Below are 1,153,433 nucleotides of genomic sequence, written 5' to 3' on the forward strand. Positions count from 1 at the left end.
TTTTGATAATTTTATTCTTTTCATTTTTGGGCCATTTTATTTTTGTGTTTTTGTGAGTCATGTTTGCTGTTTTTTTTTTTTTTTTGTTGTTGTTATTCCACTAACAACATTCCATTTTTAGAATATGAGCTCTTTGAGCAGTCTTGTCGTGTATGGTGTACAGCGCTGCGTATGCCTTGTAGCGCTATAGAAATGATAAGTAGTAGTGGGCGGAGCAGCTCATAAGTTTGTGAGCTTTGTATTGGGTGAACGGGGATGACGCCTGCGCTGGTGAGGCGGAGCCGGGCTGAGCCGGCTTCAACGTTTCGACGTCACGTCGTCTCCTCAATCTAACTTCCTTAGCTCCTGCGTCACATGACAGGGTGCGCACGGAAGCCCCGCCCACAGCGCTTAGTCACATGACAGGGAGCCTGGCCGCGGCCACTTCCGGGTACAATGGCGGTGCCAGCTCAGAGCCTGCGGGCTTCCGATATCGGCGACCCCGGGGCTCTCTTTGAGGCCTACGGCGCCGAGGAGATCCGCGGCCTGGAGCGGCGCCTGCGGGCCGGCATCGAGCAGAAGAAGGAGGAGCTGCGGCAGATGGTGGGCGAGCGCTATCGGGACCTGATCGAGGCGGCCGACACTATCGGCGACATGCGGCGTTGCTGCGGCCAAGTGCTGGGAGCCGTGCAGGACATGCACCGGACGTGCGGCGCTCTGCGGGGGGGCTCCCGAGGGGAGCAGGTAACGGGGGAGGGGGACTTCTGGGGATCTAGCGCAGGTAACCGCGGGGGAGGGACATGTTTGTAGATCTAGTGCAGGTAACTGGGGGGGGGGCATCAGTCTGTGGCTCTAGCACAGGGGGTGGGGGACATCTGTGGATCTAGCGTAAGTAGCGGGGGGGGGGCGCATCTGTCTGTGGATCTAGCGCAGGTAACCGCGGGGGAGGGACATGTTTGTAGATCTAGTGCAGGTAACTGGGGGGGGGGCATCAGTCTGTGGCTCTAGCACAGGGGGTGGGGGACATCTGTGGATCTAGCGTAAGTAGCGGGGGGGGGGGGGGGCATCTGTCTGTGGATCTAGCGCAGGTAACCGCGGGGGAGGGACATGTTTGTAGATCTAGTGCAGGTAACTGGGGGGGGGGGCATCAGTCTGTGGCTCTAGCACAGGGGGTGGGGGACATCTGTGGATCTAGCGTAAGTAGCGGGGGGGGGCGCATCTGTCTGTGGATCTAGCGCAGGTAACCGCGGGGAGGGACGTGTTTGTCTGTAGATCTAGTGCAGGTAACAGAGAGGGGGAGGGCACATTGGTTCTAGCGCAGGGGGTGGGGGACATCTGCGGATCTAGCGCGGGTAACCGCGGGGGAGGGACATGTTTGTAGATCTAGTGCAGGTAACTGGTGGGGGGGGCATCAGTCTGTGGCTCTAGCGCAGGGGGTGGGGGACATCTGCGGATCTAGCGCAGGTAACCGCGGGGGAGGGACATGTTTGTAGATCTAGTGCAGGTAACTGGTGGGGGGGGCATCAGTCTGTGGCTCTAGCGCAGGGGGTGGGGGACATCTGCGGATCTAGCGCAGGTAACCGCTGGGAGGGACGTGTTTGTAGATCTAGTGCAGGTAACGGGAGACATCTGTGGATTTACTGCAGGTAACTGGGGGAGGGGCGCATCAGTCTGTCGCTCTAGCACAGGGGGTGGGGGACATCTGTGGATCTAGCGTAAGTAGCGGTGGGGGGGCGCATCTGTCTGTGTCTCTAGCGCAGGTAGTGATTGGGTACATCTGTGGATCTAGTGCAGGTAAAGGGGGGCGTGTCTGTCTATGGACCTGCACTAGTGTAGGTAATGGGGTTGGTGGGGGGGGGAGAGACTGTCTGTGGATCTAGTGTGGGTAACAGAAGGTGGGGGGCGTGTATCTGAGGCTCTAGCACTGGGCCCTGTGTGCACCTGCTCAGGGGCAGTAAAATATCTCTGTACTTGGAGGGCACAACAGAATGATCTTCTTCCCTGAGCCTTAGCTGATGCTGTATCCCACTCCAGTTTGCTCTGGTATGTCTGTGTCTGTCTCAGTATCCACTTCTAGCTTGAAACAGAGGTCGCTGTGACAAAAAGGTTTGTGGGACAGAGGATAAGGGGGAGCAGAGTACTGTCATTAGATCTTTTCTCTCCCTTCTTATTTGGTCCAGGCTCCAACCCAGTCGCAGGAGAAGTTCTACAGTGTGGCAGCCCAAATCAAGCTGCTTCTAGAAATCCCGGAGCGGATCTGGAGCTGCATGGAAGCCTCCCAGGCCCTGCGGGCGACACAACTCTACCTGCTGTGCTGCCACCAGCACAGCCTGCTGCAGCTGGACTCATCAGGCTCCCGCTACAGCCCCATCCTGGCCAGGTTCCCCATCCTGGTGCGACAGGTCGCCGCTGCTGGCCACTTTCGGTAAAACTACCCACGTGAAGGCTTCATTTTATGTACAGAATAATGTCTTCCTCCGCCCTGGGACATTTGTTTGTTCCCCAAAATCCTGCTGAAAGGATAAATCATTCCAATTTTGTATTACAAGGCAAAACTTTTATGAGGTATACAGCATGATCAAATAGTGCTTAGTTTTTATCTAAGGCAACACAGATTACTATCATTTAATTTGCAATTTATATCCTGTTTTTCCAAATAGTTTGCTTTCAGCAAGTTTATTTTTTGTGAAGAATTTTGGAATTCGTTGCCAGAGAATGTGGTAAAGGTGGTTAGCTTAGCGGGGTTTCAAAAAGGTGTGGCCATCTTCCTAAAGGAAAAGTCCATAGACCATTATTAAATGGGCTTGGGAAAAACCCTTCTGTTTTCTGGGATACATAAAATGTATTGAACTTTTTCAAGATCTTGCCAGGTATTTGTGACCTGGATTGGCCACTGTTGGACGCTGGGCTTGATAAACCTTGGTCTGTCCCAGTGTGGCAATACTTATGTACCCATCCATCTTGTACAGCATGAGAGAACAGATAAGTTCCTGCAGTTTTTACAAGAGACGCATGGGATGCACCTGCTTGATGGAGCTCAGTGTAGGCAAGATCATGTTTCTTCCCAGAGCTGCTTTGATCCCGTTCTATTTTCTTCTCACCAGATCAACAATCCTACAGGAAAGCAAATCTCTACTAAAATGTCCTACTGTTTCCGACCAGGCTCTTGCCGAAGCCTTATGTGCCATCATGTTCCTGGAAGATAGCTCACCACGCCAGGCTCTGGCAGACTTCTTGCTGGCCAGAAAAGCGGCCATTCAGCAGCTATTGAACCAACCACACCATGGTTAGTAAGAGAGAAGAAAATCTGTTCAGAAGGAAACCTCCAATGCAAAGAGTGTGCTGACGTTTTTCTGTTTTGCAGGGGCCGGTATAAAGGCACAGGTGTGCTCGGTGGTAGAGTTATTAGCCACAACTGTTTACCAGGCTCACGCTCTCTTTTACACACTGCCGGAGGGCGTGGCCTCAGACCCAGCCCTGCCCTGCGCTGTACTTTTTTCTATGCTGGAGACTGTCACAGGCCAGTATCCAGAAGGTGAGTAATGTCATGGGTCTTGGCTTGTCTGTCGTCAAGTAGATATCGTCCAGTAAGATAAAGCATCATCAGGGCCGCTGAGGGGGGGGGGGGGGGGGGGGGGGGGGCAGAGGGGACAAAATTCCCCGGGCCCGGCGCCAGGGTCTCTCTTTCCTTATCCTGTTGCCGGCGCCGCAGTCCCCGGTCTCACCTGCCCACCCTTGGTCCACCACAGGCCCCCTGCATTCAAATTGGCTGCGCCTCACCTCTGTGTGAAAGCGGCAGGATCGCCTCGCTTTGGGCCCTCCCTCACTGTGTCCCGCTCTCGTGTGATGTAACTTCCTGTTTCCAAAAGGGCGGGACACAGTGAAGGAGGGCCCGAAGGGAGGCGATCCTGCTGCTTTCACATGGTGGTGAGGCGCTGGCAATTTGAATGCAGGGGGCCCGATGGCAGACGGAGGGGGGCTGTCGACGGGGGTGGGTGGGTGGAGACCAGGGACTGTGGCGCCGGCGGCCTGAGAGCTGAAGAGGGAGGCGACGGTGGTAGTGATTGGGGTGGGGGGGGGGGGGGGGGGGGAGGTGGCGGCCTTGCCCCGGCTCAGTATCTCGGCGGCCCTGAGCATCGTTAGCTCCCACATCTCCAGATCACCAGAGTTTCACCTTGGTTTTTCCCCAGGTAAAGTTAAGGATTGGCATTTTCGGTAGCCGCTTTGAACTTGAATAAATTGTTGCCATGCACCTGTTTCTGATGTCAGTAGCTTCAAAGTTTGTATGTTAAAGCATTAAGTATGAAATAAACGGCTGACAATGATCTTAAACATGGAGGCCAGTGTGTATGTTTAGAAGTATATGAGTAAATCTCTGTGGATGAAAAAGAGATGGTGTTGAAATGAGACCAAAAGCCAGAACAATAGCACTTGAAGACATGAGACGACATGAGCCTGTGTGGTGGTGATGCAGCTGTACAAATCACATCTGAATCATACTGGGGTCCTTTTAGTAAGCTGCGGTAAAAAGGGGGCCTGCGCTAGCGTCAGTGCGTGTTTTTGATGTGCGCCCAGGCCCCCTTTTTTCCGCAGCAGGTAAAAGGCTGTCTCTTTTGCTGGAAAAGAAAAATAGCTGTGCAATAAGTGAACCACTTTTTTGGGGGGGGGGGGGGGGGGGAGCACTTACCACCGCCGGGTAAGCACTGGTGCTACAACATTAAAAGATATTTTTGTAGCGCCGGAAATGGCTCGCACTGGGGGTGGGGAAACAGGCTTGCCACACGCCAAACCTTTAATAAAAAGGCCCCACTGTTTCTTTTTTTTTTTTTTTAGATGTTACCATATTTTTTCGGACTATAAGTCGCATTTTTTTTTACAGATGCATTTCCAGTTGTGACTTGTACTCGGAAGCGACTTGTATATTGATTTTTTTCAGAATTTTTCATGACAGTTCATAATATTTTTCGGATTTTTTTGTTTTTTTAACGAGCTTTCACAAAATCTGTATCTGCACAAAGGTGCTTAGTGCTTAACCGTTAATGATCTTGTACGTAGCTTGTATCAAGTGAATGCTGACAATCGGTACTTACCCAATCACCAGAGTAATAAATCTGACGGAATTTTTATTGCAAAATACCACAGGGTAAATGTTCAGACGCCAGCGCTATTCCCGGATATTTTTTTTTTTTTTGTTACATTTGTACCCTGCGCTTTCCCACTCATGGCAGGCTCAATGCGGCTTACGTGGGGCAATGGAGGGTTAAGTGACTTGCCCAGAGTCACAAGGAGCTGCCTGTGCCTGAAGTGGGAATCGAAATCAGTTCCTCAGTTCCCCAGGACCAATGTCCACCACCCTAACCACTAGGCCACTCCTCCACTGTTGCTACTATTTGAGATTCTACGTGGAATGTTGCTATTCCACTAGCAACATTCCATGTAGAAGTCAGCCCTTGCAGATCACCAATGTGACCGCGCAGGTTTCTGCTTCTGTGAGTCTGACATCCTGCACATACGTGCAGGACGTCAGACTCACAGAAACAGAAGCCTGCGCAGCCTTCTACATGGAATGTTGCTAGTGGAATAGCAACATTCCATGTAGAATCTCCAATAGTAGCAACAGAATCTCAATAGTAGCAACATTCCATGTAGAATCTCAAAGAGTAGCAACATTCCATGTAGAATCTCCAATAGTATCTATTTTATTTTTGTTACATTTGTACCCTGCACTTTCCCACTCATGACAGGCTCAATGCGGCTTACATGGGGCAATGGAGGGTTAAGTGACTTACCCAGAGTCACAAGGAGCTGCCTGTGCCTGCAGTGGGAATCAAACCCAGTTCCCCAGGACCAAAGTCCACCACCCTAACCACTAGGCCACTCCTCCACTGTTGCTACTATTTTTTTTTTTGAAATTATATTTATTGAAATTTTTGAATAACAATATATAACACTTGTCATGGCATAATCATATGACACATATATATAACTTCCATAACCAATAACAGGAAAATGAACAAATTCCCTCCTCCCTCCCTACCCCTCTACCTAACATGAGAAACTCTTACTCATTAGTGAAGGTTAGTCGTATTAAGGTCGATTATTCGCTTTCAGAGTCTAGGAACAATCAAGTGGGGCGCATCAAGATCTATCCCATTGTGTCCTCTCCATGTGCGATAGCGCTCCCATAGCAAGTTAAATTTTGTTATATGTCCCGATTTCAAGGCTGTCAGTTTTGACATTTGTTAGAGGTAGTCCATCTTATGTATCACCCGGATCACCGGTGGTGCCATTATACTTTTCCACGCTGCCGCCAATGTTATTTTCCCAGCTATAAACCATATAGAAGTAAGTCTGTGGTCAGCAAGGCGCACTCCAGATGGACGAACATGTAGTAAGCATATCTCAGGCTTAGCTGAATATCGCACCCCAGTCACTTGAGCAAACGTATCAATCAATTCCGTCCAATATATTCGGATCTTAGGACAGAACCACCAAATATGGGCCATGTCCCCCACCATTGTACATCCTCTCCAACAGTGATCAGACCCCTTCCCATACATTTTTACCAATCTCTTTGGAGTATAGTACCATTGATACAATATTTTATAGCTATTTTCAGTGAGAGAACTAGATACAGAGGCATGTAACATGTGTTCTAAAGCTTTTTCCCATTGGGTCTCATCTAGAGTTATCTGTAGATCTCGCTCCCAGCGTTGTATATAGTATTGGATTGGAGCCTGATCAGCAAGCAGGGCCCCATATAGGCGAGACACACAACCCCTATGGCTACCCGCCCTCATTGCTCTTTCTATATCTACCTCCTTCCGAATCAGTTCTATCTTTGCTTTCTTGTTTATATAATCTCTATATCGTTGGTAGTGAAATAGGTGAGAGGTTGGTAATCCATAGTCCTCTTGTAATTCTTCAAATGGGGTTACTTGGTCATCTTCCCACAGTTGACTTAGCGTGATAAGACCCCTCATTTCCCATTGGCCATAGAGAGGATTGTCTACCCCCAACGGACATCCCGGGGCAGTTTTTATTGTCATCTGTTGAAAATGTAGTCTATTGGGTAGAGTCCTTTGCCTGACCGCCCACCATGTCTGCAAGGGGTGTTGCACTGCTATTGGGGCTTTCCTAATATAAGACTGGAGTTGGCTCTTTGGTAGCCACAGTATAGAGCGTAAGTTTGCTAATCCCATCCAGTGTTGTTCCATCTGAACCCATGATTTAGTACTACCAGTGCTCCACTCTGCTAATACTCGTAACTGTGCTGCTTGGTGGTATAGAGCAAAATTTGGGACTCCCATTCCTCCTCTTTTTTTTGATTGGTACATAACAACCGCTCGTACCCGTGGTGGTTTGTGTTGCCATATATAGGCGAAAACCTTTCTGTTAAGCTGTCGAAAAAATCCCTTCGGTACTGGTAATGGTAATGCGAGGAACAGGTATAAAAGTTTGGGCAAAATCATCATTTTTATGGCTGCCACACGTCCCAACCAAGATAACTCTAACCCCTCCCATCTGTCAAGATCTCGAAACAATTCTTTAAGTTTCTGGGGATAGTTAACTTGATGGAGGTCCGACAATTTGGGTGTTAATTGAATGCCTAGATATCGGAGGGACCGCTGGACCCATTTGATCTGGAATTGTTGTCGCAGTGAGGCTTCGTCCCCTGCCGCCAGTCCCAATCCCAGAGCCTCAGATTTATCTATATTCACCCGGAACCCGGACATGGTGCTGTATTGATTCAATTCTTGTAATATATATGGTAAGGACTCGCCTGGATTAGTCACTGTTAATAAGATATCATCGGCGAATAGCATGACTTTGTGTGTTAGATGCCCCACCTGGAGACCATGTATGTGTGGATGTTGTCGTATGCATTGGGCCAAGGGCTCCATTGTTAGTGCAAACAGCAGTGGGGACAGGGCACAACCCTGGCGGGTCCCACGTTCTAATGTTATTGGGTCAGAGTTGGTTCCATTGATTCTCAGTATTGCTAATGGCTGGGTATATAATAATTGGAGCCATACTAGAAACCGTCCTACAAATCCCATTCGCTTTAGTACTGCAAACATAAAGACCCAATTGACCCTATCGAACGCCTTTTCGGCGTCTAAAGACAGGAGCAACATTGGCTGTCTGGTATTGGTTGCCTCCTGAATCAAGTGGAGTGCCCTGCGAATGTTATCTATTGCTTGCCTTCCCATGATGAATCCCGCCTGGTCCTCTTGTACCAGCTTCGGCATGAGTCTTTGTAGTCTCTTAGCCAATATCTTAGTAAAAAGCTTGTAGTCCGATCCCAACAAGGAGATCGGACGGTAGGAACCACAGTATTGTGGATTCTTTCCGGGTTTAGGTAAAACTACTACATTTGCTATCCGCCAGGTGTAGGGTAGCTCCTCTTGGGTATCAAGCTCATTAAATGCTCGGACTAGTAAAGGGATTAAGAGCTTGCTATACCGTTTATAAAATTTGTTTGTGAATCCATCTGGGCCCGGGGATTTACCGTTAGGCATATCGCTTATGGCCCACGCCACCTCATCTACTGTGATCGGTGCAGAGAGCGCTTCCGCTTCCACCATTGTCAATGTGGGTAGGGCCGCCTTTGCAAGATAATTCTGGGCTTCCTGCGCATCTGAAGTACCCTCCATTTTGTACAGGGCCGTGTAAAAGTCTGAGAAGACTGTCCTGATCTCTTCTCCTGTTATACATAGTTTCCCCTCCCTATTGAATGTGGAGGGCACTTGTGTATGGGTATAGTGCTTTTTTAACTTAAATGCTAATAGCCGTGAAGCTTTGTTTCCAAATTTGAAATGAGCTTGTCTCAGTCTTTGGAGGTGCTCTGCTATCTCTGCCATTTGTATTTCCCTAAGCTCTGTCCGCAATGCGTGTATTCGGTGGTTTATAGCTCCCGCCCCCGGTCGCCCTGCACAGTTTTCAGTGAGGTCTCTTAATTCCGCATGTATTTGTTGGGTCCTCGCTCTTACTTGTCGTTCTAGGTGGATTTGTAAGGATATAACTTTTCCCCTGAGCACGGCCTTACATCCTTCCCAGAGGATCCCAGCTGATACTTCATTATTATCATTGATGTCAATGTACTCTCTAATATCTGCTTCTATCCTGGCGGCTATGATTGGGTCTGCTAGTAGTTTGTCACTAAAGCGCCACTGTGGCGTTCCAGGGCTCATTACCTTCAATTTCAGCTCAAGGACTACTGGGGCATGGTCTGACCATGTCCTCGGATATATCTGAATATCCACTGTATTTGTCATTAATGTCAAGTGCCCCATCCAAAAATCTATGCGGGAATGAGAGTTGTGTACAGCCGAGTAAAATGTATAACTTTTAGTTTGAGGGTTTCTGTGCCGCCAAATGTCTACTAATTGCCATTGTCTCATGAATTTATATAATTGGGATCGATCTGCTTGTGAGTAGCGTATCCCTTGCGTAGAATTATCTAGATTGTAAGCTCTTCTGAGCAGGGACCGTCCTTAATTGTTAATTTGTACAGCGCTGCGTAACCCTAGTAGCGCTCTAGAAATGTTAAGTAGTAGTAGTAGTAGTGTTGGTTGCAGTGTGAGATTATAATCACCACCCATTAAAAGGGTCCCTTCAACATGTTTAGAGAGGAGCACTGATAGGTCCGAATAGAAGGCACCTTGTTGGTCATTGGGGGCATATATATTTAAAAGTGTCAACACCTCTCCTTCCACTTTTACAATCATCAATAGATATCTACCCCCTTTGTCCCTTACTATCCTTTGCACTTGCCAGGGGTATTTATTGGATAATGCTATCAGGACTCCGTTTTTTTTCCTTTCTGTGAGACTTGATGCAAAAAATATTTGCTGTGATCTCATGTTACTACACAGCCGCTCTGCCTCCTGTAGTAAATGGGTCTCTTGAATAAACGTTATATCAGCATGGAGGCGTTTTATCTCCTGAATCATAAGATGTCTCTTTCCTGGTGAATTAAGTCCCTTTACATTAAGGGTCATGCATTTAACAATACTCATCTCATCTGTGTGACAATCTCTTTTGTCCCTCCTCTATTCCCAATCCTCTGGTCTATTCCCTCTTGAAAGTCCTGCTCTCTAACCTTCAGGTAATGTCGAATCTGAACTAATCTCCCCCCAACTAGAAACTCTTTTACCCTCCCCTCCCCCTTTAAGACATCCTCGTATCCAAAGCACAAGGGTGTCATAGAGGGAAGTGACCCACCCACCCACATATTATCAATTAACAATTTGGGCCCCACTGCTTTGGGCAAAGTAATGTGAAGTGCTAATTGCGCAACTGAAAGGCTTTTTTTTTTTTTTTTTTTTTTTCTTTACATATTAAATGTCATCACCTTACACGATTCAATCTTACAGTCAGTTTCTTGTAACTTATGTTTGGAATCAGCTTTTGTTGCGTCCGTTCCTCCAGTCACTTCTTTGCTTTGTCTTCGGGTCTTCGTAGCTGGGTATCAGAGTGTTGTCGCTGTAGTCGTCCTTTTCCCGCTGTGACCCGCTGCCATCTTGGTCTATCTCCAGTTGATGGTATACGTTTCCTGGGAGTATTAGTGTCTCCGCTGGGGCCTGCTTCCGGAAAGATATGCGTTGCCTCTGCGATATCTCGTATTTGGCATTGCTTCCCCTCCTTGTAAAATCGCAGCACAAAAGGGTGGCCCCAGCGATATTTAATCCCCTTGTCTGCCAAAAATTTCGTGAAGGGTCGGAGTTCTGCCCTTCTTTTCAAAGTAGCCGCCGCCAGGTCTTGGTAACATTCAATATGGTATGTGTCCCATTCAAATCCTGGTGTGGAGCGCGATGCCTGCATGACCTGTTCTTTTAATTTAAAATCGCTGAAGCATGCAATAATATCTTTTGGGCGGTTTGATGTTAGAGTTCCTAGAGCTCTGTGGGCCCTCACCAGTTGGATTGTAGCAGGGTCTCTTGTGATTTGAATGTTCTGGAGCAGCGCACTCACAATTTTTTGAACTGTCTGTTCACAATCTGTATAGTGTGGTGTGTCTGGCAGACCCCTAAATCGCACATTGCATCGGCGGCTCCGATTTTCAAGATCTTCTATTTTGTCCCAGACTTGCTGGGTGTCTTGTCGGGCCTCGCGGTGCTGGGAGTCGAGTGTCTGGATTAAGTCTGTTTGTTCCTCCAGGCGGTCTTCTATTTCAGTTACTCGTAGGCCCAGCGCGCTTATTTCTCCGCGTAGCTCCGCCCCCATCGCGGCGATGTCTGCCCGCACTGCCGTTATTATTTCCGTTTTTATCTCCTGCAACCAGCCCCGTATTTCCTGCATATTTGTATCTTCCTGGATCCGTCCCTCCCCCGTAGCGAATAGCGACGGGGAGAGCGGCGGGGGACTCCCCCCTCGGGACTCAGATTGGCGCTGTTCGAGAGCTGGCGTGTTTGAACTCGCGGCTGGGCCCGTATACGCGAAGGTTTGTAAGTCGACTGCTGGGGCTTTCGAGGTCAGCATCTTTCGCTTACCCTTGGTTTTAAATGCTGTTTTCTTGCGTTTCCCAGTCGCGTTTGCTTGTTTTTCATGCAGTGGGTTTACTGATTGTTTGGGGCTGATCGGAGCTCGTGGCTCAGGCAGCCATTTCAGGTGGTGACGTCACTTCCTCCCACTGTTGCTACTATTTGAGATTCTACATGGAATGTTGCTATTCCACTAGCAATATTCCATGTAGAAGTCGGCCCTTGCAGATCACCAATGTGGCCGCGCAAGCTTCTGCTTCTGTGAGTCTGACGTCCTGCATGTACCGTCAGACTCACAGATACAGAAGCCTGCGCAGCCTTCTACATGGAATGTTGCTAGTGGAATAGCAACATTCCATGTAGAATCTCCAATAGTAGCAACATTCCATGTAGAATCTCCAATAGTATCTATTTTATTTTGGTTACATTTGTACCCTGCGCTTTCCCGCTCAATGCGGCTTACATGGGGCAATGGAGGGTTAAGTGACTTGGCCAGAGTCACAAGGAGCTGCCTGTGCCTGCAGTGGGAATCAAACCCAGTTCCCCAGGACCAAAGTCCACCACTCTAACCACTAGGCCACTCCTCCTCCATGCCAGGCCATGTCTGGGCTTCAGCGCTGAATATCCGGTTTATGCGGCACTGGTTAAGTCGATATTCAGAACTTAACCAGCCATGAGTTGCCTCATAAAGATAGGACTGACTTTTATGTGGATCCTATTTACGGTTACCTTGGCTGGTAAACTGCGGAATAATGGCACTTAACTGGCCAAGTTCCTTGTCCCCAAAGTAGCCATTTTTTTACATGGGCGCCAACTGCTTAAGTGTTGTTGAAAATTAGTGGATGTCCCTGAACAAGCGATTTAACCAATGAGTAGCCGTTTGTAGCTAGTTAAATAGTTTTGAATATTGACCAGCACGTTTTCTAAAAGAACTTTCAAAAGAAAGAGACTTTTCAAAGGCTCCTTAGTCCTTCACCTTAACGATCCCATGAAAGTATGTTAACTTGCAAGAAATGAATGCTAACACATCTGGTACATACCCATACATTCATGTGCAGCTGGAAGTTACCAACTTGCCACATGTTCTAATTGAAAGTAATTACGATAGTGTCTTGTTGGCACCAGTATGAGAATCACTTTATTGGGCGTTTTCCTGTATCTAATCATCATTATTCATTCTGTTCAGCCCTCACATGTGAGCCCTCATTAGGGGCCAGATGGTTAGGAGAGACTTCAATGTTGAATTTTGAAAATTTTTGCCTATTTTTTTATCCATGTCACTTATAATACGAAAAGTACAGTAGTAAAAAAAAAAAAAAAAAAAAAAACAGGATCTCCACAGGGGTTCCTAGTGTTTTGTGAATGTCCTCATTTGCGGCCACCTCCCCCCCCCCCCAACACCCCTCCGTGTTTCATTGTCAAACTGAGAGTGAGGCTGAGCTTTGGTAACCACACTGGCAGATCCATCTGGGAAATGGAAGCCCCTTTCCATAGGCATGAGGAATCATGTGTGTGTATATATATCTTTTTTTCTTATTTAAGTTGGTTTCAGTTTGGTTGAGTTTAGCACAACTTGTTATTCTTTGTCTCCCAACTGCTTCCAGGTCAAGGGGTTAGAATTTTGCAAGAGGAGATGAAGTCAGGCAGCTGGTTCAAATATTTGCCGTCTTCCATCTTGAAGTTCCAGCCAACGCTGCGAACCTTGGCCCATCCCATCAGCCGGGACTATCTGCGAGATACTCTTCAGAAATGGATCAACATGTAAGAAAGGGGAAAAAGACAACACTGCCTCCGCAACCCACTCAAAAAATAGCAATGAGTTGCACTTGGCAGATGGGGACAGTTGAGGCTGGTTAGGAGATCAAATATAATCTGAAAGCCAGCAAACATTCCGACTGCTGTTTATTTAGGTCAGTCGCACTGATACCATCTGGTCTAGTGGCTGTTTTTGTTTTGTCCTTTAATCTTGCAGTTAATTAATGTTGCTGTTAATGAGTCTTTGCTGTGCTTCGTTAGGACTTTGAAAGGTTGTTGACAGTGATACTTTATTTATTTATTTATTTTATTTGTAGCATTTGTATCCCACATTTTCCCACCAATTTGCAGGCTCAATGTGGCTTACATTTGCCGGAATGGCGGTTGCCATTTCCGTGTAACAGGATTACAAATGGTATTGCGTTAGGGTGCATACATATGTGGAGACATACATGGAACATGATTTAAATGGGATAGCTCATGGTGTAAATAAATACTATTTGCGGACATACATGATAAGGAAAAATACATTAGTTATAAGAATATCTCTGAGTAGTAGGTTAGATTGTACCATACATTAGATCATCGACTATAGGGAGACCCTATTTGACATACAGTTAAGAGTGGTAGAGCTTGATCGTTAGTATCATAGAGGTTAGGCAGTCGAGCGATAAACGTTCATCTTGTATAGATCAAGTATAATATTAATATTTAGACCCGTGTATGAAGTTTTCTTTTGACACTTGGGTAACAGAAATGCCTCTGAAGCCTGGTGGCAACAGGGACATCAACACATAACTCTACGGATGAATTTGACCATCAGATTTCATTAGATATCACAGAAATTCTTCCCTAGCCGGATCGTCACGTGAGAGAAAACTGCCGGTGACCTTACTTCATGTTGTTCCTGGATTTCCATTTCTGCGTTTGGTACATAGGATAATGGGAGCGGAGGAAAAGCCCGTATTCTCATTCGCAAAGTTATGGAGAGCGTGTGTAACCCTTTGCCTCCTGAATTTGTGTCCAGGTGCAGTGAAGATATAAAAGCAAGCGTTACGACACTCTTGGTCTACGTGAAGAGCCTGAAGGGATTAGCAGGAATCCGGGACGCTGTGTGGGAACTGCTGAGCAGCGAGTCCATGAGATGCAATTGGGAAACTGTGTGCCGTCGCCTGCTGGACCGACCCCTTCGCTTTTGGGAGGACTTGCTGCAGCAGCTGTTTTTGGCAAGGTTGCAGGTGATGAGATGTAGTTACTGAGGAGATAGTGTCTCGCACTTGGCTTGATATTCTACTTTTCCTGAAGCCACATCTGTCCTCATTCCGTTCCTTCCTGTCCTCCTGCAAGTAATCACAAATCTGTTTTCCAGCTTTTCTCTGCCCAGCTGAAGGCAGAACGCTCCCATGGCCCCAAAAATGCAGTCACGAGCAGTATCGCTTTGCTTTGTGACTAAGCATATATAACGTCTTTGAAAGTTGCTTTGGCTAAGCAAGTAATTCCTTATTATCCCTCCAGACCGGCCCAGACTAATGAGCTATGCACGTCTTCCAGAGGGTGGAGACTGAGAATTCCTGAGTAACTGTTCTTCAGTCCCCCAGAGAGTCAGTATTTCTCAATCTCCAGCAGGTGGTGGATGTGGAAAGCGTGCGCAATCTCAATTGGTTTGGTAGGCCCGGGGGGTGGGGGGAGGGTTTCAAGGAGGTCTAGGTGTTCTTGATTTATATGTAAAAAAAAAAAAGAAAACGCTCTCAGAGCTCAAGTTAGCAGTGGGGGTCTCGCACTGTAATGAAAGCTTACTCAAGTACAGGTCTATATTGGGAGCTGTCTATAACCCATTCACTTTTCTGCTGGAGTGTCTCTTACTGAAGTGCTGGGGCTCCACATTCCTTCTCGGGAGGGACTGCATTGCTGGAGATTATCCTTCCAGTTTTGATACATCAATTCTATTTACACCAGCTCATAATGTGTGAGATTTGCTATGAATAACCACCTTGTGCGTGTGTCTTTTCCAGATTCTAACAAAAGAAGGGTTTGACTCCATCTCCACCAGTTCCAAACAGCTTCTCATCTCTGCGCTTCAAGAACTGGTGGCAAAATCTAGCAAACACGGGCACTTTGAATGCAACATGGCATCATTTCTCTGGTCTGAGAGCTCGAATGATCTGCCTCCTGACGCGGCATGGGTTAGCGTGGCAAGCAGAAGTCCGTCTGCTAAGAGTGGCTTATCCATGAAGGCCCAGGGCCTCACCCCTTGCGTTCAAAGCTTCTGCTCTGCCTTGGATGCCAAACTGCAAGTCCAGCTCGATGACCTCTTGTCCTATCTTCCTTCTGAGCCTTCCTCATCCAAGCAGCCCTCCGTCACCTCTTCCCCCGCACAGATGCCGCAGTCTGCTTTTCACAGGTATACAGATGCCAGCACTGTGGAGGAGATGTTACGAAGTCACTGCCTGTCTTGTGTAGAGTATATCCTGGGCTGCTTGCACGAAGAACTGCAGAGTGCCCAGGGCAACGTGGCGAACAAGGACACCCTCAAAGATGTCCAACTCGGCCCGGTTCTGTTTATGGCAAGGCTCTGTCAGTCCCTGGGAGAACTGTGTCCGCACCTGAAGCAGTGCATCCTGGGAAAGTCTGGCACCACAGATCAAGCGGCGAGGGAGGTGCGACCGTTAAAAAAGCTGGGGAAAGGGAAGGCACAGGAAGTGAATCCAGTGCTGGCCAAGTGGCAGGAAGTGAAAGAGAAGCTTTCAGGGCAGAGCTTGGCAGCCTATCGCCTCTGGAGCTCGGCTGTTGTTAACGTAAGCAAATGCGACTCTTAATTTGGTGATACCTACGTTTGAGTTTGTGTTTCTCTGGTGCTGCTTCCTTTTATACAAAATTTAGAAAATGCTGGCTTTTTATGTTTTGTTTTAGTAATGCAGTAAAACTTCTTGGCAGAAAGCATCACACAGGGGATGCTACCAGGGCGCCGGGGGGGCAAAATTCCCCAGGCCAGGGCCTCCGAGGGGGGCCTGGCGTCAGGCTGTCTCTCTCCTGCTCTTGACAGGAACCGGGAGATCGTGTCCTGACAGGAGTAGGAGACAGAAAAATCTGGCACCGGGGCCCCCCTTGGAGGCTGGGGAAGACCTGGAAGAACAGACACAGCTGGCTGCTCTTCTTCACAGTCTGCGCGGCCTGAGGGAAAAAAAAGCAGCTGCTGGGGAAGGCCATGCGGCAGAAGGAAGAAGAGCAGCGCTGGAGAACTCTTCAGCTGGCGGGGCCTTGGGATCCCCGCCAGCCAAGGTACCCAGGGCAGGCAGTAGCAGCGATTGGGGAGGGTGGAGCGGCGGATCCTGGGGTGTCCCGGAAGTGAGGATCCTGGTGGGAGGGAGGGGGGGGCGGCAGCATTGCCTCGGGCCTGGCTCAGTCTCTCAGCGGCCCCGGATGCCAAAGCTGCTTTGAACTCACCTCTGTGTTTACTTTGGTTTGAAGGTTCTGGTGCACAACTTCACACATTCTCTTCGCTTGGAATCAGCTGGCTCCATCCTGACCACCGCCACCAGCTGGGAAGAGATAGAGATACAAGAGGAGACCGAGTCTGGAAGCACTGTAGCCTCCAAAATCCGACTTCCTGTACAGGTGCGATGAAACCTGCTCTTAAGGAAGGAGAAGAGGGTGGGCCGTAGCCTAAAGGGTCAGTGGATACATCAGTAAAAGTAGTTCTTGGGAATTTTTCCATTTGTGAAACCAAAACTTGGCATATGATGTTTGGATGGATATTAAAATACAGAGGGTCAGTTTTACATAACAACATAAGAATAACCACACTGGGACAGACCAAAGGTCCATCAAGCCCTGCATCCTTTTTCCAACAGTGGCCAAACCAGGTCATAAGTACCTGGCTGAACCCCAAAGAGTAGCAACATTCCATGTAGAACCCCGAAGAGTAGCAACATTCCATGTAGAACCCCAAAGAGTAGCAACATTCCGTGTAAAACCCCAGAGAGTAGCAAGATGCTAGAATTCTAAAGAGTAACAAAATTCCATGCAGAATTTCAAAGTGTAGCAACGTAAGTATTGCCATAGTGGGACAGACCGAAGGTCCATCAAGCCCGGCATCCTGTTTCCAACAGTGGCCAATCCAGGTCACAAGTACCTGGCAGAAGCCCAAAGAGTAGCAACATTCCATGTAGAACCCCAGAGTAGCAAGATTCTAGAATTCTAAAGAATAACAAGATTCCATGCAGGATTTCAAAGTGTAGCAACATTCCATGTAGAACCCCAGAGAGTAGCAAGATTCTAGAATTCTAAAGAATAACAAGATTCCATGCAGAATTTCAAAGTGTAACAACATTCCATGTAGAACCCCAAAGAGTAGCAAGATACATTCAGAATCCCAAGTACATAAGTGTTGCCAGACCGAAGATCCATCAAGCCCAGCATCCTGTTTCCAACAGTGGCCAATCCAGGTCGCAAGTACCTGGCAAGTTCCCCCCCCCCCCCCCAAAAAAAAAAAGTTCAATAAATTGTATGCTGCTTATTCCAGAAATAAGCAGTGGATTTTCCCCCAAGTCATTTTGAAAGAATTTTGTGTGGGTAATCTGCTCAGAAAGCCCCTTTCAAAATTGGGTCCATTTTTCTCCCCCCCCCCCCCCCCCCCCCCCCCCCCCCTCTACATCCATTTTTCTTAACTCTACACCTATCACACAGGTACAAAATACAAAAATTCTAGGTGTATTCATAGATGAATCGCTCTCATTTCACCACCAGATTTCCAATTTGACCAAGAGTTGCTATTTTAGACTTGGGCAGATTTGCTCTATTCGTCAATTTCTTGATTCCTCAGCCGTTAATATTCTTGTACATTCTTTTGTAATTAGCAGACTGGACTACTGTAATTCTTTATATTAAAGGTCTTAAAAATTCAGATATTAGACGTCTACAGTTAATCCAGACCGTCATAAAATTGATAACTGGTAAGAAAAAATGTGACCAGGTTACCACACTCCTAAAAGCAGCCCACTGGCTTCCGACGACCCACCATATAGTCTGTAAAATTCTGCTCCTAGTATACAAGACTCGCCAATCTTGTGAACCAACCTGTTTGTCCAGATGACTGGTCCCATATGCAAATCGGAGAACGCCGTTCCTCTTTTCAAAATGTACTGGCACTACCATCTTTTCCTGAACGTACTAGGAGAGCTATATTCTCTACAGGGTCCGGAACACTGGAACAAATTGCCGCAATCTCTCCATCACCAGACCTCGGAACTTTAAAACAGAGCTTAAGAAATTTTTATTCACATTTTCCTAATGCATAGTTGGGAGCCACAAGGAATAGAGCCTGGATAGCTCCAAAGCCCTACAGCATCCCCCCACTCTTTCCCTTCTTCTTTACTATCGATATTATAATTCTACCCCACTTTCCTTATGTGTCATGTGTTGTCACACTATTTATATATTAACTCTGTGTGTCGCTCCATGGTGCGACTGCACCTTGAATATTGTGTTCAATTCTGGTCACTGCATCTCAAAAAAGATATAGTGGAATTAGAAAAGGTACAGAGAAGGGTGACGAAAATGATAAAGGGGAGGGGACGGCTTCCCAGTGAAGAAAGGCTGAAGCGTCTAGGGATCTTCAGCTTAGAGAAGAGACGGCTGAGGGGAGATATGATGGAGGTCTATAAAGTAATGAGTGGAGTGGAACGGAGAGACGTGAATCGCTTGTTTATTCTTTCCAAAAATACTAGGACTAGGGGGCATGAAATGAAGCTACAAAGTAGTAAATTTAAAACGAATCAAGAAAACTTCTCTTCACTCAAATGTGTAATTAAATTCTGGAATTCGTTGCCAGAGAAGGTAGTAAAAACAGTTAGCTTAGTGGGGTTTAAAAAAGGTTTGGCTAGCTTCCTAAAGGAAAAATCAATAGACCATTACTAAAATGAACTTGGGGAAAATCCACTGCTTATTTGTGGGGGCAACATTACCACCGGGACTGACCGAAAAGTGCGGGACAGCATTAGCACCAGCAGCTAAAGATAAGTACTGAAAGTAATACTGCCCGATATTCGGATCTAAACAGGAGTAGATGTCAGCTCACATACAGAATCAAACATATAAACGGTGAGTGACCATACTCACTCGCAAATGCGCAGTAGAGACTTCCCTCTCTGCCCCGCCCCCGCTTCAATACGTGATGATGGGGGCGGGACAGAGAGGGAAGTCTCTACTGGCATGCTGCAGACGTCGGAACCGCTCCCCCTCCCCCGGAGTCGCCGCCGCCCCTCCATCTGGCCCGAGCACTGTGAACTTGCATCACCACGCAGCAGCAGCAGGTACATCAGAAAAGCTGCCGTCGGGCTTCCTTCTCTGCCTTTGTCCCGCCCTCGCCAACGTTACGTCACACGAGGGCGGGACACAGGCAGAGAAGGAAGCCCGCCCCGACGGCAGCTTTCCTGATGTGGTGCCTGCTGCTGCATGCTGATGTAAGTTTACAGTGCTGCTCGGGCCGGGGGGGGGGGGGGGCTCGAAAACCTCCCCATTCCAAAAGTAGCCCGTTTTCACAGGCTCAACGGCTAGTAAGGACAGAAACGATTGTGAAGCTACAAGATATCCACAATAATAGATGAATAATATAATAAAATATTTTTTTTAAATTATATATATAAAAAATCGTAAATAGTGGTAGGAAGGGGGTAGGTCAATGATTATATTTGTCACAGAATAGGGGCATATGTGCACCAAAAGCAGCATACATGATCCCAGTGACCTTATGAGACTTTCTTCTTACACCTGAGCAGTACACAATCGTTTACCTGTGAACTAACAGATACTCCTAAGATTATCTCTACTTGTTTATGTATTGTATTTGTAGGATAAGCAGTATAAAATGTATTGAGCTTTTTTGGGATCTTGCCAGGTATTTGTGATCTGGATTGGCCACTGTTGGAAACAGGATGCTGGAACTTTGGTCTGTCCCAGTATGGCAATACATGTACTTATGATATGATATATGCTTAGCACGTAAGCCGCCTAGACACAAACTTTGATAGGCAGGATAGTAAACCTGTTATTGAAACTCCCTGTGCAGGGAAAAGCAGCTTCTTTTGGATAGAAGCTTGCAGGGGTGAGGGGGAGACTGAAAAGTTGTATGTATGTTTCTAAGCTAGCATGAGTGTACTGTTTTCTTCAGTGATGTGAGAGAGAGAGAGTAAGAAAGCAAGCACTTAATAATCTCAGAAGCTAGACACAGGTGTTGGTTGAATGAAAGGGTCTCATGTGTTTGATCCTTATTTGTGCATCTGTACCTCTAGCAAAGGCGAAGTGTGATCAGCAAGGACCTGAAGAATAAAAGGTTTTATTTATTATATTCCTCGTCCTTCTGGGGTTTTTTTTACGTGAGAGCCTTGCTGATCACACTACGCCTTTGCTGACATAGTGAAATATGGTCCTCCGCTCTCGCGGTGTCCTTACATCTGTACTACTCATAGAAGGAAATGCTTGAAAATTCTGATCTAAAACTGTTCTGATAATTCTGACGTAATTAGGTCAGATCCAAGCTCAGAGTTCTTCGGTGTTCATCCGCAGTTCTCATGTTCCTGTTCCAGGTCTCTTGGTACGTTCAGTCACTCTTATTCAGCTTGTGCCAGGAAGTTAATCGGGTTGGGGGACACGCCCTGCCCAAGGTCACGCTGCAGGCACTGTTGAGGAGCTGCCTGACTGAGGTCACTGCCAGCTATGAGAGGCTCACCATGGAGAAGCAGCACAAGGTATGTTGCTTGAGAGTTTGGGGGATTTTGATCTGTCAAACGGATTTTGTCGTTATCCAGGTGGTTTAAGAGGATCTTGCCTCGCTGTCGGACAAGAACCGGGTTTATAAAGACATTTATTATTATTATTTTTTTTTTTAATGGATAACTGAACAGAAATTTCAGTACAGTGAAACCTCGGTTTTCGTTGACTTCGGATTTCGTCGGTTTCGGTTATCGTCGATTTTTTTCGCGAAAATTTCGTCTCGGTTTTTGTTGATCGCCTCGGATTTCGTTGGCGTACCTGCGTAGCTAATCTTGCGTTCTCACATGTCGTTCTTCTGGGGCGTTGTTTCTGGTTGTGGGATCAAACTGCTGCTGTTTTCGGACCCAAATTTCGTCGTTTTGCCACAGTACTGCTGCTACTGATTGAGTGCCTGTATCAAAGTCCCTGCAGGTATTAGGACCCAAATTTCGTTGTTTTGCCACAATACTGCTGGTTGAGTGCCAGTATCAAAGTCCCTGCAGGTATTAGGACCCAAATTTCATCGTTTTGCCACAATACTGCTGCTTGCCTCGGTTTTCGTCGGTTTCAGTTTTCGTCAATAGTTTTCGGACGAATTATCGACGAAAACCGAGGTTTCACTGTATAGTAAACTTAATGTAGCTAATTTGGTACTTTAAATACATTGGCTCACCCTATTGTGTAATTGGGTAGATCTTAATTATGTTGAAATGACACAATGGTGACACCTAGTGGCTGGATTCAAGATGCAAGTATACTCTGTTCTGGAGAGAGATAGGGTTTGAGGCCCTTGAAGACCAGTGATTTATTTAGACTGGGCTGCTGAGGAAGTGTAAGAGAGGTGGGGCGGGAAGATCCTTTCTGGAAACCCAAAAGTAGCAGGAGGAAACTTCTGGTTGAAAATAAATACAGGCTACCAGCCCTCACAAAGTGTTTCATACAGCAATATAGTGTGTGGTTAAAGGTTGCTTAAGATTTGCCCATCAATCATTTTGTGTGTTGCAGACCCGAGATGCATTTCCCATGACCCAGAATAGGGCTCTGCAGTTACTGTATGACCTGCGCTATCTGACTATACTTTTAACTCCTCGGAGCGAGGACCTGAAAGGAAGCAAGAGCAAGCAGGACACACGGTGTGGTATATACCTGCCTCTCCTCTCTGTCGGTAGCACACTTACCTTCTCTTGAAAGAAAATACATCCAGAAGAACGCTAAAGTTTGTGTGGGGGGGAATGGAAGCTCAGGATATAAAGTCTGACTGCTCTTTTTTTTAGCGTAGAAGCTGTGAATTGTTGGTGGATAGGAGGGGTGTTATGAGACTAGACTAGTTGGGGGGAAGAGGGGGTGGTGGTTGGGAGGCGAGGATAGGGGAGGGCAGACTTGTACGGTCTGTACCAGAGCCGGTGATGGGAGGCGGGACTGGTGGTTGGGAGGCGGGAAATACTGCTGGGCAGACTTATATGGTCTGTGCCCTGAAAAGGACAGGTACAAATTCAAGGTAAGGTATACACATATGAGTTTGTCTTGGGCAGACTGGATGGACCATGCAGGTCTTTTTCTGCCGTCATCTACTATGTTACTAGACGTGTCACAGGAGGTGATGTCGTAAGTTCATACTTTATACTACCTCTTTGCAGGATTCAGAAGGTGGCAGATCTTCTGGAGAGCCATATTGACCCATTTGACCTGGATGTTTTTACTCCGCACTTAAACAGCAACCTTAATCGCCTGGTGCAGCGTACCTCTGTAAGTCCGGGAGCTGTTTCTGAGAACCACTCGTATGTTTATGAAATCTTTCCTAGGTTGGGAGTTGTATGAGGATTCTGTGCTAACTGCCGCAAAAATAAATTAAAAAAAAAAAAAAAACAGCTATTTTGGAAGGGGAAAGACAGAAATGTAAAATCCTGTTACAGGAAGATCAAGTCTGGTGGTCTAGAGAGGAGAATTAGGGTTACCATATGTCTGGGTTTTCCCGGACATGTCCTCTTTTCGGAGGCACTGCGGGGACATCGTGGTGGCTTTATCCAGCCTGCCTGTTTGTTGGGGTTTGTGGGCAGGCTGGCCTCAGGGTACCTTCCTCCCCTCACATAACTTAACATGCCGTGGTGGTCTAGTGGCCTCATCGGAGCAGGAAAGAACGCTGCTGTTTCCTGCTCTGCGCTGTCACGGACCCCCTCCCTTCTGGCGCCGCTTCAAAAAGGCTGCAGAGACTTCAAATGTCTGCCTTGCAAGACTTCTGCAGAAATTAGCTCACCGCTTGCAGTCTCGGCAGCCATTTTGAAGTGGCGCCGGCAGCGAACGGGTCTGTGGCAGCACGGGGCAGGAAAGAGTGGGGTTCTTTCCTGCCCCGGACTCGAAGAGGCCTCTAGACCACCAGGGTGTGGTAAGGTAAGTGAGGGGAGGTGGATGAAGGTGTGTGGGGAGCTATAAAAAAGAAATGGGTGGAGGGAGACTAGAGAAAAGTGGGGGGGAGGGAAAAGGAGGAAATACAGCATATGGAGAGGAGAGGGGGATATTCTGCTTCTGAATGGGAGGGAAAGGAAAGGGGGACTGCTTATAGAATGTGGCTTTCTTCGGGGGAGGGGGCATGACAGGGGCTGGGTAGGGGCCTAGCGGAGGGTGGGGCTGCATTTTATTTTCTGTCCTCTTTTATTTTTGTTGCGGCAAATATGGTAACCCAAGAGAGTAGGGCAGCGATAGGATTGTCAAAAGCCACGGGAAAGACACAGAAGACTGTAGTGTGATGGTGCAATCGGATGATGTTTTCTTGTTTCTGGTTGTTTAATGCCAGAAACAAAAATAATATTGAAAAACCCATTACATCACTATAAGTCCATTTGTGTAAAAGCAGAGAGAAAAGAACGAAGCAATGGTGTACGATGCTTACTAAAATGACACGACATGCTTCTGAGGTCCAAGTGAAGTATCAAAGTAAAAGAAGTCACGGTTACATCTGAGGGAAGGAGGGATGAGCGGCAGAGTTCAGTGAGGAGAAGGACACTCGGGCAGTTAGATCTTAGTGGCCTAACTGAGATGATGTGGGGATCCACCTTGTTTATCGTTTGTGTTCTTTCAGGATAGAGACTCTTATTTTGTATGTTTTCGAAAAGGCGTGAGGTAGAGAATGACACGGGGACAAAATTTGTCCCCACCCAGTCCCCACAGGTCCTGTCTCCGTCCCATCCCCATCCCCATGGGCTCTGTTCTCACCTGCAGAAGCCTCGAACACTTATGATTTTATATTTAAATCTTTTTATTAAAGTATAAAAAGGAACAATATGCTGTGCAACTGTTGTATATAAATTACAAATAGAGAACAATAATAACTATGAGCTGCTAAAATAATCCTCCTTCCTCTCACCACCATCCTCTACCCTTCCAACCCCCAACAATAGCTGACTTCTACTACCCCAAGGAATCCTAATCCACTCTGTTAAAATGTCCAGGGCTACAAAATACAACCCGTTCTGTATGCCCTAGAAGGGAGAAATATGCACTATGAAACACTTATGATTTTTTAAATCTGTGGATGAATAAGAAGTCATCAACAATCTGAGGATTCAGTCCAGTTCTCCTATCTTCCGCAGTCCCTCCTGCAATAGAAGATGTCTTCTTAGAAGACGTGCCGGTAGCAGGATGTACAGGATCCCCCATGCAAATTTTGCTAGCTGTGGCCAGCACGTTTGCTTATTTTTCAAAAAATAAAAATATTGTCATCTGTATCAATCAAACATAAATAACAGTCCAGTTCATTAACAGGCTTCAAAGTAGAAAGTGACACGGATAAAATTTGTTCCCGTCCTCACAAGCTCTGTCCCCATCCCCGCCCCCGTCCTCTTGGGATCTGCCTCCGTCCCCATCCCGGCGGTTACCGCCCGTCCCTGTCCCCGTCTCATTTTCTAGCGCGAGGTTCTATTTTTGATCAAATTGGTCTGTTCCCACTGAAGAGCGAGGAAGACATTTTTAGATGTGTGATGAGAGACGGCTTTGTTGGCACAGTTACTATGAGATTTCCATTAAAATGTTTGCTTAAGAGTAACGATAGAGTGGTAAGAGTTTTTGAGAATTAAGGTTTTGAAAGCGAAAGTTTGTATAGCTGCACTACTTGTAAAAAGGTATGTCCCATACTGTCACCAATAAATGTGATATGTAACAAGGGTGGGAACAAAGGAAATAAGGGATGGGGGGAGGGGTTAAGGGATAGGGGAGAAAAATGTTAAGAAAGTTGGATAATTGTTCAGTAAAGAGTTGGATGTATACAGCATGACTTGTTTAAGTGAAACTACTGATATGGTGTACCATGTTGAAATAATAATAAAAACCATTTAAACTGTAAAATGTTTACTTATGTTGAGCAATTTGCACTGCTTTCTTTGAACCCACTCACACGTGTAACCTGTATCCCCTCCCCATCCTCCATTCACGGTTTACTTATTAAAGCCTTGTTTCCTGTTTGCTGCCACCAAGAAGAGCTGATTAATATGGGTGCTGCTATTTTGATCAGGAAGGGGTTGGGAGGTTCACCCAACAGTTAACTGCCTACCCTAAGAGCTTTTTCTCCTTGCGTTCTAGATCTTGTTTGGATTGCTGACAGGGGCAGAGAATCAGTGCAGCGCCAGAAGTGCCGCATTAAGCTCCCAGGAGACGCACAACATCCTGCCCTTAGCGTCGAGCCAAATTCGGTAAGATTCCAGTGTTTAGAGCTAAAGGCAGGTCCTCGGTTTTGTCTTTCCTGATCTCGAGTGTTCTTGAAAATTTGTGTTAAAATTGCTTAAAAATAAAATCAAGACACTGAATTGTCTCTGCATTCTAGCACTGAGCGCGGCCTGTAAGGCTCTTGACCTTATTTGAAGATCCAGGTGCTCCAGTTAAGCTCTTATGCCAAGTTCTGGCTCACGGCAGTGCTGCAGTCTAGGCGATCTGGGTTTCATTCCCACTCTCTCCTTTGGTCTCCAGATGCAACGTTTTCGCAGCCCCTAAGGGCAGTGAGTCTGCTGGTCAGGGGTGGGGCCAGACATCATGGTGGGAGGGGGCCAGAGCCTGAGGTTGTAGGCACATTTTGCGTGCCGCCCCGCCCCCCTCCCCATCGCCTCACCTCCTCCCCGCCTCACTCCCCCCCCCACCGCCCCCACTGCCGCCTCCTCACCCCCCCACCTCGCCTCGCCCCCCCCCACGCCTCCTCATCTCACACCCCCCCCCCCCCCCTGTTTTAATTTCCCCTCTTGGACCTCTTTCTGACTCCAGATCACACGGGGGACTAAAGATACCTATTTCACATAACAGGCTCTGTCTGATTTCTCCCACCTTCATTGTCACCCAATCACAAGGAGGTCTGTTCTGGGTTTGCATTAGGGGCTGTAATCGAATTCTAATTCCCATAACTACTGCTTTCAGTCTTCCTGGATCTAGGTATACTCTGAGCCATCCATGTTCCCAGACAATGCCCAATAAAAATCTGTCTAAGTTTTTCCAGAGACTGAGTGTATGTGATGTGCCTTGTAAGCTAAATGTAAGGTAAAGAGAAGATAGAATAAAGACAGAGATAGGTTTAAATAGATAGATACATTTTATTTCTTACCCAAAGACAAGTCTTCAAGTTGGTACGAATACAGACATCAGACTTTAATCAGGTACAATCAGCAGACAGATTCTGGGTAGAACCGGACAGAGCCCTGCCGTCTGACAGAAGCGTTGGGGAAAATTCCAAAGCTATGGCAATTTGTCCCCTCTTTTATACACAAACCTCTCCATAGAAGTCTATGGTGAGGTACCTAGCTCTCGATTTCTGAGATGATACTTTCCCACACAGTCTTATCAGCATGTTTTGGGAAGCGTTGAGATAACAGTTCCACATCTGTTTGTGTCGCAATACTTTTAAGAACTCTGTATAACCTCTGTAGCCTTCTATACAAAACTAATAGACTCCATTTTGTTCATCTGATTTAAAGTGACAGTTGTACCAGTTTGTGTCAGGACTCATTGTTCAGACCTGTTTTTTTGCAGATTCTCAAATATTAAATCACTTTCTTGTTGTTTGGCCTAGTCAGTACTTTTTCAGTTGTTTTAGCTATTTAAGGTATGTAAATTGACCCACCACTATTCCAGTGGATGGATCCCAAGCGGGGACACATATTAACTTACAGGAAAAGCAAGTCCTTGCGCAGCCAGTCATAGATTTTTAAACCTAGCTGGTATTTTTACAGCCTGAGTCCTAAAATCTGGCCTTCCACCCTTCCGGTGGATCCAGTGAGGGTCTCTTGCTGTAGTATAATTATACACCCCCCACCTCACCTCCTTGCCACTTCCCCTCACGAACAAATACCTTTGTTGGCGTCAGCGTGCACAGGAGGAGCAAGAAGAAAGAACAGCAGGGCAGCAAACGCGGCTGCGCTGGAGACCAGCGTTGAACCAGGGGCCCGGATGAAATTTGCGAGGGCCCCGTGCCCCCCCCTCCCCGTAGCTACGCCCCTGCTGCTGGTTCTGGCAAGTTAGTCACAACAGGGGGGAGAACAGACGATGTACACATCTAGGACTGGACACGCCATGTTTCGGCCCAGGAGGGCCTTCCTCAGGAGTCACTTGGTTAGATGTATGCTGATAAGACTAGGGCGGTGCAGATACGTCCGATATTTAAAACAAGGGATAATCCTTGTTGCTGCTAAAACGCTTCGTGAAAACACTTGGACTCTTGAGAGTGCAAACATCTAACCAAGTGACTCCTGAAGGCAGCCCTTGTGGTGCCGAAACACTGCTCGTGTCCAGTCCTAGATGTTCAATAAGTGTGTACATCATCTGTTGTCGTCCCCCCCCCTTTTTTTCCATCGCCCTTGTTGTGACTGACTTGTCTGTGTGGCTACAGGGGTTCCTGTTCCTCTGTTTTTCGGTTGTGCCCAGTCTGCGTCCTCAGCGCGATACATCTGTGTATCGCACTGAGGATGCAGATATACCTAGTTTGGGAGGGAGCTGCAATCCGTTCTTGCAATGGCTGGGCAGGGGGAAAGAGGACAGAGGATGTCTACTTGGCGAGTGGGGGGGGGAAGACCCCAGGTAGTTAAAAGAAAACTTGTGGCACTTTCCCAGCCCTTGTTTCGGTTGAGCTAAAAGCTCAAAGAAGTTGGAGGAAACTATGGGGCCAAGAAAACCCTCTTCCCCACCTTCCCTCCTCTGTTTTAAAATGTATTTTTGTAGCAGCAGCAGATAAACTAAATGCAGCCCCTAACTTAATAAAAGTTAAGAATGAAATCCTATCTGTATCACCAGAAAAAACTTCCACTACATCTGAAAATAACCTGGGCCCCAGTCTACATTCTGTCTGTCTTACAGATTTTATACTATACTAGACTTTGAGCCCGTAAAAACGGGCTATTATAGGAAGGGGGGGTTGAAAGGCCCGCCCCCACCACCGAGTTCGCCGCTGCCCCTCCCCCTCCGAGTTCGCGCCCCCCCACCGAGCTGTCACCACCCACCTTCCACCCGGCCGGGCCCTCGCTCCGCTATTGAAACAGCGAGGGTCCGGGAACGCAGCACTGAGCTCTGCTGAGCTGCCGACGTCGGCCTTCGTTCTTCTTCTCTGCCTGCAGCTGCCTGTCCCGCCCTCGTGTGACGTAACGTCATCGAGGGCGGGACAGAGGCAGAGAAGAAGAAGGAAGGGCGATGTCGGCAGCTCAGCAGAGCTCAGTGCTGCGTTCCCGGACCCTCGCTGTTCAATAGTGGAGCGAGGGCCCGACCGGGTAGAAGGTGGGTGGCGGCGGCGACTCGGGTGGGGGGAGCGTTAGACGGCGGTGTCCCTCCCTCAGCAATGCGCAGTACAGACCCTCTGTGTTCCGCCCCCCGTCATCACATATTGACGTGGGGGCGGGGCAGAGAAGGTCTCTACTGCGCATTTGCGAGTGAGTACGGTCACTCGCCGTTTATATGTTTAATAATATATACGTAATCTCAATACTGCTATTTCCTGATGCTCGTTCTAGTTTGAAGTTGCTTTCATTAACGTTGCTTTTTTATTTCTACATTGTCAGTTTTACGGATTTATTAATGCTGCTTTTTCTCCCCCCTCCCCCCTCGTAAGGTTTGGACTTCTTCCACTTAGCATGTCAAGCTCTCGCAAGGCCAGATCAAGTTCCCGGGTCACAGAATCTAACAGAACTCAGGTGAGTGAGGCAGTAGGAATGGGAGATGAGCGAAGCTGCAGGATTTGGTTTCCTGAGGCATCAATCGATTAAAAGCCGAGAGAGTGAAAAGAATTTTTCACAAACTTGGAATAAACACATATAAAGTCTTAGCCCGAGGGGCCGCAGCTTGCTCATGAGCCTGCTATGACAGGGTAGGGGATGACGCGGGAGCTCCGGTAACCTTCCTGAGTAAAGTACTACTGAAGCTCCATGAGAGGCAACAAAAAGGGGAGGGGGGGGGGGGGGGGGGGAATGGTTGATGAAATATAATTATCTTTCTATTGTTCGGCGGCCTGGTATATCTTTCCATTAGTAAATGTGTGATGTCGAATATATATGCCTGCACCAGTTACTACTATTACTACTACTATTTATCACTTCTATAGCGCTACAAGGCGTACGCAGTGCTGCACAAACATAGAAGAAAGACAGTCCCTGCTCAAAGAGCTATGTAATAAAAGTAAGCCAAGTATAGGACAATCAAGCCATTGTGACATCACTGATGAGGTTGGCTCTTATTGGTGGCCTGAGGCATTATGACATCACAATATTAGCTCTGGTTACAAGAGACTACTACTACTATTTATCACTTCTATAGCGCTACAAGGCGTATGCAGCGCTGCACAAACATGTATTAAAGGCTTGGGAGAAGAGCCAGGCTTTCACCTACTTCCTGAAGTACAGGTAGTCTTAAGTTAGATGTAGCCTCTCTAGGATTAAGTTCCAGGGTATGGGGGCTACTTCTGAGAAGGCTCGCTGACGGGTATCGCATCATACAGTCTCTTTTGATGAGGGTACAGATAATGATGCTCCTTGACAGTGACATTCCTAGGTCGGCTGCCACCTGGGGCGAATCGCCGATGCGCCCCCCCCCCCCCCCCCCCCCCCCCCCCCCCCCCCCCCCAGCACATCAACCCTCTCCGGGAGCATTCTTGGCTGCTGGGAGCAGCCGTGCAGCTCTCGGAAGTAACCTGTTCCGGGGCAGAGGGAGCAGGGAAACAGCGGAGCCGACAGGCGTGCGGCTGCTCTCTGCACCCCTCCAGCGGCATGCACCGCCCCGCCCTTGCTACGCTGCTGCTCCTGGAAGGTGTGTAGAGAGCTAACTTATTCTTGAAGTACTCTGGCCCATTTTGTTTGAGTCTTTTAAATTTAGCCCTGTAAGGTACTGGTAGCTGGTGTAGTTTTTGCAGGAAGGGTGTGATGTGGTCATGCAGCCTTCTAGCAGTCGTGCTGCAGCATTCTGAATTAGTTGCAGCTGATACGAACTCTTGTTGGTTTGGCCAGTGTAGAGGGCATTACAGTAGTCCAGTCGTGATGTTATGGCATGGACCACTGTGGTCAGACTCATCTTTTCAATATACGGAGACAGATTTCATAGCTGCCGTAGGCGACAGAGACAATTTTTAAAGGTTGTTTGCATTTGCGGGATCAGAGTGACGAGTGTAGCAGTATCCCTGTGATTTTAGGGGGAGTTCATGCTTCCCAAAAGGTATTTTAAAGTCAGATGTTTGGTAACCAAAGAAACTCTGTTTTGCTTGGGTTCAGGCAGAGTTTGTTGTTGTTTGCCCATTCCTGAGTTGTGGTTAGGCAGGCACACAAGCTGTGGGTAGATCTGGTTCAATGGGCATGAGTAGATCGAGACGAAGTAGCTCAGCCAGAGTTGAGGTAGATATTAAATAAAACAGGAGACAGTATGGATCCCTGTGGCATCCCACAGTTCAGTACCCAAGGTAACGATGTGCTGTTGTTGAACAGAACTGATTGTTTGACAAATAGGATTTGAACCCTGTAAGTACTGTGCCACTGATACCTCTTTCTGCCAGCTTGGTAAGCATGATCTTTATTTATTTGCTGCATTTGTACCCCACATTATCCCACCTATTTGCAGGCTCAATGTGGCTTACATTGTATTGCAAAAGATGTAATTATGAACAGAGTAAGAGGTTTGTTCTAATTTAACATATCTAATATAATAAAACGCACCCTCAACGTTCTGAGGACAACGTTCTGTGAAGCCATCTGACGTCACTCCCAGGCTGAAGGGTTCGTGGATTCGTGGTGTGAAGCCTTCAAGCCAGCCAGCCGTCTCTGCCCCGCCCTCGCCTCAAACCAAACAAATCCGGAAGCGAAGCGTCAGGGAAGGAGGCGGCGCTCCCGACGTCTAGCTTTCCCTTCGCTGTGTTCCGGAAGGGAAGGCTAGTCGTCGGGAGCGCCGCCTCCTTCCCTGACGCTTCGCTGCACGAACCGCCACGGAGGTAAAGTTAAAAAGAAGAAGAAAAAAAAAAAGGGATGCATGGATGCGAAGGGGGGGGGGGGGGAAGAGGGCGGGCCAGGCTGGGACATGGGAGAGAGAGGAGCATGGATGCGAGGGGGGGGTCATGGAAGGGAGAGAGGGGACTTGCTGGAAAAGGATGAATGGAGGCGGCAGGGGACAGAGGAGCATGGATGGGCATGGATTGGGAGGGCAGGGCTCAGGGAGAGAGGGCAATTGCTGGATAGGGAAAAATGGAGGGGCCAGGTGACAGATGAGCATGGATGGGCATGGATTGGAAGGGCAGGACTCAGGGAGAGGGGAATTGCTGGATAGGGATGAATGGAGGGGACAGATGGGCATGGATGGATATGGATTGCAGGGCAGGCCTCAGGGAGAGAGGGGAATTGCTGGATAGGGATGAATGGAGGGGGCAGGTGACAGAGAAACATGGATGGCCATGGATTGGGAGGGCAGGGCTCAGGGAGAGAGGGGAATTGCTGGAAAAGGATGAATGGAGGGGGCAGGGGACAGATGGCCATGGATTGGGAGGGCACGGCTCACACTCTCTCTCTCATATACAATGTCTTTCTGACTCTCACTCTCACACACTCTGTCTCACACTGTATCACATTCACTCTCTATGTGCCACACAGTCACTCACACACTCGCTTGGTCTCATACACTCACTCTCACAGAGAATCTGTGTCTCACACACACTCTCTCTCTCGCCCACACACACACACTGTGTCTCACATACACACTTGCACACACTCTCATTCTCACACACACACTCTCTCACAAACACACTCACACCCAGACTCACTCTCTCTCTCACACACTCACACTTTCACTCTGACATACACTCTCCCAAACATACGCACTCCAAGGAAAACCTTGCTAGCGCCCGTTTCATTTGTGTCAGAAACGGGCCTTTTTTACTAGTTACTATATAAGAATTGAGGAAGATACATCTGTAGAATGATTTACATAACTCATACTAAGAAGCAGTAAAATATAATGATCAAAAATGATAATATGATTAATATAATCAGTTCAGAGGGATCAGTAAGTGGTTGGTTTAGATATAGAATAATTACATCGTTAAGGAGGATTCTTATCGTAAGTTTCTTCGAACAAATGCGTTTTTAATGATTTCCTGAAATCTGTCAAGTCCCGTGTTATTTTTATAGTATTCGGTAGTTTATTCCATGCTCCATGGATACAAGACGTATGAGAGACTTACGGACCTGAACATGTATACTCTGGAGGAAAGGAGAAACAGGGGTGATATGATACAGACGTTCAAATATTTGAAAGGTATTAATCCGCAAACGAACCTTTTCCTGAGATGCGAAGGCGGTAGAATGAGAGGACATGAAATGAGATTGAAGGGGGGCAGACTCAAGAAAAATGTCAGGAAGTATTTTTTCACGGAGAGAGTAGTGGATGTTTGGAATGCCCTCCCGCGGGAGGTGGTGGAAATGAAAACGGTAACAGAATTCAAGCACGCGTGGGATAAACATAAAGGAATCCTGTTCAGAAGGAATGGATCCTAAGGAGCTTAGCCGAGATTGGGTGGCAGAGCCGGTGGCGGGAGACGAGGATGGTGCCGGGCAGACTTATACGGTCTGTGCCAGAGCCGGTGGTGGGAGGCGGGGATAGTGCTGGGCAGACTTATACGGTCTGTGCCAGAACCGGTGGTGGGAGGCGGGGAGAGTGCTGGGCAGACTTATACGGTCTGTGCCCTGAAAATGGCGGATACAAATCAAGGTAAGGTATACACAAAAAGTAGCACATATGAGTTCATCTTGTTGGGCAGACTGGATGGACCGTGCAGGTCTTTTTCTGCCGTCATCTACTATGTTACTATGGTGTCTGTTCTATGCTAGAGACTGGTCGGTAGTTTTCAAGCTTGTCCTGGTCAATGGAGCTCTTTATCAGTAGGGGGCGCACCACAGCTATTTTTAGTGTTGTTGGCAGCTGCCCTTCCCCTAGAGAGGTCTTAACAATTTTTGTGGCCCCTTCAATGAGGCCTGTGCTTGCTCGTTGTACTGCTGTTGCTGGGCGGGGATCAAGAGGTCAGGTGGTCAGCTGTGGACCTTTCTGAATTTTTTGCAAGATCTTTCTCTGTGACCTGGTTGAATGAGTCCCAGGTGGCTGTACATGGAGGGGGGGGGGGGGGGGTGAGGGAGTGTTCTCGTTAGCTGGTGAGTTTTGACGGGACGATCTGTAGGTCCTGATGGAGACCATTAATTTTGTTGGCAAAGTATGTCGCAAAATCATTGCTTGTTAGTTGTAACTGAGAAGGCTGGTTCTGTTGTGGGGTTTGCAGTAGGCTGTTTACTATTTTAAATAGGTTCTTCGTTGAATTTGCAGCTTGTTCAATGTGTTGAGAGAAATATTTGGGTTTTGGCTGTTAAGCCTGGCAGTACATTTGTCACGTGTTTCTTACAGTCGAGCTTATTTTCCTCTAAGTGAGATTTTCAAGTTGACGTCTTCGATGATTAAGGGGAGAATCACAGGGAACGTTTAGGACCTTCTTTAGAAGGTCTGTTTTTTCTAATGCCATTTCTAAGCGTGCATTCCAGGTATCAACCTATTTTGATACTGTCACCATCTTTTCATCCACATGGGGGTAGGACAATTCCTCCAGGAAACTTTCAGCAGTCAGATTTTTCATGTTTCGAAATTTCTTCCAAACTATGGTTGGACCCCTGTGTTTTTGGTAGTCCTTAATAGAAAATGTGATTAGAAAATGATCTGCCTGTCAGAGGTGTTTTCTTGATGGCACCGGCATTGTGTTCAAAGATGTCGACCCCTTTGCAGAACATCGTCTAGCATATGGCCCTTTTTATGGGTTGGAGGTTTGATCACCGGAGCAAACCTTTGAACTGCTGTTGTATCAAGGAAGGCAGGAGTGGTGGTGTCTGGAGTTTTGCTGTGTAAGTGGGTAGCTCTGGGTTACCTCAGTCACCAGATTTAGCAGTTTTTGTACAGATGTGTTATTGCGAGGTGCTCTGTACACCACACGCAGCCACAGTGGTTTCTGAACTCTCAGTTGGATTAGGAGTGACTCGGGTGGGGGGTGGAGACTCTGCGCAGTTTGATTGTCTCTCGGATCAGGACCGCAACCCCTCCACCCCACTTCCCTTGTCTTGATTGGTGCAGGATAGTGAATTTTGTGGGACATAATTTAGTCCTCTGCTTTCATCCAGCCAGGTCTCACGTATACCTAGGATGTCTAGGTAGTATTCACCAATGACATCATGGATCATAGGAATTTTTTTATTGGCTGATCTGACACTTACTAGGCCCAAGTTTCCTGGTAGTGGTCTTAGTTGTAGGGGTTACTTGATGACAGTAGGGAGGTATTTGTGTAGGTATAGTTAGGTGTTTTGCCTCTTGAGTTTGTCCTCTAAGTGGATGGGGAGCCTGTTGTTCCTTCTCCCCACCCCCAATTTTTTTACTAGGCCAGTTTTCCTGCATAAAAAGCCCTTTGTCAGAAATAATGAAAGCCACAAGTCTCTCACGGAGATTAAATTGCACACTAAATCCTGCGTTTTCGTATAGGTAGGAAGTAAAAAGCCCTACAGGAACATAGATCCAACAGTACTATATTGTTAACCAGCTTGGATAAATAACTGAATGCAGTACTTGATATACCTGTTTTTCCAGTGTCACAGAAGTTATACATACAGTTTTCGTGGCAGGTGTGTGTAATTACTTTACTCTACCTTACGCCCTCCCCGAGTCACAGTGTATAAGCCACCCCCAGGATCTGGGGTGACAGAGAAAACAAAGGCCAGGTTTCTTAGAGGTGGAAAGGTCTTTATTACTTACCAATCTTTGGATGATAACAAGGCAATATAGCAAGTGGAAGGATCAGAGGGAAGAATATTACGGCCTTCTCTGGGGACCTGCGTGGGGCCTCAGGGGCCTGGGCCCCCGCAGATTTTGCCCTGGACCCCCCTACCGCCATCAACCCTCCCCCGCTGCCGTTCTTACTTTTGCTGGCGGGGGACCCCAACCCCCGCCAGCCGAGGTCTGCTTCCACCTGCCGCTGCCTTAAAAACTTCTTCTTCAGCCGGCGGGGGACCCCAAACCCCCGCCAGCCGCCCCGCGATGTTTAAAATTCATCTTCCGCCTCCGTGGCTGTGCTGCTGTGATAGGCGCTGTTGAAATCCACTTCGGAGTCTGACGTCGCAGCACGTACAACGTACGACGACGTCAGACTCCGAAGTGGATTTCAACAGCGCCTATCACAACAGCACGGCCACGGAGGCCGAAGATGAATTTTAAACACCGCGGGGCGGCTGGCGGGGGTTTGGGGTCCCCCGCCGGCTGAAGAAGAAGTTTTTGCGGCAGGTGGAAGCAGACCTCGGCTGGCGGGGGTTGGGGTCCCCCGCCAGCAAAAGTAAGAACGGCAGCTGGGGAGGGTTGGCGGCGGGAGGGGGGTGGAGTCATTGGTGGCGGTGGGGGCTCGGCGGCGGGGGGGGGGGGGGGGCTAAAATGTGCCCCCTCCCTCTGGCTCTGGCCCCCCCTACCGCCGGAGTCCAGATACGCCCCTGCTATAAACATGTGTAATGGATGGAAACTAGTGCTGACTTGAGAGCCACATTGAGCCTGCAAATAGGTGGGAAAATGTGGGATACAAATGCAACAAATAAATAAAATGTGTTTTTTCTGCATTCCACGTAAAGAGCATCTACAAGGGAATGAAAGATTGTGTGTTAAGGTGCAGGACAGGGCTTTCCAAACTGTCCTCGACTCTCAGGCTTGCCATCAGGCATATGCATGAGCTGTTTCTTTGTAGATGCAAGTGTGCAACCATTTCTTTGCGCAGTCATAGCCAGGACTTGCCCATCTATCGGGCCACACTGTATGGTATTTTCCTGCAATCTCACCTTTGCTGGTCTGAGGCCTATCCATGCCGGAACCATCTTTTACCATCTAATATGTCTAGAGGAGTGGCCTAGTGGTTAGGGTGGATACTTTGGTCCTGAGGAACTGAGTTCAATTCCTACTTCAGGCACAGGCAGCTCCTTGTGACTCTGGGCAAGTCACTTAACCCTCTATTGCCCCATGTAAGCCGCATTGATCCTGCCATGAGTGGGAAAGCGCAGGGTACAAAAAAATAATAATAATAATATGGATTCTACAGCTTGTGGCCTGAATACATCTAAAACCATCAGGAACCAGCTTTTCTACAAAGGAAGGTTACTGCTTGGCTTACCCATGATGACTTCATCCAAGGACACGCTGTTTACTGCAAACTAGTCTCCAGTTATCTCCTGGGAAGAGCGAAGGAGCTTACCTCACAGAAGACAGATGTCTCCGGGAACATATATGAATCAACAGGGAGGTTTGCTACCAAGACTGACAAGACTTTCCTTGTGGCTATCACAAGCCCTTGCATTGTCCACCATGAATTTTACTGGACAGAATTACACCATTTGTGAGTGGTCCATAGGTATCACCTGACCCAGAGAGATGCCAATGTTGGACTGAAGAGAGAAGAACAGAAGATTTGTTGGTGGATAGATTGCTCCAAGGAAAGAGAGAGAGACTGATTTTCCTAAACACCAGGGAACTGAATTTTCCTTGTAATAAAGGTGACAAGGTCAGTTCCGCTGCAGCACTAAGGCCTTCCCGAAAGACTGTGTAATCAGTATACACAGTACAGACCTTGGATTTTATTCCTGGACCAAAATTGACTCACAGAGGCTTCTGTTAAGAGTCTCAAAGGAGGAATCTGATTTTTTACCATTGGACGTCTGCAATAAGCACTGCAGGGTAAGAGAAGTGGATTTACTACCTACAGCTCAGGGGTCTAGTTCGTTTAAGGCTTTTGTCTGTAAAAGACTGGTTCGTCTCAGGATTTGTGGTTCGTAGTGAATTACTAGCTGCTAAGTGTGTAATTTGCACAAGATATTTTAGTTGTGTAAGTTCTCATAATGTCCTTAGGATATTAGTGGTGTGATTACTTATATTATCACTTATTCATATAGTTTATTTGGCTAATATATATATATATACAGTGGTGGAAATAAGTATTTGATCCCTTGCTGATTTTGTAAGTTTGCCCACTGACAAAGACATGAGCAGCCCATAATTGAAGGGTAGGTTATTGGTAACAGTGAGAGATAGCACATCACAAATTAAATCCGGAAAATCACATTGTGGAAAGTATATGAATTTATTTGCATTCTGCAGAGGGAAATAAGTATTTAATCCCTCTGGCAAACAAGACCTAATACTTGGTGGCAAAACCCTTGTTGGCAAGCACAGCGGTCAGACGTCTTCTGTAGTTGATGATGAGGTTTGCACACATGTCAGGAGGAATTTTGGTCCACTCCTCTTTGCAGATCATCTCTAAATCATTAAGAGTTCTGGGCTGTCGCTTGGCAACTCGCAGCTTCAGCTCCCTCCATAAGTTTTCAATGGGATTAAGGTCTGGTGACTGGCTAGGCCACTCCATGACCCTAATGTGCTTCTTCCTGAGCCACTCCTTTGTTGCCTTGGCTGTATGTTTTGGGTCATTGTCGTGCTGGAAGACCCAGCCATGACCCATTTTTAAGGCCCTGGCGGAGGGAAGGAGGTTGTCACTCAGAATTGTACGGTACATGGCCCCATCCATTCTCCCATTGATGCGGTGAAGTAGTCCTGTGCCCTTAGCAGAGAAACACCCCCAAAACATAACATTTCCACCTCCATGCTTGACAGTGGGGACGGTGTTCTTTGGGTCATAGGCAGCATTTCTCTTCCTCCAAACACGGCGAGTTGAGTTCATGCCAAAGAGCTCAATTTTTGTCTCATCTGACCACAGCACCTTCTCCCAATCACTCTCGGCATCATCCAGGTGTTCACTGGCAAACTTCAGACGGGCCGTCACATGTGCCTTCCGGAGCAGGGGGACCTTGCGGGCACTGCAGGATTGCAATCCGTTATGTCGTAATGTGTTACCAATGGTTTTCGTGGTGACAGTGGTCCCAGCTGCCTTGAGATCATTGACAAGTTCCCCCCTTGTAGTTGTAGGCTGATTTCTAACCTTCCTCATGATCAAGGATACCCCACGAGGTGAGATTTTGCGTGGAGCCCCAGATCTTTGTCGATTGACAGTCATTTTGTACTTCTTCCATTTTCTTACTATGGCACCAACAGTTGTCTCCTTCTCGCCCAGCGTCTTACTGATGGTTTTGTAGCCCATTCCAGCCTTGTGCAGGTGTATGATCTTGTCCCTGACATCCTTAGACAGCTCCTTGCTCTTGGCCATTTTGTAGAGGTTAGAGTCTGACTGATTCACTGAGTCTGTGGACAGGTGTCTTTCATACAGGTGACCATTGCCAACAGCTGTCTGTCATGCAGGTAACGAGTTGATTTGGAGCATCTACCTGGTCTGTAGGGGCCAGATCTCTTACTGGTTGGTGGGGGATCAAATACTTATTTCCCTCTGCAGAATGCAAATAAATTCATATACTTTCCACAATGTGATTTTCCGGATTTAATTTGTGATGTGCTATCTCTCACTGTTACCAATAACCTACCCTTCAATTATGGGCTGCTCATGTCTTTGTCAGTGGGCAAACTTACAAAATCAGCAAGGGATCAAATACTTATTTCCACCACTGTATATATATATATACTTGGTGATAGATATTTTTGGTAGTACAAGTCTATTTTTGAAACGTACTTTTCATTTTGCCATATCATTATTTTATATCTAATAATATATTCCCATTTGGGGCATTGTTCCTTTCATTGGTACAGCTAGTCAGAAGATTCTAAGGACAAGAGGTACACGCATCCCCTAGAAACGTGTCCAGAATAATTGCTATTTAGTAGTTTTCTGCCAGCCCAAGTACCTCAGACTCTATACCAGGGGTTTGTCCTCTAAAATATATCTCCTATATAATAATTCTCACCTCCAACGTTCTAATGTGCCTGGGACCGTGGCTCCCTCAGAGGTGGTCTGCTAGGCAGTTTAGAACGTTCAGATGTGAGTGACTTCACTGACAGCTGATTCCAAGGCAAGGGGAGGAGTAGGCCTACTCCTCCCCTTGCTTGGGAAACAGCTGTCAATGCCCCCCCCCCCCCCCCGGCGCAACACCCAAGCCCCTGCTCTGCAAAACCGCGAGCCAGGCAGGGGGAGGAGAAGGAATTTCCTACTCCTCCCCCTGCCTACCAATCAGCTCTCAGTGCCCCCCCCCCCAGGCGCATCACCAAAGCCCATACCCCCCCCCCCTTGGGCACATCAACCCCCTAGCCACCCGCAGCCGCCAATACAAACGCTGTCCAGCCACTGCTACTTCTCCTATGGAGCAGCAGCGGCCGGTACAAAAAGAAAAAAGCCAAAAAAAGATTTTTAACCTGAAACGCGGCTCCGTAGACAGCCATCTGGCATTGGCTGTCATCTCTGCAGCCGCTCCTCTCCCCTCCACGTCACTGCCCCTGCAGGAAGACCCCGGAGGAGTGCAGCAATGTCAGAGGGGAGAGGAGGAGCGGCTGCAGAGACGACAGCCAATGCCAGATGGCTGTCTACGGAGCCGAGTTTCAGGTTACAAATCTTTTTTTGGCTTTTTTTCTTTTGGTACCGGCCGTTGCTGCTCAACAAGAGATGCAGCAGCGACCAGACAGCGTTAGTGTTGGCGGCTGCGGATAGCGAGGGGGTTGATGTGCCCGAGGGGAGGGGTAGGGGCTTGGGTGATGCGCCGAGGGGGGAGGGGAGAGTCGCTGGTCATGGGTAGCTGGAGGGGGGCAGGGGAGGGTCGCTGGATATGGGTGGCTGCAGGGGGAGAGGAGGGTCGCTGGACATGGATGGCTGCAGGGGGGGGGCAGGGAAGAGGGAGGTGGGGAGGGGGTCCTGAGACCAGATGGGTGGCTGCAGGGGAGACAGAAGGGACGCTGTAGGGGGGCAGGGGGAGAGGAGGGTCACTGGACATGGATGGCTGCAGGGGGAGAGGAGAGTCGCTGGACATGGGTGGCTGCAGGGGGAGAGAGAGGAGGGCCGCTGTACATGCGTGGCTGCAGGGGCAGATGAGGGTTGGTGGGGAGGGGGTCCTGAGACCACATGGGTGGCTGCAGGGGGGGCAGAGACAGGAAGGACGTTGTGGGGGGGGGGGGGGGATTACCTTGCTAGCGCCCGTTTCATTGCCTACCGAAACGGGCCTTTTATACTAGTATATATATATATAACCCTCCAGGTCAGAGAATAGCAACTACCGTCAGCTTAACTCAAAGAACCATCAGCACCTCCTATAGCAATGCAGGTTACAGTATATTTGTGTAATAATTAAACTCCATGATTATGATCTCAAAGTTGGAGATTGCAGGCTGTTAATTGAGGGGAGGGTATAAGGCTGAATGTACCTCCTTCCCTTGTACCACCTCTGGCCATAACATGTTTGCAAGATGTCAAAGTGGCTGTGGGCAGGGCTTAATATGTAGAGAGAAGTGCTATTGGAGAAGGGGTGGGGCTTGTGCTACAGGAAGAGGAGCTGGATTCAAGAGTAGAGTAGCTTTCCCTACTCCGCACACGACTTGGAGGAGGGAGGGGGGGCTGTGCACCAGGCCATTTCCCTAGCACTAAGCCCTGGCTATGGGGTCACCAGCACAAGTGAAGGAAGCTCTACTGGTGGAGATCGCTTGTATCTTTGTCCTTATGTAACTACTACTTTTATAAATGTTTCAGTTTTTTTAGATGATGGTGTCCATACATGCTGAGGAAGTCTCATGGGGGTACTTTTGGTTTGTTTGACTTTGCAGAAAGTTTGCTGTGATGTGTTTGTGACTGTTTTTGCTTTTGCGCAAGCTTTACCTTCCTCCTGTAGCTTAGCTCCTCTGCATTAGTAACTGCTTTTGGGTGTATCTCGCACCATGGCTGATGTGTCTTGAAGCTGTTCGTTTTCCATCACTGCAGGCAGATCCTGATTGATACTCTGCCTGCTCCTTGCCTTCCCACTTTGTGAACTCAGACCCCAAGGATTATATTACAGCTACTCTGAGCCGGTGTGGGCTGGCGGTCACTGCTGTCCTAGTAAAGTGGGTCTTGGTTGTTCATAATCAGGATTATTAACGAGGAATGAAGAACGAAACAGACTAATTCTGCATTTAGACAGGTGTTCTCTCTATAAAGGACACCTTGGCCTGAGAAAAGGTTCACAGAAGGGCAAAGGAGCTTCTTATGCTGAAAGACAAACCATGTTGAGGCTTAAAGCTTAGGAAAGATGTGATGGGGGAGTGAGGGGAGGAGACAGAAATGTATTCAGATCAGGACTAGAGTACAATGGTGAAATGTTCCCTAGCAGATTTTAAAATAATTCTAGACATGATGCACTAAATGATTAAGATGTTGCTAGAGTCTGTGATCAAGGTGATGGCCAATGGTTTTGAATCCCTTGTGTTATAAGTTTGTTTTTTGGTTTTTTTTTTTTTTTTTTTGGGGGGGGGGGGGGGGGGGGGAGTCCATAAATTATTAGCCAGGTACTCTTGGTAAAGCCATTGCTTATCCCTTGATTTACTACTACTTAGCATTTCTATAGCGCTGCCAGGGTTACGCAGCGCTGTACAAGTTTAAACATGGGGAAGGACAGTCCCTGCTCAAGAGAGCTTACAATCTAAAGGTAACAAACTATGTAGTCAGTGTAGGTATTATGAGTGGGGAAGGTGGTTAGGCGCCAAAAGCAAGGGAGAAGAGATGGGCTTTGAGTAAGGACTTGAAAATGGGCAGGGAGGGCGCATGGCGTATGGGTTCGGGAAGTCTGTTCCAGGCATAAGGTGCTGCGAGGCAGAAGGGGCGGAGTCTGGAGTTAGCGGTGGTGGAGAAGGGTACAGATAGGAGTGATTTGTTCTGAGAGCGGAGGTTACGGGTGGGAACATACGGGGAGAGGAAGGTAGAGAGGTAATGGGGGGCTGCAGATTGAGTGCACTTGAAGGTCAATAGGAGAAGCTTGAACTGTATACGGTAGCGGATCGAGCTATAACAAGTTTGATTTGAGCTATAACAAGTTTTAATCACATTTCGAGACTTGCCTCCTACTTGAGACAGGGCCTGAACCATCATGCTTAGTATAAGAGTATTTTATGTTGAGAGAGTACTCGATACTCTGCTTTTTTTTTTTTTGGAGTTCAATAGGGCTGTACTGAATATATGTATTCGATTTGGCTGAATAGCGATTTCAATTTGAATAAGAATAATCCAGGGCTCTACTGTGCCAAATCCTACTGATTTCACTTTGCTTCTTTTATTATTTCTTACGTGAAAGCTCAATGCCCATTCTTTGTATTTGGCCAAATAGTAATATTCGGTACAGCTCTGGTAGATAGTGCTTTCTTACCTCTCTCAGAACCGTTGAACTAAAACTTACAGGAGCTAGAGCCAAACTATGTTTAAAATATTTGGAGTTTTGTGAAATTCTTTCACTGTACTGCTCACTGCATCCCACTGCCTGCTCTGGGCCTTGCACCTTGACAAACTGAACTAACATTTTTGGCATTTTAACAGTGGCTGCAGCAATTAACAGGAATCTATTAAATAGAAGGTGGAGCCCACTACAAAACAGGACAAGCAGAGTTTAATTTTTCTGATCCCCTTTTGAAACCTCTTGGAAGTGATTTACCAATGCCGAAGGCTCTTAAAAGTGGCTTTTGGGTGCCTTTTTCTATGATTAAATGGTAAAAGTAATTTCTTTTATCTGACAGGTGCTTCCTACCCCAACCTTAAGAGTAGCAGAGGAGTCCTTCCAGCCAGGTTCCTTGTTTAAACAGTTGGCTACCCAGGATGAAGACACCTCCACCCCATCGCTCTTTAAACTAGGCTGGCTCTCCAGCATGACCAAGTGAACAAAGATCAGAGAACTGATGTAAATTCTAAGTGTGTAAATTATGTATTTTTCTGATAATAAAATACCCAAAGGCAAGCGTTTGTTTGCTTTGGTTAGAGACTACCAGCCTCCAGTAACCTGTATGAATGTGTTTCTTCTAAAGGCACACCCTGAAGTTGGACAAACAGAAAACTAGATGCTCCAGTAAGCACCTGTTAATGCCACCTCAGCATTCTTGTTACTGGGTTTGCTTCTCTGCTACTACCTTGATCACATTCCACCAAGTTATATGTTTGTGAAACAGAGGGTATTGGTAAATGGAGGAAAAGGATGTTATCAGTGCTTTAAAAAGGGGTTGGATGGTTTCCTAAAGGACAAGTCCATAGACCATTACTGAATGGACTTGGGAAAAATCCACAATTTCATGAATAACTTGTATAAAATGTTTGTATGTTTGGGTAGCTTGCCAGGTGCCCGTGACCTGGATTGGCCACTGCCGGGGACAGGATGCTGGGCTTGATGGACCTTTGGTCTTTTCCTAGTATGGTATTATGTACTTACCACAGGGACCGGTCCTCAGGCTGGTGCTTTTTCACATCTTTGTGAGTGATATTGCAGGAGGACTGTCTGATCAGGTTTGTCTCTTAGCAGATGATACCAAACTCTGTAATAGGGTGGACACCCCAGAGGGTGTGGATGGCATGAGGAAGGATCTAGCAAAAGCATGAAGAATGATCCAATAATTGGCAACTAAGATTTAATGTAAGGTCATGCACTTGGGGTACAAAACTCTAAGGGAACAGTACAGTATAGGGGGTGAAGTGCTGTGTACAAAAGAAGAGTGGGACTTAGGGGTGATTGTGTCTGATAATCTTAAGGTGGCCAAATAGAAAAAGTGATGGTCATAGCTAGAATGATACTTAGGTACATAAGGAGAGGGATGACCAGCAGGAAAAAAAAAAAGGTGATAGTGCCCTTGTATAAGTCTCTGGTGGTCCCCATTTAGAACACTGTGTGCAATTCTGGAGACCCTCCCCTATGAAAAGATATAAACAGGATGGAGTTGGTCCAGAGGGTGGCTACTGAATTGGTAAGCAGTTTCTGTCATAAAACATAGGACAGGCTTTTGATCAACCTGTATACACTGGAAGAAAGGCAGGAGAGAGGTTTAAATACCTCAGTGGTGTTAATGTACAGACTATGTTTAGAATTTAAGGATGGGCTATTTGGCCTTAGCTGCCATCATGTTCTATGGAGTAGGTAAGGGAGGTAGGACAACCCAACCAGGCAGGTCCTTGCGATAAGAGAAATAAAAATCTTTATTACCAAAGACCAGATACAATGGACTCAACACGGTCCCATGTAAGAACACAAAACACTCTGAAAAAGAAAATGAACAGTTTTAAAACTCTTAACATGTACTATAGATGTTTTTACACATTCTTATATACTTTTTTCTTTTATGGCTCACTTATTTTGCATGTATTCATTATAGTACTTTCATGATTATTTTCCTAAGCATGTTTATATTTGAAGATATATTGTCTTGCATTCTTCATTTTTTTTATGGCTGATTTACTGTGCACTGTTCATGTTTCTTTCTTGTATCCATTTTTTTTTTGTTCTTATATAACTGTACATGTAGATACTCTGACTTCTGCAGCAGGTGTATTTTTGCTGAAACATGGGACCGTGTCAAGTCTATTGTATCTGGTCTTTGGTAATAAAGTTTTTTTTAAACATTTACCTTCAGTCCTGCCTGATTTGGTTGTCCTGTGTCCTTTCCCTACGCAGATGGACAGTACTCTGCCCGTAGGGAATCCCTCCTCTGTGTTTCTATTACCTCCCCTTTCATTCATCAGGTTCTGTTGCTATCTCAAACAAAATGCAAGGCCAGGGTTATCCCTCCCCACATGCACATATGTGAAAACAGGAACAGAGGTTGATAGTGAAAATGATTGAACCAGGCAGGAGAGGCTCCTGGCCTATTAATTTCTGACTGGCCCTAGAGTAAATTATGAGTATCACAGCACTCTCCAGTTACGCCTGGGTCAGTCTAGGCAAACTTTGTTCTTGGACCCCCAAAAACAGCTCTCTTGACGTGCTGAGATAGTTTTCCAAGGACCCGTACTGGAGATCAGCTGGTACGTGTGTAACTTCCTGAATCTGGCTCTATCCTGTGCTGTTACTTAGGTTAGGCCTGCTTGAATATCGAGGCCACTTCCCAGTGTCAGTCAGCACCTTAACCATCACCGACCAATACCAACTGCATCTCTGGGCTACAAAGTTTTCCTTTGGATTGATGGTGCTTGCCAGGCAAAGCTGACTTTAAAGAATGAGCAACAAAACATCCTTGTGCATTTATATTTGGGGGGGGGGGGGGGGGGGGGTTTATCATCTTTAAGTCTTTACAGTTCTAGCACACTTTTTGTACTTAATTTCAAAGCTAGTGCAACTGTGTTTTCTGTAGAAAAAGTAAGGTTCTTCTAAAAGACAACATAACCCTAAAGCAGCTCTCTATTTGCCAAAGAAAACAGGACAAGGCTCCAAGTTTACTCTCAATCTTTGTGCTGCTGAGGGAGAAACACTAGGTAAGGATCTTTCTTCCATTGCTACTTTTATTTACATAAAAAAAAAGCCAAGACTTACAAAAAAAGAAAAAAAAAAGACTTAAAAATGAGTATACACAAACTGGTAAATTCACTGCTGAGAAAAAAAGTCAGTCTAACTTAGTTACATATCACAATTTTACCTCTCAACCTGGATGTTTCTTTCACATCCTATAGCATGGGGAAAAAAAAAAACTCTACAAAATTGCTTACAAGCCCCTCTGAAAATTTAATAGTGCAGCAAAACATGAGTAAACAGTGCCTGTTAAGCTGGTATTTCAAATGTAGACTGAACAGCCAACAGGCAGTGTGATTTGTGCAATCTTTCAGTTGAAATAGCAAATGTACACAGTGCTGTCCCTTCACAGAAGGCAAGGAACTGCTGGCTTCTCAGGGTGAAGGGCGGCTCCGGTGCTGTAAGCTGGAGAAATGCGCCTCCTTCAGGATCTGGTTGATGTGGAAGTAAGGACCTTGGCTTAGTGCAGACTGCTCCTGGAAGGAGATGGGCTGAGGCAGTTCAGGGCTGGACCCTGCTAGCATCTGGTTTACGCTAGTTTCGGGACCACTTGCCCTGTCGGGGCTGTTGTTGATGATGCTGCTGTCACTGCCAGAGGACTTTACAAATCAAGAGAGAAAAAGACATCTTTAAATTACAATTTGTACAACAGATGCCAGAATAAATGCTATGCTAACTTACGTTTTAATACGAGAAATACATGCCTGCGGCAGAGGTAAAGGGAGCTCACTTTCCAAGATGCACATTGATGGTAGAACCCCCTAACCTGATCTCCCCCTCCCCCAAAAGACCATGTACACATTCCACAAAGACGTAGCATAATACAGGGTAACAGATGAGCTATATTAGTGCAAAACAATTGTTATTTTATCATCATACATACAAACACTCATCACCATACTTCACTATATAGCAAAGGTGTCTACCCCCCCCCCCCCCCCCCAATCCTTCCAAATCACAAAAATATCCAGAAGTCTTGTTTATCAGCTAGCAAACCCCTCCCACTCCTTCTGGGCACATTCTCCAAGTACCTAATGTGTAGAAGAGCTACATTAAAACACAGTGTGCCTCATTTTCAAAAGCAAAAAAAAAAAATACATCATAAGGTGGTAGATAGACTTTATCTCAAAAACATCTAAGTTACAATTTTTTGACCCTTTTCTCCACAGTTCATCCAAATTTCAAGGCGGTGGTGTTTTGGGCATAATGAAAACATCTAAGGCCAGAAATACGATTTTTTGGCTAGACCTGTTTCAATTGCAAATATAAATGACAAAATGACCACTGGAGGGGTTAAGACATAACCCACCTTACTCCCCCCCCCCCCCCCCCCCCCCCCCCCCCAGCAAGATGTGGCAGTACAGACCAGGCTGTATGACAGCTTCAAATATGATGGCCATTCTTGTTAGAGCAGCAGGCAGGTCCCAGGAGTAGCCTAGGGGGCAGTGTAGTGGACCCCAGGCCCATATGCCGTTCTAACTGGTACACTTGTAGTGGAATGTGTGAGCCCTCTAAAAACCACTAAATACCTATTGTACCTGCAAGCTTGAGGGCTACTGTGGTTTTTCTCTGTTCCTGGAGGGCATCAATGAGATACGTAACTCGGACCTTTTATGTGAAGTCCACTGCAGTGCTCCCTAGGCTGCCCCACTGCTCTGCCTTGTGCAGCCAGTCTAAGAATGATAGGGTGTCCTAAAACAGTTACAAACAACCCAAAATATAGCAGCTAGGCTTGTCTTCAAGGTATCACGTTTTGATAGAGCCACTCCATTATGCAAGCTGCACTGGCTGCTCATTAAAGCCAGGATTATTTTTAAATTATGGTGGTGTCTTTCAAATATTACATGGCATGACACCAGATTACATGCAGCCTTTAATAACTGTTCCCCTATGCAATATAACCTCTGGTTATTTATTTATCACATTTGTACTCCACATTTTCCCACCTATTTGCAGGCTCAATGTGGCTTACATCAAACTGTAGAGGCAATCACCAATCCAGTAAATATACAAATACAATATAATGTAGTGATCAGGGAGCATCAAAAGAACAGGGTTTACAGGGGAAAAGGAGGGAAGGTTAAGAATGTCCAAAATGGTCCATTCATTTGCTGTGTTGCAGGATGTAGGGACGTATGTTGAATCCTTTCCAAATAAGCTGGTCTTGAGTGATTTCCTGAAATTAAGATGATTGTGAATAGTTCTTACAGCTTTTGGCAGCGCATTCCATAGTTGAGTACTAATGAAGGAGAAGGTGGAAGCATAAGTGGATTTATATTTGAGGCCGTTGCAGCTAGGGTAATGAAGGTTTAAGTATGAACGGGGTGATCATTATAGGGACTACCTTACACTTTATCTTCCAGGTTGTAAGAGAGTTGGTTCACTCCGCAGACTTTAGATACCAAGGTGCTAAAGTTGTGGAATTCACCGCTAGTGGCAATCAAGGGTCAGCCTGATTACTTCATATTTCGCAAAGGACTCAAAACTTTCCTCTTTGAGAGGTTTCTACAATTGATGGAGTGATTATACATAGTAAGACGGCATGTTTCTGTATGTTCCATCCAGTCTGCCCAACAAGATAAACTCATTTTACATGGTATGTGATACTTTATACCCAAGTTTGATTTGTCCTTGTCATTCTCAGGGCACAGACCGTAGAAGTCTCTCCAGCACTCTTCTTGTACTAAGTTCTGAAGCTAATGTCAAAGCCCCTTAAAATTTACACTCCAGCCTATCCATATCTATTCAGTCACGATCAAGGTGTAGACCGTAGAAGACTGCCCAGCACTGGTTTTGCTTCCCAATTACCAGTGTTGCCACCCAATCTCCGCTAAGATGGACGATTCCTTTGTGTTTATCCCTGACCATCAAGGGTTTATTATTTAGTTCTTATTTGTGCTACTCTGCTCTTACTTGATATTTTGTTTATGGTATTGTAAACCTTGCCTGTCGTTTTAGGTATTTTGACATTTAAACCTCACATTATCCTGAACATATTCAAGTTCAATGTGGCTTACAATAAATGAAACAACAGGCAAGGTTTACAATACTATAATCAAGATATAAAGTAAGAGCAGAGTAGCACAAATAAGAGCTAAATAATAAACCACTGATGGCCAGCCAGTTATAACCTAACACCTTGCCTGTTTTATTTATTGAACTCGAGTATGTTCAGGATAATGTGGGGTATAAATGTCAAAATAAATCCCAACTAGCATGAAGAGACAGTCTCTTATACGTACATCATGTAGCGTTATAGAAACAACAGTAGAAGTAGGGATGCTTTGCTGATTCATGACACGGAGGGCTTGTCATCGTTCATAGAACTGTGAACCCTGCTTTATATCAGAAAATTCTAGAGGAAAACCGATTGAGAATTTATTGCATCAGGGACTATTTCCCTCTCTGCTATATGGTATAATTCCGACCTTTATTTAAAAAAAAAAAAATCATCAATCTCACAAGCAGATCTCACCTACTATCATAGCACATTCCCTTATTCACAAAAATGACCAAAAGGAATAACTTCTGAACAGCTCAGATTCAGAGACTCGAAATTTTGAATCCCACTCAAATAAGAACATAATAGCCATACTGGGTCAGACCAATGGTCCATCTAGCTCCGTATCCTGCTTCCAACAGTGGCCAATCCAGGTCACAAGTACCTGACAGAAACCCATATAGTAGCAACATTCCATGCTACCAATCCCTGCTGACTTCCACCATGTCCATCTCAATAGCAGACTGGACTTTTCCTTCACGAACTTGTCCAAATCTTTTTGGAGTGGAGGAGTAGCCTAGTGGTTAGTGCAGTGGACTTTGATCCTGGGGAACTGAGTTCGATTCCCACTGCAGCTCCTTGTGACTTTGGGCAAGTCACTTAACCCTCCATTGCCCCTGGTACAAATTAAGTACCTGAATATATGTAAACCGCTTTGAATGTAGTTGCAAAAAACCTCAGAAAGGCGGTATATCAAGTCCCATTTCCCTTTTTTTAAACCCAGATATGCTAACCGATGTTACCATATTCTCCGGAAAAGCAGTCCAGAGCTTAACTATTCTTTGAGTGAAAAAATATTTCCTCCTATTTGTTTTAAAAGTATTTCCATGTAATTTCCTTAAAGTGTGCCCTGGTCAAAGTACTTTTTGAAAGAGTGAAAAATTGATTCACTTTTACCCATTCTACAGCACTCAGGATTTTATAGACCTGAATCATATCCCCCCACAGCCATCTCTTTTCCAAGCTGAAGAGCCTTAATCTCTTTAACCTTTCCTCATACAGGAGGAGTTCCATCCCCTTTATCGTTTTGGTCACTGTTCTTTAAAACTTTTCTAATTCCACTACATCTTTTTTGAGATACAGTGATCAGAACAAGGTGAGGTCACACCATGGAGCAATACAGAGGCATCGTAATAGTCTTATTTACCATCCCTTTCCTAATAATTCTTAATATCCTGTTTGCTTTTTTGGCTGTCGCTGCATGCTGGGCAGTTCAGCATATTGTCTACAATGACGTCTAGGCACATTAGCATTTTTAACATCCCTACAATTAGTGCGCACACTAACCATGTAGGCACCTATAGGGGATATTGTTTAACGCACGTTAAAAACGCTAACATGCCTATAACGCACCTTAGTAAACAGGGCCCTTAGATCCTTTTCTTGAGTGCCGACTCCTAAGGTGGACCTTAGCATCAGGTAACTATGAGTCAGATTATTCTTCCCAATGTGCATCACTTTGCATTTGTCCATATTCAATTTCATCTGCCATTTGGATGCCCAGTCTTCCAGTTTCTTAAGGTCTTCCTGCAATTTTTCACAATCCGCATGTGTTTTGACAACTTTGTATAGTTTTGTGTTATCTGCAAATGTAATCACCTCACGTTCTAATTTCCAGATCATTTATAAATATGTTAAATAGCACCGGTCCCAATACAGATCCCTGCGGCACTCCACTATTCACCTCTACTGAGAAAAATGACCATTTTACCCTACCCTTCTGTTTTGTGTCAATAGTCAATTCCTAATCCTCTCCTATCCCATGACTTTTTAATTTTCTCAGGTGTCTCATGAGGAGCTTTGTCAAAAGCTTTCTGATAATCTTGAATACTACAGCTGATCCACATCTGATCTTGTTGGCCACCAGATATTGCTACAGTTGCCGAGTGAGCCAGTAAGGTAGGTCCTGGAGGGTTTTCTTACTCAGTGAACCTATAGGTTAAAGTCGGAAGATGAGACATCGATGTCCATGTTAGAGAATTTTAGGTCGCATGTAAACATCACTTGTTACATGTATGTGGATAACATTGCCCTTATGATTCCACTATCAAAGGCCCATGATAAAAATATCTTGATTCAAAACTGTTTTGAAGAAATAGGTAACCGGAGTACATTATTTCACCTTAAACTGAATAAGGACAAAACAAAAACACTCAGACTATCCTTTCTATCTGAACAGGCAGCATATGAGAGGATAACATTACTGACACAGTGATTTAAAACAGAATCAGTTTTGAGGGCACTGGGGGGGGGGTGTCTTTTACTAAAGCTTAGCTCGAGTCATCTGCAGCAGGGCCCATTTTATTCCTATGGGCCCTGTTGCAAATAACTCAAGCTAAGCTTTAGTAAAAGACCCCCCAGGTGTCCTTCTGACTCTAAATTAACCATTGAATGTTGCTACTACTTAGGTTTCTGCCAGGTACTTGTGACCTGAATTGGCCACTGTTGGAAGCAAGATACTGGGCTAGATGACCCAGAATGGCTATTCTTATGTTCTTAATTTCAGACCCAAGCATTGATGGGTCCAAGCAATTATAGTGTCTCACTTAGACCACCTGCATCTTATTATATTTAGGATGTTCAACCTTGCTATACAAAAGATTATAAACCGTGCAGGACACCGCTACTAAATTGGCTTAAATGCAAAACGGTTTACCAGTGCTACCCCTCTTGAAGTCTCTGCACTGGCTCCTGCCTTTATGATTCCACTATTATTTCCACTTTCAGGCAGTACCACACGGTCGAGGCACTTTATTCCTTTCAGTAACTTTTTAGCTTAATCTGTAAGTAATCTATTTTATATATATTTTTGCTTGTTTGTTTTTAAATACAACCAAGGAACAATCATGGACAGAAAAAAAGGAAAAATAGATGCTACAATACGCAATTGTTAATGTTTGAAAATTAATATTATTCTTTTGCCTTGTTCAAGTTAAGTTCATGACACTATGGGGAGTGAGAACAAGGAAATAAGGTAAATTAACCTTTAAATAAAGCAAACAGCAGCACAATCACTTCAGTGTACATGTACACTGCAGACTCCTTAAGTTGCTTCTCTCACTGGCGAACTGGAGCTTCTTTTCCTACTGAACTCAAAATCAGAAAGTTGTGAAGGCTCAAAACAAAAATCTATTTCACAGCCTTCCACTTAACAATACATTTACAAGAATACTTTAAGAAAAGAGCCCCTAGCTGTAAAACAGCTGGTTTAAACAATAGCAAATGTTTCCGTCTTTTTGGGGGTTTCCTTTGTCAGAACCAACATCCCAAAAAGACTATTTCTGTTTTACATATTTTTTAAATGTAATTCTTGGATTTGCCCAACTTATGAGAATAATACTGGACAATAAGGGCCCTGTTTACTAAGCCGCTATGTAGGTGTGCTAATAATAGAGACAACCCATTATATTCCTACGGATGTCTCTAGTGTTAGCACGCACTAAAACGTTTGCGTGCCTATGGTAAAATTATGTATAATCATACCTGATAATTTTCTTTCCATTAATCATAGCTGATCAATCCATAGACTGGTGGGTTGTGTCCATCTACCAGCAGGTGGAGATAGAGAGCAAACTTTTGCCTCCCTATATGTGGTCATGTGCTGCCGGAAACTCCTCAGTATGTCGATATCAAAGCTCCATCCGCAGGACTCAGCACTTAGAGAATTACACCCACAAAGGGACACTCTGCCCAGCTCACCACCGCCGAAACGGGGGAGGGGAATTAACCCAGCTCATCCCCACACAAGTGGGGGAGGGGAATCCGTCCAGCTCATCCCCGCGGAGCGGGGGAGGGACACCACACCCGCCGATGCGGGGGGATCTGGCTTATCCTGCAACCGCAACCGCGGGAGGAGCTGACTGACCCTAACACCGCCGAAGCGGGAAGGGTACAAAGCTGCCCTACAGCCGCACGAAGCGGGAGGGAGTGCCGGCAGAATTTTAAGTCTCAATCCAGCCCCGTAAAACGGAGGGGAGAGGAATGCAGCAGCTCACTGTAACACAAACTCGTCTTAACTCTTGAAGAATCCAAGTGAAAAAACTTGAACACGAAGTCTTTCTGAAGTAACTGAAGACTAAACTTGAACCTGAAATGCAACCAGAATAAAAACAGTACAGATATCTGGGAGGGGCTATGGATTGATCAGCTATGATTAATGGAAAGAAAATTATCAGGTATGATTATACATAATTTTACCTTCCATATCATCAAGCTGATCAATCCATAGACTGGTGGGATGTACCGAAGCAGTACTCACCCAGGGCGGGACATTGAAATCCCTGACCTCAACACTGAAGCTCCAAACCGGGCCTCCGCCCGTGCAGCCACAGTCAAACGGTAATGCTTGGAGAATGTATGAGCCGAAGCCCAAGTTGCCGCCTTGCATATCTCTTCCAAGGAGACGGATCCGGCCTCTGCCATCGAGGCCGCCTGAGCTCTTGTGGAGTGAGCCTTCAGCTGGATAGGCGGCACCTTCCCCGCGGCCACATAAGCCGCTGCAATGGCTTCCTTGACCCATCTTGCCACTGTAGGCTTAGCAGCCTGCAGACCCTTACGAGGACCTGCACACAGGACAAACAGATGATCTGACTTCCGGAAATCATTGGTCACTTCCAAGTATTTGATGATGACTCGTCTCACATCCAGATATTTAAGAGCAGAGTACTCCTCTGGGTAGTCCTCCCTACGAAAGGAAGGGAGACAGAGCTGCTGATTCACATGGAATCGAGAAACAATCTTGGGCAGGAAGGAAGGCACTGTGCGAATAGTCACTCCTGCCTCAGTGAACTGCAGAAAAGGCTCTCGACAAGAGAGCGCCTGGAGCTCGGAAACTCTTCTGGCTGAAGTGATAGCCACCAAAAAGACTGCTTTCAACGTCAGGTCTTTCAGAGATGCCCTCGACAAGGGTTCAAAAGGCGGCTTCTGCAATGCTCTTAGCACCAGGTTGAGATTCCACGCAGGCACCACTGAGTGCAGAGGAGGGCGCAGGTGATTAACTCCCTTGAGAAAGCGCACCACATCTGGCTGCGAAGCCAGGGAAACACCCTTCAGGCGGCCCCTGAAGCAAGCCAGAGCCGCTACCTGGACTTTAAGGGAACTGAGCGACAGGCCTTTCTCTAGACCTTCTTGCAGGAACGCCAACACTGAAGAAATTGGAGCAGTGAAGGGAGAAAGTGAGCCTGCTTCACACCACGCTGCAAAGATACGCCAAACCCTGGCGTAAGCAGTAGAAGTAGAGCGCTTCCTCGCTCTCAGCATAGTGGCGATGACCTTGTCTGAGAAGCCCTTCTTCCTCAGACGCTGCCGCTCAATAGCCAGGCCGTAAGACCAAAGGGGGAGGGATCCTCCATCACCACGGGACCCTGATGTAACAGGCCCTGCTCCACTGGCAGTCGCAGAGGATCGTCGACTGAGAGCCTGATCAAGTCCGCATACCAGGGACGTCTGGGCCAATCCGGACCCACCAGGATTACCCTGCCGGGATGCTTTGCCACCCGGTCTAGCACCCTGCCCAACATGGGCCAGGGCGGGAACACATAGAGAAGCTCTTGTGTCGGCCACTGTTGGAGAAGAGCATCTACTCCCAGGGATCGAGGGTCCCGTCCTCTGCTGAAGAAGCGCGGCACTTGGCAATTGGCCGATGACGCCATCAGATCTAGGCTCGGCTGGCCCCAGCGCTTCGTGATGTCCAAGAACGCCTGAGCAGATAGCTGCCACTCTCCGGGCTCCAAGGTATGGCGACTGAGAAAGTCCGCCTTGACATTCATGACTCCGGCAATGTGGGCCGCTGAAAGCTGCTCCAGGTTCGCTTCCGCCCACTGGCATAGATTCATAGCCTCCTTGGCTAAAGGGGCGCTCTTGGTACCTCCCTGGCGGTTGACATAGGCCACAGCCGTGGCATTGTCCGACAGGACCCGTACAGGCTTCAACACCAGTACCGGGATGAACTCCAAAAGCGCCAACCGAATGGCTCTGAGTTCCAGGAGGTTGATAGACCACTTTGCCTCTGCAGGAGACCAGAGCCCCTGCGCTGTCCTTCCCAAGCAGTGGGCTCCCCAGCCCGACAAAGAGGCGTCCGTCGTGACGACAATCCACTCTGGGGTCACCAGAGGCATTCCCGCAGACAATTTGTCTGTCTGCATCCACCAGCTCAGCGCCTTGCGCACTGCTGGGTCCAAGGGAAGTCGCACAGCATAATCCTCCGACATCGGAGTCCAGCGCTGCATCAGAGAGTGTTGAAGTGGTCTCATATGAGCCCTGGCCCAGGGCACTACTTCCATCGTGGCCGTCATAGAGCCCAACAGCTGCACATAGTCCCAAGCCCGAAGAGGAGAGGCTACTAGGAACTGGTTCACCTGAGCCTGAAGCTTGACAATCCGATTGTCTGGCAGGAACACTCTGCCCACTTGGGTGTCGAATCGAACCCCCAGATACTCCAGGGACTGAGTGGGGCGCAGCTGGCTTTTCTCCCAGTTGATGATCCATCCCAGGGAGCTCAAAAGAGCAACCACCCGGTTTACAGCTTTGCCGCACTCTGCATAAGAGGGGGCTCGGATCAACCAGTCGTCCAGATAAGGATGGACTTGTACTCCTTCCTTCCTCAGGAAGGCCGCGATGACCATCATCACTTTGGAGAAGGTCCGCGGAGCAGTAGCCAACCCGAATGGGAGGGCTCTGAACTGGAAGTGTCGGCCCAGTACTGCAAAACGCAGGAAGCGTTGATGAGAAGGCCAGATGGGAATATGCAAGTACGCTTCCTTGATGTCCAAGGATGCCAGGTACTCCCCTGCCTTCACTGCCGCTATAACAGAGCGGAGAGTCTCCATGCGAAAGTGCCGAACTTTCAAGGCCCGATTGACCCCCTTGAGGTCGAGGATAGGCCGGACAGAACCTCCTTTCTTTGGTACCACAAAGTAAATGGAGTAACGTCCCTTGCCAAGCTGATTTTCTGGCACCGGAACGACCGCCCCCAGGCGGATGAGATTGTCCAAGGTCTGCTGCACTGCCACAGCTTTGACCGGAGACTTGCAGGGAGAGAGTACAAACCCGTCTCTTAAGGGTCGGCAGAACTCTAGCTTGTAGCCGTCTCTGATGACTTCCAGCACCCAAGCGTCTGAAGTTATTGTGGTCCACTCGCCCAGAAACGAGGACAGCCGTCCTCCAATCTGCACTGGGGCGTGGACCAAGACCCCGTCATTGGGTACGAGACCCTGGGGGAGGACCGGAGGGAGCACCTCCGGGACGGCGGTCTCTGCGAAAGGAACGCTGCTTGGGGGAGAAGGTCCTCTTAAAGGAAGAGGAGGCAGAAGAGCCCGACCTGCCCGGGCGGTACCGATGGGCTTCCTGAAACCGTCCTCTGGAGGTACCGGGGCGAGCACTAGCTCGAGCCCTGACCTCTGGTAACTTCTTGCCCTTAGACGTGCCGAGATCGGTCACGATTTTGTTCAGCTCGACCCCAAAGAGCAGCTTGCCTTTAAAAGGCAATCTAGCCAGGCGGGATTTAGAGGCGTGGTCAGCAGACCAATGCTTCAGCCAAAGCCACCGCCGCGCAGAGATTGTCTGAGCCATGCCTTTAGCTGAGGCTCTCAAGACATCATACAGCAAGTCTGCCAAATAGGCCAAGCCCGATTCCAGGGCCGGCCAATCATCCCTCAAGGAAGAATCCGAGGGGGAAGCCCGCCGCACCATAGTCAGGCACGCCCTGGCCACATAGGAACCGCAAACTGAGGCCTGCAAATTTAAAGCAGTAGCCTCGTAGGACGACCTTAAGGCCGCCTCCAATCTTCTGTCTTGGGCGTCCTTTAGGGCCGTGCCACCTTCCACCGGCAACGCCGTTTTCTTAGTCACCGCAGTGATTAAAGAATCCACGGTAGGCCACAGATAGGCCTCACGTTCACTCACAGCCAAAGGATAGAGGCGGGACATAGCCCTAGCCACTTTAAGGCTCGCTTCTGGGACATCCCATTGAGCCGAAATTAAGGTGTGCATAGCATCATGCACGTGGAAGGTTCTAGGCGGGCGCTTCGTCCCCAGCATAATGGCAGAGCCAACAGGGGCTGAGGGAGAGACGTCCTCCGGAGAGGAAATCTTCAAAGTGTCCATGGCCTGTAGCAACAGGTTGGGCAAATCCTCTGGGCTAAAAAGCCGCGCTGCAGAGGGGTCATCCGCTCCAACCGAGCGGGGATCCGTCTCCTCCAAGGAATCCGCAAAGGACCGTTGGGAGACCTCAGACACGCTGCCCTCATCTACATCGGAGGAGACAAATTCCTCCAAGGCCTGGGAATCAACCCGAGGGCGTTTGCCTCTGGGAACCTCAACCTCTTTACCAGACGAGGGAGCAGGGGCAGCGTTGTGCATGAGGAAGGCCTGATGCAGCAGCAAAACAAACTCGGGGGAGAAACCCCCCAGACTGTGCACTTCCGCAGCCTGGGCAACAGCCCTAGACGCACCCTCAACCGGCGCTCGCAAGAGCGGGGGAGAGACATGCTGCGCATCCAAGATGGCGTCCGGCGCGACACTCCGCGAAGGAGCCGCGCGGGAAGAACGGCTCTTAACTTTAGCCGCTTTTGTGCCGTCGCCCAAATAAAGGGCGTTCATGGCATTAATGTCTCCAACCTCAAGGGCGGCCCAAGAAGAAGCCGTCCGAGCCGCGTGGCCGGCCAAGATGGCGGAGGCGAGGAGCGGGGGATGGGCGTTAATGGCGGGAAAAACCGCCACGCCACGCCACGCCGGTCACGAAACTGTCACCCAACAAGGGCGAATCAGGCTTGAAGACCCCCGCATCCCCTCTAGAAGCGCTCCAGCGATCCGGGGAGCGACCCTTTGCGCCCTCGCCCTCCGACGCCATATGCCACGAGGAGAAGAATCGGGGAACCCCCTGCCCGCTATAAAAAGGTAAAAATTACCTGCTGTCCGCTCCGAGCTGTAACGACCTGGTGTCCCAGTGAGTAGCTGCAATAGACGCTTAAATAAACGTCGAAATAAACGCCTTTAAGGACGTTCAAAATTTTTTTTTTTTTTTTTTTAACGGAGCCAGCGGGAGGGGGGAGAAAAGGAGGGACCTGGCACCACCAGGTTTGCACTTGCTCAAAAGAGCCCTCAACCCCAGGCACTCAACAAAACCTAAAAATTAGGCTTGGAGGCCTAGCCAGAGCTGCTGCTGTGTGTGACCACCACCTGCTGAGATAGAGAACATACTGTTTCCGGCAGCACATGACCACATATAGGGAGGCAAAAGTTTGCTCTCTATCTCCACCTGCTGGTAGATGGACACAACCCACCAGTCTATGGATTGATCAGCTTGATGATATGGAAGTGTAGCTTAGTAAACAGGGCCCTAAGAGTCTTACTGTTGATGGTTCTCTCATTCTCCCTGTCTCTTCAGCTCGTAACCTTGGGGTCATCTTTGACTCCTCTCTCTCCTTCTCTACTCAAATCCAGCAGATCGCTAAGACCTGTCGTTTCTTTCTTTACAACATCCCTAAAATATGCCCCTTTCTTTCCGAGCACTCTACCAGAACCCTCATCCACACCCTTGTCACCTCTCGTTTAGACTACTGCAATCTGCTTCTTGCTGGCCTCCCACTTAGTCACCTCTCCCCTCTCCAATCGGTTCAAAACTCTGCTGCCCGTCTCGTCTTCCGCCAGGGTCGCTTTACTCATACTACCCCCCCTCCTCAGGTCGCTTCACTGGCGCCCTATCCGTTTTCGCATCCTGTTCAAACTTCTTCTACTAACCTAGAAATGTACTCACTCTGTTGCTCCCCAGTATCTCTCCACACTCGTCCTTCCGCTCCATGGATAAATCCTTCTTATCTGTTCCCTTCTCCACTACTGCCAACTCCAGACTTCACTCCTTCTGTCTCACTGCACCCTACGCCTGGAATAGACTTCCTGAGCCCCTACGTCTTGCCCCATCCTTGACCATCTTTAAATCTAGATTGAAAGCCCGCCTCTTTAACATTGCTTTTCACTTGTAACCACTCGCCTCCACCTACCCTCCTCTCCTCTTTACACATTAATTGATTTGTTTGCTTTATTTTTTTGTCTATTAGATTGTAAGCTCTTTGAGCAGGGACTGTCTTTCTTCTGCTATGTTTGTGCAGCGCTGCATACGCTTTGTAGCGCTATAAAAATGCTAAATAGTAGTAGTATGTATTGTAATTTTAGGCCTTCCAACCATGAGCTGAAGCGGAGTTTAAAAGTGCATGATGTTGGTTGACAAAACCATTAAACATCTTAAAACAAAAAAACCCCCCACAAAAACACATGTGTCTCTACACCATTAAACCTACTACTGAAAATGGCTGATCTTGTGTGTTTTGGACTGGCCAAATCAAAGCCCCGATCCAATATAATATAATATAATGTTAATATAAGCAAACCCTCAAATGCCAGAGATGAAACACTTCTGTATGGAAGAATGGGCCAAAACTCCTCAACAGATCAACAGTTACAGGACATATTCAAGAAGTGCCATCAGGTACTGCCTGGAGGGTTCACGGTTTCAACAATTACTTCTCGAGTTATTTATTCAGTGAGGTTATCCTCCTCTCTCATCACTATTTAGCTTAGGATTACATCATATTTGGAGAATTGTACACAAACGTTTCCTCTGCACTTTGTCAATTAACAGAGCATGTGAATGGAGACTGAACTAGGACTCCCGTGTCTCACCTCCGTATCCCAACTGTCCAGAAACACATGGTTTCTGATGCAGCGCTTAGACTGCGGCACATGACTGTTTTCTTCGTTACAGCTCCTTCGTTTTCTAAAAGGGAGAAGAAACCCATTAAATTTTGTTACGTGTTTACTCAGTTGTCTGACACTGGCACATTTTATTCCAATTCCATCCTTACTTCCTCCACACCAACATCCAGCACGTCACCAAACTTCCCTGCGCTCAGGCCCGAGTGATTTAAGTCTTTGTTAAAAGGTCTCATGTGATTTGTCTTGTTCAGAACATGTGGCATTAATAGAGAATGACAAGGGGATGGGGAAAAACTTTGTCCCCGTGTCACTTTCTACTTTAAAGCCTGTTAATGAACTGGACTGTTATTTATGTTTGATTGATGCAGATGACAATATTTTTATTTTTTGGAAAAATATGCTGGTCACAGCTAGCAAAATTTGCAAGGGGGAATCCTGTACTTCCTGCTAACAGCACATCTTCTAAGAAGACATCTTCTATTGCAGGAGGGACTGCAGAAGACAGGAGAGAAAACTAACAACTTATAGCAGCAGCTTCAGAGAGCATTTTCCATCTCACAGATAGGCTGCAGAGAATCCCTTCTCCTGCTTTAGACTTAGTCCCACCCACCCTACCCCTCTACCCACCCACCCCCTAGAGTGACATGTCTTATATAACCTCCCTATCAACCTACCTCACCCATTTCTATTCTTCTATCACCTTCTCCCACTACTCCAACCAGAGTTACACCTAATCACACTGACCACCCTTCAACATCTTCAGTCCTTCTGTGTCTGTTCTCTTGTGCTTGACTGCTTAAATATTTTAAATTTAAATGCTTTACTTTTTGTCTATTAGATTGTAAGCTCTTTGAGCAGGGACTGTCTTTCTTCTGTGTTTGTACAGCGCTGCGTACACTTTGTAGCGCTCTAGAAATGTTAAATAGTAGTAGTAGTAGAACTAGACTGAATCCTCAGATTGTTGACGACTTATTCATCCACAGATTAAAAAATCATAATAGTGCTTCACAGGGCATATTTCTTCCCTCTAGGGCGGTGATGGCGAACCTATGGCACGCGTGCCAGAGCGGGCACGCAGAGCCCTCTCCCTTGGCATGAGCGCCGTCGCTGGTCTGCCCACTCTCCCTCCCTCCAAGCACCAGTTCGGCCTCCCTCCAACCAAAGAAGCATCAGGCCGCCCGCCCGCCCGTCCTCCCTCCCAGCACCAGGAACCCCCTCTCCTCCTCTGAAATTTAAAAAGCATACCGGCCTACTCCTCAGGGTTAAGGCGGCGTGCGTCGGCAGCAAAACGCGTGTTCTTCGAGCGGCACGCCTTCGGCCTTCCTTTCTGTCTATGGGGCGGGACCAGAGCTTGAGAGACAGAAGGGAAGGCCGAAGGCGCGCCAAGCGAAGAACACGCGCTTCGCTGCCGACGCACGCCGCCTTAACCCCGAGGACGGTACGCTTTTTAAATTTCAGAGGAGGAGGGGGGTTCCTGGTGCTGGGAGGGAGGCAGGCAGGCCTGGTGCTGGGTGGGTGGGAGGCTTCGTGCTGTGTGGTGCTGGGTGGGTGGGAGGGAGGCCTGCTACTGGGTGGGAGGGAGCAGTGATGTTGGGTGCTGGGTGGGAGGGCTGCCTGGTGCTGGGAGGGAGGACGGCCTGATGCTTCTTTGGTTGGCGGGCGGGAGGCAGGCCTGGTGCTGGGAGGGAGAGAGCGAGGGAGGCAGGCAGGCAGGCCTGGTGCTGGGTGGGTGGGAGGCTTCGTGCTGTGTGGTGCTGGGTGGGTGGGTGGGAGGGAGGCCTGATGCTGGGTTCTGCTGCTGCTGGGTGCTGGGAGGGAGCCCTGATGTTGGGTGCTGGGTGGAAGCCCTGATGTTGGGTGCTTGGTGGGAGCGAGGGAGCCCTGATGTTGGGTACTGGGTGGGAGGCAGGGAGGCCTGATGTTGGGTGCTGGGTGGGAGGGCTGCCTGGTGCTGGGAGGGAGGGTGGCTGGACATGGGTGGCTGGAGGGGAGCGGAGGGTTGCTGGACATGGATGGAGGGCAAGAAATGAAGAAAGGAGGAAAGTAAAGAAATAAATGGAAAGGAAGCCCTGGAAATGGAGTTAAGAGGACAGATAGCAGCAGAATCAGATACTGGGCCAGCATGATCAGAAAAACAAAGTCACCAGACAACAAAGGTAGAAAAAATCATTTTATTTTCATTGTAGTGTTTGGAATATGTCCAATTTGAGAATTTACATCTGCTGTCTTATTTTGCACTGGGTATACTGGAGCTGTAACAGCTTACAGAAATGATTTATAATGAAAGAAAATCATGTTATTTTTTTCTCCTATACTATTTTCAATGATGCCTGTTTATATGCGCCATGGCTGGTGTAAGGGGTGTGGCTATCATAGGGGTGGAGTCATATGTGGTGACCCCGCCCATAATGAGTACCGGCACTTTGAGATAAATAATTCGATTTTGGGTTGCTTTTTGGACACTCGGTCTCTGAAAGGATCGCCATCACTGCTCTAGGGCATACAGAACAGGTTGTATTTTGTACCCCTGGACATTTTAACAGGGTGGATTAGGATTCCTTGGGGTGGTAGAAGTCAGCTATTGTTAGAGTTGGAAGGGTAGAGGGTGGTGGGAGGGTTTATTAGCTGCTCATTGTTATTATTGTTTTCTATTTGTAATTTATAAACAACAGTTGCACAGCATATTTTTCCTTTTCATACTTTAATAAAAAGATTTAAATATACAATCATAAGTGTTTGAGGCTTCTACAGATGAGAACAGAACCCAAGGGGACGGGGTGGGGGCAAATGTTATCCCCGTGTCATTCTCTAGGTATAAATAAACATCTATTTACAACAAGGAGCAACAACGTTAGAATGAAAGGATAGAAAACAGCTGGGCTAGCTGCAGGACAGGACAATTTAGTGCCAGAAGGAAACTCCCTGTCTGGTAGCTTCACAGCCAGGTGAGTTTTCATGATATCCACCATGAAAATGCGCATGCGGAGTCTTCAGTCATATACGTTTATGGTGGATATTATAAAAACTTGATCAGCCATGGGGTCAACAGGACAGGTTTGGGATGTCCCGCTGTAAATTTTGGTAGCAAGGGCACTGTAACAATAGCAGCTGGGCCTGGCATGCAATTAATTATTTGTATATGGTGCTACCAAACCCTGATTAAGAACTAGATGAATGCAGAGGAGTAAAATCTAGAACCTTAAGGCATCAAGCATTTGGAATACTGCCATTTTCAGTCCTTCTGTGAGAACATGCTTCAAACTTGTAAAATTGTTAGACAAGATCACACACATCTGAATAGAACTTGTTCGACACTGAAGCTGGAGAAAACAGAGTACTAATTCACCAGTACCGTATGTTACACAAATTCACTAAGTTCCACCAGCTCCAAGAAGAAGACAGGCAGATGTCCTCCAACATGCTGCTAGGATCCCTGCCTCCGCGATAGTTAAGCTAAATACAGACGGACTGCCTGCAACCATTGAATTCTACAGAGGCGCTTTCTATAGAAATGCATGCTCCAAACCACTGTGAGCACATCGATAAGAACAACCTTATACCACACAATCCAGAACCAAAGGAACAGACTAACAAACATTTCTAGTCTACCATTATAGCCTTTATGTACATGACCAGCAAATCTTCTCATGTCCCCTTTCCTTTGAAATCATGGCCTACCAGCTAGTTCTACACAGGAAATACAAATAGAAATTACTTAGGGGTCCTTTTACTAAGCTGTGGTAAAAGTTGCCTTGGTGCACCCTTGCACGGGTTTTTTCCCATGTGCTAAGGCCATTTTTACTGCAGCAGTAAATAACCTATATTCTATGTCTCCTATTAATAGCCATGTGTTAATGTTGCCATTAGCACATGAGCAGGTACAGACACCTATTTTGTAGGCCTATTTTGTAGTGGCCTAGTGGTTAGAGTGGTGGACTTTGGTCCTGGGGAACTGGGTTCGATTCCCACTGCAGGCACAGGCAGCTCCTTGTGACTCTGAGCAAGTCACTTAACCCTCCATTGCCCCAGGTACAAGCCCCAGGTACAAATAAGTACCTAAGCCGCACTGAGCCTGCCATGAGTGGGAAAGCGCGAGGTACAAATAAAAAAAATTAAAAAAAAGCGCTAATCCCTCGCTAATCAGCACATAATAATGTAGATGTGTTAATTGATTACTACAGAAACACCCACTCTCTGCTCCCCAGATAAAATATTTTTTTAGTGTGCCGTGTGTGGAGTACGTTAGCTCAGTAAAAAGACCCCTTAGATATCAGGGAAAAATTCAAAAGCCAGAAAATATTTTTTCTTACTTTATTCCTTTTTGCTGTTGGTGTTTTGATATTTTAAATTTTTTTTTAAGTTTTACTAAGTGGGGTCACGTGACGCCATGCTGAAGAGCAGGTGCGGGTGAAGAGTGCTCCTGTCCTTCTGGGTTATTCTCCCCCACCCTGGAGACCTTCCATCGCTTATTAAATAGAATTGACACGTTCCTAGATCGATATTTTGGAATCACCAGCTATACTTTATTCCAGGATGGTCAGTAAATGCCAAGAAAACTGCCAGACCGTAACTGTGTTGGAGACACAATGGCGGAGGCTGAAGAAACAGGCAGGCCCTCTGTGAGCTCCATTTGTGCCGCAGAAGTAGCAGCGGAGTTGAGAACTCTTTTGAAGGAATCCATGGATAAAAAACCGCAAACGATAGCAGAGAAAATAGACTCTGTGAGCACTCGAGTGGAATTTTTACATAACGATCTGCAAACCTACCAGCATAGGTTGTCCACCATAGAGGACACGATGCAGCAGCACGAAATTGGGCAATGCGAACTCCAGGCGTTAGTAGCAAAACTTGAAGATAAAAGTTGAAGATCTTGAAAACCGCTCGGGAGAAACAATCACTGTTTTGTGGGACTGCCAGAATCCATTCGGGAAGTTGATCCAATACACTTTTTGGAGGGCTGGCTTCCGAAGGCCCTTAAATTGTCGACATAGACGGGCCCTTTAAGAGTGGAACAGGCTCACCGATTGGGAACACTGAAGCCGTCCGACGCCAGACCGCAAGTGGTAATATGTAAATTGTTGAATTTTGCTCATAAGCAGGATATTTTACAAGCCGTAAGGGCTGTAGGTGATCTGCACTATGACAATCAAAGTCCTGTGTTTCCAGGACTTTTTGGCAACAGTATCGATTAAACGCAAGACGTTTCATACAGTGTGTGCCATGCTATATAAGAAAACGATGCCCTTCGATTTACTGTATCCAGCGCGTTTGAGGATTACTCATGGAGGGAAACCCCACTTTTTCTTGAATGTTGAGGAGGCTACACAGTTTGCAAAGACTGTACTGAGTTTGGAAGAAAGTGTTTAAGTAGCATTATGGCAATTGTGCTCTATCCAACGAACTCCAGCTGCGATGGCTGACCGCACTTAATGGAACAGCTGTTCAAAATAGGTAAAGTGGACTCCCCAATTTGTGGACGTTGCCAAATCGCAGAGAGCAATTTCTTCCACGCTTTTTGGTCTTGCCCGGTTGTTCAACTGTTTGGTGATAACATATATGGAAGACATTTTGAGGTCCTCCATTCCCTTGTCCCCGACAGGAATTTTGCTGGGTCAGTTTGAGGTTTTTGCGCTGCTGGGGAGAAGAGGGCGTCAATTACTTAGGAAGGTCAGTATTATGGGCAAAAAGACTATTTTAGGAGTCTGGATGGTTCAAGATCCACCTTCCTTTTGGTTATGGTGTAATAAACGTCATACTTTAATGATTTTTGAAAGTAATCAGGCCAAGCTATCACCAAAATGTAAGAAATTATTCCTGTCTGGGGTTTTTTTTTTTTTTTTTTGGGGGGGGGGGGGGGTTACATCCAGATCCTCTCTCATAGGGCTCATTGTGGCATTCTCAATTCTCTCTAGTTCCTGGCGTGGGTTTTTTTCCCCCCTCAAAGACAGGTGGGGTGGTTTAGTTGGATTAGGTCATGGAGCACAAGGGTAGATGGGGGGAGGTCAGAGTCAAGGCATCGTTCCCCTTTTGGTTGTGCTATTGGTTGCAATTTCAGCTGGCTCGAAGCTCATCATCTTAGTGTTCTACGGATCGACTCTGTTTAATGTTTGTACTTTACTATATATGCTTATGAATAGAAATTAATAAAGGGGGGTGGGCAAAGGAGGTTGAAATATATTGTAAATTTATGAACAACTCAGTTTGTTGCTTTGGCTGTTGCTTTGTTGGCTTGTTCAATAAAAAAATATTTAAACAACGTTTTACTAAGTTTTTGCCTTGTTTGTTTTTAAGTTAACTTTTTTGAATTTTAAGGACTTAGCTAACCTGGCTTGTATAATTTTCCCAGCCCCAGTTTTGTATAATACATTCTGAAATAAAGTTCATGAAGAGTCATGCCATAACAGCACATGCCTCTTGACTGGCACAGTCGGGTTCTCTGTCCCACTGCAGTAACGTAACTGGCATCACCCTCCAATGAAGAATGCATACAGTCCCTTCTGTTTTTGCAGGTCCCCCCTTTCTGGCAACCACTGAATGGAGAGCTCAGCCTGGATTCTTGACATTCCATCAGCCACTTTCAGATATCATATGCCCAGTCAGCAGTCATCCCTCTAGACTGGAAAATACTTCCCGAGCTGTGTCAATGCTTCCCATCTGACCTTATTCAAAATCCAGTACAAACATCCACCTGCTTTTAATTTTATTGCCTGTTTCTCATATTGGTTTTAAGCATTTTCTGTACTAAATGTCAAATTGCAAAATTTCTTACTTGTCCTTATATATTTATCTTGAGTCCTATATATTTATCTTGACTAAATTTTAAACTCTACAGAGAAGGGACCGCCTACTATGTGTAAGTCTAAAGTGCTGCATATACCAAATTAGATTCTTCTCTATATACTGCCCTTCACCAATTTTGACTTAACTGTCTTGAGCTATTTTTGGCCATCATGTATGCACTTGGAAGTAAGGCATATACCCCTAAATTCTGCATAGTGCAACTTAAATTGCGCATGCAAATGTGGTCATATTCTGGATTTGCGTGTGCAGCTTAATTAGTTAAGCCAATGAGTGCTGATAATTGCCAAATAACAAGCAATTAACACTAACTGGCATTAGAATTTATGCGCACAACTGTAAGCGTATTCTGTAATGTGTGTAAAATCTAAGGCGCATAGTTGAAAAAGGGGTGTGGCAATGCGCATTTCTAAAAACTATGCATGTTATAGAATACACCTGATTCGCGCCTAATGTAGGTATCAGATTTAGTGGCTAATTTAGTCGTGCGGATGAACGCCGGGCATATTCTATAAACTGCGCCTAAATTTAGGCATTCTTTATCGAATACGTCTAGGTGTATTTCGTCTTGGCGCCAATATAAAGAATCTAGCCTATAATGCTCCTCTATAGGTTTGCGCGTGCAAAAGAAACTGTCAAAACACAAACAATGCAAAACCTTTAAAGCAAAGTTTTATTTGTGATGCTTCATGTTTGAAGTGTGTTTTAACTATGCTATTTCATTGATTTTAGATTGTAAGCTCTATTGAGCAGGGACTGTCTCTCTCTGTGTCAGGTGTTCAGCGCTGTGTGCGTCTGATAGCGCTATACAAATGCTAATAATAATAATAATGTTCATATTTTGACTTAATAACCCTTTAGTGTCCAATGTTCCCATAATAAGCCATATGGGCACAGATTGATGGGCACATTGGACACAAAAGGGTTAATTTGTTATATTGTACTTATACAAAATTTCAAATAAAAATGATTTTGAAAACAAAACAAAACAGAAGAATACAAAAAAAAAAAAAGACTGCCACGACATCTTGGGCAATTATTACCTTTCCCCTCCTCCTCGCTTACGGAAAACCTCTGGTAACGTCAATGTTAACTGTTGGTATTTTCAGCAATGGAGGGTTAAGTGACTTGCCCAGAGTCACAAGGAGCTGCCTGTACCTGAAGTGGGAATTGAACTCAGTTCCTCAGTTCCCCAGGACCAAAGTCCACCACCCTAACCACTAGGCCACTCCTCCACTCCATTCTCTATTTCTGTGGATAACACTCTCATCCTTCCTGTCTCATCAGCTTGTAACCTTGGGGTCATCTTCGACTCCTCCATCTCCTTCTCTGCACATATTCAGCAGATTGCTAAAACCTGTCGTTTCTTTCTCTATAATATCACCAAAATTCACCCTTTTCTTTCTGAGCACACTACCAGAACCCTCATCCACACTCTTATCACCTATCGCTTAGACTATTGCAACTTGCTTCTCACACGTCTTCAACTTAGCCATCTCTCTCCTCTTCAATCTGTTCAAAATTCTGCTGCACGACTAATATTCCAACAGTGTCGTTAAGCTCTTATTAGCCTTCTCCTCAAGTCACTTCACTGGCTTCCTATCCGTTTCCGCATACAGTTCAAACTCCTCTTATTGACTTACTAGTATAAAAGGCCCGTTTCAGAAAGAAATGAAACGGGTGCTAGCCAGGTTTCCCTCGTAGTGTGTATGTTTGAGAGAGTGTGTCTGTGAGAGTGACTGTGTGAGAGAGAGAGTGCGTGTGCGATTGTGTGTCACAGAGAGTTTGAGACTGTGTCGGTGTTGGCTGTTTGTAAGAGTGCAGTCTTTTTTTTATTGTTTGCTGTGTTTTTTGTTGGGGGTGGGGGAGGGGTGGTGGAATGAGTGTGTGTGTGAGAAAGTGATAGAGGTGGGGGTCAAAATTGGGGGGGGGGGGGAGGTGTCAGTGACTGTGTGATAGAGAGAGAGAGAGTGAGTGTGCTTGTATTGATGTCCTGCATCAGTGTGTGTGAAATGGCCCGGGGGGGGGGGTGGAGGGAACTTTGATCTTGAATCAGTGTGTGTGCGTGACAGGGTTGATGGTTCTTTAGTGGGAGGGGGCGGGGGGCTTGGAGGGTGGTTAGCATGGCTGAGGGGGTTGTGTGTTTGTAAGAGTGCAGTGTTTTGTTTTAAGGTTTGCAGGGGTTTTTTTTTTGTTTGTTTCAGTGGTAGGGGTGCTGGAATGAGTGTGTGTGTGAGAGAGTGATGGGGGGGCTAGCGTTGCTGGGGTGGTGGGGTGTTAATGATTGAGGGGGGTGGTCTTGGAGGGGGCTCAGTGGGGCTGGATTATTTTTTTTGTTTGGCAAGAGCAGGTGTGTGTTTTGTTCTTTCGTTTGCTATTGATTTGGGTGTAGTTTTGAGTGTGCCTACTGGCAGGAAGGTCCGCTGAACCCATATAATAGGGTCGGATCTTGTTCTTCTGTTATGAATGTGAGCTCCTTGGGGCCAGTCCATGTCATGTTTTCCTCAACGTCGTTGGCAGTAATCCAGGAGTTTGCGGAGGGAGAGCGAGTATTCATCAGGTTGCTGGGTGAGTGACAGAAAGAGTGGGTGGAGGGGCGTGTCCTGTTGTTGTCTTGCGCATAAGGGGTGGAGCAAAGGCGGAGTCAGAGTAGCAGTGTTTTGCGGTTTGTATGCTCTTGTTTTGGGTGTATTTTGAGTGTGCCTACTGGTAGGAAGCTCCGCCTACTGGCTTCAACCCATATAATAGGCTCGTACCTTCTTCTTTTGTTATGAATGTAACCTCGTTGGGGCCACTCCATCTCCTGTTTTCTTGAACGTCGTTGGCAGTAATCCAGGAGTTGCGGGAGGTACAGCGAGTATTCGTCAGGTTGGTGGGTGAGGCAAAGAGTGGGTGGAGGGGCGTGTGTTTTTGCTGTGTTGCGCATAAGGGGGCGGAGCAAAGGTGGAGGTGGAGTAGCAGTGTTTTGCGCTTTGAGAATAAACACACTTGAGGGCGGGTCTTGTGAACGGGTGGCTTGGTTTGGGTGTCGTGGTACACATCTGCTGCTGGATGTTCCTCCGTTGTTGGCCATTTGTGTGTGTCGCATAAGGGGGCAGAACGGAGTAGCAGTGTTTCGCGCTTTGTTTACGGAAGAGGGTTGCTTGCTTTCGGTGTCGTGGTGCACATGGATGCTCCTGTGTTGTTGCCATTTGTGTGTGTTCCGCCATGGACGTCATGACTTTTGACGCGAGGGCGGGGCAGACACTCAAGGGCACACCGGATATCTAGACCGCCTCAAACTTCCGGCTGGAGGCTTCATTAGAACGTTAGAGGTGCCTTTTATATAGAGAGATAAGTGCATTCACTCTGCAGCTCCTCAGTACCTCTCCACTCTCATCTCTCCCTACATTCCTCCCCGGGAACTGTTCACTGGGTAAATCTCTCTTATCTGCACCCTTCTCCTCCACCGCTAACTCCAGACTCCGTTCCTTTTATCTTGCTGCACCATATGCCTGGAATAGACTTCCTGAGCCGGTACGTCAAGCTCCATCTCTGGCCGTCTTCAAATCTAAGCTAAAAGCCCACCTTTTTGATGCTGCTTTTAACTCCTAACCCTTATTCACTTGTTCAGAACCCTTATTTTATCATCCTCACTTTAATATTCCCTTATCTCTTGTTTGTCCTGTTTGTCTGTCCTAATTAGATTGCAAGCTCTGTCGAGCAGGGACTGTCTCTTCATGTTCAAGTGTACAGCGCTGCGTACGTCTAGTAGCGCTATAGAAATGATAAGTAGTAGTAGTAGTAGTCTTTAGGATTCCGGAATCTTGCTATTCTTTGGGTTCCGCACAGAATCTTGCTACTCTTTTAGATTCCGGAATCTTGCTACCCTTTGTCCTTTTCCCTTATTTGTCATGTCTGTCCTAATTAGATTGTAAGCTCTGTGGAGCAGGGACTGTCTCTTCATATTCAAGTGTACAGCACTGCCTACGTCTTGTAGCGCTTTAGGAATGATTAGTGGTAGTAGTCTTTGGGATTTCGGAATCTTGCTATTCTTTGGGTTCCGGAATGTTGCTACTCTTTAGGATTCCGCACAGAATCTTGCTACTCTTTTAGATTCCGGAATCTTGCTACCCTTATCCCTTATTTGTCCTGTTTGCCTGTCCTAATTAGATTGTAAGCTCTGTCGAGCAGGGACTGTCTCTTCATATTCAAGTGTACAGCGCTGCCTATGTCTTGTAGCGCTATAGGAATGATTAGTGGTAGTAGTGTTTTGGATTTCGGAATCTTGCTAATCTTTGGCATTCCGGAATCTTGTTACAGTTTGTCCTTTTCCCTTATTTGCCCTGTTTGTCTGTCTGTCCTAATTGGATTGTAAGCTCTGTCAAGCAGGGACTGTCTCTTCCATGTTCAAGTGTACAGCGCTGCGTACGTCTAGTAGCGCTTTAGAAATGATAAGTAGTAGTAGTACTCTTTGGGATTCCGGAATCTTGCTACTCTTTGGGATTCCAGAATCTTGCTACCATTTGTCCTTTTCCCTTATTTGTCCTGTTTGCCTGTCCTAATTGGATTGTAAGCTCTGTGGAGCAGGGACTGTCTCTTCATGTTCAAGTGTACAGCGCTGCGTACGTCTAGTAGCGCTTTAGAAATGATAAGTAGTAGTAGTCTTTGGGATTTCGGAATCTTTCTACTCTTTGTCCTTTTCCCTTATTTGTCCTGTTTGCCTGTCCTAATTAGATTGTAAGCTGTGTCGAGCAGGGACTGTCTCTTCATGTTCTACAGCGCTGTGTACGTCTAGTAGCGCTTTAGAAATGATAAGTAGTAGTAGTCTTTAGGATTCCGGAATCTTGCTATTCTTTGGGTTCCGGAATCTTGCTACTCTTTAGGATTCCGCACAGAATCTTGCTACTCTTTCAGATTCTGGAATCTTGCTACACTTTGGGATTCCGGAATCTTGCTACCCTTTGTCCTTATCCCTTATTTGTCCTATTTCTCTGTCCTAATTAGATTGTAAGCTCTGTCGAGCAGGGACTGTCTCTTCATGTTCAAGTGTACAGTGCTGCGTACGTCTAGTAGCGCTTTAGAAATGATAAGTAGTAGTAGTAGTCTTTAGGATTCCGGAACCTTGCTATTCTTTGGGTTCCGGAATGTTGCTACTCTTTAGGATTCCGCACAGAATCTTGCTACTCTTTCAGATTCCGGAATCTTGCTACCCTTTGTCCTTATCCCTTATTTGTCCTATTTCTCTGTCCTAATTAGATTGTAAGCTCTGTCGAGCAGGGACTGTCTCTTCATGTTCAAGTGTACAGCGCTGCGTGCGTCTAGTAGCGCTATAGAAATGATAAGTAGTAGTCTTTAGGATTCTGGAATCTTGCTACTCTTTGGGATTCCGGAATCTTGCTACCCTTTGTCCTTATCCCTTATTTGTCCTGTTTGCCTGTCCTAATCAGATTGTAAGCTCTGTTGAGCAGGGACTGTCTCTTCATGTTCAAGTGTACAGCGCTGCATTCGGCTAGTAGCGCTTTAGAAATGATAAGTAGTAGTAGTAGTCTTTAGGAATCCGGAATCTTGTTATTCTTTGGGTTCCGGAATATTGCTACTCTTTTAGATTCCGGAATCTTGCTACCCTTATCTGTCCTGTTTGCCTGTCCTAATCAGATTGTAAGCTCTGTGGAGCAGGGACTGTCTCTTCATGTTCAAGTGTACAGTGCTGCGTAAGTCTAGTAGCGCTTTAGAAATGATAAGTGGTAGTAGTAGTCTTTAGGAATCCGGAATCTTGTTATTCTTTGGGTTCCGGAATATTGCTACTCTTTGTCCTTTTCCCTTATTTGTCCTGTTTGTCCTAATTAGATTGTAAGCTCTGTGGAGCAGGGACTGTCTCTTCATGTTCAAGTGTACAGCGCTGCGTGCGTCTAGTAGCGCTATAGAAATGATAAGTAGTAGTCTTTAGGATTCTGGAATCTTGCTACTCTTTGGGATTCCGGAATCTTGCTACCCTTTGTCCTTATCCCTTATTTGTCCTGTTTGCCTGTCCTAATCAGATTGTAAGCTCTGTTGAGCAGGGACTGTCTCTTCATGTTCAAGTGTACAGCGCTGCATTCGGCTAGTAGCGCTTTAGAAATGATAAGTAGTAGTAGTAGTCTTTAGGAATCCGGAATCTTGTTATTCTTTGGGTTCCGGAATATTGCTACTCTTTGTCCTTTTCCCTTATTTGTCCTGTTTGTCCTAATTAGATTGTAAGCTCTGTGGAGCAGGGACTGTCTCTTCATGTTCAAGTGTACAGCGCTGCGTGCGTCTAGTAGCGCTATAGAAATGATAAGTAGTAGTCTTTAGGATTCTGGAATCTTGCTACTCTTTGGGATTCCGGAATCTTGCTACCCTTTGTCCTTATCCCTTATTTGTCCTGTTTGCCTGTCCTAATCAGATTGTAAGCTCTGTTGAGCAGGGACTGTCTCTTCATGTTCAAGTGTACAGCGCTGCATTCGGCTAGTAGCGCTTTAGAAATGATAAGTAGTAGTAGTAGTCTTTAGGAATCCGGAATCTTGTTATTCTTTGGGTTCCGGAATATTGCTACTCTTTTAGATTCCGGAATCTTGCTAACCTTATCTGTCCTGTTTGCCTGTCCTAATCAGATTGTAAGCTCTGTGGAGCAGGGACTGTCTATTCATGTTCAAGTGTACAGCGCTGCATTCGGCTAGTAGCGCTTTAGAAATGATAAGTAGTAGTAGTAGTCTTTAGGAATCCGGAATCTTGTTATTCTTTGGGTTCCGGAATATTGCTACTCTTTTAGATTCCGGAATCTTGCTAACCTTATCTGTCCTGTTTGCCTGTCCTAATCAGATTGTAAGCTCTGTGGAGCAGGGACTGTCTCTTCATGTTCAAGTGTACAGCGCTGCATTCGGCTAGTAGCGCTTTAGAAATGATAAGTAGTAGTAGTAGTCTTTAGGAATCCGGAATCTTGTTATTCTTTGGGTTCCGGAATATTGCTACTCTTTTAGATTCCGGAATCTTGCTACCCTTATCTGTCCTGTTTGCCTGTCCTAATCAGATTGTAAGCTCTGTGGAGCAGGGACTGTCTCTTCATGTTCAAGTGTACAGTGCTGCGTAAGTCTAGTAGCGCTTTAGAAATGATAAGTGGTAGTAGTAGTCTTTAGGAATCCGGAATCTTGTTATTCTTTGGGTTCCGGAATATTGCTACTCTTTGTCCTTTTCCCTTATTTGTCCTGTTTGTCCTAATTAGATTGTAAGCTCTGTGGAGCAGGGACTGTCTCTTCATGTTCAAGTGTACAGCGCTGCGTGCGTCTAGTAGCGCTATAGAAATGATAAGTAGTAGTCTTTAGGATTCTGGAATCTTGCTACTCTTTGGGATTCCGGAATCTTGCTACCCTTTGTCCTTATCCCTTATTTGTCCTGTTTGCCTGTCCTAATCAGATTGTAAGCTCTGTTGAGCAGGGACTGTCTCTTCATGTTCAAGTGTACAGCGCTGCATTCGGCTAGTAGCGCTTTAGAAATGATAAGTAGTAGTAGTAGTCTTTAGGAATCCGGAATCTTGTTATTCTTTGGGTTCCGGAATATTGCTACTCTTTTAGATTCCGGAATCTTGCTAACCTTATCTGTCCTGTTTGCCTGTCCTAATCAGATTGTAAGCTCTGTGGAGCAGGGACTGTCTCTTCATGTTCAAGTGTACAGCGCTGCTTACGTCTAGTAGCGCTTTAGAAATGATAAGTGGTAGTAGTAGTCTTTAGGAATCCGGAATCTTGTTATTCTTTGGGTTCCGGAATATTGCTACTCTTTGTCCTTTTCCCTTATTTGTCCTGTTTGTCCTAATTAGATTGTAAGCTCTGTGGAGCAGGGACTGTCTCTTCATGTTCAAGTGTACAGCGCTGCGTGCGTCTAGTAGCGCTATAGAAATGATAAGTAGTAGTCTTTAGGATTCTGGAATCTTGCTACTCTTTGGGATTCCGGAATCTTGCTACCCTTTGTCCTTATCCCTTATTTGTCCTGTTTGCCTGTCCTAATCAGATTGTAAGCTCTGTTGAGCAGGGACTGTCTCTTCATGTTCAAGTGTACAGCGCTGCATTCGGCTAGTAGCGCTTTAGAAATGATAAGTAGTAGTAGTAGTCTTTAGGAATCCGGAATCTTGTTATTCTTTGGGTTCCGGAATATTGCTACTCTTTTAGATTCCGGAATCTTGCTACCCTTATCTGTCCTGTTTGCCTGTCCTAATCAGATTGTAAGCTCTGTGGAGCAGGGACTGTCTCTTCATGTTCAAGTGTACAGCGCTGCTTACGTCTAGTAGCGCTTTAGAAATGATAAGTGGTAGTAGTAGTCTTTAGGAATCCGGAATCTTGTTATTCTTTGGGTTCCGGAATATTGCTACTCTTTGTCCTTTTCCCTTATTTGTCCTGTTTGTCCTAATTAGATTGTAAGCTCTGTGGAGCAGGGACTGTCTCTTCATGTTCAAGTGTACAGCGCTGCGTGCGTCTAGTAGCGCTATAGAAATGATAAGTAGTAGTCTTTAGGATTCTGGAATCTTGCTACTCTTTGGGATTCCGGAATCTTGCTACCCTTTGTCCTTATCCCTTATTTGTCCTGTTTGCCTGTCCTAATCAGATTGTAAGCTCTGTTGAGCAGGGACTGTCTCTTCATGTTCAAGTGTACAGCGCTGCATTCGGCTAGTAGCGCTTTAGAAATGATAAGTAGTAGTAGTAGTCTTTAGGAATCCGGAATCTTGTTATTCTTTGGGTTCCGGAATATTGCTACTCTTTTAGATTCCGGAATCTTGCTAACCTTATCTGTCCTGTTTGCCTGTCCTAATCAGATTGTAAGCTCTGTGGAGCAGGGACTGTCCCTTCATGTTCAAGTGTACAGCGCTGCGTGCGTCTAGTAGCGCAATAGAAATGATAAGTAGTAGTAATTTAGAAGCGCACTTTGAAACCTTTTACGTAGTGGGGGGAGGGGATACGTTTGGGCAGAACGAGGTTCTCTTTCGACACGGTTGCCGGAAGTGTTACAGCAGAGGTTTCCCAGCCTCATCTACCCAAAGTAGCGGCTTTGGTTCCCCCTTTCCAAGGACCGAGCGGGGACCATCGTCGCACGAGCGGCAGCTGTCATGACGTCACCACGGCCCCGCCCATCCCCCACAGGAAACAGACCGTCCCCTGCTCTCCCCTCCCCCACCGAAACCTTCAACCCCCCTCCTCCCTCACCTGCTGTCCGGTAACATCTATCCGCCGAGTGTCCCGGGGGCCCGGGGAGCAGTGGAGGCCGATTCTCACAGGGCGGAGGCGCTGCACCGTCTCCGCTCGTCTCTGTGGCCGCCGCCCGGCTCCGCTCATGCTACGCTAACAGCACCTCGGGCCGCACCGGGAACATCGCTGTCTCCGACGCGCCACTCTCAGCCTCTCCTTCTTCCTCCTCAGTCACCGCCGGACAAACGGCGCCTGTTTACCTCACTCGCGCCTGCGCGCCGCGTCACTGACTGAGCGTCCCGCCCTCACCAAGATGGCCGCCCGAAGGCGGCGGTTGATCCGCTTCCGGGGAAAGAAGGCGGCAGACGGTTAAGCGCTCGCTCGCGCCGGGAGCCGCAGGCGCCTGAATGAGGCCGCGAGAGAGATTAGGCGCGTGAAAAAAACAAAACCTTTCCGGGTGGCCATGGAAACCGCGGGTGTCATGGAATACGTGATGACGTCTCTTTTGAAACGTCATCAGCATCATGGCCGACTGCTGCTGTTTTCTGGCTGTCAACCCGTTCCTGTTAACAGACCTTAGAAGAGGCCTCGGGTACTGCGTGTTGTGGAACCCTGGTGCTTGAGAGAGGTTCTTGCCTGAAATAAAGCAGGTACACAGATAACGGTTTGCTCTCTCTCTAGGCTCCGCCCCTGGCATTGGCACTTCTAGCATTTGTATCCCACATTTTCCCACCTCTTTTGCAGGCTCAATGTCATCAATAGTGTAAATACATAAGAAAATAGACAATTACTATTGGATAAGGAGCTTGGATTAGGAGCTGCGCTTGGGCATTTTTTAGCTGCGGGACTGGGAATGGCCCGGGTCACGGGTAGGCAACTCCGGTCCTCGAGAGCCGCAGGCAGGTCAGGTTTTCAGGATATCCACAATGAATATGCAGGAGATAGATTTGCATACCATGGAGGCAGTGCTTGCAAATCTGTCTATCTCCTGCATATTCATTGTGGATATCCTGAAAACCTGACCTGGCCTGCGGCTCTCGAGGACTGGAATTGCCTACCTCTGCACTAGGCTACTCCTCCACTGGCAATATTCCATGTGGAGGCAATGCGGCCGCGCAGGCTTCTGTTTCTGTGAGTCTGACGTCCTGCACGTATGTGCAGGACGTCAGACTCACAGAAACAGAAGCCTGCGCGGCCGCATTGCTGATCTACAAGGGCAGGCTTCTACATGGAATGTTGCCAGTGGAATAGCAACATTCCATGTAGAATCTCCAATAGTAGCAACAGCAACATTCCATGTAGAATCTCAAATAGTGGCAACAGAATCTCCAACAGTAGCTAACATTCCATGTTCCACTGCACTAACCACTAGGCCAGGGGTAGGCAACTCCGGTCCTCGAGAGCCGCAGGCAGGTCAGGTTTTCAGGATATCCACAATGAATATGCAGGAGATAGATAGATTTGCAAGCACTGCCTCCATGGTATGCAAATCTATCTCCTGCATATTCATTGTGGATATCCTGAAAACCTGACCTGCCTGCGGCTCTCGAGGACCGGAGTTGCCTACCCCTGGCCTAGTGGTTAGTGCAGTGGAACATGGAATGTTAGCTACTGTTGGAGATTCTGTTGCCACTATTTGAGATTCTACATGGAATGTTGCTGTTGCTACTATTTGAGATTCTGGAATGTTGCTACTATTGGAGATTCTACATGGAATGTTGCTATTCCACAGGCAACATTCCATGTAGAAGCCTGCCCTTGTAGATCAGCAATGCGGCCGCGCAGGCTTCTGTTTCTGTGAGTCAGACTCACAGAAACAGAAGCCTGCGCATTGCCTCCACATGGAATGTTGCCAGTGGAGGAGTAGCCTAGTGCAGAGGTAGGCAATTCCAGTCCTCGAGAGCTGCAGGCCAGGTCAGGTTTTCAGGATATCCACAATGAATATGCAGGAGATAGATTTGCAAGCACTGCCTCCATGGTATGCAAATCGATCTCCTGCATATTCATTGTGGATATCCTGAAAACCTGACCTGCCTTCGGCTCTCGAGGACCGGAGTTGCCTACCCCTGGCCCAGGTGATCACTGCTGCATTCTTTATAATTCTGGCTAGGCTGTGAGCCAAGGGATGAGATGTGCTGCCTTATTGTGCCTGTGTATAGTTTTTCACACACCAGCACCTTCCCAATTATAAGATACTAGCCGTTAAGCCCGTAAAAACGGGTGAGATTTCCAGCTACCTCCTCGCCGCCGCTCCCTCCCCCCTCCGTGCCTGTCCCCCTGCACTGACCTGACAGCGCCTCTCACCTCCTTGTGCTGCTCCGTGCTCTCATCGCTGTGCTGCTGCCTGCAGCGCTTCCACACGAAGGTGAGAGGCGTTGTCAGGTCAGTGCAGGGGGCCCGATGCGGAGGAGGGTGGGAGCGGCGGCGGGGATGGGGGGGGGGGTGGTGCTTGCGATGTTCGTTTCCAGGCCGCAGCGTCCGACAGTGACTCCGACTCCGTTTCCCTCTCTGTTCCGCCCCCTGACGTCATCATGTCAATGCGAGGGCAGGACAGAGAGGGAAGTCTCTACTGCGCACTTGCAGGTGAGTCGGTCACTTGCCGTTTATATATTTGATATGATCAAATCCAGTTCAGCCTTATATGAGATATGCATAAAACTGTACACAGGCACAATAAAGTAGCACATCTCATATAGGATGAACTGCAATTGATCACACATCTTATAACTGGGATGAGCTGCTGATATTGTGCTTGTGTACATTTTTTTTTATATCAGCAGCTCACCCCAGTTATAAGATGTGTGATCAATTCCAGTTCACCCTATATGTGACAAGGCGGTGGCTGTAGCTAGAAGGTTGCTAGGCTGTATAGAGAGAGGTGTGACCAGCAGAAGAAAGGAAGTGTTGATGCCCCTATATAAGTCGTTGGTGAGGCCCCGCCTGGAGTATTGTGTTCAGTTTTGGAGGCCGTATCTTGCTAAGGATGTAAAAAGAATTGAAGCGGTGCACAGAAAAGCTACGAGAATGGAATGGGATTTGCGTTACAAGACGTATGAGGAGAGACTTGCTGACTTGAACGTGTATAACCTGGAGGAAAGGAGAAACAGGGGTGATATGATACAGACGTTCAAATATTTGAAAGGTATTAATCCGCAAACGAACCTTTTCCGGAAATGGGAAGGCGGTACAACTAGAGGACATGAAATGAGATTTAAGGGGGGCAGACTCAAGAAAAATGTCAGCAAGTATTTTTTTGACGGAGAGAGTGGTGAATTCTTGGAATGCCCTCCCGCAGGAGGTGGTGAAGATGAAAATGGTAACGGAATTCAAACATGTGTGGGATAAACATAAAGAAATCCTGTTCAGAAGGAATAGATCCTCAGAAGCTTAGCCGAGATTGGGTGGCAGAGCTGGTGGTGGGAGGCAGGGCTAGTGCTGGGCAGGCTTCTACAGTCTGTGCAAGTCAGTTCCTCTTCACACCAGAGCAAGTCTGCCAGACCTGAGTTTTTAATACAAAAACAGGGAATTTACTTATGCAGTAGAGATGCACAACAGTGGATGGACACAGTTGAAAATAGCTCACTGCACACTAACAAAGAATTGCTTATGCTCTACTTCCGTACACAGTAGATGATGGCAGAAAAAGACTAATTCGCACCACCTGACTGCCTGCTATTACTTTCTAACCCAGCTCCTAGTGGTAGAACCTTGCACACTGATAGGATTGAGCGTCTTCTAGTGTTTCAAATTGTGTCCACTCTCCACCCGAGGAGCGACGCTTTGTGTTTGTGCCCCAACATAATGGTAGAGTTTGTATCGTTATTTACTTTGACGTATCACCTTTATCACAAAAATCAAGTTGATATACAAAGAGGTGTATTTTCAAAGCAAAGTAAGTCTTACAAAATTACATAGGGCCCCTTTTTCCAAGCTGTGGCAAAAGGAGGCCTGCACTGGTGCATGTTTTTGGTGCACGCTGAGGCCCCCTTTACCACAGCGGGTAAAAGGTAGGTCTTTATTTTTTTGAGGAAAAGGCTGTGAGGCAAGTGAAGCACTTGCCGCGTGGCCATTTCGGGGGGAGCCCTTACCGCCACCCATTGAGGTGGCGGTAAGGGCTCCTGCATTAACCCGATGGTAACCGACCAGGCACACACTGGCGCACTTGGGGGTAAGTACCTCCAGGCCCAGCCGTACTTCCTGTTTAGCAAGCAGTAAGCCCGCATTGGGCTTAGCACCACTTTGTAAAAGGGGCCCATAGTATCCTATGTACCTTTGTAAGTCTAAGTGCTTTGAAAATGAGCCCCAAAGTGAATTTTACCTCCATTAATTGAAAAATGCCTTCCCTCAATGTCGCTTAACAGTTTCATGGTGTGAAACAGCATGCATAATTTTAGCTGCATGTTTAGGTAGGGGAGAAAATATATAAAATGTATGTTGATTACATTTCCAAATCTTTATGCATATTTTGAAGAAAAATTCAAATTGCTGACTGCATATTCTTCCACGTTCATATTTTTGCCCAGAGAAATATGTAATATCATCACCATTTTTAAAGTGGGCAGGAGAGGGGTATTCCTGAGGTAGAGCCAAGAGTTAACGCAGGTGCTGGCAATATTCAGTGCCAGTGCCCGCATTGCTAACTAGGCATGTAGGACTGCGTAAATAGGAGTCCTAATTTTGCCCAGTTAACTATGCACCTGATAGTTTCTGGGTAATGGCCAAAGGTGTCATTGATCTTCCTCCCTTCTACCTCCCCTAACAAAGTCTGACCACAGAAGACTATCACTAGAGCATGTGGTGGCCATTTTAAAGATGGAGCCACTTAAAGGGCGACCACAATAAATTTTGGCTGAAACTGAAACCAGTATGGCACAATTCTCTCCCCCCCCCCCCCCTTGTGAGAAAGCAGGCCCATTGGCTTTTTAATGTTTTATTAATAAATTCATGTTGATTTTCTACTGATCTGCTCTGTTGTTTTCCAACTGCTTAGATTTGCCTTGCAAATGAGGCGGTTTAGCAAGTTTGAATAAAAGTCACACTTGTAAAAAAAAAACAAAACTGAGCAGAGTAAATGGGCCTGTTGGACCTTATCCCATGGAGGAGGGTTATTAAACATTTATTTATTAAAAATGTATAGTCCGCCCCTCTGGAAGGATCACCTCCTTGAATAAATACAATAGTATATATTGTTTGTCCCATATGTTACTAAGGCAAACAGCACAGCAACATAACATTCATAAACAAAACCAACATTTGCAGAGAACTATATCACCCTAACACAGCCACAGCTAACAAGCAGCAGTTTAATAAAAGTTCTGCCTTTGCAACTTGACTCATCCTGTAATTCTTTTGTGTTCCTCTGGTCTTCCGTATGAAGAGTAAGGAAAAAAATCTTTATTTTTCTACCGTCCTTGAATCCTTTGGAGAGGCAAAAACATTTTACATTACCTTGGATTAAAACACCAGAGACTGATATTGAAAAACATGTGCGATTTGTGGCTGTGCTGATCTTATAAACACCTAAGAACAAAAATCAATGGCAGTCCTGTGAACAAATACAATTCCGGGAATGACATGTATAGAATGTTTGTATGTTTGGGAAGCTCGCCAGGTGCCCTTGGCCTGGATTGGCCGCTGTCGTGGACGGGATGCTGGGCTCGATGGACCCTTGGTCTTGTAATGCCACACTGGGAAAAGACCAAGGGTCCATCGAGACTTACCAACTAGAAACACATCAGAATCAACACGAACATAACTAAATCTGCACTACCCAAGCTGCAAAGGCCTCAAATACAAATCAACTTACACATCCAGCTTTTCCTACATAAGCACACAACTGTGGAACACATTACCAAAAGCCTTGAAAATGACGCACAACCACCCAAACTTCCGGAAATCACTGAAAACTAACCTATTCAAAAAGACATACCCTGCCGATCTAACCTAAATGCCTGATCTCTGCGACACAACAAAACTAAAGTACGTAATGGACATAACTCTTCCGTTGTATGATTCCCTAATTGTGGCTGTGCCACATGAACTTTATCCTATCACAACATCACATTGTATTTGTTCTCACCGGAGCCAGCAAACGCCTCTCCGGTACTATGTAAGCCACATTGAGCCTACAAATATGTGGGAAAATGTGGGATACAAATGTAACAAATAAATAAAAGGAGCATGTTTTTTGGAGGAACACGTGTAGGTCAAATAAGTTCAGTGGTGTAATTCAGCCACTGAATTTATGTTATATCTCTAAGCATTGACAGAATTTCACAGCGGCTATTCCACTGCATAGATATTCCCTAAGATTTTAAGTGTTCCCTTTTGATAATTTATATTCATTAAACTAAACAAGTTAGTTCTGACATCATTCAAATTCTGTGTACATTACAAATGAAAGCCCTCTGAAAACCATAATGCAAATCGTTGGGCTCTGCTCCTTCTTGGCACCAGATATTATCACAGCAGGTACAAAAACAGATTGTGAGCCCACTAGGGACATAGAAAGTATCTCCATATAGGGCCAGATTCTATATAGCGCACCTGAAAAATCCACGCGGGACACATTTCCACCTAAGCATATTCTATAAGAGGCGCTTAGATTTACACGTGCTATATAGAATACGCTTAAGCAAAATTGCAACGCCTAAAACTACGCACATCCATTTACACCAATGAAAACGTGGTGTAAATCCCAGCGCGTAGATTTAGGCGCACTGGGCCATATTCTATAATTCCGTGCGTACGTTTGGGGAACGCCCATGGAACTCCCATTTCCCCGCCCATAGCCACACTCCTTTTGAACTGCATGCATGAGAAATTAGGTGCAGTTCATATACACTTAGCGAGTTGTGCGCATAAATTCTAATTGCCAATTAGTGCGCATTATTGCTTGTTAAGTGCTGTTAAAAACGGTGATTAACATGTTAAACCAATTAAGTTATGTGTGTAGTTACAGAATACACCTGGATTTCCGCCCAGATCTCTAGGCGCGCTATATAGAATCCAGCAGATAATGTGTACAGTGCTGCGCACGTCTTAGTAGCGCTATAGAAATGATTAGTAGTAGTAGTAGTTAACATTCCAAAGTCCACAGAACTTTTAATTTTATTGTAAACCAATTTGACCTTCTTTTAGCTAAAGCGGTACAACTATGTAAGCCACATTGAGCCTACAATTAGGTGGGAAAATGTGGGATACAAATGTAACAAATAAAATAAATATCATTCCTAAATAATTTGCTACTAAGCCTAGACAATGATTGATAGTTATTTGGACAGGCTCTCTTGAAAAGCATGCAAACTCAATCCCTTTCGGCAATGCTATAGGTTCCAGCTTGACTAACATGATGTGTAAATAATTACGATGAAATGTACCCTCAAAATCACATATTTAATTAAGCAATTCCTAATTTACTGTTCTTGTTTCAGACTGCAAGAGGGCAGGCGTCTCAACAGGAATGGAAAATTGTCCATATTGTGGGAAGCCATTTAAAAGGCTCAAGTCCCACCTGCCCCACTGTAAAATGGCTGGTGATGTGAAAACTAACTCTGTAGTTAACGTACAGTCTCCAGTGTTAACAGCTGACTCTAGGACAGTAACGGCGCACTCCACGGGAAAATGGAAGAAGCAAAATAAAGACTTACCTCTAATAAAGAATACTTCAAAAGGAGGAAAAAAGAGAATAACTTCAGATAGCCCAAGTGTTGGGACTGAAGGAAGGCTGCAGCTTTTACAGGAAGTTCATACAGCTGGGTCTGAAAGAGAGGAAGGCAAGGGAAAACCTATGAAAGGGGAATATCAAAAAAGACAGACTGACGAAACAAAGCAGACGATGACCCAAGAAAAGACCAAGTCACTCACAGAAACCATCAAGGGAGTTCAAGAGATGAAACATGTGAAGGATAGAGCCAACTCCCATAAGAAGAAGGGTCAAGTCATTTCAAGCCAAACAAATGTTTTGCCTAAAAGCACTTTAACACTCAATAAAGGAAAATTCCCTGTAAAAGGTTTGTTGGTCCAGAATCCAACCCAACATGCTGTAAAATCCAGAGAAGTTAGACTGAAATCTCCAAATCAAGAAAGCAAGGCAGAACCATTGGACGTGTCCATTAGCGTTTTACAGAGCCTTACCTGGAATCAGAATCATAAAGACAAAATGACTGATGGGCAGCAAAGACAAACAGCACGGACCAGCATGGATGAATGCACGGAACTGGAGTATGGAGGAGAGCCCCATGTCAGTGCAAGTCACCATGAAATAAAGGGATCAAACCTGAAACCGTGGGAACAGTGGGAAGACTGCAAGAAGGAAAACAACCCAACAGAAAGTAGCTGCAGGAATGAAGGACAAGCAGAAGGCTTGGGGGATGCAGTGTGTAAAAACAGCAGGGGGAAGAAGCAGGGGGCTGTGGAAGAAGATAAGCACCCACCTTCCCACCCAAACTGCATTACAGTGTCAGCCAAACCACTCCCTGATTTCACAAGCACCCAGCCTTCACTTTTGACTAGTGAAAAGGAAGAGAAAGAAGGCGTTGACACAATACATGCAAAGGTGATGCAGACTCCGAGGAGTGAAGAGGATTCTTCATGGTCCGTTCTAAGGAATTTAGAACTGAAAGTACCCGAGGAACATCCTGTGAAACAGAGTTCAAGTCTTACTTTGAATGATAAACAGACTTGTGCAGTTCTGCCTTCAGGCGGTAACACAATTCATTCTAGGTCCCTGGGGCTCCAGTACTTTCCAGAATTCTACGACAGTTATCTTAGACTGCGTGTCAGCTCAGAAAGACCTTTATGTCAGAACAAAATCGTCAGTGGGAGATGGCAAGGTATAAGGGGGCTGCCATTTCTGAGGGCAGCCATAGCTAGATTACTGAAAACAGATTTGTCCCCCACTGTATCATCTGTACCGTTTTTCACTAATGGCTTATTTTTAATTGCCTGAACACTCAAAAAGCTGCCTGATGCCTATGAGTTGTGTCAGGAAAAGCTGGCTGGTAGAACTGCTTGTGGGTGGAGACAAGTTGGGAGAGAAATCTTAATGTACTTATAATAAATGTGTGATAAATTGCATATTCCTTAGCATCCCTTCGGACCGGCCCAGAATCTGACTGATGGGTTGTGCACACCTTCCAGCAAGTGGAGACTGAAAGTTCTGACTCTAGAGAGAGCCAATAAGTGCCCTGGATAGCTAGAGATAGATTCAGTATTCTCAATCTCCAGCAGGTGGAAGGTGATGAGACCTTTTGTCTCTTTTCACGTTACTCTTTGTTTGTAGTTAAAAAAAAAAATATATGGTGGACAGTGTCTTTTACAGACTAAGGGAATTATTTTTAGGTTGTCTTCACTGGTGTCTCTTGCATTTCTCTGGAGGCTGAGGCCTGCGCAGGTCTCTATATACCTCGGGGGTGTCACACTGGAGTGGCTGGGTCCCTCCCCCCCCCCAATTCCTCCCGTTTTCCTCCTTGTAGTGCTGGACGCTGCCATGTATGTGGGAGCTTGCCTCAACCTCTTCGAGGGAAGAGTGTTTTCAGTCCTGGGAGAGGTAGCAGCATTTGTTAAAAAAACTAAACTAAAGTGCTTGAAGCAGTTAGAGGTGCGAACGAGCAGGGCAGCTCTGTTTTCGCCTTTATTTGCGACTGTGTCACTTCTCTTTTCCGTGGCCGTCAGTGCGCAGGTTCCCGCTGGAAAAAAAAAAGAAAAGGAGAACCGCTCCGGTGCAGCAGAGGACCACGCAATGGCAGAGAAACTCCGCTGTTGTGCAGTCTGTCAGCAGTGAGAGCTGGCGGCAAGTGGTGCCTGCAAGTACTGCATGGTGGTGGAAATTTTAGCAGCGGCAGTAGGCCTCTCACTCTGCTTCCTCTTCTGCAACCAAGGTCCAGCAGGATTCGGGAGACAATAAGGAACAGGCACCAGCCTCAGTTTTGGCGGGAAACTCCACCATTTTATCCTCAGCCTGTGTCAGTGGAGCAGCCTGCTCCCCTACTGCTCCACTCTTCGGAGCAGTCTGCCACAGCTTTGCCTGAGCATTCAGGGGTCCTGGAGGAGGGTTTCCCCGCCTGTATTTGTCCTTCAAATGTACAAGGCCTTCTTATTACAAAAGTCGGGTCCAGCTTTGGCCCCTTTAGGCGGCTGTGTAGAGAGGCAGGTGGCCTCAAAAAAACGTCCTAGGAGGTCCTGGGATCTAGAGGAGGACCTGGTTTCTGAGCCAAATCATGAGATGCCCTTGCTAGAGGAGGCCGGATAGGTGAGGTACAGTTTTCTGAGGACTTTGGGCCAGAGAACCCAGATGCAGAGACTTTGCCCCCAGGGGAGGATCCTTCTTTGGTTAGAATTTTTCATAAAGAGGATTTACGGGAGCTTATTTCATTGGTGGCTACTACCTTGCATTTTGAAGAAGAGGAACCTGCTGCTGTGGAGGGCCATAAGGTGGATCTCCTGGTGAAAGGCATTAGAAGACCAGATAAGTCCTTCCCTGTGCACCGGGATATCAGAGCTATCATTCAGGCACAGTGGGATGTGCCAGATTCTCCGTTTTGGCTCGCTAGATCTATGTTCCGTTTCTATCCAATTCCTGATTCCAAGTCCTTTTTCAAGCCTCCAGTCATTGACGTGATAGCCTCAGTGGTTACTAAGAGGAATACTGTCCCAGTGGATGGAGGTACAGCACTTAAGGATGTTTAGGATTGTTGTATGGAGGCTCTGTTAAAGAGTAGTTTTGATGTTTCTGCTTTAGCGGTTCAGGCACCCATCTGTGGTTCCTTGGTGGCTAGGGCTTGTTTCCATTGGTCTGAGAGAGTCTTGGATAGACCTTCGGATGATTTGGCTTTGATAGACACTGAAGTGGCTAAGATTGAGATGTGTTCTGCTTTCTTGGCAGATGCTTTATATGATTTGCTGAGGGCCTCTTCTAAGTCTGTGGTCTTGAGTGCGACCACGAGGTGCTCTCTTTGGCTGTGAGGTTGGTCAACGGATACAGTTTCTAAATCTAAGCTGAGTCAATTCTCTTTTAAGGAATCCTTTCTGTTTGGGGAAGAGTTAGACAAGTTAGTCTGCAGTCTAGGAGATACTAAAGTGCCTCGACTTCCTAAAGATTGACCTAGGGCGTTGGGTCACGTTCTGCCTTCTGGGAGACCTCGGGGACAAGATTTTCATCAGTTTACAGCAAGTAGAGTGACTCTGGTTCAGCGGTCCTGGTTTTTTCAGAGGAATCAGTCCTTTCGAGGGGCTCAGTGGGGAGGCAGAGATGCAGGACCCTTTTTCCAGTTGGCAGCCCATCCTGCCAAATGAGCGTCTCTGGTGGGAGCTTGCTTAACACAGTTCTGTTGGAGGTGGGCCCGAATTACCTCCAATCAGTGGGTGTTAGTGGTTATTCGCAACAGGTACGCCTTAGAATTTGCACGGCATCTTCCAGACGCCTTCCTGGAATCTCCCTGTCATTCTTGCCTCAAGGCATGCACTGTCCAGGATACTCTGAAAGGCTTCTCGATCTGTGGTGCATTTGCCCATTTCCCTCCTCAAAGTTAAGGCAAGGCCGTTATTCTATTTGCTTTGTCGTCCTGAAGAAAGAAGGTTCTTTCAGACCAATTTTGGAGCTCAAGGCTGTCAATCAGGCACTCAAAGTCTCTAGTTTTCGTATGGAGACTCTCCGCTCGGTCATAGTGGCTGTCCAGTCAGGAGAGCTTTTGACTGCGCTGGATTTAACGGAGGCCTATCTACACATTTCAATTTTGCTCATGCATCAGTGTTTTCTTCGCTTTGCAGTTTGAGCAAGCATTATCAGTTTCGAGCTTTGCCTTTCGGACTCACCAGAGCTCCTTGCACGTTCACAAAGGTGAGGGTTTTAGGTGGCAGTGGCTCTCAGGAAAGACGGTATTGTAGTTCAGCCTTACCTTAATGATTGGCTGATCAAGGCAAAGTCATATCAGGAAAGTCTAGAAGTCACGATTCGAGTGGTTCAGTCCCTTGGTTGGGTGATTAATTCTCTCAAGAGTCGTCTAGTATCATCTCAGACACTCAACTATCTAGGAGTGTCCTTCAGTACCGTTCAGGGTCACATGTTTCATCTGCAGAACAGGATTCTGAAGTGCGTGCTCAGATTCAGGCATTTCTGCAGTGGTCGGTGCCAACTGCAAGGGATTATCTGCAAGCTTTGGGCTCCATGGCAGCGACTGTAGAAGTGGTGCCTTGGACCAGGGCACACATGAGATCTCTGCAGAAGTCCCTCCTGTCCAGGTGGTCGCCACAGAAGAATTCTTTGTATGTAAAATTGCCACTGTGAGCTCAGGAGCGCTGCAGTGCTCGTTGGTGACTTTGAACAACCAACCTGACCAAGGGATGCCTCTGGATCCACCTCCGTGGATAGTAGTCACAACAGATGCCAGCCTCAGGGGCTGGGGAGCTCACTGTCTTGGTCAGTTTGCTTAGGGCCTTTGGTCTTGACCGCAGACGTGCTGCTCGATCAACCTCTTGGAAACTACAGCAATTTGGTTGGTTCTAGAAGTGTTCTGGTCTCTGCTCATAGGCGACACGCATCCTGTCAGACAACACTACAGCAGTGGCTTATGTCAATCGCCGATGGGAACGAGGAGTCGCTAGGTGGAACAGGAAGCAGCGCCACTCATGAGTTGAGCAGAGCTTCACCTGGCTCCCTCTCAGCGTCTCATGTAGCAAGAAAGGCAAACGTTCAGGTGGACTTTCTCAGTCAAAACATTCTAGACCTGGGAGAATGGACTCTCAGTGCGAAAGCATTTCAGGCAGTTGTAGATCGCTGGGGGCTTCCAATCATGGATTAGCCACAAATTTCAGTGCAAAGGTGCCATGATACTTCAGTCAAAGAAGGATTTGTAAAGTAATGGGCGTGGATGCGCTTCTGTAGCCTTGGCCATCAGGGCTTCTTTATGCATTTCCTCTGTGGCCCCTTCTGAGGTGCCTAATTCAAAGGATAGAGGCGCGCAGAGGTCTCGTAATCTTGATAGCGCTTGATTGGCCCCACAGGCCTTGGTTTGACGATTTCATGTGTCTCCTCATCAGCCCTCTGTTCAGGTTTTCAGAATCTCACAATCTCCTAGTCCAGGGCCCAGTGGTTCATCCAGACCCAGCTTGATTTTGTCTTAAGCTTGGCCCTTGAGCAGGCTCAGTTGACAAAGAGAGGTTACTCTGGCAATGTGATTGCCATGATGCTTTGGTCGCTGTGTTCGACTTCTCTGAATTATGTTAGAACTTTGCAAGTTTTTGAGGCATGGCATGCAGATCAGGGACTTTTCTCCACTTCGTGTTTCGATGGTGGACAACCTGGATTTTTTTACAACATGATTTTGATAAAGGCCTGACACTAGTTTCTCTTAAGGTGCAAACTGCGACGTCTTGTTTTTGAGGGCGCATTCAAGGAACGTCCTTAGCTAGTCATCCAGATGTATCTTGGTTCCTTCGTGGAGCGGGTCTTATTCGTCCTCTCTCTAGGGCCATCTTGCCGGCTTGGGACCTTAATTTGGTTCTCTTGGTTCTTACTAGATCTCCTTTTGAGCCCTTGTCATCCTGTTCTTTAAAAGATTTGACGCTCAAGAGTTTTTTTTTTAGTGGCCATTGCCTTGGCTAGGAGAATGTTGGAGTTGCAGGTGCTTTTCTGTTGGTTTCCATATTTGGAGTTTTCTAAAGAGCAGGTAGTTTTATGTCCTGACCCTTCATTTTGTGGTTTCATTTGTTCCATTCGGTAGTTTTGCCTTTGTTAGCTTCACCTCCGGTTCGGAGGATCAACGGTGTTCACGGTATCTAGATGTCAGGAGAGTTCTTAAGCACTATTTGAAGACTACGGAGAAATTTAGATGTACGAATCGTCTGTTCCTGTTGATTGGAGGTTCCCGTAAAGGGCTGGCGACATCTAAGCCCACTATTTCTAGGTGGCTTAAAGAGATGATTACTTCCGCTTATCTTCTTTCCGGGAAACCTATTCCAGAAGAAGTAAGTCCATTCTACCAGGGGGTAAGCTGCATCATGAGCAGAGCGCTTCCTAGTGCCTCCTTTGGACATCTGTAAAGCAGCAACATGGTCCTCCTTGCATTCATTTTCTAAACATTACAGATTGGATGTTCAGTGTCGTCAGGATGCAGTTTTTGGTGCGAATGTTCTCAAGGTGGGTTTACTAGGGTCCCTCCCATAAAGGTACTGCTTTGTTACTTCCCATCAGTCAGATTCTGGGCCGGTCCGGATGGACGCTAAGGAAGGAGAAATTAGTCCTTACCTGCTAATTTGCTTTCCTTTAGTCCCTCCGGACCAGCCCAGATCCCTCTCTCTAATTGCTTGAAGATTTGAAGTTCGATTTTCGGTTCGTGGATTTCGGATAAGAGTTGCTTTGTGTGTTTGCAGTTTCTTTGGTTTTTTTTTTTTTTAAAAGAAGACAAGAAAAGTGCAGCAAGTATATTTACGGAAGGGGTACATACTGATTGACAGTATGTCATTGGAGGCTGCTCAAGTTTCCCAGCTGCACAGAATATGGTTCTTCACTTTTCTACTTTTGCTTTGTTATGATAATACTGAATCTGTCTCTAGCTAGCCAGGGCTCTTATTGGTTCTCTCTACAGTCAGAGTTCTCAGTCTCTACCTGCTGGAAGGCGTGCACAACCCATCAGATTCTGGGCCAGTCCAGAGGGACTAAAGGAAAGCAACTTAGCAGGTAAGGACTAATTTCTCCTTACACAAGTGTTTTCTAATATGTGAGAAATCTATAAATAAGAAATTTGGACCTCAGGTTGTTTGTTGTAATAAATAGAAATCAAACAAAATAAAACATGGAAAAGAAAATAAGATGATACCTTTTTTATTGGACATAACTTAATACATTTCTTGATTAGCTTTCGAAGGTTGCCCTTCTTCCTCAGATGGGAAATAAGCAAATGTGTTAGCTGACAGTGTATATAAGTGAAAACATTCAAGCATTACTATGACAGTCTGACAGGGTGGGAGGATGGGGGTGGGTCAGAGGTATGCATGGGGACATCAAAGCATATCATTGATATTCTAACAGGATGGGTGTGGATAGGTGAGGGGAGGGTGATCAACAGAGACATACAGCTTTATGGTTTATAATGGGTTAGGAACCCCAGATCCTTGTTAAGTCCTTTCTGTTGGGTGTTAAAATATTCAATCATTCTGACTTCAAAGGTCTTACGTTCTTGTATGGTTTTAAAGTTACCTTTCAGGATTCTCACTGTGAAGTCACTGGTACAGTGTCCTGGTCCTGTAAAATGCTGACCAACAGGGGTGGGAGCCCTACTGGCACCAGTATTGTTCATGTGATGTCTATGTAAATTGAATCTTGTCTTAAGCATCTGGCCTGTTTCTCCAATATAGCATCCTTCATTACATTTTTTACACTGAATGATATATACCACATTGGAAGATGAGCAAGTGAAAGATCCCTTTATGTTGAATATCTTTCCCCATGCATACCTCCTACCCACCCCCATCCTCCCACCCTGTCAGACTGTCATAGTAATGCTTGAATGTTTTCACTTATATACACTGTCAGCTAGAACATTTGCTTATTTCCGATCTGACGAAGAAGGGCAACCTTTGAAAGCTAATCAAGAAATGTATTAAGTTATGCCCAATAAAAAAGGTATTATCTTATTTTCTTTTCCATGTTTTATTTGGTTTGATTTCTATTGATAACCTTAAGAGTGGACTAACACGGCTACCACACTCCTCTACTTGTTGTAATAAGAAATCAGCTTTGGTCACAGCTATCCTTAGCTATCATTTTTCAGCTGTATAAAGGCTGGTGTAACATAGTTTTTGCCAGGGCTACGTTAGTATCAATAACCTGGTTTCATTGGGATTTAGTCCTGAACTGGTATATTGAATATGGTAGATATAAACATGGTTTAACCAGAAATAGCATCTACTGTTATTTACTCAGGTAACAATAACAAGGGCAGGAGGCATGGGAGGACAGTATCAAAAGAGACATTTAATATCTAATTTCAGCCAAGGACGTTAAAGAGAGACTTGGAAGCAATAGGTGTTGTCCTTCTTTCACTTTTCCTAGTGTTGCACTATACCAGGGGTAGGCAACTCCGGTCCTCGAGAGCCGCAGGCAGGTCAGGTTTTCAGGATATCCATAATGAATATGCATGAGATAGATTTGCATACCATGGAGGCAGTGCTTGCAAATCTATCTATCTCCTGCATATTCATTGTGGATATCCTGAAAACCTGACCTGGCCTGCAGCTCTCGAGGACTGGAATTGCCTACCTCTGCACTAGGCTACTCCTCCACTGGCAACATTCCATGTGGAGGCAATGCGGCTGCGCAGGCTTCTGTTTCTGTGAGTCTGACGTCCTGCACATACGTGCAGGACATCAGACTCACAGAAACAGAAGCCTGCGCGGCCGCATTGCTGATCTACAAGGGCAGGCTTCTACATGGAATGTTGCCAGTGGAATAGCAACATTCCATGTAGAATCTCCAATAGTAGCAATATTCCAGAATCTCAAATAGTAGCAACAGCAACATTCCATGTAGAATCTCAAATAGTGGCAACAGAATCTCCAACAGTAGCTAACATTCCATGTTCCACTGCACTAACCACTAGGCCAGGGGTAGGCAACTCCAGTCCTCGAGAGCCGCAGGCAGATCAGGTTTTCAGGATATCCACAATGAATATGCAGGAGATAGATTTGCATACCATGGAGGCAGTGCTTGCAAATCTATCTATCTCCTGCATATTCATTGTGGATATCCTGAAAACCTGACCTGCCTGCGGCTCTCGAGGACCGGAGTTGCCTACCCCTTCACTATACCACAGAAAAACCGGAGACTCCGGCAAAGAGGAGAAAACATTGACAGACTCTCAAAAGGCTTAAACTCTTTCAGGTTTTTCAGGTTCCAGGGAAAGTACAGCAGAAAGCTAAAATGAGAAAAATAATTCCAGGATCCTTTCTTGCAGCAACTTTGAGTGAAGTTTCCCTGTCGGAAGGGCGAGTGCTGGACGTTAAACTTCGTGAGCTCCTGTCCTGGCCAGCATCTAGGGGCATTTCTGCAACTAAGTTTCCAGCAGCAGTGTACAAAGGTAAAAGCAGGACCTGGCTGGGATTATTAGTGTATTAACTGTTGCAGGTAGCTCTCTTTTGGGAAATCTAGATAATAGCATCTGTGCATCCAGACAGAGAAAATCTTAAACTTGTAACAATCCTAGGCTGCCCTTTTATCAACCATAGAGTTAGTGGGCCAGGTTACAAATCTGCAAGGCTAAATTACAGGGTTGAAGAACTCTTAACCACTCCCGAGATCTGATTAGATGAAAGGTCCTGCCTGTCTGCAAGCAATTCTGGTTGACACAGGACATCTTCTGTTTCTCTCTCAGCCTGGGACAGACGCTGCAACAAGTTCCTGAACACCAGGAAGGTCGGAGCGGGAGGAATAACCGTGCTGGTGGCAGGCTGCTGTGTTCTCAGCTTTGCATGCTACTATGAGCTCATTAGTAAGTGGTTTGTTGTTTCTGTGGCCGAATGTTCTCTGCATAAGTTTAAAACAAAGACAAAGGAGGAGGAAGCCTCACGTAAACGTGAGCGATGATACAAAAGAGCGAGGTGAATCCAGGGAGGATATCAAGGAGTCTTTATTATAAATCAAGCTGAAAAACGACCCGGCACGGCCGTGTTTCGGCATAAAAGCCTGCTTCAAGGGTCTGGTAAATCTCTACTGTTGTGGCTAAACATCTAACAAAAGATGCACCCTTTGCACTACAAACGTTGCCAGTCGGACAGTTATTGCAGTTTGGATTTTCATATTATTAAGGATTCAACAGACAGAATATTTATATCTCTTATTTGTTAGATGTTTATATCCACAACACTAGAGATTTACCAGACCCCTGAAGCAGGCTTTTATGCTGAAACATGGCCATGTCAGGTCGTTTTTCAGCTTGATTTATAATAAAGACTCCTTGATATCCTCCCTAGTTTGTATCATCGCTCTGCGTAAATTTAATCATTTTTCAGGGAGACAGAGATCAGTTGGGGCCTATGGCAATGCAGTGGAGGAGTGGCCTAGTGGTTAGGGTGGTGGACTTTGGTCCTGGGGAACTGAGGAACTGAGTTTGATTCCCACTTCAGGCACAGGCAGCTCCTTGTGACTCTGGGCAAGTCACTTAACCCTCCATTGCCCCATGTAAGCCGCATTGAGCCTGCCATGAGTGGGAAAGTGCGGGGTACAAATGTAACAAAAATAAAATAGATACTATTGGAGATTCTATATGGAATGTTGCTACTATTGGAGATTCTACATGGAATGTTGCTATTCCACTAGCAACATTCCATGTAGAAGGCTGCGCAGGCTTCTGTTTCTCTGTGAGTCTGACGTCCTGCACGTACGTGCAGGACGTCAGACTCACAGAAGCAGAAGCCTGCGCGGCCACATTGGTGATCTGCAAGGGCCGACTTCTACATGGAATGTTGCTAGTGGAATAGCAACATTCCATGTAGAATCTCAAATAGTAGCAATAGTGGAGGAGTGGCCTAGTGGTTAGGGTGGTGGACTTTGGTCCTGGGGAACTGAGGAACTGAGTTTGATTCCCACTTGAGGCACAGGCAGCTCCTTGTGACTCTGGGCAAGTCACTTAACCCTCCATTGCCCCATGTAAGCCGCATTGAGCCTGCCATGAGTGGGAAAGTGCGGGATACAAATGTAACAAAAATAAATAAAATAAATTGAGCAGACTGGACAGGCCTTGTCTGTAGTCACCGACGCCAAAGATATGCCAAGAGCAAATGCTGTCCCTCGACAGGCTTTGAGAGGTCAGAGGATGCTCATTATATCCTGTCGTTTATAGGGCAATCATAGCAACCCCCACTGTAGTACAAGGGCACTAACATGTCCAATAGCATTAAGCACCGATCGGATTGCACAGGTGATAGTGGATGAAGCGTATTTGAGCTACAGTAGTTAAATCCCAGCTCATCCACTGTTAAGACTGTTCCCTTGGACACTCCCTGACAAAAGAACTCATTTCCTGGAATTTACACTTCAACAGGATCACCCCCTTTCTCTTCCATTTTCTACTTTTTCATGTTGAGTCACTTCAGCCTGGCACTATTTTGCATTAATACACTATACCCCTCCCCCCCCCCCCCCCCCCCCCCCCCCAGAGCGACTCAGGGCTTCTACAACACCTCACTTCAGTGCGGCATGCTCTGCTTTTCATTTAACGTTCCGCTGCAGTATGATCCTTTAGTTCAGATAGCACAGAGACAATATAAGCTCCACAGTTTCAGTTCTTATTTTTTAATTTGTTTTGTCTCATTTTACATAAAGAACTTGACCGCTGGAGAAAGGATCCCTAGAGATGGCTGTTGATTAGGAATGTGCGTTCCCACCAGAGCCATAGGAGATTCAACTCTTTGCACCTGGCATGCAAATCAGCATAGCCTACAGTGGGCAACATGATCTAAAAGACCATCAACAGAACTGGGGAACTTTATCTCCTTGCTTTAAGCATTTCTCAAAAAAAAAAAAAAAAATACCCAGGTGTGAAGCATGGCACAAAGATGTGTGTGTGGACAAATTTGATTGACTTTTGCTAAGCGAACAGAAATCTAATTACATGTCTGTTCTCACATCTGAGCCAAATCCATCTAGGAAGAAGGACCTTGGATACGTGGAATCAGCCAGACACACCAATGGCAAGAGATGCTTCCCACTGCTGAAATGTGCCCAGAAATGGTGGCCTGAAACGATTGCTCTGCTACATATCATGTTAAATAACGTTATCAAAGTTGTGAAAGTAGTCTAGCACGTTACCGCCTGCGTGAATAAAAATCACGTGCAGCCCTGGCTATTTTATTTTAATGTAATTCTGAATCATGTTTGATTTTATGGTTTTCTAATTACTGTGAAGCTAGAAGTTTGTTTGTTTTTTTTCTGAATGGAGGGGGGAGGGCAGTAAAACCAGACTTGTGCTGCAGTTAACCGGCAGTAGATGAGGAAATCCAGTGCAGAAGGCTTTAATGTTAATTTCAGTTTCTAGTTCAATAAAATGTTTTTCTAGTATACAAATTGGTGATTTTGTATCTGTGACATGCAGACTACTGATTTGGAAAAAACACACAAATCTAAAAATCCTATACCACAATAGTACGGCTCCCCCAGTACACCCACATCCGTCCCATCATACACACCTGTGCTCCCGTCCACTCTTCCCCAGAAGTCACAGGCTGATGACACCATAGTTTCAGTCAAAATCCAGTGCAAAAGCATGAATGTTGCCATTCGCACAGAAACAGACGGATGGTCAGTTGCCTGATCTAAGTCTACCCAGCGTTTCCCCCCCCCCCCCCCCCTTTTGGTCCCAGCTATTTGGAAGAATTTACTACAAGACCTTTGACTGGAGTCCAATTATAAGAAATTCAAATCCATACAATGTCTTGTGTTTGCAGTTTTGTGTCTAGATCATTACTTAAGGAATAGGAGTCTGCGCCTGAGACACTGAGGAACAATTACACCCCTTCCAACTAAGACTATTGTAGTACAGTGATACCTCGGTTTTTGTCGATAATCCGAAACCGAGGCAATTATTTCCATATGAATCAACACTGGAAAGCAATGGAATTGTTTGGCTAGACGCGGGGGGGGGGGGGGGTGATGCTCACAGAACGAGAAACAACGCCACACAGAGCAGGAGAACGTGTGGGTCGCCCTTTGTTTTCGCAAAATTAGCAGCGAGGTCACGTGGGCACGCTGACGAAATACAAGACAAATTTTTCGCAGATAAAAAGTTGACGAAACCTGAAAACGACGATAACCGAGGTACTACTGTATTTCTCTATTCTTAACTCATTTTCTATTTCGTATATTGTATAAACCAATTGATCCATATCTGCGAGGTATCTGAATGCTGGATCACATTCCCTCCCCCAGCATGTACCTATTGAGGTCCTTAAGACTTATTTAATAGGACGTGTCCACTCTGTCAATGTCTATTTGGAGGCATCACCTCTACTGTTACCTTTCACCAATGACCTATTCAGGAGCATTATCTCTTTGCTTCTGCTGATTATGCCTTCAACTGTGTACTTCAGCATCCTTTTAGCACTGGTCACAGTATTTTGTTACTGTGAGCTCATGTTGCTCAGGGTAACCTCTCTAGACTGGAATGAGCCTTACTTGTAGGCTAGAACACACGGGATTTGATTTCACTTTCGAAATGTACTGCCAGTGCTCTACTTCATATTTGCATTGTGCTGAAGAGAGCTTCCTGCTAATGGGGTTTATGAGGTACAGGCAACACATAAAAGGTGTGTGTGAAAGGACTTTTTTTTTTAATTAAGCCAATAGTGCCCAGTAGACTTGGAACAGTTTTTGCTATCTTTCAATTAAAGTTTCTTAAGCTCTGATTGCATTGTTCAGTTTTATCTTTATTCAGAAGTTGCTTTGACCTGGCTGTTCTGTTAATGTTATGTTTCTGGAGGAAAAGTCCATAGTCTGCTATTGAGAAAGTCATAGGGAAGCCACTGCTTGCCCTGGGATTAGTAGCATGGAATGTTGGTACTCTTTGGGATTCTGGAATCTTGTTATTGTTTGGGATTCTGGAATGTTGCTGTTTGAGATTCTACATGGAATGTTGCTACTATTTGAGTTTCTGCATGGAATCTTGTCATTCTTTAGGATTCCAGAATCTTGCTGTTCTTTGGAGTTCTACATGGAATGTTGCTACTATTTGAGTTTCTGCATGGAATCTTGTCATTCTTTTGGATTCCAGAATCTTGCTATTCTTTGGGGTTCCACATAGAATGTTGCTACTATTTGGGTTTCTGCCAGGTACTTGTGACCTGGCTTGACCACTGTTGGGAACAGGATACTGGTCTGACCCAATATGGCTAGTCTTTGCTCTTATTCTTGTACCAACCACATGGTCAGAGTTCAGCTTTTTAGCAGATGGAATGGGAATGGCCCAGGTGCTCATAACTTTTTCCTTTTCTACAGTGCCATTAGGGTCATGGCCCCAGTGTTTTTCTGGTCTAGAGATATTATAGTGTTTACACAGTTTTCCAGTGGATAAGAGGTGCTACTTTGTAATGCCCTTTCTGGGTACAGGAAATTACAACACATTGCAACCAGTGGCAACTCTTTCCAATTCTATATGTATCTGCTTTACAGTTTTTCTGTGCTAGTCATAGATCCTTGTGTATAGCTCAGTGGAATAACCAGCCAGCAAAATTGAGGGGGGCAGGGGGCAAAACGTAAAATAGGTGGGCCCAATGTATTTCATCTCTGCCCACCACCTGTCCCTTCTTCCTATCCCCCCCTCCCCAATTGAATAAAACTTTAAATTTAACTCCAAGCCTGCCATAATTCTCCTCAGACAAGCTCTGCCAGCTTCTGAAACTGGCACCCTGCGCATGTGTAGCCCGCTGTCCTGTGAGGTGAATTGGATAGCGCCTCTCCTTAACCATTCCCGTGTCAGAATTGAATGTACTTGCAGTTTCTGAAGTAAATCACAGGTCATTCTGCTCCTCTTCAGTAAATGCTACTGTCAGGCATAAATAGCCAAACTTTCCCTTCTAACTGCTGCACAAGACAAATGAATTTTTAATAGAAATCAGCTCCAGGTCTGATCCCCGAGGCACGCCACTCATCACTCTCCATCGTCCTCTGTTTTCTATTCCATAACCTGATAACCGCAACATTCAGCAGGTACTCTGTGCAAAAGGCTCTGCAAAGTTTTATGCATGGAATTAGGCTACAAGTGAAGTTTTAAATATTTGCATACCGTGTAGAAAAGTCTGGATCATTTCTAGTTCACGGATTCCTCTGCTGCACACGACAGCTACAAATGTGATAATTGGCTTCTTAACAAAATTCCAAATTATATGCGGTAAGAAATTTTATTGTCAATAAATTCCACTGTAGCACTATAAACAGCAGTCATTGTACAATACATGACTGAAAGCAATTGGCAATTACTCATCTCCCCGTCACATACTCTGTGGTAGCTCCCCACCCCACCCCCAATAAGATCCTGGTGAACTACCTATAAAATATATCCTAAACTTTACTACTAGTTTGACATAGTGGTAAGCAAATAAAGTCAGTCCTGGATTTTTTTTTTTCCTTTCTAGTCCCGTAAAACCAAACTACATAACAAATGAGAAGAGATTTTCTTTTGGCTGGTTTTCAGAGAACTCTGGGTCCCAGATACAGTGTGCCTTCTGGCATGGGAAGGAGCTATGTCACGGACCACTTCAGATACTGCCAAGATTTTTCTGTTGTTCACTGGTGATCAATTGGTGACATGATTGGAATCCATGTAAAACACACAGAAGAGGTTCATACACAAGCGATGGAGGATTATGAACTGCAACGGAAGGCATTCGTGGACAACAGGCAGGTGTCCGATAAAGTCTAACCCCGTTTCTTAATTAAATTAACACTGCTTACAAAACACCTGATGTGATCCAACAACCGACCCTACTTAGTCCCTTTTCCTCTTTCCGAGAATAACACGTTTAAAGCCAACACAGTGTAGAGCAGCCTGACGCCAGGCTACATTTCCAGTCCCGTTACGAATAACCCGTGTTTAGTTGTAGTCTGAATGCAGGCTCCTCACACGATCTTACACTCCAATCTCAACCATTTCACCTGATTTCCGTCAGCCCAAGAACATCAGCACCATGACGTGATGTACAAAAAGGTTCTCTCTGTTGAATCTTGTTTTCCAGTTTCGTTGAACACCCACCCAAGAAGTTACCTTTTCATGAGGCAGGCAGCTCGACTTTTGCTGCATTTATTAGCGTAATGGCCTTTGTCTCCACACTGCAACATAAAAACAATGTCACAATTAGGAAATGTATCGGCATGGCCTAGTTGGTTTAGTAGTACGTGCTGGGCAATACCCTACCAAGAACCTGGGGTTGAATCCAAGTTCAGCTGTTCTGCTTCATGCCAGAGTTGCAGAGGTTAAAGGTGAAAAGTCTGGAACCCACAATGGAAGGGAGTAATAGAGCTACGGGCAAGCTGCAGGCTTACATATAAGTCTTGGCCAGGAATTTGACAGGGGTTATATCTGCATTACCCTCCCTCCCCGCCACATCTCTCCCTTTCCTTCTCAGCTCTGCAAAGATCTGCCTCCCTCCCCCCATCCCACCTTCAAATCATCTCCAGTCTTCGCCCAGGCAGCGCCAGGGGCACTTGTAGGCAGCCAGCTTTCTCTCTGAACCATCCCGCCCTTCAGAAAACAGGAAGTTGTGTCAGAAGGGGTGGAGTGGTTCCAAGAGAAAGCCCCGATGCAGGCAGTCTATGAGTGCCGCTGCTGGCTCTGCCTGGGCAAAGTAATTTTACGGCATTGGGGGGGGGGGGGAATTGCAGACTTTTGTGGAGCCGGGCTGGGCCAGAAAAGGAGAAAAAAAGATGGGGGGGGGGGGGGTTCACAAGCAATACATGCACCTTGATTAGATATGCCACTGGTCTTGGCCAGGGATGGCTGGGGGGAGTGTGAAGGGGATATGAAGGCTCACAATGCCAGAACCTAGCCTTGGATGCAAGTGAGCTAAAAGCAGGAAAAATCTGCCAAGCCAAAAAGTTTAAAATGTGGCACGGAGGAGGAGTGGGAGTCAGCCTGGCACAGGTGGGGAGGAAAGAGAAGGGATGCCCTATTCTCCCCATCTAACTGAAACAAACCATCATTCAACACATAGAGGCCGGATTCAGAAAAATGGTGCTAAAGGTAGGTGCCAGGAAAAGTTTGCACTCGGCACTACTCTTTAAAGGACGCTCCATCTTTTAGCTTAGCGCATACTCCAGAGCCCAACTGAAACTAGTGTAAATCCTGCTGCCCCACTTTGGCGTAAACTCTGTAACACTGTGTGTAGTTCTTTGCAACACCCATGATCCGACCCTCCCATAGCCACATCCCCTTTTGGGTTGCACACGAGAAGATTTGGACACAGATCTTTATAGAATCACGCACAGCCAGATTTGCGTACAAATCCAAATTAGAGCCAATTAATTGCCAATTAGCAGCTAATTGTTAACAGCTCAATTTATTTGCACGTGGATCACGGGATCTTGCACAATTTTGGGCACCATTTATAGAATCCAGGGGCTAAGGAGTAAAATCCACCACCTTGGCTGGCTGTGATATTTCTACTCCCCAAATGGCCCATAAGATCCTCACCTTAAAACAGGTGACCTGCTCAAGTGGGCGGAGCATTCCACAAGGATAAGCTGCTGCTCCCTGGGGCTTCTGCAAGCGGCTCTGCACCAGAATGTTGCTAGAGAGAAGAGAGAAGTCTTGCAACCTCGGGGGATGAACTGTGGTCTAAGGTACAAAGCGATAAAACTCTCTGTCATGTATAAAGACAAATAATAGGCAGCCAGCTGTCAAGTGCAGGAGTAGCAGGCTGAGAATCAGAGAGTACAAACAAGGAAAATTGTCTTCCACAAAAGGAACCAAACAAACCACAAAATTGGAAGAAGCCCAGCCAAGCCACAACTGTCAAGTGAATCACCAAGTCATTTATTCATTCAGATTCCAAAGACTGAGTATTCCCAATTTCTGACAAATTGAACTCCTATATACCAGTTATGCACGCTTTACAATAATCCCACTGGCTTAGAAGAAGGCCTGATGTGCCGAAACACAGGCTGTGTAGAGTTCAATTTGTCAGAAATTGGGAATAATCAGTCTTTGGACTGAATGAATAAATGACTAGCAGCGGCATAATCGAAAGAGGAGGACGCCCATCTACCAACACAAATCGGGAGATGGGCGTCCTTCTCTCAAGGTCGCACAAATCGGCATAATGGAAAGCCAATTTTGGGTGTCCTGAACTGCTTTCCGTCGCGGGGACGACCAAAGTTCCTGGGGGCGGGTCGGCAGTGTACCGAAGGTGGGACGGGGGCGTGGTTAAGAGATGGGCGTCCTCGGCCGATAATGGAAAAAAGAAGGGCGTCCCTGACGAGCATTTGGCCGACTTGGTCCAATTTTTATCACGACCAAGCCTCGAAAAGGTGCCTGAACTGACCAGATGACCACCGGAGGGAATCGGGGATCACCTCCCCTTACTCCCCCAGTGGTCACCAACCCCCTCCCACCCAAAAAAAAAAAAATTAAAAACATTTTTTGCCAGCCTCAAATGTCATATCCAGCTCCATCACAGCAGTATGCAGGTCCCTGGAGCAGTTTTTAGTGGGTACTGCAGTGCACTTCAGGCAGGCGGAACCAAGCCCATCCCCCCTACCTGTTACACTTGTGCTGGTAAATGGGAGCCCTCCAAAACCCACTGTACCCACATCTAGGTGCCCCCCTTTACCCTTTAAGGGCTATGGTAGTGTTGTACAGTTGTGAGGAGTGGGGTTTGGGGGGGGGGGGTTGGGCTCAGCACCCAAGGTAAGGGAGCTATGCACCATGGGAGCAATTTATGAAGTCCATGCAGTGCCCGCTAGGGCATGTGAGGGGGACCAGTGCACTACGAATGCTGGCTCCTCCCATGACCAAAGGGCTTGGATTTGGTCGTTTTTGAGATGGGCGTCCTCGGTTTCCATTATGGCCGAAAACCGGGGACGACCATCTCTAAGGCCGACCTAAATGTTGAGATTTGGGCGTCCCTGACCGTATTATTGAAACGAAAGATGGATGCCCATCTTGGTTCGATAATACGGGATGCCCCACCCCTTCACGGGGACATCCTCAGAGATGGGCGTCCCCATTTGAAAATGCCCCTCTAGGTGATCCATTTGACAGTTGTAGCTTGGTTTCTTCCACTTTTGTGGTTTGTGATAATCAGTGAGGTCAGATTTCAAGTCCTGCTTTTCCCATAGCCACTTCATGCCTTCCACTACTTCAGGTAAAAAAAATTCATATTTAATGCGATTTAACAAGCCTTAAATGACTCCTGGCTGGTTAAAGCGCCTGTTCGGAGCTAACTAGTCACTTCCAGCAGCACAACTGTTAGTGCCACTGAAAATAAGCAGCACTGAACTCAAAATCGACTATTTGAGGGTCATTCTGGGGGCGGAGTCAGCACTTAACCGGCCGGGTTAACTGCCTAAAACTCAGTTCTATCTTTATGTCAATATTCAGCACTTAACTGGCTATGTGTTAGCCAGATCTGCAAACCTGGAAATTCCATCCCGGTGCTCGTACGTGGCCCAGTATTGAATTTCTGGGTTTAGCCGATTGCAGCCAGCTGAACATCAACCCCTTAGATTGTAAGCCATCTCTGGCACAGGGAAATACCTACTGTAGTAGGTGCCAGCTTTTCAGAATGATTAGGGGGAGGGGGTTTAAGCCCATTATTTACCCCTCTTGGACAATGTGAAGGCATTTGCTTAATATTGGGAGTGCTCAAGTACCCACAGAGCTATCAATCTGTGCCTACTGTAGCTGAATGTAACACACCCTGAGCTCAGAATTGGGAAGGTGCATAGCTAAAATTCTAGGCAATCGCAAGTCGTTACAACAAAGAACAGCAGCACATTGACCAGGAATTGATTTCTGGAAACTTTATATATTAATAGAACCTCCTTTATTCCTTCTATAAGTTTTCAAGCAGTCTAGATGCCAGACCATGCAACCGAGCTGACTGATTTTTAGGAAGAGACTACATAAATTTGGCAGTTATTAAAAGTATATGCAGCTTTCCAGAACTATCATTCCTTATCATCCCAACAGACCAGTCCAGATGCTTGTGCTGTCCTGCCAGCAGGTAGACACTAAGAACTACTGAGCTGCGATATCATCACTTAATGCTGTGCAACATTCTAGCCAGTATTTCTCAGTCTCCAGCAAGTGGTAGGCTTCCAGTGCAACTTCTGGTGGTCTGGTAGGACTTTATTTCTCCATCAAACCCTGGGAGCAATGGGTAACAATGAAGGTTGTGTGAAAATTAGAATATTGTGTTTCTTTAGAATTTATCCTCTCTGGCTTCCTCCTCAACTCCTCCCCCCCCCAAAAAAAATGGGGTTTGGTTATTGTACCAATAGAAGTCCTCTCATACATTTTCCACAAGGATGAAAACAACAACAAACAAAAAAATCAGAAAGGAAAAGGAACATTAAAAACATAATTGCAATAATATTCAGTTTTAAGGAATCCTTCATTTTTTTATGTCTTACCTTCATATGGTCTGAAATGCACAACATATCAAATTTGGGGCTACAAAGCAAGATGAGAAAGTGATTTCTAGCTGAGGAAGGAAATTCATACTCAGATCCCCAGGATAATTCTGCGTAATGCGAGAAGAGAAAGTATGGTAACTCCCCTTGAAAATGAACAATTGTCAGAACTGGATAAACAGGAACTAAAAACAATCCAAACCTACAGATACGTGACTACAATTGCATGCAAAATTAAGCCACAGGCAGAGCCTATCCTATGGAAGTTATTTCTAGCCGCACTGCGCCTGTGCCTCTGCGGCTTAAAATTAACCGAATATCACTGCGTACAGGTTCAGCCCCTGAGAATCACACACTGCCCATCTTCTGGTTCCTGCAGTCAAAATGGGCTAATGGTGATGTTCTTAAACATTAAGATACAGTAGCAGAAACACAAATTGTGTCAGCCAGCTCCTCCCCCCTCCCCGCCCCCTTTAGCAGCTCCAAACAGAGAAAGACTTTGCTTACTGTACAAACTTGCATTTGGGTCCTTCTGGGCAGAATCCAGCTAAGTAGTTCACACACATGACTCTCCTGGTATGTCTGTGTTTGCAAGCGGGACCTGGGGTAAGGAAAGAACCAGAACATCAGCCCATCCCTGGAGAAATCTCGGCACAGAAATTCCCTTTCTCGCGTGTAGAAAGGGCTCACCGTGCTTGCAGAAACCTCGGTCATACCAGGGGCAGTCTTTAATTTTCGATGCTGGATCGATATGGAGGAATGGGCACTCTTTGTTACTGCACTCACCTGAAATGTAAAATTCAAACCATTGACCAGTGAAATGAGAGCTCTAAAGGTCTCCAAACAGCTCAAATATTGGGAATCCATCAGGGTGTAACTCACTTTATGGACAGCAGAGTGCGCTACATGTGCACTTTCAAATGTAGTTCATATACTCTGTGACCGGTCTTGGCACAAAGTCCTGCAGGTCTGTCCTACCTGCGCATTTTCTCAGGGTGCAGATTCTACTTGGTCTTTGCATTACCTTCATTTTACCAGTCCTAAACATCTCACGTGTACGCTTAAACCTTTCTGAACTCAGGGTGGTGGGTGTGTGGTATCTTATCTGTGACAAAATATTTTCTTACTGGCTCCCAGTGGCGTAGGAAGGGGGGGGGGGCGGTGGGGCGGTCCGCCCCGGGTGCGTGCCGCTGGGGGGTGTCGGCACCTCGCTGGTTCCTTGCTCTCTCTGCCCCGGAACAGGTTACTTCCTGTTTCAGGGCAGAGAGAGCAAGGAACCAGCGAGGCGCCGACACCCCCCAGCGGCGTGCACTCGGCGGATTGGCTCTCCCGCCCGCCCCTCACCGCCTTCCAGGTATGTTCTCGCGGGGGGGGGGGGGGTGCACAGCGGCGACCCGCCCCGGGTGTCAGCTGCCCTCGCGACGCCACTGCTGACTCCCAAGTCTACCATTCTCTAAGCTGCTGCTTCACTGAAGACTTCTTTATTTCTGTGCACTGTTTTCTTTTTGGTCCAGCACCTTTGGGTTTCCAGCACACTCAGAACCAGCCTACTACTACTACTACTACTACTATTTAGCATTTTTATAGCGCTACAAAGCGTACGCAGCGCTGCACAAACATAGAAGAAAGACAGTCTCTGCTGAAAGAGCTTACAATCTAGTAGACAAAAAATAAAGCAAATCAAATCAATTAATGTGTACAGGGAGGAGAGGAGGGTAGGTGGAGGCGAGTGGTTACAAGTGGTTATGAGTCAAAAGCAATGTTAAAGAGGTGGGCTTTCGATCTAGATTTAAAGATGGTCAAGGATGGGGCAAGACGTAGGGGGGCTCAGGAAGTCTATTCCAGGCGTAGGGTGCAGCGAGACAGAAGGAGCAAAGTCTGGAGTTGGCAGTAGCAGAGAAGGGAACAGATAAGAAGGGTTTATCCAGGGAACGGAATGCACGGGAAGGGGTGTAGGGAAGAACGAGTGTGGAGAGATACTGGGGAGCAGCTTACACACGTGAGCCTATATTCAGAACTACCTGGGGATTTTTCTTAGATTTTACATCCTACCCCCACTCATCAACTCACTTATGAAGGGCCATGCATGATTAGGGCACTTTCTGGAACCCTGTGAGCCCTAAATTCAGCCACTAGATGTCACTATACAGCAATGACTGGGATTCCCCCAAGAATTCTGAGCAGTGCCTCTGCAGCATCTCCAGCCCTAAGTGACCTAGTAAATGGAACACCTGATTGGAGAAATAAACCCAGGTCCTATACATGGCAGTGCATAGTACAGTCACTGAGACTGAGGTATTTGAACATCTCTATCCTATCCCCCTCTATCTCCTCTTGCATGATTAACAGACCATCTATACAGCCATCAATCTAGAAACATGTTGCCCCAGTTTTGGGTACTGATGATACAGAGCAAAGGGGCCGGCCTACGAGTTGAACAAAGAGCTAGGAATTCAAATCCTGCCACTGACCCTTGCTGTGACCTGCAGTTTCCTCAGTTATAACTGGGTTACAACAGCTCCACCTCTTCTCTCCTTAGGGAATTCTCATGCAGAGTAAACACCAAAAGCAATACCAGACATTCCACGCCAGAGATGCCTGCACCTACATTCCTGAAATATTACATTGAGCAGCATGGACTGTTGCTACTCTTTGGGTTTCTGCCAGGTACTTGTGACCTGGATTGGCCACTGTTGGAAACAGGATGCTGGGCTTGATGGACCTTTGGTCTGTCCCAGTATGGCAACACTTATGTACTTGGGATTCTGAATGGAATCTTGCTACTCTTTGGGATTCTACATGGAATGTTGCTACACTTTGAAATTCTGCATGGAATCCTATTATTCTTTAGAATTCTAGAATCTTGCTATTCTTTGGGGTTCTACACGGAATGTTGCTACTCTTTGAGATTCTGCATGGAATCTTGTCACTCTTTAGGATTCCAGAATCTTACTATTCTTTGGGGTTCTACATGGAATGTTGCTACTATTTGGGTTTCTGCCAGGTACTTGTGACCTGGATTGGCCACTGTTGGAAACAGGATGCTGGGCTTGATGGACCTTTGGTCTGTCCCAGTATGGCAACACTTATGTACTTGGGATTCTGAATGGAATCTTGCTACTCTTTGGGGTTCTACATGGAACGTTGCTACACTTTGAAATTCTGCATGGAATTTTGTTATTCTATAGAATTCTAGAATCTTGCTACTCTTTGGGGTTCTACATGGAATGTTGCTACTCTTTGGATTTCTGCCAGGTACTTGTGACCTGGATTGGCCACTGTTGGAAACAGGATGCTGGGCTTGATGGACCTTTGGTCTGTCCCAGTATGGCAACACTTATGTACTTGGGATTCTGAATGGAATCTTGCTACTCTTTGGGATTCTACATGGAATGTTGCTACTCTTTGGGTTTCTGCATGGAATCTTGTCACTCTTTAGGATTCCAGAATCTTACTATTCTTTGGGGTTCTACATGGAATGTTGCTACTCTTTGGGTTTCTGCCAGGTACTTGTGACCTGGATTAGCCACTGCTGGAAACAGGATACTAGGCTAGATGGACCATTGGTCTGACCCAGTATGGCTATTCTTATATTCACACTGGGATACAATTTGTAGGAAAGGCACTATTATAAATCAAAATTATTTTACACCAATAATCTCAACGGAAATCTACAATGACAGGGTCTAGTAGTGACAGACTAAAACTAGGATTTACCAAATTTGGAGTAGAAAAAGCATTCGGGCATCTTGGTCATGTCATATTCATGCAGAAACTCACACTGATCACCCTTCTTACACAGCCCACGGAGCCAGTGCTTACAAACCACCGTCTTTTCCCCAGTCACGTGCCGGAAAGGACACATCAGCCCTAAAAAAAAGAAGGAAAACCTTCAATAATGGTACCGTACCAAGTGGTCGCATTTTTTTACGGCATTATACGAGTTTAGAGTAGGTGCAAGAGAAGGAAGCTGGGAGAGATAAGTTGGAGAGAAAAGGGTGGAGCAAATAGCACAAGGTCACATAGTGAGGGAGGTAGAGATGGGTCTCTATCAGAATCCGGATGGGGTTTCAGAAGTTTGTGTTCTAACCATAAGGCAGCAGAACTGAATGCCCACATTCCAGCAAGACCTGTGCAGATGTGACACAGCAGCAGTGAGACCATCCCTGGCATCACGGTTGATCTTACCATATCTGCAGTACCCCTTGATGAAAAATTCACATACAGCTGCTCCAGATTCTGTGGAACAAAACATAGTTATGTCACATTAAAAAATGTAAAACCTGCAAAAGAACTGATACCTGATGGTTAGAGCAATGGACCGAGAACCAGGGAAGACACGGTCAAATCCAACTGCAATGGGTAAACGACTTCCTTTTCCATTGCCTTTGACTGTGGCCCAGATGCATGAAAGACATTGGTAATTCCCGTTCCCTACCGATTCCATAGCGAATCGGTAGGGAACGGGAATGCATCAACGATAGGGAATGCAAATGAGCTACTCGTTGTAGCTCACTTGCATTCTCTAGTCCTTCGGTACCTGAGTCGGAGAATCGGGACGTCCCTTTAGATTAGGCTCCTCTTCCTAGTCTCTTCAGCCAATCAAAGCAGGCTTAGCTGGCTGTTGTCAGCGAAACGCGCTCTGATTGGCTGAAGAGACCAGGAAGAGGAGCCTAATCCAAAGGGATGTCCCGATTCTCCGGCAACCAGGAAAATAGAAAAATTTCGCTGTGGAGGGGTAAGTGGTGCGGCGAAGACTCAAGAAGGGGGAAAAAAAACACGAGCGCTGGCAGAACAAAAAACTGCAAAAAAAAAAAAAAGACGTCTCTCAGAAGCGCAGGGAGAGTACGTCCTTAATGGATGCCCCTCACATGCGCTCCCTGCTTTTTTTTTTTTCTTTTTTACCTTTTTTGGGGGCCCTTTTCCTTTCCGATTCCCTCACAGGAGCCCTAACAAGAGGTCAGACATCTCGTTAGGGTTCCTACGGTAAGGGAATTGGAAAAACGGTAGTGCATCTGATTATAATGGGCTGCAACGGTAGTGCAGCTCATTATAATAGCTTTTCAATCATTTGCATTCCGTTTTCGTTGCCTGCTACCGTGGCAGGGAAAATGCCCTTAGTGCATGCCCGGGGTGAACTACTTGAGTTTTAAACTGGCTGGAACCAGTTTAAAACGCAAGTTGTGGGCTCGTTAGGTTTTGTGCATCTGGGCCTGTGAGCCCTCCAGGGGCAGGAAAATGCCTCGTGTACCTGAATGTAACTCACCTTGAGCTATTACTGAAAAAGGCCTGAACTAAATCCCAAATCCCTTCTTATCAACCCCTGGCAATTAATAAGTCTAACTTTCCTGCTGCTGGGCTGCTGCAACACACATTCAACTGTGCAGTTACCCAGTCCTAGGAGGGCAATTTTGGGCAAGTCCTGGATACTGAAAGCCCCGTCCAAACGCATTATGGGACCTCTGGTACTGATTTTAGTGGGTCGAATTGGACTACAAATACCATACAGCTTTGGGATGCGTATTCAAATGAAGACCCGTCAAAAACGTCTCCCTCCTGGAACAGCTCTTAAGCAGGGGCTACGCAGATGGAAGCCAGTGTGAAAATTGGAACTGGTCAAAATGGGCTCACCCTTTCTCGAGAGAAGGAAAGTGGGAAGTGGGCCGATGGCTGAAGAGACCAGGACAACTGGCTTCAATTCACAATGATTTATTGTAGACTCAACACAGATCTGCGTTTCGGCCGTAGGCCTGCTTCAGGAGTCTTCGTATGTTGCGTAATCAAATAAAGCGCGACGAGCTGTCACACACTTTTTGCTATCTCTGTTTGTCACTACCAAAGGTCTTTCTAAAGACCACCAGTGTTAACTCCTTCCCGGAGCTTTATTTCATTACGCAATTTACGAAGACTCCTGAGAACACAGATCTGTGTCGGGTCTACAATAAATCACTGCGAATTGAAGCCAGTTGTCCTGGTCTCTTCAGCCACTGGCCCACTTTCCATTTTCCTTCTCTCTTGGTATCTTCATAAGTACACAAGTACATAAGTAATGCCATACTGGGAAAAGACCAAGGGTCCATCGAGCCCAGCATCCTGTCCACGACAGCGGCCAATCCAGGCCAAGGGCACCTGGCAAGCTTCCCAAACGTACAAACATTCTATACATGTTATTCCTGGAATTTTGGAGTTTTCCAAGTCCGTTTAGTAGCGGTTTATGGACTTGTCCTTTAGGAAACCGTCCAACCCCTTTTTAAACTCTGCTAAGCTATCTGCCTTCACCACTTTCTCCGGCAACGAATTCCAGAGTTTAATTACACGTTGGGTGAAGAAAAATTTTCTCTGATTTGTTTTAAATTTACTACACTGGGATTTTTGTTGTTCGCCCGCTTCGGTGGACCTTTCTCCTTATTCTTCTCACCCTTCCACGTCCAGGCGTAGAAAGAACTAGACTTCAGGACACTGCAAGTCTTTCGCAGTGCTGTGCAGCAGTCGGGCTGGCATGTGGGCATGGACAATGCAGGCCACTACTGCGGGTACCAAATACTTGCTCAGAAGCTTTATTTTATAGTTTTACTTTATTGTTTGCAATACATTCATTTGATTTACATCGCTAGTGAAGAGAAGTGACTTGTCAGATATTAGATAACTGGACTTTTAAAAACTATTTTACCTTGTTTCAAGATTTAAAAGCACAAAATATAGACAGAATAAGCAGTTCTACAGGGCTGACTCTCCACATGGAGAAGCTCAACTTCCCAAGAAGCAGACACTTCAAAGGGACTCAGACTCCCATCAATCATAATTAACACTCCACTGTTAATTGCTGCTTAAGACAAACTGGCTTTTTGTTCTCCTGAATAGCTAGAGAGCTGGGTCATTTTATGTACTTTAAAACCTGGGCTGTGAGCCCATCAGGCACAGTGCAAAGTACCTGCAATAGAAACTGTAAACCGCATAATCCCTCAGGAATCACTTGTGGTATATCAAAGGCTGAAATAAAAACAAGAATGTGCTTTGGCCCTAGTAAACAAAAGATCATGCAACCCAGGTACAGATGCACTAAAAAATCGTTAGTGCCCATCCCTTAACAATTCCCTTAGCGAATCCCGTAAGGAACGGGCATGCATCAAGGAAAGGGAATGCAAATGAGGTGCTCCTTGTAGCTCACTTGCATTCTCTATTCCATAGTTAAACAGTCTGCCAGTCGAGCATGCGCAGAGCAGCCAAGCCTTATGCTGGCTGCTCTGCGCATGCCAAGGACGTCCTTTATGGCCGTCCTTCACTATATATATATATATATATATATATGTAAAGACGAGCTGTGCCTATGGATGTCCTTTATGGACATCTCCCCCCCCCCCCTCCCCCGGAGGTCGCCGCCGCTCCCCCCTGCATTGAAATGACAGCTTCCCGCAGCCCCGGCCTCCCCGCCATCCTCCGCACCCCCGTGGCCCTGCCCCCGCCGCCCCACCTAAGGTCATCGCCGCCACCGCCGCTCCCCGCTCCACCTGCCCCCCCTCCGTCTACCATCGGGCTGGGCCCTCACAGCGCCTCTCACCTCTGTGAAGGCGCTGCAGCAAGCAACAGCTGATCGCTTCCCTCCCTGGCCCGCCCTCCTCTGACGCAAGTTACTTATAAGTTACTTACGTCAGAAGAGGGTGGGCCAGGGAGGAAAGGAGGGAAGTCCGAAGGGAGGCGATCAGCTGTTGCCTGCTGCAGCGCCTTCACATGGAGGTGAGAGGCGCTGTGAGGGCCAGGCCCGGCCTGGTGGCAGACGGAGGAGGGTGGGTGGAGGGGGGAGAGCGGCAGCGGCGGCGACCTCAAGGGGGGTGGCGGGGGCGGGGCTGCGGGAAGCTGTCATTTCAATGCAGGGGGCGGGCGGCGGCAGTGATCTCGGGGAGGGGGGGAGGCGTCGGCGTCGGAAGGGAAAAAAGAAAGCCAAGTGCTCATCATGGACGTCCCTGAAGGACGTCCCTGACGAGCACTTGGGACATGCAGCTTGTTCTTTTTTTTTTATTTTTTACATGGGTGTTAGGCGCTTTTCCCACTGGTCTCCATGGGTCCGTTCACAGCAGCCCCAGCCTAACGAGAGGTGCAGACCTCACGTCAGGTTTTCCACGGTAAGGGGAATCGGTAAACGTTGGTGCATCTCATTATAATAGCCTTGCAACGGTAGTGCAGCTCATTATAATCATCTGCATTCCGTTTTCGTTAGCTGCTACCGTGATAGGAAAATGGCCTTTAGTGCGTGCCAGGGTTTACTACTTGCTCGTTAATGGCTCGTTAAGTTTAGTGCATCTGGCCCTTAAATACAAATCAACTTACGCATCCAGTTTTTCCTACATAAGCACACAACTGTGGAACGCACTACCAAAAGCCTTGAAAACGACGTACGACCACCTAAACTTCCGGAAATCACTAAAAACCAACCCAACCGATCCAACCTAAATGCCTGATCTCTGCAACACAACAAAACTAAAGCACGTAATGGACACAACACAACTGTTCCGTTCTCTGATTCCCTAATGTGGCTGTTCCACATGAACTTGATCTTACCATAACATCACCCTGTATTTGTTCACACTGGAGCCTGCAAAGGCCTCTCTGGTACTATGTAAGCCACATTGAGCCTACAAATAGGTGGGAAAATGTGGGATACAAATGTAACAAATAAATAAAATACATTTTATTTATTTTATTTATTGTTTGCATTTGTATCCCACATTTTCCCACCTCTTTGCGGGCTCAGTGTGGCTTACAATAAGATATGAATAATGAGAATACAGTTGTTACACATTGGTTATGGGTTACATTGTACAAGTTATGCGAGATAATCGAATTATCATTAGGAATATCACAATGGGACATCAACAGGGAGACTTTGGGAGGAGACAATGGGAAGCTTAAGGGCAGTGTTAAGACACAGAGGCGCATGGTGTACATATTCCTGTAAGTATATGTATGAGTAATGTGGAATTAGGGGGGATGAGCGATCATAAGTGGATGTGTGATGCATTGATGTAAGTGAGTGTGGACTCTATGTGTTTTGGTTTTTTCCGTAAATTGTCTCAAACAGATGAGTCTTCAGTAATCTGCGGAAGGATGCTTGTTCGTGGATCGCTCTTAAGTTGCATGGCAGTGAGTTCCAACGTTGCGTGCTCGTGTGAGAAAAGGTTGAGAAAAGGTTGACAGATCTACCAATAAAAATGTCCTATGACCCATGATGTCATCAGTGACTACCACCTAGACCAGGAGTTTTCAACCCAGTCCTCAGGGCACACCTAGCCAGTCAGGTTTTCAGGATATTCAGAATAAATTTGCATGACAGATTTGCATGCACTGCCTCCTTTGTATGCAAATCTATCTCATGCATATTCATTGCAGATATCCTGAAAACCTGACTGACTAGGTGGGCCCCAAGGACTAGGCTGAAAATCCCTGACCTAGACATCCTAGGAATAACCGAGACCTGGCTGGATGAAAGTAGAGGAGTCCCACTGACTGAACTATGCCCCACAGGACTCACTATCTTGCACCAAGACAAGGGAAGTGGGGTGGAGGGGTATGCAGAGTCTCCATCCTAGTGGTTAGTGCAGTGGACTTTGATCCTGGGGAACTGGGTTCAATTCCCACTGCAGCTCCTTGTGACTCTGGGCAAGTCACCTAACCCTCCATTGCCCCTGGTACAAAATAAGTACGCTTTGAATATAGTTGCAAAAACCTCAGAAAGGAGGTATATCAAGTCCCATTTCTCTTTCCATCCTCCACCTGCCCGAGTCAGAATGCCTCCTAATCCAGTTTGAGATAAGGAACCACTGTGGCTGCTCATGGTCTAACAGAGTACTTCGTGCAAGAACTGCTGAATCTGGGGACTGAGGTGACCCTGAGCTACCCTAGGTTGCTGATCATGGGATGCTTTAAACTTACATATCGAAACTCCAGACACCACCACTGCTGCCTTCCTTGATATGATGGCAACTCTAGGATTCACTCAGGTGATCGAATCTCCAACCCAAGAAAAGGGTCATATGCTATAAACACAAGGCCGGCGGCATCAAGATAAAACCCCTATCATGGACAGACCATTTTCTAACCACATTTTCTATTAAGGCTCAACCAGCGTTTGGAAGAAATTTCAAGACTTCAAAAATCTGACTCCTGATAACTTTCTAAAGACCTTGTCCTACCCCCATACAGATGAAAAGAAGGTTGATATTTGGAATGCACACTTAGCAATGGCATTCGAAAAAACAGCCCCCCTAAAGAAGGTCCTATGCTCTATGCGCAAACATTCCCATGGTTCTCCCCAGAACTACGGGTTCTTAAGCGTCAAGGATGCCAACTTGAAAGAAAATGGCGCAAACTTCACCTAGATGAAGACAGGCTTAACTGTACGAAACACATGACAATGTACCACCCGGCCTTAACTACAGCAAAAAAAACCAGTATTTCTCTCAACACAATGAACAAGCTACAAATTCAACCAAGCATCTATTTAAATAGTACAGAAAACCCCACAACACAACCAGCCTTCCCAGTCACAGCTAACCAGCAATGATTTTGCCACATACTTTGCCAACAAAGGTCTCCATCAGGACCTACAGACAGTCCCATCAAAGTTCCTAGCAGCTAATGAAGAGAACGCTCCCTCTCCCCCACCATGTGCAGCCATCTAGGACTCATTCAACCAGGTAACAATGGAAGCTCTTGAAAAAAAATTCTGAAAGGCTTACAACCGACACCTGCCTCTTGACCCCTACCAGGCACAGGCCTCATTGAAGGGCCACAAAAACTGCTGTTAACGCCTCTCTTGTGGAAGAGCAGCTGCCAACAACACTAAAAACAGCTGTGGTGCCCCCCCACCCTACTGAAAAAGAGCTCCACTGACCAGGACAAGCTTGAAAACTACCAACCAGTCTCTTAACATTCTTTTCTTGACAAAACATATAGACCAGTCTGCATTCAACTCAACCACTGGTTAAATTAAAGTAATTGGCTAGACCCACGTCAATCTGGCTTCAGACCTGGGTATGGAACAGAGACCGTTCTTGTGTCCCTTCTCGATGACCTGCACAGAAACCGTGACAGGGGGATCTGCCTCAATAATAGTGATGATGGATTTCTCAGTAGCTTTGACATTGTGGATCATATCATCATGCTTACGAGGCTGGCAAAAAAACAGATATTAGTGGCACTGTATTTACTTGTTTAAAGTCTATCTGTCAGACAGACAACAATCAGTTCTGTTCAGCAACAGCACATCATTACCTCGGGCACTGAACTGGGATCCATACTGTCTCCCATTTTATTTAATATCTACAAGCCTCTGGCTGAGCTTCTGTCAATTTGCATAAAATGGTACAGTATATCTATGCCAATGGGAGTGGAGTGGTGGCCTAGTGGTTAGAGCACCGGTCTTGCAATCCAGAGGTGGCCGGTTCAAATCCAACTGCTGCTCCCTGTGTTCTTTGGGAAGTCACTTAACCCTCCATTGCCTCAGGTACAAACTTAGGTCCTGAGCACTCCTGGGACAGAGAAATATCCAGAGTACATGAATGTAACTCACCTTGAGCTACTACTGAAAAAGGTCTGAGCAAAATCTAAATAAATAAAGATTCTAGAATTCTAAAGAATAACAAGATTCCATGCAGAATGTCAAAGTGTAGCAACATTCCATGTAGAACCCCAAAGAGTAACAAGATTCTTTGGGGTGGAGGAGTGGCCTAGTGGTTAGAGCACCGGTCTTGCAATCCAGAGGTGGCCGGTTCAAATCCCACTTCTCCTTGTGATCTCAGGCAAGTCACTTAACCCTCCATTGCCTCAGGTACAAACGTAGATTGTGAGCCCTCCTGGGACAGAGAAATATCCAGAATACCTAAATGTAACTCACCTTGAGCTACTACTGAAATAGGTGTGAGCAAAATCTTAAATGATATGCAACTACTCATGCCCACTGAACCAGATCTATTCACAGCTTTGAATAAACTGACTGCCTGTCTTACTTGCTACTCAGGAATGGGGAAAAAAATAAACTCTGCCTGGACCCAAGCAAAACAGAGATTCTTCGGGTACCTAACACAAGTGGACAAATACCCAACTTCAAAATACCTTTTGTGAAGTATGAATTCCCCCTAAAATCACAGATCAGGAATCTTGGGATGCTGCTGGTCTCATCACTTTCTCTGATCCCGCAAATTCAAACAACCTTTAAAAACTGTCTCCATCGCCTGCGACAAGTACAAAATCTTTCTCCATAGATTGTAAAGATGAGTCTGACCACAGTGGTCCATGTCATGATAACATCTTGAGACCAGACTGCTGTAATGCAGTGGCATAGCCATGGGGCAGGTACCCCAAAGTCTGCTGGTTTGGCTAGCGGGGGTCCCCAATTGCTGTCAATAGAACCTTTCCTCTGGCGGTATTCGCCACTGTGTTGCCTGCCCTGCTTCCCCTCCCTCCTGCGTATACCAGTGGTGTAGCTATGTGGGGCCACAGGGGCCTGGGCCCCTGTAGATTTGGCCCTGGGCCCCCCTGCCGATGACCCTCTCAACCCTCCCTCCCACCGCCAACCCTCCCCCGCCGTCACCGTCGGCTACCTTTGCTGGCGGGGAACCCCAACCCCCGCCAGCCGAGGTCCTCTTCTTCCGGCACAAGGCTTCGTTCTGCTTCAGAGTCTGAGGACGTCAGACTCACAGAAACAGAATGAAGCCTTGCACCAGAAGAAGAGGACCTCAGCTGGCGGGGGTTGGGGTCCCCCACCAGCAAAGGTAGCCGATGGCGGGGGAGGGTTGGCGGCGGGAGGGGGGGTCGAGAGGGTCGTCGGCAGGTGGGAGGTCAAAGTTGGTGGTGGTGGCGGGGGGGGAGGTCAAAAATTGCAGGGGGGGTCGGCAGCGCTGGGGGGGGCTAAAATGTGCCACCTCACCTCGGGCACTGGATCCCCCCTCCCGACAAAGTCTGGCTACACCCCTGGCGTATACTCACTTTTAATTAAATTGCGCATGCTCAATTTCACTAAAACCATGCATGTGCGCAGGGGTGGGAAAGCAAGGCAGGCAGCACGGCATCGAGCATCACCACAGGACGGCTTCTGCTGGCGGGGCTTGGGAACCCCCAGCAGCCCAGGTATGTAGGGTTACGGTGGAAGCGAAGAGCTAAATGTAAAACATTATGTTTGATTTTCATGGTCCTCAGACAAAATGGACCAGAGCATCACTATTTGTACCCTCATCAAAAGAAATTGTATGATGCGATACCCGCCAGCGAGCCTTTTCAGGAGTAGCCCCCACACTCTGGAACTTACTCCCAGAGGGTCTACGTCTAATTCGAGACTACCTCTACTTCAGGGAGCAGGTGAAAGCCTGGCTCCTTTCACAAGCCTTTAATACATGTGGTGATAAAGTAAGATATAAGGAACTGGTCTAAGTGTACAAAGGTTTTGCCTTTGGTTTAGCCACCCATCTTGTCCCCATCTATATATCTGCACTTGGCCCCTCAGCTACACAGAAAACCATTAGCATCATCTATTTTATTTTTGTTACATTTGTACCCCGTGCTTTCCCACTCATGGCAGGCTCAATGCGGCTTACATGGGGCAATGGAGGGTTAAGTAACTTGCCCAGAGTCACAAGGAGCTGCCTGTGCCGGGAATCGAACTCAGTTCCTCAGGACCAAAGTCCACCACCCTAACCACTAGGCCACTCCTCCACTGTTGCTACTGTTTGAGATTCTACATGGAATGTTGCTATTCCACTAGCAACATTCCATGTAGAAGTCGGCCCTTGCAGATCACCAATGTGGCCGCGCAGGCTTCTGACGTCCACCACCCTAACCACTAGGCCACTCCTCCACTCCTCTATTTGAATGTTCTATTGAGTTGCTTCTTAGCTGTTTCATTGGTATTATGCCAACATTGTATTATATCTATGTTATTTGAACATTCTTCCATGCTCTCTATTATGACATCAGTATAATACAAACAATACCATAATTCCCTCATGTTTAGATTTGATTATATTAAACTGGACCTGCTGTACACTGCCTTGGGGGAATCAGTTCATAAAGGCGGTTAACAAATCCCAATAAATAAAAATAAAATTGTTTTTTTGTTTGTTTTGTTGATTATATTATGAATGTTTTTTTTTTTGTAACCCACCTAGAGTGGTAGAATAGAGCGGGCTATAAATGTTAATAAACACTTTGGCTAGAATTGCTTCGGTCAACCCCCCCCCCCCCCCCCAATCTGCTGCACAGTAGAAGCCATATAACATACGTATTGCCATACTGGGTCAGACCAAAGGTCCATCAAGCCCAGCATCCAGTTTCCAACAGTGCCCAATCCAGGTCAGAAGTGCCTGGCAAGATCCCAAAACAGTACAATATATTTTATGCTGCTTAAATAAGCAGAGGAGTTTCCCCAAGTCCATTTTAATAATGGTCTATGGACTTTTTCTTTAGGAAGCCATCCAAACCCTTTTTTTTAAACCCCGCTAAGCTAACCGCTTTTACTGTATTCTCTGGCAACGAATTCCAAAGTTTAATTACATGTTGTGTGAAGAAATATTTTCTCCAATTTGTTTTAAAATTTACTACTTTGTAGCTTCATCGCATGCCCCCTAGTTCTAGTATTTTTGGAACGCGTAACCAGACGCTTCACGTCTACCCATTCCACTCCACTCACTATTTTATAGACCTCTATCATATCTCTCCTCAGTCATCTTTTCTCTAGCCGCTTCAGCCTTTCCTCTTAGGGTAGTCATCCCATCCACTTTATCATTTTCCTGTCCTCATCTCAGAAGCTCTTTAAGTCACTCCCTGGGAGCAGCTGTTTGCAAGAAGGTCACAGATGACCTCAAACTCACAGCTTCCTATTGGTCCATAGGACTACATGTCATATTCAGAATCTGAGGCTATTAGACTGCGCTCCATGAGAATGATTTTTTGTCATACTGATTCCTGCCTGACCGCTTCCAGAGCTCAGGAGACACATTCAAAGCCCTGGCTTGACAGCGCTGCTTCCTGTAAGGTTTGGAGCACTGCAGCTATGTACAGGGTGTGTCCTTAAGGCTGAATGTTATGGTATGGCTCTAGTTAATTGAAGGAGTGAAGAGCTGCCAAGTTACCTAGGTAGATTTTAAGGCAGGCCTGGAATTCTGACAGCCCCATCGTGATACAAGTTGGGACTAGTATGGGCGGAATCAGGGACTACAAATAACACACCGCAGTAGGGTCTAAGTTCAAAGCCAGGACTGGCCCAAGAGTCTATTCCTGGAGCTGGGTAACTCAGCGCCTCTAGAAACCGAGTTTGCTGTACCACCCTACTGCAGATCTTCCCAGGTCTATAAGCAGTGGCAACCCTAAGGCTGAAAGGCAGGGTCCCCTGTGTCGCCTGAGATTTCCCAGCAGATGGGGGGAGGGGGGGGGCAAGCCTCGGTTTGCCTACTTACTGTCCATGCCCTGGAAGGGAAGCAACACGGTTCCTCTCTGCTCCAGCACATCAGTCTCCAGCTGGAAAGTGATCTTCTCTACTCCGGCTATCAGGTCCTGCATGCTGGCCAAGCGAGCCAGGCCAGATCCGGGGACTGTCTGGAACTTCTTCTGGGCTGGGGTCAAGCTGCGTAATCTGCAAAGAAGCTCTGCACCAAATTTCACCTTCTTCCCTTCAAATCGCAGGCATCGGCTTTACTTCCTGATTTACAAACGGAATAGCACAGAAATTAGCGCGCACTAGCTTGGATCAGGCACGTGGAAGAGGACAGAAAAGCTTAGCCGCCCAGAGAAATCCAGTTGAGATCTGGACCCTCAAAACGGTCCTATTTGACTCTTAAAGAGACAGCGTTCAGGAGGCCACTTAAAGCTACGTCTGTATTTCTGTGCCTAGTAGGAAGAATAAAAAAAAAAGAGAGTGTGTGTGTTTTAATAAAAATAAACCCCTAGAAATCCTCCCTTTCTTTTTTTTTTAACCTGTCCGAAATAATAAAGTGCTTCCCAAATCTGTCCTAACACCAGTTGGGTTTTAGAAGATCCAATACTAATATGCATGCGACGAATTTGCATATATTGAATCCTGAAAGGTCCAGGAGGAGGGAGACATTTGGCAGTCCTGCTTTTCAATTCAAAATACTTTATTGACTTTTTATAACAAACAAAGTACAACTGAGGAGAACGATATAAAATATAATTATAAAACAGAATTATATCATTCTCAGGACGGGGAGAAATACTACAATCGTAACCCGTTTATAATTAACAGAAAAACAATCGTTTGAGAAGTCCTGCTTTTAAACTCACATCCTAAAGACAAGTGGAATGTAGTCCCTGGTAATGTCTATCGACGTCAGTGCTGCAGCTGTCAGAAATCCAGGACTGGCCTAAGATCTCCCTCTTGGAAGTGGGCAACTTGGTGGTGGTTGTGGTAAATGCATTTTTCCTATGTATATTCATGATGTTTATCCTAAAAACCACCCAGCCCTGGGCAACATTGGCCATAGTGTTAAAAAAAAAAAACCCACATAAATTATTCCACCCTGCAAGCATGTGGGGTCCTTATTGCAGTGTTTCCCCAAGTCTGATCCTGGAGTACCTACCCCCCCCCCCCCTTACCAGTTAGGTTTTCAGGATATCCACTATGAATATGCATGAACTTGATTTGCATGCACTCCCTCCATTATATGCAAATCTCTTCATGCATATTGTGGATATCCTGAAACCTGACTGGCAAGGAGTACTGCAGGACCAGACTTTGGCCACACTGCCTAAGGGCAGGCTGGGCAAGCAGATGCCCTGGCTCAGTGGTTCCCAAACCTGGTTCTGGAGGCACCCCAGCCGGTCAGGTTTTCAGGATATCCATGAGAAAGATTTGCATGCAGTGGAGGCACTGCGGCTACGTGCAAATCTCTCTCATGAATATTCATTGTGGATATCCTGAAAACCTGACCGGCTGGGGTGCCTCCAGAACCAGGTTTGGGAACCACTTGCTTTACAGGATGTGCAGGCCCCTACACTCTGCTGATATTTGGGGCTTTTAACTAAAAATGTAACAAAAACAAGCCTTTCCAGCTGCCAATTTGAACACATGTGTCCAGCTTTTCATACACGGGCATGCAGTTCTGGAATGCATTACCACATAATTTAAAAACAATTTACCATCTAACTTTCGCAACCACAATGATCAATACCTGTTACTACAAACATCACTCACCACTCCACCTCATACACTGAATGACTTCTTTCTATACCTGTTTGCTTAACTTTATTATGTTATACTATTCTCTATGTAACACCAATTGTAATTTCTACTCTAGAATGGTGAATGCCACAATGGAGCATTGTAAGCCACATTGAGCCTGCAAATAGGTGGGAAAATGTTGGATACAAATGCAATAAATAAATATAAATAAATAATACAATGGAGGTGATGAGATCACAGGGCAAACACCTGGGGCACAGATCCACCTGTGAGCAAGGACTTGAGTAACCAACAATTCTGTCATAAGGGACAGGCTAATCCATTCCTGGTTTTACTCACAGCATGTAGAGCAGAGTCCTGTATCAATATCCAGGTCCCTGTATGCATCAGAATACACACAGACTGTCTCTTGTGACATGGAATTGACGGAGAGCTTGGGGAATGAGGAAATCATGAATCATGACTGCAGTTACACTTTCCAGGAGGGAGACGTTTTGGTCAGTCCTGGTTTCAAACTTACATTCCAGTGTAGTTTATTTATTTACTAGTAAAAAAGGCCCGTTTCTGAGACCAATGAAACAAGCGCTAGCAAGGTTTTCAGCGGAGTGTGTATGTTTGAGAGAGTGTGTGTGAGAGTGACTGTGTGAGAGAGACGGAGTGAATGTGCGAGTGTGGGTGTGTGTGACATAGTTTGAGGCTGTCTGTGTGAGAGTGTGTGTGTGAGAAAGAATGAGAGTGTGCGGCAGGGCCCCCCCCCCCCCCTCCGTCAAGGTGTTTTGGAAAAGAAGCAGGAGATCCCAAGGGGTCACGTTGTGATGCGGGGGCGGGGCAGACACTCATGGAGAAAGAGCGATCTACACCATGACACATTTAGAATGTTGGGAAACTTGAGGCTTCATTAGAATGTTGGAGGTGCATTTTATATAGAGAGATTCTATCCACTGAAATCAGTGCTGAAGGTCCCATAATGCACGAGGATGAGGTTGTCAGAAATCCAGGACCGACCAAAAAGCCTCCCTCCTGGAATGGGTGACTTGGCAGCTCTGATGAAGTGGGGAGGACGCTGCTAAGATAAGACTTGATACAGGGTGCCTCAGCAGAGTCACTCTCATATCAGCTCCCATCTTTCTTTGTCCTGCAAAATATGTTGGGGAAAAATAAGACCAGATCATCATAATCTCATGTTGAAATGCACTTTGAGAATACTGCAAATTCCTTTTAAGTCCAACCACCAAATAAGCCGATTTCAAAATGTCTCCCATGCAGTGGCGTAGCCAAGGGTGGGCCCGGGTGGGCCCAGGCCCACCCACTTTGGGCTCAAGCCCGCCCAGTAGCAGCACAACTGTGATGTGGCTGGCAGGGATCCCCAAGCCCCACCAGCCAAGAACTCCCAACAACTGCCCCTCCTGCATACCTTGTAAATAGCAGATCTTCACCTGCAGCAAACAGCGACTGATACATACTGTTCGCACCAAGCCTACAGCCTTCCCTCTGATGTATTCCCGCCTATGAGGAAACAGGAAGTTGCATCAGGAGGAAGGCTGTGGGACCAACATGAGCTGTGTGTATTAGTTGCTGCTCGCTGCTGGTGAAAATCTGCTACTTAAAAGGTTTGCAGGGGAGGGGGGATGTTTGAAACCATATGGCATGCAGGCGAGAGAGGGAGAGACAAAATCACTTGTGGGACAGGGTGGAGTTCTTCTGCCCACCCATCTTAGGCCCAGGCCCACCCAAAATTGGGTGTCTGGCTACGCCCCTGCTCCCATGAATAGTGATCAGATGCGTTTGCATAGATGTTGCAGGGTAATCTTTATATTTTGTTATGGTGAAAACCATAGCCCTGCCCCCCCCCCCCCCCCCCCGTATTAGCATAATGACTTTGATCTAGTCTCCCTATTCCTTACAAAGGGTGGATTCAGAAACACACTGCAGCATGATTTGGGGCTGCTGAAAATACTGAACTACAGAGAGCGGAAAGGAGGAAGTTTACTAAACAAAAAAAGGAGAACCCAAGGCATGAACAATTTACTGAAATGGGCTTTTCCCCAGAGTCAGTTCTGGAAAATCTTTGTATTACAATTTCAAATATAGCACAATCTGGAGCTAGATCTTATGCTTTAATAGAAGCAAATGACACCACCCATGAATCACTTCAAACTTGTAAGAAGGGTGTTTTTGCATCCTTTCCAATAGTACAAATACCAGGGAACTTCCATGAAAGTAGCAGGTTTAAAACAAATCAAAGAAAGGAATTTTTCGTACAGTGCACAGTTTTATTGCCAGAAGATGTAGTGAAACTAGTTAGCATGGCAGCTTTTACACAGAGTTTTGACAAAGTTCTTGGAAGTAAAGTCTATAAATCATTATTAGGTAGATTAGGGCAACCACTGCCACATCAGACACAAGATGGTGGGTTGGATGGACCTTTGATCTGACCTAATGTGGGATATCTTATGCTCTTATTTGAAATCAGTTTGTATCTCTGGGCAGATATATAAGGAAACTCACTCTTCACCACGTTGCAGAGAATGTGGTAAAGGTGGTGAGCTTAGCGGGGTTTTAAAAAGGTCTGGACAGCTTCCTAATGGAAAAGTCCATAGACCATTATTAAATTGACTTGGGAAAATCCACTGCTTATTTCTGGGATAAGCAGCATAAAATGTATTGAGCTTTTTTGGGATCTTGCCAGGTATTTGTGACCTGGATTGGCCACTGTTGGAAACAGGATGCTGGGCTTGATGGACCTTTGGTCTGTCCCAGTGTGGCAATACTTATGTATCTATGCATGTGCTTTCTTAGCTTAAAAAAATATTTAAGAACATAAGAATAGCCATACTGGGTCATACTGAAGGTCCATCTACCCCAGTGTTCTGCTTCCAACAGTGGCCAATTCAGAATCCCAAAGAGTAGAAAGATTCCAGAATCCCAAACCGTAACAAGATTCTGGAATCCCAAATAACAAGATTGTATGCTACCAATCCCATAGATAAAACTAATTTTGAATTGATCTCAAATTCATGTTTATTGATGGAAGGGAAGGGCAGCTCTAAACCATGGCTGGCTGGAATTATTCAGAACTAATAACTGATTATTTTCATATTTTGCAAAATAAGGGGCTTTTTTTTACTAAAGTGTGGTAATATTTGGGTTTAGCGCTTTTTAACTCAAGACTTTCCCATGTGCTAAGCTCAGATTTAACATGGCATATTTTAGGGCTTTTTCTTTAAATTTTTTTATTTGCAGGTTGTGCGCTAATAATGTTCCTATTATGTTTACGTTTATTAAAAGTTTTGATTAATCGCAAAATTTTGGACAGGGCAAGTCTAAGCGATTTACAAACATGAGCTAGTCTCTAGCACGAAAGACCTGCAAAATAATGCAAAAATCCTTACTGCCTACTATTTGGAAGGCACTAAGTATTTCCGCATTAAGGGAAGGGAAAGGGAAATGGATATACTGCCTTTCTGAGGGTTTTTTTTATCAATAGAAATCAAACAAAATAAAACATGGAAAAGAAAATAAGATGATACCTTTTTTATTGGACATAACTTAATACATTTCTTGATTAGCTTTCGAAGGTTGCCCTTCTTCCTCAGATCGGAAATAAGCAAATGTGCTAGCTGACAGTGTATATAAGTGAAAACATTCAAGCATTACTATGACAGTCTGACAGGGTGGGAGGGTGGGGGTGGGTAGGAGGTATGCATGGGGACATCAAAGCATATCATTGATATTCTAACAGGATGGGTGTGGATAGGTGAGGGGAGGGGAGGGTGATCAACAGAGACATACAGCCTTATGGTTTATAATGGGCTAGGAACCCCAGGTCCTTGTTAAGTCCTTCCTGTTGGGTGTCAAAATAGGACGGATCTGGGGTTCCTAGCCCATTATAAACCATAAAGCTGTATGTCTCTGTTGATCACCCCACCCCTCACCTATCCACACCCATCCTGTTAGAATATCAATGATATGCTTTGATGTCCCCATGTATACCTCCTACCCACCCCCATCCTCCCACCCTGTCAGACTGTCATAGTAATGCTTGAATGTTTTCACTTATATACACTGTCAGCTAGCACATTTGCTTATTTCCAATCTGACGAAGAAGGGCAACCTTCGAAAGCTAATCAAGAAATGTATTAAGTTATGTCCAATAAAAAGGTATCATCTTATTTTGTTTGATTTCTATTGATAACCTTAAGAGTGGACTAACATGGCTACCACACTCCTCTACTTAAGATTGAGGTTTTTTTGCAACTACATTCAAAGCGGTTTACATATATTCATGTACTTATTTTGTACTAGGGGCAATGGAGGGTTAAGTGACTTGCCCAGAGTCACAAGGAGCTGCAGTGGGAATTGAACTCAGTTCCCCAGGATCAAAGTCCTCTGCACTAACCACTAGGCTACTCCTCCACTGGCAACGTTCCATGGAGGGTTAAGTGACTTGCCCAGTCACAAGGAGCTGCAGTGGGAATTGAACTCAGTTCTCCAGGATCAAAGTCCTCTGCACTAACCACTAGGCTACTCCTCCACTCCTGACATTGATCCTGCATTTTCTAATTAGCACACACTCATCCTAACACCCTAGCTGGATAACGTGGGAATGCCCACTTTCTATGACATGCTACCTTCAAGAAATATTTTTAAACAGATGTAACACACAGGTTACCATATACTAACAGGCAAAATACTGCAACACGCTGTAATGCATTTTGTGGTAGCCTGTTTTCACAAGTCTTTTGGGCTTAGCACCCTTTAGTAAAAGGGCTCCTAAATGTGGAATTACTACTCATTTCTATAGTGCCACTAGGCTTATGCAGCACTGTACACATATGCAGGAACTTTCTCTGTCCCTACAGAGCTAAATCTTTTTTGTTGTTGTTTTGTTTTCTTCAATACCTGGAGCAATGGAAGGTGATTTGCCCAACGTCACAAGGAACTGCAGTGGGAATCAAACTGAGGTTGCCAGGATTAAAGCCCATTGCACTAACCATTAGGCTGCGCCTCCACACATTAAGACTTGCTTACCCTTTGAAATACTTGCACAGTGAGATCAAATTACTTCTAGATTTTGTCTAAAATGTGTGTCCAAAATAATCCAGTTGCCTACAGGACACAGATAGCTATGAACCTGAAAACCTTGGTTTCTAGCCCACTTTTACCAAATTTGTGTCTGGCCGTTAAACAATTCTGCTAACCATCTGTGCTCTCCTTTATGTGTGTAAATTGTCTTTCATGTGACTTGCCCTGCTGGTGATGAAATAGTGGGCTGCCCCTTTAAGAAGGAACAGAGGGCCTAACCATGTCAGGATTGGAAAGCCTGCTCTGGTCTTTCTTTTATAATACAATGGGCCTATGTCTGCCCTTTCTCACCATTGTCTCTCTGCTCCTGGCTTTGGGGAGATGTTGTATTTCATTAACAGACATCTGTGCTGACAGTTGCATTGAAAACCCCAGTTGCTTTAATCCATAACTCTGATGAGCGGATCTCTGGCTAAGTCCCTCATACTTCATGGCATATGTGGTACAGCCACACTCGGTCCTTTTGTAAGCCACCTAACCTTGAAATACATGGGTGAACATTTGTAACACAAGCACACTCGTTACCTATGACTGCTCTCATTCTCCCATCTTACACCTATGAATGAAAAGTCCTCTCACCATATATGGAGAAGAGGAGGAGCCTAATGGTTACATCGGTGGATTGACACCCAAGGAAGCCCACTTCAAATCCCACTGCTGCTCCTTGTGACCTTGGGCCAGTCACTTAACCCTCCATTGCCTCAGGTACAAACTTACTGCAGCATAAAATGGCGTACCATGGGGTGCGCTCCAGCATCCCGCTACCCATGCACTGAAAAATAACATTTCTTTTTTAGCAACAAGGGTGGGTCTGGGAACAGAGAGTGGGTGTGTTCAGTGCTAATCGGTTAGCGCATGGGCATTGCTGCATGCTGATTAGCGCAGGTTTAGCGCACGAGTCCCTACCACCTACAAAATAGGTGACAGTCGGGGCTTATGCACTAATAGGAAAATTAGCACATGGCCATTTTACCCCGGCAGTAAAAATGGCCTTAGTGCCTGGGAATGACCCAAGTAAGGATGCACTAAGGCCACTTTTTACTGCAGTTTGTAAAAGGGACCCTTAGACTGTAAGTCCCCCCCCCCCCCCCAGGACAGGGGGGGTTAGCATATCTGGGTTTAAAAACATTTGGACATGTTTCTGGAGGAAAGGTCCATAGTTTGCTATTGAGACAAACATGGGGAAGCCATTGCTTGCCCTGGGATTGGTAGCATGGAATGTTGCTACTCTGGGGTTCCGGAATGTTGTTACTCTTTGGGATTCCGGAATGTTGCTAGTCTTTAGGATTCTGGAATGTTGCTACTATTTGGGTTTCTTCCAGGTACTTGTGACCTGGATTGGCCACTGTTGGAAACGGGATACTGGGCTAGATGGACCATTGGTCTGATCCAGTATGGCTATTCTTATGTAGCTCACCTTGAGCTACTGAGAAAAATGTGAGCTACATCCAAAATAATAAATAAATGCATGCATGCCAGACACTGAAGTCTCACATCCCTTCCCAGAGAGGATTGGTGTAAGAAATGCAGGGCACGGCACCTCCAGTATATTTGGTCTAAGTGCAACATAGTATTCAGAAAGCCCCAGCAGTACAGCATGGAAAAGGCCAGCTCTGCTCAGTCTGGCGGTAACAAAGCCATCTCGCTCTGTCCTTTCCAACTCAGAGGTCCATATTTCACAACAGAAAGAAAGATCAGCCGGTAATTCACAGGTGACAGATTAAGTTGGTCTAATAAAAATGTACCATGCACAGTTTAACACATCACCGGAAGTTTATTGGTTGACTTTTATTTCTGCATATCCCAACACGACAACCACACACCACTGTATTCAAAGGTACTACAAAGTCGAACTGCAATACAAAGTCCAGGCTGTGTTTTCTGTGCAGGTGATACCAAAAGGCACTAAAGCCAGTGACTATGTAAAGATGATGGATCAATCAAAAATTGCAGTGTGAGTTTTTTGTTTCAGGGGTCCTTTTACTAAGGTGCGCTGAAAAATGGCTTGCGGTAGTGTAGGCGCGGGTTTTGGGCGCACACCGATCCATTTTTCAGCGCGCCTGTAAAAAAAGACCTTTTGTAAAATTTTTGTCGAAAATGGACAGGCAGCAAAATCAAAATTGCCGCACATCCATTTTGGGTCTGCGACCTTACCGCCAGCCATTGACCTAGCGGTAAAGTCTCACGCAGTAACCGGGCGGCAAAAACCTACACATGTCAAATGTCACTTGGCGTGGATCCGACACGCACATCCGAAAATTATTTTTTGCCCGCGTGTATTGGCCTCTCGACAAAAACTAAATTTCCGCAAGGTAGCCGGGTGGTAACTCCATTTTGGTGCGCGTTGGATGCGCGTAAACGCTTACGTGGATTAGTAAAACAGCCCCTCAAATGCTTGTGGTGATACATTTCAAACTGTTGATGACCCTCAGTAATTTGCTTGAGATCTGCTCACGAGAGAACAGAGTTCTACGTGTTAAGCCATGAGAACACATGACAGGCCAATACAAGAGGCACATGGAGTGAGCGGAATTACAGAAAGAATTCATTCCTCACAAAGTCACTATTCGCTCTGTTTATTTAGTGTTTACAATTCATATGTACATTGTACAAAAAAGAGAATCTACAGTCTGTGTTTCATGCCAGTGTCTGCAAAGGGCAGGTCTTAGAGAGCCTCTGACATCACTTTTGCCATTTGTACCTTGGCAGAGTTACAAAATCAAAAAAACAACAAAAAAAAACCTTTGCTACATTACATTACGTTAGAAAAAATAGTGTTATAAAATTATGTGGCACTAGATTGAAGAAAGCCAGGCTCAGCTATAACAGAGGCACTTAGCAATACTTAACTCTCACCTACCTAGGCACCATGTCATAAATATCAGGGTATTTGTTCTCACCGCTGCATTCAGTTTCATTCTCCTGATCTTGGAGCACCAGCTTTCAATGCAATTCCTGGCGGAGCTCCTCCACCATCCTTTTCAAATACAGAACCGGGAAAGGAATAGTTGGGAAACTGGGAGACCGAAGATCTCAAGGCCCAAATGGAGAGGGAATGCAAGGGGGCGAGTGGTGAAAATGGGATTGGGGGTGTGATGGCACCATACTGGGAATTCCACTGGTTGGCCTGTGTGTTGGGTGGGGAGAGGGAAAGGTTTTTGTTGGGTTAGGTTTCCATTCTTGATCTCCCTACTGTTGAGTCTGGAACTTCCTGGGCTTAAGCACAAGGACCCAAATTGCCTTTTCAGTTCTGCACACATTTCCCCTCATTCTATAATCTTGCAGGCATATTTTTGTGCTTTTAGTGCATCAAATTACACAGAGGAGTGCCAGTTACATGTGTAAGTTAACTGGCAAATTAGGTGTTAACTGGTACTAACGACCAATAATCACCAATAATTGGAGTTAATTGATGGGAAAATTAGCACTCAACAGCAGTTATGCATGTAACTAATTTAGAACTTTAGAGTGCATAACTGCGAGAGGGTGTGGCCATGGGAGGGGCACGGACAGGTCAGGGGCGTGTCCAACCCGGGCATCAGTTATGCAAAATGCAGCCCAGGTCATTTGCAGCAGCTGTTGACATTGAATGACTGCAAACACCTCCATGTTGGCACGTAAATGCAGACTTACGCTGGTGTTTTATGACAGCAATTATATGTATAATTGCCGATACAGAATTTGTGCTAAGCAAGCAGCATCCTAGTACCTACATTTTGGCGTCCTTTTCAGAATTACCCCCATCGTTTTCAAAGAAGTGGATATAAATGTACATATGTTTGTGCAGCGCTGCGTACACCTTGTAGCGCTATAAAAATGCTAAATAGTAGTAGTATGGATATGTCCAAGTGAAAATCCACGCGGAGCTTTTCCTTTGAAAATTGGTGCAAAGTCCACAGGTATAAACACCTGTGGACTATGTCCCAATGTGGCCAGTTTGAAAATTGGCCAGAAGCTGTGCAAGATACATCTTTTAGGAGACATGTAACCAGTGGTGTGATGGTAAGTTTTTAACAATGTCCGTGAGAAGGAGACTGTTGTGGACTGGGGTGGAGGGGGCAACGCATGCCTCTTGCCCCCCTCCCCCCATGTGGGCACGCTAGGCATACCTTTGCTGGCACGAATACCAAGCCCCACCAGCCAAATAGACTGCCACTAATCCCCACAGCTTGTTTCTGGCTCTGAGCATAATGCCGGAACTTCTCACCCACGGTCAGAGCATACGCAAAAAGTTCTGACCTGCTGCTTAGAGCCGTAAACAAACAGAGGGAAGCAATGGCAGTGTATTTATTTGGCTGGTGGGGCTCGGCATCCCTGCTAGCAAAGTAAAAGGGAGTTCTGGAAGGGGCCCGAGCATACATTTTGGGAGCTGGCTCTTAAAGTAGCCACAGGGGGGGCATACTTTAACAACCGACTACCAAAATTCTTCAAAATTTAAGAAACGGCTCTCGCGAGCATGGCGAGAGCCCCCTTCAGATTTCTGCACCCAACTTTGGGCAGGAGAACATACGCCAGCTGAAACCTGGTGTAAATCCTGGAAGGCAAGTTGGGCACATAACGTTTGGAACACCCCTGACATGCACATGCCCCTCCCATAGCCACACCCCCTTTTGGGTTGCACATGAGACACTTTGGGCACACAGCGTTATAAAATAGGCAGATGCACATGTAAAGCCAAATTTGTGGCAATTAACATTAATAATTGGTTGTTAACACCCTACTGATGAATTAATTTATGTGCACATCTGGGCTCCGAGCTCACCTTTAGGTGACCCTATATAGAATCCAGGGGATATGCTTAACCTCACTGCTATTACCCATCTGTATCAGCATCCTACGAGAATGAATTACCTCTGTGTATGCAGAATTCAAACTGTTATGTCCAATATTAAAAAATAGAAGTGTAAAGACTTCCAAATGCTTGGAAAAATATGCAGCTCTGGGGTCCCCAGAGCTTATACCCATCTGTCATTTCACCAAATACTGCTTCATTGGAGCAGCTAACAACGCTGACATCTGGAAACGCTGTGGGGAGCCATTATCCCTGCAAAGTCACAGCCAAAATGAAAATGTTATACACTCCATAAGCAACTGTTCAACAGAAACCATCAGCTCGTGTCTTCCAGACCAGTCCTGGGTGAAAGGCTATGGTGGGCTCTAATGTCCGAAAGGTTTTGTGACATCCAAAGGAGCTTTTCTATATGTGGTTACTGTGAACCAGGTCCAAATCCCACGTTTCCCATTGATACTCCTTGTAACCTCGGGCAAGTCACTTCCCCCTCTGTGGTCTCAGTTATAAACTTCGATTGCAGGGCGTTAGCTTGTGTACCTGTAAGTAACTCATCTTGAGCTCAGGTTTGGTATATCCACATTCCCAGGAGTATAGGGAGCTCAAGAAATGATGTAAGATCCCTGGTAGTTTAGAGAGGAGGGCTCTGGACTGTTGCTCACATATCACACTTGTTGGATAATTCTGATTTCCATTATTGTAAGCGGTAGGTCATCCTTCGTTCACTTACTGGTCCAAGAAACAAAGTATTAAGGAGAGAAATCAAAGCCTGATAATGTTCACTTTCTCACCTTTTTAGATCTGGTCTACACTCGGATTTCATCATCCTCCTCATCCATGAAGGAGAAGTCTTTGTCGTGCAGTTGGTTGGATCCAGATGTGCTGCTGAGCATGTGCCTCACGCTTCGTACCTCATGCCTTTCCTCCAGAGACCCAGATGTGCAGCTGGACACAGAGCTACTGTCCTTGGTCAAGTGACTTCCAGTGCTGCGTCCAGAGCCTGGACTGTAAGTAGCTGCTTGCATCTCTTCCCCAAATGCCATTACCGGTGCTACAGAAGGTTTGTGATCAGTGTACGGCTGATGGGCCGGTGTTGTGGTCCTGCTGGACAGCTCTCTCTCAAAGCCTCTTTCATATGCAGGGCAGCCCAGGTCCATCTCATCTTGGTCCCACTGGGTTTTGTCCATGATGCTCAAAATGTCTCCAAGCATGGAAGGTCCCAAGTCAACGTGAAATGACATGATGGATTCGGCATGCTTCATACCATAGCTGTTCTTAGGGACAGTGTAAGGCAACTCTGTCAGTTCCCCGAAGTCCTGCTCAGTCACGATTGGGTCCAGACTGGGTGTTGCCCCATGGGCTGATGCACCGTTCATGTGCTTTTCCTCCAACTTCTCATCACCAGTTTTCTTGACCGGACTTGAGGACAAGCTTTTAGGCAACTTGCGGGAACCTTTCTCCGCCTCTTTCTCAGTGAGCTGTGGAAGAGAAACTGCATTCTTCACAAAAAGAGCCGAGTCCCTCAGGGACCCCAGCATGTCTCTCTTATCACTGCGAGTGACTGACTGAGACCGCTTGCTGCTGCGAAATGTTCGGGACAGCAAGCCGGGCTTGGAACCCAGCTCTTCAGGCTCCGCTTCCTCTGGCTTGGTGGTGAGGAAGGATGTGTCCCCGAAGGCATCTCCTGACCTCCCTATGTGCATAGTGTGGCGGAAGTCCCCTAGGGGGGCACTGATCATCGCTGCTGTCAGGTCTGCCCTTGAGCGGCGTTTGGCACTTGCCGAATTTGTCACCAGCTGCTTTAGAATTGGCATGGTTTTGCTGTGTTCAAGATTTGCTTAGCAAATATCGAATGGCCCTTGAGGTTTTGTATGTTTTCTTCCGACAGTCTGGAGCCTTTTGGTGTCTGAAAATCCTCAGGACGCTTGGAGTCGTTCGTTTCCAGTGATCTTTATATAGCTTTCATTCAAAGCATCAACCCTGCAGAGGGAAAAGAACAGAACAGGAATTGTATCATTGTATAAAGACCCAAATTTCTGAAACATGGCAATCAAGGAAGGAGCAAAACAGGTGGTTTATGAACAATAAAATAACAGAATTTACAAGCACAAGAAGCCTTTATGATCCATGTCATGGTGCCTATATGAAATTAAACTCTTCCAAAACCAAACCAATTGTTTAAAACAGTGGTTCCCGGAGGCACCCCAGTCAGTCAGGTTTTCAGGATATCCACAATGAATATTCAGGAGAGAGATCTGCATGCACTGCCTCCACTGCATGCAAATCTTCCTCATGAATATTCATTGTGAATATCCTGAAAACCTGACTGACTGGGGTGCCTCCGGGACCAGGTTTGGGAACCCTTGGTTTTAAAAGTTCACATTTCTCCTGCTCCCATCATCCGCTTGTCCTTTTTAGCCGTTGGTAGCAACCTGATCCACCCTTCATAAACACAAACCTTCCACGCTAAAGAGATGAGCTTTGAGAAAGGACAAGGCACTGGCTCTTTCCTTAGGGGTCCTTTTACGAAGCCACGCTGAAAGGTGGCCAGCGGTAGCTGTAGTTTTCCCGGGCGTTCCAGCCACCTCTTAGCACCAGTGGCGTAGCTATGTGGGGCCTGGGTCCCCGTAGATTTGGCCCTGGACCCCCCTGCCGATGACCTGCCCGACCCCCCTCCCACCGCCAACCCGCAGTCGCCTGCCTTTGCTGGCGGGGGACTCCAACCCCCACCAGCCGAGGCCCTCTTCTTCTCGCAAAAGGCTTCCTTCTGTTTCTGACGTCCTCGGAAAGAGAAGGAAGCCTTTTGCGAGAAGAAGAGGGCCTCGGCTGGCGGGGGTTGGGGTCCCCTGCCAGCAAAGGTAGGCAACAGCAGGTTGGCGGTGGGAGGGGGGGGGGTCAAGAGGGCAATGGTGGGGGGGGGGCTAAAATGTGCCCCCTCACCTCGGGCTCTGGACCCCCCTCCCACCGAAGTCTGGCTATGCCCCTGCTTAGCACAGCTGCAAAAAAGCTGATTTTTCCATTTACGGCAATAATGGCCAGGCACTAAGTTCCAAATTAATGCATGGCCACTTACCGTGTCAGCCCTTACCGCCTCCAATTTAGTAGGTGGTAAAGGACACGCGCTAACCCGGCTGTAATCGGGAAGCGCAAGCCAAATTATTTTCTATGGTGGGAAACGGTGCACGCCAAAAATCAGAACAACCATCTGGCCACCTGGGCGGGTCCAGCGGTAGTGCTGTTTTGGGGTTCATTACCCACACAGTAGCCTTACCATGCCTTCATCAAAGGGCCCCTTAATCAGACGGATAGCGCAGGATATTAGGGGTAAAAGTGCAGCAGAGCTCTGCAAGGCTGAAGAGTTTCTGGTAGCATAGGTGTCAGTCACTGTTCCCGCTAAGCTGAGCGGGAGTCCTCCATCTACATTTCTGCCACTGGGTGGTGCTGTTTCACTATCACATTTTCAGTAGTGAAGGACATACAGGCTCTGCAGGACTCCAGGGAACCTGTCTGTCCTTAAAGACAGAAAACACAATATTGAAGCACTGCCCCCTACTGGTAGCAATGCAGTTGGAGGGCCCCCACTCAGCTTAGAAGGCACAGTGGTGCCAGCGCTGTGGGTACTTGAACACCCCCATTATTCAGCAAATGCCTTCACTTCATCCAAGGAGGGATAATTTGGGATGGGTTCAGCACCCCCAATTATTTAAAAAAGTTGACTCCTATGTCTAGGAGCACTATGGCCCCGATGATCAAAGGTAAATGCGGGCGCTAGGGGCCACTAGCACCAGAGGGGACTACAGCACCTGCGCCTAACATAGGGAAGCCCCGCCCAGTACATCCCAGGATGCACTGGTCAAGGCAGGGTGCTGCCATTTTGGAGGCGGTGCTGGAAGGAGGAGGGAGTGCTGCTTTGTCACTACGAGGTCCGGGGGTGGGGGAGATGAAGGGGCAACTAGAACCATCAGGATGGATGTATGTTATGCAATGGGCCACCAGGGAGTTATTTTTTGTGTCAGGGGAATTAGGGGGGGCCAGAGGTCCACTGAACCTCAGCCCCCCTGCACCCCCATGTTGGGGGGGGGTGGGGGTAGGGGAAAGGAGAAGGCTACTGGGCCTGTCTGGGGGGGAGGAGGTTAGGGTGGCTGGAGGTCCACTGGATCTTCAGTCCCTTGCGTGCTGGGGGGAGACGGTTGGGGTTTTTTTTTTTTGACAGCTCGAACCTATCAAACAACTTCTGCAGGAGGATTGTGCCTTTGGGGGGCATGCCCAGGCATAATCCTCCCACAGAATTACCCCCATGACCAAAATTAATAGCATACATGAATTTTCATGCTATTAATTTTGATCATGAGGGCTTTAATCTCCCGCGCTGTTCCAGCGCTAATTTTCTAGCACTTCGGAACAGCACGGGGGGGGGGGGGGGATTTGATCATGGAGGGGGGGCTATGGCTTTTGACCAGCTGTTGCAAGCCCCACCCTCATCACTCCTCTTGTTCAGTAAGTGTTTGCATGTGTGTTAGTCAAGTCTCTTTGAAGCTTTTTAAAAGGGGAGTAAACCAGTCATGAGAGACATTAAACTCATTCATCACCCCATCAAAAGTGAGAACAGAGACACTGTAGCCTTTCCTCCCTCCCCTGGTATAGGAATGGGTCTGAACTTTTACCTGTTGAAGTATATCTCAGAAACAGATAGTCCACATTGTAACCATTTTTTACGCAAAGGAGAACTTTATTATTTCAACTCTTAATTTTTTGGGAAATTTAATAAGTTCCTAAAAGAGAAAAGAATGACAAAAGTATTAATAAATACTAAGCTTGGATTATATAAGATTGTTTAGTACATTCCGAAGTAGGATAAGATATTTCGATGTGCTGTCATACTAGTGTATTAAATAGTAGTAGTATTACAAAGGCAGGATGTTGCATTTTCGTGAATGGCTGCAGTTTTGTCTTTCCTTTACGGAATGGAATGCTGAGCATAATGACGCACCCCCTAACTGCCATCATGGGAAGCATTTCAAGAAGCCGAGTGCCACATGGTTTTGATTTTCAGTGCTCCGGTCGGTTCTCCCACACTAAGCATAGTATTATTTTTACATCCTATTTAGTTGAAGAGAAACGTTTCAGCTATTTTCACACTGGCATTCATTAAAGGTATATATTTTAATGACTTTGTATAAAGCAATTCATTATTTTTTTTTTGTAATCTATGGTATAATGAAGTTGTTTATACTTATTTTAAATTTTGTGTCAGATTTCAAATCCCTGATACAGGAATAAGCTGCACATATTTTAAATGGATATCCTTGCTGTAATGAATTGGTTTTATTAATAAAATTGTATTATGTTGTTTAATTATTATTTTGACTCCTCCCTCTCCTTCTCTGCGCATATCCAGCAGATAGCCAAGACCTGCCGCTTCTTCCTCTTTAACATCAGCAAAATTCGCCCTTTCCTCACTGAGCACACCACCCGAACTCTCGTCCACGCTCTCATTACCTCTCGCCTTGACTACTGCAACTTACTCCTCACCGGCCTCCCACTTAGCCATCTATCCCCCCCTTCAATCTGTTCAGAACTCTGCTGCACGTCTCATATTCCGCCAGAACCGATATACTCATATCACCCCTCTCCTCAAGTCACTTCACTGGCTTCCGATCGGATACCGCATTCAATTCAGGCTTCTCCTTCTTACCTACAAATGCACTCAGTCTGCTGCCCCTCACTACCTCTCTACCCTCATCTCCCCTTATGTTCCCGCCCGTAACCTCCGTTCACAGGATAAATCCCCCCTCTCAGTACCCTTCTCCACCACCGCCAACTCCAGGCTCCGCTCATTCTGCCTCGCCTCACCCTAAGCTTGGAACAACCTTCCTGGACCCTTACGCCAAGCCCCCTCCCTGCCCGTCTTCAAGTCTTTGCTTAAAGCCCACCTCTTCAATGCTGCGTTCGGCACCTAACTCTTACCTTTCAGTAAATCCAGACTGCCCCAAATTGACCGCCCCTATCGGACTGACCGTTCACTTGTCTCTTAGATTGTAAGCTCTTTGAGCAGGGACCGTCCCTCTTTGTTAAATTGTACAGCGCTGCGTAACCCTAGTAGCGCTCTAGAAATGTTAAGTAGTAGTAGTAGTATTACATATAGCAGTGATTTAACCAGAGCTGAGATTGTGATGTCATAATGCCTCATTCCACCAATGCCTAAGAGCCAACCTCATCAGTGATGTCACAATGGCTTGATTGTCCTATATTTGTCTCACTCTTATCTATTAGATTGTAAGCTCTTTGAGCAGGGACTGTCCTTTTATGTTAAATTGTACAGCGCTGCGTAACCCTAGTAGCGCTTTAGAAATGTTAAGTAGTAGTAGTAGTATTATTTCTTTATTGTTGTTGTTGTTTTGGGTTGTGCCCACTTAGTCCAGGAGACCAGAAAAAGAGGACAATGTGCCTGTTCATCACCTCCTCACTGATGAGAGTATCGCCCAGCTGCTAGCCTTTCAGCAGTGTTTGTTGCCATATCTGGGGGGGGGGGGACGACACTCTGCTGGACGTGATGGCTTGTGATGAATGGGATGTCCTGAGAGCTGAGTCCTCTACCCACAGGCTCTACAGCTGACAGCAGGAAATGTTCCTACAGAGGGCCCAAGCAAATAATGCTGCCCAGCAGAAACGGCCCATAGAACCAAACCTACATCCCATTTAAACAAGATCAAAACGAAATTTCCAATGACATCAACCAAAGTCTACATACATGTGGACAAAGGGGAGTCGGTTGATATTGTGTATCTGGATTTTCAAAAGGCGTTTGACAAGATACCTCATGAAAGGCTACAGAGGAAATTGGAGGGTCATGGGATAGGAGGAAATGTCCTATTGTGGATTAAAAACTGGTTGGAGGATAGGAAACAGAGAGTGGGGTTAAATGGGCAGTATTCACAATGGAGAAGGGTAGTTAGTGGGGTTCCTCAGGGGACCACTGCTTTTTAATATATTTATAAATGATTTAGAGATAGGAGTAACTAGCGAGGTAATTAAATTTGCTGATGACACAAAGTTATTCAAAGTCGTTAAATCACGACAGGATTGTGAAAAATTACAAGAGGACCTTACGAGACTGGGAGACTGGGCGGCTAAATGGCAGATGATGTTTAATGTGAGCAAGTGCAAGGTGATGCATGTGGGAAAAAAGAACCCGAATTATAGCTACGTCATGCAAGGTTCCACATTAGGAGTTACGGACCAAGAAAGGGATCTGGGTGTCGTCGTCGATAACACACTGAAACCTTCTGCTCAGTGTGCTGCTGCGGCTAAGAAAGCGAATAGAATGTTGGGTATTATTAGGAAAGGTATGGAAAACAGGTGTGAGGATGTTATAATGCCGTTGTATCGCTCCATGGTGCGACCGCACCTTGAGTATTGTGTTCAATTCTGGTCGCCGCATCTCAAGAAAGATATAGTAGAATTGGAAAAGGTGCAGCGAAGGGCGACTAAAATGATAGCGGGGATGGGACGACTTCCCTATGAAGAAAGATTAAGGAGGCTAGGGCTATACAGCTTGGAGAAGAGACGGCTGAGGGGAGACATGATAGAGGTATATAAAATAATGAGTGGAGTGGAACAGGTGGATGTGAAGCTTCTGTTCACGCTTTCCAAAAATACTAGGACTAGGAGGCATGCGATGAAACTACAGTGTAGTAAATTTAAAACAAATCGGAGAAAATTTTTCTTCACCCAACGTGTAATTAAACTCTGGAATTCGTTGCCGGAGGAAGTGGTGAAGGCGGTTAGCTTAGCAGAGTTTAAAAAGGGGTTGGACGGTTTCCTAAAGGACAAGTCCATAAACCGCTACTAAACGGACTTGGAAAAATCCAAAATTCCAGGAATAACATGTATAGAATGTTTGTACGTTTGGGAAGCTTGCCAGGTGCCCTTGGCCTGGATTGGCCGCTGTCGTGGACAGGATGCTGGGCTCGATGGACCCTTGGTCTTTTCCCAGTATGGCATTACTTATGTACTTATGTACTTATGATGCATTTCAGCTGAAACGTAATGCAGAAAAAACCCAATGCCTAATACTTACCTCTCAACACAACACAAACAAATTTACCACCATCAACACACCAAAATTAAATCTACCAATTTCGGACACCCTAAAAATTCTTGGAGTTACCACAGATCGGCACCTAACACTTGAGAGTCACGTGAAAAACACAACCAAAAAGATGTTCCACTCAATGTGGAAATTAAAAAGAGTAAGACCATTCTTCCCAAGGACCGTCTTCCGCAATCTGGTACAATCATTGGAACTCAGTCATTTAGACTATTGCAACTCACTCTACGCTGGATGCAAAGAGCAAATACTCAAAAAACTCCAGACAGCCCAGAATACTGCAGCCAGACTCATATTGGAGGAGTGGCCTAGTGGTTAGGGTGGTGGACTCTGGTCCTGAGGAACTGAGTTTGATTCCCACTTCAGGCACAGGCAGCTCCTTGTGACTCTGGGCAAGTCACTAAACCCTCCATTGCCCCATGTAAGCCGCATTGAGCCTGCCATGAGTGGGAAAGCGCGGGGTACAAATGTAACAAAACAATATTCGGAAAATCAAAATATGAAAGTGCAAAACCCCTACGTGAGAAGCTACACTGGCTCCCACTCAAAGAACGCATCACGTTCAAAATATGTACCCTAGTTCACAAAATCATCCATGGCGATGCCCCAGCCTACGTCAGACCTGATAGACTTACCACCCAGGAATGCTAAAAAATCATCTCGCACATTCCTTAATCTTCATTTCCCCAACTGTAAAGGTCTAAAATACAAATTAACGCACGCATCAACCTTTTCCTATATGAGCACACAACTTGGAACGCACTGCCGCGCAACCTAAAAACGATCTATGAACTAACCAACTTCCGCAAATACTGAAGACCCATCTCTTTAACAAGACATATCACAAAGATCAACACATGTGAATTCCCCACGTTTCCTGAACTGTCTTATAATGTTTTTCTGTTATATCACAATCATGTTTCTTTCATTGTCATGGGCTGGTGGTTGGGAGGTGGGGATAGCGCTGGTCAGACTTATACGTTCTGTGCCAGAGCCGGTGGTGGGAGGTGGGGATAGTGCTGGGCAGACTTATACGGTCTGTGCCAGAGCCGCTGGTTGGGAGACAGGGCTGGTGGTTGGGAGGTGAGGATAGTGCTGGGCAGACTTATACGGTCTGGGCCAGAGCCGGTGGTTGGGAGGCGGGGCTGGTGGTTGGGAGGCGGGGATAGTGCTGGGCAGACTTATACGGTCTGTGCCCTGAAGAGCACAGGTACAAATCAAAGTAGGGTATACACAAAAAGTAGCAAATATGAGTTATCTTGTTGGGCAGACTGGATGGACCGTGCAGGTCTTTTTCTGCCGTCATCTACTATGTTACGTTGAGGCATATTTTCAAAGCACTTAGCCTCCCAAAGTTCCATAGAAACCTATGGAACTTAGCCTCCCAAAGTGCTTTGAAAATAAGCCTGTATGAGGCATATTTTCAAAGCACTTAGCCTTCCAAAGTTCCATAGAAACCTATGTAACTTTGGAAGGCTAAGTGCTTTGAAAATATGCCTCCATGTAACCCAAAATCCTTCTGTAATACCAAATGTCTTTTCTCTTCTTATTTCCACTATTCATGATATATTGTAAGCCGCATTGAGCCTGCAAAGAGGTGGGAAAATGTGGGATACAAATGCAATAAATAATAATAATAATAACCTGGGTCACGGTGGAGTAGAAACCTAATGGTTAGTGAAGTAAGCTGAGATCCTAGGGAAGTGGGATAAATTCCCACTGCAGCTCCTTGTGACCATGGGCAAGTCACTTAACCTTACATTGCCCCAAGTACAAAAAAAAACATCTTAAGTTATGAGAAGAGAATAACATTGGGACAAAGTTTGTCCTCATCGCCATCCCTACAGACCCAAACTCTATCCCCACCCCGTCCCCAAAGCACTATAAAATCTCATTCATACAAAAAGCGAGTGATTGTCTTTTATCAAAAATGAACGAACTAGTGCAGTGGAGTTTGAGTTTATGAGGACTGGGTGGGGATGTGGACAAACTTTGTCCCCGTGTCATTCTCTAATTGTGAACCCATTAGGGACAGAGAAAGTACCTGCAATGTAATATGTACACTCAAATCACCCTCTACATTTGCCCTTGGCAGGTTACAGGCAGAGACGCATGATCGCATTCTTGCATATCTGCTAAAAGAGCTCCAGTCATTTGCTCTCCCAACTGTAAGAACTCTATGTATAGATGTCAAGATTTCTAGTGTTCGCTGTTACTCCTTGAGATATGCTCCATCTCTGGTTGTCTTCAAATCTGGGCTAAAAGCCCACCTTTGTGAAGCTGCTTTTAACTTCTAATCCTTACTCACTTGGTCAGTACCCATGTTTTATCATTCCCACCTTAGTAATTCCCTTTTCCCTTATTTGTCCTGACTGTCTGTCCTAATTAGATTCTAAGCTCTTTCGAGCAGGGACTGTCTCTCTATGTCCAGTGTACAGCACTGCGTACGTCTAGTAGCGCTATAGAAATGGTAAGTAGTAGTAGTCTTTGAAATTCCAGAATCTTGCTACTCTTTGGGATTCTACACAGAACCTTGCTACTCTTTGGAATTCCAGAATCTTGCTACTCTTTGGGATTCCACACAGAATGTTGCTACTCTTTGAGATTCCAGAATCTTGCTACTCTTTGTCCTTATCCCTTATTTGTCCTGTTTGTCTGTCCTAATTAGATTGTAAGCTCTGTCGAGCAGGGACTGTCTCTTCATGTTCAAGTGTACAGCGCTGCGTACGTCTAGTAGCGCTATGGAAATGGTTAGTAGTAGTAGTAGCAGCGGTATAAAAGAAATATTGGCTGAGGAAAATACTCCACCTTTTTCACGTATACTATTTACCTTTTAAATCTCTGGCTAACCTACAGAATGCTCCACAATTGGATGTTTCAGTGGTTTTGGAATCTTCAGACACTGCTTTGGCGACAGCGTCAACTCTGATGGGTACCGTGATGTTGGCACTTGATAAAAATTGGTTAATGAGAATGTACTTTAAAAATAAAGAGATCTTTTTGGAACTTAGAATTCAAATCTTCCCTGATGTTTCTAGAGATACTCAGAAGAGGCGTCAGCAATTTTTGTTGTTAAAACCAGGGGTGCTTCAGACTGGGGCTTCTTTCTTTTTACAATATCCCTGTAAACGTGTAGTTCGGCACCAATCAGTCAAATATGTCTTTTTGAGGCTTCTCACCTCATAGCATTTTTAGCATCTAAATGTATCACAGGGGTATAATTCTACCTCATGTTAGGCTCTCTGTACATTGATTATTTGAGAATCCTGATACACGTCAGGTGTATATTTTTCCTTTTTTTTTTTATTTCTCCTTTTAGATTCTCTGTTGTTCAATGCACTTTCCAGGGTTCAGTGGCTGCCATTCACCACACAGTAATTCTGATTCAGTTTTCCTCTAAGAATGGTGCTTTGTATTCTGAGAAAGCTACGCCTCAGGTGGGTAACACAGTCCTATAATTAGAACAATACCTGCTCTGCTCCACTATAAATCCTGTAATGTAGAAAATCCAATGCTTTGGGTTTCATGAAAGGTGCATTTACTTCCACAGCATATATTCTATGATGGCAGCATCTGGATTATTATTTATTTCGATTTTGCTCACACCTTTTTCAGTAGTAGCTCAGGGTGAGTTACATTCAGGTACTCTGGATATTTCTCTGTCCCAGGAGGGCTCACAATCTAAGTTTGTACCTGAGGCAATGGAGGGTTAAGTGACTTGCCCAAGATCACAAGGAGCAGCAGTGGGATTTGAACCAGCCACCTCTGGATTGCAAGACCGGTGCTCTAACCACTAGGCCACTCCTCCACCCTGAAGAATCTTGTTACTCTTTGGGGTTCTACATGGAATGTTGCTACACTTTGAAATTCTGCATGGAATCTTTTTATTCTTTAAAATTCTAGAATCTTTATTTATTTATTTCGATTTTGTTCACACCTTTTTCAGTAGTAGCTCAAGGTGAGTTACATTCAGGTACGCTGGATATTTCTCTGTCCCAGGAGGGCTCACAACCTAAGTTTGTACCTGAGGCAATGGAGGGTTAAGTGACTCACCCAAGATCACAAGGAGCAGCAGTGGGATTTGAACCAGCCACCTCTGGATTGCAAGACCGGTGCTCTAACCACTAGGCCACTCCTCCACCCTGAAGAATCTTGTTACTCTTTGGGGTTCTACATGGAATGTTGCTACACTTTGAAATTCTGCATGGAATCTTTTTATTCTTTAAAATTCTAGAATCTTTATTTATTTATTTCGATTTTGTTCACACCTTTTTCAGTAGTAGCTCAAGGTGAGTTACATTCAGGTACGCTGGATATTTCTCTGTCCCAGGAGGGCTCACAACCTAAGTTTGTACCTGAGGCAATGGAGGGTTAAGTGACTCACCCAAGATCACAAGGAGCAGCAGTGGGATTTGAACCAGCCACCTCTGGATTGCAAGACCGGTGCTCTAACCACTAGGCCACTCCTCCACCCTGAAGAATCTTGTTACTCTTTGGGGTTCTACATGGAATGTTGCTACACTTTGAAATTCTGCATGGAATCTTTTTATTCTTTAAAATTCTAGAATCTTTATTTATTTATTTCGATTTTGTTCACACCTTTTTCAGTAGTAGCTCAAGGTGAGTTACATTCAAGTACAATGGATATTTCTCTGTCCCAGGAGGGCTCACAATCTAAGTTTGTACCTGAGGCAATGGAGGGTTAAGTGACTTGCCCAAGATCACAAGGAGCAGCAGTGGGCTCTTTGAGCAGGGACTATCTTTTTGTGTATGGTGTACAGCGCTGCATATGCATATGCCTTGTAGTGCTATAGAACTGATAAGTAGTAGTAGTAGATTTGAACCAGCCACCTCTGGATTACAAGACTGGTGCTCTAACCGCTAGGCCAGTCCTCCACTCCACTCCACTCCACATGACGTGCACCACTTAATTTCTGTAATAACAAAAATATCTACTATAGCAGGTGCTGAATCCACCAACTCTGAGCAAACAATTTGCAAGTGATAATAAAAACAACACAGTAACCTTGCCAGCTATGCCACCATTAACCCCTTCCCCTCCCCCACCACTGCAGCTTCTCATTCCTATACATTGTGCAATGTAGCACTAAGGAGAGAATAGACCCGAGAAGCTGATCACAGCACTGTACATTCTAAGCTGCCGCCCCGCCCCAGGATCGCCGCTGCTGCCTTCCTAGGATTGCCACCCCCCCCCCCCCCCCCGCCACAACTGCAAATGCCTTGGTTGGCGGGGATCCCGAGGCCCCTCCAACAGAAGAGGTCTTCCTTCAGCACTACTCTTCACTCTGCCACATGGCCTGCCCCTGCGGCTGCTTTTTCTCTCACGTCGCGCACGCTCGTTTCAAAACCGAGCGTACATGGCCTGAGGGGAAAAGCAGCCGCTTAGCTCGCAATGCAGCAGAGTGAAGAGCAGCACTGGAGGAAGACCTCTTCTGTTGGCGGGGCCTGGGGGGGGGACCCCCGCCAACTAAACCAGAGGTCCTGGCCCGAAGTTCTGCTGTGTCTGCTCCTCCCCAGCCTCCAACCTCCAGCCCTGGCATCGGAGGTTTCCCTCTCCTGCTCCTGTCGGGATGCGATCACCCGAGTCCCGTCAGGAGCAGGAGAAAGAGAGAGACCCCGGTGCCGGGCCCCCCTTGGAGGCCCGGGCCTGGGGAATTTTGCCCTCCCCCCCACACCCCTCCCTCTCGGTGCCTGCTCCAAAGATCGTCATGTCCTGCAGGGTTTCGGAGAGGGGATAGGGGATGGTATTGGATATTGTTTCATCCCATGTGATTTGAAGTTTTGCTTGGCACTTCCCCATGTGGAAAAACATTGATGTGGATCTTGTGTCTTCTTGCTAAAGAGACATTTTCAAAGAACAAATTCTGAGCTTTGTCTCTGCCCTGGAGCATCAAGTGTACAGAGGACATGAATCACTGCAGTCCCTCTTTAGTCTGGTTGACAGTAAGCAATTGTGACTTGCCCTACTTAGCCCATCTCATTGCACTTTCTTTCAAGCCTCCGGAGAGCCGCCAAATTAATTTACAAGTTGACAACAATTAGCAGAAATTGTTTTGAATTTCACAGCTACAAGGACAGACTACTGGATTACAGAGCACACTCGTTATGTAAAGATGACATTAAATGTGAGAAAATGCATGATAATCCTTGCTAGAGGAGGGTTGGGAGCTTGCAGTAACACAGAAGAGACACTGGGCCTGAAGGCACATTTCTGGGCTACAGTGAACCAGTTCTGATGCATCTGAAGGAGTTTGTGTGTAGAACGCAGTGCAAATGACAGTATAGCCACAACCTTCTTAATACCCATATCCTCTACCATCCACCAAAAAGATCTCAAAGTCCCCTATCCATTTCCCCAAATTAAATAATTGTAAACTCTGGTGATTTTCGTTCTGATTACAAACAGCACAGCATCCCCTCAGCCCCAAAGCCTTCCCCCCCCCCCCACTTAGTCCACTTGCTGAGTTAGTTGCTTTTTAACTGTGTCATGTGACCCAGCTCTCCTCCTCCCTGCTGGAACAGTGGGTGGGTCTGAGGGGCACTAACAGAGCTGTGTAAGTGAAAGTTGAATGGATGAACCTAACCACTGCTGTCCTCTCTCTTGTTAAATGAGGAGTATGCCATAACCCCCTCCTCTCCGTTTGACACACTTCTCTCTCCAAAAGTTGTGATTAGCAGGGTCCCTGCGATGTTTTGCATTCTGCAGTCATCAGCATAAGTTTTAGACTCACACTTTTCATTGCCATATTGTAAAAAAAAACTCAAGACATGTATCGGATTCTTTTTTGCATGCATGACGGATTGTTTAGAGCCTGTACTTTGTTTCCCACATGCACAGGACAAAGCTATACACGTGCATAGGAGATACAATGAAAATAAACAAGGTACTTGTTATTTTAGGGTCTCTAGTGGATCTTTCTATATGTCCTTAAAAAGTCACACTCTGATAAGTACATAAGTACATAAGTAATGCCATACTGAGAAAAGACCAAGGGTCCATCGAGCCCAGCATCTTGTCCACGACAGCGGCCAATCCAGGCCAAGGGCACCTGGCAAGCTTCCCAAACGTACAAACATTCTATACATGTTATTCCTGGAATTGTGGATTTTTTCCAAGTCCGTTTAGTAGCGGTTTATGGACTTGTCCTTTAGGAAACCGTCCAACCCCTTTTTAAACTCTGCTAAGCTAACCGCCTTCACCACATTTTCCGGCAATGAATTCCAGAGTTTAATTACACGTTGGGTGAAGAAAAATTTTCTCCGATTTGTTTTAAATTTACTACACTGTAGTTTAATCGCATGCCCCCTAGTCCTAGTATTTTTGGAAAGCGTGAACAGACGCTTCACATCCACCTGTTCCACTCCACTCATTATTTTATATACCTCTATCATGTCTCCCCTCAGCCGTCTCTTCTCCAAGCTGAATAGCCCTAGCCTCCTTAGTCTTTCTTCATAGGGAAGTGGTCCCATCCCCGCTATCATTTAGTCGCCCTTCGCTGCACCTTTTCCAATTCTACTATATCTTTCTTGAGATGCGGCGACCAGAATTGAACACAATACTCAAGGTGCGGTCGCACCATGGAGCGATACAACGGCATTATAACATCCTCACACCTGTTTTCCATACCTTTCCTAATAATACCCAACATTCTATGCGCTTTCCTAGCCGCAGCAGCACACTGAGCAGAAGGTTTCAGCGTGTTATCGACGACGACATCCAGATCCCTTTCTTGGTCCGTAACTCCTAACGTGATCTCCCATTCACACTCAATACTACCAAAAAACCTGCACAAAGCAAGTCAGTTTTTAGGTGTCCCCAATTCCCACAGTGCCACCCAATTCTAAACACACACAGAAATTCTGTACTAGGTAACATCGGCTATACCACTGGATCCTGCTAAATAAGGTACCTGAAGCATCTCCTTACATAAGCGTTTCCTCTACACCAGGGATTCAAAACCCAGGCCTTGGGATACACCCAGCCAGTCAGGTTTTCTGGATAGCCACAGTGAACATGCAGGAGACAGATTTACATATAATGGAGGCAGTGCATATTCATTGTGGATAGCTTGAAAACCTAACTGGCTTGGCGTGCCTCAAGGACTGGGTGGAGAACCCCTACTCTACACCCAACCACTGGCATTCTATGATGCGAACCAGCTACCACAAGGGTGGGCAACCCCGGTTCTCGAGAGCTGTAATCCAGTCGGGTTTTCAGGATTTCCCCCAATGAATATGCATGAGATCTATCTGAATGCACTGCCCCCATTTTATGCAAATAGATCTCGTGCATATTCATTGGGGAAATCCTAAAAACCTGACTGGGTTGCGGCCCTCGAAGACAGAGGTTCAGTGGCGTTCCTAGGGTGGCTGACACCCGGGGCGGATCGCCGATGCGCCCTCCCCCCCCCCCTGGCGAAAGGATACCTCCCCCCAGCGAAAGGACACCCCCCCCCCCCGGGTGCATTTTTACCTGCTGGGGGGGTGCTGCACGCCTGTCGGCTTAGCTCGTTCCATGCTCCATCTGCCCCAGAACAGGAAGTAACCTGTAAGCTTCCTGGTAGCTTAATGAAAAAGTCCGTAATTTGCTACTGGGTCTTCAAGGCCTATGATTAACACTTAGCAACTTGTAAAACGCTTCTCAGCTGCATAAAATGGACCTTAGAACGTCTAAAACACACACCTACACCACTGCAGGCCACTTTTTCGTGTGCCTTAATAAAAGGGCCCCTATATTACATATCAATTATATGTCACTATACTTCAGAAGCAAAGCAAATTTTAATAAGAATAAACATTCTTACACTGCTAAACATATCAATTACTGCAATGTTATATATGCGGGATGTAAAGAGCAAATCTTAAAGAAACTTCAGACCGCCCAGAATACAGCAGCTAGGCTTATATATGGAAAATCTCGTTTTGAAACCCTTTCTCGAAAAACTGCACTGGCTACCATTCAAAGAACGCATCGCCTTCAAAATTTGCACGTTAGTTCACAAAATAGTTCATGGTCTTGCGCCGAACTACATGACTGGACTAATCGACCTACCAATAGAATCTGCACGAACGTATCTAAACCTTCACTTGCCAAGATGCAAGGGACTGAAGTATAAATGAATATATGCGTCCAGTTTCTGCGTCATAGGCACACAGCTCTGGAACACATTTTCAAAAGTCTTGAAAAACATAAGTAACCACCTAAATTATCGAAAAAAAAACCCCTAAAAACTCACCTTTTCAGAAAGGCATATACCCCACTCAACCAACGTAAAACACCGAACTACGATACAGAACAATTAACTAAGTAATGGATAACGCCCTCACTGAACGATCCCACCCTCGTAACCCACATGGAGCAAACCGCCCAATCTGTAATTCGTACTATGCACTTTTTGTATTTGATCACACCAGACTCAGAAACAACCTCTCCGGAACTACGTAAGCCACATTGAGCCTAGCAAAAGGTGGGATACAAATGTAACAAATAAATAAATAACTGAGGTTTTAAATCCTGAGTTTCAATACATTTTAGAGTGATTTCTAGCACATGTAGAGGGGGTCCTTTAACAAAGTGGCAGTAAGCCCAACGTGGGCTTACAGCTTGCTGAAAGGGAAGTACCCGGCGGTACTTCTCCCATCCCTACTGTGCCATCATATCCGGTGCTACAAAAATATACCCTGCATTATTAATTAGTGTGTACAGGAAGGAGGAGAGGAGGGTAGGTGGAGGCGAGTGATTACAAGTGGTTACATTGCTTTTGACTCGTAACCACTCGCCTCCACCTACCCTCCTGTCCTCCTTCCTGTACACATTAATTGATTTGATTACTTTATTTTTTGTCTATTAGATTGTAAGCTCTTTGAGCAGGGACTGTCTTTCTTCTGTTTGTGCAGTGCTGCATACGCCTTGTAGCGCTATAGAAATGCTAAATAGTAGTAGTAGTAGTAGTGAATTAGCGTGGGAGCCCTTAAGGCCACCTCAGTGGGTGGCGGTAAGTGCTTCCTCCAAAATGACCACGTAGCAAGCAGGGGCGTAGCCAGACTTCGGCGGGAGGTGGGGGTCCAGAGCCCGAGGTGAAGGGGCAAATTTTAGCCCCCCCCCCCGGTGCCGCTGACCTCCCCCTGCCATTTTTGACACCCCCCCCCGCCGCCACCACCACTAACAACTTTGACCCCCCCCCCGGCGCCAACCCTTTCGACCCCCCCCTTCCCACCGCCACCAACCCTTCCCCGCCGCCACCGTCGGGTATCGAAGTCCTCTTCTCCAGCGCGGCCACGTTGCTGGCTGATCTGCAAGGCTTCGTTCTGTTTCTGTGAGTCTGACGTCCTGCAACGCGGCCGCGCCAGAGAAGAGGACCTCGGCTGGTGGGGGTTGGGGTCCCCCGCTAGCAAAGGTACCCGACGTCAGCGGTGGGTCATCAGCAGGGGGGGCCAGGGCCAAATCTACAGGGACCCATGTCCCCATAGCTACGCCACTGGTAGCAAGTGTTTCACTTGCCGCATAGCCATTACTTGAAAAAAAAAAAAACCCAACAAAGACCTGCCTTTTACCCGCTGCAGTAAAAGAGGGCCTTGGCACACATCAAAAACATGCACCACTGCCAGTGCAGGCCCCCTTTTGCCACAGCTTTGAAAAAGGACCCCGTACTGCCTCAGACAAAGTTGAAAGAAAATCATCCATTTCTTCAGGTAAGTGCTTCATCTTCATCTGAAGTACTGTCCAGACGTTGACATGAATTTACCAACTTGATAATTTCGGCATCACTTAAGCTCATGTGCGGTGTGGCAAATTTCCTCACATTCGTTATCCCCGCCTATCCAGGATTCAACATTTTCAGGCTAAGCCACTTTTAGACTACTGCAACGGGATCTACGCGGGATGCAAAGAACAAACGTTAAAGAAACTTCAGACTGCTCAAAACACGGCAGCTAGGCTTATCTTTGGAAAAACGCGATTTGAAAGCGCAAATCCCTTACGCGGAAAAACTACACCGGCTCCCAATCAAAGAACGTATTGCTTTCAAAATCTGCACCCTGGTCCACAAAATTATCTACGGTGAAGCCCCGGGATACATGACAAACCTGATCGACCTCCCAACCAGAAATACATCCGAAACTACACGAACGTATCGAAATCTGCACTACCCAAGCTGCAAAGGACTTAAATACAAATCAACCTACGCTTCCAATTTCTCCTACATAAGCACACAATTGTGGAACGCATTACCAAAAGCCTTGAAAGCCACGCTCGACCACCTACATTTCCGGGAAAAAACTAAAAACTAACCTGTCTGAGAAAGCATACTCGACCAATCCAACATAAATATCTGATCTCCTGCAACACAACATACCTAAGTACGAAACGGACATAACACAACTCTTCCGTTTGAACAATGAACTCTTTCTTACCACAACATTACTTCAATTTGTTCACACCGGAGTATGCAAAGGCCTCTCCGGTACTATGTAAGCCACATTGAGCCTGCAAATAGGTGAGAAAATGTGGGATACAAATGTAACAAATAAATAAATAAATTCCAAGCCATGATAAATTATTTGAAATTTCTCTCGTCAATTCAACATCAGGTTTTCCCAACTCTTCCTCTGAAAACCCGTCCAAATTGCTGCTGTCATCTGAATCATTTACATCACACGCTGCTCAGCCAAATGCCCCGAATGTCTTGCCATCCAGCAACGGTTTACTGTTTCTGTGCTTGATCCTGGAGGTTGTATTTTTGGGCAAATATTCAACCCCTAACTTTGTCATCCTGGGATACCAGATTTTCAGGTGGCGGGTGGGCAGGAGAATTATCCAACAGCAGTTTTGTTTTCTCTTCCAGATGCCTAGTCCGCAAATGTTTTCGAACAGAAGGAAGAAAATCACAATGGAACCAGTCCTGGAAATTTCAGCCGTCATCCATGAATTTCTGGAACTGTTATATATAAACAGGGAATGATTTCATGTTAACAAGATGGAAAAACAACAAGGTTTTTGGTACTTGCCAATGCAAAGAGGTGTACGTTTGTGGTTGTCCATTGCATTGGCGCTGAATAAGATGGCTAGTCTATCTTCGTTTAAATCCTTTTTTTGTGGTTATTCTTCTTTAGCACTAGTGTTTTATCTGGCAACATTTTATAGAATATTCCAGTCCCATCGGCATTGTAGACCAGTTCTTCTGTGTAACTTCCAGCCTTGATAATTTCTTTCAGTTTCTGTGGGTAGGATTGAGCAGCTTGCTACTTGAGATGTCGTTTCCACCTCCATAACCAACCATCACTTGCTTTGAATTGACTGGATTTGCATTCGCTTCTCAGTTGAATTTCTCCACTTGAATGCATATCATGTGCCCAGAGATTGGAGTACCCTTTTGTTTTTGCTGCACGATCCACATGAACAGTGCAGAATCCAAGTCCGCATCTTGTGCTAACCATGTACATTGTCATTTGAGACTGCATTCTTCATTGATTTCGTGCAGGTAATCTGTCATACCGGGGTACAAATTATATCGTAGTGATAGGGTGAATCGGATTGGTGGAGGGGTAGCATTGTATATTAACGAGAGCCTTGAATCAAATAGATTGAAAATTCTGCAGGAAGCAAAACACTCCTTGGAATCACTGTGGATTGAAATTCCATGTGCAAAGGGGAAAAGGATAGTGATAGGAGTGTACTACCGTCCGCCTGGCCAGGACGAACAGACGGATGCGGAAATGTTAAAGGAAATCAGGGACGCAAACAAACTGGGCAACACAATAATAATGGGGGATTTCAATTACCCGCATATAGACTGGGGTAATGTAACATCTGTACACGCAAGGGACATAAGATTTCTTGATGAAATCAAGGACAGCTTCATGGAGCTAGTTCAGGAGCCGACAAGAGAAGGAAAAATACTAGACTTAGTCCTTAGTGGTGCTCATGATCTAGTGCAGGGGGTAACGATACGAGGGCCGCTTGATAACAGTGATCATAATATGATCGGTTTTGATATTGGCATTGAAGGAAGTGAAACTAGGAAATCAAGTACGCTAGCGTTTAACTATAGAAAGGGTGATTACGACAAAATGAGAAAAAATGGTGAAAAAAAGACTGAAAGGAGCAGCTCGCAGAGTAAAAAAACTTGCATCAGGCGTGGATGCTGTTTAAAAAACACCATCCTGGAGGTTCAGGACAAATATATTCCACGGATTAGAAAAAAGGGAAAAAAGACTAAACGTCAGCCGGCGTGGCTAAACAGTAAGATAAAGGAAATCATTAGAGCCAAAAAACAATCCTTCAGAAAGTGGAGAAGAGAACCAACTGAAAGTAACAGGATAGATCATAAGGAATGCCAAAGCCAAATGCAAAGCGGAGATAAGGAGGGCAAAAAAGGACTTTGAGAAGAAATTAGCGTTGGAAAGGGTATGATACATACCTGTAGCAGTGGTTCTCCGAGGACAGCAGGCTGATTGTTCTCACGACTGGGTGACGTCCGCGGCAGCCCCCACCAACCGGAAATAAGCTTCGCGGGACGGTCGACACGCAGGCACGCCCACCGCGCATGCGCGGGCCGTCTTCCCAGCCCGTGCGCTGACCGCTCCCGCCAGTTGAAATGACTAGCAAAAAATATGAAATACACAACTCCAAAGGGGAGGAGGGAGGGAAGGTGAGAACAATCACCTGCTGTCCTCGGAGAACAACTGCTACAGGTATGTATCATACCCTTTCTCCGAGGACAAGCAGGCTGCTTGTTCTCACGAACTGGGGTATCCCTAGCTCTCATGCTCACTCAAAACAAGAACCCAGGTCAATTGAACCTCGCAACGGCGAGGAAACAACAGAAATTGACCTACGAAGAACAACTAACTGAGAGTGCAGCCTGACCAGAATAAATTCGGGTCCTGGAGGGTGGAAGTGGGATTTACACCCCAAACAGATTCTGCAGCACCGACTGCCCGAACCGACTGTCGCGTCGGGTATCCTGCTGGAGGCAGTAATTGATGTGAATGTGTGGACAGATGACCACGTCGCAGCCTTGCAAATCTCTTCAATAGTGGCTGACTTCAAGTGGGCCACTGACGCTGCCATGGCTCTAACACTATGAGCCGTGACATGACCCTCAAGAGTCAGCCAGCCTGGGCGTAAGTGAAGGAAATGCAATCTGCTAGCCAATTGGAGATGGTGCGTTTCCCGACAGCGACCCCTAGCCTGTTAGGGTCGAAAGAAACAAACAATTGGGCGGACTGTCTGTGGGGCTGTGTCCGCTCCAAGTAGAAGGCCAATGCTCTCTTGCAGTCCAATGTGTGCAACTGACGTTCAGCAGGGCGGGTATGCGGCCTGGGAAAGAATGTTGGCAAGACAATTGACTGGTTAAGATGGAACTCCGACACCACCTTCGGCAGGAACTTTGGGTGGGTGCGGAGCACTACTCTGTTGTATGAAATTTGGTATATGGAGCATGAGCTACTAGGGCTTGAAGCTCACTGACCCTACGAGCTGAAGTACTGCCACCGAAGAAAATGACCTTCCAGGTCAAGTACTTCAGATGGCAGGTATTCAGTGGGCTCAAAAGGAGGTTTCATCAGCTGGGTGAGGACGCCGTTGAGATCCCATGACACAACAGGAGGCTTGATAGGGGGCTTTGACAAAAGCAAGCCTCTCATGAATCGAACGACTAAAGGCTCTCCAGAGATGGCTTTTCCTTCCACACGATAATGGTAAGCACTAATCGCACTAAGGTGATTTCTTACTGAGTTGGTCTTGAGGCCAGACTCTGATAAGTGCAGAAGGTATTCAAGCAGGTTCTGTGCAGGGCAAGAACGAGGTTCTAGGGCCATGCTCTCACACCACACGACAAACCTCCTCCACTTGAAAAAGTAACTCTTTTTAGGTGGAGATCCGTCTAGAGGCAAGCAAGACCCGGGAGACACCCTCAGACAGACCCAACGCAGTGAAGTCTACGCCCTCAACATCCAGGCCGTGAGAGCCAGAGACTGGAGGTTGGGGTGCAGCAACGCTCCGTCGTTCTGGCGAAATGAGAGTCGGAAAACACTCCAATCTCCACGGTTCTTCGGAGGACAACTCCAGAAGAAGAGGGAACCAGATCTGGCGGGGCCAAAAGGGCGCGATCAGAATCATGGTGCCGCGGTCTTGCTGAGCTTCAGTAAGGTCTTCCCCACCAAAGGTATGGTGAGGATAAGCATACAGGAGGGCCGGTCCCCCAATGGAGGAGAAAGGCATCCGACGCTAGCCTGCCGTGTGCCTGAAGTCTGGAACAGAACAGAGGCAGCTTGTGGTTGGTCTGAGAGGCGAAAAGGTCCACCGAGGGGGTGCCCCACGCTCGGAAGATCTTGCGTACCACTCTGGCATGGGAGCGACCACTCGTGCGGTTGCATGACTCTGCTCAGTCTGTCGGCCAGACTGTTGTTTACGCCTGCCAGGTACGTGGCTTGGAGGAGCATGCCGAACCGACACGCCCAACGCCACATCCCGACGGCCTCCTGGCACAGGGGGCGAGATCCGGTGCCCCCCTGCTTGTTGACGTAATACATTGCAACCTGATTGTCTGTCCGAATTTGGATAATTTGACAGGACAGCCGATCTCTGAAAGCCTTCAGTGCGTTCCAGATCGCTCGGAGCTCCAGGAGGTTGATCTGCAGATCCTTTTCCTGGAGGGACCACAGACCCTGAGTGTGGAGCCCATCGACATGGGCTCCCCACCCCAGGCGAGATGCATCCGTCGTCAGCACTTTCGTGGGCTGCGGAATTTGGAATGGACGTCCCAGGGTCAAATTGGTCCGGATGGTCCACCAGAGCAGTGAGTGCGGCAACTGGTGGAGAGGCGGATGACATCTTCTAGATTCCCGGTGGCTTGAAACCACTGGGAAGCTAGGGTCCATTGAGCAGATCTCATGTGAAGACGAGCCATGGGAGTCACATGAACTGTGGAGGCCATATGACCCAGAAGTCTCAACATCTGCCGAGCTGTGACCTGCTGAGACGCTCTGGTCTGCGAAGCCAGGGCCAAGAGATTGGTAGCCCTCGCTTCGGGAAGGTAGGCCTGAGCCGTCTGGGTATTCAGCAGCGCTCCTATGAATTCCAGAGACTGAGTAGGCTGGAGATGGGACTTTGGGTAATTATCACAAACCCCAGCAGCTCCAGAAGTTGAATAGTGCACTGCATGGACCGGAGGGCTCCTGCCTCCGAGGTGCTCTTGACCAGCCAATCGTCGAGATATGGGAACACGTGCACTCCCAGCTTGCGTAGATACGCGCCACCACCACGAGGCACTTCGTAAACACTCGTGGGGCAGAGGCGAGCCCAAAGGGCAGCACACAATACTGAAAGTGCCGTGCGCCCAGGCGGAATCTGAGATACTGTCTGTGAGCTGGCAGTATCGGGATGTTGAGTGTATGCGTCCTTTAAATCCAGGGAACATAGCCAATCGTTTTCTGAATCATTGGCAGAAGGGTGCCCAAGGAAAGCATCCTGAACTTTTCTTTGACCAGGAATTTGTTCAGGCCTCTCAGGTCTAGGATGGGACGCATCCCCCCTGTTTTCTTTTCCACAAGGAAGTACCTGGAATAGAATCCCTGCCCTTCCTGCCCGGGTGGTACGGGCTCGACCGCATTGGCGCTGAGAAGGGCGGAGAGTTCCTCTGCAAGTACCTGCTTGTGAAGGGAGCTGAAAGACTGAGCTCCCGGAGGACAATTTGGAGGCAGGGAGGCCAAATTCAGGGCGTATCCGCACCGCACTATTTGGAGAACCCACTGGTCGGAGGTTATGAGAGGCCACCTTTGGTGAAAAAATTTTAACCTCCCTCCGACCGGCAGATCGTCCGGTACGGACACTTGTAGGGCGGCTATGTTTCCCGTGGATCCAGTCAAAAGCCCGTCCCCGGCTTTTGCTGTGGAGGCGCAGGGGGCTGCTTAGGCGCACGCTGTTGACGAGAACGAGCGCGCTGGGGCTGTCCCTGTGCCTGGCGAGGCCTTCGGGCCGGCTGGTTGTACCTACGCTTTGCAAAAGAATAGGGTGCAGCCTGCCGTGCCCGGGAAAAAACGCCCACCCGTGGGGGCGGGTGCTGAAGGCGCCCGGTGGGAGAGCTTGTCGAGAGCGGTTTCCCGCTGATGCAGTTGGTCCACCATCTGCTCGACCTTCTCACCGAAAATGTTATCCCCCCGGCAAGGGACGTCAGCCAGTCTCTGCTGGGTGCGGTTGTTCAGGTCAGAGGCACGCAGCCATGAGAGCCTGCGCATCACTATACCTTGGGCCGCAGCACGAGATGCCACGTCCACAGGTGTCAAAAATCCCCCTGGACAGGAACTTCTGCACGCCTTCAGCTGCCTGACCACCTCCTGATAAGGCCTGGACTGCTCCGGCGGGAGCTTATCGACCAGGTCCGCCAGCTGTTGCACATTGGTCCGCATGTGGATGCTCATATAGAGCAGGTAAGATTGGATGCGGGTCACGAGCATGGAGGATTGGTAGGCCTTCCTCCCAAATGAGTCCAGAGTGCGAGACTCCCGCCCCGGGGGCGCCGAGGCGGTATCCCTCGAACTCCGTGCCCTCTTGAGAGCAGAATCCACGACCGCTGAGTCATGGGGCAACTGGGCCGCATGAGCTCTGGGTCAGAGTGGATCCTGTACTGGGACTCTGCTTTCTTGGGAATGGTGGGATTAGTTAGTGGTCGCACCCAGTTCCGGAGCAGCGTCTCCTTCAGGACATTGTGCAGCGGTACCGTGGAGGACTCTCTAGGTGGTGATGGATAGTCGAGGACCTCGAGCATCTCGGCCCTCGGCTCTTCCACAGAGACCACGGGAAAGGGAATGCTTATAGACATATCCCGCACAAAGGAGGCAAAGGAGAGACTCTCAGGAGGTGAGAGCTTCCTCTCCGGTGACGGCGTGGGGTCCGAGGGAAGGCCCGTAGACTCCTCTGAGGAGAAATATCTCGGGTCCTCCTCTTCCCCCCACGAGTCCTCATCCTCGGTATCGGACATGAGCTCATGTAGCTGCGTCCGGTACCGGGCCCGGCTCGACGTCGAGGCACCGAGGTCTCGGTGTCGTCGAGCGGTGGACTCCCGCGCCGGCGGGGACGGAGCTCCCTCCATCGACGTCGACGGGGACTCCACCTGCGTGGCTGTCGAGACCGGCACCGCAAGCGGCGGCGGTGGTCGACTGCCCCGGCGCCGGGCTAGAGCTCGCCGGCGCCACAGTCATCGGCGCCGAGGGCGCAAGCACCCCCGGCGCCGGCACAGCCTGGCGCATCAGCCCTTCCAGGATCCCCGGAAGGATGGCTCTGAGGCACTCGTCCAGGCCCGCTGCCGGGAAAGGCGGTGGGGCCGGTAAGGGTGTCGGTGCCGGAAGCTGCTGGGGGCCAGGAGACGGCACCGAGGTGCCGGAACCCCGACGCGTCGGTACCTCCACCACCGACGGAGATCTCTCCTCTCTGCGATGACGCTTCGGCGTCGACTCCTCTTCAGGGTGCACCGAGGGCTCCCGGTGACGGCGCTTCTTGTCTTTTTTCCGGTGCACGTCACCGGTGCCGGAGGGCATGGAGGAGGAGGAGGTCGATCCCCCTCGGTCTCGGGGTACCGGGTCCGACAGGGTTCGGTCCCGTGGCTCACGAGTTGAGGGAGTGACCGGGGCCGACTGCCCACGCGGTCTCTCTACCCCACTCTCGCCGGCGGACCGGCGGGCCGACGGGACCTGTTCTCCTGGGGTCGCTGCCATCGGTGCCGATGTCTCGGGCATCGATACCGGTACCGAAGAACCGGTCTTCGATACCGATGCCGTCGAGGTCGACGTCGAGGGGCCGGCGCAAGTTCCAAAAGACGGTCCCGCAGAACTTGCCTCGCAACCTGAGTCCGTTCCGGAGACCGAGACACAAACACGCAACGACTTGAGATTGTGCTCCGGCCCGAGGCACTGGAGGCACCAAGCGTGGGTGTCGGTCTGCGAGATCGGCCGGCCGCAGCGACCACACTTTTTAAATCCACTCGGACTTCGAGGACATCGACGGAAAAATCGCGTCGGCGAAGTCAAAGTCGGCAATGGTTGCTAACAATCACACCACGAAAACTGAAACCGACCGAAGCGGCCCTAGGCCGCAACGAGGGCGTCCCCGCTAGAAAGCGAGGGAAAAAAAAGGAGCGCGTGCTCCACACGCGCAAAATTCTTTTTTTTTTTTTTTTTTTAAGAAAAGAGAAAAGAAGAAGAAGAAGAGGCCGAACAGGCCAAAAGCGACGATCCGCGTAAAGCGCTGTCGAAAAAATCCGGCGGCTGAAACGAGAGAGAGGGGAAAACACAACTCTCTCAGTCGCGGAAAAAAAAAGTAACTGGCGGGAGCGGGTCGCGCACCGGGCGGGAAGACGGCTCGCGCATGCGCGGGTGGCGTGCCCTGCGTGTCGACCGCGTCCCGCGAAGCTTATTTCCGGTTGGTGGGGGCTGCCGCGGACGTCACCCAGTCGTGAGAACAAGCAGCCTGCTTGTCCTCGGAGAAGCAAAAATACATAGTAAAAACTTTTTTAGATACATTAAAAGCAGGAAACCGGCCAAAGAGTCGGTTGGGCCGCTGGACGAAAATGGTTGTTAAAGGGGCGATCAAGGAGGACAAAGCCGTAGCGGAGAAGAAATTAAATGAATTCTTTGCTTCGGTCTTCACCGAGGAGGATTTGGGGGGGACACCGTGCCGGAAAGAATATTTGAAGCGGGGGAGTCGGAGAAACTAAACAAATTCTCTGTAACCTTGGAGGATGTAATGGGTCAGTCAGCAAGCTGAAGAGTAGTAAATCACCGGGACCTGATGGTATTCATCCCAGAGTATTAATAGAACTAAAAAATGAACTTGCGGAGCTACTGTTAGAATATGCAATCTGTCCCTAAAATCGAGTGTAATACCGGAAGACTGGAGGGTAGCCAATGTTACTCCGATTTTTAAGAAAGGTTCCAGAGGAGATCCGGGAAATTATAGGACCGGTGAGTCTGACGTCGGTGCCGGGCAAGATGGTGGAGGCTATTATTAAGAATAAAATTGCAGAGCATATACAAAACATGGACTGATGAGACAAAGTCAGCACGGATTTAGTGAAGGGAAGTCTTGCCTCACCAATCTAATGCATTTTTTTGAGGGGGGTAAGCAAACATGTGGACAATGGGGAGCCGGTTGATATTGTATATCTGGATTTCAGAAGGCGTTTGACAAAGTGCCGCACGAAAGACTCTTGAAGAAATTGCAGAGTCATGGAATCGGAGGTAGGGTATTATTATGGATTAAGAACTGGTTGAAAGATAGGAAGCAGAGAGTAGGATTGCGTGGCCAGTATTCTCAGTGGAGGAGGGTAGTTAGTGGGGTCCCGCAGGGGTCTGTGCTGGGTCCGTTGCTTTTTAATGTATTTATAAATGACCTAGAGATGGGAATAACTAGTGAGGTAATTAATTCGCCGATGACACAAAATTATTCAGGGTCGTCAAGTCGCAGGAGGAATGTGAACGATTACAGGAGGACCTTGCGAGACTGGGAGAATGGGCGTTGCAAGTGGCAGATGAAGTTCAATGTTGACAAGTGCAAAGTGATGCATGTGGGTAAGAGGAACCCGAATTATAGCTACGTCTTTGCAAGGTTCCGCGTTAGGAGTTACGGATCAAGAAAGGGATCTGGGTGTCGTCGTCGATGATACGCTGAAACCTTCTGCTCAGTGTGCTGCTGCGGCTAGGAAAGCGAATAGAATGTTGGGTGTTATTAAGAAGGGTATGGAGTCCAGGTGTGCGGATGTTATAATGCCGTTGTATCGCTCCATGGTGCGACCGCACCTGGAGTATTGTGTTCAGTACTGGTCTCCGTATCTCAAAAAAGATATAGTAGAATTGGAAAAGGTACAGCGAAGGGCGACGAAAATGATAGTGGGGATGGGACGACTTTCCTATGAAGAGAGGCTGAGAAGGCTAGGGCTTTTCAGCTTGGAGAAGAGACGGCTGAGGGGAGATATGATAGAAGTGTATAAAATAATGAGTGGAATGGATCGGGTGGATGTGAAGCGACTGTTCACGCTATCCAAAAATACTAGGACTAGAGGGGCATGAGTTGAAGCTACAGTGTGGTAAATTTAAAACGAATCGGAGAAAATTTTTCTTCACCAACGTGTAATTAGACTCTGGAATTCATTGCCGGAGAACGTGGTACGGGCGGTTAGCTTGACGGAGTTTAAAAAGGGGTTAGATAGATTCCTAAAGGACAAGTCCATAGACCGCTATTAAATGGACTTGGAATAATTTCGCATTTTTAGGTATAACTTGTCTGGAATGTTTTTACGTTTGGGGAGCGTGCCAGGTGCCCTTGACCTGGATTGGCCACTGTCGGTGACAGGATGCTGGGCTAGATGGACCTTTGGTCTTTCCCAGTATGGCACTACTTATGTACTTATGTCTTTGGTCGATTTTTCAATCATCCACGCAAAGTTGATTCTGCAACATCAATGTCTCTAGAGAAATGTGCTTGTGTTTCACCATTACCGATTTTCACTTCGACGAACCGCTTGCCATTTTCAAGAGCAACAAGCTGGAACCGTGTGTCAACCACGTGAGTCAGAAGAGTGCTTCAACCATGTGAGTTGGATAGGCGCATCAACCATGTAAGCTGGAACGACGCTTCAACCTTGTGAGTATTTTGACAAGCATACGTGTTTATTAATTGGTTTCATAAAGTCCTTAACAATGTAGATCAGGTTTTTGCTCAGAACTAGTGTGGTGAGCTTCCGTGAAACTGCGCAGTGCGCAAGGTTTCTCAGTGAACAGTGTTAAATAACAGCACTGGCATGCCGTGTACATCTCTAGTTCCTTAAGAGCAATAAACAAAAGAATGCACATCAGCAAATCCCATCCCTCAACAGCTCAACAGTCCTTCTCCCAAAAGTACTATAATGCACCCAGCACTTATTTATTTATTACATTTGTATCCCGCGCTTTCCCACTCAAAGCAGTTCAATGCGACGTACACAGTAATGGTATACAGAATATTGTTAGAGAGGGTAAAGGTTAAGTATACCAGACCAATAGACGAGATGGGTAGGTAGAAATAGGCAATGGAGAGGGGAGTAAGGAGGGAGATGAAGTCTGGGTCAATGTCGTTATCATGGGGGTATGTGTTAGGTATATGTTTCGTAAGATTAATCTGGATCGTTTGGATATGCGTGCTTGAATAAATGGGTTTTTAGTGCTTTTCGGAAGGGTAGGTAGTAGCAGATTGATCGGATATATCTGGGGAGAGCATTCCAGAGTTGACTGCCCAGGAAGGAGAAATTAGATCCATAATAGGTCTTGTATTTGATTCCTTTGCAATTGGGGTAATACAGGTTGAGATAATTTCGCAAAGATTCAGACATGTTTCTGGTAGGGAGGTCAATCAGATTAATCATATAGTCCGGAGATTCACCGTGGATAATCTTAAACTAATCTGCCCTCTAGATCGATAATACAAAACCACTGCAACACATCCCCTCCCCATCCCAACTCCAAACCCAGCTTCTTAGCCTGCTTAACTGTCCAAGGGCCTTGGTTCTTAACACCCTCAGTCTTTGTTTCCAACCCCCCCCCCCCCAACACCACGTGAATATTTTATACCAGGCCTTGTACAGTATAATCTTTAGGAAAAGGTACAAATGTTCCAGGATCCATATTTGCTACCGCATTGTATCCGAATTCATGTTGTAATGGTGTGTATTATGATACAAGGTGCGGTGTACGGGGCTTTTCACAGCCCTCCCCCTCCCAATACTCGCTGGAAAAACCTGAGGTCACCCACCAGCCAGGTCCATCAATGGCCCAGTAACTTTCTTCTGCTTAGAGAGAGAAATAATGAAGGGAAGTGGTGGGACCCAAGCCTGTGACCCAATTCCCACCTCCAGTCACTGGCCCACCATAATAAAGGCTGAGCCTTTAGGTCTCTGTGGTGTGACTGACTTCGGATGCCAGGCAGTCACCCCTTTGACAGTATATGGAACGGAAGGGGAAGATGATATACTATGAAAACCAGTGTATTCTTAAATCCATCCAGCACGGACTCGGGGCGCCACATGTGCATTGCATAAGACTTCATGAATGAAGGGGGCAGGGAGACATAGCTAATCTCATGATCTGAGAAATAGTCACCAGAGCTGTACTGCCTGCACACCACAGAGGAATGAAGCTTTTTCAGACAAAGCACTTGCACGTCTCAGGTTGGGGCCATTCCATGTCAGTAAACAAGTAACAGCTGGAATTCAGAACAGTCCTGTATCATTGAGGTTTTCGCATAATTGTCCCACATCAGTACAGTGCAATCTGTTCCGAATTACTCCTAGATGCTGTCTGGCTCGGCCTGTTCGGAGTCCTTAACCAGCCTAGCTGCTAGCTGTACGCTGACTGGTCTTTTCACATTATCCTGAAGAATGTGTGCATGGAAATCTGACCTGGAAGACGAGGAATGCACAAGCTTGTCTTGGGTTATCCTTCTCTTGACCTTCCTGGAGCAGGGACGGTTCTGTATGGCCAGGCCAAGCTTAACACTGCCCTGACTCACATAGAAAGGAAAGTAATTCATAACAGCTTGAGAAGTCAGAACGGGGAGCTCAGTTTGAGCAGGAAAAGGCTAATTTTCATTTTGTGAGTCCAAAGGTCCTAGGCCTACGAATGCCATGAAACCGGTTTACTATTTGGTGCTTCTGTATTTTTTAGTTCAGTTCCAGGAGTGCCCATATCCAGTAATAGAAAGGTGTAAATTAGTGGGGGCTGATGTGGGAGGGGCTTCTGCATGCTACTAGAGGGCATTTTTTGGTTTGATATACAACCAATCAGAAAGCAAAATACAGGTTTTTTTAATTATAGCTCTCATTCTGTAATAAGAAATTGTGCTTTTTGGTTGACCAAATGGTTTCTTATCAGAGCATAAGAACATAAAAGTAGCCATACTGGGTCAGACCAATGACCCATCAAGCCCAGCATCCTGTTTCCAACAGTGGCCAATCCAGGTCACAAGTACCTGGCAGAAACCCAATTAGTAGCAACATTCCATGATACCAATCCCGGAGCAAGCAGTGGCTTCCCCCATGTCCATCTCAATAGCAGACTATGAACTTTCCTTCAGGAACTTGTCCAAACCCTTTTTAAGGCCAGATACGCTAGAAAATAATTTTGTAGTGCCAGAAATGATGCATGCTGGGGGTGAGAACTACGGCTGGGCTCCCTGGGTAGTTCCGAACTGCTGCACGCCAGCCCTTTAGTTAAAGGGCCCCTTAATCACCTCACTTGTGGTTCCGATTTCCAGATCATTTATAAATATGTTAAATAGCACCGGTCCCAGTACAGATCCCTGTGGCACTCCACTGTTCACCTTCCTCCATTGAGAAAAATGGCCATTTAGCCCTACCCTCTGATGGATTTTGATTCTCTCCCTTTCTGTTTCTCTCTGTAGAAGATAAACAGGAGATGGAGATTGGCTGATTGATGATTATTAACAATATCGGAAGAATCGTTCCTATAGTCTTATATGTCAGCTTGAAAGTATGCAGGCTCCAGATTGAGTGATATAATGTGACAAGGTCTCTTCTTCAAGATTCTCTGGAATCTTCACGGATGGATATAGCTGGTTAGTGTTCTTGGGATGATGTAATCGATCTAGATTGTCAATGTCCTTGGGCCAATGTAATCGATCTAGATTGTCAGTCTCCTTGGGCCGATGTAAACGATCTAGATTGTCAGTCTCCTTGGGCCGATGTAATCGATCTAGATTGTCAATGTAGTTGGGCCGATGTAATCGATCTAGATTGTCAATGTCCTTGGGCCAATGTAATCGATCTAGATTGTCAGTCTCATTGGCCGATGTAATCGATCTAGATTGTCAATGTCCTTGGGCCGATGTAATCGATCTAGATTGCCAATGTCCTTGGGCCGATGTAATCGATCTAGATTGTCAGTCTCCTTGGACCGATGTAAATCGATCTAGATTGCCAATGTCCTTGGGCCGATGTAATCGATCTAGATTGTCAGTCTCCTTGGGCCGATGTAATCGATCTAGATTGCCAATGTCCTTGGGCCGATGTAATCGATCTAGATTGTCAATGTCCTTGGGCTGATGCAATTGGAATGCAATAGTCCTTTGACACAGAAAAATCCAGGACTTTGGTTTAAATGTTGCTGAGGGTAAGTTCTATGATATATATATATATATATATATATATATATATATATATATATATATATATATATATATAATGATGACAGTACAGATAATAAACATAATAATTGCTATGAATATATGCTAGCAGCAAATCTGAGGAAAAAGTGTGAGAGAGTGTGTGTGTGTTAGGGTCGATGAGGGTTGCCACTGGCTACCCAGCCTTGCAATGAATAACACTACTGTAGGCCCTTAGAATTCCATCGTCACTCCTCAAGGGTCAGGTTTTCAGGATATCCCTCATGAATATGGATGAAGATTTGCATTCCTTCTACTTCCATTGTATACAAGTCTCCTTCATGCATATTCATGAGGGTTATCCTGAAAACCTGTGCTGTTGATGGCCCTCAAGCACTGGGCCTTGTCAATGCTACTCAGAGCACTCCAAACCTTTCACCAGCACTACATTCATTTGCAAAAACAAAAATCATAAGGGAAGTTTTCAGGATTTCCACAATGAATATGCATGAGATAGATAGATATACAATGGAGATAGTGGAAGCACATTTATGTCATGCATATTCATTGTAGATACCCTGAAAACTGACTGACTAAGTGTGTCCCGAGAACTGGGTTGAGAACTCCTGGTGTACAGGGAATGAATCCGAGCACCAGTGCAGCAAGTGGGTCTCTGTCTGTGTAAGTAGGAAGAACAGACTTTGAACGGCCGCATGTGAGGCAGGGGAGTTTGCAGAAAAACGGAGTGTGGTGGGTTGAGATTTCAGCCTTTATTCCTCCAAGTCACTGCAAGGCCAAGTGTAATGTAATCAGTGACCTCCCTTCTTATTGCATAACTGGGCTCTTTGACTTCTAAACCAAAGGTAAATTATAAGCCAGCCAGTGCTGGGAGCATTAACACACCCAGTCCCTCTTGCACAAATGTTATGATCCAGGGAGGTGAAAATGAACCATGTAAGTATGTTCAAAAAATTCCAGTTCCCAGCCTTATAAACAGTGCTGATGAGAAATGTATTGCAAACACCTACTTCAGATCAGTGAAATACAATCGGAGCGCGGAGAACTTCACAAGACAGCAGTGAAAGGGCACAAGCAAAGCTATCAGGTTACCCGGCTCAAGAGGGAGATTTAGGTCAGGCCAGGCCAGGCCTGGCTCTCTTGACAAGCCTGTCATGGTTGACTGATTGATTTAATTTTGCTCCCACCTTTACTTTCAGATACGCTAGAGGGGTCCTTTTACTAATGCGTGCTTACCGCAGGTAAAAATGCCCTACCGGGGTGCGCTCAGGTATCCAGCAGCATTTTTTTTACACGAACACAAGCTACTCATGCTAAAAAAACAGTTTTTATTTTTTAGCACTGCGGCTTGTCTGGGGGGGGGGGGGGGGGGCGGAGAGTAGGTTACCTCACTAAACTGATGCACACTAGCTCACATTAGTTCATGGTTAGCACGCAAAGTCCGTACCTGCCCACAAAACAGGTGTCCGTAAATGCTCATGAGCTAATGGGAAAATTAGCAAGTGGGAAGCAAAAAAGCGCAAGGATGGTGGAGGAGAGGAGAGGGGAGGGGAGGGGAGGGGAGGGGAGGGTGGGTAGAAGGGTAGGGGAAGGGAGGGCTAAAATGGAAAAACTTTATTGTGATGGAAGTTTGTCCAATGTTCATACTTATGTTAATGGGATTTATGGTTGGAAAAAGACATTTTAAATGTTGGTTGGTTGTATTATTTGACCAATAAAAACTATAAATTAAAAAAAAAAAAAAAAGCGCAAGGAGCCTTCACATGAGGGGCTCAGTCTGTGCTTCGGCAGGAAATGCCTGCCTCAGGGGTCTAGGTAAATAATTCGATTCAATTTAGGTCTTTTATACCGCTAGTATCCCCTGTTTAGGGTTCCATGCGGGTTTAAAGCTTTCGTGGGACAGAAGTTACAGATTTATAAGTAAGACATTGGGCGAATACATTCTGATTGATTAGATATAGCGTTATAAAGCGTTATACAGTATAAATATAGTTTGTGTTAAATTAGATGTTTCTAAAGTTCGTAGGGGATCGATGATCCGTGAGTATTATATTCCAGTCTTTGGGAAGAAGTAGGTTTTTAGCTTCTTTCGGAAGCTGAGGTAGTTGTTCTCTGCTCTGACAGTCAGAGGGAGCGCATTCCATAATAAACACGAATATTAAATATAAACCATAATAACGAATATGAATGAGAATAATGAAAACACACATCAAAAAGTAAACAACGCCATAGACATTCAGTAATAAACAAACATACATAATGAATAATTAAATAATTTAGCAACATTACTGTGCAAATATAGCTATTAAAATAATTGTGAAAAATTGTCTAAACATTCAGAATAACAGCTTAAACTACATAGCTTAAGCAGGGAAGAAAGTATTGATGGAGTGGACTAATGGTTAGAACACTAGACTTGACATCTAGAGGTGGCTGGATCAAATCCCACTGCTGCTCCTGCTGATGTTGGACAAGTCACTTCACCCTCCATTGCCTCAAGTACAAAATTAGCTTGTGAGCCCCCCAGGGACACAGAAATACCTAGTGTACCTGAATGCAACTCATCTTGAGCTACTACAGAAAAAGGGGTGAGCAAAATCTAAATAAATAAAGATTCTAGAATTCTAAAGAATAACAAGATTCCATTTAGAATTTCAAAGTGTAGCAACATTCCATGTAGAACCCCAAAGAGTAACAAGATTCTTTGGGGTGGAGGAGTGGCCTAGTGGTTAGAGCACCAGTGGTTCAAATCCCACTGCTGCTCCTTGTGATCTTGGGCAAGTCACTTAACCCTCCATTGCCTCTGGTACAAACTTAGATCATGAGCCCTTCTGAGACAGAGAAATATCCAGAGTACCTGAATGTAACTCACCTTGAGCTACTACCAAAAGAGGGATGAGCAAAATCCAAATAGACATGAGAATGGAATGAAAGCTGCATGTCCTTCATAGGACAATTATTACTGAAATTGAAGAAGCGGCCATTTTGTGGCAATGTTAAAAGCAACCTGAGCACACAGGAAAGACTAGTACCAGATCACTTTTTAGCACTGCTTAGTAATAAGTCCCCTAGGTACTTACCCTGTCCCTGGAGGGTTTACAATCCAATGGGTCCTTTTATTAAGCTGCGTTAGGCGCTAGTGCAGCCCCCCCCAAAAAAAAAAGCCTAATGTGGGACTCCTTAATGCTTCTGTGTTAGTTTTGAGAGGTGCATGCGCTAACCATGCAGTAATTACTTTCTGTCATTTGTTGAGGGGGCATGGCAGGAGCGGAGAATGGGCGTTCCTGCACTATTTGGTTAGCGCACGGTTAACGCGGAAGCCCTGACCATCTCCTATTTAGATGGCGTTAAGTGTTCATGTGGTAATTTGAAAAAAACGGCCGTGTGTTAATGGTAACATTAGCCACGGCCATAAATGAAATTAATGGACAATAAGGGTTTTTTTTACAGCCACGGTAAAAATGGCCGTAGCACGCAGGAAAGACCCTCATAAGAATGCGCTAAGGCCTATATTAGCAAAGCTTAGCAAAAAGGACCCCTAAGTCACTTGCCCAACATCACGAGCAGCAGGGATTGAACCGGGCTCTCTTTGGGTTTAGCTTAGTGATGCATTATGGGATTTCAGTGGATAAAAACCAGGGACTACAAATCCCACACTGTTTTGAGATGTAAGTTCAAAACCAGGATTGGCCAAAAAGTCTCTCGTCTGGAACTGGAGAACTTGGCAGCTGTATGCAGGGCAGAATTACCCCAGCAAGCAAAGAAAATCACTCCTTTTTATGGGTTTGTTTCTCAGATCTAAAAGTAATCGAATGACCTACCTAGACCTGAAACACACAAAGCAGATGTGTCAGCAGAGGCAGGGACACTTTAAGAGGTCAGTGTTTAGCTCCAGGATACAGCACTCAAAATCAAAACACTCAGCTGACTAGCCTCAGGGAATCTCATGTTACATTAATTATAACCAGCAGAAGGGGTACCAGCAGCCACCAGGACAATTTCCAGTTCCTTTCCCCTCACTGGCTTGTCTTAAACAACATTGTCAATAACTGGCAAACTTATATCACTGGTCTAAATATTGCTAACCAGCATCAAACAGTTAAAAACCAGGACAATCACCAATCTGGAAGCTTCACCATTCTTGGCATGGAGCAAAAGGTCTCATAAAACACCCAGTTGACTGTCCTTCAACTTAGTTTAAGGAACGCTCTTTGCAACTTAAGGTGTCGGCTGTAATCACTGACCAAAAAAACCTCCACCTACCTTCGAAAACTAAACAGAGTAGGGGGCTAACCTGACAGTTAATACTGAAGGATCCCTTTTCCCTTGCTGAAAATATATTAGTGGTCAAACCTTTAGAAATCAAGATAATCCCTGGATGGCAAATAATAGCAGTGCTGTGCCTGGTCCTTCAGAGCCCAGAGCAGGTGGCACGCTGACCACACAAAGCATGAACAGAACACAAAGCAAATCTTCATCAAAAACCCTACGCGCCCATCACGCTGATAGGCTAAAGCATGAATACAGCACGGACAGCTGGAGAACGGCAGTCAAGTGTGACATGTAAACCATGAACTGCTGAACCTTGGACTCAGAAGGACTATTTTAAAAGCAGGGACAGCGTGCACCACAAAAAGTGTAAATAAATCAAATTTTAGCAAAATTTGAAGAGACAAGAAATAGATGTAGAAAACAACCTGCCCCCACACAGCAATGTTACAGTCCTACTTTAGGGGTTTGGTATTTATTACTATACCTTACTGTTTTTGTTGGTTTGTGGATGCTTATTTTGTTATTATTGTAAACCACTAAAGGGCGTCATTCATTGCCTGGTTTATCAATCTGAATAAATAAATTCCAGCAGCCAATCGCACTGCCGTTTCCATTCATCTGTATTTATATTTTGCAGACCACTTGTCTGGTCGAAACTTTTTCTGCATGTGTTTAAAAAGTAAATAATTACACAATTGGACCGAGAGAGCTCTGCATGGCAACCGTCCCACCACAGCTGTAACCAACACATTAAATCCCTGGGATCTTTGCCCCAGACAGACAGGGAAGGGCTGATTTGCCAATCGGGGTTATGGCAAAACAAGGCTGACAGAGGTGCTGTTATGGGACAAACAGGTGTTCAGCTCTTTTCTGGATCATCAAGTTTCAGTCTTTAGACCTCGGGAACCAGGTGAAAACTTCTGGCACACGGCCACTGACTACAGCCAAATTTTGGTATCCACACAACTAAGGGACCCCTTTACTAAGCGGCAGTAAGCACTAATGCATTCTTACCGCACGCTAAAAAAGGTTCAAAGAAGGGTGACCAAAATGATAAAGGGGATGGAACTCCTCTCGGGTGAGGAAAGGCTAAAGAGGTTAGGGCTCTTCAGCTCGGAAAAGAGACGGATGAGGGGCGATATGACTCAGGTCTACAAAATCCTGAGTGGTGTAGAAGAAGTAGAAGTAAATCGATTTTTTACTCGTTCCAAAAATACAAAGACTAGGGGAAACTCAAGGAAGTTACATGAAAATAACATGGAATGTTGCTACTCTTTGAGATTCTGCATGGAATCTTGTCACTCTTTAGGATTCTAGAATCTTGCTATTCTTAGGGGTTCTAATGGAATGTTGCTACTCTTTGAGATTCTGCATAGAATCTTGTCACTCTTTAGGATTCCAGAATCTTGCTATTCTTTGGGGTTCTACACAGAATGATGCTACTCTTTGAGATTCTGCATGGAATCTTGTCACTCTTTAGGATTCCAGAATCTTGCTATTCTTTGGGGTTCTACACAGAATGTTGCTACTCTTTGAGATTCTGCATAGAATCTTGTCACTCTTTAGGATTCCAGAATCTTGCTATTCTTTGGGGTTCTACACAGAATGATGCTACTCTTTGAGATTCTGCATGGAATCTTGTCACTCTTTAGGATTCCAGAATCTTGCTATTCTTTGGGGTTCTACACAGAATGTTGCTACTCTTTGAGATTCTGCATAGAATCTTGTCACTCTTTAAGATTCCAGAATCTTGCTATTCTTTGGGGTTCTAGTGGAATGTTGCTACTATTTGAGTTTCTGCATAGAATCTTGTCACTCTTTAAGATTCCAGAATCTTGCTATTCTTTGGGGTTCTAGTGGAATGTTGCTACTATTTGAGTTTCTGCATAGAATCTTGTCACTCTTTAGGATTCCAGAATCTCGCTATTCTTTGGGGTTCTACACAGAATGTTGCTACTCTTTGAGTTTCTGCATGGAATCTTGTCACTCTTTAGGATTCCAGAATCTTGCTATTCTTTGGGGTTCTACACAGAATGATGCTACTCTTTGAGATTCTGCATGGAATCTTGTCACTCTTTAGGATTCCAGAGTCTTGCTATTCTTTGGGGTTCTACATGGAATCTTGTCACTCTTTAGAATTCCAGAGTCTTGCTATTCTTTGGGGTTCTACTTGGAATCTTGTCACACTCTAGGATTCCAGAATCTTGCTATTCTTTGAGGTTCTACATGGAATGTTGCCACGATTTGGGTTTCTGCCAGGTACTTGTGACCTGGCTTGGCCATTGTTTGGAAAACAGGATACTGGGCTAGATGGACCACTGGTCTGACCCAGTATGGCTACTCTTACGTTCACTACTGTGGGACGCACTCAAGCATTCCGCAGTAGTTCTGGGATCAGAACGTGCCAATCTCACACTAAAAAAATATTACCTATTTTATAGCACGGGGGCAGAGAGTAGGCATGACCTGTGCAGGCAAATTGCTAATTCTGATGATTAGCACAGGCCTAGCATACAAGATCTTACCATCTACAAAACAGGTACTGGGAAGGGCTCATGCGGTAACGGCCGTGCGCTAATTGGGAAATTAGCGCTTAGCTATTAATAAAAGAAACTGCAGCCATTTCACAGCTGTGCTAAAAGTGGCCTCAGAACGTGGAAAACGCATGCAGTAAAAATAACGCGGGGACCTTGTAGCACAGCTTTGTAAAAGGGGTCCCTAAGGCTTCTGTCTATTCCAGGTGGTTTGTGCCTCCATCACATCCCCTGGGAAGCTGATTTAGGAAGAAATATTTTTTTTAATTATTCCCCCTCCCCCCTCACTTCCTGGGCGCGATTAGAAATGTTCAAGTATTTAAAGGTCTGTTTCATGTTCCTCCGATCTCTCCTCTCCTGCGTACCCAGTGCTTAAGTTCTTAAACCTCATCTCATAAGGCTTTTGGTGTTTATCGTGAGGGGGAGGTTACAAATACACAAATTATTTCCCCCAGGTTCTGAAGAAACTCAAGGCCGTTAAAAGTTGATTTGTTTTGGCGATACTGCACAATTTCCATTCTGTTTGGAGGGAGAAGAGGGTTTGTGACCCAGGGTTTCCTGTAACAAAGGGGGAAACACATCCCCCCTTCCTGAGTCCTATTTATAACATGAGAAGTGCTCATTTTAAAGTCAGACTGCCATGCAGCTTTTGACTGGATAGCTGGCTGCTCCCTTCCGTGTCTTTGATCTGAATGCTCATGCCTGGTTTCAAGGAGGTTATCTCATGCGGCTCAGCTTTGTGGTCTTTTAACACAGCCAAAGTGAGAGGCCATTAGTACATCATAAGAGACAATGGGATCGATATTCAAATGGTGGTGATCAATGTTTTGCTAAACCTGGAAATTCAGTGCCAGGCCACATCTTTGAATTTCCGGGTTTGCGGACACTTAGCCGGTTAAGTGCGATAGTCAGCTTTTATGTGGTTAACTGGCCGGTTAAGCACTCAATACCAACACTTAATAGGTCAAGTGCTGACCATCCCCGGAACGCCTCCAAAATAGCTATTTCTAGCTGATTAAATCACTTTGAATATCAACCCCAATGTGTACGCCTCACCCTAGTGCACATTAAGGAGAACGCTCACAAAGCGGCAAACATGATACCCATGCATGCAGGGGAGAATTAGCCAAGTAGGTGAAGGAGAAATGTTCTTTTCTTATGAGAGGGAAGCCAGCTTGAACCACCATGTCCACCTGACAAGATTCTGTAACAGCTTACATGTAACCCAAGACTTTGAAAAATGAATAGATACCATGTGAGCCCTTCGCAGGGACAGATGGTCCCAAATGGAGGCAAAATAGGAAAAACAAACAACACCAGGGGCCTTAAAAAGAGGGACACAGTTCTTTAACCATACACTTTATAGAACAGTCTTCGAAAAGGACCCAACGCGGGCCGTGTTCCGGTGCACAGCGCCTGCGGCAGGGGTCACGACGGTAGCAGGAAGAATGTGCGGATTAACTCCGCAGAAATATTGGAAGCTACGTGTAGCAGCGATATATATTCCTTCGCACATGTAGAAAAGTAACGCTCTCCGATACTTTTTGTACTCCAATATCGAAGGAGAGCGTTACTTTTTTACTACACGAGCGTTACTTTTCTACATGTGCGAAGGAATATATATCGCTGCTACACGTAGCTTCCAATATTTCTGCGGAGTTAATCCGCACATTCTTCCTGCTACCGTCGTGACCCCTGCCGCAGGCGCTGTGCGCCGAAACACGGCTCGCGTCGGGTCCTTTTCGAAGACTGTTCTATAAAGCTGTACAATTAAAGAACTGTGTCCCTCTTTTTAAGGCCCCTGGTGCAGTTTTTTTTTCGCTATTCGGACCTTTGTTTGTACTTTGCTCCCTCTCTTTGCTGTACCCCAAACAGAGGCAGCCTGCTTTTAGCTTACAAAAATGGAAGAACAGCACAAGAAACTGGTGTGGAAAGTTTAGCAACTGGGTTTTCTGTCCTGCGAAATCCTTCCGTAGCACACATCACCCGAACAACAGAAACCATGTGGAAATATGGTACGCAGCCACCTCTGGGGTGATAAACGTGAACGGTTGGGTGTCTTAAAACCATGATGCTGAAGCACAAGGGAATAAGGCAGTGTGGACATGACCCACGGAGCTAAGAACAGAAAGCAAGCCTGAGAGATTTCTGCTGAATCACTGCTATATTAAGCACAAGGCATGCAGCAGGAGGTTTCTGGGTGTGGAAAGGAGCACTTGAAACATTTTGGGGATTTTCCGAGGGTGGGAGGAGGGGGTTTCTAGTTTCTTTTCTTTATACTTTCTGCTATGAATCACACGTAAGAAAGGTGCAATCCAAGACTTCCCTGTGACTATCCATTACCCATTCACATGGGAGAAGAAAGGTTTGGCCCCCGGAATCATTCTGGGGGACCAAACTCCGGCGTACTTACAACTGCAAAAATATACTTTCAGTGCAAGAGCCATAACCAGACTGGGGGAAATCTTATCTTGGAAGTGTATTTCTGAAATCCCTTTCCATCCAGCCTGGGTCAGAGAGACCCAAACACCACTGAGAGCGCTGAGAAAGGCAGGCGGAAGTAGGATATGCAGAATTCTGTGAGTGTGGGGGAGGGGTAGCAAGCAAGGCAGGAAGGGATGCTCTACCCCTGCAACCCCAGCCTTTTCTGAATAAGTGAGCTAGGGATGCCATTAACTATACTGAAAACAGACACAGATACAGTGCTTTCAGCAACTAATTGTTTCCAGAAGAGAGAGGAACTGACAAGGAGATTATGGTCAAGGGAGCTCCCCCTGGGCTTCATCTGATGAACATCAGAGTTCCCTGTGACAGGCAGGGAAGGGTGGGATGGTCCAACAGCAGAGCTAACAGAACTCGCTTACAATACCAAATGCGCCTTTGTTACATCCTCCCCTCCATCTTTTTCCTAGGTCTGCTATTTCATCCAAATTTTGTTTTTAGTTTGCATCCACTCCTACCCTAGCTGAATAACATTTAATCACCTCTCTGACCTCATGTGCACCTTTCTTTACATTATTCCCCTTACTTTCTAACTCCTCTTACTCTCTTACCTATCTATATGTTCCATCTTTGCTTATACCCTACACTGTCAATTAAAATATTCTATTATGTATTGTGTCGACATTGTAAGAAGTAACTATGCCATACTTTGTATTGTTATTTTAATATTTTTACTGTTTTAATTATCTATTGCTTAAGTTTGATTTATTCTTACTGTACACCACTTTGAGTCAGGGGCGTATCTGTAATGGGGCCACGGGGGCCAGGGCCCCCATAGATTTGGCCCTGGACCCCCCCTACCGACGGCCCTCGCAACCCCCCCTCCCGCCACCAACCTGCCGTCGCCTACCTTTGCAGGACGTCAGAGTCAGACTCAGAAAGAAGAATCAAACAACGAAGGAAGACGAATTCGGCTGGCGGGGGTTGGGGTCTCCTGCCTGCAGAGGTAGGTGACAGCGGGCGGAGGGTCGGCGGCGGTCGAAACGGTCGTCGGGTGGGCCACGGAGGTGGTTCTGGCGGCGGCGGGGGGGGGGGGGGGTGTGTGGTGGTGGCAATGGCGGCAGGGGGTGGCGGCGGGGGGGGGGGGTCTAAAATGTGCCCCCTCACCTCGGCTCTGGACCCCCCCCCCCCACCGGCGAAGTCCAGATACGCCCCTGCTTTGAGTGAATTCTTTCAAAAAGGTGGTAAATAAATCCTAATACATAAATAAATAAAATAGATGTTCATGCTTTTTGGCACCTTGATTTATGGCCTATTCTGGTCTTAAAATATCCCACATTTGTCTATGGTCCATCTGTACCTTCTAGGGGCAGGCTGTCATTTGCACATAGAAACAGAAAAATGAAGGCAGATGCAGACCATATGACCTGTCTGCCTTTCCATACCATCTACTATCCTTTCTTCTCCTTTAGAGATCCTCTGGACTTGTCCCAAGCTCGCTTGAATTCAGATAGTCTTTGTCTCCAGCACCTCTACCGGGAGGCCGTTGCACACATTCACCACCATAGCAAACATCAAACAACATTATCCCAAGTCTTTGCATGTCATCAACAAATGAAAATGAGCAGGAAAAAAACTCCACAGGGCCCAAAATCAGCTGGTGGCGATCAGTGTTTTGCTGACCACCATTGGCACTGGCAATGAATTTCCAGGTTTGTGGAGCTGGCTAACACATTACCAGTTATATGGTCCTATTAATGCAGTTAACCTGTCCAGCTAAGCTCTGAATTTCACCACTTAACCAGCCAAGTGCTGACTCCATCCTGGAACGCCCTCAAAACAGCTGGTTTTCAGTTTGGTACTAACTGATTAGGTGCCACTGAAAATGACCTGTTAGCCCGAACAGGCAACGTAACTGGCCAGGAGCCGTTTCTGGCCAGTTAAATCACGTTAAATATTGACTGTACAGTATTTTCCATTTGCCAATAATAGTGTACATTCTTTGCACAAGAATCCAAAGGCAATTTCCTTGTACAGAGCCCAGAATTAATGGGTAGGTGAGCACCACCCCGAAGTTGAGCCTCATGTACACAGGGGACCTTGCTCACTACAGCCTGGTTAGTCGGGACTGTGGGGTGAATGAGGCTCATCCTTTGAAGCCTGCTTGCCCAGTTGGGCAGGCACAAGTTTAACGGATCCACCAATCAGAGCCTTCCCCAAGTGGTCGGGTGGGCTCAGGGTGGGGGATCTTTAAATGCAGGTGTCTCTGAAATCCAGGACTTCTGGCTGCTTCTTGGATGCAGCGGGATTCCCCCTACCTCCCACCATGGGTTGTTAAGGTTCATTGACTGTGTTATTTGGTTGTTTTTCTTTGTCTCAGCTTTGGGAGTGGGGGGGGGGGGGGGGGGAATACTCAAGCTGGTCTTCAAGAAGGCCCTTTGAACAAGGCCACAACCATTTCTGGATAGCAATGGTTGGGTCTAAGATTCAGCTTAGTCCTGGACTACTGCTCTTGCTGTTGTGGCGGATTAACCCTTACCTGACGTACAGACACAACTCCTTAAATCCATCAACGGTCTTTTAAGAGACCAGTTATGCTCAGACTTTAAAGATACATCACTGAAAATATGTGCGATTGTCAAATATATTTACTCAGACTCCTGAAGCAGGCATGTATATGCCGAAACATGGAACCATGTTGAGTCATCACCAAATAAAAGTTTTAAACTACATATTGAGAGTCCTTGGTCTGTTTTAAAGAGCCTGATCCTGTTCCCGCTTCTTGGCTGGCTGTGTTTTTCACGTGGGACTCTGGCGTCCTTTGCACTTCTGTCGGACTCCTTGCTGCACATGGCAAGACGTCTTTTGGTTGTGTTCAGTTTTATTTGACTACTCGGGTTAGTGATTTTGTCCCTCACTAATAAATGAAGCTGCGGCCGATTATACCCACTTGGATTTCTACTTAAAACTGATTGGTTTGTTATATTTATGTTTATTGCTTAATCTGGAGGGGGAAGGGAGTGTCACACAACTCCGGTTAATAGAGCATACACTCTCTGAAGGAGTGTGCCGTTTCCTGATAGTGTAAGAATGCACAAGAGTGTAAGAGTGTGTGTGCAAATTAGTGCATGCACGCGTACACCATCAGTAAAGAGGGTGAATTCCCCCAAGACAAAAATGAAAACCAAACTAAACGAACAATGTTGCAATCGACACAGGGAACAAAACACAATTTTTGTGCTGTTTATCAGTAGTAATTTCTCACCAGTCCGTGCTTGGGATGTTTACATAAACTGGGCCAGCACAGCTGTGCCCCAGTTCAGTAATATCCAAGAGATGATTCTGAGGGTCTTTCCAAAAACTTTCAACACAGGTTTTCCAGATGCCAAGTATATAATTGGAGTTATATGACTGTAAAGCGTGTTGGGATTTTATTTGATGATGAAGGGTGTCATATAACACCGAACCAGAAAAGGAAACTGAAAACGTTATTACAACCTGCAACCACTGCAGTATCCAAATAGGTAAGGACAAGGTGGGATGCCAGGGGCACATAAACAGTCTAAATTGTAGTGGGGTGCCCCCAGCTTACTCACCCATGTCGCAAAACTGGTGGCCAGGATGCAGAGGGAGATTTTCCCACTGTAGCCCAGGCCCCCTGCTTTCCACCCAGGGTTTAAATGCCCAAGTGGCAGAACATCTATGCCAAGCTGACGGTAGTGTACCCTATCGAACAGAATGGGGGGGGGGGCGGGAGGGGCGCAGCTGAACCCTGATATGCTGTGCCTGTGGATGGGCATCTCTGATGCACAGCAGAGGGTCCTGGTCCTACTTCCAGTTAGATGAACAACCTTGCTGATCACGCGGCGGGGGCTGGGGTCAGATACCCTGCAATGTGTTTTTGTGATTGTTGGCTCAGGAATAGTTATGCAATTGTTGGTTCTGTTTTGTTACTAAAGCTGCAGCCAAGTTGAACCACTCACATCAGGTGTGTCATACGGAGGGCTGGCCCAGGCTGGGACACAGGATCACAGCTGCCGATGTCATTAGCAAAATTAAGATAGGAGAACAAAGGGGAAGAATACTGGTACAGTCCATCCCTGAACAGTAGCTTTTACACTGTGGTGAGGGAAGGGAAATGGGACTTGATATACCGCCTTTCTGTGGTTTTTGCAACTACATTCAAAGCTGTTTACATAGTATATACAGGTACTTATTTTATGGGCAATATAGGGTTAAGTGACTTGCCCAAAGTCACAAGCACCTGCAGTGGGAATCAAACCCCAGGATCAAAGTCTGGTGCACTAATCACTAGGTTACTCCTCTACTAGCAACATTCCATGTAGAATCTCAAATAGTAGCAATGTGTAGCATCTTAAAAAGGGAAAGGGAAATGGGACGTGATATACTGCCTTTCTGTGGTTTTTGCAACTACATTCAAAGAGGTTTACATAGTATATACAGATACTTATTTGTACCTGGGGCAATGGAGAGTTAAGTGACTTGCCCAGAGTCATGAGGAGCTGCAGTGGGACTTGAACCCAGTTTCCCAGGATCAAAGTCCGCTGCGCTAACCACTAGGCTACTCCTCCACTAGCAACATTCCATGTACGTGCAGGATGTCAGACTCACAGAAACAGAAGCCTGCGCGGCCGCGTTGCTGATCTGCAAGGGCAGTCTTCTACATGGAATGTTACTAGTGGAATAGCAACGTTAATATTCCATGTAGAATCTCAAATAGTAGCAACATTCCATCTAGAATCTCCAACAGTAGCAACATTCCATGTAGAATCTCAAATAGTAGCAACAGAATCTCAAATAGTAGCAACATTCCATCTAGAATCTCCAATAGTAGCAACAGAATCTCAAATAGTAGCAACATTCCATGCAGAATCTCAAATAGTAGCAACAGAATCTCAAATAGTAGCAACATTCCATGTTCCACTGCACTAACCACTAGGCCACTCCTCGACTAGCAACATTCCATGTAGAATCTCAAATAGGGAAAGGGAAATGGGACTTGATATACTGCCTGTCTATGGTTGTTGGAACTACATTCAAAGAGGTTTACATAGAGGGGCATAATAGAAGGAAAACATCTATCTCCATGGGCGTTTATCTCCGAGAACGGGTCCGTGAAGGGGCGGACCGAACCGTATTTTCGAAAAAAAAATAGACGTCCATGTTTTATTCGACAATTTGTGAGCTGGGCGTTTTTGTTTTTCAGCGATAATGGAAACCGAAAGCGCCCAGCTCAAAAACGAATAAATCCAAGGCATTTGTTTGTGGGAGGGGCCAGGATTCGTAGTGCACTAGTCCCCCTCACATGCCAGGACACCAACCAGGCACCCTAGGGGGCACTTTTACAAAAATAAAAAACAAGGTAAAACAGCTCCCAGGTGCATAGCACCCTTCCCTTGGGTGTTGAGCCCCCCAAATCCCCCTCAAAACCCACTGCCCACAAGTCTACACCATTACTATAGCCCTAAGGGGTGAAGGGGGGCACCTACATGTGGGTACAGTGGGTTTGAGGGGCGGTTTGGAGGGCTCCCATTTACCAGCACAAGTGTAACAGGTGGGGGGGGGGTGGGCCTGGGTCCACCTGCCTGAAGTCCACTGCACCCCTAACAACTGCTCCAGGGACCTGTATACTGCTGCCAGGGAGGTGGGTATGACATTTGAGGGTGAAAATAAAAAGTTGTGAAACGCCATATTTTGTGGTGGGAGGGGGTTTGTGACCACTGGGGGAGTCAGGGGAGGTCATCCCCGATTCCCTCCAGTGGTCATCTGGTCATTTAGGGCACTTTTTGGGGCCTTATTCGTGGAAAAACAGGGTCCAGGAAAAGTGCCCTAAATTCTCGCTAAAAACGCATATTTTTTTCCATTATCGGCAAAAGGCGCCCATCTCTGATCGGCCGATAACCACGCCCCAGTTCCGCCTTCACCATGCCTTCGACACGCCCCCATCAACTTTGTCCGCATCCGCGACGGAGTGCAGTTGAAAACGTCCAAATTCGGCTTTCGATTATACCGCTTTATTCGTTTTTGTGAGATAAATGCCTATCTCCCGATTTGGGTCACAATATAGGCGTTTTTCTATTTCGATTATAAGCTGGATAGTATATTCAGGTACTTACCTGGGGCAATGGAGGGTTAAGTGACTTGCCCAGAATCACAAGGAGCCAAAGTAGGAATTGAACCCGGTTCCCCAGGATCAAGGTCTGCTGCACTAACCACTAGGCTAGTCCTAGAAGTGGACCAAGCTAGCTCTTTAACTGGGGTGCCCTTACCTCATTATAACACTGTAGCCAACCCTGCATTCTTTCTGGAGTTCAGAAAGAAGTGTGGACCTGGGCAAGTTGCCAGGATCACAAACTCTCCCATCAAGCTGATTTAACAGGCTGTTCTGACAGGCACATGGATGCAATTTCCCTGTACAGATAGGGAATGGTCTGGCTGCATCAGATGTAGTTTTGGGCCAGCTTAAGGGTTAGAAGCGGAGGTGGGGTTGGTCTTGTAAACATGATCAAAGACAAAAAAATATGCTCCTGATTCTGAACAAAGGTCACATTAATGTCTTTGGGAGCATGCAGTACCAGCCAGATTCTCCAAAATGTCAACTTGCCTGGGTTGTTTGTCTCTGTTTTATTTACACTCCATTGATTATTCTTTCAGCATATTTCTAAGTCTCCTTTCTTTACCCTTTTGTCCCAATATATGCTACTCTGTATAATTTTCATTGGGGGGGGGGGGGGAGAGCCTGTACATTTTTTATACCTGCAGGTAGCCTAGTATGTCAGCCGTCTCTCCTGCTGCGGAGCTCTGATGAGGAGCAGCACAGCAACACCCTGTTATGCTCACTGTTTATACGAGAAAAGGCTGGTGTGGCTAAGTAGGAGGAGCTTTCAGAAACGATAAATATTTATATGTTGGAAATGAAAATGTAGACCAGAAAGAAAAATAATAAAAAAAAAAAAACCTCGTCACGGTTTAGTTTAGCCGCCAACAGAAATATGTTTTCAAAGCAGAACCCCGCCCAGGAGCGTATTTTGCTAGCGCTGCGGCCCGAAGAGTTCGGCTCCTCTCTTTTGTGTGCCCTGGGCTCTGGGACTGGCTTTCAGCCTCATGGACAACCGCCAGGGACACGATCGGAGGCTAAAACAAACCGAACACCGGGCCTCCCCCTCCTCTTCCTAAGCCCAACAACGGAAACTTGGCAGAGAGAGAGAGAGAGAGGAGCCAACTGCTCTGCTGGATGGGGGCTGCCACTGGCCCTCAGCACCGGGTTCCCCTCTCCCCCCACCCAACAAAACCACAGATCTGACAAAAAGCCTTGCTCCATATCGGCCAACAAAACAACTAGTCCCGGAGTTTAAGCCGGAACTAAGAGATCGGCTGCAGATATCCCTCAGTCATACCCAGAACTATTTCAGATCGATAAGATGCTCCTGCCACTGTCCCCCAGCGCCTGGTTCCCTACCCCCCCCCCCCCCCATAAAAAAAAAATCTGACAAGAGAAAGCCTTGCTCTATCTCGGCCAACAAAACAACTAGTCCCGGACTTTATTAAGCCAGAACTAAGAGATCGGCTGCACTGCAGATATCCCTCAGGCAGAACCAGAACTATTTCAGATCGATAAGATGCTCCGGCTCGGCCCTAGAGAAAGGGAGAGAGAAAATGGCACAGACCCACCTTTCAGAGAGACGGAGGAGGAGGGGGAGGGCTGCTGTTTTCCGTCTCCTTTCCTAGGCTCCCGCAGCCCGGATCCCTGGCAGCCGCATCCTCCAGGCGAGTGTAACTCTAGCCAAAGTTCAGCTTGTCCTGGTCCTCTTCGGATTTCAGCGGCTTCTTAGCACCGATCGCGGGTCACAGAGCTGCCCCCGCGCCACTTTGCTCCCTGGACTCGATCGCCTGCTGCTTCCCGGGGCTCTCTGCCTCTCCACGGGAGCGCTGCAGTAAAAAAAAGTCGGCCCTCCCCCTGCATTTGCATTTCCTGAAAGCAAACCGAGAAGTGCTAGTCCTGCCCTGCATAATGAAATTACCTGGGAACAATGAGGAGCCGGCCACCACCAGCACGTCCAAATCAGGCGCCCTTCTTCCTCTCAAAGAATTGCCCTGATTACAAAATAAAATTAGCTTTGCGTTAAAAAAGGCGCCCCCTTTTCTTTTATATGTATTTTCTGCAATAAAAAAAGTTTGCACGCCTTATCTTATTTTGCAAGTGCTGGTTATGAACTGATTTTACTTTGCACCAAGATTTTTGCAATAAAAAAACAGTTTGCACGCCTTATCTTATTTTGCAAGAGCTGGTTATGAACTGATTTTACTTTGCACCAAGATTTCTGCAATAAAAAAAACAGTTTGCACGCCATATCTTATTTTGCAAGTGCTAATTATGAACTGATTTTACTTTGCACAAAGATTTTTGCAATAAAAAAACAGTTTGCACGCCTTATCTTATTTTGCAAGTGCTGGCTGTGAACTGATTTTACTTTGCACCAAGATTTCTGAAATAAAAAAACAGTTTGCACGCCTTATCTTATTTTGCAAGAGCTGGTTATGAACTGATTTTACTTTGCACCAAGATTTTTGCAATAAAAAACAGTTTGCACGCCTTATCTTATTTTGCAAGTGCTGGCTGTGAACTGATTTTACTTTGCACCAAGATTTCTGCAATAAAAAAAAAAAACAGTTTGCACGCCTTATCTTATTTTGCAAGTGCTAATTATGAACTGATTTTACTTTGCACCAAGATTTCTGCAATAAAAAAAAACAGTTTGCACGCCTTATCTTATTTTGCAAGTACTGGTTATGAACTGATTTTACTTTGCACCAAGAGGATTTCAGTGGACAACTATTGAACAGGTTAAGATAGCTTTACAGATACAACATTTTTGGTTCTGCTTTCAGATTTAACTTTCCGAGTCTAATTCCATAAACTTCGTTTATAGGTATTTGAAAACTACCCAGAAAAAGTAACCACCACAGCACTTCAGAACATAACGCATCACAGAATAGCTCACTTTTCTTCAATATTTTTTGTCGCAAGAATATTGCCTGACAATAACACGTTTTAGTCTGTGTGAGGATGAGTCCGTCCTTCCCTCGTTTGCAATGCACCTCTGGGTGCGGGTTTCCCCTTCCTCAACCCCCCCATCACACATCTGGATTTCACTTCTGGATACAGATCGAATGGTCCTTCTTTTCCCTATTTCGATCATAGCTCTGGATGCAGGTCCATCTGTCTCTCTCCCAATCACACTTCTGCATATCATCTCTGCATGCGGGTCTGTTCTTTTCCTATTAAACCTCTGGGTGAGGGTCAATTTGTCCCTCCCCCGGTTCTGCTCACACCTCTCTCTGAATAGTGAATACACGACGTCTTTTATTCCTCCGATCACATCTTTCTTCAGACCTCCCCCCCTCCCCCACCATACACCTCTGGATCTCACTCCTGAATGCGGATCTGTCCCTCTCTTCCCCAGTCACTCTTGTTACCTGTCTGTCCCTCTCCCCAGTCACACATCTGGATCTCACCGCTGGATGGAGGCCTGTCCCTCTATTTTGGATCTCACCCCTGGACAGAGGTTCGTGGGTCCCTCCCCTGATCCCACCTCTGGACCTCACCTCAAGGTGCGGGTCTGTCCCTCCTCCGATCACAGCTCTGTTCTAGGCTGACCCCCGTGTCCTCCTCTTCCTCATACTTGACTTCTTCTTCCCACCGCTGCCTATTGTTCATTTTTCCTACACCGCCAGCCCGGCAATGACGTCACCCTGACTTTGCAACCAATAGGGTTCGGTTACGTCACAGGGTCTTTCACGGTCTCCATTCAAAATCTAAGCAATGCCTTTGCCTTTGACTTTGGCTTCGGTGAGCACCAAAGGGCGTGGCCAGGTGTGTGGCTCTGATTACTAGTTATAGCGCTGCAAGGTGTACACAGCGCTTTACGGAAGCACGAGGCACTCTCTGCGCCTTACAGCTTACAAGTCAGTGAAGCCAAACGCACAGAACATTAAACAACAACAACAAAAAAATCAGAGTTATGATAGTAAAGCCACAGGGACGATCTTAAAAGAGGGGTCATAGCTGTGAGGTATCAGCCACAAATATCCCTGACAGCAAGCAGTAAGGTGGGTAGTTTTCAAGGCAGCACAATCCTGCATGCAAGTGAGGAGCTGGAAATTGGATTCGAGCTCTTTTTTGAGTAGAGTGGTGTGGTAGCTGTGTTAGTCCACTTTTAAAGGTAATCAATAGAAATAAAACAAAGTAAAACGTGGAAAAGAAAATAAGATGATACCTTTTTTATTGGACATAACTTAATACATTTCTTGATTAGCTTTCGAAAGGGGGAAAGGGAAATGGGACTTGATATACCGCCTTTCTGAGGTTTTTGCAACTACATTCAAAGCGGTTTACGTATATTCAGGTACTTATTTTTGTACCTGGGGCAATGGAGGGTTAAGTGACTTGCCCAGAGTCACAAGGAGCTGCAGTGGGAATCGAACCCAGTTCCCCAGAATCAGAGTCCGCTGCACTAACCACAAATATAATTGGGGGTGGTGGTATACTGCGCCCCCCCCCATTTAAAGTAACCCTTTAGGGCAGTAGTGTAGCAAGGGGGCGGGAGGGGCGGTCCGCCCCGGATGTCAGCTCAGGGGGGGGGGGTGCTCCCTGCCAGCTTCCCCCCTCGGCATATCGACACCCCCCAACCAGCTCCCGCACCCTACCTTTAAAAAGAATATCGGAATCCAAGGCGCAGCGCCTCGCGCCTGCCCTGCACATAAAAGAAATGTGGACTGTAGGGCCTTGCCTCGCTCTATCTGTCCCGCCCTCCGCTGAAGCAGCTTCCTATTTCCGCAAGGGCGGGACAGACAGAGCGAGAGAAGGCCCAATGGTCCACATTTCTTTTACGTGCAGGGAAGGTGCGAGGGGCTGCGCCTCGCCTTGGATTCCGACATTCTTTTTAAAGGTAGGGTGCGGGAGCTGGTCGGGGGGTGTCGATGCGCCAAGGGGGGGATGTCATCGTGCTGCACCCGGGGGGGGGGGGGGGTGCAACGGCAAACCACCCCGCCCCGGGTGGCAGACCCCCCTGCTACGCCACTGCTTTAGGGGCTTTGGAAAGCAACTTTTACCTCTCTTTAGCAGATGCGAGCCTGAAACCTTGAAGGATGTTGTCTGCACCACAGAAGAACCAAGAAAAGGGAACTTATTACACCAAATCCAACTAACTGAATAATATATAGGAAAATTTTGCACTGCCTCCAGGTAATATTGACAACTTTCCTGCCGTGCTTCAACCATTAATTCGGTCCCAGTTTAAGACGTACATTTGAGTACAGAGGTGTGGTAGCCATGTTAGTCCACTTTTAAAAGTAATCAATAGACCCCACGGTCATTCACAAAGGAAAAATATTCAACATTAAGGAATCTTTCACGTGCTCATCTTCCAATGTGGTCGCCGCATCTCAAGAAAGATATAGTAGAATTGGAAAAGGTGCAGCGAAGGGCAACTAAAATGATAGCGGGGATGGGACAACTTCCCTATGAAGAAAGACTAAGGAGGCTAGGGCTATACAGCTTGGAGAAGAGACGGCTGAGGGGAGACATGATAGAGGTATATAAAATATTGAGTGGAGTGGAACAGGTGGATGTGAAGCGTCTGTTCACGCTTTCCAAAAATACTAGGACTAGGGGGCATGCGATGAAACTACAGTGTAGTAAATTTAAAACAAATTGGAGAAAATGTTTCTTCACCCAACGCATAATTAAACTCTGGAATTCGTTGCCGGAGAACGTGGTGAAGGCAGTTAGCTTAGCAGAGTTTAAAATGGGGTTAGACGGTTTCATAAAGGACAAGTCCATAAACCACTACTAAATGGACTTGGGAAAAATCCACAATTCCAGGAATAACATGTATAGAATGTTTGTGTGTTTGGGAAGCTCGCCAGGTGCCCTTGGCCTGGATTGGCCGCTGTCATGGACAGGATACTGGGCTCGATGGACCTTTGGTATTTTTCCAGTGTGGCATTACTTATGAACTTATGTACTTATTCAGTGTAAAAAAATGCAGCGAAGGCTGCCACATTGGAGAAAGAAGTCAGATGCTAAAGAAGAGATTTAATTTACATAGACACCATATGAAAAATGCTGGTACCAATAAAGATGTCACGCCTGTGGGGCAGCACTTTACAAAACCAGAACACTGTACCAGTGATTTCATGGTAAGAATCCTAAAAGGGAACTTTAAAACAATACAGGAACATAAGACCTTTAAAGTCAGAATGATTAAATATTTTGACACCGACCAGACAGGACTTTACAAAGATCTGGGTTTTCTAGGCCATTATAAACCATAAAATTTTACTGCTTTGTCACCCTCCCAGGGCCGCTGAGAGGGGGGGACAGGAGGGACAAAATTCCCGGGGCCCGAGCCTCCAAGGGGGCCCGGTGCCACAGTCCCACCCACCACCGGGCCCCTTCCACCCGAACCCCTGCCAGCAGAAGTGCTGTCTTCTGTTCTGACTCCGGCATGCGCGGCCCACACAGACGCGCTCCTCTCAGCTGATCTTCACTGTACTCTGCACATGCAGGATGTCAGACGCACAGAAGCCCTGCAGAGTACAGCGAAGATCAGCTGAGAGGAGCGCGTCTGTGTGGGCCACGCACGCCGGAGTCAGAAGACAGCACTTCTGCTGGCGGGGGTTCGGGTGGAAGGGGCCTGGCCCGGTGGCGGAGGCGGGTGGGACTGTGGCGCCGGCCCCCCGGGGGGGGGGGGGGGGTGGTGGTAGTGGGGGCGGGGCCGGGGGCCCGGGAGCAGCCTTGTCCCGGGTCCAGCCCAGTCTCTCGGCGGCCCTGCACCCTCCTATCTCCACGCATATCTCCCTGTCCCTCATCCACCCGACTCTTCCTGTCTCTCACCTGCCCACCCCCATCCTGTTAGACTGTCACTGAAATGCTTTGATGTCTCACTTATATATACTGTCATCTACCAACATTTGCTTAGTCCTGATCTGACGAAGAAGGGCAACCTTCGAAAGCTAATCAAGAAATGTATCAAGTTATGTCCAATATAAAAGGTATCATCTTATTTTCTTTTCCATGGTTTATTTTGTCTGATTTCTATTGATTAGACATAAATGCAGTAGAGGGATGGTTGTGGGTCCACGAGAAGATGGTTGGCTGCAGATAACTGTAGTTTTCCTTTTCGGAGAGAACGAGTTAACCAAAAGTACATGCAACCCAATCCCCAGGAACTGTCTCCCATCCTGCTGCCAGGTAAGGGCCCGATTCATTGCAGGGATGGGAGCAAAGCTGAAGCACAAAATCGGGGACGAAATAAACACTTGGGTAATCTCCACTAGTTCAACATGAACTTCAAGAATAAGATCAACAGCTTGAGAAATGCAATAGCCTTTTCTGAGCAAACAAGCCTGGGCAGAAAGAGCACAGCCTCTCTCACAAAGGTTTCAGCCTAACACTCTGTTACAAGGTAACAGAAAAATAAATACACAGTAATGGTGTATAATGGAGCTGTTAAACAATTCAAGAGTTACAATGTAATCCCAAGCAGAATGCACAAAAACACCTCTCTTTCAGGGGCGGGTCAGGCGATAAGGATCCTAGTTACATTAGAAACAATCCATGTAAATCATATTTTGACATGTTTCTATAGTGAGTGACTAATCAAACAGGCAATGGGCCTCTTGAGCAAACTCGGGATTAACGGTTTCTCTGTGAAAGTGACAGACTTCCTCTCCTTGCAGAGGGCAGGCAGCAGACTCTTAAGACACCCTGATCAGCTTTCTATCTGCTGCACTGCCTGGGACGTTCAGATGCAAAAGCATGGAAAATATTTTATGGCTTGGAATACATCTCATTTCAACACTAGAAGGTGCCTGGGAAACTGCATGAGTTAGGTCTGGTCCAACATCCAAGACCCCAGGCATTGTTTCATAGCATGGAAAATATTTCATGGCTAGGAATACATCTCACCTTTAGTTTGTATGCTCTTCTGAGCAGGGACCGTCCTTATTCGTTAATTTGTACAGCGCTGCGTAACCCTAGTAGCGCTCTAGAAATGTTAAGTAGTAGTAGTAGTAGTATTTCAACACTAGAAGGTTCCAGAGAACCCTGACCTGGGAAACTGCATGAGTTAGGTCTGGTCCAACATCCAAGACCCCAGGCATTATTTCATAGTAGAAAAAATAGAATCTGGAGTCTGGAGGTGGAAAAATCAAAGGTGCAGGAATTTAGACCTAAAGGATGGTCAGTGAGTGGCTCTGAGATTTTTTATGATATATTGTGAGAACTTTAGATGGTCCTGGAGCTGATGGACCAGAATTCCAGCCTCGCCAGGTTGTTTCCATCTCTTCCACATTGTAAAAGAAAATTCCTCTGGGCAGAACAGATATCTTCCCCTCTCCTCCCAAAAGTTCTCTCTCCCTATTCAGAGCTGTCAATGTCTGCATTAATAGTATTCCAGACAAGTCGAGAACTATGACATCATAAAGACCAAATCAATGTGATGAATCACTGGGCTATCCATTCTTACATTTCTGGTATTTTTGTGTTCCCTCAAACAATTTCTGGACTTTACTGACCTAACTTCTGCCTCATGAAGGGCAAGTCTTCAGACACCATGGTTTAGGGCACCCAAGATCCATCCAGAAAAAAAAAACAAAATCCGGTGGATTCCTGAACCTCCACTACCCTTGCTGCAAAGGTCTAAAATATAAATTAACACATGCATCCAGCTTCTCCTACATAAGCACGCAGCTGTGGAATGCATTACCACTCGCCATAAGAAAAATCCGCGAACTAACTAACTAACTAACTTTCAGAGATCACTGAAGACCAGCCTGTTCAAAAAGGCATACCACAAGGATAAATCCTAACTACCAGACAGTGAGACTCAAGCCTGAACTAGATAAAACCTAACTCTGTATACTCGACTACCAAGGTCAATCCTACCACGAACGAACTTTATTCTGCTCACGCTTTCCAAAACTACTAGGACTAGGGGGCATGCGATGAAACTACAGTGTAGTAATTTTAAAACAAATCGGAGAATCTTTTTCTTCACCCAACACATAATTAAACTCTGGAATTCGTTGCCGGAGAACGTGGTGAAGGCGGTTAGCTTAGCAGAGTTTAAAAAGGGGTTAGATGGTTTCCTAAAGGACAAGTCCATAAACCGCTACTAAATGGACTTGGGAAAAATCCACAATTCCAGGAATAGCATGTATAGAATGTTTGTACGTTTGGGAAGCTTGCCAGGTGCCCTTGGCCTGGATTGGCCGTTGTCGTGCACAGGATGCTGGGCTCGATGGACCCTTGGTCTTTTCCCAGTGTGGCATTACTTATGTACTTATGTCCTCTACTTGGCTCACTTTTATTACATAGAGCAGTGATTTAACCTATTGTGATGTCATAGTGGCTCATTCCACCAATAAGAGCCAACCTCATTAGTGATGTCACAATGGCTTGATTGTATAGAATGTTTGTACGTTTGGGAAGCTCACCAGGTGCCCTTGGCCTGGATTGGCCGCTGTCGTGCACAGGATGCTGGGCTCGATGGACCCTTGGTCTTTTCCCAGTGTGGCATTACTTATGTACTTAATGCAATACCACTCTATCCCCAATTGCAAATACGATCTCTTTATACTTGACTGCCTAATCTACTACATCGATCATGATCTTGAATGTTATACCACTTCTACCTCTCACTCTGGAAATGGCAATCACCATAATGGAACAATGTAAGCCACATTGAGCCTGTAAATAGGTGGGAAAATGTGGGATACAAATGCAACAAATAAATACATAAATATAATATTTAGGGGGCCCTTTTACTAAGCTGCATAAGTGCCCAATTTGTGCCAATTCTGAGTTACCACCCGGCTACCATGTTGGCCCTTGCGGTAATTTCATTTTTGGCACGTGTCCACTATGCATGCCCGAAAAACATTTTTTTTTCTGGCGCGCATCAGCTATGCTTACCAAGTGGCATTTTGCACGCTTAGGTCATTACCGCCTGGTTACCATGTGAGTCTTTACCATTAGGTCAATGGCTGGTGGTAAGGTCTCAGACCCAAAATGGACGCGAGTCCATTTTCATTTTGCCGCACCACCATTTTCAGCAAAATTTTAAAAAGGTCTTTGTTACAGGTGTGCTGAAAAATGATTCTGCATGCACCCAAGACCCATGCCTACACTACCGCAGGGGCATAGCTATGTGGGGCCACAGAGGCCTGAGCCCCCCCCCCCGATTTGGCCCTGGCCCCCGCCGACCCTTTCAACCCCCCCCCCCACTTCCCACCACCGCTAACCCTCCCCCACTGCTGCCATCGGGTACCTGTGCTGATGGGGTTCCTCAAACCCCCGCCAGCCGAAGTCCTCCTCAGCCGGTCTCCGGGCCGGCGTGTTGCTGCAGCTGATGTGGAAGCCTAGGATTCTGTTCCTGTGTGAGTTGTCCTGACGTCCTGCACATCAGCTGCAGCAATGTGCCGGCCCGGAGACTGGCTGAGGAGGACTTTGGCTGGCAGGGGTTGGGGCCCTCTGCCAGCACAGGTACCTGACGGCGGCGGGGGACTAAGGGGGGGTTGGCGGTGGCAGGGAAGGGAGGTCAAAAGGGGAGGGGCGCTGGGGGGGGGTCAAAGGTGGCAAGGGTCTGCGGCACCGGGGGGGGGGGGGCTAAAATGTGCCCCTCACCTCGAGCTCTGGCCCCCCCTCCTGCCAAAGTCTGGCTACGCCCCTGCACTTCTACAGGCCATTTTTCAGCACACCTTAGTAAAAGAACCCCTTAAAAAGGCAGGGAATTAAGGCAAATTGAGAGCCAGCGGTGACGCTTTGCCTGTGGCAAAATTCATTTCAAAACTGACACCAGGGATTTGCTTTGTAGCAGTGCGTGGGAAAGCAGTCAGGTGGAAGGAAGAGCGCAGTCAGAAAGATACTATTAACCCCCCCTTCCCCTTTCAGGACTGAGGTGTAAGAACTGGATCTAAGGAGTACTGGGCACTCAGCCACAGAGCCAGCTGTCAGGTACCCAGAGGCAAAACAGAATCCCTGCACCATCGCTGGCAAGAAATTTTCCTGAACAGAAACTCTGCTACTAGTTTCTCACTTGCATAAAGATCCAACACCCCCCCCCCCCCATGTCCCCCTCCCTCCCCACTGTACCCCATTTTAAGACCGGAAACTAATCTCCAGTTCAAATAATGGGAATCCTATTAAATAATGTAGGCGTCTCAGAGGAGTGGCCTAGTGGTTAGGGTGGTGGACTTTGGTCCTGGGGAACTGAGGAACTGAGTTCGATTCCCACTTCAGGCACAGGCAGCTCCTTGTGACTCTGGGCAAGTCACTTAACCCTCCATTGCCCCATGTAAGCCGCATTGAGCCTGCCATGAGTGGGAAAGCGCAGGGTACAAATGTAACAAAAATAAAATAGATACTATTGGAGATTCTACATGGAATGTTGCTACTACTGGAGATTCTACATGGAATGTTGCTATTCCACTAGCAACATTCCATGTAGAAGGCTGCGCAGGCTTCTGTTTCTGTGAGTCTGACGTCCTGCACGTATGTGCAGGACGTCAGACTCACAGAAGCAGAAGCCTGCGCGGCCACATTGGTGATCTGCAAGGGCCGACTTCTACATGGAATGTTGCTAGGGGAATAGCAACATTCCATGTAGAATCTCAAATAGTAGCAACAGTGGAGGAGTGGCCTAGTGGTTAGGGTGGTGGACTTTGGTCCTGGGGAACTGAGTTTGATTCCCACTTCAGGCACAGGCAGCTCCTTGTGACTCTGGGCAAGTCACTTAACCCTCCATTGCCCCATGTAAGCCGCATTGAGCCTGCCATGAGTGGGAAAAAGTGCAGGGTACAAATGTAACAACAACAAAAAAAAAAGTCAAGGAAGAAATATTTCCAGAGTCAGAGGGGGTGGGGGAATAGGGGGGAGCTTCAGTCTTGGGTGGGTGCACATTGTTGAAACATGGCACCTGTTTAATCAGGCTGTCTGCTGCTTTATTTGAAAAGCCCTTCCCAAAACCAGACATCCTGATGGGTAATATATTCCTTGTTTATCAAACTGGGAGGGGGTGGGGTGGGAAGGTGTTAATTAACAGATGTTCTCTGTGAAGGCTGCATTTTAATAGGGGTTTAAACTCTGAGATTACAGAAACATCCATGTACCCACATCTATCGCAGCAAAAATCTAAATACCAAATGATTCAAAACATTCCCACCGGCAAGGCAGAGAACCAGAATAGTATCCAACAGGTTCTCTGAAGTTCTCAAGTGATGCTTCTCACGCTGACATAACCAGGCATTGCATTCTTGCTTGGATGGTGGCAGTTTTGCCAGAATACTCCAGAAGGAGCCACCTTCTTCTCCAGCTGAGAAGTGAATTCATTTTTTCCAGTCTATTTGGTCTGTGTCCATTGAAACTGTCACCTAAAGCTTCAAGAAGGGTCAGATGTGATGGAAATTTTAATGACTTTAATCTCTACTCAATGGAAACAGACTGAGGTCACCAATTCCTTCCATATAACTTAACAATAGCTTTTAGGCAGTAACAAGGTTTGCTCATTATTAACCTAATTTAGATTTAAATTAGTAAACTAAAGATTAAAGAATTAGTGCCCATCCCCCAAGCCCTCAAGTCCTAGAGGTGACCCACTTTGCATTCCTGTGCCCATCCCCTGTGCCATCCAGGATCTGTATTCCTGTGTCCATCCTCCCCCCCAGTCCTCCAGTCCTAGTGGTGACGGGCTCCTTATTCCTGTGCCTGTCCTCTGAACCCCCCTCCCCCCAAGGTCCCATAGGCGACAGGCTCTGTATCCCTGTTCCCATCCCCTGAGCCCTCAAGTCCTAGAGGTGACCACTTTGCATTCCTTTGCCCATCCCCTCTGCCATCCAGGATCTGAATTCCTGTGTCCATCCTCCCCCCCCAGTCCTCCAGTCCTAGAGGTGATGGGATCCTTATTCCTGTGCCTGTCCTCTGAACCCCCCTCCCCCCAAGGTCCCATAGGCGACAGGCTCTGTATCCCTGTTCCCATCCCCTGAGCCCTCCAGTCCTAGAGGTGATCACTTTGCATTCCTGTGCCCATGCCCTGTGCCATCCAGGATCTGTATTCCTGTGTCCATCCTCCCCCCCAGTCCTCCAGTCCTAGAGGTGACGGGCTCCTTATTCCTGTGCCTGTCCTCTGAACCCCCCTCCCCCCAAGGTCCCATAGGCGACAGGCTCTGTATCCCTGTTCCCATCCCCTGAGCCCTCAAGTCCTAGAGGTGACCACTTTGCATTCCTTTGCCCATCCCCTCTGCCATCCAGGATCTGAATTCCTGTGTCCATCCTCCCCCCCCCAGTCCTCCAGTCCTAGAGGTGATGGGATCCTTATTCCTGTGCCTGTCCTCTGAACCCCCCTCCCCCCAAGGTCCCATAGGCGACAGGCTCTGTATCCCTGTTCCCATCCCCTGAGCCCTCCAGTCCTAGAGGTGACCACTTTGCATTCCTGTGCCCATGCCCTGTGCCATCCAGGATCTGTATTCCTGTGTCCATCCTCCCCCCCCCCCAGTCCTCCAGTCCTAGAGGTGATGGGCTCCTTATTCCTGTGCCTGTCCTCTGAACCCCCCTCCCCCCAAGGTCCCATAGGCGACAGGCTCTGTGTCCCTGTTCCCATCCCCTGAGCCCTCCAGTCCTAGAGGTGACCACTTTGCATTCCTTTGCCCATCCCCTCTGCCATCCAGGATCTGTATTCCTGTGTCCATCCTCCCCCCCCCCCAGTCCTCCAGTCCTAGAGGTGACGGGCTCCTTATTCCTGTGCCTGTCCTCTGAACCCCCCCTTCCCCCAAGATCCCATAGGCAACAGGCTCTGTATCCCTGTTCCCATCCCCTGAGCCCTCCAGTCCTAGAGGTGACCACTTTGCATTCCTGTGCCCATGCCCTGTGCCATCCAGGATCTGTATTCCTGTGTCCATCCTCCCCCCCCCCCAGTCCTCCAGTCCTAGAGGTGATGGGCTCCTTATTCCTGTGCCTGTCCTCTGAACCCCCCTCCCCCCAAGGTCCCATAGGCGACAGGCTCTGTATCCCTGTTCCCATCCCCTGAGCCCTCCAGTCCTAGAGGTGACCACTTTGCATTCCTGTGCCCATGCCCTGTGCCATCCAGGATCTGTATTCCTGTGTCCATCCTCCCCCCCCCCAGTCCTCCAGTCCTAGAGGTGATGGGCTCCTTATTCCTGTGCCTGTCCTCTGAACCCCCCTCCCCCCAAGGTCCCATAGGCGACAGGCTCTGTGTCCCTGTTCCCATCCCCTGAGCCCTCCAGTCCTAGAGGTGACCACTTTGCATTCCTTTGCCCATCCCCTCTGCCATCCAGGATCTGTATTCCTGTGTCCATCCTCCCCCCCCCCCAGTCCTCCAGTCCTAGAGGTGACGGGCTCCTTATTCCTGTGCCTGTCCTCTGAACCCCCCCTTCCCCCAAGATCCCATAGGCAACAGGCTCTGTATCCCTGTTCCCATCCCCTGAGCCCTCCAGTCCTAGAGGTGACCACTTTGCATTCCTGTGCCCATGCCCTGTGCCATCCAGGATCTGTATTCCTGTGTCCATCCTCCCCCCCCCCAGTCCTCCAGTCCTAGAGGTGATGGGCTCCTTATTCCTGTGCCTGTCCTCTGAACCCCCCTCCCCCCAAGGTCCCATAGGCGACAGGCTCTGTATCCCTGTTCCCATCCCCTGAGCCCTCCAGTCCTAGAGGTGACCACTTTGCATTCCTGTGCCCATGCCCTGTGCCATCCAGGATCTGTATTCCTGTGTCCATCCTCTGTTGGATTATTTGTAGTAAATAATTAGCAGATTTTAGTACACACAGCTTCAGCTTTAGAAATGTTAATTTCTTTCTTCATCTCTCTCTCATTCACCCCAGAATAATTCACTGCTGAGTCACTTTAAAGTTGAAGTAACAAAACATCTGTTTACTCACAGTTTGTAGTTAGATTATAATCAGACAGGCTTATATATACATATTACTATACATTTGTATTATCAGCTCTTTCCATGTGCTTAGATGGTAATGGATGCTCACACCACCATAGATCCTCTCAGGTTAGGAGAGAACATGAGCTCCATGTGCTCCATGTGCTGTGTCTGCTGCATCTGCTGTGTCTAACCCCCACAGGAAATTACATAGCTGTGTGACCTCTCTAAGTAATTCACATCAGAGGTCACAGAGTAATCACAGAGAAATAATAGGTGACAGGCAATGCATGTAAAAATACAATTACATTCCAACAAACCCCTTCTCATGCATAACTGTCATGCAATTATTTATTCATACAAAGTCCAAGCTTTATACGCAGATTCACAAAATGTTCTCTGGGTAACGGTTTGGTCATGATGTCAGCTGTCATCTCACTGGTGTGACAATAGTGTAGACTGATGACCCCTTCTTTCGCCAGCTCTCGCACGTTGTGGTATTTCGTTGCGATGTGCTTGGTGCGTGACTGAACCTTGTCATTCTGTGACAGTCGGATGCAGCTCTGATTATCTTCCATTATCTGGATTGGTCTCTGTTCAGCTATTCCAAAATCCAGCAAAAGTTTTTCAATCCACATCAGTTCTCTGCACGCTTCCAATACAGCCACATATTCAGCTTCTGTAGAAGACAGACTCACAATACTTTGTTTATGACTGGCCCATGAAATTTGTACATTTCCATACATAAACACATATCCACTTGTGGATTTATAATCAGAATGATCCCCTGCCCAATCTGAATCACAGTAACATATTAGTTTTGGATTACTATTGGCTGAAATCTTTAATTTACAATCAATGGTACCCTTTAAATACCTTACCATCCTTTTAACTGCAGTCCAATCTGATTTGGTAGGTGAGCTGACCCTTCTGCTCAAAATTCCTACTGCATTTGCTATATCAGCCCTGTATGTGGTAGCTAGATATAAAAGCTTACCTATGGCTGATCTATATTGGATGTTATCTGGTAAAGGTTCTCTTACTGTTTCATCCTTCAGAAAATCAGTGATCATGGGAGTGCTTACAACTTGGGCATCTTGCATACCTAAACTTTCAATAAGCTCATTTATTTTCTGCTTCTGGCTTAGAAGATAAGAACCATCATTTTGTTTCTCAATTTCTATACCAAGATAGTATGACACATTACCAAGTTCTTTTATCTCAACATTGTGGTTTAAACACTTTACAATGTCCTTGTACTCTTGCTCACTTTTGCTTGCAATGAGCAGATCATCAACAAAAGCTAAAATGTATGCATATTGTCCATTTGTGCACCTAGTGTACAAACATTTATCTGCTTCACCTTGCTTAAATCCTAAATTTGTCAATATTTCATGCAATTTATCATTCCAACATTTTGCACTTTGCTTTAATCCATAAAGACCTTTGTTTAATTTACACACTAGCTGTCTTTGTTTTGTATTTATGAAACCTGTTGGCTGTTCCATGTACAAGTCTTCAGTTATTTCTCCATGAAGAAACGCTGTTTTTACATCAATGTGTTTGACTTGCATGCCTTTTGAGACTGCAATGCTCAGAAGTGTTCTGATTGTCGTGTGTTTCACTACAGGTGCAAACACTTCATCAAAATCTTCTCCATATTTTTGAAGATATCCCTTTGCCACTAATCTGGCTTTATACCTTTCCACTTTTCCTTGTGCATTCCTTTTTAACTTGAATACCCATTTGCATCCTATAGCTTTCTTGCCAGGAGGTAATTTTGTAAGAATCCAAGTATTATTTTTATCCAATGCATCAATTTCTTCTTGTGCAGCTTTATGCCATTCAGCAGCTTCTTCTGCTGGCATTTTCTCAATCTCATCCCATGTTAAGGGCTCTTGAGCTTCTGCTGACTTTGTTAGGTAAGACAGTCTTGGGGGTGGAACACCTTTGTTTTCCCTGGATGAGCGTCTGACAACAGGTTGGTCTGACCTTTCCGCATCCTCTAAATCTGAGAGTCCTTCTCCAATTGATTCCCCTTCTCCAACTGTACTGTCTTCTTCAATGATCCTTTCTGTGTCTGCTTCCTCTGCCTGTTCCTCGTTAGATACAGGTGAGTTGCTTTCAGACATCTGCCTTGGTATGGCATTTATATACACTGGCATGTCTATTATGGTTCTAGTTTCATATTCTGGATGATAAGGCTCATCTGGGATAATCCAGCCTTTATCAACCCTCTTGTTTTCATCAAAATATGTAACATGTCTTATGCCAACAATGCCAGTTTTCAGATTCAAAATTCTATATCCTTTGTGTCCTGGAGCATAGCCAACTAAAATGCCCCTTTCTGTTGTGGAATCCAGCTTATGCCTTCTTTGCTTTGGTACATGAGCATATGCTGTACTTCCAAATGTTCTTATGTGTGACAGGTTTGGCTTCCTACCATGCCATGTCTCATGTGGTGTGCGCTCAGCGCCTTTAGTTGGCATTCTGTTTTGTAGGTACACTGCTGTGAGAATGGCTTCCCCCCATAGTCTTTTAGGGAGATTGCTATCTGACAGCATACATCTGGTCATTTCCACAATTGACCTAAATTTTCTTTCTGCAACAGAATTTTGCTCTGGTGTATAAGCTACTGTTGTGATATGTTGAATGCCTTCTTGTTCTAGAAATGTGCGCATGCTTTGTGAAGTGAACTCACCACCATTGTCGGTCTGAAGAACCTTTGGTTTTCTTTCAAATTTATTGCCCACCATGGCTACGTATTTCTTCAGCATGTCTGTGACTTGACTTTTCTCTTTCAGCAAATAGGCCACACAATATCTAGAGAAATCATCCAAGAATATTAGCACAAATCTGTTATTTCCCAATGATGGGATATTAAACGGTCCACATAAGTCACTGTGTATTAAGTCCAGTACTTTATTACTCCTATTTCCTGTGTATGCAGGAAATGAGGGTCTCACACCTTTTTGAGTAACACAGTCTATGCATTTCTCCATTTTACCAGCATCTGCACTTATCTGAATGCCGGTGGCCAGTTGCTTACTGTAAAGATCCTGGATCACCTTAAAATCACGATGTCCCAGGCGGCGGTGCCAGATTTCCAGACTACATTTTCCATCATTCTTCCTTACTTGCGCCAGATGTGAGGCTTCACCTGAAATGCTCAGTTTATAAACATCATTATGCATAAAAGCTTCAGCATACACTTCATCATTTTTAGAGATTGTGCACTTACTGTTTTCAAAATGAATCACAAATCCCTTCTTATCTAATGTAGATACACTAAGCATATTGCAAACTGCTTGGGGAATATACAAGACATCACTTACAGGAATTTCTTTAACTTCATTAGACACTTTGCATTTTAAGAATCCAATACCTTTTGCTTGGATCTTAGCAGTCCCTGCGTTTGCAGTTTTAAGAATTCCTTCTTCTGGACACATTTCCTGAAAGAAATCCTTACAATTGGTTAAATGGCATGTGCTCCCCGAATCCAAAATCCAAGTACTTTCATTTGAATTATTATTTACCATAGTCAAAGATTTTTCTGCCATTAGAAAGCCCTTGTGTTTATCTTTGTCCTTCATACATTTCCTGGTTTGAAAATTCTTTAGTTCCATTGGCTTAGGTGAGCTAGAGGGAGTGTTTTGTGTTTCCTTACACCATTTAGATACATGTCCCTCCTTTCCACATGAGTAGCAAATCAGCTTGCCCTTGGGTGGAGTTTTCCCATAGCTCCGCCTTCCTCTGTTCTTTGCCAAGAAATTTGTTTCATTTCTCTCTGACTTGCTTTGAGAACACATCTCCTCAGAATCATTTATTATGCATTCCTGCCTTAGTTTTGATGTTGTCTGTTCAAAAGATTGCCCTTCAATGGCCTCATTTACAGACCTAAAAACATCAAACTTCTTTGATAGTGAGGTAAAAAGAAATGCTCTTTTCAATGCATCACACATGGGAATTCCAGAAAGTTCTAGCTTTTGAAATGAAGACATAAGATGCATAATGTGATCATTACATTTACTTTTATCCCTTAATTTGGTTTCATTCAACTCTGCCAGCCAAATTGGTTGCTGCTTTGCATATGTAGTTGCATACATAGTTCTCAGTTTATATAAAATGTCCTTTGGTGTATCTTTTCCCTCCACTAATATGGCTTGTTTCTCTGAGAGAGCTTCCAAAAGCATGCACTTCACATAATAGTTTGCATTGTCCCATTCAGCCATATTTTCAGCTGTTCTGTCTTGGTCTAAGCATATATTTAATCCTTTTGCTCGAAGGAGACATATGAATCTTAGTTCCCACTTCTGATAATTAAACTCAGTTAATCTAGGCACCTTGAGAGAATAGAACAATGGTGAATTTCTTCCCTCAGCCATTTTCTTAGCCTTCTGTCTGCTGTGTGGGGGGAGAGAGAGACAGACTGAATCTTTCCTTTAAAACTTAAGAGAAAAATGTGGCCTTTTTTACTGCCTGGTAATATTTCTCTTCTTTTTCAATTCCTGGCCCTGGGCCCATAACCCTTTTGTTGGATTATTTGTAGTAAATAATTAGCAGATTTTAGTACACACAGCTTCAGCTTTAGAAATGTTAATTTCTTTCTTCATCTCTCTCTCATTCACCCCAGAATAATTCACTGCTGAGTCACTTTAAAGTTGAAGTAACAAAACATCTGTTTACTCACAGTTTGTAGTTAGATTATAATCAGACAGGCTTATATATACATATTACTATACATTTGTATTATCAGCTCTTTCCATGTGCTTAGATGGTAATGGATGCTCACACCACCATAGATCCTCTCAGGTTAGGAGAGAACATGAGCTCCATGTGCTCCATGTGCTGTGTCTGCTGCATCTGCTGTGTCTAACCCCCACAGGAAATTACATAGCTGTGTGACCTCTCTAAGTAATTCACATCAGAGGTCACAGAGTAATCACAGAGAAATAATAGGTGACAGGCAATGCATGTAAAAATACAATTACATTCCAACATCCTCCCCCCCCCCCAGTCCTCCAGTCCTAGAGGTGATGGGCTCCTTATTCCTGTGCCTGTCCTCTGAACCCCCCCTCCCCCCAAGGTCCTATAGGCAACAGGCTCTGTATCCCTGTTACCATCCCCTGAGCCCTCGAGTCCTAGAGGTGACAGGTCCTGCATACTTATACCCAGCCCCTGACCTTTCCACTCTTAGATGTGACAAGTTCTATCTCATAGGGCCAGTTGCAAATCATCCAGTTGGTGATGGAGATAAAACTTCTGTGTACCATAACCCTGTAATACAGAAGAAATGCTATAAATATTTTAAATAACTTGAAGTTATAAAGGCCTTTTTAAACAGAAAGAAGATCTGGACCTAGCAGTCATAGGATGAAGGTGAAAGGGGCAAACGCTGGAGTGATCTAAGGAAACTCCTTTTCAGATTCCAGATGGAGAACATCCCTGCATGTTTACTCACTTTTGTTGATTTTTTTTTTTTTTTGCCTGTCTTTGGACTCACCAGTACTTCCCACAGAATCCTAGCTAGTACACAGGATTTGTTAATGGGTTCAGTTTCATGACCAGATAAAAAGACAAAAATTATGACACAAATCTATTGCAAAATTCCTCAGAGTTTCATATTTGAACATCTCTACTGTATGGAATGCTGTTTTGCTTAGAAAGACTGTGGTCAATTTTTGAAGGGAATAGTTCTTAAGTTTGGGGTCAGAAAATGTTTTTTTTTTTTAGTACTCTATCCTGCAAAATGAGAAAGAAGAGCATGGCTCAGATATAGAAACACTCTTATCCAGATACCAGCAGTTGCCTCATCTGTCAGCTTTCAGTGACACTGTTTGGAGGGTAACACAGAAAATTCTTACATAAGAGCATAAGCATTGCCAAACTGAGACAGACCGAAGGTCCATCAAGCCCAGTATCCTGTTTCCAACAGTGGCCAATCCAGGTCCCAATACCTAGCAATATACCAAGAGAAATATGCAGGGGACTTTCCCAAGTCCATCTTAATAATGGCTTGTGGACTTTTCTTATAGGAAATTATCCAAACCTTTTTTAAACCCTGCTAAGCTAACTGCTTTTACCAGACCAGCTAGTGCTGTGGTAGACCAAGGGCAGAGCATGTGTCCCCACCTAACTCTATGGATGGCCAATGATAGTCAGTGGCTATTCACAGCAAAAGGCAGCCATAATTTAAACCACAATCATCGTGGATGAATATTGCTATTATTTGTAGACTCAGTGGTGGTTACCGCTGTCCACAAATATTATTTATTTGGATTTTGCTCATGCCTTTTTCAGTAGTTGCTCAAGGTGAGTAACATTCAGGTATACTGGGCATTTCTCTGTCCCCGGAGGGCTCATAATCTAAGTTTGTACCTGAGGCAATGGAGGGTTAAGTAAGCAGCAGTGGGATTTGAACCGGCCACCTCTGGATTGCAAGACTGGTGCTCTAACCACTAGGCCACTCCTCACTCTTCACAAAGTGGAACTCAATATACATAGTGCATATGAACACCACATCCTGCATTTCTATATATACATATAAAAATGTTGACCCTGTGTTTGAATTAGTGGTCTAGCCATGGGTGAACCTGGGTGTATTTCTCATGTAGCTGGCGGAGCTCCTAGCCCCTATCAGTTGTAGATTCCAGGCATCTCTCCCTCCCCTCCTTATTTCTGCAGGCAATCTGGGGTTTTTCAACTCAAGGAGAGGACATGAAATGAGATTGAAGGGGGGCAGACTCAAGAAAAATGTCAGGAAGTATTTTTTCATGGAGAGAGTAGTGGATGCTTGGAATGCCCTCCCGCGGGAGGTGGTGGAAACGAAAATGGTAATGGAATTCAAACATGCGTGGGATAAACATAAAGGAATCCTGCTCAGAAGGAATGGATCCTCAGGAACTTAGTCGAGATTGGGTGGTTGGGAGGTGGGGATAGTGCTGGGCAGGCTTATATGGTCTGTGCCAGAGCCGGAGGTGGGAAGCGGGACTGGTGGTTGGGAGGCGGGGCTGGTGGTTGGAAGGCGGGGATAGTGCTGGGCAGACATATACGGTCTGTGCCCTGAAGAGGACAGGTACAAATCAAAGTAGGGTATACACAAAAAGTAGCACATATGAGTTATCTTGTTGGGCAGACTGGATGGACCGTGCAGGTCTTTTTCTGCCGTCATCTACTATGTTACTATCCAGCTTATAATCGAAAGACAAAAACGCCTATATTGCGACCTAAATCGGGAGATAGGCGTTTATCTCCCAAAAATGAATAACGTGGTATAATCGAAAGCCGAACTTGGACGTTTTCAACTGCACTCCATCGCGGAAGCGTACAAAGTTGACGGGGGCGTGTCGAAGGTGGAACTGGGGCGTGGTTATCGGCCAATCAAAGATGGGCGCCTTTCGCCGATAATGGGAAAAAAATATGTGTTTTTAGCGAGAATTTAGGGCACTTTTCCTGGACCCTGTTTTTCCACGAATAAGGCCCCAAAAAGTGCCCTAAATGACCAGATATCTACTGGAGGGAATCGGGGATGACCTCCCCTGACTCCCCCAGTGGTCACAAACCCCCTCCCACCACAAAATATGCCGTTTCACAACTGTTTTCACCCTCAAATGTCATACCCACCTCCCTGGCAGCAGTATGCAGGTCACTGGAGCAGTTATTAGGGGTGCAGTGGACTTCAGGCAGGTGGACCCAGGCCCATCCCTCCCCTACCTGTTACAATTGTGCTGCTTAATGCTTATTAGTCGTCCAACCCCCCCAAACCCACTGTACCCACATGTAGGTGCCCCCCTTTCACCCCTTAGGGCTATAGTAATGGTGTAGACTTGTGGGCAGTGGGTTTTGAGGGGGATTTGGGGGGCTCAACACACAAGGGAAGGGTGCTATGCACCTGGGAGCTCTTTTACCTTTTTTTTTGTTTTTGTAAAAGTGCCCCCTAGGGTGCCCGGTTGATGTCCTGGCATGTGAGGGGGGGCAGTGTACTACGAATCCTGGCCCCTCCCACTAACAAATGCCTTGGATTTATTCGTTTTTGAGCTGGGCGCTTTCATTTTCCAATATTGCTGAAAAACAAAAACGCCCAGCTCACAAATTGTCGAAAAAACATGGACGTCTATTTTTTGCGAAAATACGGTTCGGTCCGCCCCTTCACGGACCCGTTCTCGGAGATAAATGCCCATGGAGATAGACGTTTTCGTTCAATTATGCCCCTCCATGTAACCCTAATCCCTCTGTGCCTTTTAAATCTTTCAGCTCTTGGCCGGCAGTGAGCAGTGATTCCTATTTGCTGCCTGTGCGGACACTGAGCCTTCTCTCTGACCTGGGTCTGCTTATCCAGAATCAGGAAGTTGCATCAGAGGGAGGGCTGGGGCTGGCGTGAGCAGTGGATACAAGTTGCTACTGCCCAAGAACTGAAAGATTTAAAAAGTAGGGAGGGTTGGGGGTGGAGTTGAGAGACCCCCAGAACACCTGTGGGAGAGGGGAGGGAGAGATGCCAGATGAGGGATGTGGGGATCTCATGCCCACCCCACTTTAGGCTGAGGCCCAGCCAAAACTGGGTGTCTGGCTATGCCCCCGGTTTGATTAGGGAGCCTATTCGGTGCTACTCATTGCAATGAGGTTATGAGAGCTCTCCTGCAACATTTCACACATGCCATGTCCCATTAAAAAAACACTCAAATGTTTGATGTCCTATGACAGAAAGGCCAAGGGTGTGGTACCCAGTGACAACAAATCTTTTGTGAGGCCTGTTTATCTGAAACCTGATTTACCGTCTGGCACTACACCAAAACTGGTTCTGATTTTCATGTCTTTTTTTTAGAGTATGGACCAGGTTCAAGAAAAGCATTTCCCGCATAGGGAAAATATGCCTTTCAGTTAGCTTGGCCAGATCCCAGGTATCAGGTCTACTGGCCAAGCAAAGTCTAGGTAAAGCAACCCATGCATACATGCAAGTCCTGCCTCATTCGAGAAAGATGTAGCAATTTGTAAGCGCTGGTGATTGGAAGACAAACAGGACAAACAAGAACATTTGAGAATTTTATTTATTAAATGACTCAACCCTGCATCACTTCACTTTCAAAGATCGTATTGGACATTAATGAACTCTTTTACCTCAACCCAACTTGGTTGAATCTTATCTTCCCTATCCCAATACAACATTTTGTACCTATCCCCTACCGGATTTGGCAAATGCCTTCACGGTATTATGTAAGCCACATTGAGCCTGCAAATATGTGGGAAAATGTGGGATACAAATGTAACAAATAAATATTATTTCTTTTTTTGTTACATTTGTACCCTGTGCTTTCCCACTCATGGCAGGCTCAATGTGGCTTACATGGGACAATGGAGGGTTAAGTGACTTGCCCAGAGTCACAAGGAGCTGCCTGTGCCTGAAGTGGGAATCGAACTCAGTTCCTCAGGACCAAAGTCCACCACCCTAACCACTAGGCCACTCCTCCACTGTTGCTACTATTTGAGATTCTACATGGAATGTTGCTATACCACTAGCAACATTCCATGTAGAAGTCGGCCCTTGCAGATCACCAATGTGGCCGCGCAGACTTCTGCTTCTGTGAGTCTGACGTCCTGCACGTATGTGCAGGACGTCAGACTCACAGAAACAGAAGCCTGCGCAGCCTTCTACATGGAATGTTGCTAGTGGAATAGCAACATTCCATGTAGAATCTCCAATAGTAGCAACATTCCATGCAGAATCTCCAATAGTATCTATTTTTGTTACATTTGTACCCTGCGCTTTCCCACTCATGGCAGGCTCAATGCGGCTTACATGGGGCAATGGAGGGTTAAGTGACTTGCCCAGAGTCACAAGGAGCTGCCTGTGCCTGAAGTGGGAATCCAACTCAGTTCCTCAGGACCAAAGTCCACCACCCTAACCACTAGGCCACTCCTCCACTGTTGCTACTGTTGCCCTTGCAGATCACCAATGTGGCCGCGCAGCCTTCTACATGGAATGTTGCTAGTGGAATAGCAACATTCCATGCAGAATCTCCAATAGTATCTATTTTATTTTTGTTACATTTGTACCCTGCGCTTTCCCACTCATGGCAGGCTCAATGCGGCTTACATGGGGCAATGGAGGGTTAAGTGACTTGCCCAGAGTCCCAAGGAGCTGCCTGTGCCTGAAGTGGGAATCAAACTCAGTTCCTCAGGACCAAAGTCCACCACCCTAACCACTAGGCCACTCCTCCTCCCAGGAATGAAGGGGTTAAAACTTCAGCCTGTAGTGTACCTACTGGCTAAAGCATAGTTCTTCTCCAGTTTTAATATTTAGTCGCTCCCTTGACCCTCAAGAGAAATTTACAGCCATAACAATCAAAACAAAACTCCTGTGTCAATGCAAAACATTAGATAACATAAAGGAAAACCTTGTGGGTAGCTGCAAAAGCTTTTCTTTGGGTACAAAACATCCCTAAATCTTCAGGCCTATTGTATCCAAGAGTCATCTCTTTTGCATCTTGGGAGATTTCTGGAAGCCAGAGACTCATGGTTTGAGAATGCTAATAACACGCGTGTTTCCTCTCATTCCTTGCCTATATAATTAAGCTTGACTTTGTCTCTAAACATAAATTGCAGAATGCAAAACATCATTGTTCTTTTCGTTATTGAGGAATGTATCTTTTTCCCCGGATTCCACTGTCTGCCATAACTCTTGCTTAGCCTTGGGCCACGGTGTAGACAGCTGGGCAGGACCCCCTCCCCATGACTCTACAAATCTTAACTCTCTTGGCTATAGCATTTCCAGTAAGGAGACAGGAGGTGACTCAACAAATTGATGCTGCTGTATTGATCTAGAAGGTTTATTGTTCAACAATGACTCGACACGGCCGCGTTTCAGCCCACTGGCCCGCTTCAGGAGTCTATACATAAGAACATCAAAATGACATGAATGAATGAAAGAATAGAAAACATTATACATATAAACAACATAATAGTATAAGTTTTTATGTAAGTTTGTTCGAAATGATGACAGTATTGTAAATTTGATTGTGGCTTTGCTCGAAAAGTTTTATTATTTACTGTCACTGTACATACCATTTCTTATTTCTTATTTTTAATATGTTTTTTTTAATTTTAATTTAACTTATACATTTTTATAATATGTTGTTTATATATACAATGTTTTTTATTCTTCCATTTATTCATGTAATTTTGATGTTCTTATGCATAGAGTCCTGAAGCAGGCCAGTGGGCCGAAACATGGCCATGTCGAGTCGTTATTGTTGACCAATAAATCTTCTAAACCAATACAGCATCATCTTTTTATTGAGTCACCCTCGCTGTCTCCTTAGTGGTATTATCTCTGTGAGGTTTTTTTCTTCTTCTGTATTTCTGTATAACCTTTCCAGCTTATCCGAGACTGATAAGAAAACGCTAAGCTGTGCTGGGACATTAGTTCACTTCTTGACCTTTTGGCTTAAAAATGAGGTCTGATTCATGAGCTGAGGTCCAAGGACCGGCTCCTTCTGGGACTTTCTGCTGAGAGTAAAAATCTGTACAAAATGGGGATTGGGGAATTAATGACCTGCCGCCCAACCTCAGAACATGAAGATGTCATGACTGTGGTCAAAGTTAGATCATTACACCTCTTGCGTCAAATATTTTCCTTCTTGGCCTTTTGGATAATAATGTTTATTGTAAACCATATAGATCAGTTGGTTATTGCAGTATAAAAACATGTAAATAAATAAATAAATAAAATTAATGGTAAGAGCCATGAGCTGAGGACATTCCCTTCATGGCTATAATGAGCACATATTCAAATTCAGGAGCATTAGAACAGTTTTTTCCCAAGTCCAGTCCTGGAGTACCCTTTGCCAGTCAGGTTTTCAGGATATTCACAATGAATATGCATTAAGAGATTTGCATATAACGGAGGCAGTCCATGCAAATGAAGTTCGTGCATATTCATTGTGGATATCCTGAAAAGTTGACTGGCAAGGACTTGGGAAACACTGCAATAGAAAACCTTTATGGTTGAGGGAGGCACGCAAAGCAACCTCCCCCTCAAGCTCTCTAGTTGCCAATTCCATATTTGACCTGTGACCTATGCCCGAAGTCAGTGAATATCTTAGTTATGAAAGTTGTTCCCAGAGCCGGCCTTAAACTTCTTTCAGCACATTACTCTAAGACAGGGATATCCAACCTTGGCCGCCAGGTCAAGTTTTCAGGATTTCCCCAGTGAATATGCATGGAATCTATTTGCATACAATAGAGGCAGTGCATGCATATTCATTGGGGAAATCCTGAAAACCTGACTGGATTGCGGCCCTTGAGGACCAAAGGTTGCCCTAAGATAATGTTGTTTCTGATCTGCCATGGCATGCGGTCTGTTTTGGTTCCAAATGATGTTTTCATTTTTCTGTGAAATATGTGCAGATAGGAGGCCTGTAATTGAAAATACAAATTCTTCAAGCTGTTGCATAACAGGCCTGCAAGCAAAATGGTCTCCGCTTAATATACCCTGGTGGTGCAGGATTGAAATAAAATGATACTGACATCTCAGATTAGCTATATCTTCATGATGTTACCTGGCTTTCACAACGCAGAAGCTTGAAATCAAAGCCACGGAGGAAACTACTAGACACTAAAACATTCTACAAATTTTGGAAGCCTCTAGAGAATTTTCTCTCTAAACAATAATCATTGACAATTTGGGACATTTCTGCATTACTCCAACAATATATTTATATACCACATTCTTCTTTAACTTACATAGTAAATGACGGCAGAAAAAGACCTGCATGGTCCATCCAGTCTGCCCTACAAGATAAACTCATATGTGCTACTTTTTGTGCATACCTTACCTTGATTTGCACCTGTACTTTTCAGGGCACAGACCGTGTAAGTCTGCCCAGCACTATCCCCGCCTCCCAACCACCAGCCCCGCCTCCCACCACCGGCACTGGCACAGACCGTATAAGTCTGCCCAGCACTATCCCCGCCTCCCAACCACCAGCCCCGCCTCCCACCACCGGCACTGGCACAGACCGTATAAGTCTGCCCAGCACTATCCCCGCCTCCCAACCACCAGCCCCGCCTCCCACCACCGGCACTGGCACAGACCGTATAAGTCTGCCCAGCACTATCCCCGCCTCCCAACCACCAGCCCCGCCTCCCACCACCGGCACTGGCACAGACCGTATAAGTCTGCCCAGCACTATCCCCGCCTCCCAACCACCAGCCCCGCCTCCCACCACCGGCACTGGCACAGACCGTATAAGTCTGCCCAGCCCTATCCCCGCCTCCCAACCACCAGCCCCGCCTCCCGCCACCGGCTCTGGCACAGACCGTATAAGTCTGTCCAGCACTATCCCCGCCTCCCAACCACCAGCCCCGCCTCCCACCACAGGCACTGGCACAGACCGTATAAGTCTGCCCAGCACTATCCCCGCCTCCCGCCACCGGCTCTGCCTCCCAATCTCGGCTAAGCTCCTTAGGATCCATTCCTTCTGAACAGGATTCCTTTATGTTTATCCCACATGTGTTTGAATTCTGTTACCGTTTTCATTTCCACCACCTCCCGCGGGAGGGCATTCCAAGCATCCACTACTCTCTCCGTGAAAAAATACTTCCTGACATTTTTCTTGAGTCTGCCCCCCTTCAATCTCATTTCATGTCCTCTCCTCTCGTTCTACCGCCTTCGCACCTCCTGAAAAGGTTCGTTTGCGGATTAATACTTTTCAAATATTTGAACGTCTGTATCATATCACCCGTTTCTCCTTTCTTCCAGAGTATACATGTTCAGGTCATCAAGTCTCTGCTCATACGTCTTGTAACGCAAATCCCTTACCATTCTCGTAGCTTTTCTTTGCACCGCTTCAATTCTTTTTACATCCTTCGCAAGGTACGGCCTCCAAAACTGAACACAATACTCCAGGTGGGGCCTCACCAACGACTTATACAGGGGCATCAACACCTCCTTTCTTCTGCTGGTCACACCTCTCTCTATACAGCCTAACAACTTGTTATAAAACATTATTATTTACTTATCTTATTCTTCCTAATTCTTTTCATCCTTTATCCTCTTAACGCTTTGTGTTCTCTGGGTTCATGGCATTTTTCTTTCATGTTGTATATGTTGTTAATAATCAATGAAAATCGCTAATGCTGTACAGACTGCAGAAACTTAGATAAAATCCTAAAACATAGCCACAATCAGAGCCTCTAAACCATTGGCATAGCTACGGGTGGGCCTGGGTGGGCACAGGCCCACCCATTCTTGGCTCAGGCCCACTCAGCGGCAGCGCCACACTGCTCTCTTGCCCCCTCTCCTGCGCTCCTGTTTCTGAACCCCATCCCTCCCCAGTGTCAATACAGGCATCCTCGACACCTGCAGTGATTTGCAGTGATTTATTCTCACTGCGTGTGCCAGCACTACAGGCTTCCTTTTACTGCATTCCGCCAGACAGGAAACAGGCAATGATGTCAGCGAGGGCGGGACGTGGCAGACGGTCCGGCACAAGCAGCAAGAATGAATCGTTGCAGGTGATGAGGATGCCTGTACGGTACACCAAGGAAGGACAGGGTTCAGAGACAGGATCGTAGATGCCAGATCGCCGTGGAGGAGAGGGAGGGGATGTGGTGTAGGTGAATAAAAATCTAAGCTCTTAAAAAATATCTCTGGGAAGATATTTGTGGTGTGGTATGGCGTGGAAGGTGGCAGCAAATGCGTGTGGAAGGGCCCATTCAAAATACGAAGGGGTCCTTTAACTAAGCCGCGGTAAAAAGTGGCCTGCGGTAGTGTAGGCGCGGGTTTTGGGCACGCACAGAATTATTTTTCAGTGTGCCTGTAAAAAAAAATTTTTCCCCGAAAATGGACTTGCGGCAAAATCAAAATTGCCGCGCGTCCATTTTGGGTCTCTGACCATACCGCTAGCCATAGACATAACAGTAAAGAATTTGTGCGCTAATGACCTACGCGCATTAGATGCCACTTGGCACGCATTCCGCTACTTGCGCCAGAAAATAAAAAAATATTTTTCAGACGCGAGTAGCGGATGTGCGCCAAAAATGAAATTACCACAAGAGCCACGCAGTAATCGGGCGGTAAGTTCATTTTGGCGTGCATTGGGCGTGCGTAGACTCTTTCGCGGCGTAGTAAAATGGGCCCACAGTCTGGCTACACCTCTGCGCTAAACAAACGTTCTTTTTGAAATAAACAGCACAGACACGGGATTTGGTTTCTTCTCTGTTCCCATTTGTTTTATTAGGATTTGTTTTAAATCTTGTAATCCAATGTTTCTTTAACCAGTAGTGGGTATAACGATGATCTTAGTCCCACGGCACTTCCAGAGGCAAGTGATTCTCTGTTACAATGCATATTTATTTATTTCACACATGACAATCTTGGCACGACAGTTCGTACATTACAGAATACCAAAACGGGCCAAAAATAATCTTGACTGTTTTATTTTGAAGCCAAACATAAGTAGAACATTTTTTACCTCTCTCTTTTTTAATGGTTCATTCTGATCAGCTTTCCAACTGAGGCAGATTTAAACATTTTATTTCTCATAATGGAATATAAGAGCATTGATTTGTGATATTCATTCACAATGCTCAAAAGCCGCCAGAAAGTCAAGGTTTCAGAATATTCCTAATGAATATGCATGAGAGAGATGTGCATAGAATAGAGGTCTAGACATGCACATCTTCCTCATACATATTCATTAGGGATATTCTGAAAACTTGACCCATTGGTGGTTCTCAGGGACTGTGAGTGAATACCACAGATGTAAATATACACTAGATCATAGGATCCTCTCTAAATAACCAGGGAAATTCAGGGGTGCAAAATAGTTTCTCAGCTTTAACAGGTGCCTCTTTTTGGAAAGTACTACCAAGAGGAGTGGCCTAGTGGTTAGGGTGGTGGACTTTGGTCCTGGGGGAACTGAGGAACTGAGTTTGATTCCCACTTCAGGCACAGGCAGCTCCTTGTGAATCTGGGCAAGTCACTTAACCCTCCATTGCCCCATGAAAGCTGCATTGAGCCTGCCATGAGTGGGAAAGCGCGGGGTACAAATGTAACAAAAATAAAATAGATACTATTGGAGATTCTACATGGAATGTTGCTACTATTGGAGATTCTACATGGAATGTTGCTATTCCACTAGAAGGCTGCGCAGGCTTCTGTTTCTGTGAGTCTGATGTCCTGCACGTAAGGAACGTCAGACTTGCAGAAGCCTGTGCGGCCACATTGGTGATCTGCAAGGGCCGACTTCTACATAGAATGTTGCTAGTGGAATAGCAGAATCTCAAATAGTAGCAACAGTGGAGGAGTGGCCTAGTGGTTAGGGTGGTGGACTTTGGTCCTGAGGAACTGAGTTTGATTCCCACTTCAGGCACAGGCAGCTCCTTGTGACTCTGGGCAAGTCACTTAACCCCCATGTAAGCCGCATTGAGTGGGAAAGCGCAGGGTACAAATGTAACAAAAATAAATAAAACAATTTGCTGGATTCTCTAGGTGATATGCACAGGCTTGAATGAGATATCTTGCTGTTATATTCCCTCCCAGTCTCAGATCTATCCCTGTGAAGAAAATTAATTCCATTTGTTTCCTCTCTGTTGTCCATTGCAGTTTTTTTCCCTTTTCCTTACACCTTTCATTAGTTTTCAGACATTTCTATCCCTTCCCTAATATCTTTCCCTCAAAGATTCTCAAAAGTTGGGTCATTCTAGGGTTGTGTGTACTGTCATGCTAATGATCTGGTTTTAAGTCCCAATTTTGCTTCTTCAGGAGGAAGGGATGGTGAATAAGACCGAAAATACTATAATGCTTCTGTATCGCTCCATGGTGCGACTGCACCTTGAGTATTACATTCTGGTCGCTGTATCTCAAAAAAGATATAGTGTTATTAGAAAAGGTTCAAAGAAGAGCGACCAAAATGATAAAGGGGATGGAACTCCTCTCATATGAGGAAAGACTAAAGAGGTTAGGGCTGTTCAGCTTGGAAAAGAGACGGATGAGGGGAGATATGATTGAGGTCTACAAAATCCTGAGTGGTGTAAAATCAGTAGAAGTAAATCAATTTTTAACTCATTCCAAAAGTACAAAGACTAGGGGAAACTCCAGGAAGTTTCATGGAAATACTTTTAAAACAATTAGGAGGAAATACTTTTTCAGGCAATGAATAGTTAAGCCCTGGAACTCTTTGCCAGAGGATGTGGTAACAGCGGTTAGCGTATCTGGGTTTAAAAAAGGTTTGGACAAGTTCCTGGAGGAAAGGTCCATAGTCTGCTATTGAGACAGACATGGGAAGCAACTGCTTGCCCTGGGATTTGTAGTATGGAATTTTGCTACTCTTTGAGATTCTGTATGGAATCTTGTCAGTCTTTAGGATTCCAGAATCTTGCTATTCTTTGGGGTTCTACCTGGAATGTTGCCACAATATGGGTTTCTGCCAGGTACTTGTGACCTGGCTTGGCCACTGTTTGGAAAACAGGATACTGGGCTAGATGGACCATTGGTCTGACCCAGTATGGCTACTCTTATGTTCAGCAGCGACATCTTGGGTTAGGATTCGGGGCACATGTAATGGGTTTTGAAGGGAACTTTAAGCATTTGGTTTGTTATTGAGGACCATCGTCATAGTTGCGTTAAGGATAAAGAAATGTGATGGAATAAAAACAGGGGAAAAACCACTGGTAGCTGCAAAGGGAGGTCTCTAATCCCAGGTTACCACTGTAGAAACTGCCTTGGCAGTTGTACCTTTCTATTAGGGGCTGTGGAGAAAGAAAGAGTGACAGGTGTATTTCTGTGTGTTTGCATGAAGGAGGCGCCTAATATTTGGGATGCTGCATGATGCACCTTAAAGTGCCCCTTTCTATATCCATTGTCTTTCCTTTCAAAAGCAAATAGGAGGCCCATGACCAGCATGGAACAGGTGAAAGGGTTTTTAACCCTTCCTGGTAGCCCTTGCTTTGGTTTACAAATCATGAAGCAGCCAGCCCTGCAGCAATCTGGGAAGAGGTTTCCCCAGTAAATTCACCAGAAGGGCTCCCCCCTACCAGCAGGAAAAGCTGGAGGTGTGATTAAAGTGAGGGCAGGGGGACACCAATCAATATTATCTCTTCCACCCTTCCCCCATACTACCCCACAGTGTCATAGAAAACATAGAAACATGACGGCAGATAAAGGCCATATGACCCATCCAGTCTGCCCATCCTCTGTAACCCCTAATTCTTCCTGTTCCTAAGTGATCCCACATGCTTATCCCATGCCTTTTTAAATTCTGGAACAGTCCTCGACTCCACCACCTCCACCGGGAGGCCATTCCACGCCTCCACCACCCTTTCTGTGAAATAATACTTCCTTAGGTTACTCCTAAGCCTATTCCCTCTTAACTTTGTCCTATGCCCCCTCATTCCAGAGCTCTCCTTCATTTGAAAAAGGATCTCTTCCTGTACATAAATGCCCTCGAGATATTTAAACGTTTCTATCATGTCTCCTCTCTCCCTCCTCTCTTTCAGCGTATACATGTTGAGGTTCATAAGCCTGTCCCTATAATTTTTGCATTCAAGACCGTTTACTAATTTCGTAGCTGCCCTCTGGACCGACTCCATCCTGTTTATATCTCAAACATCGTCTCTGCCTCTTCCCCTCCTTTCTATTCTAGGGATGACCCCTGCATTCTCCCCTTCCCTATCACCCTCAGAGCTTCCAAATTAATTCTAGGAGGCAGGGCTGGCCTAAGAGTTTATGCTACCCTAGGTGAACCCTCAGCTCTGTGCCCCTCCACTCCCACTGGCCAGCTCACAGGTCAAGGACCCCCTTGGTGTCCAACATTTCCCTCTTTCCCTCCTGTTTGATCTCCAGCATCTCTCTTGTTCCTTCCTTCCCTCCACCTGGCAAGGTATTCAGGCCTTATCTTCCTTCTTCTAGGGCAGTGAGGCAGCAGTGAGCAGCTACAGAAGATGTATAATGGCCAGAGTGGGGTCTTGAACAGCTGTATATGCTCAAGGCCTGCCAGCTCCTGTTTCAGAGGGGGCAGAAGCCAGCAGGCTTTAAGCATGTGCAGATGCTCAAGGCCCTGCGCTGGCCACCAGGCACTTTCTATAGCTGTCAATGGCTGTGTCCCTGCCCCAGAGGAAGGGAGGTAAGTCCTGAACACCTCAGGCTGGAGGGAGGGAAGTAAGGAAGGAGAAAAAACCAAGAGACCAAGTGCCAATGCGATGCCATCCCATGTATTGCACTGCATAGTTGGCTGCTTAGTCTGTCTACTGGACAGGCCAGAACTGCCAGGAGGGGTATTTTGGTCTCCTAGACCTGGATTTCAGACAAACCCATTCTGATACATGGTGGGATCGGCAGCACTGGAACTGCTAATCCCACACTGCTTCACAATTAAGTGCAGAATGAGGATTGGCCAAAAAGTCTCATTCTTGGAACTGGATAATTTGGCAGCTCTGCCTCTATAAACCACTCACAGCTCCCTGACCTGAGTTTCAGGGTGTCTCCTTCCTCCTCCCCCACTCAGGGGGGGGGGGGGGGGGGCAGAAAGTGCATGGTTACCATGAGGTGATGCACACATTAATGGAGGCACAACACAGAAAGAGGTTCAGTGCAGGAGTTAACTCATACAGGGGCACTTTTTCAAAGCGGAGGAAGTAAGGTTACCATATTTTGTTCTCTGAAAAAAGACTTACGGTAACCCTAGGCAGAAGGCTACTCACATAGAGTGAAAGAACTTTGACTTTACCGCCTGGGCCGCAGTGTCGATTTGACACTGCGGCCCAGGCGGTAAAGTCAAAGTTCTTTCACTCTATTTCCCATGGTAGAAAGTATTTTTCTATTTTCTACAATGGGGGGGGGGGGGGGGGGGGGGGGCACGCCCCCGGCAGTAATTGGCAGCACGGCCACATTGGCACGTGCTGGTTGAGTACCGTGTCTGTAGCTCATAAGCCCTTACCGCTAGGTCAATGGGTAAATAGCCACATGCTACCTTTAATTCTAGTTCATGGCGATTCACTGCCCCCATTAAAAACCTTTTTTTTTCTCCAGCTGCGGTAGAAAATGGCCCATCGCATGCCAAAGACATGCATCCCCACTATCACAGGCCATTTCTTTTTACCGCGACTTAGTAAAAGGATCCCACATTACATATAAGCACACAGGATATTATACTTCATGCAATGAGGCCATAAGATAATCCACCGCAATGCACAGAAGTAACGCATGCACACCGTTAGAAATTCACTGCCAGGTCCGTGGCAGCATAGAAGGTCGGTCAACAAGATTTACTGCCAGTTTTGGGGATTTACTGCCATTTTTTCTTTTTTCCCCCCTGCAAATTTAGAGAATGACACAGGGACGGGGCAGGAACAGAGCTTGTGGGGACAGATCTCATGGGAACAGGGTGGGTATGGGGACAGAACCCATGGGGACTGGGACCAGGGGCATATCTGAGGTTCGGCAGTAGGGGGGGGGCAGGGGCTAGAGTGAGGGGGCACATTATAACCCCCCCCCACCGCCGTTAACCCTCCCCCACCTACCGCGGTCACCTACCCCCCCCCCGAGGTCCGCTCCTGCTGATTTTTTAAAATATTACTTCAGCTGGCGGGGGATCCCAACCCCCGCCAGCCCAGCCGAGGTCTTTAACTTCTTCATCCTCGTGCTGTTAAACCTGCAATGCATCCTTCCAGTTGGACAGAGTTTGACGTCGCAGCACGTGGACGTCCTGCACGTACAACGTGCTGCAACGTCAAACTCCGTCCAACTGGAAGGATGCATTGCAGGAACAGCACAAGGATGAAGAAGTTAAAGACCTCGGCTGGGCTGGCGGGGGTTGGGGTCCCCCGCCAGCTGAAGTAATATTTTAAAAAACCGGCAGGAGCGGACCTCGGGGGGGGGGGGTAGGTGACCGCGGTAGGCGGGAAAGGGTTGGCGGTAGGCAGGGGAGGGTTAACGGCGGTAGGGGGGTCCAGGGCGAAATCTGCAGGGGCCCAGGCCCCTGTGGCCCCACGCAGATATGCCCCTGACTGGAACAAACTTTGTCCCTGTATTATTTTCTACTTTGAAGCCTGTTAATGAACTGGACTGTTATTTATGTTTGAGTGATGCAGACAATGATAGTAACATAGTAACATAGTAGATGACGGCAGAAAAAGACCTGCATGGTCCATCCAGTCTGCCCAAGACAAACTCATATATATATTTTTTTTTAAAACAAGCAAACATGCTGGTTATAACTAGCAATATTTGCATGGGGTACATTCCTGATACCAGCACATCTTCTAAGAAGACAAGTTGCTCATTTTTATTATTGTTTCTATTTGTTATTTATACGCAACAGTTGCACAGCATATTGTTCCTTTTTACACTTTAATAAAAAGATTTAAATATAAAATCTTAAGCGTTCAAGGCTTCTGCAGATGAGGACAGAGCCCACGGGGACGGGGACAGAACCTGCAGGGACGGAGACAGGGCCCATGGGGTTGGGACAGGGACGGAGACAGAACCCGTGGGGACGGGGTGGGGATGGAGACAGAACCCATGGGGACGGGGACAAACTTTAGCCCCGTGTCATTCTCTACCTACAAATAGCACACACCTGCATCTTTAACTGGCGGAACAGACGTAACCGCTGTGCGTGGAGATAACAGCGGCTTCATGTGTGCGTTTCTGAACAAAAGTAGCAGCACACATCTGTGCATATCGTTCTGCAGGGATGCTGGATTCAAGCTAACCGTGCAGGAGTTTCTTTTACATGGTTAAATTGCTTTGAATAGTATTAGAATAAACGTGAAATTCATGCCAATATCTCCAGATCTCAGGAAGCTTCTCATCATTTTCCAAAGATTAAGCTAAATAGAAAACGTTTTCAATCCCATTTAAAATGTATAAGACTGGCCTTAGACCTCAAAGTAATTGGCAGGGCATTTCAGTAGAAAGGGGCAACACTGTTAAAAGCTCTGTCTGGGGGTATCGAGACGGATCTGAAATAAGGAGGGAATGGAGAATTGATTTTAAATGCTGGCAGCGCAAAGGATGAGTTGACCTAGAGGGAGTGAGAAGAGAAGCTATGGAAGTGGGAGCACTTATATACAGTGCTTTGTGCGTTGCCCAAATTTGAGCATGGATCCCACAATTAGTTACTACTACTACTATTTAACATTTCTAAAGCGCTACTAGGGTTACGCAGCACTGTACAATTTAACATAGGACAGTCCCTGCTCGAAGAGCTTACAATCTAAAGGACAAATGTACAGTCAGTCAAGTAGGGGTCGTCAAATTGGGACAGTCAAGATTTCCTGACAGGTATAAAGGTTAGGTGCCAAAAGCAACATTGAAGAGGTGGGCTTTGAGTACGGATTTGAAGATGGCTAGGGAGGGGGCTTGGCGTAAGGGCTCAGGAAGTTGATTCCAAGCATAGGGTGAGGCGAGGCAGAATGGGCAGAGCCTGGAGTTGGCAGTGGTGGAGAAGGGTACTGAGAGGAGGGATTTATCCTGTGAACAGAGGTTACGGGCGGGAACGTAAGGGGAGATGAGGGTAGAAAGATAGTGAGGGGCAGCAGACTGAGTGCATTTGTAGGTAAGAAGGAGAAGCTTGAATTGAATGCGGTATCTGATCGGAAGCCAGTGAAGTGACCTGAGGAGAGGGGTGATATGAGTATATCGGTTCTGGCGGAATATGAGACGTGCAGCAGAGTTCTGAACAGATTGAAGGGGGGATAGATGGCTAAGTGGGAGGCCGGTGAGGAGTAAGTTGCAGTAGTCAAGGCGAGAGGTGATGAGAGAGTGGATGAGAGTTCGGGTGGTGTGTTCAGAGAGGAAAGGGCGGATTTTGCTGATGTTAAAGAGGAAGAAGCGACAGGTCTTGGCTGTCTGCTGGATATGTGCAGAGAAGGAGAGGGAGGAGTCGAAGATGACTCCGAGGTTGCGGGCGGATGAGACAGGGACGATGAGGATGTTGTCAACTGAGATTGAGAGCGGAGGAAGAGGAGAGGTGGGTTTTGGCGGAAAGACGATAAGCTCGGTCTTGGCCATGTTCAGTTTCAGGTGGCGGTTGGACATCCAAGCAGCAATGTCGGATAAGCAGGCCGATACCTTGGTCTGGGTCTCCGCGGTGATGTCTGGTGTGGAGAGATACAGCTGGGTGTCATCAGCATAAAGATGGTACTGGAAACCATGGGATGAGATCAGTGAGCCAAGGGAAGAGGTGTAGATTGAAAAACGAAGGGGTTCAAGGACAGATCCCTGGGGAACTCCGACAGAGAGCGGGATGGGGGTGGAGGAAGATCCATGAGAGTGTACTCTGAAGGTTCGGTGGGAGAGATAGGAGGAGAACCAGGAGAGGACAGAGCCCTGGAACCCAAATGAGGACAGTGTGGCAAGAAGTAAATCATGATTGACAGTTAATGAGCTTTTAATAATCAATATTGGTGATAATTGGCAGTCACTTGGGAGTTATGCACAGATTTGTCCTGTGCCCTCTTTTATAGCATGCTCACCTAAATTTAATGGCATGCAACTCAATGTGTAATTAAACTCCGGAATTCGTTGCCAGAGAATGTAGTAACTGCAGTTAGCTTAGCAGGGTTAAAAAAAAAAAGTTTAGCTGGCTTCCTAAAGGAAAAGTCCATAGACCATTATTAAAATGGACTTGGGGAAAATCCACTGCTTATTTCTAGGATAAGCAGCACAAAATGTTTTGGGATCTTGCCAGGTATTTGTGACCTGTGTTGGCCACTGTTGGAAACAGGACGCTGGGCTTGATGGACCTTCAGTCTGTCCCAGTATGGCAATACTTATGTACTCATGGGGATGTGACCATGGGAGTGGCATGGGCAGGTCAGGGGGCATTCCCAGAAGTTAGGCACAATGTTATAAAATAGGGTGAATTATGCAACCAACAAACTACACTTAGTTGCATGCTTGCAGGGTTGCCAAGAGGCAGGATGGGGAGGGGCCCAACCTCTCGGGAAGCCCAGTGCTGAGGTCTGCCTCTCTCCTGCTCCTGTGTGTGGGAACCCGGGTGACTGCATTAACATCGGGGTCCTGGCACACAGGAGCAGTGAGAGTGACAGGCCGAGGGAGGCAATGCAGGAAGGTGAGGAATGGTGGTGGCCTGAGCGGGGGTGGGGCAGGGCGGCAGTGGCCCAAGTGTGTGTGTGGTGGTGGTGGTGGGGGGGGGGGGGAGGTGGCAGCCCTACCTCAGGCCCAGCTCTGTCTCTCAGCAGCCCTGCCTGCTTGTGGCATGAGATCTGCATTAAAGGTGGTTATTTTGCAAACGGTGCTCCGTGTAGTGTGCCCTTTGCAGAAATTATACTTCAGGACAGATTTTCCTGGCACCTAGTTTTGGGTACCATTTACTGAACCCCCCCCCCACCAAATATTCTAAAAAAAAAAAAACCAAGCGGCCAGCAAATAACTTGTGATGTCATCATATCTACCAACGGCAGTGAGCATATGGTAATGCAGTAGATGTTCCACCAATGTTCGCTTGAGTCTAAAGGGTTACAATAGTCAGTAAAGCAGGGACAAAACATAGTAACATAGTAGATGACGGCAGAAAAAGACCTGCATGGTCCATCCAGTCTGCCCAACAAGATAACTCATATTTGCTGCTTTTTGTGTATACCCTACTTTGATTTGTACCTGTCCTCTTCAGGGCACAGACCGTACAAGGCTGCCCAGCACTATCCCCGCCTCCCAACCACCAGCCCCTCCTCCCAACCACCGGCTCTGGCACAGACCGTATAAGTCTGCCCAGCACTATCCCCGCCTCCCAACCACCAGCCCCACCTCCCAATCACCGGCTCTGGCACAGGCACAGACCATATAAGTCTGCCCAGCACTATCCCCGCCTCCCAACCACCAGCCCCTCCTCCCAACCACCGGCTCTGGCACAGACCGTATAAGTCTGCCCAGCACTATCCCCGCCTCCCAACCACCAGCCCCTCCTCCCAACCACCGGCTCTGGCACAGACCGTATAAGTCTGCCCAGCACTATCCCCGCCTCCCAACCACCAGCCCCACCTCCAAATCACCGGCTCTGGCACAGGCACAGACCATATAAGTCTGCCCAGCACTATCCCCGCCTCCCAACCACCAGCCCCTCCTCCCAACCACCGGCTCTGGCACAGACCGTATAAGTCTGCCCAGCACTATCCCCGCCTCCCAACCACCAGCCCCTCCTCCCAACCACCGGCTCTGGCACAGACCGTATAAGTCTGCCCAGCACTATCCCCGCCTCCCAACCACCAGCCCCTCCTCCCAACCACCGGCTCTGGCACAGACCGTATAAGTCTGCCCAGCACTATCCCCGCCTCCCAACCACCAGCCCCACCTCCCAATCACCGGCTCTGGCACAGGCACAGACCATACAAGTCTGCCCAGCACTATCCCCGCCTCCCAACCACCAGCCCCACCTCCCAATCACCGGCTCTGGCACAGGCACAGACCATACAAGTCTGTCCAGCCCTATCCCCGCCTCCCAACCACCAGCCCTGCCTCCCAACCACCGGCTCTGGCACAGACCGTACAAGTCTGCCCCGCACTATCCCCGCCTCCCAACCACCAGCCCCTCCTCCCAACCACCGGCTCTGGCACAGACCGTACAAGTCTGCCCCGCACTATCCCCGCCTCCCAACCACCAGCCCCTCCTCCCAACCACCGGCTCTGGCACAGACCGTATAAGTCTGCCCAGCACTATTCTTGCCTCCCAACCACCAGCCCCACCTCCCAACCACCGGCTCTGGCACAGACCGTATAAGTCTGGCCAGCACTATCCCCGCCTCCCACCACCGGCTCTGGCACAGACCGTATAAGTCTGCCCAGCACAATCCCCACCTCCCAACCACCAGCCCCTCCTCCCAACCACCGGCTCTGGCACAGACCGTATAAGTCTGGCCAGCACTATCGCCGACTCCCAACCACCAGTCCCGCTTCCCATCACCGGCTCTGGCACAGACCGTATAAGTCTGGCCAGCACTATCGCCGCCTCCCAACCACCAGCCCCGTTTCCTGATCTTGACTAAGCTCCTGTCCTGAGGATCCATTCCTTCGGCACAGGATTCCTTTATGCTTATCCCACGCATGTTTGAATTCCGTTACCGTAAACTGTGGTATCCAATTCCCACTTATGACCTGATCACTGTCCATCTCCCACAGCTTTTCTGACAGTGTTCGTACTGGATTTGCAGCTACAGCTAAAAATAACACCTATACTTATAAGTGGATCGTTTTGGGTTATTTCTACATACCTGGCTCTGCTTTTCATTTTTTTGTAAAGAAAAAAAAAAAAAAACAGAACCAGGAGGGAGGGAGGGAGGGAGGGAAGCAGAGCTGCCAAGTTACCCATTCCAACAGGGAGACTTTTTGGACGGTCCTGGTTTTATACTTACATCACAAAGCAGTGTAGTAGTATTTGTAGTCCATGACTCTAGCCATTGAATTCAGTACTGCAGGTCCCATGATGCAACAGGTTGAGGTTGGCAGAAATCCAGGACTGGCTATTCAAGTCTCCCTCCCTGGAATGGGTAACTTGTCAACTCTGGGGAAGGGTGAGGGAGGGCTCATTTTCTGTCACATTAAATCACTCCTATTGATGCCACAGTAAAATAAGAAAGTCAACATCTGTCAGAGACCCCATATATTCTGCTCTAACTGAATTGCTGACCTCCCCAACCCAGCCCATCTGTGAGAAAAAAAATGGATGATTCTATTTCTGTATCCATTTATTTATTTACAAAGATTCCTATTCTACCAATGCAGGTATACAAATCCATATTTTTTTTGTTTGTTACATTTGTACCCTGTGCTTTCCCACTCATGGCAGGCTCAATGCGGCAATGGAGGGTTAAGTGACTTGCCCAGAGTCACAAGGAGCTGCCTGTGCCTGAAGTGGGAATCGAACTCAGTTCCTCAGGACCAAAGTCCACCACCCTAACCACTAGGCCAATCCGCCACTGTTGCTACTATTTGAGATTCTACATGGAATGTTGCTATTCCACTAGCAACATTCCATGTAGAAGTCGGCCCTTGCAGATCACCAATGTGGCCGCGCAGGCTTCTGCTTCTGTGAGTCTGATGTCCTGCACGTACGTGCAGGACGTCAGACTCACAGAAACAGAAGCCTGTGCAGCCTTCTACATGGAATGTTGCTAGTGGAATAGCAACATTCCATGTAGAATCTCCAATAGTAGCAACATTCCATGTAGAATCTCCAATAGTAGCAACAGAATCTCAATAGTAGCAACATTCCATGTAGAATCTCCAATAGTAGCAACATTCCATGTAGAATCTCCAATAGTATCTATTTTATTTTTGTTCCATTTGTACCCTGCGCTTTCCCACTCATGGCAGGCTCAATGCGGCTTACATGGGGCAATGGAGGGTTAAGTGACTTGCCCAGAGTCACAAGGAGCTGCCTGTGCCTGAAGTGGGAATTGAACTCAGTTTCCCAGGACCAGAGTCTACCACCCTAACCACTAGACCACTCCACGTGTGTTCACCAACCAGAATCCAGCAAATCTCAGGTACACCCAGAAATGTAAAGCTTCAAGTTTAAGGCTCATCCGAAACAAAGTGTCAGCCCTGACAAACACCCCATAAGATTAGCACTTCTGGGACTTAACATGCTTTTGAAAATAGTAAATATATTAATACTTTAAGAGGGCATTGACTTTTTTATTTATTTTATTTTAACATTTTATTTAAAAAATAAATGCTGTACAGGACATTTAATTCATTAATTAATTTATTTTTTACCGACAGCTGCTAACAGGTATTCTTTTCATCTTTTTTTTTCTTTTAAATTACATTTGAATGTAGAGACAAAAATACTTTTCTCAAATCTAAATAAAGGCAAATAAAGGTGAGATGTTCACACAATGGTGCTTATTCCTAGAGAAGGAAGATGTAAAGGGACGGGGTTATTTTATAATTTGGACTGTAAACGTCCCTGCTGGGTCTTCCATGGCAGAGCCAGTCGAATAAACAATGTCAGATATAAGCAGACAAAGCCATTGCTTACAGGCCCCAGATGCATGTTAATTCTTGCGTTTTCCTGCCTGGCTCTCTGCTGTTCCCTCTTCACTTTTCTCTGTAATTTAAGGCCCCCAATGTGCTAGCACCAATAGGATTGGAAAATACTGCTATATATCATTGACTTTCTTTTCAAGTACTTTGTGGTTGGAAAACCAACACAGCCCTCCCATGACAAGGAAGAAATATCTTACCAGCGGAGGGGACATGCCATCCCCAGCCCTGGCCACAGGGTTTGCCAAGTTTTCCCATGGGCACCAAATCAGAGAAAACATGTACAGAGTTTGAAGGCTGGATCGCTGGAGCCTGCTAAGGAGGCACATTTGTTCTACTCTGTCTCCTGCTGAATTCTGGGACATGTAGTTTATTTTTTACAAATGAACAGAGTGCTGTGAGCAGCATTTATAAAAGGAACTCGCTTAGAATAATTGCTTTCTAGAAGGAGGTTATCCTCGCTCTGAGGGGCTGCCATCCTAAACACAGCCACTTATCTTAAGGTTCAGGCTTCCCAAATCTTTCCTGAGAATCCCACAGCCAATTGGGCTTTCAGAGTATCTACAATAAATATGAATGAGGTGAATTTACATATACAAGGGTTTTCCATATATTCACATTTATGTCTGTGTGTCTGTGCCCATCCCCTGAGTCCTGCAGTCCTAGAGGTGACAGGCTCTATATTCCTGTGAAAGCCCGATTGGCTCTGTCATGTTTGAGAAGCTCCAGTTTAGGGTCATTAGGTTAGGGAGCCTTCTGCTATAATCTTGGCAGAATCATTAACATGTGCACTGTAAAGTCATCAGACGTGTAGCATGTACACTACTAATGTGTAACATGAACTCTGCAGGCAGGGGAGGACCATCTGATAGCTCCTGGTTACAAAAGTCAGCCTGAACTCTTTGCAAGAGGGGGACTGTAGGTCTGATTTTGGTTCTGATAGACAGAGTGATCCAAAACTAGAACTGACCCCTTTTGTGCCTTGTGATCCGGATCCACAATCGCATTTTGTTTGCCCGTTCAGTACAGATGCAATTTTTGTAAGGGAAAGGATGCTGGGATTTTTCATTTTCTTTAAGCCAGTGAGAAACCCAGGCCTATGAATCCCAGCATTAGTCCTTCGGGGGGGGGGGGGGGGGGGGGGGGGGGGCTTGAGGGGAACCAACCATCCCTAATGCTTATAACCTGGAGCATTTCAAAGCAGTTTAAATTACGAGTTTGACGCTCAGAAATGACAGCTCCAGATTCCTGAGGGACATATTTAACATGACTACAAAAGAATGTGTGTATGTAAAAAGAAAAACTCAAAATTTGGTTTAAAAAATAATCCCTGCTATAAATATTATCATACAGTTAAAATGTCATAAAACAATTTTAAGTTCTGAACACAATGTAGGACACTGCAATCTGTAAATCAAAAGCAAAAAACAAACAAACCCAAAAGCCAACCCAAAATTATCAGGAGTCACAAAGCCTGCTGCTAGAAGCTTCCTGCAGATGCCACACTTGTTATATTTTTATCCTACCTCTGAGGGGGTCTCTAAAGTGTTGTTTTTCTCACCTTTTCCTGCTTATTTCAGTACTTATCAGACAGGAAGCATCTTATTTCACTAAAGAAGCAGCCTGAGCAGAGCATATTTAATTGGTTATTAATGATAAGATTACAGAGTGCAGCCGATCAGTTGATGGAGAAGAAGGAAAGGGAAGAGGGTCAGCATGGAGATCTTTCCAAAATCAAACAAACAAGCTTGGTGCGAGTGGGTACAGGGTGTACCCCACTGCATCTGACAATACGCAGGTCCAGTTTCTCTAAGGAAAGCAGACACTGCAAAAGTCTACAGTTGCAACGGTGTAGAGATGCCAAGTTACCCAGTTCCAGGCTGGAGATATTGGGACAGTCCTGGTTTTGAACTTCATATTGCAAAACAGTGCTGCAAGTCCCATAATGCAACAGAAAATGCTGTCCCAAAATTACCAGCCTGGAACTGAGTAACTTGGCATCTCTGCCAAGGTGGTTTGATAACAGGAGATGGCATGATGTCACAAGGCCGAAGCCGGTCTCCACCCACTCCACCCAAGGAGGTTTTAATTCTCACCCATGCAGTTCCGCCATCTTGGTACACCCAAAACGATGAAATTGATAGAGCAACAAGCTCTGCCTGCTGGCTTCAGCCCACATAATGGGCCAGATAGGCTCATGCTGTCTCCTGTTATCAAACTTCCTTGATCTCTGCAATTTCCAGAAGTTCCTCAACACAACACCATCTTGTTCTCTCACTTGAGTGGAGTTCTGAAACTCGTCCCCATGCCCCACTGCACAGAATAAGCAGAGCTAAATTACATATGGAGGGCTGAGGGTTCAAATCCTACCAGAAAGCATTTTGTAAAAAAGAGACTCAAACATTTGTAAGCGTGTCAGTGTCTTGGCCATTTTTACTCACACTGTGCCTAACAGAACTGGTTTCAAACACAGCAGGAGCGGGGCGGTGTGTGTGTGTGTGTTTACCTTCCTTTTGTCACAACGTAAGTTTTTTTTTTTGTATCAGTCCCAGTGCTGTGGCTGAACTAGTTCTGAAGTACAGAGTTTCTTAAAGCCATCGCTGTTTGCGTTACTACATTCAAGGATTATCAGCAGATCATGCTAACATTTGTGCAACCAGAGCATGATTTATCCAAAGACATGCTATGCTGTACCTGAACCATCTTCATGCAACGGGGAATTCAGCTTTCACTGAGACCAGTACAACTACCTGTCTGAACAACTTCAGACTGTCAAGTTACCCAGAGAAGAGCAAATTACTATTTGGTTTCTGGACTCAGGTTTTAACACAAGAAATATTACAACAGGATACAGTTTAGTTACGATCATGTGCAGAAAATGCTCATGAATTTTGAAACTCTACATTTTGAATGGAAATGCTTACAGGCCTGTGAATATATCAGCACCACTTGAGAACCTGCTATATATTTGTTTTTATCAGTGAGGGGCTGGGTTACGCCTTCGCTAGGAGGCATCGGAAGCTTGCTTTTTACACACTCCTCCGCAGATAAACTGGTCGGACACCCCGGGCTGCTCGTCCACTCCTGGAATTCAGTTCTGTTTCCATAGTTCCTCTCTAGCCAGCTGCAAAAGGGACTCCGGAGAGACTGAAATGATGGGTGTGAAGTCTCTTCAGCCCTGGAAAGCACTGTCGTTTCTAAAATAAGATACCATCCCAGGCTTCCGAACTGAATAAGCAAACAGGCACTGTGGGTTTTGCTATGGTGAAAATCAAAATCGTACTTGTATCATATTCCTTCCAGTAATGTATAACAAACTAAAGTCTGCTTTGTAGGTAAAAATTCACCTTTTTATGTTTGGGTTGTGCCTCCAGCTAGGATGATATTTAAATACAGTTGTGCCCCGTGTGACTCGCCCATTGGCACCTTCTGGTCTATCCACTTCGCCTCCACCAATGAGAAGAGATGGTGGACTGGGAATAAATTTTGTGCCCTTCCATATCTGCGCCCTGTGCAGCCGTGTTGATCACACACAGCCCTTGGTAAGGCGCTGTCTCCAACGTATTGTGTTGTGGTGTTAACTGAATCTCAAATGGAGAGGAGAGGTGGGTGGCCACAGCATGGCTGGATGCGCCAGCCGACTCCTCTGATCTTAATGCCTCATTCACCAACGTTTGAGATCCACTCAGTGCTGGTCTCTTCTGTTTCTTCCTTCAGCGGGGTCTTCCCTTCCAGCGAGCGACTGTATTTTTCAAACATGGCCCCACTCTTTGGCCCCCTATTGACTTACACAAACGAGGCCCAGCAATGAGTCTTTCTGTATGGACCCCGCATCCCCCACAGGCCTTGACACTGCAACAAACCTGCTCCACCCAGGCACTCCATCTGACTGTGAGAGAAGAGGAGAGACAGCCCGCTGTTTTGAAGCCGATGACATGACCTTGGCCAAGGCTCTGTCCTCTCGACTCAGCCCCGTTTTACTACCAAGAAAACTGGGATGAATTCATCAATACGATCCCCCCATCTTGCCTGAGTGAAAATGCATAAAAAGAACCAGAAACTTCTCCTTGTTTTTTTTGTTCTCTGGTAAGCAAACCACTTCGGTACAGACAGTTGCCTAGTGGATTCGGAGAGGCGGAAGGAAAACCAGCATTCCCTGTCCATTTACGGTCTCTCTTCTCCTAATCCTTCTTTGGTGTGTGCAAATGCATCCTGATCACTGCAAACTCAATGGCGGCTGAAGAACTTTTCAAGGTCTGAGCTTGTGACTTGGCCCATAGTCGTTATTGTCCCACATATTACTTGTATGATGTGACTAATGATATTCCGCATGTCGCTCAAAAAAAACGTTTTCATCCTCATCTCTCTTCCACCTTAACTGCATTTTGCGGGTTCCTTTCCTCATCCAAAAATAAAGTCCCTTTGCCTGGAAATAATAATAATAATAATAAAAAAAAAACCTTTGGCCAAACAATTCTGCTTTTTACACAAAAGTCCGTTCTTTTTCTGGAAGTGCCATTGCTCTGCTTTGCTTTTTCTTGCAATCATTTTTGCTGCCGCCATGTTGGATCTGTGCACCAACCTCTGATTCTCTACTTTCCTTTCAAGTGACGGTTCCTCCAAATACTTCTGTAGTTAATCTATTTCATATTTCCTTTCTTTACCACACAAATTATCAATATTATGTAAACGCTTGCAACTTTCGCTTATTACTGTGCAACTTCTGAAGCAGCAAAAGGAATAGGTATCTACTGATTGTCTTCCACATAATCTCGCCATTGAATTCTTTAGAATTTCGGTTCACACTTCTTAAAAAATAAACTCCACATATAAAGTTTAATATCAAACAAACGATGAAAATCCAGCTACGGGGACCCGGGATGCAGGGCCTAAACTGCTGGGGGGCCGATAAAGGGTGCTTTGCTGGCTGGGAGGGTTTGTGAGCTGTTGAGGCGTAGGAGTCCGGCTAGCCTTGGGCCTGAAGAGACTGCCCTGTTGGACGCTATTGCTGCTGGACATGTAGCAAAGGTCTGGCTCGCCAGAATCGCTCTCGGTGTAATTGTAAGCTTGTGCCCGAGAGATGCCCTTCTGTTGGCGGCGCCAGGAGTTGTAATACGTTGGATCGCTGATGTAGTGGTTGACGAATGAGTGGGTTTTCTGCCGCTCCTGATCCATTTCGTATTCGCTGTCGCTTCCCTGTGGGTGGAGAGAGAGAAAGTTTTTATTACTAGGCAGGGGCAGTGGGAGGGGGCCAGAACCCGAGGTAGGGGGGCAATTTTGGTCTGCTGCCCCGCCACCTCCCCCCCAACTGCTGCAGCAAATACCTTGGCTGGCGGGGGTCCCCAACTCCTGCCACCTGAAGCCTTCTCCAGCGCCGGTCTCCAGTGCTGCCATGTTGCCTGCCTGCTCTCTCTTCCCCCTCATGTCCTGTACACTCCTTTTAGTGAAACTGAGCGTGCACAATTTCACTAAAAGGAGCGTGCAGGACATGTGGGGGAAGAAAGAGCAGGGCAGGCAACGCGGTAGCGTCGGAGACCGGCGCAGGACAAGGCTTCAGCTGGCGGGGGTTGGGGATGCCCACCAGCAAAACCAGGGGCACAGAGGAAATTTGAGGGGGCCCAGGCCCCTGTGGCCCCCATGTAGCTACGCCACTGTTACTAGGTTGACATATTGCAGACATAGAGAGAATGCTAGACCACAACAGACATGTACAAGGGGTATCATGGGAAAGTCAACATTTGTCCTGGAACTAAAGATGAAGGGGTAAATTCAGAAGACCAAGAACTGGGATGACAATGTCCCAAAAGACTCCTCCCTCCCCTTCAAGGCCAGTTAAGGCTTACATTCCTCTGTATGAATTCTACTTGGAGAAAGTAGGGCATTGAACGAAGGGAACTTCTAGAACGCGTTAGCGATAAAATGGTGACAGTTTAGATCATGTAAGAAGGTGTCCACTCCCTAAGAGAAAATCTGCACAGTGATTAGAACAGACTCCTAGGGAATATCAACCCTTTTTGATGTGGTTGATTGTATTAATAGGGGAATGATAGTGTTTTGCTGCCAGATGACGTGATTCAGAAAACAGTATCCTAGTTTAACGCCACCCCCTCCCATCTCCCTAGGTCGGAAGTTCTCAGGAGGTAGATAATGGGAATGAGAGATGGGGATGCATGGAATGGGAAATGCCAGGAACTAGTAATCCTCTGCTGAAATGCACTGGAGTATGAAAAGCTTTGGAGCAGGTTAACACTGGAATTTCAGCATAAAAAAGTGAAAATGTCTCTCTTAATGAGACAGATAAATAGAAAGGGAAGGAATGAGGAGAGAGAGAGGCAATATGAGCAGATTTACTGTACAAGCAGTGTAACTACTAAGGCCCAGATGATCAAAAGCCCCGCACTGTTCCAAACAGCGCCCTAAAAATAGCGCCGGGACAGCGCAGGGCTTTTCTGCCTTGATCGATGATCAAAGATAATGCATGCAAATCTAAGCAGCGCTATTATCTTTGATTATCATGGTCTGTAGCCCCGCCCAGCGCATCCCACTGTGTGGGCGATCCTTTGGCCGGAGGCGGCCAATCAACGATTTGTGGGGGTTTGGGGGGGCTGGAGACCCACCGATCCTCCAGCCCACCCCCCCCGTCGCTGGGTGGGAGGGTAGGACAGCGTTTTTCGGGAGGTGGCCACTTGGATTTCTGTGGGTTCAGGGGGTGGGGGTGCTGGAGACTCACCGGATCTCCAGCCCTCCGTGAACATGGGGGGGGGGGGATCATCGGGGGGACCAGAGGTCCACAGGACCTCCAGCCCCCCGTTCTGGCGTTGATTTTGCTGCGGCCAGCGACCCAATCTTTGGCGCGCTGGTCGCTGATCATTGGGGATGAATGCGTTAAGCGCCGATTAGCATGCATTTGCAAGCTAATTGTGCTAGAAGCCCTGTTTAGCATGCATTTGCATGCTACTTGCGCTGAGAGCCCTCGAGTGCGCTGTTTCAGGCGCTCGAGGGCTCTGATCATGGGTCGGCTGCAAACTCTGGCGCTAGTATGGCGTTAACAGCCTCTAGTGCTGGAGTTTGCTTTTGATCATGAGGGCCTCAGAGAGGTGGAAAGGTAAATGAGAGCCAAACCCCACACACCTCTCCGGCTAAGTCAGGGGGACAGCAGAGGCAGCTTAGACAAACAGAAGTACATTCTGGACCATAAAAAGCGAGAAAGGGGAAGCCTAGGAAACCACATTTCAAAGCCATGTCCAAAAACCTGACATTCTGAATTCCAAGTCATTGAAGGCTACCTTTAAAAGAGGAATTTCACTGCTGCCCTCCTTTCTGCTCTCTTGACTGAACCTCTTGTCCCTGAAAGGGGACTGAACAATGGAGCCCTTTTATGGGGAAACTTGGCCAGCAGGGAAAAACATTTCAGTGCTCAACGGTTTCTCAAACACATTCAGTCAAGGAAAAGAGAACAGTTTGCTGGCTTTGAATCACCTCATGGAACAGAGCAACTCAGTACTGGGTACTAGTTAGTCACTTCCTGGTCCCTACTGAAGTGTTTTCTATTAATTAATGCTGTACAGTTAGCAGAACTGCCAAGTGACCTGGCTCAGGGCAGGGGTTACTTAACCCGGTCCTTGGGATACACCCAGTCAGTCAGGTTTTCAGGATGTTGAGAATGAATATGCATTACATAAGTACATAAGTAATGCCACACTGGAAAAAGACCAAGGGTCCATCAAGCCCAGCATCCTGTCCACGACAGCGGCCAATCCAGGCCAAGGGCACCTGGCAAGCTTCCCAAACGTACAAACATTCTATACATGTTATTCCTGGAATTGTGGATTTTTCCCAAGTCCATTTAGTAGTGGTTTATGGACGTGTCCTTTAGGAAACCTTCTAACCCCTTTTTAAACTCTGCCAAGCTAACCACCATCACCACGTTCTCCGGCAATGAATTCCAGAGTTTAATTATGCATTGGGTGAAGAAGCATTTTCTCCGATTTGTTTTAAATTACTACACTGTAGTTTCATCGCATGCCCCCTAGTCCTAGTATTTTTGGAAAGCGTGAACAGACGCTTCACATCCACCTGTTCCACTCCACTCATTATTTTATATGCCTCTATCATGTCTCCCCTCAGCCTTCTCTTCTCCAAGCTGAATAGCCCTAGCCTCCTTAGTCTTTCTTCATAGGGAAGTCGTCCCATCCCCGCTATCATTTTAGTCGCCCTTCGCTGCACCTTTTCCAATTCCACTATATCTTTCTTGAGATGCGGCGACCAGAATTGAACACAATACTCAAGGTGCGGTCGCACCATGGAGCGATACAACGGCATTATAACATCCTCACACCCGTTTTCCATACCTTTCCTAATAATGCCCAACATTCTATTCGCTTTCTGAGCCGCAGCAGCACACTGAGCAGAAGGTTTCAGTGTATTATCGACGACGACACCCAGATCTCTTTCTTGGTCCTTAACTCCTAACGTGGAACCTTGCATGACGTAGCTATAATTCGGGTTCTTTTTTCCCACATGCATCAACTTGCTCACATTAGTGGTTAGTGCAGTGGACGTTGATCCTGAAGAACTGGGTTCAAAACCCACTACAGCTCCTTGGGCCTCTGGGCAAGTCACTTAACCCTCCACTGCCCCAGGTACAAATAAGTACCTGTATATACTATGTAAACTGCTTTGAATGTAGTTGCAAAAACCACAGAAAGGTGGTATGTCAAGTCCCATTCCCCCCCCCCCCACCCCCTTTCTCTAGTACTCAAAGAATGGCTCCTTTTGGTTCTCCTTCCAACCAAAGATTTCTTCTCTCATCCCCAAAACTCAAGAGCCTGCCCCTCTATACAGTAAATGTTGTGTCTTCCATTTTGTGTGATACAGGTACAGAGCGAATGAAACCTCTCCCCTTTCTCTTCCCCCAAAGGGACATTGGACAGACCAGACTAGGGCCCAGATGCACAAAACCTAACGAGCCCACAACTTGCGTTTTAAACTGGTTCCAGCCAGTTTAAAACGCAAGTAGTTCACCCCGGGCATGCACTAAGGGCATTTTCCCTGCCACGGTAGCAGGCAACGAAAACATAATGCAAATGATTGAAAAGCTATTATAATGAGCTGCACTACCGTTTTTCCGATTCCCTTACCGTAGGAACCCTAACGAGATGTCTGACCTCTCGTTAGGGCTCCTGTGAGAGAATCAGAAAGAAAAAGGGCCCCCAAAAAAGGTAAAAAAGAAAAAAAAAAAAGCAGGGAGCGCATGTGAGGGGCATCCTTTAAGGACGTACTCTCCCTGCGCTTCTGAGAGACGTCTTTTTTTTCGCATTTTTTTTTTTAGCTCTGCCGGCGCTGGTGTTTTTCCCCCCTTCTATTTAGTCTTCGCCGCGCCACTTACCCCTCCACAGCGAAATTTTTCTATTTTCCTGGTTGCCGGAGAATCGGGACGTCCCTTTAGATTAGGCTCCTCTTCCTGGTCTCTTCAGCCAATCAGAGCGTGTTTCGCTGACAACAGCCAGCTAAGCCCGCTTTGATTGGCTGAAGAGACCAGGAAGAGGAGCCTAATCTAAAGGGACGTCCCGATTCTCCGACTCAGGTACCGAAGGACTAGAAAATGCAAGTGAGCTACAACGAGTAGCTCATTTGCATTCCCTATCGTTGATGCATTCCCGTTCCCTCCCGATTCGCTATGGAATCGGTAGGGAACGGGAATTACCAATGTCTTTAATGCATCTGGGCCTAGGAAAGAAAACATGCCTGTATTCCACTGTAGCAGCGTAAGAGTAACTACATTGTCTGCAAGCCAGGCCACACAGCTCAGAGCAAAGCTAGTTCATTTCACATGGGCTCAGTTCATGCACTCTGTAGGATATCAAAGGTGATGTCATCACTATTCAAAGACCAGTAAGATTCAGCAAGTATAAGGGAATCTGCGGTTTTCTTATGACCATGGATTCAGAGGAACAATGGCACAGCTACTGAAACATTCTTAATTGGAGCAAGGTGAGTATTACTATTCCAGCTGGAATATGCACTTCAGAAAGACTGCAAGGCGGTGGGGGGGGGGGGGGGGGGGGGGGGGCTGGCCCAGTGATTTAGCTGTGGTGCTGTGCACTGCCTCAGAGAACCTTAATTCAATTCCTGGATCCAGTCTTCCACACATTGATTCAGCCCTTGGTTGGGCTGCTACAGAGGCAGCATTCACAACTCCTGGAAGTCTTCATTGTTGATATCCAGTAACTGGATTCAGCCCCCCCCCTCCAGTGAAGGACTGTCCTGGCAATGACAGAACTAAAGTAAGATGAAACTAAAGATGAACTAAAGTAAATGAAATAGGAGAAGAGTCTGCAGGGGAAGATGAAGGAAGGTTTAGGGCATCAAATCTCAGTCTTCCTTCCTCCTGACTGTTCAGGAGGCCCAAAGGAGAAGGGAGGGGGGGGGGGGGGGGAACCACTGGTACCTGAAATCATCAACAGTGCGGAATCCACAGAAAGCAGAAGATTCTTTCGAAGATAATGTGCGGAGAACCAGTTTACTCTAGGCACTCAGCAATATTACAAACATTCGGCAGGTCACAAGACTTCCTTCAGTTACATTAAGCATGTGAGGATCACAGGGGTACTGGGAAAAAAGCATCTTTTGCTTCTCTGTTTGCTTCTGCCTCCAGCAAGTCATTGTCTCTTCAGGATGTGTTCCATGATCTACGTTAGACACCTCTCTGGGTTTCATGTGCAAGAACAAATCCCAGGGCTGAGAATCAGCTTCAGCCCTGGGATTCAGGTGCTCAGAACAATTCCCAGACCTCAAGGTTCACATGCTGAGAATAATTAGCTGCCCAGTAAATTATACACACCCAGGGCCAGATGTGCTAAACCTAAGGAGCCCATTAATGAGCAAGTAGTAAACCCTGGCATGCACTAAAGGCTTCTCCGAGCCATTTTCCCATCACGGTAGCAGCTAAAGAAAATGGAATGCAGATGATCCAAAGGCTATTACAAGGCTATTATAATGAGATGCACTACGGTTTTCCAATCCCCTTACCGTGAAAAACCTAACGGGAGGTCTACACCTCTCGGGGCAAATTGGAGGAAAAAAATGTCGTCAGGGATGTCCTTTTTGGACGTCCTTCACCTGAAAAAAAAAAACCCCACTCCAAAGATGTTCTTTTTGGACGTCCTTCACTTAATAAAAACCTGTGCCGCCCGAAAGGAAGACGCTGTGCCGCTCACCCCCTCCACGGCCTGCTGCAGGAAGGCTCCGATGCGGTTCGATCGTAGCAAGAGAGTGCAGTTGAGGACGTCCATCCAAAAAACCTCGGCTAAACGCATTGTGATTGGCTCAGAGACTTCCAGGTCTCTCAGCTGAGGAAGGACGTCCAAAAAGGCTGTTTTTATTATTGCGGGGGGTGGGGGGGGGGTGGGGGGAAGGACGTCCAAAAAGGACGTCTTTTTGGATGGACGTTCTCAACTGCACTCTCCTGCTGATCGAGCTGCATCGGAGCCTTCCTGCAGCAGGGTGTTTTTTTACATGGGTGTTAGGCGCTTTTTGGACGTATTTGGCATGCGCAGAGCAGCCAGCATAACGCTTGGCTGCTCTACGCATGCTCGACTGGCCGACTGGTTACTGGTGGAATAGAGAATGCAAGTGAGCTACAACGAGCAGCTCATTTGCATTCCTTTACCTTGATGCATGCCCGTTCCTTACCAATTTGCTAAGGGAATCGGTAAGGGAAGGGCTTTAACGATTTTTTTAGTGCATCTTGGCCTCTATGTTATCCCCAGCCTCCAGGAGTCACACATAAAGCAGTCCACAGCTCCCTGGCATTCACATGCTCAGAATAATGCAAAACACCCAGGGGTCCCACACAAAGAATGATCCCCAACACCTGGGGGTCACATGTATGGTGCAATTCCCAACACCTAGGAGTAACACGCATGGAGCGATCCCCAGTCTCTGGGGATCACGCACTGGCCTTGTAATCCTTGCAACCTTGCGGAGCTCCTTGTCAGGGGTCTCAGCGCTAGAACAACAAGGGGTGTGCAGGGTGGGAGTGAGGTGCATTGGCAGAGCCGTGTGAGGGGTCTCAGTACTAGAATAACAGGGGGAGCTGCACAGAAAGAGTGAGATGCGTTGGCAGAGTCTTGTGCGGGGGTTATTAGTTCTGGACTAACAGGAGGTGTGCAGGGCAGGTATGAGGTGCATTGGCAGAGTGTGCGTCTGCTCCTAGGGGTGGTCTAGGTCAGCAGCTGATTCACTTCAGCAATGCGCCAAATCTCATCATTGCATTATAGGTAGAAGAAGGAAAGTGCTATTAAGACAAACAAAGCAGACAAAAGTCAATGCTGTGCTTAATACATCTTTAATTAAGTGGTCAGCAACTTTACTGTCCTGCCTGGGTATAATGTTCTTTATTTGGAAATGTCTTTTGGTTGCCACTGAGGCAAGGGCGTAGCCAGACAGCAGATTTTGGGTGGGCCTAGGCAAGAAGTGGGTGGGCACCAAGTGTTCTCCCCCCCCCCCACACCAAAAAAATAGCTGGTGGGCAGTGGTGTAGGAAGGGGGGCAGTGGGGGGGGGGTCCGCCGCGGGTGCACACCGCAGGGGGGTGTCGGCGCCTCGCTGGTTCCTTGCTCTCTCTGCCCCGGAACAGGTTACTTCCTGTTCTGGGGCACAGAGAGCAGGGAACCAGCGAGGCACCGACACCCCCCAGCGGCGTGCACTCGGCGGATTGGCTCTCCCACCCGCCCCTCACCGCCTTCCAGGTATGTTCTCGGGGGGGGGGGGGGGGTTGCGCTCCGGGGGGGGGAGGGTGCGCTGCGCTACACCCGGGGGGGGGGGGGGTGCGCAGCAGCGACACGCCCCGGGTGTCAGCTGCCCTCGCGACGCCACTGCTGGTGGGCAAATGCTTCGCTCCACCTTGGCAATTTGCAGCAGGCATGTGCTGAAAACCGAGCATTCGCAGGTACTAGTATCGTGGCGAGCAACATTTCTGTTACCATCAGGGGGAAGTCTTCAGCTGGCAGAGCTTGGGATCCCCGCCAGCCACCGCTAAACGTGTACTACTGTTGGGTGGGCCTGAGCCCTAAGTGGGTGGGCCCTGGCCCACCCAGGCCCACCTGTGGCTACGCCTGGGTAATTGTTCACTGAGGTAATTGTTCACCATCAGAAGCTTAGTAGAGCCGGTGTTGCCGAGGCCCAACTGAATTTATCTTTGAGAGACTGAAATGTTTCTCCTGTTGTCTTTGTCGCTACTAAAGCTCGGTGAGAGCCTGCCAAGACTGAATGCTGATGCGCCTGTTGCAAATTCTTCTAACTTTTCTTTTTCTCAAGATCTGACTGAATGAATAATGTCACTATATGGAACCCAGCTGGCAAACAGCGTGGTTTTCCTGGGAGGGGGGGGGGGCAGGGTTGATGTGCCGAGGGCTGAAGTTGCTGAGGGTGGCCTCGGAGCTGCGATTGGAAGGTGTAGGGGAAAGTTGCTGGTGACATTGGGGGTGCAGGGATCAGTTGCTGGCGGGGGGGGGGGGGGGGGGGGGGAGGGCTCAGGGATATGATGATGAGAAGGTAAAGGAGAGGAATATGCTGTCTTTTTAATTGGCTCTGCGCCGTGTTTTTGTTTTTTTGGAGCTGTTCATTTTTACTTCTTTGTCTATGTAACACAGGACTCTCCCTTGTTCTGTCTCCTGGTAGGTTAGACATTAAGACATGTATTCGGTTTCTGTGGATTACCTGGTGCATTGTCTGCAGATTAATACTACTAATACTACTTATCATTTCTATAGCGCTACTACACGTACGCAGGATAGTCACTGGCACAGGACTCACAAGAGCAGTGTTTTGGCAAGGGGTAGTCAGGCAGGGCAGGTGCCCAGGGTGGCACAGTGCAAAAGTGCAACTCAGAAGGGAAGGCAGGCACCCAAAGCAATCAGGGCTGAAGTTAGGGGTAAGCAAAGAGGGGGCAATTGCCCTGGGTCTCCACGTCACAGGCGGGCCCCAAGCCTCCTGGAAACTGAAGAAGGCATAACCTTCAGGCAGGCTTCGGGACTCCCTCCCTAGTTTCTGCCTGAGCCCCATCATGTCTAACACCGGCCCTGAAAGCAACCCTTGCCAGGGCACTGTTTTGTGCCATGACCACCCTAGGCCAGGGCCTCTCCTCCCTCTGCCCCAGCTCACCTGAGAATCCGAGACCTCCGAGGGCTTCTCTGTCAGGCTGCTGCTCTCGGCTGGGATCAGGTCGTTGTACTTTGTCACGTCTTCATCAGAGTAATGGAGGCTGCCGGGACTTGGCCGCGGAGGGGACCTTACCGAAAAGAGAGAGACAAGAACATGGCAACATTAATAAAAGGGAAAGGGAAATGGGACTTAATATACCACCATTCTGAAGTTTTTGCAACTACATTCAAAGCAGTTTACATATATTCAGGTACTTATTTTGTACCAGGGGCAATGGAGGGTTAAGTGACTTGCCCAGAGTCACAAGGAGCTGCAGTGGGAATCGAACTCAGTTCCCCAGGATCAAAGTCCACTGCACTAACCACTAGGCTACTCCTCAACTCATTCCACCAATAAGAGCCAACCTCATCAGTGATGTCACAATGGCTTAAAGTCCACTGCACTAACCACTAGGCTACTCCTCCACTCATTCCACCAATAAGAGCCAACCTCATCAGTGATGTCACAATGGCTTGATTGCCCAATACAGTTCCCCAGGATCAAAGTCCACTGCACTAACCACTAGGCTACTCCTCCACTCCAAAAGGAGACAACAAGGCACTTGGGTGGGGAAGGGGCACATCTACTGATTTGCAGGCTTTCTAAACCATTGGGGTGGGGGGGGGGGGGGGGTGGAGGAGGAACTGAGAGAGCTTAGAGGTCACACATGCTGAAGATCATTTTACCTGTGACATTTTTCCCCTCCAACACCTTTACAGAGGGACGGACAGGGACTGGGACCACAGGCCAGGCAAACAGACCAGTGCAGGAGAGACTGGTACACTACAGACATGTATTCAAATTCAAATGATTTGTCTTATTTGCTCCCTAATTCTATATAATGCACCAATTAGGTGCATTATATAGAATTATCTAGTTGGGTAGACTGGATGGAAAATACAAGTCTTTATCTGCCATCATCTACTATGTTACTGTCCTGCTAATTTTCGAAGGAGAAGGCTGGCCATCTTCCGACACAAATCGGGAGATGGCCGGCCTTCTCCTAATGCCAACCAAATCGGTATAATTGAAAGCTGATTTTGGCCGCCCTCAACTGCAGTCCGTCGCAGGAGCGGCGAAAGTTTAAGGGGGCGTGTCGGAGGCGTAGCGAAGGCGGGGCAGGGGCGTGGTGAACACATGGCCGCCCTCAGCCGATAATGGAAAAAAGAAGGGTGGCCCTGACGAGCATTTGGCCGACTTTACTTGGTCCATTTATTTTCAGGACCAAACTTCAAAAAAGTGTCCAAACTGGCCAGATGACCACTGGAGGGAAATGGGGATTATCTCCCTATACTCCCCCAGTGGTCACCAACTCCCTCCCACCTAAAAAAAAAAATTAAGAAAAGTTTTTTGCCAGCCTCAAATGTCATACCCAGCTCCATGACAGCACTATACAGGTCCCTGGAGCAGTTTTTAGTGGATACTGCAGTGCACTTCAGGCAGGCGGACTCAGGCCCATCCCCCCCTACCTGTTACACTTGTGGTGGTAAATGGGAGCCCTCCAAAACCCACTGTACCCACATCTAGGTGCCCCCCCTTCACCCGTAAGGGCTATGGTAGTGGTGTACAGTTGTGGGGAGTGGGTTTTGGGGGGCTCAGCACACAAGGTAAGGGAGCTAAGTACCTGGGATCAATTTGTGAAGTCCACTGTAGTGCCCCCTAGGGTGCCCGGTTGGTGTCCTGGCATGTGAGGGAGACCAGTGCACTACAAATGCTGGCTCCTCCCACGACCAAATGCATTGGATTTGGCCGGGTTTGAGATGGCCGCCATTAGTTTCCATTATTGGCGAAAACCAATGGCGGCCATCTCTAACGCTGGTGATCTCTAAGGGCAGGCCAAATGTTGAGATGTGGCTGGCCCTGACCGTATTGTCGAAATGAAAGATGGCCGGCCATCTTGTTTCGATAATACGGTCGGGTATGCTGCTTGACGGGGCTGGTGTTAGAGATGGCCGGCGTTGGAGATGGCTGGCCCCGTTCGATTATGCCCCTCCACGTTACCAGTGCTCCAGGGCCTCCTCTAGTAAGCTTTGGTGATCTTGCTGTTATCTGCTTAACACAATATTGGATGGGGGTGGGGGGGAGGTGGTGGAATCAACAGGGTTTAAAACGTCTGTCACATTATTTATTTGTATTTAGCTCACAACTTTCCAATGGTAGCTCAAGGGAAGTTACATTCAGGCACAGGAGCTATTTGTAGCTTCATTGCGTTCCCCCTAGTCCTAGTATTTTTGGAAAGAGTAAACAAGCGATTCATATCTACCTGTTCCACTCTACTCAGTATTTTATAGATCTCTGTCATATGTAAATGCTATGAAATTGCCTTCATGAAAGGCTGTATTGACTATTCCTTCTTAGCTTGCACTCTGCAGTTAGATTTTGAAAGGGAATCTCTCCAGGGTGCATCATTCTGCTGGCCTGCCTTTGTCTCTGCAGGGGGGGGGGGAGCAATTTAGAAAGCAGGAGCTTTATTTATTTTTGTTACATTTGCACCCCCCCCCCCCCCCCCCGTGCTTTCCCACTCATGGCAGGCTCAATGCGGCTTACATGGGGCAATGGAGGGTTAAGTGACTTGCCCAGAGTCACAAGGAGCTGCCTGTGCCTGAAGTGGGAATCGAACTCAGTTCCCCAGGACCAAAGTCCACCACCCATAACCACTTGGCCACTCCTCCACTGTTGCTACTATTTGAGATTCTACATGGAATGTTGCTATTCCACTAGCAACATTCCATGTAGAAGTCGGCCCTTGCAGATCACCAATGTGGCCGCGCAGGCTTCTGCTTCTGTGAGTCTGATGTCCTGCACGTACGTGCAGGACGTCAGACGCACAGAAACAGAAGCCTGCGCAGCCTTCTACATGGAATGTTGCTAGTGGAATAGCAACATTCCATGTAGAATCTCCAATAGTAGCAACATTCCATGTAGAATCTCCAATAGTATCTATTTTATTTTTGTCACATTTGTACCCTGCGTTTTCCCATTCATGGCAGGCTCAATGCGGCTTACATGGGGCAATGGAGGGTTAAGTGACTTGCCCAGAGTCACAAGGAGCTGCCTGTGCCTGAAGTGGGAATCGAACTCAGTTCCCCAGGACCAAAGTCCACCACCCATAACCACTTGGCCACTCCTCCACTGTTGCTACTATTTGAGATTCTACATGGAATGTTGCTATTCCACTAGCAACATTCCATGTAGAAGTCGGCCCTTGCAGATCACCAATGTGGCCGCGCAGGCTTCTGCTTCTGTGAGTCTGATGTCCTGCACGTACGTGCAGGACGTCAGACGCACAGAAACAGAAGCCTGCGCAGCCTTCTACATGGAATGTTGCTAGTGGAATAGCAACATTCCATGTAGAATCTCCAATAGTAGCAACATTCCATGTAGAATCTCCAATAGTATCTATTTTATTTTTGTCACATTTGTACCCTGCGTTTTCCCATTCATGGCAGGCTCAATGCGGCTTACATGGGGCAATGGAGGTTTAAGTGACTTGCCCAGAGTCACAAGGAGCTGCCTGTGCCTGAAGTGGGAATCGAACTCAGTTCCCCAGGACCAAAGTCCACCACCCATAACCACTTGGCCACTCCTCCACTGTTGCTACTATTTGAGATTCTACATGGAATGTTGCTATTCCACTAGCAACATTCCATGTAGAATCTCCAATAATATCTATTTTATTTTTGTCACATTTGTACCCTGCGTTTTCCCATTCATGGCAGGCTCAATGCGGCTTACATGGGGCAATGGAGGGTTAAGTGACTTGCCCAGAGTCACAAGGAGCTGCCTGTGCCTGAAGTGGGAATCCAACTCAGTTCCTCAGTTCCCCAGGACCAAAGTCCACCACCCTAACCACTAGGCCACTCCTCCACTGTTGCTACTATTTGAGATTCTACATGGAATGTTGCTATTCCACTAGCAACATTCCATGTAGAAGTCGGCCCTTGCAGATCACCAATGTGGCCGCGCAGGCTTCTGCTTCTGTGAGTCTGACGTCCTGCACGTACGTGCAGGACGTCAGACGCACAGAAACAGAAGCCTGCGCAGCCTTCTACATGGAATGTTGCTAGTGGAATAGCAACATTCCATGTAGAATCTCCAATAGTAGCAACATTCCATGTAGAATCTCCAATAGTATCTATTTTATTTTTGTCACATTTGTACCCTGCGTTTTCCCATTCATGGCAGGCTCAATGCGGCTTACATGGGGCAATGGAGGGTTAAGTGACTTGCCCAGAGTCACAAGGAGCTGCCTGTGCCTGAAGTGGGAATCGAACTCAGTTCCCCAGGACCAAAGTCCACCACCCATAACCACTTGGCCACTCCTCCACTGTTGCTACTATTTGAGATTCTACATGGAATGTTGCTATTCCACTAGCAACATTCCATGTAGAAGTCGGCCCTTGCAGATCACCAATGTGGCCGCGCAGGCTTCTGCTTCTGTGAGTCTGATGTCCTGCACGTACGTGCAGGACGTCAGACGCACAGAAACAGAAGCCTGCGCAGCCTTCTACATGGAATGTTGCTAGTGGAATAGCAACATTCCATGTAGAATCTCCAATAGTAGCAACATTCCATGTAGAATCTCCAATAGTATCTATTTTATTTTTGTCACATTTGTACCCTGCGTTTTCCCATTCATGGCAGGCTCAATGCGGCTTACATGGGGCAATGGAGGTTTAAGTGACTTGCCCAGAGTCACAAGGAGCTGCCTGTGCCTGAAGTGGGAATCGAACTCAGTTCCCCAGGACCAAAGTCCACCACCCATAACCACTTGGCCACTCCTCCACTGTTGCTACTATTTGAGATTCTACATGGAATGTTGCTATTCCACTAGCAACATTCCATGTAGAATCTCCAATAATATCTATTTTATTTTTGTCACATTTGTACCCTGCGTTTTTCCATTCATGGCAGGCTCAATGCGGCTTACATGGGGCAATGGAGGGTTAAGTGACTTGCCCAGAGTCACAAGGAGCTGCCTGTGCCTGAAGTGGGAATCGGACTCAGTTCCTCAGTTCCCCAGGACCAAAGTCCACCACCCTAACCACTAGGCCACTCCTCCACTCTTTCTCCACATAAATCTCTTCTTAAAGTGCCCCTTAAAGGATATCATATACTTATGCTGTTAGTTCTTTTCTTTAGATTTTAGAAGGATAAAATGTTGAGTCAGCCCTACTGGTATCTATCTGAACTTTGAAATGCCGGGTTTGGACACTGGGCTGAGTTATACCGCCCCGGAGGTCCCTGCTGTGCCGGGGATATCATAGGGGAAGCTAGATGTACAGAGCTGGGATTGTCCAAGGAACATCCCGATCCCTCTCAAATTATCTCAATACAGCAGCCCAGGGAGAGGAGCGGCTCAAACTGAAGAACCTGTGGGGCTTCAAAAGCTTCTAATTAGTATTTACAGTTATTAATCACTCGTACAATTGCTTGACACAATTAACAAATCTGGCAACGTTATAAAAACACGCAGAAGTGGGGCTGCAAACCAGGGACAGCGGGGTTCATATTCCTTTTCTCCCTCCGATACTCCTTGTGTTCTTTGCCAAGTCAATTTGTCTTCTTCTCCTCGGGTGCCCACGTAGATTCTAAGCTCTTTGGTGCAGGGAATTTTGTACCTGCACTTGGAAGATGTGGGCTAAAGCCCTACATTTTTCTTCCCCTTCCCAGTTTAAAACCACTACACTGAGGAAGGGCAGTTTCCCCCTCCCCCCCCATCCAAGACCTGCTGTTGGTGAAGTGTGTTCATGGTAGAACATCGCTGTGTGCCAGGGGGCTCCGATCTGTGTGCAAGATGACTTTTTGATTGGCAGAGTCTCTGAGGAGCTCTGTCCTCTGTAACCGTGCATGGCTTAGCTCTTTTTGCCAGCCTGTGACACTTGAAGTCCCCCTGCTCCCTCTCCGCACAGGAGCTGGGTAACAGAGGCCTCATTGTTTAGCCCTTCTGTCAGCAGATAGAGAATCCTTCCCATGCTGCAGCTTGCCAGAACGCGACTGGAATACCAAAGCGAGGAGTCGCAACAGGAGGGAAACAGATACTGAAGCGGCCGTGCAAAAATCTGTGTGCTGGCAGCACACGCTAACAAGCCAGCCCAAATCCCCGTATAATCATCATTAACACCCCGGGCGGGGGGGGGGGGGGGGGGGGGGGGTGTGGAGAACAAAGGATGCAAATCAGCACCCGGACAGTGTTCTCATATCCTTACATGGCTATATTGTTGCTCAACTTGAAGGAAGATTACAGGTGCACTCGGCCCAATCATCCTCTGACTGTCTGTAGATGTTTCTGGGGTACTTCAGGGCCGATGCGCAAAGCCAGGCACTAAAGCCCACAACGTAAAACCTCACTGCGCAACGACAGCGCAGGAAAAATAGCTAAGCGATGTTGAAAGGAAATCCACAAATAATATGCACGGTTAATTTGCGTCAACACACCGAAAGAAAAAGGGAGGAATGAGCCTGACAGAAGGGGTTTGCAGCAAGCATGGCTCTTGTGCGCATGTTCAGACACAACCGGAAGTGCACACACACGTTGGCGCTGTTCTCCTGCACTTTTCAAAAATTATTTGCACTTTCCAGTTTCAAAAGGCTCATATTTAAGTGCAGATAATCAGGTGGCCGTGTGTGCTTTCACTTTTGGTTTTGCTCAGACTCACACGTTTGTTTCTCACTACCAGCACTTAAAGTTGCACGGACTTCTTTCCACTTGCAAAAGAGGACAAACCTGCCATTTAATGTGAGAAATAAGAATGTAAGTATTGCCATACTGGGACAGACCAAAGGTCCATCAAGCCCAGCATCCTGTTTCCAACAGTGTCCAATCCAGGTCACAAATAACTAGTAAGGTCCCAAAACAGTACAATAAATAAGCAGTGGATTTTCCCCAAGTCATTTTAATAATGGCTTATGGACTTTTCTTTTAGGGAATTATCCAAACCTTTTATAAACCCCGCTAAGCTAACTGCTTTTATTACATTCTCTGGCAATGAACGACAGCTGTGGCTTGGCTTGGCTTCTTTCACTTTTATGTATAAGTACATAAGTATTGCCACACTGGGATAGACCAAAGGTCCATCAAGCCCAGAGTCCTGTTTCCAACAGTGGTCAATCCAGGTCACAAATACTTGGCAAGATCCCAAAAAAGTTCAATACATGTTATGCTGCTTATCCCAGAAATAGTGGATTTTCCCCAAGTCCAAGTTAATAATGGTCTATGGACTTTTCCTTTAGGAAGCCATCCAAACCTTTTTAGAATTCTGCTAAGCTAACTGCCTTTACCACATTCTCTGGCAACGAATTTCAGTTTAATTACACGTTGAGTGAAGAAAGATTTTCTCCGATTAATTTTAAATTTACTACTTTGTAGCTACACCGCGTGCCCCCTAGTCCTAGTATTTTTGGAAAGCGTAAACAGACACGTCACATCAACCCTTTCCACTTCACTCATTTATAGACCTCAATCATATCTCCCCTCAGCCACCTTTTCTCCAAGCCCTAACCACTTTAGCCTTTCCTCATAGGGAAGTCGTCCCATCCCCTTTATCATTTTCGTGGTCCTTCTCTGCACCTTTTCTAATTCTACTATATCTTTCTCAAGATGCGGCGACCAGAATTGAACACAATATTCGAGGTGCGGTGACACTGTGGAGCGATTATAACATCCTCATTTTGTTTTCCATTCCTTTCTTAATAATACCTAACATTCCATTTGCTTTCTTAGCTGCAGCAGCACACTGAGCAGAAGGTTTCAACGTATCATCAATGACGACATCTAGATCCCTTTCTTGGTCTGTGACTCCTAACATGGAACCTTGCATGACCTAGCTATAATTTGGGTTCCTCTTTCCCACATGCATCACTTCCCACTTGCTCACAATAAACGTCATCTGCCATTTAGATGCCCAGTCTCCCAGTCTTGTAAGGCCCTCTTGTAATTTTTCACAATCCTCCCATGATTTAACGACTTTGAATAACTTTCAGGCTTATTTTCGAAAGAGAAGGACGCCCATCTTTCGACACAAATCGGAAGATGGGCGACCTTCTCACAGGGTCGCCCAAATCAGCATAATCGAACGCCGATTTTTGGCGTCCCCAACTGCTTTCAGTCGCGGGGATGACCTGAGTTCCCGGGGGCATGTTGGAGGTGCAGTGAAGGCGGGACTTGGGCGTGCCAAACACATGGGCATCCTCGACCCATAATCGAAAAAAGAAGGGCGTCCCTGACAAGCACTTGGACGACTTTACTTGGTCCTTTTTTTGTTACGACCAAGCCACGAAAAGGTGCCCGAACTGACCAGATGACCACCGGAGGGAATGGGGGATGACCTCCCCTTATTCCCCCAGTGGTCACTAACCCCCTCCCACCCTCAAAAAAATTCTTTCAAAATATTTTTTGCCAGCCTCAAATGTCATACTCAGGTCCATCGCAACAGTATGCAGGTCCCTGGAGCAGTTTTAGTGGGTGCAGTGCACTTCAGACAAGCGGACCCAGGCCCATCCCCTCCCTACCTGTTATACTCGTGGTCGTAAATGTGAGCCCTCCAAAACCCACCACAAACCCACTGTACCCACATCCAGGTGCCCCCCTTCACCCATAAGGGCTATGGTAGTGGTGTACAGTTGTGGGTAGTGGGTTTGGGGGGGATTTTGGGGGGGGCTCAGCACACACGGTAAGGGAGCTATGCACCTGGGAGCAATTTCTGATGTCCACTGCAGTGCCCCCTGGGGTGCCCAGTTGGTGTCCTGGCATGTCAGGGAGACCAATGCACTACGAATGCTGGCTCCTCCCATGACCAAAGGGCTTGGATTTGGTCGTTTCTGAGATGGGCATCCTCAGTTTCCATTATCGCTGAAAATCAGAAACGACCAAGGCTAAGGACGACTATCTCTAAGGTAAACCTAAATTTCTAGATTTGGGCGTCCCCGATCGTATTAATGAAACGAAAGATGGACATCCATCTTGTTTCGATTTTACGGGTTTCCCTGCCCCTTAAACGGACGTCCTGCGAGGACGTCCACAGGAAAACATGGGCGCCCCTTTCGATTATGCCCCTCTTTGTGTCATCAGCAAATTGAATTTCCTCACTAGTTACTTCCATCTCTAGGTCATTTATAAATATGTTAAAAAGCAGTGGTCCCAGCATAGACCCCTGGGGAACCTCACTAACTACCCTTCTCCATTGAGAATACTGACCATTTAACCCTACTCTCTGTTTTGTATGTTTTAACCAGTTTTTAATCCACAATAGGACAGTACCTCCTATCCCATGACTCTCCAATTTCCTCTGGAGTCTGTTTCCTCTTTAATTAACACAGATAAGAGATAGCCTGCAGTGATGTGGCCAACTATTTTAAACATATTGTTCTGGGCTCTGATTGGCCCAGGAGCTCAATTAATTTAGAATGTACTGGCTTTTTCTCCAGTCTTAGCCAGGGAGAAGAGAGAGAAAGATCTCTTTGCTAAGGCACTGTAAACAGTTATGTTTGATAACCTGTGAGCAGCTGTATGTTTCTGATCTCCCCAGGTACTCAGGTAGTGACTAAATGTTTAGATAGGTTTATAATTGATCCATATTTAGTTATCTGTTACTGAATTGCACCTTTTCTGTTCATTGTTCTAATTTTTCATGACAATAAACATTTTTAGTTTATTGCCTCTGCTTGTCTGGACTGACTAAGAATCCTGGTGGTTTGTGTGTTGGGTAGGTGGGTGCTTTCTAGGAGCTGTGGGACCACTGGGAGTGTGGCCCCAGTAACCTAGAAATCACTGGGGATAATTTGATATTGGGAGACTTGCTCAGAGGCAGTTGGGACACAGAAGCCTTCCCTACTGTTGTCAGATCTGAAATCTTGTACGTGAAGTTTTACACCAGGATTGAAGTTCTGTGGGCTGATATTCAGCATTTTTTTGTACGCTGGCTGTGCTAAAACTGGAAGTTCAATGCTGGGCCCTGTGTGGGCTTTGGTGTTCAATTTCCATATTTTTTTAAAGCCAGCTAGCGCATGACTGGTTAAGTTAATATTCAGACTTAATCGGCTATGGATTAGCATATAAAGATAGGACAGCTATTTATGCACTAAACCTGGCAAGTCAGGTCTGAATATTGGGCCCTAACCAGACTCTGCCCCTAACATAGCCAGCTTTAAGTTCGGCGCTAACTGGTCATTTTTAGGGAGGATGATCAGTTAAGTGCCGTTGAAAATGGCTGGATAGCTGCGACCAAGCAAGTTAAGCGGTCAGGGGCCGATTCTGGCTGCGTAATATGCTCTGAATATCGGCCAGCTTGTATTTTACACAGGCTGCTGGCACAGCTGCAGGTGCTGTTTGGCTGTTCATTCCCCAGTGTAATCTGTTTTTATTGTTTTTGACTGTGTGTGTGTGTGTTTGCTATTTATGATGTTATGCATTTGAGATATTTATTTGCACTTGATTATTTTATGTTGTGTTTTCTTATATTGTTATTTTAATGATTGTACACTGCTTTGAGGTGGTTTTTATTTGCAAGGCGATTAATCAGATCTTCAGAGCAATACCTGGTGTAAATGCCATTCTTTCGGCAGAAGGAGTTCTTGACGGAGAGCCGGCGATTGTTCAGCTCCAGAGCAGGGAAGCTGCTCTCGTCCAGGCTTAGCATCTCCCCATGGCCCAGGGCATTTGACTTGGTGCCGTTTCCTGAAGAACAGATAGGCAGACAGAGAGAAACAACAATTTCTCTAAGTATGTTTGAAAACCTGGTCCATTTTGACCACCTACCTCCAATCAACTAGGGGTGCAGAAGGTGTGCACGGACTGTACAACATGCATGTACAGTGCTACAGAGACAGTGGGGTAGGCAGAAAGTATACTAGGGAGTGAGTACATTTTCTGTCAGACTGCTGGCACTGGGCACACACAGACACTGCAGTCAGTAAGCTGATTTGGTGATATTCCCCCCTTGACAAAGCAGAGCGAAACAGGCACCTGTCAGGGTGTAAGAGCTCACCAATTTGCACAGATAAGTGTCGTGTGCTTAATAAGTTATTATGAAAGTAACTAAGGAGCTCGTAACTATAAGCATGTTCACGAAGTATGTGAAAGGGATATAGGTAGGTGGGGGATGAATCTATGATTAGAACACACACACGAGCAAAGATTCACCGTGGAGTGAAATGAAAATAGCCGTGTTGGTCATATGAGACTCCACCTCACATAGTTAATTTACAAAGCTGACTCATTCAATATTCTCTGCTATTTTGTTTCCTAGAACTAAGCAGTGGATTTTCCCCATTTTAGTAATGGTCTATGGACTTTTCTTTTCCTACTTTGTAACTTCACAGTGTGCCCCCTAGTCCTAGTATTTTTGGAAAGAGTAAACAAGCAATTCATGTCTACCCTCTCCACTCCACTCATTATTTTATAGACCTCCTTCATATCTCCCCTCAGCCGTCTTTTCTCCAAGCTAAAGAGCCCTAGCCGCTTTAGCCTTTCCTCATAGGGAAGTCTCCCATCCACTTTATCATTTTCGTTGCCCTTCTCTGCACCTTTTCTAATTCCACTATATCTTTCTTTGAGATGCAGCGACCAGAATTGAACATAATATTTGAGGTGTGGTCGCACCATGGAATGATACAAAGACATTATAACATCCTCATTTTTGTTTTCCATTCCTTTCCTAATAATACCTAACATTCTATTTGCTTTCTTAGCCGCAGCAGCACACTGAGCAGAAGGTTTCAACATATCATCAACGACGACACCTAGATCCCTTTCTTGGTCAGTGACTCCTAACGTGGAACCTTGCATGACGTAGCTATAATTCAGGTTCCTCTTTCCCCACATGCATCACTTTGCACTTGCTCACGTTAAATGTCATCTGCCATTTAGATGCCCAGTCTCCCAGTCTCGTAAGGTCCTCTTGTAATTTTTCACAATCCTCCTGAGATTTAACGACTTTGAATAACTTTGTGTAGTCAGCAAATTTAATTACCTCACTAGTCAAGTGTGTTCCACAAACAGTAATATTAGACATTTATTTGATCTTCAGCTTCTAATGTGACATTAACGAGCCCGATTATGCTCATCCATCTATCCTCACCATCTGTTCTGTGCAGAGTAAGGAGCTGTGTGTAGTACCCACAGCTGCAGGCAGGTGGCAGCATCGCATCCCACACGTGCTGCAGACTGTGAAAGTGGTAAAGGGAGGCAGCTGGAACTCACTCTCAGGCTGAGTCCAAAGCAAATGTTCCCTTTTCAAGAGGGGGATATGAACCTTGGCTTCCCTAGCTCTAAGCCCCCACTGCTCTAACCACCTCTCTTTGTTAAATTGTACAGCGCTGCGTAACCCTAGTAGCGCTCTAGAAATACAGCAGTCCTACTCCTTTCCCATATTATTATGGTTGACTTTTGGAGGGGGAAGAGGAGCCAACTTTTCAAAATGATTGGGGGTGCTGAATTTTTTTTTTTACAGGTGGTGCATTCCCCCCTCATCTCCCCCTCCCCATCCCCCCTCCCTCTCCCCTGTTCCCCTTCCCCTGTCCCCCCTCCCTCGTCCCCCCTCCACTTCCCTCCGAGTTCCAGGCCCCCCTCCCTCCCTCCCTCTCTTCGAGTTCCAGGCCCCCTCCCTCCCTCCCCTCTCTCTCTCCTTTCCCTCCCCCTCCCTCTGAGTTCCGGGGTCCCTCCCTCTGAGTTCTAGGGTCAACCCCTCCTCCGAGTTCCAGGGTCATCGTCCCTCCCTCCGACTTCCAGGGTGGTCATCCCTCCCTTCCTCCCTCCCTCTCTCCCTTCGAATTCCAGGCCCCCTCCCTCCAAATTTTAAAAGTCATCGTGACTTACCTTGTTGGGGTTACGGTGGCCGGCAACAGCGGTAAAAAACGTGCAGGCTTGGCCCTTAGTTCAGTTTTCCCTTCTCTCTCTCTCAGCTCCGGTCCCGCCCTTGCAGAAACAGGAAATGAGGGCGGGACCAGAGCTGAGAGACAGAGAAGGGAAAACTGAAGTAAGTGCCGAGCCTGCACGCTTTTTACCGCTGCTGCCGGCCGCTGTAACCCTGACGAGGTAAGTCAAGATGACTTTTAAAATTCGGAGGGAGGGGGCCTGGAACTCGAAGGGAGGGAAGGAGGAAGGGAGGGACGATGACCCTGGAACTTGGAGGGAGGGAGGGAGGGAACGAACTTCCGGTGGGTGAAATATTGGGGGTGCTCGAGCACCCACAGCACCCACGGAGTCGGCGCCTAAGGGAAGGTGTGTGAGGGGCAGAGGGAGGATTATTTTAATCAGGAGTCCAAGGGGTTGGGTTTCTGTTTGTGAGATTCTTGCCACACCACCTTTCTGTGGTACAAACAAAGTAGTTTTCATATGATCCTAGTGGGCTCACAATCTCAGCTTTCTGGGGCGATGGAGGCAGGGGCTGGACCGAGTTCTCTTTCCCAGCAGGAAGTATATCCTATTTCTGTAAAGCATTGTTTATTGTACAGTGACTTTCTCCCAAGCTATTGCTTCTTGAGACATGAAGGGCCCTGTTTACTAAGCTGCGCTAGTTTTTTTTAGCTCGTGCTAACCGTGTAGATGCCCCTAATATAGGGTTACCATATGTCTGGATTTACCTGGACATGTCCTCTTTTTGAGCACATGTCCGGGCAACCGGGTGGGTTCTGCCAATCTGCCCATTTATCCGGATTTCTGGACAAACGGGCAGATTGCTAGCCTCCCCTCCCCTTACTTACTAGTGCCCTGGTGGTCTAGTGACTTCTTCGGGCAGGAAAGAGCCCCCTCTTTCCTGCCCGGAGCGCTGCCCTGCATGCGTCCTTCCTGTTGCTGATCTCGGTGCCGATTCAAAATGGCCACCGAAATTTGAAGTGACCTCGCGAGACTTCAACTCTCGGCGGCCATTTTGAATCGGCGCCAAGATCAGCAACAGGAAGGGCGCATGCAGGGCAGCGCTCCGGGCAGGAAAGAGGGGGCTCTTCCTGCCCGAAGAAGTCACTAGACCACCAGGGCAGTAGTAAGGTAAGGGGAATGGGGTGACGGGGAGGGGGAGTGACAGGGGGAAGGGAAAATGTGAAAGGGGCGGAGTGAGGGCGTGAAAGGGGGCGGGGCATTTGTCCTCCTTTTTGAGGGACAAAATATGGTAACCCTACCCTAATATTCCTATGCGCATCTACACAGTTAGCATACACTCAAAATACTAGTGTACCTTAATAAGCATAGCCCTAAAACATCTGTCTCTCTCTGTCTCCCTCTATCTATACACAGAATGCCTTTGGCGTTCCTCTGGAGATCTGTTGGCGCCGAGTGCTTGAAGATTTTCCTTTTAATTTATTTTTATTATTTATTTTATTTCACTTCAATTTCTCTTCTTGTATTTTGCTTTCTGACCACTTTTTAGTGTTCTTTTCTTCTCATTATCATGGCCTTCCTTTCAGACTGTTGATTATTTTATTTTGCAAACCTTTTATCAGAAACTGCGGTATATCCAGTACATTTTTTCTAGCAAAAAAGGTTCCGGTACTCAAATTCCAGGCCACCCTTCAGGGGTGGGGGTAATCGCTCAGGGACCCTCCCCACAATAGCCAGCCCCTCTCCCAATAGCCAGGCCCCCTACAACCAGTCACAGAACCTATGACAAGGTGTGTAGAGCCTGAGCTCTTTCATTAAAACTTGGGGTCCAGGACTGAAGAGTAGGGTCGGTAATTAGATATGGAGCTCTGTATTTACTTGGGGTGGCAAGCTGATCACTCTGCACCACAGTAGAATATTGGTTGATTTATCATTGTACACTTAACAACTATGAAAGCTCCGTTGTACTGTTATGCTTTTATTTTTACAATTGCTGAAATATAAAGTTGTAAGGAGGGGAGGGGGGCAAGAGAAGAGAAAATGGAATAAGTGATTGACGCAGTTAAATATGTTGTTGCAACGTTGATTTGTATACTGAACCTTGCTGTATGAAGGCTCCAAGTTGAATTGTATTGTGCATTTCGTCAATAAAAAAGTTTAAACATAAACATAAAACTTGGGGTCCATGGGTCAATTTTAGCAGACAATGGAAAAGGTGCCGGTACTCAGTACCCCCAAGTACCCCCTCAGAAAGAGCCCTGGGTAAATCAAATTTTTTAATAAACATGAAAACCTACATATCTGCACACGTGTGCATGCCAGGTCCTCTGCTCTTACCTGAATCTGACTTCTTTGCATATTTTTTGCTCTGTCCTCGGATAATCAGGACAAAGACCAGCAGCAGAATAAAGATGAGACCCACCAGGGCGATGACGACCAGGAACCACCATTCCTCATAGAATGGGTTGGCTTTCTGGGCTGCAACATAAATTAACCCAAAGGGATATGAGCTTATGCTACAATCATTTCCACAGAGCTACAAGATGTACTCACTGTACACATTACATGCAGGTACTATCTCTGTCCCTAGAGGGCTCACAATCTAAGCTTTGGTACCTGGGGCAATGGAGGGTTAAGTGACTTGCCCAGAGCTGCAGTGGGAATTGAACCCAGTTCCCTCAGGATCATGGTCCACTGCAGTAACCACTAGGTTACTCCTCCACTAGCAATATTCCATGTAGAATCTCAAATAGTAGCAACAATCCATGTTCCACTGCACTAACCACTAGGCTACTCCTCCAGTAGCAACATTCCATGTAGAATCTCAACAGTAGCAACAGAATCTCAAATAGTAGCAACATTCCATGTAGAATCTCAAATAGTAGCAACAATCCATGTAGAATCTCATCCTCCACTAGCAACATTCTATGTAGAATCTCAAATACTAGCAACATTCCATGTTCCACTGCACTAACCACTAGGCTACTCCTCCACTAGCAACATTCCATGTAGAATCTCAATAGTAGCAACAGAATCTCAAATAGTAGCAACATTCCATGTAGAATCTCAAATAATAGCAACAATCCTTGTAGAATCTCATCCTCCACTAGCAACATTCTATGTAGAATCTCAAATAGTAGCAACAGAATCTCAATAGTAGCAACATTCCATCTAGAATCTCCAATAGTACCAACATTCCATGTAGAATCTCAAATAGTAACAACAGAATCTCCAATAGTAGCAACATTCCATGTAGACTCTCAAATAGTTGCAACAGAATCTCAAATAGTAGCAACATTCCATGTAGAATCTCAAATAGGGAAAGGAAAATGGGACTTGTTATATTGCCTTTCTGTGGTCTCTGCAACTACATTCAAGGTGGTTTACACAGTATATACAGGTACTTGTTTGTACCTGGGGCAATGAAGGGTTAAGTGACTTGTCCAAGGTCACAAGGAGCTGCAGTGGGAATGTAACCCAAGTTGCCAGGAGCAAAGCCCAATGCACTAACCATTAGGCCACTCCTCCACTCCCGCTGACGGCTACCAACATACAGCAGGAGAGAAAATACAGCTGGGATTAGCCTGGGATCCAGAGGCACATTGAGGACTGCAAAGGGGAGGAGGCATTTTTCACTTCTAATACCTGATACTGCCGGGGAGGGGGGACTGGGTGTCCCATATCCATAGTCATTCACAGCAATCACCCGGAAATCGTAGCTCACGGCCTGCTTCAGGATCTCCATGTTGAAGGTGTACGATGTCACTTCCTTCGGGATATCTTTGATGAGAATATCCCACAGGCCCTCATCTGAAAGGGAAAAGATAACTTTCAGGCGTGTGAAGGCGCAGGCACGGGGGGGAGGAAGCTCTGATATAAAGCACAAAGCAGAGAGTTTCATGGAATTTCAGGCCCCTAGAGTCACTAGACCAGGGCTTCCTACATTTTCAGTCAGGAGCTGGGCCCAGTGGCGTAGCCACAGGTGGGCCTGGGTGGGCCAGGGCCCATCCACTTAGGGCTCAGGCCACCCAACAGCAGCACACGTTTAGCGGTAGCTGGTGGAGATCCCAAGCTCTACCAGCTGAAGACTTCCCGCTGATGGTAACGGAAACGCTACTCACTACGGTACTGGCACCTGCGCATGCTCAGTTTTCAGCGCATGCCTGCTGTAGACTGCCAAGGTGGAAAGAAGCATTTTCCTGCCAGCTGAGATGTCTTTTTGTGGTGGTGGGGGGAGAACATTTGGTGCCCACCCACTTCTTGCCTAGGCCCACCCAAAATCTGTTGTCTGGCTATGCCCCTGGCTGTTAGTGATGTTGGCTGTTCTTGAAAAGAGCGTCGGTAACTGCCTCAACTAGAATTTTTTGGCCCTCGTTCTAAGTCAGATCTTTGAACATCTGTTTCTGCACGGACGTGTTTGGGGAATGTGTCCTTAGTGTGCCAGTGACATTTCTGTCCAAGGCAGAACAGGCAAAACCGAGGTTATCCGGACTTGGCTTTAACTTCTTGCTGTTTAAAGCAATCAGCTGTTCAGGTCAGTGAGATGCTGTATGTTTTATTTATCCATCGAGAAGCTGAGCTTACTGTATATGAGTCCTGTTAAACTGGGGGGGGGGGGGGGGGGTGATAAAAGTTTGCCGCAGGCTACCATCACAGGTTGGGATACGGGCTGAACACTTCTGATCTGATTTACTACAACTGAGAATTGGCCACAGCCCAGAGACTTTCCATCTGCTCCTCTCTTCTCCCCACCCCCATCCCCGGCCTCTGCCCTATCAATAATGCATTGAGTGGCAGAAGGCTGCGGCAGGGTCTAGGTCAGTTGGTTCTTCCATTCTTCCTAATATCTTTTACTGCTCCTCTGCTCAGTGGTGTTCCTAGGTCGGCTGCCACCTGGGACGGATCACCGCTGCGCACCCTCCCCCCCCGGGTGCAGCGGCATCCGTCCCCCCAGGATGCAGCACGACACCCCCCCCAGCGCAATGACACCCCCCTCCCTGGCGCATCAAGCCCCCCCCCCCCCCGGGTGCATTCTTGGCTGCTGGATTGTGCAGAGAACAGTCGCGCGCCTGTCGGCTCCGCTGGCTCCCTGCTCCCTCTGCCCCGGAACAGGAAGTAACCTGTTCCGGGGCAGAGGGAGAAGGGAACCAGCGGAGCCGACAGGCGCGCGACTGCTCTCTGCACCCTCCAGCAGCGTGCACCCGGGGCAGACCGCCCCCACCGCTCCGCCCTTGCTACCCCACTGCCTCTGCTGTCCATAATAGTCATCTGCTCCACAAAGGGTAGGGGTTGGTGATCATCCTTTTCACCAAAGTTATACCGGAACTGGCGAACGCCGTTACGGTACTATGTAAGCCACATTGAGCCTGCAAATAGGTGGGAAAATGTGGGATACAAATGTAACAAATAAATAAATAATAAATAAATAAATAAATAGAAAAGTCCGCCCCCTAGTGACGGACAAGGAAAACTCAGAGTGGGGAACAAGGAGCAAGGAAGGTGCTGTACCTGATGGCCGGGCCTCAATAACGTATCGGGTGATGGGCCCTTTCCCAGGGTCTCCACTGGACCAGTGAATAGTGATTGCGGAGCTGTACCTAGAGATGAAGGGCTCCCCAGGAGGACCAGGTGAACCTTAACACGGTAAACAGAAAAGCAAATCCATTAGGGTGGTTTAGTGTATTAACAAGATCCAGTGACCCTATAGCTCATGCACAAAATTCCTCTAAGAGGTCCAGTCCATTAATAGAAAAAGGAGAAGTCTACTGGTCTCTAAAAGGGCAAATCTTTATAGAAAGGGAGGTAAATATGTGGAACGGCCCCCGGGCAGTGCTAGCGTTTAAATTAATAAATATATTGAGCGCTGTGAAATGTGTGGCCACTGCCAGAATATAAGTACATAAGTATTGCCACACTGGGACAGACCAAAGGTCCATCAAGCCCAGCGTCCTGTTTCCAACAGTGGCCAACCCAGGTCACAAATACCTGGCAAGATCCCCAAAAAGTTCAATACATTTTATGCTGCTCATTCTAGAAATAAGCAGTAGATTTTCCCCAAGTCCATTTTAATAATGATCTATGGACTTTTCCTTTAGGGCGCCAGCCAGACCCTTTTTAAACCCCGCTAAGCTAACCGCCTTTACCACATTCTCTGGCAACGAATTCCAGAGTTTAATTACACGTTGAGTGTTTCATGTATGCCTGTTTCTCAGCAGTCTGCTGCACTAAACATGTAAATTATGGGGTAAATTAATTTTGCTGACTGCAGCTGTGTTATTCCCGGATATTCAGTGCCGGACTTCGGCATTAAATATCCGGTTTTTGCAGAGCCGGCTAACACATAGCTGATTAAGTCACTATTCAGCGCTTAACTGGCCACAGGCTGCCGCATAAAGAAAGGACTGGGATTTATGTGGTCCCATTTACGCGGTTACCCTGTCTGGTTAAGTGCTGAGAGTTGCACGGGGACAGAAATCTTACCCATCCCTGCCCGTCCCTGTTGGAATCTTACCCGTCCCCACCCGTCCCCACTGGAATCTTACCCATCCCCACCCATCCCTGCAAAAATTTAAACCATCCCAACCCGTCCCCGCAAGAATTTAACCCATGCCCACCCATCCCCGTAAGAATTTAATGGTTCCTTAAAAAACGTTCCAGTCAGCTCCCTTAGTCTCTCTCTGGATTTGAGCCACAGCACTGTAGGCAAGGAAGGAACGGAAGTTGGAAGTTGGAACACTCTGGTGTGCACATGTAAGACTTGTCTCCAATTCACTTGCACTGTGTGCTGAGAGGTCGCCACATGCATGCGCCAGTAGGTCAGGTGACATCTGATTCTCATGCCTGTGTCAGAGCTGAGGTCTGTGCACCAGCCTGGGAGCAAAGAGGATTAATAGTAACATAGTAAGTGACAGCAAATAGACCTGAACGGTCCATCCACTCTGCCCAATAGTCACACTCATGATCAATTCATCATTAAATCAACGAGTGTGATATTATATACTTGATTATGGTCTTTCTTTCGTGTTTCTGGAACAAAGACCACAGAAGTCTATCTGGCCCCATCCTTATGTTCCAACTGCTGGAGTTGCCATCGAAGCCCACTCCAGCCTATTCGTCTTCTCATTTGTGGGACACAGACTATAAAAATCTGTCCAGCACTGTCCTCATATTCCAGCCACTGAAGTTGCTGTCTAAGCCCTTTCCAGCCCATCCTAAACCAGATTGCCATGTATGAGACACAGACCATACAAGTCTGCCAGGTATCAGCTCTAGTTCATCACAGCCAGAGTCCCCATCTAAGCGTCACTTGACACATCCACACACATGCAGCCATTTAAGGTTAGGTTTTATATAACTTCCATTTTCTAATTAGAGATCCTCTGTGTTCATCCCACGCCTTTTTGAATTCCGTCATCATTTGTGACTCTACCACCTCCTTAATGGAAGACTTTCCACATTTATGCTATTAAAGCAAGGAAGAAGAAGAGGAGGAGGAGAAGACAGCACTCAAAGAAATTGGTATTCGGTAGATGAGAGGCTGGTGCAGGTGCAGCTTACACTTCCACGGGAAGCCCGCAGAACTGCTTCCATCCCCACGGGAACCCCGCAGGAACTGCCTCCGTCCCCGCGGGAACCCCGCAGAACTGCTTCCATCCCCGCGGGAACCCCACAGAACTGCTTCCATCCCCACGGGAACCCCGCAGGAACTGCCTCCGTCCCCGCGGGATTCCCGCGAACCCCGTCCCCGTACAGCTCTCTAGTGCTGACTCGGCCCCCAGAACCCTTCCTCACCCCAATGGCCAGTTTTCACTTAAAATGCTAGTTTTCAGTGGTGATAACTGGTTAATTGCTGTGAAAATTAACCCCAAACAAGTGATTTAACCCGTCAGCAGCTGTTTCTAGGTGGTTAAATCATGAAGCATATCAACCCTTATGTGGACAGCGGCCGAATATTACGGCTGTCTGGGAAATGATCCCAGTCTGCCTTCGCTCTGCCCCTTTACAATATGGACTTTTGCATAGCACAGGTCTGGCCCATCCACTAGGCAAAAAGAGGTAGTCACCTAGGGGCAGCACCTTCCCGGTGATAGTAGCTGCAGTCCAAACAAAAAAACTATCCCCCCGATATTCAGCGCTGTTTAACAGGTCAGAATGTCTGCTGACCGATTAAATAGCGCTTAACCTGCTATCCACCAATATTCAGCAGGGGATAACAGGTTATCCCCTGATGAATATCCCATTAGCAGCTAGTTGGTTATATCGGCCGATATAATCGGCTAGCCGCTGATTTTTAAACCGGATTTCGCGGTCATATTTGGCCACGTGAAAAAACTGGTATGTCTTTGGCTGTTTAAAGATAACCAGCTGTCTGAATATCGATGTAGCCGGTTATCTTTAAACCGGCCAAAAATAAACCAGATATTCAATGCCGGTCACTGGAAACGGCCCGGCATTGAGTATCCGGGGTTTAGCGCCGACCGCGGTCTAAATATCGGCCCCTATTGGACCTGACAGCCCCCCAAGACTGAAAGAACTACCATCAAGTCCTTTAACCTGCATTATCATAGGATGTTTGTCTGATGATCATAATTGCTGACTTTAATTATCAAAGTCTTGGGGGAGGGGACTGCAGGCTCGGGGCCTGGAAGTTTATACCATTTTACTTCTCATCACGAAAATGAATTCTTTGTACTTGATTGCCTAATATACTCATGTCACCTACAAACCTTAATGCAATATAACCCTGCATTTCTCATTCCGGAAATGGCGATCGCCATTACGGAACAACGTAAGCCACATTGAGCCTGCAAATAGGTGGGGGAAATGTGGGATACAAATGCAACAAATAAATAAAAAAAAGTTAATTGAGGAGGAGGTAAAGATGAACATTCGCCTAGGATGGCCACTAGTTTGCACCGGCTCTGGTATCCACAGATAGTGGAGTTCTATGTTCACTGGACACCACTGAACATTTTCAATATTGTCCCGAATAATAATCGTAGTAGAGCTGGGTGGCGGAGGAGAGATTTCAATGTAATAAGAACCAAAGACAAGTTACGTTACTGACACATTGTTCCTTCATGCTTCTGTTGCCCTAAACCGTCTTTGTTTCGGGGGTTATCGGGTGGTAAGAGGCGCTTCTCCCCCTTACCTTCACCTGGTCCTGTGGTGATGTTGGCTTCCAGCTCTGGTCCGTACATGAAAGTCTTGGCCCGTATGCGGAACCTGTAGGTCATACCCTCTGCCAGATCTTTCAGCTTCATCCAGAGCGGGCTGTTCCCCTTTACATCCACCGTCACGATCTTACTCACACCTAGAGACGAGAATCAAAGTAAATCAGCAAAGGAAAACCTTTTGATCGTCTTTTACGAAGGCGTCCTGGCGTTTTTAGTGAGCGTTAAAAATAGGCACGTGCTAAACGCTAAAGACGTCAATGTTTAGCATTCATGTTCTATATATATTACCAATTGTGTAGGTATTCTGAAATGACATAAGTCATGACGAAAAAATTGTAAGCCACATTGAGCCTGCAAATAGGTGGGAAAATGTGGGATATAAATAAATAAATAAATAAATAAATAAATAAATAAATAAAAGACCCCCTAAATATCCTAATGGATATATTTTTAGGCTCCTTCCTTTTTGGTGTGAGGGTGTGTGTGTGTGTGATTTTGCCATTTCTAGTAAGAACGAGATTGAGTTTACACAGTCAGGGCCTGCGATTTGCAGGGCCGTCGAGGGGGGTGGGGGGGTGGGGGTGGGCAGGGGAGACAAAATTCCCTGGGCCCGGGCCTCCAAAGGGGGCCTGGTGCCGGGGTCAGGCCGCCGGCGCTGCAGTCCCCGGTCTCACCTGCCTGTCTCCTTGGCTCTGGGCCCCCTGCATTCGAAGTGGCAGTCACAGATCGCTTCCCTTCGGGCCTTCCCTCCCTGTGTCCCGCCCTCGTGGAAACCGGAACTTACATCAGATGAGGGAGGGACACAGGGAGGGAAGGCCAGAAGAGAGGCGATCTGCAACTGCCGCTTCGAATGCAGGGGGCCCAGAGCCGAGGAGGCAGGCAGGTGAGACCGGGGACTGCAGCGACGGGGGGAGTGACAGTTGGACGGCAACAGCAAGGGGGGGGGGGGTGATGGGGGCAGAAGTGGGGCGGCTTTGCCCTGGGCCTGGCCTAGTCTCTCGGTGGCCCTGGTGATTTGCAAAGGCATCTTTTGCAGATCTCAGAACGCATTATAGTAGTTAACATGGCGGTGAAGGTACTATGATTGCGCACAGAGAAACACCTATGCTGTGGGAGTGGGGAGTGCGTGTACGTACAGGTCAGATGAGACAGCCCTCGAGCAGATGGTGACAACTAGAATTCCACAGAGAAACGAAGTGCACTGGTGACACAGATGGAGACTTGGACTCAGGAAGAAGAGAGGAAAGGAGACATGTAAAGTGAAAGTGCAACAGGGCAGAAAGGAGGCAGGGGTGGGGGGATGTAGGGGATGGGTGCAATTGGGCAAGTTGGGCCCTGAAAGAGCCACCATCTATTCTGGCCTTGTCTTGACCACATAGGAAAGGACCACTGCAGGTCAATGAGAGGGTGTCATGGGTGGAGGATTTCAGAAGGAGGCGCCATGACATGATGGTGTAGGGTTGGTATCATAGGATAAATGTTTCAGGAGGAGGAGGGGGGGCCTTTAATGAAAGAAGCAACTAACTCACTGGTCACATATACAAGGACTAACGCCGGATGCACATCCTATAGCATGACTTGTTTATCAAGATCATTTTCCTGTAGCTTTATGACTTCATGTGCAGTTTTTCTTTAAGTTAGTCACTCTCAGTAACCCCTTTTAATCTGTCTTATCTGTCGATATGTTCCACCTTTGTTTACAGGATGAAACAGGGGTGGAAGGGAAAAGAGGTTCCAAGAAATCCAGGCAAACTAGAAGTAAAAGCTTCTAAAATGTTTATTTGCCAAAAACAGTTCACCACAAGGTGATACAGAGGTAACCCGAGTGACTCTACATGGGCAGTGTTTCGGCATAAAGCCTTCCTCGGCGGTCACTGAAGAAAAATACACTTTCCTGCCGAGCATACTGCTTGAAACGCTACGTAGGCGCTTTCTTCGTCTTCAAGTGGCTGGATTCGTTCAATACTCGGGAATATACATTTTTCCACAAACTGCGATATCTTTCTTCCGTGACCCCTGAGGAAGGCGTCATGCCGAAACACGTTTTTGCAAAAACTTCACTGGCTATCAGTGCACTACAGAGCCAAATTTTAAACTCTACGTTTGACCCTCAAGGCCCTTAAAGGAAATGGCCCAGAGAACTTGAAGAACAGGATGACCCTCTACACACCTCCAAGGACACTATGGTCCTCCCAAGGGGTATCCCTAACCACACCCTCTCCAAAAGACATTACACAATGTGATACCTTCAAGCAATCCTTCTCCACAGTAGCCCCCACTCTCTGGAATGCACTCCCTGAAAGGCTTCGCTTAACACAAGACTATCTCTACTTCAGGAAGCAGGTGAAAGCTTGGCTCTTCAACCAGGCCTTTAATGGAAGAAGTAACTAACTTGTTAGTCTCATTCACACACACAAGGAGTGACTCGGGCTGCACATACTGCAGCGGGACATGTTTATCCACTCTTACCCTAGCTGAGATAATATTTAACCATCTCTCTGACCTCACGTGCAACTTTCTTTAAATTAGTCGCCTTACTTTCTAACTCCTCTTACTCTCTTACCTATCTATATGTTCCATCTTTGCTTATACCCTACACTGGTCAATTAAAATATTCTATTATGTATTGTGTTGACATTGTAAGTAGTAACTATGCCATACTTTGTATTGTTATTTGAATATTTCTACTGTTGTAATTGTCTATTGCGATACCATTACACTTATGTTTGATTTATTCTTGTTGTACACTGCCTTGAGTGAATTCCTTCAGAGCGGCAGTAAATAAATTCTAATAAATAAATAAACATACCATCCACAGGGGTGCAGGGTTCATAGATGAGTCTGTAACCTTCCAGGACACCATTGGGGAACGCAGGGGGCTCCCAAGAGACATTGACAGAGGTCGTGGTGAGTTCGCTGAAGCGGATGGACTGGGGAGCACTCGGAGCTGTGTGGAAGGAAACCAATCCCTGTCTTCTGTTAATAAGTTCCTCCAGACCAAAAAATGCTCAGCAGAGCTCCAAACAATCTCTCTCTCAAACAACGCGTGGAAAGCTGAGGGCCCTAAACTCATTGCATGCAAGATCTCTGGCACCCTTACAGCAACCCTGGGCACTGTCTGCTGACTGAGAGCCTGCAGCTTGCTCTAATGCACTTTTGCACTGGAGCAAAACTGAGCCTCAAAGTTCCAGGACTATTTTTTTCTATTTCAGCGGATTTGCTGTACTGCTCTTTTCAGTAAATAGAGTGCTTTCCAGCAGACCGATAAAATTAAAGGGATTAAAGCATCCTGGAAAACCTCCCTTTCTCTAGAGAACAGAATTAGTCCTGTTCTGCAGCCAGCATTCAGAAATTATACATCTGGTTTCAGAGCACTCCGTCACCCCCATCACAGACCTCTGTGGCTCTGACAGCATAGGACAAGCTCTGATCTGTAAAACTTTCCTGTCTACTGTTTGGCTCCTCTCCTCTCCCCTCCCCACCATACCGCACCAGTCAGAGAATCAGGGCACCTGGCCAAGCGGCTGGCGTTTTTAGAGAAAACGGAGAACATGCCAGCAAAGGTTAGAATCCAAGAGACCCATCTAGTCTGTCACATTTGCTTCTTGATACCCAGCCATGTTCACGGTATCTGCTTCTAAATCCCGGGACACAGCCACACTGACAGGGAGAAGACTGTATAGTACAGTGATGGTGAACCTATGGCACGCGTGCCAGAGAGGGCACACAGAGCCCTTTCTGTTGGCACGCCGTCGGGTGGGCCTGAGCCATTTTCCCTCCAGGCCCGCCCACCCAACATCCCCTCGCATGTCCTCCCCACCGGCGCTGACTACCTCCATCGAAGCGGCCGCGTCTTTGAAAGCCCTGCCCGTCTCTAGCCTTCCCTTCGTGAGTTCGTTCCCTCAGAGTCAGTCCCGCCTTCTAACATCATTTCCGCGAGGGCGGGCCTGACTCTGAGAGAACAAACTAACGAAGGGAAGGCTAGAGAAGGGCAGGGCTTTCAAAGACATGGCCGCTTCAACGGAGGTAATAAAAAAGATTTACATGCAGGGCATGGGTGGGAGCAGGAGGGGAGGGCAGGGGAGAGAAGAGAATCGCTGGGTACGGATGGATGCAGGGGGGCAGGATAAGGGAGCGAAGAGAATTGCTGGGTATGGATGGATGGATGGAGGGCAGGAGAGAGGAGAGTTGCTGGATATGGGTGGATGGAGGGGAGGGCAATTGTTGGACGGATGGAGGGAAGGGAAGACAGGAAGGAGATGCACATGGATGGAGGGGAAGGGAGTTATCAGCATGCATGCAACAGCAAAAATCACATTAATTATTCAAAAGCATGCCAAATGCTTTTAAAGTTCTGTTATTCAGGTTAAATTGTCCTGTTGGCACTTTGCGATAAATAGATTTTGGGTTGCTGTTTGGGCACTCGGTCTCTGCAGTGCCGTAGTGAGGGCGGCTGACACCCGGGGAGGGTCGCCGCTGCACACCCCCCCCCCCCCGGGTGCAGCACCCTCCCCCTTCTGGCGCCATTCTTACTTTAACTGGGAAGTGAGGGGGCGGGCGAGAGGGCCGATCTGCCCCCGAGTGCACGTCGCTGGGAGCTGCGTTGGCTCCGCTGGTTCCTTGCTCTCTCTGCCCCGGAACAGGAAGTAACCTGTTCCGGGGCAGAGGGAGCAGGGAACCAGCGGATCTGACATCCCCCCAGCGCGTGCACCCGGGGCGGACCACCCCACCGCCCCCCCCCCTTCCTACGCCACTGGGTCTCTGAAAGGTTCGCCATCACTGGTATAGTATGAGGAAGGTGACGGGTCCTGATGGTTACAGGTAACTGGAGATCGGCAAAAAAAATGTGAAACTCTCAGTGGTTAGGTTTTATGGGGAGACCAGAACAAAGAACCCATTCAATAGGGGCTCAGCGCAGAGGGATAGATATTTTTAAGCTTAGCAGAGTTTAAAAAGGGGTTAGACGGTTTCCTAAAGAACAAGTCCATAAACTGCTACTAAATGGACTTGGGAAAAATCCACAATTCCAGGAATAACATGTATAGAATGTTTGTACGTTTGGGAAGCTCACCAGGTGCCCTTGGCCTGGATTGGCCGCTGTCGTGGACAGGATGCTGGGCTCGATGGACCCTTGGTCTTTTCCCAGTGTGGCATTACTTATGTACTTATGTCCTCTACTTGGCTCACTTTTATTACATAGAGCAGTGATTTAACCTATTGTGATGTCATAGTGGCTCATTCCACCAATAAGAGCCAACCTCATTAGTGATGTCACAATGGCTTGATTGTATAGAATGTTTGTACGTTTGGGAAGCTTGCCAGGTGCCCTTGGCCTGGATTGGCCGCTGTCGGGGACAGGATGCTGGGCTCGATGGACCCTTGGTCTTTTCCCAGTGTGGCATTACTTATGTACTTATGCACTATTTCTGGGATAAGCAGTATAAAATGTTTAGTACTTTTTTGGGATCTTGCCAGGTATTTGTAACCTGGATTGGCCACTGCTGGGCTTGATGGACCTTTGGTCTTTCCCAGTATGGTAATACTTATGTACTTATGTGCTTGGGATTCTGAATGGAATCTTGCTACTCTTTGGGGTTCTACATGGAATGTTGCTACTCTGGGATTCCAGAATCTTGTTATTCTTTGAGGTTCTGGAATGTTGCTACTGTTTGGGTTTCTGCCAGGTACTTGTGACCTGGATTGGCCACTGTTGGAAACGTGTAATTAAACTCTGGAATTCGTTGCCGGAGAAAGTGGTGAAGGCGGTTAGCTTAGCAGAGTTTAAAAAGGGGTTGGATGGTTTCCTAAAGGACAAGTCCATAAACCGCTACTAAAAGGACTTGGGAAAAATCCACAATTCCAGGAATAACATGTATAGAATGTTTGTACGTTTGGGAAGCTCGCCAGGTGCCCTTGGCCTGGATTGGCCGCTGTCGTGGACAGGATGCTGGGCTCGATGGACCCTTGGTCTTTTCCCATTGTGACATTACTTATGTACTTATATGTACTTATGTAATAATATTAATTTTAAAAAGTAGATGCGCATCCATTCTCTTTAATTACTTTTCCCATGAACTACAAACGTCGCCTGCTTTTTATTGTGCAGGACACCTTTTAAAGCAAAAATGACATGCACAGCTCTCCCTCAAACCTAACCCCCACCCCTTGGAGAATGCCTGCTGCACCTCACACACAAAAGTGCCCATGCTGTTGAAATATTGGGAATGTACAGGTACTTTTAACCACAAGAGGGTGGGTAATAATCAAACAACCTATTTCCGTGTGTAAAAAGGTGCTTTGTCCAAGGAATGGGCTTTGAATTGTCCTCAAAATATAGTTTATAAGCTTACGGTCTAAGCTAGGAAAGTAAAGAGGTCACTTAGGAGAGCTTAAATCAATCTTCAGTCAGAGTTATAGGGAACCGAGATGCAGAATGAGCCTCAAAATGGTGGACGCTATGGTATTAATTTAGAACAGACAGGACTGGGACATCTGTGGAATATGAACTGGAGTTGGCGAAGACCTGCTCTGCTAGGAGATTAATGCGAAACACCATGTCAATAATTGGAACTGAGGGCCGGGCTGCCAACTAGCTCCAGATTATCAGGGTCGGTTTGATCCAGTCCTAGTTTTATACCATTGCACCTATAATAGACTTTAACTGCATGCAAATCTCTCTCATGAATATTCATTGTGGATATCCTGAAAACCTGACTGGCTGGGGTGCCTCCAGGACCAGGTTTGGGAAACACTGTTTTTTAACCAATTCAAGATATAATGGGTTAAAACCAGGAGTGGATCAACCAATCTGGAATGGACTGGAGCTAATTCAGGCCCTCCCAAAGTGGGGTGAACAGCTCATTGCTTTAGCTATAGGGCTTTCCCCTTCTCCCCCACCTGCTTGTTGTGTCTGCCCCTTGATTGGCAAGCTCAGGGGCCCATCCCCCGCTGCGTTGAAGGCCGACACACTGATGAGATAGGACGTGTAGCCTGTCAGGTTCTTCAGCTTCACCAAATTCTCCGGAAGAAACAGCGTCTTCACCTTTCGCGTTTCATTCTTGCGCTTAAATTCCCAAAAATGGATCTGCGGCAAAACAGGAGACAACAGGTAAATAGAGAGAATCCGAGGATCTCGGAATTTCAAAACTCCCAGGATTTAGAACAGATGAGGGGTGACTGCTGGGTGCACTGAGCTGACAACCAGCAAAGCCAGGTTCAAATCCTGCTGCAGCATCTTGTGATCTTGGGCAACTCACTTACCCCTCCATGACCTCAGGTTCAAAGATGCCAAGTTACCCGGTTCTTTGTTGGAGATGTTGGCACAGTCCTGGATTTCTGACTACCCCATCAGGTGCATTATGGGACTTAAAACCAGGGTGTAGCAGACCTCGCCAGGAGCGGGGGCCACAGCCCTAGGTGGGGGGCACTGTTTAGCCTCCCCCCCAGCTGCCGCCACCACCATATTGCACCCCCCTCCCGCTGACCCCCTTTGAACTCCCCTCCCGACGATCCCCTTGAACCCCCCCTCCCGCCACCAACCCTCCCTCGCTGCCTGCCACGCCACTTCAGGTACCTTGTTTGCTGGCCCACCAGCCGAAGAGAGTCTAGTTCTTCAGCGCCGGAGTAGCGCCTTCATTCAAGGAAGTTCCTGACGTGATCAGCTGTTTCTGACGCCTTACGTGACGCAAGGCATCAGAAACAGCTGATCATGCCAGGAACTTCCTTGAATGAAGGCGCTACTCCGGCGCTGAAGAACTAGACTCTCTTCGGCTGGCGGGCCAGCAAACAAGGTACCTGAAGTGGCGGGGCGGGGGAGGGTTGGTGGCGGGAGGGGGGTTCAAGGGGGTCATCGGGAGGGGGCCAGGGGCCAAATCTGTGGGGGGCCCAGGCCCCCTCAGGCCCCACGCCACTGCTTGCAACACTGACTTCAATGGGCAGGATCAGGCACTACAAATCCCACACTGCTTTGCAATGTAAGTTCAAAACGAGGACTGGCCAAGCCTGGGTAACTTGACATCTCTGCAGGTCCAAAGTTTGATTTCAAGCCCTCTGGGGACCAGGACATACCTTGTGTACCTGAATGTAGTTCACCTTGAGCTATCACTGAAAAAGATGTGAGCGAAATCCAATTTAAAAAAAGTATTTGAGGTAATATGGATCTAACTTCAAAATCATCTGATTCATCTGATTTCTGTGTTTCTATATTTCCCAAATGTAAACTAATGTCGGACTTTTATAAAATTCCAAACTTATTCTATTTTTCCCGTTCTATCAGTATTCAAGATGCTTGGCTTAAGGATCTGGATATAAATCTTGATAATATTGATTGGTCTCATTTATGGCTCAAATCATTCCACTACATAGAGCAATCTGGACCCCTAAGAAAAAATGGAAAGTGAGTTTCTCCCCTAACAACTCCTGTTGGCATTGTAACAAATCAGAAGCTACATTAACCCATATGATATGTTTATATCGAATGATTAAGCTGTTCTGAATGCAAATTTGGAAATACATCCAAGCTATATTTCACTGTCAAACCAAGCTCTCAATTGAAATTTTTTTTTTATTTTTGGTAGATCCTCAATTAGATGTGCAGGAATCAGATCTCAGACTTTTTGATATTCTAATCTCCACTGCCCTGCAGATGATTCTAGGCAACTGGAAAAATGCAAACATGTTAGATGCTAAATTCTGATGGAACACAATATGTATGATAGCAAAATTTAAATTAAAATCTGCTGAAAACACCCCCCAAATAACCTACAGGCCATTCTTCAGACATGGAAACTCCTGGATACCTATTTTAAACAAGATTTGTCATCGTTTTGACATTCTATATATGGCTATATAAAGGTTCAAGGCAACCGGTGTCTTATAGCTCCGCATATTACCCCCCCCCATTTATTAAGCCGTGCTAGCGGCTGCCGATGTGCTAATACCAACACAGCCCATTAAGACTTTGAATGGACTGTGTCGGCATTGCCGAGCAGCTTAGTAAACAGGGGGATACTTTGATACAGAACACCACCAGTTTATTGTGTCTCTATATATAACATCTCCTTTTTTAAAATTATAGTTTTTTTTTCATAATTGTTATTTATATTTCTACTTGAGCATGTAATGTATTTCTCTGATGAAACATCATTTTGTATACGTTTTGTTACTTAAAAAAATAATAAAAAAGATTTGAACCAAAAAAAAAACATTTTTGTGAACTGCTGTTCTCTCAAGTACTGTACAACAGCACCACCATGTGACCATAACTGGAGTTGCACTGTCATCTGTAGGTTGTCCATTCTTTCCCTGTGAGGAGCCCTCAAGTTGCTCTGTCTTGGAAGACCTCAGGGGTGGCTACCATACAAGCCTCTGATGCAGGGGCGTATCTGTACTCCGGTGGTAGGGGGGGCCAGAGCCAGAGGGAGGGGGCACATTTTAGCCCCCCCCGCCACCGACCCCCCCCCGCCATTGTCAGAGCCCCCACCGCCACCAATGACTCTCTCCACCCCCCTCCCGCCGCCAACCCTCCCCCGCTGCCGTTGCTTAACTTTGCTGGCGGGGGGCCCCAACCCCCGCCAGCCGAGGTCCGCTTCCACCTGCCGCTGCCTTAAAAACTACTTCTTCAGCCGGCGGGGGACCCCAAACCCCCGCCAGCCGCCCCGAGGTGTTTAAAGTTCATCTTCGGCCTCCGTGGCCGTGCTGCTGATAGGAGCTGTTGAATCCACTTCGGAGTCTGACGTCGTTGTACGTGCTGCGACAACAGGGTTTGGGGTCCCCCGCCGGCTGAAGAAGTAGTTTTTAAGGCAGCGGCAGGTGGAAGCGGACCTCGGCTGGCGGGGGTTGGGGTCCCCCGCCAGCAAAAGTAAGCAACGGCAGTGGGGGAGGGTTGATGGCGGTAGGGGGGTCCAGGGCAAAATCTGCGGGGGCCCAGGCCCCTGTGGCCCCACGCAGATACGCCCCTGCTCTGATGTAAAAGCACTAAGAACCAGGGACAGTCCTAGGAAAGGAGAACCAAGATAGATCACTGAAAATGCTGAAAAAATTGGAGTGAAGGGGAGTTTTAGGAAGCCAAAGCAGGAATATTCCAGGGAGCTCTCCTTTATAAGAGGGTGGATTGGACAGAGAAACAGGTGAAACTAGCTGTGCCCCTCCGCCAAATGCCTGGACAAAACAACACAAGCAAAACAAATGACAGAGAGTTTCAAGTAACAAACAGAACAACAGAACAATACAACACAAAAGCCCTCTTACTGCTGAAGAAATATTCAAGAAAGGGGTAGATGATGTATCAAAAACAAGGGGCTGGGGTGCAGCCAGAAGCGTACTTTCAGAAAATCCTAGGCAGCAGAACATTTTCAGTTGATTGTGATTTGATGGATAGGTTTGTTTTTTTTGTATATCATAATAACATTTTGCCGTGTAATAGCCTGTGCTTTTAAAAAATGAAAACGATGCAAAAGGCACATCTCTGGGTGTCCTATTCATCCTGCAGAAAACAGAATTCCGGGCAGCCTGTGATCCTTTTAATGGAGCAATGTAGAAATTCCCCAAAGATGATGACACATATGAAATTTGATAGAATATTGGGGGGGAGGGGGAGGGAGCCCCACTAACTCACGACTAATCTTCAGACACGAGTTCAAGTGTTCTCCTGATCCTCTGTGTGACCCAGGGCAGAGCACTTTATCTGCCTGTGTCTCTCTTCTGATACTCACTCTGCATGGCCCTGGAGGAGTCCGGTTCTAGTTTTACCTTATAGCCCTGGATGTCCCCATTTTGTGCCTCCAGAGGTGGCGGCTCCCATGTCACATCCAGCTGCGTTGCGGTGCTGCTCTGAATTGCTACATTCTGTGGAGGCGCCGTAGGCACTGCGTGAGAGAGAACAGTGGGATGAGAGAACAACAGGGTCAGGTTCAATTCCCGGCACAGGCAGCTCCTTGTGACTCTGGGCAAGTCACTTAACCCTCCATTGCTCCATGTAAGCCGCATTGAGCCTGCCATGAGTGGGAAAGTGCGGGGTACAAATGTAACAAAAATAAATACTGGGCCCTAGGCAAACATATATTTATGGCCCCCCTCCTCCACCATCATTTCACCTCTCCAGAGTGGTTCCACTGGTTATCTCCAAAGACTCTGTGCAGAGCTCAGCTTCCCCCCACAGCCTTTGCAGCTCAACCCCGCCTTCCTATTGGCTACATCCTACCACAGTTTCCGAACTGGAAGGGGGAGGGGGAGTACGGAAAGCTGTAGTGGGCTAAACTCCGAAAAATATCCACACATAGCCATCCATCTCGCTTCGAGACAGAACTTCACAAATGTTTAGAACAGTGGCTTAGCTAAGGGGGGGCCATGGGGGCCTGGACCCCCCAAATTGGCTCTGGGACCCCAAGTTTGGCTGGCAGAGCTTGGGATCCATCGCCGCTGCGCACCCCCCCCACGGGTGCAGCGGCGTTTGTCCCCCCAGGGTGCAGCATGACACCCCCCCGGCGCAATAACACCCCCCCCCGGGTGCAATGACACCCCCCCTCCCCGGCGCATCAAGCCCCCCCCCCCGGGTGAATTCTTGGCTACTGGAGGGTGCAGAGAGCAGCCGCGGGCCTGTCGGCTCCACTGGCTCCCTCTGCCCTGGAACAGGAAGTAACCTGTTCTGGAGCAGAGGGAGCAGGGAACCAGCGGAGCCGACAGGCGCACGGCTGCTCTCTGCACCCTCCAGCAGCGTGCAACCGGGGCGAACTGCCCCCCACCGCCCCGCCCTTGCTACGCCACTGCCAGCTACCACTAAATGTGTGCTGCTGTTGGGCCCACCCAGGCCCACCTGTGGCTACGTTACTGAATCATAAGGTAACCCGGGTCTCGTGGCTTTGTGTCTACTACGTTCTTAATATTTGAGAAATCATTTACAATCACTTAGCCTATGACGCTCAGGTGGCGTCGTCCACGTAGCCAGTGAGAGAGAGGCTGCACATGGCAGGTTCACAATGAAAGCTGAAGTCATTAAATCAGGGGGTCTCAACCCAGTCCTCAGGACATAACCTAGTCAGTCAGGGCTTTAGAAGATCCACAATGAATATTCATGAGATAGATCTGCATTCAATGGATATAGAGAACAAAGTTTGTCCTGTCCCCACCCTGCCCCCGCAAGCTTTGACCTCATCCTCATGGTAATTCCATTAAAATATTACTGTTAATGTGGATTTACCGCAGTTTACCATGGATTACCGCACGGTCCCATCCCTCATGCATTTGTACTGTGGATATCCTGAAAACCTCACTGGCTGGGTGTATCCCGAGCACTGGGTTGCGAACCCTTGTTCTAACAGCATTGGGCTCATAGACGCTGTCAGTTCTCTATTAACTGTTCGTGTAGGCTTTTGGATAGGCTTACCATATTTTGTCCCCCAAAAAGGAGGACACATGTCCCGCCCCTACCACCCACCCACCCACCCACCCTCTTTCACACCCCACCCCGCCCCCTTTCATGCCCTCGCTCTGCCCCCTTTCACGTCCGCCCCCTGTCACATTTTCCCCTCCCCCCTGTCACACACCCCGTCACCCCCCCTTCCCGTCAACCCCCTCCTATTACCTTACTACTGCTCTGGTGGTCTAGTGATCTCTTCGGAGCAGGAAAGAGCCCCCTCTTTCCTGCCCGGAGCGCTGCCCTGCATGCTTCCTTCCTGTTGCTGATCTCGGCGCCGATTCAAAATGGCCGCCGAGAGTTGAAGTCTCGCGAGGTCACCTCAACTCTCGGTGTCCATTTTGAATCGGCTCCGATGATCAGCAACAGGAAGGAAGCATGCAGGGCAGTGCTCCGGGCAGGAAAGACGGGGCTCTTTTCTGCCCCGAAGGCGGAAGAGGTCACTAGACCACCAAGGCAGTAGTAAGTAAGGGAAGGGGAGGCTAGGAATCTGGACGACCCGCCCACCAGCCTGCCCGGACATGTCCAGAAATCCGGACAAACGGGCAGATTGGCAAAACCCGCCCGGTTGCCCGGACATGTCCTCAAAAAGAGGACATGTCCTGGTAGTTCCAGACACATGGTAACCCTACTTTTGGAGGATCGGCCATCCTCTTCCTCACTGGAGGAATGATGTTGTGGGGGGCTGCAATGGAGATGCCTGTCTCACGTATTCATATGATGGATGAGCTGGATGTTCATATTCAGGTTAGGCTCTGGGGCTTGGTGATGACGTTTCCGTTAAGACCACTTACAGAGGGGGTTAGTACCCACATTGGCGTGAGGCTAGGTGGTGATCTGATGTGATAGTGGCAAAATTCATCCGGCTATTCAGTTACTTGAGGGGAGAGGGGCATTTAAGAACATAAGCACCGCCATACTGGGAAAAGACCAAGGGTCCATCAAGCCCAGCATCCTGTCTCCGACAGTGGCCAATCCAGGCCTCAAGAACCCGGCAAACCTCTGGCTTGTTCCACTCACCGGCTTCTCCAACAAAAACTTCTTGTGGAGGGCTGGATGGCCCCTCCCCCACTGCATTGTACACAGTCATTCGGATCTCATAGCGCCGGTGTTTGTTGAGGTCTGCAAAACATTCCAGAGAGGTCAGTGAATGACTGCAGAACCCTGAGCTTACAGAGTACAACCAGACCCATCTGAACCCAAAGTGTACAACTAAGCCAACCAGAACTCACTATGGACCTCAAAGAGGTACATCAGACTAGGGTCGCCGAGAGGGGGGCGGGGGGAGGGGCAAAATTCCCCAGCACCAGGGTCTCTTGCCCTTTCCTGCTCCCAGGCCGTCGGTGCCGCAGTCCCCAGTCTCCACCTACCTACCCTCAGTTCCCTTCTGTCTTCCATCCGACCACCTTCATTAAAAAAAAAAATCTCAAATTCAGCAGCGCAGCGCCTTCTGTGTGAAAGTGGCAGATCACCTCGGGCGGGCCTTCCCTCACTGTGTCCCGCCCTCCTCTAATGTAACTTCCTATTTCCACGAGGGCGGGACACAGTGAGGGAAGGCCCGCCCGAGGCGATCTGCCACTTTCACACAGAAGGCGCTGCGCTGCTGATTTTGTGATTTTTTTTTAAATGAAGGTGGTCGGATGGCAGACAGAAGGGAGCTGAGGGTAGTTAGTTGGAGACTGGGGACTGCAGCGCCAGTGGCCTGGGAGCAGCAGAAGGAGGCGACAGCAGTAGCGATTGGTGGGAGGTGGGGGCGATCCTTGGGGGGGGGGGGCTGGGGCACCCTTGCCCCAGGCCCAGCTCAGTCTCTTGGCGGCCCTGCATCAGACCCACTAAAACCCAGATTCTTGGTGTTCCCCTTCCCTAGTCTGTTGAGCTTTCTGCCACTCTGTCCCCAAACTTTCTCTCTTTCTATCGCTTCCCTTAAATCTTGCTGACATCAGGGAGCCATCAAACACAAAGACTCCATTTATATCTCATCAGGAAGCCATCACAAACAGACTGGTAGTTTTCATGTCCTCCCACCTACAGTGGCCTCATGTGACAGAGAAGCAGTATGCAGCTCTCCATGGAGATACTTGCAGTGCTGTTCTCCAGTCAGCCAGCAGGTGCCACTCTAAAAGTCAGGCTCAGCTCACTGGGACTGGGAAAGCTGCTTTGTCTGAGTAGTGTTCTCAATCCCATATGCAGGGCCAGTCCTAGGGTCTCTGGTGCCCCCCTGCAGACTATTTACCTCCGTCCCAGCGGCCGCGTCATTTCAAAGCCCTGCCCGTCTCTAGCCTTCCCTCCCTTCGTGAGTTCATTCCGCAGAGTCCCGCCTTCTGACGTCATTTCCTCGAGGGCGGGACTCTGAGGGAACAAACTCATGGAGGGAAGGCTAGAGACGGGCAGGGCTTTGACATGACGCGGCCGCTGGGACGGAGGAAAATAACAGATTTAAACCCCCAAGGGTGGCGCGGTATGGCGGCGCAGCGCTGCAGCGACACCCTTGAAGGCAGGCGCCCCCCTGCGGTGCTTACCCCGCTTACTGGGTTTGACCGGCCCTGCCCATATGGCCTGAGCCCAGGGTCCTGGAAGGACAGTTACTATAAAAATTGTATAACGGAAAGGACCAACTTACTGTCTAATTCATAGCGGGTGAGACTGGACTCACTCAGGTTTCGGATGGTATAGACAGCTACCCTCAGGACAGAAGCATGAAGAGAGGAGGAGCAAAGCAGTGAGTGAGATTGTTAGTCCATTCAAATACTTCCAGCAGCTGGACAGAAGCTTTAGTGACACAGCAGAGAGAGTCTGACACAACAGTAGCCTCAATACAAGAGAAAGGACAATTATACAGCAGAGGGTAAAACAGGATCTGGTAAAAGTGCTAAAGCATGTCAGTCCTTGAAGGTTGCAAACAGACCAGAGTTCAGGAAATCTCTAATTAATATGCATGACATAGTTTTCATGTCCACTACCCTCACTATATGGAAATTAATCTCGTGCTCATTCATTAGGGGTATCCTGAAAACCTGGCCCGTTTGTGGTCCTCAAGGACTGAGCTTGGACACGTCTTTATGCTGTCTACAGTAGAGGCACTGCACAGATGTTACAGGCAGCAGCGGTGGGCTTGGGCCGGCTTCAGCGCTTTCCAGCTGCTGCCATTTTACACACAGCGAAGCATCGAAGCACATAGCCGTCCTGCAGGATTTATTTTTTGCCTGGGTTATTGGAGTCTCCACAGAGGAAATGAAATACCGTAACATGTACAGGTTTATAGGGTGGAGTAAAGGGGGAGAGATGTACGTGCCCTTTACCTCAACCTGTGGTTCACAGGTACAGAGATTCTAGTCTCTACCCGATTTCCTATCCCCAGTGGCGTTCCTAGGATGGCTGACACCCGGGGCGGATCACCGATGTGCCCCCCCCCCGGGTGCAGCGACCCCCCCCACCCCCGGCGAAAGGACACACTTCCCCCTGGCGAAAGGACACACCTCCCCCTGGCGAAAGGACACCCCCCCCCGGGTGGACTTTTACCTGCTTCGGGGGGGGGGGGGGGGGTGCCGCGCGCCTGTTGGCTTCGCTCGTTCCATGCTCCCTCTGCCCCGGAACAGGAACCTGTTCCGGGGCAGAGGGAGCACGGAACGAGCAGAGCAGACAGGCGCGCGGCACCCCCCCCCCCCCCCCCCAGCGGTGTGTACCCGGGATGGACGGCCCCCCCCCCGGTATGCCACTGCCTATTCCATGACAATGTCACAAACTCCCCTTGATCTCTGGTGTCCTCTGTCCCTATCCCGGGTTTTTCTGTTACTGGTTTTGCCACCCCCTCCTCTGCCACCCTGTCTTCCTTTCTGCCTCATACCGGGACCCTCTGCTCTTATACTTCCCTTTGGGTGCATTATTTATTCTTTCAGGGGTGTAATACTCCACAGGTTGCCCAAAGTCAGGCGCCTGAATGATGCTGGCTAAGCGCAGATTCTGTACTAGGAATTACGCATGCAATTGGTGCTATAGAACGCTGGCATCAGTCTGCAGTTACGCTCCTGAATTTAGGTGTGCACACGGATGCGAACTCAAAGGCTGGTGTACATGTTCATGTGTAAGGGATAGTACGGGAGTGGAGGAGTGGCCTAGGGGATAGTGCAGCAGCCTGAGACTCTGGGCAACCAGGCTCAATTCTCACTGCAGCTCCTTGTGACTGGGGGCTAGAGAATGACACAGGGACAAGGTTTGTCCCCATGGGCTCTGTCTCTGTCCCTACCCCATCCCCACAGGCTCTGTCCCCAGCCCAACCCTGTGGGCTCTGTCCTAATCTGCAGAAGCCTCAAACACTTATGATTTTATATTTAAATCTTTTTATTAAAGTATAAAAAGGAAGAATATGCTGGACTGTTGTTTATAAATCACAAATAGAAAACAATAATAACAACAAGTTATATTACCCCCCCCCCACACCCTTCCATCCCGAACAATAGCTGATTTCTACTATCCCAAGTAGAGGAGTGTGGTAGCTGTGTTAGTCCACTCTTAAGGTTATCAATAGAAATCAAACAAAATAAAATACTGATATTCAACATAAAGGGATCTTTCACTTGCTCATCTTCCAATGTGGTATATATCATTCAGTGTAAAAAATGTAAGGAAGGATGCTATATTGGAGAAACAGGCCAGATGCTTAAGACAAGATTCAATTTACATAGACATCACATGAACAATACTGGTGCCAGTAGGGCTCCCACCCCTGTTGGTCAGCATTTTACAGGACCAGGACACTGTACCAGTGATTTCACAGTGAGAATCCTGAAAGGTAACTTTAAAACCATACAAGAACGTAAGACCTTTGAAGTCAGAATGATTGAATATTTTAACACCCAACAGAAAGGACTTAACAAGGATCTGGGGTTCCTAGCCCATTATAAACCATAAAGCTGTATGTCTCTGTTGATCACCCTCCCCTCACCTATCCACACCCACCCTGTTAGAATATCAATGATATGCTTTGATGTCCCCATGCATACCTCCGACCCACCCCCATCCTCCCACTCTGTCAGACTGTCATAGTAATGCTTGAATGTTTTCACTTATATACACTGTCAGCTAGCACATTTGCTTATTTCCGATCTGACGAAGAAGGGCAACCTTCGAAAGCTAATCAAGAAATGTATTAAGTTATGTCCAATAAAAAAGGTATCATCTTATTTTCTTTTCCATGTTTTATTTTGTTTGATTTCTATTACTATCCCAAGGAATCCTAGTCCACTCTGTTAAAATGTCCAGTTCTGTATGCCCTAGAAGGGAGAAATATGCTCTATGAAGCACTGTTATCATTTTTTAATCTGTGGATGAAGAAGAAGTCATCAACAATCTCAAGATTCAGTCTAGCTCTCCTGTCTTCCACCATCCCTCCTGCACTAGAAGATGTACTGGTAGCAGGAATGTACAGGATCCCCCATGCAAAGTTTGCTTGTGGCCAGCATATTTGCTTGTTTTTCCAAAAAATCAAAATATTGTCGGCTGCATCACTCAAACATAAATGACGGAAAATGACACAGGGACAAAGTTTGTCCCCATCCCCGCCCCCTCAGGCTCTTTCCCTGCTTCCCTGCAGTTACCACAGGTCTCGGTCCCCCTGTCATTACTCTGGGCGAGTCACTTAACCCTTCATTGCCCCAGGTACAAAATAAGTACCTGTATATAATATGTAAACCACTTTGATTGTAACCACAGAAAGGCGGTGTATCGAGTTCCATTGATTCCATTCACAATCTCAAAGAGTAGCAACATTCCATGTAGAACCTCAAAGAATAGCAAGATTCCGGAATCCCAAAGAGTAAGGAGTGGAGGAGTAGCCTAGTGGTTAGAGCAGTGGACATTGCTCCTAGGGAACTGGGTCTGATTCGCCATTGTAGCTCCTTGTGACTCTGGGGCAAGTCACTTAACCCTTCATTGCCCCAGGTACAAAATAAGTACCTATATATAATATGTTAACCACTTTGACTGTAACCACAGAAATGGAGTGTATCAAATCCCGTCGTCTTCACTTTTTCTATTACCTGCATGTGTATGTGCTAGACACACCCATGTCCTTCCCAGGTCCAGTCGCACTATGATTTTGCAGACTGAATTTGGCAATTATATACATCATTGGAGTCGACTCTGTGGGTGCTGTGGGTGCTTGAGCACCCCCAACATTGAGAAAATTCCTTGTATGTGACAAGGGAGGGGTCATTTCCATTGGGCTTAGCACCCCCAATAATTTTGAAAAGTTGGCTCCTATGATATACATCACTGCAAATTAGCACCAATTAAGTGTGTGGTTGGGAGGCGGGGATAGTGCTGGGCAGACTTATACGGTCTGTGCCAGAGCTGGTGGTTGGGAGGCGGGGATAGTGCTGGGCAGACTTGTACGGTCTGTGCCAGAGCCGGTGGTGGGAGGCGGGGCTGGTGATTGGGAGGCGGGGATAGTGCTGGCCAGACTTATACGGTCTGTGCCAGAGCTGGTGGTGGGAGGCGGGGCTGGTGGTTGGAAGGCGGGGATAGTGCTGGGCAGACTTATACGGTCTGTGCCAGAGCTGGTGGTTGGGAGGCGGGGATAGTGCTGGGCAGACTTGTACGGTCTGTGCCAGAGCCGGTGGTGGGAGGCGGGGCTGGTGATTGGGAGGCGGGGATAGTGCTGGCCAGACTTATACGGTCTGTGCCAGAGTTGGTGGTGGGAGGCGGGGCTGGTGGTTGGAAGGCGGGGATAGTGCTGGCCAGACTTATACGGTCTGTGCCAGAGCTGGTGGTGGGAGGCGGGGCTGGTGGTTGGAAGGCGGGGATAGTGCTGGGCAGACTTATATGGTCTGTGCCAGAACCGGTGGCGGGAGGCGGAGATGGTGCTGGGCAGACTTATAAGGTCTGTGCCAGAGCTGGTGGTGGGAGGTGGGGCTGGTGGTTGGGAAGCGGGGCTGGTGGTTGGGAGGCGGGGATAGTGCTGGCCAGACTTATACAGTCTGTGCCAGAGCTGGTGGTGGGAGGCAGGGATAGTGCTGGGCAGACTTATATGGTCTGTGCCAGAACCGGTGGCGGGAGGCGGAGATGGTGCTGGGCAGACTTATAAGGTCTGTGCCAGAGCTGGTGGTGGGAGGTGGGGCTGGTGGTTGGGAGGTGGGGATAGTGCTGGCCAGACTTATACGGTCTGTGCCAGAGCTGGTGGTGGGAGGCGGGGCTGGTGGTTGGGAGGCGGGGATAGTGCTGGCCAGACTTATACGGTCTGTGCCAGAGCTGGTGGTGGGAGGCGGGGCTGGTGGTTGGAAGGCGGGGATAGTTCTGGCCAGACTTATACGGTCTGTGCCAGAGCTGGTGGTGGGAGGCGGGGCTGGTGGTTGGGAGGTGGGGATAGTGCTGGCCAGACTTATACGGTCTGTGCCAGAGCTGTTGGTGGGAGGCGGGGCTGATGGTTGGGAGGCGGGGATAGTGCTGGGCAGACTTATAAGGTCTGTGCCAGAGCTGGTGGTGGGAGGTGGGGCTGGTGGTTGGGAGGTGGGGATAGTGCTGGCCAGACTTATACGGTCTGTGCCAGAGCTGGTGGTGGGAGGCGGGGCTGGTGGTTGGGAGGCGGGGATAGTGCTGGCCAGACTTATACGGTCTGTGCCAGAGCTGGTGGTGGGAGGCGGGGCTGGTGGTTGGAAGGCGGGGATAGTTCTGGCCAGACTTATACGGTCTGTGCCAGAGCTGGTGGTGGGAGGCGGGGCTGGTGGTTGGGAGGTGGGGATAGTGCTGGCCAGACTTATACGGTCTGTGCCAGAGCTGTTGGTGGGAGGCGGGGCTGATGGTTGGGAGGCGGGGATAGTGCTGGGCAGACTTATACGGTCTGTGCCAGAGCTAGTGGTGGGAGGCGGGGCTGGTGGTTGGGAGGAGGGGATAGTGCTGGGCAGACTTATACAGTCTGTGCCCTGAAAAGGACAGGTACAAATCAAGGTAAGGTATACACAAAAAGTAACACATATGAGTTTATCTTGTTGGGCAGACTGGATGGACCGTGCAGGTCTTTTTCTGCCGTCATCTACTATGTTACTATGTAAGTCCACTTATTGGCTGTTAATTCCAATTAGCACCTAATGGATGAATTAATTTATGCATGCAAATGCCTCTAAGGGCAGGGAGGCATCTTATGAAAACGGGAAGCTTTAAGACATGGATTTTCCACAAATGCAAGGAAAAGAAGGAGTCTTACTGCTGCCACTACACTCCATGCATGCTCCCTTTCCCTAGATTCTCTCTCCTGCTTCCTAGAGCAGCTCCCCCTAAGCAGAGGCAGGCCAGACCCACGACCCCCCCCCCCCCCCATGTGGGAAAACAGCAGAGTGTGAAGCAGCGAGGCACAGACGGACAATGTACTTTACCACATAGCAGCTTACACAGACTAGAAGAACACATTGCTCTGTCTGGTTGGCCATGTTCAAGTGAAGTGGAGGAGTGGCCTAGTGGTTAGGGTGGTGGACTTTGGTCCTGGGGAACTGAGTTCAATTCCCACTTCAGGCACAGGCAGCTCCTTGTGACTCTGGGCAAGTCACTTAACCCTCCATTGCCCCATGTAAGCCGCATTGAGCCTGCCATGAGGGGGAAAGCGCAGGGTACAAATGTAACAAAAATAAAATAGATACTATTGGAGATTCTACATGGAATGTTGCTACTATTGGAGATTCTACATGGAATGTTGCTATTCCACTAGCAACATTCCATGTAGAAGGCTGCGCAGGCTTCTGTTTCTGTGTGTCAGACTCACAGAAGCAGAAGCCTGTGCGGCCACATTGGTGATCTGCAAGGGCCGACTTCTACATGGAATGTTGCTACTATTGGAGATTCTACATGGAATGTTGCTATTCCACTATTCCACTAGCAACATTCCATGTAGAAGGCTGCGCAGGCTTCTGTTTCTGTGTGTCAGACTCACAGAAGCAGAAGCCTGTGCGGCCACATTGGTGATCTGCAAGGGCCGACTTCTACATGGAATGTTGCTAGTGGAATAGCAACATTCCATGTAGAATCTCAAATAGTAGCAACAGTGGAGGAGTGGCCTAGTGGTTAGGGTGGTGGACTTTGGTCCTGAGGAACTGAGTTCGGTTCCCACTTCAGGCACAGGCAGTTCCTTGTGACTCTGGGCCTCCATTGCCGCATTGAGCCTACCATGAGTGGGAAAGCGCAGGGTACAAATGTAACAAAAAAAAAAAACAAAAACAAAAACCAACATTGTCAGGGCTGGTAAAATGCTGACATTTGTGCATAACTTTGGAGCAGTAGATTGAAAAATGCAAACTGAAAGAGTGAATATGCTGCAGTCAGTCTGTATAATGACAGCTATAAACAGGGTCAGCCAGCGAGGCAGACCCTGGAGAAAAATTCACTGCTTCTTTCTAGGATAAGCAGCAAAAAAATTGGTTTTACTGTTCTGGGAGTTTGCCAGGTACTTGTGACCAACAGGATACTGGGCTTGATGGACCTTTGGTCTGTCCTAGTAATGGCTTATGTTCTAATTCAAAGTTTCCTTAAAAAGGCTAAAAAAAGGAAATCTACAGAGGCAGCTACAATGCCGCTGGAGTAATCAGAAATTTTATGAGACATTCAATATTTCCAGTTTGCCAGCCCTAATAATCTCTTTACATTTTGGAATGACGATTAAAGGGGGAAATGCAATTCTCCTGCCTTGATTGTCTTCTCTTCAGTGTCTGTTGACCTTCAAGTATCCAATAAACTGCTGATACTTCCTGAAATCTGTCTTCTATCTACCTGTGGGTAAATTCTCAATTAGCAGTAGGACTGAGGGAAATACAGGGGCCCCTCTTCTAAAAGGTGTTATATAATGCAGGATTTTAACGTGCAGTAAGCCAAAATCGAGCGCTGCATCAGGAAAGGGAGTGCCCTCTATTTTTTTATTACAGGTGGTGCGTTAACATTCTGATTAATCGTTAACCCTACGTAGAGGCATTTGGCACCTCTTTTATAGGAAGTGGTAAATCTTTATGTTCATTAAAAGATTCATATAATGCCTTAGCTGCAACGCAGGACAAGGCGGTTAACAGAGAGCAAATTATAATAACATAAAGTAAATGAAATGAACTCCAATAAATGACAGGAAAGCAATCAGTCATCGGAGAACAATTCAGAACAAGCAAACAAACAGTAGACAACAGCAGAGAGAGAAACAGTTGCTTAGTTACAATAAAATATAAAAAAATAAAATATAACAAGAAACCTAGCAACAGAAGCAAAACAACTAAAACAGAACAACAACAACAACAAAACTCGAAACACAACAAAACAAAAAATGAAAACAAAAACTACAGATGGAACCTACATTAGTTATTTAGGTTTTGCTCACACCTTTTCCAGTAGTAGCTCAGGGTGAGTTACATTCAGGTACTCTGGATATTTCTCTGTCCCAGGAGGGCTCACAATCTTGGTTTGTACCTGAGGCAATGGAGGGTTAAGTGACTTGCCCAAGATCACAAGGAGCAGCAGTGGGATTTGAACTGGCCACCTCTGGATTGCAAGACTGGTGCTCTAACCACTAGGCCACTCCTCCACCCCAAAGAATCTTGTTACTCTTTGGGGTTCTACATGGAATGTTGCTACACTTTTGAAATTCTACATGGAATCTTTATGGAATCTTGTTATTCTTAGAATTCTAGAATCTTTATTTATTTAGATTTTGCTCACACCTTTTCCAGTAGTAGCTCAGGGTGAGTTACATTCAGGTACTCTGGATATTTCTCTGTCCCAGGAGGGCTCACAATCTTGGTTTGTACTTGAGGCAATGGAGAGTTAAGTGACTTGCCCAAGATCACAAGGAGCAGCAGTGGGATTTGAACCAGCCACCTCTGGGTTCCAAGACCAGTTTGCTAACCACTAGGCCACTCCTCAGCACATTAACTCTGCATTAGGTAGTTAGCATGTGGCAAGTGTAACACGATAGCCGTCTAATGTTTCCACGTCCCCTCTCTGGACATGCCACGCCCCCTGACAAAGAAATTCAAAAAAATTAACGTGGTCGCGTGGTAGCCTGTTTCTGCATGTTAGCGTATGTTAAGCGCTTAACACTGTTTAGTAGAAGAGACCCCTCCCTTAGTTTTCCACTCTACTCTGAGCTGCTGAGAGGGCCAATCTTTTTCCTGGGGCGGGGGTGAAACAACTGTCTGTGACCCCCTTCCACAGAAGAGAGCATCGTTCAGTGTCAGGACAACATTTTCAATGTAAAAATCTCCAGCAGACGTTGTGAACTCAAATACACGAAAACAGTGATAAACACCTGGATCCCAGGTTCCGAGAACCAAATCATTAGCCCACCCTGAATTGTTCCTCTAGAGAACTGTTAATTTCAGGTTCTTTGAAGCAAATATCCTGAAAGAGCAACATAAAAAGGGATTTTGGTGATGTTACTGGAAAAGTCATCTGTCGCCTGTGATGTCCTTCCTAGAGAGTAACAGTCAATTCTGCTCAGGGCTAGATGCATCAACCAAACGTTAAAAAATCTAAATCGTAAAAGTGCTTAACGAATTTGAAACAACGAAGAATGCACAAAAATAAAAACAGCTCAGAAATGTTCGGTGCGGTATTGAAAAGTACAATGTATCAAGCGTAGGTAATCCCTGTCGTTAATTTGCCCCTTAAGCATGCGCAGAGCAGCCACAAACGTATTAAACCTACGTAGGTTGCTTACGTCAGACTGGGGCGTGCGAGGGGGGGATCCCGACCTGCAAGCCTTTTAGCTGTCTGATCTAGCAGAAGAGTGCAGTTGAAGATAACTCTAAAAAGAACGACCCTCGACCCTCCTAAATCCCCTTTTGTAACAAAAGACCTCTTTGCAGCTTGTTTACACTACTGGGAAAATTGGCTTTAGGGGATAGCAGAGAGTGTTAATTTTCAAAGCTGTTGGAGAAGGGGAGAGACAGGATTTTTAAGCTGCAGGGAGAAGCAGTATGTTTTGTTTTGTAATGATGCAGGGGAAAGTGTTTGTATCTCACTTTTCTTTTTAAACATGCTGGCTTGGATTTTTATGGTGCAGGGGGCAGCGGGGAGATGATAGCTCAGGCCTTAACGACAGGTCTGAGCGCACGTAAAAATTTCTGACGGTAAATGATTCGTTGCAATCGTCGGTATGGTTAGTGCATTCCGAATTGTCCACATTTCAATGGTAGTTTCTCCTTTGCATTCCGTTTTCGTTAGCTGCTTGCTTCGTAGGAAAAAGGCCTTTAATGCATGCAACGGTTAGGAATTTCCTTCGTTAAAGGGTTGTTAGAGGGTCGTTAAGGTTTAGTGCATCTAGCCCTGAGTCTGGTTCACAGGTTTCACCAGTATATACAGAAAGGGGAGAGAGAGAGAGAAGATAAAGGCGGGGGGGGGGGGGGGGGGGGGGGGACATAAGAGAGAGAAACAGAGAGACAGATTACTCTGTTCTCTTCCTAATTCTCTTCAGCTGGTAATGAATGACTTCACATATCAAATAACTCACAGGCCAGCTCGCTCCACTTCACACCGGGGTTATTTATATTTTTCATGGTGAAGCTCCTCAGTCCGTCGTAAATCAGCTCCCGGTACCGGATCCGAAAACCCAACAGGACACCGTTGATTTTGTCCTCTGCAGGAGGCTGAGAATAATCGAAGTTAGGTGACTACTGGTCCCTCAACCACCAAGACTAATCACGATCTCCTGTGACTGCCAAAATGTGAGATACTATCCCCCACCAGACCCACCAAAATTCCCCACATGCCCTTGCCTCTGCCGCCAGTCAATCATGAAATCTCCACCAGCAAAGGCTGCCATAGCCGCCGAAAGGGGGGCAGGGGGGACAAAATTCCACGGCGCCGCAGTCCCACCCGCCCTCCGTCGTCGACCGTCTGCCCCCCTGCATTGAAATCACAGTCTCACCTCCGTGAAAGCAGCGCTGCAGGCAGCAGAACGCCTCCCTTCGGCCCTCCTTCCCTCCCTGTGTCCCGCCCTCGTCTGATGTAACTTCCGTGAGGGCGGGACACAAGGAGGGAAGGAGGGCCGAAGGGAGGCGTTCTGCTGCCTGCAGTGCTGCTTTCACAGAGGTGAGACTGCGATTTCAATGCAGGGGGCCTGGCCCGGTGGCGGACGGAAGGGGGGTGGAGGGGAGCAGTGGCTGCGGCGATCTCGAGAGGGGGTGGGGTGGAGAGGGGTAGAGGGGGGGCAGTGGCGGCGGCGAGGGCAGCAGGGGCGAGGCCCAGGCCTGGCCCAGTCTCTCGGCGGCCCTGAAGGCTGCTGCCAATTCTACCTGCTGAATTATCATATCTGAAAGCAGGGGTGTAGCCAGACTTCAGCGGGAGGGGGGTCCAGAGCCCGAGGTGAGGGGGCACATTTCAGCCCCCCCTCCAGCGCCACCGACCCCCCCCGCCATTGCTGACCGCCGCCGACAACTCCACCACCAACAACTTTGACCCCCCCCTGCCGACGACCCTCTCGACCCCCCTCCCACCGCCAACCCTCCCCCGCTGCTGCCGTCGCCTACCCCAACCCCTGCCAGACGAGGTCCTCTTCTTCCGGCGCAAGGCTTCATTCTGTTTCTGTATGTCTGGTGGTTTGTAAGTGCAGGACGTCAGACTCACAGAAACAGAACGAAGCCTTGCGCCGGAAGAAGAGGACCTCGGCTGGAGGGGATTGGGGTCCCCCGGCAGCAAAGGTAGGCGACGGCGATGGCGGGTTAGCGGCGGGAGGGGGGGGTCGAGAGGGTTATCGGCAGGGGGGGTCCAGGGCCAAATCTACGGGGGCCCAGGCCCCCGTGGCCCCACGTAGCTACACCACTGTCTGAAAGCCTTAAACACAAGGCACAACATTTTAAAGGCAATTCTCACTGGCATAGGTAACCAATGCAATTCAGTTAGCACTGGAGTAATGTGGTTAGGTTTCTCTTTTGCTATGTTTTGAATTAACTGTAAGCTTTTTATATTGGCTTGAGTTATATCCTGAAAAAGTGAATTACAGTAATCAAGTCTATTGGTAAGAACAGCATGCACAATCTTAACCAAGATGGGGTGCATCAGCCCGCACCACTCCCGTCTCCTCCGTGTCCAGCGCCCCTCCCTGTACCTTAAAATTATCTCTGCTGCAGTCATCACCCGGGCAGCAGCAGTGGCACTCATAGGTTGCCTGTGGCCTGCACCGGAACTTCCTGTTTGAACAGTCCCACTCTTCACAAAACAGGAAGTTACATCAGAAGGGGTGGGACGGTTCAGAGAGAAAAGTCCCGCTGCAGGTTGCAGGCAGCCTATGAGTGTCACTGCCGCTGCTCAGGTGAAGACTGCAGCAGAGATGATTTTAAGGTACGGGCGGGGGGCTGGGTCTGACAGGAGGTGTGTATGAAACACATTCACCTTGTGTAAATGCGCCACTGAAGTTTGATTTACTTAAAAGTGGTTTCAATTGCCGAATAATACATAATGTGTTAACACTGCACAGTTAAGGATGGGGCTGGGGAACATTGCAATCAGGGGCATAGCCAGACCTCGTGGTGGGAGGGGGCCAGAACCTGAGGTGGGGGGGGGGGGGGGGGAAATTTTGGTCTGCTGCCCCTCCGCCACCTTGCCACTCTCCCCCCGCCGCCCTGCTGCTCCCTCCCCACCCACTGCTGCAGCAAATACCTTGGGGACCCCCGCCATCTGAAGCCTTCTCTGGCACTGCCGGGTTGCCTGCCCTGCTCTCTCTTACCCCTCATCTTCTGTACGCTCCTTTTAGTGAAACTGGCTCAATTTCACTAAAAGGAGCGTGCAGGACGTGAGGGGAAGAAAGAGCAGGGCAGGCAATAAGGCGCCGCCGGAGACTTGTGCTGGACAAGGCTTCAGCCGACGGGAGTTGGGGTCCCCTGCCAGCAAAACCAGGGGCCCAGAGGAAATTTGAGGGGGGCCCAGGCCCCTGTGGCCCCACATAGCTACGCCACTGATTGCAACTCTCTTCCTGCTCTTTGTGACTTTGATGTACCAACCTCCTGATCTAACTTTAAGAACTAGCGAGTGGCGTTTTGGGCACCTACCTGCCAGTGGATCAGCACCGAGGTTGTGGTGTGCGGAGTAACTGAAAGAATCGTAGGAGCCTCATCCGGAGCTGGGACGAGAGAAAAGATGAAAGGAGGGATATTTAGGATGAGATGATGACAAAAGGCTCACCGAAGGTCACCCACACCACCAAATGCGCAAGCGGTGACAGAGGAGCTTGCAGTGGGGGATTTCCAGCAAACCAGGGTAATTTATTCAAAAACAGACACTGACCAGCCTGCAGTGTGGTCAACGACTCCGATTCTTCACTGTACTCGGAGTCCCCAATGTCGTTAGTCGCCTTGACACGGATTTTGTATGAAGTGAAGGGTTTTAACCTGGAAAGGACAAGAAAAGGATGGAAATGGGGGAAAAATGTGGGTTTTGTCCTGTCCTTCCCCATTCTGATCTTACCCTGGGTACAACTGAATTAACCAGACAGTGACAGGAATCCAAATTTTCCAGTACACAGGTAAACGTGTAGGAAAGTTATGGTATCTTGAGAAAACGAACGAGTCGCCCATTCGCCAGTGTTTTCCTTCTAGCACTTTCCTTTGGGAAGTTTTCAGAAGAGAGCAAGGGGAGAGCGCAGTGCTCAGGTCATCAGGTACAAGAATCGGTCTTGGCTTTACAGTTGCTACTTCAGAAGTTTTTCGTACTCAAGAAGCGTTCAAGAGGAGATGAAAGCCCAGGACCGACTCACCCTTTGCATCAGGCAGGTACCCTATTCATGCCGCGCCTTTTCTAAATTACAAGTGCTCTGCAAGACCTTACCTCTTTCACCTTGGACAGTTATATCACACCAGGGGCATAGCCAGACTTCGGCGGGAGGGGGGGTCCAGAGCCCAAGGTGATGGGGCACATTTTAGCCACCCCCGGCGCCGCCGTCGGGTACCTTTGCTGGCGGGGGACCCCAACCCCCGCCAGCCGAAGTCCTCTTCTCCTGCGCGGCCACGTTGCTGATCTGCAAGGGCAGGCTTTTGTTTCTGTGAGTCTGACGTCCTGCACGTACGTGCAGGGCGTCAGACTCACAGAAACAGAACGAAGCCTTGCAGATCAGCAACGCGGCCGCGCTGGAGAAGAGGACCTCGGCTGGCGGGGGTTGGGGTCCCCTGCCAGCAAAGGTACCCGATGGCAGTGGGGGGTTGGCAGTGGGAGGGGGGGGTCGAGAGGGTCGTGGGCAGGGGGCCATGGCCAAATCAAAGGGGGGCCCATGCCCCGTGGCCCCACTTAGCTACGCCACTGTATCACACTAGGGATGGGCTGTCATTTGAAACAACATGGTAAATATCAATGAAGTATCCCATGTTGTTATATGTCATTAAACCTAAAAAATGAACAGAAAAAAAATGATAATTCATAGGGGATCGGTATTCTGCTGCTGGTAATCAGAGTTTTGCTGACTGCTGCCAGTGCTAAACCCTGAACTTCAGTGACCGGCCATGTCCGGGCACCGGAACTGAATTTCCAGGTATCCAGAGCCGGCTAACACTTAGCTGGTTAAGTGCAATATTCAGTTCTCAACCAGCTATGTGTTACTGTATAGAGATATGACTGACTTTTATGGGGTCCTATTTACGTGGTTACCTCGGCCAGTTAAGTGCTGAAAATCGGCCCTTAACTGGCCGAGTGCTGACTCCGTCCCCCAAATTAGCCGGTTTTAGTTCAGCACTAACCGGTTAAGAGCTGCTGATAATTAGTGGCGATTTAAACGGCCAGAAGAGTAGCCAGGTTGTGATGCCAGGGGGAGCGGAGAGGCGCATGTGCGCGCTGCCTAGGTGCGACGGACCATCTGAAAAATAGGTACCGTCGCCGCCCGAAGTTCATTTGGGGAAGCGGTTGCTCCCCTGGCGCCCCACCTAGCTACGCCTCTGCCAGGAGCATGTATTTTTTTTTTCCATTTGCTGATAAAGGTGCACATTGTTTCGACTGAGTGCTTCCTATTAGGAAAAAGGGTTCACTCTTTTCACAATATTGTGCATCGCACTTGTGTGAACTGTCACGTAGGCATGAATAGCAGAAGAGGACACACTGTACAAACTTTGCCCCCTTACGAAAAAAAAAATGGCCAAGTGAAAATGATTGAAACAAACATTTCCACAAATGACAAAAAACATTTCTGGCTGCAGTGCCCATCCTCCCACACACCGGGGACCTAGCTTCATCCGACTGCAGCATCAAGGCCAACAGCACAAACATGAAATGCCAAATGGATATATGTCCTGGGAATCTAAGCATAATATCCAGCAAAATCGGATTGCAGGACTGGGGCTTCCTCCAGGCCCAGCAGGGGGCTGGAATCCCTCAGCCCGGAAGGGACCTCACCTGTCTACCACAAAGTTCGTGGCATTATGGCTCACAGAAGCAGAATGCACAGTCCAGTTCTTGCTGGGAAGCTCGCGGGTCTGAATGGTGTAATATCTGACCGGGGACAGGCCATCGCTGCCTGGTTCCCATGACAACAGCACGTTGCGGGCCTTGACATCCTCCTGCAGTACTACCGGCTTGCTCGGAGGCTGAGGACGAGCTGAAGCAACAGAACAGGTTGAGGAGAGAGATTTGTTAGCAAACAGGCAGGAGGAAGAAACGCCACGAATACCACACACGCCAGGATCAGGCCTGTGGCCACAGATCACTCAGCTCACATTTCAGGGAGGGTTACCTCTCTTTTCTGTGGTCACAACTAGTGCCTCAGCCGCCTGTCCCCATCCCTTGCGGGTCTGGGCTGTGATCCGGAACAGATAGACGGACTCCGGCTTCAGACCAGTGGCGGTGTACTGGCGGACGCTGGGGTTCAGCACCTCCACCGTGGCGGTGTTGACGTTGGTGGTGTTCAGGCGGTGGCTGATCTGATAGGCTGCCAAACAAATACAATTTCTTACATGATGGCACAGCTGATAACGGCTTAGAGAACCCTGCTGCATGCTCAGGAGACCCCTCTGTTTCTGGAGCTTGACATTTATGTGTATATCTGTGTATATTTATGTGTATTTATGTGTATGTCTGTTCGTCTGTCCAATTTAGATTGTAAGCTCTGTTGAGCATGGACTGTCTTTTCATGTTCATTTGTACAGCGTTGCGTAAGTCTAGTAGCGCTATAGAAATGTTTAATTGTAGTAGTATGAGCCAAGTATAGGACAGTCAAGCCATTGTGACATCACTGATGAGGTTGGCTCTTAGGCATTGGTGGAATGAGGCATTATGACATCACAATATAGCTCTGGTTAAATCACTGCTATATGTAATAAAAAGCCAAGTATAGGGCTGTCAAGCCATTGTGACATCACTGATGAGGTTGGCTCTTAGGCATTGGTGGACTGAGGCATTATGACATCACAATGTCAGCTCTGGTTAAATCACCACAGTTCCTCAGTACCTTTCCGCTCTCATCTCTCCCGTGAACTCCGTTCGCTGGGTAAATGTCTCCTGTCGTCTCCCTTCTCCCCCACTGCTAACTCCCGGCTCCGTTCCTTCTATCTCGCTGCTCCCTATGCCTGGAATAGACTCCCTGAGCCAGTACGTCAGGCTCAGTCTCTGGCTGTCTTCAAGTCTAGGCTTAAAGCCCACCTCTTTGCTACTGCTTTCGACTCCTAACCATGACTCTCTTACTCAACACCCTCACTTATCACCCCTACCACTGCAATTTCCCTACCCCTAGCTGTCTGTTCGTCTGTCCAATTTAGATTGTAAGCTCTGTTGAGCAGGGACTGTCTTTTCATGTTAATTTGTACAGCGCTGTGTAAGTCTAGTAGCGCTATAGAAATGTTTAATAGTAGTAGTAGTAGTAGGATAGGCATAAAGGATAGGCATAAAGGAATCCTGTGCAGAAGGAATGGATCCACAGAAGCTTAGCTGAAATTGGGTGGAGGGGGGAAGAGGGGTTGGTGGTTGAGAGGCTAGGATAGGGGAGGGCAGACTTATATGGGGTCTGTGCCAGAGCCGGTGATGGGAGGCGGGACTGGTGGTTGGGAGGCGGGAAATACTGCTGGACAGACTTATACGGTCTGTGCCCTGAAAAAGACAGGTACAAATCAAGGTAAGGTATACACATAGGAGTTTATCATGGGCAGACTAGATGGACTGTGCAGGTCTTTTTCTGCCGTCATCTACTATGTTACTATGTTACTATGTAGTAGTAATTATAGGTGCGAAAAAGTAGTTATCTCTGCTGTGGTTGTGTCTTTGGATGGCCACATGTCTATTGGTTAGCGTGTAGGGAGATGACAGGTTTGGGAAATGCAGAGTAGAAAAAAAGAGACCAAAGATTCAATATTTATTACTTATTAAGATTTACGTACTGCTTTTTTTAACAAATTCACCCAAGGTGGCATATAGCAACATTGAATTCAGTGCAGGCACTGATAATATGAAATGGATTTTCTTCAGTAGGCATCACTGCCCCTCCTCTTTCCCCCTCCCCCCTGCCTAGTTCCTCCTCTCACCTAGAATGATGCCGTTCGGTGCAGCTGGCGGCTGCCAGATGAGACGCACAGAGGTAGTTCTCACTTCTGGAAAGAGAATTCCCACAGGAGGTCCCGGCACTGGGAATGGAATAGCAGAGAAATGAGGAACAGATAAGGTTAGCGACATAAGCAGAAAGCATATTGCAATAAAGTCTCCCCTCTCAACCCCTTCCCCCCACCCTCACCAGAGACAGCCAACTGTGAAATCAAGAGCCCCTCTGTAGCACTGGGCACAGGAACAGAACCGGGCACCAAGAGTCTGGAGAGAAGCAGAGAGGGGAATCAAGTGTGTGTGTGTGTGTGGTGGGCAGGGTTGCCAGGTGGAAAATATTTTTCCAGCCTAAAGGAGCCCAAAATCCAGCCCAAAACCCGCCCAAACTCAAACCCCGCCCCTGACACCCCCGCCCCCGCGTCATCACCCCCGCCCCCGCCGTCATCAACCCCGCCCCCGCCGTCATCGGCCCCGCCTTCCCCGTCACTAACCCCGCCTTCCCCGTCACTAACCCCGCCTCCCACGTCACTAACCCCGCCTCCCACGTCACTAACCCCGCCCAAAAACGTCACTAACCCCGCCCACCGCGGCCGAAAAAGCCACCTAAAAAAACCGCCCGAAGCACAAAAACCAGCCCAAAAAACCGCAACCCGCCGCGGGCAAAAATTTCCCGCGGCGGGTCGCGGAAAACCGCCCACCTGGCAACACTGGTGGTGGGGGGCGGGGGGAGGGGATGAAAGCAAAGAAGGAATGAAGCACTGCTTCCTCTTAAGCTGAGCAGGAGTCCTCCACTCTACAGTCCTGCCAGCGGGTGGTGCTGTTTCACTATCACATTTTCAATCAAGAGGGACAGGCAAGCTCTGCAGAACTTCAGGGAACCTGCCTGTCGGTAGCCATTGAAAACACACAATATTGAAGTGCTGCCCCTTACTGGCAGCCAGTGCCGTAGCGAGGGCGGCTGACACCCGGGGCAGTTCGCCGCAGCGCACACCCCTTCGGCGCATGCACGCACCCCCCCCCAGAGCGCATTCTTACCAAAGAGGGCGGGCGGGAGGGGCCGCTCCACCCCGACTGCACGTCGCTGGGAGCTGCGTCGGCTCCGCTGGTTCCCTGCTCTCTCTGCCCCGGAACAGGAAGTAACCTGTTCCGGGGCAGAGAAAGCAGTGAACCAGCGGAGCCAACACCCCCCCAGTGGCGTGCATCTAGGGCGGACCGCCCCCCGCCCCCCCCCTTCCTATGCCACTGCTCAGGGCCGTGCCTAGGGTCTCTGGCGCCCCCCTGCAGACTATGTGGGTGCCCCCCCCCTGTGAAAATGATCACGCCCCCCCCCTCCCCCCCCGGTGAAAATGATCGCTCACCACTTGCTACACTGACAGGAATTGTCAGCAATATTCTTAGAAACAAATTGCTATACATTGCAAAATAAGATAGCAGATGTAAATTCTCAAAGTGGACATATTCCAAATGCTAAAATGAAAATAAAATGATTTTTTTCTACCGTTGTTGTCTGGTGACTTTCTTTTTCCGATCATGCTGGCCCAGTATCTGAGTCTGCTGCTATCTGTCCTCTTAACTCCATTTCCAGGGCTTCCTTTCAATTTATTTCTTTACTTTCCTCCTTTCTTCTTCATTTCTTGCTCTATATCCATTTCCAGCAATTTCTTCTCTCTCCCTGGGTCCTGTCCTCCCATCCACATCCATCCTTGTCCCTCTCTGCCCTTCCCTCCTCCATCCATAGCCAGCAATCTTCCTCTCTCCCCTCCCCTCCATTTCCAGCAATTTGTCCTCTCCCTGGGCCCCCATGTCCATCCTTGTCCCTCTCTGCCCTTCCCTCCTCCATCCATAGCCAGCAATCCTCCTCTCTCCCCTCCCCTCCATTTCCAGCAAATTGTCCTCTCCCTGGGCCCCCATGTCCATCCTTGTCCCTCTCTGCCCTTCCCTCCTCCATCCATAGCCAGCAATCCTCCTCTCTCCCCTCCCCTCCATTTCCAGCAAATTGTCCTCTCCCTAGGCCCCCATGTCCATCCTTGTCCCTCTCTGCCCTTCCCTGCTGCATCCATAGCTAGCAATCCTCCTCTCCCCCCTCCCCTTCCAGCAATTTGTCCTCTCCCTGGGCCCTGCTGCTGCCCTCCCATCCATGCCTCTCTGCCCTCCCATCCATGCCTGTCTCTCTGCCCTCCCATCCATGCCTCTCTGCTCTTTCCTCCGCGCCCTGGGGCCTTTAAATCTTTTACTTCCGGTCGCAGCAGCGTCAGTGAAAGCGGAGCGCTGCCGATGTCTCCCTTCCCTTCGCGCTCTTGGTTCCTTCAGTGTCCGCCTTCTTCTGACGTCAGAAGAAGGTGGGACACTGAGGGAACCAATGAGTGCAAGGGAAGGGAGACGTCGGCAGCGCTTTCACTGACGCTGCTGCGACCAGGTAAAAGATTTAAAGGCCTCGGCGGCACGGGGCGAGGGTAAGCACCGCGGCGGCGCCCTCCAGAGGTGGGCGCCCCCCTGCGGCGCTTACGCCGCTTACCGCATCAGCACGGCCCTGCCACTGCTGGCAGCAATGCAGTTGGAAGACTTCAGCTCAGCTAAGAGGCAACGGTGGACTGAGGGGGGGGGGGGGGTGTTACAAGGATGGGGTTGAGAACCCCTGTTCTAGAGATTTCATGAAATTATTTTAATATTTGTGGAGCCCTACACCAGGAGACACTTTACAAAAAATGACACATGGGAACAATAAATCCCTGTCCTTGATAGCTCTACATCCAAATGAATACCTGAGGCACTGGGAAATAAAAGCAACTTAGACTATTTGTACCAGAGGTGGATGGTGGACGTACATCAATCTGTGAAGGTCTAGGCCTGTAAGTAAGGCCCTATTTGCAAGGATGAGAAGGCCCCATCAAGCTAATCAGCAATATTTCATATATCTCCACCTCTCTTGGTTACATTCTCAGGGTCTTACCATCATCCAGAGTCCGTTCCAGAATTGGGGGGGAGCTGGGGATCCCATCTCCAATCCTGGTGAATGCCAGCACCTGAATCTCATAGAGGACATATTTTCCCAGGTTCATTAGCTGGGCACTACGGGATGAGTTGCCTTCCACCAGCCAAAACTGAGGCAGGGAGTCCGAATTCTTCTCTTTATACACCACCTAAGGTCACATGAAGGCAACTCAGTATTGACGAACAGTACAAGGCACCAAGTCAATATATCAAATCAAAAGTAAAAACAAAAATCAAAATAACAAACCCTTTTTACAGATTTGAATATAACAGCATCATAGAGCTAGTCCCAAGCTTGAACAAACAAAAGGGTTTTCAACCTTCTCTTAAATTCAGTAACAGATGTTAACATCTGAATACTTCCAGTGAGTTTGTTCCACTGGCCTGGACCAGCGAAGGGGCAAACACCATAATAAGAATCAACATATCAAACCTTCACTAAAGAAGGCTGCACCGATAGCCAAGTAATTGTTGATCCTGAGAAATGAGCTGGTTCATAGAGCTTTAAAGAATTCTTCAAATATTCAGGACCAGCACTGGTCAAAGTCTTAAAAATAATCGTCAGTACTTTAAACGTTACTCTGAAGCTAACAGGTAGCCAATGTAAAGACTTCAAAGAGGCTGTAACATGATCATTACATTGTAGTCTAACAATCGAACGTACGGTAAAGCTTTACAACAAGATTGAGATAAACCCAGGTAAAAACTATTACAACAGGTCGAATCTAGACAAAATTAGACTTTGAACCACCATCCAAAAATCAGATCAAGGAATCATAGTTTTAATTTTGCTTAGAACATGTAATTGATAGAAAGAAGTTGGAACTACCTTTGCTACCTATGACTTCAAATTCAACCATGCATCCAGTACAACCCCAAGACTCACAATCTGATGGTTAACAGGAGCAAGAAAGTCCTGGAGTTGTACTGGGTCAACCTGACTACAAACCTCCCGACTAACTTAATTTTTGTCTTTGCTATATTTAACGCTAACCTATTATTCCTCATCCAAAGTTGAATAGCATCCATGCACTGCTGCAATTGAAGATGACCAACTATAAAATCATCGTCAACTACGAAGCAAAACTAAACATCATCTGCATAAATCCTAAAATCCATCTCCAAACCTCTTAACACATCACACAAAGGCCAATGACTTCTAATCTCTTCCTATTGAATTCAATTTCTCTTTCCGCATTTCCCCACCTTTGCTATTACTCTCTAGTCTCTTTCACTTCAATGTCGTTGACTGTTTGTTGTAGAATTGATGTATGATTTCTGTAGATTACTGTAAGCCGCATTGAGCCTGCCCGTGGGTGGGAAAATGCTATAAATAAGTAATCACTACTGCTATGAACAATCTGATTGGTTAAAATGAGGTCTGTCCTTATATATCTTGCCCACTAAGATCTTAGAACAGTCCAACTAATACAACAGCGGAGTTGACTGTGTTAGTCTACTGCAGAAGCTCTCAACCCATTTCTTGGGACACACCCAATCAGTCAGGTTTAAAGGATCCCCACAAAGAAAATGCAGGAGATACATTAACGTGCACAGACTCCACTGTATGTAATCTATACGATGCATCTTCATTGCGGGTATCCCGAAATCCTGAGTGGCTGGGAGTGTCCTGAGGATTGGTCTATTGGGATATGTAGAGTTAAAACTCTTCCAAGTAGATTGTTGCAAACTGTTTTATTGGACTAACTTAATATACTTGAGTCTAATGACTTCCCTCCTACATCCCCGGGAAGGAAGACTTATTGCATGGAAGTGACTCCTATTTGTTATCCAAAGGATACAGGAAGGAACTGAGGTCTCTGATCCTCAGACCGTATGTTTGCAGCTGTGATATGTGAGCGGTCAAAATGTTGGAAAATAGTTAAAAATGATTAAGAAATCCAACTGAACAATGCATAAAACCACAAGATATTTTGGCTCTAGGTCGTCTCCATCAACACAGAGATGAATTGGGCTAGAGCTGGTCCTGAATGAGCTGGAAAAGAGGCCAGATGAACACAAAATACCAAGCTAGACTAGCCATTTCTACCAACCTTATGCCCCAAGATAAGTCCATTGCGGTCTGGCTCTGGCACTTCATTCCATCTCACCAAAATGCTGCTGGATGTGGTTGCCAATGCTGACATGTTGGTAGGTCCAGAGGAAGGGACTGGCATTAAGGAGGAAATCAGAAAACAAAACCAGAGTCACTAAAGCAGATTCCAACAGCCCAACGCTTTGAGGCTTCAAAGTTACAACTCAGCATCCTAGACTGGGGGGACCCCGGAGGTTACCCTCGATACACAGAGCAGAAACAGCTTCGGTTGACTTCAGCTTCTCAGAGCGCTGGACAAACTGTTACCTGATTCCCTTGTGCGTCCCAGGACCTGCGCACTCCAGGGGCCTGCACCGATAGCATTAAAAGCCTGCATTTGGACGCGATATTCCGTCCACTCCTCCAGATCCTCAATGGTGTACTCCCGCTCAATCCGATCATGGATGACATGGGCCATGGTCTTTCCATGCCCGTCTGCACGGCTGTACTTTATCTTGTACCCAACCGATTCTGGATTCCCATTATACTCCGACTCTGGGAGGGGCTGTGATGAGAGGAGAAGGAAGGACTCTAAACCGGGACACTAATGATGGAGAACCTCAATATAACACCACTCACTCGACAAGTAACCCTAGATAAAGTCATTAAAGGTTACGTTTCCAGTAAAGCATCAAACCATGAAGTCATACATGCCCTAAGTAAAGTAAAGCAGGGGAGGAAGTGGGGGTGTCCACTAGAGGCTTTCCTCTGCACCCGGGGGGGGGGGGGGGGGGGTTCTCAACCCAGTCCTCAAGATACAACAAGCCAGTCTGGTTTTCAAGATATCCACAATGAATATGCATGAGATAAATTTGCATGCACTGCCTTCATTGTACGTAAAATCTATCTCATGCACGTATTCATTGTGGATATCCTGAAAACCTGACTGGCTTGGTGCATTCCGGGGCCTGGGCTGGAAACCTCTGTTGTACTCCATTACCACGTTTCTATGTCATGTTACCTGTCATCTAACATATATGCACAAACCATCCTCCCAAAATGCCTCTTTTTTTATGCAGATAAGATTGAATATGTGATAGTGTAGATGACGGATGCAATTCTACTGCTCTGCACGCAGGTGATTTAGGTGGGATTAACTGATTTTATCCACTGAAAAAGTGCCTAAGGGGTCCTTTTACTAAGGCAGTGGCGTAGGAAGGGCAGGGCGGTTGGGGCGGTCTGCCCTGGGTGCACGCTGCTGGAGGGTGCAGAGAACAGCCGCACGCCTGTCTGCTCCGCTGGTTCCCTGCTCCCTCTGCCCCGGAACAAGTTACTTCCTGTTCCGGGGCAGAGGGAGCAGGGAGCCAGTGGAGCCAACAGGCGCGCGGCTGCTCTCTGCACCCTCCAGCAGCCAAGAATGCACCCGGGGGGGGGGGCCTTAATGCGCCGGGGAGGGGGCTTGATGCGCCGGGGGTGTGTGTTGTGCTGCACCCTGGGGAGACAGACACTACTGCACCCTGGGGGGGGGGGGGGGGGGGTGCGCAGCGGCGATCCGCCCTGGGTGGCAGCCGACCTAGGATCACCACCATGCTAAGGTGCGCTGAAAAATGGTCTGCGCTGGTGTAGACGTGTGTATTGGACGCGTGCAGGTTCATTTTTCAGCGCATTTTGGCCGAAAATGGATGTGTGCCAAAATGAAAACTGGTGCGTCTGAGACCTTACTGCCGCCCATTGACTTAGCGGTAAGGTCTCACGCTTTAACCGGGCGGTAATCGTCAGCACGCGTACAATGCCGACCAGCACCCGGTTAGCACCGCACGCTGGAAACATTTCCAGCGTGCGAAGCAGATGCTCATTAAAAAAAATGAAATTACCGCCTGTGACATGCGGTAGCCGGACGGTAGTTCAAAATTGACGAGCCTACGTGGCCTTTAGTAAAAGGGTCCCTAAGTCTTTGAAAACTGACTCCTCCGTACTTAGATGTTTCATTGTAGCTTCTCTGGCTGATACAGTTATTTCGGATATTTACGTCACCGTATAAAGTGATACCTCACAATAGCACGTGGTTTGCACACTGGAGCACGCGTCACATCCTACACCAGTACTCACCACCCAGCGCAGCCACAAGCTGGTCTCGCTGGCTGTGCGCAGTGTCACGTTTGCTGGTGACATGTCTGGCGGGGCCTGAAGGGTCTGGATTTTTCGTGACGGCAGACTTGGAGGACTCGTGCCCACGATGTTGACCTGCCTCATCCGGAAACTAGGAAGAAAAGAGAGAATGCCCTGAAAGCCGGAGAATCCAGAGCAGGTACAGGCAGAGCAAGCCAGGCAGCACCTAACATAGGGGCTCTTTCACTAAAGATGCACTAGGAAATGGACTTCGTTCCTGCGTCCTCCCATTCACGGAGCCCATTTCTAGCGCATCCATAAAATAGGGCATTTTGGGGCTTTTTTTTATTTGCAGGCCGTGCGCTAATGTTGTCATTAGAGTGTGACAACTGCAAATAATACAGAAGATCAATGGAGATGCTAAGGACTCCCGTGTTAACCCTGCATTATTCAATCATTCCAATATTTATGTACAGCTTAGACCTAAGTGGCTTACAGTTTCATTTTACAGGTACTGGGTCTGTCCCTAGTGGGCTCACAGTCTAAGTAGTACATTGTATTGTTGTTGTACCTGGGGCAACAGAGGGTTAAGTGACTTGCCCAGGGTCAGAAGGAGTTGCAGAGGGAACCGAAACTAGTTCCCCAGGATCTCAACCCACTACACTAACCATTAGGTCACTCCTCCAATCTACATTCAGTTAGCACGTGCCAGGGGCAGACTGACCATTCGGGTAACCAGGCATTGCCCGAGGGCCCAGAGGCTCTGCCCGGATGCCCAGCGCGCCACTGGTGATCTGGTGACCTCAGCATGGGGGAACATATTCTTTCCTGCCTGACCAGCTGGGCTGCTGCTATTCCCACCCCCCCCAACCCAGCACCACCATATTTTAAAAATGGCGGCCAAGACTCCCTGCGGAAGTCTCATGAGACTGTCAAGACCTGTGAGTCTACCACGGGAAGTCTCGGCCACTATTTTGAAAACACGGCAGCGCCGGCAGGCAGGAAAGAACATGCCTCCCCTCCCCGCAGAGGCCATCAGACCACCAGGACCTCTCAGGTAGGACCGGGGCAGCGCGGGTGCCGTCTGTGGTGGCAGGGGTGGCAGGAGGGGTGTCGGGCAGCGGCCGGGCAGGGGGCCCAGACCATCCTCAGTGCCCTAGGGCTCAGCTCACCCTCAGTCTGCTCCTGGCGTGTGCTAATATGAGCCTGCTAAATGAATAGCAAACTCCCATCCTCCGCCCCCTCCAAAACGACATTTTAAAAAATGTATAGTGTGTGCGGTTAGCATGTGTGCAAAATGCACTTTAGCGTGTCCTGCGGTCAGCCTTTTCGGTATGCTAAGTTGATGTCAGGGCCCCCCCATAGCTTAAAATGCTGCAGCTTTGTGAAACATTGATGGGCTTATCAACCATCAGGGGCGTAGACAGACACCCAATTTTGGGTGGGCCTGGGCCCAAGATGGGTGGGCAGAAGAACTCCACCCTGTCCCACAAGTGATTTGGTCTCTCTCTCTCTCGCCTGCATGCCATATGGTCTCTCAACATCCCCCCTCCCATGTATACCTTTTAAATAGCAGATTTTCACCGAGCGCGAGCAGCAACTAATACACACTGCTCATGTTGGCCCCACAGTCTTCCCTTTGATGCAACTTCCTGTTTCCGCATAGGCGGGAATACGTCAGAGGGAAGGCTGCGGGGCCAGTGCGAATAGTATGTATCAGTCGGTGCTCGCTGCAGGCGAAGATCTGCTATTTACAAGGTACTGTATGCAGGAGGGACAGTTGTTGGGAGTTTTTGGCTGGTGGAGCTTGGGGATCCCTGCCAGCCACATCATAGGTGTACTGCTACTAGGTGGGCCTGGGCCCACCCAGGCCCACCCTTGGCTACGCTACTGTGAACCATAGAGACGATAACATATTAATGAAATCTTAGAAAGCTGAGTTACCATTAATGGATCAACTTAGAAAGATGCTGAGCTTTTCAGACCTCTTCATACCTCACATGGAGAAGAGGCCTGCGCTTTCAAAAGTCAGCTATTAAAGAACTATCCAGTCTGCTCAGCTTCTTGTTTTCCCAGGAATGATGCAGCCCCTTGAACTCTGGGCAGTGCAGGATGAGTTATGCAGTCAGGGGCCAGTTTATTAAAGGGTGGCAGGTGTTTCTTGCATGCTTTAATGCATATTAAACATTTCAACGCATTAAAAAAAAATGTTAGCGCTTTAACATTCATTAAACCCCATGTTAAACACCTACCCCGGATTCTATGTAGAGCGACTTAAGTTGCGTGCACAAATCCAGTCGTATTCTGGATTTGTACGTGCAACTTAATTATTTAACAAGCCAACCAGCACTGATAATTACCACTTAACAAGTAATTATTGACACTAATTGGTATTAATTAGAATTTATGCGCAGAACTGTCTAAGCATATTCTATAACGTGATGTGCGTAAATTGTAAGTCACATAGTGGAATGGGCGAGTTGTGAGCATTTTTAAAATCTACGCATGTGGTTATAGAATATACCCGATCCGTGTGTAATTTTGGCAAGAACATTTACACTAAGTTTTACTTGGCATAACTGCCCACGACTAAATTTAGTCATGTGGACGGGCGCTCGGTGTATTCTATAAACTGTGCAAAAATGTAGGCTTCTTCTATAAAATACACCTAAATTGAGGTGAACTTTATAGAATACGCCTAGGCGTATTTTGCTTTGGCACTGATTTTTTTAGGCATGATATGTAGACTCTAATCTCTAATGTGGGATTTTAGGTTAATTTTTATTTATTTACAAGATTTATAACTTGCACATCTACAACCCCTTGCAAAATATTAATGCTGTATGTCGTTGTATGTTATTATTTATTTATTTATTTATTTGTTGCATTTGTACCCCACATTTTCCCACCTATTTGCAGGCTGAATGTGGCTTACATAGTACCGTCAAAGGCGTTTGCCCAGTCGGTGGATAACAAATACAAAGTTGTATAGTGATCGTATGAGGTATAAATGGAGGGTCGGAATGGATGAAGATTGCGTGTTGTCCTGTTCGATCATAGTCATGCTGTGTTGGTAGGTGAAGAGGGTTACGTGGGGTCGATCACAGTCATGCTGCGTTGGTAGGTGAAGAGGGTTACGTGGGGTCGTTTAACAAGTGAAAATGGGCAAATACATTTTCTGCATGCCGATAATAGCACTCACCCTTTTGAGAGAGTGTGCACTGTTAGTAACATTGTTCCCCTGATGACAAAATGGCCCAAACCCCCGAATAAAATAAAAATTGAAAATTCCCGTACATGGCACGGAAAATGACAGAAAATGAACATTTTCAGGCTGTTACTGTGAAACTTTAAGGTGTAGTTAACTGCTTTCTTGGTAGTGGCCATTGTGGTAAGGTAATGCGAAGTAATTCATGTCAATGTTGTGTCTCTTTACCCCCCCCCCCCCAATGCTGACTACTCCCCCTTTAATGCATATTACATTCTGCCACTTTCAGGTGTTAATGGCAAAACATTACAGGCCTCTTAACATACAGTAACCAGAAGCGCCTGTGACAACGCTCACATGGATACTCACCTGTAGTAGGTGTATGGGTTCAGGCCGAGGACCTCCAAAGATCGGATGTCGGGTTCATTAGGCAACTGGTGCACCAGGACCCACTCTTCACTCTCACCAACTGTACCAACCTTTCAAGCAAGAACATCAGAGTAAGGAAGCAAAGGTCAGAGTTAGCCCTGGAGAGCCACAGGTACAGGACAGGACACAGAGAGGCCGACATTCAGCCACGGTTGGCGAAACGGGGGGGGGGGGGGGGGGGGGGATTCCCTCAGGCCCGGCCTCCAAGGGGGGTCAGGCGCCGAGGTCTGTCTCTCTCCTGTTCCTGACAGGACTCGGGTGATTGCGTCCCGACAGGAGCAGGAGAGAGAAAACTCTGGCACTGGGCCCCCCCTTATAGGCAGGGGAGGAGCAGACATAGGGTTTCGGGGCCTCTGGTTTGGCTAGCGGAGGTCCCCAAGCCTCACCAGCAGAAGTCTTCCACCAGAATGGTTCTCCATCGCATTGCCTGCCCTGCAGCTGCTTTTCCCCTCATGTCGCACACGTCCCTGCAGTAGGGCAGGGAGGTGGGGCAAAATCTGCCCTCCCCCCCACTTTGGTCTCTGCCCCCCCCCCAAATTTTAGTGGTCTGGCTACATAGTGGTCCAGGGGGGTGGCAGCGGGGGTCTGGGGGGGCAGCAGCGGCGGTCCTGGAAGGGCCCGGTAGCGGCATTCCCGGGGGGGGGGGGGGGGCAGCAGTGGTGGCCCTGCCCCAGTCTCTCGGCGGCCCTGCATTCAGCCCATGAAAGGCAGCCCCCAGAGATTAAATTCCGAGCTGTTTCTGATGATCGGCAGTGAATACCCTGGTTTCTTTTGGCTGGCTGAAACATAACCAGCTATTTCAATATTCATTGCTGGCGGTCAGAGATAAGCCTGCTATTTAGGCGGTCTGATTTACTATTACTACTACTACTTAACATTTCTAGAGCGCTACTAGGGTTATGCAGCGCTGTACAGTTTAATTTGGCCGCTAAACTTTGCCAGCCAGCGCTGAATATTGCCAGTTACTGCGTGATATAGCTGGTTATCTTTTCGGCACCAACCGGCAATATTCAGCACAGGTAACTGGTTATTTCACACTGAATACTAGCAGTTTGCTGCCAAAATAGTAATAAAACCAGTCAGGGCTGTTTCTGGTCAGTTAAATAGAGCTGAATATCAGCCAGACACAGGGGTGGACTGACCATTGGGACAACAGGGCAGTGACCAAGGTCCCACAACAGTAGGACCTAACGTATCTAATTTAAGCTCTTCTAATAGGTGGTTGGGGGGACCCATGACGGGAAGCGGCTGCTCCCCCAAACGGAGTTCTGCCGGCACCTATCGTGTTGCATAGAAAATGTGTGGCAGCGTCGGCGGAAGTCAGGTCTCGCGTCGCTTTCGCTCCCCCCCGCACCGTCAATCTGGCTCTGCTTCTGCTCTCCGCCCACTGCTCTAACCATGAGGCTACTTCCTCTCTTTTGTTGCTTAATTGTCTGACCTCTCTTGCATGTGATTACAAAAATGGTTCCTGTGTAATTCTGGTACTTCTGTACTACCCAACGGCTGAGGCATTACACATGGAAAGCATAGGGTTACCATATTTGGTCCCCCAAAGAAAATGACACATGCCCCGCCCCACCACACCTGCCCCACCCCTTTTACACCCACCCCACCCCCTTTCACACCCTCACCCCGCCCCCTGTCACATATTCCCCTCCCCTGTCACACCCCCTCCGCTCCCCTCCCCGTCACTCCCCTTCCCTTACCTTACTCTACTGCCCTGGTGGTCTAGTGACCTCTTCGGGGCAGGAAATAGCCCCCTCTTTGCTGCCTGGAGTGCTGCCCTGCATCCTGTTGCTGATCTTGGCACCGATTCAAAATGGCCACCGAGAGTCGAAGTCTCGTGAGGTTGCTTCAGCTCTCGGCAGCCATTTTGAATCAGCGCCGAGATCAGCAACAGAATGCAGGGCAGCGCTCCGGGCAGGAAAGAGGGGGCTCTTTCCTGACCCGAAGGCGGAAGAGGTCACTAGACCACTAGGGCAGAAGAGTAGTAAGTAAGGGGAGGGGAGGGGCAGGAGGCTAGCATAGGACGTCACGCCAGCCTGCCCGTTTGTCCAGAAATCCGTACAAACAGGCAGATTGGCAAAACCCGCCTGGTTGCCTGGACATGTCCTCAAAAAGAGGACATGTCCGGGTAAATCCGGACATATGGTAACCCTAGGAAAGCAGCTCACACACCACCTCTGACTACGGTAGGGAATTCTTCCCTTTTTACCTGGGCTTCCACTTGCCACCTGGAAATAGAGGTCTTGCCGTCATAGCCTGGCCGGAACTGCAGCGTCACCGAACGGGGGCCAATGTTGGAGATCCCCAGATTTGTTGGGGCCCCGGGAAGTTCTGAAAGGAGAAAAATAAGTGAGGCCAAAGGTAAAGAGGCAACTTTAACCACCAGCTGAAAATTAAGCCAAGCCGAGACATAACCCATGAAGCTGAGTCATAGTAGGAGATGTAGAAGCAGAGAGACAGGTGAGAAGGGCTGTGGACAGGGGAGAAAGGAGCAGAGACAGTGGGGAACAACCACAAAGCAAGGGGAGAGAGGAGTGGAGAGACAGTTGGGATGAGTCACAGAGAAAGCAGCCGATAGACAGCTGGAAACAGACACAGAGAGAGAGGGGGAGGGGGAGAGAGAGTTAGAGAGACAGTGGGGAAGAGTCATAGAGAGAAAGGGGGGAGGGAGAGGGAAAGGGGGGAGGGAGAGAGAGAGAGACAGTGGGGGAGAGTCATAGAGAGAAAGGGGGGAGGGAGAGAGAAAGGGGGAGGGGGAGAGAGAGAGCTAGAGAGACAGTGGGGGAGAGTCATAGAGAGAAAGGGGGGAGGGGAGAAAGTTAGAGAGACAGTGGGGGAGAGTCATAGAGAGAAAGAGGGGAGGGAGAGAGAAAGGGGGGAGGGGGAGAGAGAGAGTTAGAGAGACAGTGTGGGAGAGTCATAGAGAGAAAGGGGGGAGGGGGAGAGAGTTAGAAAGACAGTGGGGGAGAGTCATAGAGAGAAAGGGGGGAGGGGGAGAGAGTTAGAGAGACAGTGGGGGAGAGTCATAGAGAAAGGAGCAGACAGACAGCAAGAAACAAAGAGAGGTGAAAGGAGCAGAAAGAGACAGTGGGGAGTAATCATAGACAGAAGGGAGAAAGTAGCAGAGACAGTTTGGAATAATCACAGTGAGAGGGAAGGAAGGAGCCAAGATTGACAGTGTGAAGTCAGCACAGAGGAGGGCGAGGAAAGGAAGGGGAAGAGAGAGCGGAAGCCACCACCCAAGGTCCTTTGCTGATCGCTAGGCACTGTTCTTACCTGGGGGCACCCCGGACGAGATGGTAGAGGAGGAGACCTGCCCTTGCCCCTTGGAGGTCATGGCTGCTACTTCAATGGTGTAGGTAGTGAGGGCAGTGAGGCCAGTGACCCGGTACTCCAGGGTGACATTGGGAAGGTAGTGTGTCACTCTTGTGTTGGTCCGATTGTACTCCTCCCATGAAATCCTGTACCCTGAAAGACACCATCAGAACCTCTAGGCATCACCTCCAGCTCTGCTCACTACGCAAGGACATCGGCAGAGCCAGAAGAGCTGAGAAAAGCCTTTTGTTCCAATGTGCAGCAGCCATGTCAGATTATGCTTACCATAGGCGCCAACTTTTCAAAATTAGTAGGGGTGCTAAGCCCAATGGAAATAACCCCTCCCTGGACAGATACAAGAAATTTTCTCAGTATTGGGGGTGCTCAAGTACCCACACCACCCACAGAGCTGGCTCCTATGAATTGCTGACCTCTCACTATATGAATTCTGGCAACAAGTTTAGGGATAGATTTACTAAGCTGCGTTAGTTAATGCATTAACAGTGCAATACAGACTACAATTATTTATTTATTATTTCTATTATTATTTATTGCACTTGTATCCCACATTTTCCCACCTATTTGCAGGCTGAATGTGGCTTACAGAAATCTGTTATGGCATTACCGTAACAGAGAAGAAATACAATTGGTGTTACAAAGGGTTAATCAAGACAGGAGGGTCAGGTTATGCAGTTATACAGTGAGACATTCTGAATAAAGGAGCCCTAAGGGTTGTGTTCTATTCATTAAGGATTTTCGTGGTAGGCTTTGTTAAAGAGATAGGTTTTCAAGGCTTTGCGGAAACTATTTAGTTTGTTGATCGTTTTCAAGTGAGTTGGTAGTGCATTCCACGTCTTCGTGCTTAAGTAGGAGAAGCTGGACGTATGTGTTAACTTGTATTTGACCCCTTTGCAACTGGGGAAGTGTTGTTGAGAAAGGTTCGGGAGGATCGTTTAGCATTTCCGGGTGGGAGGTCCACGAGATCTAGCATGTAGGTCGGGGCGTCTCCATGAATGATTTTATGAACAATCGTGCATACCTTGAACGTGGTGCGTTCTTTCAGTGGGAGCCAGTGTAGGCTCTTTCTTAAGGGTGTTGCACTTTCATATTTTGTTTTACCGAATATGAGTCTGGCTGCGGTATTTTGAGCTGTCTGGAGTTTCTTGACGGTTTGTTCTTTACAACCAACGTAGAGTGAGTTGCAGTAGTCCAGGTGGACCTACTATTTAACATGCATTATTTAATGCATTACTGTCAGTAGGGCTTATTTACTAATAATACTCGTTAACACTGGTTAGTAAATGTAGCCCTCGACAGTGTTATCCCTGATGACATCATCATAAACAGTGATGTTACTGATGACATCATCATACCTCTTTCAGTGTAAGCCAAGGACAAACACCAGCCTGCCATTTTTCAGACACACATCGAGAAGTAAGCAACACCCCTCCCCCTCTCAATGTGCTTGTACTGAGGGGTGACAGAACACTCTACACCAGGGCACGTTGACTTTGAAACTTGCTGAAGGCATAAAACACCTGCAATCTACGCACCTTCGTATAATCTTGCGCACTTTTTCCATAGAAAATAGCACAGAGAGAGCTGAAAATTCAGGAGTCGATATTCAGCCTACACAGGTCAGCGTTTTTTTACTCCAGGAGCCGCGGGGTCAGTGCTGGGCCTGGTACTGCTGATACCTGAATAACCCCTGGCTAGTTAACCAGTGGCATAGCCAAGGTTCACTTTGGGTTCAGGCCCACCCAGTAGCAGCACACCTATGATGTGGCTGGCAGGGATTCCCCAAGCCCCACCAGCCGAAAACTCCCAACAAGTGTCCCTCCTGCATACCTTGTAAGTAGCAGATCTTCGCCTGCAGTGAGCAGTGACATACATACTCTATGTTGGCTGCAAAGAACAAATAATCAAGAAGCTTCAGACAGCCCAGAACACTGCAGCTAGACTCATATTCGGTAAAACAAAATACGAGAGTGCTAAACCCGTACGAGAAAAGCTGCATTGGCTCCCTCTTAAAGAACGCTTCACGTTCAAAATATGTACCCTGGTCCACAAAATCATTCATGGAGATGCCCCAGCCTACATGTCAGACCTGATAGACTTACCACCCAGGAATGCTAAGACATCATCCCGCACATTCCTCAACCTTCATTTCCCCAACTGCAAAGGTCTAAAATACAAACTAACGCACGCGTCAACCTTTTCCTACTTGAGCACACAATTCTGGAACGCGGTGCCACGCAACTTAAAATCGATCTATGAACTAACTTCCGCAAACTATTGAAGACCCATCTCTTTGACAAGGTATATCACAAAGACCAACGAATATGAACTCCTCCACATATATCCAGAATTGTCTTTACTATTTGCTTGTTATTTTAATATCATGCTTTATCATTATCATGTTACATAAGATCCTTCTGTAATACTAGATGTTTATTTCTTATATATCTCCACTGTCCATAATGTATTGTAAGCCACATTGAGCCTGCAAAGAGGTGGGAAAATGTGGGATACAAATGCAATAAATAAAAATAAATAAATAAATAAATAAATAAATACTGCTCGCACCGGCCCCACAGCCTTCCCTCTGATGAATTTCTGCCTAGGCAGAAACAGGAACTTGCATCAGAGGGAAGGGTGTGAGGCCAACATGAGCAGTGTGTATTAGTTGCTGCTCGCTGCTGGTGAAAATCTGCTATTTAAAAGGTATACGGGAGAGGGGGGATGTTTGAGAGACCATATGGCATGCAGGCGAGAGAAGGAGAGACCAAATCACCTGTGGGACGGGGCGAGGTTCTTCTGCCCACCCATCTTGGGCCCATGCCCACCCAAAATTGGGTATCTGGATACGCCCCGTTAACTGGTTAGTAGAATGAATACTGTCATTGACCAACTAACTTTCACCTGTCCCAGACTCAGCCTCTGGACTGCTCAAATAGTGGCAAAGAATTCCGACCCACTATTCGGCAACTTTATCTGGGAATGATCCAGCAAACAGGACATATCTGGGAAGAATCTTGACCTATCCGAATAAGTCCAACTGAATATCGGACCCTCAATTTCTGCCTGCTCTTTTATGAACTTAAAACACCCCAAGAATGTGTCGCCTAAATGGGGGGTAAAAATGTGCACCTTGCCTGTCCTAGGAGAGTGATTTTAGGAGAACTGATTTACGCGGATCCCTATTTACTCACATGAATGGTTTGGAAAATTGTCCTGTAAAGGGGTTCGTTTTATAACTGGGCGCCTACAACAGTTCTCCAAATGCAACATAGACATCCTTCTAGAATAATCCCCAGTACAGCACAAATTCCCAGCTGCTCTGAGGTTAGCAGGGTGTGTCCACCATTCTTTACGAGCAGGAAATCTTTTCTATAATTACCCCTAAATGTCTATGGTAAAAGACACTCAATGGTCTCGTGTTTGGTCGACTGGCCCAAGGGCCTCCTTGTCGGCTGCCATAACACAATCTCTTTTCTTTATGTATCATAGGGTCCTTTGGACGCCTAGAAAGAGTAAATTGTCTAAGGTCCTCTGGGAGTGATTTGTGTTGGTCATGTAAAAACCAAACAGGAACTCTTGTGCATCTGTTCCTGGAATGTCCTCATCTTGTAATGTTTTGGTCAGATGTCTGGGGAAAACTGAAAGAGATTTTTGGTTTCTACGAATCTTTTTCACCCAAATCTGTAATTTGGAAATCTATTTGCATCTCATTTCTCTTTTCAGAAAATGATAAGTTATTGTTTGACTTCTTGGTCTGAGTTGCATTGAAACTGATCATCTCGCACTAGAAGGACAATTCTCCAGTGAACGTGGTGGTTCGGTGGAACTGGATTCTACTGTACAAAAAACACGAGCAGTCGGCCGTAAATTCTATTCTAGGATATCAATAGAAATCAAACAAAATAAAACATGGAAAAGAAAATAAGATGATACCTTTTTTATTGGACATAACTTAATACATTTCTTGATTAGCTTTCGAAGGTTGCCCTTCTTCGTCAGATCGGAAATAAGCAAATGTTGGTAGATGACAGTATATATAACAGCTGTATTTCTCTGTTGATCACCCCACCCCTCACCTATCCACACCCATCCTGTTAGAATATCAATGATATGCTTTGATGTCCCCATGCATACCTCCTACCCACCCCCATCCTCCCACCCTGTCAGACTGTCATAGTAATGCTTGAATGTTTTCACTTATATACACTGTCAGCTAGCACATTTGCTTATTTCCGATCTGAGGAAGAAGGGCAACCTTCGAAAGCTAATCAAGAAATGTATTAAGTTATGTCCAATAAAAAAGGTATCATCTTATTTTCTTTTCCATGTTTTATTTTGTTTGATTTCTATAGATTCTACATGGAATGTTGCTATTCCACTAGCAACATTCCATGTAGAAGTCGGCCCTTGTAGATCACCAATGTGGCCGCGCAGGCTTCTGCTTCTGTGAGTCTGACGTCCTGCACATACGTGCAGGACGTCAGACTCACAGAAACAGAAGCCTGTGCAGCCTTCTACATGGAATGTTGCTAGTGGAATAGCAACATTCCATGTAGAATCTCCAATAGTATCTATTTTACTGTCATAGTAATGCTTGAATGTTTTCACTTATATACACTGTCAGCTAGCACATTTGCTTATTTCCGATCTGAGGAAGAAGGGCAACCTTCGAAAGCTAATCAAGAAATGTATTAAGTTATGTCCAATAAAAAAGGTATCATCTTATTTTCTTTTCCATGTTTTATTTTGTTTGATTTCTATTGATAAACTGAAAATATAGAAATTAAAGAGATATCAAACCAAGAGCATCGACTGCATCTGATTATAGAAACATCAATGTTGTTTATTGAGGAAAAAGGCCTCGAGAAGCTTGATTAGTGCGGAGGTAACACACGGACCACTGAACCCTGAGGCAGGTTTCCGAAACGGCGGCTATCGTAGGTTGTGATCGTGAAGTGAAGCAGACCAGCACAAGCTAAAAAGACAGTTATGAAAGCTAAGTAACTTTATTAAACAATTTATTTCGCCCTCAGGGTTACCTCCTCCCCTCTCCCCGGCCCTGTCACCACCTCTCCCCTTACTCATGCGATCTTCCCTGGTGGTCTAGTGACGTCGGGGCAGGAAAGAGCGCCCTCTTTCCTGCCCAGCGTGCTGCTCTCCATCCTCCTGTATGCATTGCTGCGCGACGGTCTCGGCGAGATTCAAAATGGCCGCCGAGAACTGAAGTCTCGGCGGCCATTTTGAATCTCGCCGAGACCGTCAGGCTGCATACAGGAGGATGGAGAGCAGTGCGCTGGGCAGGAAAGAGGGGGCTCTTTCCTGCCCCGACGTCACTAGACCACCAGGGAAGATCGCGTCAGTAGGGAGAAGTGGTGACAGGGCCGGGGGGAGGGCGATCCCAAACTCGGAGGGAGGGCGGGCGGCCTGCCAGCCAAATCTCTACCTTCGGACTATAAGACGCACCCCCCATTTTCCTCCCAAATTTGGGGGGGAAAGAGTGCGTCTTATAGTCTGAAAAATACGGTAATTCCCACATGTGATTTTGCATGATTAACATGACCTACAGCCCAAACAAACAGCATCTTTTGCCAGGGACTGGCAACTGTGTTAAGTGTTCGCCCTATCAGTGACTTTTCAATACTGTCCCGTATCATATTTCTCATTCCCAGGCAGTGGGCATGAGGTAGACAGTAAGGGAAGTGTTCCCTTGAGAGGTGGGGGTCAGCAGACGGTTCTTGAGACAGAAAGAATAGACACAACACCAACTTTCCGCCTGTTATTTTTGGAAAACAAAATGCTTTTAAGCAGTTGTACGCAGGGGATTTCAAGATCTCAGCTTTCGCAGTGCATTCCAGGACCAGAGGGAGATTTCTAAAGTGCACTGGGAATTCTGCCAGTCAGAGACTCCTTTTAGTTCAGGGTTTCTCAACCCAGTCCTCAGGACACCTCAGCCAGTCAGGTTTTCAGGATATCCACAATGAATATGCATGAGATAAACCTGCTTCTACTACTTCCATTGTATACAAAATTGTCTCTGGAATATTCCTTGTGGGTAGGGTTACCATATGTCCGGATTTACTCAGACATGTCCTCTTTTTGATGTCCAGGAATCCGGACAAACGGGCAGATTGCTAGCCTCCCCTCCCCTTACTTACTATTGCCCTGGTGGTCTAGTGACCTCATCCGCCTTCGGGGCAGGAAAGAGCCCCCTCTTTCCGGCCCGGAGCGCTGCCCTGCACGCATCCTTCCTGTTGGTGATCTCGGAGCCCCGATTCAAAATGGCCGCCGAGAGTTGAAGTGACCTCGTGAGACTTCAACTCTCGGCGGCCATTTTGAATTGGCGCCGAGATCAGCAACAGGAAGTATGCGTGCAGGGCAGTGCTCCGGGCCGGAAAGAGGGGGCTCTTTCCTGCCCCGAAGAGGTCACTAGACAGTAGTAAGGTAAGGGGAGAGGGGGTGGCGGGGTGTGTGACAGGGGGGAGGGGAAAATGTGACAGGGACGGAGCGAGGACGTGAAAGGGAGTGGGGCAGGTGTGTGGTGGGGCGGGGCATGTGTCCTCCTTTTTGGGGACAAAATATGGTAACCCTACTTGTGGGTATCTTGAAAAGCTAGCTGGGGAACTTGAGAATCCCTGTTTGTCTAAAGAGCACCCCAGGACCTCCACCTTTGGCACTGCAGTGCTTCTGTCCAGTTTCTTGGTATCCATAGGGCGTTGTGAGAAACCATTTAGCTGGGTAAAGGGCTTTGTGCAAACCAGGGGCGTAGCCAGACTTCAATGGTAGGGGGGTCCAGAGCCGAGGTGAGGGGGCACATTTTAACCCCCCCCCGGCGCCGCCGACCCCCTCCCATTGCCGACACCGACCCCCCTCCATTGCCGACACCTCCCCCCCGCCCGCCATTGCCAACACCTGCAACAACTTTGACCCCCTCCCCGCTGCCGATGACCCTCTCGACCCCCCGCCCGCCGTCGCCTACCTTTGCTGGCGGGGGACCCCAACCCCCGCCAGCCGGTCTTCTTCCTTCATTTGGTTTCTGACTGTGTCTAACGTCCTGCACATACAACGTGCAGGACGTCAGACTCACAGAAACAGAACGAAGCCTTGCGATCTGCAGGGCTTCGTTCTGTTTCTGTGAGTCTGACGTCCTGCACGTTGTACGTGCAGGACGTCAGACTCAGTCAGAAGAAACCAAATGAAGAAGACTTCGGCTGGTGGGGGTTGGGGTCCCCCGCCAGCAAAGGTAGCAGGCGGTGGGTTAGCGGCAGGAGGGGGGGTTGAGAGGGTTGCCGGCAGGGGGGTCCAGGCCCAAAACCACAGGGGCCCAGGCCCCCATAGCAGCTACGCCTCTGGTGCAAACTACCCAGGCTGCATGTGGGTAAAAGGCTCTTCCTCAGTGGAAATACTTTCACGTGCATTTTCACTGTGGCATTCTTAGGGCAGGGTTAGACTAGGAAGGCAAAAACATACATACTTTTGAATTCTCAATACTATGCATGCTGTTTTGACTGAAGAAAAAGCAGCTGTAAATTTCTGTGGGTAATTTTTCCTCAGACAATTTTCCTTAGACGGTAGGTGTGTGTTTTCTTTAAAGACGAGTGCAAAAGCAACAGCTCAAGTTACCCTGGCTTTAAATCTACCACAAAGGTCACATGTGTCTTTCTATGGCCTCGCTAATTATAGAAGTCAAGAACCAGCCTGAGAGTGAGGGGCCTTGTATAGGAAACCTCGGAGAAGCTGTTTTAAAGTGCAGAATTTTTATAATAGAAGAAGGAGACGATGAGGACGGGATTCCTAAATCTTGTCAGGAGAGAGACCTTGTGACTGAGATGTAAGGATGAGGCCGAAGCCCTCGATTTCTCTGAACTCCCCCACACCGTGGCTGTCTCACACCATGACTGTCTCACCCCGTGGTTGTCTCACATCATGACTGTCTCACCCCGTGGTTGTCTCACACCATGACTGTCTCGCCCTGTGGCTGTCTCACACCATGACTGCCTCACACCGTGGCTGTCTCACACCATGACTGTCTCACCCCGTGACTGTCTCACACCATGACTGCCTCACACTGTGGCTGTCTCACACCATGACTTCCTCACCCCGTGGTTGTCTCACACCATGACTTCCTCACCCCGTGGTTGTCTCACACCATGACTACCCCACACCGTGGCTGTCTCACCCCATGACTGCCTCACCCTGTGGTTGTCTCACACCATGACTGCCTCACCCTGTGGTTGTCTCACACCGTGACTTCCTCACCCCGTGGTTGTCTCACACCATGACTTCCTCACCCCGTGGCTGTCTCACCCCATGACTTCCTCACCCCGTGGTTGTCTCACACCATGACTACCCCACACCGTGGCTGTCTCACACCATGACTGTCTCACCCCATGGTTGTCTCACACCATGACTGCCTCGTCCCGTGGCCGTCTCACACCATGACTGCCGCACACAGCGGCTGCCCCTACCTGTCAGGATTCCATTCTTCTCCAGTGGCTCCTGCCAGCTCACCTTGAGCGAGGTATCCAGGATCTCTGAGAAGCTGAGGTGGCCCACAGGGCCTGGCACTAGAAACACAAGCACACAAATACCCTAAAGTGAATTTAAAGGCAGCCTGAAATCAATGGTTTTTTTTCTGGATCCCTCTCCTTGAACACCCTACAAGTTGCAGATTCACTAGTGAAAGGAGCTATAATGTTTCAATAACATTCCATCCTGGAAATGATTCACTTCTGGTAGTTATGGGGGTGAGGGAACTTATATAAGTGAATAATGTTAGGGGATTTGCCTTAAAATTCTAGGCCCACATTGGAGAAACTGGAGAATGAATAGGTCAGATCCATCTATTGTGTGAAGTCTGTGTATTGGATTATCAGAAAGTCGTGGTTCACTTGGGGGGGGGGGGGGGGGGAGCTGTATGTCTGAACCTGTGTGCGAGAAAACCAGGAATTAGAAGCCTATGGACGCAGTGACACATAAACAGGACTGATCCAGCCTCTACCTCATACTATGGACTCATCCAGTAACTACACGTAACAGTTATCCAGCCGCAACGCTCATTTATAATCTGTGTTCATCTCCGTGTAAAGATTCTCCTGTATTTTGTTTCCTGTTCTTCCCCTCTTTCTCCATCCCTTTGCCTCTCCACTCTTGGTCTTAAGTTTCACTCTTCTGCATGCCTGCTTTAGAAATGACAGATTGCTCAGTGGAACTCTCTTACCATCCTCGTGCGTATGCACAGGCTGTGCTGGACTGCGCGGCCCGTCCCCTGGTGTGGTGAAACACAGAACAGATGTCATGTACTCCGCGAACTTCTTCAGGCCTGAGATGAAGCCCACGTGGATGTTGTCCTGGAAGTTAGGCCTCGCTGCCACCATGGTTGCATCTTCTTCGTGTCCGGGTTCCCAGGCTATCAGCTGTGGGAAGAAGAGTCTCTCTCAGTACCGAACACAGGTTTATTTATTTAATACATTTATACCCCCACATTTTCCCGCTAGATGCAGGCTCAATGTGGCTTACACAAAACTGTACGAAGGCTACAGCAAAGAACAGTATAATCAAACAGTATTAAAGTAAGATAATAAACATATAGATATCATCTTTCAACAGTTATGATAATTTACATAACATAACATACGCATAAGAATAAATCGTGAACTTCTATTATCAAAGTGTTTTAATTTTCTCCCAACCCTCCCTCAAATCTTTGTTCCTATAAACCAAATGTTTGTGTTTTCATTTGAAAATTACCTAACTTCCCCCACCCTTTTGTATTAATATTGCCTATTGTGTAACATTGCGAACAATTTGTATATAAGCACTTAACCCATAATCATCTCCTCTACAGACCCCCTCCCCCATCCCACCCCCCCCTTCCTTGGACTAGTCGTCCACCTTTTGAGTTCTGCCCGTACCAGATTATTCCCTATCCCCCTTACTGCCCCATGGCAACCTATTCAGAATATGACTGCGAGCTCTAGGAGATACTTTATTAAGATATGGCATCCAGATTGCCAGGAACCGTTCTCCTGACTCTTTGGCGAAACCCTCGCCTCTCTGGATTCCCATAACATGAGTTGGTGAAGCTAGTTCCTCCAGTACCAGTATGAGGGAGGCACGTCCGACATCCAATGATTAAGAATACATTTCTTCCCTACAACGCAGTATTCGTTCTTAGATATCATTTAGAGAACAATATATAGATGATGATCAAAAATAATTAGTGTCTAAAAGTCTTTTTAAAATCAGGAGTTAAACAGATTATGTTGAATTATGTATTGTAACTCACTCTACGCCGGTTGTAAAGAGCAAATACTCAAAAAACTCCAGACAGCCCAGAACACGGCAGCCAGACTTATATTCGGCAAACCAAAATACAAAAGCGCAACACCCCTTCGCGAAAAACTACACTGGCTCCCACTCAAAGAACGCATCACGTTCAAACTCTGTACCTTGGTCCATAAAATCATCCATGGCGACGCCCCAGCCTACATGTCGGATCTAATAGAACTACCACCTAGAAACGCAAAAAAATCCTCCCGCACATTCCTCAATCTTCATCCTCCTAAATGCAAAGGCTTGAAATACAGATCGATGCATGCATCAACCTTTTCCTACACAAGTACACAGCTCTGGAACTCACTGCCACGTAACCTGAAATCGGTCTACGAAATGACCAATTTCCGCAAACTCCTGAAAACTTATCTCTTCGACAAAATATATCATAAAGAACACACGCGTAACTCCACCTTCTTCTAGATATCCAGGAATGTTCTTTATGTCTTTTGCTCTCACACCTTCTTGTACCTAATGCCTTTGACTCTAACACTATCATGTATTTCACCATCATGTACCCAAAACTTGCTGTAAATCCAAATGTACATTCTTTTCTATTTCCAGTATCCACGATGAACTGTAAGCCACATTGAGCCTGCAAAAAGGTGGGATAATGTGAGATACAAATGTAACAATAATAATAATAACCTGGAGAATAAGCCTTCTTGAACAGGACAGACTTCAATAATTTTCTGAAACTCAGGTAGTTCTAAGTAGATTTCACTGATTTGGGTAGAGCATTCCACAGTTGCGTGCCCATGAAGGTGAAGTTGGAGGCACAAGTAGATTTGTACGTACGTCCACTACAGTCTGGGTAGTGTAAATTTAAACAGGATCGTGAGAGACTGAATCTGTTTCTGAGTGGTAGGTCAACCAACTCAAGCACATAATCTGGGACTTCTCCATATATGATCCTGTGAATCAAGGTGCAAACCTTGAAGGTAACTCGTTCTCTAATGGGAAGCCAATGCAAACAGGGCTGCCAGCTGGACGTAGTTCTGCCATCTTATTTTTCCTTTTCATCCCTTACCCTAAGGAAAATAAGTAAATTGTCTGGGATAAGCATGGTATCATATTCTATGGCTGACAACTGGGATATTTCCTTAGGCAACATGGGTAGGAACAGCTGGAAAACTAGATGGACTGTTGACTACAAAATCAACATCACAAACTTATGAATGTAACGGGGTAAAACCAGGGATAGCTCTGCCTACCATCAGAAAAGGGGCTTGTTGCCAGCTCTCTTCTGAAATATGCTTGAGCTCAAAGAAGTAGGAAAAAACAATTTCAAACTCTGGGCTAGATTAAGTTAAAGGCGGTATCACATTGCCATACCTTTTAATTCATGTTTTATATCATAGCGATACTATGGACCAATTGTATAAATGGTGCTAAAAGTGAGACGCCAAGAAACTGGACGCTAATCCGGTATTCTGGACTGGCGAGGTTGGTTGTCAAATCTGTTCTAGAATACCAGAAGTTATGCGCCATCTTTCAGATGCGACCACTTATCCCATGTCTATGCCTGGCAGAAATGGTGGTACCCAGTGCATTTCTTCTAGAAGTCAAATGCCAGGCCACCCTTCAGGGGCGGGGTGATCACTGAGGGACCCACCCCACAATAGCTGGGCCCCCTGCAACTAGTCACAGAATCTATGACAAGGCAGAACTGGTGTGTAAGGCCTGAGCTCTTTCATTAAAACTTGGGGACCATGGGTCAATTTTAGCTGACAATGGAAAACGTGGCAATACTCAGTACCCCCCTCAAAAAAAAAACCCCCTGTGGGTACCTGAATTTGTTTATTTAGATTTTGCTCACATGTTTTTCAGTAGTAGCTCAAGGTGAGTTACATTCAGGTATGCTGGATATTTCTCTATCACAGGAGGGCTCAAAATCTACCTGAGGCAATGGAGGGTTAAGTGACTTGCCTAAGATCACAAGGAGCAGCAGTGGGATTTGAACTGGCCACCTCTAGATTGCAAGACCAGTGCTCTAACCACTAGGCCACTCCTCCTCTCCAGCTTGGCAGATGGGTGTGCAAATGCAACTATAAAGTGTGTACAGGAATAGCCTGAACGCCCCTGATGCGCCCATCACCCTCCCAAGTTAATATCACCTTTGAATTTGCATGTGAGAGAAGTTAGACGCGCTGTTTCTAGGATAAGAGGGTAAGTCTGTTATGCACACAATTGCTAATTAGCGCCAACAAGTGGTACTTATCTCCAATTAAGTGCTAATTAGCTAATTATCTTGTGCACATACTTAACCCTGTTTTAGAACTGGCGGCGCAATTGAGCCTAACTTTAGGTGCCATTTGTAGAATCTGAGGATAATGTGCATTAAGGGCTCTGTTTATTAAGATGCGCTAGCGTGTGCTAAATGCTAGAGACACCCATATATTCCTATAGGTGATTTCTAGGATTTAGCGCATGCTAAAAACGCCAGTGTGCCCTTAGCACTGCTTAGTAAACAGGGCCCTGAGGGGGTTAGTGCAGTTGCTTTAAGTAAAATCAGCTCTCCTGTCTTTTAAACAGAGGCATCAAGCAAAACCCAGGGCAGGCTGTAGATCTCTGTCCTTCCTGGTAATGGAAAGAAAGGTCATGAAGTCACACAGGGTATTAAAATTATATCCTGCTCTAATCAGCACCATCCTTAAATTAAATACATAGAAGAAATTAGGGATATGCAGGTGCATGCAAAATATATTTAACACACTTAGGAATTAACTATTTATCATTTCTATAGCGCTACAAGGCATACGCAGCGCTGTACACCATACACAAAAGACAGTCCCTGCTCAAAGAGCTGACAATCTAAATAGGACAGGCAAACAGACAGAACAATTAAGGGTAAGGGAATAAGGAGGTGAGGATAAGGACAGGGCAAGTGAGCAGTGGTTAGGAGTCAAAAGCAGTGGTAAAGAGGTGGGCTTTAAGTCTGGACTTCAAAACGGCCAAAGACGGGGCAAGACGTACAGGCTCGGGAAGTCTATTCCAGGCGTGAGGTGCAGCAAGATAAAAGGAACGGAGTCTGGAATTAGCAGTAGAGGAGAAGGGGATGGATAAGAGTGGAGGAGTGGTCTAGTGGTTAGGGTGGTGGACTTTGGTCCTGGGGAACTGAGGAACTGAGTTCGATTCCTGGCACAGGCAGCTCCTTGTGACTCTGGGCAACCCTCCATTGCCTGCAGCACAGAGCCTGCCATGAGTGGGAAAAGCGCGGGGTACAAATGTAACAAAAAAAAAATTATCTGAGGGGGGATGTAGGGAGAGACAAGAGTGGAGAGGTACTGGGGAGCGGCAGAGTGAATGCACTTATAGGTCAATAGAAGTTTGAACTGAATGCGGAAATGGATAGGGAGCCAGTGACGTGATTTAAGGAGAGGGCTAATGTGAGCATAGCGACTCTGGCGGAAAATGAGTCGCGCAGCAGAGTTTTGGACTGATTGAAGAGGAGAGAGATGGCTAAGTGGGAGGCCGGTGAGAAGCAGGTTACAATAATCAAGACAAGAGGTGATAAAAGTGAGGATAAGGGTTCTGGTAGAGTGCTCAGAGATGAAGGGACGGATTTTGCTAATGTTTTGCTAATGTAGGCAGATAAAAGACCATATGGCCTATCCAGTCTGCTCATTCCTATATCGCTCCCTTAGAGATCCTATGGACTTCTCCCAAGCTCTCTTGAATTCAGATACTGTTTTTGTCTAATCCTCCTTTTTGCATGTCCAAATAAAACATCACTATCAAACTAGTGTTTCACTGGTTTCTCTTAGAGTAAAGATCCACCGTCTTCCACTCATGTGCGAGCTCTGACCTTCTTGGCACTACTTCCTCCTACTTGGCTTTCATCAAGGAACCATCTAATATGTAAACCGTGTTGCTTGTACCACAGAAAGTTGGTATATCAAGAATCATAAACACCGTTCACGGTCTCTCCCTTGCAACATCTGCTATGCCTTTTTGTAAGTCCCCTCCCTACCCATCTTCAAATCTCTGCTTAAAACTCACCGCTTCAAGGCTGCTTTCGGCACCTAACCTTTCGTGAAATATAGTATGCCCTATCAGACGGACTCTACACTTATCTTTTAGATTGTACACTTGTCTCTAGATTGTACACCTGTCTTTTAGATTGTAAGCTCCTTGAGCAGGGACTGTCCTTCCATGTTAAATTGTAGAGCGCTGCATAACCCTAGTAGCGCTTTAGAAATGTTAAGTAGTAGTTGGTTCACCTCATGCGTCATGCCTGTAATTCAAATCCTGTCCACAAGGTGCCGCCATTGTACAATAGATGAGTTTTATTTCAAGTCAGTCTGGATTATAAAATTTTTTTCTCCACAGACACAGAATGAGATTTATAAGCCAAACATTTCAGATCCACAGAAACAATTTCATCCAAATTCAGAGACAAACCCCCGCAATCTAGAATTTGGCACATACTATTCAGTTTGAAAATCACAACACAACTTCACACCAGCTGTGTAATTCTAGTGTGGGACACTCACACCCTTATGCAGTCACATTAATCTAATTTAACGGCGAAAAAAGCTTCAGTGTCGCCACCCAGCCAGCCCGACATAGTCGGCTATAAGGCGTAGGCTCATACTATTCAGTGCCAGATGCGTCTGCAGTTAGAGGTACCAATAATTGGCATAGACACACAGGGCTGCCGAGAGAGGGGGCACAAAATTCCCTGGGCCTGGGCCTCCTGCACGTCAGACTCACAGAAACAGAAGCCTGCGCAGTCTTCTACATGGAATGTTGCTAGTGGAATAGCAACATTCCATGTAGAATCTCCAATAGTAGCAACATTCCATGTAGAATCTCCAATAGTATCTATTTTATTTTTGTTACATTTGTACCCTGCGCTTTCCCACTCATGGCAGACTCAATGCGGCTTACATGGGGGGCAATGGAGGGTTAAGTGACTTGCCCAGAGTCACAAGGAGCTGCCTGTGCCTGAAGTGGGAATCAAACTCAGTTCCTCAGGACCAAAGTCCACCACCCTAACCACTAGGCCACTCCTCCACTGTTGCTACTATTTGACATTCTACATGGAATGTTGCTATTCCACTAGCAACATTCCATGTAGAAGTCGGCCCTTGCAGATCACCAATGTGGCCGCACAGGCTTCTGCTTCTGTGAGTCTGACGTCCTGCACATACGTGCAGGACGTCAGACTCACAGAAACAGAAGCCTGCGCAGCCTTCTACATGGAATGTTGCTAGTGGAATAGCAACATTCCATGTAGAATCTCCAATAGTAGCAACATTCCATGTAGAATCTCCAATAGTATCTATTTTATTTTTGTTACATTTGTACCCTGCGCTTTCCCACTCATGGCAGGCTCAATGCGGCTTACAGGTCTGCCTCTTTGCGGATGATACTAAACTCTGTAATAGGGTGGACACACCGGAGGGTGTGGATAGCATGTGGAAGGATCTAGCGAAGCTTGAAGAATGGTCCAGAAATTGGCAACTCAGCTTTAATGCTAAAAAAAAATGCAGGGCCATGCACTTGGGTTGCAAAAATCCAAGGGAACAGCATAGTATAGGAGGTGAAGTACTTATGTCTACGAAAGAACAGCGGAACTTGGGGGTGATCATATCTGATGATCTTAAGGTGGCCAATCAGGTAGATAAGAAGATGGCCAAAGCCAGAAGGATGCTCGGGTGCGTAAGGAGAGGGCTGACCAGCAGGAAAAAAAGAGGTGATAGTGCCCTTGTAGAAGTCTCTGGTGTGGCCCCATTTAGAATACTGTGCAACTGTGGAGACCCTCACCTATGGAAAGATATAAACAGGATGGAGTCGGTCCAGATCTCAATATGCTTACTCTGGAAGAAAGGCAGGAGAGAGATGTTTAAATACCTCCGTGAAGGAAAACTCTGCAATGAGAGGGCGTAGGATGAAATTAAGAGGTCATAGGCTCAGGAGTAATCTAAGGAAATATTTTTTTCTCAGAAAGGGTGGTGGACGTGTGGAATAGCCTATAGGTGGAGGTGGTGGAATTTAAGAGACCCTGGGACAGGCACGTGGGATCTCTTAGGGAAAGGAGGAGACAGTGGTTGCTGTGGATAGGCGGACTGGATGGGCCATTTGGCCTTTATCTGCTGTCATGTATGTTTCTATTTATGCTTGTAAAAATGATCCTCTAGGGTAGCATTTTCTGAAATGTTGCTACTAATTGGGTTTCTGCAGGAACTTGTGACCTGCATTGGCCACTGTTGGAAGCAGGATACCGGGCTTGATGGACCATTGGTCTGACCCAGTATGACTATTCTTATGCTCTTATGTTTTGGAGGCACAGCACTTCCTCCTGCTGTAAGAAATGCTGTTTTTATGTTCATGGTAACTGTTTACATATCTCCCTGTGTATCTCGAATTTAGCTAAGATCCATGCTCATTCCTTTATATCATATGATCTGTCCTTCAGCTGCCATTATACAAATTAGCCTACAAACAAATTAATTAAATAGCATTTCGATACTAAAGTTAATCATTGGAAATCCTAACTGACATTTAACACGCTACATTACGTATCTCCCTGGAACTGCTTCACATCTGTTGATAACGTGGAAGATCATTTAGAAAGGACGCATAGGCAGGGACGACTCGTAAGTGTATATGTTGTGGCTGTTTTAAGAAGGTGATTTACATGCCCATGTGCCATCTTGAAATTACTTTCCCAAAAGCTCTCACAGAACGTTATAGCTGCTCGGAGGCAGGAATAACCTCGCACCTGAATCTGCTGATAAAAATCAGTGCTTCTGTGTATATTTGTATAAAATACCAATCTTACCCCGCGGAACTGCTGCGCACGTGAAGAGTAATTATAGCAGGTATTTTCATATGTAAATGCTCATATACTAGGGTTACCATATTTTGTCCCCCAAAAAGGAGGACACATGCCCCGCCCCCACCACACACCCCGCCCCCTTTCACGCCCTCGCTCCGCCCCGTCACATTTTCCCCTCCCCCCCGTCACAGATCCCGTCACCCCCCCCCTCCTCGTCACTCACCTCCCCTTATCTTACTACTGCTCTGGTGGTCTAGTGACCTTTTCGAGGCAGGAAAGAGCCCCCTCTTTCCTGCCTGGAGCGCTGCTCTGCATGCATTCTTCCTGTTGGTGATCAGCGCCGATTCAAAGTGGCCACCGAGAATTGAAGTCTTGCGAGGTCATGGCAACTCTCGGCGGCCATTTTGAATCGGCGCCGAGATCACCAACAGGAAGGATGCATGCAGGACAGCACTCTGGGCAGGAAGGAGGGGGCTCTTTCCTGCCCCGAAGGCGGAAGAGGTCACTAGACCACCAGGGCAGTAGTAATTAAGGGGAGGGGAGGCTAGCAATCTGCCCGTTTGTCCGGATTTCTGGACAAACGGGCAGGCTGGTGGGCGGGCCTATGGGACGGCTCGCCCACCAGCTTGTCCGTTTGTCCTGAAATCCGGACAAACGGAGAGATTGGCAAAACCCGCCCGGCTGCCCGGACATGTCCTCAAAAAGAGGACATGTCCGGGTAAATCCGGACATATGATAACCCTATCATATACACATGTAAATAAATAAATGTACGCATCGCGTTCAAATGATGTGTATTCATGTATCAAATCGTATACGGCCTATCTCCGTCTTATATGCAGAACCTTATTGAGTTGCCAATACGTAAAGCATCGAAATCTTCTACAGACTTCCTTGTTTTCCACTTCCCAAATTGCAGTAAACTTCAAAATAAAGCAATTAATAATGCCGAATTCTCTTGTCAATGCACTAAGAGATGGGACTCGCTCGGAACTCCCTTCCCAAACGATTATGTCATACAATTGACTATTTCATATTCCACAAATTGCCAGAAACTTACTTGGTAAGATCATCTCTCACTGACGAAAGCAACTGATTCACTGTGTAATCATTAGGATGTACTCTTCCTGTTGATTCCACCTCGTTCTATCCTTATTAATTACGTTGCACTCACATATGTTTCTGACAGTATATCTAATGTAACTTGGGCTTGTTGTGAATCGTTCCTCAACCTCCACTTCCCTAATTGCAAGGGCTTGAAATACAAGGCGCTGCACGCGGCAACCTTTTCTTACATGAGCACGCAGTTCTGGAACACACTACCACGCAACCTGAAAGCGATCTACGAACAAACCACCTTCCGCAAATTATTGAAGACCCATCTTTTTGAGAAAATTTACGGAAAGAACCAAAACACATAAAGCCCACACTCATTGTTCAGTTATGCATCGTTACAGCCACTCCTGTATTCTCATCCCCCGAAATCATACCACACTCATACCTTTACTCACAGAAAATGTATACCAAGTGTGTTCCTGTTATTATATATTGCCCCTTTTTGTCTCCCTTGCTTCCTTCCAATGTTTCAGTGCTTTTTCCATGATTATACTCCTTATCGATACTTTAACTTTGACTCAAACGACTCACCACAATGTAATCCATAACCAAGTTGTAACAAATTGTATTTCCATGATTCATAATGTATTGTAAGCCATACTGAGCCCGCAAAAAGGTGGGAAAATGTGGGATACAAATGCAATAAATAAATAAATAAAATACTTACTGTGAGCCACACTGACCCTGAACGTGCTTGGGATAATGTAGGGTACAAATGTCAGAAATAAAATAAATAAATAAATGGGCTCTTTAAAAAATGAGGCCAGTTAGCTTAGCAGGGTTTAAAAAATTTGGATAATTTCCTAAAAGAAAAGTCCATAAGCCATTATTAAGATGGACTTGGGAAAATCCACTGCATATTCTAGGATAAGCAGCATAAAATCTCTTTTACTGTTCTAGGATCTTGCCAGGTTCTTGTGACCTGGATTGGCCACTGTTGGAAATAGGATGCTGGGCTTGACGGACCTTCGGTCTGTCCCAGTATGGCAATGCTTATGTGCTTATGGGTGGAGCCTGGACAAAGAGGGGGTGGAGTCACAATCTGAATGTATATTTTATAAGGTATGTACGTATCTTCATAGACTATGCGCTCACACTTACTCCTGTTCGCTCTTTGGATCTCGGCGCTGCCGTTGCTGGATTTGCGCTAGTACTGTATAAAGTCAAATAGGGCCTTTCTGTGTTTATGAAATGGTCTTAAACTAGGCCCCTTCCTGCCCTCGTAACCTAAGTGCCCTGTTATAAAATTTCTGTCATTCCGCCTAGGCGTTCTGATGCCCACTTTCATGCATATATACACCACAGCATTCTTCTAACTGCCTACCTGAGCATATAAAATGCTGCTTTACATGCCTATAATATTACCCTCGAAATGTGAATTAATTATAGATCTGAGTTGACTGTAAAGTCCCTGTGGCTCAGTCTCCAGAAACGCTTCCTGTCATTCTGACAGCCTAAATGAGGAGACAACAAAAAGGAGAACGACCAGAGAAGTGCCAACCAAGGGATATTTATTAAAAATGTGACAAACAAAGTTTCCCAGTGGACTGTGTGTTTTTTTTAGTTGATCTTTGTTTGTGTCATTTTTAATAAATATCCCTTGGTTGGCACTTCTTTGGTCGTTCCTATTTTCATTGTGTTTTTGCTCATTTTGGGAGCTGTTTACTAAGTCACGTTGAGTCTGCAAATAGGTGGGAAAATGTGGGGTACAAATAAATAAGGGTGCGCTAGCATTTTTAGTGTGCGCTAAACGCTGCGGAGGAGCATAATCGAACGGGGGCGCCCATCTCTAAGGGCGGCCATCTACGAGGACGGCCCCGGGAAGGGGCGGAGCCAACCGTATTATCGAAAAAGATGGGCGGCCATCTTTCGCTTCGATAATACGGTCGGGGCCAGCCAAATCTCAACATTTAGGTCGACCTTAGAGATGGTCGACCTAAATGTTGAGATGGCCGGACTTAGAGATGGCCGGCCTCGGTTTTCGCCGATAATGGAAACCGGGGCCGGCCATCTCAAATCCGGCCATTTAGTCGTGGGAGGAGCCAGCATTTGTAGTGCACTGGTCCCCCTCACATGCCAGGACACCAACCGGGCACCCTAGGGGGCACTGCAGTGCACTTAATTAATTGCTCCCAGGTACATAGCTCCCTTCCCTTGGGTGCTGAGCTCCCCCAAACCCACTACCCACACCACTACCATAGCACTTATGGGTGAAGTGGGGCACATACATGTGGGTACAGTGGGTTTGTGGTGGGTTTTGAAGGGCTCATATTTACCACCACAAGTGTAACAGGTAGGGGGAGATGGGCCTGGGTCCGCCTACCTGAAGTGCACTGCACCCACTAAAATTGCTCCAGGGACCTATATACTGCTGTCACGGAGCTGGGTATGACATTTGAGGCTGGCATAGAGGCTGGCAAAAAATGTTTTTAATTTTTTTGTTTTGGGTGGTAGGGGGTTGGTGACCTCTGGAGGAGTACGGGGAGGTCATCCCTGATTCACTCCGGTAGCCCTAAGGGCTATGGTAGTGGTGTACATTTGTGGGGAGTGGGTTTTAGGGGGGGGTTGGGGGGCTCAGCACACAAGATGCAGTGCCCCCTAGGTGTCCTGGCATGTCAGGGGGACAAGTGCACTACGAATGCTGGCTCCTCCCATGACCAAAGGGCTTGAATTTGGTCGTTTTTGAGATGGTCGTCCTCGGTTTCCATTATTGGCGAAAATCGAGGTCGGCCATCTCTAAGGTTGGCGATCTCAACATTTAGGTCAACCTAAATGTTGAGATTTGGGCGTCCCCGACCGTATTATCGAAACGAAAGATGGACGCCCGTCTTGTTTCGATAATACAGGATGCCCCGCCCCTTTGCCGGGCCGTCCTTAGAGATGGGCGCCCTTAAAGATGGGCACCCAGTTCCATTATGCCCCTCTAAGTGATCCTGCATGCCTGTCCCATGCTTTCTTGAATTCAGATATAGGTCCTTCCCCCTGATAGTCAGAGGTACATGGCCGGCCATGTACTGCTCAATATTGGTGATTAGTGGCCAGTGGATGGGCAATATAACCAGGTGTCACTTCCCTGTGGCATTAGGTTTTGGAGGAGGGGGAGAACAGATGTGACAGTGAAGTTCTATCGGCCATGACTTTTTTGGAGGTTAGGTCACTTACCTTGTACCCCTGGTTAATGCCATTGATAAACTGCGGGCTGGGGGGGTTCCAGGTGAACCTTATGGTGGTGGAATTGAGGGCTTCAGCCTGTACGTTCCCTGGAGGCACGGTGGGTACTGAGGGAGAGAACAGACATTTTTACTCTTTGCAGCTCTGATTATTCAATGTGCCAGTCAACAGGGGCTTAATTCTCACCCCAGTGCATTCTGGTAGTTACAGCGCTGGCATTAGACCATGCTTTGTTTTGAAAGTGGAGATGCGAGACTCGTCATCCTATGGTGGATAAGGGATGTCCTAGTCCATCTGCAACCCAGTCTAGGGCTCTTCCTCCATGGGTTATGATTGTAGGTCTGCAGGAAGTGTATTGGGGGCTCTGGGAGAACCTTCAGCCTTGTCACTGCCCCCCTCCCAGCAGGTACAGATATGACCTAATGGTTCTTAGATAGAGTAGTGCTGTCAGGACCAATTGTTTTGCCTTAATTACAACTGCTCGTTGCTACCCTTCTGGTCACAGGAGTTGCCACCCAAGGCACCCGGGGAAGAGATTAAGGGCCAGGAGAGGAGTAGCCTAAAGATTAGTGCAGTGGGCTGAGTAGATTCAATTCTTACTACAGTTCCTTGTGACTCTGGGCGAGTCACTTAATCCTCCATTGCCCCAGTTACAAAAACTTCGATTGTAAGCCCACTAGGGACAGAGAAAGTACCAACATTAAATATATGTGAATCACTTTGGTTGTACCACAGAAAAGTGGCATATCAAATCCACGACCCTTGGCCAAAGAAGTAACTTGAATAACGATGGGGGGGGGGAGGTTCATTTTTACCCTCTATCTTCTGAGACTGCAGTGTTAATACAGAACCAGTGCTAACTCACAAAAGTCTAAGCCAGCTCTGTTGGTGAAAAACAAGCTGAAGTATGGCATGATTGGAACATCTTTCTTCTCGTTAATCCCTTGTTGCTTGGCTGCACTTGAAGGGGATGAAAGCTCCTGCTAGAACCTGTTCACTTAGAAGATTTACTCGGTGGAAAAGCTAGAGAGGGTTAGATGAATTTTTGTCTCTCATTAGTTTCCTTTGAGGGATTCAGTCACTGAGTGAAGGCTATTTATGGCGTTTTACTTCTTTGATTTTGTATTTTTTTGCTGTCACTCTCCATAAAGTGAACTGGACTGAGCAAGACGTAACTGTAAGCTATTTGCATTACCAGTAGGGATCTGCATTTGTTTGAAACCAGTTGAGAAGTGTCAACGACATTAACCCATGTTGGTTGTAACCCACAACAATAGGAAAAAATCCACAATTTTTAGGTATTTTCCTGTGTCATCAATTGGGCCGGCCTTACCAACTGCAGAGCAGTTTGGGGGGGGGTGTCCCTGGTGGCCCGGTATGTCCCTCTGTCTTCAACACCCCCCCCCCCACACCTTACAACAGCATTTCTTTGTAGACGGCTTAGGGCAGTAGCAATGGTTCACATACGCTGTCTGCTGCTGATCCTGGAGCCTGCTCGTTCCTATGTCCTGCCCTTGTGGAAGCAGGATGTTATGTCAGAACGGTGCAGGAAGCAGTAGAGAGCAGGTTTTGTGTCGGCAGCAGACAGCCTATGTGACTCGCTGCCCTGAGCTCTCTACAGAGAAATGCTGTTTAAAGGGGGGGGGGATGCTGGGGAGGGGCCCCTAGGAGCGCAAAGCCCTGTGCAGCTGCCCTCCCATCACCCTTGCTTAAGGCTCTATTGCTCAATTATGTGCGCTATTTATTTACAGATGCACTACTGAGCAATAAGGTGAACTATGGCATGGCTTACTTGGTGCTCATGGAACGGATGTTCTGTGTATAACAAAGTCTTGGTTGCTTGTTACTTTGGTTCTAATGATTTCAGATGTTTTAATGAGCCCCATCAAGGCAGGAAAAGGAGTACTGTTGTAATGGTCTTTAGGGAATACTTGAGACCAGCTCTTCAAGAATTATGTCTGGTCAGGGAACATGAGAATATATTTGTTAGATTTGGAGGACCTCAACATATGGATGTTTTGTTGATCTATCGTGCACTCTTACATTACTGAAGAGATAGATGAATTATTTGGTTTGATTTCTGGTTTGATGTTGGTGGTTCCTAACCTTGTTTGTCTTGAGTGGCTTTAACATTTACACGAACAGATAACAGCAAGGCTCACTTCCTGGACAGTATGTTAGCTATAGGTTTTTCCACGTTATAAAGAATCCAACTCACATAACTGGTTGAACTCTTGACTTGATAGTCTACGGGTGTGGGAAGATGACTACTCAGAACATATTTTTGATCTGGAGGTTCACCCTATTCCACCGTCTGATCATTACCTTGTTGCATTTAGGATGATTGATCAATGTGTAATCCCAGGACTGTAAATTCAAAGTTGCGTTGAGTACAAAGCAAGCCTGATAATTAGCTCCAGATGGGGGTTAACAAGCAGCTTAATATTTGGAATGCTGAAATGAGAGCAGAGAAGAGGCCAGAAAATTAGCTGTGTGGTACCCAAATGAATTGAGTTGCTAGGAAGGCATTAGTGAAAAAATCGGGATCCAGAAGTTAAACCTAGTTGGAAGAAGAATGCAACCGCTTATAGCAGGGTTGTGAAAGTAGCCAAACATTATAATGAAGACGTTATTGAGGCTTCTTGGAACAGCTATGAAATGAATGACCATGAGGCTTAGGATTGTAATGAAACTCTGAAAATGACTTTTGTGACTATTTTCAGACAGGAATTTCTAGAATCTGAGCTGATTTGGTAGGGGTTGGACTGGGGAGTCGGGGAGCCTTCGGACTTAGGAACCCAACTGTGTGAAACAGGATATATTTCTCCCTAATGTTGTGCAAAGAGGCTGAGGGTTCAATGGAGGATATTGATTTCCCTGTTGAGGTTGGAGAGTGGGAAGCGTTTTCTTTAGTTCCCTTCAAAATTAGGAGATATCCTAGAATGTACGAAACCAGCATTGAGTGTTCTTCATCTCTGATCCACTTTTTCTAAAATCGAGCTAACGGGGCTGGCTATTGTAAAGACTGGATCAGATAGTCAGTCCTTCCCTGGTAGAAGCTACTTTTCTGAACTTTCTGAAGAGGGCATTTTTGAGGTCTTTGGGGCTAAAATACCATCTTTTTGAAGATCATACTTGGAGTTTCTAACTCCCATCAAAAGGCAGAAAGGAGCTGGGGACTAGGAACAGGGGTTTGGAATTAGACACTAGATAGCTGTGGGAGCATAGACTAAGGTTGCTTTTGAGCAAGGTCAAAGTTTTAGGATTTAGGAAAGGTGAAACTCTAGGTTGAAGTCCAGATTTTGATAAATGAACGATCAATTCCTTTTACACAATTGGTACGGAATCCTGGCGTTTGGCTAGATTCTGAATTATTATTATTATTTTTTTGGCCCTAAATTTCCTGATTAGTGAAGTTAATGTTTGGAAGTCTTCGTATGTTTTGACAACTAAGATTGTTTTTTACACCTAGAAGTCTGACTATAGTAATTCTCACTCTGATTACACCCCAGACTCAATGGTTGTAACTCATTGTGTATGGCTTTGCCCCAAACCTGTTCTCAAGAGGCGTCAACAAATTCCAAACATGGCTGCCACAATTCTGGGTGAGATTTGTTGGAATGGTCATGTTATTCTTTTACTAAAACAGTTCCATCGGCTGCTCATTTTAAGGTGTGATGCTAACTCAAAAGTTTTGAATGATCTTGGTCCTGCCTGTCTGATGGATGGTTTAGAAGTTTATAGTAGTCAAAAACAGCGAAGATGACGTGAAAAAAAGGGGGAATAGGAAAAAGAGAAAAATGAACAGCAAAAACACACAACACTAAAAATGAAAAATAAAACAGAAGACGACACAAGAAAAAATGAAAAGAATGAAAAAAATGCAATGTAGATTTATTGAGGTGATATGACTCGACACAGCTGTGTTTCGGCCCAACTGGCCTGCGTCAGGAGTCTGCTACACCAAGTCAATGTTATTTGATGATATCGGTCTTTAAAAGATTTTCGATTGGACGTGCCTTCATAAACACTCTGCCTTTAAAAAGGCTGTGTGTAAAATTGAACACAAATCGTTGAAAGAAATCCTAATTCAAGCAATATAAAGATATTTAGCTCAAATATCAGCACGACAGCGTTAGCATTTATTGGTAGTAGTGTTTATGAAGGCACGTCCAATCGAAAACCTTTTAAAGACCGATATCATCAAATAACATTGACTTGGTGTAGCAGACTCCTGACGCAGGCCAGTTGGGCCGAAACACAGCTGTGTCGAGTCATATCACCTCAATAAATCTACATTGCATTTTTTCATTCTTTTCATTTTTTCTTGTGTCGTCTTCTGTTTTATTTTTCATTTTAGTGTTGTGTGTTTTTGCTGTTCATTTTTCTCTTTTTCCTATTCCCCCTTTTTTTCACGTCATCTTCGCTGTTTTTGACTACTATTGTTTTTTGCGAAGACAGGTTTCTTCTGTGTTGTTGTTAGAAGTTTCTAGGTCAGTGCATAGCTTACATTGTTCTCTAGATGAGCTTCTGTTTATTTCTTCAGTATGGGAAACTCAGCTCCAGAGAACTCGGGTTAGGTAGGTTCCTGTTTTTTGTCTCTGCGCTCTGGAATAATCTCCACCTTCAAAAAGATTATCTCTGTATTTGGAAAGATTAAAAAAATGACCAGGCTGCTATGTCAAGCATTTAGCTTGTCTTAGGATTGGTATTTTCCCACTTTCTAAACCGGTTTAGTCATTAAGGGGCTCCTTTTACTAAACTGTGCTAATCGCCCTCTGCAGCTTAGAAGGGCTTATTATGGAACTAGTAAAAAAAGCCCGTTTCTCATTGAAATGAAACGGGCGCTAGCAAGGTAATCAACTTCTGCCATTAATGTTTTTAAGGGAAGTTCCAGCGTCCCCCATCCCTCCCTCCCAGTCCCAGGGTCCCCCCTCCCTTCTTCCCAGTTCCAGGGTTCCCCCTCCCTTCTTCCCAGTTCCAGGGTCGTCGTCCCTCCCTCCAAGTTCCAGGGTCATCGTCCCTCCCTCCCTCCCTTCCAGTTCCAGGCCCCCTCCCTCCAAATTTTAAAAGTCATCCTGACTTACCTTGTCGGGGTTACGGCGGCCGGCAGCAGCGGTAAAAAGCGTGCAGGCTCGGCACTTACTTCAGTTTTCCCTCCTCTGTCTCTCAGCTCTGGTCCCGCACTCATTTCCTGTTTCCACAAGGGCGGGATCAGAGCTGAGAGACAGAGACAGGGAAAACTGAAGTAAGTGCCAAGCCTGCACGCTTTTTACCTCGTGAGGTAAGTCAGGATGATTTTTAAAATTTGGAGGGAGGGGGCCTGGAACTGGAAGGAAGGGAGGGAGGGACGACGACCCTGGAACTGGGAGGGAGGGGGGATCCTGGAATTGGGAGGGAGGGAGGGAGGGGGGACGCTGGAACTGGGAGGGAGGGGGGGATGGACGACGACCATGGAACTCGGAGGGAGGGAACAAACTTCCGGTGGATGAATATTATATGCAGCCTTCCCTTCCCTCTGAGGGCGGGGCACTGAGAGTGAGAGCGAGGCCTGTGGTTGGTCCTTCTGACGTCGCGTTTCTTTCCCTGGCAACTATACAGAGTTCCCTCGAGGGCGGGGTGATTACGAACCCTATGAACACTACACAGCTTCACTGCCACGCTGCTACGGAGTCAGCTTCAGAACGTTGGAGGTGCGAATTATTATATTAGATGTGCTGAAGTATCCTGTAGTATGTTTCAAATATATGCACGCTGCCCACTCTACCCACAAGCTACAAAGTATTTTTTTAATTTTTTGCCTGGGGGGGTGGAGAGTGGGCTTTTCTGTGCTAATCAGTTAGTGCATTGGCATTGCCGTGTGCCGATAAGCACAGGATTGCCACGCGAGCTCATATCGCCTACAAAGCAGGTGCCAGTAAGGGCTTCCGTGCTAATTTTTGTTAATGGCCCATGTGCTAATGGCACCATTCAGAAAAATGGAAAATCAGCCATTTTCCGTTTGCAGTAGGAATGGCCTTAGCACATGGGAAAGACCCAAGTAACGGTGCACTTAAGTCACTTTCTACCGCAGCTTTGTAAAAGGACCCCTAAATGATTTTGGGGGATATTTTATCTTTTTATTTTTTTTTATATTGTTGGGAATTTTTAGACTGGTGTACGTTAATCTGATTATTGTTTTATGATTATTTTATGAATATTATATCTTGTCCTGATATCATTATGTTATGTTATGTTGATCTTTCAATCCACTTCCAATCCAATATGATTTACTTATGCACTCTTATTTGTAACTAGTAAAAAAAGGCCCGTGTCTGGAGCCAATGAAACGGGCGCTAGCAAGGCTTTCCTGTGGCCCCCCCCAACCCGTCGTCGATGTTGGTGAATTGCTCCGCCTCCGCCCTCAACGTCATAACATTTGACGCGAGGGCGGTGAATTGCTCGGCCTCCGCCCTCAACATCATAACGTTTGACGCGAGGGCGGGGCCCAGAGACTGTGATTTTCGAAGGCTTCAGAGCTTCGAACATACGAACCTTGGCTTCAGTGACATCAGAAGCCAATAGAACGTTGAGGGTGAGTTTTGTATATATAGATAATTGTAAAATTATTATTCCGTTAATATGATATTCTATGTACCCATCTGTATCTATATTCTGAAATTCTTATTCTATTAATGTGAATGTCGTCATAACATTTTGTAAGCCACATTGAGCCTGCAAATAGGTGGGAAAACGTGGGATACAAGTGCAGCAAATAAATAAATAAATAATGAATCACTTGGAGCTGGGTAGAAGTGATCGATAAATATAAATAAATAAATATTCTTATTTGAAATTCACTAGTACCAGAATGTTCTGGGGTGAGAGCTTGTCCCTCTTTCCTCCAGTTTAGAAGAAGCTACACACATTCCTGACAAAAAAAAAAATCTGAGCTGCTACTTAACATCCTTGAGTTTTATATGGTGAGGAGAAGAGAGAGATACAGAGAGACACAGACATGAAAAGGACAGTAACTAAGAGCAGAGAGAGAGAGAGAGAGAGGATGAAAAAGGCCAGCCCTGAGGAACCTGGCCAGGACACCTTATAAAGGCCGAAAGAGGAATGAGAGTAGCCCAGAGCAAGGCTGCTCCCCGGACCCCACCTCCCTGCAGTGTCCATTCGGTCACTTTGGAACTGTAGACTCCCAGCCCAGCGCTGTTGTAAGCCGCCACCTCTAGCTCATAGTTGGTCCAGATGATCAGATCCTCCAGAATTAAGTTGGTGACATCAGGGTTGGAAATGTTTTTGTACTGGTAGCCGACGGGTAGGCCAGAGAGGCAGTACCTAGGGACAGAGAAGAACCAATTATTTCCATGTTCCCTCCCCCCCCCCCCCCCCGTACTTGAAGCCCTTCCTCTAACCAGCAGTGATACAATGATTATTCCCCTTACAGGGAGAACAGACATATTCCCCCCCAATCTTCAAAGCTGTTTAATCGGCCAGACATGGCTGCTGACTGGCTAAATAGCATATCGGCAACTAACCGCTAATATTCAGCAGGAGATAGTAACAGAGTAAAATAGTTATATGGAAATACCTTCAAAACAAATAGGATGAAATATTTTTTTGACTCAACGAATAGTTAAGCTTTGGAGCTCTTTGCCGGAGGGTGTGGTAACAGTGGTTAGTGTATCTGAGTTTAAAAAAGGTTTGGTTAAGTTCTTGGAGGAAAAGTCCATAGTCTGCTATTGAGACAGACATGGAGAAGCCTCTGTTTGTCCCTTGGATTGGTAGTATGGAGTGTTGCCACGATTTGGGTTTCTGTCCGGTACTTGTGACCTGACTTGGCCACTGTGTGTAACCATATGGGCTAGATGGACCCTTGGTCTAACCCACTACTACTACTACTTACAGTGGGGGAAATAAGTATTTGATCCCTTGCTGATTTTGTAAGTTTGCCCACTGACAAAGACATGAGCAGCCCATAATTGAAGGGTAGGTTATTGGTAACAGTGAGAGATAGCACATCACAAATTAAATCCGGAAAATCACATTGTGGAAAGTATATGAATTTATTTGCATTCTGCAGAGGGAAATAAGTATTTAATCCCTCTGGCAAACAAGACCTAATACTTGGTGGCAAAACCCTTGTTGGCAAGCACAGCGGTCAGACGTCTTCTGTAGTTGATGATGAGGTTTGCACACATGTCAGGAGGAATTTTGGTCCACTCCTCTTTGCAGATCATCTCTAAATCATTAAGAGTTCTGGGCTGTCGCTTGGCAACTCGCAGCTTCAGCTCCCTCCATAAGTTTTCAATGGGATTAAGGTCTGGTGACTGGCTAGGCCACTCCATGACCCTAATGTGCTTCTTCCTGAGCCACTCCTTTGTTGCCTTGGCTGTATGTTTTGGGTCATTGTCGTGCTGGAAGACCCAGCCACGACCCATTTTTAAGGCCCTGGCGGAGGGAAGGAGGTTGTCACTCAGAATTGTACGGTACATGGCCCCATCCATTCTCCCATTGATGCGGTGAAGTAGTCCTGTGCCCTTAGCAGAGAAACACCCCCAAAACATAACATTTCCACCTCCATGCTTGACAGTGGGGCCGGTGTTCTTTGGGTCATAGGCAGCATTTCTCTTCCTCCAAACACGGCGAGTTGAGTTCATGCCAAAGAGCTCAATTTTTGTCTCATCTGACCACAGCACCTTCTCCCAATCACTCTCGGCATCATCCAGGTGTTCACTGGCAAACTTCAGACGGGCCGTCACATATGCCTTCCGGAGCAGGGGGACCTTGCGGGCACTGCAGGATTGCAATCCGTTATGTCGTAATGTGTTACCAATGGTTTTCGTGGTGACAGTGGTCCCAGCTGCCTTGAGATCATTGACAAGTTCCCCCCTTGTAGTTGTAGGCTGATTTCTAACCTTCCTCATGATCAAGGATACCCCACGAGGTGAGATTTTGCGTGGAGCCCCAGATCTTTGTCGATTGACAGTCATTTTGTACTTCTTCCATTTTCTTACTATGGCACCAACAGTTGTCTCCTTCTCGCCCAGCGTCTTACTGATGGTTTTGTAGCCCATTCCAGCCTTGTGCAGGTGTATGATCTTGTCCCTGACATCCTTAGACAGCTCCTTGCTCTTGGCCATTTTGTAGAGGTTAGAGTCTGACTGATTCACTGAGTCTGTGGACAGGTGTCTTTCATACAGGTGACCATTGCCGACAGCTGTCTATCATGCAGGTAACGAGTTGATTTGGAGCATCTACCTGGTCTGTAGGGGCCAGATCTCTTACTGGTTGGTGGGGGATCAAATACTTATTTCCCTCTGCAGAATGCAAATAAATTCATATACTTTCCACAATGTGATTTTCCGGATTTAATTTGTGATGTGCTATCTCTCACTGTTACCAATAACCTACCCTTCAATTATGGGCTGCTCATGTCTTTGTCAGTGGGCAAACTTACAAAATCAGCAAGGGATCAAATACTTATTTCCCCCACTGTATCATTTCTATAGCACTACTAGACGTACGCAGCGCTGTACACTTGAACATGAAGAGACAGTCCCTGCTCCACAGAGCTTACAATCTAACCCAGCATGGCTACTCTTATGTTCTTATAGTAGATGACAGCAAATAAAGACCTGTATGGCTCATCCAGTCTGCCCAAAAAGATAAACTCAGTATAAGGTATGATGTGATACTACATATATATACTTGACCTTGATTTGTCCTTGCTATTTTCAAGGCACAGACTGCAGAAGTCTGCCCGGCACTAGCGGAGATAACCGGTTACCTCTGCTGAATACTGCCGGGTAGCACTCAGCGCCTAACCGGCTCTATTGTGCTACATCCAGTTAGGCGCCAATATTCAGCACCTAACCGGATACGTTTAGCGGTCATATAGGACCACATAAATAGCTGCCTATCTTTAACCGCTAAACAGTTAACAGCCAGCGTTGAATATCTGGTGACGGCAAAAGTACTGCCTGCCACCGGCTGAATACCAGGCCCATTTTACATAAGTACATAAGTATTGCCATACTGGGAAAGACCAAAGGTCCATCAAGCCCAGCATCCTGTTTCCAACAGTGGCCAATCCAGGTCACAAATACCTGGCAAGATCCCAAAAAAGTACAAAACATTTTATGCTGCTTATCCCAGGAATAGTGGATTTCCCCATGTCCAATTTAATAATGGTCTATGGACTTTTCCTTTAGGAAGTCGTCCAAACCTTTTTAAAACTCTGCTAAGCTAACTGCCTTTACCACATTCTCTGGCAACGAATTCCAGAGTTTAATTACACGTTGAGTGAAGAAAACGTTTCTCCAATTTGTTTTAAATTTACTACATTGTAGCTTCATCGCATGCCCACTAGTCCTAGTATTTTGTGACAAATACACAAAAATCTTTTCTGCTAGCGTTAATATTTTGGGCATTACACTAATTTCTTCTTGTGTTATTCTTACCATCCCTCTTCACACACTCTGTTTCTCCCTCCCCCTCCCCCCCCCTTGCAGGGACCAACCTTATGATGAAGCCCTTCAGGATGCCATTCTGGTGGCTCTCCGGTGGTGGTTGCCACTGGATCATGATGGACTGGTTGGTTCTCCCACTGGCGATGACATTCTGTGGGGGTGCACTGGGTGGCTCCTCTGGGAGGGACACTCTGGGACAGAAAGAGGACATAATCCAGAGCTGCCATATTGCCTCCCGCCCTCCCTAGCCACGGAAGCTTCACAAGGCAGAGCCAAAAGTGAGAAGCTGGTTGTGGTGGTGAGTGAAGCACGAGGGTGAGAGAGGAAAGGGAGAGAATGAAACTTGGAAGGCTGAGAGGGTGGGAGTGGACACAGTTGGTAACGTAGGCGAAAGCGCAGACAGCTGCTCTTCTCTTACCTTTCTGTGTCTTTGCTGAACTGCCCTTTCCCTACATCATTAACAGCACAGAGCCGAAACTGGTAGGATCTGGCTGGGATGAGTCCTCGCAGGGTGATGAATGTGGATTCAGGGTCAATATGGGACAGAAGCACAGTCCAAGGAGCATCTGAAACACAGAAACATCAAGCGTGTTCCAGTTGCCCTACAGGGAATTTATGACTTCTACAAGGGTGCTGTTCCACCACAAAGTTTTCCAGTCTGTGGTAGATTCAGCAGCATTTGGGGAACGAACAAAAGAGACCAGAACAAGAGTGACCTTCCCGTCTTTCTAATAACAGTGCTGACAGTTATTTACAGCATGTTTGAGGTGGTTTCAAAGAAAGAAGAGTCACTTGTTTCTATGAATGCTCTGGAAAAGACAATAAAATCTATTCAGTTTGGAAACAAAAGCAACAGCATGCATGCCTGAGGTTGTGAGCGTTGCGTGAGTGAACAAGCGCGTGCGTGGTTGTGAGCAGTGGCTTAGCTACGTGGGACCAGGTGGGGCCTGGAGCCCCCTGCTGACGACCCTCTCGACCCCCCCTCCCGCCGCCAACCCACTGTCACCGTCGCCTGCCTTTGCTGACGGGGGACCCCAACCCCCACCAGTCGAGGTCCTTCTTGCAAAAGGCTTCCTTCTGTTTCTGACGTCCTGCAACGTGCAACGTGGTTGGGGTCCCCCACCAGCAAAGGTAGGTGACGGCGGGTTGGTGGCAGGGGGGGGGGGGGTCGAGAGGGTCGTCAGCAGGGGGTCAAAGTTGGTGGTGGCAGTGGCGGTGAGGTTGGCAATGGTGAGGGGGGGGGGACGGCGGCGCCGGGGGGGCTAAAATGTGCCCCCTCACCTCGGGCTCTGGACCCCCCCTCCCGCCGAAGTCTGGCTACGCCCCTGATTGTGAGAGTTTGCTAAGTACTTCTTCCCTCATGTGTATGCGACACAGGACAGTGGCTTACTGTTCTCTGACACCTCCACGATGTATCGGATCAGAGGACTGTTTCCGTCAAAGGGTTTAGCCCAGGTCAGATTAATGGCTCGTTTCTCCAGGTTGCTCAATGATGCCACAGGGTTTTCAGGTCCATGCGGCAGCTGCCTGAAGGAGAAAGACACAGACCCGCATCACCGTGTGGTTCATGCCAACAACGTACGCAGCAAAGGACTCTGGATTGCAGAGCACATGGTGAAAAGAGGTGAAATCATTCATTTTCTTGCAAGAACAGAGAACACACTTTCTGACAGCTGCAAGAACGCTTAGCTTTTCAAATTTGTCTCATTCAATCAAGTAACTCCAGTACCTTCTGTAACCGGATATGGCAGAGAGACAGACCTTCAGATGCTGCATACGACATTAGATATTTTTTTACAGTTCCGACTTGTGCTATTAGAAACTTAAGCAAAAACATTTTTTTATCGAGATAGAAGTCCTCAGTTTAATGAAATCGTGGGGTATTCTCTACTCCCCAAAATCCAATCCTCACTGGAGGTTTGGAATTTTTGGAGACCAGTGAGGATTGGATTGTGGGGAGTAGAGAATACCCCACAATTTCATAAGAACATAAGCACTGCCATACTGGGAAAAGACCAAAGGTCCATTAAACCCAGCATCCTGTCTCCGAGAGTGGCCAATCCAGGTTTCAAGAACCTGCCAACCCCCCCCCCCCCAAAAAAAAAAAAAAAATTAATAATGTTCAATGGACTTTTCCCTCAGAAATCTGTCCAAACCCCCCTTTAAACTCCCCCATTAAACTGAGGACTTCTATCTCGATAAAAAAATGTTTTTGCTTAAGTTTCTAATACCACAACATAGTAACATAGTAGATGACGGCAGAAAAAGACCTGCACGGTCCATCTAGTCTGCCCACGATAAACTCATATGTGTATACCTTACCTTGATTTGTACCTGTCTTTTTCAGGGCACAGACCGTATAAGTCTGTCCAGCAGTATTTCCCACCTCCCAACCACCAGTCCCGCCTCCCATCACCGGCTCTGGCACAGACCCCGTATAAGTCTGCCCTCCCCTATCCCAGCCTCTCAACCACCAACCCCTCTCCCCCCCTGCCACCCAATTTCAGCTAAGCTTCTGTGGATCCATTCCTTCTGCACAGGATTCCTTTATGCCTATCCCACGCATGTTTGAATTCCGTTACCGTTTTCATGTCCACCACCTCCCGCGGGAGGGCATTCCAAGCGTTCACCACCCTCTCCGTGAAGAAATACTTCCTGACATCTTTTCTGAGTCTGCCCCCCTTCAATCTCATTTCATGTCCTCTCGTTCTACCACCTTCCCATCTACGGAAAAGGTTTGTTTGCGGATTAATACCTTTCAAATATTTGAACGTCTGTATCATATCACCCCTGTTCCTCCAGAGTATACATGTTCAGGTCAGCAAGTCTCTCTTCATACGTCTTGGAACGCAACTCCCATACCATCCTCGTAGCTTTTCTTTGCACCGCTTCCATTTTTTTAACATCCTTCGCAAGATACGGCCTCCAAAACTGAACACAATACTCCAGGTGGGGCCTCACCAACGTCTTATACAGGGGCATTAAAACCTCCTTTCTTCTGCTGGTCACACCTCTCTCTATACAGCCTAGCAACCTTCTCACTACGGCCACCGCCTTGTCGCACTGTTTCATCGCCTTCAGGTCCTCAGATACTATCACCCCAAGATCCCTCTCCCCGTCCTTGTCTATCAGACTCTCCCCACCTAACACATAGTCTCCCTTGGATTTCTACTCCCTAAGTGCATCACTTTGCATTTCTGTAAAAAAATATATAATATTACTATTGGACTTGGGTCAAATTTTTGAGCCACAAGTGAGTTTACTGGCATATGACATTAGGACATCAACTGATGGGTCCTTCTTATGATAATCACAAAACTGTCTCACTAACCCTCCCTCTCTCTCTTTCGGGGGTACGGTCGGATGCCAGATGGGGTGTGGAGGAATTTGAGGACTCACCTGACCCGCAGGTGCGCACTGCGAGAGTCATTTCCTCCAGCAGACAGTACCCGGCAGGTATAGGTACCGATGTCTCCTGACCATGTCTGAGAGATATGCAGCGTTCCGTCAGCATCCAACCGCATCCTGGGGATGCCATCCAGGCTCAGAGCTGATCCATCCTTCTCCCACACATACCTAGAGAGGGAGAAATGATTAAAGAGATGATAACACCCAGCTTCACTTTCTTACAAAGAAGACAACCAGCATCAGTCTTCTGACCTTTATTAACCCTGCATGAAACATCTGGCTTTCAAAAGCCGGTTCTTGATCTCTCTCTCAGCATGTCTGTCTCTTTCTCGGCTCTATCAGTCTTTCAAGCTATCTCCCTGCCTTTGTTTCTTTGCTTCTCACTTCAAGATACAATTATAAATTGTCTTTACGTAACAAGAAAACCTTGTCAAACAGAACACAGATGTTAGAAATCTTCACATTTTCAGTTCTAGACTTTTTTTGTGGAAGTGGGTAGGGGGATGGGGGAAGGCTCTTCCATTTTTCTGGCTTGGCTGTCTTATGTCCTCCTGCCCCATCGATCCCTCCCCAGACATTATACCCAGACCTCAGGGGCCACCACAGTGGCAGAAGCTCTCTTCCTGCCCCCTCTGGGCATGGGTCTACTCACTTCACAGCATGCCTAGGCCTGACTGGTCCCAGATAAAGGTGAGATCCAAACCTGAAACCCTAATGCCGTAGCTTAAGCCATGGAACCAGTTAAAGTGAGGACTTTATTTGGCAGAGAAATACCGGAATTTTGGTTGCAATATCTAGAGGAATAACAACAATGGAAAACAGATATGGAAAGTCAACGGAGGGGCACAAGATGTTTTGATGAGCCACTTCCTTCTGATGGTTGCCAGGGAAGATATCAGCTGCACAATTAGATCTCAACATTTGGGAGTGGAGGAGTAGCCTAGTGGCTAGCGCAATGGGCGGAGAACCTGGGGAACTGAGCTCAATTCCCACTGCAGCAACCTGTGACCCTGGGAAAGTCACTTAATCCTCCATTGTCCCAGGAAAAAAAAACTTAGATTGTCAGCTCACTGAGGAAGTACCTGTATATATAGTAACATAGTAGATGACGGCACTGGTAGATGCACACTGGTCCACAAGATTATCTATGGCGATGCCCCGGGATATATGTATGACCTCATAGACCTGTCAACCGTCAACCAGAAACTCAACCAGATCATCACGAACATACTTAAATCTTCACCACCCTAGCTGTAAAGGACTTAAGTATAAACCAATTTATGGATCCAGCTTCTCCTATATAAGCATGCAACTCTGGAATGCACTACCAAAAGCCGTAAAGACAATGTACGACCACCTCAACTTCCGGAAATCACTGAAGACCAACTTATTCGAAAAGTCATACCCAATGAACACACCTAAATGCCTTAACCCAGCAACACAAAGAAACAAAAACTTCTAATGAACTCTATAAACTCCCCTCCTCTACGATCCCCTACTATCTCACTGACTATAACATCACTCTGTATTTGTTTCACCACCGGAGGTAGCTACTACCTCACGGTACTATGTAAGCCACATTGAGCCTGCAAATAGGTGGGAAAACGTGGGGCACAAATGTTACAAATAAATAAATAAATAAAAAAGACCTGCATGGTCCATCCAGTCTGCCCAACAAGATAAACTCGTATGTGCTACTTTTTGTGTATACCTTACCTTGATTTGTATCTGCCATTTTCAGGGCACAGACTGTAGAAATCTTGCCCAGCACTAGCCCCGCCTCCCAACCACCAGCCCCGCCTCCCCCCCCCACCGGCTCTGCCACCTAATCTCGGTGCCACCTAATCTACATAATAAATGTAAACTGCTATGGTTGTACCACAGAAAGGCAATATATCAAATCCATGACCCTTTACTCTTTCTGTGTCAAACTGTAGAATAGGCACACTAAGGCTGAAGTTAATATTACTTAAAAAAATAAGTTTCAGTAAATTTTTAAACAGTGCATATTGTAATTTCTTTTCTTTTTTAAAATTGTTTTTCTTTATTTTTCATGTTTTCCTGAATGAGTTCCAATGGGTAAGATTTTCATGTGGGTTCGATATTTCGGGAAAATAAAAGGGAGACTGTGAGCACAAATATTCTTATGGAGACTTTCTAGATTGGCATGCCCTGCCCAAGAGCAGTGTCCAATGAAGTAGGGAAGGGACGTAGGTCAACCAAAAAAAAACTTCATAGGACACCAAAGGTAGGTACGTCAAAGTCTTTATACTGAAAGCAAAACAGATACGATGGACTCGACACGGTCCCGTGTTTCGGCTAAAAACGTATCAACGTCTTTACACAGAAAGAAAAAAGAAAAAACTGCAACAAGAGATGGTCCGTGCCACCACAAAGATGTTACAAATGTCACTTCAAAAGCGTGTACCTACCTCTGGTGTTCTATGAGCTTTTTGGTTGACCTACGTCCCTTCCCTACTTTGTTGGACGGTGTATTTCACTGTAGGGAATCCTTCCTTGTGGTGTTGTTGGTTTCTGCCCAAGGGTAGACCATGATATTCAGCTACCTGCATTCCCACAAAGTGTGAGAAGGGCCTTGTCCTGCTGCCCGGTAGGGATGGGCAGGCGGAACAACACTTATGTTATGTTCTAACATTTTCACTTTGTATTGCTTGCTATGTCATTTCCAGGAATGTTCGTTTTATTCACTTTCATTTGGCCATGTTTTTATCACAGGAGCAAAGTCGTCGAGTGTGCACGCTTTGGAAAGACGATACGCTATGGTTAACGCACATATGCAATGGGTGCTGTGGTTGGTAACATGAACGAGGGTGGACCCTGGAGCTAGGATAAACTGGAGTCACTCAGCGGGTTAAGGTGAACAATAATAATATTTTATTAAAAGTGCTAGGTATGGGGGGTCCTGTTAGTTTCACAGGCAAGGGAAAAATAACCTAAACTAGTCCTTAGATGTAAAAAAAGAAATGTCCTCTTGTGATCCTGCTCCTGTACATAAGTACATAAGTAATGCCATACTGGGAAAAGACCAAGGGTTCATCGAGCCCAGCATCCTGTCCACGACAGCGGCAAATCCAGGCCAAGGGCACCTGGCGAGCTTCCCAAACGTACAAACATTCTATGCATATTATTCCTGGAATTGTGGATTTTTCCCAAGTCCATTTAGTAGCGGTTTATGGACTTGTCCTTTAGGAAACCGTCCAACCCCTTTTTAAACTCTGCTAAGCTAACCGCCTTCACCACTTTCTCCGGCAACGAATTCCAGAGTTTAATTATACGTTGGGTGAAGAAACATTTTCTCCGATTTGTTTTAAATTTACTACACTGTAGTTTCATCGCATGCCCCCTAGTCCTAGTATTTTTGGAAAGCGTGAACAGACGCTTCACATCCACCTGTTCCACTCCACTCATTATTTTATATACCTCTATCATGTCTCCCCTCAGCCGTCTCTTCTCCAAGCTGAATAGCCCTAGCCTCCTTAATCTTTCTTCATAGGGAAGTCGTCCCATCCCCGCTATCATTTTAGTCGCCCTTCGCTGCACCTTTTCCAATTCTACTATATCTTTCTTGAGGTGCGGCGACCAGAATTGAACACAATATTCAAGGTGCGGTCGCACCATGAAGCGATATAACGGCATTATAACATCCTCACACCTGTTTTCCATACCTTTCCTAATAATACCCAAGGAAAGCACTACTGTCTCTAGTCAACAACACTTACCAGCCGGCCTCTGTCTGGGTCAAAAATACAGTTCTTCAAGGTCCCAGGTTGCAGGTTGCATGGTGGAGACATACACAGTGGGCCTTCACTGCTTCCCTCTAGGCCTCCTCAACCTGGCTGCGCCCTTAGCTTTTATACTTCCTGGACCACACCCTCCTGGCTCCACCCCTCCCATGTCACTTCCCCCATGGGTGGGACTGTGAGTTTTAAGCTGACTCTTACACTGTGATGGAGTGTCTTTAAGGGGAAGTGGCAGGCGTCCTATAGACTTCCTCACAGGTGCCTTTAATGCACATTCACTGGAAAGAGTGCGTGCTATTATCGGTAAACAATAAAATACACATTTTCATGTTTTTTCTGCTCATTTTTGTTTGATAATGACATGCAATGACATAGGATATGTCATTTTGACATATCGTTGCAAATGAATGCTCATCCCTACTGCACTGTCCAGACGGTGTAAGAAGGTCCCTTTTCCTCTGCCCTGTCGACAGAGAGTGTAAACAGGTTCCTTTGCTGCTCTGGACTGTCCACACATGGTGTAAGACAGTGCCACAGCGAGGGCTAATGGCACCTGGGGCGGATTGCCGCTGCGCAACCCCCCCCCCCCCCGGGTAACCTGTTCCGGGGCAGAGAGAGCAGGGAACCAGCGGGGCCGGCACCCCGCGAGCGCATGCAGCCGGGGCGGACCACCTCTCCCACCCCCTTTCCTACGCCACTGGTGTAAGAAGGTCCATTTCCCACTGCACTGTCCACGTAAGTAGGTCCCTTCCTTGTCATGTTTCTCATTAGTGCAGTGGTTCCCAAACGTGGTCCTGGAGGCACCCCAGCCAGTCAGGTTTCTGGGATATCCACAATGAATATTCATGAGAGAGAGTTGCATGAAGGTAGCGCATACAGATCTCCCTCATGAATATTCATTGTGGGTATCCTGGAAACCCGACTGGCTGGGGTGCCTTCAAGACCAGGTTTGGGAACCCCTGTACTAGTGCTTTACACTAGAAATATTCACAGGTGCTCGTTTACTCAAAACCACAATAGAAAACAGACAGTGTGTGAGGAAATGGCTAAGAAGCACCTTATGTTATCTCTGTGATACATTGTACCATACTTTGTATTACCTCTGTGATACATTGTTACATACTTTGTATTGTATCTGTAATACTTTGTACCATACTCTGTAAGCCGCACTGAACCTGCTATCGAGCGGGAAAGAGCGGGGTATAAATGCTAAAAATAAAAATAAATAAATAAATAAAATAAAAATAATTAAGAGTGATCTGACTATTATCAGATTGTGATGATGGGTTCACTGTCCTGGACACCTGTTCACCGGGAAGAGGACCTAAGGCCACCAACTCATTTTGCATTACGCAACCGGTTTTCAGGTGGGTAATATTTACAAAGCGTAGCTGGATTTGTACTGATGACTCACAGGTAGCAGGCTCTGTCATCCTGTTTCAATCCCCTGAGTCACTAACACTGCTTCCCCCCCCCCCCCCACACCCCCAAAGGAAAGCAAGAGTTTAAGGCATTGACAGCACCAGGGTAGATTAGACCAAGAAAACACCTAAACCGTACAGAATCTGAGATAGCAAAGCACAGAAAGGCTTGGAACGACACGATGAGCACGCGAGGCATACCTGATGCTTACACTGGGGTCATGGCTCACTCCACAACTCATGGAGGCCTTAGTTCCTTTAATTACACTCTGATCCTGTGGTGCGTCCATGATCCGGGTACGGGCTGGAAGAGACAAGAGAGCAAACACGAAATTCTCTGTGACTTGTTAAGCAATTGGAGCGATTTGCTGGGTTCTCTCTCTAGCCGGGATTTCCCAGGGGGCACAGGACCTTAGGTCCTCTCTAGGAGGTAAAGAGCAGATTTTCAGAACAACCTTCAATGCACATTGACCACCTGCAGTGTACAATTGCTTCTCATGGACATACAACTGGGACAGACTGACCAGGCAGAGGAGAATTAATATCTTCGAGAAAAGTTTGAAGAAAGAACAAATTCCCTCTCAGCACATGAGAAGGCTTAACATGAACACTTCAGGAGAAGACCACATATATCTGCTCTTGGTCCCTCAGCTACATAGTAAACTGTGTTACAGAAAATCATTAGCATCATATCTATGCTATTTGAATGTTCTAAAGCTTATTAGCTATATCATTAGCATTATGCTAATATTGTATTATATCCAGTGCATTTTTTCTAGTGAAAAAGGTGCCGGTACTCAAATGCCAGGCCACCCTTCAAGGAACCCACCCCCACAATAGCCAGGCCCCCTGCAACCAGTCACAGAATCTATGACAAGGCAGAATTGGTGTGTAGAGCCTGAGCTCTTTCATTAGAGGTCCATGGGTCAATTTTAGCAGACAATGGAAAAGGTGCTGGTACTCAAATGCCAGGCCACCCTTCAGGGGTGGGGTGATCACTGAGAGACCCACCCCACAATAGCCAGGCCCCCTGCAACCAGTCACAGAATCTATGACAAGGCAGAATTGGTGTGTAAGGCCTGAGCTCTTTCATTAAAACGTGGGGACCATGGGTCAATTTTAGCAGACAACGGAAAAGGTGCCTGTACTCAGTACCCCCAAGTCAGTGGTGTGCTGGAGCAGGCTCTCACAGGCTCTCGAGAGCCGTATCTTAAGTTTTTAAGAATTTTGGGAGCCAGTTCTCCATGGCTACTTTAACAAATGGATCCCAAAATGTGGGCTTGGGCCCCTCCTGAATTCTCTTGTACTTTGCTGGTGAGAGAGAGCCCCCTGTTAACAATTTACCAGCACACCCCTGCCCCAAGAACCCCTCAAAAAAAGCCCTGATTATATCTTTGGTATTTGAACTCCAGTGCTGTGAAATGTGTATATTTTTGAAACTGTTTCACAGTAGTTCTGTTATTAGGTTTCAGTTTACTGTTTTCAAGTTTACCTCATTTATTGTATATATGTTTTATTCTTGGTTATTTTACTACTGTTATGCTGTTAACAAAATTGTAAGTTTTATGTTAAATTGTACCTGCTGCGCACCGCCTTGGGTGAATCTCTTCATAAAGGCGATTAATAAATCCCAATAAATTAAGAACATATTTTGGAGTCTGAGCCTGTATTACACTGGTGGTAACGCCTCAATTCTTAACGTCAACTAGAAACACCCCACTGTGTGTAACCTTATCAGACCTCCTCATAGCTCTTACTTTAAGTACCCCAGTGGTCGCTATGCTTTAATCATGCATGGGATCAGTTTGCCTTTCTCTGATGAAAGACAAATGACAGGGACTTGAATCAGGACCTTCTCTCTCCCCCCCCCCCACCAGTATCCGTTATTACCCCACATGATGACATCTGCAGAGGCCTCGTCCACTCCACGTGAGTTGGTGGCCAAGCAAGTATAGGTGCCAGCATCAGAGAGGTGGGATGGACTGATCAGCAGGCTGCCGGACTCGAGCAAGGTGAAGCGAGGGATTTGGATAGAGCCACTGGCCAGGATCCGGTCCCCTACAATGGAAAGCAACAGAAAACCTGGGTGAAAATCTGGGGAGAGGGTTAACAATGCATTGGAGGGGATTAGAGACAAGAAGCCCCAGGAAGTGAATGACAAAGACATTTTTCGGATTTTCAGTCTGGCATAATGACCCCAGTATGAGCTTCTCTTCCAGACACCATACCATAGGTGACATATGAATTCTCCAAAACGGAACTCACCTTTAATGATTTTACACACTTCCTCCGCCTAGCTAAAAGTCACCTGCACCCTCAGTGAACCCAGAACGATTCAAAGCAATGGACAAGGTTAGAAAGTCTCTGCTTTGAGGCTCTTATGTCTATGTGCCAAGGCCCAATGGATAGGAGACCTGACCGCAAACTCGCTGCAACACACACTGTTATGAGCCATTGGGCCTGTGGAGTTCTTCTCTTCAAATAAGCCACGTAGTTGCCTACGGGCAGCCAACGTACATCAATTTGGAATTACCGCCCGGTAATTTCATTTTTTACATGCATCCACTAGGCGTGCCAAAAAATAATTTTTATTTTCTGGCATGCAGCGCTACTGGGCGGTAAAAGGCATAGACCATTACCGCCCGGTTAATGCGTGAGACCTTACCGCTAAGTCAATGGGTGGCGGTAAGGTCTCAGACCCAAAATGGGAGTGCAGCAATTTTCATTTTACCGCATGTCCATTTTGGGTCAAAATTTTAAAAAGGCATTTTTACACATGCACTGAAAAATGGATCTGCGTGCATCCAAAACACGCGCTTACACTAAGCATAGGCCATATTTCAGCGCACCTTAGTAAAAGGACCCCTAAGGGATCGATATTCAGTCAAATCACTTGTCCGCTGGCTGAAAGTGTGACTGACATCAGTAATTTAAAAAAATGTCATAAATCATAATAGGTTTCCCGTGATCTGAGGTGATCTTACAGCCATTTTGATTCTTCCCAGGTGAGTGAATCAAGCCAAAGAAGTGAAGTGGAGGAGTAGCCTAGTGGTTAGTGCAGTGGACTTTGATCCGGGGGAACTGAGTTCGATTCCCACTGCAGCTCCTTGTGACTCTAGGCAAGTCACTTAACCCTCCATTGCCCCTGGTACAAAATAAGTACCTGAATATATGTAAACCGCTTTGAATGTAGTTGCAAAAAACCTCAGAAAGGCGGTATATCAAGTCCCATTTCCCCATGTGTGTGCCTCAATGCTGCCATCAGAGGCCCACGACATGTTGAACCTCTCAGCTCCCATTCAAGGAGTAGTGTGTGTCTTTAAATCTGACTAATGGGGAGTTGGGCAGCGGGGGTGGTGGCTCAGTGGTACTGCTACGCACTGCTTTGTGAGAAAATCGGCCTTGATTTCTAGGTTCAGGTCTTCAACTCCCTGGTTCAGCCTGGGCTGGGGTAACCGCAGAAGGAGGACTCACAATTATTGGGGAGGGGGGGGGGGGGGGAGATCCTATTTATTGTATACCAGTTACAGGCAGTAGCTGGGTTCAGGGCCCCTGACTGCAGGGTGCTGAAAGGAACCCTAGTCCTTGTTCCAGCTACAGACTGACATTACAATGGCTGGACAACTAGTCTAAAGTAATCTTGGGAGGGTGTGAGTTAGAAACCGGGGGGGGGGGGGGGGGGGGGGGGGAATCACCAGGTAGTTGTGAACAAAGGCTCAGGTCCCAGAACCTAGGCCTGGTTCTGAGTGGGAAACCCAGTCAGAGACCTTAATGACTTTCTGGCCAAAATTCAAAACCATTTAACTGGCCAGGAACAGCACCTGGCTGGTTAAATAGTATTTAGCTGGCTATATATTCAGCGAAAGATGGCCGGCTGTCTCCCACTGAATATCCCCTGTTAGCGCTTAGCGGACAGCTGGTTATATCAGCGCCAATTTTCAGTTGCATCGTCAGCTACGTCAATAGCAGGTCTATCTTTGGCCACTATGAACTTAGCTATCCCAGCGCTGAATGTCCACTTGGCTGGCTGTGCTCCTAGCGGCCAAAGATAAACGCTTTCCAAAAGGGGGCATGCGATGAAGCTGCAGTGTGGTGAATTTAAAATGAATCGGAGGAAACTGTTTCTTCACTCAACGCGTAGTTAAACTCTGGAATTCGCTGCCGGAAAAGGTGGTTAAGTCGGTTAACTTAGCGGACGTCAAAAAAGGGTTGGACGGCTTCCTGGAGGAAAAAGCCATAGAATGTTATTGAATGGACGAGGGAATAATACAGTATTTCTAGGATGGGCGGGACAAATTGCTTATTCTTTTGGCCACTGTCGGGGACAGGGTGCTGGGCTCGATGGACCCTTGGTCTGTCCCAGCATGGCGATGCTTATGTACTTATGTAACATTCGAGCTTAGCGCTGATCGCAGGAGGCAGCCTGAATATTGAGCCCCTTGCGTGGAGTGCAGCCTGTGGAATGTTGTGGCAGGGAAGGGGGGACATTTAGAGCAGGATTTGGATTAAATCTGTATCGGGGGGGGGGGGGGGGGGGGGCAGCAATAAAACTGAAGGCCTGGGGGGGAGGGGAGGAGCAGGATTCTGTCCTTTTACTGCTGGCAAAGTGCAGACACTGTAACACAGGAAATGGCAGCAGATAAAGACCTGACCAGTCCATCCAGTCTATACCATTGGTGTACTGTGCAATCCTTCCGTAAACTGGCCCCTTTTCAGAGTTTTTCATGCCGTGTGTGTTCCTTCTGTAAATCAGATTCTTTTCCAAGTTTCCTGCGCACTGCTTGTCAAGGCCAAAAGTAAACCGTCTAATGCCAGGGATGGGAGCAGGAGAAGGTGAATTATTTCCTCATGAATATTGATAGAACCACAGAATTTGTCAATAATATGCAGGAAAAGTTAATCTGAAAATGAGATTCTGCTGACTTTAGAATCACAATGACGGGTGCCACCAATCTGCCTCCTCGCCACCTGCTCGTTGATTCTTGGTACTGAAAACTTAAAACTTCAAATTCAGGTCTTATCTGCTCCAGTTCAGACTTTGCAAGGAATAAAAAAGTTAGGGCAACTCTTATCTTTCCAGAACGCCTCTTACAGAGCCTCAGGAGGGAGGGTGGGGGGATGTCCACATCTCTTCTCCTTGGTGTGAAGTTAGAGATTCCATGTTGAATTTGGCAGATCTCAGATAGTTCAGGGCAGAAGTAGTCAGCTGGCTGAGTGAAGCACATCCTTCCTTAAGATGCCAAATGAGACACTCCCTGACCAGATGTTCAGCCGAAAAATTAAACAGCAGGTCTAAAATAGTACTCATATCAAACGTGAGAGAGGGAATATGCAGAGCAAAGTGGCAGAAGAGTAAGGTGCAAGAGCCAAAGAGATTTTCGCTGTTTAGATGCTGTGAATTTATATTATACATTAGGCAAGACGCCCTGCTTCTCAGGTTGAATGATCCTGAGGACTCGGTTCTAATCTCAGCTCTGCCACTTACCCTCTGCATGATTTGGGCATGTCATTTTGAGGGTCATTTACTAACAGTATGTGCTAATTATCGTCATTAACGTGTTATTTGCTGCAGATCCGTTTTATTCAGTGTCACTAAAGGGGGGAATTCTTACCATAGTATATCATCAAGAGTCTTATATTCCGCATATTTCATAGGATTGTACGCGGATTACAACAGAGTAAACGTCAACAACAGAGGGAAATTACAACGTAAAATTATACATCATTTTAGTCTGTTATTGAGATGGGTATGGGGAAGCCACTGCTTGCCCTGGGATTGGTAACATAAAATGTTGCTACTCTTTGGGAATCCGGAATCTTGCTACTCTTTGGGAATCCGGAATCTTGCTACTCTTTGGGATTCCGGAATCTTGTTACTCTTTGGGATTCCGTAATCTTGCTACTCTTTGGGATTCCAGAATCTTGTCACTCTTTGGGAATCCGGAATCTTGCTACTCTTTGGGATTCCGGAATCTTGCTACTCTTTGGAATTCTGCCAGGTACTTGTGACCTGGATTGGCCACTGTTGGAAACAGAATATTGGGCTAGATGGACCATTGGTCTGACCCACTATGGCTATTCTTATGATCCTATCATTAAAAAGTGCACATAACATCAGTTAGAAAAGATGAATGTTTTAAGGGTTTTCCGAAATAAAAAAAATAAATGGCCCCCAAAGTTATGTGCCGGGAAGATCTGCGTTAAACTAGTATTCTGCAAAGGGTGCTCTGAACAGACTGCCCTTTACAGAATTCTAGCTTAGCGTGGATCTCAAACCTAACTTTGGGTTATGGCACTTCAGCCTGCTGCGACCTGGTATAAATTCTTGGTGCAACTAATGGGAGTTGGGATCGTAAATGACCTAATTTGTGGGAATGACCTTAACCTGCCTATGCCCCTCCCATGGTCACTCCCCCTTTTAAGTTGTGTAGGCACATTTTAGAGAATAGGGCACAAGGCTGATCCACACGTAAACGCAAATGATAGCCAATTAACACCAACTGTTGATTGTTAATGGCTCATTAACTAATTAGTTTACGTGGGGATCAGGGGTCCACGTCCAACTTTGGGCACCTGTAATAGAATCCGGGAATAAATGACTATAAGGGGCATAATCAAATGGGGACGACCATCTCTAAGGGCGCCCATCTCTAAGGACGTCCCAGCGAAGGGGCGAGGAAACCCATATTATCGAAACAAGATAGGTGTCCATCTTTTGTTTCGATAATACGGTCGGGGACACCCAAATCTCAACATTTAGGTCGACCTTAGAGATGGTCATCCCCGGTTTTCGGCCATAATGGAAACCGAGGACGCCCATCTCAAAAATGACCAAATTCAAGGCATTTGGTCGTGAGAGGAGCCAGCATTCGTAGTGCACTGGTCCCCCTAACATGCAAGAACACCAACCAGGCACCCTAGGGGGCACTGCAGCGGACTTCAGAAATTGCTCCCAGGTGCATAGCTCCCTTACCTTCCGTGCTGAGCCCCCCAACTCCCCCAAAACCCACTCCCCACAACTGTACACCACTACCATAGCCCTAAGGGGTGAAGGGGGGCACCTACATGTGGGTACAGTGGGTTTCGGGTGGGTTTTGAAGGGCTCACATTTACCAGCACAAGTGTAACAGGTAGGGGGGGATGGGCCTGGGTCCGCCTGCTTGAAGTGCACTGCACCCACTAAAACTGCTCCAGGGACCTGCATACTGCTGTCATGGAGCTGGGTATGACATTCGAGGCTGCCATACAGGCTGGCCAAAAACATTTTTAATTTTTTTTTTGGGGTGGGAGGGGGTTGGTGACCACTGGGGGAGTAAGGGGAGGTCATCCCCAATTCCCTCCGGTGGTCATCTGGTCAGTTTGGGCACCTTTTTGAGGCTTGGTCGTGAAAACAAATGGACCAAGTAAAGTCGACCAAATACTCATGAGGGACGCCCTTCTTTTTTCCATTATCGGCCGAGGATGCCCTGTGTGCGCAAATTCAAATTGGTGACAATTATCAGTCAATTATTGGCACTAATTAGCCAATTTACTTGGGTGCACATCTAGGATCAGCGCTCAATTTTGGGCACCATACACAGAATCCAGGGGTAAATGCTTCGGAGCAGGAACCTGTTGAGTGCGTGGCGTTCTGGGTCCACAGACAGAATTTTCTTCCACTCAGTACATGCCTCAGTGTCCCAAGTCTCCCATCTACCAGGACCCCTTTGACTTTTCTACCCCCCCCTCCCCTTACTTTACCTTTCTGCCAAGTGATTGCAGGTCTGGGGGCCCCCGAGGTATCGCAGCTCAGAACCACCGCCATGCCATCAATCACCGTGCTGTCTGACGGTCCCTTGGTGATGTTTGGAGCGATGCCTGTGGGGAAAGAGGGACACTTTAACTTCACTTCCTTACTTTTTCTCATTCTCTTTCATTCCAGGCTGTTTCCGCTCTGATACATCGCACGGGCCTGGATACAACCTCCCTCCTGTACCAATCCTTCTGGGTATTCCATGTGTTGAAATTGTATCTCTTCCTTTGGGTTGTTACATTGTTTCATGCCTCTTTGATTTTGATGTTTTTGTTTGTTTTGTTTCAACTCCCCACTTCATCTATTTTCTTGTAAACCGCTCCAGCAGTTTTTAAATGCTGACTGCCGTGGACAGAATTAGGCCCCAACATTCAATGCTAGGCTGTGTCCGAGCACCGTCATTGAATATCGGAGTCTGACTGGATGGAAGGGACTTATGTAGGTCCCAGCTAATACTCATTCATGACTTATATAAGATACTTATAAAGTCTTAGCCAGGGTTACCATATTTTGTCCCCCCAAAAGGAGGACACATGCCCCACCCCCACACCAGCCCCTTTCACACCCTCGCTCCACCCCCTGTCACATTTTCCCCTCCCCTCTGTCACACACCCCGTCACCCCCCTCCCCTTACCTTACTACTGCCCTGGTGGTCTAGTGACCCTCTTCGGGGCAGGAAAGAGCCCCCTCTTTCCTGTCCGGAGCGCTGCCCTGCATGCATCCTTCCTGTTGGTGATCTCAGTGCTGATTCAAAATGGCCACCAAGAGTTGAAGTCTTGCGAGGTCACGTCAACTCTTGGTGGCCATTTTGAATCAGCACTGAGATCACCAACAGGAAGGATGCATGCAGGGCAGCGCTCCGGGCAGGAAAGAGGGGGCTCTTTCCTGCCCTGAAGGCGGAAGAGGTCACTAGACCACCAGGGCACTAGTAAGTAAGGGGTGGGGAGGCTAGCAATCTGCCCGTTTGTCCAGAAATCTGGACAAACGGGCAGATTGGCAAAACCCACCTGGTTGCCCAGACATGTCCTCAAAAAGAGGACATATCCAGGTAAATCCGGACATATGGTAACCCTAGTCTTGGCTGAATGTCAGCTGGGACCCACATAAGTGGAGACCACACAGCAGTACCGCAATACTACCAGCAGAGGTCATGAGTGGCTATTTTCATTGAGGAAAAATGAGGGGCAGGATCGAAAATGCAGTCAGATCTGGAGGAGACTTTCAGATCCATCTTTAATGTGAAGAAAAAGAAAAAGGCAAAATTCCTGGGCAGGATAAGCCAAGGCACCAGAGGATCCAGGGATATAGTTGACTGAGTAAAAGCCCGATCCTCTGGATTTAAGGTGATACAGTATAGATTGGATTTGACGGATCTGGGGTATCCAGATTTGATCTGTGTCCCTATATTCATGTTTCATTGGTGTTATTAGTGCTAAGGGAAGAGAGGTAATGTTAATTGTCACTGCTGTGTTCCGCCCACTCTTCCCTCGATTTACTTGGATTCAGATTGATGGACCTGGTTGGGTAAGAGCTGTTTTTTGTTACAGGTGTCAATGTTTGGAATATTAGCGTATAGCGTGTATATGTCCACTTAAGACAGTATAGTTGTGTATACATGTGTAAATGCTATTCAGCAAATACCAGCTTAACGTACATGACACATATTTGCAGAATACATTTAAACATTCTGGTTGGAGATACTGTGTTTTGAAAGTTTTCAACATTTCATGTGTATCCAGATTATTTATTTGTGAGTTTTATTTTGGGGTAGAAAGTGGTCTTTCATTTTGCTCCCTACAGTAGATGTTGCCTTTAGCGTTTCTTTTTTTCTAATTTTTGGTCCTTTATTCTGTAATTAGTGAGGCTTGGTCTGTGTTCTGTGAGCGACCAAGGCGAGAGATTTTGCTGGCGTGTCATTTTGTACATGGATCTATAGGAGTCTGACTGGTCTGACTTTTCCTATAGGAAGCATATTGCTGTTCCGTATATTCACTGCTCATAAAGCAAAGTTGAGGGATATTTGCCACTGCAGTAATTATTTTGCAGGATACTGTGATGAGTGTTGAGAGGTTGACCAGACTCAAGTCTACTATAATGGCAAAGTTTAAGTTATGGGATAATACAACTTAATCTGAAAATGTCAGTGTTTCCAAGGTTACCATAAGTGTGTAAGTGGTTTCTGTTGATGCAGGACAGGCTGTTTACTTAGAAATCCACTATCAAGTGATCTCTAAAGCATTATTTAGGATTATATCAAGCACTACTCCAACCTATATGACTAGTGCCCCCCCTCCCCCGAAATGTCAGGTCTGGAGACATGAATCACTTTGAATAATTTTTTCCAGGACTGGCTCACACCCTATACTGCAGTGATAGCTTTGGGAAAACCAAGAACCCCACTCTGCTGCACGACTTGTATTCCGCCAGTGTCGCTAAGTTCGAATTATCCCTCTCCTCAAGTCACTTCATTGTCTCCCTATCCATTTCTGCATACAGTTCAAACTCCTCTTATTGACTTACAAGTGCCTTCACTCTGCAGCTCCTCAGTACCTCTCCACTCTTATCTCTCCCTACACTCCTCCCCAGGAACTCCGTTCACTGAGTAAATCTCTTGTACCTGCACCCTTCCCCTCCGCTGCTAACTCCAGACTCTGTTCCTTTTATCTTGCTGCACTATATGCCTGGAATAGACTTCCTGAGCCGGTACGTCAAGCTCCATCTCTTACCGTCTTCAAATCTAGGCTTAAAGTACACCTTTTTGACGCTGCTTTTAACTCCTTACCCTTACTCACTTGTCCAGTACCCATGTTTTAACACTCCCACCTTAGTAATTCCTTTATCGCTTAATTGTCCTGTTTGTCTGTCCTAATTAGATTATAAACTCTGTCGAGCAGGGACTGTCTCTGTTGGAATGTAATTGTATTTTACATGCATTGACTGTCACCTATTATTTCTCTGTGATTACTCTGTGACCTCTGATGTGAATTACTTAGAGAGGTCACACAGCTATGCAACTTCCTGTGGGGGTTAGATGCAGCAGATGCAGCACATGGAGCACATGGAGCTCATGATCTCTCCTAACCTGAGAGGATCTATGGTGGTGTGAGCATCCATTACCATCTAAGCACATGGAAGGAGCTGATAATACAAATGTATAGTAATATGTATATATAAGCCTGTCTGATTATAATCTAACTACAAACTGTGAGTAAACAGATGTTTTGTTACTTCAACTTTAAAGTGACTCAGCAGTGAATTATTCAGGGGTGAATGAGAGAGAGATGAAGAAAGAAATTAACATTTCTAAAGCTGAAGCTGTGTGTACTAAAATCTGCTAATTATTTACTACAAATAATCCAACAAAAGGGTTATGGGCCCAGGGTCCAGGAATTGAAAAAGAAGAGAAATATTACCAGGCAGAAAAAAAGGCCACATTTTTCTCTTAAGTTTTAAAGGAAAGATTCAGTCTGTCTCTCTCTCCCCCCACACAGCAGACAGAAGGCTAAGAAAATGGCTGAGGGAAGAAATTCACCATTTTTCTATTCTCTCAAGGTGCCTAGATTAACTGAGTTTAATTATCGGCAGTGGGAACTAAGATTCATATGTCTCCTTCGAGCAAAAAGATTAAATATATGCTTAGACCAAGACAGAACAGCTGAAAATATGGCTGAATGGGACAATGCAAACTATTATGTGAAGTGCATGCTTTTGGAAGCTCTCTCAGAGAAACAAGCCATATTAGTGGAGGGAAAAGATACACCAAAGGACATTTTATATAAACTGAGAACTATGTATGCAACTACATATGCAAAGCAGCAACCAATTTGGCTGGCAGAGTTGAATGAAACCAAATTAAGGGATAAAAGTAAATGTAATGATCACATTATGCATCTTATGTCTTCATTTCAAAAGTTAGAACTTTCTGGAATTCCCATGTGTGATGCATTGAAAAGAGCATTTCTTTTTACCTCACTATCAAAGAAGTTTGATGTTTTTAGGTCTGTAAATGAGGCCATTGAAGGGCAATCTTTTGAACAGGCAACATCAAAACTAAGGCAGGAATGCATAATAAATGATTCTGAGGAGATGTGTTCTCAAAGTCAGTCAGAGAGAAATGAAACAAATTTCTTGGCAAAGAACAGAGGAAGGCGGAGCTATGGGAAAACTCCACCCAAGGGCAAGCTGATTTGCTACTCATGTGGAAAGGAGGGACATGTATCTAAATGGTGTAAGGAAACACAAAACACTCCCTCTAGCTCACCTAAGCCAATGGAACTAAAGAATTTTCAAACCAGGAAATGTATGAAGGACAAAGATAAACACAAGGGCTTTCTAATGGCAGAAAAATCTTTGACTATGGTAAATAATAATTCAAATGAAAGTACTTGGATTTTGGATTCAGGGAGCACATGCCATTTAACCAATTGTAAGAATTTCTTTCAGGAAATGTGTCCAGAGGAAGGTATTCTTAAAACTGCAAACGCAGGAACTGCTAAGATCCAAGCAAAAGGTATTGGATTCTTAAAATGCAAAGTGTCTAATGAAGTTAAAGAAATTCCTGTAAGTGATGTCTTGTATATTCCCCAAGCAGTTTGCAATATGCTTAGTGTATCTACATTAGATAAGAAGGGATTTGTGATTCATTTTGAAAACAGTAAGTGCACAATCTCTAAAAATGATGAAGTGTATGCTGAAGCTTTTATGCATAATGATGTTTATAAGCTGAACATTTCAGGTGAAGCCTCACATATGGCGCAAGTAAGGAAGAATGATGGTAAATGTAGTCTGGAAATCTGGCATCGCCGCCTGGGACATCGTGATTGTAAGGTGATCCAGGATCTTTACAGTAAGCAACTGGCCACCGGCATTCAGATAAGTGCAGATGCTGGTAAAATGGAGAAATACATAGACTGTGTTACTCAAAAAGGTGTGAGACCCTCATTTCCTGCATACACAGGAAATAGGAGTAATAAAGTGCTGGACTTAATACACAGTGACTTATGTGGACCGTTTAATATCCCATCATTGGGAAATAACAGATTTGTGCTAATATTCTTGGATGATTTCTCTAGATATTGTGTGGCCTATTTGCTGAAAGAGAAAAGTCAAGTCACAGACATGCTGAAGAAATACGTAGCCATGGTGAGCAATAAATTTGAAAGAAAACCAAAGGTTCTTCAGACCGACAATGGTGGTGAGTTCACTTCACAAAGCATGCGCACATTTCTAGAACAAGAAGGCATTCAGCATATCACAACAGTAGCTTATACACCAGAGCAAAATTCTGTTGCAGAGAGAAAATTTAGGTCACTTGTGGAAATGACCAGATGTATGCTGTCAGATAGCAATCTCCCTAAAAGACTATGGGGGGAAGCCATTCTCACAGCAGTGTACCTACAAAACAGAATGCCAACTAAAGGCGCTGAGCGCACACCACATGAGACATGGCATGGTAGGAAGCCAAACCTGTCACACATAAGAACATTTGGAAGTACAGCATATGCTCATGTACCAAAGCAAAGAAGGCATAAGCTGGATTCCACAACAGAAAGGGGCATTTTAGTTGGCTATGCTCCAGGACACAAAGGATATAGAATTTTGAATCTGAAAACTGGCATTGTTGGCATAAGACATGTTACATATTTTGATGAAAACAAAAGGGTTGATAAAGGCTGGATTATCCCAGATGAGCCTTATCATCCAGAATATGAAACTAGAACCATAATAGACATGCCAGTGTATATAAATGCCATACCAAGGCAGATGTCTGAAAGCAACTCATCTGTATCTAACGAGGAACAGGCAGAGGAAGCAGACACAGAAAGGATCATTGAAGAAGACAGTACAGTTGGAGAAGGGGAATCAATTGGAGAAGGACTCTCAGATTTTGAGGATGCGGAAAGGTCAGACCAACCTGTTGTCAGACGCTCATCCAGGGAAAACAAAGGTGTTCCACCCCCAAGACTGTCTTACCTAACAAAGTCAGCAGAAGCTCAAGAGCCCTTAACATGGGATGAGATTGAGAAAATGCCAGCAGAAGAAGCTGCTGAATGGCATAAAGCTGCACAAGAAGAAATTGATGCATTGGATAAAAATAATACTTGGATTCTTACAGAATTACCTCCTGGCAAGAAAGCTATAGGATGCAAATGGGTATTCAAGTTAAAAAGGAATGCACAAGGAAAAGTGGAAAGGTATAAAGCCAGATTAGTCGCAAAGGGATATCTTCAAAAATATGGAGAAGATTTTGATGAAGTGTTTGCACCTGTAGTGAAACACACGACAATCAGAACACTTCTGAGCATTGCAGTCTCAAAAGGCATGCAAGTCAAACACATTGATGTGAAAACAGCGTTTCTTCACGGAGATATAACTGAAGATTTGTACATGGAACAGCCAACAGGTTTCATAAATACAAAACAAAGACAGCTAGTGTGTAAATTAAACAAAGGTCTTTATGGATTAAAGCAAAGTGCAAAATGTTGGAATGAAAAATTGCATGAAATATTGACAAATTTAGGATTTAAGCAAGGTGAAGCAGATAAATGTTTGTACACTAGGTGCACAAATGGACAATATGCATACATTTTAGCTTTTGTTGATGATCTGCTCATTGCAAGCAAAAGTGAGCAAGAGTACAAGGACATTGTAAAGTGTTTAAACCTCAATGTTGAGATAAAAGAACTTGGTAATGTGTCATACTATCTTGGTATAGAAATTGAGAAACAAAATGATGGTTCTTATCTTCTAAGCCAGAAGCAGAAAATAAATGAGCTTATTGAAAGTTTAGGTATGCAAGATGCCCAAGTTGTAAGCACTCCCATGATCACTGATTTTCTGAAGGATGAAACAGTAAGAGAACCTTTACCAGATAACATCCAATATAGATCAGCCATAGGTAAGCTTTTATATCTAGCTACCACATACAGGGCTGATATAGCAAATGCAGTAGGAATTTTGAGCAGAAGGGTCAGCTCACCTACCAAATCAGATTGGACTGCAGTTAAAAGGATGGTAAGGTATTTAAAAGGTACCATTGATTGTAAATTAAAGATTTCAGCCAATAGTAATCCAAAACTAATATGTTACTGTGATTCAGATTGGGCAGGGGATCATTCTGATTATAAATCCACAAGTGGATATGTGTTTATGTATGGAAATGTACAAATTTCATGGGCCAGTCATAAACAAAGTATTGTGAGTTTGTCTTCTACAGAAGCTGAATATGTGGCCGTATCGGAAGCGTGCAGAGAACTGATGTGGATTGAAAAACTTTTGCTGGATTTCGGAATAGCTGAAAAGAGACCAATCCAGATAATGGAAGATAATCAGAGCTGCATCCGACTGTCACAGAATGACAAGGTTCAGTCACGTACCAAGCACATCGCAACGAAATACCACAACGTGCGAGAGTTGGCAAAAGAAGGGGTCATCAGTCTACACTATTGTCACACAAGTGATATGACAGCTGACATCATGACCAAACCGTTACCCAGAGAACATTTTGTGAATCTGCGTATAAAGCTTGGACTTTGTATGAATAAATAATTGCATGACAGTTATGCATGAGAAGGGGTTTGTTGGAATGTAATTGTATTTTACATGCATTGACTGTCACCTATTATTTCTCTGTGATTACTCTGTGACCTCTGATGTGAATTACTTAGAGAGGTCACACAGCTATGCAACTTCCTGTGGGGGTTAGATGCAGCAGATGCAGCACATGGAGCTCATGATCTCTCCTAACCTGAGAGGATCTATGGTGGTGTGAGCATCCATTACCATCTAAGCACATGGAAGGAGCTGATAATACAAATGTATAGTAATATGTATATATAAGCCTGTCTGATTATAATCTAACTACAAACTGTGAGTAAACAGATGTTTTGTTACTTCAACTTTAAAGTGACTCAGCAGTGAATTATTCAGGGGTGAATGAGAGAGAGATGAAGAAAGAAATTAACATTTCTAAAGCTGAAGCTGTGTGTACTAAAATCTGCTAATTATTTACTACAAATAATCCAACAGTCTCTTCATGTCCAGTGTACAGCATTGCGTACGTCTGGTAGCGCTATAGAAATGATAAGTAGTAGTAGTAGTAGTCTTTGGGATTCTGGACTCTTGCTACTCTTTGAGATTCCCGGAATCTTGCTACTCTTTGGGATTCTTCACAGAACCTCGCTACTCTTTGGAATTCCAGAATCTTGCTACTCATTGGGATTCCGGAATCTTGCAACTCTTTGGAATTCCAGAATCTTGCTACTCTTTGGGATTCCGGAATCTTGCTACTCTTTGTCCTTATCCCATATTTGTCCTGTTTGTCTGTCCTGATTAGATTGTAAGTTCTGTCGAGCAGGGACTGTCTCTTCATGTTCAAGTGTACAGTGCTGTGTATGTCTAGTAACGCTATAGAAATGATAAGTAGTAGTAGTAGTAGTCTTTGGGATTCTGGACTCTTGCTACTTTTTGGGATTCCCCGAATCTTGCTACTCTTTGGGATTCTCCACAGAACCTCGCTACTCTTTGGGATTCCAGAATCTTGCTACTCATTGGGATTCCGGAATCTTGTAACTCTTTGGAATTCCAGAATCTTGCTACTCTTTGGGATTCCGGAATCTTGCCACTCTTTGTCCTTATCCCATATTTGTCCTGTTTGTCTGTCCTGATTAGATTGTAAGTTCTGTCGAGCAGGGACTGTCTCTTCATGTTCAAGTGTACAGCGCTGCGTACGTCTAGTAGCGCTATGGAAATGATAAGTAGTCGTACAGTACTTACTGGTGACAGCAAGATACGTAGAGGCCTGTACTTCCCCAGCATTATTCCGGGCAAAGCACTGAAACATTCCTGTGTCATCTGGTACCAGACCACTGATCTGCAGGCTCCCACCCTTCAGCACCTTGAACCGGCTCACTTTATCCACAGCAAGAAAGGCGGCATCCTTGTACCACGATATCTGTGGCTGTGTCACTCCTGCAGATTGGGAGAGATGGTGGAAAGAACAGAGGAGACAAATTTCATGAGAGACTTCTTGGGGAAAGGGCAAAGCCATGGGGATAGGAGGTATAGCTTTTTTGTGAATTGGAAACTGGTTAAAAGACAGGAAACAGACAGTAGAACTAAATGGTCAGCTTTTCACATGATGACGGGTTAACAGTGGAGTGCCTCAAGGTCTATACTGGGATCTGTACTATTTAACATATTCAAAGACTAGTGGGAAAGGCCCGTTTCTGGCGGTGATGAAACGGGCCCTAGCCGGCACCGGACTCTCTTCCCATCCCCTTACGCCAATATCCCTGGTGGTCTAGAGGTACCTGTTCAGTCGGGGCAGGAAAGAAAGCGCCCCCCTCTTTCCTGCCCGTAGCGGTGCTGCTTGGTTCCTTGCTGCATCGTGTTGGAGTCCGGCTGTCGGCGTTTAAAAATGGCTGCCGTGAGTTGAAGTCTCGCGAGGCAGCTTCAACTCTCGGCGGCCATTTTGATTCGCCGAGAGCCGGATTCAGACACGATGCAGCCGGGCAGGTAGCAGCAGCGCTGCGGGCAGGATAGCGGGGTTTCCTTCGTTCCTGCCCGAGCGAACAGGTACTGCTAGACCACCAGGGATATTGGCGTAAGGGGATGGGAGGTGACAGGGGGGTGGGAAGGTGTTGAGGGGAAGAGTGTGTTACCGGGTGCGGGCCGGTACCTTCAAAGGGGCGGGGCGATGTGTTGAAAGGGGCTGGGGTGCTGGTCACGTCGGCGTTTGCGGCTGGGATTTGTTGGAAGGGGAGGAGTAGGGAAACATGCTGCGCGTGTTTCCCTACTGCTCTCCGTTTGTTGATTTGCCTTTTTTTCGTGTCCCACCCTCGGCGTCATCACGTGTGACGCGAGGGCGGGGCCTGCCGACATGGTGAGTGTTGTGGCTTCACCACCACGAAGTTACGAACCTGTGTGTGAGTGCCTGCAGTGACGTCAGTGTCCTCAGAACGTTGAGGGTGCGTTTTATAATAGTAGATGATTTGGAGAAACGAGTGACAAGTCAGGTGATCAAATTTGTGGACGACACAAAATTATTCAATGACTGAGGATTGTAAGGATTTGCAGAATGATCTTGTGAGACCAGCAGAGTGGACGTCTAAATAGCAGATGACATTTAATACAGATGAGTGCAAAATGATGCACATAGGGAGAGAGAATCAAAGTTACAGGTAGATAAAATGCTGGGTTTTGAGTGAGGAGTCACCACCCAATAAAAAGATCTTGGCGTTATCATGGACGATACATTAAAAAATTCAGTCCAGAGTACCACAGCTGCTAAAAAAGCAAACAGAATGTTAGGGATTATTCAAAAAGGAGATATTATTTTATTTTTCTTACATTTCTACCCCGCGCTTTCCCACTCATAGCAGGTTCAATGCGGCTTACATGGGGCAATGGAGGGTTAAGTGACTTGCCCAGAGTCACAGGGAGCTGCCTGTGCCTGAAGTGGGAATCGAACTCAGCTCCTCAGGACCACAGTCCACCACTCTAACCACTAGGCCACTCCTCCACTGTTGCTACTATTTGAGATTCTACATGGAATGTTGCTATTCCAACATTCCATGTAGAAGTCGGCCCTTGCAGATCACCAATGTGGCTGCGCAGGCTTGCTTCTGTGAGTCTGACGTCCTGCAGGACTCACAGAAGCAGAAGCCTGCGCAGCCTTCTACAAACATGGAATGTTGCTAGTGGAATAGCAACATTCTCCAATAGTAGCAACATTCCATGTAGAATCTCCAATAGTATCTATTTTATTTTTGCTACATTTGTACCCTGCTCTTTCCCACTCATGGCAGGCTCAATGCGGCTTACATGGGGCAATGGAGGGTTAAGTGACTTGCCCAGAGTCACAAGGAGCTGCCTGTGCCTGAAGTGGGAATCAAACTCAGCTCCTCAGTTCCCCAGGACCAAAGTCCACCATCCTAACCACTAGGCCACTCCTCCACTGTTGCTACTATTTGAGATTCTACATGGAATGTTGCTATTCCACTAGAAGTCGGCCCTTGCAGATCACCAATGTGGCCGCGCAGGCTTCTGCTTCTGTGAGTCTGATGTCCTGCACGTACGTGCAGGACGTCAGACTCACAGAAACTGAAGCCTGCGCAGCCTTCTACATGGAATGTTGGACTCACAGAAACAGAAGCCTGCGCAGTCTTCTACATGGAATGCTGCTAGTGGAATAGCAACATTCCATGTAGAATCTCCAATAGTAGCAACATTCCATGTAGAATCTCCAATAGTATCTATTTTAGTTTTGTTACATTTGTACCCTGCGCTTTCCCACTCATGGCAGGCTCAATGCGGCTTACATGGGGCAATGGAGGGTTAAGTGACTTGCCCAGAGTCACAAGGAGCTGCCTGTGCCTGAAGTGGGAATCAAACTCAGTTCCTCAGTTCCCCAGGACCAAAGTCCACCACCCTAACCACTAGGCCACTCCTCCACTATGCCTCTGTATAGATCGAAGCTGTGCAGTTCTGCTCAATTCATCTAAAAAGGATACAGAAGAACTAAAAAAAAAAAAAGGTTCGGAAAAGGGCGACAAAAATGATAAATGGGAAAACTAGAACTAGAGGACATGAAATAAAGCCGAAGGGAGGAATATTTAAGAGCAACATCGGAAAAATGAGTCAAGTGAAGCCTTAGGTACCTTGATTAATTTTCCTAAGACTACACTTGTTTCTCCTAGAGAGATGGTTACTCGCTATTTGAAGGAGATCCTTCAAGTTCCTGATAATTCACTACCATCAGTTTCTCATATTTATGATTTGCCAATAGCAAAAAAAGGAATCTTTAAAAGCGTTGGTGGACCCAACTATGGAAACAGATGTCCTTAATGTTTCTGATATTCTAAAATCTTCAGAGCTGGAATTTTTAGTTTAAAGCAACTTCGGCCCTGTCCTCTGACTGGTAGTTGCGATTGTTTTACTAAGAAGAAAAAGGTTTTCTATTAATCAGACCAGCTGTTTTACAGCTGGGAGCACTCTTTTTTTTTTCTGACGTTCCCACGTAAATGTATGGTTAAATGGAAATCAGTCAAATATATTTTCTTTGCGTCATCTCAATTGTCTGTTTTTGTCAGCAGTAAGAAAGCGCTCTTGAGTTCGCTGGTTACTGATCCACAGTAAAATTATATAGGGCCCTGTTTACTAAGCCGTGTTATAGGCATGTTAGCGTCTTTAACGTGGATTAACCATGTACATGCGTTAACTGTGTATGCGCTTACAATATCCCTATAGGCGCCTAGACGGTTAGTTCACGCGCTAATTGTAGGCGCGTTAAAAACACTAACGCACTTTAGTATACAGGGCCAATAATCTGGAGTGTTCTATGATGCTAGCTTAGGAATGTCAGGAAGTATTTTTTCACGGAGAGAGTAGTGGATGCTTGGAATGCCCTCCCGCGGGAGGTGGTGGAAATGAAAACGGTAACAGAATTCAAGCACGCGTGGGATAAACATAAAGGAATCCTGTTCAGAAGGAATGGATCCTCAGGAGCTTAGCCGAGATTGGGTGGCAGAGCCAGCCGGTGGTGGGAGGCGAGGATAGTGCTGGGCAGACTTATACGGTCTGTGCCAGAGCCAGTGGTGGGAGGCGGGGCTGGTGGTTGGGAGGCGGGGATAGTGCTGGGCAGACTTATACGGTCTCTGCCAGAGCCGGTGGTGGGGGGCGGGACTGGTGGTTGGGAGGCGGGGATAGTGCTGGGCAGACTTATACGGTCTCTGCCAGAGCCGGTGGTGGGAGGCGGGGATAGTGCTGAGCAGACTTATATGGTCTGTGCCAGAGCCGGTGGTGGGAGGCGGGACTGGTGGTTGGGAGGCGGGGATAGTGCTGGGCAGACTTATATGGTCTGTGCCAGAGCCGGTGGTGGGAGACGGGGCTGGTGGTTGGGAGGCGGGGATAGTGCTGGACAGACTTATACGGTCTGTGCCCTGAAGAGGACAGGTACAAATCAAAGTAGGGTATACACAAAAAGTAGCACATGTGAGTTTATCTTGTAGGGCAGACTGGATGGACCGTGCAGGTCTTTTTCTGCCATCATTTACTATGTTACTATGTTACTATTTGATAAGTGTTAGAGAGAATCGCATTTTTTGCTTTTCTCTATTTAATTCCCTTTGATTTCTACTTGTTCTCCTCTCCAGAACGTTGTGGCCTTAGTAGGAAAATGACTTATTTGCCAATTATGTATATTTGATTTCCTTGAATATTTTTAAGTTTGTTTCTGTACAATATGGTGTCGCAAGGTCTGTCTGGTGGCACGGAAGTGTATTTTACAGAGCTGGATATCCCCAGAACCACCTGCGTATTGGCAATGGAGGAACCAGGTGCATGTACTGGCAACGTGGGAAGCTAGGGAGGCGAAGGGGGCCCCGAAACGAAAAAAAAAAATGTTTTATGCAAGTTTGGAATCCATACTTACAGGGACTGAGCCCTCGCGGGCGAAGTTTACTTCTTAACCTGTTGTAACCCCAAAGTGGGGTCCTAATAGAGATTTAATGCCTCTTCCTGGGTATTGGTTGGTCCTAGAGGTGGGGGGAGGCTGCCGGGTCTCTCAGAGTTTAAATTCAGGGGGGAGGGAGGAAGGGGGAATTAAAGGTGGGGAGAGAAGGTAGGTCTCAAGGTAGGGAGAGGGGAGGGGGAGGATTTGAGAGGGGGGCCTGGGGAGAATAGGGGGAGGGACAAAGTGTGATAAGTAAATGTAGTACTGGAAGTTAATTTAACTGGTAGACTCAGATTTTGATGAAGCTTTATTGTGCAAGTCTCGACACAGCATAAAAGCTGGACACCACGTTATCTAAAAGAAATGAGGTTTAAATGTTAATTAGAATATAGTGGGGCGGGGGGGGGGGATAAAAGTGAAAAGACTGATGACGCTATATAGACTGGATTGTATTTGTTGAAGGTAGACGATTCTGTTTGACTGTTAATGCATTTATACTGTACATGTAGAGTTCCTAAGCTCTCATTAATAAAAACCGTTGAAACATAAGTTTGTTTCTGTACAGGTGATACACCTTGGATATAATTGTAAATTTCAACAAAAAATAAAATAAAAACAACATCAGGAAATATTTTTTCAAGGAAAGGGCGATGCAGTGCCCTCCCAGGTGGGGGTGGCAAGGACAAAAATAGTGATGGATAAACACAGAGGCTTTAGTGAGGGAACTGTATCAAAGAATAGACCATTTCCGCCAAAACTCTGAAAGCAAAATATAAATGACTCATGTTCAAAAACCATAGAGGGCAGTAACCAGCACAGAGTAGTCGTTAAAATCTTAACCACCTCACTGGGCCTATTACACGGCCTATGCTGTTCTTTATCTGCCAAGAAACACAAAAGGTTGGGGGTAGACCAAAGTAGTTCCAGCTGAGGGTATTTAACTGAAAGCCAATCAATATAAAACGTTGACAAAAGTGACTCGACGCAGACCTGCATTTCAGCGCACCCTGCGCTTCCTTCAGGAGCCAAGTAAAATACTGTGAAAACAATAAAACAAATCATACGTAAAACATAATAAATCTAAAAGTAAAAACATCCAAAAGTCAAAAACATCAATCAGTTATTACAAGCACATTTAGGCCAATATACATGTTTATTTCCATTTTTTATATATATTTTTACATAAATTATTTTTTGTACGATCCTATTATTGTACTCTCTTTTCTGTACATGATCTTAAAGATATAAAAGTATGTTGATGTATTTGGTTTTTAGATTACTTTATCATTGTGATGTTTCTTGCTTTTTGTATACATTTTTTGCATATCATTTTATCAATAACTGTAGCAATATTGTATGTGTGTAGGTATGTATTTGCATATATATGTATATATATATATGCATGTTCACATATTAGTAGTAATTATGCATCAGTGTTTTTACTTATATATACATTGGTTTACATTTTTTATGATGAGTGAGTATTTATGTTACATATGTTTATCTGTGCTTGCAATAACCGTTTGCTGTTTTTTACTCTTGTGTTTTTTTGTTGCTTGGGGGATACTTCTGCTGTTCCGGTTGGGTCTTTATCTGCCATCATTTCTTATTTTATACAATGATTTAGACCAAAGCTGTGGCTCTATGGTCTAATCCAGCTTTTGTTTCCAGACCTGTTCAGTACTTTGCCTTACTGCTTATTGTCATATTGCACATCCTTATACAAATTTTAACCCTACCCAAGGGAGAGATCCAACCTTTCTTACCACTAATTCTGAAACCTGATTCTCCTCTAACTCTTTATAAGGGATACCACTATGTTGTGTGCCATGTGTCAATTGCACCCATTTGTAAATGCTGAGTAACCAGTGAATAAGATTCCCTACTTAGTTGCTCAAATAGTTTCCAGTAATTGCCCTATTGTCCATATATAACCTTGTATTTGTTCTCAACTGACTTGGTGAACGCCTTGACGATACTTTGTAAGCCACATTGAGCCTGCAAATAGGTGGAAAAATGTGGGGTACAAATGTAACAAATAAATAAATGAATGATAGAAGTTTATAAAATCATGATTGGGGAGGAATGGTTAAAAGGCAGTAAATAAATCCTAATAAATAAATAATAATTAAAAAAAATGGGGAACTCTTTAACCTTCCAAACAACACAAAACCAAGAGTACGTTCCACAAAACTAGATGACGTCATCTATTTTTCTTGAGTCTACCGCCTTCCCAGAGATGGGAAGGCGGTAGAACTAGAGGACATGAAATGAGATTGAAGGGGGGGCAGACTCAAGAAAAATGTCAGGAAGTACTTTTTTACGGAGAGAGTGGTGGATACTTGGAATGCCCTCCCGCGGGAGGTGGTGGAGATGAAAACGGTGACAGAATTCAAACATGCGTGGGATAAACATAAAGGAATCCTGTTCAGAAGGAAGGGATCCTCAGGAGCTTAGCGGAGATTGGATGGTAGAGGCGGGGCTGGTGGTTGGGAGGCGGGGATAGTGCTGGGCAGACTTATACGGTCTGTGCCAGAGCCGGTGGCTGGGAGGCGGGGATAGTGCTGGGCAGACTTATACGGTCTGTGCCAGAGCCGGTGGTGGGAGGTGGGGCTGGTGGTTGGGAGGCGGGGATAGTGCTGGGCAGACTTATATAGTCTGTGCCCTGAAAAAGACAGGTACAAATTAAGGTAAGGTATACACAAAAAATGGCACGTGAGTTTATCTTGTTGGGCAGACTGGATGGACCGTGCAGGTCTTTTTCTGCCGTCATCTACTATGTTACTATGTTAATGACCAGCAGATTGAAAACAAATCATAGAAAGTGTTTTTTTTATCCATGCAGTACACAATTAAGCTGTGGAATCTGTTGATGAAGGGTGTGGTGAAGGCAACTCACATAGCGGGATTCAAAAGAGGTTTGGACAAGTTCCTGGAGGAAAAGTCCCAAATAAACTATTTGTCAGGTAGATTGGGGGAGCCACTGTGTATCTCTTGAAATTTGGCAGGAGAAATAGGTCTACATTTTGGGACGTGCCAGGCACTTGTAACCTACACTGGACGTTGTTGGAGACTGGTACAGGTTTTAGTGGGCCTTCAGGCTTTTCTTGTATTCTTATGGGAGGTGTCACCACCTCCTGGAAGAGTTTTCCTGGATTACCTTTGGCCTGGCAAGGTATCTCTACCACCTTCTCCATCTCAGCGCTGAGGTGCTTCTGTGGCTCCTTTACAAACTGGGGGGGCTCTGCAAGACAGGGATGCACGTAAGTTCCTACTTTTGCATTTTTCAGAGAGCAGCCCAGTGGTTCCACATTCCCCATTCTACACCTGAAGAGATCAGATTCGTATAGATGTCTTTTACTGATTTCGCTCCTCAATGTCCTTTCCTACAGAGAAGCTCTTTTTTCAGGTTTTTATTCTTTTTGGTACTGGCACTATGGGGCCATCAGCTCAGTCAGAACCAGGGCTGAAATCCAGCACCATAAACCTTCATTCACAATCACTCAGGAATGCTCCCCCTACTTTATGTTTCCCAGGGCCGCCGCCGCCCCCCTCCCAATTGCTACTCAGGCTGCCGGCGCTGCAGTCCCCAGTCTCTACTCACCCACCCCCGGCTCCGTCGACTGCCCTCCTCTGTTCGCTAACGGGCCTCCTGCATTCAAATCGGCAGCACCTCACCTCCGCGTGAAAGTGGCAGATCGCCTCCCTTCGGGCCCTCCCTCCCTGTGTCCCGCCCTCGCGGAAACAGGAAGTTACATCAGACGAGGGCGGGACACAGAGAGGGAGGGCCCGAAGGGAGGCAATCTGCCGCTTTCACACAGAGGTGAGGCGCTGCCAATTTGAATGCAGGGGGCCCGATGGCGGGCAGAGGGGAACAGTTGACGGAGCCAAGGGCGGGCAGGGTGAGAAAGGGGACTGCAGTGCCGGCGGCCTGGGAGAAGGAAACGGAGAGAGACCCTGGTGCCGGGGCCCCCTTGGAGGCCTGGGGAAGTTTGTCCCCCCCTGCCCCCCCCCCCTCAGCGGCCCTGATGTTTCCTTCCATCATCAGGTATCACGCACCAGGGCTCCATCCAGAACCTTATAATCAAGGGCCTTAATTCCAGGCAGCAGTTGTCACTGTTGAACAAGGACAGGGACTCCCTCTCTCTACTCAATCCTCAGCCCAGCCAACCCAGGGGGTGGCAGACCTGACCCAGGAATTGAACCCAGTCTGACCTGACCCAGGAATTGAACCCCGCATTAAGTCACAAAACTGATTGTAATTCCTTTATTTATGTGACAGATGTGTGTGGTTCATGCTAGCTGAGCTAAGCATCTCCCAAAACCCAGCTTGGGCTTACCCAGAACAGAGAGAACGGCGCCACGGGTGATGGAAGGAACACTGCTGCTACGGAGAATGGCCTCGCACTCGTAGTACCCAGCGTCGCTAACCATGGGGTTCAGGATGGTCAGCCTCCGGTTGTAATCGCTGATTCCACTGGACAGTGGCACCCCATCCTTCTTCCAGATGATCTGCAGTTTCATCAGAGGCCTGCAGGTGGCATCATACATCAGAAGACACTGAGCAACTGCATAACTGCAACAGAAGAAACCAGCGGCTTCTCCTCTAGGTGAACAGCATCTCACCCATGGCCTGAAGCATGGGATCAATGACCTCCAGCACACAGATCTCTCTAAGGCAGCGGTGTTCTCCTCCAGTCCTCAAGGTTCAGGTTTTCAGGGTATCCCTAATGAATACTCCTGACATAGGTTTGCATACAGATATTGATTAATTCCTGGCACTGGATACAATCTATTTCAATATAGTAATCATGTATATACACCAAATCAAAACTACTACTATGTTGATTCTTTATTATATATCTAAAGTTTAACAAAATATTAACAGTCAACAATAAAACTCCATTTACTCTCACTCATACCAGATCATATATACCATAACACTAAAATAATCAAGATAACCGTAGAAATAATTCCTCTTTACCGTGATATGGTGACATAAAACAAGATTTTACACATAGGATGAAACCTGTTCTTTATCATTTTTCTCCTGAACATCACTCTGTTCCTTCAGCATTTTCATGTATCTTTAATGACACACCTGACATGGTTCCATGTTTTACTGGAAATTGCATCATTAGGGGCTGACCTAACAATCTGTTTGGATACAAATACTGGACCATATTACCAGGTTGGTCTTCCAACCAAAACCACTGTTGATGCCATTTTGGAGCAGCGGTTTTGGTTGGAAGACCAACCTGGTAATATGGACCAGTATTTGTAGGTTTTGGTTGGAAGACCAGCCCGGTAACGTGGTCCAGTATTTGTAGGTTTTGGCTGGAAGACCAGCCCGGTAACGTGGTCCAGTATTTGTAGGTTTTGGTTGGAAGACCAGCCCAGTAACGTGGTCCAGTATTTGTAGGTTTTGGTTGGAAGACCAGCCCAGTAACGTGGTCCAGTATTTGTAGGTTTTGGCTGGAAGACCAGCCCGGTAACGTGGTCCAGTATTTGTAGGTTTTGGTTGGAAGACCAACCTGGTAACGTGGTCCAGTATTTGTAGGTTTTGGCTGGAAGACCAGCCCGGTAACGTGGTCCAGTATTTGTAGGTTTTGGCTGGAAGACCAGCCCGGTAAAGTGGTCCAGTATTTGTAGATTTTGGATGGAAGACCAGCCCAGTAACATGGTCCAGTATTTGTAGGTTTTGGTTGGAAGACCAACCCAGTAACGTGGTCCAGTATTTGTAGGTTTTGGTTGGAAGACCAGCCCGGTAATGTGGTCCAGTATTTGTAGGTTTTGGCTGGAAGACCAACCTGGTAATGTGGTCCAGTATTTGTAGGTTTTGGCTGGAAGACCAACCTGGTAATGTGGTCCAGTATTTGTAGGTTTTGGTTGGAAGACCAGCCCAGTAACGTGGTCCAGTATTTGTAGGTTTTGGTTGAAAGACCAGCCCGGTAATGTGGTCCAGTATTTGTATTCAAATAGACTGTTAGCTCAGCCCCTAATGATGCAATTTCCAGCGAAACATGGAACCATGTCGGGTGTATCATTAAAGATATATGAGAACGCTGAGGGAGAAAACTGATAAAGAACAGGTTTCATCCCATGTGTAAAATCTTGTTTTATGTCACCATATCAAGATAAAGAGGAGTTATTTCCACACTTATTTTGACAGTTGGTACAACTCGAGGAAAACATAGTAGGACATTGTTTTGGGACATTAACATTTGCATTAGGAGCCCTAACGATATCAAGTATATAAGTTCAATAGGACTTCATTAGGATGGAACTGGAATCTTGATTATTTTAATGTTATGGTATATATGATCTGGTATGAGTAAATGAAGTTTTATTGTCGAATGTTAATATTTTGTTAAAATTTAGATATATAGTAAAGAATCAACATAGTAATAGTTTTAATTTGATACATATTGATCAGGGATATCCTGAAATCTGGCCTATTTATGGACCTTGAGGACTCATCAGTGAAATCCACTGTTTTAAGGAGAGGGTTGTAGGAAACATTCAGTCCTACAAAGAGCACGTGCCTGAAACCTCGTTATTAAAGCTACGTTCAATGGGTGGCTGTTTCAGTATAAAAAAAGCTAAAATCATACAGGAAGATGCATCTGACATGCTAAGACACAAGAGTGACCTGGAGCTGCAGGTTTAGACCCTGTTACTGCACCTGGATCCAGAGTGTTCATCTCATTCTGCATCTGTTTGACCAACCCTTCTTTCCCAACGAATTCCAGTGACCTTTTTACCAGCTGTCTGTTTTGTTTTCTAGAATAGCAGGACTGCGAGGACCACAATGCACTTGGGTGAGAAAAAGCCCCACTAACAACAAGCCGAAATTCGCAATGTCGTAAGACAGAACCTGTACCAAAGGACCGTTTCAGACATACCTTGCATTGGCTACGCATTCCATGGTCACCTCAGACGTCCCTGACACAACACTGGTGTTTCTAGGTGGAATAATGATGGTGGGAGCAATGGGATCTGCAGGGCCGCCGACATCTGGAAAATATCAAAAACTTCAAAGAGACAAGCCTGAAAAGTAATAAGTCATGTACTCAGCTCTGTGAAACACTGCTGTTTTCATGCGACACTGGCCTGCTCTGAGGCAGAAGGCCAGACCTCGTAGGCATTTCAGACGGTTACATCACCAAAGAATGTTAAAGAAGGACCTCAGGGTTCTATTCTGTTCCCATTGCTTTTAAATCTATCGATTAGCCCTTTAGTTACTTTGATTCAATCCTTTATTATTAGATTTTTGTATTTACGCTGATAATATTTTACTTTTGTTTCCGGTTTCTCCTCTCAGTATTGATTTACAACGTATTCAAAATTGTTTCCATGTAATAGCATCGTGGCTTACCTCAAATAAATTGAAATTGAACCAGAAAAAGACAACAGCCTACTGGGGGGGGGGGGGGGGGGGGGGGGGGGTCTTTCACTGACATGCTCACGTTTTTAGCACGATAAAATTGGGCGTGCACTAAATGTTAGAGACACCCATAGAAATGCATCAGTGGCGAGCCTAGGTCGGCTGCCACCCGGGGCGGATCTCCGCTGCGCACCTCCACCCCCGGGGACTGCAGCGCCAGCGGCCTGAGAGCAGGAGAAGGAGAGAGACCACTGCGCCGGGCCCCCCTTGGAGGCCCGAGCCCGGGGAATTTTGTCCCCCCCTGCCCCCCCTTCTCGGCGGCCCTGCTGTCAGGGACACTACAGTATTCTGAGTTATGCATATAATTGGAAGCCCACTCTTGTCCTGCCTATGCTCCATCCATCTGTATGCCCTCTTATGAGCTATTAATTAAGGTATGTCGTTAGATAATAATGCTTATGAGCCCTGCTGGTACCTAACATGCACAAGTACTAAGTCACATGGACTACTGCAATGGAATCTATGCGGGATGTAAAGAACAAACATGAAAGAAACTTCAGACCGCCCAGAACACGGCAGCCAGGCTTATCTTCGGAAAAACCCGATTTGATAGCGCAAAACCCCTCCGCGGAAAACTACACCGGCTCCCAATCAAAGAACGTATTGTTTTCAAAATCTGCACAATGGTTCACAAAATTATCTAGGGTGAAGCCCCGGGATACCTGACGGACCTGGTTGACCTACCGACCAGAAATACTTCAAAATCAACACGAACGTACCTAAACCTGTACAGGACTCAAATACAAATCAACTTACGCATCCAATTTTTCCTACATAAGCACACAATTGTGGAACGCACTTCCAAAAGCCTCGAAAATTACGTACGACCACCTACACTTCTGGAGAACAGTAAAAACGTATTTGTTTAAAAAGGCATACCCTACCAACCCAACATAAAAGCCCGACTGCTGCAACACAACACAACCAAAATACAGTATGGACACAACACAATTCTTCCATGCACGACGTCCCTATGTGGCTAGACCACATGAACTTTATCCTATCTCAACATCACTCTGTATTTGTTTACGCAGGAGTCTGCAATTGCATCTCCGGCACTATGTAAGCCACATTGAGCCTGCAAATAGGTGGGAAAATGTGAGATACAAATGAAACAAATAAGTGTTAGAATTCTAGACATTTACATGTGCATAGGGTTCATTATTTATTATTTATTGCACTTGTATCCCACATTTTCCCACCTATTTGCTGGCTCAATGTGGCTTACAAAGACCTGTTGTGGCATCGCCATACAGGATCAAGTCTACATATGATGTTACAAAGTAGTCAAGGAAGACAAAAGAATTCGATCACGTGGAGAGATACATTCTGCCTGAAGTTGAAAGGTGCTGTGTTGAGGTTAGTTATGGGGGCCTGAATTACCCTTAACACACCCTTCTCCTGTCATCTTGGGGCCTTCCCAGACAAAAGCAGACGGAACAGCGGTAGAACTATTCCCAGAGGACGTTGTGTATCTCACTATTCTGCTGGGACGGGGGAAAGGCAGGATAACCTTCCTTATTGTTAGGTATGGAAAAGGCTCTTTGGACAGTACAAACCAGTGGCGTAGCTATGGGGGGCCATGGGGGCCTGGGCCCCTTAAAATTGGCTCTGGGCCCCACGGTATGGCTGGTGGGGGTCCCCAAACCCCGCCAGCTAAAGTGTTTGTCCCACGCTTGCGCATGTTCAGTTTCATTATAACCAGCGTGCACAGCGACTGAAAACAGAACAGGGCGCCAGGCAATGTGAGAGCAGTGCGGGAGAAACGCTTTATTTGGCAGGCGTTGGGAACCCCCTACCAGCCAAGGTACCTTAACAGTGACTGTGGGGAGGGAAGCGGCGGCAGAGGGGCAGAAGCGGTGGCAGGAGGGTGGCAGCGGGGAGGCGGTAGCAGCCATGTGGGGGGGGGGGGGGAGGCGGGCCAAAATGTGCCCCCCCTTGGGCTCTAGCCCCCCCCCTCCCATTGAGGTCTGGCTACGCCCGTGCTACAAACCCAAAAGGAAGAAACCCTCAGAAACTGGTGCTATTATTTTTAAGTTCCCTATCCCTGCTGAGCTTTTAACAAGATGCTCACTGATCCTACACTCTGCCAAAATGATTCCAATCAGGGCTAAAGGTGAGAGAATGCAGGAACAGAAGAAATGTTTTGTCAGCATTGGTTTTTTTTAACGCATTGCTTGCTAAGCAGCATCTAGATTTTAAGGGATGGGCTGGCACGGTATCAGGACTGAGCACCTGCCTTGAGGGGCACCTGGGTTCCATTCCCAAGTCAGGTCTTCTATTCCCTGGGCTGGCAGGGGTTGCTGTGGAGGCAGAGCTAAAATTATGGGGGTGGGGGTGGGCAGGAGGCCCCAGTCATTGTGCAATGGTGACACCCAGTGGCTGGAAGGAGCTGTGGGAGGTCTCTGGGTTGCTGCGAGTGAAGACTCCTGACGCCCATAGCTCATCAGAGGCTGCTGCCAACTGAGTGGAGGCCCAAAGGAGCGGGAGAAAACTTCTGTCCAGGGGCATAGCCAAGACACCCAATTTTGGGTGGGCCTGGGCCCAAGATGGGTGGGCAGAACTCCGCCCTGTCCCACAAGTGATTTGGTCTCTCCCTCTCTCGCCTGCATGCCATATGGTATCTATGGTTACCATACGTCCTGATTTACCCGGACATGTCCTCTTTTTGAGGACATGTCCGGGCGTCCGGACGGATTTGGCCAGCCTGCCCGTTTGTCCGGATTTCTGGACAAACGGGCTGGCTGGCGGGGGCGGGATTCCCCTCCCCTCCCCTTACTCTACTATCCCTGGTGGTCTAGAGGTACCTCTTCATGTTCGGGGCAGGAAAGAGCCCCCTCTTTCCTGCCCGGAGCGCTGCTGCTAGCTGCCCTGCATCCTGTGAGTCCGGCTCTCGGTGTTTCAAAATGGCCTCCGAGAGTTGAAGCAGCCTCGTGAGACTTCAACTCTCGGCGGCCATTTTGAAATGCCGAGAGCCGGACTCACAGGATGCAGGGCAGCTGAGCTGGTACCAGAGCTCCGGGCAGGAAAGAGGGGGCTCTTTCCTGCCCCGAAGAGGTACCTCTAGACCACCAGGGATAGTAGAGTAAGGAGAGGGGAGGTGACGGGGGGGGGGGGGGAGTGGAGATGACGGGGAGGAAAGGTGATGGGGAGAGGAGAGGGTGACCGGGGGGAGGGGAATATGCATCAGGGGCGGGGCAGGTGGCATGAAAGGGCCAGGGAAGGTGGCGTGAAAGGGGCGGGGCAAGTGTCCTCTTTTTATGAGGACAAAAAATGGTAACCCTAATGGCATCTCAGACATCCCCTCCCCCCATACCTTTTAAATAGCAGATTTTCACTGGCAGCAAGCAGCAAATAATACACACTGCTCATGTTGGCTCCACAGCCTTCCGTCTGATGCAACTTCCTGTTTCCACGTAGGTGGGAATACATCAGAGGGAAGGCTGGTATGCAGGAAGGACAGTCATTTTCGGCTGGTGGGGCTTGGGAATCCCTGCCAGACACTTCATAGGTGTGCTGCTTCTGGGTGGGCCTGAGCCCAAAGTAGGTGGGTGGGACACAGAGAGCGAAGGCCTGAAGGGAGGTGATCTGCAGAGGGCGGGACACAGGGAGGGAAGGCCCGAAGGGAGGCGATCTGCAGACTGCCACTGCTGCGCTTCTTTCACACGGAGCGAGGTTGAGGTGAGGCGCTATGATTTGAATTCAGGGGGGCCCAGCCCGGTGGTGGACGGAGGAGGGGCGGCAACAACGACGACGACCTAGGGGGGCGGCGGCGATGACGACCTCAGGGGGGCGGCCTTGCCCAGGGCCCAGTCTCTCAGCGGCCCTGATTGCGAGTTATACCCCGCTGAATACCAGCAGATTTCCAGGAGTGGAGGAGTGGCCTAGTGGTTAGGGTGGTGGACTTTAGTCCTGAGGAACTGAGTTCAATTCCCGGCACAGGCAGCTCCTTGTGACTCTGGGCAAGTCACTTAACCCTCCATTACCCCATGTAAGCTGCATTGAGCCTGCCATGAGTGGGAAAGCACAGGGTACAAATGTAACAAAAGATAAAAAAAATTAAGTGCCCATTCTGGCCAGTTAAATAGTGCTGGATATCAGGGTGGGGGATGGTAATTATGCTATTCGCTATTCCGCCCCAATGCAAAGAAGTACGCAGAAGATTTGAAGGTGAGCACAACGTAAGGACTTGAACGTCAGGTCTGAGGAGATGCAGCAGGGTTAGTTGAAAGGATTTAATGGCAGTATTTTTTTTTCTTTTTTTCTGTGAAAATAACTGTATCCACAATTTTTACGACAGATTGGGAGGTGACGATCCTGTGCACAGGTCTGAGTAGAAAGAAAACTGTATCTGTGCATGTGCTGGAATGTTGTTCTGGGCAAAAATATCGGCATCGCAAAACTTTTATACACAAGAAATGTTTGTACTGGGCAATATTTATCTGCAGATTCAGAGTTTGTTTGACCCTCAGAATCTGCAGGACATTTTGTTAATGAATCAGAAACTCCTTAGGATATTAAAATGATTGTGTTTAAATAAACCAGAAAAAAAAAATCAAAAGTATTTATTTTCTGAAGGAAAGGTAACGTAACTCTGTGCCCTTTGGCTAACTATCAAATTCCCATTGAAAATTCTGTCAAGGTTCTGGTGTCATCATAGATTAGGAACTGAACTTCCTGCTACACATTTCAGACGAGACTAGGGAATGCTTCTCTGTTCTCACCATGATCCCTTTTGTTCGAGTTCTTTTTTTGATAACAAGTCAATCGATAATTTCAGCTGAGTGGATGGAAAGGTCCTGAGAGAGGTATGAGTTAAAATCAAGTGGGATATAAATAATATTGAGCCTCAGTAATAAATGTGATTATATTAACGTCAGAATTTTACAAGGAATTCGAGATGATATAAGGAGCCCGGGTTCTTCCTTCAAAAGTGGAGTAAAAACAGTGTGTTTTTTTCTAGTGAAAAAGGTGCCGGTACTCAAATGCCAGGCCACCCTTCAGGGGTGGGGTGATCACTGAGGGACCCACCCAACAATAGCCAGGTCCCCTGCAACCAGTCACAGAATCTATGACAAGGCAGAATTGGTGTGTAGAGCCTGAGCTCTTTCATTAGAGGTCCATGGGTCAATTTTAGTAGACAGTGGACAAGGTGCTGGTACTCAAATGCCAGATCACCCTTCAGGGGTGGGGTGATCACTGAGGGACCGACCCCACAATAGCCAGGCCCCCTGCAACCAGTCACAGAATCTATGGCAAGGCAGAATTGGTGTGTAGAGCCTGAGCTCTTTCATTAAAACTTGGGGACCATGAGTCAAGTTTAGCAGACAATGGAAAAGGTGCCGGTACTCAGTACCCCCAAGTACCCCCTCAAAAAAAGCCCTGCTTTTATCACATGTAGCAGTGATTTTGATTTCTACAGACATCTCTTTTTTCTTTCATTTAGGAGGCTTATCAACATGAGCTATTGTTAAGACATGTTATTTTACTGTTAACTTGTAATTAGCTTGATTGTTCTATACTTGGCTCACTTTTGATAATGTGATGTCATAATGCCTCATTCCACCAATGGCTAACAGCCAACCTCATCAGTGATGTCACAAAGGCCTGATCACCCACACGTGGGTCCCTTTATCCAGTGCGTTTTTTCTAGTGAAAAAGGTGCCGGTACTCAAATGCCAGGCCACCCTTCAGGGGTGGGGTGATCACGGAGGGACCCACCCCACAATAGCCAGGCCCCCTGCAACCAGTCATAGAATCTATGACAAGGCAGAATTGGTGTGTAGAGCCTGAGCTCGTTCATTAAAACTTGGGAACCATGGGTCAATTTTAGCAGATAATGGAAAAGGTGCCGGTACTCAGTACCCCCAAGTACCCCCTGAAAAAAAGCCCTGAGTAACAGGAACAAACTTTTTTGCATCTTTGAGGAGTTTAATGGCCACAGTTGACATCACTCGAAGACACCTAATGTCAATTATTCACAGACCTTGAAAAAGGGCATTGTAATAATTTAAGCAGCTCTTCCTAAAGCGAATAAGAGAATAGCGATTCATTTAGTTATTTAGTTTCTATAAGAAATTCCCTCTTTCAGCCCCAACATTATGGAATAGTTTACCTGTCTTGCAAGTACAGACTTGTCTTTTTAGAAATTTAAAACCACAAATCCTTACAATTCTCTACCATTTGAACAACTTTGAATAATCTTTAGTAAGACATTTGACCCCTAAAGGTTTTCCCTGAAGCACTAATTTTGAGACTTGGGACTGAGAGACATTGGCTGTAGGAGGCATTTTTTCGTCTCTCGCTTTCTCTACTTCATCTGTCAGAAAATGTAACTTTGCCTCATTTTTCTTCCTAATGGCTTTCTTTAGGTTTTTTTTTTTTGTTACTTATATTTTAAACATATGTAATCTGCTTAGATGATGGGCAATATATCAAGAACTGAATAGACTTGAAACTTGAAAATTTGCACATGTGCAGGTGTGCGCTGTGACTTTCATTCTGCTCGGACGTGTACACTACTACTACTACTACTTATCACTTCTATAGTGCTACAAGGCTTACGCAGCGCTCTACACCATATATGAAAAGACAGTCCCTGCTCAAAGAGCTTACAATCTAAATAGGACAGACAAACAGACAGAACAACTAAGAGGTAAGGGAATTAAATTGGTGGGGATAAAAGGGTATAGGGCAAGCGAGTAGTGGTTAGGAGTCAAAAGCAGCGTTAAAGAGGTGGGCTTTTAGCCTGGATTTGAAAACGGCCAAAGACGGGGCTAGACGTACAGGCTCAGGAAGTCTATTCCAGGCGTGAGGTGCAGCGAGATAAAAGGAACGGAGTCTGGAATTAGCAGTAGAGGAGAAGGGAATGGACAGGAGAGATTTATCCACAGAACGAAGTACCCGAGGGGGGGCTTAGGGAGAGACAAGAGTGGAGAGGTACTGGGGAGCGTTAGAGTGAATGCACTTATAGGTCAGTAAGAGAAGTTTGAATTGAATGCGGAAACGGATAGGGAGCCAGTGAAGTGACCTGAGGAGAGGGCTAATGTGAGCATAGCGACTCTGGTGGAAAATGAGTCCTGCAGCAGAGTTTTGGACTGATTGAAGAGGAGAGAGATGGCTAAGTGGGAGGCTGGTGAGAAGCGGGTTGCAATAATCTAGGCGAGAGGCGATAAGAGTGTGGAGAAAGGTTCTGGTAGAGTGCTCAGAGAGGAAGGGACGGATTTTGCTGATGTTATAGAGAAAGAAACAACAGGTTTTGGCAATCTGCTGAATGTGAGCAGAGAAGGAGAGAGAAGAGTCGAAGATGACCCCAAGGTTACGAGCTGATGAGACAGGGAGAATGGTAGTGCCATCCACAGAAATAGAGAAAGGGGGGAGAGGAGAGGTAGGTTTAGGGGGAAAGATGAGAAGCTCGGTTTTGGCCATGTTAAGTTTCAGATGACGTTGAGACAGCCAGGCAGCGATATCAGATAGGCAGGCTGATAATTTGGTCTGGATGCTGGTTGTGATTTCAGGGGTAGAGAGGTAGATCTGGGAGTGGTCAGCGTAGAGATGGTATTGAAAGCCATGGGGTGATATCAGAGAGCCAAGGGAAGAAGTGTAGATGGAGAACAGGAGAGGACCGAGAACAGAACCCTGAGGTACACCGATTGATAGTGGGATAGACACAGTACTAGCTGCCCTCGGTGCAGAACCCTGTGTACGTGCATCTGGAGCACTTACACTGATAAGTGCACAAGTTCTCTGTGCTACAAATCTACATATGATTAGCTAACTGCATTGGCAAGCACGACATATATTACATTTACGTTAGAATCCAAGCTCTCAGCCATCATCACACGGGCTGTAACACACGGCTTTCAGCATGAACAAGATACTTTCTCCTCTTCCTCAGCCACGTCCACCCACATCAGTGCTGACTGAAGCGTCTGGGGACCTGGATATCATTTACCTTGAACTACTGAAGAAAAGGTGAGAGCTAAATTCAAATCAATAAGGCAAAAGTCATCTCAGCCGCATTCTTGGGTGAGGGCCACGTCTGCTTTAAGCGAGCGACTATATAGCTCTGAATATTAAGTGAGGCTCCACCAGCTGCCCTACTCACACCTGCCTCTGACAGGTGCTGTTCTTTGCGTCAAGGCTGAGCACAGACAGACCGACACAAACACACACAAAAACATATCCATTCACACACACACTGACACACACATACCCACGCAAACACACAGGGGCACACAGACACACTCACAACCACATCGACACACATATACCCAGACACACACACAGAGAAAAAAAACATATCCACTCACACACACTGCCACACACACATACCCAGACACACACACACCCACGCACACATAGACTCACTCACAACCACATCAACACACACACACAGAAAAAAACATATCCACTCACACACACACACACTGCCACACACACATACCCAGACACACATACACCCACAGGGGCACACAGACACACTCACAACCACATCGACACACATATACCCAGACACACACACAGAGAAAAAAAAACATATCCACTCTCACACACACACACACTGCCACACACACATACCCAGACACCCACACACCCATGTGCACACAGACTCACTCACAACCACATCAACACACACATACCCAGACACACACACACAGACACACACACACAAAAAAAAAACATATCCACTCACACACACACACTGCCACACACACATACCCAGACACACACACACCCACGCGCACACACGGGGGCACACAGACACACTCACAACCACATCGACACACATATACCCAGACACACACACAGAGAAAAAAAACATATCCACTCACACACACACACATTGCCACACACACATAGCCAGACACCCACACACCCATGCGCACACAGACTCACTCACAACCACATCAACACACACATACCCAGACACACACACACAGAAAAAAACATATCCACTCACACACATACCCAGACACACACACACCCACACAGACTCACAACCACATCAACACACACATACCCACACACACACACAGAAAAAAACATATCCACTCACACACACTGCCACACACACATACCCAGACACACACACCCATGCGTACACACAGGGGGACACAGACTCACTCACAACCACACTGACACACACACACACACAAACAGAAAATAACATATCCACTCACACACACACACACTGCCACACACACATACCCACGCACACACACACACACTCACAACCACACCGACACACACATACCCAGACACACACAGAGAAAAAAAACATATCCACTCACACACACACACACACACTGCCACACACATACCCACGCACACACACAGGGGCACACAGACACACTCACAACCACACCGACACACACATACCCAGACACACTCACACATACCCAGACACACATACACCCACGAACACACACAGGGGCACACAGACACACTCACAACCACACCGACACACACATACCCAGACACACTCACACACAGAAAAAAACATACCCACTCACACACACATACCCACTCACACACACAGGGGCACACAGACACACTCACAACCACACACACATACCCAGACACACACACAGAGAAAAAAAAAACATATCCACGCACACACACACACACACACACATACCCAGACACACCCAAGCACACAGGCACACACACAGGGGCACACAGACACACCCACAACCACACCGACACACACCCAACACCCATGCACACACATACCCACACACAGACTGAAACATACCCAGAGGAAGAGGGGCAGAGAGAGAGAGAGAGAGAGAGACAGAGAGAGAGAGAGGGAGGGAGACAGACAGACAGATGAAGGGGAGAGAGGGGGAGAGACAGAGGACAAGGTAGAGAAAGAGAAAGAGAGAGAGAGAGAGAGAGAGAGAGAGAGAGAGATGGTAAATTAGAGGAAAAAGAATACAGCAGGGTTAGTGCACCTTTCACCAGGACAAGTGATGGAAAGAAGAATAAAAATCAAGAAAAGATAAGGAAAAAAGACAATTACAGGTAGATCTAAAATGAAACTGAATAATGAATAGTAGCTGAGCAGGGCTGTCCCAGCAGTTCTTGAACCCTTTAACCCCCTGCTTAAAGTCAGTCTCGTTTAGTGAAAATAGTAACAAAAAGTAATTAAAAAAATACAAAGGCTGATAAAAACCAGTGTCAGGAGTGGAGAAATGAAAGAGAGAAAACAGAGATAATCATAAAACCTCCCAAAAGGCGAGCGTGCCTCAAAATGCTGAGTCTGCACATCCGGAGGGGTTCTATCGTGTTTATTACAGGGACGGAAGCGGGAGCGCAGAGCGCAGAGAACAGATTAATGCTACAGCAATGCAGGAAAGACACGTAAGTGCATCAGGTCAATGCAGAACCCAGACAAACATAAACATTCAGACAACGTCTGGGGGATTTTACTTAGAAGATTAGTTTATAATCTCAAGCTGAGTCATTCACTAAAGTTCCACAATTTTCATGCCTTCAAAGGTCTTCCTGTAATTTCTGTGCTCATCATGACAACGTTACACAAGATTTATTGCTTCCAACAGCCCCTAGAGAGCTGGCAGCCTGGGAATTCACCCTGAAAGGTCAGCCTGGGAGATTTAAAAAAATATAATTTTTCACATCTGTGAACACACCAGCTGCTTCAGCAAAAACCACAGGGTACAGATAGCAGAGAAAAGCATCCAAGTGGAAAACAATAGGACCAGCATAATATAAAGGATGGAGAAAGGATGCCAGAGCCTCATCTGTAGATCTCAGTGTCCACCTGGGGGGAGGGGGGACGAGCGAGGGGCAGTAAGAAAAGTGAAATGTACAGAGGGAGACTACTTTACCCTATCTCTCTCTCTCAATTATATTCATGCACCAAAAAATAATCCTTACCTTTTTAGCACGAAAATACTTATATCAAGAAAAAGCACAAACGTATTTTTAAACTGTTTATCTGAGATTTATATGTCTCTCTAATCCAGTGTGCTCACGACAATTCACAAATGGTGAGCAGCAAACTCAAAAGCAAGGACAGGGGCCCCCTCCCTCCCCCCTCCCAAAAATTATGGCACCTACTTCTAGGACATACACACATCCATGGTCCATTCATCACTTCACTCAGATTCCTCATGCAGGGTTGGCTTAACCATTGGACCAAGTGAGGCTCTGGCCCAGGGTGCTGGAGAATAAGAGTGCCAAATACCCGGCCTCTGATCTCACTTGGTCTGCAAGTTAAGCCTTTTCTTCCCCTTCCTGTGGTCCTGTACAGTCTACGTTAGTTGCCAGCCCCTGGGTCTTCCCCTCTGTCTTGTCTTTCCTCCTCTGATGCAACGTCCTGCGGGCAGGACGCAGCAGAGGGAAGACCTGTGGCTGGCTGAAGATCGGGGGGGGGGGGGGGGGGGGGGGGGGGGGGGGGGGGAGAGAGACTCAGGAGCACTGCCAGGAACGGGGACACAGGAGAAGGAATTGAACCCAGTTCCCTGCACTAACCACTAGGCTACTCCTCCACTCAAACAGCTGCTATTGAGCTGCAGTCCATTCCCTTTAAACCCTCAATGGTTCCCCCCCCCCCCCCCACACACACACAATCACACCAAATGCCAAACAGGGCCTTGGTTTAACAGGCAAAAGAAATTTGCAAGCAAGAAGGGCCGGGATAATACCCAGTTATGTTTCTAAGGTCGCAAAGATAACCGATAATGTCCTGGCATTGAGCCTGTCGATTGTTCTATAACTTAATTTTTTAAAAAATGGATATTTACACTGCACGCAGGCGTGAACATCCATTTCTCCTGGGCTCCCTGTCAGCAGATTCTGTTCTAAAATACTAGTGAAACCTGAGACGAACGGACCTGCACATCTCAATTCCTACTTCTATAAGGGGCTGCATGCATATAGGGCTTTTGAATATACAGATAATTGAAATGTAGGTGCTGGTGTTTACATGAAAACACTGGCTGTCACTGCTGAAAGTTTACTCCCTCAGGTTTTTTTTTGTTTTTTTTTACATTTGTACCCCGCGCTTTCCCACTCATGGCAGGCTCAATGCAGCTTACATGGGGAAATGGAGAGTTAAGTAACTTGCCCAGAGTCACAAGGAGCTGCCTGTGCCTGAAGTGGGAATCAAACTCAGTTCCCCAGGACCAAAGTCCACTACCCTAACCACTAGGCCACTCCTCCACTATTGCTACTAATGGAGATTCTACATGGAATGTTGCTATTCCACTAGCAACATTCCATGTAGAAGTCGGCCCTTGCAGATCACCAATGTGGCCGCGCAGGCTTCTACATGGAATGTTGCTAGTGGAATAGCAACATTCCATGTAGAATCTCCAATAGTAGCAACATTCCATGTAGAACCTCCAATAGTAGCAACATTCCATGTAGAATATATAGTAGCAACATTCCATGTAGAATCTCCAATAGTATCTATTTTATTTTTGTTACATGGGGCAATGGAGGGTTAAGTGACTTGCCCAGAGTCACAAGGAGCTGCCTGTGCCTGAAGTGGGAACCGAACTCAGTTCCTCAGTTCCCCAGGACCAAAGTCCACCACCCTAACCACTAGGCCACTCCTCCACTCCCAATTTGGACCTACCTTTGGGTAATAGATCGGAATTCCATTTGTATTGTATAGTTTGTTGTGATTGTTAAGTGTGTGTTTGATTGTAGAGTGCCCTGATCGATCTTTGGATGGAAAAGCAGGTAGAAGTTGTTATAAATAAACAGTTAACTCAGTAGTAGAATTAATGTTTTGCTCTTTTTTTTTTCCTCTCAGTCTCTGCAGTTACTCTTTTGAGGGTTGTGATTTTTGTAGAGGAGGGACAGCTGATTGCTTTGTGATTTATGGTTTATTGTTTTGCTAATTTGTATATTCCAACTGGGTGTTTTGATTTGAATTTTATGATCAACTGGCAGTGTTTATTAAGGCTGTTGCATCATAACTCACCTAGGCCACTTCCATGGAAGGGGAACTAATTAAATATTTTACATAAATAAAACAAGAACTGAACGGAAAAAAAAAAAAACAACCGCGTTGGCGCTATGTAAGCATATGAGTCAAGGATCTGAAAAAGCAGAAATTCAAGGCTAAACTCATGGAATAAAGCATTTGACGTGGCAACCTTTTGAACCACTATCGCCTTTAATCTTAACGTCCAGACCACCCCAGGAAAGGCCACGTATCATGATATCAAGCATCTTCCTCTTGTGCCTCAGGTACAAGCTTAGATTGTGAGGCTTCCAGGGATGGGGAAATCTCTATCGTGCCTGAATGTAAGTCACTGAAAAGGATCCAGCAAAAATCTACGTTCCAGTCTCACTGAGATTTTTTCTCTTTTCTGCGTAAGAAACGGTAAATCAGAAATCCAATCCTCATGAATCTAGGCTACAAAGAGAAGGGACGATGTCGCCTTCCTGCCAGTCTGCCTTCAGGAGGACACATGTCCAACCATCTGCTCTCCATGACCGTTGTTGTGTACATAGACTGAAAACAAAGCTGTAACGCACCAGTTATGAGTGAAATAATATGGTTTTGGGCAGCATTCTGCTTTGGAGCATCTAAATTTGGCAATATGACTGTTATCAATAGAAATCAAACAAAATAAAACATGGAAAAGAAAATAAGATGATACCCTTTTTATTGGACATAACTTGATTAGCTTTCGAAGGTCTCCCTTCTTCCTCAGATCGGAAACAAGCAAATGTGCTAGCTGACAGTGTATATAAGTGAAAACATTCAAGCATTACTATGACAGTCTGACAGGGTGGGAGGATGGGGGTGGGTAGGAGGTATGCATGGGGACATCAAAGCATATCATTGATATTCTAACAGGATGGGTGTGGATAGGTGAGGGGTGGGGTGATCAACAGAGAAATACAGCTTTATGGTTTATAATGGGCTAGGAACCCCAGATCCTTGTTAAGTCCTTTCTGTTGGGTGTTAAAATATTCAATCATTCTGACTTCAAAGGTCTTACGTTCTTGTATGGTTTTAAGTTACCTTTCAGGATTCTCACTGTGAAGTCACTGGTACAGTGTCCTGGTCCTGTAAAACGCTGACCAACAGGGGTGGGAGCCCTACTGGCACCAGTATTGTTCATGTGATGTCTATGTAAATTGAATCTTGTCTTAAGCATCTGGCCTGTTTCTCCAATATAGCATCCTTCGTTACATTTTTTACACTGATATGACTGGAAACTGAACCCTGATATAGAAAATTAATCTCTGTACATCAAACTGCTTACACATCCTGACTCAGCTGGAAGAAAGTCATATAACCTTATTCATTCTTCCAGTATGAGATTCCAGTTAAAGTCCCATGAATCACTCCACTGCTAGACAAAGGCATTTTTAAACCCCTGGATTTAGGTCAAAGCACATGGACCTCCTCAAAGCAGCAACAGTCACCAGAAGAGAAGAGGGGTGTGTAGGAAGGGGCAGTAAAAGGAGGGAAGGAACTGGAGAATTAAGAAACCACAGAAGTAGGTCCCATTTCAGCAGCCCAAAACATCTAAATATATTTCAGCATTGAACTGTTGAGTCAGCAGAAGCGGAGCTTCAACCGAGATTTACTGCAAATTAAATATGACCATTAGCCAAACGGCTCGCCAGCGAAGAAAGGACCTTGACAGCCAAGACAGCGCATGAGATAAGTAAGTAATCCTGAAAAGAGGAAGCCAGCGGATAATAACCCGGCTCTCTAAACAAACAGGTGGAGAGACAAGATAGTGGGAGAGCGCTGGTCAAAAGCCTGACAGTGCACAGAGCGTACGACACGGATTTCAATGAATGGCTCAGAAGGCCAACTTCTCTTCATCCAGTCGGAAATATAAGGCATTTTGATCGAGTGCCAGTGATGTGCCGGAGGGGGGTGGGGGGGGGAACGACGATGACAGACTGACATTTCCATGCATTGCATCCACCTCCCTTTTATTTAAACTAGTTATAAAGGCATTACAAGAAAAAAACATTCACAAACCCATGAAATAAAGAAATCCTTGCCTGGACTGAACCAACCAGTGAAACTGCCATTGCAATTACCGAGCAGTTCTTCTATATGGAATGAAGTTTGGAGTCTAAACTGCAGGGGGTGCTCAATGTTGGCCCTCGAGGGCCGCAACCCAGTCGGGTTTTCAGGATTTCCCCAATGAATGTACATGAGATCTATTTGCATACCATGGAGGCAGTGCATGCAAATACATCTCATGAATATTCATTGGGGAAATCCTAAACACCTGACTTAGTTGTGGCCCTCGAGGACCAACATTGAGCATCCCCTGCTATATAGGGTGGACACTATGGGGTCAATTCTAGGAAGAAGTCGCCCATGCTTAGGTGCCATGTATGCATGGAGATGTGCGTACGTACCAGAAAGGTAGCCAAGTTGTGATGTCAGGGGGAGTGGACTGCGTGAAAAATAAGCACTGGCGCCTGCAATCCCATAGGCGCTGTTATAGAAGGAAGCCCACTTGGGAGAGCAGTTGCACCCCTTGCTCTCCCTAGCTATGTCTCTGGCACATACGTGTTTAAACGGTGCTTGTGCTGATTGCATGCTGATGTCTCTGGCACATATGTGTTTAAACGGTGCTTGTGCTGTTTGCATGCTGATGTCTCTGACACATACATGTTTAAATGGTGCTTGTGCTGATTGCATGCTAAATGTCTCTGGTACATATGTGTTTAAACGGTGCTTTTGCTGTTTGCATGCTAATGTCTCTGGCACACATGTGTTTAAATGGTGCTTGTGCTGTTTGCATGCTAATGTCTCTGGCACACAAGTGTTTAAATGGTGCTTTTGCTGTTTGCATGCTGATGTCTCTGACACATACGTGTTTAAACGGTGCTTGTGCTGATTGCATGCTGATGTCTCTGGCACATATGTGTTTAAATGGTGCTTTTGCTGTTTGCATGCTAAATGTCTCTGGCACATATGTGTTTAAACGGTGCTTTTGCTGTTTGCATGCTAATGTCTCTGGCACATATGTGTTTAAACGGTGCTTTTGCTGTTTGCATGCTAAATGTCTCTGGTACATATGTGTTTAAACAGTGCTTTTGCTGTTTGCATGCTAATGTCTCTGGCACATATGTGTTTAAATGGTGCTTTTGCTGTTTGCATGCTAATGTCTCTGGCACATATGTGTTTAAACGGTGCTTTTGCTGTTTGCATGCTAATGTCTCTGGCACATATGTGTTTAAATGGTGCTTTTGCTGTTTGCATGCTAAATGTCTCTGGCACATATGTGTTTAAATGGTGCTTGTGCTGTTTGCAAGCTGATGTCTCTGGCACATATGTGTTTAAACAGTGCTTGTGCTGTTTACATGCTGATGTCTCTGACACATACGTGTTTAAACGGTGCTTGTGCTGATTGCATGCTAATGTCTCTGGCACATATGTGTTTAAACGGTGCTTGTGCTGTTTGCATGCTGATGTCTCTGACACATACGTGTTTAAATGGTGCTTGTGCTGATTGCATGCTAAATGTCTCTGGCACATACGTGTTTAAACGGTGCTTGTGCTGTTTGCATGCTAATGTCTCTGGCACATATGTGTTTAAATGGTGCTTTTGCTGTTTGCATGCTGATGTCTCTGGCACATACGTGTTTAAACGGTGCTTGTGCTGATTGCATGCTGTCTCTGACACATACATTTTTAAATGGTGCTTGTGCTGATTGCATGCTAAATGTCTCTGGTACATATGTGTCTAAATGGTGCTTTTGCTGTTTGCATGCTAATGTCTCTGGTACATACGTGTTTAAATGGTGCTTGTGCTGTTTGCATGCTAAATGTCTCAGGCACATACGTGTTTAAACTGTGCTTGTGCTGTTTGCATGCTGATGTCTTTGACACATATGTGGGTGGGAGAAAGAGAAGGGTTAGTAGCAGGAGGTAGGTGCTCCCGGCCCGTATCCCTTCCCTCCCCATCCCCTACTTCCACCCCCTCTGTGACAGGTTTCTGCTGCTATAGTGAATGCATTTTAGTTTGGTACTTGAGAGAAAATGGTCCTGATGGAGACTTAGCTCTCAGCACTGTTTAACCAGGGATTAAAAAATCTAGGCCTGTGCTCAAAACATTTTCAATTTTAATGTCAGAAAGAGGATGTAGCACAGTCTCTCGTCAGGGACTTTCTCTGGTGCTATTCTGTCTCCTTTTGTTTTGCTTGTTATTATTACTAGTCTAGTTTTACAAACCACCGAGATGAGCTTTTTGTTTTGGCTCAATGGGTGATATGGAAAATCTGAATAAATAATTAAATCATCAGATGATATAATGCAACTAGTTTTGGGGTTTGGCCACTGCAGACTCCATAATACATACCAGGACTGGTTTCCCAGCCACTGGAAGGGGAGTTAGTCAAACACAGGCTTTCCCACATCTCCAGGCCTCCTGTTGCATATAAGGGATGCTGGGCTGCACCAGCAGGCCGTCCAGTGATGATACTGGAACTTGTTTCCCTTTATAGCTTCCCTACACCTCTTCCCGTGCACTCCGTTCCCTGGATAAATCCTTCTTATCTGTTCCCTTCTCCGCTACTGCCAACTCCAGACTTCGCTCCTTCTGTCTTGCTGCGCCCTACGCCTGGAACAGACTTCCTGATCCCCTACATCTTGCCCCATCCTTGACCATCTTTAAATCTAGATTGAAAGCCCACCTCTTTAACATTGCTTTTGACTCGTAACCACTTGTATCCACTTGCCTCCATCTACCCTCCTCTCCTCTTTCCTGTACACATTAATTGATTTGATTTGCTTTATTTTTTGTCTATTAGATTGTAAGCTCTTTGAGCAGGGACTGTCTTTCTTCTATGTTTGTGCAGCGCTGCGTACGCTTTGTAGCGCTATAGAAATGCTAAATAGTAGTAGTAGTAGTAGTGATGAAGCTGCGGCTGAACCCTCGTTAAGCAGGCCATGTTACAATACTGCAGCTTGCACACTGCCGACAACAGCTTGGCCTCCAAAACCTTCAACCACAGGGATCCCCCCCTCTCGCTGACTCTATTCAACTTAATGATGATACCCTTAGCCAAACTACTATCAAACCAAAACCTCAACCCATACATATACGCAGACAATGTAATGATCTACATCCCATTCAAACACTATCTAAAGGAAATCTCCAACAATATCAACCAAAGTCTCCAGATCATGCATTCATGGGCAGATGCATTTCGGCTGAAACTTCACGCAGATAAAACCCAATGCCTAATACTCACCTCTCAACACAACAAGAACAAATTTACCGCCATCAACACACCAAATTTGAATCTTCCAATTTCAGACACTCTAATAATTCTTGGAGTTACCATCGATCGACACCTAACACTCGAGAACCACGTGAAAAACACAACCAAGAAGATGTTCCAATCTATGTGGAAATTAAAAAGAGTAAGACCTTTCTTCCCAAGGTCAGTTTTTCGCAACCTGACACAATCTATGGTGCTCAGTCATCTAGACTACTGCAACGCACTCTACGCCGGCTGCAAAGAACAAATAATCAAAAAACTTCAGACAGCCCAGAACACTGCAGCCAGACTCATATTCGGTAAAACAAAATACGAAAGTGCTAAACCCTTACGAGAGAAACTACACTGGCTCCCACTTAAAGAGCGAATCACGTTCAAAATATGCTCCTTGGTCCACAATATCATTCACGGAGATGCTCCAGCCTACATGTCAGACCTGATAGACCTACACAGAAAAGAAACAAGTGGAAAAACAACTTCAAGGGATCAATCCAAGACAAGAGGTAAGATGCTCCAGAAAACCTTTATTAAGGACCCCAACACAGAAAAGAAACAAGTGGAAAAACAACTTCAAGGGATCAATCCAAGACAAGAGGTAAGATGCTCCAGAAAACCTTTATTAAGGACCCCAACACAGAAAAGAAACAAGTGGAAAAACAACTTCAAGGGATCAATCCAAGACAAGAGGTATGATGCTCCAGAAAACCTTTATTAAGGACTTTTGTGGAAACTTTTGGACCCCTTTTTTTCTGCTAGACCTGATAGACCTGCCACCTAGGAATGCCAAAAGATCATCCCGCACATTCCTTACCCTTTACTTCCTTAACTGCAAAGGTCTAAAATACAAACTAATGCACGTGCCAAACTTTACCTACTTGAGCGCACAGGTATGGAACGCATTGCCGCGCAACTTAAAAACGATCTACGAAATAACGGACTTCCGCAAACTACTGAAGACCCATCTCTTTAACATGGCATGTCAGAAAAATCAACCAATGTGAATATACAAAACTCCTCCACATAAATTCTGAACTGTTTGTCAATATCTGTTTGTTATACTACTACCATGTTACCAAAAATCCTGCTGTAACACTAACTATCTATTTTCCTAATCTACTTCCATTACTCACGATGTATTGTAAGCCACATTGAGCCTGCAAAGAGGTGGGAAAACGTGGGATACAAATGCAATAAATAAATAAGCAGGAATTACAGAGACTGTCTCAGCATCCCACCTCTGCGCATCCACCCCGCAAACAGCTCAGCCCTTGCTATCTCGGCAGACCCTGCTCACACACACACACACATCCTACCTTCTCTAAAACTGCTCATTATTTCCCTGTTGGGAGCCCTAAACATAGCTGCCTGGCTGTGCCCTCATCCACTAGGCTACCCATGGTTTACCCACTAATGAGGTCAGCTCAAGAGAGGAGAGATACAAACAGACTTCAGCAACCCAGTCAGGCATCTTTCAATACCACCTGTCAGTGCCTGCTCTCGCAGCGCACACTGGACCTGAAAAAAGAAGGGTAGGCGTCCTCTCTTTCAGTGATTAAAAAAAAAAAAAAAAAAATTTTGAAGCACCTTCCGTCTATTTAAAATCCGTTTTCCATCTGGTTACAATGTTTTGCATTTTTATTTCCGTGACAGGTTTCATTGAATGTTCCTGAAGCTTAAAGAAGAGAAAAGGACTTTTATTTTTGTTATGTAAAGCATAAAGGATTTAGATTTGTACAGGAGGTGAAAGAGACACGTAGAGAAGGTTTCTCCTGGGGGGGGGGGGGGGGAGAGGATCGCTGGGATGGAAATGAGTGAGAAATCAGTGAAGCTGGAACTCAGTAGGGAGCAGAAATTGGTGTCCATCAGGAACCATCTGCTGTCTGTTTTATTCTATTGGGCCGGATTTTCAGTGGCATTCAATGAAGCTACAAAGTAGTAAATTTAAAACAAATCGGAGAAAAGGTTTCTTCACTCAATGTGTCATTAAACTCTGGAATTCGTTGCCAGAGAATGTGGTAAAGGCGGTTAGCTTAGTAGGTTTAAAAAAGGTTTGGATGGCTTCCTAAAGAAAAAGTCCATAGACCATTATTAAAATGGACAGAGAAAATCCACTGCTTATTTCTAGGATAAGTAGCATAAAATGCTTTGTACTTTTTTGGGATCTTGCCAAGTAATTGTGACCTGAACGGGCTTGATGGACCTTTGGTCTGTCCCAGTATGGCACTATCTAAAATCCTACCTAGGTGACGCGTGAGGTCCGTCACCTTCGCAACAGGCAGGCAAGTCACCAGGCGATCCTCACGTCCACCAGCCACCCAGCTATCTATATGCCTAATGATCGAATCACCAACTACAACAGCTGTCCTAACCTTTCCCTCCCGGTCAGCACTTGGAGACATATCCTCGGTGCGAGAGGATAGCACATCCCCTGGTGGGCAGGTCCTGGCTACAGGAGAACTTCCTACTTCACCAGGGTGATGTTCTTCTTCTAGGAGACCTCCCTTCTCCAAGGTAACACAGGTGCTACCAGACTGGAGGTGGGACTTCTCTACAACATCCCTGTAGGTCTCCTCTGTGTACCTCTCTGTCTCCCTCAGCTCCACCAAGTCTGCTACTCTAGCCTCAAGAGAACGGACACGTTCTCTAAGAGCTAGGAGCTCTTTGCATCAGGTGCAAACATATGACATCTCACCAACTGGGAGATAATCATACATGTGACACTCAATGCAAAAGACTGGATAGCACCCCTCTCGCTGCTGGACTGCTTACTCCATCTTAGTGTTTTTGAGTTTTTCAATAATTAAAACTCGCTATAGTATTAAGGATATTAGCCTAATATAAAAGTGTTTTAGTTTATATAGTATATTGCATGACTTATTTAGTGTTTCCTTCTTAGATGGTAATGAAATGTAAGAGCATTCCTTGCTTGTTACCCGAATTACAATAACTGACTATAAATGAAGAGTTGTCCTAGGGGTGGGCGGGAAGACTAAACTAGATCCTGCAGTGCCTGCTAGATTCTATCTGTTAATGCTGTGGCACAGAGTTTTTAAAACTAAGTGGAAAAGACTATATTATACAGTGCTTCTAGTCCGCAAGACACCTGATCAGTTCGTTGCGGATTATTTATTTAGTATTTATTGCATTTGTGTCCCACATTTTCCCACACTTTGGTAGGTTCAATGTGACTTACATATTATAATAGAGACGGTTACAGAATATCGGTTTGTTGACGAGTATCATTTAACACAAATGATCAGTAGTGGCATACAATTTATTTATTAGGATTTATTTACCGCCTTTTTGAAGGAATTCGCTCAAGGCGGTGTACAGTAAGACTAGAACAAACATGAGCAATAGGCAATTACAGTAGTTACAATGCGTTTAAATATCTTTATTGCATAACGAAGACTGGATCAAACCTTCCAGGAAATACAGTAACAATTCAAAATTCAAACCAAATTAAACGCTAAAAAAATTTCTCGAAGAGTTGAATAACCAAGGTTTTAGCATTGTACGAAAAGCCAAAGAATTCAAAATACTACGAATTTCCAGAGGTAAAAGATTCCAAACTACTGGTACCTGATAATGTAATGAAGAATTAAATATAGGTTTATATCTAAGCTGTCTAACAGAAGGAAACCTGCAGCAACATTGTTACACATTCTATAAGCAGAATTAGAACAAAGTAAATTGACCCAGTTAGCAAGATAGAAAGGTGCTAACCCATATAATATTTTATGGACAAAACAGCAAAGTTTAAACTGAGCCCTTGCTTCGTTCGGAAGCCAATGAAGCTTCTCAAGAAGCAGAGCAGCTGATTCAGATCTAGAAACTGAGAAGATTAAATGTGCTGCAGTGTTACCAGTTGTATTTTGCTTACTAATGTCCTTAAACCTGCCTACAAATGTAACGTTGCAGTAGTCCAATCTACTCAAAATTAATGCTTGAACCAGCAATCTAAATCAAAAACTTTACGTATTGATCTTAGCTTTCGCACAGTATAAAAGATTTTTGAACCATCTGTTTAACATGATCAGAAAAGGTTAGTAGACTGTCCACTTCCACTCTTAAAATTCGTGACGATTTCTCAAAGATAAACACTGTACCAGTGATTTCATAACAAGAATCCTGAAAGGTTACTTTAAAACAATACAGGAACCTAAGACCTTTGAAGTCAGAATGATTGAATATTTTGACACCCAACAGACAGGACTTAACAAGGATCTGGGTTTTCTAGCCCATTATAAACCATAAAGCTGTATGTCTCTGTTGATCACCCTCCCCTCACCTATCCACACCCATCCTGTTAGAATATCAATGATATGCTTTGATGTCCCCATGCATACCTCCTACCCACCCCCATCCTCCCACCCTGTCAGACTGTCATAGTAATGCTTGAATGTTTTCACTTATATACACAGTCAGCTAGCACATTTGCTTATTTCCGATCTGAGGAAGAAGGGCAACCTTCGAAAGCTAATCAAGAAATGTATTAAGTTATGTCCAATAAAAAAGGTATCATCTTATTTTCTTTTCCATGTTTTATTTTGTTTGATTTCTATAGATTCTACATGGAATGTTGCTATTCCACTAGCAACATTCCATGTAGAAGTCGGCCCTTGCAGATCACCAATGTGGCCGCGCAGGCTTCTGCTTCTGTGAGTCTGACGTCCTGCACGTACGTGCAGGACGTCAGACTCACAGAAACAGAAGCCTGCGCAGCCTTCTACATGGAATGTTGCTAGTGGAATAGCAACATTCAATGTAGAATCTCCAATAGTAGCAACATTCCATGTACAATCTCCAATGGTATCTATTTTACTGTCATAGTAATGCTTGAATGTCTTCACTTATATACACTGTCAGCTAGCACATTTGCTTATTTCCGATCTGAGGAAGAAGGGCAACCTTCGAAAGCTAATCAAGAAATGTATTAAGTTATGTCCAATAAAAAAGGTATCATCTTATTTTCTTTTCCATGTTTTATTTTGTTTTATTTCTATTGATTACCTTTAAAAGTGGACTAACACGGCTACCACACCTCTCTACCCTAAGATAAAAGAATCAGTTCCTATCTGAAAATTTCGGGGAAGGCTTTGACACTCAAGTCCTAGCCATGAAAACTTAGGGCCCCTTTTACCAAGCTGTGGGAAAAGGGGGCTCGCGCTGGTGTCGGCGTGTGTTTTTCCAAGCGCGCTGAGGCCCCTTTTTACTGCAGTGGGCAAACGAGAAGTCGTTCTATCCTGAAGGAAACGTCCGTGCGGCAAGCAGAGCACTTGCCACGTGGCCATTTTGGGAGGGAGCCCTTACCTCCGCCCGTTGAGGTGGCAGTAAGGGCTCCTGCGCTAACCCGGCAGTAACCGTGCTAGGGGTGGGAAGCGCCCGCTGTTCTGCTGCTGCAGCTTGGCGGTGCTTCCTGTATAGTGAGCAGTAAGCCCGCATTGGCCAACAAATCTATAAGCTTGACACAATCCTCTAAACTATTCAAAGTAGTGGCCCAATCTTTAGCAATCGGTAACAGCAAAGCGAAATCATCTGCATATATATAAAACGGTATTTTCAGCTGCTCAAGCTCCTGTCCCAAAGGTTGCAGCATTACTTTGAACAAAGTGGGAGACAGTGCCGACCCCTGGGGTACTGCACACCCCGGCATCCAACTCATGGAAGTGCAACTTTGCCTTTATAGATAACATTCCGCCAAGAAGCCTGTAAACCATTAGGAGTCACAAAGCACAAGGGCCAAAGAAACGCAGAAAACAGAGTACGTATGAAGGGCTGCTTCCTCTCCCTAAAAAAAAAAAATATACCAAACAGAAGGGACAGTGTCATCGGGAAGCGAGGAAAGCTCTCCCACTGCTAATATAATGCTTTCCCTTAATATCGTCTGATTGATGTTGTTGGTTCTGAAGACAGACAGGACTGCAGATGTGCAGGTAAAATTAACAGCTGTCCTTCTGCGCCCAGCCGTCGCAGGAACCCTGCTAGTGCACTTCAGCATTTGCAGGATCGGTAGGGTGGCACGCACCCAAACAACAGCTACTTTGCGAAGCGCTGGTGTGTCACATCGAGAGAAAGCGGGACAGGACTTAAAATCCCATTAAAGAGGAGGTAAACAATTTTCTACTACAGGAGAGAGGGAAAAATGAAATCTTTTTATGGTGCAAGTGTGGGGCAGTCCTTGCAAAGACAGGAGTCATCCAGCTGTTTGCTCCGGAGGGGGGCTGAGTTACAGCTTTCTACTGGGCTACTATAAGCAGGGCTGGTGTCACCCACGCAACAGGGGGCTCAAAGCCTGCTGCAATCTGGAAGAGGAATAACTGAAAGTGGGCTTGGGGGATCCCTCCCCAGTTTCTGCTCTGATCTCCCGCATGTCGGGCACTGGTGTTATATTATACAGTTATAAGACACTTTCTTCTGTCATCCCCAGTACTACAGCTCTAAGGGGCATTTTTGCTAAGGCACGTGGAGGGGCATAATCGAACGAGGGCGCCCATCTCTAATGATGGCCCCGTAAAGCGGCGCACCCGACTGTATTATCGAAACAAGATGGCCGGCCATCTTTCGTTTCGATAATATGGTCGGGGACGGCCAAATCTCAACATTTGGGCTGCCCTTAGAGATGGCAGACATTGGTTTTCGCTGATAATGGAAACTAAGGGCGCCCATCTCAAAACCAGCCAAATCCAAGCCATTTGGTCATGGGAGGAGCCAGCATTTGTAGTGCACTGATCCCCCTCACATGCCAGGACACCAACCGGGCACCCTAGGGGGCACTGCAGTGGACTTCACAAATTGCTCCCAGGTGCATAGCTCCCTTACCTTGGGTGCTGAGCCCCCCCAACCCCCCCCCCCCAAAACCCACTACCCACAACTGTAGAACACTACCATAGCCCTTAAAGGGTAACGGGGGGCAGCTAGATGTGGGTACAGTGGGTTTCAGGTGGGTTTTGGAGGGCTCCCATTTACCACCACAAGTGTAACAGGTGGGGGGGGGGATGGGCCTGGGTCCGCCTGCCTGAAGTGCACTGTAGTACCCACTAAAAACTGCTCCAGGGACCTGCATAGTGCTGTGATGGAGCTGGGTATGACATTTGAGGCTGGCATAGAGGCTGACAAAAATGTTTTTTACATTTTTTTTTGGGTGGGAGGGGGTTGGTGACCACTGGGGGAGTAATGGGAGGTCATCCCCGATTCTCTTCGGTGGCCATCAGTTCAGTTCGGGCACCTTTACAAGGCTCGGTCGTAAACAAAAAGAGACCAAGTAAAGTTGGCCAAATGCTCGTCAGGGCTGGCCTTCTTTTTTCCATTATCGGCCAAGGACGGCCATCTCTTAACCATGCCCCCGCCCCGCCTTCGGTACACTGTCGACACGCCCTCTTGAACTTTGGCCAGCCCTGCGACGGAAAGCAGTTGAGGCCAGCCAAAATCGGCTTTCAATTGTGCCGTTTTGGCCGCCATTAGGAGAAGGGCGCCCATCTCTCGATTTGTGTCGGAAGATGGCCGCCCTTCTCCTTCGAAAATAAGCTGGATAGGCACCTACACGTGTCCAAATTAGAACTACCACCTGGCTACCGGTAATTCCATATTTTACACATGTCCAAAGCGGCAGTTTACGCGCTTACCGCCCAGTTAGACCTTACTGCTAAGTCAATGGGTGGCGGTAAGGTCTCAGGTCAAAAATGGACGCACGCTGGTTTTAATTTTGCCGCACGTCCATTTTCGGCCTCAAAGGAAAAAAAAATGCCTTCTTTCTGGGCGCTCTGAAGAAATGACCTGCATGTGTCCAAAACACGCACCTACACCAGCGCAGGCCACTTTTCAGAGCTCATTAGTAAAAGGTCCCCTAAATGAGGGTCCTGTACCCCCTTCAGTCTTACCCAGTCCTACTATGAAAAGTTAAATCCCACACTTCAACCCTCTGCTGGGCCAACGAATCAAGCCTGACAGCTGAATTATTAAGATAATCCTGTTTATTTTAAACTCGTAACTCCTTGATTGATGTTTTTTCTTTTTTATATGATGATTAAAGTCTCACAACCTTTTGCTGGCATAAAATTTATTCCTTGGGGAGGAAGATTTAATACCCAGTTCCTTTCTTCCCCGATCCCTGGCATCACTTACTTTCCACAGTGAGAGTTATGGGCTGGCTGGTCTTGTTATCCCCATTCTTGTCATTAACAGCCTGGATATAGTACCGTCCTGAGTCAGGAGCCACTGAAGACAGAATGACGAGGGTGTTATCCAGGGTAATAGCTCTGGAAGGCAAGAGAGACAACACAGGTTTATAGTGACTGAAAGAAACAATCCATGAGCCAACGGGAAACTTTCATGAGGTAAAGAAAGAACATAAGTGGATTGGTGACTGAAGAGATTGATCCAACACTGAATGTATGAGCCAATGAGAAACTTTCACAAGGAAAAGAGAAACACAAGCTTATCGGAGACTGAAGAGACTGAGCCAACATTGCATGTATGATTAAATGTATGAGTCAATGAGAAACTTTCAAGAGGAAATGAGAAAACATAAACTTAACGAAGACTGAAGGGACTGATCCAACATAGCACCCATGAGCCATAGGGATACTTCCATGAGGTAAAGAAAGAACATAAGTGGATTGGAGACTGATAGGACTGATCTAACAGAGCATGTATAAGTCAATGGGAAACTTTCACAAGGAAACAATAAACACAAGCTTACTGGAGACTGAAGAGATTGATCCAACACTGCATGTATGATTAAATGAGAAACTTTCAGGAGGAAACGAGAAAACACCAACTTAATGGAGACTGAAGGGACTGATCCAACATAGCACACATGAGCCAATGAGAAACTTTCAGGAGGACATCATTTCTGCTCCTTCTTTAGCATTTACTGTGAACTCATATCACAATAACCAAAAACTTGGAACTCCAGATCAATTATACGAGCAGTACCTCCTAGAGGATTATCAGAGGAAGTTGGGCTAGCTTTCTTCAGCTGCAGTTCCCATCTCTTGCTACTAGAGGGGATTCTTTTCAAGGTGAGGATGTTTATTTAACCCTCTATGAAGATAATTTTTCATAAGAGCACACCTAGGCCGAGAAGTAGGGTACGTATGTTGCACCTGGTTTATAATGATGCATCTTCATGCAAGCATGGTAGGTGTTGAAGGGTGGATAGAAATGGTGGAGGTTAGAGAATGAAAGGGTGTGGAGAGTAGCTGGAGAGAAGGTTTGGAGTGGGGTGGGTTTTTAGTGGCTGGAGGACTTTTGAATGTAGGTGATGAGTGGTGTGGGATTTTGTTGGTGGGCTGAGGTGGATGGCTGGTATTAGATAGAGCAGGGTGGGGTGAGGATCTTTAGAGCTTGGTCCTGGAATGGAAATTTTAGAGATTGTGGCTTGTTTCAGAAGTCCCCTAGATAAAAATATAGTGAAATGGAACCAAATAAAATACTAAGATAAAATAGGTATAGCAGAAATACTCAAGCCAGACAATAATTGAAAAAAAAAAATAAACACTCACAAAAAACTGTGGCACCAATGAGTTTGAAACAATGGCATTCGTTGTCGATCTTCTGTTTCCATTGGATTGGATCTTGGAATTTGAATTTGGTTGGGTTTTCCTTTATATTAATAAGTCCTTTGATGCATCAATAAACTGTCAGTTTTGACCCAAGTGATATGTTAAGTTTTTGGTTTTGTTTTCAGATGTTTGTGATTATTTTTTAAATTTTTGTTTTGGTTGGTCTTTTTGTCAGGTATGTGCAAAACGTAAGCAAGTCGCTCCTGAATCTTTTCTCTGGAAGAAGGCATTTACTATGCTGAAACGCTAGGGTTGAGCTTTTTTTCTGTGCTGACATCTACTTCAGGTCTTTGGGACTCTTGCTATAAGAAGACCTTCTCAAATTGATTGTTGGACACCCATTTAGGGCTCAGGCCCATCCAACAGTAGCACACGTTAAGCGGTAGCTGGTGGGGATCCCAAGCTCGGCCAGCTGAAGACTTCCCCCTGGCGGTAATGAAACGCTACTCTCTACGATACCAGCATCTGCGCATTCTCAGTTTTCAGCGCATGCCTGCTGCAGACTGCCAAGTTAGAAAGAAGCATTTTCCCGCCAGCTGAGATATTGTTTTGGTGGCGGTTGGGGGGAGGGAGAACACTTGGTGCCCACCCTGTCTAGGCCCACCTAAAATCTGTTGTCTGGCTAAGCCCCTGCCTGACACAGGCGGTGTTTCGCCCAAAAGGGCTGCGTCAGGGGCTATATTGTAAACGTCAAACACACTGAATGGAATTGCTGCAATACTTTTGTGAATGGGGGAATGCTGCCATTTTATTTGGAAAGCCTCCTTCATTTGGAACTAGAGAGTGTGCTGTTTTTTAAATTCCTTGGTACCATTTTCTGTTGATTGCCAATCATATACGATTGCAATTATCACACACCATTCAGCCTGTGTCGGGCATTTTCTTTGACTGAGATTCTGCAAATGAAGAATGCTTTGGACTGATCACTGATCTGCTGTGTTCTTTTCCACATTGGAGTTGGCAGATCGTTTGTCTTGTTGCTTCTTGGGACTATAAATAAATCATGACAGATATTTATGGGCTTCTAATAATGCACCAATGGGTTTTGGGCCAGTGGCGTAGCTACGTGGGGCCAAGGGGACTGGGCCCCTGTAGATTTGGCGCTCGACCCCCCTCCTGCCGCCAACCCTCCCCCGCCGGCGCTGTCAGCTACCTGTGCTGGCGGGGGACCCCAACCCCCGAGGTCCTCTTCTTCAGGCGCAAGGCTTCGTTCTGTTTCTGACGGTGGTGCAGGCCGTCAGACTCACAGAAACAGAACGAAGCCTTGCAGATCAGCCAGCAACAATTTTTTCATCTTTTCCTCACCCTTATTCTCCCCATGCCCCTTCCTCTTATTCTCCTTTCACAAACTCTATTCTCTCCCTTTCCATCCAGCAGCTCCTCTCTTTCTCTCACTACCCTTTCATCCAGCATCTCCCCTCTTTCTCTCCTACCCTTCCATCCAGCGCCTTCCCTCTTTCTCTTCCCACCCTTCCACCCATCTACCCTCTCTCCCAATCCTTCTATCCAGTGTCTCCCTCTCTCTCCCCTTCCTTCTATCCTGTTCTATCTCTGCCCTTTTCCTTTCAACATATCCCCCCTCTCTCCCCATCTTTCTCTCTATATCCTTTTATCCAGTGTCTTCCCTCTCTCTCCCTACCCTTCCATCCACCATCTCCCCTCTTTCTCTCCCCATCCTTCCAGCCAACATCTACCCTTTCTCCCAATCCTTCTATCCAGTGTTTCTCTCTCTTCCCTTCCTTCCATCCAGTGTCTCTCTACCCTTTTCCATTTAGCATGTCCCCTCTCTCTCCCCATCCTTCAAGTGTGTCTCCTCTTTCTTTCCTTACCCTTCCATCCAGCGTCGTCCCTCTTTCTGCCCCTATCTTTCCAGCATCTTCCCTCTTTCTCTCCCACCTTTCATCCACCATCTTTCTTCATTCTCTCTCCATTCTTTCATCCAACATCTACCCTCTCTCCCAATCCTTCCATCCAATGCCCCCCCTCTCTCTCCCCATCCTTCTAGTGTCTCTCCTCTTTCTCCCCTTACCCTTCCATCCAGCACCTTCCTTCTTTCTGCCCCATCCTTCCAGCATCTTCCCTCTTTCTCTCCCTCCTTTCATCCATCATCTCTCCTCTTTCTCTCTCCATCCAACCAGCCAGGGTCTCCCCCTTTCTCCCCTTCCTTCTCCCCAGCAGCTTCTCTCTCTTGCCCTTTTCCAAGTCCTCCCATCTTTATGCTTGTAAATTTAGGTGCAGGATCCACGCCTAAATTTTACACGTGAGTAAAAAAAAAAAAAAAAAGGGGGGGGGCACAGAAACGGGAGGGGTGCAGAAATGGAAGGGCACTTCTAGCATTTACTTGCGTTATTATAGAATAAGGGGAATACACACCCAATGTAGGCATGTACACCTGTGCCACATTTCAGTTGTTGCAAATGGCCACATCTAAAGTTAGGCGTGAGTCCCAGTCGTAAGCGCTGTTCTATAAACCACGTCTAACTTAAAATAGCTTATAGAATAGTGCTTTTTTGGCGCTATATCTAGAATTCCCCCTCTAAATGGACTGGCTTCTGTATTTGCAGACCATAAGCTTCTTTAGATAATTAAAATTCTTAGGGTACATTCTTTCTGCCTCCTTGTACACTGACCTCTTCTCTCTTTTTCCTTCATTTTCACTTTTCCTTCATTCTTCTCTCTGGGACTCTGAAGACATCTCCCAACCTGTACTTTGTCATGTTATATATACACTAGTAAAAAAGCCCCGTTTCTGATGCAAATGAAACGGGGGGGGGGGGGGGCTAGCAAGGTTTTCTTCTGTGTGCATGTGGGAGTGTGTGTGTCCCTGCCCTCTCTCCCTTCCCCTGTGCTGTCTGTCCCCTCCCCCCTTGGAGTCAAGTCCTTCAGTGTTAAATTTCCTGCTGTGCTGTGTTTGTGTTACAGAGATAGTGAGGGCTTCTGCCCTCTCTCCCCTCCCCCCTCTGAGTCCTTCACTGTTACAGAGACAGCAGATTTGATTTCCTGCTTTGCTGTGTTTTCCTTCACTGTTTGTGTTACAGAGAGCGCGAGGGTGGGGCAGATACTCATGGGGAAACCGGATATCTCTCCCCCTTCACACTTCCGGCTGGAAGCTTCATTTAGAACGTTGGTGGTGCCTTTTATATATAGAGATGATGAGGACAAATGGGCTATTTGAAAATCACCCACCCCTCTCAGCAGAAAAAAGTATATCCCAACGGCTTTCAGTGTGTATCGTTTTCTGTTGGCTTTGACCGTTCTTTGCTGCTCCTCGGAAGCTGCCTATCTAGGTAACCATTTAGTTTGCCTATTAGTTAGGCTGGTCCTGAGGACAAAGTAGGATCAGGAGGAAGAAGGGATGAAGAGGGTGAGGGAGAATGAGGTGATGAGAGATTAGAGTGATAGGAGGAAGACCAGTAGGATTAAGAGGAGACTACGAGGATATAGAGAAATAGGACAATTGAGGATGATGAGGAAGATGATAAAAATGACAAAGGATATATGGAAAGAGGATAATGGGGGATGATGAGGAGGAGAGGATGAAGGAGGTGATGGGAGATGAAGAGTCAGGGAGAATCTTGCACAGTCACCATGTAGAGGGCAAAGGTAAATTGCCCTGAGAAATGAACACGGAGAGAGACCATTGTAACCTCCTCCCTCCCCAGCAATCCCTGTCCTAGACATGTTGTCACACTCCCTGCTCTCACTCTGCATTGCTTTATTTTAGCATCCCAGCCTCGCACACCTGCAGCAAGCTGATAATTTAATTAGGACGGAGCCAAATACATAACGACAATCCTGAAATATGCCGTGTGCCAATGCCTTTGTCTCGGTGTCAGCTGTATACAGGCAGTGGTTTGATAAGGGGCTTTAATCTCCACTTTAAGGAACTGCAAGGAAAGACGCCTTGGAGCTATCTCTGTCAGCCGCAGGCAGCACCGTGCCTCCGATTGGGCATGTTTGATATCTATCTTTCTGGCACAGACATGGCTGAATTTGCTTTTTTCTGGAGCGCCTTTGGAACTTTTCCAAGTGCTGTAATCAGTGTGATAAGGGCTCTGCAGCTCCTGCTTCACAGATACCAGCCCGTCTGCATCCCTCATCTCCAGGGCAGGGTCATAGGCACCAGCTGCATTCATTAGTTCAGACGGCCCGATACAGTGCTGGTTCTATGTCTACGGTGAACCAGGACCTGCAGCTCTGATGTGTCTCAGAAAAGCCAGACTGCCGGTCCATGCTTGTAACGAAGTGAATCCAGGACTGGATCTGCCTGAACAGCTGGAGGAAGCCAGAACCCCCTAGTTCTCGGTCAAGATATAGGAGAACAGAGAACAGAGAAAAGTGCAGAGGGTGGGAGGTGTTGGGGTGAATTGGTGGGAGCAGAGGACATCCAAAATAAACACATACACCAAGGGGTCGATATTCAGGCAAAAGCAGTGAATGTTTTTTTAGCTGCTTGAGATATTCAATTTCAGGCCATGTCTGAGCTCCAGCATTGAATATCCGGGATTATGCGGCTGGCTATTTCTTATTGGCTCAATATTCGGGCTGCGGGAGGTAGCAGAGAAGCCTCCCACGGTCAGCGCTGAGCCCAGATTTTCCGGCGACCGGCATTGAATATCCGGGTGTTTTCTGGACGGTTTAAATTTAACCGGCCAAGCCGATATTCAGCACTGGCTGGTTAAGTTTAAAAAAGCTAAAGGTATTCCAGCTATTTTGGGGGCCTAATTTGGCTACCAAAATTAACTAGTGATGCACTGGATACCAGCAGATAGCCGGTCATATCACGCGATATAACCAGTTATCCGCTAAGTGCTAACCAGCAATACTCAGCGGGAGATAGCCGTTCCCGGCCACTTAAATGGTTTTAAATATCGGGCGGCAGGTGCGGCCCAAGGCAAGATGCCGCCCTTCCACCTGGGCCACGGTCTGGCATCCCCCCCTTCCTTAATCCACCCCCTTCCCCGAGTTTACCTTCTTTTCCCATTTTTTAAAAGGCAGCGGCAGCGATTCCCAGATACTACCCTGCCACCGGCACAGGACTCTTCTGTACTGCGGCTTGCCTCAGAGGAAACAGGAAGTTACATCAGAGAGGCCGCCTATTGGAAAATGGGAAAAGACAGTAAACTCAGGGAAGGGGGGGGGGGGGATGCCGCTCTAGGAAGTGTGCCACTCGAGACTCCTGCCCCATGTGGCCTAGTGGTAGGGCTGCCACTGTCAGGCGGCATGTGCTTAAGTGCAATATTCAGCACTTAATCAGCTAAGTGACACCACAAAACAATAGAACGAACTTTTATGCAGTCCAATTTAGGCGGTTAAGGGCTGAATATTGACATGTAACCAAATAAGTGATGACTCTGTCCCCGGACTGCCCCACACAATAGTCAGCTTTGAGCTTAGCGGTCTGTGGTGATATTCTGCAGCACGAAGCAGTCAATTGTCGCTGAATATCAGCGGATAGTAATGAACAAGTGATTTAACCAGCCAGGAGCCATTTCTGGCTGGTTTAAATCGCTTTAGAATATCACCTCGAATTAAAAGGTATAAATGAAATGATACTGGAACAATGAATTAAAAAATGCGTGATTTTCTTTCATGGCTTGTAGATTTTGTGCAGTAACACTAAATTTGGTCCAGGTCTTGAGCCCCTTGGACTTTACCCTGATAACCCCCCCCCCCCCCCCAGCAGGGTTTACATACATGCGGTTACTGGGTGGGATCTTCCGTCCGTCCCGGAACCAGGTGACCTGCGGCTGTGGGAAGCTGTCGATGCTGGGAGCCGGAATGACGGCAGCCTCTCCTTGAGAAACGCTTTGCTGTTTTTCCCTCTCGTCAAAGCTTCCCATATCTGAAAGATTAAGGCAGAAAATAGATCAGAGGCCTCGCGATACTACAGTGGCTTCGCGCAACAAGCCCCAAATTGGCCCTTTGGCCAGTTTTAACTCTTTTCTTTTTTATTGCAAAAGGTTAAACAAACATAGACTGATAACTAGATTGCGGAGGTTCAGCTGGTCCTTCTGGCCACACCACTTGGTACATAATAGGTTTTCAAGAGGGTCACGGCATGTAAATTATTTTGCATCTTAGGCCAACACATTGAGATAGATTTGCTGAATGTGTTGTGAGAACCAGACTGTTTTGTGGTCCTTGAGGACAACAGTTGATTGTCCTGTTGTGAAACGTCTCTGAACACAGTAGGGACCAGCACCCCTTTGCTAGCTCCCCCTAGTGGCTAGTTGAAGTATTTGTGTCTCTTTATACCTGCTTTGTCCAAGGATAAACGAGATCATGAGTGCTTGGTACCAAACCCCAGTACCACAAAACCAAAATGAAGGGGGACCCATAGTGGGTGACCTCAGATCTGAGGGGAGGAGTAGACTAGTGATTTGATCACCTGACTGACAACCTGAGAAGCCCAGTTCAAATCCCGCTGCTGCTCCTTCTGATTTTGGGCAAGTCACCTAACCCTCCACTGCCTCAGTTATAATCATCAAAGGCAAGTCTGTAACTGGCTATATGCAGTTTTGTGTATGTAAATGCACAGAAAAATGGCTCTTATGTGTGCAAGGGGGTGCATACATGGGAAGGGCATAGGTATGCACACAAGGTATAGAATGCTAGAAGTTATGCACACTGCATGGTCAACTTAGGTGCATCCAATTAAACTGCCATTGACCAGGCATGGCATGGCCACTTTGGGTGTACGTTCTATATTTTTCTTCAATTATCCCCTACATTCCTTCCTGCTTCCCTCCCGTAGGCTCGCCCACTACGAGTCCACCCGCACCTCTAAAGTTTTCTTTCTGTCTCCTTGTCTCTGGAATAATTCACCTCCTTATCTTAGGTCTGAGCTGTCTTTCCCCAAATTCAAGGCCCTCCTGAAATCCCACTTCTCTGAATTAGCATTCGGTTCACCATTCGTTATACGTAACTTGTCTACGCAAAATAGCGTGAATCATGACATCAGATGGCCCCGCCTCAAGAAAAGGCAGACCATTCCACTCGGACATTTAAACCACCAGGCTCGACGGTATTAAAGAAAAATATCCACTTTTGCTCCAATTATTCGCGCCCCCCCCCCCCCCCGTCTCTGTGATTGCTCTAATTTGTCCAGCACAATACATCTGAAGTCATTTTGGTTTACCAAAATCAGTAAAAGCTACTTACGATCAACTGACTTTCAGAATATCACTGAAGACCACCTTATTTAGAAAAGCTTACTCTAAAGTCCCGCATTGCATTAGTGACTCCTGAACTGTTACTGTTACATGGACGTATGGTACTCTTTTGCACCAGGGGCGTAGCCAGACAGCAGATTTTGGGTGGGCCTAGGCAAGAAGTGGGTGGGCACCAAGCGTTCCCCCCCTCCCACCAAAAAAAATATCTCAGCTGGTGGGAAAATGCTTCTCTCCACTTTGGCAGTCTGCAGCAGGCACGTGCTGAAAACTGAGCATGCGCAGGTGCCAGTATCGTGGAGAGCAGCGTTTTTGTTACCATCGGGGGGAAGTTTTCAGCTGGCGGAGCTTGGGATCCCCACTAGCTACTGCTAAACATGTGCTACTGTTGGGTGGGCCTGAGCCCTAAGTGGGTGGGCCCCGGCCCACCTAGGCCCACCTGTAGCTACGCCACTGTTTTGCACCTTTCTCTTTTCTTCCCCTCTGTCATTACTCACCAACTACTTCAACCTAAATGTATCTGATCATTTTATTTAGAGCATTTATATCCCACATTTTCCCACCCATGGGCAGGCTCAATGTGGCTTACATCAGTGTAAAAGGCTTACATCAATCTAGTAACAAACAAATACATAAAACGGTTAGCTTGACGGAGTTTAAAAAGGGGTTAGATAGATTCCTAAAGGACAAGTCCATAGACCGCTATTAAATGGACTTGGAAAAATTCCGCATTTTTAGGTATAACTTGTCTGGAATGTTTTTACGTTTGGGGAGCGTGCCAGGTGCCCTTGACCTGGATTGGCCACTGTCGGTGACAGGATGCTGGGCTAGATGGACCTTTGGTCTTTCCCAGTATGGCACTACTTATGTACTTATGTACTTATGTAATGTACAAATCGATCACAGTGTTTTACCATTGGGGCTTCCATTTTATGGGGTTTTAAACATGAGCGGTGTTCTATCAATCTCTTTTTCAGAGGTCTAGTTGTCTGTCCTACGTAGGCACAAATCTAGCCCTAGAGTCATACTATGAAAGTATGAGCAAGCAGTAGGGTCCGGTGACCCCAGGATAAGCTAACCCTGGCTCTGAAGAAGGAGCAAGTCACAAAGCACCTGGCAATTCAAGAAAGAAAATAAAAACAACACTGCAAACAAAAACTGTTTATTGACGCGTCTTAATTGTTGTAATTAAAAACAGGGAAGGAATCTTTTCTTCTAACGACTTTGCCATTATCATTACTTGTTAGTGCAGCTGCCTTATTAATTTCTCATTAGAGTCTTAGTGGACTAACCCGGCAAGCACACTGCTTTATTCATTAAGCGTTTTTAATTTGCCTTCCGTCGTCTGATCAGGTGCCGTCTTCTTACAGAGAACGCCAAGTTCACCACAATCCCTGAATATTGGGAGAGCACTGCTCCCCGGGCTCATCACAGTGGGAAGGTGAAGCCAGAGGAGAACCTGCTCCTTGCTCCTTCCCCTTTCCTTAACACAGGCTGGTCTCTCGCTAGCTTTCCATCTCTGTCCCAATGCCCTCCTGAACCTGCAACACTGTACAGATAAACGGCAGACAGGGTCTCTTCTCACTTACGATCTAGTCCTGTGTTTCTCAAGCCAGTCCTGCAGTACACCCTAGCCAGCCTGGTTTTTAGAATTTCCACAATGAATATACATGAGAGAGATCTGCATGCATAGTCACTGTGGATATCCCGAAAACCAGATTGGCTAGAGTGCACCTCAGGGACCTTTGCTGGTGGGGGTCCCCAACCCCCGCCAGCCGAAGTCTTCTTCAGCGCCGGTCGACTCCGGCGCCTTCTCTGATGATCTGTTTCTGACTCCTGACGTTCTGCATGCACGTCCTGCACGGGGCTTCATACAGGACGTGCACGCAGGACGTCAGGAGTTAGAAAAAGATCATCAGCGAAGGCGCTGGAGTCGACCAGCGCTGAAGAAGACTTCGGCTGGCGGGGGTTGGGGACCCCCGCCAACAAAGGTACCTGGCGGCAGCAGCGACAGGGGAGGGGCGGCGGTTGCGGGAGGGGGGTCCAAAGTGGTGGTGGTGGGGTCGGTGGCTGGGGGGGGGTCAAAAGTAGAGGGGGCCAGGGCTTAATCTGTGGGGGCCAGTGCCCCCATCTAGCTACGCCCCTGGTGTGGAGGGGGGGGGGGGGCTTAGGATTGACAGACCCGGAAGATAATCCCGGATCTCTTAAACCTTTTCTGCCGTTTGACAGGTCCGGTCTTTTTTTTTTTCACAGCCCGGAACTGTCAAACAACTTCTGCGGGAGGATTGTGCGTCCAGGCACAAACCTCCCTCAGAAGTACCTCTATGATTGAAGCTAATAGTGACCTTACGTTGGCATGCTATTAGCTTTGATCATAGGGGTGTTGTTTACCCGCGTTGTTCCGGTGCTAATTTTAGAGCGCTATTTGGAACAGGGCGGGGGATTTGATCATCAGGACGTAAGTCACCAGGAGCCACCTGTAAGAGGCAGCCACACCGTCTCACCAACTACTCGCAAATTTTACAGCAGCTTAACAGTCCCTCAAACACCCCATCCTCACATAAATAATTCAAGGCATTGAAAATCAAAAACCCCCATGTTGGCTAAATGTGAAAACGTGTTCACATATACCTCGTGTGAGAGCACCTCCCCAGTCCCTCTATCTCTCCGCCAGCCGCCCCTCTTCCCTCATTATCTCTTTCATTCGACTTTTTTTCTCTTTCCCTCTTAGGCCCTCATGATCAAAAGCAAACTCCGGCGCTAGAGGCTGTTAACGCCATACTAGCGCCGGAGTTTGCTGCCGACCCACGATCAGAGCCCTCGAGCGCGTGAAACAACGCACTTGAGGGCTCGTAGCGCAAATAGTATGCAAATGCATGCCAATCAGCGCTTAACGCATTCATCCCCAACGATCAGCATCCAGCGCGCCAAAGATTGGGTCGCTGGCCGCGGCAAACTCTACACCAGCTCCGAGCTGGCGTTAGGGTTTGCGTCGATCATTGGGGAGGAATGGTGAGCCCTGTCCAGCATGCAGTTGCATGCTGGCAGGCCCCCGTTCCCCCCCAAAAGCAAACACAAACAGGGGGCTGGAGGTCCGGTGGACCTCCAGTCCCCCCGGCGATCCCACCCCCCCCCATGTTCAGGGAGGGCTGGAGATCCGGTGGGTCTACAGCCCCCCCCAAACCCCCAGAAAATGTCAAGTTGCCGCCACCGGCGGCCAAACCCTCTCCCACCCTCCCACCCAGTGAGTGATGGGGGGGGGGGCTGGAGGTCCACCCCAACTCCCCCCCCCCCGTGTTGTCGTACCAATCCCTGGTGGTTCAGCATGAGTAGGAGTAGTGACAACCCCCCTCTTGGCCCCCCTATCCTCTCCCACCCTCCCACCCAGCAAGCGAAGCCACCCCAACTCCCCCCCCCAGCGTTGTCATACCAATCCCTGGTGGTCCAGCGTGAGTCGAAGTAGTGACAACCCCCCTCCCGGCCCCCCCTACCTTTAGTTGGAGGAGGGACGCAGCCTGCCTCCCTCCTCTTCCAGTGGATGACACCGCAAAATGGCGGTGCCCAGCCCCACCCATTGCATCCTGGGATGCACTGGGCGGGGCTACAGACCATGTAAGGGAGCGGCGCTCGCTGGGTCGGAGGGTGGGAGAGGGTAGGAGGGCCGGTAGGGGGGTTGTCACTACTCTTACTCACGCTGGACCACCAGGGATTGGTATGAGAACGTGGGGGGGGGGGGAGTTGGGGTGGACCTCCAGCCCCCCCCCCCCGTCGCTCGCTGGGTGGGAGGGTGGGAGAGGGTTTGGCCGGCGGCGGTGGCCACTTGACATGTTCTGGGGGTTTGGGGGGGGGGGGTGGAGACCCACCGGTTCTCCAGCCCTCCCTGAACCTGGAGGGGTGAGATCGTCGGGGGGACCAAAGGTCCGGCGGACCTCCAGCCCCCGTTTTGCCTTGCTCAGGGCAGGGGTAGTCAGGGCCTGGTGGTCCCATGGACCTCCAGCCCCTGTGTTTGACAGGTTTGGACTTTTGACAGCCCAGACCTGTCAAACAAGTGTGGGAGAACTGTGCTAAGCGCATGCTCAGCTACAATTCTCCCGCACTTCTACCCCTTGATCAGAGATAATTGCGCTGTTTAAATTTGCATGCATTATCTCTGATCATCAATGTAGTAAAGCCCTGCGCTGTTCCAGCGCTATTTTTAGAGCGCTATTTGGAACAGCACGGGGCTTTGGATCATGAGGGCCTTAGATCCTGTCTCTAGTTTCTTTCCCTCCTTGCTTCTTTCCATTTCGGCCCTGTCTATCTTATTCCTTTTCCCGCTTCTTTCTTGGCCACAGTCTGGGGCCAATCCTTAAACCTAAATCCCTCCTTTTCATTACCTGCAGGATAATGAATGTGAATAGCACTGCAGGCCACATTTCTGAGCATGCCAAAAATAAGAAACAGACCGAGATAGATAACTGAAAGAAATAAAACAACTCAGAAAAAGGGAAATTAAGATAGACGATACCTTAATACATGTTTGACTAGAACCTTCTTCTTCAGGTCAGGTCAGTATGAGCAAAAGATGATAATATCAGAAGACAGAGGTGAAACATGCGAGCGTTCCAAACATATTACTTTATCCAAGACTGAAATAGACATGTGTATCGTCACTTACTAACAAGGGCAGCTCGGCTGTCAAAACTGTGTTCTTTTCCATAGATACAAGGCAAAATATACTCTGCCTTGCACAGTATTTTTATTTCTTTACAGCGCTTGATATACCACAAAATATCCATCGATGGTGTCTATGTGGTTTACAATGATTGAAACAACTAAAACAAAATCGGAGTAGGGGAATAGAAGAGAACTAGTGAGGAGGGAAGGGGGAAGAGAAAAGGGAGACTAAAAGCAAGGAAAGGAAACGAAAGGCAAGCAGAGGGGGGAGGCTGAAGGCTTCACAAAAAAGATAGGTTTCGAGGAGGGATTTGAACTTGCAAAGGGAGTGTTCAGTGCTGAGATACAGACAGAGGGAGAAAGTTCCAAATTTTGGGGCCTAAATAGTTTGAGGCAGTTTTGTGGGAAATTCGAAGATAAGGAAAGGAGGGGAAGGGAGAACAAGCAAATTGTTATAAGAGGAGTAGAATGATTAACTAGGAATATGCGGAATTAAGGGGTTGTTGATATAGGCTGGTGCATATGGATAGCGACCCTTGAAAACCAGAATTTGATTCAAGAAGGAATGGGGAGCCAGTGTTCAGAAAGCTGAAGAGGGTTAACGTAATCAACAGGGCCGTGCCAACACAGTAAGCACGGTAAGCGCCGCAGGGGGGCGCCTGCCTTCAAGGGCGCCGCGCTGTCAAGTTGTATTTAAGAAAAAAAAACCTTACTCCTCCGCTCCATCCCCGATTCCCCGGTGCTTTAAATTTACCTCGCTCCGCCTCCGACGTCTGCGCAGCGTCAGTGAAAGTGCTGCCTGTCTGATGTCTCTCCACCAGCCTTCCCTTCGCTCGTTCGTTCCCTCTGTGTCCCGCCCTCAATGAAATGATGTCAGAAGGCGGGACACAGAGGGAATGAATGAGCGAAGGGAAGGCTGGTGGAGAGACGTCAGACACGCAGCGCTTTCACTGACGCTGCGCAGACGTCGGAGCCGGAGGTGGAGAGAGGTAAATTTAAAGCGCAGGGAGGGGCGCCAACTGATGGTCTGCAGGGGGGCGCCAGAGACCCTAGGCACGGCCCTGGTAATCAAAATGGTTTGCACTGTGAAAGAGTTTAACAGCAGTAGACTGAACAAATTGAAGGCGTTTGAGGGAGACAGGGAGTGAAGAGGGAGACCAGCGTAAAATGAATTACAGTAGTCAAGATGGGTGATGACAATTATTATTATTATTTGTAGCATTTGTATCCCACATTTTCCCACCAATTTGCAGGCTCAATGTGGCTTATATTTGCCGTAGTGGTGGTTGCCATTTCCGGTAACAGAATTACAAATGGTATTGCATTAAGGTGCATACATACATGGTGACATACATGGAACATAACATATATGGAACAGATCATGGTATATATATATACCATGTGCATACATACATGGTAAAGAAGAATAAATTATGGTATTACATGAGGGTTCCTGAGTAATAAATTGGATTGTAACATACGTTAGGTCATCGACTATAGAGAGATCCTATTCAACATAAGGTTTAAAGAGGTATTGCTTGATCATGCACATCAAAGAGGTTAATCAGCCATGTCATAAGAGTTCGGTTTTGTATAGTTAGCAAAAGGGAATGGACCAAAGGAGAACAGAGAAAGGAGTGGACTGAATGAAGACGATGCAACACACACACACAAAAAAAGATGAATGAGCCACCTCATCGATCCTGGGCTTCAAAGTGAGTTGACTGTCAAAGATGATACCTAGAATTTTTACCGAGTCAGTGAATCTAAGAGGACGACTGTCAATTAAGTGATTGGGGGGGGGGGGGGGGGGGGAATGGGAAGGGATGTACTGGCTGGAGAAGACGATGGATTAGCATTTGCTTACATTGAGAAAGAGAAGGTTACTTTTAAGTCAGTTGGAAATATGATTGAGGCAGGTGTTGAGTACGGACAGAGAAGCAGTGGGGTCTGAGATGCAGCAGATAATTTGAATATCATCTCCATAACAGTAAGGGGAGCAGCCCTGTTCCCGAATAACTGTTAGTAGTGAAGAAAAAAAAAAGTTACAGAGGGTGGGGACAAGGATAGAACACTGGTACACCAGAAGAAACAGGAAATACAGGAGAGAACGTCATAATAAGATAGTTGGAAAGACCAATTGGAGGGGTAACTGCTAGACCAGGAGAAGATGACATCAGAGATAGCAACCGAGTGGAGGCAATGAATGAGCAATGTAAGGTCTACTAGGTGAAACGCTGAGGAAAGATCAAGGGAAACAACTACAACTGAATGATGATGGGTTGATCCAAGGAAGAGTGGCTGGAGTGTGAAGGCCAGTAAAAGTGTCTCAGTACTGTGTCCTCGACAGAAGCCTGTCCTTGGTCTGCTTATACTGTAATTCTGAGCTCTGTTGACACTGTCGTGCTGCCAGTAGGGCTTCGTACTGTCTATGTTCATCTCCTGGCAGAAAGAAACTAGACAATCTTCTGTAATAATCAGAGTCCCATGATGAACCGAGTATTAACACCATAAATCACAGAAATGATTCTTTATTGGTAGACCTGATGTGGCCATGTTTTGCCCTCAGGCTGCATCAGGGGTATAAATATACGGCAAATCCCGGTGTCGGAAACAAGGTTATTTCAAACTTAACAGACTGACTTATGTTGTAATGCTGTATGAGAAACACTATGAGAGCGTTTTGAATCCTTAATTGCTGTTTTATTCTGTTACTGAAATAACATTGTTTTTGACACTGGGATTTGCTGTATAGTTGTACCCCTGATGCAGCCTGAGGGCAAAACATGGTCACATCAGGTCTATCAATAAAGAAGTTCTTTGTTTTACAAAAACTGCAACAATTTACTACAGACTCTTGTAAGCCACATTGAACCTACCCACAGGTGGGAAAATGTGGGATACAAATGCAGAAAAAAATAAATAATACTTATTACTGAACTTCTGTGGTTTCTTATAATCAGTCCCTCCATACAATGCCCAGTCATCCCACTGGTTGTCATGACTCCAGGGCCGGGGTCCAGTTCAGTGGTGCAGGGAGCTGCTGCAGCGCCTGACTCCGGGTTCTGCGTGGCGATGCGGGCGGCCATCGCAGCGCCCATCTCCTCCTCTTCCTTCTCCATGGCAGTCATGGTCTCGGAGCTCTGTGCGGCGGCACAGACGGTCACTGCGGCACTAGCTATGCTGGCTCCTCCTCTGCTCAGCAAGGGCGCCCTGCTGATGTCAGACAGATGTTGACTTGAGGCCTCAGCTACTTTTGTCTTCAGTGCTGGTGCATTTCTGATCCTGATTATTATTTGCTGTCTGCCTGGACCTGTAAGCCTGAACCTGACCTTGTCTCGTTAACCACCTGCCTGAACCCGTAAGCCTGAACCTGACATTGTCTTTGCTAGCTGCCTGCCTGAACCTGTAAACTTGAACCTGATGTTGTCATCTGCTAGCCACCTGCTAAGCCGTTCCTGACTCCTGTTCTTGCTACAGCCAAGTCTGTTCCTGACTCCTGTTCCTGCTACAGCCAAGTCTGTTCCTGGCTCCTGTTCCTGCTACAGCCAAGTCTGTTCCTGACTCCTGTTCTTGCTACAGCTAAGTCTTTCCTGACTCCTGTTCCTACTACAGCCAAGTCTGCTCCTGACTACAGCCAAGTCTGCTCCAGACTCCTGTTCCTGCCGAGCCATGTCTGTTCTGTTCCTGCTACTGACAAGTCTGTTCCTGATTCTTATTCCAGCTACGAAAAGTCCTGTCGGCCGCCAGCACCTAGGGGCTCAACCGCTGTGGAACGACGGCCATCAAAGGCTTTTCGACCGCTTCTCTGGGAACTGAGTTCACGCCTACTTGCCTATACCTCTACTCTCGGAACAGCACAAAGGCTCACCTTTTTTGAATCCGTGACACTGGCTCTCCTCCTCCAGGTTTACTGGTATGATTGCTTTATCATGTTCATTGCCCTCCATTACTGGACCTCCAATGGGACGGGACCAGTTTTAGCCATCATAGGCCAACTTGACAACAACTGGAAGTCTCTTGGAATTTCATGGACCCCAGTGTAAGATCCTGTCTGGGGAGGTCAATATACCACAAGGGGAATTTACGTATTTATAAACAGTTTTATATTGCCATTCCAGTCAGAGATCACCCACAGGGGTGTATGACTCTTAAAATGAATATAGAGTTCAATAAACGGTAAAAATAAAATAATAAATATCCTACATGGAATAACATTCACTAACAGTCATGGTCTCGGAGCTCTGTGCGGCGGCACAGACGGTCACTGCGGCACTAGCTATGCTGGCTCCTCCTCTGCTCAGCAAGGGCGCCTTGCTGATGTCAGACAGATGTTGACTTGAGGCCTCAGCTACTTTTGTCTTCAGTGCTGGTGCATTTCTGATCCTGATTATTATTTGCTGTCTGCCTGGACCTGTAAGCCTGAACCTGACCTTGTCTCGTTAACCACCTGCCTGAACCCGTAAGCCTGAACCTGACATTGTCTTTGCTAGCTGCCTGCCTGAACCTGTAAACTTGAACCTGATGTTGTCATCTGCTAGCCACCTGCCAAGCCGTTCCTGACTCCTGTTCTTGCTACAGCCAAGTCTGTTCCTGACTCCTATTCCTGCTACAGCCAAGTCTGTTCCTGGCTCCTGTTCCTGCTACAGCCAAGTCTGTTCCTGACTCCTGTTCTTGCTACAGCTAAGTCTTTCCTGACTCCTGTTCCTACTACAGCCAAGTCTGCTCCTGACTACAGCCAAGTCTGCTCCAGACTCCTGTTCCTGCCGAGCCATGTCTGTTCTGTTCCTGCTACTGACAAGTCTGTTCCTGATTCTTATTCCAGCTACGAAAAGTCCTGTCGGCCGCCAGCACCTAGGGGCTCAACCGCTGTGGAATGACGGCCATCAAAGGCTTTTCGACCGCTTCTCTGGGAACTGAGTTCACGCCTACTTGCCTATACCTCTACTCTCGGAACAGCACAAAGGCTCACCTTTTTTGAATCCGTGACACTGGCTCTCCTCCTCCAGGTTTACTGGTATGATTGCTTTATCATGTTCATTGCCCTCCATTACTGGACCTCCAATGGGACGGGACCAGTTTTAGCCATCATAGGCCAACTTGACAACAACTGGAAGTCTCTTGGAATTTCATGGACCCCAGTGTAAGATCCTGTCTGGGGAGGTCAATATACCACAAGGGGAATTTACGTATTTATAAACAGTTTTATATTGCCATTCCAGTCAGAGATCACCCACAGGGGTGTATGACTCTTAAAATGAATATAGAGTTCAATAAACGGTAAAAATAAAATAATAAATATCCTACATGGAATAACATTCACTAACAGTTTGACAAAGAGCAGAACATTTCAGCAATGCCTCATAGTGAGAGATAAAACAGCCCAGTATATACAGAACATCTAAAAGCCAAAGGTCAAGTATTCACCTTTCTTTTATGTGGTAACCTCAGCACAGGCCAGAGATGACTCAGAATGAACAGGAAAAGCACTGGCTGCCTGTAAGCAGAGCAGCAGAACGGAGCAGGCTGGAAGGGTCACAGGTTTTTTCTCCATCATCTACTATGGTAATATGCATGAACATTAAGGGCCCGATGTTTAAATCACCTGTACGAGGCTAACTGGGAATTCTCAGCGGCCTTTAACTGGATAGTACCTGCTGAAAATGCCCGTTTAGAACCTAAACTAAAACCAGCTTCCAGGGGTGGAGTCAGCTCATAACTGGCCAAGGAAACCATATAAATAGGACCACATAAAAGTCAGTCCTATCATTGGGGCCCTTTTACTAAGTCGTGTAGGTGCCTACGTGCGCCCGACGGGCACCGATTCAGAACAACCGCATAGCTACCGCGTGGCCCTGGCGGCAGTGGCGTAGCAAGGGGGGGGCAGGAGGGGTGGTCCGCCCCGGGTGTCAGGGTGTCAGCTCGGGGGGGGGGGGGGGGTGTGCTCCCTGCCAGCTCCTCCCCCCTCGGCGCATCAACACCCCCCCCCTCAGTGCCCACCCTCCTCTGTCCAACCAGCTCCCTACCTTTAAAAAAATATCGAATCCGAAGCGAGGCGCAGCGCCTCGCGCCTGCACGTAAAAGAAATGTGCACTGTCTCATCAGGCCTTCTCTCGCTCTGTCTGTCCCGCCCTTGCGGAAATAGGAAGTTGCGTCAGCGGAGGGCGGGACAAACAGAGCGAGGGAAGGCCCGATGAGACGGTGCACATTTCTTTTACGTGCAGGCGCGAGGCACTGCGCCTCGCTTCGGATTCCAATATTTTTTTAAAGGTAGGGAGCTGGTTGGACGGAAGAGGGTGGGCACTGGGTCGGGGGGGTGTCGATGTGCCGAGGATGGTGGGTATGTCATCGTGCTGCACCCGGGGGGGGGGGGGTGCAACGGCGAACCGCCCCGCCCCGGGTGGCAGCCCCCCTCGCTACGCCACTGCCTGGCGGTACTTTCATTTTTATGCGTGCTGTTACTTCCTGTTCTGGGGCAGAGGGAGCAGGGAACCAGCAGAGCCAACAGCTGCTCACTGCACCCCTCCTGCAGTGTGCACCTGGGAGGGGGGAAATTGGAGGAGATGCGCCAGGGGGGATGGTGATGCACTGGGGGGGGGGTAGATGCTGCACCCGGGGGGATGGAAAACAGAGCACCCCGGGAGGGGGGTGCACAGCGGTGATCCGCCCCGGGTGGCAGCCGACCAAGGAACGCCACTGGCAAAACCCAATGGAAATAACCCCATCCTTGGATACAGCCAAGGTGTTTGCTAAATATTGGGGATGCTCCAGCACTGGCTCCTATTTATTTAATTGATTTTGATTTTGCTCCTGCCTTTTCTGTAGTAGCTCAAGGTGAGTTACATTCAGGTACTCTGGATGTTTCCCTGTCCCTGGAGGGCTCATAATCTAAGTTTGTACCTGAGGCAATGGAGGATTAAGTGACTTGCCCAAGATCACAAGAAGGAGCAGCAGTGGGATTTGAACCGGCCACCTCTGGATTGCAAAACCTGTGCTCTAACCACTAGGCCACTCCTCCACTAGCAGCATTCTATGTAGAATCTCAATAGTAGCAACAGAATCTCAAATAGTAGCAACATTCCATGTTCCACTGCACTAACCACTAGGCCACTCCTCCACTAGCAACATTCCATGTAGAATCTCAATAGTAGCAACAGAATCTCAAATAGTAGCAACATTCCATGTAGAATCTCAATAGTAGCAACAGAATCTCAAATAGTAGCAACATTCCATGTTCCACTGCACTAACCACTAGGCCACTCCTCCACTCCTATGAGTGCAGGCCTTCAGTGCAAACAGTGCTGCAGAGTGAGAGAATTACTGTATGGTTAAACACACTGTGAAGAGAGGAAAGGATGCTACTTGTATTGAAATGTAAGAACAAAATGCAAAATACAGGGGACGAGAAGGGATTTAGAAGACCTTTTACTAAAGTTTGCTACAATCTGGGCTTAACACACCGAATGTTGAATTCCTGGGAGCTGTGAATTTGCTAATGAAGACTACATTTCTTACAGGGTCTGCCTCTTGGTTTTATCCTTAAGTATCGCCAGGCAGGATGTTATTGCACGCTAAGCCCAGATTCTACTACGTGCTGAGACCTTTCGGGGGCTTTCCCTCTATTTTTCTTGCAGATTTACAGCAGTGCGGTACCTGCAGGATGTTCATGTGGGACCAAGGAGGTTTCATTAACAGGAGACGGCGGGATCGCACTTGGTCCATTATCTGGCCTGGTCAGTAGGCAGAGCACACCGCCATATTGAGTCACCCAAACCAATAGCAAATGCTTATTAGAAATAAGGACTGCCTATGGGTGGCTTGGCGTGGACCAATACTTTGCTTTGCTTTGAGTGTGTCAAGATGGCGGCTAAGGCTTCAGACTTGTCACTTGATGCCATCTCCTGTCAAGTAAACCTCCTTGTGTGGGACCACTTACCACCTCTTATTTAGGAGTTGTTAAGTGCTCCTGCGTTAACTCTGCATTAGCCTGTTAGTGTGTGTTAAGTATAACATGCTAGCTAAAGCTACCACACTCACTCTCCGTCCATGCCACGCCCTCTCAGAGAAAAATTCAGAAAAATACTGTAATGCACAGTTTTGGGTTTCTGCCAGGTACTTGTGACCTTGATTGGCCACTGTTGGAAGCAAGACACTGGGCTAGATGGACCACTGGTCTGTCCCAGTATGGCAACACTTATGCTGTTATGAAAATTATGCGATTGATAGCATGGAATCTCGCTACTCTTTGGGATTCCGGAATCTTGCTACTCTTTGGGATTCCGTAACCTTGCTACTCTTTGGGATTCCGTAACCTTGCTACTCTTTGGGATTCTGGAATCTGGCTTGGACACTGTTGGAAGCAGGATACTGGGCTAGATGGACCATTGGTCTGACCCAGTATGGCTATTCTTATTCTCTTGTGTTTTTATGACGTGTGGTAATAGGCAAATTATCAGAGAACCCTTAATGTGTTTTTGCAGTAGCCTGGAGGGTTAATGCGCTATCCACACATTAGCCCCCCCCCCGATTCTAAATATGGCGCCCAAGGTTAGGTGCAGAATTCTGCACGTGGTTTCCATTTCTGCACATGACTTAATAGGCCAGTTGGCTCTTAATTGGCACTAAGATCAATCAATTGACCTTAACAAGCCAATTAGTAGTTACATGCAGAAATGTCTTGTGCCCTATTCTTTAACCCCTGCGCCTAATTTCCATCATGCTTAACTCCAAAGTGGGAGGAGCATGGGCAGATGAGGGGCATGCCTGGGAATTAGGCACCATTACCAGACCTAACTGCCAGGCCTTGGTGCCAGCCTTTGGCTGCTGTATATGCTGGCACCAAATGTGGACTTTTCAGTTCCGGGCAGCATCCCGGGGCTTAAATTTGCGCTAAGTGCTTAACACCCTTAACTAAAAGAGCCCCTGCTGCAAAAGAATGGGACAGAGGATCTCTGTGGTTCTGCCCTTGTTTTTGCCAGTGCTGGAAATTCGTTTTCATGATGTGTGACTGTCCCTTCTTGTACCCTCAGCGCTGAGCTTCTAATTTTAAAATACGCTTTTTCTAGCTTGTAGGAACCTCAGCTTAAAAGATGCTTTCCAGAGAGGCACGCTGACTGTACAAAGCTCTGCCGTGTAATCAGTCTGCCCAATGTGTTGCAATCAGTACCAAATGCAGCCAGCGAAGCAAGCAGCTCCCCGGCTGCGGAGAACACCCAGGGCCATGAATAGAGCCCGATTCTGCAGCCACTTGACATGAAAGACGTGTCTGTACGTGTCTTATATGCTGGGAGGCTGCAGAGTCTGGAACTTTACCCATCTGAAAGGTGTAATTACAAGTTGACAATTGATGTTAAACATAGGCACACAGTACTCATGCCAAATTCCATTTTATGATGTCAGGTTTTTTTTTCCCCCCTGCAAATGCATGCCGGCGGTCTTCTCTGAAGTACAATTACAGACAGTTCTCCAGTGCTGTTCAAACAGCACAGGAATCCACGCCAACGGCTAATTCATGAATGAGACAGAATGGTACAGCAGCTATGGACATCCATCCAACCAGATTGGAATGCTGACATATTGTAATGTGTGTATGCATCCTTCCGAATTGTAGATTCTGGACGTATGTCAGCGAATCTGTGTGTGTAACACTTCCCAGACACCATCACAGGAGCCAATAATAACACCAGTTACTATTTCATGCAGCAGACTGATAATATCGAATCTCCTTTTCTTCCCTCCTTAGGACGGTATCATAAAGCCAATGCTGATGTTTAAAATCACTCAACAGGTACAGAGGAAGCCTGAATCTGCTGATGTATGCAGAGACAGCAACTAGAGAATTCTCCCTGGGAGGTGGCACTCCTCATGTCATGCAAAGATAACGCAGTGCCGAAAGCTGGAAGGAACAAAATCTGATATTATCCTTACAGCTGAGGGATCTTTTCAGCAGAAAGAAGGAACACAGGAGAGAGGCAAGACAAGGGAAAAAGAAGTTAGAAGGAGTGCACACGAGTCTGATGATCTCTCGATGTATATACACAGAACAACAAAAACCCTCACAGGCTTGCAATCACACAGGAAACAGCGAAGGAGACTCAAAAAGGAAGACTAAATCATGCTCTTGAATTCAGTGTTACTTGAACAATCTACAGACTTACCACAACTGTGTTTCGGCCAACGGGCCTGTCTCAGGAGCAGTGGTGTAGCTACGGGGGGCCAACGGGGCCTGGGCCCACCCCCCAAATTGGCTCGGGGGTCCCCAATCCCCACCAGCTAAAGCATTTTTTTTCTGCACTGGTCTCAAATTGCCTGGCGCCCTGTCCTGTTTTCAGTCACTGTGCACGCTCATTTTAATGAAACTGAGCATGCTCATGTTCACTTTTATTAAAACGAGTGTGCACAGCGACACAGAACAGGGCACCTGGCAATGTGAGACCAGTGCGGGACAAATGCTTTAGCTGGCGGGGGTTTGGAACCCCTGACAGCCAAGGCACCTTCGCAGTAGCGGTGGGGAGGGGAGCGGGGGGGGGGGGCAGAAGCGGTAGGAGGGCGTCGGCAGGAAGGCATTGGAAAGGAGGCGGTAGTGGCCGTGGGGAGGGCAGAAGTGGCGGCGGGTCAAAATGTGCCCCCCTCTTCCGTTTTGGTCTCTGGCTCCCCTCCCATCGAGGTCTGGCTATGCGCCTGCTCAGGAATCTTTCAATGCTATTAATGTGGCATATGGCTCAACTCAAATTAGGATTGTAGAATCCAGGAAAAAAACGTCTAGTAATTCGTAGCACTGGCGTGCAAAGCGTCATTTCGGACTGGAGACGCTTTGCTTGCCAGTCCTGCGAATTATTAGACATTTTTTCCTGGATTCTACAATCGTAACCTGAGTTGAGCCATATGCCACATTAACAGCATTGAGAGACTCCTGAGGCAGGCTCATTGGCCGAAACACGGCCGTGTCGAGTCTATAGATTGTTCAATAAACACTGAATTCAAGAGCCTTTGATGATCTCTCCTCAAAACACCACTCCTGTCGAGGAAAATCCAAAACCCGGATGAGCCCTCATCTCTTCCACTAAGAATCAGAAAAGGAGTGGCCTAGTGGTTAGAGCACCAGTCTTGCAGTCCAGAGGTGGCTGGTTCAAATCCCACTGCTGTTCCTTGTGATCTTCAGCAAGTCACTTAACCCTCCATCACTTCAGGTACAAACTTAGATTGTGAGCCCTCCTGCGACAGAGAAATATCCAGTATACCTCAATATAACTCACCTTGATCTACTACTGAAAAAGGAGTGAGCAAAATCTAAATAAATAAATTAGCACAGCCCCAGCTCAACCCATCTTAATACTGGCATACCTGTCTTCTGAATAAATGTATATTTTGTCCTGACTGTCCTCTCCCACTCTCTTTCCATCTGTGGCGGAGCTGGGGCTATTTCATTAACATGAAATGAAAACCTGCATAATTAACCAGTGACAAATAATCCACATTTTTCATTGCTTTTTTCATTAAGAATTCACAGTTTTGGATCAGGCTGAAACAGTGGTTGCTGGTGCAAAGCATCAACCTTTTGAAGAACAAATAATTTCAATGAAAGTTAGTACATTTACTGGGTCCCCCCCCCCAAATTAAAATATGGACATTTCTGGGTTTTTTTGTGATCCACCTGATGGTTCTCTTTCAAAGGGTCAGTGGGCGCTTTGCTGCTGTCACCCAGTGCAGGTCAGAGGAACAGATAGGGTAGTTTTTGCAACTAAGTAACAACAAAAACAAACAAAAAAATCCCAGACAAAAGAAAATCAACCAAACAAACACAAAACAACCAAACAAACACAAAACAAAGGAAGCCAGGGAAAGCTGGCAAGAGACAGAAGAAGGAGATATAACACCTGCTGCCCAAGCAGATGGGAATGATGGAGCAAAGCCACAAAAATCTGCAAATGGCCGAAGAAGGTGTATTTCACCACAGGTGATGTTTTGTGGTTCCCTGGAGTGATACTATTCTCTATATCACACTCATTAGCCGGCTGCTGAGGTAACACAAGGCATTCAGCTTTATCACTGGTAGGCTCTAGAGCCATGCTCACCAATCTTTCTGTGGTCACAGGAAGTGCACAACCCCTAGGTGGTGCAGGACAATGATGTGGTAAAAGCAGTTAGCTTAGCAGGGTTTAAAAAAAAAGGTTTGGATAATTTCCTAAAAGAAAAGTCCATAAGCCATTATTACGACGGACTTGGAAAAATCCACTGTGTATTCCAGGATAAGCAGCATAAAACCTGTTTTGCTGTTCTGGGATCTTGCCAGGCACTCGTGACCTAGATTAGCCACTGTTAGAAACGGAATACTGGGTTTGGTGGACCTTCAGTCTGTCCCAGTATGGCAATGCTTATGTTCTTATATCCTACGGAGCGTCTGCCTAAGCTGCGACACCAAATGCATGTTTTGGGGTCACAACCCACAGTTTGGGAAGCTCTGCTCTAAAGAAGTGGAACCCTGGACTCAGCCCCCTTCCTACCTCCTTTCCCATGCTTATTCCTTATATTCTGAATTTTTAGGAGTGCATGGTTGCCCCATTCCCTGATAAGCCAATTTAGTGTTGGGGCATCAGAGCCTTCTTGGGACTTGAGTGCTATTAAAAGCCTGTTTTTTCTCTGGTCCTGTGGTTCTGTCTCACTGTCTGTCTAATGTAGGGCTTCTCAACCCAGTCCTCGGGATGCACCAAGCCAATCTGATTTTCAAGATATCCACAATGAATACGCATGAGATAGCTATGCACTGCACTGCCTCCACTGTATGCAAATCTATCTCATGCATATTCATTGTGGGTATCCTGATAACCCAACTGGCTGAGGACTGGATTGAGAACTTCTGGTCTAATGGAACCCCAGCCCTAAACACCATGAGGAACCCCCACCACTTACAAGCCACCTGGACTTCCGTTTGCCTCTGTAGCAAGGCTCCCATCCTGTTACGGACAATGCAGCGATAGAAACCAGCATGCGTGCGGTCCAAAGACGTGATCATGTACCTGAAAGAAAGAGAAAACGAGAGCCGAATAAAGAGGAGTTCCCTCTGACACACATTCAGAAAGATTATTCGTACCAAGGCCTCAGCCAGGTCAACCCAAATGAACTGATCCAGTCCTTATTTTCCTGCCACTGCATGCAGGTGGTAGGTGTAGCCCTCCACTTAGTAAAGATATCAGAACTACCCCAGGGGCTCAGGTGGAAGTGTCGTGCAACTGTCATGGAGAAGGTTCCCTCTTCATCTAAGACTAAATCTTCGGTTCCCCAGGTCAATCAAGATGGGGGATGCTGCAGGGACAGCCTTCACAACCCCCTAGGGGAGGGGGATACTGGGGCAGGTTCTGGGCTCAGGGTTTCTGATTATTGTTCCAGAAGGAGCCCTGTTGCACAGCCCCTGTCCCAGGGCCGTCACTGCGGTGACCAGACTGGGAGTGCTAAGGGTGGGGTGAGTTGGTATAAAACATATATACCAATGTGATATATATCATTCAGTGTAAAAAATGTAACGAAGGATGCTATATTGGGGAAACAGGCCAGATGCTTAAGACAAGATTTAATTTACATAGACATCACATGAAGATCGCTGGTGCCAGTAAGACCCCCACCCCTGTGGGCCAACACTTTACAAGACCAGGACACTGTACCAGTGATTTCATAGTAAGAATCCTGAAAGGTAAGTTTAAAACAATACAGGAACGTAAGACCTTTGAAGTCAGAATGATTGAATATTTTGACACCCAACAGACAGGACTTAACAAGGATCTGGGTTTTCTAGCCCATTATAGACCATAAAGTTGTATTTCTCTGTTTATCACCCTCCTCTCTCCTATCCACACCCATCCTGTTAGACTATCAATGCAATGCTTTGATGTTTCTCTTATATATACTGTCATCTACCACATTTGCTTATTTCCGATCTGACGAAGAAGGGCAACCTTCGAAAGCTAATCAAGAAATGTATTAAGTTATGTCCAATAAAAAAGGTATCATCTTATTTTGTTTTCCATATTTTATTTTGTTTGATTTCTATTGATAACCTTTAAGAGTGGACTAACCAGGGGCGTAGTTTTGGGTGGGCCTGGGCCAAAGATGGGTGGGCAGAAGAACTCCACCCTGTCCCACAAGTGATTTGGCCCCACTCTCTCTCACCTGCATTCCATATGGTCTCTCAAATATCCCCCTCCCCTGCATACCTTCTAAATAGCAGATTTTCACTGGCAGCAAGCAGCAGCTAATACACACTGCTCATGTTGGCCCCACAGCCTTTCCCTCTGAGGCAACATCCTGTTTCCGCATAATCAGTAATACATCAGAGGGAAGGCTGTGGGGCCGGTGCGAACAGTATGTATCAGTTACTTCTCGCTGCAGGCGATGATCTGCTATTTACAAGGTACGCAGGAGGGACAGTCGTTGGGAGTTTTTGGCTGGTGGGGCTTGGGGATCCCTGCCAGCCACATCATAGGTGTGCTGCTACTGGGTGGGCCTGAGACCAAAGTGGGTGGGCCTGGGCCCACTGGGGCCCACCTTTGGCTACGCCACTGGGACTAACACGGCTACCACACCTCTCTATAAAACAGGAGAATGTATGGGAGAAGGTCACAATGCTGAGTCCAGTGCTGGTTCCGAAAGACCTGGAGGTATAAAGGAGGAGGAGAATGCTGGCTCAGAAAAAGAACTAGAGCGCCCTGCATGCAACGGGATCTAACCAGGTTTGGATCAGACTGTTTGGGTTGGCCTGGGTAAGCTAAGGTTGCATCCCTAAGGGGGGCAGTTTTTTTGACATCCCGCTATTCCCAGGCTTTCTTTACTATGCAGAGAACAGGAACCAAGCAATATGAAAGCATTCTCAGAAGCAATGAAAAGGTGATTACTGACAGAGACCTAGCCAGACCCTTTTTTCAGTTTCTTAATGTTTGTTTTTTTTCCTCTGCACAGTTGCTGTTCGTACTCCTGCTGTGGACGGGAATTGTATTCCACAGCATACAAATCATTTCAGGAAGGGTTGGGAAATCGAGCCCCCGTTCAGTTGCCATGGCTATGGCTGTACTGGAATCTTTCTATGACTGGCTGATAGCACAGCGCTCCTGTGTCTGGGGGGGGGGGGGGGGGGGGGGGCGGTCACTCCTGTACCGTTACAAGGATGCTTTGCAAGCATGGGTTTCTCATGTACCAAAAGCCAAAGTGGTCAGAACATCCAAACCATCCTCAGGTCCACCCCTTATAAACTTTTTAGCAATTAATGAACCAAACCTCAGAAACTCCCAAAGGATTCTAAACAAAATATCTCCTCTAATATGCGGACTTAACTTTTATCATCGGATTGGTACATCTAGTAATGAAATAAAAGCCAATCAGGTAAAAAAAAAAAAAAAAAACTCCAGTCAACTTGTGGAGAAAAACCTCATGGCAAAATACAATAACACAGAGACATGGCTTAGACAGAAAAATGGAGTTAAAAAAAAGAAGGTAAGCTGAAAAATGGGCTGCACTAGGGTAGGTGTGTGGTTTGGTCACGTGCAGATTCATTTTCAGCGCACCTGTAAAAAAGGCCATTTTTAAAATTTTACTTAATTGGCTTTTATTTCATTACTAGATGTACCAATACGATGATAACAATTGAATTTCCATATTTTGTTTAGAATCCCTTGGGAGCTTTTGAGGTTTATAGCTTGCAGTAGAAATCAGCTGGCGGTAAACGTCGAGACGCTGGGCGTCTCGGCGTTTACTGCCAGCTGATTTCTACCATGAGCTAAAAATTCTACCATAGCTTAGTATAACATAGTATAATCTAAAAATATATAGAGAGGTTATCTCTTTTCTAGATAGACTGAAAATATAGAAATTAAAGAGATATCAAACCAAGAGCATCGACTGCATCTGATTATAGAAACATCAATGTTGTTTATTGAGGAAAAAGGCCTCGAGAAGCTTGATTAGTGCGGAGGTAACACACGGACCACTGAACCCTGAGGCAGGTTTCCGAAACGGCGGCTATCGTAGGTTGTGGTCGTGAAGTGAAGCAGACCCGCACAAGCTAAAAAGACAGTTATGAAAGCTAAGTAACTTTATTAAACAATTTATTTCAATAGACAAGCTACATAAAAGAGGTTTTTTTGGCCAATGATGATGAAGTCCAGTCCCCGAAGCCAAGTTTAGGCTGGGGCCTTCTCGAGGCCTTTTTCCTCAATAAACCATAAAGCTGTATGTCTCTGTTGATCACCCTCCCCTCACCTATCCACACCCATCCTGTTAGAATTTCAATGATATGCTTTGATGTCCCCATGCATACCTCCGACCCATCCCCATCCTCCCACCCTGTCAGACTGTCATAGTAATGCTTGAATGTTTTCACTTATATACACTGTCAGCTAGAACATTTGCTTATTTCCGATCTGACGAAGAAGGGCAACCTTCGAAAGCTAATCAAGAAATGTATTAAGTTATGTCCAATAAAAAAGGTATCATCTTATTTTCTTTTCCATGTTTTATTTTGTTTGATTTCTATAGATTCTACATGGAATGTTGCTATTCCACTAGCAACATTCCATGTAGAAGTCGGCCCTTGTAGATCACCAACGTGGCCGCGCAGGCGTCTGCTTCTGTGAGTCTGACGTCCTGCACGTACGTGCAGGACGTCAGACTCACAGAAACAGAAGCCTGCGCAGCCTTCTACATGGAATTTTGCTAGTGGAATAGCAACATTCCATGTAGAATCTCCAATAGCAGCAACATTCCATGTAGAATCTCCAATAGTAGCAACATTCCATGTAGAATCTCCAATAGTAGCAACATTCCATGTAGAATCTCCAATGGTATCTATTTTACTGTCATAGTAATGCTTGAATGTTTTCACTTATATACACTGTCAGCTAGCACATTTGCTTATTTCCGATCTGAGGAAGAAGGGCAACCTTCGAAAGCTAATCAAGAAATGTATTAAGTTATGTCCAATAAAAAAGGTATCATCTTATTTTCTTTTCCATGTTTTATTTTGTTTGATTTCTATTGATAATCCTCAATAAACAACATTGATGTTTCTATAATCAGATGCAGTCGATGCTCTTGGTTTGATATCTCTTTAATTTCTATATTTTTAGTATAACATAGTAACATAGTAGGTGACGGCAGAAAAAGACCTGCACGGTCCATCCAGTCTGCCCAACAAGATAAACTCATATGTGCTACTTTTTGTGTATACCTGACCTTGATTTGCATCTGCCATTTTCAGGGCACAGACCGTGTAAGTCTGCCCAGCACTAGCCCCGCCTTCCAACTACTACTACTACTACTACTTAGCATTTCTATAGCGCTGCCAGGGTTACGCAGCGCTGTACAAGTTTAAACATGAGGAGGGACAGTCCCTGCTCAAGAGAGCTTACAATCTAAAGGTAACAAACTATGTAGTCAGTGTAGGTATCATGAATGGGGAAGGTGGTTAGGCGCCAAAAGCAAGGGAGAAGAGATGGGCTTTGAGTAAGGACTTGAAAATGGGCAGGGAGGGCGCATGGCGTATGGGCTCGGGAAGTCTGTTCCAGGCATAAGGTGCTGCGAGGCAGAAGGGGCGGAGTCTGGAGTTAGCGGTGGTGGAGAAGGGTACAGATAGGAGTGATTTGTCCTGAGAGCGGAGGTTACGGGTGGGAACATACGGGGAGAGGAGGATAGAGAGGTAATGGGGGGCAGCAGATTGAGTGCACTTGAAAGTCAATAGGAGAAGCTTGAACTATATACGGTAGCGGATTGGGAGCCAGTGAAGCGACTTGAGGAGAGGGGTGATATGAGAGTATCGGTTCACCACCAGCCCCGCCTCCCCCCACCGGCTCCGCCACCCAATCTCGGCTAAGCTTCTGAGGATCCCTTCCTTAGACCCCCTTAGTGCTAAAATGTTTATAAGAGGTGGACCTGAGGATAGTTTGGATGTTCTAACCACTTTAGCTTTTGAAATATAAAAATATAATGCAGTTTTTTTTAATTTAGTGTCTCTCATGTGCCCCCATTATGTGTCCATCCAACACTAAGACTGAACCATCATCAGTGTTGCGCTAGTTACTTTTCAAAAGTAATTAATTACTGGTACTAGTTACTTCTCAGCTAAAATAATTAGCTATAGTAATTAATTACTCATTTAGGAAAGTAACTGACTACAGTCACCTGCTTAGAGTAACTAGTTTATTTAGATTTTGCTCACACCTTTTTCAGTAGTAGCTCAAGGTGAGTTACATTCAGGTACTCTGGATATTTCTATATCCCAGGAGGGCTCACAATCTAAGTTTGTACCTGAGGCAATGGAGGGTTAAGTGACTTGCCCAAGATCACAAGGAGCAGCAGTGAGATTTGAACTGGCCACCTCTGGATTGCAAGACAGGTGCTCTAACCACTAGGCCACTCCTCCACCCCAAAGAATCTTGTTACTCTTTGGGGTTCTAGATGGAATGTTGCTACACTTTGAAATTCTGCATGGAATCTTGTTATTCTTTAGAATACTAGAATCTTTATTTATTGATTTATTTAGATTTTGCTCACACCTTCTTCAGTAGTAGCTCAAGGTGAGTTACATTCAGGTACTGTGGATATTTCTCTGTCCCAGGAGGGCTCACAATCTAAGTTTGTACCTGAGGCAATGGAGGGTTAGGTGACTTGCCCAAGATCACAAGAGGCAGCAGTGGGATTTGAACTGGCCACCTCTGGATTGCAAGACCGGTGCTCTAACCACTAGGCCACTCCTCCACAAATTGCTTTTTCTTTACCAATACCACATCCAAGAATACTTATAGGAAAAACCTTATGCTATGTGAAGAGGTAAAATATCCATCTTATACATTGTGGAAGAGTGGCTTAGTGGTTAGAGCACAGGTTTTGACATCCCGAGGTGGCTGGTTCAAATCCCACTGCTGCTCCTTGTGATCTTGGGCAAGTCCTTAACCCTCCATTGCCTTAGGTACAGACTTAGATTGTCAGCCTTCCAGGGACAGGAAAATACCCAGTGTACCTGAATGTAACTCATCTTGACCTACTACGGAAGAAGGTGTGAGCAAAATCCCAAAGAGAATATTGCATAACTTCATCTCTTGATGCTTATTCCAAGGAGGTTTGACCAACTCATGCCAACCACATCCTCTGTTATTTCACATTGTGCTAGTTACTCTTCAAAAGTAATTAAGTACAGTTAATGGGATAGTGAATAAGTATTTAACTACTTTATTGATTACTGCAAGAAAATAATTAACTACAGTAACTAATTTTTAGTAACTCAATATCTCACAACACTGACCACTGTGCAAGGAGCTCTGAAATGCCACAGAGCCTTCCCTTATCACTTACGAAGGTCTTGTGTATCCAGAGCAAAGCTGTCTGCTGGTCCAGATTTCTGGATGGTTTATTTAACAGAGGTGCTGATGTGTGATATGGACCCTTTAGCACATCACTCAGCTGCAAGATACCACACAGTTAATAAGGTCACAGTGTGAAATAATCCAAGACTCATTCTTCACTTTCTTGTTAGGTTAGCAGTGAAAGCTTTATAAGTAAGTGTGACAGGCATCAAATTGTGATTCGTAGTATGGTCCCTTGAGCAAATACAAACTGTAGGTGTAAACCAATATTCTCTTTGCAAAGTTTATTTTCAAGTTGGCTTATTGATTAAAATATTTGATTCTCCCTGAATGCTAATTTAACAAGTCAGAGCCTATGTACAAATACATCTGGCTCTCCTGATGGGGAGTATTGAGAATGAAGAGTAGTGCAAAGTGCTCCCTCACAACGCCGAGCACTCTCGCACAACGCCGCAACAAACACACTTATCCCCCCTCCTGTCCATCTCAGCACTAGAAAGAACTGGAGGTCAGAACAGAGCCAGGCAAATTTCCACCTTGGCTTGAGTTTGATGGAATTTTATGATTTTCTCCATATTCCTATGGTGCAATGTGTTGCAATTTCAGTAGAAAATCGGGGGGGGGGGGGGGGGGGGGGGAAATTCAATCAGATTTAGCAAAGATTTGGTGTGAACTGACAGGACTCTACTAGTTTCAAATCAAGTGAATCAGCTCTTCCAGGACTACTGCCGGCCCAACATGGCTGCTATGTCACGATGGTGACTGTTTCCTTGTCTGTGTTCACCTTGCCCTCTGGTGGCCAGAACCGGTGGCTGCTATGGACTGTCAACACGTTCCAGACTTCAGCCCAGTCCAGTCCGGATCTTCCAGGCTGCCAGACTTGCTTTTCTTTTTTGTGCCTGAACAGCACCCGTAGCTGCCTTGTGATTCCTGCAGCTGAACTTCAGCTGCTGATGGGCTTTATTAACCACCTGGAAACTTCTGTGTTTGCCTTTGCATCGCCTAAGGTCCTAGTTAGTCTGTGTGTAGCTTTGGTTTTATTGCTTATTTCCTAGTCTTGTTTCTGGTCTGTATTCCTTGTCTAGTTCTTGGTTGTCTGTATTTCTTTCTTAGTGGCTGCTTGGCAGCTTTTAGTCCTGACTCTTTCCTGTCTGTGTTCCTTTCTTAGTGGCTGCCTGGCAGCTTCCAGTCCTTGTTCTTGAGCCTGTCTGCTTTCTACCTAGTGTGGTATTGTTTGTCTGATCCTAGTCTAGTATTCTGCCTAGCCTCCCTTGTGTATTCTAGACCCTGTGCGTATCCTGTTAGTATCCAGTTCCTGCCCTGTCCTGTAAGCCCTGCCGGCTGCCTGCACCCAGGGGCTCAACTCCTGGGGAACGGCGGTCAAGCGCAGGTGAAATCTAGCTGTTCCTGCTCTGCCTGTTCCAGCTTGTTTGCCTCAGCTGCAACTCCAGTCCGGGGTTCCAGTCCTGTTCTGCCTTGTCTATGGTTTGGGGGTGGTTTTGCCTGCCACTGCCGCTCCACGGCAGTGGTGCAAGGGCTCACAAACCCAGTGTTTCCGTGAGAAGCCTAACATGCTGGCAGTAGTCCTGCACCGAGTGTGTGCCATTTCCAGAAGAAACAGAAACCCCCGGACATAGCTTGTGTGGCGATAACCTGGTGGTAATCTTGCATTGCCGCACGCTGCCTGGTTACCGTTGGTTAGTGTAGGAGCTCTTAATACCACCTCAATGGGTGGCAGTAAGGGCTCCCCGCTGCATGGCCATGTGGTATGAGTTCTCTTACCGCATGGCCATGTGTGTCTGGGGGCTTTTTTTTACCCGCTGTGCTAAAAAGGGCCCTGGCGCGTGGGAAAAATGGCCCCCGCCGCTAACGCAGGGCTCTTTTTCCCACAGCTTGTATAAGGACCCCTGAGTAAATTCTTTCAAAAAGGCAATTCTTGCTCTACACTGCCTTGAGTGAATTCTTTCCAAAAGGTGGTAAATGAATCCTAATAAATAAATACATAAATAAATTTGCATTTTTTTGTTTGGACTTATTGACTGGTATCCTTGTACAGACTTGTATCTTTGCATTATGAACTAGACTGAATTGCTTGTGACTCCCGCCTTTCACGCCGAAATGCAGGACTGCGTCGAGTCTATTAAATCTAACAGGGTTACTGTCAATAAAATAGACTTCGTTTCACATTTGTATTCGTTTTTTTTTTTTTTTTTAAAAATAAATCAGTTACCCTTGTGTTGGAATGAGATTGGTCATCCCCCATTTTTTCTTTTTCACAGCTGTTACTGCTGCCGTGCGCTAACAGTTACTACTCACTAAATCATGTGCTATCTGCTTCTGCACCTTAATGAAAGAGCCCCGTAAGTCAAGAAGTCTGCAAAATTCTTATGGATTCACAACATAGCCGCCGAGAGGGGGGGGGGGCAGGGGGGAACAAAATTCCTCGGGCTCGGGCCTCCAAGGGGGGCCCGGCGCCGCAGTCCCACCCGCCCTCCATTGTCGACCGTCTGCCCCCTGCATTGAAATCGCAGTCTCACCTCCGTGAAAGCAGCGCTGCAGGCAGCAGAATGCCTCCCTTCGGCCCTCCTTCCCTCCCTGTGTCCTGCCCTCGTCTGATGTAACTTCCGCGAGGGTGGAACACAAGGAGGGAAGGAGGGCCGAAGGGAGGCGTTCTGCTGCCTGCAGCGCTGCTTTCATGGAGGTGAGACTGTGATTTCAATGCAGGGGGCCTGGCCCGGTGGCGGTGATCTCGGGGGGTGGAGGGGGGCAGTGGCTGCGGCAACCTTGGGGGGGTGGGGGCAGGGGCGGGGTGGCGAGTGCGGGGCCCCGGGGATGGCCTTGCCCCGGGCCCGGTCCAGTCTCTCGGCGGCCCTGCTTCACAAAGCTTTCTTTGTTGTGTTGATGAAGATCTACATTTGTCCATTAGATTGTAAGCTCTTTGAGCAGGGACTGTCCTTCTATGTTAAATTGTACAGCACTGCGTAACCCTAGTAGCGCTTTAGAAATGTCAAATAGTAGTAGTAGTCTACGTCTCACACATCTTTTTAAGTGATTTGATGGCTGATATTTTCAGACGGCTCCACAATCGGAAAGTTAAACTAAAGCCAGTTCCGCCAGGCTGCCCAGATTTGACCCCGGGTTGCCAAAAAAATAGTAGCGAGAGTGAGAAAACCAGAAATAAAGCCCAGTTTTATTGTGAGATCAGTTCCATCTTTGTTTCTCCTCAACAAAGCTAATATTCAACAATCACAAATACTCCTTCTGATAAAACGGCTATGACAAAGAAACTCCTGCTATTCCACAGTTATTAAACACTAACATGGACTGACAAATTGCAAATAAATTACTGGAGTATAATTACCCTTTATCCAGGGGTCCTTTCACTAAGCCACGTAAGCGTCTAAGCGCGCCCCATGTGCATCAAAATAGCTAACGCCTGGCTCTTAAGGTGATTTTCTTTTTGGCACGCGTCCGATTCGCGCGTCTGAAAAATAATTTCTATCTTCTGCCACGCGTAACGGACGCATGCCAAGTGGCATTTGACATGCGTAGGTCATTACTGCCCGGTTAGCATGTGACACTTTACCGCTAGGTCAATGGCTGGCGGTAAGGTCTCAGACCCAAAATGGGCGTGTGGCAATTTTGATTTTGCCGCCCGTCCATTTTTGGCAAAAATGTAAAAAGAGCCTTTTTTTACAGGTGCGCTGAAAAGTGATTCTGCGTGTGCCCCAAACCCGCACCTACACTACCGCAGGCCATTTTTTAGCGCACCTTAGTAAAAGGACCCCTTCGTCTGCAAAAGAATTCCAGCCGATGGGACCTCAAGAAACCAAAGGCAGCAATGGCCACCTGTATCTCGGTAAGCAACCTTCTCCCATGACCTTCTCAGAGGACAATGACGGAGAGGGATGAAGCTCTTCTGATCCATCTCAGACACAGCAGAGCCGGACACAGCGGATTAGTTAAAACGCGCCATGGCTGAATGACAAACACAATTGCTTATTTCTGATCTTAATTTGTAGCTTTAAAACCTCGAGCCCATCACACTGCGAAATCAGGCAGTAACAGAAAGAGCCACTTTTAAATTGAGAACGAATATTATTTTGTAGGTAAATTACACACAATGTTTTTTTCATTTTCATTCTGGTGTGATGCTTCAGGGATGGTTGGCTTAATTAATTATGATCGAGTGGCTTAACCTGGTAGACCTGCTACTGTCTGGATCTTCTATCAGAGATGGACACATAGTGCCAACCTCAGTTACTGCACATAGGACTTGGCAGGATTTAGGGAAATGGGCTTTTCAAATACCAGAGGAAGGAATGATGCTAGGGTGCCCCTCATTCAGATCATAGCAAAGTATAATGTGTGGCTGACAGAAAGAACCTTAGATAGGTATCAGAGGTCTGGATTTAAATTTTAGGTGACAATAGAGCAACTGCCTTTAAATCAATGTGGTGGCCCCTCCAGGTTTATTATTGTCGTGTTAAATGCCAGGCTTTTATCATTTTATGGCAAGTAGCTAGATGTCACACCTACTTGGCAGAGCTTGGTTGGCCAACTACCCCCTATACCTCAACACAACACAATATAGAGTGACTCTTCTAGACCAATGGTGCTCATTTTCAAAGCACATAGACTTACAAAGTTTCATAGTAACATATGTAATTTTGTAAGTCATTTTGTAACCCATCTACCCAACACACATCCAGAAGACAATGACTCAGACTACATCTCCCACCAAATTTTCCCAATGCTTTTCCCGTGTCCCATCCCCTCCTGCCTCCTCTACCCCTTCTTCAATGCTCATCTACCCCTGGCTCATACCTCTCCTACTCCCTTCACCCTTCCCCATCTCTACCTACCTATCTCTCTTATTTACTCTGATATAATTAACTTATATTTTCTCTATCAATACTCTGTAATCCATATTATTACGGAAGCCGCATTGAACCTGCTTTAAGTGGGAAAGCGCGGGGTACAAATGTAATAATAAATAAATAAATAAATAAGTCTACATGCTTTGAAAGTGAGCCTCCATTTGTCCAGCCAACAGCAAGCTAATTCTGACACACGCATCATCTGACTATTGCTAGGTCCACCTCATTCACATCGACCACTCTCGAAGCAAGCACTATTTCCAGCCTCCCCCCCCCATCCATTTGCCCCCTTGCAGGATTTAATTTCATTTGTTAATTTGATAGATTGCCCATTATATTTACAACTGAGTGGTTTACAATAATATGCTGGTGGATCATCTGAAAATGCGGCTACTAGAAAGATCTGATTGCCTTCCGAACACAATGCTACAGGTAAAGCCCCACCTGGAGTATTGTGTTCAGTTCTGGAGGCCGTATCTTGTTAAGGATGTAAAAAGAATTGAAGCGGTGCAAAGAAAAGCTACGAGAATGGTATGGGATTTGCGTTACAAGACGTATGAGGAGAGACTTGCGGACCTGAACATGTATACTCTGGAGGAAAGGAGAAACAGGGGTGATATGATACAGACATTCAAATATTTGAAAGGTATTAATCCGCAAACAAACCTTTTCCGTAGATGGGAAGGCGGTAGAACTGGAGGACATGAAATGAGATTGAAGGGGGGCAGACTCAAGAAAAATGTCAGGAAGTACTTTTTCACGGAGAGAGTGGTGGATGCTTGGAATGCCCTCCCACGGGAGGTGGTGGAAATGAAAACGGTAACGGAATTCAAACATGTGTGGGATAAACATAAAGGAATCCTGCTCAGAAGGAAGGGATCCTAAGGAGCTTAGACGAGATTGGGTGGCAAAGCCGGTGGCAGGAGACGGAGATGTTGCTGGGCAGACTTATACGGTCTGTGCCAGAGCCGGTGGTGGGAGGCGGGACTGGTGGTTTGGAGGCGGGGATAGTGCTGGGCAGACTTATACGGTCTGTGCCAGAACCGGTGGTGGGAGGCGGGGCTGGTGGTTTGGAGGCGGGGAAAGTGCTGGGCAGACTTATACGGTCTGTGCCCTGAAAATGACAGGTACAAATCAAGGTAGGGTATACACAAAAAGTAGCACATATGAGTTTATCTTGTTGGGCAGACTGGATGGACCGTGCAGGTCTTTTTCTGCTGTCATCTACTATGTTACTATGTAAAGCACTCCAGTATTCTGGTATCTTCCCACTAAATAGTCTACGAGATGTTGTTTTCAACCTAAAATCTGAGGTAGGAGATAACCCTACTTTATTAACATAAGTCAATTGAGTCAAATAAGAAGATCGTTGTCTTCAAATATGAAGATAAATAAGCTGACCCTAGGCCATACAAGATTTTATGACCGACAAAAGAACTTGAAATTAAATTCTGGCTGCAACTGGTAGCCAATATAATTGTTTTAATAGAAGAGTGTATCTATCAAATTTGGACCTAAATAAAATAAGCTTTGCAGCCATATTTTGAAGCATTTGTAATTGGGTCAAAGTGTTTTTGGAAAAACCCAAATACAAGACATTGCTGTAGTCCAGTAGAGACAAAAAAAAAATGCTTGAGCTATTTTTTTGTAGATCATCAAGCAAAAAGAAATTGCAATTTGAGTGAAACATTCATAACATACCAAACACATGGGTCCACTTGACCCCAAAGGCCCTATAGACTGACGCTCTACTCATTCCATTTTTCAGCTTTTCAGGGATCTTGATTAGAAAATAATATTGATTGTTTTAGTTTCAGTATGCATTTTCTTAAGATTTTAGAGACATCTGTCAGTGCAGTGCAGTAGGTAAGTCATCAATGGATTTTATTTATTTGTTTATTTTATTAGGATTTATTTACTGCCTTTTTGAAGCAATTCACTCAAGGCGGTGCACAGCAAAAATAAGTCAAACATAAGCAATAGACACTTACAGCAGTAAAAAAAAATTCAATCAACAATACAAAGTATGGCATAGTATTGCTACATAAAAACAGCACCACGGGCCTTTAAAATGGAACAAAGTTCTTTAATGAATGTGCCTTGACCCGACACGGGCCGTGTTTCGGTGACTAGCACCTGCGTCAGGGGTCTACATAAAATACAAAACATAGAAATAATATATTTTTAAAAATTGTTAACATATAATGAATAAAACCAAGAATTAAAAATAATATTTAGACTCATCAAGCATACATATATAAGCCTATATAAACACCTAAAGCATTTAATATTTTAACATTGTATTTAATAATTTAACATTCTCATATATTATTATATAGTAATTTGAAAATAAATGGATAATTAATCAAAACAAAAATGGTAATGGTAACTCACCACAGTGATGACGTGGAAAACAAAAAATTTTTCATATATTAATATATGTTTAAAATGCTTATTTTAATTATTAATAATATATTTTATAGAAAGGCCATATAAAATATATTATTAATAATTAAAATAAGCATTTTAAACATATATTAATATATGAAAATTTTTTTGTCCAAAAGTAAGGAATATTGTAGAATATTGTAGATGAAAATATTCGAGTTATTCCCCAAGTTTTCCACGTCATCACTGTGGTGAGTTACCATTACCATTTTTGTTTTGATTAATTATCCATTTATTTTCAAATTACTATATAATAATATATGAGAATGTTAAATTATTAAATACAATGTTAAAATATTAAATGCTTTAGGTGTTTATATAGGCTTATATATGTATGCTTGATGAGTCTAAATATTATTTTTAATTCTTGGTTTTATTCATTATATGTTAACAATTTTTAAAAATATATTATTTCTATGTTTTGTATTTTATGTAGACCCCTGACGCAGGTGCTAGTCACCGAAACACGGCCCGTGTCGGGTCAAGGCTCATTCATTAAAGAACTTTGTTCCATTTTAAAGGCCCGTGGTGCTGTTTTTTTGTTTGGACTTTAGTTTGTACTTTGTTCCCTCTCTTTTGTTATACCATAGTATTGCTACATTACATGAATCTCTTCATAAAGACAGTTAATAAATCCCAATAAATAAATGTCAACACAATCACTATAAAACATTTTAAAAGACAGCAAAGGGTGTAAGCAAAGATGAAACATATAGATAGATAAGACAGAGTAACAGGAGTAAGAAAAATAAGGGAGTAATTTTGAAGTTTATTAATAGAGTATTATATCTTTTGGAGAAGACATTGGGACATTATAAATAAGAAATCTGAAAAACATACAATTAATTAATAATATGAAGGAGGTGGAGGTTTTTTAGACTTGTGATGGGCACTAATCAGTATTCCTTTAATTTGTCAATAGCTAAGAAGATTATACCTGAATCATAGGAGCCAACTTTTCAAAATTATTGGGGGTGCTGAGCCCAATGGAAATGAACCCTCCCTGGACACATACAAGGAATTTTCTCAATATTGGGGGTGCTCAAGCACCCACAGTGTTGGCTCCAATGACCTGAATATACACTGAAGTCTTTTCCTGCACACACTTTAAAGAGTGATTAACTAAATTCAGTATGCAGTAAATATACTGTATAGCCTGCCATTTTTGGGTTGCAATTTATTATAGGAAAGGGAAATGGAAATGGGACTTAATATACCGCCTTTCTGTGGTGTTTTGCAACTACATTCAAAGCGGTTTACATATATATTCAGGTACTTATTTTGTACCAGGGGCAATGGGTTAAGTGACTTGCCCAGAGTCACAAGGAGCTGCAGTGGGAATCGAACTCAGTTCCCCAGGATCAAAGTCCACTGCACTAACCACTAGGCTACTCCTCCACTCATTCCACCAATAAGAGCCAACCTCATCAGTGATGTCACAATGGCTTGATTGCCCGATTGCCCGATACTTGGCTCACTTCTGATATTGTGATGTCATAAGGGAAATGGAAATGTGACTTAATATACCGCCTTTCTGTGGTGTTTTGCAACTACATTCAAAGCGGTTTACATAGATTCAGGTACTTATTTTGTACCAGGGGCAATGGAGGCTTAAGTGACCTGCCCGGAGTCACAAGGAGCTGCAGTGGGAATTGAACTCAGTTCCCCAGGATCAAAGTCCACTGCACTAACCACTAGGCTACTCCTCCACTCTAAATGAAACTGCCAGAACACATGTGCACAGGAACCAGAATGTTGCTGTTCTGTAAAAAAAATGTTAGCCTCCCAAAAATGTTATGTGTGCGGGTGTGTGCTGGCACTTTCGGTTTTCTTTGGTCATATGCACAGTAAAACCGCCCTTACCACACAACCCCTGTGCGCATGTGCCGGCCAGGAATCCCTGTTTAGCGCAGAAGTTCTACGCGTGTTTATATTTGCATTTCATGAGCATACAGCATTGCTGCGGAATGTTTTCGGATTAATCTTTCAGTAGAAGCCGTGAACTCAGCCATCAGCCTGTGACTCTACTGCATGGCTTCCTGCATTGGCCTCTTTGTACCTGAGGCACTGGTGGGTTGAGTGACTTGCTCAGTCATAAGGAGTGACATTGGCTTCTGTGGTTCTCAGGTCACTGCTGAAGTATGTCTGTCTGAATGCCCATCCAACTTTCTCTCCGTACAGTGGTTACCACTGTCATTTTTGATGCAGGTTGGTCCAGTCCCAAAACCTCCTGAACCTCAAATGCATCACTATGTTATATGCATCGCACACAGCAACTGTTTCCAGCTTGCTCTATTACTGCCAGCGGGGTCCTTTTGCTAAGGTGCGCTGAAAAATGGCCCGCGGTATTGTTGACGTGTGTTTTGGGCATGCGCAGAATCACTTTTTTAGCGCACCTGTAAAAAAAAAAATGCCTTTTAAAAATTTTTGACGAAAATGGACATCAAGCAAAATGAAAATTGCCGCGCGTCCATTTTGGGTCTGAGACCTTACCGCCAGCCATTGACCTAACAGTAAAGTCTCATGCGGTAATCAGGCGGTAATGACCTACGCGCGTCAAATGCCACTTGACGCAAGTAGCTGACGCGCGCCAGAAAATAAAATATATTTTGCGGACGCATGCCAAAAGTGAAATTACCGCAAGGGCCACGCGGTAGCTGGGCGGTAACTCAACTGCTGCGCGTTGGGCGCGCAGAGACGCTTATGTGGCTTAGTAAAAGGGCCCCAGGGTTTCTTGGGGTGCTCTTTAATTCCTGGTTATTTGGGGAGGACAGTGCACCCTATTACAAAGACAGCCCAAACACAGCAATGTCCATGGGGGGCAGGGACTCATGCACTTGAGGGATATTTTGTTCTGCAGACAGCCTTCGCGGCTCTGTGAATCATGAACCTCTTACGACTCCCGAATTCGGTTTTCTTTTCCTCTTCCTCCAATTGTAAAATCCGCTAATTTTTTTTGTCAAGGCAAAGCAGTTACTTATGGAGGTTGCAATGTAATGTGTAGTAATCTCATTTACTCTTGATCATTACCTTCCAGTTTTACCTCCCTGTGGTGTCTCTTAGCAGAGGGCACAGACCGGTAATAACCCCTCGCTTTCACCGTTCACATTCCGCCCATTTAGCAGACCAGAAAAATAGCTATGAAAAGGAGCTGGGACCGCTGCTGAAATTGAATGCTTTCAAAGGCAGCCCAGAGCTATCTGACATTATTTTTAAACACAACACTTTTAAGGGAAACTTTATCTTAGTTACAGATACACCATTTATATTCCGCTCTTCTGAACAAAAACTGAGTGGGTTGCAACACAGCAAAAATCATAGCATAAAACCGAATAAATAACCACATCAGAGACCCCAAAACATCAGCACAAACACAGTAATACTGCTAAAAACAGCTGGCAGATTAGTCATAAGAATATATGAAACCATAATAATAGATCTGAGCAGACGATAACAGAAAGCTGGTGGATACGGTCAATTAAACAAAAACTTGATTAGAAAGGTGAGCTTTAATTATTCAGAAACAGAGTCTGAACTGCAGTGAATCATCTTTTAACGAGGGATGGGAGACTTGTTCCCCCCCCCCCCCCATTCACTCAACAACAAAACACCAAATAACCTTTTTCAAAAATCAAAACATTTATTGGATTTAACATGGCCACAACTTCATTTATTGGTGGTCTCTAAACCAGTTACCCGAGCTAACATTCACCAAAGAAAGGACACTGGGCTACCTGCCATCTGCAGAAAGGTGACCGCAGTAAGCCTTATCAAATACCTTTGCCCCTTGCCCCGCCATACAGCAAGGGCAAGTTAACTAAACCCCCAAGTCTACACCTCTAGGCTTAAGTTGATAACAAAGGCCTACCATTCACCGCCGGGTGAAAGGATATATATATATATATATATATATTAGTAAAAAAGGCCCGTTTCTGACGCAAATGAAACGGGCGCTAGCAAGGTTTTCCTAGGAGTGTGTATGTTTGAGAGAGTGTATGTGAGAGTGACTGTGTGTGAGAGAGAGAGTGAATGTGCGAGTTTGTGTGTGTGTGTGAGACAGAGAGAGAGAGAGAGAGTGTGTGCGAGAGAGTGTGTGTGAGACACAGACTCTCTTTGAGACTGAGTGTATGAGACCAAGAGAGTGTATGAGTGACTGTGTGACACATAGAGAATGAATGTGATACAGTGTGAGACATAGAGTGTGTGAGAGACAGTGTGTGATAGTGAGAAAGACATTGACTGTGAGAGAGAGAGAGAGTGTGTGAGAGAGAGTGTGTGTGTGTGAGAATGAGAGTGTGTGCAAGTGCGTATGTGAGACACAGTGTGAGAGAGAGAGAATGTGTTTCACACAGATACAGTGTGTGCGAGAGAGAATGTGTTTCACACAGATACAGTGTGTGCGAGAGAGAGTGTGTGTGAGACACAGACTCTCTTTGAGACTGAGTGTATGAGACCAAGAGAGTGTATGGGTGACTGTGTGACACATAGAGAGAATGTGATACAGTGTGAGACATAAAGTGTGTGAGAGACAGTGTGTGAGAGTGAGAGAGAGAAAGACATTGATTGTGAGAGAAAGAGAGAGAGTGTGTGAGAGAGTGTGTGTGTGACAGAGATACCTCCCCCCCTCCTTTCCAAGCAGGAATGCGTTTATGAAATGCTAACCAATCAACCCAGTTCTTGGGCATTCGTCATCGCTTCCCCTCCCCTTCCTGCCCGACGCTGACGTGAGCCGCTAACACAGCGACCACTGCTTCTCCTGGGCGTGTTCAAAAAAGGGGGTTCGCTAACCCCTTCGTTAAAGGCAGGCTCCGGAAGGAGCCGTTCCCCTTATTTCCATCAGATAGTTTTGAAATCCTATGACTGGCAGGAAGAGGAGAAACGAGAGTGGCATGAATCGCACGATGCAGATCAAATCAACATCTTGGGCTCAACCATCCTGCTCAGAAAGAGGTGCCCAAGCAGTGACAAGAGTCTGGCCATCCCAGATTGATCTCATTAGTTGTTTTTGGGGTCACAGATTATATAAGAGATTGCTGAAGACATTTATATTTTGAAACAGAATATGGAGAAGGAGGAAAGAGGGAACTAAGAGAAGATGACGTGTCAAAGAGAAGGTGACCTAAAATAGAAAGTTCTGAAAACAGACCAAGCTTTACTGATCTCTTTACATTTACATTACATTAAAGATACCATTTACAGGCCGGACATAAAAAAAACGTTTGATCAGAGCGTCTTACAATTAAGAATAGGGTATACCCTAGATCAACATAAATTCAAAAGTCAGTAGATATCGAATACGAAATTATCAACTTGTAAATCTATGAAACAGCCAGGTTTTTAAGATCTTACGAAAACTGGGATAGTTAGTTTCGGCATGAATATTACGTGGTATTTTATTCCACCAATATGCAGGCAAATAAGAAAATGACTGAGAAAATTCATGTCAGGCCCTGGGGGACTGGGGGGGGGGGGGGGGGAGGAAATGGAAGAGTCCAGTCCTGTCTTGAACCTATGACACAGATCTTCCTATACACAATGATTAGTGATGTCATATATTTAGGTACTTGACCATATAAAATTAGAAACACTAAGCAACAAAGCTTAAAAGCCGATTGAGCCTCCACCGGTAACCAATGTAGCACTTTCAAACCTAGTGGATGTAAATATAAGCCTGGCTGCTATATTCTTTGGCGAATTGATGCATTACAAGCAACACAAATGAAGTTACAGTAGTCCAGCCAGCTTATTTTCGAAAGAGAAAGACGCCCATATTTCGACCCAAATCGGGAGATTGGCGCCTTTCTCTCATGGGCGCCCAAATTGGTATAATCGAAAGCCGATTTTGGGCACCTCCAACTGCAGGCTGTTGCGGGAACAAACACAGTTGACGGGGGCGTGTCGGAGGCGTGCTGAAGGTGGGACTGGGGTGTGTTTATCGGCCGAGGAGAGATGGGCGCGCTCGGCCGATAATGGGAAAAAAAGGGTGCCAGAAGCGAGAATTTGTGTCACTTTTTTGGACCCTTTTTTGTCACGAACAAGTCCCCAAAAAGTGCCCCAACTGCCCAGATGACCACCGGAGGGAATCGGGAATGACCTCCGCTGACTCCCCCAGTGGTCACTAACCCCCTCCCACCAAAAAATAGAACTTTAAAAACTTATTTTTGCCAGCCTGTATGCCAGCCTCAAATGCCGCACCCACCTCCATCACAGCAGTATGCAGGTCCCTGGAGCAGTTGTTAGTGGGTGCAGTGGACTTCAGGTAGGTGGACCCAGGCCCATCCCCCCCTATCTGTTACACTTGTGCTGGTAAATGGGAGCCCTCCAAACCGCCCCCAAAACCCACTGTACCCACATCTAGGTGGCCTCCTTCATCCATAAGTGCTATGGTAATGGTGTAGAGTTGTGGGCAGTGGGTTTTGGGGGGGATTTGGGGGGCTCAGCACCCAAGGGAAGGGAGCTATGGACTTGGGAGGTATTTTAATTTTTTTTTTTTACTTTTTACAAGTGCCCCCTAGGGTGCCCGGTTGGTGTCCTCACATGTGAGGGGGACCAGTGCACTACGAATCCTGGCCCCTCCCACGACCAAATGCCTTGGATTTGTTCGTTTTTGAGCTGGGCGCCTTCGGTTTCCATTATCACTGAAAACCGATACCGCCCAGCTCAAATCCGCCCAAATGCGATGCATTTGCCCGGCACCAACCGCATTATCGAAACAAAAGATGGACGCCCATTTTTTCTGAAAATACGGTCTGTCCCGCCCCTTCACGGACCTGACCTAGGAGATAGTCGCCCATGGAGATGGGCATCCGCGTTCGATTATGCCCCTCCAGGTGCCCTAACACTAATGTCTACATGATTAATGGAAAGACATTGACTTCAAAGCAAGACCTAACTCGTCTTCACTTCCAAAGAAACCTAAATATCTCTGCAGCCAGCAAATTCACATGATGTTTACAGGTGAGATGTTTAGCCGAGAAAATCCTCAGAATTTTCAAATGAGATTCTAATTTGTATCTAAGCCGGGGACCTTTTACAAAGGCCTGCTGAAAAATGGTACACGCAGACTCATTTTTCAGCGCACCTGTAAAAAATACCTTTTTAAAATTTTTGCAGAAAATGGATGTGCGGCAAAATGGAAATTGCCGCGCGTCCATTTTAGGTCTGAGACCTTACTGCCAGCCATTGACCTAGCAGTAAGGTCTCACGCGGTAACCGGGCGGTAATGGTCTACGCACATAAAATGTTGATTACCGTCTGATTACCGCCCGCGCACCAGAAAATAAAAATATTTTCTGGTGTGCGCAGTGGATGCATGTCAAAAGTGAAATTACCGCAAGGGCCATGCAGTAGCCAGGCGGTAACTGAAAATTGACGTGCGTAGGAGCCTACGAGGCTTAGTAAAAGGGCCCCGAACTCCTTGAACTACCACCTCATCGTCAGAAATTGACTTACACGGATGAATAATTAATACAAATTTAGTTTTACATTCAGCTTTAATTTAGATGTTATATAACCTCCCTCTCTGTGATTCCCTGATGTGTCTGTTCATATATATTTCATTGTAAATAACTTCACTGTATATTTGTTTCTTCACCGTAGGTGGCTATCGCCTCACGGCACTATGTAAGCCACATTGAGCCTGCAAATAGGTGGGAAAATGTGGGGTACAAATGTAACAAATAAATAAATAAATATTCCAAGCAATTCAATGCTTGGCCAACGCTTCATAATATGCTTGAAACAGTGGCGTAGCAAGGGGGGGGGGGGGGCGGGAGGGGCGGTCCGCCCGGGTGTCAGCTCAGGGGGGGGGGGGTGCTCCCTGCCAGCTCCCCACCCCCAGGTGCAGCATGATGACCCCCCCCTCGGCGCATCAACACCCCCCCCCCCGACCAGTGCCTACCCTCCTCAGCTCCCTCCGGCTCCAACCAGCTCCCGCAACCTACCTTTAAAGAAATTTTAGAAACCGTGGCGAGGCGCAGCGCCTCGCGCCTGCATGTAAAAGAAGCGTGGATCCTCATCGGGCCTTCTCTGTTCCCTCACGCTGTCTGTCCCGCCCTCCGCTGACGCAACTTCCTATTTCCGCAAGGGCGGGACAGACAGCGTGAGGGAAGGCCCGATGAGCATCCACGCTTCTCTTACATGCAGGCGCGAGGCGCTGCGCCTCGCCACGGCTTCTGAGATTTCTTTAAAGGTAGGGTGCGGGAGCTGGTTGGAGGGAGCTGAGGAGGGTAGGCACTGGGTCGGGGGGGGGGGTGGGGTGTTGATGCGCCGAGCAGGGGGTGCAACGGCGAACCGCCCCGGGTGGCAGCCCTCCTTGCTACGCCACTGGCTTGAAATAACCCCTTTAAAAGGGATGTCAATAGTGATGTCATCCGAATAGATGAATGAGCTAAAGCTGAATGTCTCTGACATCACTTCCAAAGAAATCATTAGCATATTAAACAATAGGGGAGCTAGAGGTGAGCCCTGTGGAGCGTTCTGGTTCCCTTCATTTTCACCTGATCAGGCCTGTCAGCTAAGAAACCCTTGAACCAATGTAGCACCGTGTCTGTTATACCGTAGCCTTCAAAGCTGAATTCTACAACGATTTCCAATCATAATGTTTCGAAAAAAAAATCCATTCCGTACAGAACCATATTCTCCATTTACAAAGCAACTTCCAAAGAGAAGGAAGGAGTGGAATACACAGTCACAGAGAAAGAAATGCTGGTCGGTTCCTCTGCCACAGAGGTCACTGGTGGACGTACAAGGAGCACTTCCACATCCAAAACAGGGAAAATTGTAAGTAGGAAAAATTAGAGCCCGTGTCACTCTTCCCTTCACTGCCACAGCAGAACTGAACCAGGAAAACGCTGTTTGATGTCAGGTGCTGGCAACTGCCCCTCCCCAGGAGACACCAAGGTAGCAGAAGATTTTTAAAGGCATCCAAGAAACATAAAATATACTTTTACCCCTCAGATCCTGTTCTGGAAAGGAAAATAGCTCATTTTTGTTCTCTAGAAACGGGTTTCTATATTGCCATGAAGAACCTTTAGATGGCACTGCAGGGCCACATCCCATGCAGGATCCTGCCGTGTGTCCATTCCAACGCCAGGCTCCAAGCCAGGATTCATGATAGTGGCTTGAACCCATTATTCCTGAAGGCCTAACGAAAATGGTAGTGAAACAGGTTAGGCAATGCATCAGTTCAAACGCTGTCCCCCCCCCCCCTGCATTCCTCCAATGCAGCAGGTGAGGTAACACATCAGATCAGATGACTTCTCTCTGCATCTCTCCAATGCAACAGGTTAGGTAATGCATTCCTCCAGTGTAATGGTTCCCAAACCTGGTCCTGGAGGCACAGCAACCAGTCAGGCTTTCAGGATATCCACAATGAATATTCATCAACACAATTCTAATTTTAAGTTCACTCTCAATAAATAGTTTTACCAATACACATTTACAATCATCAACAACTGTTGCAAATTATTACAAAATCTTTATTAAACCACTATTTGAAAGGTATTAATCCGCAAACGAACCTTTTCCGGAGATGGGAAGGCGGTAGAACGAGAGGACATGAAATGAGATTGAAGGGGGGGGGGGGGGGGGGGCAAAATGTCAGGAAGTATTTTTTCACGGAGAGAGTAGTGGATGCTTGGAATGCCCTCCCGCGGGAGGTGGTGGAAATGAAAACGGTAACGGAATTCAAACATGCGTGGGATAAGCATAAAGGAATCCTGTGCAGAAGGAATGGATCCTGAGGAGCTTAGTCAAGATCGGGAGGCGGGGCTGGTGGTTGGGAGGCGGGGATAGTGCTGGGCAGACTTATACGGTCTGTGCCAGAGCCGGTGGTGGGCAGCGGGACTGGTGGTTGGGAGGCAGGGATAATGCTGGGCAGACTTATACGGTCTGTGCTAGAGCCGGTGGTTGGGAGGTGGGGCTGGTGGTTGGGAGGCGGGGATAGTGCTGGGCAGACTTATACGGTTTGTGCCCTGAAGAGCACAGGTACAAATCAAAGTAGGGTATACACAAAAAGCAGCAAATATGAGTTATCTTGTTGGGCAGACTGGATGGACCGTGCAGGTCTTTTTCTGCCGTCATCTACTATGTTACACTATCTTTTACCATTACTACATCACCCTTGTTATCTAAGAATCCCCAATCGCATTCAAATCCATTCACTCCAATCAACCACATACACCGTATACCTAAAAATCATTCCATCTTATATCAAACATGTTTTAACTCCGGATGGTTTTCTCATACCCAAAATCTATAATATGCATCTTATACAATTAAGCAACTAATACATATCACTTGTTCTTGCGCTATGAATTCACATTTGTAAACAGTCCTACATCACAATGGTCTCTTCCTTTATCAATTTTCATAGTTCTCTACGGAACAGTGACGCAGTATTTTTGATTGTTGCTGACTCCACTGAGTCTGTGCCAAATCTTGTAACTTTCTCAACCCACAACAGTGGAATACACTTCAGTTAGGTATCCATACTCATCTCGGAATAAATGTAAGGGCGGAGAATGAGTGTGGAAGCACTGAATAACCCTGACTTAAATACAGTGGTGGAAATAAGTATTTGATCCCTTGCTGATTTTGTAAGTTTGCCCACTGACAAAGACATGAGCAGCCCATAATTGAAGGGTAGGTTATTGGTAACAGTGAGAGATAGCACATCACAAATTAAATCCGGAAAATCACATTGTGGAAAGTATATGAATTTATTTGCATTCTGCAGAGGGAAATAAGTATTTGATCCCCCACCAACCAGTAAGAGATCTGGCCCCTACAGACCAGGTAGATGCTCCAAATCAACTCGTTACCTGCATGACAGACAGCTGTCGGCAATGGTCACCTGTATGAAAGACACCTGTCCACAGACTCAGTGAATCAGTCAGACTCTAACCTCTACAAAATGGCCAAGAGCAAGGAGCTGTCTAAGGATGTCAGGGACAAGATCATACACCTGCACAAGGCTGGAATGGGCTACAAAACCATCAGTAAGACGCTGGGCGAGAAGGAGACAACTGTTGGTGCCATAGTAAGAAAATGGAAGAAGTACAAAATGACTGTCAATCGACAAAGATCTGGGGCTCCACGCAAAATCTCACCTCGTGGGGTATCCTTGATCATGAGGAAGGTTAGAAATCAGCCTACAACTACAAGGGGGGAACTTGTCAATGATCTCAAGGCAGCTGGGACCACTGTCACCACGAAAACCATTGGTAACACATTACGACATAACGGATTGCAATCCTGCAGTGCCCGCAAGGTCCCCCTGCTCCAGAAGTCACATGTGACGGCCCGTCTGAAGTTTGCCAGTGAACACCTGGATGATGCCGAGAGTGATTGGGAGAAGGTGCTGTGGTCAGATGACACAAAAATTGAGCTCTTTGGCATGAACTCAACTCGCCGTGTTTGGAGGAAGAGAAATGCTGCCTATGACCCAAAGAACACCGTCCCCACTGTCAAGCATGGAGGTGGAAATGTTATGTTTTGGGGGTGTTTCTCTGCTAAGGGCACAGGACTACTTCACCGCATCAATGGGAGAATGGATGGGGCCATGTACCGTACAATTCTGAGTGACAACCTCCTTCCCTCCGCCAGGGCCTTAAAAATGGGTCGTGGCTGGGTCTTCCAGCACGACAATGACCCAAAACATACAGCCAAGGCAACAAAGGAGTGGCTCAGGAAGAAGCACATTAGGGTCATGGAGTGGCCTAGCCAGTCACCAGACCTTAATCCCATTGAAAACTTATGGAGGGAGCTGAAGCTGCAAGTTGCCAAGCGACAGCCCAGAACTCTTAATGATTTAGAGATGATCTGCAAAGAGGAGTGGACCAAAATTCCTCCTGACATGTGTGCAAACCTCATCATCAACTACAGAAGACGTCTGACCGCTGTGCTTGCCAACAAGGGTTTTGCCACCAAGTATTAGGTCTTGTTTGCCAGAGGGATTAAATACTTATTTCCCTCTGCAGAATGCAAATAAATTCATATACTTTCCACAATGTGATTTTCCGGATTTAATTTGTGATGTGCTATCTCTCACTGTTACCAATAACCTACCCTTCAATTATGGGCTGCTCATGTCTTTGTCAGTGGGCAAACTTACAAAATCAGCAAGGGATCAAATACTTATTTCCACCACTGTATGTGAGCCCTTAGTGTCTCCTAAATAGGAAGCAGTAAGGGCTCTCGTTACTATTTTTCACTGGCCACCACTAAGGCTAGTAGAAGTAAAAGTGAAAAGGTAGTGGGAAAAGGACCTCAGACTCCAGAGACCAGGGAAAATAAACTTGATGCTTCAAGAAGGTTTATTGATCATGGACAAGTAAGAACATAATATAAGAATATAAGTCATTCGAAGGAACAACTATAACATAAGAATACCCATACTGGATCAGACCAGTGGTCCTATCCATTGCCGCATACAGTTCAAACTCCTCTTATTGACCTATAAATGCATTCACTCTGCAGCTCCTCAGTACCTCTCCACTCGCATCTCTCCCTACGCTCCTCCCCGGGAACTCCGTTCACTGGGTAAATCTCTCTTATCTGCACCCTTCTCTTCCACTGCTAACTCCAGATTCTGTTCCTTTTATCTTGCTGCACCATATGCCTGGAATAGACTTCCTGAGCCGGTACGTCAAGCTCCATCTCTGGCCGTCTTCAAATCTAAGCTAAAAGCCCACCTTTTTGATGCTGCTTTTAACTCCTAACCCTTATTCACTTGTTCAGAACCCTTATTTTATCATCTTCACTTTAATATTCCCTTATCTCTTCTTTGTCCTGTTTGTCTGTCCTAATTAGATTGCAAGCTCTGTCGAGCAGGGACTGTCTCTTCATGTTCAAGTGCACAGCGCTGCGTATGTCTAGTAGCGCTAAAGAAATGATAAGTAGTAGTAGTAGTCTTTGGAATTCCAGAATCTTGCTATTATTTGGGTTCCGGAATCTTGCTACTCTTTGGGACTCTGCACAGAAGCTTGCTACTCTTTGGGATTCCAGAATCTTGCTACCCTTTGTCCTTATCCCTTATTTGTCCTGTTTGTTTGTCCTAATTAGATTGTAACTCTGTCGAGCAGGGACTGTCGCTTCATGTCCAGTGTACAGCACTGCGTACGTCTAGTAGTGTTATAGAAATGATAAGTAGTAGTAGTAGTAGTCTTTGGGATTCTGGAATCTTGCTACTCTTTGGGATTCCGGAATCTTGTTACTCTTTGGGATTCTGGAATCTTTCTACTCTTTGGGATTCCGGAATCTTGCTACTCTTTGGGATTCCAAAATCTTGTTACTCTTTGTCCTTATCCCATATTTGTCCTGTTTGTCTGTCCTGATTAGATTGTAAACTCTGTCGAGCAGGGACTGTCTCTTCATGTTCAAGTGTACAGCGCTGCGTATGTCTAGTAGCACTATAGAAATGATAAGTAGTAGTAGTAGTCTTTGAGATTCCAGAATCTTTGCTAGTCTTTGGGATTCCGGAATCTTGCTACTCTTTGGGATTCCGGAATCTTGTTATTCTTTGTCCTTATCTCTTATTTGTCCTGTTTGTCTGTCCTAATTAGATTGTAAACTCTGTCGAGCAGGGACTGTCTCTTCATGTTCAAGTGTACAGCGCTGTGTATGTCTAGTAGCACTATAGAAATGATAAGTAGTAGTAGTAGTAGTAGTAGTAGTAGTGGTCCATCTAGCCAATATCCTGTTTTCCAAACAGTGGCCAAGCCAGGTCACAAATACCTGTTAGAAACCCTAATCGTGGCAACATTCCAAGTAGAACCCAAAAGAATAGCAAGATTCTTGAATCCTAAAGAGTGACAAGATTCCATGCACAATTTTAGAGTTGTAACATTCCATACTACAAATCCCAGGGCAAGCTTCCCACGTCTGCCTCAATAGCAGACTATGGACTTTTCCTCCAGGAATTTGTCTAAACCTTTTTTAAACCCAGATACACTAACTGCTGTTACCACATCCTCCGGCAAAGAGTTCCAGAGCTTAACTATTCGTTGAATGAAAAAATATTTCCTCCTATTTGTTTTAAAAGTATTTCCATGTAACTTCCTTGAGTGTCCCCTAGTCTTTGTACTTTTAGAACGAGTAAAAAATCGATTTACTTCTACTCATTCTACATCACTCAGGATTTTGTAGACCTCAATCATATCTCCCCTCATCCATCTCTTTTCCAAGCTGAAAAACCCTAACCTCTTTAGCCTTTCCTCATACGAGAGGAGTTCCATTCCGTTTATCATTTTGGTTGCTGTTCCTTGAACCTTTTCTAATTCCTCTATATCTTTTTTGAGATACGGCGACCAGAACTGAACGCAATACTCAAGGTGCGGAAGCACCATGGAGTGATACAAAGGCATTTATATTGTTTTTGATCTTATTCACCATCCCTTTCCTAATAATTCGTAGCATCGTATTTGCTTTTTTGGCCGACGCTGCACACTGAGCAGAAAATTTCAGCGTATTATCTACAACAGCACCCAGATCTTTTTCTTGAGCGTTGACCCCCAAGGTGGACCCTAGCATCAGGTAACTATGATTCGGAATATTCTTTCCAATATGCATCACCTTGCATTTGTCCACACAGAAACTGTGTTTCAGCCTATGGCCTGCTTCAGGTGTCTTTTAAAAAGATGACAAAATATTCAATGTCTTGTCTTTTCAATCTTACGACACTAAAGATTGGTCTTCTCAGGCTTGCAGGTCTTGTGACCAGGAGATTCACGCTCTGGTTTCTCAACACACTAGTGCTAACATTACTACAGCTAGAAAATGAAATAATTGACAAAAGTTCTAGAAATGGGCTGAGCGCCTGGGAAAGTCCTAAGACCATTTATCAGCGCACTTGGTCTCCAAGTGCTCACCAGAAAGCCACAAGCACGTAAGAAAGAATCAGGTTCTCCGCAGAGAGGTATCAAGATTTCACCCCATGGACCCAGAGATTCCCAGAAGTTTGGAGGGCATTTAAAGTATGCATGCTAGATGAAACATTATATTCACATTAGTTGGCTTACAGGTAATTATTAATGATTTTTTTTTTACAAGCATTGTCTGCTCGTTTGAGTAACTTTAATAAATAAGTCAAGAGTCTAATTAAATTTCCCTCATCTCTGGAACATCAGGCAGAGGGGCTGCTGGGGCTTTGGGGAAGAAGAAAATTCTCTTGCTGTGTCTCAGGTCTCACAGCCAGATGTGCAGAGGCAGAAGGGATAGAGACAGATTTAGGAATGAATTCCAAAAAGAAGCTTATGCAGTTACAGATGGCGAGCCCCTGTGCCCACTATCATAACACTGTATAACACAAAATAACACCTACCACCAGCTCTTTTACATCCCATATTTCTTCATAAAAAAGAAATACAAATAGTCTCAATTCACAAGAGGGCTGCTATCCAGTGAAAGATACATGACAGGCATTAGAATAACCTTTATCTGCATGTTCAGATTCCTCCACTGATAAGTGCTAAATGGGTTCCCCAGGTATTACTGGGGGAAAATATATTCCCAACTAAGACTGACTGGCTTCTTCAGCAATGCCTGCTATTCGGCGTCTTTTCACCTGGAAATATTCATTTTGCTGTTCTGCTCTTTTGTTCTTGTTTTTGTAAGGTTTAAATACAAAGGTGACCTTACGAATTGAGCACAACCAGGTGTACGAGGAAAGCCAGGCAGACGTACTTTCCTTTGTCATGTCCTTGGGGGTTTGGTGACATGGCTTTTGTATTAGCAAAACGGCTGGAATATGAGTAGCCAAATCCGGAGAGACAAAAAGATGAGAGTCGTTATGAAAACCCACTGTTTGGGATGGCTTAAGCCAGTGCATTTTTTCTAGCAAAAAAGGTGCCATGTAAAATGAGTTTATCTTGTTGATTTGTCCTTGCCATTCTCAGGGCCCAGACCGTAGAAGTCTGCCCAGCACTGTTCTTGTACTAAGTTCTGAAGCTAACGTCGAAACCCCTTAAAATTTACACTCCATCCCATCCCTATCTATTCAATCACGATCAGGGCGTAGACTGTAGAAGGCTGCCTAGAACCGGTTTGGCTTCCCAATTACTGGCGTTGCCACCCAATCTCCCCTAAGATTCCGTAGATCCATTCCTGTGGACCTCATAAAATTACCACCCAGAAACAGTACCAGCCTATCCTGAACTTATTTAAATCTGCATTATCCAGACTGTAGTGGACTTAGATAGAAATCAACTTATGCATCCAGCTTTTCTTGCATAAGTACACAACTGTGGAACGCTTTGCCCAAAACCGTGAGATCTATCCATAACCATCTTAACTTCAGGAAACTGCTGAAAACCAACTTGTTTAAGAAGGCCTATCCCCCTGATCCAAATTAACTTCTCACTTCATGCGACACAACAAAATATGAACCGTACTAGATTTTTATAACTTCCCTCTTTTATTTCCTTGTTGTTTTATACTGATGTTTATTACATGCTTTCTAATGTACTATGTATTTGCATTATTGAACCGGAGTCTTCCTCTATGGCATTGTGTAAGCCACATTGAGCCTGCAACTAAGTGGGATATAAATGTGCAAATAAATAAATTACCGTTTTCATCTCATCCTGTGAAGCTGCCATCAAAACTCACTCCAGTTGTGAGGTCACTTAAGCTTTGTTTTAATTGGATTCCTTCCTTTTCCCATTCTAGAATTCTGCCACCTTTTCTGTCTTCACAACCGCCCGCGAGAGGTCATTCCAAGCATCCACCACCCCCTTCCATGAAATAGTCTTTCCTGACATTGCTGCTAAGTCTCCCACCCTGCAACCTCTCAATTCATGACCTCTAGTTGTACCGCTTCCCTGATAGTTTGCAAATTAATACCTTTTAGCTATTTAACCCTCTGTATCAGATCCCTCCATTCCTCTAGGATGTCAACACTGAAGTCTTCAAGTCTCTTCTCATAAGACTTTTGGCACAAGCCCTGTAGCCTTTTATATGTTAACTCACAAGATAATTTATGGGGAAGCCCCTGCCTAGATGCTAGATTTGATACATCTTCCTTCTAGAAACGCATCAGTGACTGCTCGATCCTTCCTCCACTTACACTTTCCAAGTTGCAAGAATGTTAAGTACAAATTACTTTTCGCTGCCACCTTCTCATACGTCAGCACGAAATCTTGGAATGTTCTACCACGGCAGCTGAAGGAGATAGATGACCACCAGCTCTTCAAGTCATCTCCTTAAAGACGTATTTATTCAAGATTGCTTATCCAACTGATAATACTTCATCCTAGCCATCCTCACTTCGGCCGTACCCAACTGACCCCCGACTGCACCTACCTCGACTTGCTCCCCTGTTTTATCCACATGTTGGTATCCCTTCCATAGGCTCCTTTATACCTGTACCCTTCCTGAAATGTAACCATTTGTAATTGCGTAAGCCGCATTGAGCCCGCCTTTGTGGGATAATGTGGGATATAAAGGTACTAAAAATAAATAAATAAAATCTACGAGTCAGTTGTGCAAAACAGAGCTGACCTGGACTCACTCCAGGCTCAAGCGTCTGACAAGGCAAAGTCTTCTGCAGCACAGATGTCTTCTGTACGTTCAGTCAGCCCACAAAATACTTAGCTTTTCTGGTACTTTTTAAGGAAACAACTTTTCTCTTTCTTTTCTAGTTCGGACATGGGGTTTTTCTAAGTCTTTTCTCTCAGACAGGAGGAATGTTGCCTCCTTGTTGTTAATAATGTTATTTGATACCAGTTACTGCACTTCTGTGCCTCTCTTTGGGATACCAAAACGCTATTGAGAACTGCTTTGCCATTGGCTAATGCAAATAAAAGCACGAGACGATAAAGGTCACATGATGTAATGGCCCCTTTCTTTGGGCACTGGAACTGGGTGGGCATATAAAGTGGGGGCCACTGCTGGATGGGGAGGGGGAAGGAAGTTTCCCAGAGATCTTACCGTCGTGAAATTTACCACACCAACTCCTCATCAGTAAAATTATAAAAGGAAGACAAGCCAAGCTCCAACCAGTTGGGTTGTTCAAACAAAAGCTGATTTACTAATGAATCTTTAAGGGGGGGGGGGGAATGAATCAACAACAGGAAAAGCAAACCAATCAATATCAGCCTTGTACAGCTGAAAGTAAGGGCTCTTAAAGCAGATCTGCTCTTTCTCGGTTCTTCTCTTCCCTAGAAGACTGGCACCTCATCCCAGAACCGCCAGCTCAATCCTTTCTGGGTTTTGAGCAATGTTCTTTCCTAGACGAACCCTTCCCTCACCAGTCCCTCAGGGAATCATTGTGAAACAATTCCAGACACTTATCTTTATAACAGTAACTCCTCTTTGGCCCTTTCTCAAAATCTCGGGACCTTCCTAGATCCTAAGGCCCCCTCCCTTGTGTCTGGGCACTCCCTCGAGGAAAGGGTGAAAAAGAAAGACAAGGAAAGACACTCAACACTTGAGTTATGTTAACCATACTGACACCTTCCATCAAAATGCCACCAACTTCTCCTGACACTAGTAACTTATTACAAGCGGAGCCTTTGAAAACTCTGAGGCCATTTTGAAAGGCAAAACTTGATGACTCTTGAGATACACAGACTCTCCCTCCCTCCCTTTCTTTTCCTCTCTCTCTTTCTCTCCCCGTCTCTTTGTCTCTCTGTCTCCTCTCCCTGTCTCTCTCACTCTCTCTCTCTTTCTATTTCTGTCCCTCTCCCAATCTCTGTCTAGGGCTGCCACCTCACCCAGGTTGCACTTCTGCATTACACTCCATCACACAGAGGAATTTACAGTTTCTCATTTTCCGAAGGAATGCAGAACGGCACCTGCAAGTGTGCAAGACGGTAAAAACTAGTTGTTCAACCTGCTCGGCTGAGCTGGATGAAGAGGCAGCTCTGACACACCGTCTCGCTCTCTTTCTCTTGATATGAGAGCTGCTGTGATTACTGCACACTCCAGAGGTCTACAAGACAAGAGAAAATCAAATGTGACCAAGAGCTGCAGATTAAAGCTGAGCCAGGGCCGAGACCTCAGAACAGGTTGACCCATTCCTTTCTAAATCCACATCCCTGCTTTTATTTCCAGGTACGGCAAACAGAATGGATAAACAGCCACCATGGCTGAATGCTCCTGAGACTCCAGTAGATACAGAGCTAATCTATCAGTCTGTCAGTCTGGGTGATGGATTGGAGGTTCTGCTCCTGCATCCTCTCAGCCTTTCCTCTTCTCTGAGCTCTGCATTTCCCTCCACCCTCCTCTGGTTGCTGTCGGTGGACTAGATGGCTTCGTGGCTCACTACAACATTTCTGGCAAGCCTGTGAAGTCTGCTATCACATCTTTTGGACAGGGAAATCTGTAGCTTCAGACAAGGAGGGTGTTAGGGATCAGAACTGAGCACAAATGGAAGGCTGCTTGGAAGCCTTCACATGATGTAATGGCCCCTTTCTTTGGGCACTGGATCTGGGTGGGCGTATAAAGTGGGGGGCCACTGCAGGATGGGGAGGGGGAAGGAAGTTTCTCAGGGATCTTAACGTCATGAAATTTACCACACCAACTTTGATTACCCTGTTAAAGCAGTAAGTCTATCAGATAAGAACCCTATCGGTGTACTGGCTAACTCTCATTCCTTCACAACATCAACAAGCACTCACTCATACACATAATCAGTAATAGAAAAACACACTGAATTTTCCACTTACTGATTGAGAAAAACTCACTGGCTATAAACCTATAGCAGCAGATCTGTCAGATATGCTTCACTCCTTGTCAGGAGTAGCTCGAGGTGGGTTATGAAAAGAAGTCTAACCATGTCCTGGCTGGTACTGGTTCCTTCACAGGCAGGAAGTACCCCAGTAGTCTGTATATGTGTCTACGCTTGTCTGCAACCTGATCTGGTTTTCAGCTTCAGAATTCGGATTACCCTAGGGACCCTGGAATCCTGTTAGTCCAGGTGATATAAAATGACCTCGCAGAGGACAGCAGCCTTGTCTTCCCACCCACTCTCATTAGCACAGCTCAGTGCCACAGCAGACACACAGATTCTTGCCAAAGTAGTAATTGCCACCAAGGGTACCCTCTGCAGCCCAATAATTATATTTCTTGGGTATTAGAAATAGGATGCGAGTTGCCATGGTAATACTGCTAGCAAAAGTCAGAACCTTTTTGTCAATAAAGTCAACGTTTTAGTTTTAATAGTATAATTACCAGAGCACTGCTATGCCGTAACTAAAAGACTCAACACCTCTTTAATCAGAATCCATTAACAGTGGACTCAAGGTGCACTTGACTCCTTCACCCTGTGCCACCTTCTTTTCCCTCTTGATTTAATGCCCTTCTTTTTAAAGATGGCTGCCTCTTAGAGGTGTCTGAGCTTGGTATTATTATTATTATTTGTTACATTTGTATCCCACATTCCCACCTTTTTGCAGGCTCAATGTGGCTTACATATAACCGTTAATGGCGTTAGCCAATTCGGGTAGACTTATCAAGAGCTATTGTTAAGAGGTGCTATTTGTCTCATTGCATAAAATGGGCCCTGTGCTGAAATAGCACGCTAGTGGTAAAATAATGTCTTAATGGTACCCGTGTTGATAACTATACCCCTGAGTTCCTCAGAATAGTACCATTTGACCATTAGTAGGAATGGTTCCACGGAATCTTAGCAGAGATTGGGTGGCGACAACAGTCATTGGGAAACAAAACGGGAGCTGGGCAGACTTCTACGGTCTACGCCCTGATCGTGACTGAATAGATAGGGATGGGCTAGAGTGTAAATTTTAAGGGGCTTCGACGTTACCTTCAGAACTTTTAGTACAAGAACAGTGCTGGGCAGACTTCTATGGTCTGTGCCCTGAGAAACTCGGGTATAAAGTATCACATACCATGTAAAATGAGTTTATCATGTTGGGCAGACTGGATGGACCGTTCAGGTCTTTATCTGCCGTCATTTACTATGTTACTATGTTACTCTTTGGGGTTCTAAATGGAATATTGCTACTAATTGGGATTCCGGAATCTTGTAACTCTTTAGGATTCCAGAATCTTCAGAACGTTTAGTACAGGAACAGTGCTGGGCAGACTTCTACGGTCTGTGCCCTGAGAAAGGCAAGGACAAATCAAACTCGGGTATAAAGTATCACATACCATGTAAAATGAGTTTATCATGTTGGGCAGACTGGATGGACAGTACAGTAGTGGCATACCAAGGGGGGGCGGTCCGCCCCGGGTGCACGCCGCTGGGGGGGTGCTGCGGTGCACACCTGCTCTGAGTTCGCTAAACTTCTTTGCTCGTTCGCTGCAGCTCCCTCTCTGCCCCGGAACAGGTTACCCGGGGGGGGGGGGGGGGGGTGTCATTTTGCCGGAGGGGGGGGAAGGTGTAATTTAGTGGGGGGGGGGGGGGGCTGCACCTGGGGGGGGGGGGGGGCGCATCGGCGCTCCACCCCGGGTGCCATCCAGGCAAGGAACGCCACTGCCGTACAGGTCTTTATCTGCCGTCATTTACTATGTTGACTGAAAGGTCAAAATGGACATGTTTAGACAAATATATCTTAAAGAAAGGTCACCAGTTCTGGTTAAAAGCTCTCTAAACGTTGTACAAGGTTAAAGATATATCCCAGAAGGTGTAACCCTGGCACCTGACCAGCAAGGTTTCACTTGAACTACCGAGAAAATGTGCAACCTCAATTCAAAACCGTACTTGAAAGGAAACAATTTTCAAAGGCAAACTGGCTGTCTGAAGGTTATCCTCACTCAATCTGGCTTAATGTGTATCCTATCTCTCTTCAATACGTTTGCAGGATGATCGACCATTGTGAAAACTGGGATTCTTCTGGCAGGGGAAGTCTTGTTTTAAGGTCCTTAGAGTTGTACCACACTCTTGGGTTATAATAATTGAGACATGTCCATACTAGTCTGTGCTGCTCCAAAAATACTACTACTACTACTACTTAACATTTCTAGAGCGCTACTAGGGTTACGCAGCGCTGTACAATTTAACAAAGAGAGACAGTCCCTGCTCAAAGAGCTTACAATCTAATAGATAAGAGTGAGACAAATATAGGACAATCAAGCCATTGTGACATCACTGATGAGGTTGGCTCTTAGGCATTGGTGGAATGAGGCATTATGACATCACAATCTCAGCTCTGGATACCAGAGACTGAAACTCTTCACACTAAGGGGGGAAGTGGGCCAAGTATAGGACAGTCGAGCCATTGTGACATCACTGATGAGGTTGGCTCTTAGGCATTGGTGGAATGAGGCATTATGACATCACAATCTCAGCTCTGGTTAAATCACTGCTATATGTAATACTACTACTACTACTACTACTACTTAACATTTCTAGAGCGCTACTAGGGTTACGCAGCGCTGTACAATTTAACAAAGAGAGACAGTCCCTGCTCAAAGAGCTTACAATCTAATAGACAAGTGAACGGTCGGTCCGATAGGGGCAGTCAAATTGGGGCAGTCTGGATACACTGAATGGTAAGGGTTAGTTTTATTTAATTGGATTCGATAGATTGCTATTCAAACAAACATCATATTGATGTATAGAATTAATGGTCACCTCAACAAAATACAAAAACATAGGGAAATATGAATTGCACAACATTATCATTGTGGTACACAAGCAAAAAAATTGAAGGATATAAGAAACGTAAGATGTTTGCCGAACAGTGATGATATGCATAAATTTAATTCAAGTAGTCAGGAGTCTCCATTGACTTTCGACAATCTACAGGTTAGTACAAGGAATTCCATAGACTCTTCAGATCCTCTGTTTGGTTCCTGATTTCTCCTTCTTACTCTTCTCCTTTGGTGAATTCCTTGGGATAGATATGGTAGAACACCCTGAAAACAGATGATTTAGTAGATTTGCCTCTGTGAAAACTCCCGCTGTTCTCCTGGCTTCAGGCGTTAGGTGTGTGTGTGTAGGGGGGCACCCATGTCACAGGGGCTCCCAACCATACTTGAAGTGGAAGAAAGTGCAACCCGACAGTTCGCTTTGGGGTCACCTCCCAAATTTCTGCCCAAGACCCCAGAATGTCTAACATTGGCCCTGCCTGGCTACTAGGATGTCTACAGACTCAGATACTCTGAAAGTGTTCTGCTTTTTTTGTGTCACTCCACCTCTTCGAAACACACTGGAGAGGATAATTCCAGAAGAGTAAGGACCAAGGGAACTTTATCCCTTTATTAGGAATCCCATGCAGCTTCCTATCTAGAGACCAGCACAGTAGGTCAAGGCCCATTCCCTCCTCTGAGTCAGAGGAAGTGGAAAACTTGAACCCTGATAAAGAGAGATCCCTTTTTGCTATAACTCTTACTTCACTGGAGTGTGTCCTACCGTGTTAATCATATGATCTTCCTGGTGGAGACACGTTTCCTAGTAAGAAACCCGTGGGAAACTGTGTATACACATGGGTTTTCCTAGAGCTCAAATATTTAGCCAGACTGAGGGAAGGTGTTTCCTGGGAGTGTTTTTGGCTGGGCTAGACCAATATTACTACATGCCTTAGGAGACCCTTCAGGTAAGTACCCACCATGCTCAGAGTTACCCTCTTTCTCTTCTCCCCAACCTCCGAGTCCCACAAGTACCGTCTTCTTTCCTCCCTCTCTCAACACGATTCAGATTCCCCTCTCTCTTCTTCTACCTCCCTCCACTACACCATGGTCCTGCTCTCCCCCATACCAGAGTCCTTCTCTACGCTCTCCCCCTGCCCCTCACTCACCGTTCATAGGATTCATCCAGTTAGCAATCACCCCTTCTGCCCTTGTCTCCTACCAGAGACCCTCCTGGCTGCGGCATTCACAGAAAACGTTGCACAGCAACCCTCAATCCTCTTCTACCTCAAACGGCTTCTGCTGTTAGTGCAATGGATGGGGGGGGGGGGGGGGGGAGGTTGGGTGGCCACAGTGTTTGCAAAAAGTCCCGCTGTCCCTGTAGCATGTACCTACCTCGGTGCACATTTGAGAACCACTGCTGGTCCACAAAATTGATTCTAGTCTTTGGGGGGGGGGGGGGGGGAGCAGAGAAAATAGGTGTCATGCTGCACTGCCTTCCTTATCATAAGTACATACATAAGTATTGCCATACTGGGAAAGACCAAAGGTCCATCAAGCCCAGCATCCTGTTTCCAACTGGCCAATCCAGGTCACAAATACCTGGCAAGATCCCAAAAAAGTACAAAACATTTTATAATGCTTACCCCAGAAACAGTGGATTTTCCCCAAGTTCATTTGATAATGGTCTATGGACTTTTCCTTTAGGAAGCCGTCCAAACCTTTTTAAAACTCCGCTAAGCTAACCGCCTTTACCACATTCTCTGGCAACGAATTCCAAAGTTTAATTACACGTTGAGTGAAGAAAATGTTTCTCCGATTTGTTTTAAATTTACTACATTGTAGCTTCATCGCATGCCCCCTAGTCCTAGTATTTTTGGAAAGAGTAAACAGATGTTTCACATCTACCCGTTCAACTCCACTCATTATTTTATAGACCTTTATCATATCTCCCCTCAACTGCCTTTTCTCCAAGCTGAAGAGCCCTAGCCACTTTAGCCTTTCCTCATAGGGAAGTCGTCCCATCCCCTTTATCATTTTCGTTGCCCTTCTCTGCACCTTTTCTAATTCCACGATATCTTTTTTAAGATGCGGCAACCAGAATTGAACACAATATTTGAGGTGCAGTCGCACCATGGAGCGATACAAAGGCATTATAACATCCTCATTTTTGTTTTCCATTCCTTTCCTAACAATACCTAACATTCTACTTACTTTCTTAGCCACAGCAGCACACTGAGCAGAAGGTTTCAATGTATCATCAACGACGACACCTAGATCCCTTTCCTGGTCTGTGACTCCTAACATGGAACCTTGCATGACGTAGCTATAATTCGGGTTCCTCTTTTCCACATGCATCACTTTGCACTTGCTCACATTAAACGTCATCTGCCATTTAGACGCCCGGTCTCCCAATCTCGTAAGGTCCGCTTGTAATTTTTCACAATCCTCCCGCGAATTAACGACTTTGAATAACTTTGTGTGATCAGCAAATTTAATTACCTCATTAGTTACTCCCATCTCTAGGTCATTTATAAATACGTTAAAAAGCAGTGGTCCCAGCACAGACCCCTGGGGAACCCCACTAACTACCCTTCCCCATTGAGAATACTGACCATTTAACCCTACTCTCTGTTTTCTATCTTTTAACCAGTTTTTAATCCACAATAGGACACTACCTCCTATCCCATGACTCTCCAATTTCCTCTGGAGTCTTTCATGAGGTACTTTGTCAAACGCCTTCTGAAAATCTCACGTTGCAGCACCAGTGGAAGCACTAGATTCTGTTTCTGCCTCTGCTGCCACTCTAGGCAGCTGCCTAGTTATCTTAAGGGTAACACCAGCTCTGGTTTTCAGCACGGTTGGAAACTGCCCATGTAGACTGGATTTTCAAACCTATATGCAAGAACCACAGCACAGTGTGACGGAGTTTCCATCACACTGAATGACTAGCTAAATAGCTTATTATTGAAAGACCTAAACATGAAATCATCCGTACATTAGAAATCAGACTGAATCTTATTACATTGAAAACTCTTTAATTACTGAGTTTGCTAATGAATCATTCTATGCTAAAAGGCGGCCGGCTTGGAAAATGTCTTCCTGTTATTCTTGCTTTCTTAAGCCTGCCGTTCTATGCCTGCAGGGGACAATCTTATTTTTTATGTTTTCTGTGAATGGTTAGGTTGATTGACTTACTTGACTGAATGTTTTTTTTTTACAGTCGTTTTCTATTTGAAATCTGAAATACGAGTAATAATAATAAAAAAGAAAAACTTGAAAAAGTAATGAAAAAGCCCCCCCCCCCAGAAGCAGTTTTGGGAGTTTTAGGGCTCTGGTGGAGGAGAAAAGGCACCAAAATTTTAATTTCATTTAAATCAGTTTTGTAGACCACATTTTACCGTGCTGTAGGGATCACCCTTAAGATTTTTTCCTTATACTAAGATACCAGGTAATATGCTGGAACTACACAGGGAGATGGATTCTTGGACTACAACGATGGCTTCTGGGAAGACAGTGACACTTCGGCAGGGCCTGACCTAGAGAGACAATACAAAATATTGGGCCACTGATTCAGATTCACGGACACCAGCCATGCAAAAACCAGGAATCAAAGAGCAACAAAGCCATACACACATACAGTGGAGGAGTGGCCTAGTGGTTAGGGTGGTGGACTTTGGTCCTGGGGAACTGAGTTCAATTCCCACTTCAGGCACAGGCAGCTCCTTGTGACTCTGGGCAAGTCACTTAACCCTCCATTGCCCCAGGTACTAATAAGTACCTGTATACAATATGTAAGCTGCATTGAGCCTGCCATGAGTGGGAAAGCACGGGGTACAAATGTAACAAAAAAAAAATACAGAAGTGAAAGACATGACCTATTAATGCAATACATTGTCAAGCAGAAGGATGAGGTAAAAAAACCAGGATAATGCATGAACCGCTATCCACAAACCTGCAGCGGTAAGCATTTTACGGCTATTTTGGGGCTGTAACGCTTTTTAATGTGCTCCATAACTGAGTGAATGTTTACTTCTCTGGCATATAACCCAAAGGCAGCTTTTTGACTCCTTAAGAGTCCTTCATATGTCATTGAGCTCCATCAGCAGATGATGTGGAGATTCACCAACCCTCTGAAGCTCTTTCCAAGTCTTTCTGTGCAATGGATTTTCCTTTCAGTTGGAATTCAGATTTTACTAGGAAGAATCTGGTTCCAGGTTAATTGGAATCGGTCATAAGTTATTATAAATAAAATCAACATGCAAATAAGGTGGGTGGCTGAAAATCTGAATTAAAGAAGGAGCTTAGACTCCTTTCCGCATCCTTCTTGACCCGGGGTCATGCTCACAAGTGGCCCCAATACATAAAGAGCAAAAGAAAAGAGGAAGAAGGCAAAGAAAAAAGAAACAAAAAAAAAAGAAGGGAAAAGTGACTGGAGGACAGAGTGAAATGAAAAGAGCGCTGAAAATGACAGGGATGTGTCTCATTCTTGCCACCGGTAGCTAAGGGTCAGCAAGAGAGTTGAGGAGAAAGGGTGAAAAACATCTGAAATGCAAGTGTGGGCCAGCAGTGAATAAAACTCCAGGAAAAGTGCCATTTTCATTCTACCATCTGGGTTGGCAACAAGAGGGGAAAAAGGGAAGAAGGATTAGAGAAATTTGGGGTCGATAAGCAACGTGATTTAACTAGTCAGAAACAGCACCTGGCTGGTTAAATCGCCTGTCTGGGGTCATTTTCGGTGGCACTTAACTAGTTAGCACTGGCTGTTTTGGGGGCATTCTGGGGGGCGGAGTCAGCACTTGGCTGGTTAAGTGTTATTCAGAACTTAACTGGACAGGTTAACCACAAATAGGACCGCATAAAAGTCAGGCCTAGTTATATGCGGTAACCCAAAGCCGGTTAAGTGCTGAATTTTGCACTTAACTGCCTAGCAGGGGCATAATCGAAAGAGAAGGACGCCCATCTTCCGACACAAATCGGGAGATGGGCGTCTTTCTCTCAGGGTCACCCAAATTGGCATAATCAAAAGCCGACTTTGGGCGTCCTCAACTGCTTTCTATCGCGGGGAAGACCAAAGCTCCCGGGGGCGTGTCGGCAGTGTACCGAAGGCGGGACAGGGGTGTGGTTAAGAGATGGGTGTCCTCGGCTGATAATGGAAAAAAGAAAGGCGTCCCTGATGAGCATTTGGCCGACTTTACTTGGTCTAATTTTTTTAACGACCAAGCCTCGAAAAGGTGCCCGAACTGACCAGATGACCACCGGAGGGAATCGGGGATCACCTCCCCTTACTACCCTAGTGGTCACCAACCCCCTCCCACCCCCCAAAAACCCATTTAAAAACATTTTTCCAGCCTCTATGCCAGCCTCAAATGTCATACCCAGCTCTATCACAGAATATGCAGGTCCCTGGAGCAGTTTTTAGTGGGTGCAGTGCACTTCAGGCAGGCGGACCCAGGCCCATTCCCCCTCTACCTGTTACACTTGTGGTGGTAAATGTGAGCCCTCCAGAATCCACCCGAAACCCACTGTACCCACATCTAGGTGCCCTCCTTCACCCTTTAAGGGCTATGGTAGTGTTGTACAGTCATAGGGAGTGGGTTTTGGGGGGCTCAGCACTGAAGGTAACAGAGCTATGCACCTGGGAGCAATTTGTGAAGTCCACTGCAGTGCCCCCTAGGGTGCCCGGTTGGTGTCCTGGCATGTGAGGGGGACCAGTGCACTATGAATGCTGGCTCCTGCCACGACCAAATGGCTTGGATTTCGTCATTTTTGAGATGGGTGTCCTCGGTTTCCATTATTGGCGAAAACCGAGGTCACCCAGCTCTAAGGTCGATCATCTCAACATTTAGGTCGACCATCTCTTAGGTCGACCTAAATATTGAGATTTGGGTGTCCCCCAACCGTATTATCGAAATGAAAGATGCCCATCTTGTTTCGATAATACGGGAAGCCCCGTCCTTTCACTGGGGCATCCTCAGAGATAGGCCCCCTTAGAGATGGGCATCCCCGTTCGAAAATGCCCCTCCACGTGTTAGCTGAATCCACAAATTCGAAAATTCAATGCCAGTGACCGGACATGACATGGTTCAGTGCCAGTAAGCAGAATGCTGATCTCCACCGGCTGAGTAGCGGGTCCGGTTATGTTAATTTATTTTATTTTTGTTACATTTGTACCCCGCGCTTTCCCACTCATGGCAGGCTCAATGCGGCAGGCAATGGAGGGTTAAGTGACTTGCCCAGAGTCACAAGGAGCTGCCTGTGCTGGGAATCGAACTCAGCTCCCCAGGACCAAAGTCCACCACCCTAACCACTAGGCCACTCCTTATTCAGACCACCTTTCATTACAAAAAAGTCAGTGTAGAGGGGGTAAGGGGTTAAGAGAGAAAGGAGGGGGGCATAGAGAAAGGACTAGAAGGGTGCAAATACCCCTTTGCCTTCTATAGGGGCTAAATTATTTGTTTATGGCACTGATTTTTGTCCAGGGCTGGAGGAGAACTCATACTCACCCGAGCCCAGACTGAGTGCTCACACTGCAGGGCTGATACCTCTACCTAGATCTCTTGAATGACAGATGACAATGTGACCTCATATCTACTCCGCCTTCCTAATGCTGTTTTTAATGCTGAACAGTTCACACTGTGGCTTAAGATGTGACGTACGAGAAGCAAATTATAGATAAATGAGACCAGTAATCAAAAATGCAAATGCAAAGGACATATAATAGAGGATATTCCAAAATAATGACATAGGGATTTGGTTTTGGGAGAGACCTCGAAATCAATGTCATTTTGGTCAAGGTCACGCTGATGAAACATGCGGCTAGGAGGAAAAGCACAATGGGCTTGATACAGAAAGCCTGACGGTAGAGCCGGCTCAGTGGATTGCTCTACAGCGAAATTAGTTATATAAAAATATTGCAGCATGCAAATTACTGCTGCATTAAAATCGTAACAGTAATCTGCTGCTTATTACGAAATGTCACCTTTCCAGTCAGTACCTGAACATCTGTTGGCTCAGGCACTGATAGGAAGGGTGACAAAAAAAAAGAAAAAAATTTGCTGGCGTTGGGCTCTGGTGTCTTGTGAGATCTCCCCCCCCCCCCCCCCCCCACCAAACATGACTGGACTCCTCCCTTCCTTCTGACCTAATATTGCCCTGGAGTCTACTGGCATCTTTCCCTCCTCCCCCTTCCCCACCTGACCTTAATTTAAGTCCCTGGTGCAGTGGCCTAGCCATAGGTGGGCCTGGCTCAGGCCCACCCAACAGTAGCACACGTTTAGCAGTAGCCGGTGGAGATCCCAAGCTCTGCCAGCTGAAGACTTCCCCCTGATGGTAACGGAGATGCTACTCTTCACGGTACTGGCACCTGCACATGCTCAGTTTTCAGCGCATGTCTGCTGCAGACTGCCAAGGTGGAAAGAAGCATTTTCCTGTCAGCTGAGATATTTTTTTAGTGGTGTTTTTTTTTTTTTGGGGGGGGGGGAGCACTTGGTGCCCACCCACTTCTTGCCTATGCCCACCCAAAATCTGTTGTCTGGCAACGCCCCTGCCCTGGTGGTCCCCTTCCCTCTTTCCCTGACTGTAAAAAAACCACTCCCTGGTGTCCAGTGGCACCCATCCACTCCCAGGCCCCTTTTGCAAGCCCTTCAGACCAATGTATCTGAAAAGGCAGGAGCAATGCTTACTCACTTCTCTGCCTCTGGAACCATCATCTACAAAATGGTGGCCTTTTGCCTCATGCAGTGCATCCTGGGATGCCCTGGGCGCAGTGGGCGGAGCCAGTCTAATATATAAGGGAATGAGTGGTAAGGTGGATGCACTGCAGTGACATCTGAAGACAAGCCAGGGAGCCTCATTGTAATGCATTCTGGAAGCTGTAGTTTCATTGGCGAAGAAACCTGTCTTGGGAAGGGCATTTGAAAAGCTGAGGTGGATGGATTTGATTTCACCCCTCAGGAAGAGTGTGTTTGTAGGAGAATGCATGGGACAAAGAGAGTATCCAAGGAGTAAGAAAATCAAGCTTTCCAAAGATGAGTCAGCTCCCTGAAATGCTGAGATGACTTCATATTCCCGAGTCAGTGGCTGCTGAAGTAAGGCTGTGATTAGGGAAAGGAATTTGTAGATTCTGTATTTTAATTTGGAGTCGGCTTCAGGGCTGAACAACATCAACAGGGTCAGTGCAGCGGACCTCTAGCTAAATTCCCTGGGATTTCCCCATAATCAATGTTCCATTGTTGTAAATGGAATGTTAAAGTATGTTCCGAGTAATCTGATTGGTTGCCCTGGGACCCAGGGAAGCCGGGTTCTAATCCTCTCTTGCCTCAGGTAGAAACATAATGTGGGTTAACACATATTGATGTGATTAAACACAAACCCTATTATCCTCAGTGGAGCCTGTGCCTTAACACATTATTACACAGCTACTCCACCCAGTCCTGGGGGCAAACCCAGCCAGTCGGGTTTTCACTATATCCACAATGAATATGCATGAGAGAGATCTGCATACATTGCCTCCATCATATACAAATCCTTCTTATGCATACTCATTGTGGATATCCTGAAAACTCAACTGACTGGGTATGTCCCGAGGACTGTGTTGAAAGGGAAAGGGAAATGGGACTTGATATACCACCTTTCTGAGGTTTTTGCAACTACATTCAAAGCAGTTTACATATATTCAGGTACTTATTTTGTACCAGGGGCAATGGAGGGTTAAGTGACTTGCTCAGAGTCACAAGGAGCTGCAGTGGGAATCGAACCCAGTTCCCCAGGACCAAAGTCTGCTGCACTAACCACTAGGCTACTCCTCCACTCATTCCACCAATGAGCCAACCTCATCAGTGATGTTACAATGGCTTGATTGCCCGATACTTGGCTCACTTCTGATATTGTGATGTCATAAGGGAAGGGAAATGGGACTTGATCTACCGCCTTTCTGAGGTTTTTGCAACTACATTCAAAGCGGTTTACATATATACAGGTACTTATTTTGTACCTGGGGCAATGGAGGGTTAAGTGACTTGCCCAGAGTTACAAGGAGCTGCAGTGGGAATCAAACTCAGTTCCCCAGGATCAAAGTCCACTGCACTAACCACTAGGCTACTCCTCCACTCATTCCACCAATAAGAGCCAACCTCATCAGTGATGTCACAATGGCTTGATTGCCCGATACAGTTCCCCAGGATCAAAGTCCACTGCACTAACCACTAGGCTACTCCTCCACTCATTCCACCAATAAGAGCCAACCTCATCAGTGATGTCACAATGGCTTGATTGCCCGATACTTGGCTCACTTCTGATATTGTGATGTCATAAGGGAACGGGGGAAAGGGAACTGGGACTTGACATACTGCCTTTCTGAGGTTTTTGCAACTACATTCAAAGCGGTTTACATATATTCAGGTCCTTATTTTGTACCAGGGGCAATGGAGGTTTAAGTGACTCGCCCAGAGTCACAAGGAGCTGCAGTGGGAATCAAACCCAGTTCCCCAGGACCAAAGTCCGCTGCACTGACCACTAGGCTACTCCTTAAGAAGCACTGCGTTAAGGACCCTTTCATTAACGTACGCTAAAATCTGGACGTAACGTGGTGTAATGCAGGATTTTACTCTGCACTAAGCCCAAATCTAATGTGGCAGCTTTTGGGGGTGTTCCTTCAATTTTTTAATGCAGATCATATGTTAATGTAACCATTAGTGCATGATATCTGCAGGACAGAGGAGGACTGACCATTCGGGCAACTAGGCACTGCCCGAGGGCCCAGAGGCTCTAGAGGGCTCAGAAGCTCTGCCCAGTTGCCTGCCACTGCCATCGAATTTTACAGCCCTCCCCAGTCCTAACTTGAAGGGCCCTGGTGGTCAAGTGGCCTCTGTGGGGGCAGGAAAGAATCCCACTCTTTCCTGCCCGCTGCCACAGGTGTGTTTTAAAAATGGCTGCCGAGACCGCCAAGACCCGCGAGACTACCACAGTAGCCATTTTGAAAACACGGAGGCCATGACACTGGGCACAATAGTGATAGCGGGCAGGAAAGAGTGGGGTTCTTTCCTTTTCCCCCGAAGAAGCTACTAGACCCACCAGACCCCTTCAACATAAGACTGGGGAGGGCCCACTTTGGCTCAGGATGCGTGGGAGGGGACAGCAACTGCGGTGGTGGTGGTGAGGCTGTAGTGTGCGGGAGGGGACAGTGATGTAGCGGTGGGGCGGTAGGCAGTGACCTTTACCTCCTGGGGGCACCCGACCACTGTCAATCCGCCCCTGCTGCAGGAAATTAGGGTGGAACCACTCACCACCTCCTATTTCAGAGGTGCTAAGTGATCCCACATTAACTCTTGTGTTGGCCAGTTGCTGCGTACTACGTTTAATGCGCTGACTGGCTAACGCTTCCATGCCCACTCTCCGCCCATACCACGCCCCCTCAGAGTAAAATTCAGAAACATGCAATACATGCGATTTTCTGCGTGGTAACGGGAAAATGACTGCACAAACCCTTAATGCATTTCTGTACGGTACCCTGTCACCAGGTGTTCATTGCGAATTAGGCGCTTAAGCCTTTCAGTAAATGAGCCCCGTAAAACTGGTTTTGGCATGAGCTAAATCCAAAATAAGAAATAAGTGTCACTACAGAACAGAATGTTCCGGTATCTTCCTATTAATTTTATAAATGTATCGCCAAATGTTTCTTCCACTTCCTTTCAGATTTAGATGGCAATATGGCTTCCGATCAAGGCAAAGGCTTGTGAATACACCGGCTGAATTAACAAGATTCTGTCAGATTCTGAACCACAGGTAATTTCAGCCATGTTCCACAGTATCTTTTTCAGTCGCCTTCTTCGAGGGTCACAAACTATAAGAATTTTAATTTTCTCCAGGACCCATAAGGTTACTGGAACAGGACTTTACCTATGATTGTTAAATTTTGATTTCTTATGTTCACAGACAGTCGAGCACCACCCTGAAGCACAATGAAGGCTTCACTTTACTTGGAGCGAAATACTTAAAGAAAATGCAGCGTCCATTTCACAATCTATGTTCTACTTAGCACACAGAGCCCTATGGACTCCTGCTAAACTCGCCAAATTGAACACAATAAAACCAAAAAACAGTGCGAATAAATGCTGGACCTGTGAAAAAGATGTTGGAAATCTTAAACATATCAAGAATATTGGAATTCTGTATGGGACACAATATCTTCCACCTTGAATATTCAAGATGTTTTATCATATAATATAGTTATATGTGGATCACTAATGTTACAATCATCAATAGACAAATATCAAGCACAATTACTGGATTTAATGTTACATCAAGCCCTTAGAACACTTTTCTTTTGTTGGAAAGATCTTGACAAAGTAACTTATTTATCATGGTGGAATTCTGTGTGAATTTTAGCTAAATATGACTATGCTGCGGCTGAAAAACATAACTCACTTGTTAAGTACAACAAAATATGGTCTCCTTTACTAAACCCACTACGTAATAACCTTTGTCAGAATTGAAATTATGTATTACTCCTGTGACTTATGATTATGATCTGTTATTGAAATAATCCCGGACTTGCCCCAACTGGAACATGTATGCTGATGCTTGTTACTGTTAACTTGTTAAGCTGGCTAATTGCTTTATTTTAGCCATTTGTTATCATTTATAAAACACAATAAAAATATTGGAACTAAAAAAAAAAAAAAAGAAAATGCAGCCAATTAGTGGAAACATTTAGGGTTTTTATTTTAAGGTCAGACAGCAGATGGGACAGAAGAGGATGTCTAGAGATTTCACCTCTCCCTGGTCTATCAGAAGGTGTCAGAAGAAGGCTGAAAAATGAGCAGAGATACACAGAGGCCAAACACAGTCTGACAGCTCTCTCTGAGGTGATCCAGAGGACATGGCCTGATCTAAGGGTATCCTCAGAATTTAACTGTATCCTGACCTGTCTTTTCTCTCAAATACTGCCCGTCTTTCATTCAGCTATTCAGTGTTATATCCAAGGTAAAATCTACTATAATAAAACTCACCCTCAACGTTCTGAGGACACTGACGTCAGTAAAGCCAAGCCCTGACTTCCTTCAAAAAAGTTCGAAGGTTCGTGGTGGTGAAGCCACCAAAATCGCTCCGGGCCCCGCCCTTGAGGGCGGAGCTAAGGCAGAACAACGAAGGGGTTGGCAGGGAGGGAGGTGGGAAATCGCTACAGGCCCCGCCCTCGCTTCAAACGTCATGATGTTGGGGGCGGAGCAATGGCAGAACAACGAAGGGGTTGGCCAGGGAGGGAGGGGGGGGGTTGTTGGCGACGAAAACCTTGCTAGCGCCCATTTCATTTGCTCAGAAACAGGCCTCTTTTACTAGTGTTCCATAATTTCTTCTCCAGTGATACCCACAGTCCTTTAATCTTCGAGGGCATCCCTTGTCCTGTTTACTGCTCCCACAGTTAAAAAATGCCTACAAACATAGATTAAACCTCATTCATAATCCAGTGCATGGCTACAGGCTAATCTCAGCCTCTCAGATTTACCGTCAGTGTTTGTTTCATAATTACACTGATAGGTTTGAGCACTGCAACTAAACACTTCTCATCAGGCATCTGTTTTCTGCGGAACATATCCTAAATTGTCCCTTTCTGTAAACATTCCCTGAAAATGAATTTCTGTGGCCACCTTGTCTACTACGGGCAATCCATCAATCTTCATTCCCAGTTCAGACTCAGGGGCTTTTTTTACTAAGCTGCGGTAAATAAGACCCTGTGTTAGCGGCAGGGGCCGTTTCTGCTGTGCGCTGAGACCCTTTTACCGTAGAGGGTAAAAAGGCCAAAAAAAGATGCGGCCATGCGGTAAGATTGTTCTTACCAAAAGGACATATGGGGGGGGGGGGGGGGGGGGGGGGAGAGCACACATCGTCATCTATTGAGGTGAAACTTCAGACCGCACAGAACACAGCAGCCAGCCAGAAAACCAAAATTTGAGTGTGCCAGGCCCCTTCGTGAAAAACTGCGTTGGCTTCCCACTAAGGAACGTATTGCCTTCAAGGTCTGCACTCCACATTCCACGTAGAAGGCTGCGCAGGCTTCTGTTTCTGTGAGTCTGATGTCCTGCACGTATGTGCAGGACGTCAGACTCACAGAAGCAGAAGCCTGCGCGGCCACATTGGTGATCTGCTAGGGCTGACTTCTACATGGAATGTTGCTAGTGGAATAGCAACACTCCCTGTAGAATCTCAAATAGTAGCAACAGTGGAGGAGTGGCCTAGTGGTTAGGGTGGTGGACTTTGGTCCTGGGGAAATGAGGAACTGAGTTTGATTCCCACTTCAGGCACAGGCAGCTCCTTGTGACTCTGGGCAAGTCACTTAACCCTCCATTGCCCCATGTAAGCCGCATTGAGCCTGCCATGATTGGGAAAGCACAGGGTACAAATGTAACAAAAATAAAATAGATACTATTGGAGATTCTACATGGAATGTTGCTATTCCACTAGCAACATTCCATGTATAAGCCTGCGCGGCCACATTGGTGATCTGCAAGGGCCGACTTCTACATGGAATGTTGCTAGTAGAATAGCAGAATCTCAAATAGTAGCAACAGTGGAGGAGTGGCCTAGTGGTTAGGGTGATGGACTTTGGTCCTGAGGAACTGAGTTCAATTCCCACTTCAGGCACAGGCAGCTCCTTGTGACTCTGGGCAAGTCACTTAACCCTTCATTGCCCCAGGTACAAATAAGTACCTCAATATAATATGTAAGCCGCATTGAACCTGCTATGAGTGGGAAAACGTGGGATACAAATGTAATATAAATAAATTTATAGATTTGAAAAAGATTCATACTGTATTACCCTTGGTTGTGAATAAGTAAAAGGGGTGGGGAATAGCGAGCTATAGCGTTTATGTTGTGACCAGTGTAGTGATATTGTGTAGCTTTTCTCCTGAGCTCTATGTTATGTACCCCCCCCCCCCACACACACACACAATTGTGGTCTAAAAGAAGATTAACCATTTGTTTTCCTTAGTCTTTATATTACTGAGCTTTTCTTTTCTGAATTTCTTGATCAAGTGTTATGACTTGTAAAGAGAGAGAGATGTCATAAACACACATGAATAACATTTTGTAAAAAGAAACAATCTTCTGGTATATTGTTGATTAAAACAGGAGTGATTTGGTGGAACAGAGTTTCAAACTTTAGGACCCTGGAAAGAGAAAGAATGTTCCCAGGGGCGGCCCCGACCATTAGGCCACCTGAGACTGGGGCCTCAGGCGGCACTCTTCAGGAGCAGCATCTCCCCAGTGTTACCCGGCAGGGGCAGTGATTCCCATGCACTGCCCTGCCGCTTGCACCCGCCTCTTCCCTTTACTGCGGCCGCCTCTCTGATGTAACTTCCTGTTTCGTCAGAGGCTCAGGCAGCTGCAGTAAAAGGAACAGTCGGGTGCCGGCGGCAGGGCAGAATATGGAACTCTCTTCTGCTGCTGGGTAATGCTGCAAAGGGGAGATGCTGGGTACTGGCGGCAGGTAGGAAGGAGGACAGCATCTTGGCCCGGGGAGGCCACATCTCATAGGGGGGGGGGGGCAGCATCCTAGCTCCGCCTCAGGTGGCATCTTGCCTTGGGCCAACCCTGAATGTTCCCAAACTGATTTTAGCTCCAAGTTCTTTACAACAGGTATATTTAAGGTTAAGTTTTTTGAGCTCCTCAGTTGTCCTCTAATCCCCAGAGGCAGTAATAATTAGCCTGCCATAATCGAATTCTGCCCATATACACTTTGATGAACTAAACATGTAATTTTAAATTGAATTCGTGCATCTGTTCTTAACCACTGTAATTGCCATGCATTATAATTAAGGGTCCTTTTACTCAGCTGCGCTGGAAAGTGGTCCTAGAGCAGCCTCATGTGGGGTTTTCCAGTACGCTAACGGCCATTTTTACTGTAGCAGTATAATGTACAATTTTTTGTATTTTTTTTTGTATTAATGGCTCTGCGCTAATGTCAAAAAGGCAGCACAGTGATCCTGCGCTAATCAGTATGTCTGTGGTAATGTAGACGCGCTAACAGATTATCACAGACATGCCCACTTTCTGCCCCACAGACACTCCCCTTCAACCGAGAAATGCAAAATATTTTTTAGCATGCGCAAATTTGGAACTTATCGCAGGCCACCTTAGCGCGTCCCCGCAGTACGCTCTTTTCAGCTGCGATAAACCCATGCTAGCGCTTACTGAAGCTTAGCAAAAGGGCCCCAAATTCTGGTTTCCATGATTTAGGGGCAGCTTCCAACTTCCAGCAAAGACATCTGAACTCCTAAGGGGGTCTTTTACTAAGCCGTGGTAGACATCATCTGGCAGTAAATCGCCAAGACGTCCATGGGTGTCTTATTTATTTATTTATTACATTTGTGCCCCGCGCTTTCCCACACATGGCAGGCTCAATGCGGCTTACATAGTAACAATATAAAGAATTACAAAGCTTGTAGTAAATGCAATATTAATGGGGTTAACGGATAAGTAAATTGAACATAGGAGGAATTGGGTGCAGAAGGAAATGAGCGTTAGGAGGTAGGCGTAGGAATATGGAGAGAAATAGATATGGGATAGCAATAAGGATAATTGCACTTTTATCCCACATTTTCTCACCTATTTGCAGGCTCAATGTGGCTTACAAAGACCTGTTATGGCATCGCCATACCAGGGTAAAGTGTACAATTGGTGTTACAAATAAATCAAGGCAAACAGGAGGGTCTGGTCAAGCAGTTATAGAAAGAGACATTCTGAGTAAAGGTGTGTAGGTGTTGTGTTATAGTTAGTTAGGGTTATCGTGGTAGGCCTTGTTGAAGAGATAGGTTTTCAGAGATTTGCGGAAGTTAATTACTTCGTTGATCGTTTTCAGGTGAGTTGGTAGTGCGTTCCACAGCTGCATGCTCATGTAGGAAAAGCTGGTCGCGTGTGTTAGTTTGTATTTCAGTCCTTTACAGCTGGGGAAGTGCAGGTTAAGAAAGGTGCAAGAGGATCTTTTGGCGTTTCTGGGTGGGAGGTCCACGAGGTCTATCACGTAGGACGGGGCATCTCCGTAAATGATTTTATGAACAATCATGCAGATCTTGAACTTGGTCAATGTATAAACAATCGTCAATAAGAATCATGTCTTGGAGTTAACTGCCAGCTGATTTCTACTGTCAGCTAAAAACGTTACTGCGGCTTAGTAAAAAAAAACCCTAACACATTAACAGGGTGATCCTTATAACACAGGAGCTTAACGTTTATCTGCCAATACTAAACACCTCCCAAAAAAAATTTAAAAGGGGAGGAAAAAACCCAGGGCTTTTTTTTGAGGGGGTACTTGAGGGTACTGAGTATTGGCACCTTTTCCACTGTCTGCTAAAATTGACCCATGGACCCCAAGTTTTAATGAAAGAGCTCAGGCCCTACACACCAATTCCGCCTTGTCATAGATTCTATGACTGGTTGCAGGGGGCCTGGCTATTGTGGGGTGGGTCCCTCAGTGATCACCCCACCCCTGAAGGGTGGCCTAGAATTTGAGTACCGGCATCTCATTTGCTAGAACAAACGCACTTGATAAAGGGACCCACGTGTGGGTGATCAGGCCTTTGTGACATCACTGATGAGGTTGGCTGTTAGCCATTGGTGGAATGAGGCATTATGACATCACATTATCAAAAGTGAGCCAAGTATAGAACAATCAAGCTAATTACAAGTTAACAGTAAAATAACATGTCTTAACAATAGCTCATGTTGATAAGCCCCCTAAATGAAAAAGAAATGCCTGTAGAAATCAAAATCACTGCTACATGTGATAAAAGCAGGGCTTTTTTTGAGGGGGTACTTGGGGGTACTGAGTACCGGCACCTTTTCCATTGTCTGCTAAAATTGGCCCATGGACCCCAGGTTTAAATGAAAGAGCTCAGGCTCTACACACCGATTCTGCCTCGTCATAGATTCTGTGACTGGTTGCAGGGGCCCTGGCTATTGTGGGGTGGGTCCTTCAGTGATCACCCCACCCCTGAAGGGTGGCCTGGCATTTGAGTATCGGCATCTTTTTTGCCAGAAAAAAAAATGCACTGAAAAATATCACTATGTGAAGGACATCGAGAACAGATAATAGGGGTTGACCAATGAACTTCCAGCAGCCAGGCATAAAATAACCAATATTTTATTGGCAAAACACCCAAAATGAAAGACCCAACACAGGGCATGTTTCAGTGGAGGACAGTCTGCCTCAGGGATCAGGTTAATAAATCCCAATAAATAAATAAATAGATGAATCAAATGTAACATAGTAACATAGTAGATGACGACAGAAAAAGACCTGCACGGTCCATCTAGTCTGCCCACGATAAACTCATATGTGTATACCTTACCTTGAATTGTACCTGTCTTTTTCAGGGCACAGACCGTATAAGTCTGCCCAGCAGTATTTCCCGCCTTCCAACCACCAGTCCCGCCTCCCATCACCGGCTCCGGTACAGACCCCATATAAGTCTGCCCTCCCCTATCCTAGTCTCTCAACCACCAACCCCTCTTCCCCCTGCCACCCAATTTCAGCTAAGCTTCTGTGGATCCATTTCTTCTGCACAGGATTCCTTTATGCCTATCCCATGCATGTTTGAATTCCGTTACCGTTTTCATCTCCACCACCTCCCGCGGGAGGGCATTCCAAGCGTTCACCACCCTCTCCGTGAAGAAACACTTCCTGACATCTTTCCTGAGTCTGCCCCCCTTCAATCTCATTTCATGTCCTCTCGTTCTACCGCCTTCCCATCTCCGGAAAAGATTTGTTTGCGGGTTAATACCTTTCAAATATTTGAACGTCTGTATCATATCACCCCTGTTTCTCCTTTCCTCCAGAGTATACATGTTCAGGTCAGCAAGTCTCTCTTCAAACGTCTTGGAACGCAACTCCCATACCATCCTCGTAGCTTTTCTTTGCACCGCTCTGTCAACATCAGTTTGGGTTGCAAAGATGATACAAAAGTAACCTACAAATCCAGAGATACAAATTCACAGCTGGGCACTGTAAAGGAGTTGAAGCTAATTCTAGATCCACAGGTGAGCGTAAAAATTTGGGAAAAAATGTTTGTCTGCCCATTATGCAGGTTCATGTTTAGAATAATGGTACTTACACCTGTTTTTGCGTGTACATATTATCATTATCATTATTATTTGTTACATTTGTACCCCACATTTTCCCACCTATTTGCAGGCTCAATGTGGCTTACATAGTACCGTCAAAGGCGTTCACCAAGTCCGTTAATAACAAATACAATACAAATACAAGGTTATGGAGTGATCGAGTGAGGTAGTTGTGAAGGGTCGAAAGGAATGAAGATTGTATGTTGTCCAGTACGATTATTGGTCATGCTGTGTTGCTTGGTGTAGGGGTGTACGTTGGATCGTTGGGGTAGGCCTTTTTGAAGAGGTTGGTTTTTAGTGATTTCCTGAAGTTCAGGTGGTCATATGTGTTTAAATGCCAAAATTCCACCTAAGCACTGTTCTGCAATCACCCAATTAACATATAGAGCGCATATTTTTCAAGGAAGTGTTCACATGGAAAGAATTCACTCATACCCACGTAAACGATGGAATACTGTAATTTATGTGCCTGTCTTTGGAATAGCACTTATACCAGGTGTATGAGCTAAATGTTAAGCACATATTGGACCCAGTTAGGCTGATATTCTGGAAAGGAAATTATATGCTTACATTTATCAAATAGGCTCCTATTGGTTGCCCTGTTTTGAAAATGCCCACCACATGCCACACAGGAGTGTCAGTTGCCCTGTTCTATAAACATAAGAATTGGGTTTCTGCCAGGTACTTGTGACCTGGATTGGCCACTGTTGGAAGCAGGATACTGGGCTAGATGGACCATTGGTCGGACCCAGTATGGCTACTCTTATGGTCAGACCAATGGTCCATCTAGCCCAGTATCCTGCTTCCAACAGTGGCCAACCCAGGTCACAAGTACCTGGCAGAAACCCAATTAGTAGCAACATTTCATGCTACCAATCCCAGCGCAAATAGTGGCTTTCCCTATGTCCATCTCAATAGAAGGCTATGGACTTTTCCTCCAGGAACATGTCCAAACCCAGATATGCTAACCACCGTTACCACATCCTCCAGAAATGAGTTCCAGAGCTTTACTATTCTTTGAGTGAAAAAAAGTATTTCCTCCTGTTCATTTTAAAAGTATTGGAAAACAGAGCGGGGTTCACACTCTCCACAGCGATCAAACACAACAAAAATGGGGTAGAGAGGGCCCAATGTCAAGAGATCAGTCACCACGCATAAGGGTAAGATGCTCCAGAAAACCTTTATTAGGACCCAACACGGTCCGTGTTTCGGCTATATCAGCCTTCTTCTGGGGTCAGTCTATTGATGTTCGGTGATATATCGACTGATGGAGCATTTAATGATCATTAATAAGAGTCACAAAAACCTTAACAAGCACTTCATACAACGCACTTTCTTTCAAACTTTTTAGCAGTGCATTGTATGAAGTTCTTGTTAAGGTTTTTGTGACTCTTATTAATGATCATTAAATGCTCCATCAGTCGATATATCACCGTACATCCATAGATTGACTCCTGAAGAAGGCTGATATAGCCGAAACACGGACCGTGTTGGGTCCTAATAAAGGTTTTCTGCAGCATCTTACCCTTATGCGTGGTGACTGATCTCTTGACATTGGGCCCTCTCTACCCCATTTTTGTTGCATTTTGAAAGTATTTCCATGTAACTTCCTTGAGTGACCTCCAGTATGTGTACTTTTTGAATGAGTGAAAAATTGATTCACTTTTACTCGTTCTACACCACTCAGGATTTTGTAGATCTTTATCCCTCCTCGGCCATCTATTTTCCAAGCTGAAGAATCCTAACCTCTTAAGCCTTTTCTCATATGAGAGGAATTCTATTTCCTTAATCATTTTGGTTGCCCCTCTTTGAACCTTTTCTAATTCTGCTATATCTTTTTTAACATACAGTGATCAGAATTGAACGCAATACTCAAGGTGAGGTTGCACCATAGAGTGATACAGAGGCATTATAATATTCTTGGAGGCATATTTTCAAAGCACTTTGGGAGGCTAAGTTCCATATGTTTCTATGGAACTTTGGGAGGCTAAGTGCTTTGAAAATAAGCCTCTTGGTCTTATTTTGCATCCCTTTCCTAATAATTCCTAGGATCCTGTTTGCTTGTTTGGCCACCGCCACACAGTGGGCAGAAGATTTCAGCATATTGTCCACAATGACACCTAGATCTTTTTCTTGAGTGCTGAGTCCTAAGGTGGACCCCAGCATCAGGTAACTATAATTCGGATTATTCTTCCCAATGTGCATCGCTTTGCCCTTACCCACATTAAATCTCATCTGCCATTTGGATGCCCGGTCTTCCAATTTCCTAAGGTCTTCCTGCAATTTTTCACAATCCACGTGCGTTGTAACAACTCTGAATAGTTTTGTGTTGGCTACAAATTCACATCACCTCACTCATCGTTCCCATTTCTAGATCATTAATAAATATGTTAAATAGCACAGGTCCCAGTATTCACCTTCCTCCACTGAGAAAATTGGCCATTTAACCCTCTGTTTTCTATCCATCAACCAATTCCTAATCCACAACAGAACAATGCCTCCTATCCCATGACTCTTTAATTTTCTCAGGAGCTTCTTATGAGGGACTTTGTCAAACACTTTTTGAAAATCTAGATATACTACGTCATCTGGCTCACCTTTATCCACACGTTATTCATGCATTCAGAGAAATGAAGTAAACTGGTGAGGCAAAACTTCCCGTCGGTGGAATCCATTTTGACTCTGTTCCATTAAACCATGTATGTCTATGAGTTCAGTGATTTTATTCTTTATAAACGTTTCCTCTATTTTTGTCCGGCACGGATATCAGGCTTACCGATCTGTAATTTCCCAGATTGTCCCTGGAACCCTTTTTAAAAATAGGCGCTACGTTGGCCACCTTGCAATCCTTAGGTACTATGGATGAATTTAATGACAGGTTACGGATCATAGCAGATCTGCGATTTCATATTTGAGTTCCTCAGTACCCTAGGGTATATACCTGTCATGTCCCCTACCTCAACGCAAGTGGTGTCCTCAGGCTGTGTGGGGTCCCGTCGACACGCACACGTGACTGGCACAGCCCTGAGCCATTTGTGTGTAGTTCTTCTCTGGCTGTAGGCTCCTTGGTTGCTTTGCTTCCATGCACCTGGGTCTGCTCTCTCTCTGCCTGGCTTCCCTTGCTTCTCTCCTATTGGTCTTCTAGTTCCTCCTTCCCCTGCTCTTGTCCTATGGCTGTGCTCCTTCTCCCTGCCGGTCCCTGCTGATGTCAGACGCCAGCACTTTATCAGCTGAGCTCTTCCTGGACTCCATGCTTCGGTTTCTACTTTGGTAGGTGTTACTTGCTCAGTAGTTTGCTTCTTCTCTACTTTGTCCCTCGTTGCTGACTTTTCCTGTACCTGGATTACTCTCTTGCCTGCTGCCTGCCTATTGACTTTATCTGTGCCTGGATTACTCTCTCTTGCCTGCTGCCTGCCTATTGACTTTACCTGTGCCTGGATTACTCTCTTGCCTGCTGCCTGCCTACTGACTTTGCCTGTACCTGGATTACTCTCTTGACCTGCTGCCTGCCTGGCCGATACGTTCTCCACCCCGCTTCCAGCTCCATCTCTTAAGTCCTGCAGGACGCCCATACCTAGGGGCTCAATCTCTGGGGAACGGTGGTCAGCGGTTGAAACCCGGGGTTGTCCGGCCACCAAGCAGAACTTGGTCCGAGTACCGGGCTCAGCAGCACTCTACTTGGTACAAAAACTCAAAAGTCTGACAATACCATCTGGTCCAGGTGATTTACTTCTCTTTAATTTGTCGATTTGGTTCAGTACATCTTCCAAGTTGAATGAGATTTCTTTCAGTTCCTCTGTATCATCACCCTTGAAAACCATCTCTGGTACAAGGAGAGCTTTTACGTCTTCTTCTGTAAAGACCGAGGCAAAGAATTCATTCAGCCTCTCTGCTATGGCCCTGTCCTCCCCACGTACCCCTTTTACTCCTAAATGCTCACCACATGCCAGAAGAGAGCCATTTCCAGTTGCCTTGTTCTATAAATTCCCACCACATGCCAGAAGGGAGCTAGTACCAGTTGCCCTGTTCTAAAAATGCCCACCACATGCCAGAAGTGAGTCAGTGCCAGTTGGCTGGTACACGTCTGGGATAAATTTGTTCTATATTTTGCACCATCCACTGGTTGCTATTGTCACTTATATGAGGAGGTACAAAAATATTTTGATGGGGTGGGGTTGAGCAATGCCATCAATTTGTTTCTTTACACTCTGAATGGTTGGGCTACCTAGATTACCATGTGCTGGTGGGTGATCACTGCAGGTGACTGCTGTCTGTATCAAACCCAATTGCCTCTGGATAGATAATGATACTGCTGAGAGCCATCACATATCTCTTAATTGAGGACAGTTACCATGAAAGACTGGCTGACAGTGTTGTTGAAAGTACTTAAGTAAATGGAAAAGTCCAGTGAAGAATACATTAAAAATTTACTTCAGTGAAAGTACAAAAGTAACTGGCCAATATAATACTTTTTGAGTAAAAAGTAAAAGTAAAAGTACCATGCTACAATTAACATTTTTATCTCAACAACTTTATCGCTCTACAATTCAATCCACTTTGCTTTTAGTAAAACAAAATATTGAAAACGGCTGTCACTCATGCAAGTGGGCTTGTGAGTCATTATTAAAACCAGCTCAGCTAAAAAAGTTCAACAATTGCACTATCAGGAAGTGGATTGTTCAATCTGATTAAAAAAAAAAAAAAAATTCCTTCAAATTAGACCAGGCTGAAAAACTACTGATGTCTTCTGACTTGGTCTCCAGGTGTTGATCAAGAAAATCTCTGTCTGAAACACTTGACTTCCGTAGAGCAAAAAATACCCCTGAGGCAGGCTCATATGCTGAAACACAGCTGTGTCGGGTCCCTTTATACAACTGCTACAATAAAGGTCCTTGCGTATTTGATATTTGGACACAATCCACCCTTCCCTTCTCTCCCCTGATTTCCCTGTTCCTTTCGTTTCTTCCCCATTCTCTCCCTTATTTCTTGAAAATCACGTGAAGAATACAACTAAGAAAATGTTCCACTCCACGTGGAAACTCAAAAGAGTAAAACCTTTCTTCCCAAGGGCCATCTTTCGGAACCTGGTACAATCCCTGGTACTAAGTCACCTGGACTATTGCAATGCACTTTATGCTGGCTGTAAAGAACAGACCATCCAGAAACTTCAAACTGCCCAGAATACCACAAAATATGAAAGTGCAAAACCCCTAAGAAAGAATCTACACTGGCTCCCTCTTAAAGAACGTATCACGTTCAAGATCTGCACGACTGTTCATAAAATCATTTACGGAGATGCCCCTACCTACATGCTAGACCTCGTGGACCTACCACCCAGAAATGCTAAAAGATCTTCCCGAACCTTTCTTAACCTACACTTCCCCAGCTGTAAAGGATTAAAATACAAACTAATGCACGCGACCAGCTTTTCCTATATGAGTACGCAGCTATGGAATGCACTTCCAACCCACTTGAAAACAATCAATGAACTAAGTAACTTCCGCAAATCTCTGAAAACTTATCTCTTTAACAAAGCCTACCACGAAAACCCATAACTAACTAAACCACAACACCTAACTACCTTTATCAGAATGTATCTTTCTATAACTGCTTGACCAATTCCTCTTGTTTTCCTTGACTTCTTTATAACACCAACTGTATTCTTTACCATGGTATGGCGATGCCATATAAGGTCTTTGTAAGCTACATTGAGCCTGCAAATAGGTGGGAAAAAGTGGGATACAAGTGCAATAAATAATAATAATAATAATAATAATGTAGGTTTCATGGAGCGTTGGAAGCAAAAATACATAGTAAAAATTTTTTTAGATACATTAAAAGCAGGAAACCGGCCAAAGAGTCGGTTGGGCCGCTGGACGAAAATGGTGTTAAAGGGGCAATCAAGGAGGACAAAGCCGTAGCGGAGAAATTAAATGAATTCTTTGCTTCGGTCTTCACCGAGGAGGATTTGGGGGGGACACCGGTGCCAGAAAGAATATTTGAAGCGGGGGAGTCGGAGAAACTAAACAAATTCTCTGTAACCTTGGAGGATGTAATGGGTCAGTTCAGCAAGCTGAAGAGTAGTAAATCACCGGGACCTGATGGTATTCATCCCAGAGTATTAATAGAACTAAAAAATGAACTTGCGGAGCTACTGTTAGAAATATGCAATCTGTCCCTAAAATCGAGTGTAGTACCGGAAGACTGGAGGGTAGCCAATGTTACTCCGATTTTTAAGAAGGGTTCCAGAGGAGATCCGGGAAATTATAGACCGGTGAGTCTGACGTCGGTGCCGGGCAAGATGGTGGAGGCTATTATTAAGAATAAAATTGCAGAGCATATACAAAAACATGGACTGATGAGACAAAGTCAGCACGGATTTAGTGAAGGGAAGTCTTGCCTCACCAATCTAATGCATTTTTTTGAGGGGGTAAGCAAACATGTGGACAATGGGGAGCCGGTTGATATTGTATATCTGGATTTTCAGAAGGCGTTTGACAAAGTGCCGCACGAAAGACTCCTGAAGAAATTGCAGAGTCATGGAATCGGAGGTAGGGTATTATTATGGATTAAGAACTGGTTGAAAGATAGGAAGCAGAGAGTAGGATTGCGTGGCCAGTATTCTCAGTGGAGGAGGGTAGTTAGTGGGGTCCCGCAGGGGTCTGTGCTGGGTCCGTTGCTTTTTAATGTATTTATAAATGACCTAGAGATGGGAATAACTAGTGAGGTAATTAAATTCGCCGATGACACAAAATTATTCAGGGTCGTCAAGTCGCAGGAGGAATGTGAACGATTACAGGAGGACCTTGCGAGACTGGGAGAATGGGCGTGCAAGTGGCAGATGAAGTTCAATGTTGACAAGTGCAAAGTGATGCATGTGGGTAAGAGGAACCCGAATTATAGCTACGTCTTGCAAGGTTCCGCGTTAGGAGTTACGGATCAAGAAAGGGATCTGGGTGTCGTCGTCGATGATACGCTGAAACCTTCTGCTCAGTGTGCTGCTGCGGCTAGGAAAGCGAATAGAATGTTGGGTGTTATTAGGAAGGGTATGGAGTCCAGGTGTGCGGATGTTATAATGCCGTTGTATCGCTCCATGGTGCGACCGTACCTGGAGTATTGTGTTCAGTACTCGTCTCCGTATCTCAAAAAAGATATAGTAGAATTGGAAAAGGTACAGCGAAGGGCGACGAAAATGATAGTGGGGATGGGACGACTTTCCTATGAAGAGAGGCTGAGAAGGCTAGGGCTTTTCAGCTTGGAGAAGAGACGGCTGAGGGGAGATATGATAGAAGTGTATAAAATAATGAGTGGAATGGATCGGGTGGATGTGAAGCGACTGTTCACGCTATCCAAAAATACTAGGACTAGAGGGCATGAGTTGAAGCTACAGTGTGGTAAATTTAAAACGAATCGGAGAAAATGTTTCTTCACCCAACGTGTAATTAGACTCTGGAATTCGTTGCCGGAGAACGTGGTACGGGCGGTTAGCTTGACGGAGTTTAAAAAGGGGTTAGATAGATTCCTAAAGGACAAGTCCATAGACCGCTATTAAATGGACTTGGAAAAATTCCGCATTTTTAGGTATAACTTGTCTGGAATGTTTTTACGTTTGGGGAGCGTGCCAGGTGCCCTTGACCTGGATTGGCCACTGTCGGTGACAGGATGCTGGGCTAGATGGACCTTTGGTCTTTCCCAGTATGGCACTACTTATGTACTTATGTACTTATGTACTTATGGAGGCTTATTTTCGAAAGAGAAAAACGCCCAAATTCCGACCTAAATCGGGAGATGGACGTCTTTCTCTTGTGGGTGCCCAAATCGGTATAATCAAAAGCCGATTTTGGGCGTTTCCAACTGCACTCTGTCACGGGAACGCATAAAGTTGACGGGGGCGTGTCGGAGGCATGGTGAAGGCGGGACTGAGGCGTGGTTATCGGCTGAGCAGAGATGTGCGTGCTCGGCCGATAATGGAAAAAAGAAAGGCATTTTCAGAGAGAATTTAGGTCACTTTTGTTGGACCCGTTTTTTTCACGAACAGGTCCCAAAAAAGTGCCCTAAATGACCAGATGACCACCGGAGGGAACCGGAGATGACCTCCCCTGACTCCCCCAGTGGTCAGTAACCCCCTCCCACAAAAAAAAAAACGAATGTTAAACACTTTTTTCCCAACTTGTAAGCCAGCCTCAAATGTCATCCCCAGCTCCATGACAGCAGTATGCAGGTCCCCGAAGTAATTTTAGTTTAGTTAGTGCTGTGCGGGACCCATGCAGAGAGGAAAAATCGGAAGAAAAAAAAAAAAACAAGCAAGTGCAGTCAGGGACGTCTAAATTACCAGGAAAGTTAAAGGGGGAATTGAACCAGCAACCTTCTGATTACAAGCTCAGTGCTCTAGCCAGTGTATCACTGAATAGACGTCCTTCTCGTTCCATTAAGTCCCTCCAAGTTTCTGTCAGCCAATCACCGCTGTTTAGCTGACACAGATGTCAGCTAAATGAGCTGTGATTGGCTGACAGAAACTTGGAGGGACTTAATGGAAAGGGAAGGACGTCTAATCAGTGGTACACTGGCTAGAGCACTGAGCTTGTAATCAAAAGGTTGCTGGTTCGATTCCCCCTTTTACTATCTTTTAATTTGGACGTCCCTGACTGCACTTGCTTGCTTGTTTTTTTTTTCTTCCGATTTTTCCTCTCTGCATGGGTCCCGCGCAGCACCAACTAAAGTAAAATTGCTCTGGGGACCTGCATACTACTGTCATGGAGCTAGGTATGATATTTGAGGCTGGCATAGAGGCATCTCAGGGGGACCAGTGCACTACGAATGCTGGCCCCTCCCACGACCAAATGCCTTGGATTTGGTCGTTTTTGAGCTGGGACGCTTCGGTTTCGATTATCGCTAAAAAACAAAAACGCCCAGCTCAAAAAACGCCCTAATCCAATGTATTTTCGAAAAAAAAGATGGACGTCCATTTTTTTCGAAAATACAGTTCTGCCCGCCCCTTCACGGACCCGTTCTCGGAGATGGACGTTTTTACAAATGGGCGTTCGCGTTCGATTATGCCCCTCATGATGTATTAGCTTAATCTACTGTATTGGCGTCCCCCGCCTTTGCAGTGTGATGTAAGCCACATTGGGCCCGACACAGTTGTGAAAATGTGGGGTATAAATGAGATAATAAAATAAAGAAATAAAATAAATATCCTCCTGGTATTCGCCTCACTTTTTTTGTTGGATTCTCACTGTTCCACGAGGACTTTGTCTCCCTCCTCCTTTTTCTTCTTCCCGTGTCGGGACCTATGACAACTTTTTTCTTTAAACAAAGCAAATTTTTCTTCAGCGAATGTCCTACAAGTCAGACTGTGAACCACTGATCTGAGGGACCCTTGGGTACTCCACCCCAGAGTCCCTGTAATAAGGAAGAACTGCACTGCCACTACCACTGCCTTTCCGAGTTTACAGATTTCCTGAATGATAAAACGAGGGATGAAGAATGACCACATACATGATCTCTTGGCTAAAATTAATTCCAATGATATCGACAATCAGGGCACACCAGAAACGTGCATGCATGCAGCCACCTGCAAGGGGTTGAGCACACACTGAAAAGGATGCAGAGCAAGGTTGCAGCTGGACTGACGGGAGAAAAGGGGATGCAATATGGCTTCCAGATCAGGAGCTTTACTGAACTCTTCTCAGACCCAGAAATATGAGCCCAAGCCAAGAACAGACCCTGCACTGCAGAACACTGACCATGGATCCTTGGGGATGATTCTTGGATGCTATGGTCAGCCGTGGAGCCAACTGTTTCTGTCCTCTGAGACCGGTGAAGAGCTAAGCGTTCCAGAAAACGCTGAAACCCAAAAGCAAGAGGACATTTCAGTAGGAAGACGTGATGAGAAAAGGTTACAATATTCTATTTCCCAACAGCTGGGAAACCCTGATATGTCTTAAATGACATCATTTCGTCTCCTACAGAATGTCTTTGATGGGAGAGCTGAGAGGTAGTTAACAATAACAGAAATATACATACAGAGACTAGCCTTGAATTCAAATATCTTTTCTTCTTTAAATGGCAAGTTTATTATACAGACATGCTGAAAGCAGAAAGATGACAAACTACCTTTTCAATTGCCCTTGATCTTTATGGATGAAAGTGCTGGAGTAAATTTAATCAAGGAGGTTCTATTTTTTCAAATTCAGTGGGGAATAAAGCTGTCTTAACGCAGCGTAACACTAGCAAAGCATTTTTCCCCCTTGGTATTCAATCAAAAATTAGAAGCAGTGAGTTCATTAAGATTCACATTTTTGCCTTTATTTTTATGGCTTTAATTTCAGTGCTGATGTGTTTAAAGAGGCAGAGATCTCTTTCCCCTCAGAGAATGAGTTTGATCACTGCAGGATGGAGTAGTAGACTTGGAGGAGCTGAGATAGACAGAGCGGTATATAGAGGAGACCTTTAGGCAAGGCCGCCGAGAGGGGGGGGCAGGGAGGACAAAATTCCCCAGGCCCGGGCCTCCAAGGGGGGCCCGGCGCCGCAGTCCCCTCCACCCGGCCCCCTCCGTCCACCACCTGGCCGGCCTCCCCTGAATTCAAATCATAGCGCCTCACCTCGACCTCGCTCCCTGTGTCCCGCCCTCGTCTGGGGGCAGGACACAGGGAGGGAAGGCCCAAAGGGAGGCGATCTGCAGACTGCCTCTGCTGTGCTTCTTTCACATGAAGCGAGGTCGAGGTGAGGCGCTATGATTTGAATTCAGGGGAGCCCGGCCAGGTGGTGGACGGAGGGGCCGGGTGGAGCGAGGCCGAGGTGAAGCGCTATGATTTTGAATTCAGGGGGGCCCAGTGGTGGACAGAGGGGGGCGGGTGGCGATGACCTCGGGGGTGGGCGGTGGCGAGCCCGGCCTAGTATCTCGGCGGCCCTGCCTTTAGGGACACAGTAAAGCAGTGTCACCTCCAGTTTTGCAGTCTCTGACAGAGAAAGCTCATCCGGAAAAAGACAGGGCCATCTCAAGAGACTGAGCTGGGCCCGGGGCAGGGCCACCGCCTCCGGGCTCGGGGCAGAATCATCATCGTCGGTGCCCCCCCCCCCTCATAATCGTTGCCGCCGCCAGTGCCCCCTCCCTCCCACCCGCCTGCCTGAAGTACCTTGACTGGCCCCACCAACTACAGGCAGCCCAGCTCCTTCCTTTGCCCAGCACTGCCTACCCCTGCGGATGCTTTCCTCAGGTTGCACATGCTCAGTCTCAAAACTGAGCATGTGCGGCCTGAGGGCCCAGCAGCTGTTAGGCAAGCAATGCAAGGGGGGCCCGGCACCAGAGTTTTCTCTCTTCAAATCCTGTCGGGACGTTATCACCCGCGTCCCATCAGGAGCAGGAGAAACAGAGAGAGAGAGAGACCCCCTACTCTGGGCACCCCCTGGAGGCCTGGGCCCGGGGAATTTTGCCCCCTCTGCCCCCCCCTGGCGGATATGGAAAGAGAACATCACCCTGGTGTGGCAGGAAGTGATCCTGTAACAGGCCTACCCATCAGGTAATGCAGCATTCTCTCACACCAAGGATGTACCTCCAGTGGCTTGTGCCAAGGAGGGAAGGGTTAGGACCACTGTTCCCTCCAAGCTAAGCGAGAGTCCTCCAACTGCATTGCAGCCAGTAGGGGGTGGTGTTTCGATATTATGTTTTCAATCATAGTAACATAGTAAATGACGGCAGATAAAGACCTGTACGGTCCATCCGGTCTGCCCAACAAGATAAACTCATTTTATATGGTATGTAATACTTTATATGTATACCTGAGTTTGATTTGTCCTTGCCATTCTCAGGGCACAGACCGTAGAAGTCTGCCCAGCTCTGTTCATGTACTAAAAGTTCTGAACCTAACGTCGAAGCCCCTTAAAATTTACACTCCAGTCCATCCATATCTATTCAGTTACGATTAGGGCGTAGACCTTAAAAGTCTGCCCAGTACTGGTTTTGCTTCCCAATTACCGGTGTTGCCACCCAATCTCCGCTAAGATTCCCTGGATCCATTCCTTCTAAACAGGATTCCTTTGTGTTTATCCCATGTAAGTTTGAATTCCATTACCATTTTCATCTCCACCACCTCCCATGGGGAGGGCATTCCACGTATCCACCACCCTTTCTGTGAAAAATCGCTAGGGACAGGCAGGTTCCTCACTATTGAAAATGTGATAGTGATAGGTTAGACTGTCATTCTAGTTTGAAATTCATTTATTAGGAATATGAGTAGCAGGGGTGGCTGGTGGGCTGGAGGAACATTTGTTAACTTGCCTAAATAATGCTACAGTGGTGGACTCCATGTTTGACCTAGATAGAAACGTAGAGAGGACTGGTACACGTCATGGTACATGTGATTACCAGTGACAAAGGAAGATACAGTAGAAAGGTTCTGGAAAGCAATTTTAGGATTTTAGGTGGGAAGCTAAAATCCAGAACCACATGGGTGGTATTCTCATGAATGCTCCCTGTTCTAAATCATAACCCCCACAGGCAGGCGGTGCTCCGGAATCTCAGTGTGCAGATGAGACCATGGTGCTGGAAAAGGGCTGTAGATTTGTTAGGAATTCAACATCTTTTTTTTTTTTTTTTTGGGGGGGGGGGGGGGGGGGTCTATTCTGAAAGGTTGGATTCAACCTTAACCAGGGTAGAACTAGTCTGCTGGTCCTAACATTTACAAAAGAGAGAAAGGAACCTTTAAACTACTTCATCGGGGAACATGCCGAAACTCATGGTTTGGACTAAGGATGGTATCTTTAAAAAATACTGGCAAAACAGGGGCATTAGAATATTCTGATAGATTGTCACAAAGGCTGACATAACCGAGGTGTATTTTAATAAAGAATTGACAAATATAAATTGTTCCTATTTATCTCTATCAATTGCTAGTAAGGTTGTGAATATAAACAAAAAGAGACTTTGAAATGTCTTCAGGCCCATGCCAGAACTTTCAAAAATAAGATTCGATAGTTGGACTGCATGGAAATATAGGCACAGGGTTTTTTTTGAGGTACTGAGTACCGGCACCTTTTTCATTGTCTGCTAAAATTGACCCAACGACCCCATGTTTTAATGAAAGAGCTCAGGCTCTACACACCAATTCTACCCTGTCATAGATTCTATGACTGGTTGCAGGGGTCCTGGCTATTGTGGGGTGGGTCCCTCAGTGATCACCCCACCCTTGAAGGGTGGCCTGACATTTGAGTACCTGCACCTTTTTCACTAGAAAAAAAACATACTGTTCTTTAGGATTCCAGAATCTTGCTATTCTTTGAGGTTCTATATGGAATGTTGCTACTCTTTGAGATTCTGCATGGAATCTTGTCACTCTTTAGTAGGGTTTTTTGAGGGGGTACTTGGGGGTTACTGAGTACAGGCACCTTTTCCATTGTCTGCTAAAATTGAGCCGTGGTCCCCAAATTTTAATGAAAGAGCTCAGGCTCTACACACCGATTCTGCCTTGTCATAGATTCTGTGACTGGTTGCAGGGGGCTTGGCTATTGTGGGGTGGGTCCCTCAGTGATCACCCCACCCCTGAAGGGTGGCCTAGCATTTGAGTACCGGCACCTTTTTTGCTAGATAAAATGCACTGTATAGGCACGATATGCATCTCAGAGACCCAGTGAAAGCAGGATTCCCAATGGGACACTCTGATACCAAGGCACAAAATGACGTACGATAGGGAAAATCAGAATGCTAACACTTACGGAAATGGGCAGACGTACCTGGGTAAAAGCCAGCAGCAGAGAATGGCATGGGGATGGGGTTCCGCAGTAACCGCAGGGATGGGGACGAGGACAGAGCCCATGGGGACGGGGACAGATCCCACAGGGACCGGGCGGGGAAGAAGACAGAGCCTGTGAGGACACTTTCTACTTTGAAGCCTGTTAATGAACTGGACTGTTATTTATGTTTGACTGATGCAGACGACAATATTTTGATTTTTTGGAAAAACAAGCAAACATGCTGGCCACAGCTAGCAAAATTTGCATGGGGGATCCTGTACATCCTGCTACCAGCATATCTTCTAAGAAGACATCTTCTACTGCAGGAGGGACTGTGGAAGACAGGAGAGCTAGACTGAATCCTGAAATTCTTGATGGTCTAACGTATGACAATTAAAATTCAATGCGAAGAAATGCAAAGTGATGCACTTAGGGAGTAGAAATCCAAGGGAGACTATGTGTTAGGTGGGGAGAGTCTGATAGGCACGGACGGGGAGAGGGATCTTGGGGTGATAGTATCTGAGGACCTGAAGGTGACGAAACAGTGCGACAAGGCGGTGGCCGTAGCTAGAAGATTGCTAGGCTGTATAGAGAGAGGAGTGACCAGCAGAAGAAAGGAGGTTTTAATGCCCCTGTATAAGACGTTGGTGAGGCCCCACCTGGAGTATTGTGTTCAGTTTTGGAGGCCGTATCTTGCGAAGGATGTTAAAAAAATGGAAGCGGTGCAAAGAAAAGCCACGAGGATGGTATGGAATTTGCGTTCCAAGACGTATGAAGAGAGACTTGCTGACCTGAACATGTATACCCTGGAGGAAAGGAGGAACAGGGGTGATATGATACCGACGTTCAAATATTTGAAAGGTATTAATCCGCAAACGAATCTTTTCCGGAGATGGGAAGGCGGTAGAACGAGAGGACATGAAATGAGATTGAAAGGGGCAGACTCAGGAAAGATGTCAGGAAGTATTTTTTCACAGAGAGGGTGGTGGACGCTTGGAATGCCCTCCCGCGGGAGGTGGTGGAGATGAAAACGGTAACAGAGTTCAAACATGCGTGGGATATGCATAAAGGAATCTTGTGCATAAGGAATGGATCCTCAGAAGTTTAGCTGAAATTGGGTGGCGGAGCAGGTGGGGGGAAGAGGGGTTGGTGGTTGGGAGGCTAGGATAGGGGAGGGCAGACTTATACGGTCTGTACCAGAGCCGATGATGGGAGGCGGGACTGGTGGTTGGGAGGCGGAAAATACTGCTGGGCAGACTTATACGGTCTGTGCCCTGAAAAGGACAGGTACAAATTCAAGGTAAGGTATACACATATGAGTTTGTCTTGGGCAGACTGGATGGACCATGCAGGTCTTTTTCTGCCGTCATCTACTATGTTATGTTACTTCTTATTCATCTACAGATTAAAAAATGATAACAGTGCTTCATAGAGCATATTTCTCCTCTCTAGGGCATACAGAACTGGACATTTTAGCAGGGCGGATTAGGATTCCTTGGGGTAGTAGAAGTCAGCTATTGTTGGGTGGGAAGGGTAGAGGGTGGTGGTGGGAAGGAGGGTTATTATAGTTGTTCGCTGTTATTATTGTTTTCTATTTGTAATTTATATACAATAGCTGCACAGCATATTGTTCCTTTTTATACTTTAATAAAAATATTCAAATATAAAATCATAAATGTTAAAGGCTTCTGCAGATGAAAACAAGAGTCTACGAGGATGGGGCAGGGATGGGGACAGAACTGGCGGGGACGGGGTGGGGATGGAGACGGGGCCGGTGGGGATGGAGACAGAACCCATGGAGACGGGACGGGGGCAAATTTTATCCCCGTGTCATTCTCTAGCCAGCAGGACACCTCGGTGCTCTTCTGAAAATACCCACGCAGTTTCAAGGGGGGTGTATATAAGGACAAAGCATCAGTGAGACATAGGCAGGGCTCCCACTTACATTCGTAACATTGAGAATACCAGGTTAGGGCATCCCTGCAACATTTAAGCACCTGTTACTTACCCCAGTTCTATGGCTGGGGTTCCTTTATAAACTTCAACAAATTTGATTTTTCACTAGGCTGCTCTTGGGGGCAGACTCAAAAAAGATGTCAGGAAGTATTTTTTCACGGAGAGGGTGGTGGATGCTTGGAATGCCCTCCCGCGGGAGGTGGTGGAGATGAAAACGGTAACGGAATTCAAACATGCGTGGGATATGCATGAAGGAATCCTGTGCAGCAGGAATGGATCCTCAGCAGCTTAGCTGAAATTGGGTGGCAGAGCAGGTGGGGGGAAGAGGGGTTGGTGGTTGGGAGGCTAGGATAGGGGAGGGCAGACTTATACGGTCTGTACCAGAGCCGGTGATGGGAGGCGGGACTGGTGGTTGGGAGGCGGGAAATACTGCTGGGCAGACTTATACGGTCTGTGCCCTGAAAAGGACAGGTACAAATTCAAGATATGAGTTTATCTTGGGCAGACCATGCAGGTCTTTTTCTGCCGTCATTTACTATGTTACTATGAAACGCTGATCCATGCTTGGGTTATTAGTATTCTTGATGATTGCAATGTGCTTCACCAGGGCCTCAGACATTAACCCATTTAGTGCTCAACAATAAAGCCTACAAAGAGGATCCATAGCTTAACTTTAACACCCCACCAATCCACCCCAATCTGAAAATCATTTTTCTATATCTATTCTCTTAAAACTTCTTTCCCATCCTCAATCTCTTTGCATCACCAATTGTATCTGACACCCTGGAATGGCAATGCCATAACAGATCTCTTTAAGCCACATTGAGCCTGCAAACAGGTGGAAAATGTGGGATACAAATGCAATAAATAAATAAATGTTCCCATATGGGATTCTATTATGGGAACATTGTGCACTAATGGGTTAAGGTGCCTAAAAAATCCACACGGAAAACATTTTCACTTAAGCGTATTCTAGAATCAGTGCCTAGATTTAAGCGTGGTATATAGAACATGCGTAGCTGATATTCCAGCACCTGAAACGACATGCCTCCGTTTACGCCCAAGAAAACGCGGCGTAAATCCCTGCACGTAGATTTACGCACAGTGGGACATAGTCTATAACTACGTGCATACATTTTCGGGCACAGGTAACAGGCGTGCGCCAAGTGGCATTTGACGGGCGTAGGTCATTACCGCTCGGATTCTTTACCGTTAGGTCAATGGCTGGCGGTAAGGTCTCAGATCCAAAATGGACGCGCGGCAATTTTGATTTTGCTGCACGTCCACTTTCGGCAAAAAAAAGAAAAACAGGCCTTTTTTACAGGCACGCTAAAAAACGGAGCGGCGCGCGCCCAAAACCTGCGCATACACTACCGCAAGCCACTTTTTTCAGCACGCCTTTGTAAAAGGACCCCTGAATAAATAAATAAACGTAATGGGTAGAAATCGTAGGGAGCTGTATGTCCTAGAAGGTGGGAGGCTGATGAGCACAGTCAGGGAGCGGAACCTTGGGGTGACAGTATCTGAGGATCTCAAGGTGACAAAACAGTGTGACAAGGCAGTGGCCGTAACCAGAGGGATACTAGGCTGCATAGAGTGGGGTACAACCAGCAGAAGAAAAGGAGGTGATGATGCCAGTGTACAAGTCAACGGTGAGGCGTATTGTGTTCAAAAAGACACAACTGCCCAGGAGATTCACACTCTATATTTTATTTATTTATTTGTTGCATTTGTATCCCACATTTTCCCACCTTTTTGCAGGCTCAATGTGGCTTACAGTATGCCGTAGTGGCGATCGCCATTTCCGGATAGAGAAATACAAAGTGGTATAGGATTAAGTTCATCAATGGTAGAGTAAATTATAGAGTAATTTAGATAATCAGTTCATTTCGGCATGAGAAATAAGGTGATAGTGTGTTAACGTTCGTTAGTGATAGAGTTACTGAAGCAGTCAGGTATAGAGAGTTCGGTTTTGTCTAGTTCTGGAAGAGTTTCGTTGTCTGGTATTTAGGATGGATCATTGTGGTATGCCTTTTTGAACGGGTTGGTTTTTAGTAATTTTCGGACATATTTCTCTTGCTAGTGAATATGGGGCCCTATTCACTAAGGTGCACTAATGTTTTTAGCTCGCGCACAAAATTAGCGCGCAGTGCAAGCGCGTCTTTTGGACGCGTGCTGGACCAGTTTTTGCCGTGTCTTGGAAAAGGGCTTTTTTTTAAAGGGGTCAGAAAACGGACGTGTGGCAAAATAAAAACCAGCGCATGTCCATTTTCGGCCTGAGATCTTACTGCCACCCACTGACTTAGCGGTAAGGTCTCATGAGCTACATGGGCGATAGGCGTGCAGCGGTAAACGGCAGGTTTCAGTTCTGCATATTTACCCCTGATGCATCCTGTTGGCGAAACATGGTCGGCTATAGTGTAGCTACTGGATGTGATTAAATTAGCTTTTCAAACACAGAGCTTTCTTTTGTATTTCTCTGGGCCTTTGTGCGTGCTTTTTTCTTTTGTCCTTGTGGTACACTCCCCCCCCCCCCTTTCACTTACTTACTTTCTTTCTTTCTTTCTTTCTTTCTCTCTCTCTTTCACTCTCTTTCACTCTCTTTCACTCTCTTTCTTTCTCTTTTTTTCTCTTTCACTTTTTCTCTCTTTCACTTTCTCTGTTTCTTTTTTTTTTCACAGCATGTGGGTCATCGCTGAAACATAGGACTTTTCCCAGAGCTTCCAGGACTTTCCAGAATGTTTCCTGTTTACCTTCCTCTAGCACCACTGTAGATGGGTGATCAGGCAAATAAAAGCCCAGATGTGGCAGAGGATGAAGACGATACCTGACCGTGGTACAGGAGTTAGATGAAAAATAAAGGGAAGGCTCAAGATTGAACCTGGGGGTGTTTCACCTGGGGTAAGAAGGCAAAAGACAGGGCATCCAGGGATGGAGACAGAGATGGAGCCAGAAGGCCAGACAGTCCTGGAAAGGGAAGAAAAGGAGCTCAAATCCCTTATGACTCAGCCTAAAGATGTGAGGTTCCTTTCAGACAAAAGGCAGCAGGAAAAGAGACAGGGAGGGGCCAGCAGAAGAATGGGAAGAAGAAGTCACATTTTCTAGCAAAAAAGGTGCCAGTACTCAAATGCCAGGCCACCTTTCAGGGGTGGGGTGATCTCTGAGGGATCCACTCCACAATAGCCAGGATACACTTAGGGTGTAGAAATCGATGGGAGACGTATGTGTTAAGCGGGGAGAGTCTGATATGTACGAACGGGGAGAGGGATCTTGGGGTGATAGTATCTGAGGATCTGAAGGCGACAAAACAGTGTGACGTGGCGGTGGCCGTAGCTAGAAGATTGTTAGGCTGTATAGAGAGAGGTGTGACCAGCAGAAGAAAGGGGGTGTTGATGCCCCTGAACAAGTCATTGGTGAGGCCCCACCTGGAGTATTGTGTTCAGTTTTGGAGGCCGTATCTTGCTAAGGAAGTAAAAAGAATTGAAGCGGTGCAAAGAAAAGCTACGAAAATGGTATGGGATTTGCATTACAAGACGTATGAGGAGAGACTTGCGCACCTGAACATGTATACTCTGGAGGAAAGGAGAAACAGGGGTGATATGATACAGACGTTCAAATATTTGAAAGGTATTAATCCGCAAACGAACCTTTTCCGGAGATACGAAGGCGGTAGAACTAGAGGACATGAAATGAGATTGAAGGGGGGCAGACTCAAGAAAAATGTCAGGAAATATTTTTTTCACGGAGAGAGTGGTGGATGCTTGAAATGCCCTCCCGCGGGAGGTGGTGGAGAGGAAAATGGTAGCAGAATTCAAGCATGCGTGGAATAAACATAAAGGAATCCTGTTTGGAAGGAATGGATCCTCAGAAGCTTAGCGGAAATTGGGTGGCAGAGCCGGTGGTAGGAGGCGGGGCTGATGGTTGGGAGGTGGGCCTTGTTCTGGACAGACTTCTACGGTCTGTGCCCTGAAAATGGCAGAAACAAATCAAGGTCAGGTAAACACATAAAGTAGCACATATGAGTATCTTGTTTGGCAGACTAGATGGACCGTGCAGGTCTTTTTCTGCCGTCATCTACTATGTTATCCCTGCAACCAGTCACAGAATCTATGACAAGGCAGAATTGGGGTATAGGGCCTGAGCTCTTTCATTAAAACGTGGGGACCATGGGTCAATTTTAGCAGACAATGGAAAAGGTGCTGGTACTCAGTAACCCCCGAGTACCCCCTAAAAAAAAAAAAGCCCTGGAGACATCATTGTCAGATGGGCTGGCTTTTAGCCTTGATGGTCCTGGGGGTGACCCTGCTTCCTCCAGTTTTAGTGCAATCAGCGGGTAAGTAAGAAGCCTTTCGTCTGGAGACACCTAAGCACTTTGCGATCCTTCTTTGCGATCTTACTGCGAAAAAAGGTGCACCTTCCCCCCCCCCCCACTGGAAATACTAGGAGCTTCTGGCACCCACCTTTGCACAATGTTTTCTTTGATTAATGAAGCAAAATGCCAGTCGTGTGAGTGACAGCTCTGCAGACATAATTGCTGTTATTGTATTAAAATGTCCTACCTCTGACATTAAAAGGTGCGGACAAGCTTCATTAGAACTGAAATATGCTCCTTCCAGGTGGGATGGATAATAAAAAAAGAGTTTCAGCCTCTTTTCATTCTCTCTCCCTCTCCTTGAGGCAGAAAAATTTCAAGATGACAGAACCCTTGAAAAATGTTCACTTATCATGTTCCCTCTTCTATGTGTGGACTGGTTAATTAAGAATAATTTCATTTAGTGGAAGCTGCTAACTTTCCTCCCACCACTGTGTCCTCAGCCTCTCTCTCCCTCTTCCCTCTCTCTCTAATTCACAGCCTTCCTTCACCAGTTTTCCACCTTCTCCTTTTTTCACTAAAAATGCGTGGGATAAACATAAAGGAATCCTGTTCGGAAGGAATGGATCCTCAGGAGCTTAGCCGAGATTGGGTGGCAGAGCCGGTGGTTTGGAGGCGGGGATAGTGCTGGGCAGACTTATACGGTCTGTGCCAGAGCCGGTGGTTGGGAGGCGGGACTGGTGGTTGGGAGGCGGGGATAGTGCAGGGCAGACTTATACGGTCTGTGCCAGAGCCGGTGGTTGGGAGGCGGGGCTGGTGGTTGGGAGGCGGGGATAGTGCTGGGCAGACTTATACGGTCTGTTCCAGAGCCGGTGGTGGGAGGCGGGGATAGTGCTGGGCAGACTTATACGGTCTGTGCCAGAGCCGGTGGTTGGGAGGCGGGGCTGGTGGTTGGGAGGCGGGGATAGTGCTGGGCAGACTTATACGGTCTGTGCCCTGAAGAGGACAGGTACAAATCAAAGTAGGGTATACACAAAAAGTAGCACATATGAGTTTATCTTGTTGGGCAGACTGGATGGACCGTGCAGTCTTTTTCTGCCGTCATCTACTATGTTACTATGTCCCTTTATCAGCTTATAGTATAAGGGCAGGAATGAAAGGACACTTGAGGAGATGTGTGTGGGGATGTCATTGCTCCCTCTGAGCTATGCAGGGGTCCTCCACCTACCAGTGGGGGGTGCTGTTTCCCTATCACATTTTCAATACTGAGGGGCAGGCAAGCTCTGCCAGACTCTAGGGAGCCTATCGAAAACCTAAGCACCCCCCCCCCCCACTGGCAGAAATGCAGTTGGCAGACTCTCACACAGCTCAGAGGGAACCCAACCCACCCACACATCCTCAAGTGTCCTTTCATTCCTGCCCTTGTGTGTGTTTCACTGAGCCATTTCCAGTTTGATTGGAAGTAGGGCTGGGATCTAGTACATGATGATTTTTATTCTCCCTCTTCCCCCCCCCCCCCCAACCCATCATCCTAGAATGCCTAGTCTGATCACTACAGAATCTTAGCAGAGCTTGGGTGGCAACGCTGGTAATTGGGAAGCAAAACCGGTGCTGGGCAGACTTCTACGGTCTATGCCCTGATCGCGACTGAATAGATATGGATAGGCTGGAGCGTAAATTTTAAGGGGTTTCAACGTTAGCTTCAGAACTTTAGTACAGGAACAGTGCTGGGCAGACTTCTATGGTCTGTGTCCTGAGAATGGCAAGGACAAATCAAACTCTGGTATAAAGTATCACATATCATGTAACATGAGCTTATCTTGTTGGGCAGACTGGATGGACCGTACATCATTTACTATGTTACTCTCTGGGGTTCTACATGGAATGTTGCTACTAATTGGGATTCCAGAATCTTCGGAACTTTTAGTACAAGAACAGTACTGGGCAGACTTCTACGGTCTGTGCCCTGAGAAAGGCAAGGACAAATCAAACTCGGGTATAAAGTATCACATACCATGTAAAATGAGCTTATCTTGTTGGGCAGACTGGATGGACTGTTCCGGTCTTTATCTGCCATCATTTACTATGTTACTATGTAAGGTCTTTGAGCAGGGTCCAGGCACTGGGTCTCCTTCCAAGACCCTGCAATCATGTGCCCTGAATCTGGCCACTAGGTGTTACCATTAAACAATGACCTTGACCTTCCTCCTGCCAGTAGGGACTGTGAACGTTGCTTTTGCAGCATCTCTGTTGTCCTTCAGCGAAGGAAGAAGAAGACCAAGGACACTTCACCTTGCAAAACACTGCACTCACTACATGAGGCACTGGGCTAGGCCTTTCTGTGAATGTTAATGTAAATCAATAAACAACACGCTAAGGACATGGGAGGAAGTTCTAGGCAGGGCAATTAGCACATGGGATGGAGGTCAGAAAGGTGGGAAAGGTTGACTGGGGTACATAGTAATGGAAGGAAGAGGAGGAAAATAACCCTAAAAAGAGAGGAACTTCACTTCAGAAAAGACAGAAGAAAGGCTAAACATTAAAAAAACAAAAAAACAAATGAAGAATAAAAGGAAAAAAAATGAAAAATGAGGTATGAACTGGAGGGTACATGATGAAGAGAGGGCTTGGTTATCATTCATTGACCGTCTACTGCGTCTTACTTCGTATTTTCTTATTTTGATTGCTTTCTATGCTATGCAAACCATTTTAAGATTATATTTTCTTATCAGGAAAATGGATGGATTACAACTGTGCTTCAGCAATGTGCTAAGGACAGAATTTTTCAGGGTTCATTTGGACTGCTTCAGTACTGATGCCCTGTTTTAGCACAAAAGCTGTCTTTGGGCTGCCCATGAAGTATAATTTTATTTTTGTTACATTTGTACCCTGCGCTTTCCCACTCATGACAGGCTCAATGCGGCTTACGTGGGGCAATGGAGGGTTAAGTGACTTGCCCAGAGTCACAAGGAGCTGCCTGTGCCTAAAGTGGGAATCTCGAACTCAGTTCCCCAGGACCAAAGTCCACCACCCTAACCACTAGGCCACTCCTCCTCCACTGTTGCTACTATTTCAGATTCTACATGGAATGTTGCTATTCCACTAGCAACATTCCATGTACAAGTCGGCCCTTGCAGATCACCAATGTGGCCGCGCAGGCTTCTGCTTCTGTGAGTCTGACGTCCTGCACGTACGTGCAGGACGTCAGACTCACAGAAACAGAACGAAGCCTTGCAGATCAACCAGCGAGGTCCTCTTCCTCCGGCGCAAGGCTTCGTTCTGTTTCTGTGAGTCTGACGTCCTGCACGTACAACGTGCAAGACATCAGAAACAGAACGAAGCCTTGCTCGGGAAGCAAGAGCACCTCGGCTGGCGGGAATTGGGGTCCCTCGCCAGCAAAGATAGGTGATAACGGTGGCAGTGGGGGAGGGTTGGCGGCGGGAGGGGGGGTCGAGAGGGTCGTCGGCAGGGGGGGCAAAGTTGGCGGCGGTGGCGGGGTCGGCAATGGCGAGGGGGGGGGGTCGGTGGTGCAGGGGTGGGGCTAAAATGTGCCCCCTCACCCGGGCTCTGGACCTCCCTCCCACCAAAGTCTGGCTACGCCCCTGATGTAAACAATGGCATTCTCTGATGTATTGCCCATAGTTGGTTTGATAAAGGAATTTTGTTTTGGACTATGTCATTTGGGATCTGCTTTTTTCTGCCCAGACTTGTGCATACTGCCTTCTCTCTGCCCAACCTCATAAGAACATAAGTGTTGCCATACCAGGACAGACTGAAGGTCCATCAACCCCGGTATCCTGTGGCCAGTCCATGTCACAAGTACCTGACAAAATCCCAAAACTAGTAAAAAAGATTTTATGTTGCTTATCCTAGAAATAAGCAGTGGATTTTCCCAAGTCCATCTTAATAATGGCTTATGGATTTTTCTTTTAGGAAATTATCCACACTTTTTTAAACCCTGCTAAGCTAAACTGCTTTAATCACATTCTCTGGCAATTAATTCTAGAGTTTAATTACATGTTGAGTGAAGAAATATTTTCTCTAATTTGTTTTACATTTACTACTTAGTGGCTTCATTGCGTGTCCCCTAGTCCTAGTATTTTTGGAAAGAGTAAAAAAGCGATTCACGTCTACCCATTCCACTCAGTATTTTATAGACTTCTATCATATCTCCCCTCAGCCGTCTTTTCCCTGAGCTGAAGAGCCCTAGCTGCTTTAGCCCTTCCTCATAGGGAAGTCATCCCATTCCCTTTATCATTTTCGTCACCCTTCTGAGCAGAGGGTTTCAATGTATTATCAACGATGACACCTAGATCCTTTTCGTGGGCGGTGACTCCTAATGTGGAACCTTGCATCACATAGCTATAGTTTGGGTTCCTCTTTCCCACATGCGTCACTTTGCACTTGCTTACATTTTTATTTATTAGGATTTATTTACCGCCTTTTTGAAGGAATTCACTCAAGGCGGTGCACAATAAGAATAAATCAAACATGAGCAATAGGCAATTACAGCAGTAAAAATATTCAAATAACAATACAAAGTATGGAATAGTTACTACTTACAATGTCAACACAACATGTAATAGAACATTTTAATTGACAGTGTAGAGTATAAGCAAATATGGAACATTAAGAGGGGCATAATTGAACGGCGCCGGTCATCTATATGGCCGGCGCAGCAAAAGGCGGTCCCGAACCGTATTATCGAAAAAGATGGCCGTCCATCTTTCGTTTCGATAATACAGTTGGGGCCGGCCAAATGTCAGAGATGGCCGGGTTTGAGATGGCCGGCATCGGTTTTTGCCGATAATGGAAACCAAACCCGGCCAAATCCAAGGCATTTGGTCGTGGGAGGGGCCAGCATTTGTAGTGCACTGGTCCCCCTGACGTGCCAGGACACCAACCGGGCACCCTAGGGAGCACTGCAGTGGACTTCAAAAATTGCTCCCACGTGCATACCTCCCTTACCTTGTGTGCTGAGCCCCCCCAAATACCCCCCAAAACCCACTCCCCACAACTGTACACCACTACCATAGCCCTTATGGGTGAAGGGGGCACCTACATGTGGGTACAGTGGGTTTTGGGGTTTTTTGGAGGGCTCCCATTTACCACCACAAGTGTAACAGGTAGGGGGGGGATGGGCCTGGGTCCACCTGCTTGAAGTGCACTGCACCCACTAAAAACTGCTCCAGGGACCTGCATACTGCTGTCAGGGAGCTGGGTATGACATTTCAGGCTGGCATAGAGGCTGGCAAGAAAGTTTTTTTTTTTGGGTGGGAGGGGGTTGGTGACCACTGGGGGAGTAAGGGGAGGTGATCCCTGATTCCCTCCGGTGGTCATCTGGTCAACTGGGGCACTTTTTTGAGACTTGGTCCTAAAATAAAAAATGGACCAAGTGAAGCTGGCGAAATGCTCCGCAGAACCGGCCTTCTTTCTTCCATTATCAGCTGAAGCTGGCCATGTCTTAACAACGCCCCCGTCCCGCCTCCTATACCCTTCCGAAACGCGGCTTTCCATTATACCGATTTCGCCGGCTTCAGGAGATGGCTGGCCATCTCCCGATTTGTGCCGATCTCCTTCGAAAATAAGCTGGTAAAAGCCATCTGCCATTTGGATGCCCAGTCTTCCGGGCTGCCCATGTGAACACCCACCTGCAAAGTGGATGTCATCAAAGACTGGTGAATTGCTTACAGAATATAATGATTTACGCATATAAATGAAAAGAATACCAACATTTACCTGCATCTTTGCCATATAAACTTAGGAGTCTCCTTACAGAATTAACTCCTTAGTGACCAGTCAGGAGTAGGTGTTAGGCAAGCTATTTTATTCCAGGGGGGTGTCCAGTTGGGTTTTCAGCATTTCCCCAATGTATATGCATTTAACTACTTAAACTGAGATCCTGTATTCCAATTCAGTCACTACACCTAATATTGTAATTTATAAATCAAGCAACTGCGTTTTCAATTTTACTGCACTTTAAGTTCTGCTTAAGGTTATCGCATTCTCATAATAGCATCTTTAACAGAGTGCTCTCTGCTGTCACTCTCTCTCACCGTTTCTCTGGCGCCATTTTCTCCAGGACCCTTGTGTGAGGTCGATCCCTGTGAAAGCAGCCGGTTAAGCGATAAAAGTTGAACTCCTGAAGATGCCAGTTGGCGAAACACATTGCAAGCGTTGGGTTCGATGAGTAAGAATATACCTGGTGCTCAATGCCGATTTGTGGCCATTACTGAAGGTGTTGTAATGAGCCAATAACAGTCTTCATAAGAAGGAACCATGACACGAGTATCTACTAGTCACCCATTGTGAGCCTAAAAGGATTGCCGTTCAATCGGACGGGGACAAGAATATTGCTAAGAACTTCCAATAAGCGTTAAGTGACTTTGAAATTTCTGTAACGGAACGATACCAGCATTTTAGTAAAATTGAGAAGGAAAGTGATAACATTTTTCGCTGGTTGTGGTAGCAATTTAGTCAAGAACCATCTACTATAATAAAACGCACCCTCAACGTTCTGAGGACACTGACGTCAGTGAAGCCAAGCCCTGACTTCCTACAAAAAGGTTCGAAGGTTCGTGGTGGTGAAGCCACCAAAACCGCTCCGGCCCCGCCCTCGAGGGCGGAGCAATGGCAGAACAACGAACGGGTTGGCAGGGAGGGAGGCGGGTGGGAAATCGCTCCGGGCCCCGCCCTCGCGTCAAACGTCATGACATTGGGGGCGGAGCAATGACAGAACAACGAAGGGGTTGGCAGGGAGGGAAGCAGGGAGGCGGGGGGGGGGGGGGAATCGCTCTGGGCCCCGCCCTTGAGGGCGGAGCAATGGCAGAACAACGAAGGGGTTGGCAGGGAGGCGGGGGGTGGGAAATCGCTCCGGACCCTGCCCTCGAGGGCGGAGCAATGGCAGAACAACGAAGGGGTTGGCAGGGAGGGAGGCAGGAAGGCGGGGGGGGGGGGGAAATCGCTCCGGGCCCCGCCCTTGCGTCAAACGTCATGACGTTGGGGGCGGAGCAATGCTAGAACAACGTAGGGGTTGGCAGGGAGGGAGGCAGGGAGGCGGGGGGTGGGTGGGAAATCGCTCCGGGCCCCGCCCTCGCGTCAAACGTCATGACGTTGGGGGCGGAGCAATGGCAGAACAACGAAGGGGTTGGCCAGGGAGGGAGGGAGGGTGGGGGGTGTTGGTGACGAAAACCTTGCTAGCGCCCGTTTCGTTTGCTCTGAAACGGGCCTCTTTGACTAGTCATATATGTTGTCAATCTGTATACGGGGAGCAATAGTCTAGTATCATGTGATCACCTTTGTTTGCAGTTGATTTAAGAGTGGTATGAAATGAGTGGCATGTATGTGGTGCGACAGAGAGTGACAGCAGAGAGCACTCTGATAAAGATGCTATTATGAGAATGTGATAACCTTAAGAGTGAGAAGAAATCCGCCAAAAAAGCGGAGAACTCAAACGCCCCACGGTAAAAACAACAGTGTAAAAAAACTCGTTGTGTCGAGTCCTCAAATTATTAATAAAGTTGTTTACTAACAAACATCCTCCTTGGTCGCTCTCCCACTTTTTTTACACTAATGTGATAACCTTAAGCAGAAATAAAAGTGCAAGAAAATTGAAAACGCAGTTGCTTGATTTATAAATTACGATGTATATGCATGAGATCTATTTGCGTAAATGGAGGAAGTGTATGCAAATACATCTCATTCATATTCATTGGGAAAATCCTGAAAACCCGAGTGTATTGCAGCCTTTGAGGACTGAGGCTGGACACCCCCCCCTCCCCCGTTCTATTCAATCCTCTCGTCTTCTGCAAAATTCTTTGATCGTTCACGGTGGTTCTGGAACCTGGTGGAACCTTAAGCCCTATCTTTCGAAAGAGTCTACAGAGGCTTGGACGGGAAATAGTTAAAGTGTATCCTCCAGGGGCTCTGACACATTATTCCGCACCTTCAGTAAACAGGGCTCCCAGGTGGCTCCAGGTCATTTAAATGGGATGAGTCAGTCCTGGTTTCTCCCTCCCTCCCTCCCTCTCACACCTCTACTACACACACAGTTTTCAAAGCTATAACACAACTTCAATTGGCCTCACTAAATCTCTCAGTAAGATATATGAGGCTCACATTATTCTCCCCCCCCCCCCCCCAAATATGAGGTGATTTACAGCCTGGAGAGCCAGCGCAGACCAGGCAGGTGATATTCGTCTGGGGAAGGTATAGAGCAGCTTAATTTACACAGTATCACTTCTCTGACATCCTTAGCCCTTTGTGAATATATTTTTTATCAACATTAAATCCGAGTCTATATTGTGAACAATGTATAAAAGAATATGTTAGGTGGCAAATTATTCTGTTCATTTATTATTTATGAAGTAAAAACCCAAAATGACTTTAATAACGCTCTCTAATATTCTGTGCTTTTATTATTACAGAACGCATTACTGATAGTATATTGACTTAGTTATTTAAACATTTTTCATGGATTGAGGGGTTGTGGAAGGTGCTGAACTAACAGTGTTGGAAGCTGGTAACATAAACATAGTAAACATAGTAGATGACGGCAGAAAAAGACCTGCACGGTCCATCCAGTCTGCCCAACAAGATAAACTCATATGTGTATACCTTACCTTGATTTGTACCTGCCTTTTTCAGGGCACAGACCCTACAAGTCTGCCCAGCAGTATTTCCCGCCTCCCAACCACCAGTCCCGCCTCCCATCACCGGCTCTGGCACAGACCGTATACACTCCAGCTAGCAACAGAACAGCACAGGCGGCAGCAGGGCGAGCTCTCTCCCCCCTCCCCCCCCAATTCCTCACTGTAAATGAACAGCGCAGCAGTGCCAATTCCCACCCCCCCCCCCTCCCCACTGCCCCACCATAGGACATGAAGAGCAAGGGCAGTAGAAGTGCAAGTTCTCACCTGCCCTCACCCCTTCACTGCCCAAACTGCCCTGCCTACAGGACATGTACAGCACGGACAGCACAGAGAGTGTCAGTGCAAGGAAAACCACACTCGCATACCTACGTGCACACAAGCACACATGCACGCACACACAGTGGTCTTAAGTGACCTGTAAAATTCTGAATCTATGAACAGACCATCTTTCTCTAAGTGTCATCATCAGATGGGTACTCATTGCTTCTCTCTGTCTCTACAGGACTTGAACTGATGGGAATGGGCACTTCGACCTCTAATACAGGCTGCATTCATGGAGGGGGGGGGGTCCTGGAGTGATTAGCTGTTACCACGGAAACCTTAAGTCTTTGAGCTGCCCATAACCAGGAGCTTAGCACTTAAGGTTACGGACTAACTAATATCTGATTTGCTTGGCCAGTTTCTGTTCATGGAGGCTGGTGGTCAGCACCACAGTTAAGCAGGTTATATACCTCAGCGGTCCAGCTCCTGTCAGTCTCCTCAGATCTCCCATGTGCCTCTTTTCCTTTCATTCCCACCCACCTAGTTCAACCATGTTGGAAGGTGGCCCTGGACCCCCCCCCCCCCCCCGCTGCTATTAGAAAGACCTGTAGTCATGGGCGGCAGATACAGTTCCTCTCCCAGCACCTCCACCTTCTTCCTGCTGGTTTTCTGTCTGAAATGGGAACAGACACCACAGAAGGAGGGGGAGCAGAAGGCTGGGAAACAGTAATGTATTAATATTGCAGATGATGACAGAAAAAAACCCAGCATGGCCCATTTAATCTGCTCAGTAATGGGCCGACGATCAGACGCTGTTAGCGCCATACTAGCGCCTGCATTAGCTACCGACCCATGATCAGAGCCCCCAAAAGTGTGAAACAACGTACATGTGGGCTCTGAACACAACTAGCATGCAAATGCATGCAAAACAAGGCTCTTAGTGCAAGTAGCATGCAAATGAATGCTAAATCTATCCATCCCCAATGATCAGTGACCAGTGTGCCGAAGCTTGGCTCACTGGCCGGCGGCAAACCCTATGCCAGACCATTGGGGAGGAATGGTGAGCCCTGTCCAGCATGCTAGCAGGCCCCCCATTCCCCCCCCCCAGCGACAGGGGTCCCCCAACCCCCCCAACACAGTCTCAGGGGGGCTGGAGAACTGGTGGGTCTCCAGCCCCCCTAACCCCCCTCCCCAGCATTCCTCAAATGTCCCTGGTAGCCCAGCGGGCCGTGGGTCAATCCCTCCCCCTCACCTGGTGGTCTAGTGGCCCTTCCCCACCCCCCTACCTTCACAGTTGGAGGAGGGAGGTGGCCTCCCTCCTCTTCCATCGGCGCCACCTGGAAAATGGCAGCGCCCAGCCCTGCCCAGTGCATCCTGGGATGTGTTGGGTGGGGCTTCACACCATATAAGGGAGTTAGACTTCTAACTGCCACTGTGCAAGTTTCCTCCATGCCTTCATTATGGATTGTAACTGCCATCGGAAGCAGTGGCGTAGCCACAGGTGGGCCTGGGTGGGCCGGGGCCCGTCCACTTTGGGCTCAGGCCCACCCAACAACAGCACATATTTAGTGCTAGCTAGTGGGGATCCCAAGCTTTGCCAGCTGAAGACCTCCCCCTGATGGTGCTGAAAATACTGCTCTCCACTTCAGCAGTCTAAGCTTCCTAAGCTGCTGATACTGGCCTCATCGCATTGGGTGTGGGGGGGGGGGGGAGAGGAAACACTTGGTGCCCACCCACTTCTTGACTAGGCCCACCCAAAATCTGCTGTCTGGCTACGCCCCTGAATTATTCGGAAGAGACTGCAGGAACTCAGTGGTGGGTGTAGACCTGGCATCTGAAGAGACTGCAGAGTTTCAGCGGTTTGTGCTGTCTCTCAGAGAACACAGATGAATTCCTTGTTTCTACCTTTGTGGCTTTCCGACTTTCTGGACCTGAATGAAAGCCTGATGCAATAAAGATACCAGGTCTAGACTTAAAAAAAAATCTATTTCATTTTTCACTTTATTTGCTAATTATTTCATTTTGATTTTGTTTTGATTCTGTGGTTTTAGCATACATTAACACGTTTATAATGCACTCAATCCATTTAGAATGTGCTAAATTGACAGAAATGAAATAACATTTCATTCGTTTATTGTGTCACTTCAGATGGGCAACATCGCCGAAAAACCAATGTTATTACTCTTTTGTTGCCATTTAAAAATTGCAGGCACATTCTTAATGTCAATTCCGCACTTGTGCATTCGCCAGGAAGTGATCATTATAGGTGTATGTTAGCATCATAAATAGCAACCCCCTCTTCCCCGGGTCTCTCCTCTCTGCCTATGAGGTAAAGGACCCTGGGGCTTGCATGAAAGCCAAATATGAAACCCTTCTTCCCACCAGCAGTATCAAGGGTTCTCACCCTTTTAAAAATAGTCCCTCCTCCTCCTCGCTCACAGACAGCAGCATTGAGGAACACACAGCATCGACAATCCTCAGTTTTCCACGATAATCCCTCGTCCCCTTCTCTCTCACGTTATAAAGCAGAACTGAGGTGCACACAGCATCGACAATCCTCAGTTTTCCACGATAATCTCTCGTCCCCTTCTCTCTCACGTTATAAAGCAGAACTGAGGTGCACACAGCATCGACAATCCTCAGTTTTCCACGATAATCCCTCGTCCCCTTCTCTCTCACGTTATAAAGCAGAACTGAGGTGCACACAGCATCGACAATCCTCAGTTTTCCACGATAATCCCTCGTCCCCTTCTCTCTCACGTTATAAAGCAGAACTGAGGTGCACACAGCATCGACAAACCTCAGTTTTCCACGATAATCCCTCGTCCCCTTCTCTCTCACGTTATAAAGCAGAACTGAGGTGCACACAGCATCGACAATCCTCAGTTTTCCACGATAATCTCTCGTCCCCTTCTCTCTCACGTTATAAAGCAGAACTGAGGTGCACACAGCATCGATAATCCCATACTTTCCACGATAATCCCTCGTCCCCTTCTCTCTCACGTTATAAAGCAGAACTGAGGTGCACACAGCATCGATAATCCCATACTTTCCACAGTAATCCCTGCTCTTCTTTATTTGCATAATTTTACTGCCCATTAATAATACAATGAAGGAGATAAGAGGGACTGCAAAAAAAAAATTCACATCATTGAAATAAATGAGACAGTGATAGAGAGGGCCCCCACCGCCTTCCCCCACAGCTCCCCCCATTCTTGTTGCTCAGTGGAAGATTCCATGAGTTCTCTCCACAAAGCCTTAATCAAGGCTGGAGGAGAATTGGATTGACCCTTTTTCTGCATCTGCTTACCATCAGTTCCACATTGTTCAGTTAAACTCATCTCTTTCCAGCCTGATCCACTGACCCTCCACACACAGGGATGCTCAGGTTTCACGGCAAGGCTTAAGTGGCTTTGAAATTGAATTGGGTTTGAAATTCTCTCCGAGTTCCTGGAATAGTCTCATGCTTAGTTGGCTTTGAAACAATACACAGCTCCCTAAACTGATTAAACTCTCCCCACTCTGCCGATCTTTACAGGGGGCCTCAGCACCCCGCCTCCTTTGTTTGTACACAGATCTAAATTATATGACCCATCGTAACCTCCTTGGACACAGTATCTCCCCATGTGCCCCCATTTCCTACCAGAGTCCCCCAGTCACATCTTTCTTCCTCAGGCTCAGAAAAAGATGGAGGAGTTCAGAGCTCCCGATAAAACTCATTCCCCCTGATATTCAGCTGGTGGTGGACACCGCTTCTGCTGTCTGAAGCTGGCGTTAAACCCAGAGAATCAATGCCAGACCATTTCCAGCGACTGACGTTGAAAATCCAGTTTCATTTTTTGACTGTGGCACCTTAAACCGGTTAAGCCTTGATTCAGCGCTAACTGGTTAAGTGCTTAACGGTTAAAGATAGGCCTGCTATTTATGTGGTCTATTTTAACCACTAAACATAGTCGGCTGAATATCCATGCCTAACCGGCTATGTCATGCGATACAGCTGGTTAGCAGCTAGCCGCTAACTGTTGATATTCAATGGGAGATAACTTATCTCCCGTTGAATATTTGCGGTTAGTCACTGAAACACTATTTAACCGGCCAGGAGACGATCCTAGCCGGTTAAACAGTTTTGAATATTGGGCCCATTATACCTCGGAGGAATCTATCAAGTAGAATATCATGCCCCTTACCCAACTTTCTCTGATTTTTGGAAGACGAAGACCTCTTTGTCTCAGTTTCCAAGCCCAAAGAATGAATGTAAAGACACTCATCCTACCAGAAGATTACCTCTGGATGGAACATGAAGGGAAAAAACTGGGTGATGATCCAGCCAAGAAGAAACTTTATCAACCAGGTTAGTGCGGGTTTTCAGAGACAGAACGTCATCCCAACTCACTTGTACTCCAGCGAGAACTTGGTCAACTCCTTGTTGTTATGAAGCCACTTGAACTCGAGGGGCCAGCTGCCTTCTGCCATGCAGGTAAGCACCAGACGGTTTCCCTCCAAATGAATCTGTTTTCGGACCGGTTCCGTCTTAAAGTAGGGCGGGACATCATCTGAAAGAAGAGGGCTCATATTAGTCTCATGTAACTTAGGACCTGATGGACTACTACCACTACTTATCATTTCTATAGCGCTACTAGACGTACATAGTGTTGTACACTTGAACATGAAGAGACAGTCCCTGTTTGACAGAGCTTACAATCTAATTAGGACAGACAAACAGGACAAATATGAGATAAGGACAGAGAGTAGCAAGATTCCGGAATCCCAAAGAGTAGAAAGATTCCAGAATCCCAAAAAGTAGCAAGATTTTGGAATCCCAAAGAGTAGAAAGATTCCATAATCCCAAAGAGTAACAAGATTCTGGAATCCCAAAGAGTAGCAAGATTCAGGAATCCCAAAGACTACTACTACTTATCATTTCTATAGCGCTACTAGACGTACGCAGCGCTGTACACTTGAACATGAAGAGACAGTCCCTGCTCGACAGAGCTTACAATCTAATTAGGACAGACAAACAGGACAAATATGAGATAAGGACAGAGAGTAGCAAGATTCCAGAATCCCAAAGAGTAACAAGATTCCGGAATCCCAAAGAGTAGAAAGATTCCAGAATCCCAAAGAGTAGCAAGATTTTGGAATACCAAAGAGTAGAAAGATTCCATAATCCCAAAGAGTAACAAGATTCTGGAATCCCAAAGAGTAGCAAGATTCAGGAATCCCAAAGACTACTACTACTTATCATTTCTATAGCGCTACTAGACGTACATAGTGTTGTACACTTGAACATGAAGAGACAGTCCCTGTTCGACAGAGCTTACAATCTAATTAGGACAGACAAACAGGACAAATATGAGATAAGGACAGAGAGTAGCAAGATTCCAGAATCCCAAAGAGTAACAAGATTCCGGAATCCCAAAGAGTAGAAAGATTCCAGAATCCCAAAGAGTAGCAAGATTTTGGAATCCCAAAGAGTAGAAAGATTCCATAATCCCAAAGAGTAACAAGATTCCAGAATCCCAAAGAGTAGCAAGATTCAGGAATCCCAAAGACTACTACTACTTATCATTTCTATAGCGTTACTAGACGTACGCAGCGCTGTACACTTGAACATGAAGAGACAGTCCCTGCTCGACAGAGCTTACAATCTAATTAGGACAGACAAACAGGACAAATATGAGATAAGGACAAAGAGTAGCAAGATTCCAGAATTCCAAAGAGTAACAAAATTCCGGAATCCCAAAGAGTAACAAGATTCCAGAATCCCAAAGAGTAACAAGATTCCGGAATCCCAAAGAGTAGCAAGATTCCAGAATCCCAAAGAGTAACAAGATTCCAGAATCCCAAAGAGTAGAAAGATTCCAGAATCCCAAAGAGTAACAAGATTCCGGAATCCCAAAGAGTAGCAAGATTCAGGAATCCCAAAGACTACTACTACTTATCATTTCTATAACACTACTAGACGTATGCAGCGCTGTACACTGGACGTGAAGTGACAGTCCCTGTTCTACAGAGTTACAATCTAATTAGGACAAACAAACAGGACAAATAAGAGATAAGGGAATTAGTGTACTAACCCCATGTGAGGCTCTAACTCTCTTTTCCTAATAAACACTCCAACCGCCTCCCCCCCCCCACTTTCTCCAGATGCTCGCTGATGCTGCTGCCTCTGGAACAGCTGTTCTGTTTTGTTCCACCACTGCACGGCTCTCTCTGGGTGAGTTTGAGCTGTGCATTGCCTAAACTCCTGTACTATTCTCATGAGACTCTAAGAACAGCCTGGGAACTGAAGCACTGGGCAGCTCAAACTCACAAAAAGCTGCACAGGGCTGAAAGAAAACAGAATTGCTGGTCTGGAAGCAGCACTGGCAGCAAAACTCCAAAGAAGAAAGAGTCAACTTAAAGGGACTGGGGTAGAACAGGATTGTGGTCGCTCACTGGTAGGGGGCTTGGACAGGCTAGAGGAAGAGTATGTGGGGTGGGGGTGGGGACAAGGAGAGGCTGGAGAATGAGGTGAAAGTGTGTGGGGGATGTGTGCGTGGAGGAGGGGGAGCACAATTCATTTTAGTTACACACCTGAACAGCCGGACCTGACTCACATATTGAAGTCTTTCTTTTGGCAAAGTAGCCTCCCGCTGCAGGATAGGGGGTCCTTTCTCATTTTGTGTGTACGGGAAAACGTTTCATACCTATAACTCTCCAGGAGGGGGGGAGGCACCTTAATGCTGTTCCTTGGGCAGTGATGTGAGATAACCAGGGGCGTATCTGCATGGGGCCACAGGGGCCTGGGCCCCCGCAGATTTTGCCCCGGACCCCCCTACCGCCGTTAACCCTCCCTCCCTCGCCTACCGCCGTCACCTACCCCGAGGTCCGCTTCCTCCGGCTTTTTAAAATATTGCTTTAGCTGGCGGGGGACCCCAACCCCCCGCCAGCCCAGCCGCGATCTTTAACTTTTTCATCCTCGTCGTGCAACGCGCTGTGAAAGCTGCATGCATCTTTATTTCCAGTTGGATGGAGTGTGACGTCGCAGCTGAAGCAATATTTTAAAAAGCTGGAGGAAGCGGACCTCGGGGTAGGTGACGGCGGTAGGCGGGGGAGGGAGGGAGTGTTAACGGCGGTGGGGGGGGGTTGACGGCGGTGGGGGGGGGGGGTTGACGGAGGTAGGGGGGGCTATAATGTGCCCCCTCACTCTAGCCCCTGCCCCCCCTACCGCCGAACCTCAGATACGCCCCTGGAGATAACAATGATTGTAATTAAGGGTCCCTTTTACTAAGCGGCGGCAAGTCCAATGTGACCTTACCGCTTGCTATACAGGAAGTACCGTTTTCAAATCTATGCTGAAAACCCACCTTTTCACTGCTGCTTTTAGCTCCTAGCCACAATTGCCCTCCCCTTGTCCCTTCCTCCCTTCTCACCCATTACTTCCCTCACCCGTAACTGTCTTGTCTGTCTGTATTATTTACATTGTAAGCTCTTTTGAGCAGGGACTGTCTCTTTGTATCAGGTGTTCAGCGCTGCGTGCGTCTGGTAGCGCTATACAAATGCTAATAATAATAAGAATAAGAGGTTCACCTAAGGCGGTCTACAGCATATACAGTTTAACCTGAAACTTACAATTCTGTTAACAGCATAACGATAGTAAAATAACCAAGAATAAACATAAATACAATAAATGAAGTAAACTTGGAAACAGTAAATTGAAACCTAATAATAGAACTACAGTGAAACAGTATAAAAAATATACACATTTAACAGCACTGGAATTCAAACAGCAGAGACATAATACAATGTCAGCAAAATACTAATAAACACACATTAGAACATTCAAATAACGTAGCTGTGATACGAATGCTTTTCTACAATATAGCTTACCATATAGCTGAGGGGCCAAATGTAGATGTATAGGTGGGGACAAGATGGGTAAATAAACGGGTGGCTAAACTCAAGGCAAGTTCTTTGTATAGTTAAGCAAGAGATTAGGAGCTTAACCGAGACTGGCTAGCAGAGCCGGTAGTGGGAGGCGGGGCTGGAGGTTGGGAGGCGGGGATAGTGCAGGGCAGACTTATACGGTCTGTGCCAGAGCCGGTGGTGGGAGGCGGGGCTGGTGGTTGGGAGGCGGGGATAGTGCTGGGCAGACTTATACGGTCTGTGGCAGAGCCGGTGGTGGGGCAGACTTATACGGTCTGTGCCAGAGCCGGTGGTTGGGAGGCGGGGCTGGTGGTTGGGAGGCGGGGATAGTGCGGGGCAGACTTATACGGTCTGTGCCAGAGCCGGTGGTGGGGCAGACTTATACGGTCTGTGGCAGAGCTGGTGGTTGGGAGGCGGGGCTGGTGGTTGGGAGGCAGGGATAGTGCTGGGCAGACTTATACGGTCTGTGGCAGAGCCGGTGGTGGGGCAGACTTATACGGTCTGTGGCAGAGCCGGTGGGTGGGAGGCGGGGCTGGTGGTTGGGAGGCAGGGATAGTGCTGGGCAGACTTATACAGTCTGTGCCCTGAAGAGCATAGGTACAAATCAAAGTGGGGTATACACAAAAAGTAGCACACATGAGTTGTCTTGTTGGGCAGACTGGATGGACCGTGCAGGTCTTTTTCTGCCTTCATCTACTATGTTACTATGGTCTAAGTTACAGTGTGTGTAGCAGGCTAGTCCAGGTGCAGAATGAGTGTATAGTCAGTCACCCTATGTATTAAAGGCTTGGGAGAAGAGCCAGGCTTTCACATGCTTCCTGAAGTAGAGGTAGTCTCGAGTTATATGTAGCCCCTCTGGGAGTAAATTCCAGAGCGCGGGGGATACTCCTGAGAAGCCTCGGCTGGCGAGTATGACATCATACAATTTCTTTTGATGGGGGGACAGACGGTGATGATCCTTGAGAGGACCTTAGAGGTCTTAGAGGTGTGTAAAGGGTTAACTTATTCTTCAATTTTGTCTGAGGACCTTGACAATTAAACATAGACTTTTAAATTTAGCCCTTTATAGAATACGCTTAGGCGTAATTCATTTTGGAAATGATTTTTTAGGCTTGATATATAGAAACTAGTCCACACTGATTGAAAAATTATTTAAAGAGTTCGCTCTCAATAACTGAAGCCCTAATTCATAAGGCACCAGACAGACAGTGGCAGAGCCGGTGGTGGGAGGCGGAGCTAGTGGTTGGGAGGCGGGGCTAGTGCTGGGCAGACTTCTATGGTCTGTGCCCTGAAAATGGCAGATACAAATCAAGGTCAGGTATACACAAAAAGTAGCACATATGAGTTTATCTTGTTGGGCAGACTGGATGGACCTTACAGGTCTTTTTCTGCCGTCATCTACTATGTTACATCTGCATCACCAGCATGTCTCAGTGTTCAAATGTCAGATTTCCCACCAGTGTGCAAAACAGTTCTCCTGCCCTCAGCACTGTTACAAGACGATCAGCTTTCCATCACTTCATCACTCACGATCAGATAATGCCTCTTTATTTTCAATTCATTTTTCTATTAAATATTATCTTCTGATTTCAATTTATCGAAGCAGTGCCTGTTTGTTTCCTTGAAGATACCGAGAGGATGATGTTCAGATATCCTTGTCAGAGATGCAGCCCCTGGGGCTTCTAGTCTACCGTTGAGCGCTGTCTTTTGCACCTGACCCTGCTTTTCAGCACCTACGCTTAAGTCTGTGAGGCCCAATAATGAGTTTCTACACATGGCGGTGCAGTCTCTACGGGATGCCCTGCTCTCTCAGGCTGATGTTCGAAATATAACGCGAGTACTAGAGGCGATTAGCGCCGGCATTAGTGAGCATAGAATGATCAGAGAGCTCTAGCGTGGGACATAATGTGACCGCCAAAAATTAGCGCAAATGGCTTGCAAATGCAGTCAAACGGATGTTCACGAGGTCATTTCCTCTTCCCTCCCAATGCTCAGAGAACAGTGCACAAAACAAAGCCGACCTTACCGCTGAAAACCTAATGCCGACTCAGAGCAGGAATTAGGGTGTTTGAAGAGAGGATTTATCATGATTCTCTCTTTAAAATCTGCCAGTTTTGATTTCTTTTGGAAGCGGAAGAAAGCTTGTGCAAGCCTAGAAGCGCTGGTCCTGAGAAATGAATGTGTGCGAGCACAGACAGTCGGTAGCCAACTGTTTTGGGGAGGCTAAAGGGGGCGGAGCTTACCTCCGTGGTGACGTCAATGACGTCATGTCGCTGCCAAGAGGGCGGAGCTGACCTCCGTATTCTCCGTGGAAGTGACGTCAATGACGTCCCTGCCACGGAACTAAAACAATTAAACCGCACACGCGAGGGGAGCGGGTAGGGTGGGCGCAACACCCGGAAGTCGACCATTGGGCTGGGGAGGCTTAGCCTCCCCGAGCCTCTTATACGGGGCGCCTATGTGTGCGAGTCCCGAAAGTGAAAGCACACATTGGAACTTGTTTCCTGCGCTTAAATATAAGCCCTTCCAAGTTAAAAAAGAAACACGCTTCTATTTAAAGGCACAGAAAACAGATGCCGCTGTGTGCTTGGCTTTCAGGTTTGCCTGGCGCATGCACTAGAGAATGACATGGGGACAAAATTGGTCCCCGTCCCTGCCCCATACCCATGGGTTCTGTCTCCATCCTCGCAGGTTCTGTCTCCGTCCCCGCTGGTCCTGTCTCCATCCCCACCCCATAGGCTCTGTCCACATCTGCAGAAGCCTCAAACAAATAGAAAACTATAATACCCCCCCCACACACCCTCTACCCTTCCACCCCCAACAATAGCTGATTTCTACTACCTCAAGGAATCCTAATTCACACTGTTACAATGTCAAGGGGTATAAAATACAGCCCATTCTGTATGCCCTAGAGGGGAAAATACACCCTATGAAGCACTGCTATGTTTTTTAAATCTGTGAATGAATAAGAAATCATTAACAATCTCAGGATTCAATCTAGCTCTCCTGTCTTCCACAGTCCCTCCTGCGATACAAGATGTCATCTTAGAAGATGTGCTGGTAGCAGGATGTACAGGAGCCTCCATGCAAATTTTGCTAGTTGTGGCCAGCATGTCTGCTTGTTTTTCCCAAAAAATCAAAATATCGTCGTCAAACATAAATAATTATAGTCCAGTTCATTAACAGGCTTCAAAGTAGAAAATGACACAGGGACAAGATTTGTCCCCATTCTCGTGAGCTCTGTCCCCATCCCCACCCCGTCCCCGTGGGTTCTATCCTGTCCCCGCACCATCCCCACCTCGTCCCCATGGGATCCGTCCCTGCCCCGTCTCCGCAAGCTCTCTCCCCGTCCCCATCCCCGTGGTTACTGCGGGGCCCCGTCCCCGTGTCATTCTCTAGCATGGAAACAAGAGCAGCGCTTACCATGAAACTGTTCTGTGCATGTGTCAAGCATGTTTTTTCCCCTTGCTTTCGCTTTTACTGTGTGTCTATAAGTTGAATACCATTTCCTTTGAGTCCTGTTGAGCTAGTTTTCTGTGCTGTTCTGGGTTCTGTACTGTCGGCTTTACTATGGCAGTTCTGAGCATCGGACTGTCTACTCGCCAGAAAACCTATGTTTTTCTTTGCCCTTCCTCTCCAGCATCAAGCCTCACAATCCTCCGAGAAAAATAAATCCAACAGCCTAGGCAGGGAGACCCTGGCCACCTCTCATCACACTTCAGATAAATGTGATGTTCAGTCATTTTCCACAGACCTACAATGGAATAGATTAGCTGCATACTCCTTATGATGTTAAAAACCTGTCAGCCACACCTCTCCTCCCAGGCTCCAAACTTAAAAAAGAAATAAATATAATTTCCCCTTCCCCTTTACCGAAAGTAAAGTGTCTGTATGATAAATAGGTGCAGGCATGTTTCAGAACAGGTTTTTATCAGTACTCTGGGGGACTCTGGTTCTGCTTTTCCTGCAGGGTAGAGAGAAATTCAGCTTCCATCTGAAGTCTTTCATTTGTTTTGTACCTTATGAAATCAACAGTATTAGCACAGATGAGGGTCATTGCCAGAATGAAATCTGACTACTAAAAATACTTAAGTTTCAAAAGAAATTGCAGAGGCAACAGATTCACGCCTGCTGGAATACATTTGCACATTAAAAAAAAAAAATTTAAACACTTCCGTGCATTGCTATCAAATGTGAGAGATGTGCTGAATTTTTATTTTTATGATTTGTTTTTCTTGAGAAAAGAAAGCTAGCTGCTGTTACTATACACAGGCACAGATGTAAACTTCTTCGAACCCTGCTGAGTGATGCAGCGGGCTCTACCTTCATGTCCTCTAACTGTCTTGAAAACATTTTTTAAAAATGCAGCCAGTGGCCAGCCAAGTAGACCTTCCTCCTCACCCTGCCAGGAGGACACCTTCAGGATTTGTAGGGCTGGTCTGATCGGTCAGCAGAACCACCTTAGCTCAGCTGGCAAAGAAAGTGCAAGGTGAACCTTTTCCGGAGATGGGAAGATGGTAGAACGAGAGGACATGAAATGAGGTTGAAGGGGGGCAGACTCAAGAAAAATGTCAGGAAGTATTTTTTCACGGAGAGAGTAGTGGATGCTTGGAATGCCCTCCCGCGGGAGGTGGTGGAAATGAAAACGGTAACGGAATTCAAACATGCGTGGGATAAGCATAAAGGAATCCTGTGCCAAAGGAATGGATGCTCAGGAGCTTAGTCAAGATCAGGAGGTGGGGCTGGTGGTTGGGAGGCGGCGATAATGCTGGGCAGACTTATACGGTCTGTGCCAGAGCTGGTGGTGGGAGGCGGGGCTGGTGGTTGGGAGGCAGGGATAGTGCTAGGCAGACTTATACGGTCTGTGACAGAGCCGGTGGTGGGAAGCGGGACTGGTGGTTGGGAGGCGGGGGTAGTGCTGGGCAGACTTATACGGTCTGTGCCAGAGCCGGTGGTGGGAAGCGGGACTGGTGGTCGGGAGGCGGGGATAGTGCTGGGAAGACTTATACGGTCTGTGCCAGAGCCGGTGGTTGGGAGGCAGGGCTGGTGGTTGAGAGGCGGGGATAGTGCTGGGCAGACTTATACGGTCTGTGCCAGAGCCGGTGGTGGGAAGCGGGACTGGTGGTCGGGAGGCGGGGATAGAGCTGGGCAGACTTATACGGTCTGTGCCAGAGCCAGCGGTTGGGAGGCGGGGCTGGTGGTTGGGAGGCGGGGATAGTGCTGGGCAGACTTATACGGTCTGTGCCCTGAAGAGCATAGGTACAAATCAAAGTAGGGTATACACAAAAAGTAGCACATATGAGTTATCTTGTTGGGCAGACTGGATGGACCGTGCAGGTCTTTTTCTGCCGTCATCTACTATGTTACTATATGTTACTATGTGATGAGAAAGGGGCAATGAGAGAAGTGAAAAGCAGTTGGTAGAAAACTGTTGCAGGTAAGTGATAAGATTACTTACATAGTAACATAGTAGATGACGGCAGAGAAAGACCTGCACGGTCCATCCAGTCTGCCCAACAAGATAAACTCATATGTGCTACTTTATGTGTATACCTGACCTTGATTTGTATCTGCCATTTTCAGGGCACAGACCGTAGAAGTCTGCCCAGCGCTAGCCCCACCTCCCAACCACTAGCCCTGCCTCCCAACCACCGGTGCTGCCACCCAATCTCTGCTAAGCTTCTGAGGATCCATTCCTTCTGAACAGGATTCCTTTATATTTATCCCCGCGGATTTTTGAATTCCGTTACCGTTTTCATCTCCACCACCTCCCGACGGTGACTTCTTAAGACTCTGGGAAAGTCACCTAAACCTCTATTGCCCCAGGTACAAAATAAGTACCTGTATATCAGGGCTGCAGAGAGGGGGGTGGGGGTGGGGGCAAAATTCCCTGGGCCTCTAAGGGGGGGCCTGGTGCTGAGGTCTCTAAATCTCTCTCTCCTGCTCCTGACAGGACCCGGGTGATCGCGTACCGACAGGAGCAGGAGAGAGAAAACTCTAGCGCCGGGCCCCCCCGCTTGGAGGCTGGACTTCAGGCCATGCGCAACGTGAGAGAAAAAGCAGCCGCAGAGGCAGGCCATGCAACGGAGTGAAGAAGAGCAGCGCTGGAGGAAGACCTCTTCTGCTGGAGGGGCCTTGGGATCCCACCAGCCAAGGTAGTTACAGTTGCGACAGGTGGGGGCGGCAGCGGCGGTGGCGATCCTGTGGTGGGGAGGCAGCGGTGGCGACGATGATCCTAGGAGGGGGTGGCGGCCCTGCCCCTGGCCTGGCGACGACTCTGTCTCGGGTCCGGCAGCAGCAGCCCTGTCTCGGGTCCGGCTTAGTCTCTCAGCGGCCCTGCTGTATATAATATGTAAACCGCTTTGCTTGTAACTACAGAAAGGCAGTATGTACATCAGATTCTGTCCCCTTTCCATTTTTCTTTCCATAAGGGCAAAACTGGATAGTTTCTTTTTGATATACTTACAAATAAAATTGGATAGTTACAGAACGTCAGAGGAAAACATAGCACATTCCCACTGCAGCTGAGAAAAAGCTCAGTGCAAGACAACCTGACCTATTGGTACAGGAGGAAAAAAAACTTGAGAATGGCCTTGATAACAGAAGTGTCGGTGCCACGTGATTCTTCTCCTCGATGTGGAGGGGGAAAAGATCCTTAAGTAGCAAGAAATGCACCCGGTATAGAATACTAACTCTCTCTGTCAATGGTGTTCCTTGTTCGGCTGCCACCCAGGGCAAATTGCCATTGGGCACCCCTCCGGGTGCAGCATCCCCCACCCCGGCACATCACCTCCAAGCCCCCCTGGGTGCATTCTTACCTGCTGGGGTGCTGGGAGCAGCTGAGCGGCTATCAGCTCCGCCAGTTCCCTCCTCCCTCTGCCCCGGCTGACAGCCGCACAGCTGCACCCCTCCTGCAGCGTGCACCCAGGGCAGACCGTCCCCACCGCATCACCCTCGGTACGCCGCTGCTCCCTGTTTACTAAGCTGCGCTAGTGACTGTGCCAGGGTCGTAGCCAGACCTCGACGGGAGGGGGGGCCAGAGCCCAAGGTGGGGGGGGGCACATTTTGGCCAGCCTCCCTGCTGCTGCCCTCCTGCTGCCACCTCTGCACCCCCCACCGCTTCTGCCTCCCCCCCCCACCACTGCTGCTGCTCTCCCCCCACCACTGCTGGAATACTACCACCTCTGCCTCCCTGCCGCTGCTCCCCCCCCCCCCCAGACGCCAGCTAAAACATTTGTCTCACGCTGGTCTTACATTGCTGGTGCCCTGTCCTGCTTTCAGCGCCATGCATGTTCGTTTTAATGAAACTGACCAAGTGCGAGCATGCTCAGTTTCATTAAAATGAGCGTGCAAGGCGCTGAAAAACAGGACAGGGCGCCAGCAATGTAAGACCAGCACAGGACAGACGCCTTAGCTGACGGGGGTTGGGGACCCCCCAACAGACAAACCGTGGGCCCCGGAGCAAGTTTGAGGGGGCCCAGGCCCCCGTAGCTACGCCACTGGACATTTCATGATGCTCCAGGAATCTTAACATTGGCTGCGTAAACGTCTGTGTTACAAAGAACAGCAAGAAGCATTACAGACAGATTCGAGAAGTCTGGCTTTAATGAAAAATATACCCTTGGGACCCAGAAGATCTACAATAAATATGCATGCGATAAATACTGTCTCCCCAGTGTATACAAATTTATCTCATGCATATTCATTGTGGGTATCCTGAACATCTGATTGACTGGAGGGTGCCAAGGCCAAACTGAGGAGAAAAGGAGTCGACAGCAAACCGCAGCCGGGAACCAATGGTAAAGCAGCTTTAGAAATACTTGATGACAACACAGCACGTTCTGCTGTCTCCAAATGAAAAGAAGAAGAGATTGCAAGTACCAGGGCATTGAGAATACTTAAAAAATCTGAGCCAGGGGTCACTGGGCACACTGCTTTCTGTGGCACGAATTAAAATAATATTGGATGAATGGCTGAAAAGTTATTAGGGAGTGACAGACACAGACAGGATCTAATAAGTCCAGTTTTTCTACAGAAGATGAGGCTAAATGTTAACACATGCATTATGAGGCCATCACTCCTCATAGTTATCACACCCTAGTACACAGTAAAACCATCTTGATGAATTATGCTAGCACCAAATGGAACTGATTACACAGACTAATGACCTTTTGCACATGCACCAAGGCTAAACCCAAACCAAACAGAAAGTTTTGCATCAGAGAAGTTAGCACAGCTTGAGCACAGCCAGTCCAAGAGCAGCATAACATGGCACATTTATAAAACAGGTCAACTGACTGGTGAGTGCTCCAGGGCGAGCTGAGCCAAGCAGAACTCAACCTGTCCATAGTGCTCCACAGAGTATGTGAGCGCTATTGCACTGCTCCACATTTACGGACCTCCCTCCATATTTCTCTTTGATCTGAACAATCGTATAAGAAATTGAGGGCTCTCCTTTTCACACTGGAATTCCCAGGGTTTTTGGCGTTCCGGATGCTCTGTTGCAAAGCATTCCTTCTCTTCCTTTTCTTTTCCCATCCCCTCACTGCTCTGGCATCCTTCCTTCTTTTCCTGCTATTTTATGGAGTTCATTTCTTTCTTTTAAATTCATTTATATTGGCTGTAAACCACTTTGATTTTATCGTGAAAGGCAATATATCAGGAACTTAATAAACATACAGGACCAGATTCAGTAGATGGTGTTGAAATGTAGGTGGCGGGAAAAATCAACACTAAGTACTATAGCGTAAAGGACACTCTGGGCTGAGAAACCCTTACAGAATAGCGCTTAGCCGGATTCCCAACTTTGGGTGTGAGAACTTACGCCCGAAACCTGATATAAATCCCAACACACAAGTTGGACATGTAACCCTGAAATTCTATAATACTGCACCCAAGCCCCTCCCATAGCCACGCCCCCTTTTGAGTCGCATACGTGACAATTTAGGTGTGCAGTGTTATAGAATAGCACACAGGCAGATCTGTGCCCAAGTTCTAACTAGTGTCAGTTATCGTAAATAATTGAATTTTAGCAGTTTGTTAAGTTTGTGTGGGACGCAATTAGGTCAGCTCTTAAGGCATATCTTTTTAGAATGGAATTTGAAGACAATTTAGAGAACTAATCTGTTTCTGTTCAATGTGGATGGTGGATGATTTCACAGAGGGATATGGGTGGAAGACAACAACTATGCGATTGTACGCTTCTGCTCTGAGCGAACGTGTAACTTTACTGTCTAATACTGGAGCTCTTTTCTGTTTCCAGAACATAAGTTTATTGTTAATCTGCCTAGACCTGCATCGCGAATTAGGTGGTATATAAAATTTGGAATAAATGATAATCGCTATAGAGAGTTCACGGGACAATGACTCTGCACATACTACAGTTCAATCTGACGTGTTTTAAGTCTGAATTTGAAAAGTACTAGTAATTTTGAACTGGGCAAATGTCCTCCTGTCTGTCAAAGGAGCTGTCCAGAACTTGGTGCTGAACAGCACATCAAGTTGGTCTTCTTTAAGCATGTAGCACAGTGGAGGCTCTTTCCAGCAGGAAGATCCTGGCTTCATCTCCAACTCAAGCTTCAGTATTATGGATGTAGACCTCTGTTTTATTTGCTGCAGTATGAAGATTTTCTCTTTGGTTGGCTAGTCTGAAGTCCGTGCTTAACCCTTTCTGTCAGAGTGAAGGAGTGTGGTAGCCGTGTTAGTCCACTCTTAAGGTTATCAATAGAAATCAAACAAAATAAAACATGGAAAAGAAAATAAGATGATACCTTTTTTATTGGACATAACTTAATACATTTCTTGATTAGCTTTCGAAGGTTGCCCTGTCAGAGTGAAGAAGCTTAACGCCCACCTCTTCAATGCTGCCTTCGGCACCTAACTCTTACCTTCAGGATATCCAGACTGCCCCAATTTGACTGCCCTTATCGAACTGACTATTCACTTGTCCTTTAGATTGTAAGCTCTTTGAGCAGGGACTGTCCTTTTATGTTAAATTGTACAGTGCTGCGTAACCCTAGTAGCGCTTTAGAAATGTTAAGTAGTAGTAGTAAAATAAAACATGGAAAAGAAAATAAGATGATACGTTTTTTATTGGACATAACTTAATACATTTCTTGATTAGCTTTCGAAGGTTGCCCTGTCAGAGTGAAGAAGCTGGTATCTCTATACTGTTTATCAGCTGTTCCTTTTTAACAAAGCCTTCCTTAGACCAAGCTTGAAATGTCTTTTAGACACTCAGCTGGTTCCCATGTTTCTGTGATGCCAGTATATATGTACAGAGTGCCAGTCTTTATTAGAACCCTCATGTACCACCCCAGGACCTGGAAGTGCCAGTAAGCACATGGGACAAATCAGTTCATTTCTCATTTAGTCAGTGATGTGCATGAGGAAAACAGATTGTGCCTTACAGCACTGAAGGAAACTCTCCGAAGGGTACACAATACCAATAGGGTACCAATAGAAAGATATTAATTTACTTTCTCTTCCTTTGGGTGGAAGCAAAGCAATCAAGGAGCCTGCAGCCAGAGAAGAACTACACACACATGGCTCAGGGCTGTGCCAGTCAAGTGTGCGTGTCGACAGGACCTTGCAAACCCGAGGACACCGCTTGCGTTGAGGTAGGGGACACGACATGCCGGAAGACTGGAGAAGGGCGGATGTGGTCCCTTTACAGAAGAGTGGAAGTAAGGAGGAGGTTGGGAGGAAGTAAGGAGGAGGTTGGGAATTACAGACTTGTCAGTCTGACATCAGTGGACCGTAAACTAATGGAAACGCTTCTAAAGTGGAGGATTGTGAGCTTTCTCGAATCGAAATGACTGCAGGACCCGAGGCAGCATGGTTTCACTAAAGGCAGGTCACGTCAGACAAATCTGATTGATTTCTTTGACTGGGTGACCAAACAGTTGGATGTGGGAGGGGCACTAGATGTGGCGCACTTGGAATTTAGCAAAGCCTTTGACACGGTTCCACACAGGCAACCGGTAAACAAATTGAGTGTCCTCGGTATGGATCCTAAAGTGACTGACTGGGCCAAAAACTGGTTAAGCGGGAGGAGACAGAGGGTAGTGGAAATGGAGCTTGCTCTGAGAAAAGCAATGTTATCAGCGGTGCGCCACAGGGATCGGTCCTTGGGCCGGCTCTCTTTAACATCGTTGTGAGCGATATTGTGGAAGGTCTGTCTGGTAAGGTTTGCCTTTTTGCAGATGATACCAAACTCTGTAATAGGGTGGAAACCCCAGAGGGTGTGGATAGCATGAGGAAGGATCTGGCGAAGCTCGAAGAATGGTCCAATAATTGGCAACTAAGATTTAATGTTAAGAAATGCAGGGTCATGCACTTGGGTCACAAGAATCCAAGGGAAAGGTATAATATAGGGGGTGAAGAGCTTCTGTGTACGGAAGAAGAACGGGACTTGGGGGTGATTGTGGCCAAACAGGTAGATAAGGCAGTGGCCAAAGTCAGAAGAATGCTCGGGTGCAGCAGGAAAAAAAGAGGTGATAGTGCCCTTGTATAAGTCTCTGGTGAGGCCCCATTTAGAATATTCTGTGCAATTCTAAATGGGATGGAGTTGGTACAGAGGGCGGCTTCAAAATTGGTAAGGGTCTCTGTCATAAAACATATAAAGACAGGCTTATGAACCTCAACAAGTATACGCTGGAAGAGAGGTGGGAGAGAGGGGATATGATAGAGATGTTTAAATACCTCAGTGGCATTAAAGTGCAGGAGGAGAGCCTTTTCCAATTGAAGGAAAACTCTGGAATGAGAGAGGGCATAGGATGAAGTTAAGAGGAAATAGGCTGAGGAGGAATCTAAGAAAACACTCTTTCATGGAAAGGGTGGCGGATGCGTGGAATGGCCTCCCGGTGGAGGTCATGGAGACGAAGACCGTGCCAAAATTCAAAAAAGCATGGGACAAGCACACGGGATCCCTTAGGAAAAGGAGGAGTTAGTGGTACCGAGGATGGGCAGACTGGATGGGCCATGTGGCCCTTATCTGCTGTCATGTTTCTACCTCTATAAATGAGTGATGCCAAAGCAAGCCAGAGAGGGAAAGGAGTTCCAGCTGACCTTCCTTGTGCAGGCAGGGACAATAAAAATCAGATTGATGGTCAATAAAGAGAGAAAAACTCTATGGGATCCATATTTAGCCAGCAGTGATTAGCATTTTGCTGACAGCCTCCAGTGCTAAACTGGGAAATTCAATGCTGAGCAATGTCTGGGCGCCGGCACTGAATTTCTGGGTTTGTGGAGCCAGCTAACATAGCCGGTTAACTGTGGTATTCAGCACTTAACGACAGTGACGTTCCTAGGGGCGCTGACACCCCGGGCGGATCGCCGATGTGTCCTGCCCCCCGGGTGCAGCGCCCCCCCCATGCAGTGCGACCCCCCACCCCGGTGAAAGAACCCCCTCCTCCCCCGGGTGCACGCCGCTAGGGGGGTGCCGCGCGCCGGTCAGCGTCGTTCGTTTCCATGCTCCCTCTGCCCCGGAACAGGTTACTGTTCCGGGGCAGAGGGAGCATGGAAACGAACGACGCTGACCGGCGCGCGGCACCCCCCCCCCCAGCGGCGTGCACCCAGGGCGGACCGCCCCCACCATCCCCCCCCCTTGGTACACCACTGCTTAACGAGCTATGGGTTACTGCATAAAGAGAGGACTGACTTTAACCTGGTCACTTAAGTTCTGAATATCCGCACTTAACTGCCCCCAGAATATGCCCAAAATAGCCAGTTCTGAGTTTGGCGCTGACCCGTTACGTTCAGCAGTGCTAGTCAGTTAACTGTGGCTGAAAATGAGCAGTTAGGTCCAATCAAGAGATTTAACCAGCCAGGAGCTGTTTCCAGCCAGATATAAATTGCATTCAATATCGACCCCCTAAGAATTTTTTCTGGGCAAATAAACAATTAGGCGAAATCGTTCTATGAATCAGTGGATTTATTGCCTTTTATCCTTCACAAATACTCGCCTTCTCTGTGTGGACGTATGTGTTGGTTATTTTTTTTTCCTGTTGAAACACCAATTAAACGCTCACTCTGCCAAGCAGTTCATTATTAGCAATGCCGCAAATTATGTTTTCACTCACTTTCTATAAAGTTCAGTGTAGTGTGCAGCGAAGCTGATTTTATACAGCAGTAGGGATAGTAAAGCCAGACAAATTAAGGCTTTTTTTTTTCCAAAAAAAACCCTAAAAGAATTCTTTATGAAGCTTGTCTGTGACAAAACTAATAATAGGAAAAGATGGAAATACAGTCACCCAGGCTTTTCCAAAGGAGAACATAGTAACATAGTAAATGACGGCACAAAAAGACCTGCACGGTCCATCCAGTCTGCCCTACAAGATAAACTCACATGTGCTACTTTTTGTGTATACCTTACCTTGATTTGTACCTGTCCTTTTCAGGGCACAGACCGTGTAAGTCTGCCCAGCACTATCCCCGCCTCCCAACCACCAGCCCCGCCTCCCACCATGGCTCTGGCACAGACCGTATAAGTCTGCCCAGCACTATCCCCGCCTCCCAACCACCAGCCCCGCCTACCACCACCGGCTCTGGCACAGTTTGCCCAGCACTATCCCCGCCCCCAACCACCAGCCCCGCCTCCCACCACCGGCTCTGGCACAGACCGTATGTCTGCCCAGCACTATCCCCGCCTCCTAACCACCAGCCCCGCCTCCCACCACCGGCTCTGGCACAGTTTGCCCAGCACTATCCCCGCCCCCAACCACCAGCCCCGCCTCCCACCACCGGCTCTGGCACAGACCGTATAAGTCTGCCCAGCACTATCCCCGCCTCCCAACCACCAGCCCCGCCTCCCACCACCGGCTCTGGCACAGACCGTATAAGTCTGCCCAGCACTATCCCCGCCTCCCAACCACCAGTCCCGCCTCCCACCACCAGCTCTGGCACAGACCGTATAAGTCTGCTCAGCACTATCCCCGCCTCCCAACCACCAGCCCTGCCTCCCACCACCGGCTCTGGCACAAACCGTATAAGTCTGCCCAGCACTATCCCCGCCTCCCAACCACCAGCCCCGCCTCCCACCACCGGCTCTGGCACAGACCGTATAAGTCTGCCCAGCACTATCCCCGCCTCCCAACCACCAGTCCCGCCTCCCACCACCAGCTCTGGCACAGACCGTATAAGTCTGCTCAGCACTATCCCTGCCTCCCAACCACCAGCCCCGCCTCCCACCACCGGCTCTGGCACAGACTGTATAAGTCTGCCCAGCACTATCCCCGCCTCCCAACCACCAGCCCCGCCTCCCACCACCGGCTCTGCCACCCAATCTCGGCTAAGCTCCTTAGGATCCATTCCTTCTGAAACTAAAGGTGTTTGAGATTTGTGCTCTTGTGAAGAAGTCTGGATGGATTTGTCTTTTTTTTTTTTTTTAGTTTGGTAATTTTTATTTATATCTCAAACTGTCAATAACAATGTGGTATACTATTGTTCCTTTCGTACAGCAGTTTCAATCCACAGATTTTACATTTCCTCCCCCTTCCTCGTGCTACCTCTGTCTACTTAGCCCCCGTTCCCCCAACCATTTCCTCCCCACTCCTGGATCTTCCCTCGCCAAATTCTCATAATTAGAAATCCCTCTTTATCCCAACAGCCTGTTCCCAATTCTTTGAAGCAAGCAACAGCTTGACTCAAAAAAAAAACCTATAGATTAAACCACCCCTCGTATTTCTCCAGCACTCCAAATATTTCTCCAACCTCTCTGGCTATAGGGCGGGACTCCAATTTGGTATATACACCCTTTTCGTTTCTGCAGGGTGGGTGCCTCCTGCTGCTTCCTTCTGGCTCCCATCTTGCAATGTGCCACCACATTCATCTCAATTAGGTTAGTTACCCTTCCCCTACCATTGCCACCATTCCCAAGCCAAAAATCTGGGTGTCCAGTTACACAGTGACCCAGCACATCTTTATTGCTTGTTGTATTTCCGTCCAGAATTCCTGTCCCTCAGGACAATTCCAGCAGATATGCAGAAATGTGCTTCTCCGTACATCCTCTCCACCATGTCCCAGAGCACCTGAGTACACCCTATTCACCCTATCAGGAGTCACATTTCATTTGCATAGTACAATACAGTCTCGATTATCTGACTATCCAGCATATCCAACAGACCCCCCCATGGTCATGTCATTGCATTGCTGTTGAGAAGCGTGTGGCTTCTCTTTTTATTTTTTAGCCTCACGCACTGCAAGGAAGCCATCTTTGAGCTACGTTTGAGCTGACACAATTCCTCTCTGCAAGGGAACCATGCTTTGTAGCTGATAGTCCCTCATTCACCCCTCATCCGAGTTAAGAAGTGCATGGCTTCTCTTCCTGTTTGTGATTTCAGCCCATGCTTCTATGCATGAATTTTTGGATCTGGGGACTCTGAGGGGCATAATCGAACGATGCCGGCCATCTTTGGGGCCGGCGCCTTAAGTGGGCGGAGCCAACCGTATTTTTGAAAAAGATAGCCGGACATCTTTTTTTTTTCGCTAATACGGTTGGGCCCGGCCAAATGTCAGAGTTCGGCGGGTTTGAGATGGCCGGCATCGGTTTTCGGCCATAATGGAAAATAATGCCGGCGATCTCAAACTCGGTCAAATCCAAGGCATTTGGTCATGAGAGGAACCAGCATTTGTAGTGCACTGGCCCCCCTCACATGCCAGGACACCAACCGGGCACCCTAGGGGGCACTTCTAAAAATAAAAAAATATATATAGTTCCCAGGTGCATAGCTCCCTTACCTTGGGTGCTGAGCCCCCCCAAATCCCACTCCCCACAACTCTACACCATTATCATAGCTCTTATGGGTGAAGGGGGGCACCTACATGTGGGTACAGTGGGTTTGGGGGGCAGTTTGGAGGGCTCCCATTTACCACCACAAGTGTAACAGGTAGGGGGGGATGGGCCTGGGTCCACCTGAAGTGCACTGCACCCACTAAAAACTGCTCCAGGGACCTGTATACTGCTGTCATGGAGCTGGGTATGACATTTCAGGCTGGCATAGAGGCTGGCAAAATTTTTTTGGGGGGGGTGAGGGGGTTGGTGACCACTGGGGGAGTAAGGAGAGGTCATCCCTGATTCCTTCCGGTGGTCATTTGGTCAGTTGGGGCACCTTTTTGAAGCTTGGTCCTGAAAAAAAAGGGACCTTGTAAAGCCGGCGAAATGCTCGTCAGGGCCGGCTTTCTTTTTTCCATTATCGAGCGAAGCCGGCCATCTCATGGCCACGCCCCGTCCCGCCTTCGCTACCCTACCGACACGCCCCCTTGAAGTTTGGTCGGCTCCGCGATGGAAAGCAGTTGGTACCGGCCAAAATCGGCTACCGATTATACCGATTTGGTCGGGTTCAGGAGATCGCCGGCCATCTCCCGATTTGTGTCGGGAGATGGCCGGCGATCTCCTTCGAAAATAAGCTGGATGGTTTCCCTTGCCCAGTTCTAATCTGAAGCTGTACAGTACAGTACTTCGCCTGCTGTACAATTTTTTTTCACTGTTGATTAACAATATTTTAATTAAAGATACCATACGCCTGTTCTTTGTGCATAAAGTAAGTTTTCCGTGCATTGTTTGAGGGGTTACCATTGTTTTCCAGATTATCCGACAATGGGCCGGTCTCGCTTACAACGGATAATCGAGACTGTACTGTACTTTGTAGCAAGATTGGTCAAGGGCAGTCAATCAAATGAGGTTACACGTGAGCTGGGTTTGGTGAGTTAAAGGGTTCCAATGATGGAAATCAGTCATTTAGATCTCACTTTACCACGATCCACACAATTGCTTTTATTACTTTGCTTTTTGTAGTTACCTGATTGTGTAAAATGCCTTCAATTCTTAGGCAGAGCGGGTTATAAATGGTTAAATTAAAAGAAATAAAACAGTCAGTTCTTTGAGAAGCTGAGCTGGACTAGCTCCTTGTTAAATACGCCTGAGATCTCCGGTACATGGTCCAGGTCTGTAGTGACAGAGGAGGGAACAGAGTGACATTTAACTTAGAAAATAGAAGTCCTTGGTTTTGAAAAGTGAAGATTCGGCCAATTTCTGTAGGCCTGCCATTTAACACACATACACACTCACAATCACACACAGTACCAACACAAAACAGGTACAACAACACACACACACACACACAGTACAACACAAAACAAAACAGGTACAGCACCTGAAACACACACACACACACAAACAAGTACCAAGACAGAACAGGTACAGCACCTCTCTCTCTCTCTCTCTCTCTCTCACACACACACACGCAAACACTTACCAACACAAAACAGGTACAGCACTTCACACACACACATACACTACCAACACAAAACAGGTACAGCACTTGAAACACACACACACACACAAATAAGTACCAACACAGAACAGGTACAGCACTTCGCATACAGAAACATACACACACACACACCCATGCAAACACTTACCAACACAAAACAGGTACGGCACTTCACACACACACACACATGCAAACACTTACCAACACAAAACAGGTACAGCACTTCGGCGAAGTTCACACACATACACACACACACACACACACACACACACACAAATAAGTACCAACACAGAACAGGTACAGCACCTCACACACACACATGGAAACACTTACCAACACAAAACAGGTACAGGACTTCACATGCACACATACACTACCAACACAAAATAGGTACAACCACACATACAGTACCAACACAAAACAAGTACAGCACCTCACACACACAGTACAACACAAAACAGGTACAGCACCTGAAACACACACACACACACACACATGCAAACACCAACACAAAACAGGTACAGCACTTCACATGCACACATACAGTACCAACACAAAATAGGTACAACAACACACAAACACACATACAGTACCAACACAAAACAAGTACAGCACCTCACACACACACACACACATACACAGTACAACACAAAACAGGTACAGTATCTCAGAAACATGTACGCAAGCACACACACACACACACACACACACACATACACAGTACAACACAAAACAGGTACAGTATCTCAGAAACATGTACGCAAGCACACACACACATGGTACCAACACAAATCAGGTACAATAACACACACACAGTACAACACAAAACAGGTACAGCACCTGAAACACACACACACACACACACACAAACAAGTACCAAGACAGAACAGGTACAGCACTTCGCATACAGAAACATACACACACACACACCCATGCAAACACTTACCAACACAAAACAGGTACAACACTTCACACACACACACATGCAAACACTTACCAACACAAAACAGGTACAGCACTTCTCACACACACACACACACACACACACACACACACACACACACACACACACACACACAAAAATAAGTACCAACACAGAACAGGTACAGCACTTCGCATACAGAAACATACACACACACACACCCATGCAAACACTTACCAACACAAAACAGGTACAACACTTCACACACACACACATGCAAACACTTACCAACACAAAACAGGTACAGCACTTCTCACACACACACACACACACACACACACACACACACACACACAAAATAAGTACCAACACAGAACAGGTACAGCACTTCAGCAAAGTTCACACACATACACACACACAAATAAGTACCAACACAGAACAGGTACAGCACCTCACACACACACATGGAAACACTTACCAACACAAAACAGGTACAGCACTTCACATGCACACATACACTACCAACACAAAATAGGTACAACCACACATACAGTACCAACACAAAACAAGTACAGCACCTCACACACACAGTACAACACAAAACAAAACAGGTACAGCACCTGAAACACACACACACACATGCAAACACCAACACAAAACAGGTACAGCACTTCACATGCATACATACAGTACCAACACAAAATAGGTACAACAACACACAAACACACATACAGTACCAACACAAAACAAGAACAGCACCTCACACACACACACACAGTACAACACAAAACAGGTACAGTACCTCAGAAACATGTACGCAAGCACACACACACATGGTACCAACACAAAACAGGTACAACAACAACACACACACACTGTACCAGTACAAAACAGGTACAGTACCTCAGAAACATGTACGCAAGCACACACACACATGGTACCAACACAAAACAGGTAAAACAACACACAAACACACACACATGGTACCAACACAAAACAGGTACAACAACAACACACACACACTGTACCAGTACAAAACAGGTACAGTACCTCACACACTCACACATTCGCCATTCAGTGCTCCATCACAGAACTCTTAGCAAAATGAACAGGTGAGATTCCTTTTGTCAGGGCCCTTCCAGCTTTGTTGGGTCACTGATGGGACCATGCAGATGTCCTGGCATAGGAAGCAGTGAGAGCCAGAGCCTACAGTACCCTGCACACCTAGCATGGGAGAAGGGGAGGGGGAGGGAACTCCTCTGCAACTCCAGTATCTGATGCAGTCTTTCAATGTAACATGAATGGCAAAAGGGTGGAAGTGTATCCAGCCCTGCCTGTAATCAAGCTACATTCATTGCCTTCTAGTCTTACTCCCAGACAATGCCACCCCGCACCTCTTTCTCCTGATTGTCAGAAAAGTATATTTTCAGCTAAACAAAAATGTATTGATTGCTCTGTCATTTTAGCTCAGCTTTTCTGTCTCGGGCTGAAAGTTTTCTTTTAAGAAACCAATTAGAGTTGTATCTAACACAGCCATTATTTTGACCCTAACAATGTTGCCAGCTCATTCATTTTACTTTCATACAAAAGAACAGTTAATCAAAAACAATTCAGGGCCCTATTTACCCACCAGCGTAGCCAGTCAGCAGCACAAGCTGGCTTTCAATCGGCCAGTAATTGTGAGTCTGTGAGCTAGACTGGAAAGGAAAATTGGAATGTCTTTGTTGCCAGAAATCTTTATTTGGGGGATGGGGGATGTTAAGACAGCACAGTAAAGTAAACAAGAGAGACACGGATTGCCTGCAAATTAATAGTACATTGCTACATAAGAGAGAAAGGACTACTGAATACGGAAACAAGGAAATGGGAAGAAGCGAACTCAAAAACCACAGCAAATGGGGAATAAGTGAATGGAAAGCAGGGCCCGAGGCAGCATAGCTTCACTAGTGGCAGGTCCTGGCAGATGAATCTGACAGACTTCTTCGACTGGGGGGTGACCAAACAGTTGGAAGTGGGAGGGGCGCTTGATGTGGTATACTTGGATTTCAGCAAAGCCTTTGACACGGTTCCGCATAAGTGACTGATAAATAAATTGGTAGAGTTACTACTACTACTACTACTACTACTATTTAGCATTTCTATAGCGCTACAAGGCGTACGCAGTGCTGCACAAACATAGAAGAAAGACAGTCCCTGCTCAAAGAGCTTACAATCTAATAGACAAAAAATAAAGTAAGCAAACCAATTAATGTGTACGGGAAGGAGGAGAGGAGGGTAGGTGGAGGCGAGTGGTTACAAGTGGTTACGAGTCTACTACTACTATTTAGCATTTCTATAGCGCTACAAGGCGTACGCAGCGCTGCACAAACATAGAAGAAAGACAGTCCCTGCTCAAAGAGCTTACAATCTAATAGACAAAAAATAAATAAAGTAAGCAAGAGTTGATGATAATCATCAGTACATCAGAAATAGTTGCTTTATTTTAATTTCTTATATATCACCTGAAAGCCCAAAAGCTATTGAACTGGGGTGCATTCAAGTACCATAAGCATTTTTCTGTCCCTAGAGTTTGTACCTGAGGCAGTGGAGACTGAGGTGCTTCAAGAGCCTTCATAAGCTGAACAGGGCATCAATCCAATATGCACATGAAGAGGACGCCCACTGCCTGGGCACCTAAGTGTACAGAATACAGTCACTTTCACGGGTAAGTGGGCACTTATATGTGTGAGTGGCAGCAAAGCACCTAAGTGGTGTTCTATAAGTGGCATAGAGGGAGTTTCTACATAAGGCGCCTTAAATATTGGTGGCATAAAACCACGTGGTTAGTGCGATCCTATAAACTACACGTAAAGTTAAGCGTAGTTTATAGAATACGCTCATGCACCGTTCTTGCACCTAAAATTTAGGTGCACCCATTTAGGCCACCTAAAACCAGGCCTAAGTTAGGTGCAGATCAGGTGTATTCTATAATAGTGCACATAGCTTTCTGAAATGCCCACAACCCGCTCATGCCATGCCCCTGGCCACACCCCCTTTTTGACTGTTGCACATTAGAATTTACATGCACTGTGTTATAGAATGAATACGCCTAGAAAGTTGTGTGCATAAATTAAATTAAAGCCAATTAGTGCCACTAAGTACCAATTATCGGCACCGATTAACTTGTTCATCAATTAAGTTGTGCACACAATTTAGCCATGCAGCCAAATTAGCGCGCACAACTTAAGGCACCAATATACAGAATTTGGGAAGATAGTGCATAAATGCATGGGTGCAGCATGGAAGGGGCATGGGTGGGATTGCCACTTATATGTATAACTTACATAGTACTAAAATTTACACATGCCCTTGCCATACTTGGATACCCACACTTATATCAGGTTATGAGTTGATCTTGTTGGGCAGACTGGATGGACCGTGCAGGTCTTTTTCTGCCGTCATCTACTATGTTACTATGAGTGCTCTCGGTGTGGGACCTAGAGTAACTGATTGGGTTAAAAATTGGTTGAATGGAAAGAGACAGAGGGTGTTCGTAAATGGAGCTTGCTCTGAGGAAAAGGAGGTCGTCAGTGGAATACCGCAGGGATCGGTCCTAGGGCCGGCTCTTTTTAATGTCTTTGTGAGCGATATTGCGGAAGGGCTGTCTGGTAAGGTTTGTCTCTTTGTGAATGATACCAAATTCTGCAACAGGGTGGACACCCTGGAGGGTGCGAATGACATGAGGAAGGACCTAGCGAAGCTGGAGGAATGGACTGATATTTGGCAACTAAGATTTAATGCACCCGATAGCCCGAAAAACGTCCGGTTTACCGAAAGCAAACACATTATACTGAAAACCTGGCGATTCTGGCTGTGTGCCATGAGACTTTTTCAGCCACAGATACCACCTGCCTCTCTTGGATCACTGACCTGGTTTCCCAGTTCATTGTTTATCAACAATGCATTGTTTTTCAGATTCACAAACTCTGCAGCTTTATCAGGGCCAAACCATGTCATCATTTTTATAAATGTCAGCTTCATTAGCCAAGGGTGAATCTTTAGTCCTTTTTAATCTAATCCTCAGTTTTGACCTTCAGATGTGGAACGCCTGCTAATATCACCTTTTATAAGTACACAGCAATCAATTACAATGTTGCTGCATGGATTTTTCACCGAGAAAATAATGCTTGAAAACCATCTAATAGGGCAGATCATCAATTTGTTTGAATAAACATTTTATCTGATTAGAAAGCGATGCAGTGTTTTCCAAGATCTATCATCAGAGTGAGGAGACGGCCAAGGGGTTCATCCCATCTGGCGCAGTTTAAAAAAAAAATGTTTAAACACTTCTGTGCATTGCTATCAAAGGTGAGAAGCTGATGAGTTAGGACAGGGGACGATTTGATTATGTATCCTGCTACCTGAGGGTAATGTTATAAGTTGCCTGTGTGTGAAGGCCATATAGGCACCTTTTTCCAGCCTATCTTATACAGACACTTTGGGCTCCTTTTACAAACCTGTGGTAAATGCTAGCACATGCTTACTGCAGCTTAAACATGGTTACTATGAGGTAGGGTTACCATAAGTACATAAGTAATGCCATACTGGGAAAAGACCAAAGGCCCTTCGAGCCCAGCATCCTGCCCCCGACAGCGGCCAATCCAGGTCAAGGGCACCTGGCAAGCTTCCCAAACGTACAAACATTCTATAAATGTTATTCCCGAAATTGTGGATTTTTCCTAGTAGCGGTTTATGGACTTGTCCTTTAGGAAACCGTCCAAACCCTTTTTAAACTCTGCCAAGCTAACACTATTTGCCCTAAGAAAAAAAAAAAGAGGGCGTATGCCCCTGACGCACCCTGCCCCGCCCCATCACAACTGCTAGTGTGGCTTTGTAAAACAGGGGGGGGGGGGGGTATGAGAGGTACTTCTTAAAAAGCAAGGACAAATTAAACTCGGGTCTACATATAAAGTAACACATACCATGTAAATGAGCCTATTTTGTTGGGCAGACTGGATGGACCGTAAGGTCCTTTTCTGCCATCATTTACTATGTTACTATGTTACTCTTTGGGGTTCTACATGGAATGTTGCTACTAATTGGGATTCTGGAATCTTGTAACGCTTAAGGATTCCAGAATCTTCAGAACTTTTAGTACAAGAACAGTGCTGGGCAGACTTCCACGGTCTAAGCCCTGAGAATGGCAAGGACAAATCAAACTCAGGTATAAAGTATCACATACCATGTAAAATTATTTTATCTTGTTGGGCAGACTGGATGGACCAGGTCTTTGTCTGTCGTCATTTACTGTGTACTACATTACTATGGTAGTGCCATTTCCACGCACAAATACCAAGAGCTGAGCAACAGGTTTCATCTGGCGTAAAAACCGGTGCCCAGCATTGAGTGTGGGAATCAGCTGTGTGTGCTATTCTCTACACGGCGCTCAACTCGGGAGCATTGTTTCTAGAACAGGGCTCCGTGCCGCAATCTTTCAGCACCGTTTATTGAATTTACCCCTAAGCAATTTTGGCATGTATGTTATACGATAGCGTTTCGCACTTATGCAAGTTATTGCCAAGTAATGGCGCCAATTGCGTGCATAAAGGCTATTTTTCGGTATCTTTAGGCGTCAATTTAGAGAACTGTCCTTCGTGTCTTTATTAGAATCCGTAATAAAAAAAAAAATATGAGAGAACCCAGCAGGTTCAATATGACCGAGCTCTATGTTTTGTGCGGGTTCTAAATATTTTAAATGAATAATTAGATCGCTGGCAGTAGAGTAAGTAAATCTACTGCAGTGTCTGCAAGTTACAGAAAGGACAAGGAACACAGCAACAGATCACAAGACCAGAGCAGATCTGTGATGCAGATATCATGCTGGTGCTTGTAGCAGATTTGGAGTAACATTTATTTTTGTTACATTTGTACCCCGCGCTTTCCCACTCATGGCAGGCTCAATGCGGCTTACATGGGGCAATGGAGGGTTAAGTGACTTGCTCAGAGTCACAAGGAGCTGCAGCGGGAATCAGACCCAGTTCCCCAGGATCAAAGTCCACCACCCTAACCACTAGGCCACTTCTCCACTGTTGCTACTATTTGAGATTCTACATGGAATGTTGCTATTCCACTAGCAACATTCCATGTAGAATCTCCAATAGTAGTAACATTCCATGTAGAATCTCCAATAGTAGCAACATTCCATGTAGAATCTCCAATAGTATCTATTTTATTTTTGTTACATTTGTACCCTGCGCTTTCCCACTCATGGCAGGCTCAATGCAGCTTACATGGGGCAATGGAGGGTTAAGTGATTTGCCCAGAGTCACAAGGAGCTGCCTATGCCTGAAGTGGGAATTGAACTCAGTTCCTCAGGACTAAAGTCCACCACCCTAACCACTAGGCCACTCCTCCACTGTTGCTACTATTTGAGATTCTACATGGAATGTTGCTATTCCACTAGCAACATTCCATGTAGAATCTCCAATAGTAGTAACATTTCATGTAGAATCTCCAATAGTAGCAACATTCCATGTAGAATCTCCAATAGTATCTATTTTATTTTTGTTACATTTGTACCCTGCGCTTTCCCACTCATGGCAGGCTCAATGCGGCTTACATGGGGCAATGGAGGGTTAAGTGACTTGCCCAGAGTCACAAGGAGCTGCATGTGCCTGAAGTTGGAATTGAACTCAGTTCCCCAAGACCAAAGTCCACCACCCTAACCACTAGGCCACTCCTCCACTGTTGCTACTATTAGAGATTCTACATGGAATGTTGCTATTCTTCCATGTAGAAGTCGGCCCTTGCAGATCACCAATGTGGCCGCGCAGGCTTCTGATTCTGTGAATCTGATGTCCTGCACGTCAGACTCACAGAAGCCTGCGCAGCCTTCTACATGGAATGTTGCTAGTGGAGCAACATTCCATGTAGAATCTCCACTAGTAGCAAAATTCCACGTAGAATCTCCAATAGTAGCAACATTCCATGTAGAAGTCGGCCCTTGCAGATCACCAATGTGGCCGCACAGGCTTCTGCTTCTGTGAGTCTGACGTCCTGCATTCTATGTAGAATCTCCAATAGTATCTATTTTATTTTTGTTACATTTGTACCCTGCGCTTTCCCACTCATGGCAGGCTCAATGCGGCTTACATGGGGCAATGGAGGGTTAAGTGACTTGCCCAGAGTCACAAGGAGCTGCCTGTGCCTGAAGTGGGAATCGAACTCAGTTCCTCAGTTCCCCAGGACCAAAGTGCACCACCCTAACCACTAGGTCACTCCATTTCAACTTGTTCAGCATGACACGGCACAACTAAGTGAACCACAAAAAAAAGCACAAGATGCTACAATCTAGTTATCACTTTTGTTTAATGTCTACCAGACAACCAACCAATCCAGCAGGAGCTTTCAGGATGCATTGGCCAATCAGAAGGATCGAATTGGGATTTGCACGCAAGCAAGGTGCTCTGTGCTGAGTCAGGCCCTCCATGAACTGTTTAGCGATAGGACAAAAGAGAGGAAGAAGTCTTCTGTCTCTTGTTGTGCAAAATCCATTTCCTTTCCACTGTTTTGCCAGAGCCAGTCTTAATCCTGCAGTGACAGAACAGCAGGGAACAAAGAGCCACCCCCAAGTTCCAGACAGGGCCTGTGTTAATAGTAACTGAAGATGGTTATTATTCAGCTAGAGACCAAGCTTGGGAGTGAGTGGCATATTGTCAAGTGGGGACTTAACCAGCCCTGGTGTGATTGATGGGCCTCCTATATGAACAGGGCATTTTCAATTCACTGCCTTCAAGACTCACTCCCTTCCAGCGAGGGGAATAATTTATTTCCTAAGCTCTGCTATCAGTCCCCTCCTTTTCTTTCTTCTCCTCATCCGAAATCATCAAAGTGTCGCTGCAGCTGTCTATCTGGAAGTTGTTTAAAAGTAAAATGAAGTGAAAGGAGGATAGAAAACCGTCTTCGTCCCGGTGGTTAGGAAGAGACTGAGATACTTGGAGCCTGGTTTCAGGTACATGTGAATAATGCTACAGTGGGTATTTCACTACAAAATATATTGGAAAATGAATCACAAAGACCTGAAGTCTACTGTCCCAGAGCTGGTCACTGTGTAATCTCGTTTCATAGTTACCAACATGGCTCCAAGTCACATCTGAAGTTCAGTCCCTTTTTCTAATTGTTATCTCATGCTCTCTGTTCCTCACTGTTCAGAGAATACCAGACACAAAAATGGGCTTATGAAAATGCCTTATGCGTGTAGCAGGTCCCCAAGTTGGCTCTGGGTAGGGACAACTCTAAGAATTTCAGGGGTGTGGAGCGGAGACCGCCCCTTACCTCCTCTTGAGACCTGAGGGATGGGGCACATGGGGGGGGGGGGGAGGGAGAGATTTTCTCAAAGGTCTTAACTTGCTGGACATCGTCTTCACTCTTCCAGTGTTTCTCACCCTCACCATTAAGGCTTTCCATCACTCCAAAGAAAGTCAATGTCCACTCCAGAATTCTATACATAAAAATATTTTTTACTGGGTGAATCCACTCCTGGAGTTTTCTCTCTTCCACTGGTTTGGGACGCTTCTTCTCTCTTCTGGGACCTCTTTCTGTACTTTTCCTTCTCTTCTAAAAACTTGCCAATCTGTAACAAAATTGACAGAGGCAGGTGGAACCTTATAGACTAACCAATTTATTCAGGAATCAGCTTTGGAGGACCAGAGTCTAGTTCATCTGGTCAATTGGACTCTAGTGCTCAAAAGCTCAGGTCTCAATTAAAGGGTTAGTCTATAAGGAGGGGCATAATCGAAAGGGACGTCCTCATTTCGATTTGGAAGTCCTCGCAGAACATGCGATCCAGGGGCGTATTTTCGAAAGAAGATGGACGTCCATCTTTTGTTTCAATAATATGGCCAGGGACGTCCAAATCCTTAAATTTGGTCATCCCTAGATTTGGTCGTTTCTGATTTTCAGCGATAATGGAAACCAAGGACGTCCATCGCAGAAATGACCAAATGCAACCATTTGGTCATGAGAGGAGCCAGCATTTGTAGTGCACTGGTCCCCCTGAAATGCCAGGACACCAACTGGGCACCCTAGGGGACACTGCAGTGGACTTCATAAATTGCTCCCAGGTACATAGCTCCCTTAACGTGTATGCTGAGCCCCCCAACCCCCCCAACCCCACTACCCACAACTGTACATCACTACCATAGCCCTTAGGGGTGAAGGGGGCACCTAGATGTGGGTACAGCGGGTTTGTGGTGGGTTTTGGAGGGCTTGCTGTTTCCTCCACAAACGTAACAGGTAGGGGGGGTTGGGGCTGGGTCTGCCTGCCTGAAGTGCACTGCATCCATTAAAACTGCTCCAGGGATCTGCATACTGCTGTCATGGACCTAAGTATGACATCTGAGGCTGGCATAGAGGCTGGCACAAAATATTTAATTTTTTGAGGGTGGGAGGGGGTTAGTGACCACTGGGGGAGTAAGGGGAGGTCATTCCCAATTCTCTCCGGTGGTCATCTGGTCAGTTCGGGCACCTTTTTGTGGCTTGGTCGTAAGAAAAACATGACCAGGTAAAGTTGTCCAAGTGTTCATCAGGAACGTCCTTGTTTCTTTCGATTATGGGTCGAGGACATCCTAGTGTTAGGCACACCCAAGTCCCGCCTTCGCTATGCCTCCGACACGTCCCCTTGAACTTTGGCCATCCCTGCGACGGAAAGCAGTTGGAGAAGTCCAAAATCGGCTTTCGATTATACCGATTTGGACGACCCTGTAAGAATGACGTCCATTTTCCGATTTATGTCGAAAGATGGGCGTCCTTCTGTTTCGAAAATAAACCGAAGGTGTCACCTGCCTCTGTCAGTTTTGTTCCTCCTCTGAAAGTTGTTCTTCACTGGAGTCTGACATGACTCTTCACAGTAAATCTCATCTGTAGGGGCTCCCTGACCCAGAGAGACCCTCTCCACTGATTCCCCAAGAAATCACTTCTCATACAGGATTGCCAAATCCTTTGACACATAGAGTAACAGTACGATACTTGCCAGGTGACCTTGCACCAGTATCCTTTTCTTACTGGTCACAGGCTCATCCACAAACTCCTAGTCCTTCAGTCCTCTTTCACAGTGCACCCCCTACTGGTCATAGTCCTCAACAACATAACACCCCTCTATCCATGTGCACCCCACACTCATCATAGTTCTCACCAAGACAACTCCTCCTCTATCTGTAGGGAATAGAGGGAAAAACCTTCCAGCCTCCTTTTTCTATGTCCAAGGCCTTGGTCTGAACCTAGTAGCTCAGGAAGCCTGTGCCTCCCCCTCTTGCCAGCTTGGCAGAAAGGAGATAAAAGACTCATCCTCTCCCCCCTCCCACTCCCAAACTGATTTATCAACTTGATGAACTCATCAACTCCATCTTGGCCACCTCCCAGTGGGGAGAGCAAACTGCAGTGTTACTTCCCTCATCATGTATTATCACATGGGTACAGAGGCAAATGTTTATTTACTGACTTAATTTCTTATATACCACTTGCAAACCTGGAAGCTATCGAAGCTATCGTATTATTTCATCCCTGCTAGGCTCTACCTTCTTCCAAAACAGAGCTGGGTATGTTGAAATCCTTCAAGGAAATGTTGCCCCAGTTAGTGATCCAGGGGACAAACAGTTGTAGGCTGGGTGAGCTTTGTCCAGTGGTTCTAACTGCAGTCTTCAATCCCCCACATCCCCCATGCAGTTCGGGTTTTTGTAATGACCACATATAAGATATTTTGTGCACAAATTTCTGCAAAGAACTAGGATAATCTGTACTCTTCAGTGAAACTCAAAGCCAGGCTATTTTAAGGATCTCAAAGACCAAAGGTGGGAGACACTGGTTTTGTAAGACTTCAACAGGACATGGCTGCTGGTGCTTATCATGTTATATTGGATTCATCATTAATACAGAGATATGGTATAACCAAGACGTGGTCAGATCGTTATTATTAATTTTCAGATTTAATCTCGAAAGCGGACAGAAGTACATAAGTACATAAGCATCGCCATGCTGGGACAGACCAAGGGTCCATCGAGCCCAGCACCCTGTCACCGACAGTGGTCAAAAGAACAAGCAATTTGTCCCGCCCATCCTAGAAATACTGTATTCCCTCGTCCATTCAATAACATTCTATGGCTTTTTCCTCCAGGAAGCCGTCCAACCGTTTTTTGAAGTCTGCTAAATTAACCGCCTTAACCACCTTTTCCGGCAGTGAATTCCAGAGTTTAGTGAGTGAGCGTTGAGTGAAGAAACATTTCCTCCGATTCGTTTTAAATTTACCACACTGCAGCTTCATCGCATGCCCCCCTTGTCCTAGTATTTTTGGAAAGCGTAAACAGACGCTCCACATCGACTCGTTCCATTTCACTCATGATCTTATAGACCTCTATCATATCTCCCCTCAGCCGCCTTTTCTCCAGGCTGAAGAGCCCCAGCTTCTTCAGCCTATCATGATAGGGAAGCCGTCCCACCCCCTGTATCATAAAAACTAAGTGAATACAGTAACAAGAAAAGGCAGTGCCGGACTGATCAATTTTACACTATAGCTTAGTGACTGGTGGGCAATATTTCTCAGCCCTGTCCTAGAGGCAGCCCTGTGCGATTGGGTCTTCAGGGTATCTTATGTTTGGTTTATTCTTACTGAACACTGCCTTGAGTGAATTGTTTCAAAAAGGCAGTAAATATATCCTAATCAATCAATCAATCAATCAATCTGTAATGAATATTCATGAGATGGATCTTTATACATTAGAGACCCTGTTTGGTAAGGTGCGTTAGTGTTTTTAGCACTCCTACACTTAGCGTGTGCATTAACTTTATTCCTTGGTCGGCTGCCACCCAGGGCGGATCACTGCTGTGCATCCCCCCCCCCCCGGATGCAGCATCCCCCAGGTGCAGCGTCATCCCCTCTGGGCGAATCACCTCCAACTCCCCCCACACACACACACATTGCTATTACTTCCAGGTTTGCTGGGAGCAGCTGTACAGCTGTCGGCTCCGCCAGTTCCCTGCTCCCTCTGCCCCGGAACAGGAAGTAAAATCAGAGGGAGCACCCCCCCATGCAGCGTGCACCTGGGGCAGAATGCCCCCCATGCTCCACCTCGGTACGCTGCTGCTTAAAGGCTTAAACTCGGGTTTCAATGTGCCAGAGTATTTCCACACTGAGGTAGTCACAATATTGCACCCTAACTCCTGATTCTATTAAAGTTGCCAAAAATTGTGCACACAATTTAATTGAATTATAAACTAATTAGCACCAATAATTGACTTTTTAACAAGCAATTATAGGTATTAATTAAACTTAATTGGAATTTACGCGTGAGTAAAAAAAAGGGGAGCGGAAATGGGAGGGTCATGGGCAGAACAGGTGTGATCCTAGCATTTACCCACATTGTTATAGAATAAGGGTGGGGGGGAGTTTGCACCCAATTTAGGCGCATACATTGGCACGTTAAAGCTGGTGCAAATGGCCACGCCTAAAGTCAAGCACGATTCCTGGGAGTAGGCGCTATTCTATAAACCGCGTCTAACTTTAAGCTTGGCTTATAGACTAGCACTTTTTTTCGACACCATATATAGAATTCAACCGGCACTATGTAAGCCACATTGAGCCTGCAAATAGGTGGGAAAATGTGGGATACAAATGTAACAAATAAATAAAGGGGTAGGGGACAGAGAGGATAACCCCCCCCCCCCCATTAAATCCTCTTTGCTGTCCTGCTTTGCCTCCTGCAAATGTTTTGGTCGTTCCCATCTGGATTTCAGCAAAGAGGGAGAAGTGAGTGAGGAAGGGAGAGGAAGGGGGCCATTTTGTACGACTTCCAATGTTTTCGCATTTTCTGCTGTGCCCCGTCTATTTATAAACTGCTGTGGTCAAGGGGAATAATGAGCAGCTCATTAGAGGGTTCACAGATTACAGTGTAGCTCATCGCTTAGTAATCTTCCTTGCTAATGGAAGTGTATTAGTAAACTCTCCTCATCTGAGGACCTCGGGATATAAATGCTGCTTTTATGTATATAAAAAAACAAGGACGTCCTTGGACAGTATTAAGCACTGACCTTCACTTTACCCTCTGTCACCTATGTGTTCAATTCTGGTCGCCGCATCTCAAGAAAGATATAGTAGAATTGGAAAAGGTGCAGCAAAGGGCAACTAAAATGATAGCGGGGATGGGACGACTTCCCTATGAAGAAAGATTAAGGAGGCTAGGGCTATTCAGCTTGGAGAAGAGACGGCTGAGGGGAGACATGATAGAGGTATATAAAATAATGAGTGGAGTGGAACAGGTGGATGTGAAGCGTCTGTTCACGCTTTGCAAAAATACTAGGACTAGGGGGCATGCGATGAAACTACAGTGTAGTAAATTTAAAACAAATCGGAGAAACTTTTTCTTCACCCAACATATAATTAAACTCTGGAATTCGTTGCCGGAGAAAGTGGTGAAGGCGGTTAGCTTAGCAGAGTTTAAAAAGGGGTTGGGCGGTTTCCTAAAGGACAAGTCCATAAACCGCTACTAAATGGACTTGGGAAAAATCCACAATTCCAGGAATAACATGTATAGAATGTTTGTACGTTTGGGAAGCTCGCCAGGTGCCCTTGGCCTGGATTGGCTGCTGTCGTGGACAGGATGCTGGGATCGATGGACCCTTGGTCTTTTCCCAGTGTGGCATTACTTATGTACTTATGTCCTCTACTTGGCTCACTTTTATTACATAGAGCAGTGATTTAACCTATTGTGATGTCATAGTGGCTCATTCCACCAATAAGAGCCAACCTCATTAGTGATGTCACAATGGCTTGATTGTATAGAATGTTTGTACGTTTGGGAAGCTCGCCAGGTGCCCTTGGCCTGGATTGGCCGCTGTCGTGGACAGGATGCTGGGCTAGATGGACCCTTGGTCTTTTCCCAGTGTGGCATTACCTATGTACTTATATGCACAGCAGCAGGTATATTTTAAGAACCTACAGCGTGGTTAGAAAATACTTCTTGGAGGTTCAGTCTCAACAACTGACCTTCAAGTGACTATCCCTTTCCCAGTTCTGTAGTCTGCATCTCCTCCTGAAGGTTCATTGGCTCTGCAGGCACTGGGTATCCTTTTCAAACTGTCCCCCTCCCACTAGCACCCCCTCCTCTCCCCCCTGCCCAGATCTTTAAAGACTCTCTAGGGCTGGAAAAACCATAACCACATCACAACACGGGCCTCTCCACTCCTGCATATCCTAAACTTCATTTGCTCTCCCTGAAGGTCACAGCTTCTACCTTCAGAACTAATCAGAGCAGATGACCTGCCGTCACTGTGTCAGTCTGTGATTACCATCAGCTCTCTTAGGCTCCAGCTGCCTAAAGGATGGAAGCAGGTAGATAAATCAGACAAGACGGGACACTGCAATGCCAACTGACAGTAGTCTCGGCATCTTATTACGTCTCTGGAGAAAGTTTCGTGTTAAATTAACAGGGTTCTTGTCTCAGGACCCACAATGAACTAACTAAATGCACCTGGAATGACAAACAAACATTATTGATGTATTTATTTACAAGGTTTGCACTCGGTCATTATAAAATTAAACCTGCAAACTGTCATACACAGATCTCAATGCACAACACATCTAGGATTGAAAGAGGAGAGAATGTGGTAAAGGCAGTTAGCTTAGCAGAGTTTAAAAAAGGTTTGGACAGCTTCCTAAAGGAAAAGTCCACAGACCATTATTAAATTGGACTTGGGGAAAACCCACTATTTCTGGGATAAGCAGTATAAAATGTTTTGTACTTTTTTTGGGATCTTGCCAGGTATTTGTGACCTGGATTGGCCACTGTTGGAAACAGGATGCTGGGCTTGATGGACCTTTGGTCTGCCCCAGTAAGGCAATACTTATGTACTTATGACTTGTGTGTGATCATATGTGATGATCTTAAGGTGACTTTCACTCTCCAAAAATGGTAATTAACTGTGGAACACAAAATTTCTCCTTTATTATATATAGCTCTGATTATACTCGGAGAAAGAGGCAGAATTTCTTTGGAGGAAAAAGCCTCTGTATGTCTGTAGTCTTAACAATATTTTAGACTACCAGTCTCTCAGCGGCCCTGCCTATGTATGCCACTACTACTACTACTTAACATTTCTAGATCGCTACTAGGGTTACGCAGTGCTGTACAGTTTAACAAAGAAGGCCAGTCCCTGCTCAAAGGAGCTTACAATCTAAAGGACGAAATGTCAAGTTGGGGCAGTCAAGATTTCCTGGGTAGAGGTATGGTAGATAGGTGCCGAAGGCGACATCGAAGAGGTGGGCTTTGAGCAAGGAATTGAAGATGGGCAGGGAGGGGGCCTGGCATATGGGCTCAGGGAGTTTGTTCCAGGCGTAGGGTGAGGTAAGGCAGAAAGGGCAAAGCCTGGAGTTGGCGGTGGTGGAGAAGAGTACTGAAAGCATGCCATACTCTGTTTTTCTCATTGATGTTTAAAAAACCTCCTCATTAATCAATATCAGTATCAAAAAATATAAATATAGCAAGCGCTTAGCTTCAGCTGTTCTCCCGACGGGGATCTCTGTTTTACTTTCATTCAAGCTTCGTCAGGAGACTAAATGCTAATATGTCTTTAAAGACCTACCTGTTTGACGCTGCTTTTAATTCCTAACTTGTCACCTGCTCGTAACCTTATCTTGTCTTCCTCTCTTCAATAGTCCCTTTTCCCTATGTGTCCTTATCCCTTATTTGTCCTGTGTGTCCTGATTTACATTGTAAGCTCTTCTGAGCAGGGACTGTCTTTTCTTCATGTTCAATTGTGAAGCGCTGCGTACGACTGGTAGCGCTATAGAAATGATTTGTAGTGGTAGTAGACTATCAGAACTACAATCATCATCGGCTAGAAAAACCTCCTTACTTTATTGCCTTCATTCTCCTTTTTTGTATATACCTTTTCTTTCTTTTTAATTATTTGATTTTTATTTCGGGAGTATGGCACAACATATTCCTTGAAAAAGCCCAAGAAAAAGAGACGGGGGAGACAGGACTCCCGTCGGATGAAAGATAAGATGTTTTGTTTTTTTGGACGTTTTGTTCCATTATGGCTGAAAAACGTCTACGTCTTAGGAACGCCCAAGTCCCGCCCTGAACAAAACCCCTGAAATGCCCCCTTGAGATTTGGACGTACTTCTAACAGACATAAGTACATAAGTACATAAGTAGTGCCATACTGGGAAAGACCAAAGGTCCATCTAGCCCAGCATCCTGTCACCGACAGTGGCCAATCCAGGTCAAGGGCACCTGGCACGCTCCCCAAACGTAAAAACATTCCAGACAAGTTATACCTAAAAATGCGGAATTTTTCCAAGTCCATTTAATAGCGGTCTATGGACTTGTCCTTTAGGAATCTATCTAACCCCTTTTTAAACTCCGTCAAGCTAACCGCCCGTACCACGTTCTCCGGCAACGAATTCCAGAGTCTAATTACACGTTGGGTGAAGAAAAATTTTCACCGATTCGTTTTAAATTTACCACACTGTAGCTTCAACTCATGCCCTCTAGTCCTAGTATTTTTGGATAGCGTGAACAGTCGCTTCACATCCACCCGATCCATTCCACTCATTATTTTATAAACTTCTATCATATCTCCCCTCAGCCGTCTCTTCTCCAAGCTGAAAAGCCCTAGCCTTCTCAGCCTCTCTTCGTAGGAAAGTCGTCCCATCCCCACTATCATTTTCGTCGCCCTTCGCTGTACCTTTTCCAATTCTACTATATCTTTTTTGAGATACGGAGACTAGTACTGAACACAATACTCCAGGTGCGGTCGCACCATGGAGCGATACAACGGCATTATAACATCCGCACACCTGGACTCCATACCCTTCCTAATAACACCCAACATTCTATTCGCTTTCCTAGCCGCAGCAGCACACTGAGCAGAAGGTTTCAGCGTATCATCGACGACGACACCCAGATCCCTTTCTTGATCCGTAACTCCTAACGTGGAACCTTGCAAGACGTAGCTATAATTCGGGTTCCTCTTACCCACATGCATCACTTTGCACTTGTCAACATTGAACTTCATCTGCCACTTGCACGCCCATTCTCCCAGTCTCGCAAGGTCCTCCTGTAATCGTTCACATTCCTCCTGCGACTTGACGACCCTGAATAATTTTGTGTCATCGGCGAATTTAATTACCTCACTAGTTATTCCCATCTCTAGGTCATTTATAAATACATTAAAAAGCAACGGACCCAGCACAGACCCCTGCGGGACCCCACTAACTACCCTCCTCCACTGAGAATACTGGCCAGGCAATCCTACTCTCTGCTTCCTATCTTTCAACCAGACCTCATAGGAAAACGTCCAAATACTGCATTATGCCACTTTTAAGACGTTTTCCTCTTTTGAAAATGAGCCCGATAGTAACCTATGGACCTTTGTAGGTCTAAGAGCTTTAAAAATGAACCCCATGTCTTTACCTACCTTCATTTCTCTGTTTCTATTTCATCATCAAAATACTATAAAATCGTATCAAATTAGGATAAACCATCAAAAGCTAGATTTCCCCCCTTTTTCCACAAGGTCTTTTATTAGTCCTAAGTTGGATTGGTTGGTACATCAAATTCTCCATTATCTTGTGCATTTTTTATTACTATTAAGATTCTGTTGCTGTCAAGGTCAGGGCCGACTCAGCCATTAGGCAAACTAAGCAGTCACTTAGGGTGTCAGTAACGCAGGGGCGTAGCCAGACACCCAATTTTGGGTGGGCCTGGGCCCAAGATGGGTGGGCAGAAGAACTCCACCCTGCCCCACAAGTGATTTGGTCTCTCCCTCTCTCCGCCTGCATGCCATGTGCTCTCTCAAACATCCCTCTCCCCTCATACCTTTTAAATAGCAGATTTTCACTGGCAGCAAGCAGTCTTCCCTCTGATGCAACTTCCTGTTTCCGCATAGGCGGGAATACATCAGAGGGAAGGCTGGTATGCAGGAAGGACAGGAATTTTCGGCTGGTGGGGCTTGGGAATCCCTGCCAGACACTTCATAGGTGTGCTGCTACTGGGTGGGCATGAGCCCAAAGTAGGTGGGCCTGGGCCCACCCAGGCCACCCTTGGCTACACCACTGTAGCAATGAGCAGCTGTAGTGAAGCAAAATGATAGGTTCTGATAACTAGACAACTCAAAGAACCTGGTCTGACTTCAGATCTATTCCAGTCGGTACCTCTGTCTACCTGAGTATAAGCTCAAACTCCAATTCCATTACAGCTTGGCTACTTAGAAATATTTTTTTTTACTCTATGCATAATAAATATCTGGAATTCATTGCTAGACGATTTAGTAAGAGCAGTTAGCTTAGCTGGGTTAAAAAAAAGTTTGGACAAGTTCTTGGAGGGAAAGTCCACAAACCCTTATAAACCAGGTAGATTTGGAAATATCACTGAAGTCACTGCTTATCCTAGAAGCTAAGCAGTGTGGAAGCAATGGTCCATCTAGCCCAGTACCCTGTTTTCCAAACAGTGGTCAAGCCAGGTCACATTTTGGGTCTGAGACCTTACCGCCAGCTATTGACCTAGCGGTATAGAATCTGGGTGGTAATGACCTACGTGCGTCAAACTATTTTTCAGACGCGCCAAAATTGAAATGACCTCAAGGGTCACGCGGTAACTCCAATTTGGCGCAAGTGGGTTGCCTACACGGCTTAGTAAAAAGGGGCCCTAATGTAGGAACTGAAACCCAGTTCCCCTGGGTCCCTCCCAGTCCACTGCACTAACCATTAGGTTACTCCTCCACTCCATGTATGATCCGATTTTCTTTCCTAGTGGAATGTTGTTGAAGAGGGAAAAAGCGCAGAAGGAGGAGGTGGTGAGGAAAATATATAAAGTTACCACAAAGCTCCATATATATCTCTAAAACGAAAATGAATCAAAACAGGAACCCATGTTCATTGTTCATAAGTCACAAGAATGTAGAAGAACCAAGGTTTGCTAACTGTGATAAATCAATTTATGGTAATAAAGTCAGGCACACCAATTATAAATGAATAAAACATGAATTACATTAACAAATATTTCAGTCAATAATTAGATTTTTATCGAGGTTATGAACTGAAACAGTTAAGGTAATTAATTAATGTTTTGTGCATTTATAACTGGTATAATCATCTTTATTACTATAACAGAGAAGAAATGAATCGTATTTTCTGGTTTGGGCGGAGGTAATCCGAGGCCTTTCCTCCCAGTACATTCTGGTGCTTGTATCACAGTTTTCTTCCATTAACACAAAGGTCAATGTTTCTGCAAAATATTTGTGATTTTCAAAGCAAACGTGTCACAAAAATAATCAGTGCTGCTGTTTCCATGATATCAAGGTGAATAGCCCGATACCTAAGCATCACAAAGCAGCCTTCATCATGCAAAATAAACATGCATCAGCTGAAACATGTTTCAACATGAGATACACAATAAAAAAAAAAAGGGATTAGAAATATTTTCCTGTTGCTCCTCTACAAATGTCAGGACGGAGAGGGAAAACTTAGAAATGGCAGCACGAACCCTGCAACTTTTAGAGCTGGCAGAGTTAGATAATTACACCTCTATAGATTTCACACCTGATTCTATAATACCTGACATTTTAAAGTACTTTAATTATACCTTGAGCAGTTTTAATACCTCTGTCTCTTGTGGCAGTGTTCTTAACATAACATCAAGATGGCAGCCTCTCAATTTCACTTTAAAAGACCCAGTGCTTTAAAAAGCGGGAAGGAAATTTGCAAAAAGCTTGAGAACAGTCCCATCCTTCATTAGCCGGTCATAAGGTCAGAAGGATCGGCCAGTGTCATGGGTGCTTAGGCACTGCTCGATTACATCTCAATCAGATTCTTCCTCACTGCAAGCTCAACTATGAGGAAGAATAAACAAATATATTTTATTTTATGTTTTAATGGTGTGTTATTATGAGGGGCATTTTCGATACGACGTCTAAGTCCGACTTTGGCCGTTTTGCCCAAAACATCCAAAATCCAAGTAGAAAAGGTCATTTTTGAAAAAGAAAAATGTCTATCTTTTTTTTCACAAATGATTTGGACGGTTTGTGATTTAAACGTCTTGTTTTGTTTTTTTGGTCCATTTTCGAAAAAACAAAAACGCCCAAGTGCAAAATGTCCAAAATCAAGCCATTGGGACGTAGGAGGAGCCAGCATTTTTAGTAGACTGGTCCCCGTGACATCCCAGGAAAGCAATAGGGCACCCTAGGGGGCACTACAGTGGACTTCATAAAATGCTCCCAGGTACACATGCATCTCACCATTGCTCCCTTACCTTGTGTGCTGAGACACCCAAAACCCATCCAAAACCCACTACCCCCAACTGAACACCACTACCATAGCCCTTACGGGTGAAGGGGGCACCTATGTGTGGGTATAGTGGGTTTCTGGTGAGTTTTGGAGGGCTCACAGTTTCCTCCACAAGTGTAACAGGTAGGTAGGAGCCTGGGTCCACCTGTCTGCAGTGCACTGCCCCCACCACTAGACTACTCCAGGGACCTGCATGCTGTTCTATTGGACCTGAGTATAACATCTGAGGCTGGCACAGAGGTTGGTAAGTAATGTTTTCATCACATTTTTTTTTTTTTTTGGGGGGGGGGGGGGGTTAGTGACCACTGGGGGAATAAGGGGAGGTCACAGAATTCAAACATGCGTGGGATATGCATAGAGGAATCCTGTGCAGAAGGAATGGATCCTCAGAAGCTTAGCTGAAATTGGGGTGGCGGAGCCAGGTGGGGGGAAGAGGGGGTGGTGGTTGGGAGGCGAGGATAGGGGAGGGCAGACTTATACGGTCTGTACCAGAGCCGGTGATGGGAGGCGGGACTGGTGGTTGGGAGGCGGGAAATACTGCTGGGCAGACTATATGGTCTGTGCCCTGAAACGACAGGTACAAATTCAAGGTAAGGTATACACATATGAGTTTATCTTGGGCAGACTAGATGGACCATGCAGGTCTTTTCTGCTGTCATCTACTATGTTACTATTCCTGATTCCCTCCAGTGGTCATTTTGTCATGTTGTGCCTTATTTGTTATAAAAACAGGCCTAGCTCAAAACGTCTAAATTTTAGTCCTGGACGTTTTTGTTTCGTTCCATTATGGCTGAAAAACATCTAAGTCTTAGGAACGCCCAAGTTCCACCCTGAACACGCCCCTGGCACAGGCCCTTCGAACGGACTTCTGATGGACTTCAGAGAACGACGTCTACAAATCGGTTTCAAAATACTGATTTGGATGCTTTTGTGAGAAAATATCGAAAATGCAGACATGCCAGTTTTGGACATTTTTCTCTTTTGAAAATGAGCCCGATTGTGACCTTTCAAAATTCTGTGCGTGGGTTACGATATGTGTTTTTATTGTACACCACCTCCGTCCAACCTTTTCAACCGGAAGAGTGATTTATAAGTAAATAAACTTTCCCTCTCACTGTCTTTTCCTCTTAGCTTCAAAGTGCGTTCAGAACATCACCCACGTCCTGTGCCGGGAATGCGTGGCATCCTTTTCACAGTCGAGCAGAAATTGAAAGCCATTAGGACCGTTCCCTTTATTTTTTTTTTTGGCTGTTTTATTTTTTTAAACCATCTGTTACGATTGCTACACTGTTCTTGCTAATTAGCGTCTATTTAGTTGCTGTTGAAATTCATAAATTCATGTTTTTCAAAACAGTTACAGAGCAGAAGGAAGGGTGCAGACTAGCACATCTGCATATGGGCCTGAGGCTAAATGATGCCTGTCTCCCTCCCCATCTCTCTTATGAAATTGAACAAATTAGATATGCATATTATGAAACATTCGATCTGTAGCAGGACTTCTGCTTGGTTCAGACAATGCTTGACAGAATCAATGACAGGTGTTTAATGAAAAGCAAATTGTTAACCCACAGAAAATATTGACCGGAAGGGAGGACACTATGATCGTTGAAAGGTTATATAGCCTAGGTCAATGACTCAGGCTAATTTTAACCTCCAGACGTCCCTATTATCGGCCAAGGAGACAATGTAGCCTGTATTTGATTTATGTTACTATTTTTTTTAACATTCAAAAATGTAAGTGTGAAGATGTCATCAGATAGAGTGTTACCAATCATGAGTCAATAGTTAACTGTACGACTGTGTTGGGCTATGTTACCTATGCAATTAACAGAAACCATTCTGATAGATTTACCACACTTGATCATACTCTGATACACTGAGTAACTTCCCTCTGAGCCCCATTCCCCAGCTCCGGGATGCCACCACCTTGTAAGTATGGGAGCTTGACGACTGAGCTTATGGACAAACAATACCTGCAGAAGACAATGACGAAAATCACACGACTGCAGGGTTTGCCTTTAGTACATAAGTACTGCCATACTGGGAAAGACCAAAGGTCCATCGAGCCCAGCATCCTGTTTCCAACAGTGGCCAATCCAGGTCACAAATACCTGGCAAGATCCACAAAAAAGTGCAAAACATTTTAAACTGCTTATCCCAGAAATAGTGGATTTTCCCCAGTCCATTTAATAACGGTCTATGGACTTTTCCTTTAGGAAGTCATCCAAACCTTTTTTAAACTCCGCTAAGCTAACCGCCTTTACCACATTCTCTGGCAACGAATTCCAGAGTTTAATTACATGTTGAGTGAAGAAAAATTTTCTCTGATTCATTTTAAATTTACTACATTGTAGCTTCATCGCATGCCCCCTAGTCCTAGTATTTTGGCAGCATGAACAGACACTTCACATCTACCCGTTCAACTCCACTCATTATTTTATAGACCTCTATCATATCTCCCCTCAGCCGCCTTTTCTCCCAAGCTGAAGAGCCCTAGCTGCTTTAGCCTTTCCTCATAGGGAAGTCGTCCCATCCCCTTTATCATTTTTGTCGCCCTTCTCTGCGCCTTTTCTAATTCCACTGTATCTTTTTTGAGATGCAGAAATTCTTCTCCGAGGAAGGGGGCATAAGGTATAGGGGTCTTAGCAGGGCAGCACTAGGTGGAGAAATCCACTGGCTAAATCCCTGCATTGCTCCTTGTGATCCTCTAGGTAAGTTACTTCAGCCTCCACTTCCTCAGTTAAGGGCCCTTTTACTAAACAGTGGTAAAAGGTGACCCACGATGGTGTCAGTAAGTGGGATTGCCACATGCCGAGGCCACATTTTACTGCCGCTGGTAAAAGTGTTTTTTTTTTTCCACAGGAGGCAGCAAATGGCTGTTCGGCCATTTACTGCCGGATCCCCCTTACTTCTGGAGGACTCCGGCAGTAACCCGGCGCTAGAAAATCAAAGTATATTGTCTAGCACTGGAAATGGTGCACGGGAAAGCCCAGTGGTAGGGCTGAATCACTGCACACCGAGCCGATGCAACACCTACCGCCCTTTGATGGCCTCATTGGGCCCCTTTTACAAAGTTGCACCAGCGGATTGCGCATGGGCTTCTTCGCACTTAGTACGCGTTAATGAACCTTAATTAAAGGAGCCCCTCTGGGGACAGGGAAAATGCCTACCGAAACTGGCCTTGAGCTACAACTGAAAAAAGGCATGATCAAAATCCACATGAAATGGATAATTATTATAGCCTGAGACAGAGAAACAAGCCAAATTAGGAGGGAAATGATTTTCTGGGCATGGCAAATTTGTTTATATCTCCAAGTCCCCGTTCTGCACCACTGGAGTCTACTTCTGCTGGAACTCTATTCCTCTCTCAATCCATTCTGATCAGTCACTTAAAAAATTCAAAACAGTGCTCATAACTTGGCTGTTTCAGCAAACAATTCATTCCGCCTAAGGCCTTACCGTTTCCTACTCGGTTCCTGCAATATCCCCTTCTTTCCCCTGCCTTTTACTGTACGTGTGAGTGCTTCTTGAACGATTGGTATCACTGTCCTGTCCATTTTTGTAGTTCTTTTCTGGTTTCTTTGTTTTCAGAATTGTACACCGCTGTGCGGAAGGAAGACGGAAGTGAACAAAGATCTTAACAGGAGTGGGTGAGAGGTGTGTGCCAGGCCTTATGGAAAACAGAAAGGAGAGCGCTGCACATCTGGGAGGAGAAAGGGAAAGAAGAAAAGAGGAGGGTGTGAAAAGTTTAGCAGCAAGTCAGAGAGCCTAGAACGACTGGAAAGTCCAGAAGGGAAGTGAGGGCACCTCAGGAAAGGGTGCAGCTAGAATCAGAGGTCTCTACTCTGACTGAAACTGTAGACTGGACATTGGAAACAATCTTGCAACTGCACATGCTCTGAGGAAATTCTGCCAGTACAGAATTAACAAGAACCCCCAAATGTTCTGAGAGATGCCTCCTTGGAAATGTTTTCGGCACAACCTCAAGCCCTCCCCTTTGCTAAAGGCTCCATTGCAGGGTTTGCAGGTAAGAGTGGGGCTAGACTCCTGGTACTGAGTGATGCCTCCTGTTTTACAGGTGTCCCCTGGGGGGAGGGAAGGAGTGAGAGGAGCCTACTGCTACTACTACTTACCATTTCTGAAGCGCTACTAGATGTACACAGCACTGTACATTTGAACAGGAAGAGAGACAGTCCCTGCTCGACAGAGCTTACAATCTAAAATCAGGACAGACAAACAGGACAAATAAGGGAATGACTAAATGGGAATGATAAAACAGACATGGGTACTGAACAAGTGAATAGGGGTTAGGAGTTAAAAGCATGCATCCAAAACTGGGATTTTAGCTTAGGTTTGACGATGGCCAAAGATGGAGCTTGAAGTACTGATTCAGGAAGTCTATTCCAGGCGTATGGTGTAGCAAGATAAAGGAAGGGAGTTATCAGTGGAGGAGAAGGGTACAGACAAGACAGATTTACCCGATGAGTGGAGTTCCCGGGGAGGAGTGCAGGGAGTGAAAAGAGTGGAGAGGTACTGAGGAGCTGTAGAGTGAATGTGCTTGTCAGTCAATAAGAGGAGTATGAACTGTATGCGGAAACGGAGAGGGAGCCAATGAAGCAACCTAAGGTACAGCCTGCTTGTGTGTGTGCACCCACGTGTATAATTGAGAAGTAGGAGTGGTTTAAAATATGGAAGGTTACAGCCATCGGGCACATTTTGAATCAAAGTGAAACCTTTGGCAAATTTTGTGTTACTCTTTGTTTACTACTACTCATTTCTACACAGAGACAGATCACAGGTTTGTGGCCCCCCCCCCCCCTCCACGTTCCCAGCACAACTGCGAAGTGCATAGATTTACTATCAATCACACAAGGAAAACAATTAACAATGCAACTGGGCAAGTGTTTTAAATTTATACAAGTACAGGTATAACATCAAGTTGTGTTATAGGGTATTGACACAAACATTAATAAATGGTAGACATCAGGGCTTCAGACAAAAAAAGCACACTGGGCCTTCAAGACTGAGACAACAGGAGTAGTTTATTGATAAGTGACCCGACAAGGGGCCGTGTTTCGGCGTGAGACCAACGCCTGTCTCAGAGGTCTGACAACAAAACGTATAAAACACGTAAATCACTGTAGGAAATATCAAATAATTAAAAACATTCATAAAATATATAATATACATTGAAAATTATAATGAGGAAACATCACTGTAAATTATTTATATATGGTCCATGGGTCAATTTTAGCAGACAATGGAAAAGATGCCAGTACTCAGTACCCCCAAGTACCCCCTCAAAAAAAGGCCCTGGTGCTATCAAACAGAAAATAAATGATGTTAGTTTGAGAAAGAAACTAGAGACCTCTCTATTTAATTAACCTTGAGATTTTATTTGTGCATTTCTCCAGATTTTGTCTGGTTACTCTTCTTATTGTAATCTGCTTTGAACTTTTATGTGGTAATTGTGGTATTATAAGTGTATTTGTATTGAAATATATCTCAAGTGACCCTTCTCAGAAGCTGACAATCCTAAAGGACAAAAGAGACTTTGGATATTTATTAAGAAAATGGTTAAAAAAAAACCCAACACGGCTATACTCAGAAAGCCAGGGAATAAGTTTTAAAAAACAGCCTGAAAAGGGTTTTTTTTAGACTGAACCTGAATAAGGCACAGGATCACCAGTGTAGGAAATTTATTCTAAACATACGGTGCAGCAACGTGGAAAGCGTGGAGTTCGGCGCCAGTGATGTGGAAGGGATGGAGCTGAAAAGTGACTTTGTAGATTTCAAAGGAGGAGCGTATGGAAAGATTCGAGGGGCAGGTGATGAGGAGAGGTACAATGGAATGCTTTTCTGCGGTTACCGGCGGTCGGCCTTCAGGTGACCTGGGGGAAAACAGTGTTCCGCTGCCCTTCCGCCACCTCCACTGCTTCTGATTAGGTTCAGTCTCGTAACAGAACAAACTGATGTTTGGGCATCCAAGAGCTACCCTATGTGAAGAATTACACACAACACCAGAGAATCTTTAAGAAAACGTACTCTCATGGCAGTTGAGGGTATTTTTGAGGTTGGAATAATCCCCCACCGAGGATATCTCCTGAGTGGGACTTTGCCCCCCCTGTAAGACATGTGTTTACATTACTTCTCTATAAAGACTAGAGTGGAGGAGTAGTCTACTGGTTAGTGCAGTGGACTTTGATCCTGGGGAACTGAGTTCGATTCCCACTGTAGCTCCTTGTGACTCTGGGCAAGTCACTTAACCCTCCATTGCCCCTGGTACAAAATAAGTACCTGAATATATGTAAACTGCTTTGAATGTAGTTGCAAAAACCACAGAAAGGTGACATGTCAAGTCCCAGTTCCCTTTCCCTATTAGAAATTCTACATGGAATGTTGCTACTACTGGAGATTCTAGATGGAATGTTGCTACTATTGAGATTCTGTTACTATTTGAGATTCTACATGGAATGTTGCTATTCCACTAGCAACATTCCATGTAGAAGCCTGCCCTTGCAGATCAGCAACATGGCCGTGCAGGCTTCTGTTTCTGTGAAACAGAAGCCTGCGCGGACCGCATGGCTGATCTGCAAGGGCAGGCTTCTACATGGAATAGTGGAAGAGTAGCCTAGTGGTTAGTGAAGTGGACTTTGATCCAGGGGAACTGGGGTCGATTCCCACTGCAGCTCCTTGTGACTCTGGGCAAGTCACTGAACCCTCCATTGCCACAGGTACAAAATAAGTACCTGAATATATGTAAACTGCTTTGAATGTACTTGCAAAAACCTCAGAAAGGCAGTATATCAAGTCCCATTTCTCTTCCCTGTTTCACTGGTAAGGAACTGTCCTCTCTTGCAGTGCTGAATTATTTTCACCATTAATCACTTGTGTTGCCTTATGGTTCTTGGGTTGGAATTTCTTCCTTTCTGCCTGTCAATGTCCAAAAAAGCTGCTTTGGATTTTGGGTCACAAACAAAAGTGAAAGAACAACAATATCTGTAATTTTTATAGCACCACTGGATATATAATCGTGACTGTACAGTGACAGTGAGTATTCAGTAGGAATGTTCTTGCCTCAAAATGTCTTACATCCTAAGATGCAGTGAGAGATGTGGAGGGCCATTTTCGATATGACATTTAAGTCCAACTTTGGATGTTTTGCTAAAATGTCCAAAATTCAAGTGGGGAACAGCCATTTTAAAACAGAAAAATGGCTATTTGCTAGGTGTTTTTGTGCTCTGTGCATTTATCCTTTGGCTCATTTTGACAAAAAAAATGTCTAAGTGAAAAACGCACAAAATCAAGCCATTGGGATGTAGGAGGAGCCAGCTTTCTTAGTAGACTGTAGACTGCCCTAGGGTGCTCCTTTGCTATCCCAGGAGAGCAAAGGAGCACCCTAGGAGGCGCTGCAGTGGACTTCAAACAAATGCTCCAGGTACACATCTCACAGTTGTTCCCTTATCTTGGCTGCTGAACCCCCAAAACCCACCACCCCCAACTGTACACCACCACAATAGCCCTTATGGGTGAAGGGGGGCACATATATATGGTACATAGGTTTCTGGTGTGTTTTAGAGGCTCACAGTTTCCATCACAAGTGTAACAGGTAGGAGGAAGTATGGACCTGGTCCACCTGTCTGCAGTGCACTTACCCTCTACTACACTATTCCAGGGACCTGCATGCTGCTGTAATGGACCTGAGTATTACATCTGAGGCTGTCATAGAGGCTGGTAGGAAGGTGTTTGGGGGTGGGGGGTAGGAGGAGGTTAGTGGCGGAGTAAGGGGGGGAGAGTCATCCCATATTACCTTCAGTGGTCATTTAGGGCACTTTTTTGTGGCTGATTCGTTAAAACAGGTCTAGACCAAGACATCCAACTTATAGCTCAAGATGTGTTTGTTTTGTTCCATTATGGAAGAAAAACGTCCAAGTGTTAGGAAACACCCAGGATCCCACCCTTAGCATGGCCCTTGACATGCCCCCTTGTGATTTGAACGCACCTCTGACGGACATCATTAGAAAACGTCTAAAAATTGGATTTGAAAATACCAATTTGAATGCAGATGCATGCCACTTTTTGGATGTTTTTCTCTTTTGAAAATGAGCCCCAAAGTGACTTGTCCAAGGAAATACACAAATGCCTGCCGCCACAAATTAGGCTCCCACTCAGGAGGAACTCTCTGTGGGGATTAGTCCAACCACAAAAATACCTCAACCACCCTGAAAGTCAATTTTTTCACAGGTTTCTCCTGTGTTGGGTGCAATTCTTCTCACACATAGCTCTTGGGCACCCAAACAATAGTCTGTTAAGGACTTCGCTCCTATCAGAAGCAGAGTGGAGGAATAGCCTAATAATTAATCAGTGCAGAAGGCTGAGAACAAGGGGGAATGGGTTTAATTCCCACTGCGGCTCCTTACAACCTTGAGTAAGTCACTTAACCATACCATTAACTCAGGTTCAAAATTTAGATTGTGACAGAGAAAGAAGCTGAATGCAATAAATATAACCGCTTTGGTGTGGGAAATTGACCGGAGACAAACGTGGAGACTTCAGTCAATTGTAGATAATTTATTGGTAAAGATTTGACAGAGTAAAATGTTCGGCTGGTAGCCTGCATCAGGAGTCTTTAGGATAAATACATGAACAACATCTAATGGTCAATAAACATTTATTGACCATTAGATGTTGTTCATGTATTTTATCGACTGAGGTCTCCACATTTGACCCCTGGTCAGCATGGTCTATTTCCCACTCCTTTTTTACTTCTGTTTTGTCGTGGGATCTTGGCGTTCCTCCGCCTTGGCGGACTCTCACCAAACAGCTCTGGTTGTACCACAGAAAGGTGGTATATCAAACGCATGAACCCTTTACCCTTTGGTGGCAATTGTGCACGTATGTTACCAAAGTCTAACACTTATGTGTGTTATTGATCCAATAACTGAAACTTATGTAAGTAGGTGCTGTTCTGTAACCAGCATGTGCAAGTTGCTTAGTGTGTAACTGCTGGGGGGGGGGGGGGGGGGGGGGAAGGGGAGTTATATATGTTGTAACCAGGTACCTCTCTTGTGCAGCCAAGGATAGAACAATCTCCTCCAGCCACAGGCTCCCGGTACAGTGAAGAAACAGATGTCTACCAGTAACTTCAATCTTAAGAACTTTATTCCATGCAGGTTTCTAGTACACAGTTCCAACAGCAGCATAGCACATACCAGGATTCAATACAGGCTTACAGGCTCCAGTCTGGGCTCTTTATCCAGGGCACAATAACAGTAATTCATTCCCCAGACAAACAGTTCTTTCAGTTCATCATCACAGTTCAGTCAACCAGTAGCAGTTTCTACCTTCAGGAGAGTTCAATATTTTAGGGACTCCTTCTACCCAAGGGTTTTCCCCTGCATCAGCTTCACAGTGAATTCAATACTTTTGGGACTTCCTCTCACCCAAGGAATCTCAGCCTGCTTCAGTACTTTAGGGACCTCCCTGCCCAAGGATTTTCAGCCTGCAAATACTTCTCTCCTTCTGCTTCTCTCTCCTGAACGGGAACTCCTGAGACTCCTTCCACCTGCCTAATCAATCCCTGGCTTCAGCTACCACCACCAATCATTCCCCTTCCATTAGCTTCCTCACACCCCAAACCAGCTGAGTTGAGCCATTAAACTAATGAGACCAATGATGAGCTCCTGCACACGGGGTTTCCCAACTCTCTTTCCGCCTAGTGGCAGCCACTCTACACAACCTGCCAGCTTACACCCATGTTTTCCCTGATTGCAGCTAGGAGTCCAGTCCGGGTTCTTCATCTCACCTCTGGCTCCTTGCCTGCAATGCCTTCTGGGACTTGTATTTCAGACTGAAACTGCCTTAACCCAACTATCCTGGAGGTGACTTTATCACAATGTGGATGGAGCATGGGTGTGTCTCCCTATGATGCTGAACTTAAAGAATAATATCAGTTGTACGTGTTGCAAGGCACACAAAGGTACGCCAGCTGTTAACATCACAGGAGCTTTGCACTATTTCAATAATGCTTAGGTGCACCCAGGAGCAGTGGCGTAGCAAGGGTGGGCCCGGGTGGGCCCGGGCCCAGGCCCACCCAGTAGCAGCACACCTATGATGTGGTTGGCAGGGATCCCCAAGCCCCCACCAGCCGAAAGCTCCCAACAACTGTCCCTCCTGATACCTTGTAAATAGAAGATCTTGGCCTGCAGCGAGCAGCGACTGACACATACTGTTCACACCAGCCCCACAGCCTCCCCTTTGATGTATTCCAGCCTACGTGGAAACAGGAAGTTTAATCAGAGTGAAGGCTGTGGAGCCAACATGAGCAGTGCGTATTAGTTGCTGTTCGCTGCTGGCGAAAATCTGCTGTTTAAAAGGTTTGCAGGGAAGGGGGGATGTTGAGAGACCATAATCGCATTCAGGCGAGAGAGGGAGAGACCAAATCACTCGTGGGACAGGATGGAGTTCTGCCCACCCAAAATTGGGTGTCTGGCTACGTCCCTGCCCAGAAGCCATTCTACAATTGGTGCTAACACACCCCATTGTGTTACCTCCATCTTGGCACCAGTTTACGGAATTACCTTGATAGTATCCTTGCCTTTGTGCTTTGAAACATAGAAACAGAGAACAATATAGGCAGATAAAGCCATATGGCCTAACTAGTCTGCCCATCCATGCCATCTATTCTCCCTATCGCTCCCTTAGAGGTCCTACGTACTTGTCTCAAGCTCCCTTGAATTCAGATACTGTTTCATCTCCATCACCTCCACCAGGAGGCTATTCCACAAATTCACCACCCTGTCCGTGAAGAAGTATTTCCTCAGATTACTTCCGAGTCTATCCCCTTTCACCCTTCATCCTATGCCTCCATTTTCCATCAACTTTCTACACGTTTGGCCATCTTAAGATCATACCCAAGTCCTGCTCCTCTTTACCCCCTAAACTGTACCATTTCCTCGGGGATTTGCAGCCCAAATGCATGACCCTGCATTTTTTAGCATTAAATCTCAGCTACCAAGTTCCAGACCATTCCTCTAGCTTCACTTCCTCATGTTATCCACACCATCAGGGGTATCTAACCTACTGCAGATTTTGGTATCATCCGCAAAGAGGCAAATCTTACCAGACAGCCCTTCAGCAACATCACTTATAAAAATATTAAAAAGAACTGGCCCAAGAACTGAACCTTATGGCACACCAGTGGTAACATCCTTTTCCTCAGAATGAGCTCCATTTACCTCCATCCTCTGTCGCCTTCCACTCAACCAGTTCCTAATCCAGTCAGTCACAGAGTGGACACCCGGGAGGGAGTGGAAAACATGAAAAAGGATCTGAGGAAGCTAGAAGAAGGGTCTAAGGTTTGGCAATTAAAATTCAATGCGAAGAAATGCAAAGTGATGCACTTAGGAATAGAAATCCACGGGAGACGTATGTGTTAGGCGGGGAGAGTCTGATAGGTACGGGCGGAGAGAGGGATCTTGGGGTGATAGTATCTGAGGATTTGAAGGCGAGAAAACAGTGTGACAAGGCGGTGGCCCTAGCTAGAAGTTGTTAGGCTGCATAGAGAGAGGTGTGACCAGCAGAAAAAAGGGGGTGGTGATGCCCCTGATAAGTCATTGGTGAGGCCCCATCTGGAGTATTGTGTTCAGTTTTGGAGGCCCGTATCTTAAGAAGGATGTAAAAAGAATTGAAGCGGTGCAAAGAAAAGCTACGAGAATGGTATGGGATTTGCGTTACAAGACGTATGAGGAGAGACTTGCTGAACTAAACATGTATACTCTGGAGGAAAGGAGAAACAGGGGTGATATGATACAGACGTTCAAATATTTGAAAGGTATTAATCCGCAAACGAACCTTTTCCGGAGATGGGAAGGCGGTAGAACAAGAGGACATGAAATGAGATTGAAGGGGGGCAGACTCAAGAAAAATGTCAGGAAGTATTTTTTCACGGAGAGAGTAGTGGATGCTTGGAATGCCCTCCCGCGGGAGGTGGTGGAAATGAAAATGGTAACGGAATTCATACATGCGTGGGATAAGCATAAAGGAATCCTGTGCCGAAGGAATGGATCCTCAGGAGCTTAGTCAAGATTGGGAGGCGGGTCTGGTGGTTGGAAGGCGGGGATAGTGCTGGGCAGACTTACACGGTCTGTGCCAGAGGGTGGTGGGCAGTGGGACTGGTGGTTGGGAGGCAGGGATAGTGCTGGATAGTGCTGGACAGACTTGTACGGTCTGTGCCAGAGCCGGTGGTTGGGAGGAGGGGCTGGTGGTTGGGAGGCGGGGATAGTGCTGGGCAGACTTATACGGTCTATGCCCTGAAGAGCACAGGTACAAATCAAAGTAGGGTATACACAAAAAGCAGCAAATATGAGTTATCTTGTTGGGCAGACTGGATGGACCATGCAGGTCCTTTTCTGCCGTCATCTACTATGTTACTTTAGGATCCATACCGAGGGCACTCAGTTTATTTATTGGTCGTCTATGTGGGAACCTGCCAAAGGCTTTGATAAAAAATCTAAATACACCATATCTAGCACACTTCCTCGATACAACTCTCTGGTCACCCAGTCAAAGAACTCAATCAGATGTTTTTTTTTTTTTTTGTTACATTCATACCCTGCACTTTCCCACTCATGGCAGGCTCAATGTGGCTTACATGGGGCAATGGAGGGTTAAGTGACTTGCCCAGAGTCACAAGGAGCTGCCTGTGCCTGAAGTGGGAATTGAACTCAGTTCCCCAGGACCAAAGTCCACCACCCTAACCACTAGGCCACTCACTCCTCCTTGTCTAACACGGCCTGCCTTTAGTGAAACCATGTTGCCTTGGGTCCTGTAATCTACTGGATTCCAAAAATTTTACTATCTTTTTTAAAAGCGTTTCCATGAATTTACTTACCACAGAGGTCAGACTTACCAGCCTGTAGTTCTCAATTTCTTCCTTACTTCCGCTTTTGTGGACAGGGACCCACATCTGTCCTTCTCCAGTCCTCCAGGACCACTCCCGACTCTAGAGAAGCACTGAAGAAGTCAGCCAGTGGAGCCACTGGAACTTCCCTAAGTTCCTTCAGTACCCTCAGATGTATGCCATCCGGCCCCATCGCTTTGTCCACATTTAGCTTAGCCAGCTCCTTACAAACACAGCCCTCTGAAAATTGGTCAGGGACTACCAACCCTCCATTTCTATTTGTGTTTGTCTTCTGTGGTCCTGCTCTCGGCTCTTCAGCTGTGAGCACAGAACAGAATATTTGTTAAGCAATTCCGCCTTATCGTTATCAGCTTCTACATACAGAGCCCGCCAAAGTTTAGAGCCTCCAAAGAGATACTCTTAAGATTGCAAATTCTAGAAATAACATGTTTTTCAGTTGAACTAACTGGATCTACCATGGCCCATCTGTCCTTGGAAGGCAACGAATAGCCTAAAGGAATGCCACCAGCTGCCACCAGGGTCTTCGCACTCACTGGGACCTGATTCTCACATTACAGTACTGTGCCAGCCTTGTAACAGAGAAACGTCTTCCATCTGAGCTGCAGAGACGTTCAGACAAGCAAACCCATGTTCTCTCTCGTGCCTGAGGCCAGTTCTTAATTCTCAAAGAATTTCACTTTGAAGCTCGCTACTCCTTTCCGGCCTCCTCTACTTTTAATCACCCTAGCCCGGTAATGCTTCTGAAAACACTCTCTGGAGATTATAATGGGAGGCTTATTTTCTACTCCAACTTTGTTGAGATTTCTCAGAGATTAAAGGGATAGGGAAAGCCAGAATGTTGAAATGAGGTTCTGGAGGTCAGACGGGAATAGCGTCTGGATGAAAGAAAGAAGTCTACATTTCTCAGCCGCCTTCTCTGAAGCTGTAATAATGGGAACAGAATATCAAGCTCGTGTTTTCCTGCTTTTGTGGGAAGGGTGGCACAGCTATACTGGCACCACTCACGGCCACCGAGAGGAGGGGACAGGGGGGGCAAAATTCCCCGGGCCTGGCCTCCAAGGCAGGCCCGGTGGTAGTACTGCTGAGGCAGGCTGCCACTGCATTGGTCTTCTACTCCTGTGTGTCTCGGCTGGGTTAGCAGCATGATATGTTAACGTGCTGCTAACCCAGCCGGGACACAGGCGAGCAGGAGACCAATCCAAGCTGAAGTCTTTGTTCTGACTGCCGCTCCACAGGTCCTTCTTCCTGCCTGTCAGGTACTTTCCTGTTTCCGCTGTGGGCTGGGAGCGAAAGTGGAAGCGATAGGAACGGAAGGATCTGCGGTGACGGAGGGGCAGCGGTTGCCTAAGTGGGGGAGGGAGCGGAAGTAGTAGCCCGAGCGAGGGGCAGCAGCCAGCAGCCTTGCCCCGGCCCTGCCCAGTCTCTCTGCGGCCCTGGTACCACTTCTCTAGCAGAAAGACTTTGAAAGCAAGCACCAAAGGGATCATCCCTTAACCAAAATGAGGCCGTTAGCGACAAACTGGTCCTAGCAGGAGTTTATGTGAAGACAGAATTTAGATAGAACATAGAAATGAGAACTGAGATGTCCAGGTTGGAATGTGTCATATTTTCTGTAGTATTGTAGGAAAGGGTCAGCTGAAGTAAAGTCAGCCTAGTGGTCAGTGCAGTGGACTTTGATCCTGGGGAACTGGGTATGATTCCCACTGCAGCTCCCTGTGACTCTGGGCAAGTCACTCAACCCTTACATATACTATCAGGCTTATTTTCGAAAGTGATCGCCGGGCATCTTCCGACATAAATCGGGAGATGGCCGGCGAAATCGGTATAATCGAAAGCTGCTTTTCTGACACCATCGCCGCCTTCCTGTCCGCAAGTTCAAGGGGCATGTCGGCGGCGTAGCGAAGGCGGGACATGGCGGGGCATGGGCGTGGCTACCAGATGGCCGGCTTTCGCGGATAATGGAAAAAAAAGAAAGCGGCGTTAATCAGTACTTCGCCAGGTTTACTTGGTCCTTTTATTTTCACAACCCAGCCTCAAAAAGGTGCCCCACCTCACCAGATGACCACCAGAGGAATGGGGGATGACCTCCAGTACTCCCCCAGTGGTCACCAACCCCCTCCCATACTACAAAAATAAAAATAAAAACCTTTTTGCAGGCCTGTATGCCAGCCTCAAATGTCATACCCAGCTCCCTGACAGCAGTATGCAGGTCCCTGGAGCAGGTTTTAATGGGTGCAGTGCACTTCAGGCAGGCAGACCCAGGCCCCACCCCCCCCCCCTACCTGTTACACTTGTGGTGGTAAATGTTAAGCCCTCCAAACCCTCCAACCCCCCCCAAAACCCACTGCACCCACATGTAGGTGCCCCCCTTCACCCATAAGGATTATGGTAGTGGTTGTAACGTTGTGGGGAGTGGGTTTTGGGGGGGGGGGGGGGCTCAGCACCTGGGAGCTATTTGTATATTTATTTTTAATTTTTAGAAGTGCCCCCTGGGGTGCCCGGTTGGTGTCCTGGCATGTCAGGGGACCAGTGCACTACAAAATGCTGGCCCCTCCCACAACCTTGGATTTCGCCAGGTTTGAGATGGCTGGCATTTTTTTCCATTATCACTGAAAAACAAAACCGGCCATCTCAAACCCGGTGGACTCTGGCATTTCGCCGGGCCAAACCGTATTATCGAAAGAAAAGATGGCCGGCCATCTTTTTTGATAATACAGTTACGGCCAGCTGTTGCGTCACTGCAAAATAGATTGCCGGCGCCGTTTGATTACGCCCCTCCATGTAAACCGCTTTGAATGTAGTTGCAAAACCCACAGAAAGGCAGTATATCAAGGTCCCATTTCCCTTTCCCTATTTCACATTCTGCATGGGATGTTGCTACTATTAGAGAATCTTCATGGAATGTTGCTACTATTGAGATTGTGTTGCTACTATCTGAGATCCTACATGGAATGTTGCTACTGGAGGAGTAGCCTAGTGGTTAGTGCAGTGGAACATGGAATGTTGCTACTATTGAGATTCTGTTGCCACTATTTGAGATTCTACATGGAATGTTGCTAGTGAGGAGTAGCCTAGTGGTTAGTGCAGTGGACTTTGATCCTGGGGAACTGAGTTCGATTCCCACTGCAGCTCCTTGTGACTCTGGGCAAGTCACTTAACCCTCCATTGCCCCTGGTACAAAATAAGTACCTGAATATATGTAAACCACTTTGAATGTAGTTGCAAAAACCTCAGAAAGGTGGTATATCAAGTCCCATTTCCCTTCCCCTATTTGAGATTCTACATGGAATGTTGCTAGTGGAGGAGTAGCCTAGTGGTTAGTGCAGCGGACTCTGATCCTGAGGAACTGGGTTTAATACCATTATAACGTATATGAGGCCAAGAATAGAATCCCCACCCTATAAGTTATAAGTCATTCACAAATTCAGTCGGACTCATTCCCAGATCAAACACACTGAAGTACAAATAAGAGCGCACTTGCTATGCGGCTATTTCAAGCGGGGGGGGGGGGGGGGGAGCCCTTACCGCCACCCACTGAGGTGGCAGTAAGGGCTCCCGTGTTAACCTGGCGGTAACCGGGCAGTGCACGACACTGCCCAATTACCGCCGGGTACACTCTTTGCTAACGGTGAGCTAGGGGCGGGAAGTACTGCCGCAGTAGCCCAGTGGTACTTCCTGTATGGTGAGCGGTAAGAACACGCTGGGCTTACTGCTGCTTTAGTAAAAGAAGCCCTGAACAATATAACATTCAATACAGAGAAAAAAGTGACAAAAACACATTTGAACCTACTACTACTAGCATTTATATAGCGCTACCAGACGCACACAGCGCTGTACATTTGACATAGAGAGACAGTCCCTGCTCAAAGAGCTTACAATCTAGGTAACACAAACAGACAAGACATTACGGGCAAGGGAATTACAGGGTAAAGAGGAACAGGGAGGAGGAGAGGAAATGAGTAGCAGTTAGGAGCCAAAGGCAGTCGTGAAAAGGTGAGCTTTCAGCATAGATTTAAAAACAGGAAGAGATGGAGCTAGACATATGGGTTCGGGAAGACGGTTCCAGGCATAAGATGCTGCGAGACAAAAGGAACGAAGTCTGGAGTTAGCGGTGGAGGAGAAGGGGGACGACAAGAGAGATTTGTTCAGAGAGCAGAGTTCACGGGGAGGAATGTAGGGAGAGGTGAGAGTGGAGAGGTAATGAGGGGGTCATAGAGTGAATGCATTTAAAGGTCAGTAAGAGGAGTTTGAACTGTATACGGAAGCGGACAGGGAGCCAGTGAAGTGACTTGAGGAGTGGGCTAGTGTGGGCATAGCGATCCTGGCGGAAAATAAGTCGAGCTGCAGAATTCTGGACAGATTGGAGAGGAGAAAGATGATTGAGCGGAAGACCAGTGAGAAGTAAATTGCAATAGTCCAAGCGAGAAGTAACAAGGGTGTGAATAAGGGTTTTGGTGGCGTGTTCAGAAAGGAAGGGGTGAATTTTGCTAATGTGACATTTTAGACTGAGTTACACAATCTGCATTCCTAAATCCCAAACACCTTCTCACTAGTCACTGAAGCACAAACGAAACGTTACAGCCACATTCGTTTACAATTTTCCCCGTTTTACGGCCTTATTAAGTTTTTAAAAGTACAGATTCATGTGATTGGTGAGCCTACTGTACCAAGCTTCCCCCCCCCCCCCCCCCCCCCCATAAACACAAGATGAGAAAAACCCTTCAGTGCATTTAGGCCTAAATGTGGAAGTTGGACTTTACATTATACCCAAAATTAGCACCCGGCAGGTTTCCAGGACAGCTGGTACAGAACAAGGACTGTCCCTGCTGCCTAGTCCAAATCCCGGACATAGGTACTGGCGCTGCAGATTAAGACAGAACCAAAAAGGAAATGCTACAAACTACACACAATAAGAGAAACATGACGGCAGATAAGAGGCCATATGACCCATCCAGTCTGCCCATCCTCTGTAACCCCTAATTCTTCCTGTTCCTAAGCGATCCTACATGCTTATCCCATGCCTTTTTAAATTCTGGAACAGTCCTTGACTCCACCACCTCCACCGGGAGGCCATTCCACGCCTCCACCACCCTTTCTGTGAAATAATACTTCCTTAGGTTACTCCTAAGCCTATTCCCATTATGACATCACAATATGAGCTCTGGTTACCAGAGACTGAAACACACTAAGGGGGGGAAAGTAAGCCAAGAATGGGACAATTGAGCCATTGTGACATCACTGATGAGGTTGTCTCTTAGGCATTGGTGGAATGAGGCATTATGACATCACATTATCAGCTCTGGTTACCAGAGACTGAAACACACTAAGGGGGGGAAAGTAAGCCAAGAATAGGACAATTGAGCCATTGTGACATCACTGAGGAGGTTGGCTCTTAGGCATTGGAGGAATAGAAACATAGAAACATGACGGCAGATAAAGGCCATATCACCCATCCAGTCTGCCCATCCTCTGTAACCCCTAATTCTTCCTGTTCCTAAGCGATCCCACATGCTTATCCCATGCGTTTTAAAATTCTGGAACAGTCCTCGACTCCATCACCTCCACCAGGAGGCCATTCCATGCCTCCACCACCCTTTCTGTGAAATAATACTTCCTTAGGTTACTCCTAAGCCTATTCCCTCTTAACTTTGTTATATGCCCTCATGTTCCAGAGCTCTCCTTCATTTGAAAAAGGCTCTCTTCCTGTACATAAATGTCTCCATCATGTCTCCTCTCTCCCTCCTCTCTTCCAGCGTATACATGTTGAGGTTCATAAGCCTGCCCCTATAATTTTTGCATTCAAAACCGCTTACTAATTTCGTAGCCGCCCTTACAGTGGGATCACCAACCACGTCTTCTGTTATGAACAGAATATTTTCAATTTCAGTACAAGAGGTAAAATTTCAGCACCAGTCCTATTTCCTTCACATTTGTGTTCATAACCGTGCAAGAAGTTAATCACCAGTGCACATTCCCTGCCAGTTTTTCCTCGTCAGTTTATTTATTAGAATTTATTTACCACCTTTTGAAGGAAGTCAGTCAAGGCAGTGGGTATGGTGAAGATTCCCTTTCCTTCACATTTTTGCTCATAAGTGCACAAGCAGTGTATCACGAGTGCACATTCCCTCCCAGCTTTTATTGTCAGTTATAGTGGAAATTCCATTCATTTCACTTTTTTGCTCACAAGTGTGCAAGCAGTGTATCACTAGTGCACATTCCCTCCCAGCTTTTATTGTCAGTTATAGTGGAAATTCATTCATTTCACTTTTTTGCTCACAAGTGTGCAAGCACTGTATCACTAGTGCACATTCCCTGCCAGCTTGTATTGTTGGTTATGGCAGAGATTCCCTCTACGTTCCTCCTCAGTCTGCCTGGGATGATCACAGTGCCAGGTCACCAGGGCAGGCCACTCTAGCCCTGGTTTTCTTACTTGCAAACAACAACGTTTCCCAGTGTTTAATCCTGTTTCCTCTGTGTGTGTGTGGGAGGGGGGGGGAGGGGGATGTAAAGATGAAAAGGAGGGCAAAATAGAGAAGGCCTACGGAATTGTTACCTAGGATTGTAATGGCAAACTTGGGTCCTTAAAGTGTGGATTATCTGTGGCTGCAGATTCCTGGCTCAAAGTCCCACATCCCAGCAGTAAACATAGTGGAAATTGAGGGAAACTTCGTCATCCCCCTCCACCCCCGCATGACGACAGATCTACATGACCAAGGGTAGGGCACAGTGCCCAAAAGCAATGGGTGGCAATAATTCAGGCAGCCAAACTCTGGTTAAAAACCCCTTCCTCATAGGGTGCCTAATAAACTGCTTTAGTGATATCGAGGTATTCATAAGCAGAATTACGTCTGCCCCATTACCCTGCGTAAGTGAATCCTCTCAGAGATACATTAACTTTGGCACAACAAGCACAGTGTGGCGCAGTGAGAGCGCGGCAGCTCCATCTTACATTTTTACATTCCATTTATTCATGATTCAGCTGCACTTTGTTTAAACAGCACGTTTATCTCTATTTCTGGCCCTGGAGCTCAGTTTCCTTAGCAGCTCAACTCCAGTCCACAGTTTGCTACTGCCTGGAAAGCCTTTCACTGTAGGGACCCTTGACATATAAAACCCTGCTCTCCACCTCACCCAGGTCAATGCAAAGAGGCTGACCCACTTCTTGTTTTCCTTCACTGATGCAAAGAAGTATCGTCTGCCTATTCCTATGTTTATATTTATTCAAATTTGCTTAATCACTATTTTTGATAGCATAAATCAAAGCAACGTACGTAACATAGGGACCCTTTTACCAAGCTGTGGCAAAAGGGGGCCCGGCGCTGGCGCGTGTTTTACACACACGCCAAGGCCCCCCCTTACCACAGCTGGTAAAAGGGAAGTCTCACATTCCTGCAGGAAATGGCCGTGCGGCAAGTAAAGTACTCGCCGAGTGGTCATTTCAGGGGGGGGGGAGCTCTTACCCGCCACCCATTGAGGTGGCGGTAACGGCTCCCATGTTAACCCAGTGGTACACTCTGGTGCTACAAAAATAAATACATTTTTGTGGTGCTGGAAATGATGGTGCGCTGGGAGTGGGAAGTACCGCTGGGCTGCTGTGGTAGCCCAGCGGTACTTCCTGTAAAGCAAGCGGTAAGTACATACGTATGTATTACCATACTGGGAAAGACCAAAGGTCCATCGAGCCCAGTACCCTGTTTCCAACAGTGGCCAATCCAGGTCACAAATACCTGGCAGAACCCCAAAGAGTAGCAAGATTCCATTCAGAATCCCAAGTACATAAGTATTGCCACATTGGGACAGACTAAAGGTCCATCAAGCCCAGCATCCGACCTGTTTCCAACAGTGGCCAATCCAGGTCACAAGTACCTAGCAAGATCCCACATTGGGCTTACCATCGCTTAGTAAAAGGAGCCCATAATATCTGAGTATAATCTCTGTCCATTGGGTGAAGCAGTCTCCAGGAGTCATCGAACCAAGACCCCGAGAAAAAGATGTTCCTATCCTCAACGCCACTACAAGTAGAAAAAGAATAATCAAGAGAGGATCCATCACTAAGAGACCCTTTTACAAAGCAGCTGTAGGACTACCAAGCATGTAGCGTTACCCACCTGGTTAGCATGACCACCCGGCGGTAATTTTGACATTGACATGCACTGTTTCCCGCGGTATAAAAGTTTTCTATTTTCTACCACGGGGGGGGGGGGGGGGGGGGGGGGTTCTCTCGGCAGTAATCGGCAGCGCGGCCACATTGGCGTGCAATGCATGATCCTTTACTGCTAGGTCAATGGGACAACCAATAAAATTATCTTACGGCCCTGAAGGTGCCGTTTCAATAATAAATACCGACCTTCCCCATCCTTCAAAAGAAGTTCTGATTAACACCGTAAGACCTTATGTATGAGGACAGCTACCCCTCCCCTTCATTTATCAGATGTAGAGTAGAACACCTCCCCCACCCAATAATGCTGTAGTTTCGTACGTTCTGCATCAGATAGTGCTATGCTCATATTAGCCGTCTCCTCAAGTCACTTCATTGGCTCCCTATCCGTTTCTGCATACAGTTCAAACTCCTCTTATTGACCTACAAGTGCATTCACTCTGCAGCTCCTCAGTACCTCTCCACTCTTATCTCTCCCTACATTCCTCCCCGGGAACTCCGTTCACTGGGTAAATCTCTCTTATCTGCACCCTTCTCCTCCACTGCTAACTCCAGACTCTGTTCCTTTTATCTCGCTGCACCATATGCCTGGAATACACTTCTTGAGCCAGTAGTCAAACTCCATCTCTGGCAGCCTTCAAATCTAGGCTAAAAGCCCACTTTTTTGAGACTGCTTTTAACTCCTAACCCCTATTCACTTGTTCAGTACCCATGTCTGTTTTATTATTCCCACTTTAAGTAATTCCCTTCCCCTTATTTGTCCTTCTTTGTCTGTCCTAATTAGATTGCAAGCTCTGTCGAGCAGGGACTGTCTCTTCAAGTTCAAGTGTACAGCGCTGCGTACGTCTAGTAGCGCTTTAGAAATGATAAGTAGAAGTAGTAGTCTTTGGGATTCCGGAATCTTGCTACTCTTTGGGATTCCGGAATCTTGCTACTCTTTGTCCTTATCCCTTGTTTGTCCTGTTTGTCTGTCTGTCCTAATTAGATTGTAAGCTCTGTCGAGCAGGGACTGTCTCTTCATGTTCAAGTGTACAGCGCTGCGTATGTCTAGTAGCGCTATACAGATGATAAGTACTACTAAGTACTAGTCTGGTCTCTTACAAGCAAGCTATATTTATTTTATTTATTTACAGTAATTTGATATACCGCCTGAACTAACACGTAAACCTAAGTAGATTACAATTATAAAAAAAAGCAATAATAAAAACAGAATAAGCATAAGAGAGGAACTATAAATTTCTGATAGGAAAACAGATAGCACATACACTCAAAAGGACCAAGACATATCCAGGGGTGAGGCAATCACAGCAGGAAGGGGCAGAGAAGGGAGGGGCAGGGGATGAAGACCACAAATGGCTAACTTGAATGATCAGATGCCTGATGGAACAGCCAGGCCTTTACATAGTAACATAGTAAATGACGGCAGAAAAAAGACCTGTATGGTCCATTCAGTCTGCCCAACAAGATAAACTCATTTTACATGGTATGTGATACTTTATACCCGAGTTTGATTTGTCCCTGCCTTTCTCAGGACACAGACCATAGAAGTCTGCCCAGCACTGTTCTTGTACTAAAAGTTCTGAAGATTCTGGAATCCTAAAGAGTTACAAGATTCCGGAATCCCAATTAGTAGCAACATTCCATGTAGAACCCCAAAGAGTAACTTAGTAACATAGTAAATGACAGCAGATAAAGTCCTGAACAGTCCATCTAGTCTGCCAAACAAGATAAACTCATTTTACATGGTATGTGATACTTTATACCCGAGTTTGATTTGTCCTTGCCATTCTCATGGCACAGACTGTAGAAGTCTGCCCAGCACTGTTCTTGTACTAAAAGTTCTGAAGATTCTGGAATCCTAAAGAGTTACAAGATTCCAGAATCCCAATTACTACTACTACTACAAATAGTAGCAACATTCCATGTAGAACCCCAAAGAGTAACATAGTAAATGACGGCAGATAAAGACCTGAACGGTCCATCCAGTCTGCCCAACAAGATAAACTCATTTTACATGGTATGTGATACTTTATACCTGAGTTTGATTTGTCCTTGCCTTTCTCAGGGCACAGACTGTAGAAGTCTGCCCAGCACTGTTCTTGCACTAAAAGTTCTGAAGATTCTGGAATCCTAAAGAGTTACAAGATTCTGGAATCCCAATTAGTAGCAACATTCCATGTAGAACCCCAAAGAGTAACATAGTAAATGACGGCAGATAAAGACCTGAACGGTCCATCCAGTCTGCCCAACAAGATAAACTCATTTTACATGGTATGTGATACTTTATACCTGAGTTTGATTTGTCCTTGCCTTTCTCATGGCACAGACTGTAGAAGTCTGCCCAGCACTGTTCTTGCACTAAAGTTCTGAAGATTCTGGAATCCTAAAGAGTTACAAGATTCCGGAATCCCAATTAGTAGCAACATTCCATGTAGAACCCCAAAGAGTAACATAGTAAATGACGGCAGATAAAGCCCCTTAAAATTTACACTCAAGCCCATCCGTATCTATTCAGTCATGATCAGGGCACAGACCGTAGAAGTTTGCCCAGCACCGGTTTTGCTTCCCAATCACCTGCGTCACCATCTAATCTCTGCTAAGATTCCATAGATCCATTCCTTCTAAACAGGATTCCTTTGTGTTTATCCCATGCATGTTTGAATTCCATTACCATTTTCATTTCCACCACCTCCCGCGGGAGGGCACTCCACGTATCTACCACCCTTTCCGCGAAAAAATACTTCCCAACATTACTCCGGAGTCTGCCCCCCTTCAGCCTCAATTCATGGCAGGTTTAAACTTTTTAAAGGACAGTTCAGGACGAACCTCTTGAGGAAGAGTATTCCAAAAGGCTGGGGCTGCAAGAAAAGAAGGCACAGTTTCTTTGGAATTTGGCAGAACTAAACGGTAATCACTGAGTGATCGCAAGAGATGGGGAGGTGAATATGGAATGGTGAGAAAAGCTACCTAATCTGGGAATCCTAACCAGAAAGCCATAATGTTGTTTTAACGTCAAAAAAATTTTACTACGCTTAATCGGGGAAGTAATCCCCCCAACATGCCATCGGACAATTTGTCCAAAGCCACCTTGTCACAGTGGCGTAGCCAAAGGTGGGCTTGGGTGGGCCAGGGCCCACCCACTTAGAGCGCAGACCCACCCAACAGTAGCACACGTTTAGCGGTAGCTGGTGGGCATTGGAGCCGACTCTGTGGGTGCTTGAGCACCCCCAATATTGAGAAAATTCCTTGTATGTGTCCAGGGAGGGGTCATTTCCATTGGGTTTAGCACCCCCAATAATTTTGAAAAGTTGGCTCCTATGCTGGTGGGGATCTCAAGCTCTGCAGGCTGAAGACTTCCCCCCGATGGTAATGAAAGCGCTACTCTCCATGATACCAGCACCTGTGCGTGCTGAATTTTCAGCGCATGCCTATTTCAGACTGCCAAGGTGGAGAGAAGCATTTTCCTGCCAGCTGAGATATATTTTTGGTGGTGGTTGGGGGGTGGGGAGAGAACACTTGGTGCCCACCCACTTCTTGCCTAGGCCCACCCAAAATCTGTTGTCTGGCTACGCCCCTGCCTTGTCAGGATACAAAAATGTAGTGGTTAAGGTTATAACAGCTGCTCCTTGCAGGTTACTCCTCACCCCCCCCCCCAATGCTCTCTTTTGAAGTGTAAAAGTAATTTATGTTTTGCTTTGAACAAAAAGTCTACTGCGATTCCATTCTCTTCCTATAGTAAGATCCTCCGTGTTTCTCCTATGCATTTTGCTCCAGGTCTTTTTCCAGCACTGTTTTTGGTTCCTATCATTTCCACCAGGAGGGCATCTCAAGCATTCACCACCCTTTCCATGAAAAAAAAAAAAAAATTCCTAATTTTGCTTTTCAATGTTGCTTCTTTCAGCCTTATTTCGTGTCTTCTGGTTCTACAATTTGTCTGTCTTTGAAAAAAGCTTAATTGTTCATTAATATCTTTTAAAGTATTTAAAATGTCTGCCTTATCTCCTCCATCCTCTAGGGTTTGCATACAGGGCCGGTCTTAGCAATGGTGGGGCCCTGTGCAAACCAATTCAGTGGGCACCCCTACCCCTTGCCCCTGCCTGCCACCATAAGCCAAAATTTGCACCCTGGTCCACAAAATCATATCCCAGGATACATGATAGACAGGGGTGTGCTGGTAAATTTTTAACAACGGGCTCTCTCTCTGGGCGTAGCCGGCCCTGAAATTCCTTTTTTTGGGGGGTGGGGGAATACATGCCTCTCTCTCCCCTCCCTTGTGCGGCCACACTAGGCATACCTTTGTCGAGCCCCACCAGCCAATAAATGGACTGCCACCATTCTCTGCTGCTTGTTTCTGGCTCTGAGCGGCATGATGGAACCTTCTTGCGTTGCATGAAAAGTCCCAGCCTGATGCTCAGAGTCAGAAACAAGGAGCTGGGAGCAGCAGCAGTCTATTTACTTGGCTGGTGGGGTCAGCATCACTGCCAGCAAAGTAAAAGAGAATTCAGGAGGGGGCCCAAGCCCACATTTTGGGAGTCAGTTGTTAAAGTAGCCATGGAGGGCCCTACTTTAACAACCGGCTCCCAAAATTCTTAAAAACTTAACAAACGGCTCTCGCGAGCCCGTGAGAGCCTGCTCCAGCACACCACTGATGATAGACCTCATAGATCTACCAACAAGAAACAGAGTCGGTTCTGCTAGATCATTTCTAAACCTACACTACCCAAACTGCAAAGGCTTGAAATATAAAACAGCTTAAGCAATCCAGCTTCTCCTACATAAGTGCACAACTATGGAATGGCCTCCCAAAAGCTGTGAAAACAATCCATGACCACTTTAGCTTCCGGAAATCACTGAAGACCATCTTGTTCCAAAAGGCATACCCTACTGACCCGACTTAAATGCCTGAATCCAGCAACACAACGAAACCTAAGCCCGTAACGAACTCTATATAACTCCTCTTCTCTTCGATTCTCCTAACGTATCTGTAACACATGGTCCTCTTTGATAATAACATCACTTTGTATCTGTTTTTCATTGAAGGCGACTAACGCCTCACGGTACTATGTAAGTCACATTGAGCCTGCAAATAGGTGGGAAAATGCGGGGTACAAATGTAACAAATAAAAAATAAATAAATAAATAATTTGTCAGCGTGTAAAAGGAGGTTTAAAGCTCTCGGAACCACACCTTACCTCCATACCTTGATGTGCATCCACCATGTTTCAGTAGAGAGCGGCAGACGGTGTTAGCGATTTTCATATCCCTTCAGCTGCCGAGCCCAGAGTCTCCTCGCTGCCTGCATCCTGCCCTTGAGGAAACATGAGGTGACATCAAAGGGGGTGGGACGCAGCAGGAAGGAGGATCTGGATGCACATCAAAGTATGGAGCAGGGATGTATTTCGAGACAGAAGGACAGACATACCAGAGATGTGGGGCCCCTAGGAGCGTGGGGCCCTGTGTGACCGCACCTGTCGCCCCTGTCTAAGCCCTGTTTGCATATTCAGATCTTCTTCTCATAGGCCTTTTGCTGCTGACTCCATACTATTACATAAGTACATAAGTAATGCCATACTGAGAAAAGACCAAGGGTCCATCCAGCCCAGCATCCTGTCCACGACAGCGGCCAATCCAGGCCAAGGGCACCTGGCGAGCTTCCCAAACGTACAAACATTCTATACAATCAAACCATTGTGACATCACTAATGAGGTTAGCTCTTATTGGTGGAATGAGCCACTATGACATCACAATAGGTTAAATCACTGCTCTATGTAATAAAAGTGAGCCAAGTAGAGGACATAAGTACATAAGTAATGCCACACTGGGAAAAGACCAAGGGTCTATCGAGCCCAGCATCCTGTCCACGACAGCGGCCAATCTAGGCCAAGGGCACCTGGCAAGCTTCCCAAATATACAAACATTCTATACATGTTATTCCTGGAATTGTGGATTTTTCCCAAGTCCATTTAGTAGCGGTTTATGGACTTGTTCTTTAGGAAACCGTCCAACCCCTTTTTAAACTCTGCCAAGCTAACTGCCTTTACCATGTTCTCTGGCAATGAATTCCAGAGTTTAATTATAAGTACATAAGTAATGCCACACTGGGAAAAGACCAAGGGTCCATCGAGCCCAGCATCCTGTCCACGACAGCGGCCAATCCAGGCCAAGGGCACCTGGCGAGCTTCCCAAACGTACAAACATTCTATACATGTTATTCCTGGAATTGTGGATTTTTCCTCAAGTCCATTTAGTAGTGGTTTATGGACTTGTTCTTTAGGAAACCGTGTAACCCCTTTTTAAACTTTGCCAAGCTAACCGCCTTCACCACGTTTTCCGGCAACGAATTCCAGAGTTTAATCATACGTTGGGTAAAGAAAAATTTTCTCCGGTTGTTTTAAATTTACTGTGGTTTATTGTGGTTGTTTTCCTCTGAACTGATTCAAAACTTGTGAATGTCATGACTTACTGTACTTTCCTGGGAACTGGCCAATTTTTGGGCAAGATTGCTAAACTGACAGGGATTTATGGGGGAACTGATAAAATTTTATGACTGAACCTAGCAGAGGCGTATTTTAAAATTTTGCTTGCTGAGATACCTGATTTATGGTTACATTTTATTCTGCTTGTCTTTTAATCTCTGCTTTAAATGAAATTTGCATGTTTATATAGTATCCTTCCTAGGATTTTAAACTGATAATACACGTTTTATGACTGTACTGTTCACTTGCGTGAATTCCTTCAAAAAAAGTGGTAAATAAATCCTAACGAGTAAATAAATAATAGGGGTAAAAAAGGGAAACACTTAGAAAAAGAACACTATTTGTGTACAGGAAACTCAACAATCACACCAAGAAACAGTCATCCAATTTAATTGAAAACAGAAAGTGTTAAGTACATAAGTACATAAGTAATGCCACACTGGGAAAAGACCAAGGGTCCATCGAGCCCAGCATCCTGTCCACGATAGCGGCCAATCCAGGCCAAGGGCACCTGGCAAGCTTCCCAAACGTACAAACATTCTATACAATCAAGCCATTGTGACATCACTAATGAGGTTGGCTCATTGGTGGAATGAGCCACTATGACATCACAATAGGTTAAATCACTGCTCTATGTAATAAAAGTGAGCCAAGTAGAGGACATAAGTACATAAGTAATGCCACACTGGGAGAAGACCAAGGGTCCATCGAGCCCAGCATCCTGTCCACGACAGCGGCCAATCCAGGCCAAGGGCACCTGGCAAGCTTCCCAAACGTACAAACATTCTATACATGTTATTCCTGGAATTGTGGATTTTTTCCCCAAGTCCATTTAGTAGCGGTTTATGGACTTGTCCTTTAGGAAACCGTCTAACCCCTTTTTAAACTCTGCCAAGCTAACCGCCTTCACCACGTTCTCCGACAACGAATTCCAGAGTTTAATAACGCACTGGGTGAAGAAACATTTTCTCCGATTTGTTTTAAATTTATTGCACTGTAGTTTCTTCGCATGCCCCCTAGTCCTAGTATTTTTGGAAAGCGTGAACAGACGCTTCACATCCACCTGTTCCGCTCCACTCATTATTTTATATACCTCTATCATGTCTCCCCTCAGCCGTCTCTTCTCCAAGCTGAAAAGCCCTAGCCGCCTTAGTTATCAGACTCTCCTCTCACCAGGAAATCAGAGCCAAGCTAGATAAAAGCGAAAGTGGAAAAAAAAAAGGAAATCATGGCTGAAACTCCCTGAAGACAGAGGTAGTGGAATAGCCAAGGGTGGGCCCAGGCCCACCCAGTAGCAGCACACCTATGATGTGGCTGGCAGGGATCCCCATGCTCCACCAGCCAAAAACTCCCCAAAACTGTCCCTCCTGTGCACCTTGTAAATAGCAGATCTTCAACTGGTGTATACTGCTCGCACCGGCTCCACAGCCTTTCCTCTAATATACTCCTGCCTATACGGAAACAGGAAGTTGCGTCAGAGGGAAGGCTGTGGGGCCAACATGAGCAGTGTGTATTAGTTGCTGCTCGCTGCTGGTGAAAATCTGCAATTTAAAAGGTATGCGGGGGAGGGAGATGTTTGAGAGACCATAAGGCATGCAGGCGAGAGAGGGAGAGTCCAAATCACTTCTGGGACAAGGCGAAGTTCTTCTGCCCACCCATCCTGGGCCCAGGCCCACCCAAAATTGGGTGTCTGGCTACACCCCTGGGCAGAGAGGTTAAAATCCCTATTAAAAACCGCTACTAAACGGACTTGGAAAACTCCAAAATTCCAGGAATAACATGTATAGAATGTTTGTACGTTTGGGAAGCTTGCCAGGTGCCCTTGGCCTGGATTGGCCGCTGTCGTGGACAGGATGCTGGGCTCGATGGACCCTTGGTCTTTTCCCAGTATGGCATTACTTATGTACTTATGTACTTATGTACTTATGTAATAGACCAGGCTGCTTGGGTGGCTAACCCTCTGACCTGCCTTCCCCACCCTCCGCTCACTGAAACTAAGATGGTGCTTTGACCGTGTGGTGATAGACCTCTTGAAGCAGATGAAAAATCCCCCCCCCCCCCGTCTGTGCGTGTCTATATTTACAGAGCGTACACCCAACTCAAATCTCCTAGTTCCTCTGTAATCTACCTAGAACCGGGCCACATCAGTTGATCACAGCTGTTCAACATCTGCTCACCCCTTTCTAGACTAATGACTGTGCGCCAGCACCTCTTCAGCAGCTGCCGAAAGGAGGCAGCGGGCCAGAGGATTCCTTCAGTCTCTGGACACCTTCCAGCACAGGATATCAAGAGCAACAGGGGTCATGAATACAAACAAGAAAGGAAAGGGACCAGAAGCTGTTTCACCAACAGTAAAACTGTTTGCAAGGGCTTGTGAAGCACAATGAAGCTCATCGGTGGAAACACTGCCACGCTGGCTCAAACACAAGGGTTCACGCTCAGGGGCTTACACACAGATATGTCTAAAATGTTCTCTTATCTGTACAAAATATTATGCTTTCCATCAGCAGAAGCCCCAGCCCCACCTTTGGACTCCTCTCACTCACAGGCCACCTCCTATTAGTAAAAGATGTCATATTTGCATTTCCTAGTGATGCTTGTGCATCAGTTAGTTCTCCAAGTGCCCTTGTAGAGAGCTGTAGTCTTCATGAGCTTGCCAAAAATGTTTTAAGTTAGTCCAATAAAAACGTATCACCTTCTTTTTTTATGTGTGTATTTTCTTTCTATATTATTACCTTTACAGTGAAATAAAAGAACAAACCACACTACCGTAGCCAAGAGATGTTCAGATCATACTGTGGGGGGTGGGGAGGGAGGGAGGGAGGGGGAGAGTCAGTTCAGTGATGCTGGAGCGGGAGTTGGGCTGTCAGGCAAGTTTATATGAGCAGCTGCTGTAACCAGAGCTGAAAGACGGCATCTTCAGGAGAGAGGCAGCCAGTCTCTGAGCCAGACTCTGAGCTCCAGGCACAGGTCAGGAGCCTTCATCTTTTAGAGGTTCCAGTCAGAGGACAGAGGGAACAGTGCCTAAAAGGATATCTTCCAGGAAAAAGGATGAGAAACCCTGTTATATGGTACCTCTGGAACAGAAAGATTCACTGGTCAAAGGCATAGAGAGGCCATAGGAGCTAACTTTTCAAAATTATTGGGGGGTGCTAAGCCCAGTGGAAATAGCCCCTCCCTGGACACATACAAGGAATTCTCTCAATATTGGGGGTGCTCAAGCACCCACAGAGTTGGCTCCTATGAGAGAGGCAGTTACATCCCCAAGGAAAGGCACAGAGAAGGGTAAACCTGTACAGGGCGGAAGTTATAACCCCAAGGAAAGACATTGGGACAGTGTTTACTTCAGTGGCATAGCAAGGGGGGGTGGGCGGGAGGGGCGGTCCGCCCCGGGTATCAGCTCGGGGGGGGGGGGTGCTCCCTGCCAGCTCCCCCCCCCCTCGGCGCATCGACACCCCCCGACCAGCTCCCGCACCCTACCTTTAAAAAGAATGTCGGAATCCGAGGCGAGGCGCAGCCCCTCGCGCCTGCCCTGCACGTAAAGAAATGTGGACCGTCGGGCCTTCCCTCACTCTATCTGTCCCGCCTTCCTCTGACGCAGCTTCCTATTTAGGGCGGGACAGACAGAGCAAGAGAAGGCCCGACGGTCCACATTTCTTTTACGTGCAGGGCAGGCGCGAGGCGCTGCGCCTCGGATTCTGACATTCTTTTTAAAGGTAGGGTGCGGGAGCTGGTCGGGGGGGAGGTGAGTGTCGATGCGCCGAGGAGGGGGGGATGTCATCGTGGCAGCCCCCCCCCCCCCCCCGCTACGCCACTGGTTTACTTTCCTATCTTTTAATAGTGTTCCATTTTATTTTTGCGGCACCTTATGCCTGGAATAGACTTCCTGGACCTATACGTCTAGCTCCATCTTTACCTGTTTTCAAACCTATGCTGAAAACCCACCTTTTCACCACTGCTTTTGGCTCCTAGCCACTACTCAATTGCCCTCCCCTTGTTCCTTTCTCACCCAGTACTTCCCTTGCCCTTAATTGTCTTGTCTGTCTGTATTTTTAGATTGTAAGCTCTTTTGAGCAGGGACTGTCTCTCTGTGTCAGTTGTTCAGCGCTGCGTGCATCTGGTAGCGCTATACAAATGCTAATAATAATGTTAACAGGAAAGGGGGTATTAATCCAGCACTTCCCAAACCTGTCCTGGGGGCTCCTCAGCCAGTCAGGTTTTTCAGGATACCCACAATGAATATGCACGAGACAAATTTGCATACACTACTACCTCCATTGTATGCAATTCTATCTCATGCATATTCATTGTGGGTATCCTGAAAACCTGACTGGCTAGGTGTATCCTGAGGACCGGGTTGAGAACCCCTGCTCTAGAGGAAGGCCATGAGTTGTTATTGTTAAGAAAACAAAGTTCTGAAGTTCAAGACCGTAGAAAACAAGACTCTTTGGCTCTTCCTCCTTCCACCTTGGTACACTGAAAGAGTGTGTGGAAGAAGTGTACAGTATCTGCAGCTCCTACTGGCCCAGACATTGCAGCCTGCCCTCTAAAGGCCTCCCGCGGTAATGCTTCTGACACCTGCAACAATGCCTCTGATTGCAGGGGATTCAAGGAAATCAAGTCCTCAGAGATATTATAGCAAAATGGAGTTCTAATTCAATTCAATGTTTTCAAGGTTTCCTCTGAAGTACAGAAATGACTCTGGGCCAACACAATAACATCATGTTGATAAAACAAGCTGGAAGGAACAGATATAATATTACTGTCTTGCCCTGGCCAGATGCAAACACACAAAACATTTATTAAAGAACAGAGGCAGAGCAGGCAGAAAGGCTGCAGATCACATCCCGTCACACTGAGTTTACAGCCTGTAGTACAGACAGGAGGGTTTAACATTATTCACTAAAACCAGCTTTATTATAGAACTGTAAGAAACAAACACCAGGCAAAATCAATGCAGCTTGCTTGCTCTGGCTGGATCTTCAGACCGCTGCTGTGAGGATATTTATTTATTTATCTATTTATTTTACTTATGCATTCTTGTATCCCACGGTTATCCAAAATAAAGTTTCAGTTCAAAGTGGCTTACAATTTGCATTCTTATGAAATTACAATGATTGTTTACAGTTTGCCTTCCGGAAGCTGCTAAAAACTTACCTCTTCAAGCAAGCCTACCCAAATAACCCAACTTAAGCTACGAGCCCATCCCACACCACCACTACCTCCACCCCCCTTCTCCCTTGCCCATTACACCCTTCTTAACCTACTCTAAACAACCACATCGTAACTCTACGACTCTATAGCTATTTTCTCTTTGTGATACTTTGTGATACAGACGTTCAAATACTTGAAAGGTATTAATCCGCAAAAAAATCTTTTCCGGAGATGGGAAGGCGGTAGAACGAGAGGACATGAAATGAGATTGAAGGGGGGCAGACTCAAAAAAGATGTCAGGAAGTATTTTTTTTTCACGGAGAGGGTGGTGGATGCTTGGAATGCCCTCCCCGCGGGAGGTGGTGGAGATGAAAACGGTAACGGAATTCAAACATGCGTGGGATGTGCATAAAGGAATCCTGTGCAGCAGGAATGGATCCTCAGAAGCTTAGCCGAAATTGGGTGGCGGAGCAGGTGGGAGAAGAGAGGTTGGTAGTTGGGAGGCGAGGATAGTGGAGGGCAGACTTATACGGTCTGTGCCAGAGCCGGTGGTGGGAGGCGGGGCTGGTGGTTGGGAGGCGGGGATAGTGCTGGGCAGACTTGCACGGTCTGTGCCCTGAAGAGGACAGGTACAAATCAAAGTAGGGTATACACAAAAAGTAGCACATATGAGTTTATCTTGTTGGGCAGACTGGATGGACCATGCAGGTCTTTTTCTGCCGTCATCTACTATGTTACTATGTAACCCGTACTACGTAAGCCGCACTGAACCTGCTATTGAGCGGGAAAGAGCAGGATATAAATGTAACAAATAAAGAAATAAGTTGCAATTATGATTTACATTCGGAAACGGCTAGCGTTATAGAGGCGACTGACAGTGATGGTTTACGATTAGGAAGCGGGAAGATCTTCGTTGGCTTAGTTTCTTCGTTAGAGAATGTTTTAGGTTTTCAGTTCTTTTCTGAATTGGAGGTAGTTGGTGATGTATTGAGTACCACCATTTGGAACCCAGGTGACTAAATCCAGCCATGTAGATAAGTTTTGTAGGTTATGTTTCTGAAGTTGGGTAGGCGAAGAAGCAGGTAGCCACTGGCTTCTGGGTTTGCGTTTCTCGGGGATAGTTCGATCATATCTATCACGTATTCAGGCGACATACCGAATAATATTTAGTAGATGATGGTGCTAGCTTTGAAGATTAGTCTTGCTTTGATTGGTAACGAGTGTAGTTTTTCAAGCAGCGGTGTGGCTCTTTCGAATTTTGACCTCTTAAATATTAGTTGTGCTGCCGTGTTTTGAACGGTTTGCAGTGATTTTAGCGTGCTTTCGTTACACCCTACGGTATGTTGCATTACAATAGTCTGTGATAGTATCAACGATTGTACTATTATCTGGAATGATTGACTTGGAAAATAGTCTCTGATCCTTCTCAGTTTCCACAGTGTTCTGAAGCATTTTCTTGTTACTGCTGATTTTTGACCGTCCAGCGATAGATGTTTGTCAAGGATGATTCCCAGTATGTTTAGCTGTGTTTCGATTTTATATGTTTGATTATTGATCTTACCACAACATCACCCTGTATTTGTTCACACCGGAGCCTGCAAAGGCCTCTCCGGTACTACGTAAGCCACATTGAGCCTACAAATAGGTGGCAAAATGTGGGATACAGACATAACAAATAAATAAATTGTGATGTTTTGGTGTGATGTGGGGTTGTGTGGACTTGATAGAACCAGGAATTTGGTTTTGTCCCTATTTAGTTTGAGTTTGAATGTTGCTGCCCAGTTTTCCATGAAGTCCAGACCTGTTTTGGCTTTGTCTAGTATTTCCGTGATACTGCTTTTGACATCATCTGCGTATATGAATGGGATGAAGCCCATTAGTTCTAGTATTTTTCCGAGTGGGGCCATCAGTACACTGAACAGTATAGGAGATATTGGGGATCCCTGTGGTACCCCACACTCAGAGATCCAGGAGGCTGATAACTGGTTTGACATCTTCACTATGTAAGATCTGGTCTTTAGGAAGCCATCGAACCACTTGGCCTCTGTCCCGTTGATTCCCATGTAGTCAAGCAGGGTTATTAGTGTTGCATGATCTACTAGATCGAATGCACTCGACATATCGAAATATCAAGCTCCTGAACTTTGTTATCAGGGTTGTTATGACCGTTTCGGTACTGTGTTGTGGTCTGAATCCTGATTGGGATTTATGAAGGATTGAGAATTTAGTCATGTATTTCATCAGTTGTTGTGCTACCAGGCCCTCTCCACTGTTTTGGTCAATAGAGGTATTGAGGCCACTGGTCTGTAGTTTCTGAGATCGTTAATCTTGTTAGTTGCTTTCCTGGGGATTGGAGTGACTTTGATTTCACCCTTATCTTTTGGGAATTGTCCTTTTGAGAGCATATATGTGAGGTGTTTGGTGACGCAGTCGATGAACCATTCCGGTGGGTGTTCCATCAAATAGTTGGGCCATTTGTCTAGCAGGCATTTCGCATGTGCGTATTTTATCAGTGCTTCCTTCACTGTGCTTGTTTTGGGTGGTTCGAAAGTGAACCAGATTCTGTCTACCATGGTTTGAATGTTGTTGGTTTCGCATTTTTGTAAGAAGTCTATGATGGATGCCTGAGGTGTCGTGAGGTTAGATCTTGTTTCAGTTATTTTTTGTTTGAAGTACTGTGCAAGCTCATTTGCATTAGGCGGTGTTTTGGTTGTTGTCAGTACCTCCTGGGTTTTCAGTAAGTTGTTCACGATTTTAAATATTGACTTTGTATTTATCTGTTCTGGGTTCGCGTACAAGTTGTACTATTCTATTTCTGCTTTCTTTATATTGTGCTTGTACATTCTAATTACTTTCCTCCATATTTCTTTGTTTAGGTCTGTTTTGTTTTTGGTCCATGTTCTTTCTAATTTCCTGCATAGTTTTTTTTATAGTTAGTAGTTCATCGTTGAACCAGGGTCTTGGTTGTTTTTTGTTTCTTGTTTTCATTTTGATTGGTGATATTATGTTCAGGATATTGTCGCTTGTTTCATCCCAGTTTCTCATGAAGTGGATATCATTTGGTGTTTGGTTGCAGTGTTCGTTCCTCGCTGTTTCCCAGAAGTTGTGGTTGTCTACCTTCCCTCTGGGTTGTGTATGTGTGGTGGTTTTGGTGTTCTGTTATTTCCGTTCTCTTTCCATTTTAGTGTGAAATTGAGCTTGTTGTGGTGTGACCAGACCACCTCTTACCATTTGTGGTTTTCCAGTGTGTGTTTGTTATTTACTGAGAAACTATGTAATAGTATATCCAGGAGGTGGCCTTTTGTGTGGGATGATGTCCCTTGTGCTATCGTGAAGTTCTATTGGTCTAGGAAGTTCATTAGCGCTCTGGTGTTGGCGTTGTTCTGTTTATCTAGGTGTAGGTTGATATCCCCAATTAATAGGATATTTTGTTGGTGTGTGTAAGTATTTGATACAAAGTCCATGAAATCTACTTGGGCATTTGACCAGCTGCCTGGGGGTTGATAGAACACTATGATACATGGTTGACCTGCTAGTGTTGTGTCGGTGAATTTGCATGCCAATATTTCTATTGTTGGGGATATGTGTTTAGCAACTGGCTCTACGGTGAAAGTGGATTTGTATATTGTTGTTACTCCACCTCCCTTCTTTTTGGTTCTGTTGACGTATATTGTTTTGTATCCCGGTGGACATAGGTCCAGTAGCGCTAGGTCAACTTCGAAATTTAGCCATGTTTCTGTTATTAGCAATAATCCTACTTGTTCTGTTTCTATCCAGTCTCTGAGCACTGCTGTCTTGTTAACAGCTGATCTCGCATTTAAAAATCCTATTGGAATTAGGGTGTGTTTATCGTATTTAATTTTGGTGCATTTAATTGTTTGTAGTTGTCCGTGTGATCTGTTTTATGACTGTGGTCTTGTGGCTTGTTATTCCGACATGTTTTTTAAATTATTTGTTGCTGGTTTTGTTTCTACGTTGTTGTCGTGTTTGTATTCTGGCTCTTCCAGCTGGTGGTGTGGTCGTCATTTGTCTGTGATGCGTATAGGTATTTTGTTCCATTCATTGGGTGATGCAGTTGGTATCTCTATTGTCCATATTGTTATCGTGAAGTAAACAAACCAAAACCATGTCCTTAATTTGGCCATTTTATGGGTGTTTGTTCATTGGGAGCTGCCTCTTTTGGGGTCTCTGTAGGGATCCTGTGTTGGTACCCCCTATTTGTTTCCAGCTTGGTTTCTCTACTGGGTGTTTTTTTTAACTCTGGCGTGTGAGTGTATGCGTGTTTTTGTATATGTGGGAGTCCTTTCCTGTCCCAATGTTTCGTTACATTGCAGTTTGCAGTTCCGGTGTGGGTTTGCTGGACACTCTCCTGTGTTGGGTTTCGGCCGGTCCTGCCGTTTGCCTCCCTCCTAGCTGGGCTGCCTCTATCTATGCAGTCCTTCACGCTCCATCCTTTTCAGCTGTGGCTTTTGCACCTACACCGGTGTTGCTCAGTGCCGCTTAGTTCACCTCCAATTCTTCTGGCTGGGCTTCCCGATTGGTCAGGTCCTCTGTTGTCCACTCTGACCATGGTCTCGGTCTGTGCAGCCACCACTCTTGTTCCTGCATCGGCTTTCTGGGGGTGCGAAGTCCACCGGTTGTTGAGCATACTATGTGCCGTTTTGGGGGGGGGGGGGGTTAGAAAACAGTGCCTGGTGCAGATTTGAGAAAGGGGATTAGGAGGCATTTAAAATGCATTGATTAGAATTTATTTACCACCTTTTTGAAGGAATTCACTCAAGGCAGTGTACAGTAAAAATAAATCAAAGATAAGCAATAGACAATTACAGCAGTAAAAGTATTAAAATAACAATACAAAGTATGGCACAGTATCAGTGGCAATCCTAGGTCAGCTGCCACCCGGGGCGGATCGCCGCTGCGAACCCCCCCCCCCGGCGCATCAAGCCCCCTCCCCGCGCAATGACACCACCTCCCTGGCGCATCAAGCCCCCCCCCCCCCGGGGTGCATTCTTGGCTGCTGGAGGGTGCAGAGAGCAGCAGCGCGCCTGTCGGCTCCACTGGCTCCCTCTGCCCCGGAACAGGAAGTAACCTGTTCCGGGGCAGAGGGAGCAGGGAACCAGTGGAGCCGATAGGTGTGTAGCTGCTTTCTGCACCCTCCAGCAGCGTGCACCCGAGGCAGACCTCCCCCACTGCCCCGTCCTTGCTACGCCACCGCACAGCATACTACTTACAATGTCAGCACAATATGTAATAGAATATTTTAATTGACAGTGTAGGGTATAAGCAAAGATGGAACGTATAGGTAGGTAAGATAGTAAGAAGAGTTAGAAAGTAAGGGGACTAATTTAAAGAAAGGTGCCCATGAGGTCAGAGAGGTGATTAAATATTATCTCAGGGTAGATAAAAATGTCCTGCTGCAGTATGTGCAGCCTGGGTCACTCCTTGTGTGAGTGAGTGAGACTAACAAGTTAGTTATTTATTTTTATTTATTTATTTGTAGCATTTTATCCCACATTTTCCCACCAATCTGCGGGCTCAATGTGGCTTACATTTGCCGTAGTGACGATTGCCATTTCCGGTAACAGAATTACATTCGGTATTGCATTAAGGTGCATACATACATGATAAGGAAGAATGCATTATGGTGATAGATTGAAATGTAACATATGTTAGATCATCAATTACAGAGAAATCGTTTTCGATACAAGGATTTAAGTGGTATTGCATTAAGGTGCGTACATACATGGTAGAGAAGAATACATTATGGTATTTCACGTAGGTTCCAGAGTAATAGTTTAGCTTGTAACATTTGTTAGGTCGTCAATTATACAAAAATCATTTCGACGTTAGTATTAAGGTGGTATTACTTGTTCGTTAATAGTAATGAGGTTGGTCAGTCAAGTGATAAAAGTTTGGTTCTGTCTGGTTACCGATCCTTATTATTTTAATAGTTAGGATGGTTATTTATGGTATGCCTTCTTGAACAGGTCAGTTTTCAGTAGCCTTCGGAAGATAGTTAGGTCTTGCGTTGTTTTTATGGCCTTCGGTAGTGCGTTCCATAGTTGCGTGCAAATGTAGGAGAAGTTGGTTGTGTATGTGGATTTGTATTTTAGTCCTTTACAGTTGGGGTAGCTACTTCTTCCATTAAAGGCCAGGTTGAAAAGCCAAGCTTTCACCTGCTTCCTGAAGTACAGGTAGTCTTTTGTTAAGCAAAGCCTATCAGGGAGTGCATTCTAGGGTGTGGGGTCTGCTCCGGAGAAGGCTCCCTCACGGGTATCACTTGCGGATGTAATGTCCTTTGGAGAGGTCGTGGTTAGGGATACTCCTTGGGAGGACCCTAGTGTCCTTGGAGGTGTGTAGAGAATGATCCTGTTCTTCAAGTACTCAAGGCCAAAATGTCTTCTGCTCTTCTTTTCTCATAGACCGCATATCCATATCGGCACATGGGGTGTGAGTGCTCACTGTATATTAATACCAGATTCACTATATTGTCACAGCTTGTCTACATCAATAAACACAGAACCATAATTCCCTGTCCTCAGTGGTTAATAATGAATCCTGTGTACAGAATTGCACGGGGACAGAAATTTCACTCATCCCTGCACATCCTCACTGGAATCTAACCCATACCCGCCCATACTCACTAAGATCCATTCCACCCCACCCATCCTCACAATTAATCTCCTCCATCTCCTCCCCCCATACCCTCAGTAGCCAACTATATTACTTACTCGTCGCAGCCCTCTGTTTCCTCCCAATCACAACAGCCTCCTGTGGTTTTTTGGGTGGTATTCACTATTCAACCAATGAGTGTTTCAAGTGTTTTGGGTATTCCAAGCCTCATTCTGGCCGGCGCTCCAGTTGCCTCACTCAGTGCTTTCCAAGCCTCATTCTGTCATCACCAGAGATTTTGACTGCACTCGTGTGGTAATTTCTTTCATCCCCACGTGAATCCTGCACAACTTCTCCCATCCCTGCGGGCAACCCAGGAGTTCTGCAGGATTCCCATGCAGCTCTCAAATCCTGGGTACTCAGACTCCTCTCTAACCTCAGAAATTAATATCTCCAAGAACTTGGACCCTCAGAGTTAGCCATTCCATAGGCAGCTAGGGCTTTCCCCAAAACTCAGGGATTAAGAATCCATGGGGGAGAGTCAGGTCCCTTCCTAGCTTTTCAGAGATGAATAATCCCATGGATTCAGGTTCTTTCCTAATCTTAGGTATTAATAATCCATTCATTTGGATCCTCTCTTGCCTCTGAGTTAATGATCCATTACCGTGACTTGTTTACCTACCTAATCAATTTAAAGTAGTGAGTCTGAATAGGGCACTGGTCCCCTAAGGCCAGCACATCTACCAATCCCATATCATGATTCAAGGAAGGTGAGCCCTTGGACCACAGACGGAGCTGTGGCAAACAAGTCTTCCAGGCTGGCACAAGGCAAAATTCAAGGCAAGGACCGAGTCAGAACTGGGCAAAGCAAGACAAGACTAGACAGAACAGGGCAAGGCAGAACTGGACAAGACTAGAGCTAGACAATACTGGGAAAGGCAAGGCTAGGCTAGATAAGGTACAGCTGGACAAGGCAAGACAGATGAGACAGCAACCGGATCCAGACGAGGCAAGGAAAAGCAAGGCAGGAACTGGATCCGGGCGGGAATGGACAAGACAACATTCAAGACAAGCAAGACTAGGACTAGGTGAAGAAGACTAAGCAAGAAAAAAATGAAAGCAAGGTCTAGGCATGACAGGATGAGATAGGGCAAGAACAAGAGACCAAGGCAAGGCGAAATCTGGAAACAAGGCAGGGCTGGAAACTTGGCAGGAATTCGGAGACAAGGCAGGGCTGGAGGTTGGCAGGAATTTGAAGACAAGGCAGGCCTGGAGCCCAGCAGGAACCCGGAGACAAGGCAGGGCTAGAGTTTGGAAGGAATTTGAAGACAAGGCAGGCATGGAGCCCAGCAGGAACCCGGAGACAAGGCAGAGCTGGAGCTTGGAAGGAATTTGAAGACAAGGCAGGCCTGGAGCCCAGCAGGAACCCAGAGACAAAGCAGGCCTGGAGCCCAGCAGGAACCCGGAGACAAGGCAGGGCTGGAGCTTGGAAGGAATTTGAAGACAAGGAAGGCCTGGAGCCCAGCAGGAACCCGGAGACAAGGCAGGGCCGTAGCTTGGCAGGAACTCAGAGAGAAGGCAGGGCTGGAGCTTGGCAGGAACTAGGTAAGACAGGGTTCAAGGCAGGTAGGGTCCAATCAAGATCTGGGAACAAGGCAAGGGAGGAACAGGAGCAGGATCAAGGCAGGAACTGGACCAATGCAGGAACTCAACAAGGCAACACTGGAGCTGGAACAGGGCAGGACACAAGGAGATCTTGCAAGGCAACAGACCATGAAGCAAGGCAACAGACCATGAAGCAAGGCCCAAGCAGACCCATTGCAAAGGCGACGAAGAAAGACCTGGGCCTCCCTTAAATGCACCCAAGCCCATGACATCACTCCTAGTACACTTCCTGCAGCTCCTAATGTGGACCCTTTAAATCATGGGTCGAGGCGCATGCTTGCACCCTAAGGGGAAGGCATACAGAGTAGCCTGCTGAGAGAGCGAGTTGCCACCCAGAGGAGTGCTGGAGAGCAGCGCAGGACTCAGCCCGATGCCCCCCACGGTTTCAGAAGGTGAGCAGGGGCACGAGTCACTATACAAAAGAGCTAAGCTGTTACTAATGTACACCTAGTTATTAGTGATTTTAAATTGTGTTCAACATTTAGGATAAAAACGGAAATATAATTAATTTTTAGATTATATTAAATTCAGGGTTTTTTTTTTTGTTATTGTGTTTTGTGTGAATTTGATTTTAAAGTTTACCATAATCCAATTTTAAATGACCCATAAACCATTTAGAACATTCCGGAAGCTCCAATCCTGCTGACCCTCTCTACCCTCTCTCTTCCTCCCTCTGGTCCATGGCTGCAAAAAGAGACAATTAAGAGAAATGAAAGAACATGAAAATGGGAGTCGAGTTTTACTGTAAAAGTACAATAATCCTTTTTTTTCTATTTCAAACCCAGTAAGAAGAATGAACCAAACAAAATTCCTCCCAAAGGACTGTCCCTGAACCAGTGTGTCAGGCAGACTGTCAAAGAACAGAAGCCTCTTTGTGTCTTTGTTACAGGAGACAAACAAAGCTTTTCTGTGCAGCTATTGGAAGCAAGCGGGGTTGTCCTTAGCCATTTCAATTCTGCTCTCTGCACAGGATTCCAGATGAGGCTCTTTGCTTTCTTTTTTTGCACCATTAAGATGCTGATGGTTTTCAGGTTCTCAAGAGCTCCTTGGCATCCCATGGAACTCTTGCCCTGGTGGAGAGCTACATTCCCAACAGGGACAGTTCAGGTTGAAGAAAGTCCAATCGATACGGGCAGAAATCCATGAAGGGTAATCCAGAAGATGGACCAGGTCAGCAGAACCTGGTCGGTGAATGAAACATAGAAACATGACGGCAGATAAAGGCCAAATGGCCCATCCAGTCTTCCCATCCTCTGTAACCCCTAACTCTTCCTTTTCCTAAGCGATCCCGCGTGCTTATCCCATGCCTTTTTAAATTCTGACACAGCCCTCGACTCCACAACCTCCACCGGGAGGCCATTCCATGCCTCCACCACCCTTTCTGTGGAATAATGCTTCCTTAGATTACTCCTAAGCTTATTCCCTCTTAACTTCATTGTATGCCCCCTCGTTCCAGAGGTCTCCTTCGGTTGAAAAAGTCTCACTTCCTCTACATAAATGCCCTTGAGATATTTAAACGTCTCTATTGTGTCTCCTCTCTTCCAGCGTATACATGTTGAGGTTCATAAGCCTGTCCCTATATTTTTTGTGTTCAAGACCGCTTACTAATTTTGCAGTCGCCCTCTGGACCGACTCCATCCTGTTTATATTTTTTCGTAGGTGAGGGTCTCCAGAACTGCACACTGTACTCTAAATGGGGCCTCACCAGAGACTTATACAATGACACCATCACCTCCTTTTTCCTGCTGGTCATCCCTCTTTTTATGCACCCAAGCATCCTTCTGGCTTTGACCGTCGCTTTTTCTATCTGCTTGGAAGGTCATCAGACACGATCGACCCCAAGTCCCGCTCTTCCTTCGTACATTGAAGCAAACTACCAGATGGCAAACAGTACAATTTATTACCCAGTGGAGACTAACTTATCAATAACTGGGCTCAATGAGTTTTTGCCATCTACGCTGCCCCTTTCTCCATTGAATTTTCAGCTGTCTATAGCCACGCCCTAGATGACGTCACCTGGACTGCCATTAAAGGACGCCTGTTTCCTGAGGTCACTGTGACCATTACCCGGGGAAGACTACCTTTTAACAATTGGGCTCAGAGTGTTTTTGACCCAGAGAACATACAGGGTAAAGGTTTAGGGTTCTCTTTCTGCGTGGAGGAGTCGCCTAATGGTTAGTACAGTGGGCTGAGATCCTGGGGAACATTACATTACATTTCGGACTTGTATCCCACTATCATTTCACAGTTCTAAGCGGATCAGAAAAATCGAGAAGGCAGAAAAATCTCTGGGAATTTACACAAACCCTACATAAAATGTTAACCTAAACGTACTAATCTTCTTGTAAAAAGAATTTCTTAAACAAACATGTTTTGATATTCTTCCTAAATATTAGATACTGTTGAGGAAATGAATAAAAATTTAGCAAGATCCTTCCAAAGCCTTGCTGCTTGAAAAGCCAATGGTTTCTCAAAAATCGTTAATCGCTTCTTTCCTTTAGCTGAAGGGAAGGCAAATAGCATTCTAGAGACAGCGCCAAAGCAAAAATGGGAAAAAGAATATTTCGGAACCAATCCGTGTAGAACGTTAAACAAGCATGTTTGAAGATAATTCTGGGTTCAATTCCTACTGCAGCTCCTTGTGACCCTGGGCAAGTCACTCAGGCCCAGATGCACAAAACCTATTGAGCCCACAACTTGCATTTTAAACTGGTTCCAGCCAGTTTAAAACGCAAGTAGTTCACCCCGGGCATGCACTAAGGGCATTTTCCCTGCCAGGGTAGCAGGCAATGAAAACGGAATGCAAATGATTGAAAAGCTATTATAATGAGATACAGTACCGTTTTTCCGATTCCCTTACCGTAGGAACCCTAACGAGATATCTGACCTCTCTTTAGGGCTCCTGTGAGGGAATCGGAAAGGAAAAGGGCCCCCAAAAAAGGTAAAAAAGAAAAAAAAAAAAAAGCAGGGAGCGCATGTGAGGGGCGTCCTTTAAGGACGTACTCTCCCTGCGCTTCTGAGAGACGTCTTTTTTTTCGCATTTTTTTTTTAGCTCTGCCGGCGCTGGTGTTTTCCCCCCCCTTCTATTTTGTCTTCGCCGCCCCTCCACAGCAAAACTTTTATGTTTTCCTGGTTGCCGGAGAATCGGGACGTCCCTTTAGATTAGGCTCCTCTTCCTGGCCCGCTTTGATTGGCTGAAGAGACCAGGAAGAGGAGCCTAATCTAAAGGGACGTCCCGATTCTCCGACTCAGGTACCGAAGGACTAGAAAATGCAAGTGAGCTACAACGAGAAGCTCATTTGCATTCCCTATCGTTGATGCATTCCCGTTCCCTACCGATTCGCTATGGAATCGGTAGGGAACGGGAATTACCAATGTCTTTAATGCATCTGGGCCTCAGGGACCTTTTACTAAGGCACATTGAAAAATGGCCTATGCTGGTGTAGGTGCATGTTTTGGATACACACAGGCCTATTTTTCAGCGTGCCTGCGAATAAGGCCTTTTTTGGGGAAGGGCCGAAAATGGACGTGCGGCAAAATTAAAACCAGCGCGCCTCCATTTTCAACCTGAGACCTTACCGCCACCCATTGACTTAGCGGTAAGCTCTCACGCGTTAACCGGGTGGTAATCGTCAGCGAGCATACACTGCCGATTACCGCCGGATAAGTGCCACACGTTAGAAAATTTCTACCGCGTGTTTTGGATGTGCGTCAAAAATGGAATTACTGCCCAGGGCACGCGGTAGCCAGGAGATAGTTCCAATTTGACACGCGTTGGATGCGCAGAGGTGCCTACGCACCTTATTAAAAGGGCCCCTTAACCCTCCATTGCCCCAGGTCGAAAAAAACTTAGATAGTGAGCCCACTAGAAATAGAAGGAATAGATCCTAAGGAGCTTAGCCGAGATTGGGTGGCACAGCCAGTGGCGGGAGGCGGGGATAGTACTGGGCAGACTTATACGGTCAGTGCCCTGAAAAGGACAGGTACAAATCAAGGTAAAGTATACACAAAAAGTAGCACGTATGAGTTTATCTTGTTGGGCAGACTGGATGGACCATGCAGGTCTTTTTCTGCCGTCATCTACTATGTTACTATGTTATGTCACTATGGAAAGAGTAAATATCTGCATTTAATGATGGATTCTACATATCGCACCTAGCGTTCCGCATTGAAATCTAAGCGTATTACAACAATGGAAGTAAAACCCAGACTGGCTCAATCTGTCCTCCTTTTTCTGGAGCCATATGGTAGCCCTACTGATGTAGGCTATAGTGCTGAAACACGGCCTATATCGAGTCATTTCTGAAGAGAAGTACATAAGTAATGCCACACTGGGAAAAGACCAAGGGTCCATCGAGCCCAGCATCCTGTCCCCGACAGCGGCCAATCCAGGCCAAGGGCACCTGGCAAGCTTCCCAAACGTACAAACATTCTATACAATCAAGCCATTGTGACATCACTAATGAGGTTGGCTCTTATTGGTGGAATGAGCCACTATGACATCACAATAGGTTAAATCACTGCTCTATGTAATAAAAGTGAGCCAAGTAGAGGACATAAGTACATAAGTAATGCCACACTGGGAAAAGACCAAGGGTCCATCGAGCCCAGCATCCTGTCCCCGACAGCGGCCAATCCAGGCCAAGGGCACCTGGCAAGCTTCCCAAACGTACAAACATTCTATACAATCAAGCCATTGTGACATCACTAATGAGGTTGGCTCTTATTGGTGGAATGAGCCACTATGACATCACAATAGGTTAAATCACTGTTCTATGTAATAAAAGTGAGCCAAGTAGAGGACATAAGTACATAAGTAATGCCACACTGGAAAAAGACCAAGGGTCCATCGAGCCCAGCATCCTGTCCACAACAGCGGCCAATCCAGGCCAAGAAAAACAAAAAAGGCAACAGTCTACTTGCTACATAAAAGTCTGTTATAAAAAGTAGACCGATACACATATATAAAACAAAGAAATAATTTATTCAAACCAAGATAAAAGCAGTACTGAATATATCATTTCTTTGTTTTTATATATGTGTATCGGTCTACTTTTTATAACAGACAATCCAGGCCAAGGGCACCTGGCAAGGTTCCCAAATGTACAAACATTCGATACATGTTATTCCCGGAATTGTGGATTTTTCCCAAGTCCATTTAGTAGCGGTTTATGGACTTGTCCTTTAGGAAACTGACTAACCCCCTTTTAAACTCTGCCAAGCTAACCGCCTTCACCACATTCTCCGGCAAAGAATTCCAGAGTTTAATTACACGTTGGGTGAAGAAACATTTTCTCCGATTTGTTTTAAATTTGTTTTAAATCAATAAAAGCCAGTTTTACACCATTGACTTTGTTGGTCATCTCCACTGTTTTCTTTGTGTGATTCGCTCTGTGGAGGTCGGTTCCTGTGTGTGTGGTGTGTCCAGAATCAGACCAGGAATGTCAAGTTACCCAGTCCTAAGCTGCAGAATTTGGGATAGTCCTGGATTTCTGACTACCCTATCCAGGTGCATTATGGGACTTGCAGCATTGATTTCAAGAGCAGGATCGGGCTATACAAATCCCACACTGCTTGGACATATAAGCTCAAAACCAGGGCTGACCAAAAAGTCCCCAACCTAGAACTGGCATCTTTGATCAGATAGTCCGTGGAAGAGGAGAACCTTGAACCCAAGTACTACCTTTCCCAAAGGATATATATAATTTTAAAACGTCATTGACCTCAAGACTAAACACCTGGAAACCTCTCTTACATCTCCTTTGTTCCTGTTTTATTCATCACAGAGATGGCAAGATATCCACTTCCAGGCTGGAGACTTTATGACCAGTCCTCAAAGCAGTGTGGGATTTGTAGTGCCTGATCCTGCCCATTGAAATCAGTGCTGCAAGTCCCATAATGCACCAGGATGGGTGGTGAAAAATACAGGACTGTCCCAAAATCTCCAGCCCGGAACTGAGTAACTCGACACCAACGTCCTCCCCCCCCCTACTCTAATGTGCCTACATTGCTCTGTGCACACTGTACATTGGATGTAAATTGAACACTGGAGAGAGCATTGCAGTAAAGAACTGTAAGGCGAGCGCAGGGCCTTCCCTGGGCTGAAATCCTTCAACTTTCTGACAGTTGCTCATATCATGAATTGCTAATGCATCTCGGAGCGCCACCTTGGCACTTTGCTATTTCAGGAAATAAAGCTGATCAAAAATGTAGGGCAGGATTTTTTTCTAAAGTCAAATTTTGTTTTGTGTGCCCCAAAGGGCAAGTTCTTGGGAGAAATTTTAAGGCTGGCTGGACAGCATCTCTCCCACTGACAGGTATGAGGAATGGCTAAACCAGTGCTCTGGCAAAACTCATTTAGGCGGCCTGCAGCAAGCCAAGAGGTGTTCAGAATTAGTGAGTCCCCTAGAAAAATGTCTTTCCTGCTAATAATGGTCTGCAATGCATCTGCAGAGAAGCCAAGTTACCCAGTTCCAGACTAGAGATTTGGGGACAGTCCTAGGTTTCTAACCACCCCATTCTGGTGCATCACGAAACTTGCAACTGATTTCAAATCAGCAAAATCAGGCACTACAAATCCCACGCTGCCCTAGGATATAAGTTCAAAACTAGGATTGGCCAAAAAGTTTTCAACCTGGAACTGGGTAACTTAGCATCTCTGCAGCAGTGGTATATAAGGTTTTTTTTTTTTAATTAATCAATCAATCAATAATAAAGATAACAGCAACTAGGTAAGATAACAAGAACTCGAGTCCTAGAGGTGAAAAATTCATGGATCCCCGTACCAGTCTGCCCCCTCTTGCCCTGTATTCCTAGACCACAGTCCTTGAGGCATACCTTGTCCCATCAGGTTTTCAGGATGTCCACAATGAATATGCATGAGATAGATTTACATACCAAGGAGGCAGTGCATGGAAATCTATCTCATGCATATTCATTGTGGATATCCTGAAAACCTGATAGGACAAGGTATTTATTTATTTACTAGTAAAAAAAGGCCCATTTCTGTATGAAATGAAACGGGCGCTAGCAAGGTTCCCCCCTCCTCCGGTCTCTCCCTGTGTCCCCTCCGAGTTGCATGCGGTGCTCCCTCCCCTCTGTTTGTAGACAGGAGTGCAGATAAGGCTATGTAGTGCAGTGTAAGCAAGGAAGGCAATTTGGGTAATCTCTGTTTCCCCTGCCCCGTGCAGCCGTCATCGCCATACACTCAAAAGAAAGCAAACCAGTGAGGTGCTGCATCCACGTTGTCGTTGAGGTGTTGGCGGGACGGCATGAGTGTAAGTCCCTCCGTCGCACCCTCTGACGTTGAGTCTCTCTGGCTGCCTGACTGCCCCCGAAGCGGTTTTGTGGCGTGTGTGTACACTCGTTTTCGGCGCCATTTTGTTTTCGTCGGCGCACTGGCAGCTGATTGTCAGGCAGGGGGAGGAGTAGGGAAACACGCTCAGCATGTTTCCCTACTCCTCCCTTTCCGTAGCGTTCCTTTCGTTGATGGAAATTGTTCCGACCTCGACGTCATCATTTCCCTACTCTTCCCTTTCCGTAGCGTTCCTATCGTTGATGGAAATTGTTGCGCCCTCGACGTCATCACGTTCGACGCGAGGGCGTGACAGAGACATGGTCACTGGAGAGGCTTCACCACCACGAACTAACGAACCCTTCATGGAAGTAGGTGGAGCTTGGGGGCTTCATTAGAACGTTGGGGTTGCGAATTATGTCTGGATGGGGCGTGGCTGAGGGCAGGTGTATGAGTGAGAGTGAGTGGTGCTGACAGGCTACAACAGTACAAGGCTTCAGTGTTTCCGTGGCACACAGTGAGCTTCAGAATTGGAGGTGAGAATTATTTATATAGATTTATTACATTTGTATCCCACATTTTCCCACCTCTTTGCAGGCTCGATTCCGGTCTGAACAAATACATGGCATGAATGAATGGATACAGTGATATTGTGGTGGAATGAAGTACATGTAAGGTAGGTAGAATTGGGGGGATCTTAGAGAGGGAGAGGGGAGGAAGGGTCAGGTAATGTTCATAACGATCTTTGGTTACATTGTGTCGCAAGTTTCCACGTATATTATGTTGGGTCGGTGGGGTATGCTCTTCTGAACAAGTCTGTCTTTAGTGCTTTCTGGTGGTCGAGCGTAGTTTTTACTGCTTTTGGAAGTGCGTTCCATAGTTGTGCGCTTAAGTAGGAGAAGCTGGATGCACAGGTGGATTTGTATTTGAGACCTCTATTGTTTGGATAGTGGAGGTTTAGGTATGATCATGTAGATTTTGAGGTGTTTCTGGTTGGCAGGTCGATGAGGTCTGTCATGTATCCCGGTGCTTCGCCGTAAATTATTGTATGAACAATCGTGCAGATTTTGAAAGTGATACGTTCTTTGATAGGTAGCCAATGCAGTTTTTCTCGGAGTGGTTTGGCGCTGTCAAAGCACGTTTTTCCAAATATTAGCCTGGCTGCTGTGTTTTGGGCGGACTGAAGTTTCTTTATGATTTGATCATTGCATCCCGCATAGATTCCATTACAGTATGCCTCAAGGACTGGGTTCAGAAGCACTGTTCCAGACAGTGCCAGCCATTACTGAGTAGAAGCTAATCTGAATGCACACAGATGTCCTGTCCTCTACCCTGTTGTCACCAACCCCAGCCTCATTTGCACTTATGAAAGGGACAGCATGCCGAGGGGCCCTTCACTCATGGACACCAGTGGCTTTTGCCTCAATTTGTGGCACCCTCTCTACTGCCCAAGGCTCAGCTGTCACCCCAGCAGTTCTTGGTAGGGGGTTGCTAGCCATATCTCCCTCTGGGAGTAAGTACCAGGGCCACCGAGAGACTGGGCCGGGTCCGGGGCAAGGCCGCTGGCCCCGCCGCCCCCCCGAGGTCGCTGCCGCTCTCCACCCGCCCCCTCCGTCTGCCACCGGGCTGGGCCCCCTGCATTGAAATCACAGCACCTCTCACCTCTGTGTGAAAGCGCTGCAGGTAGCAGGGCAGCAGATCGCCTCCCTTTGGCCCTCCTTGTGTCCCACCCTCGCGGAAGTTACATCAGATGAGGGCGGGACACAGGGAGGAAAGGAGGCCCGAAGGGAGGCGATCTGCCTGCAGCGCTTTCACACGGAGGTGAGAGGCGCTGTAATTTCAATGCAGGGGGCCCGGCCCGGTGGCAGATGTTCGGCGACGGAGGGCGGGTGGGACTACAGCGCCGGGCCCCCCTTGGAGGTCCGGGCCCGGGGAATTTTGTCCCCCCTGCCCCCCTCCCTCTCGGCGGCTATGGTAAGTACACGTATATAATACCAAATCTCACACACACGGGGCTTGGTAATGGCTGTTATTCTTTTCTCCTGAAGACCCGTTCGCTGGTTCTGTAGTGTACAGCATCCTCAAGCTCTCCTGACCTAGTAAGCAAAACCCAGATACCAGAATGAAATGCATGCCGCGTGCTTCCAGCTCCCCCTTCAACCTACTCCTTGCTGTAAATTCTAACTTTTAAAAAGAGCCTGTAATCCCATTACATGCAGGATCTCTTGCCCTCTCCCGTGCAAAAAGGGAAAGCGAAGACTTTGTGCCTCTATCCCAAATCCCTGGGGATTAATAACACAGTCAATTTAAGCAGCCAATTAACTGGTCTATTGCTTCTCTAACTTCATGAAGCCGTGCTCCTCACAGAAAAATAATGTCCCAGAGCTTTCCTAGAATCAATAGGGGAGTTATTATTACACTGAGACTTCATGAGCTTAGGAAGTTACTAATATATCAGTATTACAGGCACCGGTATGTCTGAGACCAAAAGGAGAGGGTCTATTGATTCTGCAGCCAGCAGGGGTCGATACTAAAATTCTCCTTGAGCAGCAGGGGTTACAACCTTAAAAGGTTTAACAGCCTGTGTTTAACTGGGAATCTTGGGAAATTATAACAAACTTTCCACAACACATTTGCTAGAAGGCTCCAGGATCACTGGGACAGTTGTACGTAGGCCTCACCTTTGTGAAATCCCAGGTTGAAGTGCTTTCAGGTTTCTAGTTTTTTTCAGGCTTCCAGGAGGGAACTTCAGGACTGAAAGTCCCAGAAAGCTTGGGGGGTGAGGGTTAAAGTGATGACATCAGGACCAACCTGTCACCCAGTCCATTTGGACTTCTCCCTTTCATCTTCTGTTGCATCCATCATAGATTCAAGTGATATGGTAAGAAGAGAACTGGGTGAGGTGGGTTGACCATTCGGGCAACCGGGCAGTGCCTGGATGCCCGTTGCACACTACAGCCCACCCCTACCTTTAAAGGCGCACCGCTGGTGATCTAGTGGCCTCTGCAAGGGGGAACATTTTATTTCCTGCCCGTTCTGCTGTCATTATTGCCCCTGCCTGGCACTGCCATAATCCAGTCTGCCCAACAAGATAAACTCATTTTACATGGTATGTGATACTTGATACCCGAGTTTGATTTGTCCTTGCCATTCTCAGGGCACAGACCGTAAAAGTCTGCCCAGCACTGTCCTTGTACTAAAAGTTCTGAAGATTCTGGAATCCCAGTTAGTAGCAACATTCCATGTAGAACCCCAAAGCATAACATAGTAACATATAGTAACATAGTAAATGACAGCAGATCAGTAGCGTAGCTACATGGGGCCAGGGGGGCCTGGGCCCCTGTAGATTTGGTCCTGGACGTTGTACTTGCAGGACGTCAGACTCACAGAACGAAGCCTTTTGCGAGAAGAGGACCTTGGCTGGCGGGGTTTGGGGTCCCCCGCCAGCAAAGGTAGGCGATGGCGGGTTGGCGACGGGAGGGGGGTCGAGAGGGTCGGCGGCGGGGGGGGGGGGGGGGGGGCAAAGTCGGCAATGGCGGGGGGGGGGGGGGTCGGCGGCTAAAATGTGCCCCCTCACCTCGGGCTCTGGACCCCCCTCCCGCCAAAGTCTGGCTACGCCCCTGCGGCAGATAAAGACCTTACGGTCCATGCAGTCTGCCAACTACTACTACTACTTAACATTTCTAAAGCGCTACTAGGGTTGCGCAGCGCTGTACAGTTTAACATAGAAGGACAGTCCCTGCTCAAGGAGCTTACAATCTAAAGATAAACACATTTTACATGGTATGTGATACATTATAAGTAGACCCGAGTTTGATTTGCCTGGCGTCCCTGCTACACTTGTTCACCATGTCAACACCGTCTTCTCTTCTTAAACACTGCAGATTTTCTTTTAACCAATGCTACTTCTGGTCTCTGTGTTTCTCGCTGTCTAAACTGTTTGGAGACTTTGTAGGAGTACAGAAAAAAAAAAACAAAAACAAAAGATAATGTCTTTCATATGAAGATTACAGCTTTCCTAAAATTACACAGTTCATTTTGCGGTATCTCCAGGAGCTTCCGCATAAGATGTACACTCTTTGTGAGACAGAGAGCAGGGGGCTGAAGAAGCCCTAAACTTCAAACTGGCTTTCTGGGAATGTGCCACGCGTTTATGGGTGGTTCAGCCCTACTTTCCTTGCAGGCAAAAATAGCCACAACATTTTATGGCTACAGAAAATTACAGAGAAGGAATGGCAAAGGGCTTGATTTAGCCAATGTTTTCTTACAGGCACAGGATGGGAGGAACTGTATGATTGCTCTGCTCCCCCCCCCCCCCCCCCCCCCCGCTCTGTAGGAGGCAACATCCCCTTCAGGAAGCTGCCCTTTTTTGTGTTTCACAGAAAAGTCGGTTTCTGCTCTGCTCTCATCACCAGCTAACTATTTCCATCAGCGCTAATCAATTTCACAGAGGTGCAACAGACCGCTTGTTTTACTGGTTCACACTGATGGGCAGATGATCGAAAGCCCCGCGCTGTTCCAAACAGCGCTCTAAAAAATAGCGCTGAAACAGTGCGAGGCTTTACCGCCCCTAAGATCAGAGATAATAGCATGCAAATTTAAGCACGCTATTCTCTCTGATCACAGGGTAGAACTTCGGGAGGTTTTTGCCTAAGCAAGCGCTCAGGCACAATCCTCCCGCACTTGACAGGTCTGGGCTGTGAAGCCCCGCCCAGCGCATCCCACTGGGCTGGGCTGGGTACTGTCATTTTCGAGGCAGCGCAGGTGGAAGAGGAGGGAGACCACCTGCCTCCTTCAACAAAGATACGGGGTGGGGAAGGGCCGGTAAACCACCAGGTTGGGGGGAGGGGAATTGACTCGTGGCCCACTGGACCACCAGGGCTCTCTATTCAAAGGGATGCTGGGGGGGGGGGGGTTAGGGGGGCTGGAGACCCACTGGATCTCCATCCCCCCTGAAATTGTGTCGGGGGGTTGGGGGGGTCAGGTCTAAGGTTGCCAGATGGGCGGTTTTCCCGTCCAATTGGGCGGTTTTTCGCGACCTGCTGTGGGAAATTTCTGACCGCTGCGGGTTGCGTTTTTTTGAGCTGCTTTTTTTTTTGCCGGGCGGTTTTTTTTTCTCCGCCGGCTGCGGTTTTTCATCCTGCGGGGGCGTGGCTAGTGACGTTGGGGGAGTGGTTAATGATGGGGGCGGGGCTGATGACGGCGGGGCGGGTTTTGGAACTGGTTAATTGGCAACACTGGTCAGGTCGGGGTTCCTGCGGGGGAGGCTGCTGCATTGGGGGGAATGGCGGCCTGCTAGAATGCAATTGCAATGGTCTGCAAACCCTAACGCCAGCTCCGAGCTTGTGTAGAGTTTGCTGCGGCCAGCAAGCCAATCTATGGCACGCTGGTCGCTGATCATTGGGGATGAATAGATTTAGCATGCATTTGCATACTACTTGCACTAAGAGCCCTGTTTTGCATGGATTTGCATGCTAGTTGCATTCAGAGCCTGCAAGCGCATTGTTTCATTCGCTCCGGGGTTCTGATCATGGGGAGGTAGCAAACACAGGCGCTAGTATGGCGTTAACAGCCTCTGGCGCCTGCGTTTGCTTCTGATCATCGGCCCATGACAGAGGTAAAAACAAGGGTTGGTAACCAAGGTGTAGGAGGCTGTACCTTTTCACTGGACTGACTTCATACAGATGTAATATAGTAGATGGCGGCAGATGAAGACCTGTATGGTCCATCCAGTCTGCCCAGTAAGATAAACTCGGATATCTGTTCTTGATTTATCCTTGCCACTTTTAGGGAATAGACTGCAGAAGTCTGCCCGGCACTGGCCTAGTTCTACAATTTCTGAAGTTGTTGTTTTAGCACCCGTAAAACTCCAGTCCGGCCCATCCAAATCTACTCAGCCTCCATCAGGGTACAGACCGTAGCCCAGCACCCGTTATCCTATCTAATCTCCCCTAAGCTTCTGTGAATCCGATCCTTCTAAACATTTAACAGTTAGACTGCTTCCACTGGATTGGAGGTGGGAGGGGGGTGGGGGGGAAACAAGCTAAAGACTGAGTTGCCCAATTGGGTTAACGGGTTAATTACTTCAGGTCGGGACTGAACTGAGAGCTAGCTTGGGTTTTCCTTTGCCCCTCCCTCATCCCTTCCCTAAGGATCTGGGGACTTTTCCTCTTTCTACCAATAACCAACGTTCATGAAGAGAAATGAGCTTTGTGAGGTGCTTCCGGTAGTTGGGAAGGCCGGAGCTGGGCGGACGTCTACAGTCCTTTCTGAAAATGGCAAAGACAGATCAGGATCAAGCATGCGTATTTAATAGCCCATAGGAGTGTGGGTGGTATGTATCTCTGCAGGGAAGACACCTTAAGGTTGAAATTAGAGAATAAAAATGTTGTAAATTAATAATATAGTTAGATTGTTGGTTTAATCGTTATCATTTGAACTATTGGCAGGGTGGTGTGACATTGCAGCGTTATATAGAACTGTCTATACGTGATAGGCATGGTAAGAAATTGCCAACTGCTCTGTTTCTGTGAAGCCAGTGTTTAATCGTAAAGGAGTGTAAACTGAACAGAGTGGCGAGTGTGGCAATGGCCTGCCTTGATGGTCACACTGGATGGACCGTGCAGGTCATTTACTGTGTTAAGGGCTCGGGGTCGGCGTTCATGCTAAACTTGACTTCAGAGGGAAAATAGCTATTGATTCAACACTCCCAGAGCAATCCTGCAAAAGTACATAAAGTATGCAGCCAATATTACTGGCCTGCAGCAACGGTTTAATACCAGGTTGCGTTTTATACTGTGATTGCGATGGCCGCATCGTGCATGCAAAGTTTTTCTGTACACTACGAGTGGGGAATGAAAAGCAAATCTTTTAAACTGAGGCATGTGCGAGCTCCTTACAGCCCTGTCAGTGACCTTTAACTTCCCCCAGACTGGACTGGATTGGATTTATTATTGTTAACCCACCTTTATCCAAGGCGGCTTACAAAAATACACACACAAAATCATATTAACCCATACATAAAATCTTGTAAATACACAATAGCATAATATACCAAAAAATAACATCCAAGCCCTTTAAGTAAGCAAAAAGTGACATCATCAGATGCATAATATGCCAACACAAAACCTATAGGTTGAACATCTCCATCTACACACAGTTACACAAAAGTCTGCACACCACACACACCCAGAATTTGAGAAATGCCATGCTGTTTACCGACAGTCCACTGAGCAGAGCATCCGTTAAGGGTCACTTGGAAACAGTGGCGTACCGAGGGTGGGGCGGTGGTGGCGGTCTGCCTCAGGTGCACGCTACAGGAGGGGTTCCCTGCTCCCGCTGCTGTTACTTCCTGTTCCGGGGCAGAGGGAGCGGGGAACCAGCAGAGCCGACAGCCGCAGGGCTGCTCCCATCACCCCAGCAGGTAAGAAGAATGCACCCGGGGGAGGGGGGGGAGCATGGAGGTGATGCGCCAGGGAGGGGGGCGGTGATGTGCTGGGGGGGGGGGGGTCGTGATGCACCCAGGAGGAACGGACGATGCTGCACTGGGGGGGGGGGGTGCACAGCGGCGATCCGCCCCAGGTGGCAGCCAAGGAACACCACCTGCTTGGAAATAGCAGAAAGATCCGCAGGAACTTGTTCAAAGCTTTTATACTCGGCTGAAATAGACACACACATACCCCCCCCCCCACACACACACACACACATTGACCTCTCCTTGCATGCACACACATGCCACATCCTACACATTCACCTACACACAGGTCTTCCTAAATCCAACTCACCCCTCACATATACTCATGCACACACCTACACATACGTACCCCCCCCAACCTCCAACAGATAGTTGTGGGTAGAGCAGTGTATGTTAAGTGCTGCTGCTAATTCACCCCCAAACTCTGTATATGGCGTCCAATTTGCACACGCATCTTAACTGAATAACAAGCCGTTATAATAAACTGGGAACTAACAACCAATTATTGCAGCTGAATGGATCCAATTAGAATTTGCACATGCGTCTTGCTAAGCTCTAGTCTACAAAGATCCAGGCACAAAGCTTTTACAGCCCGAAGATCTGTAGCCACGCATTATTCCAAACAGCGCTCCGAAATTAGTGCCAGAACAGCGCTGATCAAAGCTATTAGCGTGGAAATTACGCACACTATTAGCCCCGATCATAGGGGTACTTCTGTGGGAGGACTGTGCCTGGGCATGCCCCCCCCCCCCCCGCAAGGCACAATCCTCCTGCAGAAGTTGTTTTTATTATTATTTATTGCATTTGTATCCCACATTTTCCCACCTATTTGCGGGTGCAGTGTGGCTTACAATATGTTGTAAAGATGGAAGTACAATTGTAGCAGCTTGGTTATTGATTACATTGTGACGAGTCAGGTATCATCGAGGGAAAAGAACAATGGAACAATGGAAAGAAACAGCAAGAAGATGATAGGACAGCAGAATAGCAATAGGAGAACATTCTATTAAAAAAAAAAAAATTATGAGTAATGGTATACATGTGGTAGATTTATTAACAGTGTGTGGACTTCATAAGCTTTGATCTTTTCTATAACTTTTATCAAAGAGATGAGTCTCCAATAATTTGCGGAAGTTGGTTAGTTCGTAAGTCATTTTCAGGTTGCGTGGTAGTGTATTCCGGAATTGTGTGCTCATGTAAGAAAAGGTTGATGCGTGTAGTGTTTTGTATTTTATTCCGAACTGTCAAAAAAAAAAAAAAAAAAAAAAGCCCGTACTTGACAAACAGCAATGCGGTCTGGAGGGCCAGTGGACCTCCAGCCCACCCAATCCTCCCCCAGACAGAGTGCCCCCCTTGAACACCTGCAAGAAATCCAACCCTCCCCCTCCACACAAGAGACCCAACCCTGTACCCCTCCCTCGCCAAAGCCTTGTCCCTCTACCCTTTGACAGAAGAGAGGGCTGGAGGTTTGGTGGACCTCCTGCCCCCACCTGCTGGTCTAGAGGCCCAGAGCACCCCCCCCCACCCAATCCCTTTACATTGTGGGGGAGGGACTGCTACTACTCCTAATCATTTCTATAGTGCTACTAGATGTGGGCAGCGTTGTACACATTATATGCAGGTACCTTCTCTGTCCCTAGAGGGCAGCGTTGTACACATTATATGCAGGTACTTTCTCTGTCCCTAGAGGGCAGCGTTGTACACATTATATGCAGGTACTTTCTCTGTCCCTAGACGGTTCACAATCAAAGTCCACTGCACTAACCACTAGGCTCCTCCTCTTTCCAGTGCTACCTACAAAATGGTGACACTGGGCAGGGTTTCACTACCATATATGCATTGTGCAAGGCACGGCACTGCCATTTTGGAAGTGGCGCTGGAAGGAGAAGAGAGTGCAACCCCCTCCTCCATCATCTAAAGGTATGGGGGGTTCGAGGTCTTTAGACCACCAGGTGGGGGCTGCCAGTGGGTAGAACTTTGTAAGTCTGAGTGTTTTGAAAATATACCTCTATAGTAAACTCTGGAACTTTGTAAGTCTGAGTGTTTTGAAAATATACCTCTATAGTAACCTATGGAACTTTGTAAGTCTGAGTGTTTTGAAAATACACCTCTATAGTAACCTCTGGAACTTTGTAAGTCTGAGTGTTTTGAAAATACACCTCTATAGTAACCTCTGGAACTTTGTAAGTCTGAGTGTTTTGAAAATACACCTCTATAGTAACCTCTGGAACTTTGTAAGTCTGAGTGTTTGGAAAATACACCTCTATAGTAAACTCTGGAACTTTGTAAGTCTGAGTGTTTTGAAAATATACCTCTATAGTAACCTATGGAACTTTGTAAGTCTGAGTGTTTTGAAAATACACCTCTATAGTAACCTCTGGAACTTTGTAAGTCTGAGTGTTTTGAAAATACACCTCTATAGTAACCTCTGGAACTTTGTAAGTCTGAGTGTTTGGAAAATACACCTCTATAGTAAACTCTGGAACTTTGTAAGTCTGAGTGTTTTGAAAATACACCTCTATAGTAACCTATGGAACTTTGTACTACTACTACTACTATAAATCATTTGTATAGCACTACCAGTCGTAAGTCTAAGTGCTTTGAAAATGTGCCTCTATAGTAACCTATGGAACATTGTAAGTCAAAGTGCTTTGAAAATACACCTCATAGTAATCTCTGGAACTTTGTAAGTCCTAGTGTTTTGAAAATACACCTCTATAGTAAACTCTGGAACTTTGTAAGTCTGAGTGTTTTCAAAATACACCTCTATAGTAACCTATGGAACTTTGTACTACTACTACTATAAATCATTTGTATAGCACTACCAGTCGTAAGTCTAAGTGATTTGAAAATGTGCCTCTGTAGTAACCTATGGAACTTTGTAAATCTGAGTGCTTTGAAAATACACCTCTATACTAAACTCTGGAACATTGTAAGTCAAAGTGCTTTGAAAATACACCTCATAGTAATCTCTGGAACTTTGTAAGTCCAAGTGCTTTGAAAATGAGCCCCTTTATGAAATAACCAAGTGCCATATAAAAGCAAAGCATAGGCAACCCGAAGGCCTCTTTCGCACAGTGTACCGTAGGCCCAGCTGAGGCTACACAGAGCAGGCAATCATCCAAATCCACTCTGCAGTTAGAGATATCGTTCAGCCAGAGCAGCGAAGATCTCCTTTCAGACTTACTGAGTTATAGCTCGGAGCTACACATCCAAAGTTAATCTCCCAGTCCCAGAGGCTGAAAATAAAGTCTCTGAGAAAGTAAGGAGTTATAAGCCCTCTGTATTGTTAATTTTCTGTCATACCGGGAGCTCCTGACAGGAAGCCAAGCATCAGGAAAGTCCCATTTTCACGTTTTATGAGTTTCTGCTTCATCCTGGGGATTGATAATAACCCAAGCTGGGACTGCAGCCCAACCAGTTCCCTACCTGAGTGCAATTTTCGGAAGCACAGCTGTTCTGCAGTGCAAAAATTCAGTGCATTTATATTTACAGGGAAAAACCAATCAAGTAAGCGTGGGCAGAAAGATGAAGGGACAGGAGGATTCTGTGACTGTTCACAATACGGCAGGAATCGTCTACAATGCTGGAGGCAGTGGGAAGACCTTGCAACGGTGTGACCTGAACCAATTCCAGTTTTTAAACTCACAACTAGGGAACTCGTGTGTTTTATGATGCTGTTTTATGGGAGTTATCCCAAGCCGACAGAGTGTGTGGCAGATGTAGGCAGTGGCGTAGCCAAGGGTGGGCCCGGGCCCACCCACTTTGGGCTCAGGCCCACCCAGTAGCAGCACATCTATCATGTGGTTGGCAGGGATTGCCAAGCCCCACTAGCTGAAAACTCCCAACAACTGTCCCTCCTGCATACCTTGTAAATAGCAGATCTTCACCTGCAGCGACTGACACATACTGCTCACACCGGCCCCACAGCCTTCCATCTGACGTATTTCCACCTATGCGGAAACAGGAAGTTGCATCAGAGGGAAGGCCGTGGGGCCAACATGAGCAGTGTGTATTAATTGCTTCTTGCTGGTGGTGAAAATCTGCTATTTACAAGGTATGCGGGAGAGGGGGGGATGTTTGAGAGACCATATGGCATGCAGGCGAGAGGAGAGACCGAATCAACTGTGGACCAGGGTGGGGTTCTTCTGCTCACCCATCTTGGGCCCAGGCCCATCCAAAATTGGGTGTCTGGCTACGCCCCTGGATGTAGGTGACCTGTTGTACTGCCTACCTGAGCTGTTGTATGACAGATGGCATTGCTTACCCCAGGTGTGAGCAGTAACCCATGGAGCAACACACTTTTGGGCTCATTTTCAAAACAGAAAAACGTCTAAAAAGTGGCAGAAAGCAGCACTTGGCCGTTTTTCTCACAGCAACGTCCAAATCAGCATTTTCGAAACCTATTTTTAGACGTTTTCTATGAAGTCCGTCAGAAGTCCGTCCAGATCTCAAGGGGGCGTGTCAGGTGCATGTTCGGGGCAGGACTTGGGCGTTCCTAAGACTTCGCCATTTTTCAGCCAAAACGGAACAAAACAAAACCCTCCAGGACTAAAACTAAGACATTCTGAGCTAGACCTGTTTTTATGACGAATAAGGCACAAAAGGTGCCCTAAATAACCAGATGACCACTGGAGGGAATCAGGAATGACCTCCCCTTATTCTCCCAGTGGTCACTAACCCTCTCCCTCCCCCCCAAAATGTGTTGAAAAACATTACTTGCCAGCCTCTATGTCAACCTCAGGTGTTATACTCAGGTCCATTAGAATATCATGCAGGTCTCTGGAGTAGTCTAGTGTTGGGTGCTGTGCACTGCAGACAGGTGGACCCAGGCCCATACCTCCCCTTACCTGTTACACTTGTGGAGGAAACTGTGAGCCTTCCAAAACACACCAGAAACCCACTGTACCCACATATTGGTGCCCCCTTCACCCATAAGGGCTATGGTAGTGGTGTACAGTTGGGGGTAGTGGGTTTTGGGAGGCTCAGCAGACAAGGTGAGGAGTGGCCTAGTGGTTAGGGTGGTGGACTTTGGTCCTGGGGAACCGAGGAACTGAGTTCGATTCCCACTTCAGGCACAGGCAGCTCCTTGTGACTCTGGGCAAGTCAGTTAACCCTCCATTGCCCCATGTAAGCCGCATTGAGCCTGCCATGAGTGGGAAAGCGCAGGGTACAAACGTAACAAAAATAAAATAGATACTATTGGAGATTCTACGTGGAATGTTGCTATTCCACTAGCAACATTCCATGTAGAAGGCTGCACAGGCTTCTGTTTCTGTGAGTCTGACGTCCTGCACGTATGTGCAAGACGTCAGACTCACAGAAGCAGAAGTCTGCGTGGCCACATTGGTGATCTGCAAGGGCCGACTTCTACATGGAGTGTTGCTAGTGGAATAGCAACATTCCATGTAGAATCTCAAATAGTAGCAACAGTGGAGGAATGGCCTAGTGGTTAGGGTGGTGGACTTTGGGCCTGAGGAACTGAGTTTGATTCCCACTTCAGGCACAGGCAGCTAGCTCCTTGTGACTCTGGGCAAGTCACTTAACCCTTCATTGCCCCATGTAAGCAGCATTGAGCCTGCCATGAGTGGGAAAGTGCGGGGTACAAATAAAACAAAGCAAGGTAATGGAGCAATGGTCAGATGTGTACCTGGGAGCATTTTATAAAGTCCACTGCAGTGCCCCCTAGTGTGCCCTATTGCTTTCCTGGGATGCCAGGGGGATCAGTCTAGTAAAAATGCTGGCTCCTCCTACATCCTAATGGCTTGATTTTGTGCGTTTTGAACTCGGACGTTTTTGTTTTTTTATCGAAAATGGACCAAAAAACAAAACGTCCAAATTACAAAACTTTATTCTAAACAGTATTTAAAAAAAAAAAAAAAAGATAGAAGGTTTTCTTTTTTTGAAAATGGACTTCTTTGCTATTCAGATTCGGACTCAGACGTCATGTCGAAAATGCCCCTCCACGTCTCCTTGTGGAAGTCACTTCACGATCTGTCGCTTAGGTACAAAACTACAGTTAGATTTGCTGTGTGTTAACACATTGATTTATGTTAATGCAATTAACATGATTTTGTAGTAAATAGACCCTTGACAATAAAAGGGGGGAGGGTGCCCTTAATAACTCACACTGAATCATATTACCACAGGTTAATAAATGAGATCCTTAGATTGTAAGTCCCACCAGACCTGAATGTAACTTGCCTTGTGCTACAAATGGGAAAGCCAGAGCTAAATCTAGACCAGTGTAGGTCGTGGAGACGAGGCTTGTGTCAGAATTTAAGAACGAGTGGGACAGGCACGTGGGATCCCTTAGGAAAAGGAGGAGTTAGTGGTTACTGAGGATGGGCAGACTGAATGAGCAATTTGGTTCTTATCTGCCATCATGTTTTTGTGTTTCGAAATAGGTGATGCTCTACTCAGCACCAGGGCTCCCAAATATTTCCAGGCCATGCAAGACAAGTTGAACTGCTCCTGGTTTTATCCCACCCCAAAAATCTACAGACAAACCAAACCCCAAAACAGGTTTGTAGCAGTGGTGTAGCTAGGTGGGGCCACGGGGGCCTGCCCCCCCTCCCCCAAATTTCTTCTGTGCCTCTGGTTTTGCTGGTAAGGGTCCCCAACCCCCGCAAGCTAAGCCTTCATCCAGCGCCAGTCTCCGGCGCTGCCATGTTGCCTTCCTTGCTCTCTCTTCCCCTCCCATCCGGCACGCTCCTTTCAGTGAAACTGAGCATGCTCGATTTCACTAAAATGAGTGTACAGAACGTGAGGGGAAGCGAGAGCAGGGCCGCAGACCGGTGCTGGATGAAGGCCCCGCCAGCCAAGGTATTTGCAGCGGCGAGGCAGCGGGGAGAGGCGGCGTCAGAGGAGGGGCGGCACACCAAAATGTGCCCCCCCCTCACCTCGAGCTCTGGACCCCTCCCACCACGAGGTCTGGCTACGCCCCTGGTTTGTAGATGCAATTAGGACAAAACCAGGAGCGGCTGAGGATATCTCTGACCTGGGTATATCTAACAAGGCTCTGTCTGAGGAGCACATTAGAGGGAGGCAAATTGTACCAGTGGCGTAGGAAGGGGGGGCGGGAGGGGCGGTCCGCCCCGGGTGCATGCGCTCGGGGGGTGCCGGCCCCGCTGGTTCCCTGCTCCCTCTGCACCGGAACAGGCTACTTCCTGTTCCGGGGCAGAGAGAGCAGGGAACCAGCGGGGCCGACGCAACTCCGAGTGACGTGCACTCGGGGCGGATCGGCCCTCCTGCAGGTAAGAATGCGGTCCGGGGAGGGGGGGGGTGCGCAGCGGCGACCCGCCCCGGGTGCCATTAGCCCTCGCTATGGCACTGAATTGTACCCAGATAATTTGCTCAGTTAAGCAAAATGGAAGCAGGAACCAGGCTGCGGGTACTCCAAGCGCTGCTCCACTTGCAGGCAAAGATGTCTCAAAATGAGAAGGACATTTCAACGTTCACGATTTCAGACACTGGGAACAGTCCTTTAAAATGACCACTTCCTCTCATTTCCAAAGAGCTTCTAGAGAGTGCTACAGAATGAATCACGCATCCCTCGTGACCTGTATGAATTTTATTTTAAGTTCTGACCTCTCTAAGGGGTCCTTTTACTAAGATGCAGAAGTCCCAATGCTCTAAAAGAGCACGCTTAGGCCTGCCGCAATACTGTTCCGCTTAGTGTGTATTAATCCTATGCAGGAGGCATGCCTGTGCTAATCAGGTAGTATGGACACCAGGGACGCAGCCAGACTTCAGCGGGAGGGGGGTCCAGAGCCCGAGGTGAGGGGCACATTTTAGCCCCCCCCGGCGCCGCCCCCCCGCCATTGCTGCCGCCACCAGCTTTGCCCCCCTCCCGCCGACCCTCTCGATCCCCTTCACGCCGTCAACCCGCCGTCACCTACCTTTGTGGCGGGGGACCCCAACCCCTGCCAGCCAAGGTCCTCTTCTTCCCGCTCAAGGCTTCCTTCCGTTGTACGTGCAGGACGTCAGAAACAGAAGGAAGCCTTTTGCGGGACGAAGAGGAACTTGGCTGGCGGGGCGACGGCGGGAGGGGGAGTCGAGAGGGTTGTCGGCAGGGGGTCCAGGGCCAAATCTACTGGGGCCCAGGCCCCCCTGGCCCCACGTAGCTAAGCCACTGATGGACACAGTACTGTGTGCTATCTGATTATCCCGTACCACCTCCTAAATAGGTCTTGGTAAGGGATCCCGTGGTAATGGCCATATGCTAATGGGGAAACTAGCATGTGGCCATTCCAAAACCCCACCACAAATGCAGGCCATTTTTGTGGTCGCTAAAGGTGGCCACAACACGTGGGAAACCCACACATTTAAAATAGCACAGTCCACCTTTTAGCATGCCTTAGTAAAAGCACCCCTAAGAGCTTTAAGGCTTTAATTTAGGTGTAGTTTAGGGCTAAATGTCCATGCGGAAGATGCTGAACGACAGTCTGCGCCACTAAATTTAGTCACGGGCAGTTATGCCAAATACAAGTTGGTGTAAATCCCAACTCCTAAATTAGGTACGGACTGGGTGCATTCTATAACGCATACAGATTTTAGAAATGCCTACGACCTGCTCATGGCCACACCCGCTTTTCAACGATGCAACTCGCGCAGCACGTTGTCTTGTCTGGAAAGGAGGTGAGCCCTTAGGTCCCGCAAGGCCCCGAAGGACATCAGAGGACAGCCGTGCAACCCCAAGTCTTCACCCGCGGCGACCGCCGTTCACCGGGGGTTGAGCCCCCAGCTGCAGGCGGCCAACGGGACTTCCGGAACCGTGGGGTTGACGAACTGACCCAGTACAGGAACCGGGAGCGGGAAGGGCAGATGGAAACCAGAGTAATCCAATACCAGGCAACAGGTCAGGGCAGGCGGCTAGCAGAGTAGTCCAGAAACAGTCCAAAGATCAAACCAGGAGAGCAAGGGAACGTACTGAAAACTAGAACACACAAAGACTGGCCTAAAAACACAGAACCTGAAGCAACGTCCTGTTTCAGCCCCGCTCCTTAAATACTGTCAGCATTCAACTGCCCAGCCCCAGCCGACATGGCCGGCCAATCGGAACCCGGCTACTGAAGAAATCCCTCTGGTTGGTTCTGTCCGGCTTCCCAGGCGGGGCTACAGCACCGGCATCCCAATCTGGTTCCTCTGAGGCGGAGCTTCGGGTTCCCGCGCCCGAATGTGGAGAAGACACCGGCCATCGCGTCTCGGCGCCATCCTTCCCGCTGGCGCAAGCACGGACCCCATAGCTGGCGATCGAGAGCCCGGAAGCTGCGATCGCCGGCCCACGGGCTCGGCCCCGGACAGGGCGGCCATCGCCACAGCAAGCCCCGGCTCTCAGCCGCGGCCTCAAGAAGGCCGGCCATCGCCGCAATGGGCACCGGCTCGGCCCTGACTGCACCCGGAACCGGCGCCCATCCGGGAACCCGTCAGGTAAGCCCTCTCTGGCTGCGGGTCCTTCCTCCTGGCCCCTGCTTCCCGCAGAGGAGCAACCGGAGGGAGCGACTGATGTGACACACATCATAGAAAACGCTTAGACGGTTCTGCTCGTAAATTCTAATTAATGCCAACTAGTGTCATAACTAATTAAGCTATGCGTGCAAATACAGAATACGATGTATTTGCATGCATAACGTTAAGAATCCAGGGGATGATGTCTAAGGAAATGGCAGGGGGGGAGGGGAGATCTGGCATGGCAGCACACCCTCGTACAGGGTACAGCCACCTAGTCATGAAACCCCAAAACCAGTCTAAATTTCTAGCACACTTTTGAGGGGGTGACACTTGGGATACATGTGCAATGCCAGTTCATCTTCTGGTGTCAAATAAGCCCTTCCACTTAAAGGAAAAAGGCGTATTTCATAGTAACATAGTAGATGACGGCAGAAAAAGACCTGCACGGTCCATCCAGTCTGCCCAACAAGATAAACTCATATGTGCTACTTTTTGTGTATACCTTACCTTGATTTCTATCTGTCTTTTTCAGGGCACAGACCGTATACGTCTGCCCAGCACTAGCCCCGCCTCCCAACCACCAGCCCCGCCTCCCAGCACCGGCTCTGCCATCCAATCTCCGTGAAGCTTTTATTTCAATAAATAAAAGCTTTTGGAGGGCTTCTCGGTGCTCTCAGAACTGAGCGTGCATTGTGTGTATTATGAGAATAATATTATCGGTAAAGTGCCCTTATCACATCGCGGCAGGAAGGAGAGCACTGGCCCTCAATGCTGGTGTTCATGACTTTCTCGTAGGTCTCTATCCTGCTTATTTTTGAAGGAGAAGGGCAGCCATCTTCCGACACAAATTGGGAGATGGCCGGCTTTCTCCTAACGCAGGCCAAATCGGTATAATCGAAAGCCGATTTTGGCCGGCTTGTACTGGTTTCCGTCGCAGGGCCGGCCAAAGTTCAAGGGGGCGTGTCGGCAGTATACCGAAGGCGGGACGGCGGCGTGGTTAAGAGATGGCCTGCCTGGGTCGATAATGGAAAAAGAAGGCCAGCTCTGACAAGCATTTGGCCAACTTTACTTGGTCCGTTTTTGTTCAGGACCAAGCCTTGAAAAGGTGCCCGAACTGACCAGATGACCACCGGAGGGAATCGGGGATCACCTCCCCTTACTACCCCCCAGTGGACACCAACCCCCTCCCACCCCCCAAAAAATTTAAAAACATTTTTTTGCCAGCCTCAAATGTCATACCCAGCTCCATCACAGCAGTATGCAGGTCCCTGGAGCAGTTTTTAGTGGGTGCAGTGCACTTCAGGCAGGCGGACCTAGGCCCTTCCCCCGCCCACCTGCTACACTTGTGGTGGTAAATGGGAGACCTCCAAAACCCACTGTACCCACATCTAGGTGCCCCCCTTCATCCCTAAGGGCTATGGTAGTGTTGTACAGTTGTAGGGAGTAGGTTTTGGGGGGAGGGTTAGGGGGCTCAGCACACAAGGTAAGGGAGCTATGCACCTGGGATCATTTTGTGATGTCCACTGCAGTGCCCCCTAGGATGCCTGGTTGGTGTCCTGGCGTGTGAGGGGGACCAGTACACTACAAATGCTGGCTCCTCCCACGACCAAATGGCTAGGATTTGGCCGGGTTTGAGATGGCCGCCATTAGTTTCCATTATCAGCGAAAACCAATGGCGGCCATCTCTTATCGCCGGCGATCTCGAAAGGGCGGACCACATGTTGAGATTTGGCCGGCCCTGACTGTATTATCGAAACGAAAGATGGCTGGCCATCTTGTTTCGATAATACAGTCGGGTACGCCGCTTTACGGGGCCGACATTATAGATGGCCGGCCCCGTTCGATTATGCCCCTCCACATCAATTAAGCTCTTCTTAACCTCCACAATTTCATTTTGGGTATCCTGAAAACCAGACCTCTGTGGGGACCATTAGACTGAGCTAATGGCCTAGTTCAGTCTAACAGAGCAAGAGAAAGCACGAGCGCCCTCTGGCGGGCATGCAGCAGTAACCCCCAGTACGATTTGAAAGGATTACCCTGTTTTTTGGAAATCAAAATGACAATAACTGGAAAATGTTTAAATGGAAAAGAAATAACTTAGGTTTTTATGGAAACAAACCGGTCATTATTCAAAACAATTTAACTGGCCAGAATATGCTCCTGGCTGGTTAACTCACCTATTCAAGGTTAACTGGTTCATTCTCAGCGGCACTTAAACCGGCTAAGCACTGCTTAAAGTGTCAAAGCCACCTATTTGAGGACATTCCGGGGTTGGACTCAGCACTTAGGGGCCCTTTAAGTAATATGTGCTAAAAAACGGCCTGCGCTGGTGTAGGCGGGTGTATCGGATGCGCGCAGGCCCATTTTTCAGCGCGCCTGCAAAAAGGCCCTTTTTTGCTGAAAATAGACGTACGGCAAAATATAAATCAGCGTGCGGCCATTTTGGGCCTGAGACCTTACTGCCACCCACTGACTTAGCGATGAGGTCTCGAGCGGTAATCATCAGCACGCATGCACTGCCGATTAGCGCCTGGCTAGTACTACATGGTGGAAAATAGAAATTATTTTCTGCCGCGCGTTTTGGACGCATGTAAAAATTAAAATTACCACCCGGGCCATGCAGTAGCCGGGCAGTAGTTCTAATTTGACGCGTGTTGTACGCGCGTACAAGTATTGTCATACTGGGACAGACCAGGGGAGTATCTGACCTTCCACGGTAGGGGGGGCCAGAGCTGAGGTGGGGGAGCACATTTTAGCCCCCCCGGCACTACCACCACCCCCATGGCGCCGCCGCCGCCGCCATCATCATCATCGCTCGTCCACCCCCCCTCCCTGCCGCTGCCGCGTCATCATCGCCGCCGACACCCCCCCCCGCCGCCCCTCTCGACCCCCCTCACTCGCTCGCCGGCGCCGTCAGACTCAGAAACCTGAAAGGAAGGAAGAAGACTTCAGCTGGCGGGGGATGGGGTTCCCGCCAGCCCAGGTAGGCGACGGTGAGCGAGCGGGTCGACGGTAGGGGGGCCCTGGCCCCCGTGGCCCCATACCAGCGATGCCCCTGGTACAGACAGAAGGTCCATCAAACCCAGCATCCTGTTTCCAACAGTGGCCAATCCAGGTCACAAGTACCCGGCAAGATCCCAAAAAAGTACAAAACATTTTATGCTGCTTATCCCAGAAATAGTGGATTTTCCCCGTCCAATTTAAAAATGGTCTACGGACTTTTCCTTTAGGAAGCTGTCCAAAACTTTTTAAAACTCTGCTAAGCTAACTGCCTTTACACATCTTAGTAAAAGGGCCCCTTAACCGGCCGAGGTCACTGCCTAAAATAGGACCACATAAAGGTCAGCCCTATCTTTATGCATTGCCCCATAATCGCTTAAATACTGAATATCGCACTTAATTAGCTATTTTTTAGCTGGTTCCACAAACACAGAAATTCAAATCGGAAGTCTGGACATGGACCTGCACTGAATGTCCAGGCATAACACTCAGCAAAAGGCTGAGCACCATCGGATGAATGTCAGGCCCAAAATAAATAAGTCCAACCAAGTTCAACTGGAAACAGAGGCACCAAATTTATCAATAGAAAACAGAATAAGCTGTAAGGCCAGTTCTGTAATGGGTGCACAATGAGAGCCCTTTCTATAAGGCAGGCTTGTCCAACCCTTTTCTGTCGGGGGGGGGGGGGGGGGGGGTCACATTTATATTTTGTAGCATTCAGAGGGACGAAACATGCACCGTTGCATTTTGGCACACGTTTTGTCAAAACAGTGCATCATTCCCTCCCCAGCTTCCACCCAGTCTCGCTCTCGCTCATGTAACCCCCCCCCCCCCAAAAGCCTTCACCCAGTGTCTCTCTCATGCTCAGATGATCAGAAGCAAATGCGGGTGCTTTAGGCTATTAACGCTGGACTAGTGCCCCCAGGATCAGAACCAGTGGGCACACGAAACAATGAGCTCACTGACTCTGACCGCTAATGCAAACGAGGGTCTCCCACATTCCTCCCTTATGATCAGTGGGCAGCACACCAAACAAGGGTGTTGCTCTCGCTACAAACTCTATACCACCTTGGAGCTGGCCATTAGGGTTTTCAAAAGCAAGGGAGGAATGTGGGAGACCAGCAGAAGAGATTTGAGAGGCCTGGGATTTTCTCCCAGACCTGTAAGACCTAAGCCTGCCCCCCACCAATACTAAACAGACCCTGGTGGTCCAGTGGGACCCCTAGCTCCCACCCACAACACTGAAGAGACCCTAGTGATTCAGTGAGACTACTAGCCCTCCTCACCCTCACTGGCAAAGGCCCCCCCCCCCCACCACGGCCTACCTCAAAGTTCGAGGCGGGAGGGACTAGCACTTCCTCCCTCCTCTGCGGGTGCCTCTTCAAAATGACAGCGCCTTTGCATGCCTGGTGCATCCTGGGATATACCAATGCTGGTGAGGGTGAGGAAGGGTAGTGGTCCCACTGGACCACCAGGGTTTCTTCCGTGTTTGGGGGGGGGGGGGGGCTTAGGTTTGACAGGTCCAGGAGTAAATCCCAGATCTGTCAGATCTCTTCTGCTGTTTGACAGGTCCGGGATTTTATTTTATTTTTTTCACAGCCCAGACCTGTCAAACAGCTTCTGCGGAAGGATTGTGCCTTGGGTGGAAGGCCAGGCACAATCCTCCCGCAGAAGTACCCCCATGATCGAAGCTAATAGCGAGTTTAAACTTGTATGCTATTAGCTTCGTGTTTCCCTGCACTATTCTGGCGCAAATTTTAGAGCACTATTCGGGGGAGATTTGATCATCAGCCTTTCACTTATGTAACCCCCCACCACTAACCTTCACCCAGTTTCTCTTATTCATGTACTCCCCCCCCCCCCCACGTTTTCGCCCAATTTTTTGTCCCTCACCTGGCTTCAGCTGTTTCCCCATCATGACTTGGCACTCTGCAAGCTTGAGCTACAGAGAGCCGAGTCATGGTGGGGAAGCAATAATCCTGCTGTAAGCAAGCAGGAGAATTACCAAGCTTCTGAGGACCAGGAAAAAAGCACTTGGTGAGCTGGGACGGGCCACAAGTTGGACAAGCCTGCTATAAGGGATCCTAGGCACCTATATTCCATTATCGAACACAAGTTTGACCAGTGTCAGAGTTGGTGTAAGTGTGACAAGGACATGCATAGCTTGAAGTATTCTGTAAATTATGCCTGTAAGTGGAAGCCCCCCACCCAAGCTCCGCCCTGTGTGTGCCCCCTTGCAGCTATGCGCTATGTAAATTCAAGTGTGCATTTGAAGAGTAGCACTTAGGTGATATACAGGGACATTTTCGAAAGCAACGTCTACATCGGAATTTGGACGTTTTACAAAGACATCCAAATTCCGAACAGGAAAGAAGGGCATTTTCGAAAAAGATGGCAGTCTACCTTTTGCGTTCAAAAATACTATGGATGTCCTGTGATTTGGACGTCTTTGTATTTTGGCCATTTTTGAAAAAAAAAAAAAAAAAACGTCCAAGTGTAAAGCGTCCAAAATCAAGCCATTGGGACGTAGGAGGAGCCAGCATTTTTAGTAGACTGGTCCCCCTGACATCCCAGGACAGCAATAGGGCACCCTAGGGGGCACTGCAGTGGACTTCATAAAATGCTCCCAGGTACACATCTGACCATTGCTCCCTTACTTTGTCTGCCGAGTCCCCCAAAACCTACAACCCCCGACTGTACACCACTACCATAGCCCTTACGGGTGAAGGGGGCACCTATATGTGGGTACAGTGGGTTTCTGGTGAGTTTTGGAGGGCTCACAGCTTCCTCCACAATTGTAACAGGTAGGGAGAAGTAAGAGGCTGGGTCCACCTGTCTGCAGTGCACCGCACCCACCACCAGACTACTCCAGGGACCTGCATGCTATTCTGATGGACCTGAGTATAACATCTGAGGGTGGCACAGAGGCTGGCAAGTAATGTTTTTCATCACATTTTGGGGGGGGTGGGAGGGGGTTAGTGACTACTGAGGGAATAAGGGGAGGTCATTCCTGATTCCCTCCAGTGGTCATCTGGTCATTTGGGGCACCTTTTTGTGCCTTTTTCGTTATAAAAACAGGTCTAGCTCAAAACGTCTACGTTTTAGTCCTGGACGTTTTTGTTTTGTTCCATTATGGCCGAAAGACGTCCAAGTCTTAGGAACACCCGTCCCGCCTTGAACACGCCCCTGGCACGCCCCCCCTTGAGATTTGGACATCCTTCTGACGGACTTCAGAGAAAGACGTCCAAAAAGAGGTTTCGATTATACCGATTCGGACGTTTCTGTGAGATAAACGTCCACATGCTGACTCGTGTCACTTTTTGGACGTCTATCTCTTTCGAAAATGAGCCCGATGCTGACATTAACGTGTGCACGTGCATGCAGAGTATTCTAAACATTACACACGTGACATGCGTGTAAATGCGAGTCCTTAGGTTCCAGAATGGCCCCATCGTGTGCTGGTGAAATCAATTCCTGAACTCATTCTGAAAATATGTCATTTTATTGGCAAAGAGCTTAGGAAATAAGTCTGAAAGATGAGCATCACTTTGGTGGTGCCTTTTCCGGGGCTGGGGGGGTCTCATCTTGCTTCTTTTTGCAACAGGCGAAAAGCTTGCAACAACGCTTGCAGCGCCGACTGCAGCGCCGCCCTATGCGGCGGAAGAAGCGTCTGATGTGGCGACAACAGCGCTTGATTCTGGCCTTAATTTTCATGCATAAGGTTTTGGTTTCTTGGGCCCTGATGGTTTTTTTTTCTTCTTTTTACCTTGGCTTTTGCGCTCAGGGCTGTTTGATGCCTCTTTAGGTTTCTTCTCATGGGGGCTGTTTGATGCCTCTTTAGGTTTCTTCTCATGGGGGCTGTTTGATGCCTCTTTAGGTTTCTTCTCAGGGGGGCTGTTTGATGCCTCTTTAGTTTTCTTATCATGGGGGCTCTGCTTCTCCATTTCTCTCTTGGACTCGTAGAGGAATCACTTGTCAGTTTTTATGGGATGGAGGCAGCGGGGCTCACGCAGGTGTTCTTAGGTTTACTAATTCATTCACAAAAGCAAAATACTCACTGGCTACATCACTTTACAAAAGGAGATAAATCCAATCTAAACTGATGGGAAGTGTACAGAGAAAACCACATAAATCTTCTTACAGTGAGCGAATCTGTAATACATGAAAGGAATGACATCATCAGTTAGAGAAGCTGAATGGACTATGCAAACTACCTGTGCTAATTCTACTACTACTGCTTATCATTTCTATAGCGCTACTAGACATACGCAGCACCGTACACTTGAACATGAAGAGACAGTCCCTGCTCGACAGAGCTTACAATCTAATTAGGACAGACAAACAGGACAAATAAGGGAAAAGGACAAAGAGTAGCAAGATTCCGGAATCCCAGAGTAGCAAGATTCCGGAATCCCAGAGAGTGGCAAGATTCCATTCAGAATCCCAAAGAGTAGCAAGATTTTACTACTTATCATTTCTATAGCGCTACTAGACGTACGCAGCGCTGTGTACTTGAATATGAAGAGACAGTCCCAGCTTGACAGAGCTTACAATCTAATCAGGACAGACAAACAGGACAAATAAGGGATAAGGACAAAGAGTAGCAAGATTCCGGAATCCCAAAGACTACTACTACTAGTACTTATCATTTGTATAGCGCTACTAGACGTACGCAGCGCTGTACACTTGAATATGAAGAGACAGTCCCTGCTTGACAGAGCTTACAATCTAATTAGGACAGACAAACAGGACAGATAAGGGAAAAGGGAATTACTTAAAGTGGGTACTGAACAAGTGAATAGGGGTTAGGAGTTAAAAGCAGTCTCAAAAAAGTGGGCTTTTAGCCTAGATTTGAAGACTGCCAGAGATGCAGTTTGACTACTGGCTCAGGCAGTCTATTCCAGGCATATGGTGCAGAGAGATAAAAGGAACAGAGTCTGGAGTTAGCGGTGGAGGAGAAGGGTGCAGATAAGAGAGATTTACCCAGTGAACGGAGTTCCTGGGGAGGAGAGTAGGGAGACATAAGAGTGGAGAGATACTGAGGAGCTGCAGAGTGAATGTACTTGTAAGTCAATAAGAGGAGTTTGAACAGTATGCAGAAACGGATAGGAAGCCAGTGAAGTGACTTCAGGAGAGGGCTAATATGAGCATAACGACACTGGCGGAATATTAGTCGTGCAGCAGAATTTTGAACAGATTGGAGAGAGATGGTTTAGTGGGAGACCTGTGAGAAGCAAGTTGCAATAGCGAGAGGTAATACGAGTGTGGATAAGATTTTTTTTTGGTGGTGTGCTCAGAAAGGAAAGGATGACTTTTGGTGATATAGAGAAAGAAACGACAGGTTTTAGCAGTCTGTGGAATATGCATTCCAAAGTCCCCTTACCATGTTTCACAATACCACAAAGCGTTGGCTTCCTCATTGACTGCCTTTACACAAGGACCACTCCCCAGTTCTGCACTTGCTCATTGCATCTTCCGGGGCCAGTACAGCAGCAGCAGCGCCGCCGCGCTATTTACAATGCTAAACGATGGTCTTAATATAGCAGGACAGACCATATATAGAACTGAGAGACAATGGGTTAGGATGGCACAGCTAACCAGATCATTTAAACTTCACTTTGTCTGGAAATTCAGCTCCAGCTGAATATCCCAGTCAATCTACCCACACAAAAGTTGAGCAGTTAGATTTAAGGTGGTCATTTATGGAGCCGCATGTGGATGGACAAATATAGCTGTCAGAAGAAAATACTGCACTAACTTGCCAAATTTGAAAACTCCACCCTAGGCTCACTCTGACTCAACAACTTCTATATCCAGCTATATCTGTGCACACAGTGATTTTGTGCAGAAAGACTTCAGCTCGGTGTTCGTTAACCAGTGTTGGCCTCCCTCCCGGCCCTCATTGTCTGAGGGTTTATTTGGTATGCCTGATAAATTCCTTATTGGCCCGAGGAACACAAAAAAATGACTTCTGTGCAGGCCAGAGACAGAATGAGGGAGGCTTCGAGGAGGTGTGTCTAGCATGCACCTACTCTTGCAAGTTGAAGGAGATGGCTGGACATGTATGCACATTTAGTGCAGGAGCTGTGGATGCTAACCACCAATAGGGCCGTGCCAACACAGTAAGCGGGGTAAGCACTGCAGGGGGGCGCCGACCTCTGGAAGGTGCCGCTGCGGTGCTTACCCTCACCGCTTACCTCAGTTCCGCGCCGCCCTGGGGGCTTTAAATCCTTTACCTCCGTCACAGCAGCTGAGCAGCGTCAGTGAAAGTGCTGCCGACGTCTCACTCCTCCACACCAAACCATCAAGAAACAAAACTGAAAATGTTTGTTTGAAAGCGCCTCCAGCCTTCCCTTCGCGCTCGTCAATTCCTGTCAGTGTGGCAAGTGGTGAGCGATCATTTTCACGGTTAAAAATCATAAAAAATTATTTGCGATCAAGTATTTCGCAAGAAAGGCTTGTAAGCCTTGCCATGATTGTTATTGAGAATGATATATGTGCCCAGTTAGATATCAAAGATGCACTCCATCTTTCAGCTCCTATTTCCTTTGCATCTTGTGCCACATGGGGGTGGGGGGGGGGGGAGGGGGCGCCAACTGACAGTCTGCAGGGGGGCACCAGAGACCCTAGGCACGGCCCTGACCACCAGGCTGCGGGAGTAAATGTCTAGGAGCCGCCTCCCCCCTTCCACCAGTGTCCATGGTATGTTTCTCTTTGCATGGTCTGAGCTCTCAGCCAGTGCTGAGAAAAAAAAAACCGGTAAGAGAGGCTCACTATTGCATGAAGGGGGACGGAGACCGCCGGGGAAATTGAGAAAGAAAGAGAAGGAGAGACTGCTAAGGAGATGGTGAGAGAGCTGAGAGGGAAAGAAAGACTGCTAGGAACAGGAGGGGGAGCTGAGAGGGAGAAACTGCTAGGGATAGGGTGGAATAGCTTAGACAGACTGCTAGGGACAGGATGAGGAGGAGAGTGAGAGAGAGAAAAAGACTGCTAGGGGCAGGTGGGGAAGGGAGGAAGAGACTGCTAGGGATAGGACGGGGACCTAAGAGAGGGAAAGACTGCTGAGGAACTGAGAGAGGGACTGGTTGGTGCAAGAGATTGATAGCAAAGCACTAGCAGAGCTTCCAATTAAGTACCCCCCACCCCCAGAGACAATGCCAGAAAGACTCTCAGAAGATCCAGAGCTGAGGGTCCACTTTGTCTTTGGACCTGCCTACATTGTCTGTTTGGGTGGAATTTCTGTCACTATTGCAGAGGCCTGAACTACAAAGGGTTAAGGCGTTACAAGGATATCACTGGGTTTTGTACACTGTGATGGAGTCTCCCCTCATTCCTCCCATCCCTGAGATCTCACTCTTTCCATCTCTGACCTCACATACTGCACTGGTGTTTCCAGTGCAATTTTTCTAGTGAAAAAGATGCCGGTACTCAAACGCCAGATCACCCTTCAGGGGTGGGGTGATCACTGAGGGACCCACCCCACAATAGCCAGGACCTCTGCAACCAGTCACAGAATCTACGACAAGGCAGAATTGGTGTGTAGAGCCTGAGCTCTTTCATTAAAACTTGGGGTCCATAGGTGAATTTTAGCAGACAATGGAAAAGGTGCCGGTACTCAGTACCCCCAAGTACCCCCTCAAAAAAAGCCCTGGGTGTTTCACTCCTTCCATCATGAACCTCATAAATTGTCCTAGCATTTCACCTGACTCTTCACAGAGCTGTGGAATCTCATCCATTCGCTACTCTATTGGACCCTTGAACCCCGTTGACCCTGTGAAGAGACAGCAGGGTTATAATGGGAATGTAACTATCTCACAAAGCTGTCTATATGGCGGAAAACAAAACCCTCAACAAAGCTGCCTTAGCTATTTATTTGTTTCTATCGTTAATTAACTGAGTGCAACGAGCAGCGCAAGAGGGGTGCACCTTGAACTGCTTTACAGATGGTAAACAGCATAGGGGGGCTCCCCCTCTGTTCCTGGTTGGCTCTCTGGGGCTCTAATTTCACTTGTTGCTGATGGACATGGACTGTCATTTCTACTGTGGCCTCGGGGGAACTCAGCAGATGGGAAACTGCCACAGTCTTAACAGGAATATCAAGGAGCCTCTGTCAGCAGTGATCTGGGACATGTAACACCTCCCTCTTACCCAACATACAAGAGGGATGGGACCTTTCCTAGACCCCTTTGCCAGATTGCTTCATTGCACAATTCAATCTGAAAGGTACAAGAAACAGAAAATGAGCTTCAAAGGATTGAGGGAAGTTCTATTACACAGAAGTAAAATATTTCCCTGCCCTTTCTTCGGCATCAAATAATAGGGGTGCTTTGGCCATGCTCATAAGACACTTTCCCTACACTGTCTTCAGAAACCTTCCTTCGCAAGCAGACTGGGAAGTTCAGCATTTATTTTATTTTTTGTTACATTTGTACCCTGCGCTTTCCCACTCATGGCAGGCTCAGTGCGGCTTACATGGGGCAATGGAGGGTTAAGTGACTTGCCCAGAGTCACAAGGAGCTGCCTGTGCCTGAAGTGGGAATCAAACTCAGTTCCTCAGGACCAAAGTCCACCACTAGGCCACTCCTCCACTGTTGCTACTGTTGCCCTTGCAGATCACCAATGTGGCCGCGCAGCCTTCTACATGGAATGTTGCTAGTGGAATAGCAACATTCCATGTAGAATCTCCAATAGTAGCAACATTTCATGTAGAATCTCCAATAGTATCTATTTTATTTTTGTTACATTTGTACCCTGCGCTTTTCCACTCATGGCAGGCTCAATGCGGCTTACATGGGGCAATGGAGGGTTAAGTGACTTGCCCAGAGTCACAAGGAGCTGCCTGTGCCTGAAGTGGGAATCAAACTTAGTTCCTCAGGACCAAAGTCCACCACCCTAACTACTAGGCCACTCCTCCACTGTTGCTACTATTTGAGATTCTACATGGAATGTTGCTATTCCACTAGCAACATTCCATGTAGAAGTCGGCCCTTGCAGATCACCAATGTGGCCGCGCAGGCTTCTGCTTCTGTGAGTCTGACGTCCTGCACATACTCACAGAAACAGAAGCCTGCGCAGCCTTCTACATGGAATGTTGCTAGTGGAATAGCAACATTCCATGTAGAATCTCCAATACAAGCAACATTCCATCTAGAATCTCCAATAGTAGCAACATTCCATGTAGAATCTCCAATACAAGCAACATTCCATGTAGAATCTCCAATAGTAGCAACAGAATCTCAATAGTAGCAACATTCCATGTAGAATCTCCAATACAAGCAACATTCCATGTAGAATCTCCAATAGTAGCAACATTCCATGTAGAATCTCCAATACAAGCAACATTCCATCTAGAATCTCCAATAGTAGCAACATTCCATGTAGAATCTCCAATAGTAGCAACATTCCATGTAGAATCTCCAATAGTAGCAACAGAATCTCAATAGTAGCAACATTCCATGTAGAATCTCCAACAGTAGCAACATTCCATGTAGAATCTCCAATAGTATCTATTTTATTTTTGTTACATTTGTACCCCGCGCTTTCCCACTCATGGCAGGCTCAATGTGGCTTACATGGGGCAATGGAGGGTTAAGTGACGTGCCCAGAGTCACAAGGAGCTGCCTGTGCCGGGAATCGAACTCAGTTCCTCAGGACCAGAGTCCACCACCCTAACCACTAGGCCACTCCTCCACTCCATTGTGAGGTTCTTTTAATGTTTCCCCAGATCAAAAGTCGCAAACATTTCTACTTCAAACCCTAATGGTTCTGAACTGTGCTGCTGACTCTACTACCGGTTATTATGTTTTATTGTTCTCTGCCCTGCATAAGGGTGGATTATAAATAAATCAAAATCTAAGTCATGCTCCTCAATGCTCAGTCTAAGGAAGCAGGAGACATATCTCTGGCTTCTGTTGGCACCCTGTAACTTGCGACAAACTCTTTCATTTTATTCTCTCTCATTTTATGCTACCTAACTGCAGTAAAACATCAAAAACCCTCTGCTGGAAGAGAGAGACATACTGTACATATCCAGAGAAGGTGCAGTCAGTTTTCAAAAGGAGTTAACTTTTTATAAAAAAACATTTTTTAAAGAAAGTTCTGGTTTGAAATTGTTTCAGTTAAAAATTTAACGCCAACAAGTGCAGAGTGATGCACTTTGGGTGCAGAGATCCAAGGGAGATGTACCAGGTAGGAGAGAGATTGATAAGCACAGCTCAGGAAAGGGACCTTGGGTAATGGTGTCTGAGGATCTCGATGTGAAGAAACAATGCGACAAGTTGGTGGCCACGGCCAGAAGGATGCTAGGCTGCACAGAGAAGGGTAGGAGTGGCCTAGTGGTTAGGGTGGTGGAGTTTGAGGAACTGAGGAACTGAGTTCGATTCTCACTTCAGGCACCGGCAGCTCCTTGTGACTCTGGGCAAGTCACTTAACCCTCCATTGCCCCATGTAAGCCGCATTGAGCCTGCCATGAGTGGGAAAGAGCGGGGTACAAATGTAACAAAAATAAAATTGATACTATTGGAGATTCTACATGGAATGTTGCTACTATTGGAGATTCTACATGGAATGTTGCTATTCCACTAGCAACATTCCATGTAGAAGGCTGCGCAGGCTTCTGTTTCTGTGAGTCTGACGTCCTGCACGTACGTGCAGGACGTCAGACTCACAGAAGAAGAAGCCTGCGCGGCCACATTGGTGATCCGCAAGGGCCGACTTCGCTAGTGGAATAGCAACATTCCATGTAGAATCTCAAATAGTAGCAACAGTGGAGGAGTGGCCTAGTGGTTAGGGTGGTGGACTTTGGTCCTGAGGAACTGAGTTCGATTCCCTCTTCAGGCACAGGCAGCTCCTTGTGACTCTGGGCAAGTCACTTAACCCTCCATTGCCCCATGTAAGCCGCATTGAGCCTGCCATGAGTGGGAAAGCGCAGGGTACAAATGTAACAAAAATAAAATAGATACTATTGGAGATTCTACATGGAATGTTGCTACTATTGGAGATTCTACATGGAATGTTGCTATTCCACTAGCAACATTCCATGTAGAAGGCTGCGCAGGCTTCTGTTTCTGTGAGTCTGACGTCCTGCACATACGTGCAGGACGTCAGACTCACAGAAGAAGAAGCCTGCGCGGCCACATTGGTGATCCGCAAGGGCCGACTTCGCTAGTGGAATAGCAACATTCCATGTAGAATCTCAAATAGTAGCAACAGTGGAGGAGTGGCCTAGTGGTTAGGGTGGTGGACTTTGGTCCTGAGGAACTGAGTTCGATTCCCTCTTCAGGCACAGGCAGCTCCTTGTGACTCTGGGCAAGTCACTTAACCCTCCATTGCCCCATGTAAGCCGCATTGAGCCTGCCATGAGTGGGAAAGAGCGGGGTACAAATGTAACAAAAATAAAATTGATACTATTGGAGATTCTACATGGAATGTTGCTACTGTTGGAGATTCTACATGGAATGTTGCTATTCCACTAGCAACATTCCATGTAGAAGGCTGCGCAGGCTTCTGTTTCTGTGAGTCTGACGTCCTGCACATACGTGCAGGACGTCAGACTCACAGAAGAAGAAGCCTGCGCGGCCACATTGGTGATCCGCAAGGGCCGACTTCTACATGGAGAATCTCAAATAGTAGCAACAGTGGAGGAGCGGCCTAGTGATTAGGGTGGTGGACTTTGGTCCTGGGGAACTGAGGAACTGAGCTCGATTCCCACTTCAGGCACAGGCAGCTCCTTGTGACTCTGGGCAAGTCACTTAACCCTCCATTGCCCCATGTAAGCCACATTGAGCCTGCCATGAGTGGGAAAGCGCGGGGTACAAATGTAACAAAAATAAAATAACCAGCAAAAGAAAGGAGGTGTACAAGTCGTTGGTGAGGCCCCATTTGGAGTAATGTGTTCGGTTTTGGAGGCCGTATTTTGCTAAGGACGTAAAAAGACTTGAAGCAGTTCAGAGAAAAACGACAAAAATGGTATGGGGTTTGCATCATGAGACTTATGAGGAGATACTTAAGGACTTGAACATGTAAGCTCTGGAGGAAAGGAGGGATGGGGTGATATGATACAGACAGTGAAATATTTGAAAGGTTTTTATCCTACAAATAAACCTTTTCCAGAAACAAGGAGGTGACAGAGCTAGAAGACATGAATTGAGGTTGCAGGAGGGTCAACTCGGGAATAACGTCAGGAAGTACTTTTTCATGGAGAGGGTGGTAGATATATGGAATGCCCTCCCGCAGAAGGTGGTGGAGATGAAAACGGCAATGGAATTCAAAAATGCGTGGGATGGATACAAAGGAATCCTGTATAGAAGGCATGGAAGCAAACAAGCAGAGCACTGACTGAGAAGCAAAGCCAGTGCTGGGCAGATTTCTATGGTCTGTGCCCTGAAAATGGCAAGGACAAACCAAGATAGTAACATAGTAGATGACAGCAGAAAAAGACCTGCACGGTCTATCCAGTCTGCCCAAGAAGATAAATTCATATGTACTACGTTTTTTATTTGTACTGTCCTCTTCAGGGCACAGACCCTATAAGTCTGCCCAGCACTATCCCTGCCTCCCACCACCAGCTCTGGCACAGACCGTATAAGCCTGGCCAGCTCTATCCCTGCCTCCCACCACCAGCTCTGGCACAGACCGAATAAGTCTGCCCAGCACTATCCCCGCCGCCCAACCACCAGCCCCGGCACAGACCGTATAAGTCTGCCCAGCACTATCCCTGCCTCCCAACCACCAACCCCACCTCCCAACCACCAGCTCTGGCATAGACCCTATAAGTCTGCCCAGCACTATCCCTGCCTCCCACCACCAGCTCTGGCACAGACCCTATAAGTCTGCCCAGCACTATCCCTGCCGCCCAACCACCAGCCCCGGCACAGACCGTATAAGTCTGCCCAGCACTAGTCCCGCCTCCCAACCACCAGCCCCAGCACAGACCGTATAAGTCTGCCCAGCACTAGCCTCGCCTCCCAACCACCAGCTCTGCCACCCATTCTAGGCTAAGCTCCTGAGGATCCCTTCCTTCTGCACAGGATTCCTTTATGTTTATCCCACGCATGTTTGAATTCCGTTACCGTTTTCATCTCCACCACCTCCCGCGGTGATCAAGTATACGTTTGTAGTTGCCACATCATACCTTATGCTATGAGTTTATCTTGTTGGACGGATTGGATAGACCGTACAAAGGTCTTTATCTGCCGTCATCTACTATCTTACTATGTTTACCATGGGGTCCTTTTACTAAGCTGCGGCAAAAGGGGGCCTGCGCTGGTGTCGGCATGCGTTTTGAAGTGCGCTGAGGCCCCCTTTTACTGCAGTGGGTAAAAGGCTGTTTTTCTTTTCTTTTTTTAAGAAATGACTGTGCGGCAAGTGAGCCACTTGCAACGCAGCCATTACAGGGCTCCCATGCTAACTTGGCGGTAACCGGAAGTGGCGCAAGCTGGAGGTTGGAACTATCGCTGGGCTGCTGTGGTAAGCTCGCATTGGGCATACTGCCGCTTCGTAAAAGGCCCCCGCTGTAACTTGCGAACTTTGGCACTTATGGGGGAGATTATCAGAGTGCGCTAATGTTACGTGGAGGGGCATAATCGAACGTCGCCGGCCAAATAGATCGCCGGCGATCTATGTTGGCGGCGGCGCTACAGCTGGCCGGAACCTTATTATCGAAAAACATGGCCGGCCATCTTATTTTTCGATAATACGGTTTAGCCCGGCCAAATGCCTTGGAGTTCGCCAGGTTTGAGATGGCCGGGTTTGTTTTTCAGCGATAATGGAAAAAAATGCTGGCCATCTCCAACCCGGCAAAATCCAAGGCATTTGGTTGTGGGAGGAGCCAGCATTTGTAGCGCACTGGTCCCCCTGACATGCCAGGACACCAGCTGGGCACCCTAGGGGTCAGTGCGGTGGACTTCAGAAAAACTTCCCACATGCATAGCTCCCTTACTTTGGGTGCTGAGCCCCCCAACCCCCCCCCCAAAACCCAATACCCACAAATGTACAACACTACCAAAGCTCTTAGGGGTGAAGGGGGCAACTACATGTGGGTACAGTGGGTTTTGGAAGGCTTCCATTACCAGCACAAGTGTTACAGGTAGGGGGAGATGGGCCCGGGTCCGCCTGCCTTAAGTGCACTGCGGTACCCACTAAAAGTGCTCCAGGGACCTGCATACACTCAGGCCTCTAGGACTTGTTGCTGCTGTATAACCTTGGCACACCAGTTGACACCTGAAGACTAATCTCTCCGAAAACGTCCTTTATTGGAATAACCGCGTTTACTCACAGTTAACCGCAGATCAGAGGTTGTGCCCCACTGGCAAAGAGTCTCCCTGGTACTGAGATTAGCAGTAGGTCAGAGCTGGCAGAATGGTGTACAATGCCCTCTTTCAGCCACATTCAAGGTAATAACGTTCTCTAACGTGGGTGATACATGAAAGGGATCTAAAACTGGCTTACAAAAATGGCCACTACCTCATGGACTACCGGAAACAAAACAGGGCACACTCTGAACCCAGTTAGCTGGGGGGGAAAGCACCATGGGAGTAGAGCCCAGTACCCTACACCCACCACAATGCATTGCTGATGTGACTCTGCAGGGCACCTAACAGAAAAGGTGACACACTCACCCGAGAACCACATCGCAACCAGGGAAAGGCTGTCGGAGGATACAACACATTCTGCTGTCATGGAGGTGGGTACTGCATTTGAGGCTGGCATACAGGCTGGCAAAAAAGGTTTTTAGTTTTATTTGTTTAGTATGGGAGGGTGTTGGTGACCACTGAGGGAGTATGGGGAGGTCATACCCCATTCCCTCCAGTGGTCATATGGTCGTTTGGGGCACCTTTTTGAGGCTTGGTTGTGAACATAAAAGCACCAAGTAAACCTGGCGATATACTGCTTATCGACGTTTTTTTTCCATTATCACCGAAAGCCGGGTAGCTACACCCATGCCTGCCCATGTCCCGCCTTTGCTTCGCCGCCGACACGCCCCTTTGAACTTTGGCCGGCGACGCGACGGGAAAGCGGCGATGTTGCCAACAAAGCGGCTTTCGATTATACCGATTTGGCCGCTTTTCCGAGATCACCGGCCATCTCCCAATTTAGGTCAGAAAATGGCCGGCGATCACTTTCGAAAATGAGCTGGATAGTAACATAGTAGATGACGGCAGAAAAAGACTTGCAGGGTCCATCCAGTCTGCCCAACAAGATAAACTCATACGTGCTACTTTTTGTGTATACCTTACCTTGATTTGTACCTGTCCTTTTCAGGGCACAGACCGTATAAGTCTGCCCAGCACTATCCCCGCCTCCCAACCACCAGTCCCGCCTCCCACCACCGGCTCTGGCACAGACCGTATAAGTCTGCCCAGCACTAGCCCCGCCTCCCACCACCGGCGCTGCCACCCAATCTCCGCTAAGCTTCTGAGGATCCATTCCTTCTGAACAGGATTCCTTTATGTTTATCCCACGCATGTTAACCCAGTTATTAGTAATTAGGTCTCATTGCCTAAAATGATAAAAGAACACATCTTGATGGTAGCCCTTGACACTCATGTTATTTAGGTGGCTATAACGTGGGTGGTGATAGGTCAGGATTAGAGGGGCAGCTGTACATGCAAAGTATATAGCTTTGATTTTCAGGTTTTGGCCACCTTCAGTTAGGAGAATTTTCAGTGGATAAAATGGACTCAGATGTGCTTTATTAAGATGGCTACGAACACAATCCAGAAAATCCCGAGAGATAAAAAAAGTAAACCATCCAAAAAGGTCTTCCACACGAACTCAAAGTAGAAAATACACATTTGTTATATCCACAGTAGACTTGGAGGAAAAAAGTATTCCATAAATGTTCCAAGAGACTGTTAAAACTTCCAGCACTCAACCCTCATGTAAGAAAGGATTTTAAAGCGCCTTCAATCACAAGACTTTCAGGCAAAGATCAAAAGCAGTGTTAATCCTTTCTCTTCCCAATTCCTTGGAGTAATCCACTCAAAATAAAATGGACTCAGATGTGCTTTATTAAGATGGAACTTTTTCCATATATAGACACAAATACTCTCATTGTATGAATTGATACAAATAGTTACATACACAATTGAACGCAGAATGATAGCATAGTACCAACTACATATGTACTATTACTAAGCCACATAGAGGGGCATAATCGAACTGGGGGGGGGGGCGCATCTATAAGGGCGGCCATCCTTAAAGCCGGCCCCCCCGTAAAGCAACACCCCAACCGTATTATCGAAGCAAGAAGGCCGGCCATCTTTCGTTTCGATAATACGGTCGGGGCCAGCCAAATCTCAACATTTGGGCCGGCCTTAGAGATGGCCGCCATTGGTTTTTGCCGATAATGGAAACTAATGGCGGCCATCTCAAACCCGGCCAAGTCCAAGCCATTTGGTTGTGGGAAGAGCCAGCATTTGTAGTGCACTGGTCCCCCTGACATGCCAGGACACCAACCGGGCACCCTAGGGTGCAATGCAGTGGACTTCATAAATTGCTCCCAGGTGCATAGCTCCCTTACCTTGTGTGCTGAGCCCCTCAAATCCCCCCCAAAACCCACAACTGTACACCACTACCATAGCCTTTAGGGATGAAGGGGGGCACCTACATGTGGGTACAGTGAGTTTGACATGTGGGTACAGTGGGTTTTTGGGGGGGGGGGGGGGTTGGAGAGCTCACATTTACCACCACAAGTGTAACAGGTAGGGGAGGGATGGGCCTGGGGTCCACTTGCCTGATGTGCACTGCACCCACTAAAATCTGCTCCAGGGACCTGCATACTGCTGTCAGGGAGCTGGGTATGACATTTGAGGCTGGCAAAAAAATGTTTTTTTTAGTTTTATTTTTTGGGTGGGAGGGGGTTGGTGACCACTGGGGGAGTAAGGGGAGGTGATCCCCGATTCCCTCCGGTGGTCATCTGGTCAGTTGGGGCACCTTTTCAAGGCTTGGTCGTGAACAAAAAGGGACCAAGTGAAGTCGACCAAATGCTCGTCAGGGCCGGCCTTCTTTTTTCCATTATCAGCCGAAGTAGGCCATTTCTTAACCACGCCCCTGTTCCGCCTTCGTTACACTGCCGACACGCCCCCTTGAACTTTGGCCGGCCCTGCGACGGAAGGCGGTTGAAGCCGGCCAAAATCGGCTTTCGATTATACCGATTTGGCCGGCTTTAGGAGAAGGCCGGCCATCTCGTGATTTGTGTCAGAAGATGGCCGGCCTTCTCCTTCAAAAAGAAGCAGGATAGGCACCTACACGTGCCCTACGCAGGTCAATTTGGAGTTACCGCCCAGCCACCATGAGGCCCAGGAGGTAATTTTGTTCTTTACGCGCATCCGCTATACGCGCTGGAAAAATAATTTTTATTTTCCTGCTCACGGCACAAACTGGGCGGTAATCATCATTTTATGTGCGTAGACGATTACTACTACTACTACTACTATTTAGCATTTCTATAGCGCTACAAGGCATACGCAGCGCTGCACAAACATAGAAGAAAGACAGTCCCTGCTCAAAGAGCTTACAATCTAATAGACAAAAAATAAATAAAGTAAGCAAATCAAATCAATTAATGTGGACGGGAAGGAAGAGAGGAGAGTAGGTGGAGGCGAGTGGTTACAAGTGGTTACGAGTCAAAAGCAATGTTAAAGAGGTGGGCTTTCAGTCTAGATTTAAAGGTGGCCAAGGATGGGGCAAGACGTAGGGGCTCAGGAAGTTTATTCCAGGCGTAGGGTGCAGCGAGACAGAAGGCGCGAAGTCTGGAGTTGGCAGTAGTGGAGAAGGGAACAGATAAGAAGGATTTATCCATGGAGCGGAATGCACGGGAAGGGGTGTAGGGAAGGACGAGTGTGGAGAGATACTGGGGAGCAGCAGAGTGAATACATTTATAGGTTAGTAGAAGAAGTTTGAACAGGATGCGAAAACGGATAGGGAGCCAGTGAAGAGTCTTGAGGAGAGGGGTAGTATGAGTAAAGCGACCTTGGCGGAAGATGAGACGGGCAGCAGAGTTTTGAACCGACTGGAGAGGGGAGAGGTGACTAAGTGGGAGGCCAGCAAGAAGCAGATTGCAGTAGTCTAAACGAGAGGTGACAAGGGTGTGGATGAGGGTTTTGGTAGAGTGCTCGGAAAGAAAGGGGCGGATTTTACGGATGTTGTAAAGAAAGAAACGACAGGTCTTGGCAATCTGCTGGATATGAGCAGAGAAGGAGAGAGAAGTCAAAGATGACCCCAAGGTTTCGAGCTGAGGAGACAGGGAGAATGAGAGAGCCATCAACAGAAATAGAAAACGGGGGGAGCGGGGAGGTGGATTCGGGGGGGAAAATGAGAAGCTCGGTTTTGGTCATATTTAATTTCAGGTGGCGTTGAGACATCCAGACAGCGATGTCAGACAAGCACTCTGAAACTTTGGTTTGGATGCAAGGGGTAGAAAGGTAGATTTGGGAGTCATCAGCATAGAGATGGTAGGAAAAGCCATGGGATGAGATTAATGAGCCAAGGGAAGAAGTGTAGATAGAAAAGAGGAGTTAGATTACCGCACAGTTACCGTGTGAGACCTTACCGCTATGTCAATGGCTGGTGGTAAGGTCTCAGACCCAAAATGGACGCGTGCCAATTTTTATTTTGCCACACGTCCATTTTTTGCAAAAATTTTAAAAAGCCCTTTTTTACAGGCGCGCTGAAAAATGGATTTGCACCTGCTCAAAACACACGCCTACATTAGCGCAGCCCATTTTTCAGCGCACTTTAGTAAAAAGACCCTAATTACCGAATTGGCAATTACTATCAATAATTAGCTTTAACTAACACTAATTGGCACTAATTTGAAGTTATGCACATAAGTGAGTTATGACCCTATTGCAGTGGTTCCAAACCTAATCCTGGAGGCCTCCCAAATAGTCAGGTTTTCGGGAAATCCACAACGAACATGCATGAGAGAGATTTACATGCAGTGGAGGTAGTGCAATCAAATCTCTCTCACAAACATTCGTCGGGGATATCCTGAAAACCTGACTGGCTGGGGGGCCTCCAGGACCAGATTTGGGAACCACTGCCCTATTCTCTGAAGCTGCATGTGTAAATTGTCTAGTGTCTAACTGCAAAGGGGGGTGGGGTTCATTCACATGGGTGGCTCATGGGTGTTTCATCTATTCTAGTGTGCATTTAAAGAACACTTCTGTATCAGTTATGCGTGCAAGGTGCCCTGTATAACTGCGAGCGTCTACATCTACCAAACACTCTGCCATAAGCCATATTTCTGCTGATTTAGGCTAGTGTTCTATAACAAATATGGCATGCAAATTCCTCATTATACAATGTTAACTTAGACCTCATTTTCCCTAAATTTCCATTATAGAATGTTAGCGTAGTACTCATTTTCCCTAAATTTCCATTATAGAATGTTAGCTTAGTATTCATTTTTCCCTAAATTTCCATCATAGAATGTTAGCTTAATACTCATTTTCCCCTAAATTTCCATCATAGAATGTTAGTTTAGTACTCATTTTTTGGTGCCTAATTTTAAGTGACCTGTACAGAATTGCTCCAAAATGAGATCAAGCCTTCATTACATCTTGGCCAAAGCGAATTAATCTAATATGCAAGCAGCAGGGAAAACATGGCTTCCAAGTGTGTAAAAATGATCGGGAGCACAGTATCATGAAAAAAGAATCACCGAAAACGAGAAAGTGAAGTTTTCATGGTATTTTCAAATTCAGATTAACCATAATTTGGAATATAATATTCCAGATACAATAATGATATAAGAAAAGATTGGGCGATTCATAGAAGCGTCTTCGCCAGTAGAGAGAGAAATAGAACAGAAAGAACTTGAAAAGTCACAAAATACAGGGATGTACAGATCATAGTAACATAGTAACATAGTAGATGACGGCAGAAAAAGACCTGCACGGTCCATCCAGTCTGCCCAACAAGATAACTCATATTTGCTGCTTTTTGTGTATACCCTACTTTGATTTGTACCTGTGCTCTTCAGGGCACAGACCGTATAAGTCTGCCTCAGATACTATCACCCCAAGATCCCTCTCTCCGCCCGTACCTATCAGACTCTCCCCGCCTAACACATACGTCTCCCGTGGATTTCTACTTCCTAAGTGCATCACTTTGCATTTCTTCGCATTGAATTTTAATTGCCAAACCTTAGACCATTCTTCTAGCTTCCGTAGGTCCTTTTTCATGTTTTCCACTCCCTCCGGGGTGTCCACTCTGTTACAGATCTTAGTATCATCCGCAAATAGGCAAACTTTACCTTCTAACCCTTCGGCAATGTCCCTCACAAATATATTGAACAGAATCGGCCCCAGCACCGATCCCTGAGGCACTCCACTACTTACCTTTCGCTCCTCCGAGCGAATTCCATTCACCACCACCCTCTGGCGTCTGTCCGTCAACCAGTTCCTAATCCAGTTCACCACTTCGGGTCCTATCTTCAGCCCATCCAGTTTATTTAAGATCAAAACTGAAAGACTGCACGGGTACAAAATAAAAAGTAGCATCTGAACCTCACCAAATACATTGAAAAACCACTTGGCGTAGCTTAAATTGAAGGTGTAATAGCCTGACAGGAGCAACAGGTAGCTAAGCTAGATTTTGACCTGCAGTCAGCTTTAGACAATGCCTTTTACAATTCCTAAGCTCTTGGGTAGGACTTGAATTGTCATTGCATAAAGCCAGTCATAGATCGAGAAAAAACAACTGAAGGTTTGATGAATATAAGACCCAGGAACCACTTTCAAAGGTTACTGTTGTGCCACGGAAACAGAAAAGAAAATAATATTAGAAGATCAGGGGACTCGTTTTCAAAAGAGGAAAGCGTCTCAAAAATGACATAAGTGGCATTTGGACATTTTGGGGAGAACATCAACCAAATCCCGATTTTCAAAACTCGGATTTGAGACGGTTTTCTTTGCAGTTCGTGCAAATCACAAGAGGAAGTGTTGGGGCGGGGTTTGGATGTTCCTAAATCTTGAACCTTTTTCTGCCATAATGGAACAAAGTGAAAAGGTCCAGGGCTAAACGTTAGATGTTTAAGTCTAGATCTTTCTCAATCACGACTAAAGCCACAAAAAAATGCCATAATGACTAGAGGACCACTAGAGGGATTAAGGCATAACCCATTACTCCCCCAGTGGTCACTGACCCCTCTCCCACTCTCCAAAGATATGAAAAAAACAGTACATACCAGCCCCTATAACAACCATAACTTCAGTAACTAGCCCTATTAGTATAACTACAGTAACTATTTTAACTACTCTAACTACAGCAACTAACTCAAACTACTTTAACTACCATAACTACAGTAACTAGCCCTGTATAATTAGTACAGCTACAGTACTAACCCTGTCTAATTATTTTAACTACTCTAACTACAGTAACTAGCCCTTTAACAACCATAACTTCAGTAACTAGCCCTCTATAATTAGTATAACTACAGTAACTATTTTAACTACTCTAACTATTTTAACTATTTTAACTAACTCAAACACGTGAAACAATTCTTCCCGAGGGAAACATTTTGCAGCTTGATACAATCAATGGTACTAAGCCATGTAGACTACTGCAATGGAATTTTTGCGGGATGCAAAGAACAAACCTTAAAGAAACTTCAGACCGCTCAAAACACGGTAGCCAGGCTTATCTTCGGAAAAACGCGATTTGAAAGTGCAAAACCTCTTCATGAAAAACTACACTGGCTCCCAATCAAAGAACGCATTGCTTTCAAAATCTGCACTCTGGTTCACAAAATTATCTACAGTGAAGCTCTGGGATACATGACAGACTTGATCGACCTACCAACTAGAAACACATCCGAATCAACACGAACGTACCTAAATCTGCACCACCCAAGCTGCAAAGGACTCAAATACAAATCAACTTACGCATCCAGTTTTTCCTACATCAGCACCCAACTATGGAACGCACTACCCAAAGCCTTGAAAACTACGTACGACCACCTACACTTCAGGAAAACTCTAAAAACTCACCTGTTCAAAAAGCATACCCTACCGATCCAACATAAATGCCTGATCGCTGCAACACAACAACACTAAAGTACGTAATGACATTACACAACTCTCCCGTTGTACGATTCCTTTATGTGGTCTTACCACATAAACCCTATCCTACCACAACATCACTTTGTATTTGTTTACCCCGGAGTCTGCAAACACCTCTCCGGCACTATGTAAGCCACATTCAGCCTACAAATAGGTGGGAAAATGTGGGATACAAATGTAACAAATAAATAACTAACTACAGAAACTAACTCAAACTATTTTAACTACCATAACTACAGTAACTAGCCCTGTATAATTAGTACAGCTACAGTACTAACCCTGTCTAATTATTTTAACTACTCTAACTAGCCCTTTTACAACCATAACTTCAGTAACTAGCTCTGTATAATTAGTATAACTACAGTAACTAACTACAGCAACTAACTCAAACTACTTTAACTACCATAACTACAGTAACTAGCCCTGTATAACTGCTCTGACTACTTTAACTACAGAAACCTGCAGCACTGCTGGTCCTGGCCGAACACAAGGACAGAGACTGTAAGCTCTGTTGAGCAGGGACTGTCTCTTCATGTTCAAGTGTACAGTGCTGAGTACGTCTAGTAGCGCTATAGAAATGATAAGTAGTAGTAGTAGTAGTGTTCTGTAATAAAATTCAGATGCACAATTACAGATTCCTTTACTGCACAAGGTAATACAGTTTGTACCTCCACAATGCCATAACGAATAATGTGCTTTTGCTTATGGGGCTTCAAAACATTAAATGTGGAGGAGTGGCCTAGTGGTTAGGGTGGTGGACTTTGGTCCTGGGGAACTGAGTTTGATTCCTGGCGCAGGCAGCTCCTTGTGACTGTGGGCAAGTCACTTAACCCTCCATTGCCCGCTCGCATTGAGCCTGCCATGAGTGGGAAAGCGCGGGGTACAAATGTAACAAAAATAAATAAATACCTGGAGTTTTAAGTTAAAAAAATAATCATATACTATGGTCATGATAGGGTTAAGAAGTTTTTGAAATACCTTCTCTGGGCCTCCCATATTCCCCCCCCCCCCCCCCATCCACAATTTCCTCAGTTCCGCAAGGCCCTCCCTCCAACCCAAACCATCCCTGGGTTCCAGCAGCATCTCCTTTCATTCATCTGTAATTACAGAGGGATACAAACAGAAATGCCCTCATCTCAATTTAAAACAGATGCACAAATTACAGAACTTCGCTGTCAACTGAGAATGGTTTGAATGGGGGGATGTGTGTGGGGGGGGGGGGGGGTGGGGGGAGGAAGAAGACAAGAAAGGGAGAATCAGGGCAACCAGCACAGAATCTGAATCTTACCTTCAAAGAGAAAAGAAAAACAGGGAGAGGTAGGTAGACAGAAGGAACAAGAGAAAGAGAAACAAAGTGAGGGAGAAAGGAGGATGGAGACGCTAGTGATAGATGGACGGATATGGCCCACCAGAGCTGTTGGTATCTGCTCTTCCTCATTCTGGGATGAAACGCTCAACTATTTGAGTCCAGGGATCAAGTGTTAATCTTCAGTAGTTACAGAATAAACTCTATCCCTGTCTCTCCTCTATATATCCCTCAAAGGTTTTAAAGAACAACATGGCGCTTCGTAAGTGCTTCTCAGAGGGGGGGAAAAGAAGCAAACTTCTCAGCTGGGGTCTATATAGAATCCTTCTCTGCTCTTTGATGCATTAAAGCTGTGGATCCACCCAGCCCTCTCTTCTGTCTGCCTCGCCCAACTCCATGTATTTACTGATTTAAACTACTGAACTTGTTTAGGTATGAACTCCGTCCATTGAGGTGATCGAGTCGTTTTATACTGTGATATTGGTACAAATGTTTGATTTTTTTTTTTAATGACGATTGTTGCAAATCCCATAAAAACCAGTTCAAATAGTGTAAGTAATGTAAAACCATACTAAGTTCTAATCAATTTAAAAAGGAAGAAAAAGCGCTTCCACGCGGTTGGTGCATTACATGCGTAAATGCTAAAGCACTGTTCTATAAACATTGCGCCTAAATCACACAACGGGGCATTTTCGAAAGAGCATCCAAGAGTGAATTGGGATGTCCTGCTCATGCTGTCGGCATTTCCTGTTTGAAAACACATGAGAAGGATGTTCTTGCACTGAAGTCATCCAAAATGAACAGCCATTTTCCAAAATGAAACATCTCCATAATATGAACGCAAAAAACAAACAAACAAGCACACAAATGCCTGTCTGGCATCATTTATACAAAAATGGCCACACAGACATCCCTGCAGAGCAGAGGGGCAGCCTAGTAGTCAGTGCAGTGGACATTAAACAACAGGACCTAGGTACAAATCCCATCTTAATTACATTGCATGTTATCGAGAGCCCTCCAAGAACAGATAAACATCTACTGTACCTAAAGGTCCACCATTACGATAACCGTCACACTTTCAGGTGTCATAAATTCAGGTACAGTAGGTATTTGTATGTTCCAGGAGGCAGGGCCGTGCCTACACGGTAAGCGAGGTAAGCACGGCAGGAGGGCACCGTCCTCTGGGGGGCACCCCGCCGCACCATGCTTACCTTGCCCTCCCGCTCCCCAACTGCCCGCCCTCTTCTCCCCCCCAACAAGATCCCTTTGAAATTTACCTCCGTCCGGCAGCGAAGGCGCAGCGTCAGTGAAGGAGGGCGTCTCTACTAGTCTTCCCTTCGCTCAGTGTTCCGCCTTCTTCTGACGTCAAGGAAATGATGTCAGAAGAAGGTGGGACATTGAGCGAAGGGAAGACTAGTAGAGACGTCGGGAGTGCCGCCTCCTTCACTGACGCTGCGCCTTCGCTGCCGGACGGAGGTGAATTTAAAAGGGATCTTGGGGGGAGAAAAAGGCGGGCAGTTGGGACATGGGAGCGGGAGGGCAGGGGAGAGAGGAGCGTGGATGGGAGGGCAGCGATCATTTTCACAGGGGGGGGGGAGGGAGCATGCGCCAACTGTTCGTCTGCGGGGGGGGGGGGGGGGGGGTGGGGGCGCCAACTGATCTCCTGGAGGGGGGCGCCACAGACCCTTGGCACGGCCCTGCCAGGAGGGCTCACATTTTTGTACAGAAATAGAAGAGTTAAAGTGGGAGGTACACCTGGGTCCTGTTGTCCAAAGTCCACTGCACTGACCACTAGGCTACTCCTTACACTTACTTGCTGCTCTGTTAGGAATGGCCATAATACCTGAAGCTGTCATACAGCCTCGTATCCACTGTCACGACAATTTCACTTCTTAGGGGTGTGGCGGGGGAGGGGGGGGAGGTCAGTAACCACTGGGAGATGGAGGGGTCCTGCCTTCGTCCCTCCAGTGGTCAGCTGTTCTATCAGGGTACTTTTTTGTACCTAGGGCGTGATTGAAATAGGTCTAGATAAAAATGTCCTTCTTTTATCTTGGATATTTCTTCCCGTTTCAATATCACTCATATTATATTTGAAGCAAAACGTTGAGCACTTATCCGTTTGTCCGACAGCGGCCACATCCGTTTCACTTGATTGGCATCATCAGGGGCTGTGTCTCGACGTTTCATACACCAAGGATAACTTTTGAATTATTTTTTAACCTGTTGCTTCAAATATAATATTGTCTACAGTGCAGAGACATACAGTGGGGGAAATAAGTATTTGATCCCTTGCTGATTTTGTAAGTTTGCCCACTGACAAAGACATGAGCAGCCCATAATTGAAGGGTAGGTTATTGGTAACAGTGAGAGATAGCACATCACAAATTAAATCCGGAAAATCACATTGTGGAAAGTATATGAATTTATTTGCATTCTGCAGAGGGAAATAAGTATTTGATCCCTCTGGCAAACAAGACCTAATACTTGGTGGCAAAACCCTTGTTGGCAAGCACAGCGGTCAGACGTCTTCTGTAGTTGATGATGAGGTTTGCACACATGTCAGGAGGAATTTTGGTCCACTCCTCTTTGCAGATCATCTCTAAATCATTAAGAGTTCTGGGCTGTCGCTTGGCAACTCGCAGCTTCAGCTCCCTCCATAAGTTTTCAATGGGATTAAGGTCTGGTGACTGGCTAGGCCACTCCATGACCCTAATGTGCTTCTTCCTGAGCCACTCCTTTGTTGCCTTGGCTGTATGTTTTGGGTCATTGTCATGCTGGAAGACCCAGCCACGACCCATTTTTAAGGCCCTGGCGGAGGGAAGGAGGTTGTCACTCAGAATTGTACGGTACATGGCCCCATCCATTCTCCCATTGATGCGGTGAAGTAGTCCTGTGCCCTTAGCAGAGAAACACCCCCAAAACATAACATTTCCGCCTCCATGCTTGACAGTGGGGACGGTGTTCTTTGGGTCATAGGCAGCATTTCTCTTCCTCCAAACACGGCGAGTTGAGTTCATGCCAAAGAGCTCAATTTTTGTCTCATCTGACCACAGCACCTTCTCCCAATCACTCTCGGCATCATCCAGGTGTTCACTGGCAAACTTCAGACGGGCCGTCACATGTGCCTTCCGGAGCAGGGGGACCTTGCGGGCACTGCAGGATTGCAATCCGTTATGTCGTAATGTGTTACCAATGGTTTTCGTGGTGACAGTGGTCCCAGCTGCCTTGAGATCATTGACAAGTTCCCCCCTTGTAGTTGTAGGCTGATTTCTAACCTTCCTCATGATCAAGGATACCCCACGAGGTGAGATTTTGCGTGGAGCCCCAGATCTTTGTCGATTGACAGTCATTTTGTACTTCTTCCATTTTCTTACTATGGCACCAACAGTTGTCTCCTTCTCGCCCAGCGTCTTACTGATGGTTTTGTAGCCCATTCCAGCCTTGTGCAGGTGTATGATCTTGTCCCTGACATCCTTAGACAGCTCCTTGCTCTTGGCCATTTTGTAGAGGTTAGAGTCTGACTGATTCACTGAGTCTGTGGACAGGTGTCTTTCATACAGGTGACCATTGCCGACAGCTGTCTGTCATGCAGGTAACGAGTTGATTTGGAGCATCTACCTGGTCTGTAGGGGCCAGATCTCTTACTGGTTGGTGGGGGATCAAATACTTATTTCCCTCTGCAGAATGCAAATAAATTCATATACTTTCCACAATGTGATTTTCCGGATTTAATTTGTGATGTGCTATCTCTCACTGTTACCAATAACCTACCCTTCAATTATGGGCTGCTCATGTCTTTGTCAGTGGGCAAACTTACAAAATCAGCAAGGGATCAAATACTTATTTCCCCCACTGTAAATATATATAATATTTGTGGGTTAAACTGACTAGTTTCAAAGAAGTGGTCAATCAAGATTATAAGAAAAACATTTTAGAAGGATAAAGAATATAAAGAAATACGAGGTTTTTATGACCTGTGATGAACTCCACGCCCCCATTTAAAGCCACCAAAAATCAATAAGTAAGCGGTTGGGCATTTTGAGGTCTTTTCCTCGGTTTTTTTCAGAAAATTTTTGAGAAAAAAAAAAAAGAAAATTAAAAATTAAAAACAGATAGTATATTTGTCCCAGAATTTTACTGGACTCTTCATTACAGTTTGGACATGGCACACTTAGGCACACTCTTGCCAGCCAAGCCCCTGTCGTAAGTGGGTGTGGCTACCTTTTGGTGCACCAAAGCGGATTTGCACTAGTATTCACTAACGGATGAGACTCATTCAAAATGAGGTCAACAAACAAAAAAAAAGCAACACTGGGCCTTCAAGACTGAGACAACAGGAATATTTTATTGACAAACGACCCGACACGGGCCGTGTTTCGGCATAAAACAACGCCTGCCTCAGGGGTCGACCAACAAAACATATAAAAACATAAAAATGATCACAATTAATGATTGCCCAATTTGAATATCCCAGAGAGATGTGATTCATAAATATTAATGCAGTAAAATGAATACCGGCAGCGGAGTGTAATCCGGTCCTGGATTTCAGATTCACCACCGTGCACTAGGTGGAAAGCCCGGGTGCAGATTACAATACCTTCAGAATATTTTTGGCACCTGTAAAAGCAAACCGATCGCAAAAAAAACATTTCAGGGACTATGGCGGAAGGAAACCGCTTCCCAAGTGCTCTCACCACAGCAACAGAACTCGGGAACAAATTATACAAATATTTCATTATACATAGCAGGAGCAGCAGAGATCCAGCTGTTACCGACAGCAGCAGTGCCTCTGTTTCTCACCGCTCCTTTCTGCACAGGTCGCTCCTTCCGTCGTGTCTACAAATAGGTAAACACAACGCAGGTGTACTTTCGTTCCCCTCAACCCCTGCATTTTCAAAATGTTCTACTTACAATCTTTTCCAAAAATATGCCGACAAACAAGGGTACGGGGGGGGGGGGGGGGGGGAACGTGGCAATTTGGAATGCAGAAAGAACAAGTCAAAGAATTCTTTCAGGTAACAGAAACGAGAGAGAAAGAAGAGAAAGCATTCCTAGCGTCGCATTTAGTCCACTAAAAAAGGAAAGAAAATCCTAAGCCTTTATTGAACTTGTGGATATAATAAACTGTACACTTAAATCACACCGAAGCCCCTCGAATCAATCCAGGCTTAACCCCTGCCTTATTTGGAAAACAATTACGCTGTCTGCAGTAGAAAATGTTCCAGCTGATAAAAGGTGAAACGCCCTCTCAAGTAGGTACCTGTCTCCCTTTATAGAAAAGTAACGACACAGGTTAGAACTCTGCTGCGCGTCTTATCTTCCACCTAGACCGATATACTCATATCACCCCCTCTCCTCAGGTCACTTCACTGGCTTCCAATCAGATACCACATACAGTTCAAGCTTCTCCTTCTTACCTACAAATGCACTCAGTCTGCAGCCCCTCACTACCTCTCTACCCTCATCTCCCCTTACGTTCCCGCCCGAAACCTCCGCTCACAGAACAAATCCCTCCTCTCAGTACCCTTCTCCACCACCGCCAACTCCAGGCTCCGCCCATTCTGCCTCGCCTCACCCTATGCTTGGAATAAACTTCCTGGGCCCTTACGCCAAGCCCCCTCCCTACCCATCTTCAAATCCTTGCTCAAAGCCCACCTCTTCAATGTCGCCTTCGGCACCTAACCTTTATACCTATTCAGGAAATCTAGACTGCCCCAATTTGACTGCTCCTACTTGATTGTCTGTACATTTGTCCTTTTGATTGTAAGCTCCTTGAGCAGGGACTGTCTCTCTTTGTTAAATTGTACAGCGCTGCGTAACCCTAGTACCGCTCTAGAAATGTTAAGTAGTAGTAGTAGTAATTATTATTATTAGCATTTGTATAGCGCTACCAGACACACGCAGCGCTGAACACCTGACACTGAGAGACAGTCCCTGCTCAATAGAGCTTACAATCTAAAAATATAGACAGATAAGACAATTAAGGGCAAGGGAAGTACTGGGTGAGAAGGAACAAGGGGGGGGGGGGCAATTGAGTAGTGGTTAGGAGCCAAAAGCAGTGATGAAAAGGTGGGTTTTCAGCATAGACTTGAAAACAGGTAGAGATGGAGCTAGACATACTTGCTAGATACTTGCTGTTGGTAAATTGCTGAAGCATGCATACATTAGAGATGGGTTTATGGGATGCTATAATTTACATGTGTGACTGCCCACCGTGCCCGTTCTCTGAACAGACTTCGTCAAATTATGCACCATTGCACAGTGTGTGCAGTTCTGGTCACTGCATCTCAAACAAAGATATAGTAAAATCAGAAAAGGTACAGAGAAGGGCGATGAAAATGATAAAGAGAACGGGATGACTTCCTTATGAGGAAAGGCTCAAGCGGCTGGGGCTCTTCAGCTTGGAGAAAAGGCGGCTGAGGGGAGATATGATAGAGGTCTATAAAATAATGAGTGGAGTGGAATGGGTACACGTGAATTGCTTATTTACTCTTTCCAAAAATACTAGGACTAGGGGGCATGCGATGAAGCTACAAAGTAGTACATTTAGAACAAATCGGAGAAAATATTTCTTCTCTCAACGTGTAATTAAACTCTGGAATTTGTTGCCAGAGAATGTACTAAAAGTAGTTAGCTTACCAGGGTTTTAAAAAGGTTTGGACAATTTCCTAAAAGAAACATCCATAAGGCATTATTAAGGGGAGTACTCTAGCCTACTGGTTAGCATAGTGGACCTTGATCCTGGGGAACTGGGTTCAATTTCCAGTTCAGTTCCTTGTGACTCTGGGCAAGTCACTTAACCCTCCATTGCCCCAGGTACAAAATAAGTACCTGTATATACTATGTAAACCACTTTGATTGTAACCACAGAAAGGTGGTATATCAAGTCCATTTCCCATTATTAAGATGGACTTGGGAAAATCCACTGTATATTCTAGGATAAGCAGCATAAAATCTATTTTGCTGTTCTGGGATCTTGTCAGGTACTTGTGACCTGGATTGGCCACGGTTGAAAACAGGATGCAGGCCTTGATGGACCTTCGGTCTGTCCCAGTACTTACATTCTTATGTTGTTAGGCACCTTTGTATAGATTAGTCTTGGCTGAAATTTTGGCATTTATACATGTGAGACACCTTCTTCCCCCCCCCCCCCCCCACCATAAAGTGCTTCTGCTATAGGGCAGAAGGTGGGAGGGTTTTCTGGGGGGTCACTAAGACACTGGGGCTGGGATTGCCAGTTTGGTGGGTGGACCTGGGAGGGACCAAGAGATAATAAAAGAGGTTCACTTCAGGAAAACACGGTCTTTAGTTGCCCATCTCCGCCGAGACAAGAGTAGCGAGGGGGAAGTCTCGGAATTGCAGAGGAAAATTTTGCAGCGTAGACTGAACGAGGCAGAGGATTGCTGCCCGCAGTTTGATTTCCCGAAGCGAGACATTTTAAGGAAAGGAGTTGCCTGGGGAAAAGGACACCCCAGATGGAAGAAATGGAACCTGCAGACCTGCCAAGTCTCCCGATTTCAGTGGGAGACTCCCACTTTTGCGAGTCATCTCCCGCCAGAGTGCCGGCATCTCCCGCTGAAAAGCTCCGTTTCCACTTTCCAGGGACAGCAGAGAGGTGTGGTAGCCGCCGTGTTAGTCCACTTTTAAAGGTAATCAATAGAAATAAAACAAAATAAAACATGGAAAAGAAAATAAAGATGATACCTTTTTTATTGGACATAAATGTAGTAAGTTATGTCCAATAAAAAAGGTATCATCTTATTTCTTTTCCATGTTTTATTTTGTTTTATTTCTATTGATTACCAGGGACAGCAGGAAATGCCTTCATTAAACGTCATCTCCTGCTGCCGCTGGTCTCGCAGCAGCAAGAAATGATGTTTTACAAGGTGTCTCCAACTGTCGCTGGAAAGGGAGGCTGTGCTGGGGCAGAACTCTGGTGGTTGTGGGCGGATTTATGGGTGATTCTGAGCGGAGCTATGGGCGGGTGGGGACAGAGCTATCGGCGGGCCCTAAATCTCCCGCTCGGGAGCAGTGTTGCCAGGTGGGCGGTTTTCCGCGACCCGCCGCGGGAAATTTTTGCCCGCGGCGGGTCGCGGTTTTTTGGGCTTCTTTTTTTTCTTTTCCGCGGTTTTTCGGGCGGTTTGTTCGGCCGCGGGGGGCGGGGTTAGTGACGTTTTGGGCGGGGTTAGTGACGTTCTGGGCGGGGCCGATGACGGGGAGGTGGGGCCGGTGACGGCGGGGGCGGGGTTGATGACGCGGGGGGTGGGGGGCGGGGTTTGAGTTTGGGCGGGTTTTGGGCTGTTTTTAGGCTGGATTGGGTGGGAAAAAAAATTTCCACCTGGCAACCCTGCTCGGGAGGCTGACCCCCTTGGCAGCTCTGGACCTGATCTGGGATGGGATAGAGCTGTAGAAGATTATGATGATACTGATTTAAGATTGTTGCTCTGAAGCTGTTCTGTGACCATCAAACGCCCTGAACTGCGCATACTGAGTTGTGGTTTTCCATGAACTATTTTCCAAGTTACTTGTTCAGTAAAGAGAGGTAAAATTTACCCTGAAGGCTCCTGGTCATTTGTGTGAGAGTGAACTGTGACCTGTCCCGGAGGGAAATTACACTTTGGCCTACCGGAGTTAATCTGGCCCCAGCCTGTGTGCTCCGTTTCCTGGTGCCCCTTGCTGTTGAGGAGTCTAGCAGGAGAGATCGGAGTACGCAGTGGGACCAGGGTTACTCATGCATCTGGACCAGTGTTCTGATCATCTAAGTGTTGGCACGCCACAAAACTGCTTCTCTTTTGCCTATGTGCTGGGCAATTTTCAAAAGCCTTATTTTATATGTAGAAATGCCGTTGAAAGTTGCCCTTCAAATGTGATTCAAACACAGCCGGGATATGAAGTCTGAAAATCTCAACTATTTATTCTGTACCCACAGGTGCAGGCAGATCCCTGGGTCGCAACTGCTCATGGTGAGTTTAACACCATTAGAAAACACAATGACAAGACCAGCAGTGGGGGGGGGGGGGGGGGGGGTCGCTGTCATCTTGAAATATTGGTACAAAACAATGGTATGGAAACATCTTAAATAACCCCCTTTGGCTTCCTTTTGAGTGTGCTGTGAAGGAATCACATTTTAGCTAAAGCATTTCAGAAGTAAGTGGGTTTAAACAGGGCCGTGCCAACACGGTAAGCGCCGCAGGGGGGCGCCTGCCTTCAAGGGCGCCGCGCCATCGAGTTGTATTTAAAAAAAAAAAAAACCCTTACTTCTCCGCTCCAGCCTCGATTCCTCGGTGCTTTAAATTTACCTCGCTCCGTCTCCGACGTCTGCGCAGCGTCAGTGAAAGTGCTGCCCGTCTGACGTCTCTCCACCCGCCTTCCCTTCGCTCGTTCGTTCCCTCTGTGTCCCGCCTTCTTCTGACGTCATTTCCTTGAGGGCGGGACACAGAGGGAACGAACGAGCGAAGGGAAGGCGGGTGGAGAGACGTCAGACAGGCAGCACTTTCACTGACGCTGCGCAGATGTCGGAGGCGGAGCAAGGTAAATTTAAAGCGCCGTGGAATCGGGGATGGAGCAGAGGAGGCTCAGGCTGACTGAGAAGTATGCTCAGAGCCTCCTTTGCAGGCCAAACCCAGCCATTTCATACATCGCGCCCCAAACGGCAGCTTGGGGGAGCAGCGCTCGACTCTTTGGTACCGCCCAGCTCTTCCACGCGCCTTGGAGCCAGGCAGGTCCGGGGGGGGGGGGCGGGCATGATAGTCTGCAGGGGGGGGCGCTAGAGACCCTAGGCATGGCCCTGGGTTTAAAAAAACAAAAAACAACCAACCTCTGCTCACCCCCTCCTCCACACTCAACACAAAATAGAGTTAATTTGTATGAGGAAGATAAATACAGAGGTTTCCACCATCCCTGGGAAACGTATACCACAGACATTGCAATTCTGTCCATTTTTAGAAGCGGGATACTTTGCAGATATTTTAAAAGGCCTTTCACCATCCTTCCTCTCCCAGTACCTCTTCCCTGTGATTGATCCTTGATCCCGCTAAGCACCAGCTGATAAACCTGCTTAACACTGGTGGGTGCTGTCATTGCCCTGTGCCTCAGTTCCAATCACAGAAAATGTCAATTCACTTCTTATGTTTCAGTTTCTGCAGCTGTAACCAAATAGTAATATATGACTGGCCCTAATTTAGAGTCGATCATCCCCCAGGCACAAAACGAAAGAGAACTCTTTGAAAAAGACAGCCTGTTTCTCACTCCCCTTTCTGGTGTCTCTCATGGACAGTGGGCACAAATATTCTTTAGATAAAAGTTACTAAAGAAACCCAAAACATTTTCATATTTTTAAGAGGAGTTGTTAAAGTTCTTTTAGAACTGTGGGAAAACATCACCTAGGGCTTCTCTTTAACACACTGTAAGTGTTGAAATGAAGTTACATAAAAATACTTTATAAATAAATAAGAGGAAATACATATTTTTTCACTCAACAAATAGTTAAGCTCTGGTACTCACTGTCAGGGGATGTGGTATCAACAGTTAGTGTATCTTGGGTTTAAAAAAGGTTTGGACAAATTCCTGGAAGAAAAGTCCATAGATACACAGGGGGAAGCCACTGCGTAACCCTGAGATCTGGGATTCCAGAATGTTGCTGCTCTTTGAGATTCCCGGATTCTTGTTACTCTTTGGGATTCTGCCAGGTACTTGTGACCTGGCTTGGCCACTGTTGGAAGCAGGATACTGGACTAGGTGGACCATTGGTCTGACCCAGTATGGCTATTCTTATGTTCTTTTCTCTAATATACCCTGGCATAAGGGTGGTTTATGCAAATCAAACCCACTCAGAAACACAACCCTACAAGACAGCAAGAAAAAGCCAGAGCCTACTAGCAAAAGGATTTATGCTTCTAACGTTGAGAGTTAGGTTTCTGAATTGGCACACTTTCCTAGCAATGAGTGCCTAAATTTATACTCAAACCCCCAGATTCTAATCACTTGGCTTACGAGCCAATTAATTGCAATAAATTGATGTTAACAATCAAGTATTGCAGTTAATTGGCGTTATTAAATTTATGCACGGACATATTCCTAGTCACTATTATATAACCCTGTGCATGGCAGCTCCTTGTGACTCTGGGCAAGTCACTTAACCCTCCATTGCCCCATGTAAGCCGCATTGAGCCTGCCATGAGTGGGAAAGCGCAGGGTACAAATGTAACAAAAATAAAATAGATACTATTGGAGATTCTACATGGAATGTTGCTACTATTGGAGATTCTACATGGAACGTTGCTATTCCACTAGCAACATTCCATGTAGAAGGCTGCGCAGGCTTCTGTTTCTGTGAGTCTGACGTCCTGCACGTACGTGCAGGACGTCAGACTCACAGAAGCAGAAGCCTGTGCGGCCACATTGGTGATCTGCAAGGGCCGACTTCTACATGGAATGTTGCTAGTGGAATAGCAACATTCCATGTAGAATCTCAAATAGTAGCAACAGTGGAGGAGTGGGTCACTTAACCCTCCATTGCCCCATGTAAGCCGCATTGAGCCTGCCATAAGTGGGAAAGCGCGGGGTACCAATGTAACTAAAATAAAATAGATACTATTGGAGATTCTACATGGAATGTTGCTACTATTAGAGATTCTACATGGAATGTTGCTAGTGGAATAGCAACATTCCATGTAGAATCTCAAATAGTAGCAACAGTGGAGGAGTGGCCTAGTGGTTAGGGTGGTGGACTTTGGTCTTGAGGAACAGAGTTCGATTCCCACTTCAGGCACAGGCAGCTCCTTGTGACTCTGGGCAAGTCACTTAACCCTCCTTTGCCCCATGTAAGCCGCATTGAGCCTGCCATGAGTGGGAAAGCGCGGCGTACAAATATAAAAAAAATAAATAAATAAATCCCCTAGCGCATAACTCACAAGAGGGCGTGGCTAGGGGCAGGGCAGGGGTCATTCCAAAAAATTATGCGAAGTTTTAGAATAGTGCTTTTTTGCGTCCAAATGCCATCAGTTGGGTGCTGGCATTTACACCAAGTTTCAGCTGGCATAAATACCTGCACCCAAATTTCAGCATAGGAATGGGCTCTACCTGGTCAGACACCCAATTATGGGTAAGCCTGGGCCCAAGATGGGTGGGCAGAATTCCACCCTGTCCCACAAGTGATTTGGTCTCTCCCTCTCTCGCCTGCATGCCATATGGTCTCTCAACATCCCCCCTCCCACGTATACCTTTTAAATAGCAGATTTTCACCGGCAGTCAGTAGCAACTAATACACACTGCTCATGTTGACCCAACAGTCTTCCCTTTGATGCAACTTCCTGTTTCTGCATAGGCGGGAATGCATCAGAGGGAAGGCTGCGGGGCCAGTGCGAATAGTACGTATCAGTCGCTGCTCGCTGCAGGTGAAGATCTGCTATTTACAAGGTACTGTATGCAGGAGGGACAGTTTTTGGCTGGTGGGGCTTGGGGATCCCTGCCAGTCACATCATAGGTGTGCTACTACTAGGTGGGCCTAAGCCCCAAGTGGGTGGGCCTGGGCCCACCCTTGGCTACGCTACTGGGCTGTACGCACTATTCTATGAAAATCGTTCAACTCTGAGCGCTCCGTGTTCATTTTTTCCAGCCCCCAAATTTGGTTACCATTTACTGAATGTGGTCCAAAATGTTGCTAAACGCCTACATTTAGGAGCATAAAAAAGTGGGTGGCAACAGAGGCAGAGAAAAAAGCTAGGAGCTTTGCACCGATTTTCAGCAGTAGACTCATCTACCTGGGGTACCTGAATGTGACTCACCTTCAGCGACTAAATTAAGATGAATTTTCAACTGAAAACTTAGGATCCTAAGGGGTGCTTTTACTAAAGGCTTGCCGCCCGGCAACCCGGAACTACCGCTGGCCCAACACGGGTGCCGGCGGTAGTGGCACCCCCGGCGTGTGCCATTTCTGGCGCTAGGGGAATTATTGATAAAATATTTCTACAGGGGGGTTACCTGGTGGTAATTGGGCAGTGTGCGACTGCCAGGTTAGTGCGGGACAGTGGCGTAGTTACGTGGGGCCTGGGCCCCCTTAGATTTGGCCCTGGACCCCCCTGCTGACGACCCGCCCGACTCCCCCCCCCCGCCGCTAACCCGCCGTCGCCTACCTTTGCTGGCGGGGGACCCCAACCCCCCGCCAGCCGAGGTCTTCCTCGCAAAAGGCTTCCTTCTGTTTCTGAAGTCCTGCACGTACAAGGCCAGCAAAGGTAGGCGACGACAGGTTTGCGGCGGGAGGGGGGTCGAGAGGGTCGGCGGCTCTGGACCCCCCTCCCACCGAAGTCTGGCTACGCCCCTGGCGCGGGAGCCATTACTGCCGCCTCAATGGGTGGCGATAAGTGCTCCCTCCCCCTCCAAAATGGCCGCGTGGCAAGTGCAAATTTACCACAATGGCCATTTCATTTTTCCACCCTTTTACCCACTGCAGTAAAAGGGGACTCTGCGTGCGGCAAAACCTCGCACTTAGTTTGGCTGAAAATAGAGCACATATGTAAGACGCCAGTTTTCTTTGACCCCTCCTCCCCTCCCCCAGCATCTAATTCACTCCACGTCTAGAAGGTTCACTCTGTCTCTGGTGAAAAATAAAACTGTGTCTCTCTGACGCCAAATATAGGACTTTATCTCTGTCATGTGACTTAGTGCAGAGTTTCTTGCAGTTCTTTTAAAAAGAAACCACAGCAAAGTTTAAAGAACAAAACATTTTTCAGGCTCTAATAAGCCATCACTGAATTCTTTCTCGATTTCAGTCAGCTGAACACAAAGCATCACCTATGAAATATTTCTGGCACAGTAAGAAAGATAAGAGGGAGCTGGAAGGGGGCGGAAGAGTCTGGAAACTAGGAGCAGAACCTAATCGGGCGTCGCTATAATCTATAATAAGTCCCCGGTAATTCTCCAGCCACCCTCTGCGCTGGTCCTGGATTTAAGAACAGAAGCTCTGTTGCAGAGCAAATGAGACTTTTAATGACAAGAGGACGGGTGGTCAGATGGTGAGAGAGAAGGCTGGGAAGGAAGCGAGAAGAGTTTCATCCTGGTGGGAGAAGGAAGGCACACAAGCAGGAGACAGGAGAATCTAGAAAACACTCCGCACCCCTGTGAGAGAATTTCAGATTTTACATTTATTCTTTCCAGCTCACTCAGGACAGGGCCGCCGAGAGACTGAGCTGGGTCCGGGGCAGGGCCGCTGGCGGACCCGGGGCAAAATCGTCATTGCCGCCACCGCCACTGCCACCCCTCCCCCTCCCCAATCATCATCGCCGCCGCCCTCCCAAAGTACCTTGGCTGGCCCCGCCAGCTGCAGGCAGTGTGGCTCCTTCCTCTGTCCAGCATTGCCTGCCCCTGCGGCTGCTTTCCTCAGGTTGCACAGGCTCAGTCTGAAAACTGAGCACAAGCGGCTGAGGGCCCAGCAGCTGCTAGGCAGGCAATGCAAGGGGGGGGGGGGGCTCAGCGTCGCAGTTTTCTCTCTCCTGCTCCTATCGGGACACAATTACCCGGGTCCCATCAGGAGCAGGAGAGAAAGAAACCCCTGCGCCAGGACCCCCTGGAGGCCCAGACCCAGGGAAGTTTGCCCCCCCTGCCCCTCCTTGGCAGCTATGACTCAGAACCAGCAGTATTTCAAATCCATGACCCCACTGTATGACACTCATAAGTACTCTGGTTTGGGTATTGTACCCTGATTTTCACTTTTCTCTCCCAGGCTGCATCAGTCTTTAGCCAGACATCATCCCTGATGGTGCTGGGATGGATCTGCTCTCCCAGAAAATGCTAGAAAAGCTTTCTGGACATTGCGAGACTGTTACTTTTCCTCCTCAGTCTATTCTGTAGCTTAGACAGCCTAGACCACTTCAACCGTCAGAGGAGGAGAGTTGGATTATGTGGCTGATTTAAGTTTCTATCTTCAGAGAACCACTGTTACAGGTAAATAACTAGGTAAGCAGGATATAATCAGTCACACATGTGTTGGATTATATAATTATGATTATTTTAAGCATCTTTTTCCTTTGACTTTTATTTAGTTTGTAGATAAATGCATTGATTATTTCCTTGAAATTTGAAATAAGAAAGCTTATATCAGGCACACATGGGTGACTTTCAAGCTGCGGGATACAAAGACAAATGGTATTTCGGTTGCTAATGAGTAATTCTTGCAGCTTCAGTCCTCACCGTAGTAGGCTGAAGCACCAAGATGAATGGAATCTGCAGGCTATCTAGGCGATGAAGCTCTTAGGCCTTGGGGGTGGTACAAACCAGAGGACTGTGCAACAGTGTAAATATACCATTCGTGGGAGAAGAGAGGAATACCTGGTTATTGACATAATGCAAGGCTTGTCCCACTTTTTTTCTTTTAGTCAGGGGCCACATTTAATATTTCGTAACGTTCGGAGGGCCAAGATATGCCACAGCACACTTACACTCTCTCTTTCTCTCCTGTACTCACCAGCCCTCACCCAGTCTATCTGTCTCTCATATGTGCCCCCTCTTGCTGTCACCCATTCTCAATCTCTCATGTACCCCCTTGCCTTCTCTCACTCTCTCTCTTATGTGCCCCCACCCCCTACCTTCACAGACAGAGCCCAACTTAAGAGTTAGCAGCACTGAAAAGAACTCTTCAAACCAGCACTGGGTGACCCCAGTGGCGTAGCCAAGGGTGGGCCCAGGTGGGCCCGGGCCCACCCAGTAGCAGCACACCTATGAAGTGTCTGGCAGGGGTCCCCAAGCCCCACCAGCCCAAAATTCCCAACAACTGTCCTTCCTGCATACCAGCCTTCCCTCTCATGTATTCCCGCCTATGCGGAAACAGGAAGTTGCACCAGAGGGAAGGCTGTGGGGCCAACATGAGCAGTGTGTATTAGTTGCTGCTCGTTGCTGGTGCAAATCTGCTTTTTAAAAAGGTATGCGTGGAAGGGGAGATGTTTGAGAGACCATATGGCATGGAGGCGAGAGAGGGAGAGACCAAATCACTTGTGGGACAGGGCAGAGTTCTTCTGCCCACCCACCTTGGGCCTAGGCCCACCCAAAATTTGGTGTCTGGCTACGCCCCTGGGTGACCCTCTTTCAAAATATATTCGATTTTTTTTTAATGTCGAAGTACACAAAAAAAGAGCAAAGTGCTGAACACATAACTAATGAAAACCAGAAGAGAAATGTGTTGAAAAGAGATAAGTACTCTTACAACTGCTTTAGCAATAATGCAGGCTTGTCTCTCATATGCCCCCTCCCCATCTTCACCCATTCTCTTTTTGCCTTCACTGTATGGAATAGGGGGGGGGGGAAAGCTGGATAAAATTAACAATCCTCTGTTGTTCTTTGGACTCCCCATGCCTCACCCGGCTTCAGCTGCAAATCCCTCCGGTGGGATCCCTGCTTCCTTCTTGGGACTCTTCTAACCGTGAACTTAAGCCACACAGCACTGGAAAGTCAGGCTCTCATGGTATCCTCACGAGATTTGAAACCACGGGACCAACCTGCGGGCCATGAGCTGGACAAGCCCAACACAATGTTTATCTCAACTGATGCGTTTTTTTTTTTTTTGTCTACTGCAAAACATGGATGTGAGCGCACTAATGGCATGGAATGTGAACCAAGATGGAGGCTGACTGGTTGGCAAAGTTGATTAGACAAGGTTAGTAGGAATATTTAACTACTTATTAGGATTTATTTACCGCCTTTTAGAAGAAATTAACCGAAGGTGGTGCGCAGCACGAATAAACCAAACATAGGCAATAGACAATTCGTTGCCAGAGAAAGTGGTAAAGGCGGTTAGTTTAGCGGGGTTTAAAAAAGGTCTGGATGGCTTCCTAAAGGAAAAGTCCATAGACCATTATTAAATTGACTTGGTCGGGTAGATAAACAAATTATTTATTTATGTGCATTTAACTTGCACCTTTTCCCGCAGAAGCCCAAGTAGACCTATATTCAGTTCTTGGAATCAGGGTTGTTTTCTACAAGTGGAAGCACCAGAGGAGTTAATACAAAGGAAGCGACCAAGATAAAATCTGTGCTGTCACTGGCCAGCAGACTTGGAGAACAATGTGTAGCTCGGATTTCAGTTCTACTTGAAAACAGGATCTTTGGGACACCAGGGACACGTACCATCTTTTCGCACTCGTCTATAGATCCTACTTCTCCGTAGAACGCATCTCAGAGTCCATTTCAACTCAGCTCAAAATCGCATCTATAAAACTATATAGCCCCATACTACACGAACACCTAACCTGTATACTGTTCTACAGACCTCCCAACCAGGGGCGTATCTGAACTTCAACGTTAGGGGGGGGGCCAGAGCCGAGGTGAGGGGGCACATTTTAGCCCCCCCCCCCCCGGCGGCACTGCCCCCCCCCCCCCGCTGAAGACGAAGACGACGATGCCACCACTGCCCCCCCGCCCGACTACTTTAAACTCCCCTTCTCGCGGAAGACAGCTCCAACTACTTTGAACCCCCCCTCCTCCCGCCGTCGCGCCTCACCTCCCTTTGCTGGCGGGGGCTGGCCCGCCAGCCGAAGTCTCCGTCCTTCCTTCCGTCACTCTGCCGTCATGCCTCACTTCCCTTTGCTGGCGGGGGACCCCAACCCCCGCCAGCTGAAGTCTCCGTCCTTCCTTCGTTTGGGTTTGGTGGTTTCTGACGTCCTGCACGCTGCACGTTGTACGTGCGTGCGTGCAGGACATCAGAAACCACCAATCTCAAACAAAGGAAGGAAGGAAGGACGGAGACTTCGGCTGGCGGGGGTTGGGGTCCCCCGCCAGCAAAGGGAGGTGAGGTGCAACAGCGGAGTGAAGGCAGGAGGAGGGGGGTTGAGAGTGTCATTGGTAAGGGGGTCCAGGGGCAAATCTGCGGGGGCCAGGCCCCTGTGGCCCCATAGCAGATACGCCCCTGCTCCCAACAACTGGAACCAAAACCAAACCACATTCATGGACTTTATCTCAAATACATGCGTCAACAACTCCCACATACTACTAATAGGAGACCTAAACCTCCATCTAGAAGATTCCAATTCTGTCCACACCCAGGAATGCAGAGACTTCCTCCAAATATGCGATTTCAACCTTCCTCCAACAGTACAAACCCATATTAAGGGACACTCACTTGACATCATTACACACAAATACTCCACAGACCAAACCTTCCTCCCATCAGATATCAGCTGGACAGCTTCCCCATGGTCAGACCATCACAAAGCAACCCTCTCCATACAATGGCGGAAAAAAGACCAATCCAAACCACCTGACCCTATAACAGTCCAAACCAGAGGACGAATTGACAAGGAAACCTTCTGGCAACAAATCTACGATAATGACTGATCAACTGATCCAAACTCAAACCACTTTCTCACAAAATGGCAACACAGATGCAAACTCACTCTGGATGAAATCACCCCACTACACTCCAAAACTCTACGCATAAAGAACGAGGAACTAAAATAGCTAAAAAAACAAACCAGAAAACTTGAACAAACTTGGAGCAAATCAAAAGATGACCTTATCCTGAATGCGTGGAAACAAACACAAAAGGAATACAAGAACGACATTAAACGAGCCAAAAGAGCATACTACACAAAACAAATCACAGCCACCGGAATAGACATAAAAAAATAATACCAAATCATAAAGAACCTTATCAACACGAATCCAGTAACAACTTCACCCTCAAACTGCCCATCCACCGACCAACTGGCCAAATATTTCAACGACAAAATCATTAATCTATGTAACTCAATTCCACATGACAACGCAAACATTGATACTTTCCTCGACGAACTGGACTCCGACCCAGAAGAAATCCCGGCAGACCGCTCCTGGACAAACTTCACCCCCCCCCCCCTCACTACGAAGGAAATCTCCACAGCATTATCCAAATTCTCCAAATCTCACTGTCACCTGGACCCATGCCCCAATTATCTAATGAAAAATGCACCAGATCGATTCATCATGGACCTCACCACCCACCTAAATTTCCTACTTCAACAAGGCTCCTTCCCCTCCGAACACGGCAATATCCTACTCACACCAATACCAAAAAACCAGCGAAAGACATCACTAACTATCGACCTGTGGCCTCCATCCCTCTCCTAACCAAACTAATGGAAAATCGAGTGACCTACCAACTCAACGAATTCATACAAAAATTCTCTATACTTCATGAGTCTCAATCGGGTTTTCAACCTGCACACAGTACTGAAACAGTACTACTCACCCTAATATCTAAGTTCAAACAAGAAATTTCAATTGGCAACAATATACTTCTTCTGCAGTTCGATCTATCCAGCGCATTTGACATGGTAGACCACGACATTCTTACAAAACTTCTAGACAAACTAGGGATAGGCGGAAACATCATTAAGTGGATAAAATGTTTCATCACTACCAGAACATACCAAGTCAAATCAGCCTCATCGATATAATCTGCATGGACCTCACAATGCAGAGTCCCTCAAGAATTGCCTCTATCCCCAATCCTTTTCAACATTCTGATGATCCCTCTGGCTACGTCCCTATCCAAAGCTGGCCTAAACCCTTTCATTTATGCTGATGACATCACCATATTCATACCTTTTCAATCCAACCTTGCAGAAATCTCTGATAAAGTATCCACTGGAATGAACATCTTAGCCTCCTGGGCCAATGCCTTCAAAATGAAACTGAACAAAGAAAAAACTCAATGCTTAATCCTCTCTTCAAGACACTCCAATCTACTCCCAACCACCCTAATCACCCCCGACGTTACAATTCCAATATCTGACAACTTGAAAATCCTAGGAGTAACGTTAGACAACCATCTAACTCTAGAAACTCACGCAAAAGCCATAACGAAGAAGATGTTCAACATGATGTGGGTATTGAAAAGAGTAAAACCATTCCTCCCCCAAAAAACGTTCCGCAATCTGGTCCAATCAACAGTACTCACCCACATTGACTACTGCAACAGTATCTTCATTGGATGCAAAGCCCACATTCTAAAAAACCTCCAAACCGCCCAAAACACAGCAGTCAGACTCATTTTTGGTAAATCTCGGTTCAAAAGTGCAACACGTCTCCGTGAAAAACTCCACTGGCTCCCCATTAAAGAACGAATAAACTTCAAAGTCCACACACTGATCCATAAGATCCTCCACGGAGAATCTCCAAGTTACATGACCAATTTAATCGACCTTCCAGCCAGGAACAGGTCCAAATCCTGTCGAACATATCTCAATCTTCACCTGCCTAATTGCAAAGGTCTCAAATACAAAACCTACTATGCATCCAACTTCTCAGTTATAGGCAGCCAACTTTGGAATACCACACCAAGATTCATGCGAACAACAAACGAACATCTACGCTTCCGAAAGATGCTGAAAACACACCTCTTCAAACAAGCCTACCCAAACAACCCAACTTAAGTTATGACACTAACCCACACCACTAACATTAAACATGCCTTCCCCCACATCTCTTCCTTTTATCCTTCTCTATAAACTGTATTATCCTAATGATACTCTTTACCCATACATTGTAGTACCTCTGTGATACTTTGTACCCTTAAATTGTGTTAACCCTGTGATACTATGTACCTAGACATTGTAAGCCGCACTGAGCCTGCTATCGAGCGGGAAAGAGTGGTATAAATGCTATAAATAAATAATGAAACAAGGTGTGAGGGAAAGGAGGCTTGAAAAAGTTAGGCTGTATTGTAAATACCAAATATCCTGGCTCTCTGGCACCATTTTGACATGTTTAGCTTCTTTGAAGGTGAATCAGGATTAGATGTGCCCTGAGGCAAGCTTGTTCTATCTGAGAACTTAGCATGGCCTTCTCCTCCTACTGCTACAAGAGTCCTGCAAACAGGCTGCACGCCAGGCAGTCATTCAGAATTGAAAATCTCCCAGACAAACTATCATACCATCTCTACCCTCTCGTGTCTGTCTTCGAGCATTTGAATCATACACTGACATACTAAACAGCTCAAAACTGAAGGCAAAGACGCAAAAAAAAAAACCCCTGCTTTCGTAGAACTTCCTATACCTGGTGGATCAGCCCAGAGCTCAATCCAACTAGCTGACCTTCACTTGACCTCCCCCCTACTTGGCTTTCCGCAGTTACCAGTGTCAAACAAATAATAAATGTCAACCTTTCCATGCAGCAATACTTTAGAGATTGGAAACACATTAAATCCAGTCCCTGGCTGCTGATAGCACAGAATGCGTGATTGGAGCTTTCGGGATATGGCACTTATGGACTGTGCCTGACCCTGGGGAGACCAAAAGCTTAAGAGACAAAGGAACAGAGGAGTGTGGAATGCATCCCTCCCTGGCAAGAGGGGCCGCCTGAGGGGGATGTGAAGGGATGCAGGGGGATGTGCAGAGTCTCACCGCATGGCCACAGCTGCATAAACCAGTCAGCAGGGACTGCCTCTTAGGCATTTTTGTACAGTGCTGTGTAGTAAGGCTAAAGGCACTGAAAATCAGAGCCTTGTGTGAAGAATACAGTGGTTCTCCTGTAGGACCAGCCCTGCCTGAAAGAGCCTTGAAAGGAAGGGAGAATAATTTGGCCATCTCTGCCTGGGAATACACATCCCCCCTCAAGAGGGGTTTGATGCTTAAGGGTCAGTAGATATTTGTACTACACTGACCTGAGGCAGGCTTGTTCTAGCATTTGACACCAGCTTCAGTAACAAACTACACTTGGCATGACAACCATAAAGATGAAGAACCCAGCCCTACGAGCAGGGGTGTGCTGGTAAATTTTTAACAACAGGCTCTTTCGGAGGTAGACAGCTCTGCAGTTGGAAAGGCCAGGGGTGGCCGGGGGGAGCAACACTTGCCTCTCTCTCCTCCCTCCCTTCGTGCGGGCACGCTAGGCATACCTTTGCTGGCAGCCAATAAATGGACTGCCACCACTCCCAACGTCTTGCTCTGAGCAGCATGCTGGAACTTCTCTCACATGCTCGAGAAGTCCCAGCCTGCTGCCCAGAGCTGGAAACATGGAGAGGGGAGCAGCAGTAGTAGTCTATTTACTTGGCTGGCAGAGCTTAGCATCCCCACCAGCAAAGTAAAAGAGAATTCAGCAGGGGGCCCACGCCCACATTTTGGGAGCCAGTTGTTAAAGTAGCCATGGAGGGCCCTACTTTAACAACCGGCTCCCAAAATTCTTAAAAACTCAATAACCGGCTCTTGCGAGCCTGTGAGAGCCTGCTCCAGCACACCACTGCCTACGAGAGAAGGATTAATCTAGAAATGAAACAAATGGAGTATGAGTCAGGAGCACTCACACATGCTCCAGCTCTGCCACTAAACTTCTGTGTGAGCCTGGGCCATGTCTTCACGCGCGTCTCATGTGACTTATCTCTATAACAATTGAAATCACATTGCCCTCTTCGTCTCCGGTCCTGGTCATCAGAATCTGTTTGTGGGCTGTCTACGCCATGCATGTTGTCTTTCAAAATGGAACGTCCCTCGGCATAAGACAACCTCCATAATATGACTCATGGCGCTTTGGTCTCCACAAATAGAATCTCAAGAGTCCCTTCAGCCATTTGTCCTTTGTAGGTCCAGCAGTGTGGATGAGATCCCAAACTGAAAACTCTGCCTGATGCAAAAAGTTAACACGTCTACATAGGTTCATGGTCATTTCATTACATTTAAGTTTGCTCATCCAAAGGCCTGCTTGTTGCCATGGTTACACTTACATTTCAAGACTCCGTTATTCTTTGTTGTTTTGTTCGACCATGATCTCCTGAATACTACAGCCTAACATCTTCTCCTGCTGCGCTACAATAAAAGCTCAGCGACCTATCAGCAGCCGGTGGATGTGGAAGAAGAGTTTCAAAGCACTCGATAATCATATGGCTAAGTACACATCATGGAAGAAAGAAGCAACGGCGTATAACACGTCGGCTTTTAAGACAAGTGACCTGAATCTCAATTTCAGACTCTCATGAGTATGGATTTGACTATCCCTCAGAAGCTCACAATAGGATTTCAGTCAAGTTGTTGCTTTCTATACTCGGGAATCTTTGCCTGCTACAAGGATGATTATAACATTAATTATCTGTGCTCAATCCATGAAAGTTCTTCCTTGGCCACCTTCCACTGCCACAATAACAGTTCAGAGTCTGTGCATGGTATACACAGCTATTCACAAGAGGCTTAGTACCTGGCAGATAAGACTTCCATGGTCCTCTCCATCTAGATCCCTGACATCTTCCGAGAAAGGATTGTTATAGTTACCATTTTCCAGAGGAAATACATTGATTATCCACAAGGAATAGCTCTTCAGTTATGATGGACTGTTCCTCTGGGATCAGCTTTTATTGGACTCTTGAGAAGAGATCAGTTATTTGCATTTCCAGAAAGATCTCCTGGCTCAGCTGCACGTTCAGTCATTTAGTGTGGATAGTAGTTTTAATCTTAGATTAATTATTATTATTACTGTATCTTATTTTGATGTTTATGGTTGTTGCAAACCACTTGATGGGTTTCACTAGAAGTGGTACATACAGTGAATCAATCAAATTGCTCATTAATCCCTTGAACTGAAAGTGAGAGTGGAGGAGTGGCCTAGTGGTTAGGGTGGTGGACTTTGGTCCTGGGGAACTGAGGAACTGAGTTCGATTCCCACTTCAGGCACAGGCAGCTCCTTGTGACTCTGGGCAAGTCACCTAACCCTCCATTGCCCCATGTAAGCCGCATTGAGCCTGCCATGAGTGGGAAAGCGCAGGGTACAAATGTAACAAAAATAAAATAGATACTATTGGAGATTCTACATGGAATGTTGCTACTATTGGCGATTCTACATGGAATGTTGCTATTCCACTAGCAACGTTCCATGTAGAAGGCTGCGCAGGCTTCTGTTTCTGTGAGTCTGACGTCCTGCACGTACGTGCAGGACGTCAGACTCACAGAAGCAGAAGCCTGCGCGGCCACATTGGTGATCTGCAAGGGCCGACTTCTACATGGAATGTTGCTAGTGGAATAGCAACATTCCATGTAGAATCTCAAATAGTAGCAACAGTGGAGGAGTGGCCTAGTGGTTAGGGTGGTGGACTTTGGTCATGAGGAACTGAGTTCGATTCCCACTTCAGGCACAGGCAGCTCCTTGTGACTCTGGGCAAGTCACTTAACCCTCCATTGCCCCATGTAAGCCACATTGAGCCTGCCATGAGTGGGAAAGCGCGGGGTACAAATGTAACAAAAAAAAAACAAAACCTGGTCAAATATTTAGGTTGAGAAAATGACTTGAAATGCAACAACTAGTCGGCCAGGAAAATGGACACCATGAGCTCATCCGCATTCTAATTAAGAAATGAATAACCTAAATCTATAGCCCTGGAGGGCTCATGATCTAAGTTTGCACCTGAGTGACTTGCACAAGGTCACTAATGGGAGAAGGGATTAGGGTTAGTGTATTATGTGTGCTATCTACTCTGTACAGTTATTTTTAACTGAAAGCAGTGGAATCTAAAATCCTAAACTAAATTAAATTTCTGATTCCCAGAAGCAGACTGGGTATTCAAGGGAAGGAGCTTCCTAGAACATGGAGGCAGGATGCATTGTTATGTATATTTAATACGAGTATTATTTATATTCAACTGCATTGTCTGTATAATAGATAGCACGTACTGGGGCTTCCCATCCCCTTATAGTTTGAAGTATCCTATGATTGACTCCTTGTGAGCTTTCCCTTTTGGCTGTTAGCTCTGAGCCTCCCTCTCTGCCTCTGCAGACTGTGTGAGACAGCCCAGTCTTGCTAGCATGCTTTGTGATCAGCAGCTGTTCTAGGGCTGATCTCTCATTAATCTACCGTAATTACATCAAGATTTTTCACCATCTCCCCAAGTCATTCTCCTTTTATTTACCCTGAGTTTCTCCCCCTCCCCCCCTTATTTCCTTTGAGAGCCATAGCTTTTTCAGTACAGCTTCTACCACTGTCAAGACCAAACCCTTGGACCAAGACAAGATTCTGGTTTCATGTGATAAATGTACATGCATTGAGTCCCTTGTGAAAGAAGTACAAGAACTAAGAGAAGTGGTGGTAAGGCTAAGAAACATCTGGGACAACCAGAAATGTGACCCAGAGACACAGGTCAAAACATTTAGGACGTTCAGCAAAGGGAGAGAAGATCCTGGGCAGACAGAGCACAACTGGAAGCAGGTCACCAAGTCCCACAAGATCAATCCTCCAACTCCACCTTCTATTCAGCTAAAGAATCGGTTCACAGCCCTGGAGGTAGAAGAGCTAGAAACATCTAAAAAACAAGAGGAAACAATGACCATCACAGCCGGACAATTGGCCCAAAGAAAGCGAAAGGCAGTGGTGGTTGGAGATTCACTTCTAAGGGGTACCGAAGCGCCCATCTGCCGGCCGGATATGTTGTCCAGAGTAGTGTGCTGCCTGCCGGGTGCCAAGATTCGCGATATTGTGGAAAGATTGCCTAGACTCATCAAGCCTACGGACCACGCTCCTATGCTACTCATCCATGTTGGCACAAATGATACAGCTAAGTATCCTACTGAATGTATCATACGAGACTTCGTGGCTTTGGGTCAGAGGGTGAAGCATCTAGGTGCGCAGGCGGTGTTCTCATCGATCCTCCCTGTCGAAGGTAAAGGTCGAATGAGAGAAGCTCGCATATTGCAGATAAATGTGTGGCTGCGTGGTTGGTGCTGACGAGAAGCCTTTGGTTTCGTAGACCATGGGATGATTTTCCAAGAGGCACTGAGCGGTGATGGTGTCCATCTGCCAAGGAAGTGAAGGAGTGTCTTCAGCAACAGGATGGCTAAAGTACTAAAGAGGGCTTTAAGCTAAAATTGATGAGGGTGGGTATAAAAGGCCACGAAGCCATAATTAACCCCAAGCAAGGTAGGACATCTAATGCCTCTATAGAAGTGAATAAAAAGAGTAAATTCTGGAGAGTCTTGTATACCAATGCCCGTAGTATGAGAAACAAACTTCTAGAACTTGAGGCTACAATGATGGAAGCAGACTTGGATTTAGTGGCAGTCACAGAGACGTGGTTCACAGAGAACCATGACTGGGATGTTGTTATACCTGGCTATAATCTATTCAGGAAGGACAGAGTCGAAAAAAGGGTGGAGGTGTGGCATTATATGCTAAGAATGATATCCAAGTGACAGAACTACAGGACATGTGGGGTAGGGAAGAAGCGCTGTGGGTTAAACTGGAAAGAGGGAAAGGAAAATGTATCTATATCGGAGTGATATACAGACCTCCCTCACAGTTGGAGGAACTGGACAGGGACGTAATTGAAGACATCCGAAGGATAGCTAGGAAAGGGGAAGTACTACTAATAGGTGGCTTCAATATGCCAGATGTTGATTGGGGTGTCCCGGCTGCGGGGTCGTCTAGAAGCAAAGAGATCTTAGATTTCCTATAGGAACAATAGTTCTAGTGGTGGGTAACGGAACCGACGCGGGATGGAGCTGTTCTGGACCTGGTGCTTACAAATGGAGAGTACGTTTCTGAAGTCAAGGTGGTGGACCATTTGGCATCTAGTGATCATCGTATGGTATGGTTCAATATTAAAACAGAAGAGAGGGCTCACTCGAGATTGAAGGTCCTGGATTTCAAAGGAATTAACTTTGCCGAGATGGGGGAATTTCTCAAGAAACAGTTAGCAGGATGGGAACAGCTGAAGGATGCAGAACAGCAATGGATAAGACTGAAAGGAGCTATATTAAAGGCAACTAAACTTTATGTTAGAAAATTACATAAAAGGAAAAGAAGGCCTCTCTGGTTTTCGAATGTAGTAGCTGAAAAGATAAGGGAAAGGAGGTTAGCCTTTGCTCGTTATAAGAAGACTCAGAAAGATGAAGACAGGAGAGAATACCTAAATAAGCGAAGAGAAGCTCAGGAAAGCGAAGCAGCAAATGGAGGAAAAGATAGCTAATATGGTAAAATTAGGGGGACAAGACCTTTTTCAGATATGTAAGTGACAAGAGGAAGTGCCATAATAGCATTGTGAGGCTCAAAGCTGAGGGAGAGAAATATGTGGAAGATGATAAGGATAAAGCTGAACTGCTTAACAATTATTTTAGCTCTGTGTTCACGAATGAAAGACCGGGGGTAGGGTTGCAGAAAACAAAGGATAAAGGGGATGGATGTATGGTAGATCAAGACCCGTTTACGGAGGACTGTGTTTGAGAGGGGCTTATCAAACTAAAAGTAGACAGAGCGATGGGGCCTGATGGGATACACCCGAGGGTGCTTAAGGAACTCGGAGAAGTTCTGTCGGCTCCACTGATGGACCTCTTCAATGCTTCCTTAGAAACTGGAGTGGTCCCGGTGGACTGGAGAAGGGCGGATGTGGTTCATTTGCACAAGAGTGGAAGTAAGGAGGAGGTAGGGAATTACAGACCTGTCAGTCTGACCTCGGTGGTGAGTAAGCTAATGGAAACGCTTCTAAAGAGGAGGATTGTGACATTTCTTACTACATGGAATGCGGGACCCGAGGCAGCATGGCTTCACTAGTGGCAGGTCATGCCAGACGAATCTGTCTTCTTCGACTGGGTGACCAAACAGTTGGATGTGGGAGGGGAGCTTGATGTGGTATACTTGGATTTCAGCAAAGCCTTTGACACGGTTCCGCACAGGCGACTGATAAATAAATTGAGTGCCCTCGGTGTGGGACCTAGAGTAACTGATTGGGTAAAAAATTGGTTGAATGGTAGGAGACAGAGGGTGGTGGTAAATGGAGCTTGCTCTGAAGAAAAGGAGGTCGTCAGTGGAGTACCGCAGGGATCAGTCCTAGGGCCAGCTCTTTTTAACGTCTTTGTGAGCGATATTGCAGAAGGGCTATTTGGTAAGGTTTGTCTCTTTGCAGATGATACTAAACTCTGCAACAGGGTGGACACCCTGGAGGGTGTGAATGACATGAGGAAGGACTTAGCGAAGCTAGAGGAATGGACCAATATTTGGCAACTAAGGTTTAATCCCAAAAAATGCAGGGTCATGCACTTGGGTCGCAAAATTCTGAGGGAACGGTACAGTATAGGGGGTGTAGTGCTTCAGTGTGTGAAGGAAGAGCGGGACTTGGGGGTGATTGTGTCTGATGACCTTAAAGCTTTCAAACAGGTAGAAAAAGCAACGGCCAAAGCCAGAAGGATGCTTGGGTGCATAAAGAGAGGCATAACCAGCAGGAAAAAGGAGGTGATAGTGCCGTTGTATAAGTTTCTGGTGAGGCCTCATTTGGAGTACTGCGTGCAGTTCTGGAGACTGCACCTACGGAAAGATATAAACAGGATGGAGTCGGTCCAGAGGGCGGCTACAAAATTAGTAAGCGGTCTTGAATGCAAAAATTATAAGGACAGGCTTATGAACCTCAACATGTATACGCTGGGAGAGAGAAGGTCGAGAGGAGACATGATGGAAACATTTAAATATCTCAAGGGCATTTATGTACAGGAAGAGAGCCTTTTTCAAATGAAGGAGAGCTCTGGAATGAGGGGGCATACGACAAAGTTGAGAGGGAATAGGCTTAGGAGCAACCTGTGGGAGTATTATTTCACAGAAAGGGTGGTGGAGGCATGGAATGGCCTCCCGGTGGAGGTGGTGGAGTTGAGGACTGTTCCAGAGTTTAAAAAGGCATGGGATAAGCATGTAGGAACAGGAAGAATTAGGGGTTACAGAGGAAGGGCAGACTGGATGGGTCATATGGCCTTTATCTGCCGTCATGTTTCTATGTTTCTCAGTTGGGCTGAGGTTCTGGCCATCTCCTTGCCTCTGGGGTGGCTCGATACAGACTCTACGTGCAGAAGGCAACAATTCTCTTCTAAGCAACTGAACTGTAAGTTGGATTTTCTTTGTTTATTCTTTCTGAGTACTGCAATAAAGAAGATTTGCTTAAGAATTGAGAGTCTACTGGTAAAGCTTCACTTGAGAATGATTTAAGCTGGCTGTTGAGCTACACTATAATTGCCTAGAACAGTACATCAGTACTTAAAAGTAAAGGAACAAGGCAGCACAGCTGGGCCATCTCCTTTCTGGCCCAGGAAAGAAAATGGAGTGATGTCTGTAGACACTGGCTTGCCTGACGTGGAAGCCCCAGGCCTGAGATGTGCCTTCAGAAATATTGGAGGGAGTACCAGAGGTGTCCGATCTTCGAGAGAAAAGATTTGTAGTGCTGATGTCTCTAGAAGAGCTTGGTATTTTATCAAAGCTAGAAGCTTGGGAAGATTGCAAACCAAGGTCCTCATGGATTCAGGAAATACAAGAGAAAGAGAGAAAGAGGAACCTTGGAAGTGTTTTTCAGGGTCAAGAAACATTGCTGTTCAGAGGAAGAAGGGAGTCTGATCTGAGGATGCAGAGAGTCTCAGAGGAGGTCCTGAAGAAGGACTCAGAGCTTGAGAGAAGGGGGAAAAGACTCCAAACAGAAGAGTAACACACTAAACATTGTCTTCTGTGTTTCATTTTGCTGTTTTGCTCTTCCTACAACAGATGACCTTCATTCATTATTTCTACTATATATTCAATATTTGACAATGATTCCTTGTTGGACAGTGTGGAATCCTTCAAGAGCAGTCTCTCTTCCACCCCTCAGGACCCTGACCTAAAGACAAAAGGAGACATCCCTTCCACACATACAGTCCACCCAGGACTCTGCTACATGGACAATGCAGTGGCAGTGCCCTGGTGAGAACTGTTACAGGAGTAGAGGATGGTAGCTTATTATCTGATTTTACTATGGAATGGCAATAGCCTGATTTAGCACTTTCAGAGCTGAAAAATATGTCAATGGCTCTGGACACAGGTTCCTGCTTTTCAGACTTACCAGGGCTAGAAGTGCTGATGAAGGACCCATGTCCTTTCACTGGTGGCAAGAGCAGAATAAGGGAAAGGGAAATGGGACTTGATATACCGCCTTTTTGAGGTTTTTGCAACTACATTCAAAGCTGTTTACATATATTTAGGTACTTATTTTGTACCAGGGGCAATGGAGGGTTAAGTGACTTGCCCAGAGTCACAAGGAGCTGCAGTGGGAATCAAACCCAGTTCCCCAGGATCAAAGTCCACTGCACTAACCACTAGGCTACTCCTCCATTAGTAACATTCCATGTAGAATCTCAAATAGTAGCAACATTCCATGTAGAATCTCAAATAGTAGCAACAGAATCTCAATAGTAGCAACATCCCATCTAGAATCTCAAATAGTAGCAACCACTAGGCTACTCTTCCACTCCTTGGGATTCCGGAATCTTGCTATTCTTTGGGGTTCTACATGGAATGTTGATACACTTTGAGATTGTACCTGGAATCTTGTTACTGGGACGATACACTGCCTTTCTGTGGTTTTTGCAACTACATTCAAAGCAGTTTACATATATTCAGGTACTTATTTTGTACCGGGGGCAATGGAGGGTTAAGTGACTTGCCCAGAGTCACAAGGAGCTGCAGTGGGAATCCAACTCAGTTCCCCAGAATCAGAGTCCATTGCACTAACCACTAGGCTACTCCTGCACTCCCTGGTATTTTAGGGTACCAGAATGTGGAATGAAAAGTGCCCAATCCAGGCCACAAGTACTATGATTGTACTTGTGAGCTAGATTAGTCACTTTTGGAAATAGGATACTGGGGTCGATGGACCTTTGGTCTGGCCCAGTAGGGCAGTTCCCCTTATTTTCCAATTCCATACCTAGTCCAATAACATAGGAGGAGCTGTGAGAGAAAATACCCAGTCTGGGCCCACCAAACTAATTTCTTGGTGGTCTTCTCCTAGCCTAACTCCAGGTCTAGATTTGACATAAGATTGCAGCATGAGGAAGAAAGCCCAAAGTAACTTAAAAAAGGAGGTGATTTGTGGAGGTCGTAAAAAGAAACAACAATGAAAGATAATTGTTTTCTATGGAAATAAAAGCACCATCAGGCATTGCAGGAGACTAACAGGAAAGGAGCACTACGGTGGCAACAAATATGACAAAGGGGATGGGACAACTCGAGTCCCTGTGAGGAAAAGCTGAAGCGGCTAGGGCTGTTCAGCTTGGAGAAAAGTCAGCTGAGGGGAGATATGATAGAGGTCTATAAAATAATAAGTAGTACATTTAAAACAAATCAGAGAAAATATTTCTTCACTCAACGTGTAATTAAACTCTGGAATTCGTTGCCAGAGAATGTGGTAAAAGCAGTTAGCTTAGCAGGGTTTTAAAAAAGGTTTGGATCTCTTCCTAAAGGAAAAGTCCATAAGCCATTATTAGGATAGACTTGGGAAAATCCGCTGCTTATTTCTAGGATAAGCAGCATAAGACATATTGTACTGTTTTGGGATCTTGCCAGGTACTTGTGACCCGGATTGGCCACAGTTGGAAACAGGATACTGGGTTTGATGAACCTTCGGTCTGTCCCAGTATGGCAACGCTTCTAATGTTCTTATGTACACATGTGATCATCTCAAGCTTACTCTCAAATGCTGCATTTCGCAGTACAAACTTGGAAACCAGAATGATAAAGATGATGTTTATTATGGAAGTACCCGAGGCCTCTGCTGATTGGTTTATTTATCATCTTTGCACCAAGAAGTACCATGGGCTTTGAAGATGTTTCAGCTCCTTCTGCCCATAATACAAGTGAAAATGAGACTCACGCACTTTCATAATTTGCTAATGTAGCTGTGCTCTACATGGAAAATTATATAAATGGGTATCCGGAGTAGTTTTTATGTGATGGATAATTAGGTGCAAGATAAAACAAATTAAAAGAGTAGACCATATTAATAAAAACAAAGGCAAGCATTAATGCTCACACATCTGCTGATGTGCATTTAACCATTTTAAATTTGAAAAGAGATTTACTGTACTGGAAGGACAGAAATGCAACCTCACTAAGCTTCATGATCCTCTGTTTAGTGCTGTGTGCTCCGCCGCTAGGGTCAAATAGTAGATGACGGCAGAAAAAGACCTGCATGGTCCATCCAGTCTGCCCAACAAGATAACTCATATGTGCTACTTTTTATGTATACCTTACCTTGATTTGTATCTGTCTTTTTCAGGGCACAGACCCTAGAAGTCTGCCTAGCACTAGCCCCGCCTCCCAACCACCAGCCCCTTGATTTGTATCTGTCATTTTCAGGGCACAGTACTACTACTACTTAACATTTCTAAAGCGCTACTGGGGTTACGCAGCGCTGTACAATTGCACAAAGAAGGACAGTCCCTGCTCAAAGGAGCTTACAATCTAATGGACAAAAAATGTGCAATCAATCAATTTGGGGCAGTCTAGATTTCTTGACTAGGGGTATAATGGTTAGGTGCTGAAAGCGACACTGAAGAGGTGGGCTTTGAGTAAGGATTTGAAGATGGGCAGGGAGGGGGCTTGGCGTATGGGCTCAGGAAGTTTATTCCAGGTCAGAGCATGGAGTATAAATGAAGCCCCGGAAACTACATTTATACTCAAAGTGGTTTACGCATACTATTTTTGCAGGTATTTTTCCGTCCCTAACGGGCTCACAATCTGAGGTTATTTGTACCTGGGGCAATGGAGGGTTAAGGGGCTCATTTACTAAGCTGCGGTAAAGGAGACCCCGTGCTAGCGTTGACGGCTGTTTTTGCCGTGTGCCAGGACTCCTTTTACCGCAACGGGTAAAAACGCCAGAAAAAGAAATGGCCGTGGGGTAAGTTCGTACTTGAAGCCATTTTGGGGGGAGCACTTGCCGTCACCTTAATGGTGGTGGTAGAGGCTCCTGAGCTAACCCGGAGGTAACCGGTTAGTGTGTGATGTTGCCCAATTACGGCCGGGTAACCCCCTGCAGAAACAGTTTTTAAAATATTTCTGCTACCACCGGAAATGGCGCACGCTGGGGGTGGAACTACTTCCGGCAGCTGCGTTGGGCCAGTAGTAATTCCGGGTTGCCATGTGGCAACCCTTCAGTAAAAGGGCCCCTAAGCGACTTGCCCAGGGTCACAAGGAGCTGCAGCGGGAATGGAACCCAGTTCCCCAGGATCTCAACCCACTGCAATAACTGTTAGGCCACTCTTCCAGCAAATAACAAAGCAAGCTCTGAAGCACTGATAAATACATTTTGAATACAACCCTCCTCCCCTTCAAGGACCCCTCAAAAACTACCCGGGGGGGGGGGGGTGGACGCTGGCGAGCTTCAAACAATATGGACGCATACAGCTTTTGCTCTGTTGGCTCCTCACAAATATCCTTTAACATCCAGATCAAGGGCACAGAGAAATAACTTTCAGCCCTCTCCATCTTACTTCTAACGGCTTCAGGCAAGAATCAAAAAGCTGACAATGCAGCACATCAACATCAAGGAGTCAAACGAGATAATATTGAGCCACCATCACCAAGTAAGTTGGACAAAGGCAAAACGGAGGAAACTTCCCTAGCGGCTTTAACGCAAGAAATCCTTCAGATTAAGGATATCTAGAAAACAAATCAAGACTCCTTCTTGAAATTCAAAGAGAAGCTTCAGCAGATGAAACTACTGACAATAGACTCCGCGAGCTTGCCTCTCAACTATAGGCCTTACCACGTGTGACCAAATCTCTTCACCATCTTGAACAACCACTCATACAGAAACAATTTTAGGATCTTGAGTCTTCCGGACTGATTGGAAGGTTCCGACACCATTTCTTTTCTGGCCAAATGGATTCCGCAACTTCTGGCTACCGAAATCAGCATTCCGCTAGAACCTTTGTGCACCCTCATTTATCCTCAAAACATCCTCACCCAATTGTAGCTCGAGCCCTGCGCTACCAACATGCTTTGCAGATTCTTTTGCTGGCAAAATCCAAAGTACCTCTCAAGTTCGAGGGTAATACTATTCTTATCATGGTAGACCTCCATAAATGGACAGTCCAGTGTCGCAAAAGGTTCCTTGCTATGCGAACTACTCTTTAAAAGCTGGGGTAAAATTTGGCTTATTCTTTCAAGCTACCATGAAGGTCACCATCAATAATTCAACAAGATCTTTTGAAGATCTTGACTTGCTCTTTGTATTTGATCGACTTGTGCTGGTGCACTTTAAATTAAAAAGCTATTGAAGACTCAGTTGTTTGTGGAAGGATGTTTCTGTTTACAGTGGGATCTGGAATGGCAAAGCCTTTGTATCAATGACTTTGTCTATGTTGAGACGGTTAGATTAACACCATTGTTATGGTTCTTATGAAGTATTTTGTTTTGTTTGATGTTTTTAATGTATGTTTGTGTAATCCCCCATTATATGGGGATTACTAAGAGAGTAAGTCCCTGTGGAGAGTCACTGGGGGTGGGGGGAGGAGTGATTGGGAGGTCTCCCTGGGTGGGAGGAAGCCCAGCCCATGAGGAATATGTATGGAATAAAACGTAGAGAGATAATGCCTATATTGGGAAGAGTGATAGTTTTTGGAGGAGTTGGGAGGATGTAGAGCGGGAAAGGGTCTTTGGTTGCCTGCAAGCCCCTGCCAAGAAACCCGAAGGTTGAAGAAACATGAACGAGTATCACAATTTTACTTGAAACTCCAATGGCTTCCTATAGAAGCCAGGGTGTTGTTCAAGTTCTCGTGTTTTCTTTATAAGAGTTTATATGGTTTAACACCAAATTATTTATGAGATCATTTTCTCTTTTATAATTCTTTTAAACTTTATTGGAAATTGAATTTTAATTTCTTTTGAATGCCATCTGCAAAAGGCAAGAAAAGATTGGGATTAATGGACAGTCTATTGGTGTGTCAAGCAGCATCTTCAACTTATACAGTTTTTAGGAGGAACCTCAAAACATTTTTTTTCCAAAACTTTGTATTACATGATAAATTGTAAAATATTGCTGTTTATTTGGATTTATGGTTTATGTTCCAGTTTTCTTGCATTGTAATCCACTTAGATCTGCAAGGAGAGAGCGGACTAGAAGCTCTGAATTATTATTATTATTTGCTGGTTAGGAGCATGAAAACCAAGGAAACCTGCTTTTGGTGAGGGAAGGCCCCTTTAGTGTTGCAATCACTCTGTGACGTTGTGCAGAAAGAACGGAGGAATGTCATAATCCCGCAGCCAGAAAGAGTGTTAAAGACACCTAGGCAGGCAGCTGAAAACAATGGCGACTTGGAGAAAGTACTGTGTACGTGAATGCGTGATGACCAACACGGAAATAGCAACTGAAGAGGCCAACAACCGTGCTTCTGAATTTTAAAGGTGTTAACTCACTTTGCCAGGGATCCAGTCCAGTCTAAGATCAATTTCATTTGTACCACCACCGAAAACACCGCATGCCTCACACCTCTCACTCTCCTCTATGTCTCTTTAATGAATTATTGGACATACTGAAAGGATAACATGCCAAGCTCAAATTGAAACAAAAGGAAAAAAAAAGAGTTGAAATATGCTAGTGGTAATGATTCAGCTAAAGCACATCTGTTACCAAGGAGCAAGCTGTCAGCTCATCATTGAGCAAATACCATGGCAGAGAAGGCACAGGCAAGGCAAGATTCACCATAACCACCTGCCAGGTTTAATGGCCCGAGCCAAGTCCCAACAGACATTTGAATACACTGCCCAACTCAGGACAGGTAACAGGTGCAATGTTTCCAGAACGTACTGACTTTTCTTAACATTTTTCTAAATTTCAATGACTTGCAACTTGCGACGCTACGGTTCCCCCATTTTAAATAAATCATTGACTGGTCCTGTTCTTTGTCCTCTTTTAAAAATGCGTATACAAATCCTGCCAACTCTAGATGTAGCCTTAAGACTGAGGGAGGGGTGCAGAAACCATAAATAAAAGTAACAGCTGCTCTTCATTGAACAGATATGTCCACTGAGGCCTCTAAAAGCTGTAAGTGAAAGGGTCATTCCATGGCCTTGACGGTGCTCTCCACGGGTTATAGGGAAAGAGAGATTTCAGTGCAACACAAGAAAACCTCAGTGGGCACATGTCCATTCACAAAACATTTGCAAACATGGACAGTAAATGCTGTGTCCTAGCAAGGTTGACATGAAATACAAAGTCACAAAGTAATCTTTCAAAGAAGGACGGAAACAGGACCACATAAATGGAATTCTGTACTCAATCAACTCACCGAGATTGTCTACTGGGACCCTACCAAAGTATATGGGAATCTAATGTTAATCCGCAAATGAACCTTTTCCGTAGATGGGAAGGCTGTAGAACTAGAGGACATGAAATGAGACTGAAGGGGGGCAGACTCAAGAAAAATGTCAGGAAGTATTTTTTCACGGAGAGAGTGGTGGATGCTTGGAATGCCCTCCCGCGGGAGGTGGTGGAGATGAAAACGGTAACGGAATTCAAAAATGCGTGGGATAAACATAAAGGAATCCTGTTCAGAAGGAATGGATCCTCAGAAGCTTAGCGGAGATTGGGTGGCACAGCCGGTGGTGGGAGGCGGGGCTAGTGGGTGGGAGGCGGGGCTAGTGCTGGGCAGACTTCTACGGTCTGTGCCTGAAAATGGCAGATACAAATCAAAGTCAGGTATACACATAAAGTAGCACACATGAGTTTACCTTGTTGGGCGGACTGGATGGACCGCACAGGTCTTTTGCTGCCGTCATCTACTATGTTACTATGTAATGTACTCAACGCCTACAGTCTATAACCAGATTGACACGTTATAATAAGGAGTTAGTTTTAGAAAACACTTGCGAAATGCACTTTGATGCCGGGACAAATGATTATACAAGTTTTGCCATTCGCTGACTCACAACACGCTCGACAGATTAGTGTTCTTATACCAAATTCTTGTTATAATTCTTCTACAGATTCAGTCGGAAGTCCCACTACTACACCCAGATAACAAGTTTTTCAAGTGGAAACCTAATGGTTAGTGCTTCAGGATGCGGACCTGGGGAACCAGGTTCCATTCTCAGCTCCATGTGACCCTGGGCAAGTCACTTAGCCCTCCATTGCCCCGGGTACAATATACTTAGATTGCGAGGGGCAGTGCAAGTGCCTGAATAAGTTCTATATGTAAACCACCTTGATTTGTGGTTCAAAAATTGATAGACTTTCACAAAACTGTGACACGTATTTTCAAAAGGGGAAACCAGATTTTGATAGTCCATTCCAGACAGACATCAAAGCTTAAGGGCCTCTCAGAATATTCTGCAAATCTTGTTGGCAGAAGAAAGCTCATGGTGTCATGTACTCACTGAGATACCCGTAAGAACTAAAGGTAAGAAAAAGAATTTACTTCCCGAAATGGAGTCCTCTAACTGCCGTTATGCTCACCTGAAATCTATTTGTCTTGTTTTCCTTTCCTCTCTCTTTGGCTGGTTACTCATAAGCATGCTGAACCTTCTCTCTCCTATCCCATGCTCCCTTGTTATATGTGACACGGCGGTGAAGTCACAAACCCGAACTGATGACGTCATAATAATCTGCCTGGCAACCGTGAGTTGCTCCAGAAATTGTTTGGTAAAGGGGAGAGAAAAGATGAGGGCGCATGCATTGTCTTCTATGTATCTATATTTATCTTGTTTTGCTGTGAGTGAAGATTTCAGCCTCCACGTTAAAGCAGAATTTAAGTGGGAGATGTACGTAGCAGACCTCTCTCCTCATCCAGCAAGACTTGCTGATTAAATTCCTACTGAAACGTATCTCCCAAATCACAGAAAGGAAAGAATCTTCTATTAGTCAGAAAGCTGGTTACACACTGTGTTCCTCAGCTCTGTTGTTCTGGATAAGAAATTTCCATTGTTCTCAGGATCCTTTACCTGCATTTGCCTTTAATTAAATCAGGGTGTAACATGCAGTGTTATTATCTGGACATTTTCTTTTTGTCCACCTGCTATCAGTTGTTGGTTATACGGAGACTCTTAATTATGTACAATTTACAGCTTCCTTGGGGTGCATTGCCTTGAAATAAGTGAAACCCCAAATGCCAGAGCCGATGAGATAAATGAATACCTCATATTTATTTAATTTATTTCTTGGGCTTCATATACTGCAAAAAAAAAACCCAGCTGTTTACAAATAAAGGTACAAAAGTGCAATGCAGATGAGGATACTAACAAAAAAGAGGAGGAACCTATCTTATCTCTCCCCCACACTCCTCGGGAACTCAGTTCACTGGGTAAATCTCTCTTATCTGCACCCTTTTCCTCCACTGCTAACTCCAGACTCTGTTCCTTTTATCTTGCTGCACCATATGCCTGGAATAGACTCCCTGAGCCAGTATGTCAAGCTCTGTCTCTGGCCATCTTCAAATCTAGGCTAAAAGCCCACCTTTTTGATGCTGCTTTTAACTCCTAACCCTTACTCACTTGTTCAGTACCCGTATTTTATCATTCCCACCTTAGTAGTTCTTTTATCTCTTATTTGTCCTGTTTGTCCTGATTATATTGTAAGCTCTGTCGAGCAGGGACTGTCTCTTCATGTTCAAGTGTACGTCTAGTCAGTGGTGTTCCTAGGGGGGCTGACATCTGGGGCGGATCGCCGATGCGCCCCGCCCCCCGGGTGCAGCGCCCCCCCCCCCCCGGAACAGCATGATGCCCCCCCGGCGAAAGAAACCCCCCCCCGGGTGCACGCCGCTGGGGGGGGGGTGCTGCGCCTGCCGGCTCTTCGTTAACATGCTCCCTCTGCCCCGGAACAGGAAGTAACCTGTTCCGGGGCAAAGGGAGCATGAAAACGAAGAGCCGACAGGTGCGCGGCACCCCCCCAGCAGCGTGCACCTGGGACGGACCGCCCCCACCGCCCCCCCTTGGTACGCCACTGCGTCTAGTGGCACTATAGAAATGATAAGTAGTAGTAGTATGTAATGAGAGAAGGGAAAAAGAGCCGAAGCTGAGGAGGTGGGTCATGAGGGGGACTTTGAATGAGGGGAATGAAAAGGTGGACATGAGGAGTTCCAGAGCTTAGGGCCAAGGCAGCTGAAGGCAGCGTCACGAGAGAAAGTAAGATGTACAGCAGTGGGGGAAGGGATGCATAGTAAGTTGTCATAAGAATAGTGTAAAAGACGGGTTTGGGTGTAAGGAATCAGGAACTGATGCAGGTAGACAGGAGCAGAAGACTAACAGAAGGAGCTTACAGTGAATATGCAAGGGAACGGGGGGGGGGGGGATGATGTGATCAAAATGGTGTGCTCAATGAATAAGTTTAACAGCTGAAAAAGGTGTGAACAAAATCTAAATAAATAAAAATGTTGCTACAATTTGAGATTCTGAATGGAATGTTGCTACTCTTTGAGGTTCTACGTGGAATGGAGTGGAGTAGAGGAGTGGCCTAGTGGTTAGAGCACTGGTCTTGCAATCCAGAGGTGGCCGGTTCAAATCCCACTGCTACTCCTTGTAATCTTGGGCAAGTCACTTAACCCTCCATTGCCTCAGGTACAAACTTACATTGTCAGCCCTCCTGGGACAGAGAAATATCCAGTGTACCTGAATGTAACTCACCTTGAGCTACTGTGCAAAATCTACATAAATATATGGAATATTGCTACTATTGAAGATTCCACATGGAATGTTGCCACTTTTGAGATTCTGGAATGTTGCTACTATTTGAGATTCTAGATAGAATGCTGCTAGTGGAGGAGTGGCCTAGTGGTTAGAGCACCAGTCTTGCAATCCAGAGGTGGCCAGTTCAAATCCCACTGCTGCTCCTTGTGATCTTGGGCAAATCATTTAACCCTCCATTGCCTCAAGTACAAACTTAGATTGTCAGCCCTCCTGGGACAGAGAAATATCCAGTGTACCTGAATGTAACTCACCTTGAGCTACTACTGAAAAGGTATGAGCAGAATCTAAATGAATAAAGATTCTAGAATTCTAAAGAATAACAAGATTCCATGCCGAAGTGTAGCAACATTCCATGTAGACCCCAAAGAGTAACAAGATTCTTTGGGGTGGAGGAGTGGCCTAGTGGTTATAGTACCAGTCTTGCAATCCACAGGTGGCTGGTTCAAATCCCACTGCTCCTTGTGATCTTGGGCAAGTCACTTAACCCTCCATTGCCTCAGGTACAAACTTAGATTGTGAGCCCTCCATTGCCTCAGGTACAAACTTAGATTGTGAGCCCTCCTGGGACAGAGAAATATCCAGTGTACCTGATTGTAACTCACCTTGAGCTACTACTGAAAAAGGTGTGAGCAAAATCTAAATAAATAAATATTTGAGAATCTACATGGAATGTTGCTACTATTTGAGATTCTACATGGAATGTTGCTATTCCACTAGCAACATTCCATGTAGAAGCCTGACCTTGCAGATCAGCAACGCGACCGCGCAGGCTTCTGTTTCTGTGAGTCTGACGTCCTGCACGTATGTGCAGGACGTCAGACTCACAGAAACTGAAGACTGCGCGGCCGCATTGCTGATCTGCAAGGGTAGGCTTCTACATGGAATGTTGCTAGTGGAGGAGTAGCCTACTGGTTAGTGCAGTGGAACATGGAATGTTGCTACTATTTGAGATTCTACATGGAATGTTGCTATAGTGGAGGAGTGGCCTAGTGGTTAAAACACCCGTCTTGCAATCCACAGGTGGCTGGTTCAAATCCCGCTGCTGCTCCTTTTGATCTTGGGCAAGTCACTTAACCCTCCATTGCCTCAGGTACAAACTTAGATTGTGAGCCCTCCTGGGACAGAGAAATATCCAGAGCTACTACTGAAAAAGGTGTGAGCAAAATCCAAATAAATAAATAAATGGTCCTGGGTCCCCTTCTCCACTGACCACTAGGCTACTCCAGAGACCTGTTTACTGCTCTAATAGGACTGGCCATAACTTCTGATTCTGTCATAGAGGCTGGTATGTAATGTTTCTTTCACATCTTTGTGGGGTGGGAGGGGGTCAGTGACCACTGAAGGAGTAAGGAAGGGTCATGCCTTAATCCCTCCAGTGGTCATCTGTTCATTTAGGGCACTTCTTTGAAACAGGTCTAGACCAAAATGTCTAACTTTTAGCCCTGGACATTTTTGTTTTGTTCCATTATGGCAGAAAAGCATCCAAGTTCTGGGAACACCCCCGACATTCCCCCTTGTGATTTGGATGCACGGAAAACAAACTGCATGGAAAAACGTCCTTAAAAATGGGTTTCAAAAATAGCGATTTGGATGTTTTCGCAAAAAAAAAAAAAAAAAAAAAAAAATGCAAAAAAAGCCTCTGCTGCTTTGCACCACTTTTTGAATGTTTTTCTGTTTTGAAAATGAGCCCCTTCGTGATTCAATCGAAAGTTTAGAGAAAGGTTGAAGGTGACATCCCCATGAATACTCTATTTGGTTTTAGCTCATGCAGTGTTCATGAGCTTAAAAACAGAATAATCGTACCATTGGTTCTGGGAGAAGATTCTACCCTGTTTCCCCGAAAGTAAGACATCCCCCGAAAATAAGACCTAATAGAGGTTTTTCTGAATTGGTAGATATAAGGCCTCCCCCGAAAGTAAGACCTAGCAAATTTTTTGTTTGAAAGCAGGGCCGCAGAGAGCCGGACAAGGCAGCCCCCGGGCTGCCCCCCCCACCCGAGGTCAACGGGCCCCCCCTCCACCCACCGTCGCTCCCGGAACTAACCTTAAACGCCTCCTTTCACCTTCGCAGCAAGCAGCAGCAGGGCAGACCTCTCCTTCGTTCCGTGCCCCGCCCTCGCGGACGTTACGTCAGGCGAGGGCGGGACACGGTAGGAAGGAGTGGCCTGCCCTGCTGCTGCTTGCTGCGAAGGTGAAAGGAGGCGTTTAAGGTTAGTTCCGGGAGCGACGGAGGGCGGGCGGGCCAACCCCGATGCTTCCCTGAAAAATAAGACAGCCCCTGAAAATAAGACCTAGCGCATTTTGGGGGGCAAAAATTAATATAAGACAGTGTCTTATTTTCGGGGAAACACGGTATTCTACTTTTAGTTGGGAATCTTGCTTTTCTTAAAGAATGAACAGTGGGGGGCCAGGCTGGAGTCTTGGTTGCAGTGCTGGGTGCTTCCATGTGGAGGAGCTAGTCTCAATTCCCAGATCAGATTTTCCCTGTCTCAGCCTGGCTGAGGTTGGGGCTGCCACTGTTGCAGGGACAATATTCAGGACGGATGTGGGGAAAGAAGCTTTATTTATTATGCAGTGGTGACACCAATAGATCAGCCTCTGGAGGGAGCCCCAGCATGCGGTCCCTGGTCAAAGACCATCACCACAATGGCTGGAATAGGGGCAGGAGTTGTAAAATGGGGAAAAAATCTCTGTGGCTGGAATAGGGCAGGAGTTGTAAAATGGGAAAAATCTCTGGGGAGAAGTCAAGGAAGTTTCCAGATGCCGTAATGCAATAGAGGCTGATTGCATTACATGATAGCGCAGGAAAAAAAACTGCTCCCTTCTCCCTCACAACACAAACACATAAAACAGTGAAGACTTCTACAGCAAGTCGAGAGATCTGAGATCTTTACAAGGGACATAAACCAGAATAGGCCAGTGAAGCACCATACGCAATGGGAAAGATTCTCAAAGGAGAGAAGAGATGCTGGAAGTGCATTCCTCCCCCCCCCCCCCACCCCTTCCCACCATATCAATACAAACAAGAGTTGGGGGCAGAGACTGTAAATAAGACACATCTGCACCATACATGACTTCTTTCACTGATTGCATTCCAGCAACCTCTAAGATTCTTCCACACGCCATCTGGAAGTCATGCCTTTGTGCATCAGCTCATATCAAGAGCAGCCGCTGCTGCCATAAAACCCAAATGACTCCCCATGGAGGAACAGGCAGGGTAATTGCTAAATAAATACTACCTACCCAGCTGCTCTTCTACCAGGGTTAATGTGGATGACATTTACTTCATGGCATGCTGTTAGTGCATTGGGGGGGGGGGGGGGGGGAGAGAATTCTCTTCCAGTTCATCCTCACTGCCCCCTCCCCTCAGCTTCCAAGATTAGGTTTGCATTGCTTACTTGAGTTCCAGCAAATCCACAGCAATCATAAACTGAGCCCAAGAAGGGGAGATAGAGGTTGGATATGGGACTTGATATACCGCCTTTTTTGAGGTTTTTGCAACTACATTCAAAGCGGTTTACATATATTCAGGTACTTATGTTGTACCAGGGGCAATGGAGGGTTAAGTGACTTTCTCAGAGTCACAAGGAGCTGCAGTGGGAATCGAACTCAGTTCCCCAGGATCAAAGTCCACTGCACTAACCACTACGCTTCTCCTCCACTCATTCCACCAATAAGAGCCAACCTCATCAGTGATGTCACAATGGCTTGATTGCCCAATACTTGGCTCACTTCTGATATTGTGATGTCATAAGGGAAAGTGGGAAAGAGAAAGGGGACTTGATATACTGCCTTTCTGAGGTTTTTTCAACTACATTCAAAGCGGTTTACATATATTCAGGTACTTATTTTGTACCAGGGGCAATGGAGGGTTAAGTGACTTGCCCAGAGTCACAAGGAGCTGCAGTGGGAATCAAACCCAGTTCCCCTGGTTCTCAGGCCATTGCACTAACCATTAAGCTACTCCTCCAAGGCTGGAAGGAGTGGGAGTGTGTGTGTGGGGTGGGGGGGGGGGAATCTCTCTATCACTCCTGAGGTTACTCAGAGCCATGTCATGACTAGGTTCGAGGACACTGTGGACCTCGGCTAGGTGTGAAGTGGCCTGAATAATGGGATCACTTTCTATTTAAAAAAAAAATGCATTTGGAACATGTAACTAGTGAAAGATTGTTCCCTGGAGTCCTTGGAACTGGTTCCCTAAACCTGGGGCAATGGAGGATTAAATGACTTGCCCAGGGTCACAAGGAGTTGCAGTGGCAATTGAACCCAGTTCCCCAGGATCAAGGTTCACTGCACTAACCACTAGGCTACTCTTCCACGGCCCAATGACCCATCTAATATTCTTGAAACCTTTTGCCGATTATATCATTAATAAAATTACCAAACTCTTCTGATGTACACAGCCCCTTCTCATTTGCTGACACCCACTGTGTTGGAGCTGTCATATGGGGTGACGGATGAGTGCTTCCACTTAAGGATATATATATATACTTGTGGCTTGAAAATTGAGGGATGTGCCCACCTGGAGGGATGGGCTCATGAGCAGTGGTAACCCATGTGGACCGGGAGATGAGTGCTGCAGTAAGATGGAGGTGGGAAAGAAAAACGGGGGCAGATTTCACAATAAAGAGTAGTTACTTACCTGTAACAGGTGTTCTCCGAAGACAGCAGGCTGCATATTCTCACAAGTGGGTGACGCCACGTCGGCCCCGGAGGATTTTAAAGCAAAATCTCAAAATCTCTTTACGGCGTTCCGTCGCGCGAGCGATCGTACTGCGCATGTGCGCACACCTATTCCCGCTCGCCGAGCGGACACGCCCCTCAGTTATATCCAAAAGAAGGAGGAGACAACTCCAAAAGGGGAAGGTGGGAGGGTTTGTGAGAATATGCAGCCTGCTGTCTTCGGAGAACACCTGTTACAGGTAAGTAACTACTCTTTCTCCAAAGACAAGCAGGCTGATATTCTCACAAGTGGGGTATCCCAAGCTTTCAGGCTTACACAACAAACAGTGGTCAATAGAGTCTCGCAACGGCGAGGCCAGAATAAACATTGACCTGAAATATCTAAATGAGTGTAGCCTGGAACAGAACAAACATGGGCTTAGGAGGGTTGGAGTTGGATTCTGAACCCCAAAGAAGTTCTGCAGCCCCGACTGCCCAAAAACCGACTGACGCGTCGGCTATTCTGCTGAAGGCAGTAGTGAGATGTGAATGTGTGGACTGATGACCACGCCACAGCTTTGCAGATCCCTTCAAAAGTGACTGATTTTAGATTAGTCACCTATTCAGCCATGGCTCTAATTTTGTGAGCCGTGACATGGCCTTCTAGAGTCAGTCCAGCTTGGACAAAAATGAAGGAGATGCAATCTGCCAGTTAAGAAGAAATGATGCGGTTTCCGACAGCAACTGGCATTAAAAGAAATAAACAACTGGGCGGACCTTCCGAGGGAGCTCGTCTGCTCCACGCAAAAAGTGCGCAGCTTGCTTTCGCCAGGGCTTGTAAGATGAGGGAGAAAGCATGTTGGCAAGACAATTGACTGGATCAGATGGTACTCTGATACCAGCGCCAGTAAGAACCTTGGCTGCATGCGGAGAACTACTCTGTTAAGATGAGAAGTAAGGTAAGGAGCTTGAGCTACTAGAGTCTGAAGCTCACCGACCTTTCGAGTTGAAGGAACAGCCACCAAGGAGAATGACCTTCCAGGTCCAATACTTCAGATGACAGGAATCCAGTGGCCCGAATTGAGCTTGCAGCAGCTGGATGAAAACGACATTGAGACCCCAAGATACTGAATAAGGAGTGATAGGGGCTCTGACCGAAGCATAAGAGCCAACTTGAAAAATTATTGTGGGTGCTAAGCCCAACAGAAATAATCCCCCTTAGATACAGACAAGGAATTCTCTCAATACTGTGGGAGAAGTAAACGTCATGAAGTGGACAGCTGAAGGCTGACCTTGTACACGTTGATGATAAGCTCTTATTGCACGAAGATGAATACAGACCGAGTTGGTCTTGAGACCAGATTCAGACAGGTGTGGAAAGAACTCAAGCAAGGTCTGTATAAGACTAGAGGCAGGATGTAGGACCTCGCTGTCACACCAGACGGCAAACCTCTTCCATGAAAAGAATAACACCTCTTTGTGAAATCTTTTTTGGAAGCAGGCAAGAGTCGGGAGACACTCTTCTGGAAAAGTCAACGAAACCTACACTCTCAACATCCAGACCATGTGAGCCATAGATTGGAGGTTGGGATGTAGAAGTGCCCCCTCGTTCTGCGTAATGAGAGCTGGAAAACATTCCAACTCCAGAAGAAGAGGGAATCGTATCTGACGTAGCTAGAAAGGAGCAATCAGAATCATGGCTCCACAATCTTGCTTGAGAATCAGCAAAGTCTTTTCCACCAGATGTATGGTAGGATACGCATACAGAAAACTTGTCCCCCAAAGAAGGAGAAAGGCATCCGATGGTAGCCTGCCGTGAACCTGCAGCCTGGAACAGAACTGAGGGACTTTGTGATTGAACTAAGTTGCTCAGCCTGTCGGCCAGACTGCTGTTTACGCCAATTAGATAAATGGCTTGGAGAAAACAAGCCGCGTTGGCGAGCCTACCGCTACATCTGCATGGCATCTTGACTCAGAGGACAAGATCCAGTACTCCTTTGTTATCGAGTACATCACAACCCGATTGTGTGGTTGATTAAAATAATTAGGTTGGATAGCCAGGAGGGATGCAACCTTCGTCAGCAGCTTTTGACTGAGTAAGGTGGACTGAACACCTCAGAATCAAAATGGAGAGAATTAACCACCTCTGAGGGGAATTCCGAAGACTGGCGAACAGTTGGGTTACATCCTCTAGATGTGCAAAAGTGTCAAGGGAGTGACGTGAACTGTGGAAGCCATATGTCTAGAAGTCTCAATATTACTGTGCTGTAATCAGTTGAGATGGGCAATCAACGTGTTAAGGGAAGACTTGCACTCCCAGTCCATGAAGATACGCTGCAACAACAGCTAGGCACTAGGAAAAACATACTCTGGACGCAAAGTGAGTAGAAGTATCTTGTAAGTCCAGAGAGCATAACCATTTGTTTTCCTGAAGTATGGGAAGAAGGTTGCTCAGGGAAATCATCCTGAACGAAATCAGTTGAGGCCCCTTATGTCTATGATGGGACGGAACCCACAAGGAAGGACCTGGGATAGAAACTCAATCCTTCTTACCCTTGTGGAACAGGCTCGACTGCATTGGTACTGAGAAAGGCAGAGAGTTTCTCTGCAAGTACTCACTGTTGATGGAAGCTAAAGGATTAAACTTCCAATGAACAATGTGGAGGGTTTGATTCCAGATTGAGAATGTATCCTAACCGGACTATTTGAAAAAACCCCCCGGTTGGAGGATATAGAAATCACCTGTGGTGGAGAAAATTTGAACTTCCCCCCGACAGGCAGATTGGCCGGTACGGACATTTGTTGTTTTTTTTTTTTTATATAGTGGCTATGCTGAATTGGAGCCACTCCAAAACCCCTCTCTGGTTCCTGCGGAATAGCTGCAGGAGCCTGATTAGGTGCACGCCGTTGACTAGAACGAGCGTGCTGATCTCTTTAAAGAAGTTCCGAGATGAGGAAGTGTATGCACAGCATATCAACAATTTTCTGCTGAGTCTCCTCCTCCAGGTGAGAGGCACACAGTCATGAGAGTCTGCGCATCACCATACCTAGAGCAGAAATCTAGGTGTTACAATACAAGTGATGAAAACGCCATTGGACAGGAACTTGCGACACTTGGAAAAAAGATGTAGCCTACTCCGGTGGGAATGCTCATAAAGATCTGGCAGGACTTGGTCTTGGACGCGATCATGCCAGCCTGGTACGCCATTCTCCAAGGGAGGCTAAGAATGTATGCTCTGGCCTCGGGGGCGCCGAAGCAAGTTCTTAGAACTGCTATCAGTTCTGAGTTGAAGATGGTAGTCCAGGACCTCGAGCATCTGGCATTGGGCTGATTGACAATCTCCATTGTAATGTGTCAAGAGAAATAGAGGATCTAGAGGATTCTCAGCAGAGAAAACCCCATGACCTTCATGTTCATCAGATGAACCATCATTGAACTGAGCCAACTACTCAAACAGAGCAGCTCAGATGCAAACATTGACCAGTATAGAGCAACTGTCATACATACAATTCTACAGAACAGCTATGGAAAATATGTTCTCCTGTAGCAAAATGGCTGTTCTTAACATGCATTTCTGGGCCTGGAAGCCAAGGTATGGAGGCGCAGTAAGTTCTACGAGCGAACCCTATACCAGAGGCAGCATCGGTGAAGGAGACCAGTTGAAAAGCTAGATGCCGCGGGAGGCGGTAGCATCCATGGCGTCCAATGGTACCCATGGTCTCGAAGCCAAGGACAACATCTGGCAATGCAAGGGAATCGAAACCAGACTGCCAGATGACTTCCATAACAGAGATGTGACCGATGGTACTGATAGTACTCATGGCACCGACGGTGCCGATGATACACATGGTACCGATGACCCCCGGTACCAATGGAACCCATGGTACTTGGGACCGATGATAGTCATGATATCTGGTATCGATGGTACCCATGATACCCTAGTACCGAAGGGACCCTTGACATGTGGTACCGATGGTACCCATGAAATTCGGCACCAACAGCACCGACGGTACCTATGGTACACATGGTATCGACGGTGCTCAAGACACCTGGTACCAATGGCACCCATGGTACCGATGGTACCGATGGTACCTGGTCATGCACCGACGGTATCCATGATAGCTATCCATGGTACCGACGATACCCGATACCGATGGTACTCGTGATACTCGGTACCGATGGGCGATGATACCTGTGATCGATGGTGCCCATGATATCTGATGCCGATGGTGATACCTGGTGCCGACGGTGCCCATGCACCGAAGACACTCGGCACCGATGATACCCGGTGCCGACGGAATCCATGGTACCGATGGTACCGGTACCGACGGGACCCATGGCACCGACCATGGTACCAATGTTCCCGGTACCGATACTCCTCGGTACCGACGCACCGGTGACATTCGGCACCGACGGCACCCATGGTACCGATGATACTCGGTACCGACGGCACCCATGGTACCGATGAAACTCGGTACCGACGGTACCCATGACACCCGGTACCGATGATACTCGGCACCGACGGTACCCATGACACCCGGTACCGATGATACTCGGTACCGACGGTACCGATGATGCCCGGCACCGACGGCACCCATGGTACCGATGATACTCGGTACCGACGGCACCCATGGTACCGATGGTACTCGGTACCGACGGTACCCATGACACCCGGTACCGATGATACTCGGTACCGACGGTACCGATGATGCCCGGTACCGATGCGGTGTATCGACGTCCAATGCCAGGATACCTCCATAATAGAGGGAGCAACGCTCTCGGCACCGACTGATGTCTGAAGCCCGAATACCTCCATAACAGAGGGAGCAAAGCTCTGGGCACCGATGGTACCGACACCTGCTGATGCGCCCGAATGACCTGCCAAGCAGGAGGCGCCGAGGCAGGTGGAGACCTACTCGATGCATAACTATACCCAGCGTGCATCGGTCTCTGTCGGACTCCCTGACAAGTAGCATAAGTCTCGTCTTTGAGACACTACCTGCGCTTCACAGGGAGATGATCCGGTCCTTTGGGCATCCCTGGCAGAGTAGAATACGTCTCGGTACTTTGAGACACTACTTGCGCTTCACAGGGAGATGATCCGGTCCTTTGGGCATCCCTGGCAGAGTAGAATACGTCTCGGTACTTTGAGACACTACTTGCGCTTCACAGGGAGATGATCCGGTCCTTTGGGCATCCCTGGCAGAGTAGAATACGTCTCGGTACTTTGAGACACTACTTGCGCTTCACAGGGAGATGATCCGGCCCAAGACACTTCCGCCGATGCGTCCGAATGACCTGCAGAGCAGGAGACGCCGAGACGGGTGGAGACTCACTTCAAAGGTTACACCACTGATATTGTGTCACCAGGCTGCCCATTCAGTGGCTGTGACATACATCTTCACCATGAAGCAGGCTCTCACAGCTCTCGAGAGCAATTTATTTAAGTTTTAATAAATGGATCAAAAAATGTGGGCTTGTTTTATTTGCTGGCTAGAGAGAGCCCACAGATAACAATATACCAGCACTTTCAAGTAAAAAAGAAAAAGAGAAGCTTATAAGCTTCGTTGAGGCACAGCCCCTTGTGACTCTGGCAATTACTTAAATTTTTTTCTTGCCTCAGGTACAAAAAATACCTGTATATATAAGCCACAATGAGCCTGCCATAAAAATAAAAAATAAAAAAGAGATTTACTCCGAAGACCTGAAGAAAACACGAAGCCCTAACGAACTCCGTGTCTCCTCAGACGCGGAAAAAGAAAAACTGAGGGGCGTGTCCGCTCGGCGAGCGGGAATAGGTGTGCGCACATGCGCAGTACGATCGCTCGCGCGACGGAACGCCGTAAAGAGATTTTGAGATTTTGCTTTAAAATCCTCCGGGGCCGACGTGGCGTCACCCACTTGTGAGAATATCAGCCTGCTTGTCTTTGGAGAATGACAATTTTCATCACAAACCTTTTCCAGGCTGCAGCTAGAAAGAAATAGTATGGGGGGGGGTGGGCAGGGGGTGTAGCCACGAGTGGGCCACCCAGTTTGGGCTCAGGCCCACCCTCCAGTGAGTGCACCTTGACAGCCAGACGTGGAGGGAACAGGATGGTCTCCTGCAGTCCTGCATTACTTTATTCAGTGGATCCTGGGTAGCAGTAGCAATTCCTACACTCTGCCTGCTGCTAACCCGGAAGCTTCTCCTCTGCTGCATCCCACCCTCCTCTGTTGCAATTCCTGTTTCTCTGCCTGGGCAGTGGGATGCAACAGAGGAGAGGCTTCCAGGTTAGCAGCAGGCAGAGTGTAGGAATTGCTGCCGCTACCCAGGATCCATTGAAGTGAGAGGGTCACAGGGAAAGTGGGGTGAGTGGGGTATGGGAAGGAGAGATTCTGCATGGGGGGATGAGGAGCTAGAGAGGGAGAATTTTATTTATTTATGTAGATTTTGCTCACACCTTTTTCAGTAGTAGCTCAAGGTGAGTTACATTCAGGTACTCTGGATAATTCTCTGTCCCAGGAGGGCTCACAATCTAAGTTTGTACCTGAGGCAATGGAGGGTTAAGTAACTCACCCAAGATCACAAGGAGCAGCAGCAGTGGGATTTGAACTGGCCACCTCTGGATTGCAAGACTGGTGCTCTAAGCACTAGGCCACTCCTCCACCCCGAAGAATCTTGTTACTCTTTGGGGTTCTACATGGAATGTTGCTACAGTTTGAAATTCTGCATGGAATCTTGTTATTCTTTAAAATTCTAGAATCTTTATTTATTTAGATTTTGCTCACACTTTTTTCAGTAGTAGCTCAAGGCAGTGGCGTAGCTACGTGGGGCCTGAGGGGGCCGGGGCCCCCGCAGATTCACCCCAGGACCCCCCTCCCGGCGAACCCACCCCCGCCGCCGCCTACCTTTACTTTTGCTGGCGGGGGATCCCACTCCCCGCCAGCCGACGTCTTCTCAGTCCTTCCTGCTCTTCAATTTGTTTGCTGACGTCCTGCACGTAATTGTACGTACAGGACGTCAGACTCAGAGAACAGTTCTGTTCTCTGAGTCTGACGTCCTGCACGTACAACGTGCAGGACGTCAGCAAACAAATTGAAGAGCGGGAAGCGACTAAGAAGAAGACGTCGGCTGGCGGGGAGTGGGATCCCCCGCCAGCAAAAGTAAAGGTAGGCTGCAGCGGCGGCGGGGTCGCGGTGGGAGGGGGGCGGCAATTTCGGCGGTGGGGGGGCGGCGCCGGGGGGAGGGCTAAAATGTGCCCCCTCCCCCGGGCTCTGGACCCCTCACCCACGGAAGGCTGGCTACGCCCCTGGCTCAAGGTGAGTTACATTCAGGTACACTGGATATTTCTCTGTCCCAGGAGGGCTCACAATCTAACTTGTTGGATATGGGGTGGAGTGGAGGGGAAAAAGGGAGAGATGCAGCGAGAGAGAGAGAGAGAGAGAGAGAGATACTGCATGGAGAGGAAAGGGGACAAGAGAGGGAGAAATGTTGGAGGGGAGGGAGAGATGGTGCATAAGGGAGAGAGGGAGATATATTGGGCAAGGTGGTGGAGGGGAGGAAGGGAGAGATATTGGATTCGGCACAAGGGAGGGAGAAAAAGAGAAAGATGGTGGATAATAGGGGTGTGGGGATGAGAGGGAGAATTGTTGGATATGTGTGGAGGGAAGGAAGGGACAGATGTAGCAAAGGGGTGGAGAGGGGTGAGAAAGGGAGAGAGAGATACTGTATGGAGAGGGGGCAACAGAGGGAGAAATGTTGGACATAGGGGTGGAGGGGAGGGACAGATGGTGCATGGGAGAGATAGGGAGAAATATTGGGCATGATGGTGGAGTGGAGGAAGGGAAAGATGTTGGAACCGGGGCACAAGGGAGAGAGAGAGAGAGATGGTGGACAATAGAAGGGAGGGAGGGATGTTGGGCAAGGGGGGGGGGGAGAGAATGAGAGAGAGGGAGAGATACACAGGAGGTGGAGAGGGGAGAAAGAAGGAAATGTTGGATCCTGGAGCAGAAGGAAGTGATAGAGATATGCCAGAGAATGGGAGTGAGGGGAAAATGCTGGATCATGGGGGAGAGGGCAGAAGGAAAGAGAGAAGAGACAGAGAGATAAAGCTATGAGGATGTGGAGGGGAGAAAGAGGGAGCAGATGCTGGGCTAGAAGGGTGGAGGGAGGTAGACACTGGGAATCGTGAAACCATGTGAGGGAGACGAGGAGGGGGAGGAGGGGTGACAAGAAAATGAATGAGAGGATAGTGTTTATAGAGGGTAGAAATATGGTAATAGGAATGGAGAGCTGAGGAAGGAGTGATATGGGGAATGAAACAGCTAGTAGGTGAGAGAAGATGATGGAAATTTGATAGGTAGCTGAAAAGTAAAAAGGAGGAGAAAGGTGAGAAGGAGGGCGAAATTTGAGTTGACAGGCAGAAAAGAAAAAAAGAGAGGAAAGAGTTAAAAAAATGATTAATATGTCAGAGGCAGGTGTAGTGTGGGAATAGACAGGAGAGAGGAGAAAAGCCAAATGGACAGCAGTCGCTTGAAAGAGTATTAGCAGACAACAGACAAGAACAGACAGGAAAGCAGAAAAGGAAAACTAGAACCAACATAATAATGGAACAATAAAACGTCCAGACAACAAAGGTCGAAAAAAGCATTTCATTTGAATATTTTAAATGGAATATGTCAGCTGTGGGAAATGTGCAGAGCAAATGTCCTTGTACATTCCCGCTTTTTTGGTCGAAATATTTGTATTTCTATCATATAATCCCTTGTTCTGTATTTGGTGAGAGTCTATCGGTGTGATAGTAATAGCAGGTGGGGAAATCAGAAGGGAAGCAGGAATGGGGGGGGGGGGGGGCTCCTTTATTTTTTTATTTTCTGGCCTGGGTTCTAGTGTTGTCTAACATTATTTATTTATTTACTAGCCGTTGAGCCCGTAAAAACGGGCTGGTATTGAGGTTTTCCTCCCCCCGCTGCCACCACCGCTCCCCTCCCCCCCGCGAAGTCGCCACTGCTGCCCTCCCCCCCGCGAAGTCGCCACCGCTCCCCCCCCCTCGAAGTCGCCGCCGCCACCACCCCTCCACCTGGCCCGGGCCCTCTCTTTACTTTTGAACTTACACATCCATTCGCCGAACGCAGCAACGCACATCAGCTGAGCTGCCCCTTCCTTCTCTGCCTGTGTGTGTCCCGCCCTCGCTGACGTTACGTCACAGGAGGGCGGGGCCACAGGCAAAGAAGGAAGGGCTCACTGCAGCTCAGCTGATGTGCGTTGCTGTGTTCGGCGAATGGATGTGTAAGTTCAGAAGGGAAGAGAGGGCCCGGGCCGGGTGGAGGGGTGGCGGCAGCAACCTCGGAGGCAGTTTCCCTCTCTGTCCCGCCCCCCCCCCCCGTCATCACGTATTGACACGGGGGCGGGACAGAGAGGGAAGTCTCTACTGCGCATTTGCGAGTGAGTCGGTCACTCGCCATTTATATGTTTGATTTATTTATTGCATTTGTATCCCACATTTTCCCACATATTTGCAGGCTCAATGTGGCTTACAAAGACCTGTTATGGCATCGCCATACCAGGGTAAAAGAGTACAATTGGTGTTACAAAGAGATCAAGGCAAACACTAGGGTCTGGTCAAGCAGTTATAGAAAGAGACATTCTGAGTAAAGGTGTGTAGGTGTTGTGTTATAGTTAGTTATGGGTTATCGTGGTAGGCCTTGTTGAAGAGATAGGTTTTCAGTCTGTCCTGACCTTTGCTGTATAGCTTGTGGGGATCCCCAGCTGAGGACCTCCTCCAAAGACGGCCAGAACTCTCTTCTAGCAAGCTCTGCAGTCGACCTTGCTGCTGCCTGCCAAACTTGGTAAAAGGGAGTTCTGGCCACCTTCAGAGAAAGTCTTCAGCTGACAGAGCTTGGGGATCCTCATTAGCTAAAGTATTTATATTTTGAGGTGGGGGCAGGGCAGAGGAAATTTTGTGCTGATGGGGAGGGGGGGGGGGGGGTAAGAACTACTGTGACCCTTTTTTAAATTGGGAGCAGACTCAAGAAAAATGTCAGGAAGTATTTTTTCACAGAGAGGGTGGTGGATACTTGGAGTGCCCTCCCGCGGGAGGTGGTGGAGATGAAAAAGGTAACGGAATTCAAAAATGCGTGGGATAAACATAAAGGAATCCTGTTCGGAAGGAAGGGATCCTCAGAAGCTTAGCCGAGATTGGGTGGCGGAGCCGGTGGTGGGAGGCAGGGCTAGTGGTTAGGAGGCGGGGCTAGTGCTGGGCAGACTTCTACGGTCTGTGCCCTGAAAATGGCAGAAACAAATCAAGGTCAGGTATACACAAAAAGTAGCACATATGAGTTTAAATTGTTGGGCAGATTAGATGGACCGTGCAGGTATTTTTCTGCCGTCATTTACTATGTTACTGTAGTGGGTTTTAGGACCAACCAGAGAACAAATTTTGGATTAGATTAGTTAGGCTGGTGGATCCCAATAGATTTGCATGGGTGGAATTAGGGAGGAGTGCACCGAGTGGGGGGAGGGGAGTGCAATGCAAAAGACATATAAAAAGCTACTGAAATGACTGAGCTGGCCTGAGCCCACTTGTAAACACCGTGGGGCCCTTTTTCTAAGCCGCGTAAGCATCTCCGCGCGCACCCAACGCATGCCAAAATGGAGTTACCACCCAACTACTGCGTGGCTCTTGCGGTAATTTCATTTTGGCACGTTTGCTACACGCATCTCAAGAATATTTTTGGGCGCACGTAATGGACGCACGCCAAGTGGCATTTGGCGCGTGTAGGTCATTACCGCCCTGTTACCGCGTGAGTCCTTACCGCTAGGTCAATGGCTGGCTGTAAAGTCTTAGAGCCAAAATGGATGCGCAGCAATTTTGATTTTGCCGCACGTCCATTTTCGGCAAAAAAAGGACTTTTTTTTTTTAACAGGCGAGCTAAAAAACGGATCGGCCTGCGCCCAAAACACACGCCTACACTACCGCAAGTCATTTTTCAGTGCGCCTTTGTAAAAGGACCCCTCCCCCCCAAGTCTCATCGATGGGATGAGGGACAGTAGGTTCTGCTAATCAGAGGAGATTCACAATGAAATAAAATGAAGGTGAGGAGAACGAAAGTAGTTTCAGACTTAAATCCTCTCTAAGGCCCTTGAGCCATCTGAGAACCTCTAACCAAAGGCCAGGTTTTGACAGGATTAGACTTAACATGTGAACAGTCTCTAACTAATGGTTACGGAGTGAGTGTGAGGGGAGAGCCAGCAATGGGCTCAGAACCATTTCCAGTGACAAGAAATATGGACCCCAGCCAGTTGTTACAACTCTGGGTAACCTGCCAGCCCGTTCAATTTCCTTTGCTTCACTTCGAATCCTCTGGAAACGTGCCATGCTGCACAAGCCGACATCTGCAAAGTCTTAAGAACCAGCTCCTTGGCACAGAATCTCCAAGGCTCAGCTTCAGTGGGGGAGGGGGGGCTCCTGTTTTGTCTGGTCCTTGGTGACTTTGGCACTTAATCTGCATTAGAGCAAGGGGGCGTGGCAGAGCCAAGCCAAATATGAAGGATTTACATCCTCGTGTAAAACAGCTGGAGCAAAAAAATAAGTAACTTTCTTACACAGCATCTCGCCTAGTCAACATGAATAACTGAGCAACACAGCTCCAACATGCTTCGCCGTACAGTGCAGTCACTCGTGTGCAGAAGGAACGAGCAGAGCCGCCTGTGCAAAGAGAAACAAGGCTAAACAAAGCAGATGTTGTACTTTCTTTCCATGACGAATATTGTGCTAAATCTCTTCGACATAAAATATCACTGGAGCGCTGCAGCACACGGAGATTAAAAAACAATAAAGGGAGAGAGAAACTCTGCGCTATAATTACGATCCGATAGCCGCCAGCAGAAAGAAGTAGTAAAATTTTAATGGGAACCACTGCATTTAATTTAACGACATATTTTTTCAATTACCAGAATAATTGTTTTATTCATAAAAGGCGTTTCGATAAAGAGGGGTAATTTTCCTCTTTGTTTTTATTATTCATTTGTGCAGTGTGTTAGGGCAGTAATTGATTTGCTTGCGGTTTTAAGAGTCAGACACAGACAACTTGTGGGTCTGCTGAGGCCACTTTGTCTAGATGGGAGAAGCTAGGACACAAAAGGACACCGTTGGTTGTCTGGCTTCTATTTGACTTTTCTAGTAGGTTTCCTGTGGCACAAGGCACCTGATAGTCTGCCAATGCGCCTTGACTCTTGCTCTGCCTAGGAATGACAGGGCAGTGTTGAGAGACCCTGCCAGGCTCTGGTCAGCCAGGAAATGGTAACACTGATTCCAAAATCTTGGAAGCCTTTTGGACTTCAATGAGCGGCTCTCCCCTTTTTCACAAAAGAAGGTGACCAATAAGCATTTCCTTCCTCTTAAATGGTGGACCCCTGATGCAGACATGTTTTGCCAAACTTCAGCCATGTCGGGGTCATTTTAAGGGATTGCTATTCCACGCTACTCTCTTTGACTGGTTCCATTCCACTTTGGCGTCTGTGGATGGGGAAGGACACAACCAACGGGTTTCACATTGGTCAAATGAGTGGACTCTTGTGGCTAAAAGAAAATTAGATCTCATGTCACTAGTTTGATTATGAGTCTGTTTAGTGTTTGATAGAGACAGCTACATAGTAACATAGTAGATGACGGCAGAAAAAGACCTGCATGGTCCATCCAGTCTGCCCAAGACAAACTCATATGTGTATACCTTACCTTGAATTTGTACCTGTCCTTTTCAGGGCACAGACCATATAAGTCTGCCCAGCAGTATTTCCCGCCTCCCAACCACCAGTCCCGCCTTCCATCATCGGCTCTGGTACAGACCGTATAAGTCTGCCCAGCACTATCCCCGCCTCCCATCCACCAGCCCCGCCTCCCACCACCGGCTCTGGCACAGACCGTATAAGTGTGCCCAGCACTATCCCTGTCTCCCATCACCGGCTCTGGCACAGACCGTATAAGTCTGCCCAGCACTATCCCTGTCTCCCACCACCGGCTCTGGCACAGACCGTATAAGTCTGCCTAGCACTATCCCCGCCTCCCATCCACCAGCCCCGCCTCCCATCACCGGCTCTGGTACAGACCGTATAAGTCTGCCCAGCAGTATTCCCGCCTCCCACCACCGGCTCTGGCACAGACCGTATAAGTCTGCCCAGCAGTATTTCCCGCCTCCCAACCACCAGTCCCGCCTTCCATCATCGGCTCTGGTACAGATCGTATAAGTCTGCCCAGCACTATCCCCGCCTCCCATCCACCAGCCCCGCCTCCCATCACCGGCTCTGGCACAGACCGTATAAGTCTGCCCAGCACTATCCCCGCCTCCCATCCACCAGCCCCGCCTCCCATCACCGGCTCTGGTACAGACCGTATAAGTCTGCCCTCCCCTATCCTCGCCTCCCAACCACCACCCCCTCTTCCCTCCACCTGCTCCGCCACCCAATTTAAAGATAGCTAAAGTTCTGTCAATCCAGCAGTACCAGAACCTTCAGATCTGACCTTTTTCTAAGCCCAGTTTCCAGAACGGGGTTGGAGGATCCATCCCTGGGAAACAAAACAGAGTTACTGTAAATACCCAGCCCAGGGGGGAGGGTCATTGTGTTTGGTTCAGCTCCCCAACCAGGGGACTGTGCATGGGGACTAAAATATATTCTAACCTCCAAGCTGCAGCATCCTCCAACTCAATGCTTCTCAATCCAATCCTCAGGGCACAACCAGCCCTCAGGTTTTCAGGTTATCCCTAATGAACATGCATGAGAGAGAGATTTGTATACTGAGGAGAACGTGTATGCAAATCTCATTCATGCATATTCATTAGGGATATCCTGAAAATCTGACTGGCTGGATGTGCCCCAAGGACTGGGTTGAGAAGCCCTGTTCCAATCTGATATAGAGAAGTCATTGGTTCACGTGGCGTTAGGTCTTCGGATGATTTGCCTGATGATCCAGTCCTGGGGGAGCCCCTAAAAGCTGACTGGAGTCTAGCAGGAACATTCACCCGCCTCACCCCCCACACATTCCAAGCCTGGCTGTTACAGATGCAAAACCCTGAGGGGGCCACACCAATGGGCTTCTTGACTCCTACACCCCCCCCCCCATGATGAATTCACTAGGGGCTTCTCCTGTTGGGAGGGGGTGTCATAAAAACATAAGGTCACTCAGACTCCAGTGACCTCCCTACAAGGTCCTTTTACGATGGTGTTCTAAGTGCCGCAAAACCCTAAACCTATGAGCTGAATGGCACTCAGCGAACACTAATTCGTTAGCGTGTCCTAAATCTGTTAGCACACCCTAGTAAAAGGATGCCTAAGTGGAGGTGTGGCCTAGTGGTTAGGGTGGTGGACTTTGGTCCTGAGCAACTGAGTTCAATTCCCACTTCAGGCACAGGCAGCTCCTTCTGACTCTGGGGAAGTCACTTAACCCTCCATTGCCCCATGTAGCCCGCATTGAGCCTGCCATGAGTGGGAAAGCGCGGGGTACAAATGTAACAAAAATAAAATAGATACTATTGGAGATTCTACATGGAATGTTGCTATTCCACTAGCAACATTCCATGTAGAAGGCTGCGCAGGCTTCTGTTTCTGTGAGTCTGACGTCCTGCACGTACGTGCAGGACGTCAGACTCACAGAAGCAGAAGCCTGCGCGGCCACATTGGTGATCTGCAAGGGCCGACTTCTACATGGAATCTCAAATAGTAGCAACAGTGGAGGAGTGGCCTAGTGGTTAGAGTGGTGGACTTTGGTCCTGAGGAACTGAGTTCGATTCGCACTTCAGGCACAGGCAGCTCCTTGTGACTCTGGGCAAGTCACTTAACCCTCTATTGCCCCATGTAAGCCGCATTGAGCCTGCCATGAGTGGGAAAGCGCAGGGTACAAATGTAACAACAACAACAAAAAAAAACAGTTTTCAGAACAGATTTTGTATAATCCAAAGACAAAATATTTTTCTCTTCAAGGCAAAACTCTTTTCTGTAAGTAAGAGACTTAGTATTTATGATTAAGTGCTAAATAAAGAACACACATACACACCACCCTGTCCAAGCCATAACGTCATGCAACTTTCCCTGATTCTCTCATCCCTGGCAGGGCTCCTGGACTCACAGCTGCTCATTTTTAACTATATCTTCATACTTTCCTTCCTTGACTCAACAACCTTCACTCACTTTGCTCCCCATCTGTTGCCGGCTTTCATACTGGGAATAACTTTAAAAATACAGGCGTACCATGACGCTCCCATCCAATCACCTTTCACCTCACTGCGAGATAATTATCAGAAGGGAATGTGTGCCCAGATCAGAAATGCCCACCTTCACAGCTCTACCACTGTGCAGGGAGCATGGACAAGGCTTCCATGGCAATAAACTGTGATGTCCCAGAGGCAGAACTGTGACCTCACTGCTGGAAGTGGCAATTCACTTTCAATGGTAATCAGGGCTTATCCCAGTAATGGGAAAGCTTCCAGGGCTATGGGCTAGACAAGAGCTTCTCAATCCATGCCTCATGACACACCCACCAATCAGGTTTTCAGGATATTCACAATGAATATGCATGAGATAAATTCGCATACATTGCCTCCATTGTGTCAGGCTGGTCGTCAGCCCTTGAGCCTACGCCGAGGCCTAGTGTAGTTTTTAGGCCAAGGCCTAGGATGGACCGAATATTTACTATACGTCACCCCAGCTACCAAGCCCTGCACACACACACACGTGACCAACTTGCACTACCAGAAAGAGGAAGATAGGGCATTCAGGCGGGCCTCACAGCCTAACGGGAACCCACTTGCTCAGAATAGTCATACGGGCCTCACGGCCTAACCGGAACCGACTCAAACCCAGGAAGGGAGAAAGAAAAAACGAGGGGGTCCCCACGGGGACTAGAGCACCAACAGCAAACGCCGGCGCTTGCTACCGCCCCATGATCAGAGCTCTCAAGTGCATGAAACAACGCGCTCGAGGGCTCTTTGCACAAGTAGCATGCAAATGCATGCTAAACAGGGCTTAGCGGGAGCTTTGGTTTCTGAGGGTATTCCTGTTATCTTATAATTTAAACATCACCTGTGTGATTGTGTTAGGCTGTTTTTCAGTGTGTATAGTGGTGGAATGGTGAGCCCTGCCCCCCCCCCCCCCCCGACGAACCCCCCCTCCCCCCCCCCAGGTTCAGGAAGGGCTGGAGGTCCGGTGGGTCTCCAGCCCACCAAACCCTCAGAAAATGGTCCCTGGTGGCCGCCAGCCAACCCCCTCCCCCAGCGAGCGACAGAGGTGAGCTGGACCCACGCCCAGCGCATCCCAGGATGCTCTGGGCGGAGCTGAGCACCGCTATTTTGCAGCGGCATCATCCCATGGAAGAGGAGGGAGGCAGGCTACCTCCCTCCTCCAACTAAGGTAGGAGGGCCGGGAGGGGGTTCTTTTTTATGCTGGACCACCAGGGATTCTTCAGTCAACGTTGTGGGGGGGGGGGGGGAGTTGGGGTTGAATGGAGGTCCGCCGGACCTCCAGCTCCCCCCCTGTTGCTCGCTGGGAGGGGGTTCTTTTTTACGCTGGACCACCAGGGATTCTTGACAACACTGGGGGGGGGGGGAGTTGGGGTGGGCTGGAGGTCCGCTGGACCTCCAGCTTACCCCTGTCGCTCGCTGGGGGGGGGGGGGGTTAGCCGGCAGCCACCAGGGACCATTTTCTGGGGGTTTGGGGGGGGGCTGGAGGCCCACTGGATCTCCAGCCCTCCCTGAACCTGGGGGGGGGGGGGGGGGGGGATCGTCGGGGGGACCGGAGGTCCGACGGACCTCCAGCCCCCGTTGCTCGGGGCAGGGGTAGTCAGAGCCTGGTGGTCCCATGGACCTCCAGCCCCTGTGTTTGACAGGTTTGGGCTTTTGACAGCCCAGACCTGTCAAACAAGTGCGGGAGGATTGTGCTGAGCGCACAATTCTCCTGCACTTCTACCCCATGATCAGAGATAATTGCGCTGCTTAAATTTCCACGCATTATCTCTGATCATAGGTCTAATAGCGCCCCATGCTGTTCCAGCACTATTTAGAACAGCACGGGGCTTTTGATCATCTGGGTGTAAGAGCAGCAGGCAGACAGAGACAGAGCAACAGAAATCTGCAAGCAAGAAAAGGAGTAACAAACTCCATGAGAGCACAGAGCTAACAGCTCAGACAGAGCGCAGGTAAGGCTTCAGCCAGATAGGGAAAACGCCAAAGCAGGGGTTGTAGGGAAAAGTAAACTTAAGTAGATCAGACTGACATCAGCTCAGCCCCAGACGGACCAATCAGGTGTGATTCCAAGCATTCCCCTGTCTGACTAGCAGAATTCTAACAGAATTACTACTACTACTACTATTTAGCATTTCTATAGCGCTACAAGGCATACGCAGCGCTGCACAAACATAGAAGAAAGACAGTCCCTGCTCAAAGAGCTTACAATCTAATAGAGAAAAAACAAAGTAAGCAAATCAAATCAATTAATGTGTACAGGAAGGAGGAGAGGAGGGTAGGTGGAGGCGAGTGGTTACAAGTGGTTACGAGTCAAAAGCAATGTTAAAGAGGTAGGCTTTCAGTCTAGATTTAAAGGTGGCCAAGGATGGGGCAAGACGTAGGGGCTCAGGAAGTTTATTCCAGGCGTAGGGTGCAGCGAGACAGAAGGCGCGAAGTCTGGAGTTGGCAGTAGTGGAGAAGGGAACAGATAAGAAGGATTTATCCATGGAGCGGAGTGCACGGGAAGGGGTGTAGGGAAGGACGAGTGTGGAGAGATACTGGGGAGCAGCAGAGTGAGTACATTTATAGGTTAGTAGAAGAAGTTTGAACAGGATGCGAAAACGGATAGGGAGCCAGTGAAGGGTCTTGAGGAGAGGGGTAGTATGAGTAAAGCGACCCTGGTGGAAGATGAGACGGGCAGCAGAGTTTTGAACCGACTGGAGAGGGGAGAGGTGACTAAGTGGGAGGCCAGCAAGAAGCAGATTGCAGTAGTCTAAACGAGAGGTGACAAGGGTGTGGATGAGGGTTTTGGTAGAGTGCTCGGAAAGAAAGGGGCGGATTTTACGAATGTTGTAAAGAAAGAAACGACAGGTCTTGGCGGTCTGCTGGATATGAGCAGAGAAGGAGAGAGAAGAGTCAAAGATGACCCCAAGGTTTCGAGCTGAGGAGACAGGGAGAATGAGAGAGCCATCAACAGAAATAGAAAACAGGGGGAGCGGGGAGGTGGGTTTGGTGGGGAAAATGAGAAGCTCGGTTTTGGTCATATTTAATTTCAGGTGGCGTTGAGAATCATCATAACACATTGTATGCAAATCTGTCTCATGCATATTCATTGTGGAAATCCTAAAAAACCAGTCTGGCTGGGTCTAGGTTGAGAACCTCTGGGCTAGACACAGGAATGGAATTCCCCATTTTGTAAGCAATCCTATAACTGGGCACCTCTATTTAGGCACCCCTAGCTGCATGGTAGGTAGGTTCCATTATAGAATACAAGTATAACATGATATTGGTGTGCCTAACAAGACAGGGAGACATATAACTTATGAACTGGCCCTGTATATTGGAGATACATTTATATCCCACCCATGCGTCGTCCCCTGGGTATGCCCCTGTGAGGGAGGGAGTGGTATAGAGTTAGGTTTCCTTAGGAACACTCCCTCACTGGTGCTGTCAGGGTAGGTGGAGCTTACCTACTGAGTCAGAGGGGCGGGGCTCAGGCAGGGAGGAGTTTAACTCAGTGAGGCTCTGAGTGAAGAAGTCTCCAAGGGGGCAGCCCGGAGTAAGGACCTCCCAGCATATGCAGAGAGAAGGCTACAGTACCCGAGGGAAGTGCCCGGGAAGAGGACTAGGCCTGAGCCTAAGTGTTTCCCTGGGGTGGGAAACGGCGTGTGTTCACCTCAGCCTCCAGGAGTTAATTATACCTGTAAGGAAGACTGCCAAGGTAGGAGATAACATTGAAGTATATTCAGAGAGCATCTGAATTTTGGGTCTGCCCAGATAGGGCCCAAGATATTTATGGGCCTGTTAAGAGTATTTTCTGTAACTATATTAAAAGAGAGAGAGAGAGAGAGAGAGAGAGAGATGAAAACGGTAACGGAGTTCAAACATGCGTGGGACATGCATAGAGGAATCCTGTGCAGAAGGAATGGATCCTCAGAAGTTTAGCTGAAATTGGGTGGTGGAGCAGTTGGGGGGAAGAGGGGGTGGTGGTTGGGATGCGAGGATAGGGGAGGGCAGACTTATATGGTCTGTACCAGAGCCGGTGATGGGAGGCGAGACTGGTGGTTGGGAGGCGGGAAATACTGCTGGGCAGACTTACATGGCCTGTGCCCTGAAAAGGACAGGTACAAATTCAAGGTAAGGTATACACAAATGAGTTTGTCTTGGGCAGACTGGATGGACCATGCAGGTCTTTTTCTGCCGTCATCTACTATGTTACTATGTTACTAATTAAAAGGACTAATCCTGTGAAGTAACAGAGCTGATTACTGTCCTTGGGTGTACATAAATAAGTGTTTTGACTTTTACCTGCAACGCGTGTGTGAATGCCACATTTGTGTGAGGTCCTGCAACCTGCCACAGCCCCCCCTTGCCAATACGTGTTCTGTAAGTTAAGCAAGTATTTGCAGATAATGCTTAGGAACCCTACTAGCACTTCCCAGATAACTGCACCATATGCACTCATAAGTAATGCCACACTGGGAAAAGACCAAGCGTCCATCGAGCCCAGCATCCTGTCCATGACAGTGGGCACCTGACGAGCTTCCCAAACGTACAAACATTCTATGCATGTTATTCCTGTAATTGTGGATTTTTCCCAAGTCCATTTAGTAGTGGTTTATGGACTTGTCCTTTAGGAAACCGTCTAACCCCTTTTTAAACTCTGCTAAGCTAACCGCCTTCACCACATTCTCTGGCAACGAATTCCAGAGTTCAATTACGCGTTGGGTGAAGAAAAATTTCTCCAATTTGTTTTAAATTTACTACACTGTACTTTCATCGCATGCCCCCTAGTCCTAGTATTTTTGGAAAGCATGAACAGATGCTTCACATCCACCTGTTCCACTCCACGCATTATTTTATATGATTCTATCATGTCTCCCCTCAGCCCTCTCTTCTCCAAGCTGAAAAGCCCTAGCCTCCTTAGTCTTTCTTCATAGGGAAGTCGTCCCATCCCTGCTATCATTTTAGTTTGTTTTTATTTGTTACATTTGTACCCCGCGCTTTCCCACTCATGGCAGGCTCAATGCGGCTTACATGGGACAATGGAGGGTTAAGTGACTTGCCCAGAGTCACAAGGAGCTGCCTGTGCCTGAAGTGGGAATCGAACTCAGTTCCTCAGGACCAAAGTCCACCACCCTAACCACTAGGCCACTCCTCCACTTCGCTGCCCTTCGCTGCACCTTTTCCAGTTCCACTATATCTTTCTTGAGATGCGGCGACCAGAATTGAACACAATACTCAAGGTGCGGTCGCACCATGGAGCGATACAACAGCATTATAACATCCTCATACCTGTTTTCCATACCTTTCCTAATAATACCCAACATTCTATTCGCGTTCCTAGCCGCAGCAGCACACTGAGCAGAAGGTTTCAGTGTATTATCGACGACGACACCCAGATTCCTTTCTTGGTCCGTAACTCCTAACGTGAAACCTTGCATGACGTAGCCATAATTCGGGTTCTTTATTCCCCACATGCATCACCTTGCACTTGCTCACATTAAACGTCATCTGCCATTTAGCCGCCCAGTCTCCCAGTCTCGTAAGGTCCTTCTGTAATTTTTTACAATCCTATCGCGAGTTGACGACTTTGAATAACTTTGTGTCATCAGCAAATTTAATTACCTCGCTAGTTACTCCCATCTCTAAATCATTTATAAATATATTAAAAAGCAGCGGTCCTAGCACCAGTGGCGTAGCTACGTGGGGCCTGAGGGGGCCCGGGCCCCCGTAGATTTGGCCCTGGCCCCCTGCCCCACGATACCCTTCAACCCCCCTCCCGCCACCAACTCTCCCCCGCCGTCGCCGCCCGCCCCGTCGCCGCAAATACCACCTTTCTTGAAGAGAGAGTTCCTTCCGCGCTCGAGTAGCGCCTTTCTTCAACGAAGTTCCGACGATCAGCTGTTTCGACGCCGGCAGCGTCACCAGCGTCGAAACAGCTGATCGCCGGAACTTCGTTGAAGAAAGGCGCTACTCGAGCGCGGAAGGAACTCTCTCTTCAAGAAAGGTGGTATTTGCGGCGACGGGGCGGGCGGGCGGCGACGGCGGGGGAGAGTTGGTGGCGGGAGGGGGTTTGAAGGGGATCGTGGGCAGGCCGGCAGGGGGGCGGTCCGATGTGGTGGTGGTGGCAGTGGCGGCTCAGGGGGGGGCGGCTAAACAGTGCCCCCCCACCTCGGGCTCTGGCCCCCCCTCCTGGCGAGGTCTGGCTACGCCCCTGCCTAGCACAGACCCCTGAGGAACCCCACTAACTACCCTTCTCCATTGTGAATACTGCCCATTTAACCCCACTCTCTGTTTCCTATCCTTCAACCAGTTTTTAATTCAGAATAGTACATTTCCTCTTATTCCATGACTCTCCAGTTTCCTCTGTAGCCTTTCATGAGGTACCTTGTCAAACGCCTTTTGAAAATCCAGATACACAATATCAACCGACTCCCCTTTGTCCACATGTTTGTTCACGCCTTCAAAGAATTGAAGTAAATTGGTCAGGCAAGATTTCCCCACACAAAAGCCGTGCTGGCTTGGTCTCAGTAATCCATGTCCTTGGATGTGCTCTGTAATTTTGTTTTTGATAATAGCCTCTACCATTTTCCCCGGCACCGACTTCAGACTCACCGGTCTATAATTTCCCAGATCTCCCCTGGAACCTTTTTTAAAAATCGGCGTTACATTGGCCACCCTCCAATCTTCCAGTACCACACTCGATTTTAAGGATAAATTGCATATCACTAGCATATCACTAATAGTGCTACTATTTTAAACACTTACACGCACAATGAGCATGAAAATGTGTGCCTAGCTTAAGGGTCATTTTACAAAGGCACGCTAGCATTTTTACTGTGTGCTAATTTTATCAGCACTCGCGAAATGCTAGAGACGCCCATAGGAATATATGGGCATCTCTGGCTTTTAGAGCACGCTTATTTAAGGCATGGGCTAAAAACGCTAGTGCACCTTTGTGAAAGGACCCCTAAGAGAATTGTTCTTTTTGTATGTACGGGGGGAAAAAAACAGCTTAGTGCATGTGAACCTAAGTAAACTACTTTTTCTTTTCATATATTTCTTTCTGAGCTTTGTCTCTCTGTCTAAAAGTCCTTCATGGGCTGCCCTTGATAAATGTTTCTTGTGTCCTTGATGTTCTCAAAAGACTGTTCCCACCGACAGCTGCTCAGGGTCTGATGTTTTCAAAAGAAAGTACATCTAATTAGAAGGGAAGGAATAAGCATGTGAAGTCAGTTTTCATAAAATCTTGCAACTTTCAACACCCCTGACCTCCACTCTACTTGTGTAATCAATCTCCCCCCCCTCCCCTTAAGGTTCCTAGCTCTCCTGATTTACCCTGGAGCCCCCCAAACATGAAACAAACATCTCCCAAAAGATGAGGAGGAGGAATTTGCTGAGATAAGGAATTCATTTCTAGGAGAAGAAAAGAGAGAGAGAGAGAATTACCTCCCAAAGGCCTAGTAAAATCTCCCTGAAGAACAGGGAAGCAAAGGATGGATTTTCCAGTAGGTGGAAATGCAGTCGCTGACCCAACGGACTTTGTCTCCAAAAATAGTAACATAGTAGATGACGGCAGAAAAAGACCTGCACGGTCCATCCAGTCTGCCCAACAAGACAACTCATGTGTGCTACTTTTGTGTATACCCTACTTTGATTTGTACCTGTGCTCTTCAGGGCACTGACCGTATAAATCTGCCCAGCACTATTCCCGCCTCCCACCACCGGCTCTGGCACAGATCGTATAAGTCTGCCCAGCACTATTCCCGCCTCCCACCACCGGCTCTGGCACAGACCGTATAAGTCTGCCCAGCACTATCCCCGCCTCCCACCATCGGCTCTGGCACAGACCGTATAAGTCTGCCCAGCGCTATCCCTGCCTCCCAACCTCCAGTCCCGCCTCCCACCACTGGCTCTGGCACAGACTATATAAGTGTGCCCAGCACTATCCCCGCCTCCCAACCTCCAGCCCCGCCTCCCAACCTCCAGCCCCGCCTCCGCTATCCAATCTCGGTTAAGCGCCTGAGGATCCATTCCTTCTGAACAGGATTCCTTTATGTTTATCCCACGCATGTTTGAATTCCGTTACCGTTTTCCTCTCCACCACCTCCCGCGGGAGGGCATTCCAAGCATCCCCCACTCTCTCCGTGAAGAAATACTTCCTGACATTTTTCTTGAGTCTGCCCCCCTTTCAATCTCATTTCATGTAAAATAGAGGACTTATCTATCGACAGATTGAAATGAGGCATCAGGATAAAAGTTCACCTTCACAATGGCATCGCTCCTAAAATAATTTATGTCTCACTGGGCTCCGTGAATAAATAATTCATCTCTCAGTCAAGATTATACAGTCTCCAAGTAAATGATTCATATACCAACAGATTGAAAGAGAAATGTCCTGGAAAAAGGCTTCCCATAAAAATAAAAAAAAAATCTCCTGTTTCTGCGGCTGGACATTGTAAATTCAGTTTTATTATAGTTCTTTATTCTCTTCTTTAAATTTGACTGTAAATAGGGATCTACCAAAGGGAGAGAAAGAGATGAGCATTTAATCAAAGCACCGCATCTGTCGCCTACAAGACAGCCTCCAGGTCCCTGTGAAGGACAGGCCCATGCCAGCTGGAAGTTTGGGGTGGCTGCTATTTGCTCTTCCTGGTCTACTGGAGTTGCATCTGACAGCTGTCCAGGGCTCATAGGGAACAAATGTCCTGAGGGGCAGTAGAATGGACCAAGGCTCTTCTTCCGCTGTGGTCAGTGGAAGGAAGTGGGTAGCATCATTCTCTTGCTGAAGAGCTGCTCTACAGGAGATGGTAACAGCAATAGCGACAGTACTGAGATGATCTGTCTGTAATATTAAGCTGTCGCTTAATAACCAGAGAACAATGATCACTTAACAACTGGGAGAGCATTGCATGAGACAAGAGGGTTCTCATACACACAGCCCAGGTGTCACTCACACACATCAGGCTCCCACTTCCAAATCATGCGTGATGATATGTAATTAGCAGCCCGACGTACCTTTCTAACCAAACCTCACAGAGATGATTAAGCAAATCAAGTGCACAATAAAACAATTCGCCCGGGCTTTATCTGGCTCAGCCCCTTCCCCCCTTTACTTTCTGGATCAAGTTGAACTACCTAAATTATGCTCACAAGGGGGAAACGGGACTTGATATACCGCTTTTCTGAGGTTTTTGCAACTACATTCAAAGCGGTTTACATATATTCAGGTACTTATTTTGTACCAGGGGCAATGGAGGGTTAAGTGACTTGCCCAGAGTCTAAAGGAGCTGCAGTGGGAACTGAACCCAGTTCCCCAGAATCAGAGTCTGCTGCACTAACCGCTAGGTTACTCCTCCACTAGCAACATTCCATGTAGAAGCCTGCCCTTGCAGATCAGCAATGCGGCCGCATGTTGTCAGACTCACAGAAATAGAAGCCTGCGCGGCTGCATTGCTGATCTGCAAGGGCAGGCTTCTACATGGAATGTTGCTAGTGGAATAGCAACATTCCATGTAGAATCTCAAATAGTAGCAACTGAGGAACTGAGTTTGATTCCCACTTCAAGCATAGGCAGCTCCTTGCAACTCTGGGCAAGTCACTTAACCCTCCATTGCCCCATGTAAGCCGCATTGAGCCTGCCATGAGTGGGAAAGTGCAGGGTACAAATGTAACAAAAATAAAATAGATACTATTGGAGATTCTACATGGAATGTTGCTACTATTGGAAATTCTACATAGAATGTTGCTATTACTTGAGATTCTACATGGAATGTTGCTATTCCACTAGCAACATTCCATGTAGAAGGCTACGCAGGCTTCTGTTTCTGTGAGTCTGATGTCCTGCACGTATGTGCAGGACGTCAGACTCACAGAAGCAGAAGCCTGCGCGGCCACATTGGTGATCTACAAGGGCCGACTTCTACATGGAATGTTGCTAGTGGAATAGCAACATTCCATGTAGAATCTCAAGTAGTAGTAACAGTGGAGGTGGAGTGGCCTAGTGGTTAGGGTGGTGGACTCTGGTCCTGAGGAACTGAGTTCAATTCCCACTTCAGGCACAGGCAGCTCCTTGTGACTCTGGGCAAGTCACTTAACCCTCCATTGCCCCATGTAAGCATGAGTGGGAAAGTGCGGGGTACAAATGTAACAAAAATTAAAAAAAATAATTAGCATGCACTGCCTCCTCCATATGCAAATCTATCTCATGCATAGTCATTGTGGGTATCCTGAAAACCTGACTGGCTACAGGACTAGGTTGAGAACCACTCATATATGGTGATGCAGGCACACATTAGCCCACTATATCAGTGCAAAGGGCATGAAGGCTCGGACAAGCAAGCTCCCATGCCTCAGGTCTTTACATAAGCCATTCTCTGTTTTTCTTGAAACTGCTGTCAGGTCGATTTCTGCAACACCATTCATATTTCAATATTTAGATTCAGCTTAAGGCAGGTTATGCTCTGGTGCTGGAAGTACTTTTGACATCGCAGCTCTTGCAAATTGCCTGAGCAATTCATTAAAAATAAACATTTCAATGCACAGTCCAGTGTTTACAACTAACCGTTTGTGCATTGATTGGCCTGGGAGGCAAAGATGGGAATATGGATTGGATATTAAAAGGAAGAGAATTGACGACTTTCCAAGAGATAAAGATGAAAGTCAACTCGGCAAGTTATGAACAATGCAGACGGCTTAAGATCTGAACGTTTTTCAGTGATATTAGAACGGAGAAAAGGTCCAGGGCAGAAAAGAAGTACATTTTCACCTAGACCTGTTTCAGTCACAACTAATAGCAAGCTGAAAAGTATTTGACTATCCCAGTCTTGTTCAAAATCAATGAAATAAGTTTCACTTTTTTCTTGTTTAAAGTGATGAAAAACGACCTCAGTAGTCAAAGCACGGCAGCAGTGTCATAATAGCACTCAATGCCAGCGTTGAAACAACTCCGTTCTTATCACTGGTCTGAAAACTCCACTTGCATGTGAGTAAGAAGGTTATATTTATCCCATTGAAAAATAATAAATTCAAGCGTGGTATTAGGCAATTGCTTGATCAATAATGTTACTTAGCTTTGGCTATTATGCCCAACGGGGCTCACCGTTTCACTACTACGATTAGCTTCCTCAGGGGGCCAAGTAACTGTCGGCAAGTCGCACTGCCTTATACATTGACGTCCATGGCTTCACTTCCGGTATCATGGAAGCCATGGACGTCAATGTATAAGGTAGTGCGATTTGCCGACAGTTACTTAGCCCCCTGAGGAAGCTAATCGTAGTAGTGAAACAGTGAGCCCCGTTGGGCATAATAGCCAAAGCTAAGTAACATTATTGATCAAGCAATTGCCTAATACCACGTTTGAATTTATTATTTTTCAATGAGATAAATATAACCCTCTTACTCATATGCAAGTGGAGTTTTCAGACCAGTGATAAGAACGGAGTCGTTTCAACGTTGGCATTGAGTGCTATTATGACACTGCTGCCGTGCTTTGACTACTGAGGTCGTTTTTCTCCACTTTAAACAAGAAAAAAGTGAAACTTATTTCATTGATTTTGCACATTTTTGAACAAGACTGGGATGGTCAAATACTTTTCAGCTTGCTATTAGTATTTGACTTTTTTTCGCTGGAAATTGGGTCTAGCTTTATCAGTCACAGCTAAGCCATAAAAACGTGCATTAACTGAGCAGCTGACCACTGGAAGGATGAAGGCATGACCCCCCCCTTTAATCCCCCAGTGTTCACTGACCCCCTCCCATCCCCCAACTATGTGACAGTAGATACCAGTCTCTATGACAGCTCCAGATTTTACGGCCATACCTAAGAAAGCAGTAACCAAGTGGAAGGAGTAGCCTAGTGGACAGTGAACAACGGGACCCAAGGTCAATTCCCAGTTGAGCTCTTTCATTTCAATACAGATATGTGAGACCTCCTGGAACATAGAACTACCTCCTGTACCTAAATATATAAGTGACCTGTAAGCCTGAGGGTTAGTGTACTAGTGAACCATCAGGTACAGTAGATTTTCTCTGTTCCTGGAGGGCTCAGTCACAATATAATATGAAGGGGTTTAGGTAGGGTTACCATATGTCCTGATCTACCCGGACATGTCCTCTTTTTGAGGACATGTCCTGGCAACCGGGCGGGTTTTGGCAATCTGCCCGTTTGTCCAGAAATCCGGACAAACAGGCAGATTGCTAGCCTCCCCTCCCCTTACTTACTACTGCCCTGGTGGTCTAGTGACCTCTTCCGCCTTCGGGGCAGGAAAGAGCCTCCTCTTTCCTGCCCGGAGCGTTGCCCTGCATGCATCCTTCCTGTTCCTGATCTTGGCGCTGATTCAAAATGGTCGCCGAGAGTTGAAGTGACCTCGCGAGACTTCAACTCTCGGCGGCCATTTTGAGTCTGGAGTTGGCAGTAGTGGAGAAGGGAACAGGTAAGAAGGATTTATCCATGGAGCGGAGTGCACGGGAAGGGGTGTAGGGAAGGACGAGTGTGGAGAGATACTGGGGAGCAGCAGAGTGAGTACATTTATAGGTTAGTAGAATATATGGACCAGGTAATGTATAGAATGCTGTAAGTTGTATGACCATCTCCAACATTTAGATGCAAACACACAGCTCTGTGGCTGACATTTTTATTTATTTGTGTTATTTTTTGACACTTATATCCCGCTTTAACCAATGTGGGTTCCAATCAAACATACATAATTTAAAACAATACATACAAGACCACATCAATCCACATTTCCAATCTTCATCTAAAAGAAAAAATTTTTAAGTCCAGTCTGCAATGATCTCTCCAGAAAAGCCTTCATAAAACAATGAGTTCTCAAGTATTTTTTTAAACTGTCAGGCCACTGTTTACAAAGCAGCGCTAGCGGCATGCGGTGCGGCACTGCCGAGACAGCCCTTTCTTTGAACGAGCTGTGTCGGCAATGCCATGTGCCTTTGTAAACAGGGGAGTTAGTCATTATGCCCTGGAAGCTTATTCCACAAAGTAGGTCCTGCAATCGAAAATGAACACGTACAAGACTCAACAAGGCGATATGTTGAAATGACCAGATGATTACAACTGTTTTGCTGTTTCCGACTGCAAAGATCGCCTTGACTGATACATGTTTAGAATATTAAGAAAGTACACTGGTACATTAGCATAAATTCCCCTAAAGAATTAGACACAAAACCTTAAAGGTAACTCTGTAATGTTCCTGGTAACCAGCAAAGCATTTTCAGAACTGGAGTAATATGAGCAGATCTTGGTACTGCCACAATGAGACATGCTGCACACACCTAGAATACAGTCGTGTAATTCACTCGTTAAGTCAATATTCTATAAAGCACAGTTGGTGCCTTCTTTCCTTTAAATAACAGGCGCCACATGGACGCCCTCTACGAACCTACATACAGTTTCACTGTTACGGAATTACTCTCCGGGTGATTTGGATAAAGAATGATATCTTTCATGGCTGAGAGCATGGTATATATTTATTTATTAGGATTTATTTACCGCCTTTCTGAAGGAATTCACTCAAGGTGGTGTACAGTAAGAATAGAACAAAAAAATGGAGTGGAGAGGACCAAATATCAAGAGATCAGTCGCCACACACAAGGGTAAGATGCTCCAGAAAAACCTATATTAGGGCCCCACACGGTCCGTGTTTCGGCTATATCAGCCTTCTTCAGGGGTCAGTCGATGGATGTTCGATAGTATATCGATTGATGGAGCATTAGATAGTCAACTGATTGAAATCACAAAAACCTTGACAAGCACTTCGTATAACGCACTGCTGTTGGGTCCTAATAAAGGTTTTTCTGGAGCATCTTACCCTTGTGTGTGGCGACTGATCTCTTGATATTTGGTCCTCTCCACTCCATTTTTTTGTTGTGTTCGATTGCTGTGGAGAGTGTGAACCCCTCTCTGTTTTTCTGTGTACAGTAAGAATAGATCAAACATCAGCAATAGGCAATTACAGCAGTAAAAAATATTCAAATAATACAAAGTATGGCATAGTTACTACTTACAATGTCAACACAATACGTAATAGAACATGTTAATTGACAGTGTAGGGTATAAGCCAAGATGGAACATATAGATAGGTAAGAGAGTAAGAGGAGTTAGAGAATAAGGTGAGTAATTTAAAGAAAGTTGCACATGAGGTCAGAGAGACGGTTAAATATTATCTCAGCTAGGGTAGGAATGGATATTTATATGTTTGATAGGACAGACCAGAACAGACCAATCGGTCTTTTCTGTCATTGTTTCCTGCTTTAGTAAGTTACGTGTCCTGGCTATCTGTGCTCCAGAGTAGGTTTATCTCCATCTGTCACCGCGCGGGAGCGCGGGATGGCAACAGCTCTGACCGGCCTGGCACTGAGCCCCGCTGCTGTCATAAGTGCGTTATTTTACAGATGAGTATGCTATTGATTTATTGAATCTTCCCTCTGCTGCAATTCGCTCTGGGGGGTTAAAATTGAGAAATGATTCTGTCTCCAATAAACGGCAGCCTGCTGGCCATCCCTTCATCTCCCCGCTCCATCTTCACACAGCAAAAAGATTCACCTCTCTATTTCTCAACACACATCTCTTCGCTCCTAGAAAGTCTCCCCACCCCCCTCGAGATTGATCTACTGCCTTAAGACAGAGGTACGTTAAGGAAGGGAGGCAGGAAGCAAGTGGAAAAACGGGTATATTTTCAAATAGGAGAGAAGGAAGCACACATACCAATTCCATGGTATAATAATTGCATTCATGCATGCGCTGTGCTGCCCGAGCAACTTTGAAAACATTCTTCTCCTTTTAAGGGGCACCGTCTCTACCCACACTTGTAAAATAACATGATAACAAAGTACCTGCTAGCAGGTAAGGACCCCTCCTGTCTACTGTGTCACCCCGCTCAGTCTCTATTCCTTTCTCTTCCCTGCCCCTTACCACCATCCCTCCAATATCTACTACTACTACTTAACATTTCTAAAGCGCTACTAGGGTTACGCAGCGCTGTACAATTTAACATGGAAGGACAGTCCCTGCTCAAGGAGCTTACAATCTAAAAGACAGGTGTACAATCTAAAGACAAGTGTACAATCTAAAAGACAAGTGTAGAGACAATCTGATAGGGCATACTATATTTCTCGAAAGGTTAGGTGCCGAAGGCAGCATTGAAGAGGTGAGTTTTAAGCAGAGATTTGAAGATGGGTAGGGAGGGGGCTTGGCGAAGGGGTTGAGGAAGATTGTTCCAGGCATAGGGTATAAGTCTGCCCAGCACTATCCCTGCCTCCCAACCACCAGACCCGCCTCCCACCACCGGCTCTGGCACAGACCGTGTAAGTCTGCCCAGCACTATCCCCGCCTCCCAACCACCAGTCCCGCCTCCCACCACCGGCTCTGGCACAGACCGTGTAAGTCTGCCCAGCACTATCCCCGCCTCCCAACCACCAGCCCCACCTCCCAATCTCGACTAAGCTCCTGAGGATCCATTCCTTCTGCACAGGATTCCTTTAATATCTGCCCCAAGCATGCATGAATTCTGCCACTGTGTTGGCTGCTGACTTCTCTGCCCCCCTGGAAGGCAATTCCAGGCATCCCTTCACCCTCAGAGGTACAAATCTCTTCCTTTTCTTTGTTTGCCCCTCCCTCATAGTAACATAGTAAATGATGGCAGATAAAGACCAGCCCAGCTCAATTTCTCTGCCCTGTAAGGTGACCGGGGTTATAACTGCTGCTCTGTGTAGGTTTATTTATGTAGTAGTGGAACCAAGCCCATTTCGTCAACAATGAAATGGGCCCTAGGAAGGCTCTCGTGTAAACATTTTTTTCTCTCTCCCCCTGCCCTCCCCTCCGTGTCCAGTGATTCTTCCCTCCCCTCCCATCCCGTGCCCTCCATTGTGCAGCGATTCTCCTCTTCCCTGCCCTCCCATCCATGTCCCGCGATTCTCTCCTCTTCTCCCATCCCATTTGTCCATCGATTCTCCTCTGCCATGCCCTCCCCTCCTCTTGATGTCCCGCGATTCTCTCCTCTCCTCCCATCCCATCCATGTCCATCGATTCTCCTCTGCCATGCCCTCCCCTCCCCTCGATGTCCCGCGATTCTCTCCTCCCCTCCATGTCCAAAGATTTGTACCTGAACGTTCTCTGGCTGGCTTCTGTTCTGTTCGTAACATCCTAACGTCAGCTCGCCTCCAGCGTTTCCTTCTCTCGCACTGTCCTCTGACGTCATTACATCATTATGCAAGGACGGGGCAGTGAGAGGGAAGGGAACGCTGGAGGCTTGCTGACATCAGGAGATGTTACGAACCCAGACAGACAGACAGCCAGAGAACGTTTGAGGTACAAATTATTATATAGGATTGTTGAAGTTTATACCCCACATTATCCGGAACATACTCAAGTACAATGTTTGCTTTACAATAAATAAAACAGCAAGCAAAGTTACCACAGATGAAACAAAAAGACAGATAAGAACTAATAATAGCCCATTGTTCGCTAGTAACAAATTACCATCCTCTGTCAATGGATAGGAATCTGTCAAAGAGGAAAGCTTTCAGTTTTTTGTGGAATACCAAATAATCAGGTTGACATTTGATTGCAATAGGCAAACCCCTAAATTCTATATATTGCGCCTAGATTTATGCACAGAAATCGAAGCGTATTCTATAACAATGCACGTAACTTAATTGGCATTGAGATTTACACACACAGCTCACTAAGCGTATTCTGTAACGTGGTGCGCCTAAATTCTAAGTCACATAGTTGAATTGAGGGGTGGCCTAATGCCAAATATTATTAACATAACAGAACTGGTGGCGCTCAACACCGAATCCGCCAGCTTGGTCCACCTGCTTCTGTCCTCCAACCTGACCATCACATCTTACGAAGGGACCTATGTGCTCTCAAAAGCACATGTATCATATTCTTTAATCCCTCCCAATAAAAGGTATCCTAGCCTCCTTTTAAATGAAATGTGGTAACACTGTAGATGATAGTATAAAAAGAACAATCGACCTAACAATCTGTCTAGTTATGATCTAAATAGCTAGAAACGCCAGTGTGTTGGTTCTCAAAACATCCAGCCTCCTAGATCTCCTGTGTTGCTTGCCAAATCGATCTAGCTACATGAAGTACCTACCTTACAACTAGGATGTCTAGTGATTATGATGCCCATACAAGATATTTTAATTAATTTCAATGGTCTTTGATCCTAAATGTTCAATGTCGAGCCATGTCTGCGCTTTGGAATTAAATATCTAGATTGACTCATCCCGCTGAAACTTAGCTGGTTAAATAAGATATTCAGCACTTAACCGGCTAAGAAAAGCATAAAGACTGGACTGCATTTTATGCTAAATTAAAACTCTGCCCTTGGAAAACCCACACAATAGTTGGTTTCAACTTGGGTGCTAACTGGGCATTTGATCTGGTTAGGTGTCGCTGAATTTGCCTGGTTAACACCAGACTGATGATTTAAACTGCCTGGAGCCTCTCCTGGCCATTAAATCATTTTGAATATCTGCCCCGTAATTTTTAAGGATTTTTCTAGCTGGGCCCTTACATGGAAAAGCCAGAGAGGAGTTGTGTTATTGTGGAAATTATAAGAAGGAGTATTTAGGAAGAAAACTTGCCTTTCTCTCACCTTCTTATTGCTAAGCTGGCTGGAAGGGACACTGAGATCCCGAGCCAGTGGGTCTCCGGGTGTTGGATTCAGTCCAGCACAAGAGTAAAGAGGACCTTGTTCCCACCTCTTAAAACCCAGGCCAGAGTTTAAGAAGTCAAAGACTCAGGTCCTGTTGAGGTTGGGTCCTGGCTACAACCCAGGAGAAAAGAGGAAAGAGAAATGTGATAAAGAGGGACATCCCAATGGTGTAAAAGAGGACCATTCACTCCGTCTGTCCATTTATCTGCAAGAGAAACTCTGTGATGTGAGATTCTGCTGAGCAGTCTATGATTAGCTGAGGAGAACAGGTGGAGGGGACATGCAGCCAGGTCTTCAGTGTCAGGGAAGTCTTGACCTACCTATGAAAAAAGAACCACATAGAAGTCCCCTTGGGTTCAGGAAACCCACAGCTGTGAGAGTGAGTGCAACATCATTGTAGACCCCTGGAGAAGAGACTATACCAGAGGAATGGCCGTTTAAATGCACAGAGAACCAGGAGAGGAGAAATGAGATCAGTCCCATATCTAGCACTTGATATTTCTGTTTTTTATTAGGCTTTTTTTCTTGACTTCTGTCTTGTGTCTGTGAAGTAACAGATGAACTGATGCATCACGATTCACCTGGTATTGTACATTCCATTTTTAATCCTAGTTACTGGAGTCACTGGTGTCTTTTGGAACGGAATCTTGCGAAGGATGTTAAAAAAATGGAAGCGGTGCAAAGAAAAGCTACGAGGATGGTATGGGATTTGTGTTCCAAGACGTATGAAGAGAGGCTTGCTGACCTGAACATGTATACCCTGGAGGAAAGGAGGAACAGGGGTGATATGATACAGACGTTCAAATATTTGAAAGGTATTAATCCGCAAACAAATCTTTTCCAGAGATGGGAAGGCGGTAGAACGAGAGGACATGAAATGAGATTGAAGGGGGGCAGACTCAGGAAAGATATCAGGAAGCATTTTTTCACGGAGAGGGTGGTGGATGCTTGGAATGCCCTCCCGCGGGAGGTGGTGGAGATGAAAACGGTAACGGAGTTCAAACATGCGTGGGATATGCATAGAGGAATCCTGTGCAGAAGGAATGGATCCTCAGAAGCTTAGCTGAAATTGGGTGGCGGAGCAGGTGGGGGGAAGAGGGGGTGGTGGTTGGGAAGCGAGGATAGGGGAGGGCAAACTTATACAGTCTGTACCAGAGCCGGTGATTGGAGGCGGGACTGGTGGTTGGGAGGCGGGAAATACTGCTGGGCAGACTTATATGGTCTGTGCCCTGAAAAGCACAGGTACAAATTCAAGGTAAGGTATACACATATGAGTTTGTCTTGGGCAGACTGGATGGACCATGCAGGTCTTTTTCTGCCGTCATCTACTATGTTACTATGTAAGGGAATACGGTGGACACTGCTGAAACGAGGAAATTGTCTGTACACTAGGACACTGAAGAATGTACGTGGGATTTCCAAAATGCACATGGCACCCGTGTCCCACCTACACAACCAGCAAGTGCGGTAATGCTTTTAAAATGAGAACGTTGTATCTGCTCTGTTTCAAAAGGAAATAATGCGAATTATTCCTCTTTGATAACTGCTGCAATGCAAAGTAGCTGAATTGCATCCGTATTTCATATTACAGGCACAGTTGAAGATCACCCGTGTAAAGAGTGGAACCATTTCATTGTCACACATTTACAGAGGCAATAGCTGAGCACGTTAGCAAGAGATTCACGATTCGAAAGGAAAAATGGTTTCTGTATAAATTTATCTACTGGTGTTACTGAATGGAACGAATAACTTCACCCCACATTTACTTATGTACTTTCTCTCTCTCTCTCCTTGTGTCTCTCTTCCCTCTCTCACCCTCTCTATCATTTCCTCTCTCCCCTTCTCTCTTTCTTTTTCTTCTTTTTTTTTTAATTTATAAAGTTTATTAAACATGCCACATAAATTTCAAATGCACAGCATCTCAGCCCGTACAACATTAATTCCCCCCCATTCCCAAATCCAAACTTCAAGGTACAGACAAATATTCAGTAAATAATATCATGCCCCTTATCGCCTCCATTTTCTCCCTCCCCAGAGTCCCCCCCCCCATCCTCAACCCCCCCTCCCCTTCCCACTCCCCCCATCCTCAACCCCCCTCCCCTTCCCACTCCCCCCGTCCCTCTCCGTTTCTCTCTTCTTCTATCTATCTTTCTCTCTCCTCTCTCTTCGCTCCTTCCCTATCTCTTCTCGAACTCCTCAGCCTCAATCTCCATTTTAAGAAGTCCTTAAAGAGACCCTCCATTGATTAAGAATGCAAAATTCAATCTTTCACACACTAATAGCACAAAAACAGTCGAGAGTGACACCCACAGAGTTTGTAAGAATTGTCCTCTGCTTTCTAATGGATTGTTACTGTGCAGTCATCGAGTGCGTACTACAAGTCATTTTTAAAGCAGATAACTGGTTGGCTTTGAGCGCTAAATCAGACAGCCGCCACACCATGGATAGAGGCAGGGGAAGGGCAGGATGAAGATGGTTATTAGCTTGGAATGGAGGCCTGATGTGTTCTGAGAGCAGCAGGAATTGTGGTAGCCTGTATTTAACCAGTGGCTTAACAGAAGTGAATGTCCCCCCCCCCCTCCATCCATTTCTATGTTTGGGGGGTCAGCACTGTCCGAAGAGTCAGTGTTAAAGAAGCCAGACTCTTTGATTCATAACCTCTCAAAACAATTCCTCATTCCAGATGTCTGTGCTCTTAAGCCATCAGGGGGACAACTGTCAAACCAAAGCCCCAATCTGTAAAGCCTGTGGGTGATTTTTATTTGTACAGACTGTAAACGTATTCCTTCACGAATAAACTCGGGGGAAAGACTCAGCAAGTCTCCAAAGCCTCATTTCTATTTGATTGATACAAATGTCTTTGAAAATTACCCTCCCTGATCCATTCCAAACTCTGATGGTTTGTCTTGACTGGACTCTAAGTCCCTGAATCACAGGGACTGTCTATTATAGGTATCTGCAGGGACAAAGCAAGTGGCACCACCCCCATTGGATCTATGGACTTGCGGTAACAATTTTGGTAAGAAGTGCATGGAAATAAAACCAGGACCGACTCCGCTTGATCACAAAAACGAGCGGGGGAATTCTATTTATCTTGCCGAATGTTAGGTACTATATCCGTGTTGAAAAGCCTTCTAATGGACGCAAGGCACCATAACAGGACAGAAACGGCAGATGCACGCCAAAACACACTTACATGCTCATTTACAGAATAGAACCGAACTGATTCAGTGTGGATCTGCAAAGGGGGCGTGGCCATGAAAGGGGCATGGGCGGCTTAGAGGCGTTCCCTTAAAATGCGCACAGTGTTACAGACTGGTGTTTGTCTGTGCCCAACTTGCACGGAGGGAATTACACCTGGTTTCAGTCACTGTAACTCCTCTCGCCCAAAGTTGAGCGCAGATCCTCCTGCTACGCGCCATTCTATAAAGGGTGTCAATCCCGGAATGCCCGTTACTCAATACCATTCAGTGCCGAATTCGAGCCCATTTATTGAATCCAGCTGTAAAAGACAATTCTATAATTAGATGCACGTTCACAGAAACGCAGCCTGTACACTCTGCGCTACTCTATAAGCGCATGCATATGGGCGGAGCAAGAGGGTCTCCAACACAGACTGCGAGATACACACTTTGCATGGCATGTTTAGGCCCACTTCACCTGCCGTTGATCTCATATAAATGGTTGCGCCTAAATTTAGGCTGGCCAGCTCAGATTTACACTAATATTTTATCATGGATCTTGGTGCTCGGATGCTATCATTTATTTATACAGATTTATTTACCGCCTTTTTGAAGGAATTCACTCAAGGCGGTGTACAGTAAGAATAGAATTGGCTCTCAGTCAGCATCATCGGCAAGCCTAACTGGAGGCGCCAAGTTATCGAATACCCTCATAGAGCTTGTTGGACTTTTGGGGGCCAATGATTCAGTCGCATCAGTGCCACATTCGCCCGCTAACCCCAGATTTCAATGCCGGGCCATTTCTGGTGACCAGCATTGAATATCTGATTTCATTTTTGGCTGCTGGAACTTAACCGGTGAAGCCAGCAGTTCCCAAACTGTGCGCCGCGGTAACCTGGTGAACCGCAGTGAACTCTCAGGGGTGCCGCGGTGCATCGCTCCCTACTTTCCCCTCCCGCAGGTCCAGCATCTGCCACCTCCTGCTTCTTCCCCCGTCGCTGGTTGCAGCTTACATTTTCGAGCCGTCCACGATTCACACAGGCACTGCGGGAACTTCCCTCTGCCATGTCCGGCCCTCACAACAGGAAGTTGCATCAGAGAGGGCCGTACACAGCAGGCTGGGAAGGCCCCAGAGCGCCTGTGTGAATCACAGACAGCCTGAAAATGTAAACTGCAAGCACTGATGGGGGAAGGAGAAGGAAGCAGCAGCGATCTTGGACCTGCAGGAAAGAAGGTAGCAAGCGATGCTGGATTTAGGGAAGGCAGAGGTGTGCTGGTGTGAGACGAGGGGGCTGCAGGGAGGCAGAGGTGTGCTGGTGTGAGAGGAGGGGGCTGCAGGGAGGCTGAGGTGTGCTGGCGTGAGAGGAGGGGGCTGCAGGGCGGCTGAGGTGTGCTGGTGTGAGAGGATGGGGCTGCAGGGAGGCTGAGGTGTGCTGGTGTGAGAGGAGGGGGCTGCAGAGAGGCTGAGGTGTGCTGGCGTGAGAGGAGGGGGCTGCAGGGAGGCTGAGGTGTGCTGGCGTGAGAGGAGGGGGCTGCAGGGAGGCTGAGGTGTGCTGGCGTGAGAGGAGGGGGCTGCAGGGAGGCTGAGGTGTGCTGGTGTGAGAGGAGGGGGCTGCAGGGAGGCTGAGGTGTGCTGGTGTGAGAGGAGGGGGCTGCAGAGAGGCTGAGGTGTGCTGGTGTGAGAGGATGGGGCTGCATGGAGGCTGAGGGGTGCTGGTGTGAGAGGAGGGGGCTGCAGGGAGGCTGAGGTGTGCTGGCGTGAGAGGAGGGGGCTGCAGGTAGGCTGAGGTGTGCTGGTGTGAGAGGATGGGGCTCCATGGAGGCTGAGGTGTGCTGGCGTGAATGGAGGGGGCTGCAGGGAGGCTGAGGTGTGGCGTGAATGGAGGGGGCTGCAGGGAGGCTGAGGTGTGCTGGTGTGAGAGGAGGGGGCTGCAGGGAGGCAGAGGTGTGCTGGTGTGAGAGGAGGGGGCTGCAGGGAGGCTGAGGTGTGCTGGTGTGAGAGGAGGGGGCTGCAGGGAGGCAGAGGTGTGCTGGCGTGAGTGAAGGGGGCTGCAGGGAGGCTGAGGTGTGCTGGTGTGAGAGGAGGGGGCTGCAGAGAGGCTGAGGTGTGCTGGTGTGAGAGGAGGGGGCTGCAGGGAGGCAGAGGTGTGCTGGTGTGAGAGGAGGGGGCTGCAGGGAGACAGAGGTGTGCTGGCGTGAGTGAAGGGGGCTGCAGGGAGGCTGAGGTGTGCTGGTGTGAGAGGAGGGGGCTACAGGGAAAGGGAGACCGATGTAGGGTGGGTGCGGAGACCCATTTGGCCAGTGGGGGTGCGGAGACCCATGTGGCCTGGGGGGGGGGGGTGCCGCGAACTGAAAAAGTTTGGGAATCCCTGGGTTAAGCTGATATTTAGCGCTAACTGGTTAAGTTCCTAGCGGTTAAAAATAGGGCTGCTATTTACGCAATCCTATTTAACCGCTTAACCCAGCGCTGAATATCGGCATTAAATCACGTGATACAATTCAGCACACATAACTGCCTATCTTTCACCGAATATTAGCAGTTGGCCAACTAAATGCTATTTAACCAGCCAGGAGCCAATCCAGGCCAGCTAAATAGAACTGAATATTAGGGGGTTAATGCCTTGTATTGACATTCCTAATTTAACATTAGTTGATCCCGGCATGGCACGCAGGGTGCTTAGTACTACACCACCTGAATTTATGGGGAGTAATGGTAATTGTTATTATCTTAAAGCGAGCCATAAATAATCACTTTTGCTGGTTTACATTAGAACATTAGCAGGTGGCTGGCAGTCATTACTGTGCGGTCTCTGCGGAGTTAGTGGCACTCTCATCAGCGTCTCCCCTGGAATACAAGAGAACATTTTTGCTTGATAGAGAAGCCTTAGACCAGCAGCAGATACAGAAACATCCAAAGCATCTTCAGCCTTCCATTTTCTGCATTTTTACCAGAACCTCTATGATTTTGATCCTGGCCAATCTCTGGCACAAATCAACAAACACTCAGGCTTCAAAAAAAGTGTGCTGAAAGACATGTGACATCAGTTGAGAAGAGACAGACACCAAAACCAATGCCAAATCTGTTTGAGTGTGCACGTAGCCAGCATTGGTTCAGATTAGATGACTGGACTTCCCTCGGTCTATATTCAGGTCTTGGTACCGTAGCTGGCCTTGGTTCTGAAATACAGGGCAAAATGTGATCTTAAATTGGACACAGCATTAGCAGGTTACGGGGAAAACTAATTGTGTTCATCTCACAGAGTGGAGAAGTCTGTGCAGTGGCCTCAGAACCTGGGGAACTGGGTTCAATTCCCGCTGCAGCTTCTTAACCCTCCATTGTCCCAGGTACAAATAAGCACCTGTATATACTATGTTGAATGTAGTTGCAAAAACCACAGAAAGGCAGTATATCAAGTCCCGTTTCCCTTTCCCTATTTGAGGTTCTACATGGAATGTTGCTACTATTTGAGATTCTTTTGAGATTCTATATGGAATGCTGCTACTAGTTGAGATTCTAGATAGAATGTTGCTACTAGTTGAGATTCTGCTGCTGCTATTTGAGATTCTACGTGGAATGTTGCTACTATTTGAGATTCTTTTGAGATTCTATATGGAATGCTGCTACTAGTTGAGATTCTAGATGGAATGTTGCTACTAGTTGAGATTCTTTTGAGATTCTATATGGAATGTTGCTATTAGTTGAGATTCTTTTGAGATTCTATAGGGAATGCTGCTACTATTTGAGATTCTTTTGAGAGTCTACATGGAATGCTGCTACTAGTTGAGATTCTAGATAGAATGTTGCTACTAGTTGAGATTCTGCTGCTGCTATTTGAGATTCTACATGGAATGTTGCTACTATTTGAGATTCTTTTGAGATTCTATATGGAATGCTGCTACTAGTTGAGATTCTAGATGGAATGTTGCTACTAGTTGAGATTGTGCTGCTACTATTTGAGATTCTACGTGCAATATTGCTACTATTTGAGATTCTTTTGAGATTCTATATGGAATGCTGCTACTATTTGAGATTCTTTTGAGAGTCTACATGGAATGCTGCTACTAGTTGAGATTCTAGATGGAATGTTGCTACTAGTTGAGATTCTGCTGCTACTATTTGAGATTCTACGTGGAATGTTGCTACTATTTGAGATTCTTTTGAGATTCTATATGGAATGCTGCTACTATTTGAGATTCTTTTGAGAGTCTACATGGAATGCTGCTACTAGTTGAGATTCTAGATGGAATGTTGCTACTAGTTGAGATTCTGCTGCTACTATTTGAGATTCTACGTGGAATGTTGCTACTATTTGAGATTCTTTTGAGATTCTATATGGAATGTTGCTACTAGTTGAGATTCTTTTGCGATTCTATAGGGAATGTTGCTACTATTTGAGATTCTGCTGCTACTAGTTGAGATTCTAGATGGAATGTTGCTACTAGTTGAGATTCTGCTGCTACTATTTGAGATTCTAAGTGGAATGTTGCTACTATTTGAGATTCTTTTGAGATTCTATATGGAATGTTGCTACTAGTTGAGATTCTACATGGAATGCTGCTACTAGTTGAGATTCTTTTGAGATTCTATATGGAATGTTGCTACTAGTTGAGATTCTTTTGCGATTCTATATGGAATGTTGCTACTATTTGAGATTCTGCTGCTACTATTTGAGATTCTACGTGGAATGTTGCTACTATTTGAGATTCTTTTGAGATTCTACATGGAATGCTGCTACTAGTTGAGATTCTAGATGGAATGTTGCTACTAGTTGAGATTCTGCTGCTACTATTTGAGGTTCTACATGGAATGTTGCTACTATTTGAGATTCTTTTGAGATTCTACATGGAATGCTGCTACTAGTTGAGATTCTTTTGCGATTCTATAGGGAATGTTGCTACTATTTGAGATTCTGCTGCTACTAGTTGAGATTCTAGATGGAATGTTGCTACTAGTTGAGATTCTGCTGCTACTAGTTGAGATTCTAGATGGAATGTTGCTACTATTTGAGATTCTGCTGCTACTATTTAAGATTCTACACGTAATGTTGCTACTATTTGAGATTCCGTTGCTACTATTTGAGATTCTATGTGGAATGGTGCTAGTGGAGGAGTAACCTAGTGGTTAGTGCAACAGACTTTGATCCTGGGGGACTGGGTTCAAGTCCCACTGCAGCTCCTTGTGGCTCTGGGCAAGTCACTTAACCCTGCATTGCCCCAAGTACAAATAAGTACCTGTATGTACTATGTAAACTGCTTTGAATGTAGTTGCAAAAACCACAGAAAGGCGGTATATCAAGTCCCATTTCCCTTTCCCTATTTGAGATTCTACATGGACTGTTGCTAGTGGAGGAGTAACCTAGTGGTTAGTGCAGCAGACTTTGATCCTGGGAAACTGGGTTCAATTCCCACTGCAGCTCCTTGTGACTCTGGGCAAGTCACTTAACCCTCCATTGCCCCTGGTACAAAATAAGTACCTGAATATATGTAAACCGCTTTGAATGTAGTTGCAAAAACCTCAGAAAGGCGGTATATCAAGTCCCAATTCCCTTATGGCATCACAATATCAGAAGTGAGCCAAGTATCGGGCAATCAAGCCATTGTGACATCACTGATGAGGTTGTCTCTTATTGGTGGAATGAGTGGAGGAGTAGCCTAGTGGTTAGTGCAGCGGACTTTGATCCTGGGAAACTGGGTTCAATTCCCACTGCAGCTCCTTGTGACTCTGGGCAAGTCACTTAACCCTCCATTCCACCAGGTACAAAACCACTTTGGTTGTACCACAGAAAGGCAGTATATGAGATCCATAAACACATCACTATCATGAAATACAGTGATTAGACATATTGAAGCACACAGAAAGGTGGTTTCAAATGAAAATCCTGCTGCTGTTTCCCATTAATTACATTCATAAGATTTCTGTCCCATTCAAGCCTTGACAATGGTACTCTTGTTCACAGCTTCTGATCTTATGCTTTCTAAATCCTTTTTCTGATCAACTGACCTACAATATGCTTGACCGAAAATAAACAAAGTTTCTCTCCACCACAGCCAGCCAAAGAGGGCAGGAGCGTGTACCATGGAGTGTGAATTCCCTCTGTGGGCATCCCTCCTGAAATAGGAAACCAGGCCTGGCATTTTCATTTGGGAAGGGCCCCGTGGTGGTCTACCACAGTGCTTAGCACTGAAGAATTCAAGCTTCTGGTTCCTAGCCTCAGGACTCAGCAGTATGGAAATTTTCCGCATCCTGTGATGTTATTTGCACCACACCCGTATTTCTCTTAACGTGAAAAGTTGCTGCGACATGGAGTATATATTTATTTGTGTTCAATACCCACCAAATCACCAGGCATTCTCTGAAGCGTCCAGAAAGTTTGGGAACCTTTCTCCTCAGTGCACATCTGCCAACGTATGTCAATTCTCAACTACTAAAGTGGAACTTTCTGTACGGGTTCAATGTCGCCATATCTGCCGTGAAAGAACAGAGACTTCGTAGGAGTGGGCTCCTGTAGCATTTCATAGGCAGGGCTTTTTTTGAGGAGGTACTGAGTACCGGCACCTTTTCCGTTGTCTGCTAAAACTGACCCATGGACCCCAAGTTTTAACGAAAGAGCTCAGGCTCTACACACCAATTCTGCCGTGTGGTAGATTCTTTGACTGGTAGCAGGGGGCCTGGCTATTGTGGGATGAGTCCCTCAGTGATCACCCCACCCCTGAAGGGTGGCTTAGCGTTTGAGTACCGGCACCTTTTTTGCTAGAAAAAAACGCACTGTCCATATGTGACAGAAAACAGCAGCGACTTTACTGAAGAGCTGACTCTTCCTTTAAAAGAGTGGCTGGTTTTTTTTTTTATAATGATTGAAGGCAGCCATCTCTCACCCTTTCTTTCTCAGTCATCGCAACACAAGACCATTCAGACCCTTTCTAAGAAAAGCAATTCCTGTAATCCAGGTAGAGAAAAAAAAATCACATTCTAGTGCAAACTCAAAGCGGTTAAACCACAAGGTAAATAAAGACGTAGCACCAGCCACACTAAAACCCTTAATAAATCTCTGGGCAACGGTCTTCAGAGAGGCTGACTGAGGACCACCTCCACGCACACGAAACTTTAAACTTTCAGAGACTGAATATTTTATGACTTTAACAGGTTTTATACATTGGGGAATGATATACAGAGACTTCCAATTTCTATTTCATGAACTATAAATGCCAAGGAGTTTCATCCTCCGACTCTCACTCCCCCACTCCTTTATTCCCTTTTCAGCAGGCAGCCAGATTTGATACTACCTCCAGCAGTGAACAAATATTTATCTTGTAAGTGGATTTATGGGGTCAAGCAGTCTTAGAAGAGAAAAATAAAAAGACACAGATGCCATCCAGTTCGCTGTTAGATAGGCTCTGCTTAAACTTGTTTTACTTAGCTCTTGCCATTTTCAGTAGTAGCTCAGTCTTAGCCACTGCATCTTGGTAGTTTCTCAGTGGGCAAAACAAAATTTATGTACCGTACTGTTAGTACAACGAACGTGGTACACTCAGGATGGGCCTAGAACAGTGGTTTTCAAACCTGTCCTTGGGACTGCCAACCAGTTGGGTTTTCGGGATAGAAACAAAAGAAAACCTCCCGTAAAACAAAACAGTGGAAAAAAGGGACGGAGGGAGCCAAACCCACAAGTCAGGATGATGTAAAAATAGGTTCAATTCAAGTCTTCTAGGAACAGAATCCAACGTCGGTGAACATAACAGTGTTTCGGCAAGAAGTTGCCTTCATCGGGGGTGATGGAACTTTTAGCACCAGAGACACGGTCAACGTTTAGTGCTTGTTTCCAGTAAAGCTTTCTAGTGAAATTCCTGAAGTGCTGCGGGGTAAAATACATGGGCTTAGTGTACTTCATTCTAGGACCCCTGATGAAGGCAACTTCTTGCCGAAACACTTACGTACACTGACATTGGATTGTGTTCCTACAAGACTCTTTTATTGGTTTCATATTTGGATAATAAATTCAGCCTATTTTTACATCATCCTGACTTGTGGGTTTGGCTCATTGGACTATATGGGGGCTCACTGGACTATATATACTCACTGGATTATAAGGGCCCAATAGACTATATGGGAATCACTGGACTATATGGGGACTCACTGAACTATATAGGGGCCACTGGACTATATGGGAGCTCAGTAGACTATGTGGGGTCTCACTGGACTATATGGGGACTCACTGAACTATATAGAGGCCACTGGACTATATGGGAGCTCAGTAGACTATGTGGGGTCTCAGTGGACTATGGGGGCCACTGGACTACATGCGTGATCAATGGACTACATGGGGGCTCATTGAACTATATGGAGGGCCACCGGACTATATGGGGAATCACTGGGCTATATGGGGTGCCACTGGACTATATGGGGGATCACTGGACTATATGGGAGCTCAGTAGACTATATAGGGGCTACCGGACTATATTTGGGGATCACTAGACTATACGAGAGCTCAGTAAACTATATGGGGGGGCACTGGACTATAGGAATCACTGGATTATATGAGGGGCCACTGGACTATATGGGGCACAGTGGACTATATGGGGACTCACTGAACTATATAGAGGCCACTGGACTATATGGGAGCTCAGTAGACTATGTGGGGTCTCAGTGGACTATGGGGGCCACTGGACTACATGCGTGATCAATGGACTACATGGGGGCTCATTGAACTATATGGAGGGCCACCGGACTATATGGGGAATCACTGGGCTATATGGGGTGCCACTGGACTATATGGGGGATCACTGGACTATATGGGAGCTCAGTAGACTATATAGGGGCTACCGGACTATATTTGGGGATCACTAGACTATACGAGAGCTCAGTAAACTATATGGGGGGGCACTGGACTATAGGAATCACTGGATTATATGAGGGGCCACTGGACTATATGGGGCACTGTGGACTATATGGGGGTGATCCAATTCTGCAGCCACATGACATGATAGATGTGTCCGCCATACCTTTGCCCTGTCATTCCAGCTGGCAGCATGTAATTGGTTTTGAAATAATGATGTCTTTTAAAAAAATGATTACCTGCCCAATTATGAGTGGGAATTAGCAAATGCAAAACCAAAATGAAAACAAACAAAAAGTTAGAAGGCTTCTGGGAAGCAAAAGCTGGTGCTCAGGGAAGCAGATTAGTGGCAGCATTGCTAACAATGTCAACACCAAGCCTTTCTGATTACTTCACACTTGCGATCTGCCTCATTCGCACGCTTATTAATTAAATTACACTTTTTCTGAGAAAATATATATTTGAGATATATATATATATATATCTTTTTCGTTTTCCCTCTCATTTGTAATTGCAGGCGTGATTTTGTTTCCCAAAGAGGGCTGAGAACAATTAGCAAAGAATAATACCAACACAGCACCATAATTTGCAAGATGAGAACAGATGCTATGTGGAACAGGCGGAGGAGAAGGAGAGCGAAATGAATAAACAAGCCCCGAGGAGTGACCCGAAGAGTAAAAAGTTCCTCTGTGCTGTGAGCTGAGCACAGTTTCATTGGTGGCAGCCCACGGGGCATCTCTAGAACAGATATGGAGGGAGATGCTTTGGCCCTGCTCAAGAGGCTCCCCTGGGCTCTCTCACAAGAAAGCGACAGGAGAGGGACATAGGAAATATTTAAAACCCAAAGTGAGACTGAAGAGCAGGCAGAATCTTAAAAACCTGGGAAGGAAAATGCGGAAGCAGTTATGAGGCTAAACCTTACATCTTCCCTGTACCAGGGCCATGAACCTCTGCCTTGAGGAAAGAGAATGTGCGTGTATACATGTGTGTGTGTGCATGCATGTGATGTGTGTGTGTGCGCTTTCATACGTGTGTACGTGTGTGTGTATGCATTCATACATGTGCATGTGTGTCTGTGCATGTGTGTGTGTGCATGCATTCATATGTGTGTGTGTTTGTCTGGATAGAGATATAATTCTGCTCTAGGGCTGAAGACAACATTTTGCATCAAATCCTTTTCATTCTGATTTTCAAACATGGGCTTCATTGCACATTTAGAAGTTAATTTGACAAAACATTTTCCACACGCGGAGCCTGCTTTACACGTGGAAAAGGGCTCGGGTACACGCATGTAAAAAGTCATAATCTAGGCACCCCTTGAATGTGTTAATGACTAGAGGAGCAGGCACTTATGCGTGTAAATGTTCGATTACCCCCGAAAGTGCCCCACAGGGCACTGAAGTGATATTCTGTAATGGTGCAGGATCAAGACGTTGCATCAGAGCTTAGGCTCGGGCCGATGCAAACAAGAGGACTGAATTGCTGCTCGCCACTGGCGAAGACCTGAATGATTTTAAGGTATTGGAGAGGAGTCGGAGATGTAGAGTTAAGTGACCTCCCAATTGCCTGGAGGGGGGGAGGGAGAGATGCTGGGCAGCGGAGGGGTGAGGTGTCATTTGGGCTCAGGCCCACCTCTGCATCAGACCCTACCCATAAGTACACCTCATAAGGTTAAAAAGGACAGGAGAGAGTGAGGGACCCTGTAGGACTCCTCCATTGCACATGGCAAGGTGTAGAGGTTTCACCCAACACTCTTACCATATAGGTAAAACAAGTTAAGAAGACCCTAAACAATTAAGGACTTTCCCTGAAAATCCTGTTTGATCCAATCTCTATAAAAACACAACAACCTGTGTAGCAGGCAAATACATATATATATATATATCCTATATAGTAAAAGGCACCTCCAACATTCTGAAGCTGACTGCATGGCTGAGGCATTCCTGCTCTCTCTATCCATCTCCTGAATTGACATCACGTACTTCCGGGTTCGTCACAAGTAGAAGTGACCAACCACACGAGGTTTCTCGGCTTCAGAATGTTGGAGGTGCATTCTATTAAATAGGATTGGTCAGTTCCTTGAAGCACAGCCAGAGCTCAGCGTCCTGCACAGTAACGCTCAGACACCAGAGAGAGAGATGGGGGGGGGGGGCCTGACACCAGAGAGAGGGAAGGAGGAGGGGCCTGACAGCAGAGAGGGGGGGAGGTATCTCTGTCACACACACACTCTCTGTCTCACACACTGTCTCTCACTCACAGTCAATGTCTTTCTCTCTCTCACTCTCACACACTGTCTCTCACACACTGTATCACATTCACTCTCTATGTGTCACACAGTCACTCACACACTCTCTTGGTCTCATACACTCAGTCTCACAGAGAGTCTGTGTCTCACACACACACTCTCTCGCACACACTGTATCTGTGTGAAACACACTCTCTCTCTCTCTCTCTCACACTGTCTCACACATACGCACTTGCACACACTCTCATTCTCACACAGACACACTCGCACCCAGACTCACTCTCTCTCACACACACTCGCACATCCACTCTCTCTCTCACACAAACAGTCACTCTCACATACACTCTCTCAGGAAAACCTTGCTAGCGCCCGTTTCATTTTTGTCAGAAACGGGCCTTTTTTACTAGTATATATATATTTTAAGCACAAACAGTAATACGAGCCATTGAGCTTGTGTCTCCCCTTATGTTTCTTTTCTTTTCTCCCTTCCCCCTCCACCCCCCAAAAATCATGCCTTCACAACTCAATTTCCATCCCAGAGATGGCTGCATTCTGTATCTCCAAATTTCCATTCCAAGAACTTCATTCACTGCAGCAATAAAGGCTTCACTTTTGCCATCCCTATACTCCTTCACCCTGTTTGAGTTCCCTAAATGATAATAGACCCTGTATTCCTTCTCCCTCCATGGCTAAATTTGCCACAACAAGAGACTGTGCCCTTTTTCGTACCACCCCCAACTCTTTGGAATGCTTTATCCAAATAGGGTTACCACATGGCTCCAGAAAAAAAGTGGACAGATTGAGCCATTGAAAGCAGTGGAAGTAAAATCCGGACTGTCTCAATCCGACCTCCTTTTTCTGGAGCCATATGGTAACCCTATATCCAAATCACTTCACCTTGAAGTCTCTTTTCCGAAATTTAAATCAGCTTTCAAAACATATCTATTTGAAGAAGCCTATGGATCGTGATCGGGCTAAGAGGGCTTCCACTAGATCGATGACTCCGCCTACATTCCCGTGACGTTTCTTGTTCTTAGCCTCTATCCCCTGGATTCTCTCTCTCCCTCTCCCTCTCTATATATATGGCACGTCGAGTACCTTGTGCATTTCGTGCATTTGGCCAATTTACGCACTACTAAATTAAGTAACGAGCTGACTAGTCTTGATAACTGGCCAATAATGACCAATTATCAACACTAATTGGGCATTATTGTAATGTACACACACTTCTTTTTAGACGTATTCTAAAAAGCGGCACATGTAAATTCCCACACATGCAAAAAGTGGGCGCATTCATGGGAGCAGAGTGGGTGTGTTGGGGCCTTCGATCACAGAATTCGGGGGAGCGTGCCTAGATTTAGACAGGCATTTTCACTAGCTTTTCACTGGAACATCCACCAGACCTATGCACTATTGTATAGACCATGTCTGAATGTAGACATAAGTACATAAGCACCGCCATACTGGGAAAAGACCAAGGGTCCATCAAGCCCAACATCTTGTCTCCGACAGCGGCCAATCCAGGCTCCAAGAACCCGGCAAACCCCCCCCCCCCCAAAAAAAAAAATAATAATAATGTTCAATGGACTTTTCCTCAGGAATCTGTCCAAACCCCCCTTAAACGCCATAAGGTCAGCCGCTGCCACCACATTCTCCGGCAACGAGTTCCAGAGTCCAACTACACGCTGAGTAAAGAAAAACTTTCTCCTATTGCTTTAAATCTATCATATTCTGGCTTAATCTTATGTCCCCTGGTTTTGTTGTTGTTTGAAAGTGTAAACAAACGCTTCACATCTGTCCGCTCTACTCCGCTCATTATCTCGTAGACTTCTATCATATTACCCCTCAGCCACCTTTTCTCCAAGCTGAAGAGCCCTAACCTTCTCAGCCTTTCCTCATAGGGAAGTCGTTCCATTCCCTTTATCATTTTTGTCGCCCTTCTCTGCACCTTCTCTCCTTCTCTAATTCCTTTATATCTTTTTTGAGATGCGGCAACCAGAATTGGACACAATATTCTAGGTGCGCTAGGCACGTGAATCGGATGCACCTAGATTTAAGTTGCCTTTTATATCCTCAGGAGCTTAGCCGAGATTGGGTGGCAGAGCTGGTAATGGGAGGCGGGGCTGGTGGTTGGGAGCAGTGGCGTAGCTACAGGTGGGCCTGGATGGGCACAGGCCCACCCATTCTTGGCTCAGGTCCACCCAGCAGCATTGCCACTTCTCTCTCTCCCCCCCTTCTCCACGGCATCTGCACTCCTGTCTCTGAACCCCGTCCCTCCCTGGTGTCGGTACAGGCATCTTTGGCGCCAACAGTGATTCATTCTCGCTGCTTGCACTGGCCCCACAGGCTTCCATCTGCTGCATTCTGCCAGACAGGAAGCAAGCAGTGATGACAGCGAGAGTGGGATGTGGCAGATGGAAGCCTGCAGGGCAGGCGCAAGCAGCGAGAATGAATCGCTGCAGGCACTGAGTATGCCTGTACGATACACCGGGGAGGAGATGTAGGGTAGGTGAAAAAAAATCTGTGTCCTTAAAAAATATCTCCAGGAAGATATTTGTTGTGTGGGGTGGGGCAGCACTTGCACATGGAAGGGCCCATCCAATTTACTTCTGGGCCCATCCAAAATACCGAGTCTGGCTACGCCGCTGGTTGGGAGGCGGGGATAGTGCTGGGCAGACTTATACGGTCTGTGCCAGAGCCAGTGGTGGGAGGCGGGGATAGTGCTGGGCAGACTTATACGGTCTGTGCCAGAGCCAGTGGTGGGAGGCGGGGCTGGTGGTTGGGAGGCGGGGATAGTGCTGGGCAGACTTGTACGGTCTGTGCCCTGAAAATGTTACCAATCAAGATAAGATATACAAAAAAAAGTAGCACATATGAGTTTGTCTTGTTGGGCAGACTGGATGGACCGTGCAGGTCTTTTTCTGCCGTCATCTACTATGTTACTATGTTATACAGTATCTGGCCCTATACCTACCTTTTCCAATAGTTCCCCATGTCTTCTATCCTACCCATTTTACTGGTGTTGCTTTCCTTTTCCACTTTGCTTATTTTTATTTGATTGTAAATGGCTTTGCTGTGTAGTTATAAAGGGTGATATATAAAATTTTACTAAACCACAAACCTTCTCACAAACATTTCTGCTTCCTTCTTCATTCCAGAAAGAGGATGCTTGAATTTCCCTGTTCCACCGAGTCTGTCTCCTCTCCGTCTCTCTGTTTTGCTTCTGTCTTCCCCGTTACTGAGCTGACAATTCATTCCATGTCTGGTCTGCAGAGAAATTGTTTCTGCTAACCATGTCAAGGGCCCGTTGTGGAAAGCAGCTGTCACTTCCCTGACAAGCCACCATCAAGTGGGAGACAAATTGCACCTATAAATCTCCAGGTTATTGCTCAAATCAATAGATGTGCTAAGTGTGATTTTTTTTTTTTTTAAATAAAAATTTCAGCGCTGTCAGTCATTTCCTTCTATTTTCAATTTGCCTAATCGGCCCGGTTATGTGGCTTCCATGACTGAGGCTTCTCAATTTGAAACGTTTGACAGCCCAGTAATCACCATGAGTTGCAGGAAGCTGGATTCCACGTGAAGAAAAGTAAAAAGTCCGTTCAGGGGACTGGCCGTGAAGTGGCCAGGTGGTCACAAAGAATGTTTGGCTGACCGAGATCCAGGACCTGAAGTCGCTCCTCAGGCTGGCCAGGACTTGGTCTGCCCTCAATAACATTTCTCTCTGGGAGTGTGACTGGCATGACATTCAGAGACTATATTGGAAAGGGAAAGGTCACGAAGATTCTGATCAGTGAGTCTATTTTTTTTTCAAATCAGGGAATATACACACAGGGTGGAAACACAATCATTATGTTCTTATATCTTTGCTATTTATTTATTAGGATTTATTCACTGCCTTTTTGAAGGAATTCACTCAAGGCGGTGTACTGTAAGAATAGATCAAACATGAGCATTAGACAATTACAGAAGTAAAAATATTCAAATAACAATACAAAATATGGCATAGTTACTACTTACAATGTCAACACAATACATAATAGAACATTTTAATTGACAGTGTAGGGTATAAGCAAAGATGGACCATGTAGATAGGTAAGAGAGTAAAAGGAGTTAGAAAATAAGGCGACTAATTTAAAGAAAGTTGCCACGATTTGGGTTTCTGCCAGGTACTTGTGACCTGGCTTGGCCACTGTTTGGAAAACAAGATACTGGGCTAGATGGACCATTGGTCTGACCCAGTATGGCTACTCTTATGTTGTCATGAGAGATGGTTAACATATAGATAGGTAAGAGAGTAAAAGGAGTTAGAAAATAAGGCGACTAATTTAAAGAAAGTTCCACATTTGAATGTTCTACTGTGTTGCTTATCAAGTGTTTCCTTAGTATTATGCTGATATCGTATTATATCCAGTGGCGTACCAAGGGGGGGGGGCAGTGGGGGCAGTCCGCCCCGGGTGCACGCCGCTGGGGGGGGGGGGGGTGCCGCGCGCCGGTCAGCTTCGTTCGTTTCCATGCTCCCTCTGCCCCGGAACAGGACCTGTTCCGAGGCAGAGGGAGCATGGAAACGAACAAAGCTGACCGGCGCGCGGCACCCCCCCCCCCAGCAGCGTGCACTCGGGGGGGGGGGGGTTCTTTCGCCGGGGGGGGGGGGGGGTCACGCTGCAACGGGGCGGGGCGCATCGGCGATCCGCCCCAGGTGTCAGCCCCCCTAGGAACGCCACTGATTATATCAAAGTTATTTGAATATTCTTCCATGCTATTATGGTATTTTCAAGTTTACCTTATTTATTGTATTTATGTTTACAGTTGGTCATTTTACTATTGTTATGTTGTTAACAAAATTGTATGTTTTATGTTAAATTAAGGGAATCGCTACCGCCACCAACTTTTGGAAAGCAAGAAGGTAGATTTGGGGAAAGGGAATGAGGAAGGAAGAGGGGAGATGGCAGACCCTGGCTGGGGGCAGGGGACGGAGTTGGAAGAGAAAGAGAGAGTGTGAACAGAAAGATGTTGGACGGAGGGGGGGAAGGGGGAACCTCATCCCTCGCTTCAGGTAACAGATTGCCTGGGGCCACCCCCAGCTGGCACCTTAATAACTTCCCGGGGCTGGGCAAGACCCTGATACTCAGAGCTACTGCCCAAACGAGGCCCAAAGTTGAATATCCAGGATCATGTTCAGGGTGCAGTGGTCAGAATCTTAAACACTGCTGACGGCTGAATTTTGGACCCTGTCTTTCTTGAAGTCTGTACTGCCCTGAAAAGTCAGAACGCAGTAACTCAAATTTTTGTCAAAACTAAGCTAACTCACCAGATGTCCTGTAGTTCATCTGTATTTCTTAATATAGAAGCCATTTAACATTTGGCTGCATTTTCAAGCCTGTAGCAAAAGTCCAAATCACAGTATTTCTTGATAAATGGGAAATGTGTTAAGCCAGAACACAGTACTACATTAGTTTTGACCGGGAGTTACATCATGGAGATTTATTCAAGGAAATCGTTTTTTTGTTTTTTTTTTTTACTTTTCTCATATTTACTCAACAGTTACTGTGTTTTGGCTTTTCAGGGCAGTTGGTTGGTAAAGTGCAGAAGGATGGTAGAATTAAGCCATTTCTGTAAACAGTTTACAAGACATTCAGGGGCCCTTTTACTAAGCCGCTTAGGCGCTTACACGTGCCCAGCGCATGCCAAATTGGAGTTACCGCCCGGTTACCGCGTGGCCCTCACGGTGATTTCAATGTTGGCGCATGTCCGCTACGCGCGTCCGAAAGATATATTTTTTTATTTTCTGGCGCGCGGCAGCTACGCGCGTCAAGTGGCATTTGATGTGTGTAGACCATTACCGCCGGGTGAGACCTTGCCGCTAGGTCAATGGCTTGCGGTAAGGTCTCAGACCCAAAATGGACACGCAGCAATTTTCATTTTGCCACGCGTCCATTTTCGGCAAAAATTTTTAAAAAGGCATTTTTTGTAGGTGTGCTGAAAAATAATTCTGCGCATGCCAAAAACACGCTTCTATACTACCGCAGGCCATTTTTCAGCGCACCTTACGACAAGGACTCCTTAAAGATTATGGTGGCAAATGGGATTTGAAGAGCAGATCCAAGAAGACAGGCGGAGCCTCCACGGAGACTCAAAGCAAAACAGCAAAAGTAGAGGCTGACAAATGCGCAAACCAATAGGGAGATAATATCAACAACCAGTTTACTCAGAATATTCATATCAAGGACCCGACACGGTCCGTGTTTCAGCGCCAAAGCGCCTGCCTCAGGGGTCACAATCAACTTTCTCTGAGAAGAAGCTGACTGGCTTGAATAATTCCTTTATATATGCGCATGGTGTTTGCTGATCGGTTGGCTGTTCTTTTGTTCTCTCTGTGGATTATTTTGCATACATAAAGGAATTATTCAAGCCTATCAGCTTCTTCTCAGAGAAAGTTGATTGTGACCCCTGAGGCAGGCGCTTTGGCACCGAAACACGGACCGTGTCGGGTCCCTGATATGAATATTCTGAATAAACTGTTTTTTTGATATTATCTCCCTATTGGTTTGCGCATTTGTCAGCCTCTACTTTTGCTGTTTTGGCAAATGGGAGTTGACATACTGCCTTTCTGTGGTTACAATCAAACTGGTTTACATATTACATACAGGTACTTATTTTTCACCTTGGGCAATGGAGGGTTAAACGACTTGCCCAGAGTCACAATGAGCTACAGTGAGAATTGAAGCTGGGTCCCCTGGTTCTCAGGCCGCTGCACTAACCATTAGGCTAATTCTCAAAAATTTGCTGGAAGGTTCTATAAAACTGTGAGCTTTTGGCTACTTTTCAGAACATCGTTCAGACCTTTACATTACGACACTGGTTCCTGACCCAGTGGATCTCTCCATTCTTCTCAATTCAGAGAAGCAGAGGGGATGGATAGAGGGAAAGCAGGAAGGCAAAAATTCGGCCTGGGGAGGGAATGTGAAGACAAAAACTGTAAGGTAAACTCTGATGCGGATAAAAAAAGAAGTCAGAGCAGATTTGGGCATTGCAGAACCAGGACCAGAACCAGCAGGAATTTCCTCTCTGATAGAGCAGAAATGTAATAGGGTCATAAGGTCACTGCACAAACCCTATAGCCCCAATACGTGTGCCTCCACCTCCTGCAATAGTTCCAGGGGTTTCCCCCCAGTAAGTGATGGTCACATCACCTGTTGTAAGCTGCACGTCACCTAACCGTAGAAAAACTGTGAGAGGTCAACAAAACCTTTTAACAGTTTCAGTCTGGAATGATAGATGATGTTTGGAGACCAGTTTCACTCATGCCGGCCAGGGCACATGGCTCTCCTCCTGCTCTTTCAGTTGATTCAGCCTGATAAATGCTGCTCTCATTCCCCAGTGCCTGGATAGACAGCTGGCGTTCTGCCCTCAGCCATGGGCTGCCAGCGGATCCAAAGGCGGTGCCACTCAGTGGCACCAGGGTTGGCAGCAAATAGGGATTCCCTGTGCAGAGAGCTCGCAGTGAGCATGGCAAGTTTCTTCTCAAGGAGTCCAGTATTTATACTAGTGTAGCTAAACTGAGGAACGGAGCGATAACGTGACTCGTTCGAGGTCACGGAGGGAGAGTACGCAGCAGCACTAAGGGGAAGGGGTGCGTGCTGACTTTATTCGGGGCCGGCATTAGATGGCTGCAAAGAACACAGGGGTCCTTTTACTAAGGTGGGCTGAAAAATGGTGCGGGTTTGGGGCGCGCGCCGATCCATTTTTCAGCACACTGTGAAAAAGACCTTTTTTTTTTTCCGAAAATGAACGTGCGGCAAAATCAAAATTGCCGAACGTCCAGCCATTGACCTAACGGTACAGAATCCGGGTGGTAATGACCCATGTGTATCAAATACTACTTGGTGCGCGTCCGTTACATGCAACCAAAAATATAAAATATTTTTCAGACGCGCGCCAAAAATGAAATTACCGCAACAGCCACATGGTAGTTGGACGGTAACTCCATTTTGGCACGCATTGGGCACGCGTAGACACATACCTGGCTTAGTAAAAGGGCACCACAATTGCCCTGGGCCCCCCATGCCACAGGGGACTCTTAAGTCTGCTTAAAGCTGAAGGTGATGCGGGTATGCTGGTGGGCTTTGGGGTCCCCTTTCAAGCTTGTGCCCTAGGCCCTGGACTTATTCAAGATCTCATAAAAGTATGTCTATGGCTAAGCAGAACAATTTATTTTCTAATACCTTCCCGGCTCCTTGCAGCTGTCTGGTGTAATCACCAGATCGTCTTTCTTCCCAGGGCCTGGTATTAAGTACATTAGGGAAACTTTCGGTATTGAACCTCCCTCGCTTAACTTTCAGGCCCTTCGGCCCCTCAAGGATCTGATAATTAAACTGAGCAATCATGATAACTTGGGATGTGATGTGATATGATACTCGTATCCCGCTAACTCCACACTTATAAGTGGTTCAAAGTGGGTAACAAAACAAATGCCATGTAAATAACTTAAGAATTAAGACAGAATCTTTTCAACAAAAAAAAGTCTTCAAATTCTTAAGAAATAACAAAAGACTGAACAACCGTGAAGTTCCAAAGGGAGAGAAAGCCAAAAATGAGAGGCCTAATAACTGAACGAGGCTTCCAGAATTCTTTTATATCTAACGTTAAAGATGAAGGTAAGATTAAGTGGTGCGGATTTATAGCTTTCAGGATATCACAAACTGAGGGAAAAGAAACTAATCTAAAAAGGTAATCTGAGGAAGTACCATCGAACATTTAGAAAACTATATAAGCCAATTTAAATAAACACATACGAACATAGGAAAAGCCATATTGGGTCAGACCAATGGTTCATCTAGTTCACTATCCTGTTTCCAACAGTGGCCAATCCAGGTCACAAGTACCTGGCAGAAACCCAAAGAGTAGCAACATTCCATGTAGAAGCCCAAAGAGTAGCAAGATTCTAGAATTCTAAAGAATAACAAGATTCCGTGCAGAATTTCAAAGTGTAGCAACATTCCATGTAGAACGCCAAAGAGTAGCAAGATTCCATTCAGAATCCCAAGTCCATAAGTACATAAGTGTTGCCATACTAGGACAGACCGAAGGTCCATCAAGCCCAGCATCCTGTTCCAAACAGTAGCCAATCTAGGTCAAAAGTACCTGGCAGAAAACCAAGAGTAGCAACATTCTATGTAGAACCCCAAAGAGTAGCAACATTCCGTGTAGAATCTCAAAGAGTAGCAAGATTCTAGATGTCTAAAAAATAACAAGATTCCATGCCCAGTGTAGCAACATTCCATGTAGAACCCCAAAGAGTAGCAAGATTCTAGAATTCTAAAGAATAAGAAGATTCCATGCAGAATTTCAAAGTGTAGCAACATTCCATGTAGAACCCCAAAGAGTAGCAAGATTCCATTCAGAATCCCAAGCACATAAGTATATAAGTGTTGCCATACTGGGACAGACCAAAGGTCCATCAAGCCCAGCATCCTGTTCCAAACAGTAGCCAATCCAGGTCACAAGTACCTGGCAGAAACCCAAATAGTAGCAACAGTCATATGCGCTGACTCTGTGGGTGCTCGAGCACCCCCAATATTTTTGCGACCATCACCCAACTAGAACGCGTCGGAAGTTCCGGTTCCAACCCCAGCCTGACCTATACGCCCTCTTCTCCCACAACAGCCCTCCTTGCCTTCCTAAGTCTCGCTATGCTGACTGGTTCTCCTTCTGCACTGCTTCAGTCTGGCATTCAGAACTCAACTAAATTTAAATTCTACGGTGCCTGGATGTAAAACTTCACCATGAGTGAATGATGTGGAGGCAAACTATTGAAGGTGACCCTTTGACAAGCAATCTCTGGCCATAGCAAAGACCCCCCCCCCCCCCCCGCCACTCCAAGATATTAAAGAACTTCGAAGAAGTTGAAGGAACTCAGTTCAAGCAGTCGCCCTTCCAAAGTCAGTCCAGCATCGGTTCTGTCTTCAGAATCAATCTTTAAATGAGATCCAGTTTCTGGCATCCCTAGGGTAGGGTCTGTAGTGAAAGAGCAGTCAGTGTGCCCTGTAATAAATGGCCTAGTATTGGGATGGGTGTCCCGCTGAGCTGTAATAAAGCTCCACACAGGGGAAATGTGAGCCGCTGAGCCATAATTTGGTTCCTCGGGCAGCAGGTGGGCAACACTTTGCTGTAATACAGACCTACAAATTAGCCCACTGGCATGCTAAAGAAGTCACTGAATCCAGAGTAACTGTAGCATTCAGAAGCACATCATTTCTGACTGAGGGAAGGGGAAGGAGAATGGAGCATTGAATAAATAGACCCCATAATGGATCTCCTTTGGCATTCCTCTGTAGTCACGTTATTGCATGACAGTATTAATCCACGCAGTACTCTTCATTTCTCTATTCCTCAAATGAGTTTGAAATTGAGTTCCAATGTACTTAAGTAAATGCATTTGACGCTCACATTATAGATCATGTTTCAAATCCATCTGAGCGAAAGGAAATGAGTTTCATACTTTATCAATTCAAAGCGCACGGCTATAGATCCTCTCCGACTTCAATCATATGTGCCATTTACATCTCATTATCGAATCCACCTCTTTCCATAGATCTGTCTGTCTTATACTCCTTTCTCTTGTAGAATACAGAATATTAGGACGATGGATACTTCGCGTGTTCTGGATTTCTGCAATAATTCCAATCTGGCAGGCTGAGCAGAAGTCGAACATATTTTCTGGGGAGAAGTTAAAATAAGAAAAACAAGCCTCCTGATGGTGCAGAGCCACTGTGGGAATACTGGATACAGGTTTCTGAATTTATTTATTTCTAATATAGCACAAGCCTAAAATAAACATCACTGGTGCAAGTAGCTGAAAACAGCGGATAATGTGAAAAAGAAAAAGCAATGATAAGAAAAATATCACCAGCTGTAAAAGATTACACTCACATTAAAAATAACATTTATCAGGGTAGAAAAACCATTTGAAAGAAATGAGGATCTAAGAGTGATTTACATCCCCCTACAGAGTCGTCCCATCTAATTGCTGCAGGTTTGGAAGGAAGCGTGTAAAAAGCACAATTAGGCTGCCAAGACTTTTGAGGCTGAATTTTCAAAGCTACAGTCTAATTGGCTAAGGAGGAGGGGGCGTGATCCACTGGAATGACATCACAAACCTGCAATTAGGTGGGAAAATGTGGGATACAAATGTAATAAATAAATTAATAAACTTCCAAATCAAAATAACACGATAGAAAATGTAATCGGCTTGACTGAGGTCATTACTGTGCAGCTATACCTGAGTTTCTGTCGCAGAACCGTGTTGGTGCATTTCAAAAGGGCGAGAAAGTGGAAGCTGCGGTGAGGTCACACTTTTTACCCTGGGTGATGAAATTGGTTCTTTTTATGGAGATTTATTTGCCTCATCAAGCTAAGGGTGATTTTTCTACTCTACCAGACCCCAGTGGCGTAGCAAGGGGGGGCGGGAGGGGCGGCCCGCTCCGGGTGTCAGCTCAGGGGAGGGGTGCTCCCTGCCAGCTCCCCCCCCCCACGGCATATCGACACCCCCCGCACCCTACCTTTAAAAAGAATATCGGAATCCGAGGCGAGGCGCAGCGCCTCGCGCCTGCCCTGCACGTAAAAGAAATGTGGACCGTCGGGTCTTCCCTCGCTCTGTGTGTCCCGCCCTCCGCTGACGCAACTTCCTATTTCCGCAAGGGCGGGACAGACAGAGCGAGAGAAGGCCCGACGGTCCACATTTCTTTTACGTGCAGGGCAGGCGCGAGGGGCTGCGCCTTGCCTCGGATTCCGACATTCTTTTTAAAGGTAGGGTGTGGGAGCTGGTCGGGGAGGTGTCGATGCGCCGAGGGGGGGGGATGTCATCGTACTGCACCCGGGGGGGGGGGGTGCAACTGCGAACCCACTGCCAGACCCACTTCTGCAATTTTTCAGAGATGTGCACAGATCTCTCCATGTCCACTTGCAGTACCTCCTCAATTTTTTTACATTACATGTGTTGTCTTCTACAGGGACCTCTTTATATTTCTCTGGTGTTGTGCCTCCGGGCATCCGCTTGACCCAACAGTATATAAGAGCAGTGTAATATACTTCAGTTCGCATTATTTTCTTCTTTAGATTAATAGCTATTTGTCAGCCATGGATTCATCTTCATTGTCATCATCGTGAAATTCTGAAGGGTTTTACAGTAAATTTTGAAGGCGTTCTTCGTCAAAGCTCAGTATGTTGACCCAAGGCTGAAAGGCCACGTTGAACCTCTGTGTAGCAAATCAGCTAAGAAAAGGAGAAAACAAGGGTCCTCAAGGGTATAGGTGTCATCGTTGATGATATGTTGAAACCCTCTGCTCGGTGTGTAGCGGCGGCTAAGAAAGCAAATAGAATGTTAGGTATTATTAGGAAAGGGATGGAAAACAAAAGTGAGGACATTATAATGCCTTTGTATCGGTCCATGGTGGGACCGCACCTCGAATATTGTGTTCAACTCTGGTCACCGCATCTCAAAAAAGATATAGTGGAATTAGAAAAGGTACAGAGAAGGGCGACGAAAAGATAAAGGGGATGGGACGTCTTCCCTATGAGGAAAGGCTGAAGCGTCTATGGCTCTTCAACTTGGAGAAAAGACGGCTGAGGGGAGATATGATAGAGGTCTATAAAATAATGAGTGGAGTGGAATGGAATGGATAGACATGAATCGCTTGTTTTCACTTTCCAAAATTACTAGGACTAGGGGGCATGCAATGAAGCTACAAAGTAGTAATTTTAAAACAAATCGGAGAAAATACTTTTTACTCTATGTGTAATTAAACTCTGGAATTCGTTGAAGGAGAATGTTGTAAAAGCAGTTAGCTTAGTGGGGTTTAAAAAAAAAAGTTTGGATAACTTCCTAAAAGCAAAGTCCATAAGCCATTATTAACATGGCCTTGAGGATAATCCACTGCTTATTTATAGGATAAGCAGCATAAAATGTATTGTACTGTTTTGGGATCTTGCCAGGTACTTGTGAACTGGATTGGCCACTGTTGGAAATAGGATACTGGGCTTGATGGACTTTCGGTCTGTCCCAGTATGGCAAACGCTTACGTTCTTATGTATCCAATAGCAACCAACAAAAGTGAGGACCAAAAGAAGAATCCATTGAGCCAAGCTTTAAAAATAATCTTACTTTATTCCAAAATGGTCAACACTTCATTTAGGACTGTATAAGTTATGCTCCTAAATTTAGGACTACCATTCATTCTTAGATTTATGAGCCTAGTGCTGAAATTTGTGCTAAGCTCCAAACTGTTTTCCTTGCCCAAATCTACATTTAGGACCCTGTCTCTCAAAGTTAGAAGCCTAATCCCTTTGAATATTGACCTTCCTGTACCCCCCCCCCCCCCCCAATAAGTCTATTCTTCACTAGTGCATCCTACACTTCTACTGTTTTGCCATCTAAGCTGGAAATACAATTTGGGTAGGACCTATCACTTCGTTCAAGGCTACAGTAGAGTTATTGGTGCGGCTGTCCATTTTTCTATGGGAATTACTGAGGAAACAGAAGCTGTAGGAATGTAACAGCTGCTGAAAGTCAAAGGCCGAGGGGGTCAGCCATCAGCACAGGAATTCAAAAACAGCCAGACAGGGGGGGAACAGATCACAAATCAGGGTTTGTCTAGCCCTGTTCTGCTCAGAGCGTTCTCATTCTTGAGCTGCCTCCTACCTGGATCAGAAGAGGAAATTCATTCAAACTGTACGACTCAGACAGCTGTCTGCTCAAGAGGGGTTAACGGGGCTGGTTTGGCATTTACATCTGCCAGATCTACTGCCAACACCACTTTCAATTTCATCTATGAGGAAATCTCACTGAGTTCCAGCATGGACGGACATGAAGATGTAGAGAATGTCCTAGCAGTGAAGGAGGGAAGAGCAAAAGACTAAGCTAGCAAGACAGCCAGAGCCAAAGCCAGGACTGTCTTAGTAACACAGTAAATGACGGCAGATAAAGACCTGAACTACTACTACTACTTGACATTTCTAGAGCGCTACTAGGGTTACGCAGTCTGCCCAACAAGATAAACTCATTTTACATGGTATGTGATACTTTATATGTAGACCCAAGTTTGATTTGTCTTTGCCATTCTCAGGGCACAGACCATAGAAGACTCTTGTACTAAAAGTTCTGAAGATTCTGGAATCCTAAAGAGTTACAAGATTCCGGAATCCCAGTTAGTAGCAACATTCCATGTAGAACCCCAAAGACAAAGAGTAACATAGTAACGTAGTAAATGACGGCAGATAAAGACCTGTACGGTCCATCCAGTCTGCCCAACAAGATAAACTCATTTTACATGATATGTGATACTTTATATGTAGACCCAAGTTTGATTTGTCTTTGCCATTCTCAGGGCACAGACCATAGAAGACTCTTGTACTAAAAGTTCTGAAGATTCTGGAATCCTAAAGAGTTAGAAGATTCCGGAATCCCAGTTAGTAGCAACATTCCATGTACAACCCCAAAGAGTAACATAGTAACATAGTAAATGATGGCAGATAAAGACCTGAACGGTCCATCCAGTCTGCCCAACAAGATAAACTCATTTTACATGGTATGTGATATTTTATACCCGAGTTTGATTTGTCCTTGCCTTTCTCAAGGCACAGACCGTAAAAGTCTGCCCAGCACTGTTCTTGAACTTTCCATATCTATTCAGTTACGATCAGGGCGTAGACTGTAGAAGTCTGCCCAGCACCGGTTTTGCTTCCCAATTACCGGTGTCGTCACCCAATCTCCGCTAAGATTCTGTCGATCCATTCCTTCTAAATAGGATTCCATTGTGTTTATCCCACACATGTTTGAATTCCATTACCGTTACCGGAGATTGGGTGGGAACGCCGGTAACTGGGAAGCAGACTTCTACGGTCTACGCCCTGATCTTGTTTAAATCTTGTTTTATACTCAGGAATAAGCAACTGCAAACAGTTTCTTTCTCTATATTGTTATTATTGGAGTTTACAGAAATTATGGAAATCAAGGTGGGGGCACACATCCTGTGAAGCGAGCTGAGGCAACGAAAATGAAATTTCATGCCTGACCAGTTCAAGATGCAAAACCTGAGCCAGGCAGCCGGGGCTTGGATGGGAGATAAGTTTGATTAAGAAGGCCACAATTAATTTATGGCAAGTAGACTTCTGATAACGAAGAGGTTGCTTTTAATTAATAGCCAGGAGGAGTTTTGGCTCCTGTGCTTGGTGGGGAGAGATGGGGGCCGAGCATGAAAGGAACAGAGTAAGTTACAAAGATTAATGAATGTATCTGCACCTCTCTTTCTTTTTGTTATTAAAAAGACGATGCATAACCTAAGAAGTAATGAGACGTATTTGATGATTAATTCCTAATGCTTTTATATCCTCTTGGAATAAAAGGCGAAGAGGGAGGGGTACATGAGCATTGGGAAGACTTGCTAAGGCATCTCTGGTAAGGGTCTGAAAAAAACTGTAATTTAAACTCCAACCAGGGGCATTTCAGCATATCCTGACTTTGAAGAAACCCAAGGATCTACCGAAACCCAATGGAGAAGACAGTCTGTGCACGCTTTGTGGGGCTGTGAGATCCTGGTTATAATGTTGTGTGGGTGATACAGAGAAATCACACCCAATTTGTCCGTCCCATGGTATCTGCTGCAGGAAGCTGCACCATTTCTGGCGAGGTCTACGGTTTAAACTATGTTGAAAGGACCAGAAATGGCTTCCTTTTTGGAGGAGGGGAGGAGGCATTTCATTCCCTTAGAACCTGGAACACCTCCTGCATGTCACAGGAAAGGTTCAGAAAGAAAAGGCTTCTCAACTCAACAAGGACATCCATTGGCTGGACTTAAAGGGCGTATGACCCAAGCTCCTGAAGGAATCACCGTCTATGGTGTTCAGTCAAAGACCATCATCAGAAACGCTAGTTGAGTGGAGGGTTATAAGAACATAACATAAGCTGTGCTGAGACAGACCAACTTCCACTGAGCCCAACTTCCTGTTTCTGACAATGGCTAACCCCAAAATATCAGTCTATTTCTCATAGTTTATTTTCAGAGATGAGGGATGGCTCACCCAAATCTATACTGCTAATAATTTCATGCGGATTTTTCCTCCAGGAACTTGCCCAAACCTCTTTTGAACCCCAATACATCAGTCACCTTGACTGACAGCTTAATTGTGGGCTGCATGAATAAATATTTTCTACTGCTTTCTATGATTTGTTTTCATAAGGGAGGCGTTCCATCCCCTTCGGAAGTTTTTGTTGCCTTCTCTGAACCTTTTCTAGTTCCTCTAAATCATTTTGAGATGAGGTGATCAGAAATGTGCACAATATTTAAGGTGTGTTGACACTAGGGGCCTATACAGAGGCAAAATGATATTCTTACTTTTGTTCTCCATCCTTTTCGGATAACTCCTAATATTCTATTTGCCTTCTTGGCGGCTGCAGCACGGCGAGCTGAAAATGTCAACGTATTGCCCACAATCCAGCCAATATTTGAGTAGTGAGTGGTGTAGAACGAGTAGAAGTAAATCAGTTTTTTACTCATTCCAAAAGTACAGAGACTAGGGGATACTGAGGGAAGTTACATGGAAATAGGAGGAAATATTCACTCAACGAATAGTTAAGCTCTGGAACTCTTTGCCGGAGGATGTGGTAACAGTGGACAGCTGCACCAATAACTTTTTCAGCCTTGAAATAAGTGATATCTCCTAGCTTAGATTGCAAAAACAGTAGATTTGGACACGTTCCTGGAGGAAAAGTCCATAGTGTGCTATTGAGACAGGCATGAGGAAGCAACTGGGATTGATAACATGGAATGGTGCTATTAATTGGGTTTCTGCCAGGTACTAGTGACCTGGATTGGCCACTGTTTGGAAACAGGATAGTGGGCTAGATGGACCATTGGTCTGACCCAGTATGGCTAATCTATGTTCTAAGCATTTAACCAGCCAGGAACAGCACCTGGCCAGTTAAGTGGTACTTAACTGGCTATCTAGTGATATTTAGTGGGAAGCTTGCCAGGTGCCCTTGGCCTGGATTGGCCGCTGTCGTGGACAGGATGCTGGGCTAGATGGACCCTTGGTCTTTTCCCAGTGTGGCATTACTTATGTACTTATGTCCTCTACTTGGCTCACTTTTATTACATAGAGCAGTGATTTAACCTATTGTGATGTCATAGTGGCTCATTCCACCAATAAGAGCCAACCTCATTAGTGATGTCACAATGGCTTGATTGTATAGAATGTTTGTACGTTTGGGAAGCTTGCCAGGTGCCCTTGGCCTGGATTGGCCGCTGTCGTGGACAGGATGCTGGGCTCGATGGACCCTTGGTCTTTTCCCAGTGTGGCATTACTTATGTACTTATGTCCTCTACTTGGCTCACTTTATTACATAGAGCAGTGATTTAACCTATTGTGATGTCATAGTGGCTCATTCCACCAATAAGAGCCAACCTCATTAGTGATGTCACAATGGCTTGATTGTATAGAATGTTTGTACGTTTGGGAAGCTTGCCAGGTGCCCTTGGCCTGGATTGGCCGCTGTCGTGGACAGGATGCTGGGCTCGATAGACCCTTGGTCTTTTCCTAGTGTGGCATTACTTATGTACTTATATGTACTTATCTGCCAGTAAATATTGCCAGATAGCAGTTAGCAGATAGCCGATTATACGATATAACCAGCTATATGCCGACATTCAGCGCATTGCCAGATAAGTTTGGCGGCCATATTAGGCCACCGAAATAGCAGCCTATCTTTGGCTGGTTTCAACTTAACCCATCAGCGCTGAATATTGGCTTGGCCAGTTAAGTTGAAACCGGCCAAAAAACCCCATCCAGATATTCAATGCCAGTCACTGGAAACATCTCGGCACTGAAATCCAAGCTGACTGCCAACCGCCGACCGAAGGAGACAGCCCAGCCACCTCCCACAGTCTGAATATCAGCCCCAATGACTTCAAAACTTGGGTGGTGACTATTATTATCATGGATTCCATCGCTGTACCAGTCGTTGGGATTACTTTTCTATGTGCATCACGTTGCAATTATCCACATATAGAAAATGATTTTATACACATCTACTAGTCCACGTGGAAATAGATACATTTGCACATGTCGATTGCATGCACATGGAAGTGGCATTTTCAGAAAGCTGCTATTTCTACATACAGATGTCCTGAGATGTAGGGAGTTCAAGGCAGCACGGTTTGAGTGGGCCAATAAATGATCCCTCTCATTCCAGGGGCGTAGCCAGACACCCAATTTTGGGTGGGCCTGGGCCCAAGGTGGGTGGGCAGAAGAACTCTGCCTTGTCCCACAAGTGATTTGGTCTCTCCCTCTCTCGCCTGCATGCCATGGGGTCTCTCAAACATCCCCCCTCCCCCGAATACCTTTTAAATAGCAGATTTTCACCGGCAGCGAGCAGCAACTAATACACACTGCTCATGTTGGCCCCACAGCCTTCCCTTTGATGCAACTTCCTGTTTCCGCATAGGCAGGAATACATCAGAGGGAAGGCTGTGGGGCCAGTGCAGGCAGTATGTATCAGTCGCTGCAGGCGAAGATCTGCTATTTACAAGGTATGCTAGAGGGATGGCTGTTGGGAGTTTTTGGCTGCTGGGGCTTGGGGATCTCTGCCAGCCACATCATAGGTGTGCCTGGGCCCATCCGGGCCCACCCTTGGCTACGCCACTGCCTCATTCTATAACTTGTCTAGTTATATTGTAGAACACTGGCACTGATGTAGGTTAAATGTGCACACGCTTTGCTAGGTGATGGCTTTGATGTGTATAACTCATTTACACGTACAGATGCAAGGGGGCGTGCGCAAGGGCGGGGGCAATGGCAGGTCCAACATTTGCTCATGGAACTGTAGCCCAGTGGAGGCCGGCTCTACTACTACTACTATTTAGCATTTCTATAGCACTACAAGGCATACGCAGCGCTGCACAAACATAGAAGAAAGACAGTCCCTGCTCAAAGAGCTTACAATCTAATAGACAAAAAATAAATAAAGTAAGCAAACCAAATCAATTAATGTGAATGGGAAGGAGGAGAGGAGGGTAGGTGGAGGCCAGTGGTTACAAGTGGTTACGAGTCAAAAGCAATGTTAAAGAGGTGGGCTTTCAGTCTAGATTTAAAGGTGGCCAAGGATGGGGCAAGACGTAGGGGCTCAGGAAGTTTATTCCAGGCGTAGGCTCTAGTTGAGCTGGAAGAAACTGAAGGAGCGGAGATATTTTTGTATTGCTAAATTGCTGATTCTGTTCTTCCTACAAACTAATCCTACCTAGTTTGTAGAAAGAACAGAATCAGCAATTTAGCGATACAAAAATATCTCCAGTCTTTCAGTTTCTTCCAGCTCAACTAGAACTAGAACTAGGTAGAATTGCTTCTTAGTATTGCTGGCAAATGCTAAAGCAGAAGTGAGAGCAGTAAACACTTGATAGGGAGCGGAGGGTAGAGAAGTGAGCTGAGAATCTTGAAAGCCAGGGTTCAAATCCCACTCTGGCTGCTTGTGATCTTGGGCAAGTCACTTAACTCTCTAAAAACTTAGACTGTAGCGACCTAGTGTAACTGACCTTGAGTTAGGTTTCTACCAGGCACTTGTGACCTGGCTTGGCCACTGTTGGAAACAAGATAACTCTAAATTCCCCTAATGGAGACAACATTTTGGGGGGGTAGGGGAGGGGTTCTGCCCACATCTGAATATCAAAAACTGATATTCAGATGTGGACAGAACCCCTCCCAACCTCCCCTGCCCAACCCCTACATCTCCATTTCAGTATGAAGCAACAAAGCACGTTCTTCCAAGGTTATCTGCTGGAGCTTCCTGAGTGTAGATTTCTTGCCTGTTGTCAATAGAAATCAAACAAAATAAAACATGGAAAAGAAAATAAGATGATACCTTTTTTATTGGACATAACTTAATACATTTCTTGATTAGCTTTCGAAGGTTGCCCTTCTTCCTCAGATCGGAAATAAGCAAATGTGCTAGCTGACAGTGTATATAAGTGAAAACATTCAAGCATTACTATGACAGTAAAATAGATACCATTGGAGATTCTACATGGAATGTTGCTACTATTGGAGATTCTACATGGAATGTTGCTATTCCACTAGCAACATTCCATGTAGAAGCCTGCGCGGCACATTGGTGATCTACAAGGGCCGACTTCTACATGGAATGTTGCTAGTGGAATAGCAACATTCCATGTAGAATCTATAGAAATCAAACAAAAGAAAACATGGAAAAGAAAATAAGATGACACCTTTTTTATTGGACATAACGTAATACATTTCTTGATTAGCTTTCGAAGGTTGCCCTTCTTCCTCAGATCGGAAATAAGCAAATGTGCTAGCTGACAGTGTATATAAGTGAAAACATTCAAGCATTACTAAGACAGTCTGACAGGGTGGGAGGATGGGGGTGGGTCGGAGGTATGCATGGGGACATCAAAGCATATCATTCTCCTTTCTTCCTCGAAATGTACCACCTGTTCCTCTGATCCCATTCCCACCCACCTTCTTAATGCCATCTCTCCTACTCTTATTCCTTTTATCTGTCACATTCTCAACCTCTCACTTTCCACTGCGACTGTCCCTGCTGCCTTTAAACATGCTGTGGTCACACCTCTCCTTAAGAAGCCTTCACTTGACCCTACTTGTCCCTCTAATTACCGACCCATCTCCCTCCTTCCTTTTCTCTCCAAATTACTTGAGCGTGCTGTTCACCGCCGCTGCCTTGATTTTCTCTCCTCACATGCTATTCTTGACCCATTACAATCTGGTTTTCGCCCTCTCCACTCAACCGAAACTGCACTTACTAAAGTCTCCAATGACCTATTACTGGCTAAATCCAGAGGTCAATATTCCATCCTCATTCTTCTTGATCTTTCCGCTGCTTTTGACACTGTTGATCACAACATACTTCTCGATACCCTGTCCTCACTTGGATTCCAGGGCTCTGTCCTTTCCTGGTTCTCTTCCTACCTCTCCCTCCGCACCTTTAGTGTTCACTCTGGTGGATCCTCTTCTACTTCTATCCCTCTGCCTGTCGGCGTACCTCAGGGTTCTGTTCTTGGTCCCCTCCTCTTTTCTATCTACACTTCTTCCCTTGGTTCATTAATCTCATCCCATGGCTTTTCCTACCATCTCTATGCTGATGACTCCCAAATCTACCTTTCTACCCCTGAGATCTCACCTTGCATCCAAACCAAAGTTTCAGCGTGCTTGTCTGACATTGCTGCCTGGATGTCTCAACGCCACCTGAAATTAAATATGACCAAAACCGAGCTTCTCATTTTCCCCCCCAAACCCACCTCCCCGCTCCCCCGTTTTCTATTTCTGTTGATGGCTCTCTCATTCTCCCTGTCTCCTCAGCTCGAAACCTTGGGGTCATCTTTGACTCTTCTCTCTCCTTCTCTGCTCATATCCAGCAGACCGCCAAGACCTGTCGTTTCTTTCTTTACAACATCCGTAAAATCCGCCCCTTTCTTTCCGAGCACTCTACCAAAACCCTCATCCACACCCTTGTCACATCTCGTTTAGACTACTGCAATCTGCTTCTTGCTGGCCTCCCACTTAGTCACCTCTCCCCTCTCCAGTCGGTTCAAAACTCTGCTGCCCGTCTCATCTTCCGCCAGGGTCGCTTTACTCATACTACCCCTCTCCTCAAGACCCTTCACTGGCTCCCTATCCGTTTTCGCATCCTGTTCAAACTTCTTCTACTAACCTATAAATGTATTCACTCTGCTGCTCCCCAGTATCTCTCCACACTCGTCCTTCCCTACACCCCTTCCCGTGCACTCAGCTCCATGGATAAATCCTTCTTATCTGTTCCCTTCTCCACTACTGCCAACTCCAGACTTCGCGCCTTCTGTCTCGCTGCACCCTACGCCTGGAATAAACTTCCTGAGCCCCTACGTCTTGCCCCATCCTTGGCCACCTTTAAATCTAGACTGAAAACCCACCTCTTTAACATTGCTTTTGACTCGTAACCACTTGTAACCACTCGCCTCCACCTACCCTCCTCTCTTCCTTCCCGTTCACATTAATTGATTTGATTTGCTTACTTTATTTATTTTTTGTCTATTAGATTGTAAGCTCTTTGAGCAGGGACTGTCTTTCTTCTATGTTTGTACAGCGCTGCGTATGCCTTGTAGCGCTATAGAAATGCTAAATAGTAGTAGTAGTAATGGGTGTGGATAGGTGAGGAGTGGGGTGATCAACAGAGACATACAGCTCTATGGTTTATAATGGGTTAGGAACCCCAGATCCTTAAGTCCTTTCTGTTGGGTGTTAAAATATTCAATCATTCTGACTTCAAAGGTCTTACGTTCTTGTATGGTTTTAAAGCTAATCAAGAAATGTATTATGTCTAATAAAAAAGGTATCATCTTATTTTCTTTTCCATGTTTTATTTTGTTTGATTTCTATTGATAACCTTAAGAGTGGACTAACACGGCTACCAACACTCCTCTACTTGCCTGTTGTCGAACTCTTAAAATCTCCAAATCCCCCCTGTACTCACAAGAGTTAGGCTTTAGTCAGAACTGCCTTGGGTGAATCTCTTCATAAAGGTGGTTAATAAATCCCAATAAATAATACATAAAATGTAGAGGCAGCATAAGCCTGACTGAGCCCGGCCACTAATTCATACAGATCTATGCAGAAAGTAGACAGATAGCCCCGAGGACGGATGAAGAGTACGAGTTAGACAAATTAGATGTTATGATACTGTAGATACAGCTGGAGCCATAACAGATGAAGAGCAAACGCTTACGCTTTTCGTTTTGAGACCCTGCAACTACATCCTCCATTCTTTTCATTAAAACACAATATTCTACAATCTGTTTCTTCTTTTTTTTCTAAGTACATTTCTTCCATCACCATTATCTCTTCCTCCTCCCCCCCAAACCTTTTCCAGTTGAAATACTCTGTCTCCTTCAGATCCTTGATTAAACAGATCTTTCTCTGGAGGCTGCGCCAGGACCTGAATATTAGGTCTCGGAGCCGGCTGCTGGTTTGCAACAGCTGCACCTGGTTCTCTTTCTGCTGTGTGCGGCCAAGAAGACAAGACAGGCTCCTGCTGTACAAGGCTCTCTCTTTCGGTAAGGACAAACAGCCACAAAGTGTTCCGCTGACGTACGTACAGGGACGTTCTGAATGTTACAGGCCGACACCTGGTCAGATCCAGTCTGTCTCCGACGACTACAATGTCTTGTTCAGATGCAGAGAAACCAGTTCAGCCAAGGTCTGTTCCGTAAGCCCACGATGGATGAAAGGTTATGATAAATCAGGCTTCTGAGCAACCCAGATTAATAAATCTCAGACATCTTAACGCGAGAGCTGCGTAATTAATCCTAAAGTAATCTGAAATGGTTCAGTTATATTAGAACTTAGCCGTGAAAGGATTAAACTCTTATTCTGCAAACGTTCCTTGCAAAAACAGGAGAAATTCTCTCTCTGTACAAGGCTCCCACTGCCACACTATTGCTCAGCTGTCCCTGTACACAGACTTCATCATAAAGTAAGAATGTGAAGACGATTGTGAAGATAAGCGTGTGCATGTCAGCGTCAGTGGCGTAGCTACATGGGGCCACAGGGGCCTGGGCCCTCTCAAATTTCCTTTGGGCCCCTGGTTTTGCTGGTGGGGGTCCTCAACCCCTGCCAGCTGAAGCCTTGTGCAGCGCCCGTCTCCAGCACTGCCGCATTGCCTGCCCTGCTCTTTCTTCCACCTCACGTCCTGCACACTCGTTTTAGTGAAATTGAAAGTTTCACTAAAAGGAGCGTACAGGACGTGAGGGGGAAGAAAGAGCAGGGTAAGGTATTTGGTGCAGCAGTGGGTGGGGAGAAGCGGGGCAGCAGAGGGGGGAGGTGGTGGTGGGGCAGCAGACCAAAATTGCCCCCCCATCTCGGGCTCTGGCCCCCTAGCACCGTGAGGTCTGGCTACGCCCCTGGCCAGCGTACAAGCATTTGTGTGCACACCTGAGAGCATGGGCGTAGTTTGACAGTTTCATTTGGGGGGGGGGGGTAAAGAGTGGGGCGTGTCTCTCTCCCACTGCACCCCCCCCCCCCCGGGTCTTCCAGTGGCACCCGGTATCACCCTCCCCTGTCTTCCAATCCCCCAAAGCAGCACGTACGCTTTAGACCTGCCCCGGAGGCCCTTCTCTCTCCTACAGCTTCCTGCCTGCATGGGAGCAGGAAGTTGAAGGAGAAGGAAAGACTTCCATGGGCAGGTCTAAAGCAGAGTTTGTGCTGCATTCTCGCAGAGGCTGCCGGCGGCTTGGAGATTGGAGGATGGGGTGGCAGCTCATTTGGGGGGCCACTGCCCCCTTGCCCCCCCAAACTACATCCATGCCTGAGAGCGTGAGCGAGAAGGCGTGAAACAACGTAAGAGAAAGCGTGTAGACATGACCAATACTAAGTGTGTGACAGCACTATAGTGAAAGAGTGACTGCGTATCAGCCAGGGACTGGGTTCAAATCCCACTTCTTTGGCATATCATTCCAATGGCTCAGGTTTAAAAGAAGCCCTTAGTGCATGTGTTAACATGTTAAGATGTACTTTTGAACATTAAGGCATGTCAATGCGATTAAACACACACCAGCCGATACTCAGTGGGGGGGGGGGGGGGGGGGGGGGTTGGGTTTAAACGCTGACTGTCAGCAGCTAAATTAGCCCCTGATATTCAATGCCAGGGCCATGTCCACACATTAGCATGGAATATCCAGGGTTAATTGCCCCGAAGCTAGCTGCTGGAGCTTATGCCAATATTTAGGCAGGGCCTGCATAAGACAGTTATGTGGTCCCAGCTGAATATCGGCCAGGACCCGCATAACTTTTTTTTTGTTTTTACATCCCGCGAGCTCCCTTCATCCCCTGATGTAGCCCCCCTCCTTCCTTTCCTCCTACCCGCAGCCTGCACCTTTAATACCTCACTTCCCCCCTGAAATGACCGCCCTCATCTTGGGGGCCCCCCCCCCAATCCTGAGTGTGCCTTAGCTCCCTGCTGGTCCAGTGAGGTGACAGGGCATGAGGGAAGGCCACTCACTCCTGCTCTTTGAGGCTAGCTTAAGAAAATGGCTGCTGCATCACGCGGTACTTTTTTTTTGGGGTGGGGGGGCGGTCAGGATGCTAGGAATTATTGGGAAAGGGATGCAAAATAAGACCAAGAATATTATAATTCCTCTGATTTACTTCATGGTGCAACCTGATCTTGAGTATTGCGTTCAATTCTGCTGACTCCTAACATGGAGAGCTGCAGCGCTGTGCACATCAACGTCGGGGCTGAAAGACAGTTTAATATCCCTCCTCACCATCTTAAAAAGTAGAATGCAAAAGAAGGTCTTTGAACCTATCAAGGCCTCTCTGTATCACACCCACCTCTTAGTATCTCCGTTCTATTGTACTGTTATCTCTCTATCTCCATAGTCCAACCGTGGTGAGGATCTGAATTCATTTAAAGGGTCTGTGTCCATCACATCTCTGCAGACCCAGTGTCTTCTCAAGATGGCTGCTTTATTTTTCTCCCTGTGTAGAGTTACCATATTTGCCCGAAAGAAAAAGAGGACACGTGCCCTGCCCCCTGCCACATCCTGCTCCACCCCACCCCGCCACTCCCTGCCCTGCCCCCTGTCACTCCTCCTATGGGTGTCCTATCCTCCGCTCCCCTCCTTTACCTTACTGTAGTGCCCTGGTGGTCTAGTGACTTGTTTGGGGCAGGAAAGAGCCCCCTCTTTCCTGCAGGGCGTGGCTGCAGACTGTCTTGCTGCCTCCCGTCCCGGCGCCAGTTCAAAATGGCTGCCGAGAGTTCAAGCAGTGATCTTGCAAGACTCTGTGTCTCTACAGTAGTATTATGTATCCGTAACCATCGTGCTGTACAAAGCCCTTGAAATGTGCTCCTACAGGACACTTATTTCTTCTACTAGCTGGTGACATGATGGGGATAATTAGTGACAAGCATCTGGCACAGCACAATGAGATAACCTCTGGGGGCAGAGTTCTGGACCACCTCTGAAGCAGGGGCATTCCCAGTCAGGGAGGCATAGAGGACAAGTGATATTAAGTTTACCTCTGAGATCAGCAGAATACAATTCTACACGGTGATAAAGAAGAGAATGAATTCAGCTCCCCACCCCCTCCACAGCCAGAGTTGTGCAGGCCTCCTCTGTGAAGGGGATGTGCTGCCATGCTGATCCCTCCTAGCATCACCAGAGAAGAGTAACACAGGGCTGTGGAAGCCTAGGGGACTGGCAGACAGTGAAAGGGGGCTGCTGGAATCAGAGTAAATGTTAAGTAGGTAAGTATTGCCACACTGGGACAGAGTAAAAGGTCCCTCAAGCCCAGCATCCTGTTTCCAACAGTGGCCAATCCAGGTCACAAATAGTACTACTTATTTTATTTTTATTTTTTTATTTATTTAGTTGCATTTATATCCCACATTTTCCCACCTATTTGCGGGCTCAGTGTGGCTTACAATACATTGTAAATAATAAATAATGGAAATACAGTTACGATTATGGTTACATTGTGAATAGTTAAGGAAGACAGAGTTGTATCGGTCACCTTTGGGGCATGGAAACTATAGGGTATGAATTACTACGGAGATCGAATTGTAACAAGAGAGTGATGGGTACACAGTTTTTATCTGTAGGTAGAATGTTGAGTAGGAGAGAGTACGGGGAAGTGGAGTACGTGTGGTAATGTCTTGAGGCATTGCTATGATGTGTATGGGATCTATATGTTTTGATCCTTGCGGTATGTTTTTCCGAAGAGATAGGTCTTTAGTCGTTTGCGGAAGTCTGTCAGCTCATAGACCGCTCTCAGGTCGCGTGGCAGTGCGTTCCAGAGTTTCGTGCTCTTGTAGGTGAAGGTTGATGCATGTAGTGCTTTATACTTTATGCCTTTGCACTTTGGGAAGTGGAGGTTGAGGAAGGTTCTGGATGATTTTTTGGCGTTTCTGGGTGGCAAGTCTACCAAGTCAGACATGTATGCAGGGGCTTCACCGTGAATGATTTTGTGCACTAACGTGCATACTTTAAAGGTGACACGTTCCCTGAGTGGGAGCCAGTGTAGTTTCTCACGTAATGGTGCTGCGCTTTCGTATTTTGGTTTTCCGAAGATGAGTCTGGCTGCTGTGTTCTGGGCTGTCTGAAGTTTTCTCATTATTTGTTCTTTGCAGCCTGCGTATAATGAGTTGCAGTAATCCAGATGGCTTAATACGAGTGATTGTACCAGGTTGCGGAAGACAGATCTTGGAAAGAATGGTTTTATTCTTTTCAGCTTCCACATTGAGAAGAACATCTTTTTTGTTATGTTGTTTGCGTGAGTCTCAAGTGTAAGGTGGCGGTCGATAGTGACTCCAAGTATTTTTAGATTATCAGAAATTGGCAAGTTTAGTTTAGGTGTATTGATGGCGGTGAATTTTGTTGTGTTGTATTGGGAGGTTAATATGAGGCATTGAGTTTTTTCTGCGTTCAATTTCAGTCGGAATGCATCTGCCCAGGTATTCATGATGTGTAGACTTCGGTTGATTTCGTTTGAGATTTCGTTGATGTTTTGTTTAAAAGGAATATATATCGTTACATCATCGGCATATATGTAAGGGTTAAGGTTATGGTTTGATAGAAGTTTTGCTAGTGGGGTCATCAGTAGGTTGAAAATTGTTGGTGAAAGGGGAGATCCTTGCGGTACTCCGCACTCAGGTGTCCATGCGGCAGATGTGGTTGAATTTGATGTGACTTGGTAAGAGCGTGAGGTTAAGAACCCCTTGAACCAATTTAGGACATTGCCTCCAATGCCGAAGTATTCAAGAATGTGTAGTAGAATTCCATGGTCAACCATGTCAAAGGCACTTGACATGTCGAATTGTAGGAGGAGTATATTAGAGCCTGTTGAGATCTGTTGCTTAAATTTGGTCAGTAGGGTAGTTAGTACTGTCTCTGTGCTGTGATTCGACCGGAATCCAGATTGGGCGTCATGCAGTACTGAGAACTTGTCGAGATAACTTGTGAGTTGTTTGGTTACCACTCCTTCTGTTATTTTGGTTATTAGTGGTATGGATGCAACTGGTCTGTAATTAGTTATTTCACTAGCGTTTTTCTTTGTGTCTTTGGGTATTGGGGTGAGTAAGATTTTTCCTTTTTCCTTTGGGAAAAGTCCGTTTTGTAGCATGAAATTCAGGTGGTTCGTTAAGTCTAGTATGAATTGTTGAGGAGCTGATTTCATGAGGTTGCTTGGGCAGATGTCTAGTTTGCATTGGGATTTGGCAAATCTGTTGAGCGTTTTAAGGATAAGGTCTTCTGATAGTCCTTCGAATTCGGTCCATATCCTGTCTGCAGGGTATATTCCGTCTTCAGGGTCTAGGAAGTTCAGGAATGTGGTGTATTCGGTAGGGCTGGTAGGTATTCTAAGTCGTAGTTGTATGATTTTCTCTTTAAAGTATTTCGCGAGGTCGTCGACCCCTGGTATTTCTTTGTTATTGTTTGTAACAGGTGTAGTGTCCAGCAGCTTATTTACAAGGTGGAAGAGTTTGTGCGTGTCTTTGTAGTTTGGTCCAATCATGGTTTTATAGTGTAGTCTTTTCGTCTGTTTTATGGTGTATTTGTATTTCCTCCGCAGTGATTTCCATGCATTCAGTGTGGGTTCATCTTTTTTTTTGTTCCAAGCGCGTTCTAGTTTTCTGACTTGCGTTTTGAGTTCTTTCAGCTCTTCGGTGAACCATGGATTTGATTTTTTCCTGTGGGATGTTCTGGTTTGGATTGGGGCAATTGTGTCTAATATTGTTTTACATATGTAATCCCATTCTTGGAGGAATTGTACGGTATCTGTGTTTGTTGGCCATTCATTTTGGTAGACCTGTTGCCAGAATGTTGTAGGGTCTATTTTTCCTCTCGTAGTGTATGTTGTTCGTACGTTTTTGTTGACTGCGTTTCTGTGTGTTTTTCGCCAGAGGAGGGAGACATGTGCTTTATAGTGGTCTGTCCATGGTGTGGGTGTCCATCTTGTGTCTGTAAGTAGGATGGTTGAGTCTAGGTCGAATTTGTGTGTGATGATGTCTAGTGTGTGTCCTTTTTCGTGTGTTGGTTGGGTGTTTGGAGCGTGTAGGTCCCAGAGTTTCAGGAATTCTTTACATTCTAGTGTGTGTTTTGAAGTGTCGTCTTCCAGATGTAGGTTGATGTCTCCTATAATGAAGATATTGGAGGTCGAGATACATGTGTTCGAGATGAAGTCCATGAGTTGTGATTGGGAGTCTTTCCATTTTCCTGGTGGTCTGTAGAATAAAATTGTGTTGAGGTGTCCTTGTAGGTTCTACTATTTAGCATTTCTATAGCGCTACAAGGCATACGCAGCGCTGCACAAACATAGAAGAAAGACAGTCCCTGCTCAAAGAGCTTACAATCTAATAGCTGCTAAAATCCCCCAAAAGCTCAATACATTTTATGCTGCTTATCCCAGAAATAAGCAGTGGATTTTCCCCAAGTCAATTTAATAATGGTCTATGGACTTTTCCTTCAGGAAGCCGTCCATACCTTTTTAAAACCCCGCTAAGCTAACCGCCTTTACCACATTCTCTGGCAACGTGAATATTAACTGCTCCATTACGGAACCTCCCAGCTGCTGGCAAGCACAGAGACCCAAGCAAAGATGAATTCAAGCCTGGACATCTAGAGCAGAGTCTGAACAAATCAACTAGCGTTCCACAGACCACCCCAAACGCCACTCGGCAAGGAGACGTTGCAGTCATCTTTTCCAGCTGAAATGCCCCCGACGTGTGAATCTGTGGTCTTTGGAGACTGTGCAGAGGAAGCCTGTCCACAGCATCAAATTAAATAATCATACAATTCTTTTTTTTTAAACCACATCCTTCTGAAATAAGGACAAAACACTGACTCTTTCTAAGCCTCGCTTTGTTCATGGAGCGGAGTTCTGTCGCACAGCCCTTGCCTGTCATTGTCAATTCTAGTTTCCTGGAACCCGCCAGCAGTACAGAATGTCCTACCTTTAATTCTCGTGTCAGTAATAATTAAATGAAAAATAATTAGGGATTTATGGCGATTTCTTTTGTTTCCTTTCATTCGATAAATTCAGATTTTATAAGGGTGCAAGCCAGTTTTATGCTGGTAAAAAAATAAAAATGAATATTTGCACAGTACAAAATGAAACACACCAAACATTAATCTAACTGAAAATGAAAAGCAACACTAAGGGGTTTATACTAAGCTGCAGTAAGAAATGGCTTTAGCATGCTCGTACGCAAGTCTTTCCCACACGCTACAAGGCCATGGTTACCACAGCTGTGAAAAAGGGCTATTTTCTAGTTTTTTAATATATGGCCATGAACTAATGTTATCATTAATGCGCAGCCATTAAAAAAAGGACTGCAGGAGCAGGGCCGGTCCAACCATTAGGTCATCTGAGGCGGGGGGGTCCTCAGATGGCACTCTTTCAGGAGCCTCTTCACAAAAAACCACCAAAAGGAGAAGATGTGGGGACTATTAAATAATATGCATAGACATGTCCCAAACATCAATATGGAGCACAGGTCATAAATAAGTAATATTTTGATATCTGGAGACCATCAGATCTAACTGCCTCACACAACCATCAGAACATACAATTGTTCTATCGCAATGAGCAAAATGGTGTGCTGCAAATCCTCATCAGCTCCTCTCATTATTCAACAACTGTTCATTACATTCTTATATTTCTTTTTTGCAAACCACATATATCTCATGAAAAAACTAGTGTTTTTAAAGACACTTATTTTAAACGATAGCAGCTCAGAGATATCAAAGATATCAGGGAACCCCCGCCGACATGGCCAAGTTTCGCGTAAAGCTTTTTCAAGGAAGAGGCTCACTGAAATATAAAACAGCCAAAATCAGCCAAAGCTTTAATATATAGCAATCTCCAGTATCAAAAAAAAATTTTTTATTGAAAAAACGTCTTACACCAATTTTCTATTAACATACCTTTCCATCCTGTGATCGCTCCCTCAGCCTTTGTAAGAAGTTTGTTCCGTTTGCTTTGTATGGACAAGCATTCGGGTAAGGTCTACAGCTTCAAATTCGAATACTGCTGCGATCCTGTGCCTAGATTTGGAGTTTACTGTTTGACCCCTGATGTAGACGCTTGCGTGCGTCGAAATACACGGCCCGTGTCGGGTCCTTTAGTTTTTCGTTATAATAAAGACTGTTGGATACATATCTCCAGTGGCGACTCGTCTTTGATCAGCCTCTACTTTTGCCTGCTCTGTTTCGTCGACGTAGAGGATTTCTCCTGTTTTGTATTTGGGACGTTCACTTCACCACAATGGAGAGTTTTTTTTGTAAAAATATTTTTGCACTAATTTATTTATTTATTATTTATTTATTTATTGCATTTGTATCCCACATTTTCCCACCTTTTTGCGGGCTCAGTGTGGCTTACAATACATTATGAATCATGGAAATACAATTTGTTACAACTCGGTTATGGATTACATTGTGATGAGTTATGCGAGACAAAGTCAAAGTATCGTTATGGAATATAATAATGGAAAAGAGCACTGAAACATTGGAAGGAAATAACGGGGACAAAAAGGGGCAATATATAATAACAGGAAAACATTTGGTATACATTTTCTGTGAGTAAAGGTATGAGTGATGTGAGATTACGGGGGATGAGAATTCAGAAGTGGCTGTATTGATGCATTACTGAACAGTGAGTGTGGGCATTATGTGTTTTGGTTCTTTCCGTAAATTTTCTCAAACAGATGGGTCTTCAATAGTTTGCGGAAGGTGGCTTGCTCGTAGATCATTTTCAGGTTGCGCGGCAGTGTATTCCAGAACTGCGTGCTCATGTATGAAAAGGTTGACGCGTGCAGTGCCTTGTATTTCAAGCCCTTGCAATTAGGGAAGTGGAGGTTGAGGAAAGTTCGGGATGATCTTTTAGCGTTTCAGGGGTTCTTTTAGAAAGGCACGCCGAAAAATGGCTTGCGGTAGTGTAGGCGCGGGTTTTGGGCGCACGCCAATCCATTTTTTAGCGTGCCTGTAAAAAAAAGTTTTGTTTTTGTTTTTTTTTTGCTGAGAATGGACATGCGGCAAAATCAAAATTTCCTCGTGTCCATTTTGGGTCTGAGACCTTACTGCCAACCATTGACCTAGCGATAAAGAATCCGAGCGGTAATGACCTACGCGTGTGAAATCCGTTACACGCACCTGAAAATAAAAAAAAATATTTTTCAGACGCGCGTATCGGCCGCGCACCGAAAATGAAATTACCGCAAGAGTAGGGCAGTAACTCCATTTTGGCACGTGTTGGGCTAACTTTTTTTTTTTGTTCAAGTTCACACATCCATAGATGAGCAAACTCAGCATGTAGTTAGACTCTGGAACTCGTTGCCGGAAAATGTAGTGACAGCAGCTGGCCTTACGGAATTTAAAGGGGGTTTGGACAGATTCCTGAGGGAAAAGTCCACTGAACATTATTAAGAATTCATTTTTTTGGGGGGGGGGGGGGGGGGGTTGCTGGGTTCTTGAAGCCTGGATTGGCCACTGTCGGAGACAGGATGCTGGGCTTCATCGACCCTTGGTCTTTTCCAAGTATGGCGGTGCTTATGTACTTGGATATAACAAAAGAGAGGGAACGAAGTACAAACTAAAGTCCAAACAAAAAAAACAGCACCACGGGCCTTTAAAAATGGAACACAGTTCTTTAATGAATGAGCCTTGACAAAAAGACCCGACACGGGCCGTGTTTCGGTGACTAGCACCTGCGTCAGGGGTCACAGTGATGACGTGAAAGTGCCTTGGTGCTTTGTAGCTTTTACTATATGAGACGTGGGGTAAGGAATAATATATTGTAGAGGAATATATTCGAGTTATTCCCCAAGTTTTCCACATCATCACTGTGACCCCTGACGCAGGTGCTAGTCACCGAAACACGGCCCGTGTCGGGTCTTTTTGTCAAGGCTCATTCATTAAAGAACTGTGTTCCATTTTTAAAGGCCCATGGTGCTGTTTTTTTTTTGTTTGGTGCTTATGCTGCGGCAGCAAAGCGGTGAAAACTCCCTGCAAATGTAGGTTTATTTTTGCAATAAAATGTTAAAATGACCTTTCACACATTTAATGAACACTGGGCACATGGACAGCAAAGGTCTCCTCAGCGTCTTTCAAACATATGGCTTACAGAGCTGACCCACTTACCGACCAGATGAATCCTCTAAGGAGGATTTGGCTTTCTTATAAGAAACTAATTGGATTATGGAAGGATGTTAACCGGATTAGACAGATACCAAACACACTAGCCCATGTGCCAGGATGGGTCTCTTCTAGCCAAAGGAGGATGAAGAGGGACAATCCAGCAACAGCTTCTAAATATAATATATAATATAATATGACATAGCGCTTACATCTCGCTAAATCCCAAACCAAATGGTTATGTTATGCCAGTTCTTGTATTCCAGATAACAAAAGAGAGGGCGAAGCAGGGGCGTAGCCAGACTTCGGCGGGAGGGGGGTCCAGAGCCCAAGGTGAGGGGGCACATTTTAGCCCCCCCCCCCGCCATTGCCGACACCCTCCACCGCTGCCAGCACCACCAACAACAATTTTGACCCCCCCCCCCCCCCCGTCGCCTACCTTTGCTGGCGGGGGACCCCAACCCCCCTCCAGCCGAGATCCTCTTCTTCCTTTGTTCTGTTTCTGAGTCTGACGTCCTGCACGTCAGACTCAGAAACAAAACAAAGGAAGAAGACTTTGGCTGGCAGGGGTTGGGGTCCCCCGCCAGCAAAGATAGCAGACAGTGACGGCGGGTTGGCAGCAGGAGGGGGGGTTGAGAGGGTAGTTGGCAGGGGGGGTCCAGGGTCACATCTATAGCTATGCCCCTGGGGCGAAGCAGCATACAAACAGAAACAATAGCAAAAAGAAGCTCAGCTGGGCCTTCGGGATTGAGATAGAGTCCTTTAATTTTTACCGATGGCATTTAAAATGATAGCATTGATAATTATTTCGCCTTGGGAAATATACCCTAACTGGTTGGGTTTTCCAATCTTGTTACATTGTATCAATCTGGACCCCTGAGGCAGGCGTTCTTGTGCCGAAACACGGTCCGCGTGGGGTCTTTTTTCAGAATTAAAGGACTTTATTTATCTCAGTCCTGAAGGCCCAGCTGGGCTTCTTTTTGCTACGGTTCTTGTATTCCGCCATTCAGTTCAAGGACGGATTACAGTAATCAAGAGCTGGACCAGTCTATCCAGGAGCTACAAATAATTAAAACAAACTGGTAACTTCAAAGCCTTGCTCACAGCCCACCTCTTCAATGTCGCCTTCGGCACCTAACCATCATACCTCTATTCAGGAAATCTAGACTGCCCCTACTTGACATTTCACCTATTAGATTGTAAGCTCCTTGGAGCAGGGACTGTCCTTTTTTTGTTAATCTGTATAGCGCTGTGTAACCCTAGTAGCGCTCTAGAAATGTTAAGTAGTAGTAGTAGTAGTAACTTATACTAAGCAATGGATAAACCTGCCTTGCAGAATAAAAGAGCTTTGAAATGGTTTTTTTTTTTTTTACATTTGTACCCCGCGCTTTCCCACTCATGGCAGGCTCAATGCGGCTTACATGGGGCAATGGAGGGTTAAGTGACTTGCCCAGAGTCACAAGGAACTGCCTGTGCCTGAAGTGGGAATCAAACTCAGTTCCTCAGTTCCCCAGGACCAAAGTCCACCACCCTAACCACTAGGCCACTCCTCCACTGTTGCTACTATTTGAGATTCTACATGGAATGTTGCTATTCCACTAGCAACATTCCATGTAGAAGTCGGCCCTTGCAGATCACCAATGTGGCCACGCAGGCTTCTACATGGAATGTTGCTAGTGGAATAGCAACATTCCATGTAGAATCTCCAATAGTATCTATTTTATTTTTGTTACATTTGTACCCCGCACTTTCCCACTCATGGCAGACTCAATGCGGCTTACATGGGGCAATGGAGGGTTAAGTGACTTGCCCAGAGTCACAAGGAGCTGTGCCTGAAGTGGGAATCAAACTCAGTTCCTCAAGACCAAAGTCCACCACCCTAACCACTAGGCCACTCCTCCACTGTTACTACTATTTGAGATTCTACATGGAATGTTGCTATTCCACTAGCAACATTCCATGTGGAAGTCGGCCCTTGCAGATCACCAATGTGGCCACGCAGGCTTCTACATGGAATGTTGCTAGTGGAATAGCAACATTCCATGTAGAATCTCCAATAGTATCTATTTTATTTTTGTTACATTTGTACCCTGCGCTTTCTCACTCATGGCAGGCTCAATGCGGCTTACATGGGGCAATGGAGGGTTAAGTGATTGCCCAGAGTCACAAGGAGCTGCCTGTGCCTGAAGTGGGAATCGTCAGTTCCTCAGTTCCCCAGGAACAAAGTCCACCACCCTAACCACTAGGCCACTCCTCCACTGTTGCTACTATTTGAGATTCTACATGGAATGTTGCTATTCCACTAGCAACATTCCATGTAGAAGTCGGCCCTTGCAGATCACCAACGTGGCCGCGCAGGCTTCTGCTTCTGTGAGTCTGACGTCCTGCATGTACGTGCAGGACGTCAGACTCACAGAAACAGAAGCCTGCACAGCCTTGTACATGGAATGTTGCTAGTGTAATAGCAACATTCCATGTAGAATCTCCAATAGTAGCAACATTCCATGTAGAATCTCCAATAGTATCTATTTTATTTTTGTTACATTTGTACCCTGCGCTTTCCCACTCATGACAGGCTCAATGCGGCTTACATGGGGCAATGGAGGGTTAAGTGACTTGCCCAGAGTCACAAGGAGCTGCCTGTGCCTGAAGTGGGAATCGAACTCAGTTCCTCAGGACCAAAGTCCACCACCCTAACCACTAGGCCACAAAAGACCTCAAAAACAATGAAAGCTGGTTCCATATGTTAGCTAGCTGATATTGAATAGACAACGTGAGATGTTTAATCGATTTTAAATTTTTAAACATTGGAAATCTTAGTTGAAAAAGACTGAGTATTGTATCTTACATACGTGTAACATAGTAAATGACAGCAGATAAAGACCTGTACGGTCCATCCAGTCTGCCCAACAAGATAAACTCATTTTACATGGTATGTGATACTTTATACCCGAGTTTGATTTGTCCTTGCCTTTCTCAGGGCACAGACCGTAGAAGTCTGCCCAGTACTGTTCTTGTATTAAGTTCTGAAGGTAACGTCGAAGCCCCTTAAAATTTACACTCCAGCCCATCCCTATCTATTCAGTCACGATCAAGGCATAGACCGTAGAAGTCTGCCCACCACTAGTTTTGCTTCCCAATTAGTAGGGGACCCTTTTAACAAGAATACTAGATTCAACATATATTGCTAGATGCACTAAACTCCACGGTAAGGGAAGGGCATACATGAAGGAAATCGCATGCAAATGAACTGCTCGCTGTTAGCTCATTTGCACGCGATTTCCTTGGAAGCCAGTCGGCCAGCTGGACGTGCGCAGAGCAGCCAATCATTATGCTGGCTGCTCTGCGCATGCCAAAGACGGCTTCACGTCAAAAAAAAAAAAAGGTGTCCCTAACGAGCACTGGACTTTTTTTTTCCTATAGATTTTTTGATGGGCGTCCTTCTTGGACGTGTTTTTGTTACAACCACCGCCAGAGAGAATCGGGACGTGCGAGGACATCCAAATCAAACTATTTGGACGTCCCTTTCGATTATGCCCCTCCTCCAGGTCTCTCTCAGCCAATCACAGCGCGTTTAGCTGTCACTGGTGTCAGCTAAACGCGCTGTGATTGGCTGAGACCTGGAGGGGCATAATCGAAAGGGGCATCCAAATTGTTTGATTTGGGCGTCCTCGCATGTCTCGATCCCCGATTCATTAAAAAGCATTGACAGGCTGATTACTGCTGCTGAGCCCGAGCTCGTCCAGCCCTCATTACCGGTTCAGCAAACCCCTCTCCTTTCAACAGCACCATAGTGTGGGCCGCTTTTTTTGTTTTTTAGTGAAGGACATCCATGTTAGGCACTTTAGAAGGATGTCCCTGATGAGCACTTGGACGTTTTTTTTTCCAGATTGTCGTCCTTCTCAGACATGTTTTGGAGCTCGCTAGGTGTTCAGCCCTGCAAGAATTTTCCGGGGAGGTTTGAGCAGGAAAATAGCAAAAAAAAAAAAGACAGCTGTAAGGTTTGTATGGTTTTTTTCCTTCCGATTCTCTCACAGCAGCCCCAAAGAGAGGTGCAGACCTCCCGTTAGGTTTTCCACGGTAAGGGGATCAGAAAACGGAAGTGCATCGCATCGCATACACATTATAATACTAATTTGCTCATTTGCATTCCGTTTTTGTTAGCTGCTACCGTGACAGGAAAATGCCTCGGAGAACCCTTTTGTGCATGTCCCGGTTTATTACTTGCTTGTTAAACTGGCTAGAACCAGTTCAAAAACCACGTTGCTGGCTAGTTAAATTTCGTGTATCTGGCCCATAGCCAGGAATTTTCCTAGTAAGAATTTTAAAGGTGGTAAATGATGCATGAGATAGATTTGCATGCAGTGGAGGCAGTGCATGCAAATCTCTCTCATGAATATTCATTATGGGTATCCTGAAAACCTGACTGGCTGGGGTGCCTCCAGGACCAGGTTTGGGAACCACTGCCCTAAGCTGAGCAGAACTCCTCCAACTGCTTTTGCTGCCACTAGAGGGCGATGCTTCAATATTGTGTTTTCAATCGCTAGGAACAGGCAGGTTTCCCTGGAGTCCAGCAGAGCTTGCCTGTCCTTCACTATTGAAAATATGATAGTGAAACAGCACCACCCACTGGCAGGACTGTAGGTGGAGGACTCCAGCTCAGCTTAGAGGTTCTCAACCCAGTCCTTGGGATAACACCTAGCCAGCCAGGATTTCAGGATACCACAATTCAGACTGCAACTTAGTAAAAGGACCCCCTATGCATTAAAAATATTTTTATCCACTTTAATCAGATTTTACATTTATTAATTGTGAAAAGAACCAAAAACTGGAAAAAAAATGTCTGAAAATCAACCAAATACCTAAAAATGATCCAAAAAAACCCTCCAAAGAATGTCTGAACCTGGTCCTGGAGGCACCCCTGCAGTTAAAGGGGCCTCAGTGCGCAGCAAATCCATACGCCAACACTACCGCAGGGACTCTTTAACACAGCTTGGTAAAAGGACCCCATAACAAACTTTGGAGCATTAATTTGCAAACAGCTTGTGTGTGTGAGTCCCCTGAAACCAAGCCTCAGACAAAATATTCGTCAGTGATAGCTCCCAGCGCAAGCTGAGGTGCAGGAGAGGGGTTGACTGTAGAAGCTTGGAAGAATGACCTAACCTTGTCAGCAAAGACAGCTGTGAAAGGGTGTGCGGTTTCCTGGCAGTCCCTCAGTGCTCCTGACACCGTCACCACTAATATCACCACTTCAGCGATGACAAACACTCGACAGCATCTCTCTGCTAGGGACCTAAAGGACTTTTAAGCAGCAGAGGACAGTTTTCAAAAGGACGTACACCTATGCATTGATTGAGCGAAGCACCTAGATCCCAGGGTCCAAAAGGTGGTCTGGGCGGGGCTATATTGAGGTGCTATTAAAATCAATGTTTGGTAATCTGGGATGAGGTAAAGTAGCCACATACAACTGAATTTTCAGGTCAGCACTGTTTGTTTTTCCCCCACAGACACCCAGTTGCACAAGTGGCAGAAGCTAAGGCCAAAGATACTTCTGTATCCAGCGCTGGTGCATCCCCTTCAATTAACTCTCAGCCCTTCCCCCCAAATTTTGATAATTAAACTCAACAATCATGCTTGTCATTCAAGCATCCTATAGCAGAGGAGTGTGGTAGCAGTGTTAGTCCACTCTTAAGGTCTTACGTTCTTGTATGGTTTTAAAGTTACCTTTCAGGATTCTCACTGTGAAATCACTGGTCAGCATTTTACAGGACCAGGACACTGTACCAGTGACTTCACAGTGAGAATCCTGAAAGGTAACTTTAAAACCATACAAGAACGTAAGACCTTTGAAGTCAGAATGATTGAATATTTTAACACCCAACAGAAAGGACTTAACAAGGATCTGGGGTTCCTAGCCCATTATAAACCATAAAGCTGTATGTCTCTGTTGATCACCCTCCCCTCACCTATCCACACCCACCCTGTTAGAATATCAATGATATGCTTTGATGTCCCCATGCATACCTCCTACCCACCCCCATCCTCCCACCCTGTCAGACTGTCATAGTAATGCATGAATGTATTCACTTATATACACTGTCAGCTAACACATTTGCTTATTTCCAATCTGACAAAGAAGGGCAACCTTCGAAAGCTAATCAAGAAATGTATTAAGTTATGTCCAATAAAAAAGGTATCATCTTATTTTCTTTTCCATGTTTTATTTTGTTTGATTTCTATAGATTCTACATGGAATGTTGCTATTCCACTAGCAACATTCCATGTAGAAGTCGGCCCTTGTAGATCACCAATGTGGCCGCGCAGGCTTCTGCTTCTGTGCAGGACGTCAGACTCACAGAAACAGAAGCCTGCGCAGCCTTCTACATGGAATGTTGCTAGTGGAATAGCAACATTCCATGTAGAATGTCCAATAGTAGCAACATTCCATGTAGAATCTCCAATGGTATCTATTTTACTGTCATAGTAATGCTTGAATGTTTTCACTTATATACACTGTCAGCTAGCACATTTGCTTATTTCCGATCTGAGGAAGAAGGGCAACCTTCGAAAGCTAATCAAGAAATGTATTAAGTTATGTCCAATAAAAAAGGTATCATCTTATTTTCTTTTCCATGTTTTATTTTGTTTGATTTCTATTGATAAGCATCCTATAAAAATGCAGGTTAATGGAGATGCTAATGATTCTTTGAGCTTGGTGGCTGTCAGGTCCTACAGATAAGTTTGCAGCTGCTTTTTGCTGTCCTAGGTCAGTGCCTAGACTTAATGATTGGGCCAGCCCTGAATGAGACGCTAGCAGGTATCTGGTACAAAAATATTCATGGGATCTGCGGCTTACCAGAGCTGCCAGATAGCGAAAAACTTTCAAGCCCAACTAACCCTCTAACGTAGCCCAAAAACAGTGACGTTGACATGACGTGGCAAGGTCCCCCCCCCCCCCCCCTCCCACTCATCTATTTGCTCTGCCTCCTCCTCCTGCAGCGTAGCCCATGTGCTCCTGCTCATGGTCCACTCGGCTGGGCCTACTCATCAGGGTTGCCAGGTGGAAAATTTTTTTCCCACCCAATCCAGCCTAAAAACAGCCCAAAACCCGCCCAAACTCAAACCCCGCCCCTGACACCCCCACCCCCACGTCATCACCCCTGCCGTCATCAACCCCGCCCCCGCCATCGGCCCCGCCTCTCCCGTCATCGGCCCCGCCCAGAACGTCACTAACCCCGCCCAAAACGTCACTAACCCCCGCCCCCCTGCGGCCGAAAAACCCGCCTGAAAACCGCCCAAAAGAAAAAAAAGAAGCCCAAAAAACCGCAACCCGCTGCGGGCAAAAATTTCCTGCGGCAGGTCGCGGAAAACCGCCCAATTGGGCGGTAAAACCGCCCACCTGGCAACACTGCTACTCATGCTGAATCATAAATGATCTCATCACCCAGACACCCACCTCACCTCCTATTGGTTGAATTTGAAGCCAGAATGAGGCTCGAAATGCACCAAGCCTCATTCCGGCTCCAAATGCGACCAATATGAGGTTGAGCAGGGACAGAGCTGGAACCAACCGGCGTGGGCCGCCCAAAAGAACGGAAGTAGCCCAAAACTGCCCGCAGGCTACTTAAAAAGCCCGCCCAATGTCGCAGGAAAACCGCGGTGTTGGCAACTCTGCAGCTTACTTAAATATCCCCTCTTTAAAGAGAGGAACCTCAGAACAGTTAGTGTCATCAGGAGAGAAGGAGATCCCCCCCCCACCAAACATACAGCGACCACCATTATTTCCATCATCAGCTCCTTTCAATGAAACTTTCAAAGATATTTTTTTCTTTCCAATTAAAATGATTGAAAGCGTTTCCCGGCAGAGCCTCATCTGCATAAAACCAGGGCCTTATCAACATATTTTTTATTTATTTGCTGCGCTTGTATCCCACATTTTCCCACCCATTTGCAGGCTCAATGTGGCTTACAAAATGTTACAACAACATTCACATTAATAGAATAAGAATTTCTGAATATAGATGCAGATAAGGTGCATAAGAATATCATAGCAATCATTTTAACAGGATAATAATTTCAGAATTGTTACAAATAAAGGTGCATAGGTATATCACGTAGGATTGGAAGCGGATAAATAGATAAAAACATAACATAATGATAACAGGACAAGATATAATATTCAGTAATAATATTCAGTAATGAGGATGTAATTAAAATAAACAAATTAGGAGAATTCCATAATAGTTGTTTTTGGAGTAATTTGGGAGTCAAATCGTTACGGGGGATCTTTTTTGTACGTCTTTATGAATAAGTAAGTCTTCAGTAATTTTCGGAAGGTTGTCAAGTCGTGTGTTGTTTTTATGTTGATCGGTAATTCATTCCACAGTTGTGTGCAGATGTATGAGAACCTAGATGTATGTATAGATTTGTATTTGAGTCCTCTGCAGCTGGGATAGTGAAGGTTTAAGCAAGTGCCTGATGAAATTTTGTTGTTTCTCTCTGGTAAGTCTATTAGGTCTGACATGTAAGATGGGGCGTCTCCGTAAATAATTTTGTGAACCAAGGTGCAAATCTTGAATGCAGTTCGATCCTTCAGTGGGAGCCAATGCAGTTTTTCTCTAAGGGGCCTGGCACTTTCATATTTCGCCTTTCCGAATATCAATCTGGCTGCGGTGTTCTGGGCTGTCTGGAGTTTCTTAATGGTTTGTGCCTTGCATCCCGCATATAAGGAATTACAATAGTCCAAATGGCTCAATACCAGTGACTGCACTAGTATGTGGAATGTCTCCCTTGGGAAGAATCCTATCACGATAGGATTGTTGAAGGGAAGTCAACGTGGGATCTTCACACCCTTTTCTCTCTGTCTGAAGACAGGAGCTACCTTCTATCATTTTAATCGCAAATAAATAAGTTTAAAAAATTGTGTTAAAAGGAACTGATGATTGGAATGGTTTCAGCAAATGGCGTTCAAAATTCAGCACTGAAAAAAAATTGGCGCTGAACAGTTTTCTATAAGGGGTGTTCCGGGATCGGCATCCTTTATAGAATTACTGCGTAGCACCGGGATCGCAATCAACTGTGGAAGAGGAGTTACACCAACTGAAACCAGGTGCGAATCCCAAGTGCACAAATTGGGAATGGATCCGATCTGTTCTAGAACACCGTGCACATCTTAAGGGAACGCCCCTGACTCGTCCATGTCTCTCTCATCATTACGTCCCCTTTACGGATTCGACCGGAAACACATAGGAGCTATTATATACATGGGCTTGTACGTGTTTTCCGCTATTTAAAGAGGAGAATTTAAATTATCTGAGAAATGTTCGGTAAGGTTTTTTGATGTGTTGCAGTTTTACCTTTGGTGCTTGATTTTTTGCTTATTGAAATTCACTTGTATTAATACTACTAGTACTTATTAATTTGGTAGCGATACTAGATGTAAGAGACAATCCATGTTTGAGAGACCTTACAACCTATTCAAGACAGACAAAAAGGTCAAATAAGAAATTAGGGAGTTTCATTTATGAAGGAAATTATTGAAACACTAGTAAAAAAGCCCCGTTTCTGATGCAAATGAAACGGGGGCTAGCAATGTTTTCTTCTGTGTGCATGTGGGAGTGTGTGTGTCCCTGCCCTCTGGCCTCTCTCCCCTCCCCCTTCTGAGTCCTTCACTTTTACAGAGCCAGCGATTTGATTTCGTGCTCTGCTGTTTTCCTTCACTGACTGTGTTACAGAGAGGGCGGGGCAGACACTCATAGGGAAAACGGATATCTCGCCCCCTTCACACTTCCGGCTGGAGGCTTCATAGAACGTTGGTGTTGCTTTTTATATAGAGAGATACGTGCAGGACGTCAGACTCACAGAAACAGAAGCCTGCGCGGCCACGTTGCTGATATGCAAGGGCAGGCTTCTACACGGAATGCTGCTAGTGCAGGTGTAGCCTAGTGGTTAGTGCAGTGGACTCTGATTCTGGGGAACTGAGTTCTATTCCCACTGCAGCTCCTTGTGACTCTGGGCAAGTCACTTAACCCTCCATTGCCCCAGGTACAAAATAAGTACCTGTATATACATAAACCACTTTGAATGTAGTTGCAAAAACCTCAGAAAGGCAGTATATCAAGTCCCATTTCTATTTCCTCCTTTCCCTTATGACATCACAATATGAGAAGTGAGCCAAGTATTGGGCAATCAAGCCATTGTGACATCACTGATGAGGTTGGCTCTTATTGGTGGAATGAGTGGAGGAGTAGCCTAGTGGTTAGTGCAGTGGACTTTGTTCCTGGGAAACTGAGTTCAATTCCCACTGCAGCTCCTTGTGACTCTGGGCAAGTCACTTAACCCTCCATTGCCCCAGGTACAAAATAAGTACCTGAATATATGTAAACCGCTTTGAATGTAGTTGCAAAAACCTCAGAAAGGTGGTCTATCAAGTCCCATTTCCCTTTTGATGAGGTAGAGATGCAACATGATTGTTGGCAAGAAATACAGTTAGAGGGGGAAATAGGTAGAGGGTAAGACAGAGTTCGAGTTAGTGGCAAGAATCAGAATAACTTTCTGGTCTGTATGTCTATCTTAGTACAGTCTGGATTCTTTGTAGAAGAATTTTCTGAAGAAGGCTTTGAGCTGTTTGCGGAAAATCAGGTAAGTTTGGTCATATCTCTTAAGGTCTTTGGTAGTAAGTTCCAGCTTTGTGTGCATATGTATGCAAAGCTTGGCTCGTGGACTGACAGGTAGCGTAGACCTTTGCATTTGGGGAAGTGGAGTCTTAAATAGTTTCATGCTTCCTTGATGACGTTGCATATCGGTAAAGTAAGTAGGACTATCGTGTATCCGGGGGATAGGCCAAAAATAATTCTGCATGCTACTGTACAGGGCTTGATAGTTATTCGCGCTTTTACTGATAGCCAGTGTAAGGCTTGGAGTAGTGGGGTGGCTTTGTCGAAACAGGATTTTCTGCTTCTACATATGTAGACAATCATTTATAAATCACACCTCCTCCCACACCGTGTTCATAATATAAACTGTGCAACTTTGTACTGACACAGACACACATATAGAAAGAACAATTCTGGTCGCCGCATCTCAAAAAAGATATAGTGGAATTAGAAAAGGTGCAGAGAAGGGCGACGAAAATGATAAAGGGGATGGGACGACTTCCCTTTGAGGAAAGGCTAAAGTGGCTAGGGCTCTTCAGCTTGGAGAAAAGGCGGCTGAGGGGAGATATGATAGAGGTCTATAAAATAATGAGTGGAGTTGAACGGGTAGGTGTGAAGCGTCTCTTTACTCTTTGCAAAAATACTAGGACTAGGGGGCATGCGATGAAGCTACAATGTAGTAAATTTAAAATGAATCGGAGAAAATTTTTCTTCACTCAACGTGTAATTAAACTCTGGAATTTGTTGCCAGAGAATGTGGTAAAGGCGGTTAGCTTAGTGGAATTTTAAAAAGTTTTGGACGGCTTCCTAAAGGAGAAGTCCATAGGCCATTATTTCTGGGATAAGCAGTATAGAATGTTTTGTACTTTTTGGGGATCTTGTCAGGTATTTGTGACCTGGATTGGCCACTGTTGGAAACAGGATGCTGGGCTCGATGGACCTTTGGTCTTTCCCAGTTTAGCAATACTTATGTACTTATGCACATAGCGTGATAAAAACTGTAAAAGGGGAGCTGTGGTTGGTGTAACAAACTTGGCAGAGACAGGTGGCACCTTATAGACTTGGCACAACATTGGTTGTACATTTCCTTCCTGAGGCAGCAAAGAAATTTGTGAAACGAGACGTCCTTGTTGAAGGAGCAGAAAGAAGTCACGATGAAGGAGTAAAAGCAGTATGCATACCCACTGAAGGAGAAGTCAGCACCGGGATCATACCGGGAACGCACCAGCCGGCTGGGAGACGTTTGAGAGACTGCAAAGGAACAGCATTAGTGAAAACACAGTGCAGTAGAACAGAAAAGCAAACGAGATAAGTACGGGGCCGGCAGAGTCCTTGGACCTTCAGGTAGGGAAGAACCGCTAAAATAGTTAAGGATTGTAAAAAGTCAGATTTCGCTCTTATGAACACGGGATGTTTTTGTTCTCACAGCGGGTGTGTTTATTTGCATAAAGACCGACAGTTGGATAAACCAATGGTTTTTCTCTTGTATGAGTTTTTTGACATTTTTTTTTTTTAGCTATCCGTCCTGTTAATAAAGAAAAAGGACCAGTGATAAGACAAGTTCCAACAACAGCGTTGGCATTCCTTTGTAAGTAAAGAGCTATCTTCACTCTCTGGGTGAATTGCCAAGCGTGGATGCATTGAGGTCCACTTAAATAAATTAGTTAATACAGATATACAAGCTGGCAGAACAAGACTTTAGTACCACTTGGTAAGAGTATAAAGAAATTGAACTGGAACCAGTGGTCCCCATAATCAAGATTGACCTTATAGACTAACCGATTTATTGAGGCCTGAGCTTTCTGCTTATGATAAATTGGACTCTGGTCCTCAAACACTCAGGCCTCAATAAATTGGCCACCTGTCTCTGTTAATTTTGCATATGGGGTTGGGGGGGGGAGGGGAGATTGTTAACTAATGGCTACTGCATGCTACTTGCCACAGGACTCATTTTATTCCAGTACATGCTAACCATTTAGTACATCATATGAGGCAATGGAGGGTTAAGTGAGTTGCCCAAGATCACAAGGAGCAGCAGTGGGGTTTGAACCACTGGTGCTCTAACCACTAGGCCACTCCTCCACCCCAAAGAATCTTGTTACTCTTTGGGGGGTTCTGCATGGAATGTTGCTACACTTTGAAATTCTGCATGGAATCTTGTTATTCTTTAGAATTCTAGAATCTTTATTTATTTAGATTTTTGCTCAGACCTTTTTCAGTAGTAGCTCAAGGTGAGTTATATTCAGGTACTCTGGATATTTCTCTGTCCCAGGAGGGCTCACAATCTTGGTTTGTACCTGAGGCAATGGAGGGTTAAGTGACTTGCCCAAGATCACAAGGAGCAGCAGTGGGATTTGAACCGGCCACCTCTGGATTGCAAGTCCTGTGCTCTAACCACTAGGCCACTCCTCCACTCCACCCACAGTGCTCTCATCTTGGACAGTTAAAAATGGGCTGATTAACCTGATTAATGCTTTCAGGCTGGCCCAGTGGCTCTGGGTTCAATTCCCAGGCCAGCTCTTCCCGGAACTAGCCGCAGAGGCAGCATTCCAAGCCCCCAGGAGGGGGATGTGCAACACGGATTGAGCTAAATCCAGACAAATAAACAAACACAGCTATGAAATCACAGATCATGACTCTTGAAATTAACCTACAAGACCAGACTCCTGTGCCTCATGAGGACTGATGGTGGCAACCACTGAAGTGTATAATAACCAGACACAGCCAAGTTATTGGTTTCCTGCCTGCTCTAATGCCTTTCAGCTTTACACTACAAAATGTTTGCCGAGAGAGAGGAACTCATACTGCCAGTGCCCTCCCTTCAAGGGCTCTGCTCACTAGGATCCCTCCTTACCACGGAGTAATACCTGTGTATTTCAGACCACAGATCTCGGTTCTGCCATACAGAACGAGTCCCAAATCCCCAAAGAGCAGAATGAATGTCTGACATGATGCGAGATGCAGCGCCATGGCCTGCTTCCAGATCTCAGCTAGATGTGTGCAAGAATTATTTGTCAACAGAGTGCTAAGAAGGAGATATCACAAGTGCCAGCTTCCCTCCTCCCTTAAACTTACCCCTTCCCATTCCCCCCCCAGAACCAAGGTGGTTCTGCTCACCCTTTGCCCCATTCCCATCATGCACTGACTGGGCACTGTGCCACTTCTTCACTCTTCACAGCTTCTGTGCCAACCGTCCAAGTCTGCAAAAGCTAACCATATTGCCTTCCAGACAGTCAATCTGTTAAATGCTTGTTTGCTGATTTACTCCTTATCTAGGGCAAAACTCCAGGTGAAAACAGGCAGTTTGGCAGAAGGGGTTCTAAAATGAAAACACACAAGACTCCAAGTCTGTTTTAAGTATTACAACAGCCACGGTTGTGTTGGCACGGGCGGCTGGGAGACAGCAGAAGAAATCTCTCAGCACAGCAAGCGGCTTTTCTCTGTGTGCAACCGTCTCTGTATGAGCATCTTTATCGCAGCTGGAAAGGCAAAGGTCAGGCTCCGCCATTCCACTTCGGACTATAACCTTCACTCCCTGTAGCCTAGGAGAGCCTGTTGCAGGCACAGGAACTAGCCCCGCCTTTCGCAGGAAGAAAAGAACCCCATCTCAAGCTAGAAGAAGAAGAAAATCTGAACAAGCCCAGCCCATCCTGGGCACCGGGACAGATCAAAAGTCATTGCTAGGTCAAAAGATTAAGGGTTAACCCAAATATGCTCTAGCTAAGAGATAGCTGGCTCACACTGCTAAGCAAAGGAAATCTTAAAATAAGAAGGAGCAGGTAAGTCCATAATCTCCAATGCAAGGGTAACATCTCCTCATCATGGTGGCACCCATGAGCCAAAGCTGGTGGATTCCTTTCAGGTGTCTCTTGTTTCTTGCTAATGCTAGGTGTACATCACTACGGCACTCAGAAGTGTAACCTCTACTTTAATAAGGCAGGTTCCAGTTCCTGCCTGGGTCAGGGGCGTAGCCAGACACCCAATTTTGGGTGGGCCTAGGCCAAGGATGGGTGGGCAGAAGAACTTTGCCCTGTCCCACAAGTGATTTGGTCTCTCCCTCCCTCGCATGCAGCAACTAATACACACTGCTCATGTTGGCTCCACAGCCTTCCCTATGATGCAACTTCCTGTTTCCGCATAGGTTGGGAATACATCAGAGGGAAGGCTGTGGGGACGGTGCGAATAGTATGTATCAGTCGCTGCTCGCTGTAGGCGAAGATCTGCTATTTACAAGGTATGCAGGAGGGACAGTTGTTGGGAGTTTTTGGCTGGTGAGGCTTAGGGATCCCTGCCAGCCACATCATAGGTCGTTCTGCTACTGGGTGGGCCTGAGCCCAAAGTGGGTGGGCCTGGGCCCATCCAGGCCTACCCTTGGCTACGCCACTGGCCTGGGTTTTTGAGTTCTTAAGAAGCTGGATAGGGTCGATTAGCCCCTCTGTAAATGGACCCCCTCTCCCTCCCTCGAATGTTTGAGAAAGCAAGATACCTCTTTGCCTCAGGCTGCACAGTTCAGGCAAAGAAGCTGGTGATTCCACGCCAAGACTTTATTTTTAGAGAAATCCAAATATCCTGCAATCTCCTAAACAAAAAAGAAACATCAGAACGGTAGACGCATTCTTCTTCCTACGATGTCTCTGAACTCTGGACTGCATTCTTCTTACAGTCTGTTGCATAAATCCAGAGGATAAATGTTTCCCACTCCTAGGCTCTCCTTTTCTGATTGTTCAGCAAACAAGACCTCAGTTAAACCTGGACTTGACTCAGTTATGGTTTTCTTTGTGGCTGTTTGTACAGTCCTTCTAGAAACGTGCTGCTTTTTATTTATTTGTGTGTGTGTTTAGATTAAATATTTCACCTATGCCTGACACAAGCAGATTACAATACTATACAATGCATTAAGCATAATAATACATGAAACTACCATTGAAATGCTCATCTGAAAAGCCACATCTTCAGTAGACTGCAGAAGGATAAATAACAGAATTCAGAGCATCAGTGAATGGGGAGCAAACTCCATAATCTCAGGTCAAAACATTGGGAGGCTGAGCATTATGTCTGCGTTAAGTCTGTATCTGGGTAGCCTGGAACTGTGAAAAGAATTGGTTGATATGACCTTAGCACTTGAGGAGGGGTAAAATGTAATCTTACCTTCATGTTACCTAGACTTAGGGTTACCATATTTTGTCCCCAAAAAGGAGACACATGCCCCGCTCCCCCCCCCCCCCACTTTCACATTTTCCTCCCCCCTGTCACACACCCCATCACCCCCCCCCCGTCACCCCCTCCCCTTACCTTACTACTGCCCTGGTGGTCTAGTGACCTCTTCGGGGCAAGAAAGAGCCCCCTTTTTCCTGCCTGGAGCGCTGGCGTGCATGCATCTTTCCTGTTGCCGATCTCAGCGCCGATTCAAAATGGCTGCCGAGAGTTGAAGTCTCGCGAGGTCACTTCAACTCTCGGTGGCTATTTTGAATCGGTGCCAAGATCAGCAACAGAAAGGAAGCATGCAGGGCAGCGCTCCAGGCAGGAAAAAGGGGGCTCTTTCCTGCCCCGAAGGCGGAAGAGGTCACTAGACCACCAGGGCAGTAGTAAGTAAGGGGAGGGGAGGCTAGAAATCTGCCCATTTGTCTGGATTTCTGGACAAATGGGCAGATTGGCAAAACCCGCCCGGTTGCCCGGACATGTCCTCAAAAAGAGGCCATGTCCGGGTAAATCCGGACATATGGTAACCCTACCTAGACTAGGTGCTTGGTGAGCAACTGAGTGCATCACATGAAAACTGGAGTTTTGCATATCAAATGCCTACTTCTCAGTGACCAGCTACAGAAATTAACTGCATGCAATGCCAGAACAGTGACCCCTAGGGATCTTATCGCACCATCACATCATAAAGGTTCTCAACCGGATTGCAAGGATCCATGGCACAGCCCCAATTTTAGGGCAGAGCTCCGATTCTATTAAAAACATCTGGCAACTATCACAAGTGCTACAGAAGTTAATGTGGTGAGGTGTGGAACAGTCTCATTCTCTACATCACTAATGCATAAATTAAGGAATTGGGTGTGGAGGGAGTGGCCTAATGGTTAGTGCAGCAGATTATAGAATTCCCACTGTTGCCTAATGGTTGGTAGTGGATTGAAATCCTGGAGAACTGGGTTCAATTCCCTCTAGGCAAGTCACTTAACCCTCCACTGCCCCAGGTCATTTATAAATGACCTAGAGATGGGAGTAACTAGTGAGGTAATTAAATTTGCTGATGACACAAAGTTTTTAAAGTCGGTAAATCAAGGGAGGATTGTGAAAAATTACAAGAGGACCTTAAGGGACTGGGAGACTGGGCGGCTAAATGGCCGATGACATTTAATGTGAGCAAGTGCAAAGTGATGCATGTGGGAAAGAGGAACCCGAATTATAGCTACGTCATGCAAGGTTCCATGTTAGGAGTCACGGACCAAGAAAGGGATCTAGGTGTCGTTGTTGATGATACGTTGAAACGTTGAAACCTTCTGCTCAGTGTGCTGCTGCGGCTAAGAAAGCAAATAGAATGTATTATTAGGAAAGGAATGGAAAACAAAAATGAGGATGTTATAATGCCTTTGTTTCGCTCCATGGTGCGACCGCACCTTGAATACTGTGTTCAATTCTGGTCGCTGCATCTCAAAAAAAGATATAGTGAAATTAGAAAAGGTGCAGAGAAGGGTGACGAAAATGATAAAGGGGATGGGACGACTTCCCTATGAGGAAAGGCTAAAGCGGCTAGGGCTCTTCAGCTTGGAGAAAAGGCGGCTGAGGGGAGATATGATAGAGGTCTATAAAATAATGAGTGGAGTTGAACGGGTAGATGTGAATCACTTGTTTACTCTTTTTCCAATAATACTAGGACTAGGGGGCCCTCAATGAAGCTACAAAGTAGTAAATTTTATATGAATCGGAGAAAATATTTCTTCACTCAACATGTAATTAAACTCTGGAATTCGTTGTCAGAGAATAAGGTAAAGGCGGTTAGCTTAGCGGAGTTTAAAAAAGGTTTGGATGCCTTCCTAAAGAAAAAGTCCATAGACCATTATTAAATGGACTTGGAGAGAATCCATTATTTCTGGGATTATCAGTATAGAAAGTTTTGTATTTTGGGGGGATCTTGCCAGGTATTTGTGACCTGGATTAGCCACTGTTGGAAACAGGATGCTGGGCTCGATGGACCTTTGGTCTTTCCCAGTATGGCAATACTTATGTACAATATATAACGTAGACTATGAGCCGATTAGGGACAGTGCAAGTACCTGTACAATTGTACGTAAACCACCTCAATTTGTGCTCGAAAGAGGCAGTATATCGCATTCGCATGAATAAATGATCTTATAGGTCTATCTGTCATCATATCCTATGTTTCTATGTAAGGGAGACTCCTTCCCAGACCAGAGTCTGGCTCCAAAGTATACTGTCAACATCGCACTAGTCAAGCACTGGCCCTGCAGAACAACAGGTGCAGCCAGTCATTGCTTATCTGTCCAGATCATTAAGCAAAGCAACGGTATGTGCCAAGATATGTAAACGCTGTCACATGAGGAGATTTGAAAATGAAAACACCTCCAATTTGTAAATTATTTCTCTCCGTTTCCTTTCACTGCACCATCTGGAAGAGAGAGACAGGAACTCAGAGAGGTAGGAGACAGACAGAGAGAGAGAGAGAGAGAGAGAGAGAGAGAGAGAGAGAGAGAGAGACAGGAGCTCGGAAAGGTGGAAAAGAGAGAAAGAGAGAGAGAGAGAGAGGAGAGAGAGAGAGAGAGAGAGAGAAACAGGAGCTCAGAGAGGTAGGAGGGAGGAGAGAGAGAGAGACAGACAGACAGAGAGACAGAAGAGAGGAGCTCAGAGAGGTAGGAGAGAGAGGAGCGGGGACAGTGCAGAAGAGACACATACCGAGAAAGGAGCAAGGCAGAAAGTTAGGAGATTAAGAGAAGAGTGGGAAGACAGAGAGAGATACAGAGGCAGGTGCAGTGACAGTGTGTGGTAACACCTCAGAAATACACCTACAGCTCAGTTTAAAACTGCTTTTTTTTTGTTTTTGTAAAGTTCCCCTGAAAATCACAGATGATACGTTCATCAGACACTGTGACATGATTTCTGAAAATATTCATATTATGCATTAATTAAATGTAACACTTCATTTCATATATCCAGTATTGTCTTACAATATCTGCTTATCATACCACTATCGTGTTTTATCGTTATCATGTTACCCAAGAACCTTCTGTAATACTAAATGACTATTCTCTTACATATTTCCACCACATTGAGGTGGGAAAATGTGGGAGACAAATGCAATAAATAAATAAATAAACAACGCCTGGTTGTGTTTTTACAGTGCAGCAATCCTCTTTCTACACATTTCAGTCTAGAATCTGGCGTTTCGCAAGGATCAATACCATCACTGACATTTTCCAATGTATTCCTGGCACCTTTGTTACTCTTAGTACCATCTCTAGGCTTCACCTGCTTTCGTCAATGCAGACGATATCCAAGCACTCATTCCTGTAGATTCATGTTCTTCCCTTGAGATCTGTCATCAACCAAAAGCTCTCCCAACTCTCAGATTGGCTTACGGAACATAAATAGTAACATAGTAGATGATGGCAGAAAAAGACCTGCACGGTCCATCCAGTCTGCCCAACAAGATAAACTCATGTGTATACCTTACCTAGATTTGTACCTGTCCTTTTCAGGGCACAGACCGTATAAGTCTGCCCAGCACTATCCCTGCCTCCCAAACACCAGTCCCGCCTCCCACCACTGGCTCTGGCACAGACCGTATAAGTCTGCCCAGCACCATCCCCACCTCCCACCCACCAGTCCCGCCTCCAGCACCCAATCTCGGCTAAGCTCCTTAGGATCCATTCCTTCTGCACAGGATTCCTTTATGTTTATCCCACGCATGTTTGAATTCCGTTACCGTTTTCATCTCCACCACCTTCCGCGGGAGGATCAACCACTCTCTCTGTGAAAAAATGCTTCCTGACATTTTTCTTGAGTCTGCCCCCCTTCAATCTCATTTCATGTCCTCTCGTTCTACCGCCGTCGCATCTCCGGAAAAGGTTCGTTTGCGGATTAATACCTTTCAAATATTTGAACATCTGTATCATATCACCCCTGTTTCTCCTTTCCTCCAGGGTATATTAGTCCTGAATCCAGCCAAATCAAAAACTGTATTCTTTCAGCATAAAATGAGCCCTCCCTTGTGAGCACCCATCTGTCTTGCTAATATTCCCGCATCTCAAGTGGAGATGGTCTGTATCCTAGGAATACTCACGGATTCAAAACTCTCATTTCTTCCACAAATTTACCAGGTGATCAAATGCTCCTTTTACAAATTGTGTCTCATTCTACCCCACCGGCGCTAAATATATTAGTTCACTCATTAGTAATTTCTCAGTTGGACTACTGTAATGCTTTACATAAGGGCCTTCGAGTCAAAGACCTTCGTCGTTTACAAATTATTCAAAATACTGCAATCCGCCTTATCCCTAATACACGTTAATATGATCGTGTGACTCCAAATCTGAAAGAAGCTCAATGGCTCCCTATCTTGACCGCTGAACAACCCCTCTACCTTTTTCGTCATCTTACTCCTTATAGTCCCTGTCCCGCACGAGCACTTAACTCTGCACAACAAAACCAATTAGTCATACCGAGTCATCGCGAATTAATTTATGAAACACCAGGCACATTATTTTTACAGTATAGGGGCCTTATCTGTGGAATTCACTTCCTGTATCTCCAGACATCACTTGAACAATTTGAAACAGACCTTTTTAAAGGCGCATTCAAATAAGTTTCTATTCTCCACAGCAGGTCTTTCAGGAGATGCCTTGGAAGATACTAGGAACGTTTTTTTTTTTTCCTTTTGTCTTTATTTATTTATTTGCTGCATTTGTATCCCACATTTTCCCACCTCTTTACAGGCTCAATGTGGCTTACATTATGCCGCAATGGTAATCACCATTAACGGATTGAGAAGAACAGAGTATTATTACAATTAAGGTGCATAAGATATCAAGAAAATTAGAAGTAAAGAAATAATTAGTTCATATCAGATATATAAGGTGTAGGATAAAGTATAGCGTTAAATAATAACAGTGTGATTAAAGTAACCAAATTAAGGAGTTCAGTGTTGATTAGTTCTAAAATAGGTCTGGACATACTTTGGAACTTAAGGGTTTTTTGCTGATGACGATAAGAACCCCCCAAAAGAAAATTCTTCTCAACCCTTGTTACTAATAACTACTTGGGTTGGAGGTTGGGTGGAGGGAGTTCAGAGGCTTTTTCCCTTATTCATTCCTTTGAAATTGGATGCACTCCACAGAATTCTAGTTTCCTGTAGAGTACAACTTTTTGCCATCATACTAGAGAGATTCCCTGTAGGATCATTGCGATACATATTTTAAACGTAGGATGTATAATTACTATTCTATACCCAAATTGGCACATAGGTTTATAAAACCATAGCAGTGATAGCCCCATTGCTTCATTACCTGGAGGCTGTCAAGTTTGAATCCTGTACGAGCCAAAAAGTTGAGGTCCATCACAGTAGAACAGTGGTCATGTTAAAAGTAGCTATAGATCCCATTTCGAATCCCAGGAAACCCCATGGACAACACCATTTACAAATGTAAGAAAAATATAAACAAGTCTGTATTAGTGCACTGTGATGGGACCTGGCTTTCAAATGTGGATGAATTCAGCCCAGAATACCTGAGTCACCAAAGGAAGAAAAACATATGTATAAATAAATTCTTTATCCTGGAAAATTGCATCAGACAAACCGAAACACATTCAAGAAAGCTCCAGCACGCACATTTTTCAATACTGAACAAGGCACTTGTGTTTGCCGGGAAAAAATATTGGTTTTTCCAAGCAGAACTTGAGGGCATGACTGTTCTTTACAGCTCTTTTGGATAAATTGAAGCTTTGGCTCCTTTCTTAACAGACGCTTTTTTTTTTTTTCTTACACACAGACACATACTGAATGTCTCTGTTGTCCAGCTAGTGTCTGTGCCAATGCCACTTTCTCAAATACTGAGATTTTCAGGGGTGGAGCCTTTCCTCAGACTCTGTCACTATTAGTGACAACACTGGCACCAGTGTATCACAGTATATACCTTCAAGCTATGGAGAGCGCCAACACCTCCTCCAACATGAAAAAGGCCTGAAATCCATGCAGCACAATGGAAGAGTTACACAGGAACAGAGAATTCTTGATTTCTTGAGACGGAAGTCGGCAAAAACTGAGAACTGACCCCCAATGACAGATACAACTTTTAAGCAGAGGGCAGGCTTTTTGATCAGCCTTTGGGTAAAAAACTTGATATGAACTGGCTAGTGCCAGAATTGCATTAAAAGAAAATGGAGATTTCCCTGTCTGCACTTAAGAACATAAGAATAGCCCTACTGGATCAGACCAATGGTCCACCCAGCCCAATATCCTGCTTCCAACAGTGGCTAATCCAGGTCACAAGTAACATAGTAGATGACGGCAGAAAAAGACCTGCATGGTCCATCCAGTCTGCCCAAGATAAACTCATATGTGTATACCTTACCTTGAATTTGTACCTGTCTTTTTCATGGCACAGACCGTATAAGTCTGCCCAGCAGTATTTCCCGCCTCCCATCACCAGCTCTGGTACAGACCGTATAAGTCTGCCCTCCCCTATCCTAGCCTCCCAACCACCAACCTCTCTTCCCCCCACCTGCTCCGCCACCCAATTTCAGCTAAGCTTCTGAGGATCCATTCCTTCTGCACAGGATTCCTTTATGCATATCCCACGCATGTTTGAATTCCGTTACCGTTTTCATCTCCACCACTTCCCGCGGGAGGGCATTCCAAGCGTCCACCACCCTCTCTGTGAAAAAATATTTCCTGACATCTTTCCTGAGTCTGCCCCCCTTCAATCTCATTTCATGTCCTCTCGTTCTACCGCCTTATTTTATTTATTTATTTATTTAATTGCATTTGTATCCCACATTTTCCCACCTATTTGCGGATTAATACCTTTCAAATATTTGAACGTCTGTATCATATCACCCGTTCCTCCTTTCCTCCAGGGTATACATGTTCAGGTCAGCAAATCTCTCTTCATACGTCTTGGAACGCAAATCCCATACCATCCTCGTAGCTTTTCTTTGCACCGCTTCCATTTTTTTAACATCCTTCGCAAGGTACGGCCTCCAAAACTGAACACAATACTCCAGGTGGGGCCTCACCAACGTCTTGGGATACCTGACAGAATCCCAAAGAGTAGCAACATTCCATGCTACCAATTCCAGGGCAAGCAGTGGCTTCCCCCATGTCCACCTCAATAACAGACTATGGACTTATCCTCCAGGAACTTGTCCAAACCTTTTTTAAACCCAGAAAAGCTGACTGCTGTTACCACATCCTCCGGCAGCAAGTTCCAGAGCTTAATTATTCTTTGAGTGAAAAAAAATATTTCCGCCTATTTATTTTAAAAGTATTTCCATGTAATTTCATTGAACGTCCTCTGGTCTTTGTACTTTTTGAAAGAGTGAAAAATCGATTCACTTCTACCTGTTCTACACCACTCAGGATTTTATAGACCTCACTGTCTCTTTTCCAAGCTGAAGACCCCTAACCTCTTTAGCCTTTCCTAATATGTGGGGGAATGCCATCCCCTTTATAATTTTGGTCACTTTTCTTTGAACCTTTTCTAATTCTGCTATATCTTTTTTTGACATACAGTGACCAGAACTGAACGCAATACTCAAGGTGAGGTTGCACCATAGAGCGATACAGAGGCATTATAATATTCTTGCATCCCTAAGAGATATTACCAATACTGTATTTATTTTATTTAGATTTTGCTCACACTTTTTCTGTAGTAGCTTCAGGTGAGTTACATTCAGGTACACTGGGTATTTCCCTGTTGGTCTCACAATTTAAGTTTGTACCTGAGGAAGTGGAGAGTTAAGTGACTTGCCCAAGGTCACAACGAGCAGCGGTGGGATTTGAACAGGCCACTGCTTGATGTCAAGATGGGTGCGCCAACCACTAGGCCACTCCTCTACTCCATCCCTTCTGTAGAAGCCATGGAGATTCTGACATCACAGCCCCTCACTGTGGCCTGTGATCTGATCTCTACCCCCTCCTTTCTTAGGCTATATATAGGATGAAGTATTATATATATCTCTTTACTACATTTATATCCCGCTGTAACAATATTCATATACATAATCTCGAACACGTAACGATCGTTGAGCATGTTAAGCTAAAACAAGATCATTAGCTGGTCCTAGCCAAGAGAGAAGGGAAAGACCACTCCCCCCCCCCCCCCACACACACACACACAGATAGAGCAAGAAGGGTCAACTGGATGAGTCTTCATGTAGCCAAAAAGGCTTTCATAAACAGATGTGTTTTTAGCAACCGCTTGATTGGTTAAATGTCTTCACAAGATCTTAGGTGTATTTATTTATTGCATTTGTACCCCACATTAGTCCACCTTTTTGCAGGCTCAATGTGGCTTACAGAGTAAGGTTATGATAAAGTCAATACATGATTTAAATACAGTTGATCATAAGCTGAGGTATAAGAGGATTTAGATGGACGGGTGTTAGGTAAGGTCGTGTGATAGGTGTTTTTGGTGCATTTGGGTGGTTAAGGAGTGATTTGTTTCATTGAGGATGAGTTTTGTAGACTTTGTTGAAGAGGTGTGTTTTCTATTGGCATCTCTAGCATTTAGCATGTCCTTAACTGCTACGGCGCCTTTATAAAAGGACCCCTCAATCTTTTGGTCATCCTTCTCTGTACATCATCCAGTTCCCCTATATCTTTTTTGAGATGTGATGACCAGAATTGAACACAGTACTCAAGTTGTGGTGTCACCATCAAGTGGTATAGAGACATTATGGTTTTGTTTTATTCTCTATTCCTTTCCTAATAATACCTCACATTCTATTTGCTATTTTGGCCACCACCACATACCGAGTAGACGATTTCAGTGTATTGTCCATGACGACACCTAAATTCGTTTCCACGGTGGTGACTCCTAATGTGGAACCTAGCATCATAATAGCTACAATCCGGGTTATTCTTCCCAATGGGCATCACTTTGCATCTGTTATTTCGACGCCCAGTCTCGTAGCTTCCCATCAATCCTCAGATCCCCTCAAAATGGAGCAAATGTCAGAAGCATTATTATCTGAGGAACACTCACATCAATGGTCTCACAAGATTGTTTCCTTACAATTTCATTTTTTTTTTAGCTATTAATTTTAAACTGTTTTGACTGTGGCCTATAAAAAAATATCAATAAAATATTCCTCATAAAAAAATAAATAGTCACCAAGCTGAATTCAACATCTCATATTCAAATAATAGTCAAAGCTGTGTTTTATAAGATCAGATTATGATAATGTGATATTGTAACTTTTAATTTCCTCCTTTTTAAACGATATAATTTTTATGGTTTGTAAACCACTCAGATGAACTTGGATATCAAATATGGATACATTAAATTACACTGGCGGTCTTTTACTAAACTCGAGTTATCTGCATGGGCCCAGCTGAAGACAACTCGAGCTAAGCTTTAGTAAAAGACCTCCATTGTGATTTAAACCCTCTTCTAGTGTTTGACGGCCATTTTTAAAGCCTTGATTACTATATTATGGCAGTGTGGGTTTAGCTGTAGCACAGACTGCGCACCACGAGGTCAGATTGCAAAACTCTGCCGAGTTCTATGGACAAAGTAACATATGATGATAGAAAAAAAGACCTTTATTGTCCATCCAGGCTGCCCAACATGGCAGCCAGCCAGCACTCTGTGCAGGCAACATCCCTCGATGCCCTGTTTAAAATGTGAAGGTTTGCTTTGATTTCATTCTCTTTCTATATAGGCATTTTCTGTCTTTATCCCACACATTTCTGAATTCCAACACTGCTTTTGCGTCCACAACTTCTACTGGGAGGCAGTGGCGTAGCGAGGGCGGCTGCCACCCGGGGCGGTTCGCCGCTGCGCACCCCCCCCCCCCCCCGGGTGCAGCATGACACCCCCCTCGGTGCATCAACCCCCCCCCCCCAGAGTGCTTTCTTGCCTGCCGTGTGCACGCCGCTGGGGGGGTGTCGGTTCCGCTGGTTCCCTGCTCCCTCTGCCCCGGAACAGGAAGTAACCTGTTCCAGGGCAGAGGGAGCAGGAAACCAGCGGAGCTGACCCCCCCCCCCACTGGCATGCACCCGGGGCGGACCGCCCCGCCCTTGCTACACCACTGCTGGGAGGGAATTCCAGGCATCCCCCAGCCTCTCCGTGAAAAAGTATTTCCTGATGTTACTCCGAAGTCTACCACTCTGCAACCTCAACTTCTACCACTTCCTCGTCTATGAAAAAGATTTACTTGTATATTAATACATTTCAAATATTTAAATGTCTGCATCATATCTTCCCTCTCTTTTTTTGCCTCTGGGGTATAAATATTCAGGACTTTATGTCTCCCCCAATACGTCTTTTGGTGCAAACCCCACACAAACACTCCAAGCAGTCTTTCTGGATCTGTTACAACTCAACCCTACATCACTACTGTATAGATCTGTGCTCAACAGCTAAGGCGTCCTTTTACAAAGGTGAATTGAAAAACGGCCTGCGGTAGTGTAGGCGCGTGATTTGGGCGTGGGCAGATCCATTTTTCAGCGCGCCTGCAAAAAATGCCTTTTTAAAATTTTTGCCGAAAATGGACGTGTGGCAAAATCAAAATTGGCGCGTGTCCATCTTTGGTCCGAGACCTTACCGCCAGCCATTGACCTAGCAGTAAAGACTCACACGATAACCAGGCGGTAATGACCTATGTGCCTCAAATGACATGCAGAAAAAGATGAAGTTACTGCAAAAGCCACGTGGTAGCCGGGCGGCAACTCCATTTTGGCGCGCGTTGGGCGAGCGTAGACACTTATGTGGCTTAGTAAAAGGGCCCCTAAGCCTTCATTCCTGTTGGATTTCAATTTATGTGGTGACCTGTCAGCGATACAAAGACACAAGGCTGAGGATACAACAACATCAGGAAATACTTTTTTTAATGGAGAGGGTGGTGGATACCTGCAACAGATTTCCAGTGGAGGGGTGGTGGGGACAAAAACACTGACAGAATTCAAATACATATGGAAGAAACTTGACTTGACTTTACAGCCCAGATTCCACATAGCGTGACTAAGGTTGCATGTGGAAATCTACTCGTATTCTGGATTTGCATGCAACTTAATTGAAAAACGAGCCAATCAGTGCCAATTGCCAATTAACAAGCAATTATTGGCACTAATTGGCATTAATTAGAATTTATGTGCACAACTGTCTAAGCGCATTCTGTAAAGTGATGAACGCGAATTCTAAGGTGCCTAGTTAAAAAGGGGTGTGGCCATGGGCATGGAAGGGGCGGGTTATGGGCATTTCTAAAAGTTTTGCACGTTGTTATAGAATGCACTCAGTCCACTCCTAATTTAGGTGTTGGGATTTACACAGCGGCGTAGCAAGGGCAGGGCAGTGGGGGCGGTTCGCCCCGGGTGCACGCCCCTGGAGGCGGCCGAACCTAGGATCGTCACTGGATTTGGCCTAACTGCCTGAGACTAAATTTAGTTGTGCAGATGGGCTAAAGGTGTATTCTATAAACTTGTGTCTAGATTTAGAAACCGTTTATCGAATACGACTAGGTGTATTTTTTTTTAAGCATGTTGTATAGAATCTGCCCCTAATGTTTCGTCTCACCATATGCTCAAAGCAAAGGAGGATGGAAACAAAGCAAACCTTAAATGACCGTCACAGTTCAGGAAAGGCATTAGGAATGTAAGTGAAGGGCTGACCTAATAGTTTGAGCACTGGGCTGATAGAGCAGCCAGGGTTCAAGTCTCACTGCTCCTAATGACCTTAAACAAGCCACTTAACTCCTCTCCCTTCACTGAGGTTCAAAATTACATTGTGAGCCCTCTGGGAAAAGACAAATAACTGACATAACTCACTCCGAGCGGCTACTAAATCCACTTAAATACATCTTCGTGGAGTAGCAGATACAGTGCAAAATAAAGGCAGAGAGGTGGGGTAACCTACACGGAGAAGCAGATATAACGTTTGCCACTTTACTGGGCAGACTACACAGACCACGGTCTTTATCTACCAATATTTACTATGGACCAGCAGGGGGTGCTGCGGGGCAGGAGTCAGATGTATTGGCTGAACTGTGTGTGGCAGTGGTGTTGCACAGGTGGGCCCAGAGCTCAGGTCCACCCAGCTGTGGCACAGCTGGTTTGTGGCTGTTGGGGATCCCCTAAGCCCTGCCAGATGAAACTCCCGGCGATCTGGCATCTCAACTTCCAACCCCACCCCCCACCCCCCCAAGTACCTTTTAAATCACTAAAGGAACCAGGAAGTCGCATCACAGGGAAAGCTCAGGGCCAGAGTGAGCAGTTGGCATGAGTCATGCTGGCCCAGCACTGAAGGACTTAAAAAATACCGGGGGGGGGGGGGGGGGGGGGGGGAGGGAGGGATGGTTGGGGGAGTGAAGTTTAGAGATGCTGGATTGGGGGGGGAGATGCTGGCTGGGAGGCAGGGTTCCTAAGTTCACCCACTTGGGTCTCTGGTACACCAAAAATTGGGTGTCTGGTTATGCCCCTGCCGTGTGTGTGTGTGTGTGTGTGGGGGGGGGGGGGGGCTCAGTAGTGGAAGAGCTGAGGTGCTGAAGGGCAGGAGTGAGGAGCACAGGTAGACCAGATCTGTGTGTATAAATCTTTCATGCTTGAGATTACTTTATTTTATTTTTGTTACATTTGTACCCCGCGCTTTCCCACTCATGGCAGGCTCAATGCAGCTTACGTGGGGCAATGCAGGGTTAAGTGACTTGCCCAGAGTCACAAGGAGCTGCCTGTGCCTGAAGTGGGAATCAAACTCAGTTCCTCAGTTCCCCAGGACCAAAGTCCACCACCCTAACCACTAGGCCACTCCTCCACTGTTGCTACTATTTGAGATTCTACATGGAATGTTGCTATTCCACTAGCAACATTCCATGTAGAAGTCGGCCCTTGCAGATCACCAATGTAGCCGCGCAGGCTTCTGCTTCTGTGAGTCTGACGTCCTGCAGGACGTCAGACTCACAGAAACAGAAGCCTGCGCAGCCTTGTACATGGAATGTTGCTAGTGGAATAACAACATTCCATGTAGAATCTCTAATAGTATCTATTTTATTTTTGTTACATTTGTACCCTGCGCTTTCCCTCTCATGGCAGGCTCAATGCGGCTTACATGGGGCAATGGAGGGTTAAGTGACTTGCCCAGAGTCACAAGGAGCTGCCTGTGCCGGGAATTGAACTCAGTTCCTCAGGACTAAAGTCCACCACCCTAACCACTAGGCCACTCCTCCACATTACTGAATAGATGTATTTATGAACTTGTTGGGTGTCTGCACAGGAGATCTCGCATTCCTGACCACTGAAAAAAATAACTTGCTAATGTCTTTTTTTTCTTTTTTTCCATAAAAAACTACAGACATGGTTAGGTATAAAAATAATGAGTGAACCTCTCTCCTTTTCCTCCAAGTCCCCTTTCAGAAAGGCTACAAAGCCAACTCTCCAAGATTAATCAATTACCAGAAGCTGTTATGTAGCTTGAAATTCTTTCCATCCAACTTCTGAAGGGGCTGCAAATCCTCCGAAAATGAGATTACACGGCTCCTCTATATCTGGGTCACTCCACAGGCCTCTGAGCCTTGCAGCAATGGCTTCAGACAATTAAAGCTTGTAGAAAGAGAACTTGATTGCACAGTTAATTTTCTCTGGAGTGGTTTTAACTGAAAGAAAAATTATCTCCCTGTCCTTATGGAAAACACAAAAACCAGCCAATATATTATCCTTTTTTTTTTCTGCTTAAACAAAAAATAAAAATGGCAAGTGAAAAAATGAGGAGCGGGACAAGGGCAACATCAGAGGAATATAGTCCGAGGACCATCATGAAAGCATTTGCCCTTCATTTCTTCCAGGTGGAGCTCTTTTTTTCAGTTCTGTTCTGAAGAAATTTCTTTTTCGATACTTTTAATCAGGGGCGTAGGCAGACCTGCCATTTTGGGTGGGCCCTTCTCACCCCCACCCCTGTACATACATATAATATACTGGTTTGTTTGTTTTTTAATTACCCATCTGCCCATTTCTCTCTGAACCCCCTCCCCAGGTTCTACCTCAGAGCTGTTGCCTGTCGCAATTCCTATAGTCAACCTGCGCCGGCCCTGTAGGCTTCTCTCTACCACGTCCCAGCCAAAGAAACAAGAAGTGACATCACTGAAGGCAGGAAATGATAGAGAGATGCCTGCAGGGCCGTCACACGATGCCTATAGGAATTGCCGCCGGCGGTAGCCCTGAGGTAGACCAGGAGGGGGGGGGGGTTTCCAGAAAGAGACGGGCAGATACCAGGCCACAAGTGGAGAAGAGGGAGTAGTGAGGTGCTGCCACTGAAGAGTTTTGGGGGCCTCATCATGGGGTGCTGACTGGGTGGGCCTGAGGCAAGAATGGGTGGGCCTGCGCCCACCCAGGCACACCTTAGCTACACCACTGCTTTTAATTTATTTTTTGGGGGAGGGGGGAGAGGAAGGGAACGGGATAATTTTGTTCTGAAAAATCTCCATCTTTAGCCCCTGAGGATGTCTGAGCTGCAGCACGGCATTAGATGCGCCAGGACATATTTCTTCTCTAGGAGAACACTGTGATTTTAGGTCTGTCATTCAAGCTATGATTACTCCGTATTTTGATTGCTGTAATTCACTCTCTGTGGGCTTACCAACTTGTGCTATGAGACCTTTATAAATTGCACAAAATGCAACTGCTAGATTATTATGTGGGTTTACAAGGTTTGATGATATCACTCCCATTGTGCATGAATTGCACTGGCTCCCAGTTAAAAGCCGAGAGTAATTTCAAGTTTTGATGCTAACATTTAAAGCGATTAATAATGATGTTCCTTTAACACTGGCCATGACCTCATCAAACGAGTTATTACTGGACGTCCCTTCTTTTCATCATATTACACTGGATGGCTGCCAGTTCAGCACATTTGATTTTTCAGGTTCAAGTTTATGCAATTCTAGCCACACAGGAATTACGATGTATGGGGAACTTTCTTCAGTTTCGGAAATTATTAAAAGCTTTTTCATTTTCCAAAGCTTTTACTGGTAGACAAATAGTCAATTGACCAGACACAGGCTCTGAATGGTAATAATTAACTAGATGACTAACCACTTGCTTGTAGAACAAATTTAGGGCTCCTTTTACAGAGTGGCGCTATTGATTAAGAACACAAGCGTTGCCACACGGGGACAGACCGAAGGTCCATCAAGCCCAGCATCCTGATTTCAACAGTGGCCAATCCAGGTTGCAAGTACCTGCCTCCAGTACAGAGATAGACTGTGAACCCTCCAGGGACAGGGAAATACTTGCTGTAGCTGCTACTACTACTACTACTATAGCGCTACTAGACGTACACAGCACTGTACACTTGAACATGAAGAGACTATCCCTGCTCGACAGAGCTTACAATCTAATTAGGACAGACAAACAGGACAAATAAAGGATAAGGACAAAGAGTAGCAAGATTCCGGAATCCCAAGGAGTAGCAAGATTCCGGAATCCCAAAGAGTAGCAAGATTCTGTGCGGAATCCTAAAGAGTAGCAACATTCCGGAACCCAAAGAGTAGCAAGATTCCGGAATCCCAAAGACTACTACTACTACTACTACTCATCATTTCTATAGCGCTACTAGACGTACACAGCACTGTACACTTGAACATGAAGAGACTAATACGGTCTGTGCCAGAGCCGGTGGTGGGCAGCGGGACTGGTGGTTGGGAGGCGGGGATAGTGCTGGGCAGACTTATACGGTCTGTGCCAGAGCCGGTGGTGGGAGGTGGGGCTGGTGGTTGGGAGGCGGGGATAGTGCTGGGCAGACTTATACGGTCTGTGCCAGAGCCGGTGGTGGGAGGCGGGGCCGGTGGTTGGGAGGTGAGGATAGTGCTGGACAGACTTGTACGGTCTGTGCCCTGAACAGCACAGGTACAAATCAAAGTAGGGTATATACAAAAAGCAGGAAATATGAGTTATCTTGTTGGGCAGACTGGATGGACCGTGCAGGTCTTTTTCTGCCGTCATCTACTATGTTACTATGTTACTATGACTATCCCTGCTCGACAGAGCTTACAATCTAATTAGGACAGACAAACAGGACAAATAAAGGATAAGGACAAAGAGTAGCAAGATTCTGGAATCCCAAAGACTGCTACAACTTATCATTTCTATAGCGCTACTAGACGTACGCAGCGCTGTACACTTGAACATGAAGAGACAGTCCCTGGTCGACGGAGCTTACAATCTAATTAGGACAGACAAACAGGACAAATAAGGACAAAGAGTAGCAAGATTCCGGAATCCCAAAGAGTAGCAAGATTCCGGGATCCCAAAGAGTAGCAAGATTCCAGAATCCCAAAGACTACTACTACTTATCATTTCTATAGTGCTACTAGACATACGCAGCGCTGTACACTTGAACATGAAGAGACAGTCCCTGCTGGACAGAGCTTACAATCTAATTAGGACAGACAAACAGAACAAATAAGAGATAAGGGAATCACTAAGGTGGGAATGATCAAATATGGGTACTGAATAAGTGAATAAGGGTTAGGAGTTAAAAGCAGCCTCAAAAAGGTGGGCTTTTGGCCTAGATTTGAAGACGGCTAGAGATGGAGCTTGACGTACCGGCTCAGGAAGTCTATTACAGGCATTTGGAGCAGCAAGATAAAAGGAACAGAGTCTGGAGTTAGCAGCAGAGGAGAAGGGTGCAGATAAAAGAGATTTACCCAGTGAATGGAGTTCTCCGGGAGGGATGAAGGGAGAGATAAGAGTGAAGAGGTACTGAGGAGCTGCAGAGTGAAGGCACTTGTAAGTCAATAAGAGGAGTTTGAACTGTATGCAGAAACGGATAGGGAGCCAATGAAGTGACTTGAGGAGAGGGATAATATGAGCATAGCAACACTGGTGGAATATAAGTCGTGCAGCAGAATTTTGAACAGATTGAAGAGAGAGATGGCTAAGTGAGAGACCTGTGAGAAGCAAGTTGCAATAGTCTAAGCGAGAGGTGATAACAGTGTGGATAAAGGTTCTGGTAGTGTGCTCAGAAAGGGAAGGGCCTGATATTATAGAGAAAGAAATGACAGGTTTTAGCAGTCTGCTGAATATGTGCAGAGAAGGAGTTGAAGATGACCCCAAGGTTACGAGCTGATGAGACAGGGAGGATGAGAGTGTTATCCACAGAAATATGTAGCTGAATGTAACTACCCTTGACTTACTGAGAAATGTGGGAGCCCAATCTAAATCACCTTTTTCCAGGGCTGCTGCAACAGTCTTAAGCTCCCCAATTAATTTTCAGGTTCCCACCCAAGATTTCAATAACTAAACCCTACAATTATGACCATCTTACAACAATCCCATAAAAATACAGAACTGGACATCATACTTTTAAATATTAAACATTGCTTTATACAAGCACACATACAAATACATATCATGAGCGATATTTCCAAAAGTCATTTACCCAGGTAAAAGGATTTCTTAAAAATTGCCTGCCCCCCCCCCCCCCCCTTTTGCAAACCAAAGCACTTGCTTGTGTTTTTTTTTTTTTTTTGTTACATTTGTACCCCGCGCTTTCCCACTCATGGCAGGCTCAATGCGGCTTACATGGGGCAATGGAGGGTTAAGTGACTTGCCCAGAGTCACAAGGAGCTGCCTGTGCCTGAAGTGGGAATCGAACTCAGTTCCTCAGTTCCCCAGGACCAAAGTCCACCACCCTATCCACTAGGCCACTCCTCCACTCCGGTTGGGTGACTGTCAGGACCTATTCTTTTGCTTTGACTGAAGCTACTGTTTCCTGCCCTTAGAAGCTGCAGCCCTAGGCGCGTGCCTAGTTTTACTTAATGATTAGACTGGCACCTGCTCTAATACTTCCCATCACGTCTTCCATTTCTGGATATGCCTGTCGTGGAGGGGCGTTTTCGATATGACGTCTAAGTCCGACTTTGGACATTTTGCAACAAACATAAAAAATCTGAATAGGAAAGAAGGTCATTTTCAAAAAAGAAAAACGTCTTATCTTTTTTTTTTTCAAAAATACCGTTTTGAACAAGGCTTTGTGATTTGGACATTTTGTTTTTTGGTTCATTTTCGGGAAAAAAAAAAGTCCAAGTGCAAAACGCACAAAACCCTTGGGATGTAGGAGGAGCCAGCACTTTCGGTAGACTGGACCCCCTGACATTTATTTATGTATTTATTTATTTAGAGGATTTATATCCCACAGATTTTCACCATGGCGGCCTCGATGTGGCTAACAACATTTATAAAAAGAACATCATACAAATTCAAGGTCGGGGCAATGTTTAAGGAACACCAAGGGAGGGGAGCAATCAACAGGAGACACAAATGAGGGCCGGTAGGAAGCTAGATAACAGAAGAGTACGACTGACCACATAGATAAGTCTTAAGGAACTTCTTGAACAGAATTTTTTATTTTATTTATTTATTGCATTTGTATCCCACATTTTCCCACCTTTTTGCGGGTTCAGTGTGGCTTACAATACGATATGAATGATGGAAATACAATTTGTTACAACTTGTTATGGATTGCATTGTGAAGAGTTATACAAGACAATCGGAGTGTTGTTAAGGAATATAAACACTGGGACCAAACCTTGAGACATTGGAAGGAGACAGCGGGAGGTTAAAAGGGCATTATGTATGGTATACATACAGTGGGGGAAATAAGTATTTGATCCCTTGCTGATTTTGTAAGTGTGTCCACTGACAAAGACATGAGCAGCCCATAATTGAAGGGTAGGTTATTAGTAACAGTGAGAGATAGCACATCACAAATTAAATCCGGAAAATCACATTGTGGAAAGTATATGAATTTATTTGCATTCTGCAGAGGGAAATAAGTATTTGATCCCTCTGGCAAACAAGACCTAATACTTGGTGGCAAAACCCTTGTTGGCAAGCACAGCGGTCAGACGTCTTCTGTAGTTGATGATGAGGTTTGCACACATGTCAGGAGGAATTTTGGTCCACTCCTCTTTGCAGATCATCTCTAAATCATTAAGAGTTCTGGGCTGTCGCTTGGCAACTCGCAGCTTCAGCTCCCTCCATAAGTTTTCAATGGGATTAAGGTCTGGTGACTGGCTAGGCCACTCCATGACCCTAATGTGCTTCTTCCTGAGCCACTCCTTTGTTGCCTTGGCTGTATGTTTTGGGTCATTGTCGTGCTGGAAGACCCAGCCACGACCCATTTTTAAGGCCCTGGTGGAGGGAAGGAGGTTGTCACTCAGAATTGTACGGTACATGGCCCCATCCATTCTCCCATTGATGCGGTGAAGTAGTCCTGTGCCCTTAGCAGAGAAACACCCCCAAAACATAACATTTCCACCTCCATGCTTGACAGTGGGGACGGTGTTCTTTGGGTCATAGGCAGCATTTCTCTTCCTCCAAACACGGCGAGTTGAGTTCATGCCAAAGAGCTCAATTTTTGTCTCATCTGACCACAGCACCTTCTCCCAATCACTCTCGGCATCATCCAGGTGTTCACTGGCAAACTTCAGACGGGCCGTCACATGTGCCTTCCGGAGCAGGGGGACCTTGCGGGCACTGCAGGATTGCAATCCGTTATGTCGTAATGTGTTACCAATGGTTTTCGTGGTGACAGTGGTCCCAGCTGCCTTGAGATCATTGACAAGTTCCCCCCTTGTAGTTGTAGGCTGATTTCTAACCTTCCTCATGATCAAGGATACCCCACGAGGTGAGATTTTGCGTGGAGCCCCAGATCTTTGTCGATTGACAGTCATTTTGTACTTCTTCCATTTTCTTACTATGGCACCAACAGTTGTCTCCTTCTCGCCCAGCGTCTTACTGATGGTTTTGTAGCCCATTCCAGCCTTGTGCAGGTGTATGATCTTGTCCCTGACATCCTTAGACAGCTCCTTGCTCTTGGCCATTTTGTAGAGGTTAGAGTCTGACTGATTCACTGAGTCTGTGGACAGGTGTCTTTCATACAGGTGACCATTGCCGACAGCTGTCTGTCATGCAGGTAACGAGTTGATTTGGAGCATCTACCTGGTCTGTAGGGGCCAGATCTCTTACTGGTTGGTGGGGGATCAAATACTTATTTCCCTCTGCAGAATGCAAATAAATTCATATACTTTCCACAATGTGATTTTCCGGATTTAATTTGTGATGTGCTATCTCTCACTGTTACCAATAACCTACCCTTCAATTATGGGCTGCTCATGTCTTTGTCAGTGGGCACACTTACAAAATCAGCAAGGGATCAAATACTTATTTCCCCCACTGTATTTCTGTGATTAAGGGTGTGAGTGAGGTGAGACTACGGGGGATGAGAGTTCAGAAGTGGATGTATTGATGCATTAGTGAACAGTGAGTGTGAGCTTTATGTGTTTTGCTTCTTTCCGTAGATTTTTTCAAAAAGATGGGTCTTCAATAGTTTGCGGAAGGAGGTTTGCTCGTGGATCGTTCTCAGGTTGCGCGGCAGTGCATTCCAGTACTGCGTGCCCACGTGTGTGGTCGGCAGTCTCCTTTAAAGTAGATGGTACAGCATTCCAGTAACGAGGGCTCACAAAGCAAAATGAGAAATTGAAGAGCAATTTGTATCTCAAATTCCTGCAGTTTGGGTAGTGGAGAGTGAAGTAGGTACGAGAAGACTTCATGGAATTCCTGCAAGGGAGGTCAACCAGGCTGAACATGTAAGCAGGAGCTTCTCCGTACACGATCTTGTGGGTTAAAGCACAGATTTTGAATACAATGCGCTCTTTTATCGAGAGCCAGTGAAGTTTCCCTCGGAGGGGTGTAGCTGCTTCAAACTTCGATTTTCCGAATATTAATCTCGCTGCCGTATTTTGCGCCGTCTGAAGTTTCTTTGGGATGTGTTCTTTGCACCCAGTATAAATCCCATTACAGTAGTCAAAATGGCTCAATACTAGAGAGTGGATTAGAGTCCGGAAAAGGTCACAGGGTAGGAATTTCTTGATGCGCTTAAGTGACCGGATGGCGAGGAACATTCTTTTTGTGAGAGATGTTACTTGGAGGTCGAGAGACAAGTGGGAATCCAGAATGACACCAAGCAATTTCAAGCTGTCTGCGACAGGGAGGGTGTAACCCGGCGCAGCAATCAAGCTCGGAATAGACTTATTGTACTGGGAGGAGAGAAGGCAGCATTGTGTTTTTTCCTTGTTAAGCTTGAACTTAAATGCATTTGCCCATCTGTCCAAGATGGCAAAACTGTTTTGACATCCCAGGAAAGCAATAGAGCACCCTAGGGGGCACTGCAGTGGACTTCATAAAATGCTCCCAGGTACACATCTAACCATTGCTCCCTTACCTTGTCTGCTGAGCCCCCCCAAACCCACTACCCCCAAACTGTACACCACTACCATAGCCCTTACGGGTGAAAGGGGCACCTATATGTGGGTACAGTGGGTTTCTGGTGAGTTTTGGAGGGCTCACAGTTTCCTCCACAATGGGGGGGGGGGGGGGGGTAGGAGCCTGGGTCCAACTGTCTGCAGTGCACTGCACCCAACACTACACTACTCCAGAGGCCTGTATGCTATTCTAATGGACCTGAATATAACATCTGAGGCTGGCATAGAGATTAGCAAGTAATGTTTTCCATCACATTTTTGGGGGGTGGGAGGGGGTTAGTGACCACTGAGGGAATAAGGGGAGGTCATCCCTGATTCCCTCCAGTGGTCATCTGGGTATTTAGGGCAGCTTTTTGTGCCTTATTCATTATAAAAACAGATCTAGCTCAAAATGTCTAAGTTTTAGTCCTGGACGATTTTGTTTTGTTCCATTATGGCTTAAAAATGTCTAAGGAACGCTCAAGTCCCAGCCTGAACACACCGCTGACAAGCCCCCTTGAGATTGGGATAATCTTCTGATGGACTTCATAGAAAAACGTCTAAAAATAGGTTTCGAAAATACTGATTTGGACATTTTTGTGAGAAAAATGTCCAAATTATGCCTTATGCTACTTTTTAGACGTTTTTCTGTTTTGAAAATGAACCCAATACTAAATTAGTAGGTAACGGCAAATAACAAGCAAATGACCCCATCCAGTTCACGTAGATGTACGTATGAATTCCCAACCCCTCCACCACTCCTCCCTACCTGTCTTTCAACAGACTTCTCAGCCCCCTTCCCACCATCATCCTGTCTTCTAAAACCTGCAAGTGGCAGCTTGGCAGCCAGAACTGAAGTAATTTTGCATCTCTTCCCCTTTGTGTCTCATTTACAGATGTGACAAAGACAGGAGGGGATAAGAGAGGCAGAGAGAGGTGAACTCAGGGCTCATCTCAAATCACTTTTTGCAATCCAGCCAAAAATGCTATTTTAGAAACATTTGCAATTCTTCTGAGAGGACTAAGGAAGAAAGAAGTTATCACCTTGAAACTCTGTGAAAGGGCAAAGAGAAAATGGAAACCAGTTTCTATTAAGGTTTTCAGTTAGAGCCTGTCACAACACGAGGATTAAATCTTCACTCGGATTTACATTTCTTGGCGTCCAAAATGGGACACATTTACAGGCAAGGCTGTGTTAATTCTCTAACTCTTCTCTCGCATCCTGTTTTGCTTTTCGCGGAATTTGGAGGTAAATAAAATCTTCACGGTAAGGCCCCCAGCCCAGCATCCTCAATTCAGAACTGCTGAGCTGAAAAATGCCTGACGTTAACCAAGAGAAATGAAATCCCAGCTGAATGAGACATGCCCGGCTCATGCCACAAACCGTCCTGCACAGTGCGTTTTGTTCTAGCAAAAAAGGTGCAGGTACTCAAATGTTAAGCCACCCTTCAGGGGTGGGGTGATCACTGAGGGACCCATCCCACAATTGCCAGTCTCCCTGCAACAAGTCACAGACTCTATGACAAGGCAGAATTACTACTACTTACTACTACTACTTATCATTTCTATAGCGCTATAGACATACGCAGCGCTGTACACTTGAGCACGAAGAGACAGTTCCTGCTCAACAGAGCTTACAATCTAATTAGGACAGACAAACAGGACAAATAAGGGATAAGGGCAAAGACTAGCAAGATTCTAGAATCCCAAAGAGCAGCAAGATTCCGGAATCCCAAAGAGCAGCAAGATTCCGGAATCCCAAAGTCTACTACTACTACTTATCATTTCTATAGCGCTACTAGACGTACGCAGCGCTGTACACTTGAACACGAAGAGACAGTTCCTGCTCAACAGAGCTTACAATCTAATTAGGACAGACAAACAGGACAAATAAGGGATAAGGACAAAGGGTAGCAAGATTCCGGAATCTGAAAGAGTAGCAAGATTCTGTGCGGAATCCTAAAGAGTAGCAACATTCCGGAACCCAAATAATAGCAAGGTTCCGGAATCCTAAAGACTACTACTACTACTTATCATTTCTAAAGCGCTACTAGACGTATGCAGCGCTGTACACTTGAACACGAAGAGACAGTCCCTGCTCGACAGAGCTTACAATCTAATTAGGACAGACAAACAGGACAAATAAGGGATAAGGACAAAGGGTAGCAAGATTCCGGAATCCCAAAGACTACTACTACCACTTATCATTTCTATAGCGCTACTAGACGTACGCAGCGCTGTACACTTGAACACGAAGAGACAGTTCCTGCTCAACAGAGCTTACAATCTAATTAGGACAGACAAACAGGACAAATAAGAGATAAGGGAATTACTAAGGTGGGGATGATAAAATAAGGGTACTAACTCTACCAGTATGCAGTGTGTTTTTTCTAGCAAAAAAGGTGCCGGTACTGAAATGCCAGGCCACTCTTCAGGGGTGGGGTGATCACTGAGGAACCCACCCCACAATAGCCAGGCCCCCTGCACAGGGCCGCCGAGAGACTGGGCCGGGCCCCATCGCCGCCCCCCTCCGTCCACCACCGGGCCGGGCCCCCCTGAATTCAAATCATAGCGCCTCACCTCGACCTTGCTCCATGTGAAAGAATCCCAGCAGCGGCAGTCTGCAGATCGCCTCCCTTCGGGGTGGGACACAGGGAGGGAAGGCCCGAAGGGAGGTGGATCTGCAGACTGCCGCTGCTGCGCTTCTTTCACATGAAGCGAGGTCAAGGTGAGGAACTATGATTTGAATTCAGGGGGGGCCCGGCCCAGTGGTGGATGGAGGGGGGTGGGTGAGGGGACTGTGGTGCCGGGCCTCCCTTGGAGGCCCGGGCCTGGGGAATTTTGTCCCCCCTGCCCCCCCTCTCGGCGGCCCTGCCCCTGCAACCAGTCACAGAATCTATGACAAGGCAGAATTGCTGTGTAGAGCCTCAGCTCTTTCATTAAAACTTTGGCCCACGGGTCAATGGAAAAGGTGCCGGTACTCAGTACCCCCAAGTACCCCCTCAAAAAAAGCTCTGGTCCTGTGATGCCTGCTACTGTCTTCCTGGGTCTGAGATGCCCTTCCAGTGCATGGTGCTGCCTTCCAAAAGGAGGCGTCGACATCCCGCATTTAATGGCCAAGATTTAGGACCCTGTTTACTAAGCCCCGCTTTAGGCGTGCGCTACAATTTAGAGCATACTGAGGCTAGAAACACCCATAAGTACATAAGTACATAAGTAATGCCATACTGGGAAAAGACCAAGGGTCCATCGAGCCCAGCATCCTGTCCACGACAGCGGCCAATCCAGGCCAAGGGCACCTGGCAAGCTTCCCAAACGTACAAACATTCTATACATGTTATTCCTGGAATTTTGGATTTTTCCAAGTCCGTTTAGTAGCGGTTTATGGACTTGTCCTTTAGGAAACCGTCCAACCCCTTTTTAAACTCTGCTAAGCTAACTGCCTTCACCACTTTCTCCGGCAACGAATTCCAGAGTTTAATTACACGTTGGGTGAAGAAAATTTTTCTCCGATTTGTTTTAAATTTACTACACTGTAGTTTCATCGCATGCCCCCTAGTCCTAGTATTTTTGGAAAGCGTGAACAGACGCTTCACATCCACCTGTTCCACTCCACTCATTATTTTATATACCTCTATCATGTCTCCCCTCAGCCTTCTCTTCTCCAAGCTAAAAAGCCCTAGCCTCCTTAGTCTTTCTTCATAGGGAAGTCGTCCCATCCCCGCTATCATTTTAGTCGCCCTATATATTCCTATGGGTATTTCTAGCATGAGCACGAGCTAAAAACGCTACTACACCTTAGTAAATGGGGCCCTTACTTTGCAAAGAATGGACTGCAATATGTATTTATTTATTTATTGGGATTTATTACCCTCCTTTATGATGAGATTCACCCAAGACAGCATACAATATGCTTACTTCCGAGCGCAATTGTAAGTAGTAACTATGCCGTACTTTGTATTGTTGTTTGAAGAGGTTGGGAATTACAGACCTGTCAGTCTGACCTCGGTGGTGAGTAACCCAATGGAAACGCTTCTAAAAAGGAGGATTGTGACATTTCTTGAACTACATGGAATGCAAGACCCGAGGCAGCATGGCTTCACTAGTGGCAGGTCGTGTCAGACAAATCTGACTGTCTTCTTTGACTGGGTGACCAAACAGTTGGATGTGGGAGGGGCGCTTGATGTGGTATACTTGGATTTCAGCAAAGCCTTTGACACGGTTCCATACAGGCGACTGATAAAGAAATTGAGTGCCCTCGGTGCGGGACCTAGAGTAACTGATTGGGTAAAAAATTGGTTGAGTGGTAGGAGACAGAGGGTGGTGGTAAATGGAACTTGCTCTGAGGAAAAGGAGGTCGTCAGTGGAGTACCGCAGGGATCGGTCCTAGGGCCGGCTCTTTTTAACGTCTTTGTGAGCGATATTGCGGAAGGGTTGTCTGGTAAGGTTTGCCTCTTTGAGGATGATACTAAACGCTGCAACAGGGTGGACACCCTGGAGGGTGTGAATGACATGAGGAAGGACCTAGCGAAGCTAAAGGAATGGACCGATATTTGGCAACTAAGGTTTAATCCCAAAAAATACAGGGTCATGCACTTGGGTCGCAAAAATCTGAGGGAACGATACAGTATAGGGGGTGTAGTGCTTCAGTGTGTGAAAGAAGAATGGGACTTGGGGGTGATTGTGTCTGACGACCTTAAAGCTTTCAAACAGGTAGAAAAAGCGACGGCCAAAGCCAGAAGGATGCTTGGGTGCATAAAGAGAGGCATGACCAGCAGGAAAAAGGAGGTGATAGTGCCGTTGTATAAGTCTCTGGTGAGGCCTCATTTGGAGTACTGTGGGCAGTTCTGGAGACCGCACCTACGGAAAGATATACAGTGGGGGAAATAAGTATTTGATCCCTTGCTGATTTTGTAAGTGTGCCCACTGACAAAGACATGAGCAGCCCATAATTGAAGGGTAGGTTATTGGTAACAGTGAGAGATAGCACATCACAAATTAAATCCGGAAAATCACATTGTGGAAAGTATATGAATTTATTTGCATTCTGCAGAGGGAAATAAGTATTTGATCCCCCACCAACCAGTAAGAGATCTGGCCCCTACAGACCAGGTAGATGCTCCAAATCAACTCGTTACCTGCATGACAGACAGCTGTCGGCAATGGTCACCTGTATGAAAGACACCTGTCCACAGACTCAGTGAATCAGTCAGACTCTAACCTCTACAAAATGGCCAAGAGCAAGGAGCTGTCTAAGGATGTCAGGGACAAGATCATACACCTGCACAAGGCTGGAATGGGCTACAAAACCATCAGTAAGACGCTGGGCGAGAAGGAGACAACTGTTGGTGCCATAGTAAGAAAATGGAAGAAGTACAAAATGACTGTCAATCGACAAAGATCTGGGGCTCCACGCAAAATCTCACCTCGTGGGGTATCCTTGATCATGAGGAAGGTTAGAAATCAGCCTACAACTACAAGGGGGGAACTTGTCAATGATCTCAAGGCAGCTGGGACCACTGTCACCACGAAAACCATTGGTAACACATTACGACATAACGGATTGCAATCCTGCAGTGCCCGCAAGGTCCCCCTGCTCCGGAAGGCACATGTGACGGCCCGTCTGAAGTTTGCCAGTGAACACCTGGATGATGCCGAGAGTGATTGGGAGAAGGTGCTGTGGTCAGATGAGACAAAAATTGAGCTCTTTGGCATGAACTCAACTCGCCGTGTTTGGAGGAAGAGAAATGCTGCCTATGACCCAAAGAACACCGTCCCCACTGTCAAGCATGGAGGTGGAAATGTTATGTTTTGGGGGTGTTTCTCTGCTAAGGGCACAGGACTACTTCACCGCATCAATGGGAGAATGGATGGGGCCATGTACCGTACAATTCTGAGTGACAACCTCCTTCCCTCCGCCAGGGCCTTAAAAATGGGTCGTGGCTGGGTCTTCCAGCACGACAATGACCCAAAACATACAGCCAAGGCAACAAAGGAGTGGCTCAGGAAGAAGCACATTAGGGTCATGGAGTGGCCTAGCCAGTCACCAGACCTTAATCCCATTGAAAACTTATGGAGGGAGCTGAAGCTGCGAGTTGCCAAGCGACAGCCCAGAACTCTTAATGATTTAGAGATGATCTGCAAAGAGGAGTGGACCAAAATTCCTCCTGACATGTGTGCAAACCTCATCATCAACTACAGAAGACGTCTGACCGCTGTGCTTGCCAACAAGGGTTTTGCCACCAAGTATTAGGTCTTGTTTGCCAGAGGGATCAAATACTTATTTCCCTCTGCAGAATGCAAATAAATTCATATACTTTCCACAATGTGATTTTCCGGATTTAATTTGTGATGTGCTATCTCTCACTGTTACCAATAACCTACCCTTCAATTATGGGCTGCTCATGTCTTTGTCAGTGGGCACACTTACAAAATCAGCAAGGGATCAAATACTTATTTCCCCCACTGTAAATAGGATGGAGTCGGTCCAGAGGGCGGCTACGAAATTAGTAAGCGGTCTTGAATGTAAACATTATAGGGACAGGCTTATGAACCTCAACATGTATACGCTGGAAGAGAGAAGGGAGAGAGGAGACTTGATAGAAAGGTTTAAATATCTCAAGGGCATTTATGTACAGGAAGAGAGCCTTTTTCAAATGAAGGAGAGCTCTGGAATGAGGGGGCATATGACAAAGTTAAGAGGGAATAGGCTTAGGAGTAACCTAAGGAAGCATTATTTCACAGAAAGGGTGGTGGAGGGGTGGAATGGCTCCCGGTGGAGGTGGTGGAATCGAGGACTGTTCCAGAATTTAAAAAGGCATGGGGTAAGCATGTGGGATCGCTTAGGAACAGGAAGAATTAGGGGTTACAGAGGATGGGCAGACTGGATGGGTCATATGGCCTTTATCTGCCGTCATGTTTCTATGTTTCTGTGAATATTTTTACTGCTGTAATTGTCTATTGCTTATGTTTGACTTTTTCTTGCTGTACCCCGCCTTGAGTGAATTCCTTCAAAAAGGCGGTAAATAAATCCTAATAAATTAATAAATAAACAAATCCTGCAGCTGTATCTCAGGGGTAACATCGGCTCTCTAACTCGCAAATTCTACCACGCCTGCTGACGAGATGCAGAAAGTATGAAAATAAGCAGAAACCAGGGAGGGTAATGGAAGAGTGGAAAAAAACACACACTCGGGCTGATGAAACCATCACATTAATCCTGCAAAAAAAAAAAAAAAATTTCTTCACAGGGCTAAATAAATAACTGAAAAAAATAAAATGGCTGGATACTGATACATCATCCTTAAAGGATGCATCAAAGGATTTACAGTAATACATGCAAGCCCTAAGCAGGGCTCTCTCCTTGCTCTGAAGAAAGCCCCTATCCACTCAAAGTGATCATAAATAAATCCGAGAGGCCTCTTTCGGCCAGTAAGTTCGCCCATGGGAGTGCTGTAAAGTCGTAGATAAGCAGCCTCTTCCACGGTGTCAGTAATCCCTTAAGATAAAGGTTTGAAGCACAGGAGGTAAACTGGCTGCTCAGTCTCTGTGGCAGAACCATGGCATCAATGCATCTGAGACTCACAAGCATACGAGTAACCCCCCCCCCCCCCCCCCACCCCCCCGCTTCATTGCATGAGCTCCGGAGTTCGTACAGAATATGATTTTTTGGAGGCCAAGCTGTCCGCGCATTCCCAGGAAGGGCAGGAATCTGTCCTCGGTTGTCCCTTTCAGCTCAGTCGTTAACAGTGGAGAAGGATAACTTCACAAATTTTTGTCTGTTATTGCCGAAGGATTTGAAAAGTGTAGTAAAGACTGTTCACAGTTTTGTTCTCTAGATCCAGTCCTGGCTAGATTATTCCATCATCGTTCAAGCTTCCATGCTATCATGGTTGTTGAGAATCATCAATGCTTCCTTATCTCAGGGCTGCTGTCCAGATGATTTACAGGAAGTGGTGGTTACTCCAATTTTGAAGAAAGAGGGTCTAGCTGAGAACGTTCTGGAACATTTTCCGTCCTGGTTCAAATCTGCATTTATGGCTAAATTTCTCAAGATAGCAGAGAACCACCGAGGAAGACACCAAACACTTATTAAGACACAATTAATTAGTATTATTACAGAAGTTGGGTAAAGCATAGGCCTTAAATAGGGTTACCATATATCCGATTTTATCTGGACATGTCTTCTTTTTAAGGACACTGTGGGATGTCCGGGCAGGTTTTTCCAGCCTGTCCGTCTGTCTGGGTTTGCGGACAAACGGTCAGGCTGGAATCGGATATCCCACGGGGTCCTCAAAAAGAGAATAAGTCAGTCTCCCACAGTCCTGCGGTTTGCTGCCAGCACCGCTTCTAAATGGCTGCTGAGATTTCAAGCCACAGCCTCGCAAAACTTCCAGAAGTGTTGCGAGGTTACCGCGTGAACTATTGGCAGCCATTTTGAAGCGGCGCCTGCAGCGAGCAGGCAGCGGCATCGCCGGGCAGGAAAGACTGGGCTTCTTTCCTGCCCCAAAGAGGCCACTAGACCACCAGGGGGTGATAAGGTACGGTAGGAGAGGGTGTGTGGAATGTGGGTAGAGGGTAGGGGGGTGAAGGAGCTGTAAAAAAAAAAAAAAAAAGGTGGGTGGAGGGAGGCTGGAAAAATATTTAGGGAGATGGAAATATATAGAAGGGGATGGCTTTCTTTTGGAGGGGATCAAGTCAAAGTGACTGTGTGGCGTGTGGGTGGGGAGGGGGTGTGGCAGACTACCCTCCTCTCTGTATCCCTCTCCACCACCGCCAACTCCAGGCGCCGCTCATTCTGCCTCACCTCACCCTATGCTTGGAACAACCTTCCTGAGCCCTTACGCCAAGCCCCCTCCCTGCCCATCTTCAAGTCTTTGCTTAAAACCCACCTCTTCAATGCTGCATTCGGCACCTAACTCTTACCGTTCAGTAAATCCAGACTGCCCCAATTTGACCGCCCCTATCGGACTGACCGTTCACTTGTCTCTTAGATTGTAGGCTCTTTGAGCAGGGACCGTCCCTCTATGTTTAAATTGTACAGCGCTGCGTAACCCTTGTAGCGCTTTAGAAATGTTAAGTAGTAGTAGTGTGGGGTGGGGAGGGGAGGGGGTATGGTGGGTGTGGAGGGGTGTGGGGAAGGGGTGGGGTGGGTTGGTGTGGTGAGAGGGTATGGCTAAAAGGTGTCCTCTTTGTTGTCGGAATAAATATGGTAACCCTCGCCTTGAATGACCCTCAGACGCAAAAATAACAGGGAAAGAATTTTCATGTACACCAGAACCCCTTCAAGTACGTATTAATGCCCACCTTCTCCCAGATCCTATATAGCGCGATTTAAGTTATGCATGCAGATCTGGTCGTATTCTGAATTTGTGCACGTAACTTAATCAGTTAAGTCAATCAGTGCCGATAATTGCCAATTAACAAACCATTATAGTTAACAAGCACAACTGTCTAAGCGTATTCCATAACGTGATGCACTTAAATTCTAACTCGCATAGTTGAAAAGGGTGTGTGGCCAAAATGTGTGGAATGGGCGGGTCATGGACCTTTCTAAAACCTATGCGCATTATTATAGAATACACCTGGTCCGAACAGAATTTAGGCGTCGGTATTTTTACCAAGTTTTACTTGGCTTAACTGCCCGCGAGTAAATGTAGTTATGCAGACTGGTGCTCGGCGTATTCTATATACCGCGCAGAAACTTAGGTGTTTTTTTGTTTTGGCGCTGAGTTTTTAGGCGTGATATGGGCTTTATGAACCGCCTTTAAGAAGAAGTTCACTCAAGGCAGCGAACAGCAGGTTTAGCTTGACAAAAATTTACGACGTTGTTAACAGCAAAACACTAATAAAATGACCAAATATAAGCATGAAAACGATCAATGAGAAAAAGCTGGAGCTGGCAAATTGAATCCTAGTAATGGGACTAAGAAGATACAGGATCAGAAATAGAAACATTTAACATAGTGGAGGAGTGGCCTAGTGGTTAGGGTGGTGGACTTTGGTCCTGTGGAGGAGTGGCCTAGTGGTTAGGGTGGTGGACTTTGGTCCTGGGGAACTGAGAAACTGAGTTTGATTCCCACTTCAGGCACAGGCAGCTCCTTGTGACTCTGGGCAAGTCACTTAACCCTCCATTGCCCCATGTAAGCCGCATTGAGCCTGCCATGAGTGGGAAAGTGCAGGGTACAAATGTAACAAATAAAATAGATACTATTGGAGATTCTACATGGAATGTTGCTACTATTGGAGATTCTACATGGAATGTTGCTACTATTGGAGATTCTACATGGAATGATGCTATTCCACTAGCAACATTCCATGTAGAAGGCTGCGCAGGCTTCTGTTTCTGTGAGTCTGATGTCCTGCACGTACGTGCAGGACGTCAGACTCACAGAAGCAGAAGCCTGCGCGGCCACATTGGTGATCTGCAAGGGCCGACTTCTACATGGAATGTTGCTAGTGGAATAGCAACATTCCATGTAGAATCTCAAATAGTAGCAACAGTGGAGGAGTGGCCTAGTGGTTAGGGTGGTGGACTTTGGTCCTGGGGAACTGAGGAACTGAGTTTGATTCCCACTTCAGGCACAGGCAGCTCCTTGTGACTCTGGGCAAGTCACTTAACCCTCCATTGCCCCATGTAAGCCGCATTGAGCCTGCCACGAGTGGGAAAGTGCAGGGTACAAATGTAACAAAAAAAAAAAAACATGTCCTTATTAGTAAAAAAGAGCCAGCAATGAGGATTTTACTGAAAACCATTAGAAAGCAAAAAAATAAATGGAGCCTTTCCAGATTGCCTTTAAACCCCAATAAAAATTTAACGAGACACAGAGGACAAAACATCAAACTTTTTAAAAATGTACGCACCCCAATTTAGAGAAACGCAGTTGTTGAAGACGGAGGTAAAACAGAAGTGGCTGTTCCGGCCTTCCAGATGCCAGGAAAGCTTTGTCTGTGTAACGGAAGTGCTTTGCATAAGACGCACTTCATTTGCATATTACACATTTTGGGCCCGATATTCAGCTGTATGGCGGCAGGCAGAACGTTTGCTTTCCACTGCCGGCATTAAACCTGGATATTGAATCCCGGGCTGTACCCGGCAACTGGCATTGAATATCCAGGGGGGGGGGGGGGGGGTTTTGGCCGCTAAAACGTTAACTGGTTATGCTGATATTTAGCGCTAACCGGTTAACTCCTTCGCGGTCAAAGAGGCCTGCTATTTAAGCGGCCTGATTGGACCGTTCAACATAGCCGGTTAGGAGCCGAATAGCCACGGTAGCCGCTAACCAGGACGTTTAGCGGGAGATAACCTGTTATCTCCCGCCGAATATCCGCAGTTAGGCACTTAAACCCTATTTAGCAGGCCAGGAGCATAAGAAGAGGTGCGTTTGCAGTGGGTAATTCTAAAAGAATGCCCCCTTGTGGAAAGGGGATGGTCTTTCAGAGCAGGCGCTCAGGTTTGTTTTTCAGGGCATCCACCACTATTGTTAAAAGATGTAGAATATGGAGGTAATTCTATAAAGAAAGCTAAAATAATAAGCCCTGAACTAGTTTCCTGTTATACTAAAGTAAGTCGGCAGCAACAAGTCTAGACTAAGGTGTGACCACTTAATAGCTGGTATAATACATGCACCTACAGTAGTCTATACATTTTATATGTAAGAATATGACCCGCACATGCCCTCCCATATTAATGCCCCCTTTGCAAAGTTAGGTACAAAGTTTATTACACCCATAAATGCAAAATTATGTATTTATTTTGCTGCATTTGTATCCCACATTTTCCCACCTATTTGCAGGCTCAATGTGGCTTACAATGTATCGTTATGGCATTCGCCATTCCAGATTAGATAACAGTTGGTATTACATAGAGAACAAGGCTGACATAATAAGATTTTAGCAAACAGATAGGAGAGGAAAACAATTCCAAGTATAGGTAAAGTGGAGAAGTGTTACATTTACAATTAGTGTCAATAAATGCTTTTTAAAGCCATTTATTGACAGAATTCAACGAGGCACAGGAGAAACATAGAGGACCCCTATATGGCATGAGTATGGAATAAAAGAATTGAGCAATTTCCACTCACAGGAAAACATAAATTACTTTGAGACTGAAAAAACAAAATGAGGCAAAGAAGGGTTTGACTCCACTGAGCATCAGTTACTCTCCTAAAGACAAAAGGGGGAGGGGTAACTCACATGGAGCCACGGGTACAACCCTGGGCAGACTGGATGGGCCATGCTAGTCGTTAACCCCCGATATATGTAGCATTCAAAATTCCACGTGGAAATCGAAGCGTATTACCAGGGGCGGCCCAAGGCAATCTGCCACCCGAGGCAGGGATAAGATGTCACCCCCACCCGTGCCTGATTTGGCATCTCTCCCCTTTCCTCCTCAATTCTCTTCCCCGTATTTATCTTTTTTCTTTTTCCTAAAGGCGATAGCGATTCCAATAGACTGTCCTGCAGTGGTGCTGCCAGCACCGGCCTCTTCGTTCTACTGCGTCCTGAGGAAACAGGAACTTACATCAAGAGGCGGGCTGCAGTAGGGAGAAGAGGCCGGTGCCGGTGGCAGAGCAGACTATGGGAACCGCTGCTGCGGTCACAGCCACCTTTTGGAAAAGAAAAATAAGATAAATGCGGAGATGAGAGTTAAGGAGGGAAAGGGAGAGTGCTGCTGCCTGAGGCCCCCGCCTTAGTTGGCCTAATGCTAGGGCCTCCGCTGCATATTGCATAACGTGGAGGGGCATAATCGAACGGGGCGCCAAGTTTTCATGAGGGTGTCCTCGCAGGACGGCCCCGCGAAGGGGCGGGGAAACCCGTATTATCGAAACTAGATGGGCGTCCATCTTTCGTTTCGATAATACGGTCGGGAACGCCCAAATCTCAACCTTAGAGATGGTCGACCTTAGAGATGGTCGTCCCCGGTTTTCAGCCATAATGGAAACCGAGGACGCCCATCTCAAAAACGACCAAATCCAAGGCATTTGGTCATCGGAGGAGCTAGAATTCGTATTGCACTGGTCCCCCTCACATGCCAGGACACCAACCGGGCACCCTAGAGGGCACTGCAGTGGACTTCACAAATTGTTCCCAGGTGCATAGCTCCCTTACCTTGGGTGCTGAGTCCCCCAACCCCCCCCCAAAAAAATAATCGACTCCCCACAACTGTACACCACTACCACTACCTAAGGGGCAAAGGGGGCACCTACATGTGGGTACAGAGGGTTTCGGGTGGGTTTTGGAGGGCTCACATTTACCACCACAAGTGTAACAGGTGGGGGGGATGGGCCTGGGTCCGCCTGCCTGAAGTGTACTGCAGTACCCCCTAAAACTGCTCCAGGGACTTGCATACTGCTGTCAGGAAGCTGGGTATGACATTTGAGGCTGGCAAAAAAAAAATTTAAGTTTTTTTTTTTAGGGTGGGAGGGGGTTTGTGACCACTGGGGGAGTAAGGGGAGGTGATCCCTGATTCCCTCCGGTGGTCATCTGGTCAGTTCAGGCACCTTTTCATGGCTTGGTTGCAAGAAAAAAATGGACCAAGTAAAGTCGGCCAAGTGCTCGTCAGGGACGCCCTTCTTTTTTCCATTATCAGCCGAGGACGCCCATCTCTTAGTCACATCCCAGTCCCGCCTTCGCTACAGTGCCAACACGCCCCCGTGAACTTTGGTTGTCCCTGTGATGGAAAGTAATTGAGGACGTCCACAATTAGCTTTCGATTATGCCGATTTTGGGCGACCCCGAGAGAAGGATACCCATCTCCCGATTTGTGTCGTAAGATGGGCGCCCTTCTCTTTCGAAAATAAGCCTGAATGCATATAACCCAATTAGTTCACACACCAATCAGTGCTGATAATTACCAATTAACAAGCAATTGACACTAATTGGAATTAATTAGCATTTACACAGAGAACTGTCTAAGCTTATTCTACAGCGTGATGTGCATAAATTCTAAGTCACATAGTTTAAAAAGGGGGCGTGGCCATGGGCAGGTCGTGGGGGGTTTCTAAAATCTATGCGCATTGTTATAGAATACGCCCGGTCCGCGCATAATTTAGGCATCAGCATCTACACCAGGTTTTACTTAGCGTAACTGCCCACGACTAAATTTAGTCACATGGACCAGCGCTGGGAGTGGAGGAGTGGCCTAGTGGTTAGGGTGGTGGACTTTGGTCCTGGGGAACTGAGGAACTGAGTTTGATTCCCACTTCAGGCACAGGCAGCTCCTTGTGACTCTGGGCAAGTCACTTAACCCTCCATTGCCCCATGTAAGCCGCACTGAGCCTGCCTTGAGTGGGAAAGCGCAGGGTACAAATGTAACAAAAAAAAAACTGTGCGGAAATTTAGGATTAGGCGAATTTCATTTTGGCGCCAAATTTTTAGGTGTGATATATAGAATCCAGCCCTGTCTGCTTCATTTACTATCTTACTATATGAAGAGTGATGGCTTCTCTTGCCACAGAACCCAATGGCTGCACTGGGATCTTGTGGGGAAGGGCACTTCACCAGCATAATCTTTCTCATCCTTGCACTGTCTTGAGTGCTCTCTATCGGGAATCTTTCAAAGTTCATCTTCCACATTGGAAACGTTACAGCTCGGTGGCTGTTCAATGCTGAAATGTGATTGGGGCTTTCATTGGCATCTGGAGCAACAAACGCAAACCCATGACATGCTCAATTTCATCAAAACCAAGCTTGCGCGATGCGAGGGGAAACGCAGTCACTGGGCAGGCAATGCGGCGGAGAACAAAACTGGAGGAAGGGATCCCCGCCAGCCAGACCAGAGGCCCCGAAGCCCTGTGTCTGCTCCTCCCTAGCCTCTAAGGGGTGCCCAGTGCCAGAGGTTTCTCTCTCCTGCTTCTGTCGGGATGCCATCACCCAGGTCCCGTCAGGAACAGGAGAGAGACAGACCCCGGGACCGGGGGAATCTTGCCCCCCACCCCACCCCCACACCTCTCAGCAGCCCTGCACTTTTGTCGGGCCACAGAGAACCTGCACCGTCTGCTCTACCATTCAAAACACGGATTCCAGAGAAACACTGGCTAACCCAGCAGCTGCTGAAAACACCTTCCAGCACTGAACAGATTTGCCAGTCAGCTGATCTTATTAAGTTGCAACTTATTATTGACTTGTTTGCAAAGCTAATATCAATCAATTCACCCAGTGCACTATAGCAAAATCAATTTGCACCAGCAGAAATTCCCTTAACCTCCCACTACCAAGGTCCACCTGCTTCCCACAGCAAGCAGCAGGGAAATGCCAGATTCTTAAAATGCGGTCTGCCCCTAGAGAGGGTTAGAAAAGCAGGACAGGACCATTCTGATGTGAGTGACCTGGATCTGTGGCCAAAAGAAAGCACAGAGTACCCAGCAGGGGCGTAACTATGTGGGGCCACGGGGGCCTGGGCCCCTGTAGATTTGGCCCTGGACCCCCCTGCCAACGACCCTCTTGACCCCCTCTCCCGCCGCTGCCGTCGGCTACCTTTGCTGGTGGGAGACGCCAACTCCCGCCAGCTGAGGTCCTCTTCTTCGGACGTGGCCGCGTTGCTGGCTGATGTGAAAGGCTTCGTTCTGGTTCTGTGAGTCTGACGTCTTAGGGGGGGGGGCTCAAAGTTGGTGGTAGCGGTGGAGCCGCCGGGGGTGGGGGCTAAAATGTGCCCCCTCACCTCGTGCTCTGGACCCCCCCTCCCGCCGAAGTCTGGCTACGCCCCTGGTACCCAGTACTGCAAGAGTGTGAAATCCAGCCATGCGAGCCACAGAGCGCTCCTTACTGCAACAATGCCAATCTCCTTTTACCACATACCCACCTCTCTTTGTCCTTACCAAGGGTGATCACAGAGACAGAAGTAAGTCAGACTAGGGAACATTTTGCAGAGCGATGGAACTGTCTCTGCCCCATACATCCAAGTGAGTCACGGTTTGGACGATGAACTGCGAATTTCATGGTACACTGGGCACATTCTCTGCTTTGAAAAAGATTCCCTAATCCCACTTGAGCCCTTTTTGTGGCTGTCAGCTGTTTCCAGGCACTGGGGCTGCCCCTTCCCAACTGCTCATCCCTTTTTTTCTCTGCCTTTTTGTGAAACACAAGCTCTAGGCCCCTTTGGGTCCTTTTATCCTTCAGATATGCCAGGACAGGACTCCTGCGCAGTCTCCCGGGCCCCTGGAATTCCTGAAAGGTTTAGGATAGGGGTCACGTCCTGACTTGCCCCTCAGGAGGTCGGAATACCTCAGGAGAACCAATCCATAGCACTTACTAACTCTGCATTGATATTCTAGGAAAGGACTGGTATGTTTAGGGCAGGGATGGTCAACCAGAAAGTTTTCATTTCTTTTGTTTTCTTCACGTGGAAATGGATGTTAAAGCGTGCACAGTGTGTACATGACCCTCAATTTTATATATAGCGCCGAAAGATTGGCACCAGAATTTGCAAGTGGATCAGAGATCTGCGCACAACTTAATTGGGTCAATTATCAGTTAATTGGTGCAATTATTAATGCTAACAAGCACTTGACGGACAGCAATTGAGGGTTACGTATGGATTTATTTTTTTATTTTATTTACTTGTTCTGGTCACTGCATCTCAAAAAAGATATAGCGAAATTAGAAAAGCAACAGAGAAGGGCGACGAAAATGATAAAGGGGATGGGAGACTTCCCTATGAGGAAAGGCTAAAGCGGCTAGGGCTCTTCAGCTTGGAGAAAAGGCGGCTGAGGGGAGATATGATAGAGGTCTATAAAATAATGAGTGGAGTGGATCGGGTAGACGTGAATTGCTTGTTTACTCTTTCCAAAAATACTAGGACTAGGAGGCACGCAATGAAACTACAAAGACCTTAAGAAATTGGAAGAATGGGCATCCAACTGGCAGATGAAATTTAATGTGGACAAATGCAAGGTGAGGCACATTGGGTAGAATAATCCGAATCTTAGTTACTTACCTAATGCTAGGGTCCACCTTGGGGTCAGCGCTCAAGAAAAAGATCTGGGTGTCATTGTAGATAATACGCTGAAATCTTCTGCTCAGTGTGCGGCAGCCAAAAAAGCAAACAGGATGCTAGAAATTATTAGGAAAGGGATGGCGAATAAGACCAAAAATACTATAATGCCTTTGTATCGCTCCATGGTGAGTCCGCACCTTGAGTATTGACTTCAGTTCTGGTCACCATATCTCAAAAAAGATAAAGTGGAATTAAAAAAGGTTCAAAGAAGATTGACTAAAATGATAAAGAGGATGGAACTCCTCTCATATGAGGAAAGGTTAAAGAAGTTAGGGCTCTTCAACTTGGAAAAAGAGACGGATGAGGGGAGATATGACTGAGGTCTACAAAATCCTGAGTGGTGTAGATCGAGTAGAAGCAATCGATTATTTACTCGTTCCAAAAGTACAAAGACTAGGGGACACTCAAGGAAGTTACATGGAAATACTTTTAAAACAAATAGGAGGAAATATTTTTTCACTCAACAAATAGTTAAGCTCTGGAACTCTATGCCGGAGGATGTGGTAACAGCGATTAGCGTATCTGGGTTTAAAAAAGGTTTGGACAACTTCCTGGAGGAAAAGTCCAGCGTCTGCTATAGTCTCCACTCTTCAATTGTGCAGAACATTGAGAGCAGTATACACATATTAAGAGTCACCAAGGCTTTATATCATTTTAATATGCAAGCATTTATTGTATACTTTACATAAAGCTTAAGGGGGAAAAAAACAGATTTAAAGTCACCCTGGAGTAATGCAAACTCCAAAAGGATTCTTCCCCTTGCACAGGCTGACCTCTTGGCGGATTATAAATCCTGGAATGTTTAGTCAATCCAGGCATGTGAAAGGCTGGCAAATACTCTCGACTTTTACAATACCGAAAATCAAAGGCAAGGAAAGATCTAAATAAAACCAGGCTCCAGAGTGTCCCAGGGACCCCCCCCCCTCCCCCGACAGAGAATTACTGAAAAAAAAAGGAAAAAGGAAACGGACGGCTTTTTGAATCCTCCATAATATTAGAACTGTTATAAAATTAGCCTTGTTCTTGAATGAATCAGCAAGATTGAATGGTACAGCAAAGTGGAGCTCCCCCCCCCCTCCCCCGGAGCTATTCCACTCACTCCTGCCCCTGTCATTTTCAAAAATGGCTCCCACGACCTCCAGTGGTAGCACCAAAAGGGATTTCAGGTGACATTTTCAACCCAGCACCAGCAGGGGCAGGAACCCCTAGCCCACCAGGGATAAGGTAAGCCACTGGAGGGGGGGGAGGAGGCTTTCTTAGGGATCCAGGGGAGCCTATGAGGGGTGAGTGAGGACAGGGTTACAAATAACCTTTTGGAATAGGTTTTAAAAGGGGTGAGAGGCCTAGGAGGAGGGGGAAAGGGGTTCCCAGATTGCGATTATATTTTAATCGCACCGGCTCCTTCAGGACAAGCTTCCAGTTAGCAAGACTATGAGATACTCTGAATATATTTGCATATTTGCATCTCATTATTATGCAGTGCATGGTACCTTACACTAAAGTGTGCTACAGTAAAATAACTAATGATTTTGCCATTTAACACATGCATTATTCCCTTAACGCGTGTTAATAACCAAACCCCTGTTTCTTCTATAGCGCTCTGCTTTAATATTACATATAAAGACAGTCCCTGCAACCATGCAGTACACAAGAGATATTAGAAATTCACTTATCATTATTATTTTATTATTGTTTGTTGCATTTGGGTGTTCGTGTTTCCCCTGAAGAAGCCCTTTTCGGTGAAACGGAACCGTTGGGCAGGGAACCCCGTTTCCGAGAAATGGTTTTTCTACATTATATGTTGATTGAATTTTGGGACACGTGCAGTGGATTAAGCATTTTTTTCAAAATAAATTTCTTTAAAATATATATATATTGTTCCACGTAGAGGGAGGTGGTTGGGTGGAGATCAATGATTGATGATTTATGGTGACCCTCTAAGCAGAGTATTATCAGCAGTTTGCTGGAATTTCACCAGTCTGAGGTCTCCTCCCTCCCTCCCTCCATTCTTTGTTCAAGTCTCACTCACTGTGCGAGTAACATAGTAGATGACGGCAAAAAAAGACCTGCATGGTCCATCCAGTCTGCCCAACAAGATAACTCATATGTGTTACTTTTTGTGTATATCTTACCTTGATTTGTACCTGTCCTTTTCAGGGCACAGACCGTATAAGTCTGCCCAGCACTATCCCCGCCTCCCAACCACCAGCCCCGCCTCCCACCACCGGCTCTGGCACAGACCGTATAAGTCTGCCCAGCACTATCCCCGCCTCCCAACCACCAGCCCCGCTTCCCACCACCGGCTCTGGCACAGACAGTATAAGTCTGCCCAGCACTATCCCTGCCTCTCACCACCGGCTCTGGCACAGACCGTGTAAGTCTGCCCAGCACTATCCCCGCCTCCCACCACCGGCTCTGGCACAGACCATATAAGTCTGCCCAGCACTATCCCTGCCTCCCACCACCGGCTCTGGCACAGACCGTGTAAGTCTGCCCAGCACTATCCCCGCCTCCCAACCACCAGCCCCGCCTCCCACCACCGGCTCTGGCACAGACCGTATAAGTCTGCCCAGCACTATCCCTGCCTCCCACCACCGGCTCTGGCACAGACCGTGTAAGTCTGCCCAGCACTATCCCCGCCTCCCAACCACCGGCTCTGGCACAGACCGTATAAGTCTGCCCAGCACTATCCCTGCCTCCCACCACCGGCTCTGGCACAGACCGTGTAAGTCTGCCCAGCACTATCCCTGCCTCCCACCACCGGCTCTGGCACAGACCATATAAGTCTGCCCAGCACTATCCCTGCCTCCCACCACCAGCTCTGGCACAGACCATATAAGTCTGCCCAGCACTATCCCTGCCTCCCACCACCGGCTCTTGCACAGACCGTATAAGTCTGCCCAGCACTATCCCTGCCTCCCACCACCGGCTCTGGCACAGACCGTATAAGTCTGCCCAGCACTATCCCTGCCTCCCACCACCGGCTCTGGCACAGACCGTATAAGTCTGCCCAGCACTATCCCTGCCTCCCAACCACCAGTCCCACCTCCCACCTCCGGCTCTGGCACAGACCGTGTAAGTCTGCCCAGCACTATCCCCACCTCCCAACCACCAGCCCCGCCTCCCAATCTCGACTAAGCTCCTGAGGATCCATTCCTTCTGCACAGGATTCCTTTATGCTTATCCCACGCATGTTTGAATTCCGTTGCCGTTTTCACTTCCACCACCTGCAGCATTGACTGTTCTTGCATTTGTATCCCACATTTTCCCACCTATTTGCAGGCTCAATGTATTTCAAGTATATTTAAAAATACACTTGAAATACAAGGCTGCAAGTAGGGGAATCAGGGGTTAAGAGCTAAAAGTATCATCAGAGAGGAGAGTGGGGGAAGTCAGACCCATATGTAAGCACCTCTGCTTCAATTTAAACACTGTGCTGAGTTATTTTTGGAAAGAAAAAGCGCTGGAATCTGTCTCTTGCCTACTTTGCAGCTGCTAATTAACTTTTCTGGGAGGCTGGAAGTATTTCTTACTGTGTAAAAGTTTGGGGAGGAGACCAGAGACAGTGAGCAAGCAAAAGAAAACTTGAGTAGATGTTCCAGCCATGTGGACCCAGTACTGAACCGAGAGACCAAGCTCATCACCCCTGACCCCTAGAACCCGTCCCTGCTACCTGGCAGAAGAATCCGCAGCAGGGACTTGTGGGGGCGGAATAGTAAGGACTCTCTGGGGAAGAGAGGTGGTATCTGTCAGGGAGAGAGAGAGGGGGAGTGAAAATCACCAAGTAATGGTTCCGTGCTCACATCCAGACAGGGAGTTGGCAGGACAAACCACATTTTCTCCTCTGAAAGGACACTGTCCCAAGGTCACCCTCCACTAGAAGTCAGCAAGTCTGGGAAAAACTACAGAAGACATAGGACGGAAGAGGACGAAGGCCGAGGGGGTGGATACAGAGCTTGTCATCTCTAGGACTGGAGGGCTCTGGAGATGGACACATGCAGTGGCATAGCTAGGACTGAATGCCCCCTCCCCCCCCCATAACACCAACGCTCCCAAGGTAGTGGAGATGGGAGTGGGAGGATGCATATTTCCCAAAGCTGACAAACTACAATTCATAAATTTATTTTTAAATATTTTTTTCTACCTTTGTTTTCTGAGCTTTGCTTTGGTCCTAGTGTCTCTCTTCTATTCTGTTTTTTTTTTCTTAACTCTCTCCAAGGTCGACAGTTCTTTTGACATTTCTTCTATATGTCCACTTCCGTCTTTCTTGTGTGCCTCTATCTTTCCTGTCCAGCATCTCCCCTTTGTGTCCATGTCCCTATGCTCCCTCTAGAGCCAACATCCTTTTGTGTCTGTCCCCATGTCCAGCTTCTCCCTTCTCTCTTCCCTTCTACCTTCACCCCTCCTGACCCACAGCCCACCCACCTCCCTTCCTCCTGCCCCCCCCGATTCACAGCCCACCTTCCCAACCTCCCTCTCTCCCTCCTCTCTGTTGGGCCAGTGTCTCTCCACCCTCTCTCCCCAGGTCCAGTCTCTATTTCTCTTCTCCCTCTGCCAGCCCCCTCCTCAGTCTAGCATTTGCCTCCTCCTTGGCTCCAGGTCTCTCTTGCTTTCTCTCTATTATCAATGCTTCCCCCCCCCCCCAAGCCCAGCGTCTTTCCCCCTCTTCCCCTGTCCAAGTTCGGTATCTCCCACACCCAGCATCTGTCTACCTTCTCCGCCACTTCTGTAAATGCTGCAGTAGGTCATGGCAGAGGCAGTGCCAAAAGCTTCTCGCTGTCTGGCAGAGCCTTTCCTCTGTCACCTCCCTCCCACAGGAAGTTACATCAGAGAGGATGAGGCGGGATGTGGCAAAGGAAAGGCTCCGCTGGATAGAGAGCAGTTTTCAGTGCTGCCTCTGCCGTGACCTACTGCAGCATTTACAGGAGCTGCAGGGGAGGTAGACAGATGCAAAGGCAGAGAAACCCCGAACCCGGCTGGAGGGGGGAGGGAGGTTGAAACTTCAAGTGGCCCCTACCATTGGGCAGCTGTGGGGATTTTGCTAGAGTCACTTAATAATAGTTGCACCCCTGGACACAGGGATACAGAGCCCGTCACCTCTAGGACTGGCGGACTCAGGGGATGGACACAGGGATACAGAGCCCGTCACCTCTAGGACTGGAGGGCTCAGGGGGTGGACACAGGGATACAGAGCCTTTGACCTCTAGGACTGGAGGGTTCAGGGGATGGACACAGGATTACAGAGCCCGTCACCTCTAGGACTGGAGGACTCAGACGATAGTTGCAGGGTATAGGTCTGAATAGAAATGTGTCCGTCCACACAAACTATCCCTCATTCCACATGTAAGATCTATCTTTCAGCTCTCATAGGAGGGAATTAGTTGGTTAAATGAATGGAGCCAATTAGTAAGTGAATTGTCTAGTGGTTGGTTCTGCTAACTGTTTGCTCATTTTCCTAATGTGGCTCCTTCCACTCAAAGATGAAGCAGCGGGCGCTGATCGGCAGCAGTGGCAGCTCTGCAGGGCCATGTTTAATCACCCGACAGGAACTTTCTACACTCACATCACCAGCAACAGAACATGAGCAAGTCTGGGTAGCCACCTCCCTTCCGCTATTTATCGTTCTGGTCACTCAGGAAGTTCTTCCCCCAACTGACCGGAAACGTTTGCTCACTGTGGTCCAGAAGAAAGATGCACTTGTTATTACCGATGCCACATCAAGTCTTAGGCCCAGATGCATGAAAGACATTGGTAATTCCCGTTCCCTACGGATTCCATAGCGAATCGGTAGGGAACGGGAATGCATCAACGATAGGGAATGCAAATGAGCTACTCGTTGTAGCTCACTTGCATTCTCTAGTCCTTCGGTACCTGAGTCGGAGAATCGGGACGTCCCTTTAGATTAGGCTCCTCTTCCTGGTCTCTTCAGCCAATCAAAGCGGGCTTAGCTGGCTGTTGTCAGCGAAACGCGCTCTGATTGGCTGAAGAGACCAGGAAGAGGAGCCTAATCTAAAGGGACGTCCCGATTCTCTGGCAACCAGGAAAATAGAAAAAGTTCGCTGTGGAGGGGTAAGTGGCGTGGCGAAGACTCTCAAGAAGGGGGAAAAAAAACATGAGCGCCGGCAGAACAAAAAACTGCAAAAAAAAAAAAAAAGTCTCCTCTCAGAAGCGCAGGGAGAGTACGTCCTTAAAGGACGCCCCTCACATGCACTCCCTGCTTTTTTTTTTTTCTTTTTAACCTTTTTTGGGGGCCCTTTCCTTTCCGATTCCCTCACAGGAGCCCTAACGAGAGGTGCAGACCTCCCGTTAGGGTTCCTACGGTAAGGGAATCGGAAAAACGGTAGTGCATCTCATTATAATAGCTTTTCAATCATTTGCATTCCGTTTTCGTTGCCTGCTACCGTGGCAGGGAAAATGCCCTTAGTGCATGCCCGGGGTGAACTACTTGCGTTTTAAACTGGCTGGAACCAGTTTAAAACGCAAGTTGTGGGCTCGTTAGGTTTTGTGCATCTGGGCCTTAGAGACTTAAGATCTTGGGTCAGGCTTAGTATTTCGTTTTGATGAAATCAAAGGTTTGCATATTGCTGGTCCTGAAATTCACCACTGGAGTACAGATACCGCAGTGCCATGTAACCTGCCTGTACACCTCTGTCAATGGACCCCACTCATGACAAGTGCCAGGAGTCATGGTACTGGAGTCAGATAAAGGTGAACAGGACCAGCTTGAACTACAGAAGAGACAGAGCAGGAGTTTGGGAATGTGGATCAGTACAGGGGACAAAACCTACAAGTTCTGTCCACCTAATACTTTCAGACTACCACCAAAATCGGTAGGTGTCCAGCAGCTTCCATCACTCTTCTGGAAGCCCCATGAGATGCCTACTTGCAAGTGGTCAGCCCAGGGCCACCTCATCCTCTTCTTTCCACACTCTAGCTCATTAGGTTTGCATAGGTCAGAACAACTCAATGCTGGTCTTTCAAAGAGTGTTGGCTCAGAGAGGAACCTGTGCAGGCAACTTAACTCCATTCTTGGGCTACGTGAATGTAGATCTACTAAATGGCTATTCATTTTGAACCTCCTCAAAACCAGGCACCCTCTCAGTCTTCCAGGACCAAAATCCCTAGCTTAGATGAAGACTCATCATAAGAAAGGAGCGACGTGAACATGCCCGGGGGGCTGCCAGCTGGGGCCGGCTGTGCGATAATTGCCAAGAGATCTCCCCCGTCTGGGCCGCATTTCTCTTCATTAGCACAATCACATCAGAACTGACAGCAGCATATTTGTTATGGTCCCGGTGTCGACCATTCGTCGCCCAGCGATGCGCAGCTCGATAATGAGCTTGGAGTACAGCTAATGAGAAGTTTCCTTCTACCAATTCCGATGACTGAGTGGCCTGTCTTCCTTCCCACAATCCATCTATTCATCCACAACATGGCCAACAGCTTGTGTGCGGTGAATCATGTCTTCTTGGATGACTTTGGTGGTAGGAAGTTCTCTCAAGCGCTGACCATGGAGGGTACGGAAATCACACCTGGAGATAACAGAATCTAGTCGAAGTCGAACCCTTGGTTTCCTGCTCCATCGGGAGAGAGATCCAAAGCACTGTTGGTTCATTTTTACACTCAGAACATCTTAACTGTGGCAATCCTTACATGTTGCTGCACAACACAGCACACACATGCCTACGAGAAATGCTAGAAATTACACAGAAGCATATTGTAGCAGGATTATTTTATTCCAGAGCCAGTGAATCATGTTTCCACTTTTAAATATACCTGCTGTCAAACTGCAAAACTATCTATGGCCCTGTTCTAAAGCTCCCAAATGTTAGCGAGAAGCAGTTTCTTCCTGTGTGTAGGCTGCTTTTCATTGCTTTCACCCCACAGCATTTTAAGATCCGTAGACTTCTTTTTCTCATGCTTTTACAGTTTTATTCTTGGTTCCCCATATGATATTTTTTTTTTGTTACATTTGTACCCTGCGCTTTCCCACTCATGGCAGGCTCAATGCGGCTTACGTGGGGCAATGGAGGGTTAAGTGACTTGGCCAGAGTCACAAGGAGCTGCCTGTGCCTGGCCCTTGCAGATCATAAATGTGGCCGCGCAGGCTTCTGCTTCTGTGAGTCTGACGTCCTGCACGTACGTGCAGGACGTCAGACGCACAGAAACAGAAGCCTGCGCAGCCTTCTACATGGAATGTTGCTAGTGGAATAGCAACATTCCATGTAGAATCTCCAATAGTAGCAACATTCCATGTAGAATCTCCAATGGTATCTATTTTATTTTTGTTACATTTGTACCCTGCGCTTTCCCACTCATGGCAGGCTCAATGCGGCTTACATGGGGCAATGGAGGGTTAAGTGACTTGCCCAGAGTCACAAGGAGCTGCCTGTGCCTGAAGTGGGAATCCAACTCAGTTCCTCAGTTCCCCAGGACCAAAGTCCACCACCCTAACCACTTGGCCACTCCTCCACTGTTGCTGCTATTTGAGATTCTACATGGAAGGTTGCTATTCCTATTCCACTAGCAACATTCCATGTAGAAGTCAGCCCTTGCAGATCACCAATGTGGCCGTGCAGGCTTCTGCTTCTGTGAGTCTGACGTCCTGCACGACTCACAGAAACAGAAGCCTGCGCAGCCTTCTACATGGAATATTGCTAGTGGAATGGCAACATTCCATGTAGAATCTCCAATAGTATCTATTTTATTTTTGTTACATTTGTACCCTGCACTTTCCCACTCATGGCAGGCTCAATGCGGCTTACATGGGGCAATGGAGGGTTAAGTGACTTGCCCAGAGTCACAAAGGAGCTGCCTGTGCCTGGCCCTTGCAGATCATAAATGTGGCCGCGCAGGCTTCTGCTTCTGTGAGTCTGACGTCCTGCACATACGTGCAGGACGTCAGACGCACAGAAACAGAAGCCTGCGCAGCCTTCTACATGGAATGTTGCTAGTGGAATAGCAACATTCCATGTAGAATCTCCAATAGTAGCAACATTCCATGTAGAATCTCCAATGGTATCTATTTTATTTTTGTTACATTTGTACCCTGCGCTTTCCCACTCATGGCAGGCTCAATGCGGCTTACATGGGGCAATGGAGGGTTAAGTGACTTGCCCAGAGTCACAAGGAGCTGCCTGTGCCTGAAGTGGGAATCGAACTCAGTTCCCCAGGACCAAAGTCCACCACCCTAACCACTTGGCCACTCCTCCACTGTTGCTGCTATTTGAGATTCTACATGGAAGGTTGCTATTCCTATTCCACTAGCAACATTCCATGTAGAAGTCAGCCCTTGCAGATCACCAATGTGGCCGTGCAGGCTTCTGCTTCTGTGAGTCTGACGTCCTGCACGACTCACAGAAACAGAAGCCTGCGCAGCCTTCTACATGGAATATTGCTAGTGGAATGGCAACATTCCATGTAGAATCTCCAATAGTATCTATTTTATTTTTGTTACATTTGTACCCTGCACTTTCCCACTCATGGCAGGCTCAATGCGGCTTACATGGGGCAATGGAGGGTTAAGTGACTTGCCCAGAGTCACAAAGGAGCTGCCTGTGCCTGGCCCTTGCAGATCATAAATGTGGCCGCGCAGGCTTCTGCTTCTGTGAGTCTGACGTCCTGCACATACGTGCAGGACGTCAGACGCACAGAAACAGAAGCCTGCGCAGCCTTCTACATGGAATGTTGCTAGTGGAATAGCAACATTCCATGTAGAATCTCCAATAGTAGCAACATTCCGTGTAGAATCTCCAATAGTATCTATTTTATTTTTGTTACATTTGTACCCTGCGCTTTCTCACTCATGGCAGGCTCAATGCGGCTTACATGGGGCAATGGAGGGTTAAGTGACTTGCCCAGAGTCACAAGGAGCTGCCTGTGCCTGAAGTGGGAATCGAACTCAGTTCCCCAGGACCAAAGTCCACCACCCTAACCACTAGGCACTCCTCCATGTGCAGGACGTCAGACTCACAGAAACAGAAGCCTGTGCAGCCTTCTACATGGAATGTTGCTAGTGGAATAGCAACATTCCATGTAGAATCTCCAATAGTAGCAACATTCCATGTAGAATCAACAATGGTATCTATTTTATTTTTGTTACATTTGTACCCTGCGCTTTCAAACTCATGGCAGGCTCAATGCAGCTTACATGGGGCAATGGAGGGTTAAGTGACTTGCCCAGAGTCACAAGGAGCTGCCTGTGCCTGAAGTGGGAATGGAACTCAGTTCCTCAGGACCAAAGTCCACCACCCTAATCACTAGGCCACTCCTCCACTCTAATATTTAAGCATCCTGGAAGGTTACAGACTGGAAAGATGGGGATGGAAAAATAGCTGAACCAGAGCTACGACATGGAGGTAAGAAAGCAAAGCCTTCGGTGTTTTCGGCCATGTGCTCGGGCTGAGGTGTACGAGTGGGTCAAAAATTAACTATGTAGTGGTGAAGAGAAATATAGGAGGCCTTTATCCCTCAAAGGAATATCGGTTTCTGAGCCTCCAGATAGAGAAATACCAGTATAGTAATAAAGACCATTCATTTGAACTCAGATGGAACAGTGTATGAGAAGGAATGAAACACTGAGAATTGCCAGTGTTAAAAACAAAGAGACTGAACATGATGCGGAGAAGAATTGCGAGGCCCATCCAGGCTGCCCACATTGCTTTGGTTTTGCCTGACAGACTCCAGCTTTCTCTTCATGTCTTTACAACTAAGGATCCTCTGTGAGTATCTCCTGCCTTCCTCAATTCCTTAACTGTTTCAGCCTCCATCACCTACCCCCCCCCCTCCCACCCCGAAACTGTTCCACACATCCATCACCCTTTCAGGACACGACATCATTATCCTCCTCTGATTCTCTTACAAACCTCCATTAATCTAATTTAATTTACTACCAGGAATTAAAAGCTCTGAACAGATAACAAAAAAAAACTATAAAACATAAATTACAATTTATTTATTTATTTTTAAAACTTTTACCCCCACTTACCACTAAGCGGCTTACAAAAATCGAACATAATTCAGTAAAAACATAACACACAAAAAAATGAAACAAAACCCCAAAATAATACATCATGCAAGAATCTAGTGCCTTTCCCAACCACAATAATTTCCAGATGTCACTTATCATTCCCAATAAAAGTGTAATTGGATATAAATACAATTCAATCTAAATACAAATTCAATAATACAATTACACAGACAAAAGAGACAGTAATAACATTCACAGTAAACATACAAACGAATCTTAAAAAATACAGTATAAATCAAATAGCTAAACCTTAAAAAAATCATATGAGCTCTTTTAGTAAACTGTGGTAAAATGGCCAATTTTCCTATTTTCCTTACTAATGGACACGTGCTAATTTTCCCAATAGTGTGTGGCTGTTAGCATGTGACCCCTCCCCCTCTACTTCCACCAATTATGTAGGCAGAAAGGGCTCATGAGCTAAGCACATGCTAATCGGTTACCGCCCCCCAGTGCACATGGGTAGCACGCTGATCCCCAAATTACCATGGGACGCCTGAACGCACCCTGCGGTAAGACATTTATTTATTTGTTACATTTGTATCCTACATTTTCCCACCTACTATGCAAGCTCAATGTGGCTTACATAGTACCGTAAGGCGTTTGCCAAGACCAGTAAGGTGCATTTGTTTCAGGCACAGTGGGGGTCGAAGAGAGGGAAGGTTATATAGTGTCTAGTACGATAGTTGGATTTGCTGTGTTGCAGAGTGTAGGCATCTATGTTACTACTACTACTACTATTATTTAGCATTTCTATAGCGCTACAAGGCGTACGCAGCGCTGCACAAACATAGAAGAAAGACAGTCCCTGCTCAAAGAGCTTACAATCTAATAGACAAAAAATAAAGTAAGCAAATCAAATCAATTAATGTGTACAGGAAGGAGGAGAGGAGGGTAGGTGGAGGCGAGTGGTTACGAGTGGTTACGAGTCAAAAGCAATGTTAAAGAGGTGGGCTTTCAGTCTAGATTTAAAGGTGGCCAAGGATGGGGCAAGACGTAGGGGCTCAGGAAGTTTATTCCCGGCGTAGGGTGCAGCGAGACAGAAGGCGCGAAGTCTGGAGTTGGCAGTAGTGGAGAAAGGAACAGATAAGAAGGATTTATCCATGGAGCGGAGTGCACGGGAAGGGGTGTAGGGAAGGACGAGTGTGGAGAGATACTGGGGAGCAGCAGAGTGAGTACATTTATAGGTTAGTAGAAGAAGTTTGAACAGGATGCGAAAACGGATAGGGAGCCAGTGAAGCGACTTGAGGAGAGGGGTAGTATGAGTAAAGCGACCCTATGTTGGGTCAGTAGGGTATGCCCTTTTGAACAGGTAGGTTTTTAGTGATTTCCTGAAGTTTAGGTGGTCATAGGTTGTTTTCACTGCTTTTGGCAGTGCGTTCCATAGTTGTGTGCTTATATAGGAGAAGCTGGATGCATAGGCTGCTTTGTATTTGAGTCCTTTGCAGTTTGGGTAGTGGAGGTTTAGGTACGTTTGTGATGATCCGGTCTGGTAGATCTATGAGGTCTATTATGTATCCTGGGACTACGCCGTAGATAATCTTGTGGACCAGGGTGCAGATTTTGAAGGTGACACGTTCTTTAATTGGGAGCCAGTGCAGTTTTTCTCGGAGGGGTTTGGCACTTTCGAATCGTGTGTTACCGAATATCAGCCTGGCTGCTGCATTTTGGGCGGTCTGTAGTTTCCTTTATGAGTTGTTCTTTACATCCCGCATAAATTCCGTTGCAGTAGTCTGCATGGCTTAGTACCATTAAATGTATTAGGTTACGAAACATTATGCCTCGGGAAGAAAGGTTTTAGGCGTTTAAGTTTCCACATTGAATGGAACATTTTCTTTGTTGCGGGGTTTACTTAGCTCTCAAGAGTAAGGTCGCGGTCGGCATTACTGCTTAGAACAGCTTGGTAAAAGGGCCCCACGGTCAACACATAATAAGAATGTAGAAAAAGAAAAGGAGGTGCTGCTGGGAAATCCACGGGGGGGGGGGGGGGGGGGTTCAGTTATTTCTAACTGGAATCTGTGGCTTCCTCATGATTGTGAATCACGGTGAACTAAACTTTCACGCCTGGAGGAAAATGCTTGCTTTGCTAAGTCACTATCATGATTATAGCAATTGAGAGGCTGACTAATAGCCATGAAGACTCTGCAGGGGAGGCTGGCTCAGGACAGCAGAGCAGACAAGACCCCCCATCCCCCCACCCAAACTCCTGACTTCCAGGGCTGACAGCAAGGAGCCAGCTGCTATAGGCAGACAGACAGACAGACAGATGACACATTGACAGCACTGATTCATGACTGCTTGTCCTTATAGAATAGAGGCTTTCATTCTGCCGACCTGTTTTCCGATGATTCGCCAGTTTCAAACTACTGAGCAGTGGCTTAATTAATCTTTTTGAAACAGCAGGGTTTGATCTTCCAGCTTTGCAACGGTCATAACTCACTGCCGAAAAAAGGTGTGAGCAAAATCGAAATAAATACTAATAACATAATCAATCTTTTTTCCCTAGCGGGGCCAAGTTTTAAACCCCATCTCCCCCCTTTTTTTTATTGTACAGGTTCCCAATCTCAACTGATAGGTAAAGAAAGTTCCATCTTCAGCTCAGATCTCATTTTTCACTGTGGCTGAAATTCTGCTCTTGACTCAAGAAGTTTCTCAGACTGGAGATTTTCTCCTACTCTTAGCAGCGGCAAGAGAACTGAACACAGGGGCCCAGATGCATCAAAGACATTGGTAATTCCCGTTCCCTACCGATTCCATAGCGAATCGGTAGGGAACGGGAATGCATCAACGATAGGGAATGCAAATGAGCTACTCGTTGTAGCTCACTTGCATTTTCTAGTCCTTCGGTACCTGAGTCGGAGAATCGGGACGTCCCTTTAGATTAGGCTCCTCTTCCTGGTCTCTTCAGCCAATCAAAGCGGGCTTAGCTGGCTGTTGTCAGCGAAACGCGCTCTGATTGGCTGAAGAGACCAGGAAGAGGAGCCTAATCTAAAGGGACGTCCCGATTCTCCGGCAACCAGGAAAATAGAAAATGTTCGCTGTGGAGGGGTAAGTGGCGTGGCGAAGACTCTCAATAGAAGGGGGAAAAAAACATGAGCGCCGGCAGAACAAAAAACTGCGAAAAAAAAGACGTCTCTCAGAAGCGCAGAGAGAGTATGTCCTTAAAGGACGCCCCTCACCTGCGCTCCCTGCTTTTTTTTTTCTTTCTTTTTTACCTTTTTTGGGGGCCCTTTTCCTTTCCGATTCCCTCGCAGGAGCCCTAACAAGAGGTCAGACATCTCGTTAGGGTTCCTACGGTAAGGGAATCGGAAAAACGGTAGTGCATCTCATTATAATAGCTTTTCAATCATTTGCATTCCGTTTTCGTTGCCTGCTACCGTGGCAGGGAAAATGCCCTTAGTGCATGCCCGGGGTGAACTACTTGCGTTTTAAACTGGCTGGAACCAGTTTAAAACGCAAGTTGTGGGCTCATTAGGTTTTGTGCATCTGGGCCAGGGTGTTATACTCTGCGATGGAACACACAGGCCTCAAAGGGATGAGAGATGTGATGGCTAAAGGAGTTCCTGGTAAGAGGGACAAAGATGATAAATGCCAGGGAAAGAGTGCTAGCAGGGGCGGACTAATCAAACAGGCAACCGGGCAGTGCCCAAGGGCCCAGAGGGTCTTGGGGCCCGGTGCCTGTCTCCCTCCCCTGTACACTACTGCCCCCCCCCCCCCGAGCCTCAACGGGCCTACCTTGAAGGCTCTGATGGTCTAGTGGCTTCTTCAGGGTGAGACTGCTGAGACTCACAAGACTGCTGCAGGAAGTCTCGGCAGCCATTAAAAAGAAGTGGCAGCAGTGGGCAGGAAAGAGTGTTCTTTCATGTCCCCCGAAGAGACCACTAGACCACCAGATATCTTCAATGTAGGCCCGGGGGAGCTATAGTATGCAGGGGGTGCTGGAAACAAAGATGGCGGGGGCCCAATGATCCCTTCTGCCTGGGGGCCCAGATCGTTGTAGGAGAGGGGAAGAGGGGAGAAAATAAAGAATACCCTCCAGAAGGCACTTTGGAAATGGGAGGTGTTGAGCTTCACCCAAACAAGCCACAGGCAGAAGCCAGGATGATGGTTGTTTTGGAACAAGGCAAGTGGATAGCGGGAGAAAACTGAAAGATGGGGTGTGCAATTGCCTGACAAGAAAGATAGGAAGGAGAGTGGAAACAAAATTAGAGGGAACACAAGAAACCCAGAGAGTAAGGATTTCTAGCTCTCTTCCCCCATCCAGAAGACCTGATCCTCTCATGGGAAGCGGGAAGTTGAAGGAAAGAGAACGCAACACCCTAGATCCCAGAATTAAGAGACCTCAGTCCTGGACTATCACATACACATAATCCTCCAGTTCTTCAATCTCTCCCCGAGACCTACCGATCGTGTAAACCTGAGCAACGGGAGGTCCCAGAGAATAAACAGCATCTACCACTGGGAACGAAGACCGAACATAGATCTAATACGTAAATAAATTAATTTAGGACCTACTGGTCTATAAGTAGATCATAGGCACCAACTGAATCAGTCTTCAGAACACAAGAATTTTGCTAGTGGAATAGCAACACTAACATTCCATCTAGAATCTCCAATAGTAGTAGCAACATTCCACGTAGAATCTACAAATAGTTTCAACATTCCATGTAGATTCTCAAATAGGGAAAGGGAACTGGGACTTGACATACCGCCTTTCTGTGGTATTTTGCAACTACATTCAAAGCGGTTTACATAGTATATACAGGTACTTATTTTGTACCAAGGGCAATGGAGGGTTAAGTGACTTGCCCAGAGTCACAAGAAGCTGCAGTGGGAATCGAACTCAGTTCCCCAGGATCAAAGTCCACTGCACTAACCACTAGGCTACTCCTCCACTCATTCCACCAATAAGAGCCAACCTCATCAGTGATGTCACAATGGCTTGATTGCCCGATACTTAGCTCACTTCTGATATTGTGATGTCATAAGGGAAAGGGAAATGGGACTTGATCTACTGCCTTTCTGAAGTTTTTGCAACTACATTCAAAGTGGTTTACATATATTCAGGTACTTATTTTGTACCAGGGGCAATGGAGGGTTAAGTGACTTGCCCAGAGTCACAGGGAGCTGAAATACAAATGATGCATCTGTTTTTCCTCCGTGAAGCCCGTCTTGTGGAATTACACAGGGTATGCAGCCATTGGAGCCGACTCTGTGGGTGCTTGAGCACCCCCAATATTGAGAAAATTCCTTGTATGTGTCCAGGGAGGGGTTATTTTCATTGGGCTTAGCACCCCCAATAATTTTGAAAAGTTGGCTCCTATGTATGCAGCGACTGGGAAGGGTGGGAGTGAGGAGGTGGGTGGCAAAGGATGTTCATTCCTCAGTCTTCAGTGTGCCAACCCCTCCCCCACCCCCAAAAAAACTGTCCGTTTCTGTTTTTTTGGTAAAGAAATGAACATATAATTAGGAGAATATGTTCCCGAAAGCAGCTATGTCTCCAGTAAGATTCTCTGTTCAACAACCCTGTCCAAGCTGTTTTCCTCACACAGCCCCCCCCCCCCCCCCCCCCCCCGGTGTGCTTCTCTTTCCAGTTTCCTCTGGGCTCTTCCTCACATCTGGCCTGGCCACTGGCAGGACTTCTACTTGTCATCATGCCGAAAGCATGCTCGGAGAAGAGCAACAAGAGAAAGCCTCTTACAGCAGGAATAGTAACGAATATTTCTCGGGGGGGCAGCGGGCCTCATGATTAGACAAGGGGGGAGCCGGTGCAAGAGAAGAAGCTCTGCTGAAATCAAATAGGGTATCATGGGGGCCTCCATTTCCTTTTTTTGAGCCACTAATAAAATGTTTGGATAAGCATTCCAGACCCCCCCTCCCCCCCAAAAGAAAATCTAATGGCACCAAGTACAAGAGTTTGTCTTGGGCAGACTGGATGGACCATGCAGGTCTTTTTCTGCCATCATCTACTATGTTACTATGTAAGAGATCATTAGAACATTAAAAAAGTACCTTATTGACGCAGATCAAGGGTCCATCTACCCAGCAGGGGCAGAGAGACCCTTGTTCCACAGTGGCAGGGGGGATGTCTGCCCCCCCCCCTCAGCCGCTGCCCGACACCCCCCCTGCCATCGCAGTTGATGTCCCCACTGCACAAGTCCTACCTGAGGGGTCCTGGTGGGCTGGTGGCCTCTGCGGGGGGGGGGGGATGTTCTTTCCTGCCTGCTGCACTGCTGCTATTCTCCCGCCTGCTGGCACTGCCGTGTTTTCAAAATGGCGGCCGAGACTTCCCGTGGTAGTCTCGGGGGTCTCGACAGTCTCATGAGACTTCCGCGGGGAGTCTAGGCTGCCATTTTTAAAATACGGTGATGATGGGTGGGAGGGGGGAATAGCGGCAGCTCAGTGGGCCGGGCAGGAAAAGAGTATGTCCCCCCCCCCCCCCCCAGAGGCCACTAGATCACCAGCGGTGTGCCGGGCATCCAGGAATTCAGGCAGAGCCTCTGGGCCCCCTAGAGCATCTGGGTCCTCGGGCACTGCCCAGTTGCCCAAATGGTCAGTCTGCCTCTGCTACCAAGTATCCTGTTTCCACCAGTGGCCGGTCCAAGTACCTGGAAGAGTCCCGAAGTGTAGCAAGATTGCCTGCTATTCACCTTCAGGGATACAATAGTGGCTTTCTCCAGATCTACCTTAATAACGATTTATGGACTTTTCCTCCAGGAATTTGTCCAAACTTTTTTTTGAAACCCAGCTATGCTGCTTACTACATCCTCTGGCAATAAATTCCAGAGCTTAGCCATGTGTTGGGTAAAAAAAAGTATTTCCTTCTTTTTGTTTTCAGTGTATTATTATGTAGCTTCATGGAGTGTCCCCTGGTCTTTGTACTTTTTGATAAACAATTGATTCACGCTTACCCATTGCACTGCACCAGGATTTTATAGACCTCCAATGTATCTCCCCTTAGCCATCTCTTCTCCGAGCTGAAAAGCTCTAACAAGCGTTTCATCATATGAGACATCCCATCCCCTTAATCATTCTGGCTACCCTTCTCTTTATCTTTTCCAGATCCACTACCTCTTTTCTGAGATTGCACACAATCGAGGTATGATATTCCGTTTTATTCTCTATCCTTCCCTAATAATTCCCAGGGATGTCCAGCGCCCAAAAATGTCCACTTTGTTTCATTTCCTGTGTCATTTATGGAAGTGGTTTTCTTTTCCATTTTTATTTCTTTCAGGGTCTTAAAAGTCGCTCAGATTTTGGTGCAGACCCCAGATGCACCTAACCAGTCAATCAGTCAATTAGGTGTCAACAATCATGGATTGTAACTATGTTACTATCAGGCTTATTTTCGAAAGAGAAAGACGCCCATATTTTGACCCAAATCGGGAGATGGGCGCCTTTCTCTCATGGGCGCCCAAATCGGTATAATCGAAAGCCGATTTTGGGCGCCTCCAACTGCAGTCTGTCGCGGTAACGGCCAAAGTTGATGGGGGCGTGTCGGAGGCATGGTGAAGGCGGGACTGGGGCGTGTTTATCGGCCGAGGAGAGATGGGCGCGCTCGGCCGATAATGGAAAAAAGAAGGGCGCCAAAAGCAAGAATTTGGGTCACTTTTTCTGGACCCTTTTTTTTCACGAACAAGTCCCCAAAAAGTGCCCCAACTGCCAGGATGACCACCGGAAGGAATCAGGGATGTCCTCCCCTGACTCCCCCAGTGGTCACTAACCCCCTCCCACCCCAAAAAAACAACTTAAAATACTTTTTTTGCCAGCCTGTATGCTAGCCTCAAATGTCATACCCAGCTCCATCACAGCAGTTGTATGCAGGTCCCTGGAGCAGTTGTTAGTGGGTGCAGTGGACTTCAGGCAGGTGGACCCAGGCCCATCCCCCCTACCTGTTATACTTGTGCTGGTAAATGGGAGCCCTCCAAACCGCCCCCAAAACCCACTGTACCCACATCTAGGTGCCCCCTTCAGCCAAAAGTGCTATGGTAATGGTGTAGAGTTCTGGGGAGTGGGTTTTGGGGGGGATTTGGGGGGCTCAGCACCCAAAGTAAGGGAGCTATGGACTTGGGAGGTATTTTAAAATTTTTTTTAATTGTTACAAGTGCCCCCTAGGGTGCCCGGTTGGTGTCCTGGCATGTGAGGGGGACCAGTGCACTACGAATCCTGGCCCCTCCCACGACCAAATGCCTTGGATTTATTCATTTTTGAGCTGGGCGCCTTCGGTTTCCATTATTGCTGAAAACTGATACCGTCCAGCTCAAATCCGATGCATTTGCCCGGCACCAACCGTATTATCGAAACAAAAGATGGACGCCCATCTTTTTCGAAAATACGGTCTGGCCCGCCCCTTCACAGACCCGTCCTCGGAGATAGTCGCCCATGGAGATGGGCGTCCGCATTCGATTATGCCCCTCTATGTAGGTCAAGTCTAAAGTGAAACTTGGACTAATGACCTGCCTGACTTCTTCACTGGTCCTGAAAATCCTCTGGTGTTCAATATCACAATTGTTTCAGTTAAAAAAAAAAAAATTAAACATTTTTTTCTCTTTATGTAAAGTCCATTCATTTTCAAACATTGCAGTACCGTTTCAGATAAGTACTGGGGAAAGTTTGCAAATGAATGAAAGGGAAATGGGACTCGATGTACCGCCTTTCTGTGGTATTTTGCAACTACATTCAAAGCGGTTTACATATATTCAGGTACTTATTTTGTACCAGGGGCAATGGAGGCTTAAGTGACTTGCCCAGAGTCACAAGGAGCTGCAGTGGGAATCAAATTCAGTTCCCCAGGATCAAAGTCCACTGCACTAACCACTAGGCTACTCCTCCACTAGCAACATTCCATGTAGAAGCCTGCCCTTGCAGATCAGCAGTGCGGCCGCGCAGCCTTCTACATGGAATGTTGCTAGTGGAGTAGCAACATTCCATGTAGAATCTCAAGTAGTAGCAACAGAATCTCAATAGTAGCAACATTCCATCTAGAATCTCCAATAGGGAAAGGGGACTTGATATACCGCCTTTCTGGGGTTTTTTGCAACTACATTCAAAGCGGTTTACATATATTCAGGTACTTATTTTGCACCAGGGGCAATGGAGGGTTAAGTGACTTAACCAGAGTCACAAGGAGCTGCAATGTGAATCAAACTCAGTTCCCCAGGATCAAAGTCCACTGCACTAACCACTAGGCTACTCCTCCACTCATTCCACCAATAAGAGCCAACCTCATCAGTGATGTCACAATGGCTTGATTGTCCAATACTTGGCTCACTTCTGATATTGTGATGTCATAAGGGAAAGAGGGAAAGGGAAATGGGACTTGATATACCGCCTTTCTGAGGTTTTTGCAACTACATTCAAAGCGGTTTACATATTATATACAGGTACTTATTTTGTACCAGGGGCAATGGAGGGTTAAGTGACTTGCCCAGAGTCACAAAGAGCTGCAGTGGGAATCTGACTCAGTTCCCCAGGATCAAAGTCCACTGCACTAACCACTAGGCTACTCCTCCACCCTCCCTGTAGGTAAAAATATACATTGATGGTTCTTTGAGTTCGTCTGGCTGTCAGGATCTATTGGTTTGCTTTGACCGTAGCTGCCCGAAGTGAACCGCCTAGTCTTGCCCAACGATGAAGCCCGACTACATCAACCAGATCTTAGGATGCAACTTCTCAGGCAGGGTTAAGAGAGGCCGAGGCCCAGTGCCATTACACGCTGAAATCTGTTCTCAATATTGGGACCCAGGGCCGCGAGGGTTCCCTTCTGAGCCCTGCAGGTCACACGGAGGTTGCTCCAGGAGTCGGCTATACATTGAATTGTACTGTATACAGAGAAGGAGGCTGAAGCAACAGTCACAGTGGTAGAAATTAATGATGCCGATTGAATCTTTGGAGCACCAAGTGGAAAAAACTGAGCCATTCAGTAGAATAAGTTGGCTGCTCTCAGCAATAACTCGTACAGAGAAGGAAACGGAAACCTGTGGCTTAAAAGCCCTCATTCTTCCAGTGTTCAAACATATCCTGAGTGGCTTATAGAAATCTGGGGCCCGGTGAGAGCTTTCTCTGTGTGGGCAAACACTGGATAAATAACAGTCTTGAGCAATGTCAGTGTGAACAGTGTTGTCGAAAAGAGATTATACAGTCCGTTCCCTGGCTCCAGGATTTCATAAACTGCATAAACGTATTATATCAAGTCTGATCCCCCGTTCCTTTCCTCCCAGCTTCCCCTGCAGTGACTGAGCTAGAAGGGGAAGAGGGGAACACATCTAAATAAAAGGAAGCCAGCCAGAATGAGAAGAAATCTAAAAATGGATGCTTTACGGTATTACCTGCAGTAATTAACAGTAGGGCTGTACTGAATGTTTGTGTTCGATTCGGCCCTGAATACATTATTTGTATTCGCCGAATAGTGATTTCAATTTGAATACGAATAATCCTACAGAAGTAAACACTCGATCTCTGATTTCACGTTGCTTCATTTATTATTAGTTACTAGTAAGAAATGCCCGTTTCGGAAACAAATGAAACGGGCGCTAGCAAGGTATTACCCCCCCCTCCCTCCACACACACGCACCACCCTCCCTCCCTTCCTCCCGAGTTCCAGACCCCCCCTCCATCCCTCCCTTCTGAGTTCCACACCCCCGTCCCTCTCTCCCTCACTTCGTTGCGAGTTTCAGCTGCCGTCCGCGTACCTGATGCAAAGGAGAGCGTGTGAAACGGGCGGTAGCAAGGTTTTCCTCGAGGGCTGCGGAACGGCGGGCGTATTTCTTTACTCCTGCCCCTGCGTGGTTCACGTTTTTGTTGAACTCGTGCCTTGTGCCTTCCCCGGCCCGCCCTCGACGTCATGGCGTTTTGACAAGAGGGCGGAGCTACACTGAAGGCCAGCCAAACCGGATATCTCTGGTGCCTCAAGTTTCCGGCTTGAGGCTTCATTGGAATGTTGGAGGTGCCTTTTATATAGAAAGATGTTAAAGCTCAAAGCCCCATTATTCGTATTCTGTGTTTCTGTTTGGCCTAATAATATTTTTCACTAGTAAAAAAAGGCCCGTTTCTGGAGCCAATGAAACGGGCGCTAACAAGGCTTTCCTGTGGCCCCCCCGCCCCCCCCACCTGTCGTCGATGTTGGTGAATTGGTCCGCCTCCGCCCTCAACGTCATAACGTTTGACGCGAGGGCGGTGAATTGCTCCGGCTCCGCCCTCAACGTCATAACGTTTGACGCGAGGGCGGGGCCCAGAGACTGTGTTTTTCGAGGCTTCAGAGCTTCGAACATACGAACCTTGGCTTCAGTGACGTCAGAAGCCAATAGAACGTTGAGGGTGAGTTTTATAGGGAGCAGATGGGCGTGGCTGAGTACTGAGGGTGAGTAGTCCCAATAGTAGCCTAGCCTACCAGGAGGACAGGAGTTCAGGGCTTCACTGCCACAGATGGAGTAGCTTCAGAACTCTGAGGGGGGATTTTATTTATATAGGTTATTCGCATTCAGCCAAATAGTAAAATATGCTATTTGGTACAGCTGTACAAACAGTACATATTTTAACTTGGTTGTAGCATATCAAAGGTTGAAATTAGAGGCTTTTATTTTTCTGATCCAGGGAGACTTTTGAAATAAAAAATTGAGACAATTCTTCGTCAGCTAATAACATACATGGTATGTTATCGGTCTGTGGTTAGGTTTCTCCTGAGGTATAACAGAGAGAGGGAGCAAAGCACAAAAAAGCCAAGAAACAAAACAAAAAGCACCAATGGACTTCAAAAAAAAAAAAAACGGGGCTCCCATTTACCACCACAAGTGTAACAGGTAGGGGGGGCGATGGGCCTGGGTCCACTTGCCTGAAGAGCACTGTGCCCACTAAAAACTGCTCCAGGGACCTGCATACTGCTGTCAGGGAGCTGGGTATGACATTTCAGGCTGACATAGAGGCTAGCAAAAAAGGTTTTTTGGGGGGGTTCGGAGGGGGTTGGTGATCACTGGGGGAGTAAGGGGAGATGATCCCCGATCCCCTCCGGTGGTCATCTGGGGCACTTTTTTGAGACTTGGTCCTAAAAAAAAAATAGACCAAGTGAAGCTGGCGAAATGCTGCTCAGAGCCGACCTTGTTTTGTCCATTATCAGCTGAAGCCGGCCATGTCTTAAGAACGCCCCCGTCCCGCCTCCCATACCCTTCCGAAATGCCCCCTTTAACTTTGGCCGGCTCTGCGACGGAAAGCAGTTGGAGCCGGCCAAAATCGGCTTTCCATTATACCGATTTCGCCGGCTTCAGGAGATGGCCGGCCATCACCCGATTTGTGTTGGAAGATGGCCGGCGATCTCTTTCGAAAATAAGCTGGTTAGAGTCTCAGATTAATAGTCTTACCCAAAGATCATTTTTTAATGATGCGTAATTAAGCCGTGTTTGAAAATATTTTCACCAGGCGCATTTCCGGCTTATAGTTCAAGATTTAATCCTGAGTTTATTAGATTATTGCAATATAATCTATTTAAGTGTTCCAAAACAAACACTAAACAGGAACTCCATACTATCCAAAATGTTGCATTACGTTTGATTTATTCATTAAAAAGATTTGATAGTTTCTTCGTATTATAAGAAACTTCATTGGCTTCCGGTACAGGCTACGATATTGTTTAAATTTGTCTGTTTTATTTATAAGAAGATACTGATTAGTTCCATCTTATCTCTTGGTTGATGGATCATTTTGTTTTCATGCAAAAATCTACAGTTACTAGAACACCGGATTTTTTAAAATAACGTTTCCTTCATTAAAGAATTTAAGGAGAACTAGGCTACTCGATACTCTTTTCTCATATCAAGCAGCTCATTTGGGAAAAGATGTTCCAGTTTTATTGCTGTCTGGGATAAATTATAAATCAACAAAAGTAAGTATTGGGTGTGGTATTACAAATGCAATATAGTAAAAACAGATAATAATCCACAAAAGATGAAACTGATAATGTAACAGTGTAAAGAAACAAAATTCTTACCAAAGGAGGGGGAAGGAAAAGCCTCAAAGTAAAGAGCTAAGGCATCAAAGAAGACCATACTTCATCATTGGTAAAAATCCTTCCCAGAAGAAATGTGTCTACATTCAAAATGCACAAAATGACGACTTATCTCCAAACAAATATGTAGTACTACTACTACTACTTAACATTTCTAGAGCGCTACTAGGGTTACACAGCGCTGTACAAATTGACAAAGAAGGACGGTCCCTGCTCAAAGGAGCTTACAATCTAAAGGACGAAATATCAAGTTGGGGCAGTCTAGATTTCCTGAGTAGAGGTGTAGTGGTTAGGTGCCGAAGGCGACATTGAAGAGGTGGGCTTTGAGCAATGATTTGAAGATGGGCAGGGAGGGGGCCTGGCGTATGGGTTCAGGGAGTTTGTTCCACGCATGGGGTGAGGCGAGGCAGAAAGGGTGGAGCCTGGAGTTGGCGGTGGTGGAGAAGGGTACTGAAAGGAGGGATTTGTCTTGAGAGCGGAGGTTACGGGTAGGAGCTTAAGGGGAGATGAGGGTAGAGAGGTAAGGAGGGGCTGCAGATTGAGTGCATTTGTAGGTTGGTAGGAGAAGCTTGAACTGGATGCGGTACCTGATCGGAAGCCAGTGAAGTGACTTGAGGAGAGGGGCGATATGAGTATATCGGTCCAGGCGGAAGATAAGACGTGCAGCAGAGTTCTGAACGGACTGAAGGGGGGATAGATGGCTAAGTGGGAGACCAGTGAGGAGTAGGTTGCAGTGGTCAAGGCGAGAGGTAATGAGAGAGTGGATGAGAGTTTGGGTGGTGTGCTCAGAGAGGAAAGGGCGAATTTTGCTAATGTTATAAAGGAAGAAGCGACGGGTCTTGGCTACCTGCTGGATATGCGCAGAGAAGGAGAGGGAGGAGTCGAAGATGACACCGAGGTTGCGGGCAGATGAGACGGGGACGATGAGGGTGTTATCAACTGAGATAGAGTGTGGAGGGAGAGGAGAGGTGGGTTTGGGTGGGAAGACAAGAAGTTCAGTCTTGGCCATGTTCAGTTTCAGGTGGCGGCTGGACATCCAGGCAGCAATGTCGGACAAGCAGGCCGATACTTTGGCCTGGGTTTCCGCAGTGATGTCTGGTGTGGAGAGATAAAGCTGGGTGTCATCAGCATAAAGATGATAGTGGAAGCCATGAGATGAGATCAGGGAGCCCAGGGAAGAGGTGTAGATTGAAAAAAGAAGGGGTCCAAGGAAAGATCCCTGAGGGACTCCAACAGAGAGCGGGATAGGGGTGGAGGACGAACCATGAGAGTGTACTCTGAAGGTACGATGGGAGAGATAAGAGGAAAACCAGGAGAGGACAGAGCCCTGGAACCCAAAAGAGGACAGTATGTCAAGAAGTAAGTTGTGATTGACAGTGTCAAAAGTGGCGGATAGGTTGAGGAGGATGAGGATGGAGTAGTGACCTTTGGATTCGGCGAGGAACAGGTCATTGCAGACTTTAGATTGCGCCGTTTCTGTCGAGTGTAGGGGGCGAAAGCCGGATTGAAGCGGATCGAGGATGGCATGAGAGGAGAGAAAATCAAGGCAACGGCTGTGAATGACGCGTTCAAGTATCTTGGAGAGGAAGGGTAGGAGGGAAATGGGGCAGTAGTTGGAGGGACAGGTAGGGTCAAGTGATGGTTTTTTGAGGAGTGGTGTGACTACAGCATGCTTGAAGGTGTCCGGGACAGTTGCAGTGGAGAGAGAGAGGTTGAGGATATGACAGATGGGGGGGGGGGGGGGGGGGATAGTAGGAGAGATGGTGTTAAGTAAGTTGGTGGGGGTGGGGTCTGAGGAACAGGTGGTGCATTTCGAGGAGGAGAGAAGATGGGCGGTTTCCTCTTCGGTGATATCAGGAAAAGAAGAGAAGGAGGCCTGGGTTGGTTGGTTGAGGGAGAGGGTTATAGGATGAAGAGGAGGAGAAGGTTTAGTGGTGAATTCGAGATTGATCTTCTGGACCTTGTCGTGGAAGTAGTCAGCCAGTGATTGAGGAGAGAGTGAGGGGGGGTGGGAGCGGAGGGCACTTTGAGGAGGGAGTTGAGGGTGGCGAAGGGACGACGAGGGTTAGAGCTGAGGGAATTAATCAAATGGGTGTAATAGTCCTGTTTGGCAAGGAATAGGGAGGTCTGGAAGGAGGATAGCATGAATTTGTAGTGAATGAAATCAGTATGGGTGCGAGATTTCCTCCATAGGCGCTCAGCCAATCGGGTGCAGGAGTGAAGGTATCGGGTGCAAGGGGTCAGCCAGGGCTGGGAATTAGTACGCCTTGTGGGGCGGGAGACGGACGATGCAAGGGTGTCTAGAGCAGAGGAGAAAGTGGCATTGTAAGTGGAGACAGCCTTGTCGACAGACATGGAGGACATGATGGAAGGGAGGAGATCAGAGATACTAGAGGATAAGGTGGGGGGGTCAACAGCCTGGAGATTCCTGGAAGTAGTGGTTAGTGTTGGGCGTGACTGAGGTGGAAGTCTTAAGATGCGGACATGCCCCCAAGCCAACGTTGGCCAGCGTTTCGTGAAAACTGCTTCAGGGTCCCAGAAGGCAAAAAGATTCCACAACTTGACGTGCATCCATGGGGGGGATAAATTATAGACAGCTTTGTAAGCAAATTAATACCTACTTATTTAGAAAGTTCATTTTGACCTGTAATGATTAGTATATGTTTGATAAGTTGTAGTTTATTTTATTTTGATTAAATTCTTGTACTTCTTGGAAATGTCCACTTTCTTTGTGAGTATAATCCGCATTGAACCGAGAGGTGTATACAGCGGAATACAAATTTATTGTTAATCCTGAATAATAATTTGCACCTCCAATGTTCCATGTCTGGCTGCCTGGGTTCGTAACATCTCCTCCTCCAGCGTTCCATTCCCCCCCCAGTGTCCTGCCCTCGCGTCAAGACGTAATGACGTCAGAGGGTGGAACAGTGAGAGGGAAGGGAACGCTGGAGGCGAGCTGACGTCAGGAGGGATGTTACGAACATAACGGAAGCCCGCACCAGTCAGCCAGCCAGCCAGAGAACATTCAGGTACAAATTGAGGGGAGGAGAGAATCGCGGGACATTGAGGGAGGGAGGGAGGGAAGGGCAGGGCAGAGGAGAATTGATGGACATGGATGGGATGGGATGACAGTAGAGGAGAGAATCACAGGACACGGATGGGAGGGCAGGGAAGAGGAGAATCGCTGGACATGGAGGGGAGGGGAGGAAAGAATTGATGGACATGGAGGGGAGGGCAGGGGAGAGAGAAAAAAAAAATCTCACATGACAGCCTTCCTAGGGCCCGTTTCATTGTTGAGGAAACGGGCATGGTTCCACTAGTGTTATATAAATCGAACACAGGGCTGGGGAGGGGAAGCAGCTGTTTCTCAGGCACCCCAATGCCAGTTTACCGTCCACATTATCTGCATCGTGTCTTAGACTTTTTGGCTAGTCCTGTGTTTAAGGGGCCCTTTTTACTACGCTGCATAGGCCCAACGCGCGCCAATTCGGAGTTACTGCCCGGCTATCACGTGGTCCGTGCGGCAATTCCATTTTTTACGAGCATCCGCTACACGCACCAGAAAATATATTTTATTTTCTGGCGCACGGCGAAAATCGGGCGGTAACTCCAACTTGACTCCTGTAGGTGATTACCGCATGGTTAACGCGAGAGACCTTACTGCTAAGTCAACGGCTGGCAGTAAGGTCTCAAGATGCGCGCCAATTTTTATTTTGCTGCATGTCCATTTTCGGCAAAAACTTTAAAAGGCATTTTTTTACGAGCACGCTGAAAAATGAATCTGCATGCGCCCAAAACATGCGTCTACCCTACCATGGGCCATTTTTCAGCGCTCCTTAGTAAAAGGACCGCTGAATTTACATCCCAAAGCAATGCCGGGCTTAAAATTCGCCTTCCTGGAAATGGGTTCCTTGACAGCTCTGAAGCTGTCCTGCAGGTAGGGGGAAAAGTTGGATCAGAGAGTCCTATTAACTGAATTGATATTAGGATTAAGCATATTCCCGTTAATTGAAAGTTTGAAAACTAGGCCTTGTCATAATATCCGGGAAATGCAGAGTCTTTGCAACATTTCAGCTGGGAAATTTCACTTTCATTAGTCTTGGGACTGAACCGCTAGTAGCTTTCGGTAATTAGCAAGAAACCCTGATCAATTAGTTATTTTTCTGCCGTAGGCAATCGATTCACTCTTGCTGCAAGTAAGCCTCTCGGCTGTAATTAAACTTTATTCCTTCCTAAATGTCTGCGGCCCTCTGATTGTGTGTATAAATGTTCCCTCTCCCTCTGACAGTGAAGATGGGTCAGAAGAGATCCCTCCCTCTCCTCCGCCAGCTTCCCTTTTCTTTCATCTCTCTCTCTCCTGCTCCCCATCAATCCTTCCAGCAGAAAGAATCCTTGTGCGGCTGTAAACACTGAAGGCAAGTTGTACCAGTTCAAAAAATTAATTCACTAAAGGCAGGAGCAGTTTGGGAGAAAGCTGGACTCTGAAATTACAGAGGAAAGCAGTGATTTGCTAAGGTTCCCCTAATTTACAAACAGCTGTGTGAAGCTTGAGTGGTGTTTGCCATGATTGCAGTCAAGTGACAAGGACCGAGGACTTTTATCAGTTTGAAACAAAAATTATATCTATCCGAGGCTGTCTGACAGCACCACGAGCAGGGTCAACAACAAACCACATGTTATGAGGGATGGGCTGAACCAATCCTGGCTTTAGAGCACTTCATTTACGGACTTGTGGTTCCCATTTCCCTCTAGGGCAGAGGTTCTCAACCCAGTGCTCGGGACACATTTAGCCAGTCAGGTTTTCAGGATACCCACAATGAATATGCATGAGATAAATTTGCGTACAGCAGAGATAAGGCACACAAATGTATCTCGTGTGCATTCATTGTGGATATCCTGAAAACTTGACTGACAATGAGGCATATTTTCAAAGCACTTAGCCTTCCAAAGTTCCATAGGTTTCTATGGAACTTTGGAAGGCTAAGTGCTTTGAAAATATGCCTCTAGGTGTGTCTCAAGGACTGAGTTGAAAACCTGTTGCTCTGAACAGGATAAGTTCAGGGGCGTGGCCAGACCTCAAGGTGGGAGGGGGCCAGAGCCCAAAGGGAGGGGACACATTTTGGTCTGCCTCCCCCCCCCCCCACCGCTGCTGCAGCTCATACCTTGGCTGGCTAGGGTCCCCAACCCCGCCAGCTGAAGCACTGCCGCCACTGTCACACATACCTTGACTGGCAGGGATCCCAATCCCCACCAGCTGAAGCACATTTTCCAGCGCTGGTCTCTGGCGCCGCTACATTTCCCGCCCTGCTCTCTCTTCCCCTCAAGTCATATCCAATATGCTAGTTGTTACCAGCTCTTAACAAGCAATAACGAGCACTAATTGGCAAACGTTAGAATTTACATGCGTATTCAGTAATGTACTGGGTCTAAACTCTAACGTGTGCAGGCAAAATGGGGCGTACTTAGGGGTGTGGAAATGGGCATTTCGTGGGCGTTCCAAAATCTACGCACATTGTTATAAAACGTGGGTCAGTGCATGTAAATCTACACACAAGGATTTACACCAGCTTTTCGTTGGTGTAAATGGACGCATGTATTTATTTAAAGCATTTATATCCCACATTTTCCGACCCGTGGCTAACAGTAATCTACAGAAATCATACAACAGTTCTACAACAAACAATCAACAACATGGAAGTTAAAGAGACAAGGGAGTAATAGCAAAGGTGGGGAAATGAACTACGCCTAAGCGTATTCTAAATACTGCACGTAGATTTACGAACAAGTATTTTGAATATGCTTAAGTGTGATTGCCTAACATGCATTTATTTTAGGTGCCAAATATAGAATCGGGCCCAATGTGAGTACTGATTGGTAGACCTTCAAAGTCCATGAGAAATGCCAATGAGTCATCTTATAAATTACCTGGAGAGGCATTTTTGAAAGAAACGTCCAAATTGGGATTTGGACGTCTTTGTAAAATGTCCAAATCCAGGGGTGGGAAAAAAACGTATTTTCGAAAAAAGATGGACATCCATCTTTCGTTTTGAAAATACCAAGGACGTCCTTGGATTTGGACGTCCTTAGAGACGGACATCCTTAGACATGGACGTCTTTGACTTTTGGTGTCAAAAACGTCCAAATGCAAGCCATTTGGACGTGGGAGGAATCAGCATTTTTAGTGCACTGGTCCCCCTGACATGCCAGGACACCAACTGGGCACCCTAGGGGGCACTGCAGTGGACTTCAGAAATTGCTCCCAGGTACATAGCTCCCTTACCGTGTGTGCTGAGCCCCCCCAACCCCTCCCCAAAACCCACTACCCCCAACTGTACACCACTACCATAGCCATTACGGGTGAAGGGGGACACCTAGATGTGGGTACAGTGGGTTTGTGGTGGGTTTTAGAGAGCTCGCTGTTTCCTCCACCAACGTAACAGGTATGGGGGGGGGGGGGTATGGGCCTGGGTCCACCTGTCTGAAGTGCACTGCAGTAATAAAAAAGAAAAAGATGACTGTGGCTCTAGAAAAATCAAGGTAGACAAAATGTTGAAGAGTCTAGTATTGATGCAAGATATATCTTACTAATCTTGCTAACATTATTATTATTTATTGCATTTGTATCCCACATTTTCCCACCTATTTGCGGGGTCAGTGTGGCTTACAATAAGACATGAATAACAGAAATACATTTGTTACAACTAGGTTATGGATTACATTGAACAGAGTTGTGCGAGACATTCGAATATCATTGGGAGTATAACAATGGGACATGAGGGAAAGACCTGAATACACCCGAACGCCGACTTAAAATCTAGCGTCTTTCACTGGGGTTGTGATGGTAAATTTGCAAATTGTGATTTTTTCCAGTTCAGAAGATTAAGGGACAGTTTGCACTTTTTAAAGAAAGCCAAAAGAGTGTTGACGTTTTCTTTCTGATGCTGTATATTTTTGCACGACCACCTCAGCTTCCGGAAATCACTCTAAAGACTTACCTGTTCGAAAAGGCATATCCTAAGGACCCAACTTAATTATCTGAACCCAGCAACTCAAAGAAACCCAAACTTGTTATGAACTTAATGAACTTTATATAACCTCCCTCTCTATGTTTCTCTAATGTGTCTGTACATATCTATTTCATTTAAAATAGCATCACTCTATATTTGTTTCTTCACCGGAGGAGGCTTTCGCCCCACGGCGCTATGTAAGCCACACTGAGCCTGCAAATAGGTGGGAAAATGTGGGGTACAAATGTAATAAATAAATAAATAAATATTTTTTGCATAGTGAATGCTTCACCAGACAATTGAATAGATATTATGTAGGTTTAAAAAATCTAAGTAAAATCCGCAGCTTTGACAATTGCCTTTTTTTCTCTGTCCAGTTTAATAATATATAAACTCAATAAATAGCTTTCCATCTGAAGATTTAACATTTAGGAAATTCAACTAAGCATTTAATATGTGCAGTTAATGTTCTATGTACATTTATCAACATTTTGTAAAGCAATTCAAATCATTTGTTGATTGAGACACATATGCCAATCTATATCTCTCTATATAAAAGGCAACACCAACGTTCTATGAAGCCTCCAGCCGGAAGTGTGAAGGGAGCGAGATATCCGGTTTCCCTATGAGTGTCTGCCCCGCCCTCTCTGTAACACAGTGAAGGAAAACAGCAGAACACGAAATCAAATCGCTGGCTCTGTAACAGTGAAGGACTCAGAGGGGGGAAGGGAGAGAGGCCAGAGGGCAGGGACACACACACTCCCACATGCACACAGAAGAAAACATTGCTAGCCCCCGTTTCATTTGCATCAGAAACGGGGCTTTTTTACTAGTAAGCAAATAATTGACAATCATTGTGATATCATTAACGGATTCAGTGTCTTGAAAGATGCCGTTCAATGATTGGTCAGAAATCAGCTGACCTTATGTTTCAAAAGAAGTAGGAAACGCTCAGTCAGTCATTTCCTGACCTGTTGATATAGGATGCAATGTAAGTAAAAATATCAAAAACTTAGAATACTTGTTCATTGAATAGGTTGTTCACGATAATAATATGCCACATGAACTTGATCTTACCACAACATCACCCTGTATTTGTTCACACCGGAGCCTGCAAAGGCCTCTCCGGTACTCTGTAAGCCACATTGAGCCTACAAATAGGTGGGAAAATGTGGGATACAAATGTAACAAATATATCCTATATAATAAAAGGCACCTTCAACATTCTGAAGCTGACTGCATGGCTGAGGCATTCCTGCTCTTTGTATCCATCTCCTGAATTGACATCACTTACTTCCGGGTTCGTCACAAGCAGAAGTGACCAACCACACGAGGTTTCTCGGCTTCAGAATGTTGGAGGTGCATTCCATTAAATAGGATTGGTCAGTTCCTTTCCTATATAATAAAAGGCACCTCCAACATTCTGAAGCTGACTGCATGGCTGAGGCATTCCTGCTCTCTGTATCCATCTCCTGAATTGACATCACGTACTTCCGGGTTCATCACAAGCAGAAGTGACCAACCACACGAGGTTTCTCGGCTTCAGAATGTTGGAGGTGCATTCTATTAAATAGGATTGGTCAGTTCCTTGAAGCACAGCCAGAGCTCAGTGCCCTGCACAATAACGCTCAGACACCAGAGAGGGGGGGGGGGGGGGCTGACACCAGAGAGAGGGGGTCCTGACAACAGAGGGAGGGGAGGTATCTTTGTCACACATACACTCTCTCTCTCTCACACACACTCTCTCTCTCTCTCACAGACAATGTCTTTCTCTCTCTCACTCTCACACACTGTCTCTCACACACTCTGTCTCACATTCACTCTCTAAGGCCCGTTTCTGACACAAATGAAACGGGCACTACCAGGGTTTTCCTCAGAGTGTGTATGTTTGAGAGAGTGTATGTGAGAGTGAGTGTGTGTGAGAGAGAGAGTGAATGTGCGAGTGTGTGTGTGTGTGTGAGAGAGAGAGTGAGTCTGGGTGCAAGTGTGTCTGTGAGAGAGAGAGTGTGTGTGTGAGAATGAGAGTGTGTGCAAGTGTGTATGTGAGACACACTGTGAGAGAGAGAGAGTGTGTTTCACACAGATACAGTGTGTGCGAGAGAGAGTGTGTGTGAGACACAGACCCTCTGTGAGACTGAGTGTATGAGACCAAGAGAGTGTGTGAGTGACTCTGTGACACATTTTTACTAGTAGTATATAAAATAAATGTATAACATTCTATATAAGCCATTTTATTCAGTCTTCTCTGCTAAATGAAAGATGCATATATATTTTACAGGTGATCATTGAAATGAATGACACCATCCTTGGGAATCAGTAAATGTCAAAGAACAGCCCCTGAGGAAGCCATAGAACTGAAACGGAGCTGGCCACCGTCGGGTGTTAGCTAAGTGCTCGACTTTTTTTCTTTTAGAAATGAGATTAACATAAAGTAATTTTGAAATATATAATAAATTAAAGTTATCTGCAGTAAAGAAACAAATATATAAGAAATAAGTATATGTTTTATATTAAGGACTCAAATTCAATAAATAAAAACAGATTAAAAATTTTTTTTAATACGTTACGAGATTATAAGACCGATGATGACCATCACAACCCCAGTGAAAGACGCTAGATTTTAAGTCGGCGTTCGGGTGTATTGAGGTCTTTCCCTCGTGTTAGCAAGATTAGTAAGATATATCTTGCATCAATCCTGAAGTGCACTGCACCCACTAAAACTGCTCCAGGGACCTGCATGCGCTGTCATGGGCCTGAGTATGACATCTGAGGCTGGCACAAAATATCTTTAAAGATGTTTTTTGAGGGTGGGTGGGGGTTAGTGACCACTGGGGGAGTAACAGGCCATCCCTGATTCTCTCAGGTAGTCATCTGGTCATTTCGGGCACCTTTATGTGCCTTATTCGTAAAATAAAATACATCCGGGTGAAAGATATCCAAGTGTTAGGCACGCTCAAGTCCCGCCTTCACCACGCCTCCGACACGCCCCCTTGAAATTTGGACGTCCTTGTGACGGACTGCAGTTGGAGACGTCCAAAATCGGGTTTCGATTACACCGATTTGGACGTCTCTGGGAGATGGACGTCCATGTTCCGATTTATGTCGAAAGATGGACATCCATCTCTTTCGAAAATGAGCCTGCTGGTGAATAAGAGTCAGTACTTTAAACAGGATCCTACTAGACACTGAAGCTGCTTCACTACTGGAGTTATCTGCACAAACCGGGAAGCCCCAAACGCGCTGCAGCATTCTGTGTCACCCGTACAGCGAGAAACGGAACCCCCCGAGTACAGTGTCTTACAATAATCCAACTTACTGAGCACTAAACTCTGAATTGCAATTGTAATGTGTGTGTCATTACTATTATTTTTATATTGTATATTGTTATATTTATATATTTTTACAAATTTGTTTTCTATATTTTGTTTTTATTATTATGATTTTATGAGGTCTATAAGATAATTAGTGGAATGTAACGGGTCGATGTGGAGCGTCTGTTTACGCTTTCCAAAAATACTAGGACAAGGGGGCATGCGATGAAGCTGCAGTGTGGTAAATTTAAAACGAATCGGAGGGAATTTTTCTTCACTCAACGCGTAGTTAAACTCTGGAATTCGCTGCCGGAAAAGGTGGTTAAGGCGGTTAACTTAGCGGACTCCAAAAAAGGGTTGGACGGCTTCCTGGAGGAAAAAGCCATAGAATGTTATTGAATGGACGAGGGAATAATACAGTATTTCTAGGATGGGCGGGAGTGGAGTGGAGGAGTGGCCTAGTGGTTAGAGTGGTGGATTTTGGTCCTGGGGAAAAATACTAGGACAAGGGGGCATGCGATGAAGCTGCAGTGTGGTAAATTTAAAAAGAATCGGAGGGAATTTTTCTTCACTCAACGCGTAGTTAAACTCTGGAATTCGCTGCCGGAAAAGGTGGTTAGGGCGGTTAACTTAGCGGACTTCAAAAAAGGGTTGGACGGCTTCCTGGAGGAAAAAGCCATAGAATGTTATTGAATGGACTAGGGAATAATACAGTATTTCTAGGATGGGTGGGACAAATTGCTTGTTCTTTTGGCCGCTGTCGGTGACAGGGTGCTGGGCTCGATGGACCCTTGGTCTCTCCCAGCATGCCGATGCTTATGTACTTATGTTTTAATTTTGTACATTCAAATTTTATGTTCCTAGACCCCTGAGGAAGGCTTGTTGCCGAAACACGGACTGTGTTGGGGTCCCAATAAACTTGCTTTGAAGATCTCACTCTATTGCTTGGGTTGGTCATTTGGACTTGGTCTTGCTTCCAAACTTGGTTTCCTGCGATTGTAAAGTCATAACCTGACAAAACGTCAGCTTGATCTACTCATCAAATGAAGCTGATAAAAGGATGAACATATCACTTGCCCTATCTGCTCTTGCACGCACAAGCCAGAGTCCAGTATGAAAATGTTTGTTTTGTTTCATTCCCCGTTGTCATCTGCAGCATTGCTGGTCGCTTTTACTAAGCTGAGCGTGTTTTTGATGCGCGCTGAGATCCCTTTTACCGCAGCAGGAAAAAAGGCTGTCTCTTTTTTTTTTTAAGAAATGGAATGCGGTAAGTGAACCACTTGCCGCATGGTTATTTCGGGGGAGGGGGGAAGCACTTACTTAAATAAAAGGGCCTCTCCCTCTTTTACATAAAAAATGTACAGCTCTTTGCAATTAGGCAGATAAATGTGTTCCTTTGGCATTTTGCAGGGAAATTAGTCACTGAAGCTACTCTGCAACTCTTCCTGGGGAAATCCTTCCACCTTCTACTCCAACTGGAGAAAAAAAAAATGACCAGACTGGCAGAATTTATCCATGTAAGTGTCACGCGGTGGTCTCTTGTGGCTGCTTTATCCTCATTACCACCTGACTGCTACTGTTCTGCTCAGTGTTCTCCACTCATTAGGAAATTTCTGGGCGAGGGGAAAAGCTTATTTTAAGCTCAATATACTTTGCTCACTTGGGAGCCACTTTCTGAAGCTTTTAAACGTCGTCGACTCGCCAGACGATCTTTAATGGCAGAGAAACAGGCCAAGGGAGTTCAAGCTTTTTTTTGAAGACCAATTAAGGTCAACCCTAATTAATAACAGCATCTCCGTGGTGTCAGAATAACAGCAGACATAGGAGGTTTTATCACGGGAGAACCTGAAGCGCCCACATACTCAATACTGCCTCTCTCTGGCTAAGGGGTCCTTTTACTAAGGTGTGCCGATAAATGGCCTGCGATGGTGTAGACGCATGTATTGGACACGCACAGGTCCATCTTTCAGCGTGCCTGCAAAAATGGCCTTTTTTGGGGGGGGGGCAGAAAATGGACGTGCGGCAAAATAAAAATTGGCGCACGTCCATTTTGGGCCCGAGATCTTACCGCCACCCACTGACCTAGCGGTAAGGTCTCGCGCGTTAACCAGAACGATAATGGTCTACTTGTGTACAATGCTGATTACCGCTCGGTTAGCGCCACGCACCGGAAATTAGTGGATGCATGTAAAAAATAAAATTACCGCCTGGGCCACGCGGTAGTTCAAAATTGACGCACGTAGGACACGCATACGCTTAGTAAAAGGGCCCCTCTGTGAGATATTTGAGTTTGGGCCAGTTGAACAGAAAGTCTAAACTAAAGAGACACTTCCAGGACAGTGACCATTTTCTATATCTTCAGAACCATTTACCTATTCAGATATCATCACTGAATATATAGATTAGGTTAAACTCCACAGCCAGTGGTTTCACTTAAGCCAGTAACTGCACTAGAAGAAAAACCAGTCTAATACAAATTGGGGTGGAGATGGAATTTAAGGCCCTGTTTACTAAGGTGCACTAATGTTTTTAGCATATCCTAAAAAATTAGCACACGCTAACCATGTTGTCGCCCACAGGAATATTATGGGCATCTACATGGTTAGTGAGCACTAAAACGTACGACCACCTCAACTTCCGGAAATCACTAAAGACCTACCTGTTCGAAAAGGCAAACCCTATCGACCCAACTTAAGAGCCTGAACCCTACAACTCAACAAAACCATAGCCCGTACCTGTACTTTACATAACCCTTCTCTACGATTCCCCAATGTGTCTGTAACACATGAACCTTATTCGACCATATCATCACTTTGTATTTGTCTCTCCACCGGAGTTGGCGATCGCCTCTACGGTACCATGTAAGCCACACTGAGCCTGCAAATAGGTGGGAAAATGTGGGATACAAATGCAACAAATAAATAAATAAGTAAAAACGTTAACGCGCCTCTAGCGTAACTTAGTAAACAGGGCCCTAAGAAAACATAACGTGGATTAATAGGGGAGGGGGGGAAGAAAGAAATATAAGACGTTGAAATGTAAGAATAAAGAAAACAGGAGTGAGAAGGGACCAAGAGAGAGAAAAAAAAAAAAAGGACTGGGCAGTGGTGGAGGGACCTGGGTTTGAGTCTCAGCTCAAGTTTGATGCCCCTGGACAGGGTGAATGCCACAGAGGCAGGAAGGACCCATGGGGAGGTCACACCTAGTAGAAGCTTCAAGGCCCATGACTGCAGGATTCTGGGCAGAGCCCCAATGTATGGGGTGGGGATGGGAGAGGTGCTACCCCTACAACGACTGGGCAATAAGGGGGAAAGATGGGGAAGGTTGTGACTGAAAGCTCATGGTGCCAAATCCCACCCGGCAGCCATAAATTATCTTGTTTCTCTCATTCATTCTGGACTAATGCCCTTTTCTTCTTTTACTAATCTCATTTCTTCTCTGTCAATTATTTTGTTCCTCTTTAACCTCCTCTCCCTCCCCCACTTTTCCAATTTTGCCTTCTTTCCTTTCATACACACGTGTGCACACAAACACATGTACTCATGCACATTCATCCTCCTCCCCTTACCCACAAACCTCCTCCTGCCCCTCTCACACATCCTTCTCATCTTTTCCATCCATTCCCACACTTTTCTGTCCTCCCCACTCCTCTATCATCTTTCCTTTTCTTAGCCCCCATCACTTTCCTTCCCCCTCCTCACATTCTCACCTTTCAAGACTAGGGGATACTCAAAGAAGTTACATGGAAATACTTTTAAAACAAATAGGAGAAAATATTTTTTCACTCAACAAATAGTTAAGCTCTGGAACTCTTTGTCGGAGATGTGGTAACAGCAGTTAGTGTACCTGGGATTAAAAAATCCTTAACAAATTCCTGGAGGAAAAGTCTATAGTCTGCTATTGAGACAGACATGGGAAGCAACTGCTTGATCTGGGATTTGTAGTATGGAATGTTGCTACTCTGAGATTCTGCATAGAATCTTGTCACTCTTTAGGATTCCAGAATCTTCTTTGGGGTTCTATGTGGAATGTTGCTACTCTTTGAGAATCTGCATGGAATCTTGTCACTCTTTAGGATTCCAGAATCTTCTTTGGGGTTCTACGTGGAATGTTGCTACTCTTGAGAATCTGCATGGAATCTTGTTACTCTTTAGGATTCCAGAATCTCTTTGGGGTTCTATGTGGAATGTTGCTACTCTTTGAGAATCTGCATGGAATCTTGTCACTCTTTAGAATTCCAGAATCTTCTTTGGGGTTCTACGTGGAATGTTGCTACTCTTTGAATTCTGCATGGAATCTTGTCACTCTTTAGGATTCCAGAATCTTCTTTGGGGTTCTACGTGGAATGTTGCTACTCTTTGAGAATCTGCATGGAATCTTGTCACTCTTTAGGATTCCAGAATCTTCTTTGGGGTTCTACGTGGAATGTTGCTACTCTTTGAGAATCTGCATGGAATCTTGTCACTCTTTAGGATTCCAGAATCTTCTTTGGGGTTCTACGTGGAATGTTGCTACTCTTTGAGAATCTGCATGGAATCTTGTCACTCTTTAGGATTCCAGAATCTTCTTTGGGGTTCTACGTGGAATGTTGCTACTCTTTGAGAATCTGCATGGAATCTTGTCACTCTTTAGAATTCCAGAATCTTCTTTGGGGTTCTACGTGGAATGTTGCTACTCTTTGAGAATCTGCATGGAATCTTGTCACTCTTTAGGTTTCCAGAATCTTCTTTGGGGTTCTACGTGGAATGTTGCTACTCTTTGAATTCTGTATGGAATCTTGTCACTCTTTAGGATTCCAGAATCTTGCTATTCTTTGGGGTTCTACATGGAATGTTGCCACGATTTGGGTTTCTGCCAGATACTTGTGACCTGGCTTGGCCAGTGTTTGGAAAACAAGATACTGGGCTAGATGGACCATTGGTCTGACCCAGTATGGCTACTCTTATGTTTTCTCTTTTCCCTTCAGCTTTCCACTTCTCCCTCTGTCTCTCCTCTGGCTTCCCCCTCTCCCCATTCCCTGCCCCTCCTCCATGGCTGTCATTTTCTGCACTGCCCCAGGGCTGGCCTGAGGATCTCAACTTCAAACAACCCCTGGAACTTTGTTTGGCTGTCAAAGAAAAACAAGTGAAAACGCAGCTAAACCTAGCAAGGCAGACTGGGCCTGAGTCGAGGACTCAGTGAAAACAGAGAGATTTGCATTCCTACAGTTGGTGCTTCACCAGTTGGCTGTGCAGCTGCTCTCCCAGTGAGAGGAAAATGAACCAGCAGGGTGATTGATCTTAACATCAAGCATTAATCGGTGAAGCGTTTTGCAGAAAACCCAGGGGGAAACAGTCCATGGAGATGGTATCATGGTGAAAACAAGCACAAAAAAATAAAGGCACATTTTACTAATGCAGTTCTCAAAACTCTTGTCCTATGTTCTGATTTCTTCCATATTTACATGTGGCTATGCTGGATGTATAGTGCTACACTGTAGCACTACTCACCTCCTTGTAGAAAGAAATCTCATTTTGGGGAGGAGGAATCAACAATAAGGCTTCAGAATAACGCTGGAGATTTATTTATTGGCATTTATTAACCACCTTTATGAAGAGATTCACCCAAGGTGGTTGGTGTACAGCAGGTACAGTTTAACATAAAACTTATAGTTTTGTTAACAGCATAACAATAGTAAAATAACCATGAATAAACATAAATACAATAAATGAAGTAAACTTGAAAACAGTAAATTGAAACCTAATAATAGAATTTTTGAATTTTTCTACATGCCTGAATGCTCTCTGATTTGCCAACAGGAACAGCCAGCAGGTGGCATGCAGGGAACTTTGTAGTGGGACCATAGGCAAAGTTTGGGGTGAGTGATGCTCCCCACAAAATGTTGCAAGTGGTAATGCTAAATTGACTCTCCTGCCCCCCTGTGCTTAATGACTTTCTTACCCTTTGTCCTTCAAAGAAAGCAGGCAAACTACACCCATGGTAGGCAGGGGCTGGGGAAGAAAAGACAGCACTCAGAAATGTCAGCTAGAGTCCTGTGTGATAGGCTGAGGGATGGTTGAGGATGGGCCTGTGAAATTACACAGCTGGACAATGGACAATAAATCAAGCATTTAAATCCTGAGGCCTGTTGTGTCACAGGACTAGGAACACAAGGTAAATCACCTCTGTAGTTCAAGAAGCACAGTCTTAAGCAGGCCTCTGGCAGGTAGACCCAGAATACAGTCAGTGGCTGGTGGGGCTGCCACACCCCAAACACAGCCTGTAAGTCCTTCATGGTTCTTCTCCGAGTTCTAGGGTCTGGCTCCAGCCAGACCTCAAAGCAAGACTTGCAAGTCTCAAACAGAAACAAACGTGGTAGGGTTACCATACGTCCGGTTTTACCTGGACATGTCTTCTTTTTGAGGACACGGTCCAGGTTTTGCGGATGAACAGGCAGGCTAGCTGGTTGGCTGGCAGGCAGATGGGCATCCTATCCTCCAAGTTACCAATTCCACTGGTTTCCCGCTCAATTGGGCTCCTTTAATAAGTTGTCTGCAGGTGGTTTGCTGGTTGCATTTTTTTGGGCTGTTTCCTCTCCATCTCCTATTGGTCGAATTTGGTGTTGGAATGAGGCTTGGTGCATCTCAAGACTCATTCTGGCTCCAAATTCGACCAATAGGAGGGTGAGATGGGTGATGAGGTCATCAGCCGATGACTCATCATCAGCCCTGCGAGAGGCGGCGGCGGCAGCGAGCAGAGCAGCGACCACGTGGGATTTCAGCGCCGACCAGTGACCATGTGGGATTCGGCAAGAGAAGAGCAACTCCCCCCCTGCTCCTCAGAGAGGTTGGGCTATTTTGGGCTCCTTTCGGGTGCGGATTGGGCTGGGAATTTTTTTTTTCTATCTGGCAACACTTAGTTTGGTGCCCTAGTGGTCCAGTGACCTGTTCGGGGTAGGAAAGATCCCCCCTCTTTCCTGCCCAGTGTATCTGCAGACTCTTTCTCCCAGCACTGATTCAAAATGGCTGCCGAGACTTCCGCTTAAGGTGACTCAGGCTATCTGAGGGGTGAGGGGCAGTGTTCTATAAACCCCCTCGCATCCTGCTTTCCCTAGGAGATTTGTCTTCAGAGGGATCACTGACTAAAATCACCCTAGGAGATAATCTACCCCTCCCCCACCCAGTGGCGTAGGAAGGGGGGGGCGGTGGGGCGGTCTGCCCCGGGTGCGTCGCGCTGCACCCGGGGGAGGGGGGTGTGCAGCGGTGACCCGCCCCGGGTGTCAGCTGCCCTCGCGACGCCACTGCCCCCACCCTTTTATAGTCACATAAAAAGGTCAGATATGAGAAGCAGGAATATAAATGTCTCTAGAAGGTGTTACAGTACTAAGCACAATTTCATTCGAAATAAATTGGGAAACAAGAACTATGTGCACAGAAAGGCTCTAGCAAAGGTCTCCTTCAGAAAACACCCAGGAAGACAGAAAGTACAGTACAAGAGACCAGATGTCACACTTGCCAGTGTCAGCAGCACTGAAAACTGAGGAAGCAGCAGGAATCTTCCTCACGGGCAGGGAAACGAAGGAGCAAAGAAGGGGAGAGAAGGGACTCATAACCGGAGAAAAGGAACTGTCGCGGCAGACAGGGACTGAATTAACAGGATGATTCTCAGAACTCCGGCGGTACAGGCAACGGTGCACACCCTACACCGCTGAAAGAGTACAGAAAAATAGCCCTCCAATGTGCAAAAGAAATGATATTCAAATGATATGCGTGCTGTAAAAGCGAAAACAAGGGGGAGGAACATGCTTGGCACATGCACAGAAGAGTGTTGTGATAAGCGCAGTTCTTGTGCGCAAGCGCCAGGCAAACATAAGAATAGCCATACTGGGTCAGACCAATGGTTCATCTAGTCCAGTATCCTGCTTCCAACAGTGGCCAATCTGGGTCATAAGTACCTGGCAGAATCCCAAAGAGTAGCAAGATTCCGGAATCCCAAAGAGTAACAAGATTCCGGAATCCCAAAGAGCAGCAACATTCCATGCTACCAATCCCAGGGCAGGAAGTGGCTTCCCCCATGTCCATCTCAATAACAGACTACGGACTTTTCCTCCAGGAACTTGTCCAAACCTTTTTTAAACCCAGATACACTAACCGCTGTTACCACATCCTCTGGCAGCGAGTTCCAGAGCTTAACTATTCGAGTGAAAAAAATATTTCCTCCTATTTGTTTTAAAAGTAATTCCATGTAATGTCATTGAGTGTTGCCTGGTCTTTGTACTTTTTGAAAGAGTGAAAAAAATCAATTCACTTTTACCCGTTCTACACCACTCAGGATTTTATACACTTCAATCATATCCCCCCCCCCCCCCCACACACACACACAGTCAGCTAGCTGTCTTTTTTCTAAGCTGGAGCCCTAATCTCTAGCCTTTCCTCAAACAGAAGGAGTTCCATCACCTTTATCATTCTGATCGCTCTTCTTTGAACATATTCCACTATATCTTGAGATATGGTGGCCAGAACTGAACGCAATACTCAAGGTGAGGTTGTACTGTACAATGGCAGGTACAAATCAAGGTAAGGTATACACAAAAAGTAGCACATATGAGTTTATCTTGTTGGGCAGACTGGATGGACCGTGCAGGTCTTTTTCTGCCGTCATATACTAGGTTACTATATGTTACCATGGAAAGATGCAGAGACATTATAATATTCTTGGGTCTTATTTTGCATCTCTTTCCTGATAATTCCTAGCATCCTGTTTGCTTTTTTGGCCACCTCTGCACACTGGGCAGAAGATTTCAGCGTATTGTCTACAATGACACCTAGATCTTTTTAAGTGCTGACTTCCAAGGTGGACCCTAGCATCAGGTAACTATGATTTGGATTATTCTTTCCAATGTGCATCATTTTGCATTTGTCCACATTAAATTTAATGCGCCATTTGGATGCCCAGCCTTCCAGTTTCCTAAGGTCTTCCTGCAATTTTTCACAATCCGCATGCGTTTTCATAGTTCTGTGTCATCTGCAGATTTAATCACCTCACTCATCATTCTGATTTCCGGATCATTTATAAATATGTTAAATAGCACCAGTCCCAGTACAGATCCCTGTGGCACTCCACTGTTCACCTTCCTCCATTGAGAAAAATGGCCATTTAGCCCTACCCGCTATTTTCTGTCCAATAACCAATTCCTAATCCACAGAAGAACAATGTCTCCTATCCCACGACTTTTTAATTTTCTCAGGAGTTTCTCGTGAGGAAATTTGTTAGAAACTTTCTGAAAATCTAGATACTCTACATCAACTGGCTCACCTTTATCCACATGTTTATTCACACCTTGAAAGAAACGAAGCAAATTGGTGAGGCAAAACGTCCCTTGGCTGAACCCATGCTGACTCTGTCCCATTAAACCATGTTTTGTCTATGTGCTCCATAATTTTACTTTTTATAATAGTTTCCACTATCTTGCCCAACGCTGACGTCAGGCTTACTAATCTGTAATTTCCCAGATCACCCCAGAACCCTTAAAAAAAAAAAAAAAAAATTGACGTTATATTGGCCACCCTCCAATCTTCAGGTACTACGGACAATTATAACAACAGGTTACAGATCACTAACAGCAGATCAGCAATTTTATGTTTGAGTTATTTTAGTACCCTGGGGTGTAAACTATCCGGTCCAGGTGATTTATCACTCGTCTTCAAGGTTCACCGAGACTTCTTTCGGTTCCTCTGCATCATCACCCTTGAGAAGCATTTCCGGTACATCTTCTTCCGCAAAAACCGAAGCAAAGAATTCATTCAATTTCTCCACTATGGCCTTGTCCTCCCTGAGTGCCTCTTTTGCTCCTTCAAGATCTAAACAGTCCCACCGAGTCCCTCACAGGCTTTCTGCTTCTGATGTATGTACCAGTGGCGTAGCCACAGGTGGGCTTGGGTGGGCCAGGGCCCACCCATTTATGGCTCAGGCCCACCCAACAGTAGCACATGTTTAGTGGTAACTGGTGGGAATCCCAAGCTCTGCCAGCTAAAGATTTCTCCATGATGGTAACGAAAACGCTACTCTCCACAACACCGGGCTCTGCACACGCTCAGTTTTCAGTGAATTCCTGCTGTCAAGGTGGAAAGAAGCGTTTTCCCACCAGCTGAGATTTTTTTTTTTTTGGGGGGGGGGGGGGGGGGAGAACACTTGGTGCCCACCCAATTATTGCCTAGGCCCACCCAAAATCTGTTGTCTGGCTACGCCCCTGGTATGCACCTGAAAAAGGTGTTACTGTGAGTTTTTCTTCATATTGTCTTTTAGCCTTCGTTATCAGGCTTTGCATTTAGCTTGACATGCTTATATATTGCTTCTCATTTTCTTCATTTGAATCCTTTTTTCCATTTTTTGAAGGACAAACGTTTGGCACGCATCGGCGCTGCTCTCTTCTGTGCCCTTAAATATAAGCTTTTCATTTTTTTTTTTAACTTCAAAGCACAGAAAACAAGTGCCAATGTGTGCTTTCACTTTTGGATTTGCCTGAATTCACACACGCTTCTCAGTACCGGCGCTCACAGGCCTGCGCAGGCTTTCTTCTGCTTCCTAGCGAAATCAAAACAAATCCTCTATTCAAACCTTCCACTGACAGCTCGGAGCTGGCGTTTATTTTTCCAGCAATAAGGTGCAGATGCTCAAAACTCAGGCACTGTTCCGAACAGAACCGGAGCTTTACCGCCTGCTCAGCGGTGCAAAACAGCTCCCTTTAATTTTCGGCACTAATGACATACAAATTTAGGCATGATGTCAGCACTGAACATTAGGTAGCAGTGTCCAGTTCTGCGGGAGAATTGGGCCTGGACCAGTGAGGTGTGATATGAGCTTTGTAACCTGCTAGAATCACGTGCGAGAAAGGGTTCTGAATACAATGAACAGTCCAGTTAGCACAAGACCTGGGAGTCCGGAGGATTCCTACTTGCTGTGCACTTTCCATCAGTTTATTTGTCTTCCCTCAAATATACATTACTAGCCGTTGAGCCCGTTAAAACGGGCTGGTGGGTCGCCTCCCTCCCCCCGAGTTCGCCACCCCTCCACCCGGCCCATCTCTTCGCCATTCAACTTAAATCTCCGCAGCAGGCAGAGATCAGCTGAGCTCCCATCGGCCTTCCTTATCTGCCTGTGTCCTGCCCCCGTGTGACATAACGTCAGAGAGGGCGGGACACAGGCAGGGAAGGAAGGCCAAGAGCAGCTCAGCTGATCTGCCTGCTGCGGAGATGTAAGTTGAATAGCGAAGAGACGGCCGGGTGGAGGCAGCGGCGACTCCGGGGGGGGGGGGGGTGCCAGTGGCAGCGACCTCGGGGGGGGGGGGGGGGGAGCGGTGGTGACCCTCCCCTTCGCGCAGTTTCCCTCTCTGTCCCGCCCCCCCTCCCCGTCATTACGTATTGACGCGGGGGGGGGGGGGGACAGACAGGGAAGTCTCTACTGCGCATTTGCGAGTGAGTACGGTCACTCGCCGTTTATATGTTTGATTCTACTTGACCTCAGAAAGAGGGTTCTGGCCTTTAAAAGCTACTCAAAACATGTATTAAGTTAGAAAAGGTATCATATTCTCTTTGTTGTTTTGTTTCTGTTTATTGCGGTGGCGTAGCCAAGGGTGGGCCCAGGCCCACCCAGTAGCAGCACACGTATGATGTGGCTGGCAGGGATCCCCAAGTCCCACCAGCCGAAAACTCCCAACAACTGTCCCTCTTGCATACTTTGTAAATAGCAGACCTTAGCGAGCAGCGACTGAAACGTACTGTTCGAACCAGCCCCGCAGCCTTCCCTCTGATGTATTCCCGCCTATGTGGAAACAGGAAGTTGCATCAGAGGGAAGGGTGTGGGGCCGACAAGTGTGTATTAGTTGCTGCCGGTGAAATTCTTCTACTTAAAAGGTATGCAGGGGAGGGGGATGTTTGAGAGACCATATGACATGCAGGCGAGAGAGAGCGAGACCAAATCACTTGTGGGACAGGACAGAGTTCTGCCCACCCATCTTGGGCCCAGGCCCACCCAAAATTGGGTGTCTGGCTACGCCCCTGGATTTATTGCCTTTAAAGTGGACCAAACACAGTACATTATTCTACTGCAACTGGGCTATGACATTACAGGCACCTTCACCTAGCAGATATGATCTTTCTCCCCAGAGGTGGTCGCATGCATGCATGCGTGCTTCTGAATCCCTCAGCTGCTCTTTCTTTCTAGGAGACGTGCTATTCAAATGACATTTTGTTACAGCAATGCCACATCACAGAAAACCAGTCAAAGAATTATTTCTGCTTCTCGTTCTCCTAATGGATGAAGGCAGCCTGTGTGATTAGCTGTTCAGAAGACTCCACATGACTCTCCTGCCGGCTGGCCCTGTGCTCAAAGGAGAACTTATTTCAATCCTTCTGACTGCAGCCCACTAATTTCCTTGCATTACTGAAACGGGAGATTCTGCGTTTTCTTTTTCATATAGAGTACTCACCTAGAGCTGAAACTGTTGAACGTTAAAAAAAAAAAAGGAAATATATAGATGAAAACGAAAAGAGAGGGACAGAACCTGCAGAGTTAGCGAACGAAGCAGCGACACCTTTTCAATGAGCATTAAAAAAAATGCACAGAGATTTGGAAGCTTTCGGAAACCGAAGGAAGATTTTTAAACAATCCGACAGGTAGGGAAGCTTTCTTTAATGAGTACAAATCCTGCCCTTTCACGTCTGTAACACATAGGTCTTTGTACAATAATGTAGCAAAAGTAAAAGGATCCATTACAGACTCCTGCACTGCCCCTTCACCCTCCACTCTACCTGCCCAGAATCTCCTGAACACCACCACCTTCTCTAAGGTCCCAGCTGAAATTGTCATATAGTCTTTCTATTGCCTCAGCCTTCGCCTTGGCTTCTAGTCAGTCGCCTTCCCGACAAAGGCAGAGGTAATAATAGCAGGTTGTGCACAGCCCTGTCAGCTCCCACCACCCAGGGAACTCTTCCTGCTTCAATACAAATCTACTTTCCAATTGCCTCTCTCCCCTCCTCACAAGCAGCCCTGTACTGTAATAACCTTCTGCAGCTCTGCTTGGACAACACTGCCACCTCCTTAATGTAAATCTCCCCCGTTATGCATTGTTCTCTTGACAGGTCTGCGGAGAAAAGGAGGAGGGGGAGGCAGGTGTTGCAGAGCGATACAAGGTTGTAAAAGCCGACACACTTTAAACCCAGCTGCTCCTAGACTTTCAAAGCCCTGCCAGCTTCAGGGAAGATGCCTTTTACTGCTACTGCAAACCCTCTCCAGTACTCTGGCAAGTGGAAGCCTCTTCATCACAAAGCTTTTTTCCTGGCTCATGCATTGTAAAAAGCTGTCACACAGCTTTGCCTGAGAAGTCACTGCACAAGTTGATCAGGAAAAAGAAAGATGGTTGATACAGTGAGAGGATGCCGCTTTTCTTTCCTACAGGTGCTTTGGCCTCCTGTACAGGGAGTTAGAAAATAACGTTATTGATTGTTTTCTGTAATCGAGAAAGCCAGAGCAAGACAAATGCCCTTCTTTGCAATCTGGTCCAAGAAAGTGGAACAGAGAGAGATAAAGTGGTTTGACCGGGACCATTGGGAGATGCAACATTACAGGTGGCACAGGGAAGGAGGAGGGGTCTGGACCCCAGGTCCAGACACTTCTCCCAAATTCCGTTCAGATTTCAAATGAATTGGAGCAGTGTGGTAGCCGTGTTAGTCCACTCTTAAGGTTATCAATAGAAATCAAACACAATAAAACATGGAAAAGAAAATAAGATGATACCTTTTTTATTGGACATAACTTAATACATTTCTTGATTAGCTTTCGAAGGTTGCCCTTCTTCATCAGATCGGAAATAAGCAAATGTGCTAGCTGACAGTGTATATAAGTGAAAACATTCAAGCATTACTATGACAGTAAAATAGATACCATTGGAGATTCTACATGGAATGTTGCTACTATTGGACATTCTACATGGAATGTTGCTATTCCACTAGCAACCTTCCATGTAGAAGGCTGCGCAGGCTTCTGTTTCTGTGAGTCTGACGTCCTGCACGTACGTGCAGGACGTCAGACTCACAGAAGCAAAAGCCTGCGCGGCCACATTGGTGATCTACAAGGGCCGACTTCTACATGGAATGTTGCTAGTGGAATAGCAACATTCCATGTAGAATCTATAGAAATCAAACAAAATAAAACATGGAAAAGAAAATAAGATGATACCTTTTTTATTGGACATAACTTAATACATTTCTTGATTAGCTTTTGAAGGTTGCCCTTCTTCATCAGATCGGAAATAAGCAAATGTGCTAGCTGACAGTGAATGAATTGGAGAAATCTCTTTCTGTAATATACTGTGTTTGCAGTAAGCAGCACCTTCCTTGGGGTTGATATATCACTGCATTATTCCTCATCTGTTCAAGAGCGGAAAAGGGAATTCTGCATCATTCTATCCCCCCCCCCCCCCCCCCCCCATCATCGAGGCTTTTTTTTTTCTACGTGAAGGGAGCAGGTTTATCACCATCCTAAGCCTGAAACATGAAAACAAAACTGACATAATTCGGGCCACAGTGATTTTTTTTTTTTTAAACCCACTTGGACAGTACAGACCCCTACCTAGTTCAGTCCAAAAGCAAGAAGGGAATCGTCCAGAAATCTGATTTCAATCTAATTCTGACTTGTTCCCCCTGTACCTACTACTACTTATCATTTCTATAGCGCTAATAGATGTACGCAGCGCTGTACACTTGAACATGAAGAGAGAGTCCCTGCTCGACAGAGCTTACAATCTAATTAGGACAGACAAACAGGACAAATAAGGCATAAGGACAAAGGGTAGCAAGATTCTGGAATCTGAAAGAGTAGCAAGATTCTGTGCGGAATCCTAAAGAGTAGCAACATTCCAGAACCCAAAGAATAGCAAGATTCTGGAATCCTAAAGACTACTATTTATAATTTCTAAAGCGCTACTAGACGTACGCAGCGCTGTACACTTGAACATGAAGAGACAGTCCGTGCTCGACAGAGCTTACAATCTAATTAGGACAGACAAACAGGACAAATAAGAAATAAGGGAATTGCTAAGGTGGGGATGATAAAATAAGGGTACTGAACAAGTGAGTATGGGTTAGGAGTTAAAAGTAGCTTCAAAAAGGTGGGCTTGGCAGCATTTCTATAACACAGAGCTACCCCCTTGCCCCACCCCCACCCCTACCATACCCCTTAATGCCTCATATAAAAGGAACACAACGCCAATCTGCAGTAACAAAAGTTTATTAATACAGATATGGCAACTGAACAATTTAACCCGGGCTACACATAACTTCTTGACAAAAATCTGTTCCACCCTCCACTTTCCTTAACAGCACAGCAGCATCACATAGAAACACTCCTTAGCCCCGCCCTAAATACATCAAGGGACCCATGGAGCAGCCATGGACCTCCATGCCTGTTTACCCGAGTCACCTGACCCAACAGTTCATCTCGTGGCTCATTCCCTATGAGCCCCTGTAGCTCGGGCGACTGCCCGCTGCGACATAGGCTTCCCATCCCCCGACACCCCAACTAAGACACAGAGCATCCGTAACCGAGGGATGGGAGGGCAGGAAAGCTGCCTCCGATGAGCCGGAAAACCATGTGCCTCGGAGAAGCTCACCTTAAATAGGTTGACCTCTCACCTCCCTTACCCCCTCATGCCCGGCCAATCCCATTCCCCATTGGCTCTGTGTACCTTCAACTGGGCCAATAGGGAGCCAGGGACCGTGTTGGCCTAACCTGCTCCTTCCTCCTCCACCCCTCCCCACCCATCCTGCTTCTGCCGCTCGCTGCCACCCTGCCTACTGGAAGACCAAGGTGAGTGGATCCAGCCAGTGACAGCCTCGAAACCGACTCTAGGCTTGTCATTAACATGGCACTTCCCTTTGGCAATCTGATAACACAGGTAATGAGCCTGATCTTATGTACGCACATGTTAGGCTCAGGTACAAACTTAGCTTGTGAGCCCTCCAGGGACAGGGAAATACCCAGTGTACCTGAACGTAACTCACCTTGAGCTACTACTGAAAAAAGTGTGAGCAAAATCCAAATTAAAAAATATATAAAATAAATAAAATAGACCGGAAGGTGCTCAACTCACAGCCTCCCCCTCCCCCATGCCCGTGCTCCCCGCTCCCCGTGAATTCCCACCTAACAATTATGCACAATAGCAATTAAACACTATCTACCATTTATGTGGGCACGTGTGCTCTTACCAGTGGATGGCAGTGGGGGGAGGGGGGGATTCAGTAAAGGTCACCGAAAATTAGTTGCTGGGATATGAGTTAAGTGCAAGTACTAAAAACGCAGTTCCACGTGGAACTGTCTTCGTTGAATACTAGCCTAGTGTACAATTCTTTGCCTAATTTTGAGTTTCAGCACTCAAGCCAGCCAAAGGCTCGTGCCCAGCTACTGTCAGTTAGGAGCAGAAATACAGGTATTTTATAACTGCACACCTAAATCCTGGGAAGGGCCATGACCCGCTCAAGCCCCTCCCCTGGCCACGTCCAATAAGTTAGGCACACAGGTTATGGAATAGGGACGCAGGGCGGATCTGGGCATAATTACCAATGACAGCCAATCGGCACTTATCAAAAGTTATCACCTATCGAGCTTATTAGTTTAAGCACGAATGTGCAATCCAAACCCAAATCTGTGTGCCCAACTACCCGGGGGGGGGGGGGGGGGGGGGGGCTTAAATTTAAGTGGCCTGTTACAGAATGAGCAGGGATCAGCTCTGAACCTAACTGGGTTTGTTTGGCTTTTCTAACCATGCTGAAGATTCACTGCAGCTTGTCAGCCAACAGAAAGTGTCCATCGATCTCTCAGAGCCCAGAGAAAGACTTGGGAGGAACCCAGTAAATGTTTTTCAGAACAGAATCATTCAGAGCCACCAGAGCAGAGGCTTCTGCACCTCAGAAAGCAACTCCACAAACAGAAGAGTCTTTCGAAAGACCATGGAAGAAAAGGCCGGTAAATAACAGGGATCTCGGCCATCCCTCCTTACTAAAGCCAAAGAAAAGGACTCAGAAGGACATCTCAGGTTATAGACACTGAAGAAATAATTTCAGAACGGGACGTCTATAGGAGAAGTCCGAAAAGGTACCCCATAAACGGCCACAAATGTACACCTGCTCTGAGCAAGACAGAAATGTGTGCGCACTCCACCTCTGTGCGTTTTATACAACCTGCATGGACATCACAACTCCCCACCCACCCCACCCACTATGCCCCTGCAATATCTCTTTCCACGCACGCAGTTCTTACACCTGCTCGCCATCACATCACACAGTTTATAAAACCCTTTCCCACATAGAAAACAGGCTTCACACACACACATGTATAATTTCCCCCTCAGACATAAGAGAAGGCACATTAGCCCAGTCAACAAATGAGCCCAGCCAGTAAGGGGTGTCAGCCTCTTGCCAATGGCAATCACACTGGCATTTCAGCTTGCCCATCTGTGGTGAGTTGCCAGCCTGAAGGAACGGCTGAGCTGCAGTGCCAACTTGGGGCTGGGCAGCTCCCTTAGATAGTGATTTACAAACTAAAATGTTTTGGGAATTCATTATTTTCATGGGCAGTTAATCATAACATCCAGCCACAGCCACATGGACAAGACATGAACCAAACAGCCACATTTTCTAAAGGTAATCTTGCATTAACTTAAAGTCTGTTTCAACCTTCTGGGATTCCTGTTTTTTTTTTAGTGTCTATTCCCCCCTCCCCACTCCTAAAGCTTGGGGAGTCCACAGAACTCCCCACAGGGGGCCAAGATATAAGTTGCCTTTCAGGAATCAGGCCACCACCACTTAGCCATGTGCAAAGGTGTTTGCATGAGAAGAAAGATGGCAAGTGCCTGGCAGAACGCCTGGGCCCCCTCCCCTTAGACACCCACCCTCAGCTCTCTTGTTCCTCTGGTCTTGTCCTTTCATCTTTATGGTCACAGCCTCGCTGTCTGCGTTTCCCTGCCCCCTTTGATCTCCTTCCCCGGTTTTGTTCATGGTGGGGAACAGAAACAATTTACTTTGTGGCCCGGCTTTCTGCTTCCTATCAAAAAGGGAAGCTGGGTAAGGCTCCCTGGAAATCTGTTCAGTATCTCATCAAAGAAACAAGCGTGAAAGCCAAAGAGAGGAGGTGGAAACCCTGCTGATATATTAAACACAAGTGAGAGGGACCCAAGAGCCCCAGATTCACTGCAAACCTTCTGCAGTGTTGAAAACTGCCCGCAGCTCTAAATTATTTAAGAAAACAACTGAAATAGATCTCTTAACGTGTGTTTTGTCCGTGCGTATTTCTTAGCTAACGAGAGGGTTCCCTGCATAGGTCGATGGTGTCCGCTTTAGAAACGGTCTACAGAGAGATATCCTCCTCATTACAAGTACTGTGGACACAGCTGTACAAACCGTACTGGACTTTCATCTGATCGTTTTCTATCTAACTCATCATCAGACCCTGTTACTTCTGCCCACCCCCCCCCCCCTTTTCCCCTCCCCCCAAATGATTTCAAGATTCACTTCTTTTTCTGGAGTCTTTCATCTTTTCCTCCGTCGGTTCTGACCTTAGGAAGGGAGTTTGGGCTCCACGAAAGCCAGTCAAAAAAAATGCATTTATTTCTACATCTGTCTACACATGATAATACTGGAACTTATGTGTGCGGAGCGGGATTATGAAGCAGATTAATTGATAGTGACATCCCCCCATTAATTATGCATAGGAATGACTCCCAAGCTAAAGCATCTCCAAAGCACAGAAATAACACCGACCTTGAGCTCTGGCAGGAAGAAGCATCAGTGGAAGCAGGATACAAAGGGCCAGTGGCCATCTGCCGGGCTCCAGCATGGTCCAAAAGCGAAGTTTTGTAATCCCCTTGTGCTGCTGTTCCCGGATGAGCTCCGGACGCCCCCGTTCAGCCTAGTGCCGGCCGGGCGATGCAAAGTGCCCACGACCCCCCCTGGACACGGGAGGTCAGGGGAAGCAATCCAACGGGGAAATGAGGGGGAAAGCCCCAGCTGAGGGGGGGGTTAGAGAGGCCGTTGGACAAGTGGAGCGCCCCGCCGGTACCGAACCAACAAACTTCTTCCAGCCCCGATCCGCTGCGGGACTGGACAGCTTGAGCTAGAGATCCGGAGAGAGGGGGTGCGGGTCCATCTCCCCCCCGATCCCGGGCTTGCAAAGTTTAGTGCTGCAGCACGCCTCGATCGTCGGCTCCGATGGGGGGGTTCGGATGTAGGGCGTCCGGACCCCTGGCCCGGAGAGGGTTCGGGGGCTGACCGGCAGGAAGTTTTCCTGCAGAGAGTCCAGGTGCTGCTGCTGCTGCCGCAGATGCCTCGTTGCTGGGCTCCTCCGGTGCTTGTGGGCGAGCTGCAGGGCAGAGCGAACCGAGCGCTGCTCCGGAGCCGGGCTGAGAGGGGGCGGAGGGAGGCTGAGACTGGGAGAGGCACAGCGCCACCCGGCGGCCTCTCGAGGAAAGGCCAGCGGCTATTTCTGGCTTATTTCTAAGCACTGCGTGTGCAGTTTAGGTCTTAGGTAGGATTTTGATGGTCTTGTTTACGCTTCACCTTTAAGTAGAAGGGATTTGCGATTTGGGTTACGCTTTTTCCCGGCTGTAGCTTAAGGCAAGTTATATTCGCATGCAGTTGGTATTTTCCTGTCCCTGGAAGCCTTGCAATCTCTTATCTATTAATGAAGTAGGATTTATTTGCCGCTTTTTTTTAAAGAAATTTACCAAGACACTACACAGCAAGAATAAGCCGGACATAGACAATCCCAGCAGTGAAATATTCTCTCCGAGTCCACCTTCTATGGTACAGGAAGTGCATCACAGTGGCAGCATAACACACATTAAAGCATCTTAATTGCAGCAGGGCTTGTTTTGTGCGCAGTCCGGCTCATCTGCCCGCTCCCTTCCCTTCCTGCTCCCGGCGTTGCAAAACTCGGCAGTGAAAGTAGCAGGCTGGCAGCTTCGCCTCCTCGTCGCTCACTTCGCTTCTCTCTCAGCGCCTCCCGCCCTCCTCTGATGTAAGTTCCTTTCCGCGAGGGCGGGACAGGCTGAGAGAGGAGCGACCACGAGGCGAGCCTGCCTGCTTTAGGGGAGAGTAGGGGATGGAGAATTATTGGACCTGGGGGGGGGGGGGGGAAGAGGAGACTCACTGGACATGGATGAGAGGGGAGGGCAGGGGAGAGGAGACATACTGGACATGAATGGGAGGGAAGAGAGAATTGCTGGACATGGATGAGAGGGGAGGGCAGCGGAGAGGAGACATACTGGACCTGACTGGGAAGGGAGAGAGGAGACATACTGGACCTGGGTGGGAGGGGAGAGGAGAATCGCTGGACATGGATGAGAGGGGAGGGCAGCGGAGAGGAGACATAATGGACCTGGCTGGAAGGGGAGAGAGGAGACATACTGGACCTGGATGGGAGGGGAGAGAGGAGACATACTGGACCTGGGTGGGAGGATACTGGACCTGGATGGGAGGGGAGAGAGGAGACATACTGGACCTGGGTGGGAGGGGAGAGGAGAATCGCTGGACATGGATGAGAGGGGAGAGCAGCGGAGAGGAGACATAATGGACCTGGCTGGGAGGGGAGAGAGGAGACATACTGGACCTGGGTGGGAGGGAGAGAGGAGACATACTGGACCTGGGTGGGAGGATACTGGACCTGGATGGGAGGGGAGAGAGGAGACATACTGGACCTGGGTGGGAGGGGAGAGGAGAATCGCTGGACATGGATGAGAGGGGAGGGCAGCGGAGAGGAGACATACTGGATCTGGCTGGGAAAGGAGAGAGGAGACATACTGGACCTGGGTGGGAGGGGAGAGGAGAATCGCTGGACATGGATGAGAGGGGAGGGCAGCGGAGAGGAGACATAATGGACCTGGCTGGGAGGGGAGAGAGGAGACATGCTGGACCTGGGTGGGAGGATACTGGACCTGGATGGGAGGGGAGAGAGGAGACATACTGGACCTGGGTGGGAGGGGAGAGGAGAATCGCTGGACATGGATGAGTGGGGAGGGCAGTGGAGAGGAGACATACTGGACCTGGAGGGGAGAGAGGAGACACACTGGACCTGGGTGGGAGGGGAGAGGAGAATCGCTGGACATGGATGAGAGGGGAGGGCAGCGGAGAGGAGACATAATGGACCTGGCTGGAAGGGGAGAGAGGAGACATACTGGACCTGGATGGGAGGGGAGAGAGGAGACATACTGGACCTGGGTGGGAGGATACTGGACCTGGATGGGAGGGGAGAGAGGAGACATACTGGACCTGGGTGGGAGGGGAGAGGAGAATCGCTGGACATGGATGAGAGGGGAGAGCAGCGGAGAGGAGACATAATGGACCTGGCTGGGAGGGGAGAGAGGAGACATACTGGACCTGGATGGGAGGGGAGAGAGGAGACATACTGGACCTGGGTGGGAGGATACTGGACCTGGATGGGAGGGGAGAGAGGAGACATACTGGACCTGGGTGGGAAGGGAGAGAGGAGACATACTGGACCTGGGTGGGAGGGGAGAGGAGAATCGCTGGACATGGATGAGAGGGGAGGGCAGCGGAGAGGAGACATACTGGACCTGGCTGGGAAAGGAGAGAGGAGACATACTGGACCTGGGTGGGAGGGGAGAGGAGAATCGCTGGACATGGATGAGAGGGGAGGGCAGCGGAGAGGAGACATAATGGACCTGGCTGGGAGGGGAGAGAGGAGACATGCTGGACCTGGGTGGGAGGATACTGGACCTGGATGGGAGGGGAGAGAGGAGACATACTGGACCTGGGTGGGAGGGGAGAGGAGAATCGCTGGACATGGATGAGTGGGGAGGGCAGTGGAGAGGAGACATACTGGACCTGGAGGGGAGAGAGGAGACACACTGGACCTGGGTGGGAGGGGAGAGGAGAATCGCTGGACATGGATGAGAGGGGAGGGCAGCAGAGAGGAGACATACTGGACCTGGATGGGAGGGGAGAGAGGAGACATACTGGACCTGGGTGGGAGGGGAGAGAGGAGACACACTGGACCTGGGTGGGAGGGGAGAGAGGAGACACACTGGACCTGGGTGGGAGGGGAAAGGAGAATCGCTTGTCATGGATGAGAGGGGAGGGCAGCGGAGAGGAGACATACTGGACCTGGATGGGAGGGGAGAGAGGAGACACACTGGACCTGGGTGGAAGGGGAGAGGAGACACACTGGACATGGATGAGAGGGGAAGGCAGGGGAGAGAGGAGACATACTGGACATGGATGGGAGGGGAGATCAGCAAAGAGAGATTCGCTGGACATGGAAGGCAGGGGAGAGAGCAGAATTATTGGACATGGATGAGAGGGAAGGGGAGAATTGCTGGACATGGATGGCAGGAGAGGACTGGGGATAGAGGAGAATCACTGGTCATGGGAGGGAAGGGAAGGTGAGAATCGCTGGATGGATGGAGGGGAGAGAAGACAAGAAGGAGATGCACATGAATGGGAGGGGAGGGCAGGGGAGAGAGAAGAAATTCTGGAAATGGATGGAGAGGAGAGCAGGCGATAAAGGAGAATTGCTGGACATGGATGGATGGAGAGTTTGGCAGGGAGAGAGAAGAAATACTGGACTTGGATGAAGGAGAGGGGAGATAGAATTATTGCTTTATATGGATACAGGGCAGGGAAGAGAGAGGAGAAATGCTGGACATGGATGGAGGGGAGGAAAGAAAATAGAAGATGCACATGGATGGAGATGAGGGAAAGGGAAGAGAGGAGAAAAACTGCACATGGATGGAGCAGAGAGACAAAAGCTGGATCTACGTTATAACTCCTCCAATCAATTCCACGGAGGACGACCCAGCTTTTACTTATGGATGTAGGGCAAGAAATGAAGTAGAAAGGAGGAAAGTAAAGAAATAAACAGAAAGGAAACCCTGGAAACGGAGTTAAGAGAACAGATAGAGAGCAGCAGAATCAGCGACTAGAAGCAATATGGATAGAAAAACAAAATCACCAGACAACAAAGGTAGAAAAAATCATTTTATTTTCATTTTAGTGTTTGGAATTTGTCTTATTTTGCACTGGGTATACTGGAGCTGTAACAGCTTACAGAAATTATTTATAATGAAAAAAAAATCACAAGTTATTTTTTTTTCTCCTATACTAGTATAATATTTTCAATGATGTCTGTTTATATGCGCCATGGCTGGTATAAAGGGGTGTGGCTAATGTGGGTGTGGCTTACATGGGGCAGAGCCATATGTGGTGACCCCGCCCATAATGAGTACCAGCACCTTTTTTTCTACAAAAAAAAAGCACAGCACTGCTTAATACACAGCACAGGTGGAAAACAGAGACATGTGACAGACAGAAAGAAAGGTAAGTAAAAATTTCAAATGAAGTCAGAAAATGTGTGTGAAAATGGTCTCAGCTAGTAACATAGTAGATGACGGCAGATAAACACCTGTACAGTCCGTCCACTCTGCCCAACAATAAACTCATACCATAAGGTATGATATGATACTACGTATGATAGCGTAGGAGTAAATACGCAAGTCCTGCGTCAGTATGTGCAGCTGATGGAACATACTGTAAAAAAAAAAAAAAAAAAAAGCTTTTATCTTTTGTAGGAAGTTTACTTAAGTCAATACAACATTCGCACACTTCCCAGATATCCAAGATCTCATAACTGATGGCATCATTGAGGTTCCTTTCTGGCATGGCTGATTTTTAAAGGGCAAACAGAAAAGCAGAATAGTCCCCCCCGAGCACACCAAATAGACAAAAAATGGGGGTAGACCAAGGGTGTTCCAAACAGGGATGTTTATTCACAATCACCTTGAAACAGCTAGAAAATGACTCGACGTAGTCCTGCGTTTCAGCACCATAAGCACCTGCTTCAGAAGTCAAATCAGCTCCAAAAAAAAACATATACAGAAAAACTAAAATAAATACAAACATACGTATAACTATATAACTATCAAACATATAAAAGGCGAGTGTCGTACTCACTCGCAAATGCGCAGTAGAGACTTCCTTCTCTGCCCCGCCCCTGCATCAATACGTGATGAGGGGGGCGGGGCAGAGCGGGAAGTCTCTACTGCGCATGCCGCAGACGTACTCGCAACCGCTCTGCCCTCCCCCCCCCCCCGAGGTCACTGCTGCCGCTTCCCCCCCACCCGGAGTCGCCGCCACCGCCGCCCCTCCACCCGGCCCGAGCACTGTCTTTCTTATTGAACTTACATCGCACCACGCAGACGCAGCAGGCACATCAGCAAAGCTGCCATTGGGACGGCCTTCCTTCTCTGCCTGTGTCCCGCCCTCGCCGCGTTACGTCACACGAGGGCGGGACACAGGCAGAGAAGGAAGGCCGTCCCGATGGCATCTTTGCTGATGTGCCTGCTGCGTCTGCGTGGTGCGATGTAAGTTCAATAACAGACAGCGCTCGGGCCGAGCAGCAGCGACCTCGGGGGGGGGGCCTCGGAACCCCCCCCATTCCAAAACGAGCCCGTTTACACGGGCTCAACGGCTAGTATATATATATATATATACAATTATATAAATAAGTATATAAAAAACCAAGAGAATATTAAAATAGTTAATAAATAGTTAAATCAATAAAAATAAAACAGTAGTGCTACATAAGAATATAAGAATAGCTGTACTGGGTCAGACCGATAGTCAATCTAGCCTACTAGAGAAACAGGGGTGATATGATACAGCCATTCAAATATTTGAAAGGTATTAATCCGCAAACGAACCTTTTCCCAGAGATGGGAAGGCGGTAGAACTAGAGGACATGAAATGAGATTGAAGGGGGGGGGGGGCAAAATGTCAGGAAGTATTTTTTCACGGAGAGAGTGGTGGACGCTTGGAATGCCCTCCCGCGGGAGGTGGTGGAGATAATGCGTGGGATAAACAAAGGAATCCTGCTCAGAAGGAATGGATCCTCAGAAGCTTAGCGGAGATTGGGTGGCAGAGCCGGTGGGGGGAGGCGGGGCTAGTGGTTGGGAGGCGGGACTACTGCTGAGCAGACTTCTACGGTCTGTGCCCTGAAAATGGAAATTACAAATCAAGGAGGCGGGGCTAGTGCTGGGAAGCCTTCTACGGTCTGTGCCGTGAAAACGGCAGATACTAATCAAGGTCAGGTATACACAAAAAGTAGCACATATGAGTTATCTTGTTGGGCAGACTGGATGGACCGTGCAGGTCTTTCTCTGCCGTCATCTACTATGTTACTATCCTGCTTATTTTCGAAGGAGGCCGGCCATCTTCCGACACAAATCGGGAGATGGCCGGCCTTCTCCTAAGGCCGGCCAAATCGGTATAATCGAAAGCCGATTTTGGCTGGCTTCAACGGCTTTCCGTCGCAGGGCCGGCCAGAGTTAAAGGGGGTGTGTCGGAAGTGTACCAAAGGCGGGACGGGGGCCTGGTTAAGAGATGGCCGGCCTCGGCTGATAATGGAAAAAAGAAGGCTGGCTCTGACGAGCATTTGGCCAACTTTACTTGGTCCTTTTTTTGTTCACGACCAAGCCTCAAAAATGTGCCCTAAATGACAAGATGACCACTGGAGGGAATCGGAGATGACCTCCCCTTACTCCCCCAGTGGTCACCAACCCCCTCCCACCCCCCAAAAATTTAAAAGCATTTTTTTGCCAGCCTCAAATGTCATACCCAGCTCCATGACAGCACTATGCAGGTCCCTGGAGCAGTTTTTAGTGGGTACTGCAGTGCACTTCAGGCAGGCGGACCCAGGCCCTTCCCCCCTACCTGTTACACTTGTGGTGGTAAATGGGAGCCCTCCAAAACCCACCAGAAACCCACTGTACCCACATCTACGTGCGTCCCTTCACCTATAAGGGCTAGGGTAGTGGTGTACAGCTGTGGAGAGTGGGTTTTGGGGGGCTCAGCACCCAAGGTAAGGGAGCTATGCACCTGGGAGCAATTTGTGAAGTCCATTGCAGTGCCCCCTAGGGTGCCCAGTTGGTGTCCTGGCATGTGAGGGGGACCAGTGCACTACAAATGCTGGCTCCTCCCATGACCAAATGCATTGGATTTGACCGGGTTTGAGATGGCCGCCATTAGTTTCCATTATCGGCGAAAACCAATGGTGGCCATCTCTAATGCCGGCGATCTCTAAGGGCAGGCCAAATGTTGAGATTTGGCCGGCCCCGACCGTATTATCGAAACGAAAGATGGCCGGCCATCTTGTTTCGATAATACAGTCGGGTACGCCGCTTGACGGGGCCGGTGTTAGAGATGGCCGGCCCCATTCGATTATGCCCTTCTATGTTACTAAGTTGTACGACTCAAAAGTACCTTTCCTATATTACCACTCAGATCCCTCAGCGTTAATCTCTCCTACCCCTCTGGTTCTTTCAGCTCTCTGCAGTTCTACGGCCACTTTTCACATTCCTTCATCTCAAGATCTCCTGCAAATCATGTCCTTAAACACTACTACAGCTCCAACTGATCCTCTTCCTTCAGCTTGTGTTTGGAAATTTTTAGACCTGCTCCTCCCCTTTATTCACACTATGGTTCATCTCAGTCTTCTCTCGGGACAGGTTCCCAATTCCTGGAAACCTGCATCAGTATACCCCAAAATTAAGAATCCTTCACAATCCCTATCTGACCCTAGCAATTTTCGGCCAATTGCTAACCTTCCATTCTTCGCAAAAGTGGTAGAAGCCACAGTTCACAATCAACTTGCAGATTTTATTGATAAAACCTACTCCATCCGCATCAATCTGGTTTTACACGGAACCGTAGCATGGAAACTATTCTGTTAAGTATGAATGTAGGTGGTGATACCTATCTTGACAACTCAAGTTCTGTTATACTGCTTTCTCTAGATCGTAGTGCTGCTTTTGATTTGATTGACTATACACAATTATTATAATGTCTTTATACTATAGGTCTTTCAGGAACAGTTTTTAATTGGTTTCAATCCTATTTTACTATACACCTGAAATTAAATATGACCAAAACCGAGCTTCTCATTTCCCCCCCCCCCCCCCCCCCAAACCCACCTCCCCGCTCCCCCCATTTTCTATTTCTGTTGATGGCTTTCTCATTCTCCCTGTCTCCTCAGCTCAAAACCTTGGGATCATCTTTGACTCTTCTCTCTCCTTCTCTGCTCATATCCAGCAGATTGCCAAGACCTGTCGTTTCTTTCTTTACAACATCCGTAAAATCCGCCCCTTTCTTTCCGAGCACTCTACCAAAACCCTCATCCACACCCTTGTCACCTCTCGTTTAGACTACTGCAATCTGCTTCTTGCTGGCCTCCCACTTAGTCACCTCTCCCCTCTCCAGTCGGTTCAAAACTCTGCCTCTCCCCTCTCCAGTCAGTTCAAAACTCTGCTGCCCGTCTCGTCTTCCGCCAGGGTCGCTTTACTCATACTACCCCTCTCCTCAAGACCCTTCACTGGCTCCCTATCCGTTTTTGCATCTTGTTCAAACTTCTTCTACTAACCTATAAATGTACTCACTCTGCTGCTCCCCAGTATCTCTCCACACTCGTCCTTCCCTACACCCCTTCCCGTGCACTCCGCTCCATGGATAAATCCTTCTTATCTGTTCCCTTCTCCACTACTGCCAACTCCAGACTTCGCACCTTCTGTCTCGCTGCACCCTACGCCTGGAATAAACTTCCTGAGCCCCTACGTCTTGCCCCATCCTTGGCCACCTTTAAATCTAGACTGAAAGTCCACCTCTTTAACATTGCTTTTGACTCGTAACCACTTGTAACCACTCGCCTCCACCTACCCTCCTCCTTCCTGTACACATTAATTGATTTGATTTGCTTACTTTATTTTTTGTCTATTAGATTGTAAGCTCTTTGAGCAGGGACTGTCTTTCCTCTATGTTTGTGCAGCGCTGCGTACGCCTTGTAGCGCTATAGAAATGCTAAATAGTAGTAGTAGTAGTAGTAGTAGTACTAATCGTCAATGCCATGTACACTACAACAATCCTATTTACTACTACTACTACTACTATTTAGCATTTCTATAGCGCTACAAAGCATACGCAGCGCTGCCCCTTATTCTCCTACATCTGGAGTTACTCGGGGTTCTATATTATCTCCCAGTTTTTTAATTAGTATATCTCAAAATGTTACAAAAAACAGAAACACCAGTAGTATGCATAGGAAAATATCATATCCCATATATTATACAAATTATATAAGCATACAGGTCCACATCAAGGAGAACTTAAAGGAAATGTACAGTACACAAAACAAAGGAAAAAAAAATTAAAAAGAAACCATCAACCACTATTTAATCAATCTTTCAAACTTCTATCCTGCCCAAGAAAAAGAAAAAACATTAAAAAAAACTATTTATACCTTCTCTTTTTCAAAAAGAAAAGTTTCTGAGTGGGATCAAGGAAAACATGAGAATTACTCCCATATGTAACCAGACATTTACAAGGGAACTTCAAAAAGAAAGAGGCCAATACCCTCGATTTTAATTGAAGAAATCTTTTCCGCCTCAATTGTGAGGATCTGGCAACATCTGGTAATATCATAATAGCCTGCCCAAAGAAGAAAACGCTATTTGTTTTTTTTAGGAAAATAAGCTTTTAAAACTAGAAATTTTAATTCCTCCTTATGAAAAGATACCAACATTGTAGCTCTGTTGGTAATTAGCTCCTGAAATGATTCCAAAAATGTTGTAAATCCAATTAGGTGACTGAATATTATCCATAACCCCTTCCTCGTTTGATGCCCTAGAACCTCTGGGTAAATAATAAGCATGACTAATTGAGGAATCCTCAACTGTCAAATTAAAAATATCTTTAAAATGCATCTTCAGAAGCTCCATGGGTGCCAAAAATGCGTAACTGGAAAATTCAAGAATCTAAGGTTACGGGCTCTTGATATATTTTCTAAAGACTTCATATTCAGACAGTCTTTAGCAGTAGCAGACAACGCAGATTGAAACAAAGTTAATAGAGAATCCGTCTTATCAGAACGCTGCTCACAAAACTTAAGTCTAGTTTCACGATCATTGAGTTTTACCACTGTTTCCTCAGTAAATCTAGCAGAAACAGACAAGTTATCTTACAAGGATTTATCCATTTTGGTGATTGCCAACAGTAAATCTTTCAATAAAACATCACCTTGACTAAAGGCAGCTGAGGAAACGCGAACAGATTTAAATGAAACAGCCGCAGGTACCTTGACTTGGGACAATGATTGAACTCCCGCTGCAGAAATCAGAAGAAACGAGTGATGGAACCTTCAATGAGACCAGAAACACAGCATCAGCTTCCATTTCTCCAAGGAGCCCGTCCCAAAACTCGATACAAGGCAGGTTGAGGGGGATGGAGTTAGACCCCCTGAAGAAAGAAAAACTTCTGGGGAGACTAGCAATCTTGTCAATGAAAAAAACCAAACTCGGCATTGCCGCACAAAGATAATGGTCCATAATTTCCTTCAGCAGACGTTACAGGTTTGCTCCAGCTTCCTTTACATTTCCCCATGGACGGGAGCAGAGTGAAAACACTCCCTGCTCTGATCTCCAAAGGGGTGGGATCTTCCCCTTTGGTCATGCCCCTTTGGGCAAGTGCCAATGGGCTCATGCCACGGGCTGTGGGCAGCGGCAAGGACGTTCTGAAGTACCAGCAGTGGAGGACCCCACTCCGGAGCCTCGATGGAAATGGCGTCTCTGGCAGTGCCTGATGGTAGAACCAGTGACCAGAAATTCTCAGCTCTCACAGGACCGCAGCAAGGATACTGAAGTACCAGCAGTGGAGGACACAGGACCGCGGCAAGGATACTCTGAAGTACCAGCAGTGGAGGACCCCTCAACAGAGCCTCAATGGAGATGTTGTCTCTGGCAGTGCCAGATGGTAGAACCAGCGGCCAGAACCTTTCAGCTCTCACAGGACCACTGCAAGGATGCTCTGAAGTACCAGCAGTGAAGGCTCCACACTGGAGCCTCGATGGAAATGGTGTCTGGCAGTGCCTGATGGTAGAACAAGTGACCAGAACCTCTCAGTTCTCCTATATCTCCAATTTTATTCAACATTTTTCTCTCACCTTTGCTTACCTTAGCCCAATCCCTAAGGTTTACAACTTCTCTCTGTAGTGGACCATCTCAGCCCTACAGCCCAATGATAACCTCTGCAAAGGACAAATCTAAGCTTCTACTTTTTACTAAATATATGCCTATTCATTTCCATTTACCCATTTGTCTTTTATTATTATTATTTATTTGGATTTTGCTCACACCTTTTTCAGTAGTAGCTCAAGGTGAGTTACATTCAGGTACTCTGGATATTTCCCTGTCCCAGGAGGGCTCCCAATCTAAGTTTGTACCTGAGGCAATGGAGGATTAAGTGACTCACCCAAGATCACAAGGAGCAGCAGTGGGATTTGAACCGGTCACCTCTGGATTGCAAGACCGGTGCTCTAACCACTAGGCCACTCCTCCACCCCAAAGAATCTTGTTACTCTTTGGGGTTCTACATGGAATGTTGCTACACTTTGACATTCTGCATGGAATCTTGTTATTCTTTAGAATTCTAGAATTCCAGCAGTGGGATTTGAACCAGCCACCTCTGGAGTTCAAGACCAGTGCTCTAACCACTAAGCCACTCCTCCACTCCACTGTATTGTAACACTCCTGTTCCACAACACCCAGTTACTCAAATTCTCGGTATACTTATATATATACAGACCTTTTATTTTGCTCTCAAATAGGACAGGTGGTGCAATGTTCTTTGTTTAGACTATGCCTTATCCATTCACTTCAATCTCTCTTACATTCCTCAGCTTTAAATATCCTGGTACATTCACTTATCACATCGCAAATTGATTATTGTAATTCATTGTACAAAGGCCTTAGGCTTAATGATTTACGTCCCCTACAACTAATACAGAATACTGCTATTCAAATAATTCACAAGCCAAACAATTTGATCACTTAACACCACTTCTGAAGGCATCCCACTGGCTCCCCGTTACTCGCCGAATTATGTATAAGCTGCTCTTACTAGTTTTCAAAATTTTAGCTTCCAAATAACCTCTTTAATCGCCACTTGCTACAATATACCCCTTGACGTATCCTTCATTCGCAAGATCAGAATTTACTTATTATACCGACCTACAAACAAGGTCTTCATGAACATATTCGCGCCTCAATTTTCTCTGTTCAAGGACCACCTCTTTGGAACCTTTTGCCCACTTCTCGGCGGCTTCAGACTTCTTTATCAATTTTCAAGACTGAACTTAAGACGTTCTTATGTATTTACTTCGACTCCTCATTTATGGAGCACCATGTTACTATCCCTGAATTACTCTAGAGCATCCCTGTTTGTTCCTCCCCGTCTTTCTCTTAATTATATGGAGTTCTTTCCTCCCTTCCTCACTTTCTGTTGATTGTCTATGTACCCATACTATTAAATTTTTTCTTTTATGTTATTGTAAGCCGCCTAGATGGTATTCCTGACTGGTGAATTTGTAAATTTTAAAGAAACTTGAACTTGATAAGTTTGCCTGCAAATGGAATTAAAGTTTGAAAAGATTGGATTTAAGAGTTTTGAAAGTATATTATGAAACTTGAATGCTATTTAAACCGATAAGGATTATAGTGCATCGGTCTCATTGTAGACAAGTGGGTCTCGGAGCAGCACTTCTGATGGTTCAGCATATTGATTTATGAGACTTTGGATATCTGGGATTTTGTATTGGCTGATGTAACATAGGCAGCTGTGACCCCTTGACTCCTAAACCCTACGCTCCCAACTGGGCTATGCCTCTTCCCCAAACCCCTAGCAGGGATACCAGCCTGGGCCAGGATAGCAAAGAGAGCAGGTCATCATATTAGTGTCAAAATTTGGCCTCAACCATAGGAGCCAGCTCTGTGGGTGCTTGAGCAACTCCAATATTAAGGAAACTCCATGGGTGTGTCCAGGGAGAGGTAATTTCTATTGGGCTTAACACACTCAATCATTTTAAAAAGTTGGCTCCTATGGTCTCAGCTTTATTAGGTAAAATATGCAAACATCAGTTTATCATCACAATAAGTGTAAAGATCTATTCAGAGTATACCAAGTCAATTACTAAACAATACAGTACCAAATCAGATCTCCCCAGCCTGCCATGGGACCATGTGTCAAGTCATCAATTCAGGGCTTCCTGCCATGCAGCAAAGGAGCCCAAGAACAGGTGCAGGTATCCAGCTGTACCAAGCAACAATTATGGGGTTGAACAACCCTCCCCCCTTTGCTTGCTGAAGGCTGGGGGGAGGTGGACTTGCCTCTGTGAACCAGTCAACACATAGTCTGTCAATGGTCTTTGCATGGGAACTCCCACCAGCAGCCTAGGGTAGTTACTTATAAGTTGCCCCAGGTAACTTGGGAGAAGGGTCCTGTGTCCTCTGGACTGCCCATTGTTGGAAACAGGATAATGGGCTAGATGGACCCTTGGTTCTTATGTTCTTATGGTATTGTGTTCCAGAGTGTGGGGGCTACTCCAGGGGAGGCTCATTGCTGGGTGTCAGATCACGTGATTTCCTTTGGAGAGGGTGTGGTTAGGAATAGTCCTGTGAAGGACCTTAGCAACTTTGGAGGTATGTAGAGGGAGATCCTGTTTTTCAAATACTACGGTACATTTTCTTTAATGGCCTTGAAGATCAGACCCAGAGTTGTAAATTTAGCCCTGTATTGTACTGGTAGCTAGTGAAGTTTTTGCAGGAATGGTGTAATGTGGTTACGTTGCTTATTACCTCCTATTAGTCTTGCTACAGCAAGGCTAATAGAATCAGTTGGAGCCTGGTGCAAACCCTTTGTAGTCAGGCCAGTGTAGAGGGCATCACAGTAACCCAGTCGATGTTATGATGTGAACTGCTATGGCAAGACTTGCCTTCTCGATGCACGGAGAGAGATAACACAGTTGTCTCAGATGATAGAGGCAGCTCCTGAAGGTTGCTTGGATTTGGGGATCATTGCAAGTGTTGAGTCTAGCTGTACCCTACAGTTCATGACCTTTGATTTAAAAGGGGAAGTTCATAGTTCTCCAATGGGATTTTGATGTCAGGTATGTGCCCACTTGCATTAGAGACCTCCCATGAGCTCAGGTTTACTTGGATTCGGGCAAAATGTGTTTTTAGTCCATTCTTGAATAGTTGTTAGTTTATTCAGGGCTGTGGGAAGGTCTAGTTCAATGGGTATTATTATTATTTATTATCTATTGCATTTGTATCCCACCTTTTTCCCACCTATTTGCAGGCTCAAAGTGGCTTACATAGTTTTGTTAACACAATTATTCTTGGATGTCAGGCACAATTATTGTTGTACAGAGATTAGTTAAGGGAAGAAGTAAAGAGTAGAAGGAAGGCATTTATTAGGTATAGTAGATGGTAGGTTTTCAGCAGTGGATTAGTACATAAGTACATAAGTAATGCCATACTGGGAAAAGACCAAGGGTCCATCGAGCCCAGCATCCTGTCCACGACAGCGGCCAATCCAGGCCAAGGGCACCTGGCAAGCTTCCCAAACGTACAAACATTCTATACATGTTATTCCTGGAATTTTGGAGTTTTCCAAGTCCGTTTAGTAGCGGTTTATGGACTTGTCCTTTAGGAAACCGTCCAACCCCTTTTTAAACTCTGCTAAGCTAACCGCCTTCACCACTTTCTCCGGCAACGAATTCCAGAGTTTAATTACACGTTGGGTGAAGAAAAATTTTCTCCGATTTGTTTTAAATTTACTACACTGTAGTTTCATCGCATGCCCCCTAGTCCTAGTATTTTTGGAAAGCGTGAACAGAAGCTTCACATCCACCTGTTCCACTCCACTCATTATTTTATATATCTCTATCATGTCTCCCCTCAGCCGTCTCTTCTCCAAGCTGTATAGCCCTAGCCTCCTTAGTCTTTCTTCATAGGGAAGTCGTCCCATCCCCGCTATCATTTTAGTCGCCCTTCGCTGCACCTTTTCCAATTCTACTATATCTTTCTTGAGATGCGGCGACCAGAATTGAACACAATACTCAAGGTGCGGTCGCACCATGGAGCGATACAACGGCATTATAACATCCTCACACCTGTTTTCCATACCTTTCCTAATAATACCCAACATTCTATTCGCTTTCTTAGCCGCAGCAGCACACTGAGCAGAAGGTTTCAGTGTGTTATCGACGACGACACCCAGATCCCTTTCTTGGTCCATAACTCCTAACGTGGAACCTTGCATGACATAGCTATAATTCGGGTTCTTTTTTCCCACATGCATCACCTTGCACTTGCTCACATTAAACATCATCTGCCATTTAGCCGCCCAGTCTGGTTCTGGGTCTTCATTGAATGCTTTGTTGAAGAGATACGTCTTGAGGGATTTGCGAAAGATAGTTGTTTCGTTGATTGTTTTCAGGTTTCTAGGTAATGCGTTCCACAACTTTGTGCCCATGTACGAGAAGGTGGTATCATGCATCAGCTTGTATTTTAGTCCTTTGCAGCTGGGGAAGTGCAGGTCGAGAAATTTTCGGGATAATTTTGTGGCGTTTCTGGGAGGTAGGTCCACAAGGTTTAACATGTAAGTTGGGGCGTCTGCGCGGATGATTTTGTGTACCAGTGTGCAGATCTTGAATGCAATACGTTCCTTAAGTGGGAGCCACTGGAGTTTCTCTCTTAAGGGTTTTGCACTTTCATATTTAGGTTTTCCAAATATGAGTCTGGCTGCAATATTCTGGGCAGTATGGAGTTTCTTGATGTTGTCCTCTTTACAGCCTGCGTACAGTGCATTGCAGTAATCAAGATGACTTATTACCATTGACTGTACCAGGGTACGGAATACTTATCTCGGGAAGAAAGGTTTTACTCTTTTGAGTTTCCACATGAGGAGCTGCATCTCATTCACATAGATGTAGACTAAGGGTCCATTGACTGAATCAGCTCAGCTAGTGGCTTGAGGTATATTTTAAACAAAATAGGTGACAATATCAATCTTTGTGATACCCTCCAGGTCGGTGCCCATGGTGGCAATGAGGTGGTGTCAAACATTATGGATTGTTCCTTGTCTGATAGATAGGAACTGAACCAAGCAAGTACTTTTCCATTGATACCTGTTTCTGCCAGTCGTGCTAGTATGATATCATGATCCACAGTATCAAAAGCTGCTGAGAAATCCAGCAGTACTAACACAAAGGCAAATCCTCCGTCTTGGTTTCTGTGAAGATCGTCTAGTAGGGATATGAGGGCCATCTCCAGTCCACAACTGGGTCTAAATCCAGACTGAACTGGTTCTAAGTTTGTATCTGAGGCAATGGAGGGTTAAGTGACTTGTGTAGGATCACAAGGAACCGAAGGGGAATTTGAACCCTGCCCCCTCCCCCCCCCCCGGTTCATAACCTGCTCCTCTGACCATTAGGCTCTTTTTGCAACTCCCCACCACTGTTCAGACACTGACTGATATAACAGTGATGGGCTCCAGTGGGTCTGGTTGTAAGGAGGGATCCTGGGGCCCAACGTGGGAGCCCCTAACCCCGAGCCCAATATCTCACCCGAGAGATAATCAAGATGGGTCCTGTCCTTTCTTCCCAGTCTCTTGCCTGACACTGATCCTGATTGTAGACATTCCTTCTCCATTCAAGAATGTCTCTCAGTAGATGTTCTTTATGGCCTTGTTGGACATACACAGCATACAGTAGTAATAAGTGAACGACCCTCCCCAGACCACCGGGGAGATTTTAGGTAGGAGTATCAAAACTGGGGGGGGGGGGGAGGTTGTGTCAGGTTCTCAGGTTCAGAGCCCCCGGGGACGGGCTCTGGAGCAAACGTGAGCCCTTGGGCTGCTGACGAGGAGCGACAGCAGCAGGCAAAACCCACCAACCACCACTTCCTTATCAAGGCCCTGCCTGATGATGTCACAACTACCAGACCCAGGCAGCCAGCATGCTGAAACACAGAGAGGCTTAACCCACACAGCTGCAGTATAGTGAAGCAATCAGAGCTGTGCTGGGAACAGCCAGCACAGAGAGACAGAGCTAACTCAGGCAACCCACCCAGGTGCAGTATAGTGAAGCAATTAGAGGCATGCTGCTGGAAGCAGCCAGCACAGAGAGACAGAGCTAGCTCAGAAAGGACAGACAGAAGAAACAGAAGCCAGCTAAGAAGCTGACCACCAGAAATAAGGTACGTCTGGGAGAGGTCACGGCCACAATCGTGACAGGTTGCAGGCTCGGAGTGGGCTAAAAGTTTTGTTTGGGGAGGAGGGAGGGGATTGGAACCAGAGACAGAGGAGTTGGGGCTTGGGGTGGGCCTGAATTTACCAAAAGTTAAACCAGGCACTGGCCGATATTCAGACCGGTGCCAAGTTAGCTTCTTTTTTTTGTTGCTGTCCGTACTTTAGTCATTTACTTAACCAGTTAGCAGTCTGAATGTGGCTGCTAACTGGTTAAGTTCTGGCTCCTCCCACAGACCGTCCTGGCACTAACTGGATAGTACAGGAGTGGTCTGTGGTGATATCAGCAGCACAGTCTGGTGAACCTCGGTGCTTAGGTTGTCACAAGCATTTTTCTGTGCAGGACTCTCCTTGAATATTGACCAGTAAGTGAATCTCTGAGGCAACGAGAGGTGGAGTGATTTGTACAGGGTCACAAGGAGTTGAAGCCTGGCTTCCGTGGCTCTCAGCCCATTGCGCTAATCACCAAGCCACTTCCAGGTGTGTTGTCAGTGACCCTGGAGAGGCCTTCTCTGCCAAATCTGCTTCATGTCCTCCCTACTCCAGCCAGCCTATTGACTTCATTTTTCATCTATAGAATTAGCTCTTGGGTTTCTCTGGATCCACTTGCAAGGCCAAGCCAAGGAATTGGATTTCCATTTCAAAAGTTCTTCCATTGGTCCTTCAAGAAATCTACAATCAATCAAACAGCAAGAAATGTTGAATTCCAAATGGAAACCTGCTGTGAACTGTTTCCTTCCTTCCTTTCAGGTAAATTTCTTTTTTACAGTGCTTCTGTGTATGAAAGAAGAGTGGGACTTGGGGGTGATTGTGTCTGATGGCCAAACAGGTAGAAAAGGCGACGGTCAAAGCTAGAAGGATGCTCGGGTGCATAAGGAGAGGGACGACCAGCAGGAAAAAAAAGAGGTGATAATGCCTTTGTAAAAGTCTCTAGTGAGGCCCCATTTGGAGTACTGCGTGCAATTCTGGAGACCGCACCTACGGAAAGATATGAACAGGATGGAGTCAGTCCAGACGGCGGCTACCAAACTGGTAAGCAGTTTTGGTCATAAAACATATAGTAATAGGCTCATGAACCTTAACATGGACAGTGCCGTCATCTACTATGTTACTATCCAGCTTATAATCGAAAGAGAAAAACGCCTATATTTCGACCCAAATCGGGAGATGGGCGTTTTTCTCGCAAAGGCGCCCAAATCAATATAATCGAAAGCCGATTTTGGGTGTTTCCAACTGCACTCCGTTGCGGAAACGAATAAAGTTGACGGGGGCGTGTCGGAGGCGTGGTGGAGGCGGAACTGGGGCGTGGTTATCAGCCAAGGAGAGATGGGCGTCTTTAGCTGATAATCGGAAAAAAAAAAGGCGTTTTTACCACGATTTTGGGTCACTTTTTTTGGACCCTTTTTTTTCCACGAACAAGTCCCAAAAAAGTGCTCCAACTGCCCAGATGACCACTGGAGGGAATCGGGGATGACCTCCCCGGACTCCCCCAGTGGTCACTAACCCCCTCCCACTAAAAAAAACCCCACTTTACAAACTTTTTTTCCAGCCTCTATGCCAGCCTCAAATGCCGTACCCACCTCCATGACAGCAGAATGTGTTCGATCCTGTCACAGCCTTTCCCTGGGTCAGATGTGGCTCTCGGGTGCAGTACAGGGTCACATCAGCATTGCATTGTGGTGAGTGTAGGGTATTGGGCTCCGTGATTTCATTAGCTTGTGTTAGTCTCACGATGTTGGTAGTTGGTAGGCTCTTCTCCCATGGTGCTTTTCCCCCTGCTTACTGGGTCAGAGTGTGCCCTGTTGTGTTTCCGGTAGTCCATGAGATAGTGGCCATTTTTGTTAGCCAGTTTTAGATCCCTTCCATGTGTTAGCCACGTTAGAGAACTTAGTTCTTCTCTTGAATGTGGCTGAAAGAGGGCATTGTACAGCATTCTGCCAGCTCTGACCTATTGCTAATCTCAGTACCAGGGAGACTCGTTGCCAGTGGGGCACAACCTCTGATCTGCAGTTAACTGTGAGTAAAGGCGGTTATTCCAATAAAGGACGTTTTCGGAGAGATTAGTCTTCAGGTGTCAACTGGTGTGCCAATGTTATATAGCAGCAACCAGTCCTAGAGGCCTGCATGTATGCAGGTCCCTGGAGCACTTTTAGTGGGTACCGCAGTGCAATTCAGCCAGGTGGCCCCAGGCCCATCCCCCCCCCCCCACCTGTAACACTTGTGCTGGTAAATGGGAGGCCTCCAAAACCCACTGTACCCACATGTAGGTGCCCCCTTCACCCCTAAGAGCTATGGTAGTGTTGTACATTTGTGGGTAGTGGGTTTTGGGGGAGGGGGGTTGGGAGCTCAGCACCCGTGGTAAGGGAGCTATGCATGTGGGAGCTTTTTCTGAAGTCCACCGCACTAACCTAGGGTGCCCAGTTGGTGTCCTGGCATATCAGGGGGGCCAGTGTACTACCAATCCTGGCCCCTCCCACGACCAAATGGCTCGGATTAGGACGTTTTTGAGCTGGGCGTTTTTAGTTTCCATTATCGCTAAAAAAAACAAACACCCAGCTCAAAAACGTCCATTTTTTCGAAAATACGGTTCGGCCCGCCCCTTCACGGACCCGTTCTCGGAGATAAACGCCCATGGAGATAGGCGTTTCCGTTCGATTATGCCCCTCCACGTATGTATATGCTGGAAGAGAGAAGATATGATAGAAATGTTTAAACCCCTCAGTGACATTAATGTACAGAAGGTGAATGAAGGAAAACACAGGAATGAGAGGGCATAGGATGAAGTTCAGAGAAAATAGGCTTAGGAGGAATCTAAGAAAATACTCTTTCGTGGAAAGGGTGGTGGACGCGTGGAATGGCCTCCTGGTGGAGGTGGTGGACACAAAGACTGTGTCAGAGTTTACAAAAGCGTGAGACAGGCATGTGGGATCTCTTAGGAAGAGGAGGAGTTAGTGGTTACTGAGGATGGACCATTTGGCCCCTATCTGCTGTCATGTTTCTACATTTCTAATCTCCAGCATAATTTCTCTGTGAGTTACCCGAGGACTAAGTAAACAGTGGAACATGGTTTATTTCAAGAGCAGAGGGCAGTCCAGTCAGTACATAGATTTTGTTTTGTTTTTTTTGTGTGTGTGAGATGACTTCATTTCACAGTCCCCTTTCCTTTGAGAGATTCTTCAGTTTTGTGCAATTACTTATTTTGAGAGCAGTAGAGGGTTTCCCCCCTCCCAAATTGTGTTCATGGCTGGCAAAACCGTTCAATAAATATTTAAATTGCAAACTGAAGATAAAAAGTGTTATTACTTTGGATTCTGGCACTGTCCCTTTGAAACTTTAAGATCCAATAACGAATATATTTTATATCACCTGCTTAGAAGAGGTGAGTATTAGTCATCAAAGAAAGAAGGAACAGCGTGAATGTTTTGTGGTGTCTTGCTTTCATTGGACACATTTATGACCAACATTTGTTGGGTGAATTTCTGTCTAATAAATGGCTGAAAAGCAGAACATAGTAACATAGTAGATGATGGCAGAAAAAGACCTGCACAGTCTACCCAGTCTGCCCAACAAGATAAACTCACATGTGCCATTTTTTGTGTATATCTTACCTTGATTTGTACCTGTCCTTTTCAGGACACAGACCATATAAGTCTGCCCAACACTATCCTCGCCTCCCAACCACCAGCCCCGCCTCCCACCACCGGTTCTGGCACAGACCGTATAAGTTTGCCCAGCACTATCCCCGCCTCCCAACCAGCAGTCCCGCCTCCCACCACCGGCTCTGGCACAGACCGTATAAGTCTGCCCAGCACTATCCCCGCCTCCCAACCACCAGCCCCTCCTCCCACCACTGGTTCTGGCACAGACCGTATAAGAACATAAATGAAAATATCAATAAATAACTGGTAAGCTTTAGAGATGGGTTTTTCTTTGATGGAAACTGGGCATGGGATAGGCAACTGTGGACCACCCCACTAGGGGTCCGATTTAGAAAACGGTGCTCAAATTTAGGTGCCAGGAAAAGTCTACAATAAGCACTATTCAATTAAGGGCGTTCTGGGCTGAGCGTCCTTTATACTATACTATTGACGTTTCCTGTACCGCTGTTATTCCAAAAGGATTCAACATGGTTTGCAACAAACAAGAAACAGGAGAACTTAACAGTCTAAAAACACAAATAAAAGGTGAACTCTTTGTCGAATGCGTTGATAAAAGATACTAGCCTCCAACAACGCAAATTGGAATATTTAGAAAACCAGATTAGGGGGAATAACTTACGTTTTCTCAATTTTCCTAAATCCCCTCTTATTCCAGCGATAGATATGCTTAAAAAGTATTTTACTGAAGTACTAGGTATCCCTCTAGAGGGATATCCACCTATTACTAAAGCAATGTATATTTCAGGAATTCGAGGGAAAGAATTGCCTCCTGACCCCCGATCTGGATTAAATTTAACCAAATTTCTAGAATCTTCACTAGAGGCTATAACTGAAAGAACTACTTTGCTGCTCACCTTCGCTCTACAACTAGATCGGAATAATATTTTCAAACTTTATTTCCGCCACACTAATTCACCCTTCCTTGGCTCAAAAATTCAGGTTTTTCCAGATTTTGCTCGAGAAACCCAAAGGAAAAGAAAGCAATTTTTGCTGTTGAAAGAGAGGATGTTGCGAATAGGAGGGACCTTTCTGTTAAGATTCCCCTGTAGATGTTGTGTTTCTTTGAATTCTGTAAATTATATATTTTTTGAACCAGAGAAGTTAAAAGAATTTATTGTATTAAAGGAACAATGTAGCAGCAGTCCTTGATTGCAAAGTGTTTAACCGGCTAGCGACACGCCTTACTCTGTCTGCTTGATTATATGAAGTAATTCATTTCTTTATCTATGGGGTTTTGTTTGAATTTCCTTTCTTGGATCCACACTTTGAGGACTAATGGTTATAGATTTTTCTTGATATGATAATATGTACATAAGTACATAAGTACATAAGTAGTGCCATACTGGGAAAGACCAAAGGTCCATCTAGCCCAGCATCCTGTCACCGACAGTGGCCAATCCAGGTCAAGGGCACCTGGCACGCTCCCCAAACGTAAAAACATTCCAGACAAGTTATACCTAAAAATGCGGAATTTTTCCAAGTCCATTTAATAGCGGTCTATGGACTTGTCCTTTAGGAATCTATCTAACCCCTTTTTAAACTCCGTCAAGCTAACCGCCCGTACCACGTTCTCCGGCAACGAATTCCAGAGTCTAATTACACGTTGGGTGAAGAAAAATTTTCTCCGATTCGTTTTAAATTTACCACACTGTAGCTTCAACTCATGCCCTCTAGTCCTAGTATTTTTGGATAGCGTGAACAGTCGCTTCACATCCACCCGATCCATTCCACTCATTATTTTATAAACTTTTATCATATCTCCCCTCAGCCGTCTCTTCTCCAAGCTGAAAAGCCCTAGCCTTCTCAGCCTCTCTTCGTAGGAAAGTCGTCCCATCCCCACTATCATTTTCGTCGCCCTTCGCTGTACCTTTTCCAATTCTACTATATCTTTTTTGAGATACGGAGACTAGTACTGAACACAATACTCCAGGTGCGGTCGCACCATGGAGCGATACAACGGCATTATAACATCCGCACACCTGGACTCCATACCCTTCCTAATAACACCCAACATTCTATTCGCTTTCCTAGCCGCAGCAGCACACTGAGCAGAAGGTTTCAGCGTATCATCGACGACGACACCCAGATCCCTTTCTTGATCCGTAACTCCTAACGCGGAACCTTGCAAGACGTAGCTATAATTCGGGTTCCTCTTACCCACATGCATCACTTTGCACTTGTCAACATTGAACTTCATCTGCCACTTGCCATCTTTCCTTTATGTGAATTTATGTTAATTGCATAAATGTAAATTGAATAATAACAAATAAAAAATGTAAAAAAAAGTTTAAAGTTATTGTTCAAAACGATAAGTTTTTAACGATGTCCTAGGAGAAAAAGAAGAAGAAACTAACCTCAAATTGAAAGGTAGTCTGTCTCATACTCTTGTCCCTACTGAAGGAAAAGACAGCTCAGAAAGAGACTTGAGAATCGAATATTTTTTTTTTTATAGAAGAGAAACCTAACTGCAAAGTTCTTAAAAATCCTAATTTCCTTCCTGCAGATGGAAATATCAGTAGCTCACTCAAACTCTCAGCGTTCAATCCAAATATGGATTTAAAAATCGAGTGAAGAATAGCGCTTACTGTGGATTTCACTTTGGCACAAAGATGTACGCCTGCTGAAATCCTGGCGTAAATCCTGGTGTGCAAGTGGGGTGGTAACCCTGGTATTCTAGAACACCGCGCCTAAATTCTGGGAACACCCTTGCCCCCACCCATGGCCTCTTTTGGGTTGTGTGTGAACCAGTCGAGGCGCACAGTTATGGAATAACAAATAGGTGGATGTACTTGGAAATCCAGAGTAGTGACATGGGCCCCCACAGATTTAGCTATGGCCCCTTCTACGTTTGACACCCACCACCCCCCCGCCAACCCTCCCCACCACTTTGGTCCCCCTGCCGCCGCCAGGTACCTTTACAAAGTCTGGCTGCGCCGCTGTCTCAAGACTGCTGCTGGAGGTCCCGGCAGCCATTTTGAGACTGGAACCAGCAAAGGCAGTAGAGAGTCCATGCTGCTTCCAGTCTCAAAATGGTTGCTGGGACCTCCTGTGGCAGCCTCAGCAGCCACTTTTATTGAGCAGGCAGAAACAAGTGGGGTTCATTCCTGCCCCTGAAGAGGCCACTAGATCACAAGGGTTTCTTAAAGTAGATCCATGGAAGTCGGGTAGGATGGGGGCAGTGGTGTGCTGGAGCCGGCTCGCTCCGGCTCGCAAGATCAGGTTGTTAAATTTTGCTCGGACTTGCGAGCCGGTTGTTGGAAAGGGCGAGCCGGCTCTCCCTCCCTCCGGATTCGGTCCCTCACCGACCCTACCTTGGCCATTGAATTCTTCGGGGCAGGCAGTGTTGCCTGCCCGCTGCCATCGCTGACTCTCTCCCACTGCCTGTTTGCGCTTTAAAAATGGCCGCCGAGACTTCCAGAGGCGGCCTCGCGAGACTTCTGTATCGGCGGCCATTTTGAAGCGCAATCGGGCGGCGGAGGAGAGTCAGCAATGGCAGCGGGCAGGCAACACTGTCTGCCCCGAAGAATTCGATGGCCAAGGCAGGGTCGTTGAGGGACCGGATCTGGAAGGAGGGAGGGAGGGAGGAAGCAGGAGAATTTGCTGAACAAGTCGGGAGGGGGTGGCAGGGGAGAGAAGGGAGCCGCTGGGCATGGGTGGATGGAGGAGAGAGAAGGGTCGCTGGTGCATACAGGGCAGGGGAGAGGAGAGGAGGGTCACTGCTGGACATGGGTGGATCATGGAGGGCAGGAGAGGGTCACTGCTGGACATGGGTGGCTGGAGGGCAGGGGAGAGGAGGGTCTCTGGGTATGGGTGCATGGAGGGCAGGGGAGAGGAGGGGAGGGGAGAGAGAAGAAATGCTGGACATGGATGGAGGGGAGGGAAGAGTGAGGAAGGAGATGAGATGAGGGAAAAGGAAGAGAGGAGAAAAATTGCACATGGATGAAGAAAATAGGCAGAAGCTGAGGACCAGAAATGAAGAAGAAAGGAGGAAAGGAAAGAAATAAATGGAAAGGAAGCCCTGGAAACGGAGTTAAGAGGACAGATAGCAGCAGAATCGGATACTGGGCCAGCATGATCAGAAAAACAGTCACCAGACAACAAAGGTAGAAAAAGATCATTTTATTTTCATTATAGTGTTTGGAATATGTCCACTTTGAGAATCAGGTGCTCAACATTAAAAGTTTATATTTATTTACTTATTTATGGCATTTTATCCCACATTAAACATGAATTAGATTGGAACCTGGGATTATTTAATTTTTTTTTCCTGGAGAGAGTAATGCATTGCCCCCCCCCCCCCCCCCCCCCGGTTATAGCCAGCTCTGCAATTTTATTTTGGGGGGGTGCAGTGGTGGAGGGGGGGGGGGGCGCTGAGGTGGGCCGGGGAGAGAGCCTGTTGTTAAAATTTACCAGCACACCACTGGATGGGGGGGGGGGGCAGTGGGGAGAGTTTTGGTTTCATCCAAAAATGCACTGGTATTTTCACCAAAACCCAAACCCAGATTTCAGGCAGGTTTTGGTGCCGTATCCAAAACTGAACCCAAAATTTGATGGGCCTCTACCTAGGCTAGTAATGGTTTTATTGATTTTGATACCGGCTGCCCAGAGTCACAATCTAATGGGTTGACTTCTTTCTTATGTCATCTGACTCAGGTCGCATCCAAATGAGAGATTTGCTGTAACCATGTTATTTTCTTCACAAGCTTTTTCACCACTAAACAGGATAAAAACAACCCTGACAGCTGATCCTCATTATAAGGGAATCAAAAGCGAAAGGGTGGGGTGTCCTGACACGCTTGTCATTATGAGCTGCTGGCAGACACCTGCCTGTGACCCAGTCTACACAAAGATACAGATATCGACCCGGGAAGTTTCAGAAGTAGAACACGATTGTCTTTGGAACTTGGAAATATATAATTCTTTTCAATCTGTAACGTTTGAGATTTTTTCTTCTTTTTCTGTAACTGACCTCTGTAGTCCTAGTGAGCTTTCATGACAGAGGCAGCTGAATTGTGCCATTTTCTGAAGCAAACGAGACAGCAAGGGCATCGACCGAGACCCTCAGGCTCTGTGAGGGCCATTTTACTTCTTTTCCTTCTTGACTTTCAGACACCTTTAAACCAGCTTTTGCTTCAAGATGTGTTTTGATCATTTTTTTCCTACATAAGTATTGCCACATTGGGACAGACCAAAGCTCCATCAAGCCCAGCATCCTGTTTCCAACAGTGGCCAATCCAGGTCACAAATACCTGGCAAGATCCCGAAAAAGTTCAATACATTTTATGCTGCTTATCCCAGTAAAAAAAAACAGTGGATTTTCCCCAAGTCAATTTAATAACGGTTTATGGACTTTTCCTTTAGGAAGTTGTCTAGACCTTTTTTAAACCCCGCTAAGCTAACCACCTTTAACACATTTCATGACCTGATTCCCTGAGGAGGTGGGATCAGCTTATGAATCTAAAACAGATCCCTGAACTGCAATACAAATGAAAAGCTCACCGGATAGGGGGGTGCAGGGAAAATATTTCTGGCTCCTCTTCAGATTGTTTGGAGGGAGGTTTGGTCAATTTTTCAATACTTGTCCAGTTCATTTCCGAAATTATTGCATGCAAAATTTGATTAAAGCATGTATCAAAAATGTTTTAACTTGCATAAATCAACGTAACATGCATTAATGTAGAGGTATTATATACAAAAAGATTTACTGTACAGCCTTCGTGCACGTACAATTTCCAAAACTGAAGGTGGAAGGATGGATGTTGGAGGAGAGGCGTTGGCAGCATGACAGGGAATTGGTGACACACACTGATGAAACTCCACGGGAAGAGGTTTCTGATTTATTTATTTTCCAAGGGCACAGATGCTGTCTTTTTTTTTTTTCAAAACTTGGGTGCAGTGATAGTGCTCGTCAGTGATAAAAGGCAATCTTCCTTCCCCAGCCCACAGCGCTGTCAAAGCAGCTCACTCTGGTCTTGCAGCACCCCTTGCTTATCCACCTGGAGGTTCCACGTACTCTCTGCCAAATGCACCTTACTCCTGCTGTGTTCCCTTTTATTCCACCATTACTGAGCTCCATGAAACAGTTCTGCCAATCTGCCTCACTCCCAGGACCGCCGAGAGGGGGCAACATTTCTCAGGCCCAGCCTCCATGGGGGGACCCGGGCTCATGCCCAGCACCAGCAAGCTTCTACCTACCTGCTTCCAGAACTGTCCTCTCCTGCGTGCTGCCCAGGACCTGGATGATTACATTAACCTGATATCGCGTTAATGCAATGATCCGGGTCCCAACTCCTCCCGGCATACAGGAGCACCGGAGCAGGAGAGGACAGAAAGAGTGAGCTGTGTACCAGTGACTCAGAGACAGAAAGAGGTGCCCCGGGGGGGGGGGGGGGGGGGGGTGAAGCTCGTGGTGGTCCAATACTGCCCCAGGCCCGGCTGTGTCTCTCGGCAGCCTTGCTCATCCCTGCTTTGAATTGCCCTTTGCAGCTGCAGAACTGAGACTGCCTCCCAGTCACATGTTGCTCTGACAATGTACCACACTCCTGCTTTGCAGTGCCCATTCCTACTGCAGAACCGAGATCCCTTCACACACCACTCTGACAATGAACCTCACTGCTGCTTGCAGTGCCCTCTACTACTGCAGAACCGAGATCCCTTCACACACCGCTCTGACAATGAACCTCACTCCTGCTTTGCAGTGCCCTCTACTACTGCAGAACTGAGATCCCTTCACACACCGCTCTGACAGTGAACCTCACTCCTGCTTCCAGTGCCCACTCCTACTGCAGAACTGAGATCCCTTCACACACCGCTCTGACAGTGAACCTCACTCCTGCTTGCAGTGCCCACTCCTACTGCAGAACTGAGATCCCTTCACACACCGCTCTGACAATGAACCTCACTCCTGCTTTGCAGTGCCCACTCCTACTGCAGAACTGAGATCCCTTCACACACCGCTCTGACAATGAACCTCACTGCTGCTTGCAGTGCCCTCTACTACTGCAGAACCGAGATCCCTTCACACACCGCTCTGACAATGAACCTCACTCCTGCTTTGCAGTGCCCTCTACTACTGCAGAACTGAGATCCCTTCACACACCGCTCTGACAGTGAACCTCACTCCTGCTTCCAGTGCCCACTCCTACTGCAGAACTGAGATCCCTTCACACACCGCTCTGACAGTGAACCTCACTCCTGCTTGCAGTGCCCACTCCTACTGCAGAACTGAGATCCCTTCACACACCGCTCTGACAATGAACCTCACTCCTGCTTTGCAGTGCCCACTCCTACTGCAGAACTGAGATCCCTTCACACACCGCTCTGACAATGAACCACACTCCTGTTTTGCAGTGCCCATTCCTACTGCAGAACCGAGATCCCTTCACACACCGCTCTGACAGTGAACTTCACTCCTGCTTTGCAGTGCCCACTCCTACTGCAGAACTGAGATCCCTTCACACACCGCTCTTGACAATGAACCTCACTCCTGCTTTGCAATGCCCTCTACTACTGCAGAACTGAGATCCCTTCACACACTGCTCTTGACAATGAACCTCACTCCTGCTTTGCAGTGCCCACTCCTACTGCAGAACTGAGATCCCTTCACACACCGCTCTGACAATGAACCACACTCCTGCTTTGCAGTGCCCATTCCTACTGCAGAACCGAGATCCCTTCACACACCGCTCTGACAGTGAACTTCACTCCTGCTTTGCAGTGCCCACTCCTACTGCAGAACTGAGATCCCTTCACACACCACTCTGACAATGAACCACACTCCTGCTTTGCAGTGCCCATTCCTACTGCAGAACCGAGATCCCTTCACACACCGTTCTGACAGTGAACTTCACTCCTGCTTTGCAGTGCCCACTCCTACTGCAGAACTGAGATCCCTTCACACACCACTCTGACAATGAACCACACTCCTGCTTTGCAGTGCCCTCTACTACTGCAGAACTGAGATCCCTTCACACACTGCTCTTGACAATGAACCTCACTCCTGCTTTGCAGTGCCCACTCCTACTGCAGAACCGAGATCCCTTCACACACCACTCCGACAATGAACCTCACTCCTGCTTTGCAGTGCCCTCTCCTACTGCAGAACCGAGACTGTGTCTCGCGCTGGGCTCTGACAATGTATCTCATTCTTGTCCTGCAATGCAGTACCAGAAGTACTTTTGATGATATTATTACAGCAAATATCGCCTGTTCAGTTAAGATATCTTGTTTGTCAAAAATGAATAATGAGCCATACAGTCTCGGACAAAACCATCAGAAAACTGTTATAAATTTCAAGGTTTAATGAAGAAGCAAAAGTCCCACATAATCTACCATGCAGCCACTGTCTGCTCAGTGCCGGTGCCACTTTCGCTTTTGATGCTGTGCAAGATGTCACCCTACACGTGGCTGACTTATCTTGGTGTCCATGGAGAACCCAGATTACAGGTAAGTAACCTCACTTTACCTGTTCAGCAAGATTTCTATCTGCTGTTGTCCTCTCCCCCCTTAGCTAGGGGTGTCTTCCCATGATCAGATTCAGTTCCAATCTGTTTGAGGCATATCAATTGAAACCAAATCTGGTGGCTTGCTTTAACCTTCCTATCGATCTGTGCCTCACCCTCCCTTTCTGTCCTTCTGTCTGTCTCATTTCTTTCTCTGGCTTTCTCCCTCCTTGATCACTTTCAGGTCACACACATGCCATGTCATTTGCTGCAGCTATTCTAAGACAGGATAGAGACCTGACTCACAGCTCAGTCTCTTCACATGTTTAGATTAAGGACTAGCTTCAGGACATGGAATAAAAGAGCCCAGGGTAGTGGGATAAGCAGAGGTGGTTTTTAGTGACAAACAGTATTTTTCCATGTGTGTGTACAGGGACATGTGGTGGAGGGGGAAGATGAGACCATAGCTGTTCAAAGTAAACTGATAAATTTAAAATTTAAAACGAATCGGAGAAAATGTTTCTTCACTCAGCGTGTAATTAAAGGCAGTTAGCTTAGCAGGGTTTAAAAAAGGTTTGGACGGCTTCCTAAAGGAAAAGTCCATAGACCATTATTAAAATGGACTTGTGGAAAATCCACTGCTTATTTCTGGGATAAGCAGCATAAAATGTATTGAGCTTTTTTTTTGGGGGGGGGGGGACCTCGTCAGGTATTTATGACCTGTATTGGCCACTGTTGGAAACAGGATGCTGGGCTTGATGGACCTTTTGTCTGTCCCAGTTTGGCAATACTTATGTACTTATCTCATGAAACCCAGCTACTGAGTACACCATTGTGGAAGTGATTTGGACGAATTTCACGAATACATTGGTTTATCTGTAATATCTGAATTTAAGATTTCCAGGCTGTAGGAACACAGCATGGTATGAACGTTTCAGGCAAGCTACGAATAAGCCAATGGCAAGAAAATGATGAAAGGCACACAGTACACTGATAACATAAAAGAGACACGATGCACTAATTACACTGACAAGGCATCAGTCTGTCAAAGAAGAATACCCACTGCACTGATAAGTGAAAAGGAACAGGCTCAGCACTGATAACACTGAAAAGGCACTATCTATCAAACGCTCACCCACTGCTCCAGCACCAGTGAATAGGGGCTTTTGTATTAAAGGAGCCCACAATGCCCTTCGTGTCTATACAGATGTTAACATGCAATGCTCAGCTGAAGTAAGCAACTTCCCAAACCAGACAGACCAGTGAATGTGTTGTTCAAACTAATTCAGCAAAAATATTCCTTGAAAAAGACAACCTTTAAAAGCTGAAAACAAAAAATTCCCAATTTTTCATTCATTCACACTGTCAAAATGTAGAAATAGTTAGAATTTTTTCGGATCGAAACTCTGCTGCCCGTCTCGTCTTCCGCCAGGGTCGCTTTACTCATACTACCCCTCTCCTCAAGACCCTTCACTGGCTCCCTATCCGTTTTTGCATCCTGTTCAAACTTCTTCTACTAACCTATAAATGTACTCACTCTGCTGCTCCCCAGTATCTCTCCACACTCGTCCTTCCGCTCCATGGATAAATCCTTCTTATCTGTTCCCTTCTCCACTACTGCCAACTCCAGACTTCGCGCCTTCTGTCTCGCTGCACCCTACGCCTGGAATAAACTTCCTGAGCCCCTACGTCTTGCCCCATCCTTGGCCATCTTTAACTCTAGACTGAAAGCCCATCTCTTTAACATTGCTTTTGACTCGTAACCACTTGTAACCACTCGCCTCCACCTACCCTCCTCTCTTCCTTCCTGTACACATTAATTGATTTGATTTGCTTACTTTATTTATTTTTTGTCTATTAGATTGTAAGCTCTTTGAGCAGGGACTGTCTTTCTTCTATGTTTGTGCAGCGCTGCGTACGCCTTGTAGCGCTATAGAAATGCTAAATAGTAGTAGTAGTAGTACTTGTGACTGTTGGGAACAGGATGCTGGGCTTGATGGACCTTTGGTCTGTCCCAGTATGGCAATACTTATATACTTATGTACTTAGGATTCTGAATGGAATCTTGCTAGTCTTTGGGATTCTATATGGAATGTTGCTACACTTTGAAATTCTGCATGGAATCTTGTTATTCTTTAGAATTCTAGAATCTTGCTACTCTTTGGGGTTCTACGTGGAATGTTGCTACTATTTGGGTTTCTGCCAGGTACTTGCTCCTACGTCTTGCCCCATCCTTGGTCACCTTTAAATCTAGACTGAAAGCCCACCTCTTTAACATTGCTTTTGACTCGTAACCACTTGTAACCACTCGCCTCCACCTACCCTCCTCTCTTCCTTCCCGTTCACATTAATTGATTTGATTTGCTTACTTTATTTATTTTTTGTCTATTAGATTGTAAGCTCTTTGAGCAGGGACTGTCTTTCTTCTATGTTTGTGCAGCGCTGCGTACGCCTTGTAGCGCTATAGAAATGCTAAATAGTAGTAGTAGTAGTTAATGGAGGAAAAAGACTTGAAAAGTCTGTGCACAGCAGCAAGAGTAATTTCTTCGTGCCGGCGCTAAAATAAGTGGAGGTTTCTGGACCTACGATAATACCATGGTCTATAAAGCGCCAGCTCTTGCTGCTCTGCACAGACTTTTCAGGCCTTTTTCCTCCATTAAAAAAATTCTAAATATTTCTAAATTTTTGACAGTGTAAATGAATGAAAAATTTATAATTTTTGTTTTCAGCTTTAAAGGTTGTGCGTTGTTCGACGTGTGTAAGTAGTTATATGAATGCTCACACACACATGGGGGGGGGGGGGGGGGGGAGATGCATTAAGTATATCTGCTGTTTTCATTTCACATCTTTACAATGAACCTGCCCTTAACTTTAATCTAGTTTTAATTCCGTTTTATAATAGTTGAAGACAATTCATTTTGCACTTTAACCCCCAGTGCGCCCCAGCCAGATTGCATTAGGTAACAAATTACTTTGACTAAATTCCATTACTCTGTATATGCTGAGAGGGCAGGCTGCGGGATCCATCCGAGCAGAGACAATAACACATGTTATTCTCACTTTCCCAACCTCATTGTCAGTTTATTTCCACTCCTCTGCCAGCCGCTCCCTGCCATTCTCACGGCTCTGACCTCGGCTGTCTACTTGATGTTATGTTTGTCAGAAATGTGAACTGTTTGATATTTCGGCTTCTCACTCTCTCTCTCTCTCTCTTTGGGTTGCAGCAGTGGCTGGAGTGCAAATTCAGAGACCAGGCTATGAGGTCCTTGGCATGGTCCATGCTGTTTGCTTTTACTCTCCTAAGCCTCAGTCAGCAATTTCTTTCCCTGATTTCCTCTTCAAAAGGAAAAAGGATGGAATCCAATTAAAGCAAAAAAACTTAAATGACTTCATAGCTGGAGAGGGCTTTGATGGCAGCTTCAGAGGTTGGGAAGTGAGACCAACGGTTGGGCAGATTTCTGTGTTCTGGATCCCATAAATGGCAAAAACAGATCAGGATCAAAGCCGGAGTGCAGGGCCGCCAAGGTGGCAAAATTCCCCAGGCTTGGAGGCCTGGCACCGGGGTCTCTCTCCTGCCAGGACCCGAGTGATCACGTCCAGACCAGGGGCGTATCTGCGTGGGGCCACAGGGGCCTGGGCCCCCGCAGATTTCGCCCTGGACCCCCCTACTGCCGCCGTGGATACCTTTGCTGGCGGGGGACCCCAACCCCCACCAGCCGAGGTCCGCTTCCTCCTGCCGCTGCGAGGTTTTTTAAGTTCTTCATCGGGATTCGTCCTCCGTCACTCTGTGCTGCTGTTCAATGAAGCTGCTAGCTGAATGCAGTTTCAGACTGAGTCTGACGTCGCTGCTGCACGTTGTACATGAGTCTGACGTCCTGCACGTACAACGTGCAGCAGCGACGTCAGACTCAGTCCGAAACTGCATTCAGCTAGCAGCTTCTTTGAACAGCAGCACAGAGTGACGGAGGACGAATCCCGATGAAGAACTTAAAAAAACCTCGCAGCGGCAGGAGGAAGCGGACCTCGGCTGGTGGGGGTTGGGGTCCCCCACCAGCAAAGGTACCCACGGCGGCAGGGGGGGAGGTCGGAAATGGCGGCAGCGGCAGCTGGGGGGGGGGGCTATAATGTGCCCCCTCACTCTGGCTTCGGCCCCCGCTACCGCCGACTTTCAGATACGCCCCTGGTCCAGACAGGAGCAGGAGAGAGAAAACTCCAGCGCTGCCAGCCACCAGACTCCCTTGGAGGCTGGGGAGGACCCGGAGGAGCAACTCCAGTGCTGCTCTTCTGCCCAGCTGAGCGGCTGCTTTTCCTCTCAGGCGCTCGTGCTTGATTTTGAAACTGAGAATGCCCCCCCTGAGAGGAAAAGCAGTTGCAGTGGCAGGCAATCGGCCGAAAAGCAGTGCTGGAGGAAGACGTCTTCTGCTGGCGGGGCCTCGGGATCCCCGCCAGCCAACAAGGTATTTTGCGGCAGCGGCCAGGATCAGTCTCTCAGTGGCCCTGCCAGAGTGGGCTTCAATGGTGACTCCAGTCATTGGGAAGTAGGACCAATTCCAGGCAGACTTCCACAATCTGTGCCCCAGAACTGGCAGGGAGAGAAAGATTTTCGGGCTCATTTTCGAAAGAGAAGGACGGCCATCTTTCGACACAAATTGGAAGATGGATGTCCTTCTCCCAGGGCCGTCCAAATCGGTATAATCGAAAGCCAATTTTGGATGTCCCCAACAGCTTTCCGTCGCGGGGACAGCCAAAGTTCAAGGGGGCGTATCGGAGGCGTAGCAAAGGCGGGACTTGGGCGTGCCTAACACTAGGATTGACCCATAATAGAGGGAAAAAAAAAGGACGTCCCTGACAAGCACTTGGACGACACTACCTGGTTGTGTTTTTCTCACAACCAAGCCACAAAAAGGTGTCCAAAATGACCAGATGACCACCAGAGGGAATCAGGGATGACCTCCCGTTACTCCCCCAGTGGTCACTAACCCCCTCCCACCCTAAAAAATATTTTTTTGCCAGCCTCAAATGCCATACTCAAGTCCATCACAGCAGTATGCAGGTCCCTGGAACAGATTTAGTGGGTGCAGTGCACTTCAGGCAGGCAGACCCAGGCCCATTCCCGCCCCCCCCCCCCCCACCTGTTACACTTGTGGTGGTAAATGTGAGCCCTCCAAAACCCACCAGAAACCCACTGTACCCACATCTAGGTGCTCCCTTCACTCGTAAGGGCTATGGTAGTGGTGTACAGTTGTGGGTAGTGGTGGTTGGGGGGCTCAGCAGACAAGGTAAGGGAGCTTTGTACCTGGGAGCAATTTCTAAAGTCCACTGCAGTGGCCCGTAGGGTGCCCGGTTGGTGTCCTGGCATGTCTGGTGGACCAGTGCACTTCAAATGCTGGCTCATCCCATGACCAAATGGTTTGCATTTGGTCGTTTTTGAGATGGGCGTCCTTGGTTTCCATTATCGCCAAAAATCAAAAACGACCAAGTCTAGGGATGACCATCTCTAAGGACAACCTAAATGTCAAGATTTGGGTGTCCCCAATCGTATTATCTAAACGAAAGATGGACGTCCATCTTGTTTCGATAATACGGGTTTCCCCGCCTCTCCACCGGGACGTTTTGCGAGGACGTCCACAGCAAAACTTGGGCGCCCCTTCCGATTATGCCCCTCCACTTGTACCAGTGTTTAAACCTGGGCAGAGGGCCAGATTCAACTCTGGTCAGGCCACCTTGTTGAGCAGACTAGATGGACAGTGCAGGTCGTTATCTGCCGACATTTACTATGTTGCTATGGTGAGGCCCCACTTGGAGTATTGTCTTCAGTTTTGGAGGCCGTATCTTACTAAAGATGAAAAAAATACTTGAAGTGATGCAAAGAAAAGCTACAAAAATGGTATGGGATTTGTGTTGCAAACCGTACGAGGAGAGACTTGCCAAGCTGAACATGTATACCTTGGAGGAAAGAGAAACAGGGGTGACATGATACAGACATTCAAATATTTGAAAGGTATTAATCTGCAAATGTACCTTTTCCGGAGATGGGAAGGTGTTAGGACATGAATTGGAGGCTGAAGAGGGGCAGACTCAGGAGTAATGTCAGGAAGTAGTTTTTGACGGAAAGGGTGGTAGATATGTGGAATGCCCTCCCGCAGGAGCTGGTGGAAATGAAAACGGTATTGGAATTCAAACATGCGTGGGATAAACACAAAGGAATCCTGTGTAGAAGGAATGGATCTACGGAATCTTAGTGGAGATTGGGTGGCGACGCCGGTAATTGGAAAGTAAAACCAGTGCTGGGCGGATTTATACTGTCTGCGCCATGATCATGGTTGAATAGATATGGATGGGCTGGAGTGTAAATTTTAAGGGGCTTTGACATTAGCTTCAGAACCTTTAGTACAAGAACAGTGCTGGGCAGACTTCTACGGTCTGTGATCTCAGAAAGCCAGGGACAAATCAAACTCGGGTATACATATAAAGTATCACATACCATGTAAAATGAGTTTATCTTGTTGGGCAGACTGGATGGACCGTTCAGGTCTTTATCTGCCGTCATTTACTATGTTACTCTTTGGGGTTCTACATGGAATGTTGCTACTAATTGGGATTCCGGAATCTTGTAACTCTTTAGGATTCCAGAATCTTCAGAACTTTTAGTACAAGAACAATGCTGGGCAGACTTCTACGGTCTGTGCCCTGAGAATGGCAAGGACAAATCAAACTCGGGTATAAAGTATCACATACCATGTAAAATGAGTTTATCTTGTAGGGCAGACTGGATGGACTGTACAGGTCTTTATCTGCTGTCATTTACTATGTTACTCTTTGGGGTTCTTCGTGGAATCTTGTAACTCTTTGGGATTCCAGAATCTTCAGAACTTTTAGTAGAAGAACAGTGCTGGACAGACTTCTACAGTTTGTGCCCTGAGAAAGGCAACGACAAATCAAACTCTGGTATAAAGTTTCACATACCATGTAAAATGAGTTTATCTTGTTGGGCAGACTGGATGGATCATTCAAGTCTTTATCTGCCGTCATTTACTGTGTTACTATGTTCAACAACTGGTCAGGTTGGCTTTCTGGGCAGCGGAACTGGCATGCTACAGACTCACTGAGGTGGCTGCAGCTTCCACAATGTTCTAGCTATAAGATGTGCTGGTAACAGAGAGAGGACGGGATAACCCGCGGGTTAAACTGCGCATCACTAGGGATGTTCCCATTGCTGTGAATAATGGATTCACCTGATTCCATGTATAGTGGGTTAAATAGCCACAGCTTTATAGAAATCTTTGAAGGAAATCTAATATATGAAAAGAGCAATTCGAACACTTTCATATGTATATTTATACGTCTTCAAAGTACAATCAAGAACAACTCTTGACCAACAGCAAAAAGTTTCTCAATAAAAAATCATAACAACCCTAATTTAAAAGGAAAAAGCAATAACAAAGAACAAAACTTAAGGAAAAAAAGAGAGAGAAAGTGGGGAAGGGGAGTTAGCAGGAGATTTGAAGTAGTACATTAAAGAAAACCAATGTTATTTCTTACAGTCAAAGCCAGACACTACAGCCTATGAGATTCTACGTCACCGAACTACAGGATGACGTGGAAGCCGTTATGGGCCCAGGGGCTTTCTTGCATCCAGGAAATTCATTAAGTGGTCTGGGTCTAGGACAGCATATGATTTTGAATCGAATTGTACAAAATATTTACACGGAACTGAAGAATAAACATCCCTCCAAGAGCCGCCAGTTCAGCGCTTTCTGTTCATCCTGCGCCCGCTGCTGTTTTAACACTATCCAGGGAGCCCTCACTTGCAGATCCATGGGTGGCCCACAACATTTCCGAGCTAGATCCACATTCTGCCCAGTGAAAGGGGGAGTCTGCGTCCATATGTGCTCCTTTAAAGGTGTCGGAGTGGGGAAGGGACGCGGCACTGTGATTATTGCAGAAATCAGTTGGGCGATGGGATATACAGCCTTCCTGTGATTACAATCAAGGTGGTTTATGTATTATTTATTACATTTGTATCCCACATTTTCCCACCTATTTGCAGGCTCAATGTGGCTTACATAGTACCGTAAGGCATTCACCAGTTACATACAGGTTCTTATTTTTTTTTATCTGGGGCAATGGAAGGTTACGTGACTTGCCCAGAGTCACAAGGAGCTGCAGTGGGAATCAAACCCAGTTCCCCAGAATCAGAGTCCGCTGCACTAGCCATTAAGCCAATCCTCTACTGAATATCACATTTAACCTGCTATGTTTGTGTTCCATTGTTGCACTCCTTAACGTCACTTCGATTGTCTCGCATAATTCTGCGCAATGTAATCCATAACCAATCTGTAACAAATTGTACTTACATCATTCATTTCTTATTGTAAGCCACACTAAACCCGCAAAAAGGTGGGAAAATGTGGGATACAAATGCAATAAATAAATACATGTTTTCGCAAGCTCTGTAAACCTGGAAATTCAAAGCCGGAGCACGGATATGGCCTGGCATTGAATTTCCAGGGATAGCACTGGAAGCAGTTAGTATATAACACTGATCACCGCTGGCTGAATAGGGGGCTCATCCTTTTCTGTTGACATGCATTAAATCAAAGCCCGGGACAGGAAAAAGAAAACCCAGCTAAGGGGAGCCCTGTTACTCTAGAACCTCAAAAAAGGCTGGTGACATCTCATAGACTAACCCATCCATTGAGGATTCAGCTCTTGAGGATCAGAGTTGCATTCCATCGGATCCAAGAAGGTAACATACAAACAAGCTCATTTTCAAAGCACTTAGCCTCCCAAAGTTCCATAGAAACCTATGGAACTTAGCCTCCCAAAGTGCTTTGAAAATATGCCTAATAGTAACATAGTAGATGACGGCAGAAAAAGACCTGCACGGTCCATCCAGTCTGCCCAACAAGATATATGTGCTACTTTTTGTGTATACCTTACCTTGATTTGTATCTGTCATTTTCAGGGCACAGACCATATAAGTCTGCCCAGCACTAGCCCCGCCTCCCAACCACCAGCCCCACCTCCACCACCCAATCTCGGCTAAGCTTCTGAGGATCCATTCCTTCTGAACAGGATTCCTTTATGTTTATCCCACGCATGTTTGAATTCAGTTGCCATTTTCATCTCCACCACCTCCCGCGGGAGGGCATTCCAAGCATCCACCACTCTCTCCGTGTCTTCTGGACATGACCTTTCACTAGCTGCCAGAACCTATTGGCAGGGGGCGAACACGGCTCTTCTCGTTCCCAAATCAAATTAAGCTCTGCGTGCATCCAGAGTGTATAAAGAGTCATCAATCATCCGGCAATTAATCCTACTTTTTCACTACAGGACATTTCATGTCTGCTCCCACTTCTGAGCTACGGAGAAAGCCTGACAGTGCTGGTATTTCACCCTTTGGGGGATTTTGCTGTGACATACAGGGTCCTATTATCATTTCCCCTTCACAAATACTCCCCCCCACATAGATACTGCATCATCACCCCAGCTCCCACCCCCAAGACTACTGCCCACAACCACTCCTGCGTCTTAAACCCAGGGCCGGTATTAGGGGTGGGTAAACAGGGCAATTGAAGGAGAAAAGAGAGGGTTCATAGTATACCAATCGAACAAAGCAGAACAGAAAGCACAAATGGACCTTCAGGAACAGGACAATGGGAAATTCTTTAAGACCCGGCACAGGTCGTGTTTCGGTGACAATGCGCCTACATCAGGGATCTAACAAAATACAAAAATTATAATAAGTAAAAACATGTACATAATAAAGAATAATAACTGATCCAAAGAAACATAAATAATACATATTAAAACATTCCTAACATGCATAACACATATAAAAGCATTCCTAATACATAACATACCTAAGGCTCTGTTTACTAAGGTGCGTTAACACTTTTAACAAGCCTACAATTAGCATGTGCGCCAACTGTGTAGGCGCCTATAGGGATATTGTAGGCACATACACGCTTAACGAGCGTTAAAGACACTAGCGTGCCTATAACGTAGCTTAGTAAACAGGGCCCTTAGTTATTCCCATAGTATATACAATAAAATTCAATCATAATAAAAGGCATAATCTACTATAATAAAACACACCCTCAGCGTTCTGAAGACAACGTTCTGAAGCCATCTGATGTCACTCCCAGGCTGAAGGGTTCATGGATTCATGGTGGTGAAGCCATCCCACTCACAATGTCTCTCTGCCCCGCACTCGCGTCAAACGTTATGACGTCGAGGGCGGATCTATAACAATGAAGGGATCGCTCCAACCACCCAACCACGCCCCCACCCACACAGATGTAACTCTCTTCCTCCAACGCTGCCACTTCAACGCCCCTCCTGTCCCTCCCACCGACTTCAACACTCACCACTCCCTCCAATTTCAACACCCCCCTCCCTTCGCATTACTGCCCCCCCCCGGACCCCCCCTGGCACGAACCTGAGGACAACACGCTTTCCTGCGGAAAACATCCCCCAAAGCCTCTGGCCGCTACCCGCCCCAGATCGCTCGCTCACTCACCCACCGATGCCACCGCTCCACCCGCCTCCCCCCTTCCTAGCAACGGACCACGCCCCCTCCAATGAACGAACACTGCCTCATATCGCTTCTCTTCGGGTCTTCTTCCCTCCCTGTGTCCTGCCCTTTCCGGAACTTACGTCACAAGAGGGCGGGACACAAGGAGGGAAGACGAGACGACCCGAAAGGAAGCGAACTACTGGGCTGGCGAGGCGTACTGCGTGCACCACTAGACCTTTCAAGTCAAGTCAGGTACTTCAGATGGCAGGAGTCTAGGGTCTCAAAAGGAATTTTCATCGACTGGGTAAGGACAACAGCCTCAATTTCCAGTGCAGCTGAAACACATCGTTAAACCAGTCGTGGCAAAGCAGTGAATCGTATCTGAGGACTTCACCTGGAGCTTCTGTGGGCCAAGAAAGAGGTTGGTGGGCCAGGGTTGGAAATGGTGACCGCCGATCTTGGGGGCAGGGGTGACTGGAGAGCTCAGGGGGAGGGGCATGAATGGCCTGGCCTGCTGCGTGCAGCACTTTATAACGGGGGTAAGACGTGGGGTGGGGGGGCGGTGACCGGCGATCTCGGGGGCAAGGGCGACCGCAGAACTCAGGGGGAGGGCCATGGATGGGAACAGAAAGGGAAGGTAAAATTATGTATAATCATACCTGATAATTTTCTTTCCATTAATCATAGCTGATCAATCCATAGACTGGTGGGTTGTGTCCATCTACCAGCAGGTGGAGATAGAGAGCAAACTTTTGCCTCCCTATATGTGGTCATGTGCTGCCGGAAACTCCTCAGTATGTCGATATCAAAGCTCCATCCACAGGACTCAGCACTTAGAGAATTACACCCACGAAGGGACACTCTGCCCAGCTCACCACCGCCGAAACGGGGGAGGGGAATTAACCCAGCTCATCCCCACACAAGTGGGGGAGGGGAATCCGTCCAGCTCATCCCCGCGGAGCGGGGGAGGGACACCACACCCGCCGATGCGGGGGGATCTGGCTTATCCTGCAACCGCAACCGCGGGAGGAGCTGACTGACCCTAGCACCGCCGAAGCGGGAGGGGTACAAAGCTGCCCTACAGCCGCACGAAGCGGGAGGGAGTGCCGGCAGAATTTATGTCTCAATCCAGCCCCGTAAAACGGAGGGGAGAGGAATGCAGCAGCTCACTGTAACACAAAGTCGTCTCAACTCTTGAAGAATCCAAGTGAAAGAAGAACTTGAACACGAAGTCCTCCTGAAGTAACTGAAGGCTAAACTTGAACCTAAAATTCAACCAGAATATAAACAGTACAGATATCTGGGAGGGGCTATGGATTGATCAGCTATGATTAATGGAAAGAAAATTATCAGGTATGATTATACATAATTTTACCTTCCATATCATCAAGCTGATCAATCCATAGACTGGTGGGATGTACCGAAGCAGTACTCACCCAGGGCGGGACATAGAAATCCCTGACCTCAACACTGAAGCTCCAAACCGGGCCTCCGCCCGTGCAGCCACAGTCAAACGGTAATGCTTGGAGAATGTATGAGCCGAAGCCCACGTTGCCGCCTTGCATATCTCTTCCAAGGAGACGGATCCGGCCTCTGCCATCGAGGCCGCCTGAGCTCTCGTGGAGTGAGCCTTCAGCTGGATAGGCGGCACCTTCCCCGCGGCCACATAAGCCGCTGCAATGGCTTCCTGGACCCATCTTGCCACTGTAGGCTTAGCAGCCTGCAGACCCTTACGAGGACCTGCAAACAGGACAAACAGATGATCCGATTTCCGGAAATCATTGGTCACTTCCAAGTATCTGATGATGACTCGTCTCACATCCAGATATTCAAGAGCGGAGTACTCCTCTGGGTAGTCCTCCCTACGAAAGGAAGGGAGACAGAGCTGCTGATTCACATGGAAGCGAGAACCAATCTTGGGCAGGAAGGAAGGCACTGTGCGAATAGTCACTCCTGCCTCAGTGAACTGCAGAAAAGGCTCTCGACATGAGAGCGCCTGGAGCTCGGAAACTCTTCTGTCTGAAGTGATAGCCACCAAAAAGACTGCTTTCAACGTCAGGTCTTTCAGAGATGCCCTCGACAAGGGTTCCAAAGGCGGCTTCTGCAATGCTCTTAGCACCAGGTTGAGATTCCACGCAGGCACCACTGAGTGCAGAGGAGGGCGCAGGTGATTAACTCCCTTGAGAAAGCGCACCACATCTGGCTGCGAAGCCAGGGAAGCACCCTTCAGGCGGCCCCTGAAGCAAGCCAGAGCCGCTACCTGGACTTTAAGGGAACTGAGCGACAGGCCTTTCTCCAGACCTTCTTGCAGGAACGCCAACACTGAAGAAATTGGAGCAGTGAAGGGAGAAAGTGAGCCTGCTTCACACCATGCTGCAAAGATACGCCAAACCCTGGCGTAAGCAGTAGAAGTAGAGCGCTTCCTCGCTCTCAGCATAGTGGCGATGACCTTGTCTGAGAAGCCCTTCTTCCTCAGACGCTGCCGCTCAAGAGCCAGGCCGTAAGACCAAAGGGAGAGGGATCCTCCATCACCACGGGACCCTGATGTAACAGGCCCTGCTCCACTGACAGCCGCAGAGGATCGTCGACTGAGAGCCTGAACAAGTCCGCATACCAGGGACGTCTGGGCCAATCCGGACCCACCAGGATTACCCTGCCGGGATGCTTTGCCACCCGGTCTAGCACCCTGCCCAACATGGGCCAGGGCGGGAACACAGAGGAGCTCTTGTGTCGGCCACTGTTGGAGAAGAGCATCTACTCCCAGGGATCGAGGGTCCCGTCCTCTGCTGAAAAAGCGCGGCACTTGGCCATTGGCCGATGACGCCATCAGATCTAGGCTCGGCTGGCCCCAGCGCTTCGTGATGTCCAAGAACGCCTGAGCAGATAGTTGCCACTCTCCGGGCTCCAAGGTATGGCGACTGAGAAAGTCCGCCTTGACATTCATGACTCCGGCAATGTGGGCCGCTGAAAGCTGCTCCAGGTTCGCTTCCGCCCACTGGCAAAGACTCATAGCCTCCTTGGCTAGAGGGGCGCTCTGGTACCTCCCTGGTGGTTGAAATAGGCCACAGCCATGGCATTGTCCGACAGGACCCGTACAGGCTTCAACACCAGTACCGGGATGAACTCCAATAACACCAACCGAATGGCTCTGAGTTCCAGGAGGTTGATAGACCACTTGCCTCTGCAGGAGACTAGAGCCCCTGCGCTGTCCTTCCCAAGCAGTGGGCTCCCCAGCCCATCAAAGAGGCGTCTGTCGTGACGACAATCCACTCCGGGGTCACCAGAGGCAATCCTGCAGACAACTTGTCTGTCTGCGTCCACCAGCTCAGCGCCTTGCGCACTGCTGGGTCCACGGGAAGGCGCACAGCATAATCCTCCGACATCGGAGTCCAGCGCAGCAGCAGAGATAGCTGTAGTGGTCTCATATGAGCCCTGGCCCAGGGCACTACTTCCATCGTGGCCGTCATAGAGCCCAACAGCTGCACGTAGTCCCAAGCCCGAATAGGAGAGGCTACTAGGAAATAGTCCACCTGAGCCTGAAGCTTGACAATCCGATTGTCTGGCAGGAACACTCTGCCCACTTGGGTGTCGAATCGAACTCCCAGATACACCAGGGACTGAGTCGGGCGCAGCTGGCTCTTCTTCCAGTTGATGATCCATCCCAGGGAGCTCAAAAGAGCAACTACCCGGTCCATAGCTTTGCCGCACTCTGCATAAGAGGGGGCTCGGATCAACCAGTCGTCCAGATAAGGATGGACTTGTACTCCTTCCTTTAGCAGGAAGGCCGCTATGACCCCCATTACTTTGGAAAAGGTCCGCGGAGCAGTAGCCAACCCGAAAGGGAGGGCTCTGAACTGGAAGTGTCGTCTCAGGACTGTAAAACGCAGAAAGCGTTGGAGAGGAGGCCAGATGGGAATATGCAGGTACGCTTCCTTGATGTCCAAGGAAGCCAAGAACTCTCCTGCCTTCACTGCCGCTATAACAGAGCGGAGAGTCTCCATGCGAAAGTGCCTCACTTTCCAGGCCCGATTGACCCCTTTGAGGTCGAGGATAGGCCGGACAGAACCTCCTTTCTTTGGAACCACAAAGGAAATGGAGTAATGTCCCTTGCCAATCTGATTTTTTGGCACCGGAACGACCGCACCCAGGCGGATCAGGTTGTCCAAGGTCTGCTGCACTACCACAGCTTGACCGGAGACTTGCAGGGAGAGAGTACAAACCCGTCTCTTAAGGGTTGGCAGAACTCTAGCTTGTAGCCGTCTCTGATGACTTCCAGCACCCACGCGTCTGAAGTTATAGTGGTCCACTCGCCCAGAAACGAGGACAGCCGTCCTCCAATCTGCACTGGGGCGTGGACCAAGGCCCCGTCATTGGGTACGAGACCCTGGGGGAGGACCGGAGGGAGCACCTCCGGGACGGCGGTCTCTGCGAAAGGAATGCTGCTTGGGGGAGAAATTCCTCTTGAAGGAAGAGGGGGCAGAGGAACCCGACTTGCCCGGGCGGTATGGAGGTATCGGGACGAGTACTAACCCGAGCCCTGACCTCTGGTAATTTCTTGCCCTTAGACGTGCCGAGATCGGTCACGATTTTGTCCAGCTCGACCCCAAAGAGCAGCTTGCCTTTAAAAGGCAATCTAGCCAGGCGGGATTTAGAGGCGTGGTCAGCAGACCAATGTTTCAGCCAAAGCCACCGCCGCGCAGAGACTGTCTGAGCCATGCCTTTAGCTGAGGCTCTCCAGACATCATACAGCAAGTCTGCCAAATAGGCTAAGCCCGATTCCAGGGCCGGCCAATCAGCCCTCAAGGAATGATCCGAGGGGGAAGCCCGCTGCACCAAAGTCCGGCACGCCCTGGCCACATAGGAGCCGCAAACTGAGGCCTGCAAACTTAAAGCAGCTGCCTCCAAGGACGACCTTAAGGCCGCCTCCAATCTTCTGTCTTGGGCGTCCTTTAGGGCCGTGCCACCTTCCACCGGCAACGCCGTTTTCTTAGTCACCGCAGTGATTAAAGAATCCACGGTAGGCCACAGATAGGCCTCACGTTCACTCACAGCCAAAGGATAGAGGCGGGACATAGCCCTAGCCACTTTAAGGCTCGTTTCCGGGACATCCCATTGAGCCGCAATTAAGGTGTGCATGGCATCATGCACGTGGAAGGTTCTAGGCGGGCGCTTCGTCCCCAGCATAATGGCAGAGCCAACAGGGGCTGAGGGAGAGACGTCCTCCGGAGAGGAAATCTTCAAAGTGTCCATGGCCTGTAACAACAGGTTGGGCAAATCCTCTGGGCTAAAAAGCCGCGCTGCAGAGGGGTCATCCGCTCCATCCGAGCGGGGATCTATCTCCTCCAAGGAATCCGCAAAGGATCGTTGGGAGACCTCAGACACGCTGCCCTCATCTACATCGGAGGAGACAAAAGTCCTCCAAGGCCTGGAAATCAACCCGAGGGCGTTTACCTCTGGGAACCTCAACCTCTTTATCAGAAGAGGGAGCAGGGGCAGCGTTTTGCATGAGGAAAGCCTGATGCAGCAGCAAAACAAACTCGGGGGAGAAACCCCCCAGACTGTGCACTTCCGCAGCCTGGGCAACAGCCCTAGACGCACTCTCAACCGGCGCTCGCAATAGCGGGGGAGAGACATGCTGCGCATCCAAAATGGCGTCCGGCGCGAAACTCCGTGAAGGAGCCGCGCGGGAAGAACGGCGCTTAACTTTAGCCGCTTTTGTGCTGTCGCCCAAATTAAGGGCGTTCATGGCATTAATGTCTCCAACCTCAAGGGCGGCCCCGAAGAAGCCGTCCGAGCCGCGTGGCCGGCCAAGATGGCGGAGGCGAGGAGCGGGGGATGGGCGTTTATGGCGGGAAAAAAACCGCCACGCCGGAGGAACGACCGGGACATTCATCGGTCACTAAACTATCACCCATCAAGGGCGAATCCGGTTGTAAAACCCCCGCATCCCCTCTAGAAGCGCTCCAGCGATCCGGGGAGCGACCCTTTGCGCCCTCGCCCTCCGACGCCATTGCCACGAGGAGAAGAATCGGGGAACCCCCTGCCCGCTATAAAAAGGTAAAATTACCTGCTTGCCGCTCCGAGCTGTAACGAACTGGTGTCCCAGTGAGTAGCTGCAATGAACGTTTAAAGAAACGTCGAATTAAACGCCTTTAAAGACGTTTAAAAATATTTTTTTTTTTTTTTTTTTAAACGGAGCCAGCGGGAGGGGGGAGAAAAGGAGGGACCTGGCACCACCAGGTTTGCACTTGCTCAAAAGAGCCCTCAACCCCAGGCCTCAACAAAACCTAAGGATTAGGCTTGGAGGCCTAGCCAGAGCTGCTGCTGTGTGTGACCACCACCTGCTGAGATAGAGAACATACTGGGGAGTTTCCGGCAGCACATGACCACATATAGGGAGGCAAAAGTTTGCTCTCTATCTCCACCTGCTGGTAGATGGACACAACCCACCAGTCTATGGATTGATCAGCTTGATGATATGGAATGATGGTGAACATGGGGTTCATGGGGACAGATGCTGCATGGCAGGGCAATGTAAGAGAAAAGGCAGAGAAGTCAGGGAGCACTCTGGAACTGGGAGGGAGAGAGGACCCTCCAACTGTGACGGAGGAAGGGATCCAGAAACAGGGACAGAGGGAGGGAGGGAGGGAGGATCATCAAACACAGAGAGAAGGAGCTGGAACCTGGAGGGAGGGAATGGGGGACCTGGAACTGGGAAGTAGGGATGACCATGGAAGGGGGGGGGGAGTGGGGAGTGACAACAACCCTGGAACTGGATGGACCACACTGGAACTGGGAGGGAGAGGGGAGGGGGGACCCTCCCCCCACAGACTCTCATTATCACACACACACTCTCTCTCTCTCTCACACACACACACCCAGTCTCACTCTCTCTCTGTCACACACACACACTCGCATATTCACTCTCTCTCTCTCTCTCTCACACACACTCACTCTCACACACACTCTTTCAGACATACACACTCTGAGGAAACACCTTCCTAGCGCCCGTTTCATTTGTTTCAGAAACGGGCCTTTTTCACTAGTTAATAATAAACAGTAAATAAAAACTCTTAAAAGAAAAAGGACACATATTGTAAAGCTCCCAGCCACGGAGGAGCGTGATAGGGCCCCCTCACAGCCTGTGTCCTGCCCTGCTCGATCTCTGCACTTTTACAGTCTGGAAGTTTTCTTTTTACCCTCTGCGTTCTGGGATTTGGAATTCCACAAGGTCCTTTGCAATTCACAGTCAGGGCTATCTCGTTCAACCTCTTCTGGAGGTTTTCCCTCTTAGCTGTCCCCTGCTTGGAACTAAGACTCCTAGGTGGGTGTGGCCCTTCAGTGCATCCCAGATTCCACCACCACTTCCCCCACTCAGCTCCAAACTCCCTCTGAAACAATCCCTCTCTCTCCCTTCTCTATGGAAGGAGCGTCTCTGTGTCTTCCCTTCTCCCCCCCTTCCCCCCCCCCTTTTCTCTCAGGTTCCTTCAACTTTCCTGATTAGGGAGAGAGTCAGTGTTGCAGCACAAACCCCAATTTAAACAGTTCACTTTTCCATTTCAACCTTTTTTCACCCTGTCCACCTATTACCGGTCCAGGGGAATATAAGGGTCCCACCCTTTCACTATCAGCACCAACTTCCCACTTGACCTAGGTTGAAACATTTGGTCCTTAATCCCACCTCTGATGCAGGCACCTTTTGCCTCCCTGCATCTGCCCTCTTAACTCTCTACCTTTTGCTTTGGCAAGAGCTGAGATATCCATGGGTTCCTCTTCCAGGTTCTCCTCTCTCTCTTTCTCCCCACTGTCCCCTGATTGCCAATCCATGGGTTCTTCTACCCTGCCCCCTCCCAGCTGCTCTTCATTCCCCTGATTGAACTTACTCAGATTCTTCTCCTTCCCCTTAGCCCTCTGGGACTGGTAGTGAATAATTCTTACTTGCTCTACTCTGTGTCTCCCTCAGGGGCTGCTGGGAATTGTAGTCCCTGGCTCTACTCTGTGTCTCCCTCAGGGGCTGCTGGGAATTGTAGTATTTGGCTCTCACTATTTCCTCTGAGGAAGGTGACCAACTGCTTTCCCTAACATGCTGGATCCTTGGGGACCGGAATCTACGGCGACCACCCCTACGGGCAGACTCAGGCCACCCCGAAGGAGCCCTTCTCTCCCCTTCCCTGGCCATTTCCCACTCCATGTCCTCGTACTCTTCACAATATACAAAAATAATGATAATCATAAATTATAATGCTAAAAAACAGCCTGTGTCCTGCCCTGCTCGATCTCTGCTCAGACCCAGCAGATTGCCAAGACCTGTCGTTTCTTTCTTTACAACATCCGTAAAATCCGCCCCTTTCTTTCCGAGCACTCTACCAAAACCCTCATCCACACCCTTGTCACCTCTCGTTTAGACTACTGCAATCTGCTTCTTGCTGGCCTCCCACTTAGTCACCTCTCCCCTCTCCAGTCGGTTCAAAACTCTGCTGCCCGTCTCGTCTTCTGCCAGGGTCGCTTTACTCATACTACCCCTCTCCTCAAGACCCTTCACTGGCTCCCTATCCGTTTTCGCATCCTGTTCAAACTTCTTCTACTAACCTATAAATGTATTCACTCTGCTGCTCCCCAGTATCTCTCCACACTCGTCCTTCCCTACACCCCTTTCCGTGCACTCCGCTCCATGGATAAATCCTTCTTATCTGTTCCCTTCTCCACTACTGCCAACTCCAGACTTCGCGCCTTCTGTCTCGCTGCACCCTACGCCTGGAATAAACTTCCTGAGCCCCTACGTCTTGCCCCATCCTTGGCCACCTTTAAATCTAGACTGAAAGCCCACCTCTTTAACATTGCTTTTGACTCGTAACCACTTGTAACCACTCGCCTCCACCTACCCTCCTCTCTTCCTTCCCGTTCACATTAATTGATCTGATTTGCTTACTGTATTTATTTTTTGTCTATTAGATTGTAAGCTCTTTGAGCAGGGACTGTCTTTCTTCTATGTTTGTGCAGCGCTGCGTACGCCTTGTAGCGCTATAGAAATGCTAAATAGTAGTAGTAGTACTAAAAACAAAAACAATGACGTCACCATGGGATATCGCTGCCTGGATACACAAAGCTCTGCACAGAACAGTTGCAGATCTGGCACTAATGGTATGACCAAAAAATAATACTGCCTAGCTTACAGCCACAATTTGAAGTATTCTTTGTGATTGAATTTGCAGATCTTCCAGGGCTAAATTAAAATCAAAAATGCTATGAATAAATGACATCAATCAATCAAAACGTTTAAAAGGAACACTTATTGTTGTCAGTAGAGGATTTGAATGTTTCATATCACTGGAGGCCCCAAACCTACCTAAAGTGGAAAGAAGGACAATCTGCAAGCAAGCTTTGGGGGCCCCCTCCCTAGCACCTGCCCTGGGTCCCATCATGTCTAGCACTGGCCCTGCTTAAACCCCCAACTACTGTGTACCCCCAAACTACCCTCACATCGTCCAGAAGGGCTCTTCAACTTGGAGAAATGACAGCTGAGGTCTATAAAATAATGAGTGGAGTGGAACTGGTAGACGCGAATCACTTGTTTACGCTTTCCAAAAATACTAGGGGGAACGCAATGAAGCGACAAAGTAGTAAAAATTAATTGGAGAACCTTTTTCTTCACTCATCTTGTAATTAAACTCTGGAATTCATTGCCAGAGAATGTGGTGAAAGCAGTTAGCTTAGCGGGGTTTAAAAAAAGGTTTGAATGACTTCCTAAAGGAAAAGTCCATAGATCATTATTAAAATAGACTTGGGGGAAATCCACTACTTATTTCTAGGATAAGCAGTATAAAATGTATTGTACTTTTTTGGGGTCTTGTCATCTTGATTGGCAACTGTTAGAAACTGGATGCTGGGCTTGATGGACCTTTCATGTTCTGCTCAGACCTTTTTCAGTAGTAGCTCAAGGTGAGTTACATTCAAGTACACTGGATATTTCTCTGTCCCAGGAGGGCTCACAATCTAAGTTTGTAGCTGAGGCAATGGAGGGTTAAGTGACTTGCCCAAGATCACAAGGAGCAGCAGTGGGATTTGAACCGGCCACCTCTGGATTGCAAGACTGGTGCTCTAACCACTAGGTCACTCTCCTCCAGTGGCGTAGGAAGGGTGGGAGCGGGATGGGCGGTCCGCCCTGGGTGCACGCGCTCGGGGGGTGCCGGCCCTGCTGGTTCCCTGCTTTCTCTGCCCTGGAATAGGTTACTTCCTGTTCCGGGGCAGAGAGAGCAGGGAACCAGCGGGGCGACGCAGCTCCGAGTGACGTGCACTCGGGGCGGATCGGCTCTCCCGCAGGTAAGAATGCGGTCTGGGGAGGGGGGTTCGCGGTCCGGAGGGGGGTGTGCCGCAGAGGGAGGGGTCGCGCCGTGCTGCACCTGGGGGGGGGGGGTGCGCAGCGGCGACCCGCCCCGGGTGCCATTAGCCCTCGCTACGGCACTGCTCTCCTCCACTCCTTATCTTTTTATGTAACTAATCTCAGCCCTCCAAAATACCCCAGCTAAACTCCCAATGCTACCTGTATCCCAGATACCCCTCTGCTCTCTCCTTTACCTCACTGATAGATACAGACACAATACAGCCAATGCCCTGCATTCTTTTCTCACTTGTTACAGATAGAGTGAAACAGCTTTTACTGCACATACTGGGTGATTTACAGTCTGCAGATACTTGTGTGAAACAAGCCACTTTCAGGTTTAATTTGTTCTGTTCTCTTGACTTTTCACTCTGTTTTTTTTCTTCTTTTTGATTTCTGCCTTTCGGTCCCATCACCTCCCTACCCCTCCGCCAGTTGCTGCTGACTGAACGCAATTGCCTTACAAGGTGCAGTTATGACTCACAGGCACTTTCTTTTTCTGCTTAAACACCGATATTCCTGTAATAACAGATGTAATAACCCACTGTGACTGCGCGAATGGGAAGCTCATTTGTTTAATAGGCAGAGGTTCAGGTCTGGCATGTAGTTTTCATTTGTAGTGCTGAGCCAGAATTGATTTAGCTTACAGGGACTCAAAAAAAAAAAAAAAACCTGTTCTTTCTGTAATGTAACTGCTTCATCCCCAGGGTGCGAAAGACGTATCTCCCTTTCTTAGCAGTACCGGTCAATTGCAGCCTACGTACATGGATATACACAGAGCCTTACTCCTTAATAAGTCCATTTGACCTTCTAAGAGCTTGGCTTTTATTCGTATTGTGTGTCTGTCAGGTGTAATGGCTGCCAGGGGGTGGAAATTTATTCATCTCGCTAAGCATAATGGCTTTGTGTCAAAATCTAGACACCAATTTTGTCATTTTTTTTTCTTTTCTTGTTCTGCATATAGCAATGTGTTAGTCCATTTGCAAAGCAGAACGAAAGGTTAACACCTAAGTTGTAGGTGAGACCTTTTCACCAGACTGATTTAACATGATTTTGAGCAGTTTGGAGAGCTCTGCTGCTTTGCTTGGGTCAGCCTGTGGGGTTTTTGCTTTGACCCGAAGAAGGACGTCTAATTATCTGAAGCTACTCAGAAATGGATTTGTATTCCAATGAAAAAGACAGTTGTGCTGACCCTATATTTCTACATCTCTTTTTAGATGTGTTTCGCTCAAGTGAAAACATTTGACAGCGTCTCCTCCCCCCCCCCCCCCCTTCTTTATGCAGAACACTGGTTCCCAGTTAGCTTAGCAAAGTTTAAAAAAAGGTTTGGATGGCTTCCTAAAGGCCATAGACCATTATTAAATTGGACTTGGGGAAAATCCACTATTTCTGGGATAAGCAGCATAAAATGTATTGAACTTTTTCGGGATTTTTGCCAGGTATTTGTGACCTGGATTGGCCACTGTTGGAAACAAGATGCTGGGCTTGATGGGCCTTCGGTCTGTCCCAGTATGGCAACACTTATGTACTTGGGATTCTGAATGGAATCTTGCTACTCCTTGGGGTTCTACATGGAATGTTGCTACACTTTGAAAATTCTGCATGGAATTTTGTTACTCTGAGATTCTACACGGAATGTTGCTACTCTTTGGGGTTCTAGATGGAATGTTGCTACTCTTTGGGTTTCTGCCAAGTACTTGTGACCTGGTTTAGCCACTGTTGGAAACAGGATGCTGACTTGATGGACCTTTGGTCTGTCCCAGTGTGACAATACTTATGTAATACTGGATTTTCTTCAAAATTATCATTATCACTTTTCAAACCCTTCATTCCAGTCTTCCGCTATTCCTGTTCAAACACCTTCTACCCTGCTCCCCGACGCGTACACTATGATCCTTCCTTCAGGTGCGTTCACGTTTAGCTACAAAAACATCTTTTTCAGTATTTTCAACTACTCTTTGGGATGATATCCCTCTTCGCCTTCGATCTGAGGTCTCACTCTTAAGATTTAAAGCCATCCTCAAGGTCTATTTTATTCATAAAGCTTTTCCTTCATTGTCCCAATGATTATAATGTCATACTCCTAATAATTATATCAGTATGTCTATATTAGCCCATGCAGCAGGTCTGTCTTTCTTTTCACGTCCCCTCCCTGCCTCATGTTTTTCCCCTACTCTATTTTTCTTTGAGTTGAATTTTAATTAACTCTTTCTCCTGTCGGAGTTTTATAAGCTCTCCGTGCACTTTTAATTCTTACCTTATGTTTCCACCAATTTCCGTACCCTTGAGCTAATTTTGAAATGTAAACCGCTTAGATATTTTATTATCTGCGGTATATTAAATAAAGTTGAGCTGTGAACTGTGAAGAGATGGCGTCTACTGGGGCAAGCCCTTCCATCTTTCTGTCTATCCATTTACACAGGTTTGTTTGAACTCTTAAGAGTTTCCAGTAAGAGGAATTCCTGCACCAGCGTTAACAACCTGTCAATAGGTACCCCATTCCCTTCTAGCAGTAGAAGGAAGGGTGGTCACCAATGATGAGGAAAGGCGCGTGCTAGTGGGGACTGCGCCACAGAGACATTTAGAAAGGCCGCAACCACAGGAAAAATGGCAGTGCCTGCCAGTAGGCGCCCCAAAGACCACCATCTAAGAAAAAGAGCAAAGTTGTGGTAGTGATGAAGAGGAGTAGGGTGGGGAAAGGGGGAAGGGGTTGTCGAGGTTATAAGTGTATGGGGGAAAAGAAGCCAGAATGCCAAACGGTACACACTCTACCCCCACACTCCTACCCACACATGCTCACACTACTACTACTACTACTATTTAGCATTTCGATAGCGCTACAAGGCGCACGCAGCGCTGCACAAACATAGAAGAAAGACAGTCCCTGCTCAAAGAGCTTACAATCTAATAGACAAAAAAATAAAGTAAGCAAATCAAATCAATTAATGTGTACAGGAAGGAGGAGAGGAGGGTAGGTGGAGGCGAGTGGTTACAAGTGGTTACGAGTCAAAAGCAATGTTAAAGAGGTGGGCTTTCAGTCTAGATTTAAAGGTGGCCAAGGATGGGGCAAGACGTAGGGGCAAGTACCTGGCAGAAACCCAAATAGTAGCAACATTCCATGTAGAACCCCAAAGAGTAGCAAGATTCTAGAATTCTAAAGAATAACAAGATTCCATGCAGAATTTCAAAGTGTAGCAACATTCTATATAGAATCCCAAAGACTAGCAAGATTCCATTCAGAATCCTAAGTACATAAGTATTGCCATACTGGGACAGACCGAAGGTCCATCAAGCCCAGCATCCTGTTTCCAACAGTGGCCAATCCAGGTCACAAGTACTACTACTACTACTACTACTATTTAGCATTTCTATAGCGCTACAAGGCGTACGCAGCACTGCACAAACATAGAAGAAAGACAGTCCCTGCTCAAAGAGCTTACAATCTAATAGACAAAAAATAAATAAAGTAAGCAAATCAAATCAATTAATGTGAACGGGAAGGAAGAGAGGAGGGTAGGTGGAGGCGAGTGGTTACAAGTGGTTACGAGTCAAAAGCAATGTTAAAGAGGTGGACTTTCAGTCTAGATTTAAAGGTGGCCAAGGATGGGGCAAGACATAGGGGCTCAGGAAGTTTATTCCAGGCGTAGGGTGCAGCGAGACAGAAGGCGCAAAGTCTGGAGTTGGCAGTAGTGGAGAAGGGAACAGATAAGAAGGATTTATCCATGGAGCGGAGTGCACGGGAAGGGGTGTAGGGAAGGACGAGTGTGGAGAGATACTGGGGAGCAGCAGAGTGAGTACATTTATAGGTTAGTAGAAGAAGTTTGAACAGGATGCGAAAACGGATAGGGAGCCAGTGAAGGGTCTTGAGGAGAGGGGTAGTATGAGTAAAGCGACCCTGGCGGAAGACGAGACGGGCAGCAGAGTTTTGAACCGACTGGAGAGGGGAGAGGTGACTAAGTGGGAGGCCAGCAAGAAGCAGATTGCAGTAGTCTAAACCAGGGGCGTATCTGCGTGGGGCCTCAGGGGCCTGGGCCCCCGCAGATTTCGCCCTGGCCCCCCCTACCGCTGCCAACCCTCCCCCTCCGTTGCTCGCCTACCTTCGCTGGCGGGGGACCCCAACCCCCGCCAGCCGAGGTCCGCGTCCTCCTGCCGCTGCCGGCTGCCTTTGGTCCTTTCATTTTTCCATTGAAGCTGGCGCCGCCGCCGCCGCCGCCGAAAAAGTTTCTTTTGAATCTGATGTCGCTGCACGTTGTACGTGCAGGACGTCAGACTCAGAAATTGTTTCTGAGTCTGACGTCCTGCACGTACAACGTGCAACGTGCAGCGACGTCAGATTCAAAAGAAACTTTTTCGTCGGCGGCGGCGCCAGCTTCAATGGAAAAATGAAAGGACCAAAGGCAGCCGGCAGCGGCAGGAGGACGCGGACCTCGGCTGGCGGGGGTTGGGGTCCCCCGCCAGCGAAGGTAGGCGAGCAACGGAGGGGGAGGGTTGGCAATGGCAGCGGCTGGGGGGAGGGGGATCGGCAATGGCAGCGGCGGCGGCGGGGGGGGGGCTATAATGTGCCCCCTCACTCTGGCCCTGGCCCCCCCTACCGCCGCAGGTCAGATACGCCCCTGGTCTAAACGAGAGGTGACAAGGGTGTGGATGAGGGCTTTGGTAGAGTGCTCCCTATCCTTTCTCTCACACCTCTTCTATCCCATTTACTCCTTGTCCATTTGTCCTATCACATGCCTCTTTGATGATTCTGATACTACAGATTGTATTTTCTTGTTATTATGTAAGCCGCATTGAGCCTGCGATGAGCGGGAATGCGCGGGGTACAAATGTAATAAATAAATAAATAATATCTCCACTGGGAGGCCATTCCATGCATCCACCACCCTTTCCGTAAAAAAGTATTTCCTCAGATGGCTCCTGAGTCTATCACCTTTCACCTTCCACCTCCATAAGAATATAAGAACATGCATACTGAGTCAGATCAATGGCCCATTTAGTCCAGTATCCTGTTTCCAACAGTGGCAAATCCAGGTCACAAGTACCTGGCAGAAACCCAAATAGTAGCAACATTCCATGTAGAACCCCAAAGAGTAGCAAGATTCCATGCCACAAATCCCAGGGCAAGCAGTGGCTTCCCCATGCCTATCTCAATAGCAGACTATGGGCTTTTCCTCCAGGAACTTGTCCAAACCTTTTTTAAACCCAGATACGCTAACCGCTGTTACTACATCCTCCGGCAGGGAGTTCCAGAGCTTAACCATTTGTTGAGTGAAAAAATATTTCCTCCTATTTGTTTTAAAAGTATTTCCATGTAACTTCCTTGAGTGTCCCCTAGTCTTTGTATATTTTGAAAGAGTAAAACATCGATTCACTTCTACTCGTTCTACACCCCTCAGTAGACCTCAATCGTATCTCCCCTCAGCTGTCTCTTTTCCAAGCTCAACAGCCCTAACTTCCTTAGTCTTTCCTCATATGATGTACAACCTATCATTAAAATTGTCCACAGTACCTGAAGATTGGAGAGTGGCCAATTTAACACTGATTTTTAAAAAGGGTTCCAGGGGTATTCCGGGAAATTAAAGACCAGTAAGTCTTATGCCTCCTCGTTCCAGAGCTTCCTTTCAATTGAAAAAGACTCATCTCCTATGTACAGTGGCATCTGTAAACAGAAATATTTGGGATGGCAACAGAGGGTAGCTACCTACGGGGAGTGGCAAGCCAAAATTTCATTTCTGCACATCATACTCCTCTATCTCCCCACTTTTAATTAGTAATAGAAGACACTAGGGCCTTCTATGCATAAAAAATCCCCCCCCCCCCCCCCCCCCGTTACTTTTTGAAAGAATAAACAATCCATTTACGTTTACCTGTTCCACACCACTCAGGAATTTGTAGACCTCAATGATATCTCCCCTCATCCGTCTCTTTTCCAAGCTGAAGAGCCCTAACCTCTTAAGCCTTTCCTCATGTGGGAGGGGTTCCATCCCCTTTATCACTTTGGTCGCTCTTCTTTAAACCTTTTCCAATTCCACTATATCTTTTTTAAGATACGGTGATCAGAATTGAACTCAAGGTGAGGTTGCACCATGGAGTGATACAGAGGCATTGTAATATTCTTGGTCTTATTTTGCATCCCTTTCCTAATAATTCCTAGTATCCTGTTTGCTTTTTTGGCTGCCGCCGCAGAGGATTTCAGCATATTGTCTGCAATGACACCTAAATCTTTTTCTTGTGTCCTGACTCCTAAGGTGGACCCTAAGATCAGGTAACTATGATTTAGATTATTGTTTCCAACGTGCATCATTTTGCACTTTTCCGCATTAAATTGCACCTGCCATTTGGATGCCCGGGTCTTCCAGCTTCCTAATGTCTTTGTGCAGTTTTTCACAATCCGCACAAGTTTTAAGAACTTTGAATAGTTTTGTGTCATGTGCAAATTTAGGGCTCCTTTTACTAAGCTGCGACACAGCAAAGGCAACAAAGAACATTCAATTCCTATGTGCTTTTTTGAATTTGCTGCAAGCCTTTAATCACCTCATTTGTTGTTCCCATTTCCAGATCTTTTTATAAATATGGTCCCAGTACAGATCCCTGGCTCACTCCACTATTCACCCTCCTCTACTGAGAAAAATGGACATTTAATCCTACCCTCTGATTTTATTTATTTATTTGTTACATTTGCATCCCACATTTTCCCACCTATTTGCAGGCTCAATGCGACTTACATAATACCGTAGAGGCGTTCGCCATCTCCGGCGGAGAAACAAGTACAAACAGTTATAGTGGTCGAAGAAGGTTCAAGAAGAAGGTCGAAGAATGTTCTATCCATTAACCAGTTCCTAATCCACAACAGCTGAAAGTGGTATGCTTTCATGATACTGAAGCTTCCCTTGCTCCACCTGAAGATTGGAAGACTGCAGTGCTGTAAAGTCCTGGGAAAAGGGGCGGGGGAGGGAACGGGAAAGGAGAGAGCTAGAGATACCAGACGCACGCACGTAATGAGGCACCAGGTTCTGAAACTGGGTTGGCAAGTTGCTTATGCCTGTGTATTTGTGTCACGGAGTTATTTAAGCATCTCTACCATATCCCCCCCCCCCCCCCCCCTCTTCTCCCAACTTTCTTCCAAAGTAAGCACATGGAACTCTTTAAGTCTGTCCCCACACGCTTTATGACGAAGACTGTTGACCATTTTAGTAGTCACCCTCTGGACCAGTTCCATCCTGTCTATATCTTTTTGAAGATGTGGGTCTCCAGAACTGTACCCAGTACTCTAAATGAGGTCTCACCGGGGTCTTATACTGAAGCACTATCGCCTCCTTTTTCCTGATGGCCATTCCTCTCCTGGGATTTCGCTGGGATAAAGTTCAAAGATGGGGAGGGGGGAGTCTTCTTTTTTCTGCAGTGACCCATGTTAGCTGTGAGTTTTGCACTATCAAGCTCTCCGTTTTAATTAAATTGGACTGCTCCGTGGCAGCTGCGAATTCTTTAACATTTCAGGCAGAGTACGGTCTGCACACTGTTCAGTTGTCTCAATCATAGTGAAAGATAACAATCAAAGCCTTTGTTACCTCCACATTAGATTTGATCAGTTTCCTGTAAGTACAGCTGCCTGATAAGGTTTGGAATAAGCTCCAGAGTCTGTAGACTTGGAGGAAGGCAGTCTGGAGGTTATTTATTTATTTAACACATTTGTACCCCACATTTTCCCACCAATTTGCAGGAAAATCAATGTGGTTAACATCAAACCGTAAAGGCAGTCGCCAATCCGGTAACTATACAAATAACATAGTGTAGAGGACAGGGGGATTAAAAAAAGAAAAACAGGGAATAAAGGGCAAAAGGTGAAAGGGTAAAAGTGGTCAATACGGTCCATTAATTTGCTGTGTTGCAGAATATAGGGACTTACGTTGGATCCTTGGGGTAGGCCTTTCCGAATAAGCTGGTCTTGAGTGATTTCCTGCACTGTATGCTGGCTGCAAAGAATAGACCAGAGAAACTCCACTGGCTCCCACTCAAGGAACGCATTGCGTTCAAGATCTGCACGATTGTTCGCAAGATCATTCACGCAGACGCCCCAATCTACATGCTAAACCTCGTGGACCTGCCTCCCAGAAACGCTATAAGATCAGCCCGCAAATTTCTTAATCTGCACTTCCCCAGCTGTAAAGGACTAAAATACAAGCTGACACACTCCACCACCTTCTCCTACGTGAGCACGAGTTGTGGAACGCATTACCTACAGCCTTGAAAACCATTGACGAAATAACTAACTTTCGCAAATCTCTGAAGACACATCTCTTCAACAAGGCCTACAAAGAGAACCCATAACCTCACATAACTACCTCTCCAAACCACCCAGTTATTAAAGTCCACCTTCAATATTATCCTGCAGTACACCTTCCTTCTCTCTTCCCTTATCAAATCTTTATACATTACCAATTGTATCTGATATCCTGAAATGTCTATGTCATAACAAAACTCTGTAAGCCACATTGAGCCTGCAAATGGGTGGGAAAATGTGGGATACAAATGCAATAAATAAATTAGGATGATTGTGGATTGTTTTCACAGCTTTGACTGCCAGTCTTCGAATCTACAGATTTTCAAAGAGCCCGACTTTAAGCAGAAGGTGCTTTGTAAGCTGCATCCGACCATCTTCCCTGGTCGGACCAAGCTGGTCCCCTTACCCTGTGTGCCAGACAGAGAAAGCAGATTCCAAGCTTGCGTTGAGTTGCCCCTAACTACAATTTTCATTGTATGTGGTTGTGTAAAAACAAATCATCTGTCAAACTTTTCTTTATACTTCATCAACTCCTCCAGAAAGTCATAATCCTCCTTTGGCCCCCTCTTGGCTATATGCTTGATCCCTCTCCCTTCCTCCCGCTAGCAGGGGTCACAGTTGCTCTCTCTTGGGGTCTGGATGTGTCTTGTCCAAGACAAGTTCAGGTCACACCAAGAACAAAAATCCCAAATTAAGTCTCCATAGCCATCCAGGGTAAAAACAACAACCACCACTCTAGAAAACAGCACCGTTAGGAGATTGGAAAGCAGAAAAATTGTCTCTTTTAGGCAGTGGTGTGCTGGAGCAGGCTCTCACAGGCTCGCGAGAGCCGGTTGTTAAGTTTTTAAGAATTTTGGGAGCCGGTTGTTAAAGTAGGGCCCTCCATGGCTACTTTAACAACTGGCTCCCAAAATGTGGGCTTGGGCCCCCTGCTGAATTCTCTTTTACTTTGCTGGTGGGGATGCTGAGCCCTGCCAGCCAAGTAAATAGACTGCTGCTGCTCCCCGCTCCCTGTTTCCAGCTCTGGGCAGCAGGCTGGGACTTCTCGAGCATGTGAAAGAAGTTCCAGCATGCTGCTCAGAACAAGATGTTGGGAGTGGTGGCAGTCCATTTATTGGCTGCCAGCAAAGGTATGCCTAGCGTGCCCGCATGAAGGGAGGGAGGAGAGAGAGGCAAGTTTTGCTCTCCACCCCCTCCCCCCGGCCACCCCTGGCCCTTCAGACTGCAGAGCTGGCTACGTTCTGAGAAAGAGCCTGTTGTTAAAACTTTACCAGCACACCCCTGCTTTTAGGCACCATCAAATATTAGCAATTCAATATGTCTAAAGTACAAAATCTCAAGGCCAGCCACCTTTTTTCTTCGTAGAAAGACCAAGATATAACTTGTATTCGATAACTCACTGCCTCTCTCAATTAAAGTTCTCTCTGCCTTTTTACGGTAAAACTATGGTACAATGGGATTTAGATTCCCTCAAAAGATTTTTCTGTGTTTGGCACTTGACAGTGTCAGAGCAGGTTGCAGAAGAAAATTGATTAAGCATCCAGCCTTTATTTGGTAGGCATCCCAGACGTTCTGATCAATACAGCAACTTAATCTTTACAACTGCTTGAGAGGTACTTGGGACGAGCTCTATCTTTGCACCTCTGAAGCATGAAGGATATTTAGGGGTAAGGGCTTGCCAATAAACAACTGATGGGGGACACGTGCGGTCTTAAAAGCCCTATTCGTGGCTACCTTTTGTATTGCTTTGTCTGAACTGCTTCCGTCTCTGAGCATGGTTCACTGCTATTTTGCCTTTTTAAAGACACTGTAGCTACTCTGTTACTCTTCCTGGAGTGTCACTTTTCCCTGAACTGTCAGACTCTGCCCTTGATCCTGCCCTGAAGCAGTGGCGTAGCCACAGGTGGGCCTGGGTGGGCCGGGGCCCACCCATTTAGTGCTCAGGCCCACCCAAGAGTAGCACACATTTAGTGGTAGCTGATGGGGATCTCAAGCTCGGCCAGCTGAAGACTTCGCCCTGATGGTAACAAAAACGCTGCTTTCCACGATACTGGCACCTGCACACACTCAGCTTTCAGCGCATGCCTGCTGCATGCTGCCAAGGTGGAAAGAAGCATTTTCCTACCAGCTGAAATATTTTTTTGGGTGGTGGTTGGAAGGGGGGGAGAACACTTGGTGCCCACCCACTTCTTGCCTAGGCCCACCCATAATGTGTTGTCTGGCTACGCCCCTGCCCTGAAGGTGACATCAGCCAAACTGTTTAAACTCAATCCCTTTTCGGCATTTGCACAGGAGTAGCCCGTGCTCCTTGGGACGACTCCGGGGGCAATACTGTTCTAGCCACAGCCAATTATTGTTGTTCTCTGTACAATTATTTTTCTCACTGCCAGGCAACTTCTGACTATGGCCCCAGATGCTTTTCTGTTTCCTTTTTTCTGGAGAAAACCGTCCCTCTTCTCGCCCACACCCTACCCTCAGGTAAGACCATCAATTCCATGTTTGTCCCATTCTAACCCTTCATCTCAACTTTTATGATTAATGTCTACACTAGGTTATCAATTGACACTGAGACATGGTTAAGGGATGGTGAAGATACTTTTCTTGCAGAGTGCTTCCCGGTAGGTTACTCCGCGCTCTCGACATCCAGGGCTTTGCGTAGAGATGGAGGTGTGGCATTAATCTCTGATTCCTCCCTCCCTCTTATTTCTCTTTCACATGATTAATTCCGCTACCCAGAATGTATTTTAGCTAAACTTTCAAGGGCGTCATCACCTTACATTTTCCCTCAGCGTCAGAAATCTCTCTTTTGGGACTCTCTGACTCAAACTATTACTGAGGCAGTCATGCATTTTCCAGATCTTTTAATCCTGGGGGATGTTAATTTTCATGTTGACGACCCTCAGCGTTGGGAGGATAACTGCTTTTTAATTTCATTGTCAGATTTAGATGTGGTTCAGCATGAATCATTTTCTACGCACTCAGCTGGTCACATTTTAGAACGAATTCTTTCTGCACCCCATCTCACTAATCTCGTATCCTGTTTCTGTTCCTCTAAAGTATTTGGCCTGACCATTTTTTGATCAATTTCCAGAGTTCTGTCTCTATTTCCCGGATCACCTACCCACTTGCAATCATTTTCTTGTTGGACTATTTGTTGGTAGATCTTCTGACTCTCCCTTCTCTTAGGTCCCGCTTTTCTTCTTCCATTTTTACTTCAGACGTCAATGACCGAGCTTCATCATGGAACTCTACCCTATCTTCAGCGATTGATACAGTTGCTTCAATGCATTGTGTGTCTCAACATCATTCTACTCGTAAATCATGGTGTCATCCTGGCCTTCGCACTGTAAAAAGGCAAGTGCGTCGTGCTGAGAGGATTTGGAGGAAAAACAATTCTTCCTCCTCCTTACAAGCCTTGGAAATAGTATTACGTAGTAAATGACGGCAGATAAAGACCTGTACGGTCCATCCAGTCTGCCCAACAAGATAAACTCATTTTACATGGTATGTGATACTTTATACCTGAGTTTGATTTGTCCTTGCCATTCTCAGGGCACAGACCGTAGAAGTCTCTTGTACTAAAAGTTCTGAAGATTCTGGAATCCTAAAGAGTTACAAGATTCCGGAATCCCAATTAGTATCAACATTCCATGTAGAACCCCAAAGAGTAACATACTAACATAGTAAATGATGGCAGATAAAGACCTGAACGGTCCATCCAGTCTGCCCAACCAGATAAACTCATTTTACATGGTATGTGATGCTTTATATGTAGACCCAAGTTTGATTTTTCCTTGCCTTTCTCAAGGCACAGACCGTAAAAGTCTGCCCAGCACTGTTCCTGAACTTTCCATATCTATTCAGTTACGATCAGGGCGTAGACCATAGAAGTCTGCCCAGCACCGGTTTTGCATCCCAATTACCGGCGTCGCCACCCAATCTCCGCTAAGATTCTGTAGATCCATTCCTTCTAAATAGGATTCCATTGTGTTTATCCCACGCATGTTTGAATTCCATTACTGTTACCGGAGATTGGGTGGGAACGCCGGTAACTGGGACCATTTCTACTAAATAAAAATAAAACATGTTAAAAAAAATAAAACAATATTTCAGTGCCCAACTTATACATCTAAAGAATGTTTTACTATTCTCAAGGAACTAGCTTCTACCAGTTTTTCAAATCATTTTTCCATCGTTCTATCAGCCTCGGAGTCAGTGACTTCTTTTTCTGATAAAGTCCTTTCTTTAAGGACTTTTTTCTGACTCCCCCTTCTTTACCAGTTTTCCCTTATGAAACTAATTCTATACCAATGCACACTTGGAGTAAGTTTAATAAAATGTCTTTATTTTCAATTAAAAATTGTTTTCTTTAATGAAGAGGACAACCTGTCCATTAGATCCTATTCCTTCTAACTGGTTGTTCTTAAATCACCATGGTCTTCATTCATTAGGTCTTGCTGTAATTAACAATATTTTGAGTACCGCTCTTGTCCCTGACTTATAGAAACACTAGTAAAACATGCCCGTTTCTTGCGGCAATGAAACGGGCGCTAGCACGGTTTCCTTCCGGACCTCCCCCCCAGCCCTACTCACCCCGTCGGCATTCGTCTGCCATTCTTGCAGACCTCGGCACCACCTTCAATCTGCAGACATAGCTCCGCCCTCGACGTCATCACGTTCGACGCGAGGGCAGGGCCCCAACACAGTGTTTTCGGTGGCTTCACCACCACGAAGGCTTCGAACAGGAAGGAAGTGCCCGGAGGACCTGACAGTGACGTCAGTGTCCTCAGAACGTTGAGGGTGAGTTTTATTATATAGGATGAAGCCTTCGTATGCTCTCTTGAAGAAATCTTCTTTGGATCCCTCTGTTCTTTCTAATTACCATCCTGTCTCTAATTACCTCTCATTTCCAAAGTTTTCGAGAAAGCTGTCTTTCTACAACTCTCTCAGCATGTAAAGAGTACTAATGTTCTTCATGCTTAACAATGTAGCTTATGTGCACGATTGTTCGTCCACCCCCCCTCCCCCATGGAGGCAGGGAATTGGGTCATGCCCTTGAACTACAAATCCCTGTAATCCTGTAGTTCCCTGTGATACACTCGTTCAGAGCACATGGAGGGGCATAATCGAACGTCGCCAGCGATCTATTTTGGCGGTGGTGCAACAGCTGGCCGGAACCGTTTTATAGAAAAAGATGGCCGGACATCTTTTTTTTTTTCAATAATACGGTTTAGCCCGGCAAAATGCCAGAGTTCGCAGGGTTCGAGATCGCCAGTTTTGTTTTTCAGTGATAATGGAAAAAAAATGCCGGCCATCTCAAACACGGCGAAATCCAAGGCATTTGGTCATGGGAGGAGCCAGCATTTGTAGTGCACTGGTCCCCCTGACATGCCAGGACACCAATCGGGCACCCTAGGGGGCATTTCTAAAAATTAAAAAAATATATATACAAATAGCTCCCAGGTCAATAGCTCCCTTACCTTGGGTGCTGAGCCCCCCAAATCCCCCCAAACCCACTCCCCACAACTCTACACCATTACCATAGCCCTTATGGGCGAAGGGGGGCACCTACATGTGGGTACAGTGGGTTTTTTGAGAGGGGTTGTAGGGCTCAACACTTAGCACCACAAGTGTAACAGGTAGGGGGGGGGGGGGGGATGGACCTGGGTCTGCCTACCTGAAGTGCACTGCACCCATTAAAAACTGCTCCAGGGACTTGCATACTGCTGTCAGGGAGCTGGGTATGACATTTGAGGCTGGCAAAAAGTGTTTTATTTTTATTTTTTTAGTGTGGGAGGGGGTTGGTGACCACTGGGGGAGAATGGGGAGGTCATCCCCATTCCCTCTGGTGGTCATCTGGTCAATTGGGGCACCTTTTTGAGGCTTGGTCGTGAAAATAAAAGGACCAAGTAAACCCGGCGAAATACTGATTAATGCCGCTTTTTTTTTTCCATTATCCGCGAAAGCCGGCCATCTGGTAGCCACGCCCATGCCCGCCTTTGCTTCGCCGCCGACACGCCCCCTTGAACTTTTGCCGGTGCGGCGACAGGAAAGCGGCGATGGTGTTTGAGTTTTGTTACTATGCTATTTCTTTGAACTTATGGTCATTCTGTCCTTTGTGAGCATTAGAATTCCGCTTCCTTTTTTTTTGTTGTTTTTAATTAGTTTCTGTAAACTGCTTTGCTGGGTCATGAAAAGTGGTGTATTGAATCAATAAACATAAACGTAACATATTCCTAAAGTAGGTTAATCAGACTGAGCACTATCTGGCACTGTTCAGGTGACACAATATTGAAGCCCAGTAACATATCATAGTAACATAGTAGATGACAGCAGAAAAAGACCTGCACGGTTCATCCAGTCTGCCCAACAAGATAATTCATATGTGCCACATTTTGTGTATTCCTTACCTTGATTTGTACCTGTCTTTTTCAGGGCACAGACCATATAAGTCTGCCCAGCACTATCCCCGCCTCCCAACCACCAGCCCCACCTCCCACCAGCTCTGGCACAGACCGTATAAGTCTGCCCAGCATTATCCCCACCTCCCAACCACCAGCCTCGCCTCCCACCACCAGCTCTGGCACAGACCGTATAAGTCTGCCCAGCACTATCCCCGCCTCCCAACCACCAGCCCCGCCTCCCACCACCGGCTCTGCCACCCAATCTCGGCTAAGATTGCTTATTTCTGCTCAAGGCTGGTTCTGACACACAGGAGAATCTGGGGTTCTGGAGCTTGTCTCAACCCAGTTCAATTTCAGAAAATCCAAAAAAAAAAACCTAGCTCCACGTGGCAGAGCGGCTATGTTACATCCAGTTCTAGAAGGAAGATTTTGGGCCAGCCCTGGGTTCATGAAAGCCATATCCTGATGCATTATGGGACCCACAGGACTGATTTCAACCGGTCAAATGAATCAGGGATTAGAAACAGCATTCATGCTTTAGGATGCAAGTCAGATCTGGCCAGAAAATCTTTCTGCTGGAACTGTGTAACTTGGCAGCCCTGAAATACACTGATGGAGGAGTGGGTGAGCAAGAGGGAGCCGGCAGGGAGAAAGTTATCATAATTAATGATGTAAAGCTGGAATGAAAGTCCTGAGTGCAGCCTAGCAGATGGTGCAGAAATTCCTGCCAACTGAGGTTATCTGAGCCAGGAATAAAAGTTCTGCTTGTAGAAATATTTTGGAAAAGAAATGTGGGCTAACCAGCTGGCAGAGATCACTGATGTTTCCCCACTCCCATCTTGCTGGCATGGCTGGGCTGCTTCAAGGGTTTAGGAGAAGGATTGCACTTACTCTGTTTGCAGTGGAGAAGCCTTGTTTGAGAAACTCTATTTAGCACTGACAATCAGGCAGGCTACATCGCCCTCCTCCAGCCTCAGAAGATTAATTTAGGTCTCACCACAAAGGGATTTTCCTGCAACCAATCGCAGATACACATCTGGAAGGACTGTGGAGAGGATCCTTCCCCCGCTCCTCAGGTTAACCACTGCCATGTCACATCTAGGCAATGAGGACATTGCAGACCTCGGCTCGCTGTGAGGAGGCCTGAATAATGCAAGTGGTTTTTTTTCTTTATAAGAAATACACTTGTAACATGTAACAGAGTGAAAGATTGTTCCCCGGAGTCCTTGGATCAGGTTCCTTAAACACATCACGTCTTTGTTTCAACACATCTGAAGAACATAAGAAAAGCCATGCTGAGCCAGACCAAGGTCCATCAGTTCCAGCACCCTGCCTCCGTAATGGCACAAGTACCCAGCAGAGATCTTGCACCCCTCACAATCTGTTTTCTGCCCGGGCTATTCAATCAAGATGGTTATTGCTTCTCAATGAAATCCGTTCTGCTTTTGGTCACAGAAATGCTGAGTTCTTTGGACCTCTCCGCAGCTTTTGCTTTCATCAATCACTCACTTCTTCTGTCTAGGCCTTCTTCTCGGTGTATTTCAGGCTCTGTTCTTCGTCGATTCTTTTCTTTTCTCACCGGTCATTTCTTTAGGGTGTTTACTCCATCTGTTCAGTCCAACCTCTATCTACTGTCCTGCGGGGTCCCCCAAAGTTCAGTACTATCCCCACTGCCTTTTAATATTTTCAATCCTCTCACTGCTCTATTCCAGGAGTGAACCATTAGTTTCTACATCTGTCCAGATGATATTCTGCTTGTTTCCACCCAAGACCCTTACATGTCCAATCTCAGTGCCCTCCAAAGGTATCTCAACACAATTGATCACTGGATTGGTTTCAACCATCTAGTACTTAACCCGTCTAAATCAGTGGCACTTTGGATTACAGACCATGCTACTCATCCTCCAGTTGTTCCCACCCTCTAGAACACCCCCGCTTAATTTGGTTGAGATTTTAAAATATCTTTGGGTGGTCTTTGATTCACAGCTGCCATGCATCAAGGAAATGAAATGCAAATGAGCAAGTGGAGGAGTGGCCTAGTGGTTAGGGTGGTGGACTTTGGTCCTGGGAAACTGTGGAACTGAGTTCGATTCCCCACTTCAGGCACAGGCAGCTCCTTGTGACTCTGGGCAAGTCACTTAACCCTCCGTTGCCCCATGTAAGCCACATTGAGCCTGCCATGAGTGGGAAAGCGCAGGGTACAAATGTAACCAAAATAAAATAGATACTATTGGAGATTCTACATGGAATGTTGCTACTATTGGAGATTCTACTTGGAATGAATTCTACATGGAATGTTGCTACTATTTGAGATTCTACATGGAATGTTGCTATTCCACTAACAACATTCCATGTAGAAGGCTACACGGCCACATTGGTGATCTGCAAGGGCCAACTTCTAGTGGAATAGCAACATTCCATGTAGAATCTCAAATAGAAGCAACAGTGGAGGAGTGGCCTAGTGGTTAGGGTGGTGGACTTTGGTCCTGGGGAACTGAGGAACTGAGTTCGATTCCCACTTCAGGCACAGGCAGCTCCTTGTGACTCTGGGCAAGTCACTTAACCCTCCATTGCCCCATGTAAGCCACATTGAGCCTGCCATGAGTGGGAAAGTGTGGGGTACAAAAATAAAAAAATAATAATTTGCTCCCCTCCCCCCCAGGTCACATTGGTAGTTTGATCCTGCTTTCTATCTGAGTACTACATGTTCTCTTCATCCTTTTTTGGATGACGACGCATGTGCCATTTTTCTCTAGTCTTTAGTATCATCCAAACTCAACCACTGTACTATTGTCTATGCTGACCTCCCTGTTCCACTCCATAAAAATCTTCAGTTAGTTCTTGTTGGGCATACTGGATGGACCGTTCAGGTCTTTATCTGCCATCATTTACTATGTTACCTCTGTCTGTTTGCTTTCCAGTGCTCAATGCTTAAACCATGTCTTCCACCCTGCAGAGACACCATCACTGGTTTCCAATTTCATTTAGGCTCCAGCCTTAAGTCATAAAGTCCTTCACTCAGGGATCCCCTCTCTTTTATCTTTCCTTGCTTATTACCCCTTATAGGCAATCTCAAACTCTGCACACTTCTACCGATAGCCTTTTATCCATTCCATCAATCACATGTTCTAGATTTGAATTTACAGGTCACTCCAATAACCATTTATCCATTCCATCAATCACATGTTCTAGATTTGAATCTACAGGTCACTCCAATAACCTTTTATCCTTACCATCAATCACATGTTCTAGACTTGAATCTACAGGTCACTCTGATAACCATTTATCTATTCTATGTATCATATGTTCTAGACTTGAATCTACAGGTCACCCCAATAACCATCTCTCCATTCCATCAATCACATGTTCTAGACTTGAATCTACAGGTCACCCCAATAGCTGTGTATCCATTCCATCAATCATATGTTCTAGACTTGAATCTGTAAGTTACCCCAATAGCTGTGTATCCATTCCATTAATTACATGTCCCAGATGAATCTACAGGTCACTCCAATAACCTTTTATCCATACCATCAATCACATGTTCTAGACTTGAATCTACAGGTCAATCAATAACCATTTATACAGTCCATCAATCACATGTTCTGGACTTGAATCTACAGGTCAACCAATAACCATTTATACAGTCCATCAATCATGCGTTCTAGATTTGAATCTACCAGTCTCTCTGATAACTGTTTATCCATTCCATCAATCATATATTCTAGACTTGAATCAACAGGTCACCCCAATAACTGTGTATCCATTCCATTAATTACATGTCCCAGATGAATCTACAGGTCACTCCAATAACTATTTATACAGTTCATCAATCATGCGCTCTAGATTTGAATCTACCAGTCTCTCTGATAACTGTTTATCCATTCCATCAATCATATATTCTAGACTTGAATCAACAGGTCACCCCAATAACTGTGTATCCATTCCACTCTCTTCCTGCTAAACCTAGAGCTGAATTTTTGTACCCTAGACTCAGGATCTCCCTGAAAACTCAACTTTTCCCCCTAGCATATGTCAGTGTTCCATGATTGGCATGCATCGGCATGGTCCCTCCTTCCCCCTCCCCCCTTTTTCTCTTCACTTTGTTTTCCTCTCTCCTGTCAGCAAGTTGTGGTTCTTTTTCTGTTTTTTCTTTCGTTTTAAATTTGTAAAACACTTTGATTCAGGTTTTGAAAGTAGATCTCTTTCTTATAGGGATTGGGTATGTGCATTTGTGTACGTGTGTGCTGGGACTGGATATGTGTGTGTGTGTGTTTGTGTGTGCGCTGGGACTGGATATGTGTGTGCATGTGTGCGCATGTGTATGTGCTTGTGTGTGCATGCACATGCATGCATGTGTGTGTGTGCACATGCAAGTGCTTTGTGTGTGTGTATATGTGTGTTTGTGTATGTGCACTGGGACTGGATATGTGTGTGTTTGTGTGTGTGCTGGGACTGGATATGTGTGTGCTTGTGTGTGCATGCACATGCATGCATGTGTGTGTGTGCACATGCAAGTGCTTTGTGTGTGTGTGTATATATGTGTTTGTGTATGTGCACTGGGACTGGATATGTGTGTATGTGCATGCACATGTATGTATGTGTATTGTGTGCGAGTGCGTGTGTGTGCACTCGTGCTGAGGCCAGATATGCGTGTCTAGTCCTGTGTGTGAGATAGTGTGCTCTGTGTTTATCTGCAAATATGGATAACTTAGATTGTGAGCCCGTTAGGGACTGTGCAAAGTACCTTTAATAGAAATTGTAAACCGCACAGTCGCCTCAGGGATCACTTGGACTATATCAAGTGCTGAAAATAATAAAAAAGATTTACATATGCATACACGTATGAAATAATGAGTGTCTACTGTGTGTGTGTGAGTGGATACCCATAGCCATGCACTTCAAAATAGAGCAAATATAATACTGAAATATTGGGTCAGCCAGTCTGTACCTTACACCTGACTCCAGACCATTAATTTTCTCAGTAGGGGAGGTGCAGGAATCTAGCAGGAAAGGCAAGGCACTGATAGCAGCCGACATTCTCTGTCATTTAGAAGATGGAATAGCGATACAGAGTCAGGGCCTAGTAGAAAAATAAAAATGGCCTGTGGGGTTCTTCTCAATCTACTTTGCTCAGCCATGACCCATTTTATCCCATCCCAGCAGGCACTGTTGCTATTTGAAAACAAAGACACAGGCTAGAGCACACTGAACATCCCCCCCCCCCCTCACCCCCACCCCCTCAGCGGGCTTCAGCACTGATGAATCCAGCTGCAAGGACAAAAACAATCTGAAAATAACAAAAGGTGGCTGCTCCAGGGTTGAAGGAACTTCTCCAGAAGGAAGGACTGAGCTTGAGAAGTGCTGGAGAGGAATTCAAGTTGTGGAAAAATCTAGGCCTGTATGCATCCTTCCTCATCCCAGGCTTCATGTTGCACTTCACTGGCGTAAGCTATTATGAGACAAATATCTGCAGGTTTCAGGAGTGCTAGTTAAAGTACTGTGAATACGTTCTTATACTTAAGTACATAACATAAGTACAAAAGTATTGCCATACTGGGAAAGACCAAAGGTCCATCGAGCCCAGCATCCTGTTTCCAACAGTGGCCAATCCAGGTCACAAATACCCGGCAAGATCCCAAAAATGTACAGAACATTTTATACTGCTTATCCCAGAAATAGTGGACTTTCCCCAAGTCCATTTAATAACGGTCTATGGACTTTTCCTTTAGGAAGCCGTCCAAACCTTTTAAAACCGCCTTCACCACATTCTCTGGCAACGAATTCCAGAGTTTAATTACACGTTGAGTGAAGAAAACTTTTCTCCGATTTGTTTTAAATTTACTACTTTGTAGCTTCATCGCATGCCCCCTAGTCCTAATATTTTTGGAAAGCGTGAACAGACGCTTCACATCTACCCGTTCCACTCCACTCATTTTTTTATAGACCTCTATCATATCTCCCCTCAGCCGCCTTTTCTCCAAGCTGAAGAGCCCTAGCCACTTTAGCCTTTCCTCATAGGGAAGTCGTCCCTATGGGGCTGGTGGTTGGGAGGCGGGACTAGTGCTGGGCAGACTTATACAGTTTGTGCCGGGGCTGGTGGTTGGGCGGCGGTGATAATGCTGGGCAGACTTATACGGTCTGTGCCAGAGCTGGTGGTGGGAGGCGGGGTTGGTGGTTGGGAAGCAGGGATAGGGCTTGCCAGACTTATACAGTCTGTGCCCTGAAGAGGACAGTACAAATAAAAAAGTAGCACATATGAATTTATCTTCTTGGGCAGACTGGATGGACCGTGCAGGTCTTTTTCTGCCGTCATCTACTATGTTACTATCCCCTTTATCATTTTCGTCGCCCTTCTCTGCACCTTTTCTAATTCCACTATATCTTTTTTGAGATGCGGCGGCCAGAATTGAACACAATATTCGAGGTGCGGTCGCACCAAGGAGCGATACAAAGGCATTATAATATCCTCATTTACTTTATTGGATTTATACCCCACGTGTCCAAGTCGGGGACACATTCCTATGCGGCTTTCATTAAGTTCAGTTGGAATTACAAATAGAAGTCAGATATACAATTCAGATGTACCCATAGCAGGTCTACGGCACATGAGTGGGAGAAAAGAGATAAATGGAAGGTAGTGTAGTATCAGGATCTGGGTATATTTGATGTGCTGTCTGTCGTTTGATGTTACGCTGCAGCGATCATCGGGAACTTTATGTAGAAATATGTTTTTCGTTTTTTGCAAAAACTTCCATAGATGATGTCGTGTCGTGTGTCCTTTGGCAATGTGTTCCACCATCTGGCGGCGTTATATGGGAAGTTTGCAGTGTGGGCTGCTTTGTAGGTCACTCCTTTATAGCTGGGTTGGTGTATGATTATTATTATTATTAACATTTGTATAGCGCTGCCAGACACACGCAGCGCTGAACATCCAACATAGAGAGAGACAGTCCCTGCTCAAAAGAGCTTACAATCTAAAAATAAGACAGACAGACAAAACAATTAAGGACAAGAGAAGTACTGGGTGAGAAGGAACAAGGGGAGGGCAAATTGAGTAGTGGCTAGGAGTCAAAAGCAGTGGTGAAAAGGTGGGTTTTTAGCATTGATTTGAAAACAGGTAGAGATGGAGCTAGACGTACAGGCTCAGGAAGTCTATTCCAGGCATAAGGTGCCGCGAGGGAAAAGGAATGAAGCCTGGAGTTAGCAGTGGAGGAGAAGGGGGACGACAAGAGAGATTTGTCCAGTGAGCGGAGTTCACGGGGAGGAATGTAGGGAGAGATGAGAGTGGAGAGGTAATGGGGGGCTGCAGAGTGGATGCATTTAAAGGTCAGTAAGAGGAGTATGAACTGTATACAGAAGCGGACAGGGAGCCAGTGAAGTGACTTGAGGAGTGGGCTAGTGTGGGTATAACGATTTTGGCGGAAAATAAGTCGTGCTGCAGAATTTTGGACAGACTGGAGAGGAGAGAGATGACTGAGAGGAAGACCAGTGAGAAGTAAATTGCAATAGTCCAAGCGAGAAGTGACAAGGGTTTGAATAAGCGTTCTGGTAGCGTATTCAGAAAGGAAGGGGCGAATTTTGCTAATGTTATAGATAAAGAAACGACAGGTTTTGGCGATCTGTTGAATATGCGCAGAGAAGAAGTATCTCAGTTTTTCCTTGAAGATAGGTTGTGGTAGTTCAGCTAATGACATCATATAGTTTGGTGCGGTGCCGTATATGATCTGTTACATGAAGACGCAAATTTTGAAGATCATTCTTGCTCGTTTTGGTAGCCAGTGCAGGTACTGCAGCAGCGGCGTGGCGCGGTCATGTTTTGATGCGCCGCAGATCAGGCGTTCTAACGCATTTTATGCTGTTTGTTGTGTTTTGAGCATGTATTCTCTATATCCCGCCCAGACTGCATTACAGTAGTCTATCTGGGACAAGACAAGGCTTTGGGCTAGAATTCGGAAGGCAGTTTTTGAAAAATATGCTCTTATTCTTTGTAATTTCCAGTGGGATCCAAATACTTTTGACGTTAAAGCAGACGCTTGTGATTCTAGTGTCAGGTGTTGGTCAATCAGTATTCCAAGTATTTTTGTCATTTGTTTCTAGTGTGTATTCCATTGGACCTATTTGACTGGCACAGTGCTGAAGAAGTGAAGGAAGTTAACACCTGGGAGGGTGAGAGAAGCCATTAAGGGCCAGATGCACTAAACTTAACGAGCCATTAACGAGCAAGTAGTAAACCCTGGCATGCACTAAAGACTTTTTTCCGACAACGGTAGCAGCTAACGAAAATGGAATGCAGATGAGCAAATTGTGTAGAAACCCTATTGTAATGAGATGCACTAACCTTTTCCGATTGCCTTAACGCTGGAAAATCTAACGAAAGGTCTGTACCTCTCGTTGGGGCTGCGCAGGATTGAAAAACTGCTAGAAAAGTAACAAAAACAAAAAATTGGGGGGAAAAAAGTCAAGTGCTCATCAGGGACTCCCCTCTTCAAAAAAGACATCTATTTTGGCCGTCATTCCCCCCCTCCCGAAGACGCCGCGCTGCTTACCCCCTCCGATGGGGCTCAATCAAGAGGACAGTGCAGTTGAGGACGCCCATCCAAAAAAAAAATGTCCATTTTGGCCGTCATTTTCCCCCCTGCAATAATAAAAACGTCTTTTTTGGCCGTGCTTCACTCAGCTGAGAGACCTGGAAGTCCCTGAGCCAATCACAACGCGTTTAGCTGGCAGGGGTTGAGGATCCCCGCCAGGCAAGATACCTTCGCACTGGCGGTGGGGGGGGGGGGGCGGCGGCGAGGAGGCAGAAGTGGCAGCAGGAGGGCGCCGGCAGGGAGGTGGCAGCGGCTGCGGGGTGGGGGCGGAAGTGGCGGTGGGAGGGCGGCGGCAGGGAGGCGGGCCAAAATGTGCCCTCTCACCTTGTACACTGGCCCCCCCTCCTGTCGAGGTCTGGGGCAGACCACCCTTTGCAGAATATTAGTTTAGTGCAGATATCCCCCTCCCCCCAAATTTCTGTTTTACTAACACCGAGCCGCAAAACGTTTTTCACCAACCAGACATTCCCTGCCTGCGAACGTCCCTCACGGAACGTTTCAATTTACACTACAGGAGCCACTTGGGGCTGAAAGAAACTGAACATTATCAGCGTGTAAAGATGGACAGAAACCAAAACCTTGTTTTCCTGGTCTCTGTGTTCTTCAGTCTCTTTTTTTCCACTCTGTAGTTCTGGTTAACACAGACACACACACTCTCTCTTTTCTGCCCTTCTTTTCACTCTTTGCAGTGTGCTGGATTTATACATTTTAATACCTGCCAGATAAAGGAGTGGAACTGTAGCTGAAGAGAGAAGAAATGCCTTTCATTACTTTTTCTCATCTCATTTCCCTATTGTTTTTTGAAAGTCTATTATTGCCCAAGTTGTCACAGATAAAGAACAAAAGAATTTTAACATACTGCAGAAGGTGAATGACAGATTAAATACTGGGTCATTCGCTAGTGAATAACACTAAAACTGAAATATTGAGAAAACTGAGGGGGGGAGGGGAATGAGCACTTGGAACGCATCATATAACCTTCCACTGTGACACCTGTCATGGAAAGTTCTTCTCCCAAACTTTCTGCCACCTTTTCTCTTTCCTCTCACCTCTGTCTTACTTGCTGTGGATCTTCTTCTGCCTCCTGGTTACATTTCTCATTCAGGAACAGGTGGGGAACCCTCTTTTTCTCCTCTGTCCTTCACAGGGTCTCTGATCTTACACTTCATGGCGGAGCACAGCCAGACTTCGGCGGGAGGGGGCACAATTTAGCCCCCCCCCCCAGTGCCCCCCCAGTGCCACCGCCGCTCCCCGTCCCTTTCAACCTGCCACCACCAGGTACCTTAGCTGGCGGGGGTCCCCAACCCCCGCCAGCCGAAGTCCCCTTCAGCGCCAGTCTCCGAGTCCAGCGTGTTCGCTGATCTGGATTCTGTTTCTGTGAACAGAATCCAGATCAGTAACGTGCCGGAGACCGGCGCTGAAGAGGATTTCGGCTGCCGGGGGTGGGGGACCCCCGTCAGCAAAGGTACCTGACGGTGGGGGAGGGTTGGTAGCGGACATGAGTATCTAGAATCTGGCCAGTAGGCTTCACCATTTGACAGCTGGGAATCCCTTCCCCAAGGGTCTCGGGAAAGTATTTTTCTGCAGTTTCCGAGCCTCAGATGTCCTGCATAGCGGAGGTTGGGTTCAGAATCATAGGGGCAAATCTTGTAACTCAGTGCCTTCATCTAGGCATGTTGATGCTGTGCACTCAACGCCAAGTCTATGATGGCATCCGTGCGCCAAGCTATTGTTAGAGAATACTAGACTAAACCCAAATTAGCACACCTTGATTTAGGTGCAAGTAAACATAAGTACATAAGTACATAATTAATGCCATACTGGGAAAAGACCAAGGGTCCATCGAGCCCAGCATCCTGTCCACGACAGCGGCCAATCCAGGCCGAGGACACCTGGCAAGCTTCCCAAACGTACAAACATTCTATACATGTTATAGGATTCCTTTGTGTTTATCCATGGAATGAGGGGGCAAATGACAAAGTTAAGAGGGAATAGGCTTAGGAGTAACCTAAGGAAGTATTATTTCACAGAAAGGGTGGTGGAGGCGTGGAATGGCCTCCCAGTGGAGATGGTGGAGTCGAGGACTGTTCCAGAATTTCAAAAGGCATGGGATAAGCATGTGGGATCGCTTAGGAACAGGAAGAATTAGGGGAAAGACAAGAGAGACTGAACTGGGCAGGGGAGAATTTAATGCTGGTTTGCATTTCTGCCACCCCATAGCAATGCTTGGAGGCTGTGAATTTTGACCCCACCCCCACCCCCTCCTTGGTGGCCTTGTTTGGAAGCCATTTACTGAATCTGGTCCATAGTCATAAGAACAGCTACATTTAATGGTTAATAGTATTTACCAGTGTCAAAGGAAGGCGAAAGAAAGAAAGTTTACCCTATTTCTGCCTCTGGAAAAAAAAAGCTTAGCGAGAAAATAAAGGAACAATTTATCATCAGCGGTATCTATGGCTGTGGCACTACATAATGGGAAAGTATAAATTGAAAAAGTTTACACGAGAAGAGATATTAGTGTGTATGAAGACATAGTTACAAGCCAGGGAAAAGTTCTGAAATCCAGCCATTCTGAGCACATTGAATAGATAGGGATGGCCTGGAGTGTAAATTTTAAGGGGCTTCGACGTTAGCTTTAGAACTTAGTACAAGAACGGTACTGGGCAGACTTCTACGGTCTGTGCTCTGAGAAAGGCAAGGACAAAACAAACTCTGGTATAAAGTATCACAAACCATGGAAAATGAGTTTACCTTGTTGGGCAAACTGGATGGACCATACAGGTCTTTCTCAGCCGTCATTTACTATGTTACTCTTTGGGGTTCTACATGGAATGTTGCTACTAACTGGGATTCCGGAATCTTGTAACCCTTTAGGGTTCCAGAATCTTCAGAACTTTTAGTACAAGAGACTGTCTGTGCCCTGAGAATGGCAAGGACGAATCAAACTCGGGTACACATATGTGGAGGGGCATAATCGAACGGGGCGCCCAAGTTTTCCTGGGGCCGTCCTCGCAGGACGGCTCCGTGAAGGGGCAGGGAAACCCGTATTATCGAAACAAGATGGGCGTCCATCTTTCGTTTCGACGCCCAAATCTCAACATTTAGGTCGACCTTAGAGATGGTCATCCTTAGAGATGGTCGTCCCCGTTTTTCGGTGATAATGGAAACCGAGGACGCCCATCTCAGAAACGACCAAATCCAAGCCATTTGGTCGTGGGAGGAGCCAGCATTCATAGTGCACTGGTCCCCCTCACATGCCAGGATATCAACCGGGCACCCTAGGGGGCACTGCAGTGGACTTGCTGAGCCCCACAACCCCCCCCCCCAAAAAAAAAAAAACACTCCCCACAACTGTACACCACTACCATAGCCCTAGGGGGTAAAGGGGGGCACCTACATGTGGGTACAGTGGGTTTCTGGTGGGTTTTGGAGGGCTCACATTTACCACCACAAGTGTAACAGGTAGTAGGGAGATGGGCCTGGGTCCACCTGCCTGAAGTGCACTGCACCCACTAAAATCTGCTCCAGGCACCTGCATACTGCTGTCAGGGAGCTGGGTATGACATTTGAGGCTGGCAAAAAAATTTTCTAAAGTTTTTTGTTTTAGTGTGGGAGGGGGTTTGTGACCACTGGGGGAGTAAGGGGAGGTCATCCCTGATTCCCTCCGGTGGTCATCTAGTCAGTTCAGGCACCTTTTTGAGGCTTGGTCGCAAGAAAAAATGGACCAAGTAAAGTCGGCCAAGTGCTCGTCAGGGACGCCCTTCTTTTTTCCATTATCGGCCGAGGACGCCCATCTCTTAAGCGCACCCCAGTCCCGCCTTTCGCTATGATGCCGACATGCCCACGTGAACTTTGGTCGTCCCCGCGACAGAAAGCAGTTGAGGGTGCCCAAAATCGGCTTTTGATTATGCCGATTTGGGCGACCCTGAGAGAAGGACGCCGATCTCCCCGATTTGTGTCAGAAGATGGGCGCCCTTCTCTTTCGAAAATAAGCCTGAAAGTATCACATAACATGCAAATGAGCCTATTTTGTTGGGCAGACTGGATGGACCGTACAGGTCTTTTTTTTATCTGCAGTCATTTACTATGTTACTATCATCTGACATGGGGCCAGGAAGGAATTTGTTTTCCACTGCTGCAGAACAGGCTCCGTCCCTTTCCCTTAAATTATTCCAGAGAGATGGCGCCGGTAGGCAATCAGAGGAAGACTGATGTCTTTTAACCTCAACTGACTGCATCCATCCAGACTTATATTCCTGATAAACTAATCGCAGCATAACCTTAGTGGAGCACATTATAAAACATAAATGCAATTCTGGTCACTGCATCTCAAAAGAGATATAGCAGAATTAGAAAGGGTACACAGCAGAGTGACGAAAATGATAAAGGGGATGGGATGGCTTCCCAATGAGGAAAGGATAAAACAGCTAGGGCTCTTCAGCTTGGAGAAAAGAAGGCTGAAGGGAAATATGATAAGAGATCTATAAAATACTGAGTGGAGTGCAACGAGTAGACGTGAATCGCATGTTTACTCTTCCAAAAATACTAGGACTAGGGAGCATGCAATAAAGCTACAAAGTAGTAAATTTAATATTTCTTCATTCAACATGTAATTAAACTCTGGAATTCATTGCCAGATAAGTAGGTAAGTATTGCCACACTGGGACAGACCAAAGGTCCATCAAGCCCAGCATTCTGTTTCCAACAGTGGCCAATCCAGGTCACAAGTACCTGGCAAGACCCCCAAAAAGTTCAATACATTTTATGCTGCTTATCCCAAAAATAAGCAGTGGATTTTCCTCAAGTCAATTTAATAATGGTCTATGCACTTTTCCTTTAGGAAGCCGGCTAGACCTTTTTTAAACCCCGCTAAGCTAACCGCCTTTACCACATTCTTAGCAGGGTTTTAAAAAGGTTTGGATAATTTCCTAAAAGAAAAGTCCATAAGCCATTATTAAAATGACTTGGGGAAAATCCACCGCTTATTTCTAGGATAAGCAGCACAAAATGTATTGCACTGTTTGGGGATCTTGCCAGGTACTTGTGACCTGGATTGGCCACTGTTGGAACAGGATACTGGGCTTGATGGACCTTTTGGTCTGTCCCAGTATGGCAACATTTATGTACTTGGGATTCTGATTGGAATCTTCCTGCTCTTTGGAGTTCTACATAGAATGTTGCTACTTTTTGAAATTCTGCATGGAATCTTGTTATTCTTTAGAATTCTAGAATCTTGCAACTCTTTCGGGTTCTACATGGAATGTTGCTACTCTTTGGGTTTCTGCCAGGTACTTGTGACCTGGATTGGCCACTGTTGGAACAGGATACTGGGCTTGATGGACATTCTGTCTGTCCCAGTATAGCAATACTTATGTTCTTAACCAGGGGCAGCCCAAGGCAATCTGCCGCCTGTGGCAAGGGTGAGATGATGTCCCCCTGCTGTCCCTGCCCCGAGTCCAAAATTTCTCCGTTCACATATTTCTCTCCCAATTTCCTCCCTTCGTTCCCCTCCCCCCCCCCCCCCCCCCCCCCCCCCGCTGCAATCTGGCATCTCTCCCCTTCCTTCCTCAACCCTCTTTCCTGAATCTACCTTCTTTTCTTATTTTCCAAAAGTCGGCTCCAACAGCGATTCCCATAGGCTGCCCTGTCGACAGCACTAGTTACGTCAGGAAGGTGGGCCACAGTAGAGAGAAGAGGCCGGTGCTGGCGACAGGGCAGCCTATGGGAATCGCTGTTGGAGCCGACTTTTGGAAAATAAGAAAAGAAGGTAGATTCAGGAAAGAGGGATGTTGAGGAAGGAAGTGGGGGGGGGGGGGGGGAAGATGCCGCTCCATGAAGAGTGCCGCCTGAGGCCCCCACCTCAGTTGGCCTAATGGTAGGGCCACCACTGTCTTAAACTCAAATAAAATTGGTGCAAACAAGTAAAAAATAACTCAATATAAAAAACAGTTTAAAATTTAAAAACCCAAACTTGACCTCTAGCCATCCTTAATTTCTTTAATACAAAATTTTGCATAGGAGAGCCAAGCAACGGTGAATATATATGTCCAGTGATAAACTCTTGCTGGTTAACAGGACAACACACAATGGCTGGGTCTGTGCACTTAAAACGGCAACTCTCCTGCCTCAGGTGAGACTCCCTGTGCTTTCTGCAGTTCCAGTAAGGGGACGGGTCATGGATTTGATATACCACCTTTCTGTGATACAACCAAAGTGGTTTACATATTATATACAGGCACTTCCTCTGTCCCTACTGGGCTGGGTTCCCTGTATAGCATATCATGCAAATCTCCTGCTCCAGTCCAACAGATGGGGGACAGAGATTCTCATTCAGCACTGGGGACAGAATGGACTCCAAGCGAGAAACTTAGGGTTGTTTTTTTTACTAAGCGGTGGTAGTGCTTTTAGCTTGTGGTAGAAATCAGCTGGTGATAAATGCCAAGACGCCCACAAGTCACAACCCTCCATTGCCTCAGGTACAAACTTAGATTGTGAGCCCTCCAGGGACAGAGAAATATCCAGAGTACCTGACTGTAACTCACCTTGAGCTACTACTGAAAAAGGTCTGAGCAAAAATCTAAATAAATAATAAATAGATTGTGAATCCAGCCAGCAGAGCTGCCAAGTTACCCATTCCAAGAGGGAGACTTTTTGGCTGGTCCAGGTTTTAAACTTATGTCCCAATGCAGTGTAGTATTTGTAGTCCACAATTCTATTCATTGAAATCAGTGCTGCAGGTCCCATAATGCATCAGAAGGGCAGAGCTGCCAGAGCTGGTGGTGGGAGGCGGGGCTGGTGGTTGGGAGGAGGGCATAGTGCTGGGCAGACTTATACAGTCTGTGCCCTGAAAAAGACAGGTACAAATCAAGGTAAGGTATACACATGAGTTCATCTTGTTGGGCAGACTGGATGGACTGTGCAGGTCTTTTTCTGCCGTCGTCTACTATGTTACGATGTTACTTTGTTACCCATTCCAAGAGGGAGACTTTTTGGCCAGTCCTGGTTTTAAACTTACATCCCAATGCAGTGTAGTATTTGTAGTCCACAATTCTATTCATTGAAATCAGTGCTGCAGATCCCATAATGCACCAGGATGAGGTTGACAGAAATCCAGGACCGGCCAAACAGTCTCCCTCCTGGAATGGGCAACTTGGCAGCTCTGATCCAGAGATGCCAAATTACCCAGTTCCAGGCTGGAGATTTCAAATCTGTCCTGGTTTTGAAGTTCCATTCCAAAGCAGCGTGTGATTTGTGGTGCCTGATCCTGTCCATTGAAATCAGTGCTGCAAGTTCCATAATGCACCAGGATGGGGTGGTTACCAATCCAGGACTGGCTTAACATCTCCAGCCTGGAACTGGGTAATTTGGCAGAGAAAATACCTGTAAATAATGTATGTAAACTGCGTTGGTTGTACCACTGAAAGATGTATTATCAAATGCATGACCCTTACCTTTACCTAGGTTAAGCAATGTTTAAAGACACAGGCCCAGATGCTCAAAAACTAACCCTGGCACTAGGAGCGATTAGTGCCCGAACTGCAAGCGTCTTAATTTGCACAGCATGCGTGATCTGTGTGCTGAAGACCAGTGCAAATCATATTTAAATGGACTGAAATGGATTCAGATCAGGGTGATTATGTATTCACTCCAATGCTCAGAAGACAGAGCAGAAACTAACGCTGACCTTACCACTGAAAACACACCACCAGGTTGGGGATGGCATTAAGGTTCTAAGGAGAGGATTTCCTCTGCATTTTTTTTTTTACATTAAATTGCCGATTTTTAACTTCTTTTGGAAGAAGAAAGAAGCTCGCGCAGCCTGTAATGCTGATAGTGAGAAAAAAAAAACGTCTGCAAGTCCAAACAAAGCCAGAGGTGAGGGCGGGCATTGGCGCCTGTATCCTGCACTTTGGTGTCAGCCTATTAGGGGATTTATACGGTCTGTGCCAGAGCCAGTGGTGGGAGGCGGGACTGGAGGTTGGGAGGCAGGGAAAGCGCTGGGCAGACTTATACGGTCTGTGCCAGAGCCGGTGGTGGGAGGTGGGGATAGTGCTGGGCAGACTTATACGGTCTGTGCCCTGAAGAGCACAGGTACAAATCAAAGTAGGGTATACACAAAAGTAGCACACATGAGTTGTCTTGTTGAGCAGACTGGATGGACCGTGCAGGTCTTTTTCTGCCGTCATCTACTGTGTTACTATGTTAAACCTGCACCAGAGTTCTGAGCATCAGATCCCCCATTTTCAAACTTCAGCAGTCCCACACACTGGCTGCCGTCTGGCATCTCCCCCCCCCCCTTTCCTTCCTCAACCCTCTTCCCTGATTCTATCTTCTTTTCTTGTTTTCCAAAAGTCGGCTCCAGCAGCGATTCCCATAAGCTGCCCTGTCGCCAGCACCGGCCTCTTCTCTCTACTGTGGCCCACCTTCCTGATGTAAGTAGTGCCGGCAGCAGGGTAGCCTATGGGAATCGTTACCGACAACAACTTTTGAAAAACAAGTGCTGGCCTTCCGACACAAGCTAATTAGAAGTAAGCTCCCAACACAGACTCAAAAAGAAAAGAATGGCACACATCCTTGCAATATATCCAGCTGCAAACTATGCCAAAACATTTCACAGGACCCCACGGTCATTCACAAAGGAAAAATATTCAACATTAAGGAATCTTTCATGTGCTCATCTTCCAATGTGGTATATATCATTCAGTGTAAAAAATGCAACGAAGGCTGCTACATTGGAGAAAAAAGTCAGATGCTAAAGAAGAGATTTAATTTACATAGACACCATATGAAAAATGCTAGTACCAATCAGGATGTCCCCCCTGTGGGGCAGCACTTTACAAAACCAGAACACTGTACCAGTGATTTCATGGTAAGAATCCTGAAAGGGAACTTTAAAACAATACAGGAACGTAAGACCTTTGAAGTCAGAATAATTAAATATTTTGACACCCACCAGACAGGACTTAACAAGGATCTGGGTTTTCTAGCCCATTATAAACCATAAAATTGTACTGCTTTGTCACCCTCCTATCGCCATGCATATCTCCCTGTCCTTCATCCAGCCCGACTCTTCCTGTCTCTCACCTATCCACTTCCCATCCTGTTAGACTGTCACTGAAATGCTTTGATGTTTCACTTATATATACTGTCATCTACCAATATTTGGTTATTTCCGATCTGAGGAAGAAGGGCAACCTTCGAAAGCTAATCAAGAAATGTATTAAGTTATGTCCAATAAAAAAGGTATCATCTTATTTTCTTTTCCATGTTTTATTTTGTTTGATTTCTATTGATTACCTTGAAAAACAAGAAAAGAAGGTAGATTCAGGGAAGAGGGTTGAGGAAGGAAAAAAAGGGGGGGGGGGCGATGCCAGACCACAGCCAGTGTATGAGACTTCTGAAGTTTGAAAATGGGGGATCTGATGCTCAAAACTCAAAGGAGCTGCGATAGTCCCCCCTCACTTGTATCTTTAAAACTTCTTAGCTTGATACATGCATTGTTTCTGAACTGGCTTTCTTTTAACAAATCTTTTAAAGAAGGGTGCATAAGATCAACCTTTCTAGAGATGTTGGAGAAGGTTTCGCTTTGTTTTCCTAATTTATACCTCATTTTCAGACCATGCTGCAGAGTCTCAGGGAATTCTAGCAAAGCAGCCACCAAGTACGAGTCTGGGAAGCCACTTAAAAGCCTTTTTGGTTTATAAATGAAAATATTCGAGACTCCTGTGCCCGATTTAAGCCACAAGGCACATTATTGTTACAACAACTCAGCATCCAAGCCTCATAACAGAGCAGAAATTCTGCTGATTCACAGACCTGCAAGAGAAAGTTTCCTTTGGAGAAATCTTCATGTCAGTATTACCCCTGATTTCAGACACATAAACAGGACACTCAGAAAGGCAGTCAAGCAAATTTCTTAAATAAAGAAATAAATTTAATAAGCTGCTTTCTGCCTGACATTTATCTGCCTCCTGTCCAACATCTTTCACTCTCTTGCTATAAAATCTATTCAATGCTTGCTTTATGGACATCAGACCCTGCAGAGTAGATTCTCTCTGCTAAAATATAAGCATTTAACCCCCCCCCCCCCACTGGAAAATATTTCGCAAAGAGGAAAAACTGATAAACCTCAGGCAGTTCAACAGCATTTGATATAAATTCCAGTACAGGCTCCATGGGAAGTTTGTTACACAGCTCGGAGCCTTCCACTGACGGCCGGAAACAAATGTGTTTATTCCATGGATTGTGAATTATTGCAAGAAGCGCTGTGCTCTGGCCTGAATTGTGGGATGGGTGGGTTTAATCTCACCTCCATTTAGAAATTAAAAAAAAAAAACCAAATAGTCACAGGTTATCAATCAGTAACAACAGATACCGGTCTGGGAGTCAGAGGAATGTCTTCTAATTAGTTACTAATAAAAGCTATGAATTTTGCCTCTGATACTACACCCACTTTTCCTTCACCCAAAGAGACCTTTCCCCTTTTCTGTGTTTTCTCCTCTGAGAGTCCCTTTGACACCGGACACCATTGAAGAGATACTTGGGATTCTGCCAGGTACCTGTGGCCTGGCTTTGCCACTGTTGGATGCAGGTTAGTGGACTGATGGACCATCGGTCTGCCCCAGTAGGGCTATTCTTATATTCTACCCGCCACTGTTACTCTGGATGCAGGACTTCTTCCTATGTAGAAGATACAGTTCCAGGAGCGTGAGCCAGTAGCAGAAATCCAGATGAAGAAACCCCATCAAAATATCTGAAAAAGTCCCTAGAGCAGGAAAGATCTAACTCAGAAGATGTGACTCTGCAGTGCCCTTAACAGAAAAGGTGTCACACTCACCTGAGACCCACATCAGAAACAGGGAAAGGCTGTCAGAGGATAGAACACATTCTGCTGTTATGGAGGTGGGTATGGCATTTGAGGCTGGCATACAGGCTTGGAAAAAAAGTTTGTAAAGTGGGTTTTTTTTGGTGGGAGGGGGTTAGTGACCACTGGGGGAGTCAGGGGAGGTGATCCCCGATTCCCTCCGGTGGTCCTCTGCTCAGTTGGGGCACTTTTTTGGGACTTGGACCTGAAAAAAAAAGGGTCCAAATAAAGCGGACCAAATTCTCGTCCAAAACGCCCTTCTTTTTTCGATTATCAGCTAAAGACGCCTATCTCTCCTCGGCCGATAACCACGCCCCAGTCCCGCCTCCAACACGCCTCTGACACGTCCCCGTCAACTTTGTTCTTTCCTGCGACGGAGTGCAGTTGAAGACGACCAAAATCGCCTTTCGATTATGCCGATTTGGTCGCACACAGGAGAAAGACGCCCATCTCCCGATTAGGGTCGAAATATGGGCGTCTTTCTCTTTCGAAAATAAGCTGGATAGTGAAAATGCCCCTCTATGTAACATTGTAAGTCTAAGTGCATTGAAAGTATCGCTCCACGTGTCTCTCGTGATGATATACTTTCTTTCCTATCTCATGTTGTGTTTCCATTCTGACTTTTGATTTTATATGGTTTTCTAAGCCACTCAGAAAGCACTCTAATTGGGTGGTAGATCAAGCTTTTAATAAACCTACAAACATACCTGATGGAGGAGGAGGACCAATTGGTCCATCCATTCTGCCCAGCTAAGACTCTTCCTTTCTGATCTCTGGCAAATTTTGGCCACAGATCAACCAATGTTTCGCCCAAGGAGCTTAAAGATCCCCATACGTAGTCTTGCTTTTCTTAGACAAAATGATGCTTAAGCGCATACTTTCATAGGGGTAACACCAGCACTGAACTAGTTTGTCCTGGGAAAAAAGGGGCTAGATGGGAGCCCCAGTTCTAAATTCAGAAGTGCCTTCCGAAGTATTCCTTTCCCAAGTGCATCGTGCTCTTTAATCTCTTTTCTGAGTTACTTAGTTTTAACATTATATAGTAAAAGGACTTAGTGTCACATGATCAGTGACATCATCAACCTTTGTCATATCTCTCTTGATACTCAAAAAATGCAGACAAATGATGTCGTCAGGATGCCACAGTTTGAGCCTGCTTTGGAGTGGAAGGTTTGAGGTTTCCATCTCACTATCACTTTAAAACACATTTATGTTATGATCTTCTGCCAGGGCAAGTAATATGTAAGCCGCATTGAGCCTGCAAATAGGTGGGAAAATGTGGGATACAAATGCAACAAATAAGTAAATAAGGGTACTCAAGAAAATGTAAGAAAAAAGTCAAGACAGCTTACCCTAATGTCAGACAAACCTTAGAGGGTTTTATTTCATGTACAGACAATTTGCACTATCTCTGAGATTCCCCTGTAGAGCCCAGACTGTGATGTCACTGCTGCCAATCTTCTCCTGTTGTTCATAGGCTCTGTGATGTCATACTATCCTCAGAATTCTTTTGCTGTTCATATCCTTTATGAGGTCATTGTGACCTCATAAAGGATATGAACAGCAAAGGAATTCTGAGGATAGTATGACATCACAGAGCCTAATAACTGTAATAGAATCTTGGGATGCTGCAATCACAGTATCAGGCTCTGTGATGTCATACTACCCTCAGAATTCCTTTGCTGTTCATATCCTTTATGAGGTCACAGTATCCCAGGATTCGTTTACTATTATCAGGCTCTGTGATGTCGTACCATCCCCAGGATTCTCTGCTGTTCCTGTGAAGCCATAGTCTCAGGATTGTCTACTCTGAAATTGCTCAAAAATCTTTTTCTTGAACGCTGACCCCCAAGGTGGTACCTAATGCTAGGGTCCACCTTGGGGGTCAGCGCTCAAGAAAAGATCTGGGTTTCATTGTAAATAATATGCTGAAATCTTCTGTTCAGTGTGCGGCAGTGGCCAAAAAAGCAAACAGGATGCTAGGAATTATTAGGAAAGGAATGGTGAATATGACGGAAAATACTATAATGCCTTTGTATCACTCCATGGTGCGTCCACACCTTGAGTATTGCATTCAGTTCTGGTCGCCATGTCTCAAAAGAGATATAGCGGAATTAGAAAAGATTTAAAGAAGAGCGACTAAAATGATAAAGAGGATGGAACTCCTCTCGTCTGAGGAAAGGCTAAAGAGGTTAGGGCTCCTCAGCTTGGAAAAAAGATGGATGAGGGGAGATATGACTGAGGTCTACAAAATCCTGAGTGATAAGTACATAAGTACATAAGCATCGCCATGCCGAGACAGACCAAGGGTCCATCGAGCCCAGCACCCTGTCTCCAACAGCGGCCAAAAGAACAAACAATTTGGCCCGGCCATCCCAGAAATAGTGGATTATTCCCACGTCCATTCAATAACATTCTATGGTCTTTTCCTCCAGGAAGCCGTCCAACCCTTTTTTAAAGTCCGCTGTCAACCGCCTTAACCACTTTTTCCAGCAACGAATTCCAGAGTCTAACTACTTGTTGAGTGAAGAAAAATTTCCTCCAATTCATTTTGTGATGTAGAACGAGTAGAAGTAAATCGATTTTTTACTTGTTCCAAAAGTACAAACACTAGGGGACACTCGAGGAAGTTACATGGAAATATTTTTAAAACAAATAGGAGGAAATATTTTTTCACTCAATGAATAGTTAAGCTCTGGAACTCTTTGCCAGAGGAGGTGGTAACAGCAGTTAGCGTACCTGAGTTTAAAAAATGTCTGGACAAATCCCTGAAGGAAAAGTCCATTGTCTGCTATACAGAGTATGTAGTATGGGATTTGTAGGATGGAATGTTGCCACAATTTGGGTTTCTTCCAGGTACTTGTGACCTTGCTTGGACACTGTTTGGAAAACAGGATACTGGGCTAGATGCAGTGGTGTGCTGGAGCCGGCTCGCACCGGCTCTGCAGAGCCGGTTGTTAAGTTTAGAAGAATTTTGTGAGCCGATTGTTCAGCTGGCTCTGTCAGCAGGGACGCAACAAAGCTTTTTTTCCCCCCTACAAATTACAGTGGCAGGGAGGCCTCCTCATGCTGCATTGGGCTGGTTCTAGTGGTGTACCGAGGGCGGGGCGGTGCAAACCAAGGGGGGGGGGGATCCTTCCTTCTTCTAACTTCTGTTCCGTCCGTGCTGCACCGGCGCGCACCTTACACCTGACCTGACCTACCTCAGAGAGACTGCGGCTCACTTGTCTCCTCCCAGTGGCTCCTCTCGCTCTCTCTTGGCCTCTCCAGTCTCCGAGTCCCGCCCATCTGTTGACATCACAATGCCTTCCTTCCTCCCCCTATGGCTCCGCTCGCTCTCCGGTCTTCGAGTCCCGCCCATGAACGTCACAACGCCTTCCTCTGCGGCACCCTGCGAACCAGTGACTGCGCCCTTCCTGCTTCTGTAACGGCTCCTGCAGGTGTTTGGCTCCTGCTCTGTCGGTCCCAGCTCGCGGCCGACCACAGTGCACAGCACTTTTGCAGCCACAGGCTAGTAGCGCCTTCTGCTTCCTGCTAGTTCACTCCTCCACACCCCTGCCGCCGCCTCCTCGTCGGCAGAAGAATCTTCGATCTTCAGTTCCATTCCAGCCAGCGCCAGGTAATTAGGCCCCGCGGCGATCTAATATTTAGCCGGGGGGGGGGGGGGGGGAAATGGGGGATCAATGATCATAAAATGTGAAAAGGAAGGGGGGCAAGATAGAACACTGGATGGGAGAGAAAGAGGGCAATGGCAATGGGCATGAATGGCCAAATTTCAGTGAGGATATCCTGTGTTTTCTGATGGGTTCGTGTCTTAACTGGGGGGGGGGGGGAATGGGGGATCAATGATCATAAAATGTGAAAAGGAAGTGGGGGGCAAAATAGAACACTGGATGGGAGAGAAAGAGGGCAATGGCAATGGGCATGAATGGCCAAATTTCAGTGAGGATAGCCTGTGTTTTCTGATGGGTTCGTGTCTTAGTTGTTGTTGTTGTAATCTACCATGGGAAGCCAGGTGTTATAAAGTTGATGGAATATATTGAAATTAAATGGAAGTAGAATTAAACTCTCCTTTCATTGGAACACACATGGAATCAGGGCTTCATCTGTTTTGTAGAAGTTTACCTTTTAGATAGACAAATGGATTATTCTGTTTTGAACATGTTTCAGGGGGAAGTGGTTTTATTAGTCAAAATAAATATTTTGTTTCATGCAGATTTCTTTTGTTTATACATAAATGGGCCATAAGCCCCTAATGCAGCCCATATTGGTTTTCTTATATTTTGTTCTTGTGATAACTTATACTGTGGCAACTGAAAACTCTTATCTCTGTCTGGTCGGTAATAAAAGGAGCTCATTGTGAGCACTATCTACCCTAAAAGGTTGTTTTGGGGCTGTATGAAGAATTGTGATGTTGAATAAATAAGCATATGTGTGTGTCCATAATCATGATGCATCCTAAGTTTATATAATCCTTTCAAGAAATCCAGTTAATCTTTTAACTTATTAGTGGAGCATTACCACAGAGGCTTGTTGGTATGGTCGCATTTTCAATATGGTAATACTACGGCCCAGCTAAGGAACAGCCAGGTTATTTTGAGTTAGTCTTCACTGGACCAAACTTGCTTTCCTTGTGCCATCACTATCCAGCACTGCAGGTAGGCAGTGTCTTAAAAGATGGAGGACAAAGGATTTTTTTTTTTACATTAAAAGAAGGTAAATTTGGATGTAAGTATTGTTTGAAAGCACGCTCTCCCAGGGTATAGCCAGCTCTGCAAATGTTTTTTTTTTTTTTGTGGGGGGGGGGGGGGGCAGAGGTGGTTCAGAGAGAGAGCCTGTTGTTAAAAATGTACTAGCACACCACTGGCTAGATGGACCATTGGTCTGACCCAGTATGGCTACTCCTATGTTCTTATGTAAAGATTCACTATAGTAAACTTGGGTTCAGAATAATTTATCTTTTTATATATATATATATGTATGCACTTTAAAAAAATGCTAAAGTGTTTTAAATTGTTTTAAATGTGCTCAGACCATACCGTTTACACCCATTATATCCCCAAGAGGAATATGTGGTGGTGTCACACTGGAACCATCATTGCACATGTGATGTTCCACCTCCTAATATTCGTGTATGTACATACAGCTGCGCCCAAGTAGATCTTACTCACCGATGTATGCGTATATCTATAATACATATGTATAAGTCATGAACTACTCACATTAAATATTGCTAGACTTGAGCTCAAACCTCCGCCCATAAATTATGGTACATTCCATATTACCTTCTGATACATGGATAATAAAACATACAGTTCAATGTTTGTTTAAACCTAAAGGAGGAATATGTTAATTCATGACACCCTGATCTCTCTTCCCCCACATATCTTACACAAACCAACCCACAATGCGATATACACACATATTCACATAATTATTTCACTTCCCTTGGGGTATATTGTGCTCCCTTTAAAGGGAGCAGTTATTTTGATGGCAAGATTGGAATGGATGAATGATATGTGATTTTAATGAAGCACAAGCACGAGCACAATATACCCCAAGGGGAGTGAAATAATTATGTGAATATGTGTGTATATCGCATTGTGGGTTGGTTTGTGTAAGATATGTGGGGGAAGTGAGATCAGGGTGTCATGAATTAACATATTCCTCCTTTAGGTTTAAACAAACGTTGAACTGTATGTTTTATTATCCATGTATCAGAAGGTAATATGGAATGTACCATAATTTATGAGCGGAGGTTTGAGCTCAAGTCTAACAATATTTAATGTGAGTAGTTCATGACTTATACATATGTATTATAGATATATTCATACACTGATGATAAAGATCTACTTGGGCTCAGCTGTATGTACACACACAAATATTAGGAGGCGGAACATTGTATGTGCAATGATGGTTCCATTGTGACACCACCTCATATTCCTCTTGGGGATATAATGGGTGTAAACGGTATGGTCTGAGCACATTTAAAATAATTTAAAACACTTTAGCATTTTTTTAAAGTGCATACATATATATATAAAAAAAGATAAATTATTCTGAACCCAAGTTTACTATAGTGAGTTTAAGGTTTAACTTGGTTGGTTGGATTTGATCTTCCTGATTTTTTGTAACTTATGTAAAGATTGCCAGACAGGTTTGCTAACATTTGAATTAAGCTTCTTCTGCTTGATTATTTTTAATCTGTCCTCGGAAAGAGTAACACAGGCAACAAATATGATGCAAACCTCAACTCCATGCACAAAATTCTGCCTGCAGATTTGGAAACAAGTAAGAAAAATCCATCCAGTCTCTCTCTAGGCTAAATGTAGACTTTCTGTATATTTTTTTTTTCAGATTGTGCCAGTTTTAGTCTCAGTTTGTTAAATGCCTTCAGTCCCCCAGGACCAAGCACTGGTTCAAAGAACTCACAACTCATTAATTATGAAATTTATTTTTTGTTTTTCTGTCACATGACTTCATGTTCTCTCCCCTAGGGCTCTAGGCAGAAAAAGAAAAAGTATAGAAAGTGTCAAGTAACAGAACTGTAGAGCAGAAAAGGGACTTGGGATAAGATGGGAAAGGAGTCGGGTGGGGGGACACTGCAGTTCAGCTCAGCATCACATGGTCTGATGACTCTGGAGAGTGCATGCCTCAAAGGAACTGGCCAAAACTACCCCTGACATGGGATCATCCTGGGAAAACATGAGCAACAGATTGCACCTAAGACAGGGGAGTTTTGAAGCTCATTTTGCATATGTTTATTGTATAATATTCAATAAAAAGTTAATTAGAAAAAAGAAGCCCCTGCTCAGGCTTCTTAAATAGACGCAAAGAGCAATCTCCTGGGAGCAGCCCAGGCTTTGCTCACCACCTGCATTCCTTAACTCAGATTCACCAATCAACCACTGTTTAGAAAAGATAAAATCAGATGTAATGAATCCTTTATTGTTAGAAACTTTACATTAAAAAAAACAACAACAATATAGCATCTATTTTCGTATGTGTGAAAGTGTGTATGTGTGTGCACTCAGTCATGTATGCACTTGGCATGTGCTTCTGTGTTAGAGATGGGTATACAATAATTATATTATATAATGATGTATGGTTAATGGTTTATTAAACTTGATAAACTGTGTATGTACGTAACATTTCCTTATCTTAAAAGCTCAGTCCAAGGTGATATATAAAATAATTACATGCACAACAGAAACAATAAATCACAATAATTACATCAATAATCTAAATATATATCAATTAAATACAATTTAATTTACTTTTTTATTTTTAAAACATTTCTATACTATATATTATCAAACATTCTGAGCAGCTTACAAATAAAATACAAATACAGGAAATCAAATTTTCTTTGTTTTGATAAACATTATCATGTCTATAAACCTTTTTTCCTTTCTGCCTTACTCTGCAGGATCTCATCCCATGTGACTGGATGTATTGTGATGTGAAGATGTGATATCATGTGTACAGACAGAGAAGGGCGATGAAAATGATAAAAGGGATGGGACAACTTCCCTATGAGAAAAGGCTGAAGCAGCTAGAGCTTTTCAGCTTTGCGAAAAGACAGCTGAGGGGAGCTATGATAGAAGTCTACAAAATAATGAGTGGAGTGGAACGGGTAGATGTGAATCGCTTGTTTACTCTTTCCAAAAATACTAAGACTAGGGAGCATGCAATGAAGCTACAAAGTAGTAAATTTGAAACGAATCGAGAAAATGTTTCTTCATTCAACATGTAATTAAACTCTGGAATTCGTTGCCAGAGAATGTGGTAAAGGCAGATAGCTTAGCAGGGTTTAAAAAAGGTTTGGACGGTTTTCTAAAGGAAAAATCCATAGACCATTATTAAAGTGGACTTGGGAAAATCCACTGCTTATTTCTGGGATAAGCAGCATAAAATATATTGAACTTTTTCGGGATCCTGCCCGGTACTTGTGACCTGGATTGGCCACTGTTGGAAACAGGATGCTGGGCTTGATAGACCTTTGGTCTGTCCCAGTGTGGCAATACTTATGTACTTATGACTTCATGCTTTCTGCGAATACACACACGTGTGAGTACACAACACACATATTACTACTACTACTACTACTTAACATTTCTAGAGCACTACTAGGGTTACGCAGCGCTGTACAGTTTAACAGAAAAAGGACAGTCCCTGCTCAAAAGGGACAGTCCCTGCCCCTCATTCCACCTTTGGGACTCCCCCAAAAATGGACTTCTGGCTACGTGAGGGACAGGGATAATTCAAATTTCAATCAATGCCAGGTTTGCTGAGCCAAGGATCCAGATCATACTGAGCCCAGCCTCTTCCTCACCTCAACAGAGAATCTTTCCTAAAGATACTTCAGTTGGTTATAAGCAGAAGCATTTACCATACCAGCAGGTCACCCAGGCTGTTACAATGTATCTTTAGGTGACATTACAGAAACCTGCAATGTACAGAGAGTGGAAATGTTCTGACAAAAGAGCCAAAGACAAAGCTGTGATGAAAGTTGTCGTCTGAGACTGTGTAAGAGCTGCAAAAGGTGAAGTTTGTGGACTGGACTCTGCCTCTTGTCATGTTTTACGAGGTCGTTTGTTTCCACAGAAAATGTGTCTTTTGAAGTTTGTGGAAAAATATTCCAGTGTTAAAATTCTGATCCCGACCTCTCTGTTAAGGGCAGTTCCATCTTTGGGTCTTACACTGGCCTCAGTGCATGGGTTATAACCTCCACTTCGCTTTCCCTCTCATTTTTGACAGATGCTTGGCTATTTCCCTGATCTCTCACTGTCTCTCTAAACCAGCAAAAATCAGCAATCCTCACTTCAGACTTAAAGTTCTTGATGTGCCATTTATGTGTTTATTAATATTCATGCTTGTATCCCACAATTATCCAGAATCGAGTTTCAGTTCAGTGTGGCTTACATTTAACAGTTGTTAGAGAGTACATTGATTCAATTATATTTGCAAGGTTGTATGATGCTGTGTTTTACAGTGGTTGGCAAGATAATTATTAGTGCGTATGGAATAGTCATTGAGTTTCTTGAGAAGATATGTCTTAGTTCATTTCTTGAATGAAAAGATGTGTTCCAGTTAGAGGTTGTGTTGTGTATTGTTGTTCCAGAATGATTAGTGCATATTTTATTCATAGAATTTCCTGAAGAGGTAGGTCTTTAGGTCTTTTCTGAACTAGAGGTAGCTTGTGATGCTTCTTATGACATTGGGAATTGAGTTCCACCCAGTGGCGTTCCTAGGGGAGCTGACACCCGGGGCGGATCGCCGATGCGCCCCGCCCCCCCTGGTGCAGCGCGACCACCCCCGGTGAAAGGACACTCCCCGGCGAAAGAACCCCCCCCCCCCCGAGTGCACGCCGCTGGGGTGGGGGGTGCCACGCACCTGTCCGCTTCGTTCGTTTCCATGCTCCCTCTGCCCCGGAACAGGAAGTAACCTGTTCTGGGGCAGAGCGAGGGAGCACAGAACAGTGGACAGGCGCGCGGCATCCCCCAGCGGCATGCACCTGGGGTGGACCACACCCACCGCCCCCCCCCCCCATTGGTACGCCACTGGTTCCACCATTCTGAGCCCAGGTATCTAAATCCTGCCATGTAGGTGGACTTACATAGTATGTTTTTGCAGTTGGGCAGGTGAAGTAGTAGGTAACCTCTGGTTCCTGGGTTTGCAATTCTTGGTTGTAGTTTGATCGTGTCTAGTATGTAGTCCAGTGGCATGCCAAACAGTATTTTGAAGATGATTGTGCTGGTTTTGAAAAATAGTCTGCCCTTGATTGGGAGCCAGTGTAGCATTATGAGTAGTGGGGTTGCTCTATCATATTTTGACTTTTTGAATATCAATCTCGCTGCTGTGTTTTGGACGGATCATAGTAGGTTTTCTTTGCAGCCTACATATGTTGCATTACAGTAGTCTAGTTGGAACAATATCAGCGTTTGTACTACAAGACGGAATGACGCTCTGGGGAAATAGTCTCTGATTCTTCTAACTTTCCATAGCATTTTGGAGCTTTTTGACGTGATTGCAGAAACTTGGTCTTCAAGGGTCAGATGTTTGTCAAGAATCATTCCTAGTATTTTTATTTGTGTTTCGATTGTGTAAGATTGTTGATCTATTATGAGGTTTTGGTAAGTAGTGGGATTGTGCTGGCTGGATAAACCAGAGTTTGGTTTGTTTCGGTTCAGTTTAAGTTTGACAGTTGTGGCCCAATTTTCCATAAGGATGAGTCCTTTTTTGGCCTTATCTAATATCTCTGTGATGCTGTTGTTGAAAGGTATATATATATGGTGACATCGTCTGTGTATATGAATAGGTTTAAACCCATTTTTCCAGTTTCTTGCCAACTGGAGCCATCATGATATTAAATAATATTGGTGATATTGGAGAACCATGAGAGACCCTGCATTCAGGGATCCAGGAGGCTGAAAATTCATTGTACATCGTCATTTCCCTGACCGTTCAGGATATGGGCATCTGAGGATGGGGCGACCATCTTGGATTTGGGTATCTCCAGGATAGGGCGGCCATCTTAGAGGTGGGCGTCTTAAGTTGTGGCAGTCATCTTGGAGTTGGGCAGTTTCAGGAAGGAAGGCCATATTTGGGCGTAAGGGCATCTCCAGTGGGGGCAGCCATCTTGTTGACAGCTGCACATGTTTGGGCCTAATTCCTATTCTATTTTAGGCCCGACTACCAGTCCTTCCACGCTTCGGCTTCTACTCAGTTCCTTGGGTAGTTGCAGTGCTTCTGGATACCTTCATGGCTGCTTCTTGGTCTTAACCTCTGCCTGATCCTGGATTCGCTATTGTTTGCTGCCTGGTACTGACCTCTGCCTGGGTTGTAAGTAAAACCCAGCTGGCTCAATTACTTCCATTGAAAGCAATGGAAGTAAAACCCGGCTGGCTCAATCCGTCCTCCTTTTTCTGGAGCCATATGGTAACCCTAGCTATTGCCTGCTGCCTGGTCTTGACCTCTGCCTGATCCTGGATTCGCTATTGTTTGCTGCCTGGTACTGACCTCTGCCTGTTCCTGACTCTTCTGTTGCCTGCTGCCTGGTCTTGACCTCTGCCTGATCCGGGATTCGCTATTGTCTGCTGCCTGGTACTGACCTCTGCCTGTTCCTGTCTCCTCTGCTGTCTGCTTCTGGTCCTTGTTTCTCCTGTGGCTAGGCCGGGCCCTGTAGACTTTGTTCTGGACTCAGTTCTTCCTGCTGTTGGCTTCCTGCACCTGGGGGCTCAACCCCTGGGGAATGGAGGGTGACACAGAGGGCACTTGGGGTTGGCCGACAGCTGGGGGAGGAACCCTCCTCCATCGAGCACAAGGGCTCACGTTCCTTCGCAGCGGGCCTGACACATCTTGACAAGGTAGGATCTAGTTCTTAGAAAACCATTGAACCAGGCTGCTACTGCTCCAGTTATTCCTATGGTGTCGAGCAGGGTCATTAGTATCGTGTGACCTATTAGGTCAAAGGCACTTGACATATCGAATTGTAGTAGTAGTATTGACTGGCCTTGGCTTATTATTTTTCCTAATTTTGTGATCAGAGTGGTTATGACTGCTTCAGTACTACAGCACGGTCTGAAACCTGATTGAGAGCTGTGAAGGATTGAGTAGCGCATTAAGTATTCCATTAACTGACGTGCTACTAGTCCCTCCATTGTTTTTGTCAGCAGTGGTATTGACGTCACTGGTCTGTAATTAACGAGTTCACTGATCTTTCTGGTGGCGTCTTTAGGGATTGGAGTGAGTATGATGCTGCCCTTGTCGGAAGAGAAATGGCCTTTCGAGAACATGTATTCTATGTGTTCAGTTAAGCATTTGATGAACCAATCTGGTGGGTTTTCCATCATGTAGTTTGGGCAGCTGTCTAGTAGGCACTTGGCGTGTGCATATTTTGTCAGTAGTGCTTTAACTGAGCTGGTTGTTGGTATCTTAAATGAGGACCAAATTCTGTCTGCCTTGATGTGGTCCGCGTTGATTTCACATTCATGTAGAAAATCTATGAGTGTTGTTTATGTTGCAGCTAGGTTTGCTCTTATTTTTATTATTTTTCTTCAAAATATTGTACAAGCTCATCTGGTTTTTCATTTGACGTTATCAGAGCTTGCGTGTTCAGTACGTTTTTCATTAGTTCATATATATTTTTTTCGTGTTTCTCTCTTCTGGGTTCATGTATGTGCTATAGTATTCTGCTTTGGCTCTTTTTATGGTATGTTTGAACTTGCTTAGGACTTTCCTTCATGTGGTTTTGTTCATGTCTGATTTGGTTTTGGACCATTTTCTTTCCAGCTTCCTGCACAGGTTTTACATCTCTAAGTTCCTCATTGAACCGGGGGTGCAGTTGCGTTTTCTCTTAGTTTGCATTTTGAGTGATGCTATTCCCTTTAGTGTGTTTCCACTTAGTTCGTCCCAGTTTCTCATGAAGTGAATGTTGGTAGGTATTATGGTTGCTTGGTCATTCATTGCTGTTGACCAGAAGTTATGGTTGTCCACTTTTCCTCTGGTTAAGGCAGTGTGTGCTGTCCTCGGTTCTCTGTTTTTGCCGTTCTTTTTCCATTGAAGTGTGAAGGCGAGTCTGACCATGGCATCTCTGCCCAGTTATGATTCTGTATTACATGGTCGTTATTGGCTAAGAGTCTGTAACCTAGTGAGTCTAATTGGTGACCTTTTACATGAGATGAAGTGACTGGTGCTGTTATGAAGTTCCATTGATTCATGAAGTTTGCTAGAAGCCTGGTGTTGGCGTCTTGTTGCTTGTCTAGGTGTAGATTGATATCACCTAGTAGAAGGACATTCGAGAAGTTTCTGCATATGATTGATATGAAGTCCATGAAGTCGTCTTGGGCATTGGACCATCTTCCAGGCGAGTGGTAGAAAAGTATACCACATAATTGATCAGTTAATGTTGAGTCTGTGATTTGCATGTCATGATTTCAATTGCAGAGGATATCAGTTCAGTTGTGGTTTCTACTGTACAACAGGATTTATATATTAAGGTGACCCCCGCCTACTTTCTTTTTAGTTCTGTTGATGTGTGTTATTTTATATCCTGGCGGGCATAAGTCAAGCAGTACTGGGTCACCCTGCATTTGCAGCCACATTTCTGTTATGAACAGAATACCTAATTGCTCGGTTTCAATCCAGTTTCTAATTACAGTTGACTTGTTAACCATTGATCTTGCATTTATGTAACCTATAGGAATGGGTACATAGTAACATAGTAGATGACGGCAGAAAAAGACCTGCACGGTCCATCCAGTCTGCCAAAGAATTTAAATTCATATGTGCTACTTTTTTATTTGTACTGTCCTCTTCAGGGCACAGACCATATAAGTCTGCCCAGCACTATCCCTGCCTCCCACTACCAGCTCTGACACAGACCGTATAAGTCTGCCCAGCACTATCCCCGCCACCCAACCACCAGCCCCGCCTCCCAACCACCAGCTCTGGCACAGACCCTATAAGTCTGCCCAGCACTATCCCTGCCTCCCACCACCAGCTCTGGCACAGACCGTATAAGTCTGCCCAGCACTATCCCCGCCACCCAACCACCAGCCCCGCCTCCCAACCACCAGCTCTGGCACAGACCCTATAAGTCTGCCCAGCACTATCCCCGCCGCCCAACCACCAGCCCCGGCACAGACCGTATAAGTTTGCCCAGCACTAGTCCCGCCTCCCACCACCACCTCTGGCACAGACCGTATAAGTCTGCCCAGCACCATCCCTGCCTCCCGCCACCGGCTCTGGCACAGACCGTATAAGTCTGCCCAGCACTAGCCCCGCCGCCCAACCACCAGCTCTGCCACCCATTCTAGGCTAAGCTCCTGAGGATCCCTTCCTTCTGCACAGGATTCCTTTATGTTTATCCCACGCATGTTTGAATTCCGTTACCGTTTTCATCTCCACCATATGTATCAATGTTGATGTTGGTGTACTTAACAGTCTGTAAATATCTGTGTTCTTTTTTTTTCTTTCTTTACTTCTTCCAGAAGAAGTTGGAGCAGACATGACAAGAATTGTATTTAGTTACCTATTATAAAAAAAATTGTGCTACATTAAAAAAATTATTTTGTGAAATTGTCAGTTCTGGTATTCTGCATGCTTCTCATTGTAAGAAAACAGCCTTCAATGAAATGGACTAAATTAGAAGCATCAGGGGGCCCTTAGGCAGTCTGATTACTTACTGAGTTGACCCCCTCCCCCTCATTTGTGTGCTGTGAACCCTCATAGGGAAAAAAAATAATCTTAATTATAGGAACATTGATGCTAGTTCCACATTAGGAATCAACACCTAGGAAAAGGATCTTGGAGTCAACATAGACAAAATGCTAAAATCTTCAACTCAGTGTACAATGGAAGTAAAACAAAATTGCAAATAGAACATTAGTGAAAGAAAAAGTAAAATGAAGAATATCCTGATCATTATCTGTAGATCTGGTCACCCCCATCTCAAAAGAGATAGTGGAACTAGAAAAGATTCCGAGAAGAGCAACCAAAATTATAAAGAGGATGGAACAACCCCCATATGAACAGACTGAACAAATTAGAACTTTTCAGCTTGGAGAACAGACAACAGAAGGGGGATCTGGCAGAGGTTTACATGAAACTAGTAAAACATGCCCGTTTCTGGAGCAAATGAAACGGGCGCTAGCAAGGTTTTCCTTCCGAACCCCCCCCCTTCCCACCCCTTCGGCGTTGTGAAGCCACTGACCGCCATTGCTCCGCACCTCGTCAACACACGCCACCTTCATCTCCTGAGTCGTGAAGGCACTGATGCCATTGCTCCGCCCTCGACGTCATCACGTTTGATGCGAGGGCGGGGCCCAGAGACAGTGATTTCGGTGGCTTCACCACCACGAACCCTTCGAACCCGAAGGAAGTGCCCAAAGGAAGTGACACTGACGTCAGTGTCCTCAGAACGTTGAGGGTGAGTTTTATTATATAGGATGGTTATTTGTTCCTCAGATAGTATTAAGACAAGGGGACACGCCATGGAGATAACAGACAACAGATCTGAAACAAATTGGAGACAGTAATTTTTAACTCAACGTACAAGCTATAGAATTTGTTGACAAAAATATAGTCAAGGCTTCTAGCATAGCTGGGTTTAACCCGTTCTTGCTCAGTGTTCCAAAATTGGATTAGGAATTAGGGGTGAAAATAAAAATTTGAGCAAAAAGTCGTTTATATCTTCCTAGAAGATATCGGTGCTTCTCGGTCCTCTCCTGGAGGCACAACCAGTCAGGTTTACTGATTACCACAATGAGTAAGCATGAGAGACATTTGCCTACAATAGGTTTCCTATGCCTACAAATTTATCTCATGACTGGCTAGGTGTGTCTCTGAGAGGCTGTTGACAATTATTAGCCAAGTGAGTGCAGAAAGATCATTTTTGTTCCTAGGTGGAGCTGCAAAGACCTATCCACTCCTACCTTAGCTCAGATAATATTTAACCATCTCTGTGACCTCATATGCACCTTTCTTTAAATTAGTCACCTTATTATCTAACTCCTCTTACTCTCTTACCTATCTATATGTTCCATCTTTGCTTATACCCTACACTGTCAATTAAAATGTTCAATTATGTATTGTGTTGATATTGTAAGTAGTAACTATGTCATACTTGTTATTGTTATTTGAATATTTTTACTGCTGTAATTATTTATTCTCATGTTTGATTTATTCTTATTGTACACCACCTTGAGTGAATTCTTTCAAAAAGGCAGTAAATAAATCCTAATAAATAAGGCAGCTATTCTTTGAGATCTACAGATGTGAAGTGTCTGTTTACGCTTTCCAAAAATACTAGGACTAGGGGGCATGCGATGAAGCTACAATGTAGTAAATTTAAAATTAATCGGAGAAAATGTTTCTTCACTCAACGTGTAATTAAACTCTGGAATTCGTTGCCAGAGAATGTGGTAAAGGCAGTTAGCGTAGCAGAGTTAAAAAAGGTTTGGACGGCTTCCTAAAGGAAAAGTCCATAGACCGTTATTAAATGGACTCGGGGAAAATCCACTATTTCTGGGATAAGCAGTATAAAATGTTTTGTACATTTTTGGGATCTTGCCGGGTATTTGTGACCTGGATTGGCCACTGTTGGAAACAGGATGCTGGGCTTGATGGACCTTTGATCTTTCCCAGTATGGCAATACTTATGTACTAAGAACTTGCTGGTGACCCATTGGCCACTCTTGAGGACCAATGCTCAGAGTCTAGCACCGGCGTTAATCCGCACAGAAAGCTCAGAGGACTTCAGTGCAGCAAACAACGTGGCACCAAAGATGGCTGCAAATTGTATTTAAATGTAGTTAACCCTTTAGTGTCCAATGTGCCCGTAATAAGCCACATGGGAACAGATTGATGGGAACATTGGACACTAAAGGGTTAAATTAAACGGATGTTAATGAGGTCATTTGCTATGACCTCCCAACGCTCAGCAAGCAAATGCGTACAAGTCTGAGCAAACCCGAATTTGAAAGCATACATTGGCACCCGTTTTCTGCACTTAAATATAAGCCTTTCAAAAACGAAAAAGCTTATATTTAAAAGGTGCAGAAGAATGGCACAGATGTGTGCGTCACCTCTGGATTTGGCTGGGCATGTGCTGCACTTAGGGCTCCTTTTACTAAGCTGCGGGAAGCCCAGCGCGGGCTTACCACTCAGCAGCCCGGCGGTACTTCCCACCCCTAGTGTGCCGTCATTTCCAGTGCTACAAAAATGTATTTCTTTTTGTAGTGCTGGAGTGAACCCAGCAGTGCCTGGTTACCACCAGGTTAACGGGGGAGCCCTTACTACCACCTCAATGGCTGGCGGTAAGGGCTCTCTCCCGAAACAGCTGCGTGGCAAGTGCTTTACTTGCCGCCATTTCCTATAGGAAAGCGAGACTTCCCTTTTACCAGCTGTGGTAAAAAGGGGGCCTCGGCGTGCATGTGAGACACACGCCGATGCCAGCGCTGACCCCCTTTTGCCGCAGCTCGGTAAAAGGGGCCCTTACCATGAAACTCTGGTGCACATGTGCCAGGAACATTCCTCCCTCTTACTTTCGGTGTCACAGCACGCATGTAATTTGAATGACACCGAAAGTAAGAGGGAGGAATGTTCCTGGCACATGTGCACCAGAGTTTCATGGTAAGGGCCCCTTTTACCGAGCTGCGGCAAAAGGGGGTCAGCGCTGGCATTGGCGTGTGTCTCACATGCTTTGAGCATAGGAGGCCTATTTCTTTTGCACTGTTTCTGCGGTATGGGGCAGGTGCGATTCGCTATAGTAAGGGACCTTTGAGGATCAGGACTGGAGTCAGGATGCTGGGCTTGATGGACCTTTGGTCTGACCAGTGGCGTACCAAGGGGGGGCGGTGGAGGTGCTCCGCCCCGGGTGCACGCTGCTGGGGGGGTGCCGCGCGCCTGTCGGCTCTTCGTTTTCATGCTCCCTTTGCCCCGGAACAGGTTACTTCTTGTTCCAGGGCAGAGGGAGCATGAAAACGAAGAGCCGGCAGGCGTGCAGCACCCCCCCCCCCAGCAGCGTGCACCCGGGGGGGGAGGTTGTTTCACCGGGGGATCGGGGGTTCTTTCACTGGGGGGGGGCATCGCGCTGTTCTGGGGGGGGGGGGCGCTGCACCCGGGGGGCGGGGCGCATCGGCAATCCGCCCCGGGTGTCAGCCCCCCCTAGGAACGCCACTGGGTCTGACCAAACTTAGCACATCTTATATTATTGCAAAGCAATGAAACATATCAGAGCCAGCCAGTTCGTATGTGTGAGATTCCCAGAGAGCGCTCAGTCTGGGGAGCGCGACTCCTAGTGAAGGAGGGAGCAGAACTTCCTTGGTCTTTCTTACATCCTTACATTATAATAGACCGAGACCATACTTTGGACTTTCTAAAAAATATGATTAACGCAAACTGAGGTGAGTTGGTTTTTCAGTCCATAAGTGCAAAATTTGTGGTCCTCTCAGAGATGGAAGGTAGAGCATTACTCCATGGGACTGGGTAGAAAGTAGACAGGAAGCTCCTCATCCCTGCCCCTCCCCCCCACCTCCTCCTAAATACTATTGATGGGCTGCTTCCTTCCGCACTGGTATATGCTGCTGGTGACTGACAGCTTCCTGCAGGTGGCAAAATGCCAAGCATATTCCTCCACCGACACCCAGAGTGATTCCTGGTATAACAAGACAGCTGCAAAGAGAAGCGAATAAGCCAATTAAAGCAAGAACTTCTGATTGCTGGCACTCCTTCCGTCACACTCAGAAATTGCATTCCAAGAATATATGCGGAACTGCCATGCCTGGGAAGGGAAAGTGGATGTCCTCATTATGCACCGCTTTCAGACAGCTAGTGTCAAAAGATTAAAGGAATCAAACTCATTTTCTCCTTGTTTTGCTCTCCCACCCCCAGATAGAGTGAAGTGAGCCAAGCTATTAAAATACTTAGGTAACAGAAGCGATTGCTGTGGCGTATTCTGTGTCACTGCTGTTGCTGCTTTCCGCATCCTTTTCCTTTGTAACAGGGTTTGCAAAGCTCTCTGTCTCTTCCAGATTTCTTTAGTCTGCTGGACATTTCTGCAGCAGTGATAGGCAAAGGTTTTTGTGGCTGAATATCCTATTCCTTAAGGGCTTCCGATCAGGTACCGCATACAGTTCAAGCTTCTCCTACTAACCTACAAATGCACTGGATCTGCAGCCCCTCCTTACCTCTCTACCCTCATCTCCCCCTACGTTCCTACCCGTAACCTCCGCTCTCAAGACAAATCCCTCCTTTCAGTACCCTTCTCCACCACCACCAACTCCAGGCTCCGGCCTTTCTGCCTCGCCTCTCCCCATGCTTGGAATAAACTCCCTCAGCCCATTCGCCAGGCCCCCTCACTGCCCATCTTCAAATCCTTGCTCAAAGCCCACCTCTTCAATGTCGCCTTCGGCACCTAACTACTACACCTCTATTCAGGAAATCTAGACTGCCCCATCTTGACATTTCGTCCTTTAGATTGTAAGCTCCTTTGAGCAGGGACTGTCCTTTTTGTTAAACTGTACAGCGCTGCGTAACCCTAGTAGCGCTCTAGAAAGGTCAAGTAGTAGTAGTAGTATAAGTCTGTCCAGGACTGGCCTTGCTGTCTAGCTACTTAAGCTGACTCTGTCCAGAACTCCAGGCTCCGCCTTTTCTGCCTCGCCTCACCCCATGCTTGGAATAAACTCCCTGAGCCCATTCTCCAGGCCCCCTCCCTGCCCATCTTCAAATCCTTGCTCAAAGCCCACCTCTTCAATGTCGCCTTCGGCACCTAACCACTATACCTCTATTCAAGAAATCTAGACTGCCCCAACTTGACATTTCGTCCTTTAGATTGTAAGCTCCTTTGAGCAGGGACTGTCCTTCTTTGTTAAACTGTACAGCTCTGCGTAACCCTAGTAGCGCGCTAGAAATGTCAAGTAGTAGTAGTAGTATAAGTCTGTCCAGGACTGGCCTTGCTGTCTAGCTACTTAAGCTGACTCTGTCCAGAACTCCAGGCTCCGCCTTTTCTGCCTCGCCTCACCCCATGCTTGGAATAAACTCCCTGAGCCCATTCTCCAGGCCCCCTCCCTGCCCATCTTCAAATCCTTGCTCAAAGCCCACCTCTTCAATGTCGCCTTCGGCACCTAACCACTATACCTCTATTCAAGAAATCTAGACTGCCCCAACTTGACATTTCGTCCTTTAGATTGTAAGCTCCTTTGAGCAGGGACTGTCCTTCTTTGTTAAACTGTACAGCTCTGCGTAACCCTAGTAGCGCGCTAGAAATGTCAAGTAGTAGTAGTAGTATAAGTCTGTCCAGGACTGGCCTTGCTGTCTAGCTACTTAAGCTGACTCTGTCCAGAACTCCAGGCTCCGCCTTTTCTGCCTCGCCTCACCCCATGCTTGGAATAAACTCCCTGAGCCCATTCTCCAGGCCCCCTCCCTGCCCATCTTCAAATCCTTGCTCAAAGCCCACCTCTTCAATGTCGCCTTCGGCACCTAACCACTATACCTCTATTCAGGAAATCTAGACTGCCCCAACTTGACATTTCGTCCTTTAGATTGTAAGCTCCTTTGAGCAGGGAATGTCCTTCTTTGTTAAACTGTACAGCTCTGCGTAACCCTAGTAGCGCGCTAGAAATGTCAAGTAGTAGTAGTAGTATAAGTCTGTCCAGGACTGGCCTTGCTGTCTAGCTACTTAAGCTGACTCTGTCCAGAACTCCAGGCTCCGCCTTTTCTGCCTCGCCTCACCCCATGCTTGGAATAAACTCCCTGAGCCCATTCTCCAGGCCCCCTCCCTGCCCATCTTCAAATCCTTGCTCAAAGCCCACCTCTTCAATGTCGCCTTCGGCACCTAACCACTATACCTCTATTCAAGAAATCTAGACTGCCCCAACTTGACATTTCGTCCTTTAGATTGTAAGCTCCTTTGAGCAGGGAATGTCCTTCTTTGTTAAAGTGTACAGCTCTGCGTAACCCTAGTAGCGCGCTAGAAATGTCAAGTAGTAGTAGTAGTATAAGTCTGTCCAGGACTGGCCTTGCTGTCTAGCTACTTAAGCTGACTCTGTCCAGAACTCCAGGCTCCGCCTTTTCTGCCTCGCCTCACCCCATGCTTGGAATAAACTCCCTGAGCCCATTCTCCAGGCCCCCTCCCTGCCCATCTTCAAATCCTTGCTCAAAGCCCACCTCTTCAATGTCGCCTTCGGCACCTAACCACTATACCTCTATTCAAGAAATCTAGACTGCCCCAACTTGACATTTCGTCCTTTAGATTGTAAGCTCCTTTGAGCAGGGAATGTCCTTCTTTGTTAAACTGTACAGCTCTGCGTAACCCTAGTAGCGCTCTAGAAAGGTCAAGTAGTAGTAGTAGTATAAGTCTGTCCAGGACTGGCCTTGCTGTCTAGCTACTTAAGCTGACTCTGTCCAGAACTCCAGGCTCCGCCTTTTCTGCCTCGCCTCACCCCATGCTTGGAATAAACTCCCTGAGCCCATTCTCCAGGCCCCCCTCCCTGCCCATCTTCAAATCCTTGCTCAAAGCCCACCTCTTCAATGTCGCCTTCGGCACCTAACCACTATACCTCTATTCAAGAAATCTAGACTGCCCCAACTTGACATTTCGTCCTTTAGATTGTAAGCTCCTTTGAGCAGGGACTGTCCTTCTTTGTTAAACTGTACAGCTCTGCGTAACCCTAGTAGCGCGCTAGAAATGTCAAGTAGTAGTAGTAGTATAAGTCTGTCCAGGACTGGCCTTGCTGTCTAGCTACTTAAGCTGACTCTGTCCAGAACTCCAGGCTCTGCCTTTTCTGCCTCGCCTCACCCCATGCTTGGAATAAACTCCCTGAGCCCATTCTCCAGGCCCCCTCCCTGCCCATCTTCAAATCCTTGCTCAAAGCCCACCTCTTCAATGTCGCCTTCGGCACCTAACCACTATACCTCTATTCAGGAAATCTAGACTGCCCCAACTTGACATTTCGTCCTTTAGATTGTAAGCTCCTTTGAGCAGGGAATGTCCTTCTTTGTTAAACTGTACAGCTCTGCGTAACCCTAGTAGCGCTCTAGAAAGGTCAAGTAGTAGTAGTAGTATAAGTCTGTCCAGGACTGGCCTTGCTGTCTAGCTACTTAAGCTGACTCTGTCCAGAACTCCAGGCTCCGCCTTTTCTGCCTCGCCTCACCCCATGCTTGGAATAAACTCCCTGAGCCCATTCTCCAGGCCCCCTCCTGCCCATCTTCAAATCCTTGCTCAAAGCCCACCTCTTCAATGTCGCCTTCGGCACCTAACCACTATACCTCTATTCAAGAAATCTAGACTGCCCCAACTTGACATTTCGTCCTTTAGATTGTAAGCTCCTTTGAGCAGGGAATGTCCTTCTTTGTTAAACTGTACAGCTCTGCGTAACCCTAGTAGCGCTCTAGAAAGGTCAAGTAGTAGTAGTAGTATAAGTCTGTCCAGGACTGGCCTTGCTGTCTAGCTACTTAAGCTGACTCTGTCCAGAACTCCAGGCTCCGCCTTTTCTGCCTCGCCTCACCCCATGCTTGGAATAAAACTCCCTGAGCCCATTCTCCAGGCCCCCTCCCTGCCCATCTTCAAATCCTTGCTCAAAGCCCACCTCTTCAATGTCGCCTTCGGCACCTAACCACTATACCTCTATTCAAGAAATCTAGACTGCCCCAACTTGACATTTCGTCCTTTAGATTGTAAGCTCCTTTGAGCAGGGACTGTCCTTCTTTGTTAAACTGTACAGCTCTGCGTAACCCTAGTAGCGCGCTAGAAATGTCAAGTAGTAGTAGTAGTATAAGTCTGTCCAGGACTGGCCTTGCTGTCTAGCTACTTAAGCTGACTCTGTCCAGAACTCCAGGCTCCGCCTTTTCTGCCTCGCCTCACCCCATGCTTGGAATAAACTCCCTGAGCCCATTCTCCAGGCCCCCTCCCTGCCCATCTTCAAATCCTTGCTCAAAGCCCACCTCTTCAATGTCGCCTTCGGCACCTAACCACTATACCTCTATTCAGGAAATCTAGACTGCCCCAACTTGACATTTCGTCCTTTAGATTGTAAGCTCCTTTGAGCAGGGAATGTCCTTCTTTGTTAAACTGTACAGCTCTGCGTAACCCTAGTAGCGCTCTAGAAAGGTCAAGTAGTAGTAGTAGTATAAGTCTGTCCAGGACTGGCCTTGCTGTCTAGCTACTTAAGCTGACTCTGTCCAGAACTCCAGGCTCCGCCTTTTTCTGCCTCGCCTCACCCCATGCTTGGAATAAACTCCCTGAGCCCATTCTCCAGGCCCCCTCCCTGCCCATCTTCAAATCCTTGCTCAAAGCCCACCTCTTCAATGTCGCCTTCGGCACCTAACCACTATACCTCTATTCAAGAAATCTAGACTGCCCCAACTTGACATTTCGTCCTTTAGATTGTAAGCTCCTTTGAGCAGGGACTGTCCTTCTTTGTTAAACTGTACAGCTCTGCGTAACCCTAGTAGCGCGCTAGAAATGTCAAGTAGTAGTAGTAGTATAAGTCTGTCCAGGACTGGCCTTGCTGTCTAGCTACTTAAGCTGACTCTGTCCAGAACTCCAGGCTCCGCCTTTTCTGCCTCGCCTCACCCCATGCTTGGAATAAACTCCCTGAGCCCATTCTCCAGGCCCCCTCCCTGCCCATCTTCATATCCTTGCTCAAAGCCCACCTCTTCAATGTCGCCTTCGGCACCTAACCACTATACCTCTATTCAAGAAATCTAGACTGCCCCAACTTGACATTTCGTCCTTTAGATTGTAAGCTCCTTTGAGCAGGGACTGTCCTTCTTTGTTAAACTGTACAGCTCTGCGTAACCCTAGTAGCGCGCTAGAAATGTCAAGTAGTAGTAGTAGTATAAGTCTGTCCAGGACTGGCCTTGCTGTCTAGCTACTTAAGCTGACTCTGTCCAGAACTCCAGGCTCTGCCTTTTCTGCCTCGCCTCACCCCATGCTTGGAATAAACTCCCTGAGCCCATTCTCCAGGCCCCCTCCCTGCCCATCTTCAAATCCTTGCTCAAAGCCCACCTCTTCAATGTCGCCTTCGGCACCTAACCACTATACCTCTATTCAGGAAATCTAGACTGCCCCAACTTGACATTTCGTCCTTTAGATTGTAAGCTCCTTTGAGCAGGGAATGTCCTTCTTTGTTAAAGTGTACAGCGCTGCGTAACCCTAGTAGTGCTCTAGAAATGTTTAGTAAGTAGTAGTCTGGACAGCGAAGGCTCCCCCTACGTGTTTGCCCAAGAGTGGAGTCATTACCTGGTGATTAAAGCTGTGGGTTTATAAACAGGGAAGCCGGGGTTCAAATCCCACTGGTGATCTTGGACTTCTGTTTCTTCAGGTACAAACTTAAATGAGAAGCTCTTGGAAAGTCCAGCTCTTTGGGGAAAAAATCCCACCTCCTGTAATTACCCTACTCACCCCCTTCCTTCTTCTTTCTTCCCTCACTTAATTTCTACACAATACTAAATGTATCTGCTATCCTGTAATGACAATATTTACAAAACTCTGTAAGCCACATTGAGCCTGCAAATAGGTGGGATAATGTGGGATACAAATGCAATAAATAAATAAATAAATTTAAAAAAAACTACTGTATTTGATAGTTACTTGTCTTGAGCTACCAATGCAAAGGAAGACGATAAAATCTGGATGCATGCGATTTTTATCCAGAGCCTCAGACAGCACAACAGACAGTACACACAGTGGTGTTGCTAGGGGGGCTGACACCCGGGGCGGATCGCCGATGCGTCCCGCCCCCCCCCCCGGGTGCAGCGCGACCCCCCCGACGAAAGAACCCCCCCCCCGGGTGCACGCCGCTGGAGGGGGTGCCGTGCGCCTGTCCGCTTCATTCGTTTCCATGCTCCCTCTGCCCAGGAACAGGAAGTAACCTGTTCCGGGGCAGAAGGAGCACAGAACGAACGTAGCGGACAGGCGCGCGGCACCCCCCCAGCGGCGTGCACCCGGGGCGGACCGCACCCACCGCCCCCCCTTGGTACACCACTGAGTACACAGACCCCTCTATCCCACATTCGGCAAGTCCAACACGCCTTTAGCGCATAAGATGTCTGTGGGCCCAGGTCGCACCTTATGTAGCGGCTTATCCTACAAGATCATCATGAGGTTCAATTCAAAGTGGAATTAGAAAAGATACAGAGAAGGGCGTCGAAAATGATAAAGGGGATGGGACGACTTCCCTATGAGGAAAGGCTGAAGCGTCTAGGGCTCTTCAGCTCGGAGAAAAGGCGACTGAGGGGAGATATGATAGAGGTCTATAAAATAATGAGTGGAATGGAATGGGTAGACGTGAATCGCTTGTTTACTCTTTCCAAAAATACTAGGACTAGGGGGCACGTGATGAAGCTACAAAGTAGTAAATTTAAAACAAATCGGACAAAATATTTCTTCACTCAAAGCGCAATTAAACTCTGGAATTCGTTGCCAGAGAATGTAGTAAAAGCAGTTAGCTTAGCAGGGTTTTTAAAAAGGTTTGGATGGCTTCCGTAGACCATTATTAAAATAGACATGGGGAAAATCCATTGCTTATTTCCTGTCCCATTTTTAAAAAAGCCCTTTTTTTGTAGATGCGGTAAATACTGGCCTGGCGCGTATCCAATGCACGCGCATACACTACCGCAGGCCAGTTTTTACCATGGCTTAGTAAAAGGGACCCTTATTTTGTACTTGGGGGCAATGGATGGTTAAGTGACTTGCCCACAGTCACAAGGAGCATCAAACCCAGTACTGCAAATTTCTAGGCCACTGCACTAACCACTAGGCTACTCCTCCACTCAAACATTTATTCTTGTCGGGACCTAATGGTGCAGATCTCACTAGAGCAAAGCAAGTCCAATCCAGTAAAATGCACTGGGAGTATGCAAAAGTTAAGTTAATAGGATTAAATAGTACAAATTTTCACCCAAACCATACTATCCACTGTTCCCTCTAAGCTAAATGGAAGTCCTCCACCTACAGTCCTGCCAGTGGGAGGTGCTGTTTCACTATCACTTCTTCGATAATGGGCAGGCAAGTACTGCAGGATTCCAGAGAAGCTGCCTGTCCCTAGCAATTAAAAACACAATATTGAAGCACCGCCCCCTACTGGCAGCAATGCAGTTGGAAGACTCCCACTCAGTTTATAGGGAACAGTGATAATATCCAGGCAAGAGAGCTGCAGGGGAAGGCTGCCACTACCAAGCAGAATTGTAATGCAAAAAAAAAAAAAAAGCAGAATAGCCTTAAAATAAGCCTTTAAAAAATCAAAATGTTTGAGCAAAGGTGGGAAGATGATATGTAAGGCACTGAGACATTTCACTAAGGGCCCTGTTTACAAAAGCATGCTAGCATTTAGTAGGCTAGTGGTTAGTGCAGTGGACTGTGATCCTGGGGAACTGGGTTCAATTCCCACTGCAGCTCCTTGTGGCTCTGGGCAAGTCACTTAACCCTCCATTGCCCCTGGTACAAAATAAGGACCTGAATATATGTAAACTGCTTTGAAAGGAATCCTGCTCAGAAGGAAGGGATCCCCAGAAGCTTAGCCGGTGGTGGGAGGAAGGGCTGGTGGTTGGGAGGTGGGGATAGTGTTGGGCAGACTTATACGGTCTGTGCCAGAGCCGGTGGTGGGAGGCGGGGCAGACCTATACGGTGTGTGCCCTGAAAAAGACAGGTACAAATCAAGGTAAGGTATACACAAAAAATGGCACATGTGAGTTTATCTTGTTGGGCAGACTGGGTGGACCGTGCAGGTCTTTTTCTGCCGTCATCTACTATGTTACTATGTTACTATGAATGTAGTTGCAAAAACCTCAGAAAGGCAGTATATCAAGTTCCATTTCCCTTTCCCTATTTGAGATTCTACATGGAATGTTGAAACTATTTGTAGATTCTACATGGAATGTTGTTACTATTTGAGATTCTACATGGAATGTTGCTACTATTTGAGATTCTGTTGCTACTATTTGAGATTCTACATGGAATGTTGCTAGTGGGGGAGTAGTCTAGTGGTCAGTGCAGTGGACTTTGATCCTGGGGAACTGAGTTCAATTCCCACTGCAGCTCGTTGTGACTCTGGGCAAGTCACTTAACCTCCATTGCCCCTGGTACAAAATAAGTACCTGAATATACATAAACCACTTTGAATGTAGTTGCAAAAAACCTCAGAAAGGCAGTATATCAAGTTCCATTTCCCTTTCCCTTTTTAGCATGCACTAACTATGAATATGCCCATAATATTCCTACAGGCGCCTACACAGTTAGCTTACGCTAAAACCACTAACGTGCCTTTGTAAACAGGGCCCTAAGAAAAAGAATCAAAAACTGTGATTTTAAAAGGGCAGTACACTAAAATCTAAATGAAAGTAAAACAATGCCTAAAGGAATTGAAAAATATATTTCTTTCCTTCTAAAACCAGTCAAAAACACTCATTGTGATGAAAACTTGATAAGAAATGCTTGCCTGTATAAGAAGGGTTAAAATAATGGCAAAGACAGCAATGTGATCCTGCATGGGATCAAAATTTTAAAAATTGCAAAAATGCTAAAAAATGTGTGAAGGGAACTTCATTTTTTTAAAAGAGGGCAAAACACCAACAGACAATCCACAAACAAAAAGTAAAGACGGAAAAAAAATCCAGAAAACAAAGCACTATGATTAAAAAAAACAAAAACAAAACTTTAAAATACAGTTCATTTGCTGGTGTAGAGAGGTGTGGTAACCGTGTTAGTCCACTCTTAAAGGTTATCAATAGAGGATTTTTGTTTGATTTCTATTGATAACCTTTGCTGGTGTAAAAATCACCTGCCCAATGCAGCCATGTTTCGGCTTACGTCTGCGTCAGGGACATAGTAGGGAATCTCAAATTCAATTTTCAAAATTTCAAACATCCAGCAACGAAATCTAGTCAGTTCCTTTCAACAGTTTATATTGAGCAATTAGGGAGCCCTGCGTAGCTTACAGGTTTGTTTTGAGATTCCCTACTAAGGTAACATCATATGCTCCTGAAGCAGGTGGAAACCAAAATGTGACTGGATCAGGCAGGTGATCTTTGCACCAGCAAATGAACTGTGTATTGTTGAAGGACGTGGGTTTTTTTTTTTTTTACCATACTGCCTTGTTTTGAGGATTTTTTTCCAACTTTTTGGTTTTTTTTTTTTCTACTGGGCCACTGTAAGAATTCTACAAAACTCTACATGAACATTTCCAAACAGAGAGATTCTTTCTTCAGATGTTTTTGAAAACAGACACAAAACAAACCAGTGAGGTAAATCCAAGGAGGATAAAAAGTTTTCTCAATAAAGAACTTTTTTTATCCTCCTTGGATTTACCTCACTGGTTTGTTTTTGTTTCTCACGGTTTTGTGAGGTGCTGTTTCTCCTCTTTGCTTGTTTTTTGAAAACAGACACAACATTTGTGGCGAATCCTTCTATTTGTCCAATACAAGATAAAATAAAACAAGTATCAGAGCCCGCAGAACGATCCAGATTATTTTTACATTCATTCATTTTCCAACCCTCCTTTGTGTGTCTGATACATGAAGATATGAAACAAAAAAGTGAGGAAAACAGATGAGGATACCAAAAGTGCTTTATTATATAAAAAAAATGACCCGACATGGCCGTGTTTCGGCCCAAAGGCCTGCCTCAGGGGTCTTGAACAACCTAAATAGAACATTAATAATATCATTACAAATGAATATATTGTATATTACAAGGTGACACATAAAGCATTAAAACTTAATGATTTGTCGTAAATGAATAAGAAATCAAATAAAAATGAAAACCAAATATGACAAAAACATTTTACAAAACCATGACTTCAGTAAATTAAATAAAATATTATTAATTATTAATTATTAAACGCATGGAATGAAATATGCATAATACATAAATATATCTGAGAGAACAATGAATAGTATCTGTTTATATTGACAAAAGCAATGAAAATTGTTATGAAATACATAAAACATTCATATGAAAAACATACAGAAAAATGTAAACCATAAAAATAAATTACTTAATAGCTATATGAATAAAACAAAGCAAAACAAAAAAATATATATATATCATTATTTACACCAATCACTAAAAAAGGCTTAATTACATATGTTGATAAATACCACATCCATCTAGTAATAAATCCATATAAAATAAGAAAAATAAGAAAAAGTTATATATGACACAATTTGTAATAAAAATTAATATTAAAGATTAAAAAGTACCTCAGATCCTATAGTGTAAAACATACACTTCTGATACATGAAGCCCAGGATAGGTAGGAATCTGAGGGAGACAAAAGGGAAAATATTAACCAATATTATTACCAATGAGGAAAGGGCTTCAGAGGGATTCTGGGCAAAAGCTGAGTAAAATGATTGTTTGGATAAAGTATGATTTATTGTGCATAAACACACAAAGAGCAGTGCCGCGTGGAGCTTTTCAGAAGAGCATATTGTGTTTCTAGCTCTGTACATCTTTCACGGCTGCCTACATCACACTGGGGATAAATTAGGAAGCAAAATTGGTCATCAGCCCTAGCCAAAAATCACTCTTCCATGGTGAATGAGTTGTGTGTCCATTAACATATTGAAAGGCCGTAATAGGCAGTTAATAGCTGCTGCTAATTGAAAGTGGACCCGGATGAGTCTAGGTCAGAGTGGTTGTCATCATCCTGGACTGGATGCTGCTCTCCAGATACCTCCCTGCACTGAAGCGGATTGGCAACCCCTGACATTTGTATATTGAAGTCAGAATTTAGAACTGATTATAAATGCTCTTAAAGGTCATCTGGGAAGAGGGAGGTTTAGGCAAAATGTTACCAGCTTAGGCCTTAGAAATCAAAGAAGGAACTTAAAGGTTAGTCAGTGGGTCACCTAAGCCTGCAATAAAGCTTATGGCTGTGCACAGGGCCCATCAGAAAGATGCAGAGAACAAGTGGTTGAGCTACATAACATAGGCAACCGAGACCCCTCGGACCAAAGGGTATTCGTGATATTGCATAAAAACAAAAGAGACACATGGTATTTTTTTTAACATGGCACAACTTGGCCGCAGCTTTATTTTAAATACAAACATCATAACCCTGGGTATACCCAAGCCAATCACCTTCCGGCTTAGTAGCCAACCCAGTCCGCCGTCATAGCAAGACTGACCAATCGTAAACAGAGCTCCCCGCCGCACAGCAAGGGAGCTCAATCGTAAGCGCAGCTATCTCAGCAGCTGCCTAGCTTACACCATCAGGCTTGGGTACCTCGCCAAAGCTGCGACAAATATATACAGGTAGAAATCCACATTAATTGGGGGGGGGGGGCTGGGTGCAGGCTGATGCCCGGACGCCGGAAGAGAACGTCCAGGCTCCGCCCAGGGGTTTTAAACCCCTTTTGCGCCCAACCCTTTCCCAGCGGGGAGCATCTGCGAGGCAGGAACATGCCCACCGTCCTCGCTTGCTCCCCCGCTGTCTTTTAGCGTGCATGCCCGTCGGGGCACGGCGCCATGTTAGTGGCGGCTCCGTGCACCCGGGGGGCACTGCGCCTTGCTTTGAACAGGACAAGGTTTAAACTGTGAGAACCTACAGGGCCACCGAGAGACAAAGCCAAGCCAGGGGCAAACAATTTTAAGCCCCCCCCCCCCCCCCCACACACACACATCATGAGTCAAAAGTAAAGATCTTGACGATATTTATAATTTAATTCCTGCACCGTGTTTAATTGAGAACAGGGTTTAAATAGATTCCATAACATTTTCTCCAAAGAAAATTACAGTTGCACTGTGTGAAAACTCATACCAGAAATTCTTCATGCTGCCCTGAGCCCTCCTGCCCCTGCTATCTTCCCTTCTCCCCTCCCCCACAATGATATTCCTTTAAATTCAGAGATCTCCCCTCCCCCGCAAATCATATTAGTTGCTTGCAGTTGCCTTTAAATTCAGATTGAGAATAATCGTCTGCTGCAGTCACTTCCTAGCCTGTGTCAAGGAAGGGCACACAGCCCTCGGCACAGCTCTGGGGGGGGGAGGGGGGGCAAACGCGTAGGACTGGCAGTTGCACTCAGCCCGGCCTCCGCTGCTCTTGACAACTCCTGGCTGCTGCCACTGTTTCAGTCTTTCTTCTCTCCAACGCTAGTGTGTGCTGGACAGGACCTGGGCGCGTTAACGCATTAACTCCAGGCTTTGCCGCCACAGATCCTTCCTGCCATGTCCCCTCTTTCAGCGGAAACAGGAAGCATGTGACATCATCAGAAGGAGGCAGCAGAGATGCACTAAATTCAGGCCCTGACACACATTGCAGGCTGACCAGCCTTCTTCTGCAGCTCACTAAGTTCTGCCTGCCTGGCAACCCGAAGTCTTGCTGATGCAGACGCAGGTCCCCCTTGGAGGCCGGGCCCAGGGAATCTTGCCCCCTGCCCCCCTCTCCCCTCTCGGTGGCCCTTACCTATAGGCAAAAGGGGAGAAGAAAGACTCTCCAGGAGTGATTGTGTGGTTTCCTCTCCTCCTCTGAAAACCCTGCTTACGTCGTCCGTTCTTCAGAGGGCTCCCTGTCGTTGCTGAGTCCCTGTGTTGCTTGCAGTGTAGAGAGGCCCCGGCCCCTGCCCCACAGAAGTAACACATGAAAGAAAATTCAGCAAGGGGTCTGCAGGCTTTGACCACTGACAGGCCCTGCGATGTCCTGTCCCTCACTCAGGTTTCCATGGTAACAGGAGGTTTACCTAGGAGCAGGGGCGTATCTGAACTGCGGCGGTAGGGGGGGCCAGGGCCAGAGTGAGGGGGCACATTATAGCCCCCCCCCGCCGCCGCCATTGCCAATCCCCTTCCCCCCAGCCGCTGCCATTGCCAATCTCCCCCCTCCGTTGCTCGCCTACCTTCGCTGGCGGGGAACCCCAACCCCCGCCAGCTGAGGTCCGCGTCCTCCTGCCGCTGCCGGCTGCCTTTAAAAGAATTCCGTCAGCTGGCGGGGGACCCCCAACCCCCGCCAGCCAAGCCGAGGTCCTTTCATTTTTCCACTGAAGCTGGCGCCGAAAGTTTCTTTTGAGTCTGACGTCGCTGCACGTTGTACGTGCAGGACATCAGACTCAGAAACAGAATCTGACGGAATCTGACGGAATTCTTTTAAAGGCAGCCGGCAGCGGCAGGAGGACGCGGACCTCGGCTGGCGGGGGTTTGGGTCCCCCACCAGCGAAGGTAGGCGAGCAACGGAGGGGGAGGGTTGGCAGCGGTAGGGGGGTCCAGGGCGAAATCTGCGGGGGCCCAGGCCCCTGAGGCCCCACGCAGATACGCCCCTGCCTAGGAGCAGGGAGCAAAGCACTACTGGACAAGTGGCACCTCCACTGCAGCCATTCTGCAGCCCTTATCAAATTTAGTACCCAAGGTAGTTGCTTATACTGCTTTTGCCAACATCATACGTCTGCCACTTACTTCATTCCACTAGAGATATTGTAGACCACGCCTGGTTTTCTGACAGCTCATCCTGATGCGCCATTGGATCCGCAGTACCGAAAGGGGATGGGACTTGATATACTGCCTTTCTGTGGGTACAGTCAAAGCGGTTTATATATTATTTCATATTTGCCCAGAATCACAAGGAGCTGCAGTGGGAATCTCAGAAGTTAGAAGTAATGATTATAAATATTGCACTGCATTGGGAATGTAGGGACTGGCAAAGAGACAGGCCATTTTCTAGCAAGAAAACAGACAGTCTTCCACTGAATTCGGAGCCTGGGAAATTTTAGGAGATAGAACAACTTAAATGCTAGGATTATTTGGCCTGGTAAAAGGGAGACTTTCTCACAAGAGCAAAGTTAAACAACTTTTACGTTGACTAGGTCGGTGTCATCCCTCAGGCTTTTCTACTTAAAACTGATACCAGGAAAACAAAGGCAGGTCTCTATCCCCAGAACAGATGTCCATTTGTCTAGGAGTTTTCCCAGTAAAGTAACACTCCTCTCCTAGCCATTATCTATCCATAGTTTATAACTGTCCATCCTCTGCAAAGGGCAGGATTCCAGTCTCAATACCAAACCTTGTTGCAGGGCTTTAACTACGATTTTAAATCACAGTCCTAAGTTGGCTGCAAAGTTGTTCTTCTGACACCACCCCTGTGGCTTTCAGATTCGGACCTGCTTTTATCTTCACTTCTGAATTGTGCCAGCACCACCCACTGTCAGGATTAACAAAGAAATCCAAAGACAGTTTCTACTAAAATTTAAAACAGGCTTTTACCCCAAAAAGCTGCTTCCTAGAACAAAAGGTGAAATTTGTTCATGCCTGTTAATTTCCTTTCCTTGAGAGTCCTGGTGGACCAGTCCAGACAAGCAGGTTGAGTCCCTCTACCAGCAGATGGCGGTAGAGATACTGAGCTATTCTATTGGCATCACCTGTATAAGTGCTGGTGCTTCCTAGAACTCCCCAGTATGCCACTGCCTTGAATTAGCTCCAACTTGTCACACACTGCTTTGACCCATCAAGATCACTGTGGCATACAATTTGAATTCTCAATTCCAAATGACTTATATATAGACACAGAGGTAGCAGACAAAATCTGAAAGAGATCCCAGACACTAGGGATGGGTCTTAGATTGGTTTAGCACAGAGGTGGGCAATACAGCCCACGAGATATGGGAAGTATACACAGAAAACATCATTAACCAGAGTTGGAGTGATTTTAAGTACTGTATTTTCAAAATAGCCCCAATAGCAGTTTGATTCTGTTGTTTTTAATTAAATTTACATAGTAACATAGTAGATGACGGCAGAAAAAGACCTGCACGGTCCATCCAGTCTGCCCAACAAGACAACTCATGTGTGCTACTTTTGTGTATACCCTACTTTGATTTGTACCTGTGCTCTTCAGGGCACAGACCGTATAAGTCTGCCCAGCACTAGCCCCGCCTCCCAACCACCAGCCCCTCCTCCCAACCACCGGCTCTGGCACAGACCGTATAAGTCTGCCCAGCACTATCCCCGCCTCCCACCACCGGCTCTGGCACATACCGTATAAGTCTGCCCAGCACTATCCCTGCCTCCCAACCACCAGTCCCGCTTCCCACCACCGGCTCTGGCACAGACCGTATAAGTCTGCCCTCCTCTATCCTCGCCTCCCAACCACCAGCCCCGCCTCCCACCACCAGCTCTGGCACAGACCGTATAAGTCTGCCCCGCACTATCCCCGCCTCCCAACCTCCAGCCCCGCCTCCCACTACTGGCTCTGCTATCCAATCTCGGTTAAGCTCCTGAGGATCCTTTCTTATTTGTACTTATTTATTTATCACAGAAAGTCTGTTGAGCTCTGGGCATTTCTGGTTCTGACATTATGGTCCGCTAGGGGTTGTACTGACATTCATGCAGCCCTCTTGTGTATAAAGGTTGCACACCTAGCAGGACTCAAGGAAAGGACATTAAATGCTATACGAATATATTTCACCTTCCTTTTTGTCTCTGCTAGACAAGGCCAGGCAGGTTTCAGAGTAGGTCAGAGCACAGAAACAATTATGTTTTCTTTTATTTTTTTGTAAGTGAGCTTGAAGGAGTGGAACGCCGGTACTACCTGAATACTACTGAGCAACAGGACAACCTCATGTTTTGTGCCTACTGATGGACTTTTACTTATGCACTCTACCTCTGCTTTTGGCTGTTTGGCCACACCTTATTACTGCACTGGACATTTGTGCCTTATCCAGTTTTACTGTTTACTAACAAGACAAGTTTGCTGTTTACTAATGTACAGACAGAATGCAGGGCTATTAGATATATAGCTTGTAACAGTAGTTTGCAAGGCCTATACAAGACCAGCTTGCACGTAGCAACGCCATCTGAATAGGCGACCTTGGAGGGTGCTGACACCCCCCCTGCATTCCTGAGCCGCACCTTATCTCCTGTGCTAGAAAGGAGCATTGTGTGTGTACAGAATAAGCTGCTAAGTTTCATTTTTCTTGCCAGTATCATTTCAGTGTTATGACGTGTGTACGTACTGGGACTACAATTTTGTACTGTAAGAACTACAAATGTTTACTGCGCATGACAGGTATGACGTGTAAGGGGCCAAATGCGCAGGCCCAGTAGGGAAGTATAAATGTAAGCGTCAGATGATTTATGACACACAGTGTCCCGAGGCTACTCGGTGCTGTTCACTTGCTAGCAATAAAGTTGCCTTGTTTGGAACCAAAATTTGCCTTTCGTCTCCTGATTTCCCACCTGTTTCATTGGCGACCCAGATGGGACAGAAGTAGAAAGGGGAATCGGATTATATTCTTCCCCTCCCCCACTGCGGTCGGATCGGGTCATCGACCCCCACCTGAGAAGGTGGTGAGTGGCCACCGCTGATTTCAGCGTCCATCTCCCGGAGGAGGGCCGATCCACTCCGCCTGACTGTAGAGGGGGCTGTGTGGTTCCGACAAGGCACCTTTTTCCATTTCAGAGAGAAGCGTACGACGGCGCAGCCTGCGACCCCGGCGGACAGGCGAGTATACTCTACGTAGTGACCGGCCCAGTAAGGACCGAAGAAGAGGCGTGATCACCCTCTTTTAGCCAGTGACTAATACGGACTATTGGTATCCGACTAGGTCCCGAAACTCACTAGGCTCCGACGACGAAACCGAGCGGCGAACGGGAGGGTTTCTTGTGGCGTATGAAAGTGTGTGAATGGGCTTGCAGTTCCAGGCCGGGCGACCGCGTCCTGGTCAGGCCGAGTGTTGACCCTTCTGTGTCTGGTGGAACGAGACCCCTTACTCCTCCACCTCCCCTTTCCCCCTTTTGTCCGTCACCTGTCCTTTGGCACTCAGGTTAGGATGGGCGGGGGTGGGTCCTCACCGTTAGATTTAATGACGGAACACTTTAGCGAAGTGTTCGACCTAGATAAATGTAGCAGGGCCGGGATGATACAGAGATGTCAATTTATGTGGCCAGGGCTAGGAATTGCTGGATGGCCCCCGGAAGGGTCATTCGAGTATGAAAAAGTGGCGGCGGTCATGAATATTGTTATAATTGAGGGAAACCCAGGCTGTCCCGAGGACATTCCATACATAGAAGCGTGGTTGGATGTAGTCCGGGATCCGCCGGCTTGGGCCCAACGGAAGGTAGAAAAGGCCGCCCTTATGTTGGTAAAGCAGAGAAAAGGCCGGAAAACCAAACTTAGAACCCTGCCGACCCATGCCTTCGCTCTCCAAAGCTCGGCAACCACTGCCGTCCCGAAGGCCGCAGGGACCGCCCCCATACGGCCTACCGCCCCTAGCACTGAAGCCACTGAGACCACGCCCCCTGCTACCAGAGTCAAGGCAGGAACTACGCCCAGTACCACCAACACACTTTCTAGAAAAAAACCCCCAAAGAAAACCGCAGGGAAAGTTCAGGGTTCGGCCGAGAAGAAGCCTCCAAAAGCCCCGATACTTGCTACGGCGGAGGCATACGAAGACGACATTGCGCCGCCGCCCTATGCTCCTATGTACCCTGACCTTACGGGCCTAGCAGAAGGCCCCGCTGACGCCGAGACTTCCGGGTCAGAGTCGGATGCCGGGGAGACGTCCCGCCCAGCCTCACCTGAGTCACCTGGCCTCGCAACCACACGGAAGAGTAAACGGGTTGTGAAGAACATTACTCGGTTCCCCCAATCGAGTCCGCAACAGGCCCAGGCCCTTCCGTCCAACCGAAAAGGGGGAACCTCCCACTTATTCCCAGTTCGACAGTCCACCACCTATACCCCTAACCCGGCGGAAGGGGGGGGCCAGCCCATCGAATCAACAGTTTATAGCCACGTTCCCTTCTCAAGTGCCGATTTGTATAACTGGAAATTCCATGGGCCGTCCTACGACCAGAAACCCAAGCAGCTGATAGAGCTGGTGGAAGGCATTATATACAGCTATAATCCAACTTGGGCAGACCTTAGGCAGTTGAGCGCCCACATCCTGACCTCTGAAGAACGCCGCCTTTTACAACAAAATATGGAGCAAGCCATCCGGGATGCGAATCCGGCCCATGCCAATTTACAGAACCTAATAGAAACGGAGGCGCCCATCGCTGCCCCTACGTGGGACTACCGAACCGCCGAAGGCCAAACCTTTATCCGCCGATACCAGCAGGCGTACCTGGCCGCCTTAAAGAAGGGGAAGCAGAAGGTTACCAACATGGGAAAAATCCACAGTGTAGTCCAACAAAAGGACGAGAGTCCAGGGGACTTCCTTGAACGACTTATGGAAGCATTCAGAAGGCACAGCCCGATAAATCCCGAAGACCCTAAGAACCTCCCAACCGTGGTTATGAGTTTTGTTAGCCAGTCAGCACCGGATATACGACGAAAGCTACAGAGAACGGAGGGGTTCGAAGGGATGAGCCTAAGCCAACTGAAAGCTATAGCTGATCGCGTATTCGGATATCGCGACCAGGAGGAGAAGGTGGAGGCCCGGAAGGAATCGACCAGACGGATGCGGGAGAAGGCAGATGTGTTGGCCACGGTGCTGGAAGAACGAATGAGGTCTAGACCAAAGGGGAGGGGCAGGAGAACAAGAGGAACGCGGTCCCCCATAGGGCGTAACCAGTGTGCAAATTGCCGACAAGAAGGACACTGGTGGGCTGATTGTCCAGAGGAGATACGGGACAACCCGAGAGAAGAGGAATCATGGGACCGGCAGAGAGAGGAGGAGACCGGCGACCGCACGGGGGCCCCTAGGCGAGGCCGTGGAAGGGGCCGAAGAGAGAGAGGACGGGATGACCGGAGGGAATGGCAGATGGCTGTGGACGCTACCCGAGACAGCACAGCATGAAGAAACCGGGAGGGCAGAGTCCCCACTGACCCTCTGGTGGAAATTCGGGTGGGGACAGAATCTATGAAGGCCTTACTAGACACGGGGGCCCAGCGATCTGTTATCACCACTGCCATAGCCCCAGCCACGAAAGAAACTATACCAATTGTGGGAGCCTCCGGGAAATCCCTTGCGGCCCCCCTCCTCAAAGAGCGCCAAGTCCAGATCGGAGGGACGATGGTGTCCCATCAGTTCATACACATCCCTGGATGCCCGGTCCCCTTGATTGGTCGAGACCTACTCTGTAAGCTCCAGGCCACCTTGAAGTTCAAGACTACGGGTGAAGTGGAAGCTCGCTTTGAAGATCGGCCAGTGACACTTATCTGTCCAGTAAGAGAAGAATGGAGACTACACGTTCCCCCAACTGTAGGACCCGGCGACTGCCGTTACGACCAGAACACCCCTTTCGCCCAGCAGAGGCGAGCCATAATGGATGAAGTGCCTGATGTATGGGCAGAATTGAACCCCGGCGGGCTGGCCGTTAACGCTATCCCCATCTGGATTGAGCTCAAACCAAATGCTCAAGTTGTCAACCAAGGACAATACCACATCCCCTATGCAGCCCGGCATAGTATGCACACACATCTACAGAAACTCCTTCAACAGGGAGTCCTTAAACCAATCAGATCCGGATGGAACTCCCCATTGTTGCCCGTTAAGAAGCCAGGAACATCCGAGTACCGACCCGTCCAGGACCTGAGGAAAGTCAACAACCAGGTAGCCGACATAGTTGCCCTCGTACCAAACCCATACTCCATCCTAGCCCAAGTGCCATCTCAGACCAAGTGGTACAGTGTCATTGATTTGAAGGACGCCTTCTTTTCCATCCCTCTTGCTGTCGACAGCCAAAAGTTGTTTGCCTTCACGTGGGAAGACTTGCAGACGGGAACCAAGCAGCAATATACATGGACCCGTCTTCCCCAGGGGTTCAAGAACTCGCCTACCCTCTTCGGCGACCAACTCGCCCAGGACCTGAAGACGTATCAGGACGAGTATGGGCCGGTCGTCCAATACGTGGATGACCTGTTGGTGGCCCGTGAAACGTACACCGAATGTGCTGAAGCTACCCTTTACCTCTTGAAGACCCTGGAAGCCCAGGGGTACCGGGCCAGTCGCAAGAAGGCACAGATATGCGAGATCGAAGTCGAGTATCTGGGGTTTCGCCTCCGAGAAGGAACCCGAAGGCTCGGTATCCCCCGAACCCAAGCTATTCGCAACCAACCCACTCCTGCAAACAAGAAGGAATTACGGGCACTCCTCGGAGCCGCTGGATATTGCCGCATTTGGATCATCAATTTTGCTATCCTGACCCACAGTTTGTATGCCAAGCTGAAGGGGCCTGAACTCGAGGGCCAGGATCTCCAGTGGGAGAAAAGCGAACTGAAAGCCCTTCAGGACCTTAAGGATGCCCTTGCGGCCCCACCAGCGCTCGGACTGCCAGATGTGACTAAGCCGTTCCACTTGTTCATCGACGAAAAGAAGGGATTGGCACTTGGAGTCCTCACCCAACTGGTCGGTACCTGGCAACGCCCTGTAGCATACCTCTCCAAGAGCATGGACAACGTGGCACGAGGATGGCCGGGCTGCCTACGAAGCATTGCGGCTGCTTGTCTCCTGATACATGAGGCCAATAAACTCACGTTCGGCCAAACACTTTTTGTGACCACACCCCACACCATCCGCGGCCTACTCGAGAGCCACGGACCCAGATGGATGACCAACTCCCGATTGGTCAAATACCAAGCCCTCCTGTGCGAAAATCCGGAGGTGCGGATCCTGGACACGACCAACCTCAATCCTGCCACCCTCCTTCCGGCCCCTGAACCACCACTCCACGACTGTGAAGAGGTAATGGCCACTGTGCACTCGAGCAGACCTGACCTGAAGGATCAACCCTGGCAAGGGGGCATCACCCTTTTTACCGATGGAAGCAGCCAGGTGATAGAGGGAATTCGAAGAGCTGGCTATGCGGTGGTGTCTGAGGACCATGTGATCGAGGCTATGGCTCTGACACCCGGAACATCAGCCCAGAAAGCGGAGCTGATCGCCCTCACCAGAGCCCTCCTGTGGGCTGAAGGAAAGTTGTCAACATTTACACCGACTCCAAATACGCTTTCCTCACCCTCCAGGTGCACGGAGCCTTGTACAAGGAGAGGGGATTCTGACAGCTGAAGGGAAAGGACTTGCAAATGCCGCTGAGATCTGCCAATTACTCGAGTCGGTATGGAAGCCGAAGAAGGTGGCTGTGATGCACTGCAGGGCCCACACTGGAAGAACGGACCCTATCGCCCGGGGAAATCAGCGGGCAGACGACGCTGCAAAAAGGGCAAGTCAGCTCCCCTACTCCTCTCACCCTTCTGACCCCGTACTCGTCGTCCAGCTCCCTACGGAGACCCCTATCTACACCCCCCAAGAAACGGAATGGGCCCAACAAGAGGGTCTACAGTCACGCAATGGCTGGTGGATACTACAGGATGGGCGCATATGGATACCCGAAGCCTTGGCCTGGACGGTGGCCAAGGAGGCTCACGACCGCACCCACCTGGGCAGGGACGCCCTGGGGCGCTTACTTGAGAAGACCTATTACATCAACAAACTATCCCTGTGGACCAAAAACGCTTCCAGCCGATGCGCGACTTGTGCCCGGAACAACCCTCGAACGGGGCCCGGCCCTATGCCAGGACATGTTCTCCGAGGCACCAGCCCTTTCCACGTGTGCCAGATTGACTTCACACACATGCCCCCGGCGCGCGGCTACAAAGCTATCCTCGTCGCCGTGTGTACCTACACCGGATGGATTGAAGCCCAGCCCACTAGAACGGAAATGGCTAAAGAAGTTACCTCCCTACTGCTTCATCAAATCCTACCCAGATACGGCCTCCCCAAGCAAATAAACTCTGACAACGGCCCCGCCTTCGCTAGTGAAGTAACACAACAGCTCAGTACCAGACTGGGCCTCGATTGGAAGTTGCATTGTGCCTGGAGACCCCAAAGCAGTGGAGTAGTGGAGAGGGCTAACCGATCCCTGAAGAACCAGCTAGCCAAGCTATGCCAAGAAGCAAAAGCCAAATGGCCCGACCTGCTTCCACTGGCCTTGCTGCATCTTAGGTGTACCCCCAAGGCTACCGGCCTTACTCCCTACGAGATGATGTATGCTAGGCCACCACCACTACCCTCCTTTCCCGACTCCTTGCAGATACAGGGTGAGAGTTCCTTAGTGAAACAGATGAGAGCCTTACACCAGGTAGTGCAAGACATCCAGCAGTACACTGAAAGAGTAGCTCCCTTGGTCCTCACCAATCCTACGCACAGGTTCAGGGTGGGAGACGAGGTCTGGGTAAAAGAGTGGGATGAATCTGACTGCCTAAAGCCCAAATGGAAGGGGCCCTCCCTTGTTCTCCTAACGACCTCAACCGCTGTTAAAATTGCAGGAAGCCCAGTGTGGATACATTGGACCCGACTGAAACCTGCTGCTCCCACTAGCAGCACCCTGAAGCGTTGGACTGCGCACCAACATCCTGACGCTCCATTACGGCTGATTCTAAGAAAGACGTGAACCACCAGATTCATGCCTGCCCAGCAACAGGAACTCAGTTTCTGGACCCACTGCGTTTTTGGCTCTCTCTTTATCGCAGCCTTCATCGTGGGCCTCATTATCTTCTTGCTGCAAAAGCTCGGATACCTCCCACCACATATATAATGCTGACCATCTTCCTTCTCCTGTGTGCAGTTCCGAGCTATCCTGCCACCCTGAGCCTGAATTGCACTGAATGTTTGCGCCTCGTGCGCCACCGTATAGAGGGAGGATATCACCTAGTTACTACCCTCATTCACCAGACGCAGCCCCCGGAAGGCGATTGCCAGCTTCTCCCGACTTGTGCCCTCATCACTCCGAATGGCCTCCAACAGTTCCACAGATGCCTCCAAGGAAATCTCACTATCTGCCACAGCCCTACCAAACCAAGATACTACAATGTCACCCTCAGCGTAGGACTCCCTGCGTATGTGGCCGGACCTCCGGGAGTCGAGGGAGATGGCATTCTGTATTACATTAATTCCACTCGCATCCTTGTCGGTGGCATCCAAACTGTAGCAACCCTCACCTTCGACGTCTGTGCCGCCATGGACAAGCACCCTTGGTCTCGCAAGTGTGGTAGCCAGAGTTGGCGAGAGGCATACGTTAAGGACCACAAGTATGTCTGCCCCTTCAGTCCAGACATGAGATGCTGCTCCCCGTGGGTGTGGCTCCCATGCGCCGGCGACACTCGAGCCTCGGGCTGGGACCGAGTATGTGCTTATACGGGAGGAGGATATGCCGGATGCGCCGGCCTGGGCGAATTTCGTCGAGGTTCTGGTAACTATGTGTCCCTAGACTGGCCCATCCGAGGACACGACATGCCCTGGAGAGGAACGTGGGGCCTCGGCATTGACGGCGGAGGAATGGATCCGTTGACATATATTACCATATATCAGAGTCTCGAAACGAAGCCTCCTACGCACTACCAGACTACTGTTGTCGGCTACCAAGACGTATTTGATGAAATTGCTCGTGCTGAGCAGACCGAGACTAAATTCCCCATTTCCCCAGAAGCCCGAAATATGTTCCTCAATTTGGCTGAAAACATCGCCCTCTCCCTCGGAATTGCCAACTGTTTCGTCTGTGGAGGCACCGACATGGGTGAACAATGGCCCTGGGAGGCGAGAGAGATCCGACAACACACATGGGATGCACTCAACACCACTAACATTACCTTTCCCCAACGGCCGAAGCCGTACGAATGGGCCCTGAGAACAAATATCATAGGTACCCTCTGCGCTAGTCGAGCGCCATCGAAGCGTTACTCTGTACCAGTGGGAGACTCTGCTTGTACGGGGGTTCTCCAGTATAATGGCAGCCGGACGACCTGGTGGCAAACGGACAACCTGCCCGCCCCGGAGCCTATCTGGACAGAACCCACCTTGAACACGACATGGACATACGGAGGGAACGCCTCCCTCAAGTGGGTAGCCCCGGCGGGCTACTACTATATCTGCGGACGCAGGGCCTATGAACAACTCCCGACCCGCTGGTACGGTACCTGCCTCTTGGGCACGGTCCGACCTAGTTTTTTCCTTCTGCCCATACAAGTCGGCGAAACTTTGGGAATCCCCCTATACGTGGAAAAGGGGCCTGATAACCCTACCCGACGAAAACGGTCTTTCCCAATCATCAAGCCCAAAGTCCAGATTGGAGACTGGAAGGACAACGAGTGGCCGCCTGAACGTATCATTCACTACTATGGACCGGCCACATGGGCTGAAGATGGTACCTACGGGTACCGCACCCCTATCTACATGCTGAATCGCATTATTCGCCTACAGGCTGTACTCGAAATCCTCACTAACGATTCTGCCCTGGCCCTCAATATCCTAGCTCGACAGAACACTAAGCTCATTACCGCCGTCTACCAAAATCGCTTGGCTCTTGACTACCTCTTAGCCCAGGAGGGCGGGGTGTGTGGCAAGTTTAACCTCAGTAATTGCTGCTTACAGATTGATGACCAGAGCCATGTCATCAGGGAGATAACTGACCGGATGGTCAAACTAGCCCACGTCCCCGTCCAGACCTGGAACAGTGCGTGGGATTGGACTTCCTCCCTCACCAGCTGGCTCCCAACCTCCGGGAGCCTGCAAGGCCTCCTCGTCATGGGTGGCCTGTTCTTGCTGTCTTGCCTAATAATACCTTTGTCTCTCCCCTTAGTTTTCAGGTGTCTCCGCTCCACCATGGAAAGCATCGCTGACCGCCGTGCTGCTGCCCAACTTATGGCTCTCCAGATGTACTCCCCCATTCCCCAGTCTGATGAAGCTGACGATGAAGCACCTTGTGGCTGATGTGCACTTTGAACCCCCTGAGTCACTCAATGGGCCATCACCCTTGTGCCAGCAAAAGACCGGCTACAAAGGGGGGGGGATTCCACTAGGGGCCCTCCGTCTCAACCCCGGCGAAGCAACCAACGGCTGCGCAAGGGCTTAGGGCTCGCTTGTTGCCTCCCTCGCTAACTATCCTTGTCCTTTCTTTCCTTTTCAGGGTTCATGGAGGTGATACTCTCCACCAGAATGGATGTTCAAGTATCAAAAGGGGGGAATGAAGGAGTGGAACGCCGGTACTACCTGAATACTACTGAGCAACAGGACAACCTCATGTTTTGTGCCTACTGATGGACTTTTACTTATGCACTCTACCTCTGCTTTTGGCTGTTTGGCCACACCTTATTACTGCACTGGACATTTGTGCCTTATCCAGTTTTACTGTTTACTAACAAGACAAGTTTGCTGTTTACTAATGTACAGACAGAATGCAGGGCTATTAGATATATAGCTTGTAACAGTAGTTTGCAAGGCCTATACAAGACCAGCTTGCACGTAGCAACGCCATCTGAATAGGCGACCTTGGAGGGTGCTGACACCCCCCCTGCATTCCTGAGCCGCACCTTATCTCCTGTGCTAGAAAGGAGCATTGTGTGTGTACAGAATAAGCTGCTAAGTTTCGTTTTTCTTGCCAGTATCATTTCAGTGTTATGACGTGTGTACGTACTGGGACTACAATTTTGTACTGTAAGAACTACAAATGTTTACTGCGCATGACAGGTATGACGTGTAAGGGGCCAAATGCGCAGGCCCAGTAGGGAAGTATAAATGTAAGCGTCAGATGATTTATGACACACAGTGTCCCGAGGCTACTCGGTGCTGTTCACTTGCTAGCAATAAAGTTGCCTTGTTTGGAACCAAAATTTGCCTTTCGTCTCCTGATTTCCCACCTGTTTCAAGCTGTGTGGCCTGTTGGACAGTGGTTACATTGGACTTGCAGTACTGTTACGTCTGGGGAAGTGAGCCCTTGTGCCCCGGCTGAGCACGGCGAAGATGGAGCAGCACCTAGCTTCACCTGGGAAGCGACCACCGTTCCCCGGGAGTTGAGCCCCCAGGTGCAGGCAGCCATCAGGACTTCTGGAACCGGCGGGGTGTATGGCCACCAACCAGACAGGCGGGGGAACTGACACAGTCCAAGGACCAGGAAGACGGCAAAACAACAGAGTAGTCAGGAGACAGTCCAAGGTCTGGGCAGGCAGCAACACAGCAGAGTAGTCAGGAAACAGTCTAAAACATGTGCAGCTGATTCAAGATGGCAGCCTCCATCAGAAGAGATGCTCTACGCCCAAATATGTACTTCCTTCCTGAGGCTGCCTAGCACCAAGATGGCCGCCCTCAGAGGCTGATCAAACTGCACCTCCCAAGATGGCCACCGCCACAACTGAACAAACCAAGATGGCCGCCACCAGGAGCAGCCAGGTAGGAGTGTAACAAGTACTTCTTGATATGGCATCAGCTTTCGATCTTAGCCTTCATAAATTGCTATGCCATTGCCTACGCTCTGTTGGAATTACATAGATGGCATTGCAGTGGGTTTCTTCTTTTCTTGCTGAGAGATCTTTCTCAGTATTGTCAGACTACCTTATTTCTAAAACTCATTTTGGAAAATGAGAAGTTCAACAGGGCTCTGCCCTCTCACCTCTATTATTTAACATCCTTTATTAGTCCTTGTATTACATTGATTCGGAGCTTTGGTTTAGGAGTATTTTGTTATGCTAATGATTTTCTAATTGTTACGCCCCTCACCTGCTGTGCGGGCTGCACAGCCAGCTCATCTTTGGTCCCGCTCGCGGTAGCGGTGGCCGGCCATGTTCAGTCCAGTCGCAATGGTCGGCTACCTTTCGGGATTGTGGTGTCCAGGCTTGATGGCCGGTCATTCCGGTCGCCGGCCATTGGAGCGGTCTTGCCAGTCAGGGTCTTCCCGGCCTCGTAGGCCGGCCATTCCGATTCGGCCTTGAAGGCCGGCCACGCGGGCTGTCGGCGTCTTTTGGGCGGAGCTTCCTTCCCGCATGGTTTCTTCCTGGCGCCTGATTGTACTAGATTGGCTGCTTCCCCTGTCGCTCCACCCCTCTCTCAGCAACCTCCAATCCCGGATTACTCTTTCCAGCTGACTAGGTTATGCCCGACGAGGGGACATTTAAGAATCGCAGCCGCCTTCAGTCTTTGCTTCTGCTTCATTTGCTATAGAGGTTTGGTGCTCGATATCGTGTGCTTTGCTGTCTACTTTCCTGCTTTACCTGATTTCCGGATAGACCCTTGGATTGAACTCAACTACCCGCTGTGTTGCTGCCTGCCTAGACCCTTGGACTGAACTCGACTACCCGCTGTGTTGCTGCCTGCCTAGACCCCCGGGTCTGAACTCGACTACCCGCCTGCCAGGTCAGTGGCTCTCCAACTCCGTCCGCATCCCGAAGTCCTGGTGGCCACCTGCACCTGGGGGCTCTACTCCCGGGGAACAGTGGTCGCTTCCCAGGTGAAGCTAGGGGTTGTCCAGCTGCCTGACCGAGTACAGTGCTGCTCTTCTCCTACTGTGCTCAGTTGTGGCACAAGGGCTCACTACCCAGGTCATAACACTAATATTGGCGAGGGTATGTCCATAAGAACATAAACATTGCCATACTGTGGACAGACCAAAAGTCCATCAAGCTTAGTATCCTGTTTCCAACTGTGGCCTTCCAGGTCACAAGTACCTGGCAAGGTCCCCAAACAGTACAATACATTTTATGCTGCTTATCCTAGAAATAAGCAGTGGGTTTTATTAAGTCCAGCTTAATAATGGCTTATGGACTTCTCCTTTAGGAAATGAGCCAAACTTTTTTTTTTTAAACCCTGCTAAGCTAACTGCTTTTACCACATTCTCTGACAAACGAATTCCGGAAATGTCTCAGGGAAAGAATAGGAAGCAGAATGGGAGTGCTGGCACTTAGTCATGCTGAAAAAGGCAGGAACTGCTCTGATGCAGTGCCCACCTGTGTGATTACTTTTATAAGTGAGTACATTCAGCCTTCTTCCAGCTTCCGCCAAAGTCTCTATCCCCACTTGCAGCCCTGTAACGGGAGGCAAAACTCTGCCATCGCTTCTGGTTCCCTATGACACCACAGGCCCAAATCTTTGCGTGTCCTGGGGGTATTTAAACCCTGTTTGTGGGTGGAGCTCAGCTGTTGTCACTGCCCCTATTTTGGTCTTGTCACACTTACACAATACCTTTACAAAAATGAAAGGTCCCCCTAGTCTAAGATTTATAGCAATGTGCTGTGAAAGAGGAAGGAGAGTGCTGGGAATTTCAGAGGGTCCTGCACCAACCTTCAAGGGCTCCTGATTATTACTTATGGGAATAAGGGAGCCGCCTGCTTCCAGGAATAAGAACCTGCCGTCAGTGTGTCATTAACCTCCAGTGATTTCAAGCACCCTCAGGCCCACTGTCTGCGTGCAGATTACATGCAGCTGCTAGCGCAGCGGGCTCCGGCGGTTTCTAATGATGCTTAAATGATGTGTTTAGGTCCCATCAGTGCCAGAACAGTCTATTATATGTGATAAAATGTTAATCGGTATCCCCAGAGAAGGAGAACACTTTCTTTGATGGTGCATTTTCAGCCTTTTATTTAGAATTTCTTTACAGGACTAGCTGCCATAGTGAAGACAGCACAAATAGGAACCGGAAACAGGAGGGAGACTGCTTTGCATCTCTGCAACCAACCTATAACACAGACCCCAGGCACAGGGCCTGGGAGCTGTCTTGTCTATAAGCCTGCAAAAGCATCAGATCCGTCAAAGCAGCCAAAAAAGGAGCGTGGCCAGACAATTTCTCATTTATTTATTGGGATTTATTAACCGCCTTTAAGAAGAGATTCACCCAAGGTGGTGTACATCAAACTTACAATTCTGTTAACAGCATAACAATAATAAAATGTACAAATATAAACATAAATGCAATGAAAAGGAAACTTGAAAACAGCTAATTGAAACCTGAAAATAAGACTACCATGAAACAGTATAAAAAATATACACATTTAACAGAACTGAAATTCAAATAACAGAGATATAATATGATGCAAACATAATAGTGATGGAATATCTAATAAACACACAATTAGAATATTCAAATAACGTAACTGTGATCAGTGGCATAGCAAGGGGGGCTGCCACCCGGGGCGGTTCGCCATTGCACCCCCCCCCCCCCCGGGTGCAGGACGATGACATCCCCCCCCCGACCCAGTGCCTACCATGAACTCTGTCTAAGCTCCCGCACCCTACCTTTAAAAAAGCTCAGAAACCGAGGCGAGGCGCAGCGCCTCGCGCCTGCAAGTAAAAGAAGTATGGATGGATCGTCTCATCGTCGATCGGGCCTTCCCTCGCTCTGTCTGTCCCGCCCTTGCGGAAATAGGAAGTTGCGTCAGCGGAGGGCGGGACAGACAGAGCGAGGGAAGGCCCGATCGACGATGAGACGATCCATCCATACTTCTTTTACTTGCAGGCGCGAGGCGCTGCGCCTCGCCTCGGTTTCTGAGCTTTTTTAAAGGTAGGGTGCGGGAGCTTAGACGGAGTTCAGGGTAGGCACTTGGTCTGGGGGGTGTCATCGTGGTGCACCCGGGGGGGGGGGGAGCTGGCAAGAAGCACCCCCCTTGAGCTGACACCCAGGGCGGACCGCCCCTCCCGCCCCCCCCTTGCTACGCCAGTGGCTGTGATACTAATGCTTTTGTACAATACAGGTTACCATATAGCTGAGGGGCCAAATGCAGCTATATAGATGGGGACAAGATGGGTAAATAAATGGGTGGCTAAACTCAAGGCAAGTTCTTTGTATAGCTAAGCAAGAGATAAGGAACTGATCTGTGTTGCAAGGTAGGCCAGGTGCAGAATGAGTGTATAGTCAGTCACCCTATGTTCAACATGATGTGGGTATTGAAAAGAGTAAAACCATTCCTCCCCCCCAAAACTTTCCGCAATCTAGTACAATCCACAGTACTCACCCAAGCTGACTACTGCAATAGCATCTTCATTGGTTGTAAAATCCAAGTTCTGAAAAAACTCCAAACTGCCCAAAACACAGCAGCTAGACTCGTTTTTGGTAAATCACGATTCGAATGTGCAACACCACTCCGCGAAAAACTTCACTGGCTCCCTATCAAAGAACGAATAAACTTCATAGCCCACACATTGATCCACAAGATCCTCCACGGAGAATCTCCAAGCTACATGACCAATTTGATTGACCTTCCAGCCAGAAACGGGTCCAAATCTTTTCGAACGTATCTCAATCTACACCTTCCCAACTGCAAAGGTCTCAAATACAAAACCTACTACGCATCCAATTTCTCCGTTATAGGCAGCCAACTCTGGAACGCCATACCAAGACACATCCGAACAACCAACGAACACCTACCCTTCTGGAAGCTTCTGAAAACTTACCTCTTCAAACAAGCCTATCCAAACAACCCAACTTAATTTACGAACAACCCACACCACTAATATTACCCATACCCAATTCTTCCCCCACATCTCTTCCTCTTGTTCCACTCTATACAACGGTGTTATCTCTGTGACACTTTTGTACCCATACATTGTTCTACTTTATACAACTGTGTTATTTCCGTGATACTTTTGTACCCACACTTTGTAAGCCGCACTGAACCTGCTATTGAGCGGGAAAGAGCGGGGTATAAATGCTACAAATAATAAATAAATAAATGTATTAAAATCTTGGGAGAAGAGCCAGGCTTTCACCTGCTTCCTGAAGTAAAGGTAGTCTCGATTTACACGTAGCCCCTCTAGGAGTAAATTCAGATAGTGGCTGGTCCTGGAGCGTCTTCCTCCAGGGACAGATATGATACAGGCATCATATCTAACATAACAGAAGCAGCTGGGAAAAGAAATGGTTTCTTTACCTCTGTCCTTAGACATATCTTAAGCTCAGCATTTTGCCCCTCTGTCTCCTGCACCTCCTCCAAAAACACACACATATTTATAGTGATGGTGACAAAAATGGGTCATTTCTTTTTGGTCTTGCTTTTTAAATTCCTGTTGCAAAGCAATTTGGGATTTAGGTGTGAGTGGAAGGAGTTAGTGCAATAAGCTGAGCTCCAGTGGAACTGAATTCAAATCCCACTGCAGCTTCTTCTGACTTAGGGTCCCTTTTACTAAGCTGCGTAACTGTCTATGCGTGCCCAATACGCAGCAAAATGAAATTACCGCCCAGTTACCACGTGGATCTTGTGGTAATTTCATTTTTGGTGCACGGCCGATATGCGCGGCCAAAAAGTAATATTTATTTTTGGCTGCGCGTATCGGCCGCGTGCCAAATGGTATTTGATACACGTAGGTCATTACCGCCCTGTAACCGCGTAAGACTTTACTAGGTCAATGGGTGGTGGTAAGGTCGCAGACCCAAAATGGATGCGCAGCAATTTTGATTTTGCCGCACGTCCATTTTCGGCAAAAATGTTAAAAAGGCCTTTTTTACAGGTGTGCTGAAAAATGGACTGGTGTGCACCCAAAACCCACATAAAAGGACCCCTTAATGCTCCATGTATTAAAAAAAAAAAGCTTAGATTGTGAGCCCACTAGGGGCAGGGAACGTATCTGCATGCTTATTTTTTATTTATTTATTGAGATTTATTAACCACCTTTATGAAGAGATTCACCCAAGGCAGTGGTCAGCAGTTTAACATAAAATTTACAATTTTGCTAACAGCATAGCAATAGTAAAATGATCAAACAAACAAATACAATCAATGAGGTAAACTTGGAAATAGCAATAAGTACATAAGTAATGCCACACTGGGAAAAGACCAAGGGTCCACCAAGCCCAGCATCCTGTCCACGACAGCGGCCAATCCAGGCCAAGGGCACCTGGCGAGCTTCCCAAACGTACAAACATTCTATACAATCAAGCCATTGTGACATCACTAATGAGGTTGGCTCTTATTGGTGGAATGAGCCACTATGACATCACAATAGGTTAAATCACTGCTCTATGTAATAAAAGTGAGCCAAGTAGAGGACATAAGTACATAAGTAATGCCACACTGGGAAAAGACCAAGGGTCCATCGAGCCCAGCATCCTGTCCACGACAGCGGCCAATCCAGGCCAAGGGCACCTGGCGAGCTTCCCAAACGTACAAACATTCTATACAATCAAGCCATTGTGACATCACTAATGAGGTTGGCTCTTATTGGTGGAATGAGCCACTATGACATCACAATAGGTTAAATCACTGCTCTATGTAATAAAAGTGAGCCAAGTAGAGGACATAAGTACATAAGTAATGCCACACTGGGAAAAGACCAAGGGTCCATCGAGCCTAGCATCCTGTCCACGACAGCGGCCAATCCAGGCCAAGGGCACCTGGCGAGCTTCCCAAACGTACAAACATTCTATACATGTTATTCCTAGAATTGTGGAATTTTCCCAAGTCCATTTAGTAGCGGTTTATGGACTTGTCCTTTAGGAAACCGTCCAACCCCTTTTTAAACTCTGCTAAGCTAACCGCCTTCACCACGTTCTCCGGCAACGAATTCCAGAGTTTAATTATGCATTGGGTGAAGAAAAATTTTCTCCGATTTGTTTTAAATTTACTACACTGTAGTTTCATCGCATGCCCCCTAGTCCTAGTATTTTTGGAAAGCGGGAACAGACGCTTCACATCCACCTGTTCCACTCCACTCATTATTTTATATACCTCTATCATGTCTCCCCTCAGCCGTCTCTTCTCCAAGCTGTATAGCCCTAGCCTCCTTAGTCTTTCTTCATAGGGAAGTCGTCCCATCCCCGCTATCATTTTAGTCGCCCTTCGCTGCACCTTTTCCAATTCTACTATATCTTTCTTGAGATGCGACGACCATCTCAATATGAAACAGTATCATAAATATACACATTTAACAACGCTGTAGAAGAACAGTTGTATAACAGAATATGATAAATGTCAGTACAATACAAATGATACCATAATAGACAGTCTGGAAGAAATACCTGCTAAGTGTGCATTAGAACTAGAGGAAGACTTAAACCTAAATTTGGTTGTGTGAATGTGAACTGATGAGACCCACTGGGGATTGTCAGAGCTTTTCAGTCGGCAGCGCTCTGCAAAACCCACAGATTAATACCCTCCAGTCCCAGGAACTGCAAAGCACAGACTGACAACTGGGAGAGCCATTTTAACAAGTCTGGCACGTTTAGGTTCCTAAGTCAATGCAGATGTAGTTAAATATCGTCTGAGACAGGAGCCTTGAGAGATATATACTTACCCAAAATATGCACAAGTAACAAGAGAAAGTAGCACTGAGATATTTCCTGTCTTGTATTTAGTTATAAAACCGATTGAGGAAAAGCACGATATAGATTCTTACTAAAACAGGGTTAAGGAGTCCGGACACTGGACTACACTGTTACGGCGGATATTATACTCCCAGGTTTTCAGGCTATGCATAATCAATATTCATGAGAGAGATTTGCATGCACTGCCTCCACCTCATGCAAATCTATCTCATGAATATTACTGCTACTACTATTTAACATTTCTAAAGCGCTACTAGGGTTACGCAGCGCTGTACAATTTAACATAAAAGGACAGTCCCTGCTCAAAGAGCTTACAATCTAATGGACAAATGTACAGTCAGTCAAATTGGGGCAGTCTAGATTTCCTGAAAGGTATAAAGGTTAGGTGCCAAAGGCAACATTGAAGAGGTGGGCTTTGAGCAAGGATTTGAAGATGGGCAGGGAGGGGGCTTGGCGTAGGGGCTCAGGAAGTTGATTCCAGGCATAGGGTGAGGCGAGGCAGAATGGGCGGAGCCTGGAGTTGGTGGTGGTGGAGAAGGGTACTGAGAGGAGGGATTTGTCCTGTGAGCGGAGGTTTCGGGCGGGAACGTAAGGGGAGATGAGGGTGGAGAGGTAGTGAGGGGCTGCAGACTGAGTGCATTTGTAGGTGAGAAGGAGAAGCTTGAACTGTATGTGGTATCTGATCGGAAGCCAGTGAAGCGACCTGAGGAGAGGGGTGATATGAGTATATCGGTTCAGGCGGAAGATAAGACGTGCAGCAGAGTTCTGAACGGACTGAAGGAGGGATAGATGGCTAAGTGGGAGGCCAGTGAGGAGAAGGTTGCAGTAGTCAAGGCGCGAGGTAATGAGAGCGTGGATGAGAGTTCGGGTGGTGTGCTCAGAGAGGAAAGGGCAAATTTTGCTGATGTTAAAGAGGAAGAAGCGACAGGTCTTGGCTGTCTGCTGGATATGCGCAGAGAATGAGAGGGAGGAGTCGAAGATGACTCCGAGGTTGCGGGCAGATGAGACGGGGAGGATGAGGGAGGATGAGAATATTCATTTATATTACCAATACCACTGACTAATATAATGTTTATATCAAATACAAAATATATAACCATTCAGAACTCACTCATACGCTGTTTAAAACTACAATCTTTATTACAAAATCATCATATCACAATTGTTATATCAGTATGTCACCATTAAACCCATCCCCCATAACTTTTAGATATGTGAACTGTTTTGTATATGCTTCAAAGCCATGGGAGATGGGTCTAATGGTGAACATGTAGGTATTGGTAATATAAATGTGTTGTGACTAATTATTGAAACTATAACCCTGTGTATGGAATTAATGAATATTACATAGTAACATAGTAGATGACGGCAGAAAAAGACCTGCACGGTCCATCTAGTCTGCCCACGATAAACTCATATGTGTATACCTTACCTTGATTTGTACCTGTCTTTTTCAGGGCACAGACCGTATAAGTCTGTCCAGCAGTATTTCCCGCCTCCCAAACACCAGTCCCGCCTCCCATCACCGGCTCCGGCACAGACCCCGTATAAGTCTGCCCTCCCCTATCCTAGCCTCTCAACCACCAACCCCTCTTCACCCCGCCACCCAATTTCAGCTAAGCTTCTGTGGATCCATTCCTTCTGCACAGGATTCCTTTATGCCTATCCCACACATGTTTGAATTCCGTTACCGTTTTCATCTCCACCACCTCCTGCAGGAGGGCATTCCAAGCGTTCACCACCCTCTCTGTGAAGAAATACTTCCTGACATCTTTCCTGACATTAATGAATATTCATTGTGCATATTAAGTACATAAGTAATGCCATACTGGGAAAAGACCAAAGGCCCATCAAGCCCAGCATCCCGTCCCCGACAGCGGCCAATCCAGGTCAAGAGCACCTGACAAGCTTCCCAAACGTACAAACATTCTACACATGTTATTCCCGGAATTGTGGAATTTTTCCCAAGTCTATTTAGTAGCGGTTTATGGACTTGTCCTTTAGGAAACCGTCCAACCCCTTTTTAAACTCTGCCAAGCTAACCGCCTTCACCACGCTCTCCGGCAACGAGTTTATTCTTGAAAACCTGACTGGCTCGGGTGCCCCCAGGATCAGGTTTGGGAACCACTGTACTAGCCTGATGCAGAATCCAGAATAATAAAAAAAAAAAAGCACTTTGATCTCACTGAATGTGAAGACTAAATGCGCAGAAAAATTACAATCAAGACCAACACAATTCTTAAATCAGTTTCTATTATGTAAATTGTACAAATGTTATGTTTACAGCTGTAGAAATTATCAGCAGTAGCAGTAGTATTTATAGTCTCGCTTTCAGTATTAGTAGCCAAACCCAAACTGAGGACTCTAGATGGCCAAGTACCACTGGAAGTCAAAGTCTCAAAGCTCATTAAAGCCCTCTGCATCTCTGAGCCACTGTGCTGCATTAAAGGGCCAGTTGCTTTGTTGTTCACAGGAAGGTTATATATTTCCTGCGTTCCCGCCAAATGTTCCTGGAATCCCACATGATCCATTGAAGGGAGTTAAAAGAGGCCTCTCATTTTATAGCTATCACTTTCAAACATTCAGAGGCTCTGATAAACTACAAATCCCAGAATACTTTGGAAATGGAGTTGAAGAAACAGTTTCCCCGAAGGCCTGAATATCAGATCAAAACATCGGCTAGGACAGTGGCTCCCAAACCTGATCCTGGGGGCACCCGAGCCAGTCAGGTTCTTAGAATATCCACAATGAATATTCGTGAGATAGATTTGCATGAGGTGGAGGCAGTGCATGCAAATCTCTCTCTTGAATATTCATCATGGATAGCCTGAAAACCTGACTGGCTGGGGTGCCTCCAGGATCAGGTTTGGGAACCACTGAATAGATCAATAAACCCATAGCTGCTCATCCAGATAAGGTGGGCTTGGGTTTTCTCTGGGCTCCCAGGCTATACAGTTGTTACATAGAAGGAAACTGGACTGGGAAGGGGGAGGGAATAGATGACTGAAGGAAGAAAAAGATTGTTTTTAATGACCCTGAATTTTGGAATAAGTTCTCTTTTCTCCTAAATCGCGAAACTTTCCATTCTACCCCAGACTACACCCTCCTGGTCTCAGATAGTCTGAAAATTCTGGGAGTCACAATCGACCGAAATCGAAGACCATGCGAAAAATACTGCAAAGAAAATGTTCTACTCAATATGGAAACTTAAAAGGATCAAACCTTTCTTCCCAAGGGAAATATTCCGTAGCCTGGTACAATCGATGGTGTTAAGTCATCTGGATTATTGCAATGCCATCTATGCCGGATGCAAAGAACAAGTCATTAAGAAGCTTCAGACAGCACAAAACACAGCAGCCAGACTCATATTTCGGAAAGCGAAATACGAAAGCGCCAAACCCCTAAGAGAAAAACTACACTGGCTCCCTTTAAGAGAACGAATTGCGTTCAAAGTTTGCACCCTGGTCCACAAAATCGTACACGGGGAAGCCCCGACCTATATGTCAGACCTCATAGACTTGCTTACTAGGAACGCAAAAAGATCATCACGGACATTCCTCAATCTCCACTATCCCAGTTGCAAAGGACTGAAATATAAATCCACATACGCATCCAGCTTCTCCTACGTATGCACGCAACTATGGAACGCATTACCGAAGGCCATAAAATCAACACAAGACCTAACAATCTTCCGTAGACTACTGAAAACGGACCTGTTCAAGGCGGCTTACCATAATGTTCCATCTTAAATACAAAATAAGTAGACTTTACACGAACTAGACAAGGCCGAACTCTTGCCACTTGACTGCTTAACCTCACTGCTATTAAAGAAAGCTACACAATACGCACTACCAATCTGTCTCCTAAATTGAAGACGACATCTCAGTAGTTGACGACCTAATTTATGCTTCAACTCATTTTATCACTTAGAAACCTCTATACAATGCCATAATGCAATCCTCTGTACCATGTATGTATACACCTAAATGTATTACCATTTGAAATTCTGTACCCGGAAATGGCGATCGCCATCACGGCATAATGTAAGCCACATTGAGCCTGCAAATAGGTGGGAAAATGTGGGATACAAATGCTACAAATAAATAAATAAATAAAAACATATGAGAGGCATATGACATGGACAGCCAAATTGTCGTCATACAGAGATGCAACAGTTGGATGTCAGCACAAAACAGTCTGGGTATGAACATGCATTTCTAAGAACCTCGGTTTTGGTTTCTCAAGCCCCTCCTCGCACCCAGGGAGCTCCACAGCGTCTGCGCCTGCTGCTCTTTCCCATATGTGTATTGATACAGCGCAGTACCGGACAGCTATGCTATAAGAAACTGAAGAGGACCACCACCCCCGCCTCCTTACCGTCCTGTGTCTGCTCCTCCCTCAGTCTGTCGTCTCCTTTTCCAATGTGTCCGTACCCGGGTTATCGCGTTAACGCAATCATCCAGGACCTGGCACACAGGAGCAGACGAGAGACAGACCCAGAAGTATGCAGGCAGGAAGAAGCTTCTGCTCCCTCAAAACCTTGCTAGTGCCCCCCCCCCCTTTGGAGGCCCGGCCCAGGGAATCTTGCCAACCCTCTTGGCGGCCTTGAGAAGAGGACAGAAGCCACAGGCTTTCCTAGGAAGGAACATTAATAAATGCAAAGGCAGTGTAGTTTATCCTTCCTCTTAGGAGGCCTGGAAATTGGGCATTTATTTCAGGAGTGAGATTGTGGGGGGAAAATGGATCCAGTTATGGTGAAAAGAGAGGGTCTCACCTTGCTACCATGCACAGCAGAATATTACCAGTTCCACAGAGATGGATTTGATATATGGCCTTCTTCATCTGTCTCTCTTCAAGTGTTCACTCTTACAGAGCAGGCTGAGAGAGCTTACACTGGCAGAGGACGGACAGATGTAATTCACTCTGCTGCTCCCCAGTATCTCTCCACACTCGTCCTTCCCTACACCCCTTCCCGTGCACTCCGCTCCATGGATAAATCCTTTTTATCTGTTCCCTTCTCCACTACTGCCAACTCCAGACTTCGCGCCTTCTGTCTCGCTGCACCCTACGCCTGGAATAAACTTCCTGAGCCCCTACGTCTTGCCCCATCCTTGGCCACCTTTAAATCTAGACTGAAAGCCCACCTCTTTAACATTGCTTTTGACTCCTAACCACTTGTAACCACTCGCCTCCACCTACCCTCCTCTCTTCCTTCCCGTTCACATTAATTGATTTGATTTGCTTACTTTATTTATTTTTTGTCTATTAGATTGTAAGCTCTTTGAGCAGGGACTGTCTTTCTTCTATGTTTGTGCAGCGCTGCGTATGCCTTGTAGTGCTATAGAAGTGATAAATAGTAGGTTAGTAGTCTCTTGTAACCAGAGCTAATATTGTGATGTCATAATGCCTCAGTCCACCAATAAGAGCCAACCTCATCAGTGATGTCACAATGGCTTGATTGTCCTATACTTGGCTCACTTTTATTACATAGCTCTTTGAGCAGGGACTGTCTGTCTTCTATGTTTGTGCAGCGCTGCGTATGCCTTGTAGCGCTATAGAAATGCTAAATAGTAGTAGTAGTAGTAATTCCTCTGATTGCACAGAACCAGATGTAATTCCTCCGATTGCACAGAACCTCTCTCCTCTGAGCAGCTTACAGCACTGAATTGAGCACCAGAAACCAGGATACAGCTGCATTACAGCTACTGGGCAGAGAAGATGTAATTAAACCTATGAGAGGAGCTGGTCCAGGACCATCTTTGTAACCGGGAGGGAGACCAGCTAGCTCCATTTTGTGCAGGACAAGCTGGTCTAGTCCTAGTTTTCCCACCAGTTGAATGCGTGGACTTGCCCTGGTTTTCTTAGGGAAATGCACCTGGATGAAAAGCCCTTCAGGCTTATACAGGTGCTTGTGTAAGAGTTGGTGCATTGCATGCTTACTCAAAGGCCAGAGAGAGGAATGGCCAGCAAGAAAATTAAAAACACGGGGATGCAAATCTCATCTTATCTATAACCTGCTAGGACCGAAAGCCAGTTATTTTGGAAGTAATCAGAAGAGAGGATGGAAAACGCAGACAATTTACTGGCTGCTGGGGAAGCCTGTGAAGCTGCAGCTGTCGGTGTGCATTCGCATTAGACCTGTTCATTAAATATATAGCGCTACTAGTCTGTGTCAGGGCAGCCAATAAAACTTCCATTTAATAGGAGGGGAGGGGAATAATTTAACGCACGCATGACACCTCGCCCTCGTCTTGGGGAAAGGAATGACAGTATTTCTTGGGTCCAAGCAGCCCCTGAGCCATAAGCGTATTTCTTCCTAGCGCAGGTGCTGGTTTCAAAGGATTCACTGATACTCATTCAGCAGCTCAAGAACAGCTCAATCCAGTGTTAATCATTGGCAAGGTCCTTGGAGACCAGCAGATCAATATTTCACACCATTGTATCTTTATGCAGCTGTCACTGTAACACCCTGTAGAAAGAATACTATTTGTGGGGAAAAACCTGGCGTGGGACTGAAATTGTCCAGCTCAGGTAGGACAGGTGCTCTGCAGGAAATCCACTGACAGTTCACAGTTGATTGTGATGCTTTGAACTCCCAGTGTCCCTTGCTAACAAGAAAAAACGTCATTTAACAGGCACCTGTAACATGAACTCAGAGATCTGAAGTGCTTTCACTCTCCCCTTGGTAACTATCTGTCAGCTTCCCAGGTAAAAAGCCAGAAGGACCCATGCAGAAGCTACTGTGGGTTGCAGAGCGCAGTTAATGAGCGGTCTACATGCTCGTTATGGGCTGCACGATAAAGAGTTTTAGCGCTTTCTCATGGGATAAACATCAGTGCACAGCTTATTACAATGAGGGGCATAATCGAACTGGGCGCCCATCTTTAAGGATGGCCCAGCGAAGGGGCGGAGCATCCTGTATTATCGAAACAAGATGGGCGTCCATCTTTCATTTTGATAATACGGTCGGGGACGCCCAAATCATTTAGGTCGACCATCTTGACATTTAGGTCGACCTTAGAGATGGCTGACCTCGGTTTTTCGCCGATAATGGAAACTGAGGACGGCCATCTCAAAAACGACCAAATCCAAGCCATTTGGTCATGGGAGGAGCCAGCATTCGTATTGCACTGGTCCCCTCTCACATGCCAGGTCACCAACTGGGCACCCTAGGGGGCACTGCAGTGGACTTCACAAATTGATCCCAGGTGCATAGCTCCCTTACCTTGGGTGCTGAGCCCCCCAAAACCCACTACCCACAACTGTACAACACTACCATGTTACCCTTAAAGGGTAACGAGGGGCACCTAGATGTGGGTACAGTGGGTTTCGGGTGGGTTTTGGAGGGCTCCCATTTACCACCACTAGTGTAACAGGTGGGGGGGATGGGCCTGGGTCCGCCTACCTGAAGTGCACTGCAGTACCCACTAAAAACTACTCCAGGGACCTGCATACTGCTGTGATGCAGCTGGGTATGACATTTGAGGCTGGCATAGAGGCTGGAAAAAATGTTTTTTAATTTGTTTTTTTGGGTGGGAGGGGGTTGGTGACCACTGGGGGAGTAAGGAGAGGTGATCCCCGATTCCCTCCGGTGCTCATCTGGTCAGTTCAGGCACCTTTTCGAGGCTTGGTCGTGAACAAAAAGGGACCAAGTAAAGTCGGCCAAATGATCGTCTGTGACGCCCTTCTTTTTTCCATTATCGGCTGAGGACGCCCATCTCTTAACCACACCCCCCATCCCGCCTTCGGTACACTGCCGACATGCCCCCTTGAATTTTGGTCATCCCTGCGATGGAAAGCAGTTGCGCTCGCCCAAAATCGGCTTTTGATTATGGCAATTTGGGTGCCCTTAGGAGAAGGACGCCCATCTCCCAATTTGTGTCAGAAGATGGGCGCCCTTTTCCTTCGAAAATAAGCTGGAATGTATGCTAAACTATTGGCTAATCCACAGCCATGCAGAGAAGCTTAAGTAACATATAGTAACATAATAAATGACGGCAGATAAAGACCTGTACGGTCCATCCAGTTGACCCAACAAGATAAACTCATTTTACATGGTAGCTTCAGAACTTAGTACAAGAACAGTGCTGGGCAGACTTCTATGGTCTGTGTCCTGAGAATGGCAAAAGACAAATCAAACTCAGATATAAAGTATCACATACCATGTAAAATGAGTTTATCTTGTTGGGCAGACTGGGTGGACCGTCCAGGTCTTTATCTGCCATCATTTACTATGTTACTATGACCCTGTACTCTTTACCTATCTGCAGCCAAGCCATTGGTGTCTGCATAGTTGTCTGATGACAATCAGCACAGCCCCACCCCTCTGGAATCCCAGTTAGTAGCATCATTCCATGTAGAACCCCAAAGAGTAACGTAGTAAATGACGGCAGATAAAGACCTGTACGGTCCATCCAGTCTGCCCAAAAAGATAAACTCATTTTACATGGTATGTGATACTTATACCTGAGTTTGATTTGTCCTTTAAATTCTCAGGGCACAGACCGTAGAAGTCTGCCCAGCACTGTTGTTGTACTAAGTTCTGAAGCTAACGAAGCCCCTTAAAATTTACACTCCAGCCTATCCATATCTAATCAGTTACGAGCAGGGCATAGACCGTAGAAATCTGCCTAGTACTGGTTTTGCTTCCCAATTACCAACGTTGCCACCCTATCTCCGCTTCCGTAGATCCATTCCTTCTAAACAGGATTCATTTGTGTTTATCCCATGCATGTTTGAATTCCATTACCGCTTTCATCTCCCCCACCTCCCACGGGAGGGCATTCCACGTATCCACCACCCTCTCCGTGAAAAAATACTTCCTGACAGTCCTGAGTCTGCCCCCCCCCCCCTTTCAACCTCAATTCATGTCCTCTAGGTCTACCGCCTTCCCGTCTCCGAAAAAGGTTCATTTGCGGATTAATACCTTTCAAATATTTGAACGTCTGTACCATGTAACCCCTGTTTCTCCTTTCCTCCAAGATATACATGTTCAGGTCAGCAAGTCTCTCCTTGTACGGTTTGCAATGCAAATCCCATACCATTTTTGTAGCTTTTCTTTGCACCGCTTCCAGTCTTTTTACATCTTTAGCAAGATTTGGCCTCCAAAAAAAACGTATAACCTGCGCACTTTCTACAGCATGACAAATCTACCTCGGCATCTGTGGTGGTGTAGAAGGTTAGGGGGAGCCCCCGACTTGAACCTCCTGTCCCCAGTAGCTTTTTACTCCGCCCCGAACCAACCTGATTCCTTCTTGCCTCCCCCCCCCCCCCCCCACCGCAGCATAATCAAAAATCCCTAGTAGTCTCCTTCCCTTCTTCCCTCCCCCAACCCGAACCCAGATTACTTGGTTAAACTAATCATTCCTTGCTTCCCACCACGATTATTAAGATCTTTGAATGGCTTCAGATTTCTCCTCCCAGTCTCTTCTTTTGCACAACTAGAATCCAGCAGGAAGACTGCGTTTTACTTCCTGACTCCTCACTTATGGAATAAGCTCCCTCTTTCACTTAGGAGGACAGAATCCTCTATTTCCTGCTTTAAAATTGGCCTGAAAACCTACTTTTTTTTACATTGGCCTACAGTGGATTTATTTATTTATTTGTTACATTTGTATCCCACATTTTCTCACCTATTTGCAGGCTCAATGTGGCTTACATAGTACCGTAAAGACGTTCGCCAAGTCCGGCAGAGGAACAAATACAAGGTGTTGTGGTCGAATAAGGAAGGTGTGTTTCAGGCACATTAGGGTCAAAAGTAGGGAAGGTTATACAGTGTCCAGTACGATCTTTGGTTTTGCTGTGTTGCAGAGTTTAGGTCTTTATGTTGGGTCGGTAAGGTAAGCCTTTTGGAACAGGTTGGTTTTTAGTGATTTCTGATTGTTTCTCCTTTTGATAATGATTTGCAATCAGCCGATAAGCTTAATTATAGTTTTAAGAGAGGCATTTGTTGCCAGTAGGATCCCTCTCCTTTTTCTCCCCAGTATGTTTGTGTCTGGTTTGAATGTCACTGTCCTATTTCTAAACAAATTTTTTTTCATACGTTTATTAGCATTTTGTATTGTACATCGCTCTGGTTTGCATTTGCAATAAGGGCAGTTTTATCAAATACCAATAAACAGAAACATAATAAACACAGGGCTTAAGGACTTTTCTTTTAGGATGCCAGCTACACTTTTTTTAAACCCCGCTAAGCTAACTGCTTTTACTACATTCTCTGGCAACGAATTACAGAGTTTAATTACACATTGAGTGAAGAAATATTTTCTCTGATTCGATTTAAATTTACGATTTGCAGCTTCATTGCATGCCCCCTAGTCCTAGTGTTTTTGGAAAGAGTAAACAAGCGATTTACGTCTACCCGTTCCACTCCACTCATTATTCTATAGACCTCTACCATATCTCCCCTCAGCCGTTTTTTCTCTAAGCTGAAGAGCCCTAGCTGCTTTAGCCTTTCCTCATATATAGAATTTTCTAGAGTTTGTATGGCCTAATGTTCCCTCGTGAAATCTTCCTCTGGAGTGAGGATGTTATAATGCCTTTGTATCGGTCCATGGTGCAACCGCACCTCGAATATTGTGCTCAATTCTGGTCGCCGCATCGCAAAACAGATATAGTGGAATTAGAAAAGGTGCAGAGAAGGGCGACAAAAATGATAAAGGGGAAGGGACAACTTCCCTATGAGGAAAGGTTGAAGCATCTAGGGCTCTTCAGCTTGGAGAAAAGACGGCTGAGGGAAGATATGATAGAGGTCTATAAATTAATGAGTGGAGTGGAAAGGGTAGACATGAATCACTTGTTTACTCTTTCCAAAAATGCTAGGACTAGGGGGCATGCGATGAAGCTACAATGTAGTAAATTTAATACAAATTGGAGAAACCTTTTCTTCACTCAACGTGTAATTAAACTCTGGAATTCGTTGCCAGAGTAAATGCGGTTAGCTTAGTGGGGTTTAAAAAAGGTCTGGGCGGCTTCCTAAAGGAAAAATCCATAGACTATTATTAAATTGACTTGCGGAAAATCCACTACTAGCCCGGATAAGCAGCATAAAATGTATTGAACTTTTCGGGATCTTGCCAGGTATTTGTGACCTGGATTGGCCACTGTTGGAAACAGGATGCTGGGCTTGATGGTCCTTTGGTCTGTCCCAGTGTGGCAATACTTTTGTACTTACATAACTTCTGTAATTCCTCATGTTAGAAAAATGAGCAGACAGGATCCCCTCCCCTCCCCTTTTCCATGTCTCATCACAAAGCTTTGTAAGAGACAGACTCAGGCCTGATTTTAACTGTACTATAATTTCATACATACAATGAAATCAAGACTAGTTTGACCTGCCTTTCGCACAGGTAGTTCCAGTCACAAAGGAAGGAAGACACTAAAATTCAAACAAAAAGATGCACACGCAGGGTATTTTTAACTGAGGATCTTATCTTCTCGCGAGCAATGGGGGGCAGAGGGGGCACAGGAAGTAGGTCTTGTGACCCCAGGCATTAGAAGGATGGAAGAGTCCTGGGCACCTGTGTTGGATGAGGCCACCGCAGCCAGGAGGAAATCAAAGTAATGGGGGGAAAAAAACCAAGTTCATTCAGATTTGTAAAGGGCACAATTTACAAATCGGTCACATATTTTGCTAGGCTGGGATTTGGGGATTAGTCTGTGATGCTTAGACGGCTTTTGTAATAAAGCCCCGAGCTGCGCCAGCCTCGGGTAGGCGGAAGCCTCTGTTCTCTCCTTCATTTTCCCAGTGTTCTTTTGATCTGGCCAGCCCTATTAATCTTTGGTTTATCTGCCTATGGAGAAGGATTGAGCTTCTTATTGGATTTTTGTCAAGAATAAATGATTTAGTTTGGGGGATACTGTGGAAACGATTTTGTGTGGTATTACACCATCTAATAAATGAAACAGCAGGGATCAATTCCTTTCTTGCAGTGTGTTCAACAGGCAAGGTGAAATATGCCCCTCATTTACTTAGTACTGTTATGCAGCGCGTGTGTGTGTGTGTCTAGATATATAATTTGCTCTGTTTGTGTATTCCATCAGTCAAATTCCAAAAGCTACACCTTGCACTGCATTTTCAAGATACCTAATGGTTGATTTTGTTTTCCCAAGTGGCACCTTCTAAAATTCAACCGAAAATTGTCCCTTAACAATCTGAACTGAACATGCAACACAATAAAAATGATTTCCTGGCTGCAGTTTCCTGCTCATATCAGGGCTTGTGCTGTGCAGTGGAAACCAGACTTTCACCAGCTGGGAGACCTGCAGCAGCTGCTTCCAACATGTGGGCAAGGAATGCCCTGCTATGTAACCGAGTGCCCACTTTGAACCTCTGAGAAAAGGCGCTCCCAGAGCCAGGCTACCCAGGGGGGTGTAAAAGGCCTTGTCTCTGTGTCATTCTTTATGGCCGGAATTTGGAGGTATTTCAGGCCACAGAGTTTGCAACAACACCTTTACGGACTGCTGCAGACCAGCTCAGATGACCTAACAGGAATTTCACCGTTGCCCGGTCAATAGCTCCTGGAGTAGGCTTTACTTAAAATGATGATATGTTTTTTCAAACATCCTTTTCTTCTTCTAGAATGGTATATCATTAAAAAAAAAAAGGGCCAAGGAAAAGACCCCATCAGAAGCTACATCATGCCAGCCCTCAATCCTTCCCTCATAAGTACATAAGTAATGCCATACTGGGAAAAGACCAAGGGTCCATCGAGCCCAGCATCCTGTCCACGACAGCGGCCAATCCAGGCCAAGGGCACCTGGCGAGCTTCCCAAACGTACAAACATTCTATACATGTTATTCCTGGAATTTTGGAGTTTTCCAAGTCCATTTAGTAGCGGTTTATGGACTTGTCCTTTAGGAAACCGTCCAACCCCTTTTTAAACTCTGCTAAGCTAACCGCCTTCACCACGTTCTCCGGCAACGAATTCCAGAGTTTAATTACGCGTTGGGTGAAGAAAAGGTTTCTCCGATTTGTTTTAAATTTACTACACTGTAGTTTCATCACATGCCCCCTAGTCCTAGTATTTTTATGAGCTGATTGTCAGTTCACATGGGCAGAGAGAGAGAGAGAGACATAATCATGGATCCCCTTGAAAACCTCACTTTTACTACATTATAAACCTGTAGCACCGGATTTCAAAACTCACCAGCTCTGAGCATCCTGTGTACAGGATGAGCGACCATGCCCCAGGCTCTTAGCTTTCCGCATCAGGCTGGTGAGATGCTGGCATCAGGGATTGTGGCACCCTGGTGCCTCTCCCTATTTGCATTGGCACCGTGCCACCCTGGCTCCTCCTGTTTGCATCAGTGCCCTTCTCACCCCTCTCGTGACCTGAATTAACCATTTGACCTTTGATCTCTGGGTAGAATTACAGGCTCATTATATCACTAATCACTATTCTGTTTGTATATGTATCACAACCAAGGCCATATCTGAAAAAAAAACAAACTATTAAATACATTTCCAGGAAGCATTAAACGCTCTAATAAAAAGAACACTGCATCTGACAGACAGCCATAATTACATGTATTCTGTGTATGAATGCTAATTTGTTTAAAAACTATTAAACCAATTCTGATGTGACTATAGCATTGATTGTAGCGATGATCATTCCTTTCAACAGCTTCTGGTGTTGCCTGCTTCTTAGTTATGCAGTGTAATTACTTTCGATTCTGGGTAAAGGCATTTTTAATTCTCTAGGTATGAGCCATGGCTGCTTTCCCATCTTTATCATACAGTAACCTTTGCAGAGCAGGCTGGAGACGGCGATGCATGAGATGAGCAGGAGGAAGGATTAATGCGGAGAGAGGAAGCGAGACATGCTGGAAACTTAATAGAGAGGATTTTCTAGAGAATAATCATTTTCTTTAGTACCTGGGCCCGGCTCTGAGGTGTTGCATTATTTGTATCATAAGGAAAAGATTAAGGAGGCAGAAGAGCTTTTGTCTGTGAGGCACAGTCACCTGCCCAGCCTGGGAGATAACAGGTGGAGCCCATTAACTTGGTAGAAAAGCACTGCTGTAAAGACTCCCTGGCAGTTGTGTTGTAAAGTTGAACAAATCAGTTCCAGCTGTGAAAGGAGAGGCAGGGAGACCATCCAGGGCAAGTTGGCAAGTAGCCATCACAGAGGTGCCAAGTTTACCTAGTTCCAGACTGGAGATTTTGGCAGCGTTCTGGATTTCTGACCACTCCCTTCCAGAGCTACCAAGTTACCCATTCCAGGAGGGAGACTGTTTGGCCGGTCCTGGATTTCTGTCAACCTCATCCTGGTGCATTATGGGACCTGCAGCACTGATTTCAATGAATAGAATTGTGGACTACAAAATACTACACTGCTTTGGGATGTAAGTTTAAAACCAGGACTGGCCAAAAAGTCTCCCTCTTGGAATGGGTAACAGTAACATCGTAACATAGTAGACGACGGCAGAAAAAGACCTGCACGGTCCATCCAGTCTGCCCAACAAGATGAACTCATGTGTATACCTTACCTTGATTTGTACCTGTCTTTTTCAGGGCACAGACCGTATAAGTCTGCCCAGCACTATGCCCGCCTCCCAACCACCAGCCCCGCCTCCCACCACTGGCTCTGGCAGCTCTGCCCTTCTGATGCATTATAGGACTTGCAGCACTGATTTCAATGGGCAGGATCATGCACAACAAATCCCACAGTGCTTTGGGATGTAAGTTCAAAACCAGGACTATCCCCAAATCTCCAGCCCGGAACTGGGAAATTTGGTATCTCTGCAACACAACAAAGCACAAAGGGACCTCCAGAACTGGAACAATGGTACAATCTTTATTGGGATAGACCCGGCACGGGCCATGTTTCAGCACTCAACCGCGCCTGCCTCAGGGTCAAGTACAAAAAACCCCAATGTTCTTTGCAAGTTTTGATGCAGATTGTACCAAGCACACTCTCTACCTCCGTACCGTGATGCCGAGAAAACTGCCAAATAGGACCATGATGCCCCCCCCAAAAAAACGCCAAATAGCAAATTTTTGGAAAAGTTGTGTTTGGCTACATGTTTTCAAGTTTATTCGTAGAATTTGGCATGCTGATTCCAAAAACAAATTAGGGATTTGTTTTTGTTTTTTTTGTAGTATCATAATCGCTAACAAAATTGTGCCAGAGGATGAATTCACCTTACTGGTAATGTGCCGTGAAAAGACAGCAAAACCTTACTACAATTAGCTGGTCAATATTCCAGAACTAATTTATCTCTTCAAAAGTGAACCTTCGTGATGAACCATCATTCTAACCAAGCCTCAGATGTGGTCTCCCATCATTGCTGCATTCCGTCTTCCCTGATATCTCCTTTTCCATTGTTTGAATATCCTGGTGGAAAAGGTTCCCTGTGTTCTTCACCAACAGCACCCAAGTTTGGTCTAAAGCAGGTGTGTCCAGCCTCGGCCCTCCCTAAGTCGGATTTTCAGGATTTCCCCAATGACTATGCATGAGATCCATTCACATATAATGAAGGCAGTGCATGCAAATAGATCTCATGCATAGTCATTGGGGAAATCCTGAAAACCCGACTGGATTGTGGCCCTCAAAGACCGAGGTTGGATGACTCTGGTCTAAAATAATTCAACTAGGGGTGTAAATACTGTCACTGAGAGACCTCTGTAGCTCTCGAGTTCTTCAACCAGGGCCTTGTAGTTTTCTGCATTATTTTCTAGGAAATTGTACCTACCAATTCCTGTGACTCCAGCATCCATTTGACCTGCAGACCAACACATATGTCTCTAGAAACTTTAGCATTGGCTTAGAAAACACTGAACGTATATTCTGAAATGTTTTGCCATTTGAATTCGACATCTTACTTACTTGCTTGATTAGCCCCAACTTGATGTGCAGTGCTGAAGGTAAGATAGTATCCACTGGAGCTAGGGAATCATCTTTGACGTTGACGACACCAGGCTGCAATTCGTCCCTCCACAGCCGTTTTCTTCTGACGTAGTGCTGAGCAATATCTCTACTGTCCCAGTAGAGAGGTGTGGTAGCCGTGTTAGTCCACTTTTAAAGGTAATCAGTAGAAATAAAACAAAATAAAACATGGAAAAGAAAATAAGATGATACCTTTTTTATTGGACACAACTTAATACGTTTCTTGATTAGCTTTCGAAGGTTGCCCTTCTTCGTCAGATCGGAAATAAGCAAATCTTGGTAGATGTAAGTGAAACATCAAAGCATTCCAGTAACAGTCTAACAGGATGGGGGTGGATAGGTGAGAGACAGGAAGAGGGACGGGGGGGGGGGGGGGGGGGGGGGGATATGCATGGAGACAGAAACTCGGGAAGCAAGGGTGCTTGGTATAGTCATCCAAGTAGAAATCCTAACATCTTGAAACCTCCACAAACACCCACTTGTAATCGTACTTAACCTTTTGCAACAACATCTTCACATTCTGGTAATCTTCATTGAATTGCACAGAGTGACCCAAGGAATTGATTGATGCACGTTGCCGTTGTGAAGCAGCAATGCTTTGAGACTCATCGGTAATCAATGAAGAGATGCCACTCTTCTAAGCAATGTTTCATACAATTTCATCAAACAGTGCAGAGACATCAACACAGTAACACGAGAAAAACAAAGAATCAATGACTGCATAAGAATCAAGCAAATGTTATGTGACTTTTCTAGAACACAGGTACTTTGCAGCTGGAATCCAACATATTCCATTCTTTCAGGCATGATGGTAATTGCTGTGCCCCGGATTTGGTAAGACCTAACTTTCTCACTAAGGGGCCCTTTTACTAAGCCGTGTAGGCGCCTACGCAGGTCAATTTGGAGTTACTGCCCAGCTACCATGTGACACGTGCGGTAATTTTATTTTTGATGCGCGTCCGCTACACGTGCCAGAAAATATATTTTATTCTCTGGCACGCGGCAAAAATCAGGCAGTAATTCTGACTTGATGTGTGTAGGCAATTACTGCACGGTTAATGCGAGAGACCTTAACGATAAGTCAATGGCTGGCGGTAAGGTCTCAGACCCAAAATGGCCGCACACCAATTTTTATTTTGACGTACGTCCATTTTTGGCAAACATTTTTAAAAGGCATTTTTTTTACAAATGCACTGAAAAATGGATCTGTGCGCACCCAAAACACGCGCCGAAACTAGCGCAGGCCATTTTTCAGCACACCTTATTAAAAGGACCTCCATTCCCTTATCTCTTGTTTGTCCTGTTTGTCTGTCCTAATTAGATTGTAAGCTCTGTCGAGCAGGGACTGTCTCTTCATGTTCAAGTGTACAGCTCTGCGTACGTCTAGTAGTGCTATAGAAATGATATGTAGTAGTAGTAGTCTTTGGGATTCCGGAATCTTGCTGCTCTTTGGGATTCTGGAATCTTGCTACTCCTTGGGATTCCAGAATCTTGCTACTCTTTGCCCTTATCCCTTATTTGTCCTGTTTGTCTGTCCTAATTAGATTGTAAGCTCTGTCGAGCAGGGACTGTCTCTTCATGTTCAAGTGTACAGCGCTGCGTACGTCTAGTAGCGCTTTAGAAATGATAAGTAGTAGTAGTAGTAGTTGTAGTAAATCATTTAATTCCTTTTCATTTGGAAAATGCAGTTGTCCGCAAAGATCAACATCCTGTCCTTCCCAGTCAGCATCATATTCATTAGTTTCTCCAGCTCGTTCATAAGAGTAGGAACTGGGGGGGGGGGCCTTTTACTAAGCCACGTAAGCGTCTGTGCGCGCCAAAATGGAGTTACCGCCCAACTATCGCATGGCTCTTGCGGTAATTTCATTTTTGGCGCGCGGCCGGAAAATAATTTTTATTTTCAGACGCGCGTATCAGATGCGTGCCAAGTGGCATTCGGTGCGCGTAGGTCATTACTGCCAGTTACCACATGAGACTTTACCGCTCGTCAGTTTGGAGTTACTGCCCTGCTACCGCGTGGCCCGTGCAGTAATTTTAGTTTTGATGCGTGTCCACTACATTCGCCAGAAAATATATTTTATTTTCTGGCACACGGCGAAAATCGGGCAGTAACTCCAACTTGACGCATGTAGGCAATTAGCACTAAGTCAATGGCTGGCGGTAAGGTCTCGGACTCAACATAGGCGCACGGCAATTTTGATTTTGCCGCATGTCCATTTTCAGCAAACTTTTTAAAAAGGGCTTTTTTACAGGTGTGCTGAAAAATGGATTGGTGAATGCCTAGGGTTACCATATTTTGTCCCCCAAAAAAGGAGGACATGCACCGCCCCCTTTCACGCCCTCACTCCACCCCTGTCACATTTTCCCCTCCCCCCTGTCACACACCCTGTCACTCCCCCTCCCTGTCACCCCCTCCCCTTACCTTACTACTGCCCTGGTGGTCTAGTGACCTCTTCGTAAGAAAGAGCCCCCTTTTTCCTGCCCGGAGTGCTGCCCTGCATGCATCCTTCCTGTTCGTGATCTCGGCGCTGATTCAAAATGGCTGCCGAGAGTTGAAGTCTCGCGAGGTCACTTCATCTCTCGGTGGCCATTTTGAATCGGCGCCGAGATCACAAACAGGAAGGATGCATGCAGGGCAGTGCTCCGGGCAGGAAAGAGGGGGCTCTTTCCTGCCCCGAAGGCGGAAGAGGTCACTAGACCACCAGGGCAGTAGTAAGTAAGGGGAGGGGAGGCTAGCAATCTGCCCGCTTGTCTGGATTTCTGGACAAAAGGGCAGGCTGGCGGGCAGGAGGCACCACCAGCCTGCCCGTTTGTCCAGAAATCCGGACAAATGGGGATATTGGCAAAACCTGCCCGGTTGCCCGGAGATGTCCTCAAAAAGAGGACATGTCCGGGTAAATCTGGACATATGGTAACCCTATGCATGCCCAAAACCCATGCCTACACTATCGCAAGCCATTTTTCAGGGTACCTTAGTAAAAGCACCCCTGGAATTGGTAAGTCTTCATCTTGAGACACTGGAGCAATAGAAGATGGAATATTTGGATACGCAAGCGTTTTAAAAAAAAAATCTGTCAGTTCCTTGTACTTCATTATTTCCACCAGGTCATCCAGGCGGTTGGTAGACTTCCTCCATATTCTGAGCATGGAAATTGGCATGTACTTTCTACTGCCACAAAGCCAACCTTCCAGTATTGATCCACAGCAACCACAAATGAGGTGAGGTGCCCATGATTTGTTCTGTTCACTCAATGGCATCCTGAAGTTCGCTTCATATGTGATCTGAAATTTCATGCCTTGAGTTAATGCATATTTCATTTGCTTTGGTCTAAATAACGAAAGCAGTTGGATGATCGTTTTCAGCTTCTAGTAGCCATGGTTATGGGAAAAAAACGTGACGCAAGTTTCAGTCACTGTTTTCTATTCACTGATGGGCAGATGATCAAAAGTCCCGCGCTATTCCAAACTGCGCTCTAAAAATAGCCCTGGAACAGCACGGGGCTTTACCACCCCTATGATCAGAGATAAAACTGGGGGAGGATGCACTGTCAAAAAGCCTAGACCTGTCAAACATAGGGGCTGGAGGTCTATGGGACCAAGGATCCCCTGCAATACAAATGTCTGGTGGCCTAGTGCCTCCCCCCCACACCTCCAATCCAAGACAGCGACACGAGGTCTCCAGTCCTCCCAACCTTCCCCTCGACACAAGTTCACAGGGGGCCAGTGGATCGCCAGCCCCCCTAACCCCCTCACGCCCCAAAATAAAAGCCCTGGTGGCCCAGTGGGCTGCAAACACAAGCTCCCAACCTATTGGTCTAGCGGCCCCCTTCCCCACACCCCTCCATACCTGAGTGGTGGAGGAGGGAGTAGTATACTCCCTCCTCTTCCAGCGCCGTCTTGAACATGGCGACTCCTAGCCCTGCCCAGTGCATCCTGGGATGCGGTCGGAAGGAGCTTCACACCATATAAGGCTTTTAATTTGGGGTGTGAGGAGGGTTGGGGGGGGTGGAGATCCACTTGTGTCAAGGGAGTCGGGGCCGGAATGGAGGCCCACCGGACCTGTGTGCTTGAGGTGGGGGGGTCAGGGTTCCTGTGGGGGGGGGGTTCTATTGGGGGGAATGGGGGGCCTGCTAGCATGCAAATGTATGCTGGACAGGGCTCACCATTCCTCCCCAATGGTCTGCAAACCCTAATGCCAGATCCGAGCTTCCCGCTGATCATTTAGTCAGAGCCTGCGAGCGCGTTGTTTCATGCGCTCAGGAGCTCTGATCATGGGGTGGTAGTATGGCAGTAACAGCCTCTAGTGCCTGCGTTTGCTTCTGATCATCCGCCCATGAATTCTTCCTGTTACATTTCTTCCTGCTCTCTGTCTCTTCTGGAGACCCAACTGCTTTTGCTTTTGGGAGCCTTGTGAACTCTGTCCATGTAACTGGCATCGAGTCAGAACCCATATAAGTGTTTCTGAATCCTAAGGATATTTCTCGACAACACACTTATACAGAAAACCCTAGGGCTCTTCAGCTTGGAGAAAAGGCGGCTGAGGGGAGATATGATAGAGGTCTATAAAATAATGAGTGGAGTTGAATGGGTAGATGTGAAGCGTCTGTTCACGGTTTCCAAAAATACTAGGACTAGGGGGCATGTGATGAAGCTACAATGTAGTAAATTTAAAACGAATCGGAGAAAACGTTTCTTCACTGATCGTGTAATTAGACTCTGGAATTCATTGCCAGAGAATGTGGTAAAGGTGGTTAGCTTAGCGGAGCTTAAAAAAGGTTTGGACGGCTTCCTAAAGGAAAAGACCATAGACCGTTATTAAATGGACTTGGGGGAAAGCCACTATTTCTGGGGTAAGCAGTATAAAATGTTTTGTACGTTTTTGGGATCTTGCTGGGTATTTGCGACCTGGATTGGCCACTGTTGGAAACAGGATGCTGGGCTCGATGGACCTTCGGTCTTTCCCAGTATGGCAATACTTATGTACTTATGCTTATATTGGCTTTATTCTTACTGTACACTGCCTTGAGTGAATTCCTTCGGAAAGGCAGGAAATAAATCCTATTAAATAAATGAAATAATGGGAAAGAGGGTTGAGGTGTGTTAATTTTTGGAGGGGAGAGGTTGATGAGGGATGGTTGAGGGTTTGTTTGTTTGTTTTTTGGTCCTTTCTCGAACACTGCTTTGATATCTTCTGTTAACTAGTAGACAGTATATAAAACATGTTATTAATTATAATAATGACTTGGGGAAATCGCTGTGACATAGCATAATTATATATTGACCTGCTTGTAAAGCAGTGTAGTCACTTCTATATCAATCCAGTGTACATGAAGTTAAAAAACAAATCAGATTCTAAGTTCTCAGCATCCCTGGGGATAGTTTGCTCAGTTTTAAAATAAAAGCTTATGTCAGTCTCTTTGCATGTCAGAGGCTCTACTCCCAGATCTTCAGGGAGACTGAGCAGTGAGTTACCTCTGATACCTATCTGATAACTGTATTTTGGGCTACTAAGATTGACTTGAAGGCACCTCATTATGCTGCAGAAATGAATCATTAAGAGTTCCAAAAGCTATTAATTAGAGGATAAGAGCATATCAGGAAATACTGATGGTTGCATGATTCATGCCAGGGACTAGAGATAATTCCTACCAGAAGGAATACAAATTACAATGTATTTATTTATCATTTTTTTATATACCAGCTGCAAGCCCGAAGGCTATCAAACCAGTGTGCATTCAGGTCCTGTAAGTAAGATATTGTCTGACAAATGAGGCATTTGAGGGTTGGACTGTGTGCACGCGTGTTTGTGTGTTCATAGATATATGCGTGTAGACAGGGCCAGCTTAACCTATGAACCAGGTGAGGCTCTGACCCGGGGCGCCAAACGCCTGAGCCTGTGATGTCACTGGCCCAGAGCTTACCTGGCGGTGTTGCATATGCAGAGAAAAAAGACAAACCGGCAACCTTCTTCCTCTCTCTGTCTCAGACCACCTTCCCCTGTCTACCTTGAAAGGCAGTTTTCCCCTCCCAAACAAAGACAGCATTTCACCTAACACTACCTGCATCAGTCCCAGCGTCATCCTTCTCCCTAGGGTTACCATATGTCCTCTTTTTAGACATCTTTAGATAAGTCCTACAGGATCTTTAACTTTTAGGGAAATGTCCTCGTTTTCTTTTATGTGCCTATGACCAACACACCTACCCACATAGTGAGAGGAACCATCTCTGGCTTATCAGTCAGTCTGGACACATGGGGGATGCTAAAGAGAGAGAAAGGCATTGCTGATCAGTGGCGTACCAAGGGGGGGGGCGGTGGGGGTGGTCTGCCCTGGGTGCATGCCGCTGGAGGGGTGCCGTGCGCCTCTCGGCTCTTCGTTTTCATGCTCCCTCTGCCCCGGAACAGGTTACTTCCTGTTCCGGGACAGAGGGAGCATGGAAACGAAGAGCCGACAGGCGCGTGGCACCCCCCCCCCCCCAGCGGCGTGCACCCGAGGGGGGGGTTCTTTCGCCAGGGGGGGGTCGCGCTGTTCCGGGGGGGGGGCGCTGCACCCGGGGGCAGGGCGCATCTGCGATCCGCCCCGGGTGTCAGCGCCCCTAGGAACGCCACTGTTGCTGATCCCCTCTCTCCTCCCCTTCTGGTTGAATCTGTCAAAGGAATTTTGTTAGTGCAACACGATTTTAAGGATATCTTTTGCAAAGACTTTCACAGGTATCTCAGAAGCCACCCAAAGGGATGTGCAGTCTTATGAGAAGTATGCTTAGGCTCAGACTCAGTCAAACTCAAATCCAAAAGTTCTTGAAAAGTAGAACGTCTACTGTGTGTTCGTTAACTGCAATTAAATATTTCTTTAGCAAAGATAGCAACCATTTTTATTTTTTCTGTCCTCTTTTTGTGTCTCCGCCTCCTTTGACATAACTTCCTGTTTCCAAAGGGGCAAGGTGGAGGGAAGACACAGGGGCTGATCAGGGCTGCCGAGAGCCAGAGCCGGGCCCGAGACAAGGCCGCCCCCGGGCCCCCCCACCACCCGAGGTTGTCGTCATCGCCGGGCCCCCCTACCCGAGGTCGCTGGCCCCCCCTCCACCCGCTACCGGGCCGGGCCCTGCACTAACCTTAAACGCCTCCTTTCAGCACGTTTGCAGCAAGCAGCAGCAGGGCAGACCTTCCTTCCGTGCCCCGCCCTCACGGACGTTACGTCAGGCGAGGGTGGGACACGGAAGGAAGGAGTGGCCTGCCCTGCTGCTGCTTGCTGCGAACGTGGTGAAAGGAGGCGTTTAAGGTTAGTGCTGGGAGCGATGGAGGGAGGGCGGGTCGGACTGCTGTGTCGCCGGGCCGGCCCGGGGACTTTTGTCCCCCATGTCCCCCCCTCTCGGCGGCCCTGGGACAGATGAGGGTAGCATTAGGTGAAATGCTGTCTGTATTTGGGAGGGGAAAATTGTCTTTAAAGGCACACCGGATGGAGGGGGGGGGGCGGGGGGAGAGAATGGCCAGGGGCATGCCAAATCAAAAATTCGTTCAGGGCACCATAGTCTCTTGAGCAGATCCTGTGTGTAGATATCTAAGGTGTGTAAGATTGTGTGTAGATAAATGCCTCCACCCCCTAACATTTCTTTAAATAAATGATATAATTTATTTAGATTTTGCTCAGACCTTTTTCAGTAGTAGCTCAAGGTGAGTTACATTCAGGTACTCTGGATATTTCTCTGTCCCAGGAGGGCTCACAATCTAAGTTTGTACCTGAGGCAATGGAGGGTTAAGTGACTTGCCCAAGATCACAAGGAGCAGCAGTAGGATTTGAACTGGCCTCCTCTGGATTGCAAGACTGGTGCTCTAACCACTAGGCCACTCCTCCACCCCAAGGGATCTTGTTACTCTTTGGGGTTCTACATGGAATGTTGCTACACTTTGAAATTCTGCATGGAATCTTGTTATTCTTTAGAATTCTAGAATCTTTATTTATTTGGATTTTGCTCACACTTTTTTCAGTAGTAGCTCAAGGTGAGTTACATTCAGGTACTCTGGATATTTCTCTGTCCCAGGAGGGCTCACAGTCTAAGTTTGTACCTGAGGCAATGGAGGGTTAAGTGACTTGCCCAAGATCAAAATGAATAAAAGAAAACAAAAATAATGCTCGAAACTTGCTCTTTTATCACATTAATTTACTTTTCTACTTGGATGCCACCATTTGCCACACATCTGCCAACGACGGACAAGTTTTTGAAAGCTGTTTCAAAAGAACTGCTCATCTTGTCTCTTCAGTCAGTTGCTCACGGTCCTCTCCACCTCTTCATTTGAGTCAAACTGCCTTGAGTGAAGCTCTTCATAAAGGTGGTTAAATAAATCCCAATAAATCCGTAAATAAAATGAAGGCTAGAGACACCTGCATTTTACAAGCCGACTCTAAGATCAGTGCTTAGTCATAATTTAATTAGGAGCCTCTCCATGATGCCAGATTACGCGTCTGATAAACCACTGCATCCAGGCTTTTGTCATCATTCTGCTTGTCTCTCTGCCAATCAGAGTTAAAGCCAGAACCAAAAAAAAAAAAATGAAATCTGGGCACCACACACAGGCCTAAGAGTGTGGTCCAGATCAATCTTGGCAATCTGTGTGTATGTGTAAGGACAGCTGATAGAGGTGGCATGGAGACTTCTTCACCCTGCAAGGCCAAGTCAAAATCCGCCCAGCTTCCTCTAGTATTGTTCGGTTGTAAGTTGCATGATCTGTCAAAATGTGTTCGCATTTATTCTCATTCTTACACTTAAGTACATATAAGCACATAAGTATTGCCATACTGGGACAGACCAAAAGTCCATCAAGCCCAGCATCCTGTTTCCAACAGTGGCCAATCCAGGTCACAAGTACCTGGCAAAGATCCAGAAAAAGTACAATACATTTTATGCTGCTTATCCCAGAAATAAGCAGTGGATTTTCCCCAAGTCCATTTTAATAATGGTCTATGGACTTCTCTCCTTCAGGAAGCCGGGCAAACCTTTTTTAAACCCTGCTAAGCTAACCGCCTTTACCACATTCTCTGGCAACGAATTCCAGAGTTTAACTACATGTTGAGTGAAGAAATATTTTCTCTGATTTGTTTCAAATTTACTACTTTGTAGCTTCATCACGTGCCCCCTAGTCCTAGTATTTTTGGAAACAGTATACAAGTGATTCACGTCTACGCGTTCCACTCCACTCATTATTTTATAGACCTCTATCATATCTCCCCTCAGCCATCTTTTCTCCAAACTGAAGAGCTCTAGCCGTTTCAACCTTTCCTCATAGGGAAGTCATCCCATCCCCTTTATCATATAAGCCACACTGAACCCGCAAATAGGTGGGAAAATGTGGGATACAAATGCAATAAATAAATAAATAAATAAAAATAAAAATCATTTTTGTCACCCTTCTCTATACATTTTCTAATTCCACTATATCCTTTTTTGAGATGCGGTGACCAGAATTGAACACAATATTTGAGGTTGCCACTGCCAGCTACCTGTGGAGGATGGCGTGGGAAAGGTTTTGCCTAAGCTGTCAATTGGTGACATCTGGATGTATGGAGGCCTGGGCCTGGGGAACCTTGTCCCCACCCCCCCCCCCCCCCAGCTGCCCTGCTGATACTCACAGACAGACACACACACTCTCTTTAGTTTCTGCTGAATGGTTACTGTCATTTTCCACGTTTACCTTCTCAAAGCCTGACATTTTCAAAAGTGGCAAGTTATTTATTTATTTTTTGTTACATTTGTACCCCACACTTTCCCACTCATGGCAGGCTCAATGCGGCTTACATGGGGCAATGGAGGGTTAAGTGACTTGCCCAGAGTCACAAGGAGTTGCCTGTGCCTGAAGTGGGAATTGAACTCAGTTCCTCAAGGATCAAAGTCCACCACCCTAACCACTAGGCCACTCCTCCACTGTTGCTACTATTGGAGATTCTACATGGAATGTTGCTATTCCACTAGAAGTCGGCCCTTGCAGATCACCAATGTGGCTGCGCAGGCTTCTGCTTCTGTGAGTCTGACGTCCTGCACGACATCAGACTCACAGAAACAGAAGCCTGCGCAGCCTTCTACATGGAATAGCAACATTCCATGTAGAATCTCCAATAGTATCTATTTTATTTTTGTTACATTTGTACCCTGCGCTTTCCCACTCATGGCAGGCTCAATGCGGCTTACATGGGGCAATGGAGGGTTAAGTGACTTGCCCAGAGTCACAAGGAGCTGCCTGTGCCTGAAGTGGGAATCGAACTCAGTCCACCACCCTAACCACTAGGCCACTCCTCCACTCTGTCTGAAAGTCTACATGTGAGCTTTGACCAGCAGTATGCCCAGACCTGGCGGCAGAGGGAGCGTGCTGCAGCGTCGTCTGTGAGATGGGCTGGATCTCAGCCAGTACCTCTGGGAATTCTGTGCACAGGTTGCCGGCACGTTTACAGAACCTCACATCTCCTCATTGATCGGATCTATCTGCTCTTTTGATCCCTTGCAGGCTGGAAAGACGGGGAACAGGACAGGCGCATCTGACGTTGTTCTGTTTAGTATGCTGCATGGTCGTCAGCAAGGGCTTTAATTTAAATGACTATTGTTTTCAATTTGCATATTAATACTTTCCTGCAAATTCCTTTTAAGATCTTGCAATTTTTATGAAAGTAGATTCCTTTATCACCATAATGACGCATTACCATAATGTTCTTATCCTAAAATGGCTTCGCCTTAAATAGCCAGCGCATGTGTATAACTGCATTGGCAGAGCTGGGTATGTGGGGGGGATGGGAATGGAGGGAAGAGGCACTCTGGACTGGAATACTGGAATAGGAAGGGATTCTGCCGGAAAAGCATGGGGTGCACTGGCAGATCTGTGGGTGGTGGTCTCAATACTGGGAAATCAAGGGGTGCTACAAGGCAGGAGTGAGGTACATTGGCAAAGCTGTGTATGTGGGAAAGTCTCAGTACTGGAACAGTCAGTAATGTGTATAACAGAGCAGGAATGAGGTACATTGGCACAGCTATGTGAGAGTCTCAGTACTGGGGTAGAATGCAGTTAATACTGTTTTTATTTAATTACTCAACCTTTAAATCGCCCATTCACGAAGGCTCAAGTTTAAAATAAATATAGAAAAGCTGGACATAATATTCATATAAACAAAAAATAAGATGACATTTTAAAAAGCTATTCACACTTTCAAACCGCTGACCACCGAGAAGCTTAACCGAGATTGGGTGGCAGAGCCGGTAGTGGGAGGCGGGGCTGGTGGTTGGGAGGCGGGGATAGTGCTGCAGACTTATACGTTCTGTACCCTGAAAAGGACAGGTACAAATCAAGGTAAGGTATATACAAAAAGTAGCACATATGAGTTATCTTGTTGGGCAGACTGGATGGACTGTGCAGGTCTTTTTTGCCGTCATCTACTATGTTACTAATGTGATAACTATCACTCCCAAAGACTATAAGAAGCCAATACAAGTGTATTAACCAGGGTGTATGTAGCCGAGATTGGGTGGCAGAGCCGGTGGCGGGAGGCGGGGATGGTGCTGGGCAGACTTTTACGGTCTATGCCAGAGCCGGTGGTGGGAGGCGGGACTGGTGGTTGGGGGGCGGGGATAGTGCTGGGCAGACTTACACGGTCTGTACCCTAAAAAGGACAGGTACAAATCAAGGTCAGGTATACACAAAAAGTAGCACATATGAGTTATCTTGTTGGGCAGACTGGATGGACTGTGCAGGTCTTTTTTGCCGTCATCTACTATGTTACTAATGTGATAACTATCACTCCCAAAGACTATAAGAAGCCAATACAAGTGTATTAACCAGGGTGTATGTAGCCGAGATTGGGTGGCAGAGCCGGTGGCGGGAGGCGGGGATGGTGCTGGGCAGACTTATACGGTCTGTGCCAGAGCCGGTGGTGGGAGGCGGGGCTGGTGGTTGGAAGGCGAGGATAGAGCTGGGCAGACTTATACGGTCTGTGCCCTGAAGAGCACAGGTACAAATCAAAGTAGGGTATACACAAAAAGTAGCACATATGGGTTGTCTTGTTGGGAAGACTGGATGGACCGTGCAGGTCTTTTTCTGCCGTCATCTACTATGTTACTAGGTTACTATGTAAGACAGGAGTGAGGTGAGAGATTCATGAGTATATGAAGGGGGCACTTTAAACAGCAGTGGGGTGGATGGAAGGAGGAGTAACCTCAGGTGGAGAAAGTGACAAATGAGGTAGGGAAAAGAAGGCAAGTGGTATAATATCAGGTTGGAAAACAGGCTGAGGGACAGGAACTGGTGCCCCCAGAGAGGCTAAGGAGCGAGGAGGGTTCCCAGTACAAAAGATTTGGGCCTTATCAAATAAAGTTTTTTTTCAGTCTAACTAGAGTTTGTGTTTTAAATGTTTCTGCTGTGGTTTGCTCTTTTTTTTTCTCTGCAGAGTGAAAGCTGGAACAGCATTCTTCCATTTTTACATCTGCTGCTGATTGATCATTATTTCCAAGAAAAAAAAAGGTTGTTTTTTTTTTCCCCCCGCTTCTGCACTTGCTCAAGTCTGGTTCCAGCAGTAAGGCTGCCAGCCTCACCTGCCTCTTCCCTTCTGCTTTCTTCCTGGGCTTGGTGGGGGGTTTGTAAATACAGAGACACCCCTGGAGCTACAAAGCACAACTGTTACTGTTCCTTAAAATAGTTCCTTACTGTTAGAGCTTCAGTCCTGTTAATGCAAAATCCTTTCCGCTTTTCATATTCCCCAAAAAACTATCGTTGATTGAAAGAGCCCATTAGGGACAGAGAAAGTACCCTCGTAGAATAAATGTAAACCACTTTGGTTATAGCACACTAAGGTGGTATATCAAATCCAGCGGGAGGTGGTGGAGATGAAAACGGTAACGGAATTCAAACATGCGTGGGATAAACACAAAGGAATCCTGTTTGGAAGGAATGGATCCATGGAAAATTAGCGGAGATTGGGTGGCGACGCCAGTAAACCTATAATCTCACTGTCACCTCACCAACCCACTCAATTATGAAAGCTCACCTTATACAACTATCCTAATCACTCCCTTCCTTCTTCCCTCTTCCCTTCCTTGATCGTTACGCATTACAAATTGTATCTTATATCTTGCTATGATTATGTCAACAAATCTATGTAAGCCACATTGAGCCTGCAAATAAGTGGGGGAATGTGGGATACAAATGCAATAAATAATAATTGGGAAGCGAAACCGGTGCTGGACAGACTTCTACGGTCTACGCTCTGATCGTGACTGAATAGATATGGATGGGCTTGAGTGTAAATTTTAAGGGGCTTCGACGTTAGCTTCAGAACTTAGTACAAGAACAGTGCTGGGCAGACTTCTACGGTCTGTGCCCTGAGAAAGGCAGGGACAAATCAAACTCGGGTATAAAATATCCCATACCATGTAAAATGAGTTTATCTTGCTGAGCAGACTGGATGGACCGGTCAGGTCTTTATCTGCCGTCATTTACTATGTTACTCTTTGGGGTTCTACATGGAATGTTGCTACTAATTGGGATTCCGGAATCTTGTAACTCTTTAGGATTCCAGAATCTTCAGAACTTTTTGTACAAGAGATTTCTACGGTCTGTGCCCTGAGAATGCTACTACTACTACTATTTAGCATTTCTATAGCGCTACAAGGCATACGCAGCGCTGCACAAACATAGAAGAAAGACAGTCCCTGCTCAAAGAGCTTACAATCTAATAGGGGCAAGGACAAATCAAACTCGGGTATAAAGTATCACATACCATGTAAAATGAGTTTATCTTGTTGGGCAGACTGGATGGACCGTTCAGGTCTTTATCTGCTGTCATTTACTATGTTACTCTTTGGGGTTCTACATGGAATGTTGCTACTAATTGGGATTCCGGAATCTTGTAACTCTTTAGGATTCCAGAATCTTCAGAACTTTTAGTACAAGAACAGTGCTGGGCAGACTTCTACGGTCTGTGCCCTGAGAAAGGCAAGGACAAATCAAACTCGGGTATAAAGTATCACATACCATGTAAAATGAGTTTATCTTGTTGGGCAGACTGGATGTACCACCCAGGTCTTTATCTGCCATCATTTACTATGTTACTATGACCCTGTACTCTTTACCTATCTGCAGCCAAGCCATTGGTGTCTGCATAGTTGTCTGATGACAATCAGCACAGCCCCACCCCTCTGTAGTGGATCACAACTACACAGACGGAAGATTTTGTTCAACATCAAATGTGCTGCAGCTGTAAAGTGAGGCTTGGGTCTGGCAGCAGCCCTTCTTTGAAAGTGGGCCAGCTCCCCCCTCCTCCCCATCTCGCTTGCTATAGCAGGGTCTCCAAAAGAGGAAGCCTGGGGTCTGGCTTCAGTGGAGCTGAAAAACCACAAAATGCTTTCAAGCTTTCAAAAATAGCTCCTGCTGTTGCCACTCTGGTGAGACACTGTCTGCAGAGCAACAGGTAGGATTATTTTAAAAAGCAAGAAAAGAGCCCTCCAGCCCTCACTCTTCAGCTTTAGAAGCTTTAATGGTACTTATCGGTGATGGCACCCAGAGGTCGGAGACCTGCTGCATTTCCTCCCTGTCCTGCACTTCTTGGAAATATCCCCTCCTCCCGTAAATCGGGTTCTTTGATTTGAGGACTCTCCAGAGGCAGAGTCTGGGGAGTGAGGTCTCCTGCCCTGGGCCATGATGTTGGTGGGAAACAGATGGGTAGCAGAGGACAGAATGTTTTCAAATAGTAGAAGCCTTACATTGCACACGAAACACCACAAGTTATAGTCATAGTCAGTATTATTTGATGTGCTGCCAATCCAAAATAAAATATCTAAGCAGCTTACAGATGAGAGAAATAAGAAAGAGAATATTTGCCTTAAACAGTACTAATCCTCACTGTAAGAACACAGATGCGTTAGCTAAATCACTGAAGGACAACAGGCTCAATATAAGTATACACGGGGTGCTCCAGAGCCAAATCTCTGCGGGCAGAAATGTAATATAGTAACATAGTAAATGACGGCAGATAAAGACCTGAACGGTCCATCCAGTCTGTCCAACAAAATAAACTCATTTATATGGTACGTGACACTTTATACCCGAGTTTGATTTGCCCTTGCCTTTCTCAGGGCACAGACCGTAGAAGTCTACCCAGCACCAGTGGCGTAGCCAGACAGCCAGTTTTGGGTGGGCCTGAGCCCAAAGTGGGTGGGCACAAAATTTTCTCTGCTCCGCCCTACCTCCACCTCAAAATATAAATACTTTAGCTAATGAGGATCCTCAAGCTCAGTCAGCTGAAGACTTTCTCTGAAGGTGGCCAGAACTCTCTTTTACCAAGCTTGGCAGGCAGCAGCAATGACCCTAAGCCACTGATGCCAGCACCCCACACGTACTTAGCTGTCGATGGCTCAAGGATGCTGTTGCCAGAGCTTGGTAGAAGGGAGTTCTGGCCGCCTTTGGAGGAGGTCCTTAGCTGGGGATGTCTGGGAATCCTCACCAGCTATACAGCAAGGGTTAGGACTGTTGTAAGACCTACTTGGCCCAGGCCAGAAAATAAAGGAGGGCTCCCCTCCCCGATTCCCTCTCCTCTTTGCCTCCCTTCCAATTTCCCACCTGCCATTACTATCACAGAACCTCACCAAACACAGAACAAGGGATCACAAATTAGAAATAAAAATATTTAGACAAAAATTGAAAAGGAACCCCAAGAAGTTAAACATAGCATTACTGCAACACTGGAGACACAAAACCTGCATTTCCTTTTCTACAGAACACAAAACAAAGACATTTCCAATGCACATTTCCAAAAGGTAACATATTCCATTTAAAACATTCGAAATAAAATGCTTTGTTTCTACCTTTGTTGTCTGGACATTTTATTTTTCCATCTTGCTGGTTCCAATTTCTCTTTTCTGCTTTCCTCTCTGCCGTCTGCTAATTCTTCTTCAAGCGGCTGCAGTCCATTTGTCTTTTCTCCTCTCTCCTGTCTGTTCCCTCAATATTCCTGCCTCTGACATGTTGGTCATTCCTTTGTAGCTCTTTTCTGCCTCGCTCTCACCCTTCTTTGTCTCCTTTTTACTTTTCAACGACCTATCAAATTTCCATCTTCTTCTTTCACCCACTAGCTCTCCCATTCCCCATCTTACTCCTCCCCATCCCTACTTTCTCTTTTATCTTTAATCTACTCCCCATTACCATATTTCTACCCTCTGTAATCACTATCTCTCATTCATTTTCTTGCCACCCCCTCCTCCCCCTCTTGCCCTCTCCCACAGGGTTCCACCATTCCCATCATCTTCTCCCTCCACCCTTCTAACCAGCATCTGATCCCCTCCCCACCCCACCAGCCTTATATTTTCCTGCCCCTTCTCTCTTCATTCCTGTTAAATAGTAATAGTAGTAGTCCTCTCCCCCATGGCCCAGCATTTCCCCCCTCACCACCTACTGTGTACCTCTCATCCACCCCCATGTCTATCTCCCCCTCTCATTCCCACTGTCCAACGTCTCTCTCTCCCCTTCCCATACAGCATATCTACCTTCCTCCCCTCTACCAGCATGTCTAACATTTCTCCCTTCCCTCCACCCCTATGCCCACCATTTTGCCCTCCTCTCCACCCCTATGTTTAACATTTCTCCCCCTCTCACCACCTATCCCCTCTCTATGCAGCATGTCTCCCTCTCCTCCACCTCATATGCAGCCAAGACTTCTCCCTTCCTGACCCCTCCACCCCTTTACTGGATCTCTCCCTTCTTCCCCATGCAGCTTCTCCCCCACCCACCATGCCTCATCATTCCATCTTCCCTCCTCCCTGTGCAGCATCTTTCCTTCCATCTTCTTCCCTCCCCCCCTTGTGCAGCTGCTGTCCCCGTCTTCCCTCCCCCATTCCAACATCTTTTCCCCATCATCCCTTGCCCCGTTGCATGCCACAACTTTCACCCCCATCTTCCCTCACCCTTGCAGGCCCGCCCAGCAGCGATTCCGATCGCAGGCAGCTTCTTCGGCTCGCACACGCTGCCTGCCGGCTGCCGCTCAAATCTCCTTGCAGCTACTAGCAGCGCTAACCCGGAAGCCTCTCCTCTGAGCTTCCGGGTTAGCGCTGCTAGTAGCTGCAAGGAGAATATGAGCGGCAGCTGGCAGGCAGCGTGTGCGAGCCGAAGAAGCTGCCTGCGATCGGAATCGCTGCTGGGCGGGCCTGCGAGGGTGAGGGTGAGGGAAGATGGGGATGAGAGTTGCAGCACGCCACGGGGGAAGGGATGATGATGGGGACCGGAGCCTCCGGAATCGCTCTGCTGCTGGGCGGGCCTGACCCCAAATTGGGTGGGCCCAGGCCCACCCGGGCCCGCCCGTGGCTACGCCCCTGTGTTCTTGTACTAAAAGTTCTGAAGATTCTGGAATCCTAAAGAGCTACAAGATTCTGGAATCCCAATTAGTAGCAACATTCCATCTAGAACCCCAAAGAGTAACATAGTAGATGACGGCAGATAAAGACCTTATGGTCCATCCAGTCTGCCCAACAAGTTAAACTCATTTTACATGGTATGTGATACTTTATACCTGAGTTTGATTTGTCCTTGCTGTTCTCAGGGCACAGACCGTAGAAGTCTGCCTAGCACTCTTCTTGTACTCAGTTCTGAAGCTAGTGTCGAAGCCCCTTAAAATTTACACTCAAGCCCATCCCTATCTATTCAGTCACGATCAGGGCACAGGCCATAAAAGTCTGCCCAGCACTGTTCTTGTACTAAAAGTTCTGAAGCTAACTTTGAAATCCCTTAAAATTTACACTCCAGACCATCCTTATCTATTCAGTCATGATCAGGGCGTAGACCGTAGAAGTCCGCCCAGCACCGGTTTTCTTTCCCAGTTACCGGCGCTGCCACCTAATCTCCGCTAAGATTCCGCGAATCCATTCCTTCAAAACAGGATTCCTTTGTGTTTATCCCACGCATGTTTGAATTCCATTACCGTTTTCATCTCCACCACCTTTCCGCGGAGGACATTCCACATATCCACCACCCTCTCTGTGAAAAAATACTTCCTGACGTTACTCCTGAGTCTGCCCCCTGCAACCTCAATTCATGTCCTCTAGTTCTACCACTTCCCCGTCTCTGAAAAAGGTTTGTTTGCGGATTAATACCTTTCAAATATTTGAACGTCTGTATCATGTCACCCCAGTTTCTCCTTTCCTCCAAGGTATACATGTTCAGGTCGGCAAATCTCTCCTCGTACGGTTTGCAACGCAAATCCCATACCATTTTCGAAGCTTTTCTTTGCATCACTTCCAGTCTTTTTTTCATCTTTAGCAAGATACAGCCTCCAAAACTGAACACAATAATCTAAGTGGGGCCTCACCAACTACTTGTGAGGAGCATCAACACCTCCTTTCTTCTGCCTAACTCCATATGTATTAATTGTTTCCCATCATTCTAAGGACAAATGCAATGGTGTTTTCTAATTAATAATATCAGTGTGTTACAAGTGCATATGTGTAAATCTATAGTATTGGGAGAGATGGACACTAAGACAAGCAGAAGATGAGACCCAGCAGCATAAGCCTCTGTGAATGTGATCCTTCCGCTGTTCCTCCTCCCCTCCCGCTGCCACTTGACGCTGGAACGAGATTATTCGGTACCAGTCCCAGAAATGTACTTCGCGTTTTTCTCTTGTGCAGATGCCTGTGGGGCACAGATCTGTCCCACTCCCTTAGAAAAATGCTCTCGGCCTGCATACAATGCCACATCCTCTAACCTGAAGATGACGCAGAACCAAGGTCAGAGATAAACTGGCAAGGTCAAGGGCTGACAGAGATGCACATGCTAATTAAATTTGCTGATGACACAAAGTTATTCAAAGTGGTTAAATCGTGAGAGGATTGTGAAAAATTGCAAGAGGACCTTACGAGACTGGAAGACTGGGCGTCTAAATTGCAGATGATGTTCAATGTGAGCAAATGCAAAGTGATGCATGTGGGAAAGAGGAACCCGAACCACAGCTACGTAATGCAAGGTTCCACGTTAGGAATCATCGACCAAGAAAGGGATCTCGGCGTCGTTGTTGATGATACGTTGAAATCCTCTGCTCAATGTGCTGCGTCGGCTAAGAAAGCAAATAGAATGTTAGGTATTATTAGGAAAGGAATGGAAAACAAAAGTGAGGACGTTATAATGCCTTTGTATTGCTCCATGGTGTGACCGCAACTCGAATATTGTGTTCAATTCTGGTCGCCGCATCTCAAAAAAGATATAGTGGAATTAGGAAAAGTACAGAGAAGGGCAACGAAAATGATAAAGGGGATGGGACGACTTTCTTATGAGGAACAGCTGAAGCGTCTAGGGCTTTTCAGCTTGGAGAAGAGACAGCTGAGGGGAGATATGATAGAGGTCTATAAAATAATGAGTGAAGTGGAGCAGGTAGATGTGAATCATTTGTTTATTCTTTCCAAAAATACTAGGACTAGGGACATAGGCGGTCGGTGGCCCAACTGTTTGGGGAGGCTAAAAGGGGCGGGGTTAGGGGTGGAGCTTAAATCCATAATTGTCTGATAATACACAGAAAAAATAAATAAATAAAAATAAAAGTCACAATTAATACCTTTTATTAAATTTAGATATTAGATTTGTATCATATGTCAAAGAATAAAGTGGTTGCTCAAAGCATATACTAACCACAATCGCTCAACTGTAAAACACTATGCACAAATTTGTGCAAAAACACACTCAGAACCTTACTGTACCATAACACTAGGCAGACCCTAATACACCAATATACCACCCATATGGAAAATGCAGACCGTCAACAATATGAAACAAGGGATCATAATATCACAATTCTCATGTAGAGCCACAAAACACCCTTTTAGGGTGGAAAGTGTTCACAATGAGCTCCTTTTATTAACGACTATATGTAGATCCTTCAAGAGGTAGTGTGTCATGATTTAGGCTCTACACCCTTTCAGATGTTTTGGTGCCACCTCAGTAAGGCCAACACACAATCTCTCCACTGCAAAACACTATACACAAACTTGTGCAAAAACACACTCATAACCTTAGCAAACCATATCAGCACTAATTCCAAGGACAGGACGAGCTACAACCTTATGCGTGGAAAGGCAGCACTGTAATTACACCGGGCTCTAAAACACCAGTAGACAACAAGGGCTGCAAATACTACATGCTAGCAGAATACTGCACCTTCATCACACATGAAAAACACATAACAGATATGAAGGCAAAATACTGAACTGGAAAGTTACCTCAAGAAGTCAGACTCAGCATGCAGCAATACTAGAAAAATTGAAACTTACATGCAAAATATCACAGATGCACATTTCCAAAAGCTGACATATTCCAGCTAATAAATTCTGAATAAAATACTCCATCCATATCCAGCATTTCTCCCCTCCCCTCCATTCATGTGCATGTACTTCCTTTGTCTTTCCTACCCTCCATCCTTGTCCAACATTTCTCCTCTCTTCCCTCCCCTCCATCCATCCATCCATGTCCAGCACCTTCCCTCTTTCTCTCCTACCCTTCCATCCAGTGTCATCCCTCTTTCTCTCTGCATCCTTCTACCCATTACCCTCTCCCAATCCTTCCATCTATTGTCTCCCTCTCCTTCCATCCATTGTCTCCCTCTATATTTCCTTCCTTCTAAACAGTTCTCTCTCTTCACCCTTTTCCATTCAGCATGTCCCCATCCTTCCAGTGTCTTTCCTCTTTCTTTCCCTCCCTACCCTTACGTCCATTGTCTTCCCTCTTTCTGCCCCCTCCTTCCAGCTTTTCCCTCTTTCTCCCTCCTTTCATTCAGCATTTCTCCGTCTGACAGCTAGGGTCTCCCCCAGTTTCTCCCCAGCAGCTTCTCTCTCCTGCCCATGTCCCCTCTTTCTCCCCCCATCTTTCCACTAATCTCTCTCTCTCTGTACCCCTCTTCCATCCAGCATCTTCTTTCTGGCTCTCCCCTGCTCTTTTCCATGGCCCCTCTTTCTCTCCCCATCTCTCTCTGGCTTTCCCCTGCTCTTTTCCATGTCCCTGGCTTTCCCCTGCTCTCTTCCATGTCCCCTTTTTCTCTCCCCATCTCTCTCTGGCTCTCCCCTGCTCTTTTCCATGGCCCCTCTTTCTCTCCCCATCTCTCTCTGGCTTTCCCCTGCTCTTTTCCATGTCCCTGGCTTTCCCCTGCTCTCTTCCATGTCCCCTTTTTCTCTCCCCATCTCTCTCTGGCTCTCCCCTGCTCTCTTCCATGTCCCCTCTTTCTCTCCCCATCTCTCTCTGGCTCTCCCCTGCACTTTTCCACTTTCTCTCTCTCTCCTCCAGTGTTCTCATGCATCCCACCTTTCTCTTCCCTCACCTTCTTGTTTCCATCACTCTTACTCCTTTCTCCACCCCCTTTTCCCATTCCCTGCCATTGCTTTCCTTCCTCCCTCTTCTCCTTAGATGTGGCATCTCACATCCTCCTCTCTCCACCCCCCTTTCCCTTTGGTCGGTCTGTCTGGCATCGCTTCCCCCCCCCCCCGGACTAGTGTGGTACCGTATTGCTCTCCCCCTCCGCTCCTGTCACGTCATCTTTCAACGAGGCTTCCTGTTCCCATAGCAGCAGCAGCAATGATGTAAGCGCCGTTGCTTTCAGCCTGCCCCGGAAGCCTTCTCTGGACAGCGCCCCTCCTACGCGGGAAGCTGTTCAGAGTGCTTCCGGGGCAGGCTGAAAGCAGCGGCGCTTACATCATTGCTGCTGATGCTGCTGCTGCTACGGGAACAGGAAGCCTCGTTGAAAGACGACGTGACAGGAGCGGAGGGGGAGAGCGGCACCGTACTAGTCGGGGGGGGGGGGGGGGGAAAGATCGGGACCGTCGCGCACCAGTCAGGGGGGGGGAGGGAGCCGGGAGGGAGATGTTCATGAGCTGCACCCGCCCCGCCCCGCCCTTGCTGCACTTCTGGCTGGGGAGGCTTAGCCTCCCCAAGCCTCTTATACCGGGCGCCTATGACTAGGGAGCATGCAATGAAGCTACAAAGTAGTAAATTTAATATGAATCGGAGAAAATTTTTCTTTACTCAGCATGTAATTAAACTCTGGAATTCATTGCCAGAGAATGTGGTAAAGGCGGTTAGCTTAGCAGGGTTTAAAAAGGGTCTGGATGGCTTCCTAAAGGAAAAGTCCATAGGCCATTATTAAAATAGACTTGGGGAAAATCCACTGCTAATTTCTGGGATAAGCAGCATAAAATGTTATGTACTTTTTCTGGGATCTTGCCAGGTACTTGTGACCTGGATTGGCCACTGTTGGAAACAGGATGCTAGGCTTGATGGACCTTTGGTCTGTCCCAGTATTGCAACCTTTGGTCTGTCCCAGTATGGCAACATTTATGTACTTGGGATTCTGGTTGGAATCTTCCTGCTCTTTGGGGTTCTACATGGAATGTTGCTACACTATTGAAATTCTGCATGGAATCTTGTTACTCTTTAGGATTCTAGAATCTTGCTATTCTTTGGGGTTCTACATGGAATGTTGCTACACTTTGAAATTCTGCATGGAATCTTGTTATTCTTTAGAATTCTAGAATCTTGCTATTCTTCGGGGTTCTACATGGAATGTTGCTACTCTTTGGGTTTCTGCCAGGTACTTGTGACCTGGATTGGCCACTGTTGGAAACAGGATGCTAGGCTTGATGGACCTTTGGTCTGTCCCAGTATTGCAACCTTTGGTCTGTCCCAGTATGGCAACATTTATGTACTTGGGATTCTGGTTGGAATCTTCCTGCTCTTTGGGGTTCTACATGGAATGTTGCTACTCTTTGGGTTTCTGCCCGATACTTGTGACCTGGATTGGCCACTGTTGGAAACAGGATATTGGGCTTGATGGACCTTCGGTCTGTCCCAGTGTGGCAACACTTATGTACTTAATATGTATCAGTTGTCTTATACCACAAACTGTTCTACAGGCACAAGCCAGTACGCAGAAGCTGTTTGGTAAGCACACACATTAACACATACACAGTCAGGATGACACGCACCCTTGTGCACAAGCTATCAGAGGGACCCTCACTGCAGCACAATCTGTGCCCATCGCTCAGTGGGAAACCCTTTGCGATAAAATGATCTGCTGATGGTACAGACCATGTGGAGAACAGATGCGTTTCAATCGGAAAGTTGTCTTTTGTAATTTCCAGTGTTTTGAAGCAGTTCCCATTTGTCATTTCCCAGCCGCTATTTCTCATGTTTCTCCTTGAACTGTCTTCCTGCTCATTAGGACTCTGTATGGACCTTCTGTTGGGAAACGCAGACCTTGTATCCCTTCCCTGCGAGCGTTAATGTCAAAGGCGCACGGGAACACACACAGCTTGATTTGTTTAGACTGATTTAGTTCAATTTCTCACCTGCTTCTTTCAATTAAAAATTCTCAGAGCTTCTGTTCATAGCAAGGACACCTCACTGGTCCCTTGTCACTCTACAGTTACTGTAGGAGGCTGTGCAGGGCAGGACTGAGGTACATTAGCAGACCTGCACCTGAAGTCAGGCACTGCTCACCCTGATCTGCGTGTTCTCACTGTCATCTACATATTAAAAAATAAGGCATTAATATATTTATTTGTACCCCACATTTTCCCACCTATTTGCAGGCTGAATGTGGCTAACATAGTACCAAAGAGGCTTTGAAGTCTCCGGTGAACAAATACAAGGTAATGTTGTGATAGGATGGAGTTCATGTAGCACTGTCACATTAGGGAGTCATACAACGAAGAGGGGTCGATAGTCAATCAGTGGCGGCGTTAACCCCGGATAATCAATGCTGGACGATGTTGGGCACTGGCATTAAATATCCAGGTTTAAGCAACTGGCTCTTTCTTATGCAGTTCAGTGCAATATTCAATATTTAGGGCTTCTTTTACTAAGCGGCGATAAGACCAACGCGGGCTTACCACTGGCTACACAGGAAGTACCGCCAGGCTGGACTGGAGGAGTGGCCTAGTGGTTAGATCCAGAGGTGGCTGGTTCAAAACCCACTGCTGCTTCTTGTGATCTTGGGCAAGTCACTTAACCCTCTATTGCCTCAGGTACAAACTTAGATTGTGAGCCCTCCTGGGACAGAGAAATATCCAGTGTACCTGAATGTAACTCACCTTGAGCTACTACTGAAAAAGGTGTGAGCAAAATCTAAATAAATAAGATTCTGCAATCTTAAAGAGTGACAAGATTCCATCCAGAATCTCAAAGAGTAGCGACATTCCATGTAGAACCCCAAAGAAAAGCAGGATTCTGGAGTGGAGGAGTGGCCTAGTGGTTAGAGCACCAGTCTTGTAATCACAAGGTGGCCAGTTCAAATCCCACTGCTGCTCCTTGTGATCTTGGGCAAGTCACTTAACCCTCCATTGCCTCAGGTATAAACTTAGATTGTGAGCCCTCCTGGGACAGAGAAATATCCAGAGTACCTGAATGTAACTCACCTTGAGCTACTACTGAAAAAAGTCTGAGCAAAATCTAAATAAATAATTAAAGATTCTAGAATTCTAAAGCATAGCAAGATTCCATGCCAGAATTTCAAAGTGTATCAACATTCCATGTAGAACCTCCCAAAGAGTAACAAGATTCTGGAGTGGAGGAGTGGCCTAGTGGTTAGAGCACCAGTCTTGCAATCCAGAAGTGGCCAATTCAAATGCCACTGCTGCTCCTTGTGATCTTGGGTAAGTCACTTAACCCTCCATTGCCTCAGGTACAAACTTAGATTGTGAGCCCTCCTGGGACAGAGAAATACCCAGAGTACCTGAATGTAATTCACCTTGCGCTACTACTGAAAAAGGTGTGAGCAAAATCTAAATAAATAGTGTAGCAGCCTGTTGGTACTTAGCACACTGTCATTTTATTTTTGTAGCACCGGAGTGTGCCTGGTGGTAATCATTAGGTGGCAATAAGGGCTCCCCCTCCCCCGAAATGGCCACATGGCAAGTGCTTTACTTGCCGCACGGCCATTTGCCGCACCTTAACCACCTAAATGACACCATATAAAGATAGGACTGAGTTTTGTGCGGTTCGATTTGCTGCTTAACTTAGGGGTCCTTTTATTAAGCTGCAGTAAAAGGTGACCTGCGCTAGCATCACTGCGCGTTTTTGACGTGCGCTGAGGCCCCTTTTTACCAAAGGCTGTCTGTTGTTTTCAAAAAGAAACGGCTGTGCGGTAATTGGACTGCTTGTCACATGGCCATTTCAGGGGGCAGCTCTTACCGCCACCCATTGAGTTGGTGGTAAGGGCTCCTGCGCTAACCTGACACTAACCGGGGGGGTAGGATCGACCGCAGGGCTCCTACGGTACCCTGGCAGTAGTTCAGTATTGGCATGCTTTGCCACGTAAACAAAACAACAAGAGGAGGAGAGGAACCTCACGAAACCGTGAGAAACAAAACAAACCAGTGAGGTAAGTCCAAGGATGATAGAAGATGCTTTATTGTAAAAGGTAATCCGAATAATAGAAGATTTCTGAAGAACTTCAGCACTAGAACCTCACAACAGTTTATCCGGTCATCAAGCCATACTTCACAACATCAAAGATTGATCAGGACCCCTGAGGCAGGCCTTCGGGCCGAAACACGGCCGTGTCGGGTCGTCATTACCCTTTACAATAAAGCATCTTTTATCCTGCTTGGACTTACCTCACTGGTTTGTTTTGTTTCTCACGCTTTGCCACGTGCCAACCCTTTAGTCAAAGGGCCCCTTAGGTGATATGCAAGCTCATTTTCAAAGCACTTAGCCTCCCAAAGTTCCATAGAAACCTATGGAACTTAGCCTCCCAAAGTGCTTTGAAAATATGCCTCTTTAAGTATCGCATATCGGGACTTAACTGCATAGGTTCCAATTCTGCCCCCAGATTGCCCACAAAATAGCTGTCTTTCATTTTAGCGGTCTGTGGTGATATTCAGGGGCAGATGATCAAAAGCCCCGTGCTGTTCCAAACAGCGGTCTAAACTAGCGCTGGAACAGCGCAGGGCGCTATTAGACCTATGATCAGAGATAATGCGTGCAAATTTAAGCAGCGCAATTATCTCTGATCATGGGGTAGAAGTGCGGGCGAATTGTGCGCTCAGAACAGTCCTCCCGCACTTGTTTGACAGGTCTGGGCTGTCAAAAGCCCAAACCTGTCAAACACAGGGGCCGGAGGTCCATGGGACCACCAGGCCCTGACTACCCCTGCCCCGAGCAATGGAGGCTGGAGGTCCGGTGGACCTCTGGTCCCCCCGACGATCTCTTCCCCCCAGGTTCAGGGAGGGCTGGAGATCCGGTGGGTGTCCAGCCCCCCCAACCCCCCAGAAAATGGTCCCTGGTGGTCCAGTGGCCGCCGGCCAAACCCCCTCCTTCCCTCCCTCCCAGCAAGTGATGGGGGGGGGGGCTGGAAGTCCGGCGGACCTCCAATCCCCCCGACGATCCCATACCCCCATGTTCAGAAAGGGCTGGAGATCCGGTGGGTCTCCAGCCCCCCCCAACCCTCCAGAAAATGGTCCCTGGTGGTCCAGTGGCCGCTTAAAAAGTGTCTGTTAAAAAGAACCCCCTCCCGGCCCCCCTACCTTAGTTGGAGGAGGGAGGTAGCCTGCCTCCCTCCTCTTCCTTGGGTTGACGCCGCCGCAAAATGGCAGCACCCAGCCCCTCCCAGTGCATTCTGGGATGCGCTGGGTGGGGCTACAGACCATATAAGGGAATCGCTTGTTGTTTCATGAGCTCGAGGGCTCTGATCATGGGGCGGTAGCCGACATTTGCTTTTGGTCATCTGCCTGTCAGGGGCCTAACCTTTAACTGTGGCTGAATGTCTGTGGACGGTCCCGCGCCAGTGATTTAACAAGCCAGGATCCATTTTGGGCCGGTTAAATTGCTTTGGATATCGACCTCAGAGTTTTTTACGTCTTTAGTCAGCGAGAGAAAGGGATTTCCGTTTTGGCTCCACAGTCCTATGGAAGGTGGAGAGATATTCCAGCAGTATCCCCTGGGGGTTGCACAGGATGACTACATGGGCAACTGAGAACTCTTTTGGACCATTTTGGAATACAAACTGAGTTTCCTGTTCACAACACCTGTCAAATGCTTCAAGTCCTGGATGACCCAGGGATGGGAAATCACAGGGGTGAGAGTGAACGCTGGCTGGTCTACATTCACCTCAGTGGATGATTCTCCAAAAACTAGGAATCAGGATGGGATTAGCAGCCTCCAGCTTCCAGTCTGTTTGCAGTGGGGGGGAATGGAAATGATAGAAGGTTCCAGGTCAGGCAGGAGCTGCATGTTTGACATACCAACTGTAATGGTAAAGGGGATGGGGAAGGTTTTCTCTCTCAGAACCCCAGCCAAAACCTTTTTTTACCTACAGTAGGGCCGATGGTGTGAGGGTCTGATCCCTCCAGAACTCAAGCAGTCGCCGACTGCCTTTTTGCCATTATCAGAAGGTTCAGCAACAGGCTTCGGCTCAGATCTTTCATTGACACCCAACCTCAGCCATTCCAAGACAGCCTTTTGGATCCTGCTCGCTCCCCCCTGGTTTCCCTGTTCCTTTCGTTCCTTCCCCATCCTCTCCATTATTTCTTACGTAGGTTTACTACTATTACTACTACTTATCATTTCTAAAGCGCTACTAGATGTACGCAGCGCTGTACACTTAAACATGAAGAGACAGTTCCTGCTCGACAGAGTTTACAATCTAATTAGGACAGACAAACAGGACAAATAAGAGATAAGGACAAAGAGTAACAAGATTCCGGAATCCCAAAGAGTAGCAAGATTCCGGAATCCCAAAGACTACTACTACTTATCATTTCTATAGCGCTACTAGACATACGCAGCGCTGTACACTTGAACATGAAGAGACAGTCCCTGCTCGACAGAGTTTACAATCTAATTAGGACAGACAAACAGGACAAATAAGAGATAAGGACAAAGAGTAACAAGATTCTGGAATCCCAAAGACTACTACTACTACTACTTATCATTTCTAAAGTGCTACTAGACGTACGCAGTGCTGTACACTTGAACATGAAGAGACAGTCCCTGCTCGATAGAGCTTACAATCTAATTAGGACAAACAAACAGGACAAACAAGAGAGGTTTAATGTTGTATTAGTTTAATTCACTGTATTGGCGTCCGCTTTTGCGGTGTGATGTAAGCCACATTGAGCCAGGCACAGTTGGAAAAATGAGGGGTATAAATGAGATAATAAATAAATAAATAAAACAGTCGGAGGGCGAGAGATCTTCCTGCAGATGGAGGCAGATTGACTTCGATGGTAACCCTGTTTGAAACAACGCTTCAGAAGCCTCCAGTCTTTTCTCTTGAGTCAATTTGGATCTGGGTAGGGCATTTTCAGTGCAGTTTGCTACTATCAGTACGGATATCTAGGTTAACATGAATAATTTAACTTCTAGACTGAGCAAAACAGTGGAGGAGATAAAACAAAAGCAAAAGTCTTCCAAGCAGCACAGTGGTTTTGTTTGAGCAGCGCTTCAGTGATTGGCACGTTTTTCATTTCGAGCTTGTCTTTTTCAGACATTATTGGAAATCTTCATCTGTTTCCAATTCAGTGATTTGATGGTTCATTTTGCATTTACCATTGATCTTCTAGACTCCTGATGTACAGGGCCGGTTTTAGACATGCTAGGGCCCAGGGCAGAAGTTAAGGAGGTGGGGGGCACCTCCCCCCAACCCCCCCACCCAGCATTTCTACCACACATAAAACAACTTTAAATGACTTCTTCACACACAAAACACAGACAGATCTTCCCCCAAATACAGAACAAGGGATCAGAAATTAGAAATGGAAATATGAACACCAAAAACTGAACTAGGAACCCCGAGAAGTTAAACTTGGCAAGTCCTGCAACATTGAAGAAATAAAACCAAAAATGCACTTCCTTTTGTAATGAACCAAATTGGTGGCATAGCCACAGGGAACCTAGGTCCCCCCCCCCTACACACACACACTTAGGACTCAGACCCCCCCAAATTAGCTCTCACCCTTGGCTGTGGCTGGCAGGGTTCCCCAAGCTGTACCAACTGAAGACCACCTCCTCTGGTCCGGCAACCAGAGCATACTCTGCAGCTGGTGGCTGTGTCCTCAAGCTGCTGCCACCATGGCTGACCCCTGCCCCCCCCCATGCGTGCTCAGTTTTCATGCATGTAGAAAAACCAAGCATTCACAGGGGTGGGTTGGCAGAGGCGGCGGCAGCTCGGGACACAGCCGCTGGCTGCAGAGTTCAGAGACTTGTGGCTGTTGGATGGGCAAAGGAAGGGGAAGTCTTCACCTGGATGGACCTGCAGATCCCTGCCAGTTTGGGCATTTATATTTTGCATTCAGGTGGGGGGGGGGGGGGGGCAGGGGGCAGGAAGAAAAATTGGTGCACATTCACTTTTGAGTTCAGCCTTGCCCCCCGCTCCCACCCCCCCATGGCAATCTAGCTATGCCACTGAACACAATACAAAGACATATGTATCCCAAAGTTAGCATATTCCAGTTAATAAATTCATAATAAAACACTTTTTTTCTACCTTTGGTTTCTGGACATTTTATTTTTCCGTCATGTTGGTCTCAGTATTTCTGTCTATCTTCTGCTAATTCTCTTTTGTCCATTTGTTTTTTCTTCTCTCTCCTGACTTGTTCTAGTCCTTCACTACACCTGTCTCTCTCACATATTGACCCTTCCTTTAAAGGTCTTTCCTCCATTTTTTTTTCTTTTCCACTAAAATTTCACCTTCTTTTCTCACCCTTCTCCTTCTTTTAACTTTTCAGCTAACTATAAATTTTCCATAGTGTTCTCTCATTCCCTAGCTGTTCCGTTTCCTACATTACCACTTCCCCAACCTGCTATTCCATTCCATCTTTCATCTACCCTTCATTACTACATTTCTGCCTCTGTATTCACTATCCTCCTCACACTCATTATCTTGCCACCCGTTCTTGGCCTGTCTCACATGGTTCTGTCATTTCCACTATTTCCCTTCCCTCTCCCTCCCTCCCTCCACTCTTGTAGGCCAGTATCTCCTCTCCTTGTCCCTTTTCCTTCACACCCTCATCATCTTCCTGTCCCATCTCTCTTCCTGCCTGCTGCCTCCCCTCCCCTGTCAATGATCTCTCTTCCTCTCTCTCCCCTCTATGGTCCAACATTGCTCCCTCTCTCTTTCCTGCTGTTGTTCCCTCCCCTCACCCCGTCCCATATGAGCCAGCATCTCTCCCTCCCGCTTCCCTCCCTCCCCACTCACCCACTCTCATTGTTCAGCACCTGCCTCTCCCTCCCTTGCTTACCTGGGTCCAACATCTTTCTCCTTCTTCCCAACTGCCCTTCTATCTAGCATCTCTCCCTCCCTCTTCACCATTCCCAGGTCTAACATTTTTCTCTTCACCCCATTGTCCACCATCTCTCTCTCTCTCTCTTCTTCCCCTCTGTTCCTGGGCCCATCATTTCTTTCTCCATCCACTCTCCCAGTATGGCATGTCCCCCTATCTCTCCCCCCCCCCAGTCTACTTTAAAACAGTTCCAAGGGGCCCCCGCAGTTTGTCATCTCTTCCCATTCTCACCACCCCAATCTGAGGTCTCCCTACCTTACCCTTCATTTTTTTATTTGTACCCTGCGCTTTCCCACTCATGGCAGGCTCAATGCGGCTTACATGGGGCAATGGAGGGTTAAGTGACTTGCCCAGAGTCACAAGGAGCTGTCTGTGCCTGAAGTGGGAATCAAACTCAGTTCCCCAGGACCAGAGTCCACCACCCTAACCACTGGGCCACTCCTCCACTGTTGCTACTATTTGAGATTCTACATGGAATGTTGCTATTCCACTAGCAACATTCCATGTAGAAGTCAGCCCTTGCAGATCACCAATGTGGCCGCGCAGGCTTCTGCTTCTGTGAGTCTGATGTCCTGCACGTACGTGCAGGACGTCAGACTCACAGAAACAGAAGCCTGCGCAGCCTTGTACATGGAATGTTGCTAGTGGAATATCAACATTCCATGTAGAATCTCCAATAGTAGCAACATTCCATGTAGAATCTCCAATAGTATCTATTTTATTTTTGTTACATTTGTACCCTGCGCTTTCCCACTCATGGCAGGCTCAATGCGGCTTACATGGGGCAATGGAGGGTTAAGTGACTTGCCCAGTGTCACAAGGAGCTGCCTGTGACTGAAGTGGGAATCCAACTCAGTTCCTTAGGACCAAAGTCCACCAGCCTAACCACTAGGCCACTCCTCCACTGTTGCTACTATTTGAGATTCTACGTGGAATGTTGCTATTCCACTAGCAACATTCCATGTAGAAGTCGGCCCTTGCAGATCACCAATGTGGCCGCGCAGGCTTCTGCTTCTGTGAGTCTGACATCCTGCACGTACGTGCAGGACGTCAGACTCACAGAAACAGAAGCCTGCGCAGCCTTCTACATGGAATGTTGCTAGTGGAATAGCAACATTCCATGTAGAATCTCCAATAGTAGCAACATTCCATGTAGAATCTCCAATAGTATCTATTTTATTTTTGTTACATTTGCTACTATTGGAGATTCTACATGGAATGTTGCTATTCCACTAGAAGTCGGCCCTTGCAGATCACCAATGTGGCCGCGCAGGCTTCTGCTTCTGTGAGTCTGACGTCCTGCATGTACGTGCAGGACGTCAGACTCACAGAAACAGAAGCCTGCGCAGCCTTCTACATGGAATGTTGCTAGTGGAATAGCAACATTCCATGTAGAATCTCAATAGTAGCAACATTCCATGTAGAATCTCCAATAGTATCTATTTTATTTTTGTTACATTTGTACCCTGCGCTTTCCCACTCATGGCAAGCTCAATGCGGCTTACATGGGGCAATGGAGGGTTAAGTGACTTGCCCAGAGTCACAAGGAGCTGCCTGTGCCTGAAGTGGGAATCCAACTCAGTTCCTCAGGACCAAAGTCCACCACCCTAACCACTAGGCCACTCCTCCACCTTCCCTGTTTACCTTACATCTCGTTTTTGTTGCCAGGGGGTCGGCAGTGATTCTTATACACTGCCTGTGTCTGCCATGGCACTGTTTCTCTTCCACATTCCTCCCAGGCTGAAACGGAAAGTTGCCTCAGAAGGGGGTGGAACGCAACAGAGGGACAGCACCAGGGCAGATGCAGGCAGTGTATAAGAATCGCTACTGTACTGCTGACCCCCACAGTAACGTGATGTAAGGTAGACAGGGAAGGTGAGGGTAAGGGAGGGAGACCTCAGATCGGGGTGGTGAGAATGGGAAGAGATGTCAGACCACAGGTGCCCCCTAGAGCTGTGGGGCCCAGGGCAACTGTCCTGTTTACCACCCCCTAATGCCGACCCTGCTGATGTAGGCCATTTAGGCTGAAATACGAGAATGGTATGGGATTTGCGTTACAAGACGTATGAGGAGAGACTTGCTGACCTGAACATGTATACTCTGGAGGAAAGGAGAAACAGGGGTGATATGATACAGACGTTCAAATATTTGAAAGGTATTAATCTGCAAACGAACCTTTTCCGGAGATGCGAAGGCAGTAGAACGAGAGGACATGAAATGAGATTGAAGGGGGGCAGACTCAAGAAAAATGTCAGGAAGTTTTTTTCACAGAGAGAGTAGTGGCTGCTTGGAATGCCCTCCCGCGGGAGGTGGTGGAAACGAAAACAGTAACGGAATTCAAACATGTGTGGGATAACCATAAAGGAATCCTGTTCAGAAGGAATGGATCCTAAGGAGCTTAGCTGAGATTGGGTGGCAGAGCCGGTGGCGGGAGGTGGGGATGGTGCTGGGCAGACTTATACGGTCTGTGCCAGAGCCGGTGGTGGAAGGCGGGGCTGGTGATTGGGAGGCGGGAATAGTGCCGGGCAGACTTATACGGTCTGTGCCAGAGCCGGTGGTGGGAGGCGGGGATAGTGCTGGGCAGACTTACACGTTCTGTGCCCTGAAAAGCACAGGTACAAATCAAGGTAGGGTATACACAAAAAGTAGCACATATGAGTTTATCTTGTTGGGCAGACTGGATGGACCGTGCAGGTCTTTTTCTGCCATCATCTACTATGTTACAATGTATGTTACTATGTCAGATCTTACTGAAGATCTAATAAAATGCCTTTTTTGAAATCTTGGTGTAACACTTTTGCTTTTTTTTTTTTGTCTCCTCCACTGTTTTGTTCGTTCTGTGTGGTGTCCGTGGAGGGTAGTTTGTCTGCTTTTTGCATCTAATTTAACTTCACGGAGGACATGAAATGAGATTGAAGGGGGGGCAGACTCAAGAAAAATGTCAGGAAGTATTTTTTCACGGAGAGAGTTGTGGATGCTTGGAATGCCCTCCCGCAGGAGGTGGTGGAGAAGAAAACGGTAACGGAATTCAAACATGCGTGGGATAAACATAAAGGAATCCTGTTCCGAGGGAATGGATCCTCAGAAGCTTAGCTGAAATTCGGTGGTGGAGCCGGTGGGGGGAAGAGGGGTTGGTGGTGGGGAGGCGAAGATAGTGGTGGGCAGACTTATACGGTCTGTGCCAGAGCAGGTGGTGGGAGGCGGGACTGGTGGTTGGGAGGCAGGGATAGTGCTGGGCAGACTTATACGGTCTGTGCCAGAGCAGGTGGTGGGAGGCGGGGATAGTGCTGGGCAGACTTGTACGGTCTGTGCCCTGAAAAAGACAGGTACAAATCAAGGTAAGGTATACACATGAGTTTATCTTGTTGGGCAGACTAGATGGACCATGCGGGTCTTTTTCTGCCATCATCTACTATGTATGTTAGATAGTGTTTCGCTACTTGTCTAGATATACCTATGTTAATCCACTTTGTCTTTTCCCTTAAAAAGTTGGAATGGATTATATATTATTGCTATGATGTTTAAACATTTTCCTTTTATTTTGTTTTTTTCTGTAATATTCATACAAGTGATTATGCCCTGGTTGTATTAACACTGCAATAAAAAAATAAAAGGTTCCGGAGCAGCAGCCTGGCACGACATCGGCACCAACTCTCCCTCCTCACAGTCTTTGCTGACATAAGACAAGCTGCAGAAATATTTCCGCTAATAAAATCACTTTGTTTCAGAAAGCCGGGAACATTTCTGCATGAACCAAGCAGAAGCTGGGAGGTCACTGGATTTTGCATTAATATATGTAAAGGAAATCTCAGTGTGGCTCTGAAGGAATGTCAAATCTGATTTAAAAAGAACAATTCAAATGCGGCTGCCTCAACCTGGATTATCAAAAATCTTTTCCCGGATGCAGAAGAGACATTTAAGTCAAGCACCTGCAGACTGAGTCTCTTCTGGCCACTTTTGCTGTTTCTGCTGCGTGCCAGGAATAGAGCAAGCCGGCAGGATGATGAGTAATGAAAGACAGACATTAAGGGGCCCTTTTAATAAAGGATCGGCACTGGCCCACTGCGATCACTGGCAATAGTTCTGCCTCCAGCGGGTGACATTTCTGGCGCTGCCAGAATTTTTCCAAAGTTATCACCGCAGGGAGCTACCCAGCAGTAGTCGGGCAGCGCTGAGCACTGAGTGGTTACCGCTGGGTTAGCGTGGGAGACCTTATCGCCAACTCCGTGGGTGGCAGTAAATGCTATCCCCTGAAATGGCCACATGGCAAGTGTGAACTTATCACAGGGCCATTGGACAGTATTCTCAATGGAGAAGGGTAGATAGCGGAGTTCCCCAGGGGTCTGCGCTGCTTTTTAACATATTTATAAATGATTTAGCGATGGGAGTAACTACCGGTAGTGAGGTAATTAAATTTGCTGACAACATAAACTTATTCAAAGCTGTCAAACCGCAAGAGGATTGTAAAAAAATTATGAGGACCTTACAAGACTGGGAGACTGGGCATCTAAATGGCAGATGATGTTTAATGTGAGCAAGTGTAAAGTGATGCATGTGGGAAAGAGCTATGTCATGCAAGGTTCCACGTTAGGAGTCACGGACCAAGAAAGGGATCTAGGTGTCATCGTTGATGATACGTTGAAACCTTCTGCTCCGTGTGCTGCTGCGGCTAAGAAAGCAAATAGAATGTTAGGTATTATTAGGAAAGGAATGGAAAACAAAAATGAGGATGTTATAATGCCTTTGCATCGCTCCATGGTGCAACCGCACCTCGAATAATGTGTTCAATTCTGGTCGCCGCATCTCAAAAAAGATATAGTGGAATTAGAAAAGGTGCAGAGAAAGGCGACGAAAATGATAAAGGGGATGGGACGACTTTCCTATGAAGAAAGGCTAAAGCGACTAGGGCTCTATAGCTTGGAGAAGAGATGTCTGAGGAGATATGATAGAGGTCTATAAAATAATGAGTGAAATGGAACGTGTAGATGGGAATCGCTTGTTTACTCTTTCCAAAAATACTAGGTCTAGGGGGGCACACAATGAAGCTACAATGTAGTAAATTTAAAACAAATTGGAGACAATATTTCTTCACTCAACTTGTAATTAAACTCTGGAATTCGTTGCCAGCGAATGTAGCAAAAGCAGTTAGCTTAGCGGGGTTTAAAAAAAGGTTTGGATCTCTTTCTAAAATAGAAGTCCATAAGCCACTAGTAAGATGGACTTGGGGAAAATCCACTGCTTATTTCTAGGATAAGCAGCAGAAAATGTATTGTACTGTTTTGGGATCTTGCCATGTACTTGTGACCTGGATTGGCCACTGTTGAAACAGGATGCTGGGATTGATGTTCTTATGTTCGTCTTTCTTTTTTCTCCGCCTTTTTACCCGCTGTGGTAAAAGGGGATTCTGCATGCAGGAAAAACTCACGGTGCCCAGGGGCGTAGCCAGACAACAAATTTTGGGTGGACCTAGGCAAGAAGTGGGTGGGCACCAAGTGTTCTCCCCCCTCCCAACCACCACCCAAAAAAATATTTCAGCTGGCTGGAAAGTGCTTCTTTCCACCTTGGCAGTATGCAGCAGGCATGCGCTGAAAACTGAGCATGCGCAGGTGCCAGTACCGTGGAGAGTAGCATTTTTGTTACCATCGGGGGGAAGTCTTCAGTTGGCGGAGCTTGGGATCTCCACCAGCTACTGCTAAACGTGTGCTACTGTTGGGTGGGCCTGAGCACTAAATGGGTGGGCCCCGGCCCACCCAGGCCCACCTGTGGCTACGCCACTGACGCTGCCACTAGCACAGACCCCCTTCTGCCCTTTGTAAAAGGGGCCCTAAGAGCTTTCCTGCAATGATGCATCCCAGCAATGGAGCTTCTACACAGGAAAAACAGGCAGTTGGGTTCTGGTAGGACTGATGATCAGAATGCGCAAGGGGCCCTGCGCAATTACTAATAATGCTCGCCCTCCTACCCACACAAGCCTGGAATTTTCTGTGCTTCCTCATGGCCACTGATAGGTCACTTGTTTACCTACTGTAAAGATACAACTGAAAGATGGACAAAGGTTTCATTCTGCTTCCAGTCAGGAGAGGGACTTACATCGTACAAGCTGTATGTTACAGGACCATGAGGGGATGAGATGCAAGTTCTTGGAATGAACCAATTTACTACAGTGTTTAGATAAAAGTTTGCTCAGGATCTTGGCAAAGTCATCAGTGATAACCTTGTTGCCCGATCAGTCAGAGAGATCCGACCCATGTTTCATTGGAGACCGGAGCTGACGCAGTACAGCCTTCTTTGTAACAAACCTGGAGATGAGGCTGGCTACATAATACACTTGTCTCTATGCTTCAAGATAGATGTTAACAAATCAGAGCTGGCTTAGATTGCCCTTAATAATATCAACTTGCCCTTAGTCATATCAACAATAAAAGCTACTTTTGCTAGGAAACCACAAGTCAGGCCTGCACTTGGAAAAATGTGCCAAGTCTCCCTTCTCCCACTCTTATTCCTCACTGGGACAGACTAAGGGCAGCAGTAGAGTAAGAACCATTCTCTTTAGAAACTCAGGGAAGTGGTGGGGGTGGGGGGGGGGGGCATGAAACTCTATGCAAACGTCCATAGGCCAGCTGGGGGCCACAGATAAGCTCTGCCTTCCTTAATCCAGCCTATACATTTTGTTAAGCAGACAGGGTTGGGGACTCACAACCCTCCCCTGGAGGCACACCACAATAAATATGCATGGAATAAAGTTGCAAAGATTGAAGATCCATTAAATGTATTACTTAGGATTCATTAAATGCCTTTATGAAGATATTCACCCAAGGCCGTGTACAGTGAAAGACACAATTGCAAGTCTCCAGCACATATGCAGCACCTATGATTGGTCCAGGGTAGAGGAGAAGTGAATGCTCACCACAGCCTATAAAAGTACTCTGCACTGCAGACAAAGAAACTCTGAAAAACTAGCCATGCTGGAAAGAGAGTTTCAGATCCTTTCCATGGCCTATTTTCTGAAGGGGGGGGGTTACTCTCCCCCCTCTCGTAAAAACTAATTCTCAATAGCTAAGAATCTTTCTTTCCTTCCTCCTTTTTCTCTTCTTTATATAATTAGTCTGATTACTTATAAGTACCAGAGCTACTGATGTTAGATTTTGTAAGTATTGTAGATTTTTCCACAACTTGCAACTGATATCTGATCCTGTGCTGGTGAGTAATAAAAGACTTTTTTCTGTAATGTGTTTAGAGAATGGCATTCAAACGCAGCCAGTACACTGCATAGCAAACTCCATGGACAACTTGCGGTATAGCAAGCACTGACAATAAAATATAATAATAAAATAAATAAAACTAAAATAGATATGATACTAATGATTTTCTAGAATACGGCTTACCATATAGCTGAGGGACCAAGTGCAGATATATGATGGGAACAAAATATGTGGTACAGAGTCAGTTGGGATAGATTGTTAGCTAAACTCAAGGCAAGTAATACTGTCCAGAAAGGTTCCCATATATGTTGGAATTCCCGCCAGTGAGCAGAATGATTCCACCCAGCCTTGTAGTGTTTCATGACCATTACAACATATAGAGGGGCATAATCGAACGCGAACGATCCATCTCCATGGGCGTCTATGTCCGAAAACGGGTATGTGAAGAGGCAGGACAGACCGTATTATCGAAAAAGATGGGCGTCCATTTTTTGTTTCGAAAATACGGTTTGGACGGACCAAATGCCATGCATTTGGTCCCTTCTGAAATGGGATTTTTTTTTTTTTTTTGCGATAATGGAAACTAAAAACTCCGAGCTCAGAAACGTCCTAATCCAAGCCATTTGGTCGTGGGAGGGACAAATGTACAACACTACCATAGCTCTTAGGGGTGAAGGGGGCAACTACATGTGGGTACAGTGGGTTTTAGAGGCCTCCCATTTACCACCACAAGTGTTACGGGTGGGTGGGGGGGATGAGCCTGGGTCTGCCTGCCTGAAGTGCACTGTAGTGCCCACTAAAAGTGCTCCAGGGACAGCACTTGTTGCTGGTGTATAACCTTGGCACAGCAGTTCACACCTGAAGACTAATCTCTCTGAAAACGTCCTTTATTTGAATAAGCACCTTTACTCACAGTTAACTGCAGATCAGAGATTGTGCCCCACTGGCAACGAGTCTCGCTGGTCCGAGCTGGCAGAATGGTGTACAATGCCCTCTTTCAGGGGAAAAAAGTTTGTAAAGTGGGTTTTTTTTTGTGGGATGGGGTTAGTGACCACTGGGGGAGTCAGGGGAGGTCATCCCCGATTCCCTCCGGTGGTCATCTGGTCAGTTGGGGCACTTTTTTGGGACTTGGACCTGAAAAAAAGGGTCCAAATAAAGCAGACCAAATTTTCGTAAAAAACACCCTTCTTGTTTCGATTATCAGCTAAAGACGCCCATCTCTCCTCGGCCGATAACCACGCCCCAGTCCTGCCTTCGCCACATCTCCGACATGCCCCCGTGATCTTTGTTCGTCTCCGTGACGGAGTGCATTTGAGGACGCCAAAAATCGGGTTTCGATTATACCGATTTGGGCGCCCACGGGAAATGGACGCCCATCTCCCGATTTGGGTCGAAATATGGGCGTCTTTCTCGTTCGAAAATAAGGCGGATAGTAAATTCAACCATTGGTCCAGTTAGGTGCAATATCACTTAACCACTGTACCAAGTTGACTCTACTCGCTACCAAAAACAGGGAGTGCAAGAGGGTACATGTAATCTTATTCGGTTCGGGCATGATGGTATCATAGCAAGAAAACAGTAGCTAAACATGGAAGACTTAGATTGAGAATCTATTGAACTTTGAGATCTCACCTCAAAAATGTTGTTTCTCTGGGCATGACCAAAACATGTGTCCCAGAGTTGCTTCACGCTCTATCCATTTTAAGCACCGATGACTTTGTGTTACTCCCATCAAAAAAGTTCTTTGAGGTGATATATAAGCTCTGTAGAGAAATGTATATTGTTGCTCCCTGTATGCTGTAGACATCAGCATTATTAAAGGTTTACATAAAAGTCGAGATTGATGTACCTAGATCTCTGCCTGGTAGTAAGAACATAAGAACAGCCATACTGGATCAGACCAATGGTCAATCTAGCCCAGTATCCTGCTTCCATCAGTGGCCAATCCAGGTCACAAGTACCTGGCAGAAACCCAAATAGTCACAGCATTCCATGCTACCAATCCCAGGGCAAGCAGTGGCATCCCCCATGTCCGTCTCTAAATCAGGCTATGGACTTTTCCTCCAGGAACATGTCCAAACCTTTTCTAAACCCAGATACACTAACTGCCGTTACCACATCCTCCGGCAGTGAGTTCCAGAGCTTAACTATTCTTTGAGTGAAAAAATATTTCCTCCTATTTGTTTTAAAAGTATTTCCATGTAATTATTATTATTATTATTATTATTATTATTATTATTATTATTTATTGCATTTGTATCCCACATTTCCCACCTCTTTGCAGGCTCAGTGTGGCTTACAATACATCATGAATGGTGGAATTACATAAGAAAATAGACATTTAGTATTACAGAAGGATTTTGTGCAGCATGATAATGACAAAACATGGCAGTAGTGTAACAAGCAAATAATGCAAGACAATTCTGGACATATGTGTAGGAGTTCACATTTGTTGATTTTTTTGGTATGCCTTGTTAAAGAGATGGGTGTTCAGTAGTTTGCGGAAGTTAGTTAGTTCATAGATCGTTTTTAGGTTGCGTGGCAGCGCGTTCCAGAATTGTGTGCTCAAGTAGGAAAAGGTTGATGCATGCGTTAGCTTGTATTCCATTGATTGCCCCCTGGTGTTTGTACTTTTTGAAAGAGTGAAAAATTGATTCACTTCTACTCGTTCTACACCACTCAGGATTTTGTAGACCTCAAGCATATCTCCCCTCATCCGTCTCTTTTCCAAGCTGAAGAGCCCTAACCTCTTCAGCCTTTCCTCATACGGGAGGAGTTCCATCCCCTTTATCACTTTGGTCGCTCTTCTTTGAACCTTTTCTAATTCCGTTATATCTTTTTTGAGATACAGCGACCAGAACTAAATGCAATACATAAGGTGAGGTACACGCTAAGCTTTAGCGAAAGGGTCCCCAAATCTGAACCGAACCCAAAATAAATGACCTTTCTCTCCTGGTCCCTCCCAAAGGCAGTTCTGAAGGATTAACCCGCAGGTGGAGAACATTTTTTAATCAGAGGGCCACATCCCAGAGGGATCTCATAAGGCCATATATTGTATTGTAGGTTGAATAAATGTATACATTTATTTATTTATTTACTAGTAAAAAAAAGCCCGTTTCTTAACGCAATGAAACGGGCACTAGCAATGTAATGAGTTCCTGCCATTAATGTTTCCACAGTTGTATTCTGAATATAATTGTTGTTTATACGTGTAAGATTTCTTAATATACAATATTTTTTGTGTAAACTGTGTTACAATGTGGTAAAAGTTTTCCTTGTTCAGGCCCTTCAATCAGTTTAACAATCACATCAGAAGAGCTCCTTACTCCTGAGAATGCAACATACAGTTGCCCATGTGAGAGACTGAGAGTGACAGTGTGTTTTACAGACAGTGTAAGAGACAGATACACAGAGTGACTGAGTGTGAGTGTTTGTGTGATGTGTGTGTGTATGTGTGTGTGTGTGTGTGTGATGCGATGTGATGTCTGTGTGTGTGTGTGTGTGTGTGTGATGTGTGTGAGTGACAAAGTGATTAAATGTTTGTCTTCCCTTCCGTTCTGTGCACTTGCCTCCACTGATGTTCATACCTCCCTGTATAGAGATTCAATCCACTCCACTTCCCTCCTCCAAGTTCCGTTCTGTCTGTAACATAGTAACATAGTAGATGACGGCAGAAAAAGCCCTGCACGGTCCATCCAGTCTGCCCAACAAGACAACTCATGTGTGCTACTTTTGTGTATACCCTACTTTGATTTGTATCTGTGCTCTTCAGGGCACAGACCGTATAAGTCTGCCCAGCACTATCCCTGCCTCCCAACCACCAGCCCCGCCTCCCACCACCGGCTCTGGCACAGACCGTATAAGTCTGCCCAGCACTATCCCCGCCTCCCAACCACCAGCCCCGGCACAGACCGTATAAGTCTGCCCAGCACTATCCTCACCTCCCAACCACCAGCCCTGCCTCCCAACCACCGGCTCTGGCACAGACCGTACAAGTCTGTCCAGCACTATCCCCGCCTCCCAACCACCAGTCCCGCTTCCCACCACCGGCTCTGGCACAGACCGTATAAGTCTGCCCAGCACTATCCCCGCCTCACAACCACCAGCCCCGCCTCCCGATCTTGACTAAGCTCCTGAGGATCCATTCCTTCGGCACAGGATTCCTTTATGCTTATCCCACGCATGTTTGAATTCCGTTACCGTTTTCATTTCCACCACCTCCCGCGGGAGGGCATTCCAAGCATCCACTACTCTCTCCGTGAAAAAATACTTCCTGACATCTTTCCTGAGTCTGCCCCCCTTCAATCTCATTTCATGTCCTCTCGTTCTACCACCTTCCCATCTCCGGAAAAGGTTCGTTTACGGATTAATACCTTTCAAATATTTGAACGTCTGTATCATATTACCCCTGTTTCTCCTTTCCTCCAGAGTATACATGTTTAGTTCAGCAAGTCTCTCCTCTTACGTCTTGTAACGCAAATCCCATACCATTCTCGTAGCTTTTCTTTGGCTCTTCGTTGACAGTGAGAGCCAATGAAACGCTGAACTACAGACTTACAAACCCTACACTGCCACAGTGCCACGGAGTCAGCTTCAGAATGTTGGAGGTGCTTTTTATTGTATAGGATTACATTTGTACCCCGCGCTTTCCCACACAATAAAGGCTCAATGCGGCCTACATAGTAATTCAAAATACAAAGTCTTATAATAGAAATTTCAAAACGGTAATTATGAAGTTCAGCTTGATAATGTATGATTTAGGATAAAATAGGGTAGACAGGATAGGATAGTATAAGTTGGGGGAAAAGGGGTAAGGAGGGATATAGTAAAGGAGAGATGGAGAAGAGAAGGATGGGATGCATAGAGGGGGAATGGGGTTGTGTACAAAAAAATATATAGAAGACACTTTCATAACTCAAAATTCCTGTAAGCAAAATTAAACTCTGAGAGGAAGAGAATAAATCATTAGGGGAACCCAGGGGCGTAGCCAGACAACAGATTTTGAGTGGGCCTGGGCAAGAATTGGGTGGGCACCAAGTGTTCTCCCCCCCCCCCCCCTCCAAAAAAAAATTATCTCAGCTTGTGGGAAAACACTTCTTTCCACCTTGGCAGCAAGCATGCACTGAAAACTGAGCATGCACAGGTGCCAATGTTGTGGAGAGTAGCATGTTCGTTACCATCAGGGGGAAATCTTCAGCTGGCAGAGCTTGGGATTCCCACCAGTTACCACTAAACATGTGCTACTATTGGGTGGGCCTGAGCCATAAATGGGTGGGCCGTGGCCCACCCAAGCCCACCTGTGGCTACGCCACTGGGGGAACCTTTTACTAAGGTGTTCTGAAGTCTGGGCGTGGTGTCGTCTAACGCAGGACTTTCCCATGCACTAAGCCCAGATTTACTGCGGTATAATTTCTATGCTGTTTTTTTGCAGCTCATGTGCTAGTGTTCACATTAATGCAAAAGATTAACGTGGGAGAACTTACTCCTATTTAGGGGGCACTAAGGGCTCCTGTGTTAACCCTGCCTTATCCAGTTTGTACACACTAATCAGTACGCGCTAGCTGAAAAATGCTTTCACGTGCATTCTCTGCCCATGACACACCCCCTCCAAGAAATATATTTTTTAAAATAGCTAAAATATGGTTCAGCGCACGCTAACAGCTGAAAATCCCACAAAACGCCTTTACCTTCATATGCTTAGTGATTGTTATGTGTTGATAAAGGCGGGATATAAATGTACTACTACTACTTATCATTTGTAAAGCGCTACTAGACGTACGCAGCGCTGTACACTTGAACATGAAGAGACAGTCCCTGCTCCACAGAGCTTACAATCTAATTAGGACAGAGAAATAGGACAAATAAGGGATAAGGACAAAGGGTAGCAAGATTCCGGAATCCCAAAGAGTAGCAAGATTCCAGAATCTGAAAGAGTAGCAAGATTCTGTGCGGAATCCTAAAGAGTAGCAATATTCCGGAACCCAAAGAATAACAAGATTCCGGATTCCTAAAGACTACTACTACTACTTATCATTTCGAAAGCGCTACTAGACACACGCAGCACTGTACACTTGAACATGAAGAGACAGTCCCTGCTCCACAGAGCTTACAATCTGATTAGGACAGACAAACAGGACAAATAAGAGATAAGGGAATATTAAAGTGAGGATAATAAAATAAGGGTTCTGAACAAGTGAGTAAGGGTTAGGAGTTACTACTACTACTATTTAGCATTTTATAGCGCCACAAGGCATACACAGCGCTGCACAAATATAGAAGACAGTCCCTGCTCAAAGAGCTTACAATCTAATAGACAAAAAATAAATAAAGTAAGCAAGTCAAATCAATTAATGTGAACGGGAAAGAAGAGAGGAGGGTAGGTGGAGGCGAGTGGTTACAAGTGGTTACGAGTCAAAAGCAATGTTAAAGAGGTGGGCTTTCAGTCTAGATTTAAAGGTGGCCAAGGATGGGGCAAGACGTAGGGGCTCAGGAAGTTTATTCCAGGCGTAGGGTGCAGCGAGACAGAAGGCGCGAAGTCTGGAGTTGGCAGTAGTGGAGAAGGGAACAGATAAGAAGGATTTATCCATGGAGCGGAGTGCACGGGAAGGGGTGTAGGGAAGGACAAGTGTGGAGAGATACTGGGGAGCAGCAGAGTGAGTACATTTATAGGTTAGTAGAAGAAGTTTGAACAGGATGCGAAAACGGATAGGGAGCCAGTGAAGGGTCTTGAGGAGAGGGGTAGTATGAGTAAAGCGACCCTGGCGGAAGATGAGACGGGCAGCAGAGTTTTGAACCGACTGGAGAGGGGAGAGGTGACTAAGTGGGAGGCCAGCAAGAAGCAGATTGCAGTAGTCTAAACGAGAGGTGACAAGGGTGTGGATGAGGGTTTTGGTAGAGTGTTCGGAAAGAAAGGGGCGGATTTTACGGATGTTGTAAAGAAAGAAACGACAGGTCTTGGCAATCTGCTGGATATGAGCAGAGAAGGAGTTAAAAGCAGCATCAAAAAGGTGGGCTTTTAACTTAGATTTGAAGATGGCCAGAGATGGACCTTGACGTACCGGCTCAGGAAGTCTATTCCAGGCATATGGTGCAGCAAGATAAAAGGAACAGAGTTTGGAGTTAGCAATGGATGAGAAGGGTGCAGATAAGAAAGATTTTACCCAGTGAACGGAGTTCCCTGGGAGGAATGTAGGGAGAGATGAGAGTGGAGAGGTACTGAGGAGCTGCAGAGTGAATGCGCTTATAGGTCAACAAGAGGAGTTTGAACTGTATGCGGAATGTAGTAAATAAATAAATAAATAACACATTTTGCTGTAAGCCTTTTCTCATGCACTAAAGTGCATTAGCGGTTAACACGCTTTAGTAAGAAGGACCCTAAATTACTTTTAAAAAAGACAAGACCAGTGGTGTAGGTACAGGTGGGCACAGGCCCACCTATTCTTGGCTCAGGCCCACCCAGCGGCAGCACACCCACATCAACAAATCTCCTCCTCCGTGGCGTCCCGGCATCTACCCCGCCCATCACTGAACCCCGTCCCTTCCTGGTGTACATTACAGGCATGTCTGCTGGAACCCGGCCGATGGAAGCCTGCGGAGCCGGCACAGGCAGCAATAATTGAATCACTGCAAGCGCTGGGGATGCCTGTAAGGTACACCAGGGAGGGATGGGGTTCAGCGACGGGCAGTGAGATTCTGGGACACTGCGGGGGAAGAAAGATGTTGATGTGGGGTGGGTGAAAAAATCTATAATTTTTTTAATATCTCGGGGGGGGGGGGGGGGTAGTGAAAATGCTGCTCTCCACAATACTGGCACCTTCACATGCTCAGTTTTCAGCACATGCCTGCTGCAGACTACCAAGGTGGAGACTGGAGAGAAGCATTTTCCCACCAGCTGAGATTTGTTTTTTTGGCGTGAGGGTGGGAGAGAGAACATTTGGTGCCCACCCACGTCTTGCCTAGGCCCACCCAAAATCTGCTGTCTGGCTACGCCCCTGGTCCCTCCAGACCCCCCCCCCCCCCCCCCCGTCTGAGTGGTGAAAGCTGAATGTCTCATCTCCAATAATGCCACGGGTGGGGTCAGAAATGTGCTCTAAGTGACCCTACTCTCAATTCTTCTAATCCAGCCACAGTTTGTGGCATTCTGTCTGTATTATATGGGGTCCCATAACTGGTGTCAAATCAGGCTAGTTTTCAGAAAAAGTGTGCAGTTAGCAAGACGCCTGTGGAGGTGGTGGAGTCGAGGACTGTTCCAGAATTTAAAAAGGCATGGGATAAGCATGTGGGATCGCTTAGGAACAGGAAGAATTAGGGGTTACAGAGGATGGGCAGACTGGATGGGTCATTTGGCCTTTATCTGCCGTCGTGTTTCTATGTTTCTATCTAAGTTAGCTCTGGGCCCATCCAAAAACCTTGGTCTGGCTATGCCACTAGACAAAACTCGAAGGGACCCTTTTACAAACCTTCAGCCCCTTACATGGGTCTTTCCCATGCAGTAAGGCCATTTTTTTGCCACGGCCAGAAAATGGCCGATTTTTCCGTTGACTGATTTAATGACCACGCGCTAGTGTCAGCGCGCATCCATTAACAAAAAAACTAAGCATGTGAGTGCTTATTGACGCTTACTTTGAAGGCAGTAAGGGCTTGTGCACTGATCCTGTGTTAATCAATTAGCGTGTGGCAACGCCGATGCGCTGAACACCACTGTCCACCCCCCAGACATGCCCCCTTGGCTAAATAATAGAAAATAAATGACCCCTAAGAGTCCATCTGTGCAGCGAATCAAAACGATAACTAAACTAAAAAGCACTCCACGACCAACTGAGCCCACAAGCCCATAAACCAAGCACAATAAAAACAAGAAAATCAGAAACACTATTTATAATGTGCAAAAGAAGCGACCTATAATTACAAGTTGCTCTTACATATTTAATGTTCTCGTTTGGGAATAATGATGCTCACTTGGTTTTTAAACATTTTAAAACAAGCTTTTCTTTATAATTGTGGTGGTTAAACAATCGCTCATGTTTACTTTGAAGCTCATTAGTTTATGTCTAAAGATTTGAAACTGGAATATTACAAAAATCGTTAAGTCAGAAGGGTTTTGATGCTGTCGGTAAAAACACTTAAAAATCTACTTACAGGTAAATGTTTTCTCTCCTCAGCATCACATACTTCAAAATTAAGTATATTTGTACAGCTGACCCAAGAATATCTGACACCCTAGCCTAGGTGAACCTTCAGAAGTTACCCGCCCGCCCTCTCCTACCCCAGAGCCAGCTCAAGGTCTCCCCCACCCCAACTTCCTCACGTCTCAAGGCCCTCCCCCAATCCCCTTGTGGTGTCCAGCATTTATTTATTTACAATAATTATTAGCCGCACAATCCCGTCTCTCTCCTATTCCCCCTTCCCCCATGGTGTCCAGCATCTCCCCATTTTCCTCCCAAGGTGTTTAGTAGCTTCCCTTCCCTTCCTTACCCACTCCTGGCAGTAAAGACATGTCACTTAGCTTTCCAACATAGCATTTGTGTCCAGCACAGGAACTTGGTCTTCTGCACATGATCAAACCCAGCAGGTTCCGCCCCTTCTGAAACAGGAAGCTCAGGAAGGGTGGTACCCACAGGGCCTTCATCATGCACAGATGCTCAAGGTCCTGCACTGCTGCATGAGTGTTGTGTTGGAAAGTGGATACGTTGGTGCCAAAACTTGCAGTTGGTTGCTGTTGGCATGTGCTGTTTTGTGTCAGATGATTGTAGTGCATTCAGTCATTCATAAGTATCTATGCATCCCGTACTGGGACAGAGCAAATTTAACAAGCCCAGTATCCTGTTTCCAACAGTGGCCATCCCAAGTTACAAGTACCTGCCAAGATCCCAAAAGAGTAAAATAGATTTTACACTGCTTAACCCAGGTATAAACGGTGTCATTTCCCAAATCCATCTAAATAATGGCTTATGGACACGTTTCTTTTAAATCTTTTTTAAACCCTGCTATGCTAACCGCTTTTACATTCTCTGGCAACGAATTCCAGGACTTAATTTCAGGTACACTTGTGAACATGTCAAAGAAAAGAAAACAAGCCCAACACTTTATTTCTACATTGTACCATTTCATATCACTCTGCACTAGAAGCTACAAAAGGCCACAGACTCCCCGCCACTGGGTTAATCCCTTCAGTTGCAACCCGTAGCTGTTACCTGCCACCTCTGGCCATCTTCTACTTATTGTCAGTCACTTTGTGACATCAGAAAATGTGTGAGGCCTGAAGAGAGCCCCAGCCAGGCAGCTGGTGCAGTGCTAAAACAGTCCAGGACAGATGGACTTCTGCACCGCTGGCAATTCCCGGGGTGTATATTGACCGCAGTCTTTTTACTCTTCTCAAGACAATGCATAGAGCTGAATCTTCAGCGTGTCCCCATAGGCAGCCTTCTTCCTCCACGCTATCTCTACAGATCACTGCTAAAGCCTGATTCAGTAACACTGTGGAAATGAGCAGTGATTGTTATACAAATGGGTATATGCCAAGCAGCCACTGTGCCAGGAGACTGCAGACACAATACACTGATGGGATGTGAGCTGCTGAAGTCACTATCTTGCAAATTTTAGACAGGATGCGGCAAACAACCAGTCTCAGGGCACTGCCCTAGCACGGTGTGTGATATCCCTCTATCATGGCATGCCGTCGAAGGTAAGGATAGGAAAGGCTGAAGGGTGGCATGCCATATGCCAGCAGCTTGATGGCAGGAAGAGAGGCTCAGAAGCGCCTTAGCAGGATGGAACCTGAGAGGCTTAGACATCTGGTTGTCACAATTACAAAAGAAAAATTAAGGCAAAAGGCTTCGGGTATCCAGCGTTGTCTGATCATCCTCATTAGAAAAAAACAACTAATTATCTTGCCTCATTAGGAATTCTAGCTCTCTGGCTCCAGAACTTCATTAAAAAAAATGACAAGTTAGGACTTAATTATGTTCATCTGCAGTCCAGTACAGCAGAAGATATTAACCCATCCACCCTCCTGGCCAGGACCCTTCTCATTAGCTCCATCTCGTCAATCTTTTCTCTTCATCAAGCACACAAGTACTGCCAGGTTTCCCCTCCCCCTGCCCCTCTTTTCTTTCGCTTTTCTGTTTTCTCTTTCCTTCATACTGCACACAGTTCTTGTCCTTAATATAAAGGCATCCTCATTAAAGCCAGCCGAATTCCTTAATCTGCTCTACCGGACCTTTCATCATAGTGAACAGATTAAAGGCAGAATGTTCCGAGATGGGTGATGGGTCGGGGGTACCGTGGCACCCAGACACAGAAACTAACATCCAATGCCTCCTTTGTAAACTGGACAGTTTCTTCTGAAGAGGGTCGCTCAGGATAGGACTCTTTCTCAGCTCATCGGACAGTCCCTCCCAGTGGCGTAGCCACAGGTGGGCCTGGGTGGGCCGGGGCCCACCCACTTAGGGCTCAGGCCCATCCAACAATAGCACATGGTAGTGAAAATGCTGCTCTCCACAATACTGGCACCTTTGCATGCTCAGTTTTCAGCGCATGCCTGCCGCAGACTACCAAGGTGGAGACTGGAGAGAAGCATTTTCCCACCAGCTGAGATTTTTTTTTTGGTGCGGGGGTGGGGGAGAGAACATTTGGTGCCCACCCACTTGTTGCCTAGGCCCACCCAAAATCTCCTGTCTGGCTACGCCCCTGGTCCCTCCAGACCCCCCCCCCCCATCTGAGTGGTGAAAGTTGAATGTCTCATCTCCAATAGTGCCATGGGTGGGGTCAGAAATGTGCTCTAAGTGACCCTACTCTTAATTCTTCTAATCCAGCCACAGTTTGTGGCATTCTGTCTGTATTATATGGGGTCCTATAACTGGTGTCAAATCAGGCTAGTTTTCAGAAAGAGTGTGCAGTTAGCAAGACACCTGTGTATTTTTATGGCCTCAGAATGTGGAGAAGTGTTTCAGGAAGACGACACTGTGTAAACCTGTGTATAAGACACCAGTGCATGGGGTGCTCAAATAATGCTATTGGCTATTTGACCCCAGTGCGGAGAGGTATGCAGATTTTAAGTTGAGCGCAATGCTTTAACTCAAATGCCAGGTGTGCGGAGATACAGCAGGGTTAGTTGAGAGGATTTAATGCCAGTTTTTTTTTTGCTACTACTACTACTTATCATTTCTATAGCGCTATTAGACGTACGCAGCGCTGTACACTTGAACATGAAGAGACAGTCCCTGATCGACAGAGCTTACAATCTAATTAGGACAGAGAAATAGGACAAATAAGGGATAAGGACAAAGGGTAGCAAGATTCCAGAATCTGAAAGAGTAGCAAGATTCTGTGTGGAATCCTAAAGAGTAGTAACATTCCAGAACCCAAAGAATAGCAAGATTCCGGAATCCTAAAGACTACTACTACTACTTATCATTTCTAAAGCGCTATTAGACGTACACAGCACTGTACACTTGAACATGAAGAGACAGTCCCTGCTCCACAGAGCTTACAATCTAATCAGGACAGACAAACAGGACAAATAATGGATAAGGACAAAGTAGCAAGATTCCATGCAGAATCTCAAAGAGTAGCAAGATTCCGGAATCCCAAAGACTACTACTACTACTTATCATTTCTAAAGCGCTACTAGACGTACACAGCGCTGTACACTTGAACATGAAGAGACAGTCCCTACTCGACAGAGCTTACAATCTAATTAGGACAGACAAACAGGACAAATAAGGGATAAGGACAAAGAGTAGCAAGATTCCAGAATCTGAAAGAGTAGCAAGATTCTGTGCGGAATCCTAAAGAGTAGCAACATTCCGGAACCCAAAGAATAGCAAGATTCCGAAATCCTAAAGACTACTACTACTACTTATCATTTCTAAAGCGCTACTAGACGTACACAGCGCTGTACACTTGAACATGAAGAGACAGTCCGTGCTCGACAGAGCTTACAATCTAATTAGGACAGACAAACAGGGCAAATAAGGGATAAGGACAAAGGGTAGCAAGATTCCAGAATCTGAAAGAGTAGCAAGATTCTGTGCGGAATCCTAAAGAGTAGCAACATTCCAGAACCCAAAGAATAGCAAGATTCCAGAATCCCAAAGACTACTACTACTACTTATCATTTCTAAAGCGCTACTAGACGTACGCAGCGCTGTACACTTGAACATGAAGAGACAGTCCGTGCTCGACAGAGCTTACAATCTAATTAGGACAGACAAACAGGACAAACAACATTTACGGCAAACCAGGAGGTGACGGCCCTGTACACAGATTCGAGCAGGAAAACATTGTATCTATGCATACACTGGAATGTTGTTCTGTGCATAAATATCATCCTTGTTTTGCTCGGGCATACACACAGTACTAGCTGCTCTCGGTGCAGAATTTCATGCGCATGCATCTGATAGGCTTACTCTGATTAGTTCACAAGTTCTGTGCGCTTCGAATTGGCATATGATTAGTTACTGCATTGGGGGAAACAATGCTCTCATTAAGTTCACATTAGCAACTGCACTCAGCCATCGTCACATAGCTGTAATCTGCTCCGGCCCCTGAGCATGCTTGGGCCTCCACTGTAAGCATATATACCTCAAGCTCATATATACACTGTGGAAATCCTGGAAACCGAACTGACAATAAAATAACCTGGGTTGTGGTCCTCAGGGGCTGGGTTTAGGTAGCCCTGCCTTATCACCACTACTGTGACTGTTCAGCTTTCCTTCTGGACCCCAATCACGGCCACCAAGGGGACAGGTAAAACAGGTAACTTCCTGGAGCAGCAGACTGGGGCAGGGCCGCTGAGAGGGGACAAAATTCCCCGGGCCCTGGACTCCAAGAAGGGCCTGGTGCCAGAGTCTCTCGCCCTCTCCTGCTCCCAAGCCACCAGCACCGCAGACCCCAGTCTCCACCTACCTTCCCTCAGCTCCCTTCTGTCTGCCATTCGACCCCCTTTCATTAAAAAAAAAAATCTCGAAATCGGCAGCGCAGCGCCTTCTGTGTGAAAGTGGCAGATCGCCTCGAGCAGGCCTTCCCTCACTGTCCCACCCACCTCTGATGTAACTTCCTGTTTCCGCGAGGGCGTGACACAGTGAGGGAAGGCCCGCCCGAGGCGATCTGCCGCTTTCACACAGAAGGCACTGCGCTGCCGATTTTGAGATTTTTTTTTTTAATTAAGGGGGTCAAATGTCAGACATAAGGAAGCTGAGGGAAGGTAGGTGGAGACTGGGGACAGCGGCGCTAGCGGCCTGGGAGCAGAAGAGGGAGGCAACAGCAGTAGCGATTGGGGGGAGTTGGAGGTAGGGGCGGGGCGGCGGCGATCCTTGGGGGGGGGCTGGAGGCAGCCTGGACTGGGGGACAGGATATCTTGCTGTTACTGCAGTGGTGGTGGAGGAAAGTTCTTTTGCAGATGTTTTGACATGGCCACATCTGCAAAGGTGGTCATGTCATACATTTGGGTACCCTGGGTATTTCCCTGTCTCCAGAATTTACAGTTTACAATCTAACTTCATACCTGAAGTAATGGAGGGTTAAGTGACTTGTTTGAGATCACAAAAAGCCGCAGTGGAATTTGAGCCCTGCCTTCCCTGGTTCTCAGCCTGCTGCTCTGGCCATTGGTCTACTCCTCTCCCCCCCCCCCCCCCTCCTCCCATGGCTACCCAGGATGCTGGTTTTATCTCAGAGGTGGTCCTGGTCCCTATTCCCAGCCTGAAAAACAAGACCTTAAAATACACGTGTTCTGTGTGTACAGTTAAATTCAAAGGATGCACCCTCAGTGACCGATATCCAAAGCATTTTTCCCATAGACAAACTGTTTAGGGCAACAGGTATGAATCTGGGACAGAATACTTGCAGAATTTGGTGCATATGCTAAATTCTTTACCATTTTATCTAGTCACCTGTCTGTATTTATTTGTATGTTATCAGTCACTTATCACCAGATTTGACTGTGTTTATTATCAGGCTCCTGGAAATGCAATGTGCTCTTTATTGGAGGGGAGGGGCGCGGAGGAGACAGGTCGCAATGGCTCTTTTAGCCATCAAGTACCCATGGCTGTATTTACTGCTTTTCAGTCTTCTTTTCCTAGTAAATTAACAAGTCTAAATAAACATTATCACAGTCCATTAAGCACTTAAATATTCTACAGCGCATTGTAAGAATTAGTGGAATCTTGTGTGGTCAGCACTTCAGAAACTCTAATCCACGTTTGCTGTGTTGAGGATGTTTACCTGTCCCTGTGGTCATAAGGGATGGAAGGTAAGATTTACCACTTCATTAGAACAGTAAAGATGTGACATCAATCTTTCTATCAAATCTCTGCAATCACTTTAACCCTATCACATTGCCTGGCAGGGATTTCTCTATAGGAGTAGCCTAGTGGTTAGTGCAGTGGACTTTGATCCTGGGTTCGATTCCCACTGCAGCTCCTTGTGACTTAACCCTCCATTGCCCAGGTACAAAGAAGTACCTGTATATACTATGTAAACCACTTTGAATGTAGTTGCAAAAAACCTCAGAAAGGCAGTATATCAAGTCCCATTTCCCTTTCCCTATTTCAGATTCTACATGTAGAGGAGTGTGGTAGCCATGTTAGTCCACTCTTAAGGTTATCAATAGAAATCAAACAAAATAAAACATGGAAAAGAAAATAAGATGATACCTTTTTTATTGGACATAACTTAATACATTTCTTGATTAGCTTTCGAAGGTTGCCCTTCTTCGTCAGATCGGAAATAAGCAAATGTTGCTACTATTTGAGATTCTATTGCTACTATTGAGATTCTGCATGGAATGTTGCTATTCCACTAGCAACATTCCATGTAGAAGCCTGCCCTTGCAGATGAGCAACACGGCTGCGCAGGCCTCTGTTTCTGTGCTCTGTTTCTGTGAAGTCTGACGTCAGACTCACAGAAACAGAAGCCTGCGCGGCCGCATTGGTGATCTGCAAGGGCAGGCTTCTACATGTAATGAAGGAGTAGCCTAGTGGTCAGTGCAGCAGACTATGATTCTGGGGAACTGGGTTCAATTCCCACTGCAGCTCCTTGTGACTCTGGGCAAGTCATTAACCCTCCATTGCTCCAGGTACAAGATAAGTACCTGTATATATGTAAACCGTTTTAAATGTAGTTGCAAAATACCACAGAAAGGTGGTATATCAAGTCCCATTTCCCTTTCCTTTGGGCGGGCTGTTAAAGATCAGCCCCCTCTTGTGGCCGATTTGTGGAATTGCAGTACTGCTGCCACTACAGGCATCTGATGGAAATCTTCCTCCAGCTTAAACATTTCAAATCAGAAATCCCAGTTTCAGATTCTCATAACATAGAACATGGGAGGAAATGCTTGATAATTTAGGCCCATGGAAAGGGAGGAAAAAAGAGTGTAAGTATCTGTGCGTTTTGGTATCTTTGTAGGTGTGCCTGGAATAGGGAACCTCCCCCAAAATGAACCACCAGATCTCAGCCAGCATTAAGAGGAAAAAGTTATTAGCATGGGCTACTATTAAGATGGGTTTATTTTACCAGAAGTGCTGCTATTTTAGCACAGGGTCTCACTACATAAAATGGGACCCAGTGCAAAAATTACCCGTCTACACAGTAGCCCACGTTGATAACAGTGTGGAAGAGTTTCAGTCTCAGGTAACCAAAGCTGATATTGTGATGTCATAATGCCTCATTCCACCAATAAGAGCCAACCTCATCAGTGATGTCACAATGGCTTGATTGTCCTATACGTCTCACTCTTATTACATATAGCAGTGATTCAACCAGAGCTGAAATTGTGATGTCATAATGCCTCATTCCACCAATGCCTAAGAGCCAACCTCATCAGTGACGTCACAATGGCTTGATTCCCTATACTTGGGTCACTTCTGATATTGTGATGTCATAATGCCTCATTCCACCAATAAGAGCCAGCCTCATCAGTGATGTCACCATAGCTTGACTGCCCTATACTTGGCTCACTTTTATTACATAGAGCAGAGATTGCCAGTTCTATAGACATTTGTTTTCTTTAAGGGGAGAAGTTAGCAACGTTGGCTACTGTTAAGATGTGGTATTTTACTGTTAACCCCAGTTATTAGTAACTAGGTCTCATTGCATAAAATGGGATCCTGTGCTAGTGGTAAAATAACACACCTTAAAGGTAACCCAGGTTGATAACTTCTTCCCCTCCCCCCCCCCCCCCCCCCCCCCCACACACACACACTCTGTTATTTTATTGTCTCAGCTGTGTTCACCTTGCCAGAAATCCACAATATTGACTCCCTTGGAGGCTGAGCCCTGTCTAGTTTACTGACTTAGGGCCTCTTACCAGACCACGCTAGCGATTCCTGTGCAGCAATGCCGATGAAGCCCATTCAAAGTGAACGGGCTTTGTTGGCAGTGCTGTACCAGATATCACTAGCGCAGTTTAATAAAAAGGGCCCTTAGTTAAGATTTTCTGAATGACAATCCATCCCTGGATATGGATTAAGGGGCACAGTACCAAGGGGACAACCCTTCACCACTCTATGTATGCTTTCTGCTACTAATGTCATACTCACACTGACCTACTGTCCTGAGGAGGGAGGCTTTCCAGCTTATTTTTGAAAGAGAAAGACGCCCATATTGTGACCCAAATCGGGAGATGGGCGCCTTTCTCCCGTGGGCGCCCAAATCAGTATAATCAAAAGCCGATTTTGGGCGCCTCCAACTGCAATCTGTCACGGGAACGGACAAAGTTGATGGGGGCGTGTCGGAGGCGTGGTGAAGGCGGAATTGCAGCATGTTTATCGGCCGAGGAGAGATGGGCGCGCTCGGCCAATAATGGAAAAAAGAAGGGCGCCAGAAGCGAGAATTTGGGTCACTTTTTCTGGACCCTTTTTTTTCACGAACAAGTCCCCAAAAACGTGCCCCAACTGCCCAGATGACCACCAGAGGGAATCGGGAATGACCTCCCCTGACTCCCCCAGTGGTCACTAACCCCCTCCCAGCAAAAAAAAAAGAACTTTAAAAACTTTTTTTTCAGCCTGTATGCCAGCCTCAAATGTCATACCCAGCTCCATCACAGCAGTATGCAGGTCCCTGGAGCAGTTGTTAGTGGGTGCAGTGGACTTCAGGCAGGTGGACCCAGGCCCATCCCCCCCTATCTGTTACACTTGTGCTGCTAAATGGGAGCGCTCCAAACTGCCCCCAAAACCCACTGTACCCACATCTAGGTGCCCCCTTCAGCCATAAGTGCTATGGTAATGGTGTAGATTTGTGGGCAGTGGGTTTTGGGGGGGGGGGGATTTGAGGGGCTCAGCACCCAAAGGAAGGGAGCTATGGACTTGGGAGGTATTTTAATTTTTTTTTTAATTGTTACAAGTGCCCCCAAGGGTGCCCGGTTGGTGTCCTGGCATGCGAGGGGGACCAGTGCACTACGAATCCTGGCCCCTCCCATGACCAAATGCCTTGGATTTGCTCGTTTTTGAGCTGGGCGCCTTTGGTTTCCATTATCGCTGAAAAATGAAACCACCCAGCTCAAATCCGCACAACTCCGATGCATTTGCCCGGCACAAACCATATTATCGAAAACAAAAGATGGACGCCCATCTTTTTCGAAAACACGGTCTGGCCCACCCCTGCACTTACCTGTCCTCGGAGATAGACGCCCATGGAGATGGGCGTTCGCGTTCGATTATGCCCCTCCACGGCTTCCGAAAGCTAGTCAAAATATATTAATTTAGCTCCCCTCGTTTACCATTTGCCTGTAAAGTGGACTAACATTGTTTTATCCACCGACCTGCTGGGAACCTGTTACACACTCCTGTATGGTACCGGTATCATTGCATTTCCAGTCTTATGACAGATCACTGCTGACAAATTCAAGAGAAGAGCAAAAGATTTACGGCTCTGGAGAGTCTGTAAAAGGTACCAAATATTATATCATCGTGTTTGACAACATAATTGCAATTGTCTCCCAAGATTTAGTGCAGTTTTACATTTTGAAAGCTTTGCATATTTTAAGATCCCCATTTTGCCAGGTGATGTCAGACTGCATATCCTGACAAGGGTTTCTCTTTTGTTGTTTATTTGTTTGCAAAAAATTAAAAAGGTAGAATAAATTGATAGCTGAAATTTAAAGGATTTATGCCTCTCTCTTTGAGAGTTATGGTTCTAAATTGGCCTCTTTGAAAATTTACAAGGGCTAAGTCAGGGGTGTAGCCAGATACCCAATTTTGGGCAGGCCTGAGCCCAAGGTGGGTAGGTACAGCCACCCAAACCCCCTCCACTCCTTCCCTTCCCCAGTTGAATGGGGCTCAACTTATCTCCACTCCTCTGATCCCCACCCCCAGTACCTTTAAATCATTTAGGTCTTCATCGTCACTGAGCAGTAACTCATTCCCCTTGTTGGCCAGCTCCAAGCCTTACCTCTGATGTAACTTCCTGGTCCCACAAACAAGGTGGGGGGTCAGGACAGGAGTGAAGTTAAGTGATCTTCCAATCTCCTGGAGGAAGCGATTCCAGGAGTCTTCAGCTGGCAGAGCTTGGGGATCCCCACCAGCCACATCACAACAGTGCAGCTGCTGGGTGGGCCTGAGTCTAAAGTGGGTGGACCTCTGCCCATCTGGGTCATCTGGTGGCTATGCCACTGGGCTGAGTGGCTACATTTGTACTCAAACCCCCTCCAGTATTCAGTTCATGTTGGTCAGTAGTTTTAAAGCTACTGACCACTGTGGGCTGAATCTAACTTGACATAGCATTGAATATCCAGGTCCTATTGTTTTGCTTTGCCTTGCTCTCTGGCCCCTTCCCCTCCCCTTAGACGCTACTGCCCTAGGCATCTGCCTGGTCCTAATGTTTGGGACAACCCTGGGAAATGCATGATCCTTCCAGGAGAACATAATGGCTCTGGGCCTTAACAGTGTCTTTTGCCCGATGTTTAAAAAAATAGGGGGAGTTGGTTAAAAAAACAACACCTTCTCGTGGAATGCACAAAACCAGTGAGGGAATTCAAAAATGCATAGGATAAACACAGAAGATTTCTTTATAGAAAGGACAACAATTAAAAAGAAACTTAAATGACCTCGTGGCTGTTGATGTGTTACAGAGGGCAGGAGAGATGCTTAGATGGTAACTCCAGTAAATGGAAAATAAGACCAGGGTCGGGAAACTTCTATTGTTTTGTCCTGAAAATGATAAAGACAACTCAGGATCGGGTATGGAGAGTTTATATCCAAGACCAAAATCATAAAGGGAAGAAGACCGCATATCACATCAAAATCCTCCCCTGTCATTGTAGACTAGGCAAAATAGTGTCCCTGTCTATGAGGAAGTGGATTCCTCAAGCTGTGCCACAGTCAATGAGCAGAGGGAAGCTGGAGAGAAAATCTTCCTCAACCCCTATGCCGTTGTATCGCTCCATGGTGCGACCGCACCTGGAGTATTGTGTTCAGTACTGGTCTCCGTATCTCAAAAAAGATATAGTAGAATTGGAAAAGGTACAGCGAAGGGCGACGAAAATGATAGTGGGGATGGGACGACTTTCCTATGAAGAGAGGCTGAGAAGGCTAGGGCTTTTCAGCTTGGAGAAGAGACGGCTGAGGGGAGATATGATAGAAGTGTATAAAATAATGAGTGGAATGGATCGGGTGGATGTGAAGCGACTGTTCACGCTATCCAAAAATACTAGGACTAGAGGGCATGAGTTGAAGCTACAGTGTGGTAAATTTAAAACGAATCGGAGAAAATTTTTCTTCACCCAACGTGTAATTAGACTCTGGAATTCGTTGCCGGAGAACGTGGTACGGGCGGTTAGCTTGACGGAGTTTAAAAAGGGGTTAGATAGATTCCTAAAGGACAAGTCCATAGACCGCTATTAAATGGACTTGGAAAAATTCCGCATTTTTAGGTATAACTTGTCTGGAATGTTTTTACGTTTGGGGAGCGTGCCAGGTGCCCTTGACCTGGATTGGCTACTGTCGGTGACAGGATGCTGGGCTAGATGGACCTTTGGTCTTTCCCAGTATGGCACTACTTATGTACTTATGTACTTATGCACTGTCTATAGAAAAAGGACCTCAGTGAAAACACAAAATCCCTTCTGGAAAAACACCATCACTGGTCCTGCAAAAACTCCACTACATTAATGAAATCTAAATATTCAAACATATAAATGAGTTCAAATATATATATATATTTCTTAAATCCAGCTACTTGTCTTCAAGGAGGAGAAGAGATTTTTAGTTCAACTTTTTTACTTCCAGTATAGAATCAACTTGCAATGTATCATAGCAGGTAATCAGCCTTCAATTCTCAAAGATCTAATACCCCACACAGTTTGTTTCAAAATGTTAAGGCAAAATAGTGTCCCTGTCTATGAGGAAGTGGATTCCTCAAGCTGTGCCACAGTCAATGAGCAGAGGGAAGCTGGAGAGAAAATCTTCCTCAACCCCTACGCCAAGCTCCCTCCCTACCCATTTTCAAATCTCTGCTTAAAACTCACCTCTTCAATGCCGCGTTCGGCACCTAACCTCTCATGAAATATAGTATCACCCACCAGACGGACTCTACACTTGTCTTTAGATTGTACACATGTCTTTTTAGATTGTAAGCTCCTTGAGCAGAGACTGTCCTTCCATGTTAAATTGTACAGCGCTGCGTAACCCTAGTAGCGCTCTAGAAATGTTAAGTAGTAGTAGTAGAAAGGACAGAGAGGGTAGGGGAAGCTTCAAAAATGAGGACAAGCTCCCAGCTGAGGGGGGCATGGAACCACTCACAAGTGGTTTAACCAGGACACCTTCATTTGTACACAGTCTTTCTTACCCTGAGCTTTCCAGATGAAGGCTTCCTGGGTGGATATATAGAGGGTTTTTGACGCCGCCCCCCCCCCCCCCCCCCTGTAAATCTCTTTAGTATCAGTGTTAAACACTATTGTAATGAATGGTACCTGCACTGTTCAACAAGCCCAGGGGCAGAGACACAGGGTGTGATAACATTTTATCATCTGTCTGACCTCATGTGCAACTTCCTTTAAATTTATTTATTTATTGTACATTTATACCCCACGTTTTCCCCCACAGTTTTGCAGGCTCAAAGTGGCTTACAATGCACTGATAGGCCAACGCCAGATCAGAGGTGGTACAGATACAATTAATTAGATAAAATAGAAGAAACAGGGGAAGAAGAGAATAGGGAAAGGATAAGCGAGTTCAAAATGGTCCGTAGATATGTCCCCTTATTTTCTAACTCCTTTTACTCTCTTACCTATCTATATGTTCCATCTTTGCTTATACCCTACACTGTCAATTAAAATGTTCTATCACGTATTGTCTTGGCATTGTAAGTAGTATACGATGCCTTTGTTATTTGAATATTTTTACTGCTGTAATTGTCTATTGCTCATGCTTGATTTATTCTTACTGTACACTGCCTTGAGTGAATTCCTTCAAAAAGGTGGTAAATAAATCCTAATAAATAAATATAATGCATGCGTGTGCATGCATGTTACCAATGAGTAAACTGCTACAGAGAACCTGGTTTGAAATCTTAGCTCGCACTGGACTTCAGGACTCCAAATTAGCTTCTGCTTGAAAGAAACACTGATAAATCACTTCTGTGTTACACTATCGCCTCACTCATGAAGAGCCTTTACACATTCTAATGGACTGAAACCGGACCTCATCTTTGGTATTTCTCAGACTTCTTATAGGGGAACTGGGGGGTGGGGTCTGTGCTCATACTTGACGGAATCCCAATGATAACAGTGGACATTATGCTTTTGGTCTGCCCTTCTTTCTCACCCCTAAACCATGTTATCACTCTGCATCGCTCAGTCATTCTAACTGGGGCACTGCCAAGCCTGGACCCCCCTAAGCACACACATGCCAACACAGACTATTTTACAAATTCCTAGAAAATCAGACAGGCAGGGGCGTAGCCAGACAACAGATTTTGGGTAGGCCTAGGCAAGAATTGGGTGGGAACCAAGTGTTCTCCCCACCCCCCCTCCAGAAAGAAATTCTCAGCTGGTGGGAAAACGCTTCTTTCCACCTTGGCAGCAGGAATGCACTGAAAGCTGAGTATGCGCAGGTGCCGGTGTCGTGGAGAGTAGCGTTTTCGTTACCATCAGGGGGAAATCTTCAGCTGGCAGAGCTTGGGATTCCCACCAGCTACCACTAAACATGTGCTACTGTTGGGTGGGCCTGAGCCACAAATGGGTGGGCCCTGGCCCACCCAAGCCCACCTGTGGCTACGCCACTGCAGACAGGTATGTTCTGTGGATGAGAAGAGACCCAAAAGGAACCATATACATAATATGCACTGTTAGGCCACTACATATGTAGAAATAAATATGCAGCAGGCTAGTTGCAGCCAATGCAATGTAAAACGATGGTGAGTGGCCTCCCACATGCAGCTCATTACAGAATGATAACTGAATTTACAGGTCAGGGCTTGGCTGGTTGACAACTGAACGCTCAGTAAACGGTGCTGAAAAAAATCTGCACAGAGCATAATTCTATAAACAACGCTTCGAGCTGGACACCACGTATAGAATAGTGGTTAGAGGCAATACGCCGCTGCTTGTACTGAAAGTTTGATGCGGATATCTACCTTATATGGCACCCGGGGCAGAGCACCCCCTCCCAGGCAGCGCACATCCCTCTCCTCCAAACAACAGGGTGCGCGGAGCAGGTATGCGCTGTCAGCTCTGCTGGTCCCCTGCCCCCTCGGACGTCAACTTCCTGTTCCGGGGCAGCGGACCGGCAGAGCCGACAGCTCATGCCTGCTCCGTGCATCCCTTCGCTGCCGGCACCCGGGGCAGACTGCCCCCACCACCCTACCCTAGGAATGCTAGACGGCTCAAGGATTCACATCAACTAAAACCTAATGTAAATCCTGGCATATAATTTAGGTGCGGAGCGGATCCCCGGTATTCATGCCCCTCGCATGGTCATGCCCCTTTTTGAGTTATGCAATCATTGTCAATTAACACTAATAATTAATTGTTAGCACCCAATTATTGATGCTGATTGGCTCAATAGTCAATTTAGTTGCATGCTAATTTTGTGTGTCATTTATAGACTCTGGGGGTTGGTGAGGAAACTCACCTCTGCCACAGCTGGAGGGGAAACGGATTAGTGATCTTCTTATACACATCAGGTTTCTTCAAAAATTTAATATATACTAGTTCAAACTACATATCTTTGCGCTTGACTTGGTTCGTGGGCATTTTCGTCTGGTGGTTCTGGACAACCCATATGGTCAACAGAGTCTATGCAGCCCCGAATAACTCTCGCAGATTGTAGCCTGAGCAGCCCAAAGGAAAGGCAATTGAAAAGTGTCTGGGCTGAAAGGCTGTGATCGATAGGACCATTCATCTGTGAGGTTTGATGTTCCCTCTACAGATGCAATCAAGGCGCTGGAGACAGCGCTGGCAGAGAGTGAACATAGCAATATATTCAATCAAGGAACAGATGGAGAACTGATAGAGTGTGAGGAAAGCAAGCTTCCATAATAACATCCTCGCTTCCTCTCCTGTGCTCTAAACCAATTCCAAAACATGCACATTTCTTCATACCACAGCAGCCCTACACACATCACCATGCTCGAAATCCAAGCTCTGATCTAGCTCTCGTTCCCTCATTAGATACTAGAACCGAACACTGGGGTCCATTAGAACAATGAGAGGATTTGCTCCCTCACCCTGTGAGTATGAATGAGAGCAATTCCATTCAGCAAAAAGCGTAGCCAATGTGCAAATGTTTCCCCTCTCATCAGTTTGTTTGTTTTTTTTCATGAAGATACTGCTTTATATTTTTTAAGGAGTGTGAAACTCAGGCAGAGTCTGCAAAGATTTGCCTTTCTGTATTTATTTTATTTATTTATTGCATTTGTATCCCACATTTTCCCACCTCTTTGCGGGTTCAGTGTGGCTTACAATAAGATATGAATAATGGAAATACAATTGTACAACTTGGTTATGGGTTACATTGTACAGGTTATGCGAGACCATCGAAGTATCGTTAGGAATATAGCAATGGGACATCAACATTGAAACATTGGAAGGAGACAATGGGAAGCTTAAAGGGCAGTAATAAAACACAAAGACATATGGTGTACATATTTCTGTGAGTATATGTATGAGTGATGTGGAATTACGGGGGATGAGGGTCAGAAGTGGATGTATGATGCATTGATGACCAGTGAGTGTGGACTCTATGTGTTTTGGCTCTTTCCGTAGATTGTTTCAAACAGGTGAGTCTTCAATGATTTGCGGAAGGAAGCTTGTTCGTAAATCGTTCTTAAGTTGCGCGGCAGTGTATTCCAAAGCTGCGTGCTCATGTGAGAAAAGGTTGACGCGTGTAGCGTCTTGTATTTCACGCCCTTGCAATTAGGGAAGTGGAGGTTGAGGTATGTTCGGGTTGATCTTTTAGCATTTCTGGGTGGTAGGTCTATCAGCTTGGACATGTAGGCTGGGGCTTCACCGTGAATGATCTTGTGGACTAATGTGCATACCTTAAAAGTGACGCGTTCCTTAATTGGAAGCCAGTGTAGTTTCTCTCGTAGTGGTGTTGTCCTTTCATATTAGAAGGATTCTTGTGTGCATAAAAACAGGGATGACCAGCAGGAAAAAGGAGGTGATGGGGTCATTGTATAAGTCTCTGGTGAGGCCCCATTTAGAGTACAGTGTGCAGTTCTGGAGACCCTCACCTAAGAAAAGATATAAACAGGATGGAGTCGGTCCAGAGGGCATCTACAAAATTAGTAGGCGGTCTTCAATGCAAATAATATAGGGACAGGCTTATGAACCTCAATATGTATACGCTGGAAGAGGGGAGGGAGAGAGGTGACATGATAGAGACATTTAAATATCTCAAGGGCATTAATGTACAGGAAGTGAGCCTTTGTCAACTGAAGGAGAGCTCTGGAATGAAGGGGCATACGATAAAGTTAAGAGGGAATAGGCTTAGGAGTAATCTAAGAAAGCATTATTTCAGAGAAAGGGTGGTGGAGGCATGGAATGGCCTCCTGGTGGAGGTTGTGGAACTGAGAACTGTGTCAGAATTTAAAAAGACACGGAATAAGCTTAGGAAAAGGAAGAGTTATGGGTTACAGAGGATGGGCGATATAGCCTCTATCTACTGTCATGGTTCTTTTTTATATATGTAGGTACTTATTTGTTACCTAGGGCAGTGGAGGGTTAAGTGATTTGCCCAGAGTCACAGGGAGCTGCAATGGGAATTGAACCCAGTTCCCCTGGTTCTCAAGCTGCTGCACTAACCATCAAGCAACTCCTGCACTCCACAGGAAACAATGTTCTCCACCATATCCGATGCAGATTGACTTCTGCCATGAAGGTGACCGTTTTCAAGGCTGCAGAGACCGTAATATCCTCTCTTGAAGTGTTATGTTAGACACATTTCTGGAACAAAAGCTGGTTTAGGAACACGGGTGACTGAGAAAGGCACCTGCATAGTTGAAATGCTGATCATTGTCAGAGCATTTATTTCAAATATATTTTTCTCTCTGTACTATTTGAAGCGTCCTTTTGCTTTAAACACTGAGGCACAGTACAGAGCAAAGACGGTGTGATAACTGAGAGCACCTTTAAAAATTAAACTGGATTGAGGATGAACAGAGCTGTGATTAATGAGTCCTGTAAATTTCCAGTCGGATGTTACCCCTTTGATTAAGCTAAGTAACAGATGATGCAAAGCTCATTTATTTCCTAATAGACAGAGCATGTTTAAATCTTCAGAAAGAAAGGGTAGAATGAATTTTATAGTCAAATGCTCTTGTCCACATTAAATCCCCTAGGATCAGTATGGCAACTTCCATCTGGCATGAGCAGGGCAATTTTTTTAAAAGGACCTACATGAGTAAAATAATTTGGCTACCAAAGTCAGTATGATGTACCACAAAGGGTATCTGTTAATCCATATTATAAGTACATAAGTTTTGCCACACTGGGTCAGACCAAAGGTCCATCAAGCCCAGCATCCTGTTTCCAACAGTGGCCAATCCACGTCACAAGTACATGGCAAGATCCCAAAAAAGTACAAAACATTTTATGCTGAAAAGGTATTTGAAGCACACGAGTCGGAAAGACTAAATGATTTCTCTGTAAACTTGGAGGATGTAATGGGGCAGTTCTGCAAACTAAAAAGTAGTAAATCGCCGGGTCCAGATGGTATTCATCCCAGAGTATTAATAGAGCTGAAAAATGAACTTGTGGAGCTGCTGTTAGTAATATGCAATTTATCCCTAAAATCAGGTGTGGTACCGGAAGATTGGAAGGTGGCCAATGTAACGCCGATTTTTAAAAAGGGTTCCAGAGGAGATCCGGGAAATTATAGACCGGTGAGTCTGACGTCCGTGCCGGGAAAAATGGTGGAGGCTATTATTAAGAATAAAATTACGGAGCACGTACAAAAGCATGGGCTACTGAGACAAAGTCAGCACGGATTTAGTGAAGGGAAGTCTTGCCTCACAAATCTACTGCATTTTTTTGAGGAGGTGAACAAGCATGTGGACAAAGGGGAGCCGGTGGATATTGTATATCTAGATTTTCAGAAGGCGTTTGACAAAGTGCCTCATGAAAGACTCCAAAGGAAACTGGAGAGTCATGGGATCGGAGGCAGTGTATTATTATGGATTAAGAGCTGGTTAAAAGACAGGAAGCAGAGAGTAGGGTTGAATGGTCAGTATTCTCGATGGAGAAGGGTAGTTAGTGGGGTCCCTCAGGGGTCTGTGCTGGGCCCGCTGCTTTATAACATATTTATAAATGACCTTGAGATGGGAGTAACTAGTGAGGTAATTAAATTCGCAGATGACACAAAGTTATCCAGGGTCGTCTCGTCACGGGAGGAGTGTGAAAGATTACAAGAGGACCTCGTGAGACTGGGGGATTGGGCGTCCAAATGGCAGATGAAGTTCAACGTTGACAAGTGCAAAGTGATGCACGTGGGAAGGAGGAACCCGAATTACGGCTATGTCATGCAAGGTTCCGCTTTAGGAGTTACGGACCAAGAAAGGGATCTGGGAGTCATCGTGGATAGAACGTTGAAATTTCCGCTCAATGTACTGCGGCGGCTAAGAAGGCGAACAGAATGTTGAGTATTATTAGAAAAGGGATGGAAAACAAGCATGAGGATGTTATAATGCCGTTATATTGCTCCATGGTGCGACCACACCTGGAGTATTGTGTTCAGTTCTGGTCGCCTCATCTCAAAAAAGATATAAAGGAATTGGAGAAGGTGCAGAGAAGGACGACAAAAATGATAAAAGGGATGGGACGACTACCTTATGAGGAGAGGTTAAGAAGGCTAGGACTCTTTAGCCTGAAGAAAAGGCGTCTGAGAGGTGATATGATAGAGGTCTACAAAATAATGAGTGGGGTAGAGCGGACAGATGTGAAGCATTTGTTTACGCTTTCTAACAATAATAGAACTAGGGGACACAAAATGAAATTAGAATGTGGTAGGTTTAAAACAAATTGGAGAAAGTTTTTCTTTACTCAGCTTGTGGTTAGACTCTGGAACTCATTGCCGGAGAAGGTAGTAACGGCAGCTGGCCTTGCTGAGTTTAAAGGGGGTCTGGACAGATTCCTGAAGGAAAAGTCCATTGATCGCAGGGCCGTGCTAACCCGGTAAGCGGGGTAAGCACGGCAGGGGGGCGCCTCACCTTCAAGGGCGCCGCCGCCGGCCAAGTCAGTGTTGTGTTTAATAAAATTAAAAAATACAAACCTCTCGAGTCACGTTGGCGCCTATATGTGCATGCGCTGCTGGCTCTGGCTGCTGCCTTCCTGTGCGCTGCAGCCTGCGCTCATTCATCTGTTTAGTTTAGGCTTAGCACCGCCCCAGCATGACGCACGGCGTGACGTCATTGCGCCTGGAGCCTCGCAGGCAGTTCGACTCCGAAGGACGGGTGTTTGCCGCCGCTGCCGCCACGTTGGAGACTGGAGTAGTGCTGGGAGAGAGAAGAGCCGGCGCCCTTGGATCATTGGATGATCAGCTGCTGCTGCCCGCTCCCGCAGCTCTCCGCAAGTCTGCATTAATTTTGGTTTTTCGTTTTTGAGACAGACTGGTGGACTGTGGACATCATCGGTAAGGACGGTTTCGCCTTGTTAACTTTTCATTACTGAAATGGCTGGCAGCAGGCTGGCCTACACTTATCGATAAAGAAAGTTAAGTTACATTTGAGGCTGCAGGTTGGGGCGGGAACTGGAACCAACCAGGCCAGCTGGGGAAGAAAAGAAAGATTAAGATAAGGGAAGGAGGAAATTTCTGGGGGGGGGGGCGCCAACTGCATCTTATGCCAAACGGGGGGGGGGGGAGCCAACTGATAGTCTGCAGGGGGGCACCAGAGACCCTTGGCACGGCCCTGATTGATCGTTATTAAATTTTGGGTTTTTGCCAGGTTCTTGGGGCCTGGATTGGCCGCTGTCGGAGACAGAGTGCTGGGCTTGATGGACCTTTGGTCTTTTTCCAGCGTGGCAGTGCTTATGTACTTATGTACTTATCCTAGAAATAAGCAGTGGATTTTCCTCAAGTCAATTTAATAATGGTCTATGGACTTTTCCTTTAGGAAGCTGTCCAGACCCTTTTTAAATCCTGCTAAGCTAACTGCCTTTACTAAATTCTCTGGCAACGAATTCCAGAGTTTAATTACACATTGAGTGGAGAAACATTTTCTCTGATTAGTTTTAAATTTACTACTTTGTAGCTTCATTGCATGCCCCCTAGCCCTAGTATTTTTGGAAAGAGTAAACAAGCAATTTCACTCCACTCATTATTTTATAGGCCTCTATCATATCTCCCCTCAGCCGTCTTTTCTCCAAGCTGAAGAGCCCTAGACACTTCAGCCTTTCCTCCTAGAGATGTCGTCCCATCCCCTTTATCATGTTCGTCACCCTTCTCTGTACCTTTTCTAATTCCACTATATCTTTTTTGAGATGCGGCAACCAGAACTGAACACAATATTCGAGGTGCGGTCGCACCATGGACCGATACAAAGGCATTATAACGGCCTCACTTCAGAGGAAGATTTCATGAGGGAACATTAGCCCATACAAACTCAGGAAAATTCTATATATAGCGCTGAAAATTATGCACTAAGGGTCAGATTCTATATAAGGAGCCTAAAAAATCTGAAAACAGTAAACATTTCTGCCTAAGCATCAAACATATAAACGGCGAGTGACCGACTCACTCGCAAATGCGCAGTAGAGACTTCCCTCTCTGTCCCGCCCCCGCGTCAATACGTGATGATGAGGGCGGGACAGAGAGGGAAACTGCGCCGCCGAGGTTGATACCGCTCCCCCCTACCAGCCCGCCCGAGGTCGCCGCTACCGTTACCCCCCCCCCCCACACACACACACACACACCCACACCCAGCCCAGGCCCTCTCTCCGCTACTAAACTTACACATCCATTCGCCGGAACGCAGCACGCACATCAGCTGAGCTGCCATCGGCCTTCCTTCCCTGCCTGTGTCCCGCCCTCGCTGACGTTACGTCACAGGAGGGCGGGACACAGGCAGAGAAGGAAGGGCCGACGGCAGCTCAGCTGATGTGCGTGCTGCGTTCCGGCGAATGGATGTGTAAGTTTAGTAGCGGAGAGAGAGAGGGCCCGGGCCGGGTGGAGGGATGGCGGCGGTGGCGGCGGCGGCGACTCCGGGGGGGGGGGGGGGGGACGGTAGCGGTGGCGACCTCACGGGGGGGGGAGGGGAAAGGAAGGAAAACCCCAATACCAGCCCGTTTTTACGGGCTCAACGGCTAGTATTCTATAAGTGGCGCCTAGATTTAGGCGCGATATACAGAATGTGCTTAGTTGATATTCCAGCGTCTAAAACTATGCGTGTCCATTTACACCAATGAAAATGTGACGTCAATCGCTGCACATAGATTTACACACACTGGGCCATATTCTATAACAATGTGCTTAAATTTGGGAACACCCATGGAATTGTTGGATTATTTGTAGTAAATAATTAGCAGATTTTAGTACACACAGCTTCAGCTTTAGAAATGTTAATTTCTTTCTTCATCTCTCTCTCATTCACCCCTGAATAATTCACTGCTGAGTCACTTTAAAGTTGAAGTAACAAAACATCTGTTTACTCACAGTTTGTAGTTAGATTATAATCAGACAGGCTTATATATACATATTACTATACATTTGTATTATCAGCTCCTTCCATGTGCTTAGATGGTAATGGATGCTCACACCACCATAGATCCTCTCAGGTTAGGAGAGATCATGAGCTCCATGTGCTCCATGTGCTCCATCTGCTGTGTCTAACCCCCACAGGAAGTTGCATAGCTGTGTGACCTCTCTAAGTAATTCACATCAGAGGTCACAGAGTAATCACAGAGAAATAATAGGTGACAGGCAATGCATGTAAAATACAATACATTCCAACAAACCCCTTCTCATGCATAACTGTCATGCAATTATTTATTCATACAAAGTCCAAGCTTTATACGCAGATTCACAAACCGTTCTCTGGGTAACGGTTTGGTCATGATGTCAGCTGTCATCTCACTGGTGTGACAATAGTGTAGACTGATGACCCCTTCTTTCGCCAACTCTCGCACGTTGTAGTATTTCGTTGCGATGTGCTTGGTGCGTGACTGAACCTTGTCATTCTGTGACAGTCGGATGCAGCTCTGATTATCTTCCATTATCTGGATTGGTCTCTGTTCAGCTATACCAAAATCCAGCATAAGTTTTTCAATCCACATCAGTTCTCTGCACGCTTCCGATACGGCCACATATTCAGCTTCTGTAGAAGACAGACTCACAATACTTTGTTTATGACTGGCCCATGAAATTTGTACATTTCCATACATAAACACATATCCACTTGTGGATTTATAATCAGAATGATCCCCTGCCCAATCTGAATCACAGTAACATATTAGTTTTGGATTACTATTGGCTGAAATCTTTAATTTACAATCAATGGTACCCTTTAAATACCTTACCATCCTTTTAACTGCAGTCCAATCTGATTTGGTAGGTGAGCTGACCCTTCTGCTCAAAATTCCTACTGCATTTGCTATATCAGCCCTGTATGTGGTAGCTAGATATAAAAGCTTACCTATGGCTGATCTATATTGGATGTTATCTGGTAAAGGTTCTCTTACTGTTTCATCCTTCAGAAAATCAGTGATCATGGGAGTGCTTACAACTTGGGCATCTTGCATACCTAAACTTTCAATAAGCTCATTTATTTTCTGCTTCTGGCTTAGAAGATAAGAACCATCATTTTGTTTCTCAATTTCTATACCAAGATAGTATGACACATTACCCAGTTCTTTTATCTCAACATTGAGGTTTAAACATTTTACAATGTCCTTGTACTCTTGCTCACTTTTGCTTGCAATGAGCAGATCATCAACAAAAGCTAAAATGTATGCATATTGTCCATTTCTGCACCTAGTGTACAAGCATTTATCTGCTTCACCTTGCTTAAATCCTAAATTTGTCAATATTTCATGCAATTTTTCATTCCAACATTTTGCACTTTGCTTTAATCCATAAAGACCTTTGTTTAATTTACACACTAGCTGTCTTTGTTTTGTATTTATGAAACCTGTTGGTTGTTCCATGTACAAGTCTTCAGTTATTTCTCCATGAAGAAACGCTGTTTTCACATCAATGTGGTTGACTTGCATGCCTTTTGAGACTGCAATGCTCAGAAGTGTTCTTATTGTCGTGTGTTTCACTACAGGTGCAAACACTTCATCAAAATCTTCTCCATATTTTTGAAGATATCCCTTTGCCACTAATCTGGCTTTATACCTTTCCACTTTTCCTTGTGCATTCCTTTTTAACTTGAATACCCATTTGCATCCTATAGCTTTCTTGCCAGGAGGTAATTTTGTAAGAATCCAAGTATTATTTTTATCCAATGCATCAATTTCTTCTTGTGCAGCTTTATGCCATTCAGCAGCTTCTTCTGCTGGCATTTTCTCAATCTCATCCCATGTTAAGGGCTCTTGAGCTTCTGCTGACTTTGTTAGGTAAGACAGTCTTGGGGGTGGAACACCTTTGTTTTCCCTGGATGAGCGTCTGACAACAGGTTGGTCTGACCTTTCCGCATCCTCTAAATCTGAGAGTTCTTCTCCAATTGATTCCCCTTCTCCAACTGTACTGTCTTCTTCAATGATCCTTTCTGTGTCTGTTTCCTCTGCCTGTTCCTCGTTAGATACAGGTGAGTTGCTTTCAGACATCTGCCTTGGTATGGTATTTATATACACTGGCATGTCTATTATGGTTCTAGTTTCATATTCTGGATGATAAGGCTCATCTGGGATAATCCAGCCTTTATCAACCCTTTTGTTTTCATCAAAATATGTAACATGTCTTATGCCAACAATGCCAGTTTTCAGATTCAAAATTCTATATCCTTTGTGCCCTGGAGCATAGCCAACTAAAATGCCCCTTTCTGTTGTGGAATCCAGCTTATGCCTTCTTTGCTTTGGTTCATGAGCATATGCTGTACTCCCAAATGTTCTTATGTGTGACAGGTTTGGCTTCCTACCATGCCATGTCTCATGTGGTGTGCGCTCAGCGCCTTTAGTTGGCATTCTGTTTTGTAGGTACACTGCTGTGAGAATGGCTTCCCCCCATAGTCTTTTAGGGAGATTGCTATCTGACAGCATACATCTGGTCATTTCCACAAGTGACCTAAATTTTCTCTCTGCAACAGAATTTTGCTCTGGTGTATAAGCTACTGTTGTGATATGCTGAATGCCTTCTTGTTCTAGAAATGTGCGCATGCTTTGTGAAGTGAACTCACCACCATTGTCGGTCTGAAGAACCTTTGGTTTTCTTTCAAATTTATTGCTCACCATGGCTACGTATTTCTTCAGCATGTCTGTGACTTGACTTTTTTCTTTCAGCAAATAGGCCACACAATATCTAGAGAAATCATCCAAGAATATTAGCACAAATCTGTTATTTCCCAATGATGGGATATTAAACGGTCCACATAAGTCACTGTGTATTAAGTCCAGTACTTTATTACTCCTATTTCCTGTGTATGCAGGAAATGAGGGTCTTACACCTTTTTGAGTAACACAGTCTATGCATTTCTCCATTTTACCAGCATCTGCACTTATCTGAATGCCGGTGGCCAGTTGCTTACTGTAAAGATCCTGGATCACCTTAGAATCACGATGTCCCAGGCGGCGGTGCCAGATTTCCAGACTACATTTACCATCATTCTTCCTTACTTGCGCCATATGTGAGGCTTCACCTGAAATGTTCAGCTTATAAACATCATTATGCATAAAAGCTTCAGCATACACTTCATCATTTTTAGAGATTGTGCACTTACTGTTTTCAAAATGAATCACAAATCCCTTCTTATCTAATGTAGATACACTAAGCATATTGCAAACTGCTTGGGGAATATACAAGACATCACTTACAGGAATTTCTTTAACTTCATTAGACACTTTGCATTTTAAGAATCCAATACCTTTTGCTTGGATCTTAGCAGTCCCTGCGTTTGCAGTTTTAAGAATACCTTCCTCTGGACACATTTCCTGAAAGAAATCTTTAGAATTGGTTAAATGGCATGTGCTCCCTGAATCCAAAATCCAAGTACTTTCATTTGAATTATTATTTACCATAGTCAAAGATTTTTCTGCCATTAGAAAGCCCTTGTGTTTATCTTTGTCCTTCATACATTTCCTGGTTTGAAAATTCTTTAGTTCCATTGGCTTAGGTGAGCTAGAGGGAGTGTTTTGTGTTTCCTTACACCATTTAGATACATGTCCCTCCTTTCCACATGAGTAGCAAATCAGCTTGCCCTTGGGTGGAGTTTTCCCATAGCTCCGCCTTCCTCTGTTCTTTGCCAAGAAATTTGTTTCATTTCTCTCTGACTTGCTTTGAGAACACATCTCCTCAGAATCATTTATTATGCATTCCTGCCTTAGTTTTGATGTTGCCTGTTCAAAAGATTGCCCTTCAATGGCCTCATTTACAGACCTAAAAACATCAAACTTCTTTGATAGTGAGGTAAAAAGAAATGCTCTTTTCAATGCATCACACATGGGAATTCCAGAAAGTTCTAGCTTTTGAAATGAAGACATAAGATGCATAATGTGATCATTACATTTACTTTTATCCCTTAATTTGGTTTCATTCAACTCTGCCAGCCAAATTGGTTGCTGCTTTGCATATGTAGTTGCATACATAGTTCTCAGTTTATATAAAATGTCCTTTGGTGTATCTTTTCCCTCCACTAATATGGCTTGTTTCTCTGAGAGAGCTTCCAAAAGCATGCACTTCACATAATAGTTTGCATTGTCCCATTCAGCCATATTTTCAGCTGTTCTGTCTTGATCTAAGCATATATTTAATCCTTTTGCTCGAAGGAGACATATGAATCTTAATTCCCACTGCCGATAATTAAACTCAGTTAATTTAGGCACCTTGAGAGAATAGAAAAATGGTGAATTTCTTCCCTCAGCCATTTTCTTAGCCTTCTGTCTGCTGTGTGGGGGGAGAGAGAGACAGACTGAATCTTTCCTTTAAAACTTAAGAGAAAAATGTGGCTTTTTTACTGCCTGGTAATATTTCTCTTCTTTTTCAATTCCTGAGCCCTGGGCCCATAACCCTTTTGTTGGATTATTTGTAGTAAATAATTAGCAGATTTTAGTACACACAGCTTCAGCTTTAGAAATGTTAATTTCTTTCTTCATCTCTCTCTCATTCACCCCTGAATAATTCACTGCTGAGTCACTTTAAAGTTGAAGTAACAAAACATCTGTTTACTCACAGTTTGTAGTTAGATTATAATCAGACAGGCTTATATATACATATTACTATACATTTGTATTATCAGCTCCTTCCATGTGCTTAGATGGTAATGGATGCTCACACCACCATAGATCCTCTCAGGTTAGGAGAGATCATGAGCTCCATGTGCTCCATGTGCTCCATCTGCTGTGTCTAACCCCCACAGGAAGTTGCATAGCTGTGTGACCTCTCTAAGTAATTCACATCAGAGGTCACAGAGTAATCACAGAGAAATAATAGGTGACAGGCAATGCATGTAAAATACAATACATTCCAACAGGAATGACCATTTCGCCGCCCATAGCCACACCCCTTTTGAACTGCTTGCTTTAGAATTGAGGTGCAGTTCATTACAGAATACGCATAGCGAATTGTGTACGTAAATTCTAATTATTACCAATTAGTGCTCATTATTGTCTTGTGTAAGTGCTGTTATCAATGCTGATTAGCTTGTTAAGCCAAGTATTGTATTGTATTTGTAACACTTATACCCCGCGCTTTCCCACTTATTAGCAGGTTCCATGCGGCTTACACAGTATAACATGTATACAAAGTAACAAAGAATGTATACAGCTGTATATCCTATATAATAATTCTTACCTCCAATGTTCTATGCATTTTGCTGCCCGTGTCCGTGGCTTTCTTTGGAGTTGGTCTGCTAGGCTCCGTAGATCAGGCTGATGTCACTGGACCCATTATGACGAGAAACCGGGAGAAAAAAAAACCCTCACAGCTGATCCAACCCCCCCAACTGGCACGCGCATATTTGACAGCCAAAAAAACCCAAAAAGGCTTGAGACTGCCTGATGCGCTCACCAGCCGCCCTGCCTCCGAGTTCCAGACCCCCTCCCTCCCCCTCTCTCCGAGTTCCAGACCCCACCTCCCTCCCCCCTCCCCCCGAGCTCCAGACCCCCCTCCCTCCGATTTACGTAGTTACGTAGGTTGTTATAGAAGACACCTGGATTTTGGCACAAATCTCAGAATCCGGTAATAATTCCATGCCAAAGTTTCAGCATGTAAAAGCATTTTAACGGATGCAAGGCAGGAAAATGAGACAGAAATGGCAGATCCACGCAAAAACACTTTCGTGCACAGATCTGCAAAGCAGGGGCGTAGCCAGACCTCGAGATAGGAGGGGCCAGAGCCCAAGCCCAAGGTGAGGGGGCACATTTTGGTCTGCCTCCCCGCCACCCCACTGCTGCACATACCTTGGCTGGCGGGGGTCCCCAACCCCCGCCAGTTGAAGTACCACCACCACCACCACCGCACGTGCCTTGGCTGGCAGGGGTCCCCAACCCCTGCCAGCTGAAGCGTTTTTTCCAGCGCTGGTCTCTGGCGCCGCCGCATTTCCTGTCCTGCTCTCTCTTCCCCTCACGTTTGGCATGCTCATTTTAGTGAAACTGAGCATGCCAGCCAAACCAGGGGCACAGATCCAGTTTGGGGGGGGGGGCCCAGGCCTCCGTGGCCCCCGTAGCTACACCACTGCTGCAAAGGGGATATAACGATGGGAGGGACATGGGTGGGTCGGGGTGTTCCCTTAAGATGTGCACAGTGTTGTAGAATATTAGGGATCTGAGCCCCACTTGTCCACCAGGGTTTACACCTGGTTTCAGTTGATGTAACTCCTCGTGCACACAGTGCAATCCCGGCACCACGCACTGTATCCTATAAACGGCACCAATCCTAGAACGTCCATTATACAAAACTGTTCAGCACTGATTTTTTTTTTTGGCACTGAATTTTGAACGCTAATTTATTTATTTTATTGCATTTGTATCCCACATTCCCCCACCTATTTGCAGGCTCAATGTGGCTTACATAGATTTGATAACATTTTCATTCCAGGATATCAGATACAATTAGTAATGTGTAGCTATTACGGAAGGGAAGAAAAAAGAAGGAAGAGATTGATTAGGGTAGTTATAGAAGTGGGCGTTCTTAATTGAGTGGGTTGGTGAGTTGCCTTAGTGAGGCTATAGGTTCTCATTGTAGGCCTTACCTTAGTGATGCTATAGGTTCTCATCGTAGGCCTTGTTGAAGAAGAATGTCTTCAGAGATCTTCGAAAGATAGTTGTTTCCTTGATTGCTTTCAAGTCAGTAGGTAACGCATTCCATAACTGCGTGCTCATGTATGAGAAGGTAGTGGCATGCATTAGTTTGTATTTGAGTCCTTTGCAGTTGGGGAAGTGCAGGTTGAGGAATTTGCGAGATGATCTTGTGACGTTTCTGGGAGGTAGGTCCACGAGGTTTAGCCTGTAGATTGGGGCGTCTGCGTGGATGATTTTGTGTACAATCGTGCAGATCTTGAACGCAATGCGTTCCTTAATTGGGAGCCAGTGAAGTTTCTTTTTTAGGGGTTTTGCACTTTCGTATTTAGTTTTTCCAAATATGAGTCTGGCGGACGTATTCTGAGCAGTTTGGAGTTTTTTGATTGTCTGTTCTTTGCAGCCAGCGTACAGTGCATTGCAGTAATCCAGGTGACTTATTACCATTGACTGTACCAGGGTACGGAAGATGTATCTCGGGAAGAAAGGTTTTACATTTTTGCGTTTCCACATGGTGTAGAACATCTTTTTCGTTGTGTTTTTCACGTGGGTGTCAAGAGTGAGGTTTCGGTCAATGGTGACTCCAAGAATTTTCAGGTTTTGTGAGACAGGAAGAGAGCAGTATGGTGTGCTTATGGTGGAGAAGTTTTTTGTGTTATGTTGTGAGGTGAGTACAAGACATTGTGTTTTTTTTCTGCGTTAAGTTTTAATTGAAATGCATCTGCCCAAGTGTACATTATTTGGAGGCTTTGGTTGATCTCGTTGGTGATTTCAATTAGATCATGTTTGAATGGGTTGTAGATTGTGACGTCATCTGCATAAATGTAGGGGTTGGGGTTTTGATTGGCTAGTAGCTTGGCTAGAGGTATCATCATCAGGTTGAATAATGCTGGTGATAGAGGGGATCCCTGGGGGACTCCGCACTCAGGTATACATGGTGGTGATCTGTCCGCTGAATCCGGCCCACTGTGTGCAGACAAATGAGATGTGTCTGCACAGACCTTGTATCCAGGGGAATTTTCAAAGTATGAGCACGCTTTCTTTTTGAAAATATGTGCAAAAACCACAATTAGAAAGTATGTGCGACTTGTGCACTGATGGGCCGATGATCAGAAGCAAACGCAGGCGCTAGAGGCTATTAGCACCATACTAGCCACCTGCATTTGCTACTGCCCCATGAGTTTATCCCTTATATGGTGTGAAGCCCCGCCCAGCTCATCCCAGGATGCACTGGGCAGGGCTGGGCACCGCCATTTTTGAGGCAATGCTGCTGGATGAGGAGGGAGTCTACCTCCCTCCTCCAACAAAGGTATGGGGGGGGGGGAAGACTAACAGGTCAGGGGGTTAATTCACGACCCACTGGGCCACAAGGGCTTTACTTGGGAGGATGCTGGGGGGATTAGGGGGCTGGAGACCCACCAGATCTCCAGGCCCCCCCCCCTGGACCACCAGGGCCATGCTGTTTGAGGTCTGGTGGTCCCACGGTCCTCCAGCCCCTGTGTTTGACAGGTCTTGGCTTTACCCTATGATCAGAGGTAATAGTGCACATAAATTTGCAAGCTATTATCTCTGATCATAGGGGCGGTAAAGCCTTATTTTTAGAGCGCTGTTTGGAACAACGCAGGGCTTTCGATCATCTGGGCAAGAGTGAAAATTGTGCTTGCGGAACACTGAAAGTTCTACAAGATCCAACCTCCGCTATCCCACTGCCTTTACAAACATGATGTCCAAAGGAATCTGACCCGCACACTCCCAAGACCACAGACAGTGATGGATGGGGGGGAGGGGTGCGCTAGCTCCTGCACATTATGAAGTCCGTCACCCCACCCATCCACTCTACTAAACGATGTTGGGATGAAGGGACAGTGGCTTGTAATAGATGGAGGTATCCAGAAAAATGAACACGTCTAAATGGCTGCAGCTTTCGCCAAGATATTGTCTTTGCAGGATAAGCTTATTTACTGAGCTCTGGATTCCCTCTGCTCAGGATAAATGGTCTCATTTTTTTCTTCCTGCCACTTTTCTCCTTCTATGCAGAGCACTGCAGTAGAAGAAGTGACACAGAGCTGTAACCCAGAATGAGCCTTCTTAATCACCCCATAGCCAGGAGTACATTTACCTAAAGACAGTGTAGGCGACTGCCTATGGGCAGCCAGCCCAGTGGGATGAGTAGCCAGCTGAGTCTTTGGGTTTTCATCAGCTGTGGCACCATGCCATCTCGGAGGGGAGGAGAGGAGCAGCCTGTCCTGCTGCCTGCAGTGACTAGTGGTGGTTTGAATTTTAATGGCCCATTAACCCCAGGGAGACAGCCAGTCAGCTGCCTCCATAAACTGACCTGCTCTTTTGTTTCTTGCTTTAGCAGCTAAAGTAAATGATATTCAAATAAAGGACAAAATGATGGAGCAGCTTCTTTTACAAAGCAAATTCCCTAGCAGAGGCCGTTACTGGATACCGTAGTCAGAAAGTGCTTGAACTGATAATTCTGTTGAAGACCCTGACCTTGGGCTGTACAGAACCGTGTGCCCTGGAACGGGCTGGGTCACAGAGCATCAGTCACTAGGAAGTTTGGGGGCAGGAGCAGGGTCCCCCCACCCAACCAAAAAGGTGTTCACCTGCTCCCTCCAAGGCTGATGCCAAGTTTAAGACAGACAAGGCTGGATGTAGGACCGAGGTTCCTTCTGAAGGGGCAAATTTGCTTCTGGGGCTAGGGAATCAGAAAATTGCTCTCTTGTTTTCTCCTACCCTAAAGTAGAGAGGTGTGGTAGCCGTGTTAGTCCACTCTTAAAGGTTATCAATAGAAATCAAACAAAATAAAACATGGAAAAGAAAATAAGATGATACCTTTCCGATCTGAGGAAGAAGGGCAACCTTCGAAAGCTAATCAAGGAGATTAAGTTATGTCCAATAAAAAAGGTATCATCTTATTTTCTTTTCCATGTTTTATTTTGTTTGATTTCTATAGATTCTACATGGAATGTTGCTATTCCACTAGCAACATTCCATGTAGAAGTCGGCCCTTGTAGATCACCAATGTGGACGCGCAGGCGTCTGCTTCTGTGAGTCTGACGTCCTGCACGTACGTGCAGGACGTCAGACTCACAGAAACAGAAGCCTGCGCAGCCTTCTACATGGAATGTTGCTAGTGGAATAGCAACATTCCATGTAGAATCTCCAATAGTAGCAACATTCCATGTAGAATCTCCAATGGTATCTATTTTACTGTCATAGTAATGCTTGAATGTTTTCACTTATATACACTGTCAGCTAGCACATTTGCTTATTTCCGATCTGAGGAAGAAGGGCAACCTTCGAAAGCTAATCAAGAAATGGATTAAGTTATGTCCAATAAAAAAGGTATCATCTTATTTTCTTTTCCATGTTTTATTTTGTTTGATTCCTACCCTAAAGGAAATTGAGTCATTTTGAGTTGTCATTTCTCTGCCACTTATCCTTATGAAATGGTGTGAAGGACCCTGCAGGACCGTGACCTTTCTGAGGGGAAGGTGAATTGGCAGCAATGATAAAACAAGTTGAGGACGGTGTCTGAGGCAGTACAGCAGGGAGGGACAGCTGCGGGGGGGGGGGGGGGGGGGGGGGGGGGGGGGGGAGGGATTGCTCTTCCCTGGTGTCACTTGGATAAATACATCAGGATTCATTAGTTTTTTATGCCCAATTCCAGTTTGCATCCAAGATACCCAAGCTGGAAATGGCCTGATAGACTTAAGTACAGGGTGTCGCATTGCATGAACGCACTAGGGGCTGATGCCGAAAGGTAGGGGTTCTGCCCGAAAGCTCAGCCTAGAATTCCCCAATGCTTGAGTTTAAAAAAAAAAAAGTGTTCATCAATGCAGTCAGCAAAATATATGTTAATAAGTTGTGAATGAAAACCTGCGCTCTCTGATTTTCAAAATGGGCCAGAGTGCAGTAATAAGTATTCTGCTTCGGTTCTGGGTCCACTTTCCGGAAACACTGGGTGTAGCAGATAATACACAGAAGCAGGTGTTTCTATGGAAAAAAAAGGTATTTCGTCTAAGAAGGAAGCTTGTTACAAAATGTACAACACTTGGCACAGACTGTAGAGCAGCTGCTATGGGTGTGTATGTTTGCCTGTTTGAGTGTATGTATGTGTAAGACTGTGTGCATCTGTGCCCGAGTAGGTGTGTGTATGTCTGAATACTTTTCAGGATCTCCCTGCTTCCCAACATAGAGTCTTTTGATCTGAAGAGGCCATTTTGCAAGTAGGTGTGACTTTATGAGTTTATCTTGTTGGGCAGACTGGATGGACCGTACAGGTCTTTCTCTGCTGTCATCTACTATGTTACTATATAATTTACCTTCAGTTTAACTACCCATCTATTTATATCCATCTATTTAAGATCTGCACACTGGTTCACAAAATCATCCACGCAGACGCCCCAACTTACATGTTGAACCTTGTGGACCTGCCTCCCAGAAACGCCACAAAATCATCCCGAAAATTTCTCGACCTGCACTTCCCCAGCTGCAAAGGACTAAAATACAAGCTGATGCATGATACCAGCTTCTCGTACACGGGCACAAAGTTGTGGAACGCATTACCTAGAAACCTGAAAACAATCAACGAAACAACTACCTTTCGTAAATCCCTCAAGACATATCTCTTCAACAAAGCATACAATGAAAACCTAGAACCTTACGAATCCACTGCTGAAAACCTACTGTTCACTATACCTAATAAACGCCTCCCTTCTACTCTCTACTTCTCCCTTAACTAACTCTGTACAACAATAATTGTACCTGACATCCAAGAATAATTGTGTTACAAAACTATCCAGCTTATAATCGAAAGACAAAAACGCCTATATTGCGACCTAAATCGGGAGATAGGCGTTTATCTCCCAAAAACGAATAACGCGGTATAATCGAAAGCCGAACTTGGACGTTTTCAACTGCACTCCATCGCGGAAGCGTACAAAGTTGACGGGGCGTGTCGAAGGCGTGGTGAAGGCGGAACTGGGGCGTGGTTATCGGCCGATCAGAGATGGGCGCTTTTCACCGATAATGGAAAAAAAATATGCGTGTTTAGCGAGAATTTAGGGCACTTTTCCTGGACCCTGTTTGTCCACGAATAAGGCCCCAAAAAGGGCCCTAAATGACCAGATAACCACTGGAGGGAATCGGGGATGACCTCCCCTGACTCCCCCAGTGGTCACAAACCCCCTCCCACCACAAAATATGCCGTTTCACAACTGTTTATTTTCACCCTCAAATGTCATACCCACCTCCCTGGCAGCAGTATGCAGGTCACTGGAGCAGTTATTAGGGGGTGCAGTGGACTTCAGGCAGGTGGACCCAGGCCCATCCCCCCCCCCCACCTGTTACACTTGTGCTGGTAAATGGGAGCCCTCCAAACTGCCCCCCAAACCCACTGTACCCACATGTAGGTGCCCCCCTTCACCCCTTAGGGCTCTAGTAATGGTGTAGACTTGTGGGCTGTGGGTTTTGAGGGGGATTTGGGGGGCTCAACACACAAGGGAAGGGTGATATGCACCTGGGAGCTCTTTTACCTTTTTTTTTGTTTTTGTAAAAGTGCCCCCTAGGGTGCCCGGTTGATGTCGTGGCATGTGAGGGGGGACAGTGCACTAAGAATCCTGGCCCCTCCCACGAACAAATGCCTTGGATTTATTCGTTTTTGAGCTGGGCGCTTTCATTTTCCGTTATCGCTGAAAAACAAAAACGCCCAGCTCACAAATTGTCGAATAAAACATGGACGTCTATTTTTTTTCGAAAATACGGTTCGGTCCGCCCCTTCACGGACCCGTTCTCGGAGATAAACGCCCATGGAGATAGACGTTTTCGTTCAATTATGCCCCTCTATGTAAGCCAATTTGAGCCTGCAAATAGGTGGGAAAAAGGTGGGATACAAATGCAATAAATAAATAAATAAATAAATAAATTCCAATGACTTTATTACCCATCTTGTCCCAGTTAATATATCTGAACTGCAATTGTCCCCTCAGTTACCTATTAAGATGTTTCATTGTATTGTATGAACAGAGTTAGCATCAGATCTATGTTATCTGAATATTCTAATGCTGCCTATTAAGGTGTTTCATTTATATTGTTCTAACATTGTGAATATCATATTTATCTTATATGAATCTTCTAACATACTGTCTGTTGTTGTTGTTGTTCTTTCTTTCATATTCTGATAACGCTTCTCATATTTGAAGAGCACTTTTCCAAAATTCACTCAGTCCATTTTGTTTTCTCATTTTTGAGCTACGTGATTAATTTCATTCTTCAAAGGTAAGGCTCATTTACTGTAGCTTATTAAGAACATAAGAGTAGCCATACTGGGTCTGTCCAATGGTCCATCTAGACTAATATCCTGTTTCCAACAGTGGCCAATCCAGGTCACAAGTACCTGTCAGAAACCCAAATAGTAGCAACATTCCAGGCTACCAATCCCAGGGCAAGCAGTGGTTTCCCAATGTTTCTCCTAATAACAGACCTTCATTTTACTGAAGAACGTATGCCTTTTACCTAGATTCAATGAGCTTCACTAAAACCCTGTGGTCAGTCTCCGGAGAGTTCTTTTTGCTTTGCAAAGTACCAGCTACACTTGTTTCTCACTTGGCGGACAGGACAATTTGCGCAGCCCAGGACTTTGAGTGAAATGGAGGAGTAGCCTAGTGGTTAGAGCACCTGCGGTTCAAATCCCACTGCTGCTCCTTGTGACCTTGGGCAAGTCACTTAACCCTGCATTGCCTCAGGTACAAACTTAGATTATGAGCCCTCCTGGGACAGAGAAATATCCAGAGCACCTGAATGTAACTCACCTTGAGCTACTACTGAAAAAGGTGTGAGCAAAATCTAAATAAATAAAGATTCTAGAATTCTAAAGAATAACAAGATTCCATGCAGAATTTCAAAGTGTAGCAACATTCCATGTAGAACCCCAAAGAGTAACAAGATTCTTTGGGGTGGAGGAGTGGCCTAGTGGTTAAATCACCAGTCTTGCAATCCAGAGGTGGCCAGTTCAGATCCCACTGCTGCTCCTTGTGATCTTGGGTAAGTCACTTAACCCTCCATTGCCTCAGGTACAAACTTAGATCATGAGCCCTCCTGCGACAGAGAAATATCCAGAGTACCTGAATATAGCTCACCTTGAGCTACTACTGAAGAAGGTGTGAGCAAAATCTAAATAAATAAATCCTACAGATACAAGTTTTCAAGCATAGCAAAGCACTGCCCCTTTTCTTTTATGAACACAAATTCCAGAAATGTAAAAAAAAAAAAAAAAGTTCCATCAACGAAAGTGTCCAGGAAATTGTCCTTTAACTCAGACGGGTAATGAGGTAACCAACACAAATGCCGCTGGTTGAAGAGCAAACGTTCCGTTGATCTTATGTGCTATAAAACTATGGCAATCGAATACAAACTCGCAGTCATCCACTCAAGAAAATCATACTACTAAGCTATAATTTCTCAGGCTCCAACATCATGCAAACCCTATAGTACTCTTTGCACCAGTGGCGTAGCCAAGGGTGGGCCTGGATGGGCCCAGGCCCACCCAGTTTGGGCTCAAGCCCGCCCAGTAGCAGCACACCTATGATGTGTCTGGCAGGGATCCCCAAGCCCCACCAGCCAAAAACTCCCAACAACTGCCCCTCCTGCATACCAGCCTTCCCTCTGGTGTATTCCCGCCTAGGTGGAAACAGGAAGCTGCATCAGAGGGAAGGCTGTGGGGTCAACATGTGTATTAGTTGCTGCTCGCTGCTGGTGAAAATCTGCTATTTAAAAGGTATGCGGGGTAGGGGGGATGTTTGAGACACAGAAGGCAAAAGTAGAGACTAATAGACGATTCACCACTGGAGACGTGAGTCCAACAGTCTTTATTATATCAAAGATAACGACCCGACACAGGCCGTGTTTCGACGCTAAAAAGTGTCTGCATCAGGGGTCAATAAATACACTACAAATCAAAACATATAACATATAAATAATGCCAATAAAAACATATATGCACATCCATCACGTCTCCAGTGGTGAATCGTCTATTAGTCTCTACTTTTGCCTTCTGTGATTCGTCATCGTAGAGAACTTTTCCTGTTCTATACTTGGGATGTTTGAGACACCATATGGCATGCAGGCAAGAGAGTGAGAGACCAAATCACTTGTGGGACAGGGCGGAGTTCTGCCCACCCATCTTGGGCCCAGGCCCACCCAAAAGTAGGTGTCTGGCTACGCCCCTGCTTTGCACATTTACCTTGGTTCGCCTAGAACCTTCTGATGCTACATCTACACCTTCTGCAGATGATCTGACCTTGCACTTTCATTCTAACCTTACAACTGCTCAAGCATGCTTTGGTTCTCCTGTAGCCTTGCAGCCGCCTCTCTCGGGCTCCTCTTCTTTTTCAGACACCTCCACCCCTATGACTTCTCTTTCCCCATCTGTTCCACACTAAACAGATCTTCTCACGAGTGTTCTCTCCAAACGAACTTCACCACATCTGGTCCAACAGATAACAAGGTTACAAGCAATGCTCCTTCCTCTGGGTGCATTTGTGTAATTGAGAAGAAAAGAAAAAGCACACACAAATGCGTCCAGAGGAAGGAGCATTGCTTGTAACCTTGTTATCTGTTGGACCAGAGGTGGTGAAGTTTGTAATTTTCCACCAGCTGGTAACTTAGCCCCGATGCAGCAGTTTCAAGGCGAAACATGGCCATGTCGGGCACAGATGTGTATATCTCTAGGGGCCTTTGGATATTAAATAAGACTGTTTATCTTCTTATTATGTCTGCCTTTTGCTTATATCTTCCACGTTGGATTTGGTGCAACGTTTGCCTTGTTGTTGGCCAGAACAACTTTGGGAGGTCTTACCAATGGCTGCACTCACTCTAGAGCTGGGTGTCCAGGTTAACTGTGCTCTTTGGACAATAATATCCACGGCTTCTGTTACATTAAGATCTGCTTAACCCTCCTTGATACTGTGTGATGGAATCTATATTCCCTCACCCTAAAGAAACCCAGGAACATGGGAAGAGGGCAGAGGTTGTGACTAGAAATCAAGAATCAACTCAGCTTCAATAGGGAGTTGGATAACAAGCTTGCCCCATAAACCGCAGAATCTATCTTTGGGGAGAAAGGCAGACAAGGGAAATCACCCAAACACTTATTATTTATTTATTAGGATTTATTTACCGCCATTTTTGAAGGAATTCACTCAAGGCGGTGTAAAGTAAGAATAAATCAAACATGAGCAATAGACAATTACAGCATTACTATGACAGTCTGACAGGGTGGGAGGATGGGGGTGGGTAGGAGGTATACATGGGGACATCATTGATATTCTAACAGGATAGGTGTGGATAGGTGAGGGGAGGGTGATCAACAGAGAAATACAGCTTTATGGTTTATAATGGGCTAGGAACAGTGTAAAAAATGTAACGAAGGATGCTATATTGGAGAAACAGGCCAGATGCTTAAGACAAGATTCAATTTACATAGACATCACATGAACAATACTGGTGCCAGTAGGGCTCCCAGGCCTGTTGGTCAGCATTTTACAGGACCAGGACACTGTACCAGTGACTTCACAGTGAGAATCCTGAAAGGTAACTTTAAAACCATACAAGAACGTAAGACCTTTGAAGTCTTTGAAGTCAGAATGATTGAATATTTTAACACCCAACAGAAAGGACTTAACAAGGACCTGGGGTTCCTAGCCCATTATAAACCATAAAGCTGTATGTCTCTGTTGATCACCCCACACCCATCCTGTTAGAATATCAATGATATGCTTTGATGTCCCCATGCATACCTCCTACCCACCCCCATCCTCCCACCCTGTCAGACTGTCACAGTAATGCTTGAATGTTTTCACTTATATACACTGTCAGCTAGCACATTTGCTTATTTCCGATCTGAGGAAGAAGGGCAACCTTCGAAAGCTAATCAAGAAATGTATTAAGTTATGTCCAATAAAAAAGGTATCATCTTATTTTCTTTTCCATGTTTTATTTTGTTTGATTTCTATTGATAACCTTAAGAGTGGACTAACACGGCTACCACACTCCTCTACTTAAAATATAATCAAAAACAATCTTTTGCTCAAAAAGCCGACAATAACCTTTGAAATTACCAGCTAATAAGAATGTTATTATTATGTCTGGCCAATTTTTGGCCCATATTTTTATAAGATTCCCAAAAGAGAGACATTTGCCAGGCGTCATGCCCAAACAGATGAATATACTGTTAGAGGTAAGGGTAAGGTAGGATGTTAAACTATTAAGATGAAATTAAAGGAAGATTTGTTCCCTATAGAGTAAATGCTGGATTAGAAATGGGACAGTAAATTTGTATGGGGGAGAAGATGTTTTGCTAGCTGTTGTATTTTAAAGGTTTTTTTTGCATCTATTTTTATAAACTGCACTAGCAGAATAGATGTAAATTTGTGAGGGTGGTATGTAAGTCTTTTTTTTTTAATAAATAAAGAAACATTTCTCATTCTTAATTAGGTTACTGCAGAAGAAAACTGCCGGCTGGGCATTACTTGGGATGGTGAAATGAAACAGTCCTTTCTGAAGGATTTTGTTGTAGTTCCCATTTGCAGAAATAATTCTGATTAGGATATGGCTTATAGGCTTAGCCTCTGTCCTTGGATGGCTCGGACAAGACTGCCCATGTAAACACATTTATTAAGAGCTCATTTTTGCGTGGTTGCTGCTGAGGATTTTAAATGAAATTGCTGTGTACTACTGAACCTTCAGACAAGCTATCATTAATCATTCTAACTTGAAAAGCCAGCAAGATACAGTCAGAAGTTTTGATTACTAAGCATCAGAGTTAAGCAAATTAAGTATGAGATGATTCTTGGTGATATGTGTTAGGGAGAAGCCCACATCTTGAGACGGTATCATAAGTCAATGATGGACCTACCATGGCCGCTCTGTTTTGCTTTTTTATTGACTTTGGAATCCAGATTTGTAGCCTGTGAGAGAACCAGATCACAGCGAATTCGCGCTTGTTGAAATCCAGCTTGCTCACTAGGCAGCATTTTACAGCTGTCAGTTAGATGTGTGTCATTAATGCAATGCTCCATCAGTATCTATCTTGTTGACAGATGTGAAATACATCTGTTGCTGGAGGGGCTGTTCTTTGATTTTCTAGGCTTCAGCAGGGCTACAACTTTTGCTCCCTTCCAGGCTGCAGGAATAATTCCGCTTAGAGCAGCAGTAAATAAGGCAAGCAACCATTCTTCGCTGACACCTTGCCAGTTCCTTAAGAACTCCGGATGAATGTTATCATTACCCCGCTGCAGTTTTGATTGTAGTCAGTGTAATTCTGAGCCGTTGCGGTTTCTTCCACAGCGCACAGCCAAAGTGTGCGGAGTTTCAGGAAGATTTGTAAGGTTGTTTCCATACATCCTGTTTTATGCTGTTCATTTTATATCATAGGCTATAGGCTTATTTATTTTATTTACTTAGATTTTGCTCACACCTTTTTCAGTAGTAGCTCAAGGTGAGTTACATTCAGGTACTCTGGATATTTCTCTGTCCCAGGAGGGCTCACAATCTAAGTTTGTACCTGAGGCAATGGAGGGTTAAGTGACTTGCCCAAGGTCATGAGGAGCAGTAGTGGGATTTGAACGGCCACCTCTGGATTGCAAGACTGGTGCTCTAACCACTAGGCCACTTCTCCACTCCTCCTTTGTACAAGAAAGCAGGTGATAGAAAGTATGATTGGTACTAACATTTGATGCTTTTTCTAGTGATAGATCACTAGCTGAAGCTTGGTATGGGAGATTCCAGCTCTGTGGTTAGTTCAAGCAGAATTAATTCCCTCCACTGTTTTTCACTGTAGTTGTCTTCTGGTGGAATTGAATAATAATAATAATAATAATAATTATTATTATTATTATGATTTGTTACATTTGTATCCCACATTTTCCCACCTTTTGCAGGCTCAATGTGTCTTACATATAACTGATAATGGCGTTGCCAATTACAGTCTGAACAAATACATGGTATGAATGAATACAAAGTGATATTGTGGTAGAATGAAGTACATGTAAGGTGGGTACAGTTGGGGGAACTTAGAGAGGAAAAGGGGGAAGAAGAGTCAGGTAATGTTCGTTACTGTCTTTGGTTATATTGTGTCGCAAGTGACCGGTATTTTTATGTTGGGTCGGTGGGGTATGCTCTTCTGAACAGGTCTGTCTTTAGTGCTTTCCGAAATTTTAGATGGTTGAGAGTAGTTTTTACTGCTTTTGGCAATGCGTTCCATAGTTGTGCCCTTAGGTAGGAAAAGCTGGTTGCATAGGTGGATTTGTATTTGAGTTCTTTGCTGGTTGGGTAGTGGAGGTTTAGGTATGATCGTGCAGATTTTGTAGTGTTTCTGGTTGGCAGGTCGATGTGGTCTGTCATGTATCCCGGTGCCTCGCCGTAAATAATTTTATGAACAGTCGTGCAGATTTTGAAAGTGATGCGTTCTTTGATTGGTAGCCAGTGCAATTTTTCTCTGAGTGGTTTGGCGCTGTCAAAGCGTGTTTTTCCAAATATAAGCCTGGCTGCTGTGTTTTCGGCGGTCTGAAGTTTCTTTATGATTTGATCCTTGCATCCCGCATAGATTCCATTACAGTAATCTGCGTGGCTTAGTACTATGGGCTGTACCAGGTTACGAAATATTTCCCTCGGGAAGAATGGTGTTTTGCGTTTGAGTTTCCACATTGAGAGAAACATTTTCTTTATGATGGATTTCACTTGGCTCTCTAGTGGTAGGTTACGGTCGATTGTTACTCTGAGAATTTTCAGGCTGTCTGAGACAGGGAGGGTGTATCCTGGGGTGTTAATGTTTGTGGGTTTGTAAGTATTGTATTGGGATGAGATGATGAGACTGTGTGTTTTTTCTGTATTGAGTTTTAGTTGGAATGCATTTGCCCGTGAGTTCATGATGTTTAAGCTTAGCTTGATTTCATCGGTGATTTCCACCAGATCATGTTTGATTCCAGCACAACTTTGGTTTTATCTTCATCTTCCATTCTTCTAAGTTCTTTCATTTTTCTGATTGTTAGCATGGTACATACCGTTTCCAGTAGCTGTTGGTTGGGAACTGTTTTAGTTGTTGAGTTTACAACTGCAGTAACAAAAGCATACCTTCAATTGTTTGAAATACAATGTCTGTTTTGGCTTGGAAAGCCAGTCAGTTAGCCTTCTGGAAATTCCATCAGGACTCTGTGCTTGATTTGACTAGTGGTATCTAGAGACCGATATAAATGACTGACTGTCGGTTAATGTTGACACCTGACGGCAATAAACAAAACAAATGCACTAACACAGAAAAAGGTCTTTCAATCAAGAATCAATCAGATAGTAAAGTTCCAAGCATGCAAAAGGCTGAATATGATGCAAGGAAGGACCAGTGAGGGGCAGCTCAGGGCCTGTTTACATAAGTACATAAGTGTTGCCACACTGGAACAGACCGAAGGTCCATCAAACCCAGTATCCTGTTTCCAACAGTGGCCAATCCAGGTCACAATTATCTGACAGAAACCCAAAGAGTAGCAACATTCCATGTAGAACCTCAAAGAGTAGCAAGATTCTAGAATTCTAAAGAATAACAAGATTCCATGCAGAGTTTCAAAGTGTAGCAACATTCCATATAGAACCCCAAAGAGTAGCAAGATTCCATTCGGAATCCCAAGTACATAAGTATTGCCACACTGGGAAGACCAAAGGTCCATCAAGCTCAGCATCCTGTTTCCAACAGTGGCCAATCCAGGTCATAAGTACCTGGCAAGATCCCAAAATAGTAAAATACATTTTATTTATTTATTTATCACATTTGTACCCCACACTTTTCCACCTATTTGCAGTCTCAATGTGGCTTACATCAAACCATAGAGGCAATCGCCAATCCGGTAAATATACAAATACAATATAGTAGTGATCAGGAAGCATCAAAAGAACAGGGTATACAGGGAAAAAGGAGGGAAGGGTAAGAGTGTCCAAAATGGTCCATTCATTTGCTGTGTTGCAGGATGTAGGGACGTATGTTGAATCCTTTCCGAATAAGCTGGTCTTGAGTGATTTCCTGAAATTAAGATGATTGTGAATCGTTTTTACAGCTTTTGGCAGCGCATTCCATAGTTGAGTACTAATAAAGGAGAAGGTGGAAGCATAAGTGGATTTATATTTGAGGCCGTTGCAGCTAGGGTAATGAAGGTTTAAGTATGAATGGGATGATCTGGATGTATTCCTGGAAGGTAGGTTAATTAAGTTGGTCATGTATCCTGGGGATTCTCCGTAAAGAATTTTATGGACTAGAGTACAGATTTTGAAGGTGATTCGCTCCTTAATTGGAAGCCAATGCAGTTTCTCTCAAAGAGGTTTAGCACTATCGAATTTGGATTCACCGTAAATTAATCTGGCTGCAGTGTTTTGGGCGGTCTGAAGTTTCTTTGTAAGTTGTTCTTTACAACCTGCGTAAATTCCACTGCAGTAGTCGTAAGTGGCTTAATACCATTGATTGTATTAGATTACGAAAAACTTCTCGCGGGAAGAAAGGTTTAATTTGTTTAAGTTTCCATAATGAGAAGAACATTTTCTTTGTAGTGGAATTTATTTGGCTTTCAATTGTTACACCAAGTATTTTTAGGCTCTCTGAGATTGGAAGGGTAAGATCTGGGGTGATTATGCTGCTTATCCCAGAAATAAGCTGTGGATTTTCCCAAGTCCATTTTAATAATGGCTTATGGACTTTTCTTTTAGGAAGCTATCCAAACCTTTTTTAAACCCCGCTAAGCTATAACATTCTGCATACATACCTGGATCTCCTGCAAGTATTCATGCTGGCACACGCATTGAAAGCCTCAAGAGATTAGTGCTCATCAGCTTGGAAATGAGTTATTATAGCTGAGGGGATATATGATAGAAACCAAAAACCAACCTCTTCAAAATGGCCTACCCCAATGACCCCACGTAAACCTCTTCACCCACTGCTTGGTTATAATCGTACTGGACAACAAGCAATCTTCATCCCTTGCGACTCTCCACTGATAACTCATACGATCACTATACAACCTTGTATCTGTTATCAACCGACTGGGCAAATGCCTTGACGGTACTATGTAAGCCACTTTGAGCCTGCAAATAGGTGGGAAAATGTGGGGTACAAATGCTATAAATAAATAAATAGAGGTCTAGAAAATACTGAGTGAATTGGAACAGGTTAAAGCTGTTTAATGGAATGTTAGTAGAGATTAGAAATGCCCGAACTGAGGTGGTGGAGATATCAGATCATGCTGTGGTATGGATGGATTTATATAGAAAGGAGGGATGGGAGGCTGAGGGGAATTAGCAGTTTCCTTTTTATTTGGTTGGTGATAAGAGCTTTCAGAAGTTCATGCAGACCCAGTGGGATACGTTTGTGGTGATCATGGACAATCATTCATTATTCTGAGAGACGACTAAAGCTATTTAATAGGAAAGAGAAGAACTGGAATGACGAGAATACTAGCGTTAGAGGAGCAATTGCCGCAAAAGAAGAGGCGGTATAGGGCCCAATGATTCCATAAGCCAGCTTTCTTCAATGCAAGGCCCCGGGGCCAATGGCGGCCCCCATCATCATTCTGTTTTTTTTCTTCACTACTCTCTGCCTCTCTTCCCAAACTCATGACAGAAGACAGGAAGTGGATGGCTGAAGGGCTGCACGCTTGAAGGACAAGGCATTTCTCAATAGAAGAAGAGACTGCAATTGGAAATGCCAACCTCCTTGAGGATACTCCTGAATAAAAAGTTTAAAAGAGCTAATGATGTTCCAGGAGTGAGCTACAAAGTCCAAAGAGTTCAATAGGTATAAGTTGTTTAGCTTGAAGGGATGGATGACATTTTCACTTGCTAGGAAGCAGTGTTGCGGCTCCACGTGGGAAGGTATTTTGCGGCTCTCCATCAGCGCATGTGGATTCAAAGTGGCCCTGATTTAAAAATTAGGGAGGACCCACTGCCAGAAGCGAAAGCTGCATTACCCAAACAGAGCTAATGATGTTCCAGGAGTGAGCTACAAAGTCCAAAGAGTTCAATAGGTATAAGTTGTTTAGGTTCGGAGAAAAATCTGATAGGTTGTTGTCGGCTTTGCTTAGGAATAGTTGAGGTAGGCATTTAATTGGGGCAGTCAAAGATGGGTGGAGAGACTTAAGGAGGCGATCGGGTCAGATCAGGAAGGCTTTCAGGTAATTTTTTTTTTATTATTAATATTTTAAATGATACATCAAAGATATAATCTTTTTCAGATCCAAGATGGTTCGCTAGGAGAGGACACGTCCGCTTTTGCTCCAGCATCTCGAAATTATTATGCCGAACCGGCTCTTACTTGCCTATTGATGGGTAAGAAGAGGGGGAAAGTGCGGAAGTACCTTCTGGGCTTCTGCATCTACTCCGGCAATGAAGCAGATGACCCTTGAGTGCTTTTGAGCATCAGCAGGACCGTTAATCTCTCCCCTTCAGCCGAGTCTGTTACTGGAGCGTTGAGCAGCAGTATCGAAGGGGCATCATGGAGCCCTCACAACCCAGAAGCACTTCTGCAACAGGTCAGTGTCTTGCTGGGGAGCCCCAGGAGTTGGTGGAAAACAACAGCCAGAACAGGAGGCAACCTGCATTGCTGACTCCTCTTCAAAGGGAAGATCTTCAAACAGAAGCTGTAATCAGGACCCTTTTGGAGAAGACTGTAACATAGTAAATGATGGCAGATAAAGACCTTACGGTCCACCCAGTCTGCCCAAAAGATAAACTCATTCTACATGCTATGTGATACTCTACATGTATACCTGAGTCTGACCTGTCCCCGCCACTCTCAGGGCACAGATCGCAGAAGTCTGCCCAGCTCCGTTCATGCACCAAAAGCTCTGAAGCCAACGTCGAAGCCCCTCAAAACCCACACTCCAGCCCATCCACATCCACTCAGCCACGACCAGGGCATAGACCGCAAAAGTCTGCCCAGCTGACTTGGTGAAACTGAGGAGCCAGGCTTCTTCCAACGTTGTGTAACCCCCTTTTCTGCATACCTAAGCGGCTACCTGGTATAAGACCTAAAAGCTGGGTGGAAGGGGCAGACATCAAATTTGTTGGTTTGGGATCAGGGGCAGGACTAGAATTTTTCCTGGGAGGCCACAGCAAGTAGCACCAGATTTTGAGTCTGAAATCCACTCCAAACACAATCTTTTCTGTCTGAATCAAACTATAGTCCTTTAAATGATTTAGGCCCAGTACACTTTATCTTCACTGATCAGGTAGTAACTATTTACAGTTCTTTCCTCCTCTCTGCAGATGAAAATACAATTAATGGTTACTTTAATTCCCTTAGATGGTTAAACCTACTTACCAGGTTGATGAGGGTCTTTCCAGCACGCAATTTAGATTATCTGCTGTTCGTATTGACAGATGTTAAACATATATCAGTGCTTATTTATTATTCAGTTACAGTTTCCCCAACCTCCAGATGTTGGCAGGTGGCTCCAGTAGATAAGATGGTAATAATAAATGGTAGATTGTTCTACCCTTCAGCCCTGTATAGATGGGAAAGGGCAGAAACACAAACTGACCTCTTGTTCCTTTCCTTTAGGATTTTGTAGGGGTGGACAGGTTCCCCATTCCTCGCCACTAAACCAAGGCAGTAACTGGCTTCTCTAGCAAGTGTTCTGTCCTCCGACAGCCTTGCACTAGTTTATAACGTGATCCTAAAATGTGTGTAATGCTTTGACTGTTATTCTCAGTTCCAAGGACTATCATTGCTGCAGTTTCTCACTGCAAAGATACATGAGCAATGCACTGTGGGTAATGTAGTTCACAGGCAGTGCAACCACACTTGCTTGTCTGTGTAAGAACTGTTACCACTGGTTGTGAGGCTGCCCAGACCTCCTCTCTCTCTCTGCCAAGCTTGGCTCTTTTGTCTTCTTGCTATCATTTCCTGGTTATTCTCACTATCTCTGTCCTGGGAGGTCAGCCAGGTATAACCTTTCCCCCCAATCAAGAGCCATCCTCTAGGACCACCCCTTGCTACCCAATGGCAGGCTCTGTCCCCATTGGTCTCTATCTGCTCCTCCCTGAGCCTGTGTGAAGCCTCAAAACCTCTTCATCCTTTCAACCAGGAGGCATTCCACCACCATCTAGCCAGAGACATGGAGCATGTACCATCTCATTCCAGACAGCTCTGTCCTGCAGAAACTCCCTGTAACGAACCTGGTTTTTTACCTTGAAAATATCTCCTCCCTAATGAGATATCGCACATTCCAATCACCCAGCTTTGAACCATTTCTACCTGTTCAACTATCCTTCCCCCCCTGCAATATAGCTACCTTTCTTCAGATCTCTACCCCCAACAGCTCTCAGATTAAGGAGTCTCTGTGTCCTGGAGCAGCACCTTTGAACATCTATCTGTTAGTAAATTATCTGTGATTTATTCAATAAAAGAGACTTCATAAAAATAATAGAGGCTTCGGGTGATTGGTGTGCCAAGGTTATACTCCAAGATATTGGGGCCTCAAGTTATCAAGCCTCAAGAGTCTTGACAGCAAGTGCCTTTAATGGTATGGATAAGTTCTGGAGGAAAAGTTCAAAAGTCATTTTTAAGGTGGACTGGAGAAAATCCACTGCTTACTCCTGGAATAAGAAGAATGGAATCTTTGGGATTCCGGAATCTTTGGGATTCCGGAATCTTGCTACTCTTTGGGATTCCGGAATCTTGCTACTCTTTGTCTGGTACTTGTGACCTGAATTAGTCACTGTTGGAAGCAGGATACTGGGCCAGATGGACTAGTATATAATTATATATACATGTAGAGAAAGCTTGCAGAATTTAATGAATTTCTGATCTGGTATTCTTCAACCTAATCCCTCTTCAATGTCACTGCTATTTTAGGCTATGTTTCAAGAACAGTCAAACCCTCCTTCAAGGTCACTGGTGTTACAACTATAATATATCGAATCAGTGGTTTTTTTCTGCATACAGAGCACACCATATCTTAAAAAAAAAAATAATAAGTTTTAATCAGAGTCTTTAAAACCTCAGGAAACAAAAAGGAATCCGAGCAAAAAATTATTCCAGTAAACATGTGGCCATCTGAATGTTTTATTTTAGGTACTAGCTCAGTATTGATTTGATTCCAATTAACTGTTCAATAGCAGCCAGTCCCTGTTAACATTCAGCACAGCCTCTGCAACGTTCTCCCGCAGCCTTTAATCTCGGATTTATTCTAAAACCGTACAGAGTTCAAAAGGGAGCCTGAGATTTGTGAGCAGTAGCGTCAGACTCGCTCATTCCTTTACTGTCGACAAGAAAGAGCAGCCATCAAAGAGCTGTGTCTATTGTTTATTGCTTAGATCAGCCCCCGTGCTATGTTGTCGACTTTTCCACTTAGAAAGAACAGTAATAAGGTGATCTTTAGCGGCTTCTAATGATATTGCGGCATTGATATGAATCTCTCCCGTTCACCCCTGCATATTTCATTCCAGATGAATTGTAATGGTCATTTAGAGAGTTCTTTTTATTCTTTGTTAACCCCCCCCCCCCCCTTAGATTCCACTAGTTCCTCCTCCTTGGAAGTGTCCAGCCCCACCTCTTAAAAAAAAAAAAAAAAATAGGCAGGCGATTCTCAAGATCCAGCATGGAATTGAAAAAAGATGCGAATCGCCAATGGCAATGTTGAGAAAAATAATTTACTCAACGCATTATTTAAAAGTAGTAAAAAAGGCCCGTTTCTGTATGAAATGAAATGGGTGCTAGCAGGGCCGTACGTAGGGTCTCTGGCGCCCCCCTGCAGGCCATCAGTTGGCGCCCCCCTGCAGACTATCAGTTGGCACGCCAATCCCCCGGACCTGCCTGGCTCCAAGGCGAGTGGAAGAGCTGAGCGGTGCCAAAGAGCCGAGCGCTGCTCCCCCAAGCTGCCGTCTGGGGCGCGATGGAGGAAATGGCTGGGTTTGGCCTGCAGAGGAGGCTCTAAGCATACTTCTCATTCAGCCTGAGCCTCCTCCGCTTCATCCCTGATTCCCTAGCGCTTTAAATTTACCTCTCTCCGCCTCCGGCTCCGACGTCTGCGCAGCGTCAGTGAAAGCGCTGCCTGTCTGACGTCTCTCCACCAGCCTTCCCTTCGCTCGTTCGTTCCCTCTGTGTCCCGCCTTCTTCTGACGTCATTTCCTTGAGGGCGGGACACAGAGGGAACGAACGAGTGAAGGGAAGGCTGGTGGAGAGACATCAGACAGGCAGCGCTTTCACTGATGCTGCGCAGACGTCGGAGGCGGAGCGAGGTAAATTTAAAGCGCCGGGGAATCGGGGATGGAAGGGAGTAAGGATTTCTTTTTTTTAAATACAACTCGACGGTGCGGCGCCCTTGAAGGCAGGCGCCCCCCCCTGACGCTTACCGTGTTGGCACGGCCCTGGGCGCTAGCAAGGTTATCCCCCCTCCCTCGCTCTCTCCCTCTGTCCCCTCCAAGTCCCAAGGCCCCCTTTCCTCCCCTCCGATTTCCTTTCCAGGCCGTCCTCCCTCCCCTCTCCCACTCCCCTGCAACTCACCACTTTGTCCATGTTTCCAGGAGTTCTCTACAGGCCTGATTGGGGATGCTACTTTCTTTTTTGTTTTGTTTTTTTACAGGTGGTGCATTCCCAGTGACGTCAGCAGGTGGTTACGATCCCAGTGAGACACATTTGAATGTTCAAGTAGCAAATTATTATATTAGATAGGCCCGATACGGCCGCGTTTTGCCCTCCTAAAGGGCTGTGTCTGCTTCTCAGGAGATGTTTTAGCCCCTGACGCACCTTTTTGCTATTCCACATATACCAAAGAAATAGATGGAAAAGCAAGTGTCCTATTGAAGACAAGTATTGGTTACCCAGAGTCACTTTAAGACTTCATTAAAGACCTACCATATTCAGTGCAGGTGAGAAGCTGAAATGTCACTTTCATGCATCATCCCTGCCTGTCATTAAAGCATCAGATGAAGACCCAGCACAGGAGAAAACCAGGGGAGTATACAGTTCTGTCTTTCCATCACCTCCCACCCACTATATCCTCCCAAGCTTGAATTGTGCCCATGCACCGCCCACTGTGCTGCAGTCACTGCAGGGAGCGAATTTTGAACCCCAGTCTCCCTTGTCCTCTGTTTGGCTGCACCACCCACTCAGCCCTTGGGATGACCCTGACCGAGTGGCAGAAGAACCCCCAGCTCCACCCCACCAAAGCAGGAGAACCCTAGAGCAACTTAAATCCTGCTGTTATCCAGCAGCCCCCACCCTCACCATATCCAGTGTGAGTGCTAGAAATGTCTCTGCCTCTGAGAAAGAGGAAATCCTACAGCAGCTGAAGATGACACTGGGGACAGAAAACTGAGAGACACAGAGAGCTCCAGGTAGAAATAGGGCAAATAAGAGAACAGGCAATAAAAATGTAGAAAATGACAACAGATAAAGACCTAACCAGTTTGCCCATCCACACTAACTGTTAAGGTCCTCAGAAGAGCAAGAGGGACTTTTCAGGACAGAGTTGGATACACACATCTGCTCCGTTGCAGAAGCGTCAGCTTTAAAAAACGATTATCTATGTGTTTCTCACCCATGAAATCTTGAACCAATACTTTGTATTGTTATTTGAATATTTTTACTGCTGTAATTGCCTATTGCTCGTGTTTGATTTAATTCTTACACCGCCTGTGAATTCCTTCAAAAAGGAGGTAAATAAATCCTAATAAATAAATAAAATATTACTGACCCACGTGTAGCTCTGTATCCCTCTTTCTCCTCCTGTCTTCTCCAGTTCTCCATAATAGAGCTGCTGTTGACACAGTTACCAATGTTTGGGCAACGATTGGCAGCTTCCAAGATCTCAGCAGAGACAGATCTGTGTGTCTTAGTTAGGTTGGTTATTTGTTCTATGATGTTTTTATTAGGTAGGTAGGTTGTTTGTAGACTGTTAGACAATGTGGGAGTGGCCTAGTGGCCTAGTGGTTAGAGTACCGGTCTTGCAATCCAGAGGTGCCCAGTTCAAATCCCACTGCTACTCCTTGTGATCTTGGGCAAGTTACTTAACCCTCCATTGCCTCAGGTACAAACTTAGATTGTGAGAGAAATATCCAGTGTACCTGAATGTAACTCACCTTGAGCTACTACTGAAAAAGGTGGGAGCAAAATCTAAATAAATAAATAAATAAAGATTCTAGAATTCTAAAGAATAACAAGATTCCATGCAGAATTTCAAAGTGTAGCAACTGCAGTGGAGGAGTGGCCTAGTGGTTAGAGCACCAGTCTTTCAATCCAGAGGTGGCCAGTTCAAATCCCACCCCTGCTCCTTGTGATCTTGGCAAGTCACTTAAACCTCCATTGCCTCAGGTACAAACTTAGATTGTGAGCCCTCCTGGGACAGAGAAATATCCAGTGTACCTGACTGTAACTCACCTTGAGCTACTACTGAAAAAGGGGTGAGCAGATTCTAAATAAATAAACATTCTAGAATTCTAAAGAATAACAAGGTTCCATGCAGAAGTGTAGCAACATTCCATGTACAACCCCAAAGAGTAAGAAGATTCTTTTTGGTGGAGGAGTGGCCTAGTGGTTAGAGCACCAGTCTTGCAATCCAGAGGTGGCCAGTTCAAATCCCACTGCTGCTCCTTGTGATCTTGGGCAACTCACCTAACCCTCCATTGCCTCAGATACAAACTTGTGAGCCCTCCGGGGACAGAGAAATATCCAGAGTACCTGAATGTAACTCACCTTGAGCTACTACTGAAAAAGGTGTGAGCAAAATCCAAATAAATAAATAAATAAATAAATAATTATGTAGAAGTCCAGGGAGGAGGCAGCAAACTAGTGGAGCAAGTTCCTGGCAAAAGAAATGGCCAGTGTTTGCCCCTGGCTTAAGATCACATCATTCTCATACCACTGTGACATCCTTTCCAGGGAGATTAGACCTCCTTTTACCAAGCTGCGATAAAAGGGACCTGCACTGGCATCAGCACGTGGTTTTCATGCCCGCTGAGGCCCCCTTTTATTGCAGCAGGTAAAAGGCTGTCTTTTTTTGTTGTTTTTATTTTTTTTATAACCATTTAAATTTTTACAAGCGATAAAACAACTTGCTGGAAATACAGAGAAAGTAATATATAGGAATTATTTCAGTCCGGTAATTCTATTCTCTTCCTTAGACCACTAAATAGGGAGAGTGAAACAAGACAAGGAGATCAATTAAACAGTAAACAGGAAAAGAAAACGTGGTATTAACCTGATTATCCCCAGATATTACTCGTCTAATTCATTATTCCACATTGATCATCTGGTTGGCTTCTTCAAGGCCAATACGGTGTATAGTCAAATCATTTCATTGAAAACATACTTATTGTCCAATATTAGTTAGAAATAATAGATCTGATTACATTCTCTCTCTTTTAAAAACCAGAAGTTATTTAACAATACATATACTTAAGTCTCTAATTCAGATCCCACTGATTAAAGTAATCCCAGTTTTCACAGGCTTCACTCCTTTTAAAGTAATAATTGAGGAAATGTCTTTTTTTTTAAAAAGTGAACCACTTGGCCGCATGGCCATTTGGGGGGGGGGGAGGGGAGGGGAGAGCACTTACCACCAGGCATTGAGCTGGCAGTAAGGGCTCACCTGCTAACCCAGCAGTAACACGGCACTGTCTGATTATCACCAGGTAAACATTTTGTAGCGCTGGAAGTGGCGAACGCTGCGGTAGCCCAGCAGTAGTTCCAGATTAGCCAGCTGTAAACCCATGTTGGTTTTCTTTAGCTCCGCTTTGTAAAAGACCCCCTTAAACAACTCTCTCCTCAGGCACGATGGGAGTCCCCCATATTATTATATGCTCCCCCTCCCGAAATGGCCACACGGCAAGTGGTTCACTTGCCACACAGCCGTTTCTGAAAAAAAAAAAAAAGAAGGCAACCTTTTGCCCTCCGTCCTTTACATGCCGGGTGTATTAGTGACAGGGTAAGCGTCCCATGAGTTAATACCTGTGCTGTTCCTAAGGGACTGGCCTGCCCCACTGAAATAATCTCAGCACTTTTCTCTGCCTTGTCTGACAGCGGCTCTAAATCTCTCAGCACAGGAGTTCATGCACTGTTATCCTTCAGCCACAGAAAATGGCTCTGCCGATAAACTTTACCTGCCTTTATTATTATTGATGTAGTTAAAGGAGATGTGTTTCTCTCTGTGCAAGTGTCACTGCCTGCTTTTAGGAATCCTGAGAGACATCCTTTTATCCTCCATACAGAGGGGGCCCAGGATGTCCTCTGCTGATCTGGGTCACAGACAGTGCAGAGACTATATGACACCAGAGGCGTAGCCAGACCTCGAGGTGGGAGGGGGCAGGACTGCCGAGAGACTAGGCCAGGCCCGGGGCAAGGCTGCCCCGCTCCGTCCCCCGCCGCTGCCGCTCCCCATCACTGCAGTCCGTGGTCTCACCTGCCTGCCTCCATGGCTCCGGGCCCCCTTCATTCAAAGCGGCAGTCACAGATTACGTCTCTTCTGGCCTTCCCTCCCTGTGTCCCGCCCTCGTCTGATGTAACTTCCGGTTTCCACGAGGGCGGGACACAGGGAGGGAAGGCCAGAAGAGAGGCGATCTGCGACTGCTGCTTTGAATGAAGGGGGCCCGGAGCTGAGGAGGCAGGCAGGTGAGACCGGGGACTACAGCGCCGGCGGCCTGACCCCGTTGCCGGGCCCCCCTTGGAGGCCCAGGCCCGGGGAATTTTGCCCTCCTGCCCCCACTCTTGGTGGCCCTGGGAGGGGGCCAGCGCCCAAAGTGAGGGGGCACATTTTGGTCTGCCTCCCCACCAGCCCCCCACCGCCGCATTGCCACCCTCCACCCTACTGCAGCGCATGCCTTGGCTGCCAGGGTTCCCCAACCCCCACCAGCTGAAGCGCGTTTTTCAGCGCTGTTCTCTGGCGCTGCCGCATTTCCTGTCCTGGCTGCTCTCTCTTCCCCTCGTGTCATGACTGGCATGCTCTTTTTAATGAAATTGAGCATGCGCGCATGTTCAGTTTCACTAAAACGAGAAGGAAATGCAGCGGTGCCAGAGGCCTGCGCTGGAAAAAATGCTTCAGCCGGTGGGGGTTGGGGACCCCCACCAGCCAAACCAGGGGATCAGATCCAGTTTTGGGGGGGGCCAAGCTCCCTGGCCTCCCATAGCTACGCCACTGTGTCATACTGAAGGAGTGGAACGCCGGATACTGTTCAAATACTATGAATACTACTGAGCAACAGGACAACCTCATGTTTTGTGCCTACTGATGAACTTATACTTATGCACTCTACCTCTGCTTTTGGCTGTTTAGCCACACCCTATTACTGCACTGGACATTTGTGCCTTATCCAGTTCTACTGTTTACTAACAAAAGAAGTTTGCTGTTTACTAATGTACAGACAGAATGCAGGGCTATTAGACATATAGCTTGTGACAGTAGTTTGCAAGGCCTATACAAGACCAGCTTGCATGTAGCAACGCCATCTGAATAGACGACCTTGGTGGGTGCTGACACCCCGCCCTGCATTCCTGAGCCCAACGAATCTTATCTCCTGTGCTAGAAAGGAGCATTGTGTGTGTGAAGAATAAGCTGCTAAGTTTCGTTTTTCTTGCCAGTATCATTTCAGTGTTATGACGTGTGTACGTACTGAGACTACAATTTTGTACTGTAAGAACTACAAATGTTTACTGCGCATGTCGGTTGTGACGTGTAAGGGGCCAAATGCGCAGGCCCAGTAGGGAAGTATAAATGTAAGTGTCAGATGGTTTATGACACACAGTGTCCCGAGACTACTCGGTGCTGTTCACTTGCTAGCAATAAAGTTGCCTTGTTTGGAACCAAAATTTGCCTTTCGTCTTCTGATTTCCCACCTGTTTCATTGGCGACCCAGATGGGACGGAAGTAGAAAGGGGAATCGGATTATATTCTTCCCCTCCCCCACTGCGGTCGGACCGGGTCATCGACCCCCACCCGCGAAGGTGGTGAGTGGCCACCGCTGATTTCAGCGTCCATCTCCCGGAGGAGGGCCGATCAACTCCGCCTGACTGTGGAGGGGGCTGTGTGGTTCCGACAAGGCACCTTTTCTATTTCAGAGAGAAGCGTACGACGGCGCGGCCTGCGACCCCGGCGGACAGGCGAGTATACTCTACATAGTGACCGGCCCAGTAAGGACCGAAGAAGAGGCGTGATCACCCTCTTTTAGCCAGTGACTAATACGGACTATTGGTATCCGACTAGGTCCCGAAACTCACTAGGCTCCGACGACGAAACTGAGCGGCGAACGGGAGGGTTTCTTGTGGCGTATGAAAGTGTGTGAATGGGCTTGCAGTTCCAGGCCGGGCGACCGCGTCCTGGTCAGGCCGAGTGTTGACCCTTCTGTGTCTGGTGGAACGAGACCCCTTACTCCTCCACCGCCCCTTTCCCCCTTTGTCCGTCACCTGTCCTTTGGCACTCAGGTTAGGATGGGCGGGGGTGGGTCTTCACCGTTAGATTTAATGACGGAACACTTTAGCGAAGTGTTCGACCTAGATAAATGTAGCAGGGCCGGGATGATACAGAGATGTCAATTTATGTGGCCGGGGCTAGGAATTGCTGGATGGCCCCCGGAAGGGTCATTCGAGTATGCAAAAGTGGCGGCGGTCATGAATATTGTTATAATTGAGGGAAACCCAGGCTGTCCCGAGGACATTCCATACATAGAAGCGTGGTTGGATGTAGTCCGGGATCCGCCGGCTTGGGCCCAACGGAAGGTAGAAAAGGCCGCCCTCATGTTGGTAAAGCAGAGAAAAGGCCGGAAAACTAAACTTAGAACCCTGCCGACCCATGCCTTCGCTCTCCAAAGCTCGGCAACCGTTGCCGTCCCGAAGGCCGCAGGGACCGCCCCCATACGGCCTACCGCCCCTAGCACTGAAGCCACTGAGACCACGCCCCCTGCTACTATAGGCAAGGCAGGAACCACGCCCAGTACTACCAACACACCTTCTAGAAAGAAACCCCCGAAGAAAACCGCAGGGAAAGTTCAGGGTTCGCCCGAGAAGAAGACTCCAAAAGCCCCGATACTTGCTACGGCGGAAGCATACGAAGACGACATTGCGCCGCCGCCATATGCCCCTATATACCCTGACCTCACGGGCCTAGCAGAAGGCCCCGCTGACGCCGAGACTTCCGGGTCAGAGTCGGAGGCCGGGGAGACGTCTCACCCAGCCTCACCTGAGTCACCTGGCCCCGCAACCACACGGAAAAGTAAACGGGTTGTGAAGAACATTACTCGGTTCCCCCAATCGAGTCCGCATCAGGCCTTCCCGTCCGGCCGAAAAGGGGGAACCTCCCATTTATTCCCAGTTCGACAGTCTACCACCTATACCCCTAACCCGGCGGAAGGGGGGGGGCCAGCCCATTGAATCAACAGTTTATAGCCACGTTCCCTTCTCAAGTGCCGATTTGTATAACTGGAAATTCCATGGGCCGTCCTACGACCAGAAACCCGAGCAGTTGGTAGAGCTGGTGGAAGGCATTATATACAGTTATAATCCGACTTGGGCAGACCTTAGGCAGTTGAGCGCCCACATCCTGACCACTGAAGAACGCCGCCTTTTACAACAAAATATGGAGCAAGCCATCCGGGATGCTAATCCGGCCCATGCCAACTTACAGAACCTAATAGAAACGGAGGCGCCCATCGCTGCCCCTACGTGGGACTACCGAACCGCTGAAGGCCAAACCTTTATCCGCCGATACCAGCAGGCGTACCTGGCCGCTTTAAAGAAGGGAAAGCAGAAGGTTACCAACATGGGGAAAATCCATAGTGTGGTCCAACAAAAGGACGAGAGTCCAGGGGACTTCCTTGAACGACTTATGGACGCATTCAGGAGGCACAGCCCGATAAATCCCGAAGACCCTAAGAACCTCCCAACCGTGGTTATGAGTTTTGTTAGCCAGTCAGCACCGGATATACGAAGAAAGCTACAGAGAACGGAGGGGTTCGAAGGGATGAGCCTCAGCCAACTGAAAGCTATAGCTGATCGCGTATTCGGATATCGCGACCAGGAGGAGAAGGTGGAGGCCCGGAAGGAATCGACCAGACGGATGCGGGAGAAGGCAGATGTGTTGGCCACGGTGCTGGAAGAACGAATGAGGTCTAGACCAAAAGGGAGGGGCAGGAGAACAAGAGGAACGCGGTCCCCCATAGGGCGTAACCAGTGTGCAAATTGCCGACAAGAAGGACACTGGTGGGCTGATTGTCCAGAGGAGATACGGGACAGCCCGAGAGAAGAGGAATCATGGGACCGGCAGACAGAGGAGGAGACAGGCGACCGTACGGGGGCCCCCAGGCGAGGCCGGGGAAGGGGCCGAAGAGAGAGAGGACGGGATGACCGGAGGGAATGGCAGATGGCTGTGGACGCTACCCGAGACAGCACAGCATGAAGAAACCGGGAGGGCAGAGTCCCCACTGACCCTCTGGTGGAAATTCGGGTGGGGACAGAATCTATGAAGGCCTTACTAGACACGGGGGCCCAGCGATCTGTTATCACCACCGCCATAGCCCCAGCCACGAAAGAAACTATACCAATTGTGGGAGCCTCCGGGAAATCCCTTGCGGCCCCCCTCCTCAAAGAGCGCCAAGTCCAGATCGGAGGGACGATGGTGTCCCATCAGTTCATACACATCCCTGGATGCCGTCCCCTTAATTGGTCGAGACCTACTCTGTAAGCTCCAGGCCACCTTGAAGTTCAAGACCACGGGTGAGGTAGAAGCTCGCTTTGAAGATCGGCCAGTGACACTCATCTGCCCAGTAAGAGAAGAATGGAGACTACACGCTCCCCCAACTGTAGGGCCTGGCAGCTGCCGTTACGACCAGAATACCTCTTTTGCCCAGCAGAGACGAGCCATAATGGATGAAGTGCCTGATGTATGGGCAGAAGTGAACCCCGGAGGACTGGCCGTTAACGCTATCCCTATCTGGATTGAGCTCAAACCGAACGCTCAAGTTGTCACCCAAGGACAATACCATATCCCCTATGCGGCCCGGCATAGTATGCAAATTCACCTACAGAAACTCCTTCAACAAGGGGTCCTTAAACCGACTAGATCCGCGTGGAACACCCCATTGTTGCCCGTTAAGAAGCCAGGAACATCCGAGTACAGACCCGTCCAGGACCTGAGGAAAGTCAACAACCAGGTAGCCGACATAGTTGCCCTTGTACCAAACCCATACTCCATCCTAGCCCAAGTGCCATCCCAGACTAAGTGGTACAGTGTCATTGATTTGAAGGACGCCTTCTTTTCCATCCCTCTTGCTGTTGACAGCCAAAAGTTGTTTGCCTTCACGTGGGAAGACTTGCAGACGGGAACCAAGCAGCAATATACATGGACCCGTCTTCCCCAGGGGTTCAAGAACTCGCCTACCCTCTTCGGCGACCAACTCGCCCAGGACCTGAAGACGTATCAGGACGAGTATGGGCCTGTCGTCCAATACGTGGATGACCTGTTGGTGGCCCGTGAAACATACACGGACTGTGCAGAGGCTACCCTTTACCTCTTGAAAACCCTGGAAGCCCAGGGGTACCGGGCCAGTCGCAAGAAGGCCCAGATATGCGAGATCGAAGTCGAATACCTGGGTTTCCGCCTCCGAGAAGGAACCCGGAGGCTCGGTACCCCCCGAACCCAAGCTATCCGCAACCAACCCACTCCTGCAAATAAGAAGGAATTGCGAGCACTCCTCGGAGCCGCTGGATATTGCCGCATTTGGATCATCAACTTTGCCATCCTGACCCACAGTTTGTACGCCAAACTGAAAGGACCTGAACTCGAGGGCCAAGATCTCCGGTGGGAGAAAAGCGAACTGAAAGCCCTTCAGGACCTCAAGGAGGCCCTTGTGGCCCCACCTGCGCTCGGACTGCCTGATGTGACTAAGCCGTTCCACTTGTTCATCGACGAAAAGAAGGGATTGGCACTTGGAGTCCTCACCCAACTGGTCGGCACCTGGCAACGCCCTGTAGCATACCTCTCCAAGAGCATGGACAACGTGGCACGAGGATGGCCGGGCTGCCTCCGAAGCATTGCGGCGGCCTGTCTGCTGATACACGAGGCCAATAAACTCACGTTTGGCCAGACACTCTTTGTGACCACACCCCACACCATCTGCGGCCTACTCGAGAGCCACGGACCCAGATGGATGACCAACTCCCGATTGGTCAAATACCAAGCCCTCCTGTGTGAAAATCCGGAGGTGCGGATCCTGGACACAACCAACCTTAATCCCGCCACCCTCCTTCCGGCCCCTGAATCACCACTCCACAACTGTGAGGAGGTAATGGCCACTGTGCACTCGAGCAGACCTGACCTGAAGGACCAACCCTGGCAAGGGGGTATCACCCTTTTTACCGATGGAAGCAGCCAGGTGATAGAGGGAATTCGAAGAGCTGGCTATGCTGTCGTGTCTGAGGACCATGTGATTGAGGCTATGGCCCTGCCGCCCGGAACGTCAGCCCAGAAAGCGGAGCTGATCGCCCTCACCAAAGCCCTCCTGTGGGCTGAAGGAAAAGTTGTTAACATTTACACCGACTCCAAGTACGCCTTCCTCACCCTCCAGGTGCATGGAGCCTTGTACAAGGAGAGGGGATTTCTGACAGCTGAGGGGAAAGGACTTGCAAATGCCGCTGAGATCTGCCAATTACTCGAGTCAGTATGGAAGCCGAAGAAGGTGGCTGTGATGCACTGCAGGGCCCACACTGGAAGAACGGACCCTATCGCCCGGGGAAATCAGCGGGCAGACGACGCTGCAAAAAGGGCAAGTCAGCTCCCCCACTCCTCTCACCCTTCTGACCCCGTACTCGTCGTCCAGCTCCCTACGGAGACCCCTATCTACACCCCCCAAGAAACGGAATGGGCCCAACAAGAGGGTCTACAGTCACGCAATGGCTGGTGGATACTGCAGGATGGGCGCATATGGATACCCGAAGCCTTGGCCTGGACGGTGGCCAAGGAGGCTCACGACCGTACCCACCTGGGAAGGGACGCCCTGGGGCGCTTACTTGAAAAGACCTACTACATCAACAAACTATCCCTGTGGACAAAAAACGCTTCCAGCCGATGCGCGACTTGTGCCCGGAACAACCCTCGAACGGGGCCCGGCCCTATGCCAGGACATGTTCTTCGGGGCACCAGCCCTTTTCACGTGTGCCAGATTGACTTCACACACATGCCCCCGGCGAGAGGCTACAAAGCTATCCTCGTCGCCGTGTGTACCTACACCGGATGGATTGAAGCCCAGCCCACTAGAACGGAAATGGCTAAAGAAGTCACCTCCCTACTGCTTCATCAAATCCTACCCAGATACGGTCTCCCCAAGCAAATAAACTCTGACAACGGTCCCGCCTTCGCTAGCGAAGTAACGCAACAGCTCAGTACCAGACTGGGCCTCGATTGGAAGTTGCATTGTGCCTGGAGACCCCAAAGCAGTGGAGTAGTGGAGAGGGCTAACCGATCCCTGAAGAACCAGCTAGCCAAGCTATGCCAAGAAGCAAAAGCCAAATGGCCCGACCTGCTTCCACTGGCCTTGCTGCATCTTAGGTGTACCCCCAAGGCTACCGGCCTTACTCCTTACGAGATGATGTATGCTAGGCCACCTCCACTACCCTCCTTTCCCGACTCCTTGCAGATACAGGGTGAGAGTTCCTTAGTGAAACAGATGAGAGCCTTACACCAGGTAGTGCAAGACATCCAGCAGTACACTGAAAGAGTAGCTCCTTTGGTCCTCACCAGTCCTACGCATAGGTTCAGGGTGGGAGACGAGGTCTGGGTAAAAGAGTGGGATGAATCTGACTGTCTAAAGCCCAAATGGAAGGGGCCCTCCCTTGTTCTCCTAACGACCTCAACCGCTGTTAAAATTGCAGGAAGCCCAGTGTGGATACATTGGACCCGACTGAAACCTGCTGCTCCCTCTAGCAGCACCCTGAAGCGTTGGACTGCGCACCAACATCCTGACGCTCCATTACGGCTGACTCTGAGAAAGACGTGAACCACCAGATTCATGCCTGCCCAACAACAGGAAATCAGCTTCTGGACCCACTGCGTTTTTGGCTCTCTGTTCATCGCAGCCTTTATCGTGGGCCTCATTATCTTCTTGCTGCAAAAGCTCGGATACCTCCCACCACATATATAATGCTGACCATCTTCCTTCTCCTGTGTGCAGTCCCGAGCTATCCTGCCACTTTGAGCCTGAATTGCACTGAATGCTTGCGCCTCGTGCGCCACCGTATAGAGGGAGGATATCACCTAGTCACTACCCTCATTCACCAGACGCAGCCCCCGGAAGGCGATTGCCAGCTTCTCCCGACTTGTGCCCTCATCACTCCGAACGGCCTCCAACAGTTCCACAGATGCCTCCAAGGAAATCTCACTATCTGCCACAGCCCTACCAAACCAAGATACTACAATGTCACCCTCAGCGTAGGACTCCCCGCGTATGTGGCCGGACCTCCGGGAGTCGAAGGAGATGGCATTCTGTATTACATTAATTCCACTCGCATCCTTGTCGGTGGCATCCAAACTATAGCAACCCTAACCTTCGACGTCTGTGCCGCCATGGACAAACACCCTTGGTCTCGCAAGTGTGGCAGCCAGAGTTGGCGTGAGGCATACGTTAACGACCACAAGTATGTCTGCCCCTTCAGTCCAGACATGAGATGCTGCTCCCCGTGGGTTTGGCTCCCATGCGCCGGCGACACTCGAGCCTCGGGCTGGGACCGAGTATGTGCTTATACGGGAGGAGGATATGCCGGATGCACCGGCCTGGGCGAGTTTCGTCGAGGTTCTGGTAACTATGTGTCCCTTGACTGGCCCATTCGAGGACACGACATGCCCTGGAGAGGGACGTGGGGCCTCGGTATTGACGGCGGAGGAATGGATCCGTTGACATATATCACCATATATCAGAGTCTCGAAACGAAGCCTCCTACGCACTACCAAACTACTGTCGTCGGCTACCAAGACGTATTCGATGAAATTGCTCGTGCCGAGCAAACCGAGACTAAATTCCCCATTTCCCCAGAAGCCCGAAATATGTTCCTCAACTTGGCTGAAAACATCGCCCTCTCCCTCGGAATTGCCAACTGTTTCGTCTGTGGAGGAACCGACATGGGTGAACAATGGCCCTGGGAAGCGAGAGAGATCCGACAGCAAACCTGGGATGCACTCAACACCACTAACATTACCTTTCCCCAACGGCCGAAGCCGTACGAATGGGCCCTGAGAACAAATATAATAGGTACCCTCTGCGCTAGTCGAGCGCCATCGAAGCGGTACTCTGTACCAGTGGGAGATTCTGCTTGCACGGGGGTCCTTCAGTATAATGGAAGCCGGACGACCTGGTGGCAAACGGATAACCTGCCCGCCCCGGAGCCTATCTGGACAGAACCCACCTTGAACACGACATGGACATACGGAGGCAACGCTTCCCTCAAGTGGGTAGCCCCCGCGGGCTACTACTATATCTGCGGGCGCAGGGCCTACGAACAGCTCCCGGCCCGCTGGTACGGTACCTGTCTCTTGGGCACTGTTCGACCTAGCTTTTTCCTTTTGCCCCTGCGAGTTGGCGAAACCTTGGGTATCCCCCTATACGTGGAAAAGGGGCCAGATAACCCGGCCAGACGTAAACGGTCCTTCCTAGACACCAAGCCCAAAGTCCAAATTGGAGACTGGAAAGACAACGAGTGGCCGCCTGAACGCATCATTCATTACTATGGACCGGCCACATGGGCTGAAGATGGTACATACGGGTACCGTACCCCTATCTATATGCTGAATCGCATTATTCGCCTACAGGCCGTACTCGAAATCCTTACTAACGATTCGGCCCTTGCCCTCAATATCCTAGCTCGACAGAACACTAAGCTCATTACCGCCGTTTACCAAAATCGCTTGGCTCTCGACTACCTCTTAGCCCAGGAGGGGGGGGTGTGTGGCAAGTTTAACCTCAGTAATTGCTGCTTACAAATTGATGACCAGAGCCATGTCATCAGAGAAATAACTGACCGGATGGTCAAACTAGCCCACGTCCCCGTCCAGACCTGGAACAGTGCGTGGGATTGGACTTCCTCCCTAACCAGCTGGTTGCCAACCTCCGGGAGCCTGCAAGGCCTCCTTGTCATGGGTGGCCTGTTTTTGTTGTCCTGTTTACTAATTCCTTTATCTCTTCCCTTTGTTTTCAGGTGTTTCCGCTCCACCATGGAGAGCATCGCTGACCGCCGGGCTGCTGCCCAGCTCATGGCTCTCCAGATGTACTCCCCCATTCCCCAGTCTGATGAAGCTGACGATGAAGCACCTTGTGGCTGACGTGCACCACCTCCTGAGTCACTTAAGGAGCCATTACCCTTGTGTCAGCACAAGACCGGATACAAAGGGGGGGGGATTCCACTAGGGGCCCTCCGTCTCAACCCCGGCGAAGCAACCAACGGCTGCGCAAGGGCTTAGGGCTCGCTTGTTGCCTCTCTCGCTGACTACCCTTGTCCTTTCTTTCCTTTTCAGGGCTCATGGAGGTGATACTCTCCACCAAAATGGATGTTCAAGTATCAAAAGGGGGGAATGAAGGAGTGGAACGCCGGATACTGTTCAAATACTATGAATACTACTGAGCAACAGGACAACCTCATGTTTTGTGCCTACTGATGAACTTATACTTATGCACTCTACCTCTGCTTTTGGCTGTTTAGCCACACCCTATTACTGCACTGGACATTTGTGCCTTATCCAGTTCTACTGTTTACTAACAAAAGAAGTTTGCTGTTTACTAATGTACAGACAGAATGCAGGGCTATTAGACATATAGCTTGTGACAGTAGTTTGCAAGGCCTATACAAGACCAGCTTGCATGTAGCAACGCCATCTGAATAGACGACCTTGGTGGGTGCTGACACCCCGCCCTGCATTCCTGAGCCGAACGAATCTTATCTCCTGTGCTAGAAAGGAGCATTGTGTGTGTGAAGAATAAGCTGCTAAGTTTCGTTTTTCTTGCCAGTATCATTTCAGTGTTATGACGTGTGTACGTACTGAGACTACAATTTTGTACTGTAAGAACTACAAATGTTTACTGCGCATGTCGGTTGTGACGTGTAAGGGGCCAAATGCGCAGGCCCAGTAGGGAAGTATAAATGTAAGTGTCAGATGGTTTATGACACACAGTGTCCCGAGACTACTCGGTGCTGTTCACTTGCTAGCAATAAAGTTGCCTTGTTTGGAACCAAAATTTGCCTTTCGTCTTCTGATTTCCCACCTGTTTCAATACCTGTTGCGATAGTAGATTTCGATTCTGAATTTCCTGCAGGCTCTGCTGATGCAAGAGACATATAGAAAGAAAGAGTCTTGGCCAGAAGTAGACATCCTTTGCTGTCTTATCAAGCTAGGATTCTGGAATCTTTGCTACTCTTTGGGATTCTAGAATCTTGCTACTTTTTGGGGTTCTGGAATCTTGCTACTCTCTGGGATTCCAGAATCTTGCTACTCTTTGGGATTCCGGAATCTTGCTACTCTTTGGGATTCCGGAATCTTGCTACTCTTTGTCCTTATCCCTTATTTGTCCTGTTTGTCTGTCCTAACTAGATTGTAAGCTCTGTCGAACAGGGACTGTCTCTTCATGTTCAAGTGTACAGCGCTGCGTATGTCTAGTAGCGCCAGGGCTTTTTTTGAGGGGGTACTTGGGGGTACTGAGTACCGGCACCTTTTTCAATGTCTGCTAAACTTGACCAATGGTCCCCAAGTTTTAATGAAAGAGCTCAAGCTCTACACACTAATTCTGCCTTGTCATAGATTCTGTGACTGGTTGCAGGGGGCCTGGCTACTGTGGGGTGGGTCCCTTAGTGATCACCCCACCCCCTGAAGGGTGGCCTGGCATTTGAGTACCGGCACCTTTTTCGCTAGAAAATATGCATTGAGTAGCGCTATAGAAATGATAAGTAGTAGTAGTACTCTTTGGGATTCCGGAATCTTGCTACTCTTTGGGATTCCAGAATCTTGCTACTCTTTGTCCTTATCCCTTATTTGTCCTGTTTGTCTGTCCTAACTAGATTGTAAGCTCTGTCGAACAGGGACTGTCTCTTCATGTTCAAGTGTACAGCGCTGTGTATGTCTAGTAGCGCTATAGAAATGATAAGTAGTAGTAGTAGTAGTAGTCTTTGAGATTCCGGAATCTTGCTGCTCTTTGGGGTTCTGCACGGAATCTTGCTACTCTTTCAGATTCCAGAATCCTGCTACCCTTTGTCCTTATCCCTTATTTGTCCTGTTTGTCTGTCCTAATTAGATTGTAAGCTCTGTCGAACAGGGACTGTCTCTTCATGTTCAATTGTACAGCGCTGCGTATGTCTAGTAGCGCTATAGAAATGATAAGTAGTAGTAGTACTAAACCCGGCTGGTGGCCCCTGGTCTGACCTCATTCTCTGCCTGCTCCTCTCTCTGATTTTGTTCGGAGACCAGGAACTATCACACATGGACGGCACTGTGCTGTTACACAACCAGAGGGGTGTGTGGTAGAGACCCATCACATACCAGTAACTTATTCATCTCTGAAAATAAAATTGATCAAATAACTAATTTAGATGGAAAGATAAACCTGTTTGTCAGCAGCTGGAAGCTCTGTCAGGGAAATTGCTGTAATTATACCATATAAAAATGGCAATTTAATATCACAACGCTCTTCCAACGAAAATAGTCTCTCCCAAGTATTTGAGAGTGAGGGATAGAAGAAACCATGCATGACAATTATCTGCATTTCTGCATCTCTCTCCAAAGCAGGAAAACCAAACAGTGGAGAGCAGTTACAACACCCACACAGTAAAATGTGTGATAAAAGCCTTTAAAATGATTATTAAAATAACAAAGGACCCAACGTGGCTGTGTTTCGGCCTAATATCCTGCATCGGGAGTCCAAAACGTATCTCACAGCTGTCTCCCTAAACCCACAGCCCAAGCTGCTGCCGTGGCTCCACTCTGTGACCTCTGGGCACCATGGCAACTGCCGATTGACAGTCGCCCAGGAGCACATGGTTTGGTGTGGAGTATCCTTGAAGGATGTTATTGAAAAAGGACATTTAGGATAACCCAATAGAGAGGTTTCAACCCCCCTCCCCCCACCGATATTCAGCCAGCGGCGGTCAACATTTTTTTAAAACAATGATCGTCACGGGCTGATAATCAGTGCTGAGCCATGTCCGGTTAATTTCAGGTGGGCTGAGCGGCAGAGCTTATGTGGGCCTGGCCAATATTCAGCCGGGGCCTACATGAGAGTTTTGCGGCCCCAGCTGAATATCGGGCCAGGGTCCACATGACTTTATTTATTTATTGGATTTTCAAATGTTACAATATAACATAAGATTACACAAATCAAGCAGTGAAGCCCACATTAAGGAGGTTTTCTATGGTAAAACCATAAAATTAAAGGAAAATCAGAAATACAGTACAGCTGCAAATATTACTTATACCTGAACGTAACTCATCTTGAGCTACTACTGCAAAAGGTGTGAACAAAATAAATACGTTGCCCTTTTACTAAGCCACGTAAGCGTCTACGTGCGCCCAAAGTGCGCCAAAATGGACTTACCACCCAGCTACCGCATGGCTCTTGCAGTAATTTCATTTTTGGCGCGCATCCAATACGTGCATCTGAAAAATAATTTTTATTTTTGGGTGCGCATATCGGACGCGCGCCAAGTGGCATTTGACATAGGTAAGTCATTACCGCCCGGTTACCGTGTGAGTCTTTACCGCTAGGTCAATGGCTGACGGTAAGGTTCGCAGACCCAAAATGGACGTGCGGCAAATTTTTTTTATTTTTATGAATATTTACAATAATTCAAGAAAAACTCTTGATTTGAAAATTTGAAGAGTGTTGGCAATGCAATTTCCAGTTAGACAATTATTAAAACAATATATAATATTTCCCGCCCTCCAATCTCAAGTCCACCACTTTAAAGTAGGAACAAGGTACAATTCCATGAAATTTGATTACAATAATCTAGAAAAAAGGAAAATAGAAGAGATACATTAAGTGCCACAACAATATATAATCACGGAGTAGATGTTGGTATTATAGTAGGTTGTAAATTAGGAGTAACAGCAACCCTCGACTCCAAAAACGAGTTCAGATGTGTTGGGTCATAGTAAATATATTTAACGGAATTAATTTTCAATACACATTTGCAGGGAAAATTAAGCCAAAATAAACCACCCAATTGTAAAACCTTAGGACGGAATTTCAGAAATAATTGACGTCTCTTTTGGGTTGCTCTCGCAATATCAGGAACTATTCTAATCTTATTATTCATAAAGAGTTCATCCCTAAGGCGGAAATATTGTCTCAAAATCCAGTCACGATCCGGTTCCAATAGAAAAGTCACAATCAAAGTTGCTAGTGTAACGTCCTTATCATCCTCTTCAATTATTTGTGTGAGATTCAATATATCAAATGAGGCTTCTGCTCCTTGTTCAACTTGATTAATAATTTCTTTTTTACCCTTTTTAAATGGTGGAAGATGGTATATCTTGGAAATTGGCGGATAAGCCCGTTCAGGAATCTTCAATATTTCAGATAGGTATTTCTTAAAAGTTATTAAAGGAGCAACCGATATAATTTTTGGAAAATTAATCACCCTTAAAGTTTTGGCCTTTAATTGATCCTCTAGATTTTCAGCTTTATAGTGTAACAAAGTATTTTCCTTAATCAAATTAAGTTGTATCTGTTGAAGAGATGTAATGTTATCACTATTCATTTCTGTTGTTTTCTCAATTTTAATTGTTCTTGCTTCCAAGATAGAAATTTTTTCCATTGGCAATTTTGAAGCTTGAGTCACCAGCAACAATTTCTGTGGAAAAAGAAGTTTCTAAATTCATAAGAGCTTCCCATATAGAGTCTAAGGTAATAGTGGATGGTTTTATAGGCAGAAAAGACTTACACATTAATGTAACTTCAGCTAAGTTTTCCCCCGATGGTCGCTTCACCTCTACTAGTCCAGAGTCCGCCAAAACACTGGCCTTCTCAGATATCCTCTCTCCAACAGCAACATCCAGCGGATCCACGCTGCGAGCCGACCCCGCTGGAGGGAACACCCCTTGATCAGCAACACAAGGGGCCTCCCGCCCCTGCTGCAGCTCCACCGCTGGCATCATCTGAGGGCTCCACTCGTCAGGGCTAAATGAGATCTCAACTACTACTACTACTACTTATCATTTCTATAGTGCTACTAGACGTACGCAGCGCTGTACACTTGAACATGAAAAGACCTCAGGTAGAGGGAGCGGGACACTTCCCACCGCTCCCCCCAACAGCGAGGAACCCAGCCCAGCAGAACTTCCAGGCACTGCAAAGCGGTCTTTCGGTCCCGATGATCTCACAGGTGTTGCGGGGCCAACATGCTATTTTCCCCTCTGCTTCGGCATAGAGTCAGGTAAAAAATTTTCGACAGTAGAGGAAGACGCCATCTTGTTCCCGCTAACGTGCGGCAATTTTAATTTTGCCGCATGTCCATTTTCGGCAAAATTTTTTCAAAAGGCCCTTTTACAGGCGCGCTGAAAAATGGATCGGCGCATGCCCAAAACCTACGCCTACACTACCACAAGCCATTTTTCAGCGCACCTTAATAAAAGGACTCGTAAATGAATAATCAACAAATCTGAAACAAACTTTTCTCCAACGTGTTTGGCGTGGCTCCCAGTCAGTGCTATTTTAATCTGTTATCTGTTACTCCAAAGTCCTTTTCCTGAGCTGTACCTTTTAATGTGGAACCAGTGGGTATCTCTAGGAGAAGGCATGTTCTCAAATCTGGCACTGCTGTTTGTGCAGGGTACTTCTCCCAGGTCAAATTACACACACATTTTTGGAACTACAAAAGTACACATGCACTGCTCCCCCCCCTCCTATCCTGCCCCCCCAGAATGGCCAGGTACTACTACTAATGCTAATTATTTCATAGCACTACTACATATACACAGCACTGTACAGAACCTGCTCCATAGAGCTCACAGTCTATTCTAGACAGACAGGACAAATAAGGGATTAGAGATTATTTATTGTGGCAGTGATTAAAATAACATGGGTACTGAACAGGTTAATAAGACGTTACGTGTTAAAACAGCCTCAAAAAAGGTGGACTTTTAGCCTGGATTGGAATAGGGTCAGTGACGGAGCATGACGTACTGACTGGAAGTCTATTCCAGATGTACAGCGCAGCAAGATGGAAGGAGCGGAGTCTGGAACTGGCAGTGGAGGAGAAGGGTACAGATACGAGTGGCTTATTTACATGATGAACGGAGTTCCCTGGGAGGGGAGTAGGGATAGATTAGAGAAATAATTTTACCTGCAGATACAGAAACATGACGGCAGATAAAGGTCAAATGGCCCATCCAGTCTGCCCATCCTCCGTAACCACTAACTCTTCCTTTTCCTAAGGGATCCCAAGTGCTTGTCCCACACTTTCTTAAACTCTGACACAGTCCTCGACTCCACAACCTCCACCGGGAGGCCATGCCACGCTTCCACGTGGGTGAGGGACTCCAGAGTTGCACACAGTGCTCTAAATGGGGCCTCACCAGAGACTTATACAAGGGCACCATCACCTCTTTGTTCCTGCTGGTCATCCCTCTCCTTACGCACCCAAGCATCCTTCTGGCTCTAACCGTCGCTTTTTCCACCTGTTTGGAAACTAAGGTAATCAGACACAATCACTCCCAAGTCCCGCTCGGCTAGGGTTACCATATGTCCGGATTTACCCGGACATGTCCTCTTTTTGAGGGCATGTCCGGGCAACCGGGCGGGTTTTGCCAATCTGCCCGTTTGTCCGGAAATCCAGACAAACGGGCAGATTGCTAGCCTCCCCTCCCCTTACTTACTAGTGCCCTGGTGGTCTAGTGACCTCTTCCGCCTTCGGGGCAGGAAAGAGCTCTCTGTCCAGGACACTTCTCTCTGTCCAGGGCACTGCTCTCTGTCCGGGGCACCTCTCCCCCTCTCTCTCTCTATCTCCCTGCAAGCAGAGCACACAGGGCTCTGCATGCAGGACTTCTCTCTCTGTCTTTCCCCCTGCACACATATATACCTCTTGCAGCACAACCCCAAGGCTTCTCTCTTCCTCTGAACAAACACCCTATCCTTTCTATCTCTCTCTAAACACATACCCAGAGACAGCCTGTACCAGTTGCCTGTACTAAGTGCTGTGCGCCTTTATATATCTGCAAAATATAATCTACGAAACCCGTGTGGATTGTGCATTCTTTGAGAACCCACTGCCTCTGTGAACTGGACCCGGGACCAACCCTAGACAACGATTGCTGACATTTGGACAAATGCTGACAAATGTAATAATTCCTCTTGAGAACAGTGAATTTGGAAAAGAACCTTAGAAAGCAAATCCATCACTTCTCAGTGACATTGATGTGACCTTCTAGAATGTCAAAGCTTTTCAATCGGTGGTCTCCGACAAAGAGATACGGGGAGATGTCCGGCCACGGCTTTCTAATCTCTGGCAATTAGAATGAAAAAGGGCTGTGTTGCTGGTGATAATGGAACAATCATTTCATGAGCTAATTAAATATCAGGCCTTTAAAGCTTGGCAGTAGAGAGTTAATCTGCCTTAGGGTGGGACATTTCTCCTCTGCCCTAGGGTTAGCCTGTGCCACTGATCAAACCATGGAGTGCACCAGAGCAGGCAAGAGCGGACATGGAGCCTCCTGGTCTCCATGTTAGGGGAGGAACACCTTTCAGATACATAGTTCACTTCAAACCCAAAGTTTGCAGCTGACTCCAGTTTTCCGAGGGTTCAGATCTAATGTGGACTGGTTCTCTCATTCTGATGTGTGTGTATTTATACGTTAAGGAGTAAAGAGGATGCAGAATCACATTTGACTAACTTAATGTCAGCTGCCACTTTCTGCCACCTTGCCAGTTTCAGCTCGACACCTCCACTAGGACGTGACAGCAGCTGACAGAAAATTAATTGGGCTGGGGTTACCCCTGGGAAGCCTGGCTTGTAGTGGAAACCTGGAAATGCAAGCACAAAATTCCTACAAAAAATTGTAAAGGCCTAGACAAAATCATTTAACTAAAGACACCACATTTTAATGTCATTCTTTTCCTGACAGTTCATCCACAGTTCTGAATTACTGGCCGCAAAAGGCACAGTTCGGGTGGAGACACTTAGGGGTCGATATGCAGACCGCGGGATGCAGCCCGGCTAACTCTCACGGTTGGTGGTGAGACAGACTGGTAACCAGCATTGAGTAGCCAGTTTACTTTTGGGTGATTAAGATTAACTGGCAATACTCAGCGTTGGCCGGTTAACTGTAAAGTGGCCAAAGATAGGCCTGATATTTTGGCAGCCTGATTTGGCCACCAAACTTAGGGGTGCTTTCACTAAGGCACGCTAGCATTTTTGGCAGGTTCTAAAAATTGGTGTGCGCTAAAAGCTAGGGACACCCATAGGAATATATTATTTATTGATTTGGATTTTTGTTCACACCTTTTTCAGTAGTAGCTCAAGGTGAGTTACATTCAGGTACTCTGGATATTTCTGTGTCCCAGGAGGGCTCACAATCTAAGTTTGTACCTGAGACAATGGAGGGTTAAGATACTTGCCCAAGATCACAAGGAGCAGCAGTGGGATTTGAATTGGCCACCTCTGGATTGCAAGACTGGTGCTTTAACCACTAGGCCACTCATCCACCCCAAAGAATCTTGTTACTCTTTGGGAGGTTCTACATGGAATGTTGATACACTTTGATACACTTTGAAATTCTGCATGGAATCTTGTTATTCTTTAGAATTCTAGAATCTCAAATATTTATTTATTTATTTAGATTTTGCTGACACCTTTTTCAGCAGTAGCTCAGGGTGAGTTACAGTCAGGTACTCTGGATATTTCTGTGTCCCAGGAGGGCTCACAATCTAAGTTTGTACCTGAGGCAATGGAGGGTTAAGTGACTTGCCCAGCAGTGGGATTTGAACTGGCCACCTCTGGATTGCAAGATTAGTGCTCTAACCACTAGGTCACTCCTCCACTCTTTAGTGTTTAGTCTTTAGTGTGCACCTATTTTTAGCGTGCCATAAAAACACTAGCGCGCCCTAGTAAAACACCCCCTTAGCCTGTGATGCACTGAATATTTGCAGATAGCCAGTTATATTGCGGGATATAACAGGTTAGCTGCTAACTGCTGGATTCTGTATAGCGAACCTAGAGATCTGCACCAAACTCCAGGCGTATTCTATAAGAACACTGTAACATAATTGGCTTATCAAGTTCATCGGTGTTGATAACAGCACTTAACAAGCTATAGTAAGCACTAATTGGCAAAGATTAGAATTTACGTGCACAACTCGCTAAGCATGTTCTGTAATGAACTGCACCTAAAGTCTAATGTGTGCAGCTCAAAATGGGCGTTTTGTGGGAGTTCCAAAATTTACATGAGTAGTTATAGAATATGGCCCAGTGCGCATAAGTCTACGTGCGGGGGTTTTTACCACATTTTTGTTGGTATAAAGGGAGGCGTGTACTTAAGTACATAAGTATTGCCAAACTGGGACAGACCAAAGGTCCGTCAAGCCCAGTATCCTGTTTCCAACAGCGGTCAATCCAGGTCACAAGTACCTGGCAGAAACCCAAAGAGTAGCAACATTCCATGTAGAACCCCAAAGAGTAGCAAGATTCTGGAATCCTAAAGAGTGACAAGATTCCATGCAGAATCTCAAAGAGTAGCAACATTCCATGTACAATCCCAAAGAATAGCAAGATTCTAGAATTCTAAAGAATAATAGGATTCCATGCAGAATTTCAAAGTGTAGCAACTTACCACGTAGAACCCCAAAGAGTAGCAAGATTCCATTCAGAATCCCAAGTACATAAGCGTTGCCATACTGGGACAGACTGAAGGTCCATCAAGCCCAGCATCCTGTTTCCAACAGTGGCCAATCCAGGTCACAAATACCTGGCAAGATCCCAAAAAAGTACAAAACATTTTATGCCACTTATCTCAGAAATAAACAGTGGATTTTCCCCATTTTATTTTTTTTTATTATTTATTTAGATTTTGCTCACACCTTTTTCAGTAACAGCTCAAGGTCAGTTGCATTCAGGTACAGTGGGTATTTCTCTGTCCCGGGAGGGGCTCACAATCTAAGTTAATAATGATCTATGGATTTTTCCTTTAGGAAGCCGTCCAAACCTTTTTAAAATCCTGCCGAGCTAACCGCCTTTAGTTTTAGGCGCTGGGATATCAACTAAGCATATTCTATTGACTGCGCCTAAATCTAGGTGCTGCTTAAAGAATGCGCTTAGCTGCAAATGTTTATCACGTGGATTTTTTTAGGCGCCTCATATAGAATATGGCCCTAAGTGCTGACCAGGAATATTTAGGGGAAGACAACTGGCTATCTCCTGCTGAATATTTGCAGATAGCCGGATAAGGTATTTATCCATCCAGGAGCCGGTTCCTGTCTGGTTAAATAGTGCTGAAAATGGGGGGGGGGGGGGGGGGGGGTTGGGGGCAGGGCCGTGCCTAGGGTCTCTGGTGCCCCCCTGCAGACTATCAGTTGGCGCCCACCCCCCCCCACCCTCCCGGTGTGGCACAAGATGCAAAGGAAATAGGAGCTAAAAGATGGAGTGCATCTTTGTGGGATTGCTGAACAAATAGAGGGTTTACAACCACTTAGCTTTTCGTGCTTTCATGTTCATGAAATTAGTAATTAAGTCTTTGATATCCAACTGGGCACATATATCATTCTCAATAGCAATCATGGCAAGGCTTACAAGCCTTTCTTGCGAAATACTTGATCGCAAATAATCCTATATAATAATTCTCACCTCCAATAGGATGTGCCTGGGACTGTGCCTTCCTCAGAGGTGGTCTGCTAGGCAGGCAAGCACTGACGTCAGTGACAGCTGATACCAAAGCAAGGGGAGGAGTAGGGAAACACGCTCTCCTCCCCCTGTGTTACAGCCCACTGCACTCCCCTTCCATGACCCAGTTGACCCCCCCTTCTCGGCGAAAACCGTCCCCCACCGCCGTCTGACATCAGACGCACGCACAGAAACTTGATCAGACCATTCAGCAAGCAACGCCGGTGCAGACGAGAAGAGGACTTCGACTGTCGGGGGTTGGAGTCCCCCATCAGCACAGGTATGTGACGGCGGTGGGGGAAGGTTTTTGGTGGAAAGGGGGGGTCGAGAGGGTCGCGGCATGGGGTCCAGGGGTCAGTAACGCAGAGGGGGGGTGTTGAAATCGGAGGGAGGGGGGAGTCTGTAACTCGGTGGGAGGGGCGTGAGGGGGCCTTGAACTGGAAGGAAGGGAGGGAGGGAGGCGTGGGTCTCGGAGAGGAACAGAGCGAGACAGCGAGGGAGGGTGGGGGATTTTGCTAGCGAGACAGCGAGGGAGGGTGGGGGATTACCTTGCTAGCGCCCGTTTCATTGCCTACCGAAACGGGTCTTTTTTACTAGTAATTTTCTATTTTCTACCACAGGGGCGTTCTTGGTGGTAATCAGCAGTTGGTGCACACTGGACGGTAACCACACGGGTAAAGCGTGAGCCCTTACCGCTAAGTCAATGAGTGATGTTAAAGGCTCAGGTCATAAATAAACTCGCGCTGGTTTTAATTTTGCGGCACATCCATTTCCTGGCCCCAAAACACTCCTTTTTTCCAGATGTGGTGGAGAAATGGCCCATCGCGCGTCCAGTACACGCACCCACACTACCGCAAAGGGCCCCATAGTTAGTATCCCAAAAGGGGTGTGGCCACGGGAGGGGCATGGGCGTGCCAGGGCTGTTCCAAAAAGAATATTGGGTCAGTGCATCCAACTTGGGTACCAGCATTTACACCAGGTTTCAGCAGGCAGAAGTCTGGCAGCCAAAGGAGCCCTTTTACTAAGCCACAGTAATTTACGTGTAACATAGTAGATGACGGCAGAAAAAGACCTGCACGGTCCATCCAGTCTGTCCAACAAGATCAACTCATACGTTCTACTTTTTGTGTATACCCTACTTTGATTTGTACCTGTGCTCTTCAGGGCACAGACCGTATAAGTCTGCCCAGCACTATCCCCGCCTCCCAACCACCAGTCCCACTTCCCACCACCGGCTCTGGCACAGACCGTATAAGTCTGCCCAGCACTATCCCCGCCTCCCAACCACCAGCCCTGCCTCCCAACCACTGGCTCTGGCACAGACCGTATAAGTCTGCAAAGCACTATCCCCGCCTCCCACCACCGGCTCTGGCACAGATCGTATAACTCTGCCCAGCACTATCCCCGCCTCCCAACCATCAGCCCCGCCTCCCACCACTGGCTGTGGCACAGACCGTATAAGTCTGCCCAGCACTATCCCTGCCTCCCACCATCGGCTCTGGCACAGACCATATAAGTCTGCCCAGCACTATCCCCGCCTCCCACCACCGGCTGTGGCACAGACCGTATAAGTCTGCCCAGCACTATCCCTGCCTCCCACCACCTGCTCTGGCACAGACTGTATAAGTCTGTTTATTTATTTATTGCATCTGTATCCCACATTTTCCCACCTATTTGCAGGCTCAATGTGACTTACATTATGCCGTAGTGGCGATCGCCATTATCGGAATGAGAAATACAGAGTGGTATTGCATTAAAGTTCAATGGTGACAGAGTAAATTAAGCAATCCAGTATTGAGGGTTTAGTTTTGTCCAGTTCTGGTGTAAGTTTCGTTATCTGGAATTTAGGATCGATCATTGTGGTATGCATTTTTCAACAGGTTGGTTTTTAGTGATCAGACTGTTGGAAGGGCTTGGGGGAACGGGCAGGGGACAGGGAAGCCTTGTGGGGGCCCTTATCCAGGTATGGGCAGCTCCTTGAATTCGCCTAGGTGCGCCAAAATTCAGCGGCAGTATCCAAATAACTAAGCAGACACAGTTAAAACTACATTTTATGTGGTC

The 1,153,433-nt window shown here is 46.5% G+C and overlaps 6 protein-coding genes and 1 long non-coding RNA gene across 16 annotated transcripts; 3 read left to right on the forward strand and 4 right to left on the reverse strand.

The window, feature by feature from the left end:
* The first annotated feature begins 395 nt into the window (after positions 1-395).
* On the forward strand, positions 396-43,547 carry COG1 (component of oligomeric golgi complex 1). Of its 3 annotated transcripts, XM_030208529.1 has the most exons (15): positions 398-723; positions 2,160-2,404; positions 3,084-3,265; positions 3,344-3,514; positions 13,070-13,226; positions 14,248-14,458; positions 15,233-16,015; positions 16,689-16,835; positions 20,804-20,965; positions 21,975-22,102; positions 22,607-22,715; positions 25,542-25,651; positions 29,038-29,119; positions 41,083-41,129; positions 43,092-43,144. In XM_030208529.1, the coding sequence occupies exons 1-14, from the start codon at positions 436-438 to the stop codon at positions 41,089-41,091; spliced, it is 2,784 nt and encodes a 927-aa protein (XP_030064389.1). In that variant the 5' UTR covers positions 398-435; the 3' UTR covers positions 41,092-41,129; positions 43,092-43,144. The 3 variants fall into 3 exon arrangements, with proteins under 3 accessions (XP_030064391.1, XP_030064389.1, XP_030064388.1); XM_030208528.1 differs by lacking the exon at positions 41,083-41,129 and having other exon boundaries at positions 399-723; positions 43,092-43,547; XM_030208531.1 differs by lacking the exons at positions 29,038-29,119; positions 41,083-41,129; positions 43,092-43,144 and having other exon boundaries at positions 396-723; positions 21,975-22,107; positions 25,542-25,631.
* A 2,484-nt stretch (positions 43,548-46,031) lies between these two features.
* On the reverse strand, positions 46,032-76,020 carry FAM104A (family with sequence similarity 104 member A). Its single transcript, XM_030208533.1, has 3 exons — positions 75,815-76,020; positions 59,796-59,889; positions 46,032-46,437 (listed from the first exon to the last, which is right to left on the reverse strand). The coding sequence occupies exons 1-3, from the start codon at positions 75,829-75,831 to the stop codon at positions 46,213-46,215; spliced, it is 336 nt and encodes a 111-aa protein (XP_030064393.1). The 5' UTR covers positions 75,832-76,020; the 3' UTR covers positions 46,032-46,212.
* A 137-nt stretch (positions 76,021-76,157) lies between these two features.
* C6H17orf80 (chromosome 6 C17orf80 homolog) lies at positions 76,158-95,960 on the forward strand. Its single transcript, XM_030208532.1, has 5 exons — positions 76,158-76,446; positions 83,230-84,630; positions 92,749-92,871; positions 93,166-93,282; positions 95,115-95,960. The coding sequence occupies exons 2-5, from the start codon at positions 83,259-83,261 to the stop codon at positions 95,141-95,143; spliced, it is 1,641 nt and encodes a 546-aa protein (XP_030064392.1). The 5' UTR covers positions 76,158-76,446; positions 83,230-83,258; the 3' UTR covers positions 95,144-95,960.
* A 2,839-nt stretch (positions 95,961-98,799) lies between these two features.
* CPSF4L (cleavage and polyadenylation specific factor 4 like) lies at positions 98,800-119,963 on the reverse strand. Of its 5 annotated transcripts, XM_030206564.1 has the most exons (9): positions 119,874-119,963; positions 119,357-119,598; positions 108,102-108,152; positions 107,631-107,783; positions 104,604-104,699; positions 104,421-104,514; positions 103,914-103,953; positions 100,972-101,115; positions 98,800-99,611 (listed from the first exon to the last, which is right to left on the reverse strand). In XM_030206564.1, exons 2-9 carry the CDS (start codon positions 119,457-119,459, stop codon positions 99,543-99,545), a joined length of 750 nt encoding a protein of 249 aa, XP_030062424.1. In that variant the 5' UTR covers positions 119,460-119,598; positions 119,874-119,963; the 3' UTR covers positions 98,800-99,542. The 5 variants fall into 5 exon arrangements, 4 of the variants coding, with proteins under 4 accessions (XP_030062424.1, XP_030062426.1, XP_030062427.1 ...); XM_030206566.1 differs by lacking the exon at positions 119,874-119,963 and having other exon boundaries at positions 107,694-107,783; positions 119,357-119,676; XM_030206567.1 differs by lacking the exons at positions 104,604-104,699; positions 119,874-119,963 and having other exon boundaries at positions 119,357-119,676.
* Positions 119,964-130,736: 10,773 nt separating this feature from the next.
* On the reverse strand, positions 130,737-183,214 carry CDC42EP4 (CDC42 effector protein 4). Of its 4 annotated transcripts, none has more exons than XM_030208535.1 (2): positions 183,144-183,214; positions 130,737-132,952 (listed from the first exon to the last, which is right to left on the reverse strand). In XM_030208535.1, exon 2 carries the CDS (start codon positions 132,784-132,786, stop codon positions 131,779-131,781), a length of 1,008 nt encoding a protein of 335 aa, XP_030064395.1. In that variant the 5' UTR covers positions 132,787-132,952; positions 183,144-183,214; the 3' UTR covers positions 130,737-131,778. The 4 variants fall into 4 exon arrangements, with proteins under 4 accessions (XP_030064395.1, XP_030064396.1, XP_030064394.1 ...); XM_030208536.1 differs by lacking the exon at positions 183,144-183,214 and adding an exon at positions 181,559-181,578; XM_030208534.1 differs by lacking the exon at positions 183,144-183,214 and adding an exon at positions 181,209-181,473.
* A 41,334-nt stretch (positions 183,215-224,548) lies between these two features.
* SDK2 (sidekick cell adhesion molecule 2) lies at positions 224,549-879,922 on the reverse strand. Its single transcript, XM_030208539.1, has 44 exons — positions 879,352-879,922; positions 514,096-514,255; positions 426,377-426,483; positions 407,337-407,484; positions 400,198-400,331; positions 373,280-373,391; positions 370,715-370,905; positions 369,535-369,618; positions 361,697-361,891; positions 352,870-352,986; positions 347,020-347,187; positions 345,331-345,433; positions 339,939-340,115; positions 337,930-338,066; positions 336,958-337,105; positions 336,590-336,730; positions 333,224-333,405; positions 326,074-326,189; positions 313,894-314,089; positions 313,142-313,240; positions 304,617-304,808; positions 303,550-303,671; positions 301,275-301,384; positions 297,698-297,848; positions 295,916-296,153; positions 295,608-295,723; positions 293,513-293,702; positions 290,550-290,648; positions 288,770-288,964; positions 288,433-288,634; positions 286,342-286,445; positions 286,107-286,177; positions 283,571-283,706; positions 272,119-272,220; positions 269,436-269,551; positions 265,584-265,770; positions 261,496-261,633; positions 258,662-258,823; positions 255,019-255,144; positions 253,156-253,320; positions 251,848-251,988; positions 247,233-247,371; positions 236,658-236,784; positions 224,549-227,688 (listed from the first exon to the last, which is right to left on the reverse strand). The coding sequence occupies exons 1-44, from the start codon at positions 879,425-879,427 to the stop codon at positions 227,335-227,337; spliced, it is 6,474 nt and encodes a 2,157-aa protein (XP_030064399.1). The 5' UTR covers positions 879,428-879,922; the 3' UTR covers positions 224,549-227,334.
* On the forward strand, positions 672,236-692,372 carry LOC115473515. Its single transcript, XR_003942677.1, has 4 exons — positions 672,236-672,317; positions 675,731-675,733; positions 684,270-684,275; positions 692,362-692,372. It is a non-coding gene; the product is annotated as an uncharacterized LOC115473515 (long non-coding RNA).
* Positions 879,923-1,153,433: the final 273,511 nt, after the last annotated feature.

The sequence above is a fragment of the Microcaecilia unicolor genome, chromosome 6 (assembly GCF_901765095.1).
Source record: "Microcaecilia unicolor chromosome 6, aMicUni1.1, whole genome shotgun sequence".
NCBI lineage: Eukaryota > Metazoa > Chordata > Amphibia > Gymnophiona > Siphonopidae > Microcaecilia > Microcaecilia unicolor.

What these genes read in the sequence shown, in the direction of transcription:
- FAM104A (XM_030208533.1), bottom strand. An exon ending in TGGACAGTTGGGATACGGAG is followed by an intron (nt 46,438 to 59,795) that starts GTGAGACACGGG and finishes TGATTTGTAAAG; the next exon opens with TCCTCTGGCAGTGACAGCAG.
- C6H17orf80 (XM_030208532.1), top strand. Translation starts at nt 83,259, where the DNA reads ATGGAAAATTGTCCATATTGTGGGAAGCCATTTAAAAGGCTCAAGTCC. An exon ending in CGTCAGTGGGAGATGGCAAG is followed by an intron (nt 84,631 to 92,748) that starts GTATAAGGGGGC and finishes CCTTTCTTGCAG; the next exon opens with CAACTTTGAGTGAAGTTTCC. An exon ending in ATGCTACTATGAGCTCATTA is followed by an intron (nt 93,283 to 95,114) that starts GTAAGTGGTTTG and finishes TTTTACATAAAG; the next exon opens with AACTTGACCGCTGGAGAAAG.
- SDK2 (XM_030208539.1), bottom strand. Translation starts at nt 879,427, where the DNA reads ATGCTGGAGCCCGGCAGATGGCCACTGGCCCTTTGTATCCTGCTTCCA. An exon ending in TACGTATCTTGCTGTCACCA is followed by an intron (nt 352,987 to 361,696) that starts GTAAGTACTGTA and finishes CTTTCCCCACAG; the next exon opens with GCATCGCTCCAAACATCACC. An exon ending in AGTGCGCACCTGCGGGTCAG is followed by an intron (nt 338,067 to 339,938) that starts GTGAGTCCTCAA and finishes TTTCTCCTTCAG; the next exon opens with GCAGCTGCCGCATGGACCTG.
- CDC42EP4 (XM_030208535.1), bottom strand. Translation starts at nt 132,786, where the DNA reads ATGCCAATTCTAAAGCAGCTGGTGACAAATTCGGCAAGTGCCAAACGC.
- COG1 (XM_030208528.1), top strand. Translation starts at nt 436, where the DNA reads ATGGCGGTGCCAGCTCAGAGCCTGCGGGCTTCCGATATCGGCGACCCC. An exon ending in CACAGGCCAGTATCCAGAAG is followed by an intron (nt 3,515 to 13,069) that starts GTGAGTAATGTC and finishes AACTGCTTCCAG; the next exon opens with GTCAAGGGGTTAGAATTTTG. An exon ending in GGAGCTCGGCTGTTGTTAAC is followed by an intron (nt 16,016 to 16,688) that starts GTAAGCAAATGC and finishes TTTGGTTTGAAG; the next exon opens with GTTCTGGTGCACAACTTCAC.
- CPSF4L (XM_030206564.1), bottom strand. Translation starts at nt 119,459, where the DNA reads ATGCAGGACCTGATAGCCGGAGTAGAGAAGATCACTTTCCAGCTGGAG. An exon ending in TCCCTTCCAGGGCATGGACA is followed by an intron (nt 108,153 to 119,356) that starts GTAAGTAGGCAA and finishes TTTGTTCCACAG; the next exon opens with AATCTGGAGCAGCTGTATGT. An exon ending in GCATTTCAGACCATATGAAG is followed by an intron (nt 101,116 to 103,913) that starts GTAAGACATAAA and finishes TTTGTACCTTAG; the next exon opens with ACCACAGTTCATCCCCCGAG.